Consider the following 1,091,870-nt stretch of genomic DNA (forward strand, 5'->3'; position numbering starts at 1 on the left):
ACTGATTTTTTAATATGTGATCTGAATTATATATTCATGATATATTTTCTTTATATGTAATATGTAATATATAATATCAGAAAGGCAGCTTAGAGTAGAGAATAAGAACACAGACTCTGGAGCCAGACTGCCCAAGTCTGAAATCTGGTTCTTACTAGCTGTGTGATCTTGGACAATCACTTAACCTCTCTGTGTCTCAATATAATCATTTATAAAGTAGAGATAATAACACAACTTGCCTCGCAGTATTGATGAGAGCATTAAATGAGTTAATATGCATGAAGCACTTAGAACTAGGTGTGGTGCACAGCAGAGAAGTCACTATTACATACCATAAAGTGAAAAGAGCAAAGCGTGAAGGTGTATAACATACAACTTCTGCAAGCCCAAGATTCTTCTCTCCTTATAAATTGTGCCCACTGGTAATTGAGATGTCCCAATAACATGTTTAGTGTGGTGCTGGCCCATGGTATGTGCCCAGGAAGTGTCATGGTACAAAATACTGCTTGCTCTTCACTTTCATTTTATTCCAGGTATCCCCAAAACACTGATTCTCCTCCTCAAGCTGCCTGCATTCCAGAATCTGAGACCAGATTACCTGTGGATGGAAGAGTAAGGCCAGACTTTGGGGTGAGTGACACAGAGCAGCATTCGAATCCTAGACAAATCCATTACCACTAACAGTATGGACTTGGGCAAGTGGCATCAACTCTTTGAGCTTTAGTTCCCTTGTTTGTAAAACAGTGATGATGACAATATTAATTACCACCATCTTGTAGGGTTGAAGTAAAGACTAGAAATTACATTTGTAAAGTGCTGGCACTGAGGAGGCACTGAGTCCATGGCCATTATCATGAGGAGGAGGAAAGGAGGGGCTGGAAGACAAGCAGAATGGCTTTTAGTTCCAGGTCTTCTCTTCCAGTGTAATCACACAATGGGTTCTTCCTGCCTGCTGCACAGACAAAACCAATACACTGAGACCACGGTATTGAAGTAAAGACAGAGTTTAAGTAACATGCCTTGGGCCAGGCAGAAGACAGTTGTTACTGAAATCAGTATCCCCAAGGTTCATGGGCTAGGGATTTTCAAGGATAGTTTTGTGGGCAGGTGGCTAAGGGTGCTACTGATTGGTTGGGGATGCAATCATAGGGTTCTGGAAAATGGTCCTTGTGCACTGAGTCCACCTCTGGGTGGGAGCCACAGGGCTGACTGAGTCGTGAGCCATAGGTCCAGGTGGGGTCAGTCGGTTGCCAGCATGCAAAAATCTGAACAACATCTCAAAAAAGCAATCTTAGGCTCTTAGGCTCTATAATAGTAATGTTATCTGTAGGAGCAATTGAGGAAGTCACAGTTCTTGTGACCTCTGGCCACAGGACTCCTGAGCAGTCAGGGATTATGGGAATTATGCCTACATTTTAGCAGAATTTAGTCTTCTCCCATAATCCTAATATCGTGGCCTTTCATTAGTTTTACAAAGGTGATCTTTCATCCTGGAACAAGGAGGGGGCTAGTTTTAGGGAAAGACCGTTATCATTCTTGCTTCAAAGTTAAACTACAAATTAAATCTTCACATGGTCAGCTTTGCCTATGGCCAAGAATGGGTGAGAACAACCAGCCTTTGAGGCGACAGAGAGTTCCTCTCACTGTCATAATCTTTACGAAGCGGTTTCACTAGTGCTGGGGATGGGTTAACTACTGAAGACCAGTTAGTGAGTCATGTGCTCACTTAGCCTCCTGGGGAAAAGAGAGCATCTGGGTTAAGTAGACACATTATCATTGTCAATTATGCCAAATAGAACAATTTTGGCATAGGTCACCAGTCAGGAACTACACTGTGCAGTACACTAAACAAGTACAACATGTTTTGAGCACCTACTGTGTGTCAAAGGTTGTTCCCAGCCCTAAAGATACAGCCACCGACAGGGCAGGTGAAGCCCCTGCTCTCATAGCGCCTACATCCCAGCAGAAGTGAGGCAAACCTAAACAAGCACAGAGAATGAGGACCGTGTTTGCGGGGGTGCTGCCCGAGTGAGATGGTCTTGAAAGTAAATTGTGGAGCTCAGGAAGTTGGTTTGGGCTTTGGGTATGCTTTTTTCACACTGAGGATGTTCTAGTCTCTAGTTTTTGAAAGATTGAGGACTTCAGACATGTTTTTCATCCAAGAAGGGGAGAGGTCAAGTTAAAGGTCCAGACACCACTTTAAATCCTAGCTCCGACATTCACTCGGGACTGTTCTCATTATTGACAGGGTAGCGAATGGGCTCGAAAATTGTTCATCATCAATGTCCTCTCCAATTCTGACGCTCTGGGATCCCCCTGCTCAGTTAGGCATCAACCATAACATCCATGTGAGGTCACTGCAAAATTAACTTAGTATCATTTTTATGCCTTTGTAGACTTTTATTTTTTCACTTTCCCTCTTGCTGAGAGTCATGTGCAGCTCTCAGCCTTATGGAGTCAAGTTGTTACTATTCTGGAGCAAAAGGTTGAATTTTTGGCAAGATGCAGATAAGCAAAACCCTGTGTGTGTGTGTAAAACTAAATAGTAATTGCAAAGTATCTCTTACTATGAGCCCAAGCTGTTTCCCAGATTTTTAAATATCCAGTTTTAAATTCATGATTCTTTAGAGAAATGCAGGAAAGTAAAATAAATCTTCTCTTTTATATACAAGTGCCTCAGGGAAAACAGAACTTTATGTAAATAGCTGCAGGTGGTGATGTAATAGTGTCACAATAAGCCCCTATAAATTTTGGAGTTCTCCCAGTGGGCTATGGAGCAATGGCTAAAACTTTGCAAATTCTGTTCCTTCTTCCTGGAGTACTCTCCTCATATCTCCTCTCTTGCACCTGATTCACTTGAAGAATTTCTAATTTTCTAGCTGGGCATGGTGGCTCACACCTGAAATCCTAGCACTTTGGGAGGCTGAGGTGGACAGATCACTTCAGGTTAGGAGTTTGAGACCAGGCTGGCCAACATGGTGAAACCCCGTCTGTGTGATAAATACAAAATTATCTGGGTGTGGTGATTCACGCCTGTAGTCCCAGCTACTTGGGAAGCTGAGGCCGAAGAATCACTTGAACCGGGAGGTAGAGTTTGCAGTGAGCCGAGATCATGCTAGCGTATTCCAGCTTGGGCGACAGAGCAAGACTCCATCTCCAAAAAAAGAAAAAAAGAAATTCTAATTTTCCTTCAGTTGCAACCGACACATCTCTTTCTTTCAGAAGCCTCTGTGACCTCCCAAGGCTGGGTGGCTGCTCACCTCTGTATTCCCTTAGCAATCTCTGTCTTTATCAAATGATTTAAATAAGCTTTACCACACTACTTATATAAAATTCTTTTTCACCCTTGACCTCAGATGCATGAAATCAGTTGAAAAATAATCCTTGGTTTGTAATGAATGCACTATTATCACTGCTATGCTTGGCCTTGTTTTATAATCAGTATTTTATTTCATCTGTGTATTTATTTACATTACTGCCCAAGAGAAATATAATACAAGCCACTGCCCAACAGAAATATAATGCAAACCACATTTGTAACTTTAAAATTGCTAATAGCTCCATTTTTAAATGTAAAAAGTAGCAGACAAAATTAATTTAAATATGTTTTATGTAACCCAATATAGCTGAAAGCTTATCCCTTCAACATTAATCAATTATAAAAATTATAAATGAGATATTTACATTCTTTTTTGCATATAAAAACAATATGTGGTATATATTTTGCCTTTAGAGTGTATCTCAGTTAGATCTAGTCACACTTCAAATGAACAAATTAAACATTCATATTACACAGCACAGGTTTATAGTACAACTAACTCCCTTGAGTGAAATATTATCAATAACTTAAATATACATCTGGACTCTTCCTTCAAATGGCTTTTAGTCAGCTGGTCTGCCTCTTCAACTAGGTTTTGAGTTCCTGGAGGACAGAACTTGTATAATATATAGATGTTAGTGTTTCTTTGTCTCTTCAGGTTTTGGTCCCTAGACCCCAGGCTTCTCTGAGACACTTTTAGGTCAAAAAGGTTTTTACAATGGTATTAAGACATTATTTGCCTTTTTCACCGTGTTGGTATTTACACATATTTCAAAAGCAACAGCGTGTAAAACTGCTGGCACCTTAATCAAGGCAGTGATAACCAAACTTTACTAGCAGCCATTGTCATCTTCAGTGCTATGCACTTTGGGCTTAAAAAAAAGAAATTCAGGTTTTACTTTAAAATGTCCCTGAGGAAGCAGTAAAAATGTATTAATTGTATTAAACTTTGACCCTTGGCTGCCCAACTTTTCCAATAGTCTGCGTGATAAATGGGGAAAGTGCACGAAGCACTTGTGCTGAATACTGAAGCACAATGGTTGTCCAGGAGAAGCGTTTGTGCAATTGTTTGAGTTGTGAGCTGAACTCATCACTTTCTTCATGTAACATCATTTTTACTTGAAAGAACAACTGACAGACAAGCACTGGTTATTCAGACTTGGGAATTTAGAGGACGTTTTCTCAAAATCAACAAAGGAAACCTGTGACTTCAAAGAACACAACTAACAATATTTGTTGCCAATAATAAAAATTTGATCTTAAAGTGAGAACTCAAATTTTGGAAATTTGTATGTATCCCTGTAAATGTCACAGCTTCCCAATACTTAAGTGCTTTCTGAAGAGATCAGTGGTGATATTAACAAATGATTTATTTTCAGTGATTGTATAAAGAAGTGGCAACATTTGGATGATATGTACAACTCAGGGAGCCAATATTTTCCAAATGACCAATGTATGATGTTACAAAGGTCATGCCTAGTAAAAGAAGTGCACAATAAACCAGTGGACTTTAACGTTAACAGCTAACAAAATGTTCATTGATATGGTTTCATATTTTACATTGTAACTAACTTTTAAGATACCACTACTTTATTGAGTTTTGAAATAGTATCAAAAAACATTATTCACAATCGCGAGGCTTCTAAAATATTCCTTCTGTTTCCGATTACAGATGTATGTTTTCTTCTTTGTATATTTCAGCCAAAAAATATATTGCAATAGACTGAATCCAGAAGTAAACATGAGAATCTAGCTACTTTCTATTAAGCCAGACATTAAAGAAGCTTGCAAAAATGCAAAACAATGACAATCTCTTCACTAGTATTTTTTGTTTTGGAAAATATAGTTATTGTTATGAAGCACATGTTGTTCATGTTTCTATGCAATAGGCATATTACTGTTACTTTCGAACAAATTAATCAATATTTTTAAATTTCTCAGTTTTAATTTCTAATATACTACAGTAAATATTGATATCTATAACTAACATCAATACAAGCTCTTTGAGAGCCAAAATAATTTTTAAGAGTGTAAAGTATTTCTAAGATGAAAAGATTAAGAATCATTAGCCTAGCATATTTCCTAATATATAATGAGTTTCTATATGTTTACACCACCTTAACAAGTGATCCAAGTTAATATCACCAGTGACTGGGCAAATAAACATTATTCCTCATGTCAGGCAATAAGAAGACATGACATCATTTCCATGGTATTCCTAACAAAAATGCACATCCTGAATCTAATCATGAAGAAATATTAGACAAACCCGAATGGAGAGACATTCTACCAAATATTCTGCTTGTACTTTTCAAAAGTGTCAATATCAAGAAAAACAAAGCAAAAGCAGTTTAGAGGAGAATAAAGAGACATGACAACTGAATGCCACATATTATCCAGGAACTTCTTTTACTAGATTAAAAAAATTAAATTTTATACACACACACAAACACACACACGGCAATTGGAAAAAAATCAGAATAAAGTCTATAGATTACCAATATGTTGTTCTAATATTTATGGCAATTGGAAAAATCAGAATAAAATCTGTAGACTGGACAGTATGTTGTTTTAATATTAATTTCTTTATTTTAATCATTGTACAGCAGTTACGTAAGGGAGTGTTCCTGTTTTTAGGAAATATACACTCAATGGGAGAAAGGGTGTAACTTTTGCAGTTCACTTTCAAATAGTTCAGAAAGCAATACGAGAGAGTGGGAAGAGAGGAGAGTAAACATAAAGTGTTTATATTTGGAATCTGGGAGAAGGGTATTCAGGAATTTTTTGTATTCTTTGTAAAACTTCTCTGTTAGTAATTATGTCAAAATAAGGAGTTTGTTTTTTTTTAAGTTTACTAAATGAATACATTTCTGGAAACCCCACCATCTTCAGTTTTTGGATTTAGGCATTAGAAGGTGTTAGAAGGATGAAGTGGAGGAAAAAGAAAATTCTCTTAATGGTTAATATTATATTCTTATATTGCATTAACCATATGAGCTAAAAGTGCCTCCAGAATTTACCTCCTTCCTTGTGATTTTTCTTAAAAGGGCCTTTAGATCCCTGAAATTGAGGTTTTCATTACATGAACTCCAAATTATTTTGTTTCCACTTTGATGTAGGGGAAAGAGGATGTTTTACCAGCTTCTAACACTGAACCTAGAGGGAAAGGATAAATTATAAAATTACTCTTGGAAGAATTGAGAGACCCTTGAGTCGTATCTTAGCTCTTTAATCATCAGGGGTTGGGGCAGTTCACAAGGAATGTTAACAGAAGCTGCTTCTCAATTTGAGTAGGCCCTTGATGCCATGGTCAGGGGCGAGACACTGAATCTGTGATTCTTCATGCCTCTCCTCTGGTCTGAAAGCTCATTGCTTGTGGCTTGTGGCTTGACTGTTTTGAGATTGAAAAAGGGGCCTGGGCCTTCTAGGGTTGGCTGAAAATGTGTGTGGTTTAGAGTCTAGCCCTATATCTAATTAGAAGCAGACCATAAAAGTGAGCAAGAGCTTTTTTTAACAACATGCCTTCAGTCTTAACATTTCAATTCTGCAAAGGTAGCCTCACTGGCCTCCCTCTAGTGGTCCTGAGTAAGACCATCTTGGCCAGAGGAGCCACTGTGTTTCTGATTAATGTCTTCCTGTTCAGGAAGGGATTACGAGTGCTGGTTTCTTATTTTAAGAGGAAGAACCTTATAAATTATAGTTACTTGAACCCCAGCTAAGGACGTTAAAATCTAGAGAGGTCAAGGAAATCTCCCAAGGTCACAGAGTGACTTAAGGGCTAAATCAGGACAGGAACATCAGTCAGCCCACAGGACATCTTGAGGGTGAACCTACTGGCTTCTCAAGCATACTGAAAACTCCTAAAGCCATACTTAGAATAAAATACTAAGCCTTTAACCCCTTCATAGTGCACCCACTGCAGAGCCCTTCATAGCCTGCTCAACTCATTTTCTACCATTCCCCTAACTGCTCCCAGGTTCCCTGGGCCTCAGCCACCTGCTTTATTTTTAGTATACAGCACGCAGAATCTTCTGACAGAAGATTGTGCATCTATCTATTTATTTATTGTCTATCTTCCACATGAGAATATAAATGCCATGAAAGTAACATTGACATGTCCAGGGATTAGCCTACCGCAGTGACCAAGACATAATGGCTGAATAAATGAATTATCCCACATACCAATTGATTTCAAAATATTTGAAAGCTTGTTCTGGATTATGCTAATAATAGCACAGAGAAATGTATTGATGAACATATGTAAGCCCTCAGCTCCCTGCTTGGAAGTAGCTGCTCCTAAAAAGCTCTTGCTTTCTTTGTTCAGACAAAGTAAGTTTGAGAAACACTGAAAACTGCAACCAATCCAATCCCAATATCTTACTATATAGCTGCTTAATGTGTGGGAGATGTGTGTAAGTGTACCATTTACCACTTTGCCGAGTTCTTCTTTGAATAGTAGGCTTAATAAGGGCAGAAAGCATCTTTCTCCACCCCGCTTGTAAAAATTCATCACCCCTATTTCAAGCAATCACCTAGAAAGGCCCTTTGACCTACATTCTTGAGCATGAACAGGAAGAAGATCATAGCTTGGACAGGAAGGGGCGTCATAGCTTGAAGAGTCACTGGCACCAGCCTATAAGTGGACACTTGCCTTCACTCTTCTACAAAAAATTGCAGATGAGACTAACTTGACCCCTTCATTCTTGGCTGACTTACAACGGGAACATGGGATGTGGAAGGAACATTTAGGGGCTACAAATCTGAGAAACAAGTGTGTGTTGAGCATTTACTATTTGGCCGGCTCTTTGCAAGGAGCTTTTTGTTAATATTTCACTTGATTCCTACAACATTCCCATAAAGTAGATTTTCTGCAAATCAGGAATTGAGGTCTGGAAAGATGAAGCAATTGCCCATGGTCAGATAGGTAACCAGTCATAAAGGCAGGGTTTGAACCCAGGCAGCCTGACTCCAGGGTCTTCTACCAACCTACAAAGGAGTCTGATGGGCAGCTGTGCTTTTGTGGTTCATGCTTGTAGATGAGCAGTTAACTCTCCTTCACTGACTAAGTCCTATTCAGGACACTGCAGGGATACAAAGAGATCAAGGGTTGACCCGAGTCCTCCAGGATGTATCCGTTTAGTTGGGGAAAAAAGGCTTAAAGGTAATGGTTATCTTTTGGGAGTTGAGATGGGGGTGGGGATAACTGAAAGAGACACAGGGGGCTTCTGAGAGCTAGGAATATTGTTTCTTGACCTGGCGCTGGTTACAGTAAGCGTGTGAAACACTTTGTGAAACTCCACCTCTTTGTGTATATTATATTTTGCAAAAGGCATAAAATCAGGGCATTGAGTTAGGACTCTGGGAAATGTAGGAGCTTCAAAAGAAGCAACGAGGCAGTCTTTCCCACAGCACTGATGTCTGGGCCATTCTCCAGATCTTCTGACTAATCGCCTCACTAATTAAGGGCTAGACGGGTGAGACATTGAGATTTTGCAGGGTCTTTGGTATCAAAATTCCCAAAGTGGACCCACCTCAAACTCAGTTTGGCTGTAAAGCAGAGTTAAACAAACATCTTAAGTAACATTCTAAAATGTTGTAAATAAGGAGTAACCCCCCAAAATAAATCTATTATCACATATGCTTGTAAAATCCCAGGCTAAACAACTTCAGATTCCTTTTGAAACCGCATGACTTGTCAGAGCCTTTAATATATTAACATAAATTGTGAGTCTCCAGAAGGGGGTTATATATTGTAGTTTTTCCCAAACTTATTTTACTATAGAATCCCTTTTTTTTTCTTAACATTTTCAGAATTAATGTTCTAATGAACAAATTTGGGGAACAGCTATTGCAAAGTTCTGATTTACAGATACAGTTCAACCAAAGATCATGGATGCTGAAAGTCATCTTTCAAAGCATTCCTTGAAGATTTTCTGGATCACCACCACTGTCCCTCAACAAGCCAGGAGAGCTGGTTCAAAGCACAGAATAAAGTACCCCCATAACCTAAATGCCTGGATAAATGATAGGGGAAGAGGAGAGTTGGAGAGCAGAGGAGAGTTGAGGTGCAAAGAGGAAAAATTACAGTTTATCTTGAAAGGTCTCTTCATAAATTAAGACTCTTTGGGTTGTGACTAATTGCAACCACCAGAGTCATTTGGTTGAACAAATGATTATTTACGATGAGGGCTTTCTCTTGGAATCCAAGAGTGGCTGACTCTAGGTGTAAAGGACAAATTGGAACCATACACCTGGATGCCATCAAGGCTTCCTCAGTGCCCACTCATTCTTATCTCTGTTTTTGTTTTGTTTTGTTTTGCATCTTGGTCCACAAGATGGAAAATATGGTGACCAGCAGTTGCAGAGTTTGTCCTGTCATCTAGAGAGAGACTAAAGTGACTCAACTGCAAATTCCTGAGGAAGAGATTTTGGCCAGGCTACTGGCCACCCAGGAGGTCAGTGGATAGGCCACATCGTATGTCAGTCACACCAAGACCATGTAGATGGAGGGATGCATTATGGACATTCACATAAAGGTGGTGAGCCGGGGAGACCATCCAATAGGTGGCCGTTCAAATCCCAGGATTTATTTTATGTGTGCCTGCTTTTTAAAAGTACTTCTTTGCCTTCAGTGTAAATAAAGAAATAGTGTTTTTGATGACCAGGGAACTTTCAGTTCCTCAGAATCATGATTGAGAACATCAACTCTCCTTTATTGACCTACAGATGTGTCACATGGAGGGGCACTGCTGACTGTGCAGGTCATCTCTGAAAATCATTTTCCCCAAGTAACACAAGAGGAGTTTGCCCTTTTTAAAATGATTTGTTTCTTTCTCCTAAAATTTGAGTGTGAAGGGAAATGTGGTCAATTAAGAATACACATTTTTGGAAACTGGTTATTTGAAGCTCCACTGTGCCAGATTTCAGTTGTTTTCAGCTCTTACGTCCTCCATATTTAATGCTATCATTTTTGAAAACGGATTGACTTCAGAAGTATTTTTCTCTTGCTTTGGAGATTTTGCACATTGGCCCAAACAGGTTTTTATTTTCCATTTTAATTTATACAGTATAAATACGATGTTGGACTTCTTTGCAGTTAACAGTTTCACTATGCAGATGTTTCTTGAAAGCCTTTTCAATTCATAGTGCTGGTTTAAAAAAATTTTTTTTTTATTAGCCTGGCTGCCTGCCGGAAAAAAAAAAAAGTACTATTCCATTTTGCATAGAACTGTAAGATTTTCTTTCTTCTTGTTCTTTCCCCACCCCCAGCTAGCTACATGACTATTAGGATTAAAGATGCCATAGTGACATCTAGTGGTCAACCACCGAAGACACTGCAAAACGTGTCACAGTGGGATGAGAGAAGTGACCTAGTTCATTCTCCCACAAGCATTTCTTGATTTACTTTACTTGCTTTTTATTTACCATTTGGCTCAAATTCCTCTAGATTTCCATGTTGTTTTGCTTTACGGAAAATATTCAACTTTGCCCCCATAGAAAGGATAAACACTCTGTGTTCTGGAAACAAAAGGAGCGACATAACTCTTGCTTTTGGCTTTCGTTAGACTCCTCATAAAAAGTGTTGTGCAAGTCACTCAGTAATGACTGAAAAGTATTGAAATCTTTTTCCTGAAAAAGTGACAGGAAACAATGACTCTAAATGGGCTTTCATTCATTATTCTAATTCAGAAATTAATTGATTTCTTGATGTCACTTGTATAATATTTAAACAGAAATGTATAGATAATAACACCACACTCTATCTAGTGTGGGGTTATTATTTATCTAACTAACTAGTGTCAGTGCAGATAAAATCTGCTTGCATCATTTTTGACTTTTAAAAGAAAAATACACAAAATATTATACAGTAATCAAAAATTGTGTTTACCAGAAATGTTGCATAACATGAAATATATGATATAATGTTAAAAATGCAATACACCAAATTATGTATAATGTATGATCCTATATACAGATCAATATGAATAGCTACATGGGTGTGAATACCTACACAAGTGTGGATGTAAACGTCAATATCAAGGTTCATGTGGACAGTGTAGACACAAACATAAGCCCAGAAAGAAATATACACACTGATAAATATTTTCGGTTTCGTGTTTTCATTTATTTTGTTTTTCACTATTTTTTCATTGTTTCTTAACTAAGCATATGTTAAAATCATAATTAGGAAAAACACTCAGGACTTTTCAAAGGATCAAATTTCTCTTTGTTTATATATAGGATATCTCCCTCTTGGGATGACACAAACATAAAAAAAATTCCTGCAAGTGGAATGCATAGAAATGCATTGAGATGAGAGAACCTAAGTGAATCACGGGAGGGACAACAGCAAATGCTTGAGAGCATTGAAGTGCTTGGAATCCCGGAAATATAAAGACCTGTCCTGTCTCCTAGGTGCTTTCTCCATGGAGCTGATGGGTGGCAGGAGGTCTCTCTGGAGTCTATGGGGACACTCTCTGCAGCAGAGATTTGCCAACGCCTTCAGAGAGACTATAAAATAATTCAAGTTTGTCTTTGGTGGCAAAATGTACACCTGACTATTCAGTAGCTAACATATGCCATGTGCTGTGCTAGAATTTTGACATATTAATTATAATCCTGACAATTCCACAATGAATTTATAAAGGTGAGAAAAATGAGACTTGGAGAAGTTAAGGGCCCCAAATCACACAACTGGTAGAGCTGGATTTAAACTCAGTTCTATTGGGCCCATGTTCTTTGTACTATACCTGCCTCTCACTGTCCTTTACAGCAGGTGAAATTCTCTACACACACTTTTAATGACCCACATCTTCAGAATCATAAGACCAAATTCCTTTAACAGCTATAGAAATATATCCTGAGGAAGAATCCCCATTAGGTGCTCTTCAAGGTCCAGTGTCATGGTGAGCATCTTTAGTCCACTTGTTGCTCATGTTTCCATGGAAGAGAGGTTTCCTGCACTACTCCCCAGGATGCAGTGGCACGGGCAAACTTCAGCTTGTCCCTCTTCCCCTTCCCTCACTTGGCCTCTTAGGCAGAGTAGTGGTATGTTTGATGGGTGATCTTGGATCACACTAACCAAGGGTCAGGACCACCACACTGTGAAGGTAACACGTATAAAGCTATCAGGCCTCTCCTTGCTAATCAATAAGTGTACTATAGTACCGAGAAAATGTTAACGGTTTAAGCTGAATTAGTTGATTCTAAAGTTCCAATGGAAAAATAAACAAGAGTGAGTGAGAAAACCCTGAAAAAGAATAATTATGAGATTTTTTTCAAACAAGAAATTCAAGTATTTTATAAAGCTATAGTGATTAAAATGTGTAATGCTGATGGGTGAATAGACAGCGATCAATGGAAAAGAATAGAAAGTCTAAAAAATAGACACAAGAGCATATGGAAATTTCATATATCATAGAGGTTTAATGTATGTTAAGGAATAGAATCTCAAATTAATGAGGAAAAGATAGATTATTCAATTAAGGGTTTTAGAGTGTCTGGATGGCTATTTATTTATTTATTTATTGAGATGGAGTCTCGCTCTGTTGCCCATGCTGGAGTGCAATGGCACGATCTCGGCTCACTGCAACCTCTGCCTCCCAGGTTCAAGAGATTCTCCTGCCTCAGCCTCCCGAGCAGCTGAGATTACAGGCGCCCACCACCACACCTAATTTTTGTATTTTTGTAGAGATAGGATTTCACCATGTTGGTCAGTCTGGCCTCAAACTCCTGACCTCAGGTGATCCACCTGCCTTGGCCTCCCAAAGTGCTGGGATTACAGGGGTGAGCCACTGCACCCAGCCTTATATTTTATTTTATTTTATTATTATTTTTTATTTTTTTATTTTTATTTTTTTGAGATGGAGTTTTACTCTGTCGCCCAGGCTGGAGTGCAGTGGTGCGATCTCGGCTCACTGCAACCTCTGCCTCCTGGGTTCAAGTGATTCTCCTGCCTCACCCTCCTGAGTAGCTGGGATTACAGGTGCACACTACCACACCAAGCTAATTTTTGTATTTTTAGTAGAGACAGGGTTTTGCTATGTTGGCCAGCCTGGTCTCCAACTCCTGACCTCAGATGATCCACCCACCTCAGCCTCCCAAAGTGCTGGGATTACAGACGTGAGCCACTGTGCCCAAACTGGATGGCCATTTAAAAATAAAGTTGGGGCTGGGTGTGGTGGCTCACTCCTGTAATCCCACCACTTTCGGAGGCCGAGGCAGGTGGATCACTTGAGGTCAGGAGTTCAACACCAGCCTGACCAACCTGGTGAAACCCTGTCTCTACTGGAAAAAAAAAAAGAAAAAAGAAAAATTAGCTGGGCATGGTGGTACGCACCTGTAATCCCAGTTATTTGGGAAGCTGAGGCAGGAGAATCACTTGATCCCAGGAGGCAGAGTTTGCAGTGAGCCGAGATTGCACAGTGCAATACAGCCTGGGTGACAGAGCGAGACCCTATCTCAAAAAAAATTAATTAATTAATTAAAAAAAATAAAGTTGGAACCCAAACCTCACACCTTATACCAGGACAAATTCCAAATGGTGCAAAACTTTTAATGTAAAAAATAGCATGTTATGAGTGATATAAGAAACCAAGAAAGAATTATTTAATAATCTCTTCTGGCTAAACTGACCCAAAATTTTTTTAATTTATTTTAAAAATTAAAAAAATTTAAAAAGAATTAATAATCTCAAAGTGAATAATATCTTTTTATTTATAACATACACAAAACACAGAAGCCACAAAATTCCACAAAACAATCAAAGTCAAAAGAGAAAGGACAGAACTGAAAGGAAGAATATATTTGCAATAGACACAGTGCTAAATTTCCTAAACATATAAAGAATTCTTAAAAATCCACAAGGAACAATGACTCAGTTGGAAATTAGACAAAGAATATGAACCAACTCTTGCCAGAAAAGACAACTCAAATGAATCTTAAAACATGAAAAGGAGCTCAACATCACTCACATCAAAGAGATGCATACTGCAACTACTGGGAGGTATCATTTCGCACGAAGCACATTGGCGGAAACCAAACTTTGTAGCAGAGAGCGTGGGGAAACAGGCATTCTCCTACATTGCCAGTAGAAGTGGGAATTAGGTTTAGAGCCCCATACAAGAGAAACCTCTGTGAAGGGCAACCTGTAAATGCATGTACCGTTTGACCCAGCTATTAACACCTCCAGGAATTTATAGTTCAAAAGATTCTCAAACGTACAAAATGACATATGTACACAGCCTATTACTGCAGCAACGTTTGAAATAACAAAAGGCTAAAAACATCATACATACCCATAAAGAGAATATTGGTTAAATAAATTATAATGCATCCACATTAAAGAATACTGTGTAGCTATTTAAAAAATGAAGAAGCTATTTATGGGTTGATATAAATAATCACCAAGATATATTGTCAAGGTAAAAAAGAAAAAAACCAGGGCTTAGGACTGTGTTATAAGTGAAAAAAAGGAATATACTGAATATACATTTCTGCTTATGTATGCACAGTCGATCACTAAAAAAAGTGCTAACAGGCCGGGTGCGGTGGCTCATGCCTATAATCCCAGTACTATAGGAGGCTGAGGCGGGCAGATCACGAGGTCAGGAGTTCGAGACAATCCTGGCCAATATGGTGAAACCCCGTCTCTAATAAAAATACAAAAATCAGCCGGGCGTGGTGGTGCGTGCTTGTAGTCCCAGCTATTCAGGAGGCTGAGGCAGAAGAATCACTTGAACCCAGGAGGCAGAGGTTGCAGTGAGCCGAGATTGCGCCACTGCACTCCAGCCTGGGTAACAGAGCGAGACTCTGTCTCAAAAAACAAAAACAGAAACAAAACAAAACAAACAAACAAACAAAAAGTGCTAACAGTGGTTAGTTAAATACCCAGAAAGAATGGTATCTGAATGGCTCAACCACAAAGGGTCTGCTGCTTTCACCCAATCAGAATGGTGAGACCTTTCATGATGCTCAAAGCTGTGCTCTCCATCTGCCTGCTAGGATTCGCCTAATAGCAGAAAACAGTGAAAGATCCCCAGGGAGGTTTGAGCACTCCCTGACATGTCCTCCAAAAAAGGGGCCTTTTAAAAACACATGAAGTTTTCTTTTTATCTTAATTGGCACTCTAATTAACAATATTTTTGTGTTAGTTTTAAGATTAAAATAATAATAATGGCCTTCTCCCCAACTTTCCCGCAGGACCCAAAATCACCTTTAAATTGTCCACCTTTCTGTTCTTGATCTCTCCTCCTGAACTCCAAATAATAACAAAAACAACTGAGATTTGTTGCCCACCAGACTCTGCTTAGATGCTCACAGCAATCCTAGGATATGAAGATTCTTATTATCCTCATTTTTAAATGAAAAAGCAAAGGCTCTGAGTTTAAATGACTTTTCCAGAATCACACAAAGCTAAAAAGTAAAAAGGTTGAAATTGCACCACATATTGATCTGACAACAAAATTATTCTTCTTTCTCTGTATCAAGCAACTTCTCAATCCTCCCTCTACGGTTTTTTTGACACCCACTTAGCACTTTCTCTTTGATTATCTTCCTAGTCTTCCTCCCTGGAGTATTACATTTCATACATTCCTCTGGCTTCAGGATCTACAAATCTAGTGGTTCTCCATCTTGGCGGTGCATTGGATTCTTAGGGAGATTTTAAATTACACTTATGCCCAGAACTCACCACCCAGACAGTTCTAGTTGGTCTTGGATGGGCTCTAGGAGTCAGTTTTCCACTCCCTACATCCACCCAAGGAGTGTCTTACCCAACTGTTTATTCTCAGTGCCTAGCAGGCACTAAGTAAGTATTTGGTGAATGAATGAATGAATGAATGAACAATCAAGTACAGGGTAAAGTAGAAGCCAAAACTTAAGTTGGACAATAAAACAGAAACAGCCATGAAAGACCTAAGCTAGTTGGAAGCTGGGTACAACTGCAGAGTCATTTTGATCTCCTCCTGCATCCCTGTAACCGAGTCCAGAGGAAGCTGCATCCCTGTAACCCAGTCTAGAGTCCCACACAATGGAAAACTATAAATAGCAGCCCTGAATCACATGAGGGTTATGTAATATAAGGTTCACAGAACACTGCTGCTTTTATCACTCAGGCTTAAGTTGCACTGAAATGGAAACTCAGCTGATGCCCTATGTATTAGTTTCTCCAAAAGATGAAAGTCTCCCTACTTTTGCCCATTTATTGGCCTGTATTTGTGGCAGTGTTCCTAGGGCCCTTCCTGCTAAGTGATTCCTGCCGTCTTTCCAGATAACAAGTGGGCAATTTTAGCAAAATAATTATTTTTATTTGTGAAGATAAGACCAGAATTTCCCCTGATCACATAAGAAGCAGTGCACATGGGCTTTTCAGACACTTGGGAGCACTGAATCACAGGCTCAGGCGAGGAGACGGGCTGAACCAGTTTGTACAGTTCCAGAGAGATCACCCCTCTCCTTCCTCCAATGGAGATTTGCCGATCATCTGAAAACCCAAATCAACTCTGTGACATTTAACTCTTATTAGAAGAGGCTTGCGGTGATCCCAGAGCTACCTCTGAATACACAATTGATTCTCAGTGGTTGGTAAAGGGGGACTTTGAAATAAATTTTTCCATGAGCAAAAGAGTGCATATACTGTGGCAGAGACCGGCACTCACATTCTCCTGTTCTTCCTCCGTGTGTAACTAGCCCTCATTCCTCAGTCTTGCTTACACTTAGGCATGGTGTGTGACTGTTCTAGCAGTAGAATGTGAGCAGAAGTGAGGGGCAACACGTCCAGACCTGGCCTTGCACATATCTCCATGTTTCATGTGCCTGCTGGATGGCTGCAATGGAGACACCTCCTGGGGAAAGTGGAAGCCACAGGTTGAAGATGCTAGAGCATCACCGGTCTGGATCCCTGAATGATTTGCTGCAGGAAAGCCATCCTGCCATCGTTTTTATTGTCCAGGGCTGTCGTAAGAACAAAAGATAGGCTGGGCGCGGTGGCTCACGCCTGTAATCCCAGCACTTTGGGAGGCTGAGGCAGGCAGATCATGATCTCAGGAGGTCGAGACCAGCCTGGCCAACATGGTGAAACCCCGTCTCTACTAAAAATACAAAACTTAGCTGGGCATGGTGGCGGGCACCTGTAATCCCAGCTACTCGGGCAGCTGAGGCGGGAGAATCATTTGAACCTGAGAGGCGGAGGTTGCAGTGAGCCGAGATCACAACATTGCACTCCAGCCTGGGCGACAGGGCCAGACTCCATCTCAAAAAAAAAAAAAAAAAAAGAACCAAAAATAAACTTCTACTGTGTTTGAGCCACTATACGCCATAGGGTCTATTGCTTACAACAGTTAGCCATCCCCATCTAATTATATATGTTATTAACATGTCATTATGCTTGGGCTTCAAGGACAGGAATTCCTCATTTGCCTTGGAAGAAACAATCACTCTGAATGACCTATCCAAAAGCTGTTTTGCCAGCCTACCTTTGTACCCAGGAGGCCCTGGGTTTGATAAATTCAACCTTCTTAACACTCTAAAGCCAGGAGTGGAAGTTTCCATGGATCATCTAGTTTATCTCTAATGTAGATGAGGCAATTTCCCAAATTTCGTATCAAAACACAGACACTCCAAGCAAAGGCTTTCATAATGGCCTGAACTGGAGGAAAGGGATACTTCAACTACACTGCATTACAGAACATTTGCATTGCACAAGTTGGTTTCCTAGAACAGTCATACGAAGTTGAGATTTTTATGAGCCTGATGATACATCAAGAAGATTAAGAAGAGTCTGTCTTTAAAGACCTTCTTGCAGTTCAGATCATGACAATCCACTTTCTCTACCTAAGTATTTTTTGAATTATCATAGATTTGTTTTGTTTTGTTTTTAGTTAAACACAACCTACATTTTGCAGAAGCCATAAATGATTATTCCACTGAGGTGTGGGCAGGGGCAGAATGAAGAAAAAGACAAGAGAACACTGGAGATCAGAGGTGTACAGTCTTTTGGCTTTCCTGGGCCACAGTGGAAGAATTGTCTTTATGTCTACACATAAAATACACTAACACTAACAACAGCTGATGAGCAAAAAATAATAATAAAAATCCCACAAAAACCTCATAATGTTTTAAGGAAGTTTACAAATTTGTGTTGGATCACATTCGAAGTGATCCTGGGCCACAGGTTGGACAAGCTTGCTTTAGATGAAAGTGAAAAATAATATTCAGTCCAGACATCAACAGTTGCACAGCAGAAAGGATTCCTGGGCAAGAAAGCAGGTAAAGAATATTCAATGAACAGATTAGGTTAATGAGAAGAACTTACACTTGTCAGTGAAATTGGTAGAATGCTCTCTGGAATTGACAAATGGGGGACTCTATTGGACATTTTAAGCCAAATGTAAATGTCTGGCAGTATAAGAGAGGGGAACTCAGGACCCTGACTGATGCTCCTCCAACTCCAGCTAGAAGAGGAATAGGGCTACAGGAAGCAGTGATGATGTCTGGCATTTGGGAAAATGGCTGGGAAATAATTGTGGAGAAGAGCTCCAACAACAAAATAAATATAAAATGGATTCTCCAAGTAACAAGAAAAGAAAGTAAGTTCTTAAAACTCTGGATCCTGACAGGAAAGGGCATATCCAGGTAAGAAGAAATCTATCCTTCCTCTATGTCAGAGAGAAGATTTGGCACAGTCTACAGAACTTTACCATGTTGTATTCAAACTTCACCATTCTAGAAACCTTGTTTAAGTATCTCCTCAGCCATCAGGCCAAATCTGAACTCACTGACTTTGGAAAGCTTCCCAAATGAGCTTTTCAGCAGAGTTTTATATGCTGTTTGGAAAGAAGAGGCAGTGTAGCTGTGGCTTTGGAGCAGTAAACTCCAAATTCTTGAGTGCCCACCTCCTCAGTAAAATGCTATTGAGCACACAACACAATATATGTATATTTATTTATTCATAAGGCATATGTATATACTACTGTACTAACTTACTACACATGATACAAAACATCTTCCCAATAATAGAAATATTAAAAGGATACATTAAAAGAAAGATTAAAGAAGACACAATATTTTCTTCGTGTACCTTATGTGGATTGTCTTTTGCACCTCAGGTTCGACACCATGACCTTAAATCCTGGTCCCAGAACAGAGACCTTGTCTTTAAAAGAGTGATTGTCGTTTCAAAAAGAGATGAAAAACTCTTGGCTTATGTGACACTGAAGTGATGCTTTTATAGAGTTGTCCCTCAGTGTCTAGGTTGAAAGTGTGGATTGCATATTATCTTCTAATGCTGTATTTGAAGTCTGTTGCCTGACTAACCAGAAGAATGACATGGAAATAGAGATCCTTAAGAAGATAAGCCACACTTTACTTATCTTGCCTCCCTCTAGGGCTAGCACAGTGCCCTAGGGGACATACTGGGTCCTCAGGGATGCCTGTTTAAATCAAACATGAAGGAATGAATGATTGAATATGTGAAAAACATTTTTAAGCCAGAGGAAAAACACAATTAAGATGCAACTGTCACCTGTCAGTGAAAAGTCTCCATCGCAGGTAGAATGCACAGCTTCTGCCTTGCCTGCAATTTAGAACTCCTGGGACCAGAACTCAGCCAAATTCCTCCCCATATCTTATCAGGAGCTCTCCTTCAAAGGCCTTCAGGGTCTGGGCAGGTAACATATATGCTTAAAGATCAAGAAAGGCAACAGGGAGAAGTAGTGCAAATTGGCAAAATGGAGAGTGCTTAGGGACTGATGAAGACGGGCATCTTCTCCTCCATTAGGCTAAGTATTTTTATCTGGGTGTCTAATGGTTTTGAGACTTGTCTCATCAACTACATTGTAAGCTTAAAGAGGCCTAGGAATGTAGGGCATTTCTCCTTTCTTCTGTACCCAGCATGGTCTAGTGGAATGAAAATTAGACTTGGAGTCCAAACCACCAACTCCTCAAGGCACTTAACCTCTCTTACCCTCAGTCTCTTCATCCAACCGATGAGAATAGTACTACCTCCCTCAAAGGAATGTTGAGAAAAGCAAGTGACTTTTGCAAACTATGGTATTATATATCAATGTAAAGAATTACTATTACAATCGTAATGAATACATACTTGTTGAAGTACATTGCACTGAATAGAGGGGTGATGAAATTCCTTATACTATGCACATAATCAACACGTATCTCTATTTAAGACTCCTTTTAAAAATAAAATAAGGCCGGGCACAGTGGCTCATGTTTGTAATCTTAGCACTTTGGGCGGCTGAGGTGAGATGATCACTTAAGCCCAGGAGTTCAAGACCAGCCTTGGCAACATAGTGAGACCACACCATCTCTTCAAAAAATTTTTAAATTAGCCGGGCATGGTGGTGCACACCTGTAGTCCCAACTACTTAGGAAGCTGAGGCAGGAAGGATAGCTTGAGCCCAGGAGATGGAGGCTGCAGTGAGCCATCACGGCACTCCAGCCTGAGCCTGACCCTGTCTCAAAAAAAAATAAAATAAAATAAAATAAAATAAAGAGGATATATAGATAAAAATAAAATATAGAGAGAGCAAGTTAATACACATCGACAAACACATCCCATTGCTGTCACCCATGAACTTGGAAATTTTTAACATTTGTGATTTCATGGTAAATTAATGCTTTTCCACTTTACAGTTTAAAGTAAATGTTACTTTTGTTTGTGTTTTATTGGGACATTCAAGATATCTATTATACAGTACCAGAGTCCTAAACACAATAACAGTCATCATTACATATTTCTGAGTAGTAGAATTACTCTTTTTTGTGGTTTCTCTTTTCTTCAAATTTTCTTTACCAAACACATATAAACTTTTCTGATTCTGAAATAATAAAAACAAAGACACCCCAGACTTACTTGTCTTGCACTGGTGACTAACCACAGACTCTTAAAAGAAAACTTCAAAATTGTCATAGGAGATAAGGAAAAATTATCCAAATGATAGTCAATTCACAGGAAATATCTAATTAAAAATTAAAACCTGAGTTTAAAAACTATCAATTAAACATCACTTAAATCTGTAGTTTTTTTTTAAACTGCCTGTATGTCATTTTTGTATAAAAATTGGGAAGTACAACAAGATATATTCAAATTTGCTTGAATTTGTATAAAGAAAATGTTAAGGGGCTGGAGAGGGGAGTGAGAGGTGAGAACCCAGCTGATGAGAAGAATTAAGAATTTGTGTTCTTTTTGTTATATTCTTTGAATTTTAAAAATAGCATATGCAAGTATAACTATTCTAAAATACACGTTACACAAGCTCCTGACCTTTGCTCTGGGGAGTCAGTCCTCGCAGTGGGTTTATACTCGAGGCTGCCATTGCCAGTGGAGAGATGAATGGCCAAGCCTATGCAGCCAGGGAAGCATCAGGCAGGTCCTAAGCTCATTCTTCAGGCTGCTGAGGAGTCGTGCTCAGCTCTCTAGGCTTCCCAGGGCAGCACTAGGCTCTGGCCATACAGTGTCGGTGTATTCTCTGCTCCAACTCAGCATGGCTCTTGGCTGCCAGTTGGCCACATTGCATGGAGCTGGTTACGTTTCAGGGACTTGCCCTATCCAATAAACTTTCCAAACCAGGCTCAGTAAAAATGGAGAGAAACAAGTTCCCATTATAGGCTTGAATTCAGCTGAACCTGGAGTACAGTTAGGCTAGAAAAGCCTGGAAATTGCCCCTAGTGAAGCCACACCTCCTCTAGTCTCCCGGCTGGGATCTGCAGCAAATAGAGCCTGATGTTTCTTGAGTCCAGCCATCTATGTTCCTTGGCTAGCCAGCTATGAACCACTTCTCTGCACATGCCCTGTCCAGGGGATTGAGTTGCAGAAGACTTGTCAACACAGATAAGACACGTCTGGTTTACAGCTTAGCTCATGATTGGAGGGTCCTGTCTCATCAGCAATCTTCTGCACCACTCAGGGAAATATTAAAAGTATTTGAGAACCACACTAAAATTAGAAACTTCTGTCTGTGAAAAGATATCACTGAAAAATGGCAAGACAAGACCAAGAATGGGAGAAGATATTTGCCACACATATAACAAAAGATTTGCTTGTAGATATAAGTGACTCCTGTAAGTCAGTAAGAACCAAACAATCAAAATATGGGCAAACATGCAATTCACCAAAGGGAAAACCTGAATGGTCAATAATATATAAAGGAAATGAAATGAAAACTTCAGTGAAATATTGCTTCAGGCCAGTCAGATTAGTAAAACCTAAAAAGTGTGGTAATACCTAATATTGGTGAAGATTATAACAACGAGAACTCTTACACACTGCAGGCAGAGGTCTAAATCAGCATGTGTGGAGAGTCATTTGGAGTTGAAGATGTATACAACCATACCTACAACCATGAAAACAAAAAATCATTCCAAGTATTGAAACAGAAGGGGTTTAATCCACAGAATAGTTTATCTGGGAATTGAAAGAGTTAAGTCAAAGAGTAGTCAGCGAGGCAACCAGGAGTGAGCAACTTCAGGAAACCTCTGGCACCCCAGTCTAAGACAAAAGGGTAGCCCCACCAGGAGTTTACTGGCTTTTCTGAGAGAAGGCTAGAACTGGGGTGGGTCTGTCCAGTGGGTGCTAGATGTGCAGAATGAGGCCATCTGAGACTGGCAGATAGGGAGCCAAGCACTCTGGCTTCTCTCTACCCTCTCCCACCAGTGCCTAAACTGAAAAACAAGCCGGGTAGATACAGGGGCCTGGGAAATGCAACCCATGTGGGTCTGGTCCCGAGATACAGAGCAGAGCAGGATAAGGGCAAGGAGTTGATCTGCAAAGGAAACAAACACAACCTTGCCCAAGAAAATGGAGACATATACACTAGAACTTATAGCCTCGTTGTTCTTAAAAGCAAAACATGAGAAACAAGTGTCTATCGACAGAATAGATCAATGAATTGTGGTAGAGTCATACAGTGAAATACCCTAGAGCAGTGAAAGCAAATGAACTATAGCTACATTTATCAACGTGGAGAACTCTCACAAAGCAGAGCCAGACAAATAAATTTCAAAATGTGTAGTGTAATACCCTTTATATGCAATATGATGATGACAGATAGCTAGATAGATTGTAAAAGCTGAAAAAGAATAAAGAAATCAATCTTTATTTTAAGGGCAAAAGGGGCATGTAATCAGGGAGAGAGACATTGAGGGTTTCAAATGTAATAATAATGAAACTGAATGATGGATACATGAGGTCACTGTATAGTTATTGATAATGTTGCATTTAAAATATTTCATAATACATTAAATTTTAATTTTACAAAGGAGCTTGGAGGAGTATGAGTGATGCAGGCCTGGCTGCTCTAAATGGCAGGAAGAGACTCTATTATCTTTGTTTTGGAGGCAGGACTTGATGCAATTGCCAAGGGCATACTGGCCCAAGACATCCCCTTTCCAACTCTCTCTCCCTCTTGGCCCCAACATGGTTAGGCAATTAACCCCTGCCCCCCATCACCTCTAGGCGAGCAGTGGCATTCTACCACAGTGGCATTCTCCTGACGTCCTGTAGATCATGTGGGTAGGCTTTACACCCCAGGCGAGTCTGAGCGTAAATGAGACTTCAAACAGGCATGTTTCAGAGCTCCTCAAGGGGTCCCTTTGAAGCCCTCTCCATTGAGCATGTGTTAGATGGCAGCATTCTAAAAGCATGTAACAGCTTCCAAAAATCACCCTCCCCCAAATCTCCCTTCTTCACTCTAAGCCCTTTTCATTTTCTTTCTTTGGCTGAAGGATCCAAGCAGGGTGACACTTCATGGTTGTCTGACCTGTGCAGTCACACAGGGCACTTAGAAGGGCCGTATGCTTGGTTTAATGCTCAGCTGTTGCTATCTGGAATTTAATAGTTTTTTAACAAGAGGCCCTGCACTTTCCTTTTGCACTGGGCCCCACAAATTATGTAGCTTATCCTGAACCTACAAGTAATGGGACAGGTTCTTAGAGCCATTTCCTTATAAATATGTATATCAGATATGGAATTCTGGAAATTACCTTATTGCCTTTAGTCAAAACTGAGGCAGGAGGAGTTCCATTCTAAGATCTTGTTACATGTATTCACTTGCATATAATCTCTCATGAATGGAGGTAAAGAACTATAAACCTATTAAGTTCAAAACTATTAATATGTCCTCACGTCCTAGCACAGTATGACTCATAATAGGTGCTCAATATTCATTGGATGAACAAACATTTATAGAACCATTAAATTTCTGCTTGTCTTAGAATTGTTTTCTATTAACACTCCTTACATGAATATCATATACCAGATTTTATAGAGAGAATATATTCTTGAAAAACTTGCACAATTCAACACAAATTTTTCCATTAAGTAGGGAGACACTTCCTTGAAATTTATAACTATTGTATATGTGTATTTTAATGCAGCTTTTTATTTTTCTCAAGATCATCACTGTTGTATACTGTTGTATGAATTGCTCACTATAAAATGTACTATGGAAGTTGTTTGGCCTTCTTTGTGACATTAAAATAACATCTCAAGTTCTTCAAAATTTCCTAATTCTCAGGCCCACTATGTCACCTGCACTTAATGAGTGCTCAGGTGAGATTGCTTTAGAATATAAAAGTATTTCAAATTATAGTAAATGTTAAAACAAGTAGAAAGGCATCACCACAGGTACTTGCAGGAGCTGTGATCCAAGGACACTGCAGGCTGATGCATGCAACCCTGAAAAAGGGCTGCAGGAATTTCTCTTTACTGGCCAAAGTGCCATGTGGCAATAGTATAAACCAGTTTGCAGCTTCTTTGGCTTGCTAACCTTGAAATGAATTTTCAAAAATGGAGGGTATTTACATTCATTCAAATTCTACACATAATTTTTAAATAGAATTTAAAAATTACTCATAAAATATATATTTTACATTTGCATAATTAAATGTATACAAATGCAACCATCCTATATTATCATAGATTACCTAGATTTTAATGTAACCATAAACACATTGCTTTACACCAAACACAATAACTAGTGGATGGCAAATAAGAAAAGAAGCAACAAATGCTATGCACTCCAGAAAACATAAAGGGGTACTGGCAGCACAACCAAACACAAAGGGTACTTATTTAAATCCATTTGGTCCACAAGGCAAGTGAAGGAAGAAGATAAGTATCTGACTAATACCTAATATTTAAATTCTAGACAAAACATTTCAGTGCAAATCAGGAAGTGCTTTATTTACTCTGATCCAAGTCAAAGGTAGCCGGATAATTAGTTTTCTTTAAACAACATTCAGCTTTGCTGACATCTCATTTTCCAAAAGCAGCTGCTAGCCAAATATAGTATTGTTTATTCACTCCCTGGAAGGCTGTTTTTAAAAAGCACTTCTTCTGCTAAAAATGTTGCATCACATAATTGGAGATAACAGGAAAAGTAGGAGTTGCTGTTTGTATTTAAATAAACATCTGCTCAAAAGTCCAGTTTTCTGTTTGTGAATAATCCTTTTATTTTATGCCATTAGGCACATTGAATTATTGTTTATTCCTTGCTTTTTGCACATGCTAGGAAATATTCCAAACATGGTAACGCATGAGATATTTCTCCTGAAAAAAACGATAAGAGATGAAGTTGAGCTCTTTGCCTTTTTCCTTTACTATACATACATTAGATGTTTCTGTGCCAGTGACTTTATGAATATGCAGTATTAACTATCACAATAAATCTTATCTGGTACATGCTTTTAATTAAACTGAAGTTGGATAAAGTTAGCTTTTTGTTGCTATGTTTGGACTACGGCTATTTAAAAATACCTGTGGTATCTGAGTTAAATCTCCAATTACCCTCCCAAGAAAGGTAGAGAATGAAAATTATTGTTGCTTTTACAGAGAACACACCTAGTACTTAGCATTGCAACATGCTTGGTCTATAGCTACTTGCACTGTACACTGTGCATGCCTTTACACTTCAAATTTCACTGAAAACCCATTCTATGTAACTTTCTCTTCTATTTTCTCCTCACTGGTCATTTGGATTCTCTTTTGCCTGGATATTTTATCCTCAAAATACACAATTTCTTCCTTGACTTCATGATGCCTATCTAAAACAGAGTAGAAATCTTTTTAAACTGGAGATCAGAAAACCCAGGTTCTATTTCTCACTGTTGCTGAGATCTGAAGGCTCCTCACTGGGAAAATACAGACTGCATTGAATGATGTTCAACATCCAATTCAATTTTAAAATTTTGATTTCACTAAGTAGGAAATGAGATTTATTGCTAAAAGCAGGTGGGTTACATAGTGAATGCCAAAATTTGGTGCAATGGAGGTGAGGTGTTTGCTCTTGGGGGTTAACCTAGCTGCCATGACCTTCTGTTAGCATGGGTAATTAAGAGCTCCCAAACATTACATTTGTCATCTAGTTCATGGGGTTTCAGACCAATGTTGACTGGTCAAAAAGTTACCATTTTGTGCTCATCTGGGAAATTGCAATCTTTTTATGTTCTGAGCCATTTTCTATTACTGCTTGTGCATGAGAAGTATTTTAAACAAGAAGCCAAAGCACATTTCTAAAACTGTTCAGATTCTAGCAAGAAGATTTAAGATGGAGCAAATGCTCTGCTTCCCATTTGGATCCTAGAAGCAGTGAACACACTTCATGAAGAATACATTTATATTTTCTTGCACATAAATACATTTGTCATGATACCAAAACCATTGAGACAAATGGTTATGTTCAGTTGGGAAATGTATCTTTTCTCTCTGCATTAGAAAGAATGTGTTACGGTGTACTTATTCTTATGGTTTTATAGTTCAGAGAATTTTTAGAGTATAGGAAGCTTCTGTCTATTGAAATAGCATGTGGCCCTTAATTCCTATAAAGCTCTTTACAAATATAAAGAACTACTAATACTCATTAGCAAATGAATTCTCCAAATACATTCTGCTTTTGTAATTGCATTATTTCCTCAACAGAGAAGTATAGCATGGTTTTGAAGTCATAATAAGGAAAGGAATGAATGCCTGTAGAAAACTGTATTTTACAGATTTCTACTCTTGACTGGTAAAGAGTAGGTACCATATATAAACATTCCTCAGAAGTTTGTACTAAAGAGGTCCTTTGAAAGATCAGTAAGCATAAAATTTATTTATATCAGTAACTTCATACACAACCAATACTAGAAGTCGCAGTTAAAAACAGTAACTAGGCTGGGAGCAGTGGCTCACACCTGTAATCCCAGCACTTTGGGAGGTCGAGGTGGGTGGATCACGAGGTCAGCAGTTTGAGACCAGCCTGACCAACATGGTGAAACCCCGTCTCTACTAAAAATACAAAAAAAATTAGCTGGGCATGGTGGTGGGCACCTATAATCCCAGCGACTTGGGAGGCTGAGGCAGGAGAATCGCTTGAAACCAGAAGGTGGAGGTTGCAGTGAGCCGAGATTGAGCCACTGCACTCTAGCCTGGGCAATAAGAGCAAAACTCTGTCTCAAAAAAAACAAAAAAAAAAACAAAACAAAAAAACACCTAACAAAAAAAAGTATGAGCGATATACAAAAAGCTTTTAAAGAAGGAATTTGAGATATTTAATTATGAAATGACTTATAACTACAAGAGTTCTTAAATTGAGGGTTTTTAAAAATTATTTACCCAATTGCTGTCTTCGTATTGACAGCTGTATCCATTGGGACTCTACTCGTTAACTATTAGTTACTATTAGTTGAGGTTTAAATGACAGAAATCCAACTGAAAGTAGGTTCAGACAACACACACATACACACATACCCTCCTGCACCTAGGAGGAATACTGGGCAGCTCACAAATAGTAAGGCAGTATTGCAGGAACCAGGGCCTCAGGACCAGACCCAGGACATCATGCTCCTAGGAATCTTTCTCGTCTCAGCTAGCTCCAGAATAGGGATGTTTCTGAGGCTCTCCAGTCATGTCATCCCAATTTAGCAAGGTTGGCAGAACTTCATTCCTGTTTTGTAGAGAGGGGGTCTTGCTATGTTGCCCAGGCTGGTCTTGGAACTCCTAGGCTCAAATGATCCTCCTGCCTTGGCCTCCCAATGTGCTAGGATTACAGGTGTGAGCCACCACACCTAGTCTCCTAAACTTCATTCTCAACATTTCTATAGCAAAAAGGGCCCTGTGTCTTGTGAGGTCATTTGCCTACGCCTTGCACCAATTTACTACTGCTGGGTTATGGCATATTGTGACGGATTCAACCTGGGTCACCCTTGTGAACAAGGAGTGGAAAGCCGGCATTTAAAGCCCCATGAGGACCACAAGCAGCAGAATTCCACAAATAAAAGGGGATATTGCTACCTAAATGAGATAGGAAAACCAGCTGGACTGAAAACTGCATCTTACTTTGATGACCTTGGCCTTTTCAACCTTGAGGCAGGTTTCTGATGATTTGTCTGGAGATTCAGTGCTAATGAGAGGTGTGTAGCCCTGTCCTATTGGTTTTGGCAACCCCAACCTTGGTGCTTCTTGGCCTGTCTGGATTGCATTTTTTTTTTTTTTTTTTTTGAGACAGTCTTGCTCTGTCACCCAGGCTGGAGTACAGTGGCATGATCTCGGCTCACTGCAACCCCTGCTTGCCGGGTTCAAGTGATTCTCCTGCCTCAGCCTCCTGAGTAGCTGGGGCTACAGGTGCCTGCCACCACACCCAGCTAATTTTTCTATTTTTAGGAAAGACGGGGTTTCACAATGTTGGTCAGGCTGGTCTCGAACTCCTGACCTTAGGTGATTCACCAGACTGGGCCTCCAGAAGTGCTGGGATTACAGGCATGAGCCACTGCACCCGGCCTGCATTGACTTTAGCATTTGCCTGTTTCTTTCTTAAGCCTTGGAAACTAAATACACATTCTTTTTAGGGATTTGCCTTGGGAACCAATATGATGCAAAGAAAGAACAGTCTCAACTCAGAAAGCTCTGAAATCCCATGATCTGGCACTTACTAGCCTTGTGACCTTCCACAAGTTAATCTCTATGAGCCTTAGTTTCATCCTCTGTAAGATGAAGGCACCCACTCCCTGATATGGTTGAAAGAAAAAAAAAGAAAATGTATATAAAGCACAGTGGCAGCTCCTAATGGATGAGCAGCAATTAGTAGCTATTACTGAAGGTGAGGTGCCTCTACCTTTGGACATTAAGGACTGGAATTAGATCTAAGGCTCAAGATACTAGACAAAGACAGTAAGAATGAAAAAGACATGGCCCCTTCCCTCACTGGACTTAAGCTTTAGTAAGGGAGAAAATGAATGTGCCTATGTATAATGAAAGAAAAAAAGTTATAAAAGGTAATATAAGGAAAAAGGGCTGAGTTCAAAGGAAAAAGATACTATCACATGCCAAGCACTTTACCTATACTCTTGATTTAAGGGATTTAAGTGCCAATTACTGTTGCAAAGCAATAGCTGTAACTGCCCAATTTTCATAATGTATTGAAAAAAGCTGAATGCAGGACATTTAGGACGTCCTATATATGCAGGATGCTCAGCAACCCTATCTCCATCCCTCATGTCAAACCTACAAGTATGTACTCACAATAGAGGAGAGACGCTGACTGACTTGTTCGACTACAGACAGAAATGGTGGAGCTGGGAACCACTCTTATCTGACTCTGAAGCCTGGAATCTTCACATTATACTACACACTTCTCAGGGATGATGATGAAAGATTTATGTTCCGATTCCAGTTCAGCCTCTAAATGTAGCCTGACCTTTGATTTCTCCTTCTGTACCTCTGTGCTTTGTCTACAAACCTGGCAAGCTGACCAAACAGCTGAGCCTCTGTTTAGCTCTCTGTAATTCTAAGAACTGCCTATGTAGTGATTTCTCAAAGTGTGGTCCCTTAACCGCCAGCATCATTACCTGGGAACTTGTTAGGAAAGTATATTCTTAGGTCACAACAGACCCACTGAATCGAAAACCAGAATGGGTTCAGCAATCTGTTTCAACAAGTTCTTCAGGAGATCTTAATCCAAGTGTGAAAACCACTGATCTTCAGCATTCTAAAATGCAGCTATTGATTCTAAAATGTTGCTGTTGCTTCTAAAATGCTATTGTTTGTGGTTCCTTAGTCCATGACTCTCGGGTACACTTTGTTTTTTAAAGAGATGAGGTCTTGCCATGTTGCCCCGGCTGGTCTCAAGCGATTCTCCCACTGTGCTAGGATTATAGGCATGAGCTACTGTGCCCAGCCCAGGTACATTTCTTTTGAAGATTTTAAGGCATCTTAGACACATACAATTTATACTATGGCACAGAGATGACAATGTGTACTATTGCTTCCAAATCCATTAAATTGCATCTCCTACCCCTAACAAACTAAAGTCACAATCCATGCCACTACCATCACTTTCCCACCTTTTCCTTCTCCTGGGCCCTATTTTTTAGTCTGAAATATCTCTCTCTTCAGTCTTCTCAGCTTTAATTTACCCCTCTATCTTTTCATTGTCCCCATTAGTCATGCTTCACTCTAGCCATATTGTCCCAAACCCATTTAAACAATGCCCTCTACTCTCTTCACTCCAAATCCCACACACGTCCTTGGTCCACAGTGCAAAATGAGTCTATGGTCCTGTGAAAACTCACTGACTCGTTTGAATATGGCAATTATTTAAACATGAATGAGACCGAAGTTGACATATGAACTAGTTTGCCAAAAGAACTAATGTTTAAAAAAAAAAAAACTCTAATAGTTTTCAAGTCTCCTCAAGCGCTTTAAAATATTTTACCATAATTAAAAACTATTTCACCCTGTTAATCTATAGTCCCCAAAAGACCCTTTATTGGGCCATTTTATTAAATTCTCAAATACCATTTTTTCAAAAACTTTTAATTTATATATGCCATGCCCAAATAAATTAGTAAAGACTTCATTGCTGTGCTCACATATATGAAGCCTATACTGGTATATGTATGAAATATGCAGCTTTTTCCCCTCCACTAAAGAGTACAAACTCAAAGAGAAATAGAGTAACTTTAAAAATATTGCATGATGTCATTAAGTTTTAAGACAACTAAAACCAGATATAGGCCCCTAATGGTCAAACTCACCACTACTGATGACAATGGAATTCATCTAAATCAGCTTGGCGAGCTTCTGAAAAAATGCATTATTGGGATACATTTCCCAATTTTCAAAATCTGAATTCACAGTAGTGCCAGAATTTGCTTCTGGGTGTTTCTAGCACATAACAGACTTAAGGGTCACTGGCCTAGAGACAAGCTCCATTTTAAAATTAATCAGAAGTACCACAGCACAAACTAATTTAAAAATACATTTGAGATGAGGACACAATTCAGTAGCTTTTCACCTAGTCACTGAAGTTGACATAGGATCAAAAGTAGGTCACTCATTATAGCAAGTGATGACAGTGTCCTACCAGCTCTCTCATTTCCCTGGTCTACCAAGTCAGTTCTAATTTGATGTATTATCAACTTTTCAGACACTTGGACTCCGTGGAGCAAGAGCGGTGAGATTGCATGCTGTTTCTACATTATCTACAAGGCCCCAAACATTTGTATCACCCATGTATCTATATATTACTGAAAAAATAAATAAGTAAATAATTATATAGGATACACTGATAGTTTCTGTTTTACACTGGGGTAGGAAAGGGGTTGGTGATTAATGCTGGTCGTAAATCACTAAAGGGTTGCAATCCACAATTTGCAAAACAGATCTATTTCAATGTCTCACTTCGCAGATAAGGAAACACAGACCTGTAGATATGCCATTATACCATCTCCAATCTTTAGTGTTACCTTTCATTTACCCAATTCCTGCCATGCAATCCTAAACAACCCTCCACAATATAACCCCAAATGACTTACATTAATAAGCTCTACATTCTCTTACAACAAACTGGCTTCCACCAAAGACCACAGAACAGGACAACCAAACCACCAATCTTAAAAGGTCTCGCTGCTGAAGAAAGTGACACACTTTCTTCTAGAGTGCAAAATTTCCAAGACAAGATGGATTAGATAGATCCCTCATTACACATCCAATTGAGTGTAAAAATCAGTAACCCAGGAATGCACATTCTAGCCTGTTAACGAGGAGGAAAAATAGAGGAGATATAGTTGGAAAAAGGATAGAAGTACACTAAAAAAGCAATAAAACTATTGTACACTTCTCTTGATTGCAGCAAATAATTCAAATTAGGCTGCTTATAGGTAAGAATCACAATGAGCAGCATTATTCGTTAAACAGTTTAATTCCCAAAGCTAGTAATTTTAGTTAAATATACATTAGAGCCTTTTTAGATGGCTACTAATAAACACTACGTCAAAATGTGTAGTTTTAAACTCAGACTCGAAAGCCAAGATAAGCAACTCCTTCAGTTATTACTCTGACCAAGGCATAAGAATTCACTTAGACAAAAAGCTTTCAAAACCTACCTAAAAATAGGATTGTTCATAAATTTTCAAAACTCTTCTTCCCTGTTGCGGACAGCCCTTGATCTTTGTAAGACTTAGCAAATTTTGGCATGCTCTCATGTTAGCTTTTTAAGTTACTGAAAACTCCTATAAATTTAGCATCATTTCTCAAATCTGTATAGTTTTCTCATTCCGAATGCTTAAACATTTAGGTCAAAAATTAAAATACCAGTAGAAAAATATTCATCTTTAGCCAGGTTGTATAGTTAACAACATGGCAAGAAACTGATGAGAACATTTAAACATTCAGAGCATAAAAATACTTCAAAGCATTACGAAACTTGAACTTAGCATTTTCCTAAATTTTAGTAGTTCCAACTACAGGAAAATAAAACTGCCATAAGGACTGAGATGATTTAAGCCAACTCAAATTTTTTCCTGATTCCTGACATCAATATTATAGTTTTATTATAGTAACAAATAGTTGTTACAGTGAGACCTACACACATTTACAGAATTATATTTAAATTCATATAGAATATTTACATTTTTAAGTTATACTTTTGAAATTAGAAGACGAAATACAGCTGAAGTTTGATAACAAAGAAATATATATAAGACAAAAATAGACAAGAGTTAACAATAAAAACACAACTATCTGTTGATATAACATATGGAAACTTTCTTGTCAGAAAGCTACATCTTCTTAATCTGATTGTCCAAATCATTAAAATATGGATGATTCAGTGCCATTTTGCCAGAAATTCGTTTGGCTGGATCATAGATTAACATTTTCTGGGAGAAAAAAGAAAAAGATATTTATTTAGGAAATAAACCATTTTTTACAAAATCTCCATAAAACCTCAACTTTTCTAGCAATAAACCAAAACTAATACTTTCAGTGAATATCTATTAAATGAGCATTTCCATTAGTTTAACACACAAATGTCTCCTCCCCTACATTTCACTCTTGAGGTCTAGAATAACTTACTCTGTAAATCATAGATATTCTCAATAATCCCTTTTTGTTATCAATTATGGTAAGACTCAAGCATCCAGAAATAGCTTTAAAACTGAGACACAAATATAGGAAAGATGTCTAGTTAATTATATTTACATTGAGAATTAAACGGCCACCTGAGTTATTTACAACATTCTTGAAATGGCAGTTAACTATGGCAGTTTCTGATGTAGCTTCCAACAAGTTCCAAATAAAACCCCCCATAGCACAATGTGTTATAAAAATAGCTAAAAATGAGTCACTAAATGAATTATAGTCACACAACTTAGTATGTTAGTTTACGCACCAGAAAAAACTAAATAAAGTTTAGGACTGATGTTAAATTTGATCTTTAAGAAATACTAAAATAAAATAAAATCAACAAGCACACTAGAGATTTTACTAACTAGTTACCATCTGAACTCTCATGTAACCAGCACCATACAAACTGCTTTGTGTAAATCATGGTACTTAATTCCCACAGCTAAAAGTAGGTATTAATGTCATTTTACAAATGAGGACATTGAGACTCGAAGGGAAGTAACTTGCGCAAGTTCCCAGAGCTAAGGAATAAAGCTCAAATTTGAAACCAAGTTTAATTTACAATAATGGTTCTCAACTGGGATAGACTTTGCCCATCAGGAGACATTTGGCAATATCTGGAGACACTTTTGGTTGTCCTAACTGTGAAGAGTATACTAATGGCATCTAGAGAGTAGAAGACAGTGATGACATGCCACTAAACAAGTTATGATGCACAGAACAATGCCAGCAACAAAGATTTATCCACTCCAAGATATGTCAACTGTGGCTAGACTAAGGAATCTGATTTATAGTATTCGATTTGGGGGAAATCTAAGCTTAATTCTGTGGCATAAGGAGTCTTTACACTCTGAAAGTAACCCGAAGACCAATGAGAAAATGTATACAATGGTATAGCAATAGATCCTTCTGATGGAGAAACTAGGTACAAAGTGCGAATAAAGCTTATTCAGAAGATGGCTTTAATAATTTAGAATATCAACCAATAAGAAAAACACTTACGTCTAGCATAAACTAAGAGGGCTCAGCAGTGACAAAAATGCTAGAAAGGAGAGCCACTACAATTCAGCAACTTAAAAAAAAAATGTGTATTAATCCTGGCTTCTCCCTCAGAATGTCCATAGCTACCTGTCAGATAAAAAACAAAAACTAATGCTAAATCCTCCTCTCAAAGCCACTAGTGCCTCCTGATATCTAAAATGAAGATAGTATAATACAATGTACATAACAGACACCTAGCTCAAAAATGTTAATGTTCTTCCTATTTTCTAGGCAAAACAAAGAACTGAATATATTCAGAATCATCAATAATTTGAAAGTCAGTATCAAGGGCACTCCTTACCGAGAGCAAATCCAAGCCATTTTCATCCAAGTTTTTGACATGGGATGCTAGGCTTCCTGGTTTCCATTTGGGAAATGTATTCTTATAGTCCTGTAAAGATTCCACTTCTGGCCACACTTCATTATTGGGAGTGCCCAAAGCTCTAAAAAACAGGAAAACAAAAATTTCTTAAAGCATAAATGTAATCTCATTGTTATATATATGTTACCTTTATTATCTCAGTTTTTAATAGCTACCTGAAAATCCTGAAGAGTTGATCAATTTCTGAATCCCCATGGAAAAGTGGTTTCTTAGTTGCTAGTTCAGCAAATATGGTGCCTATACTCCAAATGTCAACTGGAGTTGAGTAACGAGCTGACCCCAGCAATACTTCTGGAGATCTGTACCAGAGTGTTACTACCTATTAAAAAGCAAATTTTTACAATGAATAAATGTGGTGCATAAAATTACCTACACTTAAACATTTATATTTTTATTAGGGCTGTCCTTTAAAGGTTGTATGACTGCCACCAATAATATTGTTTAAGTCAATTAAAGGTACACAAAATTGAAGATAAATATTTCATTTCTAAGTTCTATTCATTAGAAGACAAAACAGATAAAAGCATAATAAATATTTTTTTGCTTTTCAAATCACTAAAGATCAAGACAGTTATACAGCCTTATCTTCCCCCCACTGAAAAACCAAACCCATTGATAATAGATTTGGGGTGATACTGAACAAAGTGCAGGTACTGCTTACTTGCTAAGATGGTACTAACAGTACCATTATAACATGAATAAGAAACATGAGAAAGAAATAAAGGGCATCCAAATTGCCAAGGAAGAAGTCAAATTGTCCCTGTGTGCAGAGATGATCTTATATATAGAAAAACTTAAAAGACTCCACCAAAAACTCTTAGAACTGATTAACAAAGTTGCAGTATACAAAATCAAAATCAGCATGCAAAAATTAATAGTTTCTATACACCAATAACTAGCTGAAAAATAACATCAAGAAAGCAATCTAATGTACAATAGGTACAAAAAACCTAGGAATAAATTTAACAAATGAGATGTATAATCTCTACACTAAAAACTATAAAACAATGAAGAAAAAAATTTAGGAAGATACAAAAAAGACATCCCACGTTCATGAACTGGAAGAATTAATATAAAAATGACCATATTACCACCCAATGCAATCTACAAATTCAGTGCAATCTCCATCAAAATACCGAGGACATTCTTCACAGAAATAAAAAGAAATCCTAAAATTCATATAGAACCAAAAAAAGACCCACAATAGCTAAACCAATCCTGAGCAAAAACAACAAAGCTGAAGGCATCATACCACCTGACTTCAAAAATGTATTACAAAGCTATAGTAACCGAAACATCATGATATTAGCATAAAAAAGGACGCAGAGACCAACAGAACAAAATAGAGAATCCAGAAATAAATCCATGTATTTACAGTCAACTCATTTTTGAGAAAGATGACAAGAACATTCACTAGGGAAAAGCCAATCTCTTCAATAAATGGTGCTGGAAAAACTGGATAATCCACATGCAGAACAATGAAACTAAACCCCTATATCTAACCATACACAAAAATCAACTCAAAATGGATTAAATAAGACCTTAAACTATGAAACTACTGGAAGAAAACAGAGGAAACACTGTTATTGATATTGATCTGGACAAATCATATGGATAAGACCTCAAAAGCTCAAGCAACAATATCAAAAATAGACAAATGAGGCCAGGTGCAGCAGCTCATGCCTATAATCCCAACACTTTGGGAGGCCAAAGCGGGAGGACTGCATGAGCCCAGGAGTTCGAGAACAGTCTGGGAAATATGCTGACAGCCCCGTCTCTAAAAAATGTAAAAATTAGCCTAGCATGGTGGTGCATGCCTGTGTATGGGCCCAATTACTCAGGGGGCTGACATGGAAGGATCACTGGAGCCCAGGAGGTTGAGGTTGCAGTGAGCCCTGTTCACGCCACTGCATTCCAGCATGGGTGACAGAGAAAGACCCTGTCTCAGCAATAACAAATAGACAAACAGGATTATATCGAACTAAAAAGCTTCTGCACAGCAAAAGAAACAACAGAATGAACAGAATAACAGAATAATGCAACTATCTGCAGAATGGGAGAAATTATTTGCAAATCATTCATACAACAAAGAATTAACATCCAGAATAAAAAAAAATAGTAAGAATCCAATTTTAAAAATGGTCAAACGATCTGAATAAAACTTTCTCAAAAGACATACAAAGACCAGCAAGTATATGAAAAAGTGCTCAACATCACTATTCATCAGGGAAATGCAAATCAAAACCACAATGAGCTATCACACCCCAGTTAGAGTAATTATCATCAAAAGACAAAAAAATAAGTGCTGATAAGGATGCAGAGAAAGGGCAACTTTTTACGCACTGTTGGTGGGCTCTTAAATTAGTAGAGCCATTATGAAAAACTGTTTAGAGGATGCTCAAAAAACTACAAACTAGAACTACCATATAATTTTGCAATCCCACTGCTGGGGGTATATGTCCAAAATAAATAAAATCAATTATGTCAAAGAGATATCTGCACTCCCATGTTTATTGAAGCACTATTCACAATAGTCAAGATACAGAATCAACCTGTTTCCATCAACAGATAAAGAAAATGTGGTGTATACATACACACATACAGAAAATGTAGTGTACACACACATACGTGCACACAATGGAATACTAGAATACTACTCAGCCATAAAAAAAGAATGAAATTCTGTCATTTATGACAACAAGGATGAGCCATGAAATAAGCCAGGCACAGAAGGATAAATACCACATGTTTTCACTCATATTTGAAAACGTAAAAAGTTGATCTAATGGCCATAGAGTGGAATAGTGGTTATTCAGGGCTTAGAAGAGGAAGATAGAGATAAGTTGGTTTATGAATACAATTACAGATCAAAAGGAAAAATAAGCTCTAGTGTTCTACAGCACTGTAAGCTGACTACAGTTACCAATAATTTACTGTAAATTTTCAAATAGCCCGAACAAAGAATTTTGAATGTTCCCAACTAAAAGAAATAATAAATGCTTGGGGCAATGGATATGCTAACTACCCCAATTTAATCAATACACATTGCATACATGTATCCAAATACCACACTGTACCCCATAAATATGTATAATAATGCGTCGATAAAAAATGATTTTTAAATTATTTAAAAAACGTGAATAAGTCAAATAACAGATTAGTGATCTAGAACTAACCAACCATTTTAGTATATTTATCATATGGTAAAAATATTGCCTGTTAGAACAAAGCTAATGAGGTCAATAGCATTTGTTTAAGACAAAGAAAACAAAATAATCTTAGTTTATTTATATAGCCATGTAAAAAAATGATAAAGACTAACAAGCAGCCAAGACATCTAATCAGATGAGCACTGTTACTAGTTTTGATCTGGAGACAGTCTTTGGGTCAAGGGTAGACAACTCCACAGAAGACAGCCTTTCAATAATCCTTTATTATACAATGTTCCCTTTCCTTCAGAAACACTAAATGCCAAGTCAGCAATATAACACAGATCAAACATAAATTATAGTTAGTAATTCCTAAATGTATCAGAAATAATATACCTTAAGGAACAAAACCTGTCTTTGAATCAATCTGACTATAATCAGGGAGGATTCAGTCAGGAGACAGAAACCAAGGTGGTGATTTGAATGGGGAGAGTTTAATATAAAGAATTAAAGTACAACAAAGAATGGGAATGATGTAAATAAATAAAGTAAAAAATAATGAGAATGTAAAAACTGTAGCTAGGAAAACTCCTTCCTCCTGCCATGTCCCTCTAGTACCCTCTACCTTAACAACATAGCAGCTGGTAAAGAAAAAATACTTAAAGGCTTCAGTTCCATTTTCACATAGCATGCAATGAATTTGGAGCTGAGAGGCAATAAATTGATACTGGCACAGAGTAGATATCTTTTATTGAGTTATTTCTTGACTTTCACAAATACAGAAAATAATCTAGCAATCACACACATTCAAAAGCCATCAAAAACCACTGTTCCACTTACCTCATGTGTATATACTCTAATAGGTATTCCAAAAGCTCTGGCAAGGCCAAAATCAGCCAGTTTAATTGTTCCTTTGTCATCAATCAAGAGATTTTGAGGTTTTAAGTCTCTGTGAAGAACTCTTCTAGAGTGACAAAACACAATCCCCTGTAGGATTTGGTATAAATAACTCTGGAAAAAGCAAGTAAAAGTTAGAAACTTAAGCAAAGTACATGATTTTCTAAATAATCTGTTTCAAAGACAAAAAATTAGGACACAGAGAAATAATTTAATTACTAGAGCTTTCAGGCCATTTTAGGCTAATAAGCATTTGTGGGTGGGAAGCCCATTTATATACAACATCACATTTGTATACCTAAGAAAAGGATCTTCACCTTATAGACATATCTATAGTAATGTGAACACATTTAGTCTTTAAAAATTTTTGGTCCCCGATCCTTAAATTACAAATTGGTTTTCTACACAGAAGCCTCTTGATTTTTCTTCTATATACCGCTACCAACTCTATTTTGTATCTTCAATACAGTTGGCCTTTTCTATCTTTCATTTTTACATATTCATTTCCTTCTTGAAAAAATTAGATTCTAAAAGTGATGGCAAAGATATTATGATTATATATTTCAATGGATAAAATTATCATAAAATGCTGCTTAGTTCAGAGAAAAGTGCTTTACAAGACATTTGTTGCCAAAGACAATGTCATTGACATCTGAAGTAGCATGGATATTACAAAAACAAAGTACACAGAAAAATGACTTACAGTTTGAAATTGGAAAGTCAAACAAATGCTCCATCTTAGAGGGACAAGTGGTGTTCAAAAAACAAAACAAAACGGATGATCCATCTGGTTAAACTCATTCTAAGTTGAAAATACCTTGTCGAAATGCATTGAACACACCTAACCTACCAAACGTAGCTAAGCGTAGCCCACCTTAATTGTGCTCAAAACACTTACATTAGCATATAGTTGGAAGTGTTGAATACCTCGTTATTTATTGAATACTGTATTGAAAGTGAAAAAACAGAATGGTTGCATGGGTAAATGAAGTATGGTTTCTAGTGAATGTGCATCATTTCTGCTTCATTGTAAAACTGAAAAATTGTAAGTAAAACCATTGTTGCCTGTACATAAAACCAGTTAGAACAACTGGCTAGCCATTTGGAAAAAGATAAAGCTGAATCTGTATCCCAGTTTTTAAGTCCAAATAAATCTTAAACCATACAGAATTTAAGACAAAAAAAGTATGTGTGGAAGACAGGACTTACTAAAACTACCAGAAAAATACTGACATGTATTATTCTAATACATTCGATCTTAGAGTGAGGAAGACTTAAGCAAGACATAAAAGCAGAAAGTCCAAAAGTCATGCAAGATTGTTAAAGAAAGTATCCTAACGAAAATATAGCAGAGAATAGGTATAGGCGGTTTATAATAGCTAAATATGAAGTGTTAAATTGTCATGAAATATAAAATTAAAACAATCTTAATATGCCTTTTTCACATAGTTAAAAGATTGATAAAACCAAGTTTTGGCAATGATGTACTAAAACAATAAGTATTACACACCATGAGTATTTAAGAGTAAATTGCTGCAAGTTTTTTAGGGGGCAACCAGCAATATCTATCAAAATGTAAATAAACATCTTCAATCCATCATTCCCATTCTAAAAATTTATCCTATAAAGTTGCATACAAAGATAAATATCTATAAGGACATTCAGTGCAGTACTGTTAATAAGAGCAACAATAACCAAGTTGGAAAATAATTTAAATGTTCATCAATATGGAAGTGGTTTAATTATATCAAAAATGTAAATAGACATAGGTAGATCTACGTCTTGATAATGTTTTACACAAAAAAGGGAAAATATGTATACATACATATGCAAATAAGTCCACCTTGTGTAAAAAAAAATCTTTATACACATACAAAGTGAACATACATACAAGTGTAAGATTACAAATAAAACTAACAACAGCGCTACCTCTGCAGAGTGGTTTGGTAGAACTGGTGCAAGAATAAGACACTTTTATATACTTCAGTACTTAAAACTATACAATTTTATAATTTAACTGAAATATAATAAATGTCTACAATAAATTGACCAAAACATATTCAAAACTGGAATAAAACACCTACAACCACCACTCTGCCCTAGGCTTTCATTACTTTGTTTTACATGTATCTGACAGCCAAAGAAAGACCAGACTACCCTAGCTTCCAACAATACTTACCAGTTCTATGTTATCTCAGGCACTAATTTTTACTTACTAGAAACACTATCTGGTAATAACATGGGTATCTCTAACCTGTATAAACTAACCATGAGGGAGAAAAATGAAATACTTTTTCTTATTCTAACACTTTTTCCAAGCATATTCCCACAAAATGCAGGGACTTCTATATATAGTCCCTTTATATCCACAATGCATAAATATTAATAAAATTAGTTAAGCTTTTACCTTAACAAGTGAAGAATCCATGTACTGACCAGGAGGGATAGAATCCAAGTATTTCTTCAGATCCATGGAAAGAAACTCAAAGATGAGATATAACCTGGAATCCTGCATAAGCACATCCTGAAGACTGGGGAAAAAAAATATATGAGAGAAGAATCCAGCAAACATTTTTGACCTCTGTTTCACAAAATAAAACTCCTTCCATAATTTCAGTTGCTATAATAAAAACTGGGGAAGACGTAGTAGCTTCCCTAATGGAAGAGACTCAAAACTCAAATTTAAGAAAGGAATCTCAGGGCAACTATTTAAAATTAAGCCTTGTACAGGAGGTGCTTATTTATAAGGAGCCTGTATTCAAAAAGAACATATCTAGGTTGGCTACTAATTGCTGAGAGCTTATTTTTTCATTGAAGTGAATTATACAAATAAATTTTAAAGTGGTATCTGACCTTAAAAGCTACTTCCAATCTCTAGCCCAGCCAAGTACAATTAGATTTTAACTTGGACTGTTAGGAAGACAGCTCTCCAAAAAAAACCCAATGCAAATACTTTAAGGAAAAAAAATCTTTTTCATTTGACCTAGCTACTTTTCTTAAGACTCTAACTAAAGGGTCTTCAGGAACTAGAGCTCCCCAAGTAGGAGAGAGTTGACAAAGCTCTATGAAAAGGGCTTTACTCCCATGGCCAATTTACCTTGCTTTTCTAGGCCCAAATATTAATCTACATCACCAAGCTCCTCCAACTCTGTTCCTGCTTTAACAGCCTGTTCTCTTTTACATATGTGCGGCATTCTCAACTAACAAAAATAGGGTTCTAGTCCACTCAGTAAGGCTAGACCAAGAAATTGAGCAAATCTAAAGATTTCCAAGTTGAAATTTATATTTGAAATAGCATGCAGAAAATGGCTTACATTCAGATATTACAACATACCTGACTATATTTGGATGACGAAGTTCCTTTAATAGAGAAATTTCCCGAATTGCAGTACTAGGAACCCCTTCCTCTTCACTTTCTAGTCTGATTTTTTTCATGGCTACCACTTGACCTGTAGTTTTGTGTCTACCCTTATACACAACTCCATAGGTACCTGAAACAAAGTAAATAATATGCTGTGTGACACACCCCACAAACTAAAGATCTTTTTTTCTTTTCTTTTTTCCTTATGGCAGGGTCTTGTTTTCTTGTCCAGGTTGGAGTGCAGTGGGTCAATCAAGGCTCACTACAACCTCCTCCTCCTGGGCTCAAGGGATCCTCCCACAGCAGCCTCCCAAGTAGCTGGGACTACAGGCACATGCCACCACACTCGGCTAATTTTTGTCTTTTTGGTAGAGATGGGGTTTCACCATGTTGCCCAGGCCAGTCTGGAACTCGTGAGCTCAAGCAATCTACCTGCCTCACCATCCCAAAGTGCTGAGATTATAGGCGTGAGCCACCACACCTGGTCAAACTAAAGGATTTCAAGATCATTGAATCCCATAAGGGTCACATGATAGAAATGTCTGGTGTGGCCATATGGGAAGTATCTTACTCATACCCTCATTGCTTCCAAAAAGAAATTCAGAGTAACTACAATCTGTATGGCTTAAAAATAAAATTCATGTAGTCATCACAAGTTTTCTATACATCTAAATTACCATTAATGTTCCAGCATATTTTACAGAACAAAATAGATCATTTGCAAATTAAAATTAACCTTCTGTCAATATCCTACCCTGCAACGAAGTGGGCATAAAATATAGTGTAAAAATTTGGGCTCAGGAAATATTACTGATAAAAGTCATTATGACACTTTCAGAAAATACTGTAGAGTGCTTTATGCTTTTCAAAACACTTTTATCTGTATCTCAAAATACAGTCAACAGTCCTCATTCTCAAAAGAATGGAGAAAAAAGACCAGGTGTTTGTGTATTAAACCTAATAAAGCACATTGTATGTACTACATATTAGGAAAGCCTCACACCCATTTGCAAGTTGATGGAAATACTGATTTTGATATATAGGCTTCAGGTAATGAGCAACAATATCAATTATAAGGGATAGCAAGGAGGGAGGAGGTGGATACAGGGAATGAAATGGCAATAAGGGAGAAGACTAGCTAAAACGCGTCATATACGTGGCTGAATTCCCTAGATAAGTCTTTTTAAACTCGAGTTGGAGTTTAGCGAGGTCCTGAACCCCTTAAGTACACACAAAATTTTGTTGAATAGCTTGCTTTCCATGGCATTGGTTTAACTTCAAAAGTGATTAGAGTGCACTGTTCTAGGAAGAAGGCCTCTTCTATAGCTTTTATGAGTTTCTCTGAAGGTAGCAATATTTTAAAAAAGGCTAACAACCAACAAATTACCAACTGCTTAGTTAGAATATTAAGCAGTTTGAGCAGTAGCAAATTGATGCTACTTAAGCTTAATTTTTTTGACAGAACCTCTATACAAAAGTCTATGTTTTCTTAAATACTGGTGTCATTTTAAAACTATAAACTGACACGAGTCATTTTATACTATTTTGATTAAATTGTGGATTAATGTATAACTTTTTGATAACCAAAATTACTCTACATTAAAGGAGAATTGACTATATTTAATCCTCACAGCCATCCTTAAAAGTAGGCAACCTTCATATACTTAAAATCTACATTTTTTTGGATGTAAATTCAGCTCTCATTAAACACAAAAAGTAGGTAAACCAGTAGCACAATCATCTGGCATACTGTTTAAGTGATCTCAGGAAAATTAGTCACTTGCATAATACAGTCACATAAACAGTTAATGGTAAGTTCAGAACTAATTTTTTTCTAGCATCCTTTCTTCTCCCTCAAGTGTACAATCTCATCTAATCCTAAATAATTTTCAGAATTAACAATTAACCAGTGGCCAACACTCAATGTGTTGAATTTTAGAGATAATATCACTTCTCACTGAACTACTGGAAGAGGGGTTAAACAAAGCAGAACTTTCTATTGGTTAATCATCCAAAATTATTTTTGAAATACATGGCATATGCTCCAAAATGAACTAAGAATTCTAAAGATAGACATACTCTAGGGTATTTAACTAAGTATAAATAACTAAGGAGGCAAAAATCATTAACACAAGTAAGCCTAGAAGGAGATCAGTCTAAATCTAATGGAAGATTTATCCCAGGAAACAAAAAGAAACAAAAGAAAAATATGTAGGATATGATCAAGTTATGGAGGCCCTTAAGCAGAAAACCTTCATTAAGCAAGTATTTATTAAATGCCTACTAAATGCCAGGCAAGGTTCCACCACCATGGATACAGCTACTCTATGATCCAAAAAGACATTTTCTTAAGACAGGAAGGATTTCAAAGATTAGTATCACAACACTCAGATTTCTGTAATTCGGAAGAAACCAGAGAACAATTTTTGTAATATTTAAAATAGTAAAGTCTGGAGGTATTTAAGAAATGAATTAGGTTGTCAAGACTCACTGTCAAGTGAGACAAAAGGCAGAGACTGTTCTAAATCAGAATTAATGTCAATAAAAAAATAAAAAATAATGCTAACATACATACAGATAATAAAGTAAACATGACAAAACACCAACATCTTGGTAAAAATATTACAAGTTCATTGCATAAATCTTTCAATATAGATTTGGAGATGTTCAAAATGAAAAGTTGAGGGGAAAAAATATAACTTTTAAAGTAGTATTTTAATACTAGACTTTAACCAGATACCTGGCAGAACCAAAAGAAAATTCTGTGTGGATCATTTAGGCCTCCATTTATTTCCACAAGTTCCTTTTTCCAAAACAATATCCAGCACATAATCCAAAACAATCAGGCATTGGAGTAGAAACGACAATACAAGCCAGAAAAAGAAACAACAGTGTTCAGAAGAGCAAACAAGGAAAACAGATGTTATTATTATCTATTTGGCTATCTCCTGTGGGTTAGGCACTACTGATAGGCAGTGGGCAAACAGTTGTGAACAAGACAAAAACCCCAGCCCTCAAGGATCCTATGGTATAATAATTAAAATGGATATCAAGCATGATGCAAAGGGAACTACAAAACGCTCTTGGACTAGAGGAGGAGATAACAAATGAAGCCAGTAGAAACTGGCCTCCAGGTAGAAAGAACAGCCATTGCCAAAACTCATAGGCCAAATCACAGGATACATTTGAGGACATCAAAGAAATCCAAATTAAGAGTTAAGTGGCATTAGATGGAGCTGGTGAAGAGATAGCTTTGGAGACAGTGTTCATAGTAATAATACAATGTTCAAATGATAAACATTTGAAGGTTTTCTGAGTTAAAGCGCTCATAACAAATGCTTTCCATAATATTGTTCAATTGAATCATATCTTTCGTGTTAAGTCCAATTATCACCATTTGCAGAGGCAGAAACTGAGATCCAGAAAAGTTAAGAGGGTTTACCACTGTCACACTGCTAGAAATAAAGAATGGGAGTCTTATGACTTACATGAATGTAATGGATTAAATTTAAAATTACATTCTTTTAACTGCTCCTATTTATAGTAGCAATTAAAGTACTTTTCTCAGAAGTCAAATCTGCAGTCTCCTGTATGTTTGGAGTTCTGTCATCTTAAAGAAAAATATATTTATACTTTAAGAAGGTCTCTTTTTATGCCAAACTAAAATCAGCACAAATTCTCTGGGAATTTAAGAAACACACTACAAAGCATTAGACATACTAATCACATATTTTTAATTCAGCAGCAAAATTTGTTTAGTAGAATGGGTATGAGGTATTTAAGTGACTTAAAAATATATATATATATGTATACACACACACACCTCCAATCGAACACCACACTAACTTGTCACTCCTTTTCCACTAAATTCCCTCCAGTATTCCCCCTTGTTTTTCACTATTTCTTGTCAAGTGGGGTCTTTGATCACATTAAAAATATAGTTCGGAATTTTCTTCTGGCAGAACCTATATAAACTGGATTCTATTAGCAAATTATTTTGTACCTGGAGAATCGAGAATGTTCTGCTGGAGTCGAGGAACAGGCGAAGGGATATACCCCTCATTTGTGCCATATATAGATCTAAACATTCCTTCAAGTACCACAGAAAGGGAAGGATTATATACATAAGTTATAATTTTAGAATAGCTTAAACATGTATATATGACAGGTCATTTATACTTAGGGTAACTAAATAGAAATTTTATTTAAATTAGATTAAGTCAATTATTGTAACCAGTCTATAAAGTCTGGATAAAAATATTTATCATCCTAAAAACAATTGAAAGAGACTAAAAATATATTATGAAGTTAGCATAATTCTGCAGCCCTAACCTCTGCCCCTCAACACACATGCAAATTATCAATAGTGTCTTCAAAATACAAGTACTACTATAAGTGTTTAGTATCAGAAGACTGTAAGACTATGCGGGTGAGGCGAAGGGTCATTAGGGATTCGGTAATTTCGATTCTCTTGAAATGTGAACAAATTTGCGTTAAGTAAAGAACATATGTTAATGCACACTGGTACTACAAGACATCTTAATGGTTGAATTTTAATAAATATTTAAATGTGTTCACATTACAGAAGTTGTAGCATTGTTAAATCATTCCAAAAAATTTATTTTACTAAAACCACTCACCTTCTCCAATTTTCTCTATTTTGGTATAATCTTCCATAGTTAGTCAATGGGTATGGTAGATCCTAAAATGAAGGAAAAACTGACTTAATTACATGCCACTAACTCGAGTAGTTTTAAGCATTAATGAAACACTATATGTAAAGCATTTTCCACAGTGCCTACTGCAGCATAAGTATTCCATAAATATTAACTACATTCAAACAATATTTACAAGGGTAAGGACTCCTACAATAACTTTCCATCCTTCTTGACTCCTGAGACATTGGAAACGTGTATATTCTATACTAGTGTAGTATTTAGCTTCTTCCAATCAAAATAACCCTCAAATTCAGGTATCAACTTGTCTATTCTTTCCAAACAAAAACCAGAATTATGTTCCCTTTTTGTGACACTTTAAAGTAGTACCTGCGTGTGCCAAAGTTATACCCAAATATTTCAACAAATTTATACCGCTTTATGATACTCCTAATTTTATTCAAAACACTATTTTTTAAAGTTATGAGGACAGAACTAAAATGTGTTCAGACTGTTCATTACGAAAATTTTGTTTAAAACGACAAAAACATTTTAAGTGTTTACAGTTGCCCACGTGACAATTTTAATCTTTTTCCTCTGCTTGCTGAGGTCACAGACAAACATGCTCAAGACTTTCAAGGTACTTTTTCCAAGAGTAGGAAATATCACTTAAGCACCCTAAAACAAAAGAATGAAAAGTGCAATTCCACAGATAAAATTCTAATTATAACCTAAACAATGTCAAGGACTAAGCAGAAAAACGGTATACTTGAATCACAATGAATGGGTTAAAAAAAAAAAGCTGACAACCAGAAGTTCAAGACTTCCTCTAAAGTTTGCCAATGAAACGTCAGAACTCCAGGCATAATTACCTAGATTTTTCTAACACCCATCACTGATGATAAAATCATTTATAAAGCACACTCAGAATAGACCTTTAAGTTCTATTTCTCACATTCATCTTCAAAGAAAAATCAATCCAGAAAGCAGAGATGTATCTTTTTAAATGAAAAAAACTGCACTACACTGCTCATGAGAGTTAAGTGCCTGGGCTGAGTGTCCTTAACAGCTCCAGGTGGGCCGGGGCCGTGGGCAGAGCAAGCCCAAGAAGGCCCACGAGTTCCAGGATCGGTTTCTCAGGGCGGCCTGGCTCTAGGGACCCGCGCCTGTACCTGGCCCAGGTGTGGTCCCACTTTCCCACCCCCGAGGCGGGATGGCAGGGCGCGCAGGGGCCGGGCCCAGGAAAGAGCCTGCTACTCCGCAGGCGCTCAGCGTGGGGGAGCGGATTTTGCTTCAATCAAGACCCGAAAGCCTCTTCAGGCAGTTCCTGAGAACAGCCGACCTCAACTCCTGACTGCAGCCCCGAACCCCCACCCCCACGCCGCCTAACCCCGCCAGGCTGGGCTCCCATAGCCTCCCTCTAAAGCCAGCCCAGTGTGGCTCACACGCCCAGACCCAGGCGAAGGCCCTGCCTACCGCCCCCCGAGGCCCAGCCGGGCCCCGCGCAGATCCCTGCCCTCCGGTCCGGCCTTCTTAGAGGACCCCGTTCCTCAATACTCGCCCTCCGACCGTCCCCTAGACACGACCCTGACCCCAGCCACTGTACCCGGCTTATTATTCCGCGGCGGCCGCAGCGGCAACTACAACAACCGCGTCGCTCTCCGCTCAACTTCCAAGAGCCAGCTTTAAAGCCAAGTGCGAGCAGTTTCAAACTCACCGCGCTAAAGGGCCCCGGATTCACCAATCGGGTAGCCCGTAGACTTTCAAAGCAGCCAATCAGAGCCCAGCTACGCTGGGCAGGCCTTCTCGGGTGGCTAGAGCGCGAAAGAAAGAGGAAAGGGCGGCTAGAGAAAAAGCAGGAGGGCGGGCGCCAACTGAGTGCGAGCGCAAGCGCTCTCCTCCAGTCGGGAGAGTGTCGTCCTACTGTTTCTAGTCAGCGGAGCAGGAAGCTACTGTTCGCTCCGTTCTTCTTTTAAATGTTTTCTCCCAGCATTGGCACAGTTCAAATTTATTATACTTCAAATAGCTCATCAAAAAAGTGATATTGTGTTTACATCGAGATTCCATTACTTTCACTTCTAATACTTAGGGTTAGGAGTGTATAGTTATGTTTTTCTAAATGCGTGATTTGCGGGCTGGCTCCAAGGAGCACATTTCAGTGACCTTAAGAAGGAAATGGAAAACTCAAAAGACCGCCTCAAAAATGTAAAGGAAAATTTATTATTTATATCGCTGTGCTTTGTTTCTACCTCATTTTTGAATTTAATATTAAATTATTTTATTATTTACATTTTGTTTATTATACAATTAAAAACATTTGAAATGTTTTAAATTTCAAAATATTTTCACATCAGAATTTTAAATATACAGAGAGAGGCATGTATTTAGAGACTGGCTCTCATTATGTTGCGCATGCTGGCCTCCAAATCCTGGGCTCAAGCAATCGGCCTCAGCCTCCAGCACAGCTGCGACTACAGGCACTCGCCACCACGCCTGGCTTAAATATTATTAAAACACAAAAATTCACAATTCTATGAGGGGAGAGAAAGAGGCTTAAATTATGCTTTAAATAATCCAGTGTCAAAAACTCTGTCTTCATTGCCATCCATCATATCCTTAAGAGAGATTTCTGCACTTACTGCAGTTAATTTTTTTTTCCTTTTTCTCGTTCTTTCCTTCTTTCTCTCTTTCTTTCTTACTTTTTTTTTTTCTGTTTGTTTGCAGAGACGATGTCTCCTTCTGTTGCCCTAGCTGGTCTCCAACTCCTAGGCTCCAGCGATCCTCCTGCCTTGGCCTCCCAAAGTGCTGGGATTACAGGCGTGAGCCACCAGCCCAACCTAAACACCATTCTAAAATCTTTTTAAAATAAACAAATAGAACAGTAAAACAGAGCTAGACATAGTAAAAGTCCATTTTAAGGATTTCTGGTTGCATTGATCCTAATGGGACATAGAACAAACACTGATTACCACATCCACTACAAGTATGTATTAGAAGACCCAAATCAGGATATGGAATGGAACTTCCTTACCCTTGTGATATAGAGTATATCACATGCACTTAAGTGTTTAACACCTTTTAACACAATGAGCTGCATCTATCATCTGGTGTTATACATTGCATCTGGCTCAACCTTGACAATTTTTGTTCCTAGGCGACAGAGGCAGAGCATTTGGGAGTCATGGTGTAGGCAGGAATTTAAGAACTCCTGCTGCAGCCTAATCACTTTTAAAACTTATGTTTAAAATCCAAACTTCATTTTTTAAATAAAAACTGACTGCCCCAGAGAAGTGCTCTAGGGAACCAGGCTGTTCTGTGCAGTTTATGGTACTGGTTTTAATGAATTTTAATATGTCTTTCTCTTTGAGAGGCTTAAGCAAGGAATTCAACTTCTATATCATCTAAAAACGGCAACTAATTCATTATATCCATTTTACCTTTAACGTAAAGAAGACCACAAGCTTCCACAGCTGTGATGCTAGGTGTATCAATTTAACTCAATCATCTTTCTTTATAAAGTTTCAGAGGTTATTGTAAATCCATGCTATCATCTTGGCAAATACAGTTTATTACCCTTTGGGCCAACTTCTATGTAGTATCTCCAAAGTGCAACATTGTGCTTCATAGACACAAAAATGAATAAGATACAGTTACCGCTGGAGGTGTTGAGGGTAGGGGAGCAGGATGATAATTGAGAATTCTCTTCTGGTACTTACCTTGTAACTTATGTTACAGGGCGATGTGAGAACCCAGAGGAGGAAACTGCTAATGCTAGCAGAAGTGACATTTGAACAAAGGCTGGGGAAAGGATTGTGGAGTGGGCCTTCCAAACAGAGGAAATTGTATAAGTAAAGCACAGAGGCCAGAAAGTCAACCCAGGTAATTCAGGGTGCGCCCCATGGTAGAATGCAGGGAGTACTGCATCGTGTGATGTTAAAGTCAGAGAAGGGAGTTTACAGTCAGAATCCTGATGAGCACTGAACACTGTTCCAAAGGATCTGAGCAGGAGAGGTACACACAGCCTTGGAACCGTATTTTAGGAAAACTACCCTAGAGGTGGTATTAAAAAAAAAAAAAAAACTGCAGAGGAGAGCAGGGGAAGGTATGTGCTCTGAAAAACTTCATATTTGTATTTTGGTAAACTCCATTTTGGAAGGAAAAGAAAAGATCAGTTGGTATTGCACATAAGTCTTTTTGGTTTTGTTTCTTATATTTAAGTATTTCTATGGTCTGAATGTTTGTTGTCCCCCCACCCCCCTAATTCATATGTTGAAGGCCTCACCCCACTGGGATGGTGTTTGGAGATGAGGCTTTGGGAGGTAATTAGGTTTAGATGAGGATGTGAGGGTGGGGCCCTCGTGATGGGATTAGTGCTCTTATAAGAAGAGACGCTGAAGAGCTTGGTAGCTCTCATGTGAGGTTAGAATGAGAAGGCACCTGTCAGTGAGGAAGTCAGCCCTTGCCAGAACCTGATGTTGCCCGCCCTCTGAACTTGCACACCAAGCCTCCGGAACTGAGTGAAAATAAAATTTTGTTGTTTAAGCCACGTAGTCTATGGCATTTTGTTATGGCAGCCCAGGTCAAGTGTTTTTTTTAGATAAGAAAAATGTGAGAACATTTGCTTGAAAATACACCTCCGGGCCGGGCGCGGTGTCTCACGCCTATAATCCCAGCACTCTGGGAGGCCAAGGCGGGTGGATCACGTTGTCAGGAGACCGAGACCATCCTGGCCAACGTGGTGAAACCCATCTCTACTAAAAATACAAAAGTTAGCTGGGCGTGGTGGCACATGCCTGTAATCCCAGCTACTCGGGAGGCTGAGGCAGGAGAATCGCTTGAACCCTGGAGGCGAATGTTGCAGTGAGCCGAGATGGCGCCACTGCACTCCAGCCTAGCGACAGAGCGAGACTCCTTCTAAAAAAAAAAAAAAAAAAAAGAAAAAATAAACTTCGGGAAGGAGGTGGAAGAAACGAATAAAAATGTGTCCTCTGTGGAATACAAGAGTGACCTGGTACAGAGGTGGAAAGGAGAGTTTTGTATCTTTTGAATATTGAGCCACGTGAATGTACTACCCCAGCCCAAAAATGAACGAATAAATAAATGAATGAATGAATCAGTCTTGCCAAGGCCTCCATTGCTACTGGATAAAAATGGTAAAAATTGGCCAGGCACAGTGGCTCACACCTGTAATCCCAGCACTTTGGGAGGCCAAGGTGGAGGATCCCTTGAGGCCAGGAGTTTCAGGCCAGCTTGGCAACATAGTAAGACCCTGTCTCTATACAGACAAATATATAAAAAGAAAAAAAAATTTAAAAGTTGCTGGAAAATGTATGCAAAAGAAGAAGATTTATCTTTTTTCATGTTAATTCAGAAAGGAAAGTGACAGAAAATACAAGATATATAGATTCAGGTCTTTTCACCACAAGTGAAAATACTGAACTATCATTGCTATGACAGAGTTGGGCGTTTTTCTGATTATAAAAGTAATGTGATTTTTCTGTAAATTTTAAGAAATAATCCAAAGTGTAAAATACAGATAATAAAAGTTTGTCATATACAACCTCCATGCCCCCTATCTTCATTCCCCCCCCCCCACAAAAAGAGAAAGAGATTACTCTAAACCTTTTGGTAGTTGTACTTTAAATGCATACATGTCAACCCACCTTAATCTCTCATTGGAATTTTAGAAACTGGGCATGGTGTAGGGAGAAGAGATTCATACGTCAACCTTGGGACTAATGAGGATCAAGGATAACAGGTGAGTAGCTGTGGATCTTCCACCTAGGTGGGGTGCAAATGTTTACAATGCAATATGGTGAAGACTGCTGTGTGCAGAACATAGTGGAGAGGGCATCAGGCAAGGCTTCATAGCAAAGTTGACTGAACTGAGTCTTAAGGAATAAAAAGAGTTTGCCAAGAAGACAAATGAAGGTGGAGAGCTTGATCCATTGACAAGAAAGAACAATGCAAGTTTGTAGACTGAAATTAATTCAGTATGCAGAACATAAACAGAATCTGGGTGCTCAGCAAAGGTCATAAACATTAGGCTAGGGAGTTAAATAATATCTATACCTGAAGGTAATGTTCAAGGTCATGCTAAAAGTCTTGGATTAGAGGTTGGACTTGAACAAAAAAATGTGAACAAGGCAGTGACATGGTCATAAGTGGGAGTTAGTGGGGAAAAGTCATGAAGAGGGCTGGTGATGCAGCATCAGAGCCAGCAGACAAAGGAGGGCTCTGCAACAGTCCCAGCAGGTGCTGAACTTGGGGAGATGTCAGTGAGTTTCAAGAGGAAGAAATGACAATGAGATATTTTTAGGAGCTGGGACTGGGTTAAAAAAGGGAGAAGGAGTCATCAGGGATGACTTGGGTGTGTGGCTTTGCAACAGGCTGAGGGTCCTGCTGTTCTAGAGAGATGCTAAGGGGCAGCTATGGGGCATGGAGCATCACTTTGGGCATATTGATAGTGAAGTACTGTGGGACATCCATGTGGCTGGATATGGCCAAGGGTAAGTGTAGGTTCCATGGGGCCTGAAGTATATATCACTTGCGGATTGCTATAATTTGAAGGTATGTGCCCCTCCTAAATGCATATGTTGGAACTTAAACCCCAAGGTGATGGTATTAAGAGGTAGGGCCTTTGGGAGGTGATTATTAAACCTCGAGGGCTTTTCCCTCATTAATGGGATTAATGCCTTTATAATAGATGCTGCAGAGAGCTGCTGGTATCTTTCCATTCCTTCTGCCATGTGAGAACCCAGAGTCCATTCTTTTTGCCCTTCTGCCACGTGAGGATGCAGCAAGATGGCACCATCTTGGAAACAGAGAGCAGGCCTCACCAGACTCCAAATCTGCTGGTGCCTTGGTCTTGCACTTCCCAGTCTCTAGAACTGTGATAGTTTATAAATTATTCAGTCTATGGTGTTTTGTTACAGCAGCAGGAACAAACTTAGAAAGGGATCCCTTTTAAGAAAAGGAATCCAAAATTAAGTGTGAGGGGGAATATGTATTGAGAATAAGAAGTCACAAAATTATAGAATTTTTTTAAGTTGTAAAATCATATAAAATCACAAAATCCACAAATTTTATTTTTATTAGTTGATTCCTCTTTATAATGCCTTTTGTCCTACTTTTTTTAGCTACATTTTTTAGATTCATATTTTAACTGTTTTGTTATCTACTCACCTTACAAGCTCTTTCATCTTTGTTTTTCCGTGACACAATTTTAAAATATTTTCTATATAGAGAAAAAAGATAATTTAGTCTTTCCTCTGGCATGGTTAATCGAAACTGGTTTTGCATGATTGATCATTTCAAAAAAGTTTCTTTGGCTTCCTATGTCATTACTGGTCATATCATGTAAATTTTTAGAATTTCTGTCCAATTTGAGAAAATATTTATTTCACATCTGAGCTGTTTGTACTGCTGCTCTAAGTGTGTGCCCTACAAATGCAAGAGTTATGGTAATCCTAATTTGTTGATTCCTAATATTCCAGATTCCAAAAATTATCTTATGTTTTTATAATTGTTTATGGTGTATTAATGAGTATATTCCTGACGCAAGAGAAGTTCAGTTTACATGAGGTAATGATGAATATCAAAGTCCTATCTGCTTATAATTTTATACATCTAAGTTTGTTTGTTTGTTTGTTTTTGGACAGGGTCTTGCTCTGTCTCTCACGCTGCAGTGCAGTGGTACAATCATAGCTCACTGTAACCACGAACTCCTGGGCTCAAGTGATCTTCTGCCTCAGCCTCCCGAATAGCTAGAACTACAGGCACATGCCACCACACCTTGCTAATTTTTTGTTGGTGGTGGTGGTGGTGTTGAGACAGGGTCTCGTTTTATTGCCCTAACTGGTATCAAACTCCTGGGCTTAAGCAATCCTCCCACCTCAGCTTCCCAAAGTGCTAGAATTAACAAGCATGAGCCACCATGCCCAGCCACATCTGATAATTGAAAGAACTTTCCACAGGTTAGCTTCTCCTCTGTTACCCGCTACTTACTTACTTCTGGTTCATTTAAGATCTTTTACCCTACACCTTCACTTCCAGATGCCAGGAGAGTTTGCAGAGCAGGTGGAAAGGGTTTCCTGGGAGACATGCCTACATTAGGACTGCTGGCAATAACTTGGAAGTGCTGTGGATAAACAACTGGATACCATTAATTCCAATCTAAAGTATGTCTTAGTCCACTCAGGCTGCTATAACAAAATGCCATGGACTGGGTGGCTATATACAACAGAAATTTATTTCTCACAGTTCTGGAAGCTGGGAAGTCCAAGATCAGGGCTCTGGCAGGTCCAGTGTATAGTGAGGGCCTGATTCTGCATAGACAGCTCTTTTCACTCGAACCTCACATGGTAGAGGGGGCAAGGACTCTCAGGCTTCTTTTAGGGTCCTTTCTCATGAGCTAATCACTTCCCAAAGACCCGCCTCCCAGTATCATTACCTTGAGGATGAGAATTTCAACTATGAATTTTGAGGGGACATAAACATTTAGATCACAGCAATGTATCCTTAACTCAACTTCCCTGGGCTGAACCTCAAAAATGTTCATAGTCACTCAATGCCATTGAAGAGGTAGGGAAATGTGACTGATAGGGAATTGAAGTGGAAACAAACAGCAGCTTTAATCAACTGTAGTTAAAATATCTTACTATATACATTTTACAAAAACATGACTACACGAGCATATTGCTAAGTGTCCCTCTCAGAGCCATGAGAGGGACACTTAAGCTTCATTAGAATCATGGTACATCTAACTCTGTGGACAATTTTATATATAGTACATCTAACCTGTGGACAATTTTATATATAGTTGAAGCTGAGAGAAATGATCAGGGCAGTCATTGTAGTTGAATTGCTTAGGTATTTTTTATGGATTCCTGATGTCCCTTAAACTTGATCACAATACTACTTATGCCTAAGATAGGCCTTTCTTCAATGCAGAGTGAGAAGTGGTTAAGTTTTTATCTTTACAAAGTCATCCCACTGAACAAAGGCAATGGATTATGATTAGATCTCTAATCAGCAAGTTAAGGAATTCATATAAAAGTTCATTTTCTAATGGTGTTAAACAAATGAAGTTCTAATTTAACTCACTATTCTGTCATCTGAAATGAAACAGGCCTGAAGATTTAACATCATGAAATATTCTAATTCATTTTAAATGTTTACTATAATTAACAAATTTCAAAGAGCAAAGCTACAATGACATTTCTCAAAAATGAGACAAGTACTTCAGAGTCTTGTAGTGCCTGAGGGCCTCCTTATGAACATCCCTTATCTGGCTCTGTGCTGTGCATCATTTTATAGCAGGGATGTGCTGCTGAAGTACAACACATAACACTATACAAAAGCTCCAAATTGTGTCAGTTCCACTCACCAAATACGGAGTGTCTTCTGTTTGCCTGGCATTATCTGAGGACCATTAAAGATGCAAAGATGAACTAGACTACCTGTTCTTTTTAATTTTTTAAAATTCCCATAGGTTATTGGGGAATAGGTGGTGTTTGGTTACATGAGTAAGTTCTTTAGTGGTGATTTGTGAGATTTTGGAGCTTGAGAGGAGACGAGATAAGAAATAACGCAACAGATGAATATACTTCCTTTACACCAATTATCTTCCTTCAGCTGGGTTTTTGAACCAAGTGCAGTGGGGACACAAAGAAAAGAGGTCACATCCAGATAGGACAAAAAGGAAAATATTTCATCTGCTATGTCAACAACATTTGATAACATTATTAGAGCCTTTCCTATGCCCCAAGCACTAGCTTAAACAATGGCTACAGAAACAAGATTAAGATACAAGGTAGCCCTTCTGTGCTTCAGAATCTAGGTGGGGAGACATATACAAAGAAAAATAATTTAAAGAGAAAAATCAACTTTTTCTTAAACAAGACAAAACTAAAACTTCTTCTTAACCCTGGAATCATATTTTCTTTCTACAGCCAATCCCTAAACCAGAGACTCAAAAGGCATGTTGGCTGTGCTATCATGACAAAGGGCCCTTCTAAATTGGGTGTGCCATCATGGTGGTTAAAAGCTCAGATCTAGAGACCACCTGGTCTCAAATCTTTTTAACTCCTGGCTCCTGCCTTACCTCATCTGTGACTTTGGGCAATAATTTCATTTCTCTGTGCCTTCTCCACTCAAGTGTTGATAATAATAGTACCCAGTTGTAACGCTTTGGTCATAAAATGAGTTATCCAGATAACATTTACTTAGATCAGTGCTTAGCCTGAGGTAAGCTCTTCACACATGATTTCTTTTTCTTAATCTCATTGATTACTATCTATTCTTACAAAAATAGCTCGCATAGTGGGTACTGGAACAGAAAGTTGCATACATTGCTATGGGGTCACAGGAGAAAGGAAAATAACTCTTGGGAAGGCAGTGTGATCCCTGCCATGTGTTTGGAAGGAAAGATGATGTTATCCTTTCAGATGGGAATGAGGGAGAGTAGGACTGGATTAAACATCCATGCAAAGGAAACAGCATATGCAACAGTGCCTATGCAGTGTCATAAAGGCACCTGGCTTGCTTGGGACTGATGAAAGGAGCTTGTTACAGTTTAACAGAGTGCATATGAAGTAATTCTTGAAAGATGAGCACAACTTTGGCAAGTAGAGATGGAAGAAGGAAATCAGTGGGGTAGAGATAGTCGACTAGGTGGGTGGCACTCTAGGCAGAAAGAGGGAAACATGGGGAGGGGTGAGATAACATCCAGGAGTGGGATTTGTCTGGAGGGTAGGGTGGGTACAGGGGCTGAAGGGCTTAGAGGAATGGAAGGAGAGTTGGATTCACATTGTGAAGAGCTCTGGAAGCCACCATGGGGAGTTTACCAGCAGCACTTCAAGCAATCCAATGGGAAGAATGGAAGGTTCTTTTTGTTTGATTGAGCAGGGACATGATAGAATCAAATTTTCCCTTTATACAGATTAATCTGACAGTACTTTCAGAAAGGATTAGTGTGGGAAGAGAGAGGAGTAAGAATGCCATTTAAAAGACAATACTCTCTAGGAGTTCATAACATCTAAGTCTGGGACCAACTCTATAAAGCTAAAATCGATAAATTACTCTGTGTGTGTGTGTGTGTGTGTGTGTGTGTGTGTGTGTGTGTGTGTGTGTGTGTGTTTAATCTGGAGGCTATGCCGTAAGGATATTATGACTGTGATTCCACTAGAGGGTAGTAGAGACAAATTGGTAAAATAGGCTGCTATTTTTTTTTCCCTACCTGCTACAGGCTAACTATTTTCTTGTCTATATTTTGTAATGGTTGCAAGTTTAATTTAGTTACTCCATGGCTAAGAAAAATATGACAAGTACATTTAGTGGGTTATAGCTCTAGACAGTTTAGTAAGTTCAAGGTATCAATTTTTAGGAGACAATAAAGCTGGACTGACAAAATCACAAAGCTGGCTGGCCTTTAGCCTTTTTACAATAACCAATAACTCATTATGGCATTGAACTGAAAACCTTCTTTTAAATTGAATGCTGAAAATTACATCCAAATCTCTTGTTGATTATATTTAAAAAAATTGGTAAAATTTAATTCTGGTGTGTACTCTTAGTTAAGTAATTTGAGAAGGCATTTCTTTGGTATACTCATCTACAGATAATATCCTAAAATAGATACTGCTATATTATATACATTGCTATATTTTAGCATACACACACATACACATACACTTTTGGAAAGTAATAGGCAATAAAGATCTATACTGCATATATTGTTTTGTTTTTCAACTTGTATTTTGTTTACTGTTAATTTATCATGAGGAAATAATTATATATGTATAAAACCATATACTTGAAAAAGTTCATTGTAACATTTTCTAAATTAATAAAAATGTATAGCCAGCCTAGAATCTAATCGGGAAATGGTTAAATAGGAAAATTAGGGTACTTTTCTTAATGAAATACCACATACACAGACACATACTGTGATAGCAAGTTTGTAAAAGCAAGAACTTGTACTAAAAGTAAGTAGATACAGAATTGTTCACTTAGTGTTATGGGATGTGTCATCGTTTAAAAACACTTCTTCCAACTAGTTTTATGTTGTTTTTATAATGACCACACACAAAAAGGTTAATATACCGTCAATAATGTTTTACTTACAACTTCAAGACATTGCCACTTAGCTAACACCTTACAATTTTTCAGTCCAAAGATCACTATATTAATACTTTAATCTGAGTAACTCTCTTCTATTACTTCATATTGTTAAAAGGAAGGGAAGGAAGGAAGGCAGGGAGGGAGGGAGGAAGGCAGGAAGGCAGGAAGGAAGGAAAGAAGGAAGGAAGGAAGGGAAGGAAAGGAGGTGGGGAGGGAGGGAGGAAACTGAGACTCCTAGAATGCATCTGCTATCATATCTGCAATGAAATATCTCTGGAGTAAGCTATAGTATTTAAAAAAGATTTATTAAGTACCTTCCTCAATAGCTTAAGGAAAGGAGTGCAAAGAGGCCAGCAGAGCAAACAGAATTCTGAAATGGAATTTGTCCATACCAGAAGTACAGTGTGTTACCATATTTCAAATGGGTGTGTCCTACTGCAGGAAGTAGAAGCTTCAGAAACTTGTTCAGTCATGAAAACGTTGTAGTTGAACATCCTCTTCCATCTTTAAAAATACAAAAGGCCGGGCGCGGTGGTTCACGCCTGTAGTACCAGCACTTTGGGAGGCCAAGGCAGGCAGCTTGAGGCCAGGAGTTCGAGACTAGCATGGCCAACATGGTGAAACCCCGACTCTACAAAAAGTATAGAAATTAACCAGGTGTGGTGGCAGGCACCTGTAATCCCAGCTACTTGGGAGATTGAGGTAGGAGAATTGCTTGAACACCAGAGGTGGAGGTTGCAGTGAACTGAGATTGCACCACTGCACTCCAGCCTGAGTGAGAGAGTGAGACTCTGTCTCAAAACAACAACAACAACATAACAAAACCCCAAACTAAAACTAAACTCATCTTCATTCTAATGGCTTCTAAACACTCGCAAAGGCAATAAGCATGGAGTTATAGAATAATAAAATGTTAAAATTGTTGGTGCCTTAGAGATCATCTAATGAAAAGTACCCTAATTTTCCTAATGAAAAGGGAAGAGAGTCTTAAGGAGTGTTACATTCCTTTCATTTTTAGAGCAACATGTACTTATTACATTTGTTTTGTTATTTAAGCTTCTGATAATAGTGTAACTTTGTCAGTAAGTAGGATGCGTGTGTGTGTGTGTGTGTGTGTGTGTGTGTCTATGTGTAGGTAGGTAGGTAGTCAGATAGAAAAAGAAATTAAATGTTTCCAGATGGTAATAATAACCATCTTTTATAATATTTAAAATTGTGCCAGGTACTATTCTAAGTACTTTAAATGGACTATGTTTAAAGATGCAACAATTCTGCTGGTGCAGAGCCAGCTTCAGATGAGGAAACTGACATCTCAAGAGTTTAGATAATTTGTGCAGTGCCAGACGGCTAGCAAGGGGCAGAATGGACACTTGAACCTAGGATTTTTCCTGACTTCAAAGCCAAGCTTCTCTACCTGCATGCAATGTTCCTCTTATGTGCAAAAAATAAATACATGGCACTGTATTAAGATGATAAATTACTTGAAATATTATTAATATTAATTTTGATATATAGAAATAATATATTTTGTCCTCTTATACTGTTGTGTCTGAATGATGATTTCATTCTCACCAATATCTCCCTAAATCACAGTAGAAGTGTATCATTTTCTTTAAATAAGAACATGATTAGAGAAGGTTGAATCATTGGTTAATAGTAGAGTATTTAAAATAGTTGTTCATTTTTCTTGGAACATCACAATCATTAGCTTCAGATGAAATGGATGAGACACTTTAGAACTCATTCTTATATAGCTGTAGGTCCAGATTTTCTCTCATCACTAGAATTTTCCACTCAAGATACATGGTTGTTTATTTTCAGTGCTTTTGTGGGACTAGGCAGGGGGTTACACAAGAACACAGCAGTGGACTAATGTAATCCTTGGTTCGTGACACATTGTCACTATTGGTGCATTTACGGGCATCCTTATTTATATAATTATTAATTTATAGTAATAAAGTAATAAACACCCATGAAACCCTAACCCAACATTAAAACTGGATCCTGAACAATAACTTACGTGTGTGTGTGCTCCTCTTTGCATCATCTCATTTGACCACTGCCCAAACCTCAGGTAACTGCTGCCATCTTGAATCATCATTCCTTTGCTTACCTTTTTATTTAGTTTTGTCTTATCTGTATAGCCTTAAAAATGTATAGTCTTAAAAAGTCCCCTTGAATTTTATTTAAATTTTTTTTTTTTTTTTTTTTGAGATGGAGTCTGGCACTGTCACCCAGGCTGGAGCTCAGTGGCACGATCTCCGCTCACTGCAAGCTCTGCCTTCTGGGTTCACACCATTCTCCTACCTCAGCCTCCCGAGTAGCTGGGACTACAGGTGCCCGCCACCACGCCCAGCTAATTTTTTCTATTTTTAGTAGAGACAGGGTTTCACCGTGTTAGCCAGGATAGTCTCGATCTCCTGATCTCATGATCCGCCTATCTCGGCCTCCCAAAGTGCTGTTAAAATTTTTTAAACCTCAAAATAGTTGAGAGCAGTAGCAATAAAACTCTTATACCCTTACCCTAAATTCCCCAATTATCATTTGACCAAATTTGATTTCTCTTCTCTTCTCCTCTCCTCTTCTCTCTTCCTTCTTCTCTTCTGTCATTCTTCTTCCTTCCTCTTCCTCCTCCTCCTTCTTCACCTTCTCTTTCTTTGCTCTCTTCTTCTTCTTCTTTTCTCTCTTCCCACTTCCTGAACCATTTTGAAGTAAATTACAGACATCATGGCTTCCTCAAATGCCTCACTTGCATTTCTTGAGAATGATGTTTTCCTATATAACCAAACACCACTATCAAAACCTAGGAAAGTAACACTAATTCCATAATACTCTAATATATTATCCACATTCAAATATCCATACTTTTCCAAAAAATGTCTTTTAGAATCTGTTTATTATATCTCTATTTTAATAGTCTTCCATCTTCTGTTTTGTTTGTGTTTTGTGAGAATATATTTAAGCTGGTTGTTCTGAAATGGTTCCCATGTGGTACATTTATCTGATCATTTCTTCTTGGGGTCATTTAACTTGTTTCAATATCCCTGTATTGCATACAATATTTTCTGTATTGTATACTGGTCTGGTAGGTTTGATTAAGTTCAGATTATGCATTTTTGGTAAGGATACTTAACAGGGAAGTTGTGCATTTCACATTGTATTCTGTCAAGAGGGACATGATTCAGGTGGCCCACTTCACTTAATTGTAATTTTTAATTAAATCTTTTCATTTTAGGCTGGACATGGTGGCTCACGCCTGTAATCCCAGCATTTTGGGAGGCCGAGGAGGGCAGATCACTTGAGCCCAAGAGTTTGAGACCAGCCTGGGCAACATCATTAAACCCTATCTCTACAAAAAATACAAACAAATTAGCTGGGTGTGGTGGTATGTGCCTATAGTCCCAGCTACTTGGGAGGCCGAGGTGAGAGGACTGCTTGAGCTCAGGAGCTTGAGACTGCAATGAACCATGATTGCACCACTGCACTCTAGCCTGGAGGACAAAGCGAGACACTGTCTCAAATAAAATAAAATTTTTAAATATAAATTTTTCCATTTTATAGTTGTGTTCATAAATTCTTTAATACTCTTCCACTCATGAGGTGGATCTTAATTCTTCTCCCTCTAGCCAGCATGCCATGAGAACACTTAGGCCATGGTTGGAGTGGCCTTTGGGTGAGAAACTAGTCTCCTTCCAAGAGCCAGCAATGAACTAGTTCTGCTAGTGAATGAGCTTGGAAGCAGATATTGTGCTAATATTTGGTTATTAAGTTATATTTTTCAAGAAATTTTTCCATTGGGTACAATTTTTCAAATTGTTGGTACATAGGTGATAATAGTATTCTCTTACTACATTTTATATCTCCAGCAGGTCTATACACTGTTTTAATTCATGATACTATTTATTTGTGACTTTTCTCCTTTTTCTGGTACAGTCTTGCCAGAAGGTTATCTTTGTTTGTTTTTTCTTACTGTTGTTTTTGTTTTGGTGTTTTTTGAGACAGAGTCTAGCTCTGTTGCCCAGGCTGGAGTGCAGTGGCACTATCTTGGTTCACTGCAACCTCTGCCTCCCAGGTTCAAGCGATTCTCATGTCTCAGCCTCTTGAGTAGCTGGGATTATAGACACATGCCACCACACCTGCCCTGTTTGTTTTGGAAGAACCCATGTTTGCCTTTGTTAACGTTCTCCATTGTATCTATAATTTTATATTTCATTAATTTCTGCTTCCATTTGTATTATCTCTCTCCTCCTATGCATTAACATTTAGTATCTTGTCTTTCCTAATGTAAGTATTAATATCTAAAAATGTCCCTCATAATGTCATTTTTGCTGTATACTATGAGATTTGATATACAGGGTTTTAACTTTTTGAATGTATAGAGACAGTAAAAATAAATGTTTAAATATCATTGTCTGCTAATTCTGACATCTGTATCATTTCATTTTCCTTCTTAGTTGATTTTTCTCTTCATTATTGGTTGTATTTTTCTGCTTCTTTGCATGCCTGTAATTTCTGTTTCTTTGCATGCAGTAATTTTTACCACATCAGGCATTACTTTTACCTTATTGGGGGCCGGATCCTTTTGTATTGCTGTAAATATTTCTGAACTTTGTTCTGAGGTGCAGATTAACTTCCTTGGAAACATTCTGATCCTTTCCAGTCCTGCTTTTATGATTTGTAAGAGAAAAAATAGATAGAACCAGAGCTGTGTTTAGTCTAGAGCTGATTATTCCCCATGTCTGAGGCAAGACCCTCCTGGTTACTCTTTTGGTTGTCCCAGAAATTATGAGTTTTTCTACTCTGGCAGGTAGAAGCAGACACTGTTCCTGGCCTTGAGTGAGCAGCAGGTACTACTCCCTTTAATCTTTTGGGGTGGCTGTATTAGTTAGGATCCTCCAGAGAAACAGAACCAATAGGATATGTGTGTGTGTGTGTGTGTGTGTGTGTGTGTGTGTGTGTATCACAAGGAATTGGCTCATATGATTATGGAGGCTGAAATGGCTCAGGATCTGCAGCCGGCAAAGCTGGAGACCCAAAAGAGCCAACAGCATAATTTCCAGTCTGAAAGCCAGAAGGGGGTTCTAGAACCAAGAAGAGCTGATGTTTCAGTTTGAGCAAAATCAGAAGACTGACATTCCAGTTCAGGCAGGAGAAATTCCCTTTTACTCAACCTTTTGTTCTAGCCAGGACTTAAACTGAGTGGATGAGGCCCAACCTCTCCCTACATTAGGGAGGGCCATTGCCTTTACCCAGACAATCAATTCAAATGTTAATCTCATCCAAAAACACTCTCGCAGACACACCTAGAAGAATGTTTAACCAAATGTCTGGGCACCCCATGGCTCAGTCAAGTTGACACATGAAATTAAGCATTACAATGGTTCTTTTCCTGCCCTCTGTAGTTCATTCACCTGAATTCTCAAGGGAGACCAGCTTCACATTTGCAGGGGGTTCTGTGCTTTCCTCCTCAGGACTCTGTCCTGTGAATGCTAGAGTTTTGGGTTTGTCTCTCTGGATTCTCAGCTTTGTCTTTCAACTCAGAGATTTTACTGGCTCTGCCTGGGTCCCCTTCCTGCACCAGGCTGTCTCAAGACAGTGAACTGGGGCAATCACTGGGTTTAACCCATTTGATTCTTATCTCTCTTGGATCACTGTCTTAAATTGCCTGATGTTGAGTGTTTTGAAAATTATTGTCTCATATATTTTGTCTATCTTATTATTTTTTATAATTCTTTAAGGTGGTGGGGGGGATAAATTTAGTACCTGTCACTCCAGGCTTCCAAGCAGAAGCACCTATAGTATCCTACATTTTATTTTTAAATTTCCAGTATAATTTTTTTCCTTTAACCCAGGGTTATTTAGAAGTATGTTTTTAAAACTTGTAAATATTCTTCATTTATCATTTTAAAATTGTTTAAACTTAAAGCAGAATCTTATATAAGTCCACTAAGTTCAGGCTCATTATTTGTATTACTCATATCTCTTTATCACAGTTGAATTTTTCTTTTAATTTTCAATCCTTGTTTGGTTGAAAGCACTGTTGAATTTCTGACAGCCTCATCTATCAATAGTTAAGACAAATGTGTTGAAATCTCTCATTATGATAGTTGAATTTATTAATTTCTACCAGCAGTTCTATCAAATTTTGCTTCATATTTTTAAGAATATTTTATTGTGCAGCTATGTATTTAGTATTTCTATAACTTCTTGGTGAATTGAACTTTTAATCATTATGTAGCAACCATCTTTTTTCTTAATAATGCTTTTGTTCTTAAAACCTATATCAGAATTGTCTGATGGAAATATGTGAGGCATATGTGTACTTTCGAATTTTCTTGGAACCACACTACAAAGGTAAAAAGAAACAGGTTAAGTCAATTTTAATATTACCTTTTTTTTTTAAATTTTGAAACAGTCTCGCACTGTCACCCAGGCTGGAGTGCAATGGCACAATCTTGGCTCACTGCAACCTGTGCCTCCCAGATTCAAGCAATTCTCCTGCCTCAGCCTCCTAAGTAGCTAGGACTACAGGCATGCGCCACCATGCCTGGCTAATTTTTTTTGTATTTTTAGTAGAGAGGTGTTTTCACCATGTTGGCCAGGCTGGTCTCCATCTTCTGACCTCAGGTGATCTGCCCACCTCGGCCTCCCAAAATGCTGGGATTACAGGCATGAGCCACTGTGCCTGGCCATTGATACATTTTATTTAACTCAATATATTCAAAACATTATCACTTAAACAGATAATTAGTATAATAATAATTAATGAGATGTATATTCTCTATATTTTGTGGCAAGTCTTTGAAATCTGGTATGTATTGTACACTTAAAGCACATCTCAATTTACACTAGCCTGGAGTGTGGTCAGTGCCTACCTTATTGGACAGTGCAGTTCTACATTGCTTTATCAACTTACATTTAGTTAATGTTAGTCTGTTACTTTTTTTTCCTTCTTGTATTTGAAACTGTATTCTCAAGCTCTGTATCCTTGTAAAAGACACATGCATTATTTTATGGAGTCTAAGATAAATATCAAATCTGGCATTAGGACAACTTTGAAATCAAGATGCATGTTATAATTAATGGAATGTTACAATCTCTGTCAGCCAGGTGGCATTTGTGACATAGTTGTCATTGCCTGTGCATGCACAAGCATTATGGTTGTCATTGCCTGTACATGCACAAGCAAATCAAAACTTGAAGAATGGGTGTCAGTAGCTTAGAATCAAATTTCCGAAGAGCATAATGAGGGCTCTTTTAGCCCCTAAGGTTCAAATGGTTGTGGGAAAGGAGTGGAGAAAGGTGTGAATCCAATATGTTTGGCAACATTCATAAAGCAAGAATAAACAAAATAAATTAGCTCCACATAATCACAAGGTTGTCTTAAGACCACAGAACCAATGGTTTTTAGTTATGTTATGGATTATTTTAGAAAGTGCTGAATTACCAGTGCTCTTGATAACATGAACAATAATAATGAGAAATAAAAAGGTGATTCATGAGAGCTGAGTGGATGTGATGAAATTTTAGAAACACTTTAATTAATTTTTTTCTTCTATTTTACTTACTTTCTTTTTTAAAAAATAAAATAAAATAGAGACAAGGTCTCCCTATGTTGCCCAGGCTGGTCTCAAACTCCTGAGTTCAAGCAATCCTCCTGCCTCAGCCTCTCAAACTGCTGGATTACACAGGCGTGAGCCACTGCATCCGGCCCCAGCTTCTATTTTACTTTCTATGTGTACATTAGTTATATATGATTAACATATATGTCTAAATATAAGTAAAAGAGCCCCTTAAGCTAGCATAAAATGAAGTTTAACTGATCAGAAAGCTTTTGTCATAATTAATCGATAGCATTTCTTCTTTTCTCCTTAGATTTACATAACATAAATCTTACATTCTATGTCATGTTAGATTTGATGAAGTAAGGTTTGTAGATCTCAGTTCTGCTTTTATACAATGTGACAATCTCTCTTAATTAGTAAGTTTTGTCCACTTAAATTTATTGTAATTATTAATATATGTAACTATTTCTATAATCATAGTTTATTATTTAAATATGTAACACTTTTTCAGTGTTCCTGTTTTCGTCCTCTCTTTATATATCTTTCCATTTTGACAGGTCCTTACATCCGTTAATATATAAAATATTAAATTTGGGGTATTTGTGGCTATTTCTCTCTCTCCCCTCCTGTAGTGTACAGATTTATAGTAGGCAGAATAACAGCCTTTCAAAGATAACTGTATTCTAATCTCTGGGACCCACGAATATGTTACTTTACGTGGCAGAAAGGTATCTGCAAATGTGATCAAGGTTAAGGACCGTGAGGACAGGGAGAGTAGCCTGAATTATCCAGGTGGGCCCAATCTAATCACAAGCAACCTTAAAAGTAGGAGAAGGGATCAGAGAGTCAAAGTCAGAGGTGACCATTTTGAAGAACGATTGGAAAGAATCAAGGTTGCTGCTTTGAAAATGGAGAACAGGGCCATGAGCCAAGGAATGGGATAGCCTCTAGAAAATGGAAAAGGCAAAGAATGGATTCAGCCCTAGAGCAGGGGTCCCCAACCCTCCGGGCCACACCATGGCCTGTTAGGAACCAGGCTGCACAGCAGGAGGTAAGAGGTGGGAAGAGAATTACCACCTGAGCTCCACCTCCTGTCAGATCAGCGCTGGCATTAGATTCTCATAGGAGCGCGAACCCTATTGTGAACTGTGAATGCGAGGAATCTAGGTTGCTCCTTATGAGACTCTGAGGTGGAATGCTTGAGAATCTTAGGTGGAACCATTTCACCTCAAAACCAACCCCCCACACACCTCCATTCATGGAAAAATTATCTTGCATGAAACCGGTCTCTGGTGCCAAACAGGTTGGGGACTGCTGCCCTAGAGTCTGCAGAAAGGAATGATACCATTCTCCTACCTTGATTTCAGCCCAGTAAGACTTGCATTGGACTTGATCCTACAGAACTGAAAGGTAATACACTGATGTTGTTTTAAGTCACCAGGTTTGTGTTAATTTGTCATAACGGTAATAGAAAACTCATGTAGAAATTTTAAACACCAAAAACTTTACCCAGTATTTGAAGACCTTTACTTCATATGTATCTTTCATATTTTCTAGGTTTGTCTTTTATTTGAGTGCTTTATCTATAATTGTTCGCAGGGTAGAATTTTGTGCGGTAAGTTTTTTGAGGTCTTTTACGCTTGAAAATATTTTTGCCAGATCCTTATATTTTAGCTGTGTAAAAAATTCTAAGTCCTGATTCATTTTCCTTTTTTTTTCTTTTAAGACAGAGTCTCACTCTGTTGCCAGGCTGGAGTGCAGTGGCACGATCTCGGCTCACGGCAACCTTGGCCTCCCGGGTTCAAGCGATTCTTGTGTGTCAATCAGCCTCCAGAGTAGAGGGGATTACAGGCAAGTGCCACCATGCCCAGCTAATTTTTTTTTTTTTTTGTATTTTTAGTAGAGATGGGGTTCCACCATGTTGCCCAGGCTGTTCTCGAACTCCTGGCCTCAAGTGATCTGCCTGCCTTGGCCTCCCAAATTGCAGGCATGAGCCACCACGCTGGCACCTCATTTTCCTTTTTTTAAAAAACATATCTGCTCTTTCTATAAGCTTTTAGAATTTCTTTTTCATGTGATATTTAAGTTTTTCACTTAGTAGATCCAGGAGAAGTGTGTTTTCCCCTTATTTCTTATGTTTTGGGCTTTATAGACCATTTCATCCTAGGTCTTTCATCTTTCTTTAATTTTAGGAGTTTGTCTTCTTTATTTCTTTAAATATTTATTCCTCCCTATTTCTATTCTTCTCTACTTTGGTGACTCCTTTTACCCAGATGTTGACAATTACACTCTTTCTTATCACCTAGCTTTATCTTTGTATTTTCTGTAGCTTTTTTTTTCTCCTTCCTCCCTTGTTGAGAATTCCTCAATTGGAACTTCCACTAATTTTGTCTTTTTTTTTTTTTACTGTATGTATTTTTTTCTCTTACTTGTTTAATACATGTTTTAGGTTTGTTTTGAATTCATTGTCTCTTCTAACATTGCTTATGAGGAAGTCTGTAATCACTTGCTATTTTTCTTTATAAATAGCTATCTGCTTGTTTTAGCCTATGAGATCCTATGTCCTAGAAGTAGTGCCTGCTTCATATGCTGGGAAAAGCTAAAGTCCATCCCTGACTAGGTGTTGAGGAAGTGTGAGGAATCCTGGGGGAGACAGTACCAGGCACAGAAAAGCACTCCTCCCTCCATGACTGGCTGGATGAAGCTGCCTTCAGTGGAAATACTGCTTCTACTGAAAACACGAGTGTGTAACTGAGCCCAGGAGTATCAAGGGGGAGGGGTGAGGAAGCAACTGCTTAAGATTAGTCTGTCCCCATCTGCTGTCTCTGCTCTTCACCTGCAAAGCTCTTCTGTGCTACGATCTGATCCAGCATTTCTCCCCAGTCTCCTCATGACTTCTAGTTGTTTAATTTAAGAAGATAAGAATGCAAACTATGTGAGCCTGGAGACAGAGACTGTTTATCTTTGCATCCACAGGGACCAGGATAGGGTCTGGCACTTGGTAAGGATCCAGTAAATAATTTTATAGTGCATTTCATCACATGGAGGGAGAAAGATAGAGACTGGGAAGGGTGAGTCGGGGAGAGGAGGGAAGATGAAGGGAAGTGGGTTCAAGGATACAAACACAGTTGACAGATGAATGAATTGATAGTAGAGTAGGGTGGCTATAATTAAACAAAAATGTATTGTGCTTGGATGATGGATACCCTAAATGTCCTGACTTAATCACTATGCATTATATATTTGTAGCAAAAGTTCACATGTGCCCCATAAATTTGAACAAATGAAAATAAATAAGTAAAACTCAAGATTATAAAAAGCTGAAAAAAATTTTTTTGCAGTGGAATAATCTGAAATAGTTATAAACTGGACTGGGGGTGGCACAGGAATGCTACTTACAAACCAATTACAAACATATATTGACAATTTAACAAAGATTGAAGATAGAAGGTAAGGCTATAAAGGAAATTTGAAATTAAGTTCATCATGTTCTACAGAAATAAAAATTATTTGGTTCATTATGCATACACACAGAAAAGTCAGACAAGTACTTATTTTCTGTACATATATATGTATATACACATGTATATATGATTTTATGCCACCTCTATGAGACATTCAATATTATTGCCAAAACTTTTTCTCTTGAAACTCTTTTTGATAGATGCATTCTTTCCACTACCAGCCTCTCTTGTGGTTTTTCTCTTATCATTAATTTCTTTTACTTTACTTTTTTTTTGGGGGGGGGGGGACAGGGTCTTGCTCTGTTGCCCAGGCTGGAGTGCAGTGGCACCATTTCACCTCACTGCAACCTCCACCACCAGGGTTCAAGCGATTCTCATGCCTTAGCCTTCCAGGTAGCTGGTACCACAGGCATGTGCCACAACGCCCAGCTAATTTTTTGTATTTTTAGTAGAGACAGGGTTTCTCCACTTTGGCCAGGCTGTTCTTGAACTCCTGCTCTCAAGAGATCCACTCGCCTCGGCCTCCCAAAGTACTCGGATTTCAGGCATGAGCCACCATGCCCGACCGTTTTACCATTGACTTCTGCTCCCCCATTTCCTTCACTGACTAATTTCTTTTCTCTCCACCATGGGTCCCAGGGTTCTGTCCCGGGCACTCTTCTCACTCTATTCTCTTTCCTTGCATGGTCTCATCAAACCCCAAGATTACAGCTATCACTTACATAATGATGCTCTCTAAACCATATTTGCAATCCTCACCTCTCTTCTGAGTTCTAGGCTTACTACATACTAGACTGCTCCACCTGGAGTTCCCACTGGCATCTTAACCTCCAATATCTTCCCCCACCAAATACAGTCTGTCCATCTTACTAACTGTTACCACTTTTGCCCATGGCAGAAATCTCAGTGTTGATCTTGATGACCATTTTTCCTCATGAATCACATCTAATTCAGCATGTCCATTCTACCTTCTTCTTTCTTCTTTACTTCTTTACTATATCTTCTTTACTGAGCTGACATCAGTAAAGTACTTGCTAAATAAACTGTAGTTTCTCAAAACATAATCCTGTGCTACTGTTAATAACTTGTGATTCTTCAAACATGTCGTATTGCACTCTCTCTATCTGGAATGTCTACCCACTTTACCTACTCTTTGTTGAGTAAGAAGGTTCAGCAAAAATCTGGCTTGGTGGAGGAGAAAGGTTCAAGTTAGGTGGCAAAAATGGAGGCAATAAATTCAGTAACATCAAGAGAAGCAGAAGGTCAGCCAGAATATGAGACAGAGTAGCCTTGTAGAGTGAGAAGCAAAACAACGAGAGGAAATAGAACTGTTAGTTAAAGTTTCATTGTCTAGTATCCAGTTCTTGTTGGCCTAGCAATGGGGTCATCATTTTACGGTAATTATTCCATAATGAGAAAACCTACATGCAAATGAAATAAATAATAATTAGGGATTTTGGACTAGTCACCATATCCTTGGAAGAAAGTAAGGGGATGATGTTGGGAGAGGGTCTTTGCTGCAAACAATGAACAAAATCATGAAGGGAAAGGAAATGTTGTGTGTATATACAGGATTAACTTGATCCTGCACTTGGGAGAGCTTTCTGATACTACGCACCTGTGTTTTTCCCACTATCTTTGGTCAGAGTCAGTGAAAACTAATAAAGCCTGTGATTCTAAGTGTCTCTCATACTCATGTTGCTGTTGGAAGGAACCCTAGAAATCAAGAACCTAGACTTGGGAAAGATACTCACTGTCTACCTGGGTTTGGAATAATCCAGGCAGTTTGCTATTGACCTGCTCTTCCTGTCCTTGCCATTAATAGGTGACAAGCGGATAGTGGGGTAGAGAGGGCAGCATCAAATCTATCCAAACCTACTCTAGGAATTACAGCAGGGAGCTGACATCGATAAAGTACTTGTTAAATAAACTGTAGTTTCTCCAAACAATCCTGTGCTACTATTAAAAATTAAGGTTCAAGGGTGGAAGGAGGGGGAAAGAGAGAGAATTTTTTCTGTACCAAAATGGTATCATCTTCAATATAGTGTTACGTGGAAATAAAATAAGATGCAGAACAGTGATTATTGTATGCTAGCTTTTGTGTAAGAAATGGGAAAATAAGAATATATGTGGAGTATTTGCTATTATTTACATAACAACACTAAAAAGTTACATAAGAACCTAATTAAAACAGTCTCCTATAATGGGAGGAAATAGAAAGCAAGGTGAATGAAAGCAAGATATCTTAATTATGATTTTTGATATTGTTTTAATATTTGAAATATGCAAATATTTTATCTGTTGAAATAAAACTGTTTAACCATTGCTGTGTGTTTGTCACCTCTTAGAAACATAAACAAAATTATCAGTTGATTATCAGATAACTGGCAGAGAGACAGAAAGACGTTCATGACAGTGTTGCTTTTAGTAGAACAAAGAAAAATAATTGTGATAGGCAACTGATCCAGCACAATAATGTGCAATTATGCAGTGAATACATGGAGTTGTTATGATGTAAATACATGTTTATTAAGTCATAGTGGGAAAATGTGATACCAAATAGTATGCATAGTATGATCTCTATATATGCAAATGAAAAATTGTGAAACAATACACCAAAATGTTAATTTGAAAATACAGGTGATTTTTGTTTAACTTTTGTTTTCTAATAAAGCTAATAAGTTTTTTTTTAATGTATCAAGTAAATAAAAAAATACTACCTCTCACCGTCCCTTGTCCTCTCTCTACTCATTCAGCAGTATGTCCTTCCATATTTGCTACTACTAGCATATATCAGTAGTAGAAGGATTGACATTTATTGTTTACCATGTCCCAGGGATTGTTATAAGCACCTTGCAAGAATTACATAATTTAATAATCAGAACGGTATCATGAAGTAGGAGTTACTCTATTTCCATTTACAGATAAGAATCCCAAGGCCTAGTGAGGGTATGTACCTAGTCCAGGTCACGTGGATATAATCAGTGTTGTGAATCATGAACCTAGATGGTTTGACTCTAAAACATGTAACCACCATGACTGTGCTCTCACATTCCACAGGCACCTGTTCTTATCTCACTTCAATACAACTATACAATCCTGGCAACTCTGGCACTCTCTTTAATTTCTGGATTCCCGCAAACTAGCTCAGCACCTGGCTTGTAACACACAACTTAATGTTTGTTGGATGAATGAATGAATTTGTTTGAAAGCTGGTGAGGTGGTTCAGCTTTGGCAGCCCTCTGGATATGATCTAGTGTGATGGTTCCTAATCATACAGGTTGCTTTCCTTCTATGTTGCCTGTCAGAAACAACTGTCCAGATATATTACTCTGAAGTCCATGTTTCTGACAGTCATGCATTTCTGCACTGTATAGTTGAGGTATAATTTTTTATCCTACCACTAAGCCTGCCAATGAAAATTTATAACACATGTATTGAGTGCCTGGCACATAGCAGACTGTGTTCTAGGCACCCAGTGTACAAAGATAGAAACATACTTTATGATTGTAAGGAACTCAGGCTGGAGCAGGAGGCAGTGGAAGGGTGTGTCTAGTCACTGGTTCATTACAAAAGAGATGGAAGAACACACAAGTTGCCTGAGAGCCAGTGGAAGAATAACTCATTCCAACTGGGATGGAGTATCCTGGAAGACTTCCCAGAGGATGTGGCAGTGGACTGCACTCAGTTTCAAAGGATGAGTAGGAATGAGGCTAACAGTAAGGGGGTGGACAGGAGGAGGATAAACCGGGCGACACTTCTAATAGGAGCTTGAAGTCAAGGGAAGTCTACTTTATCCATTAAAATTGTGAGAAAGTACTTTTCTGGTAAGAATCCTAATCATTTCTATGTGGATGGGTCTCTTAAAGTAGCCAGGAGAAGGAGGATTTAGAAATTGTGCACAGAGAGAAGTGCAAGCCTATGTGAGTGTACAAGATGAAAAAGAAAGACCAGTTACATCTAGTGGAACGCTAAATCTTGTTACACATCACATCTTTGTTTTCTGACGTTAACAGTAATTGCAGTAATTGTGAGTAGGCCAGTTCCCTCTGCTCTGGCTTAGGCACATGAATTCCTTTCACTGACTCTGGTAGCCATGTGCAAACACAGTCAGAATCATTTCCTCGGTATGACGACTCATTATTCAGTGACGGGGAAAAAATTAACAAGCCTCAAAATAATGTCTTTTTTATCCAGACGGAATTTTAGCCCTCGTTATTTCAGACAACATAAATATATGACGTCTTCCAATTTTAAAAACCTTTTAAAAACAAGAGAAGTGCCTAGGCTTATTCTTCATGGTGCCCAGAGGTGGAAGTAAAATTACTACAAGTGACCAGGTAAGGACCCGGGATAAAACATCCTGATAGAGGATTGAGTTCATTTAGTCAAATCATCCATTTAAAAAAAATTACAGGCCGGGCGCGGTGGCTCACGCCTATAATCCCAGCACTTTGGGAGGCAGAGGCGGGGGGATCACGAGGTCAGGAGATCGAGACCATCTTGGCTAACACAGTGACATCCCGTCTCTATTAAAAATACAAAAAATTAGACGGGCGCGGTGGCGGGTGCCTGTAGTCCCAGCTACTTGGGAGGCTGAGGCAGGAGAATGGCGTGAACCCGGGAGGCGGAGCTTGCAGTGAGCCGAGATCATGCCACTGCACTCCAGCCTGGGCGACAGAGCGAGACTGTCAAAAAAATTACAACTGCTTTAATTTCAGTTTAAATACTGAGAACCATATCCTAAATTTATCTCAACCACTTTGCTTGTTAGAGTGGAGGAATTAATTAGCAGTTAATTAAATTCCAGGCGATTTTTAATTAAGGGGTTAAAAACAATTAAGACAGACATAGAATTGTTACTCAACTCTAATTAGAAGAGCAGTAAAAATCAACAAAGTAATCCAATAAACTTACATTTTACCTGGAAAGGAAGTTTTACATCATCACTATCTATTGAAGTAAACAAAAATAATGTGTGTGTCGGGGGGATGGGGGGTGGATTATGTTTAAATATGAACAATTTGGGGAAAAGGTACCAGAGATGGTACCTTTTATCAGATCAGATGGGTATGATCTGATTTTTATTTCTTCTATGCCTTTAGTGAATTATTTTCATATCTCTCTTAATTGAACAGCTGATAGCCTGGGGCAATCTTGGACAGGAAGTAGGTAGATCTTTATGTTTAATACACAGTGCATTCTTGGCGCACATTAAGTGCAAAACACTAGCATCTTGGATCTTTCATCAGGCAAGGTTATGGAGAAGTTTATTACAGGGCTTATTTTATAATGAATAGGTATTACTTTTGCTAGTTAAATGATGAAATCGTGCTAGTGATTCAGGATGGGTGTAACTTGTGTTTGATGTTCAGAATGGTTGGCTAAATCGTACACTTCCCATCCCAAAGCTATATGCATCCTCTATTACCACCCCTTGTAAGGCTGGAATTGCTAATGTTAAGACATCCATTACCCACACACCGGGGAAGAACAGGGATAAGGTGACTGGATGTTAGGGTGCCAATGTCCTTGAGCTGGAGAATCTTAGGGGTCGCATATCTGACCTGTTTACTTGATTTTCTCTTTTTTGTGTCCAGCAGTCAGTCTCTACTTCTGTCTCTGTCACCATCCCCAGGGCTCCCAATCACTTAAATTGTGCTCCTCAGTCACTTGAACCCAGCCTCAATACTCCAAAGTACAACTTTTACTGCCTGCAGACATGAAGTTTTCATTAAGAAGACTGATATCCAACAGTCCCTGACTTACTATTGTTAAACTTATGACTTTTCAGTTTTACAGTGGTGCAAAAGCAATATGCATTCAGTAGAAACTGTATTTCAAATTTTGAATTTTGATCTTTTCCTAGGCTAGCGATATACGCAGGTCAACATTTTATTATAAAGTAGGCTTTGTGTTAGATGCTTTTGCCCAATTGTAGGTTAATGTAAATGTTCTGAGAATATTTAAGGAAGACTAGGCTAAACTATTATCTTTGAAAGCTTAAATACATTAAGTGCATTTTTGACTTACAATATTTTCAATTTATGATGAGTTGTTTGTGATGAAACCTCATTGTAAGTAAAGGAGCATCTGCATTAAGCTAAAATTCATGTCTGTAGCTTCCTCATGATATTTAACATGTGACAGAGATGGTGCTGGCTTGGCGCTTTACCCTTGACCAGGGTTTCCTGACCTTGGCATTATGGATATTTGGAGCTGGATAATTCTTTATTTATGTATTCATGCATTTATTTATTTGTCACCCAGGCTGGAGCACAGCGGCATGATCACTTCTCACTGAGGCTCGAACTCCTAGGCTCAAGTGATTTTCCTGCCTCGGTCTGCCAAGTAGTTGGGACTACAGGCAATTCTTTTAAGTTTTATTTTATTTTTAATTGACACGTAATAATTATACATATTTATGGGGTACAGTATGATGTTTCTATACATGTATACATTGTGTAAAGATCAAATCAGGGTATTTAGCTTACTCGTTACCTCAAATATTTATTATTTCTTTGTGGTGAGAACATTCAAAATCCTTTTTTCTAGCTATTTTCTTTTTTTAGTTTTAATTTAATTTTATTTTTTAGATGGAGTCTCGCTCTGTCACCCAGGCTGGAGTGCAATGGCACGATCTCGGCTCACTGCAACCTCTGCCTCCTGGGTTCAAGTGATTCTCCTGTCTCAGCCTCCCTGGTAGCTGGGATTACAGGCACACACCACCATGCCCAGCTAATTTTTGTAATTTTAGTAGAGATTGGGTTTCACCATGTTGGTAAGGCTGGTCTCGAACTCCTGACCTAGGTTATCCACCTGCCTTGGCCTCTCAAAGTACTGGGATTACAGGCGTAAGCCACCACACTATTTTGAAAGATACAGTATAATATTCTTAATTATTTTCACCCTACTGTGCAATAGGACACCAGAATTTATTCCTTCTATCTAACTGTAATTGTGTGCCTGTTGACCATCTCTCCTCCTCCCACCCTCCTCCTACTCTCCTTAGCCACTGGTAATCACTGTTCTACTTTCTACTTCTGTGAGATCAGATTTTTTAGATTCCACGAATGATGAGATCATGCAGTATTTTTCTTTCTGTGTCTGGCTTTCACTTGACATCATGTCCTCCAGGCTCATCCATGTTGCCACAAATGATAGAATTTTATTTTTTATGGCTGAGTAGTATTCTATTGTGCATTTATTCTACATTTTCTTTATCCATTCATCTGCTGATGGCCACTTAGGTTGATTCCATATCTTGGCTATTGTGGATAATGCTGTAATAAATACAAGAGTGAGGACACCTCTTTGACATACTGATTTCATTTCCTTTCAATAAATGCCCAGTAATGGGATCTGCTGGATGATATGGTAGTTCTCTTTGAAGAACCCACTTACCATTTTCCGTAATGGCTGTACCACTTTGCATTTCTACCAATAGTGTGCAAGCGCTTTTGTTTCTCCATATCCTCATCAGCATTTACTTTTTTCCTTTTGATAATAGGCCTTCTAACTGGAGTGAGGTGATATCTTGTGGTTTTTATTTGCATTTCCTGGAATGAATAGTGATATTAAGCATTTTCTCATATACCTGCTGGCCTTTTGTATGTCATCTTTTGAGAAATGCCTTCAGGTCTTCAATCCACATTCTAATTACATTATTTGGTGTTTTTGCTATTGAGTTGCTTGAGTTTTTAATGTATTCTGGCCGTTAATCCCTTGTCAAATGCACTGTTTGCAAATAGTTTCTCCCATTTGGTAGGTTGTCTCTTCGCTCATATTTCCACTGCTGTGCAGAAGCTTTTTAATTTTATGTTGCAACTGCGTAATCCTTGTGGAGAATAATAATATTAACTCTGTGTATTGCAGGATGTTTAGCAGCATCCTTGGCCTCTGCTCATTAGATGCCAGTTGCAACCCTAAAGGCTGTGACAATCAAAATGGTGTCCAGACTTGGCCAAATGTGCCCTAGAGGACAGATAGCCCCCAGTTGAGAACCATTGTGCTAGATCTCTGTCCCATCAGGCATAAGGAGGAATTTCTGCTTTCTGGCAAGTTTGAAGAGTGCTGTATCCTATCTGCATATTTCACACCTTGACCTAAGAGGAGAAAGAAATCCTTTTGTCACTGCACTTCACACCCCACCATGATAAATCAAACTCAGGGCAGTCTCCAACAGAAAGCTCCTAAATTCTTTTGTTTTTTAACCAGTTTAACAACTTTCTGTTGCTGTTACCCAATAGATTGCCAGTTTCTCTTTTAATGATTTTGCTGCCAGTAATCCATCTCTCTTTCCCTACTCTTTTGTTCAGAGAAAACTTTTTTTAAAAAAAAATTTATTTTTCAGGTCTCTAGCTTACTGGGAAGTGAGATCTTTTTTCCTCTATAGTACAAGTCTCTCTGTCATACTGGTTGGAATTGTTCTCCTTGTTGTCACCTCAAACCACACTCCTGAGTTTTCCTGAATGCATTACACAGTATTATGCACATGCCTCCATCCTTTTACTGTTCAGCTGCCAGTCAATGCTTTTTGTCCAGTCAGTCATAGAGTTTTCCACCCAAACACACCTGAAAAGAAAACATCCTCAACCATAATCATTTCCACAGTCCTTCTCTACTTGGGAAGCCAGCTGTGTTCTCACTCTTTCCTTCTGCCCACCGTCCCTCTTCACCCAGAGAAAACTGGCATTACTTTAAGGAAGTTTTTCTCATACTTTAGCTTACAGCAGAGTCACCTGGAGGGCCTGCTGAAACATGGATTGCTGGGCTCTAACCTCAGACTTCTAATCCAGCTTGGAGTGAAGCCCAATAATTTGCATTTTAACAAGTTTCAGATAATGCTTCTGCTCCGGTCATCTCATCTTGAGACCACTGCCATAAGGTATAATGGCAGAGAAAAAAGCACTCCAGGTGAATCTGATTGAGGTAGGGTGCCCACCTACTGCAGGATCGTGGGTTTATTTCCTCCTTTCTCCAAAAGATCAATGTGTCTTGACAAGTTCCATCCTGCCAGCAATGCCAGCTGAGCTTGGAATAGGCTATGAAACATTTCCAAAGCTATGGAACAAAGCTCATGGACTCAAACAAAAATACACAACACTATAGTACACATACATTTTGGTTGTTCTACCCTCTGATAGGTGAATTTCCAGCTGCACTGCCTTTTATAGGAATGTTTTGCCACAGTCTTTCCACAAAAGAGAGAACATTTGCTTACTTAGAAACTTATGGACATTTATCAAGAAACAGTTACATTCAAAGCTTTCTAAAGAAATCAAGGAGAGTACAGGAGACTTGGAGTGTAAACACCTGGACTCTAGTCTGGTTGAATAACCTGGGTGAGTCACTGCATGGCATTTTGCAAATATTCAGTCTTCTCAGCTATAAGATGAGGAATTTAGATTTATTCTCAGAGGCCTCTTGCAGTGCTGTGGTTCTAGAAACTTCCTTGAGCAAGAACACTGATAAGATCTAGCTCTAGGGTTGGAACATACCTCACTTGAACACTAAAGGGTCTGCTCAAATGTGTCAAAATGAGGCAGTTCATGCCATCTTTTAACATACGGTGCGGTCGGCTGAATAATGAACCCCAAAGATATCCAGATCCAAATTCCTAGAACATGTGAATGTTACCTTCTGTGGTGTTAGAACTTTGCAGATACGATTATCTCTTAAAAGAGTATTCTTAAAAAGATTTTGAGATGGTGGAGATTATCCCGTCTTATTTAGATAGGCTCCAAATGTAATCACAGGTATTACTCTAAGAGGGAGGCAAAGATTTGACTACAGAAGAGAAGGCCATGTGATGACAGAAGTTGGGGAGAAAGTGTGATATGATGTGAGGCCATGAGCCAAGGAGTGAGAACAACCTCCAGATGCTGAAAAGTCTGGGAACTGATTCTCCCCTAGAGCCTCCAAAAGAAACCTGCCCGGCCCAGCGCGGTGGCTCACGCCTGTAATCCCAGCACTTTGGGAGGCCGAGGCGGGTGGATCACGAGGTCAGGAGATCGAGACCATCCTGGCTAACACGGTGAAACCCCGTCTCTACTAAAAATACTAAAAATTAGCCGGGCGTGGTGGCGGGCGCCTGTAGTCCCAGCTACTCGGGAGGCTGAGGCAGGAGAATGGCGTGAACCAAGGAGGCGGAGCTTGCAGTGAGCCGAGATCGCGCCACTGCACTCCAGCCTGGGCGACAGAGCGAGACTCCGTCTCAAAAAAAAAAAAAAAAAAAAAAAAAGAAACCTGCTCTGCTGACACCCTGATGTTAGTCCTTTAAACTCATTTCAAACTTCTGACCTCCAGAACAGAAAGATAATATATTTGTGCTTTTTAAAAAGCCATCAAGTTTACGATAGTTTGTTACAACAGCCATAAAAGATGGATACATCAAGCGTAGAACAGCATGACACTCTCCTGATCCCCAAAGTGGAAGTTTTCAATGGGGATGGCTATAGCTGGTAAATCAGAGGGATGACCAATGAATCACATTGCCTGCCCTTCAACATTAGAGCTGCCTTTCTTTAGATCTTAGAGAGTTCCATTATCTATTCAAATTGCAATATCTCTGACAGGCACTCTGCCTTAGTAGATAATGGGTTCAGCCCAAGGCTTGGCATATCGTGGATACTTCGTAGAAGTTATTGTGGCTTACTGTCAGCTGTGCACAAGGCACCAGGAGAACAGGGGCTGGAGGTGAGGGAAAATGGGAGCAGGTAGAGGACCTGTCCAAGCCTACCTCCTCTGTTCCCTGAATTCCTGCCAGGTTCGTTCTAAGACCACATACACTTTACCTCATCAAGGCCCTGGGAGGACATTTTTGTTGCTATTGCAATGGGTCAGGATCATTCATTTCTGACTCTACTATCTGTCCTGTTGGCCACAGGGACCCACCAGCACCTCCAAACAAAGCCTGTGTCTATAACCTTCCTGGACGTTCTTTGGTCTAATTATCCCTGGCAGCTGATAATCATTTCCTCCAGGATCTCACCAGGAATCAATGGTGATAATAATAACCATGAGAGCAATCATATCTGTTTAGTGAAGGTCTACTATGTGGTGAGCGCTTTACACAAAGTCTACCAAATCACTATAGCAACAATTCACAGTAGGTATTATTATAATATCTTCTCATACATAGGTTAACAGAGGCTTAGAGAAATGAACTATTTTATACCAAATCCTACAAGTGATCAATGATGGAACGCACATTCAAACCAAGGTCGGCCTGATCTCACAAACTCTTTCCATTTTGCTACATTGTTTCTGATCAAAAGAAAATGTACCCCCAAGTACTTAGCACAGTGTTTGGCATATAGTAAAGTCTTAGTGTTGGCTTTTATTGATATCATTGTATGTTTATGTCTATGACTATGGCTGCCCATCAGAGTGTACGTGGAGCAATGCCACAGGCATGGTGGCCTAGGGCCCAGCAGATGGAGAGGGCCCCTTTGGACTTTCCACACCCCATGTCCCTGAAGAGCTTCAAAGCCATGCATATGCTCTTCTGCTTCTTTATCCTCCTCCCTTGACATACCTGATCATTTCCAGAAATGAGAAAATAAAGGGGATGTAGCCGAAAGAATAATGAGTGGAGAAAATGCATGCATAGAGGGTCCGGCCCTCTTAGATTGAGCCTCTCTTCACCTGGCATCCTCTCAAGGCGATCTTCTCCCTCTAGCCCTTTAAAGGCCCCTATGCACATCTCTCTGAATGCACTGACATCGTCCCAGAAACCTCCATGCCTTCACCTTTTACCACACACATACTGGTGTCTGAGAGGCAGAGGAGCTGACAGGCAGTAGGATTTGGGGAGGAAGAAAGAGGACCCTCTCCTGAAAACAAATGTCTCTGGTTATTTTCTCACATCCCTGAGAGAGTTGAATGGTTGAATGGGTAAGGCAAGCATGTGACACACATGATCCCTTCACCCCATCTCCGACCTGTGACAGGCATCACCAATGGATGGTGGCACTCTCCATTGAACTCAGACCAATGAATTGGAGGTAACACAGTAGAGGAAACTCATTTGGCATGACGACATGCATTTGGAGATGAGGTACTCTGTAATCTCTTCCTAAGTTGTGAATCCACTTAGTAATTTCTGAATTCTACCTTTTCATTAAAGCCCAGGCCCCATCTTATGCATTTTGAGAAGCCACCCCTTATAATACTGTTGCCTTCTCTATATTTCTCTTCTTTGATACTGATATATTCAAGGGAGAATTCAGAGTTTGAGAGGGCTGAAACTTGACAACAGTTTTATAATATTTTCTATGGAGAAAATGAAAAGATAATTCAGTTTTTCCTCTGAGTTGATCCAAATTTGTTTAGAAAAAATTATTTTGGCTTCAGACTTATTATTGACTATGCCATGTAAAGTTTCAAGGTGTTCTCTAATTTGGGAAACCACTATCAATTTTATTTCATACATGAGCTCTAAGATTTTAGAGCATCTCAAGTTTGCTGTGCAGTGTGTAATCAGAAACAGTTTTATGGTGAATGACACTCATTGACCAGTATGTCCTAATGTCCTCAAGTTTTATTTCTAAGTGGGATGCATCTAAATATCTAAAACCATTGTGGGCAACTCATCATGCTCTTGCAAAGGGCACCAAGCACATATTGTGGAGCACCGAGTTAGGCATGTTCCTTCCCAAGCACTATGGGTGCAATCACCTCAGTGTGGGCAAAGCAATATTTCTTCTGAAGCAAGAGCCAGGCCTTCTATTCAGCTATGTGTCTACTATCAGCTCTTCAAGGATGCTCAGAGAGTAAATCCAATTCCTTTACAACAGATAAGAAAACCAAATCTTTGAAAAATATTACTTACCAGAAAGTTGGAGGTAGAGCCTGGACTAGAATCAGGTAGACACACTCTAAGATTCATGCTGTCTCTCCCCTCTGCTTAGGAAGCTCAGCATGTCCTGGGTATTTGATAAATATTCCTAAAGCTCAGCATGTACTGGATATTTAATAAATATTCCTAAAGCTGATCATGTACTGGGTATTTGATAAATATCCCTAAGTTTCAGTCCTCTCAAAACATCTAGTAAAATGCCTAAAAGAATTCAAATACATATCATTTAATGAATGAATGAGCAACTAAGTGAATGAAGATATAGTTACAAGCATCTCCAAATATTCTGGTTGCTCTTTTTAATTTTTTTTATATTAATGGTGTTTCATATTAATAGCCATAATTTATTTAACTATATTTCAGGCTTTTTTTTTTTGCCTTCTGAGATTAAAGTCTTGATGAAATCATAAACCATAGAATGTCAGTACTGGAAGACACCCTAACAATCATATAATTCAATCCTTTTTTGTATTCAGTGGATAAGGAAACTGAGATTGAAAAAGCTGAAATTATTTATCCAGGGCCTTAGAGTAGTTCTTCTAAATATTTATCCTGGCCTTTTATCATACTGTTTAGCATTACAAGACAAGTGCTTATCATTTCCTTTTCATAGCCTCAGAATTTAGAGTCTGAATCTGCCTTGAAATCAGTCACTTCAACTGTCCCCCACCCCCTTATTTTTCACTTAAGACATTGGAGTATTTATTAAATATCCTGTGTGTTCAGTGCCAACGGGAAAGCAGAGACATGGTCCCTACCCTTAAAGAACTTATAATCATATATGTTCATAGAAACACATGGCCTTATTTATGACAGGGCATAATTATGGGGAAATTTTGTCAATTTCCCCTGAATTCTGTATGAAATAAAAGTTATTTCTCTTTTAGACCACAACTTTTTCATTTTTAAATGAGACATTTGAAGAATGACACTCTAAAAGCTAAATCATTTCAGCAAGACTGCCTGTCTGGAGAATCATACTCTAGCCACATCAAGATGGGGCTGTCACTTTTACGGGTATTATTCATTAAATGGAGCACATCTTCATCTTTGTTCATTGAACTGGCCAAACATAGTTTGTGTGTTTTGTTTTTGTCTGCTATGTCTGTGGGACTATAATTTAAGGGATGTGAATGGAATAACACAAACCAAATGCTTCCCCCCAAAAATGCTATGATGTGTGTCATGGGAAATGGCCTTAGCCAGTCCTGAGGCAGTAAAACGTGATGAAGAGCATGAGAGTTTGGTTAATAAACATTAATTTAGCAGATATTTATAAATAATTCTTAAGTCCTTACTATATGCCAAGCACTACTGGATACTCAGAGTCAATATAGTGGTGAATAAGAGAGAAAGAGATCCCTGCATCTATAGAGCTTATATTCTAGTGAAGTAGACAGGTCAAGAACAATAGCAAATCTACATAGTAATAAACACTATGCAGAGAAAAAAAACTGTTTGATGATAAAGCATAGATTGGAGGATCAGGAAAGGCTTTTCTGGGGTGGGGGGCAGGGGGCAGGGAGTGACTTGGATGCTGTGATTCAAATGACAAGAAGAAAGCAAATGACGAGGACTTGGGGGAAGAGCAGGGAAGATGATCTGGGCAGAAGGAACATCATGTGCAGCGGCCATAAAGGACGAGGCATGGCTCAGAAACAGAACTTAGGCTGGTGTGGCTGGGGCCTGCAGGAGAAGAACAATAGGGCAAAGATGAGGTCAGAGAGGCAGGGAGGGGCCACACAATGTCAGACTCTGTAGGCAGGGTGAGGAGTTTGGTTTCAACTTCAAAGGCAAGAGAAGCCATTGTAGGGTTTTCAGTAGGGAAGCCACATGATGTAATTTACATTTTAAGAAATCATTCTGGATGCTGCTAGAAGAGTCAATTGTAGGGAGGAGGAAGGGAAACAAGGAGGCAAATTAGGAGACAATGGAAGTACTGCATGTGAGAGACAGTGGCCACTGAAAGGAGATGGGGCTGTCATAGGGACAGACAAGGCTACTTGACTCACTGGCTAGGTGCAGCTGATCAAATCAGCCTTCTAAGCATGAATTTCCTTACCTATAAAAAGGGTATAATAATGTCCTCTTGGAAATTTGTTCTGGGGACTAAGTGTGATAATCCCCAGCACATACTAAGTACATGGTGATATTTTAGAAAATGAAAGGATGGTGTGCTAGCAATCTGGATCAGTAGTCAGCAAACTATGGCCCATTCAGTCCACCACCTGTTTGTGTGGGTCAATTTTATTGGAATACAGCCATGTTTGTTTGTTAGTTATGGCCACTTTCACATTACAATAGCAAAGTTGAATAGTTGCAACAGAAACTCTAATGGCCTGCAAAGCCTAAAATATTTACAATCTGGCCCTCAAAATAAAAAGTTTACTGATCCCTGATCTAGATTGTAATGAAGAGTAGAGGGTAGAAGGAATGTAAGAGAGATGAGATGTATCTGTACAAGAAGGAGGCAGATAATTCAGAGAAACATTAGTGGTGTGTCATGCACTATATTTTGTAAGTGCTCTGCCAAAGAGAAGACCCCAGCTGTAAAGACATGATTAATAAAAGGAAGCATTTGAAATAAACTTCAAATGTCATCATCACACAAATCAACCAATAGTATGCAATATTTATATAATGCCCCATATTTCCATTATGTTCATCAATAATTTTACTAAAATAATTCATTCCAGATGCATAATTTCAGGGTAAGAGAAGGCAAGTAATGGAAAACAGATAGCAATAAATTGGAAGAACCATAAATAAAATAGAGAGTTCATCCATGCAGTCAATAAATATTAATTTAGCACAAAATTTATACTAGGTCCAGTGCTAGGTGCTGGGATATACAATGGTAGACATGACAGCCACAGTCCTTGCTTACATGGAACTTTGAGTTCAATGTTTCCTTTTGGGGAAGAACTGCCCCCAGCTCCACATGAGTATCTTTGTGTAAATGAAGAAATACACTCTCCTCCCTCCTCAAAATACTTTATCTCCATCTGTAAGAAACATTCCAAAAAAGATTAATTTTTCTAGTACCTTAATGGCCATCTGCCAACGATTTTAATATAAATGTTCAACTCTACTGTAATTATGATGTGAATGGCTCTGGGGTATGAAAACTTTTTGGAGTATAGAAACATGTTTAACTATATACAGAAGCATGAAAAGTATGTGCTTTGAACAGAAAGTGATGATAATATGGAAAGAAGGGACTGCCTCGGCTAAAGATTATGAAGACTGTTTCTCTAGTTTCAATTTTTACTAAGTTGGTGATCCCTAATTATGGTTTTATTAGTAACCTGCAGGTATCTGGAATAATTTCATATGGCTTTCCAAAACTTTCAATGTGAAATTAAAGCAAGGCATATACTGTACTTGAAAGAGTGGGCTAGGGGAAGAGTGTGGCAAAATAAAATGATCAGTTACAGGATGTCCAAGTAACCAAAAATGTTGGGGTCTCTCTGAGAGTGTAGCCAGAGTTGCTGCACATAGTTTTGGGGAGTTGTGTTGGTATGTTTCTATTTTTATTAAATTTATTTACTTTCTGGTTTAAATAGAAAAATCCAGATTTGAAGTTCAAGACTCATATCATGTAAGTAGTATATGATTAGAATTCCTAGGTGAAGAAGTTCCATACAAGGCCATTAGAAACAGTTTTACAAAATACAAAGGCTAAAGCAGGTAATTCCGTAGGTGCTAGAATCAAAGCATGCATGGAGTAGATCAAGTACCTTCCAGATTATTTTTTCTCTTTGTTCAGAAATAAGATGAAAACATGTACGAATGAGAGAGCCTGATTCTGGTTTAGAATCAGAATGGGGGAGAGTAAAGGGTGAAATGAGAAAGGACTAACAGGAGTATGTGGGAAGAAATAAAAATAAAATTTTGTTTTTTGAGACAGGGTCTGGCTATTGCCCACGCAGGAGTGCAGTGGCATAATCACAGTTCACTGCAGCCTCCACCTCCGGGGCCCAAGCTATCCTCCTGCCTCAGCCTTGGAAATAGCTGGGACCACAGGCATGCACCATCATGCCTGACTAATTTTTAATTCTTTTTTTTTTTTCTTTGTAGAGATGGTGTTTTGCCCAGGCTGGTCTCAAACTCTTAGGCTCAAATGATCCACCTGCCTCAGCCTCCCAAAATGCTGGGATTACAGCTGTGAGATAGAGCACCTGGCCAGATGAAAATATTTTAATTGAAAGTCTGGCCCTCTTTATTCCCCCAAATTCTCTTCTGAAGGTGTCACTTTTTTTATTCCTCTTCCCCTGCATCCTAGATGCCATGCCAATGAACAAAATAAAGTTTCTCTTTCCTTTTCTTTCCCAAACACGTGCAACTAGAACCAACACAGTTGAATTCACTGGGAATTCAGGCAAAGGTAACAAAGTTTGCTTTTTCTTATTTATAAGTGGCTAAAAGTTACCAGTTTATTTTCTGTCACTAATTAGTTAGTTTTGCTTTATGTTAACTTTTTATGTGTATTTTTAAAGATTGATATTACCATTATACATATTGCCATCACTTTAAATGTTTTTGAAATCCCAGACCAAAGTGAATAAAAAGAAGTGATGAAAAGTTCCAATCAAAATGTGGAGATAAAGTAGAATGAATCACACTGATTATTTTGTCTTCTGTAACTCTACTATGAAGTTTCTTATCCTATTTCATAAACTACTTTGGGACTGGATTTTTAAAATCAACAATTAGTTATCTCAAATATGTTGAGTCAGACAATGTTTGCCATTTAACAGAATATATCAGATAATCTCTATTTCCTTTCAAATGTTTTAAAAAAACTTAAAGGATTAAGAAATGGAAATAGACACTAAAATAAGTTACTTAACCATATTCTACATGGGATTGCAAAACTAACTTGATAAATAAACATTATACTCTCATTCCACTTGATTTTGATAAAAAGATTGCTAAGCCATGATATTTATTGTGTATTTAAAAATATGAGTTTCTACCCAGTTGAGACCATACTGGAGGGGAAAGGCCAAAAGCCACAGGAGAGAAAACATTTTGATTCAACTTTGCGCTTGGTGAGCTGTTTTCCTTCATTAAAGTCACAAATTAAGGGACATATTTCTACATACCATCATATTCCCCATGGCTTGTGGTAAACAAATATATATCTCTTTGAGAAATGTTTTCTATTACTACTTTTGTGAAAGAAACACACATTCATTAAACATCATCTCTTGAACTTTACACAAAATTTCTCACAGGCTAAAACTTTCTGTATTGACTCTTGTTTCCTTGTTTCTTGGAGATTTCATAGATACTACATAAAAAACCAGCTTTTCTCTCTTGCTAATGGTCAGGTAAAAAAATTCTGCTGTTTAAACATAACTGTTAGTGTCTAATTATAGTAGAAACTACTCTGGAAGGAATAGTGTCTCTGTGTAGCTATGGGGAAATGTCATAAATTCAGAAGCTGAGTGAGGGAGAGAAAAGTTCAATCCCATTTCTACTGATGGTTCTTGATAACAGTAGGTGGCGTAAGGACAGGGGATTAAATAATATTGAATCACATAATACGTGACTACTTCTTTGCTTCTCTTTCCCTCCTGATAATTTCAAGGAGAAAGTTTGCATCCAGTTCTGGTTTTCATGCCCCTTTAGTGCTTGCTAAGTTTTCTTTCTAACAGAGAGGGGTTGAGACAGAATACAGAATAAAACAAGAAATGTATAATAATGTTTTCATCCTGTGTGTTTAGTGTAAGTGGAAGTGATTTTTCCTAAGGTACTAAAAGAAAGTTTCTTTTAAAGATAAATGTGTTTAGAGTTTCCAGATAGCGGAACACGCGGAGGTTTCTGGAGAGTGGTCCCTCAGGGAAGGCATGGAAGCTCTACACCCCTTCCCCCATACCTTGCCCTATGCATCTCTACATTTGTATTCTTTGTAATATCCTTTATAACAAACTAGTAAATGTGAGGTACTATGTCATTCCTTATGATACCAAGTAAAGTGAGAGTCCTGTTGTCCATGGTCAGCCAGCCTGGGACTGTTGGGGAGGCTCTGACCATTTATCCACTACAGGAAACACGACTAGAGTTTGACCAAATTTGTCCAAATTGGGGGGAGTCTAACTGAAACACCAGAGGCTTATGCATCGCACCATTTGAGGGACCTAACCGTATGACCACAGTGTCGTCATGAGGAACAGACCAGAATCTCCAGCTTCAAACAGTGGATGCCTAGGAAGGAAGATCGATGACTACAGACAGAAATCTGGTGGCTCTAATTGGCCAGTCATGGTCTGTGTGACCCTGACTCAGTGGCTATATTTCCTTGTACCTCAGCTTCCCTTTAATAAAATGGGATAAGAGTTAAAATATGTGTTTAGATAAAAAGTAAATTAATGTAAATAAAAGCATTAAGTAACAAAGGTGGTGCAAGAATGTGACAAACTACAGGGTCTGGTGGCTCACGCCTGTAATTCCTAACCCTTTGGGAGGCCTAGGCCAAAGGATTGCTTGAGCCCAGGAATTTGAGACCAGCTTGGGCAACATAGTGAGACCCTGTCTTTATGAAAAATCAAAAAATTAGCTGAGTGGGGTGTCTCATTGCTGGTGGTCTTAGCTACTCAGGAGGTTGAGTGAGCTATGATTGTACCACTGCACTCCAGCCTGGGTGACAAAAAAAAAAAAAAAAGACAAATGCTATGAAGTGACTGAGTTTGGAACCCAATGTTACAGTTCTCTAGAGATTAACTCACCTTCCACCAGACTTCATCTTAAACAAACAAACAAACAACAAAAAACTTCCTTTCTTTTCTTTCTCTCTCCCTTCTTCCTTTCTAACCTCTATCATTTAACAGACTGGATTCCTAGCGTGTATAATGTGCCTGACGTTGTGTTAGGCATTGCAAACTCAGAAATGCAAAGATTAGTAAATATATCATCATCTTTCTTCTTAACCTGCTCAATCTCACTGGAGAGACAGAAGTGTAAACAATTATTCTACAGTTAGAAATGTGACGTGCATGCAAGGTATAGTAGCCTAGAGGAGGAACAGTCAATTGGGAAGCAAGGGGAGGTGTCAGGTTTCAACCTTAGGAATCAGTTCTACGAAATACAGTCCAAGTTCATAACTACACCCTTTATTCAGCAAACTTTGAGTGAGCCAGACACTGCATTAGGTCATGGTGATTTGGACATGAAAAAGATAGTCAAAGCATCAAGAAGCACATGATTAAAATGGCACACAGGCAAAGAAAGCAATGGTTATATAGGTCTATAACCCTTATCTGAAACCCCTGAAGGCAGATATGTTTGCGATTCAGAATTTTTAGAATAGTGATATGGTATACACACTATATATCACATAATACCAGTAAAAGGGCCTGGGGAAGTACTTCATAGTTAAGACATAGAACTAGTGACACTAAATGGGATAAAAACTATAAATAACCTCATATCAATTCTGTTTAGGTTTCCAGTTTTTGTAATTGTTTAGATTTCTGAATTGCAGAAAATGTTTGGGAACACATTCTTCAAAATTGTTAGAGGTATGCTGCAGGGTGTTTTGGCAGAACAAAGGGCAACAAACTACATTGTAATAGAAAAAGAGTCAGGCCTCCTCAAAGATGTATTTTCTGAGAGAAGTCTTGATGGATGAATAGGCGTTAACCAGGCAGAGAAGATGGGTGAAACAGAGTACTGGAGGATGGGGAAAAGGGTTTTCTAGGCAGAAGAAATGGCTTGTAGAAAGACAATGGCCTTGGTGTTTGTGGGGAACTGCAAGTATTTCAGAATGGCTGTGTGTGTGTGTTGCCTGAGGTAGAGGGAGAAGGGAATGGAGATGGAAATGGTGATGGAGAGCAACTGAGATCCAGTGGAAGAAGTGGACAAGGACCCGTGCTGAGTTAACCCTTATTGTGAAAGATAGAATGAGCTACTAAGTAATTATTTAACATTGTATAAACATATGAACAGATTTGAAATTTTAGACAAATCATAAGATTGGACAGAGCTGATACACTACACAAAATTAGGAGGATATTGAAGTTGTCCAGGTAAGAGATGATGAGAAAATGCAAGTTGCCATGGTTTGACACATAGTAATTGCTCAATAAGTCATAGCCATTAGAGAATCAAAGGCAGGGATGTAGTGGAGATGTATAAGAAGGGACATTTAAGGGCTCAATATCTGATTGGGTTGGGAGGTGGGGGGCAGAGTCTCCTCCCCTGACTTCAAGGTCTTGCTTGCTTGGTGGTGCTAGGCTAGGGAGCATTGGTAGTACATGATTCTGCTGTCCTTGGGGGTAGGAAAGGAGAAATGATGTTTTCCCTTTTGGATGAGAAGAAATTGGGTTTGGGATTCAGGGAAATTGTCTTAGTTTGATTTGGGAGTCATTATGTGATAGCTAAGCCTTAATGTGAATGAGATCACAAAGAGATAGTGCATGATGTGAGAAATAAGGCAGACGGAGGTCAAAATCCTAGAAGATGTTTAAGGAGGAGATAACAGTCAGCCATACCAAATGATCTTGAAAAAAATAACCTAGATATGGTCTAGAAAAGTCTTTCATGGCTGTGGCAAAGAGGAGATCAACCATAACTTGAAAAGAGAAGTTTCAGTAGCTGAGGAAGGGCAGAGGCCTGATGACTATAAATAAAGTAGTGTGCAAGTGAGAAAATAGGGACCCCAGTGTCAACTACTATCCCTTCAAGATACTTGGCTGTGAAAAGAGAAACAGAGAGGAGGACAAACTTAGAGACAAACTTAGGCTGCATGGAAAGATTTTTGGTTTAATCTTTAAAGGTAGGAGAGATGTTGCCAGACTGCAGTTACTTCTTCCAGTTAGCTTTTCAGTTACGTTGCAGTATGCCTCTGGAGGAGGGGAAGTGTCTTTGATGCTCTGGAACACAAGTATTTCTCAGAAACAGACAGCCAGATCAACAGACTTGCCTGGAATAGCTCTGCAGGGAAGCACCCCTTTCTGAGCTTCTCTCCCAGGTGCTGCTCCTTGTGCTAACTTCCTGTAGAGTTTTTTTCTCCCTCTATTGTCTACCTGGCTGGCTGCTTGCCTCTTGTTTAAGATGGCTCTGTGGCTGTATCGGTGCCAGGGAGTTGGCTTGTAAAATACCTGTGTCTGTGCAGGCTTTACCAAGGTGATGCGTCTCCCAAGCCACTAGCGCCTGGCCCTTGTAATCTCTATTGTCTGCTTCACACATTCAATTTGGGCAACCAATTCCTATGAGTGCCTGAGGGAATAGAGAACTAGGCTAGGCACAGTGAGAGATAAAAGAAAAACAGGACTTTTGCCCCAACGGACCTTAAAATCCAAGGCATAGGATAGCCTTGGAAATAATGATGACAGTGGTTCTTAACTTTCTGGGGACACACAAATCCTTTTGAAAAGTTGATGAAGATGATGTGCTTTCTCCCTATGAAATAGCACACGGAATTTAACATAAAATTTTAAGGGGTTTATGGACTTGCTAAATTCTGAAGTGGTTTATAAAGCTCATGTTAAGAATGCCTAAAGAGTTATTGTTACTCTATTAGTGTGTGACCTTGGCTAAATAATGTTTCTGAGACTCAGTTTCCAGATTGTGCTGCCTGTCTTGCAAGGGTTTTGTGAAGACTAAATGAGACCACATGAATAAAGTGCTTAGCACAGAGTCCAACACAGAGCTAATGCCCAATAAATGTTATTTCAGTTTAATGTGTGTTACGGAGAAAATGAGCAAGGTGTTAGATGGGAGACATAGCTAACTCACTGCAGTGTTCTCTGGTAATAAAGTCATTCCAGTATTTAGTTGTTACTTGTTGGCAAAAGTATGTTTCCCATACTTGAGTCATTCCCTGCCTACCTTTTGAAATTTTGCTTATCCCAGTCCCACCTGGACAATTACCCTTTTAAAATATTTTTTAAACATATACACTTGCTAGGAAAGAACTTCTGGATCCCTACCTTAAGTAGAAAACCCACTTTCACTTGCCTTAAATAGAAAATAACAGTAACAATAAACAATGGAACTAAACAATGAAAATGAAACAATGTTATAAATTCCAGTTAGATACCAGTGCTTACCTAGGGCTTTGAGCCTGGAGCCTGCTCTGTGATAAAAGGGAGTTTACTGTTTGAGAGAGAATACTTTCTCCTTGTATACGGAAGAACTGAAAGAGAATGCAAAAAGGAATCCATTTCTTACTATGTGATTCACAGTCATTTAATGCCCTGGCCCTGCTCGGTGCACCGACTAGACCTATCTTCCGTGACTCCAAGTGAGATGTCCTCCCTTTAGGAGACATTACGTGAGGGCAATTGCTCCCCTCGCCCCACACCAACTAGAATAGTAAATTCTGTGGGGGCAGTGGCCTGATATCCACCTATCCCGCCGGCCTTGTCCAAGACAGGAGTGTAGCAAAACCCTTATCATATGAGCTCCTAGAAACAAGGACGCTCAGAGGTCCCCTGCTCCCCATTCTGTTGCTGGATCAGGCTCAGTGCCTCCCTCCCACCCCGGACAGCTCCAGAGTTTAATATTTTAATTGGGCACGTAGCTGAAGCAATCTGAGTGCTGCCAGGACCTCGGCGGGGTGGAAGGGAGGCTGGGGGCATTGCTCGGAAGCTATCTGCCTGGGACACATTGCTTTTACATAGATCGTATGCTACAGATTAATAATAATAAAAATGCAAAAAAAATTGCCTAAAGATGATTTTATTCCCTTAAGCCATGTTATTTTATTATTATTATTATTATGGGGATGGCTAATGAAACTCTATTCAGCAGCCCGGAGGAAAGAGGACTCGCCCTCTCTCTCTTCCTGGAGCTGCCTCTGCTGCTCCTAGTCACCCTAAGGCCATCTTCCTCTTACCCTGGCCCCTGGGCCCTGGCCGACTGGATGTGATCGCGGGGAGCTGGGTGCAAAGCAGCCTCGGCCTCCGGCCCAGCCGCGCCTTTACCTGAGCCGGGCCCGCCCCCCGCGCACCGGCCCGCGCGGGCACCTGGCGGTCGCAGCGGACACAGCAGGAGGAGGAGGGGCCGTGCTGGGCGGGCGTCGCGGGGCCGCGCTTGGTGTTCCTGAGCCGCGGCCGAACTTTTTCCCAAGAAGTCCCACGTTTGGAGGCCGGAGGAGCGGGACGGGGAGGAGAGACTGGAGTTCCTGGAAGGAGCAGCAGCAGCAGCCCCACAACATGGCCTCCTCCGCCTCCTCCTCTCCCGCGGGCACCGAGGACTCCGCTCCTGCCCAGGTGAGCGCCGCGCCGCCCCCTACCTGCGGCTGCCTTCACCCAGGGGCATGCGGGGACCCGGGCGGGAGGGAGGCCCGGGCCGGGGGGCCCCAGGAGTCCTGGAGACTCCCTGGAATCCTGCCCTCCTGGGGGTGCTAGGCGGCGCCGCGAGGCTCCGGGAGGGCGAGTGGAGGGGACCCGGTTCCTGCGGATCGTGGGAGTCCAGTTGCGCCTGAAAGTTGCGGCCCGGGACAGAGGCGAGAGCTCGAACTCGGTCCCAGTGCTGGAGCATCCCCAGGAGAGAAGGGGGCCCGAGGACTTGGGGCTTCTGCTTGGAAACATTCGTCTAGAAAAAAAAAAAGCGGGCCCCGGGCTCAGGACGCCCTCACCTCGGTCTCTCGTTCTTGGGGCTTCTCTGCTCTTGGCTCGCCCCTCCAACTCCGTGCCAGGCTGAACCTTTCCTAAGGACACGACTGAAGCAGGCTGCAGAGGCTGCACGTTTGGCGGGGAGGAAATCACCTGGTTCGGAAATCACCTGGCTCTGAAAGTTACCTTCAGACTCTGAAAGTTACCTTCAGACTCTGAAAGTTACCTTCAGACTCTGAAAGTTACCTTCAGACTCTGAAAGTTACCTTCAGAGTTAGGCGTTTGTTGTTGTTGTTTGTTTGTTTTGTTTTCTTTTCTTTTTTGAAAGTGAGCCGATTTAACTCCATGAAAGTATGGAACATAATTTATAGATTGAGACAGAAACCTGCAGAGCAGGGTGGCTATCGTGGCAGTGCCAGGGGGTGGCTTTGGTGGGTTTACCTTCTCTTCGATCTCCGAGAGCCTTGTAAAGGCATGCAAACAAAAACAAGAAGTAGAAATCGGTTGCCTGACGAGCAAAACCGCTGCATCAAGATAGTCTCCTTCTTCCCACCCCACACCCCTCAGCAGATTGCCACCTTTACGCCCGGAGGCGTTTAATAGCAATTTTGGTGCTGCCACGGTGTGTATAATGTGGCATAATTGGTTTAAAACACTCGCTTATGTTTGCATTTGCATGGAATGGCTAGGGAAAGGTTCCTGAGAAACAGTAGTCGTCCCGGGAAGGGGGATTGGGGAGACAAATGAGAGGGTGAGGAGGGAGACTTACCCTTACCTTTCACATACCTTTTAGGACTTTTGTTTTTTTTTTTTTTTTAAATCGTGGGCTTGCATTACCTGTTTTCGCAGAAGAATAAATACTACGTGTTTTAAAAATGAGGCACATTTGAATCGTCTTGAAAACAACAGTTCACCTAGTTTTAAGTTATGTAGAATTGCCCTTGAAACACAAATCTTGCCCATGTCATGTTTTTCCTTTAGTTGTCGTCTCTAAAAATCCTCAGGGAATCAATGAGAAGTCTTCAAAAGAAGACTCTGAAGTTTCAACCAAGTCAATTGGTGGTTTTGATTGCTACATAGATTCTGATTTTGATTTTGCTTGCTTGAGAGTATGGGTTGTCTAATTTTGGAAGAGGTCACTTTCTCTTATTCGTAAAAGCATAGAAGAGTCATCCTGGGGTTACATGGGACTTCATTCCAGGAGGGTAGGTCAGGGCAGGTAGGCTTTATAGGGAGGCAGTCTCAGATTGGACACAGATTGCTGCTTTAGCAGTTCAGGCAGCCTTGTCATCTGCTGACCTGGGCTCAAACCGGTGCATGTTTAAGGAAGCAAATTTCTGTAATGAAAGTGAATGTAAAGTTAAAACCACAGTTCTGAAACAAAAACGGACTGAAGCAAAACAATCCTTTGAATATCTCCAAATCAGCTACTAATATCTGGAGGGCCAACTTCTCTTAGTTCTCAAATCAGTGGAGGATAAATAAGTGAGCTTTGAATTTGGACTGTAGTTAGATTGTTATTTATGATGGTTCTCAGTGTTCTTTTTGTTAAGACGTAAATAAATATGTTTCATAATCTACACAGCGATGTGTTACGCTCCATAGCAGATATTGTAGCTCAAGATCCTTCAGACAATGTAAAGGCCAATGGTGTGTTTTGGAATCCAAGGAAACAGTGTGGATTCTGAATCTGTTTGCATTTTTATGGTGGTGTTTATATTAGTGTATGTATACCTGTGGTTTTCTTTTTTTCAGTACTTAATTTTTTTTCTTTTTACAGTGTTCATGAGTTTAAAGAAATAAGTGTCCCTAACTCTAGAATGATATGTTGATAACTGAGAAGAATATAATTGTTATGGACTCTCAGCAGTTTTCCCCAGGTTAATCTCCAATTAGTTACTTCTTTATTTAAAGTTATTCATTTTTATGCACAAAATGTCTGTATATTTTTGTCAAATGTGTTATTGTAATTATAGGGAATCTGTATAATCCAAATTGGAGATTATATAAAATTCTAGCCTATGTAAATGGCATTTTTACCTTTTTGAATGAAGTAAATACCTGAAACTGACAAGTCCAACTATCTGACACTTTTACACAAGATTGATTCTGAGTTAGAACACATAATGAATTTTAATTGGAATGTTTAGCCTTGATACAGCTTCCCCAAACTCACATTATTAAAGTTTATGCTTCTAGAAAGATCAAGGTTACTAAAGATCTAATCAGATCTGAAGTAACTTTTCCCTGTATGTATTGACTGGGCTGTTGTTCACATAACTATATCCTTGGATCTTGCAAATGTGAATGCCAGTCAGATGCTGGGTTAATGTTAAGGTACTTGGAACAATAGGGCCATTTAATTGCAATTTTTTATTTTCATCCTTTGTCGACATGTGAAAATAGCTTAAAAATTTTCAGTTGCCTTCTATCCATGATACAATTTTAAAAGTTGTTTAAATATAGTCTACTTTCTCCTAGACATGTGTTTTAAGTATTAAAAGCTCAGCTGTTATTAGTTATAATTTGAAAGTTCTATTAGAGCAGGCAAGGTGGTTTATGCCTATAATCCCAGAACTTTGGGAGGCCGAGATGGGAGGATCACTTGAGCCCAGGAGTTCGAGACCAGCCCTGGTAACATAGCGAGACCCTGTGTCTACAGAAAATGAAAAAATTAGTAGGGCATGGGGGCAAGTGCCTGTAGTCCCAGCTATTCTGGAGGCTGAGGTGGGAGGATCACTTGGGCCTGGGAGGTTGAGGCCACAGTAAGTGAAACTCATGCCACTGCACTCCAGCCTGGGTGACAGGGTGGAGTGCAGTGGAGTGAGACCCTGTCTCAAAAACAAAAAAACTTTTAGCATTAAGTACAGTATTTATTTGAGGACCATGCATCTTTTTTCCTGATTAGACTCTAAAAAATGTGGTAACATTTCCAAAATCTACACGCATGGTGAAATATATCCCAGACACTTGTCTCAGCATGTTTGAAGGTGGACAAACAAAATCGTCCAAAGGGTTTGTCCATTCAAAAGGACATAGATTTTTCCAGGAGTTGATCAGATTTCTGTTTGACTATGGGAGTGAGATCAGTGGTATCAAAATAGAAGTAATTTGTTGAAGTTTTATGGAAATTACTCCTGAATTTTCTCTCGTAGGAAGGTCTTATATGGATTAATTACCAAGTGTCATGTGGTGTGATGGACAAGAAGAAAGCAATCAGACGAAAGTTATGTGTTTTCAGTTCTGAGTAGATGGTAGTATTTTTCCCAGAACAAACTGCTTCTAGTATTTGATGTATATTAATAACCTGAGGCTAAATGATCTAGTGTTTGGAGTTAGAGCTTTAAAATATGAAATAAATTATTGTGGTGTTTTTTGATCAGATGATGCTTTGGCACTGTCATTTTCAGATGATGTTAAGAGAAGGGAAGTAATGAAAAATTGGCCCTAACATATATTTTAGACCTGGCTTGATAGGGGAAGTTAATTTGAATGCCAGAACTGAAGTTAATTTGAATGCCATTGTTGAATTAAGAACTATGTGTTGCTAAACTGGAAAGGCTATTTTCCTATGTGTTTTGAAGATAACTATGGTGATTTATTGGTAGCTATTATGTCATCTAGCTTCATTTCTGGGCTGTGCTACTTCTCTGGGGGATGCCAAGGCTTCATGCTGAGGATATGCTCTACAAGTGTAGGGCTTCTCTTTCCCCACTTTTTTCATGTCACGATGCTTTATAGGGAATCTGGCAAAAAGCAGCTATGTGACTGCAGTGTTGCTCATTAGCATCAAACATAGGGCTTGATACACATTAACTCCAATTAATGTTTGTTAAGTTAAGAATCTAAAAATGATAAGAACCTGACATTCAGATTTAGTAGCAGCTTCCATTATTTAAACAACACGTACTTTTGAGCTCCTATCTTGTAAAAGGCACTCTTAGGTACACAGTGAAAGCATGGGGTTTACTGTTAAGTAAAAAGAAGTGTATAATCCAAGATAGAGAAGACATATGCATCTTGAAAATACAACTGCATTGTCTAGTAATAATAACAACCATGATTTATTATGCCTCTCACAGTAGATACTATGTACTTCACAATAAACTAGAGGGTAAGTATTGTTACCCACCACCCCTGGCATTTTACACATGATGAAATTGACCTTCAGGAAGACTATACAAGCTGTAATTTGGTAACCTGAAATTGGATTGGAACCTTTGTCTGGTAACTGATGGAGAGACCAATGGTAGTAAAACCAGGAGTCAAGGAATGAAGTCCCCATTCTCCAACTAACTAGTTCTGTAACCTCAGAAATGTATCACTTCCTGAGCTTCCATTTCTTCACTAGATGAAGGAGAGGGTTGGAAAAAAGTATTTCTAAGGTTTATTCCAACTATAACAGTCTACGATTTAAAAAAATTTAAATGCTGAAAGAGTTATAGACAATTAGTAATAAGTGATACATTTCCTTGTTTCTAGGAAACACTTTTTCCCTCACATTGGAATTCCTAATGTTAGAATAATTTTCCAAATATTGGGAACTTTTACATTTATTGTTTTTAAAAAAATGATTTCGTTTTCCCTGAAAATCTGATTTTAAAGCAATTGTGCTCCCTACGATTGATGGCATCTTAGACAACAAACATTTGTTAGTTCCAACAGGAAGTGGTAAGATGACATGTCAGTGAGTTTGGGCTGGTAATTGAACACTCACCAAAAAACAAGGACTTGGGTGTAGAAGAACGGAAACATTTCCCGTAGTAGGTGGAGAACAATTGAGAATAACTGCTTGGCCTCTGTGGGTCCTTGAGGTTTTCTTTCTTTTTTAAAAAAGTTGAGATATTATCAGTGGTATGCTGGTAAAATGTCCCTAAAATAAAAAAAAGCCCTGATTTGTAGCGTTTGCTGATTCCTACCTCTACTATGGCTGATTTCAAGTTACCAAGAGGCGATGAACATGGAGTTGGAAAGAGAAGCACAGAATTGGTAAGCACACCACTTACGTACAGTGAGATGCACAGATTTCATTTTTAGTTGGATGAACGGTTTTTTTCAAATTTATATGACACCAGGTATCAGGCACACATGGGGAAGCACAGATAAATAACTAGTTCTTACTTTTCAAAATGTCATAGTTCAGCAGACTGTTTCAATGAACTTTTAAGTAGGGAAAGGGCTCTTGCACTGGAGAATAGTTGATTAGGTCTCTCTTTTTCCACTGAGAACAAAATAAATGCCAAGTAGGTCCTTAAATACCTAGATTAGATATGAGAGAACTGAGGTCTGTAACTGGCTTATTTGATGTTAGGATGATGGATTATGATTTTTAAGACCCTGTTTCTAAGGATGTCAAGTTAAGCATAATAGATTCTTGTTTTGCTTGTGTATGTGTTGGTATGTGTACATGTCTAATTATCACCTTTATTGAGGTATAATTCACATACAATAAAACTCACTACATTTAAGTGTACAATTTGTTGAATTTTGACAGTTATCAAACCCTATCACAATAGAATATTTTTGCCAAACTGAGAAGTTTACTTGAGTTCTTTTCCAGTTAAACTCCCAACCCTCCAGGAGACTGCCAGTCTGATCTCTTTCACTATAGATGAGTTTTGCCTATGTATACATTTTTGTGTCTAGCTTCTTTCTCTGAGCATAATGTTTTTGATATTAATCCATGTTGTTTTAGGTATTAGTAGATTATTCCTTTTTATTGCTAAGTAGTATTTCATTGTATGAACATGCCACAGTTTGTCCATTCACCAGACATTTGAGTTGTTTTCAACTTTTGACTGTGACAAATAAAGATGCCAAGAATATTTTTGTACAAAAATCCTTTCCCTTTCTTTTGCTTGGGGCGGGGGTATGTAAGTGCTTAAGACTGAAATTGTAGGATCTAAGGTTAGTATGTACTTAACTCTGTAAGAAAATATTCATGTCTTACCTCACATCTCTAGGGAATGAAAGATTTTAGATCAGAATGGTAGGGTAGAGGAAAATCCATTGGGGAAATTGTTCCTTTGGTATTTACTTAATCTGAGAATTTTTTAAATGCAATTGTAACTATTGATGAAATGTGAATATTGAAAAAAGACGTTGATGTTAAATAAGACTTTACAAGCTTGTAAAAGAAAATATAGTTACAGAAGGAAAACAAGTTTTTAAAACAGCTTTATTGTGATATAATTTATATACCATAGAATTCACCCAACTAAAGTGCTCAATTCAGTGAATTTTGTTTATTTACAGAGTTGTACAGCCACCACCACAAACTAATTTTAGAAAATTTCTATCACTCTCAAATAGGAAGTACCCATTTACAGCAAAGAAGAAAAAAACAAAACCAAAACCGTGGTTTTAGAGTTAGGAAGAGCTATGTTTTAGTCTGAATTTTACTGGTGTAGCAACTGCATGACCTTGGTAAACTGAATCTCAGCTTCCACATCTTTAAAATGGAGGTGAAGCAGCTCCTTTACAATATTTGTATAAGGATTATAACTAATGCACATAAAGCACTTGGTACATGATGAATATTAAATAAATGGTAGTGTTTACTATTGAACCTTGTGTGCACCTTTGTACTTTCTATGACATTTTGTTCATATCCTTATGTCTGACTCTACTACAAATATCTTTGAACCTATCTTTTAGGCAGAAATTAGATGGAGTGGAAAGGAGAAACCTGGACTTTAATGAGCTGGGGTTTTCTGGCTGTGCAATTTAATTGCTTGACTTGGCAAATCACCTAACTGTGTCTTTTTTTTATATGAAGGATTAAAGTAATCACATCCACCTTGTGGGATTGTTCTAAGTATTTGAGAGAAGCTATGTGATGTGCTGATATAGTAGATGCTCAATAAATAGGAGCTGTTCTTCTGTGATACCAGAAGCTATCATCGTTGAAGTAATTACATTGTTGAAGTAATTACAAAATTCAAGGCATACATGGAAAATTTGGATGTGAACTTTGTGCATATTTGCTGTACAATTTTTTATATTTTAGGACTAGTAGAGAGCCAGGTACATAGTTCTTAATAAAATATTTGATGAAATAAATGCATAGATGAGTAAACAAGAAAAATTACTTTCCCCATTCTGTTTCAGTTTCTCCATGTTTGGGAAAATTTCATTTTCCAAGCTTTAGGCTCATTCACTTATCTCCTTTCTTTTTGGGGCTGGGATGGGGGGACAATAGTTAGAAACTTTCATTATAAGAACAAAAATAACACTAATTGCTTACCTTTGTAAGCAGCTATTTATATATTTTAAAAAGTACTCTCATGTTATTTCTTTGTATTCATGTCTCACAACAACCATATCAGGTAGTTGAAGTAGAGAGTCTCATTTTATTGAAAAGAAAAGAAAAGCAAGGTTCTGAGGTAGACTTATTCCTGGTTCTTACGGAGCTAAGAAGTATAATAGCAAAGCCAAATGAGGGAAGGAGGGAATAAATAGGAAGCCTTGCGTGTGCTGGTGGAAGCACAGATGGGGGCTGCTGTTCTGGGAAGCAATCTGGCATTACTTAAGCAAATTGACTAGTTATCTACTCTGTGACCCAGCAATTCCGTTCCTACAGGTGGACACAGGAATATGTACCAGAGGTCCCCAAGAAGACCTGTCCAAGGTTGTTTACTTCTGTTATTAGTGGTGGAGGGGAATGGAAGGTAACTGAGCGAGCATTGCTTGGGGGAGAGGAAAAATGGCGGGTGCACGTCATGGAGTTGTCTGTAGCTGTAGAAGCAAAGGATTAGATAAACATAAGGAACTCAAATAGATTTTAAGAATATAGTGCTTGGTGAAAAGATAAGAGTGTGAAGTACATAAACATTAAATCCTTTATGTGAGTTTAAAATTCATTAGCCCAGCACAGTGCACATTTTGTAAGAGTACTTACATAAAGTACATTTTACATAAAGATACTCCTTAAACACGTTAGAATGGCTGCCTGCGTGGGATCCAGAGCATGGGAGTGGGCTATGGAGATAAAAAGGAATAAAGAAAGAAAATGATGATAATGTGCCATGAACCGGGAAGTATAGTTAACTCAACCCTCTGGATGGTGAAGTTAAACAAAACTAGACAACACGTTGTTATTTGATACTGTTTGAGTTCCTTTTATTGTGATTAACTCTGTTACCACAAGGCTTAACCAAAGAGATCCTCACATTATCATTATATGGAATGGATGTTCCAAGTGAAATAAAATTTGGATTGGTTTTCTAAAGTTTCAAGTGAAATTTCAGAGGAATATCTTTTTCTTTTTAAAATGTTTACAAGACAGTACACTTGATTTAGTGTGAATTTAAAAATTAAGTTCCTTGTTAATTTTGCGTTTTGGATAATAGAGACTGATGTGCCATATAGTACTACCAGTTTTTACAGAATTAGAATGTAATATGCTAAATATTTAATTCTAAAGTGATACTTATTGTATCTTTATCATACTTCATGGATTTAGAAGGTGCTCAGTATCCTATTGTATCTAAAAATAGTTTGCTGTGTGTATACTATCCTTAAAGGATATCGATATGTAAATTTTGGGGGGAGGAGGGCAAATATATCACATTCTATTGTAATACTTGTTTTCCAAGTTAACTTTGAAGTATAATAGATCACCTTTTTGTAGTAGAGGGGACTAAAAACAATACAGATTTACTAGGTGCGGTTCTGGAGGCCAAAAGTCCACCGTAGATCAGCAGGGCTATGTTCCTTCTGGGGGTGCTAGAGGAGAATCCATTTCTTTACCTTATTCCACTGCTAGAGGCTGCCTGTGTTTCCTGGCTCTTGACCTCACATCACTCAGACCCCAGCTTTAGTCATCACATCATCAGATTGCTTTTCAATTTATCTTCCCTTTCTACTCACTGTTTGTAATTCTGAGATGATAGTTATAGAAAATGGCTATAATTATGTTTTATGTATGCTGCACATTTTTGTAAAATCAGCTGTCTTGGTCATTTAAAAAAAGGGGCCCTAATAGTTAAAAGTTCAACTCAAAATGGTCAGCCTTTGAGTGTCTACCCATTGCTACTGTGGAGGTGTTGCTGATATTCAGTAGGAGAACTCTCCTGAGAAAAGAAGGTCACCCAATTATTTTAATGATAGGTATAGAAGCTGGAGAGAAACTGATTACATCTTTGACCCCAGTGTCCACCTGTTTATGAGTGGCATACAGGTGAGAGTGTCAGGTTTATCTGTAAAATGCAAGGAAAGGCCTAGCTCTTGTGTAAGAGTCTCATCTACACTAACACTTTGTTGTCTAAATGTGCCTCTTATAAATATCAATGAAATGTTGACATCAGAGAATGAATTTCAGTGCTGTGTTTTGGTTTTCTCCACAAATGAAATGAAATACTCAGAAAAGGAAGGTGTTGTGATCTTGAAGAAGGGATACAAAGAATGTCCAGAGTGCAAGTGGTGAAAATTAGATTCAAGAGCATGATTAGATTCAAGAGATGATTTGCTTATCTGCAGCCTGGGAATAATAATTCCTACTTCCTCTCAAGTAATAAGGATCAAATTGTATGATTAGGTAATTAATTCAAATTGCTTAGTACTATGTGAAAATATTGATATATTTTTAATGTACTCTTTAAGAAATGAGCTGCTCTTTTCAATGTAATAGTTTTTCCATTGAAGTAATTTAGTGGGTTAGTTTTTGTGTTGCTATACAGGAATATTTGAGACTGGGCAATTTATAAAGAAAATAGGTTTATTAGTTGGCTCATGGTTCTACAGGCTGTACAGGAAGCACGGTGTTGGCATCGGCTCCTGCTAAGGCATCAGGAAGCTTCCAATTTTGCTGGAAGGCAAAGACAGGCATATCATATGGCAAGATAGGGAGCAAGAGAGAGAAGGGGAAAGTCCCAAACTCTTTTAAACAACCAGATCTCCCATGAACTCACTGAATGAGAACTCACTCATCACCAAGGGGATGGTGTTAGGCCTTCATGAGGGATCTGCCCCCATGATCCAAATACCTCCCACCAGGCCCCACCTCCAACATTGGGGGTTATAGTTCAACATGGAATTTGGAGGGGACAAACATCCAAACCATATCCTTTAGCATCTTGCCAAATATAATAAATAATAGCAAATACTATCTCAGTGATAAGTGAACACTTTAAAATTTGACATCTTAAGAGATTTGGGATTTTTAGCCTGTCTTTGAGGTTTTGGCAATTAATTTTTTTTTAATTTTTAATTTTTTTTTTTTTAGAGACAAGATCTCATTTTGTTGCCCAGGATGGAGTGCAGTGGTGCGATCATAGCTCACTACAGTCTCCATCTCTTGGGGTTAAATGATCCTCCTGCCTCAAGTCTCCTGAGCTGGTGGCACTACAGGTGTGCTGCCACACCTGGCTGTCAATTTTACATTTTATTAAACATCAGGTATGCCAGAAACTATGCTTTCTTAGTCTACTGAATCCAACAGAACAAGTGCATAAGCAATAATTAAAATTTCCTTGCAGCTCTATCCTTCATTTTGCAGAGTCTTGTTGGATTGAAAAGCTGCTATGGGGTGCAAGGGGTATGAAATGGCATAGTTTAGGTTGGTGCGGATGTCCACTTAAGTCATGGAGACTTAAGTCTGTCTCAATGTGTATAACTGATCAGCCAGAAATTATTCAGATGTTTGAAAAATCAGTGTAATGAGTTGCTCTCTGAGTTGGGAAATTTGGGTTCAGCCTATCATTCAAAATGTATGTACACTTGGCAAAGTCACTTCTGCAGAGTTTCCTCCCAACTGGTAAGATTTCAGCCAATTTAAAGATTCTCCATGCTTTGAGATATGAACTATGATGAAGGTGTCAATTAAAACTAGTACATGCTATTTTGCAGAACCTCCACTAAACTAATTTTAAGCTCTAGGTTTGCCTAGAAATTGATGAGGACTCTGCAGGGATGAGTAAATACCTTAATGTGCATTTATGTGGATTCTTGAAGCAGCTTTTATCTGTTAGTAATCACTGTCTGCCCAAGTTAGATATCTGTGTCATTAATAAGACCTTTCTCCCTGTCTCATGGAATGAAGTACAAATCATTTTAATACTGCTCCGCAAATGTCCATTGAATCCAATCTTCTCTCCAGCCCTATGCCACTGCTTTGGTTCTGGACTTCATCATTTTTCACTTGGGCTATTTGAACAACTGCTTAAACTTTCTCCTTGTTTCTGCCTTGTCTTTTAATAGACAGCTGGTCTCACCATTTTTCTGTACAAAACAAAGATATGATGTCATTCCTCTGTTTAAAAACCTTTTATGATTACCCATTATAAATAGGATAAAGTCCAAACATCTTAGGGGGTTGTACAGAATATCTTTTGCCATCTTGACCCAAAACAGTTTACCATTTTACTGTTTATTTTTGTGAAACATCTGATCCTGTGACCATGCTATACTTATTTTTTCAACTTTCTTTAAATGCAGTCTGCCTTTGCATTTTTCCACCTCTACATACAAGTCTTCTCTCTGCTAATTTGTGCCATTCTCATTTTTCTCTTCCTGGAAAATCTTCCTTCAAGACAAGCTCAAGTACTCCTCTTCTGGGCAACTTTCATGGTCTTCTGCAGATGGTGACAGTCAGTCTGTCTTCTATAGTGTTATAGTACTTCATGTACATTTTGCAGTCATGGCATTTAACACAGCTTATTGGAACTATTTAGTTACTGTTTCTTCCCTAACTAACTGGACAATGGACTTCTAGAGGGTATTTTTACTAATTGGATATTTTTATATCTGCTTACTCACATCTAGGATCTAGCACATCTGGTGCTCAGTTGACAGCTGTTAATCATAAAAATGCTTGGTTGGATGGTATTTACTAACATGATCTCCTGTGGGACAGTATTAAGGTCACTTTGACCTTCAAAAACCTTCAAAAGGTCTGGGCTTGGTGTCCCATGCCTGTAATCCCAGCACTTTGGGAGGCTGAGACTGGCAGATTGCTTGAGCTCAGCAGTTTGAGACCAGCCTAGGCAATATGGCAAAACCCTATCTCTACAAAAATTACAAAGATTAGCAGGGCATAGTGGTGTGCACCTGTGGTCCCTGCTACTCAGGAGGCTGAGGTGGGAGGATCGCTTGAGCCCAAGATGTGGAGGCTGCACTGAGCTGTGATGTGTGATCACATCACTGCATTCCAGCCTGGGCAACAGAGCAAGACCCTGTCTGAAAACAAACAGAAAACCTTCAAAGATACTTATATTTAAGTCAGATATAGATATATAAGATTTCGCAAATGTGTTAGAAATCTGGCAAGACTATACTTTTATAATATAATTACTTTTAATTGCAAAATCTACAATTACTTTTTTGCCAACCTAATAGTATTTTGTATTTCTGTATTTTTGGAAGCTTTGATCCTGCAACAATTTTCTGCTAAATAACGTAGTATAGTAGATTTCATAGTAGCTGTGTGACAAGGGTAACTGAATTCATTTCTCAAAGACCCATTTCCTCATCTTTAAATAGGGTGCATATCTCATAGGGTTGTTGAGAGAATTAAATGTGATCCTTCATGGAAAGCACTTAGAACAGTGTCTCGCACATAGCTACCATCTTGTGAGCATCTATTGTTAAAATTGAGTTTTACTATGTGTGTGTAATATCTGTGCTAATATATGTTAATAATATGCGTTTCTACTGTGTATTATCCTTGTAAGGAAGGGACATTTCTCACAAATTCTCTGTTGCAAAAGGACATCAGATTCTTTTGCTTAAACTTCCTCCTCTTCTCTCATCCTGTTATAATAAAATGATGGGAATTCGTTCAACATTTTTCTTTAAAGTGATCTTAAAAATAGAGATCATTGATATAATAAGTTGATGTTAAAATGAAGCTAATCTCTCTTCTATTTGCTTATGATAGATAGCAGCTAAAGTCTATGAAGGTTCCAGTGATCTCATGCATAAAGCAAACAGTGCCATAATGTGCTTACTGCACCAAAATCAATGCCATATATTTTTTATTTGTTTATAAAATGTATAACCAAGTAATATAGCAAATAACATCATAATTAAAGTCAGAAGAAAGGTTAATAAAATATTTATAATAATGTGACAAGATATTATATCTCTATTATGCAAAGAACTTGTACATATTGTGAAGAAAAGGACAAAGTACCAAAAGGATAAATGGCTCTGGGGTATGAATAGACACCTCATAGAAGAGGGAAAGTAACTGGCTAATAAATGTATAAAAAATACATTAACAAGTCATAAAAGGTTAAAATGACTAATTTTCATTTGATAGCATTTTATTTTTCAGATTGGCAAAAATAAAAAATCTTTATAATGTTGAGGATATGGACACTTCCAAATATTGCTGATTTGAGCATCAATTGGTACAACTTTTTTGGTGGAAAGCGTAGGCAAATAGTTAATCTCTTAAAACATGCTTATTGTTTGTTACAGCAAACCACTTTGGGGAACTCCTGCAATAGAAATGAAAATATTAATATGTAAGGATACATTAATGTTTACAAGGATGCTTATTACAGCAGTGTTTGTAAAGCAAAAAGACCAGAAACAAACTAAGTTTACCTTTATGGGACTGGTTGAATGTATTTATGGTTTCTTTATTATATGGAAAGTGATAATTTAAAAGTGAGTTAGAGCTACAAATAGTAAAGCAAAAAAGCAAGTTACCAAGCAGTGAGTATTGCGTAATACTAGTTTAAAAACAAAACAAAACAAAAAGCAAAAGAAAGAAGTCACAATATTTGTCTGAATTGAGGCCGTTCAAGGATTTGGTTGTCTCAGGGGAATGGAATTTTGAGGGGAGGAAGATTTATTAGCTTTTCTTTGTGCTGTATAGTTTGATATATTAAAATAAGCATGTGTTTTGTAATAAATCCAATAAAGTAAAACACAAGAAAAAAATTTAGGTTGAAGGAAAAGCAGAGAGCAGTTTTTCTCTTGGGTATCTTTTCTTTGCATAACTTTTGTGTACTATCATTTGTTGTACATTTGGTCTTATGAGTGCTTCTTATTCACATAGTCACAGAATTCCACTCTCTAAAATGGCTTGGTTTCTCTCTGAATGGGGTGGCCATTAAAAAAATTTTTTTTAAGTGAAATAAAATGGCTTGGTAATTGTGCTTGTGGAATACTTCTTATCCCTAGTTAAGGTTTTTGGTGATGTGTATATTGTCCTACTGTTTAGAAATTACATTTGGAACTGAGCTGGAGCATATAGTTTTTGTTGAGATGTTGGTAGCACAAACATGTTTTTATAGAGTAAAATTAAGAATACTTTTTTTTTTCCTTCTATGTTTGAAGCCCAAAATTAAGTAGCCCTGTCCTCATCCTTTTTAATTTCAGGTGAGTAAATTCCCTGTATCATTGACTCCTCCCATTTCAAATTATTGCTCAGGTGAATACATTCCTTGCTTCATCGACTCCTCCCATTTTAAATTATTACTTTGCTTGTAAAGTTTAAATGTTTTAAAATAATGTTTTTTAAATTACAAAAGCAAAGGTTGTTTATTACTGAAAAATCAAAGTCATGTTCAGGTAAATACCAACAAAACCAACTCTCCTACTTCTAAAACAACAACAAAAATGCTATTAAATTAAATTTGGCCTAAAACTGTCTCTGCATGTAGTGAGCTCCAACCTAACTTAGTATGTAAAGAAACTACAACCAAACAGCATATATTCTTGTAACAAATAGCTAAGTCTCAGATAATCACAGCAGCTGAGTCTCAGCCAATCACAGGCTGATAGTTGATCAGACAATGTCCATATAAGGCAAATGCCTGATGGCATCCTGCCTAAGTAAGGCAGATGTTGAGCTGTAACCAATGAAACTGTTTGTGTGTTATTTCCTTTTTCTGTCTATAAATACTGACTGCTCATGTTGCTGGTAGCTCACTCTACCTTTTCTAGTTCTGAGGGCTGCCTGCCTTATAAATTGGTTTTTGCTCCAATAAACTCTACTAAATTTAATTTGACTGAAATTTTTCTTTAAACAATGCAAATCTCACCAGTTTGGTGTCAATCTCTCAGTCTCTTGGTAACTTTCAAACCTTTCATTACAAATAGTTTTCATGAGTGGTAATGAAGTTGAAGGGCTTTCAGAGTCAGACTAATCTGAGTTTTCATTACTTGATTTTGTTGACTTGTATCTCAGTTTCTTTTAAGGAAAATGGGCATAATAAATATTATTAACTTCCCATAGGATTGTTGTAAGCACTAAATTGTAAAGCTCAGTGCTTGGTTCATAGTAAGTTCTTTTTATTATTATGCTTTAAGATTTCCCATATGTTTATTATTACGTATTGCTTAGGTAATCCATGTTCAATATAGAGATGAACCTTTTTAATAACATGGCACACTGGACTCAAAGAGACAGGCTGCTCCCAGCTGAATATGATGCTGTGGGGCTGTGTCTACACTAGACTCTGCCATTGCCCTGAAGACTAATAACTCCTCACTCCCAGAACCCTTGCCAGGCATAAGTTACCAGAAGTGGAATGTGAGCAAAGGGTGTGGATAGTTTTGACAGTTTTATGCCCCCTTTATTTTTTGGGTACCACTACTTCTTCCTTCTGATAGGTTATACCAATTTACATCTCACAGTGTAGAAGAGAGCTCACTTTCTAAACTTTTCACAGCATGGTATTATTTTTTCTTTACCTTTGCCAGGGTGATGGGTGAAAAGTAGCCTCACATTGCTTTACATTGTGATTATAAGCTTTTGGTCAATGTAAAAGTAAAATGTGGAATACCGGCTTAATAAAAAAATCCTCAAGGGATAAAGTGAGGAGGAGCTAATACCCGATAATCTTATAAATCACTGGCTGTAGAAGTAGCAATTGCTGGGTCTCCGCTCTTTAGATGTTTCTTATGAGCCTGGCTACTCTTGTTTCATAGCTACACTTTGTGCTTCTGGTTACAATTGTGTAATCTGTTACTAAAGGAAGATTGAATATGGAAATCTCCACTCTCAGCTTTTTCCTTTTTAACATTGATGAAGGCTGGGCACAGTGGTTCATGCCTGTAATCCCACCACTTTGGGAGGCCAAGGCAGGAGGATCACTTGAGCGCAGGAGTTTGAGACCAGCCTGGGCAACATGGCAAGACCTTATCTCTACTAAAAGTAAAAAAAAGTTAGCCGGGTATGGTGGCATGCATCTGTAGTTCTAGCTACTTGGGAGGCTGACATGGGAGGATCATTTGAGCCCAGGAGGCGGAGGTTGCAGTGAGCTGTGAATGTGCCACTACACTCCAGCCTCGGTGACAAAAAAATTTTTCTTAAATTGCCTAAATTTTTTTTTTAATTGAGTGTGAGATTGTAAGAGAAAATAGAGAACAATCCATGACTTGAGTGGAAGATTGAGATTTATTTTCTTGACTAGAGTTTCATGAAGAATTGTCCCTACTGTCTTTGAAATTTTTTTTAACCTATATTTAAGTGCATACTTTGGCAATACACATTTTGCTTCTCCAGTTGCTTGCTTTTATTTATGAGAAGCAATACTCTGATTGTAGCAATCATTTTTTTCCCACACGGTTTTGTTCCCCCCTAAGCAGTTTTTCTTGAGAGGGCAAGAAAGTTAATTTTTTAAAGTTAATTCTATACTAGAACGACATTTTTTTTAACTTTCTTGGATTTTGATGTTAAAATACAATTTTTATGAGAGATAGTATTAATGATTCTCAATAGGAATTATTTTCATGTACTATTCATGTCTGGTAATAGGCGCACAAGAAAAACTTGAATATGTGAATGTGTATCACATGTAGCAATAGTGTATTACCTTTCAGATGAGAGCATGACATTTCTAACTGACCACCTGAAAGGCATCCACTTGAAACACATTTTCTAGTGTTGAAGCTAGATTTACCTTAATTTGTACATACACGTTTTTAATATTTCTTGAAGAAGGGAGAGTCTTTTGTTAAGGAGTACAGCCAAGCTGATTTGGTCAGCATGGTCCTTAAGTTTCAAACCTGTGATCTTCAGATTAGAACCTTAAAGGTTTTGGCCGAAAGCCATTGTAAAGTTGAATTAAAAAAAAAATCATAGAACAAAAATCGTAACATTCATGGTAGAATAGAGTTGCAAATATGCAAAACCTACCATTTAAGAATACATTTTATCAACAGTCAATATTACTACTGTAATATCTGAAATAACTATCTGAAATAACTTTTATACTGGTTTTAGAAAGAAATACAGACAAAGTCTCCAGAAGTTACTCCTCTTGCTGTGACCCAAATATACCCTCCTGCCTGTCTCTGTGCTTTTGTTTAAATTGTTCTCTTTGTGTATTCTCCCCACCCTTATCTACCCAGGAAGGGTCTTAGATACTTTATGCTGATTCTATGAATTCACTTCTTATGTAAAATCTTGGATTTATGTTTATCCCACCACCAGATATTATGTGTGTCTGTATGTGTGTATTTTCAGAGCTTGTGTTCCTTTATGCATTGTTCCTTTAATTTATCTGACAGTGACACACCTCTTTGTGCCAGGCATTCTGTGGGGTACTTGATTTATAATGGTAAATCAAACACTGTGTTTGCTTTCACGAACTTTACAAAGCAATTTTATACACACACACACACATTTGTATATGTAAATATATATAATAGAATTTGTACCAAATTAAAACAATTGTAGACTTTATTTTCTAGAGCAGTTTTAGGTTTACAGAAAAATGGAGTAGAAAATGTAGAGTGTTCCCATATATCCCACCTCCCCTAACCCCATACATGATTTCCCCTGTTAATAACACCTTGGGTAAAGTGATACATTTGTTAGAATTGATGAAGAATATTCATATATGATTATTAACCAAAATTCATAGTTTACATCAGTGTTCACTTTTTGTGTTGTACAGTTCTATGAGTTTTGACAAATGTATGATGCTTGTATTCTCCGCGATGGTATTATGCTAAATAATTTCGCTGCCCTAAAAATCTTCTGTGCCCAACTTATTTATCCCTCTCTCCTGCCCATGAACCCCTGGCAACCATGTTGCCCAGGCTGGTCTCAAACTCTAGGGGCTTAAGCAATTGGCCTTAGCTTCTTGAGTAGCTTGTAGATATTCTTTATCAAGTTGAGGAAGTTCTCCTCTATTCTTAGTGTACTGAGATTTTTATTATGATTAAGCATTTGATTTGGCCAAATGCTTTTTCTGCATCTATTGGTATTTTTCTTCTTTAGCCTTTTGATGTGATGAATCCCATTAGTTTATTTTCAAATGTTGAATCAGTCTTGCATACACGGAATAAATCTTACTTGGTCAAGATGTACGATTATTTTTATACATTACTGGATTTGATGTGTTGAGGACTCTTACATCTGTGTTTATGAAAGATAGTGGTTTGTGGTTTTTCTTTCTTGTAATGTCTTTGTCTAGTTTTGGTATTAGGGTAATGCTGACCTAATAGAATGAGCTAAGAAGTTTTTCTTCTGCTTCTGTTTCCTGGAAAAGATTGTAGAAAACTAGTATTTTCTTCTCAAATTTTTGGTAGAAGTCACCAGTGAACCCATCTGGGAATGATGCTTTCCATTTATGAAGGTTATTAATTATTGATTCAATGTCTTTAATAGATAAGGATTATTCAGATTACCTGTTTCTCCTTATTTGAGCTTTAGTAGATTTCAAAATGTCTTTCTAGGAAGTGATTCACTTCATCTAGGTTATAAAATTTATAGGCATACAGCTGTTAATAACATTCTGTTATTATTCTTTTGATGTTTATGAGATCAATAATGGTGGCCCCTCTTTTATTTATGATATGAGTAATTTGTGTTTTGTCTTTTCTTTTTCTGGGTTAGCCTGGCTAGAGCTTTATTAATTCTATTGCTCTTTGCAGAGACCCAGCTTTTTTTTTTTGTATTCTCTGTTGATTTCCCATTTTCAATTTTATTGGTTTCTGTTGTAATTTTTCTTTTTCTTTTTCTTTTTTTTGAGACGGAGTCTCACTCTCTTGCCCAGGCTGCACTGTAGCCTCTGCCTCCCAGGTTCAAGTGATTCTCTTGCCTCAGCCTCCCAAGTAGCTGGGATTACAAGCATACACCACCACACCCAGCTAATTTTTGTATTTTTAGTAGAGATGGGGTTTTGCGATGTTGGCCAGGCTGGTCTTGAACTCCTGACCTCAGGTGATCTGCCCGCCTTGGCATCCCAAAGTACTGGGATTACAGGCATGAGCCACTGCACCCAGCCTGTTGTAATTTTTATTATTTCTTCTTTTCTGCTTGCTTTACACTTATATTCCTCTTACTTCTGTAGTTTCTTAGATTAGATTATTGATTTTAGATCTTTGTCTTTTTTCTGATATATTTCTTCAATACTATAAATTTCCCTCTAAGCACTGGTTTTGCTGCATTTCATAGGTTTTGATAAGTTGCATCTTTATTTTCATTTAGTTCAAAATATTTTTAATTTCTCTTGAGATTTCTTCTTTGACTCACATGTTATTTAGAAGTGTATTGTTTAATGTCCAATTATGCTGAGATTTTTTTCAGTTATCTTTCTATTACTTGTTTATAGCTTAATTTCATTGTGGTGTGAGAGCAAACTTTGTATGATTTCTATTGTTTACATTTGTTAAGGTATATTTTGTGGCTCAGAAAGTGGTCTGTTTTGGGGAATGTTCCGTATGAGCTTGAGAAGAATGTGTATTCTGCTGTTGTTAGATGAAGAACTCCATGAATATCAACTAAGTGCAGTTGCTTAATGGTGCTTTTTACTTCAACTATGTCCTTACTGATTTTCTGCCTGCTGGATCTGTCAATTACTGATAAAAAGGTGTCGAAGTCTGCACCGTACTTGTGGATTTATTTGTTTCTCCTTGTTGTTCTTTTAGTTTTTGCCTTACATATCTTGATGTTGTGTTTTTAGACCTATACACATTAATAGTTATGTCTTCTTAGAATATTGATCTTTTTATCATTATATAATACTCCTTTTTATCCCTGATATTTTTCCTTGCTCTGAAGTCAGCGTTTTAAGAAATTAATATAGCTACATCAGCTGTCATTTGATTCATGTTAGCATGGTGTATCTTTTCCATTCTTTTACTTTTAATTTATGTGTTTCTTTATATTTAAAGTGGGTTTCTTATAGACAACATATAGTTGGGTGTTCTTTTTTAAATTCATTCTAACAGTCTCTGTCTTTTAATTTGTGCATTTAAACCCTTTGTATTTAAAGTATTTAGTTGTGTTAATATCTACCATATTTTTCACTGTTTTGTATTTGCTGCTCTTATTCTCTGTTTCTTCTCTGGTATTGAGCACTTTATATGATTCCATTTTCTCTCTAAGCATATAAATTGTATTCTTTAAAAAAATATTTTGGTGGTTTCCCTAGAGCTTGCATTAACAACCAATCCAAGTTTACTTTCAAATAATAATAATACCATACCAGTACATGAATAATACAAGTGCCTTATAACAGAGGCTATCCAATTCCTCCCTTTCATCCCTTATAATATTGCTGTCATTCGATTTATCCTGCAGGATCTCTAAATTACTGGTAAATTAACAGATCCAGCAGGATAAGCTATAATCACTGAATTACAAGCTATAATCACCAAATAAACTATAATCACTGAATACCTTGTTACTCTTGTTATTATTTTAGAGACTGGGGGGGGTCTCACTATGTTGCCTAGGCTGGCCTTGAATTCCTAGGCTTAGGCAATCCTCCCACCTCAGCCTCCTGAATAGCTGGAACTACAGGCATATGCCACTGTGCTTACTGTTATTGCATGGCAGGTCTTCTGGTGACATATTCCCTCAATTTTTGTCCAGAAAAGTCTTTATTTCTCTTCCTTTTTAAAGAATAATTTTCTTGGAAGTGAAACTATAGGTTGAGGGTTTATTCTTTCAACACTTTAAATATTTCATGCCACTGTTTTGCTTGTGTGCAGTTTCTGAAGAGAAATCTAATGTGGTTATTATCCGTGTTCCTTTTTAGGTAAGGTGTTTATTTCCTCTGGCTGCTTCCAAAGTTTTTCTGTTTATCTTTGATTTTCTGCAATTTAGATATAACATGTCTAGATGTAGATTTTTTGGCATCTATTCTGCTGGCATTCCCTGAACTTCCTGGATCTGTAGTTTGGTGTCTGTCATTAAATTTTGAAAAATTTTGGTCATTATCTCTTCAAATATTTCTTTTGTTCTTTTCTCTCTTTCTTCTCCTGGCATTGCCATTATGTATTTATTACACTTATTGTAGTTGTCTCACACTTTTTGAATATTCGATTTCTTCTTAAAAAAATATTCTTTTTTCTCTTTGTATTTTATTTTGGGAAGTTTCTACTGACATCTTGAAACTCATTAATGCTTTCCTCAGCTGTGTCCAGTCTACAGCTGAGCCTATTAAAGGCATTCTTCATATCTGTTACAGTGTTTTTTATTTTTATTTATTTATTTTTTTCTTTTTATTCAATTTTAATTTTTAATTTTTGTGGGTACATAGTAGATGCCTATATTTATGGGGTTCATGAGATGTTTTGATACAGGCATGCAATGTGTAATAATCCAATCATGGAGAATGGAATATCCATCCCCTCAAGCATTTATCCTCTGTGGTGTTTTTTATTTTTAACATTTCCATTTGATTCTCTCTTAGAGTTTACATCTCTCTGCTTACATTACCCATCTATTTTTTGTGTTGTTCACTTTTCCCATTAGAACATGTAATGGTTATTTTATGTGTTCCCTTGACTGGGCCAAAAGATGCTCAACTAGCTACTTAAACATTATTTTGGGATGTGTTTGTCAGAGTGTTTCCGGAAGACATTAGCATTTAAATTGGTAGACCTAGTAAAGTAGCTGGCCCTCCCCATTGTGGGTGGACATCATCCAATCTGTTGAAGGGTTGAATAGAACAAAAAGGCAGAGGAAGGCTGAATTTGCTTTCTGCCAGACTAGTTGAGCCAGAACATCAACCTTCCCCTGTCCTTGATACACCTGGTTTTCAGGCCTTCAAACTTGGACTGGAATCTGCACCAGTGGCTCTCTGGCCTTTGAACTACACCATCATTTTTTCTGGGTCTCCAGCTTGCTGATGGCACATTGTGGAACTTCTCGGCTTCCATAATTGCATGAGCTAATTCTTTGTAATAAACCATTATATAGGTGACCCTGAACAACATGGGCTTGAAATGTGTGGGTCCTCTTACATATGGCTTGTTTTAAAAAATATATTGGAAAAGATTTTTGAGATTTACACCAATTTGAGAACACTCACAGATGAACCATGTAGTGTAGAAATATTGAAAAAATTAAGAAAAAGGTATTTTATGAATGCATAAAATATATGTGGATGCTGGTCTGTTTTATCATTTACTATCATAAAATATAGGAAACTCTATTATAAAAAGTTAAAATTTATCAAAACTTATAAACACAGACCATTCATGGTGCCATTTACGCTTGAGAGAAAGGTAAACAACTGTAAAGACGCAGTATTAAATCCTAACTCTATAAAAATTACCTGTATTACATACTGAACTACTGTAATAATTTTGTAGTCATCTCCTGTTGCTACTGTGGTGAGCTCAAGTGTTGAGTATCTGTTTAAAATGCCCTGTGATGCTAATCATCTCTGTGTGAGCAGTTCATCTCTCCAGTAAATTGTGTATTGCAGTAAAAAGTGCTCTCTTACAGTTCTTATGTATTTTTCACTCTGGTTAGTGCAATACCATAAACCTTGAGTAACACTGTGGGACCCATACAAAGGGCCACTAGTGATGCTGGAAGTGCTCCCAAGAAGCAGAAAAAAGTCAGGTCATCAAAAGAAAAAGTTGAGTTGCTTGATATGTACCTTAGATTGAGGTCTACAGCTGTGGCTGCCCATCATTTCAGACAGATGATTCATCTTGTAAACAGATGATGTAAACCTATGATATTGATAAATACAGTATGGAACTATAAATATATATTCTCTTCCTTATGATTTTCTTTTTTCTTTTCTTTTTTTTTTTTTTTTTGAGATGGGGTCTCACTCTGTCAGTGAGGCTGGAGCGTAGTGGTGCAATCATGGCTCACTGCAGCCTCAACCTCCTGGGCTTGAGCAATCCTCCCATCTTAGCCTCCTGAGTAACTGGGATGACAGGCATGTGCCACCATGCCCAGCTAATTTTTATTTTTATTTTTGTAGAGACAGGGTTTCGCCATGTTGCCCAGGCTGGTCTCAAACGCTTGGGCTCAAGGGATCCTCCTGCTTCAGACTGCACCTGGTCATGATTTTCTTAATAACATTTTATTTTCTCTATCTTACTGTAAGAATATAGTACATAATACATATGACATACAAAATGTATGCAAATCAGCTATTTATGTTATTGGTAAGGCTTCCAGTCAACAGTAGTCTAGTGGTAACTAAGTTTTGGGGAATCAAAGTTTTGCACAAATTTGTTATTGCTCAAGGGTGGGTGCCCTAGGCTAATCTCCATGTGGTTCAAGGGTAAACTATGTAGATAGATATAGATATAGATATAGATATAGATATAGATATAGATATAGATATAGATATATCCTATTGGTTCTGTTTCTCTGGAGAAGTCTAATACAGAGCCCTTAGTGTATTCATCATTCTTGCTTAAAACTTCCAGTCTAGTAATTCCAACACCTCTGTCATATCTGAGTCTGGCTCTGATGCTTGCTATGTCTCTTCAAACTGCTTTTGGCCTTTTAGCATTCTTTGCGTTTTGTTGTTGTTGTTGTTGTTGTTGTTTTGTTTTTGATAGCCAGACACAATGAATTGTGTACAAGGCACTGAAATCAATAGGCCTTTATTGTGAGGTTTTGTGTTTATCTTGCTAGAAATCAGGTTGTGTTTACTGTTTGATGTAGCTTTGGAGTGGTGGCTGAAATATCCTATAGTGTCTTTGTTTTTGTCTCTCCTGTTGCTTTGAGGTTTCCTTAGAGACTCTTTCTTAAATAAGGCTTGAGGCTTGCAGTTCTTTCAGGTGTAATTTCCTGTTATTACACAGAAGCCAGATTGGGTCTCACTCAGTCTTTTAATGTGCCTGTACTCCTGAGCTGTGCCTTCGCAAGTGCTTCTCAGCCTTTCTTTTCCCCCTTAGGTGAGACAGAAATGCTAGGGGGTACTGGAATTGCGTATTTCTTTTCCCTCAGGTGGGTTAGGATCTGGTAAATCCCAAGTCAGTTAGGCTCTGGCAGATCAGATTCCATTGAGGAAACTATTAAGGAAAACAGAATATTCTGGGTGTATTTCAAAATGGCTGCTTTTCCCCTTCCCCTGCTGGACTTGTGAGAGGGGTTTTCTTCTATCTGCTCTGAGAAACTTGTGGGGCTCTTGGAGGTAAAAATCTCTACCTTTTGAAACTCAACTCATTCTTCAGGGCTTATGTTAAATGTATTCTCCCCTGTGAGGTTCTGTTTTGACCATTTCTTCTCATGGATTTTGTTTTCTCACCTTTGGGGTTGTACCTGTGACATTCCAAAAACATGGAATGCATTGAATTACATTCAGCTTTGTGTTTTGACTTGAAGAGAGGATTTCTCTGTAGGTAGGCAGGATTGTCTACCTGTTACAGCAGCAAAGGAACTTTGAAGACAGATGGGAAATTAAACTCTGGTGGATTACTGGAATTCTGGATTTGACTAAGGTTTGGGTATCTTAGCAAGGTTAGAGGTAAATTGATAATGAGACAGTCAAGTGGGAAGGGCTCCCTGGCAGAACCTCTGACAGCCTGTACATTGGGAGGAATGCACACGGGGTGGAGACATGGGAAGTTCATGTCCTTTGCAGTGGGGAGGAGCCTGGCCTCTCCTTTCCCAGGGTGTAGTACCTGGGACTCGATTTGTGAGGCGGGAAGCGCACTAGCAGGATTCTGACTTTGCAGAGTGTCCTTGTTTCCCTTTTTTTCCTTTTTGTTGAATAAATCTTGTTTTTCTCACCCTTCAAATTGTCTGTGAGCCTAATTTTTTTGTGGTTCTGTGACAAGGACCTTGTCTTTAGCTGAACTAAGGAAAATTCCTGCAGCAATAAAACTTCTGGAATGAAGTTTTTGTTTAGGAAAGAAAACACCAACAGCAAAACATACAAATTGCTAGCTTAAAAAAACTCATAATATGCAAGAAATTATTTCAAAATCAACTTGAATTTTTTAAAAATTGGCATTTTAAATCTATAATCTATATAAAATTTAAATTTATATATTTAAATATATAATCTAATCATATAAATCTATAATCATGTCTAAGTGTATCAGAACTGTATTTTGTGGAGTTTCAGGAAAAATTCTACGCTGGCCCAAGTCAGAGTATCTGTAGTTCTGCCACATTCTATTAATTATTATAGTGTTTTCTCTTGATGATTTTAGATTTAAATCACTTTATCAGGTTTACAACTGAGGCTCTAATTTTACATACCTGCTCCACACTTGTGTTTGTATTAACTCAAGCAAGGTAGCCAATCTCTTAACTCAATTGAAATGTGACAAATGGGGCTTTAAAGTGAGTGGTTAAAATGTCGTATTTTGATGTAAGGTTTCATATTGATTGGCTTTTGAGGATTCAGATTTCAAAAATTGAACGATTTTATGTAGCTTGTTAATAATTTCATATTAGGACATCTGTAGTCTAAAATTAGATTTTACATGATCCAAATTATTCAGTGATTTTTGACTATAAGATTAGAGTTAGATTGTAGGTTTTTTAAAAATTATTTTTTGGCAAAAAAGTGGCATTACTGTAATTATTGATTATGAACTCCTAGAATTTATAGTGAAGGAATATTTACATATAAACATACATTTATATATTATTATTAGGTTTGAAACATAAGCATGTATATATGAACACAAATATATACCATCTTCATTTGCTTTGGTTTCAAATATATAGTCAAATTATGTTCAAAGTATGCCAGGGAATTTCAAGTTCAAACTCATTTACAGACCTGAACTTACTGTGCTTTAATTAGTTATTATGTGTTCTACAGGTTGTTTGACTTGACTTTGTTAATTGTCTAATAAACCTGAACAATTTTTCTACTGGAAATAATAGTAGTAATTGTGACCATCTTGAGAACAATGAAGGCCATAGGAAAAGATAATCTTACTACTCATAACATCTAAAGCTTTATTACACAAACATTATCCCTACTATACTCTAAAATATGAAGGAGAAATGTAAGAGTTAAAGAAAGAGGAAAGAAACACAAAAAGCGGCTCAACAGTCAAAGACAGGTTTATTTTGGAAGTATACACCTGAGAGGGGCTTCTGCCTGATATTTTTTGGTTAGGAGCATTCTCTCTTACAGACTAAGAGTATTTATTGGTGAGAGAGCTTATCACAGGCTTGGGATGTTTCTGTGTTGGGGTGAAGTTTATGGTGGGGTTGTAATATCTCTGGTCAGAGGGGAGGTTATCTTGGGGCTGACATCTCTCTGGCTGGGAGGGAGGTTACCTTGGGGCTGGCATGTCTCTGGTCAGGGAGGGGTTTATCTTATGGTTGGAATGTTTCTGGTCAGAGATATCATTTGTGGTTTATGTTCATGCTGACCTTAGCCATCAGGCTGATGCCCTTTGCATTTAGGTGGTTTTTGATCAAGGGGAACTTTAGAATGGCGGTGCTTGTGCAAGATGGCCATGCTTCTGCTCTGTCAAGAGAGAATCAGAAAATAAGAACCTTTAGTAGCCTGGGTGCAGTGGTGCACACCAGTGCGGTGGCTCATGCCAACACGTTGGGACACCAAGGCGAGCTGATTGCTTGAGCCCAGGAGTTTAAGACCAGCCTGGGCAACATGGCAAAACCCTGTCTCTACAAAAAAATACAAAAATTAGCCAGGCAAGATGGTGTGTGCCTGTGGTCCCAGCTACCCAGGAGGCTGAGGTGGGAGGATCATCTGAGCCTGGGTGGTTGAGGGTGCAGTGAGCCATGATCGCACCACTGCACTCAATGGAGGTGACAGTGAAACTTTGTCTCAAAAAAAAAAAAAAAAAAAAAAGAAAGAAAGAAAAAAAAAAACCTCTAGTAGAAAACAAAACTGGGAATGTATAATGATACCCAAGGTTAAATCACTGTGGTTCATAATAGCACTGGTGATAGCTTTTCCTTATAATAGATGGGCTTGTACAGATAGATGCTGCTTGCTTGAGGTTTTAGTGGGTTTTGTACATTCATATTTTGTGGGGGAAGAAACACAGCTACTCTATGCCATTATCTAAGTTTTAAGTAAGGAAACGTGTCATAAATTCTAGAGACATTTGAGTGTCATGGTTAATTAAGGACATAGACTTTGGAACCAGTGCCTGAGTTAGTTTCATCATAACTTAGAGCCTCTGTTTTCCTATATGCTGAATTTCCTATATCTTAAATCAGGAATAATAACATTATACCTACTTCCTTGGATACTCATGTGAATTAAATGTGAATATTATTTTAAAAATCATATAGTGTCTGTTACTCTGTGAATGTTAGGTGAAGTGTTTGTTATTATTATCATCATCACCTTTATTTATTTAAGTCAATGGTTATAGAAGTAACTTGTCTTCCCTTCTATGGACATAAATCAAAACAGGTACTGAAGTTTAAAAAGAAACTAAGGTATGTTAGGGAAAGAATTCTCACTTAACTCAAAAGACAACAGACTTACAGTCTTATAAAAATCTAACTTGATTAAATTATGAGAAATCTCAGCCTTTAGTATTGAATAATCAAGCATTAGAGATAATATCTGTCAAACAATGATATTCATAGCATATTTTGAAAACTAAGTAATTCATTTATTTTTAGCTTTTCTAGGAAAGCTATTTTTTGTCCCTGAATGGGTTAGTTGGCTTTCATTTTCCTAATAAAGATTAAAAGCTTTAAAAATATTTCATTTTACCAACTCTGAAGATTCTATTGATTCATATAGAGAATGATAGATACCACCTATGATCTAGTTCTAACTTTAAAACACGATTATTTTTCAGTTGTTTGCACCTAACTTGGAGTGCTAGGAGGTCTATTAATAAAACATGTTGTAATTGTCCCACCATGATAGCATAGTATTGTTAAAGGAAAATTACTGGCTAACCCCCTGCTGAATTAAAATGAATTTGAAATCTGAGTAGAACATTAACAGTCTGATGCATCTAGATTCTCCTTTCATTCACACTCATTTCCTAGAATGACCTTTGTACTTCCTCTTTGTAGCGTTTCTTTGTTGGGAAAGGTCAGGAGGACAACGTTATTAAAATTCTTTAGGTTTTTCTAACTTCACCCCCATTATCTATTGCTTTTCCTGGGGTTATTTTTTTTTCTCTGAGTTTTGGTATAAAGGCCTTTTACTCTAAAAGCTCTATTTCTCAGATACTTGTTTTTTTGTGTAATTACACTAAACTTCGTTCAGAATTTAGGCATATGTTGATTGCTGCTTTTTATGCAAGCTAAATATTCAATCTGAATTGATTAAAATGTATTATAGGTCTGTTGTTTATTTCAGCTGGTATTAAATTGAGATAGTCTAAAAAGAGAAATAAAACTGATATGGATGTGAAATGATTAAAAAACACTGTACTTGACATTACCTATGATAGTGACTTTAAAACATCTTGGAGGCTTAACAGCCTATGTTTGATTTTGATACCATGCCTGTATTATTAAGCTTATGCTTATCTGGCAATGTAGAATTAACTTTTGTAGAGGCAATAAAATATAAGAGGCAAGATATAAGGGCTGAGAACATAGCCTCTCCATGTGATGTGGGCTTCTCACAGTGTGGCAGCTGGCTCCAAAAACAATGGCCTAAGAGCAAGTATTCCAAGCAACCCAGGTGGAAGTTGCAGGGCTTCTTATGACCTGGCCCAAGAAGTCACACAGTATCAGTTCCACCACATCCTATCAGATCAAAAGCCGGTGTTAAGGTCAACCCCAATTCAAGGAGACGGTTCTGCACAAGGGCATGAACACGTGGAGGTGTTCATTGGAACACTGTCTTTGAAGACTAGCTACTACACATATGGAACTACTCATCACTAAATTCAAAACAGTGGTTACCTTTGGGGAGGGCAGGGAGAAGTACACAGAGGGTGAAATACAATTGAGGTAACATTGTATTTCTTACATATTTTATACTAGGTGGTAGATACATAGCTGTTGGTTCTATTATGCTTTTCGGTATTTTTGAAATACTTCATAATAAAAATGTATACTTTTTATTTCTTTTTAGATTCTGTAACATCATTGTTTTAAAGAAGAGCTTATATCCAGGAAATAGTCATCAAAATAAATTTGGTGTTTGAAGATAGAAACCAAATGCTGTGGTTGACTGTTTATTGTGGACAATTTAAAACATACAAAATCCGGCAGAGTAGTAGAATGAACTCCCATCTACCTGTCACTAACCATAACAATTATAGACACATGATTAGTCTGGTTTCATTATACCTTACTTTCCTCTCTCCTGTATTATTTTGAAGCAAATGAAAGACTTCTTAACATTTCAGCCCCACATATTTCACTTATATCTCTGAGAGATAAAAATTTAAAAAACCCCAGAAACCTAACCTTACAATACCTAAATCTTCAATCATACCTAAACTTTCAATAATAATTTCTTCAATATTTTTCCAATCCATTTGGAAATTATCAAATATCCACTAAGTTCAAGCTTCCAATTGTCTTATAAATATCATAATATTTTTTAATTGTTTGTTTGAATTAGGATCCTAAGAAGGTCCATACATTTTGATTAGTTGATATATCTCCTGAGTCTTCTTTAATCTGTGGGTTTCTGCTTTTCTGGACTTTGTATTTCAGGCAATTTATTTGTCAAGGAAACTAAGTCGTTTGTTGATTGCATCCCTGTGGTATCATTGAATATGTTCTTTTATTCCCTGTGTTTCCTGTAAACTGTAGTTGGATTTAGACGCTCTATCACATTCAAGCTTGGATACTTTTTTGTAAGACTTCTTTTTAGATTGTGGTATATTCTTCCATGTGAAGGCAAAATAATGACTTGCCTGGTTGTCTCTTTTTGTGATCTTAGCCACTGTTGAAAAATTCACAGATCCACAAAAGTTTTGGAACTACAAAATGACAATATTCTGATTATAGAATTCATTCTTCTTTTCTAAACCCATAGTTCGTCTTCTTTATTAGCTGAAATGCTTCTATAAGAGAAGATCTCTTATATCCACTATTTGCTTATCTTTTGGTACAGTTCATATAGAAAGTTTTCAAAATAATGAGTTAGATCACTAGTCTTCTATCTTACATCTGTATTTTTTTTTACACACCAATAATCACATTTCTCAAGGACCCAAAGAATAGTAACACCAGAATATCAAATAATTACTCATTGGATTTATCCCACAGTATATACCCAACAGTCTCAAAATAACAATACCAGCACTACCACCAACAATATGATTACTGTACAATGTTTTGTATCCAGTTCTTTTTGCTTTTGCATATATCTCACTTAGGATATAGAGTACAAATTATTTGTTGTAAAGTCATTTGGCATAGTCCCTCTTTGTATGGCTAGGCCTCCAATTGGCCACTTTTTTTTTTTTTTTTTTTGAGACAGGGTCTTGTCCTATTTCCCAGGCTGGAGTGCAGTGGCGAAATCACAGCTTTTTGCAGCCTCACCCTCCTGGGCTCAAGTGATTCTCCTACCTCAGTCTTCCAAGTAGCTGAGACTACAGATGTGTGCCACTCCACCTGACTAATTTCTTTATTTACTTTTTTTTGTAGAGATGGAGACTCACTATGTTGACCAGGCTGGCCTTGAACTCCTGGCCTCAAGCAGTCCTCCCGCCTCAGACTCCCAAAGTGCTGGAATTATAGGCATGAGCCACTGCACCCAGCCTAATTTTTGTTTTTAGGAATTTCTGCTGTAAAGTTTTATTTATAATTATGTAAATTGTATCTCTTCCTTCTATCCTATTTCCTTCCCCTTTAATTAACCATTTTTAGAGCTTATGGTTTAATTTTTTCATAGTTTTGAACGTAATAGGCTACTTTTGATACACATTTATATATATACTTGCATCCCCTTTTTTGGTTTTTGTTGTTTTGTAGGTAAAGGAGGGCAGATTAATTAGAGAAAGTACAAAGATATGTTGGAAGGGTGCAATGGGCAGCACAGCGGAGAAGGGGCCGTCTGCCACTTTCTCCTTTGTTTAGATAAATGTAGCATGCTATACATACTTACCCCATCTTGCTGTTTTTACTTAATATAGCCTGGAGATTAAGTCACAGCAGCAATAAATGCTATTGTGTTGAATGTACCATAATTTTATTTAGCTTGTCATTTCTTCATGAGTATTTCGATTATTCCCAGTTTTGTGCTATTATAAACAGTCCTGCTGTGAATTGCCTCTTTTCATTTTTTTTCTTTTTTCCCCACTGTGTATCTTTTCATGTTTTTTTTTTCTAGTGTATCTTTGAGATCAATGTCTAAAACAAGATTGTTGAGCCAAAGGGCAAATGAGTATTTCACTCCTTCAAATATTGCCAAATTCCCTTTCATTGAGACTGTACTGTTTTATATTCTCGACCACATATGAAAATGTTTTTTTTTCTCACAGCCTTGCCCAGAATATGTCATCAGACATCATTTTTACCAATTTAATGAGTAAAATAATCATATATTGGCAGTTTTCCTTTTCATTTCTCTTATGAGAAATGTTAAACCTTTTTTTCATATCAGAGCAATTTTTCTCAGTCAACTGTTTCTTTAGACCATTTTAAACAATATCTTTTTTCTCTATTGTTCTATAAATTATTTATGTATAACAAATAATTCCTTCATTTGTGATGTAAATCATATTTTTACCAGCTTGTCACTTATTTTACTTTGCTTATTATTCTGCTTGCCATATACATTTTTACTTTTACTATTAAAATTTATCTCTTTATCTTATTGTTTTTAGGTTCTGGATCTTAATTAGAAAAGTTTTCTCCATTCCTTGATTATAGAAGAACTCACTCAGGTTATCTTCTAGTGTTTAGATGGCTTCCATATTTACATTTAAATCTCTGATTCATTTTGAATTTATCTTAGTATATGATAAGAAGAATGGGTCTAATTTATATTCTTTCTATTCAATTGCTAAAATGTTACCTCCCTGAAGTGAAAGCCTATCTTTATCAAATATTAAATTTGCATTTGCAATTAGAAGTAATTCTGGATTTTGTATTTTGCTTGCTTGGTCTGCCTATTATTGTTTCAATACCAGACTGTTTTAATATTAGAGACTTGATAATATGTTTTAGTATCTTGCACAGCTGGCCACCTCTGCCCCATCTTCTTTTGCAGGGTTTCCCTGGCTTATTATATGTTTATTTTTCCAAATCAACTTCAGAATTGACGTCTAATTCCAGGGGGGAAATTTTTTCAGGGGTTGCTACAAATTAATAAAAACTTAAAAAAATTTCCAGTTTGTATACTTTCCTGTCCTTAAAGTGTGTTTTATATTACTTATTTAAGATTTAGGCATTTTAAATTATGTGAACACTTTAATTCTTAAGACATCTCATAAAACTGTATTAAGCAGGAAAATTGAGAATTATTGCTTTATAAATTGTGTTTATCTGTATTGGAATTATTTAGGTCATTGATATCTAGTTTATCTTTTGTAGTTTATTTCAACTTATTTTTAATGCATGTATCTTTATGAAGCAAAATGCTCTCTACCCTAGCCCACTAAAAGCAAAACCAAAAAGAATCAAAAAGTCCCCAGAGGCTGACTGGGAGAGGAGTGGGTACGGGAAAGAGAGATGATGGTATAGAAATGTATGCTGGAGGTGTCTACAGTTGATAACAACATTTATATGAGCATCTAAGCCAGTGGGATCTTTACATCCCCTAAAAGAATTTTGAAAAACTATTTGCCTCTTTGTACATTTTGTAGTTGACATCTAACATTTGTACCACGAATTTAAACAGTTGTCGATGATGTGATTTCCTGTTTATGTTAAATATGTTATTTTAAAATGATACCATTACATCATTATTTAAAATTTTTCCGATGAAATTAAAATAAAGTAACAATTTAAGACCTCTGGTCATCATTAAACAATATATGAACTAAGATCTTTGAGAGCCAACTTTTACATTTTCTTCTCTCCTTAAATGTATATTTCCTTCCTCTTCCTGTATGGAATTACATCTTAATTAAATATATTTTTATACTAATTTAAAAAATTGATCATTATATTATGCTTCTTGGTAATAAACGTATATTAATTTAAAATAATTGTTTAAAAATTTTCTATGACCGTAGGCTTTAAGTGCTAAGAATTTTTTTATTGGTTTCAAGTTTCTATTATAATTAACAGCATAAATTCTATATAAGCAGCACAATTGTATTAAAAGATTTGATCATTGTATGTTTTTAAAAAGTAAAATTTTATTGGAAATGCATTTCTTAAAGAGATGGGTGAGACTTTTTACATGTCTTCTTTGAATATTAGTTATTACTTGAATAAAACAGGGTTCAGCAGTTCTTTTCCTGTTTGTTTTTATTATTATAATCTTTTTTTATCTATTTATTTTTCCATGGGTTATTGGGGTACAGATGGTGTTTGGTTACATGAATAAGTTCTTTAGTGGTGATTTGTGAGATTTTGGTGCACCCATCACCCGAGCAGTACACACTGCACCCTTTTTGTAGTCTTTTACCCCTCGTCCCCTCCCACCCTTCCCCTCAAGTTCCTAAATTCCCTTGTATCATTCTTATGCCTTTGCATCCTCATTGCTTACCTCCCACATATCAGTGAGAACATACCATGTTTAGTTTTCCATTCCTGAGTTACTTCACTTAGAATTATAGTCTCCAATCCCATCCAGGTCACTGTGAATGTCTTTAATTCACTCCAAAGTCTGTTTTATTTATTTATTTATTTATTTATTTATTTTTCTTTATTATTATTATTATTATTATTATACTTTAAGTTTTAGGGTACATGTGCACAATGTGCAGGTTAGTTACATATGTATACATGTGCCATGCTGGTGCACTGCACCCACTAGCTCGTCATCTAGCATTAGGTATATCTCCTAATGCTATCCCTCCCCCCTCCCCCCACCCCACAACAGTGCCCAGAGTGTGATGTTCCCCTTCCTGTGTCCATGTATTCTCATTGTTCAATTCCCACCTATGAGTGAGAATATGCGGTGTTTGGTTTTTTGTTCTTACGATAGTTTACTGAGAATGATGATTTCCAATTTCATCCATGTCCATACAAAGGACATGAACTCATCATTTTTTATGGCTTCATAGTATTCCATGGTGTATATGTGCCACATTTTCTTAATCCAGTCTATCATTGTTGGACATTTGGGTTGGTTCCAAGTCTTTGCTATTATGAATAGTGCCGCAATAAACATACATGTGCATGTGTCTTTATAGAAGCATGATTTCTAGTCCTTTGGGTATATACCCAGTAATGGGATGGCTGGGTCAAATGGTATTTCTAGTTCTAGATCCCTGAGGAATCGCCACACTGACTTCCACAATGGTTGAACTAGTTTACAGTCCCACCAACAGTGTAAAAGTGTTCCTATTTCTCCACATCCTCTCCAGCACCTGTTGTTTCCTGACTCTTTAATGATTGCCATTCTAACTGGTGTGATATGGTATCTCATTGTGGTTTTGATTTGCATTTCTCTGATGGCCACTGATGGTGAGAATTTTTTCATGTGTTTTTTGGCTGCATGAATGTCTTCTTTTGAGAAGTGTCTGTTCATGTCCTTTGCCCACTTGTTGATGGGGTTGTTTGTTTTTTTCTTGTAAATTTGTTTGAGTTCATTGTAGATTCTGGATATTAGCCCTTTGTCAGATGAGTAGGTTGCGAAAATTTTCTCCCATTTTGTAGGTTGCCTGTTCACTCTGATGGTAGTTTCTGTTGCTGTGCAGAAGCTCTTTAGTTTAATTAGATCCCATTTGTCAGTTTTGTCTTTTGTTGCCATTGCTTTTGGTGTTTTAGACATGAAGTCCTTGCCCATGCCTATGTCCTGAATGGTAATGCCTAGGTTTTCTTCTAGGGTTTTTATGGTTTTAGGTCTAACATTTAAGTCTTTAATCCATCTTGAATTGATTTTTGTGTAAGGTGTAAGGAAGGGATCCAGTTTCAGCTTTCTACATATGGCTAGCCAGTTTTCCCAGCACCATTTATTAAATAGGGAATCCTTTCCCCATTGCTTGTTTTTCTCAGGTTTGTCAAAGATCAGATAGTTGTAGATATGCGGCATTATTTCTGAGGGCTCTGTTCTGTTCCATTGATCTATATCTCTGTTTTGGTACCAGTACCATGCTGTTTTGGTTACTGTAGCCTTGTAGTATAGTTTGAAGTCAGGTAGCGTGATGCCTCCAGCTTTGTTCTTTTGGCTTAGGATTGACTTGGCGATGTGGGCTCTTTTTTGGTTCCATATGAACTTTAAAGTAGTTTTTTCCAATTCTGTGAAGAAAGTCATTGGTAGCTTGATGGGGATGGCATTGAATCCGTAAATTACCTTGGGCAGTATGGCCATTTTCACGATATTGATTCTTCCTACCCATGAGCATGGAATGTTCTTCCATTTGTTTGTATCCTCTTTTATTTCCTTGAGCAGTGGTTTGTAGTTCTCCTTGAAGAGGTCCTTCACATCCCTTGTAAGTTGAATTCCTAGGTATTTTATTCTCTTTGAAGCAATTGTGAATGGGAGTTCACTCATGATTTGGCTCTCCGTTTGTCTGTTGTTGGTGTATAAGAATGCTTGTGATTTTTGTACATTGATTTTGTATCCTGAGACTTTGCTGAAGTTGCTTATCAGCTTAAGGAGATTTTGGGCTGAGACAATGGGGTTTTCTAGATATACAATCATGTCGTCTGCAAACAGGGACAATTTGACTTCCTCTTTTCCTAATTGAATACCCTTTATTTCCTTCTCCTGCCTAATTGCCCTGGCCAGAACTTCCAACACTATGTTGAATAGGAGTGGTGAGAGAGGGCATCGCTGTCTTGTGCCAGTTTTCAAAGGGAATGCTTCCAGTTTTTGCCCATTCAGTGTGATATTGGCTGTGGGTTTGTCATAGATAGCTCTTATTATTTTGAAGTATGTCCCATCAATACCTAATTTATTGAGAGTTTTTAGCATGAAGGGCTGTTGAATTTTGTCAAAGGCCTTTTCTGCATCTATTGAGATAATCATGTGGTTTTTGTCTTTGGTTCTGTTTATATGCTGGATTACATTTATTGATTTGTGTATATTGAACCAGCCTTGCATCCCAGGGATGAAGCCAACTTGATCATGGTGGATAAGCTTTTTGATGTGCTGCTGGATTCGGTTTGCCAGTATTTTATTGAGGATTTTTGCATCAATATTCATCAAGGATATTGGTCTAAAATTCTCTTTTTTGGTTGTGTCTCTGCCCGGCTTTGGTATCAGGATGATGCTGGCCTCATAAAATGAGTTAGGGAGGATTCCCTCTTTTTCTATTGATTGGAATAGTTTCAGAAGGAATGGTACCAGTTCCTCCTTGTACCTCTGGTAGAATTCGGCTGTGAATCCATCTGGTCCTGGACTCTTTTTGGTTGGTAAGCTACTGATTATTGCCTCAATTTCAGAGCCTGTTATTGGTCTATTCAGAGATTCAACTTCTTCCTGGTTTAGTCTTGGGAGAATGTATGTGTCGAGGAATTTATCCATTTCTTCTAGATTTTCTAGTTTATTTGCGTAGAGGTGTTTGTAGTATTCTCTGATGGTAGTTTGTATTTCTGTGGGATCAGTGGTGATATCCCCTTTATCATTTTTTATTGCGTCTATTTGATTCTTCTCTCCTTTTTTCTTTATTAGTCTTGCTAGTGGTCTATCAATTTTGTTGATCCTTTCAAAAAACCATCTCCTGGATTCATTAATTTTTTGAAGGGTTTTTTGTGTCTCTATTTCCTTCAGTTCTGCTCTGATTTTAGTTATTTCTTGCCTTCTGCTAGCTTTTGAATGTGTTTTCTCTTGCTTTTCTAGTTCTTTTAATTGTGATGTTAGGGTGTCAATTTTGGATCTTTCCTGCTTTCTCTTATGGGCATTTAGTGCTATAAATTTCCCTCTACACACTGCTTTGAATGCATCCCAGAGATTCTGGTATGTTGTGTCTTTGTTCTCATTGGTTTCAAAGAACATCTTTATTTCTGCCTTCATTTCGTTATGTACCCAGTAGTCATTCAGGAGCAGGTTGTTCAGTTTCCATGTAGTTGAGCGGTTTTGAGTGAGATTCTTAATCCTGAGTTCTAGTTTGATTGCACTGTGGTCTGAGAGATAGTTTGTTATAATTTCTGTTCTTTTACATTTGCTGAGGAGGGCTTTACTTCCAACTATGTTGTCAGTTTTGGAATAGGTGTGGTGTGGTGCTGAAACAAATGTATATTCTGTTGATTTGGGGTGTAGAGTTCTGTAGAAGTCTATTAGGTCTGCTTGGTGCAGAGCTGAGTTCAATTCCTGGGTATCCTTGTTGACTTTCTGTCTCATTGATCTGTCTAATGTTGACAGTGGGGTGTTAAAGTCTCCCATTATTATTGTTTGGGTGTCTAAGTCTCTTTGTAGGTCACTCAGGACTTGCTTTATGAATCTGGGTGCTCCTGTATTGGGTGCATATATATTTAGGATAGTTAGCTCTTCTTGTTGAATTGATCCCTTTACCATTATGTAAAGGACTTCTTTGTCTCTTTTGATCTTTGTTGGTTCAAAGTGTGTTTTATCAGAGGCTGGGATTGCAACCCCTGCCTTTTTTTGTTTTCCATTTGCTTGGTAGATCTTCCTTCATCCTTTTATTTTGAGCCTATGTGTGTCTCTGCACGTGAGATGGGTTTCCTGAATACAACACACTGATGGGTCTTGACTCTTTATCCAATTTGCCAGTCTGTGTCTTTTAATTGGAGCATTTAGTCCATTTACATTTAAAGTTAATATTGTTATGTGTGAATTTGATCCTGTCATTCTGATGTTAGCTGTTTATTTTGCTCGTTAGTTGATGCAGTTTCTTCCTAGACTCGATGGTCTTTACATTTTGGCATGATTTTGCAGTGGCTGGTAATGGTTGTTCCTTTCCATGTTTAGCGCTTCCTTCGGGAGCTCTTTTAGGGCAGGCCTGGTGGTGAAATCTCTCAGCATTTGCTTGTCTGTAAAGTATTTTATTTCTCCTTCACTTATGAAGCTTAGTTTGGCTGGATATGAAATTCTGGGTTGAAAATTCTTTTCTTTAAGAATGTTGAATATTGGCCCCCACTCTCTTCTGGCTTGTAGAGTTTTTGCCAAGAGATCTGCTGTTAGTCTGATGGGCTTCCCTTTGAGGGTAACCCGATCTTTCTCTCTAGCTGCCCTTAACATTTTTTCCTTCATTTCAGCTTTGGTGAATCTGACAATTATTTGTCTTGGAGTTGCTCTTCTCGAAGAGTATCTTTGTGGCGTTCTCTGTATTTCCTGCATCTGAATGTTGGCCTGCCTTGCTAGATTGGGGAAGTTCTCCTGGATAATATCCTGCAGTGTTTTCCAACTTGGTTCCATTCTCCCCGTCACTTTCAGGTACACCAATCAGACGTAGATTTGGTCTTTTCACATAGTCCCATATTTCTTGGAGGCTTTGCTCATTTGTTTTTATTCTTTTTTCTCTAAACTTCCCTTCTCGCTTCATTTCATTCATTTCATCTTCCATCACTGATACCCTTTCTTCCAGTTGATTGCATCGGCTCCTGAGGCTTCTGCATTCTTCACGTAGTTCTCGAGCCTTGGTTTTCAGCTCCATCAGCTCCTTTAAGCACTTCTCTGTATTGGTTATTCTAGTTGTACATTCTTCTGAATTTTTTTCAAAGTTTTCAACTTCTTTGCCTTTGGTTTGAATGTCCTCCCGTAGCTCAGAGTAATTTGATTGTCTGAAGTCTTCTTCTCTCATCTCGTCAAAGTCATTCTCCATCCAGCTTTGTTCCATTGCTGGTGAGGAACTGCATTCCTTTGGAGGAGGAGAGGCCCTCTGCGTTTTAGAGTTTCCAGTTTTTCTGCTCTGTTTTTTCCCCATCTTTGTGGTTTTATCTACTTTTGGTCTTTGATGATGGTGATGTACAGATGGGTTTTTGGTGTGGATGTCCTTTCCGTTTGTTAGTTTTCCTTCTAACAGACAGGACCCTCAGCTGCAGGTCTGTTGGAGTACCTGGCTGTGTGAGGGGTCAGTCTGCCCCTGCTGGGGGGTGCCTCCCAGTTAGGCTGCTTGGGGGTCAGGGGTCAGGGACCCACTTGAGGAGGCAGTGTGCCCGTTCTCAGATCTCCAGCTGCATGCTGGGAGAACCACTGCTCTCTTCAAAGCTGTCAGACAGGGACATTTAAGTCTGCAGAGGTTACTGCTGTCTTTTTGTTTGTCTGTTCCCTGCCCCCAGAGGTGGAGCCTACAGAGGCAGGCAGGCCTCCTTGAGCTGTGGTGGGCTCCACCCAGTTCGAGCTTCCGAACTTTACCTAAGCAAGCCTGCGCAATGGCGGGTGCCCCTCCCCCAGCCTTGCTGCCGCCTTGCAGTTTGATCTCAGACTGCTAGCAATCAGCGAGACTCCGTGGGCATAGGACCCTGTGAGCCACGTGCGGGATATAATCTCCTGGTGAGCCGTTTTTTAAGCCCATCCGAAAAGTGCAGTATTCGGGTGGCAGTGACTCGATTTTCCAGGTGCCGTCTGTCACCCCTTTCTTTGACTAGGAAAGGGAACTCCCTGACCCCTTGCACTTCCCGAGTGAGGCAATGCCTGCCCTGCTTTGGCTCATGCATGGTGCACTGCACCCACTGACCTGCGCCCACTGTCTGGCACTCCCTAGTGAGATGAACCCGGTACCTCAGATGGAAATGCAGAAATCACCCCTATTATAATCTTAAGAAGCCTACATCACATGCCTAACAAGTGGTAATAAAATAACTTTTTTGTTTTTTGTAAGTGTCATTCAATTCTTTGACCTGCTTCCATATCATATGACAAAAACAATCTGTTATCAAAAATCACTTTTAACAATCAGCTATCAGCTAACACCTGAATTTTGCTCTCCTTCTGCCTTGTTCAAAGCAAAGAATTGGAAATATCTGACTTTCAAAAGGATTGACTAATCAGATGTTAGAGTCTGATTTCTTTCTGATTTTACCTTATTAAGTTGACTGCAGTAAAATTTGAATTGTCCCTTTATTTGGAGTCCCAGTGGTTGTTATACCCTGAGGCCATGCACCCTAGAAAAATTCAGAGTAGAAAAGAGGTTTGCACTTTTGTTGGTAAATTGGGCAGAGAGGAATTATGAGAAGAGGAGAAGAATGTGTGACACTTCCGTACATTCTTAATAGATCAGTTTTAGGGAAAACTAGAAATGGAAATTGAGAACCTAGAAATAGATATACAGAAATACCTATGCTCACATTTGTCATCCTGAACCTTGTAGGTTACACCTAGTAGCCCCAGTTTGAAGACCCTCATTTGAGGCAGCCCATGACAGAAAGGCCAATACCTTGGGCTACATTGGTCTTGTCTAACAACAAGATGTACAGCAGCTGGGGGTCAGCAGAGGCAGAGCTCCTGTGCTCTGTAAAACGTATGCCAGTATTGCTTATGTAGGAACACTGCCCAGTGATTTGATATTGTCTTCACAAGAATGTTTTATGCAAGATGATACATGGTTGGTCACTCAAACAACAAAATCCCTTGACACTCATTGGCTTTTAATTCTGTCCCATAACACCTATTTGTATCTTAAATAATGTGGTTCACATAGCTTTGGTCAGTCTACTTGATGATGGCTTGAATTTAGCTAGTGATGAGGAATAGAGGGCTACTTGACATATTCCTTACCAGCTAAGGCTATCTATTCTTGACAACCCCTCCTACTGGGTTTAAGAGATAGGAATGAACTCTTTTACTGGGAGAAATGAGTTTGTGGCACAGGTACATGTGTATATGCATGCATGTGCTTTGGCAGAAAACATTTCAGAACCACAGCCTTAAATTATTCATTCTTAAAAATTTTAAAAACCTCAGCTCAGCTCTTGAGGGAAAGAGGAGAGCAGATGAAAGCCCAGGGTTAGGAATTAAAATGCAGATACTGTATTTGGTATTGCTGTGTTAGAAAAGTAATCTGTTAGTCATGCAAGAGGTATAATTGACCTTTTATAATAAAAGGTCAAGGATCCAGACATATATTTTGGCTGGGAAAAAGGTCATCTCACCTTACCTTTTGTGAGCAGCAGGGGCTCCCCTCTGTAGGGCAAAATGTCCTTTAAGAAATTACCTTTGACATGCCGTTAGTTTAAGTAAGTGAAAAGTGGCAAACATTTAGTGGATCTTCTCTGTGTGCCTGGTACGATTCTAAATGCTTTACATTGGTTCTTTAATTTAATCCTCATAATAACCCTCGTGAATGAGTTTCAGAGATATTGATCCTCTCAGTCTCAGAGTTGGCAATTTGCCTACAGCACTGAGCAGCCTTTTCTACTCACCCAGAGTGCAATTTCAAGTAGTATTTTCTTTTCTTTTCTTTTTCAAATTTCATTTAGATTCGGGGGTACATGTTTGTTACCTGGATATACTGCATGATCCTGGGGTTTGGGGTATGAATGATCCTGTCACCCAGCTACTGCACACAGTACCCAGTATTTTCTCTATGTGTCAAGAAATGTAAAAGATGGGGAGACTTGCCATGGAGTGTAGGAGAGCTGACTTTGACCTAACAGATCTGTGGGTAGTTGCCATAAATTGACTCTATAGCACTAAAAAGAATTAAAAACACACACACAATTGACCTGTTCAGTGAAGTTATTAATAGAGTTCTTTATGGTGAAGAAAATCTGTATGGGTTTAATCCAGGAGTTAAAAAATAGTGGTGTATGGGCAGATTTAACCTATAGGTTGTGTGATAGCCCAGTATGATATTTAAATAAAATTAGAATTCGCAATGCCTTTTCATGGGGGCAGAAACACTCAGTAACAGCTCCTATCGATGCTGTAGCCCCAAAGCTTCACACATTTACATTTTCCTGCCTGGATTCTGAAGACTTCTGAGTGCGTAGCTCTTGGTTAAATCACTCAAAGGAGGTGGTTGGTCATACATGGTTGGTAGGTTGTATTAACTATTTTTTGGTTATTTTTACCAGAGATTTGGGAGACGACGGTGGTGGCAGCAGCCCTAGATTTGTCCAGTAGGCATATTTTAAAAATGCTGAAGCACCAGCTAGTTAGAAGCACAACAAAATCCTCATTTCTTTTTTTTCAAAAATTTATGTTTCATAAAAGTATTAAAGTATTAAGTTTTAAGTTTTCTAAAACTTAGGGAAAAAAACATTGCCTGTCATAAAAAATTCAATAAATTGTACTATTTTCTGTAATGGTAAAAATAAAAACTACTTTGGATTTCCTTATACCGTTTGCTAAGACCACTGGAAAAGCGTGCAGTATTAGGGTGGGAGTGTCCCGATTTTCCAGGAACCGTCTTGTCAAGGCTTGGCTAGGAAAAGGAAAGGGAAATCCCCTGACCCCTTGTGCTTCCCGGGTGAGGTGATGCCCCGCCCTGCTTCAGCTCGCCCTCCTTGGGCTGCACCCACTGTCCAACCAGTCCCAATGAGATGAACCAGGTGCCTCAGTTGGAAATGCAGAAATCACCCGTTTTCTGCTTTGATCTTGCTGGGAGCTGTAGACCGGAGCTGTTCCTATTCGGCCATCTTGGAACGATCCTCAGATATTTCTTAAGAAATAAATTATTTAAATACTATTTATCCTAGTTTGTACTACTTTCTAATCTGATTTCTTTCTCATTACATGCCCAGGATACTACCTTCAAGTTGAAATTTGCTATTCTCAAGCATGTTTGTATACTACAATGGCATGTTTGCATCCATAAAGAATGTGGAGTATTGTTTTGTATTTAATATGTTTCAAACATCATATAACTGTGTTTATACTGTACATACAATTTTGTACCCTTTATTCCCTCAACATAATTTTGAGGTTTATCTATATAAATCTAAAATCTATATAAATATAAATTACAAAATGAATGGCTCTAGTTCCTTCTTTTTTTTTTTTTTTGAGATGGAGTCTTGCTCCATCACCCAGGCTTGTGTGCAATGGTGGCATGATCTTGGCTCACTGCAACTTCCACCTTCTGGGTTCAGGCGATTCTCCTGCCTCAGCCTCCTGAGTAGCTGGGATTACAGGCACCCGACCACGCCCAGCTAATTTTTGTATTTTTAGTAGAGTCAGGGTTTTGCCATGTTAGCCAGGCTGGTCTCGAACTCCTGAGCTCAAGTGATCCACCTGCCTCAGCCTCCCAAACTTCTGATATTACAGACCTGAGCCACCGCACCCAGCCAGTTCATTCATTTTTAACTGCTGTAAGTGATTTCATTTGATAAATACACCTTTATTTATTTATTTATTTATTTATTTTTGAGACAGGGTCCCACTCTGTTGCTCAGGCTGCACTGCAGTGGCATGGCCACAGCTCACTGCAGCCTCGACCTTCCAGGCTCAAGTGATCCTCCTACCTCAACCTCCCAAGTAGCTGGGACTACAGGCACGTGGCACCACATCTGGCTAATTTTTTATTTTTTGTAGAGTTACAGTCTCACTATGTTTCCAGGGCTATTCTCAAACTCCTGGGGTCAAGCACTCCTCCTGCCTTGGCCTCCCGAAGTGCTAAGATTATAGGTGTGACCCACTGTTCCTAGCCAAATATACCTCTATGTAGACATCCATTCTCTGTTGACAAACATTTTATTTGTTTCTATCCCATTACATTAGAAACAAAGTCAGCATTACATAGTGGCTAAAACAGGGAAACTGAAAGTATTTTCTAGGTTCAAATACTGATTTTATCTTTTTTTTTTTTTTTCTTTTTTTTGAAATGGAGTCTCACTCTGTCGCCTAGGCTGGAGTGCAGTGGCACGATCTTGGCTCACTGCAACCTCTGCCTCCTGGGTTCAAGTGATTCTCCTGCCTCAGCTTCCTGAGTAGCTGGGACTACAGGTGCGTGCCACCACGTCCAGCTGATTTTTTGTATTTTTAGTAGAGACGGAGTTTCACCATGTTAGCCAGGATGGTCTCGATCTCCTGACCTCGTGATCCGCCCGCCTCGGCCTCCTAAAGTGCTGGGATTACAGGCATGTGCCACCGCACCTGGCCTGATTTTGTATCTTAATAGCTGCCTTGCCTTGGGCAAGTGACTTAATCCCTCTTGCTTTGCTTTCCTCATTTATATTATGGTATATTCACAAAATGGAATATTATATAGCAGCTGACAGAAATAAAATCTAACTATATCAATTTTAAAACTTTTCCTTGTGGTAAGAACACTTAGCATGAGATCTATCCTCAACAATTTTTAAGTGTACAACAGAGTATTGATTATAAGTACAATGTATGGCAGATCTAACTTATTCATTTTACGTAACTGAAATTTTATGCTAATTAAATAGTAATTCTGGGTCAGGCATGATGGCTCATGCCTGTAATCCCAGCACTTTGGGAGGCTGAGGCGGGTGGATCACTTGAGGCCAGGAGTTCAAGACCAGCCTGGCCATCATGGCAAAACCCTGTCTCTACTAAAATACAAAAAATTAGCCAGGTGTGCATGTGCCTGTAATCTCAGCTACTGGGGAGGCTGAGGCATGAGAATCACTTGAACCTGGCAGGCAGAGGTTGCAGTGAGCCGAGACCACGCCACTGCACTCAAGCCTGGGTGAGGAAAGGTCTCAAAAAAAAGAAGTTAGTAATTCTTCATTTTCTTCTTCTCCCAACCCCTAGGAACCACCATTTCACTCTTTGATTCTATGAACTTCACTATTTTAGGTGCCTCATGTAAGTGGAATTATGAAATGTTTGTGTCTCTGTCACTGGGTTATTTCACTTAGCTTAATATCCTCCAGGCCCATCCATGTCATTGCCTATTGCAGAATTTCCTTTTTTAAGGCTGAATAGTATTCCATTCTATATATATATACCACATTGTCTTTATTTGTCTGTCAATGGACATTTAGGTTATATAACCACATCTTTGCTATTGTGAATAGTTTGCAGTGAACATAGAACTGATAATATCTCTTCAAGATCCTGATTTCAGTTCTTTTGGATAAATACCCAGAAGTGTGATTACTGGTTCATATGGTAGTTCTATTTTTAATTTTTTGAGGAACCTCCTTAACTGTTTTCCATAGCTGTTGTGCTATTTTATATCATGACCAATAGTGTGCAAGGGCATCAGTTTCTCCACATCCTCACCAATGCTTGTTGTGCATGTGTGTGTGTGTGTGTGTGTGTTTTATACCAGCCTAATGCATGTGAGGCGGTGTCTCATTGTGGTTTTGATTTGAATTTCCCTAATGATTAGTGATGTCGAGCATTTTTTTTGTATGCCTGTTGACCATCTGTGTGTCTTCTTTGGAAAAATGCTTGTTCAAGCCCTTAGCCCATTGTAAAATCAGGTTCCTAGGTGTTTATTTGCTTTTTGCTGTTGAGTTGTAAGAGCTTCTTATATATTTTGGAGATTAATCCTTTATCAGATATGGCTTCCAAATATTTTCATTCCCTAGGTTGCAGTATAAATATTAATAAACTATTGAGAGGGGATGGACTGCGATATATATATAGTTGTGTGTTGCTTAATGACAGGGATATGTTCTGAAGAATGTGTCATTAGAAGATTTCATCCTTGTGCAAACATTATAGAGTGAATTTACACAAACCTAGATGATATAGTTAACTACACGCCCAGGCTGTAGCCTATAGCTCCTAGGCTATAAGCTGTACAGCATATTACTGTACTGAATGCTATAGGCAAATATAACACAATGGATGTATTTGTGTATCTAAACATAGAAATGATACAGTAAAAATAGCATATTTATAATCTTGTGGGACCATGATCATATTTGTGGTCAATCATTCACTGAAACATTGTTACACTTTATTTTGCAGGGTGCATGATTGTATATGGGTAGAGGTAGGTTATTGTGAAGATCCTAGCATTCCTCTGGAATACTAAGTTTATGCGTGCTTGTTACATCTGTAACATAATTAACAAAGTAATGAGTTCACGTGGTTCAAAAATGGACCTATGAAAAGACTGTGTCATGAACAAAGGATAATGATTGATTTAATATTGTGTACATGAGGTCTAAGATTACACCAAAATAAAAAGTAAAAATATAATAATACCTACAGTTGTTAGGAGGATTAAATGAGTTAATATTTATAAAAAAACTTTTAATAGTGCCTGGCACATAGAAAGTACTATACAAGTATTTGTTATGTAAAATATATGAACATCATTAACTATACAAGATATTGCCAGATTGTTCTGCAAAATATTAGTCCTAATGAATTTTATAGCTTCATCCCACTCCAAATGCCATAAGCATGGGTAAGGGATGACATTTCTTCATATTCTTTTACCACTTGAAATAATGAGGTTTCTAAATTTTTGTCAATTTTTGGTTGTGAAATGAATCTCACTGTGGCTTTAATTTGCTACATTTTCCTAATTTAAAATGAGATTGAACAACTTTTAATATATTTAATGTTATTTCAATTTCTTCTTTTATAAAATGCCTAGTTATATTCTTCACTCATTTTCTTTCCTGTAAGGCTCTTTGTATTTTACCTATTGTCTTAAATACTAAGGTTTGTAAACACTCTTGATGTCTAATAGTGCACCTCCATACACACTTATTTAAAATTATCTTACCTATTCTTGTTCTTCTGAAAAAATTGATATCAGTTTGTCAATTTGCATAAAAATTCGATTTTTATTTTAATTGGAATTGAGTTTATAGATCAATTTTGGAGAGAACTGATCTGTGAGAAAAGTTTTACTAAGAACAGTTTTTCTATTTATAGCTAGGGTTGCTCTATTATTTTGTTCTGTATTTTTTGTTATTCTATTTATATGTTTATATATTGCTTCCCATTCTTTTGTGTTTGGAGCAGATGCACTTAACTGGTGAGTTTGACATTTTCATTAAAAGTCCTCTGTTCTTTACATTTTCTTCTTTGCAGATCTTGCTAGCATTCACAGTTCCAACTATCATCTTATGGAAATGAATCCTCAGTCTCTTTCATAGCTTGTCTAGTCCTGCTCTTAATTCCCAAGGTCTTCATTCTAGGTCCTTGTTTTCCATTCCCATTTTCAATTACAAATATTATCCATTCTTAAGTGTATTGCCAATGTTTTTTAGATTAGCTGAAGATTTGCCGGCCTTCTCTTCATGAGCACGGGTCATTTCTATATAATAAACATGTTGTAAATCTTCAGCAAAGGCTAATAATTTGACTGTACTTTATGGCTTTGTAAAGCTAAATGATTTAAAACACATTCTTAGTCCAGAACTTTAATGAGCATTTTCTAATAACTGAGGGAGGGGCATTAAGAACCATGTCCACATTTTTTTTTTTTTTCACTCTTTAGAGTTTTATTTCGCTAACTTCAGGTCAAATTTCTACAACTGTGTTCTGGTCAATTTACTATCCTTGCTTGGCTTCCCCAAATGGTAGTACCAAAAGATTTGTGGGATAGGGAGAAGGTACCACTTTAAGATGCATGCATTTACTCATCCTCCACAAATCAACAGAGTTAGGCATCTGATCGTTGAACAAAACAAAGCTTTAATAGCATCCAGGAGGGCAGACAGGCAAACCAGGCTGTAGACACTTTTCCATTTGTCAAAATCAGACCAGAGAAAACCTCCTCCACACAGATATAATAGGTATTTATACTCATCTTTTCTTTAATGATCATATCATGCAGTTTCTCAAGTCCTTCCTTTAGGCCATCTCCTATGATTGCGCAGGTAGGCCGCAAATGCCAAGGAGTTGATGAGCTCAGTTCACCTGTTGCTAACAATTTCTCAATTTCTGAAAGAGATAATGAGTTCTCCAAGTCTTGTTTATTAGCAACTGTAAGTACAGGGACTCCTTGATTTTCTGATAACCTAGTTATTTTGTGAAGTTCAGTTTTGGCTTCTTCCATCCTTTCGATATCAACAGAGTCCACAAGAAATAAAATGCCATCTGTGCATCTGGTATATGACTTCCACAGTGGCATTAATTTCTCCTGACCACCTACATCCCTGAAGTGAAAAGTGACTATTTTAGAATTTCTCAAGTTTACCTTAATTTTCTCAGTGTTAAATGCTTTGGTAGGTACGGTATTTACAAATTCATTGAACTGCAGCCTATATAAGACAGTTGTCTTTCCAGCACAGTCCAAACCCAGCATAACAATGTGGAAGGATTGAAATGAAGGCAGGCTGGAGAGGATAGAAGTCTGGTCTGATAGTCCATTCCCCATTTCCAGCTGCAAATAAATGTCCCAAATTGAAACGCTTTCTACTTCTTGCCTTAGGACTTCTCTTCGTAGGTGATCCAACTATAAGACTGACTAACCATCCTTCCCTCCCCTTCACTCAGCGTCTCTCTCAGCCGCTGGGGAGGTGTGCTGATACCTGTTCGCTGGCACCAGGGAGGCATGGGCGGTGGTGGAGGCCTGAGCGCCAGGTGGGCGCGACGCGCCAGACCGTCCTAACGGTGGTTGTCCGGCAGCTCCACGCGACAGACCCCACCCCCTGCCTGCGCGCCCCTAATCACTACCAAGGGTTAACATAGATGTCAAACTGCTTCTCCCTCCCTTCCAAGATAATTATTATTCATGTTTTCTTTATTTAACGTTAATGCTTTTCTTGCTTCATCCATGATCGCCCACCTATTTTGACCCCATGTAATCATTTGATATATAATTCTTTTGGTTCACATTGACTAAAGAAACACATAAACAAAAATTAAGGGCACAAGCTTAAAAGTATTCTTAGAGAATGATGGTATTTCCATGAGTTTTAAAGAGTAAGATTGTCTGAAGTAAACCTACCTTTCTTCCTTCCTTCTGTCTGTCCGTCTGTCCATCTGTCTGTCCTTCCATCCTTCTGTTCTTCCTGCATGCCTACCTTTCTTAATTAAAAAAAATGTTTATATGTGGTTGTCATGTATGGATGTATGGACAGGAACATTGACATGGGAATTGAAGACCTGGGTGTAGTTCTGGCTTGGCAACTTAAATTCTCTGAAGATCAATGTTAATTTGGGAAACAAGGCTGCTGCTTGTTTTCTGAAGAAAGGAAACTGAAGAAAGGAGTGTAAGGGAGTTTGGAAAAATATAAAAGGAGAGCAATCAGGTGGATTTTGCTGTCTGTAAATTTCGAGCAAACTGACTTTTAGAATGGATATGGAAGAAGGCAAACTTTGTTTCTAAAAGGAAACCCCACTTGTGAAATATCTTCAAAGTGAAATTCATAATCATGTTTCTAGTTCAGCTTCCCTTTTGGGGATAAGGACAAAGTACTACATCCTGTGTTAGAGGGTGATATGGCTGCAGTCAGTCCCCCATTAATTATGAAGTTTGGTAGCATGGATTTGACTTATTTTACTATTCTGTTTCTTCCAAAAAGCCCCATGCTTGCTCAAAGTTGATAACTGTGCCAGATATTGTGGGATAGTTTCAGCACTTATTGAATAATTTCTAAAGGCCAGAAATTATCAGTTGTCACTTATTTTATGTTAATAATCTTACTAAACAGATGTTGTGATAACAATTTAACTGATATGTAGGGAGAAACTTTGTCAAACCGTGAGTTTTCTCTGCTCTCAGAGCCCCACAGCAGTCATCGACACGGAAGACTTCTGTGACCAAAGATGCGGGGGTTTTTCCTCATATACCAAGCCTGGACACCAGCTGGTGTCCTTCAATTCAGTTCTGACACTGCCTACCTGGAGATGGTGTCAGGTCCCATAGGGTGAGGGCTTAGTCCTACAAGACCACCCCTTCCTTCCCCCGCAGTTGAAAGTCAGAGCCTCTGGAACTTCTGAGCAACTGGCTTCAAGTTGGGAATTCCCATGAACCCTTCTTTGGGTTCAATTAATTTGCTAGAGCAGCTCACAGAGCTCAGGGAAACATTTACCTGTGTTTACTGGTTTATTATAAAGGACATTACAAAAGATACAGATGGAAACATGCATAGGGCCAGGTATGGGACACACAGCTTCCATGCCCTCCCCTGGCACACCACCCTCCAGGAACCTCCAGGCGTTCAGCTCTCTGGAAACTCTCTCAATACAGTTCTGTTGCGTTTTCATGGAAGCTTCAGGACATCAACATTCCTTCCCTCAGGGTATGGGGTAGGACCCTAACCAGGAAGGGTCTTAAGACCCTCAGTCAGAAAGGCAGAGAAGAGTGGAGTCCTTCCTTGGGGCAGTGGAAAGGAGGGCAGGAGAAGGTAAGAGGCCTGTGCCTGAGGCCTAACGCACCCAATATTATAACAAAAGACTGTAACAAGGGCAATGGGAGTCAGGAGCCAGGAACTGGGCCAAAATCCAGTATATATCATAACACCACACTGATGTAAAAAGAAAAATGAGGCTCGGAGAAGTTGTTCCTTATTTTAAATCAACAGGTATCAAGTGGCAGAATCAGGATTAGAGCCCAGGATGTCCGATTTGGTGTTGCATGTGCCTTCCACTGGAAAACAGCATGGATTGGTGTTAGTAATGTGGCTTCTAGAATCTGGTTGTGTGACTTTGACCTTGGACAAGTTATTTAAGCTGTCTAAGCCTCCGTTTTCTCATTTAGAACGTGGGAGTGCTAATAATTATTTTGTTTTTTTTAGAGGCAGAGTCTTGCTGTGTCACCCAGGCTGGATTGCAGTGGCATGATCCTAGTTTGCTGTAGTCTTGAACTGCTGGGCTCAAGCAGTCCTCTCGCCTCAGCCTCCTAATTAGCTAAGACCACAGGTACCATCATACCCAGCTAATTTTTCATTTTTTGTAGAGATGGAGTCTTGCTAAATTGTCCAGGCTGGTCTTGAACTCCTGGCCTCAGGCGATTCTCCTGCCCTGGTGTCCAAAAGCTCTGGGATTACAGGCGTGAGCCACTGTGTCCAGCTGATAGTTATCTTTTAGGGGCATTTTCTAGATCCCTGTCCTTTCTCTGCCTTTTAACCATCTTCATTATCAAGGTCTTAATATATGTATACTCAATCCCATGGTAACCTACTTCCATGTCCAAGTCGGAGCCAGTCTGCCCTGCACTGGAGACATACTAGTGTACAAGACGGTTCTTGTCTCTGTCTTTGTGGAATTTACAGTTTACTGGAGATACCTATACTATGGTGGTGTAAGCAATGAATGTAGCCACATAGGATACTACTGGAAGGCATAGTGGGGGCACCTGAGACTGGTGGGGCTGGATAGGAAGGGAAGGCTGCTTGGAACTGTACATTGAGAATGAAGGATGATTCGGATGTAGCCAGGTGAAGAGGAGGGAGAAGAGTGTTCCAGAGAAAATGATGTTTGCAAAATCTAGGAGATGCAAGAGATCATGATGTATTCCAAAAACTGGAAGTTCAACCTGTGCCCATGTGGGTGGTGGTAAGAATTGAGATGGAAAAATTCGCGAGGGCTCCTCAGGAAATGCCTTGCTAGTCATGTTAATGGTTTTGGACTTGGACCTGAGGGCAGTGGGAAACCACTGAAGGAATTTAAGGACTTTGCCACATGATAAGATTTGTACTCTGATTATTGTCTGAAAAGTAGGTGGGAGGAGGTCAAGATTTGGAAACAAGATGATGAGAGACCAAACTTCAATAGAATAGTAGAAATGGGGAGATGCAAATATCTTCAAGAAATACTTAGGAAGTAGAACTGGCAGGACTTGGACTTGGAAAGTAGAGGAGAGGGAGAAGTTGAACATAATGTTCAGGTTTTCACTTGGTTAACTTTCCCCTGAGTTAGAGAGTGCCAAGTGAAGAGGAAAAATATTATTATTTACTTCCTAGATAAAGCACTTCATGTGTACCAGGCACTGTTCTAAGTGATTTACAGATACTGTATTGTTAACTGTTCACAGTGGCCTTATGAGATAGTTACTACTCATTTTTCCTATTTTATAGTTAAAGAAACTGAGGCATGCAGAGATTAACAACTTTCCCACATAGCCAGAAACTGGTAGAGCCAGAATTCAAACTAGGCAGACTGGTCCAAGACCCAGGTTCTTAACCACTGCACCCTGCTGTCTTATCAACGGGGAAGATAAATTCAGTTTTGGTCATGCTGAGTTGGAGGTGCCATCAAGACATCTAAATGGAGTCACCCGGTGGTTTGGCGTTTAAAAACAAAATTTAAGCCAGAGACACGGATTTGAGAAACATTTACCTGTACATAGTAATTGACCTGTGTGAGGAAGAGGAGGTAGAGTAAATGGAGGAGAAGGCCTGTTGGGAACACCTATTTAGAACCATTCCCAGGAGACTGAGGTTAGGCAAGGCTAGAGAAGTAGGAAGAAAACCAGGAGAGCATGGACTAGATACTCAGTGACATCTTCATGGAGGTAACTGGTTTTGAAAGGAGGCCTCTGCAGTCCCCACTGCCCCTCCCTCTGTAACTCAGAGCCACTGGGCCATGCTGGCACTCACTGCATTGTCCCTGGCCTCAAGGCATACCCATTACTGTGGAGCGAGCAGCAGTGAATCTGTATGGGTCTGCAGCAGCTCAATTCTTGTCTCCTTAGAGGTAGTAATTCAACTGAGGGGCTTAAAACAGAGAGACCAAGGCAAGTTTTATATTTTTTAAAATCTATTTTTTTTCCTTTTATTCTTTCTTTCTTTCTTTTTTTTTTCCTGAGACAGAGCCTCGCTATGTCTCCCAGGCTGTAATGCAGTGGCATGCTCTAGGCTCACTGCAGCCTCTGCCTCCTGGGTTTAAGCGATTCTTGTGCCTCCACCTCCTGAGTAGCCGGGACTGCAGGTGCCCACCACCACGCCTGGCTAATTTTTGTATTCTTAGTAGAGAGAGGTTTCACCATGTTGACCAGGCTGGTCTTGAACTCCTGACCTCAAGTGATTCGCCCACCTCAGCCTCCCAAAGTGCTGAGATTACATGCATGAGCCACCACGCTGGGCCCCAGGGTAATTTTAGAGCAAGAGCAAAAGCTTATTTAAAAGTTTTAGAGCAGGAACGAAAGGAAGTAAAGTACACTTGGAAGAGGGCCAAGTGGATGACTTGAGAGATTCAAGTGCCCTCTCCAACCCTTAACGTGGAGTTTTTATACATTGGCATGGTTCCGAGGTTTGCATTTCTTCTCCCCTGATTCTTTCTTGGGGCAGGCTATCCGCATGCACGGTGGCCTGCCAGCACTTGAGAGGGGCACATGTGCAGTGTGTTTACCAAACTGTGCACATGCTCGTTTGAGGCATTTTTTCCTTACCAGTCAAGCATTCCCAGAAGAAGGTCATATACTGGTTAAACTGCCATTTTGCCTCCTAGTGTACATACTTGAGCCTACTCACTCAACTCCTGAAATCTTAATGGAAAGTTGCTAATCACCAGCTTCAGGTGTTTTCTATCTATTGGGAGATTGCCTTTCCTTGGGGTCAGCTTGCAACCAATTTTTATTTTAGAGAAACTGTTTAACAACCGCCTGACCATCACCTGATGGTTGCCTGACATTCCTGGTGGGAGGGGGGCCCTCTCCTACCCTGCTTATGTCCGCTTAACTACTTACTGTAACAGTATCTCCCTTCTACTCAGGCCCCAATTATACATTACCAGAGTATTTCTCAGACTAAGCTCTTTGCCTGCCCTGTCCATGCAGCAATTTTGGTATTTGGCATTCATATGCAGTTTGTGGCCCTTGTTCAGATCATTGCCCTCCCGGGTTGTATAATCCAGAGACCCATGTTTTAACTGTTCACCAGGCTGAGGACACAGTGCTGTCTCCACCCTGAGCATTCTCTTTACCAAGCATCTTTCTTGTTCCTCAAATGCCTTTGCTATGTGATCTCCACTCTTGCTTTTCAGTTCAACCTGTTTTCTGTGATCAGCCATTCAACCCTTTAAAACCCAATCTGAGACTATTCCCAGGTAACTTAACTTCCAAATCCAAGTCTAAGCATTGGGTTAAGCCTATGGTTGGTGTATTTCTTTATTTTCTTCTGAGCCTCTGAACATTAAAAAAAAAAGTTACAGAACTGCATTAATTCGCCTCCAAATATTTTGTTTCTGAAACTGTGAGGTCTTAGTCATCTGCTTATTTTTGTCTTAATATTCAATAATCTATAAATGAGTACTATAACATATAAATGTTGACTAAAGCAGAATAAAATGAAAGTTTGCTAGTGGTCTGTTAACATTATCTGTAATAGCCTTTATAGATTTAGGAATAATATTTGATATAATCTAGTAAATAATTTTTGAAGCATTTTATAAATTAAATATTTTCTTAATTCCAAGGAAAATAAAGTCATATTGTGTTTATATACTAAGGTAAGCCTTGTATTTTGCTTATGTACATATAATCTTATCTAGACTTTTGGCTTTTGCGGTTCTTAAAAGCTATGCCAAACTCTCTTATTTTTATTCCCCTGACCCAGTGTTTTAAAACCTTGCCCACTAAATTGTTTCTTAAGTAATCATTTGTTTTTCTCCTTTTTCCTATGTTAAAGCCAATACAACAGTCAGCATACGATAACCTATTTTACTAAGCTGACAATTTAATTCTCACCAAAGCCCTATCAATGTATTTTCTTGTTGGATTCTGCAACCTTAATAAATTTTAAAATTCGATTTCTGTTATGGTTTTGAAATATCCAAGCTAACTCTTAGAGCTTTTATCATTGCCTTTGTGTACCTGGGAATGTAAGAAAATTATTCTAAGTTACCGTGCCTTGTTCTCAGTCTGTGTTTTATATCATTTGTTCTCCATCTGTGAGGGTAAAATCACCAGCTTACAGATAATGGCCTCATTTCCATTTCTTCCCTAACTTAGTGTGGCAAAGTACTGTTAGTAAGTAGGGCAGTCTGAGCGGATTTGGGCAGCTGGGATGGAATTTGGACTTCTGTGACAAAGGACCAGTAGAAGTCTAGCAGGATCTAGCATTTGAAAGGAGTATCATGTAAGGAAAAGCTAGTAGTGTGGTGGTTGTTTTTCTTTCTTTTTCTTTTCTTTTCTTTTTTTTTTTCTTTTTTGGGTAGTTGAGAAAGGATTGGTTTGGGATTCAGTCTCGAGGTGAGGTTGTGAGAAACAGCTTTGGAATTTGAGAGTCTCTGGAGATCAAACTTAATGCTTCAGTGAAAAAGCCAGTGCTTTTATCGTTCATAAATAATTTTAAATCTTCCATAACCATTTGCACATCTAAGGAATTCAGATGTTTCAAATATACTTATTTCTTTGAAAACTGGAATGGTAGGGTTGCAACCTTGTAAACTGCTTATTAGAGTAGGAAAACTAAATGACATACTTAAAATCAGTTTTTTTAAAAAGTTATATCTCTGCAGCCTCTAAACCAAAGATTTTCTTTTGATATATGTTAAACTTTTAAATGACATAATATATTGTAAGACTAATATCTCTGGGCAGTAGCATGTACTGATTTAAATCTAGAAAAATGTAATATGTTCTTACTACCATATAACTATAAATACATATAGTTCTTTTTCTTAATTCCTTCTCCAGTTGACTGCCTCACAGTCAGTGTATCTCACTAAATTGTGGCCATTCAGTTCTTTGAAAGAACAAGATGGTTAGAATGTTGCTGTTTCTTTGATCTAGGTTATTTAGGAACATTGCTGTTGTACTTTCTCTGAACTGTAACTGTACCATTCCACTCAAGGGCACCTGGTCTTGGCCACCCTCTGCTCTGGGAACCTGTCCTCAGGTAGGAGCAGACCTGATAACAAAATCACTTAACCCTCAGATTCTTAAAAAAAGTTTTAAAATTGGTACATAATAATTGTACATATGTGATACATGTGGTATTTTGATACACACATAGAATATGTGGTGATCAAGTCTGGCTGTTTAGGGTATCCATCAACACAAGCATTTATCATTTCTTTGTATTGGGAACATTTCAAGTCTTCTCTTCTAGCTGTTTTGAAATATACAATAAATTATTGTTAACTGTAGTCACTCTACTGTGCTAAAGAACACTAGCACTTATCCTACTAACCGTATATTTGAAACTATTAACCAACCTCTCTTCATTCTCCTTACCCCATGCTTTTGAATGAATAAGGAATCACTTTGCTTCTGTCCTTTCATCATAGTTAAGCGTCTTTAGTTCCTAATATTTTGTACTCCCTCTAGTTAATGCTTTTCAACACGACATTGAAGGAATCATGATGATTAATGATCCTTAATGAGTCCTATGACTATATTTTTCTCTGAGATTGAAATGTATTTGTGTTAGTGTTTTATAATTGATGAGTATTATTTTTGCTTTAGAAACACAGAAATGGATTCTTCAGCAAATATGACAAAGTACTGGTATGTGTCATGACAACAGGTTACTGAAAATGTATATAACAGACCTTAATTTATAATTCAATTAGCATATACCTGTAGTGATTTATAGAAAATGTAGAATAATAAGCTTGTATGTAAAACTGATGGTCTAATTCATATTTTAAAATTTAACGGACATATGAACACATATATTCTTTTAAGCCAATTTCTATTAGTTCATTCCTATTGAGAAAAGGTAAAACATTTTCAAATTACTTGCAAGAATTATCTACTGTTAGTTTAGTAGAGCAAGTAATGGAAATTTTCCTTTTAAAAATTGCAACATCAACTATTTTGCTTTGTTATAGTATTTTCACTTATTTTTTGACTGTTTTATGGTGTTCTATCTTAAAATTAAATAAGCCTTACTTTTTGAGATATTCATAATTTGTATAATTTCCAATGTCCAGATGAGGTAGAAAAAGTGGAATATTCTTATTTTTGAAGAGAGCCTGTATTTAGATATATAAATGGTGCAATTTAACTTTCAAGTTATGGTTTTAAATGTAGATTCTGTTTTTTTTTCATTCTCCAATTATCTCAATATTTCAACTTCTTTGCTGGCTATGTTCCTGAAGAACTGTGGCCCCAAATGTGTAGAGAAGTGTGACGGTGAATTGACCTTTGCATATCTTTTTTATTTCTTATCACCTTTTGGGACTGGAGTCCATTTGAAATCTGAAGAATGTGATACTGCCTCTTTTGAGAAAAATGCACATATTTATAAACAAAATTTAGTGTACGATTCTAGGCATTTTATGAACTCTGGCTCTGTCCTATATGTAGATACTATTCTGGTCTAATTTCAGAAAGTAACCACTCAAATTTAGTATATGTTACTCGTTTCATTGGAACTTCTTATTTCTACAGGACTACTTTGCATTCATTCAAAAAATACTTACGAATCATCAGTTTTGTGCATGCTATAGAACTTAGGTATTGAGAGGAAGCCAGGAATTCTCAGAGAAACACAGATCTATACTATCTTTTGCACAAATTTAGAAGACAAATTGTGTGGACTGGAATGGTCACAGATGTTCTTGGCTATATTGGGTGGAATTAGGCTTCAGAAAACTGGGAAGATGGGTGGAAGAAGTGAGTGATGCTAGTCTGGCTGCAAACATTTAGTGATGACTGCAAACCCTGAATCCTTTTATCTTTGAAGGGAGGTAGCCTAGATCCTTATAGGATAAATATGTAGGCTAGAGCAATGTTTTTCAAACTTGATTAATGTACTGACTCCTTTTAAAAGGAAATTATTGTGGCCTGTCAATGCTGACTTAAATTATTTTTATTTAATGTTACTTAAATATGTAAAAACATAAAACTTGACCCAAATGTTTTATGCTCATAACTCTTATGCAACTGTAAAATCCAAAACTGATTTAAAAATTCCACAAACAATGATAATGATATGTTGCTGCAAATAAATTGCTACTTGCAATGCAAATGTGGTTCTGGCCATTATGGCATGAGTTCTTTTGAGGTCAACTTGCCCCTGATACCAGGACTCAAATATATGGTTTATGTTTTTGTTCTCTTTTTTTTTAATTGGCTTACAAATATTTGAAATATTACTACCTCATATCAACTTGACTGTAAAGATAAAATAGGCACAATGATCAGTTATGAGATGGTCATCCAGATGACTCAGAATATATGTGTTCATTTATTAAAGATTATAATTGCTATGGCTATATAAATCAGAACAGTGGTTACCTCTACGGGGGAGATTCACTGCAAAGGGACATAAGATACATTTTGGGGGATAGTCAAAATTTTTAATATCTTGACTTGGGCATTATTTTCATAGGTACACACATGATATGGTTTAGATGTTTGTCTCCTCCAAATCTCATGTTGAAATGTAATTCCCATTGTTGGAGGTGGGGCTGTGTGGGTACTTGGGTCATGCGGGCAGATTCCTCATGAGTGGCTTGGTGTCCTCCCCATGGTAATGAATGAGTTATTGCTCTGAGTTCACATGAGATCTGGTTGTTTAAAAGGGTGTGGCATCTCCCTCCTCCCTGCTCCCTCTCTCACCTTGTGGCATGCCTGTTTTTCCCTTTACCTTCCACCATGAGTGGAAGCTTCCTGAGGCCTCACCAGAAGCAGATGCTGGCACCATGCTTCCTGTACAGCCTGCAGAACCATGAGCCAAATAAACCTCTTTTCTTTATAAATTATCCAGTCTCAGGTATTCCTTTATGCAATGAAAATAGACTAATACGACACATTTATGAAAACTCATCAAATTAAACATTTTATTTCACTGTAGTAAAGTTTACCTTAGTAAAGAAAAAAAATTATTGGAATGAAGACACAATATTTAACTTTTTCTTTTTTTTAATACAAGAACTCTCATACTCTGAGAATGGATGTATGGACTTTAGTTTGGAACCCGCAATCAAGGAAGGCTACTGAACATTTATGGCTCCAGTAGGCTTTGGCCCAAACTCATGTACTGCTTCCTACCCTGGTGAACTGAACTTGACCGTATCTGAGCAGTGAAGACTCTTTGCACCCAGTGTAGAGATAGCCTATGTAGTGCGTCTTATGCCACCAAACACCTTGCATCATGCTGATTTCAACTCTTGCTTCTAATTGGAGTATTCCTCTGAATATTCTTCCTTCCCCCATTGTAGTCACATTAGGGGAAGAGAGAGGAGGGTAACTTGAAGAGTGCAGAAGGAAGGAGATCCAATAGAGCAGCACTCAAAAGAAGGTTGGAGTTTAGTAGATACTTGTGTCCTGAAAATCTTTATTTTTACCGTCAACACTTGTGAGACCTTGTTTAAAAACTTGTCTGATGGCTGGGCGTGGTGGCTCATGCTTGTAATCCCAGCACCTTGGGAGGCTGAGGCGGGTGGATCACCTGAGGTCAGGAGTTCGAGACCAGCCTGGCCAACATGGTGAAACCCCGTCTCTACTAAAAATACAAAAAATTAGCTAGGCGTGGTGGCGGGCACCTGTAATCCCAGCTACTCGGGAGGCTGAGGCAGGAGAATCGCTTGAACCTGGGAGGCAGAGGTTGCAGTGAGCCGAGATTGCACCATTGCACTCCAACCTGGGCAGCAAGAGCGAAACTCTGTCTCAAAAAGAAAAAAAAAAATCTTGTCTGAAGAGAGATAAAAATTAAAGTTAGATCTCTAATCCCATGAGTTATTTCCTATTCTGTGGTTTTTCCAGCTTGTCAAGGAGAAGGAATGGGACCTTCTAATCTCTCATGAATGTCTTTCCTCTTCTGTGCCTATGAAAAAGAAAAAAAAAACATGTTTTTGAGTAAAACATGTTTACAGCAGAAGTTTCTAAATATTCAAGAATTATTAGATCATTCTATCACATGAACTCTTTTACCTTTTATAGGTTTTAGATAGATGGTCCTCATCTACATGCAGAGGTGATTTTTTTTTTTTTTACCAAATTTTACAGAAATATATATTGCTTGTTGTATCAGAAAAAAAAATACATGTTTTCTTCTCTTGAACAGTGAACAGTGAACACTCATCATACTTCTGTGACCAGAATGTGTGGGGATTTCTCCCCACTAACTACCAATTTTCCAGTGAACAACTGGGCATCCTATACTTCCATTAAATTCTGACACTGCTTGCCTCGAGTAGAGTCAGCTTTTCCAGGTTAAGTGCACGGTCCCACAAGACTGTCCCTCAGTTCAGACACCAATCACAGATAGTAGATTGTCACCTATGCTTCTGATCAACTGGTTGTAAATCTGGGTTCCCAGGACCCATTCCTTGGGTTTGATTAATTTACTAGGATGGCTCCCAGCAGAACTCAGAGAAACACATCTACTGGTTTATTATATTAATAAAGGATACAGATGAACATTCAGTTGGAGAAATACAGAGGGTGAGGTCTGGAAGGGTCCTGAGCACTGGAGCTCCTGTCTTCATAGAGTTGGGATGCACCACCCTTCAGCCACATGGATGTGTTGTCAAGCTGAAAGCTCCCCAAACCCTGTAGTTCAGGGATTTTTATGTAGTTTTTATCATGTAGACATGATTGCTTATTAACTCAATCTCCAGCCCATTGCCTCTTCCCAGAGGATGGGATAGGGCTGAAAATTCCAAGCTTCTAATCATGGCCTGGTCCTTCCAGTGATCAGACCCCATTTAGTGGCCCTCTAAGAGTCGCCTCATTAGAACAGAAGATGTTCCTATCAACAAGGAAATTCCAAGGAATTAGGGGCCCTGTGTCAGCAATTGGGGTCAAAGACCCAATATCAAAACAAAAGATGCACCTAGCACCTCTGCTCAGGAAATTACAAGGGTTTTAGGAGCTCTGTCCCAGAAACCAGGGTTGGAGACCAAATCTTTTTTATTTATCACAATGTCATAATTGTCTATTGTTGAGTAACAAATTACACCAACACTTAGCGGCTTAGAACAATAAGTATTTATTATATCACACAGTTTCTGTGGGTTAGGAATCCAGGAGCAGCTCAGTTAGGGGTTCTGATTCATGATCTCTCACTAAGTTGCTGCCAAGATGTCAGCAGGGACTGCAGTTATCTGCATACATGACCCAGAGAAGCTTGTTTGTAAGCCTGGCAAGCCAGTGCTGATCTTTTGCAGGAGGCTACAGTTTCTCAACATATGGACTTCTTTACAGGGTGCTTGAAAGTCCTCACAATTGGAATTCTCCATTGGGCTGCTTGAGCATCCTCACAGCATGACTGCTGGATTCTTCCCACTATGAGTGGTCCTACAGAGTAAGATGGAGATTGCAATATCTTATGACTTAACCTCATAAGGCACACTGCTGCATTTCCACAGTGTCCTGGGCTGGGCTGCATACTGGGGTACAATAGTGAACAACAGACATATAGGCACACATTCCTGACCTTGCAGCTTGCAGCCCTGCCAGGGGAACACTTACATATATACACCCTTATAAGTTCAATAACAAAAAAGATTTACAAAGGCAAAAAGTGCTATGACAAACACAAAGGAAGTGCTGAATTAGAGTGTAACTGGGAGGACCCACTTAGACTGAGATACCAGGGAAGACCTCTGAGAGGAAGTGACCTTTAGGCTGAGCCCAGATGGATGAGTTAAAAACCAGTCATAGAAAGGCTGGGAGGGGAGAGGGAAGATCCTGTGTAGGGACCTCCAGAAAGGAAAGCACTTGGCCGATTGGAGGAATCCAGAGGAGGCCAGGGTGACTGAAATGTAGTAGAAAAGAGAGGACGGTGAGGGACAGGTGGGGAGGTAAGCGGAGTCAGATCATGCAGAACCTTGTGGATCATAGAGTTGGATTATTAATACAAATGCAATGGTATATTTATATTTAGATTTAGCTGCATGTGACTGAAACCAAAGAGTAGTTTATATAAGATAAGAGTTTATTTCTCTTATGAAAGGAGTCATGTGGTAGGAAATCCAGGGTAATTTCCGACCCAGGTTCCTATTGATTTACTTATTTATTCAACTATTTTTGGCTTCAATGACTTTTCACCCTGAAAGTTACATTGTGTCCTCATATGGCTGCTACACCTTCAGTTGTTACATCCTTGCTGTAGGTCAGAAGAAGAAGGAAAATGTAAAACAGCAAAACAGGGACTTCTCCCAACTGATCAATCCCCTTCAGTGGCCTTCAGAAGTGCCACACAACACTCCCACTTGGAGTCAATTGGCTAGACCTTAGGCACATGCCCTTGTTCAATTTCAAGGGAGAGAGTGCATTTTATTTTGGACAAAAAGTACCAACTAAATATCGTGTCTCTGCTACTTAGTGGAAAGGGAAACTGGGTGTGGGGGTAGGCAACCAGCAGCCTGTGTCACAAACGGGAAGCCACTCCAGGGGTTAAAGCCAGGGAGTGACATGGTGCTTTATAAAACGGATATTCCGGCTCTTGGTGGAAAACGGCTTACGGAGGGAAGGAGTGGAAGCAGGGAGGCCAGTGAGAAACCTGTTGCAGTAATCCAAAAGTTAGATAATGAGCCTGGGCTAGGTTAGAGGTGGTGGTTTGGAACCGAGTGGATCTGGGATATATAACCCAGCTCAGATCTACAGGTCTTGGTGATAAGCGAGGTGTGAGGAAAGGGGAGGAATCCAGAATGAAATCCAGGTTTCCTGTTTGAGCAGTTCTGAGGTTGGTGGTGCAATTTATGGAGATGAGGAAGACTAGCAGGGGAGGGTGGAGGAACTGGCTTGGAGGGAAAATTAGGAGGTCGGTTTTAGGCATGTTAGGGTTGAGAGGTTAGGGTATGGGAGGTGTTGAGTAAACAATTGGATGTACATTTCAGTTGTTTGTGGGGAGGTCAGAGTATATTCATTGTATTTGCAGCCATGGGATATTTAAAATCAATTAGGGCTGGGCACAGTGGTTCATGCCTGTAATCCTGCACTTTGGGAGGCTGAGACGAAAGGATCCCTTGAGCCCAGGAGTTTGAGACCAGCCTGGGCAACATAGCGAGACCGTGTTACCACTAAAAGGAAAAAAAAAGTAGCTGGGCGTGGTGCCTTGCACCTGTGGTCCCAGCTACTTGAAAGGCTGGGGTGGGAGGATCACTAGAACCTAGGAGGTCAAGGCTACAGTGAGCTCTATTCACACCACTGCACTCCAGCCTGGGTAACAGAGCAAGGCCCTGTCTCAAAAAAGTAAAAAATAAGTAAAATCAACTAGGCTGAGATTATAGAAAGGGAAAGGAAGAGGGCCTGTGACCTAGCTCCAAGAAATATTTAACATTTCAAGGTTCGATAGAGAAGAAGTCAACCAAAGAAAGTGAGGGGGGGTCAAGGAAAACCAGGAGGTATGTGGTGCCATGGAAAACTGGCCAGGCAGGGCTTCAGGATGTAGTGTGTCAACTGTTCAAGGCTGCTGAGTGGGAGGCTAAGATATGGTCAGAAAGGCATCCATCAGATCTGGAAACCTGGAGATCATTAGTGATTCCCCAGGGCAGCATCATAAAAACATTCCAGTGGAGTGGTGAGGATGGAAGCCAGACAAAAGTGGGTTGAAGTGGGATTAGGGACCCAGCAGTACCCAACCGCTGAGTAAAGGGTGCAAGCCTCTGAAAGTCGGAGTGTTTCTTAAGGCAAAAAAACCAAAATCACCAGTAGATAATCAGAAGAAGCAGAATGGATCCCATAAAATGGGTGTAAGTGGCTGCCAGCTAGAATGCATTTGAAAAATAGCTTTTGGAACAAAAGAAAAGTTTGTCAAGTTATTTAGCACTGCACTTCTGTGCTGACACTTGTCAGAAGCGAATGTGATTGTGAAGAGGCTGGTCCAGGGCCCTGTCCTGAGTGTAGCTCATAAATACAATCAGTTCAATCCTCAATCCAGCCTGAAAGGAGAAAAACCTGTTTGACACGTGTGTTGAGACAACATAGGTCTGACCACTTAGCCCCTTTCTCAAAACCTGGAGATCACAGTGAAGAACTGCTGACCCCCACAGCTGTCACAGTGTCAATTCTTGTGTTTGAATGATTTTTTTTTTTTTTTTTGAGATGAAGTCTCACTCTGTCACCCAGGCTGGAGTGCAGTGGCGCGATCTTGGCTCACCGCAACCTCTGCCTCCTGGGTTCCAGCGATTCTCCTGCCTCAGCCTCGCAAGTAGCTGGGATTACAGGTGCACGCCACCGCGCCCAGCTAATTTTTGTATTTATTAGTAGAGATGAGGTTTCACCGTCTTGGCCAGGCTGGTCTCGAACTCCTGACCTCGTGATCCACCCGCCTCAGCCTCCCAAAGTGCTGGGATTACAGGTGTGAGCCACCGTGCTTGGTCATTTGAAGAATTTTTAAAGAGTCTTGGACAAAGCTTTCTGGAGGGTAACAGCTGAGCCTGGCTGATGTGCACCTGCTTGAAACTTCCTCCCATCTCCCAGTGGAAGAGAAAGTCCCTTCTGTTCTCTCTGCATTTCTTCTATCCAGCAGGAATGAGTAATATCCCTATGATTAAGAAATTCCTGGCACCTGGTAGCAAGAAAAGCCCACCCCCGATGCCAATGATGTGAAAACAGTCCACCAGATCTTTATATTGTAAAGCTGGTACTTATTTATAACCATGAGTCGGATGGCCTCTGTGGATTGCTGTGCCCCTTAAGTACTATGATCAGTGGCACACTGCAGTGGTCCCCAGGCCTATGAATAGCTACTTCCTCAGTAGTTCTTATGTTTCAGGGGCACCTTCTCTATGGAAGATCTTAATTTGCTCATGAGTAACTGGGAGAGAGGGCAGGCCAGATTTAAGTTAGCCCTTCGTCTGATGAGTTATTCCCAGCTCCTATGGCTAGTCCATCCTGCCGTGGGGGAGGGTGAGAATTACGTTCTCCTCTGAGTTTCCTCCTCCTTTTCCTTTTTAGAAAGTGAGTGAGATTATTTGGAATCGGTCAAGGAGCAGGATTGCACATATTAATGCAGTGGTCTTTAAAGTGTGATTCTGCAAGCCAGCATCATCAAAGTCACCTGGGAATTTGCTAGAAGTGGATTTTTTAAAAACCCTAATCTAGACTTACTTTATCCAAGCTGAGGGATGGTTCCCAGCAATCTGATCCCAAGCAAGCTTATTAAAATCTTGTGTTTTTAACAAGCCTTCTGGGTGATTCTGTTGCAAGCTAAAGATTGAGAAACATTGCTCTAACCAGGAAAGAGAGAGATTCAGGGCCATTCCAGAATAAGGGACACTGATACAAATTATTGAGGATAGAACTGAGCTGAGGATTGACCATGTTACATGTCAATACAAACCTAGAGGTTCCAAACCCACTCTGAGGCCCTGGAGATGTCCCATGTACTCAATGGAAAGGAAAGAAAGGAGTGGAGGAAATGGAGACAGCTTGAGTAAGACAAGCTAGGTTACAAAGGGAACAAAAAAATGACAAGGTTGTAAAGTGTAAAAATATGCATTAGAAATATTTCCAGAAGATTATCTGGCTTCCTATGTCTACGACGACTTTGATGTCTCTTTAGAGATGGACAGTTTTAATTTTTATGAATTTTTATATCATTTGGTTTCTTTGATACTCAAACAATGGTAAGAATCATTGTGTTTAGCAAAACTTGTTTTTAATGTGTTAGTTTTTTATTTCAATGTCTATAACACATTTTTGGTTTTCTTTATTTGTAGTTAAGAACATTCTTTTTTGGTTCTTTAGACTTTTAAGAGTGGGCCTTTCTACATCCTCTTAGTAGGAAATGGGGGATTCTTTTATATCTCTAAAACCTGGCTTATCTCTGGAATGGGGTGGCTCTTACACTTTTCTTCAAATACAATATAATTAATATAATATAATATAATATACTATAATATAATATAAAGTTTTACCACAGGAAAAAAACTAAGAAGAAATTGGTGTGTGTGCCAGATTTAGCAAATAAAAATACAGAATGCATAATTAAATTTGAATATCAAACAATTTTTTTTACAGTAGTGTAAGTATACTCCCTGCAGTATTTGGGACATACTTATATGAAGAATTCATTGTTCACCTGATATTTAATTGTAACAGGCATCCTCTATTTTATCTGACAACTCTAAATTGGTAGTAACTCTAAAATTAAAACATCTAAGCATTACAGTCTTTCAAAATTGCTCCAGCTATTATTAACTAAAAGATTTAAGAGAAGAGTTATCATCTTGAATAAGATTTGCCATGGGGTATGTGCAGTTTTAGGCACCCTGAAGGAAATGCCACCTTTTTCCTTCCTTCTCCAGAAATCACACTGGAATTCAGTGAATGAGAATGATAGACTTATAGAGATAATCTTGAAGATAGTCTACATTACTTTTTACAATATAATTTTTGAATAGGTAATATATGCACACCTCTTTTTTCTCTCTTAAGTTTTCTACATTTAAGAAACCTATTAATATATTTTTAAGAACTGTGGTCAAATACAAGTAAAAGTCACCATCTTAACTATTTTAAGGTGTGCAGTTCAGAGGCACTAAGTACATTCACGCTGTTGTGCAAACACTCATCTCCAGAACTCTTTTCATGTTGCAAATGGATGTTACGCTGACTTAATGACTGTAGCTCTGTACTCATTACACAACAACTTCCATTTCCCTATTCCCCCTCCCCTCCCAGCCCCTGGCAACCTCATCTACTTTCTGTCTTCGTGAATTTCACAACTCTAGATAATTCATATAAGTGGAGTCATACAGTATTTGTCTTTTTGTGACTGGCTAATTTCACTTTACATAATGTCTTTAAGGTTCATCCACGCTGTAGCATGTGTCACAATTTCTTTTCTTGTTAAGGTGGAATAATATTCCATTCCACATTTTATTTATCCATTCATCTATTGGTGGACACTTGGGTTGCTTATACTTTCGGCTATTTTGAGTAATGCCCTTATGAACATAGGTGTACAAATATCTCTTTGAGATCCTGCTTTCAATTTTTTGGGGTCTATACCCAAAGTGAAGTTGTTGGATAATATGGTAATTCTATGTTTAATTTTTTGAGGTACCTCCATACTGTTTTCAACAGCAGCTGCACCATTTTACATTTCAACCAATAGTACATACATGTTCTAATTTCTCCATATCTTTCCCAACGCTTGTTAATTTGTGTTTATTTCCAGTAGCCATCCTAATGAGTGTGAGGTGGGCTCTTCTAATATTTAAATATTAAGTCACTAAAAAATATAATACTTAATTATTGGTAACATTATTTGATTCAAGTACATGACTATGTTATTACATGGTGGTCGAGAACTGCTATTTTATTCCGTGATACTAGGTTGGCAGAAATTACGCTGGGATTAGGATGGAGAAACTGGATAACTTTAACAAAATATCTCAAGATACACTTAATAGAATTGCTATTTTATTTTTCATAAATTCCTGGAATATCAACTGTATTTATCTTAAAACAGATACTGAAGACACAGTCCAAGTTTGAGTTTAAGTATGTTTTGTCTAGAATACCACCCTTCTCCCCACGACAATGTAGTAGCATCAAGAGCAGGATTTATGTGTCAAAGGATTTGTTCAGCCTGTATTTCATGAGCATCTGCTACATGCCAGACAACACATTTGTTGTTGAGGACACAAAGAAGAACCAGCACATTTAGATTTTATTTAGTGCTCATCAGGCACGATGACGAGCATGTTTTAGCATCTTAGAAAATGCTCTTTGAATATAACTGAGTTTTGATGTTTTTGGTCTCTTGTTCTATTCTCTGGCAGTTCAAACAAAATGAGAGTGGACAATATTACCCCTGTATATTTTTAAAAATATTAATATGCTTAAAAATAAATTTTTAACAGTGTTTTGTGCCCCCAGTGTTCCTCAAGAAGGTATTGTTCTCATTTTATTGATGAGGAGGCAGAGGCTTCGCATCGTTAAGCGACTTCTACAGGGTTCTAATCTGAGTACCCAGTGGGGCTGGGAAGCAGCTGAGTCATCATAGGCAACATGCTTATTCTTTCCTCTGAGGCATGCTGGCCATTCGGGATAGGAAGTACTTTCTGTGTTTCAATTTTGTAACATGATCCTGTAAAAATTTATAATTGATTCTGTGGTTTAAGGCTTATTCTTTTTAAACTAAATTGCATATTGGATATAAAAGCAATTTAAATCCCTCACATTTTACTCCTCTTACATTCTTCTTAATCGACATTTAGCATCTATGCACTTGAAAGTATTTCAGCTTCATTCAGAACTAATTATTACCTTGTGATTTAATTGAGTATTATTGTATATGACATGAAGCAAATATCTATGCAATACCTTCTGAAAATAATGGATCAGTATCTTATTTAATGGAGGTCATTGTTAGAATTTTGCATTTTATGCTTTTAAATGGATCTTGGGGTCAATTATTTTTTAGATTTTATTTCTGTCTTAACTCATGAGCCTTCTGCTAACCATTTCGGCCTGCATTGGTTTCTTTTGAGCTAATTTATTCTGGTTTCTCTGTGCTTTGAGACTTTCAATGGCTAACTTTGCATGAAACAAGCTTACAATAGGACCATCTGGTGTATCAAGGTGACCGATTCTCAACTCATTTGATTAAATGTTTCTTTCTGGAGTGTTCTCTGCTATCTTTGTACACACATAGATATCTTTATTTGGTGTAATGTTTTGTGTCTCAGATTTAAGACAAGGTCATTGCTTCTCAATTTTTGTCTCCTTATTTCACAGAATGTGATAACTATTATTTCATGTACAATTATAAAATTATCCCATAATAAAATCTCTTTTACAGTTTGCCCTAACTTGACAGTATTAGTACAAGAAATTTGACACTAAGTTCTTCTTCTTTATTCATCCGAACCATCTAGAAATTCTTGGAAGTGCTGGATCAGATTTTAAGCTGAGTTCCTATCAGGGTTCGTGCTGTCTCACGTGTCCTCTTTCTGCTTTGCGCCCTGACAGCGCGGTGGGAAGCTGAGTGGGTGGGTAAACAGTAGACTGCATTTATGTTCCCAGGAAGGCTGTTTGTTTTGCCTTCTGAGACAGGCAGGATGCAATAAGAGGAAGAGTGCTACATGATTCGGCAGATAAGATGCATTTGATTTTGAGTAAGCCCTTTCATCTGTCTCATTTCATTTCTTACTTAAAAATATTAGGATCTGCTCTGTTCTAACTACCTCACTGCTTATTGTTGCAAGAATAAATAAGATACGATTTGTGAAAGCTCATTGTAAATTCAAAAGCTTTATACAGAAATAATCTTGTATGTATTAATTTGGAGAAATAAGTTAATGTGCTACCTACTAAAGATGAAAGAATTAAAATAACTTACTTTAAATGGTACTTTTACAGTTTCAAAGTGCCTTTACATATAAGTTCTAATATGAGTATTTTAACACCATCCTGAAGGTAGGAGGAAATGCTATTATCAGACGTATTCTGTGAATAAGAAAACTCAGTTTTGGTGCTGTGACTGAAGTCACAGGAATGGAGTCTAAGGGTTGAGACCCTGGGGCTTCCCTCCAAGCCTGGACCACTGTCACTACCTCTGCTTTCCCTTCGTGCTCTTGAGCAGGTGTGAGGAAGTCATAGCCCTGGACAGAGCTGACCCACTGTGGTTTAATGTTATCTCCTTTCAGCTGAGCCTTGTAACACTGGTCAAGGTAGAGCTGCTTGGGTGGAAACAAGAGACGAGGGACTTGGGGACCCTTTCTATTAGCCAATAGCTTCAACAAGGAGCCTTCTCAGTGGAATCTGCCTCTGCCTTCTCCCTATGACCACTGTATAAAAATCAGTAGCCCTTTCCCCACAAAATGCTTGTAGTAGTTTCTTTTTTTTTTTTTTTTTGAGACGGAGTCTCGCTCTGTCGCCCAGGCTGGAGTGCAGTGGTGCAATCTCGGCTCACTGCAAGCTCCGCCTCGCGGGTTCACGCCATTCTCCTGCCTCAGCCTCCCGAGTAGCTGGGACTACAGGCGCCCGCCACTGCGCCCGGCTAATTTTTTGTATTTTTAGTAGAGATGGGGTTTCACCGTGGTCTCGATCTCCTGACCTCGTGATCCGCCCACCTCGGCCTCCCAAAGTGCTGGGATTACAGGCGTGAGCCACCGCGCCCGGCCTGTAGTAGTTTCTTGAATCAGAATTTCAAACCTCCTGGTGACGAAGAATGTATAATACGAAGTTCTTTAATGGCAGCAATCTGATGGGGGGAATGTGTGCTATTTGCATAGCTAGCACATTATTTTTATGTGAATTGCTCATTTTGGGGGACTGATTTTGTGAGGGGAGTTCATGGAGGAGAAAAGACTTGGTATTACCATGAACTCTTATGTTGTTTGACTCATTTCCCCAAGTAGTTTGCTCTTCAGGACTTTTGAAGGACTTTATGTAAGGCTTATTTGTATAGCTCCTGAAGTCTTACACAAGTGTTCTGTAAATTTCCCAGTAACCAAATGAATAAAACATAAAGTTCTGGGATAGTTTAATTGTTTATCTTAAAGGCCAGTTTAATAGCAGACTGTACTCTTAATATATTCATCCATTCAACAGATATCTTTTGAGCACCAACGACATGCTAGACCTGGCTCAAGATACTCGGGATAATGTAGTGAAGAAAACAGGCTCCTGTCCTCTTGAAGCTTGTGTTTATGTTTCAGTGTATAAAACATAGATATAAACATTTGCTAGGGATTGATAATGGTATTTGTTCTAATTAAAACTTGCTTAAGAAATCGGTCAGTATATTTTATATGTTTCTTTTAATAAATGATTCAGATTACATGTTATAAAGTGACAGACAATAATGAATGTGTGTAGAAATATATACACATATTTAGCAGTAGGTTAGATTGTTAGGATTTGGTTCTAACAAACCCTAACATTGTTAAGGATTTGGCTCTAGAGATCATATAGCTATTATTTTTGTTGATTTTCCCCAGAATTTTGTTGTAGAAAGATTAGCAAAGTATTAGTTGAATTCATATATAATTTCCATGTTATACACTTGTCTTTTTTATTTTTTAGTACTTAACAAAAATATCTATCAGATATGAAGTGAGCACATACTATGTTTCAGATCACAATATATCAGTGTGCCAGTTGAAAACATTTTTGCATTTTCTTCTCATTGCAGGACAATCCCACAATTGTAATTGGCTAGACATGGCATTTTTTCATCCTTTATTTCTCTTTTTCCAAAATAAACTCAAAAACGACCAATAGTAGTCATAGATAAAAAGTGTCTATAAATTTTTCATAATTTGTTTATAATTTATATTCTTTTTTGATATATTCTAACTGATCTAATTTAAAAATCTCATCAAATTGATTTAAAATAGTCTCTTTAGCCTTGATTCCTATTCTTGACAGCCTGGTAGTATAGCAGCTTAGAGCTAAAACTGGAACCAGACGATCTGGTTCAAATCCCCGTCTGGCTTTGTGTGGGGGATGAAAGTGCATACTGGTGTTTGAGTCAGCTCACAAAAATTTAACTTAGAGGAAGTAGTAATGCTTTTGTAGCCCAACGGAGCCAGATGAAGATGAGGGTGCTCAGGGCCTCCCAGTGGGTGGCCGGCATCATTCTTGTTGATGCCATTTTCAGATGCTTTTTCTTGCAGCTACGCCTGGAAACAAAATGTTTGCCATTCATCTGAGCAATGGCTGCTTGAGACTTTTAAGTCTGCAAGGTCGTGTACAGTGAGCAGGCCATCACTGTGCTGGAGGCTTAAAATCCAAAGTAAAGAGACAATAGAAAAAGATAAAATATAGGCTAAAAGTTAGTGGAATCTTCCTGGAGTCAATTGCTATCCATAAACAAAGCTGTAGAATACACAGGTGAAAACAATGAAGTTTGTATAGGCTAAAGAAAAGGAAACTAGAAGGGCAAATGATTAGGCCCTTATAATCTGTATGTCTGGGCATGGTGCCTTTTACGAATTGGAAGGACTCCCCGAAGGGCATTACCTTGGTAGAGGGAAAAAGAAATGCCTAGAATTTACAGTAGTTTTATTTCTGGCTCTCATCCTTTCACTTTCTAAGAAACAATTTCTTTAGTTTTATGATTATGAATTGGAAGTATAAATATACTATTTTTGTAATATTTGCTTATATGTTTATATGTAATTTTGGCAAGTATACATAAAACTGTAACCTAGACACTGGTTATGGTTCCGTCATTGACAGTGTTTGAAAAAAAAAACCAAAACACTTCCTCTCCCTGCTCTACCCCTAGCCCCATTACTTCTTCCTCTATATTTTATTTTTCACATTGCCACCAGACTCATCTTTCTGATCATTTTACTTACCCACTTAGAAACCTTTCTTGGTGGTTCCATAGTTTTTAGAGAACTAAGCCTAAACTTCTTGATATACTTTCCAAGTTGATTGGTTGTACATTATGTGTTATGTCTTATAGATGTGGGGTGTGTGTGTGTGTGTGTGTGTGTGTATTTAAAACTCTGAGAGGTTTGCTCCTTTTTTTCTCAAGGCTTTAGGCAAGATCACTTCTTGATTCCTGACGTGACTGTTACAGAGTCACACTGTTCAGCTCATACCATGTTATTGGCCTCTAATGCTCCCCCATCCTATCCCTACTTCTCTGTGTAGGAGAATCATCTTACTTCCACTTTAGGGACCAACTTAAATGCCAACTCTTCCAGGAATCCTTCCAGCCTCTACCCCAGAGAACTATTAATATTTTTCCCTATTCCATCGCATTTCTGCCATAATCCTCAGAGGAACCCAGCACAACCCAGAGTTGCTATATTATCCCACTAGACATGCAAAGAAACAAGAACTTTTGACCTATATTCAGGAAAAAATTTTCAGGTAGAAGGGAAATGACAACAGGGGCAACTTGGATCCACAGAAAAAATGAAGAGCATCAGAAATGATAAGTATATGCATAAATACAAACTATGATTACTGTTGCAACAATAATTATGACTTGACAGGTGTTTTACTTAGTGATAAGTATGACAGTATCTCACCTGATTGAGGGGAGAGATGCTGTTATTTGAAGACTCTGCATCCTTAGTGCCTAGAGCAGTGCCACACACATGTTAACTTTGCAGTAAATATTTGACATATTCATGCAGAGGTATGTATATTCAAGAAATATTTTAGTGCCTGCATGTGGTAGGAGCTTCAGTGAATAGGACGGTGAATAAAAGAGCGTTCTTATTCTGACACAGCTCAAAATTTAATATACAAGCAACTGTCTAATCAGAAAAATAGGTGCCACAAGAAAAGCATAATCCATGAGTCCAGGGAGTTCACAAGGAAAAATATACTTATGTACCTTCATATATACCTACCTGCCTACTTACCTACCTGCTTTTCTATCTAGATAGCAAAATCAATCTCTAATATTACCAAATTTTAAGAACAGGCAGATTACTGATCAAATTAGTAGAGTAGAAACAAATCCTAAAAGCTTGCAGAGAACATTTGGTAATATTTTATCTTATTTGTTTCAAAGTCTCATAGAAACAAAGGATGCCCATTATCAGGTTCCTTTGTACACCTTGTCCCATTTTTTAAGCTTTCTAGATCTTAATTTGCCTTTGTGTAGAAGGCAGCCAATTGTCTTTTCCTACTTGCATTTTTTTCCCCACGGATTTTATATTTACAACAATGTACCTTAAAGCAAGGGGCAGTCTTTTCCTTAGTCACTTTAATGATTATTGTATCTTATAAAAAATTTATGATAAACTAAGGATACACTCTTTTATTAAAAATGTTTATATGTACAGTGATTATGGTGTTTCAGAAAGGCCAAATAACAATTATGTATCTTTGAGTTTTAAAGTTGTACAACTGCTGACTACTTCCAGCATAAGCAGAGAGGTGATAAGGTCACACAAACTCTCTTGCAGATAACAATGATAAAAATAGAATAAAGTAATAATTAAAAATAAGAAACTACAATTATTTACAGATACTGGAAAGTGTCGCAGAGCAGATAGAAACTAGAAAAGAAACTGGAAAAGAGCAAATAGAACTGGAAAAAAGAACTATGACTGAAGGGGGTCAACATGATGAGTTGTGTCATTCTGGCCCAATAGTATATTTTCCCTGCCATAATTATGTCAAAACTGCAGCTTTGCTGCTGAAGGTACCAGGGATCAGAAATCAGAGCTGGAAAAATAGCCACTTTATTAATTCTACTTTTTGTGTCCCAAGAAATCTTTGCATAACTCAAGATCACAAAGATATTTTCTTCGTAAGTTTTATACCTTTAGCTTTTATATTTAGGGCTACAATTCATTTAGAGTTAATTTTTTAGTCCGGTTTGAGGTAAAGAATGTTGTTAATTTTTTCCCATACAGATTTCGAACTATTTAGTAGTATTTGTTGACAAGATCCTCCCCTCCCGTCCCTTCCCCTTCCTCTCCTCCTGCCTGCCTCTTTTTTCTCTTTTCTTTTCTTTTTTCCTTTCCTTTCCTTTCCTTTCCTTTTCTTTCCTTTCCTTTTTTTCTCTCTCTCTCTTTTCTTTCTCACCTCTTCACCTCTCCTCTGCTTCCCTCCTTCCCTCCCTACCCTTCCCCTCCCCTAATAGGCCAGTCAACTGCCTATTAGGATGAAAGACCAATAATCTTTAGAGAAATGCAACACAATCCAGAGTTGCTACATATATTATCCCACTAGACATACAAAGAAACAAGAACATTTGACCTATACTCAGGAGAAAAAGTTTAGGTAGAAGGGAAATGATACCAGCTGCAACTTGGATCCACAGGAAAGAATGCAGAGCACCAGAGATGGTGAATATGTGGGTAAATACGAAAGCTATAATCGCTTAAAACAAAATTATAACTCTATATTATAACTCTGGTTTATAATATATATAAATATAACATAAATTACAATAATAGTTCTAAGGATGTGTGTGGGGGCAGGTCAGTAGAAATATGCCATTACATGGTTCCTATATTTTACCTGGATGAATTCAGTATCAACTATAATTAGAAAAGGGTAATTTAAAGATGCATATTTAATTCCTAGAACAACTGCTAAAAAAAATGAAGAGATACAGCAGAAAGCCAATAGTGGCAATAAAATTGAGTTTTAAAAAGATACTTGATTAATAGAAAACAAGGCAGGAGAAAAGGAATAAAGGAACAAAAAGGATGAGACTTTTTTTTTTTTAAAAGGCAAACCTAAATATAGTCACATGGATACTTATATTAAATGTTAACACTCCAATGAAAAGGCAGATTATCAGACTATCTAACAAAAGCAAGGACCAAGTAATGCTCTCTACCAAAGATGCATTTTTAATAACAGGATACAATTACATTGGCAATAAAAGGCTGGAAAATAATGCACCATGGAAACAGCAAAAAAAAAAAAAAAAAAAAAAAGTTGGAATGGCTATAGACTTCAAGATAAGGAGTAAAATTAGAGTCAATGAGCAGCATATAATAATGAAACAGTCAAAATAAGAAGATGTAACACTTATAAATGTATATGTACCTAGTAACAGAGTTTCATAGTATATGAGACTAAAAGGAGAAAACTAAAGGAATAAATAGATATAATCATATAATAGTTACAGACACATCTCTTAGTAATGAAGTTTTTTGGATATAATTAAACCCAAAAAATCAGGAAGTCTATAGAAGATTAGAACAATATTCATAACCATTGTAATATAATTGATATTTACACCACACCACACACAACTACAGAATACTCCTTATTTTCGAGTGCATATGGAATATTCCACAAGATAGACCATATACTGGGCCCTAAAACCAGTTTCAATAGATTTCAAAAGATTGAGATCTTATAGAATATGTACTCTGGCCACAATAAAATAAAACTAAAATCAATAACAATAAAATATCTAGAAAACCCCCAAATACCTGGAAATTAAATAACTTTCTTCTAATTAACCATAGGTCAAAGAAGAAATCAAAAAGGAAATTAGACCAGGCATGATGCATGCACCTGTAATCTCACTGACTAGGGAGGCAGAGATCTTAGGATCACTTGAGGCCAGGTGTTCAAGACCAGCCTGGGCAACAGAACAAGACCTTGTCTCCTGATATGGTTTGGTTGTGTCCCCACCCAAATCTTGTCTTGAATTGTAGTTCCCATAATTCCCATGTGTTGTGGGAGGGACCCAGTGGTATGTAATTGAATCATGGGGGCGGATCTTTCTCATCCTTTTCTGGTGATAGTGAATAAGTCTCACGAGATCTAATGGTTTTATGAAGAGGAGTTCCCCTGCATAAGCTCTCTGTCTTTGCCTGCTGCCATCAACATAAGATGTGACTTGCTCCTCCTTGCTCTCTGCCATGATAGTGAGGCCTCCCCAGCCATGTGGAACTGTAAGTCCATTAAACCTCTTTCTTTTGTAAATTGCCCAGTCTTGGGTATGTCTTTATCAGTAGCATGAAAATGGACTAATATATCTCTTAAAACAAAAAACAAAAAACCACCAACAACAATTAGCCAGGCAAGATGGCATGTGCCTGTAGTCACAGTTACTCAGGAGGCTGAAGCAGGGGGATTTCTTGAGCCCAGGAGATCAAGGCTGCAGTGAGTTATGATCGCACTACTACACTCCAGTCAAGGTGACATGAGAGGTACCAGATTCAAAGAAAAAAAAAAAAGAAATTAGGTATTTTGAGTTCAATGATAATAAAAATACAACATATCAATGTTTGTAAAAAATAGGTTGTATAGGGTACAGCTGAAGCAGTGCTTACAGAAAAATTTATAGCTTTAAAATGTTTCTATTAGAAAAGAAAGACTGCAAAATCATTGATCTAGGCTCATTCATTCACACTTTGGGAAACTAGAAAAAGAAAAATAAGTAAACCCTAAACAACCAGAGGGAAGGAAATAATTATTACATTAGAAATTAGTAAAATAGACAAAAAGACAAACAATAGAGGGAAATCAGTGAAACCAAAAGTGGATTTTTTTTAAAAGATAGTAGCATTGATGAATCTCTAACTAGACTGATTTAAAAAAATAGAGAGGACACAGATTACCATTTTCACAAAATAAAGAGAGGATACCAAGACAAATACTACAGACATTAGAAGGAAAATACTGGAATATCATTAACAACTTTATGCCAATACATTTAACAACTTAGATGAAAGGTACTAATGCTTTGAACCACACAAATGATCAAATCTGACAAAAAAAGAAATAGCAAATTTTACTAGACCTACATTTATTTAAAATGTTAAGTTTGTCATAAAAACCTTTCCACAAACAAAACCCCTGGCCAAGATGGTTTCCTAGTGAGTTCTATCAAACAGAATCATGCATTGCTTGATGATACAGATACACATTGAGAAATTCGTCAGGTGATTTTGTCATTGTGCGAGTATCATGAAGTGTACTTACACAGACCTAGATGGCATAGTCGACTACACACCTAGGCTGTATGGTATAGCCTGTTGCTCCTAAGTTACAAACCTGTGTAGCATGTTACTGTAATGAATACTGTAGGCAATTGTAACACAATGCTAAGTATTTATGTATCTCAACATAGAAAAGATACAGTAAAATATGTGTCTAAAAGGTAAACAGTGGTACACCTGTGTAGGGCACTTCCCATGAATGGAGCTTGCAGGACTGGAAGTCCTTGCACTGGGTGAGTCCCTGAGTGAATGGTGAGTGAATGTAAAGGCCTAGGACATTTCTGTACACTACTCTAGATTTTATGAACACTGTACACTTAGGCTACACTAAATTTATAAAAATATTTTTATTTTTAATAATAAATTAACCTTAGCTTACTGTAAATTTTTCACTTTATAAACTTTTTAATTTTTAAAAAATTTTTGATGTTTTTATAACACTTAGCTTAAAACACAAACATATTGTACAAATGTCCAAAAATATTTTTTCTTTTATCTTTATTCTAGAAACATTTTTCTATTTAAAATTTTTTTCATTTTATTTTTTCTCTTTAAACGTCTCTGTTTAAAGCTAGACACAAATACACACATTATCCTAGGTGTATACAGGGTTAGGATCATCAATATTACTATCTTCCACCTCAGCATTTTGTCCCCCTGGAAGGTCTTCAGAGGCAACAACATGCCTGGAGCTGCTATTTCCAGTGATAACAGTGCCTTCTGGAATACTTCCAGAAGGACCTGCCTGAGGCTCTTTTACAGTTAACCATTTTTTCTTTTTTAAATAAATAGGAGTATGCTCTAAAATGATTAAAAAGTATACTATAGTAAATACATAAAGCAGTAACATAATTGTTTATTATCATTATCAGGTAATATGTACTGTATGTAATTGTACAATACTTTCAAATGACTGGCAGCACAGTAGCTTTGTTTACACCAGTCTTACCACAAACGTGAGTAATTGTGAGTAAGTTATTGCACTATGCTGTTATGATGGCTATGATGTCACCAGGATATAGGAGTTTTTCAGCTCCCTTATAATCTTATGGAATCATCATCATCTATGTGGTTTGTCATTGACCAAAATGTCAACGTGCAGTGTATGACTGTATTTAAAAGAGGGATAATAATAAACCTACACAAACTCTTTGAGAAAATAGAGGAAGGAATACTTTTCAATCCATTTTCTGAATTCATAATTGTTTTGATACTTAAAGACATTATAAGGAAAAAACCTATAAATCAATATCTTGTATGAACACAGATATACAAGAACTTCAAAAAATCTTCAGAAACAAGCTCAATAATATATTTTTTAAAGGATAACATGTCATGACCGTGTAGGATTTATTTCAGGAAAGCAAGTTTAACATTCAGAAATTGATGTAATTTACCATAGCAATAATGTACAGGAGAAAATGTTTATGATCATCTTAATAAATGAAGAAAATAGTATGATATCATTTAACACCATTGATATTCATAATAAACACTCACAACAGATAAGGAATAGAACTTCCTCAACTTCAATAAAGACATCTATGAAAAATCCATAGCTACCATTATACTTAATAGTGAAAGACTAAATTCTTTCCCCTTAACACTGGGCAGAAGGCAAGAATGTTCACTTCTTTTCAACACGGTACTGGAGATCCTATTTAATGTAGTAAACCAAGAAAAATAAAATATGTACAAATTGGAAAGAAGTAAAACTGTCTATTTGTAGACAACATACTTGTCTATGTAGAAAATCCCTGGAATGTACAAAAGCTACTAGAACTAAGAAGTGAATTTGGCAAGGTTGCAGGATATAAGAAAAATATATAAAATCAATAGTATCTCTATATAGTAGCAATAAACAATTAAAAATAAAATACAAAAACAGATACATTTACAATAGCATTCAAAAACATGCAATATTAAATGATGCACAAGATCTGTCAATGAAAAATACAAAAACATGGCTGAAAGAAGTTTAAAAACACTTAAACAAATGGAGAGATATATTTATGAATTGGAAGACTCAGCTTTCTTCTTGAATTCATCTGTAGTGTCAGTGCAATGCCCATAAGCATTTCAACCTAGAATAGCCAAAGCAATTTTGTTTGTTTTTGATACACGTTCTTGCTCTGTCACCCAAGCTGCAGTGCAGTGGTGTTATCTTGGCTCACTGCAGCCTCAGCCTCCTGGGCCCAAGTGATCCTCCCACCTCAGCCTCCCAAGTAGCTGGGGCCACAGGTGTGCACCACCACACCCAGCTAATTTTTGTATTTTTTGTAGAGATGGGGTTTCATTGTGTTAGCCAGGCTAGTCTTGAGCTCTTGGCTCAGGGATCCTCCCACCTTGTCCTCCCAAAGTACTGAGATAACAGGCATAAGCCACCACGCCCAGCCCAAAAGCCATTTTAAAAAGAACAAAAGAGTCACATTACCTGATTACTATAAAGCTACAGAATTGGAGAAAGGAGAGATACATGCATCAGTGGAACAACATAGAAAGTCCAGATAAAGACTAACATATATTATCAATTTTCAACAAAAATATCAAGGCAATTTAATGGAGGAATAAAAGTCTTTTAAAAAAATACTACTGGAACAACTGGAAATCTGTATGGGGAAAAAAAAAATTAACACCAGTCTTTACCCCATACCATACTATAAAACTAACCCTAAAGTATTGTAACCCTAAATATAAAAGCTAAAGTTGTAAATCTTCTAGAAGAAAACTAGAAGAAAAATATTTGTGACCTTGGCTTTGTGATCTTGTCTGAGATTTCTCAGGACACAAAAAGCATGACTACAAGAGAGAATAATTCGTCAAGTGGGTACTCTCAAGATAAAAACTTTTGCTTTTTGAAAAATATTAAGAAAACAGAAAATGTACAGAATAGGAGAAAATATTTATGATATATATATCTAAAAACTTGTACCTAGAAATTATAGAGGTCTCTTATAATTATAACAAGACAACCGAAGAAAAGATACTTCACAAATGAAAATATATATTTGGTCAAATAAACACATCAGGAGAGGCTCACCATCGTGAGTGGTGTTTGGGGAACTACAAATGTGTAAAGGCCTGCACTTTGTAGAACGTACCCAGACTCCACCTCCTATCTGGTCTCTAGAGAGCCCTTGCCCAGTCTTTCTGTAGTATAGTTTTTGATATTGGTTTCGTTCTTTATCCTGCCGCTGCTTCGACTTCTAACTACTTCCTGGTTCAAAGTTATCAGACTGGAACCTTCGTGGTCCCATTTCTTTGCCCAGTTTAGTTTTGTTTTGTTTTTTACATTTTGCCTGGAAGGGTGTCACCTCCTCAAACAATAATATGGTAAACAAACTGGTGTCTTCCCTCCTCAATAAAAACCTCCAAAGGAATTTCAGTACTTGACTAATACTGTTCTTAATTGTTACTCTTTACACGATCATGCCCCCATTTATGTGTCTGCCTCTATTTCCTTTTCTCCTTGGCTTTTGATTAAGGGTTTAAGGTTCTTTTTCTTAATAAGACCTTTTTCAAGTTCTTTATCTCTCCTTTTAATTCCATTAGTGTAGTATAGTTTTCGTTGTTGTTTTTGAGACAGGGTCTCCTTCTGTTACCCTGGATGGAGTGCAGTGGTGCGATCATGGCTCACTGCAGCCTTGATCTCCTGGGCTTAAGTGATCGTCCTAGCTCAGCCACCTGAGTAGCTAGGGCTACAGGTGTGCGCCATTATGCCTGGCTAATTGTTTTATTTTTATTTTTAGTAGAGATGAGGTCTTGCTGTGTCTTGAACTCCTGGGCTTAAGCAATGCTCCCACCTGGGATTACTTGAGTGCTGGCATTACTTGGCCTCCCAAAACACTGGGATTACTTGGCCTCCCAAAGTGCTAGGATTACAGGCATGAGCCACTGTCCCCAGACTATTAGTATAGTCTTTGAACTCACTAAGATGATACCAGTTCTTCCAGAAAAATTCTGTTATTTTTATAGGCAGAAATTAAACAACTATCAGTAAGTTTAATATTTTTTTCTTAAAATTATATTTTATAAGATTTTACTATCTAGTTTTTAGACTAGCAGTCTTTTAGCTGAGCACTATATGAGTGTTTGTTTTGTTGTGTGTGAGAGGTCAGAGTGCCTAGAGTGGAAGGGAGGACAGTTGGGTACATTTAATTAACAAACCCTTGTATAGTGCTTCCTATATGCTGGGAAGCACTTACCACAAATATTCTTAGCACTACCACAAATATAAGTCTTCGTCATAAAAACCCAACAAAGTAGATACTCTCATTATCTCTATTTTACCACTGAGAAAACTGAGGCAGAGAGGAGTTAGGAAATCCACAGCAAAGACAGGCAGCTAATAAATAACAGAGCTCATATTTGAAGTGAGAGTCTGGCCCCAAAGTCTATCTAAATTGCTAATCTGTGCTGCATTATATAGCAAAAACATGCATGTTAATTCACAATGTTATTGTTAAAATAGAACATGAAGTTCATTTGCATTTTACTCAAAAAAGTATGTTTCTTGTATATGTCCTCAATCTGCCAAATTAAATGTCTTTATGAATTTCTTTAAAGTTTTGGGCTTTATGTGAGGAGCTCTGTTAGTTTTGACTGAGGCCCTTGCTGAAACAGTTTGACCAATTTCTATAGGGGAGTGTAGTGGGCTCCCTATGTCAAAAGCTGGAATGACCGCTGATCTTGATGTGTTATCCTTGAACACACAAAGTATCTGTTTTCTGGCTAAAAACAGTTTCTAAGACTTCATTACTTCTATCAGCTAATTTTATTTCAGTAGTAGCTAATTTTATTTCAGGGCTAATTTTAGACAGGTACATTGTGTGTGTGTGTACACATTCGTATACATAAACACACACACATATATATATAACTATATATATATATATATATATTGTTTTAGATTTGCTTTGTCACCCAGGCTGGAATGCAGTGGCTCAAGCACAGCTCACTGTAGCCTCAAACTTCTGTGCTCAAGCAGTCCTCTCACCTCAACCTCCTGAGTAGCTGGAACTACAGGTGTGTGCCACCACATCTGGCTATTTTTTGTTGTTGTTAAAATTTTGTAGGAATGGAGGACTCACTGTGTTGCCTAGGATGGTCTAGAACTTCTGAACTCAAGCAATTGTTTTGCCCTGGCCTTCCAAAGTACTGGGATTACAGGCATGAGCTACCATGCTGGGCCCAGATACATAATATTTTTGACCTTTCATGACAGTTTATTTGAAAACTTTGAAGCTGAGTGGAGAATAACAAAGTTGTGATGAGATACAATTGCTGCAAACAGCCTCCTGGGGTCCATTATTAGATTAGTGTCTCGTCTACAAAGCAGTCTCTCCATCCTCTGATTCAAAGTCTTCCCTCCATAAAATTTCAAATTTTTCACAGTATCTTTCACAGAAGCCAGAGGATTGTCACAATTATGCATATTAGAACTATGCATGCCAATGTCTATTGTACTTCATGTAGGGAGCAAATTTTTTCTTATGTTTATTTTGACTGATTCAGCACTTGATGTCAAAGGGCATGGATCTTATTCACCTTAGTTTTCTTTAGCAGTACCTAGCTAGCATGGGACTTTAAAGCAGGAGCTTGTAATTTTTTTTTTTTTTGTAAAATAGTAGATAGTACTTTGTGAGCTATTCAGTCTCTGTTACAGCTATTCAGCTCTGCTGGTGTAGCTCTAAAGCAGCCTAGCTAATATGTAAATGAATGGGTGCAGCTGTGTTCCAACAGAACTTTGTTTACAAAAACAGGTAACAGGCTGGATTTGGCCCCGTGCCACTGTTTGTTGATCCCTTCCTTAGAGCATAAGTTTAGCAAATTATCTAGCAGTCAGAAGGATAGGCTGCACTGTGTGACAGATAACTCGAAGATCTCAGTGGCTTTGTACATCAGTGCATATTTTTTGCTTATGCTTTCTGTCTAGTGGGAATTGGCAGGAGATTTCTGCTCATTCTAGACCCTCAGGGACCCAGGCTGATGGAGACTTCATCTAGACATGTGCTCTCACGCAGTGAACAAAAGGCAAGGTGACAGATCATGAACTGTCTCTTAGAGCTTCCTTCTGAATGTGACACATTTCATTGGTTGAAACAAGTCCCATAGCCAACCCTAACTTCAAAGGGAACAGGCAGGGAGATATAATCCTATCATGAACCTAGAAGAAAGAGAAATGGAGTGTTTGTGAATAGCCCAAGAATGATTAACAGATAAAACATACAAGAGCATAAAAACATATAAACGCAGAGCTGCTCAGGCTGAAGCTGTAGTGAGGTGGCTAAAAGCTCTCTCCTAAGGCACCTTCAGGGGCCTCCTAGGGCTCAGCAGATTGTAGTTTAAAAGGCTCTGCCTTAGAGAAAACAACCGCCTACTCAATTGGGTGGGAGAACTAGTTCTAGATTTCAAAGATGTGTATCAAAAATATGTTGAGCTGAATTGATTTCACATAAGATATCATTTTTGAAGCAATTCACTGACTGCTAAACTTTTATAATAGTTCTTACCCTTGGTATTTCATCTTAAGATACTTATCTAGGATGTTATCAGAAGTACTGTTCCCATAAACATATTAAGATGCCTGTGCTTTTATAGCTGAAATGATTACTATGGTAAAAATCATTATACTATTAAAGAACTGTAGAGACAGTGTACCTTAAAAAGTATTATTATTTTTTGATAATACACTTTTTAATGTATTTATTAGGAGTTGGTGTTGATCTGGGTGGTTTTTTGATGGGTAGACTTGCTCTATGCTTTTCCTCCCCGTGGAGTTCCTGGGAGAGCATATGTCAGAATACTGGCAATCCAAGAAGCAAAATTCTCTCTCTTAGTAACTGGGAAGCTATGTTGGGGTATCTTGAATCTGTCTTGGGAACAGAGGGTTAGGTGGTTCTGCACAGAAAATTAGCCAGGAATGGCCAGTTCCTAAGAAGGACATTATGTCCCTTTATACTCGCTGATGCATGGAACCAAGAAAAAGAGTCGTGGGAGCACAGCTTTGTGCCTTCATAAGGTACACTCACCCTGCAGGTTATGGTTGCCTTGGGCTGTGGCCAATATGACTAGCAGATTCTCCTTGGTTTTGGGGGAGCAGGAGCAGGAGCAGAAGGAGCTTGGAAATAGCTGGAAGGGGTGTATCTGGGGTGGGAAGAGGAGCAGAAGCCGTATCTACTCCCAGCAAGAATTTTATTTTATTTTATTTTATTTTTTTAAGACAGTCTTATTCTGTCACCCAGGCTGGAGTTCAGTGGCGTGAACTCAGCTCACTGCAACCTCCGCCTCCTGGGTTCAAGCGATTCTCCTGCCTCAGCCTTCCAAGTAGCTGGGACTACAGGCACACGTCACCACACCTGGCTAATTTTTGTATTTTTTGTAGAGATAAGGATTTCACTATGTTGGCCAGGCTGGTCTCGAACTCCTGACATCATGATCCACCCTTGGCCTCCCAAAGTGCTAGGATTACAGGTGTGAGCCACCATGCCCAGCCCTCCCAACAAGATTTTAAAGAAACATCCCAGGCCAGGTGCGGTGGCTCATGCCTGTAATCCCAGCACTTTGGGAGGCCAAGATGGGTAGATCATGAGGTCAGGAGTTCGAGACCAGCCTGGCCAACATAGTGACATCCTGTCTCTATTAAAAATACACACACAAAAAAAAATTAGCCGGGCATGGTGGCTCATGCCTGTAATCCCAGCTACTCGGGAGGCTGAGGTAGGAAAATTGCCTGAACCTGGGAGGCGGAGCTTGCAGTGAGCCAAGATGGTGCCATGGCACTCCAGCCTGGGAGACAGTGAGAGACTCCATCTCAAAAAAAAAAAAAGGAAAAAAAAAGAGGCTGGCCACAGTGGCTCATGCCTGTAATCCCAGCACTTTGGGAGGGTGAGGTGGGTGGATCACAAGGTCAAGAGATCCAGACCATCCTGGCCAACATGTAAAACCCCATCTCTACTAAAAATACAAAAATTAGCCAGGCTTGGTGGCAGGCACCTGTAGTCCCAGCTACTCGGGAGGCTGAGGCAGGGGAATCACTTGAACCTGGGAGGCAGAGGTTGCAGTGAGCCAAGATCACGCCACTGCACTCCAGCCTGGTGACAGAGTGAGACTCTGTCTCAAAAAAAAAAAAAAAGGCAAATTTTGTTTCTGTCTTGAAAATTTGAAAAACTTGTTTTTATTCCTAAAAATGTGGTTTCAGTTGAAAAGGGAAATGTTTTCCTCTATTCTGTGCTATACAATGACGTGTTTTTAGACCCTAACTTGTTCCTTGTGCAACTGATATCTATGAACAGCATTATAGATAGAATTTGTCCTCCCTTTTCCAGGTCCATACAGGACATATTATAAAACTTTTTCACAAGGCAAGTTTTTTTTTTTACTGTTTTTAGACACTATGGGTTTAAAATTTTATTTAAATTGAGATTCTCCTGTATCATCTAAGTATTTATATTGTGTTTAAATTTTGTTATAGAGCATTTTAAATATATTTTACTGTCCCAGTAAATCGTCAATTAAGTTGTCCAGTGATATGACTGAAAAACCTGTCAAAGAAAATTTAAGCAATAGCCAGTAGATGGCAGCATGGCGTTGTACATGAAATAAAACTTTGCTGAGGACATTGTATTGCAGCTGCAATTTGGCATTATTAACGCAAAATGACTTCATATTTCATTTAGAAAAGTATATTTTCAACCAAAAAGCTTTTAAATGAGATCTGAGCAATTTCTTCCTTGATTATAACCTAAATGACATCATTTCAGGTGTCTTGGCTTTGCCTACCACATAGCTAACACCTTAAGGTTAGACATAACATGTTATACCTTTTATTTCTCCTCTAAACATTGCTCAGCGCAGTGCCGGGCACATAATTGCTCACCTACTTGCTCATCAGTGTTTTCGCTTTAAAATGATTCAAATATGTTATTGTTATTGTGCTTTCTGTTCAAAACATTGTTTCATAAAGCCCTGAAAGTCTGTAATGTCTATATACCTCACACACACAAACACATGCAACATATACAAATATACCCCAATGACCATGCTACATAGAATAATTTATATTAGAAAGTTTCATATGTGAAACTTCTGTGAAGGTTATCAGGAATTTCCATGTTGCTAAATCCCAGGGACACATTTCAGGGCTCATATTCCTTGTCCTTAGCAACTTCTACACTGGGGTCTCTTGGCTTATAGCATTCTACATTTTCACATTTTCCCTTCCTTTTCCAGCAGTAACTGCTTAATAGTCATTAAATTCCTCCTCTTCTTCTTCTTGAGCTAAATGTTGGGGTTCCTCAGGTCACGGTAATCTCTGACATCCTTCTTTCATACCCTATAATCAAACCAGTGACTTCTCTCCATAATAGGCTCCTACCCCAGGGATGCCACAGGCCCTGAGCCTGGAACTGGATCTCTGTAGTTGTCTTTTTGTTGTTGAAGAGATGGAGTCTTGCTGTGTTGCCTAGGCTAGTCTAGAACTTTGGGCCTCAAGCTGTCCTCCTGCCTCCATCTCCTAAGTAGCTGGGACTGTAGGCATGAGCTACCTAGTCCAGACTGCAGTTGTCTTTTATCTGGTTTTCTTATCTTTAGACTTGCCTTCTACTAATCCCTTCTCCACATTTCTCCAGAAAGAGCTTTTCCAAAGTGATCTTACTTTTTTGCATAGAACACTTCCAAGTTTCTTCATTGCTCTTAAGAATAAAGTCCCAAGTCCTTAACACCGTACTGTATTTCTGGCCCAAGTAATTAATGTTGCCACGTCAATCTTGAGCCATTCTCCCTCACTCATTGTACCCTAACCAGATAGCTTTTTTTTTCTTTCTCTTCATTTCCACAAAAGACCTTGGCTCCCTGCCTGCTGATATTGGAACATGTTGTAATCTTTGCCTGGTACTCTCTTGAAGGCCCCCAACCCAGTGTCAGTTTAAATGCCACTTTCCTAAGAGCTCCTTCTCTTCCCCATAGTTGATATTAGATCCTCCTCCTGTAACAAGTTCTCATTTTATGTTGCATTTATTTCAGAGCATTTATCACAACTCTAATTAAATACAATTTTGTGTAACCATGTGTACCCTCCTAGACTGTAAGCTCCGCAAGGAGGGAGACTGTTACTATCTTATCGTTTTTGTATCCTAATTCTTAGCAAAATCTTTCGGACAGATCAAGCTGCTATGAACATAAGATCAACTGTGTTTAATAAATGCCTCAGGAACTTCAGAAACATTTTTTTTTTATTATTTTCTTTTTTCTTTTTCTCTTGAGGCAAAATCTCACTCTGTTGACCAGGCTGGAGTGCAGTGGTGTGATCTTGGCTCACTGCAAACTCCACCTCCTGGGTTTAAGCAATTCTCTTGCCTCAGCCTCCCTAGTAGTTGGGACTACAGGTGCCCACCACCATGGCCAGCTAATTTTTGTATTTTATTAGAGACGAGATTTCACCATGTTGGCCAGGCTAGTCTCGGACTCCTGACCTCAAGCGATCCACCCAGTTTCAGCCTCCCAAAGTCCTGGGATTACAGGTGTGAGCCACTGCGCCTGGCCTATTCTTATTTTGTAAAGCTTAGCTTTTCATTGTCATAGATTATATATTAACTTACTAGACCAATAACTTTGGTAAAAATATCATTCTGAGAAAAATTACTCATGTCAAAATGCAATTTTTAGAATAACAAGTGGATTTATAAGAAGTGGCTTAGCTTTCTTTTTAAAGATCAATAATTTTTTAATAGAATGTTTGCACATTTTTATTTTGTTTTGTTTTTGTAATGCCTACAGAAAATTGTGGACAAAATAAATTGGGTGACAAAAGAGGATTTCAAATTCTGGGCATCAAAAAAATCTCATTAGGAAAGATTTTCTTAGGATATATGAGAGTTATATACATCCTAACCCACATTTCCAGAAATACCTAAAATTAAATGGAAAAAGCATTAAGATATTTGTATAAAAGCCTCATAAATTTTTACAGTAAATAAAACTTTAGTCCTAAGCAACCATGTAGACGACAATTACTCCTAAAAATATACCTGAGTTTTATGTTTAAATTTGAACATCAGGGAAGAGCAGCAATGACTCATCGTTTTTTTTTTTTTTTTAAACTAAAACTATCTGTAATTCAGGCCTGAATCTCAGCTTTTTTTTTTTTAACTAAATTAACTTCCTTGGATAGTTTTTCTTATTGATTTTAAAATTCTCTTTTGGCATAAGTATTGAATACCTCCCTACTACATGACTCACAATTATACTTTTCTGTAAGATATATGATCTCTTCCATTATCTAATCTAGGAGAAGAGGAAGGGGAGGTTGAAGAGGATCAGTGTGTGGCTGGAGGAGAATTATTTGCCAAGAATAGTGTAATCAATCCCATAAACCGTGCTGCAATTTTAAGAATCCTGTTGTGATGGTGATTAGACTCATAAATCTCTTTGCTGCATTTTTTTTTCCAATAGAAAATGTGGTACTTTTAAAGACAATTATGCCTTCATTTGGTTCAAAGAATAATTTAAAACGTAGTGGTTTTTATTTAGTGATGAATGTATTTACTTAGAAACATAACATGAAGGAAAAATCTTCATGAATCTAGAGCAGAAATTTTTGAAGATTCCTTTTTCATGCTACTTGAAAACATTTTAAAATATGAGTAAAACTGTATTTTAAAGGCTGAAATAATTAGTGGAATCTACCTTGTATATTTATTGGTTTGGGCAGATGCTATGTTCTCCTTATTTTCTCTGGGCACTTCTATCAAGAGATTGGCCATGCCTGATAAGCCAATACCTGCATGGTGAGTGTAGATAAAACCAAGAGATGAGAAGTCATCTTACATTCATTACTCTCTTCTCCAACAGATAAGCAAAACAGATGTTCATTACATTACTCATTTACTATTAGTCTGGGTTCTTTTGGTTTCCTCTGGCAGAAACCACACTCAAATTAGCTTAAACAAAAGATGGAAAATAATTGGCTAATGTAGTTAAAAGGGCCAGGAGGGGATATTTTTAGGCATACAGGGCTGGGGATAGGGACTCAAATAGCACTGTCACATTTATGTTTCTTTCCCTTTGATACTCAGCACAACTTCCCTCTTGGTAGGCTCTTGTTCTAGGAACACATTCTCTGGGAATGATAAAGATTTTCTTTCCTAGTCCTGGGTTACAAGTCCCTCAGATAAAAATGTCTTCCAGTGTCCATACAAATGCTTGAACAAGAAACCTGATGGGCTCTGCTTGGGTCATGTTCCATTTGTGGATTAACCACTGGGCTTCGGGAGATGGGGTCACATGTCAATCTGGGCTATGTGGATATGCCCATCACTGTGGCAGAGGTTGTAGTCACTCAAATTGAGAGCTCTACCATGTGAGAAAGGTTGGTCCCTGGAAGGTAAAGTGAGAGTCTGTGTATTAGGGTTCTCTAGAAGTACAGAGCTAATAGGATGGATGTATAGATAGATAGATAGATAGATAGATAGATAGATAGATAGATAGATAGATAGATAGATAGATAGATAGATAAATATATATAAAGGGGAGTTTATTAAGTATTAACTTATACAATCACAAGATCCCACAATAGGCTGTCTGCAAGCTTGTGGAGCAAGTAGAGCCAGTCCGAGTTTCAAAACTGAAGAGCTTGGAGTCGGAGGGCAGCAAGCATCCAGTACAGGAGAAAAATGTAGGCTGGGAGGCTAGGCCAGTCTCACGTTTTTACATTTTTCTCCCTGCTTTATTCTGGCTGTGCTGGCAGCTGATTAGATTGTGTCCACCCAGATTAGGAGTGTGTCTGCCTTTCCCAGCCCACTGACTCAAATGTTATTCTCCTTTGGCAACTCCCTCACAGACACACCCAGGATCAATACTTTGTATCCTTCAAATCAAGTTGCCACTCACTATTAACCATCACAGTCTGTCACCAGGTCAAGGAAGGGCTGACAGATTAAAAATAAGATGGAGCCAGGATACCAGGATTATTAACATTGAGTATGTGCTTATTGAAAAAAATCTCAAAATACAGGAAAATGTAAGAGTGAAAATAATGCTTCACATTTTATTTTAATACGTTTGTTTTTGTATGTGTGTGTATGTTTTTATCATGTAGCTGAATTTTCTGTTCTATCAAGTTTTATATCATGTATAATATTTTGAAGCTCTGTTATTCGACACATGCACATTGTAAATTATTATTAAATCGTCTCATTAAATTAACTCCTTATTATAAAATGCCTCTATTTTATTTTATTATTATTATACTTTAAGTTTTAGGGTACATGTGCACAATATGCAGGTTAGTTACATAGGTACACATGTGCCATGCTGGTGTGCTGCACCCATTAACTCGTCCTTTAGCATTAGGTATATCTCCTAATGCTATCCCTCGCGCCCCCCCCCCCCCCACAGCAGTCCCCAGAGTGTGATGTTCCCCTTCCTGTGTCCATGTGTTCTCATTGTTCAATTCCCACCTATGAGTGAGAACATGCAGTGTTTGGTTTTTTGTCCTTGTGATAGTTTACTGAGAATGATGATTTCCAATTTCATCCATGTCCCTACAAAGGACATGAACTCATCATTTCTTATGGCTGCATAGTATTCCATGGTGTATATGTGCCACATTTTCTTAATCCAGTCTATCATTGTTGGACATTTGGGTTGGTTCCAAGTCTTTGCTATTGTGAACAGTGCTGCAATAAACATACGTGCGCATGTGTCTTTATAGCAGCATGATTTCTAGTCCTTTGGGTATATACCCAGTAATGGGATGGCTGGGTCAAATGGTATTTCTAGTTCTAGATCCCTGAGGAATTGCCACACTGACTTCCACAATGGTTGAACTAGTTTACAGTCCCACCAACAGTGTAAAAGTGTTCCTATTTCTCCACATCCTCTCCAGCACCTGTTGTTTCCTGACTTTTTAATGATTGCCATTCTAACTGGTGTGAGATGGTATCTCATTGTGGTTTTGATTTGCATTTCTCTGATGGCCACTGATGGTGAGAATTTTTTCATGTGTTTTTTGGCTGCATAAATGTCTTCTTTTGAGAAGTGTCTGTTCATGTCCTTCACCCACTTTTTGATGGGGTTGTTTGTTTTTTTCTTGTAAATTTGTTTGAGTTCATTGTAGATTCTGGATATTAGCCCTTTGTCAGATGAGTAGGTTGTGAAAATTTTCTCCCATTTTGTAGGTTGCCTGTTCACTATGATGGTAATTTCTCTTGCTGTGCAGAAGCTCTTTAGTTTAATTAGATCCCATTTGTCAATTTTGGCTTTTGTTGCCATTGCTTTTGGTGTTTTAGACATGAAGTCCTTGCCCATGCCTATGTCCTGAATGGTAATGCCTAGGTTTTCTTCTAGGGTTTTTATGGTTTTAGGTCTAACATTTAAGTCTTTAATCCATCTTGAATTAATTTTTGTATAAGGTGTAAGGAAGGGATCCAGTTTCAGCTTTCTCCATATGGGTAGCCAGTTTTCCCAGCACCATTTATTAAATAGGGAATCCTTTCCCCATTGCTTGTTTTTCTCAGGTTTGTCAAAGATCAGATATGCAGCGTTATTTCTGAGGGCTCTGTTCTGTTCCATTGATCTATATCTCTGTTTTGGTACCAGTACCATGCTGTTTTGGTTACTGTAGCCTTGTAGTATAGTTTGAAGTCAGGTAGCGTGATGCCTCCAGCTTTGTTCTTTTGGCTTAGGATTGACTTGGCGATGTGGGCTCTTTTTTGGTTCCATATGAACTTTAAAGTAGTTTTTTCCAATTCTGTGAAGAAAGTCATTGGTAGCTTGATGGGGATGGCATTGAATCTATAAATTACCTTGGGCAGTATGGCCATTTTCATGATATTGATTCTTCCTACCCATGAGCATGGAATGTTCTTCCATTTGTTTGTATCCTCTTTTATTTCCTTGAGCAGTGGTTTGTAGTTCTCCTTGAAGAGGTCCTTCACATCCCTTGTAAGTTGAATTCCTAGGTATTTTATTCTCTTTGAAGCAATTGTGAATGGGAGTTCACTCATGATTTGGCTCTCTGTTTGTCTGTTGTTGGTGTATAAGAATGCTTGTGATTTTTGTACATTGATTTTGTATCCTGAGACTTTGCTGAAGTTGCTTATCAGCTTAAGGAGATTTGGGGCTGAGACAATGCGGTTTTCTAGACATACAGTCATGTCATCTGCAAACAGGGACAATTTGACTTCCTCTTTTCCTAATTGAATACCCTTTATTTCCTTCTTCTGCCTAATTGCCCTGGCCAGAACTTCCAACACTATGTTGAATAGGAGTGGTGAGAGAGGGCATCCCTGTCTTGTGCCAGTTTTCAAAGGGAATGCTTCCAGTTTTTGCCCATTCAGTGTGATATTGGCTGTGGGTTTGTCATAGATAGCTCTTATTATTTTGAGATACATCCCATCAATACCTAATTTGTTGAGAGTTTTTGGCATGAAGTGTTGTTGAATTTTGTCAAAGGCCTTTTCTGCATCTATTGAGATAATCATGTGGTTTTTGTCTTTGGTTCTGTTTATATGCTGGATTACATTTATTGATTTGCGTATATTGAACCAGCCTTGCATCCCAGGGATGAAGCCCACTTGATCATGGTGAGTAAGCTTTTTGATGTGCTGCTGGATTCGGTTTGCCAGTATTTTATTGAGGATTTTTGCATCAATGTTCATCAAGGATATTGGTCTAAAATTCTCTTTTTTGGTTGTGTCTCTGCCCGGCTTTGGTATCAGGATGATGCTGGCCTCATAAAATGAGTTAGGGAGGATTCCCTCTTTTTCTATTGATTGGAATAGTTTCAGAAGGAATGGTACCAGTTCCTCCTTGTACCTCTGTTAGAATTCGGCTGTGAATCCATCTGGTCCTGGACTCTTTTTGGTTGGTAAGCTATTGATTATTGCCACAATTATAAAATGCCTGTTTTTACTGATGATAATATTCTTTATTCTCAAGCCTACTTTTCTCGCCTTTTTGGCTTTTTTTGTCTTTGTTAGTATTTGTATGATCTATCTTCTTTCGTCATTTTACTTTTAACCTGTGTCTATAAATTTCAAGCAGATTTCTCATAGAAAGCATATAGGTGAGTCTTATTTTTTTATCCAGCTTGATACTTTTTGCTTTTTCATTGGAATGTGAAGTGATTTATGGTAAATGTAATTATTGATATGATTTGGTTTACATCTCTTATTTTGCTATCTGTTTACTATTTGATCCATGTGTTCTTTGTTTTTGTTTTCCATTCTTCTTTAGAAATAACTTTTTAAGGATTCTGTTTTATCTCATTTATTAGCTTATTAGAAATACTTCTGTGTTTTATCTTTAGTAGTTATTTACTTTAGTGGTTTGTCTATGGATTGCTCTATGTATATTTAATATCATTATATATTCAAATTCTAATATACCACCCATGTAAGAATCTTACAACAGTATACTTCTATTTGTTCATCTTATTGTTTTATGAGGTTATTACACATTTTACTTCTACATATTATAAACACCATAATATGTAATTGTTATTTTTACATTAAAAAGTAACTTAAAATATAAATATATATAATATTGCTAATAGATTAAAATATTTTTAAAATTACTTCTTATATTTGCTGCTTTGGGCACGCTTCATTTCTCTTGTAAGACCTTAAGAATTAAATTTCCGTCTTTTAGTGGAGGTCTAATGGTAATAAATTCTCTAAGCTTTTTTTTTTCTTTTTGGTCTAAAACTTTTTATTTCATCTTCATTTTTGAAATATATTTTTGCTGAATATAGAATTCTGTATAATTCTCTTCTTTCAGAACTTTGAAGCTAACATTTCATTATCTTCCCGTTTGCTTGGTTTCTGACATCTTCTGTTGTTCTTATTTTTGCTCTTACTTAATGTGTCCTTTTGTCTCTGTCTGCTTTTAGCATATTTTCTTTATCATTTTATCACTTTTTATCAGCAATTTGATTATGATGTATCTTTGTGTGGTTTTCTTTATTTTTATTCTATTTGGGGTTTGTTGAACTTCTAAAATCTATAGGCTTTTTATCAAATTTGGAAAATTTTCAGCCATAACTTCTTCAAATATATTTATACTTCTCCCCCTTTCTTGGAGACTACAATTATACATGTTAGACTGCTTGATATTGTCCCACTGGTCACTGATACTCTGTTCACGTTTTCAATCGTTTTTCTGTCTGTGCTTTATTTAGGATCATTTGTATTTCTGTCTTCAAACTCATTGATCTTTTGTTCTTATGATGTCTAATTTTCTGTTAAGCTCATCTAGACTACATTTGACTCTAGAAGTTATTGAGCATATTTTCAGTTCTAGAAATTTTATCTGGGTGTTTACATTTTTTTAGTTCTCTCTTTATTATGGTTGTATTTTCCTTTATAGGCTTGAGAATATTTATAATATTTTAAATAACTTTGTTTACATTTTTATGTGCTAATTCCATCATCTCTGTCATTTCTGTTTCTGTTTTGATGGATTTTTTTTTCTGCTTCTTCGCATGTCTGCTAATTTTTGATTAGGTATCAGGCATTAAGATTTTTATATTGTTGAACGCTGGATTTTGTTTTGTTCCTTTACACAGGATTGGATTTTTTGCTCTGTTATGTAGTGGTTACTTGCAGATCAGTTTAATCTTTTGGAGCTGCTTGTAAGTTTTGTTATGGCAGGTCCAGAGTAGTGCTTGTTCTCAGGCTAATTTAGCCTTACTACTAAGGCATGACCTTCTTGAGGTCTACCCAATATCGCATGTATTACAAAGTCTCTCCACTCTGGCTGTTGGCAACATGAATTATTTGTAACCCTGTGTAATCTCTAGGAACTTTTCAGCCTGCTGGTTCTTTCTTCTACCTCATGGAGTTTCACCTCATCCATGCATAGATCTGTACTCATTTAATGATGCAGTGAACTTCTTTGCAGATCTTTGGAACCTTCAGTGCACTTCACTCCTGTCTTGTACTCAGCTCACAAATTGGAATTATTTCCGACTGTTGCACCATGTTGGGGTTCTTCCTTCCAGCACTGTGGCTTGAAACTGGCTCTCAGAAAGTTGGGGCCAACCTATTGAGGGTGTGGCAAAATGAGCACTCAGGGCTGAACTCACTCCTCCCTCTTCACTCAGGGATCACAGGTCAGAGCTGCTTGTTTTTCAATGTCTGAATAAACATTGTTACAAATATTCTTTAATTTACATCGGAAAGGAAATTCCTGTAGCAGTTAATCTTTTAGGGTTAGAAACAGGAATAAGAAATATTATGTAGTTGGGTTTATTTCATAAATGCATATTTCGCTTAACATTATAGTATTTTTCTCATGTCATCTGTTATAATCTCATTTTACCCTGAAGAGGCTCCATGATTTATTTAATTCTTCCCTTATTTTTAGAATATTATACTTGATTCCAGTTTTTCACTATGTCAGAGAAGGCCATGTTAAAAATCCTTGAACATGAATCTTTGTTTTATATATCCAGCTATATCTTTGTGATATATGTCTTAAGGTGGAATTATTAGTTCGAAGAATTTGAGAGTAGTAAGATACTACAAATATATTGCTAAATACTTTCTAGAAAGATTGTACCAGTTTCCCTTTGGCATTGTATGAAAGTACTTATTTTGGCACACCCTCAATAGCACTGTCTATTTTCTTCTTTCAGTGAATGTGTATCAAATGCAATTGCTATGCAGCGTCCATTGCCAGGAAGAATCAAGCACAACCTTCTCCCCTAAAGGCTCATAAGTGAGTTATGAAGAGAGATAGTAAGCCAATCACCAGAATGTGATAAATTGGGGAACTTAGTAGCATGGGGAAAAGGGTGATCAAATTCTGCCTAGGAAGAACCTGTAAAGTTTTTTATTAAGTATCTGAGGAAAAGCAGTTTTAATAAGGTTAAAGAGAGAAAAAATGTTAGAAAGATGAATGGATTATTTAAGGTGACTGAAATGTGAAACAGCATGGCATAGGCACTGCATGGTTTAGCTGGCACTATGGGCGTGTTTGGAGTGAGAATGTAGTAGGAAATAAAGCAGAATTTGAAAGTAAGAAACAGGTATGAAGGGTTCTGCATGGTCTTGAGCAAGTGAAATGCACTGCCCTATCTTCTCCATTTCATGGGTTTGCAGAAACCTTAAATGTAGTAAAGTTCAACTGCTTACCATTGGCTTTGTTTTTCTTACTTCTTACAAATGTTCCCAAATCTTTTCATATCATGGGCTCTGTTTCATTTGAGAGTTAACACCCAGCAGCTAAATATGGTAGCAACTCTTTTTTGTTGCTTGTTTTTTAGGAGAGTAGGTTGATGCCTTGTCTGTTCTTGTAAATTCAGTAGTTTTGATTCTTTCTTGTCATCTAAGCAGTAGACATTGCACTTCTGTGCAGGCATAGCCCTGCCTGAAGCAGTCTTTCTTGAGCTGAACACAGAATCTGCTGTTTTTCCTGGATGGATGTTCTGTCTGGGCTCTTACTAATAACTCAGGCTCTCTCAGGGTGAAGATTTCATCTTAGCTGTCTGCCTTATTAAAACATAACCAATCATAGGTATTTTGTACTGAAAAACCAGACGCAAAGTTAGCCATCACACGAAGAGAAGAAAGTTTGGACAACATTAAGAACAGAGGAATTGAGACTTTGGAGGTTGATTTTTTTCCAGCTTAGCTTAGGAATTAATAGGTTGAGCAATCTTGGTCAACTCACTAACCCCTTTGAACCACTGCTTCTTGGTGTATAAAGTGGCCTCTATATTCCCGATTAGATCTAGGTTTTGAATGTGTAAGCAAGGGTTAAAATTTTTTTTAGAAAAAGAGAAGCTAAATTTCTTCATTGTGGATATAGAAATTAAATTTGTGTTGCCTATTAAAAGCAACATTTAGCTATATTATGTAATGATTTAAATTTCCAGCTTGCCAAAGATTCTTTTAATAAGCATGATTTTGGTTTTTAAACTAATTCTCTTCTCACCATGATGTGTCAACTTAATTTCTAAGCAGAATTTATTGGGCTGCTTTTCATTTATCTTAGCAGTTATTGAAGCTTAAAATGTTTCACTATGAATATAGTTAAAATAAGATGCTTATATGGCTGTGAAATATTTCCTTAAGAGTTCTCAAATGTCAAGAGTTAAAATCAGAGTAGTTGTCCTGCTTGTGGACATCCCTGGCCTTTGTCTATTTCTACTTATGCCATAATTTTAAGGCTTTTACCTGTTGTGCAATGTGAGATGAGAGAAAAGGCTGTCTGGGGCTGTGTGTTATAATTTTTATTTAAAGCACTATTAATCTGATTCTTCAGTTATTTTTGGCTGCAATGAGCTTTTTTTTTGTAATATCCAGGGTTTAAGCTATAATAATTTATTTTTTAAAATGACTACTAACATTTTAAGTCCTGAATAATGGACTTGTGCTTGAGTTTTGGGCAAATACCGCCTCATAGTTTGGATTTTACTAGTATAGAGGTCATATGTGAAATGTTCTATGAATGACTTGGAACCACTTGTATGAAATCAGGCACAAACTGATAAGGTGTTCAGAAACTATTGATATTAGGTCTATCAGGCCTTAGAAGGAGTGGCCCTTGGTTGTTGTACTTCTATCTATTCAATCTAATTTTATAGATTTTTTCTTAGGCATGTTTGCTGCTCTCACATTTATATTATTAACTGCTTCTAATAAGATTCGTGCCGGGCTGGGACTCTAATTACATGAATTTATTCAAATTACAGATAAATCAGTAGATATTAAATCTGAAGAAGTCTCAGAAAGACCACTCTCTACAGATAGGTAAAAAGAATTTAGGTGTAACCACCTTTTAAATGATGAGAGGTCTTTCCACCAAGACTATATCTGGAGGTGTAGATAGGATAGAGAGTTAAGAAAACTGAAATAAGCCTGAAGTTTAACTCCTGAATCGTTAAGGTTTTAGAAATGCGTGAGCTCCCAATAGTATCATAAACCTTTGTTTAATATTCACTAAATCATATTGTGTCCAGAATTGGTTCCATCCGGTGGGTTCTTGGTCTCACTGACTTCAAGAATGAAGCCGCGGACCCTCGTGGTGAGTGTTAAAGTTCTTAAAGATGGTGTGTGCGGAGTTTGTTCCTTCAGATGTTCAGATGTGTCCGGAGTTTCTTCCTTCTGGTAGGTTCGTTCTCTCGCTGACTTCAGGAGTGAAGCCGCAGACTTTCGTGGTGAGTGTTAACAGCTCATAAAGGCGGCGCGTCCGGAGTTGTTTGTTCCTCCCGGTGGGTTCGCGGTCTCGCTGGCTTCAGGAGTGAAGCTGCAGACCTTCTCGGTGAGTGTTACAGCTCATAAAGGTAGCGTGGACCCAAAGAGTGAGCAACAGCAAGATTTATTATGAAAAGCAAAAGAACAAAGCTTCCACAGCGTTGAAGGTGACCCGAGCTGGTTGCTGCTGCTGGCTCCGGTGGCCTGCTTTTATTCCCTTATTTGGCCCCACACACATCCTCCTGATCGGTCCATTTTATAGAGAGCTGATTGGCCCATTTTACAGAGTGCCAATTGTTCCGTTTTACAGAGTGCTGATTGGTCTGTTTTACAGAGTGCCGATTGGTCCGTTTACAATCCTTTAGCTAGGCAGAAAAGCTCTCCAAGTCCCCACTCGACCGAGGAAGTCCAGCTGGCTTCACTTCTCAATATTTCTTATTAGCTCATTTTTTTACTCATGGTACAAATCATAAACAAGTTGGTTTAGGGGAGAATTTTGAAATACAAATACTTGACAATCTTGTACTATTTTCCTCTTCTTGTTGAATTATCATGTGCCTTCAGAGATTTCCACCCAACCAAGCTAGACCAGCTGAACAAAACCCAAACAGAAATAGTAGGTAAAAAACTTCCAAATTAATCTCAAGGATTCTACATTATTCTGTGGGTTGTAAAGCTTGTTATATCCCATTATACAGAATTAGTGAATCAATTGAAGTGAACTATTCTCCACTCAAATAGTTACAACTGAACTCCATGCAGACTTTATTATAATTGAGATATGTCTCTTATTTTGATCAAAACATTGGAGTTTACACAAGCTCCATGAGATATGTATTCTATTTCTTTGTCCGTCTTAAGTTAAAATACCCTCTCTTTTGTGTTTGGCTCTAAGGCAGGAAGCATTGGCAATATTTCTTAGGCAAAAACGACAGCAGATATTCAGTGGCAAGCATGGATTTTCAACTTAAGAGAAAATGAAAGAAAAAGAGAGAACCCAATATGGATGCTTCAGGTGGTGTGGAGGTTTAGGAAACTGCTCTGCCAATGATTTCCTTTACCATGTTGCATATTTGTAAATATCACCTATAGTTATCCAGAAAACCAAAGAGGTGGAATACCCTTACCCAGTGCCCTGACCTCCCTACCCAGCTCTATTTTTTTAAAATCCTTGTTTGATTTTATTGGATTGGCCAGCTAAAATTTAAAGCAATAAATCATGACCACATTTTGTATCCAAATCTATACATTTGTTTAGATTTCCTTAAATATATATGTTCATATTGCATAGGGTTTACATGCTTTGATATTCTCTAGGAACTAGTATTTCCTTTGTATCAATAAATGTTCATTATTTTTAACTTATATGATGATTCATTGTATTTGCTTAAAAAAACTCCAGCAGTCTATTATTAGAAAATAAATTATTCCTAGCCGTATGATAACACTTAAAAATAACTTTAAGGAAGTCTTTGTGATTTACATTTTTTTTTCAGTCTTAGGAGGCATATTTTCTGCATTATTTAATGTGCAATTATTGCATGCAATAAAATGTCTTAAGCTTTGCTGTATGTCATGATAGTGATTATTTTCAGTAGGTATTGTGATGACTGCATTGTTTTGCATACCTGCTAAACTTGGATTTAATTTAGGTGGAAATTGCATTTCAGAATTTTTAAAGAAAATTTTAGTTAAACCCAATGTGAATAATAATAAAATTTTAAACATAACTTTTATTTGAATTTATCAAATTGGAGCTAAGTATAGAATCTCTATATACACTAGTCTATCTGGAAATACCTAATAGAGACAATAACCTCAAAATAGAATATTTAAAAATTCCTACAGCTTTAATTTTTATAATAAAGTCAGTTATCAAAGCAAGAATAAGTAGAGTTTTTTTTTGTTTTTTATTTTTTTGTTTTTGAAGACAGTCTTGCTGTGTCACCCAGGCTGGAATGCAGTGGTATGACCATGGCTCACTACAGTCTCGGCTTTCTGGCAATCCTCCTGCTTCAGCCTCCTAGGGACCTGTACTACAGGTATGATCCACTGTGCCTGGCTAATGTTACTGAATTTTTTTATAGAGGTGGGTTCTCACTATGTTGCCCAGACTGGTCTCAAACTCTTGGGTTCAAGCGATGTTCCTGCTTCAGCTTCTTGAGTAGCTGGGACCATAGGCATGAACCACCATGCCCAGCTAATTTTTAAAAAAAATTTTTGTAAAGACAGGGTCTCAGTGTGTTGCCCAGTCTTCTCTTGAACTCTTGGGCTCAAATGAGTCTTCCTCCTTGGCTTCCCAAAATGCTGAGATTACAGGTACAAGCTACCATGCCCTGGCAAGAATAAGTAGTTTTAAACAAAGACCTATCATCTTAAACTTTATGCTTTCCTAAATCTGTTTTTTTTTCTTTTTGCTAACAGTCAAGATTTTTGGAAAGCAAATGTTTTGAATTCTATTGAGCTATAATATAGAATTCTAAAAACTATATGTAAGTGTTGTCTTGTAAGTAAATTAGAAGAGATTGAAATGTGATTAAAGGATGAATGCCTTGCTGCTGATGAAAGCAATTTGGTTTTTACCTAAATAAATAGGTAGCATATCAATTATAAGGCCCCAACATAACATTAAATGGTATTTTTTAAGTTTATTTTATCTGAGCTGAATGTCTGATTTTGTAGATACAGGGTTTGAAGTTAGCAGTTGATAGCAGAGAACTAGTTGATGGGAAACACCAGCATCCCAAAGGTTGGCTGAGCCCTCCCCACCAACTGGTTCCATTCCTATGTCTTTAATTGCATTCCTTGGCTGAGACTAGACTTTAAGGCACTTGATAATATCTAGGTGTAAATTGTAATCCCCTAGTTCATTTCAATACTTTTTGAAATGTAAATTTTTATTTTAGGTAGCCTTACCATAAATAGTTAAATACTCCAAGATAAAAAAAAATTTGACTTGTATTAATCAAAATATTAACATGGTTTATCTTTGGATGATAGGATTAGAGGTAATTTTTATTTTCTCTGAGCTATTCCATATTTTCCAAAGTTTGAATGTATTGCTCTAGATCTGTATTCTTCCCTATGTTATTTCATTATCACACAAGTATTGTTTGTCTAATCTACTTTTATGATTTTGATGATTTAACAATTTCCGTGTATAATTTTGATGCATGTTTTGAAAGAAGAGTCTTTTTGGATTGCTATAGGTTTTATATTTATGGATAACAATTAATGAAATAGTAATAACTATTTATTTATTTTTATTTTATTTTATTTTTTGAGATGGAGTATCACTCTGTCACCAGGCTGGGGTACGGTGGTGCGATCTTGGATTACTGCAACCTCTGCCTCCCGGGTTCAAGCAATTCTCATGCCGCAGCCTCCCAAGTGGCTGGGACTAGAGGCACGCACCTCCATGCCCAGATAATTTTTTTTTGGTATTTTTAGTAGAGACGGTGTTTTACTTGGTTGGCGAGGATGGTCTCGATCTCCTGACCTCATGATCCACCCACCTTGGCCTCCGAAAGTGCTGGGATTACAGGCGTGAGCCACCATGCCCGGCCAGTATTAACTATTTATAAGGAAATCTATGACTTTGGACTGGGAAAATATTTAACAGGCAGATCAGTATAAAATAGAGCCCTGATTACCTGGCACAGTCCACCTCTTCCTGCCATCCCAGACCTGTTCACCTCTTCATAATTCCCATCATAGGAGATGGCATCATCAGCCACCCAGTTGTTCTTATCAAAAACCTGGGAGTCATAATTGATTCCCCCTCGCTTTTATCTCCTGTACCCAAATCCAGCAGCAAATTGTGTTTTCTCTACCTCCAGGGTAGATCTTATTTATGTTCACTTCTTGCTGTCAGCAGTGCCACGTCCTTGGCACAAGTCATACCATCATCTCTCATGTTGGTGATGTAGCCTCCTTTCTGGTCCCTCTGTGCAATCCATTGTCCACACAGTCATAAAAACAGGGTCCAGCTTTAACTTTCTCTCCGTCTAGGTTTTCATACCACATTATCCTGTCCGTGTTCTATGCTCTTTACCCCCACTGACCTCTGTGCTTTTTTGTCAACATATTAACCTCTTTCCTACTGCAGTGTCTTATAACAGCTGTCCTGCTGCCTGGCTGTCCATATCCTCCCATGGCTGGCTCCTTGTCCTGAAAGTTCACTTTCACAGCCCCTTCCTTCCTCCCAGATCACTGACCTGCAATCTGACCCAAACTAGCCCACATCTTAAGAATCCTCTAATCACTTCACTCTGATTAGTTCCTCTGCAGCACTTTCACATGTCTTAATCGCCTTTGTTTACTTACTTATTTTCTAACATTTTCTGCTGGAACATAAGCTCTATGAATGCAGGCACCTACCTACCTATCTCGTTCACCTTGCTGTTGCAGCAACAATTGGTAACATGGTAGGTACAAAATAAATAATTGTACATCAAAATAATTTATAATATGCATGGATTATAAATGGATCTTTATAATTAACTCTAATGTCTTAAAATAAAAATGTAAAGAAACATTTTAGTTTTTTTCTTTAGCTGTATTAATTTTTTTCACAGAGTGCTTTTTTATATCTAGAACATTTTGCAGCAAATTGGTAATGAGGAGGAGGGAGATATCATGCCCTTTGACAGATAAGAAACTGACACTCAGATTAAATGATTTATGCAAATTCATATGCTGGTAAATGATAGAATAGGAATCATAGAGTCTTTAATGTCCTTTAAATACAACATCCTCCTGCAAATGAGAACCCAAGGCTTTCAGAGGTTACATAGCTGTACTCTTGAAAAGAATAGGAACTAGGAAAATGTTAAAATAAAGTAAAATCAAATAATAAAAAATAAAATCTAAACAAAGTGCTATTGAATTGCTTTGAGGGTTCACATTGCAATGTAGCATGCACATCTTTTGCAACTGGGGAAAGGTATATCCATTTTCATAAAAAAGTATGAGTCTGTATTTAAAAAATATAAATTACATATTCTCACATTTATTATTATATTGATGTAGATTCTTTAAATACCAGAGGCATTCTTTTTTTTAATAAAAGATTTTTAATGTCTTTTATATTTTCTAGCTAATATTGTCTTTGAACACTGATTTTGTTTATTAAATATACAAAAACATCCATAACATTTGTAATAAATGTTACATGAGCTATTTGGTCTCTAGACATCACCTCTTTGACTCTCTGTTGCTATGGGTTTTCATTAGTATTCCGTGGAGCCTGGGTTGCCATAGAAAATGTGTGGTTGTAGAGGAGTTACTATGGCAACAATCCGCCATTATGTATTTTTCAATATCATCTAGCTCGAGATGATAGTGAATCTGAATGATATTTATTTAGTGATCCAATAAAGAAAAATAAAGCAAACATAATATTTTGATATCTTAGCTAACTTCAACAGATATTTTAAATATGATGCTTGTTACCTTTCATTCAAATAAATTAAATAGAAATTGAAAACTGCTCTAAAAAGCTAGTTTTTGGCAGCCATTTAACTTAGTCTCTGGAGATACTAAAAATTTAAATTGCCTTAAATGTTTGACATGGATATAAACTTCCATGTAATAAAGCTCCTTGTCAAATAAGCATACGTTTTTGTTTTAATGGTCTCCTTAACAACCTTGAACCCTAGCAGCTCAGGTACATGTGAGAAGATAAAGAAGAGGAAGAGTATTTTTTTTTTTGTCTTTGAAATGGAACTCAGAAATAAAGAAGGGAAATCACCTGGTGACTCGTTGCTCAATGTGGCTTTTCAAAAGAACAACAACAACAACAAAAAAGCAGAGAAACTATTTTCAATAAAATGGCAAATACCTAAGTTGAAGAGAAGTTTTAAGTATACTACTCAAAAACATTTTGATATATTCAATCCTTTAGCAATCATTTTGAAATTCCTAACCAATTGGAAATGTTAGGCATGTCATGTCAATTGTCTACAAATAATCATTTTTAACTTCATAGAGTGACACACCATTAAGTGGGAAAAGTGTTATGACAACAAGTCAGTAAATTAGATCCATGTATATTAACGATTTTTTTTAAAACATGAGTGAACTTCAGGTTTTACAATTTTAATGTTGTGATCTGGTTTGTTTATTTATTTATTTATTTAACTTGCCAATTCTTCCTCTGAAATTGTGGCAATACATGATGTTGGGACTCCCTTGTTTTATTTTCTTGAAACCATTTTGTCTGGGAGCTCTCCAACTATCTTTCCTGAAGCTGGGGTTTCCCGTGGGACATGTAAAGCTATTCCTTTCTGCAGCAGAGGCTAAGCACGGAATCATAGGGTCATAATTCAGCACTTCAGAGAATCAGAGAACACACGAATTGCTCCTGGATGATCATGGGGGATTTGAGAGAAAAAGATAAAAGTAAACAATGCTTTATCAGGTGCAGCTTGCATAGAGGAGGTATGTTGGGTTTGATAGAAATCAAAAGCAGATATTCTAATCCATGATGTTGTCATGTCATAAAACCTTTAGCAAAGAGTAGCTTCAGGTAAAATGAGAGCAAATTACCCTGAATTACAAGCTATGGGGTTCTGGAACAGTGACGTTCACCTATAAATGGCATTTGACATAGTCCTGATAGTTTTACAGATAAGGGAATTAGTAACTTAATGGATATTATCAATTGAGGATAAGAGTATTGAATTTAGGAAAAGTATAAAATGAAATCATTGGCATTTAGCAAATTAAGGGTTTATTGTTGAGAATACATTACAAATATTATTGTGTGCGTTCGTTTTCTCTGTCACAGGATATCTTTGAGCAGTAGGCAACAGAGTGTCCTGCTTGAAAGCATGAACTTTGGAGTTAGACTCCCTGGGCATGAATTCTGGTTTGATCATTTACTAGCTCTGTGATCTCAAACAAGTTAATTAACCTCTCCACGGCTCAGTTTCCTTATTTGTATAATGAAGATAACAACACTAGTGATGTTATGGTGTTATGTTGAGGATTAAATGTATTTAAATTTGTAAAGGGCTTGGAATTGGGTCTGATATACAAAAAGTACTATTCAGGTGTATGTTAATTAAAGAGAAAAAAGTAGGAAGTTTGGGGTTCAGAGTCATCCAACTGATCATAGCTGATCAGAGGGCAGACTCTTGACCACATAAAAGATTAATTCATGTCAAATAAGTCAGATAAACAATATCATAGCTAATTAGCTTGTTTCATGTTTTTCAGATTTAAAAAATTGCATGTAAGACTTTGACATAACATTAGTAGTCTTTTATACTGTATACCAAGATTCCATTTGCTATCAAGCCTACCCAACAATGATTAATTAGCCTTGATCATTAAGACCTTTATTCCCTGTGTAGAGATTTCTGGCAGCAGAATACAGATGCCTTTTTTTTTTATTTTTTATTTTTTATCTTTTTTTTAATGATGGACAATAATGACGTCAAGTAGAATTTGTTATGGTATATAGCCCCCTTTTAACTGTCTTTGTTTCCCCTTAATAGATCTTGAGTCAATACTGAATGGAAGAATTAAGTAGAAGATAAGTGCAGTTCATTCTAGAAATTGCAGTTTGATTTGCTATGTAATTTCGTGTTATGAGTTCCTTTAATATCAATGAATTTAGTGTTGTATGTTTAAATTGGATATCACAGCTAATCTACACCTCTGATTCAGACTCTCTTGTTTCTTTTCTGATGTGACCCTGGATTGAATGAACCTTTTACTATTTTTTATTCACTACTTTCGGGCCTTTCTCTGTCTTCAGTCCCTTGCTTCTCTCCCTAAATTTGGCAAATCCCAAGGCTCTGTTCTCTTTCTCTCTCCTATCTTTTCCAGGGTTTTTTATTTCCCTCCTGCAATCTCATGATCCCGCTTTTACCTCTATGTGGTTTTCCTGAAAACCATTCTGTTCCTGTCCTGGTCTCCCTCCCCAGCTGGTCCTCAGTCTGACTACATGCTAGTATTTCAACTTCAGTATTATACTGCTAAAACTTCAAATAGGCATATAGCCCTAGGCCCTTTGGACCTGTTAACCCTGTCCAACTCTACCTCTTAACTTCATTCCCACTGTCTTTTAAAGCAGGTGTCTTCTTTTACCTTTTAAATTTTGTCAGGGTACTAGCATCTCTCAGGCACTAAGGCTCAATGTTTTGGAAGAACTGTGAATTCAATGTAATTAACAATAGACCTGTCCAGGGCTTTAATGCAGAAGGTTTAAATCAACTGGCTGTGAGTAGAATTTCCAAGGTCTCCTTGGATGGGAAAAAATATTCATTTCAGTAATCCCTAAATGAAAATTTAGCTATTTCTTTAATTATGAACATAGGCATAAACCACAGTAGTATGAATTGTGACTTTGTCACTGTAGTAATTATGAATACTATTATATTTCATTATCTTTGTTGAAGATGTCTTGAAGTATTATTTATGCTCTTTACTATTTAAAAATTATAGTTGTTATTAGACCTACTATTTATACAATATAATGCATTAATAAAGAAGCAAATATATTATCACAAATTTGTTTTTTAAAATATCTTAAAACTGTGATATTGCAATACAGTAAATATATTTCAATGATGTCATTGTCTTTAGCTAATTTGTTTACTTAGAAAGTATGTAATCACCCAAGATAATGGAGGTCAGGAGAAATAATGGTATTTCAATTTGTTTGTCTTCCTTACCAGCCCTGTTTTGTTCTATGTCTTTAAAAACACTATTCTGAGAAGGGCTCCAGAGGGTTCATCAGTCTCCCAAAGGGACCGTCTTCCAAAAGAAGATGTTTCTTGTTCTTTTTTCTTTTCTTGTTCAATAAAGAAAAATAAGAACCCTTATTTTCCTGGAACAAGTGCTCATATAAAAGTTGACAGCTTTGAATGTCATTGCTCCGTTTATTTATTCATTCGGCATTTTAAAAATATGTACTAATGTCCTAGGTGTTACTTTAATCTATATTTCATCTCAGTTTTTAGGATCAAAATATCCTAATTTTATAAGAACCATGCATTCTTTTGAAAAACTTTTAGAACAGCAAAATAAGCCTAAGATAAAGATATGTGTGTGTGTGTGTGTTACTTTCTAGTATCACGGCAAATAAAACAAAACTAAATGAGCTTGCCAGTAATTTATCAAACAGGATGAGATTGTAGATATTAATAAGCCAGAAATAATGGAGATAGGAAATAAGTGGGGAGGATGAGCCAGGTATAATCAGAGATGTAATTGAGTACATTAGCCTAGTGGCTCCTTAACACATAAATTAGGTACTTTGGGAAATAAACTGATTTTGATAATCTGTAGCCACATAATAGAATGTTATCAAGCTCTTTGCGTCATTTGTGGATTTTAATTAGTTCTTCTTCTGACCTCCATTATCTTAGGTGATCGCATACTTTCTAAATAAAGAAATTAGCTAGGGACAATGATGTAGGTGAATTATATTTACTGTCTTGCAATTCAAATGTCTATTACCACATAACAAACCATCCCAAAGCATAGTGGCTTAAACAACAGTGCATTATCATCTCTCATGGCTCCGTGGGGTTCTTGTCTCGTGTGTGTGCAGCCATCTAAAGTCCCCACTGCTCTGCACATCCAAGATGTCTTCTCTACTCCCAAGTCTGGTGCCTCGGTGTTCCCCTTGTGGCTCCCTCTCTCGGCAGAGTAGCTTGGACTGTTTCATATGGTGGCTCAGGGTACCAAGAGGCAGGAAGCAGGGCCCGCCAGTCCTCTTAAAGGCTAGGTTCAAAGTGGCTACAGCACATGGTGGGTATGTGTTCTGTTGGCCAGACAAGATGCCAAAGGGTAAAGGAACAGACTTCACCTCTCAAGCAGGGTATTGGTGTGTGTGTGCACAGGGAAGAAGGAATTGAAGTCACGCGTACTTCTCATTTCCCCTGCTTCACCTTGTTCTCCTCAAACTAGATCTTCCTTCTTAGTTCTCAACTTTCATTTACTAACAATTTAATTGATTATTTTCTCTCAGGAAAACTCCTTTAAGTTTCCTGTATCTATCAGATCTCTACCCATTTTTGTTTGTTTTCTATAAAGTTCTAGCATTCATGCCTCCTCAATTCCACCAGTTTTTTTTTGTTTGTTTTTTTAAAGCCACTACAATCTCATGCACTGTTGTGGAGGGTTTCTTGTGTTGATTGGTGTAAAGTTAGGAAGATCCCAAGACCATGTTCATTTCTGACACCAACTGTAAGTTTTTGAGTTCCTAAGGCGACCCTCAGGTTTAATAACTTGCTAGAAAGGTTCCTAGCACTCTGAAAGCTGTTATAGTCACAGTTCCAGTTTATAAGAGCAAAAGAATACAGATTCAAATCGAGAAAGGGAAGACTGGGGAACACAGACCAGGGTCTAGAAGAGCTCCAAGCTTCCAGTTGTTCTTTCCCAGTGTAGTTGTGTGGATCATGCCACTTCTTCCAGCAACAGTGTGTGACAACATACATGGGTAGTGCCAACCAGGGAAGCACACCCAAGCCTTGGTGTGCAGAGTTTTTTTTTAAAACACTTTGTACTTTATCGACTGTATTAAATATATTACCTACATCCCCATTAGCTTTGATTGCAGTGATGAGTAGTTTTTATTTATTTATTTTTATTTTTATTTTTTACTTTTAATTTAGGTTGAGGGGTACATGTGCAAGTTTGTTATGTAGGTAAATTGTATCATGGAGGTTTGGTGTACAGAGTATTTCACCATCCAGGTAACAAGCAGAGCGCTCAAAAGGTAGTTTTTCCATCCTTGCTCTTCTCCCTCCCTCTACCCTCTAGTAGGCCTCAGTGTCTGTTCCCTTCTTTGTGTCCATGTGTACTCAGTGTTTAGCTCCCACTCATAAGTGAGAACATACAGAGTTATGTGACTGAGACTCAGTCACACAGGCATGTTTGGTCACAGAGATATTGTTGATTGCTCCTGATACCGTGTAGCCACAGGCACCCTACCATATATAAATCACATTGTTTGCATAGACTCTGAGAGGTGGCCTAAAGCCCCAAAGAGAACAAAGGCACTCTTTTCCTGCAGGATATCCCAAGGGCTTAGAGATTACTGCCTGAGTGCTAAGAGTGAAGACCAGACCTCTCTTTGGGCAAGGTTAATTCCTTACTGCTGAGGTCCTTCATCTACTTCCCTCTCCAGTCCATTTAATATCCTTGCCAGGTAAATTTCTCTAATGAATAGTCTTAGTCATTGTCACTTTCCTGCTCAACAACCTGTGATATCTTCTTAATGCATTTTTGTCCCTATGTTCCATATTTTTCAGGTGGCTTTTATTATAAATATTTTCTTTTTTGGCCCCATAAACTAACAAAATGTCAAAGTGGTCCCAGGTTACTTAATCACCCTATGTTTTCCTACCTGGCCTTTCCCCTTGCTATCTATCTGCTGTGTCCTTGCCCATTCGAACTCCAACCCATCCTTGTGGTATCATGCGTATGATAGTGCCCTCACTGTCAAAAAAGCTTAATTGCTTAAAATAGATTTATTTGATTCCTTTTTGGATCCCTTTCTTTGTACATCTCTGTGGCACTTGCTACGGTTGGCTTTGCATTACAGTTATTTTTGTACCTGCCTTATGCTCTTTCTAAGACAGTAAGTGCCTCCAGAGTAAAGATCGTACCTTATTCCTCTTCATATTTCCTGTAAAAGCCAAGATCATGCCTGAATCTGGAAGGGATGGAATATGGGGAGAATCTAAATCCTACCTTCTGGGGGGAAGACCCAATACATGTTTACTGTCACAAGTATAGACTCCTTAAAATGGTGGCTTCTCTGTTGTATTAAAGCCAAATGAATAGTTTCTGTAATAAGCCCTCTTAAGTTCTATATGGGCTAAGGTGGTTAGGGGAAATTCTTTTGAGGAGTTTTAAATAACTGAATTCACTTGAGCACGTAAACACTAGCATTGCGTTCTTTGGTCAGTATGCAGCATTTGACACTATATATAGATCAGGGATTTTGTAGAATCTAACCTAAAGGATTTGACTGGGTTCCGTTGGTCCCATGTGAAAAATAACTTGATAGGATTCACTTAACTTCAGATCTATGCTCTCTCCTCTCTCTCATTTCAAAAGCCCATTTTCTCCCCTGCCAGGATTCTAGTATGCATTTTACTAAGATAGCTCTTTTAATATATTCATTCATATAATGATTCAGCATGTATTTAATGAGCATGTATTTATCAGATGCTATGTCAGGTACAAGAGATACAGTGGTAAACAAGACAGCAGTAGCTCCTGTCCTCAGTTTCTCTCTTAGAAGTGACTTTAAAGCCTCAGGCAGCCGGGCACAGTGGCTCACTCCTGTAATCCCAGCACTTTGGGAGGCTGAGGCAGGTGAATCATGAGGTCAGGAGCTTGAGACCAGCCTGACCAACATGATGAAACCCCATCTCTACTAAAAATACAAAAACTAGCTGGGTGTGGTGGTATGCCTGTAATCTCAGATACTCAGGAGGCTGAGGCAGGAGAATCACTTGTACCTGGGAGGCAGAGATTGCAGTGAGCCGAGATCATGCTGCTGCACTCCAGCCTGGGCAACAGAGCAAGGCTTCACCTCAAAAAAAAAAAAGCCTCAGGCCTATTTTTTGTAGGTTTAGTTAACCTACCTACAAACTTACTGGCTTTGCAAACCAACTTTCTGGCTTTCCAAATGTGTCTGTGAAATGGGAGAGCTAAATTGATAACATCTGCAACAGCTAATATTTATCAAGCATTTACCCATTCTACATCCATCACCTCATTTCATCCTAACAACTATTTAGGTAGCAGCATAATCATTATTCCATCATAAATGAGGAAATGGGCAATATTTCAGGTTTGCATGTTCTAGAACTTGCACTCTTCACCGCTGTGTGATTACTACTAGATTGAGTAAGCCTCAGTACCATTTTGCTTGAATTGACTTTGATCTTGCATTGTTATTCCAGGCCAGGGTTCAAACATCTCCCATCTGACTGTTAAAATTTACGATTTGAGTTGCCACTATATTATCAGCTGAGTAATTGGATCAGACCTGCTCCTGGATCCATAGTGGTCGTATTTGTCTTTGTTCTTTACAGAGCCTCATTATATTGCTCGAATATCATCTTGAAAAAAACATAGATGATGTTAGAAATATTTTTTAACTAGATAAAAATTGCTAACAATAAATGTGCTACTTGGAATTTGCTAATAGTTTATTCTAACTGTGTTAGTTGGTCTGAGTTCAACAAGTGGATGATGACTTTTCTCAACAAATTGGTTGATATTATGCTCCTCAAACCTGCCATAAATTACACGACCCCAGGAAAGTCTGGAATGTTGATGTGATAGTGACAAATTGTTTCACTGCTCTCTAATGCAAAAATATTGTAAATGAGAATCATCTCAGTTCATTTATTCAAGTGTGTTTAAAATGATATATTTGGAGATCTGTACTTTCTGAGCTCTGTAGTAGACATTTCTTTAAGGAAATTAAAAATAAAATGTCAAATTCAGGACAAAACAATCTAGAATTTTAGTTATGTAAATGAGTGAGATAAATAGTACTGTTCTAGCACCTCTCTCTCTCAAAGGTCCTTTTTAGAATGCTGCATTCCAGTAGGCACTTCTCTTCAACATCTTGGCAGGTGCATTTGTAGGTATAAGCGAACACATTGCATTGCATTGCATTGCCTTGCATCGTTTGCAGTGGAGAAATATTTGACTGAATTGCTTTTCTCTAATTTAACCAGTGTTATTTCAGTAGAGCAGATTGCAGGCAGGTCACAGAACAGCTAGGAGCAGGGCTCTGAAGACAGACTTGGGTTTGAATGCTGTCTTTGCCATGTATATAAGCTGTGTAACTTCGGGCAATTTAGTCAATCTCTCTAAGTCTCAGATTCTTCATCTATAAAATGAGAACAATACTAATTCCTACCTCATGTTGTTTAAATGATCAAATATGGCTTATGCTGTGCATACATTAAATGCCCAGTAACTCCAAAAGGCTGTTTTACTTGTTATTAGAGAAGGTATCCATTTTCTTTTTATTCATTAAAAAAATCACTACTTTAAAAGAACAAGTGGTCTTGGTAATTAGCGTTATTGCTAAATACAAAAAAGCCACTTCAAAGAAGAACAAAAAGCAATAACGCAACTAATGGTTTCTTAAGTGGGCTGTCAAGATGTCACACTTTGATTCTAGTGGTCAATATAAAAACATTTAAATTCATGCCTAATCCTTGGTATCAAATGAGCCTCTGGAAACTACAAGTTATTGAAACTGTCTGGACTCTGGAGTCCCTCAGCCTGGGTTCAGATATAGGCTCTGTTACTTATTTACTGTGTAACTTTGGGTAAGTTACTTATTCTCTTTGTGCCTCAGTTTCCTTTTATGTAAAATGGAGGTAATAAAAGTACCTGCCTCATAGGGTTGTTAGGTAAGGATTAGATAAGATAATGTTTGTAAACTCTTTAGAACAGTACCTGGCAGATACAAGGATTAACTGCAGTTATTTTAGATGGATGGTCCTAATATAACTAAACTTGATTTTCACACAAATATAATAAACACCTTTGATGGAGATGCATTTGGAATTATGGATAGAATAATTCTTTATTATCATACAAATTGACTAGCTGGAAATGTAAAATAAGAAATATGTCAGATATGGAAAGTCACCAATGCAAGATCTCCTTGGAAACAGGGTCATTATTTAAAATAAATCATTTATAAGATGGTATATAGTTATTATAAATAGTGTTCAATCTTTTTAATTTAGCATTTGTAGTAATATTATAATTCCCATTCCTGGCTTTATAAATGCAGGCATGATTTGGCCCGTATATCCTGGCTTGTTACCAGAAGAGACTATTCAGTCAAGGGAAGAAACAAGGACTGTGTAAGACAGTCTCAAAGTAATTACTGTGGACTTCAGAATAGTCTTGTTGGAGAGCAGTTGCTGAGAAATGAACCATGATTGCTTCTGTAGCTCTAGTAGAAATAGGAAATGTTTGGTAACTAATGGTTCTGGAGACTGTAGGCATCAGTTTCGGCAAACAGGAGGAACTTGGCATTTGACAACAGAAGTCCTGGGTTCAGGTTCTGTTGCTTCCATTACTGACTGTGTAACTCCAGGCAATTCACTCATTTCTTTGCTCATCAGTTTCATCTTTTATCAAATAAAAATAATAACATCTCCCCTGAGGCTCTACAGGATTGTGAGCCAAAGAAGATAAAATGTGAAAGCCCTAGGCACATGACTGTGCTTTCCATTTTTACTAATGTCAAGACAGGAGTCAAGAACCAAGCATTTTTGTTTTTCTGTGGAACCTGAATATATGGCCTGGTCTATGAAAAGAGCAAAGCAAAAGAGATATTTTCTATTTAGATTGTATTCCACTAAATTTAATTATAATTAGTTTAATTCTGTTTATTCAGATTCTACTTAAGCATGTCACTTTACCTCATAGCATATGATTTTGACCTGCTTGGCAGAATGAGATCTGGGAAGAGGAACTTAGATTGGAGGCAGGGTTAGGGAGGAACAGGGTCTTGGTGTGCAGCTGGTTATCAGAAAAGGTGGGTGTGGGTGTGTTTTTCAAGACTTGGTTATCAGATGAGGTCTTAGCAAGATAGACTCAAGACTCTTTGAGTGGGCCTGGGCATGGGGAAGGAAAAGAGGGTAGGATCTATATGTTTTGGCGGTACAGAGAGGTTTGGGAGGGGCAGGATCTGAGGTTCCTGTTAGAGAGATGGGAGAAAGCCTGGGGGTGAAGGAGCTCTTCCAGAAGAGGGCAGAACTAACCTAAAGAAAGAGGATGGCCTGGGTAATTTTCTTCTAGGAGCCACTATAGGGTCAACTTTGATTATGAAGCTTTCTAATACTGGACATTTTTTTTTCTTATTTCTAGTTTTAATTTCCTGTCAATTTTTCAACAGTTGCTAAAGTTAAATTGTCCTAGAGTAGCACAGAAAGACATGTATTTATTTAGGGTCAGGTGATTAGGAGCCAAACTTGCCCTTCCATAATGTGAGCTATAGAGGAGAAACATTTGGATCAGAGTTTGGCTGGTGGTCATGAAAAGGAAAGCGGATGGGCCAAATCTTATTTATACTTGGCATTTGCTCTGACAGACACCTTCAACCCTAATGGGTGTATGAGAAAGAAGGAGAAGGCCAGGGGGTGCCACAGAGAAATTTCACTCTGGTTTTCTCCTTCTACCTTGCTGTTTACCACCATCTCCTTCTTACCTGCTAACTCAACCCTTTTCCTCCAAGAGTTTCTCTTTTGCTTCAAAGTCCTACTCTTTTCTGCTTCAGTGTTTGTAGCTCCAGTGGCCAAAGCTATGAGAGTTTTTTATTCTCTCTGTTTAGAGGATGACTAAGGAGAAGTCCCATCTGTGTCTCTGGTGTCTTCTACTAATTTGCTTTCCCATGGAAATATTGATGAATATTAAAATATTTCTACAGATAATAATGAGTGACCTACATTTCTTTAGGTAAGCTAATAAACTAGCCATGCTTTATTGCTTTACTTTTATAAGAAGACGTTTTATAAGGTCTAAACAACAATTCTTTTTGGCTATATATAAATTTTGGACAAAGCATATAACTGGGTTGGAGACTGACTACATTATAGCATGGTGGCATGGTTGCAATGGAAAATAGACACTGGAACCAGATAACCTGGGTGTGCATTCAGGCCCCACCATGTACTGGCTGCATGACTTTGGGCAACTCATATTACTGCTTTAAAAATCAGTTTCCTCTGTGAGAAGGAGATAAAAAAATTTAATATCATAAAATAAAGAACTGAGGGATGCTTCCACAATGTTATAAAGACTACCTGTCTTAAGCCCATAGTTAACATCAAACTCAATTATGAGCCTCTAGAATCTTTGCTCTTTTAATCAGTTAAAAGACTAGAATATCTGTGTTTACTATTACTTTTAAACATTGTTTTAGAAATTCTGGCCTATGTAATAAGACGTGCAAAAAAGAAAATGAGAGAGAGAATTGCAGGAAAAGAGTATCTGAAGAATAACTGTAATGAAAAGTGAGTTGGGCCTGTGTAAAGAACAAACAGGTAGAAATAGCCAAGAACATTTTTTGAAAAAGAAGTTCAAAGTATCTTTTCTGATCAAATGTTGTGTGCTCTATAAAGTTTATACTGTGAGCACAAGAATTGACAGATGGATCAGAGGAAGAGAAATGAACAGCCCTGAATCTAGTGTCTGGTTGGCTTAATCAAGCACTTATGCTGTGCTAGGCACTGAAGGGATTTCTGTACATTATCTGGTTTAATCCTTACAACAAGGCTGCAAGATAGATATTGACAAGCTAGACTTGCCCAGGTGTCAAAAACTGACATCAGAGCTCAGGTGTGCCTCAAAGCAAATTTTGCACTGATGAACCAGGAAGAAATAAATGATTTCACCAGTGGTGCTGGGGAAAGTCTGTGAGAGGTGGTAGTCAAAAACTGTAGTAAGTACTCGTCTCACGTTATACCTATGATAAAGTCCACATGGGTTAAAAAAAAGCCAAGGGTAAAAGATAGTGATAGGGACTGGGAGGACAAGCATAAGTAGCTATTTAATTGATATTGGATTGAGGAAGAACTTTCTAAGCATAGAAGCCCAGAGCAGACATCCCCAGGTAAATGATTGATACGTTTCATTACATAAAATTTAAACTTCTGTGCATCAAAACCATTATAAACCAAACCTAAATGCAAATAACGGACTGGGAAAGCAAATGAAAATATTTATATAATTATGATACACAAATGATTAATAGCCTTATTTCTAAAGAGCTCTTATAAATCAATAGAAACCCACAAACATCCTAAGTAAAGACAGTCAAAGGCATAAAGGGGAAGAACTGCAATAGATTGTAAAAATTGCTTCATTGTAATAACAAGAAAAAATAACTCGAATAAAAAGTACATACCATTTCACTATGAAATAAAAAAGCATTTTATGAAAATGCTAAGATATATTTGTGAATGTTTAGAGAAATGGGCACTTTCCTACACTGCGAATTGTTCTTTTGATGAGCAATCTATAGATTTTGCCCTTTTGGTGGGCACATGATAGGCAAGTGCCATGAAAAAAGTTTGTTCCTTTTCTTCAACAATACCATTTTGGTGAATTTCTCTTAAGGAAATCAGCAGATGTAAAGTCAAGATTTTTGTGCAAGGAGATTATTACGATGTTAGATGTGCTAGACAAAAATGTATATCATAAATACTAGGAAGTATTTGAAAAAATCTTGCCATGTAAATAGGTAGATTAGGATGCAACTATCAAGACCACATTTTGAGACTATAATATGGAAAAATGATATGATTTTAAGGGGAAAAGGCAAGATATACTGTATATATGAAATAATTTCAATCTTGTTTAAAACACTGTATATGTGAGACTGTGTGTATTGAAAGAGAACAACACAAAATATTAACTTTCCTCTAATGGTAGGACTATGATTGATTTTCATTTTTTGTGCTTGGCACATTTTCTGTAATGAATGTGCATTGCTTTTATGATTATACAAAGCTATTACATTTACTGTTTTAGAAGTTGTGAAGATTAAATAAGAAAATGTAGCTGAGATACCAGGAATAAAGTTAAGGTTTTAGAAATGTTAATTTCCTTCTATTTTTTTCTTTATTGGAAGCTCAAATAGAAACATGAAATTGCAGATTTAATTCTGTATGACTTGATAGTGGGCTTTTTAAAGCTGACAAGATGAAATAATTTGTATGGTGTCAGTTTGAATAGCCTTTGATAGAGTCCAATGAAATGTACACAAGTGTAGTTAGAGTTAACTACAAAGTAGAATGTTCCTTTCTTTACATTCTACGTATTTAAACTTCAGTACCAGTTGGAATAATTTGCATATTGCACATATTACTATATTCTGATAGGAAATGAGCTAAAGGTATTTCTTCCCTGATGGAATAAAGTTAGCATTTTGTAAAAACAGAAAGTCAGCCTTAATCTTCATCTTGGAGTTCCTGTAGTCAGAGTAGATCCTTGGTTTTCTATTTTGAGGTTGTAATAATATTATAGGAACCATGTCATCTCTTGCATAATCAGACTTTTGGCTTTACAAGCCTTGCTATTCTGACCCTTGGTAAACAAGATTTACAGTAATGAAGTTTGGGAGAAAATGGATTTCTCATAATAGCTGTGCAACAAAGTTATATGGGAAAATGTTTTCTGATGCCAGCATTTTCATGCGGAGGAAAAAAATTTTAAATTATCTTTATTATTACTGTTACAGTTGCATCTCATTGGCATATTCATTTCAAGTTCAAGATCATACTTTTTTAACGTATCTGGCACAATTTCATTTTTAAAAATTCTCTTTAAACCATTGACGCTATTGATTTGGTGTCCCTGCTTTTCTTTATTTTGTAGTTATCTAAGCATTTCCTGCAGATGTCTTTTTTTTTTAAAACTAGGATTCATCTTATTTCCTCTATTTTACTTTGTGTTCTCCCCTTTTAAGGAACTTACTATGTTTATAAGTCAATTAATAATGTGCATGTGTAAATCACTGTCATGGTAAATATATGGAATTCTTTCATGTTTGCTAAATGTTTGTTTCTTTACTTTTTTAGGGTGACTTTGGATCAGATTATTCACGAAGCTCTAGAAAGCTAATGAAAATTATCACTAAACTCAACAAATATATTATTTTGTGTGGACAAGTTTCTTCTTACAATTATAAACATAGAGTTGAATGAATTATTTACAGGAGATGGTCCTTTTAAACCAGTTTATTGTTGTTGTTGTTGTTATTGTTATTTAACTAGAGAACAATTTGAAGGCTTTTATACTCTTGCCTAGTGGAGCAACCTGGTCACCCGGACATGTGCTCATGGTAGGATAATTCCTTGGTGCTATTAGTTGTGTTTCACATCTGCTTCTCAGCTGTGCATTTGAGGCTTGATTTAATGGCAGGTACAGAGTAACCAAGACCCCCTGGAGACTGATACAGCATCCATTTCTCCATTGATAATGCCATGAAAATTAAATGTTTGATTTAGCTAAACCGAAAAGTCTACATGGGAGTCCAATTATGATCAGATGTTTGCTTCTAGATCTGGAATTAGAAAAAGGGGAGTCACTTCAATTATTTTAATAGTGAAAGAGCTTTAGCTATGGTAACCTGATATGTCTGTCTAACCTTGAAGGATATTCTGCTCAGTGGGCTATGCAGGCTACCTTTCCCCTATATAGTGATGTGTAAATGCTTCAACTCTCTCCCTCTTGGCCTCTCATCTTCCTGGAGTCATCACCATTCATCTTCCCATGTGCTCATGCCATCCGCTATTCTTTTCAACCAGCAGGGTCAGGTAAGGGTTAGGACAGACTGCATTAGAATGTCAGTTCTCCTTGCTTCATTTTCTTCATATAGAAATAGATGAATAATAGTATCTGCCTCATAAGTTTATTGTGAGAATTTATTGAAACAAAACGTTTAACTTGGTGCCATAATAAGAGCTTAATAAATATCAATATAATTCACATTATTATTTTTTTTTCCTAAGATGTCTTCTGCATTCATATGTATATATTTTACTAGGTTGAATTATGTGAAATTGCCATTTTGGTAAGTAAAAAATAGTCTAACACCAGCTATTTCATATGATTAAACTAATTATTAATTAACTTATAATTCTATTTTCTATCTATGGTCTTTTAGTTATTTTGTTTCTGTAACATATTCGCTACACAATTCTGTGGTACACTTGAATTATCTTTTTTTTTGACAGAGTCTTGCTCTGTTGCCCAGGCTGGAGTGCAGTGGTATGATCTCAGCTCACTGCAAGATCTGCCTCCCGGGTTCAAACAATTCTCCTGCCTCAGTCTCCCAAGTAGCTGGAAATATAGGCACACACCACCATGCCCAACTAATTTTTGTATTTTTCGTACAGATGGGGTTTCGCCAGGTTGGCCAGGCTGGTCTCGAACTCCTGACCTCAGGTGATCCGCCTGCTTCGACCTCCCAAAGTGCTGGGATTACAGGCGTAAGCCATGGTACCCGGTCTGAATTGTCTTCCTAAAATGATTTTTTTTTTTGTTTTTGTTCAGTGAAAAGACTGAGTGATGCTGGTTTTTTTCATGAAAGACTCCTAAGAATGATAATGTAGTCTAGTAAGACTTTGACATTGGTTCAGTAGGCTCATCATGATACTAGCTGCGTTCCAGCAGGATGTTGTAATGTTGCTGGTCAATATTAACTGTGTCACCAGTAATAAGCTAAAGTCAGATTTATCTGGGTCAGGCACACAATTTTATCTTAGCCATATGATACGTTCTACCTATCAAAGTATTTTTCCATTTTTATTGTATTTACTTTCTCAATAATTTTAAGGAGCAAAAGTAAAACTATCTTAATCCTTTAAAGATTAAAAATGGAGCCATACGTTAACTAATTTTATCAGGAGCATAGATCTAGTTAGTGGCTATTCAGAGAGTTAAATAAAGTTCTTCATAATTTCAAAGCTAATATAAGCTTTTATAGGTCTTATCCCAAACTCATTTGATATAATTGGATAAATAAAATCCTCCCAATTTCTCCCATTCCTACTATATTTCCAGGATTCTGTGGTTACTCAAAAGCATTCTCTATGTTTTAGAAATTTATATCTAGTAAAGTTAATAATTAATACAATTTTTAGAATGAATGGAACATAAATTTCAACAATACTCTGATGAAGAACAAAAATATAGGCTGTCATATCTCAAGATTGCAATATTTTAGTTTATCTTAAACCTTCTACAAGAATGAAACAACTATTCATATATGGATTTAGGACTTTCTTGTTCTGTTTTACTCACATATTTGTGCACAGTCCAACCTCATTTATAGCCCTCAGCCATTTAAACAGCTTCTGAAATGAATGTGTGGTTATGCTACCTTCTGTAGCAATTTTTATATATGGTATAAATGCTGTCTTTACTGAAATTCTGACTCTGTGCCCGTGATGCCAGAAGACACAAAGACTACTGGGAATACCAGGCTGAAATGATTTCTTTAGAGGCTCCAACGCCACCAGGAATTCAGTTAGGTGAGTGATTAAAACTGAGTGAGCCAAGGCGGGTGGATCACGAGGTCAGGAGATTGCGATCATCCTGGCTAACACGGTGAAACCCCATCTCTACTAAAAATACAAAAAATTAGCCGGGCGTGGTGGCAAGCGCCTGTAATCCCAGCTACTGGGGAGGCTGAGGCAGGAGAATTGCTTGAACCTGGGAGGCCGAGGTTGCAGTGAGCCGAGATCGCGCCACTGCACTCCAGCCTGGGAGACAGAGTGAGACTCCATCTAAAAAATAAAATAAAAACCAACCAAACAACAACAACAACAAAATACCAAGTGAGGCAAAAAGAGGTGAGAGTTGATACCTTTTATCCCCAACTTAAAAGTATCTTCTGTTTTACGTTTTTGGTATCTTGGGAGCATCTCTTTTGGCCTTTAACCCATCTGGTATATACTCATCTGCCTCGGTGCTTTGGAACCCTGACTGTCCTGTCTACTCAGTTTGCCTTCTTGCTTTCTTGTCATAATTTCAAAGAATGTCCATTTCAGATGTGAGAGCTCTGAACTCGACAGAGATAACTTGCTGCTTGGCACCCACTCAGCCCCCTGCAGCTCCTGTCACTTAATGGTCCAACCCTCTTTGCCAGCAAAATGTCTGGGGCCTCTGCGGAAAATGCAGAATCCTTTTTCAGAATCTCTGTTATTGAATCTCCTCACTCAGCTAAAATATTAAAATCCTCCTGGGATTAGGTATTGAGACAGTGTACTTCATAGTGTACAAATTGAAGAGGTAGTTTGGATGAATTCTGAATTGAATGAGATAAGAGTGTCAATAAAAATAAAAGGAAAACCATTTATTTTGTGTAGTATCTGATTCTTTCCCCATTTCTTTGCCCCACTCCTCCACTGCTTTGATAATGTGTTTCTATAGAATATGACTCCCGTGGCAACATTTAAGAAACCGAGGTCACTTTTTAGATCTTGTATGCCAAACACTTGCCTAGGCAAGCCTTTGATTTAGATGCCTGTAAATGTGACTTGACATCTATAGATAGGTGTGCTGTCAGGGCGTTCGATTTACTTAATAGAAAGGATGAAGGAAAGTGTGAGCCTATCTGTAGAATTCTTTTGTCTTTGAACTGTGGGATATGAGTCATCAGGAACAATGCTGCAGCATATCAGGCAAAGTCTGAATCCCAATGACACAATTCTAAGAACTGTCAGAATTGACTCACGCTCAGTGTAAGGGTATGGGTTACAATGAGGCTGACTAAAAATGGGTGGGTGATTTTGGTTGCTTGCAAAAGTTTGTTTTCATTCTACATTCAGAAGAAGTCAGAGCTACCACTATTCCAGCGCGAGGCTGCCCTGCAGGTCTGTATGTGGGGAGACTGCCTTCTGTTAGGTTCAGAAGTGCAAGCACTCTGACTGCATCCTCTGGCATTTATTTATCCTCACGACTGAGCCAGTGGGCGGCCAGGTGTGTCCTTCCTCTGCTGATTCAAGTGGGCCCTTCTTGAAGGTGTGTGCTCTGTAGGAGGAAAAGACTCCTGTTTTCATTTTGGAGTATCGGTCCCTAAACAAACTGTGATGTTTGAGGAAGATGTATTTGTATTGGTTTCTGTTCTAAGGAGACTAGTGTTATTGTAGGCCCTTTAACAGATGTGTTAGGAATGCAAATATTTGCATATGGAAGAATAAAATATTAATACTACTTAGAATAGTTATAAAAGTATATAATTTACTCGTATAGAAATTATCTTATGAATGATCACTTTAGTTAACTGACATCTAGCTATCACATTACAAGTAACTGACACCAGCTTCGAGCCCACTAGCTTAAAATTCTGGTTTGGCGGACCAAAAGATGCATAGCCACAAGCTGTTTATCTCATGCTGACACAAAGCATACTGTTTAGCATCCTTTAGCCCCTGAGAAAATCTAATTTTTCAATTGCCCCTCTGTTTTCTAGAGCCACTCTAAGTTGTTAAAGATTTCAGAAACAAAGTCTGTTATCACAGTATTTTCTTGCAGACATCTGATTCTTCCTGAAGGTGGAAGAATCATCCATTTTATTTATTTTTTTCCTACAGGTTTAATTTGCTTTGCTCAAGTCTGTGGTGAGGATATTATTTGCCCTGGAAAATGACTTAAAAATATGACAGTGATCTCTACAAGTTTGGGTTGGTTGTTAGACTCAAGATTTTGGCAGTTAGTAAAGTTTCATTTAGAAAAATACAATATTTAGAGACCAACCATGAAGATTTTATTCGGGAAGCATTTTTTTTTTTTTTTTCCGCTCTTGTTGCCCAGGCTGTAGTGCAATGGCACAATCTCGGCTCACTGCAGTCTCCACCTCCCAGGTTCAAGCGATTCTCCTGTCTCAGCCTCCTGAGTAACTGGGATTACAGGTGCCCACCACTACACCCAGCTAATTTTTGGTATTTTTAAGAGAGACAGGGTTTCACCATGTTGGCCAGGCTGGTCTTGAACTCCTGACCCCAGGTGATCTGCTCACCTCAGCCTCCCAAAGTGCTGGGATTACAGGCAGGAAGCAATCTTTCTACAAAAGGGGCCCTCCTTGCCTTTCTTTGATTACTAATGGATAGAATATTTTTTCATGCTTAGTAAATATTTAATGACTTCTTTTGTGAATTGTCTGTACATGTCTTTGGGTATTATTTTATTAGAGTATTAGTATTTTTCTTGTTAACTTATATGAGCTTTTTATATATTAATACTATTGTTCCTTTATCATTTTGGTGGTGAATATTTTTCTAGACTGCCTTTGCCTTCTAATTCTCTTTATATTCTGATTAACCCTTAAAGTTTAATTTAAAAATCTAGTAAACAATTGGTTTCCAACTGTGCTGGAACTGTTAACTGTATAATTGTTTTCTAATATGTAAATCTTTAGAAAATATAGTTAGGCACAATTAAGGATCATATTTTTGTTAGGGGGGTAAATATGGCTGAAAGATAAGCTAAAGTTAGGCTTTAAATTCTAAGGCAAGAGATCCTCCAGTATAAATGTGTTTCAGTCTAGCGCAGATGTTGTTGGATGCAATTATGGGTTATGATATGGTAAGGTATCCATGAATGCTTATTTCTTTGATGCAGTGCAGTGGTTTTCAAGCAACCTGCATTGTGTAATATGTCACTGTCATATTATCTCATATTCTGTCATATTATCTCACTGTTTTGTAACTCTCATAGAAGTTCCCTTTTGAATCTACCATAGTTGGCAAGGAAAAAAAAAAGGAAAAAAGAAGTCCCCTTTGTGGTAGACCCTTTTATGGATTTATTCATGTCACATCTACATCTATTGTCACATCTAAACACACCCTGGGATTCTAAGGTGAATTCTTACTCTACAATATTCATCTCTGTGTTGGAAGTTGTGGTCCTAAGTTGGGTAATGCAATAGCTCTTGATCACAAGCTCCCTCCATCTGCAGAGCAGTATAGCCTAGTAATTCAGAGTGAGAGCTCTGCAATGACAATGACTTGGTTGGAGTCTGGCTGGCTAGTTACTCATTAGGAATCATGAACAAGTTACTAGACCACCTTATTCCTCAATTTTCTCATTTCTAAAGGTAATTAATAACAAGTATCTATCTCACTGGGTTGTTAGGATAATTAACTGAGAATGTACTGTTCTCAAAAAGTTCTTGGCAAGTACGTTTGATAAATCTCAACAATCACCACCACTACTATACAGTCATTCCTTCCTCTTTCCTTTTCTTCAATTGATGGCATTCTAACCCCATTTTCCAGGTAGCAGGTTTTAAGAAGATGATGCTAAAACATAGAAAATCATGAGGGCTTAAAAAATGTTAAAGTATAATAGTAAAGCAGTAGACAACAACTTGGTGATGGAGCTAGGAAAAGATGCTTTACAGTTCAGTTTCAAAAGGGTCAAGGTTTCTTCCTATGCCCATCTCCCTGACTCACATGTCACATACTCCATATTTAAGATATTCTAACAGTGGGATCCGAAATAGAGGAACAGGATTTGAGGATGTTAATCTTACTTTGGTCTTTAATAATACATCTTTATTTGTCTATCTAGCCTGTGTACTATCACTAAACATATGTAATCTGGATATTCCTAGACGTAAAATATATATGTTTGTATACACAAACTCACATTGTGCATGTGTATTTGTTTAGAATATATAATGATGTAAGTTAGAGATCTAGAAAGTCTCAGATGCCTGCTGAGCCTCTGGTGGGAGTTACTCTGCTAATTCATCCCAGGGGGAGGAGCTTCGACGTGATAAATACTGTATTCTCTAAGCTACGATGATATGCTTCTCTCTTCACAATAAAGTATAATGCATATCACCCACTACTTAGTCTGTATCTCCCAACTGAAGACGTTATTGCAATAAAAAATGCTTCCTTCTCAGGCCATAGAAAAGTAGGACATATATATATTCTTAGGTTCACAAAGGAGAAAAAGACTTCCTGATGTAGCTGATTGTGGTTTGTATTTTGAGCTTATGGCCAGTCTGCTGATATTTAATTACTTCAAATGGTGCAGTAACAAACAAGAGTAAAGGAACTAACATTTATTGAGTGGCCATTATGTGCTATATGATGTTAACTCATTTGATTCTTTACTGATTCTGTGAAACTGGCTTGATTACTTTCAATTTATGGATGGGGGAACAGAGGTTCAAAGTAGTTGGTATATAACAAAGCTCTGTTTGAACCCAGATTTCAGTGAGTCCCCAAATCATGCCTCTCCCAGGGCCATGCTGCCTGCTGATACATCTGAATAAAGGAAAACAGAAAAATTGGTCAAGGATTTCCAGGTATGATGTTTGAAGTGCTGGTCCCAGCTGGTCACTCTCAGGGCAATCAGCTGGAGGTCGCTGTGGCTGATAACGGCGTTAGGTAGGTTTCTCCCTCAGCCATAAGCTTTTTCTCTCTGTGACCATTCTCTGGTTTTTGGGTACAGCCTCACTCTTGGCTACTCACCTGCGTGCTCTGACTTCTACCCTACCTCCTATGTCCCACCATAGTTTTTTATTTGCTAGCTTTGCATTCTAACCAGCAAAGCCATATTGGTGACAGTTATTTGCTTCACTTATTTATTTCAACTTTGATCCAGTGTTTTGAATATCTAGCTATAATTTGAAGCATGTATAACCTTCTGTGGAAAGAGTCAGCAATTAAGATGTCAGCCTTGTCAGGATTCCGGAGCACTATGCTGATAGGTACTTGGAAATGATATAGATAGAGCATATGCTAAAACCTTCTGGCATGTAAATATGTTGCTCTTTAATGGAAAGTTTCCAGGATTCAATAGGCAGCCTTTTGCAATGATTAAGGTATTCTGGGCTGGATTCAGCCTCCGTTAGTAATTTTTTTTTTATATTAGAAAGGGAGGCTGTATGTGGTGTAAGGTAAAGTGGGTGAGCCTGAAAGTCAGACTGATTCAGACTCAAATTCTAGTCCCAATCCTTACTGTCTGTGTGTCCCTGTGCTAGACACTTTACCTCTTTGAGCTCTGGTTATCTATCTGCAAAATAGATATAATACCTACCTTATGGGATGGTTTATAACACCCAGTATGGTGCATAGCACAGGCCATCACTGAGCAAATATGAGTTCTCTTCATCTTGACTGGAAGATAATGCTTTCTAAAGTTCTTGTCTTCAATGAGTGCATATATATGGACAGGAAGGCTGATTAAATAAGCCTTTTCTTACATAAAGACTATTTTTCTTTATAGTCCTTTATCTGTTCCAATTCAAAGGAAGGTTTAAGCCCTCTCATTTCCTTGATACCTCTGCATGAGATAAGACTTGAACTCAATATGCAACAGCTTGTTGGGTGTGTTCCATACATCTGTTATGTGCAAGTGTTCTTCCTGCCGGATCTGGGGAGCAGTGAGAGTCACATTTTGCTAGTAGACTTAGCTGTTGATGATTTCAACACAACATTTATCATGACATAGGGGATGCTTTTGAAATTGTGCAGGAAGCTGAAATGAGTAATGTGGCAAGTCAAGGCTTACAGCCATAGAAGGAACCACTTCTCGGCTGGATAGGGAATGTGTTTCTTCTCAGACTCCTCTCTTCTGTGAATTCCATGCTCCCTGATAAAGACTGGCCTTTCCTACCAGGATACCTTATTAAAGTAAACTCAACAGTTTTTTCCAATGATGTCAAATGTGGCCAGACAAAGGCTTACAGTTGATGAGTATAAGCATAGCAAGGTTTTACCTTAATCAGCTCTTAGACATACTCCCCAGTGTCTAAAACTTGTTAACTCTTCTTTCACTTTTAATTCAACAGCTATATAAGTGCTTTTTATATACAAGCCATACTTTTAAAATGAAAACATAATATTTTAATCACCAAATGAGGGAAGACTTTTCTCTCTACAGAAATGTATGTTTTAGAAAGGATCCTGTGTACTTTAAAAAAAAATCTCGTGAGACCAATTAATTTGATTAATAAAAAACTTTTAAATTATTTTTAGTATTGTACTGTTAACTGTGTTCCAAAAGAAAATGTTCCTCAACCCAAATTTATAATTGTGTTTATTATTTTTCTAATTCAGCATCAAAAAACTAAGAAATGCATCATTTTTAAAAATCAGGAAGTATAGGGAACTGAGAAGAGACTGACTACCTTTCATTTGTATGTTCCTTTTCTAATTGTCAATATTGCTACCCATCAACTGCTAACACTAAATTTTCTGATGGCTTAAAGTCTAATAATAAAGCTACATTTTTATTTTTTTCCAAGAACTTCTTTATAGACAGAAATAAATTAAAATTTGCCACTTTCAACTGATAATTTGAAGCTCTAGAAATTGTCAGTACCAATATGGCACTCCTACAACATGACTTTAGAAGGCAGGAACTGTTGCATGAAGTCATAAAGAGTATTCAGAAGTTTGTAAATGCTTTCTGTCACTTTACTTGAAATTATTTGATTTTTAAAAATCATCCTTATGAAATGAGCAGAGAAGCTCTTATTAATACAAGTTTATAGATAAACAAACTGAATCTCAGCTTACATGACTTGCACAAAGCCACATATTGACCTGCCTATGAATACAGCACAGGCCTTTGTCCATTGATTTTTCCATCATCCCATTATTTGACTCAACTCCTTTAAGAGACCACATGCTCCCATTCACATAGTTTCCTTGTAAGAAGCAAGCAAGCTTTGTTCCTTGGTGCCCTGGACTTTAAACATGAATGGATAAAATCGGTAACTAATGGATAGAATCTATAACTAAGTATAGAGAAACTAAGACTAGTTCATAAATGCTTATGAATCCTTCTGTGTGTGTCTCTATTTTCCTTTTTATTTATTTATTTCTTTATATTTTTATTTTATTTTTGTAGAGATGGGATTTTGTCATGTTGCCTAGGCCGGTCTCAAACTCCCTGCCTCAAGCGATCCTCCTTCCTCAGCCTCCCAAAGTACTGGGATTTACAGGTGTGAGCCACTGCACCTGGCCTGCTTTCCCTTCTTTAAGCACATTTGAGTCTGTAGACAGATCACATCTTGTCATGTGTGTCATTTATGTGTTTCCTGTAGAACCTAAAAGGAGAGAGACTGAAAGCTGGTCTGTGGCTATCAGTTGTGCTGATGCCAGTTCAGTTTACTGATCACGTTTACCAGGCTCAAGCTTTTAAAATGAGGCTCTATGGAAACGAATTGCCCATTTTAGGGACTTGAACGGGACTGCGATCAGCCATGTACAAGAATGGTGGAATATACTAAAAGATTAAGCTCTAATCATGTGTTTACTGGAAAATTTAAGGCAGCAAAACTTAAATCTCATTCTGCTGTTCAATAGCCATCTAGGGAGCAGCATAGCAAGTGGACTACAATGTTGGTGTTTATGGAGAAGGTCCACTTTCTACCTTCTGGCTCTTGAACTTGGTGATTTAGTTGTTTGGAGCTTACTTGTTTCAATAATAAAGCACACTATCTATGAGTGTTGGAGCCTTTCTTTCCTATATGGGAGTTATCTCCTCTGAGCATAGGTGGTGGCCACTCATTGAAAATGTTATAGATGGGCATTGGAGAAATTCCTTCCACATCTTTGGTTCTGGAAACCCCCAAAGCATTATTCTATTTTCCTTTTTTACTTTTTGCAAATTTAGGTAACCTTGAAAAATATACTGAGTAGCTAGCTTCTATTTCCACAGCTCTGGCATGGAAATTTCTTACAGGCTAGAACTGCTGCTTAGATTCGTTGCTATGCAACCAGGAGAGGAGTTCACAAGCTTTGTCACAAGCCAGCAATCAAATGAGAGACAATATTTTCTTTTATGTGTGTTTTCTTTTTGTCAACTTTTGTGTTTGATATTGTTTGTTTACATCTTTTGGGAAGTTTTTATTTGTAGAAATGCCTTTTCCAGAGAAACTTTATTTGTTGAAGGCATTTTGGTTTGATCTTGCTACATTAAAAGGTGAGCTCCACCTCAAAGGCAGTAGGTATTGAATTAGACCTTGAAGCAAATAGAAGAATTCTTATAAAAACATGATGATGTCACAATACTGCTTTTGCTATTATCTTATTAAGAAAACATACATGTAGCTTTGCATTCTTTCCACTGCTTATTTTTACTTATTGTGCACTCTTTGACATAAATCAGTGACTCGGAACCTACCATGCCTTTGTCTTCTTGACCTTGAAAGTCATCTCTGAATGAATACAAGATCATTTAAAACTTTATGGTCAGTATTTGTTCTAGCTGAATTCTTTGGAGCCATCTTTTACTTAAATCCCTCTTAACCTTTACAGATTTTGCCTTTCCAATGCTAATGAACAGTTTTTAAACAAATGCTTGAATAAATGCTTGTAACCAATGTTTATATTTAAATTATCTATTTTCAGTTATATATGGATGTGTATTGAGTGAGGCTGAGGAGTGTGCCTCAGAACTGTTCACTGTATTCTTACAGATAGACAAGCAGAGATGGGGACACTAAAATGAGACAGCTCTTGTCCAGTGTCCCAAAAGTGGAAAAGATGGATTGCAGAAACTACATATCAATTAACTTGATACCAGTATCTGGCAAAATTGCAGTCTGGGTTCTTGAACTAATAGCTTGTAATTCCATAGCCACTGGATATGGGTTTTCGTAACACGTTTGATGAAGTATTTCTTGTGATAATCAACATTTCATTATGGTAATCTCTAATTTTAATGCTTGAGAAATAGCACTTAGCATTTTTTTCTGCAAATGGCTTTCTATTTAAATTATTTGAAGAAATGAAACAGAACATTGAAACTGATGTAAATGTTTTTGAAATTCAGGGATGTAATATTTGCATATAAACTTTATAATTTGCATTTCTCCCTCCTAATTTGGCCTACTATAGGAAGATCCTTTTTACTCTTTTGCCTTTTAAAGTCAATATTTAGCACTTCATTGCATGATGCCACACTCACATTTTAGGAAAGTGTGATTCAAAACATTCAGGATGAGCTGTCTTTACCATTTGTGCCCTCCTAGAGCAAGTGAGGTTCTAGTTAGGGCCCTGTCACTGCTGGGGGTTTGCATATGCTATGTCAGTGCACTAATGGCTGTTGGAAAAAGGCCTGATACCTTGTCTTAGTTTCCAAACTCCTTTTGAGTTATTCATAGAAAAGTGGAGAATGAACCATTTTAAATCAAACCATAAAACGCGAATTGGGAATGCTGATTTCTTTCACTTCTTCAAGACACAAGCATTTGCTGAGTAGGGCCGTTCATTGGTTTCAAGACGAGTGGAGCAGATACATTCTGCGTCATGTACTAAACTCTCATTCTGACCCCCTTTTTTTAGATCCCTTTAGCAGCCTGATGAACCTATAAGAAGGAAAAATTTAAATGTGTGAAATGAAATATAAGAAATTATATTGAAATCATTATTGAAAAATTTAAAAATTGTAATAAAGTAATAGCTATATATTAGTGTTGCATTAAGTAATGAGATCTAGGAGAGGGTCTAACACCAGGTATATTTTTGATATCATGATGTTTTAGGTCATATCAGGAGACATCTGCCTAAATGTAATCTGTGAATACTACTGTGACTTGTATCATGCCCATATTTATAATGGAAGGAAATGCTAGATTTCAGTGAGATGCCTGTGAAAATAAAGATGTACTTTTCCCATCCAAGCTCTATCCACAGACCCATTTGGAGGGGTCCATATATCCCAATTTAAGAACCTCTGATTACATGGGCCCCATTGACATAAAATCTAAAATTTAATATTAAAATAAGGTTATGATATACCCTTTTCAAATGGTAGGGTCTCTAGGGTTGGTATCCTTGGGGATAATTCCAGTTGATATATGTCACTCAAACTGTATTAAGCGTGCATATTAGCAGAGACAAGTGAGTTTCAAACGTGTATTTTCCATGTGGCCTAGTTATCAATAGAATGGTAAATTTTTAAAGAAGATGCCAAATGACTGGGCCCGCTGCCAACCTTCCATTATATTGTGGGGAGGGAGGATAAGAAAAGAAGTCATAGTTTAAGTGGTGAAATTTCATCTGAAGAGGCTGTAAGTGACCAGGGGAAATGCCCAACACATTAGTAAATAATGCCAGTAGTCAAACTGAAAGTCTTCTGCATAAATAATAATACTGATTTTATGGATTTTTGTGAGAAATAAATGAGTTAATCCATATATAACACTTAGAGTCATGCCTGACACATGGTAAGCCCTGTATTAATGCTGCTCTTACTATTCCAGTGTAAGCTATTACTACTACATTTTACGAAAGTGATCCATCTATCTTTAAAGGAAGATTTTATGCACAAGCAAGTTTGTGCACACAGGCTTTTTATGACTGCATCTATATACGCTGTACTTCACCCTGAGCATATCAATAAATATATTTGAGATTATTGCATATAGAACTGCTTTGTTTTTTAAAAAATAAACTTTGTCTTTCAGAATAATTTCAACCTTACTGAAAAGTTGTAAAAGCAGTACAGAGTCTACAGACTCCATGCCCAGTTTCCCCTGTTGTAAACATCTTCTATTACCATGACACATTTGTCAAAATGAAGGAATCAACATCAGTACCACATTATATTTTATTAACTAAACTACACACTCTATTCAGATTTCACTAGTTTCTCCCTAATATCCTTTTTTATTTTTTGGTTCCAGGATCCCACCCATTATCCAGGTCTCCTATAACCTCTTCTAATGTCTGCTAGTTTCTCAGTTTTTTCTTGTTTTTGATGACCTTGATGGTCTTGAGGGATACTGGTTAGATGGTTTGAATACCCCTCAATTTGAGGTTGTCTGAAATTTTTCTGATGGTGACACTGGGATTATGGGTCTTGGGAGCTTGACCACAGAGTTGAAGTACCATTCTTATCACTAATAACAAGATTATCTGCTGTCATCGTGACTTACCATTGATGTTGCTAACCTTGACGACCTGAACAAGGCAATTTTTGCCATGTTTTGCATTATAACTTTTTTTTCTCTCTTTCCATACTCTACTTTTTTCGTAACAAGGCAGTGAGTACAGCCCATATTCAAGGGGTGGGAAGTTAAAGATCCATTTCCTTGAGAGGGGGATGTTGGGTGTGTGTGCGTGTGTGTGTGTGTGTGTGTGTGTGCGCGTGCGTTTGTATACATGTTTAATGACTTTGTAATCATCTATTGAACTTTGCAAGACATGTGAAAGTCTATTTTTGACATCTCTTAGTTCTCCCCAGATGAAAATTAGATTTAGAGTTCCAAAAGATATTTCCCAAAATCTAACCTCTCCCTTCATACATATTTCTTATTTGGGAACACCTCTGTCTAGTTTTCCTGAAACTTCTTTTTGTTTGTTTTAAAATACGTTTCTAGTTTATTTTTGGCATGCTTTGTGTAGATAGCTGAATTCAAAATAAACAATGAGCTACCTTATTGGCTTTGTTCTCATCTATATTCGTAGATGAGAATGGCTAAGCTACTTACCTGACAGCAAATTATTTGATCCAGGTAACTAAATAATCAGTCCTTCATAGAACTATGTTTTTGAAATCATTAATATCTAAGCATGCTGCTGTCTTATCAAATGTTACATATAACCTTGTAACGTAAAACTTCAGTATGCACTCACATATTTTGGGGCTTTTTATTCAATTAGCAGATTATTTATTGAGCTTCTGCTATGTTCTCACCATGGTTTGGTGGAAAGACAAATTAGATGCCTGCTATGAGAAGGTTCATATTTCTAGTGGGAGACACAAAGAATAAACACATTAAAAATTAATGGAAAAGATCATTTTAGAGAGTGGTAAGTGCTTCGAAGAAAAAAACCAGAAAGCAGGGTGAAGTGCTAGTGAATTACTTGGTCATAATGACTATTTAGGGACTGCTGTAAGTTTTGTGATCATGGAAGTCCTCAGGAGATAGCGGTTAAACTAAAGTCTGGGTATGCAGGAGCATCAGATACATGAAAACCTGGGAGAAGAACATTTCAGCAAAATCTAGAGTTAGGAGTAGTCTTGGCAAATTCCAGGAATAAAGAGAAGGTCAGACACAAGTAGATTTTAAACAAATGTTGATTAAATTCAACTGAAAACAGTGTCATTGTCCAAGACACTGTATGAGTACAGAATCCTAAATTCTTCACTATCTCCTAGCACTTGGAACAACTAAGACTAAAATCCAGTTAAAAGTAAGAGCTTTTGAGTCAAATATTGTTTGCTACCTATATAATTTTAGGCAAGTCATTTAAGCCATTTTTCTGAGTGTACAAACTGGGGTTATTTAAAGCTGTCTAATAGGGTGGACGGAAGGGAGTAAAAGAAAGAATGTAAAGTATTTAATATGGACCTTGGTATATTCTAATTATTTAATAAAATGGTTGCTGTGTGAAAACAAAACAAAACAAAACCAAAAAACAAAGAGAAAGCCAGAGTTGTAGAAGAGAGGACAGAGAAGTAGAGAAAGGGTTACAGAGGAAGGCAGGGCCCTGTCCATGTGGGGCTTTACAGACAAAGTTGAATTTTATATGAAATCTCTAGATGGCTTTAATCAGAGGAGAGGGACATGAGTTTTAAAAAACATGAGTATTTTAAAATAATCTTCTAGCTGCTGTATGGAAAATGGATTACGGAGAGAGAAGAGGAAGCAAGAACACCAGTTAGGATATCATTGTGAGAGTCCTTGTGAGAGATAGATGATGGGTTGTACTAGGGCAGTAACAGTGACATGGACAAAAGTAGACAGATTGGGAAATATTGTGCGGTTAGAACTGTTAGAATTAGTAGATGAATTGGAATAAATTATTGCAGAAAGGAATCAATAGAAAAGGTGATGATGTTATATAAACTGCCTCAAATAGAAATAGCCTTTCATGTGAGTAATGTAAAAGTATTTGACTTTATATTTTTAATTAATACTTTAAAAGAAGTGCGGCATCGAATATCCACATTAACACACTAGGAATAAGTTAGGGAGTCGTGTCCATTATAACTTAGTTAACATATTTAGTAGTAGAAGAGAAACCTTGCTTACCAAGTTAGTGGGCTCTTAATTTTTACCATCTGATGAGTCTGTCATAACTACCAAACACAGGCTGGGCTCAGTGGCTCATTCCTGTAATCCCGGCAGTTTGGGAGGCCAAGGGGAGAGGATCACTTGAGCTCAGGAGCTTGAGACCTGCCTGGGTGACATAGTGAGACCTTGTTTCCATGGAAAATAAAAAAAAACTAGTCAGGCACAGTGGTGTGTGCCAGTAGTCCCAACTACTCAGGAGGCTCAGGTGGGAGGATTGCTTGAGCCCAGGACGTCAAGGCTGCAATGAGCCATGTAACAGAGCAAGACCCTGTCTCAACATGAAAAACAACAACAACACAAATAACTACCAGGCACACAATGTTAAAACTTTGTCTTTAACAGCTAATTTCCAACTGAGGGATTAGCCTTCCTATTTATTTAATCATTCATCCTCAGGGAATTCTCATTTTAGTAATAATATTTCTGATGTAATATTCACTATGAATTGCTTTTATGTCATAATGATGTTACTATTTAGCAAAGCAGAATAGGTTCAACCATACATTGATATTTAACTTTGAGATTACTGAGGAAACATTTAATTTTGTACTGTTACTTTCATGCAAAATACTTTTTGATAAAGGGTTTTACAAAGCTTTCTTTGGAATGAATAACTAAATATAGTCACAATTTTGACATTTTGACTTATATCAAATACAGCAATTCCTTTTATGAGCACTTGGAGTTTAATTTTATACGCTTGCTTTGCTTTACATTTCCAAGGTAATCTTTTCTGTATAAAGAAATATTATTGTTAATATAACAAAAACTTCATTAGTCAGGCTCAATTTAATATTTTTAGATAAAGTAGGCAAGATAGGTACAATTTATTTTTGTATCCTAGAAAGAAGGATTTGCTAAGGAACTGAGGAGTTAAAGAGAAGGGAAATATTTGTCTCTTTACTAAACTTTTAAAGAACACTGCCTAAGTATATGGATATCACCAAAGCTAAACAAAGGGATGTTGTTGATACGCTGTGTATGACTCTTGTCTGATTATTAGGGCAGGTGTAACTGCACTTTAATTTGATAACACTCAGCTAACTTAGATTGTGCTATGATGTAACAGATGTTCCTGGATCCCCAGTTGTTGTTGTTCTTTTTTGAAGAATAAGATGCTGTAAGTTGAAATGGATTTCTCTATCACAACCTGTTAGTTTCAAACAAACACTTCTGCCCAAATTTATTTTTAGGAATATAATTAACTCTATGTATTGAATATTCTTTAGCATCACCTTACCGAAAGTATTAGAGCTATTTTAGTATGTGAAGTTCAGAAAAAGGAACCAAGCTTCGTGAACCACTTTAGAATATATACTTTAAAATTATGAAAATAAGAAGAAATATGTAAAATTGCTTCCGTCCTTATAAGAATATTTTGATATTTTATCTCGTTATTCTTAAGAAAGGGTTGCAGTTCCTATTGCTCAAGGAGATTTTATTCTCCTTGAGTTAACAAAAAACAAAACCAAAAGTTGCCATTATGAATCATGTTGATCTTTTGATTACATTGCTTGAACAAAGAGGAAAGAAAGCTCTGTTGAAATTCTTGAGAAATTCTATGGCATCTAGGATTTGAGCTGATTCTTCAGGGGTGTGTAGAATTTAATTTAAGCAAAGGGAGATGAAAAGAAGCCTTGGGGGAGATGAAGGAGGCGGGAAATGACAGCACTCATTCTGGCCTGCCTGTTATAACCAGGGATTGTGCCCATCGCTTGACTGGTCACTGGGAAGTTTGAAAGGTACCCTGAACAGAGAGGCTGCTAAATACATACAGTAGTATAGGTAGACAACATATTTGCCTGTTGATTTGCATACAGGTTACTAATGTATACTTGAATCAATTAAACAAGGCAACAGAATCCCATAAGCTACATTCATGTTATGATATCTCGGCAGTCTGTTTTATTTGCTTCCCATCTCGTTTGTAATTCCTAATCTGACTGCTGCAGATCAAAAGAAGAAAGAACATGTGTGGTAGGAGGGAGAATTCATAGGGATTCCTCTGGCTAAATGTTGATAGACATTTCTGAGATGAGCTTTTGGTTTGTAGTCTCCTGGTCTAAGACTCTGTAAAAGAACAGTTGATTTAATGGTTTCTATTTTTTTTACATTTGGGGGCTCGCTTTAGTGGAGGGGAATGCTAAGAATTTTTAAGGAATACATTAAAATAACAGCATTTTTTAAATCAGGAAAATTTCATATTGATTGAGTCTTTTTATGTGGTATGGATTCAATTTTTTAAGTAAATAGTCTTTCTATAATTTACTGATTTAAAAAACTTGGTTTCTTATAAATCTGATTTAATTTTGGGGTTTCTAATGTCTCAGTCTACAGAAAGTTTGTAAGGGAACAGGTGATTTCATGCTTCTGTTTTCTTATTTGGGGGCACTCACATTAGTGATGGGAATCCTAAAAGAGTTTCAAAGATTACATTTAAATAGTTGCATTTTTTTTAATCAGGAGAATTCTATATTCAGTGGATTCCCTGATATGAATTCATTTTTTGATTTAAGTAGTCTTCTTGTAATTTACTTGTTTCAAAAATGTACTTTTGTATATTGGATTTGCTTAAAGTGAAACATGTCTAACATACTATTGACTTTATATTAAGACCATTAAAATATCCAGTGGACAAATCTATCGGTACTTCTCAACATGTATTCTAAAATCCTATCAGGTTTAGTGGATAGGCAATCTGGAAAATTATTTCTTACACAATATTAAAAATAAGAGTTGATTCTACCATAGCGTATAGTAAGGTAATGGCTGTGACTGTGTATGTGACTGTTGCCATGTTTGATTAGGGCATGCATATTTGACATATAAAATATTGTTCTTATTAATGTTCATAGCAGTGGATTTATTTGGGTAAATTTTAACTTCAGTGTTGGTGATTTCATTATTGTTGAGTGTTCAGCCATTTCACAGCTTGTTAAAGATCTATTTCAAGCATTTGTTTTTCCTTCAGCACAGTTTCCCAGTATCTAATTATTAAAAAGAACATACAATATGTAGAACAAATTCACATGTGCAAAACTGACAATCCCAGAAGTGTTATATTCTTATTTGTATCATAGTCTTATTCATGTTGGGTAAAATCCACATTTCTCAAATTTCTCTTCTTTTCCTCACTGAGCCTCTTAGCAGGGATGCTGTACATGATACTGCAGGCATGCTGTTAGGAATATTAAAAAGGTTAAGAGCCTCAAGCTGAAGAATTACGGGGAAAGGATTCAGTGTGAACTGTCAATCAGGCCTCTTGTGCCTTTTGTTTTGTTTTGTTTTACTTTCTTGTTGGCAATATCTGGGGAAAATGAAACTACCTTGGCAAAAATTATGATAGTGAGAAAAATCTGACATACGAAAATTATGACAGTGAAAGAAATCTCACCTAACCAACTCCATCTTGCGTTTAATTATCAAGCTACCCTTGTTCATTCCTGGTTGCAGGCAAACTAACTTTGGAAGAATTTAGTTCATAGTTTAACTTTGAAACAAAGATAACAGTTCCTCCCTAAAACAAACCCCCTTCTTGTTTGGGTACCAGACCTCCTTTTAAAACTAACAAATTAGCCACAGGATTGGAAATTATAGCTCAGGAGTCACACAGCCAGAGACCGCAAGATTTCTAACTACTCCAGTTGCTCTTATAGACAACATTATTATTGTAAAACCTAAGATTGGTGTTCGAGGTATTTTTCAGACCCTGCATTCTGATAGACCAACTGGTGCCATCTGGACTAGTAAACTGGATCATCTGGTCTTGTGGCCCCAACCAGGAACTGACTCAGTGCAAGAAGACAGCTCCAATCCCTATGATTTCATTTCAACATAACCAATCAGCATTCCCCATTTCCTAACCCCCTGCCTGCCAAACTCTCTTTCAAAAACCCTAGCCTCCAAATTTTTATGGAAGCTGATTTGAGTAGTAATAAAACTCCAGCCTCGTGTTTATTTGACTCTACATGTATTAAACTTTCACTATTGCAATTCTCCTATCTTGATAAGTTAGCTCTCCCTGGGCTGTGGGCAAGAAGAAGCCAAGGGACAGTTACAAAAACGTGAAGCTCTTTTACCTGCTACTGTTTATCAATTTTTTTTAAAAAAATAGATTTTCCAGGGACTTGTTTGAGTTGACAGGTTCTGTGCTTCATATCAAGGTCTGAACATTTTATTTCTTTTTCTAGAATGTTTCACTCCTTCAGACACCATAGACTTCAGGGGATACTTACCTTGTTGGAAGTAGCAGTAATCTAAAGGATCCCATTAAGCCAGAATCAGCCTGAAATTGCTAATGGCTGCCTGAAAAGAACAGTCATCATTCCCTGCAAGGTGATTGTGAGGAAGCCAGGGAACATGCATTACTCAGGCACAACCAGCAGGACTAACCCTTGTAAACCTCTCAAAGACCTCATCATAGTGAAATTATTGCTGTAATATAGCAATAGTTCACAAAGGAATGCCTGAAAAAAACCAACATTACTATGAATGTAAATTTTCTGCAGATAAATTACAGATCACAAATGGCAAAACTCATAAAAATTTGCTGTGTCTGCATTTTACTTATATATATTTTTTTCACATATAGTCGTGTGTGTGTGTAAAAATAGGCATATATCCTTATCCTTATAGGTTGCAATGCAAAAAGTATGATAGTTAACATTAATTTGCACAATGTTATTAAATGTAATGAATGATTAAATAATATATTTTTGAAAGAATAAGACTGGAAAGAATCAGGTACATGCTATAATCCAGATTTTTCGAAGAAGTTCATAAGGTCTTTAACTGAAAAATGTATTATGTTTAGAGAAAGCCCCAGAAGGACCAAGTAGCATACACTGTATTAGTAACTGTTGCCTAGTGTGATGGGTGTGAAAGCTGTAGTCCGGGGATTAACCTAAGATTGTGTGAGTCTTTTTGTGGCTATAGTCCCTGCTATAACAATCTTTACAAAGAAACATTGAGAGGATTATAGGGAAAGATATAGAAAGGTAGGTAGAAAGATTTCTATATGGGTAGATGAACAGGGAAAGAGAGAAGAGGAAGAGAAACTTATTATTTTAATTTTTTCTCATGTTTCATATGAAAATTATGAAAATTAAAACAGAGAATTCTTTAATAAATTTTAGTTCTATAAATCTCTTCTATGAATATCGGTCATTTGCCCAGTGCAATGATGTAGGGAAGGAAGCTTCAATGGGACTACGTAAACATGTGACTTATCCTAATTTGCATTTTAGAGCATGTGGAAAATAGATATTGGTTCCAGGCCATCTATTTTTAATGTGTAAGTATGTGCTTTCACTGTAACCACTTTTAAGTCAAAGCTTACAGGCATTTCATTCACAGAAACCCATGTAGATACCTTCATTTTCCTGTTTGTAGCTTTTTTTGTCAGCAGAAAAATTAATGGATTAAAACTTGAGTGAGGCAACCATCCACTTCACAACAGTTCCCTTGAACAGGAGGTATTTTTCTTAGAGCGCTTTCATCAAAATTACCTTTAGTACATATTTAATTTTCTTATACTGAATACACATTTGGCCTCCTAGCCTTAAAGGCCCTAAAGGAAATGAATAAACATTGTTCATACTTTTAGAAATATTGAGAATGTCCAGAAAGCAATAGAAACCTCAAAGGTCATGATTTAAAAAAAAGCATTTTCCTAATTGTGGATTCAAATGTTTTATTTGCTACATGAAAAAGATTTGGAGGCTATTTGTCCTAAAGCTGCCTTTTATTATTCCGTATTACCTGCCGTTAAGTACTTAATTCTCTTTATAGTGAGTCCTTTGAGATCAAGGCACGATATCCTGGGATAGAAATCCATGGATAACATTTTACATAAGGTAATAATTCGTATGTTTTGATTAAAACAAATTTCTTTACTTCCCAGCTACAGGACAGGCACAGAATGTCTTAAAAGGGTTGGGGGAAAACGGTCATCAGTTCCTTGGATATGGAGGACCTATGATAATAAGAGTTAATTAATAGGTGCTTAAAGATCCTTAAGATTAATTGTTGTATTCACTTAAATATCAGTTATCTTTCTAGCCACTGCTAATTATCTTTCAGGTAGCCCTTGGCAACTCTAAAAACTTCTATGTGATATTGATCTCAACAAAGACATAGGGGTCATTCATGCCTCTTGACTAATAGAAATTCTAAGTAGGTTTCAAAAAGAGGGAAGAAAAGGGGAAAGAGTTTTCTTTCTATCCCTTCTCTCCACCAGGATATGGGCCTTTGGAAAGAAGGTTAGGGTGTGTTTTCTCTGGATTCGTTGTGGAGTGTTACTTTCATCAATAACTTCTTGTTATGTTTAGCCAGTCAACAGCTCAAAGAGCCTACCAGAACCATCAGGAGTGTGTGAGGGGAATACTCTCGAACTCTAGTCTGTCTTGAAGTAATTCAGTCTAAATTTCTTTTTTTCTTTTTTTGAAATGGAGTCTCACTCTGTCGCCCAGGCTGGATACAGTGACGTGATATCAGCTCACTGCAACTTCTGCCTCCCGAGTTCAAGTGATACTTCTGCCTCAGCCTCCCGAGTAGCTGGGATTACAGGTGACTGCCACCAAGCCAGGCTAGTTTAATTTTTGTATTTTTAGTAGAGACAGGTTTCACCGTGTTGGCCAGGCTGGTCTCGAACTCCCGACCTCAGGTGATCCACCCGCCTTGGCCTCCCAAAGAGCTGGGATTACAGGCATGAGCTACCATGCCCAGCCAAAATTTGTATTAACTCAGTTACTCAATTATTCACTTGATTCCCCTCCAATCTCTCCATGCCTTACTTCACATGTAGTAGGCTGGTTATGGTGTGCACTCAAGGATGGTAATCTTTGTGTTTACTGTCTAATTCATTGTCCTATATGTTCTATAATCGGAAATCAAAATATTGTTCTTGGTTGCAAACGAGAAACTGATTCTGGCTAACTTTATTTTTTTCTATTTTTTTCCTAAATGTTTAAATTATTAAAAAAAGTTTGTGGGTACATAATAGGTGTATATATTTATGGGGTACATGAGATGTTTTGATACAGGCATTCAATGTGAAATAAGCCCATCATAGAGAATGGTATATATATCCATCCACTCAAGCATTTATCCTTAGAGTTACAAACAAACTAATTAAATTCTTTGTTATTTCAAAATATACAATTAAATTATTATTGACTATAGTCACCCTGTTGTGCTATCAAATAGTAGGTCTTATTTATTCTTTCTATTTTTTCGTACCCATTAACTATTCCCACCTCTCCCCCAAGCCTCCATTATCCTTCCAAGTCCGTGGTAATCATGCTTCTGCTCTCTATGTCCATGCGTTTAATTGACTTGATTTTTAGATCACACAACTTAGTGAGAACATGTAATATTTGTCTTTCCGTGCCTGGCTTATTTCACTTAAAATAATGACCTCCAGTTCCATCCACATTGCTGCAAATGACTGGATCTCATTCTTTTTATGGCAGAATAGTACTCCATTGTGTATATGTACCACCTGTTCTTTATCCATTCATATGTTGATGGATACTTAGGTTGCTTCCAAAGCTTGGCTATTCTGAACAGTGCTGCAAGAAACATGGGAGTGCAGATATCTTGTCGATATACTGATTGCCTTTCTTTTGGGTATATACCCAACAATGGGATTGCTGGATCATATGGTAGTTCAATTTTTAGTTTTTTGAGGAACCTACAAACTGTTCTCCATAGTGGTTGTGATTCTGGCTAACTTTAGCAGAAAAATCATCCATTTGAAGAATATTTGCTTGAGCCTGGGAGGTCAAGGTTGCAGTAAGCCATAATTGCTCCACTGCACCACTGCACTCCATGGCTGACAGAGCAAGACTCTGCCACAAAAAAAATAAATAAATAAAATAAAAGTAAAAATAAAAAATAAAGGATGTTGGATAGTTTGCAGATTTGAATGGAAGCCTGGAGAACAAGGCTTGGAATTATGGCAGAAGCAGAAGAATGTGGCAAGCTAAATAATACAGCCAAGGTCATGCCCCAGAAAATGTCCAGTTAGGACTTTACTAATGGAGCTGGTCATGATCGCTGCTGGACGCCAACCCCAGTCATCACTTCTGTGAATAACCTGCTGCTACCCCTGTGTTTTGTGTCTCTTGCTCTCTGGCACACTTGTGTCCTTTGAGGTATCTGGGATAACTGCTAGTTTTCAGCACCTTTCTGCATGGTGTCTTCAATGTCATTAACTACAGTTGGCCCTCTGTATCCACGGGTTCTGCATTCACGTATTCAACAAACTGTGGATTGAAAATATGTCGGAAAAATAAACAATAAAAAATAACAATACAACAATAAAAATACAAGTGAAAAACCAATACAGTTTAACAACTATTTACATACCATCTGCATTGTATTAGATATTATAAAAGTAGTCTAGAGATGATTTAAAGTATGCAGGAACATGTGAGTAGGTTATATGCAAATACTATGCTGTTTTGTAGAAGGGACTTGAGTATCTGCAGATTTCCCAATGTCCATGTCTACTAAATGGCCACAAAGACTTTTGAGAAAGGCTAGGCAAAAGACTCATGAACTATACTTATGATGTTACTGCAGATATATGTAACCATTCTTCATGTTGTTCTTCACTTGTAAGTTGATCTTGAAAACATAGTAAACTAGAACCATTAAATCTGAAACACTCAGTTCCCAATTATTTGTGTGGGTTGACTGGCATTTCCATTTATCTTGGCCAGTTTTCTTTTCAAGTAGTTCCCAAATAGCCTCATAAAGAAGTAAAGTGAATGAGATGAAATTAATTTTAATAACATTTTAATCTAATATACTCAAAATATTATCAACATGTAGTAAGTATAAGTAATTATTGAAGAGATATTTTACATGTTTTTCCATACTGAGTCTTCAGTGTCCAGTGTATATTTTACATTTACAGTACATCCCTATTCACACTCAACACATTTCAAGGGTGCAATCCCCACATATGACTGGTGGCTACGATATTGGATAGGGCAGGGCTAAATTATGTTACTGGATTCTAAGAGTTGGCCATGAATTCTTCAGTAAATAGTTCCGGACTATTCTCAGATCCTCACCTGGAAGGAGAAATACAGAAATAGAATAAATCAAACTTGTCTAAAGTGTATTTTCATTATGTGCTTTTTATAAAGTATATCCAGAGTAAACATAAAAAAGAATTTGTGGCTTGAAGACTACACCTACTGTTTTTAGAAATCCAAGTAGCAGCAAACAATTATTAGAGAGGGGCAAAATTGTGGAAATTGAAAGGAAGGCTATTTCTTCAGTTAGGATTGGTTGAGAGGAAAACCAATAGCAATTTAGCAATACTGAAAGGAAGTTTGTTGAAATAGTACATTTAAAAAATGGTGGTGATAAATTATCCATAATAGCCAATGGAATCTTTTTCCATCTAAGACCTTTCAGAATGAAAATTGTTGAAAGGAAAGAATTACAAGATTATTTTATTTCTGATTGGGCATACCAATGCCTTTTTTTCTTTAAACCGGTTTTGTTGTTTCTATGGAATGAAGGCATTGCCATGGAGATTAAGGCGCTCTCTTCTTTCATGCTGTATGTTGCCAGTTTTATCCTGCTTCAAGCCACAGTCATCTGTGACTTCAGTTGTCATCCACATGGTTAATGAGCCAAGTCAACGTGCTACCTTGAACTTAAAAAAAGTCTGTCAGTAACTTAGTTGATTATAACAGGCACAAAAACCATGTTTATATGATGCCATTTCATATAGAAGATGCATGAATATTTACTAGGCATTTGGATTTTAGGATCCGACTTATTAAGAGCTTCTATGAGATTGATATTGTTTATTTTGCCTAAACTTTTTATCATGGAAAATTTCATATATGTGCAAAATTAGAATAAGATAATTAACCTCCCTGTAACCTTTAGTCTAGCTTCAACAATTTTAACTGGTACCTAATTTCTTTTTCATCTGTAACTCTATCCCCATTTACCCGAAAGTAGAATTTTAGAATCATTGACAATCCATAAGTAATTTCAGTATCCTTAATAAAATGCTACATCACACCAACAATTTAAGAATCTTAATATCATGAAACATTAAATGTTTGTATTTCTGAAATTATCTTTTTTTAAAATAATAGACTTGTTTGAGTCAGGCTACAATCAGGATGTACATGTTGCCTTTGGTTGATAGGCTTAAGTCTCTTAATCAACAGACCTCCTCTTTCTCCCCTTTCCCCGTTGTAATAAATTTTTGTTTATTTGTTTTGGTGTTTGTTTTTGAGACAGGGTCTCACTCTGTCTTCCAGGCTGGAGTCCGGTGGCGTGAACATGGCTCACTGCAGCCTCAACATCCTGGGTTTAAGCCATCCTCTGAGTTCTGCCTCCTGAATAGCTGGGACTATAGGCATGTACAACCATGCCCAACTATGTTTTTTTTATTTTCTGTAGAGACAAGGTCTCACTATGTTGCCCAGGCTGGTCTTGAACTCCTGGGCTGTCTTGGCCTCCCACAGTGCTGGGATTACAGGCATGAGCCACCTCACCCAGCCCCTTTGTAATATATTTTTTGAGAGCATTAGGTAATTTGTTCTTAGAATTTTTCACAGTTTAGATTTTGCTGGTTGCATCCCTGTGATATTGGTTATCATGTGCCTCTATCTCCTGCATTTCTTGTATAATTATAATAATAATTAAACTGAGAAACAGGCCAGGCGTTGTGGCTCACGCCTGTAATCCCAGCACTTTGGGGGGCCAAGGCAGGTAGATCGTGAGGTCAGGAGTTCGAGACCAGCCTGGCCAATATGTTGAAACCCTGTCTCTACTAAAAATACAAAAATTAGCCAAGCATGGTGGCACTCGCCTGTAATGCCAGCCGGTTGGGAGGCTGAGGCAGAAGAATTGCTTGAACCCGGGAGGCAGAGGTTGCAGTGAGCTGAGATCGCGCCACTGCACTCCAGCCTGGGTGACAAAGTGAGAATCCATCTCAAATAATAATAATAATAATTAATAATAATAATAATAATAATAAAACTGAGAAACTCAACCAGATTTATATTTAATTTTTTTTTGCTAGGAATATTTCATAGGTGCTATTGTGTGCTTTCGTATAGAAACACATGCTGTCTAGCTGTCTCTCTTTTTGTGATGTTAACATTGGTGAACATGTTTGTGCATTATTAGCTTGGACCATCCATCCATTATAAAATTCCCTATCAAATTTTCAGCTAATGGGTTTAGCAGCCATTGATGATGATTGCTTTGATCCATCATTTCATTAGGATCACAAAAATTCTAAAACCGTCATTCTTTCTTAATTTATTACCTGGAATATTTTGACATAGAAAAACTTGCTTTTATCAACAATTTGGTTACTTTGAGGTACAGTTTCTAAAGTAAAGACAGGATTAATATTTGATTTTTTCCTTATTTAGTAGTTTGGTTTGTTGGTTCCCTGAGGTATCTTCTAAAGGTAAATAATGTTTTGGGGTATTTTTTAAAGTATTATTATAATTTCTGGATTTAAACATGCTAAATGTATTTTAATCCATTCTATCTATTACTGTTTTTGATGCCTCACTCTGGCTAGTTGGAAGCCTCTTTAAGTTGGCACTGAGTCCATGACTGCAGTGGATTTTGACAGCTTCCTTGCTTTCTGTAGTGCCAAGATGTTCTAGGCTCATCTTACATTTCTCCGCTCCAGATCTTGAATCAGCCATTTCTACAAGGTTTTTGGAGGTGAATAAATGCTTTTAGAGACCACACCTGGGCATCTCGAGTTTTAAGCTTAAGGAATTAGTTAGGGAAACTCTAATGAAAGTAGCCATAATCTCAGTGGCTTAATGTAATTCAAGTTTATCTTCACCTAATGATATGGTTAGGCTTTGTATCCCCACCCAGATCTCATCTTAAATTGTAATCGCCAGGTGTTTAGGGAGAAACCTGGTGGGAGGTGATTGGACCATGGGGGCAGTTTCCCCCATGCTGTTCTCTTGAGAGTGAGTGAGTTCTCACAAGATCTGATGGCTTTATAAGTGATAGTTCCTTCTACACATTCTTTCTTCTCTCTCTTGCTGCCATGTGAAGAAAGTCCTTCCTTTCCCTTCCCCTTCCACCATGATTGTAAGTTTCCAAGGCCTCCCCAGCCATGCAGAACTGTGAGTCAATTAAGCATCTTTCCTTTATAAATTACCCAGTCTTGGATATTTCTGTATAGCAGTTTGAAAATGGACTAATACATCTAATATATTGGCAGACAGTCTTCCATGCAGTAATTTGCAGACCCAGAAGCCTTTTATCTTACAGCTACCATAACCCCTAGTGGCTCAGAATCCTGTACTTTCAGTGGAAAAATACAAAAAGGAAAGTGGACGATACCTACATTTTAACTACTTTGTTTTGAAGGTGATACATGCAATTTCTACTTTTTATTAGTGAGAATTAGTCATGTGGTCCCACCTCAAAGCAACATGGTACTAAATGTGGCCCCTGGCTACAATATCTATGGTATAGATATTGTACATTGTATAGAATACACATTGTACAATATATTGTAGAAGCAGAGCACACATCTTGGTTGGATGTCAAGCTGTCTCTGCCAGAAACCAGCTCTTCTGTCACTGCAAATCATGTGCCCTCCCCTACTCCTCCAGAGTCAATCCAAAGTCTCAGTTGGTTACTGCATCTGGCTCAAGGTATAGTATCTTCCATCACATTAAATAAATACATAGTGGTGGGGTAAAGATAGGCAACCAGAAAAAACTCCCGTTTGGAAAAACGAAGGTGAGCCACAGCTGTCACTGGTCCATAGAAATTTTGGGCTACTGTTGGGTATACATTATGAGGTGTTTCTGCTCTGACATTGAATAAAATTTCTCAATTAGACTCAAATTCTACCCTCTGAGAGCAATTCCCTGCTGATTGCTCTCTGTAGCCCTTGTCACTACTCTGGAAAATTCTTTCTTATCCATTTTCATCCATGTTCACATTTAAAGTGATTATTGAAGACTGTACCATCTTTGGAATCTATACACCTCTTGCATTCTGCTTCCTACCCTTGCAAGTTTGAAGGTAACTTTGGAAATTCTAAGTTTTTTTTTTCCCTTTTTTAACACTCAAAATGTCAAAGTCTTTTTTTTGTTTGTTTGTTTTTGTTTTTGTTTTGAGACGGAGTTTTACTCTTGTCGCCCAGGCTGGAGTACAATGGTGTGACCTCAGCTCACTGCAACCTCTGCCTCCTGGGTTCAATCAATTCTCCTGCCTTAGCCTCCCAAGTAGCTGGGATTACAGGTACCCGCCACCATATCAAGCTAATTTTTGAATCTTTAGTAGAGACAGGGTTTCACCATGTCAGGCAGGCTGGTCTTGAACTCCTGACCTCAGGTGATCCACCCACCTTGGCCTCCCAGAGTGCTGGGATTACGTACGTGAGCCACTGCACCCAGCCTAGTAATACAGTTCTTCACCTTGGTACATGTCTAATCTATATTCTTCCAGTTAGTTCCATTTGCCAATAACCTCACTCAAAGGTCTGTCAAGGTATAACTACCAAACCTTGTTGTTTCCTTTACTTCCTAATTCCCTTGGCTATATCTCTCATTTAGAGGTAGCTATTATATGTCACCTGAAGTGATAGGGAGAAGGGCGTATTCTTTTTTTTTTTTTGAGACGGAGTCTTGCTTTGTCGCCCAGGCTGGAGTGCAGTGGCGCGATCTCGGCTCACTGCAAGCTCCACCTCCCGGGTTCAGAGAAGGGCGTATTCTTAATCTGACCTTTGTTCCAGGGCTAAATCTCAATGGGTTTTTTCCTTCAAAGTTGTTCTCAGTATCCTATCTTACTGTCTGGGGTCTTTTTGGGCACTCAGCCTTTTCACTTCTGCAAGTCCCCAAATTTTTGAATGTTCTCTATCCTATACTTAAACTTTCTCATAATTTCTGCCTAAGCTCATCTCTTGCTTCCAAAACTTTGCCAAATGTTGGCAATAACAACCAATATACATAAAACTTATAGGCACAACAAGCATGCAGTCCGCCTTTCAAGTTACTGCAGGCCAGGTTTACCAAGTGTTTCACCACCAGTATACATCAAGGCTCTCTAACTCTCCAGCATGCAGCATCAATTTCCTTGCTGCCCGACTGCTAGGCCAATTTTAGATATTTGTTAGGCAGGATCTCGCTTGAAGGTACTAATTTCAGTATTTGTTAGGGTAATGCTGGCTGCTGTAATAGGGACTGTCACAGGATCAGAAAATTTTAGAACTAAAACAGGACTTTAGAGATCTTGAAGGACACCCAATGCCCCTTTGTTTTAGGAATCAGAAGCCAACATGGGAAGAGGCTGAGGTTTGTCCAGAGCCACATAGTGACCTTGAGGCAGTACATCTACCAGTCCCACTGGGCCTTAGTGACCTTGGCCTCTTCAGCCCTTTGCTTGGCTCTAGCACATACTAGAGACTTAATGAATATTCGTCAAACTGGATTGGGAATGTGTAAGTCTAACTGTGTGAAGATGTCATTGAGTTTCAGACAACGAGAGGAAGGAAGGAAAATTCAGGAAACAATTGGAACTTCAGTAGAAATGTCTCAGGAAAGGTGTAGATTAGAGGAACTACATGGCTTTGTTATGTGTCTTTTGTACACTTTGATGCTCTTCATTTTTGTTGTTGTTGTTGTTTTCATTAGGAGCTGGGGTCTTGCTCTATTGCCCAGGTTGGAGTATGGTGGTGCAATCATAGCTCATTGCAGCCTCAAACTCCTGGCTCAAGTGATCCTCTAGCCTCAGCCTTCTGAGTAGCTGGGACTACAGGCACTTGCCACCACACCTGGCTAATTTTAATTTTTTTTGGTGGAGACAGTCTTTCTTTGTTGCCTCGGCTGGCCTTGAACCCCTGGCTTCAAGCGATGCTTTTGCCTTGGCCTCCCAAAGTGCTGGAATTACAGGCATGAGCCATTACACCCAGACTCGTGGTTATTGTTCCTTCCATAATCAAAATGCTAAGGACATTTTGATGATGTAGTTTTGACACCAGATAGCTATTCTGATGTCATCTTAATAATAAGCCATTTACTATTTAGCTTAAAAACAACCAAGTAATTGGTCCAGCCTATGGACCTCTTAACCCTAATTCCCAATCTTCCTCTCACCTACCTTTGAACTTCTGGTAAGAAGTGGAGGTAGAGGGAGTTGGTCACAATTAGGATGAGATGGGCTAAGGTTAAGGAAAGGGAAGGTTTAAGATAATAAGAACCATCATCTTTTTAAAAATGACTGACACATAATCATACGTATTTTGGGGGTACAATGTGATGGTTCCATACATGTGTAAATTGTGTAAAGATCAAATTAGGAAAACTAATATATCATCACCTTAAACATCACTTCTTTATGATAAGAACATTTAAAATACTTCTCTGTGGCTGGGCGCGGTGGCTCACACCTGTAATGTCAGCACTTTGGGAGGTCAAGGCAGGTGGATCACGAGGTCAGGAGTTTGAGACCAATCTGGCCAACATAGTGAAACCCTGTCTCTACTAAAAATACACAAAAAATTAGCCGGGCATGGTAGTGTGCGCCTGTAATCCCAGCTACTCGGGAGGCTGAGGCAGGAGAATCGCGTGAACCCAGAGGCGGAGGTTGCAGTGAGCCAAGATCGCGCCACTGCAACCTGGGTGACAGAACTGGAGCGCCACTGCACTCCAGCCTGGGTGACAGAACGAGATTCCACCTCAAAAAAAAAAAAAAAAGAAAACAAAAAACAAAAAACCTCTCTGTAAGCTATATGGAAATATATAATACATTGTTCTTAGCTCTAATCATCCTGCTGTGCAATAAACCACCAGAACTTATTCCTCCTATCTAACTATAGCTTTATACCATTGATCAGTGTCTCACTATCCCCCTTCCCTCTTTTCTTCCCTATCCCTGGTAACCACTATTCTACTCTCTACTTCTATGAGAATAACTTTTTAGATTCTACATATGAGTGAGATCTCATAGTATTTCTCTTTCTGTGCCTGGCTTATTTCGCTTCAGGTAATGTTCTCCAGATTCATCCACATTGCTGCAAATGACAAGATTTCATTCTTTTTTTATGGTTGAATAGTATTCCATTGTGCATATGTACCAAAGTTTATCCATTTATCTGCTGATAGATACTTAGGCTGATGCCATATCTTGACTATTGTGAATAGTGCTGCAATGAGCTAGGATTGCAGATATCTCTTCAACATATTGATTTTATAACCTTTGGATATATACCTAGTAGTGGGATTGTTGGATCATATGGTAGTCCTATTTTAATTTTTTTAGGAACTTCCATATTGCTCCTTCCATAATGGCTGTACTAATTTAGAGTCCTACCAGCACTCTTTTCTCCACATTTTCACTAACACTTGTTATCTTTTGCTATTCTGATAGTAGCCACTGTGACTGGAGTGAGGTGATAAGATCAAATGAAAAAGCTTCTACACAGTGAGGGAAGCAGTAAACAGACAAAAAGACAACCTATGGAATGGGAACATATATTTGCAAACTATACATCTGAAAATGGGCTCATATCCAAAATGTAGAAGGAATCAGTATATTTATATTTTATATAATATATTATATAAAAATAATATATTTTAGGAATCGGAAGCCAACATGAGAAAAGGCTGTGGCTTGTCCAGAGCCACATAGTGACCTCGAGGTGGTACATCTGCCTGAAGTCCCATTGGGCCTTGGTGACCTTGGCCTCTTCAGCCCTTTGCTCAACTCTGGCACATATTACAGGAATAATGAATATTTGTCAAACTGGATTGGGAATGTGTACAAATCTAATTATATGGGGACATCATTGAGTTTCAGACAGAAAGAGAGGAAGGAAGGAAAATTCAGGAAACAATTGGAACTTCAGTAGAAATGCCTCAGGAAGATGTACTGCCTCAGATAGATGTACTGCCTCAAGTTCACTTTGTGGTTCTGGATAAGCTGCAGCCTTTTCTTCTTCTTCTTCTTCTTCTTCTTCTTCTTCTTCTTCTTCTTCTTCTTATTATTATTATTATTATTATTATTATTATTATTATTATTATTATACTTTAAGTTCCAGGATACATGTGCAGAACATGAAGATTTGTTACATAGGTATACATGTGCCATGGTGGTTTGCTGCACCCATCAACCCATCATCTACATTAGGTATTTCTCCTAATGCTCCCCTAGCACCCCAACCCGCTGACAAGCCCCAGTGTGTGATGTTCCCCTCCCTGTGTCCATGCGTTCTCATTGTTGAACTCCCACTTATGAGTGAGAATATGCCATGTTTGGTTTTCTGTTCCTGTGTTAGTTTGCTGAGAATGATGGTTTCCAGCTTCATCCATGTCCCTGCAAAGAACATGAACTCATCCTTTTTTATGGCTGCATAGTATTCCATGGTGTATATGTGCCACATTTTCTTTATCCAGTCTATCATAGATCGGCATTTGGGTTGGTTCCAAGTCTTTGCTATTGTGAATAGTAAGCTGCAGCCGTTTCTCATGTTGGCTTCCAATTCCTAAAATATATTCCAACAACTCATCAGCAAAAAAGCAAATAACCTGATTAAAAAATGGGCAAAATGGCCGGGCACTGTGGCTCACGCCTGTAATCCCAGCACTTTGGGAGGCCAAGGCAGGTGGATCACGATGTCAGGAGTTCAAGACCAGCCTGGCCAAGATGATGAAACCCCATCTCTACTAAAAACTACAAAAAAAAAATAATAATAATTAGCCAGGCATGGTGGCAGGTGCCTGTAATTCCCGCTACTCAGGAGGCTGAGGCAGGAGAATCACTTGAACCCGGGTGGCAAAGCTTGCAGTGAGCTGAGATTGTGCCACTGCACTCCAGCCTGGGCGACAAAGCGAGACTCTGTCTTAAAAAAAAAGGGGCAAAATACCTGGATAGGCAGTTTTCAAAAGCAGACATACAAATGTTGAACAGATGTGTGTAAAAATGCTTGGTACCCCTAATCATCAGATAAATGCACATTATGAACGACCTTTATATTTTGGTGGTGTGCGAGAAATGGCCTGCTGAGGTTTCTATGTCAATGCTGTCTCTCACACCACATCAAAGTGTAAAATGGGGCTTCAGTTTTTAGATAGAATGACACTTTTAGTGTAGGACAATGTCCAGCATGACACAAAACTCTGTAACTCTGTTGCTTGTCAATTTGTTGATTCAGATGGTATTTATAATGCACCTCGTCTATACCAGGCCCTGTGCTGGCACATAAGACATACATATGAGTTGATATAAGCTTTGTGCCAGGAGCTTACAGGCTATGCATGTTTATTAAGTTTCAGAATATTGTACTGCATCAGAATATTGGGGATAGCATTTTCAAAGACGATAAAAGTTTGCCTGGACCTAGATGTGACCCTCTTTGACTACTCTGTCTTCTCCCTTAGAGGTAGAGAAAGCAAGCTTGTAGTTCATTTCTTTCATAATTTTTTTCCACACTTCAAGCCTGAAAAATGTCTGGACAGCTGGGCTAGGCCAGATTCCCTGCGAAGGTGTTCTTTTCAGTTATTTGGGGACATTTTCAGTTTCTGAGTGAGCATATCTTTAGTTTGTAAGTCAAAGTCAGTATAAAAGTTGGGTTCGTTTTAGTGAAAAAAAATTTTTATACCCTATGTTACAAGAGTTAAATAATAAAGAATACTTGTATACTGAGGTTAATTATTTGGAGAGATTTCTTAATAACTTTGGAGGATTTTGTAGTGAATAATCCCCGAGGATAAATAAATTTTCATGCAGAATCATATAATCATTGTCTCAAGCTAACTTTAATTTACATGGAAAATTCTTATTTTAAAATTCTTTTATAGAGGAGGTTAGAAAAGGGCAAAATTTGAATATGTTTATAATAGCAGTGGTAGGTTTGAGTTAGCTAAAGACAGTATACCAAAGAAACCATGGTGTTTATATGCTGGCTGTCATCTGAACAGGACTTTATAGAAGCTTATTTAGATATCACCTGTGGCTCTCCAATCACTTATTCATTTCTCACTTTGATTTAGAATAGAGACTGTGTCTTCTTTAGTCCTCTGTTTCTTAGACTTAAAAATAAGTCCATCCTCATTGATTATCTTGATAGACTAAGCATAGTCATGAAAATAAAATTTACAAAATAGAAAATAAGTAATGGATGTTATTAGCGAATATGAAGAATGTGAAGAAATATGAAGAGTGTTCTACCAGCCAAAGAAATGCAAATTAAAACACAGCATAATATTTTTTTCTTATCAATTTGGTAAATATGACAAAAGATTGTTGCTAACTTATGTTGATGAGGTTATAAGCAAACACACATCCTTATACCTCATTGAGGAATGTTTAGATTGATAATGAATGGTAAACTCCAGAGGAATGTCATTTTCACTGCTGATTCTTATAGGATTTTCTGAATCATTTCACCATGTCTTAAATGTACGAATCATTTAAGATTAGGGGCATATTTGTGTGTCAAAAGCATCAATATTACAAATAATTAAAGGATAATTATAAAAGGATTGGCGTCCTGCAGTCTGTCACTTTAAGAGGAATATGTGTTCTCAGTTATTTGGTTGGAGAAACTTGGGTCAAGGACCATGACAAATCCAGAAGACTATATGACAATCAGTATACACTTATTTTAAAATTAAGAATTTTACCTTAACTTTATAATTATGACTTCCAACTACTCTGAGGGTTAATAATGATATGATGAAAATATCATTGGCTAGAACCTGGTCCTGGTTTTAATGTCAGTATCATTTTTTATCATGGGGCTGAGGCAATATTTTGATGTCACAGGTGAGGGTACAAATAAGGCAGGAGCTTTTTAGAACAGCTTGCATAATCTTCATTCCACAAACTCCCCACTTCAATAACTCATTCCTCTTTCATTGTAATTTCTCCTATTCTCCTTTATTTAATTAATTAATTTATTTATTTTTGCAACTAGAAAAATCTTTTTTTTTTTTTTTTTTTTTGTTGAGAGAGAGTCTCGCTCTGGTGCCAGGCCAGAGTGCAGTGGCACAATCTCAGCTCACTGCAACCTCCACCTCCCAGGTTCAAGCGATTCTTCTGCCTCAGCCTCCTGAGTAGCTGGGACTACAGGTGCGTGCCACCACTCCCAGCAAAGTTTTGTATTTTTAGTAGAGACAGGGTTTCACCATGTTGGCCAAGATGGTCTTGATCTCTTGACATCATGATCCGCCTGCCTCAGCCTCCCAAAGTGCTGGGATTCCAGGCGTGAACCACTGCGCCCGGCCAGAAAAATCTTTTAAGCTCATTTTTTTTTCTCCTGTTCCTTGAACAAATGATTTCAGGCATCTATGCCAACAATTATTAAGCAAAACCAAATAAAAGGTAAGAGATATCCAGACGTACTCATCATTATATCATGTTGGTCTTAGGCAAGGTACCATTAAGATTAGAATAAAGTTTTAAGATACTAGGAAATATCATTTAAGTTAAAATTTTAAGAAATCTAATTCTTTTTCTAATCCCTTTTATTTTAGGAGATGAACAAATAAGGGTCTTGATAGTTCTATGTTGTTGGAATATGGAGAGTTGGAAAGCTGCTGTGTTGGATGGATATTTGATAATAAAGAACTCCAGTGGAGCTGTATCTGTCCATCTTTTGTACGACTTTTCCACAGCAATAAAAGAAAGCCAAGCAGAACTACTGACCCCATTTCACTGTGGGCTCAAATATAAGCAGCCTTAGTTCTTAGTCATTTTAATATGAGCATTGCTGGAAATTACCTTTTACAAAGCAAGGGAATATCTTTAGATTCTATCATCATCATTCTTTTAAAATCATTTAGGATCTTTATTATTATTAAGTAAAACACATGGATTTAGGGAAGATCAAAGGAATGACTCATCAGTTCCTCACCTCACAAAAGAATGTATATCTGTCATGTAAATATCACTGGGCCTCTAGAGAAAATTGTTAGCCCAGTGAAAGAAAATTACACTGCTCAAAAAACCATACCAACAAAAATGCAAAGGTTCAAGGAAGTAAATAAACAAAAAGCAAACCATGCATTTAACAGCTATGTGTCTTTGAACATTCTGTCTCTCCCTATTTTACTAATATACTTTTATTATATCATTGTATTTTAATGGGCATATGGCTGAATAACCAGGAAAGAAAGAAAACTCGGAACAAAACAGGAAAATCCTGCTATGGACCTGGTTGAAGAGTTCAATGCATTGTCAAAAATGAATCTAGTGTATCAAAACCATACTGTCACAAATAGTGTTGCTTACAGTTAAGCTAGGTTTAAAAATTTCTATCTTAATTTACAAGTGATCATTAGATATGGAAAAAATCATTGTAGATATTTGAGGATGGGTTGGAAATTGCAACTCAATTCACAATCTCATTCTGCTTCACCTTATGCCCCACACCTATCTGAATTTCCAGTTGCTGTAAGAAGATGGACCAATGTCACTGTGATCATTTTTCAATATGAAGACTCAAAGAAGACTAGAAGCCTAATATATAGAGCATGTTTCTTCAGATGCTTTCATCACATTAAAAATACCAAGACATTTTATAAAACGTAATGACTTTTATACATACTTGTGTTAGTCTGTTTTCATGCTGCTGATAAAGACACACCTGAGACTGGGTACTTAATAAAGAAAAAGAGGTTTAATGGACTCACAGTTCCACATGGCTGGGGACACCTCACAATCATGGTGGAAGGAGAAAGGCACATCTTACATGGTGGCAAACAAGAGAGAGTAACAGAACTTGTGCAGGAAAACTCCCCTTTATAAAACCATAAGATCTCATGAGACTTATTCACTATCATAAAAAAAGTGCAAGGAAAACCTGCCCCCATGATTTGTTACCTCCCACCCATCCCTCCCACAACAGGTGGGAATTGTGGGAACTACTAGGATTCAAGATGAGATTTGGGTGGGGAGACAGCCAAACCATATCAATACAATTATACTCTGAGGCTTTAGTATTTGTAAATCTTTTCTATGGCCTAGAAGTTTAGGGCCCCAGGAACATCACTTGAGATAGTGGGCAAGCAGGAGAATGAAAAAGTACTGGTGGATGTGGTGGAACTAATTACAAGACCATCCTTAGCCTAAGGCAATGCCAGCTCTGTGGGAAGAAGAATGGCCACCTATTTCCTCTCACTCTCTTTGTACTGTTCCCTTCTCTGATGGCATTTGCACAAAGTAGTGCAAAGTAAATACCAAAACCCCACAGGGAAGTTTTCATGAAATGCACCTGATGGAGCCTAGTTACTTTTTTCTTTTTCAAATTGAAAGTAAATGCATAACTATTAAGGACAAGTTTGTTTGCCATTGAATATCATCTCAAATTTCACAGCTAACTTGACATTCTCTGGGAGATACTGGTGTAGTGCAAAGAAAGCTCTTCAGAGCAGTTGGTAGAATTGCTTCTGGTACCAGCTATGCTATGAACTGGCTAGGTCTCAGGGGAAACCCTTGCCAGGTGGAGGAAGAGGGCACAGCATCTCAGTGTTTCACTCAGCTCTAAAGATTCCTTTGTTTTCAGAAAAAACAGCTTGTTTGCCTGTGGATTTGTCTTTCACTTTTACAAGTATTTTAAACATCGATGAATGGTATCAAGGGAATGCTGTTAGTAAGATTTAGTAACTATTTTAGCTTGCCAACTAGCAGTGTAAATTACAGTAAGTGCATGACATCCTAACCTTAAAAATAAAATTAGCCTATTCATATAGGCATTTCTGCTGAACATCAATGGAAGGTTGTTGCTTCATTTTGTTTTACCTTTAATATGATATACCTTCATGTCAGTCAAACAATTGTGTTCAGTGTTAGTGTTTTCAAGTGAATTTTATGCAGAAGATAGCTTAAAAAAATTTGCTTCCTAATAACCCCAACCCTGTTATTTCTCCTATGGCAAGCTACTTTCTGTTTTAAAAATAGATCTGTTCTACGAGACTTCAGTTGGCCCTGGTTGGTGTCCTCTTATGCGAGTTATTTAATTTAAAAATAGAACAGTCTCAGATCTGTATCAACTAGTTTATGATGACTTCTATCGGGAGTGAACTCTAAGTAGGCAGTGAATTCTGTGGAGTTAAGTGTGGGAACATTATAATCCAGTCGTGTTTTCCTCTTTGGTGAACTGATAGAGCTTTGCATCCAGATTGATATTTTCCATGTATTCAGCTTATGTTTTTTCTGAGGTTAAATTTAACTTCCCCAAGAGCTGAGGGAATTTTATAATTTGGGTGGAAAAGAGATTACCGCCGCAAAGTAGTTAACATTTAACATTTTTGAAACAAGTAATCACCCCTAGACTGTTTTTAGGTCAATCAAATTACTCTTTTACACAGAGCAATTTTAATTTAAAATGCACTGGTACACCTTTGGGCATATTAAAACAATCATTATTTCTTTGAATGCGTATTTCTAGAGTAGAGGTGTAGAGAAACATCATTAAATAATAATAACTAATACCTTTTCTATTAAAGGTAAGTTGTTTTAATTTTTCAACCCTTAAATGAAATTTGCCCTATTTTATAAAGTGAAGATATGTTTTTACATTGTTAGAAATTAAATTACTATTGATTTTGTGATGATTTAAGGCCTTAACTCTAGCATAGGAGCTCTTTTGGCCTTAACACAGTTTCAGAGATGTAATTCTTTGTTTCTTTTAAAAAGTCTGGAACTTATCAAGTTACGGAAAATGGACATAAAACATGTTATATGCCACATAGTTTTATTATTAAATTATAACTTTAAATGGTACATTTTGCTATCTAAATAATTTGACATATTTTAAACATATTCTTCAAAATTGGGTTTTCTGTCAGACCTGATTAAACAATGTGACATCTTGAAATATTATTCAAAGTTACAAGTTCCTCATCAGGAAGAATAATTCCTTCTTAAAATGATCTTTTGTAGAATTTTGCCGTATAATCCAGTCTTTAAGCGTCCTTTTTTTTTTTCCATCCAACCAGCAGAGAGCACTTCAGCTTGTAATACGAACCTTACATATACAAATGAATACAGCAAAGATCATGCTTTGTCAAAGAAATGGGCAAACAACTACCCTTAGTCACAGGTTCATTCATTTCCTGCCAATTCATGTTTATTCGATCAATTTCCTAAATTTTACATTAATTTAAACACCCGTTTATAGTTTAAAAAGAATTTTATAAAGACATTTTCTTCAAACATATTCTTGTGCTATGCCCTTGGCCAGACATATCATGTTAATTGTATTTTGTATATTTTATAATCCCAATTAACTTGTAAATTTTTATGTAAATGAACTAAATTTAATCTCAATTTTTATACCCCCTCAGTTGTTTTTGTTTGCTTTTTGTTTTTAAAGAAAGAGGCCCATGTTCTTTGGATAGTCAGTAAATAGTTGTTGACAAAGGCTTCTTTTGGGAGGTAAATCCTACTGCTTGGAATCTACTATAGACAAATTACTTTAGGTGGATGTACTATCTCTGTTGCTTACATAGTGAAGAATGTCAAGATTTAGGTGGGAAAGTCAAAATTGAATCCACCTGCTTAGACTCTTCAGCTTATGAAGAATTTGTATAAAGCACCCACCTCATCCTCATCCCTCAAAAGACACACGACTAATAAACAAGGTTCACCCGATTGAAGTCAATGAGCTGTAGAAGCAGTAAAGGTACTGCCAGTTCCCCAGATTTCCCTATGTTTTGAAGATGAGCAAGGGTTGAATCACTGAAGAACTTGAAAGGTTTATTTTGCCGTCTTGAGATGTTCTACCTTTTATATTGCATGACAAGAGGAATGTTACTGAATAGTGGCAGAAAATGGAAACTGTGGTTAAACAGCAGTTCAGTGTCTGAGCAGAAATGTAGAACATGGTGATTAGATGCCCAACACCATTCAGAATTCTGGCCATCCCAGACTTACTGAGATGTGTATTATTATAATTGATGCGCACACCTCAAATAGAAATTAGCTCAAATAGCTGCCCTGTGGTTGGTAAAATCCACGTGGCTCTCTGAGCGTGTCACTTGAATCCCTATGCTTGGCCTGCTCAGCCCTGGGTAAAGCATCTAAGCATCCCTCTAACTCATGTCTTTCTCCGAGACTGGTGTTTCAGGTGTAGGAGAAGGAATCTTGGTTGAATATGGACACAAACCCCCTTTATATGCTAGGTAAAAAATGGGGGCGATTTCAGCCTAAACAGATCTGTTCTTTTGGTTTAATATTTTAGCATCATGTGCTCAACCATTGTTAAGTCCCCCACACATACCATTGAAAAATTAGCCCTCTGTAACTTGTTTTTTCCTGTATGGCTGTGTTTTACATTCATTTGAATCCCATTTCTCCTGAAAAAGTTAATATTCATTTGAATGCTATGTCTCCTGAATAACAATGTTAGTGTGTGTGGAACTGATATGATTTATTCCTGGCTCCCAGCCACTAGGAATGGACCTGAACCCTCTCTCCCCTTCTTTCTCCCTTTCCCACTTGTTACCCCACTCTCACTTTGTACCTCTGTCAGTTATCTGCTCAAAGTGCTCTGTTTTCATCTTAGTGGTTGTCTGTGGTTGCTCCTAGAACCTTATTCTTTCCTGAATCAGAATGTATCTGGCATGCTTCTAAAGATGCTTAAATGACAGCTCATAATAGTAATTTGGCTGTGTTTAAATGGATGGAAGGCATGGTGAGGGGGTTTCCACCCAGGTGTGAAATACCCCAGATAGTCAGAAAATATCCAGATTCCTGGGGCTCAGGATGGCGTGCAGTGGGAAGTGTGAGCACAGTGTGTGGCCAGGGCAGCTGGGGAGTGTGTAATGTGATCTGAGACCTGCACTGCCCTAAACACAGTCAAGAAGCACAGAATGTTTCTGCCACAGAGACAGCAGCTTTGCTCTTAGTATTTCCTGAATATTCTGGAGGGTTTCTTGTTGGTTGGTTGGTTGGTTGGTTGGTATATTCATGGAAGGAAACCAATGATTAAATATGAATCATGGCAAATTGGGTATGGGGCTTTCCATCATAAACCCTGCATTAGAAATCCTTAGGTGAAGATTGGCATCTTTTTTGCATGTCACATTAAAAAAAAAAAGTAATCATGGAGAAAATCTAGCCTGTGATGTGACTTCTCCAGTAGCGGTAGGTCTCTTTTATTGTTTGAATCATTGAATTTTTTTTTACAGACCAAGTAACCTGATCTTTTATCACTCTCCCGACTGCCTCCTGCGGTATGCCCTGATGCATTCAACACATGTGTTAGTATGGGAGGCTAGCAGCACGGAAAGCAATTTACATTCAGCTTCCCAGCCTGCTAGAAGCAGCAAATCAGCCCCTGGGAAGGCTTCGGAGACTTGTCAGCAGTCTGTAGCTTATTTCTGTGTGTGTGAGGGTGTGTGTGTGTGTCTCTCTCTCTCTCTCTCTCTCTCTCTCTCTCACCATTTCCAGGCTCAAATCACTGTGGAGGAACAAGCAACAAAGTCTTGTCAGGACCTTATCTCAGGGTAACGATTAGTTAAAAATGAAAGGCTAAAATATTGATTTTCTTTGGAAGAATAATTGACTGTTTGATGTAGAGAACACCCAGTTTCTTCCTGAGGAAAGCTGAACAGGGCTACATTAGCAGCCCGCGTCTCTCTGACAGCAGCAGGGGCTGGGTTTAAGCAGCGGCTGCTTTGCCTGGGGAGCACCCGTAAATGGACTTTGGTCTCAATGCTTTGACTCTTTGCCGTGGTTTTGGATGTTGGAATACCGGCGGTGATCTGTCTTTTATAAACTCACCTGATTTAAAGGAAAGATGAGTGAAGAACCAAGGGAGAAAAATGCAAAACCTGCTCATAGGAAAAGGAAAGGAAAAAAGGTAAGAAATGAATAAGCAACATGTTCTCTTCATTGTTCTCTGGCTCTGGGGAGGAAGTGATCTTTAGGCTGAATTTTTAAGAGATTGGCTTTAGATTTTTAAGAAGCTGCTAGAATCTGAATGCTTTTGTTTTTCCAGTCTATTAATGGGTGTGTTCTGTCTTGGAGGAAAATCATCACAACTCGGATACGTTGCTAAAATATTTAAACAGTTAAATACAGTCATTTAGATTTCACTGAAGTGGTGTGTTTTTCATAGTGATATTCAGGATTATTAAGTAAACACATGTCCTAATTATGTGGGTGGGTGTGTTTTTTTCTCCTTTAAATTTCACAGAATGCTCGTTAATCAACAGGGTATAATTACTAATGAATATTATTATGGTATAGATGTTTAGCTTTAACATATATTTTAGGGAAACTTAGAGAAACCTGTAGTTATACTTTAAAATTACAGCATGGAGGTGAACTCCATTTTAATTATTGATCATTTTGTGGCTGACAGATCTCAGGTTTGCATTCAATCCTGCAGTCATACAGCCATATGCCCAGTTCGTCTATTATAATCCAAAAAATTAATTTTGTTTTCCATGTAAATTGAGGAATCATCAATATATTAATAGATGATTATGGTAAACCTGTAGATTCATTTTGGTTTTCTTGAATGTGTATATCTTCAAAGGTGCTTCTAACTTTTTAATTCATTTTGAAATGGGGAAAAAAGATAATTCCCTAGATCTGTCATTTGGTTTTGATTGATTGTGGTTTATAAATTGTCTTGGTTTTAGGGTGTGCCACCAATGGAAAAGACAGTTGTGCATCTGTAACAAAGAAAAACAAATATCTAAAATAGGATTATAGCTCATAGATATATAAGGAGAATGTGTGCTGTTTTTTAAAATCTATAGTCAAAATCTTCAGATATAATATTTTAATTACTAGGACTCATATATAATTTTACCTCTTTAAAATGCTTCCTTGGCCCAATGTAATGTATGCTCAGACAGTGGACACATACAGAATGGTGGCTATAGTAGAGAAGATAAAGATTTCAGCTACTCGTGGAATATATCAGGCATTTAAAAAAAGTTCATAATCTGTTTATTATTAATTAAAAGGTTAATTTGAATATGATGTTCTTAAGGGACCTACTACCAGCAGACTGTTCTGAGGTCATGTCTATGTACATGCCAACATTCTAGGGCAGTGGTTCAATGTCTTCCAGATAGTGAATCTGTGCAGACTGGTTTTAAGTCAGCCTTGACTTCTTGTACATTGCCTTGGCAGGGGTTGATGATGTTGCAAAGGTGTTAGTCTGATTTCCCAAGGGAGCAGGTCTCAGCTGCACAGCACAAATGATTTGTTTAATGCCTAGCATAGTGACACTGGTCTCAAAAAAAAAAAAAAAAACCTGTCAGGTTTGCTCATGTTTATGAGATATGGCTTTAAGTGTCTTGACAGGCTCCACCATGATTCTGAACATAGAGTGTCATAGAGAGCCGAGACAGACACATGAACCACGACAGTGCAATCCATATTAGAGTGAGCAGTGGCTGGATTCGTTGTAAATCATCGAGCTTTTATGTGGAATCCTTTAACACGGGCTTTTTTTCCCCCCTCTCTCTACCTTGAAATTTTCCCAGCTGTGTTCCATGTCTCCTCATATGAAGTTATCCTGCTCAGAGCACAATATAAAGTCAATTGCTTTGAGCCCTTCTTCCTTCATTCCACACTCTCCCAACTGCTACTAGGGCACTCTTAATGAAAGCTTTGATCATCACCCTCTGCCTAGTACCTTCTAAACTCCTTACTGCCTGCTCAGTGAGTACCAAATTCCTGACCATAGGGCCTGAAGCTCTCCAGTCTAACCTGTACCCACATTTCTGTTTTTTTTCCCCCTCATTATACTTCATTCACATCTGACTCTATCCAGACCAGGGTTTTTACCAGTCCCTGAATTAAATCATTCTTCTGATGCTTGATCTTTGTCCATTGAGAATGCATTTCTGTGCCAGCCCACTGGGTGACATCCTACCCATCCTTGAAGGTCAAACCCATATCTTGCCCTCTTCTTGAAATCTCTTGATTCTCCCTAGTTGGAAGTTAGTCTTCTGGATGAACACAGCACCTTATACTGTCTGGACACTTAACACATTCTGCTTCTTTTTCAAGCTATCAGATACCTACTTTATTCTCTTGACCACATTGAACCTCCTGATATTTTCCTCCAAAAGCACTCAGCATGCTGCCTTGTATGCAGTTGACACTAAATAAATGTCCCATTGAATTATCTCTACCAGTTTACTGATCAGAGTTTACTAAGAATTTTCAGTGTTAGAGAAGATACATATCAAAAAGTAGATATCTTTCAAAGGAGTAGGCCTTTTCTCCCCATATTTTCTGGAAAAAGGATACAAATATTTTGTTGCTGAAAAATATGTATACATATATATATACCTTTTTATTCTGAAGCAAATATTCCAGAAGTTTTCTGGGTGCTCCAGATGACCTATACTGAAGCAGGGGAGGGTGTGGTCAAATAAAAGCATTTCAGGTGGGAAATATATGCAACCTGCCAAACTCTGTGGCAACAAGCTCCCCAAGCATTCAAAATATTTCCTAGTGACATATGGAATTATTTTAAAACAAAATTTAGTGTGACATCATTTTCCGTAAAAGAATCTATCTTAAAATGGCCTTTAAAATTATGTGTTGGTGTTGAGTGTTTTCAGAAAAACAGATCACATGCTTAGGGCATTTTGGTATAAAGTCTCTCTTGAGACATTTAATATGGAGTCATCAAGGTAAATGTGATGGAATCATATTATTCCTCTGTTAGCACATAGTATTTTTGTATTTTGATCAGGAATATAATGATTCAAGTTGGTGTTAGGAAATGTTTTTTCTAATAATTTCTGTGTTTTGTTCTGGAATGTGCAGAGGGTATCTGTGTGTATCCATATTCCACAGCTGTTTATGTCAACTTATGCTAGTTATCAAAGAAGGATTCGCTTGAAGAGACCTGGGTGCTCTTGTAATCTTGCTTCTAACTTGATATCTTGTCTTGAATAGATGAATCAAACTCTCTTTTTCTATAAAATGGGGATCATGTACCTGAGGCAGCTACTGGGGATACTAGGAAAGTAAAATAAAAATAATCAATAAGACCGTATTTTTGAAAGTTTTTAAAATGATAACACCTAACCTCGAAGTGGTCATCATGGTGGAATCTCAAGCTTGATGTAGAGTAACTGATCCTATAGAAGAGATGACCCAGGATAACATATTGCCCCCTCTGATATTATACTGCAGAAGTGCTTATTTTGACCAGCTGCCAAGGATAAAATGTAGGAAGTGACACTTAAAGATTTTTTTTCTTTAGCATCTGTATTAGCTTGGACTGACATTAAAAAAAATACAATAGACTAGGTGGCTTAAACAACACAAATTTATTTTCTCACCGTTCTGGAGAATGAAAGGCTGAGATTAGGGTGTCAGCATGGTTGGTCCTAGTGGGGACACTCTTCCCAGCTTGCTGATGACCATCTTCTTGCTATGTGCTCACATGGCCTTTCCTCAGTGTGTATCTGTGGAAGGAGAGGCATCTTTTGCTCTTCTTTTATGACCACCAATCCTATCATATTAGAACCTCATCCTTATTACCTTATTTAACCTTAACTATCTCCTAAAATCCCTATCTACACATACAGTCACATTGGGGGTTGGAATTTTAACATATAAATTTGAGGGGTTGAGGGGAGACACAATTTTGTCCATAGCAGCATCCAAAGAAGGGTATACTATCCAGGTTCACAACTTAGGTATGCTTAATAAATCATGTGATACTGACTGAAATTCTATTAATTCAATTCACTTAGCAGATGCTACATAGGGGAGAGCCTTCAATTACTGGCTAGAGCCAGCTACAGGCATACCTCACAGATATGGTAGGCTTGGTTCCAGACCACTGCAGTAAAGTGGATATCACAACTAAGCAAGTCATGCACATTTTTTGGTTTCCCAGTGCATATAAAAGTTATATTTGCACTATGCTGTAGTCTGTTAAGTATAGTCTATTAAGTATGTGTTTTTTATGTCTAAAAAGGCAATGTACATACTTGAACTTTCTGCGAGTCTTAATCTTTTTGCTTGTGGAAGTTCTTTTTTTGATGTCAATGGCTGTTGATGGATGGTGGTTGCCAAAGGTTGGGGTGGCTGTGGCAATTCCTTAAAATAAGACAACAGTGAAGTTTGCCACATTGACAAACTCTTCGTTTCGTGAAAGATCTCTCTGTAACATGCAATGCTGTTTGATAACATTACTCACAGTAGAACTTCTTTAAAATTGAAGTCAATCTCAACATCACCACTGCTTTATCAACTAAGTTTATGTAATACTCTAAATATTTTGTTGTCATTTCAACAATGTTCATAGTGTCTTCACCCAAGAGTAGATTCCATCTCAAGGAACCACTTTCTTTGATCATCTGTAAGAAGTAACTCCTCATCCATTCAAGTTTTATCATGAGTCATGTCATGTCTTCAGGTTTCTAGTTCTCTTGCAATTCAGTCATGTCTTCAGGTTTCTAGTTCTCTTGCTATTTCCACCACATCTGCCATTATTAATACTTCCTCCATTGAAGTCTTGAGCCCCCAAAGTTGTCTATGAGGATTGGAGTCAACCTCTTGCAAACTCCTGTTAATGTTGATATTTTGACCTCCTCCCAAGAATCACACATGTGCTTAATGGGATCTAGAATAGTGAATCCTTTCCAAAAGATATTCAATTTACTTTGCTCAGACCCATCAGACAAACAACTACTTATGGCAGCTATAGCCTTAGAAAATGCATTTCTTAAATAATAAGACACAAAAGTTGAAATTACTCCTTGATGATGGGCTGCAGAATCAATGTTGTGTTAGCAGGCCTGAAAACAACATTAGTCTGCTTGTATATCTCCATCAGAGATCTTGGGTGATCAGGTGCATTGTCAATGAGCAGTAATATTTTAAAAAGAATTTTTTTTTTCTGGCCAGCAGGTCTCAACAGTAGGCTTAAAATATTCAGCAAACCATGCTATAGACAGATGTACTGTCATCCAGGCTTTGTTGTTCCATATATATATCACAAGCAGAGTAGATTTAGCATAATTCTTAAGGACTCTAGGATTTTTAGAATAGTAAGTGAGCATTGGCTTCAACTTAATGTCACTAGCTACATTAGCACCTAACAAGAAACTCAGCCTGTCCTTTGAAGCTAGGCATTGACTTCTCTGTAGTTGTGACAGTCCTAGGTAGGATCTTCTCCCACTACAGTATAGGGCTGTCTTGTCTACACTGAAAAATCTGTGGTTTAGTGTAACCACCTTCATCAGTTTTCTTTGCTAGATCTTCTGGATAACTTGCTATAACTTCTAAATCAGCACTTGCTGCTTCACTTTGCACTTTTATGTTATGAAGACAGCTTCTTTCCTTAAACCTCTTGAATCAACCTCTACTAGCTTCAAACTTTTCTTTTGCATTTTCCTCAACTTTCTTGTCTTCACAGAATTGCAGAGTCGGGGCCATGCTCTGCAAATGCTGTAGCTGGTTTTTGTTTTGTTTTGTTTTTAAGAGACAGGGTCTCACTCTTTGTTCCCCAAGGTAGAGCACATTGGCATGATCATAGCTCACCACAGCCTCAAACTCCTGGGTTCCAGCAATCCTCCACTTCAGTCTTCCAAGTAGCTGGGATCACAAGTGTGCTCCACCACAACTGGCTAACATTTTTATTTTTGTGTGTGGAGATGAGGTCTCACAATGTTGCCCACACTGGTCTCTAATTACTGGCCTTGAGCAATCCTCCAATCTTGGCCTTCCAAAGTGCTGGAATTACAGGTGTGAGCTCCACCATGCCTGGCTAGTGGCTGGTTTGATCTATCCACAGCACTCAGCCCTTCTCCCTATCAGCAATAAGGCTATTTTGCTTTCTTATCATTCATGTGTTCACTAGAGTAGCACATTAATTTCCTTCAAAAACTTGCTTTTTGCATTCATAATTTGGCTCACTAGTGAAAGAGCCCTAGTTTTTGGTCTGTCTCAGCTTTTAGCATGCCTTCCTCGCTAAGCTTAATCATTTGTAGCTTTTGCTTTAAAGTGGAAGATGTGTGGCCCTTCCTTCCCTTGAACATTTAAAGGCCATTGTAGGGTTATTACTTGGCCTAATTTCAATATTATTGTATCTCAGGGAATAGGGAGGCCCAGGTAGATGGAGAGAGAAGAACATGTCAGTGGAGCAGTAAGAACACACATACAACATTTACTAATTAAGGTTTCCATCTTATATGGATGTGGTTTGTGGCTACCCAAAACAGTTACAATATTAATAGTAACTTCAAACATCACTGATCCTAGATCACCAAATAGATATAATAATAAAGAAAAAAATTGAAATATTTTGAGAATTACCAAAATGTGACCCAGAGACACAAAGTGAGCACATGGTGTTGGAAAAATGGCACTGATAGACTTGCTCATTGCAGGATTGCCATAAACCTTTAAGTTGTAAAAAATGCAATATCTGCAAAGCACAATAAAATAAAGCGTGCTGGTATGTTAAACCAATCTGTGTACAAAGTGTTAAGGGAACCAAATAAAGCTGAATTCAGGCTTTATTGGTGGCAGAAAGGAGGGAGTGGTAACTTCCATTTGGAGGATGAAGTCATGAAAGGATAGTCGAAGGCATGCTTGCATTGAGATTAAGATATGTGTTTCCCAGATGACAGAGGATAAGAGTGTTCCAGTTAGAGAGTGTGAGATGAGAGAGAAAATGATTCAGAGCTGCCTGGTGTAAGCTTGTGAATCTAAGCATTGGTTTGTATATTTGGACTATAGAGTGCAGGGGTGAGTTACGGCAAGATATAATAAAGAAGAAAACAAAGACCATCCCAAGGAATTTTAGTTAACAACATCATTTTCGACCTGGGGTTTCCCAAAAGGACTTGAGCAGGGAAGTATTAAGGTCAGACATAGTTTATAGCAGGGGTCCCCAACCCCTGTGACGTGGACTGATATCAGTCTGTGCCCTCTTGGGAACCGGGCCGCACAGTGGCAGGCAAGTGAACATTACGGTCTCAGCTTCACCTCCTGTCAGATAAGAGACAGCATTGATTCTCAGAGGAGTGTGAACCCTATTGTGAACTGCACATGCAAGAGATCTGTGTTGTGCACTCCTTATGAGAATCTAATGCCTGATGATCTGAGGCAAAACAGTTTCATCCTGAAACCATCTCCACCATCTGTGGAAAAATTGTGTTCTACGAAACTGGTCTCTGATGCCATTGGAGACCACTACTTCACAGGAAAACATCCCAACTATTTGGTAGAAAGGCCAGGTCTTTACTTTTGTACCATCATTTATCTCGTAGGACTATATGTTCCATTGGACCATGGCCCAGAATATATACTTTCATTGTCAATGATTACTGAAGACTTGGTCCCTTGAGTGCTTCATTTAGTGATTATTTTTTAAGGAGCAAATTGGAGAAAAATATTTATATGTTTAGGATTCTACTAGGTAAGGAATTCCACTGCAGTGAGTTTGCTTATTTTTTAGAGAATGTCAGAAAAAGGATTTTCACTATTTCAGTTCAGCTGCCTTTTCCATCTTAAGAATAAAAACTAACTTACTTTATTTAAACTAGTTTTTATGGTTTGTGTTTCTTCTAAGGGTAGACTTCATAACTGTATCTCATTCTTTCTTTTTCTTTCTACCAGGCCACCATAGCTTTGCCTTATGTGTGAGAGCTGTACTTGTTTCCTCTCTGATGAATCTCAAATTATCCAAACATACATTTATTTTTTAAGGGCGAGTCAAAGGAATGTCCATTTCTAATTTTCATTCCCTGTTCTTAATGCTGCTGGAATTATATTGTATTCTTATCTGGTCCTGGAGTCTTTGATTAGGGTGTCTTGAACACACCATGCCCTCTTACTAAGTTGGTGGTGTGCTGGCAGACCTTGAGCACACGGCAGTTTCATTGACCTATAATTTTCATTCTCGTGTTTGGACATTGCTTAATTTGATTGCTACTGCTCTACAGGCAAATAACCTTTTGAAGTCTTTTGTTGTTGAGCAGGTGATTTGAGTAATGGTGTACTGAGCATGGTCACGTGTTCAGTGCATTGTTTCTTCTAATGATACTCCATATCAAGAGGCATTTTAATCCTTTTCCATTTTACTTTAAACGTCATTGTTGAATTTTCTTCTTAGTCTTACATAGCTATAAATTTTTTTAAAAATGTTTTCTACTGGGCTGTTAATTTTATTTTTATAAATGCTATCCATTTTATAGTCAGTAGGCATTCAAAATGATTCAATGTCTTGTGCATACACATCCATGAAACTGAAATTTTGACTCCTCCAGTAATTAATTTGAAATGATTTTTTTTGAACTTAGCATTGGAATTTGCTTATTTTAGTACAAAGATTTTTATGTTGTCTTTGCACAAGGTGATTGTGCACTTAGAACTTTCTTTTTGTAAGGAGAGATTGGATGAACCTGGGATATTACTTCTTGATATCAGAATTTCATAAAATGTTAGACCTGTAGTATAATATCACCTTTTAAAAATCAAACTTAGTGAGATAGGTTTACTGGAGATTTTCTTCAAGCTTTTTATTATAAAAAGGATGGAAAAAACATGATATAAATTTATTTTATATATAGTAGCCTTGGGGCATAGACTCTGAGCATGGCTTCAGACTGAGGCACTGAAAATCTCTTCTTCATAATTTCAAAATCCAAAATGAAAAACTGAAATTTTTTCCTTAACTTCTTTGGCGGCAAAATCTGACCTGACCTGAGCACATTTGGTAGCAAAACCTGATCTGACCTACATGAAGCTATTTATAGTCTTTATTCATCCTACTTAGTGTGAGTATTCGTATGTTTTGCTGAAAAATTAAAAATTCTTTGCTTATGGGATGCTGCCCCAAGACACTGCTGGGGATGTTCATAATATTTATACATACCTTTCTAAGATGAAAAAGTTCTGAATTCCAAAGCTTGGCTGGCTGCAAGGATTTCAGATCATGGGTTGTGAGTCTGTATTGAGTTCTGAGCTGGGACTGGGAGCCAGTAAGGTTAGCTTGGGGTGAGAGGAAAGGGGCTTGTTTTTGTCCTTAATAAATTCCAGATAAAGTGGTGCTCTGTAATGCCAAGCACTATAGCAAAGGTCTGTAGTGCAGTTTTCAGTTTGATAGGAAAAATATTTCTAGAAGCACTCTAACAGAAAACTGCTTGCTTAATCATAAATCTGAACATTTGGACCAGGTGGTTTTCAAGATGATATTTATAAAGCTTGGTTTTTTAAAAACCCAGTGAATTTAATGAATTGTGATTTATCAATAATAAAAGGAAAAAAAAGAGTCCTGATTACTATTCTTGAAATTCTTAATTTTTTGTTGTTCATAATCATTTGATGAGGTTATAATAAATAACTCTGGTATATATTTTCTGAAAGAAAGGATATAGACTTGGGGGGGGATATAGACTTTGTTGTTTGAGTCATTGTACCTGCTTGCCAAGAAAATAATGTTAATCATATGAATAATTAATATTGCACGATTAGCACATACAATGGTGTTCTTTGTCATCTGTCTCAAATAAAAATTACCATCTATGGATATGACTTTTATGCACTTTAATTTTTTTTAAGTTTTTAATGCATTTTTTTTCTGTCTGTTAGATGATGTAATCTATCCCATGGCTATGTTAATAGCTAAAAATCTAGAAATTTCTTTCAACCTCTATTGATTTTACAACCTTTGTCTCTGAAATCCTCTGTCATTACCAGGGAAGTAACAGAAACAAAGCGTATTTAAACCATGGTGAAACGCTGTCTCTACTAAAAATACAAAAAATAAGCCGGGCATGGTGGTGTGAGCCTGTAGTCCCAGCTACTCTGGAGGCTGAGGCAGGAGAATCGCTGGAACCTGGAAGGCAGAGGTTGCAGTGAGCCAAGATCACGCCACTGCACTCCAGCCTGGGAGGCAGAGCGAGACTCCATCCCCCTACCCCACGGACGCCCCCCCTCAAAAAAAATGCTCCCTTAAGACATATTGTTAACATTTTTAGAGATGCCATTAATATACTAGCTTTAACCGCACCCATAAGAAAAACAAAACTTTAATCAATTATGAAGTTTTAATGCATAAGAAGAGTTTTGATAGTGAAATTTGGAACATTAAGCAATTTGCTGAATGCGGGCTGTCTTTGTAGACAGCCTTAAAACTTTCATCTTTCACTTCTAACTCACTAGTCTTTTAACTTATATATTCCATGAGATATGTTTGTTGGGCATTTCTACCAAGTGAGTGTTTTAAAATAAGCGTAATGATGCAAAACTATTTAATAGGTCTGTTTTATCATTTTGATTCTGCCTCAATGCCATACCATTGATTCCTTCCTTTATTTTAAGCATTTACTATTCTAGGTGCAAGGAATACGTGAGTGAACATGGCAGACAATAAACATACACAGTGCATAACTAATGCTAACTATCACTAGTTATCACTAGTTAAAATTACACAAGAGGCTGCTACAGTGGAGAGAGGCTAGGGCTCAGACACAACTCATGATCAGGGTAACCAGGGAAGGTCTGGCTGATATGACTCTTGAGTGGTGAGTGTGCTCAGTCACCACAGGGACTTGGGTCCACTCTGGAGAGAAGACACTGCAGGAGAAAGGAACAGCTTGGGAAAGGCCTTGTGGTGCTCAGGCTCTGAGGAAGAAACATCATTTGACCTCATCATGGACTCTCCCAGTTGGCATGAACTTTAAAGATTTCTTCACACAGTCCTCAAATGTTTATTTTTTCTTCCCAGAATCCAACCAATGTTTTGTGAATTTTAAATGTCACGAAAAATATTTTAGGGAGTTAGCTGGGGTTACATGATACCTGAACAATACAGCATCCTGTGAACTTTTGCTGAATGAATGAATGATGAACTTTTATTTTACTTTCCACTTTCCTTGTTAGCCACTGTGCCTTGTGTACGTGAGGAATTTTAAAACTTCTTGCAGGAAACCATATCTCTCAAGCCTCCATTTAACAATTACTTTCCCCCTTGGTACACAGTCTACTCCATAAAACAGAAATAAAAATATGTACATCAGAAACTTAAACCTTGATATGATGCTTATGCATGATAATTTTTGCAAATGATATCAATGAAGCTTATGAAATATTACCTTGGAATACAGGCTGCACCACTCCATGCATTTGTGTCATATTTAATGTCAGCATTTTGTGTGTACTTAGTGAAAAATTAAGCAATAATTATAGCAAACCACGCTAATTCCTTGAAACAAAGCTTAACCTCCAGATAATTTCTGAGAACATTGTGCAATTTCCCCTTGTTATTTTCATGATGCTAACTTATTTAGTTTTTACATACAGTGATTTTGCCACTAGATAATTTACCTTGGCATTTTACAAAGTTGAAAAATCTCTTTGGAATATTTTCATATTATCTTGAGTGATGATTTCTGTTTTTTCAAGCCAGTTCATTTTAACATAGCAGGAACATCAAAAATACAGAAGTTGAACCACGGTGGTCTATTAATGAAAAAGATTTTATGTATAATTACAGGTAATTAAGTGAATTGTGTATTCAAGCAAATATTTATGAGTTAACTTCAAAGTTTCTTTTTAAAAACAAAAGCAACTGTGGTTGTGATTTTATGGGTTCTCATCCCTATCCCCCTACAGAGATGCCTATCAGAAATTTAATGGATTTCCTCCTACTACAAATGTGGGGTTATTTCACTGAATCTGTTTTGGACAAATAGAGAAGTTCAGGAAACAGCTTGGTTTCAGACATTTGAAGTTCCCTGTTCTGACCCATTAAGCAGCACTTTTTCTCCATAACTGTTCTCTATGTCTTAAAGTTAAAAATTAAAGTTAAATGTCTTATAGTTAAAATTTAAAAATGTACAGGGCACTTATAAAGTTAGACTAGCAATATGCTCTAGATTCCAGCTTTTAAAAAAATTGCCACATATGGCTTTTGATGAATTCAATTATGTGAACGAGCTTGAAATAGGTGCTAGTACCAACTTATACCAACACATTAGTCCTTAATTGAGAAGTTTTCACTGTCTTTCATAGAATTTTGCTATTTTAGGGAATTTCTAGAACAAAGCTCTAAAAATGAAGGAATGACCTTGATATCATCAGAGTGTAAAAACTACAAAATATTAATTTTAATTGCTTAAATGACAAATTTTCTTTTAATAGTCCACTTGATGAAAGTGCTTTTAACCCAAATACCTTATCTTTGTATAAAAGGTTTTTTGGAGGTAAACTCTAGATATTATATATAAGCTATAAATATGCCAATTATATTTTTCTATCTCTCTCTCTCTCTCTCTCTCTCTCTCTCTATCTATCTATCTATCTATGAATGACAGATTCTCTGTCACCCAGGCTGGAGTGCAGTGGCGTGATCTTGGCTCACTGCAACCTCTGCCTCCCAGGTTCAAGCGATTCTCCTGCCTCTGTCTCCTGAGTAGCTGGGATTATAGGCACCCACTACCATACCTGGCTAATTTTTGTATATTTAGTAGAGATGGGGTTTCACCATGTTGGCCAGGCTAACATTTTTCTTTTTAGATAATTGATGTACTGATGTGGTTGTATTAAACTAATGTGTCAATATATGCCTTTTGTCTGCTACTTATAGAAATTTTCTAGAATCTTTAACATGGAGATTCTTCAAAACATTTTTTAATCATGGGCTTGTGGTCAAAAGAAAAATACTCTGCACGGTGACCTGGAAAGAGCAGAGAATGGAATCACATATATTAGAGTTTGAATTCTGTACAACTGTTTAAAAGCTATTCAAAGTTTAAATTACTTAAATTTTCTAAGTCCTTGTTTCTGTAAAATAGGGATATTTTGTCTACCTAGAGGCTTAATGTAAGGATTAGAAACAGTATATGTCAAGTAGCTAGCACAGTTTTTAGCAAAAAGTAGGCACGCATTCATAAGAATGAACGAAATAATGGCATTCACGGCAACTTGGATGGAATTGGAAAGCATTATTCTAAGTGAAGTAACTCAGGAATGGAAAACCAAACATTTTATGTTCTCACTCATAAGTGGAAGTTAAGCTATGAGGATGCAAAGGCTTAAGAATGATACAATGGACTCTGGGGACTCTGGGGAAAGGGTGGGGGGGTGGTGAGGGATAAAAGACTATACAATGGGTACAGTGTACACTGCTTGGGTGATGGGTACATCCACATCTCAGAAATTACTACTTATTAATGTAACCAAACACCACCCGTTCCCCAAAAACCTATTGAAAATTTTTTTTAAAAAGTAGGCATGGAGCATATAGTAACTATTGTTCTCATTAGTGTTAAAAGCATTGCTAGCATAAGAATAGATTTTGTGCTACTTATCACATTTGATAAGAAAGCAAATTTGGGGGCCTATAAATACAGGTCCTTGTCTCCCAAGTCAGAATTTTTGCCATCCTAATCTGACTTGCTTTATTTTCTTCTTTACAAATCAGAATAATTTGTTCCATGATGGTAAAAGTAATATGTAATGTTGATTCCTTCCTCCCTAATAAGAAAATTAGAAATTTGTCTTCCGAGCTGTACAAATATTATCTTATAAATTGCTTTAGAAAATTATATATTTAGTCTATCTCTAGGGAAATTTTGATTCTGGAACAAATTTGCAGAACATACTGAATTATATAATCGTAAAAGTTGGCAGAGATAGTTCTTAATATATTTGTGTAAGATTAACTTCTGATGATACATGTTAGATAGGATTTGGATTATTAACATAAGTATATTAGCATAATAGTGTATATTTTACACATATTTGTGTTCTAAAAATCCTTGGCACTCTCATTTATTTAGGAGGAGGGAATAGGGTGGTATATAAGAGAGAACTATGCACTGAGCGGTTCAAAGTCTTGGTTAGTTGTCTTGGCTGTGATGTAATAGTAGCAAGAAGTAGTGTGCTGCAAGGAATATGAGATTCAGAATCAGGTGATGTGGAATTTCCCATTGCCATTTATATGACCACACACAAATATCACTGTTTTCTGCCATGAATACCTAGCACCTACTTCAAATTGTTACAATCTTACATGCTTAAATTGCCACAACTGTTTGTATTTTAAGACAATATACCTGAAAATATAAAAATGTTCATTGAGTTTACTGTGTGACATTGAACTGAAACTCCCATTTTCTAATATCAGAAATGCGGTTGAATGAGATGATACTTGTGACCCTTATGGGTTTTAAGAGAGTACTACTCTATAAAAGACATTGAATTCATCTTTTCAAAGCAATGGGTAATAGGTGGGGTTTGCTGCATTGCTGTGTGTTTGCTGAAGGAGGTGCAAAGGCCTAGGAGAACCTCTTCTTTGTAGTTGCTGTCTTCCATTCAACATCTCTACCATTACAGTGTCTCTAACAATACAGCCACCTTGTTTACTAATTTGTGTTCTAGTTTTTGTATTTTTATCATTGAGATGCAAAGAAAACAAGAAACGTTTCCTGATCTTTTCAAGTAGAATTTCAATTGCCATCCTATATTATATTTAATAACAACAATGCAGTGAAGTGTTTTGAATTTTAAAATCGTTTTTAAAAGAACATTCTGTTTAATGTCAAAGTAGTTGGACCCTTTTATGTCTGGGCCTTTTATAGAATTTCCCTCTGGGGCATTTTGTCAATTGCTTACATGTAGGTCATGGGCAATTTGTCATTCTTTTTAAATTGTGACAAAATACTCATAACATAAAATTTACTATTGTAATAATTATATATTGTATTGCAAAATACATTGGTTACAATATATATTTAAATATACAGTTTAGTGGCATTAACTATATTCATGATGTTGAGCAACTATCACCACTCTTTGGTTCTAGAACTTTCACACCCCCAACAAAAGCCCTGTACTCATTAAGTCCCTCCAAATTCCTCCCTCTCCCCAGGCTTGGGCAACCACTCATCTGTTTTCTTTCTCTATGTATTTTCCAATTCTTGATGTTCCATATGAATGGAGTCATACAATATTGTCCTTTTGTGTCTGGCTTCTTTCACTTGGCATGTTTTTAATGTTCATCCATGTTGTCACATTTATTAGTGCTGCTTTTCTTTTTTTAGCTGAATAATATTCCATTGTATGGATGTTCCACATTTTGTCCATCTGTTGATGGACATTTGGGTTGTTTCTATTTTTTGCCTATTGTCAATAAAGTTTCAACAAACATCCTGTATAAGTTTTTGTTTCAACACCTGTTTCCAGTTCTTTTGGGTATATACCTAGGAGTGGAATCAATGGTCATATGGTACAGTGGTCCCCAAATTTTTTGGCACCAGTGACCAGATTTGTGGAAGACAATTTTTCCACAGACCACGGCAGTGGGGGAGGGGGATGGCTTTGGGAAGAAACTGTTCCACCTCAGATCATCAGGCATTAGATTCTCATAAGGAGAGCAACCTAGAGCCCTCGCTTGCACAGTTCACAACAGGGCTCATGCTCCTATGAGAATCTAATGCCACAGCTGATCCAACAGGAGGCGGAGCTCAGGCAGTAATGCTCACTCCCCACCACTCACTCCTGCTGTGTGACCCAGTTCCTAACAGGCCACAGACCAGTGCCAGTCCATGGCCTAGTATTATACTTCCATGTTTAACTTATCTAGGAACTGCCAAGCTGTTCTCCTCTGATAGATTTCTGTACTTTGATTTTTATTGCATTAAATATTTTACTGTTTTATTACTTATCTAGTCACATTACATATTACTCTTTTGGAAGATTTTGGGTAAAATATAGTAAAAATTTTGTATATATTCATCATAGAGATATGGAAAGAGTGGGACTGGATGTGTGCATAAAGACAGTGACACTGTTCTGCTGCAAATAGAGAGGGGATCCCTGCATGAGTTTTTAGTCAATGGCAGCAGGTGCATTCCAGAGCACTGGAGACAAGTGAAATCACTCTGGTCACATTCCTGTTGAGGACTTTGTAATTGAAGTATAAACTTTGAACAGTGGCAAAACTGAGAAGACTTGCAATTCCTGTTACATCCCATAACACAACACGTCAACTGATCCAGAACAGAGGGCATAAGATAGAACAGTAGTCCAGAAAAAAAAAATTTACAGCAGGCCAGAAAATAAGATAGTGCACTTAGCTACAGCTGGCTTAAGGTTTCTTCTCGAGAGAAGTAATTTAGAGGTTTAAGATATATGCCTTCTGTTCTGCATGTTGGTTAACTTAACCATGGCTCAAATAGTATGTAATTCTCATTTTCTAGTAGAAGTTCAGTTATCCTCAGTTGATTCTCTTTTAATGTCTGAAGTCAGAGGATGCCCCTGAGCGATGTTATAAAGAGGTTTCTGAAGCAGGTGGGCTGTGACTGACAACTGCAGCCACGGCTTTGGCCCACAATTTTGGGCAGTACCAGGTGAGCTATACCACTGGGAATTTCCTTTCATAAAGGCCTGATGAATATGTGACTGTAATGGGGAAGTTGACATCAAACAATTATTTACTGCCTTGATCACTGCAGGTGCGAGAGAAGTGGAGGAAACGTATTTGCTCATGAATCACATGAGCTTTACAGACAACACGGGAAAATTCCCACATATCAGGGACCCAGATCTCTTTTGGGTGGGGTAGGTTTTTTATTTTCATTTTTGCTGGTACCCAACCTTATAAAAATATGCAGTTAGTGCAAATTATTCCACAGTCTACCGGTCCAAACTGGTGTTACTCCATAGGGTACTTTCTAGTCATGACATATGCTACAATATTGAAGATTTAGAATGACCTATTCAGAAGAACCACCCAAGTTTCTCTTATGGTCTTCAGATTCAAAATACAATGTAGCCTTCATACCTGAATGCTTTTAAATTTGTTCTTGCCTTATATTTATTCATAACTAAAAAATTTTGTAATTTCTTTTTTTTTTTTCATTTTTAATTTTTGGAGACAGGGTCCCACTCTGTTACCCAGGCTGCAATACAGTGGCTCCATCATGGCCCACTTCAGCCTCCAACTCCTGGGCTCAAGTGATCCTCCCACCTCAGCCTCCTGAGTAGCTGAGACTAAAGGTACACACCACCACACCCAGCTAATTTTAAAATTTTTTATAGAGATGGGAGTCTCACTATGTTGCCCAGGCTGGCCCCGAACTCCTGGCCTCAAGCTATCTTCCTGCCTCAGCCTCCCAATATACTAGGATCATGGGTGTGAGCCACTATGCCTGGCCAAGTTTTGTAATTTCAATTCTAATAGGATATATTCCAATAAAATCTGATCTCCTTAACATTTTCTTAAAATTTCTTGCTTTAAATTTGTTTATAACTGGAAGTTTTGTCTTTTTTTTCTTGTAAATGTGTATCTTATTCCCAGCCTGCTTCTGTAAGAATTTTGTATTCCGGTTCCATTTTAAAACAAAAGAATTACAAAGCTGAAAAGTTGAGAATATTTCTGCGGAGAGAATCAACTTGGAAGCTATTTCATCTTTTTATTTCTAAATACATTTTTCCCTAAGTCTCTTTTAGGGTCTTACATGACACAGTATATTGATTCATGGCATTAATATGACGTAATGTAACTTTTATGTAGTGTCTAATAATTATTCAAACTGTGTATAATTATCAGGATGACAAATATACATAGTAATGTATGATTGATTTTATCAGGAAAATAAATTTGTTTTTAGGTTGTTGCAAAAGTATTGTGGTTTTTGCTATTATTTTTAAGTAATAGAAGAAAATTCTCTTTGGAATTCACCTTGACACATGAAGATGTCAGCATCTATTGGATGAAGTTTGGATTTTTAAATGAAATTCATAGTGGTTTTTGGCTCATCATCTACTTTAGAATGCGTTCATTTACTTCCTTTATTTTTGTGCTACAAAACCTGATACCATTGCAATTTTTGGCTTCATCGTTTTGAAGTTGGTCAGCAGCAAACAGATATCATTTGTAAAAAGATGCTACAGCAAAGAAAGGCTAGGATTTTGCACTATAGGCTCGTTCCTTGAGCTGCCACCAGTTTGGAGCCCAGCAGGACCACCTGTGCTTACCTGCTTTTATGGTGCAACACGCTGTCTTGGGTTCCCTGGGTGCAGTCCTGTCCCTGTTCTCACGGAGATTGCAGTCTCATGGGTTGACTACTTTTGAATTTTACTTAGAGAAAGGGCTCTAAGTGATATGGTTTGAAAAGGGTAATACATGAAAAAAAATAAAAAGCATAGCTTAAGACCAGGAAGAACACAGACTTAAAGATGCATTTTGTGCTACGGTGTATCCGAAAAAGGGGAGAAAGCTTATTTTGAACCCTGGTGGCAAATTCATATAATCAAAAGCCAAAGAAGTAATAGAATTGAATAAATTGGAGCCAGTCTTGCCAACTTTTAATGATTATTTAAGAAAAGCCAGAAATCTAATTTCTATGTGAAAGCTCTTGATGCTGATATATTGAAACTAATATTTATTTAAAAACTTAGCATGGGTCGAAACAACCAACCAATCAACCAGCACAGTCCTTGGACTCCAAGTCTGTAACTGTTTTGAACTGTGTTATAAAGGGCTAGTTACCATAATCAGTTATCACTGAGCAGAACATTGCAACTGAGTTCCTATGCAGAGAATCTTTGTGGTAAATGCTTATCTAATATATACCTATCTTCTTTTCCTTTATTGGTTTTCAAAAAAATTTTTTTTTACTCTTTTAATTGTTCAAATACTGATTTCAGTTTTCACCTGCACCTCCTCCCCCTGCCCCAGGCAATGCCTCTTAGAAAAATGATTTAATGAGCACTGGCTGCATTGTGTTCCCCAAGGCACTGAAGAGATAATTCTGAGTAATAGAAGGAATACAGAGACCGTAGCTGAAAAAATCTGGATAACACCTGAGCAGCTCAGGTGCTATAAATGGAGGTAGAATTTCAGATTTCCAAATTAGTACATATCAGCAGGTATTTATTTTATTAAAAATATATTATGAATTAACTTTCAGAAAAATAGAAGATGAAATTAATATTTTCTGGATCCCTTCTATGTGCTGGGTATAGTCTATGAGATTTATGTAAGTTATCTCATTCTTAAGTCCTACAGCAAACCAATGAAGTGTTTTCTTCGTTTTTTCACTAGTGATCAAGCTTAACCTAAGAAACGTGTCTAAGGTTACCCAGTGGGTATAAGGCAGACCAAGGATTCTAGCCTTTCAGAATCCAAAGCCTAGTATCTTCTCTCTTGCCCTTTTAGCACTTCCCCATATTGGGGAAGTTTGCCATTTAGACGGTGTAATTAAATTTCAATAATTGTAATGTATCAGTTGGTATTATCACTGTATTAGTCCATTCTCTTGCTGCTGATAAAGACATAGCTGAGACTGGGCAATTTTCAAAAGAAAGAAGTTCATTAGACTTACAGTTCCACATGGCCAGGGAGGCCTCACAATCATGGTGGAAGGCAAGGAGGAGCAAGTCACATCTTACATGGATGGCAGCAGGCAAAGAGAGAGCTTGTGCAGAGAAACTCCCATTTTTAAAACCATCAGATCTCATGAGACCCATTCACTATCACAAGAACAGCACGGCAAAGACCCACCCCCATGATTCAATCATCTGCCACCGGGTCTGTCCCACAACATGTGGGAATTATGGGAGCTACAGGATGAGATTTTGGTGGGGACATAGCCAAGCCATATCAACCACAAAGTGAAGGAAGCAGGAACACCTGCTTTAGTAGATTTAGCAAAGCTTTAGTAGATTTAGTTATTTACACTTTATTACTACATACAGCAAATTTCCAAGACTCTACAGAAAACTAGGTTCATAAAAACAGTTCAAATCTCACATATTGAGAGTTCATGACTGATACATGAACAGCAGTAGTAAGTAAATCTATCTTCACTAAAGTGCAATACCAAATTCACAAGGTGTCCAAGATCCTTAACAAAAACATATGCTTGTACTTTGTAATTATCCATAAAACTTTAAAGCCGGTGATGTTTATATTTATTGTTGTAATAAAAGTATTTTGTTGAAATCTCACATATGTATATTTTAGTAGGTTGTGAAATCTGAGACATGGATATTTAAAAAGTGTTATGCATTCAATCTCATTAAATAGTTGAGAGCAGCACAAAAACTAGCTTACATTTTATAATCATAGACTAGAAGATACATGAAGACTCCTATTTCTAATTGTAGATTAACAAGAAATGAATACGAATATCATGTTTTCTCAGGTCTAAGTGATATAATATCTTGCTGTCTCTGAAATTGGAGTGTATCTTATAATTGATAAAGTCTTATCCTTGGTATTGTCCAGGCGGCAGCCTTGATGAAGTTGTCATTGCTCTCATGTGTGCAGGCTTGGTTGTTACTGCAGGTAGTATGATTGCAATGCCTCAAAATTCTAGTTAACAAACAAAGATCCTTGAGAAAGGAATTTTCAGACAGTAGGTTGGAAGAAGTTCCTGGAGACAGTTGTGGAGCACATTAAGAAATGCTGCATCATCTCCCATATTGATGGCACAGAGGTTGATGTTACATGTGAAACAAGGCATTGATGACTTGAAGTCAAGTCACTGATGACTTAAAAGAGTAGGACTCTGAATATGAGGAAGTATTAAGAATACCTTAACCAGTTTATTTTACTTATTATCTTCCTGTTTTACATGCATATAAAGGTCATATGAGATAAAAGTCTCTATATAAATGAGCCTAATTTTTCAAAAAGACTAAATTTGAAAGTTCGTGTGATAATCAATTCAGTCATAATTTGACAGTGTTTTTCTTTGTGTTAAATTTCATAAGCAATAGTATTTCATAAGCAATAGCATCTTACATGTGATTAAACATAGTAGTAAATAACACTTCAAATTAAAATTCAAAGCTCAGAAATAATTTATTTTCATCACTAAAATTAGAAACTTAATAGTGTTGTTTGTTTGTACATACGTATCTTCTTTTAAATTTTTGTGGGTTAATTTGTAAATGGCATCCCAAAAGTCAGCAGTGTGTACTAATTTAAATTTTTAAGTAAGAGAAAATCAAAAGTAGAAACATAATTGAATGGCCAAAAAATTAATTGGTTCTCACTTGGATTCCTTCTGTAAATGTTTCATCAATAGTGGCCCTTTCTACTATTTTCAATCTGATTCTTATTTTTTAAAACAGTTGTTCTTTGATCTGTTATTGAATGTATTGACCATGCCTTTTCATTTTGAATCTGCACTTTTAAAATATTACAGTGATAGATATCTTTGAATATTCAGATTCTAAATTCATGTATAAAATACTGTTATATTGAAAAAGCAAGAAAACAAAAAATCCAAACCAGGCACTTTATTGTGTGATATATTGAAAATAGAGCCAGTATCATGACATTGGTAAAATATGCAATTGAAGACATAGGATATGTTTAACTTAACTTTCGTGCATAGAAAATCCTTGATAAGGATACACTAAACCATTTTGTAAATTGTAGATATATTGAAGTGATGGAAGCCTCACTCCTGAAGAGACATTGCATAATATTTGGAATGATATGGTTGATGTATTAAGTAGAAGTTACAAAAAGCCATAAAATCTAGTGTATGAGTAAAAATCAAAAGCAAAAACAAAAAAACTTCCCAGTTTATGAAAAACTCGCAAAGTAAAATTCACTTCATTATAGCAATGACTTCTCCAAAGATATATTAGCTACCAGAATGTGCTGTGTTCATGCTTTTCTGCTGAATTTAAAAGGCAGATGCATAATTGTAAAGTTAAATATCATTTATTTTTTAATCTTTATACTTTCATGCTGCCATTTTGTTTTATGTTTTTTTAGACAGTGCATTTTACTGTCTTTTAAGAATACAAGAAATATACCTTGTCATGAAAATACCAGAAAAATACAAAAAAAAGAAAGAAGAAATTTATATAGCCATTTAAAAAATTGTTTTTAGTGTTTTAGACTTTTTAGAAATTTACATCTTTTCTATACTCTTTTAAAAACTCTAAGCATATATATTTTCCCTTTCTTCTAATAAAAATGATATATTCACCTGAAAAATTTCAAGATACATTTATATCAAGCTTTAAAGGAATCACACACGGCAAATGCCTCTTAGTTACTTACAGGAAAGGAATCTAAAAGCTGCTTACGTATCTTAATCAAGCCTATGCATCCCTAAGACACATGGATATTTTTACACATTATTACATTTATATAATCATAAATATGCAATATATTAAAATATATACTTATATAAAGATATGAATGTCATATTTTTATCATCTTTTAATAACAAAAATGGTGTGATTTATATATGATTTTACTGTTGTGATTTTTAGTTTCAATAATTTTCATATGAAATGGCAGGTTACTGAACAGGTCTGTTCTTTCAGTTTGAATTATTCTAGTTCACTTCAGTGAAAACAAAGCTTCCTTATGGAAGCACGGTAAATACTCTTGCTTATTTCTTTGAAGGCATTCCATGTCTTCTACTCTTCTTGATAGCATGTTCCTTCTAGGTACCTGGTCAAACAACCCAGAGTAATATGCCACCTAGTGACTCTATAAAGAATTCACAACTTTCAATCAATAGTCCATCATGCATTAAAGCCATTTCACAGAACAGGTCTTTTTTCAAAATGCCTTCTATGTACCTGTATATGTACTGCTTTGGATCTCCTCTTTCATTTATATTTCCAAATGTCAATTATGATATTCATATTTGGATTTGATATAAAACAATTTCAACATATAATTTCCATTCCTCCTGAAGTAATAAATTTGATAGTCCTCAACAAAATCCAAGTTAAGTGGCCAAATTGCCTAGAATTCTGGGCAGATTCATCTTTTTTGTGTCTGGAATATAGTTAAGTGCTTCAGTGAGTTAAAATATGTTATAAGCACTAGTTCAGTTAATTATGTACCTTAGAAATAAGTACTAGGCCTTTTCCCAGTGGTAGAAGTAAGGGGATTGTTCTCTAAACAGCACGCACATTAGTTGTAAGAAAAATGTTGTGTTATAGTACTTATACTGTTGAAGAATAAGAATAAAATATTAAACTGCAGTAAATTAATAGCAAGAACATTATACAACATTTATCCCTGTTGTAAAGTTTGAATCATAAGCAGTAAGCCAAATATTAATTATTAATATTCTAAACTACAGCTTTTGAAACCTATTTCAATGTTATTAAATATTTTAAACTCATGGTGTCTAACATTTCCTGGAAAACCATGGTGTTTTTGTGTACACCCTGGTCAACATGATGGTGTGTGTGTGTGTGTGTGTGTGTGTGTGTGTGTGTATGAAACATGCCCTTCTCTCACTCATTTGTATAGCAATTATTGATTACCTTGGTTTCCTTAATAATTCTATCATTCAGAAGGACTGGTAATAAAGGCTTGGTTTCTTACTTAATTTCCATGGGAATTGGAAATGCCCACAATATTCCAATTGAGGAATTTAACAATTACACATGTCTGTTGTGCATATGATTTGGATTTTGGTATCAAGTTGTGGATTAAGTGACCAGAAGCTGTAAATTCTTATTATAGAAAGCCCTGAACTCTCAGCTTTAGCTTTCCTAGCCATAATAGTGGGATAGCATGATGTCTTGTCTACCTCATGATATTGTTGTAAGAATTAAATGAGATTGGGAATGGGAACTTTTTCTATGGTTTATAACCATATAATTTACATAGAATGTAAATTATAATAATCCTATACTATAGTATTTTAGGAATTAGTTATGCATTAGAATGAAGGAATAAACTATTGCAATCAATGGGAACTAGTAAGGTATATTTAACTACTTAAGTCTGTAAGTGAGGAATGTTAATAAATCAGGACCCAACCCTTATTTTGAACTTTCACACTTAAAATATTTGGGAAATATGGACGGGTGCAGTGGCTCATGCCTGTTATCCCAACACTTTGGGAGGCCGAGGTGGGCAGATCACTTGAGGTCAGGAGTTCGAGACCAGCCTGGCCAACATAGCGAAACCCCGTCTCTACTAAAAAAACAAACAAACAAACAAACAACAACAAAAAAAAACACGCACACACAAAATAGCTGCACGTGGTGGTGGGTGCCTGTGATCCCAGCCACTGGGAAGGCTGAGGTGGGAGAATCACTCGAACCTGGGAGGCAGAAGTTGCAGTGAGCCGAGATCATGTCATTGCACTTCAGCCTGGCTGACAGAGACTCGTCTCAAAAAAAAAAAAAAAAAAAAAAAAAGGAAATATTTAAAAATGGGTTTGAAATTCATTTGATTATATAAGACAGGTATTTTGATATTTTCTGAAACTATGTGTTATTTATTGTTGGGTATTATGAAAATTCTCTGTGAACGTTTTCAAATACTTTGGAAAATTTTCCTCTTTGGGAGAAAATGATGAGAACCTGTCCTCAGAGCAAATGGTGCTTATTATGCTGTTTCAGACTTGTGTATTTCCTTTGCAGTATCTTGTAATTTTAACTAATAATTTCTACTGAAAGGAAATTTGTGTAGTTTTTTTTTCTTAGAAATTAAATAAAACTTAGGGCTATGATGTCCAGATGGCTCCAACCTTCTATATTGCTTGCGGATCAGTTTGTAAAACAGGGTTTCATACTACTTTGAAGAGTTTGAATAGGTAACTGCTTGTCTTTTGTTCTATCCTCTTCCTAAATATGTAGTTAATTTGCTTGATAAGGGCAATTCTCCTCCCTATTCCCCACCTCCCGCCCCTTCTCTCTGTCTCTCTGTCTCTGTCTCTCTCTCTGTCTCTCTCTCTCTCTCCACCACCACCCTCCCCACCCTCCCCCGACAAGGCAGGTGGATCACCAGGTCAGGAGTTTGAGACCAGCTCTCTACTAAAAATACAAAAATTAGCAGGGCGTGGTGGCGCATACCTGTAATCCCAGCTACATTACTTGGGAGGCTGGGGCAGGAGAATCGCTTGAACCCACGAGGTGGAGGTTGCAGTGAGCCGAGATTGCGCCACTCCAGCCGGGCAACAGAGCGATACTCTGCCTTAAAAAAAAAAAAGAAAAGAGAAAAGGACCGGGCGCGGTGGCTCACGCCTGTAATCCCAGCACTTTGGGAGGCCGAAGCGAGTGGATCATGAGGTCAGGAGTTCAAGACCAGTGTGGCCAAGATGATGAAACACTGTCTCTACTAAAAATACAAAAAAATTAGATAGCCACAGTGGCAGGTGCCTGTAATCCCAACTACTCAGAAGGCTGAGGCAGAAGAATTGTTTGAGCCCAGGAGGTGGAGGTTGCAGTGAGCCAAGATCACGCCACTGCACTGCAGCCTGGGGGACAGAGCCAGACTCCTCAAAAAAAAAAAAAAAAAAAAGAGTTGCATTGAGGGAACTGACAAGATGAGGAAGCAAAGACAACATTAGTAGTAGTTGAAAGTATGCCTGATTTCAAGTTCAGGCTCTGACGTTTACCAGCTGTGTGATCTTGGACAAATCACTTTACCTCTTTGTGATTCCATTTTAACTTTTGTAAAATGAGGTTAATATTATCTACTTTATGGAATCACTATAAGGATTATGAGTTAAAACGTCACCTGGCACTGGGAAGCACTATGAGAGGATCTGCCTCTCAGAGAGTGGCCTGATGTTGTAAACTTTCTTGATCTTTTCTTTTAATTTGAATGTTTATTAAATATGGTTTCATTTTTAATGAAATTATTGTTTTAATGTAATTATTGTTTTTCCTCTGTGTGTACGTTCCACCTCTTTGCAGAAATTAAGCTCAGTTGCTTGTTGTAGGAGAGGCCACAATGTCTAAAGGAAGTGAAATTGCAGGAATAAATAGAGCAGTTGAATGTAATGGAATGTTGGTTATTGCTAAGTTAAAATCAGTACAGAATATACTGGAATAAGAATTTACCCTAAAGTCATGCAAAACTCCTAGTATTTACCTTAAATTTTTAAGTGGCTAGTCATTTCTGTAGATCCTTTTAATTTCAGTGATAAGCTGTAAATTCAATTGCTTTCAGAAGGATAAAAATGGAATAAAGAATTGCAATAATATTGCATGGTAACTATAATTGTGAATGTGGAAGTACCCTGTAATTATAAAAAGACTATCCAGACTTGGCACCATGGCTCACGCCTATAATTTCAGCTCTTTGGGGGGCTGAGGCACGAGAATCACTTGAGACCAGGAGTTCGAGACCAATCTGGGCAACATAGTGAGACCCTGTCTCTACAAAAAATGAAAAAATTAGCCAGGCGTGGTGGTGCATGCCTGTAGTCCCAACTACTCAGGAGGCTGGAGTGGGAGGATTGCTTGAGCCCAGGAATTTGAGGCCACAGAGAACTATGATTGTGCCACTGCCCTCCAGCCTGGGTGACAGAGTGAGACTTTGTCTCTAAATAATAAAAAGACTATCCAGATGTGGGTTATTATTATCTGTTGTATCTTTGCCTTCTGCAGAGGAGTCTTGCTTTCTGGAAGACATGGCAAAGATTAACATGCTGGTTTGAAGAGCAAGTTATCTCTCAGTCCCTCTGGGCTGAGGCCTCCTTCTGAAAACTCATTATAGCATTATCTTTTCTTGTAAGTGGTTGATAGCACAGGCTTAGCATTGTGACAATTATATAATTTTAGTGATATAAACTGAGGTGATACAGCCATTGTGCAATGTCCTTAATTTAAGAAAATCTAAATATCATATAACCAGATTTTAATTTATAGTGCCCTCTGTATGTCTATCCTGATCTTTTGACCTTGTGAGTCAGATCTAGATATACAATATTCTTTCCTTTGACTTGATAAATATTTTAGACTAGATCTAGTATTTCTTTCAATCCCTTGAAAATCTTACACATTCATGAGAATTACAAGAACTGTTCTTGCCATCATACTTGCAGGCTTGAAGGCTTCTAGAATTTTTTTTTTTCAAGTTTTATAACCAAGGTTTATAATACTTGCTAGCACAAAATTGACTAGAAACTCTATGAAGTATTTGTAGAACTATTTTTTTTTTCACTTGACTTAGAACCACAGAATTTCAATTCTGGAAGTACCTTCGCAAGACATTTAGTTCAATAAAAGACACCAATATGCTCCCCAGAGATACATAGCTGGAAAACAAGATGAAATTGCAATCCCTGGACAAATAATTTCTGACACTGCTAGTTTTCAAGTCTCTCTTTTCTGTTCTCTCCCACAACTTTGGTATCTTTCTTGTATGATTTGGCTTCCATCTCTTCTTCGGTTCCATCATGTCTTTCTAAAAGCATCCCTAGGTTTCCTTTACAGTCTTTTATCAATCCTCTTCCCACCCTAGCATCATGACTGTTCGTCATGACTTGGATTTACTATTTTACGGGTCTTTCGTACTTACTGATTATGGTTGTTTAACTTTTTTAAAACATCAGCGTTTGTTACAAGTTATAAGGTTGATATATTAATATATTATTAATGATATTAATGATATTAATATGATATATTAATATCATCATATATATTGATATATCAACCTTGTAACTTGTAACAAACAAGCGTGTTACAAGAGCCTCCTGGGGAAGAATCAAGAAGGGACAATCTTAGCCAAGATAACATGGCACAACACTCCATTTCTGAAAATATTGTCCACACCCTAAAATGACTAGTTCACTAGCAAGTCACGTAACTACACATCTACCACTGAATTACTTGGGGATTTTAAATGGATTTGTGTTAAAATATTATTTGTTGAGATAAAGCTATATGGAAATTTACAAACATTGGTGATGAATATTTAGACTTCTTCAACTGTCCTAGGTTAAGGAGTACAATAGATTAACACAAACAAAATGATCAAGACAGCCTTATAAATGAGAGAATATGGCTAGAACTTACTAATTTTACATTATTTTGATATCTGTATGTGTTGTTTTAGATTAAAATCTAAGTCTGTCACTTTAGAGTGAGCTGTCTAATAATATTTTCATATGTGTAACTGCCAGTTAGAGATAACTTGAAGTTCAGTGCAAAGTCATTATGTTTTAAAGGAAGAATTTGTTAACCTGTCAGAGTTTGAAGGTTATTAATGGTGATTAAATATAGGGGAAAAATGGAAAGCCATATTTCAAATGAGGTACTGAAGAAAGCAGAAATGCAGCAAGGGTGGCAAAGGAGAATGTTAAATTATTTTATACATTTAGGATTCAGTAATCATGTTTTCTTTACTCTTCTTTACTTCCCAGAGACCATAATTACATTCTAATTTAAAACTCTTATATAACAGCATCAACATCAGATAGTCTGTTGAGTTAAAGGGTATTATCTCAAAATGGGTTGAACTATAACAAGACTATTTCCTGCCAGGACACATTGAGTGGGCTCTCAGAATAAAACATATATGGATATTTACTGATGCCTGCCCCCTTCTCTGGGTTGCCTTCTGGATGGTGTTTTCTATACAGTACATTTTGCTTTCTACAAATTTCTGAGCATACAACATACCAGTGTCTAGATCCTACTGAGTGTTTTGCACTGTAGCAAGCCAGGCAGAGAGGAATAGCCCTGTCTCACATTCCATTGTCTTTCCCCTTGAGGAGTTTACATTCTTATTGAAAGGATGGTAAATGAAGCAACAAAAACAATAACACAAGTAGCTTTTTAAGTCAAATTGAGGCATAAACTGTATGTCCTATAGAAGTTTAGAAGAGAAAAGAATTGAGTCTGGACAGATTGACTAGGGAAAGCACCATGTTGGGATTTCAGGTAAACTTTGAAGGTTTTGACAATTGTAATTAAGTAGGTGGGAGAAGGTGGGCATTGTGAGAAAATGGAATTTATATCTCAGGAAATGAATGATTGAAAATTTTAGATTAAATTTTATGAGATTAAAAATATTTAAGAATAAATACATGTGCATGACATAAAAATAAAAATGTATAAATAGTGGGTACCTATCCAGTGACAGAGAAATCCCTCCCCAAAGAGGCAATCACTGTTACCAATTCCCTTTCAGAGATAGCCTGTGTATACAAAAATGCGTGTATGTGTGCCTATCTGTCTGTATTTTTTTTCCCTGGAACTGACCTTTTCCATGAAGAGATACCTTGCTCTTCACCACAGTTCAAGTCAATATATGAAAGTGCTTACTTTATTTAAATACTTTAGCCACTTGCCTATTAATAGACATTTGGGTCACTTCCAATCTTTAGCTTTTACAAATGTTGCAGTAAATATCTTATACCTATATCTTTGTGCATATCAATGTTTCTGTGGTATACATTCCTAGAAACAGTAATCTAGGGGCAAAAGATGTATACTCTAAATTTATAGATATTGCCAAATTTCCACAGAGTATCTCCCAAATTGTCTCATATTTCCTCTCAGTCATATATGGGACATCTTTTTTCCCTACAGCTCTGCCTTCACATATATTTGTCAGACTTTTTGATATTTGTCAATGTGAAAGGGAAAAATATATTTCATTGTAGTTAAAATGTGTGTTTCTTAGTTTCATGAGATTCTAAGTAATGTAGATAGCACAATCCCTTAAGAACTATTTAAAATATGACATTTTACTAGAAAGATTACTTATTGGATACTTAATGGTTTCAGTAACAGCTACAAAACCATACTAAGGACAAGCTGAATCATGTTGGGTATGTAGGGTGTTAATTACCTTAGTGTTGTTGCTGTACATTTTTCTGGCTCCCACAGCTTTAAATATCATTAAAATAAGTAAAAGAAAACGTAATGGTTCAAACCTCAACCTGGCGCCGAGTGGGCTCTCAACGGCTTGAATTAATGACTCAGAGAATGAATGGGAATCTTAACCTTTAGAAAGGTGAGATTTCAAGGCAGGAGAGATAAACCTCACGTTCTGGTTTTGTTCTCTGATTATCTAATTGTTTTAATTCTCTCTCCATCCAAAGACTAATCAAGGGCAGAATGAAGAAATATGCATTATATTATCCTTAGTGTCCTGAAATAATAAATGATGTACTTTATTGATCAAATGGCTCTGGATTTCTTTCTGATTTTTTCCCCTTTCTTTTTATCCACATCTGCTATAAGGTATTTTTAAAATTAATAAACCTGCGGGATTTGTCTTCTTAGTAGAAAAACAAAAACAAAATAAAACCAAAAAACCCAACCCTGCTTATAAAAGAGAATACAGCCAATCCAAACATTCTTAGCATTTTTTCATGTTGTAAAGTGGTGTATTGAGGGAATGTCATTCCTAAAGTAAGGAAGATTAAGGTTGGATTTGGGGTAAATTTCTGCTACTGTAAATGTAATGCAGCATCTCAGTCTCAATAAAAGAACCGGACAGTTCCTGAGGGTGCAGACTCATGTAGGACTCATATATATATATTTTTTTTATATTTCTTGGAAGTACCATCAAATGAGTCCAAAATTCACAGGAAGGAGATAAAAGGATTAAAAAGATAAAGGATTAAAAAAAAAATACAGCCAAAGGGTTGGTAATTGGTGTGTCGTGTTCACTAGTATGAGGGGATGTGAGAGGATGTTTCTTGGCTCAAGCATCTTATTCTCAAACTACAAATGTGTTTACAAATTAAGAGCACGCTAATCTATGGCAGCTCAGTCCCAAGGAAGTAGATTTTAGTTTTTAGTGCTCAGAAATGAAGGATTCCCACAAGGAACTTTGCCTACTGTACCAAAATAAAAGGATCATCACAAATAAAGCAATAATTCAGTTACCTGCTCCTGAATAAAAGTCTCTGCTTTATTTTTAAGCCAAGTACAGTGATTTCCCAATTTAGCTTTTTGGGAAAAGCCTGTCAGGATGCTATGACAATCCTCATTTTCCTTCCCCAAAGGAACTCCCTCGTTTGCCAAAACCATATTCTAGCCTAGTAAGTAGTGAGACTTCATCTTTAGCCACACTTTTAGGAGTACTCTAGAGAGTCTGGGTGTTATTCTTAAGCTATTTATAGCAAAGAGAGTTGAGTGAAAGCTGGGTGCTGTGGTGGTATGGGGGTTATTTTTAGTACTTTCGGCACTTTGTGTTTTTCCAAAACTGTCGGCTTCTATGAACAAGATGTAAAAATCACTAGATTTCTTTCTTTACAGTATTGCAGAGCAGTTTAAAAAAGAAAGAAAACGTAATATTATCTCACATTTCTAAATCTGAGTTTGCTTGCCATTTTTATATTTTTAAACCTATCTTTTATTTTCTGCACAGGCATAGATTGAGCTTAATACCAATATTGGTTTACTGATTAGAAAAGTGATGCATACTAGCAAGAAATATGAACAATATAGAGACCAACAAATCAGAAAATGAAAATCCCGCTTTAATCACCATCAGTTGAAATCTCAATGAAGAGTTTTGAGGAGAGTCATACAGACTTTTCTCTGCATATTTTCATTACATATGTAAATGTGCATGCATACGTGCTTATTTTTGACCTAAGATAATATTATATGTTCTTTCCTGAAGGTTTGCTTTTTCTTTTCCATTTGTCAGTGTGTTTTGCTCATGGTTGCATGCCAATACATGTAGCATTACTAGATTACTTTTTAACTATTTGGTGTCCCATTATGACTATATCATAGTTTGGTAAACCAGTTGCCTTTTGATATATATTTGTTATTTCCAATTTTTCACTTAGATGATACTATAGTAATAAATATCTTTATACATGCTGTTGCAAATATTTCTACAATATACTTGGAGTGAAATTTTGATATGCACATTTAAAAAAACTGAAGCCTTTACATGAGCAAATTGTCACTGTCGTGACAGGCTTTTTAAAGGTAGAATTATTTTAGGAAACCAAGTAAAGCCTAAACCCAATGGCTATGTTGGTGATAGGTCTCATCAGCTCCACATTCAAAATGCCAAGATGCAATAATTTGCCCAATCTCTTGAGTTTTAGAGACATTCTAAACCGTCCTTTGTGTGGCTTTGTGAAGCTCTCACCATGGTGTCTCTTAATCTCATTGTCATGGCCATCTTCATCCATGTACCTTCCCCACTGTACCATGCTTTCTCTTAGCTGACCGTGTTTAGGATTAACTCAGTAAATGGTTTCCTAATGTGCTTCCAGATGGAGCTCAGAGAGCAATTTAACCCAGTTGTAATAACCATGTTTTAGAAAGATTAAGCCCATTTGGATTACTTTACACCAAAGAAGGGGATTTATCTGAAAGATCCAGATGAATTTCATGGATCCCATGAGCTTAAAACACAGTCGTCCCTCAGAAAAGACTAGAACCAGGAACTGAAAAGCCACATAGAACTGAGGTCACTTCATCTTCCCAAGACCTTGGGGTTTCTCATCTCTGTGTCTCTCTGCTCTCATTCATTTTTTGGATGATCAATTATCTTGACCCATCAAGTGGAAACAAGCCACCCAAGGCCATCAAGCATTTAACAAGATCAACTGTCTTAGAGTCGTGGGTCCAGATTTCCTAGGGCAGAATGTTTTATTGGTCTGTGTAGTCATGTGTTCACTCCTGGTATAGTTAGGGAATGAAGGTGAAGGAGCCTGTCATTTTCTTCTTATCAATCACTTCCTCCTCCTCAGATGTTACTATCTCAGAGAGGCCTTTCCACCCACCCAAAATGTACCCCTTGTCCATGACTTTTCCTCTCTTGATTTTGTATTATTATTTTGAGGCACTTAATTTTGAGCTACTTTGTTGTTTGTTTTTTTCTCCCACTAGAATATTAGCTTCGTGGTATAAGAAAACATATCATATTCATTGCCATAATACCAGGGCCTGAAATAGGGCTTGATTTCATAGCAGGCACTCAATAAATACATGGTGGGTGAAGACCCAGGTGGACAGACCTAGAAGACACCTCTTTGTCTTGCAGAGGCTGTCTCTTGGGACTTTAGTGGCTGGTGAAATTGTACATTTCAGCTTCTCTCAGAGCTATTTTGTCCTATATGTACATTTGACTACTTCTCTTATTTGGAGACCATATATTTCACTACCTCTTGATTCAAACAGGGCATGCCTACCTTCAAACTGCTTACAGTTTTATTAATTTAATCTCGTAGAAACCACATAGGGTGAGCAAGTTAGGTACCATCTTCTTTGGTAGATATATTAACTGAGATGTTGTATGCTTTGTTCAAAATCAAATACCTAGTAGACAATGGAGCTCATTCTAGAACTCATGTCTTTGCTGGGGTTCCTCTCAATAATCCCTAGCTCCTAGGATTAATTATTTGCAGTTGACAAGGAACTTTTAGTTCCAACTCAAAAGTGCTATTTCTTCATAAGGTACAACAAAGGACCATGCCAAGAAACATCAATGGTATTATAGTGTGTATCTGCTTTTTAAAACTTCCTGTGGATCAATTTTATATGCATGAAATTTCTAACAATAATAGTTCTATTTTCATAGATTTCTATTTCAAGATAATGTCGACATAATTGTGACATTTCAACTATTAATGGTAGTTTCATTTTTTTAACTCATATCCTGTTTTATGCTTCCCTTGGTAACAGATCTCTGAAAATGTGTTATCAGAGAACAAATGCTGTGCTACTCTGCATCTGCCCTCCTTTGGCTTTTATTACTACTTATTCACTCACTGTTAATGGAGAGATTACTGTGCGCTATGTTTAAAGAACTTCGTGGAAACAGCTTGGGTCAGTGAAATGTAGACAACCAACAAAAAAAATGGAAATGTATAGGCTAAATATTTTCATTAGAAGCCATTGTTTCAATAACTATGGCACAGAGCTTATAATTTTAAACATACCATTTATTTTAAGAAAGTGTAAAAGTTATTAAAATGGGTGCTCTTGGTATGTGTCTCATTCAGTAGTAAATATATATTTACTATTTTCTATATGGGAGAAGATAACCCCTGCCTTTAGAAGTTTTAAATGCAGAAGAAAAAGTCACATTAAAAGATAACTGCAGAACCATGGTGTATGTTAAATGTGTGTGAGCATTCTTTCTACATATCTGGCCTAGTGTCGAGTGGATTTCATAGCATATAGAATAGAGTATATAGATGTTTGTTGAATGGCTATATGCATGACTGGATACTTGAACAAACCTCCAAGTAGAGTGATTAAAGCAAAAGGCTTGATGAAGAGGTAGGCTTTTAAGAGGCAATGTGGGAGCCAGAAGGCAAGTATTCTAGGCAGAGAGAATTAATAAGAGTTGATTTGCTTTTCCAAGGAAGGAAAAGATAATGTGGCACGAAGCCTGCTGACAAACTGGGAGGATTTGGCTTTTAAGATTTTTGTACACCTGACTATACAGAAAAGTCTAGTGTATAAGACTTTTCTTTAGTGGTGGACAAATTTGGAATTCTGTAGAGAATGCATTTCCCTTATCTGTTATCCTTGTTCACCACTGGCCCTTTTCTTTGCCTCATTCAGTTTTAATCATCATCCTGAAATATCTTCTCTACTTCTAAAAACAACTATCAAGGGACATGTGACCCAACCCAAATATGAAACTATGGTTGGCGGCCCCATGGATAAGGAATAACACAAAATTAAGTATAACCACAGTTGCCTTGCTTAGAGGGAAATGACATTTATCTGAAATTATTTTTGATGTGCTCAGATTTTTAAAAAGAACCTAGAATTTATTCATTGCACTAATACATTTTAAATGTATTCCCTTATAAGAATGACTCATCATGAATCATACATTATAGGAGCATTTTAGTCATTGTACACAAATGAAACAGTGACAAAGGAAAATGAAGTGTCACCTTGTTTGTTCCATTATGTTGTGTGGTTTAAGATTCAGATTTTTTTAAGTTATAGCCTATAGCCAATACACCATATATTCCAATTCTACCATATTTTTGAAAATCAAATATGAATTTTTAATTTGTGAAATAAGCCTGCTTGGGAATATTTATTTCATTTGTGCAATACCTTATTTTTATGATACGGAAATTAATGAGTATAGTTTTTCCAGGACATAAATTAATTTTCATTTTCTTCCATAAATTTCAAAAGCAGGCTTATCATTTAAGCCAGTGAGTTGGAGTATTGTGAATATAATATTGCAATATATACTAAGAGTGACTCTGAATAATCAGGTGGGTTATCTAGTAGATATTTGACTTAATCCCACCACTTAATCCCTCCGTTTTCTGTGCGTATGATGTGATGGTTTGAGGTTCTCAATTGAAAATGATCTCTACTGTCCACTTTAAAAGTATTTTTCATACAACAATCTTAAAATAATTAGTATGTTCAAGAAATACATGAAAAATCTAAAACTAAGTATGCATCACATTAAATTGCTGAATTGTTTAACACATCCTTTTTTATATTTTCTCCCCAAATCTTAAACCAACTGTTAGAAGAACTGAGTAGCTATAACAAAGGCATTTCAGCAAATACGATAACTGTTTTCATTCTACAAAATAACAGTCTCTGAATGAAAAGAAAACTTTTGTTTAGTTGAATGTGGAATTTAAAATCCTCCCTCTAAATTTTCATTTCTTTCAAATCCTTCCACTGAAATGTGAATTTTTTGACATTTTTTTCGCGTACAATTTTTCTTGAAGCTGAATGTCAACAGTAGCAATTTCTGGCTGTTGGTGGGTCAGACATTTAGGTTAATGCTTCTGCTGGCTTTGTTTCAGCCAACTGAAGAATTTTGATTACAATTATTGGGATTACTTTAATTTAGAAAAGTGCCAGTCCGTTTTTGCAAGCATGATTTATTCTTGCATAAATAAAATTAAAAGTTTTTATAGACAGCAGATCTGTTTTCTTGGCTCTTATACTCTTGGGTGCACTATTACTTAAAGAAGAAGAAACTAGAAGAAAGAAGATGACTTATTAGAGATGAGTCAGACTCCGTTGTGGAAAGCTTTGTCACCCATCAAACCACAGTTAACTGGGTGGATGCATCTTGCTTAGCCCTCTTTTCAGTAGAAGTGGACATGTTTTTTTGTTTATGTGATTCACCTTTTCTTGAAGTCGTATGAGAAGATCCCTGAAAAAGGAATCATATATGAACTTGTGTTGGGTATATTTCAGGATACTCAGAAAAGAACGTTCCTCTCCTTGATCATGTCGACTATTTTAGAAACATACTCTATTAAGTTTTTTATGAAGGCAATGTTTTCATGTTTAGTTTGTAAAACTTTATTTAAAAGGATTTTAAAGAAGGAAAGTGGATGAATTGCAGGTGGCATTTCTCTAATTTTTTGCTGTTACATCATTGTAACTACACAGCTTGTTCAATTTTTCATGCGTGCTTTAAAATATGTGTGCACTCTTCTGCAAAACAAGCTTTCTGAAGCTTAACTAAGGGGATGCAGATTGTTACATCTTTAAGGTAGGATTATCATATTTTTCATCTGCAATTATAAAATCAGTGATTACCATCTCAACAGAAATAATTACATATGCATTTTATAATGGGTTTGATAAGAGAGAGAAATAGTTTGTGAATTCCTGAAAAATAACCAGATAAACTTGTTGAAAGTAGTTTTTAGTCACTCCTAATAAGATCACAAGCATTTTGTAAAATATTTGCAACCACATAGAATTCTTTTTCACTTAGTTGCAATTTGCAATTGCTATCTTCAAAGAGAAAATAATTTGATTGTTATCGAAATCTTGAATTTAAACAACCAATATTGTTTCCAAAATACTATTTGCGATTTTTTTTTAGCTGGAGGTTTCAAACAGTTGCTTTGCCGATATTTAGAGCAACCACTGTTTCATTATCATTGCTCACTTAAGGGGCTTCTGTATACAATTTTTTTTTTCTAATCATCTCCCCAGAGTGAAATGTTAGTACTATAGATCTACTTTTTATCTCTTTATGTAGTATATGTATATCTGTACTTAATGCATAAAAATAATGTGCAATGAATAAGATTTTTCTTCCCCCAACCCCAGAACCAATATTTGCCCTGTGAGGGGAATTAACAACCTCACCAAGAATGCATGATGTAGACAGAGTAAACTCCATTCAACCTTGACTGAGGTAAGATCAGTAACAAGCCAAGAAATTACAGCCCCTCCTCTTTATTGCTAAGTCTTGTGGAGGGTACATAATTTTCTTAGATGTAACATTAGGCTGCCTGAATATTATTTCTACTATATATATATAGCCCACCAGTATGTATTTGGCATATATTCAAAGGGAAAATAACAGTCTCTTCAGATAAAGGGGCTTTCAGAGTCTTCTGTAATAAAGGACTATTTTGAGACAGGATAATTTCTGTTGGGCATCACCAAATCAGAAATTTTGAGTGAACGTATTTTTCATTGCTATAAAATAGAGAAATGAAAAGTGAGGAATTTCCCTTTCTGGATGTGGCTCATATAGTATATTGGTTTCATTTCTGACCTAAATTGAAAAGCCCACTGATACTGAGTGACTGTGAAACCACAAACATTAGAGCCCAATAAATTTGGATGTTTCTAAATCTACAAGTGCTATGATTTAAGGCTGCCAGTCTACAGTGACCTGTATTGCTAGTGGCAATGCTGAATAGTTTCACAAAAAGAAAAACATGTCTCAAGCTAGGAGTTCTGGAGCCGTAGCTGCAGTGAGCCCAACTTGCTTCCAGCAGTTGTATGAATATTTACCCAGCTGTGATGAAATTAGGTTTGGTTTTAAGGATCCATGAAGGTTTAACAGTGGAGGCTGATTGACACTAGGTGATCCTGCTGGGGATTTTTGTTTTGAGTTTGTTTCTTGCTGAAAAGCTAGGGAAGTACTTTTCCATCCTATAGCATTGGGACTTTTGTCACAAGCCAATAGTTTACCAGTTGTGGTAATAAGAAACATGCATTTTCCGCATACTTGAAAATAGAAAATTGCCATTTTAACTGTTACAGCTGGCTTATGGCTATGATTTCAGGCTAATTACAGTTTTCTCACATATACTAATAACGCTAATTTAGAATTTTTAAATAACCACACTCTCAGGTAGAACTGACAAGCTTCTGAGAAGTGAAAACTTCGTGTATATCCTGGAGGAAATTTAGGTTGTTGCAGACTTCATGCCCTGCCCTACAGTAATGAGATGTATTATTTTTCTTGAGTGCCAATATATTTTATGCATAGGACCCTTTGAAGCAACTTCAATTAGAAAAAATATATATATCCTGAAGAATTCTTTGACTTATTGCAATTTAGAACACCCATTTATCTTTTACCGTGTAGTTGACTCTTGACCTTCACAGATTTAACAGGAGAGTCTCAGTGTTTCCCAAGTGATCCAGAGTAATTTGCAATTCTGCTGAGACATGAATGCGTTTGGAGTTCTGGAAGGCTGATGCGCAGAAGCAATTCACTTGGTGAACAAACCTAGCCACCCACTCAGGACGTGCCACCCATTGCACACTGACTGTCCTATATTATTTGTTTGCACCTAGGAAGGAAATTATGTGCTAGAGGGATCCATGAATTTGGGGAGCCACAGAGGTCTCTAGCTTATCTAGTCATAAATATCAGCACTCTGTTGTTATTGTTACCATTCTGAAATATCGGAGCGGTGACTCTTAACACCACCAACTAAAGATTCTAATATGGGGCTTCTGAGAATCACTTCCAAAGTGAAAAGGTTGTGTCATAAATCCTCAGGTGTGTCAGGGCAGGAAGAAGAAGCAGAGGAAAGAAACCAACTGGAATGAGGCTTAAATATAACAATAGAAATAAAACACCTTAATTTTTTATTAAATATTTTAATATATCCAGTGTTACCATATTACAAAGATAAATCTTGCTGATATTCTAATGGATAATGGAATAATTTCTTAAATTAAGTCTTTGTTACAATTAGATAAATAAAGGTAGATGGTATAAAGGGGCTTGAGAACAATAGTCCATATTCTTCCTTAACTTTCTTCTCTACCAGCTAATCTTATATTATACATTTACCTTTGGAATATAAGACAGCTATTCCCTAAAAATAATTCAGCCCAGCTCATGACAAAATGAACATGCATTACAAATAATGGGGTCAGAAACGGATTCAGTTTTATTGTGCACTTTGTTCCCTCTTCACCCTCAACCTCCACTTGCTTTTTCCAGTGTTGATAACTACACTGAAGTAGAGTTAACTCTACTTCCCATGATACTACTAGGCTGTAATGTCCACTAGCTTCATCTTTTGTCTCTGAGAAGTAGTTACTGGCATGTGTGGAGGAGTGTTTTGGAGAAGAAGAGTGCCTAGCCTGGGCTTTAGAAGATTGGAGAGCCTGGAGCACTTCTTCAGCTGCTCTGGAGAAGAAATAAACCCTCTATCCAGCTCCTGGGAGGGTGCTGAGCTCTTCTCTGAGTGACAGCTTCCTTGACCCAAACATGATGGGATTCTTCGGGATCACACAGATCCAGTCCAGCTCTAAAGTTCTGAGTCCTCATAAATTCTATTGTTCTTAATCACTCCTTCATTTACACAACCAGGGAGCCGCTGTGCCTTCCAAGGCCTGGTACCAGTTCCTTTTGGTCTAGTCGTGTCCAAATTGAGCAGCAAGGGCCTGGGGCAGGCAAGAGCTGAGTTCATGAGAACAGCACTTCTCAAACATTTAGAGTCCCGGGATCAAGTTCACACACAAGAAATGCTGGAGGAACATTTCAAGGAGTTGCATTCCAACATGATACACTCTGTTTTATGACTTTTGCTGGCTAAGAAGAACTGTTTGCAGCCCTGAACAGGCTTTCTTACATCCTCCTGAGGGTACTTGTTAAACATTCAGCCACTCCTCTTAGAATTACCCTCGCCAGGTTGTTCCCTGCCCAACATTTCCCAGCAGAACTTGCTCAGCTCAAAGGTCTGTCTGACACCTACACCCATAACATTATGCATCTTCAGTTATAGCAAAATTTATTATACTTGGTGATCATATTTGTCAGCATGCTTGAAAAGGGCCTATAGCATTCTGGTTGAAAACCTGTGGTCCAAAGAAGTGTTTCTGAAAGCTCTGGAACCAAGAGATCATCATCCATATCACCAAATGATCACCACGACCCCGTCTCTACTGCATGAGAACCCTGCAGTTGGGATAGTGCAATCTGTGTTTTAACAAGGGCTGCAAACAGTTCTTCTCATCCAGCAAAAGTCGTAAAATAGAGTGTATCATGTTGGAATGCAAGTCCTAGAAATGTTCCTCCAGCATTTCTTGTGTGTGAACTTGATCCTGGGACTCTAAAGGTTTGAGAAGTGTTGCTCTCATGAACTCAGCTCTTGCCTGCCCCAGACCCTTGCCACTCAATTTAGATAGGACTCAACCAAATGTAGCTGCTACCAGGTCCTGGGAGGTACAGCAGCACCCTGGTTGTGTAAATGAAAGAGTGCACCCCATTTAGCATTCTGGTGCCTGCTAAAATTTGGTCGGCTGCACAAAGATGGCCACACATACATTCAACAGAGAGGCCTGATTGTGAGAAGTAAGTATGCAACTGGGTCTCTTTAGACTGCAACATGCAGATTAATCTCAGTAAAAATCATCCGAATTGATCACAGCCCATTTTGATTTTAGAAAGAGGTTCCTAAGCTCTGGCTGTGTGTCAGAATCAGGCTTTTAAACAATATTCATTCCTATGTTTCACCTGGAATATTGAAATTCAGTCTAATCTGAGGCCAAGGTGCCTGTTTAAAATACACCTTCCAGATGTGTCTGCAGCCAGTCTGCAGAGTGTTTGTGAATTACTGATCTGGATGGTGCTTCTCAAACATAAGTGAACATTAGAGTCACCAGGAGGGCTTCTTAAGCCTGATTCCTGGCCCCATTCCTAGAGATATCTTTTCAAGAGGTCTGAAATGGGATCAGGAATCTGCTTTTCTAACAGACTTCTAGGTGATACTGGTTCTTGGACCTCAGCACTCTGACATAGAAAACTGCAGTACGAACTTCTGAGCTCCCAAATAAATGTCAGGCTTGACTTCCATGAGCTCACCAAGACTTGTACCAATCTCACTAAAGTTCCCTATTTATTGTTATTTTCCTTATTTTTTGAAATAGCTGATATAGTCACATAAAAGTTATTAACTTTTATTATGTGAATATTAAAGTTATGTGAATATTAAAATTAAAAGTTAATAACTTTTAATTATGTGAATATATCAGCTATTTCAAAAAACAAGAAAAATAAAATGTATAAACAGACATAGAGTAAATTTTCTCTCTTCTGGCCCACAGCCACTGATTTTCCCTCACCAGAGGCAACTAATATTACAGTTAATTGTGTATCTTTCCAGAGATATTTATGTTTACAAAGGCACATGTATATAAATATATACACACTGAACCTCCTTTGTAATTAAAATCCTAGCATTCCCTGTTCTGTACCTTGCTGTTTTCACCTAATATACTGTGTGAATCTTTCCCTTTCAGTATCTAGAAGGCTCCCTGGTTCTTTGTGCGTGGTTGTGTGGTACTCATTGCATGATTGTCTCATAATCTATTTAAACAGCCTCTATTTTTGGGCATAATTGAGTTGCCAGTCATGGAGTCCACAAATAACGAGCAGCCACCCAAAGTCCAAAAACATCACATCTGAGCAAATCACCTCATCCTCTCCATTCACTCCTGAAGAGATCGCTTTCTGAACATTGTCCATTATTTGTATTCTCACTGATTCTAAAGACAAAGTTTAGTTTTGCTCAATGTAAAATATAATTTTAAAAATTACCATTAATGTATTAAATGAAGAGTTCTCTTGTGTAAGGAAGGGTGGAGAGTAATATTTATTGAGTGCACCTTCAAGGCCATGTTCTTGGTTTGAGGTGTTCACAGACTCAATGATTAGGAGGCAAACGCTTGGTGGATATGTCCCCTACCCAACCCCCACATCCACCACACAAAATAGCATCTGGCTCTGAGAAATTAAGGTGTAGAGCTAGCAAACAGTGGAGCTAAGGTGTTAACTCACTTCTTCCAAGATCCAAAACCCTGTGTGTGCGTTCCCTTATGAATGTCTTCAGGTTAGGGGTGCCCAAGGCCATGGGGGCTCAAATCCCACCTTCCTTAGCAGGGTCAGCTTTAGAGTAAGGTGGGGAAGGCACATAGGGCAACAAACTTACAGAGGCGCCCACTCTCAGAATCATGCCCGTGTGCCCGAGGTGCCTCATTTGCTGCAGTCTAGTCAGCCCCAGTGCCTTAGTTTTCTTATCTATAAAATTTGTACCTATATCATAGGGTTTTTTTTTTTGGTGAAGATTAACAGAATTGAGGATTAATAAAATTTAAGCACATAAAATATTTAGAAGTGCCTCGCCTATTATAAGTTCTAGTTAAACTTAGTTATCATTAAATTTAGTTTCTTGATTCTTCCCTTATGTAGAACAGTCATAATCTTGATTAAATAAACAGGGTTCCAGATGCTCAAAAATTTTAAAAAGAACAAAGAAAAATTTTGATGGCTTCTTGTGAGCTTCCTTTCATGGACTGACTTAAATAGGAAGATCCCAACATCTCGTTTCAAGTTATTATCTCCTAAAAATCTACCCAACAGAAACCACTGCCTGGGCACCAAGATTGGCTTCTGTCTTGTGGTGGGGGGAAAGGAGGCAGGGTTCTGGCAAAGGCCAGCTGGCTGCAAGGGGTCAGGCCAGGGGGAGACGTTCTCAAGACTGGAGTCTTGTTTCCTTCTCCTTCAAAAGCAGGGGGTGGGATGGGGGAATCCCAATTCCTTTTTAATGCCAGCTTTTATTCAATGCCTTTTGAGAATTCCCTCCTTCCCACACTTCTTCCCACTCAATATCCAAAAATATTAATGCCTGAGAACGAAAACAAATTCTGAGGCTTTTAAATAAGTCCTTTGAAAATGTCTATCATGTATCTTATATATTGGTTTAGACAGTAAGATGATTGGGGGGTTGCTTATAGATAGTGTTAATGTAATGTCTAAATGCTATATTGTCACATCTCATATATGCCAGTGCTTAATCAGAACCAAGACTAACAGATTCATGACTAAAAGCTGTTAGCTGGTGTTTGTAAGGCATGTTTTTTTCTTTTCTTTTAGAATAAATGTTCCTTCAGAGCATGTGAATAAATAAACATGTGTTTGAACTTCACCATTCTTGCTTTTGATAGGAGGAAAACCAGCTTACTATATGTATGTATTTACAACACTCTGGAGTACGTGCACATGAGCCCCCAAACATGTCCATATATAATCAATCTTAATTTTCAAAATAAATTGTATTGATTAAACCTCTATCGATGTGTGGGGGTGGCACATAGATCAGTTGGTAACTGACAGCCTCTTCCACCGTGTGCATCTGTGAAGACAGTCCTGATTGCCACTCTCATTGTGTTTATGCCTAGGCATTTGAGAACATTTTGTGATCCAATGTTTCAGAGCCTTCTGAAAGCCTTTGCTTGGGAAAAGCACACTCAGGCCTGATGACTGCATGCTAGCCTGGCATATATACATGACTGTTGTTTCTGGCACTTTGCAGACATGTTTTCTCTCACCCTTATTGTCTACCCCCACTTTATCTCGGGAGAGCAGCTGCTGTGCATTCCGTTGCTGATGGTTCTTTGCACATACCTTCTGTGCATGGCATGGTACTGTCGTGAGTATCCTTTGAGGGTTGGTAGATCACAATGTTCATGGTAATGGTGAACCCATCATATCTTTAACAGATGGCTCAAATGTGAAATTCATGCAAATGTCCATATTGGGTTAGTATCTCAGCATTATTATAAACGTTAATGTCAACCATCTCAGTTCTTTAGGCAGTGGTCTCCAAACTATTTTAATCATTCAGTAGTAAAAACTCAGCATCTGTACTCGATATAGATCAGTGATTATTAACAGGAGATGATTTTTGTCCCCCAGGGGACAACTGACAATGCCTGGAGACACTTGGGTTGCTGCAGTGGTTGGGGAGGAGGGTGAGGAGTGGTGCTACAGACATCTAGGAAGAAGAGGACAAGGATGCTGCCAAACATCCTAAATGCACAGGGCATCACCCCACAGCAAGGGATGATCTAGCCTAAAATGTCAATAATGCTGAAGTTTCAAAACCCTAATGCATAGGTTGAACCATATGAAATGCATACAATTTTTAATAATACATATTAGGCTGAGCCATATAAAACTGCAAATATTTTGGTTTGTAAAAATGGCAGTTTCATACAGTTCAACCTAATGTAATTATGGATTTCTGAATGAACTGCTGTACAAATAAATTATTTACATTTTAAAATTCAAAAACATTGCAGGGCCTGGTGGCTCACACCTGTAATCCCAGCATTTTGGGTGGCCAAGGTGGGTGGATTGCCTGAGGTTGGGAGTTCAAGACCAGCCTGGCCAACATGGAGAAACCCCGTCTCTACTAAAAATATAAAATTAGCCAGGTATGGTGGTGTATGCCTGTAATCCCAGCTACTCGGGAGGCTGAGGCAGGAGAATCGCTTGAATCCAGGAGGTAGAGGTTGTGGTGAGTCGAGATTGCACCATTACAATCCAGCCTGGGCAACAAGAGCGAAACTCTGTCTCAAAAAAAAAAAAAAAAAGAAGAAGAAAAGAAAAAAAGAAAAAACATTGACTTTTATAAAGGCTGTTATTCGGAATTGTAATATTTTCTTTCTGTTTGCTTATGGATCGTTTTGCATGTATCCCACCTTGGTGAGCACTGTTCTAGACTTTCGTTTAATCTGAAGGTTGATGTGACAGCCGTCAGCTTACTAGGCTACAGCACTCTCCTACTTGCTCTTTGGAGCAGTTAGAGGTTCCTTGGTGATGTCTAGGGTGACTGGCTGCCTCAGGTAGCGCAGACAGACCTATAGGAATTTGGGCTCTAATCTTGTTTGCCATCTCAATTGAATCAGCTTTCCCCTGAAATGCTTAAGATATCCACCCTTCATTTAGATTGCATTGCAAGAGAGTCTTTAACAGGCAAAATTATGTTTGAAAACCACTGAAGGAGATGGTAACTTTCTGAAGTACAGGGATTATTTCCTTTCTCTGTATGCTCAATATGTAGCACATAGCAACTGCTCAATAAATGCTCTTTTGAATGAATTTCAGAGAAAATGTTACTTGAATTGAGGAGGACTTTGAATTATGGAAAGGCAAATTTTTTCTTTTAGTAATACTTTCAGAAAAAAATCTGATTTTCTTAAGGTTCTTAGCCTTAGGCAGGTTTATATGCTATTTTTGTTTTGTTGGCTTATCTGGTGGTATTTATTAAGAACTCATGTGGGTGTGTATTTCTGAACCCTTCTCTCTCTCTCGTGTTCTTAAATTTCCTGCAATCAATGTGGACTACTAAAAACAAAAGACTTCTCCTGCATATGGTTACGTAGTGTACATTGATCTTATGAAGCATATTGAAGCGATCTGGTGCTTATCTTCCTAGCACTTAAGCAACTGATGAATGTTAGGCTTACCTAGGGAGCTTTGAAAAATCCAGATACCTGATCTGGGGTAGATCCCTAAAATAAGTATTTTTTAAATGGTGTTTGGGTGATTCTAGCTTTCAGTCAGTGCTGAAAGCCATTGACTTAGAAGTTAATTATCCTTTGTTTTCTACAATTTCTTTTTTAATTTAACTGCCCATCTAGCATGCTGTGGAAATGGTCTCCAATATCTATATATTTAAGTGAAAAAAGCAAGACATGGATATTTATTAGATGTATACATGTATATATATATACATGTATGTATGTGTGTGTGTATAACGTGGACATTCACACAATACATATATTCAGAAAATGACTTCTAGGGAGTCACACCAAAATTTTTAGTGCTGATCACTTGAGTGAGATTTGGGGTTTGGAGACTCACTAACTGTCCAGTTTGCATTTTGTTTTCTCTATGAGCATTAAAAAGAACAAAAACAATAAACTGCACTGAGCCTGTACTCCCTTATCAACCTACATTTTTTTTATTTCTCCATACTAGTCTTTTTCTAAATATACCATGTGGGTCTCTCATTTCTTTTCCACTGCATTGACATAATTTTTTGGAAATCTGTTGTAGAAAATATTAATTTGGCACTGGGAAAAGCTGATTATCCTAACAACCTCTTTAGAATGATCCTAATATATTCCTACCACAATGCCTTTTTTGTTTCAAATTCTTGATGGGTAAGCGTATTACACTAAAGAGCTGTTTTGTCACAACGATCTGGAATAATCACTCCCGACATTTTTATGAGTCACTGTAAAATTCAAAGAATGTCTATTTGATGGAACACACAATAAAAGGGACTCCAATGTATAGAAGCAGAGTATTAGGGATAATGTTATATTTTATAATCGCCTCAGCTGAGATTGATACTGTTTTTAAAGTTGCTACTGATTTCATTGTTCCAGTAACATTGATGAAATCATTCGTAGGAAACCAGCATTACAGTACTCAGAGAACAATCGATCAAATACGTCTTTTGTATACTGAGGAAAATAACAGTTTCAAAAGGCCTTCTAATTTTTCTGTCAACTATGTGTGAAGAATGAGTGTATTTGATTTCACTGAGAGGACTCTGTTAACTAAGGGAATTATGCAAGTGAAAAATACCATTAGGATGTGGAATTCTTTCATAGTTGACTTGTTTTGTACTGTCCTGGAGGAGTCAGAGTTTCTGACAAGTTCCATGTAAACCTGGGCTAGCTCACATTACATTTTATTTCTAGATTTTTTTAAGGCTCAAATATCCTTTCTCTACAATCTCTGAAAGAGCTTAAATCCATTTGGCCTGGTTTTCCTTGATGCAGCATCAGGCAGTCTGGACCAGCTCCCCTTTCTGCAAATAATGTTAGAGCTTTCACATCTGTGCAGAATAAGTGAACTCACAGGAATTGGCATTTGCCAGGTGCTTCATCATTTACAAAGTGCATTCGCATGCATTTGTTCCCCACAATAACACGAATAATGTAGGCATTCTATTCCCTCCATGTTGCAAGGAAGTTAAATGATTGTCCAAATTCACAGTTTGAACAGATAGGACCAAAATACATGGTAAAGGGACAGGAATCCTTTTATATTGGCAAAATAAAAATAGTTGACAAAGTCTGGTGTGTCTCCTCCCAAAAAGGACTACAGTCATATAGGACAGAACCCACGTCTCTTATTTCCTTGGTAACCACTGCAGTTTAGCGCATATAGTAGGCTCTCAACAAGTACTTAATATCTTTCTAAGACACCTAATGAGTTATTTAAATACCGTGTTCTCTTTCTTTCAAAAGGAACTAATAGTTTCCTTCAACCCTTCTAAGTTTTATATATTATTGAAACAACGTGTATTAAATGCAATTTTGCTAGTATACCTTATAGTCATATCAATAAAGAGCATTTACATGGATTTTCTGAGATGCTGAAGGACAGCTGTGACTATTAATATTGAAAATCAGCTTTGACATTTTTACATGGTTTCTGGGAGTGAAAATGTTAAAAATCCTGTCTCTTTTCAAGATGGATGTTTATATTTATAATAGAATCTTCTGAGATTTTTCTCAAAATGAGACGCTTCTGTTTACATATGGAAACTGTGCTGTGGTTTTAGACTTAACCAGTTTCTCCTACAATTGCCCGTGAAAGAACTGTCCTATGGGTTGGAATTTCTACAAAGAAATCAATGTCAGATGAAATTATTAGAAGGGAAAATAAAGTACTTAATTTAAATAATTTGTTTTGATATTGAATATCACAATGATTTGAATAAGAAAAAACTGACAAAATACAGTGCTGAATTATTGATTCAGCTTAGGGTATTCAATGATTACATTGCAAAATATTTCACTTCATGGGTCCAGTTCATCAAGTGAACTGTGGGTTCATGGACTCTTCATGCTTTTGACATGATGCTCCCTTTCATCCTTGTACATGTGTCATCGTGGGAGTTTATGACAAATCAAGTTCACTTGTCCCCAATCTCAGTATCCTCCACACCCCCAGGCATGATGAAACATGTGGTTTTAGTCAGCAGCTTTTATGGTTGTATTAGTCTGTTTTCATGCTACTGATAAAGACATACCCGAGACTGAGCAATTTACAAAAGAAAGAGGTTTAATGGACTTACAGTTCCACATGGCTGAGGAGGCCTGACAATCATGGTGGAAGGCACGGAGGAGCAAGTCACATCTTACATAGATGGCAGCAGGCAAAGAGAGAGCTTGTGCAGAGAAACTCCCGTTTTTAAAACCATCAGATCTCATGAGATTCATTCACTATCACTAGAACAGCATGGGAAAGACCAGCCCTCATGATTTAATCATCTCCCACTGGGTCCCTCCCACAACTTGTGGGACTTATAGGAGCTATACAGTGAGATTTGGGTGGGGACACAGAGCCAAACCATATCAATGGTCTATACTCTTCTGTGGATTACTCTCTTCATAGCCAGGCTCCAGGTTGCTGCTTAACCTAGTGTTTCTCAGACTTGCCTGATAATTAGAATTACCTGGGATGGCTGGTTAAAATCCCCAAGACCTTTTCTTGGAGACAGGATTTGATTTAGCCCAGGAGATTCTTATTATCAGGAGTCGGTAACCCTTTGGTTATACCACTGAGTATAGGACAGGACATTAGTGGACCTAGAGATAACTTAGATGGTAGTGGTGGAATGAATAAGCGGGAGAGGCCAGAAGGAATAGAATGTGAATATCAGAGCACCAGAGCATTCCTTTAATTTAATACAAGAAAAGACCTGGCCAAAGGCTTGTACACCTTTTGAATAGACCAGTGTATGTTTATACATATGTGTGCAGATGTAGATGCTTGTTGTTTTTACCTGGTATCATTGTTCAGAATGTAAGCATCCCATTTAATATTACAACTTTTATTTTTTAATGGTAGTGACAAAGAGTGTATATGGCCACATGCTCTTATTTTATCAGTAGAAAAATGTGTATCTCTGCCATTTGACCCAGCCATCCCATTACTGGGTATATACCCAAAGGACTATATATCATGCTGCTATAAAGACACATGCACACGTATGTTTATTGCGGCACTATTCACAATAGCAAAGACTTGGAACCAACCCAAATGTCCAACAACGATAGACTGGATTAAGAAAATGTGGCACATATACACCATGTAATACTATGCAGCCATAAAAAATGATGAGTTCATGTCCTTTGTAGGGACATGGATGAAACTGGAAATCATTATTCTCAGCAAACTATCGCAAGGACAAAAAACCAAACACTGCATGTTCTCCCTCATAGGTGGGAATTGAATGATGAGAACACATGGACACAGGAAGGGGAACATCACACTCCAGGGACTGTTGTGGGGTCGGGGGAGTGGGGAGGGATAGCATTAGGAGATATACCTAATGCTAAATAACGAGTTAATGGGTGCAGTACACCAACATGGCACATGTATACATATGTAACAAACCTGCACATTGTGCACATGTACCCTAAAACTTAAAGTATAATAATAATAAAATAAAATAAAGAAAAATGTGTATCTCTGACAAACTACTTTTGGTACATAAATATTATTCTCAAAATTCTTTGGCACAAATCTACTTCTGCATATACCAGGAAAGGCTGTAAAAGACTCTGAAATGGGCAAAAGTAGATTACTTGATGTCTTTTTAATGGACCGTTAGGTGATGTCTAGTATACTGTTCCTGGTTATCTAATTCTCTAGAGGTGTGTTCTTTTCATTATCTTTAACATAGGCTATAGAAAACTGATAGGCAAATAAATTTTATCTATGAAGATTCAATTGACACCACCCATCTTTCTTGTAGAAGAGGTTTCGTGTCTTCTAATTCATTTCAGCATTTCAGATTGTCCGTGTATGTGTCTGCTATTTGAACTGGTTGTAATGTCTTACTGGTTTCCTCATTAATTTAAGGATTTCAATAAAATCTTTGAAACATGTCTGTTTCATATTCATAAAAGAATCATCATTTTAGTCTTTAAAAATATCCTTTAACTCATATCATCCTTATAAAGCCTTATGAAGATTATAAAATGGATATTACTATCTCCATTTAGGAGAGGATAGGAATTCAGCCAGTGGATAGGATTAGAAACCTCCTAGACAAGTACGTAGGAACTTGCAGTTATGCTGGACCAGAGGATCTGGAACCCAGCAGGTTAGAGTGTCAGCTCAGATAGCCCAAAGCTAGACAATGGGTACAGATCCAAAACCTGGGTCCAGGTAGAAGGTCAAAGATTTATACAAGCAACAATTGTGGAATATAGGGAAGGAGCTGGGATATAGGGAAGGAATTTTTTTAATCTAGCAAAGGAGACAGAAAAGGGCCATGTTCCAAGCAGAAATCTGGCCCAAAAGCATGCATTGGCTACAAAAAAAAAAAAAAAAGTCTCAATATGGAACCTTAGCAGTCCCTTTGTGTCAGAGCCATTATGTCATCCTGTGTCAGCAGGAAACAACCCCAGCGTGAGCATTGAAACTAAGCATAAAATTGGAAACACCTGGCTAAACGGAGGCGCTTGTGGGTTGAGGCAGGCAGCAACTCCTGATAACTAGATAAGGACAATGGCCTTCAGCTGGGCTCAGCTGCAAGGAATTGCATTGATTTTTAGGCATGTGGTTTATTTCAGAAAACTGCTCACATTTTCCAAATCCCCGTGGAGCTGACATTTTCTTACTACCCTGATTAATCACACTGTGTTCAAAGTGAAGAAACTTCTCTGCCCAAGGTATTCTTAGTCCCTTAATGGCAGCAATGCTACCTAGTCTCCCCTCCATCCCTCCATGCTTAAATTATTCTTGAGGTTATGTTTGCTGCCATTCTAAAGTAGAAGCATTGTTGATATTTTAGTAGCTTTCATTATCTGCTACAGCCAGAAGACAGTGATGTATTGAAAGTGATTTAGAAAATGGGAGATTTTGTCATTGCTTTTTTGGGGTAGGATGGCCTTTAAGTTAAGGCAACCCTTTTCACAACTTTGATCAATTACATTACAGAGGAAAAAAGTTATTTCAGATTGGGCCCTGGAATGGCTTCTAAGAAACCACAAATGATGTTTCAAATGTAAAACATTAAAATGACTAGGGTGCTTAATTCCACACCATTATCCAACGTTGCAGCTACTGTCTGTATTGGTCTTTAATTTTACCTATGGGTCTTACAAAGGTAATTCATCATGATTACAAATAAATTTTATCAGTCCTGTCATGAATTTTCTAATTATATTTTGTGCTCAGATACTAACCATTGCTCAGAACTCTAGGCTTTATTTAAACTGTAGGACAGTTAATACCAGTATGCTTTTTCCCCTGTATGATCAGGAGCCTAAGTAGCTAATAGCTTCTAGGTAGAGTACTTCTTTGCTATAGACACATTAGCTTTTTGCATTACATAATGTATAATATATTCCTTTAAAGGATGGAAAACTGTACTAGATATTTAAAAAAATTAGTTGCAATATGATGTAATTCATTCTTAAAATAATATACTGTTGCAACTTGACTCATAAGGCAGATTAATTAGAACTCAGCTGATGTAACATATAGATGTTCTACAAAGAAGAGAAATAACGTCTTTAAAGCTGATACACAGTAAATAAAATAAGGTCCATAATTAATAACCTCTTCTCCTAGGCATGATTTATTTATGTTGTGACAAAATAGATAACACTTGACAACTCTACTTTTATTTTTGAGATAACAGATTTTCTAGATTATAATGGCTGGTTGGCTGCTGAAACAGTACTCAAGATAGAGTGCTGAGCTAGTCTATGAATCAAATTAAAAAAAGACTAAGACAAAAATTGCAAAATGGAAAAATGATTAGGACTTTTGAGCAAAGTAGGAATTCAAAGAATTCGAAACATGTCACTATAATTGGTCTATTGGTATGTAAAAATTGTTTTTGATTTTCACTTTTGCCAAGGAATCATGTCAAACAGTTTTTAGAAGGACAAATAATTTCTGTTTGCCAATCAAAATGATTTGAGTGACAACAATGGGCAGAAACACCATAGTAAGTACTCTAGGGAGTAATACAAAAAATAGAAAAGACTGGGCCTTTGCTGGAGAAGTTTATGACCTAGATGGTCCGGAGAATATACAGGCAAAAGTTCAATTAAAGGATTGTTAGCATACTGGAATTGTGTGCAAACTGAGCAGGCCTCTTAGAAGATAACTTTTTCATCGCCATATTTTAATCCTTTGAAATGTTTCTTATTTCATGACTTCTTTCCATTCCTATGAATGGATTGGAATGGAACAGAGATGGTCAAAATTTATTATTTTTTTAAATTCAACTTTTATTTTAGATTTAGGTAGTATATGTGCAGGTTCGTTAATGGTTATATTGCATGATGCTAAGGTTTGGGATGCGAATTGTCCCATCACCCAGGTAGTGAGCGTAGTACTCAATAAGTAGTTTCTCAACCCTTGATTTCCTCCCTCCTTCCTCCCCAGTGTCTGTTGTTCCCATCTTTGTGTCCATGTATATCCAATGTTTAGCTCGCACTTATGAGAACATGCAGAATTTGGTTTTCTGTTTCTGCATTAATTTGCTTGGGATAACAGCCTTCAGCTGCATCCATGTTGCTGCAAAGGACATGATTTCATTCTTTTTTATGACTATGTAGTATTCCATGTGTATATGTACCATTAAAATGGAATTTTACATCAACAGACCTGAGCTTGAATCTTGGGCCCATCATATACAATAGAGTTACTTGACTTTGTGTTGCTTGTGTTAAAATTGAAACTCATGATCAGAGCATAATATCTGATCACTTCATGACAAAAATTTCAATAATCTAATAACCGATCAACCCTCTAACCCATCTTCCTCATCCTATACGCACACATACACAAACCATCATCTCTGATGTCATCCATATTTCCCAGTGTTATCTTTATGATTCTATGCCTTGGCTCTTACTGTGGTCAGGTGTAATAAAATGAACAAGAGAATATAAGCTCTTTGAAGGCAGTGATTTATTCTTTTTGTCCAGTGTCCCCAGTATGTAGAACAGGGCCTAGAGCATAGTAGGTGTCGAATATACATTTGTTGACTTATTTAAAATTAGAAAACCTAGGATGAATGCTGAGCTTGTTCTTAGTTCATTTTCAAGCCCTTGTCTTCTCCGAGAACCTATTTAGGTTATCAGAATTTAGAGTGAGAGGCAGCTTCCCTACTGGCAAAATGAGGAACTGGGGCGAGATAAATGTGTCCAAGGTATTTTGCAGTTCAATTAGCAGAAAATGATTTCTTCCTCCTCCAAACCTCTGGGACGTATTGTCATTTATCCTTCCTTTTGATTAACATTTCCACCAGCATTGGGCTATAAGCTCCTGGAGGGCAGGGATTTTGCCTGAACATGGATTTTATTTCCTGTAACACCTGTCTAGTGTCTTAATATACAGGACACTATGAGATATTTGGTGAGTGGATAGACAGAGGAGCTAGTCTGTGTTCCAGTAAGTGCCTCAAGCCACAAAAGCAACTTTGTCAGCCTTTTTGCTGGAGCTTGTCATTCTTTAATGTCTCACCCAGGGCATTGGGTCCAGGCCAGGGGCTCCTCTCAGCTCCATAGATATTGCAACGTTACTTTTTCTTTATTCTTCTTACTTTTTAGCCTACAGCAAGGAGGGAAGCAAGGGTAATATTCTCTTACTGTGTTCTCCAGCATCTACAGAAAAGGCTTTTATTATAAAGGGGAAATAACTTAACTGCTCATCCCTAAGGCAGAAGGAAACCAGGTAGAAAGGAGGCTGGGATCTGAGCCAAGGAAGAGATGGGGACGCCTCCCAATGCTTCCCAGCAACACCACGGCTGGGTTCTTTTTATCATTTTGGGTAAGTCATGAATTATCGAAACGCCTTCAGGCATCGCAAGCCAGAATTGCATATTGGTTTGGATAATTAAAAGCTGTTTCCATCAAAAAAATTTGTATTCAAGCCCTTGGTAGTCTTCAGGTGAAAATAGTTTTCCTGTCATTAAAGTTAATTAGTAAGTGTGTATGTGTGTTTATGAATCTGCAGATAATGTTTTCACAAGCCGTGAGATTGGGAGTTGGAAGGGAGGGGAAAGTGATAAAGAATCACCATCAGTGTCTAGTAGTCAGCTAGGCTTCTGAGTACACTGTATCCTAAACAGGCCTGATCCTAAGGTTCATTTGGGGTATAGATTCTCAGGGCTCTTAGAGATTCTGATTCAGGAGTTCTGAGGCAGAGCCTGGAGTCTAGATGTTTAACAAGTACCCCAGGTGATTCTTATGATGGGCGAAGAGTGAGAAAACCTGCTGTGTGCCTTTCATAGGTATCTGAAGAATCCAGCTTCCTGTAGTAACGTTAGGGGGCTTGTGGCTCAAGGAGGCCAGAGCAGCAACAGTATAGGCCTGCTACGTGTCACTGGGAGCATCTCATCTGCTGGGAAGTAGGAACTTGCTATTTTTTCTCTTTTGACATTTGCTGATATGCACCATGTCATTTGAAGATAGAAGAAGTAGGTGCATTTTACATAAATTATGGGATGACAACACCAGAAACTTCTGGCAGCATGGAACAAGTTCTTCCATGATGTCCTTCTTGCCCCAGGCTTTAGAGTAAGTTTTAGCCATGCCAACCTCTAGGGTAGCGTGGTGCTAACGTATTTTGGCTACATTTATTCAGTATTTCTGCTGTTCAGGGTTTTGCTAAGCCAGTGAGTCATGCCACTTAAACTGCACAACTTCTCTGAGATGTAGTATTATTCTTATATGATGAGATGCATAATAGGAGCAGAGCGAGGTTAAGCAACTTGGCTGAGTTTACACAGCTAGCCAGTGGGGTGGTTATCTGGTTCCTGTGCCTTCCCTTCCCACTTACCCTTTACTGTCTGCTGGGGAGGGAGGCGCTAGTGGCTGATTTGTCTCTACCCTGGGAGAGTCATCTTAATTGTTTTATACAGAGCGCACTTCTGTCTCTCTCTCTCTTTTTTAATAATAGTGTCTTATATTGGTCTATATTTTACAGTTTACAAAGTACTTTGAAATGTGCCATCTTGTGTGAGTCCCCACAACAATCCTGAGAGGTTATTTCTAGATTTTGTAAATGAGAGAACTGAGTTTTAGAAAGTTATGACTTGGCCAGGCTTGCAGTTATAGCTTTTACTTTTCTGTCTTTTTATTTCGTTAGCTGTTTTGGGCAGGTAATAAATACATACACGTGGCCCCAAATTCAAATTGTACAAAGGGTGCATGTTCTGGGTAATCTCGTTTCAGATGAGATGGAGCATGTTCAGGATGGTATGGCCATAGATGGGTAATCTCATTTCATCTTCACAAGCCTACCAGTTTCATAGCTAAGAAAACTAAGAATCGGCTGGGCACAGTGGTTCACACCTGTAATCCCAGCACTTTAGGAGGCCAAGGTGCGTGTATCACCTGAGGTCATGAGTTTGAGACCAGCCTGGCCAACATGGCAAAACCTCGACTCTACTAAAAATACAAAAATTAGCCAGTGTGGTGGCACGTGTCTGCAGTCCCAGCTACTCAGGAGGCTGAGGCAGGAAAATTGCATGAACCTGGGAGGTGGAGGTTGCAGTGAGCCAAGATCGCGCCACTGCACTTCAGCCCGGGTGACAGAGCGAGACTGTCAAAAAACCAAACACAAAAAACTAAGAATCAGAGTGGGTCAGATAACTTGCCCAAGACCACCCAGAGATGATAAATTGAGGTCCAGGATTCAAAGCCAGAGCAGCTCCATTCCAAAGCTCTTTTCCATGGAACGTGGCTCTACAGTATTTTCCTTAGTCTGCAACGATCAAGGAGGCTATTTTTCACAGAGGTTTTAAGAAGAGCATTGTCTCCCTTCTCTTTAGGAAAAAGAAAATTCTGCTCTGTGATCCCTTTAGTGACAGCTAAACCTACATATTTGGAGTGTTGGTGCATTTTTTAAAAAATATACAAAGTAGGGTCTTGCTATGTTGCCCAGACTAGTGTGCAGTGGCTATTCACAGGCACAATCATAGTTCATAGCAGCCTTGAATTCCTGGGCTCAAGTGATCCTCTGGGTAACTGGGATCATAGGAGCTCACTACTAACTACTCCTAATTTTTTTTCCTCTCCATTTTCTGATGGGAGTGGTTAGAGGTGGTGAGAAAATATTTGGCAAAACAGCAGCCTCATTATTTTGTCTACAGGAGTAAGTTGCTACAGTCTTTCAAAATATTAGACACTTGGCTAATTAAAGTAGGACGTTACAGTGAAAACCAAGCTTGAAGCTGCTCTACTGATGCCAATCTTGTGGTTTTCCCACCACTCTGTCCCTCTCTCTTCCAGGGGTACTGTCAGTAGTTTTAAGTCTGTTAAATGAGATTTCCCAGAACAGATCCTGGCTCCCAGTACCTGTGCCCTCAGTCCCATGGATTTGTGTTACAAGTAGGTTTTTCTTCTATTTCAGCCAAGGTTCTTGATACCTTTTTCTCTTTTTGGGGGCTACTGTTATAAACATTTTATGACTGTTCTTCATTTACATCTTCATTGTTATGGAATTGAGTCCTCAGATGACTGTTGGAGGGAGGTGACCTTCACATAAATTTCACCTCCTCCTTGGCCACACTTAGTAGGTCCCTACTACATTCTCCATTATTCTATCCCCTATAAATAAGGATCACAATTCCCTATTTATTACATTATCCCTGCCCCTGTCAATTTTGTTCAAAGCATTGACCACAACTGGTAGTGACACACTGATTTATTTGCTTGAGGTCATCTATCTCCCTTACTAGATTGCAAGCTCTGGATTATAAGAGAATGCATTTACTTGGTGTTTATCCAGCACTTAGCATTGGGCCTGGTACATAGTTGGTTCCAAAAGATACCAGTGGAATGAATAGTTTTTACTAGTATAATGACATGTTTTTAGCTTTTAATGTTTATCAGTTTGTTTGCTTCTGGTTTTCTCTATTTAGCTGCTTTCTTTGATTTCTAACTCTAAGCAAGGTAGAATATGAGGAAAGAACAATTTCTCATGTCCCAAGGCTGTAACCACAAATCCTGGTGGCACTCGAGCAAGGATGGAACTTGGTGTTGAAGGAGATGACGGTGGCTCTAAAATACCCTGGTGGTTAACTACTATAATATACAACAGCTTCAAGTAAATCCCAGGCACAGATATTTTAATAATGATTTATAATTACATTAAAGCCCTTTATTAAAGTTAACTAATCATTATTCTGGGCCTTGTCTATCACTGCTTTATTTTGAAAACTTATTTCCCTTCTTCTCATAGGCCAGAAAATTTCCTGTGTAATCATGAAGATCCTCTTTCTGGATATAGCATTTCTTATAAAATTGTGATTTTTGCCTGGAGGTTCTTCATTTCATGCTAGGCCAGCCCAGACCCTGCTGAATGTGCAGGGGCTAGAACCGCTGGGGAGTGCTTATGGTCAATGCTTCCTGCAGTCTCAGTTCATTCCCTAAGTAATAAGAACACTGGAAAGTATTTGCTAAGTTGATTTAATAATTTCTGCCCTTGTTTGCCTATGATATCAGGTGCCTTTTGGAAGTATCTGTACCTGCATCACCCCAAAATGTCTAATATAACACATTACCTATATAGTTTCCTGATCAGAACTTCTTATAGTATAGCTCTAGTATTCCTACATATTATTAAGCCTATTTAGCTTTAAGTGCAACATATTCACATTTATTTATCCGATGGCAATAGTGTATGTAAATTTTGGCAATAGTATATTTTAAAAAATTATCAGTTTTATTTAGATCCTAGAGATCTAGTTAGTTATCAACCAAAGACACAACTCTCTATAATAAAATTTGTCATTTTATATGAAATATGAGAGAAACAGCTTATTTGATACACTTTTATGTGTTTATTTTTATTAAATCACTTTTGAGTCAGATAAGTTGACATAGAAGCAACTTGGAAACATATTCACTAGTTTTTTATCCTTTAGCGGTTCTATTTTCTTCATTAGGAGAACATTTTATTGCCAATCTCGAAGAAGAAAGGCCCCTGAAAGGACAGTCACAGAATAACGTTGACATGCAGTGAGGGATAGGGATATATATAGGCCATCAATTTGCTTTGTGTTTTTCCTATTTGTTTTGGATTTCAAAGAAGAGAAACTCACTCAAGAAAACTCAAATAGAAAAGAGCTTATTTTAAGGGATTAAAGGATGTATATTGGGGGATCCAACTGCAAGATTAATGTAAAGAACTGAAAGCTGATAATAGGTAATTTTGAGAAAGGAGATGTTAGAACTGGAGCCAATAATCAACCAGGTGAACTCTAAGCCCAGTTCACCTGGGCCATTCTGATTGCTTAATTCCTAAACTTTACTGGCTATTACATTTTAAATATCACTCCTGATAGGGTTTGCTTCTTTTTGGAATTTTTATTTTATCCATCTGCTGATCAGTTGCCCCTTGAACAGAGAGGGGGCCGGGGCACTGACCCCCTGCACAGTAAAAACTCTTGTGTATAATTTGACTTCCCCAAAACTTAACTACTAATAGCCTACTGTTGACGGGCAGCCTTACTGATAAGGTAAACAGTCAACTAACACATATTTTGCATATGTTTTATATACTGTGTTCTTATAATAAAGGAAGCTACAGAAAAGGTTAAGAAAATTATAAGGAGGGAAACATTTACTGTTCATTGAGAGGAAGTAGATAATTATAAAGATCTTCATCTTCGTTGTCTTCACGTTGAATAGGCTGAGGAGGAAGAGGAAGGGTTGGTCTTGCTGTCTCAAGGGCAGCAAAGGCTGAGGTGGAGGAAGGGGAAGGAGAGGCAGACCCACTCAGTGTAACTTTTATTGAAAAAGGTCCATGTATAAGTGGACTCACTCCGTGCAAACGCATGTTGCTCAGGGTTCAATTGTTTATATGTAAGGCTATTTTAATTCATTAATAATTACTTGTTTCTTATGACTACCTGAGATAGTGCTATGCATAAGAATGTCTGTTAAACATGTTTCCCCTTCCATATGCTATGCATTACTTTAAAAGATATAAAAAAGATAGGGTCTCTAATTTTTCACAGTATGTTGAGGGCAAACAGTACGGTATATTTAGGGAGAGATTGATTTGTTATCAAATTGAAGCCGTATGACTTTCAAATTTGGACTCATATTTTACCAACCTTTTCTTTTTTTCCTACTCACATTAACCACCTATTCTAGCCAAACTTCCCTTATATTAAGACTCAACTCCCTTCAATGTTTCACTTCTTTTTGAGTTTCACTTCCTCAAAAAAGTCTCCCTGGTTCTCACTGCCAACCTGGAGTGGTATCTCATTAGTCTGAACCCCCATGGATAGTAACACCATTGGAACAAACACCCTCATATAAAGTAGAATCTTGACTGGTAGTTGGATTTTTATGTTTAAATATCCCCAATTACTTTGTTAACCTTGACAGTAATGACCACATCTTATAATCTTTGTTTCCACCATAGCTACTCACACCTAGATGTATCTTTATTCATTTATTGAGCAATATTGAACATAACCTATGGATCAATCACTATTTTAGATGCTAGAAATACAAAGATGAATGAATTCCTCTCCTCAATTATTAATCTCATGAGGGAGGAAGACACGTAGTTTAGAGAGGAAAAACACTAATAAAGGTATGAACCTCTTGAAACAAATTCAGATTTCTGTCAATTGTTTATTTTTCCTCATTGAGACACAGCTATGTTTTTAACATTAAAGTTGTTCATGATTCAGCAGTTCCTAAGTGCAAGTTTTTAATGAAAATAAATATGAATCATGTAAATTATGGAAAATAATGCTCTTCCTTGTTATTTCTACTTGGAGTTTACCTTGCAGGAATTCCCTGGGTCTCCTGAAATAGAGGCCACCATTACTGCTATATTCTAACCGTTCCTGCAGCTCTTAATTCTACTTGTTCATTAGCATATATGTAATCCAAATGATAACACAGAAGTAGTTTTCTTATGGCTAATATTTCTTTGTTCTGCATCAGAACCATAGTCAGTAATATTCTAAAAAATTTTATTCCCTCAAGGACAATTTTTCCAGATTGCCATACGGTTTTGAAAGAATCATCTTCCCATTAAATGAAGAGAGTAAGAATGTCTGAAGCCAAGAAATTGATAGCACCCTGGACCAGCAGCAAAATCGTTTTCCTTGCACTGCAGTGAATAATTGATTTTACTTAAGAATTTTCTTTTCTCCTGCAGAAAGATCTTTTTTCTATTTCCTCAGTATGAAAAATAACCCTTGTCATGTACATCATGGTACTCTCCCAATTGGTGGTATCTTAAACACTTAAAATCAGTAGTGCTTTTTCACTAATTGGATGAACATTTCCTTTTATAATTCTTTATTCTTTAGTTTAAAAAGGCTTTTCAAGGATTATTTGCATTGTTTGATGCAGGGGGTAAAAGCAGCTGAAAACATGAGAGTGTTGGTTTTTAGTGACTGCCCTAAGACCATTGATGCAAAATGACCCTATTCAATTCTGTTTTTATGGTTTTTGTTTTTGTTTTGTTTTATTTACTTCCCTGACTTCTGGGAGATGAAAATGAACTTTTCCTATACAAGATAAGACCCAGACTGGTGTCTGCACCTTGTACTTTTTTTTAATTGATGGAAAAGACGAAAGTTCCTGGAAACATGTGATGTGTGCCTCTTGTCCAGGAAAGGGGATTCCCTGAGTGTTGCCACAGTGAAGAAGGACACTCTGTGCTCTGTGGAGAGCTGCTAAAGTTTCCAAAACCTAAATAATTTCAGGATAGCTATTTCAATCTTGACTCAATGTTTACATCAAGAATTGAGACCTTTAAATGTCTCTGAAATTCTGTCATTACCAGAGGCATTTGAATCTCTCTTTAGATAGGAAAATATTCTGTGTACTGCACAATTTGCAAAGTCTCCTCTCCTTAAAAAAAAAAAAAAAATGCCTTTCCCCATTGTCCTGCTGATAGTGCGAGAAAAGTGGGGGAAGCAGGAGTTCCTTCTGGTACTGGTGGAACTGAGCTTATCCTTTCAGTATTCCATAGGGAGTTGAGGTCTTGTCTCTTAATGTGTGTCATAAGAGGCTGGAGGCCACTTGCAGTCATCTGTGAATGCTTTGAAAATAATATTCTGAGACACATGAAGAGCTACTTGCATAAAATAATCCTTGTATTAAGGATATCCTCTGTGAGACACATTAAGTATTTATTTTATCTCTAGCCAATAGCTTTTATTATGTAATTCAGAGATGGAACTTTGTTAGGGCAAAGCACAGATTGTACTACTGCTCTTCTAACACAACAGTTACTTTTTAATCTTGTAGAATTCACAATTCTACAATTATTTGGAGCTGCCTTTTCAGTTTTGTAGTCGCATTCATTTTCTTGTCATATTCCTCTTTTATCCTTTCATGGCTAAAAGTTAAAGTCATAGTAACAAAATACCCATTGCAGACCTGTTTTTTATTGGCCAACATTCTCTTGCTGACAAATTAAGAGTAGAAAGGAGATAAATAAGGATTAAACAATTGTGACCATTTCTATTTGAAATAAAATTGGCTCATGAATATGCCTGCTTAATTTCATGCCGGTGTTCAAGTGATATCCAGAGCAGTCAATAACATGGGGTACACAGATCTAAAATATAGTCATAAGAAACAGAAGTTAACTAGACCTGATGAATGCTATTTTCTCCTTAAAAAAAAAGTTTTCTCACTCTGTAGATGCACATATCACTTTTTCCTTATAAAGCAGAGATAGTCATGCAGTCAAATGGAAGCAGGCAGCCCAAAGCATGTCTTACAGTGTAGAGGCATAGGCTGGAATCCCAGTGGAGACCCATGTGGGCTTTCACCTCTGATGCTACATTTCTTATTTTATTTTATTTTATTTATTTATTTATTTCAAGACAGAGTCTTTCTCTGTCACCCAGGCTGGAGTGTAGTGACGTGATATCCGTTCACTACAACCTCCACCTCGCAGATTCAAGCAATTCACATGTTTCAGCCTCCCGAGTAGCTGGGATTACAGGCGCCTGCCACCATGGCTGGCTGATTTTTTTTATATATTTTACTAAAGACAGGGTTTAACCATGTTGTGGCCAGGCTGGTCTCGAACTCTTGACCTCCAGTGATCTGCCTGCCTGGGCCTCCCAAAGTGCTGTTATAGGCGTGAGCTACTGTGCCATGCTCTGATGCTACATTTCTAAATCTGTTTATCTGTAAAATAAGAATTACACTATATTTTAAAGAGGATATTTGCTAAACTAAAATCAGCTGACATAGGTGAAATGCTTAGTATTGTACTTGGCACATGGTGGGTAATCAATGACTTTTGAATCAGATCCCTTATATGATTGGCCCCAAAGATAAGTTTATTAGTGGAGGGAGAAAACCACGCATGTGCCAGAACATTCAAAGGAATACTTTACCCTTCAGAGTCTTCACGATAGAAAGTACTATTTGTATTCAAGGGATACTTGCCTCGATATGTAGATATATATATGAAAGTTCTATCTACCTATCACTTACCTATGTGTCTATGCAATAACCTTAATGAATGCAAATATTTTGTAAGGGGAGATTTGACTTTTCAAAAATAAAAAGTTATTTGATACTAGATGAAGGACTACTTCCACTAAATAATATGGTTTTTAAGTCAAAATCAAATGTTATGAAGAGACCATGGCCTTGTGGGATTCATATAATGTCTGAAGACAGCTCTAAAAAATGAGAGATGGTAACTACAGGGGAGTGAGTACACTGCTTCCATGTGGGGATGCTTTGAAAGGAGGTCTGATGCCATTGACTATAGAAGGTTATGTTATGTGTATTATCTCATATTTTATATATCAGGTATCAGTCCTATGAACAATCCTTAAAGAAACTTTAGTGGGACTGGTTTTAGAGAATTCATCTGAGGACAAATAATAATTTGATACTTTGCAAACTTTGATCCACTGAAGCGTTTTATTTCTACCAAAGACTGATTGTTAATAGTTTGTTCTAAGGGAATAATATTCACTGTCTTGGAGAAAATAGCTATAAAACCATACTGTTATCATTTTGATTTTTTTGAAGTGCACAATTGCAGACTCTTCCTCAGTCTTTCAAAAACATGTCAAAATGAATCCCATGAGGGAAAGAACTTTATGTCTTAACTCATGAATCTATGAAATCTGAGTTGACAATAATACACAAAATACAGACATTATATGAATCCCACAAAGCACACACATCTTTATTCTAGCTTTGCCATTCTTGAACATGTGGCTTTCAGCAAGTTTCTTAACTCTTCTTTTTCTTCCTTGTTTACAAAAAAAAAATGAGGATACTACTAGTTTATGCCTCAAATAATTGTTTAAAATATTAAGTGAATTTGTACATGTAAAATGCTTTGGTATTTGACATAATATGTGAGCTCATACATACTAGTTATGCTAGAGTTAGAGGAGATTATGTTGACTTTTTTTTTTTTTTGCTAGTTATATGTCACTATTTTGCATATTTCCTATGTCTCAAGACAAGAGGAATGTTTGTCTTAAAATATACTTTTGAGGATGTGCACACCAAAGTGTTTAAGGGCAGAAAACTGCAGGATAGTGAACAGTGATGGTATTTGCTGCTCTGTTTACGGCTTTTTTAGCTGCCAGTTGCCCTAGAACTACATTGGCAAACTCCCAGCAATAACTAGCACCATTTAGTCCTGTAAAGAAAGAGTTGCAACTGATCCAGCGACAATCATTAGACACTTCCTGGGAAACATCCTCAAGATCTTAAGCGATTCCTGGTTCAATCACCTGTTTTATTGTCTTCAACAAACTGAAGAGCAATCAATTGTTTATGAACTCACCATAAAGAAAATATTCTACTTCTGCATCCAATTAACTTGTATCTGTCAAAGAATTTATAGATTGTAGGTGGGGGAAGGGACCTTCTATTTTCAAGCAGTGTTATTAAAGGCCACACAGTTTTATTTGTCTTTTTCTTTGTCACATAATCTGCTTTAAGTCAAAGCTAATTAGTAGAGATGTGAAGAGGTAATTGTGCCTTCATGATTAGAGAGATTTAAACCTCTGCTTTTCCTTTTGTAGGTAAGTGAACTTGGCATTGGCCATTGCTTATTATGCTTCCTGTCTGGCTCTTACTCATGTTGCCATTTTGTGGACCAAAACTCAAGGCAGTTCAAAAATACTGATATGCAGGTGCCATGGATGCTGTTGGAGTGTGTGTCCTAAGAGAGAGGGTAAGTGCTGGTTTTCCATTTTAAACATAGCTCGTGATATCAAGTTGCCCCCTCCCTTCATTCCCTGACTCCCATCTTCCCCCAAAAGCGGCTCTCTTGGTTTAGTAAGCGTCTCTACCCTGCAAAGCGGAAATAATGAAAAATGAGATTCACTTTGCAAGCTTGTTGGATGAGCTTCTGGAGAATAATTTTTACCAGAAGCCTGAAATCATTTGGCATTGTTGGTGTTTTCAATGCATCTGCATCACAGCACATTGCATTTCACATCTGGCCAGTTTGGAATGAAACTTAGAATATCACCAGACTATAGTGATGTAGTTGTCATGAAGTGGTTTTTGTAGCTTAGAGAAAAGAAAAACGCTTGGCTGAAAGAATGGTCTGAAGTCCCACCCAAAGTAAAACATTCTAAATTAATAGTTGCCTAAAGACTACAGTATTATTAGACTTCTATTTTAAAAAATTCACAGTTCTAATCAAAGAAGTGTAATTGGAGTTTCCTTTTTAAATATTTGAAGACTGTATTTACTATTTTGATGTTCAAATATTAGATCTATATTTAGAAGGAAGTCTAGAGGCATTTTAAGCTAAATAGGAATGTGGATTCCTATTCAACTCACTACTGGAAAAATACATTGTCATTATAGACTTTTTAAAGTATTAAGTAGCTTTTAAAAAACATTATAGGACTGTTATAGCTAAATCCTTTTAATATCTTCATTGTTCTTAATTCTCTAGGAGTTTAGTAACATTTTGCTTTTTTTGGTAAAATTTGAAGTCTAATTTACTAGTTGGCTATTTCTTTACATTGAGAATGGTTATTACTTTTTCACTCTGAACAATTGAAAATTAAGAAAAATTACCCTTAAATATAAATTCTTGATGGTTTTCTTTGCTGTTCTTCTTTTCATTTATTATTGGAAAACAGATACTGCATTAAAGTATTTGTTGAAATATGCCTAAGTGTGTTTTCAGATTGGCATACTTAGATAGTACCTGGATTCATTGGTTTCCTATTTATTATAGCTTCATCTGGGATAAATGTATAGAAATCTTGTCATTACCTTTAGAAATTTTATTTGAGTGGCTCAATGTTACGAGTATTCTAAATGCTGACCTATTTCATTTTGATTTTCTTCTAAGTGAATATGTTTAGGTGGTATGATTCTTTTAACTCGTAATTATTATGCCATTGTGACGCATTAATTTTTGGCAGTGATTATTGTTAAAGTAAACAAATATATACCCCCCACCAAAGCACCAAGTTTCATACAAGTTTTTAAACAACCGTTTCTTTCTTTTTAAAAAAATTGATACGTAATAATTGTACGTATTTTAGAAGGCACGATGTGATGTTTCCATATATGTATATATTTGTGTAATGATAAAATCAGGGTAATTAGCATATCCATCATCTTAAACAGCTACCATTTCTTTGAACAACCCATTTCTAAGTGCTGGATGGATGTGTGAATAAGTGCCATTTTATAATGGTGGTTATTTTCACAACAAATTAATATATTTCACATTTCATAAATTGGGGATTATGAATTATAAATAAAATATTTTTCCCACATAGTATTTGCAAAGTAACTGCTTTCACTGGTAATGGGAAAATGTCCTTTTTAAAAAAATTTGGATATAAGAACTTTCAAGATGAGGCCTTGAGAGAATTGGGCACGAACTTCAGACCTGTGAAATTTTTAGTTTACTTCCTTCTGGACCTTGAATCTTGTAAATTTTCTTTATAGTTTATTCATCAGAAATTAAAATCTCAATAAACATTATGGTTTGACCCAATAAACATCATACTACTAGTTTCAAATATCGTGGATTTTACTGGGATACTCCTGGTCACACAAGAATTTAATTCTGATTAGAAGCAGAGTCATGTCTGCATCTGCTGAAATCCAGAGCCTTTAATCCTGGCAAAACTGGAGGTTCTTCAGAAGCCTGTGAAACTTAAAGGTAGCTTAATATACAGTGAATTGTGTTTATGTTTGGAGTATATGGTTCACATCATAACATGTTTTTAAGTCCCCAAACTTTGGAAAGATGCCCCAGCCACATCTTTCTCTTTAATAGAAGTTCGGAAATAGCCAAAGTTGTTATTCCCAGGTAAGCTTTCTAGAGTCACTTTGGGATTTTCTTGAGTGATTTTGTTTGCATTATGTGTCATTTGCATAGTCCTTTAAAGGGTGCTGATGTTAACTGAGTTGCTTCCCTTGTAGGAGCAGAATCATTTTAATAGCTGTTATAGAAGAACAGTACTTTTTTGTTAGTAAAATAATACAACTGGATGGGAAGGAAATAACTGTATTTGCATATTTTCCTGCATCAGTGAGCACTCTCATCAGTTTTATTGTTTATATTTTAAAAAATATAAAATAATCACCCAGTCCTTTTTTCTCTTCTGTTGTGCTCTTCTGAGAAAATAGGTTTGGGGGGTTTATTGTGAGTATGAATACTTAATTGGGTGGAGAAACTGATCCAGGTGGCTGCAGAAGCAAGTTGTTTCTGAGGGCTGGCTGGACAAATTTGAACCTGCCCCACACAGTGATAGTCGCCATTTTACTGTGTAAACCACAATAGGTTGTTTGATCTGCTTGAGATCGCAATATATTTAATTGTGCTTGGAAAATACAGTTTTGAGGTTTTGTAAAATCAAAAAACAGAGCTTTTTAAAAATAGTCTAACTTATTTCAGAGTTTTTTAATACAGATGCTGGAAATTTATGGGGTCCAAAAGAAACTGGAATATTCTGAAAGAGTTGGAGTGGGAGGAAATGAGGACTTGGGGTGTTCATTGTACCTCTGGATCCTCCTCTGCCAAAAGGATTTTGTAGCATAAGGAATTGAAGATGTCATAGCTTTGGAAATGCCAGTAAATGTAAGGTTGAATTCAGAATCTTGATCAGGAAGAACTTCCGGTTCTTTCCCTGATGAAAAATATGGTCTCTTGTAATTTCCAGAAGAACAATTGCTAATGCTTAATTTGAACAAAAATTAGTCTTCAAGAACTAAAATATTAAAGACAAAATATATCTTGGTAGATGAAATAAAAGATTAATGTTTAATATAAAATATTAGGCAAATGAGATGAGTGAATTTTTTTAGTCTGCAAGTAAAATGTCAACTCTTTCAAAAATATAATTTTTATATATATATCTTTTATGCTATAATTTTTAAAGGTCATGCATTTTATAATTCATGTTGATTAACACTATGTATAATAGTTTTATATATTTAGAATTCTAGATTATCGCTATTTAAAGAAAACATTTTACTATACAAATCACACACAAAAGTGGAGAAAATGATTTAATAAATCCCATCTTGCAAGCTTCAACACCTTGCCATATTGCTATTTTGTCACTGGGGGTAGAGAGTGATGAAATATTACAAAATAAATCTTAGACATGTCATTTGCTTTTAAATGCTTCATATACGTGTCTTAAAAAGGGAGTTTTTTTAGATAACTACAATAATATTCACACATAGAAATGTTATAATGATCCCTTCATACGCTCTAATCCCTAGTTTACATTCAAGTTTCCCTTACTGGCTCACATATGCCCTCTGTAGCTAGTTTGAATCTCAATTCAAGTCAGTTTCCACTCATTGCATTTGTTATATCTCTCAAGACTTAAATTTTAGAACAATTTCTACTTTTCCCTCCTCTCTCTTTCTTGGCATTGATATTGATGAAATTTGACCAGGGGTCCTATAGAATGTTCTATATTCTGCATTTTTCTTATTTCATCCTAGTTGTATTTTTTAATTTGTTCCTCCATCCCCCATACTTCATGCAAACTAGAAATTGAATCTGAGGGATTCTATTATTTTAATATTTTCAACAAGAATACTTCGTAGATGAGGTTTTGATACATTCTCTCAGTATCCCAAACACATTTGTTTAGTAACTAATGTCATTTTATTCCACTCTTCAGATGGACTTCTTGCTGCAATATTCAAAAGTAATTACATTTCGGGGGGTAAAAAAGCCTGCCCAATAAGTCTTTATTATAATCAAATCCTTATGGGAGTAAACTTCAATTAATTGATGCATGAAAAATACCAGAGACAAAGTGAACCCTTTAATTTCTCTAAATTTGGCTATGCATAAAGAAAGCTACACCTACCATGCCTGTCATAAACTGTCAATGGCCAGTCAGACTGAACCTGCTGCCCTCACATTGCCCCTGTTGTGAGCAAGTATCTCCATGCTCTAGTGAACTCTTACTGAGATAGACCTGCTATTTGGAGCTTTGATGTCCATCAAGGTTTTACTCCCATCTCTATATTAAAGCATCATGTTTTTAGGTTTTGGATAAACATCCAATGTATGTCTTTTATGAGTAAAACAGATCACAAGAAATTATGATATGTGTTTGGTTGGCTTACAGACCTTGCTGTATCCATTTGGTTCCCTCTTATACTTTTGTATTTTTAACTCAACATCTCCATTACTTCTAGTCATAGGGCTTGAAATTCTCACTGTTAGAATCATTCCTTTTGGTCTTTCTGGAAATGTTTATTAAAGAGAAATCACGGTATCACATTACTTGGGAAAAATAACGCATATATAAGACTCACTGTCACCTAAACCGAGATGATGATCTCAGTAGGCACTATCCAAAGAATGTCTTGACCTTGGACAAACATCTCATCTTGGAATTTTTCTTGGGCTCTGGACACCTGGGAAACAGCTTGTAAAGACCAAATTCTGTTGTAGAAGTGGAGAACTTCAAAAGGAGAATATGAGATATCTTGGGATTATTGCCTCTGGTTTCTAATAAACTGAATTATGTTGATAATGCCTATCCCAGGCTCTGTGGTCTGTAGAAGGAAGAGTGGATGAGGAGTAAAGAGATACTGAGCTTCAGTCCTGGGTTCCAGGCAGTGTAGCTTGGTGATCAACAGCACAAACTCCGGATTCACATTGGGTGGCCTCTTGCTCATGTGACCTTAGAAAATGTACTTAATTTTCTGAGAAGCCTCAGTTTCTGAATCTGTAAAATGGTATTAATAATAGACATTGGCCTTATGGGGCTATTATGAGGATTTAGTGAGACAATCCATATAAAGTGCTTGCATAGTTCTGGTACTTAGGAAATGATCAATAAATGTCACCTCTACTGTTTTATTATTGATCGTAACTAATGGTTGTTCCCTTCATTAAAAACTTCATAGCAAATTCTGGCAGAGAATTAAATTTATAAGTTGCATTTTCTCAGAGTTTAGATTTCTTTGGCTAATGACCGTTATTTAATTTACAGAATTACTCTTTGTATGCCAAAGTCCTCTGATGATAAACACTAAATTTAAAAAGTTTAAAGAGCAGCATGTCAACGGAATCCATTCAACCTACTTGCTGATTGTTTATGTATGAGAGTATAAATGGATGGTAAATTACAAATATATATTAATATAAGTTTATATAAGGTCACACACTGCAGAGTTAAGTATGCATAAGTAATTGAACCAGAGAGTATGCTTGCTTGCCCGCCCTTCCTTCCTTCCTTCGTTCCTTTTCTTTCTTTTCTTTTCTTTTTCTTTCTATCTTGTTCTCTTTCTCTCTCTTTCTTTCCCTCTTTATTTTCCTTTATCTTTTCCTTCCTCCCTTTCTCTTACTCCTTCCTTCCTTCTTTCTTTTCTCTTCTTCTCTTTTTTCTTTCTTTTCTTTCTTTCTTTTTTCTTTCTCTCTCTCTCTCCCTCCCTCTCTTCCTTTCTTTCTTTACCTTCCTTCCCTCCTTCCCTCCCTCCTTCTTCCTGCAGGGTCTCCCTATGTTGCGCAGACTGGAGTGCATTGGCTATTCACAGGCACAATCATCACGCACTGCAGCCTGAAACTTTTGGCCTCAGGCGGGCTTCCTGCCTCAGTGCCCCAAGTTGCTGGGACTATAGGCATCTGCCATCATGCCCGACAAGAGCTTTCTTTAATGCCAGATATTCTGCCAAATGTTTTACATAGATACGTCATTGAGCTTTGGCAATGATTATATAGTTCGTGCCACTGTTATCCTGAGGACCAGGGCCACACTGTTAGAACACGGAAGATCTAGAATATAACTCAGGTCTGTCCAGCACTGGAGCCACTTGTTAGCTTCCACATACTCTTTTTTCTAATGTGTTTTCAATCAAGGGGCTTATTATTGGCATCTGTTTGTTAGTGTGATATGTTACCATGAAGCAAGAGTAAGTATTTGCATCTTGTGGTCCAAGAGTTGCTGCTACAGGGGCTGTAACTACATGAACTGTCCCTGTAGCTCTAGTACCTAGGCTACCATCAATTCATTCTTGAGGCTTCAGACAGCTTTGTCACTTGAGCTAAAACTTTTCTAGCTGGTCAGAAGTTCTGGTCAAAGTATTTTCCATTATTTTGCTTAAATTTGGGGTATCCTGTAGTCATTTGGGAAGATGTTAAAATGTATCCTCTTTTTTCCCTGCATAATGGACAGAGTCTCACCCTGTCACCCAGGCTAAAGAGTGCAGTGGTGCAATCATAGCTCACTGCAACCTCAAACTCCCGGGCTGAAGCGATGCTCCTGCCTCAGCCTCCCCAGTAGCTAGACTACAGGTTTGCACCACCAAGCCTGGCTGTTTTTCAGTTTTCTTTTTTCTTTTTTTTTGTAGACTTGGGGTCTCACTATGTTACCCAGGCTGGTCTCAAACTGTGTCCTCTTTTAAAGGACAAGTTTTCATTTCTTTTTCTTTTTTTTTTTTTTTTTTTTGAGACAGAGTCTCACTGTTGTGGCCCAGGCCACAGTGCAGTGGCACAATCTCGGTTCACTGCAGCCTCTGCCTCCAGGGTTCAAGCATTTCTTGTGCCTCAGCCTCCCAGCTAGCTGGCATTACAGGTGTGCACCACCACGCCCAGCTAATTTTTGTATTTTTGGTAGAAACAGGGTTTCTCCATCATGGCCAGGCTGGTCTCAAACTCCTGGCCTCAAGTGATCTGCCTGCCTCGGCCTCCTAAAATGCTGAGATTACAGGCGTGAGCTGCTGCACCTGGCCAAGTTTTCATTTTCTAGGTGCTGTTCATTACTTGAAGAAATACATTCACTTTGTCAGCACTGTGGTTTGTCATTTGGAAAGAAAAATACACCCTCTTTAAGAAAGCGAGTTCCCTGTGATGTAGTGTGCTTTCTATTAGAGCTCAAATCAGAATGAGTGTTCAGCACTGATGTTTTCATTCCGTCCTCCTCCTCTCACCTCCTGCCTGCTCTCAGCCCACTGTCCTCTCTGCCCCATTCCTCCTTGGGTTGTCTTAAAGTCAAAAGCTCTCAGGGTTATGTTGATTTGGGCTTGCAGAGAATTTACCTGTTGTTAAAGAATGCCTTTGAGTATAGCAGCTTCTTTGTTTCTTGATGGTGATTTTTTTCCTACCTTTTAATGTTTCAATTTGATGACATGGTTGATTAAGTTGGAACTGTAAGGACTTGGAAGGCAGAATATTTATATGGTTTGCTTGCATATCTCAAGGTAGATAGCACTTTGCAAATGGTAATATTTGTTTAATAACAGGATATAATTACCACAATCAAATATTTAATTGAGAAATATGATATTATGTATGTATGTGACAGATTTCAAGGTGAGAATTCTGGGCCTTGAAGGAAAAATATTAATACCCTCTAGTGCAGTGGTTCTTACACTTTGGCATTGTAGGAATCACCTGAAGTACTTGCTATAAAATGCAGATCCTTAGATCACACCCATAGAGGTTCAGATTAAGGATGAGGCAGGGCCCAGAAACCTGGATAATTTAAAACATTATCCCAGTTGCTTCTGTGCCAGTGATCCTCTTAAAACACTTGGAGAATCATTGTTCTGGGGTGGCTTTGTTATCTCAAAACCTCACTGTATTTTCAGTTGTTATTTTAGAGTATCTGCACTTACTGTTGGGATAGAGCCTAGAGTAGGTTAAGCAACTGAATAGCCTTTGCAGCCCTCCTCCACCCACCTCTTTTTGTGCACAAGGTACCTGGTTTCCTCACATTACCTGTTTCAGTTATATTCCTAATACCTTCCACAAATTGAAACTCTTTTTTTCTTCATCATGCTTAACTAGCTGTTTCCCATAAAAGCCAAATTTGAGGTTTGGTATGCATGATTGACAGTTGCTTAAAGTGTTACCCCTTCCTAGAGTTCAGTTTACAAAGCCCAGATGAGTAACTCTTATAGTGAAAATTTAGTTAGTAAGGCAGATTTGGGGAATGGGCATGGGAAGACATGATTTAGGGCAAGGATCATTCTTCTTGGAACTGCTCTGATCGTGCAACACCTAAGATGTTATTAAGACCTGACATCAACCAAGCCAAGGTGGTAGCATTTTCTGCTCAATAATTGATGCAGCAGGAGCTCAGGTAATTTAGTCAAGCTCTTTGGCTTTTGATAAGTGCCATAGTTTTCTATTCTATAATAGATGATATTTAGTCAACCTAAGTGTTTCTGAAAGATGTGAAAGGTAAATATTGAAGCAGTTCTTTAAAATAATTCAGTAGATATAGGATGGGGCTTGGGGGTGGGGTTTGGGAACAGTATGGACAAAGCAGATTGTCCTGGTGTTGATACTCAGTGAAGCCAACTAGTGGGTACAGAGTAGTAAATTATACAACACTCTCCTATGTGTGCGTTTCAAATTTTTACCATAAAACATTAAAATGGGCTTAAAACATTTCACCAAGCATGGCCAAGCCTTCGTTTTTGTTATTTTTGAGTTGACCTCTTAGTAATGTGGCATTCTGATCCTGTCAGTGTCTGGCTCTTCTGTAGGAATGGGAATGGAATGGGAAGATGCACCCATGTTAGCAAAACATTGTGTGTTAAGTATCCCGTATGAATGTGGTGTTTTCTTTCCATATCTCTCACATTTTAATCTGGACAGAAATGGCAAAATGAAATTGGTGTTATGTGGATAGTAATTTGACCCCTTGATTGTGATATTGCATAATGTTTTACCTATTGTGTATAGTTTTTTGAAAAGTTGAGCTCTAGTTTTCTTTTCCTTTATTGATGACTTATAAAAATATGTATTATAAGCATAATGAGCACTATAAATCATACTTTATAGACAACTGGTAATTGCTACCTGCAGGTGCCCACATGCAGCTGAATATGAGTTAGCTAATTTTATTTTCGCATGGTGTATTATAAATAAGATTCCTGTTACTTTTTAGAAGTGAAGTGTATGGCATTATTCATGACCCTTTTGAGGAAGAACATGTATTTTTGTCAAGTAGCCAGGACTCTAATGAATTTTTATGGACATATTGAGGCTACTAGAACCTCTGAGGGCGAGAATGTGTCTTAATCTGTCTTTTCTCCCCTGCAACATCCTGGAGGACAATATAATGGGTACTTTGACTATAACAACAAATAAATGAACAGTGGTTAAAAGAACTGCCACTTTACAAAATTGTGATTCAGATACTGTGAGAAGATAATGTGACTGGACTTTTAATTAATTGCTTGATATGACAAGTATAGATTGAAATCAATCATTTTTATTGAATTAGTGTGAAGGACTTATAAAATCTTTATCCTTAACACAGGTATATTGATTGTTTTACAAATATGCCTGATGGCCACCTTACAATTTTGTAGTTTAATGACATACAATAGTAATGATTTGAATGGCAGTTTACATGACAAAATCAGTCAAGTCAGTTAAAGACAATGGAATGGGATAGAATGTTGATTGAAAGAGTTAGTGTGTGCATTAAAAATATATTATCATTGGCTATAGTATTATCACGGCAGTAATCCCAGCACTTTGGGAGGCCAAGATGGGAGGATCACTTGAGGCCAGGAGTTTGAGAGCAGCCTGAGAAACAGAGTGAGACTGTGTCTCTACAAAAAATAAGAAATAATTAGCCAGGTATGGTGATGCACACTTGTGGTGCCAGCTACTCAGGAAGCTGAGACAGGAGGATTGCTTTGGCCCAAGAGGTCAAGGCTGCAGTGAGCTGTGATTGTGCTGTTCTCCAGCCTGGGTGACAGAGTGAGACCCTGCTACAAAATAAAAATAAAAATAAAAAGGTCATGAAGTCAAAAGATAAAAATAAGCTAACTTCAAGCTTGAAGTTTTGTGGTATTCTCTTCAATAAACCCAGAGTCAACATATTTACTGAACTGCATATCACAAACTGTGCTCTGTAAATTGGAGGGTTTTTGTTTTGTTTTGTTTTGTTTTCTTATGAAATTAGCTTTGAGCTATAAAAGATCAAGAGAATGTGAAGAACAGTTGTTCTAATCATAGAAGGTTGAATATACCCAGTGATTCAAAGACAGAAAGGAGAAAAAGGTCTGGGGGCAGCGAGGTAGAAATGGGAAGGAAGGCTTAGAAAAAACCTGAGAACAGAAGATGAGGCAATTTGGAGATAGAGATTGTGGGTGGATTGTCAGGAGTCCGACGGTGATAATGGATGTTCCAACAAAAGGTAAACATAACTGCAGATAAAACCTCTAAAAATACTTTCCTTTCCTAAGAGATGCTGAAAGTTCTGTTCTCTGAGATACAGGGGTAAAATGAAATTTTGTGGGTGATTTATAGCAACCATATTTTGTTTTTGAGTGTGCGGTGCTTTCTATGGTGCATCTATATCTCTGTGTTATCATCTAGGCCAGTACTTTTCAAACTTTGTGCATCAAAGTTGTCTGAGTAGCTTTTTAAAACTGCGAAGGGGATCTGAGCATTATTTTTAAAATAGATGGCTACAGTGCCAATCAAATGAACATTTTTAGTCTGTAAATACTATTATAAAGAATACCAAGCAAATAATGCTTCTCTTTGTTCCTTATAAGAATCTTGAGAGGCATGTACAGGAAGTGTGCCAAAATGAAATAAAAACAAAAGCTTAATAAATCAATCATGTATATGTTGAATTTCCTCCAGTATTTTGCTTTGTGCATTTTTATGGCTTATCTCACAAACTCTGAAGTACAAAGTGTGAATACATAACTGCCTGGGACTTCACTCTGTGTGTTTTCTATTGTTGGCTTTTGGGGTTAAGCATATTTAAATGTAATTAAGCAGGTACCAGAACAACTACAATTATTCTGACTATGCTATTAAGAAGATTGATACTAGGCACATATTTATTACAACTTACTTGGGCCATTTTTTTCTTTTTTTAAAGACAGGGTCTCACTCTATCACCTAGTGAAGTGTTCACTGCAGCCTCAACCTCCTGGGCTCCAGCAATTCTCCTTCCTCAGCCTCCTGAGTAGCTGGAGACCACAGGCATATGCCACCACACCTGGTTGATTTTTTAAATTTCTTTATAGTGACAGCATCTCACCATGTTACCCAGGCTGGTCTCAAACTCCTGGGCTCAAGTGACCCTCCTATCTCAGCCTCCAAAAGTGCTGGGATTACAGGCATGAGCCATTACACCCAGCCTGTTTTTGTTTTGTTTTTTTTCTAAAGCTGATATTGTATTCAAAAAGAAAAACAAATGCTTTCTGCAACAAGTCCTTTTCAGAGAGAATTGAACACCAATGGTAGTCTATATAATTTTGGTAAATAGTAAAGATACAAGGATGTGGTACAAATAGGTAGAAGATAGGAGACTCAGGCCCTATTCTCCCACCTGCCTCTGACCTACCTCCCGGCCAAGCAGTTCAACCTTACCATGCCTTGTGACGTTCTCCTTTGTAAATTAGGATGATCTATTTTTTTTTTTTTTTGGTCTCAAAAAGTTATGTAGAGAATACCAAATGAGAGTTGAACATGTCTCTTATCTTGGACAGAAAGTACTGTTGCCTTTAAAGTAATTAAAGTTGGATAAATTGAGCCATAATAATAAAAAAAAAAGCTAATGTTTGTATGGAAGATTTTCTTCTTGAAGTCGTTTTGGAAAAAAAAAAAAGAGCAGATTAAATTCCCCCAGAGATGAAATGTTATGTAGGATTCTATGAAGAAATAAAAGTGATAAAGAAATAGGAAGAAGATTACATTGAATTTTGCCTGGCTTGTTTTACCAATGGTTTGTTTTGAGCTTATCTTCAGTTGTTTGGAAGCAACCTAATTGCTCAACACATAGGAAAGGGCCTCATTCACAATTCTGTCATCATGAGTACTACAGAGTCTGTTATGGGTAGGTTGGTTTAATACACGGGAAAGTCTAAGGACATTTTTATTATGCCCCAATACTTGTTTGAATTGGTAAGTACTGCTTGGTATTTAGTAACTTAGGAAACTCTTGGGTTCAGTGGGTGACTGGGAATACAGCAAGTAGAGTTCCATGTTGAACCTTGGTAGTATCCACATCTAAATCATAAATTACTCAACAGGAGAAAAGAAAATTTATTTTTGTTTGAATTTACTCATTCCATATTGAGCTCCATCATATACCAGACACTATGTTGACCCTAGCTATATAAATTAGAAGCAGACAATTTTGCCATTCTTGACATTGGAAACAAGAGGAAAAAAAAATAAAAATGAAAAATGCACACACCAGTAATTTGTCCTTAATTTAGACTACATCAGCTATAAGAATACTTATTAAATGCCTTTCTGAATAGGGATTTGCAAAGACAAGTTAATTATTAATGACAAGCCTTTGGGAGTCTTATAAAAAAATCACAACTAACTGCTGCCTCTGTGCTTGAGGGCTGACGTCTTTTAACTCTCTTTGCCCCACTTAATATTATAATTATAAAATTGCAAATTCATTTCCTCTTCTCTTTTCTCTACCCTATATGCTAGAATGTGCAGTAAGATCACAGAAATTTCTAAGTATTAAAAGTTTTATCCAGTATTTTTCATACTGCTTCATAAAGGCTGTTCTCATAACATTGTTTTGTCCTGAGTCAGACTATTGGCTTTTTGCTGGAGCCCCCTTGTGCACAATGAGCAATTAAGCATTGCACTCGAATTCTGAGACTAGCTTTTGTGAATGATGGGCTCTGTATTATTTCAATGAGAACTCAAGCCAGAGGTCAAATAGAGAGGATACTCTAGAAGTGTGCTTCTCAAACTGTAATGTGTCTACCAAGCACTGATGGATGTTGTCAGCATGCAAATTCTGATTCAGTAAGTCTAGGTGTAGCCCAGGAATCTGATTTTCAATATCTTACCATGTAATGCCAATGCTGCTGATCCCTGGACCACATTTTGAGTAGCAGCATTCTAGAACTATAGCATGAGCCTTAACCTCAGGGATCTTACTATAGTTATAGATGATATTGACTTTGAAATTTTAGTCTTGGTTTATAAAACTTTAGAATAGCTTCTTAAAATTGCCCCACCAGTCTACACTACAAAATAATTGTCCTTTGCTGTTGACCTGAACTTTTTGCTGCTTTGTGAACATTTCTTAAAGGAGATAGAGTTTCTCTTTTTTACAAAAGAATGAGTGATGAGCGATGACATGTTTTGGCTTGCCTTCTGCTATTAATCTGATCTTTTGTGGAAAAGGTATTGTTAGATTTCTTGGTTCCTTGTACAGCTAGAGTTGTCTAGCCTTGTAAATCCTTTGCTAATCCCTGTAGGATTCTTCTTATTCTGTGGTAATGCTTTAGAATGGTGAAACAAATCATTTGCATTATGCTGTATCTATAAGTATATATTTACATCGATATACCATCAAATCTGTGCTATGTCATTCATAATATTAACTTTATGTGGTAATACTTAAAAAATCAAATCATGTTCCCAGAAACATATGACATTCCTGAATTTTAAAGTGTATACTTCTTGAATGTAACTGAGAGAGGATCTTTTATAGTAACTAATAAAAAACAAAACTGGTCACTCAATTTTTTAAAAATAAGGCTAAAAGAAAACACCTTACCTTGTTGGAACCAGTTTGCATTCATTTTACAAATATTTACCGCAAACTATATGTCAAGCATCAGGTTATACTGTAGAGAGAGAACAGGCAAGTATTTAGGATTTTTATTATTCTTAATCATGAATATTTTAATACAATGATCAAAAGTGATAGCACAAGAATGCCTAAATTGAGATACATAGAACTATATATCAGCATAAATAATGTTTTTATATAAGCACACATACACACATGCAGTGCCTTCATAGGTCAGATAATGTATCTCTTAAGCTTATCTTTCCATATTGAAGTTTATTCTCTTGGTTTCAATAAAAGCACACTTTTCCCATTTCCATTCTAACGATTTTTTTCCATCTCTAGTGTGGATACATTTTTTTTCCATCAGCATGTTTTCCACTTCAAGTAATAGAAATCTTGACTCAAATAGTCTCATACATTAAAGACAGTTATTCTCTCATATAACCGAAAGTCCAAAATCTGCAGGACAGGCTTTGGATCTGGTTGATAGATTAGTTCAGCAATTTCACTAAAGGTCAGGTTTTTTCTGTTTCTATAAACAAAGAAAAATTCCCCAGAAGTCTCCCACCATACTTATCTTTGGCCTTGACTGGGTCCATATCTCTCCTAGTTGCTAGCAGAGGAAATGATATTATCATGATTGATATGTTCTGATCATTTGTAGTAAGGTGGAGTGGAAGTTGGGCAGTCAACCAGTGTCCGCTATCCTCTTTCTCTGACAACGTTAAAATGTTAGTATTACCAAAGATTGTGTTTGAGAATCTCTCATTCTTACTGTATACTCTCTGTGTGATTTTATCCAATTCTGTGGCTTAACCACCTTTATGTGTAATGATAGTTCTTACATCTCTATATAGCCAACCCATTTTTGGGGGTTGGCTATGTAGTTCTTACGTCTCTATATAACCAACCCATTTTTTGGGGTTAGCTATATAGAGATGTGGGAACATGCAATTTCCCTCTAAAAAAAACTCAACTCGACACTGTTAGCACAATCTCAAATTCAATATAGTCCAAAATTTAGTTCATTAATCTCTTTACCTAAAAGTCTCAATCCCCTACTACCAACTTGGAGAGTCATTTAAACTACAACCCTAAGGGTCATCCATGACCACTGAGTGAGTCAGGAACCAAATTCTGTTGATTCTTCCTCCTTCCCTTCTCTTGTGCTCATTCTTCTCCTCCTCCTCTCCATGTTGCTGCCTCCTCCAATAGGGCTCTTACTGTTTCTATCTTGAGCATTGTTTTCTAACTGATCTCTCCATCTCCACTCATGCTGCTCCCCACGTGCAATTTCTTCTTCACATTTACTAAGAGAACATCCCAAAGTTATATCTGATCTTGACACTTCCTGCTTACTGTCAGCAACTCCCATTTGTCTAGCAATATTCCTAGCCATTATATAGCAGGACCTTCTAAATCTTACCTCTTTAGCATGTAAATGAGTCGTGACTTTCCCAGTGCCCTCATCTTTGAAACTTATAATTCAGTCAACTTTTCTTTTCTTTTCTTTTCTTTTTTTGAGAAGGAGTCTCGCTCTGTCGCCCAGGCTGGAGTGCAGTGGCACAATCTTGGCTCACTGCAACCTCCATCTCCTGGATTCACACCATTCTCCTGCTTCAGCCTCCCGAGTAGCTGGGACTACAGGTGCCTGCCACTACACCCGGCAAATTTTTTTTTGTATTTTTAGTAGAGACAGGGTTTCACCATGTTAACCAGGATGGTCTCCATCTCCTGACCTCATGATCCGCCCATCTCGGCCTCCCAAAGTGCTGGGATTACAGGTGTGAGCCACCACGCCCGGCTCAGTTAGCTTTTCTTATTATTTTCCCCCAAACACACAGTGCCATTTCTTTTTTTTTCTTTCTTTCTTTCTTTTTTTTTTTTTTTTGAGACAGAGTCTCGCTGTGTTGCCCAGGCTGGAGCGCAGTGGCACGATCTCGGCTCACTGCAACCTCTGCCTCCCGGGTTCACGCCATTCTCCTGCCTCAGCCTCCCGAGTAGCTGGGACTACAGGTGCCCGCCACCATGCCCGGCTAATTTTTTGTATTTTTAGTTAAGATGGGGTTTCACTGTGTTAGCCAGGGTAGTCTCGATCTCCTGACCTCGTGATCCGCCCACCTCAGCCTCCCAAAGTGCTGGGATTACAGGTGTGAGCCACCGTGCCCAGCCCCACAGTGCCATTTCTGACAGTGTCTATCCTCATGCTGTTTCATTTACTTTTATGTCTCAGGACAATCATTATCCCCTTTTAAAGACCTCACAACTCTTTTACTCTGCCAGGAGAACTGAGGATGAGGGAATCATGGTGATGGTGATGGTAGCTAATGCAGTCATCACACATTGCTTTATGAGAGGAATATAATCTAACAAATACATTGTTAGGTGATTTTGTATGTGAACATCACAACATGTCCTTACACAAAGCTAGATGGTATAGCCTACTGCACATCCAGGCTATATGGTGTGGTTTATTACTCCTAGGCTACAAACCTGAATACCATGTTACTGTACTGAATAGTGTAAGAAGATAATAACACAATGGTAGGTATTAGTGCAATGGAAAATCTTCAGTTCCATTATAATCTTATGGGACCACGGTTGTATATGAGGTTTGTCATTTACTGAGACATCATTATGCAGTGCATGACCGTCTATATCACCAGACACTGTTCAAAGTGCTTTCCACATGGAAAGCTATGCAAAAATACTGTGAGGTAGGCACTCTTATATCCATATTTTATATATGAGAAGACAGAGGTACAGAGAGATGAAACTACCTGCCCAAGGTCTCAGAGGTACCAAGGAGTAAAACTGAGATTTGACCTTAGGCAGTCTGGCTCCTAGATCAGTACTCTTAAGCACTACACTGTACTGTGTCTCAATCATTTGATCAATCTTTTCTTGGGAAGCATTTTACCTTGGACACAGTTTTATTTTGCACTTAAGAGATTTTACTGCACTGTGTTTCATGTCTAAGTTCCCCAACTATATCAAACTTCCTTGAGGCTGGAGCAATTCTTATTCACATATAGTCCTCAACACAGTAGGCACAAAGTGTTGATAGGATGTGGATAGAAAGGAATAGAAAGAATGATTGGTAAAGTATTTATGGGTAAAGAAATGAGTCAACATTTCTCTCAAATGCCTTGAAAATGTTATTATGATTTGCATTCACAGAGGCACGGTTTTTGATTGAGCTGTCTAGTTCGTTTAAGAAAGAGGTTCTTCCTGCATTTTGCCAAGTCTGCAATTTAAGAACAGATGATTTATGCAAGACAATAACTCACCTAGGTCGATCCCTCACTTTATATGTTTCTTCATCAAACACAAGTCATTCTACAAAAAGACTAATATACAAACGTTGATTGCAACCTTAGTCATATTATTAAAAAACTAGAATCAGTCCAAATATCTACCAATAGATGAATAAACAGTGTGCTATATTCATAGAGTGAAATACTAATCAACAATTAAAAATTGAAATGAATAACTGATACCATGCAACAACATAGATGAACATCAAATGCATTATACTGAACAAAAAAGCCAGATACAAAAGGGTATATAATATATGATTCCATTTAGATTAAGTTGCAGTACAGGCAAAGTTAATCTTAGTTCTATAAATCAGATCAGTGGTGGCCTGAACGTGTGAGGCAGAATTTATTGGAAAGGGACAGGGAAGAACTTTCTTGAGGGATGGAGATGCTCTATATTTTGTTTTGGGTGATTTTTACATAAGTTTAGACAATTATCAAAACTGACTAACCTGAACACTTAGAATCTGTACATTTTATTATATGCCAGTCATGCCTCTGTTTTTAAGAAATGGTGGCAATAGCAAGGGAAGTGGGAGCCCAGGAATTTTTTTTTCAAGATAGAATAAATAACAGCAAGTTTGTATGCTAAATAAAATGATCCAGTGGAAGAAAAGTATTGATGAATAAGAGAGAAGGGAGAATTGGTGAAGCAATCTGCTTGAGCAGGAGAGAGGATGGGAGAGAGTGCACAGGTGGAGGGACTAGCTTTAGAACAGTCATGGATAAAGACAGGATGTGTAGCTGTAAATGATGATGGCTGGTTGGTCATGATGTTCTTCTGAGTCTACCCAAGTCTTCTTTGCCTGATTTTTCACAGGGAAGTAGGAAGGCAGGACAACAGTTTTTAGTGAGGGTTAAGGATGGAGGAGGTGCAGGAGGTTTGAGGAAGTGCGGAGCAGTGGTCGTCAAACTTTTTCATGCATCAGAAGCATGGTGTGTGTTAAAGCAAATGTTCTGGGCCTCATCCCAGAGTTTCTGGTTCAGTAGGACTGGGAAAGACCCTGAGAATGTGCCAAGAAGTTTTTAGATGATGTTGATCTAGATAAGACTCTGAGAACCACTGGTGTAGAGCTTTCACTTTTATAGCTGAGACATTCATGCTTTGAATAATAAAATGGTTCATCTAAGGTGATGGAACTGTGACTAGTAAGTAGTCCAGGCTGCTGCCTCCAGCTTGGGCTCATCCTACATATGCGCTCTGATTTCAGGGAGGGAGAGCAGCAGAAGGCAGTGGGTTCCAGGGGTTAAGTGGGGAGTGTGCACTAGGCAGGGAATTTTGGAGAAAGGAGAAACTGACATCACCAAAGCAAATCTTGTTAAGGTCACCTTAGTTTGTTATGGCCTGTTCCCTGATGAATAAATGTGGGCAAGAAAATGTTTTTGTTCTGTTCAGTACATATGAACATAGCTTCAGATTCTAGGAGGGCTTTGCTTTTTTTCCTATGAAGAAGGTTTGTTCTTAGGATGTTCATTAATGGAGATATGATTACATTATTTTTAAAAGGCTGGTTCTTTATTTGCATGCACATGCTTTTGTGGACCCAGGGTACATACATATTTTAAAGAAAATTATGCAAATATGACTAAAAATATATATTAATATTTAAAGAGCCTTTTGTTGTATATACATGAATTATATTGAAAAGCAACACAGTCATGGTGAAAGATGAATTTGAACTATGTATAGTAATACCAATTAATATACCTGTTTATGTTTACAGAAAAACTAGAAGGAAATGTGCTAAATGTTAACTGTGGCTTTTCTTTGAGTTATATGATCACAGATGGTTTCAATTTAATTTTTCTATATTTGTCTGCTTTTTATGTTTCTAAAATGAGTGAGTTATTTTCATAAAACTTATTTGTAAAACAAACTACTCATAATAAATAAGATATAATGTAATACATAACATGTAATAATAACTAACACCATAAAAGCTAATCTATGTCTAGTGCATTAGTCTTGGCTCCTGGGCACTTGGGATGTATCAATGAACAAGTAAAATGTCCCTCTACTTTCAGGGTTGGTATTTTGGAATATCAATGATTAAATTCACTGTGCATTGGAGAAGCTATTGATCCTAGTGGGTATCTTGGCACAGGGTAACTGCACATGTATATTTTGCTTTGAAGTACTATTATTCATGTTTATGTTGTTTGCCTCTTTTGGATTATACATTTCTTGAGACTATGGACTATGGTCATTGTGAAAATTGTCCTTTGCTTCCAAAGTAACCACTTGTAATAAAAGTGCTATAATTTTGCCTAGAAAAAAATTAAATGTATTTTATCTGAATAAAAGTAGGATACCATATCCACTTCTGGTTGGAATCTATTCATGAAAATGAGCAAAATTTCCAAGGATATGTTTGGTAATGTCAAATCATAGCAAATAAGATTATTTGATTTAAACAATTTAACATCCTCCAGTAACATATGGTACAGTTGTCTAATGCATGAATAAACTACAGCTTTTATCAAGACTCATCTTTTCTAAACATTTGATTGAAAAATACATTTTTCGGCAAAGAAAGGAATAAAATACCAATATTTTCTATCACGTGGATGAAACTTGAAAGCATTAAACAAAGTGAAAGAAGTGAAACACAAGAGGCCAATATATCATATGATTTATGATTCCATTCATATGATATGCCCAGAATAGGCAAATCTGTAGAGGCAGAAAGCAGGTTCATGGTTGGGAGAATGGGCTGGGAGAAAGGGGAGAACGGGGTGATTACTAGTGGGGATGGGGTTTCTTTTGGGGGTGATAAAATATTCTAAAATTAATTATGATGGTTGCACAACTCTGTAAATATACTAAAACTATTGAAATTTACACTTTAAATGGGTGAGTTGTATAGGATGTGAATAACATCTCAATAAAATGATTACAAAGCATTTTAAAAAATATTTCTCAACATATTTTTCAGGAGCTCTTCATCTGCCCACCCTTTCCTGTTCACCTTCCCATTCTTCCAGGGCATGTGTAAACTTGTCCAGGCATTTAGACTTTGAAGCAAAACAAAACTTGGCCTAAGGGATTTTTCTCAAATCAAGCTACTTTTGGCAAACATTTTAATTAGCTGACATGCAAAGAAAATCCAAATGGCATCTATCTCATTTAATTAAACACTTTTTAGTATTTGTTTCTACTTCACTACCCTCTCTACACCTCTTTTTTCCCTGTATCTTACTTTATTTTGGTATAGTAGAAAAAGCACTCAACCTGAATTCTATTCCTATGTGTTTGTTCTCAACTTCTAGGAGGAAAGTTTGATGAGATGCCCAGGGTTTTCAAAAGTATAATCCATTCTTTGGGAGATCAAGGCAGGCAGATTACCTGAGGTCGGGAGTTCGAGACTAGCCTGACCAACATGGAGGAACCTCGTCTCTAATAAAAATACAAAATTAGCCAGGCATGGTGGAGCATGCCTGTAGTCCCAGCTACTCAGGAGGCTGAGGCAGGAGAATTGCTGGAACCCTGGAGGCAGAGGTTGTGGTGAGCCAAGATCGCGCTATGGCACTCCAACCTGGGCAACAAGAGCGAGACTCCGTCTCAAAAAAAAATAAATAAAAAATGCATGAGCCAACATCATCAGAATTATCTGGGGGAATTTATTAATATTAGAAATGCAGATCTTAGGTCTAGTTTCTAGAGACTCTTGGGATTTACCAAGTATACTTTCCAAGTCAGATTTTCTTTGCTGGGACCCAGAGATATGCATTTTACCAAGTATTCCTCCCTCTGCACTGCCACCATCCCTATGTGATTCTCAGGTGCACTAAAATTTAAGAATCACTGCTTATTAATTTATTAATGGTCCTGCCCATCTGTCATGCTCAACAATTATTGAAGTCTTTTCTATCTCATTTGGCTTATTCTTTCAGGCTATTAGGAAACTCCTTTGCTTTAGTGTTTGCTTAATGAAGATTGGGGCCAACATGGTTACCTGAGATATTTGATTTCTTTGTGAGGACTCCTAAATATCTTACTTTTCTTCTTTGAATAGTTTATTTCCTTCATACCACTCCCTGTTCTCTTCTCTTAATGCAAAGTACTGGATGATTCCAGGTGTTGTGCTAAACACTAAATATTCTGAGTAATGCAGGATTAATAAAATACAGATATTTTCCAAAAAAATATTGATAGTATAGAGTTCTTACTATTTGGTTTAGTTATTTTCCCCTCTCAAGAATTAGGTTCTTTTTAAGTTTCTTTTTTCCTTTAATTGCTCATCTCTCTAACTTTTGGAACAAATAATGTATTTGTGTTATTAAATTTGGGAATAATTACATATGGCTCCTCAACTTAAAAGTTCAGCATTGTGCATAAATAGCGTGGAATTTAAGTAAAAAATATTTTTTGTTTATTATAAAACAGGCTAAAATTTAGCATATAACTTTTAAGAATTAAAGTCTAGTTTGAAACGTATCTTTTAAAATTGCATTACTGTATATACTACAGAAAATTGGAGGGACACATTTTTTAGTGTTTACTTGAATATATCAGTAAGAGCAGTTCAGTTATTAGTTTAGTTTATTTTAATATATATTGTTAAACTTTTATTTCTTAGCTTAAGATTCCATGGCTTGGAATGTCTTAAGAATAAAGTACTGACTGCAGAGGGATTGGAGAATAAAATCAGAAAGTCTGGAACTCAAACGTGCTTATAAAATGTGACCACAATTTTGTTACAAATAACCATAGGTTTCGTTGTTGTTGTGTTGAGACACAGTTTTACTCTGCTACCCAGGCTGCAGTGCAGTGGCATGATCTCAGCTCACTGCAACCTCTGCCTCCTGGGTTCAAGTGATTCTCCTGCCTCAGCATCCCAAGTAGCTAGGACTACAGGTGCGCGCACCACACCCAGCCTAATTTTTTGCATTTTTAGTAAAGATGTGGTTTTGCCATGTTGGCCAGACTGGTCTTGAACTCCTGACCTCAAGTGATCCACCCACCTCGGCCTCCCAAGTGCTGGGATTACAGGCATGAGCCATTGCGCCTGGCCACAAATAACTGTAGATTTTAATTGAGGCTTAATATTTTATTTAAAACTAATCAGCAACTTTTTATTCACTATTCTTTTTATTAGAGGATCAATGAGATTTAATTATGAAATTGCTAATTATTTTTCTCATTGCACGTATTCGTACCACTTCCAGGGAATTCGTGTTCAGAAATACTGCTTCTAGTGTGTGGGTCAATCTCTTGCCAGTTGGTAAAACTGGAGCATCAGCCTATGAAACATGATGTTGCATTCTTTTTGAGGGAAGTTTTTCTTTGAGTAGGCTCTCAAGCACCCCTTTCCTGTTCCACTGGTTTCCTCTTTGCTTTTTTTCCTTCATTTTTCCATCTCATTCATTCATCATCTTTCTATACTTTCTCTTAGTTATAACTTTCCCAATGCCCTCCATTTTTAGTATCCCAAAAGCCAGTTTTTCAATGTATTACTTTAAAATTTACAGTTGCTTTAGATAGAATGTTCTCAATGTGCCCATGATGCTGACATTTTCCAAGCCATCCTATGTTGTCCCAGCAAATAACAACTCAAGTGTGCTAGACACTGAAAGCTGGAGATACACCACGAATAAGAAAGCCACACGCTCTGCCACAACAATGCCCACACCTAATTTTAAATCAGTATGGCAGATGTACAGAGACTTGATCACAAAGACAATGGGAACACCAGGTGGGGACACCTACCCCGCCCTTAGAGAGCTGTGCTTGGCTGATTTACCAGCATCTTCACTACCTGCCTCCTGCCCTCTCCCAGAGGTTTAGTGTCCCTTGTTGATGTCCCTAGAACCCCATAATCCCTGCAACAGAACTGATCACATTGTTAAAGCCTTCCCTGAGGATAATCCCTTCCACATGACTGTAACATATCTCCGAGATTCCCTGCCTGTTTGCATGGCTTCATTCACATCCGATGAGAAAAGCCAGAAATAGACCTCTTTTTGCTGTTCCATCAGTAGGACTTGCTGAGACCTGTAGCCTTCCTGAAATTGGAGGTGTCATAATCTCTGGTGAGCACTGGGATCCTAAACAGGTGTAGACATGGAAAGAAACAGATTTCAGCCTCTAGGATGTTAGAACTGGAAGAATCTTGTGTAGCATGTAATAGAATCCAGTCATGGTACAGATGAAGAAACTGACTCGAGTGCTGAGTGACTTGCTTGAGTTAGCAAGAGGTTTTTCTGGTGCTATTACCTGGGTGTCCTAATTCTTCATTTATTCTGTTTACTCTTTTTACTATATTAATTTTTGAGATTAGTGGTACTTTATTATTTTTCTTTGATGATTCTCATGGTCATCAAGGAAATATCGGATTTAATTATATCAATGATCTAGTTAAGTCAATGTCATTTTTAGAAATGCCAAAATACACAGACACACATATGTGTGTGTATGTGGCTTTGAAATTCATTATTTTACTTGATATAAAAGGAAAGTAACATTGGATTCATCTTAAATTAGTTTCTAAATATAAACCATATCATAATTTTTGAAAAGGTCAACTTTGAGTCAGGAAAGGGAAATTCTCAGTTCAGTGGCCTAATGTGTGATAGGTGGAAGTTGCTTAGATTCTGTCTTTGTTTTCACCTGTGCAATAGCAATGCTGAGTCCATCATCAGGAGAAAACAAGTGAGTCCTTCCACAGACTATGTAGTTAGACATTCCCGTTTCGCCTTTATGTGTCTTACCAAGCTCTTCACTCAGTTCTTTCTGATAATTAACAGCCTAGATTTTTTTTAACAGAGAATAATGTAATGAACCACTGATTACCCATCACCCAGCTTAATGACCAACTCATTGCCACGCTTGTTTCTTTAGTCTTTCCCACATATCTCTAATAGATAGGACTTTAAAAATAACCAAGATTACCATTATTGCATCTAAAAAATAGTCCTTTGATATCATCTAATTCCCATTCATTCAAATTTCCCCAATTGGAAGAGTCAAGATTTGAATAATGAATACCCTAGATTTGTGCCTCTCTTTTACTAATTAACTTGATAAAGCTTTACTCTCATTATAAGCCCAGTTGACACAACCGTCATCTAAGGTTGTCTCTCATTTCCATCCCCCTCAATGATTTTCAGTTTTCCTTATTATTTTTCTTTTCCAGGTTTTTCCATCTTAGATCTCTGTTGAATGGCTTATGCATTTTCAGTATTTCCTTATTTAGCATCATTGGTGGTGAATGTTAGCAATACTTTATTATTGCTTATCTTCATTTAGGATGTGAGTTTAATAAGGAGGGAAATGGTATCTCCAGAAAGAATGCACATGGTATCAGAAGGTGGAAGTCCAGGCTCCTTATCTTAGCTTTGTTCTCTAACAATGTTAGCTTAATCAAGTCAACTAGTCACTTTGCTTATCTGTATATTGTGGACAGTACCTGGACATTGTTCTGTCCGACTGTCATATCTTTTGCAAGCCTATTCAAGCCCTTTGTGACCTAAGAATAAATAGAGACTCTCTTCTTGCCTTCTCATAAGGTCTTGTTCGGCGGTATAGACAAGCACGTGGAGTGTGTAGCTGACATGGGCCCATGGTGAGGGCTCCATGAGTTCCTGGGGGCTGGAGGGGGAGGTCGAGAAAACATTCAGGCTTCGAAATCATTGTCATTAAAAGTGAAAGCCTAACAAAATATGCTCTGTGTCATTTTAAAATTGCTATTACACATTGATATAAAATGAAAGAGAAAAAAAATCAGTTAACTTTCCTAAGCATACAAAAAGAGCTGAACAGAACCCATTGGATCAAAGGTCTTTGTCATCTTATTTTTAACCATGCTGAAAATTGTCTTTGAAGGAACATGAGCCTGAGGAAAGAAGAAAATGGGCGGCAAGGGTTGCAAAAGGACAAGTAGTTATTTACAGACTTATACGTTGGTTTCTGTGGCTATATATTTGATGAAAATCCCATTACATGCAAAAATATTTTGGAAGTGTTAGGTATTTTCATTATTTTGGAATTAAAGTTTTTAAATAGAGATATTACAGATAGAAGTCTCTTTGCTTAGTATGAATCATGGTATTTCATGCTTCTGTCCTCCAGAGATCAGGTGTTTTATGATGATTGAATGCCTGGGCCTTGGACTCAAACAGGCCTTTTTCCAAACACCAGCTCTGCCACTTAATAACCAATTCTTGGGGCTAACAAGATACATAACTTCATTAATTTTCCGTTTACACTATTCAGATAAAAAATACTCCTTATAAATTGTTACAAGGATTAAACAAGATAATGTATCTAACAGAATTCAGCACTGACATATCCATAGTAAGCACGAGAACGATGTGATGCTCATGTGTTCTTCCTTGATGCTCAACATTTAGAAAAATCCTGTGCTTAGTTCTTTAATTTTTCTTTGGGAACATAATTCTATAACATAATCTGTTGTCTTTTATTTCTTTTTTCTTTTATTAAGGATTAGAGTCTCTTGGATGAAATCTTAAGTCTTTTTGCTTTTTATTTTACTTTAGTAAATGAGTCTTCTTAAGATGTTGGTAGAAGGCTGAGTGCAGTGGCTCACACCTGTAATCCTAGCACTTTGGGAGGCCAAGGCAGGTGGACCGCTTGAGCCTAGGAGTTCAAGACCAGTCTGGGCAATGTGGTGAAACCTGGTCCCTACAAAAAATACAAAAATTAGCCAGACATGGTGGCATGCACCTGTAGTCCCAGCTACTAGAGAGAATGAGGTGGGAGGATCTATTGAGCTCACAATGTCGAGGTTGCAGTAAGCTGTGATCAGCCACTGCACTCCAGCCTGGGTGACAGAGTGAGACTCTGTCTTAAAAAAAAATGTTGTTAGAGAGTAGTTTTGATTATTTTGGGTAGGTATCTCAGAACACTTGTAAATCTGGTGAAGGAGATTTTATTTTAAAATGGTTGAAGATTAGCTGAAGGAGAAACTGGCAATATCTTTGGTTTGGGAATTAGGAGATCTGGGTTCTGGCAGAAATCAGTTTGTTGCTCTTAGGCAATTTACTTAATTTCTCTGGACACCAATGTCCCCTGTTATGAATGTGGGGTTTGGAATAGGTGATAGTGCAGATGCTTCAGGTCCAATACCCTGTGATTATTGTTGGGCAGGCAGAGCTTTGCCATTTGAGTCAGAGCAACAAGGGGAGCAAGGCTGATGAGTTTGAGGTAGGAATTAAGGAACAACAGGAGATGACAGAAGGCATTACTTTTCATAATCAAGGGAACAATATGGGGAGTGGGAGGAAATATGAGAACTGAAGAACAGAAGAGGAGAGCAGTGCCAGGAACTCTAATCTGACTTCTATTTTTTGAGCGATGCCAGGATTTCATAGCAGTCTCCACTGACGCTTCTGGACATGCCTGTTTTAAGGAATATTGCTCAGGGAGTGTGTACTGTAAACCCAAATTCTGGGGAAACCCTAGGCCTTTGCAATTCACTGGAGATAAAGACAATATGAATGTTTTGGTGTCTGTGCTAGGATGCAAATGAAAGTATGGTATGACGGCTTTTGCTCTCCAGTTTAATAGGAATTTCAAATATCTGGCTTGTGGCCGGGTGCAGTGGCTCACGCCTGTAATCCCAGCACTCTGGGAGGCCGAGGCAGGCAGATCACCTGAGGTCAGGAGTTTGAGACCAGCCTGGCCAACATGGTGAAACCCCATCTCTACTAAAAATATAAAAAATTAGCTGGGCATGGTGGCAGGCACCTGTTATCCCAGCTACTCAGGAGGCTGAGGCAGGAGAATCGCTTGAATCCGGGAGGTGGAGGTTACAGTGAGCTGAGATTTCATCACTGCGCTCCAGCTTGGGCAACAGAGCAAAACTCTATCTCAAATATATATATATCTGCCTTGTGTTCATAGCCAATAGGAACTATGGAATTTTGCTCAATTCCATTCTGCTGCTGCCAGGCAGCAGAATGTAAGGCTGGCTTTGGCTAAAGGCCTGGATATTAGTCATGCTGGCAGATACAGTGAAATCACTTTGAAAACATGTGCTCATGTTGCCTTGTGCCAGTCGTTCAGTAGGATTTCCAAAAATCTTCATCATGACAATTTGGGATTGGACACAGGCACGTAGAAAGATCAGCATTTAGCAGTAAAGTACTCCTTGCTACTGTTTGACAAACAGTATCTTCTGTTCAGGCTTGTTAAGATCACTTTGATTAATCTTTAAAAGAAAGTTTCATAGAGATGAATAACCAGGGAGGTTGAATGTTTACTCAGTCAGAGATTCACAAGATGCAATATCTCAGGGAGGCCATTAGCTTCTAAGATCTGGGACTTAAGCTTTGGAATTCCAGCGGAGTCATCTGTCAGTGTGTGCACTGGCAGTCTAGTTCATGAAAACTGATCCTAACAGACCAAATTTACAAGATGCTGATGTATAAATGAACATGGTAATTTATAATGATGCATGAAAGGATCCAAAACTTTTGTTAGCAATTTCCTGCCCAAAGGAAAATTAACCTAAAAAGGACATTACTATCAGAGTTTGCACAGAGCTTGGGGGATTATTTGAGTGACTTTTTGGCAAGTATCATCAAGTTGTGATTTTTATCTGTAGTTCGCAGATAAAACTACCAAAAGTAGTGAATAACCAAGTTGGTTGGCCAGGGAGCCCTCTGTGAAAACCTTTCCCCCTGCCTTATTTCCATGTTCATTATCTTCTTTGGTAAACTCTGTCTTATTTATCATTGTATTTCCAATTTCTAACAAAGTGCTTAAGAGATATTTGCTGAATGACTGAATGGTAGATGCACAAATATATTGACTTGATTTTTTTCTGGAAATTGACCAACAATCAGTTTTGTTTTAGCTTTCACATCCCTTTTTCTTTCACCTCTTCCAATTGAAATTGAATGTTGCCAGATCTCTGGGCCACAAATCAGATTACTTTGTAATCTCATTCATTAGGTGTGAATTTTTTTCTAGTTTCATTCTCCTCTTCCCCTTCAAGATATTTTTTCCGTAAGCATTCGTCTGTGCCCATGGCTTTGAACATGTTTAAAATGCTGATGATCCCTACTTGTAAACCTAATAGGTCTTGAGCTCTCATGGACATTTTAAACTGAACAAGACCAAATTGAACTCATCATATCACCCCAAATTGACTCTTCTCTAGAACTTTCCTTCCTTGTAACGAGTCAAGTGCTCATGTTGGAACCCTAGGAGTAGTCCCTGACCCTTCCTGTCTCTACCACTACTCATCTAATCAACACTGCTGTGTCAGGGGTCATAAGTGGCCACATTTCCTGAACAATAGTTTTGTTTCACCAAGGCAGTGCCCGCCAGCTTTTTGTATTTATTGCTAACCTCCAAATGTACTGAATAGTTACTGTATATGATGTAATGGGAGCAATCAAACATAAACAAGACCAAGCCCCTTCCCTCAAGTAATCTATAAGGAGAAAAAGGTTTGTCATAAACATGTTGAAAACAAGTTAATGTGTGGTAAGTAATCAAAAGCGTTGTGAAATTCTGGAGGTTAATTTTGGCTGTGTATGAGGCTTCATGGAGATGATTGTGTTTGAACTGAACCTTGAAGGATGATTTCGACCAACATAGTTGGCTGTCTCTTTATATGCTACCAGCCTATGAAAAGAGGTATCTAAGATAGGAGTGTCTCCACTTCTCAGTGTTTCAGTTTCATGATAGCCTCATAGTAAAGAAATGTATTTCACTGGATGACTTTGAAAATTTTTAGCTGACATATAATTCTGTAATTTGATTTTAAGATTTCAAAAACTCTCAAAACCCAGAAATGAGTCAGCTAATCCTCTTAATATGCAGTCATGTGTCACTTAACAATGGGGATAAGTACTGAGAAATGCAGTTAGGCAGTTTTGTCATGCAAATATCACAGAGTGTACTTATTCACACCCAGATGGTATAGCCTACTACACACCTAGGCTATATAGTATAGCCTATTGCTCCTAGTCTACAAACCTGTGCAGCATGTTACTGTACTAAACACTGTAGGTAGTTGTAGCACAATGGTATTTGTGTATCTAAATCTATCTAAACATAGAAAAAACAGTATAAAAATGTGGTTTTATAATATTATGTAACCACCATCATATATGTGGTTTATCATTGAAACGTTATGTGGTGCATGACAGTACGCTTTTTATTAAGGAAAAAAATCATTCAGTTGCTATGATGTTTTTATTACTTAAATTTCAAGCGATTCCTAGGACAACCAAGTTCAGCTTGTTAAATATTGGTAAATAAAATAAATCTTAGAAGAGGCTTTATTTCCATGTATTTAGAAAATTTGGCTAATAAAGATGAGATCATGGTTTGGGAACAGCTGCCTTTTCTTTGAAAAATATCAACAATAATGACAATAAAAATAACCACCGTGTTCATATGCCAAGAACAGCATTATAATATATACTTTTCATTAGCTACCCTGTTCAGACTTCATAATAACCCTTATGGTTATTAAGGTAGATATTACAATCCTTATTTTATGTGAGGAAATTAAGTTTCAGAGATATTGTAATCCAGGTCTTTTGACCCTAAAGCTTATGCTGTTAACCACTAACATGCTCCATTTGGTTTTCCATGATTTGTGTTAATGAAATATATTTATCAAATTTTTCTCTTTAAAAACACAGTAGTAGTTTTGTCAATGAAAGTGATTAGCTCAAAAACATCATTTTCTCCTTTCACCTTCCTTTTCAGGCTAACAAAATTATCAGAAATTTATATCTTTCTTGTACAGTATTTCTTTGTTCTCAGCAATAATTGGCTCATATTAATGATCTGTACCCACTCTTGAAAGAATAACCATTTATTTCATCTCAATTGTCTTTAAATATTTGCTGTCAGATTTGAAACACAGCTATAATGGTAATTTCACAAAGTTCCATTAGTCATTCTTCATTCCATTCAGTTTTTGTTTTTACTATTGTATTAAAATCATCTATCATATAACCTACTGAAATAGCTACAGATTTTTTTAGCATTGCAGAAAAATATGTGACTGTTACGAACAAAATCAGGAAGTATGAGAAATGGCAATTTTCTGAAGTTTTGATTTTGAACTTGAAATTGGACCATGAAAAACCCATTGAGTCAGACTAATAACCTCTTCAGGTTTGTTTCTTAAAAATGTTAATTGTTGACTGCTTCATGGTTGGACTCTGGAGAACCTCTTATTATAGATGTTATATCAGGAAAGAAATTCCTCTCTTTGAAGATTAATGATGAATTCATTCTCCCCGTTTCCGTTTGCCCAAATGAAGACTGGCATTTAATTTCTCATTAAAAGGAAGTCTCACTTAGTGGGTAATGATAGTTGATTTTTTACATACTTGCCAATTATATATTTTAAGTTTTACAAAGTCACCTGACTTCATATTATCCTAGGAATGTCCTTCCTGCAGGATAATTAATAGATTACATAAAAATGTTTCAATCTGTTCATTTGCAACCTCTTTCTTAGTTTTATTGTTTCTTTACTGTGGAAAGAACAGGGATATACAATTAGGTTTTTGGTAAATGTTTTTTAGAATAACTCTATTATCCTTTTTTGCTTACCTGTTTTCTCAGTCATTTATATAATTTTTATGTGGGAACTTCCTGGGCTTTCTAAGAACTTTCTAAATTTATGTATTTTTATTTATTCATTTTAGATTGACTTGACCAAACTGGAGCTAGCATTTATTATTATGTTACTGTGCTTATTGGTTTTAATAGCCCTGTAACACTTTGTTTTCCAGTATTCTTCATGCTACCTGGTGTGTGTGTGTGTGTGTGTGTGTGTGTGTGTGTGTGTGTGTGTGTGTGTGTGTGTGTGTATGTCTGTCTGTCTGTCTGTCAGTAGGTATGTATATTTTGCATTCGCCTGTACTTCGTAGCCCCAACTCATTTTGCTTTAGAAATTAGAACATAATTCAAGAGTACAGAAAAATATAATTTCTGTGATTCTTTCCTTGACTTTCAGTGTTGCATTTTGCTGCTTATTCTATATAATTCAGGTATTTGGACTTGCAAGATCTTGTTCCAGTTGAGAATGATGATCTTTCCTTTTTCCAGACAGAAATTGGCCATTCCCTTTACGCTTCTGACTCATTGCCGTGTTTACTTCCCACAAATTAAATCCCATAATTATCAAGTCTCCAGAAAGATGTTAATTTTTTTCAAAAATGTTAGCATCAAAGCCCCTTTCACTCTCTCCCCACTTCTTGAAATTAAAATAAGTATATATTTTAAGCAGTAATTTCCTGTGGGATGCAGAATTGTGGAATTGCACATGCTTTATAAAGAGGACTCACTTAAGAATAGAAGTGACCTTTTTTGGTGGGTGTTCTAGAAGATGTTTTTGCAGGCTTTCTTTCCTTTAGTGTGCCACCATTAGCAATTTCAAAGCTGGAAGATGCTCATAAACAGTTTTGCATGTTAATTTAGGAGAAAAACTTCTCTCTATTTGTGACTGAATTGTTTTCAACTAGAATTCGAAAATGATTGTTGTTTTTCATTTAGTACCTGTAATCCAATTTAATTTTTACACAAGGACTTCATTTTACAAATGAAAGGACTGAATCTCCAGACGGTCCATTGACTGGCTTAGGTTGATACAGTCTATGAAATAACAGAGCCAGAGTTTTGGCTGTAAATCCAATTCATATTCAGAGTTTTGGCTGTAAATCCAATTTATATCCAGAATTTTGACTGTAAATTCAGTATTCTCACCACTAGAGTAAAGCTACATTTTGGAAGTTGCCCCCTTAAACTTTATCAAAAACATATGGTTAGTGCCTACATATAATTTTTGGCATTGCATAATGTAGTTTAAAATAGCAGAGTAGGAGCTTATAGTTTTCTATGAAGCTCTTTGTTAGCTGAAAGAAAATAGTTTCTACCTACTTTTCGTTATTTCCTGATCATTCTCTTAGGTAACCAAGGCAAAAAAGTTAAAATCACTTAAAAAAGGATGTTGTGCTGTGCCTACAGAAATTATATTATTGTTTATCCTCTATACAATTTACATCATCAAGTCACGTGTGGGCTGCCATATTTCGAGCATTTGATATGTCTAAAGGCTCCTCCTTTTGTTCCTTCAACTTTATTAACTCCTTCATTATGAACATAATTTTGGAGAACAAGTTTGGAACTTCATTGTTCTCTTTTCCTCCATTAAAGTCTTCTTAAAAATACTTTATTTGTTATTTTATTCTGAGATCCCAGTTACCAGATTCATAACAAACATGTAGGTATGACTTCATTTCTCTTAGCTCCTGGCTTCAATGTTGAAGACAAAATATTATTAAAACAACAACAATAAAACATAGAGGTTTCTGCTAAGTCCTGTTGTTTTGATTTAATCAAGATTTCTCTTTCAGTTGTTTTCTTTTTTGTACATTGGTTAGAGATGATCTTTTTGGGATTATAAACCCTTACTTTTAAAGTGCTGCTTTAGGTGGAGTTGGAATATATCTATCAGCATGGTGTGTGTCTTTGGTGTATCTTGGCTGCTTCAGAACCAGATTTTTTCGAAAGCGACTCCGTCCCATGAGACCAGTGGAAATGTGTCCAGACAGGCTGGTGGGATATGGCCAGAGTCTTTGAGAAGGGCTCTCTAGTTAGTGAAGATATACCAGTAGGTAGTGGGAATAATTATCACTTAGTAATATGTTCTCTTCTTTGAGGAGAAAAAAAAAATCCCTCTAAATTTTATAACTGGGTTTTGTTTCCTGATCTGATAGACTGTTTCAAAATTAAACTATTTGGCTTTTCTTTACAAAACAGGTTTTTGTTCAGATGCTTTTGTTTGGGGTAGGAAAAATTGTGTATAATACAGATCTAGAGATGCTTTTTCTCCCACATGGGTAAAATCAGACTTCTATTGTCAGCTCTGAAATAGGACTAAAACATGTCTATAGAGCTGATGTGACAAACAGAAGCCAAAATTTATGGACGCAAGGAACAGTAGTGAACAGGAAATGCAACACTTATCTATGATCAGTAACTATAGTTATAGTATAATCATTATTTTCAACTCAGATTTATATAAAATGGGGAGATGGTAAAACTTTTTCTGTCATAGTTGACGTGTATTTTTCTGATAAGGATTATGGTCATAGATGGCTATCAGTATGATCCATTTGCTTTTATAAAAAAGTTGAGATTCATATCATTGCTTTGTTTTCATTCAGCATTACTATATAGTGGCATATGTGCGTTAGTCCTTCCAAATCCTTCAAATGAATGTGCTACTTTCAGTGCTGCCAGCAAGTTTTATAAATTGTATTTAAATTTCTGATTGGATGTGAATGGTAGCTCCTGAATGACACACATTTCAATAGGTAAGACTAAAGGTTTGGGGTTAACAAGATAACATTTATATTATATAGATGATAAACAATTTCTCTTTTAGATATTTTAAAATATAAAAATGTTGCAGAAAAAATTTAAATGCAGAAAAGCATAATGAAGAAGATAAAAATCTCCTACATTCCCACTACTTAGAAATAACTACTAATCACATAGTAGTATATATTCTTCTATACTTTTTTCTGTGAATACACACACACAGAGATGTGTGCTGTTTTCAAAATGAGTATGGAATATTTAAAAAACAAATAGACTTGCATATGTAATAATTAGGTTTTAAATTCCTACTGGAAAACACCCTAAATGCTACAGAAAGTCTTATTCAGTCTTATTCTTAGCCAAAAGAAAAACTCAGGTGTGATTACTATTTGAAAGGCCACAATTGCTAGAGGCCGAAGTATGAAATCACAGATCTTAAAATCACCCAATCTTAACTGTTTTATTGCACATCTTTTTTAAGTTTTTAATATAAGCTGGGAAATTTGTTTTTCCTTTGATTCAACCCATTGTTCCTATCACTGACCCCCACTTTCAGAGAGAGGCAGAGGCATCTTTCATCCTTTCCCTCTTCTTGGCAGCCTTCTCTTCAGAGTGACTTCAGTGATCTAAAGAATGTTGGTCCTGCCCTCTGGCATTAGAATGCCGTAAAGATCTCTAAGTCTGCCTGTGTGTGGAAACACTGTCTCCATAAAGTTTGAGCATGTCCATTCTCTGTAAGTATGTATTCCTGTCCCTTTCCTGCACTACCTGGACTTTTTGAAAAACTGCTAAAGGATAGTGAATTTCTATCTGCTACTAACTGTAGCAAGCTTGAAATTTCTTTGGAAATATTTATTTAATTTATTAATTTATTATTTTTTAGAGATAGGGTCTCATTCTGTTGCCCAGGCTGGAGTGCAGTGGTGTGATCATAGCTCACTGCAGCCTTGAACTCCTGGGCTCAGGCAATACTCCCGCCTCAGCCTCCCAAGTAGCTGGGACTACAGGTGTGCACCACCATGCTTGGCTTTTTTTTTTTTTTTTTTTTTTTTGTAGAAACAGGGTCTCATTTTATTGCCCAGGCTGGTCTTGAACTCCTGGCTTCAAGCAATCCTCCCATCTTGGCCTTCCAAAGTACTGATTACAAAGGTGAGCCACTGCACCTAGCCTGTTTATTCAAAAAGTTCATGTAAACATTGCATTCCACTCTGTCATATGTCATTGTTTTCATAGAAGGGTAATTTGCCAAGTCATATTACCATTCACCCTCCCTAAGTTAAACCAGCACTCTAGGAAGATGTCCACATTTGCTCTTGGGTTTTTATGCTTCAATCTCCTCACCCCAAGCCTGTTGAGGTTGAGAAGTCACGTTAGTCATTCATTCAGTGAATTGCATTACCTAGTGCTCCTAAATGAACAAGATAGGAAAGTTGTCCTTTTCTTAAGGGGTCCTTCATACTCATCTTTTTATTATCTTCATGATAGGATCACATTTGAGACGCGCATTATTGCCTCGTTTATGTCTTCTGATCATCTTAGTGAATGTAAAATCCTGACTTATACTCTTGCATTTGAATATAGAATGTAATTCCTAAGACAAAGAATACTTAGGCATCTGGAAGTTTCTGAAGCATTAGGAAATAGATTTATATCCTGGATTTTCTTTATAAAATGAATAAATGTAAGTTCTTGATGTTATTTGTAAACTTTTAGAAAATAGAAATACAAAGAAAAAACAATGGTAATCCATCACTCAGACAAAAATCACTATTAACATATTTTTAGGCATTTCCTTTCAGAATTTTTTCTATTTAAATACATGAGTGTGAATGTCTGTGGGTGTCTATAGACATGTCTGTGGATATTACGAAATTGGAATCATGTTTTATATTCAGGTTTGTATCCTTTTTTTATTTGATATTCTGTGCACATTCTTTGATGTCATGAAATATTCTTCAGTTGTGCTCAAAATACTCTCAAGTGTGTGTTCTGTTACTTATGCATGAAATAATTCCTACCTCACAGCTGCCTGTGGGGAAGGACGGGGGAACTGTAGGTTGCTGCCCTTGTTATCAGGTGTTTCAGGTTGTTTTCCTGAATCTTTGAGCTCCATGAAGAAGAGGATGCCGTCATAGGCAATGAATGCTATGATTTTACAAATGTTGTGTAAGTTTAAAATCTAAGTTTTTCTTTATTATGATAAGTTGTTCATTCACCTGATATTCAGTCAATTTCTACCATGTGTCAAGAAATGTGTGAGCAGTAGGGTTGGAGTAGGACATAATCCTATCCTTAATGCTTGTGCGGTTGCTGTTGCCTGACCCAGTCTCTGTTGAAAGTAATGTTGCTTCTTAAGACATAAATGAATTATTTTAAGAGGAAAAGAATTCATTGTTCTGATAAGTTTATAAAATGCTGCAACTATATCTCACTCTCTGAAATAGAGCTCTGAGAAGTCCTATAGCTAAAAAAGAAAACTAAACAAAAACCCATCTCTATTCAGCTTTATTAAATCAAGCATTTCCAGAACTTTTCTAATCACAGAAACCTTTATCCGAACACATTAAGATGCCCCTGAATTCTCCTAATGAATACAGTAAATTATTTAGCACTACAGTGTTTTGTGATGGCTTAGTTCTTGGCTGAAGGTTGAATTGTTACTGGAAATCTATGTGATGATATAAATTATCAAGGGATTTTTTTTCTGACCTTGAGTTAGTCTCAAATAATAGCATGAGGACTACTGATACCAAAGTGCTATCCTGAGATTTCAGCACTGCTAGGTAATTGCAAAGAGGATTGCAGTGGTGCTTAACCACGTATGTATGTCTGCTTGCAGATCATTCAATTAGTCTTTGCCTTGAACTTCTGAAAATCTTTATTTCCAAGTCTTACTTGGCATCTGTCATAAGCATCACTTGAAATGCTAAATTAGAGCCACTCTATCTGATAAGATCTAAGTTCTCCTTCTCTAAAACTTTTTCTATTAAATTTCCCCGAAATAAATTCTGAGCATACAAGGGCTTTCACTGATAATGACTCCTTATCAAATATTAATATTATTATTAATCTGCTTTTGGCTCCTTTTTGTAACTCTTCTCTCTAGGGCCTTTATTTGCGGTATAGGAAAGCTCCAGTATCTAGTGGAAGCTCTATTGAATGAAAGCACATTTTCATCTCAGCTTGTTCCTTTGATGCATGTATGTTTTCCAGTCCTGTTTAGCATTTTAGTATAGAATTTTGTTGTCAGGCCATGGGTAAAAAGTATTTTGATGTATCTAAGGTAAAAAATTAGTAATTTCTTGTAATAATGATGGGGGTTTTAAAATGTTATTCTTGAAAGGCAATTTGGCAATATTTTTCAATAGTCACAAGGTATATAGTGTTTGATCAAACAATTTCACTGCTATGAATGTATCCAGTAGATATCCTCATAAAAACAAGCCCTCATGATAATGTATAAGAATCATCATTGCAGCTTTGTCTTCCTATAAGGCATTCAACAAATGACTGTTGGTACATCCATGCAACTGAATACCAGGCAGCCATTAATAAGTGTAAATATATCTGCATGGGAAGATCTTCAGCATAGACCAGTATACTGTATACCAGTAACTGGAAAAATGATACCAACTGGTTTATACAGAATATCTTCTTAAAAGTCATAACAGTAACAAAAAAGTAATACACACAGACACATACACACTGTATATCTGTGTATATACGTTTTTGTTTGTTTGTTTTCTGGAACTATGCGCAAGAACTCTTGGCTTTGTTTTCCTTGCAGATAGGGACCAATTGGCTTGTAATTTGCTTTTTGTATTTTTCTGTATTGTTTGGAATTTCAAACTAATTGCATTTATTACTATTTTTTGTCAGTGTAAATTATCTGTATGGTGTGATTTGGGGTCTTTTTTGTAAATGTCAAATGAGACAACACATGTCAAAAGGCTAGAGCAGTGCTAATATTGATATTGTTTCAATGTGGTTTTTAAAAATCAGTGCTGTGAAGAAATAATAAGGGCACCAGGGGAGATAAAAGACATATCCTAGAAAGTCAGAGGAGTGCAAGTCAGGGAAAAATATGAGAAAAAGGGTTTGTTTGGGGGATGTGGGAAAGGATGACTGCTTTTAATTTTATTAACTGCACTTATTTCAAGTTTTGTTCTCTCTGTAAACGTTATTATTTTATACTTGTTTTTTGTTTGTTTTTTATTCTTTGGCTTCTTTATTAGATTACCTCTCTACTCTGTGCTATTCCATTTCCTCCCACTCCCAACTATTGGTCTGTGTGGTTCTTTGTTGTCCTCTTTCCTGGAAGGGTTGCAGTAAGAGCGGGGCTTTGGGTATTGTTACCAAAGTCAACATCAGCATCTATCCTGTGCCTATCACTGACCAGCCACGGGGGTGATTGTCATCCAACAGCCTAATATCTGAACCACCTCAGATGTGTATTTCTTCTACTCAAGTCAACGAACTCTGACATTCTCTATTTTTGTACTAGGAGACAGTGAATTGCTAGGGCTTTTGTTTCAAAAAATAGTATAAAATTGCTTAAACATAACGCCGCATTGATATTATTGGAAAATGCAAAGTACTGCATGATGGCAGAAAATGTTGACTTGCAAGAAATCACTGTGGTTTATTTATTGTCATGGTTATCTAACTTAATTTACCAAGCATAGCTCCCCTACTGTGTAGTTGTGCAATTGAACAGCTGAGGCCCACACAGTTACCCAAAATGACGAATTTCTATCCAACTAAAATAACAAAGAGCTGTAAAATACACATTTCCCCTGTGATACTGTAAGTTCTTCATGCTCAAATGCTTCATATCCCACCATTTCTGTGATTTTTCTGATTCGACTAGTTGGAAACCAAGGAAAGCCGAAAAACTTTGTAGACGACACGGAAGATTATTGTAAATATTTTCCATCTATAAGAGGAAAACTGTTCAACTCCGATTCTGGTCCCTGTTTTCTCTATCACTAAGTCTAAAGTTGGGGATTGAAATTACACACAGATAAATAGATTATTATAGAAGTTATCTTTGACCATTCAATTAACTTGTAAAGCTTGATGTCCATGAGACCACAGTTCCATATGTGAGGCACAGTCAGTTTGGTGAGAGAATGGGTTTCATTGGCACGGATTCATTTTCCAATCTGATAAATGAAAGGATGTGACTAATTGATAATGTGTTGATAGCCAGTCTTTAATGTTAGTAAAAGTTTACAATAGGAAGAGAAATATTATGTTCAGCACATGTTCAGTGTGAGATAAAAAATGGCATATAGGACCACTATATATATATACCACCATATATATATATATATATATATCACCATATATATATATATCACCATATATATATATATCGCCATATATATATATACACCACCATATATATATATACCACCATATATATATATACCACCATATATATATACCACCATATATATATACCACCATATATATATATACCACCATATATATAGTATATACTAAAAAGCACTGTGTGTGTGTATGTATATATATATATATACACTAAAAGTGGTGTATATATATATATATATATACACTAAAAGTGGTATATATATATATATATACACTAAAAGTGGTATATATATATATATACACTAAAAGTGGTATATATATATATACACTAAAAGTGGTGTATATATATATATATACACTAAAAGTGGTATATATATACTAAAAGTGGTGTATATATATATATACACACACACACATATATACTAAAAGTGGTATATATATATATATACACACACACATATATACTAAAAGTGGTATATATATATATATATATATATACTGAAAGTGGTATATATATATATATATATATATATATATACTGAAAGTGGTATATATATATATTAAAAGTGGTATATATATAGTGGTCCTATATATACTTCTCATATATATGTGTGTGTATATATACACACACGCATACACGCACACACCACTTTGTATATGACCACAAAGAAATATTAGAATATTAAAAAGACAAGTCTGTCTCAGTATTTCATTTTAGCCCTATCTTTTATTAATGTATGGTGTGCAATAACAAATCACAATAACCAGTGTATATTGAGTGATATAATATATTATGCTGAAGTTCTTTCATTGCACCATCTCATTTATTCTCACCTTAATGTTGTCTTTATTTTAAAGCTGCATTTTAAAGCAAAATCTGCCAAAGTTCACCCATCTAGTAAATGACAGAGCTGGGACTGGAAACCAGGCTAGAATATCCTTGTGTATGAATCAGTAATCATGGTAAACAAGAGATTGGTCAGGGGAAAATTTTGGTTGGAATAGAAGGAGAGAGAGTCCAGTATGTAAAATGTGATTTTGCTATTTTACTTGAAAATTGTAGATTTGTAGAATATCAGACACCCATACTTAAATATGAGTACAGCCTAATTATTGCTGTTCCTTTTTCTTTCAGAAATTTGATACTCAAAATTCACAAATGAGAGCTTCTCCACAATTTTACTTAATTCATAATTTCTTCACACATTTATAGACAATACACACTTCAAGCGTGTATGGTGCTAAATTACGTATTTTTGAAAAATTTTTAGGCCGGGCACGGTGGCTCCTGCCTGTAATTCCAGCACTTTGGGAGGCCGAGATGGGCAGATCACCTGTGGTCAGAAGTTCGAGACCAGCCTGACCAATATGGAGAAACCCCATCACTACTAAAAATACAAAATTAGCTGGGCGTGGTGGTGCATGCCTGTAATCCCAGCTACTTGGGAGGCTGAGGCAGGAGAATCACTTGAACCCAGGAGGCGGAGATTGCAGTGGGCCGAGATCATGCCACTGCACTCTAGCCTGGGCAACAAGAGCAAAATTCCATCTCAAAAAAAAAAAAAAAAAAAAAAAAGTTTTTATATGTTTTTTCCATTTTATCTTGAAATATTAAATTTAACTTTGTCTCAGTAATTTCACATTGTGTTTATGTAAGTTCAGTTACTTTGCCTTTCAATGACTTGCAGCTCCATATTTATTAGGTTTCTCCAACTTACGTATTCATAAACAGTCTATAAAATTTCCAAGGAATAAATCGAGTTTGTTTGCTTAAACTGTTTTCCTTTTTCTTTTATTACCTGTTCTTCTCTGAAAAAATAGTTTAAGTACATACTTCACATGATTTACTGGGAAATATTTTTTAGTTGAAAAGAATAGTATAAAATAATTGAATAATTTTTGCTCTTTAATTATAAAAAAAGAATGTATTTTAAATGTTACTTGTGAATATTTAGGTGAAAGATGTTCTCATAAAAGATTAATAGTGCCAGCCTGTGGCTAAATATGCCTCTATTAACAATTTTGATATTTAAATATCATAAACATAAACCTGTTTGCCAGTTTTTCAAAAACCTTCTGTAAAGAATGGAGACTTCTTTAAAAATCTGATACCTCCCACATCCTGCTAAAGATGTGTTCAGGATTAGGATATAAGCGTTGGTGGAATAATTTTATTATCAAAATGAAATGAAACTTCTAGAGTGGCAATATGGGGAGTGGAAGAGCAACTATATGTTAATGAATTGCTGCGTTGAAGCCTAAGCAGTGGCTACGTGATAATGTTTGAGTTTGCTCTTTTCTCCTATGAAAGTTTGTTCATTTTCTGTTTCATAATGGTAGTAAGCTGATAATGTATTAAATTGCCAAGTAATTGCATTTTGAGTCAGCCAATAAATTTTTAATCTTGAATGAATTGCATACATTTCCTGAGTTTCACTCTCCATATCTTCTTTTTAATAGCTTTATTGAGATATAATTTACATACCATACATTTGACTCATTTAAAATATACAATTGAGTGGTTTTTAGTATGTTTACAGAGTTGTGTCACCATCACTACTATCTAATTCCAGAGCTTTTTCATCCCCCAAAAAGAACACTACTCCTATTAGCAGGCATCCTCCATTACCCTGGAAACCCCTCCATTTCCCAGCCCTATAGGTGACTAGTGATGTATGTTTTTACTTTACACATTTGCTTATTGTGCAAATTTCACATAAGCAAAATCATACATTATGTGGTGTTTAGTTTCTGGCTTCCTTCACTTAGCATAATGTTTTCAAGTTTCATCCATGTTGTAGCATGCATCAGTATTTCATTCTTTTAATGGCTGAGTGATATTCCATTGAGATATATATATGTTGTTTATTCATCAGCTGAAGGACATTTCAGTTGTTTCTACTTTTTGCCCACCATGAATAATTACTGCTGGGAAGATTCATATACAAGTTTTGTGTGGACCTGTGTTTTCAGTTTTGGAGGGTATATATCTTAGAGTGGAATGGCTAGGTCAAATAGTAACTATATTTAACCTTTTGAGAGTCTTCCAGACTGTTTTCCAAAGCAGCTACACATTCCTACCAGCAGTGTATGAGGCTTCTTATATCATTACAATGGGAATAATAAAACCTATTTCACCATTGTTCTGAAGATTAAACAAGGCAAACATGTAAAGTGATTAGGGTGTTATTGGCATAGTGAGGGTTTAATAAACGTCTCTTTCTTTTCCTTGTCATTATTAGAAACACCTCTTATCCTGATCCAAAATCTTGAGCCACAGGACTGTAACTGAAGAGAAAGAAAATGAATCTACTGCCTCCTCCAAAGCTAGTCCTTCAGATACTAGAAGACAATTATGCCCTCTTTATCAAAGGCCCTACTTAAACCAGTTCAGTGATAATCTATTTTCTATACCCGTTTTTCATAAATAGACCCATGTGTTGTTTCTTACATAATTATAGAAGTGTTCAAGAGAAACGAAGAGAGTGAGTGGCAGGACCATGGTGTGATGCAAGAGGAAGAGCTCTTGGCTAGAATCTGCTCCCAACTCTCCAACTAACTGTGAATCATTGAATTGTTACTTAATGCCTCTATAAAATAAAGGCTCATGTGAGATGATCTCTAGGGTAGTTCCAGCTCTACTTAATATTTGGTTTCTACTATAGCCAGAAAAAGAGCTTAATTTCACAAATAGCTAGACTTTTCCCAATGAAATACCCTAACTCTTCATCCTAAGTCCTCTTTTTTTGAAAAAAAAAAAAGAAGAAAAAGAAAACTATTCCTTATAGGAATTCTTACACTGCTGTAAAGCATTCTGTCAAGTTTTACTATTGAGTTTATTTCGGAAATCATTTGAGAAGATGTCCCTGGCTTCTAACAAAGGGAAGAATCCTGCAATGTTTGGCCTCAGTGGCAGAGTGACCTAGCCTTTCAATATCCCTCTAGTCACACTTTCTTACTCGTTTCACTCTGGTTTAATTTCCTCCCAAAACTCTTCAAGAGGAATGTCTCTCCTTTCTTTTGAATTTTACAGTTTCCTGCCCTATGGATACAGACATGATGACTGATCAGGACTATATTTATTTTTGCTGGTCATTTAGATGTGGACTTATGTTATTCCAGGCAACTGAAAATCATACATATTGATCTGTAATTTTGTGCAATGTGCACGGGAATTTTTATAGTTGACATAGGATCTAAAAATTCCTACACAAGTCTCAGTAGTAAATGAAGAACTTCTCTCTCTTTTCTTTTCTTTTCTTTCTTTCTTTCTTTTTTTTTTTTTTTTTTTTTTTTTTTTTTTTTTTTTTTGGTGACTAGGTCTCACTCTGTCACCCAGGCTGGAGACTGGAGTGCAGTGGGGCAATCATGGCTCACTGCAGCCTCAAATTCTCAGATTCAGGTGATCCTCCCACCTCAGCCTCCTGAGTAGCTGGGACTACAGGCGTGTGTCACTAGGCCCAGCTAATTTTTGTGGGGACAGCTTTCACCATGTTGCCCAGGCTGGCCTCGAACTCCTGGGCTCAAGTGATCGCACCTGCCTCGTCCTCCCAAAGTGCCGAGATTACAGGTGTAAGCCACTGTGCTCGGACCAGGAACTTCTCATGAGAATCTGGTTTATCACAGAAACATAGTTAGAAAATAGAGTCCTGAAACATTTGCTTTGGAAGGCCTAAGGGTGTGGCTCATTGATTTCTAGATAATGAATGCGGCAGGCTAAGGAAATATTTTTATGAGCATTTTTTGATGCTTTAGGGTGACTTCGCATTTTTAATATCATGAGCATAGAATTAGTTCCACACATTGCACCTAATTAAAAGTGACATTTGTGTTATAATTTTGTTGTTGAATATTTGACATGAGGCACTTTGACAGTATATTGGGGGTTACCAAGTAGAGCTAAACATAATTTTTGAAAACTAGAAATAGAGCAAAAATATTCCATCTTCGTATGCTAAAGAAAACAATCAGAAACACTTTGACAAACAGTAGTTTCTCAGCACATTACGTCAGGGGTTCTCTGCATGTGGATCACTTTTAGTTAGGTAATGTTTAAGATGTTTTAGTTAGAGAGTGTTCTTATAGAGACAGCCTATCTCCCTGTCCACAGACAAGGCTTTGTGAATCTTTGACCAATTATGTCAGATATCTTGGAATAAATAGCAGGTTATTACTTTGTCTACTATTATCTGGTTTTCAGAAAAAATATTTTTTAGGAAAAAGATATGTGTTAATTTGAAGCATCACATTTTAAAGCAAAACATAAAAGTATTTATAGTTAAAAATATAAAGATGAGAAGAAAACCAATAATCTAATACATATAATTTTTCTTTCCTGAATAAATACTTAACATTTTTCTCACCTCTTGATTAGCTCTGTGATAGAAGTTGTTCTAATGAATGGCGACAACAGCACCGATTAGCACCCTTATCTCTGGCATTATTATCTCTCTGCAGACTTAGAGCTGTTTCTTCTTTACTATATATACCTATAGTACCCACATAGAAGGCACAAAGTTTCGTACAGTGTGGAGAGAAATCTCTGTGTGAAACAATGCTAATCTTTTCAGTGTTTCTGGACCATTTCATAGTTTTAGTGGATTACATTTCTTGGCAAAGAAGACAGCATTTTTAGCTCCTCAGCAGAGAGTTAAAAATGTCTTCTTGGTGGAATGTAGTCATCATTCCCCTTGGAGCATGATGTACAAAAAGCTCCCTTCCTCCACACACACAAAAAAATCTTTCTAGAGGAGAAAGAGTTCAGCTGATTTTGTTATATTTGTTCATGAAATTTAAGGCTCCAAAAAAAAGTAGAAATGAAAAGTGTTTGTAAAGAAAATCTATTATCTGTCTCAAAAAAAAAAAAATCTCCTGGAAAATTCTTTGGTTTGGGGTTGTTTTTTTTAGGCAAAAATTTTAATAATATGAAATCCAAGTAAGAGTTTTGAATTTTTTTATATGACAATGATGAAAATAACCAGCCTCCTGAAAGCTTTTGATTTGATTCCACTGTCCACATCTCTAAAATCTCTTTAGAAATCTGACACCTGTATTGGACAACTTAGTACAGATGATTCAAGATGAAGAATCAGTGAGTATTATGTTAAATATTTTTTACTAAAATCTTCTGTTTGTTGCCATTCTTACTGATTATTTCTACTGGATTAATGCTGAAATGCTTCGGGTTGTTTTTTTTTTAAGCAAGATTGTAAAATGTTCACCATTGAGAATAAAATGAAACAGTTATATCAGACTGTCCTTTGCAACAGGGCCGCTAACCTGATAGATCAGAGAATTTTAATGTATGTTCAATATGATCACTCTTGATATTCTTATGGAAAAGATGGGGAAATGCAAGGAAGAGAAATAATGGTAAATAGTTGAGTGATTTTACCCAAAGATGACAGGGAGCTTTACAAAAACATGCCAGAGGGTTCTGTCTTGGGCCTTGACCTAGCCACTGTTTTTGTCAGTGGCCAGGATAAAACAGACACAGTGCTGATCCCCTCAAATCTAGGCAGACGGAAGATATATTGACTGCCAAAAATACCATAACAAGATCTGAAAAAGTGGGTCAAAAGATGACTCTTAATAGGGATAAATGTAAGGTTTAAGAAAACTTATGGAACAAGTCCAAAAGAGGAAAGAAATTTCTTAGCTATAGAACCTAGGGAGGCTGGGTGTGGTGACTCACACCTGTAACCCCAGCACTTTGGGAGGCCAAGGTGCATGGATCACTTGAGCCCAGGACTTCCAGACCAGCTTGAAAAATGTGGTGAAACCCAGTCTCTACAAAAAATACAAAAATTAGTTGAACATGGTGGCACAAGCCTGTAGTCCCAGCTACTGGATAGACTGAGGTGGGAGGATCACCTGAGCCTGGGAGGTCAAGGCTGCAGTAAGCCATGATGGTGTCACTGAACTCCAGCCTGGGAGACAAAGTGGGACCCTGTCTCAAAGAATAAAAAATAAATAAAACTTTAAAAAAAGAACCTAGGGAAAGAAGATAGCAAAGAACAGAGATATGACAGAAATTCTTAGCTTTGGTTATACATTCTATGTGGGTACCTGGAGAGTTTTTAAGAAATTTCAATGCCTGGGCATCACTCCAGCCAATTAAGTTGGAATCTCGGGGGGTGAGGCCCAGGTACTGATACATTTAAATATCTCCCCACATGATATTATAGTGCGTCCTAAGTAGAAAACCACTGATTTTATTTTATGGATAGATTTATAAATCCAATAAAGAACTAACAGTACATGACTGCCCATCTCTTTAAAAAAAAAAAAAAAGCTAAATTTTTTGTTGATCTGATCACATTTAGAGAAATTTAGGGGAAAAAGGAAGTCTGTACAGGAAGAACAAGACTAAAATGGAGAAATGATTCAAAGTCTTAGAACTCTTTAAGAAATTGTAAATACTTAAACTCTTAATATAAACACATATATGGCAGTAAACATTTTCAAGGAACAGATCTTAGCATGCATGCTTTTACACTCAGGGTTATCAAAGAAAACTGGGATTACTGTTTGGGAATGTCTCCAAAAATATAGACTAGATTGTCTGTAGAGAATCAGAATATCACAGAGACTATCCTGTAAGAAATAGAGGCCTCATTAAAACGAGTCTTCTCCTTTTGGTAGTTTGGAGTTGGACACATTTATCAAACCTTTTTTTTTTTTTTTTTTTTTTTTTTAAACTTTGTCAACAGTTATCTAGAATATAGAACCCTGGCCTTCCAATCATGGAAAAGCACTGATTTCTGCCAGCTCTTGACCAAATCTTCCCATTTTGCCCCTCCTTATTAGCTAGTTTAGTAAATCTCTTCTTTCTTCTAGTTTCTCTCTCAAAGCACAAATTGCACATCCGTAAACCTGTACTTCCATTGTTCTTCTTCAGTCCCCTTGGGCACCCCACCCGCTGACTACCTCTTTCAGCATGTAAGCGGCATTGTACAGAACTTCCCCTTTCTTCCCGTCTTGTGGCAGGGAGGTATCCAGTGCTGACTTGGTGATTGCAGAAGAGGGATTAATGTGAGAAGAAGCTATTTTCATATCAATCTCTTTACTCTATCAGGGGTGAAATGTGTGAATTTATATTTGATTGTGTGATTTTCGACCTTGCCCAATCCGAGTTTGCAGGGGAGTCATTTCAAACACTTTTCCTGATACTAAGCCATTCAAATAATAGTTATATTGTCTTGTTATTAACTTGTCCTCAAGTCAGTGATTGCCTTTTCCTGAGGACGGTTTTGCTGCAATTTTTGATGGAATGTTAAAGTCAGAGCATACACCTAGACGAAGTCAGACAAAGTATGTCTTATGTATACAGATTCAATTTAAACAAATGCATTATTGGGCCCACCCTGGCCATCTTTATTTACCCTGCTTGTTGATGTGCCTATCTGTGCTTCATAACATGTTTGGATGTTCCTATCCATTACCAACAAATGTATGCACTGAAAATATCATTTTGATCCAATTATATGTAGGGTGACTATTTTAATAACTGTAAAGCATTACTTATTAAACTGCATTAGTTCTTCTAATCTTAATTATTATTATTTGGTAGTGTAAAGAAGTAGCATGGTAAATATAGCATTCACTGATTGTGGTTTAGGTTTGAAAAAAGAGTTTTTCTCTTCAGATCTAATACTGGAGAAAGGATGCTCTCCCCTTGAGAAAAAGGACCAGAAACCAGGGCCTTTATTTTAATGAAATATGAGCAGCCTGTGATAGGATGTGACGTGCTGAGAGAGAGCATATGATAAAGGCCAGTGTGGCCATTCAGGGTAGATTCACGCTTAGTTGAAAATGAACATGCATTTTGAGTTTTGTGACCTGTGCTTAAATTGCATCCCTGCTTCCAGCCAGTGTTTCACTAGAAGTCACTACTTTTCTGGGTGTTAGTGTCTTTCTCTGCAAAGTGAAATTATTTAACAGAATTACTCAAACCTCTCACTCAAAATCCTCTATGGTATTGTGAATTATAAAGTCATATCTCATGTATGCACAGTATTATGCCATAGATTTGTATTTTAATAAAATTCAGCAATAATTGAAGTGTCCATTCAAGCTTATAAATTTATGGTTCTGTCTGCATTGTGTTGTTAGTGTCTTTATGTGGAAAATATGAGAATAAAATGAATTCTTAGGACTATGGACAATAAGAACTCTGAGGTACAATTTTTTTGGTGGTAATACTTTCAAAATCCGGAGAACTAAGACACTTTCTCCTCAACTTAGATATTTCAGAATATTAGTGATGGTATAAATTTAACATAAATTCAGATATAAAATGACACAAAATAAATAATACATTGAGGTGAAATCAGAACAGGGCCCTCAGAACACCCTGAGAACACCAGCCAGTCTAATTTGAATGCCACTGGAGATACCTTGTTAGTTCTCCAAGAAATATTCAAGAGACTTAGGAAAAATGTATCTGTTTGGCTGACTCTGGCAATCATCTTTTTGTGCCTTAAATTTCTTATGTAACTTCCATACAAAGTTGTATTTTCTCCCCAAGTTTCTAATGATTCTTGCTTTCCTAAATACTGCCTTTCTGGCTTCTTCATCTGCTGAGTCATTGTATCTGCCTCTGGGAGACAGGTGGTTATTTCCCAAAGGGTTTGCTCCTGATGACAAGTGATTCCCTATATATTAGCAGCTTAGGTGTTTCTGCTGTTTGGCTTCTTTTTAGATAAATCACAGTTTTTGTGAAGGGAGTGTACAGCTAAGCTCAGGAATAGGGAATTTCATGTGGGTGTGCTCAAAGGAATTGGTGGTGTGTTCTAGGCTGGCTTTTGTCTTCATGTTTCAGATGTTAGAGGGCAAAGGTGAGAAAACCATTCTGCCATCTGCTTTTCTGAGCTGAGCTGTTCCAGCTTTCTCAGGCTTGTGTCTCATATGCTCGACTCTGCTTTTGAAGCTCTTGCCACCAGAGCTGTGGCATATTTCAGAGACACAAGGAAGTTTTACAAAGACCGATTGGAGACAGATGGCTTTCAGATAAAGGAAGCACTGAAAATATTGGCAAAGGAGATTGGCAAATGTCTAGGAGAGTGTGTGTAAGTTCCTAAAAACAGTAAATTACTAGGAGCCCATTGAAGGAACTCAGGGCTAGTGATCTGAGATGCCTTTGGTTCATTAAGGTCATATTCCAGAAAGAAGCTGCATTTTACTTGCTGGGTGAGAAAGACTGGGAAATCTTTATGGAAACAGTTTTAAAATCCACCAGGCATCATTAATTAAAGCTGACAAAAGAAGCAATCAGTCAGAAAGAGAAAAGACCTAGAATGATGCATCAGCATTGAAAGCAGATGATCTTAATAAAGTAGAAGAGGGTTCCAGGCAGTTGCAAAAAAATAGCTGAGTAAAGACTCTGAGGTAGTTATTTAACAAAGGTAGCAGCAACAGGTATCTGACAATGTCCAGAGTGCCTCACCACATCCATTATGTGATTGTCAGGTTGAAGTTCCTAGTTAGTACAGGAACCAGTGGCAGTGTCCTCGACCTGCCAGATCATACAGGGTTTTGAAGTGAGAAATATGGTGAATGAGACAGGTAGGTGTGCTGTTTATTACAGATGTGGGTGGCTTTCAGATAAAGGAAACATTGAAAATATGCTCAAAGCTTTTCACCCTCAGACCAAGAGACTTAACCTTTTACCTGTCACAGGAACACAATCTCAAATTGTTCTGTATATAACACGTCTATCCTTTGGAAACGGAATATTTTGTTCCTCGTAAACGGATTCTGTCAAGACACAGTTGAGTACTTTTCAGTTTAGGCTCTTGGATATGCACTATCACTCATTTTGATGTATTATATTTTATGGTACTTTTTAGTGCCCTAACTTTGTATTAAAAAACTCTCCCATATTTTACATAGAATAAATGTCATCAACATTTTCTGTTAGGAGCATTAAGGCCAATCTAATTCTCTTTTTTTAAAGGTGATGCATATTCATAAATTCCTTGATGTTTTAGGTCTGAATAACGTAAGTAAGGCTTCTCACTTTCACTACATTATTTGCAGACCCTCACGCATGACCCCATTGTCTTCACACAGGCGTAATTCCAATGAAATAATTGGGAGCCTCATGTAAATCTGGCTGATGTTAACAACTTTCTTCTGTTATTATTCCCTTAAACTATCCATTGCTATGTGGTAGATATTTTTACTTGAGCTTATTGTTTTCTGTTTCCCTTTCTCTCATCTAGTCATCCAAAACAATATTGCAAGTTCACAAGAAAAAGTAACCTCTGTTTTCATCTCTTCTGCTCCCAAAGGTCAGAACCAGTCTCTCTCTCCCTTGTGCTCTGGCTGAATTTTCTCAGTACTGCTGTTACTACGTATAACCATTGTATATGAGGTCATAATCAGCTGGTATTTGCCTGTTTCTTCCTCTAGATTATGAATGTCTTTGGGGTCTGGAGGGGTGCCTAATTATTACTTATCACAGTAACCTAAGGTGTACCAGACACATATTAGGACCCTCCCTAAGAGATGTTGGAATGTACCTTCCTGTAAATGGAATTATGGAGTACCTGGGCTGCTAGCAAATCTCATTTTCTTCAGTTACTTTGATGGCAATATCAGATTACTGTGGAAGAAGCTAGTTTCAAATGAAAGAACATGACAGGAGAGAGTACACTTTCATTTCCTAGTAACTTCCATCTGTACTTGCAGGATGCCGATTCAGAGATTTTTGTGCACAAAACATCACAACTTCCCTGGGCAATTTTTATGTATGGGAAATAATAACAGCCAACATTTTTTGTTCATGCTATGTGCTAGATAGCTGAAGGCACTTTCCATCCTTACCCCTTTTTATTCCTCACAATAACCCTATGAAAAAGATTGTATATTATTCTACATATTAGAATAGAAAGAGACAGGTTAACTAACCCAAGAACATTTGTGAAATGGCACAACAGACCCGTGATTGTGCCTGTTCCTGATTCAGGCCACGTCTTCTCTCTACTCTACTACACTACCGCCCACTGCATTTCACTGATTCGCTCTCAGACTTAAATGGTTTCTGGCAGGATATACCAGACTAGGAATAGTGAGGACCCAAGGATAAGGCAGACATGAAGGAGGGGTTGTTTGCTTTAATAAGCAGAGCCTAGAATCTTCGAGAATATTCTCTCAAAGGAAATCAGGAGGCCCTAACTCTAACTCTTTTCCTGTCATTTTCACCTTCCCCATGAGGCTCCATCCTTTCATGTTCCTCTTCCAATACTCTAAGGAGACACTGATGACCATTTTATCCTATGACTTAAAGGGCGACATGAAGGGTGAATCCCCTTTTTTGGTTCCATTAACACAACAGAGACCACTGGAACTTGCTAAATACCAAGGGAGAGCAAAAGGGATATAAACACAATTTTAGAACATATTAGCAATCTATTCTATAAATTCCAGGCTTCTGTTCTACCTGACTTCATCGTCTGCCAGAACTGGCAGAGCCTTTATCTTCTCCTCATTTCCTTCAACATCCATACATTAGCACAGTGATCCTAATGGTTTTCTCCATTATGAGGGCAACTTTTACTTACTTAGTAAGAGACAACATTTATTGTTCATAGGAATTTGTAGGCCCCTTTCAATTACCATACCCATCATTTCTACCCATTCCTGGTATCCACAGTTTAGCTCTAACTTTGCACATGTTTAGCTTCTTTCTATTGAGAAGGTGATGTATTATTGCCCTCTGCCCAGGAGCTCCTTCTGAGTATGACAAACCATGGTTAAAGTCAAGGTAGAGAGACTTAAGGCTGTCTTACAGGCCCAACTTCCTAAGAAATATGCCCCTTCCTTAGATTGACTCCAGGAATGGAGACCCACCAATGTTTGACCTTTTGGCCAGAAGACTAGAAAAGTCCCAACTATAGTTGATAGTTGAAGACTCGGGCAGGCAACTAAGCACATGGCCCAGGCTCAAGGGAGAGAGGAGCAGTAAGAAGAATCCTATTCAGTGTTAGAGAGCAGTCAAACAATAAATTAAGGTTAACCAGACCTAGCAGCAGGAAGCAAAAATCTAGTGTTGGAGATTGCGATTTGGAAGTCAGGTGGCAATCCCCAAGTAGGCTTTCATAAGCCAGGACTTGAGTCTTAGAGGAACTTGGGTACAGGACCAAAGGAAGACTAGCAGCTAAGACTGAGTTGATTTTGGCTGATGAGGATCAAGAATGAATGGTGCTACAGCCTGCTATGGGACCATCCTATTGATGATCACAGTGCCTCAAATGTAGGGAATTATTAGGATACAGTTAGAAGACATCATCAAAATTCCAATTGGCAGTTGCAGTCTCATTCGTTATTCTAGCGTCATTGCTGGTTAGTTCAGTTAGGCGAATAGTGTCAGGACAGGGTGTGTTTCCTCCCTCTGTGGGATCAGGGTAGGAGGGAGGTAGTTTGAAAAACCATTGATTGGTGTTGTAATATAATTTTCTTACTCATGGGGAAAATAGGCCCATTGTTTTTACAGTGTAAATTATAGAAACTAATGCTTGATGAGATATTTTTGACTAATGATAGGAAATAGAGTGATTCATTCCAAGAAAGTGAGTGACTCAATCTCCTAGGGAAGATGCGCTGTTTCCCCAAAGGGGGCGCTGGCAGCTTGACTCCTGACTGGATTTTTTTGCCAGCTCTCACAGGCATTTTACTTCCCTGGTTAGATGCAGGATAAGAAGGATGTCCTCTCAGAAGAAAACCCCACGGCAGGTATCTTCCACTAATTGGGAGGACAGTTGATTCAGGCCGTTTAATATAGGTGGACCTCCAAATTCTGTCACATGTGTGACATTTATTTTAAAAATGACATGCTGAATTAAATCAGCTACGGAGACCTGGCTTTCTCTGCCTAGGGTGCTTATAATATAGATTCACCTTTGGTCACACAGAACTTGGTTGGATAGATTGAAGAGGGAACTGTTTAATAATCTCATTGTACATACCTTCACCCATATCATCGCATCTCCCAAGGGGAGTGACTCTTGAAGTTAGAGTGGAAGGACTGATTCTCTGAAGACCTGAGAAGGATTTATTCTTAGACGAATAGCCGAGACTGAGTTGACATCGGCTGATAAGGGCCAAAAATGGTCAAAGCCTCCTATAGGGTTAGCCTATGAATGGGATCACAGTGCCTCAAATGTAGAGAATTTGAAATATATACAACGATGAGACAGGCACATAATTAAAATTATAGTCACCTCTTTGACTAAAATCAATGTAATTTCTGAGTGTGATGTAGACAAATGATTTATATTTATAGGCAAAGTAAAGGAAACATTTTAAACTATTTAAACAATGAACATATAATGGTTTTAAGGTGACCAATTATAAACTGTTGAAAACTGCAATGAAATATAAAATGTTAGTACATTGAAGGCCCCTAGTGCATTATTATTTGTTGCTGCTTAAGTTGCTTTGTGCATACTTTGAATAAAGATTTTCATTACCTATATTTAGTTGAAGAATATCTTGACATAGGAGGGTGAAAAATTGAGAACCGTTATTCTTTGAAATTAGTCATCTGTATTAATCGGGAATGTTTCAGTATTCTGCAAACAAAAAGAAAATATGCAGTGCTGAGACAAATGTTATTATCTATAATGCCTAGTTTGAAATTTTGGAGTAAATTAAAAGCAACCTTATTATTCTCACTAACTAATTTTGTAGTGGGTAAATTTGGTAGTGAAATTGGATTTTGTAAAATATTTTTCATAACCAGAAACCTCTTTTTTTCTGTTTTATGCATTGGAGTTTCTTATTAAGATCTTGTGTGAAAGTTGTTATGCTTCTTTAAAAACATTTTAACAGCAAAACTTCAAATGTTTGGGCACACCACACCAAAGAATGCTACTTATTTACTTATTGCCACATGTTACAGAAATGGAGTTTTTACAATAATGTCCAACATTTTCATATTTAAGAATGTGATCTTACTTTCCCCCTGCTCAATTTGAGTGATAAAAAACTATTTGAGAACTTAGTTGCAGTGCTATATAAGGTTTCACTATGTTAACTTCAGATTATTTTGAGACTGAATTTTTCCAGTAATAACCCATTCAATTAGCGCTTCAAGCCCAGAAAGCTTATTTGTGAACTCGAACAACTTCAAGTCAGGAGATAAATTATTTTATCTTTGATTTGCAGGTAGAGTCAAACTGAACAGCAGAACCCTTTTGTGTATGTAATAAAAACGTCATCCCAGGATGTCCTACTTCAGGCAGAGCCAAAGGGTGGCCTATTTTTGTCCTGGTGCTTTGAATGGGACTTCTCTTTGGCAGGGGGCATCCTGTAAACTGACCGTCCTGGCCTTCTTCCCTATTGTAAAGGAAGTGCTCTTCCTGTCCTTATCAATGTTGGGGTTACAATTTCACAGGGCTCTAAAGCCGCCGGGAGACACAGGAGAGATTCTAAGAGGCTGGGCTGGCATTAATAGAAACTGAAGGCAGGAGCCTGAGGGCAGTCGGTGGATAGGAAAAAAGAAGGAGAAAAGTGTCATCCTAGATTGTGCTTTACTTCTACTGATTTTCTGTGGATTGTGCTTTTTCTCCCTCTCTCATTTTCCAGTGTATACAGAACAGTACATTTTAATGTCGAGGAAGACAGAACGACGTTATCAAAAGACACAGTTCTTGAGAAGTTTCTACTCCAAGTCAACATAACAGTTCAGCACCTATAATCCAACTCTTATAATTTAGTAGATGAACAAAAATGTAAAGGAAGCATCCAGTTCCTTGTGAATTTAAATCTACACTTTCAAAAGGGAAGGGAAGAAAATGGTAGACAAGAATGGCTTTAAAAAGGCCTAATTTGCATATAGGAAAAAATATGCCAGCTGTTTGATTCATTGTTTAACTTAAAATGTTGAGAAACCTATAAACCAGTCATATTTCATCTGGCTGTAAATTTATATTTCATTTATTTTCAGTTTCTAGTTACCAACAGTAACCAAATTTTAGTAAGTCATATGGGAGTTATAATGGGAATATCTAGAATGATTGCTAATATTTAGGCATAAAATTTGAAAAATGATGTTATGACTTCAGAAACAATCACAATTGGGGATTTCTATTTAACACACACTCTGTGTGTGTGTGTATGTCTGTCTGTGTGTTTCTGTGTGTTTAGAGAGAGAGGCTGTTTCCTATCGGTTTGGTCTAGTGTCAAAAAAAGGTCCATTTTCAGTCGGAGTATAGAAGAAAACAAAGAAAAAAGAAACGAGGAGTTTAACTTCTCAGACATTTATTCAGCCATTTTTTCATGTGTATCTTCTAGATCCCACCTGAATCCCAAGATCATTACTGTTTAGCTTTGAAGCCTCTAAGACATGGAGGATTTTGTAGTCACACACATGCACAGATACATTTGGGACACATTTTAATTTTCTTTGAGAACAGAACACCACGAAGACTATTTAAATGGCTGAAAAATGTATTTAAATTCAACAAAGTATTCTTAACTTGAAGGAGTTAGAGCAGATTTTGGAAGTAGGTCATAGAATTTTCTTCTCCAGAAAGCATCTGTGCAGAGTGGTGAAAGAGGGTGAAAAGAGCCCCCGGTCTGTGCTGGCACTTGCCAGCAGTGTGCAATTCAGTCCTCGAAGCTACTTTGTAGATTGCATGTTATTATTGATTCCTTATGCAGGATTAAATGGGCTGAGAGGTTAAGCAACTTGCCCAGGCTTTCATAGCTAGTAAATCCTGGAACTGAGATTCAAATTCAAGTCTCTGTTTCTAAAGATTGTGTTCTTTCCACTCCACTGTGCAACTTCCCCTAGAGATCATTTTCATAAATTTAGTTTTCTTTAAAACTACAAATTGGACTTGCAGAGTTTCTTTCAGCCCCTGCTGCAATGTGAAGCAGAGAAGATGTCTGACTGATTTGGTCAGCAGTGCCTGGGCATCACAGGAAGTGTGCTGGGATGATTGGTGTCCAGGTATATGTGATGGCATTCTTCTCTAAAAGCTATGAGCACCTGCATAGCTTGAATTCAGTTTGTGTGGAACTTTCCAGTAGTTACAGAACAAACAAGCCTTCCCAGCACAACTAATGAAAGGAGAAATCAAATGAGAAGTAAGAGACACCCAAATCTGCAGGAAAACCTGCAAACAATTTAAATCAAAGGTGAACTTTTGGAAATATTATTTTAAAAATGTAAAAACTCACATAATTGGATGGAGCTTGAATTTCTGAGTATCTTTATAAAGTTTGGAAGCTCTTCATATGAGAAGATTCTCTTTCTGAACTGCAGTTGGCATTCCTTACTCTGGTGATATTAAGAAGATTTATTATGAGGGTTCCCCCTCCTTTTAAGGCAATCGAAGGGGAGGAAGATGGGTTCTCTAAGGTTCCTCTTTAGTTCACTGAAGATAGGGTATCAATAATACTAAAAGGGTATGGCCAGGCACAGTGGCTCAGTGCAGAGGCTGAGGTGGGAGCAGCCATTCTTGCCTCCTGCTAGAACCTCATCCCAAAGGAACAACCCTGGTTGCTATGAAGAAACCACAATAGAAGCAACTCTTGTGCTGAGGGTGCACATAGCTGTGGTGGTTACGCTGAAATCAATAAGGGCACAGCCCTGGCAGCATGAATAGCCAAGAAACAGTTCCTTGAAATTTGTACCTGGAGAAAGAATGGCAAAAAGAATTCCAGAGCTGATCAGTCCACTCTGCTGGTTTGCACTGTGTGCACCGCTAGAGGCTGGATGTCTCCTTTCTTACCCCTAGGGTCATGGGGATGTCTAGAAATGTAAAGATAACATTTTCAGTGAATTTACAGAAACATATTATTCCATTTTATTCCCCCCAGAAGGCGAAGTACTTCAGCAGAGTTTATAGAGCAAGACAGAGCGAATGTGCCTCACACCCATGTGCTGGTGAGACTCCACTCTGTTTCTAGAAGTAACCTTGCCGCAGGTCCTCCAGGGTATGTTCAGTGTCCTTGAAGACAGTGGAAACCCTTGGTATACACTTGTCAAATCCTTCAGTGGTGGCAAAAATCACTCAGTTCCTCAAGTGACTTTTCTCTCTCAGGCTAGGCCTAAGGGTAGCTCCACACACACCCGCAGAGCGTGAGCCGTGAGAACAAACAGCCCAAAGACAACCACATTTGGAGCTGCCCAGAGGCCCAGCACTACCATAATGCCAGCTAGTCCTTGGGCCCCAGCTGACTGCCCTGGTCTGGGTTCTTTATAAACACATTCATGGGTATAGGCAGTTGGGAATGTTGAGGAAAAGACAAAAAAGTCTGATTCTGTGTTCTGGGTAGGAAGTGAAGCTTACATTTTGCTTCTCCCTAGCATGAAGCAGCCTAATGTAGCTTCTACACTTTTCCTGGATCCCCATGTGTTCTTCAAAAGGCAAGGCCATGTGAAATAAGTTGAGCACTAGACCAGCTGCCAGAAGACTTGAGTTCCAGCTCCGGCCTCACCAAATTCTAGGCCAGTGGTTTTGAAAGGGTAACTTCATCTCTCTGAAGCCTCAATTTCATGCTCATCTCTTTTTAAAGGCTGTATGAGTTTCCAAGGGTTGCCATAGCAAATGACTACAAACTGGGTGGCTTAAACAACAGAAATGTGTTCTTACAGGCTTCTGGAGGCCAGAAGTCTGAAACAAAGGTATGTGCAAGGGTGGTTCCTTGTGGAGATTCTGAGGGCGACTCTCTTTCATGCCTCTCCTCCAGCTTCCGGCGTGGCTGGTGATCCTCGGTGTTCCTTGGCTTGCAGATGCATCACTCCAGTCTCTGCCTTCACCTTCCTCCCGTGCCTCTCCCTCTGTGTCTCCGAGTCTCTCCTTTTCTGTCTCTTGTTAGGACACATGTCATTGGATTCAGGGTCCACCCTAATCCAGGATAATCTCTTCTCAAGATCCTTACCTTAATTACATCTGCAAAGACCCTTATTCCAAATAAAGTCACATTCTGAGGTTCCCAAGTGGACAGATCTTTTGGAGGGCCAGTATTTAACCCACTGCAGGAGTGCCTACTGCATAGGTCTGTACTAGGAAAAAGTGAGAAAATGCACGTTAAGTGTTCTGTGAAATATGAAGTGCTACATTTTTCTTGTTACTTTCCAACTCAGTGGCTTTGGTAAATTTCTTGTTTTCCTCTCCTATTCCTGATTCCATTTTCATTATGATGTGATCCTAAGCCATCTTTCTAGATTCATTTCCTGTTTTATCCTCTAAGGCATCTTATACTCCAGCCCAAAGAACTTACTCTTTTTTTGATTCATCATGCATTTTCATCCCTCTTAATTTTTTTCACTCATTCTTCTACTTTACTGTAAGTTCTCTTTCCTCTCCTACTTATCTCTCCAGGCTGGGCTGCTAGCCCACTTCTTTGGCTAACTATGCTTCTTCCTGTAAGTTGAAATTTTTCCAGGGGTGTGCTAGAGCTAGCTCATACTCTCTAGAAAGAGCTGATTGCTGATTGTTAAATATTCAGTAATACTTTTGGCAGCTCGAAATCAGCCATGATGGGAGTATTTACATCGTGGAAAGTGGCAAACACCGCAAATCAGAGCTTGTTCATTCTCTCTCTATATTTTTCTTAAGACAGGGCCTCCCGCTGTCACCCAGGCTAGCTGGAGTGCGGTGGTGTAATCCCAACTCACTGCAGCCTCCAACTCCTGGGCTCAAGTGATCCTCCTGCCTCAGCCTCTCAAGTAGCTGGAACTACAGGCACTTCACCATGACCAGCTAATTTTTTATTTTTTGTAGATATGGGGTCTCACTATGTTCCCCAGGCTGGTCTGGAACTTCTGGGCTCAAGCAATTCTTCTGCCTTGGCCTCCCAAAGTCTAGGATTATAAGCATGAGTCACCGTGCCCAGCCTCTCTATCTTTTTCTCTCTCTTTTCTTTCTCTTTTCCTCTTTTTTCTTTCCATCGCACCACTAAATTTTTTGGTTCTCTAGACTTTTAGAGCATTTTATGTTTACCTCTATTTTAACATTTTAACCATCTGTTACTTAGTTGTGTAAACAGCCATCACTTGTGCTAGATTTTGAGTCCCTTGAGGCCAAAGGAATATTCTGTATTCTGGAAAATATATGGAGTTGTCTTATTTCTCAGAGCACCTAATCCATAAAAGGCTCTCAGTAAATAGATTAGGGTAAATAATTGAAGAGAGTCATGCCAATGCACATTTACTGAGCCTCCTCTGTCCATCAACTCTGTGAAAGCAGGTATGATTATTGGGCCCTTTTATGGAAAATAACTGAGGTTTAGAAAGGTGAGTATCTTGTCCAAAGTCACACAGCTAATAGGTGGACCCCAGGAATCTGAGCCTGTACCCTAAATTCTTAAGTACAATCTGAATATTTTTTAATGGTACTATGTGAATACTTTTTAATGAGATGAAATTTCCTATCCCAGACTGACCTCTGCCATCCAACTGAGTAGCCACTGGCTACATATGGCTACTGAACACTTGAAATATGGCTAGCCTGAATTGTGAAGTGCAAAACACATACCAGATTTCAAACATTTGTTATGCAAAAAAGGATGTTTAAATATTGAAATGTTGAAATAATAATAATTTGGATATATTGGGCTAAATAATATCTATTAATAAAATTTATTTTTTGTATTTTAATGTGGGTACTAGAAAATGTATGGGTTACATATGTGGCTGGCATTATATTTTCATAGAAATATAGACTACTGTCTCCTAGGACCTGGAACTCTCCTCTAGCCACCTTGTTACTATACTAGCATTTATATGTCCAGAGAGAGACCCATGCTTATTTTAGCATAGGGCCAAGGCATGTTCATTCAGAGACTATTTCACATGTTTCTAACCTCCTCTGAAATTTGCCTCTTGGTCATTTTACTGACCCTTTGAGATGAGACATTTGTTATGAATGAAGAGATAAAGGTCAGTGCTTCAGTCAAATTGGCATCCTGTGAAAAGGTCGGGCATCCAGGGATTCATGGGACAGGGTTGGAGCCATTGGCCAAAGTTTTATCTCTGAATAATCTGTGAATATCGGTTACAGTAACTCTTGTGTTTGCTCAGTTGGAGAGGAGCCACAGCTCAAAAGAAGGTATCTCAAAGGAATTAGTAATCAATTCCTCTCTTCCTTTAGGACAGGAATCTGCTTCCAGCAAACACAAAATAAGCCATGCTAGAATCCTGCTGTTCTTCCCAACTGGCTAGGTTGAGGTCATGGAGTTGGTTGGGGAGTCGCTCTAAACTGATGAGTAGAGAAAATGCACGAAGCAGGTAACTAAGACTTAGCCATTCTATCCTAGCAGGTTATCGCAGGAGGCAAGTAGTAAAAGAAGAGGAACAATTTGTGTAAATAGGTCAACTAACTGTCTTAGAAAACAGAAAATGGAGCACCAATAAATGTCAGTAAAATGCATCTAACCAGCCTCCCTGCTTTTCTGTTCCTCTGCCAGGGGAGTTCTCACATGTTCCGATCTGAGTCAGAAGGAAAGACAGGATGTGAGAACCCTAATTTTCCTGACTTTCTAATGAAGAAATAAATTCTGAAAATGTTATGATGACATTTTATTTTTCTCCAGAGTGCTGTAGTTTCATATAATTATTTTGGCTTTTCTTCAGTGCTCGGAGTCTCTCTGATTGCCGATTCCCAGAAATATAATGAATCTCCCCAATTCTGCAGTCGTAGAACATAGACATTAGCGCGCAGGCTGTGGTCATTATGGCCATCTCTGATTGCAGTTGCAGAATGCTGCAGACTTTCCCTGCCTGTTCTTCTCTGGATTCTCAGGTGTACGAAAGTGAGTCTCATCTAAGCTGCTATGTTGTGAATGAATGGGCTTTGCAAAGGATGTCAGAAAGGATTCCGTCTGGCAGGGGGAGCCTATCTGCCCCTCCTTCATTAATAGAGCACAATCATTTTAAGGATCCCTATATTTGTGAATGTCATTCCTTTAAGGGGAACAAAACCATAAGATTTTAGAGAAGGAAAAGATTCTTAAAATTATCTGCCACAACCCGTTAATTTTTAGGTAAGTGACACAGCAAGGTTAAGTCACTCAAGGAGGGTTGCGTATCTAGGCCTGCCAACCGCTACTCCAGGCTTCTTTCCACCATATCAGGCCATCCCATTTCAGTAAACAACTTCCAAGTCCCTCATTTCATTCACAGGAATAAGGTAGAGGGCAAGAGACTAGTTTTGTATAAAGGTCAGGAATAAATGTCGTTTTTGACATTCAGTAGGAAAATCTTGGCATGGTGCATTTTGCCCAGGGAACACCCCTTCTCACAGTGACTTTGGAATTCCCTTGTTGTTTGCTTCCCCCCCCCCCCCCCCACATGCAGACAATCATTTATTTCAGTTAATGTCAATGACAAGAACTGAGATGCTTTTGCTACTGGAGTAGCACAGACCCCCTCCTTTTAACCAGAAAACAAAGAAACAAACAAACAAAAACTTTAGTGTCCTTCAATAAGTAAGCTTTTGAGGGAAGAATTACCCTGTCTAGCAGTCTTAGAAATGGTTCTATTTTTGCCTTTCCTGAACCATCACCATCCTTCTCAACACCCTCAGTTGGATACTTTATCTCTACTCTCCATTTGTCCTGATACCCCTTTGTCACAGGCTGTGATGTTTTTAGAATGCTTGAAAATGAAATTCCTCATTTTTCTTATGGGGTTTCTTCTTCCTCTCTGAGGGAAGCCCTCTAGTCTTTGAACACACAAGTCACCCCCTTCCCTGAAATGGAAGCAAATATGCACAGATGCCTGGGATGTGGCCGTGTGGCATTTGGCAGAGCAGTTGGCACTAGGAGAGTGCTCAGTCTCTCACTCCCCTGGTATTTCCTGTCACTTGTGGAACTTGTTTCCTAATACCTTCGCTAACCCATGAAGGTCTGTATTTTAAGCAGACACTTCCTGCTTCCGTAGTACTTCTTACATACAAGACCCAGAGTAATCTGTGGATCAAATGCAATGATTAAATATCAAAGTAAGCTCATCTTAAGTGGTGCTTCACTTCCAGGTACTTGTTGGGGTGCCATTGTATTATTTTTTTCAAAGGCATTTTCATTGGTTATGGTAGTTTTGGGTGAGACCATTTGTCTTGATAATATAAAAATATATTGTAGTATCCTAGCCTCTTTCGCACAGATAAACCTCCAAATAAACTTTTTAAGTTGGAGCTCCTTTGAAAGCAACCTTGGCATTGCTATTTGGAAAAATGGTATCAAGCTTCAGAGCCTGTACATGTTATCTGCCCTTGGCTGTATGGAAAAGCTCAAAAGAACAAATAAGGAGAGAGATAAAAAGGAGTAAAATATTTTGTTTGGATAAAGCTCTGTCACTGAATGTCTTTGAACCCAAAGAAGACACCAGAAAGTCTCCAAACCTCTAATTCATCTGTAAACTGGGAACTCATGCTAAATCATGCTGACTGTAGGAATAAAAAGATGAAGAGGAAGGGGGAGCTCACTAGGAATATCAGGCACTACCCAGAATTAGTGCCAGTTGATCCCTGGTCAAGGTGCATAGGCCTTGGAGAAGAGTAAATTCGCAGGGCATAATGGACCATGCTCTGAGATGCAATTTTCTTAAACTTAGTTGGCTCTGGATGAGTGCATTCCAATGTGACGGAGGAGGTATTTGCTTCCTGGGAAGGTTTTCTTTCACAACAGGCAAGAAAAATTGCTCTTTAAAATATACCTCTTCATGGTTGAGAAAGACAAAATCCTCCATGGCTTAAAATTCTAAATGGCTAGACATCATCAAAAGTACCCCGGCATCAACGCATCAAGGCACCAGATTTGCTGTGATTTCAAGCTGGGTATTTAAAGCAGGTCACAAATTGCTTTCTGCTTTCCCTTCCTTTTGCTCCTCTGAACAAACAGGTTGTAATTTTAAGAGCAGCACTAATGGAGAAAAATGTTGATGACAAATGCCAGTGGTTACATTGGGCAGACATAAAACACAGCTTTCTATATTTTTATGTTCTTTTTCATATTCTGTGATCGTCTGAGAAAGCCTTTGTCTACTTTCATTGTCTGTATTTTTGTCATTGATTGACATGCTGGTAACAGGCCTGGGAAACAAGATACAATTCTGCAGCAGCCCCTTCAAAAATTTCCCTGATGACCTGGCCTGGCCAAAAAGCTTAAGAACTGTGGTGCACTGTTTATGTTACCATTCTGACTGGGAGTTACCCAGAAATTCTTGTTTAAAACTGTTATTGCAGTTATTTAGGGAATTTTGTTGGCTGGTAATGTGTGAAACCTGCCTTTGATAGAGAGACTTGTACAAATATAAATGGTGTTTATATCTGAATTTCAGCGCTCCTTTTTTTTTTTTTAGTAGAAGATATACCAGACAAACTAAAGATTGACTAATCCTGGAGCCCTGATTTTTTTTTTAAATCACTGTTGTCAGTTTAATAACTATTTACTGTGATCCAAGTATATGCCAAGAGCTTTTGTTTGTTTGTTTGCTTGTTTGTTTGTTTTTTGGCACAGGGTCTTGCTCTTTTGCCCAAGCTGGAGTGCAGTAGTGTCATCTCGGCTCACTGCAACCTCTGCCTCCTGGGTTCAAACAATCCCCCCATCTTAGCCTCCCAAGTAGCTGGGACTACAGGCGTGCACCACCATGCCTGGCTATTTTTTGTATATTTTTGTAGAGATGGGATTTTGTCATGTTGCCCAGGCTGGTATCAAACTCCTGAGCTCAAGCATAGGCATGAGCCACTGTACCAGGCCAAGAACTGTTTTATCGTTTTTTAAAACATAGTTTCAATAATTAGTTTTCTTGTAATCTAGAATATTGCATTAATTTTTGTGCCTTCAGAATTACTCCAAAATCGTTTATTAAAGAATAAAACTATCTCTCAAAACACTAATGACTTTCTCTTACATTACTTTTACTTTTACAGCTATATAATTGTGATGTTAGCAGAAGGAGTTCATTTTTAAAACAATTAAAATGCGAGAAAAAAAGTTTTACCAACCTCAGAATTGTGCTGAATTCAACAGGAGTAGCTACAAAATTGTAACCAAAAACATAGAAAATTAGAAGGCCCTTCAGACACTTCATAAATACCCACAACTCTTACCATGTATTCACAATTCAAAACTGTACGTTAAATTAAGCATACTAAAGAAAAAAGGAATGTTTTCTTAGCAATTTAAGAACTTGCTTAAAAAGTAAAAAAGATCAACTACTCCCTCTAGTGACAAAAATTAGCCACAAGATGAAATTCAGTTAAAATTCCAAACACTGTGGAGATGGAAAGCCTTGTATTTTAGATGAAAGGATTTATGGCTGGAATTAAAAGAAATTAAAATGCAGAAAAGTGGGTGAATGGAGAACATTTACTTTTTGTTTTTAAGTGTTAATAGCCACTTTTTGTCCAGTCTGTTTCTCCTTTCATTAGTCTTTATATATATATATATATATACACACCCACACACACACACGTATGTTATATATACATATAATGTTTTACATATTATATATGTTATATATACACATATATGTTATATATTTTTTTCAGGAGGATTATATCATGTGAATGAGTTCAAATGTACAAGCTTGGAGATTGATTTGGAATCGCTTAGCATTTTAACCTCAGAATTATTCAGTTTTGCTCTCTAGCTGGGGTTAACTATTTTAATTCTGATACCATAATCAGTTGCCAGAATTTTAGTGCTAGTGATACACAATAAATGGATATAAGGTAAGAAGTAGAAAAAAAATAAGCCAAAAGAAGAAAATAAACACAATCCCATTACTGAGAAGTACCCATGCTAACATTTGAGATACATATATATTTTCATGTTTTTTAAATGAAAATTCTGACATTTTCACCCTAAAAAAATCTGCATAAGTGTCATTGAGGTGGGCCTCTGGTTAGCTGAAGGTGAGTTCAAGAGCCCAAGGTACCTTGGTAAATGTAGGTTTGAGTAGATTCTGATATTAGTACATCTGAGATGGACATGGGCTCCCAAATAAGCAGCAGCTGCCATCTTGCTTGGCACCTATCAGAGGATCAGGAAATGTTTGCTAAAAGAATCAGTGAAGTAACCTCATTATTAAACAAAAGCTTTGAAGAGTAGGAAGAAGCTTGAACTAAGCAGGGCTTTTGTGATATATTTAGCCAAGAAGGACATCCATTTTCTGTTTGCCACTAAGCATCTGTCAGTATCACACTGGGGTACTCTCCTTGGAATGTCAAAGGCTTTTATTTTTAGTCATCTTTTTTAGTACAATATTCCCTAGGAAAAAATAGCATTTTAACTTGAAGTAAATTGGGCAAAAAGCAATGGGTCACGGTGGGGGTTCTGAAATGAAGGAGTTTATGTTGGCAGTAAGCATTGAAAAACACGATTGGGCCACTTTAGAAATCTGTGATTTGTTATTTTTGTGCCAGAGTGGTGCAAATTCTTTTTTCACTTTCACTATTCTCAGGCTCCCAGAAGGAATATGATGCAGATTCCAGAAAAAACAAAGTGAAGTTTTTCATCTAGATTATGAGACAGCAGTGCTCCATCCTCAGCCCACACCCCACTCCTAGCCCTACTCTAATACACACACATACACACACACACACACATTTTATTCTAACAAATATCCTTTATGTTTTCCCACCTTTATGTTTTCCCACCTTTATGTTTTTCTGCTTAAACTAACCTTCCTCTTTCCTCACCTGTAGTACCCAGGTACTAGCTTAGCCATAATGCTTATTTCAAAGCAGATATACAATAAATACTTTTCAATTAACAGTCAACTCAGAAAATGCTTAGACAGACATCCTTTAATGCTCAGCTCTAAGACCTGAGTTCTAAGACCTCCTCCTCCAAAAAAGCATTCATTGAAACTTGATGTGCTGATACAATGTTTATAATATCATGAAGCTGTAAGTTGAAGACAGATAATGTTGAGTACCTAACTGTATACTTCACATGTATTTATTTTCGCATTGATCCTTGGGCTTGATTTAGCAGTCTAAGTTTGAATTGTCTCTATAAGTATGTTACCTTGGGGAAATCATTTCACCTGCTTGTGCTTTAATTTTTTTATCTGTCAAGTGGGGATAATAACAACTGCTGCATAGAGTTTGTGGGGGATCAAATGCTATAATCTATGTAAAAAATTTAGCATAATGTGTAAAACAAAAAGAAGTCACACAGTAATGATTGAATGAAGAATACTTTATTCCAAGTGAATCATGAAAGAGTTTTCAGTTTTTTTCTTTTAATGTAATAATTAATACAATACTGAGTTAAAATTTATTAAGTACAGTCTGCCTTTTGTATCTATGGTTTCAACATCCATAGGTTACATATCTGCGGATTCTACCAACCATAGATTGAAAATATTCGGGAAAAAACACAATGAAAAATAACAGTGCAATAATAAAAAGCAAAACAAACACAATATAACAACCACTTACATAGCATTTACATTGTATTATGTATTATAAATACTCTTGAGATGATTTAAAGCATATGGGAGGATTGCCTGGCATGGTGGCTCATGCCTGTAATCCCAGCACTTTGGGAGGCCAAGGTGTGTGGATCACCTGAGGTCAGGAGCTTGAGATCAGCCTGACCAATTTTGTGAAACCCTGTCTCTACTAAAAACACAAAAATTAGCCAGGTGTCGTGGCGTGCACCTGTAGTCCCAGCTACTGGAAAGGTTGAGACAGAATTGCTTGAAACTGGGAGGCGGAGGTTGTGGTGAGTCAAGATCACCCCACTGCACTCCAGCCTGGGCAACAGAGCAAGATTCCATCTCAAAAAAAAAAAAAAAAAGTATATGGGAGGATGTGTATAGATTATATGCAAATGATACATCATTTTACATCAGGGGTATGAGCATCCTTGAATTTTGGGGTCTGCAGGGGATCCTGAAACCAATCTCGTGGTTGCAGAGAGACAACTGAATTTGTTTGCTCTTCAGTGCAAAATTTTAAGCAAAATGTGTCTTAAAATTCTGCTGAGTGAAAAATAACCCATGGCTGCAGACCATGGGGAAAGAAAATATATCCCAAATTCTCTTGGTTAGTTTATATGGCAGAGAAAGTTAAAATAAGCAAATTATGATAAATACTTGGAATTTTAAGCTTATACCGTATATAAAAATCTAGGTGTCTGGTGCTTCGCTGAAATTTATGTACTTGTATGAACACTAGAGGGAAGTGTTGTGAATAGCAACAAAACAAATGAGTAGGAATTAAGTGATCTTATTGTACTTACTGTAAATATAATTTTATTTATTATTAGGCCAGATATAAACATTTTCTACACCTTTGTTGTTTAAGCATGAAACAGATTTTAATAGGAATTCCAGCCATGTAATTGCTGTTATGCATGCATAGGACCTACACACAGCATTTCTAAGAGAAAAATTCAAGATAGGAGAAGTAGAAATCAAGCTTCAAAAACTTTACATATTAACAAAATATCCAGAGGAAAAAATGGCTTCTGATAATAAGAGTCAGAGGTTTCATTATATATTAGTTCATTCTTTGTTAATAAAAGTAATGCTTTCACCTAGATTTTTTAGAAAGTATATTAGGATAACAATCCTAGATTTCTAAATCTCAAGAAATTGCTTGTTCTCAGGCTATTTGGCAGTTTTTCTCATCTCTAAAATCAGGAGTGGAATGATATTTTGATAAAAATAGTAATGTTCATTGAAAAGTAAATCTGAACGATGCAAGAGGAATGATATTATAAAGAAAGCAGTCTCTCACAATCCATCTTACCACCCAGACATGACCGGCAACGGTTAATATTTTGGTGAACATCTTTTCTAAACTTTTTCCTGCCTTCTGTTTCTTTTCCCTTCTCTCTCTTGCCCACCCTCCTGCCCGTAGGCAATACTCTTAAATCAGCATTGCCACTTCAGATCTGTCTCCAGAGTGAGTGCCATTCAGAAGTCCCACAAGCTCCTCAAACTCAATATTTTAAAACTGGTGTATGAAGAACTACCCCTTTTTAGTTTTCCATTTAAAATGTATCTACTATTAGTTCCAATTGTTGAGGCTATATGCCACCTCACACGCATTACTTCCTACGTTAATTTGGGTGGTTGGATGAAATTTATGTACCTTTTGTTACGTAAGTCTCTTAACATTGGGAGCTCTCAAACTGTGCAAAAGAGTCACTCAAGAAACATGACAAAGATGCAAATTCCTGTTCCCCACTCCTAAAGATCCTGGGTCAGTGAATCCGTGGGTGGGAGTCTCAGTATTCTGCATTGTTTCCTACATGATGTGGTTTGGCTTTGTGTTCCCACCCAAATCTCATCTTGAATTGTAATCCCCAGGTGTTGAGGGAAAAACCTGATGGGAAGTGAGGGGATCATGGGGGTGGTTCCCCCCATGCTGTTCTTATGATAGTTAATGAGTTTTCATGAGATCTGATGGTTTTATGAGTGTTTGGTTGCTAGAACTCTTGGTTGAAGAACTCTTGCTCATTCTTCTCTGTCCTGCTGCCTTGTGAAGAAGGTGCCTGCTCCCCTTTCCACCATGATTGTAAGTTTCCTGAGGCCTCCCCAGCCATGCATAACTGTGAGTCAATTATACGTATTTTCTTTATAAATTACCCAGTCTTGGGTATTCTTTATAGCAGAGTGAGAGCAGACTAATACACTAGGCCACTTCTATCCCAGATCATTTGGTACAGCTGCTCTGAGACCACACTTTGAGAAACTCCACCGAGTCAAGGGCAGGGAGGTGAATATTGTTTAAGCTGTTATTCTCTTTATCCTCCTTCTACTCTTACTCTAATTTTTTTCATGAATTGTTGTAACAGCCAGACTTGTGAATACTCGTTGGCGATGGAGCATTCTGTGTAACACGGAAGGTTCCTGGGGGCACGCACCAGGGAAGGGCATATTGAAATGTACTTTGTACAGATTGAAAAACTCAGATGTGTTAATTAACTAATTTTTTCCATGAAGTGAAATGTGCTACAATTGGTTTAGGTTTTGACACAGATTTTTCAGCTGCTGGAAGGAGGAATATCTAGCTAAAGTGGAAATTTAGGAAAAAATTACAGTCATGAATTGTCAGAGATGCAAGAACTTCAGATGTCATTGGAAGCAATGCTTTTATTTCTCAGAGAAGGGAACTAAAGCCCAGAGAGGTGAAATGTCTTACCCAAAGCCACATAGCAAGTTGTAGTCAGAATCAGCTCTAGAACTATTTCATCCTGGAGAATCACCTCCATCTAGTGTTTGCATGTATCCTCAGTTGGATGGCATTCCTGAGGCTCACAAGGGTTTAACATTTTAAAATGTCCCATGGTGGCTGCTTTCAGGTTACACAACTTCATATATAAATTCTCAAACAAGGTCTGTGGTTTTTGGGGTTTTTTTAATTAATTTTTTTGTTTGTTTTCATAGAAATGAGGACTCACTATGTTGTTGCCCTGGCAGGTCTCGAACTCCTGGCCTCAAGCGATCCTCCCACGTTGGCCTCCCAAAGTACTGGGATTACAGGCATGAGCCACTGTACCCAGCCTATTATGTGTTATTTGAAATAACAAAATGTTTTTGCCAGTCTCTACCACAGGATTCTGTTTAATGCAATCTTTTTGATAAATAAGATATTCCCTTCTCTAGCAGTTCACAGAAGTAGCTACAGGGAGCCACCACGTTGAGTCATTTTTACAGTGGAGCCACATCTTACTCAGTGGCTAAGGTCTCGAAGTCAAGGCTCATCAAAATTCACCTTGAAAGGCTCCTAGATAATCTATCATTTCTTAATAATTTCAACAGTACAAACGTTGCCTGCAGCTTTGGAATAGATCTTTCTTTCTTCAGTTGGATTGGCTGGTTTGTGTTTAGGATCATGTTATGAGAAAAAAATATTATTTTAAACAGTAGAATCCCAGAGGTTCCCACATCCATGAGACTTTCAAAGGGAATGACGGACTCGGTTCACTTTAAGACTCTTAGGGGACAGATGTTCATTCTGTGAAATGGCCGAAGGGATTTTCCATGATTTAAAAATTTTTCTTCCTGCTTTCCTCCCTCCCTCTTTTCCTCCCTCCCCACAGCAAAGGATCAGCTCTTCTGCTCTTGAGGGAATCAGAATCAAAATGTTATCAGGGGAAATATCTCAGAGGTCTGATGCACTTTCCCTTATGGTAAATTATAGAGAACACAATTATTCTTTGCTCATCCCTTCCTTATGTCATTATTGCTGGCCACTCAAGGCTCCATTGAGGTTTTGTACTGATCACTTATTTGGTCTTCCTCACTTAATAGAAACTTTTTATTTTTTTCATCTAACACCTAATCATCCAATCATTGTGAGGTTGTGAATAGCTGGAAATGGCTTAGGCATTCACATTTGCCTTACTCTTCCCCACACTTGGCATTTTAAACTGGGCTTTTTATTGCTTTAACAACTAAAGTACTGGATGCTGGGATGCAGGAACTAGGTTAGGTCTTCAAAGGGATTTAGCAGAGAAGCGGGAAGGTGGGAGAGTAAATTTTCATAGAAGCTTCATATCCCATCCTTTCAATGTAGGCCTAATTGTAAGTGGAGTTGAGGCTGTATTATTTCAGACAATGGAGTTCTCATTTTTAATGCCTGTCCTGGCCATCCAAGCCTCACTCTTCAATACATACATACACATATATATAAAACTTTGGGCAAGAGCAACCTGGTGTATTGAAAGTTATTTTTAAGCTAGGTGTGTTCCTAAAACCACTAGCTAATCTAGGAATTGGAGAGTAGAAAATTAGGTATGACCATCATACATAAGGGTCAGCATGAATTTCTGGCCAAGATAAGCTTGGCCTCCTCTCAGCTTTAATGGACACTTCAGCTTTTCCATTTGGAAAAAATAGTAAATAACTCTTTGCTGTTATATAATAATTGCTAGAAATTTAATAAAAGCATAGAGTTTTGGAGTGTATAAGAACCTCTGAGCCAACTCATGACGGTGTGGTTAAATAGAAATACCTGCATTCTGGAGGCAGACTTCAAATCAAGTCTCACTTTCTGTGAGGTACTGCATAAGTTGCTTAATCCTTTTAAGTCTGTTTTTTCATCTGACAGGACAATTAGGGTGAAAAGATCTAATGTGAAATCTTGATGTGAGTGCTTTGCTCTAGGTCAAGAGATAACAAAATTTATATCCCTGTTCCCCTCTCCCCCTTATGCACACTGTAGGAATCCTTTCTGCCATATCCTTCTGCTCGAGTATTCCAGGGTCATAGAACCTATTAAATTTTTGGATAGCCACTTGCATTGTTTGGAAGCTTGAATCTGTTCATTCATTCCTTTATTTAGCAATAGTTGCTAAGTCCCTCTTCAGTGCCAGGCACTGTGCTAAAACTGCTTTACATCAGATCCTGAGTCCCTGTCTCTGCAACTCTGCTTTTGGGTCCCTGGCCCCTGCAGCACTGCAGGGTTCCCCTGCATGACAGCCCTACTGCTGAGTTAAGGACATGCTAAAGGTCTTTCTTGTATCTTTTCTTCTTTGAAGTGTCTTCAGCTGTTTTCTCCCACCTGTCAATATCCTGTCCACCTTTGCCTAGTGACATTTCAATTTTTTTTTAGCCTTCATAAAATATGGCACCCAGAAATCCCACCCCATGTGTTGTCTGGCCAGCGCTGAGTCCTCTAGGACTCTAACTTCCTCTATCAGGACCATCTGCCTGTGTTCATGAATCTCAGACTGTGTTCACTTTCCACCACATTTAAATAGTAATTGTGAATTTGTAATGCCCAAACAAGTGGTCTAAACACTCTGGAATCAGTGGTAGTTCAACCAGAGGCTTGGTTAAGAGGAGCAGTGTTCCAGGTGGAAGAAAGGCCCACATGCCTGAAGGCTACATGGGGTCCTGTGCATTCTGACTCCAGTCTACAACAGACTAGATGAAGATTTGACAGACCCCATGTGATAACTGATTCTCTGCAATGTCCTGATTAAATCTGTTGTTCTGTTTCTGTTTAAATCCACCACAATATTTGTGGATTAAAATAGATTGTGTTGATGTGACACCATGTGCAACCAGAGAAAAAAATAGATTATATTTTTCAAAATAAAAAAGCTTTTGTGCTTCAAGGGACATTATCAGAGTGAAAAGACAACCTGGAGAATGGGAGATATATTTGCAGATCACCTATCTGTCAAGGGACTTTTATCTAGAATATATTTTAAAAATCCTTGCAACTCAATGACACAAAGATAAATAACCAAATTGAAAAATAGGCAAAGCATTTGAATTGATAGTTATCAAGAGAGGATATACAAATGGCCAACAAGGACGTGAAAGATTCTCAACATCTTTAGCCATCAAGGAAATCTAAACAAAACTACAATGAGATATCATTTTACACCAACTAGAATAACTATAAAAAAGGCATACAACAAGTGTTGACAAGGATGTAGAGAAATGGAACCCTCACACACTGCTGGTAGAAATGTAAAATAGTGCAGCCACTTTGGAAAACAGTTTGGCAGTTCCTCAAAAAATTAAGCAGTTACCATATGACCCAGCAATTCCACTCCTAGGTATTTTCCTGAGGGAATTGAAAACATGCTTCCACACAAAAGCTTGAACACAAATGTTCATAGCAGCATTATTGATAATAGCCAACAAATGGAAACAGTCTAAACATTCATCAACTGATGAACAGAGAAACATAATGTATCCATACAAGGGAATATTATTCAGCTGTTAAAAGGACTAGAGTACTGATTCATGCTACATGGATGAAACTTTAAAAACATGACAAATGAAAGAATCCAGACACAAAAGGACAAATATTGCATGTTTACATTTATATGAAATGTCCAGAGTAGGCAAATCCTGAAAGACAGAAAGTAGATCAGTGGTTGACAAGGACTGAAAGAGGGGAGAATGGGGAGTAACTTTTAATGGGCATGAGGTTTTTTGGGTCCGTGTGTTTTTGTTTTGTTTTGGTTAGTGATGAAAATTTTCTGAAATTAGATAGTGGTAATTCTATAGCTTTGTTAAATGGGAGAATATTATATCTGAATTATATCTTTTTTAAAATGAAAATTCATCTTAAGGAAAAATAATTTTTGCCCAAGGAAGATTTTTGATAAAGGTCTATATGGTGATTAGGACTCATCTAGAGGAAAGATTGTTCTAAGAAAAGAAAATGTGCCGGAAGTAAGAGAAAATAATATGGAGACAGAACTAAATTTGTCTTTTAAGGCAACAGTTTATACATTTGTTTTGATAAATGGATTATTATTTCCAACGTAAAATATCATTTACATCAAATTAGTAGGAAACAACTTTTCTTAGGAAAGTTTACAAACTTTCAAAAATATACATTCCAATGACCAACAAAGGAAGACAGATTCAACCCGTAATCCTATACTGTTTTGTAATACAAAGAAACAATATATTAAAAACAAAATACTGAGCAATGCATTATGACATTTTATTCCAATGATCACTGTTAAAGTAACACAGTTCTCAAGAATGAGGTTGGTCCATAGGAAAAGGTGTAGTATTCAGATAATCGCAACCCTCTTTTCAGAGTTATGCTTATGGTTTGTTGCGCAATACACTTTTTCATTTACTTCTGTTGGGCATTTTCACAGAGCCTTATACATAATCCTCTTTGAAAAAAAAGTGAGCATACTTGCTGAAAAGAAACTCAAGTTCACATAAAACAAATTTTTACATTAATCAAAAATAAAACATCACCGAGTTTTCAGTTTAGAGAATGCTCTGAAAAATTCTAAAGTGTAAAGTTATTGCAGTTGTACAGATTCTGAAACCATTTGATTTGAGCTTCTGCAAAAATGCATACACTGTACTAAATAATAAAAAGATCTAGTCGTACTCTGGGATGCAGATTGGGAGCATAGTTCCTAAGTTTATGCTTTTCCAGGTCTGGTTGTTTTCTCTGAATATTCCACAGGGTGGCAGTGCAGGAAGGCCATATGCTGTTAACAATTCCATTCAAGATGAACCTGCCAAAGAATTTAAGGCTCTCTATGTACAAAAGACTGTTTTCTGAACTAGGAGTTGATGATCAAGTGGATTTAATTTTTTAAAGAAAACAAATTGGAAGATAACTCACATTAAAAATGTTTTCACTTTGTTATTTTGTTTTGTTAAAATCACTAATTTTCTTTAAATAGTGACTTCATGTACTCTATTCAATGTGTGATTTGATTTAAATGCCATATTCTAATTACCTATACTATAATAAGTAGACTATATTCCTTCTAAATATTGAAAACATGGGCTATGCTATAGGGCCATTAATATGAAAATAAATTTTTGAAAATCAAAATTATAAGCTGACAAGTATCTGTATGTTATATTAAAATTAGGATGAATATTCACAAGTAAAGGTAAAACCATTTTCTTTAATCAAGAAATATGAGAGCACAAACACATTTTTGATATTCCATAGGGGTTTTGAATGTTTAATCAAGGCCTTCCTTATTGTTATATAAAGTATTTTAAAATTAGTTGCTTGTATATTCTGTTTGTTCCACTTTTATGACACAGTTGACTTTTTTAAGGCTCATGAGTAATAAACATAGCTGGTACTTGCTGTGAATTTCTACAAAATCTGTTTAGCACATGCCAAGTGTAGAAAGTTTCAGCAGCTGGAGATGATGCATAGTAAGAGATTTCAGAGTTATTCTGCAGGCCATGCATATCCTGCTGGCAGGATCCTCCAAGGAAAGCACTACTCATTCGAGCTGCATTTGATATATGTACTCAGAATTTGGAAATAGATCAAGAACTTGGTTATACTCTGGGTGATTATCTCGATGATGTAGTAAGAGGGTTTTTCTAAAATATTGTAAAAGCAAAATTCGATTATTTCAAGCCTTCTTCCTGGTTCCTGCTCCCTTCTCTGCCCTCCACCTCCCTACTTCCTTTGTCATCCCTAGGCAACTTAAACATTTGTTTTTTCTTTTTCTTTTTTTCTTTGTGAGACAGAGTCTCACTCTGTCGTCCTGGCTGCAGTGGCGCGATCGTGCGGTGGCATGATCTCGGCTCACTGCAACCTCTGCCTCCTGGATTCAAGTGATTCTCATGCCTCAGCCTCCCAACACGGCTGTGATTATAGTTGTGCACCACTACACCTGGGGCTAATTTTTGTATTTTTAGTAGAGACGGGGTTTCACCATGTTGGCCAGGCTGGTCTCAAACTCAATGGGTACAGGAATAAAATGTTTCTCAGCATTATTCTAAGATCTTGCAGTAATGAGGAGAGCATGACAAGTTCTTACCAAGTGAAATTATCCCACTGTGGCTCTGCTGCTGTTCTGAGAAAGTCAGAACAGCTGGCCTCAAGCAATCCACCCACCTTGGCCTCCCAAAGTGCTGGGATTACAGGCATGAACCACCATGCCTGGTGTTACTTATGTTCTCTTTTTCAGTGTTGTTCTTTGTAAGTCTTTTTGTTGTTTTAATGTTTCTTTTTTATCAATCATTTCTGGCCATTTAGACTGTGATTAGCACCTGAAGTGGAACAGTTTTTAAAGAGCACTGGGGGCAGTCTCTGCCATCATGATCCCACTGTCTTGGTCTCAAAGGGGCTCTATCGCTGTGGCCAACCTTTGGCTGAGGATGGAAAAAGGAAGGGGACTCTTGATGATGGAGTGGGCTGATGCAGGAAGAGGAACCTGGGTCAGATTTTCCACTTGTTCATGAAGATATTTATTCTGTAAATGACTTTCTCAGAACAGCAGCAGAGCCACAGTGGGATAATTTCACTTGGTAAGAACTTGTCATGCTCTCCTCATTACTGCAAGATCTTAGAATAATGCTGATAAACATTTTATTCCTGTACCCATGCTGGGCCTCCTCCTAGGCCTCCACCTGAATGTACAAGAGCTGTAATATTTGGCCTCATGTTTGTTCAGCTTTTTCTAATGCAACTCTGTGTTCTAAAAGTTATCCCTTTTTATTATTTTGTCATCATTATTTAAGAAGGGAGCTGACATACTCCATGGATAGTCAATTCCTAGAGTTAATAAGGAATACAGTAGATGTCTTTGCATTAAAAGTGCCAATAAGGATGTTTACCTTTATATGTGTTAGGAGATCTTCTGCTATCAGTGTCACCCTGAATCAAGGGAGGAACTAGGAAGTAAGAGTTTATGGTCATCAGATACTGTGGCCTAATGTCCTTCAGAGAATACCTTTGTGTGAACTCTCTAAAAGTTTATTCCCAAGAAAATACAACATACCTTAGAGACGAGCCCTCTACTGGGGGCACCAAACTCTTAATACCTTCATATAAAGCAAAAAAAGGAAGAAAAGAAAAAGAAAGATCCAGCTGGTTTGATGAAAAATTACCATTCATATGTTAATAGCAATTGTTATAATATTTGATGCAGCCCCAAATTCCTGCAAGAAGGAACAGTTATTCTGACTTGTATGGATATTAGACCTACTTGATGTGATACTGCCAATATCCACTTTGCAAGTCAAGTACTTATTTATAAACAGGGATGGCAAGCAGGCATCAGAATAATGTTTATTGATCACCTCTTCAGACACATTTTAGGCTTCTTTGAATGTTTGGAATTCTGATTTCATTTCATGAGATAGGTAGGATAGAGTTAAGGCATACAAACAGTTTGTGATCCAGGTGGCATGGAAAACAGGCTAACAGACAGATGGAAAGGAATGAGTCAGAAGGGCAAAGACACCACGAAGAATTGTTTAGATGTATATGGCTGAATGAGGGACCTTTTTGTGCTAGATGTTGTCCTAGGAATTTACATTTTTTAAATTATACTTTAAGTTCTGGGATACATGTGCAGAACAAGCAGGTTTATTACATAGGTATACACGTGCCATGGTGGTTTGCTGCACCCACCCACCCGTCACCTACATTAGGTATTTCTCCTAATGCTATCCCTTCCCTAGCCCCCCCACCAGCTAACAGGCCCCGGTGTGTGATGTTCCCCTCCCTGTGTCCTCGTGTTCTCATTGTCCAACTCCCACTTATGAGAGTAATTTATATTTTAATGATGGTAATAATAATTATGATAAATACTTTACTTCGGGGGTCCTTATTCCCCAGTAGTGGTCTGTGGCCTGTTAGGAACCGGGCTGCACAGCAGGAGATGAGCAGTTGTCCAGAGAGCAAAACTTCATCTGTATTTACAGCCACTCTCCATGGCTAACATTACCACCTGAGCTCCGCCTCCTGTCAGACCAGCAGCGGCATTAGAGTCTCAGAGGAGCACAAACCCTACTGTGAACTGGGCAAACCCTACTGTGAACTATGCGTGTGAGGGATCTAGGCTGTATGCTCCTTATGAGAATCTAATGCCTGGTGATTTGTCACTATCACCATCACCCCCAGATGGGACCATCTAGTTTTAGGAAAACAAGCTCAGGGCTCCCACTGACTACATTATGGTGAGTTGTGTAATTATTTCATTATATATTACAATGTATTAATAATAGAAACAAAGTACACAATAAATATAATGTGCTTGAATCATCCCAAAACCATCCTGGTCTCCTGGTCCGTGGAAAAATTGTCTTCCACAAAACCAGTTCCTGGTGCTAAAAAGGTTGGGAACCACTGCTTTACATGCATTAACTTAATCCTCAAAACAAACTTATAAGGCTTACATTTCTTTCCCTGTGTTATAGATGAAGAGGCTAAGTGTCAGAGAGGTTGTTCCTTTAACCGGGGGTTACACAGCTAAGAGATAGTAGAGTAAGAATTCAAATCCAAGTTTTTTTTTTTATTTCAGACCTATTTGTGTTATGAAATATGCCTTTAAAACTCCATAAAACTTATTCTTCTGAGAAATGAGGAAATAAGAAGTCATGATTTTTCTCTCATTACCCACAAGTTGACTGTGTGTATTTTATGCTAACAAAAAAATTCTCTGGGGTAAAAAACAGCAATAATACGTGTAACTAGGATAACCATACCCATCGATTGCCTGGGACAAATCATTCAGCTCTGTTACCCTGGTGCAGTTATTGATAGCACCCCCTTTCAATCTTAATAGTGTCCTGATTTGAACAACGAATTACATCGTCACCCCGAATTTAACCTCCTCATTTTTCAGCAGAGCAGATTCTGAGAATAGAGAAGCCCTGCCAGTTTGGAGTTGATGAACAGATGGCTAGTCATTTCTCTTGCACTCTATGGACCACCGATACCATCTCATTCTAGGCATCTTTAGGGGAATGACAATGTTTGGTCTTTGGACTATTTGAAGGTAGATATTACAGGGTACAGACCAGTGAGTTCTGGGCTGGTATTCCCACACACTCCTATGTCTAAACATTCCAGTTCTCCCTCTTTGATTTTCTTGGCATGTAGCCTTCAGGCAGACTTTCTGCCCAGACTTCCAAGCCTATGAGCCATCTACCACACTGGTGCTAGTTAAATGCATTGTTCAGAAAAACTTTAAATAATGGACTCTGAAATGATCATTATATTTTTTGATAAGCCAGATAAAAAAGCTCAAGTAAAATTTCCAAAAATATAACTTCATATGATTGTTTACTACTTGCATATAAGCATATCTGCATCCACATGGGATAAATATACTTTTACCAGTCACCACAGTCAAGTAGGACTAACAATTTCCAAACCTTCCTTTTTTTCTTTTAGAAAAACGGTGTGAGGATCAAAGTAATGGTTTGTATTTAAATGTTACATTAAAATATGAGATTCAAAGTGATGACTTACTGAATAATATATACTGTTAATAACATGTTTGTATATAGAGCTCTAGTGTTTTAAAGAAATTTTGCATCGATTAGCTTACTTAATCCTCCAGCACTCGTGTGATGAAAGTAGGACAGGGAATTTTGTCCATTTTTATAGAAGAAGCACCTGAACTGTGGAGAAGCTAAGTGAATTTTTGCCAGTTGGAAGCCAAGCCGGGGCCAAAACCAAGAACTGTCCTTCCAGGCCAACAGCCTTCCGCTGAACCAATGTTCCCACTGTTCATCTCTATTCTGTCAACACATTCACCCAAAAGCTTAAAAATCATGCTTACTTTCTTATACTCACTTATTATTTTTCCTACAAAAATAAACCCTTAAACTTTACTAATCTGCAAAGGCTTTTTAGAGAAAATTCTATCCATTCTATTTGGGGTAAGAGTACCCTATTTTACTTGGAATATGTGTACCCTCTTTTCGCCCTTTTTCTCCTTGCCTTTCTTTCCTATTCCACATCTCCTTATATAAGTCCCTTTTACTTCCTTTCTTTCTTACTTTCTCCTAGACTTACAGAGAAACAGGAAGGAAGATAGGCTGCTTGAGAGAAGATAACAAAGCACCTCAAGATGTGTTATTTATAAGTGACTCAACAATTGTCAAATAGTTGGATCTGATGGATTACAGAGATTCAGCATCATAACTTCAAAACCATGTGACTTTCATATCAGCAGGCTCTTGAATTCCCTTGGGTTTTTGCCTGTCATAAAATACCTGAGATGGGGTCCCTGGGTCCTGTAATCACATTTATTTTTGGCAGTTGAATTAAAGCTAGATTTTAACACTGAACTTTTGGGCTCCAAATACATAAGTTATTTATATTATCCAATAACACATAGACATTTAAAATGAGCAGCCTTATTCCTGAAGATTTGACAGGAAATCATATTTCTAATTTCTTCTGTGAATTATCTTCCTCACAAAACAGAAGGCACGTTAAGACATGTCTTTCTCCTACCAAATCTAGAAAACCTTTCTGCCAGCATTTCTCCTTTGCTTCTGCATATTTAATACAAGTAGATGTGGTTCCCAAGAGGTCAGAGTTCGTTCTATGTCCATGGAAACCTTGTTGGAAATTACCTTGCCCTTTCTATTCAAGGGAGAAGATAATACTGATTTATTCAGGGAAACCCAACATATTCCCTATCTAGCTCCTCCTTGAGTCTTAAGATGTGATTTCAGTGCCAATGCAGTTTCTAAAAACAAATGTTGCTTGAATTTTCAGTAAGTCACTGTTATCAGGGCTGTGGTGTCTTCCTTACGTCCCTGGCTCCTCTGGGAACGATGTCATGGTGTAGTGATGAAGCAATCAAGTCACTTAAAAAATAACCGTGAACAATAGGAAATTGTAAGGGGCAGCTTATTTTCAATCTTTCAATCTTCATAGTGTCCTAATTTGTCTTTCTTGGGCTAAGCCACTAAAGCTAGTCACAGCACCATGTGAAATGAGGAGTTGTATTTTCAGAAGCTAACCGTCTTTCAAAGGAAGGATGAGCACAGAATCTAGGCCTGGCTCCACACTTAGGAATTTGATAGAAGCATTATTCTCGTGCTTGGTCATGTTTCAGACAGCCTCATTGTTTGAACTTCATGTTTTGATGTGCTTGTTTAATTCAGTGATGACCCATACAGGTCTTTGAGGGACTCTATAAACAACTGTGAAGAGCTCACTGCCTAGACTCACTGCATGGAAATGCTATTTAATTAACCTTTCAGAATTGGGTATTAGAAGAAATGAAGCAGTTGGAAAAAGATAAGTGCAGGATACTGCTGATGTGGGCTCTGGGGCTAGACAGGTTATGGTACAGATTGCCTTCTGAAGTGAATGCCAGCCTCTTCCTCAAGGAAGATCTGAGGTGTTAAGATGCTCCCTAGTAACTGTGCATTGTTTAACTGCTTACTCAACTGTGTCCTTCTCAGATACTTGAGTAATCTCATCTGTTCAGTGCATTGTCAGAAAATCTTGGTTGTAGTCTAGCTCTGCATCTAAGCCACCAACTAACCTGGTGACCTTGGGAAAATTGCTTTGACTCTCTGTGCATGAAGATTGGATGGCATCAGTATTTTTTTTACCTTTTTTAATAACCCACGTATATTTTCAAAAACATTAAAATTTCATGCCCTTCTGTTTTTTAAATCACAAAATGTCCATGGTAACTATAATCAAAATGGCATTCATATTGGATAATGTTCTTTTGAAAGATATCCGACACTAACTTGATTCTGATATGCGCCACTTCTTTCACTTACCAAGTTTGAACTCCAGAGGTTTTTTTTTTTTAGGGTCTTGAAACCCTGTATTCTGTCATGAGACCTATTTAGGCAAAAGTGCTTTTAAAAGAACCACTTTCTGGTTTTCTCTTATCTCTGCAGTTCCTCACCAAGAATGTCAGGAAAGCTTACTTTACTGTTTACTCTATTTTGACTGTGAACATCCCTGGGCTTTCACATCAGATGCCCACACATATACAGGTCAGAGTCAGGATATGTCAGTTAGTCTATCTCTCTTTATCTCTCCCTTTCTCTTTCTCTCAGTACCTTTCACTAGTTAATCTGAACCAGAAAGAAATGTTTACTCCTATCCATTTTGATATTCTCTGATTGCTTATTTGATTTACATGTAGCATTTTGTTGAATTAATTACCTAAATTGGAATGTTGGGTATAAATATTGCTCTGACTCTGTGAATTATTCTCTTCATGAACTTCAGCAAATGCTCTGTTGTTTTCCATGTGATAACACCTTCTTTATCACTTGTAATTTTGCCAGCCTGGTGGCATAGAATTGTCAGAGCAGGAAAGGAATTCGAAGCATCAGATTGGGTCCTCTCAGTTTTACAGAAGAGAACCTGAGGCTCCAAGTTCACTGCAATCGAGTCTCACTGGAAATCAGGTGTGATTTTGCTTAAATTTCAGCCTCTTCCTTAAGATGCCTATACAATGCCTACAGTTTTTCATAGGATCTATTCCCATTAGCTGTTCTTTACATATTGGCTTCTATACTTCATAATTTTGGAACTTGGGTGACCTAATTGAAGATGCTGATTTTTGCTTTGCTAAAAGCTTCTAAAGCTATAAATAAGTAATTGTGGGAAGATGCTTGACGGCCTTTCAGCTGAAATAATAATCTCTTGGATTGATAGAGTTTCTTTTTTATAAGAGCTAAAAGCACTTCTTACATATTAGCACATTTATCTTCAACATCCCTATGGAACTAAAGCAACAGATTTCATCATCTGGATGATTCAACAAAACTTTGAGCAAGGATTTGCCAATTGACTCATTGTGTCTCCTGCCCATGAGTTCAATCTAAATTATTGGGATTAAAGAAATTATAAGACAAAGTCCTGGCTTTGTATTAGTTATCATAATGAGATATGCAATTATGAGATGAGAAAGAAACACAGGAGGCTTTGTATAGGTTATTAAATTATAGAAGACAGTAGTATCGCAACTTGAGGTTGTGACTAAATTTAGGGACATGGCAGCTTTGGGAGCAGGTGAGATGGAATATAGATTTATGCTAAAACAAGGAGAAAGGAGAGAGGAGCAATCAGCTTATGATGAAAAGGCATCAACCATACAACAGGAGTTTTATTGGCCAAACTGGAAGCAGGAATCAAGGGGAGATCAAGAGAGATTAGACAATGTGGTGGGCTGGAAAGGTGAAAATACAAATCAACTGAAGAGGAAGAAAGGTAGTTAAAAACTGGTAAACATTTGTATACCACTTCAAGCTTTTTCAAATATTTTTGCTTCCCCAGATAATCCCCAAGGTTTGTTCTTAGTCAAGTACTCTTTTTTCTTCTTCTTTCCAAACCTGAGAGATAAATAGGATGATTCATATTATACCCATTTTAACAGATGAGAAAACTGAGGCCTAGAGAACCTAAAGGGCTTTCTCAAGGTCCCGTGGTAATTGGCAAAGACTAAACAATACTAATATCATTTAATCCTCTGGTAACTGACACTCATTCTACTTCCTCTGCTTCCCCCTTGGTTATCTCTAAGCCTATTTGAACCTTAAGCCCAAGACCCAGTCCTTTATGTAGCTTTTGCTGACTTACCTCAGCCATTCCCTGTCATGCCAGAGGAGCCCATCTTAGCTTCCTTAATCTTTCATGATCTATTTGCTATGTATTTTTTAGGCAAGGAAACTGCCTGCCTTGGGAACAAAATCTTGAATTCACAGATTATGGCTGTATCATCAGGGTTGGTTGTTTACTTAAGGAAGGGCTTTAGCCAAGATTAATGGCATGTGATGAAGGATGCATTGTTGAATCAGCTTGGCTTGCAGAGGTGAAATGAAAGGCAAAACCTTTTCTACTTACGAATGGCCATAACTGCAGCAAGAAATCTGTTGTTTAAACACGTAGAACTTGACAATAGAGGTGGAAAGGGAAACAGAATCACTACGTATTCCAATATTTCTTCCGAATACTTATTTTATAGTTTTATCAATGTAGTAGCTTCCAAACTCCTTTTGTGTTCTTTTGTTGTTGTCCTCTGAACTCAAATCCGTCTTTCCAGTGCTGCCAAAATTATTGGTCTAAAACACAAGTCTGACTCTGTCACTTACGCAGTAAAACCCTTCAGCAGCTCCCTCACTTGCCCACAGGAAAAATGCAACCTTCCTACCTGAATATACAAAGACTCCATCACGTGCCCCACCCAGCTCTCCAGCTTCCCTTTTTGTCACTCTCTACCCTGAAATGTATTTCACCTCACTTGAATTTCCACAAGCACCCTATGAACATAGTGTCACCTTTTCATATCTTTGCTGCTTCCTTTTTCTGTGTCTTCCTTTCTGTGCATTTCTGCCCTGAACCGTACTCATTTCCCATCTCTAGTTGACCTAAAGGCCCCTCTTTAGGGGTCATATATGCCTTTCTGTGTATATAATTGAAATAAGAAATTGATTACAAAGTAATGTCTTTAAATTTCATTGTTTACCATTGTTAGCATCTCATGTAATCCCTGCAACCACCTCATACTTGGCACACAGGCAATTAGAAAAGGTCTGTTGAATAGAATCAACCTATAAGAGGGATATTATCATCTAGATTTTTCATGTGATAAAAATCATTTTCAGAGCAACTCACTATCTTTCCCAAGGCTCAGAACTAGGAAATGGAGGGAACTAACTGCCACACTACAATGTATCCCACAATTCTGCTTTAATTTCTATCTATTCCAGAAAATCGTAAGGGTGGAACTGTAAGGTTCTCAAGGGCAGAAATAACTTTTTTCTTATTTCCTGAACCCAAGCATATTAATATAGGAAGAGCTCAAAAATGTTTGGTGTAATTGACCTGAATTTTCTTCGTATGCCTGTCTTGATTATTTTTATTTTGGAGCTAGCTTCCATCTCTATCTTTGAATACTGTCTATACTAAAGAGTCACTATTTCCGCAGTTGTTCAACTGACAAATATTAAAGACTTGATTGGTATTTTTTCCCTAAAATTAGTTTTCTAGATTCTCTTATTGGTGACCTTATCAAATGTCTCTCATAGACTCTTAGTATAATGAGAGTGATGGTATGATTTATCACACTTTTGAGAATGAAAGGGAACACTATTAACAATTATTTTGAGAGGACAAATGTGACTGGAGCTGTGCTGGCCAAAACCAGGATGTGTGGTCACCCTAAGTATAGTGACTCACAGATAGGGGTAACTTAAATTCAACACTTTTAACCAAGCCCTTAAATCAAACTTTTGCTGTCCTCTGATTTTATCATAGCATAGCAAAGTGCTGACAGTCAAGCACAACTTCTCAAAATGTAAAATTCCTTGACAAAATCTGGAATGCCCAAGGAAATAATATATATTTGCCAATATTAAAATGCTTATGTGAATCTCAAAATTAACTTTATTTTTCTGTAAAACCACCATCAGAGGTAACTTTTATGAAAGAATGGTAGGAGAGTTGTTTGCAACCAGCGTGCTGTGGCACTCTAGAATACATAAACCTTGCACAGGGATACTACCAAATTTAGATCAGTGTATAAAGTGTATATTCTGGGTTTTCATACCTTTATTGGCATGCCTGTCTGGTAGCATCCTGGCTGACTTAATTGTTCATGAAATACAGTGGAGAGTGGGGACCAACTTGCTCTTATTTAAGAGAGAAAATGCTGGGTAACATGAAGCTATTGGTAAATATAAAGAGTTTTTAATAGGGGTATACAGGAACTTTGTTTTATTAGTACATAAGGGATATAGTCAGGGCAGTTGTCCACAGAGACTCCAGCCTGAAGGTTATCGCAATGAAGAGTGACAACCACAGACACTATTCTAGATGTTCTGAGCTAGTATATTGTTATAGTTTGATTATTAAAAAGTCCTGGTAATAAAAATAGTAGAGTGTGCTGTGAAAACAAAAAGATGGAGAATCAATGTTGCAGAATAGATATTCCAGACTGCCCTACCTCCACCTTGTATTAAGACTTTTTGACTCAGAGGCAGCTATGGATATTGTTTTCTTTTTATTTCTTTTATTTAAAAATCAAATGATTGTCAATAAAGGAAGGTGATGTGCAGATACCTAATGCGGAAATAGACAACGCGCAAGTTTTTGGAAGTGATTGTCTTCTTTGGTGCTCCTCTTGCCCTAAAAGTATATTTAGGACATATTCATGGGAGAATGTCACTAGATTGGTTTTCACGTAGACAAAAACTATTTCCTTATGGGTCTTTTAAAATTATCTGGAGGTGTTTTGATTGTCATGGTGACTGAAGGGACACCACTGGGATCAGTGGGTGGAGGTCAGGGGTAGTAACAGCCCTTTGCCCTTCAGTACACAGAACTATCCTGTACAGTAAAGAATTGTCCTTCACCAAATGTCAGTGGTGCCTCATTGTGAAATGTCGTGGAGAGCATGTATTCCGATTTGGTAACATGTACTCTGTTTTCTCCGTATGTATAAAAGTCAAAGCAAAATTTTCACGTTTTAAAACTACTGAAAATCACTCCCACATGAGCTTTCTATTTCATTAGTATGATCATTTTGACTGAGAACTTTTTTTAATATTTGGCAAAGCTCTCTTTATTAGCTTGTGCAGTCTACCTACTTCTTATTTGCATTTTAAAAACTTCCCTTGTAACAGCTGTGCAAATGCCATTACAGCTTAGGAGGGAAAAAAGAAATAGGCTATGTTTATGAACCAAATTAATGAAAGGCATTATTAAAGAAAATGATTGCTGAAGCTTTATTACCTAGAAATGAATAAAATAATGTGTTGCTGAATCCAGGTAGAACTGAAATCCAAAAGATAAGAACTTTATAAAAAGACATGTCACCCCGTGTCCCTAGAAGCATAGATTTTAATATTTTAGGCATCTCTTTATGATTACTTCAATGAACTTGGATAGCAAGAGGATCTATATCTCTTGACAAATCAAAAGTCTAGAGTAGTCTTTGTCAGTTAAAATTTACATTGCTAATAACATGTGAAGCAGAATGATTTTGTACATAGAAGATGCTCAGCAGGTATTTGTTGGCAGCTGTATAGATGAATAAGTTAATGGAAGAATGAATGAATTTTTGTTCCTTGTGGCTTTTTAGTAACTAGTAATCTGTGGCTCTAAGTCTTAGCCAAGGGTAATTAATGGTAGAAACTTTGGGGAAAGACTTTGGTGGAAGTTGTTCAAAATTAAAAGACAAGACAGGGTCAACATTTAAAAACTACTGCAAGCAAAGAATCAGAGTCTGCAAATAGACTTCTTGATCACTAAAACTCAAGCCCTGTTCAAACTCCTGCTCTATAGTATCTGATTTGAACTTTTGTCTAAGACCTTTTATTTACTTATAAAAATGTAAAATTTTTATACCCTTAGTTTTAACAATCCACATTGGGGTCAGGGCCTTCCAAACTAGAGCCACATTTCAATAAACTTCTTCCTTTTGGTCACCAGAGTATCCCCTAATTAATTAAAGCCTGTAGGTTTTGAATATAGACCTGACTGATACCACTTGTTTATGCAGTAATGACCAATTCTGAAGGAGGATACAAATGCTGTGTTTACGATGTAAGAGTGTGGTTGGATTTTAACTACATACTTGAAAAGATCTAGTGGGATTACTTGTGCCTGGTTAACACACCCTTGGAGTGCCTGTCTACTTATGAGATCTATGGTAGCCTGCTCTTTAGGGTGAGGATGGGAGGGGAACTCCTAGGGAGTCAAGGGAGGTCAGTCACAAGACCATGCCACTATCTACCTCCGGTACCTTCTGGCAGTAATTGTGCACTCCCTCCCCTCATTGTCCTCCACTTGATTTTCCTTTGAGAAATCAAAACCTGATTTCTCTAGTTTCACAGGCTGGTAGGTGGTGCAACTGCCCCCTCCCCACTCTCATTGTGTCACTCTAGTTTACATGGAGTACTCAGAGATTGCAACCTTTCCTTTCCTCCCCCACGTTTATTAAGACTTTCCCTTTTTTCTCCACTTTTTTATTGTAATAAAAGATGTATAACAAAACTTGCCATTTTAACTATTTTTTTATTATACTTTAAGTTTTAGGGTACATTTTAACTATTTTTAAGTACACAATTCACTGGCATTAATTATATTCAGATGTTGTACAGCTATCCCTACTATCTCTCTGCAAAATTCTTTTATCACCCCAAACATAAACTCTATTATTAAGCAATAGCTGCCAATTCTCCTCTTCCCTCCGGAAATCTCTTCTCTCTCTCTCTCTCTGTGAACTTGCCTAATCTAGATATTTTATATAAGTATAATCATACAGTATTTTTTGGTGTGTGTTTTCACTTAACATGTGCTCAAGTTTCATTTGTGTGGCATGTATCAAAATTTTACTGTTTTTTACGGCGGAATAGTATTCATCGTATGTAATTACTGTATTTCGTTTATCCATTCATCTGATGAACAGTTGTGTTGTTTCCACCTTTTGGCTATTGTGTATAATGCTATGAATATTTCACATGTAAGTATCTGTTTGAATCCCTGTTTTTACTTCTTTTGGATATATATCTAGCAGTGCAATTGCTGGGTAATAGGGTAATTCTGTGTTTAACTTTTGGAGGAATCACTTAAGGTAACTTTTTATTCCCTTTTATAAAAGGCATCTCTCCTTTTCTTCCTGCCAAGCCAGAAGATAGCCAGATGCTCAGAATCTGCATCTTATATGTAAACACTGTTCATTTAGGGGACAACAGGATTTCAGGTGTAATAATGGTTCATTTTGACACAGACTAATTCAAGGCACAATACTGTCCTAGAAACTTTTTTTTTTTAATATATGCCCACTAAGTGGGACACTTACTTTTATTCTCTGGGCGGGATCTCATTGCATTCCTCTAATAAGCTGACCAGTAACCATCTCAGTAGCTGTATGATCTACCTCTTTGAAGAGGAAAGACTGTGCCAAAAGGCCTGGGGTCATTCTCTCTCTCCTGATGCTTATTCATAAAGCTCCTTCTCTCTTCAGCTAGACTGTAAGTTTCTGAGAGAAGATGCTTTCTGTGGCCCAGGCTCTCAACATGGGTCAGTGCCTTAAACATGGTGTTTGCCTGATAAAGAGCTAGTGAATAGTACAAGTGATTTGGGAGCCATTTTATTCTGTTTTTAAATAGTGTTGCATGGACATTTAATTGGGTGATAAAATATGCCTCTGTGTGGTAGTCAAAAAGAAATAATCAACACATGTTAGGTGACTGCTCCAGACAGCTCACTAGGTCTTCCCTATGGTATACAAACAGAGCTACTCTGGTGTGCAAAGCTCTGTTTGTTTCTGCCTACCATTGGGAGTAGCCAGTACAACGTTTTGCTTAATGGTGTCAAAGTGGACTTGTTATTTGGAGATCATCCGTGTCAGATGTTTGGTTTTTGTTATTTAGTGAGAGGTCATTGGCTAATTTGCTACAGTGGAGATTGAATCCTAACAGGAAAACAAAGGTAATGACTGCTAGCAGAAATACTCTAAGATATGTAGAGAAAAGAAAAGCAAGGCCCAGAGAGGTTGGATGTAAAAAAATGACTACCACAGATGAATACTGGAGTTATCGAGTTCGATTTTGATGTTTTACTGAGGTCTGCATCCCTGTGAAAGTGTGGTCTCACCTGAAGTTAGGATTCATTCCAGGTGTCTGTTTTCTCTTTTAAAAAGGTAGGTCCCTGGACTAAAAATTAGAAATCAGAAGGCAGGCTTAGGAGAAGGGACTCGGTTTCTTCCTGAATGTAACAGGCCGAGAGGGCATCCAACATATCAATGCAGACACTTTGCTTCTGACATTCTTGTCTTTAATGATGTCCTGTTTTAGCAAAATGAGATGAACACTGGAAGGAATGTAAAGTTCAGAGGCTTAAGAACTGTGGTGCATGGAGTTTTTCTGCCAGCCCAGGAGGCCAGGTGCTGTTTATATATGCAAATTTTCTAGCAGATGCAGGATAGGGCCAGGTATGCTAACTTAGAGCCTGTGGTACCAGGGCCCATGTGTTTGGCTTAATACAGTTATAGACTGTCAGAGTAGAAGGAGGGGCCTCTGAGATCATTTAAATTTTTGCTTTTCATATAATAGATGAGAATGAGTGATATGCTATGCCCAAGCTCCCATTTCAAGCCAATGACTAAGATGAAGCTGAAATGAGGTTTCCAAACTCCTGACCCAGTACTTTTTCTTTAAATTCATCTCTTTCAATGGATTTTTAAAATGAGCTTGTGGGACATTTGTAAATGTTTCCAAAACTTTAAACTTCATTTAAAAACAAACAGGTTTATATTCAGTAGAAGGTTGGATTCACACATTAGCCATTTAAGACAATCAAATTGAGAATTTCAATCTAAAACTTGTACTTTGTTTTTGAAATCAAAAACACTTAGAGAATTGTTTTTTAATATGTATTGTAAATATTACAAATACAACTCTAACACTATGCCTTCAAAAGAATATAGATTTAGAATCTCGGTTTTGATCAGTTTAAGAAAACAGAATTTTATGAAACTCAGGGTGTTTTATACATTTGAAAAGGTCACCCTAAATAAATACAGGAATTAAATAATTTTTAGGATCTCTTAAAATTTCTGTTTAGGGTTCCCAGGTCAGATACAGAATGCCCAGTTAAAATTGAATTTCAGATAAACAAGGCTTTTTTTTTTTCTAGCATAAGTATGTCCCATGCAATATTGGAGACACATTTATACTTTAAAAAATATTCATTGTTTATCTGATAATTCAGATTTAACTGAGAGTCCTATATTTTACTTAATATGGCAACCCAATTTTCATTATATTTATTATTTTGATATTATTATTATGTTGTTAGATTTTCTTTAGATTATCCACAGTTTAGGTGCTAGGCATTAAAAAATGAATAAAACCCACTTTTCCTCAAGAAATATAGAGGAAATATGAATAATGCAATAACTGCAGCTATGAAAGCAAAGAGAAAGGGTACTTGGGCAGCCTGGTGATTAGGGAAGGCTTTTGCTGGAAATGATACTTAGGCGCAGGTGTAGCAGATGAGGGAATGTTAACCACCTAACGAGACATAGGAATGGGGTTCCAGGCAGAAGCAATGGGAACAGTGAGTCAGTGTGGTGTATATTTATTGCTGCTCTACTGGAAGTCAGAGTTGGGGAAGCTTTTGAAAACATAGTCACAATGGTGCTTCAGATGGACCATTCTGGCTGTGACCTGGACAGTGCATATCAGGAGGCCGGCATTAGAGGTAAGACAGCTTGGAGGCTGCTGCAATAGTCCATTTCAGGAATGATGAGTCAGAACTAGGGCTCTGATAACTGAAGGAGAAGGAACAGATCAAAAAATATGTCACAGGCAAAATCACCTGTCCTTTCTTATTAGTTAGATGTAGATCTCACAAATAGTAGGTGGTAACTTTTCTTGAAGTGTTTTCACTTCAAGAAAATAGAAATGTGTATGTGGTGAAAGCAAAATTTTTTTAAAAACCTTTCAAGTATGATTAATAAATGTTTTATTTTGAGTGATTATCTTGATAGTGTATCTACATGAATGCCTGTTTACTAAGCAGGGGATCCAAGGGTATTCAAGAAAAAGACACTGGTACCCATTTTCTTAATGTTCCTTCTCCAGAGTTCTCTTCAGGGAGTAGGATCTGATTTATTTCTGTTGGTCCTAATTGTGACATCATCCACCTGCCAGTCTGTGTCCCTCCGGTAGTACCAGCTAGCTTTCCATGAAAACCACAGCAATTCCTGCAGATTTTCATGCATTCTTTCTGCAGGTTGCTAACTTCATAGATGGCACATCACCTTTCACTTATATCTTTTTCTTCATCCATTGTTCAATTGCAACCAGCTGCAAACAATGCCTGCTCAGACATCTGTTTCTGAGATCAGGACTATTTTATAAAACACCAACCTTATACAGAATTCCTCCATTCCCAGGAAACCAGGCCTGCACTAGTAAACTAGCTGGATAGTCAGATCAGCCTCTATATGTGTTTTCATTCCAGGTTTCAGGCAGTGGCCAGGTTTATAATTTTTTCTTTAACCCTGGGGACACTCAGTTTTCTCAGCTGACCCCCCGTCAAGTTGCTGTTTCTCAAACCACCTGGATCATGGCCTAATGATTCATTTTTACTCATGACATCTTCCAGAACCTTTATGTCTAATATCAAGGACTCACTTTTTCCCTGAGCACACATGTTCCCCAGAGATCTCTGCTTAATCTTTTTCTTGTCAGTTCAACACTGTGCAGTTAATGCAGTTCTTTCCTGCCTGCTGTTTGCTGCGTGTTATCCTCCATTAGGTCTTCCTGCCTCATCTGGATATCTTTCCTAGCCTCCGCTTCTCTCAGCCATCCTTTCTTTACCACCATCTCCTTCCCTTTAGACTCATTCTCCGAGTCTTGGAGAACAGTTTATTCTTGGTACAATTTTCTCTCAAAAACCATTTTTGTAGTCAATTCTATTATGATGTAATTTATATATCTTAAAACACTCAACTTTAAGTGTATGGTTTCATGGATTGTAACAAATGAGACCCCCTGGAACCACCAGTGGAATGAAGATACAGAACATCACTGCCCAGTAAAAGTCTGGGCGATGATAAAAATGTTCTATGCTGTCTAATATGGTAGCTATTGGCTACATGTTGCTATTGAGCATTTGAAATGAGCTAGTGTGACTGATAAAATGAATTTTTAACTTGTTTAATTCTAAAAATGCTAATACATCTAAATAGCCTTAGATGGCTTCTATATTGTACAGCTTAGATGTATAACTTTTCCATCATTCCAAAAGTTTCCTAATGTAACACTTCTCAGTTATTCTCCTCCCCACAACTCACCAAGCACCACAGATACTGAATTTTGTCACTTTAGAACTTCATATAAATGAAATCATATTGGATGTCCTCTTTGGTTTGGCTTTTTAAAAACACCACATTTGAGATATAATAAACACACCACACAGTGCACCCATTTAACATGCACTTAATGATTTTTAGCATATTCACAGATACATGTGTCTGGCTTATTTTGGTTAACATGTTTTTAAGAGCCATCTGTGTGGTTCCACGTAACAATAATTGTTCGTTATCCATCTTCTATTTTAATAGAAACAATCCATCTGTGCTCCTATAACAAAATTCCACAAACTAGGTGGATCATAAATAACAGAAATCTATTTCTCACAGTGTCAGAGGCTGAGAAATCCAAGATCAAGGTGCTGATAAGATTGGTGTCTGAGGCCCATTTTCTGGTTCATAGATGGTGTCTTCTCATTGTGTTCTTACATGGTAGAAAGGATGAGGGTCTTTCTTGGGTCTTTTTAATTTTTTTTAATAGGGACACTAATCCTATTCATGAGGACTCCACCCTCATGACTTAATCACCTTCCAAAGGCCTCATGTCCTTATACCATCACATTGAGGGGTAGAATGTCAACACATGAATGGCGGGGGGGCACAAATTCAGACCATACAATGAACCAAAATATAAATTATTACTGCTTTTACCAATGCCATATGTAAGTGTACTAATATCTGAATGAACAGGAACTTTATTAAATGCACCTAATGTCCATTAAAATTTTTTGTCAGGTACTATTTTCTTTGCTGCTTGGGTGAAATATTAGGGCTTAAAGCCCCATGACTCTCCTATAACAAACAGCCTCTGGCCACTTTTGGTCACAAAAAATACTTTCATTTAGGAAATTAACAGGTTCATTTGAGTATAACAATAATAATAATAACCCAGAATTTCATTGGATGATCAAGCCTCTTCCCTTCTCCAGCTCCAGCCTGATTGGAAGCCTGTAGCAGGGTGTGGGAACATCGAGGTTTTGTGCCCACTTTCCTGCTGCACATTTATCCTCCCTCCCAGAGGTGGCTAACTCTGGACACTTGGGTTGCAGCAGGTGGAGGGAGCAGAGGCGGGGACGACCACTGATGTCACCTGGCAGTAGTTCCCGCTGGTCATTTAAGAGGAATTTAAAGGTTCTTTTTGCGTTTTGCAGATGATCCAGGCTGCCTCTGATTGATTGTAATTTTTAGGAGTTTCCTTCCAAAAACACAGGCTGGTCTGCTCATTTTCCTCCCTTGGCCTCTGGGAATACCGGAGGCATGATGCTCCTTCCACAAGTCCTTGTAGGCAGGATTTTCAGTAGCTCCAGGCCAGACTGTCTCTTTCTACCCCATGCCCGACAGCTGATCACAAGAAACGCCTGTGCACTCTGGCCTTGCTGCAGGTGGGGCACGGAATTGTAGGCAGCTGACAATACAATCTGGTTTTTCTTTCTCCTGCTGCCTCCCTTCAATAGCCAAAGCCTCTGGCATGGAGATTCCCCCAGGCGTGTGTCAGGGACTGGTCCACTCAGCCCCTGGAATTCCAGAGGACCTCGAAGGAAATTCCTCGACTCTGTTCTCACAGTCATTGTGGGTGGAGATTAGTCAGAGCATACTGATAATATCTCCAAATGATTCCTCTCTAATCTTCAGTGCCTCCTCTCAGCCTTTCTAATACAGTCTGAAGGTGAGAACGCTAAGGCTACTGCTTTGGCAAATGCTGCTCAGGTGTCTATTAGCTCACTCTGAAAGGTGAAGGTAGCTGCCACCAACTTTTTATGTCTTCAGCCAAAAAAAGCGATGGAACCATATTGTATGGACATCCAGTAATATATAAAATAAGATTTTTGCCAGCATTGAACCATCTACCCTTCTCTGGTAGTCCATGGCACGTAGGAGAGACGGCATATTTATTTAAACCTTCCCCTCCTTCCAATACCTGTTCCTCCACCATGGCTTCCTTCCCTATCTCCAAAGGAGATCTCCCTCAAAAAAATTGTACAGCTTCTTGTTTATGCCACCTTTTTTTTTTGTAATTAATTAGACAAGCTTGTCCTTTACTGTGGTTATTTGTGGATATGCCTTGTGTTCCTTGAACTGCACTGAAGATCGATCTTCATTGTTATAAAGTTGCATATTCCTGAGAAATTTTGTATATTCCTGTTATGTTTCATAGTCCAGTCCCCATGGATATGGGAGTGTATTGAATGGCTGAACACAACAGGCTCTGGTTCAGTGCCGCCCTCCCCAGCAGGAAGTGGGTTAGTGGACTTGCTGGGAACAGGATTGAATCTATTCTACAGGACAGATCTCTTGTGGGCATTTTTACATGATAAATATAAATGCTGGTAACTTAAAATGCCATTGTTTCTGTGATGTGAGACTAATTGAAACCACTTTTTTCAAATCACAAATGTCTTAAAAATTGGAGACAAAATTACAGTGCCTATATTGTAATATCAATATTTCCTTTTATGTTCAACTTTCATTATGAATTACAGAGCATTTGAGAGAGTGTTTTAGTTTTTTCTGTTTGTTTTTGAGATAGGGTCTTACTCTGTCACTCAGGCTGCAGTGCAGTGGCACCATCATAGCTCACTGCATCCTCAACCTCCTAGGCTCAAGTGATCCTCTCACTTTAGCCTCCTGAGTTGCTGGGACTGCAAACAAGCACCACCACACCCAGCCAATTTTTTTCATTTTTTTGTAGATATAGGGTTTCACCATGTTGCCCAAGCTGGTGTTGAAATCCTAGGCTCAAGTGATCCACCTGCCTCAGCCTCTCAAAGTGCTGGGATTACAGGCATGAGTCACTACGCCCACCTGTTTTAGTTTATGAAATATCAATTAAATACTCTGCATGATTCTGAATAGAACATTTCGAGTCCCTTTTTTCTGGGGTAAAATTGATTTTTCCCCAGACTTCTGTAGGATTACTTATTTTATTTTGCAGAATTTCCCAGATTTCCCAAAGGTTAATGTGATATTTGATGTTGAGCAATATTGTTTTGGAATTCAAGTAATAGGTCTTAGAGGTTTTCATATTGTCTCCATAGAGAAGAGAAGTTACTCAATAACTACCTTGGGAACTACAGAAGATTGTCAGTATATTAAAAATTTTATCTGTCATCTTTTCAAGCACTTATTCTGTAGAGCTTTAGCTGAGGCACTGGCATGGAAGTTTTACAGGTAGTAACATAAAGGAATGTGGTAGCCCACAGTTTCATATTCATTCTCATTCATTTCATGAATTCTTCACTTGTATACTATGTGCCATAGCATCAGAAGAGGAAATAGACTTCTTTTATGAACTTAATATTGCCTTTAGTAAATTGGCCAAAATAAAGTCTTCATTCAATGTCATAAAACTTTACTGAGGAAGAAGTGGCTAGAATTGCTACAATTCTCTTTTATAAAAAGGCTCAATATTAGTATCATAGAAAGGTGATAATTATTTTGCATTTTACAGTTCAGTTTTGTAAAGTCAGGTTTTATTGTTTCTGAAACTAGAAGGAAGGATTATTAATGAGTAGACTTTAGTGGATGATCCAACCTTTTATCGATTCATCAACTCTTTCAATTATTTATTGAGACCTTATTATGTACCAGATAGCATGCTGGGTGGGAATAAAAAGATAAATGAGGTGTGCACTCTGTCCTCAAGTGGCTTTAGAGGGAGAAATAAGACACACACACTGAAATAATCATAATTCTAAATAGAAAGTTCTGATTGTCATTAAAGAGAGAAAATCAGTAAAATGTTTGTTGAACATTCTCTCTGTGCTGGGTGTAATTAGCAATGGGGCTACCATAATGAAAATTACAGACATTCTCAGCTCTAAGGGAGCTACTATGGCTAAAGCTTCCTAATAGCTAGTGAGTAATTGACAGTGAGATTTTTTAACACTCGCACAGCATATTAGTTAGGGTGTTCTGGAGAAACAGAACCAATAGGAAATATACACAGAAAGAGATTTGTTGTCAGAAATTGGCTCACGTGATTTTGGAGGCTGAGAAGTCCTGCAATCTTCATCTGCAAGCTGGAGACCCAGGAAAGCCAGTGGTGTAATGTAGTCCCAGTCCGAAGGCCTGAGAACCTGCAGAGCCGATGATGTAGATTCCAATGTGGATCTGAAGGCCTGAGAACTAAGCTGGAGAAGATGGATGTAGCAGTTCAGGCAATCAGGCAGGAAGAGATCAATTTCTTTTGTTCTCTTCAGGCTCTCAGGGGATTGGATGAGGCCCATCCACATTGGGAGGGCAATCTACGCTACTGAGTCCATAGATTCAAACGTTAATCATATCCAGAAGCACCCTCACAGACTCACCTAGAATAATGCACCCTGAGCACCCTGCACGGCCAGTCAAGTTGACGAAGAAAATTAACACACATAGTTTGTCTACCTGGTGGCTGGGAACATCTTCCCACTTGCTTCCTAACCAGCAGCCATTGAGGAATCCCCTCCTTACATACCCTCTACGAGCCACTTTTAGGGCTCTTTACTTTCTTATTTCTTCTATGGTGTTCATAAGCCTTTTAGAAATTCAAAGGTAGCTTTTCTTCAAGAAAGATTGCAGGATCCATTAGAACTAGGCAGTATGCAGCTGGGATTAATTGCCCTGGCTGTCTTCTAATTTTTTTAAGTTTGACTCCTTATTTTTATATAGTACTTACTGGATTAAGCACTTTATAAATACTCTTTCATTTCAAAATCTCATGAGTACTTTCTTCTATATCCTCATTTCTACACTTTAGAAGTGTGGAAACTGAGGCACAGGCAGATGGGGTCACTTATCTAAGGTTATTTTCCTAGTAAGTGACCATGCTGGGATTCATGTCCAGGCAGTCTGGTCCTGGAGTCTGGGCTCTTCTCTAGTCCACTGTGGTGCTGCTTAATTCATTTCTATTCCTACTTCTACAGGGTTGGTGAGAGGGGCACACAGGTACCTGCCCCAGCTGGAGTTAGGCTCTCTGCCAGTGTTCCCCACCTCCACCCCTCCAGAGACTGAGAAGCAGACTGCCTGCCACATGCTCCCTTCTCCCCAGATCTGCTCTATTAGAAGTGGTTCTCTTTTAGTTGCTGTTGTTATTTTCTCATACACACAAAAGAACCATCGAGAAAACATCTACTTATCCTTAATAGCACAACAACTTCATCTGGCTTAAAGAAGTTGAGCATTTCTCAGTTTAGGTTGCCTTGACCAGAAAGTACAGTTATTGCTAACCAGTTGTACATTCTGAAAGATATTTACCTCTGAACCCTGAACATAACTGGCCTAATTTTTGTCCCTCCTCTTCCTAATTCTGTGAGTCAGTGTAACCTAACTGCTAAAACAAACAACCTCCAAATCTAACATAATAAAAGTTTGTTTCTGGTTCACATCACAGTCCAATGTGGCTTGGTGTAGAGCCTGCAGTTATTTGGAAACCAAGCGCCTTCCAGCTTGGGGCTCCATTATCCACCAGTTCCTTGGAGTTCCCCCAGTGGATCCTTGGTAGCTGGGTCAAAAGCCAGGAGAAGAAAAAGGAAGGAGAGGGATAAAGATTGGATGGGAGAGGCCAGGTACAGTGGCTCACACCTGTAATTCCAGCACTTTGAGAAGCAGAGACAGGAGGATTGCCTGAGGCCGGGAGTTCAAGACCAGCCTGGGCAACACATAGTGAGACCTTGTCACTGCAAAAAATGAAAAAAAAAAATTGGCCAGGCATTCTGGTGTGCACCTGTAGTCCCAGCTACTCAGGACGCTAAGACAGGAGGATTCCTTGAACCCAGGAGTTTGAGGATGCAGTGAGCTATGATTGCACAATTGCACTCCAGCTTGGGCAACAGATTGAGACCCTGTCTCAAAGAAAAAAAAATTGGGTGAGAGGTTTTTAAGGACCAGGCCTGGAGGTGCCACATGTCACATCAATCTGCATCCCCTTTCATCCTCAGACACATGGCTTCACCCAGGATCATGAAAATTGTTTGAAAAATATCTAGCCAGTCTCTGCTACACCAACCAAAGTTTGGTAAGAATGAATGTTCTTTTTGTTACGTCTTCCTTCTTCCCTCCCTCCATCCTTCCAACAAATATTTAAGGAGAACCGCCTATTAAGTATCAAACACTCTAAGCTCTATGGAACACATTAGTGAAGAAAAACAGACGTTGCCCCTTCCCCCCATGGAGCTAAACACCTGGTGTGGAGAAATCACACAAAAAGCATGTAAAGTTGCAACTATGAGTAATGTCTTTTTTTTTTTTTAACTTTTTAAGTTTTTTATATAAAGAGGTAGGGTCCCACTATGTTGCCCAGGCTGGTCTCAAACTCTTGAGCTCAAGTGATTCTCCTGCCTCAGCCTCCCAAAGTGCTGGGATTACAGGTATGAGCCACCACACCTGGCCTGCCTACTACTTTGAAGCAAGGTGTGTGATACCGTGAAACCTACAAGGTTAGGAGTTTACTCAATCAGAATATCAAAATTCAATACTTGAGCTGATTCTTGGAGACTGAGGAGGCATCATCTAGGTGGAGAGGGGAAGTGGAGGGACTGGTAGAGGACCAGAAGGGATGCACCTATGGAGTGAGATGAGCCTAGACGTGATGAAGCTGAGAGACTAGGGCTCAGAGCACGTGATCCGTGATAAAAGGGAGGTGGCAGAAGATGGTGTCATTCTGAGCTAAGAACACTGGTAGACTTGTGGGAGGCACATCATATATTTTTAAGTGTTGTTGAGTTTGATACTTCTGAGGGAAGACATCAAACAGAGAGTTGAATTTTGGGATCAGAAGCTAGAGGAGGGGTCTAGGCTGTGAGTCATTCCACATAGATGATCATTCAAGCTGCGGGCATGGATGAGGTGTCCTAGGCAGAGAGTACAGAGTGGGAGAGGAGAAGTCCCAAGGTGGAGACTGGATGGCCTCTAATGTTCAGTGGGAAAGCAAGCTGTTCTGCATCAGAAACAGAAGGAGCCTGACTCCTTTTGCAAAAGGAACTCTTCTGCAAAAGCTACTTTGTAAGCTTCATTTTCTTTTTTTAAAAAACTAACCAGTGGAAAGTGAATCAGCCAACTTCTTTATGTATACATCTTTTTACTTAATCAGAAAAGAATTCATTGTTTTTTAAACAAATGATACCCACATAGACTGATATTCTCCGCCATGAGCTATATGCAGGAATATTTGCAATAACTTCTTCATTTCGGAATGGAGACCAATTCCAATTGGTGGGAAAGGTGAAATTAATGCTATTGTTTTTCTCTTGGTCTCCTGAGAAATGGGAAATTTGCTTTTGGGTTGGGTAGCAAGTTTCATGAACTGAACTTGCAAGCAATGCAAGATGATAATACGTGGCATGAAGGGAGCCTTTTTCTTTTTACTGAAACCCACAAAACGGAGAAATCAGCTGTAACCCTCACTGCAGTGCTAGCTATTTCTGTTAATTTAGGAAAAAGAAATTTGAACTCAGCAGGCAACTTGTAGTAAGGATTTTCACTTTGCCTTCCCAGATATATTGACATCGCTGCCTGCTTAAGGAGGACAGGAGAGTCAGGCAGAAGCCACATAATGATAGCGTTGCTCCATGACTGTTTGTTTTCTGAACTCCTTACTCTTGTTAATTAGTTAACGCACCCAGTGTTATTAACTGATCTCAGAACCACATCTTTACTCAGAAGGAGCTGAGTTCATATAAAAGCCTGGCTGAGGGGTTTGGGAGGGGGGAAGAAGAGGAAAAGAAAGCCAAAACCCAACTGTAAGAGGAAAGCTTCCATATCAGGCCCAGTGACGGAAGCGTTTTCTGTGTATGCACTCAGGAAGGGATCTCTTGAGATGGCACTTTGGTCCCCAAAGGAGTAAAGAGATTGATACTTTCTTTTATGTTGAGATCTTTACTGCTCATTTCTCTAGAGTTATTCTTTCTTGTTACAGTGTGTATTAGTTCATTCTCATGTTGCTATAAAGAAATGCCTGAGACTGGGTCATTTATAAGAAAAGAGGTTTAATTGGCCCATTGTTCTGCAAGCTGTATAGGAAGCATGGCTGGGGAGGCCTCCGGGAGCTTTTACTTAAAGCAGAAGACAAAGCAGGAGTGAGCATCTTCACGTGGCCGGATCAGGAGGAAGGTTGGGGAGGGGGTGCCATACGCTTTTAAACAACCGGATCTCATGAGAATGCACTCACCTACAGTACGAAGCGGGGACGATCTAAACCATTCATGAGAACCCTGTCCCCATGATCCAGTCACCTCCCGCCAAGCCACACCCCAACACTGGGGTTGACAATTAAACATGATGGAGGTGACAATTAAACATGGGTGGGGACACAGATCCAAACTATATATACCACAGTGACAGAGAAATCATAAGCAGTCAGGCTGATAGAATATAACAGAAAGTTCAAAATGGAAAGAGTGTTTCTTAGGAAAGGGAATTCCTTATTCTATTGCCTTCCATGGATTTATTCCAGAGAAGCCAGAAAGAAAATGAGAAAACATCACATAGAAGGTGGGTTGGAAAGTAAGTTGCCTGAGCAGATGGCAGCAGGGGTAGGGGCAAGTCAGCAAAAGTTATTGGTTGTCCACTGTGTGCAGAGTATGGGAGACACAGTCAGGGCAGGCTAAGGTGTGAGCCTCCTCATTCATTCTTCACAGAAATAATCAAGTGGCAGAGATGGGGCAAACATAATAGAAAAGTGTAGCATCATTTTGCATTGCTTCAAAGGGGCAGAAATTTATTAAATGTGTGACATAAAATATCCAGTCATAATATTTATTGACAGTCTTCAGATAATTTGCTATATCTGATCTGTGCCATTTCTGAGCCCTATGTGAAAGTAATTTAATCTCTCTTGAGCCTCAGTTTACACAATTTATAAAACAGGAATTATAAAGTCGTAAGATGGTTTATATAAATCCTGGCATGTAGCAGTTTTTCCATACACATTGATGAATGTATAAATGAATGAATGAATGCATTACTTAGCACAGTGCTTGGCACGCAATACTCATTAGATGGATCTATTATTGCTATGATGGTATTATTTTTGTAAGCCATTAAAGAAGGTGGAAGATATCTCTTCCCTTGTAACATAACACTCACATATACCCTCACAACTTTGTCCATTGATATATTAATTAAGTGAGAAATGGTTAGATAATTTGCATCCTCACAATTCTGTAGAGGAGAATAAATTATAATTATCGCTAACATTTTCCTGCCTCCATTTCCTTCAAGGTATTTGGACAGAGGCCAGAAATAAGAGCTTAGAGGTGCCACATACTTCAAGAAAAGATCAATTTTCAGTGGGATTTTGAATACACAGCTTGGCACCAAGAAATAAATGAAATAATGTGGATTATGGAAGTGACCTGAGAGAAACTCAAAAGCAGGGGTTAACCAATTTGTTTGCTCTAGTTTAGAGTGAGAAAGAGTAACTGGGACTTTCATGTGATACAACAGAGTAGAAAATCTGCAGGGTTCTCAATGAATTTCTATCTGAAAGTTTGCCTAGAAAATGCAGGGAAAATGATATATTTCCATTTATAGTGCAACTATTATAGATTTACTGAACAAAAGATCTATTACGGCTGATTAATTTGGTCAAATGACATTAAACGGCTTGCTTTCCTGTTACAATTTGCCTGGGTGAAAGATTTGGTGGCAAAAATGGTGAATGAGGAAAAGGCAAGGTAGTGAAAAAAGACAAAAACAACTAAAATTTACCAAATATCTGCTATAAAACAGGCACTGTGCTAGTTACTTTATGAGAGTTAGCTAATTTATTTGTCGTAATAACCCCAAGTGATAGGCAAAACCAGATTAATTTGACTCTAAGTCAATCCTTTTATTGATAATCTTTAATGAGAAAACCTACCTTATCTCGGGCAGGAGCCCTCAGCCCCCGGGCTGTGGACTGGTACCAGTCTGTAGGCCTGTTAGGAACCAGGCCACACAGCAGGAGGTGAGCCAGCATTACCGCCTATGCTTCACCTCCTGTCAGATCAGCAGTGGCATTAGAGTCTCAGAGGAGCACAAACCCTATTGTGAAGTGCACATGTGAGGGATCTAGATCGCTTGCCCGTTATGAGAATCTAACTAATGCCTGATGACCTGAGGTGAAACAGTTTCATCCTGAAACCATCTCCTAACCACCCACTTCCCCATCCGTGGGAAAATTGTCATTTATGAAACCAGTCCCTTGTGCCAAAAAGGCTGGGGGCTGCTGATCTAGGGGTCAGCAAACTACAACCCATGACCCAAATCTAGTGCCTGCCTGTTTTTGTAAATAAAGTTTTATTGGACTGCAGCCATGTCCATTTACGTATCATTTATGGCTGTTTTCATGCTACAAAAGCAGAGTTCAATTGTTGTGGTATTATGTATGGTCTGGAAAGCCTAAAATAGCTACTATATAGCCCCTTACAGAAAGTTTGATGACAGAAAAAGTTTGACCCCTTTTATTGCCCTGACACTTTGAGCAAGGTCCTCTTTGACAGTTTCTTCCACAAGAAAACAGAGATAATGTTGCTGGCCTTGTCTAATGTACAGTGTTACAAAAATGTAACCTGTTGTATATGAAAATTATACGTAAACTGAAAAAGGGTCTACCATGTAGTATTGGTTGCTTTTTCTCCCAACATGCTGTTAGGAGAATTTTCAAATGTAAAACAAAAAAAGTGGAAGAATATACAATGAATGCCCACATACCTGCCCTTAGATTCTACAATTAACGTTTTGCTGTATTTGTTTTATTACCTATATACATTCTGTCAATCTCTCTATACATTCATAAATTTATCTTTCTTTTTATGTATTTTGATACATAGATGTCAGTAAAATTCACCCTAAACACATTAGCTTGTATGTTGTCATTAATTGGAGGTATTTATTTACTTTTTTCTTAGGTAAAATTTACATACAATGGAATGCACAAAACTTAAATGTACCATTTGATGAATGTTGGCAAAAGCATATGCTTGGTAACACAGATCTTTTTGAGACACAAAACATTACTATCACCCCAGAAAATTTTCTCCCTTCCCAGTCAATTCCCACCTCACTCCACTCCCAGAAGCAACCTCTGTTCTGATTTTTTTCACTATAGATTAGTTTTGCCTGTTTTAGAACTTCATGTAAATGGAACATACAGTATATACTCATTTGAGAAATGCTTCTTTTACTCAGCATAATATGCTCAGTAACAGTAGGGGTTTTTTCCTTCTTTAAGACTAATTGTATGAATACACCACAGTTTATCCATTCACTTGTTAATTAACATCTGGGCTTTTTTTTTTTTTTTTGTTCCAAATAAAGCTTCCATAAACATTCTTATAGAAGTGTTTTTGGGCATATGTTTCCTATCTCTTGTGGAAACATCTAGATGTGGAATTGCTAGGTTATAGGGTAGGTGTTTGTATTATTTTATAAGAAACCGCCAAATGTTTTTTCCAAGTGGTTGTGCAATTTCACACCCTCCACTCACAACGTATTAGAGTTCTGGTTGTTTTACATCCTTGCCAACATTTGGTGTTGTCAGTCTTTAATTTTAGCCTTTCTGGTAGATGATAGTAATATCTCATGTCAGATTTCATTTGCATTAGTCCCCAACTCTTTATGTATTGACCAATTTGTAAGTGTCTGTTAAAGTCTTATGTTCATTTTTAACTGGGTTTTTTATCTTTTTGTTTTGATTTGTTGGAGTCACTTATATTTTCTGGACACTGATCCTTGGTCGGATATATTCTTGAAAATATTTTCTTCCACTTGTGGCCTATTCATTTTCTTAACAGTGGCCTTTGAAGTGCAGAAGCTTTAAATTTTAATGAAGTCTAACTTTTTTTTTATTTTTTAACTACTATATTCTGTATACTGTATTAAGAAATGTTTGCCTACCCCCATGTTGTGAAGATATTGTCCTATGTTTTCTTATAAATGCCTTAGAGTTTAGTTTTTATGTCTAGATGTATGATTTTTCTTGGATTACTTGTAGTGTGTAAAGTAGGAGTTGAGGTTTATATTTATTCATATGGGTATTCTGTTGTTTTACATGGTTTGTTCAAATGATTTTCCTTATTGAATTGCTTTGGTGCCTTTGTTGAAAATAAATCAATGATATAAGTGTAAGTCTGTTTCCCTTGCATTGATCTTTGTGTCTATCTTAATGCCAATACCATACTGTCTTGATTATTGTGTCTTTCTGTAATAGTAAATTTTAAATTCAGGTAGTGTCACTCTTTCAACTTTGTTATTATTTTTCAAGATTGTTTTGGATATTCAAAGTTCTTTATATTCACATACAAATTTTATAATAAGTTTGTCTATTTTTTAAAAAAAAACCTTGTGGTGTTATGATTGGATCATGTTGAATCTACAGTTCTGAGGAGAATTTTCATTTTAATGATATTGGGTCTTTCAATCCTTGAGTGTAGTAGATTTTTACCTTAATATAGATCTTTAATTTCTCTCAGCAATGATTATAGTTCACAATGTCGAGGACTTACATGTCTTTCATTAAATTTATCCAAAGTACTTTATGGTTTTTGATACTTTCAAAAGTAGAATTGTTCTTTTTTTAAATTTGATTTTCCAATCATTTGCAGCCATCATACAAAATACAGCTGATTTCTGTATGTTGATCTTGTATCCTGAAACCAAGCAAGATACACTTTTTAGTTCTAGGAGTTGTTTAATAAATTCTTTAGGATTTTCTGTGTTAACCATCATGTCATTTGTAAAAAGAGACAGTTTTACTCTTCCTCTCCAATCTCGTGGCTCTCTTTTCTTTGCCTTATTATACTGGCTAAGGTCTCCTGTATAATGTTGAATAGAAATAGTAAGAGTGCCAGTACTCAGGAGAATGGTGTGAACCCGGGAGGCGGAGCTTGCAATGAGCCGAGATCGCGCTGCTGCACTCCGGCCTGGGCGACAGAGCAAGACTCCATCTCAATATTAAATAAATAAATAAATAAAAATTAAAAAGGGCCAATACTTTTGTCAGTCTTAGAGGAAAAGCATTCAATATTTCACCATTATGTGTAAATGAAGCTTGTATTCCGAGATAAGCCTCACTTTATTAAATTTGATTTTGCTAATATTTTGTAAAGCAATTTTACATTTCTCTTGATGAGAGAGATCAATCTGGGGTGTGTATGTGTGCATATCTGTAATTTGTTTACTAGGTTTGGTGCAAAGGTTATGCTGGCCTCATAAAACAAATTGAAGTGTCCTCATTTGCTTTGTTTTCTGAAACAGTTGGTGTGATATTGATTTTTCCCCCAAAATCTTCAATAGAAACCACCAGCAAAACCATATAGGTGTGGAATTTTCTTTGTGTAATTGTTTTTGTAATGATTGTTTTTGTAGTAATTTCAATTTCTACATAGGCTCCTTAGATTTTCCTTTTCATCTTGTGTCAGTTTTGATAAGTTGTATTTTTTGAGAAATATATTCATTTTATCTAAATTTTCAATTTATTAGCATAAAGTTGTTCATAATATTTACTTTCCTTTTTCATATCTATATGTTTTGTAGTGATAGTCCCTCTTTTATGCCCAGTATTTGTGATTCATATTCTCAGCCTTTTTTGGTATCAGTTACTTGCACTGCATAACAAACCACCCCAAACTTAGTGGTTTAAAATAATAACCACTTATGTAACTGTGGGCTGGCCACTGGGCTGGAATCAGCCAGGCAGTTCTTATGGTTCAGGCAGGTTCCCACAAATAGGGTCTTTGGTTACCTGCCAGTCTGCTAGGTGATGCTGCTGCTGGGGCTTGGCTGGCTGTTGTCTGGGGTGGGGGGTGATGGGCCACATGTCTCTGATTATCTACCAGGCTAACCCAGGCTTTTTGACATGGTAGCTTGGCCATGTTCCTAAACAGAATGGAAGTGTGCAAATTCTCTTGAGGCCTAGGCTTGGACTAGTGCAAAATTGCTTTTGTTCTTTTTTATACATTATATTGCCTAAAGCCAGTCACATAAACAACTCAGACTTATAGGGAGGAAAAATATAGTTCACCAACAATTCCAAGTGAGTGTGCATATAGGATCATTTATTTCAATCTCCTGCATGTTAAGGCATATTACAAATGTATACACCATTTGTTATGAATTTAACAGTTCATGTAAGTAGTCTAATGTTACCATCAATGTTATGATACAGTAATCCTCAGGCATCCTCCCAGGCCTTACTGAGCAGTAAATTCTTTGGTGTCTCATCAAAACCATTTACCCCATTAATACTTATGCATTTTTAAATTTATATTCTTAGTTTTATAAATCATTTATTTTGGTTATCCACACAACCCCAAACCAGTATAGTTCTAAGCTCTTTTTTGATCAATATTACTGCTCTATGATCCATAATACTTGAATAATTCAAAATGTGGCACTGGTAAATATTATCGTGAATATTTTGACTTTGGGTTTAAAAAACAGCTTGGGTTTTAAATAATTTACAGCTGTTAATAAGTTGTAAGTAAAATGAAACATAGCATAGATAATATATTTCTCCAGGTCCCCATTCTGTCTGCCAACTGTCACAGAAAATTCTTGGACAGAGAATATATAAGTAGAGTTGGGAATGGGATGATAGAAATACAGTTTAATTCCACCAGTCTCTTAAGTATATATTTTAGCCTAGCCATTAAGTCAGGTTGATTTCACCTTTCCTGAAATCTACCTCCAGAAATTTATCCTAAGTTACTTAATGGGTATATGAACTCATCTGGTGATAAGTGGTCATTTATAGCATTGTTTCTCTCATAAAAAAATTGGAGGCAATCTAAATGCGTAATAGAAAGGGACTGGTTTAAAAAATGACATGTACATCACATGGAATATTATACAACCTTTTAAAAGTTATAGAAGAGGACTTAGTGATTTGCATGGATATTCATTATATATGTTAACACATAATACATTTTAAAGTAGATTGTAAAACTACTTGAATGATTATATTCTTGGTAAAATAGTTACATTTAAATACATATAAACATAAAGAGATGCTTGGAATAATATACAACAAAATACTAATGGTACTCATTTCTGAATAGTGGCAATACAATTTTTAAAAAATTCTTCCTAGCTGAAATTTTCCTTTTATTTATCCTGTGCTTTTTGAGTGGCAGTTTTAAAATTTTATTTTATTGTGGTAAGAACACTTAACATGATATTTGCACTCTTAACAAAATTTTTAAGCGTACAGTACAGTTTAGTATCATTGCCTATCAGTGCAAAGATATACAGCAAGTCTCTAGTGCTTATTCATGTTGCTTGACCAAAATTTTATGCCCATTGATTAGTAACCTCCATTTCCCACTCTCCACAGCCCCTGAGAACCGCCATCCCACTCTTTGATTCTATGAAGTAGACTGTTTTAGATACCTCATATAGTGGAATCATGCAGTATTTGTCTTTCTGTGACTGACTTATTTCACTTAGCATAATGTATATTTTTTGTTTTTCTGATTTTTAAATCCATGATTTGAAATTTTTAGAATGAATATATGTTGAAGACAGGAAAAATGAATAAAAATGACTTTTACAGAAAAGCTCTACACAGCCACAGTTTTCAAAATTATTTTTATTTTTTTGTTTCCACCCTCAATGCAGGAAGAGCTCTTGAGCTTTAGAAAGCCTGCAGAGTCACTTCACACACTGGGGCCTGTTGGGAAGTGGGGTGGGGAGAGGGAGAGCATTGAGAAAAATAGTTAATGCATGCTGGGCTTAACACCTTGGTGATGGGTTGATAGGTGCAGCAAACCACCATGGCACACGTTTACCTGTGTAACAAACCTACACATCCTGCACATGCACCCAAGAACTTAAAAATTAAAAAATAAATAAAATATAATTCAAGATATGACAGGAAATTCCCCTAACCTGAAGCAAGACTTGTTTCTTCAGAATCTAAAGGCAAACTGCACCTGCAGACTGCACCTGCTTTTATAAATAAAGTTTTTATTGTAATGTAAAAAAAAAACCTTGGAATGATCTGCTTATCCCCAAGACTGGTTTTATTGCCACCTTGATAGAATATGCTATCATGAAATGCAGTAGTTACCTTAGGATTGTTGTTTCTGCTGTTAATACTCACAAGTACTCATAAAGTGGGGCAATTCTTTTTAAATAAGCATGATTTCTTTTTTATTTGACATTACTGTGAGAAAGACTTGTAAAAGGTTTTGGTTGGAAGCCGAATCAGCATTCTTATTCCTTTCCCATAACTCCTATTCATAGGATCTGAAATCTTTTTAAAAACTCAAATTGGCTAGAAAATTATTGTTAAAAATAGACACAAATATCGCATCTGTTTTAAACCACTGGTTGTTATCCTGTGCTTGTCTCACCAGTCTGACTGAAGAGCTCACTGACAAAGTAATATCCATTACACATCTGTAGTAAAATGGTATTTCTATTTAGCAAATCCCACTGTTATCACTGGTGTAGTACAGACTTTAGCCAAATCTTACTAGATTTTAGTGCCATGGCTGCACGCGCGCACGCACAGACACACACACACACACACACACACACACACACACACTGTATTGGAGGTTTTGATTTATATTTTGTTTTCATTGAATAGATTGTTCAAGCTAATTTTCATCTAGAAAAGGGCTAATGTAACGGACACTCGGTAATGCCCAGGGGTATTGAAACTTTCTGTAACCCAAATTAAATTTGATTTAAATTAGATGTATGCTGGAAAGAATTTTTAGAGTGGAGCAAAGTGTTGCAATATCACCACCTCTGCAGAAAAGACCACAATTTAAATTTTTTCATTAAATTATTTGGTTTGTTGCGGGAAGGAGCAAAACCTAGATACTGATTACTGATGGCTAAGTGTACGGAGTTTAGTGCAAGCTTTCTTGTGCCGGCGGAAGCACTGGGGCAGATTCAGTCCACCTGGGTAACTGTAGCGGCTCCTTGCCTGCAGCTCCGTTGTTCAGGCAGCTTGTTCCATGTCAACACCTGCTCATTAGGAACTGGACCAAGACTCCCAGAGAGCTCTCCGATGGCCCTGGTTTTGTATCCCTGCCAATCTGCGCTAGAATTTAATAACAACCTTGAGGTGAAACTTGGGCCTTTCCTCATTGCTAATCCCCAAAACCATCTGGCCCTTCCCTTTCTCTGAATAACAATTTTGTGCATGCGTGGTGGGAGGGAGGAGGATGGGGTGAGAGAAGGGGAACAAGCATCTTACATTTCTTAAAGGACAATGTATTCACTTTCAGAGTAGATAGAGTTTCTTTTAGGTCACAGACCTGAGCTCGTTCTTTCCATAACTTCCACATCTTTAATGGCCAGATAATTGTTTAAAATTTGCACCACTCGTTAACTGTTGACAAACCTCCAAGTTTAGTTTTTTTAATGAAATAATGCCAAAAAGAAGCCTGTAAGTCTGTAATCATGATTCTGATTTTTAAAAAGATTATGCATTTTCTCTTTAATTTTCCACTGGGTTTAGTACAGTATTACATACATAGGCGATACCCCATAAATATCTGTGTATTCCCATGTGTTGCCCTAAAAGTAATTGAAGTAATTTATGTGCTCTACAAAGTAATTGAAGTAAGATATGTGTCGTATATAATAGGAAATTACAAATAAAATATAAAGCATCAGAACTTCCTATGCCCTCTCCCCACCCTAGGGGAGGAACCGGACATAGTGAACCAGATATCCTATGTATTGCATACAGGGCATTGTGTTTATGACACTGCTAGAGGTTCACTCCAGGGAAGATGACCATTGAGTGAATGCCATATGCAATCACCTGTACTACTTAAAATTGTTTTCTTACTTATGCTCACTGACCATTTGTTGAGTCTGGGTGTCTTAAATAATGTTTGGATTATGCTGCTTCATTAAAGAAGGTACCCAATAAATATTTGTTAAATGAGTGAATTAAAGAAATGTTATCTGTGTGGACATGGTATAGAAAATGTACATAGCAACTATGTTTTTCCATCACTGAAATGTCAGTGATCATGTTCAAATCCAGAGGACAAATTTTCATGGGTATTATGTGAATACACACATCCACACATGTATACATACATGTATGCACATATACCTGTGTGTATATGCATACAGGTATGCACATATACATGTATGTACACATAAATATTCCAAGCATCAGGTTTTGACCATGCTGTCCATTCACCCTTTCCCAAAGACCCTCAGAATGATATGTTATTAACAATGTGCTACCTCAGAAGAGCAGTCAGCAAACAGGCCTGCAGGCCACATCCAGCCTTATTTTGGTTAGCCTGTAAGCTAAGAATGTTACTTACATTTTAAATGGTTAGAAAGAAATTAACAAGGAGTATATTTGGTGACACCTGAAAGTTATATGAAACTCACATTTCAATGTCCATAAATAAAGTTTTATTGGATTAGAGAGACACTTTGATACCCTTACATATTGTCTCTGGTTGCTTTTTCACAGAGTCCATTAGGTGCAACAGAGACCACCTGGCCTTTGGAGCCTGAAATATTTATTCTCTGGCCCTTTACAAAAATGTTTGCTGACTCATGTCTTAGAAGATACAAAAGATAAGTAGGATGAAATCTGCCTGAATCAACGAATACCTCACAGTATTACAAACAATGCTGTTCACTCTCAGCCCCTTTTTAAAAGATATTGGGAAAGAATGAAAAAATTGTTCTGGAGTTGTATTTTTTGAAAGGACCTCATCACCTTTATCTCCAAAACATAGGACCTTATATTCCAAACAGACTGTTTTGAATATTCAAACTTTAATCGTTCTTGTGATTATATTGGCATGATCTAATGGAAGGGCAAGGAAAAAGTTGCAAAGTTGTGGAACATATAACATGAAGCTCAATTAGTCTGATTCCAATTTGCCTTCCAAAACAACATGAAAGAGAAAACCTGCTAACACTTGCCAAGTTCAAGGACAAGTAGGAAGAGGGCGAATCCCAAATCTACTCAGGAACCCTGAGTGCCAGCCAATCTGTGTTACTGTCTCCCCAACAAGATGATGTCCTGTGTTTGCGTGTTAATGTTTTTGTTCTCTGTGATGTCCGTGTTGCTTCATAGACATTGGTTATTGAAACACACTAGTAAGATAGGGAAGAAGCAGGTGTTATTTCCACTCTACAGAAGGATGAGGCTATAAACTCTACATGTAGCCCTTTCCATGGCAGGAAGTCAGTTCATTGCTAAATCCAAGAAAATAAGATGTCTTTTTGTTAGACTTAAATTTCTGCATGGTGGATATGTTCCACAATATGCTAAAGAATTATTATCTGAGTTTTAGTCTGAAATTTGACTGATTTTCATTATAGTATCTGGCGTAGTGTTTAGTTTTTTTTTTTAATCCTACTATAAGTATGACCTCCTAAATCAACGAATTAAATGCTTCGTTCTCTAGAGATAAGATCCTTTGCTTTCTTATATGTGCTGCTCCATTCCTCCTACACAGGGTCAGCAAATGATTCCTGGGCCAACAGTTTCCTGAATCTTCAAATACAATCTCCTTTGTACCTTTGCCTTTAAGTTGCTTCTTGAAAGAAATGTTTTGAAAGTGAATTTGCTTTCCTTATATCTTGGTCAGAACTCACCAACATAAAAGGATGCAAAAATCAATCACTTCATCCTTACTGTAATTGGATTTCAGCATCACAGCGTGTATGTTGGGAGAGTTAAGAATTCCTTTCATGTTGCAGATACAGAAACAGAAACTAGGTAGGATAAGGTCTCTGTAAGGTCTCATAGCTACTTAGCGACAAAGTTGGCGTAAGAGCTATTTTGCCTTACTTAGTTACTTTCATTATATTTCCTTTTGGCCAACTTAAATATAATTACTATATAGACATTAAATTACGAGAGTTTATTGAATTATCAGAAGAAATCATTTCATAGAATGTTACATTTGACTATGAAACAACAAGACTTATTTCCACAAGGTACACAGGAGAATTTATTTCATTACTTGGTGGTTATACTTTATCAGTCTTTTTGAATTGTTATTAAGCTATAAGTTAATAAAGGTGATGGAAACCATAATTATACAAATAGTTTAAGAGATAAGTGTTACCAAAGCATATCTATTATCTTCAGTAATAAGTATATTTGAATTGAACACATTACTTGAGAAACCAGTCACTCTTCACTATTAAATGAATTTCTTGGGTTAGAGGGCAATTTTTGGAGAATTACTACCCTAATAGAGTGAAATACCTGATTCAGCTGGCTCCTCACTGTCTTGATTTATTTTTCCTGGGGAATCTAAACATGGAAGGAAGCAGAGAGTTCGAAAACAATTGTTTCCTATCTGGTCACTTTCAATTCACCCATACTAATTTATTTTCTTCATAGCGCTTGTTACTATCTAAAATTATCTTGTTCATTTTTTTATTTGTTTACTCCCTGGCTCGATATTCAAGAATTGAAGCTTCTGAAAAGGGGATCTTATCGGCTTCATTCCCCGTTGTATCACCAGCACTAACAGTAGTAGCCAGGGCGTAAAGGGAGTTTTGTATTCTCTGTTCAGGTTATGAGCAGTTGGGCATGTTGACTAGAATGTCAAGGGGTCACTTGTGAAATTGTAAGTTTCATGGGTAGCGAAAAGAGATCTGACCTAGAAAGCATTGTGCTGAGTGCTGACCTCTTCATTCTGTTTTACGTTACCCCATCCCTGCTTCTGTAGCACCTGTCTGTGTGTTCTAATTATTGGTGTCCTTGTCTTTCTCGCCCATGGAAACTTGAGGGCAAGGATCAAGTCTCATTTCTCTATATGTCCCTGGTGCTGAACACAGTGACCAGCAGGGTGAGGGAACACGTCCATGAGCACACGAATGCTTCTTTAGGCACAAGTGCCTGAGAACATATCTTTATGCCTCACCTCTACAAAAGAAAGAAAGAAAGAGAGAGAGAGAGAGAGAGAGGGAGAGAGAGAGAGAGACAGAGAGAGAGAGAACAAAAAAAAGAAAGAAAGAAAAGAAAGAAAGAAAGAAAGAAAGAAAGAAAGAAAGAAAGAAAGAGGCATAGTAGTTGATTGCTAAGTGTTCTCTGCTTGTTTGATGAAACACCTGCCTTCAGGAAGACAATTTCTGACAGATCGGGCTCTCTTTTTGTGAGTACTGTGTAAGTTCTTTATGTAGACCAGTGCTGTCGAGTAGGAATGGAGTGTAAGTCATGCATCTAATTTCACATTTCGAATAACCACATTTAAAAAGCTTTAAGAAAGTGAAATTAATTTAATAATATGTTTTATTTAACTGAACATATCCCAAATATTATTTCAACGTGAATCAATATATAAAATCATTGAGCTACTTTGCATTTTTTGGTACTAAATCTTGTAACCTGTTATGTATTTTACGTCTCAATTTGGATGCAAAATTTTTGTCAGAAATATTTGATCTGTATGTTATATCATAAAATTTAAAGTTAGAAAAGTAGATTCGCATATCCAAATTGTTCCAAACACACTTGCGTGTGTTCTAGTGTCTGAATTGAATATCAATTTTAATTTGAAATTTTAAATAAAACTAAATATTTAGTTCTCCAGTTACACTACTCACGTTTCCCTACCAGTAGCCACATATGGCTAGTGGCTACTGTATTGGCCAGTGCAGATTATATATAAACTCTGCTTGAATAAACCTTCCTTATATATTTTTTTAAATTTGCAAACACCCAAACCCTCCTATCACATCAAATCACAGTATTCTAGAAGAGTGAGGACTGTCATCGAAGTCATCTGGTCCAGCTGCCTCCTTTTACAAGAGCCAGAGCGCAGAGAGGAAGTGGCATGTGGTTCATCTTCCTCGCACTCCTCTCTTGGTGCCTGCTTTGTACTCAGAACTCTGCCAGGCACTACCAGTCTACTCCTTTGGGTTAAACAGACACCACAGACATGGCTGTGGGGGCCTTCTGTGTGCAATGGAGGATCTCCTCCTCTCTGCAGGCCAGTGTGGGTGTGATGGAGAGACCTTGGGGAAGCCTCCTCATGTGCCTGTTCCTGTCTGCCCATGTGAGGTCACAGAGGCAGCTGGCATGCTTGGGACCAGCTGGCTCTCTCTGCAGCACTGAGGTCAAGCCGGATAGTCAGATGGATGGGGAAAGAGGGCAGACTAAGTGCTAAGACAGATGGCACCAAGGCCAGTGCTTGTTATCCAGAGGTGCCACCCCCTACAAGGGGTGTATGAATGGCTACCAGTCCCTCAATGCTATCCAGTCACAGTTTTTTGTTTTAAGAACTTCATATGTCTCATCTAAAAGTGAAAAATAATATGAGACTGTGAATTAAAAATTTTCCAGGTGTGTGTTTTTTATTTTGTCATTTATAACCATTGACAAGTTTAGTGCTTGTTTTCTTTCCTGTTCCTTCACCTTGTTCCAAAACCTGCTCTAGGTCTCTTGATATCATCTAGGATGCCAATAATTAATGAAATGATCGTGGATCCAGATTTCTTTGTGAAGAAGAAATATTTTGACTATCTCTTATGGCAAGGCTGCTCTGCTTCTGAGAAAACTGAAGTGGGTGCAGCATGAAGTCGTTCTCATTCCATCAAAACACACACTTGCCTCATTACCAGGAACCTGGATTAGGGTTGAGGAGGCACACCCTCCCTGGCAGCCCTGGAACCATTTCTCTCTTTAGTTTCTTTCTTACTTCCATCTTCCATTATTCTATATACTCCCCATCTTCTCCTTCTTTATAGCACAGTGTAATATTTTTTAAATGTGCACAGCTCTTGTAACTTCAAAATCCCCAAGTGACAGTGTCATCTCTGTGGAAACCACATATGTTGTTATTAGTTTGTGTGTCAACTCAGCTCAACAAGGTAGACACACAACATGAAATGACCAGAAAGAGTAGTCAAGTTATTAATTGGCTGAATTAATATTTAGAGCTTTTCTTGAAATCCTGGAAAGGTGTATGTGAAAAATGAGCGGGGAGAAATACTTGGCTGTGATATCTAAAGTCTTTAAGGCATCCTAATGAACTGATTTGGCTTTATTTTCAGTGGAATATTTAGTCACAATTGTTTGATTCCTGGATTAGATGTTATCTGGAGTATGCCCATTACTCCATATGCCCAAAATGGAAAGATATTTTTATTGTTTTTATAGAAGATTCATGCTCTAATAATGCCCAGGCGGGAAGCACTCTACATGAAAGTTGTTAGTTCTGGTAATAAATTAAAAAAAATTATTTCGGACAATTTTTAGCAGGGATAATCACTTTTTTGACATAACTTCTAGTAACAAAGCTGCAAGCAGGGAAAACACTGAGACTCTTTGGGGCAGTATGGTGGCTTTCAAATTGTGCTCACCAAAGCTGCCTTCTGGAGGAGGGCTGGGAGAGCCAAAGAGCTGGGGCTCCAGGATACCATTTTTCCATTCAGCCATGCAGCTCCGCTGTTATGTTTATTATAAGTACCTTTCCTGTAGGACTTATTTGAAGAATGATTTCTTCAGCTAATAAAAATTTGAAAGATCTCTCTGTACTATATTTTGGAAGCATGGCTTAGGAATTCTTGTACCTGGGACTTTTATAAAACAAGAACAGATTTTTTCTTTTTTTCTTGAGAAAGGGAAGTCACTTAAGAATTTTTGTCCTTAGCGTTTTTTTTCTTTTTTGGGGGAGGGAGGGGGGAGCCAAGGGACAGGGTCTTGCTCTGTCACCCAGACTGGAGTGCAGTGGTGTGATCTCAGCTCACTGCAACCACTGCCTCCCAGGTTCAAGTGATTCTCATGCCTCAGCCTCCCGTGTAGCTGGGATTACAGGTGCACACCAACATGCCCAGCTAATTTTTGTATTTTTAGTAGAGATGGGGTTTCACCATGTTGGCCAGGCTGGTCTCGAACTCCTGACCTCGAGTGATCTGCCCACCTCAGCCTCCCAAAGTGCTGGGATTATAGGCATGAGCCACCGTGCCCGGCATACCCTAAGCTTTTAATAGCTTTGACATTCCGTGCATGGGCCACGCCCATCCTATGTAAGTCCTATGTAAACATTCTCATGGTCAATGGCAAGTAGTAGGACTGGAGAAGTTGCTGTAGAGGGAGGTGACCGTCGGCCTGACTGGACCTTGTACTGTTGTTTCCTCTAAGGCCATGTTTGCATCTCATTCTTGTTGCTACCGGGGATCTGCCCCACTTCTCAGACACATGAGCTTGTACCAGTTGGACGATTGGTTGTACTTTAAAGATTCATACCAGTTTTTAATCTCCCAAATGGCCATAAGTTCTTGAAATTTAAGTGGAAATGTTTGATAAAACTTTAGTCAAGGAATAAAGTTTTTAAAAGTTGTTTTAATGTTTTCATTTCAGCTATAATAAAGGCTTTCTGGAACTATTGATAAAACTGTCAATTCAGTTTTGGGGGGCAACTGGCATTTGTGGCTATCTTGAGTCAATGCCTTTGTGTTGAGAATAAGTACACAAGGAGCTTGAGAGTTACTTGTCAGGATGTCTGCTGTGTAGAGAGAAAGGGATTTAGCCTTTAGTAATATCACAGTCAAAAACCTAGGACCCACAGGGCTGCCTTTCTTAGTAGAGTCACTGTTCAAAGTTCTAGTTCAGAAATGGAAGATAAAAGATCACATTTGCTGTTAAAAAAGTAATCTGAGCAAGCTATACCTTAGGATTTATTTTTGATGGGCTAACCACTTACTGAGATAAGGGAAAATCCAAGGCAACAAAAAAGTCACATTATAGAGTCCTAAAAAGCCATGACACATTCTCAACTTCTGAACATTGGGGGGAAGCAAAGAGTTATTCTAGAGAGAAGTATGTTGAAAAATACCTGTGGCTTATTTTCCTAATTTCCAACTATACTTTTGCCGATAGAAATCAATGAAAAGTATAGTGCTTTGCCAGCCTCAGACGGAGAAGTTACTTGATCAAGCACACTTCTAAATATATTTTAAAGTATCATTAGCGTCTATAAAGAAAGAAAAGATGATCCAGGAGCCAGTGGGAAAGACGCCAGCTTTTTAGCTGGCTGTTCTCTTCAACTTGCTGAAAATAAAAGAAATTGTATGAATGTTTTTCAAAAGTATAAGACGATTTATATTGGGAAAATGCATACGAAGTTTTAATTTTTACTCTACCCCACCTGTTACTAATACAGTAAAATATCTTAGTAGAAAAACACTCATTTTTACTACAAAGACCCAAATACCTTTCATCTGCTTTTGGAGCTGAATTACATTTAATCCCCCACCTTCATTTTTCCCCATTTTTGTATGGTTTCATAGGCAATGGAGAAACTTTCCAGAACTCTTTCTTCATGAAGATAGTTTGTGTGGAAGGCAAGCATGTGAGCATCGGTGCACATAGTAGGCCCTTGGTAACTCTATGACCAGCGTGGTTTCCCTGTGGTTCACCGTGAGGCCTCAGAGAAGTGTGCAGTCCATTGGTAGTAGGAATGGGATGCCATGGTCCCTGATTCTTTCCCTTCCCATTTTTATCACTGCTTCGCAGAGACTATAAAGCATCCTACAAGAGGAAAAGAGGAAAGACCTTTGAACCCCAAATCTAGAAGTATGGTGAGTAAAAGTTGTTTGCAGGAACTCACACTTGGCACTCTTTGTGAAGCAGACAAACAACAGCTCCAGAGAACCCCAACCAAATCCTCACATGATGCATTGGACTTGGTGCTCTGTCCTTTACACACCTACACTTTCAGCCCTACAAAGTCAAATGCACCGACCGCCAAAGTTATGGACTTTTGTATCGGAAGCACACATGCTAACAAAGTATTTTCATCAGAACATCTTTTTTTTTTTTCTGACTCATTTTCTTGGTGAAATTGTTGTGTGTGTGTGTGTGTTTTCTTTTTTTTTTACTAGGTCTCATATGTTTTAGGCCCAGCCTGACATTTCAGCAGTTTCTTGCTAAAGCGCTTACTGTGAATACTGTGTAGTATGTGTGCAAATGACTCCCGACTTATTAGATTTCTTCCAGTGTGTGCATCCTAGCAGAAGACACCCCAGCAGGCCTTGAGCACTGCTGCTGCTTCACTTCACGTAATGAATATTCAGAGGCTGCAGTCATTGAGAACTCAGGTGGCAAAAATAGTAAGGTGATTGAAGCAAACCCTAACATGAAAGCAAATCTGCATTTCAGTGACTCAGAAACACTGATTACAGCACAGATTCCTGACCCTCAGACCCCATGAGAGGAGAGTCCTGGGGAACCTCCTATGAATCAGGCATCTGTTCCATACACCAATATGCTCACGTCTTTCTGTATGATGTGTTGTAATCAGCATGTTGTTTTTAAAAGACAACAAGCCCTTCTGTAGTCCTCCCCACAAAATGCATTTGGATTGATAGTTCAGCATAAAGGATGCACTGTTGAGACAGGCAATACATGCATTGTTTTCCCTGTAATGCAGTCAGGATCTCCATAGCAAAATTTAGTGTGTTTTTTGAAATCTTATTTTATATATTTTGTCACCATCAGCAGTTGAACTAAAGTAGGAACAGCTCCATTCTATCAGGGGTTAAATTATTCTCCGTGTAGATCTAGTGGTGATGTATAAATTGCAGCCTTTTCTTTTTTTCAAAGGATTCTAAAATAGGTTTTCAGAATTAGCGCTGGATTTTTGCTTCTGCATGTGTGGTGACTCTTGATTCTTCCCCTTTGGAGAAGCATCCTTTGCAGCATTCCCCCTTCCGAGGAATCACTTAGACACTTCCAGCTGGTGGCAGGGGATACAGCCATAATACAGCTTCCTCTGTCCCAGCTGTCTTCTTCACTACGGTAAATGCATTACGATGGCTGTACTCTCCTGTAAAGGTTCAGGTAGAGGAAGGTGTAGGATGAAGTCCGGACACCATCATTTGGGTTTTTAAAAGCTTCAGCTTCTCCAGCATCTTTGCATTGTGAATATCTTCCTGCTTCTAGTCAAAGCTTTCTCTCTAGTGATTGGAATGCTGCCGTAAGCCTGATTAAAGGTGCCTGAGGATATCACCTTTTACAAGGAAGCCGTGCGTGCTTGAGAGGATCTTTTTAAATGCATTATGGCTCATGCAGCCTCACAATTAAAGAAAAACAGGGATTTAGAAATCAATGCTGAAGAAGAGCCTGAGAAAAAAAGGAAACACCGCAAACGGTCCCGGGATCGGAAGAAAAAGGTATCTATGTATGCCAGAGCATATATCTTGCCTGGATTCTTTTTGTTTTAATCTCCCTCTGGCATCTGTTAGAAGCATTAAGGGTTATTTTTACATGCTGGGTAGAGTGTAAATTGGGTGTGTAAATTGGGAACAGATGATAAACCCTATGGCAGAACATGGCCATAGGATGGGCAAGGCAAGAGGGACGGTTTTCTCCTGTGGGGTGATTGCAGGGCTATGCGGAAAGTGTGCTTCACTTTATATAGGCATGGGCATGTTTCCATGACATGGAAAGGTGCTGTGAGGGAGTTACAAAAGTAGTTTCTTCACAGCCCAGTCAAGGTGAAATGCACTGCGGTGACTTGGGTTAGAGGGAGAGGCCAGAGAACCAGGCTTTGTACTTCTTAGAGGTTTGTCTCATGGAAAAAGAGCTTTTGTGCTGGAACTGTGTCACATGCGTGCGTTTCCCAGGCAGATCTGTGACCTTAGAGACGTAGCACAAAAGTCATTTCCTGCTTTGCTTTTATTTCCTCTTTCTTTCCTTTTGCCTCTTATTTTTATAAGGTGCTTTTTGTCAAGTTGTGCAATGGAAATAAGCTGCTAGAAATAACTTTCTTTTGTTAAATAAAGCTGAAATCACAGAGGTTTGTTTTTCCCTGCTGGGTGAAAGTGATTATCCTGAACTCAGGAATTCCAGTAACCTGCAACCTTCAACACTGATTGCTTTAGATCAAAGCATGGGCATTGATGATTCCTTACTGATATTCCAAGGCAGGGGGAAAATAGGAGGAATATTCTGGGTCAGTGGTGATTTATTATAGCCCGTGAGTACTTAGAGTGCCCTTAAATATGACTCCTAGGTACTGAGCCGGGAGTAAGACCCCAAAGCACTTTTCCTCCATGATAATTAATAAAAATTGACTAAAACTCTGTGATCTGAATAGGAAAGGCAGGTCATAAAGCATTTTTATGTGTCTTTGTGAAAATTCCCAAAGGAAAGATATCCTTAATTTGAGCAGTAAGGCATGTGCTTTCTAAATGACATGCAGATTGCATCTCCCACATGTACCCCTCTTCAGGAGTGACCATGAATATTCCCGGTACCTTTGCCATTTTCTTCAGAGTTAGGATCTATAGAAGACTCTCTGCCTTTTGTTGCATAGCTGACTTTGAGATTGAAGCTGGAGAACTGCAGTTGTTTCACTGCAAGATGTTAAATATAGATAGTTCCTACTTTGATATTCTTGTAAATAAACTTCTTGAATATATTTTCATAAAAATACAAACTTGGGTTAAGAAATTGTGTGCAGGCGTATTTCAAAGCCTTGCACAGCACAGTTGTTATGAAATTGCCGTACTTTGCTAGATTCTGGTCTAATTTTATTGTGTGAGGTTTCTCTGTGGGTAGGTCACTACCACTTGCCCCCAGTCCATACATCTCTGCCTACCCCCACCGTGATAAACTAGCTTCTAAGAAACATGGAAAAGGTACATATATTTGTATGAAGATATGGTGTCATATTAATATTGACACTATATGTTAGGGTTGTTAGGCTAGCTAGGTTTATGTACAGCAGTTTTCTGTAGCAGTGATGACAGATCTGTTACCTTTGTGCCTGGGTCCCTGTTTGACTTGGAAGCAAAATAGGGAAGGGGTGAGGCAGAGGGAGTTTCTGGACTCAATGAGCTGTAGCAAATGCTTTGTGGACCAAAGTGCTTTGTTACCAGTACAACAGAGTCTGTCCAATGTAAATCTCTTAGCAACCAGAAGGGAACAAGGAGAAATATCAATATCGCTATTGTAAATGTGCAAGTGGATTTAAACGTTTTGTTCTCAGGACACTCACAGAGTAGATCCTAAAACTGGTTCATGGATAACACTTTCATTGCTGTTGTACTTGTTAATTCTTAACATAGTAAAATAGGTATATTCTGTAAGATACAGTGTATTACAGAAGATATAATATTCATAGTCAAATTATTTCATATAATACTTGTAATGTACAAAGTTAAGACTGAATTATTTTGAAAACACTCTAGATTTCCTTCAGTGGCATAGCCATATATGACCCTCATTCCTCTATAAAGGGAATTGTTATGATTTTGAGTTTCTTTTTCCCCACCTTTTTCTAAGATCCTGATGAAGGCCTATGAGCTACTTCGTTCCATGTTGTAGACCTCATGTCAATAAAAAATGCTGCTTCTAAATATTTTGTGGGTTATTATGGGGATAGTTGCTCTTGTTCATATGCAGAAATATCGTATAGGATTTTTTTTTTTTTTTTTGAGATGGAGTCTCACTCTTGTTGCCCAGGCTGGAGTGCAGTGGCATGTTCTCGGCTCATTGCAACCTCCACCTCCTGGCTTCAAATGATTCTCCTGCCTCAGCCTCCTTAGTAGCTGAGATTACAGGCACCCGCCACCATGCCCGGCTAATTTTTGTACTTTTAGTAGAGATGGGGTTTCGCCATGTTGGCCAGGCTGGTCTTAAACACCTGATCTCAGGTGATCCACCCGCCTCGGCCTCCCAAAGTGCTAGGATTACAGGCGTGAGCCATCACGCCGGGCCAGGAGCTTTTAATCACATAAAAGTAATAGTGGATACACTCAAAAGCTTGGGAAAATCCTAAAGAGTATCTAGTTTATAAAATAAGGAATTTGGTCCATGACACTCCTGCAGTTCAGGTTTGAGCAAGGCCAAAGACGAAGCTTTCTTGATTAGGTGTGATGACACAGAATCGTATAGTATGGGATATCACTATGTGTTATCATGAAATCATAATACATATGTAGACTTAACATTGGATTCACATTTCATCAAGTTTTTTAAAACTCAATGAATTATACATATGGTCTATTTTGAATATGTTAATCATGAGTACATGATTACCAGTCCAAAAAAAAAAAAAAAGCAGTACAGAACTTCTAGGAATTTATAATTAGTTGAGTTTTAATAAAGATGTGTTTTATTCTTGACATAACTTAAGTAGTGTTAAGAAAAAGGAAATCTTCCTATTTGTTGAAAGGAAATGCGTCTAAGTGGATGAAACTTTACTTTTTTATTACTAATTTGTCTGGCTTGAAAAAAAAAGTTTGAATGAGTATCTTCTTTAAAAGGCGCTTACCAATGCACTTACAAATGCCCCTTAGCCATACTTTCCCACTGCCCTTCCCTGCCATATCTTTTTCCCTTCACACTTCTCTGCTCATGGGCCACTTAGGTTGGCAACCAGTGGGAGGCATGCCAAAAGTAGATAGAGTGCCTTTGGGTGGGTTATTACTGGATCCCTGCCCTGACTGAGCAAGTAGCTGAGAAGAGCTGTTTATATCCCCTGCTCCCAGCAGGGCCCTGGTCCATGAGCAGTGGTTGGTAGGTGGCTCATCCTACCATAAAGCCATGATGGGCTGAAGTCACACGTGCTCTCTTTGTGGTCAGGCTGCAGTCCTAGCACATTGCCTGTCGTTGTTGGCTTCTGGTACCATGTTACCTGCGTGTCATGCCCTCTCCCCACATACACTATAAAATACGTTTCAACAGTGAGGGATATTACTAGAATTGACCCTAATTTGTTCCATAAGTGGGTTTTGTTAGTATATGAATACATGCTTGTGTATGTTTACCAAGTCCTGTCAAAAAATTTGAGGTGACCTAATGAAATTTATATTAAAAAAGGAAACATTTTGGAGTTTGCTCTCAACAGATAGGTAAGTAGGTAGATAGATCTCTCTCTATACATGCGCCTGACACAGTGCTAGATACTGGGATAAAATGACAATTAATTCCATGATTAACATCTTTTCTGATTATTGATGTCAAACATACAGTTAATCAGTGACAGAGCAGGAACAAATATTCATTGCTTCATTCTTGTATTCATGTATTCATTCAGTAAACATTTATTAAGTGACTTCTGTGGATCACGCATTGCATCAAATGTTGGAGACAAAGCCAATCAAAGCATAGTGGCAACACTACAGTAACGCCCAGAAGAGGCAGGGAGGGAGAAAGATAAGAGCCACTAATCACCCTCCATAGAGAATGAAGAGGGAGCCCCAGGAGCCCACAGAAAGACCCTCACTTGGCTCAGATGCACTCAGAGGAGAAGCTCAGTGAAGCTGAGCTTTGGAGGAGGAGTCAGCAAGATAGTCAAGCAGAAGAACAGGAGTCTCATGCCCAAAGTAACAGAAGTAGGAGAGACTATTAGGCTGTGTGGGAAACAGTATTTTGGAATTCCTGGAGCAAAGGGAACCTGAGTGTGTGGCACGAAAAGTAAGCAGGTGCCAGAGCATGAAGATCTTCATATGCCATCTTGCATAGTTTGGAAATCACCCTGCTCAAAGCGGGGAGAGACCTTAATGGTGGTGGTAGAAGTGAGGACTGTGAATAGCTTTATGGGGTAGAGCTGTCACTCAGGCATCCGTGTTGTAGCAGCAGCAGCAGGGAGAGCAGTCAGGAAGCTCTGATGGGGATCCAGGCACGAAATGCTGAGTGTGAACCAAGGTGGAGACTATGCCAGTGGAGAGGGGGTGTTGCATACCAAAGATATTTAGGGGAAGACTCAGTAGAACTTGGCAATGGATTGTAGGCAGGATGTGAGAGAGAGATCGGATTCTAGGATAACTGCCAAGTTCCTGGCTTGAAGGGGAAGAGGAAGAATTAAATGTCCTGGATTCATGTCTTTTCTCCCAGGCCATTTATTGACCACTTATTCTACACTAGGTAGGGTATTACATTGCTTTATAGGTGGAGACTAATTTAATCTTCCTAATAACCCTGTGAGAAGAGAAAGTATTTTTTTATTATCCCCATCTTACAGACAAGGAGACTGAGGCTGAGCCTTGAAGCTAGTTGCCCAGATTTTCACCCTAGTCAGACAGTGGTAGAACTAGAATTCCAATTTGGACAGTCTAACTCTCTAGCTTGTGCTCTTAATTACTGTGCCATACAAGGTATGTAGTATGTGGCATTAATATTTTCACAGCTACACATCAAAGTGGGCTTGTTTCAGAAAATCTTCTAAGTGATAAGCTATTTTCTAGACATGTGAAACTTTAAACGACAGGCTTTATGTCTCTAATTCAGTATTGTAGTGTCTGTTTTTCTTACCCTCTGCAGTAAATTTTAATGTTTTTTCTTAAGATTCTTTTTTTAAATTTTTTGGAAGTTAGAAATGAAAATTACCAACACAAGGATTTCAAATCCTCAGACACACTGTGTAATGACAACTTAACAGTGTGTTAGATGCCTGCTGTATGTCAGCAATGTGCAGAGGATTCCCATGGGTTATTCTTTTTTCTTCCCTATGACTTTCCTATGAGGCAGGCATTATTTTCATCTCCATTTTTGTAGGTAAAACTAAGGCTTAAAAATACCTTGTCTGAGGTCATATAGCTAGTGATTGGTGGACCTAGACTTGAGCTTGGGTCAAAGGACTTTGGGTTCTGTATTTAACCACTGGGTTTATTGTAATGAGATGCCAGCAGTCTCTTTTAAGGTCAGCCACAATATAAGGGTTTGAGAACAGATTTTTTAAAGACATGAACTATACTGTTATTTCTTGATATTGAAGCTCAGTGCTTCCTGATGTTTTACAGGCTTTCCCCATTCCTAATTACCTGGGTATCTCTGACACCCTAAGACACCAGGCAAGAGTAAGGTTTTGTACTGCAGCAGCTGGACTTTTATGGTAGAAGATTGTGTAGATCTTTATGAGATCAAGGAAACTTGCTCTGTTCCCTGCTGCATTGAGTATATGGACTCCAGGTCTCCAGGGAGCATGGTCAATTAGCATACTTGATATTCTGTGCCATAATTATGTGTTTACATGTCTGTCTTACCAAGAGACTATGAGCTCCTTGAGGCTGGAGATGGTGTAATTATCTACTACAACCAAACTGGGGCTTGCTGGGTGGTGAATGAGTGTATGAGAGGCAGTATCATGTAATGATTAAGAGTGTGAACTATAGAGTAAGGTTGTCTGAGTTCAGATTCTGGCACTATCAGTTAGCTGTTGACCTTGGGGAAGTTATTTAGTCTCTCTGTGCCTCAGGCTCTCCACCTGCAAAATGGATGTAATAGTAGGATGTGCTTAGGATAGGGTTGTAATGGGGTTTCAGTGAGTTAATATTAAAACAGTGCTTGGCACAAAGTAAAAGCCATAGTGTTGTTGCAGTTGGTGTTGTTGTTCAGAATGTACAGACAAATGAACAGAAGAATAAACGGACTATAGTGTGAGTATTTAGTGTTAGCCAATGTACTGAGGCATTAACCAAAGTTGAGGTTTGTTTATGCAACTTGCCTCAGGTCACAGAAATACCTGGTCTTGGAACCAAGGCCTGTGTGGTTGTAAGTTTCTTGCTTGGGCTATCAAAACCTCTACAAGAGAGGTTTTCTTAACGGTGATTCTTATTAATGGATATCCAGGGTGAATTCTTATATCAAGAAAAAAATTGTCACTTTTGAGATGTTGAAAGTTAAATTATTTACTAATTCAAATTTTAATAAATCATTTAAATTTAACTGCAAAATCTAGCTTTGTATATTCCTTTATACTTAGTGTACTTCTGCATTTAAAATTTTAAAATAGAATCCATTTACTGAAAAAACAATAAAAGCATTGGCTTATATATATATATATATACATATATATATATAGATTTAGGTATAGGTTAAATATTGAAGGAGAATATCTAAATACAACATTATATTGTCAGTCACATAATTCAAATTTTATTTTCAAGAAATAACAAGCAATTTGCTCTAGTTTTGCCCAAATTGTTGTTCTAGTTTATATTATGTGAATTGAAAGTAGAAGAGTTAAAAGCAAACCAGAGGACATCAAGCTTGAATCATTCACATATACGTCAGAGTTTTTTCTGGTACTTATTCCATTCACCCAGGATTCTGCTTTCATGGACCCAAAGTGGAGTCATGAAATGGGATCGTCCATTATTGTCAAATGTGGGAGGTGCTTATAAAATATATAGATTTCAATTTAGATTTAATTGGTTCTAGTAAATGATTTCTCAGTCATGGGTGACTTTCTGATTAATTAGGATCATATCCTCAGTTTTGTTTGAACTTAGATGCATCTCATTAGAATGGGAAGAACAGAGACTACCATTCATATCTGCTGGATATAGCTTACCTTTTGGCAGAAGAAAAAAAGTCTACTAATACCATCACCACAGGAGAAGAAGGATGTGTGGACTGCATGGTAAAAAATGGGGAAATAGAACTAGGCCCTAAGAGGGTTGGAAGGAAGGAAGTTCAAGATTTTGTAGGTACTGAAAGTCAGAGACACTGAGGCATTTGTAAGGTACCATGAAGGTACCCCTGAAATCAGAAATACCTTGTCTTGGAACCAATCAGATGAATAGCGTTCTTTTACCCTAATAAAGTACAATTTTGTAAGACATCTATACAGTGAAAGAAAGTAAGAAAACATGGTAAATTTTGTTTAATAGAAGATTAGAAACGTTAATAAAACAGGCAAGCAATAAGGAGCGATGTGGGGAAGTATCTGGGCCTAAGCATTACAATTCATGGTATTGAAGAGAATGGGCCTTGAGGCTCAATGTGAGTTCACAGAGAAGCTGCTACTAATTAGCTGTGTGGCCATGAACTAAATTTCTTTGGGCCTCAGTTTGTACATTGATCAAACAGGGATACTATTTTTTCTTTACATACATGTTGTGAAGAGTAGAGATACTGCAAATAAATGCATTTGCCAGGTTCCTTGCATAAAAAGAGTGTATTTAGCAAGTTTCCAACTTCCCCTCCTAAAGTATAGGTTCTTAAATGTCATTGAGGGATTGTAGTCAAGAATGAGATGGAAGAACTGAGAAAAAGAGGGAATATTTTTAACAACTTTTGCACCTTATAAGCACTCGAAATTATTTGCTGAATTGATACAGTGAATGAAGTTTTACTAAGAGACTATCATTCCCAAACAACCATTTAAGTCCCACAGTTAGCTCTTTGCAAACTTTCCACAGCCCTCAGGGAATTAAATCTGTCATTTTGAGAAATACTCCTGAAGACTCATATGTTAAATACATTTTTCTATTCATTAACAATAGTACTAATTAGCTTCTCTCAGTAGCTAAATGATTGCTGAGGCAGATATTAAAGCTTAAGAACCCTATGTACAGACAGAGGAAGTATCAAATGATTCCTTTAATAAATGAACTTTATTTTGCAGATTCAAACATAAATGTTGAAAAAGGAAAAAAAGAAAGGACTGCTTGGGTTGAATGAAGAAATCTTCATTATATAGTTTATGTATTGTGATTATGGAGAAGAAACAAAATATTACTTATACAAGACAAGATTCATTACCAACCAATTTATCCCCCAATCTAGGCAGTGTCCATGATAGAGGCATTGTTACAGTTTTGGGACAGTCGGGGACTGGGAGAGGAATGAATAATCTGACCAATGTAGACTTATCTGTTGTACCTGGTTTCTGAACCTAAGGTGGCCCAGTGGCTGTCTTCCTTTATCAGCGGGTTCCCTTCTCCCTGCGATCTGATTGCTACTTGCAAGAGCCTCTAAAATTTTCAATCACATATAGCTAGTTAACCTTCACCTGACCAAACTGGCCCACATCTGCCAGTTTAGAATTATCTGCCACTTAGAATTATCAGTGTATTCATACACTCCCACTTGTCTTAAACAAAACAGAAGAACTGAGTCTGAAACCTGGACATCTTTCCTTAGACATTTTCATCGTAGACCCTCTGTGATTTTTTTATTGCAGGAAGGTCTACCCAGTGATACATCCAACAGCAAAAGTATATGAAGCAGAATTTACCTGTCCTGTTATTTGTTGGGCTATAATTCATTGAGGGACTACAGTGGGCCAGGCATTCTACCACATGCATGACGTAGATCATTGTATTGAATCTTCATGGCATGGATATTATTTTCCAGTTTTCTGGATTAGGGAAGTTATACTCTGAAAGTTTCAAAAACTTGCCCAAAGTTGCACAGTTAGTAAGTGTAAAGCTGTAATTCAAACCCCAATTGGTCTGATTTCCACCCCTGTGCTTTTTCCACCACTCTTCACACCTGGAATTGCCTCTATGTCACACTGAGAGCATCGTTTTTACAGAATACTGAGCTCCATGAGATGAATCTTTCCTGGACCACAAAATGCCATGCAAGGGTTCCTCCCCCTAGGAAATCTCACATAGAATCCTTTTTGTGATTTATCTCTTTCCCCCTAAAGAACATTACAGAACGGGATGTAGATAGTAGGAGGGTGATATTACTGGATGTAATAAATAAATTGACTCAACTTCAAATGACTTTTACTTCATTTACTGGAAATGTATTCTACCTTAACAGTACTATAATTCTATTAATGCTAAAATAAAAAATATAAATATGATTAATTCCCAATATGTTTGTATTTTTGAAGAAAAGTGGCAAAATCACTTTGTGTCAGCTGATTTGGGGGGGTGGTTCTTCAATTTTTTTTAAATGACAAATGTACATATTCATGAGGTAAGTAGTGATGTTTCAATATAATGTGTAGTGATCAGATCAAGATAATTAGCATATTTATCATCTCAAACATTTATTTTTTTGTGTGTTGGACACGTTCGATATCATCCATCTACCTATTTGAAACTATATATTATTGTTAACTGTAGTCATCCCACTGTGATACAGAATACTAGAACTTACTCCCCTTATCTAGCTGTAATTTTGTATCCTTTAACAAATCTTTCCTCTATACCTCCCTTTCCCCTACCTTTCCAGCTTCTAGTATTCTGTTCTTTTCACTTCTATGAGATCAGCTTTTTTTTTAGTGTCTGCGTATGAATGAGAACATGCAGTGTGTAACTTCCTGTTCCTGGCTTATTTCACTTAACATGAGGTCCCCCATTTCTACCCATGTTGCTACAAATGACAGGATTTCATTCCTTTTTATGGTTGAATAGTATTTCATTGTGTATATGTACACATTTTCTTTATCCATTCATCTGTTTTTGGACACCTAGGTTGATTTCATATCTTGGCTATTGTGAATCGTGCTGCAAAAAAACATAGGAGTGCAGATGTCTTTTCAACATACTGATTTTATTTCCTTTGCATAAATGCCCAGTAGTGGCATTGCTGAATCATATGGTAGTTCTATTTGTAATTTCTTGAGGAACCTCCATATTGTTCTCTACATTGGCTGTACTAGTTTACATTCCCACCAACAGTGTATAAAATTTCCCTTTTCTCAGCATTCTTGCCAGTATTTGTTATTTTTATTTTTATTTTTTTGTCTTTTTGATAATAGCAATCCTAACTGGGGTGAGATGATACCTCATTGTGGTTTTGATTTGCATTTTCACGGTGATTAGTGATGTTTAGCATTTTTCATATATTTGTCGTATGTTTTCTTTTGAGAAATGTCTGTTCAGATAATTTGCCCATTTTTTAATCGGATTGTGTGGGATTTTTGCTGTTGAGATGTTTGAGCTACTAGTATATGCTGGATAGTAATCCCTTGTCAGCTGAGTAGTTTGCAAATATTTTCTCCCATTCTGTAGATTGTTTTTTCACTCTGTTGATTGTTTTTTATTTTTTTTTCTGTGCAGAGACTTTTTAGTTTGATACAATCAAATTTGTTTCTTTTTGCTTCTTTTGCCTGTGCTTTTGAGAACTTATTCATAAAATATTTTCTCAAACCAATGTCCTACAGCATTTCCTGTGTTTTCTTCTAGTAGTTTTATCATTTGGGGTCTTATATTTGGGTCTCTGATTCCTTTTCAGCTGATTTTTGTGTAGGGTAAGAAGGGAAAGTCTAGTTTCATTCTTCATTATTTTGCATATGGATATACAATTTTCCCAGCACCAATTATTGAAGGAATTCTCCTTTCCCCAATGAGCGTTCTTTGCACCTTCGTCAAAAATCAGTTGGCTGTAGATATGTGGATTAAAGTTTGCATTGTCTATTCTGCTTCATTGGTCTATGTGTCTGTTTTTATGCCAGTATCATGCTGTTTTGGCTACTATAGGTTTGTAGTATATTTTAAGTCTGATAGTGTCAATTTTTTGCTTTTTGAAATGAGTCTATTCCCACATTTGCCAGCACCTTTTATTTTACGCTTATCATTTTTATGAGAAAACTGTGGAAAAAGCTGGCTTTAAATATCTCGCTCAGGGCTTTAAAACAGACTAATTTTTAGAGTTTAGATGAGAAATTAAATGCAATTTGTAGAATGGTAAGAAATTAACACCAGCATCAAAAAAACTACTTCAGCTGATGATACAGACAAAATGTTAGACATGAGTCACCTTGGACTTTACCACATTCTTTTCTTATTATCAGGATAGAAAAGTCTCACAGGCCTTACGAAATGATGGGGATTGTTTTCCTCCTTGACAATAGAAGCAATGAATAAAAAGTTGAATTTGAGGAGGGGGCTTGGCAAAAACTACTAAATTTCTCAAAAAATTGATTAGACAAAAACAGATACTTTTAGACTTTGCTAGCAAACCTCAGTTTGGATTGATAGGAAACCTGCTAGCAAAAGTTAGGTTCAATTTACAATAAAAATAATTGGTAGGTGTCAAACATTGTTGTCTCACATAACAGTTAAATGAACCCTCTGAGTAAGGTGACATTATTTGCATTTTGCTGATGAGGAAATCAAGGCTTAGAAATTGCTTTTTATCACTATTAGTGATAAATTCAGAGGCTGAACTTGAAGCCATGGCTATCAGACTCTAAGGCAACCTGCCCCTGGCCTTTATTCTGTTCGCAGATTATTCACCAGTCATATAAGATTCATGCATTTGGAGAAGGCTTTTACTTTCATTTTTATTACTTTATTTTCTATATATAAATGATTTTTATGTCATGTAATTTTTATCCCTCCCTCATCATCACCAGTATTGCTCATTTGTTTTATGTAGTAAAACTAGCTAAAAAGTGCTTTTTAAATAATGGTGCATGACTGAAGCTTTATGTTTTTAACTTCAAATATTACATGGAGATGTTAAATATTATTGCAAAAGCACAAAGCTATTTCGAATCAGGTGCATAAAGCTCATAATTGATATTGGCACTGTGTATTTACAATAGTCTAGGGAAGCAACATTTGTCAAAATCATAGCCTTGAACAATGCATTTTGTTTTCTTCTAGTAACCCCTTGAAATGTCCAGTTTTTAAAATCCCGGCCACATATCTGCTACCTGGCTGGTTAGGGGTGAAGGAGACAGGACATGCTGAAAGGAACGCAGCTTCGGAGGTCACTGAATCCCCACACTGTTCCCTGCTCCCTCCCCTCTTCTGCAAGGACCTGCTGTCCCTCTGTTCAGTGGCTTGGCCACTGCACCCCGATTCAATAACATGATGAGTATATTTACTTACCTCTGTCAACCCTCAAAATACATTTGCCTGTCCTTAAGTAACAGGAAGATAACCATATTGATGTTTAAAAGTGCTGCCTGTAATTAATTTCTTTCCTTTGAAGCATGGCCATTGTTAACGATCCCTGTTTTACTATGCCTCTTCAGCTGGTGCCATTCTTTGCCATCTAAAAATAAATGGCTTTGTTATGCACATTTATTCCATCTGCATTTATTCCAACTACAGTTAATATATTAATACTAGGAATCCAGGCAGATTAAGTTCACCCATTCGTTTGTCTTCATTATTATAGAATTAGTGATCCTGATCTCCTCAATTCCAGTCTGATTCGTTTCAAAAGATATTGAGTGTGCCTCATCTTTGCTGAATTGCATCTTTGAGGGTGACCATGAATGCGTTTAAAATATGTGTTTACCCTGCTGACTGGGTCATGGCCTGGCCAATGCAAGTGCTGGTCTTGATTTTCCAGTCCTGCCCAGTGGCTAAGGTAGCATGAATTTTCTCTTGCTCCAAAGCATATGAGTCCAGGTTCTGGTCTTTTCCTGAGCTCTCCATGGAAGAGCCTTGTCTTCAGCGGCAGGCTGTAATTTGATTTTACATAACATGTTTCAGTGGATTTTCTGTAGGATAAGATTCAAATAATTATATAGCCATCCATTTGGCATCTGATAGACATTATGTTTTTATCTGCTTTCTGGTGGATTAGTTAGGATTCTGTTGTGGCACAGGAAAGGAGGGTACTCTTATGTTCATTTGGCATGCTCAGCTTTGACCTGTTTTGCTAGACCTCCATTTCAGCTTTAGTGGAAACTAAATTATTAATACGATCTGCATTGTGCCTGTGCAGAGAGCTTTATCCAGCCCGTTTTTTAAAGTGCTACCAGGAATCTCTGAAGTAATAGGAAAACAGATTTTTGGAGGCCCTGTGGAATAAGGGAAAGGGCCTGGGCATGGGCTGTGGAGGCAGACCGGCTTGGGTTTGAATCTTGACACAATTACTACTACTTCTCTGTGGAGTGTGAAGTCGGTTACTTAAGCTCTCTGAGCCCCTGTGCCCTCATCCATAATAATGCCTACCATGAAGAGACGCTATGAAGGCTAAATTAAATTGAACATGAAGTGGCCATCCCCATGCAGTGATTCAACAAATGTTAATTCCTCCCACTTCCCCACTCCTTTCTTCATTCCCTTGTCCACCTGGAAGAAATGAGGGTTTATTTTATGCTAAGCATATTTAGTGATAGTCATCAGTGAAAATGGGCAAAGTAAATTTGCTAAAGTGAATTACAAGCTGAGGGTAAATAAATAAGGAAATGATAAATACCTGTATGTGTTTATGTTGGGGGAAGTAGGGAATATGTATTCCAGAAAGGACAGTTAAAACCAGAGCCAAATTTCTAGTAGGAAGAAATGTGGTTTATGGAGGCATTAAACATGGGGCAGGAGGCTTGGGTTCCAGTGAAGTGTGGTGGTATTTCCCAGATCACCCAGTGCAGCTCCAGCTGCTTCCGCACCAGCACCCCGACAGTCAGTGAAGGTGCCTCGGCCTGCTTGGGAGATTTTCTAAATTGTGATAAACCAGTCCTTCCCCCGCCTCCCCCCTCCCCCCACCAGGCAGGCCTTAATGGGTTTACCTTTGAGTTCTCACTAAAGGCCTCCCACTGGCAGTGCTGCTTGACTCCCAGAGCAAAAACCACTTGGAAGAAATTCGTCAGCAGAAGTTCAGTTCTAGTGATTCTGATAAGAGTGCTCATATGCAGTTTCTCAGGGACAATTGGAAGTAGGCAAACCATGAATTGATGGGTTTTCTTGCTAAATATTAACTGTCAATGCAAAGAAGACTGCTTTCAGAGCTTTTGACAGTGTTTAATACCTGTTGTGCCCCTTGTACTCGTGCTTGATTACTTGTAATGTACTAGAGCATTCTGTGTATTCTTTGGACTTATTTTTTCCCACATCTAAATAGATGTCCATTGTAGAAACCACATTAAACCTAGAGAGGCAAAGATCACCCAGAGAAACATAGCTGTTCCCATTTTGAAATAGATTTTTTCAATGTTTTTCTGTGCGTGTATATACGTCACTTCTTCTTTCCTCCCTTCTCTTTCTTTTGTTTCTCTTCCCTTTTTTCCTCTTCCCAAATGAAGATGAGATAATAATAGTACCTCCTTTTTTGTAACCTCATTTTTCCACTAAAAATATAATATGAACATAAAAATGAACATATGTCCACTTCAATAAATATATTTCTTTAAATTTTTAAAGGATCTATAGCATATTACTTTATGAGTGTACCAAAAGTACCAACTAATCTCTTATTTTTCTATATTCAGTTTATTTTCATTTTTGTTTTTATGAGAAATGCCACAAAGGACAACAGCACTTCATCTTTTTCCTAAACCCACAGTGTTCTTGTTTTCTGTTCTCCTGGGTTTCTGGTGATTTTTGTTTTGTTTTGTTTTGTTTTTAACATGGTATTCCAGGTCCTCCATTTTTAAGCCAGAGCTGGTATTTGGAACTCATTTTCCAAAAATCCACTAGCTGACCTTAGTTCTGGTGAGAATAACTCTACTTTTCACCATCCCCAGAGCATACCCTACTTTGTCACTGTGGGTCTTTGTGTTGGTCTGCCTGCAATCACTCCTTCTATCTCATATATACAAATCGTTCCAACTGCTGGGGCTCATCTCCAGCCTCACCCTCTTCCTGAAATGCTAGTTTATCCAGCTGGAAGGAATTTCTTTCATCTTAACTATTATTTTACAACTGTTTGTATCTCTCAGGAAACCAAAGATACTCTACATGGAAGTATAGTTTTTCTGAAGACATCTGATGAAAAGTCACAGGTATTGATTTGGAATGTTGGCAAGGCCCCTAAGGTTGCCCACCGGATCCCCGTTCCTTGTCTGTTTTATCTCGAGGACCCTGACACTGGTCCTGAGAGTCCTTCCCAGCTCCAGTAGTATCCCTTGTGCTCCTACTGCAGGACACAGTAGGAGCACAAGGGATACTTGGAGCACAAGGGATACAAGGAGCACTTGGGCAGGACTACAAATCACAGTGTGTCCTCTTCTAGCTCCCTTGACACTGTCCTGTTGAATGAAGAAATGATAGTGGGTACACAGCTCTCTGCCCAGGGCTCTGTACTTTTCCTCCAGCCTTCATTAACTCATCTGCAATTCTTTTAGGCCAGTGACTCTCAACTGATGAGAGAAGAGGCTTCATCAGGTTCATCTGGGGTTAGCGTAAGCACCTGGCCTGGTTTGCCCAGGACTGAAAGGTTTCCCAGGATTCCACTTTCAGTGCTAGAACAAGGACAGCTATATCCCTCACTCCAAGAGCATATTAGAATTCATGGAGTGTGATGGGGCAAATTGTAAAGCAAGGGAGAGATCCTCCATGCCACCTGTCTCTAAAACCATCTCAGCCTTGCTTGTCTTCCATGGCCTTGCCTTCCATCTGTGACTATGAGATCACTTTTTTTCCTCTAGGAGTCCATTTCCCATTTTGTAATTTCCAGTGTCATCAATAGGCTTTATTCCTACCTAAATTTCCTACCATCTCCTGACTGTTTAAGTACAGTGACATCTTCCCCATGCCATGTCATGGTGAATCGATTATATGAAAGTACGTAAAATTCAGCTTTGGGCACACCAACTCCTGCTTTCATTATTTAGGGTCTCACCCAGGACCCAATTTTTGCCTTATTTTTATCTCTCTTCAACTCCCAGGATCTTGTTTCTTATTCAGTTGCATTCTTATTTTGATTATTTCCAACTTTGACTTTCCCCTGCCTATACTGCCTTAGCCAAGGGATGGACATTTAAATCTTCTCCCCACACAAGAGGCCTCTGGCCTGGCCACCTTCTACCCGATGAGATATTGGACATAAATAGACATAAAGAACATTACTACTTTCTAATTTAATTCTAGTTTCACTTTTTCCTGTCCCAGTCAGAGAAAGCCCACCATTGTTTTATTAGAAAATGTTTTGATGGGGGATGCTACAAAGTTATGTAACTAAAATATTGCATGTGCGAGAGAATCACTTTTTACTCAAATTTATATGATGGAGATGACAAACATGATTTCAAATTGCTTTACAATAAATACTGGTTTAAAAAAATCTACTGATCATGCCTCTATTTTTATACCAATCACTCAAATCATATTTAATGCATTTTTAATGACTTTATAGGCTGCAGATGAAAACACATGATTCAGTCACTTCATTAGAGTGAGTAAATGGATGATTTCATTTATTTTAAGTGAAAAGAAAAGCTACTGTAGACATCTGAATTTAAATCTATAGGATTTATATAAATACATCAGTTTCGAAGGGCAGAGTTGTATGGAAAATTCCCAAAGAGGCTCTAGAGTCAAGGAATCTTAGAGATGGAAGGGACTGTTGAGGTCAGTGAGCCGGAACCTCTGCAGAGCCAGCCTCTCCTTGACAACAGCTCTATGCTTTGTCAGTCTCTGCTTATGAATTGCCTGTGACTGGAAATGTCCTATCTCTGAACATAGCCCCCATTGCTGAACAGTTCTGATTGTTAAAACATGCTCTCTTATTTTGAGACTAAACCTAGCACCCTGTCATGGCTACCCATATGCCAGCTATTTATATAGATAAAGATGGTGATATGTTGGTGCTGCTGCTTCTCTTCAAGTTAAACGCTCCCTGTTTCTTTAGCTGGTCTTCATAAGACAGAGAATCGTGATACCCCTTAAATCCTCTCTTAGCCATCATGAGATAACTAGAATTGACACTATTTCATGTGTGGATTGTCTAGATCATAATATATTGATGTAGTACATCCACAGTTGTTGCAACAATTGGTAAAAGGGGCCAAGGTCACAGTTGTTTTGGGGAGAAAGCAATTGAGAGCCCATTCAGACCATTTTCATGGGAACTTTGTTTCTGTTTCACATAAATTTTTTTTCTTCCTCTTTAACTTTTAGTTTTATCTCTTGGTTGGCTTTGAAATATATGCATTTAACTGATTTGTGGATATACTGCAATATTTATAAACAGCAGTAAAGTGTAGAATTATAAAGATGTGAAAGCTTTTTCCCTCTAATATTCTATCGTCTATGTTTTCCATTGTAGTATTTCCCATTACCTTATGCCTCACACTTAGAAATTATATTCTAAATATTGATTAAGGAACAACCCTATGGTCTACATTGCTTTCTCTTTTTTCTACTTCCACTTGGCTTCCACCCTTCTATTTATGTTTTTGCTTTCTTTTCTCACCTTCTTCATCGTAGAAGTTTTCACTAAAATTCACTAGAACAGATGGAAATATTTTAATATCAGTTTGGGTACCAGAAAGGAACAAGTTATGTAATGTGTTATAATTTATGAAAGGCTGATTTTCATATAGTTCAGAATAACAAATTTAATAAACAGTTGGCTTCTCAGGGACTGAATCCTTAGATACTAGCAAGTATGTAGAATTATCTTGACTGGAGAATTACCCCATAAGAAGGACATAAAAAGAACAAAATTCTGAAACATTTGAGTATTTGTTGTAGTGCAGTGAATATGAAACATACATGTTTTGATTCAACAATATTTCAACATTTTGGTTCAAATATTTTTATGCTCCAGGGGTACAAAAAGATAAAACATGCTTCCAGTCCCTTGGGAACTGGCAGCCTATTAAGAGAGACAGACAACTTTAAAATAATTAAAATAGTCTTACAGTTGATATAGAAAATGTATAAAGTGCAGCCTCACCAACATCTGATATTTTTTGACTTGTTAACAATAGCCATTCTGACTGTATAAGGTGGATCTCATTGTGGTTTTGATTTGCAGTTTTCTGGTGATTAGTGATGTGGAGCGTTTTTTCATATGTTTGTTGGCCACTCGTATGTCTTCTTTTGGAGATCTTATGAAGGGGCACATCTACCAGGGCAGAGGGTAGAGATGAGACAGATGTGTAGATTGAAGGAGTCTTGAAAACTGAGAAGTGTGGCAGATATTGTAGGGAGCACAAATAGAAATGCTTTGAAAATTAATGGGACATGATGACTTACTGAATGTGGTTGGAAAAGAAAGGAAGGATCCTGAAAGAACCTGTCAGTGATGTCATGTGTGAGTGTCTGTAACCAATATATGGTGATACCTTGTATTGAGAATGGAATGCACAGGGATTGGTTTCCACTTATTTAGGTTATGCCCCCTCCTTTCCTCCCGATTTCCCCTATTACTTTCAACTATTAACAGTATGTTTGCAAAGTAAGAAATGTTATCTCAGGTTGATGTTTAGCTTGAGTTTTCAGAGCTAGCTCACAAATGGTGAAGTTCTAGATTTGGAACATCCGAGAACACAGAAATCTACCAAGCTGATGAATTAGAAACCTGGAGAATAATTACTGAATAATTTTGAGAAGTGTTGAAGCCACTGATTTTTGTCTAAGCTGTCATTCACTGGGCATGATAAATGTTAGAAATACTAATTAAAAGGCTTCTCAGATCTAGACTATGGCAATCTTTGTGATAAGAACTGTGATGTTATAATTGTGTTCTCCCATTTACTGCGCTGTAAGTATTTGTTGGATTCATGATAGGGCCTTTAAAACAGTGTCATGTTTTAATGCATTCTTCTACTTTGAGAGCAATATGTGAATAGTGATTTTTATATATTTTTTCTTTTTAAATTAATTTTTCAATGTTATTCATAGCGATTTTTAAAAAATGGAAAATTAGAAGAAAATCATCCACAGTAAGCTCTGCATGATTAATATAATCCATTTCTTTTTCACATGCTGTAATAGCATTAAAAGTTTAATTTTCAGAAGTTTAGAGAAATGAAAAAGGAAGCATCTTGAAAAACAGTTTTACATGAGAATAGTTTTTCCTTTCAAATCTTTTTGTTAACAAAAATAGGCGTGATTACACTTAGATGTAAGAATGCTTGGAAAAGTTGCCAAGCTAAGTCTAAACAACATGGACTAGGTTTCACTTGTCTGAAATGTGCTACCTTTATTGAAAGATTGTTTAAAGTTTGAAGCTACATTTTAAAGATTTTTGCAAGAACATTAAAATGCACTTGGCTGATCTTTTTATAAAATACCTCTGAAGAAGTGTACATAATATTTTAATGAAAAATGTCACCTTAATATTAAAATCTCAAATTACCAGTAAAGAATGCCGTTACCCCAAAATCCATGAGACTAATTTTCTAACTCTTCTTGCAGTTTGTGTTAATGTGTGTTTGTAAATCTCTCTGTATGTTTAATTTCATTAACCTGACATTGTATATCAGTATTGGCAGTTAATAGTTCTAGCAGAAATAAATAAACAGATATCTAACGTGATAAGAGTTTATCTTAGGTAAGAGTCGAAGTAGACAAACATGAGAGAGAACAGTTCACAGTTCATTTTGTTTTAAGATGAAACAGGTATCTACTGCTCAAATAGTTATGTTAAACAGGAAGTTCCCTGGATGGAATGATTGTGAGATATACAATGACATTTAACAATGTAAAGAAATCTTTTTGTAATAAGAATAATTGTGTCTTGTTGTACCTGTGTTTGAGGTCACATATTCAATGATCATAAAATGAGGCATACATATATTCTAAGGCAAGAGGCCTTCTTAGACTCAGTCTTTTGTGCTGTAGACCACAGCTGGGTCATTGACTTCAGATAGGACTAGGAAGTCCCATAGTCCCTCTTGTCAGAATGGGGAATATGACAGGAATGAATAGCCCAGAACGTTAGCTTGAACTTGCAATTTAATAATGTTGAGCTTTTAATTGCATTCTCGGCAATGTTTACTTTCATCTCATAACAATAAACTGTTTATGGTAATGTCCTAGTAAAGTGTGGCACTGAATCTGAGACATGTGGCACGAGGAATCCTTCAGCTTTTGTGTAAATGTGCAGCCAAAGATGTTCATTTTATTTGCTTATTTGCTTTACAATTATATGTCCAGAAAATTCTGAAAGGAACTCTGTGCTTAGATCTTGTTAGTTTTTACTGTTTCTAGGGAGTTTTTTTTTTAAACCAAAGTATAATTTACATACAGTCAAATGCACTGATCCTAAGGGTATAGTTAATCAGCTTTGACAAATGCACACAGTCATTTAACCTATTCCTTCCACAAGATGTAGAACCTTTCATCAGCCCTGAAAGTTCCTTTATTCCCTTCTATAGTCAGTATCCCCCTGCTACTTGAAGCAGTCAGTGTTAGGATTTCCAGCACCAGGTTGGATCTTAATGTTAATTCTTAGAGGTTATATGTCAGACTGACATGTCAAAAAGGATTTTCAAAACTATGTTTTATTTGAGGAGTTTTTTTCTCCATAGAGAATTATTCAGAAGTACGTGAATGGGGATTTAAAACTCAGCCATGCAGATTTCCATTCTATTGCTTCTAAAACACATGACAGCATTCTGTGTCTAATTGTTATTAAAGGAGGAGCAGGTCAGTTTCCAGCCTGTCAAAAATATTTCAAGTAATTTTCTTTCTTGTTTTCATTTGGCTCTATTTTAATTTCCACTTATGCTAAAAAAATTGCTGCCAATCCATCATGATTATACCTTAACTTTGTGTGGTGTATACTCCCTTTGTGTAGGGCGTAGATGATCAATACATGTAGAGTTAGTAAGAACAATCAATAAACATCATGAATAAAGCCAAACAGCTCAGTACACCCCCCACACTGAGTTTGGAGAAGCAATGTTTGCCTTGGTATCTATCAGCCTCTGTAGGGTGATAGGAGATCAAGTCAAATACTCCCCACATACATACCTTCTCCATGACTATGTGCCATTGCATGAAATGTGAAGCTCCATCATTTGGATCTCATGGTAGCCAGACGATACTTTTGTTCTTTTTCTTGGAATGTGTGTGTGTGTGTGTGTGTGTGTGTGTGTACATGCACTGGTGTATAGCATCATGTATTGCCCCTAGAGATTTTCTCTTCCCTTCTTTTAGCTAATGTGCTCTTCTTGATAAATATATTTCAGAGGTAAGGTTGTAATAAACTGAACAATGCAGTGAGATACACGATTCTAGGATACAGGGCTACTTGTATTTCATTATTGCAACACATGGAGTATACAATGAAATTGCACTGCTGTTGTAATTTATTCTCTTTATTAAAATAGACAAGCATTAGACAAGCCATAAAATTTCCATCTGCATTCACAGCAGGCTCCCACCATCTGAAATACAGATTTTCCCCCTTCTCTTGAAAACACCCAGGCCTGAAACATTTTAATATTGGGGATCAAGAGAATTATAATATTTAATTTCTGAAAGCGATGGTTATCCTCATCAGTGCTTTCGACTGCTGCATCCATTTTAAAGAGAAAGCTCCCCTTTTATACTTAAATGTCACTGAGGACACAGGAGTTGGGTCAGAAAGATCTGCAGTGCAGCAGAGGGAAATGAATGGGTTCCCAGCTTGGTAATTCTGCTGTAGTTCTGCTTCTATCACCCTACCAGCCTAATCACCTTCAGAAGGAAAACAAAAGACATTTTTGCAGTGTGCTGATGATCACCCCAGAGGCAAGGCAACCATTGTCGTTTTAGCACATTTTTCCCCACTGCCTGAAGGAGAAAAGCTTTTAATAATGGGAAATTGCCAACCAAGGCATGTAAAAGTGAAAGCCTCCTTCTCTGGCTAGAGGAAGAATTCATTTCTTTCTTTCTCTAATTTCAAAGCCAAACATTTGCTTGACATTTTAGGCATAGAAAGCATAGAGTCCTATAAAGATAGTTAAGAAGGTAATTGTAAATTCTAATCCTCTTTTTAGCAAACTGTTCCCCCACTTGGAGAATATTCTGTTTCAATTTTTCATAAAGGCAGTCTGATGAAAAATTTAAACAAACTCTTTTAGGAGCAAGTCTTCCGTCAGATGTCACGCCAAGCTCCCATTTGGTAGGAACGGTTATGTAAGGCAGTCTGTGCCATCTATCTCAGTAATAGACATCTAACAGGAATCCAGGGTCCAAGAAACTCTAATGCTTGTCTCTCCCTGAAGACTTCATGTTTGTGGTATTTCTGCCTCTGTTAACTTAAGTGTAACAGAAAATTTTAACAAGGTTAATCTCTTTAGAATGATGTTGGGAAAGGAGGATATATATTCTCTCCTTGGAGAGTAAAATAAAATGTTCATGCAGTACTATAATTAGGTAAATATAGTAAGAATAAAAGTGATAATAGAGCACGTTTTTTCATTGGATAAAGGGATGGGATACAGTGCTTTGAGAAGGACCTCCAAGGACACTGAAGGGGAAACCAAAAAAATAAAAGTTCTGAAGTCTTAAGCGGTACATATTGATTTATTATTTACAAAGGACTTTCATGTACATTATCACATTTGATCCTTGTAACTCTGTGAAAAAGGATAGTGTCATTTTCACAGAAGTTATACTACTTGCTCAAGGTCAGTTGGCTACCAAGTTACTCTGAATCCTGAGTGATTTCCTCCCTGCCTCCCCTCTTTCCTCCTTCCCTTCCTCCCCAAGCCCCCTCACTTCCTGCCTCTCTTCTTCCCCCTTCTTTCTTCCTTCAATGTATTAAACATGAAAAATCTAGTATCTCCTCTTATTCTGCTAGAGTAACCATTTCAGGCACATATCCATGGTGAAAGCAGGAAAGAAAGGTCTAAGCCTAACCAGATTGTATCACAGAGACCTGGAGGAGGTGCTGAAAGTGCCTCCTTTCCTGGCAGGGTCATTATCACTAAGGTAAAAACAGAGAAAGAGCAGTTGGGCTTTAACAAAGAATTTCTAAGTACAGTGGTTTAATTTTTTTTTTTTTTTTTCGAGACAGAGTCTGTCTCTGTCACTCAGGCTGGAGTACAGTGGCATGATCTCAGCTCTCTGCAAACTCCACCTCCCGGGTTCAAGCTATCCTCTTGCCTTGGGCTCCCAAGTAGCTTGGGAGTGCGTGCCACCAAGTCCGGCTAATTTTTGTATTTTTAGTAGAGACGGGATTTCACCATGTTGACCAGGCTGGTCTCGAACTCCTGACCTCAAGTGATGATCCATTTGCCTTGGCCTCCCAAACTGCTGGGATTACAGGTGTAAGCCACCACGCCTGGCCTAATATTTTAGTCCTAAAACACAGGTATTTTGTCCTTAACAGGTGAGAGACTAAGGTTTGGTACAACTTACAGAGATTAAATGTGTGTGAAGTTGTTTCAACAGCTGTATGTATATGGTAATTTATTGTCATATTATTATTACTGTTATCACTCTCACTGCTGCTGACACAATCATAGTATATCTTGGTGGTTAGGAGTCAGTCAGCTCTGGAGTAGGATTCCTGGATTTCCTGTGTTTAAGTCTCACCTCTGTTGCTTACTAACTGTGTGGCCTTGGGCTTGTTAATTAACCTCAGTCAATTTCCTCATGTATAAGACAGAGACAACAATAATCCGTCTCTCAAGGGGATCATTGGAAAAATTTCCTGAAATGGTCAACGTAAATTGTTTTAGAAGTGCTAAATAAGTCTCTGATGTTTTTCTCTCGTTCCATTTAAAGAGTATACTTCTGATTAAATCTTGGTTGAGACTTTTTAAGTTTCTCAATACTTGTCAACAGCAGGTATTTCTTAAACACTAGACAACCAAGAGAGAAATGCTTCTAATAAGTGGTAAATGCTTATAATGTCATGCAATATCATATAATTCAATTTTCCCTTTTAAGAGCAGATTGATTGCCCTTTATTGTTTTAGAGATTTATTTTACAACAAACATGAAAACTGCTCAAGGAAAATGGTGATAGGTGTTATCAGATTTGGATTAATAGAATTTAAAGTGGAATTTGGGAGTAATCTTCAAAGCATGGGGATCTATAACTTCATAAGAAAGTATTTTTTATTGTTTTTGATTTCTTGAATATCATTTAGCAACTTACGTATCTTTTACATTGAATGATATCTCTGTAACAGAAAAGGCTAAAAGATCTTTATAAAGAATATCTTGCTAATATAAGAAGTTTTTCATTTCCCTCATCTCATTTTCTATTCTTTCCTTTTTTCAATAAATATTTTAGCATCTATTTTTTAGGCACCATACAAGATGAGGGAAAATGGCAAATAATAGTCAAAGCCTTGACTTGGAATTTAAAGTCTGTGTTTTTCATTCCTTGAAATGTATTACACAAGTATTTCACATTTAAGTGTGTGGTAATTTGGGGGTATTTGTTCTCAAAAAAAACATCCACAAAGGGTGGATGTTGTCTTTACCCTTTGGAAATATAGAAAATGTCTCTGAATTTATGTTTCCTTTTTATTGTTATTTGTTTAAAACATACAGTTCTTCCCCATTTACTTACAGTTTTGTAAATTGTCCACATTAAAAATTGTTACCTTATTTTCTCATTACATTAGGAAACAGTTTACTAGTAGGCTCTATGGCTATATTGTCTTATTTTTCTAACAAATTACATCCATTTTTTAATTATACTTTAAGTTCTGGGGTACATGTGCAGAATGTGCAGGTTTGTTACATAGGTATACACGTACCATGGTGGTTTGATGCACCCATCAATCCACCATCTACATTAGGTATTTCTCCTAATGCTATCCCACCCGTAGCCTCCCACCCCCCAACAGGCCCCAGTGTGTGATATTCCCCTCCCTGGGTCCATGTGTTCTCATTGTTCAACTCCCACTTATGAGTGAGAACGTGCGGTGTTTGGTTTTCTGTTTCTGTGTTAGTTTGCTGAGAATGATGGTTTATCATTCTCAGCAAACTAATATATCCATTTTTATTATTAACTCTTCTCTTGAGATACCTCTTTACATTATTTCTAGATCACTTGAGCAGCCTTAATCATTTTCTCTTTTTTTTTTTTTTGAGACCAAGTCTTGCTCTGTCACCCAGGCTGGAGTGCAGTGGTGTGATCTTGGCTCACTGCAACCTCTGCCTCCCAGGTTCAAGCAATTCTCCTGCCTCAGCCTCCCAAGTAGCTGGGATTACAGGCACCCGCCACCATGCCTGGCTAATTTTTGTATTTTTAGTAGAAACAGGGCTTCACCATGTTGGCCAGGCTGGTCAGGAACTCCTGACCTTCAGTGAGCTGCCCGCCTCAGCCTCCGAAAGTGCTGGAATTACAGGCTTGAGCCACTGAGCCCAGCCTGTTTTCTCTTAAAGTTAAAAAAAAAAAAAAAAAACACTTCTCCTTCCTCTTTTTTAACTACAGTGGGCTGGTAACACCTTTGTTGTTAGCTTAAAAACAAATTAATCCTATCTTTTTATAAAAACTTACAATGTTTTTGTATAAGAAAAGGGATTTAGAAAGGACGTTATATGCATATGTTCCATTTTCCTGGTTGTACTGCCTTTTTCATTCTCATTTTTGATATGTACATCATATTTACTCTTTTGTTCTGTGATTCATGTTAAGGTTGTTTTGTTTTGGTACTTTTGACATTGGTGTGACTTAAGGAAATTGTAATGTTTTGAATTTCCTATTGGGCTGTGTCATGATAATTTCTAATGAAAACATACTCATATGCCCTTTGGGGCCATCACAGTCGGAGAAGTGTTGCCCTGTACACTTAGCCATGCCTCCCAACCTAGAAAGGGTCGTGTGTTGAGAACCTCAGATAGTTGTTTAAGTTGCACATTCTGAATTCTATGGAATCTTCCCTATTTTGCCCTATCTGGGCCCTTTATTCTCCTCTAATTTTCTTGCCTCTATCCAGATACAAGTGGCTGGAGGAGTGATATATTTGTTAGGAATGTCTTTAGCTACAAATAGCAGTACGTCTGACTAACAGTGAGGTAAACAAAGAGGGGTTTCTTTTCCCCCCACAAAACAAGCAATCTGAAGGTAGACAGCTGCTGGTGCTATTTCGGTTTAGTGATGTTGGCCTTCGCTCCCTTCGTTCCATGCTGCAAATCTGCATTCAAGATGGAAGGAAGTGAACAACAGGGCCAGCTATTCAGTGCCTTTATCAAAAAAAGCAGATGCCTTCCCAGAAGTCACAACCAACCTGGGTTTATATCCCGCTGGCCAGAACTGCATGTTGTATTGCGCCCGCCGCACCCGCCCTCCCCGCCCACCCGCCGCAACCCCAGCTGCAAGGGAGACTGGAAAAGTAAGTAGTTGGCATTTCTGCTGGAAAGCGTAGCAAAAGAAAACGGCTTGGGAATATCCAATGGATGAACAGAGAACAAGTCATCTATGTCCAGGATAGCCCACCCTATCTACTCTCCAGGACCAGCTCTAATGTCCCCAGGTAAAGCCTTTCCCAAATTCCTCAGACAGAGTTTTTCTCTGTGAATCCACCTGGTTCTGCGGTCATCATCAACTAGACTGAATGTGCTCTCTGGGCGAGGGCTCCATCACCGCCCGTGGTACCTGAGAGATGGTGCTCAGTGAAGGTTTGCTAAGAAATGAATGAATGTGTGGGGATCCTCTCAGTGTTGCCTGAAGCCAGCTGCTGGAGGTATGCAGAGTGCTGAATGAGGAACTCTCCTTTCCACCTGACATTCCATCCTTGTCCCTGGACATTCCCTGATGAAATGCAAAACCACAGCCCTGACCACTCAATCGTATTCATTAAGATCCTATGGGGAGCTTTTGGCCAAACCCCTGCAGGCTCACGTGCGATAGAAGTATTCTCATTTGGGACAGTAAGCTTTCTGCCTTCCTAAAATTCTTACACAGTTTTAAATAGTGATAGCCATTTAGTCTCTTGATGATATAAATCTTAGCTCAGCATAACAATCAGTGTGGTTTTCTGAAAAGAGAAAATGTACAAAATATCTATTCATAGGAATTATTCTTGGTTATGTCTGAATAGGCGTATAATTCAAAATATAGTTTATACTTCCTGGAATTTATCCAAATAAGATAGTTAAACAAGTGTGCAAAGATATATGTACAAAGTTGTTTTTTGTTTTTTTCTAGCAGTGTTTTTTAATGAAATTTGGAAACATTCCAGCTCTTCACTATGAAGTTAGGTTAAATGGATAATGGAACACTATTGAATCATTAAAAGTCATCACATAGGACATCCTGAGAGTACAGATATGTTGTTGGGCATATCAAGTAGGCTGTGTGTATGTGAGAAGTAACCTTCTCTGTTTACAAAGCTGAAATTATGCATATATAGGGGTGGCTGTTCACCAAAATGTTAAATAATGATTATCTCTTCATGGTAACATTTTTCAACCTTAAGATTTTTTGTATTGTTTTATTTTTGAAACCGTGTGTATGTGTTTTCCAATAAGAAAAAGTAGTTTTCACAAAACATAATTTTCCCAAAAAATGCTTTAGGTTAATGAAAAAAAAAGTCTAAAGAACTATGTACAAAACTTCAACTTACTTGACCCAAATTAACAATAAAACTGGATTAACGAACTTTTTCTTCTAATTCACAAGAATGGAAAATCAGGACAAAAAGTGAACTATAACTAGGAATATATTGTAAATAATAATCTTCAGAATATTTCTTGGACTACATCTCTTCCACTTCCCCCATACCTTGTTCCACTACGATGAATGATATCCCTGACTACAAACTCCTGCCAGTTCCTTTCTTACTGAATAAAGTGACTGAACTATATGAAACACAAGTGGAATAATACATTGATGAAATATTTTCAACATCAAGATCTAAACAAAAGGTATTTTCTGAAAAGTCTTGAGTTAAACCAAAAATTAAATTCACAATTCTATTCCCTGAACATTCCAATTAATAAAGCATTCACCATAGAAACTTTGAAGAAGTGTTTTTAAAACTCTCACTTTGAAATTCCAGTGTATCAAAGGACTATTACTGTTAACCACAAATACAGGTGAAAACTCCCGAGAGCAGTTCACTCATACTATTGTATTGCCCTGCTTTTTTGTAAGTAGAATAATTGTTAGTAGCAAAATTCCGATAACTCAAGTGGAAAATGTATTCGAAAGGTAAAGGTACACATTAATTCTGTGGAATACTGAACAGCTTCTTTAGTCGAGAAAGAAAAGAAAACCCCAGAAGAAAGATTTCAAAAAATAGAATTGATCCAATGTCTTGATTCTGGAATATGTCCAGTATCTCTCATCTTCTTGTTGATAAAAACCTGCATGAGTTTTCAGACTAGTAAAGATTTTTACATTGTATTAGTTCGGAAAATCTATCTTGTCTATTGTTTTTAATAATAATTTAAGCAGGTGTGGCATTTTTCATTTTCACCAATCTTTCTTAGAAAAAAATTGATAATCTTTGTGTAAATCTTCCTTTTTCTTTCATGGGTAGATCATAGGTAGAAATCAAGAAAAATAATTGTTTCTCTATTTAAATAAGGGTTTTACACTATTAAATTTAAAGGTTAAATGTGATTTTTTATTCAAAAAAATTCTTTAAGCTTCAATAAATCCAGCTCCTGTCTCCCGGGATATCCTGTCACTAGAAGGAAAAAAGAGTATTTTAGACAGTACTTTTTTTTTTTTTTTGACACTGGTCTCACTGTCACCCAGGCAGTGGTGTGAACTGCAGCCTCAACCTCCTGGGTTTAAGCAATCCTCCCATCTCAGCCTTCCCAGTAGCTGGAACTACAGGTGCATACCACCATGCCCAGCTAACTTTTTAATTTTTTGTAGAGACAGGATCTTACTATGTTATCCAGGCTGGTCTCAAACTCCTGGGCTCAGGCAGTCATCTTGCCTCAGCCTCTCAAAGTGCTGGGACTACAGGCATGAGCCAACACTCCAGTCCCTAGATAGTACTCTTTATTTTCTCTTCACATAGTAAGAAATATTTCATACCAACTTTATTAAAAACAAAATGAAATAGATGTCCCACTGTAAGTTTCTTGACCTTTTAGCTGAACACTCTTATTCTTTTAGCTCCCTGGAATAAAAGAATTGTTTCTGATAAAAGTAGATCCTCACTTAATTCCTTCAGATTTTGGTCAAAACAGGCAAATAAAGTAAGCCTAAAAGTGCAGTTGTCTCTCACTCTGCCAGGCACACATATAGGCATGCATGTACACACAGAGTACCAGATGCAACAAGATTTGAAACTGTGGTTAAGAAGCTCTATAACTATCAAAACTATTTTATGGATCCTGAAAACACTAGATATTTTAGATATCTTTTAGGAATCAGTTAATGTACTATTTTATTATACTAGTTCAGAAGTTTGGAGAGTACGGATACCAAATAGAAATTTTAGAAAGGAATAGTAGAGTTGTGCTTAATCCTTTAAGTTTGGTCTAATCTGATTACTTAGTATAATGGTTAGGAATTTTTATATTTTAGATAGTATGGCTGAACTCTTCATTCAAATTGGCATGTGACTTAAAAGAGCTTTGACTGATTGATAATCCTTTGATTAGTTTTAGAGACAGGGGCTTGCTCTGTCACCCAGTCTAGAATGCAGTAGCATGATCATGGCTCATCGCCTTGAACTCCTGGGCTCAAGCAATCCTCCTGCCTCAGCTTCCCAAAGTCCTGGGATTACAGGCATGAGCCACCACAACTGGCCCAAATAGCTTTGTTTTTAAAGGGATTTTTAAAAGACCAATTAGTAAGGATTTAGATCAAATTACTCTAGGGAAATCATAAATCACACCAATAAAATATAATCTGAACTTAAGAATACATGTGACAAATGCCTAAAAGAACCTCAAACTGACTGGTATATGATAGGGTGCTTTAGTAAATAATAGTAGTTAATTTATGTGTGAATTGAAAAGATGTTATTAGCTCTTCACCAAAGTTGAGCTTGGTATATATTTGTAGAGAGAAATTGATCCAAGGGAGCCATTCTGACTAACACTTCCAACCAAGGTGTGAGGCATATGCTTTAGCTGGAGAGGAGTGCTATTGAGGCCACTGACATCACAGGGTCTCAATCAAATTGGGAGAGTGAGGGCAGCAGGTGCTTATAAAAGAGGAGAGCCAGATGTCTTTATGAACCACTGTTATTTCTCATTACCATGTATGTAGACATGGCATGCAAGCAGACATCAGGCATTCCTTGAGCACCTCCCTAGTGTCAGACACAGTTTTACACACCAGGGTTATAGTAGTGAATAAGACAGCATGAGACCCTGCAAGAATAGGGCTTATAGCTAGTGGAGATAGTCAAACAATCAACATGTGAACAATAAGCCAATAAGATAACTGCAGGTCCAAATAAATGTGTGAAGAAGGTACACTCGGCTAAGGCGGGTAGGTAGTAACTAGAAAGAGTTGCTTTCTTTATTGAGGGTGGTTAGGATAGACCTCTCAGAAGAGATGACATTTGAGTTATAATCTGAATTACTAAAATAAAAAATCTTTTCCAAAAAAAAAAAGGTTTATCAAACAGAAGGAACAACAAGTGCAAAGACCCTGTGGATTGATCTAAGCTGGTGTGTGTTAGGCTCAGAAAGGTGGCCAGTGTTCTAGAAGTAAAGTGAACAAAAAGAGTGGCAGCAGGTGAAGTTAAATTTAACCTTGATGGGTCTGTTCTGCAGCCAGCTGTAGCTACATCAGCAAGTCAGTCAGATATACAAGTAGGGATGTCAATCAGGAGCCTAAATCTGAGACATGAGACAGCCATCTGTGAGTGTATTGAATTTTAAACCAATGGAACTCAGTGAGAGGAAAACTAAAGAATAGAGGATGACTGAGCACAGAGCACCCCAACATTTAGAGATCTAGAAAAGGAAGAGAAACCAAATGAGAGGCTGAGAAGTAAAACACAGTGAGGCTACGGAAAGACCAGGTAAGCCTGCATGATTGTCTAGGGAGGAAAGTGATTTGTGAAGGAGGGTGTGGCCAACCAACAGTGTCTGATACAAGGGAGGTGCTCAAGGAGTACCTGACATATGATTGCATGCCCTATCTACATAATGGCTTTGTAAGATGTAGGTTACTGACAGTCTTGCTAGGTGGGTTAAAGAGAGGAGCAAGATAAAGAAGTAAAACAATATATTGGAGCATTTTATGGTGAAATGGAGCAGATAAATGACATAGTAGCTGGAAAAGTGGGATAAGAGAGAAGTTTTGGGTGTGTGTGTGTGTGTGTGTGTGTGTGTATATATATACATATGCATGTTTTAAGTATGAGAAAGATAGGAAAAGCATCTCCTTGATGGGAAGATGACTGTAGAGATGGAGAAATTGACAATGTAAAAGGGACAGGAGATAATGGCAAAAGCTGAGTTTTTGAGAGGGCAAGAGAAGCCCAGAATGATGTGAGGAAGTTAGCACCCACATTCAAGGGTTGGCCTTAGAGAAAAGCAGGGATGCTTCTGCCATTACAGAAGGAGAGAGAGTAGGGTGCCTGGAACAGATTCAGAAGGTTGGCAGAGTGGCAGTCAGAGATGAAGTAGTACTCATCACATCGTATCCATTTTCTCTATGAAGTATGAGGGATGGCTGGAAGTGAAAAATGAAGAGGGTTTAAAGAATGGAGAAAGATTAGGTATGAAATAATTGTCTTATTTGGCTGAAAAAGCAAATTTGCTAGGTAAGTTTATAAGACCTTCTGGCACTATTGAGGGTCCATTCAAGATTCATAGTAACAAATTTGAAGTATGTCCAGTCAGCAAAGTCAGGTGGTTTTCTCTGGGATTATTCAACTGGCCAGATCTAGGTGCAACTCGATTTCCTTATACATATTGAAGGTATGGCTGAAATGCTGAGAGCAAAGCATATAAAGGAAGTGATTACAGAGGAGGTCATAGAATATAAGCTGATAAGGAGGAAACTGAAGATAAGAGGGAGGTGATGGATAGTGGAAGATAAGAGGGAGGTGATGGATAGGCGGAGTCTGGATGTGAAGGTCTGTATGGAATGGAATACTAGAACAAGTGAGCCAAGAGACACAAGGGAATGGTTAACTGGAAATACCCATAATAGTTACTTTGGAGGTGACACAGCTGTTGGTGATTAAATTTAGCATGTACCCACACCAGTGTATGGCTGAAGTGGATTGGAGAAAGAGCCTTGGAGTGAAGGAGGTCAGGGATGTAAGAGGCCAGAGCCTCAGAAACATCACTACATGAATGCTGAAGCTGCAAAGAAAGCCAGGATCAATAGTGGAGTAAAAACGATGGGCCATGGAATGTAATCACCAGTGACCAAGGGCAGTGATGAGGATAGGAATAGTAGGGTGATCAGAAAACATAGTAATTGTCTGGTGGGCCAGGCACGGTGGCTCACGCCGGTAATCCCAGAATTTTAGGAGGCCAAGGCGGGTGGATCACTTGAGGACAGGAGTTCAAGACCAGCCTGGCCAACATGGCAAAACCCCATCTCTACTAAAAATACAAAAATTAGCTGGGCGTGGTGGTGCACACATGTAATCTCAGCTACTGGGGAGGCTGAGGCACAAGAATCGCCTAAACCCAGGAGGCAGAGGTTACACTGAGCTGAGTTTGCACCACTGCACTCCAGCCTGGGTCACACAGTGAGACTCCATCTCAAGGAAATGAAAAAGAAAACATAGTAAGTGTCTGGGAAACATGGACTTTTGATAGTGATCAAGGGGATCTTGGATATTAGGTGAGGTGAGACTGCTCCTGGAAATCTCTCCAGGAGGATGGTTGGTAATCCAATAGAGTCCAGAGCATTTAGCTGGGGTCAATGTGCAAGTGTTCTAACCTCCAGCTACTGCACAGTTGGATAGACAGGGATTTTTTTCTCTGAGGGAGCTTCATGAGCTAGGAGTCCCCAAGGGAGGAATTGGAATGGTCATTCTCCTCAAGCCAGTAGATGCCACACCTTCTGGGGACATAGAGCAAGTGGAAACCTCTGAGCATACAATCTTTCCAGAGTCAGTAGGGTTATTACTGACTGTATATGTAGACTGAATCCAGTATATAGATACATGCCCAGAGGCAGTTCTCAGCTCCCAGATGATTTTAGAAATCTATGTATGTGAACTCAGAACTCAAATTTCCTGTGAAAATTGTGTTTAACAACAGAGGGTGTCATTCTCAGGGAAGTGCGTGAAGACATTTCACATGCAGGATGGCTAAACCAGAGGTCTAAGGAGACTACAGTGCTCCCCATGCCTCAGATTATTTCTACTGGAAACGTGCATTCTACTTACTGCTACTTCCCTGGGCTCTCACATAAGCAGCCCAGCACATATTTTGTTTGTTCTTGTGAACTTCTTATGTGTGTGTTGCTGTTACTAGACTGCTAAGATCTTTGAATCCTACCACGATGCCCACATTAAATTGCCCTGAAAAACACTCCGAAATAACTGGCTTCTGTTTCTGCCTTGTCCTTTTTGGGAGGGCAAGAAAGGAATCTTGAGAAGACAGGAAGGATAAATGAAGGAAGGAAGAAAATCCTTACTGGCCTCATTTTTCCACTTGTGTCTGAAATGTAGAACTTTGTTTAAAGTTGTGAGATGGCAAAATACGACTGACTAATTGTAGGCACATTAAGAAAAGGAGCCTGGAGGGAGATGTTGGGGAAGGTTTGAAGTGCACCTTATAATCGACAAACAAAGGAATATTGCACTATGACTGTGGAGGTGAGCGAGCACTTCATGGTCTTTTGTGAGTAGGTTAGAATGGGGAGCCTTTTGTTGTTCAGCCAGCTTGTCTTTTTCCTCAATGAGAGCAATGTTTTCTGAACTATTTTTGGCTTCAGATACCTCATAGTGACTAAAAGTGATAAAGCCATATGGAAGAACTTTGCCCAATCTCCTAGCTCTGTCCAACAAGGTCATGGGCAATGACAATCCAATAAAAACTAGTGGTGCCACTAAAGGATCCCGAGGGAACAGGCTATTCAAGACAGTGGCACAAAAGCTAAACTTAGGTTTAAAAAAAAATGATCACTGATTTCCTCCCTTTTAGGTCTTTGAGAAGGAGGTAAAGGTGTTGACTTTTTGATAAGGTTTTGTTTTTGTTTCAATTAAACTTTTTGGAGAATACCATTGTTTTTCATTTGTTGGTTTGTAAATCTTGAAAATTATGAGAAATGTAGATTATTAAAAGAAAAAATTAGCAATACAGATTATAAAAAGAAGAAAATAGCAATCATGAATAGCCTCAATACCCAGGATTAAACATTGTTAACAATGTAGCATATTTCCTTCTAGTCTTTTTTCTTATGTACTATTTCTTAAGTGGCTAAATTATATACTATAAATAGTCTTGATGAAATAAATTTGTAATCTGTCCTTAGATTAAGCAAGGAAACAAAATCTTTTAGTTGTAAAGTTAACTATGGAGATGATCAGACTCAGGATATTTATTTAGCAGAAATATCAAATGTGGAATTCTCTGGAAAATTCAAAACCATCAATATCGAAAAATACAAAAGAAAATTTTTCTTAAATTTAAAAATTCATAAGCATAAGATAAACGTGTATTATAATAACGTTCCACTTTTTATACAACTGCATTGTAGGGGGGTAGTTCTTCTAAAATAGGATAAAAACAAGGAATTAACATTAAACACAACTTGCATCTTATCTTCCCTCTCCTTATCAGTAAGCAAGAGCCAGGAAGAACTGGGGCAAGAGCTATTTTTATGTTATATGTTCTTTATTTCTGGGATTTGCAAGAGAAATGGCAGCAAACGGTTTCCTAACTGCTGTTCTTAACTCTGGTTTATTTGGAAAGAGTTATTAAAAAACAACACTGGTTTGGTTATTTTTCATTAAGGACTTACTAGACAATGTCAAATTCAGTATTCTATTGAGTTTGAAGATAGTATCTGTCTTTTTTGTGGTAATGAAAGCAGTTTACTACTGAAGACAGCGTTTCAAGCAGGTGAAGATGTAATCCATCTTGTGTCTTTAAAGACAGCTATAATTCCTGGAGAACCACTCAGTTATCTAAAAGGCGTAAAGCACTCAGACTTAAAGGTTTCTCAGATATTCTCTCACATTTCTTGTGGCAGATTGTGCCATGCATCTTGGGGGAAGGGAAGAATCGCCTAAACTCTAAGGCTTGATTTTCACAATTCTGAAACAATTCACAATTCACAAAGTACTCAGTGGTCAAGTCTAGCTGATTGTATTGGAGAAGGTGGGATGGAACTGAAAACTGGGCTATTTATTCAACTTTGATAGATAGTATACAATGCTGTGCAGGAGGCAACACGGCCTCCATGACATCATGGACTGCACGTGGATATGGAGATGCGCAAGCCAAGCACAGCCATTTCGTGCCTGGTCACAGGCTGAGCTGATAACAATGCACGTAGCTCTGCTGGCCCTGCCTGCTGACAACTACTGGGGAAAATTAACAGGCTGGGATCTCCCTGGGGAATCCTACGAGAATTGAGTCAAAGGTTAGTGGGGTGAAACAGTAGGTTTCTGAGGCAATGTTTATTTTAGAATTGGTCTTCATTCTAAAAACTGCCCGTGTGATCTGTGTATTCCTTTAGTGGTTACTGAATGTTCCTGGTTTCCCCTTTCCCCAGAACAAGCAACAGCACATGCAGGGAATAGAATGAGAGACGGTGCCTGTTATCTTCTGCCTTGGCTGTTCAGCTGGGGGCAGTGGGCCAAAGGTCTTAACTACATCTAGCATCTTCAAAACAGAGTTCCCTCACAGGAGAGTAGGCTCAGTTTCTGTTAATGAGCAAAATTAATGACAAAAGGAAGATTGTGTGGCAGGAAATCCTATAGGCAGTAAATAGTATGAGAATCTAAAGACCTGTGTTAGGCAGGGGTAATCAAGGAAAGTTTGACAAAGGGGCTTATAATTAAAATAAGTAATGAAAAGATATTCTATTCATGGCTTATTACAGTGCATATTATAAGAGTTATGGTGAACTCGTGGACTAAAGAAATACTAGATTTAAGATTCACAGTTCCTCCAGGCGCCGTGGCTCATGCCTGTAATCCCAGTATTTTGGGAGGCTGAGGCAGGTGGATCGCTTGAGCTCAGGGGTTTGAGACCAGCCTGCGCAACATGGTGAAACCCAGTCTCTAAAAAAACAAAACAAAACAAAAATTAGCCATGTGTGATGGTGCACCTTTAGCCCCAGCTATTTGGGGTCCGAGGTGGGAGGATGGTTTGAGCTGGGGTGGTGGAGAATGCAGTGAGCCAAGATCACGCCTCTGCACTCCAGCCAGGGTGACAGAGTGAGACCCTGTCTCAACAAAAGAAAAAGACAAAAAATTCACACCTCCTATTTTTCATTTGTTTCTTCATATTCTCTTTCTCTCTTTTTCTCCATCCCTTTTTGCCTCTTTTTTCCCTCCCTCTCCTAAGAGAGTCTAGTTCCATTTACTCACGCTAAATACAAGTATAATTTAACTGTACTGTGCACATATACATAGCACAACATAGAACTTACCATCCTTGAGTCTTCAAATTTTAGTTTCTAAGTAGAAATAGAAAAGTAAATGGCTCAACACTTACATCTTCTACTTGCTAAGAATCCTACCCTCTGTTCTTTTGGGAATGAAAGTAAGGAGAGGAGAAACATGTGTTGGAAGAGTTGAAAGAGAGTCCAAGGATGGTGTAGAGTTATTCTGAAGAACATCGTAGGAAGTTCTCACCTGTGCTCTCAGGGGCCATGATAATACCAATATATGCCAAACACCATAGTTTCCTTGGATCTGGTATCATACTTCCACAGCTACCAATTAACTTGAACTTCTAAGTGCCGCAGTAACTGAAATTAGATTATACATTTGTCTAAATGAGAGCTCTTACTTTAGCCAGTCCCATAGTGTGTTCAGGACTAGCATCTGTGTTTATGTGCATGAGTGAATGAAGTCCAAAGGCAAACCTTCAGCAAGGACTTTGTTATCACAAGTGAGAAAGAGTTTCTGTTTTGTTTTTCAATTTGCTATTTATTTGAGACGGAGTCTTGCTGTGTCACCCAGGCTGGATGGAGTACGGTGGCGCAATCACAGCTCACTGCACCCCTCTGCCTCCTGGGCTCAAGCAATTCTCATGCCTCAGACTCCTGAGTAGCTGGACTTGCAAGCACCTGCCACCATGCCTAGCTAATTTTTGGTATTTTTAGAAGAGACACGGTTTCACCATGTTGGCCAGACTGGTCTCGAACTCCCAACTTCAGGTGTCTGCCTGTGTCAGCCTCCCGAAGAGCTGGGATTATCAGCATGAGCCACCGCGTGCTGGCCTTGCTATTTATTTTAATACAGAATTCAAATGAACATGAGAATAAATTTCCATTGTGCACTTATACTTTTATAGTGGTTTTTTTTTTCATTCTAAATGCATTTCTTGGCCTTTTTAATGCATTGTTATCTGAGGTACTTGTTTTATAATCCTTATTAGAAAGAAATTTTAAAAGTAACAGGGAGGTGTACCTTTTTATTCTGGGTTCTTGCTGAACTGTTCTCTGAGACTCCAATGGCCTAAGCAGTGATCCTCTGCCCATCTGTGGCTGCCCAGTCCTCATTAAATTCCCTGTGACTTGTCTTGATTGTTTCAGAGTCTGAATTGTAGGTAGCTGCACTTCTACCTGATCCTGTCATACAGTTTCCCAATAAGGTTCAAAATAGAACTTAACACCTTTACATGGTCTGTAGTTTGTGTGTTTTAATAAAAGAAGCTGGACTAAAAAATGCAAATGAGTAGTCTTTTACTTTTCTTCTTCAAATAGGGAACTTCCCCAATGCTCCTGCCCTGGGATGGAGCAGTCTGTGATAGCACTGAAGTGAATAATTCTAGACTTGGCAGTTCTATGTCAAAGCAAGTCTCATAAACACAGCAGATGTACGTTCTGGGTGACTGCCATTAGCGTGCATCTGAGGGGTTATTGACTGGTTATGGGCAGATTTGGGGGTAGAAGATAGTGAAGGAAGGGGAACCAGGGCTTTACCCCTTGTTGTTTTATTTTCTGAGTGATTGCCCCCAAAGAAAAACTTTCCCAGTCTGAATCTCTAAATAGATCTTCTCTATTTAAATGCTTGTGGTCCTATTAACTATTGGGAGCAAAACTTTCTCAGTCTGAATCTCTAAATGGATCTTTTCTATTTAAATGTTTGTGACCATAGTAACTATTGGAAGCACTGAATTGGAAGATTTTCACTGAACAGAAAGAAGTAAGCCTGGCCTTTGTCATTGTTTAAATTCCAATTGTTTCTTTAAAAAAAATGAGGACATATATGCCCCCTGAATGGTATTGTCTGGTTTTATAAAAGTCGGCTTAGGAGATTTTTTTTTTTCCTCTATGAAACCAATAATGCAGTTTTAAGTAATTGGAGCTAAATTATTCTTCCTGGAACACAGCCAGGTCAGTGGCCCTGGGAAGTATCAAAGGGCACAGGGAACTCTATGGTGGGCAGCAGCAGCATCATTACCTTTGTCCACCTGGTGAGCCAGGGGCTGCTGAGACCCTGTGGAACCCAGCTCACCTTTCCTGGGATCCTTTTCCTTTTTGATGGCTGACCTAAAAAACTGCTCACACTGTGGTATTTCACCTCTGCCTGTACCAGCAACCTTCAGTTGCTTTTATCTTGGCAACAGCTACATTTGTAGATCTCCACAGCTGCTGCTTTTCCTTTAGCGATTAGAGCTGAGCTTTAAGAGAACCTCTTGGTTAGATTTTTGAGTCTCTTTCCTGGGGAAATAGGATTGAGAGGATTGGCCTGAACAGGCTAAGGGACTGGCTTCATTACATGAGACAAACTTGGAATAGCTTCTGTAAATTACTTCTTATCTGTCCTGTCTGCCCTCATTTGTAACATCCCAAGAGTCAGAAGACCCCATATTGCTTGAGCTTTTCGTGACCTAAAGTTTTTCAACCACATTTATTTAAAGCATAGCTCTTTCCTCTGTTTGTTTAAGCTGTCTCATTCCTAATTCATTCCCTCCTCCATATCCCCTCCACTGCTATATACAACTGGTCTCCTTAAAGCCAAAACCTTTAGCTACCATTTTGCTCGATAATTAGCTAGCCTACATTTATTGGCTATTGACTATGTATTCTACTATGCATATTATAGATATCTACATACATTGCATACATTGTCTTATCTCCCCTCCTAGATTGTAAATTTCTTAAAATCAAGGACAAAGCATATCTGTCTTTGCCTCTCCTTCGTGTAGTGCCTTGCACTTAGTAAGTGCTGAATAAATGAGGCCGTCACTGTGATTATCACTCGACTTGAAATATATAAGAAATGGATATGTTAGCTATTAGGTGTGTATTCTCACCACTGTATCCTATTCCATTCATTTCCAGGAAAATGCTTATTAACTAGACAAGTCCCTTACTTTATTGTCTTTCCCTGCTATTTTCTTGTCTTACTGTTCCCTCTAAGTCTCCACTCACTTCTAAAAATTATGACTTGTCCAGAGACCCATGTTGCTCTGAAGTTTCTTATTCTTCCATGAATATTTGTGCCTATTAGAAGGGAGAACAGAGGGTGGGAGTCTCTATTTCTACCCTCATTTCAACTTTTGTTCCAATGATTGCTACTATTTATATATCCTCTCTGTTTCTTTGTGCTTAGAAAGAATTAGGGTTCATGTGGCTTTTTGCAGATAAATAGAGTTATTCGTAGCCAAAGAATTTGAGTTATTTTGAGTCTCTCTTTATGAGGAGCAATGATTACAAGTCAAGGGTAAGGATTAAGATTTTCATACATTTTGGAGTTTTTCGTGTTTAAAAAAAATGTGGTTCTAGATGCACTGAATATTTCATGGATTTGTTTACTAAGCAGTTGTCTTCCTTAGCATCAACCGATTATCCTTAACTAATCTTTGCTTACTATTTTCATGAGAACTAAAATTCCTATTTGCTTCAGTTTTGAATTTCCTGCCAGAGCTATAACACATGAGGTTTTTGTACTCTTTCTCTAGTAGTTGATGAAATCCAGAATTCAAGCTGTCTACGTAGACATCTTGCAGAAAAAGATCTTTTTCTGATTTCTCTGGTTGAATTCATGAGATCACAAGTTGAATGAAAGGTTAAGTTCAAGTAGCAAATGAAAAGCAAAATGCAACACTAAACAGTTTGCAGCAAAAATGTTCTGCATTTTTCTCCTTCAAGCAGCTGTTGCTCAACTAAGTTGTGGCAGTACTGATGCTCTTCCCTCTCTGTGTTTCTCATGAGCCCATCTTGTTACCACTTACTCACCCTTGGAGCAGGGCTTCCTCAAGTACAGTTCATGCTGGGGAGGCTGAAATGGCAGTAGAGAGCTTATAAATATGTATGAGAGATGTACACATTGCTTTAGCATCCCTTCTGTCTTTTGATGTTATAGTCTAAGATCTTTTAGCAGATAATGGATATACCCCTTTCATTCAATGTACAATTATGGAGACCTTATCACGTGCATATCATTTACTATACCAGACAATGTGGTCCTATATGGTCTGGATGAGACTACTATAAATTGATTTCTTGTGTGGCTTATGAAATCACATTTTCTTTTAAAGGTACCCTTCTATAAAATAGAAATATAATGTATCATGAGTGTAAAAACCACCGCTACGACACCACCACTACTGCTGTTAGCAGCTACCAAATACAAGGGCTTTACTCTATGCCAGACACTATAATGAACCTTTCAGCCCTCTGAAGTGGGTAATGTATTTGTATTTAGCAGCTGGGAAGCCTGAGGCTAATATAAGTTAAATTACTTGTTTTGAGTTAAATATCTAATTTGTTTCAGAGCTGAAGTTCAAACCCAAGTCGATCTTACCCCAAGTCTGTGTCTTTCGTCACTATCTGCTACTGTCTCCTGGAGGTTTTCAAATGCCAGTGCTTCCTGAGACAGCCAGTTAGTTCGTTTTTTTTGTTTTTTGTTTTTTGTTTTTTGGCTGGTGATAGGGTTTTCTTTCATATGACAGATAAGACATAGATATGAATAATTAAAACCCTACATCCCAGCAGGTTTCTGTGTCACCTAGACTTAGAATGGGCTGGCTGGGGTGTCAAAGATGTAAGACTCAAATATGAGTGTTTGGTATGAAATAGCAGAGGCAAGATGGAGGAGCCTCCTTTGGCCCTTTAAAGAATTTGTGATCCATCCTCATCCTATTGCTAATGAGGCTGGAGAGAATATAAGGCCCTAAATTAGTGTAGGAAACAAAGTCCACTTTCTGGCTGACACTTCAAGTACAAGGCAAGCAAACAAAGCAAAGCATGGTGGTGGTGAGGGGTTGGGGGTTGGGGCTAAGAAGTTCAAAGTCACTCCTGAGACTCAGAGCCCATCTGATGCTCTCATGCTGAAAAGCTGCGGTCCAAATACAGGCACACATTATTGAGAGTTTAAGGCAGTGGTTCTCAAAACTCGGTCCCTGAGCCAACAGAATCAGCATCAGCTGAGAACTTGTTGGAAAGATAAATTCTCAGGGGGTGAGTCCCAGCCATCAGTGTCTTAACAAAGAAATTCTGATGCATAGCAAAGTGTTGCAACCATTGATTTAAGGTACACCTCTTTATATCATTACGAATAGGTCTAGTGATGTAAGAAAAAAGCAATAGATTTATGATTGTATCAATTCACCAATTTGGAACTTAACTATTCATTCATTACCATTTATTGAGTGTCAGGCACTTTGATAGGTTTCAATTGATTTCATCCTTAAAACAACCCTGTAGGATATTTTTATCCTCATTTTACAGATGAGGAAACAGAGATTCAGAGGTGTTAGGTGACTTGTCCAACATCACACAGCAAATACTTGTCTTGGGATTTGACTCACATTTCTGGAAACATGCTCTGAAAATATCCAATCCTAAGGAAGTGCTTCATAGTCAAGCAGAAAGACAGATACACAAGCAAAAATTGGAAAACCTTACTGTCTACGTACTTTCATGGTGATGAAATTAACGTTTTCAGCATGCAAAGAGTTAATCAAGCTGATGTTCCCTTAAAAATCTACATAAACTCTTCTAGACTAGGGGGGTTTGGTAAAGAGACTAAGCAAGCAGTCTTTCTATGTATAGTTTATAATCATGGAATACTGTATAAATTGTTATATTTGAAGACCATGACATTTTTGAACACCTTCTAGTGTGCAAATCATTCAGTAAACATGTATCTAGTATGTATGTACAGTACTGCATTAGGTAGTACTAATGCAATATATACATTGCATATATTTCTTGCTAATGCAGTACTGTACATACATACTAGATAGAAACTAAAAAAGATACTAATAGATGGTCTCAAGTTGTTTAAAATACTCTTATGTATGAAATCATTAGGAAACAATAAAAGATAGAATATCAGGGCCTAAACAACATGACGTAATAGTGGTTGAGTAAAGGGTGAGATCAGTGAGGCTCAGAACACCCATTCTCTGTAAATAATTCAAGCCACCAGTGTTTTCCAGAAGAATAAGTCTGTATGATTGGTAAAACGAAGTTAGTTACTCTGGGCCTAGGGCAAAAGACATGAGGTATAGCTTACTCTGTGTGTGTACTTTTGTGTATATATGTTTGCATATATATTTCCAAAGTATGAGAGTTGGTTATGTATGTACATGTAAAACATCAACAGTAATTGCTGAATTGCCCCCATCCCCTGCAAGCAGATAATTCTCTAACAATCTGTGATAACCTCTCTTTGTATTCCTTAACATGGGATGTTTATTATTCCTTAATGTGGGGCATTTATTATATTTTAATCTTTAGTAATTTAGTAGGAAAAATAATATTGTTTTTATCTGAATTTATTTAAAGAGTTATAAGTTTGAGTACTTTTTTGTATGCCTATTTCATTTTAAGTCCTTTGCAGATAGTTTTGATTGAAGGGTTTCCTTAATTGTTAAGAGTTCTTTGTACTGTATGGATAGCAGCTTTTGTTGTATAAGTTGCATATACTTCCTTTTGTTTGTTCTTTTTTTTAACCTTTTTTGTGTGCCATATAGAACTGTTACATATTCATGTACACAAAAGTATAAATTCTACATTCCCTGTGGCTTTTGTATTTTTCTCCTACTTAGAATTTCCTGCTTCAAAGCAAAATTATCCATGTTTTCATCCAGTTGTTTTCTGGTTTTATTTTGTATACATGTATTTTTAAGAAATCTAAGTTGTATTTGTTACAAAGAGTGAGGAAGGAACTTAGCTTCATTGTTTTTTCTTCTAGTGGCCGACCACATGTTCTCCACCCAATCATTATGAATAATCTACCTTTTCCCCCACTGATTTCAAATTCTGCCTCTATTATATATTAAACTCCCAAATTTACTTGAGTGATTTAATTATTTTTGAACTAGTTTTTAGACTTCCTGGCATCTTCCCCATATCAGTCTATGCTCCTGGAATCAATTGCTAGTTAATAAGGGACCACATTTGTCCAAACAGCTTCCTCTTAGCACTGCCTCCAGTATAATTTACAGAAAAGAAATGAGATGCAGTTTTAAAGAGTATTTTTATTAAGAATGTAAGACTCGTGATTTTTAATGAATATATTCACCAAGAATGTAAGATCCATGAGGACCTAGAGCAGTGAACAGAGAAGAGCAGATTCCTAATAAACATGTGTTGGATGAATGAACTGGAGCTTTAGTATTGTCTTATCTGTTCTTTACTTTCTAAAAGGCTAACATAGTTCATCCAGATAAGAAAGTAATACACCTAAATGGATATAATTCAGCCATTTTGTGTTGGGTACTATGTGTTAAAAGCCATAAAACTTTCTGGGAATCTATCTGAAGAAAATGAATCAAACAGGAAAGGGAAAATTACACTTATAAAAATTACCCTTCCAGTACTCTTTATATTTGCAAAATGTTGGTAACAGGTAATCTAAATGACCAATAAGATGAGTGACTGATAAGATAATTTAGAAGCAAACACAAAGGTAGGGATATGGCATGCCAACTATTAAAACACACATACACACATGCACTAAATAGGAAAAACCTAGAATGAGTTACATGAAAAATGATAAATTGTACTGGGAGGTAATATTTCAGACCCCACTTGCTTATTTTCAAAATGTTAATGCAGTTTTTTGTTTCTACAGTAATAAAACAAATAGCACCGTGAATCTAGTTTAATGCTCAGTTGAGGCATAGGTACATGTACAGCATCCTTAGTTGGGCTTTGTTTCACAATATTGGCTGCTGATTCAATATTTTGACCTTTATGCAGCAAGAAAGGGGCAAAACAAAAGGACATTTACTAGCAAACCCATGGACCTGGGCCTGTATTTGAAGACCCAACTATACAAATGTCAGAAGTTCTGTTAGCCTTTTCAGAATGAATATGTCCCAAAATGATGCCTACTTTCCATTCTGTGTGTTCACATGCAACACATTTCTTTAAATCTCATCTTTCCAAGTTAACCAAATATTTCATTTGAATTTGCAGATCACACAGTGAATTCGACTGATACACATATCTGTGGATTCTATTGTGGCTACAAAATAAGTGAAGTACCTGCCACTGATAGTCACTTTTTAAGCTCTGTTTTCAATGTTGTATATTCTAATGAAATCTTGTTCTTGGTAAAATATCATAGCCATATATTGTGATCTAACGTTTTTTAAAAGAGTTTTGAAGTTGTCTACCTAGTGCCAATAACAAATATGAAAGATATTTTCAGGAGGGTGGTGGCAACATTTTTAAGAGGAGTGTTCTTTATAATGGCCCGTGTGCATGGGAATACCTTGGGGATGCAGAACGCTTTTTTATACCTCTTTGCTGTGCGTCTTTGTAGCGTTCCTCAAACAGAGCTGTTGTCTGCGTTGCTCACATCTCCTGTGAAATCTAGGCACTCCCATAGCATCTTTGGCATCGGGATAATCTGGATTAGTAACTATATTATTGTTTTTTCTTCAGTTTTCTACAGCTATAAAAGTACCTTTTCAGATCACATTTGTCTTAGCATCCAAGAAATGTGGAATACAGAATTAAGAATTAATATGGAATATGAAATTAGGAATATTAACTAATGTGGAATATGCTTAAGATATAGACATGATATTAGATGGCCTGAAATTAGTTCACAGGTGATTTTCAGTGTTCTCTTTTCATTTGTTACCTGTTGGATTTTGGATGTTGGAAGCAAGTGATTTAGGTGAAAATGGCAATGGCGGGCAGGCAAGGCCTGCTTCTATGAGCTGGTTTAGTACTAGGCTGTTATTAGATCTGCCTCTCCCTTTTCCCCTTCACATGTTCAAAAAGGAGTAAGCATGCTAGAAAAATATAGGCCCAGGTCCATGGATGTGCAGAACTGGCACTTGCCGTAGCAAGGGTTCTCAAAATGTGGTCTCTGGATGAACTGCATCAGCATCACCTGGGGACTTGTTGGAACTACAGATTCTCCAGCCCCGCATCAGCCAGACTGAACCAGGAATGCTGGGGTGGGTCCAGCAGTGTTTCCACAAGCCCTCCAGTTGACTGTCATGTATGCTGAAGCTCAACACGACTCTTACAAGAACAGAAACTTCACCCACAACTATATTCTCGCTGTCATCACCTCTCTTTATGACTGCTTAATACATAAAATCCAATTTCAAACTTTAGAGAAAGGTACCTCTAGATCTATCTCCACTCTCACTCCTCAGAGGAGCCATTTCTGATCATTTCTGGGTTTAGATATATTGGTAGTCCTTCCCAACTCTTAAATATTTTCTTTATGTATCATCTCTGATAACCATTTATTGCAACCTGCTTTGAGAGATGAGGATTCAGCTTACTTATACTCCCCTTTCTTTCCCCTGGCTCCTCCCAATTGTTTATCACTTAGTTTTTTGAAATTTCGGTTCTTCCAGAGATTACGTTTATAACTTTAAATTCCTAAGTCTTTACTCATTGAACTTAGAGAGTACTATGTAAAATAAATGGATATCCACTTCCCTACTCCCCCTTTTCTCCCTCCCTTCCTCTTTCAGATAAACCATTAATTTTTATTTTATTTGTTATGCTGAATGCAAAACCACTAACTTTAGATTATTGACATTTTTATTTTACTGTGATAAATTATCTAATAATGTATATATATATACATTGCTTCTGAAAATTGGAAATAGTGTTTGCAATAGGATGATTGTATAAATATTATTCATTGCAGAATAAAGGGATAGGACTGATCTTTGACTTAATAACTCACCCACGAGTGTGTGTCCTCCTGTCCTTGATTGCTTGCCTGGGTTTGGTCTGCAGCCTTACACTGTATCATAAGAACATTTCCCAAAGTGTTTTCTATAGGTTTTTAAGGAAAAACATGGCAAAGTAAGTTTGGGAGACACTTGAGTAAACAAACACGTGACTGTAGAACTCATCAAAGCCTTTAGTTTCTAATGAGAATTGTTAATCTTCAAGAGAGGGATTGGTATATAGCATTTCTCAAATGTACTGGGTCATGGAACCCCTTTTTCACAAGTTATCTCAATGACTTCATCTTATGTGGAAAATGTTTTGGAAAGCACTGCCATATAGGATCTCTTGATTCCAGATCCAGATGACCTCACTTCTGCCTAGATTCTACATCCAGCCTATTATCTAACTTGTCTGGTTCAATGCTCAGACTTAGTGAACCACTGCTCACTGAGATCCTAGCCCTGACTTCAACCCAAGAAAATACATTTTCTCTCAGCTACCGTATTAGTTTCAAAGAGCTAATGTGTATGATCCATGATGCAATCAAGTACTGCCAATACCATTGCCTCAGTCAGAGTGTCCCTTCACTGATTGTCTTTTATCAGATCATATGATGGTGATATGCATGTTTCCTAAATGCTTGGTTTCTCTTAAGTTTTCCTCCAAATTGTCCTAGAAGTAGTAACCTTAACCAACCTTCCCCTCTGAAGATATTTTCTTTCTGAAAAGCAGAGCCATCTAATAATAAAACAAATTGACTCATTTAATAAGAAAACCCCTGAAGTGCGTTTCCAGTTCTTAAAATTTTATGATTCAATATCTGAATTCTTATCTACTGAAATAAAAACTTTTTTTATTTTGGAAAGGACTTTTTTGGAATACTGCAGTGTAGGAGACATTTAATTTCAGTCTGATTCATGCTTCTCAAGATAAAATATACCATCCTGAGGACAAAGGTTTTGTCATATTGCAGCATACTGCAAAGTCTAGGCAAGCACACGAAATGGAACACAGAGTAGATGCTTAATAAAAATATTTATTAATTTTTACCAAATGAAACTTTCCTACCTTTTCTCCTACAAATTTGGTTTGCTTCCAAACCCACTCCCTCTCATGAATGTGTAGGAAGCTGGTTTATATTTATCTTTCTGGAAGATATCTCCAGCTAAACCACTGTTGAGATACTTCTTTTTTTTTGGGAAGATGACAACCATTTACCCTAAAATATGATATTATAACAAAAAACCTATGCCTCTTGTGAATTAACCCTATCACGGTCTACTTAAAAACCAATCTAAACATTTTTAACCTAAAATTAGTTTTCTTTTGACTAAACTGTGTATTTTGCATAACCATTCATTCAAAAACCAATCACTCAGTGCCTACTCTGTTTAAAGCACTATGCCAAACACAGAACAGAACACAAAAAGGAACCAGGCACGATCTCTCCCCTTAAATGCCCCCTCTTTACTTGGGAAAATTGGACATGCGTGTAAGTGGATAAAGTGCAAAGCAGAAGCCTGCCATGTAACAAGACCACGAATACAATTCTTTTGGAGTTCTCTGAATAAAAATAATATTCATATTTAGGTTATTTTAGTGGGACCTCTGATATTATCTACTTATATCAATTAATTATGAGCCCTAATTGGTAGCTTCTGGGAAGAATCTAGGGAAACATAAGGCCTGTTTTGTGCCCCTGAAAAACTTAATCAGAAGACAAGGCATGAATGCAAATAATAATAATAATAATAATTGAGGAGGTAACCAACATAAGCCAGAAGATACATGAGCTCTTATAAAGTAGAGCATGACTAATCACCAGAAGAACAGATTTGAGTTTCAGAAACTCTCCCTACTGGCTTTGATTCATTTTTTATACTTTCTCAAGAAATCAGAATGTCCCAGATGCTTAGTAATAACAATGTAGACTTGAGTAGCCCATGTCAAGACTGGAGAGAAAAGAAAGATCAGAATTCTCAGGAGCAGTATCAATGACTGAGGAAGTGGTCAGATGGCAGTGGCTTTGAGCAGACTCTAGAAAGGATAAGAGACAGCCAACACAGAATGACGGCTTAGAAGTTCTGCACTGGAGTCAAATAACCCTGGGTTTGAGTCCCAGATCTAATACTTTGCTCATTTTGAAAACTTGGGCAAGTTTTTTAATCTCCTTAAGCCTCTGTTTTCTTATCAGTAAAATGGTTACGATAATAGAATTCGTAGAGTCATAGTGAGGATAAAGCAAAATTTTGCACACGAAGTCTTTAGATCAGTGTTTGCACAGATTAAGTGCTTAGTTGATGCTGGCTGCTCAGCGTTGCTACCATTTGTACTACTGCCTCTATAGTATCTTCTCTGATCTGTAAGAAAAGGTAATAATAGTATCTCTGGCCAGGCACAGTGGCTCATGCCTGTAATTCCAACACTTTGGGAGGCTGAGGCGGGAGGATTGCTTGAGCCCAGGAGTTCGAGACCAGCATGGCCAACATGGTGAAACCCCATCTCTACTACAAATACAAAAATTAGCCAGGTGTTTTGGCACATGCTTGCAATCCCAGCTACTCAGGAGGCTAAGACATGAGAATCACTTGAACCCGGGAGGAAGAGATTGCAGTGAGCTGAGATTGTACCACTTGCGCTCCAGCCTGGGCAACAGAGTGAGACTCTGCCTCAAAAAGAAAGAAAAAAGAAAACAAAAATTAGCTGGCCCTGGATATATACAACTTGTAGCCCCAGCTACTTAGGAGGCTGAAGCAAGAGGATTGCCTGACTCCAGTAGTTCAAAGATGCAATGAGCTATAATCACGCCATTATAGTTCAGCCCTCTGGATAATTCAATACTTTAACCAATACTTAGACCAGTGGTTCTCAAATATCTGCATGCGTCAGACTCACTTGGAAGGCTTGTTTAAAACACAGGTTACTGGGCCTCACCCTCAGAGGTTCTGTCTAGGCAACAGAGCACCCTAGCCTGGGCAACAGAACAAGATTCTGTCTCTAAAATAAAATTTTAAAAAGTACCTCTTCATACATGGAAGATTTTCGTGAGAATTAAATGAGAAAGTATGCAGAAAGCTTAGCCAGGGCTGCAGCTTCCTATTGCATGACTTCTACACTGCACATTTCAAGGGAGGCATCAATCTGCTCACTGTCATCATAGATACATGTAATCATCAGTACCTTTTCTTGAGGAAGTGACAATTATTTTCCAATTTGCAAAAAGTCATATTTGTTGGCAGAGAGCTGGGAAACAGCAAGCGCGTTGTAAATTCTAGTTAGTACTGCTACTGCTGCTGTTCTTGCCGCTCCTGTAATTCCTAGTATTTTTACCTCCACTTCTACTCATGTTTTCTGTTCACCAAAAGCCTCAATCCTGCCCTGGGAGGAGAAAGTTGTCTGGACAAATCAGAAGAGCTACTCTGGTTTTATTATTTCATTTAGTATTTTCAAAAACAGTGTAAGATACATTTGTTTTGCATTTTATAGAGAAAGAAAATATTCTGCTCCTTACTGAAAAGCCTCAAATGGCCTCAAGTGATAGACTGATAAAGTTGGAATATAAACTTAACTTTGTATATATTTTTCTGTTAACACATACAGCCTGCTCAGATGAAGTGCCTGTCCTTGTTTTACATGACAGGGAGAACTGATTCAGAGACCATGTGAGAGGATTATGGTGAAATAGGTATGTGCATGGGACACGATGACATGTTTATAATTAAGTGAGACATGTACAGGTATTATCATATGGTATCCATCCTTTCCTCAGAGAAGAGTTATAGGATTCTAAGGTTTGCTGATGCTTTATCTCTCTATTAACATTTTAATTTTATTCCACAATCCAGAAATATGATTGGCCTCTGAGTAGATTGCATTTTCATCGCAATGCAGAAGATTAAACTCCCACAGATGTTAGTGGAAACCATATAGCTATGCAGCAATTTCAAAATGTACCACTTAATGTCTGAACCTTTTAATCATGCTAGAATTTTTTTTCTATCAAATAAACACAAATCTATTTTGGTACTAACAAAGAAAAGAAACAAGCACACATTCTATTTCACTCCACTCTTGGAGTATATGCTAATTGTCTTTGGAAACCCACCAAACATCTGTGAAGCTCTCCCCAAGACTTCATGGCTTCCAGACCCAAATACGGCTCCTATTTATTTGGAGACAAACAAACAAACAAAACTTTCAGGTAACTAAAATTTTTCTATGTTAAATATGTTTGGCCTCTGAGTAGATTGCATTTTCATCACAATGCAGAGGATTAAACTCCCACAGATGTGGGATTAAACTCCCACTATGGGGGAAAAGATTCTAGGAAGTGTTTAAAGGGCAAGCCTGAATTAGGGATTTATTTAGAAAAGCAGTATCACAGTTTTATCAAAGGGGGGAACTTTCAGCCCAGTCTCCTCTACCTTATAAATCACCATAGGAGATGATGAATTGGGGTGGCAATAGTTCCCACAATGGCTGGGGGGACACAACGTCATACACATCCTTGAATTTCCATTGCCCAATACATGTTGACATACCATGCATGTGTCCTGATGCTGTTGACCTTCTGCATTCTACTGAATTTGAGAAATGTCTGCTTATAGCCCATTTCTCTTGCAATACCAATTTTGTAAGTGTGGCTCCTAGGCCAGCAGCATCAGCATCACCTGGGAACTTGTTATAAATGCACATTCTTGAGCTCCAATCCAGGTGTATTGAATCAGAACCTCTGAGGTGTGGGGCCCAGTAATCTGTGTTTTAAACAAGTCCTCCAGGTAATTCTGATGCAACTGGTCTAAGTACTGGCTAAAGTATTGAATTAACCTGAGTACTGCTTTCTATGCCTGCTGGATGGGGGAAGGTTTATTCTAGCCTATTGCCCAATCTTTATACTAGTTAACTGTTTGTACTTTAAGTCAATCAGTGCTCTGTTTCACACTATACTGAACCTCAGCGTGCAGAGAAGTGGGAGCCAAGACTTGGGAAGAAATCAGAGATGGAGAGAGTAACAGGAACACAGGTACATCTTTCTCAGTACAGGTGAGAGAGGTCAGGCATCCAGCTTCTTCCTCATAGTTCACAACAGCAATTCAAGCGTTTGTAAACAGTGGGACTGAGGTTAAAAAGTGGAGCCAAATGAAATGTCATGTGGAAAATCAAATATAAAATCAGATAATGGGATAAATTCAATGCTTCTTCATTGGCCAGTCATGTACAAAATGCTTTTTCCTAATATGGTACTCCAATAATGTATTTTCCTACTATAGCACTCACCAGGATGTGTGAGTAATAAGAATTACTTGTTAACCTATGTTTATAAAACTGTGAAGTCAGGGAATATCTTGCTTTATTCATTTGTGGTATGCCTTAGCACCTACCTAACATATATTAGGGGGCTTAATGGATAGCTGTGGAATTGAATCAGGCACTTCTGGTTTGGGGCAAGCTGCATGCTTGCCAATTATGAGATAAAAGAGACATCACTGAGAGTGAAGGGGAAACATACTAAGAAGACAAACTAGGGGAAAGCTCAAGAGATTGTGGGGTTAAAGAGGAGACATGGAATTTAATAGGGAATGTATTCAGTCAGAGCCTGATAAGAGAAAATGCTATGATTGAAAGTAGGAGTCTGGGATTGAAAAGAGAAAGGAAATGGTGGGAAAATGTGATGTTTGGAGGAAAACAGAGAGGGTCATGTATAAGGATCAGAAATTAGATTATAGGGCTTGGCAAGAATGGAGAATTCAGAAAACAGAATGGAGCAAGATGGGGGCGGCAAAGAAAAAACTACATGGAAGACATGGAACTACCTTGAGCAGTGGAAGAGGAGAGGATAAAATCATGGGGCTGGGGAACTAGTATTTTCTATTTTACTTGATCATCTGGACTTAAGGACTTTAAAGTTCATTGTTATCTTATTGTTTCATAACCAAAGCAAAGTCCAACTCATAATTAAACCATCTGTCAGTGTCCCCACACTGCCCAACTGTCTTCCCAGAGAGCCCCCACTACATAAGTTGGTCTTGGCAACAGAAATTCTTTATCTTCCACTGTTTGTTTTTTTTTTTAAAGCCTTTTTCCTGATGACAAGCCACTGAGCAGCAATTCCTTTCTGCAGCCTGAAAACCAAGAGGCCAGGCCAGCAGGTTCAGGGGTCAGTTCATCATTCAGGTGCCATCCTCATCTGCTGGACCAGAGAGAATGTAGATGCACACAAAATGGTCCGAGAGACGAGTCCTTCTCTTTGTCTAAACATTGGGTACTTCTCTTATTGAATACACACTTTCTTCTGTAAAGGTGCTCTCAATCTTCAAAGGGGTCTGAGGTAGTCAAAAGCATCATCTGGCATCAGTAGATACGCTGGCTATTCATTTACAGTTGTCTTATGTAAATTGCACATTTAACTTCTTTTTTTAGTAAACAACTGATAGCTTTTTCTTAAAATGCACATTCACTTTAGAAAATATAGATAAGCCAGCTAGCTAAATATATAAATAGATAGATAGATAGATAGATAGATAGATAGATAGATAGATAGATAGATCGATCTCCAGATTCCACCATACCCAAAATATGCAACTACTATGACCATTTTGGCATTGTGCTTTTCTGTGTGTATATGTGTTTGTGTACTAGCAAAAGGAAATGCATTCCTGCAGGAAAAATGCACTGGGAGAAGAGCATCCAGGGCTTACAGTTTACATTCTGTATTGTGAGCTATCAGTTGCTATGATTTACTGAATTGAGGGGTACGTTATGAGAAAGTGAAATCTGGGTTTTCATCTCTTCCCTCTCACTCTTACATTTTAAACTTTTCTCCTTCTCAAGAGTTTTCACATTCTCCTGCAAATATGCTCAACTCTCTCCCAGCCTAATCAAGCCTTGGTTGCCCCCAGGACCTCCAATGCCTGCTTCTCCCCTTTTAACCTCACCTTTTGCAAGAGTACTCTAGTTTGGCCTCGACTCCCCAACCTGCCCCAATGTGACTTTTGCCTGCTCCTTGGCACCAGGTTCCCCTCCCCCAAACTATGTTAAAAGTACTCTCAATAATGCACCAGTGATCATCAAACTTCCGCATCCAAAGAATATTTTCTGGTCTTTTTCTTACTGGGCTTCTGAATTATGGTGGGCACTTACGGTTATTGCTCCTTAAAATTCTAGTCTATTGGCTTCTGTATCTAAGCCTGGCTGGCTTTCCATCTCTGCCACCTAGAGGTAGCTGTGTAATTTTGGACAAGTGTCTCCACCTCTCTATGCTTTGTTTGCCTCATTGGTAAATTGGGCATGATAATAGAATCTGCTAGGTAGGGTTGTTATAGGATTAGATGAATTAAAAATTTACAAATCAATTATACTATTACCTCAAGAAACAATAATAAATGACGATATGGATGATGTCCTGCCATACCTGCCCATTTTTAAGGTTAGTTTTTAAGTTAAGACCGATGAGCTCATTAAAATTCTGATCACTCCATCTGTAGTTGCTCAAAATCCTAAGTTCCAAAATTGCCTTCATTGCCTGTATTTATATAGCTTGATGTGTTGCCCTGGTTTGCTATTCTGCAGCTGTTTGTAAAGGCTGCAATTTAGGTGGGCCAACCTGCCACATTCACCCTGCCAAACAGCAGGAATGGTCCAGGCCTGACTTCTCATTTGCAGAAGAGAAAATTTTATAGATGGTCTAGAAAAGAACAACCTCCTGGTTAAAGCCTACCAGAAAAAAATTCCCTCTACTATGCAGAGATCATGTGTTTACAGTTTTTTTTTTAATGTCCCACAGTAGCTTTATTCCTTTGAGAAAACAAAAACTTTTTTTCTAGCTGCTTGGAGGTTGAATGTGAAGTAGAGCTTGTCTTTAAGATTCTTATTTGTAACCCTCACTTCCCTTACTAGCCACAACCTCATTCTTGTTCTTGAGCATCCAGGAGTCCCTACTGCAAACTTGGGAAGCATTCCATACCCTGGATTGTAATCATTTTTTCTATTTCCTTAACCCCCAAACATACACACGCATGCACATTTTTCTTGAAATCCATTTTCTCAACATGGCGTAAGTTGAAATAGAGGACCTAGCCCCAGTGTCAAGTGTCTCGTTGAAACTAGCCTAATAGTGGGAATATAAATATAAGGCCGTATAAAGCCAGTACAGTGTTTCAAACCTCTTAAAACCTGATGAAAGTGATAGACTCCACCTTCCACTCCAGATATACGTTAACACCCAGTAGGCACATAATTGTTTGAGGTTCATGAATCTCCTGAATTTGTCCCATGGAGTCCAGTTTAACAATAAAAAACTCAAGTTTAGATTATTATTTTTATGCCTATAAGATGCTAAGTTATCATAAATTTATCACTAGAAGGGGACTGTACTGGGCTCTTGTTCTCAATTTTAGGATAAAACATTTCCCATTTTTTTAGCTAAGAAAAATTTTACTGCATCGTAAAAGACTTCAGAAATCCATCATCTTACGTTAGAAAACTTGCTGCAAAGTTATGCAAGGCCACTGCTTTCCCTTAAACCTCCTGGAGTCAAGGGGAGAGACCCTGGCCCAGCAACTTGGGATCAATCAGAAAATTAGCCCAGGAAACTCATCTGGGTCTTCCAGCTCTGCTCCTCTGCACCTAGATAGACTTGAACCTCTCTAACTGGCAGATATGTAATAAAGCACAGTGATGCTGGCTTGCTAAGAGTGCAAATTTTAACCACGGTAGTAAATATTTTATGAGGTGCGGGGGGAAGGGAGGATTGTGGTGTGGTGGCTTTTGGGTGCTGTTAATATAGATCACTTTTATCAGGGGAAACATTTGTCATTGAAGTACAGTTTCAAATTAAATAAATTACAAAGATTATTTTATGTGGTCAAAATAAGCATGTGAAGCCCATATTCATTGCATTAAGTGTTGGTAAAAATCTTTATTAGGGGAAAAAGTATAAGATAATTAGTAACCAATATATTCAAGACTGCAGACATTGTGTAAGAGTCTATGTAACAGACTAATAGAGATTACCCAATTGCCATCACCTGGGATTTTTAACCTTTTTTAGTGTAGTGTTAATTTCTGCTCTCTGCCGAAATTCCTGTGAGCACATAGGTAGGAAATGAAACACAACTAACCAATACATATATACATCATTAGTGGACAACTGATGGAAGTAAAGAAAAAAATATAATTAGAAACTAAATAGTATCCCAGGTTCAGAATAACAGGATAATATGTGTTTTCATTGGGCTCATCTGTAGAAAAGAAAATTTTCTTTAAAAACACTATGAGAATGGCGATCATTAAAAATTCAGGAAACAACAGATGCTGGAGAGGATGTGGAGAAATAGGAACACTTTTACACTGTTGGTGGGAGTGTAAATTAGTTCAACCATTGTGGAAGACAGTGTGGCAATTCCTCAAGGATCTAGAACTAGAAATACCATTTGACCCAGCAATCCCATTACTGGGTGTATACCCAAAGGACTATAAATCATTCTTTAAAGGCACATGCACACATATGTTTATTGCAGCACTATTCACAATAACAAAGACTTGGAACCAACCCAAATGCCCATCAATGTTAGACTGGTTAAACAAAATATGCCACATATACACCATGGAATACTATGCAGCCGTAAAAAAGAATGAGTTCATGTCCTTTGCAGGGACATAGATGAAGCTAGAAACCATCATTCTCAGCAAACTAACACAGGAACAGAAAAACAAACACAGCATGTTCTCACTCATAAGTGGGAGTTGAATTATGAGAACACGTGGGCACAGGGAGGGGAGCATCACACACCGGGGCCTGTCAGGGGGTTGGGGTCTAGGGGAGGGAGAGCATTAGGAGAAATACCTAATGTAGATGACAGGTTGATGGGTGCAGCAAACCACCATGACACGTGTATACCTATGTAACAACCTGCACATTCTGCACATGTATCTCAGAACTTAAAGTATAATAATAATAAAAAGATGCTCAAAAAAACACACTATGGAAATTTGGAGACTTTAGATGTATATCCATATGTCCCATTTTATAGTTCTTTATCAAAATAAAAAGATTAAAGAGACTTTAAATAACCTATAAAATTGTATGTTTTTATACTTCAATGCCTGAAAAGGGTATATATGTGTACACACACTTTAAATAGACCCTGCTAATTAGCCTAAAATTTGCTTAATGTTAGAATACTGGAATGGTGTGGTTTATTCTTATTTCTATTAATCCTCCCAACAGATCCATTCTTTTTGTCTTGTAACCACTTTTTACGGTTCAGTGATTTATCTGATACTATCTTAAAGCATCGATTCTTGGAATGGTCAAAATTAAACCACATAGCAGCAATTTCAGAGGCGGAACAGAGCCATCAAAATATACTGATGCCTTCATTTAATACTGTTTAGAAATTAGAATAGCGTGCTCTTATTTATATATTTATTTTTGGCCTTTCCCAAATATCTGTTGTGTTCCTTTTCTTCCTCCTCAGTAGCTGCTGCCAAACAAATGTGGCAATACTGACAGTTGTCACTTTACAGCAGCCTTGCCATTCCCTTCTGTCCCCCTCCATGTGTCCCTCTCACTGGGCCAACTGGGAGGTGACTACAAAGGGGTGCAACTGGCAGAAATTAGTAAACATTTTTCTAAAAGTTAGAAAAATAAGTGCTGGGTGCTAACATCAGAACAGTGGCGCCAACACCTACATACTCAGCCCTTTGCGAAATTCATACTTTGCATTAGAATATGTACTTGACATGAGGTGAGCTCCTAAAAAGAAATTGTGTCCTATTTTCTCGACACATTGTATTAAATATTATGCATATAATTAAGCTACATATGTCTTCACCAGGAAATTGCTAGTCGTTCTGAATCAAGCCCAGAATTGCTTCTTTATATTTTTCTCAATTCAGAATGAGAACATTAAGGAAACATGCCCATTTGCATGTTCTTCTAATGACAGAAATGGAAGGATGTCTTAATTAGTTTTAATCATGAGGAGAATGGTAACTAGCTGATGTCCTTTTTTGCTGAGGTTAGCACAATAGAAAATGGGCTTAAACTGCAACAAAAAGAAATTGAGTTAGCCATATGGATAAATTTCCTGATGTTATGAGTTGTTCAAATGAATTACTCAGAGACTAGGTCTGTAGTTTAAAAAAAAGAGAAAAAAAGATGTTACCTAATTAAAGGGAGAAAAGAATCAATTTCTTTCTGATTTTATCTTTAAAATGGTTTCTCTGCAAAGGTAATTTAATATTTAATATTCATTTCTGAATGAAGTCAGGTCTTCAGTTCTAATTGGTTGCTCCTTGCAATAAATTAGTAGGTGTTAGTTTAAAACATAAACTATTTTTTAAATCTCCTGGAGAAAATTAATTTGTTTTATTGATTAGCAAATTTTAACTCAAGGACAGTGTGTTTGTCAAAAAGACTGACCTGTCTGGATTTGCCTTGAAAGAAGGATGGGCAGGAAGGAGATTCTAAGCCACAAGCAAGCTTGAAGAATGACCTGCAAGTTCGCTGCAATGAGAGTCTTTTTGTTTTTTTTTTTTTAATTAGGCTGTTTTAACTTCACTGGGGGTTCCTCCAAATTATTGAGATCTTAACTTCTAAAAAATTTAATCATTCCCATTGTCAAAATTTTTTAAAGTAAGTCGTCTGTTAACTCGCCAACCAGAGAAAAACACTGTTTCATTTTGTTTTGTTTTTTTTCCAATCTTCTGTTTAATTTTGGTGTATAACACATGTAGATACATATTTGTAAAAATAATTCCAGATCTTGTTTATTTTACTTAGCATTACAGCCTAGGCATTTTTATCAGATCATTTAATATTTCATAAACATTGATTTTTTTTATTATACTTTAAGTTCTAGGATAAATGTGCAGAACGTGCAGGTTTGTTGTATAGGTATACACATGCCATGGTGGTTTGCTGCACCCATCAACCCATCATCTACATTAGGTATTTCTCCTAATGCTCTCCCTCCCCGTGCCCCCGACCCCCTGACAGGCCCAGTTTGTGATGTTCCCCTCCCTGTGCCCATGTTTTCTCATAGTTCAATTCCCACTTATGAGTGAGAACATGCAGTGTTTGATTTTCTGTTCCTGTGGTTAGTTTGCTGAGAATGATGATTTCCAGCTTCATCCATGTCCCTGCAAAGGACATGAATTCATTCTTTTTTATGGCTGCATAGTATTCCATGGGGTATAGGTGCCACGTTTTCTTCATCCAGTCTAACATTGATGGGCATTTGGGTTGGTTCCAAGTCTTTGCTATTGTGAACAGTGCCGCAATAAACATACATGTGCATGTGTCTTTATAGTAGAATGATTTATAATCCTTTGGGTATATACCCAGTGATAAGATTGCTGGGTCAAACAGTATTTCTGGTTCTAGATCCTTCAGGAATCGCCACACTGTCTGCCACAATGGTTGAACTAATTTACACTCCCACCAACAGTGTAAAAGTGTTCCTATTTCTCCACATCCTCTCCAGCATCTGTTGTTTCCTGACTTTTTAATGATCGCCATTCTAACCGGCGTGAGAGCTCATTGTGGTTTTGATTTGCATTTTTCTAATGACCAGTGATGATGAGCTTTTTTTTCATGTTTGTTGGCCGCATAAATGTCTTCTTTTGAGAAGTGTCTGTTCATATCCTTTGCCTGCTTTTTGATCGCTATTTTCTTGTAAGTTTGTTTAAGTTCTTTGTAGATTCTAGATATTAGCCCTTTGTCAGATGGATACATTGCAAACATTTTCTCCCATTCTGTAAGCTGCCTGTTCAGTCTGTTGATAGTTTCTTTTGCTGTGCAGAAGCTCTTTAGTTTAATTAGATCCCATTTGCCTATTTTGGCTTTTGCATTGCTTTTGGTGTTTTGGTCATGAAGTCTTTGCCCATGCCTATGTCCTGAATGGTATTGCCTAGGTTTTCTTCTACGGTTTTTGTGGTTTTAGGTCTTACGTTTCAGTCTTTAATCCATCTTGAGTTAATTTTTGTATAAGGTGTAAGGAAGGGGTTCAGTTTCAGTTTTCTGCATATGGCTAGCCAGTTTTCCCAACGCCATTTATTAAATAAGGAATCCCTTCCCCATTGCTTGTTTTTGTCAGTTTTGTCAAAGATCAGATGGTTGTATATGTGTGGCTTTATTTCTGAGGCCTCTGTTCTGTTTCATTGGTCTGTATATCTGTTTTGGTACCAGTACCATGCTGTTTTGGTTACTGTAGCCTTGTAGTATAGTTTGAAGTCAGGTCGTGTGATGCCTTCAGCTTTGTTCTTTTTGCTTAGGATTATCTTGGCTATACAGGCTCTTTTTTGATTCCATATGAAATTTAAAGTAGTTTTTTCCAATTCTGTGAGGAAAGTCAGTGGTAGCTTGATGAGGATAGCATCGAATCTATAAATTACTTTGGGCAATATGGCCATTTTCACGAAATTGATTCTTCCTATCCATGAGCATGGAATGTTTTTTTCCATTTGTTTGTACCCTGTCTTATTTCCTTGAGCAGTGGTTTGTAGTTCTCCTTGAAGAGGTCCTTCATATCCCTTGTAAGTTGTATTCCTAGGTATTTTAATCTCTTTGTACCAATTGTGAATGGGAGTTCACTCATGATTTGGCTTTATGTTTGTCTATTATTGGTGTACAGAAATGCTTGTGATTTCTGCATATTGGTTTTGTATCCTGGGACTTTGCTAAAGTTGCTTATCAGCTTAAGAAGATTTGGGGCTGACATGATGGGGTTTTCTAAATATATAATCATGTCATCTGCAAACAGAGACAATTTGATTTCCTCTCTTCCTACTTGAATACCTTTATTTCTTTCTCTTGCCTGATTGCCCTGGCCAGACCTTCCAATACTATATTGAATAAAAATGGTGAGAGAGGGCATCCTTGTCTTGTACTGGTTTTCAAGGGGAATACTTCCAGTTTTTGCCCATTCAGTATGATATTGGCTGTGGGTTTGTCATAGATAGCTCTTATTAGTTTGAGATATGTTCCATCAATACCTAATTCATTAAGAGTTTTTAGCATGAAGGGATGTTGAATTTTATTGAAGGCCTTTTCTGCATCTATTGAGATAATCATGTGGTTTTTGTCATTGGTTCTGTTTATGTGATGGATTACGTTTATTGATTTGCATATGTTGAACCAGCCTTGCATCCCAGGGATGAAGCCAACTTGAACATGGTGGATAAGCTTTTTGATGTGCTACTGGATTTGGTTTGCCAGTATTTTATTGAAGATTTTCGCATTGATGTTCATCAGGGATATTGGCCTGAAATTTTCTTTTTTTGTTGTTGTGTCTCTGCCAGGTTTTGGTATCAGGATGATGCTGGCCTCATAAAATGAGTTAGGGAGGAGTCCCTCTTTTTCTGTTGTTTGGAATAGTTTCAGAAGGAATGGTACCAATTCCTCTTTGTAGAATTCAGCTGTGAATTCATCTGGTCCTGGGCTTTTTTTGGTTGGCCGGCTATTAATTACTGCCTCAATTTCAGAACTTGTTATTGGTCCATTCAGGGATTGGACTTCTTCCTGGTTTAGTCTTGGGAGGGTGTATGTGTCCAGGAATTTATCCATTTCTTCTAGATTTTCTAGTTTATTTGTGTAGAGGTGCATAAACATTGATTTAATGCCTGCAGTACATTCCACCATAGAGATATAATCCTTTTATTTAATCACTTCTCTATTATTAAGCATTGCTTACAATTGCTCCTAAGTATAAATAAAGATGCAATGAATATTTAATGGTAAATATTTGTCCAAATTTAATGTTATTTCTTTAGCAATAACACTTTTAACTCTATCTTTGATCATCTAAAACTGCCACCATCTTATAACTGATTTCATAAGCCTACATAATTCAATAAGAGAGATTGAAGGTATTAAAAATGTCACTTAGACTTCTATTTCTTGTTGTATTTGCTTCCATTGTTTCAATTGTTGTCTCTCAGAAAAGTCACCACTGCATCGACTTGAGTTCCCTATCTTGGAAATATCTAGTTTAAGTGAATGAAGCCTATGTTTGAATAGACAAAACAGACAAATTTGAAAACCACTGGATACCTTTTAGAAGGGATTCTTTTTTTTAAAGAATATGTTCACTAAAGAGTTTATTTAATTGATGTCAACCCAAGAGTGTGTAAAATACAGCCAAACTTACCAAACTTCCATTTACACACACACACCTTTCTAAAAATAAATCATTTTGACTCTGAAACAGTAGTATGCAAACCTGGATGAGACTCCAGTTGCCTGAAGAGTGCTTTAACAATACAGTTTACTAGGCCTACTAAAGCAGAAAGTCCAGTGAGTGGCCCTAGAGAACTGGTATTTTTTAAATCTGACCTGTTAATTCTGATGATCAGCCAGGCTGCGGAGCTGTAGAGTCAAGGGCATCTTTTAGGTTTTATCCTATGATGCTAAAAAGACATCAAACAGAAGAAAGAAGGCATGGAAGAGTGAGGAACATCTACTAGTTAAAGTGACACAGCCTTTGAGCCTCTCTTTTACTTCCAAGAAATCCCATAGCACTCTCCCATATCCTCACCCTTATTCTTTTCCGGACCATTTAAGAGGACAGCGAGGGACTCCAGATCTAGAAGACAGTTTTACTGCGGTATAAGGAGAGGAAAAGATTAGTAGAATGTGGGAGTCAGTGCAAAAGTAAGTTTTTGTATAGGCAGTATTTACCAACCATCCCACTGTTCTAAATTTACATATTAATATGTGTTGTATCTGTCCGCTTAGAAAGAAAAAACAAAAAACAGCTTGCTATCTTAACCTAAGAGAAAATGTGTCTTGTCCCCTTCCTATCTCAAAAGAGAGAGGACAGTCAATCTCCATAAGTATTTATTTGCTAAATCCGTGTGTACCCTGAATATCAGTAGCCCAAGAACCTACGAAAGAATAGCCATAGAAGTGAAGGATGGTCATAACTGTCACCTCGCCCTCCATTGATGCCACACTTGAATCAATCAGTCTGGCTCTTCCTTTTATGCCTTCATCCCACCGAATGTTTAGGAGAGCTGCATGCTCCGATAAAAATAAAGATCTGACTTGCTTTATGAGGCCAGTCCCTGCCTTAAGAGAGCTTACTTTTTTTTTTTTTTTTTTTTTTTTTTTTGAGATGGAGTCTCGCTCTGTAGCCCAGGCTGGAGTGCAGTGGCACCATCTCCGCTCACTGCAAGCTCCGCCTCCTGGGTTCAAGCCATTCTCCTGCCTCAGCCTCCCGAGTAGCTGGGACTAACGGTGCCCGCCACCGCACCCGACTAATTTTTTGTATTTTTAGTAGAGACGGGGTTTCACTATGTTAGCCAGGATGGTCTCGATAGCCTGACCTCGTGATCCGCCCACCTCGGCCTCCTGAAGTGCTGGGATTACAGGCATGAGTCAACGCGCCCGGTCGGGAGCTTACTTTTTAATAAGGAGAGAAGACTGGGAATCCACATCCACCTATTCATTTAAATCACTGAGTGTCAGTAGGAGGGTCCCTGAGAGGGGTTGTGAGATTTGGCTGATCATTTAGAGAACAGGTGGCAGCGATGGTCAGAGAGTCTTCCAGGGAGACTACGACTGAAAGGAGGGAGAGGAAGCATTAGAACCCAGAGATGAAAAATACTTTTTCAAGTTCAAATATTTAGACGTGGTATGAAAAAAAAAAGCAATGATAGAGACTCACATCAGGATAGAGAAGGATTTGGAGGTAAAATAAGGTACAGGCTCTCACTGGAAATTGTTAGAGGCAATCATCAGAACTTCCCCCTTGATCTTGAGTCAAATGACACATGGAGGCTTGTGTCAAAACTGATACCAGCTTTGGCTTTCTTAAGCAAAAGGTAATTTATTTTATTTTATTTTTTAACTTTTAAGTTCAGAAATACACGTGCAGTTTTGTTATATAGGTAAACTTGTGTCATGGGGGTTTGTTATACAGATTATTTTATCACCCAGGTATGAAACCTATTACCCATTGGTTTTTTTCCAGATCCTCTCTCTCCTCCCACCCACCACCCTCCAAAAGGCCCCAGTGTCTGTTGTTCCCCTCTGTGTGCCTATGTGTTCTCTTTATTTAGCTCCCACTTGTAAATGAGAACATGCAGTATTTGGTTTTCTGTTTCTGTGTTAGTTTGCTAAGGATAATGGCCTCCAGCTCCACCCATGAGCTGCAAAGGGCATGATCTTGTTCTTTTTATGGCTGCATAGTATTCCATGGTGTATATGTACCACATTTTCTTTATTCGGTCTATCATTGATGGACATTTAGGTTGATTCCATGTCTCTGTTATTGTGAATGGTGCTGCAATGAAGGTATGTGTGCATGTGTCTTTATAATAGGATGATTTTTATTCCTTTGGGTATATACCCAGTAATGGTATTGCTGGGTCAAATGATGTTTCTGTCTTTAGGTCTTTGAGGAATTTCCACACTGTCTTCCACAATAGTTGAACTAATTTTCACTCCCACCAACAGTGTATAAGCATTCACAAAGGATAATTTTCTGAAAGATACCAGGAGCTTGTGTCTAAGGGGGGCAGGAGACCCAGGGTTGGAAAACAGAGAATCAGTAAAAGTGTGTTGTTCATTTTAGGTGTCAGGAATGGGGAGCATGAAAATCCACTCCTCATAGTTTGATCCAAACCATCTTACAATTTTATGGTCATTGCAGCTAGGAAAGAAAGCCCTGGGTTGGTGGTGGAGGGGCAGGGGGATGGTCTCAGGCTGGCAGTTAAGTGTTCCAGCTGAGAAGGGACATGTATAATTTCTACCTACCACCCATTGGCCAAAAGTGGACATTTGTCTCCTGCTAACTGCAGAGAGATGTAATCTTCTCACAGGCACAGAAAGAGGTGAAAACCATGTATAGGGAAGTATTCAGTGCCTCTATGATGGGAGCAAGAAGCAGGACAGGTCCAGAGACCAAGGAAATAGGAATAACAGGAACCTTATCTCAGATGGTCTTGTCTGGGCAGTTCCACTGGTACAGCTGAAGCTGAACAATACTCAGATTCATTGTTGCTGTCATTAAGATTCAAATATCAGAGAAGAAATGTCTGATTAGCCTAGCTTGGTTCAAGTGTTCACCATCTAACCAGGGTAAGCAGAGTACATTATGGGTAGTGACGGGCTAAGAGTTAAACCATAAGGAAATCAAATAATTTTAGGGAGCAGCCTAGGATATGAATATGAGCTGTTTGTTTAACAGCAAGAATATCCACCTCAATCTAGAGGCTGCTGGGAGTACCTCATTTCAGTATTCACCAAATATTTATTAAACAACTACTATATGCTATTCTAGGCACTAGGGATATAGCAGTGGCCACAATAAACACAACTTTACTGCTCAATGACCTTATATTTTTAATAGTCAGATAATCTTGGTTGGTGAATCGCTGAGTGGCATGGAGAATATTCTATAATTGTGAGAGTAGGAAAAGATTTTATGGTCTAGGCAGGCAAAGGGAGAGCTCTCCAAAAAAAGAAAAAAAAATTAGGAGACTTACGGGTCTCTGTGCTTCTCATTCCTGAAAGATTTCAAACTGCAGCTGACTGGCCATTTACCAGAAATGTTCTAGAGGGATTGCATGGATTCTGTGAGATAGGGAGACTGAGAACAGCCTTCACTTAGGTTCCTTCCAGGTTGAAAGTTCAGGGAATTAATGAGAGCCCAATAAAGGGACACTGTCACTGAGAAACAGAAACATGAAATGAGATAATTTGAGCAATATTGTAATCAGAGAGAAAATATTTCTTCTTGGCAGGAGCAGACTCCCTAGGTCACTCTAAGTAAAATCTTAAACTGGAGATCCAGATGAGCACTCAGCTAATGATGGTACTAATAAGTCCCTGCTGCCACACATATTCACCTTCCACTTGCACTTTGTCTTCTGTCCTGGCACCAACTGTCCATGTCTAAGGACAAATTCTCGACATGTACATGAGATTCATCTATTCTTGCCAACTCTAGGACATCACTCCAGCATTTCTCCCTTCTTTTTCTGCTTTCATATTTCTCTCTGTAGTGGATGGTTCCCATTAGTATCTCACATGCTTGTCCCCTGTCTTCTTCTAGTTACTACCTCTTTTTCTGTGTCCCTCTTTATAGTCAGATGTTTGAGTTGCTCACATTCACTGCTTCCAAGCCTCTTCTCTGGGTCCCTCACGAACCCTCTCTAAACGACATTATCCCTTACTACATCATCCATACTGCTCTTGCAGGAACACAGGTGGCCTCTCTACCACTAAATGCTTCAATCAGTTCTCAGCTCTGGTCTGACTTGCCCTGGCAGGAGCATCTGGCACATTTGACCACCTCCCCCTCTTTGAAACATGTTCTTCACTTCACTTCTAGGACACCTCTTTCCTGCTTGTCTTCCTACCTTGCTAGCTACATTTTCTCAGTCTGATCTTTTTTCATCTCTCCAACTTCTGAATGCTGGCGTAACCGTGAGCTCAGTCATTAGGTGATATCCCTTGTCCATTTTTCTTTTTCCCTTGGTCATATCACCCAGTCTCATGGCTTAAAAAACCTGGCAATATATTGATAACTACCAAATTTATATTTCCATTCGAGACATCTCCCCTAAACCCTAAACTCTAGAGGTGTGTGTGTGTGTGTATCTGTAATAGCTTACTTAAAATCACCACCCACATGTCGGGATAAACAATGCTGTTGTAACATCCATATTGCTTTGGAATGCACAATTCCCATGCATTTTGGCCTGACTTCCAGTTGTAAATATTTATAACTTGGCCAGAAGGCTTTCTCTAGCACTGGAGCCTAGTTAGCCTACTTGGCCTGTGTATGAGGCTGAGTTAACTCCCTCCATAAGCTGCTGTCAACCAGTGACTGATGGGAGCTAAAGGATGAATGCTCCAGCTCATTCACTTCTCAGGGACTTCTATGCTCCTGCACAGACATTTGTTTTGAGGTATCTTCTGTTTCTCAGAGTTCCCCAGAGAGATTGAGTTCCAATTGCCTATGGTATCAACTGGCTTGTTAATACACCCTTTACTGGAGTCCTGTTCTTACCCGTCTCACTTCAATTCCCTGTAATGTTTCCTGGGATCATCTCCCGGGTAGATTACTTGCACTCAAATGTGTGTCTCAAGGTCTGCTTGTGGGGATATCCAAAGATAGATGTCAAACGGGCATCTCAATGATAACAAGCCCCAAACCAAACTCACGATCTTCATGCCCAACCTGCTGTTCCCATAGTCTTGCCTGTCTCAGTAAATGAAGAACTTCTTCCAGTTACAGGTCAGAAATCTGTGCTCACACCTCATACTCAATTAGTCAGCAGATCTGCCTTTAAAATATACCCCAAATTCAACCACTAGTTTTTTTTCCCCCATAGGTTTTCACCCTCTGGAATAGTATAATATTTGACATTTCAAAATTGTTTGTATCCAGACAATTAATTTTATGAGAAAAGCAATGTTCAATTGTTTTGTTTGCCACTGTACCCTCAATGCCTAAAAGAGAGTCTGACATACATTAAACACAAAAAAAAATCTGCTAAGAGAGTTGCATGGATGCTTAAAAAAGTTGATTAATGAGAAAAGGCCTTGGGGAAGAAAGGGATAAAAAGATGCTACATAGAATGCTTGGGGAGGATGAATGTACTTTTTTCCAGACTAAATGTCTTTTTTTTTTGACAATATATTTTTTATTTTTATTTTTTCAAGCAATACCAGTACTGTTTAACTATAGCCAGGACTGGCTAAAATTTTTATATTTTCAGAGCTGAAGTTGGTGAAGACATTCATGATTTAAACACCAGATCCTGAAAGGGGTTAAATCTACTTTGAAATGAATCTGCAATCAGTATTTCAAAGCTTTTCTGGTAATTTTAGTGATCTTATTTGACTGGACTTTTTCAGAAGTACTAAAGAAATTTTAACAGGTTTTTATTAATGCACAGATAAACAGAAGTATCGTGAGGTCTATAGCCATTTTATTAAAATAGCTTAAAAGTTTGTAAAAAAAAATGAATCTTTGTAATTACTTAATATATTAGTTAAGAACCCATCAAGCTTATACCAAATGTCTTTATTATAAAAATCTTTATACAACTAGAAAATAATCCTAAGACAACTTTAGATACTCAAGGTTTATCACCATAGGGCACTACAGTAAAATATTATGTTACAAAAGTAGGGAGGTCCAAAAACTAGGGAATCATTTTTAGTAATGCATTCTGCCAACTCCCACCCCCCAACGCAAGAGTTCTGTAGGCTCAGATTTACAGAAACTTATCTATTCATGTGGGTATATTGAAAAAAAATTGAAATGTCCAGAATCACTTTAAGTGAATTACTATCAGGGTCAATAAATGTACTGTTCTCATGACCCTGATGATCAACAAAGGGGAGGCAGGGCTCCACAGTGGTTAGAGAATGGGCTCTGCAGTCAGTCTGCTGATTTCAGCCCCAGCTTTGACACCCACTTCTGCGGTGTGACCATGGGCAAAGTTATATGACCTCTCTAATTTCAGTTTCTGCACTTATAAAGTGAGACTAATAGTGGTGCCTATCTAACGAGGTCACTGTGACAATTAAATGAGCTAATACATGCAGAGTTCAGAGTAGAATGCCTAGCGAGAGTAAGCCCTGAGTTAGTGGAAGATACTCTTTTCTGTTTGGTTCATGTCCACATATATTTACCTGTCTTTCTCCCAGGCTATACTGTGAGTTCCAAGACATGTAAGCTATGCCTTTTCTTTTCTTTTTTCTTTTCTTTTCTTTTCTTCTCTTTTCTTTTCTTTTTTCTTTCTTTTCCTTTTGTTTTTTTTTGAGATAGGGTCTTACTGCATGTCTCTGTGCAGCCTTGACCTGCCAAGTTCAAGTGATCCTCCCACCTCAGCCTCTTGAGTAGCTGGGACCACAGATGTGTGCCACCAACTCTGGCTAATTTTTTAAAATTTTTGTAGAGAAGAGGGTCTCATGCTGCCAGGCTGGTCTCAAACTCCCGGCTCAAGTGATCTTCCTGCCTCAGACTCCCAAATTGCTGGGATTACAGGTGTGAGCCACGATGCCCAGCCAACTATGATTTTATATAGCATCATTATTATGTTTCTATAACACCTTCCACTTTTAATGTTCAAAATAGCATCATTGTAATTGGAAGGTATATCTTTTTGTCCTGATTTTACTAAGGAAGCTTAGAAAGTTTCTCTGTAATAGTGATTTTCAACCAGACTGGGGGACTTTGTGACAGAGCTTGCTGGGAGGATTTTGTCACCCCACACATACCCAGTAGAGAGTCTGAATCACTGCTGCATGAAGTCACTCTTACAAATGGGGTGGTGGAGAAGGGAGGGATTGTATTCCACAGATTGAGAACACCCTGTTTGGTGGTATTTTATACTGGTGTGCACCAAACAAACCTTTTCTCTCAACTCGAACTATCCCATCCAAAATAGATGGGGAAGTCATTCTATAGGTGGTGCCATGCTCTGTGTGTTCCCTTCAGATTTCTGTAACCACCAAGACAATTCCTGTGCTTTGCACACAGTGGGCCTTCAAACATATTGCTTTGTTTGTTTTTGAGATGGAGTCTCAGTCTGTTGCCCAGGCTGGAGTGCAGTAGCACAATCTCAGCTCACTGCAACCTTCACCTTCTAGGTTCAAACGATTCTCATGCCCGCCTCAGCCTCCTGAGTATTTGGGATTACAGGCATGTGCCACCATGCCCGGCTAATTTTTTGTATTTTTAGTAGAGACAGGGTTTCACCATGTTGGCCAGGCAGGTCTCCAACTCCTGGCCTCAAGTGATTCACCTGCCTAGGCCTCCCAAAATGCTGGGATTAGAGGCATGAGCCACCATACCAGGCCCATGGTGCTTTTTTGAATACAAGACCAGAGAGAGCTGGAGCCGTGAGCTCCCTCCTTTATCCAGCCTTGCATTTCTATGCCTTAAGGTACCCATCATGGGCAAAGCACATGGAAGATTTGAGACAAAGTCAAGCAAATGGTTCCAAGTTACTCCAAAAGAGAAATTGTAGGTGGTAGTAGGGCTGCTGCCACAAGTTAGGCACAGGCCCAGCTCCTTCTAATCCAGGAAAGAAAGTGGTTGGAACTGAGGAGAAACAAGTTTTAAGGCATTCAAGGAAGGACAGCCTAGCTTAGTTAGACATGATCTATGTGAAGAAGGGACATAGAAGGCTGAGGGAAACTGGTGTCTCTTTTCTCCAGGAATTCCTCTGGAGTACCAGTTTGAGAAACTCTTGTCTGGAATGTCGTGGGGAAAGTTGGGGTGACTAGGGAAAGAGATAACAGGGAGTATTTAGGTTATAAGTAGTCATAATCAGTGGTGAAGAGGCATGGTTTATGGGCAAGATAGAGATAGAACTTTTAGGCCAATCAATATACTGTAACATTTTTTTACATTTTGTTAGATTTTTGTGGCCAAGTAGAGAAAGAAGTCTTCACAGCATAGCTGTTTCTAAACACTTTGCCAGTTACCTGTGGGTGGAGGCAAGGTTTCATTCCTTGAATCCCTAACATGGAGTGTAGTGCCTGGTGCCCAGTGAGTGATCATTAGGTACTTGTTGAATCAATAAATGGGTGTGTTTTAAAGCATCTTGGGGACTGGCAAAATATGTGCTTAAATAGTAAATATTGGGTACAGAATAGACGATATATTTCTTTATAACAAATTCTATCTTACTATCCAGTTGTTTTTCCCCAGGCTGGCATTTGTCGTGTTGTCTTATTACTGTTGTCATGATGGGAGACTACGTTAATGAGAACAAGTTAGAAATTAAAAGGCCTAGTTCTAGTGCAACTACCTGTTTGGGGAAAGGTTTTTAATCTCTATGAGCATCGGTTTCCTGGCCTATTAAAGAAGGATAATAATAACAAACCTGCCCAGAGTACCTTACATCTCAGGTACTAGTGATGATCAAATGAAATAAAACATAACAAAGCCTTGGAACTAGAACCATCCCTTTGCCCTTTGCAAGTGTCTGTTATAGCAGCCTGTGAACAGTGTTTTTTTTCAAAGGCAAGAATTTACAGTCCAGCAATATTTTGAAGTAATTAGTAATCATTTGCAATAACAATGCCAGCTCATCAGTCTTCTGTAGTGAACAAGCAAGAGTGCAAGTCTTCATTACCAAGTACATTAGGCTCTGCAAGGCGCTGCTGATTAGTGAAGAGTTCTTCAGAATTCAGTGGCATCAAATGGATTCATACTTAGGATCACAGCAACCTAAAATGCCACCGGGCACTTGGGGAAATTGTCAGTTTCTTAGATTCAGGAAAGTTTTCTTCCATAAATTATCATAGCATTTGGCAATTTTCTAATCCAGTTATTTAAGTATCCTGTCACTATCAGCATTAAGAGATGATGTTTTGTGTCATAACATGAAGAGGGAGATTTAAAAAAAGAGATAATGTTTTGAAAGGGGGCAGGTTGGCGAGGAAGTGACCTTTTCTTCTTGGTGTTCTGGAGTGATGGTTCTTAATTTGTTGAATTATGATCCCCCCTCCTCTCCCCAGTGGCCTCATGCAGAAACACAAAAGCAATTTGCACTCTGCTTCACAGAGTTCAGAGAACCACTAAATCCTGTGACATTAAGACTACCTGGTCTGGTATATTACAATTGAATTTTGCTTTGAGTCAATTTGTATGTGGTCATGAAGGATGTTCAGTAAGTCAGAGCTCTGTTGGTTTTGGCTTGTGAGGTAAAGTCGATCCCGTTATCTACAGCCATTGATTTGAGAGTCTGATCTTGGAAATTCAAATTTTAATCTATTAAATTTTTGGAAGGATGTATTATTGGTTGTATAGACTAAGTGAAAATGCACTGTGAACTGTTAAGAAGGGCACTCTAGGAAGTGTTTATAAAGCTGGGTGTTGAGTAGATAATTGAAAAACTATTATTTAAACATATGAACTAGTATCAGGATAAATAGCTAATGCATGCCAGGCTTAATAACTAGGTGATGGGTTGATAAGTGCAGCAAACCACCATGGCACACCTTTACCTATATAACAAACCTGCACATCCTGCACAAGTATCCCAGAACTTAAAATTTTAAAAATTATGAAATAGGTACAGATAACCCAAAATAAACCATTTGTATAAATTGTGCATAGTAAATGGCATTTCTTTGGAGCATTTGTGTATTTTTTTATAACCTTATGAATATGTCAAAATTCTCTCATGAAGGCCAAGGCGGGCTGATCACGAGGTCAGGAGATCAAGACCATCCTGGCTAACGTAGTGAAACCCCATCTCTACTAAAAAATACAAAAAAAATTAGCTGGGCGTGGTGGCAGGTGCCTGTATTCCCAGCTACTCGGGAGGCTGAGGCAGGAAAATAGCATGAACCCGCGAGGCGGAGCTTACAGTGAGCCGAGATCGCACCACTGCACTCCAGCCTGGGCGACAGAGCGAGACTCCGTCTCAGAAAAAAAAAAAAAAAATTATCTCATGAGTTGATGTTTGGGGCCATAGCTACAACTCATCATATATCTGATGATGTTATTTCAGGCAACTTTTCTGACCTTGGTTTGCTCATTTGTCAGATGGAGATAATAATACTTTATAGACATGCTATGGGCATTAAGTCAAATTTCATATATTTAGTGATTTTAAAAAAATAGATATATACAAAAGTAAGTTATGAGATGTAATAGAAGGTGCTAAGTGCTATGAGAACAAATCAAGCAGGCTAAGGAGGATGGGGGACATAAGGGAGTTTAAAAAGTCATCCAAGTAGGGGCCGGGCACAGTAGCTCATGCCTGTAATCCCAGCACTTTAGGAAGCCAAAGCCAGGGATCGCTTGAGGCCAGAAGTTCGAGCCCAGTCTGGCTATCATGGCAAAACCCTGTCTCTAGTAAAAACGTAAAAATTAGCCAGGTGCAGTGGTGCACACCTGTAATCCCAGCTACTCAGGAGGCTGAGACACAAGAATCACTTGAACCCAGTAGGCAGACATCGCACCACTGTACTCCAGCCTGGGCATCTGAGTAGGACTCTGAGTATACAAAGTGCTTAAAACCTATCAGGTGTTCAATAAAAGTTAGTATGCATGTATATGGATGGAATTTGCCCTTGCCATGTGCAAATCCAAGTCCATACAATATATGGAATATGGGGCCACCACGGTGGCTCACGCCTGTAATCCCAGCACTTTGCGAGGCTGAGGTGGGCGTATCATGAGGTCAGGAGATCGAGACCATCCTGGCTAACACAGTGAAACCCCATCTCTACTAAAAATGCAAAAAATTAGCTGGGTGTGGTAGGGGGCGCCTGTAGTCCCAGCTACTCGGGAGGCTGAGGCAGGAGAATGGCGTGAACCTGGGAGGCGGAGCTTGCAGTGAGCCGAGATCGCGCCACTGCACTCCAGCCTGGGTGACAGAGCAAGACTCCATCTCAATAAAAAAAAAATAAAAATAAAAATAAAAACATATGGAATATGGATGGTTAAACTATACTTATGATATATGCATATGTGAGACAGGGTTGCAGTGTCTCTAAAAGGACAATTATAAAACCACGTTCTCTTCCTTTTTGTAAACAATAACAATGGAAATTACAACTAATATTTGTTGAATGCCTACTTTATATACATTAATTAACCTCATTGTATATATTACATTTATTATATTAAATTATTCCTTGTAGAAACCTTGTCAAATAAAACTGTTATTATGCTCATTTTTAAGATGAAAAAAGTGAGAAGTAACTCCAGAAGATGAAAAGAAGCTGAGTAACTAGCCCAAGGTTAAGAGCAAGAAGGAGCCAAGCAAACTTTAAACCCAGGTAGTCAGCCCCTAACCTGACTTTTAACATGGGGAACCATGAGACTTCCTGCTTTTCTGTTTGTGTGAGGACATCTAGTTTGCTAAGGTGTCATACATTTACCTAGCATTTCTTGTTCTGTCTCTGCTTACTTGAACAGTTTTTCACAGGGCGAGCACCAGGCTGCCCCAGAGCCTGCCTTTGATGGCAGATTAGGAAAATCCAAGGATTAACAAGCATGTCCTCATAGCTCACCAAGTTGTATGGAGTTCTTAAGTCCTCCCTGTCTCCACAGAAGCTGTGGCACAGGGGAACCTTGATTTTGGCAGGTTTTTGATGTTGAGGGAGCCCTGAGTCTCTGGAAATGCTGTCTGCTGAGCCAAAAGCATTTTTCGTGATTATTTCCATTGCAATTAGCCCACCTTAGCACATAGAGTAAAAGCTGAAGAGATTTCAAACACTCCTGAAATATAACCATCAGAATACACTGAATTATCACCTTATCGCTCATAATATCTGCTGGCAGAATCTTGCTGAAACACTTAAAATAAATCCTTAACATGCTAGTTGGGAAGAGAATGGTAGCAAATGGGGCCAGCTCACTCCTGGCACAGTAAATCTGTCATGAATTGCTGAGATGAGGAAGAAGTTAGAGAGAGTGGCAGTATATATATATTTTGAACTTTCCCAAATCCTGTGGAAGAAAAATTAAACAAGTGAAGCTAAATCTTCAGATTAAATTTTACCAAAACATTCTCTCCACAGTAACAGGTGGATAGGTTAGACAATTTCCTAAGTCATTTCCATTTTAATTGTTAGTATTTTAACAAATGACTCATTTCTAACAGCTCTTTTGGCAGAATCAGTGATTCTGGACCTGTTTTTACTTTTTAATTGATAAGTGCTTGAATCATTGCAACCTTAGTGAGCCATGGCTGGGTTCTATGCCCGACTTCTTCTTGGGTTCTTGGAAGGGTCATTGCATTTACTGGATTTAACCAGTGGTCTACCGTGGATTTCATTTGCACACCTCAGTGAAAGTTACATAGACCTTAAAACACAGTAATATAAAAATACTTTCAAGAAGAATTTACATAAAAACCTAATATTCTAGGAAATATAAAAGCAATGTCAAGTTGGGAATCCATTCTGTTTATCGGAGGAAGAACTCATAGCTACTACTTATTTATGCACTTACACCCTCTATCTCTGGCCCTACAGTTCTGACTGTTTTAAACTCATCTGGACCCTCTCTCAACCCCTACCATCCTATATAGTGCTAAGCCACACTAGGAAAGAATAAAAGGGTGGATAATGGGCTGCGTAAACTGGAAAATTCCACTCTAATGCAAAGTACCATGAGAAAGTGAAAGATATCATCATTCGTCTACGTTTCTATAATTGTGTGGTATCAGAAGTCTAAGCCAACGTAAGAACTTTACCTTTAGACTTAAAATCATGTGAATTTTAACTTAACTCTGAGATCCAGAACACGAGCGTTTTCCTTTTAGATCTGCCCTTCATAGTTTATGTCCAGTTTTTTTAAGTTAGTTGCCAATATATAATAACTGGAGAGTGGCATTTTAAAACATCCAGATTTACAGCCTTTCTTGAACTATTAGAAGATCCACATTCTTGCACCTGTCAACTTGAGCCAGGTGTGTGCTGTCCTCCTCGAATGGAGTTTGTACCTTCACTCATCAGGGTCTACACTTTCTGCATAAAATTTTCCCCATTTGATGAAAGTGAAGCTCATGTTTTCAGTCCCAATTATGCTTTTACAGTTGTATATTCATGGGATTGTTCCACAGAAATACGCTTATTCTCTTTCCAGATGAGTCATGTACTACTCATATAACACAGATTCCCAGAAGTGTGCCCTCATTTGCATTTCCTGTCTGGCCTAGACCTGGCTCTATTTACATAACATAATCGAAAAATTGCTATTTTAAGGGTTAATTTGGTTAACTCCTGTTGAGATTAATGTTCTGCAAGCTCTCTCCAGTATAACACAGTAGTAAAGAGCCCTTGAGTGATTTGCTTATAAAATGAATAACAATGACTTTTTATAGTATGGTGAAAATGAACTGGGAAAATGAATGCAAAATGCTTAGTGCAGTGCCTGGAATATATTGTCTGTGTTCAGTTAATAGCATTAGCATTATGCATTTCTGTCTACACTGAAAACAGTAACTGGACATCACTTGATGAAAGCTAAGACTTTTGAAAATTTTTGCTTTTTAACTTGATTCTCTCAAAATATCCTCCTAATCAGAATCACCACTGTAGTAAATGTTATTTATTCAATCACCCAAAAAAATATTTACTGAATACCACAGTAACCAATAGGTAACTTTTTGTCTTAGAAGAGTGCACACTCTAGCAGGGAGATGGAGAATAAACTACTAGAGCTACATGTAAGTTCAGATAGAGATAAGAGCCAGTAAGCAAAAAAAAAAAAAAAAAAGCAAAAACAAAACAGAGGCAGGGACAAGGGTAATGGGTGATGCAGGCTGGAGGTGCTATTTTTTTTAGCTGAGATATTCAGGATAAATCTCTCTGACAAGGTTACAGATGAGATATTGTCATCAATTAGAGGTGATTTATAAACTTTGTTCAATGTCAACTGTTGGACTGTTTATTCTTGTGTTTCATTTGGGACTTTTTGCTAAACATTTCTGTAAATATCGAGGATGTTAGGGTAGCTGAGTTTAATGAACTTGGTTTGAAACTGGAGAAAAGAATATTTTATGAAAGCGCTGATAGTTGCAGGAGAGCCAAGTTCAGGAAAAGACCAACTGAAGATTCAAGAAAATAGAGTGATTAATGACTGAAGTTAAGGAGGAAATGAGTGGCCCTGGAGGACAGGCAAAGAGATAAGCTGTGGACAGCAGAAGATCTATATGTTCCAGCTCATCCTTTCCTGCAGGAAAGACAAACTAATGATATCATGAAGTCAGCACTTTTTCCTTACTCTCTGCACATACTTGAGTCAAGTGAGGCTCTTTTTTTTGCAATCTCAATTATATTTTACAATATTACATTCACATGGTTCTCATAAATATGCTTATTCCTTTTCCCGTGACTCATATATTACTCAGAAGTTACTGGCTTCCTTTAACTTTGATTGAATCTCCAAACTCTCTTGAGGATATCTCTTCGACAGTGGTGTTGACCCTAACAAAGTTGCAGCTCATGTTATCCGCAGGGCCCTGGGAGTAAGTGCCATTTCCAGACTAGACGTGCTCAGTTCTGTTCTGGTCAGTTCTGCAGACATATCTCAGGTATTGTGCTCTGTGAAAAAGGAGCAAAGGTGAAGAGGACACCTGTCCCTAAAGATTAATCATAGCTACCAGGACTGGCCTTCCCAGCAAGAGCACCACCCTATTTTGCACACTGGGGAGGCCCCACGTGTCTTCAATTTGGCCTCTTGATGGCTCTCAATCATGGAACTGCAAAGTCCACTGTTTACCAAGACAAGGCTAGGGAGAACTAGAGCAAATTGCAGAGAAAATGCCCAGCTCTAGGCCTTAGCTGTGGCTCTGATGCAGCCAGTTGTTGCTACATGGAAAGGAAGGCTTAGCTTTGCTTAAAACATCTGATGTTTGAAAGAAGGGGCAAAAATCTGAACTCATAAAATCTCTTTATTTGTGAATATTGGAAATTAATGTTTTTTTAACCCTAATAAAGATTGTAATTAAGGGAGATGCAAAACCTGTTAACAAGCTGTGTGACTTTGAACAAGTTGTTTTTCCTGTATGGGTTCATTATGAGGAAAATTGGGTCCCACTGACTATGAGGTCCCATCTAGGCCTAAGATTCAATGTTTGATAGTTGGAAGGCAAGACAGAATTGCTATGACTTGACAATGTCCGTAGGTAAGAGGACTGTGTCCACCTTGCCAAACCCCTTTAAGGTAGGAACAGACCATGTGCCATGTCTACCTCTCTGGATCATCAGTAAATACATCAATAAGGAGCAGACATTTCTAGCATTCAACAGACATTTATCAAGAGCTTTCACTGTGCCAAGCCCTGTGCCAGTCACCATCCATCAGGCCTCTTTATGTGGATAAGGAGATTTATTATTTCTAGCTGTGACATTCAGGCACCCAGCCCAGCACTGGGCTCAGAACAGGGGCTCAGTAATTGTTGGTTTTCTTCTCCTCCTTCCCTGAAGCTGCTCCCATGGAGAATTCTTCCAGAACTCATTTTGCTTGACTTCTTCCCTTGGCCTAGGATATGTTTATCTTTCTTTAGCAATTTTAACTACTCTCAAAAACCAACTCAAGTCTATCCTGTTTTATTCCTGCCCACAAACTCTGAATTGTGCTTGCTCACATTCATTTAAATATTAATTGAGCATCTACTATGTTCCTGGTACTGTTCACAAGATGGACAAAAGTCCTGCTTCTAAGAACTAAAATTCTACAGGGCTGGAGGCAAGTAGGAAACAAACTATGAACCAGTAATAAGTGAGAAATTGATTAAATGGTATTACCTGGAAAATAAGGGTGATATGGTAGTGATTTCAGACCTATTTTAGATTGAGTGGCCAGGAAAAGCCCCTCCCAGGAGGCAATACATATTCTGTGACCTATTGATAAGAAGAAAGCAGCCTTGAAAGATCTGGAGGAAGACAGCATTCCAGGTGGAGGGAACTGCAAATTCAAATTCTCTGAGGGAGGAATACAATTGCCTTTAGGAGGAATATATAAGAAGTCAGTGTGTCTGGAGCATAAATTAGAGGCAGAGGGGAGACGTACTAGGTGAGACCAGACCAGAGAATTTGGTCAGGTATAAAAAGAAAACAGGGAAGTATTCTTCCCCCATTCTCCCAATTGGAGTAAAATTTTCTAGAAGGAACTAGGACTATTCTCTCTCTCTTTTTTTTTTTTTTTTTTTTGGCTTCCATATACCCAATTACTTAGTTACTATTTAGTTAATTGACTGAATGTGAGGAACTCACTAATCATTTAGTATTTAGTGTAGCAAAGTAGGGTTACATTTCAGTGGTTTGACTTGGGAATATTCAGAAGGTTTGGGCTACACATAACAGCCTAGGAGGTTTGAACAGCCCTTTCTTGATGGCTAGTTCGGCAGTACCCATCTGAGGACAAAGTTTCATTCCTTGCTTCTTCATTCATCTGTGTGCTGTTTCATTGCATGTTATTTTGACCCAGTAGCCAACAGCCCTCTAATATGGTTTAGGGGATAAAGAAGCAGGCAGAGGGACACTTCCACAAGTCTTTGTAAGTGAACAACCACCACCAGAAGATGGTTTTTCTCCACTAAGTCTGGCATTTTAATGAGAGAAGTTCTTTTTGTTTCCTATCTCTGCTAACTGACTACTCCTCCCCAATCCCCCTTCATCCTTTGCCTGAGAGAGATTAAAGGTGGCTGGAATGCAGGCTGGAGTCATTAAGTGTTCTCTCCCTTAAAACGAAACACATGACACACACCAGTCCTTTCTGCAGAGTAGTGGACCGTCATGTGACTTGCTCCACTTGACCTTTTGATTTATAGAGTTGAAGAAAAGGACATTGCAGAGAGGAGTGATGAATGAAGATATTTAGTTCTACCTCCTTTTTGAATTTCTGGGAAAAAAATTATTTCATTAGAAAGGAGGAGGTAACTTCAATAATTATATTATTTCTACACATTTTAGACATTGGGAGTTACTTGTGTTAGAATTGATTGCAGATCTGTCTGGCGTAGGCATTACGGCTCCTAAGTCTAGATTTTCTTCTTAATGCACCGTCACATTGATTTATTAATTTGTTCTCTTCCTATCTCCTGAACTTTTGTTAATACATGCATTTTTAGTTCCTTGCATTAAACTATTATTTACTCTTTTTTCTCATGTATTCAAATCATGCATAATTTTGTCCAAAGAACAATTTTCTGGAATAATAGTGCTTTTCATTCATATAATAAATGCGTGTGAGTATTTGTTTATTACAAAAGCAGTGCTTGGAAATAGGATCTAAGTTTGTTCCTTTTATTTGTGGATGAAGATCTGTCATCCATAAATAAAACTTGGAATAAAAGCACTGCAATTAGAATCAAATAATTATTGAAGATTCCTGGAAACCTGGGGGTGAGTGTGCACATGTGTATCTGTTTTGCTCATGAAATGACTTTTTAAAAAACTGCAGTATGGCACAGTGGCTCAAACCTATATTCCCAGCACTCTGGGAGGGCGAGGCAGGAGGATCTCTTGAGATCAGGAGTTTGAGACCAACCTGGGCAACATAGCTAGACCCCATCTCTACAAAAAATAAAAAATTAGCTGGGTATAGTGGCACATAACTGTAGTTATTGCCTATAGAGTGGCACATATTGCCTAGAGTGGCACATAACTCTAGCCATTTGGGAAGCTGAAGCAGGAAGATTACTTGAGTCCAAGAGTTTGAGGTTACAGTGAGCTATGATCACACAACTGCACTCTAGCCTGGGCAACAGAGTGAGATCCTGTCTCAAAAAAAAAAAAAGAAAAAAGAAAAGAAAAGAAATTGATTTCACTGATATATGCCTGATAAAATGCCAGTTATAAAACTGCTAAATGCTTGATTCTGGGATGGTTGATTTTGCATATCTAACTCTTGTTCCTTTGTTTCTTACCTTTGTTTTTGTTTGTTTTTTCTGATGCTTTAAATAGATGATTTTTTAAAGGGATTGGTATATTTCTACAGCTGTTTTTTCTTTAATCACAAGTATTTTAAACAGAGTATGTTAATTTTCAAACTGCAGACAAAACTACCTATTGCAAGTTATTCCAACCTCCTTATTCATCTCCAGAGGTGTGTTGGTGTCATAGTTTCAGAACACCCCCCCTGGAGTAATGTGTCAGTGTCAAATGCACAACTGTAAGCTCATCAACTTTAAAGGTCTTGTTCTTCAGCTAATCAAACCCCACAGAGTTCATTACATTTTCAAAATCCTCCAAGCCCTTATTATGCATGACAGCGGAAACGAACATAGTCAAGTTCATCTAGCTAAGAATATTATCATTCAGTGGAGCCCCTCAGAGAAGGGGAAAAAAGTAATCATTTCATAATCAATTGTGAGTTTTGCATGCTTCACATTTATATATTCAAGAGCATATGAAATAATGAAGAAATATCTCATCATTGTGTTTCTTCAGGCTACACTGAACACAGCTTTGATCGTCAAGAAATAAAGTGGCTTTCCTAATGTGATTTGGGCTTATAAAAATCAGCATGCTTTCATCATTAAGGGACAGCACCTTTTATGTCTTAGCTGTAAAGTGTGCAGGTGTCAAGAACACACGTATGAAGTCCTGAAGGCATTATTATTGCACATGATTTATTCTTTTGTATCTTTTCTTATTTCTATTGGCCTCATTTGCATCTAGGGCCATTTGCAAAAGTTAAGGAAGGGGAGCAGGATAGGATGTGTGAATTCAACTATTCGAATTCTCCTGGATTACAAGATTTTGAGGGAAATGTGAGTAGGAAGCTATGAACTCAGTGGGAAAAACAGCACCCGAAGCAGAAGTTCCCCCAGGCACCCAATGCCAGGGGAGTTATGACTGCTTTCTATTAGGGATAAACCAGGCCTCCTGGGGGCTCAGCAAAGTGGTCATTCCCACCTTAGAATCAGTCATATTAGTAAAAGCAACTTCCAAGGTAACTGTCATGTGCCCCTGCCTAGACAGTGTATATCGCTGGGTTTTGGATGGTAGGGGCTGAGGACCTGAGGGATGGGAGAGAAAATGCAGATGGAAACAGCTTCCCTAACCACTTTCCCTCCTCCCCTCCCTCAGCCTGTTGAGTCCTTGACCTCATGGTCCCAACAACAGACATCCAACACCAGATTCCGGCCAGGCACAGTGGTTCACGTCTGTAATCCCAGCAATTTGGGAGGCCGAGGCAGGCAGATCACCTGACATCAGGAGTTCGAGACCAGCCTTGCCAACCTGGTGAAACCCCATCTCTACTAAAATTATAAAAATTAGCCAGGCATGCTGGTGCACGCCTGTAGTCCCAGCTACTCGGGAGGCTGAAAGGCGGAGGTTGCAGTGAGCCGAGATCATGCCGCGGCACTCCAGCCTGGGCAACAGAACGAGACTCCGTCTCAAAAAAAAAAAAAACAAAAAACAAAAAAAGGCCAGATTCCCTCCAAAGTCAAGGGTCTCCTGTCAAAACTGGGTCTCTAAACTTTTCTTTTATCCTTTATCTTATCTGTTATCCTGGCTGATAAAGGAAAGTAGAATATGTTCTAATGAAGATCATAGGAAATATTGAATACAGTCAATCTAGATTAATTGGCTGCTTAAAAGCTTCCTTGTAGATTAGATCATTTGCCCTCTTACAGGCTCAATGAGCTGCTTTTTCCATGTGTTCCTTTGAATAATGTCTGTGTCATGGCCTTAGTTTGAAAGAAGGGAGAAAACAAGAAAAAGGGCACATTTTGTTACTACAAGTTTTCAGGAGTCACATCAGTGATATAAATGCTGTTGTCACATTTTCTTTTTTAAAAAGCATTTCATAGTTTTACTGAATATTGAACAGAGCAAATTATATAGAATCCAGGTCCTGGGGCTCAGCGTTGCATGTGTGACACACAAAGAGTGGCTAGAGAGGATATTAATGCTTTAAATTATTACATGAAAAGATAGTAGGGTTTTTTTGGTCATATAAAGCTAATGGGTAAGTGGACTCTTCTGGGGCATGTGTGGTTTCTACCATTTTTTCAATCTCAGGATCACACAGCATTCTAGGTTCATGGGAGTCCACAGCCTTTCATTTAAAAGTACATCATAGGCCAAGCATAGAAGCTTGTGTCTATAATCCCAGCACTTTGGGAGGCCAAGGCAGGAGGATTACTTGAGCTCAAGAGTTTGAGACCAGCCTGGGCAACTTAGCAAGACCTCATCTCTACTAAAAATTAAAAAAAAAAAAAATAGCCAGGCATAGTGGCACACACCTGTATTCCCAGCTACTTAGGAGGCTGAGGTGGGAGAGTTGCTTGAGCCCTGGAGGATGAGGCTGTGGTGAGCTATGATCATGCCATTGCGCTCTGGCCTGGGTGACAGACTGGGACTCTGTCTCTATAAAAAAATAACAAAAAGTTTACAACTACATCATGAGGCCACGACTGCCAAACTCCTGGTTCTAGATCAGTGCTCAGAAAGCTTTCTCTGAAAAGGTGAGTAACATTTTAGGTTTTGTTGGCCAAACAGTCTCTGACAACTGCTAACTCTGTCATTGTAGCATGACAGCAGTCATAGACAATTTGTAAACAAATGACCATTGCTGTGTTTCAATAGAACTTTATTTGTGAACACTGAAATTTGAATGGCATATGATTTTCACATGTTAGAATATTTTTCTTCTTTTGATTTTTTTCAACCATTTAAAAATGTAAAAGCTGGGCAGAGCATAGTGGCTCATGCCTAAATCCCAGCTCTTTGGGAGCCTGAGGGGGGTGGATCGCTTGAGGCCAGAAGTTTGAGACCAGTCTAGGCAGCATAGACCCTGTCTATACAAAAAATTTCAAAAATTAGATGGATGTGGTAGCTCACACCTACTACTCGGGAGGCCAGGGCAGGAGGACCATTCATAAATACCCTAAGTCTTTATGCTTGTTCACAGAATACAGTTATGAATTCTAGACACAGCAATATCAACTCACAATATGCCATCATGCAGTCACTCTGGGCTTTTGTTTCTTCATCTCAAAAATGATGAGGTTCAACACTTTTACGCTGCTGGTGGGAATGTAAATTAATACAACCACTATGGAAAACAGTATGGAGATTCCTTAAAGAACTAAAAGTAGAACTATCATTCAATCCAACGATCCCACTACTGGGTATCTACCCAAAGGAAAAGAAGGCATTATATGAAAAAGACATGCAGACACATGTTTATATCAGCACAATTCACAATTGCAAAGATATGGAACCAACCTAAATGTCCATCGGCCAACAAGTGGATAAAGATATATATATATATATATATATATATATACACACACACACACACACACTGTGGAATACTACTCAGCCATAAAAAGAAGTGAAATAATGTCTTTTGCAGCAACTTGGATGAAGGTAGAGGCCATTATTATAAGTGAAGTAACTCAAGAATGGAAAACCAAGTATCAAATGTTCTCACTTATAAGTGAGAGCTAAGCTATGATGGATACAAAGGCATAAGGGTGATATAATGGACTTTGGGGACTCAACGGGGAAGGTTGAGAGGGAGTGAGAGAGGAAAGACTACAAATTGGGTACACTGTATACTGCTTGGCTGACGGGTGCACCAAAATCTCAGAAACCACCTCTAAATAGCTTATCAAGGTAACCAAAAACCACCTTTACTCCAAAAACCATTGAAATAATTAAAAAGGATGGGGTTCAGTTAAATGGGCTCTGAGGTTATGTGATTTCTTCAGTTTATTTTCTGTGAAAAAAAATGTATTTTTACATATTGACTTTCCTTGAGGCAGGGCGTATTATTGTCATCAAATGAGATGGAAAATGTTAACGCCATATCCGACTGTGAAAGCGGCACTTTCAGTCCATCCACCAGAGTCCCAGCTCAGGCTCCACCAGCCTCCCCATCTGCCTGGGCTCACCCTTTGGGGATTCAGCTTCTGCCTCTGTCTCCTTTTGCTGCTGCAGTATCTTTGAGATGAGTGACAGTAGTTTGAGAAACAAAATGTCCTGGCCAGGGGGTGGGTTGAAAGACACAATTATGGGAATTATTAGTCTTCTTATTTCGTATAATTGTAGAGTGTTTTTCTCTCAAGAGCACCACAGAAAGTTTGAATGAGTAGGGATTATTTATCCTGGAGTGGGGAAGACTGTGGGGAGGGAAATGACTCAGTAACAGCATGGAGTGTTGAAAAAGACGATAACCAACTGCTGTCTCTTCTCACTAAAGACAGAGATTAAGAAATTGATAGCAGAGGGCTAAATTAAATGTGCAGAGTAATATCTTGCCAGTAGGCATGATTAAACTCCCAAGCGAGTTCCTAGGGGAGGTCTCGGTGGATAGGAGGACACGAATGTCCTGCCTAGAGCCAGACGTCTTATTTTCTGGTTTTTGTTGCTGGCACTAAGGTCTGCCTACAAGATCTGAGGGACAGACCCCCAGGCCTGGACTCCTGGCCCTCAGCATTTTGATAAAGCAAAGGTGCTCCACACAGACATAAAGAACAGACCAAAAAACGCAGCAATTTTCATCAGAACAAAATCTGCAGCTGCAGGGAAGTTAGCTGAGCTTGGGGTGTGTCCTGGAAGTTAATGGAAGAGTTTGATCTCAACTGGGTGAAGCCGGGCATGGGGATAGTGAAGACTTTTTAAGCCAGCCTCACCTTCTCCAGAGCATCAACTCATGGCAATTCTTCCTTTTCTGACTATCTCCCCCACCCACTGTGCCTGCCACAGGCAGATCAGATTTGCTATTTTCCAGAGAGGACTGGCTCCACCTCACTCTATGTCAATTGAGAAACAGGCACAGAGCAAGCAGGGTGATGGTTTTCCAGGCCTCCCTGCTAAAGCATAGTTTCCAGCACATACTAAGTGCCTACCCTGTGCATGGTGAGTGTATACATAAATGAATGAAGCAGGGGTGGGAAAGAGGAGAGGGGCAGTGAATAATGAACAACCTGTAACTGGAACTCTAGATTTTGATGTGCAGTCTCTCAATTTTCAAACAGTGGCAAATAATTTCAATATTTTTTCCATCTTTATAAAGGTAAAAATTAACAAAAATTGTATATATTTAAAGTATATAACTCAATTTTTTCTTTTTTTCGAGACAGAGCCTCACTCTGTCACCCAGGCTAGAGTGTGATGGCATAATCTCGGCTCACTGCAACCTCCGCCTCTGGGGTTCAAGTGATGCTTCTGCCTCAGCCTCCTGAGTAGCTGGGATTACAAGTGCGCGCCACCACACCCAGCTAATTTTTGTATTTTTAGTAGAGACAGGGTTTTGCTATGTTGGCGAGGCTGGTCTTGAACTCCTGGCCTCAGGTGATCCACCCACCTCAGCCTCCCAAAGTGCTGGGATTACAAGCATGAGCCACCACCCCCAGCCAATGTTTTGATAACATATACATTGTAAAATAATCACAGTCAAGCTAATTAATATCTGTCACCTTTTATAGTTTTTTTTTGCTGTGTGTGTGTGTGTGTGTGTGTGTGTGTGTGTGTGTTATGAACAATTAAGGTCTACCCTTTCAGTAAATTTCAAGTATAATAAAGCATGGTTAACTATATTCACATTACTGTGTATTAAGTCTCCAGAACTCATTCATTTTTCATAACTGAAACTTTGTACCCCTTGACCAACATCTTCTCATTTTCCCTTCTACTCCTAGCCCTTCTACTCTCTGTTTCTATAGACTTGATTTTTTTCAATTCCTCATGTAAATGGGATCATGCAATGTTTGTCTTTCTGTGTCTGGCTAATTTCACTTAGCATAATGTCCTCCGTGTTCATCCATGTGGTCACAAATGGCAGGATTTATCTCTCTTTATGATCAAATAGTGTTTAATTATACACACACACAGACACACACACACACATATATATATATATATACACCACATTTTATTCATTAGTCAACAGACAATTTAGTTCTTTTCTGTGTCTTGGCTATTATGAATAATGCTGCACCAAACACAGGAGTGCAAATATCTCTTTGAGGTACTGATTTTTTTTCCTTGGCAATATACCCAGTAGTGGGGTGCTGAATCATAAGGTAGTTCTGTTTTTAATTTTTCAATGAACTTCCATACTGTTTTCCTTAATGGCTGTACCAATTTACATTCCAATCAACAGTGTACCAGGGTTCTCTTTTCTCTGCATCCTCACCAACACTTATTATCTGTTGTCTTTTTAATAATAGCTATTCTAAGTGGTATGAGGTCATAGCTCATTGTGGTTTTGATTTGCATTTCCCTGATAATTAGTGATGTCAACCACCATTTCATATATCTGCTGGTCATTTGTAAGGCCAGACTTACACACCAGCCTTCCTGAAGTCAACTTTTGAAAAATGTCTATTCAGGTTCTTTGCCCATTTTTTAAATTGGGTTGTTTGATTTCTTGCTATTGAGTTGTATGAATTCATTATATTTTTTGGATATTAACCTCTTATTACATGTATGGTTGACAAATATTTTTTCTGAATCCTAAGCTGCTGGTTCATTTTGTTGATTGTTTTCTTTACTATGAAGAAGCTTTTTAGTTTGATGTAGTCTCATTTAATAATTTTCGCTTTTGTGGCCTGAGCTTTTGACATCATATGCAAAAAATCATTGCCCAGATCAATGTTATGAGAACTTTTGCCTTGTGTTTTCTTCTATAGTTTCGTGGTTTGGGGTCTTACATTTAAGCTTGTAATCCATTTTGAGTTAATTTTTGTATACAGTGTTAGATAAAATCTGATTTCATTTTTCTACATGTGGATATCCTGGTTTCCCAGCACCATTTACTGAGGAGACTATCCTTTCCCCATTGTGCGTTCTTGGCACCCTTGCCAAAGTTCAATTGACTAGACACACAGATTTTTTCCGGGCCTTCTATTCTGTCCCATTGTTCTAAATTGTCTGGGTTTTTTTTTTTGTTTTTTTTTTTTTGGCCAATACCAGATTGTTTTGATTACATAGCTTTGTAATATATTTTTAAGCCAGGTAGTCTGATAGCTCTAGCTTTGTTGTTTTTGCTCAAAATTGTTTTGCTAATTCAAATTTCTTTTAAAATACTGTGGTAGTCAAGAAGACATACGTTTACTATTTGCTGCCAGCGTGTGGCCTTATCTTTAGAATCATGTAGAATTAGATATAAATACTGCCTATTTACTGGTTGCTGACCTTGGCAAGTTCTTGATCTCTCTGAACTCTAGCTTCTTTCTCACAAACAGAGAAATTGCTTCACAACATAGCTGTGAGAACTAAAATAATGTATGTAAAGAAATTAATATAGTGCCTTGCATGTTTGATAAATGTTATTATAATATCTGATATTATAATAATGAATAGCTGATATAATATATCATGTTGAGCCACATAAAATTGCTGGTATATGCTTGGTTTTAAACTATAAAAATGGCAATTTCATATGGTTCAACATAATATTTTGTATAAAATCCTCCCCATCTACATTATTGTGACATTATTGCCACTATTAAAGCCTATATACCCATTTCCTAAACACACACTTATGATTCCCCCTTCCATGCTCTATTTATTCCCATAGTATTTATCACTTTGAACATATTCAACAAGTTATTTATTATGTTTATGGTTTATCATCTGTCTTCCCACATCTGCTGGTGTATAAAAGTTTCATAAAAAATAGGGATTTTCTCAGTTTTATTCATTGTTTTTCCTCCCCCACTGCACCCCAGTACCTAGAATAATGTCTGGCACTTAGTAGTCTCTGTGTAAATTATGTGTTGAGTGAATAGACTTACACACTGATCTTCCTGAAGCTTAATTGAGCCTACCATGGTCATGTTCCTTCAAGCCTTAAAGGTTTAAGAGAACTATTGATTAGAACTGTACTAAATAAAATATAAACGAAGGTTGTTATAATGATGGGTTCTTTAGGGCTCTGATTCTTGTGTAAGAACAGTAGAAAGTTATCTGAAGTGTGAGAACAGTAAAAAGTTGCCTAAAGTGTTGCATATCTGAAAAGCAGAATTGTATTAGTTGAAAAAAGCTAAGTAAAAAATATTTATCTGGGCCGGGTACAGTGGCTCATGACTGTAATCCCAGCACTTTGGGAGACTGAGGCGGGCAGATCATTTGAGCTCAGAAGTTTGAGACCAGCCTGGCCAACCAACGTGGTGAAACCCCATCCTTACTAAAAATTAAAAAATTAGCCAGACATGGTGGTGGGCCCTGTAGTCCCAGCTTCTCAGGAGGCTAAGGCAGGAGAATTGCCTGAACCAGGGAAGCGGAGATTGCAGTGAGCCGAGATCCTGCCACTGCACTCCAGCCTGGGTGACAGAGTGAGACTCTGTCTCAAAAAAAAAAAAAAAAAAAAAAAATGTATATTGTGTGTGTGTGTGTGTGTGTGTGTGTGTGTATGTATGTGTGTATGTGTATGTGTGTATATGTGTGCATGCGTGTGTGTATATATGTATATATACACACATGTGTGTATGTGTGTGTATATATGTATATATACACACATGTGTGTATGTGTGTGTATATATGTATGTGTGTGCATATGTGTGCGTGTGTATATGTGTGCGTGCATGTGTGTGTGTATATATGTATATATATAGTTTATATATACATACATATATAGTATATATACACACATACATATATATAGTGTGTATATATATATACACACACACACATATATATATATTATATATATATATATATATATATATATCTCGGAAGTATTCAATGAGTTGTTTGGTTTTTTTCTCCCACCCGGTTATACACATGAGTTTGGCACAGTGCTGTATTTTTAAAAAGATGATCATCAGTTGCATTTGCCCTTTGACAAAAGGAAATTGGTTTAGTAAAGTAACTCTCCTTGGCAGTAAAGTATGCCCTCAGAGTGTGCATGTGTGTCTGTTGTGTGAGTGTGTATATAACTGTAGGTATACATGTCTACGCAGACATATATTCATTAGAAAAGCTAATACAGAGAAGGAAATTAAAAGTTTAAAAAGCCCAATAATAAAAGCCAAGCCTGACTGGATTCCAGAAAGACAGAGGAGAAAATGGTGGTATTGTCTTTAGAAGGAATGTCAGAGTAGCGTGAGTACAGAGGAAAGTGCTGATAAGCAGAATGACAAAAGCTGGTCTCATGAGTAATTCCAAGCAGCCAGAAAGCCAGGGTACAATCCCCAGCTGATTGCCCTGCTATTCTCGGTATTCCACATATCATGACTAAATCCACAGAGCCAATATGGTAAGTCGTGGGGAATTCTGGGAGGTACTATGCTGTTTATAAGGGCCCAGGCAGATTCTGTACTCTTGTCTGCCCCGCCCACCCCCCATTTAAATACTCTAGTTAGTTGCTTCTGACCAGCTCCTACCTCCTTCCTAGGAAGTGGGGGAAACCTTTACATTTCCGAAGGCAGATATTTTTAGACGTGATGCTCTGTCCAAAGTGTTAACTAATTGAGTTATCAGGTTTCTTACTTGGCCACAGAGAATGGCAGTGGAAGAGGGAGAGAGCTTCCCAGAACAAGTAAGCATTTACAGCTTCTAAATTAAATGTACTTTCCTTATAGAAGTTCTGTTTTGCCCTGAATAGTTGTTCCTTTTAAAAAATGTTTGTTGCTGGGTAGGAAGGAAATTAACCTGTTTGCACTATGGATCACTTGAGTTAAATATGTGTAGGACAATGGACTGTCCTTTCTGTTTTGTTCCGATCCGGACTCTAGATATGTTTTGCCTGTGATGTAATTTGGAGTGAGTTCAGCTAAGGCCTGCCTTAAGAGGATGCATAACAAAATACAAAAAGACAGGGGGCGATTAGGAGTGCAGGAAAAGCCTGGTAAATCCAAGAGCGTAAAAAGGTTTATATGGTTGCACTTTTTTCAAGAGAAATCCAACAGCTTTAAAATTCAGCTTTTTCTGATGTATTAATTACAAGGGGCAATATGAAATTTTACAGTTGGGGAGAAAACATAGAATTAAAATTTATTTTTGAAACTCATATAAATGGTAGATGAAGGATGTAATTAGAAGTTGGAAAATGTAATTTTATTTCTATGTTAATAGAATTGCACATAGATATAAATAAGTCATCTTGTTTAATAATTTTAAAGAATTGGCATAGTAAGCCATCTCCCCCTTAAGGGATACTGTGTAGATAAAGGGAGTAAATATTTGCTTTATGTTTGTGAAATTTTGAAGTATTTGATTCTGAGGGATTCACCTAATGCTATGTAGATCATGGTATGGTTGAAAATGTTCATGTGATCTCTTGTTTCTACCTATATCCTTTCAGCTAACTGTGTGATGTTACACAGTTAACATCAGTGTATCTAACTCTGAGAACACCTTAGATTCCTGAATATTGTGTTTAAACATTTAGTGAAATAGTCATAATGACTAGAATGAGACATCATAAAAATGAGGACATTGTTGCTTGTTCTAGTATCAGGTGGACAAACATGCTAATGGTTTTGAGAAAACAGCTGTCATTTCACAGTGTTACAAAAAGCAATTTGGAAAACTTACAATTTTTATCTTTATTTTAAATGGATTCAGTTTTCATCTTTGTATTCTTAAAGACAGAATTTTTTTGCGAAAATATTAACCTTTCGTGACCTTTATGGAATGTGGCAATATTGCATATGTACAATTATGAAATTTTAATCTGAGTGAGATTTTGTAAACATTCTGTGTGTCTCAGAGAAAGAGTTTTTAAGGGTAATCTTTGAGATTCATAATAAAGCTATAAGATTGTGCATGAATGCCAGACATTAATGTCAACTGTAATTTACTAGTAATGTAAGCATATTGGCAAGTGAGTCCTAAAAATCATGTTATATCACTCTAAAAATAATCAACTTACCCATCCAAAATTTTCAAACTGTACTGTTAAATTTTGATGTGTATTCTGTTCCATCAGTTGTGGATTTGAAAACTTTGCATATGCATAATCATAAATTACATAGTTAGACAGCTTTGAGAAATACTCATTGCTGGGAAGGGTTTGAGCGATAAGGCTTGCTGTAACGAGTCTTAAAGAATGTACCTGAAGAGTTCTGGCCTTTTATTAATTAATAAGTTTAAAAAATCTGAGATCCAAAAGGAAAGCCCAAATAAAAGTAGACCATCTTGTTTCTGCCTCCTGTCAGAATATATCAACTAAATGGTGAAAGCATTTGATCTCAGCCCATATGTGCAGTGTTTTCTGTTTTGGTGGGCATGCTGTTTGAAAAAACGTGTAATAAAATGACAGACTGAATTTGAAATTATCATGCCGTAAGCAGTAACTCTGGAAGGGTACTGACCCGATATGAATCATATAGAAGTTCCATCACAATAGAGTAGCATATACTATTGCTGTACTGGGTTTTGCTGGAAAATGTAGAATTATTCCTCTCCTGCCTTCGTCTCTGACTTGAATGGAAGACTGAACACTTTATCTGCGTGAGCTGAACTATGGACAAAATCCTTGCAAAGAGGGTATAGTAGATAATTGCATTTTCATGAATGATCATTAATACTTTCTGCTGCTTCTGTTCGGCTTGTGGTTTTTACAGTATTGTTTAGAGATTTTCTGTATGGAAGAACTAGAACTAGTTTTGACATAAATGATTGATGAAAAGTTAACTTTAAAGTTTAACTCTTCAATAATGCTCATGAAAAAAACCTAGACTCTAATATTGAACAAAGCCCAAATGTAATCCAATTTCAGTGTGCATTTTAGAGGTAGCTAATAATAAGATCCTTCAATAGCAACTGATGTGCATTAATTTTAAATCCTGTGAAGTTACCCTATAATGCCAAATAGAAAATCTTTGAATTCGGATGTTTCCTATGTTATGTATATTTTTTCAATGATTGATCCAGTAATAAATACATATTTAACTGTTGGAAGAATCCCTCATTTTATTGTTGATTTTCACTTAAGAAAATTGGGGGCAAGTAGGATATTTTATATAGTCAAACTCAAAAAAAGAAATCACAAAACTTGTCTTTTGCTGCTGAGACTGTTATAGTGTTTGTTTTGAAATGGAGACTTTTAGTTATATAGTAAATATAATATTTACTTACCAACTAAATTTGTTCTGTGTGACAATATAAAGATGCTGCCTCAGGTCGGTTATAAATTTGGATGATAATAAAGTTTAAGTTATCTGTAAGACCAAAAAGAATTTACAATATAATGAGATATCTTTTCGAAGTCATTCTCTTTATAATGTTAAGACGTTTTTAGTCGCAAAGTAAATATGTTTGCCAACTCTATCCTAATGCAAATGTTTATTTTTTAAATGTTTTATCATGATCCTCAGAATATATTGCAAAACCTAGTAATAAAAATTAAACTGTGTCTTCTAATTGGACTATTGATAAATATATAATTAGATAATATAACATAAATTTCAGTGTATTTCAGGGAAATATTCATAGTTACGAATAATCACTTGTTAAGCATAAGAATCTGTAAGGAATTTAATTCTTTTATTTTAGGAGTCTCTTTTTACTTTTGTAAGTAAGATTTTTGTAAGAATATCTTTGTAGATATTCATGATAGCAAACATTTCCAGAGAATAATGTTGGGTAGTGAATGCCATTTTTTTCTTTAGTCGAGTGACAGTGAGTGATGGCAACCAGTTTGAAAAGTAGAAGCCAATAATGTAAAAATTGCTTTTCAGAATCTGGATATGTTTCAGCTTTATTTAGTCTTGAATTATTGATTATTTTGTATTCTAACTCAACATCATTTTGATATATTGTAAATTTACATACTTCTGTAATTCAGTGATTATTGTCATATTTTGAAAACACTTGTATCTGTAAGATCAGATATGTTTTGAATACTGCATACTTTTTTATTTTTTATTTTTTTTTGAGACAAGGTCTCACTCTGTTGCCCAGGCTGGAGTGCGGTAGCACAATCACAGCTCACTGCAGCCTTGAACTCCCAGGTTCAAGCGATCCTCCCACCTCAGCCTCCTGAGTAACTGGGACTACAGGTGTACACCACCACACCCAGCTAATTTTTAAAATATTTTTTGTAGAGACAGGGCCCCACTATGTTCAGCCCAAGCTGATCTCAGACTCTTAGGCTCTCATCTCAGCCTCCCAAAGTGCTGGGATTTACAGGCATGACCCACTGCGCCTAGCCCTACTGTAGACTTTTAAACACAGACTGTGTCTTGCTCATTATTTGATCCCCAAAACCTGGAATATAATATGTATTCAATAAATATTTGTTAAGATTTTAAGCAAAGCTTCATCTTTGAAGGGTACAGCCTCTCATAATCGTGGCCTTCTAGTTACCAGTTAGTCCTACAAGAGACTATTTTAAAATATTTAAATATTTTTAAAAATGTTTAAAAGGAACATGCTCTAGTTAACTTTCCATTTTAGTGACCAGAATCAGGCTGTCATTTTCCATGTAGAAGTTTCCCAGAACAGATTATTTGTATCTGTAGTTGTGTTTATGCAACAATGACAAGTTGTCCTTAAGGAATTCTCATGCTATCTTTTTGGCAGCATCACTTGCAATGGAATTTGTTGCTTATTTGTCACATGTCATTTCTAAGGACCTTAAGTGGACATCCTATGGACAGTGTCATCCACTGGGGAGGTGTATTAGTGTTCAAGTATTTCGACTGCGTGGACATAGCCACTTGGAAAGACTCTAGGAGAACTAAAGCAAGGTAGCAGAAAAGCAATGAATAGGTACTGATTAGAATGATCCTGATCTGTACTTTGCAAAAATAGTAGCACTATATTTATTTAGACTTTGCTTCCTGCTCAGTCTTGCCTTTTGCTTAAAGTGTTCTCTTCGGAGGTGTTAGGCCTTTGTATCATGAGGTCAATCAAGAACCCCTGGGTGTCCCTGAGACCCTTCTAGAGTACCCTGAAGACTGGTATCCTTGACCTACTTCAACCAAAACAATACGTACATTAAAGAGATTTGCAGACTCGTAAAACAATACCATTCATCTCATCTTTTTTATTTGTTTTGGAAAATACCGTTATGTTTCATAAGATAAATATTTTAAGTTAGCATGTAACAAGATTGCCATTGTTATTTTAAAATAAATTAATGATTAATTTTTAAATTGTCAGCTTTATTTTCTAATGTGGTAAATAACAATAGTTATAATCCTCATAATCAAAAGCTCTTTGGGGTTCCTCAATAATAGTTAGGAGTATAAAGTTACCTTGAGTAATAAGTTTGAGAACCGCTGCTGTAGACAGATCACAATGTGAGTGTTCTCTGCTTTGTTTGCTTCCCTTACTTCCTGAAAGCATTGGGCAAATGAGGTCAAATTCGTGGGTTCAGTCCCTGTATGTTTGTTTGACTCTCATGGTTATAATTGTAGCCAAACAAACTAGAATATTAACTTAAAATAATTTTAAAGTGATAATTAATAAAGGATAATGTTAATTGGGGACCAACTGTGTGCCATGCCATTTCTAACTGCTCGGCATGTATTATCTCCTTTAATATCAACAGCCTCTGAGTTAAATTTTACTGCTAATTTCATTTTACAGATGAGGAAATTTAACTACAGTATGTTTAAGTATCTTGGCCAAAGTCACATCCTTTGTGAATTGCAAAGTCAGGTTGTGAACTTAGGCATCCTGGGTCCAGAGTCTGAACTCTGAAATCACTAAACTACATTGACTTGCCAATAGAAAGTGACATATTAGTCTAGATCTATCTACAAATACTTAGAAAACACATATCACATAGCTCCTTAAATAGGAGTCTTTGCTCCTAGTAACCCTCGTAGTACATTTTAGCTGTTAGACGGTAACATAACGGAAAGTCACCTTCCATATTATAACTACTTATAATGACAGAGTCCAGTGGTTACCTTAACTTTGGGGTAAAGTCCACTCTTCCTTATTTCATTTTTTGTCATAGAAAATAACATCCTTCCTTATTTTCTTTACTACATGTTTCCTTCGCACTTCTAGAAAGATTTCTTGTGTGTCTATGTATGTGCTCTTTCTATATTTTGCCCTTTTGTTGTATTTAATGTAAAGCTGTTTAAGCCTCCCAATTCCAAATCTAGTCAAGGAAAAATATAAATGTCACTTACAGATTATTTACGATCCCAAATCAGTCTATCTATCTATCTGTCTATCTGACTTCTCTAGTGAGCTAACCTTGTTTTTAAAAATATTTTTTATACATTCAAATAAGAACTTCTTTAGCTATATTTTCAGCAAGGCCTCCTAAAATCCCTTTGTTGATTACAGACTTAAGTAAAAATGAAACATTTTAAGTGAAAAGAACAATAACATTTTGATATATTTGTTTTTTAAAAAATCAGCATGAAACCATCCTCCCTGCAAGCCCCCTACCTCCCAAAAAAGGCACATAGTTTCATTTACCAACAATTCTAGCAAGGCTCCAGCTGCATCAGCTGGTGGCCAACATTTTAGGATGACAAATTCAAGAACTCACTAGCTAACACCTCCTTTCCCTCTGGTGCCATGGCCTCACCCTTCAACTCCTCTGGGCTTTTAAACCTCAGGCCTCTAATTATCTGACCAGGAAGCTGAAGTCCACTGTATTGTAATTTCCTAGCTGATTCGTACCATATAGAGTATATTTATGCATTGCAAGAAAATAATTATGTTTGCAGTATTAAGTCTATCCACACTAAAAATCAAGCTATTTATTTCCTGGTCTAAAAAAAAAACTGTTGGGAAAATGTTCATCTATTCAAATACTTTCTCTTCTCTCTGCTACCTAGACCAGTTTTAGCTTATCACTGTTTTCAGTTGCTATATATAAAATGTGAATAGTTGCTTGGATTAAATATTTTAGGACTCATGCCAATACCTCCTACATAATAAGGATCCTTAAGCATGAAGGCCTGAAATCCTTGTTCTGATACATAACATACCAAATAAATGGAAAAATCCCAAACAGTTGTCATGTTTTATATAATCTACCATGTATAATGCCAGAAGTTACTGCTATGTATTTCCTGAGCGGAATATAGCAATATCTCAGTATTATGAGGTACCTCTCTAAGGGACTCAGCAGTTTGTTGTTGTGGTGGTTGTTGTGTAGCCAAGCTATGCAAAAAATTGGAATTTGTTTTATAAACAAGGATCTCCGCAGACTGCCAGATTTTAACTGCATAATACTATCTCGTTTCATTTTATGTTTAATGAGACAAAGTTGTCGGTCATTTTTAGCCTTCTTTGTATGTGAGGAGTGGCTCCAATTCATTCTTGTTCTGTATCATTAGGTGGTAGGAAGAACATTAAAGCCAGGGAACCCAAATTCTATTTTCAGCACTTTCTCTAGCTAGTTAAGCAAATCACACCTCTCTTTGCTTCAGTTTTCTATCTATTTGATAGAGATGATACGGTGACCGCTGCTTACCCCAAAATATAAGATGTGTATAACAGATAGAATTGTACGTATTTTTTTGTTCAATACAAAGCAAGTTGTTTATTAAGACTAAGAGTTAATCATTACTGTATCTTTGCTTACCAGTTTACTAGTTCAGCGCTATGAACCATGAGATTATTTAGTAAATGTTAGGGTGAGCCGAGGGTATGTATGTAAATGACTAATGCTATCACAAGATGATAAATGAAGGCGTGATGAGATGCATGCCAGCGGATCCCTCCAGGAGGGGGATGTTTAAAGCAGCCACTCTCTCTGGTAAACAAGGAAGAATAGATTATGCATCAAGGATTTCCTAGGCAGCTTGGCTCGCAGGAAAGCAAAAGAGAATTTCTTAACGACATGTTCATGTGGGAAATAATTGAGACAGATGAGCTAGATGAAGCAAAGCAAAAAGAGAGGAGGGGGTGACTGATAGAACGTTTAGGACCCTGGGCGGGGCTTGGTGGCTCATGCCTGTAATCCCAGCACTTTGGGAGGCCAAGGCAGGTGGATCACCTGAGGTCAGGAGTTCGAGACCAGCCTGGCCAACGTGGTGAAACCCCGTCTCTATTAAAAATACAAAAATTAGTCGGGCGTGGTGGTGGGTGCCTGTAATTCCAGCTACTCAGGAGGCTGAGGCAGAAGAATCGCTTGAACCGGGGAGGCGGAGGTTGCAGTGAGCTGAGATTGCACAACTGCCTTCTGGCCTGGCAACAGAGTGAGACTCCGTCAAAAAAAAAAAAGAAAGAAAGAAAGTTTAGGACCCCAGTGGCTTTATGTTTTTTTTGTTCAGCACACGCCTTCTCCCAAACAAATGAAAAATACTTTAGGTATTTTTGGGAAGGCTGGCATCTAGAACACTTACAGATTAGAAACCATTAACTGCTACTTTATTAAACCTTTGATTACTATCTTATTTTAACTCAATGGGGAAAATAATTCCCTGAAATAAACATGATTACACTTTTCCAAAGGACTAAATCTTCCTTATATTAACATTCCATTAGCGTGTATTAAGAAAAAAAAAATTCTCCAGGGCTGCTGTATGTTTTAAATTGCTTAGCCCTGAGAATGCAATGGATAGACTTTTTTTTTTCAGAGCAACATATTACTATTTCTCTCATGCTTCTTTGTCTCAAGAGGTAATCAGAAACAGGTTCAAACACAGCGGAGGTTTCAAAATAGTCTGGTAATGAATACACCTGCAAAACATACTTTGCAGAAATGGTTTCTCCATCTGCGGTTATTTTCCAGGCTTACTTATTTATTTGAATCTTTAGATTTCAGAATAACCAAATATAAATATTTTATTACTTCTAAGGTTGACCTGTCTGTTCCTCTTGTATAGCTTAACCCAAGTAAAGGCAAACTCATGCTGTCCTAAAATTTCCTAATGAAATAAAGTCGAATAATTCGTTTTAATTTTAAATTTGAAAAACTTCTTGAGCTGAGCACAGTGGCTCACACTTGTAATCCCAACACTTGGGAGGCCAAGATGGGCGGATTACCTGATCACAAAAAGTCAGGAACAGCCTGGGTTACAAGGCAAAACTCCGTCTCTACTGAAAATTACAAAAATTAGTCAGGCGTGGCGGTCTGTACCTGTAGACCTGGCTACTAGGGAAGTCGAGGTGGGAGGATTGCTTGAGCCTGGGAGGTGGAGATTGCAGTGAGCTCCAGCCTGGGTGATAGAGACAGACTGTCTGGGGGTAAAAAAAGAAAAAGAAAGAAAGAAACGTATCTTGGATAAAGGGCTATACTTCTTTTCACATCTTGGGTTAGGTACCTTGGCCATAATAGAACTTTTATTAACACTGCTCCGTCTTTGCTTGTTTGGAAAATTAAACACTTACCATTAGCAGTGGAAGCATTTGCACATTGCATAATATCATGGAGCTTTTAGGGCAGGGAGGATCTTGCTTGTCATCTAGTCAAATCATCCTACCAGTTCCTTACATCATTTATGGCTTTCTGCCTAATACAGCGTAGTGACTTTGTGTCTGCAGCACAGTAAGATACCTTGCAACTTCCATAGTGTAAGGAAAATGAAAGTTTTGAGTCAAAATAGTTGGCCATAGCCTGGTGCAAATCAAGACAAAATGTTACTATATTGACCTCATATTATTAAGACACAAATTCTCCTCTCCTGATACCTATGATTTTATATCCTCTGAGAGACAAGTGAAACTGGCTTTTTAAGATCTTACTTTATATTATCAGAAAATTTGAGACAAACACAGATCCTATTTTGCAGCTGAACATAATCAAGTTTATGTTGAGGAATATTAGAAATACTCACCCACCCACCAGCACCTGACATGTGTTTTTCCTCCCATGGGAAAATTTTTTTTCTTCTCTATATTTATTTTTGTTGCTAATCAGTCTCCAAGAGAATTTTTAGGGGTCTGAATTCTGAGTGAGAAAAAATAGCCCCAGGGCCTGAATTCTAGATCCTCCTTTTGATGTAAACCAGATCATAGTGGACAGACTGGATGAGGGTATGTTTTATCAGCATATGGCAAGGTAAATCTCTTGAAAACACTGCCTTTACAAAAACAAAAGCCTGCCAGCACTGTATTTTTTTAACTGGTTCCCACTCCCCTCTATTTAAAGATAAAGATGGGAATGTTGTTTTGCCTTTCAGCATGAGAGTGGCCACTGTGCACAGACACCCCAGCAGGTTTGAAATGTGCACCAGCAGGGGTCTTTCTGGCACAGGTCCCAGTGTAAAGATGCTAACCATGCCTAACATGTGTTAGGGGTCAGTGACCTCATTTTCAGGGATGAACTGAGGGTACTTCCAAGCAAAATCCATGCAAAGGCAGCCTTGTAGCTATCAGAGGGAATCTGTGGAGCAAGCCCCTTTTACTTCAGTTAGTTTTGACAGTGATTATTACTAATATAGACCACCTTTAGAAATTTAGAAGCATTTTTTAATTGGTTAAGTAACCCCCTCTCTACTCCTCTTCTGGCTGATTTATGAATGAGAAATGCTGGTTTATTTCTAATAACTGGATAGCAATTAAGTAAAAAAAAGAATAAAAGCTTAATAATCTCAGGTCTTTCCTGACTAAAAGGGTTCAAGTTTTTTCAAGCTCTTACCATGAAAAAGGCACATAAAATTCCCCTTTATTTAAGATGTCCACACCCAAAACACGTACTTGAAAATAATGCATTTGCTGACATAGACCAATCTCTTAAAAAGAGAAATATCAATCTCTTAAAGAGCCAAGGTTTTTACTGACAGGCAGCAGATTATAGTATGAATGTCACCGTTGTTTTCGTTTGTGTAATTGGTTGCATTCTTTTGAAATTTGTGGGAAATTAGATCACTATGCAAGATATCTATAAAAATATCAGTGCACAATATCTTACTCTAAAATATCTGGCAACTGAGTGGTCACAATCGGGATGGCCGTGTCCCAGTGATTCAGCTCTAGTCTCATAGGAAAAAAAAATCCACCCTTTGGCTCCCCTCTCATGTGCTTGGGCAGAGCCACAGTTCTGTGTCCCACACGAAAGCCTTAAACACAGAAGAATGGGCCTTTCAAGTCATTAGACTAATTTTTTGTTGGACGTTATCTTATTCTAAATAAACACATTTTAGATTTTGAAAAGTTCAAGTCCCCTTTCTGATGGAGAATAATTTTCAAACTCATGTTACTTTGTTCACCAAAAATTACTTCTCAGTGCTACCAAGCAAAGCCTCTCATCTTTAGTTTCTGGCTATGAAAAGCAGGGGGCATAAGGCTGGGCACTGTGGCTCACATCCGCACTTTGGGAGGCTGAGACAGGCAGATCACTTGAGCCTAGGAGTTTGAGACCAGCCTGGGCAACATGCTGAAACCCATGTCTACAAAAAATACAAAAATTAGCCAGGTGTGGTGGTGCCAACTACTTGGAAGGCTGAGGTGGGAGGATCACCTGAGCCTGGGGAGATCGAGGCTACAGCAAGCCATGATAATGCCACTGCACTCCAGCCTGGGTGCGAGAGTGAGACCTTGTCCCAAAAAAAGAAAGAAGGAGAGAGGGAGAGAGAAAGAGAAAGGGGGAGGGGAGAAGAAGAAAGAAGGTGGCATAAGCCAGAAGCTGTGGATTGCTTGAGCCCAGGAGCTTGAATACAGCCTGGGCAACAGAGCAAGACCCCATCTCTTTAAAAAAAAAAAAAAGGCAGGGCATAGATGAAAAAGGGTCGGGGGAGATAATTATGAAAGTGAAGAATTTAAAATCTGGCCTTGAGATCTTAATCTTGTATGTTAAACTAGAAGCCTGTCAGTATACCTTCAGAATGCCTCTTACATCACTTTCTTGTCCATTCCACAGCTAGCCCCCCCAGGTCTTCTTATCACATTGTCACATACAACCATATTTTCACAGTAACCTACTTCAGTGGCTTTCTCCTTTGGTGAAGGAGAACTTAATGTGTCACCAAAGGAGATCAGTTTGAGCAGCATTGATCAAAACGTCCCATCTCAGACCAATCGAATCTGAATCCCTTGGCTGTGACGTCTGTGAGTGTGTGTGTGTGTGTGTGTGTGTGTGTGTGTGTGTGTGATTCCTACCTGGGAGATCCTTGAGGCACAGTGGGGTTGACAACAAGGACCCACAGATCTTATCTCCATTTCCTCCCACACTCAAATCTGACGTCAATTAATTGGGTCAATATATAGCTTTCAATGATGTCTTTTCACTCCTCAAAACTCTTTATTTCCTCCTGGTATCTTTATGGCGAAGTTAAATCAGATTTATCTGGTGTTCCAAACCTCTCCTGAACCTGTCCTTTTCACCGACTCCCCGCTCCCAGGGGAATCCCCTTTGAGTAGAGATTGTCTGTTCTCTACTCAATTCTACAATTCCTCAAACCTTTCTGGCTCTTTATTTCTACCTACCTTTTCTTCTTTTTATTCTCCACTGACCAAATCCCCTGTTGAAATCCTGCCTCCTCCTATCGGCTGTTTTCCCAGCTGTAACAGGATGCAGAAATGGCCCTTCCCAATGAGCTTCTCTGACTTTATGAACTTCTGTAGGTTCATCTACCATGAATTCAGGCTCCAGTATGCACAGCTAGATTAGGACAAAGACCTACCCTAAAAAAGATTATCATCCATCTCTGTAGGATACGTGATCCTAAGCATAACAGACCAAGTGCTATAGGAGTCCAGAGCGAGAAGGGATCATGCCTAGTGTTTATCAGGGAAAGTAGCAAATATGAAGGGATCTTTGAGCTGGACCCAGAATTTAGTAGGTGAGTCTGTTGGTCGGGGAGGGAAAGTGAGGAGGGTTGGTGAGCATTACTAGCAGGGCATTACTGTTATTACCAATGTCCTGAGTGAGGTCACAGTGCCAGGAAATTATAGGGGGCAGTTGAGGAATAAAAAGATATCTAGGTTGCTTTCAAGATTAGTGTTGATTCATGTTTTGTTTCAGGCTGGAAGTATGTGTTTGGGACAGGTTTTAAAGGGCCTGTGAGCCTATGCCATAGAAGTGGATTGGATATTATGGTTTAAAAGCAACAACGCTTGAACAAATGAGATATGGTATAAAACAGCAATCTATTAAACAGATAAGAGTAGACGTATTTGGGGTGAAACTGAAGATAGGCACACACAACTCTGCTCACTGAGCCCTACCCTTGATCTCAGTGGTTCTAGACTTTTGGGCTTCACAGAACTCAAATGGAAAACCCCTGGTGTTGAGGGAAGATCCTGGGCTTGCTATCAAGCAGTCTTGGGTTTCATTCCTTGCTGCTTACTTATTAGTTATGTGACCTTGGGCAAGCCACTTAATTTTTAAGAAAGTTAGGTTTCTGCCTCTGTAATGAGATTCCTGTTTTGATTGAATACTTAAGAAATAAATGATAATGCATGTATAGTAAGACATAGTGCATAATAATAATACATGTAAAATGCTTAGTGAGGTCCCAGGTATATAGTAGGCACTCATTTAATTGCAGCTATTTTCCTTATCTTGACTTTCTTAGAACCCTCAGTGGCCCTTTATACACTGTTCAGTGCTTCCAACAGATTCAACTAGTGCCAACTACAGCCTCCTGGAGATTTTTTAAGTGATCTGGGCATTATACAGCAAGGGCCTGAACTGGCCAGGGAGAAGGATGAATGAGGAAAAAGAAAGTGACCATATTTTCAGCTGTAGGGAAAGCTAAGAAGTTAGGAAAACAATAAAAATAAGTCTTCTGAAGTGCATCTTTGAACTAGCACTTTAAAAGTAAGAGGCCTGTAGAGATTTAAAAATATATATATGTGAAAGCAAAAACTGTTTTACTTGGTTGTATGAGTACAGAGTACAGGAGACAAAGCCTAGGACATGCCCAAGGTGGATAGTCTAATAAGAGACCCCACATTAACCTGGGCTCCAAATGGTGAGCCCCCAATATAAGAATGGACAGGAAATAAACCCACCATACAGAAGAGACAGGAAAAATATTCCTCTCCCCATTTGTCACCAGATGGAAGGGAAAAAAATCTGTCCTGAGAATTTGTAACCACAAGGAATCCCTCATATCTATACCAGTTTGAGATCTAAATTTATCCGTGTAGTCTTAACAAAAACAAAAACAAAAAACCTCAAGCCAAGCATTTATTTTTAAAGTAATCTTGGGTTGATAGTGCCTCTAGGCAACTGGCAGAACCAATCTCAAATTTCTCTTTGGAATATGACAACATTAATCCAGGCATTAAAGAATTACCAAAGATTAGTTTCTAAGGAATATGAGGTCACAAGCAACAGTCACAAGCCAGGGAAATGTAAATTGGTGCAATCACTTTGAAATACAATTAACTAGAAATTAACTAGTAAAGCTGAATAAGCACATACTGAGTGACCCAGCATTTATGATCCTAAGATTTAAAAAACTCTTGCCCTTATGCACCCCAACTAGTGCCAGAATATTAATGGCAGTATCTTTCATAGATGGTCCAAACTGGAAACAAGACAAACATCCATCAACTCCACAGTGGATAAATACATTGTGTCATAATCACATGATGGACTATTCTATGTTAGCAATTATAAATTACCCACGTTACATGTCAACATGGATGACTCTAAGAAACACAACATTAGACAAAAAAAGACAATGATACATAATATATAATTTTACTTATATAGAGTACTAAGACTCTTAAGTACTAAGACTAAGTCAATTACATAATATTTAGCCTACAGAGGGGTACATAAATGTTAAAACTATAAAGAAAGGCATGAGAGTGATTAACTAAAACAGAGGATGCCTTAGGAGAACCACTCAAGAAGGGACTCGTTGGGAGTCTTCAAATCCACTTGTAACTTGCATTCTTGAGCTGAAAAGAGGGTATGTGGGTGTTTATGTTATGATTTTTCTTTGAACTGTTCATATATGTTTTATGTATTTTTTAAATGTATGGTATGCATCATGATAAATACTTTTTTTAAAAAAGGAGGAAGAACTAAAAAAGTCCCTAAGACAGAATATTGAATCAGATGTATACACATAACTTTCTGGAAGGGGGTTTGAGGGAGAGAGTGAAGAAAAAAAGGTAATCAGAGAGTTACACCAAGATTGCATGCCTGGGTGGCTAGGATAATCTTCAGATATTTAAATAAAAACAAGGAAATCTATTGTTCATATTTCTGTTGTTAGCATCTGGTTGCAGGCAGATGCATTATATATTTCAGCACACTTCTGTTTTTGCTGTTGTTGAGTGAGGGAATTGTGGGACATGGAAATGTCTTGGGGTGAGGATGAGCACTACGTGGATATGGAGTGCTGAGCTTAGAGAGAATAGTGGGAGCCATAGAAGCAATGAGGTCACCTAGAAAGAGCATGCAGGAAGGAAAGAAATGTGAGTTCTGAACATTTTCAGTGATGGGTTGAGGCAGTAAGGCACAGAAGGAAGTGAACAAAGAGATGACAGAAGAAAAGCTTGAGGGAAGATTTTCAAGAAAGAGAAGGTGATCGGTACTGTCAAACATTACAAGAGGAGAAACTTTAAAGTCATGGAACTTGATGACTGGAAGGTCATTGGTGATTTTATACAGAGAGACAGTATTGATTAGTGAGAGAAACCGTATTGCCAGAAGTGCAAATATGAATTAGTATTAAGGATATAAGTCAGTGTGAACCTACACCAATCTTTCAAAATGTTTGATATTTAAAGGAGAACTCATAAAAATCTATTTAATTGAGTGCCTAGCTGTGCACTCACATTGTTAATTACCTGAGTTATCTAATTTTATCCTAACAGTAGGTTATTTTATTCTCATTTGACAGCTGTGAAAACTGAGGTACATAGATATTTTTTAAAACTTACCAAACACTAAGAGGTAGAATAGCTGAAATACAGATTCGGGCTGTGTGATTCCAGTGCTTTGGTTCTTACCTAGTCCACTGCACTGGGAAATAGAGGCGATCATCACTTGCAAGAGGGCGCTGGGTAGAAAAGTGGAAGGAAACTTTTTTGTATTTTGGGTTTTGTTTTCTATGTTGGTAGGCAGAAGACAGGGCACCAGTAGAAAAAAGGAATTTGAAGTTTACAGGAAGGAGCATCTGACCCTTCACATGGCTCCCAGGTAGCTGGGAAGATGAGGTAATGGGGAAAGATTAGAGATTTTTTTGGCACATCAAGTAGAAAGAGGCTCCTGAGATTGCCCCCGCCCCCCAGAAAAGTTTAGAAGCAAAGGAGCAGAGCTATGTAATGTACTCACTGGGTCTCCAGTCTGCATTTTTTCAGGTGATCCACTGTTAGCCCGATCTTGAGTCTCATAATAAACTTAATGAGGAAATTCTGATCCATGGAAGATATACCTGAAAGTGCCTAAAATAGTTAATTCAATGGATGGAGAGACAAATGGATGGACTGATGGAAAATGAATGAATGAATGAATGAATGAGCTAAGAATTCTCATTTGGAATAGACCAAACATGTATTAAGCCCTTTCTTAGAATGGTGATTAACAGCCTAGACTCCAGAGCCAGACTGGGTTTGCATCCCTGTCATTCACAAGCTCTGTGTCCCTGGGAAAGTCACTCATCCTGCAGCTCAATTTTCTTATCTACGAAATGGAGCTAGTAATAGTACCTACTCGTGTTAGTTTGCTAGGGCTGACATAGTAAACCACCACAAACCGGGTGGCTTAAAATAACCAAAATGTATTCTCTCACAGTTCTGGAGCCAGAAGTCCAAAATCAAGGTATCAGTAGAATCACACTTCCTCTAAAGACTCTAGGGCAGAATTCTTCCTTGCCTATTCCCACTTCTGGTGGTCCTTGCCTTGAGGTAGCGTAAGTCAAGTCTCTGCCTCTTTCTTCACTTGGCCATCATCTCTCTTATGTGTCCATGTGACTTCTCTTCTTATAAGGTCACCAGTCATTGGATTTTGGGCCCATTCTAATCCCGTGTGACCTCATCTTAACTAATTATATCTGCAAAGATTGTATTTCCAAATATAGTCATGTTCTGAGGTTCCTAATGAACATCAGTTTTGGGGAGACACCATTCAACCCACTACATTACTTAATGGAACTGTTATAAGGATTACATAAATTAATATAAGGACTTATAAAATTAATACATATTAAGTGATGAATAATATAATTAATATTAAGTGCTTATAATCATGTCTAGCTTATAGTCAAAGGTATGAAGTATTACTGAGGTTGGCACTCTGAAAATGGTTATTCTTTCCAATAACTGCTTTCTGCTGAATAATATCAATATTCCACTGCTGGTAAAGATGCTGAGTTACTAGATTAATTCATAATAATGCTTGACTCTATGCGTGAAGCTATTTCCTTGAAAAACATACATGATTCATATTTCTAGTAAAATGACTAAGTAGACAGGACATTAAATGGTAATAAAATAAACTTTCATTTCCAAATTCCTCAGATTTTGGTCACCCAGAGGAAAAAAAGTGCTGAACAACCTGTTCATATTCATTTTTGTGCAACTAATTCCTTAGGCAGTGGCTTTGTCTGTGTGACTTTCCATGTGGCTGCATCCAGCTTGTCTTTGAACCTAATTTCCTCCATAGTAATTTGTTGACGTTTTTGGATGCATCTTAGATATAGCATCAAAAGAGGCATTATTTTGATACAAGGTTATCAAAAGGTTAAAAAAACAAGCTATAGACTGTGTTAAGAGTAACTCCTAGTTATTCCATGAAATGACGGCAATGAGATACAACCCACTGATACTGAGGCTAGGACAAAATACTGTGTTTTTTACACGAAGGTTATAAACAGCAATATATTCTCTATGGGCAAAATTGGGGGGAAAATGGTTAAGAATCCAATATTTGCCCTGCCACTTATGCAAGGTTATTTTAGAGGAGAGAGAGTAAGAAGCTGTGAAATGAAAGCAAATAAGTCATTATGTGTGCCACATTTATTTTGTTCCACCAATGTGTATCCAGTTATTGACACAATGACTAACACATAGTAGACATTCAACAAATATTTGAGGAAGAGGTGGCTATTTTGTTTGCCAGTGGCTAAGAGTAAAAGGAGGAACTTATTGGTTCTTTTTCTGTGGGCTTTGTAATGTCTCTTCCTAAGATGTAAGTTTTCTTCAGGGCAGTCTTCATTTGCCTCTTCTTGCTTTTTCTCTACCTTTTCCCCCTTTTTATTTGAAGTGGGTGGTTGTTATGGTTTTGGTGTGGTAAGCATGTTGATATGTAACAGGGCCAAGGAAAGTGAAGAAAATTAATTTCTGTTTCTGCGTGTACTTCCTAAAATTCTGAGGTGGTCAATTAGCTATCTCAGAGAATTGTTTGATATCAGGGTCATTGAATGAAATAGATATAATGAAGGCGTCCACCAGAGAATTTTGTATCAGTAGAGCAGGAGTTCTTAAATGCAAGTTCATGAGCAAGCTTAGCACTCCTGAACCGCAGGAAATTATGTGCAAATTGTGTATGCAGATGTAGATTTGGTGTGTGGGTGTGTGTGTGTGTGTGCAATTGTTGAAGGAAGATAATTTATTCATCACCTTTATTAGTCTCAAAAGAATCCAGATCCCAAATAGGTAGAGAACCACTGAATTCGAAGATTTGTTTTATACTGATTTTGTTTTGTTTTAGAGGTTTGGATGGGAAAATTCTGAGGAAACTTGAGAGTAAAATGGACAGTGTATGGAATTATTAAATCTTTCCAGATATGGGATCAATTCAAAGGCTTTTTTCTTGAATTATGATACCTCTATTTTAACTTCTTTAGCTGCTGTTGTTATGTACTCCATGTTGGAGTTTGGGATGCTTAACTCACAGTTGTTATCTCTGGCAGTTGAAATATCCAGGCGGACTGATGTCATTTGTTCCCAGAACGGCATCAGAGCCCTTCTGGGCAAATTCACTGATAAGTCATTGAACAGGCACAAAGAAGATGATATTTTACGGTGCAATGAGCCATCCTTGCGTGGCTAATTTAGTTCTAACTGAACTTATAAACAAAAAACTAATCTCTAAATAGTGAACCTCTTTAAAAACTGCATTGTTTTTCTTTAAATCCCTGGAAACTTTTATTTGTCCTTTGTTTAACTTGAACCTTTATCTCTTGTCATCTGCTTAACCCTCTGCTCTGATTAAATGATTTTCATGCTTATCTCAAATTCCAATTTTATGTTAAGTAATAGCTATGTGTGCTCTCAGACACCTGACTCGGTGACTTAGTTTATAATCTCTGGTATTCACCTTTGTATCTATCAGATTCTCAACTTAAACTGCTGCTGCTTCTAATAAAGCCTCCTGTATTATTCCAGGCAATAATTTAATTAATAGTTATTTCCACCCAATTTACTTATTTGTTGATGCATTCATTCACAAAAAACTTACAGGCACTTGCTATGTGCCAAGAATACTTCCAGTTGCAGGGGAAACAGTAAGATGAATATTACATGGAGTCACATTGCCTTGTGCTGAGTCAAGGCTTGTGGCAACCCAAACAGGCCAAAGAGTTAAGCCTCCTCAAGTGTACAATCTTTATGTAAGTTGGGGTACTGTTTATTTAAAGCAGTGGTTCTCAACTAAGAAGACTTTGCCCCCTCCCCCAAGGGACATTTGGCAATTCTGGAGACACTTTTAGTTATCACAAATAGGGGATACCACTGGCACCTGGTCAATAGAAAATGCTGGTAAACATTGGACAATGAGCAGGACAGTCCCCTACAGCAAAGAATTATTCAGATCAAAATGCCAATACTGCTGAGGCTGAGAAGCCCCAATTTAGAGGCACAGTAGTGACTTGAGAGAGGCTCATTACCGTAAAAGAGAAGGGGGCAGGTGACTCCAGAGGCAGTGGCCTCTCCTCTGAAGTTCTGAGCAAGTTGACTCAGTGAATTGACCCACACTGGAACGAAAGACCCTTCTGAGGGGTAGAATTTTCTTCTTCTCAATTACATTTCCATGAAAGAATTAGCATTCCTCTCTTAAAGACTGGCATCCTGGCTGCTTTCCAGTTGCCTACTCCTTAATCTGCCGCCTCTGCTTATTCTGAAGGGGCTCCTAATTGAGGGTGGAAGAAGGACAGGTATACCAAAATCTGTGATGTTGTGTAGTAAATACAAAGAGAGTTCAATGAAATTAATGCTGGGAGCACTGAGAAACTAAACTCCACCTGGGGGGTCTGGGCAGGCTTCACAAATGAGGCAGCATTTGAACAAAGCCTTTGAAGGCGGTGTTTACCATATCGCTGAAAGAAGACACTTTTCTCTTTTAAGCCATACCCTGCGTGATTGCATTTATAACTGGTGACAAAATGTTTTTGGCTGCTCTTTCAGGAAAACCTGCTTTTGTATTGTACTGTATTAAGCAAGACTTCTTTACAAATTTTTCAGGCCCAGCTTTGCAGTGTCTTTCCTCTCACCATCTTTCTATCAGAGATTTCAATAGTAGGTGGTTTCAACTATGAAATTATAGATGTTAGAGTTTAGCAGTAGTTCAATGTTGCAAGCTTTCAATGAGTGAATTACATGTCTTGTTGTTTTAAAATTGTATATGTGTTTCTTTCTGCTGCTGCTTCTACCTGTGGCTATGTACTATAGGAAAATCCAGTAGAACATCATTGCCTGCAAATGTCTGTTAGACTATTAAGTACAACATAAAATGGGTTAAGCATGGTGGCTCATGCCTATAATCCCAACACTTTGGGAGGCCAAGGTGGGAGGGTTGCTTGAGGCCAGGAGTTCAAGACCAGCCTGGGAACATAGTGAGACCCCGTCTCTAAAAAATAAAAAAGTAGCCTGGCATGGCGGTGCATGTCCATAGTCTCAGCTACTGAGGAGGCTGAGGCTGAGGATCACTTGAGCCCGGGAGTTCGAGGCTGCAGTGAGCTGTGATTGCACCACTGCACTCCAGCCAGAGCAACAAAGTGAGACCCTGTCTCTAAGAAGAAAAAGAATAATGCCATTTTGAATCCATTAATTGAAAAAATTGCTGTGGTAGATATGGATAAAAGGAATAGATGTTACATTTCTGCTACAAGAAAATAGTGGGGTCTTCATAATGTAATTATCAATAAGTTATAGAATTTCTCTTTTCCCTCTGGAAATTGTGTGTTGATTTAAGGTGCCTATACGTTATAGGAAATTTTCTGTCTCAATTCAGAAGGAATTCTGACATCACACAAGGGATAACATTGTACCCTTGAAACTAACTTTTAAAAAATGTGTACTTTTCTTGGTTCTTTTTACAAAGAAATTTTATTCATATTTTCATGTTAGAAATAAAAGAGTTGAATTATTTTAGTTTGGACCTTAAGCTGGATAGTTTATAAACATGCATATTAGCTTCATTTTTCATCAAATTGTGTTTCTTTTTTATTTTAGTCTGATGCCAATGCAAGTTACTTAAGAGCAGCTCGAGCTGGACACCTTGAAAAGGCCCTCGACTACATAAAAAATGGAGTTGACATCAACATTTGCAATCAGGTTAGCTGGAGTTATTATTGAATTTTTTACTTAAAATTCTAAAAATCCAGACGTCAAGCTCCTTAAAGACTTTATTAATTTGTGGGGGTTTTTTTCCATTAAATTTTATCAGCTTGTCATTGTCAAATTATTCTGTTAGAGGAACATTCAGAAATGTCAGCATATGTCCCTTAATAATTAATTTCTAAAATTTAGTAAATAATGATAACAGAACAACCCATCCAGTTTTGAAGTACTTTGATTCCTAATTCAAGATTCAAGTTCCTGCACAGCATACATGCAAGTGATCATCAGGTGGGACTTTATAATATCTCAGGAGTTCTTGGTCGGTTGTTTACTGCTCTATTTTCAACCTGCTGAGTAGAGCTTTTCCTTTACTTTTAATCAGAATGGGTTGAACGCTCTCCACCTTGCTTCCAAAGAAGGCCATGTAGAAGTTGTTTCTGAGCTGCTGCAGAGAGAAGCCAATGTGGATGCAGCTACAAAGGTCAGTATCACATATTTAATGCTTTTTGAACCACTCGCCGTGTTCTGTGAGGATTCAGCCCTCAGTAAGAATGGGGGCACAAATCTCATAAGATATTTGTCAAATTTGTTCTCTTTGGGGAGAACAGGAAAATTCAAAAGATCGATGAGTTGATATATCTTGACTTTCATTTCACAGAAAGGAAACACAGCATTGCACATCGCATCTTTGGCTGGGCAAGCAGAGGTGGTAAAAGTCTTGGTTACAAATGGAGCCAATGTCAATGCACAATCTCAGGTAAGCCTACAACTCCATGCCACAGACATTTTGTTATCATTTACAAACAATGTTCTTTGGGTCAGGTGCTTGCTTAGTTCACATATCCTCTAAGAACACAATACTTAAGAACTATATTTAAAAAGTTATATTATTGCACACTTTGGAAGGCAAAGGCGGGCAGATCACTTGAGGCAGGAGTTTGAGAGCAGCCTGGCCAACATGGTGAAATCCTGTCTCTACTAAAAATACAAAAAATTAGCCTGGCATCATGGTGTCTGTAATCCCAGATACTTGGGAGGCTGAGGCACGAGAGTCACTTGTTCCCAGGAGGTGGAGGTTGCAGTGAGCCGAGATGGCACCACTGTACTCCAGCCTGGGTGACAGAGCAAGCCTCTGTCTCAAGAAGATAAATTATTGCAGATTATTTAAATTCATATGTATTTTCATTTGCAATATTATATGTGTGTGAGAGAGAGATTTTTAAAGCGGCCTATCTATAAAAGATACTAGTCACAGACACAAATGTTTAAAGGGTATCTGTAATGCAGGGTCTTGCACTATTTTATGATGCTAGCTTAGGTTCAGTCTTTTTAAAAACAGGCAGAAGGAACTTTAAAAGTCCTCAAGTTTAATAAAAATTTCCAGATTCTTTGTAATGAACATAGGTCCTCCTATAAATCTTACATGGTCTTTCATTGAATTTCTAAGAGGAACACCAATAGGTTATCATTTGATAGACTTTGAATCTAAAAGAATTAACTTTGCTTTATTTTGTTTAAAATATAGGTCCTCATTATTCAAGTATTCATTATTTGAGTCTCCACAGACAGGTCATGTAGGAAAGCAAACATCATCATAATTCAAAAATATTCACTAAGGACATGACCACATTTAAAACTGGTTCCCACTCAAACATTCCTTCCAGTCGAATGCTGACTTCCATCCTTATTTGTCAGTGTCTCCCGAGGGGTGTTGGATATTGAACAAATTGATTGCAGAACAAAACTGCAAGTTTTGACAAAGACACTAAGTTTCCTGAAGTCAAGGAAAGTGATATTGGAGAACTTCTGGGTGCACAGCTGAGCTGTGGGTACGTGGCACTCTGGCAGTATTAGGCTAGGAAGCATGTGAAAAGTTAGGATGATTTCCTGTTAGCGGTTTCATATAAGAATGATTTGAAAATACATAGATTAAATGAAGACAAAAAGATAAGTGAGATCTTTGGGTGGCAAATACTTCTTCCAAAAGATGGTCTTTTTTGCGTATGCTATGAAAATTAAAAAGTGAAGAATGTCAACATATATCATTTTGTTGGGAAAAATAACACTTGGTTTAGTCTTTGTTCATTCTGAGAACTTATATATGAATCCAGTTATAACTTACATTTTATTAAATCATATAAGCCTATTTTTATAATTTCCAGTTTTATCTTTTAAGAGTAAGTCTGAATCAAACTTTAAAAAATTATTTACTATGGCCTTTTGCTCTCCATTTTAAATGCACTTGATTTTACCAGGATTTTCTAGTATGATTATCTTTGGATATTGGGAGTCTCCTCTGTTTTATGGGTTCACAGAATTGTAGTGACTTCCTCCCCTGCTTACTACCAACATAGCAGTGATAGCTCTGATGCCATCAAATGTCAGAGTCAAAGAAAAGGAACTGCACAGTGCTTCCAACTGCATGGTTCTTGTATATTTGCTCTAAATTAATTCTAGATCCCTGTTGTTGGACCTTCGTTACATGATCTATGCCAATTATTCTGATTCCCTAGGAGAGTTCTCTTGGAGTAATAACGCTTTTCCAGAAAGGAATGATGTAAAATTGAATAGCAACAAGTATGGTACTTTGAGAGAGATACAGACCAGCTTACTACAATAGAAGCATTATGCTTTTAAACGGATGTTTTTCAAAATACCCCAATAATATTTTACTGAAATGTGGCTAAGTAGTTTTAAGCTCTGAGATAGTGGGAAAACTCTTTAATCCATTTTCATTTCTTTTATTATTTTCTCAAGGGAGGAAAAAATCAACCTCCTCCTTTCAAACATCACATCCATTATTGACTATTAATGCTTAGAGTAGCCATAGTTTTAAACTGGCTCGGCAATGTTTGGGAGAAGCTGCAGTTGAAATAAAATCCTAATTAGTTCTAATTTCAATTTATACACATTCCACACCTATGATGCAGTAAGGGAGAAGAACATGTGAAACTCTCTGTTACTTACAGTTGTGCTCGGAATTACCAGCCACACATGGCACAGCAAAGCATTTGCCCCTTCATCTGAACACCTGCCCTCATATGCCTTCTGAACTGCATTGTTCTGTGGATGGAATAAGTAATGAGATGACCCTGCAGAGGAATGGAGTTTCAATGATAATTCCTGGTAAAAACTCTTCAGTAGGAACTGTTATAAGGAGTAACAAGCAATTATGTCACCTCCATTTAGGAAGCAGCACATAAAACAGTACAGAAATATTAATATTCAAGACAACATCTCTGTTGACATGAAATTTTAACCTGTAAGTGATATTTAATAGCCAACAAAAAATAGGGTAAAAAGAGCCCCTTACTCTTCTTTACTATAAAAATTCTCCTTATCTTAAACATAAAAATGGCATTGGGCAATATCAAGTTCTCATCTTACAAACCAAGGCTCTATAAACTAGGAATTTGTAGATTTTAAAGTAATTTTTGTCATTGCCTTGATCTTAGGTCTTAACAAGTTAACTCTTTCTTTTAGTACTTAACATTCCAGTAATCATTTAGTCCTACTCTGAGAAAGAAATTAAGCTGACTAAATTGTGATTATAAAGAATTCTATTATTAAGTCCTTAATACTTTATATTAGATGTATCAACAATGATTAACAATGTTTGCTATTGAAAAATCTCAAACTGCACAGTCAAATGACATCCCCCACTCTTCTCTCCTTCTCTGTCTTTATAATATAAAATACCAACTGAATTTATAAAGAAGCAAAGTCTGTTTCCAATAATATTTTAACTACCAAAGTATTTTTAGTGAACAGATTTTTCTAGTGGCGTTTGCAAAGGTAAGACCCTTTAGGTTAGCCAGTGCCTCCTTGGTCTTTCTGGGTACTCTGATATTCCCTATGGTGGGAAAGTCGGATCCTGACAAAGTTAGACAGTACAAGTATGGGACTTTGGGTATGGTTCAGATTGAGCCTCTGTGACCTTATATTGCACCTCTAATCTAACTGACCTTCATGAAAATTAGTAACGTATATGAATCAATGCAAATCTTTCACCATACCCTTAACATCTTAGTTAAAAACAGCACTTTATGATGTGCAAAGGCTGGCCATAGAAAACTAGAATGAGTAGAAAAATTTCATGGATGAAATTTAAGCCCTTTTCCAAATGAAGTCATAGGAATACTTATTATTTTATTTTGATGTGTATTAGACAGCATGCCTCAGTACTATCTATAAAATTATAAGTCTGCAGATTTGCATGCTTATAATAGCACCACTATAAACATTCAGAGCAGAAGGTATTGAATATATTGGATAAAATCAGACTTCAAATAGCATACTCATTCCATCTTAAGCTGCTCTGCCTTTTGAGAATTTAATCTGTTGTTGCTACAGAAAAGAAAATGCAAATTGGGCACCCGTATATTCCTTTTTAGCTAGCTTTGTTTTGGAAATGTTCTAAGTTAGGAAATTATTATAAAAACAGTGGTGTACTTTTTTCTCTTATTTTGAAATCTGACCATTCTCCCAATCCATGTGCCATTTCACAGCAAACAGTCATGGCTCTAGGTTGTCTAATGACAACACATTGAGTTAATGGTGCCTCAACCTCTTCGAGCTAGGGAGTGATGGCAATATTTTTATTCACTCTTTCCAAAGAACACTTCTAATTTTCTCTCTAGAAGCATAACTAAATGGTTATGTATGTGTTCTCATGTCTTGACCATTTCTTGAGACATAAAATTTGTAATTTTGGGGTGTTATTTGAATTACAGGAAGAGAAACTAACTTAAGCACAAGAGGGAATTTATTGGAATTAGTTAAGGAACACAGAGAATAGAAAGCTAAAGAATCTTTCAGAAAGCTTTGGAAACCCAATAGTTGGGGTGGAGAGTGGGAGAACAGAGTGAGAAGAAAGAGAGTAGGATTACCCTTTGACCTGGTTCCTACAGGTCAATCAAGACTGGAGAGGGAGAATCAAGGGTGGACCTAAAAGAGAAAACAGAAGATAGCCTGCATGTGTGTCTACCCTGTGATTAATGAAGGGCAAGCTTCTCTGTCTCAGTCCATCCAGGACAAGTCCTACCTGCATAATGGGGAATAGGTAATTCTCTGAAAGAAGATAGGGGTGACATTGTCCTGAAGGGGAAATGGGTGTGTGGGCGCTGGTGACCAAAACTAAAGCAAAATAAAACGAACACCCATGCACTACAAATGACCACTGTAAAATTGAAATTTCCACCATGAAACACTCACCAAAAACATTTTATCAATATAGATAGCAGAAATAGCATAAGAAGGCCAAGCACAGTGTTCATGCCTGTGATCTTAGCACTTTGGGAGGCCAAAGAAGGAGGATCACTTGAGGCCAGAGTTTGAGACTAGCCTCAGCAACATAGTGAGACCCTATCTCCACAAAAATAAAAATAAAAAAGCCAGATGTGGTAGTGCATGCCCATAGTCCTAGCTACTCAGGAAGCTAAGGGTGGAGAATTGCTTGAGCCCATGTTAAGGCTGCAGTGAGCTATAATCACACCACTACACACCAGGCTGGGCAATAAGAGCAAGACCCTGTCTGTATTAGCTTGTTCTCATGCTGCTAATAAAGACATACCCAAGACTGGGTAATTTATAAAGGAAAGAAGTTTAATTGACTCATACTTCCACATGGCTGAGAAGGCCTCACAATCATGGTGGAAGGCAAATAAGGAGCAAAGTCACGTTTTCCATGGTGGCAGGCAAGAGAGCTTGTGCAGGGAAACTCCCATTTATAAAAGCATCAGATCTTATGAGATTTATTCACTACCACAAGAACAGTGTGGGGGAAACCCCCCCATGATTCAATTATCTCCACCTGGCCCCGCCCTTGATACCTGGGGATTATTACAAGTCAAGGTGAGATTTGGGTGGGGACACAGCCAAATCATATCACTATCTCTTAAAAAAATTAAAGAAATAGTATCAGACCGTTCAAGGACAGATATCATATGATTCTGTTTATATAGAATATCCAGAATAGGCAAAACTAGAGAGAGAAAGTGCATTAGTGGTTACTAGGGGGAAATGGGGAGTGATTACTAAGGAGTATAGGGCTTCTTTTTGGGGTGATGAAGATATTCTAGAATTAGATAGTGGGAAGGGTTGCCCAATTTTATGAATATACTTAAAGCCACTAAATTGTACACTTTTAAAAGGTGAGTTTTATGATATGCAAATTATATATTAATAAACAAATATTTTAAAAATCAAAAAACAAGGAAGTATGTAACTGTTCAGAAAATGACCAACTTTCAGGTAATAATCTTAGGATGGCAAGCACTCAAAAAGAAGGTAGAAAGCTATTGTGGAAAAGGAAAACAATTAATTACAGGGCTGCATCTTGCTGTGGCTGTTGTCTACAAATATTTCTAAGTAGTCCTAATTCTGTGCATCTCAGTTTCTGTCATCGTAAAACAGGGCATGTAGAATGATTTCAGAGTTGTACCTCTTAAGAATAACTCTTGAGAAACTCCGGGTCTGTAAGAAAGCGTTACCTTAAAACCCAGTGCCTGAGTCTGGGCTTTCTTCATGGATCCTGAAATGGTTGGTTCTGGAAGGAAACTGTGAGAACAGTGGACACTCACTAGAGCCAGAGATGTGTGGATAGACTAGTGTTTCTTAGGCAATCTTGGGCCACAGCAGACCTCCACCCCAACATTGAGAACAAACTGGCATTACTTGTCTTGACATAAATATCTTGTTGATATTCATGTCTGAGAGAAAAACACTTATTTTGGAATTAAAAAAAAAAGGTGGGTGTGGTGGCTCATGCCTGTAATCCCAACACTTTGGGAGGCCGAGGCAGATGGAACATGAGGTCAGGAGATCAAGGCCATCCTGGCCAACATGTTGAAACCCCACCTTTGCTAAAAATACAAAAATTAGCCAGGCGAGGTGGCACATGCTTGTAGTCCCAGCTACTTGGGAGGCTGAGGCAGGAGAATCTCTTGGACCTGTTAGGTGGAGGTTGCAGTGAGCTGAGATCTCATGACTGCACTCCAGCTTGGGCGACAGAGTGAGACTCTGTCTCAACAAAAACAAAAAACAAACAACAACAACAACAACAACAACAGAAAACTTCTAAAAATCTGAACCTGCCCTCTGGAAGTTTCAGCTTTCGGAGAGAGCATTTGATGAGGGAAGATAGATGCTTAGTACCTAGTTTAGCTATGAGAAAAAGCCATACTGGTTTTGGCCTTTTCTTTTCTTGTTTTGTTGCTTAAAGAATATTTAAATTAACTAAGGATGTAATGATCTTTCATTTTGGTCCAATTAGAAAATGAGAAAATAGCAATATGATGAGGATAATCCTAAACTCCCTTTGAATTTCACTCATAGCGTCATAGCACTGGGAAAAGGGACAAAGATGAAAGACACACGGACCTATGGGCATGCACACACACACACACACACACACAAATCCCACAGTGTTCCAAGTACTCCATGCTTCATGTTTAAATGTGGTAGAATGTTTCATGATAAAACAGAGTAACAGTGGGCTCCAGAGATATTATCAGGTAGACAATTTAAAAGGAAGAAGATTGAATGTGATGTTGCATTCCACTGCCTCTAATTTTGTGTTTCTAATCTTGAGCTTGGCAACTAGATCACCTAACTTGTTACAATTCTGTGCCAAATAGAGGAAGTAGAATAGAGGAACTCTCTGATAAGTACATAGCTATGGTGGATTTGTTATGTGGCATCACATTTATCTGCTCGAGGATCTTTTTAACTTACTTTCTAATTCTCAGTTATAAGCCAGAAGCAGTGTGTTTGCCAGAGGCTGAACTTATGGATAAGTAAGGTGATCATATAGTAGTTGATATTTATAATAATGAAGCTAAACTTTTTGAATCACAAAAGGTTGAATATTTGGTAACATTATAGTTTAGAATATATTTACTTTTATACTTTCAAATTGCGTAATGTATACAATAAAATTTCTGGAACATTCAGTTAAATAGAACTGCATTCTGAAAAGTATATTCAAAAAGAATTTACTGGCTGGGTACAGTGGCTCACACCTGTAATTAAGCACTTTGAGAGGCCAAGGCAGGCAAATGGCTTGAGCTCAGGAGTTCAAGACCATACTGGCTGACACAGGGAGACCCAGTCTCTATAAAAAATAAAAATAAATTAGCCAGGTGTGGTGGTGCATGCCTGTAGCCCCAGCTACTTGGGAAGCTGAGGCAGAAGGATCGTTTGAGCGCAGGAGATTAAGGCTGCAGTGAGCTGTGACGGTACCCCTGCACTCCATTGGTTTATTATTATTATTATTTTGATACAGAGCAATGGAGCGAGACCCTGTCTCAAAATAATAATAATAAAACAAAAGAATTATAGTTTGAAAATTGTTTGATGCTTATATCTTGCAATAAGATTTTAAAATAGTATAGTATTTCATAGATATGAAATACATTATTCTAGAGAACAAATGTATATACAACATATTTTTAGTAGGAAAAGATGTAATATGCACATTAATTTGCTTGAATCCAAATTCTTTGAGAGTTGATGCACATTTCAGAGAGGCACACAGACACACACAAACTAAATATATGTGCATATGTATGTATGTGTAATATGTATGCATATATGTATTCTGAACATTAAACTACCTTAGCAAAAACCACAAAGAAAGGAGGCCTACAAAAAACAGACTATGAATTAGATTGAATCATACCATTATGCAAATCGGCATTTCTTTTTTGCTCTGAAAGACCACATCTGTGGTAACTTTGAAGCTATTTGAAGCTATTTGAAAAGCTTTGAAGCTATTTGAGATTAATATAAATTCCTCCCTGAACTAGTCGAAACTAGTTCAGATACTTTTGTGTGAAAATATTACATGTTTATTTAAAACAGATAATTGATGCTTGGGAGCTACAATGACTAAATGTGTTTTTCTTCATATTCTCATAGCATCTAGTAAAATACTTACTCATGGTAGACTCTCAATAAGTGGTTGATGACTAAGTGAGTGTACTTATTTCTTTAAAGTGGGTAAATTGCTTTGAATTATACTTGGACTATTAACTATGAACTATTAACTATGAGCTATACTCAAATTATGAATTATGAAATATAATTTTGAATTACACAGATCAGGAATTTAGCTTAAGCTATGGTGCTTGGGTTTTCTAATAAATATTTATATCTATATGAAAGTATTATTAAAGTTATTGTATGTGAGCACTTCTTGGAGCATAAATCATCAGTACCATGGAAAAATAGATTGTCTCTGGAAAGCTGCAGACAAACATTTTTTTTCTTATTTTGCAGAATGGTTTCACACCATTATATATGGCAGCCCAGGAAAATCACCTGGAAGTTGTCAAGTTTCTTCTTGACAATGGTGCAAGCCAGAGCCTAGCCACAGAGGTAAGACGCTGTTTTTTTCCTGTAGGTAAGTTCATGTATTTATAGGGCATTTTGAAAACCTGGAGTTGTGAATTTGTCCTACTAGTATTTCAGTTGAAGTTTTATATTAATGTGTGGGTTCATAAGTTTTATGAAATACATTACTATAAGTCTACTTTTAATTTTTACAAATCTTCTGTTGCATAGATACTCTTTCTGCTCTTAAATGCCGAATTCTATGCTATAATTATGCTGTTATTTTAATATTTAACGTATTTGCTTGAGAATTCTTTTCTGTCTCTTACAATTTTGCCTTACAGGCAAAGGCAATCATTGTTTTGGAATAATTGATGTGAACTATCTTTTCAATAAAACATTAGTTTTAAATTGTTTTTCCAAATTTAAGTTTACCTAATTATAATGATTGAATTTGTATTTTTTAAGTTAACTAATTAGATTTAATTCATAGTTATAAATAAAACTATTGTACTTTTTTGGGGGGGAGGGGGGATGGAGTCTCGCTCTGTCGCCTAGGCTGGAGTGCAAAGGCGTAATCTCAGCTCACTGCAACCTCCGCCTCCCTGGCTCAAGCAATTATCCTGCCTCAGCCTCCCGAGTAGCTGGGATTACAGGTGCCCACCACCCACACCTGGCTAATTTTTGTGCTTTTAGTAGAGACAGGGTTTCACCATCTTGGTCAGGCTGGTCTTGAACTCCTGACCTCGTGATCCACCTGCCTCGGCCTCTCAAAGTGCTGGGATTACAAGTGTGAGCCACCATGCCCAGCCAAAACTATTACACATTTTTAAGTGTTAAATAGATGTGGTATTTGAAGAAAAAAAATCTTTGCAGTCTGGAATAGAAGAATTATTTAAAAATAGAAAGTTATTTAGGCCATTGGTACTGTCTTAGGTAATGTTGTTTATTTTTTAAACTAATCTGGATGGAAGACTGGAATCACTTAAGCATGTCACCAGAAATCTATTGCTAATAATAAAGGATCAATATTTGAGTATTTTTTATTTCTAACAAAACAGTGAATTAGGGCAGATGCAGGGTTATCCCTGTTATAAACCACTACTCTTGCTTACATGCTGATGTGCTTCCTGAATGGCACAGAAAAGACGGCAATAGATAAACTGCATCTAATCTCACTTAGTTTTTGAGATTATACCTTCTAGGGAAACCACTAAATAAATTAAGAGATAGCTCACACAAAACATACACAAACAAACATAAATATATGAAAAATTCTCATCCTCACTTATAGTCAAATACTAATTTATTAGTCAGATACAAAATAAGATCTAATCTTTTGCCCAAGAGACTAAAAACAAAAATTTCATGGGGAGAGGAAACCAGAACTTTCCTACAATACTGGTGAAATTGATTGTTGGTTACAACACTTTTACAGAACATTTGGCAGTAACTATCAAAAACTAGTATTTACAAGCCTTTTTACTTAGCAGCTGCACTTCTAAAAAGTTATATTATAGAAATATTAGATATATCAAATATATATTATAGATATATTTGCATTAGGATGCAAAAATAGTATAAAGGATGTTTGTCAACACAATTAATAATAGCAATTTTTAAAAATCAGAATCTAAATTTACACCAATAAGAATCCTGTTTATTCAGAACTATTTGGCTTGGAAAGAAACAAAAAAGAAACCTGTTAGTAAATGTTCGTATATTTATACAATAACATGCTGTTAGCACTGTTAAAAACGAGACAAGGCTCTATGTACTGATATAGGAAAATGTCCATAGTAGATTGTTACCAGTGGTTTGCCCTGAGAATTCGGAGGGAGCCTTTGTACCCATCAGTACTGTTGGGGATTTTTATACATATTTTTTTATTTTATACCCATCAGTGCTTTGGGGAATTTTTATCATGAGAATGTACTATTTTTGTAATAGTATTCTTAAAGCTAGTTAGGAAATAACTACTGGTTGATATCAAAATAACAAACATTTAGCCGGGTGCAAGGGCACACACCGGTAGTCCCAGCCCCTCAGGAGGCAGAGACAGGAGGCACTTGAGCCTAGAAGTTTGAGGATATAGTGCTCTGTGGTTGCACCTGCGAGTAGTCGCTACACTCCAGCCTGGGCAACAGTGACACCCTGTCTCTAAACAAACAAAAAAGAACAAACTTGCCAGGCAGAGAACGGTGCCTCTCTTCACACTCAAGAGTAGCTATTCTAAGCACACTACGATACACGCATTGTGTCCTAACGGACAGGGGAAATAGAGACAGGCAGAGACTGTTGGTTAAGAGAAAACCCATCCTCATTTTTGGATGGAAATATTAAGTACTGTAAATAACCTAATGAAAGTGATTCCATAGCTTTCTTTGTGAAGATGGCGTAGGACTCTTTTTTCACACTGTGATGTACAGATCACTAAGTATCTCTCCTTTAGAAGCAAACATAACCCCAATTTACTGCTAATAGATTAGAATTAGATTGTAAACCAATTACCAGTAACTCTCAGAGCTCTCTAGTACTTTTTGAAGTTTTCAAGGCCCCAAAAGAAGCCCTACAGCTAACTTAAAGAAAAATAGTACGTGAGATCTTCAAATCACTACTTCAGTCTTTTGGCAAAGGATATATATTTTAAAAGTTTTTACTCTTTTACATTGATTTAATTTCATGTTATTTTTGTAGTTTTAAGGGAAAAAACAAGAAACATGGGGTCTATTAAGTCATGTTCATGTCTTCAGGGAGGTTGCTGTTATATTGCTATATAAACAACATCTAATTACCTAGAGATGTTTGAACCTTTGAATTTTTTCTCTTCTTTTGGATTATTGGAATTGGAGAATAAGAACAACAACAGGAAATAAGACATTTTATTCAAATGATATTCTAATTACTGTATTGCTCTCTCATTAGCAATAATATTGGTGTCATTTATAGAGAAGTCTGTATTTACAGAACAAACAGTAGGGGGCAATTAAAGGATCCTTTACTTAGCAAGTTTTTAATAGAATCTTTAATTCACTACACGATGGGATATTGCCAAATTCTTTCAAATGTATTTTTTTCAGTAAGCCTGGCACACTTCAAATCTTGTATATATGTAGCAAGACTTAAGTATAACTGTGGTTTTTAAAACATTTTTGTATTACTGTGTACTGCATCTCATATCTTTTCTCTCTATATATAATCTTCCTTTTGCTAATTACGATTCTGAAGCACACAGTATATTTGTTTGTTCGTTTATTCCATGAGTAATTATTAAGCACCTATTATGTTTCAGACACTTCATAAGGTACTGGATATCCTTGAGCAACCAGGGGATGGACCTTTTTTCCAGTAGCCTCTATCACATTTCCTTTCTGCTCATTTTTCTCTGAAGAATAACTGCACAAAGCAAACCACACCATTTAAACTTGGTTTTGAAACAAAATCTGGAGCTGCTAATTTTAGCTATTAACACCTTAGAGCTGGTATCTTTGTGTCTTTAATTGGCTTATGCAGGAAACATATTCTTGTCACTGCTAATCGGCTCAGTTGCAGTTTATTTTCTGGTACAAAGTAGTTTCCTTTATGTATAGGTCCTGTGAATTTTAAAATTCACATCAGTGGAAATGTAGCCATTTTGTTTGGTTTCAGAACAGAAGTGGACTGTCATTTTTACCCCTTAGCTTTTGTTCAGGTTTTTTAAGTGAGATGCAAAATTAAATCTTAAAACACAATTTTCCTTTTGCCACACTCTTATTTAAACAATGCATATTTTCTTTTTTTTTGCAAAAGTAATACATTACATAAATGAGAAAGTACAATAAGAAGCAAGAAATCTCTGTTAATTTTCCCTAGAGATAACATTTTACCCGATTGCTTGCACGTGTACACATTAGATATATGTATGTACCTTTATGAAAATGAAAATATATATTTACATTGACATGTAGACTACTTTTCTTGTTATATCCTAAAGTTCCTGTCTTTAAGTGTAAACCTATGATATCGTTTTTGTGACATCTTGGATGTGTCTAGTCTTTCCCTGTTTGTTATCTTTCTTAAGGCTTCAGGGAATAACCTTCTAGTTGTTTTGGTTATGTTATTGTTTTCCTTTTTCCTGCTGTCTTTGGTAGTAAAGTTAAAAGAAACAGGCGGCATTTAAGCCAGATCTTGAAGCGTGGAGGGTAGAGGGGATTTGTATACATAGAGAAAAGAAGAGGGCATTTCAGGGTGGGGGAAATAGCATGAGTACAGGTGTCAGAGGAGAGTGAAGTCTGTACATACATAATCAGTACAGATACTGGCCGAAAGGATTTTATAGGGGACAATACTGAGCAATAATGTCCCTTAAGTGCTTTGGGTCAATGTTTTGCACATCTTGGATGTAAGTATGCTGATTTGCATTCAATCAGATGAATTATGAGAGCCTTTCTCCATATGCTAGCAAGGGAAGGAATGTTGAAAGGGATGTTTTAGGAAGACCTTGGTGCATATGTGCTCCTATGTGTTTTCCAGATGCTTTTCTTTACCATGGGACTACAGAAATAAAATATCATGACCCAAATAAATAATAAGTAACTTGCATGCCAGTTCTCTAGTTAAAAAAAAATGCCCTTTTGAGTATATAATAATGAAACCTTTGCAGAATTACAATTTGTGAGCCAGTCCTGGGATTTTCTACCCTGTGCTTTTTTTTCTACATTCAACAACTCTAGGTAATCCACAAGTTAATTTCACTGCAGTGAAATCTGTAGCTGTGTCCCCTTTATCAAGTCCCAGGGCAACACAAAGGGGAGATTCAAAATGTATAGAGTATGTATGTGTGCACTTATGTCTGAATTTATTCTAAAGTCGTGTTTTAATCAAATTCATAGAAGCAGAGAGGAATATGGTGGTTACCAGAGGCTAGGAACTGGGAGTAATGGGGAGACAGGAGGTAATGGTCAATGAGGAGGGATAAGTTTTTGTTTTTATTTTGCTTTTTTTGAAATTTATTGCACAACTTGATTAACAGAGTTAGTAATAATGTATTGTATATATCAAAATTGCTAAGAGAATAAAGTTCAAATGTTCTCACCACAAAAAAATAAGTGTGGTAATGAAGATGTTACTTAGCTGGATTTGTCCACATTGTATTTATAAATCATAATATCACTTGTACCCCTATAAATATTTATAATTTTTAATTTAAAATAAAATTTAGAAAGAAAAGAGACAATGACCAGAATAAATATATAGAGTCATGTTTTGCATGATCTTTGTGTTGTCTTCTCTCAGTGGTCACAGAAGCCAAGAGTCTTTCTCTTAGCTCTAGAGACCTTAGCCTCTATAGATCTTTCATAAAGCAATGATGAGTACAGTTCATGAATTCACCTATCCTGACAGCACCAGGAATATGCGAGGCAACAGGGCACAGTAATGAACCAGACAGACAGACATCTCAGTTTTTAAAAATCAGTGGAAATGTTTACATCTTATTTAAATGAGCTCCTTTGAAAACTTTGCCTGGATTTAGCCTGCGATTTTTTTTTTCTTTTTTTTTTTTTTTTTTTTTTGACAGAGTCTCGCTCTGTCACACAGGTGAAATGGCATGGTCTTGGCTCACTGCAGTCTTCACCTCCCAGATTCAAGCTATTCTTCTGTCTCAGCCTCCCAAATAGCTGGGACTACAGGCATCCACCACCCTCGGCCAATTTTTGTATTTTTAGTAGAGACGGGGTTTCACAATGTTGATCATGCTGGTCTCGAACACCTGACCTCTGGCAATCTGGCCGCCTCTGCCTCCCAAAGTGCTGAGATTACAGGCATGAACCACCGCACCTGGCCCTGAGATTATTTTATGAATATTGATATTATAGCAACTTTTTGTTTTATATGTAGTATTTTTGTACACTTTCAAAATTTTCCCAATTAATGTATATTAATTTTTAATGGAAAAGAAAACCAAAACCCATGAACTTATTACAAGTTTCTTAGTATTTTTTACTTTGTATAGATAAATATTTTTTGAAAATATCTTTTCACATTTCTGTCCATTCGAATATGTTGTTAGTTTTAATAACCCCAAACAAAAATTGATGCTTGGTCACTTGGTTGCCTTCTTATTTGTTAATTTAATAAAAAAGAAAATATTCATTGGAGCCCATCTTGACCCATCCATTTATTTGCAGGATGGCTTCACACCATTGGCAGTGGCTTTGCAACAAGGTCACGACCAAGTCGTTTCGCTCCTGCTAGAGAATGACACCAAAGGAAAAGTGCGTCTCCCAGCTCTTCATATCGCAGCCCGAAAAGACGACACGAAAGCCGCAGCCCTGCTGCTGCAGAATGACAACAATGCAGATGTGGAATCAAAGGTGAGGCACGAGGGACACGGGCCTGTCATGCAACTCTCCAGTGTTAGACACACAACCTTTAAGAGCACCCGGTCTCCCTCTTGGCAAGCTTATGCCATGCCTTTAACTTCATTGAAGGGAGGAACAATGTGTGTCTGAGCTAGCCACTGAAGGCACAGCCTCCCTTCACATGAGAAGCTGGGGGGTGAGGGGAATGCGGCCCTACGCGTGCTAAAAGGGAGGCCACCTCAAAAGAAATCAATTTCTATGCAGTGATCATTTCTTTCCTTTGAATATAGTTTCGGAACATATTCAACAGTTCAGCTCAAACATCAGGGTGAAAAATTACAAAATACTAAAGACAGTGTACACAAACAAACATCTGGTTGATACCCAAGATGACAGGCCAGGCACTGAGCGTAGATCAGCTGCGGAAAGCATGCCAGCAGCAAGACAGCCGCAGTCAAAAATTCCCACCGTCTTGACATGTGGTACCTGAAAGTCTCTGTGACGGAAATATGGCATTTGGACTAGGCCATTGCGTAGCCCATCATTCAGTCTAGCTTTCTTTCTGTGCCTATTGTGCTTTCATCAGAGCTTCCATCCTCATTACTTAGCTGTCATGAGCTTTCTGCAATCCATATCACCAATAGTGAACTAACCGTTCATTTTTTCCTCCTCTTTGCTTCCAAATGTGTTAACCTAGATGGTGGTGAATAGAACAACAGAGGTATATATATATATGCATATACGTGTAGTCTATATCTGCATCATCATTTTCCCATGACTTAGTGCTGCTGCCTCATGTCTCTCCCTTCTTCTTTGCATCGCCTTCTGTAGGCTAGATACCTGCTTTATCCCCAATCCCTCCTCTCCCCAAAGGAGCATGTGCCAGATAAGATAGCAGTAGTTTGATTACCAGGGCTTTCTGCAGCTGAACCTGGTGTTTGAAAGAGATGAGGAATCCTTGACTCTTAAGGGTATTGCAATAGAGCTGTGTGAGTTGAAGAGTCTGGACACTTTAGATGTTTATCAGCTATACCTAAAGCTGCAGACAACCCTGTCATTCTACTCATCCAGGACTCGTTTTTTAGGGTTGTGCATGACACTTACCCTCTGTGGTGTCAGCAAAAGGAAAGGTATTTCAGAATGGTGTCAATATGACCCACCCTTCTACAAGAAGATAGCTAGCATGGCTAAGAAGCTTGCTAACAAATTAGAAATGCATCTAGTTCCTATAAGGTTTCAATCTTTGGGGACTAAGTGAATCGCTGCATGTTTTAGCATTTTTTAAGGAAGTAAAATGACCTTGGTATGAACAATCCAAAAACATGTGTTATTGAATAGGCATTGGCTAACAAAGAGATTAACTTGTGGATTCTTCATGGAATACAATTGCCCATTATATAAAACCAACTTTGTGGTAGTACCTCTTCCCCCCAAAACTGCCTTTGTCATGAAAATTGGCATTTACTGTTCAGTAATTTGAATCTATATCAAATATATAAACTAATTGAATTTTGAGTTTCAATGCACAATTCTATCGTCAGTAATAAAACAGCGGCACTAACCAAGCTATCAGCTATAAAGATTTTTCTCATCTCTATCTTAATTTCTTGAAATGTTGGCTTTTATATAGTTCTGTTATTGGATTACTAAAATTGCTCAGTCTCCACCCTTGGTTCCTCCCTGGCTATTCTTCTGCCTGTAAGTTTGGGGTTTATTAGAAACCCTGTGAGCAATTGGCACTGATCGAAACCTAGTACAGAATGGAACATAGACCTCAGCATATTTTGCTTCCTCATTTTTATTTGGGCAGGGTTATGATATTTGCCTGTCAGGCCGGGGGCTGGCAGGAATCAATTGAATGTCTGCTATGTTTTCTTTACAGAGTGGCTTCACTCCGCTCCACATAGCTGCGCACTATGGAAATATCAATGTAGCCACGTTGCTGTTAAACCGAGCGGCTGCTGTGGACTTCACCGCAAGGGTAAGAGCACAGCAGTGTGTAATGCCTTTAAAGCGTTTGCAACTATTTTATACTCTCTTTCCCCAACATGAGGATGTTGGGACAAATTGCCTCCAAGAGTCCTTCCAGTCAGTGAAGGCTATGATTTCTACTCATCCTAGTGTATGTTCTTGATTTTACATAGGTGTGCCTGTTTCCTAGCAGGAGAGGTAAACCAAGATCAGGAATGCTAGCTGGGATGGATGATAAAAAAATCTATAAATGCACATATAGAAGATGTGATTCAAGGAATTGTGACTGGGGACAACAAATAGTTCCCTAAGTTAAAATTTCTGAAACCCTTAGAAATTGGTCAGATGGCACTCAGTGCTCTAGAGATCAGGGTCTTGACCTTACAATGGGAATGTTCTGGAATACCTGGGTGAGGCCTAAACTACAGAATCCAAATAATGAGACCATCTTTTGCCTTTATCTTCTGTCCCCTACAAACTTTCGTAATGAGTAACAAGTTTGTGTAACCTGAGTAAGCTCATACCCATTGAAGAAAGGAATTACAATGTCATATGGCCCACTGCACAGCAGGTTGGACATCCAAACAGAGTAGCACTGCTCTCAATTTAAAAACTGGTGTTCAGCTTGACCATCAGAAACACTGTTGGAAGTACAAGTGAAGCTGGAGGCAGGATGAAGTAGTGGCTGAAATCCTGAACTCTGAGACTCCTTAGGTTCAAATTTTGGCTTTCACTTTTTTCCCTGTGTCTGTCAGTTTCCTCATTTATAAGATGAGATAATATGAATTATGAAATTAAATAATTATAAAATATCACTTCTCCCTCACTGCGTCACTGAAAATTAAAAGAGATAGCATATGTAAATCACTCAGCCGGTGCCTGATGTAGTATCATCACTAACAGCAGCGGCAGTAGTGTATTAGTCTGTTTTCACATTGCTATAAAGAGGTATCTGAGATTGGGTAATTCATAAAGAATAGAGGTTCAGTTGGCTCCTGGTTCTGCGGGCTGTACAGGAAGCATGATACTGGCACCAGCTCGGCTCCTGGGGAGGCCTCAGGAGACTTAAGAATAATGGCAGGAGGCGAAGCAGGGACAGGCACATCACACGGCCAGAGCAGGAGCAAGAGAGCAAGAAGAGTGGTGCTGTACACTTTTAAATGACCAGGTCTCATGAGAACTCCCTCACTATCACGAGGACAGCACCAAGCAGATGGTGCTAAACCATTCATGAGAAGTCCTTCCCCATGATCCAATCACCTCCCACCAGGCTGCACCTCCAACACGGGACACTACGTTTCAACATGAGATTTGGGTGGGGACATACATCTACACGATATCAAGCAGCACTGTTATTTTGAACGTAGCATTTGAAGTCTTATTTTTTGCTGAACCCTCACTTCTTAGAAGAGAAATGGAACTAGATTAGATAGGGAGATAGTGCATAATGCTAGCAACAGCAGTACAGTGGTAGTTGCATCAGCAGTAAAAATAATATCATTTCTGAAGTCTTTCCTGACTGTAAGATGCCAGGCTATGCATTTTATCTCACGTATACTAATATAAGGAAAGGTATAGTTTATCCTTATTTTACAGAAGAAGAAACCTAGGTTTAGAGATAAGAAGTAGCTGCTTTAGGATCACGGTGCTAGCAGGTTGGAAGAGGCAGGATTTCAGCCCCAAAGCTCTTAACCACTATTCTCTCCCCTAGGTAACTTAAAGGGGTTTATTTTACTTTTCCTCTTATAATTTGTTAGTTCTATAAAAATTAATAAGGGCTGAGATTGTACTGATAGAAAAGCTATTTCCTATCCTGTTGTCATGAGCTTGCCGAAAGCCTTCATCAGTTTAAATGACTGGAGAACGTCAGTCAATTTTATTCACAATTTTTCTTATTGTGTTAACTACATCCTTGATGTGGCAGATCCAAGGCCTAGTTTGACACTTTGAAGGACAAAGTTAAGCCCTTCTTTAAGTCAAGTATAAACAGGGTATGTCAGTGTTGAAGCTGAAGTTCATTTCAAGATGCATTCTTCTGGTTTTATTTCTGTAATTCATAGCATAATAAAACCTCATTAAGTTACATCTTCTAATTAGGACATTCAGAAAATTTATGTCAGGGTGGTGTTTGAAGTTTGTCTTTGTGCCTTTGTTCAGAAATGTCCTTATGTTGCTAAAAACAAGAGGATTAGAGAAATGTTTAAGCAATTTAAGAGGACATATTACAGTATTTTCAGACTTTTCCAAGTGATTCTAAAGTGTTCATTTGCATTAAAACAATGACTGTGGTAATGACAAAAGATGCTTATTTATTGATTAAAAATCAGTGGAGACATCAGACCCACGTTGTTAACCTTCCTGAGTTACCATATATGATTTAAAATACTTACACTGTGCTTTTGTTTAAAATATGTTAAAATTCAGACTTTTCACTGATTCATAAATGCATTTTTCCCAGTCTTTCCTAATTAATGAGGTCTAATAGCATTCTGAGCTGAAGGCTGTGGTGGAATTTGATTTTATTTAATAGGAGGCTTGGGCTGTTGCGTATTCCGAAATGAGCTATGCTTCTCTCTGCAGTGGGTGATTGATGACTGGCTCTAGGGTACCTGAGAACTCTTTTTAAAGAGCTTAAACTGAGGCAACTGCCAGCTGCCTCAAGCAATCCATTTGAGGTCCCACATCTGTAGCAATTTTGTTGTATAATAATCTAGCATCTCCACTTTCATATTACAGAGGCTTCTCCCTTCCCAGCTTCCATGGAGTCTTTCTAGGTCATAGTTCTCTCAAGAAGGTAACAGAAATAGCAGGTGAAAGTAAGAGGCCGCTGAATGCAGACAGGATCAAATTGTATCCAGTGAGAGCAATAAAGGGAGCATTATTAAGCCTCATTTGCTAAGAATTGGCTGCAAATTGTAACCATAAATCATATGCTTCAGAGCCAGGTTTGGAGAGAGGTATTGATGAGGTGGTTAGAAGTAGATTAAAAAACAGCAGCACCCTTTGTCTTGGGGGGCTGCAATTTCTGTTTTCTGCCTGTGACAAAATACAGTAGGGAGTGGAAGATTTAAATCAGTGAAGAAAGAAGTATGACAGATAAAGTCTTGCAGTTCTTTATAGCACTGTAGACTGAGGGAACGTCCCAGAGAGTGACCACCTGCTAGCAAAGAGAGCTGGGGAAGAGGAAGAATGACAACACTTCTGGAATCTTTCCTGCATGCAATAGATGTTCATTTCCAAAGCAGATAATAGGTAGAAACAAAGGCAATGTGACTGAAGGGAGTACACAATAGAAGGAATTGCTTTCTGTATTCATTTGTAGTGCCAACTAATTCATGCAGCAGTAAAGCAGGTCCCAGTCAGTGGTGAATGTATACTTCTGAGTAGCAGTTCCGGTAACTGATTTATAGCATACTTAACTCTTTCAATAACACCTTTCCTTCAATTTTTATTATGATGTTTGCATTGTAATTTTACTAGGTATATGTAAGATATCCTGTCTGACATCGTCAATATTTCCTTTTGGATTATCCTTGGAGATCTATTCAGGCTCATGGGTCTGCTGCAGGGAGTTATGCAGTAGCTGTGGAATGCTGCAATGCAGCGTCAGCATTCTTCATTCTTTGAACTGAGTCTGCTGAGATGGCACTGACACTGTCTGAATTTATGCATGACCCTTGCTCTCTTTGCAAATCATTCTAGCTCTCTTGGGAAAGAGAATGTAACTAAAACATACTAGAGCTAGTAGTGATTGTCATTGCAGTAAGGAGCATTTGTGCACTAGAGTAACAAAAGGCCAAATTGTATTATGTGGTTGCCTGCAAAGTTCCCTTTATTGATTGAATAAGATAGATTAATACTTTGCTGGCTGAATTTTTTCATCAAATACAATGGACCACCTAATCTAATCTTCACTCTTGTCATTGGCCTTTCTCTTGTAAATTATTATTCAACTTCCCATTTTGAGAAGATAATTGAATAAAGCATTCTTCTATTAGTCTTGCCATTTAGCACTTTTTGTTTTGATCTCTGAAAGGATTAGGGATTTATGTGTTTGGATTCTATACCTCATTTGTTTCCAAAAAGATTTCGGGTGGTTTACAGATTAAAATATACAGACGTGAAGGGTGGAACCAAAAAAGTAAATGTTACCAAGCAGCAGGAATGAGCCAGTAAATACAATGGAAAATAAATATAGGCCTTAAAAGCTTTGATATATATAGTGGAAAAGGAAGCATGGATAATAGAGTTTCCACTTTTGACAACTGAAATCCTGTAGTTACCTATAGAGACAATTTTTGTGTGAAATAACTCAAACATTATTTTTATCATATGAATCCTTAAGAACAGAGAATTACATAGTTAGCAATATCTTTAGTTACTATACTTCAAAAGGCTCAATTCTACTTCCTACTGCCTATGACTGCTATATCTCCATCTGTGAAGGCACTTTGCCCAGAGAAGCTGAGAGACTGTGGCCCAGCTACTTAACTTTATGATGTTCTAGTTGTGTAGGAAAGAACTTGGCATGTATGGCACAGATCAGTGACTGGTTAACATGTCCATTGGGCTGCCTTTTTCAAATATTGGGTATTTTATACAAGGTTTTGATAGATATTAGACCACATTCAGAACCCTACTAAATCATACAAAGGATTACTTTATTTAAGATATTTTAATGTTTGGATAAAATGAGAGCAATGTTTTTAGATACTTGAACTACTAAGCCTGTTGGTGGAAAAATAAAAGGATTAGACTTCTCTTCTGCACTTATGTACTGTTGGTAGGAATGTAAATTAGTTCAGCCACAAATTAGAAAGCAGTTTGGAGATTTCTCAAAGAACTTAAACTACCATTCAACCCAGCAATCCCATTACTGAATATGTATTCAGAAGAAAATAAATTGTCTTGCCAAAAAATACGTGTTCACATGTTCATTGAAGCACTATTTATGATAGCAAAGACACAGAATCAACCTAGGTGCCCATCAACAGTGGACTGGATAAAGAAAATGTGGTACATATATACTATGGAGTACCACACAGCCATGAAAAAGGAACAAAGTCATGTTTTTTGCAGCAACATGGATGCAGCTGGAGGCCATTATCCCAAGCAAATTAATGCAGGAACAGGAAACCAAGTACCACGTATTCTCATTTACTAGTGGGAGCTAAATGTGGGGTACTCATGGACATAAAGATGACAACAATAGATACTGGGGACTACTGTTGTGGCAGAGTTGAAAAACTACCTATTGGGTACTATGCTCACAACCTAGGTGATGAGATCTTTCGTACACCAAACTTCAGTGTCATGCAATATACCCACGTAACAAACCTGCACATATACCTCCTGAATATAAAGGTTGAAATTATTTTCTTAAAAGAATTATGTTCTGTCCAAACCTGAGGCCAACATGGCTTAGCACATGCATGAGCAAAACAGTATCCATGGATGAGCATTATCTGGGGGATTTCTTTTCTAAATTCAGTCCAATTTAGCAATATTTATAGAGCATCTACTATAAGCTGGACCTGAAGGTTCAGACTTGAGTTACCTACTCTACCATTAGTACTTGTTACTAATGTGTGAATACTTAGTACTTTATTAGTCCCTACACTACCAATTTGTTCAGGCACCAAGGTGCCAAACCATATAATACAATTCTCCCGTAAGTCCCCAAAGCATAGCTGCATCTAGGCTATAATGCTAAATAGGACTTTTCTAAAAACTCAGGAATTGATGAAAGGAGTTGAAAGCAGAAAGGCAAAGCTGAAAGATAGGTCCTCTGTAACAGTGTCCCCAAAGACTACAGGCTGTGCCCCCTTCCTTGGAGTTCGTCTGGTGACCCCTTCTGAGCCCCCGGAGACCACTGTGTTGCAGAGTCTATCTCATTTCCCCCAAGTGGGAACCCCTTTACCAGATCTCTCCTAGCCAGAGTCCAGGCCTCTTAACCACCTCTGGGCCCCAGTGAGGAAGGAAACTCTGTTTTCTCTACACCTGGGCTATGTTACTTCAGTAGCCACTAACCTGGGGAACTAGCTTTGATTTAAATAAATTTTTTTTTATTCTCAAGAGCATTTCAAGTGCTCAATAGCTAGTGGCTACTGTCTTATTAAATGGCACAGATATATCGCATGTCCATCATCATAGAAAGTTATTTTGAATGAAGCCATGACACCATCCATCTTAGGCCTTCCTTCCCTTCAATGTCATAATGATCTGAAAATGCAACATTTCCCTCAAGGAAGATGGTTAGTCCCTGACCCCATAGGTGAGCATCACAGCCTGTACTTCCACTCACATTAGGCCTCAAATATAATTTTATTTATCGGCTATTGTCCATTTTGCACACTCTATTTGCTATCTAAGCCCCTGTAAGGTTGAGATGCCCTAGTCATCCTCTGTCTCTAGGTTTTCCTTTGGTCCCCAGGTGCTTACCATGTGCCTGGCTCTGTGCAAGTGACTTTAACATGAACTTAATTCTCTCAGTCTTTCAGAGGATGATTTGTTTTTGCTGCCTGATAGCCTTTTTTCTATTTACCTTCCTTGACATATTAATAGAGTCACCAAAATGTTCAGCTGCATTTCATTCACCTAGAAGGCAATGAATGTAAAAACATCAACAATTCTGCCTGCTACGAAATAAGTGCTCAGTAAATGTCCATTCCCTTCTTTACTTCTGCAGGTGATATTTATAGTAATAATGATTTTTTAAGTTATAATTTATTATCCAGCTTCTTTATTAGGCATTTTACACTTATTGTCATAACAATCCTATGAGGGCTAAAGTAAAAATGTAATAAAATATAGTTCTCTCCCACATCCTGTTTTTCATCTCACATGCAGACTTTGAATTCCCCAAGAACAGACCTGTGTCATCTTACAGATTTTTGAATCCCTGGAGTATAGCCCACTACCTGGTGCTGGGAGGGACTCAGTATATATTTATTGAATTCAAAAATGAATGAATAAATCACTTCTTGGCCTTCCTGTCCACCACTCCTGGTCACCCAGCACCTATACAAACCTGCTTTCCTCTCCCTAGCCTATCAAAATTCCTGTTACTTCAACTTGAATCTCTCCTGGTCTAGGAGCTGCTTTCCAAACTAAACTCAGCTGCGTTAAGGGAGATGGAAAAATTCACAGGATACTAATAGAATTTTAGACCAGTGCACCAAACCCAATGTCAGAGGCAGAGGGACAAGTTTATTTGAGCAGCAAGGAGACTTTGCATTCAGCTCTGTAGATGACCTTGGAAGACAGGCCTAGGCTAACTGGGCTAAGCCTAGGCTAAAAGTCTATTGCCAAGCTTTGTTCAAAATTAAGAGTGTTTTAAGCGGGGCCTCAGGCTCTGGGCTGTGAAGGCCCCAAGTGACCACCAGAAGATGCTAGAAAGGACATCAGCTACTGGAGCACGGAGAAGAGGTGAGCCTGGCTCCAGTAAGAGTGTGGCAAACTCCTGATGGTTTTACAAGGGTGTAGGGCTTTTGGAGACTCTACTTTGGTTTGTGTAGTGATGCATTTGCAAACATATGTTTAAAATACAAACGGCTCTCCACATTCTTAGATTTCACATCCATGGTTTTAACCAACCATGGATGGAAGATATTTGGGGGAAAAAATAAACAATAAAAAATAATACAACATAGAAAAAGAATACAAATTTTAAAATATAGTATAATAACTATTTACATGACTTTTATATTGTATTAGTCATTATAAATCTAGAGATCTTTTAAAGTGTACAGAGAGTGTGTGTAGGTTATGTGCAAATGCTGATTTATATAAGGGACTTGAGCATCCATGGGTTTTGCATCCTCAGGAGTCTTGTAACCAATCCCCATGGATACCATAGGATGACTGTATATTTTCCTCTTGTTATACAAATCATGCTTTAAACAAAACACAATAAATCACAAGTGAGAAAATAAAAACCACTTATAGCAGACTTTTTTTGGCATTTGAATGTTTATCCCAACAGAGACCACACACACATACATTTCTTTTTTATTGGTACATTTTTTTAATAGGTTTATCTCCTAGTATAGGCTCAACAGCATTAAAGACAAAGACTTCTTTTCTTTCTTTTAAGGGTTATGTAAACCTCCCCATGAAAATGGGGATTTGAGAGCCTTAGCAAAGGAATATGAGTTATGGGAAAGTAGCCATGTGTCTATTGCATTAAACATATTCTTGTTGCCATGGTGATATTAACATTTCAGGAGGAACAAAACCAGTAAGTTTTTGTAAGGTGACAGAATGGAGGAGATGCATGTTTACATAGATTTGCTCTTATAATTATGCCATGCAATCTCATTTCTGCCTTTTCCTGAATGCCACATCAAAGGAGAATCTCTTACATACATTTTTAAAGGAGTATTTTTATCTGATATCCATTTATATACTTGAACTTCATTGACATCTTCCTGTATGGAGTGGGATCTATGTTCCTCACCTGAAGAGGTGCCATTTCTAAGTGACAGTGGAGTGAGGGGAGGAATACGTGCTGGACTCTGGACTCTTATCTTGGCTGTATCATCAATCACTAATGTGGTCCAGGGCAAGTCCCTTCATCACCTGGCCTACAGTTATTTTAGCCAAATGAGAGAGACATCAGCCAACCCCAAGCCCTTGTCCTCTGCCCAACCACCTTGTCTGACAGCAATGGAGTTAGTCTTCAGCTTCCCTCCCCCTTTCACAATAGAGTACATATGGGACAGTGGCAAAGTAAACCACACTGTCAGAATGCTGGAGTCCCACACTGGCCTTGCAGCTTATCCTGGTGCCCTTGAGTAGTTATTTATGTTTCAGCCTAATCATCCATATAATGGGTCCAATGGTAGAACCTAATGCTGTCACTGTGATGATTGAATGAAATAATCCACAGAAATTGCTTAACACAGTGCCTGGCCCACAAAACATGGGCAAAGGCTCAAGACATGGTGATGGTTGTCACTGCTTGCATCCAGGAGGGGACGCTGTCACTGCAAGTCACGTTCCCCTGTAAAGCATGATGCAGGTCAGGTCGATGGCACCAAGGTAGCCCTCTAAAGTACATCCAGAAGTAGTCAGGAATGTGGCTTCTCAGAATGAATTATGTTGTTTGTGGTGCTATTTGTCAGCATGAGAAAGTCTCATAATAAGAAATAATAAATAATAAGAAACTGTTAATTAATGACATTGAGACAATAAGAGAGCCAATAAAAGAAATCATGGAAATTGGAAAGTTTTTCACTTTTTCTCCTCGAATATGTGCCCTGCCGCCTGGGGTGCTGCTCTAGAATTATTGCTCTGAGAACATTTTTAAATGACCTGAAAAAAATCCCATTTTGAAATTGTGTGAAATAAAGTTCTATTAAGGTAGGAGTTGGCAAAACTCACTTTATTCATTTGCACTTTAAAAGAGAATTATTCGTTAGCTGTAGAATTTTTATTTCCCCCATTCAGTGAAAATAACAGCTAGGGGCTGCCATGCCCCAGACTGATCCTCTGCTAAATGTTCCGGCACGTTGTCCACACTCCCTGTCATCAGACAGTGCATTTGGATCTGCTCAGATGAATCCTGGTCCTCTCCTTGAGCATTGCAGTTCTTCCACAGCAGTGAAAAAAAACATTGTTCTTCTTCCTCTGGTGGTTTGAAGAATATACAGAAAGGGCAAAGGGGTACCTAGAGTGTAGAGGTTAGGGTTCATAGAACTGAAGGATTGCACAGGTGTCAGCCCCTTTGGACACAGGCACGATCATTTATTGGCCCTCTTCCAAACTTAAGCAAGAAGTTCTAAGAAAATAAATTCAGATAGGAGATCAGCATGGACCAGATAATTAGTAGGAAAAAGTTGCAAAGCTAGACTGTGATGGAAATATAGAAATGGGGATCAGCTCCAAGAAAAGGAGGCTGAAGCCCAGATGCAGGTGTGAAATGAGACTGGAGATGAATTATGAGAGTCCAGCCCGGTGGGGAAGGGGCTCAGTGAATGCCAGCCTGGGCTGTGGGCACTGGCCTTGATCCCGCAGGTAGAGGGAGTTACTTATTGCAGGTCTTTAAGTGGATAGAATGATGGCAGTAGTGTGTAAGGTGAATTATGACATGTATGAAGGGGAAATCAGGAAACTGAAGTTACAAGCTGTGGCTGACTCCAGTCACAGAAAGAAAAGAACCGGCAGGAGCAGCATGTTGCCCCCTAGTATGATGCACTTCTACTTGCTAATGACCTCTGCAGAGTCTGGCCAGAGCCACTGGTTTTCAGTGGAGGAAAAAGGAGCATCATCTGCCTTAAAAGATTTGGAAATTTGTAGAGGAATTTTTGGTTGTCACAGTGGTGGTTGGCATGTAATGGGAGAGGCCCAGGATGGCTTAGGCTCCTTCAATGCATGGGTCAGTCTCACACGAATAACAGTGTCCCAACCGAAAGGCCAGTGATGCACCCATCAGACATGCTGGATTGAACATCTCTTTACAGCCAAGAAATGGAGCAGTGAGGTGTCCCAGGATGGGAAGGAAGGGCCCAGAAATCCATGGTTGGTCTGAGATGCTCCTCAGAAAGTGTCTAGCATCCCCCAGCAATGCACCCCAGAGAGCGGTTGGTCAGAAGACCCTGAGGCTCTGTTCAGCTCCCACTGCTAAGACTTTGAAATACGAGGTGGAAAAAACAACACAAAATTCAAACTAATTTAGTTAATAGCTTTCATGTATCACTGGGTGCCAGGTACAGTAGCAAGTATTTCATTTATTATTCATAATTTCATGAGGTGTGGATATGATTTCCATTTTATACTAGGAAGCAAGAAGTTCCATAACTTGTACAAAGCCACACAAACTAGTGGAGCTAGTGCTAAGATACAGTAAAGACAATAAAAAACTGTGTAGTTCATAATATTGTAACATCAAAGGCAATGTGTGTTTGGGCTTTGACATAATCCAATGTCATCACAAGAAAACCAGAATTGACAGCAGCCTCTTGTGTTCTGGCTGGTGATTTGGTCTCTACCTGGGCCACGCTTGTGAGATGAATTAAATACATTTTTGAATCCCTAAATAATTGGGCTTTGAAATGGACTCTGGACATTTAGAAACTTGATGACCTTATGACTAAAGTATATGATATATATTTCCTGATAAGAAATATAAGGCAGGCTTGTCTCTAAAAGGAGTGAGGTCCCCTTAGTTTAAAATATAAAAGCAGGCCGGGTGCGGTGGCTCATGCCCGTAATCCCAGAACTTTGGGAGGCCAAGGAGGGCAGATCACAAGGTCAGGAGATCAAGACCATCCTGGCTAACATGGTGAAACTCCGTCTCTACTAAAAATTCAAAAAAATTAGCCGGGCGTGGTGGCGGGCACCTGTAGTCCCAGCTACTGGGGAGGCTGAGGCAGAAGAATTGCTTGAACCTGGGAGGCAGAGGTTGCAGTGAGCTGAGATTGTGCCACTGCACTCCAGCCTGGGTGACAGAGCGAGACTCCATCTCAAAAAAAGAAAAAAAAAATTAAAAGCAAATGTTCTAACAGTTTCTAAGTCAAGACCTCTCAACTGGTTTTTCCCAGTTTGTCTCAGCCACATTTTCCCGTAGATTCTGAATCATTAACTCTGCACTGGGGATTTGCAATCTCTGTTTTTAACAAGTTCCTCAGGTGATTCTTCTGATCAGGCAAGATTAGAAAATATTGACCAAGGCTATGTTAATGAAAATGTAAGTTGAGTCATGGAAGTCTTTAAAAATCATTTACTTGTAACAATTATTTTTGTGTTGATAACCCCTTAATATAGCCTTGAATTTATTTTGTCTTACATCTTACAAAACACATTTAGGTATAGTCCATCATATGAAATTCACAAAAAATATACAATTTTATAGATAAGTCAGTGAGGCCCCCATTTGTCTTGGGCCCTACTAAGAATAAAGTGGCAGAACACAGATGTGAATCCAGACCTTCTAACACATTTTGGTACGCCTCAGTGAGTGACCTGTGGAGCTGGTGGGGCATGCTGGGTTGTGGGGAGAGTCAGCACGGTGCTCAGTGGGCAGCCTCAGTGCCTCATTCTCGTTGAGGATGGGGTATCGGCCACTGGTGGTAGCTGGGGTCTTCATGGCGCCTAGAAGAGTAGCTCCAGCTCCTTAGGACATGTGTGCTGCCCACAGATAAAGCTGTTGGCACAGACTGACTTTAGTATTTCCAAACCATCTTTCTTTAGAAACTTCAAAGACATTGTTTTCATTTCTTGACATGTTTGAAACTCCAGCATCTAATTTGTTAAAAGATCAAGTGAAGGCAAGATACCTAGAAACTAAGAATTCCAAGTTAACTGATATCTCAGAAGCCTGCAAGAGTGATTTACTTTCTGGGGGGGTAAGAAAAAATATTCAAAACAGAAATTAATTTAGTTCCAGGTTTGTCAGAAGTGATACAGGAGTATAGAAAATTTGTAATATAAATCCCCATTACTTTTTTAAGAATTTTTGATGGCAGAATGTTAAAACAAAAGGGGGTGGACTTTTTAATTGAAGTTATAACATTCATTAGAAACATTTCAGGAAATCTAATATCATTAGATCAACATATTCTAAATTGTTTCAAATGTTAAAATAACTTTCCTCAAAGTAGAGTAAGTAATTGATTCCTCCACAATTGAGTTTTAAATGCCCCTTTCCGTTCAACTGCTATATATATCTCTCTACTCATAGATCTTTCTAGCTGGGAGGGGCTTTCTTTACTGTAAAACAGATAGCAGGCTACTTTTGATTGAGCTTTAATAGTGACATCTTTAAAGAAATATAAAGAAAAACCATGAGTTCTTATTTAAAATGAAAGAGTTGAACTAGCCACTCTTTTAGACATTAACTATTTTTGCTGTCACTGAATACGCTGTTTCCTTTTGGTTGGAAATTGTTTCTCGGCAACATTTTCTGTATAGAGACTATGCTACTTGGATTCAGAGCTGGAGCTAATGTTTGCCCAAGTTAGGAAGAGACTCACTATCAGGATATATTTTCTCTTCTGTGACCCACAGGAAAGAGCACAGCTTTGGGAATCAGACAGCTCAGGGTCAAACCTCAGCTCTGGTATTTTCTAGCCATGTTACCTGTAACCCCTTCCAGCTTCACTTTGCTCCTCTGTGAACTGACATTAATAGCATCTATTTCATGTGTTGTTATGGAGATGAAATGAGATGATGTATGTTTCATAGAGCCTGCACAAAGTAGAGGTCCCATAACTGGTAATTTTCTTCCATTTTAATTATGTTTGTTCTCATGTCAAACAAATAGTTTCTTGGTCAAAATCAGTGGTGTCCTTTTTTTTTTTTTTTTTTTTAGCAGAACTCTTTTTCTAACAAATTTCGACAGGAATTAGGCATTTACTATGTCAATCTTTAGTGCCCCCAAATTTCTTATTTTTTATGGAATTATGGAAACTCTGAAATGTAGCCTGAAAAAATATATATTTAAAAAGCATATATGGAATACTCATTAAAATGGCTACTATCAAAAAAAAATCAGAAAATAGCCGGTCTTGGCAAGGATGTGAAGATATGGGAACTCTTGTACATTGTTGATTGGAATGTGAATTCATACAGCCACAATGAAAGCAGCTCATCATTTCCTCAGAAAGTTAATACAGTTAACATATGATCCAGCAGTTCCACTTCTGGGTATATACCCAAAATAATGAAAAGCAGGTTCTCAAGAGGTATTTCTACATGCATATTCATAGCAGCATTGTTCACAGTAGCCAAAAGGTGGAAGCAAGCCGAGTCCAACAGATGAATGGATAAACAGAATGTGGTACATCCATACACTGGAACATTCCTCAGCCTTAAAAAGGGAGGAAATTTTGATGCATGCTACAGCATGAATGAACCTTAAGACATTATGCTGGCCAGGCACAGTGGTTCACACCTGTAATCCCAGCACTTTGGGAGGCTGAGGCAGGCACATCATCTGAGGTCAAGAGTTCAACACCTGCCTAGCCAACATGGTGAAATGCCATCTCTACTAATATACAGAAATTAGCCGGGTGTGGTGATGTGCACCTGTAATCCCAGCTACTTGGAAGTAAGAGGCAGGAGAATCACGTGAACTTGGGAGGCGGAGGTTGCAGTGAGCCAAGATCGCGCCACTGCATTCCAGCCTGGGCGACAGAGTGAAACCCTGTCTCCTCCCACCACAAAAAAGAAAAAAATAATAAAATGCTGAGTGAAATAAGCCAGTCACAAAAAGACAAATACTATGATTGCACTTAACACAGGTATCTATAATATCTATAGTAGTCAGATTCGGAGACAAAAGTAGGATGGTGGTTGTCCTGGGCTGGGAGGAAAGGGGCATAGGCGCAGCTAATGGCTATAAAGTTTTTCATTTTTCCAGATAAAAGGAGTTTGGAGACTGATTGCAGAATGCTGTGTACTTAATGCTGCTGAACTGTGCACTTAAAAATGGTTACAATGGAAGTTTTATGTTATGTATATTTTACCACAATTTAAATTAAAAAAACTTTTAAAGCGTATATTGAAAATCACTGGGCTCTGGCCGGGTCCAGTGGCTCACACCTGTAATCCCAGCACTTTGGGAAGCCAAAGTGGGTGTATCACAAGGTCAGGAGATCGAGACCATCCTGGTTAACATGGTGAAACCCCGTCTCCACTAAAAAATACAAAAAAATTAGCTGGGCGTGGTGGCGGGCACCTGTAGTCCCACCTGCTCGGGAGGCTGAGGCAGGAGAATGGCGTGAACCTGGGAGGCAGAGCTTGCAGTGAGCCGAGATCATGCCACTGCACTCCAGCTTGGGCAATAGAGCGAGACTCCATCTCAAATAAATAAATACATAAATAAACAGGAAAATCACTTGGCTCCAAAGACCCAGTCATCTGTAACATCTAATCATGCAAAGGTGGAAGAGAATTTGTAATTAAGGGAGGAGATCCAAGATCAGCTTCCATCCTAGTCTTTCTCCTCTGGCAACTCCTGATATTGTGTGTATTGGCTGAGGGTGTGCGTGGGGAGAAGCAGGTGTGGGAATCTTTAAATACAGTCTGCCTTGCCCCTAAATCACTTGAGAACTGAAGGAAGACCTGGCTGTGCCTTATCTGAATTGTTGATGAGCCATCCTCTATTAATTCAAAGGGAGCCCTCTGACAGGATTAACAATAAACAGCCTTGTACTGTCCTTAAAAGAAAATAAGGCTCTTGAGTTTAGAACAGATCCCAACACTCAGAGCTTGACTTCACAACAAACAGCAAACATCCAAGCATTTGCTGCTGCTTCCTAGGAAGGCCAGCACTATCAGGTGTCTGATCAAATGGGATTAGTTGGTCTCTCTGAGAGGAGTGAGGTTAAGGAAATGTCATTGGCATCAGTATCTTCGGTGTCAGTCTCAGCAAATCCAGTATGGACTTAATCTCCTTATCCAGAAAGCATACAGAGAAAAGTTGGTGTAGAATAAGCAAACAGTTGGCAAAACTGGAAAAGAGAAAAGGAGGTTGTCTAAAAAGACCTATTTCATTTAATTAAAGTCTCATGAAGAAAGAGGAAAAAAAAAACTTACAATGGTGGTCATCTTTTTTTCTTTTTTCTTTTCTTTTTTTTTTTTTTTTTTTTTTTGATATAGGGTTTCTCTCTGTCACCCAGGCTGGCGTGCAGTGGCACAATCTCAGCTCACTGCAAGCTCCGCTTCCCAGGGTCAAGCAATTCTTGTGCATCAGCCTCCCAAGTAGCTGGGATTAGAGGCACACACCACCATGCCTGGCTAATTTTTCTATTTTTAGTAGAGATAGGGTTTCTCCATTTTGGCTAGGCTGGTCTTGAACTCCTGGCCTCAAGTAATCCATCTACCTCGGCCTCCCAAAGTGCTGGGATTACAGGTGTCATCCACCATGCCCGGCCTAGTGGTTATCTTCATAATGATCACTATGGTATGAAGGAATTTTCTGAGTTTATTTTATACTTGTGTCACTAATAATAGGTCATCTAAGTCAAATTTTTAAAAAGAAATGTCCTGCACATAGTGTCAGACTAGGAAGGCTGGAGTGTTTTCTTATCAGTCTATTCAAATATTAGAAATTTTCCTGAGTATATCCTTGAAATCTCAAATCCTTATCATTGGAAGTTATCATTGTTTGCATATGTTTATGGGATTCTTAAGGAATTTAAAAGCTTGGCGTCCTCATGAAAAGAAATAAAGTACTGATAAGTACTACAGTATGGATGAACCTTGAAAACATGCTAAGTGAAAGAAGCCAGTCACAAAAGATTACATATTATATAATCTCATTTGTGTGAAAGATCTGGAATAGGCAAATCCATAGAGACAACAAGTAGGTTAGTAGTTAACAAGGGCTTGGGAAACAGAGAAATGGGAAGTGACCACCTAATGGTATGGGATTCCTTTTTGAAAATGATGAAAATGTGCTAGAATTAGATACTGCTGCTGATTGCACATCCTTATGAATGGAATAAAAAAATCACTGAATTGTACACTTTAAAATGGTGAAAATTATGATATGTCAATCTTAATAATGCCATTATAAAAATAAACCATTAGAGAAAACTTTCAGTGGAAGATAATAAAAACTTACAGAAAATATATGTTTTTATACTCTTAAGAAAATTAAAGGGAACAGAAATTCAGTTCTCTAATTTTCTACATTGTATCAAAACCTATATGACTGTTTTTTTTGTTTGTTTTTTGTTTTTTGTTTTGAGACGGAGTCTCGCTCTGCCGCCCAGGCTGGAGTGCAGTGGCACAATCTCAGCTCACTGCAAGCTCTGCCTCCCAGGTTCACGCCATTCTCCTGCCTCAGCCTCCCAAGTAGCTGAGACTACAGGTGCCCGCTACCACGCCCGGCTAATTTTTTGTATTTTTAGTAGAGATGGGGTTTCACCGTGTTAGCCAGGATGGTCTCGATCTCCTGACCTCGTGATCTGCCCGCCTCGGCCTCCCAAAGTGCTGGGATTACAGGCGTGAGCCACCGCACCCGGCCCAAAACCTATATGACTGTTAAATAGAATTTATCAAACATTTATTGATTACCTTTTATGTGCTGGAGAGTTAGCAGATGCAACCTCTTCCCTCAGAGGCTAAAAGAGTTTTCAAAAGATATATGTTTATAGCGTGAACAAGGATGGTAGTAATCTTTGCTTCCGTGTATTTCCTGTGCTTTCTCTGTGAACGTATTCACTAATCATTTTTCCGTTTCTATATATACTAGAAATAATGCCAAAGTATAAGAAAATAGAATGAGAAAACATAAAAATCTTAAAATGTATGTGTTTTAAATGTAAATCACAGACTGAAATCTGGATTTTCAATTTGTTATGCCACTTCGACTTATTTTTTAATCATAATAGTAACTTTGTGACAAAAATTATGACAAGTGGTAAGAATTAGCAGAAGATACTGGATTCCATCTCAACTTTTATTATTTTAGAATTTGTCTTCAGTGGGAGCATGTCAAGGAACCAAACTAAAAGGTTGTATAAGTTAATCTTTCATTATCTACAAGATTTTGAGTGATATCATCCACTTAACTCTTCCTTTAATGATAACCTCTCCCAGACATTTTTAAAGAAGAGATGAGACATGGGAGGGTTGGGGGAGACATCAGTAATTCACATACATCCTTTTCATATTTAAATGAAAAGTTTCCCATTTATCACAGGTAATATAGAAAATGGCCCTGATTTCACTTTGGGCAGTTGCAGACATGCCCGTTTTGATGATTATTTCATGAAATAAATTTGGCTGGGTTTTTCAGAAACACTGAGAAAGAAGAAATAAGCAAGCAATTCCACATTTCCCAGCAGAGGCAGTTGTTTTTCCAGGTCCCTGACATCAATAGTACCCATATATTTCTATCATATTCTATCATGTAGATCATGTTATATACCACATATGTCTATCATTTTAAATCAACTCCAGCTTTGCCTGAGCTTCCCATTCCTCTCAGCTGCTCCTGATCCCAGCATGGCTCACAGACACAGCCTGTTCTGAGCTGATGCTCCTCTAAGACCTTTTGCATCCCTCATAAGATCCACCTGATTTAGTACCTTATCTTTCAAGGCTTACTTTAGATCGCCATGTCTTTTCTACCCAAATTATTTCATAATATCCTTGTGAGATGCAGTCATTTCATACATTTCTAAATGTCTGTATAATGAGTAATACAAATAATATAACATCTAATAGTTATAGTGTTTACTAAATGCCAAGCACCATTCTTAAGACTCTACACTTACTAACTCATTTATCCTCATGACAGTCTATTGTCTTAGTCCATTTTTTGTTGCTATAACAGAATACCACAGACTTGTAAGTTATAAAGAAAAAAACTTCTTATAGTTCAGGAGGCTGGGAAGTCCAAGGTCGAGGGGCTGCATCTGGTGAGGGCCTTGTCAAGATGGCGGAGGACATCATATGGTGAGAACAAGAGTATGCATGTCCAGTTCAGGTCTTTCTCCTCTTCTTATAAAGCCACCAATCCCATTGTGGAGGCCATACCCTGATGATCTTATCTAATCATTAATCCCTGCCAAGGACCCTACCTTCAAATTCCATCAACATATGAATTTGGAGATTAAGTTTCTAACATATAAAATTAGGGGGGCGTATTCAAACCATAGCAACTATGATATGAGTAAGTACTATTATTAGCCTAATTTTACAGATAAGAAATCTGTGATACAGAGAATTTAAGTAAACTTACCTAAGGTTAATTAGCTAGTATGGGGCAGGCCTGGAATTTGAACCTAAGCAATCTAGCCCTTAACCACTGTCCTGTCCTGCCACAATGCAATGTTTCTCTCTTAACACACTCTTAGGTGCTCCAAAAATGCAAAAATAGTAAGACATAAGTATATATTAGTACACTACAAAGTAAGTACGGTGACAGCATGACCTGGTCTAGTGAAAAAAATATGAACTTGGGGTTAGACAACTGATGGCAGCTTTGTGACCTTTGGCAAGGTATTTTCATTTTTAGGGTCTTCAAAAAATCAAATTTTTCAGATTTTTACAGATTTCCTCATCTGTAAAACAAAGAAAAACATTTGATAGTACTTCTTTCTAGGGTTGTTGTGTATATTAAATGAGAAAAAAGATATGAAATACCTGTGAATGTCCTTCTTTTAACACAAATTATCTCATGTCTCCTCTTGACACCCCTGTGATGGAGGCAGTGGAGGTATTGTGTCCACCGCACAGATGAGGAGATAAGTTCGTTAAGGATAAGGCACATTCTCAGTATCAGCTCTCGTGAAAGTGGGTGTAGAAGAGTGAGAGTGGGGCCTTGTCTTCTCATTCCTCATGAAATGTGCTTCCCACTGGACATATGCTAAGGACGGGACTGAAATAAAGTTATAACCAGGATAGAATTTCTCCCCCTACCCAATTCATTATTAAAATTTTTCTGTACGTTTCTAAGCCAGTTTTATAGTTCAGGAAGTACTGTAAAAAGTCATCTTTATTTTTGGAGTTAGATGACCTTTTAAGAGTTATTCTAAAGTATATCATATGATATAATGTAACATATAATACCATATATTACTGTAGAGCAGTGTGATGAAGTTGTAAAGGAATATATTGAATTTTTACAAATCATAAGCGATCTTAGTTTGTTCTGCGTGATTTGCTTCTCTTTTTCTTAAAAGTAGAAGGCAAAATCTTTTCTAAATTGGAATTTTATCCTCTAACTTCAGTTGTAGGGGCCTTCCAGGAGTAGGTTAGAGACTAAAAGCCTTGTCTGAAAATCGAGGTGGAAGGAGATCCTCATAGAAGAAAGTGGATAAACTACAAAAGAAAAAAGGGCTAGAAATGGTATTATACATAAGAACAAAAATCCACACATTAGAGGATATAGCAGTGATCCATGTTGTTTTCTTAAGTACTTAATTAATTTATTGGCCTAGAAATTTGAGAGAATTAAACTTGCTGTGTACTGTAATTTTGCTCAGTCAAATTTCTGAATATTTATCCAGGTCCCATTAATGCTTTATATAAATGTATGTATAGCTGATTCCCTTCGTTGTTTATAAAATGCATCTGCATATATATGTGATTCCCTTTTTGTCTTTATCCACCATTTTTCAAAAAGGATTAAGGAGAAGTAAATACTAGAGAAAAAAAGTATTGGTTAATCATATGTATACTTAAGTTTTTTAGAGCGAATAAATATTACCTTGAGTAGTTTGAGGGGAAAGTTAAGTTAAATAAGATGCTATTGTGCTGGTGATGGAAATAGTGGTTTATAAATAAACCCAAAGAGTTTAGTGAAATAGAAGGGGTAGTACCTGGGAGTTGGGAAACCTGGGGTCTTGGCCAAGCACCAAGCTCTGTGACTCCATGTAAATCACTTAGCTTCCTCCCTGGTCTCTTCCTTACCTGTAATATAGGTGATTAGACTGAATGAACTCAGAGGTCTTTCAGAAACTTCCCAAATGCTAATGTATTCTATAACATTTTGAATGAACAAGAAAAAATTTATTTGGTACAAGAACAAACATTGTATTAAGAAACTAATATATATAAAATTACAATCATATTTACTTTTTTGTTTGAACTAAATAAGGTCAAATTCAAAACTCCAGGTTGAATTTGTTTTTATCTAAATGTTAATTCATGCTTCTTCTCACAAAGTGCATATAGATCTTTAACTCTAGCCATACTTAATATTCTACCTTAATGGGAAAAAATTCATCATATTTTTAGGTGCAGGATATTCTCGGGTTCCTTCAAAGTTTACATATTAGGGAAGTTAATGGCTAAGTTAAACCTCTCTGGGGCATTCAGAGTATAGAAAGCAAGGGATGAGAGTTGAAACAGATGGTGGTAGTGGGCTGCAAATTAGGCAATATTAAAATACAACCATCTTTCCACTGTACAAATGTACATGGTAGAAATTTTTTAGAAAAGCATGAAGAAGCAAAAAGTCATCTATAATCTCATTACTGAAAGAAATTGTTAACATTTGGATTAATATCTCACCAGGCGTGGTGGCTCATGCCTGTAATCCCAGCACACTGGGAGGCCAAGGTGGGCGATCACTTGAGGTCAGAAGTTCAAGACCAGCCTGGCCAACATGATGAAACCTCGTCTCTACTAAAAATACAAAAATTATTTGGGCATGGTGGAGAGCACCTGTAATCCCAGCTACTCAGGAGGCTGAGGTGGCAGAATCACTTGAACCTGGGAGATGGAGGTTGCAGTGAGCTGAGATTGTGCTACTGCACTCCAGCCTGGGCAACAGCAAGACCGTCTCAAAAAAAATTGACTGGGTGTGGTGGCTCACCCCTGTAATCCCAGCACTTTGGGAGGCCGAGGCAGGTGGATCACCTGAGGTTGGCAGTTCCAGACCAGCCTGACCAACATGGAGAAACCTCGTCTCTACTAAAAATATAAAATTAGCTGGGTGTGGTGGCACATGGCTGTAATCCCAGCTACTCGGGAGGCTGAGGCAGGAGAATTGCTTGAACCCAGGAGGCAGAGGTTGTGGTGAGCCGAAATCGTGCCATTGCACTCCAGCCTGGGCAGCAAGAGCGAAACTCTATCTCAAAAAAAAAAAAAAAAATATATATATATATATATAATGTGTATATATATATGTGTGTATATATGTGTATATATATGTGTGTATATATATGTGTATATATATGTGTGTATATATGTGTATATATATGTGTGTATATATGTGTATATATATGTGCATATATATATGTGTATATATATGTGCATATATATATGTGTATATATATGTGCATATATATATGTGTATATATATGTGCATATATATATGTGTATATATATGTGTGCATATATATATGTGTGTGTATATATATATTCACACATATATATTTGGATCAACATATTTTAAAATGCATATATATTTATGTATAAAAATTGATCTTATTTTTCATAGTTTGATATCTTTAATAATATATCCATGTTTTCCATGTCATTAACTTATCACAGTATACCTTCAAATATGGTATGAGCCTGAACTGACAACAGTATAGTTCCATTTCCTCCTTTTCATCTATGTGTGGTTTTTGTCATATGTTTTACTTTTGCATATATTATAAACCCCACAATTTGTTGTTTTTGTCTTTACTTTGGACCATCCGTTATCTCTTTTACTTACCTTCATTTTTTGCCATTTCCAGAGCCCTTCATTTCTTGGTGCAGGCCTAAGTTTCTGTTTACTATCATATTCCTACTGTCTGAAGAACTTTGAACATTTTAAGTATTGCAGGTCTGCTGATGATGAATTCTCTTAGCTTTTGTTTATCTTAAAAAGTCTTTATTACTCCTTGAAGGTATTTTCATTTGGTGTAGAATTCTTATTTGACAGTCAGTATTTAAAGATGTCACTTCTTTTTTTCTGGATTGCATAATTTCTGATGAGGAGGCCACTCTACCTGTTATCTTTGTTCTCTGTATGAGATGTGTCTTTTTTCCTTGGGCTACCATCGAGATTGTTCCTTTATATTTCATTTTCAGCAATTTGACTATTGTGTCTAGTTGGAGTTTGTTTGTTGTTTATCTTGCTTGGCATCTCCTGAGCTTTCTGGATTTGTATTTTTCTGCCTTTCATTACTCCAAGAAAATTCTTGACCGTTCATTATCTCTTCAAGTATGTCTTCTGTCCCATTCTATCTCTTCTCCTTATGCAGCTCTCATTAGCTGTTTTGTATCATCCCACAGCTCTTGGAGGCTCTGTTCTTTCTTTTGCACTCTTTTTTCTCCTTAATGTTTTTATTTTAAATAACTTAAAGTGACATATCTGTAAGTTCAGTGGATCCTGCCTCAACTGTGTGAAGTCTATTGAGGAGCCCACAAAGCAATTTACTCTGATATTGCAATTTTTCTTATCAAATGTTTCCATTTGACTCTTTGCTAAGAATCCCATGCCTTTGCTGCACTTCCCTGTTTTTCATGCATGTTGTTCCTACTAGATAGAACACTGGATATTGTGTGTAGAAGGAGAGAGATTGAGTTAAATAATATTTTTGCCTGGAAATGAGCATACTCATACTTTTTCTTCTGTGCTGCAAATGTGAGAGGTGGAGCCTGTTTTGGCAGGAGTTGAGCTGAGTTTACATTTTGTTTCAGGCTTCAGATTCCTCAGTGGGAGGCTGCCATTGCTTTCTGCTTGGGGTGGAGTCTGGGGCATCAGAGAATTTTGCTTAGTGTTAGTGCTCCACCCTGAGCTTTCTCTGCACACCTACAGCACAGAGGAGGTCTCCCCACACTCCTGCCTTACCTCAGCAGTTGACTACTCTTGCTTGTTACTCTGTGCTAGGCTGGTGCTAGGGGTTGGGGGTCTTTCATGTAAGCTCAGACTCAGTCTTTAGGGTGTGTGTCTGGGTTCAAGGCTGGGTCTTTCTCCACATTCCTGCCCTTTCCACCACAGCAGCCAAACTCTGCCCTGTATGTATGGTTACGGATTTGAAGGTTCTTTGTACAAACTGCCAAATTGCATTCCAGCAAGCATGTACAAATTTACATTTCACTAGCAGTAAATGAGGGTTCTATTAGGCAGGCTTTCTAGCTCTAACATCACTGAGTTTCTTTGATATGTTGGGATTTCTTAACTCTGTTGCTTGCTTAGACAGTGGAAGTGCAGCTCACAGCGTTACTCATAGTAGGGCACGATACATTTTTATTGGTTAGCTGAGGAATCAAAATATGAGTAGTCCATTGAGTGGCCCTGAGGTACCACTTTCATTTTGATTTGTTTCTACTTCACAGAGGCATCCACGATATGATTCAGGAATAAAAAGTGATTTCATTTTATTGGAAGCTGCATTTGACAGAGATGAGAAGCTAGGGTTTTTAAACAAAGGTCTTCTGAATCCTGCCTGAAAATACCACAGCCTGAGGGTCTAGAGCCCGAATTCTGATCCTGATTCTGCCTCTGATTAGCTGTTTCTTAATCTGCAAATTACCAGTTCTGTGCCTCACTTTCTTTATCCAATGGGGTTAATGATATTTATCCTATTTCAGTGGATTGCTGTGAGGGTAAAATGAAATTACAGAAGTGCAGGCCCTTTACAACGCTGTTTAAGTGCTGTAGAATATAAAGTATTTCTCTAGGAAGGGCCGGAGAGGTGGAGAAAATGTGAGAATTAGAAACTCAAGGCACACCAGCATGGCACATGTATACATATGTAACTAACCTGCACATTGTGCACATGTACCCTAAAACTTAAAGTATAATAATAATAAAATTAAATTAAATTTAAAAAAAAGAAAAAAAAAAGGAAGGCACCTTTTTGTCATCTACACATCCACAGTATGAGAGAGTGCGTGAATATGGAAGAGAGTGAAATTAGAAACAGACTTCTTCCTCTTACTAAACTTAGCCTGTTTGTGATAAAGGTTAATTAAGTCTTTCTCAACCAGTGAGGGCATAGTTTTAAAGGGAAATGGCATGCCAGCCCTTACTCACACTGGGAAGTGATGAGGTCTTTGTGTCACGTCCCACTTGGGGCTCAGTGAGCTCTCCTATTGGTCGGCGTTTCCTTTATTCCCAACCTGACCCTCCATCTGCTGTCTCAGCTGTAGAATTCATCCACTATGCCGCTTGGGTCACTAGAGCAACACAAACTTGTACTCAGAAAACAGACATAAGCAAGCAGATCTAAAAGTCGTCATGAAATTTATTTCCTTCTGCCAGCTTTCACTTAAACCAAATAGTCCTCCACACCAAAAAAGACCACAGCGTGCACAATGGCACAGCCTATAGTTTCACTTCCTCTTTTGTAACCTGTTATACACAGTCGAAAGCTGTGCAGCTGCAAGCTGGTAGGTCCAGAGCAGGGGTCAGCAAACCACTGCCCACAGGCCAAATCCAGCGCACTGCCTGTTTTTATAAATAAAGTTTTAGAAACACAGCCGCTCCCATTTCTTTATATATTGCATGTGCCTATGGCTGCCTTTGTGCTACAATGGCAGAGTTCAGTAGATGCAAGAGACTGTATGGCCTGCAAAGCAGAATATATTTGCCATGTGGCCCTTCGCGGACAAAGTTTGCCTATACCCTGGGTAACAGCAATATTGGCCTGTTTACTTTCCACCAGCATTACTAAGAGAAATTTGTTTTCCTCAGGTCTCTTTCTTCTTTCATTTAAGATTTATATTTTAGCATCTAAGAATAGTGAACAAAGAGAATGTGCAAGCTTTCCATCTGTGGAAAGGTTGTAAACCTAACCCTAACCATACAACCATTAAAAGCGTTTAACTAGAAAAGTTTACATAAAATACAGGGAGAAAAGGACATGTTAAACAACTCCCCATGAGGACTCAATCAGTCAAATCCAGGTGTGGAAGAGTCTACACAATAAATTACCCAGTTTCTTCAATAAATAAATGAACACGGGGGGAAAAAGGTGGGATAGAGGAGCTGTGGAGATTAAGAAAGACTTAAAAGACTCAACCTAATGCAATATGTCGACCCTCCAACTTGAGCAAACTAATGGAGATAGTTGGAGATAATGGGAGAATTTGAACATGGAGGGGGTCTTGGGTGCTATAAAGGAATTATTTTTACTTTCTTCGTTATGATAATGGTATCGTGATTTTTTGAGATGTCCTCATCTGTTAGAGATAATTAAATTGCAGTATTTATGGGTAAAATAACATGATGCCAAGAATTTTCTTTCTCCTCTTCTTAAACTCCTTCAGAAAGAAAAAAAAACAGTAGGGAGCATAAAAGAAATAATATTGGCAAAAGGTTGATGTTTACTGAACCAGGGTAAGGAACACTTGTAGTTCATTATGTTTTTTTGCCCAAATTTTGTGTATGTTGGAACTTTTCATTATTGTGTTTTTTAAAATCATGCATTCAAGAGTTTAAGTGTTGAAGAGTTGAATCCTGGTTCTGCCAACTGTTTCTGCATGTGTAAAATGGGGATTGTAATTCAGATTATGTAGGATGATATGAGGATTGTGAAAATTAAATGAGGTAGTAAAGAGTTTAGCATAGTCCCTGACATGCAGGAAGTGATCAGTACTTGATAGCTACTATATTGTTTCTGTTATCGAATTATAAATACATAATCCCTGTGAGCCTAGTTCATTTATGATGTAATTGATTCTTTGTGAACAGCAGAACTTAAACTCATATTGCTGCTACACAAGAATAAGAAGCCAGGCATGGTGGTACACACCTGTAGTTCCAGCTACTTGGGAGGCTGAGGCGAGAGGATCGTTGGAGCTCAGGAATTTGAGACCAGCCTAAGCAACATAACAAGACTCTGTCACTTAAAAAGAAAAAAAAAAACAAAAAAAAACAAGAAATCAGGGAATTGTTTTTGATGTATGCGTACATTTCCTTGACAGTCTGGAAATAATCATAGCACCTGTAAGATGCTTGGAGAGAAGAATAACTATGGTAGCCTACCACTGAAATCAAGGAGAACACAATTAGAATTTCAGATAATCCTAACAATCTGGTTATTCTTCAAATATTTGTCAAATAAGCATTACAGTTTTCATGAGACTGCTAACAAATGCCTGTAAACACATTTAAGCACCACGGGCATGGGAAGTTATGTGACTATGGATAGAAGTAACAGATTTTCCAGTTTGAGTTCCTATTGTCTCTCCTTGACAACCTGATGCTCCCAATGGAACCTGGGAAAGGCTCCAAGTCACATGACACTCCTTTAAACTGAGTCTGTACTGACTTAATCAGCTACTTGTTAGTCAACCACTCACTAGCCAGTATGTATCACTCAAATTATAGAAAAATACATTGACTTAAAAATGCAGGATTTTTGAGCCAAAAAACAAATTATCACCTCATCCATCAGTCACCTCAAGTGATTGAAATAAATTAACTTGGACCCTGCCTCACAGATTCCCTTACAATTCATTCCTTTTTAAAGTCTCCTTCTGAAGAAAATTCCTGTCAGAAGTATTAGGAAGCACACTGTTCATAAAGGATGTTTAGAAAAGAAGAGGGGGAAATGGGGATATGTTGGGGGAAGTTTAGAAAGGAACGTTTTGTTGAAACCAAAAATATCAAATCTATACTTTTTCCTCTTCTTCCCAGAATGACATCACTCCTTTACATGTTGCATCAAAAAGAGGAAATGCAAATATGGTAAAACTATTGCTCGATCGAGGAGCTAAAATCGATGCCAAAACCAGGGTAAGTGTGCAACTTATGTACCTGCTTCTACTTGTATTCAGGAAGTAGGAATACTTTTCCTGATACCTTTGCACTGATACAACATGAGCTTTGTTTTCTGTTCTATTTGTTATAGTCTCTTGGAAAATGACTGCTACTTTTATTCTTTTTAAAATGGTATGGCCATCCATCTATATTTATAAATACTTAATTCACAGTTAAATGGTACCTGGCTTTAAAAGTTCTAGAGTTTTTGTTGCATTTAATTTTCAAGACACTGTAAGCTAAGCTGTTCGGTCAGTTTGATACTAAAACTGCAAGTTACTCTATTTAAAAACAAATCTGTCTACCCTTGTGCACTGCTGGTAGAAATGTAAAATGATGTGACTGCTATGGAAAACAGTGTGGAGCTTCCTCAAAAAAAATTAAAAATAGAGCTAACATATGATCCAGCAATCTCACTTCTGGGTATATGTCCAAAATAATTGAAAGCAGGATCTCAAAATATTTGCATAACCATGTTCATAGCAGCAATAGGCAAGAGGTAAAAGCAGCCCAAATGTTCATGGACAGATGAATGAATTTAAAAATTTTAAAATACAGTGGAATATTATTCGGCCCTTAGAAGGAAATCTTGTTGCATGCTACAGCATTGATGAACCTTGAGGACCTTATGCTGAGGTGAAATATACCAGTCACAAAAGGACAAATACTGTGTGATTCCACTTATCTGAGACATCTAGAATAGTGAAAATCATGGAAACAGAAAGTAGTATGGTAGTTGGCAGGGACTGGGGGTAGAGGAAATAGTTACTTGATGGGTATAGAGTTTTAGTTTTGCAAGATGAAAAAGTTCTAGAGATCTGTTACACAACAATGTGAATATGGTTAACATTATTGAAGTGTCTGCTTATGGATTGTGAGGGTAAATTTTATGTTGTATGTATTTTACCACAATTAAAATTTTTTAAATGCTGGGCCCAGTGGCTTACAACTGTAATCCCAGCACTTTTAGAGGCCAAGGCAGGAGGATCATGTGAGTCCAGGAGTTTTGGACCAGCCTGGGCAGCACAGCAAAACCTCCATGTCTACCAATAAAAGAGAACAAAATTAACTGGTAGTGGTGGCATGCACCTATAGTCTTGGCTGTACAACAGGCTGAGGCAGGAGGATCGCTTGAGCCCAGGAGTTCAAGGCTACAGTAGGCTTTGATCACACCTCAGCAACAGAGTGAGACCCTGTCTCTAAAACAAAACAAAACAACATTTTTTAATTAAAAAATTATAAAAACCCACAAATATGTCTAATCTAGGTGTTTATGTCATGTTGCTTCTTTGGAGTGATGCATTGTGGGTAGGGGAAAAAACCAAGACTTAGAATCTGATTTGAATCCAAATTCTAAACTTAGCTAGCTGACTTAGGTAGGCTATTTAACTTTACTGATTGTCCTTACTCTATCTGAAAATAAAGAAAATTAATGGCCACCTTGTAGGGTTGTTGCAATGATCAAGATAATGTTTGTAAACTGTGCTGGCGTAAAGTAGGCCAGAAATAAATTCTAGCCACTGCTAGTATATCTCAGAGCTCCAGTTAGTATTAAAGTTCTAGCCACGGGTTTTCTTATTCAATATTTCTTGTGCAAGAAGCAATCTAATCAAAAGATGGTCTCACAACAAACATCCATCTATCGAAGGGTTTTAAGTAGTTTTCTTGTAACTGCGACTCCTGCAATCCTGTGCTTCCCTCTTCTAAAAATTCTGATTCCATGTTCCTAAAACTGGCCTGGTAACCTCAGCTTAATTTCTGTAGTGCTTTGATTTACTACTTCATTTTTTATTCCTTGCATTTATTTACTCAACCAATAGATGATCGTCGAGTGTCTACTGTGGTCCAGACATAGCAGGTGACAGAGCAAGACACCACAACACTTCCCCTGCCCTTATGAAACAAAAGGTCTAGTTTGTATTCTGTACTTTGACCCTAAGACAGCCCAGCCATAGGCAGGCGACCTAGACTTCTTTTTCTTGATTACCATTGAACCTGGAAACCATGTATGTACCTTAAAAGAAACAAACTTTCTAAATAGGAAAAGGGAAGAAAGAGGAAGGCCGACCCCTAAATGACTGTCTTACTGGAGAGGTAAATTGAATATAGGTCTTACTGAACTGATTTTGCATCATTCCAGTAAGAAGCAATTAGCAGTATGTAAAGAATGCTAGAACCATTGCTTTAAATGGCAGGGTTCTTCTGCTAAGCGCAGGCTATTTAAGGAGTTGTAAGGAATAAAAAGTAGAGATGCATTGCATCTGTTGCCTGATTATCACATGGAGAAAAAGGGACATTTGTAAAGAGGAGGAATCTTTGCAAAGGGAAATGAGGGTTACCAAGACACGCAGAAAAGAGAAGCTTGAAGAGGTGCCCGGATATACAGATTTCAGTTGGCATATGGATTGGAAATTACCTTATTTCTCTCTCTGGTGATATAGTCAATCAACAGAACAGCAAAATGATTTGTCAGTCATTTTTCATCATTTGTCAAACACTTACATGTCCTATTTGGTTCAATGGGAGGAGAAAAGGATACATAGGAAGTTCAGGCCCCATCTTTAGAGGGCATAGAGGGTCACAGGGGAAGGCCAGGAGAAAAACATACAAATTCCTCTGCATGAAAGTACCAAAGATAGGAAATAATCTACATAGGCAAAGTTTGGTGTGCAACTTGGTTTCTGTGCCACTTTGCCTCCCTGTTCCGAAGGGCTGTCTTATTTTCGACAAAGATACAGATTCCTTTGTACCTCCCACTCAGTTTTGACTTGGATTTACATTCCTCCTGTATTATGTGAAGGAAAGACATGGAGAACCAGAGAACAGAAAAGCCTGACATTTTCTTCTGCAGTTGTCCTGAATGGAATGGGTTGGGGGAAGTGTGTCAGTTGGGCAGACTGAATTTCTGGCAGACTAAATGGGAGAAATTATAGTATATACCCAAAATATGTAAACTGCTTTGTGTTCTCTTCATCAAAATGTCCCTTCTCTCCTGCTGAAATGATGAAGTAGTGATTGGGTGTGTGGGTGAAAGGGAAGGAGCGGGCTAAAATGTCAGAAAGCCATGGGGGCAAGCCTAAAAATAGAAAGGAAAATTTGTCACAGAAACAAGTTCTAACTACCCAGTCCGGTAGCCCCTGAGAAAATAGATACCGTTATCTATCCATCTGCCTCCCACCAAGTACTTACTATTGTGGCAACCTTGCTTGCATTCAATAAATCTGATCTGGTACACACTTATCCCCCGTGTTTTAGAGGCAGGAAAGCATCACTGGATTTCACCTCAGAGGACAGCACTGTAAGGGACCTCGTTCCTATTGCTCTGTGCCCTGCCTGGGTGCTCACAGAATAGAGGATTCAGTTTAAAAGAAGATTCTTAGAGCTCTTTCATTCAAGGATGTAAACTTGAATTGTGTTCAGTGTAATTTAGGTAGGATCAGAGCAAGATATTACCAGCTGGAAAGGCAGATGAGTGAACTTAATTTCACCCTAGTGCCTGATCTGTAATCTTAAGTGTGACTAGCAAGTAGTGAAATTGTGACCTGAGAAAAGTTCACCCTTCTGAGTCATAGTTTTCCAGCCAGTACAGATAGAAAGTTGTTCCTGAGGATCTCACTCTCTCAGCTGGAAGGGCACTGGAAATTGTAACTTTAAGAATAATTAGTTATTGTAAAATTTAGGATGATTGCACATGAATCTTCTTGGAGGTGTTTAGCTAGGATATGGTGAATTACAGACCCTTCAGGTTTCTTTTTTTTTTTTTTTTTTTTTTTAAGATGGAGTCTCGCTCTGTCGGTCGCCCAGTCTGGAGTGCAGTGGCGCAATCTCGGCTCACTGCAAGCTCCACCTCCTGGGTTCAAGGCATTCTCCTGCCTCAGCCTCCTGAGTAGCTGGGACTACAGGTGCCCGCCACCACGCCCGGCTAATTTTTGTATTTTTAGTAGAGACGGGGTTTCACCGTGTTAGCCAGGATGGTCTTGATCTCCTGACCTCGTGATCTGCCCATCTCAGCCTCTCAAAGTGCTGGGATTACAGGCGTGAGCCACCACACCTGGCCCCCAAACCCTTCATGTTTCTATTTACCTCATTTCAGGAAAGTCTTTCCCATTTTCCCAGCTCCATAATGCTAATTAATATCAACTGGCTTGTTAACTCATGTTCCTGTTGATAGTAAGTATATAGAGAAACTCTGTCATAGTGGTGGGACATGTGCTGAGATATAAACACCTATCAAGGCATATTTGTCAATCTGGTCTATATGCAGCTTTCTAATTTTAAAATGATTTATGTAGTTCATTTTTTCAACAAGATCACAATGGCTTCGTTTCTTTATAGACTAAAATGTTTTGCTGAGAATGGCCCCTATTTCTTTCCACTGAATTCTTCCCTCTTTAAAGCTAGCATGAGTATTTGGTACATGTTGAAGGAAGATACTTTGCAATGGATGGTCTCTTGTCATTTTTAGTTTGCTCTGCATCAATTCACAGACCAATCAGAGACTCAATATAGACCCTAAATCAGAACCATTTTGAGACTTGAGTTCGCTCTCTTTTCACTGACTCCTCTCCATCTAATAATAAAAGCAGCTATACTTGTATTTAGTGCTTCAGAGAAGATGCAGAATACCCGGTAGTGTTGGTAATAACAGTACTCTCATTGCCAGAATGTTACTCTAACTGTGCCCCTCCCAACGTCTAGCCTTTCTAGCAAGTTGCCACTGCCTGCATCCTCAGAGAAACCCATTACCACAGTACTACTTGCAAAGTTACACCTTAACTCTAAGATGCACGTGGTCATCTTAGTGTCTGTCACACTTAGCATACTTAGCACACTTCCTGGTGCATATTAAATGCCTAATAAGTGTTTGCTGAATATATTGAAATAAGATATATTTCTTAATATTACATTTGTCAAAACATCTTAATTTACTTGACTTTATACTGGTCCTATGGTAACGTAATTTTTCCACTGAAGTTAATGGCATCCGATTTATGTACAAGAATAAAGAAGTATTTATGCTCAGGTAGATGAAGTGTTTTCAAGGCACTTCCAATCTGTCAATTGTTAAATTTTTACTGCCTGGGAAGGTGTCAGGGGACATTTGGATGTACTATAATTTCAGCCCATGCTTTCCCAGAAATGTAACTGGTTCTGTTTCTCAGGTTAAATACTAAGAAAAAAGAATTATTGATACTGACTTTTGCTTTTGATTATATTTCAAGGGATGTGATTGTCCAAAGTTAAAAATAAATCCTTGAATAAAATATTAAATATTTCAAAGTCATAGAATAGTCTCTCTGAAAAAGAAATTCTAAAACAATACTTCCTCCTTGAGTTCTAAAATAGATATGTTGACAAGAACATTAGAAATAGTGAAGAAGACCCTGGGTTTCTATATTAGTTGAAACTAGCCTGAAAATGTTTCTTCATGTCATATAAAAATATATCAATTTTTTCATTTTTATGTCAAAAAATTAAAAGTTAATTGAAAATATTTATTTAGATTAAAAGAAGGACCAGTAATCATGAAATGCCACTAGCTTTCAAAACACAAGAGAATATCTTTGAAGGAAAGAATGTTTTTTACAGTTGCAAAGCATTCTGAGAACATGGAGGGAGCATCTTTTGTTTTATTTTTCTCCCTCTCCTAAAGTTTTTACACTACATTGTAAACCTCATTTCCCTTGCCAAATTAGAGATCTAAAAGTATTATGGCAAAAATCACAATTGTTGTTGCACCAACCTAATAAATGTCCTATGCCTGGTTCTGTTGAAGAGTCAACAAAATAGGCTCAGGACAGTTTTATTTTAGATAATTGCTATGTGGTTCCAAGTGCTAATGGTCAGAATGTCGTCTGCTTTTTCTCCTACTTTTTCTTAATGTATGTTGGTAATGCTCACATCTAATTTTTTTTTAAATAGCTCTACATCAGTTAGACACAAAATTACCCTATAGCTGTCAACTATAACTATCTTTAATTACCCTCCTTCCTCAAAGGAAAGATAAAAGAAGTTATTAGTGTTTTGTAAATTATGAATATTAAGTTGTTTCAAACATGTAACATCTTATAAGAAGCATATAAAAGCACCTTTGTATGTTTGAAATCTTTTTTTTTTTTTTTTTTTTTTGGAGACACAGTCTCACTCTGTTGCCCAGGCTGGAGTGTAGTGGCGCAATCTCAGCTCACTGCAACCTCTGCCTCCCAGGTTCAAGTGAGTCTCGTACCTGTCTCCTGAGTAGCTGGGATTACAGGCACACGCCACCTCGCCTAGCTAATTTTTGTATTTTTAATAGAGACAGGGGTTTCACCATATTGGCCAGGCTGGTCTCGAACTCTTGACCTCGTGATCCGCCCACCTCGGCCTCCCAAAGTGCGGGATCACAGGCATGAGCCACTGCACCTGGCCAAAATCATATTTTATAGTAGGTTATTCAGTATCTACCAACTGGAAAGTCAAGAATTCTCTCATGTATTCATAGAAGAAATATTCGTAAGTGGTGCATGATAGAAAGAAATACAAACTATGATGGCGTAATATGCAGAGGTCACATATCCTGTTTTTATTCAAATATATGAGAGTTCTGGCATTAAGTTATGATGGAATAGCTTGCATTGGACTAAGCCTTCTGCTGAGAAAAATCATCAGCTCTGGACAAAACCAAGCTGCTGTAAGTTCCAAATTATTTATAACATATCATACATAATACCCAGTATGTAATTTTAAAATTACTAAACAAAGTCAACTGGAAAATATGACCGACAGTCAAAAGAAAAGTTAGATAATAGAAACAAACCCACAGATGACTCCACTGTTGAAATTTGCTGAATTTAAAATAACTAAGATAAATATGTTAAGCTATAGGAGAAACGAGTATAATGCGGGGGAAAGAACCAGATGGAAATCCTAAGATTGAAAAACACAGTATCAGAAATATTTTAAAAATCATTACATGGGATAAATAACAGATTGAATACAAAGGAAGAAAAAAATTGGAGGACTTGAACACAAGTCATAGAAATCATCCATACTAAAGCACAGAAAGAAAAAAGATTAAAAATCACTGCTATGTCAGTAACCTGTGGAATAATAGCCAGTCGACTAAATCTATACAATGTAGTCCAACAGGCAAAGGAGAAAGAGAATGGGGCATAAAATAAGTTTATATTTACTTCCAAATTTGATCATAAACTGCAGCAGTCAAATCAAGGAATCTTAGCCTACCCCAAAGAGGATAAATACAAAGAAAACCACACAGAGTCATATCACACAAAGAGTTAAAAAATCAAAAAGAAAAAAATTTAAGTAGCCAGAGAAAAAGACATATAATGAATGGGAAAGACAGTTATAAGAATGTTATCTGACTTCTCATCAGAAACACTGAAGGTCAGAAAATGATGGGCCACCTTTAAAGTTCTGAATGAAAAATATCTAGCAATCTACTTACACAGATTGATATAAATATCTAGTAAAAAAGGTATTTATATCTACTAAAAATTATATTTACATAATAAAAGCAAAACAAAGACTGTTTCATACAAGCGAAAGCTGACATAACTTTGTTACCATCAGGCCCATACTAACTAAAATACTGAAGAAATTTCTTCCATCTAAGGGAAATGATACCAAAAAGAAAACTGGATCTACATGAAGGAAAGAAGAGCTAGGAGTAGTAAATATGTGGATACAATAAAATATTATTCTTCTTAAGTTCTTTAAAAGTCAATTGTTGAAGCAAAAATATCAATCTATTGTGAGGTCTATAATATGTAATAGTATGTAGAAATAAAATATATGCTATAGCACAAAAGATAAAACTAATAGTGTAAATATAATTATAATATGGCAGAATTCTCATTATACATAAAGTGGTATATTAATTCAGTATATATGTAATATTAATATTACTTTATAATATACTATTTATATAATGAATACTATGTATTATATATACTATATAATATAGTATATTATGTTATACTATATTATACTATAATTTATTATGATATATTATCTATACTATAGATAATATATAGTGACTTTTGCTTTTGATTATATATAGTATATATACTATAGTATATATACTATATTTTATAGTATGTTATATATTATATATTATATAGTATGTTACATATATTATGTTATACTATATTATACTGTAATTTATTGTGCTATTATTTACTATATTATATATACTATATAATATAGTATATATGCATAGTATATATAGTATTACATATACTATATAATATAGTATATATACATAGTATATATAGTATTACATATACTATATAATATAGTATATATACATAGTATATATAGTATCACATATACTATATAATATAGTATATATACATAGTATATATAGTATTACATATACTATATAATATAGTATATATACATAGTATATATAGTATCACATATACTATATAATATAGTATATATACATAGTATATATAGTATTACATATACTATATAATGTATATATACATAGTATATATAGTATTACATATATAATACTATATATTACCACATATAGTATATAATATATATTACAATAAATACTATTTAGATATATACTATATCCTCTATATTATATATAATATATACTATATACACTATTATATATAATATTATATATGATATACAATTATCTTATTACATTATAGGAATTACAATTTGTAATATTATAATATTCACACTAGTAAGTTAAAGATACACATTTTAATTTATAAAACAACTATCCCCCCAAAAAAAATTAACTAAAAAAATCAGAAGACAGCCAATGATATATATGATGTTTCAATGATTAGAATACTAAATAATTCCAACACAAAAGGAGACAAGCAAGGAGGGACAATAAACACAAAGAACAGAGTGGAAAACTACAACACAAATAACATAAGGGTGTGTTCTAGTCTCAGAAAGAAGGCTGTAGTTTTCCAAGTAGAGAGGACACAAAAGGATTTTACCTTATTTTCATTTAAACATATAGGTGGTATGGCAGTAGAACAAGGAAGCTAATTAATATATTTTCCCTCCTATATATAAAAGGCAGAAATGAACTCTTAATCTTAAATAGAACATTGACTGCTTATATTTTTTGAAGAGGTTGCTTGGCATAGTAGAAGGAACCCAGTCCTTCCAAGGGAGGCAATCCTGAATGTAAATTCTAATTGTGTCTATTTACTCTATGAACTTGCCATGTGACCTTGAGTAGGTACATGAATCCCCTGGAGAAGTTTTCTCATCTATAAATGTAACTACTGATGCTTTTCTCATAGAATTGCTGCAAAGATTAAATAAGATCACAATTATAATGAGCCTAAAACAGAAGACATTCAAAAAATTTTATTTCACCTCTTAGGCTATCTCGATAACTGCCTAACACAAAAAAAATGAGGACACAGTCCAAATTTTTGGTGAAAATGCCAATATGGAATAGCTTTGCTGGCTGGGTGCGGTGGCTCATGCCTGTAATCCTACCACTTTTGGAAGCTGACGTGAGAGGATTGCTTGAGGCCAGGAGTTTGAGACCAGCCTGGCCAACTTGGTGAAACCCCATCTCTACAAAAAATGTAAAAATAACTGGAAATGGTGGGGCATGCCTGTTATCCCAGCTACTTGGGAGGCTGATGCATGAGAGTTGGTTGAACCCAGAAGGCAGAGGTGGCAGTGAGCTGAGATTGTGCCATTACACTCCAGCCTGGGTGACAGCAAGACTTTGTCTCAAAAAAAAGAAAAAAGAAAGAAAGAAAAAGAAAGAAAGAAAAGAAAAGAGCTTAACTATTAGACTGTAAGTGATGCCCTTTAGTTTATCTTTCACTATCATCATAGCTCTCTTCTCTTGAAGGACTCTACATTTTTTTCATTGTTTTCAGTTTTTAATTAAAGATTATATCCTGTTCTACAGCCATGATCTATCTGCAGAGTTCTCTCTGCTTGAATTCCTTTTCTTTCTCTAGAGTGAGGAGTTTGTATTTATTTATTTATTTTGCTGGTGAAAAAGAAAAGAAAGAGTATCCTAAAGGATACAAATCAAAATAAATATGTCTCTTCTTGAAAATATTTCCCAAACCACGAATTTGTGTCACTTCAGTGACACTGAGCAAATTTGACCTGCTAAAGACACATTCTGGTTTCATAGTCCTAGGTGTGATGCCTTAATATCCTGCTTCATGCTTTTCAGAAAAATCAGACCGAAAAGTCTTTTGACCTTCGCATGTACAAGGATTTGCTCTTAGGCTAACATGAGAGCATTCTGTCCGGCGAGTAACGTGCAGTTCCCCTCCTCACTAATAAGATTACTGTCACTAAAATGAAATATGAGATCTGGACTAGCCAGTTTGTGTTGCTTTAGAATTCTGCCCAAGGGAAACTTGTTCATTATGTGAGTGCTTTAAAAATCAAGGGAATTGGAAAATATTACTAACCCCATGCAATTTCATTTCCCTTCTGTAACGTTACTATGGCAACTCAGCATCCCTCTCCTTCTCTCCTGTCCAACTGCATATGTTGCCTTTCTTGAGGCACCCCCTCCCTCAATCCCCCGAAATTGCCTTTGTCTAGCATTTTTCAACTGGAGATCAACACTATTCTATGCAGTTGAAAAACTGCTTTTTGGTCTCCAGCTCATTCTAAGTGACTTTGTTCATTAATTATACATTTCTAGGGGTTGGAGGCAAGTAAGAATCCTTATTCCGCATCAAAAAAAAAAGCCTGGCTCTAATTTTAGGGAAATGAATATGCCAGTTCTCTGCTACATTGCAAAGCACAGTATCAACCATAGCTCTTTTATTACGCTTATTAGTATTCTGAGTAGAAAAAGGAAATCTTATTTAGAGCAAATTCTGAAAGCTAAGAGACTTAGTCACATCCTTAAATCAAATCCCAATTTACAAGTCACTTATTCTATTGAGAATTTTACTTTTCTGGAAAAATAAGGTATTTTAATAGTGCTACTGAAGTAGACAAAATGAGTCTACTCTTAAACAAAAAGGATAACAAGGAAAATAATTTTAAACAACTAACTAGAAAATATTTTTTTCACTAGCCTGAAAACACATTCATTCACTCACTCCATTCATTCATTTACTCAGTAATTTTTATTAGGCAACTTTCATGGACATAGTACTAAGTTACCTCCTCTGTAAGATTCATTTATCCCTTAAGCTGGTAATCTTGTCCTCAGAGATAAACTAGTGTTAAATTAAAAAATTATTCATGATACTTGTAAGAAAACAGTAAAGCTGACTTTATCCAAAGGGAGCTACTACAAAGAAATTTTATAGTAGTAAAGAGATCTAGCTCAACTCTGAATACAGCAAGGAAAGGTGGGAATTTATAGCCAAGGAGTAGGGTTGAGGTCAGTAAATAGAAAATTACTAAGAGGAAATGTCAAGGGTAGGGGCAATTCTGGCTAAACTGACTTGACAAGATTATTGCCAAAGGCAGGTCAGATTGATAAGAGAGGCAGGGTGGGAGATAAGGAATTTGATCTAATAGTAAGGGTTGGGATTTTCATTAAACTGATCCAGTAGGAGTCTTGCTAAAACTGAACTAAGCAGACACTAACATATGGAAGGCCAAAAGTCTAGATGAGAAGAGAATTCAGAGAAGCTTGACTAGAGTTAAGTCAAGGAAGAGCATCTTTGTCACTGGAAATATTCATGTGTGCCCACAGGTAAAGAAAATACCAGGTAAAAAGTTACAGGTCCCCCAAAAGAGGTATAGAAAATAAGACAGGAGTCTGGAAGGTAGAAAGATTCCATTTAATTTGTGAAAAGATTTCAAAGAAATGCTCTGCTCTAAGACAGTAAGGATCCTGTAGGAAGTGGGAAAGGAACTCTCAGGTACATTAAATTGCGTGGGCAAGACAGTAAAACAAGAAAAGGAGGGACTCTTATCAGAAGCTGCAGAGAGTTTGTTAATTGCAGTATAAGTTAAGGGAATCAGGAAAGGCCAAGTTGGACCAAGTATAGCAGGAACTGATTTTAGACAACTTTGAATGCTAACTTGAAGAATTTAGACTTGACTGAGGAGTAACTGTGAATGACAGTTAGTGAAGATCATTTTGAACAGAATGGCATCCTAAATCAGAACCGTGTGTCAGGAAAGTGAGTGATAGGCCACACCAGCTTCAAAGCCAAAGAAATGAGTTCAAAATTTATTTGTTTAACCAAAAAGTAGGAGTGAAGTAGAACAAATGCCTGCTAGTTTTCCTCCTCTTTTTTTTTTTTTTTTAGCTGAATTAAGTGTGAATCATTAAATGGCAGGTACTTTTCAGTCCCACTGTGGATCAGCTGGTCTTGCCCATCTTCATGACTGCAAGAACTGTGATGCTAATTAAAGATCTTACATTCACCCTAGGCACTTGTTTTCCACTGACCTGTCAATGTCCCAGCAGCTGGGCCAGCACTGCCTGTGCAGCCAGGCAGTCGCATCATTGATATCTTGTGCAGCTTCCTGATGAGGCATCCCTCCTGCAGCAATTTTGGCTACTTGAAGAGCTATATGCCTTTGAAAAGAGCCAGACTGAATCTGTAGAAGATCCAAAGGAGACTGACACTTGAAGTCAGTGTTCAAAATACTACAGGGAAAACTATAGTTGAAAGAGTTGTGCTTCAGGTAGCTCTTTGCAGTTCAGCTAGAACCGATGAGTTGTACCTTGGGGAAACAGCTGACTTTGTCATGGAAGCAAGGTGATTAAAGGAACGATAGCTAAAGAATATAATACTTCACAGCTCTTCCACTGGTGAAATGTCACCTTTCCCTACTGAGTCTTTAGATGCCACATGTTGTTAGTAAACAAACATCAGAGATCAGAGGTAGCAGCTTCTGAATGTAGCTAAGGGAAGGCTAAGAGTGGCTGCAAGTGTGAGCACAGGGACTTTGCCTTAGTAACCCCTCTGAAGACATGCCTTGATTGTCTTGTAGAGCCAGCACTCATAGTCCAAGCCTCGTTCTAAATTTGGTGCGTGCAGCCTTGAATGAATAATTTCACTTCTTTGAACCTTGGAATCTCTATTTATCAAATCAATATTATACTCTTATAGGACTAATCATGAGGATATAATAATATGATGTCTTGGATTTGCTTCAAAATAATACAAGAAAAGGGTTTGACTTTTGGTCAGTATATAGATGAGTCATGACTGACCATGGGGTGACAATTGTTGAAGCTGAGTTAGGTACCCAGAGGTTCGTTATAATATTCTGTCTATTTTAATCTGCAATATGTCTGACATTTTTTATAATTAAAACTTTTTTTGAAAAGACAAAAGCCAGGCCAGGCACGATGGCTCACGCCTGTAATCCCAGCACTTTGGGAGACTGAGGTGGGAGGATCACCTGAGGTCAGGAGGTCGAGACCAGCCTGGCCAACATGGTGAAACTCAGTCTCTACTAAAAATACAAAAATTAGCCAGGCGTGGTGGCAGGCGCCTGTAATCCCAGCTGCTCAGGAGGCTGAAGCGAGAGAATCGCTTGAACCCAGAAGGCGGAGGTTGCAGTGAGCTGAGATCACACTATTGCTCTCCACCCTGAGCGATAAAGCGAGACTCCATCTCAAAAAAAAAAAAAAGGCAAAATCAACAAAAAATATGTATCTGTAAGAAGAAACAGTATACCTCAAAGGATTAAGGAGTTGATGTATGAGATAGATTTTGCTCTTAGCCAAACACTTTGCATTCAGTATGTAGCATTTTGTTTTGTGGAAGATAATTTTCAAGGATGAATGAGTGCAGCTAAAATAGTTATTTTTCTGTGTGAGCACAGTTTGAAATTCTTGATGAAAAGAGTCAGACACTGGTAAGATATTTGAATAGATTTATTCTGAGCCAAATATCAGTGACTGGTGGCCCGTGATGTAGCCCTTGGGAGATCCTGAGAACCTGTGCCCAAGGTGGTTCGGGTACAGCTTGGTTGTATACATTTTAGGGAGACACAAGACATCAATCAACACATGCAAGATGTACATTGCTTCCATCTGGAAAGGCAGGACAATGGAAGCAGAGGGTCTTCCAAGTCATCAATGGATTCAAAGATTTTCTGATTGAAAGAGTTATTCAGGTTGAAAGAGTTATTATCAATACAAAGGAATATCTAAGTTATGATAAAGGGTTGTGGGGACCAAGGTTTTATCATGCAGATGAACCTCCCAGGCTTCAGAGAGAATAGATTGTAAATGTTTCTTATCAGATTTAAAGAGTCTGTTCTATTAGTAATTCCGAAAAGGAGGAGGGCAGAATGAGGCATGCCTGGCTTCCCTTACCCATCATGACCTGAAGTAGTTTTGCAGGTTAATTTTGGAATGCCCTTGGCTGAGAGGAGGGGTCCATTCAGATGGTTCGGGGCCTTAGACATTTATTTTTGGTTTACAAACATGTCTATGCATATTTTGTCATTTTTTACTTAGAATCTGCAGAAGAGAAAATGAAACAATTTTGACCTTTTAGTTCATAAAAAAAATCACTGTACTGCAGTCTGTATGAAATGTTTTTTGTGTACGTGGTGGAAGGTGGATGTGATTATTGTATATTATTTCTCCATCAGATGTCTTCAGGTTTTACATTATGAAGTAGACATTTGGACATTATTTTTTGTATGTTTCCAGATTTTATTTTATTTTATTAGTAAAATGCTGTTTTCACTTGAAAGGCTGCTTTACTTTGGTTTATAAAAGCAAATGTTTTAAATCAACATAAAAGGCAGAAGATATAAACGTGCTCCAAAGAATGTTCAAATTAGGCCATGTACTATTTGCAATTCAAATGTTATTTTTAAATAACATTAATACTATTGAGATTTGGCTAGTAGTTTAGAAATAAGGTTGTATCTTGTTGCTTATACATTAGAATAATTAGGCTTACTTTCAATATCTGCTCACACAATCCAGAAAGTTATATGAACATATTGAATCAAATTTTGTTGTATTTTTTAATGTGATTATCCTTAGGGTAGGTACTAAGTACCAGTCTCAGGGATCTTCAAGTTGGGGAACTCTTAAACCAAGAACACTTGTGAAAACTTCTCCAGCGGGATTGGGGCCACTTAGTTTTAAGTGAATAACTCTCTACTTCCTCAACTTCCTGCAGAGTCTCCCTTCCCACCTATCCTTTAACACACATTCCTTCTGCCCTAGTACTAAGAAAAGCCTAGCTCTCTCTCATGCACATTGCCCAAGGGTGCAAAAACCCCTGAGGTGGTGGGGGCAAGCAGAAAAATTCAAAATATTGGTATTCTGCTGATAACTGCATGATTCTAATGATCTGATAAACCCCTTGCTGCCCACAAAAATGAAAGACCTAATAAAGTTGTCCTGTGACGGATCATTGAGAAGAATTTTGGGTGAAAGATCACTAAGTATGGAGGATCAGATGGACAAATTGACAGAAGTAGGCTTCAGAAGATGGGTAATAAAAAACTACACTGAGCTAAAGGAGCATGTTCTAAACCAATACAAAGAAGCTAAGAACCTTGATAAAAGGTTAGAGGAATTGCTAACCAGAATAACCTGTTGTGAGAGGAACATAAATGACCTCATGTAGCTGAAAAACACAGCATGAGAACTTCATGAAGCATATACAAGTATCAATAGCTAAATCGACCAAGCAGAAGAAAGGATATCAGAATTTGAAGACCACCTTGCTGAAATAAGGCATGCAGACAAGACTAGAGTAAAAGGAATGAAAAGGAATGAACAAAGCCTCCAAGAAATATGGGACTTCATAAAAAGGCTGGACCTACTACTAGAATATGAGAAGGAGATGGGGAGAATGGAAACAAGCTGGAAAACACACTTCAGGATATTATCCAGGAGAACTTACCCGACCTAGCAAAATAGGCCAAGATGCAAATTCAGGAAATACAGAGAACACCATTAAGATACTCCATGAGAAGATCAACCCCGAGACACATAATAATCAGATTCTCCAAGGTCTAAATGAAGGAAAAACTGTTAAGGGCAGCCAGAGAAAAGGGCCAGGTAACCTACAAAGGGAAGCCCATCAGACTAACGGCGGACCTCTCAGCAGAAACTCTATAAGCCAAGAGATTGGGGGCCAATATTCAACATTCATAAGGAAAAGAATTTTCAACCCAGAATTTCATATCCAGCTAAAAACTAAGCTTCATAAGCGAAGGAGAAGTAAAATCCTTTACAGACAAGCAAATGCTGAGGGATTCCATTACCACCAGGCCTGCCTTACAACAGCTCTCGAAGAAAGTACTAAATATGGAAAGGAAAAACCAGTACCAGCCACTGCAAAAACACGACAAAATATAAAGACTAATGAAACTATGAGGAAACAGAATCAACTAATGTGCAAAATAACCAAATAGCAGCATGATGACAGGATCAAATTCACATATAACAATACTAACCTTAACTATAAATGGACTAAAGGCCACAGTTAAAAGACATAGACTGGCAAATTGGGTAAAGAGTCAAGACCCATCAGTGTGCTCTATTCAGGAGACCCATCTCATGTGCAAAGACACACATAGGCTCAAAATAAAGGGATGGAGAAAAATTTACCAAGCAAATGGAAAGCAAAAAAAAAAAAAAAAAAAAAAAGAAAAAGCAGGGGTTGCAATCCTAGTCTCTGACAAAACAGACTTTAAATCAACAAAGGTCCAAAAAGAAAAAGAAGGGTATTACATAATGGTAAAGGGAGCAATTCAACAAGAAGAGCTAACTATTCTAAATATATATGCACCCAATAAAAGATCGCTCAGATTCATAAAACAAGTTCTTTGAGACCTATAAAGAGACTAAACTCCCACACCATAATAGTGGGAGACTTTAACATCCCATTCTCAGTGTTAGATCTATGAGACAGAAAATTAACAAGGATAGTCAGGATTTGAATTCAGCTCTGGATAAAGTGGACCTAGTAGACATCTACAGAACTTTCTACCCCAAATCAACAGAATACACATTCTTCTCCGTGCCACATGGCACTTGTTCGAAAATCGATCATATGATTGGAAGTAAAACACTCCTCAGCAAATGCAAAAGAACTGAAATCAACAGTCTCTCAGACCACAGTGCAATCAAATTAGAACTCAGGATTAAGAAACTCTCTGAAAACTACACAATTACATGGAAATTGAACAACCTGCTCCTGAATGACTCCTGGGTAAACATTATGACATTAAGGCAGAAATCAAGAAGTTCTTTGAAACCAATGAGAACAGAGAGACGATGTACCGGAATCTCTAGGAGGCAGCTAAAGCAGTGCTAAGAGGGAATTTTATAGCACTAAATGCTCACATCAGAAAGCTTGAAAGATCTCAAATCGACACCCTAATATCACAATTAAAAGAGCTAGAGAGACAAGAACAAATGAATCCAAAAGCTAGCAGAAGACAAGAAATAACTAAGAGAATAATTAAAGGAAATAAAGACATGAAAACCCCCCAAAAAATCAATGAACCCAGGCACTGTTTTTTTGAAAAAATTAACAATATGGACCACTAGCTAAACTAATAAAGAAGAAAAGAGAGAAGAATCAAATAGACAATAAAAAATGACAAAGGGGATATCACCACTGACCTCACAAGAATACAAACTACTATCAGCGAATACTATAAACACCTTTATGGAAATAAACTGGAAAATCTAGAAGAAATGGTTAAATTCCTGGACACGTATACCCTCACAAGATTAACCAGGAAGATATGGAATCCCTGAATAGACCAATAACGAGTTCTGAAATTGAGGCAGTAATTAATAGCCTACCAACCAAAAAAAGCCCAGGCCCCAGATGGATTTACAGCTGAATTCTATCAGAAATACAAAGAGGAGCTAGCACCATTCCTTCTGAAACTCTTCCAAACAATTAAAAAGGAGGGACTCCTCCCTAACTCATTTTATGAAGCCAGCATCATCCTGATAGCAAAACCAAGAAGAGACACAACAAAAAAAGAAAACTTCAGACCAGTATCCCTGATGAACATCGATGAGAAAATCCTCATTAAAATACTGGCAAACCGAAACCAGCAGCACATCAAAAAACTTTCCTACCACGAGTAAATCGGCTTCATCCCTGGGATGCAAGGCTGGTTCAACTTAAGCAAATCAGTAAACATAATCCATCACATAAACAGAACCAAAGACAAAAACCACATGATTATCTCAATGGATGCAGAAAAAGCCTTTGATAAAATTCAACATCCCTTCATGTTAAAAACTCTCAACAAACTAGGGATTGATGGAACATATCTCAAAATGATAAGAGCTATTTATGACAAACCCACAACTAATATCATTATTGAATGGGCATAAGCTGGAAGCATTCCGTTTGAAAACTGGTACAAACAAGGATGCCCTGTCTCACCTCTCCTATTCGACATAATGTTGGAAGTTCAGACCAGAGCAATCAGTCAAGAGAAAGAAATAGCATATTCAAATAGGAAGAGAGGAAGTCAAATTATCTCTGTTTGCAGACGACATGATTTTATATTTAGAAAACTCCACCATCTCAGCCCAAAAACTCCTTAAACTGATAAGTGCCAAATCATGAATGAACTCCCATTCACAATCACTACAAAGAGAATAAAATACGTAGGTATACAGCTAACAAGGGATGTGAAGGACCTCTGCAAGGAGAACTACAAACCACTGCTCAAGGATGTAAGAGAGGATGCAAACAAATGAAGAAACATTCCATCTTCATGGATAGAAAGAATTAATATTGTGAAAATGGCCATACTGCCCAAAGTAATTTATCGATTCAATGCTATTCCCATCAAACTACCATTGACATTCTTCACAGAATTAGAAAAAAAGTATTTTAAATGTCATATGGAATCAAAGAAGACCCCATATAGCCAAGACAATCCTAAGCAAAAAGAACAAAGCTGGAGGCATCATGCTACCTCACTTCAAACTACACTACAAGGCTACAGTAACCAAAACAGCCTGGTACTGGTACCAAAACAGACATATAGACCAATGGAGCAGAACGGAGACCTCAGAAATCTGCAATCATCTGATCTTCAACAAACCTGACAAAAGCAAGCAATGGGGAAAGGATATACTATTCAGTAAATGGTGCTGGGAAAACCGGCTAGCCATATGCAGAAAACTGAAATTGGACCCCTTCCTTACATCTAATACAAAAATTAGCTTAAGGTGGATTAAAGACTTAAACGTAAAACCCAAAACCATAAAAACGCTAGAAGAAAACCTAGGCAATAGCATTCAGCACGTAGGCATGGGCAAAGATTTCATGACAAAAACGCCAAAAGCAATGGCAACAAAAGCCAAATTTGACAAATGAGATCTAATTAAACTAAAGAGCTTCTGCACAGCAAAAGAAACTATCATTAGAGTGAACAGGCAACCTACAGGATAGGAGAAAATTTCTGCAGTCTACCCATTTGACAAAGGGCTAGTATCCAGAATCTACAAAGAACTTAAACAAATTTACAAGAAAAAAACAACCCCATCAAAAAGGAGGCAAAGAATATGAACAGACACTTCTCAAAAGAAGACATTTATGCGGCCAAGAAGCATATGAAAAAAAGTTCAACATCAGTGATCATCAGAGAAATGCAAATCAAAACCACAGTGAGATACTATCTCACACCAGGCAGAATGGCAATTATTAAAATGTCAGGAAACAATAGATGCTGGGGAGGCTGTGAAGAAATAGGAATACTTTTACACTGTTGGTAGAAATGTAAATTAGTTCAATCATTGTGGAACACAGTATGACAATTCCTCAAGAATCTAGAACCAGAAATACCATTTGACCCAGCAATCCCATTACTGGGTATATACCCAAAGGAATATAAATCATTCTACTATAAAGACATATGCACACGTATGTTTATTGCAGCACTATTTACAATAGCAAAGACATGAAACCAACCCAAATGCCCATCAACAATAGACTGGAGAAAGAAAATGTGGTACATTTACATCATGGAATACTATGCAGCCATAAAGAAGAATGAGATCATGTCCTTCGCAGGGACATGGATGAAGCCGGAAGCCATCATCCTCAGCAAACAAACATGGGAACAGAAAACCAAATACCTCATGTTCTCCCTCATAAGTGGGAGTTGAACAATGAGAACACATGGATATAGAGAGAGGAACAACACACACCAGGGCCTGTTGGGGGCTGGGGGGTGAGGGGAGGGAACTTAGAGGATGGGTCAATAGGTACAGCAAACCACCATGGCACACATGTACCTATGTAACAAACCTACACGTTCTGCACATGTATCCCATTTTTTTCTTTTAGCAGAAATTTTTCAAAAAGATTTCAAAGACAAAAAAAGATCATTAAGTAATTTTTCACGTGGAATTCAGAGAATTCGTAACTCTACTACAACAGTCTACATGAACAAGGTTTCTCAGCACTAACATGTATAAAAGCAAAAATCAGGGCTAATATTGATGCTGAACCCTGTCTTATTCTAGCAATAACTAATCTTCATTAGCAGATACATAAACTAGTCGTGAAAAAAGCATATCTCATTAAAAGGGAAATTTTTAATACATTGTTTTTGTGGAATGGTCACAAAACTTTTTATATATTTTTGCTGTTTTGATTGGTTATATTCAAATAATTATAATAATCCAATCAGGTGATTCATTTTTTACACTTAGAGGAATGTATTGTCAGGAAATATTTCAACCTTTCTTAAATTTAAACTTATATAATTTCATGGCAGAGAAATATGTAGTAATCAATAAAAAACCTTCAAGCATAAAATTACATTAAGATACAATTATGTAGAGGAAATGGAATGGAAATAGAAACGCAAGAGGAAAAAGAACCAATGTAGAATTTCTATTACAAATTTCTATTTTAGAGTTTATTCATGTGTTTTTGTTAATGGTGAGCATCAAATTACTTGTAGTACTTAGATTTTATTGGCTATTCAAAAGAGTAGTGGAAAAGTTATATATTTAAACGTCAATATTCAAACTTGTGGGAAATTACATACTTTGCAGCTACTTAAACTTATGAAAAAATGTAGTTTTCAACCTAAAATAAGGAATTATTTTATGAAATAAATGAGCAAATGTTTGAAGCCCACTTGCCCACAGCATGTTGGGTGCCATGCTGGATCTTGAAGAAGTACACTGCACTCGTAGAATTTATTGTCAAATTTAATTGGTGATGTTTCCTTTGTTCAACAGGATGGTCTGACACCCCTGCACTGTGGAGCAAGGAGTGGCCATGAGCAGGTGGTAGAAATGTTGCTTGATCGAGCTGCCCCCATTCTTTCAAAAACCAAGGTAATTTCTTTTCAGGTTTCTGGACATTGGACTGTATTTATTTTGATGGTTATATGATCTAGCCTTTTGAATCACATAGAAAATGACATTTTCAATGTAGCAGTCAGAGTAGTTATGTTCACCAGATCTTTATAGAACCTCAAAATAAGTTTGGGCTAATTAAGATTTTATGTAGAATGTGCTATACCACAAAGTTGTTTGTGTGTGTGTGGTTTTTGTTTTGTTTCAGGAATGCTTACTGCTTGATTTTACTCTGTGAAATTTTCATAGCTCAGAAATAATTGCTTGTCAGGTTAAGAAAGACTAAAGTTCTGCACTCTTCTGACGTTTGGGTGCCGGCTATCTTTAGCACCTCAGCTTACTTCTTGAGAGTTCATAGACTATTAAGGAGGTCAAGGATATCACTTAGCTGATAAAGACTGGAAACTTTGGAAAGACTGCACCTTGATTGGGCTTTTGGGAATGTTGACATAGTTGAAAGGAACACATGATGATTGCCTGAAAAAAATTAATGGTTGACTCTCTTTTAGACTTTTTTTTAATAGTAAAACCATTTGACATCATTTGAAGAGGAGAATATTTGCAAATAAATTTTGAGACATATAAACCACCTCATTGTCACTACTACTTTTATTAATTAAACCAGTGATTTTTTTGGAAATGATACTAAGCTTTACTAAGAGCTTTAATCTCTAAACATTATCAAAGCAACAAAAGCACATATTATTTCTGTCTTCACTCTGGTCAGTGTTTCCTTAACAATATTAGGAAGACTAGACAGGGTTGAGATGGTCTGGACAATTCCATCACTCATTTAAAACGTAGGGTTTAGATTGGTGAGCTGTTGAGGGTATTGTCTAACAGAATTAAACAGCCATGATGTTTTCATTGTATATGATGACATCTTGGCCTTTTGAGTGTTTCTTATCTTGACGATTCTATTTGTTCTTTTCCTTTTACATACCCCATATCTATTTTCTTTCCCCCTCCACTGCTGTCTTCTAAGCCACATTATCATCTCTCACTGAACCACTGTAGTAGCTTCCTGTTGGTTCCCCATTTCCCTTTATGCTCCTTTACAAATCAGTTCCCACTTTACAGTCAGAGTGGCCATATAAACTGTCATCCAAATCATGTCAGCCTCCTGCTTAAAAACCCCCATTAATCCCCATTGTTCTCTTTCAAATTGATTTTCATTTTCTCAGAGCAGTAAGGACCGATGTTAAAAATCAGAGAGTTGCTCATCTTTTTTCTCCTATTCATCTCATTGCTTTGGATTTTTTCTGAGAAATCTTCTTAATTTTTTTCTTCCAATCTTTTAATTTTCAAGAACATTTTCTTCTTATCAGATAGCTTCTTTTCTTAAAGTATCCTGTTCTTGTTTAATGGGTACATTTTTTTCTGTTGCCTTTCTGAGAACATTTGAGATAACTTTTCTTTTAATTTAGTTTTTCTGTTTCCCAAATGTCCCTAATTCCTCAGATTTCCTTTTTTTCCTTTTTTTTTTTTTTTTTTGTTTTGGCTCTGTATTTTATAATGAAGGCTTCCCACAATGGCTGTACCTAATTGTGTCAGGCACAAACATGTGAGTGGCAGCTCTAAAGAGTGTAGGCAGTGCTGATCAGGTGGCAGTGGTTAAGAGGGGCTCTTTAATGTCACAATTAGGTTCCCTTTACCTTAGGCGGTATAGTTTCTTGAGAGACAAATCCACCAACCTTTGCAGTGCACACATGTGTGAATACATTCTGAGTAGGGGAAAGAGGCTGCCAGTCTTGTGCTTTATGCATACTTTAATCATAATAATGATAAGCAATATTTTACATAGTGATTACTGCTTATCAGGCTGTATGTTCTTTACACATATTAACTCATTTAATCCTCGTTAAGTGAGATATTGGTATTACTGTTATTCCCTTTTCATAGATGAGGAAACTGAAACCCAAAGAGGTAAAGTAGCTTTCTCAAAATATCCCAATTAGTGGCAGAACAAGGATTTGAACCCAAGCAGCCCAACTCCAGAGACCACATCCTTAACGCCTCCATTCTCCTTCCTTTTTCTGTGATCACCTATTCTTGGTCCAGATCCTCGTCACTGCCCTCTGTTCTGCCTGGGCCCTTGAGTCTGAATCTCTCTAGTTCACCTTCTCCAGACACGAATTCTGGTGTCCTTCAGGCTAGCAGGAGGCAGTTACCTGACTTTGCTGAGTTGGGAAGGGCCTGGAGACCTGACGGCTCCATACACAGTCTTTGAACCAATCTTATTTGCAGCCCCAAGTCTCACTTTATCTTCTGAGGTACTACGCTTCCACAGCCTTCGCCTTTTTGGGATTTGAGAGGCAAATCAGCTTGTCTTTTTATTCCCAGCAGTGTGCTGGATCCTGATTGTATCGGCTCATGAGCTGGTTGTGTACATCTCTTTCCAATTCCCCATTCAGTAACATCAGATGGACGGCTTGAAATTGGTTATTGTGGGGGGATTTACAGCATGGAAATTGGCTAGTGTTACACACTGGGGCTTTTCTTTTTCCAGGAGTTGGGTGTTAAAACATTTGTCAGCACAGCACTGATTCTACTCCTTCAGACACTTAGGTTTCAGCCTCTCTCTTCAGCTGGATGAATTACCACACTCAAATCCTCTTTTCATATTCTGAAGTTTGGAGACAACCCTCATCTGTTTTTTTATTTCTTCCCCATTGTGTATGTGGGAATGGAAAAGGAAACACACATGTGTGCCCTTCTAGATTTTTACCCTTTAAATCCATTACTGCTTTTTGGTGGAGTTTTGGGAAAGGAAGGATACATATATCTATTACACCTGCTGTGTTTGATCAGAAGTCTCCCTCTGCACTGAGGATAGACTTCTTAACAGATTCTGACCACCTCTCTTCCTCATCTCCCCTGGTTTTGCTCCTTCCTCGCCATCTTCTAGCTAACCAGCCTTCTTTTACTTCCTAGAATACACCTTTGTTCTCATTTCCTGTTTGCTTGGTTTGAGTTCCCTCAGCTTGTTCCAGATCTCTGTGGTCCCCGTATATTCTTCAACTCAAATGTCTTCCTCATAGACAGGCGTTTTCTCACGATTTACCCCTCCCATCTTCACTACCTCCTGCCAGTGCCATCTGGCCATATTTTATTTTCTTTAGAGCTTTTAACACCATCTTGAAATTATATGCTTGTTTACTTGCTTGCTGTCTGGTTCTCTTCAATAGAGTGAAAGCAAGAACTTTTCCTTGTTCAGTGCAATACCCACAAGCACCTACTTTCATGCGCAGAACACAGTAGGGCTTCAGTAAATATTTGTTGAATGACTATTAAGTGAATGGGTACATTCCTAGCCTTAAGGCCATCTGACCAGTTCTTCGAGAATTTCATCTTACTGAGCTAAGAAAGCCCATCACATTGGATCCATATTTTCAGGCACCATATGTAATACCACCTCTTTCCATAGGGCAGATGATCTTTTCTTTACTGTTTTCTTGTCCTTCTCCAATTATCTTTAAGTTTCCCATCCACAGAATCATTGTTTTTTTGCATTGCTAGAGAATTTTTTTTTATTGACACTGCCTCCCATTTCTACTCTCCACTATTACTTGTTCTCTCAGATTTTGTGGGATTTTTTTGTTTGTTCACTTGTTTACTTCATGTTTTCCTCTAAGACTGTATCAAAACATAAAGCAAAAGAATATTTTGGCAGGAATAAAGCAGTCCATATGCTCGTGGGTAGCAGTATCTCAAATGGGAAATGTTCCTACCTTTTCCTGCACCTTAATTTCTACGGTTTAAAATATTTGAGGGAAATTTTTTAGGCAGAAATATCCTGATGGGCTGACAGTGTACGAGGCCTTTAAATTGACCTAGATATTTGCTGAGCTCTTTCTGTATATGCAAAGCTCTCTTCTGGGCAATGAAAAAATAATAACCATGTACCTCTTGCCTTCACGGAACACAAATAGTTGAAATATATGTCAGAGAGTGGATAATGCCGTTAGAATGGTTAACAAGGAGCTTATACTACTTTTTCTTATCTTGAACTCCTTCTTTGTGTCATCCATTGATAAATTCAGAGCAAATAACTTGGCTCAGAGGATTCAGAAACCTCTGGTTCCTTGGTGCATATTTGATCTGTCATTGTCAAAATTCATTGATGACAGTTTTTTTAGAAACTGAATTTGCTGTCAAATTACTTTTCCCTAAAATATGTTAAATTATGTTACAATAATTGATAGAGCCTCTCTTGATAATTGAATTCTCTAGGAATTTCCCAGGCTCCCCCACTTCGCCATCATAGTTAAAAGAAAGGACTGACATCTTCATAGCTTGTTTTGCCTTCATTAGGAAACATATTGAGTGCCAGTGTCATTCTAGGTTTTATTTACCTTTGACCCTATTTATTTATTCTCTCTGCTCTTTAAATGAATTTTCAACTCGTTCCTACTGCACGTGATTAACTGTGTTATTGAACCCAGTTGATTTAAACTAACAAGTCAAGCATTAGTTAATGGCTTTGTCAATGCCTTGCCTTTCCTCATCATAGACACATGGGGGCACCAGATTGCTAGAAAAGGGAAAAGTTTTCCTTTCTTCTTTGATGTGAGATGAAATGCGTTACATTCAGACCTTTTTTAAAGTCAAATCAGTATAGTCTTCAATATTGGGTGTTAGTAATCTCTAAGAACAAAATTAATACCAGTCCAATGAATACCACTGTTCTTACCTTCATTTTTTCTTTTAGTCTTAAATATTAAGAATTCCTATTTGGCCAAATTACAGTGGCTCATACCTATAATCCCAGTGCTTTGGGAAGCTAAGGCAGGAGGATCGCTTCAGGCCGGGAGTTTGAGACCAGCTGAGCAACAGAGTGAAACCCCATCTCTATTTAAAATAAAAAGAAAAGTAAAATTCCTATGCATCTAAGTTATGACCCATGCTGCAATTCTCACTTCTATTAAATTAGGAAAAGACATTATCCTTGACAACTTGTTATTGACTGACATAAGCAGTTGGGAGGACCAGTTTTAAAAATAGCTGTAGTTCAAAATAGTTGTCAAAAGCTTTTACAAATAGAAGGTATTTTCATGTGAAGAACTGGAGTTTTTATCTGTTTATATTTGCACTTTGTGTTCTGCACATTTGTGTTTAAAAGGTAAAAGAATGAACTCTGATTTCTTTATGTGTTCCAGAATGGATTGTCTCCATTGCACATGGCCACACAAGGGGATCATTTAAACTGTGTCCAGCTTCTCCTCCAGCATAATGTACCCGTGGATGATGTCACCAATGATTACCTGACTGCCCTACACGTGGCTGCCCACTGTGGCCATTACAAAGTTGCCAAGGTTCTCTTGGATAAGAAAGCTAACCCCAATGCCAAAGCCCTGGTGAGTGGCTCAACCAGCGAGTCCAGCCTCAGTTGTCTTGCTCACAACGTGCTGCCTCTGTATGTGAAGGGAATGCTTTGAGGAGGTTAAAATAGAAGGTGCTAGTTAAAGTGTACTTCTTGTCAATTGTTTCAAGTATCCTTCAGGAAAGTCTACAAAATTTTCTATTTCTGACATGAGAAAGGCTGAGGGAGCCAAACTGTTAATGTTTTTATGGTCACGTAAGAGATTCCCTTATGAACCCAAAGACTATACAATTATAAAAAGACTAAGGTGGCCAACGTCATCTTATTGTGGATAAACTTATAATTCTGTGAATTAAAAGTTTATTCTGAGATCTGAAAACAAGGCAAAGTTATCAAAAAACTCTATTTGAAACATAAGTGGTCTAGGAATTTGTGAGCTAAAATTTTATATATCTTAACCTTGTAAGTTAATGAGATATTGCCTGTAATCTTCTGTTTCTGTTTGCCAATCAGAATTTTGGTCCAGTTTATAGGCTTCACTTTAATTTGTTCTTTTAACCTTTAGCTATGCTATACTTTGGTTTTCTCAGCAAGATGGTGCTTGTTGTCTTTGCAAAAATAAATGGTCCCAAATTAGTAAGCTGTCTATTTCAGAATAAGTACCCAAGTTTAGGAAAAAATAAGTCGCCCAATTTTAGGGAAAACATGTGAGTTTACTAGCAATTTTGAGGTAAAGGTTGTCATCATCCAATTGACCCTCTTAGGAAGGGTTTTTGCCCCTTTCCAAAGAGTGCGGTCATCCTGTCTGGATAGATCCGTACCACCTCTTGTACTCTGTGGGCTCTAAAATTCAGAGTGGGCAGGAAAGAATGACGAAAGAGAAACTCTCCAGACCCCAGACACCTCCTTGCCACTATAATTCTAAAACTTTTTACCAAAGCAGCATTTCAAGATCTGTCTGTTGACCCACCCAGTCTATCAAATGTGTCTGAATTCTGAGAAGGGAGGAAAGGAAATTAGCAGTCATGACTCATTTTTCCATACAAGAAAAAAAATAAGTCCTAAAACAGGGCGTGGGCTCCCACTCTCATTTTCCTCTGACTCTGAAGATTTCACAACATATGGAGGTTGTAGCCAGTCATCCTGGGATGGACTGTGGCCAAATGGTCTGAGAAGCCTCGGTGAAAGCACCTGCAGTGACTTTGACCTAAGCTTTTACAGTGGACTCTGGTATTTTATAGTTCTCCACTGGCAGCTGAAATACGTGCCACAGTCTCAATCGGCAGGCAGGACAACTTAGGACATAATTTATTAAAAAGCAGATTCTTTTATTAGATTAAATAGTAAACCAAATGATTCAAATAATGGGTTATTTACATTTCTGCATCCTTGGAGTAAACACCTACTTGAAGCATAAAGCTAGAGAAGAAATCAAAACGTTTTAGAGCTGGTCTTGTAGTTGTCCTAAAACACAGCAAAGAGAACAGAATAAACCTTGGTGAAGTGGAGAGCTGTGAGGACAAATGTTGGGGCCAGACGTCTTCAGTCTGTATTTGAAATGAGATAGAGGAGGGACGTATTATTATTATTTATTATTTTGAAACAGAGTTTCGCTCTTGTTGCCCAGGCTGGAGTGCAATGGCACAATCTCGGCTCACTGCAACCTCCGCCTCCTGGGTTCAAGAGATTCTCCTGCCTCAGCCTCCCAAGTAGCTGGGATTACAGATGCACGCCACTATGCCTGCCTAATTTTTGTATTTTTAGTAGAGATGGGGTTTCACCGTGTTGGCCAGGCTGGTCTCGAACTCCTGACCTCAGGTGATCCACCCACCTCAGCCTCCCAAAGTGCTGGGATTACACATGTGAGCCACCACACCCAGCCTGAGACATATTTGGAAGAGTGAATTCCAAAATAAAATAATGAAATGAATGATCATTTTTACCTCAGCTAACCAGGAGACTGTAACAAAAATTCACTTCCTGTTCACAATTATCAGGGCACCTTGGGTTCCCAGGGCAGCTAGACTACTTCCAGAATAGAATCTACATGCTGCTTAACCCTGGTACTTTCTGTTCATTTCAATTTACCACACATCATTTTAGCAAAACTATTTACTGCACACAGTGAAACTGGATTTTGATGGAATGTAGTCAAGCAGGTATATGTATTTGTCCCTTGCAGAATGGCTTTACCCCTCTTCATATTGCCTGCAAGAAGAATCGAATTAAAGTAATGGAACTCCTTCTGAAACACGGTGCATCCATCCAAGCTGTAACCGAGGTGAGAAGAGTTAAGATTTATGGGAGTCCTGAGATACTGAGAGTATAGCCTTAGCAGCCAGAGCCCCAGGGCCATCTCCAGGGACCAGCTAGTTTGTTTGCATATCATGGCCGTAGACTGCATTCTGAACTCTTTAGGAAAAGGGCTGCCAGTCCCTAGGAGAAGCAGACAAACATGTTAGTGGGTGAGTTTGATGCAAATGTATCACCATGTCAAGAAATGTAACCTAAAACACATGCTTAAGGGGAAGGGCACCTTCACAGAAAGCATAATTTATATCAAATCCTATACTGTAGTACTTCTCTAGTGGGTGCAGTTTTGTCCCCCAAGGGGCGTTTAGTCATGTCTGGAGGTACTTTTAGTTGTCACAACTGGATAGTACTACTGGTCTCTAGTGGGTCAAGGCCAAGGATGCTACTAAACAGTTTACAGTATACAGGACAGTCTCCCGCAACAAAAAATCATCTGATTCAAAATGTCAAATGTGCTGAGGTTGAGAAACCCTGCACAAGACGACCTTGGTGCTTTTCTTAAGTAAGGATTACTCTGTCTCAAAACTCAAAATTAACAAAACAGCTGCTGAGGTTAGTAAAGTATTAGATCTAAGTTTCTCTCATAGGAACCAACTCAGAACTCAGAGAAATGATCCATCAGAATCAGGGCTGCGCCTTCTACAAAGCAAACCAAGCCTGACACCTACCCTTTCAGACTTGTCCCAGACCCCCAACCTCCACCTCACTACCTCCTAGCACTCTGATCTCTGTTAATTCTAATTCTAACCCTTGGCACTTCCATAGACTAGACACTCTCTTGTTTGCCTCTGTATGTCTCTGCCTCTGTGTGTCACACCCCCTTGGCCAGGCAAATCCTGCACATCCTTTAGAACCAGATCTGGGCCACCTTCTTCAGGAAACCCCCCCTCACTCCCCAGCCTGGACTACATGTTCCTTCTAGGAACCATCACCTCATCGTGTGCATATTTCCATCAAAGCCCTTATCCAGCTCTCTGACTTATGACTCAGTGGCACCCCCAAGACCCCCAGAGGCCGAAGGCTCCTTGGAAGCAGGGCTGAGTCTGACTAGTCTCTATATACCCACAGTGTCTGGCCCATACACAGACCATTCAGTAAAGTTTTGTTGAATGCCTGATGCTTAACTATAGGATTTGAAGCAAACATAAAGTCTAGTCTAGTGATTGTTGCTTGGCTTCAGTTTCTTGCCTGCAAATGGAATATTTGCCTAGATTTACACTTAGAATTTTTAAAATATTAAATGGTTGACAATATGAATACTGATTTGCCATATCGTCAGGCTTATGGGTTCATATTAGGCAACCTGTTATTTTTAAGTATAAAATAGAAAGTTTACTTTCAGTGCATAGGAACCCTCTTAGAGATCAGAATAGGCTCTAAAATAAAAGTAAATTCTTGGCTGATGTTTGAATAAATGTCCAGAGATATCAACCAGTAATCCAGCTCTCTGTTCCCTAAGAGCTTTAAAAGGCAGTTCAGACCAAGATTTTGCCTTGCACAAGCTCTGACTACTCCCCCTGCTGATGGAAAAAGGTGCCAAGACTATAACAAAATTCTCATTTTCCTAATTGTCCTCCATTCTTCTCACTTTTTGAATTCTGGACAGCCGGAATTATTCCTTTTCTGTCTTTTACCTCACTTTGATTGTATAGAATTCCTTTCATATATTTTTGACATTTCTCAAATTTCTGCTGAGATTAATTATCCCCTTCTGTCCCTTTTTAAAAAAACAGGTTAGCTTTTTCTAGACATACTAAAAAAAAATATTTTATCAAGTTGTGATGTTCATGTTGTAAGCTAGATTAAACTCTGAAAAATTTAAAATGGAATCATTCCATATAAAAAGCACAAGTAAATTATACTCTTTAAAATATTAATGACTTGAGATTTTTATCTTTCTTATTCACTCTAAATCTCACAATCATGGACATATTCAATATAAAATATCCTGGAATCAATAAATTCTGCTTTCTGCTGAAGAGTATTCTGGGGTCTATGTACATTTATGTATATGTATGTGTGCATAGGATCTGAAGCAATTCAAGTCTAGTCTAGTGACCATTGTAATATTTGCTTTATTTATATTGCCTTAATTTATAATACCCATAAAGTTAAAAAATTAAATGTTTGAAACTATTAATGCTGATTTGTTCACTTATTAAAGAATCAGCTTTGTGTTAGGTACCCTGCTCTTTTATATGTGACATAAATGGGAATCCTCTTTAAAGCCCAGAATAGGATCTGAAATAAAAGTTGACTTTTTACTGGTATGTATGAAATCACAGCTGTCCTCCTTCTACACACACACATACGGATAAAGAAGGTTTATTAGTAAAGGGGAAAACAACCTTCAAGTTATTTATCAATTTTTTCAAAGATCTACATTAAAAGTATGAAATAAATTCTTTTTCTTTTTTAATAGGTATGACATAAGTCTTTCATAGTAACAGAATTTGCTTTAGGAAAACGATGATTATATGTTTATATATTTACCATATAGAATCTGTAACATAATGGTGAATGTCCTGATGTCTTCTAATCTGATCATTAAACTGATTTAGATGGGTGGATGGATGGCAGGCAGGCAGGCAGGCTCACAGACAAACCTTTTTTATGCTAAGCCAACAAACCACCATTTTCTTCTTTTCCCCTTAGTCGGGACTTACCCCAATCCATGTTGCTGCCTTCATGGGGCATGTAAATATTGTATCACAACTAATGCATCATGGAGCCTCACCAAACACCACCAATGTGGTAAGTATTCTTTGAACAAAGGAGGTCCATTGTGAGTATTTAATAAACTGGCAAAGGTGGTTTCTATCTACTTTTTTTATTTTTTATTTTTTTAAGAGTTGGAGTATTGCTCTGTCTCCCAGACTGGAATACAGTGGTGCAATCATAGCTCACTGCAGCCTTGAATCCTGGACTCAAGTGCTCTTCCCATCTCAGCCTCCCAACTAACTGGGACTACAGGAATGTGCCATCATGCCCGGCTAATTTTTAAATGTTTTGTAGAGACGGGGGCCTCACTATTTTGCCCAGGCTGGTCTTGAACTCCTGGCTTCAAGCAATCCTCCTGCGTTGGCCTCCTAAATTGTTGGGCTTATAGGCATGAGCCACCATGCCCGGCCTTATTGTTATTATAATTAATTAATATGTAATTAATATGACTACTTAAAAGAAGAAAGTTCAAGAATACATTTGTTTCCTTTACTTCAAAGGCAAGATACACTCGGTCTCTAGTTGGCCACTAGACTTACAAATGTGTAATTACAAATTACAACAATTTGTAATTGTTAGGACTTACAAACTACGTTCATTAACCTTACAGGTGCATTACTACTGGATATTATGTTTTAAAAAATAAAGTGTGGCCGGGCACGGTGGCTCACGCTTGTAATCCCAGCACTTTGGGAGGCTGAGGCATGCCGGTCACATGAGGTTGGGAGTTCGAGACCAGCCTGACCAACATGGAGAATTCCCCCGTCTCTACTAAAAAATACAAAATTAGCCAGGCATGGTGGCGCATGCCTGTAATCCTAGCAACTTGGGAGGCTGAGGCAGGAGAATTGCCTGAACCTGGGAGGCAGAGGTTGCGGTGAGCTGAGATTGAGCCATTGCACTACAGCCTGGGCAATAAGAGTGAAACTCCATCTCAAAAAATATATAAATAAATAAAAAATAAAGTATGGGGGGTATTTTTCTACAACAAAAACATTAAAAAGTACCTCATGTTGGAGAGGTCATTTAGATACTATCATTGTTTATACAAAGAAGTGATTTTAGCAGGGCGTGGTGGCTCACGCCTGTAATCCCAGCACTTTGGGAGGCCAAGATGGGTGGATCACTTAAGGTCGGGAATTCAAGACCAGCCTGGCCAAAATGGTGAAACCTGTCTCTACTAAAAATACAAAAAAGAATTAGCTGGGCGTGGTGGTGCATGCATGTAATTCCAACTACTCAGGAGGCTGAGGCACGAGAATCACTTGAACTTGGGAGGCAGAGGTTGCAGTAAGCCAAGATCATGCCACTGCACTCTAGACTGGGCAACAGAGTGAGACTCTGTCTCAAAAAAAAAAAAAAAGAAGTGATTTCAACTAACTTCAAGGTAGTCTCTCTTTAATGTGCTTCACCATGTTATAGCAAACCCATGGAATTCTGTGTTCATAGATTACTCGATGGTATTCTTTTCCCACACTAAACATTGCTCTGTAGGAACCACGAGGCTCACTTCAGAGTAGCTATCAGAGTGGTAACTTACCACCCATGATCTGCATGTGGCATTTGACATTGTTTTATAGAATTTCAAATTTAACATCATAATATTAGCACAACAGACCATAAACATAATAACACTCATTGGACTCATGAGCATTAAAGAAGTAACAATAAAACAAGCACCATCCTGGCACAGAAGGGGCAAGCTAGGAGGCCCTGCACGCTTACCCTGAGAGTGGGGCTCCCCAGTAAGAGTGCATCTTCCAGCAGCCCCAAGCAGTACAACCAAAAGATAGAAATAGGCCAGCTTCTGAGATGAAATACAGTCTTTCCTGGTACTAATTGCACAGAATGTTTTCATTCGTAAAGGGAACACTGAGTAATATACTAAATGACATCCTCAGCACCTTTCCAGTAAACACAATCCACCAGTTTCCTGTGGAATCTGTCTTCACGTGTCCTTCCATGGAAGTAGGTGGCCTATAAAGCAAAGACCAATTTATAAAGGCAGTTTAAAAGTGAGCATCACCTATGTGAGAGAATATATTTCATTTTTGTTATTTGCCCATTTCAGTGTATGTGTTTCTAATACCATTTTCATTTTTAATCAAGTAAAGAAGTAATCTGAATTAGAATTTATTTGGTGAAAAAGTAGGGGAAGGGTGGTCCAGGGCAAAGAAAATGACCCACTGGGAAAAATGCCCAAAGACTAAGATATTGATCTGTTCAGATAAAACAAGAAATGCAAACCGGCTGTTGACAAGCCAAATCCAGCCCTTGGCTATGTTTAGGTTGCCCATGTAGTGTTTTGTTTTTAATTCTGAATTTATGGTCAATATTTAAGAGTTAGAAAATTTTGTATAAAATCCAGACTGCCACTTCTTTTGAAAAGTTGCATGGTGTGGCATGGTAAGGCTGGCATCTTGCACAGTGACAGCAGCGAGCTGCAGATGTGGGGGGTGGGGGGTGGGGGGGGTTGGCTGCCTGCTTCAGCGCAGGTGTGGGCTCTCTCAAGCACTCCACACCTGTCCAGCTGCACTCACTCACCCCCCTGCTTGGCTCCTATGAGCACTGACCTTTCCAGCCCCGAGGGAGGCCACATTGTAGGTTACTGAGCAGCACCCCTGGCACAGTGGGTGGCAAGACTCCCGAGGCTTATGCCAAAGTCTTTGCCTCATGGACCAGGTTCCTGTGAAATTCTCATGCATTTGATTTCCTATCTTTTCAATAAGGAAGTGCTTAGGACTATTTTTTATTTTTGAAAAAAGTCCATCATAAGCTTTATGCCAAATAAAATACACCACTCTTCTTCAGAGCTGCAGCTAATTTACTTTGGCTCATGTTCCCCAGAGAGGAGAAACAGCACTGCACATGGCAGCTCGCTCCGGCCAAGCTGAAGTTGTGCGGTATCTGGTACAAGACGGAGCTCAGGTAGAAGCTAAAGCTAAGGTATGCGCAATACTTGAAAAGTGTTTGAAATTGAGGAAAAACTGTTGGATTTTCATAAAACTTTTAAGTATATACATGCAGTCTTTCAAGAATACTTTTAAAATAGTGAACAACCTCCAATGATAAAAGTCCCTACCCAAGTAACATTGTAAAAAATCCCTTCCCTGCACATTTGTTCATTCTATTATTTAACAAAATGAAATAGGATGAGATGAGAACTTGTGCCTGAAACTGTCAGCACACGGCTAGTCCCTAACAGACTGGGGACTGAATCTAGACTTGGTCCAAAGTTCTTCACACTCCGTGGAGAAGGGCTTATGCACAAAGCTTCTAGAACAATCACAACCTAGAAGCATAACTGAGCTTTTTTGGTTGACTTATAAGTCAGCTGTCAACAGCCACAAAAGGAAAATGGGGGATTTTTTTTTTTTTCTACACAAGCTGTATGGCCACTTCAGAATTGGCCTCGTATTTCACCTGCAGGAGAAACCCACTTATCTGCTGCTATTGGGATAGATAGTTCGGTCAGGTTATCAGAATGGCAGTTCAGGTCCAGAATCATAAACCACTTAATTTCAACCTACAATATGTAAATATACATTTGCACAAGTCTGCAGTCTCTAGTTTCAAGTAAGGGGTGGCAGTAGTAGCAGTATGTGAGATTTTTCCTTGGCACCTATTCGTTTCTGCTTTCAATATTCCTCTTTTCCCTTGCAGCATCTCCCTAACTCCTCATGCTTCCTACTGGTTAGATAGCCCCTCTTACTTTGACATTGACCCTCATCCTCCTTATTCTTCCAAAATGGTGTCCTCTATTCTAGCCTCTTTTCTCTACCTTTCCTACTTAAACCATTTACCTGAACCTTATCACAATTCAGTAGAGAATTTCTATTTAGAGGACTACCGAGCAAATTAAGATGATTTGCGCCTCCCACTTGGGGATAACACCCTAGGGGATCAGGACTTGGTGAGTACCTCCTGCTCTTGGGTGAATTGTAGTGAGGTGGCTCTCCAGTTTAGACAGATGCAGCCCTTGCCAGGATGCACAGCCTGGCAAGCAGAGGGCATCAGCCCCTGCTGACCCTTCAGCTGGGAGCCTTTGCACAGGTATACTGCGCAACCCCACACTGCCTTCCTCACACTCTGCTTTTGTCTATGGGAAGGCAGAACCAACAAAATAATTCATTCCATGTGAGTGCATAATAACTGGTGTGGAGGTATAATATCCCTCCCAGGTATATGAGTTTTACTAGGATACATTCTCTTATCTCCCAAAGAAGGAGCAATTAAAGTTCAAATTTGATTCTCTATGGCAGGTGTGGGTGGGGTGTAATTTATAGACAACTGCATTTCATGGTTTTCTTATTAATGAGTCACTCTTCACAGGTATTTAATTAGCTTAGAGCTACCATCTCCTCATTTCTGAACACTGAAGAAAAAGACAAATGAGTTTTTTTAGCATTGACTCAAAAAGTTGATTGTACCTCTTACATCAAGCAGCTAATATTCCCTGATTTTTTCATAAAGGCACAATTGTTTCCTCAGCTCATCAGCCTTACATTTCTACCTTGCTGTTTAGGATGACCAAACCCCACTCCACATTTCAGCCCGACTGGGGAAAGCAGACATAGTACAACAGCTATTGCAGCAAGGGGCATCTCCAAATGCAGCCACAACTTCTGGGTACACCCCACTTCACCTTTCCGCCCGAGAGGGGCATGAGGATGTGGCTGCGTTCCTTTTGGATCATGGAGCGTCTTTATCTATAACAACAAAGGTATGAAAGCAAATCTCAGAATCCTGCTCTGTCCCCCCAAATACATCTCCCTTATGTTTCCCAGCATAGTAACAGGTCCAGAAGCTGCACAACAGCATCTATTCTTGCAATCCCACGGTAGTCATTAATATGGCCAGCAAAGCTCTGTGGTGGGAGAGGGTAACTGGTAGTATTTTGTGGGGGGGGTTTTTGCCTTAAGTTTCTTAGTACGTTATCTTCCAATGAAACCTTACTGATATCCAGAGTCAGATTTCTTGTAAATTATTTGGTGGCCTTAAATGGTAGTTTAATAACAGAGCTACAGATTAGCAAAATGCTCAGGCCAAGCACACAAACCACATTATCACAGCTCGGTTGGTAGATGCTTTTATAATACTTGGCAAAACTGGCAGTGAATTTTTCTTGGGGTTGTTTTTGTTTGTTCTTGTTCTTTTTTGTGTCATTATTGTCTTGTCTGATTTATGGTTTGATTTATTTTTATCTCAACTCTGATGCCTTAGAGTAATACCCTAACATAAACAGTTGTTCTGCATGTGCAGAATGCAAAATTTGGAGCTCATTTTTTTTGTGATACTACATAAGCCTTGCAAGTGTGATAGCAAGATGAATTGGCTTGCAGCGCATCTTCCAAAGCTAGTAACTGGTACTGCACTCTTTTATTTGGATGCAGATAAGAAAGATTAATGTGTAATCAATATAGAAGACAATTACAAATAGAAAACTATCAGGATAAATGATGACTACCTCAAATTTCATTTCTTGTGATTCTTTGGGCTCTTCGGTAGAGTTGAGATGCAAGTTCAGGAAGCTCATTTGATGTGAAACAGAATAATGGGTGATAGGGTCTTGAGTATTCAGGCATTTCACCATACCAGCTGCACATTCCTTTTAGTTTGCCGTAGTCTCATGAGGTCAAATGTGCTGATGACCCCCTAATCCCTGACTCATGATTGGGACCCCCACAACAGTGTGCTGATTGGCTGGTTGATACACAGATTCTTCTAGGAGTTGGAAGTCTGAGGGAGCCAGCCACTCAGCTATTAATATCCAACTGTTGCATATTTGTCCATGTGTCATTATTCAGTTCACCTACAGAATAGGCGTCGTCATTCTAAACCCATGTCATTATTCAGTTCACCTCTGGTGGCAAAGGTGAGAGAATTTCTGACTTCTCCTCCTGAAGACTAGAGGACACATCAGGATTGTGTATACATGGAGAAACAGGGAAAGAAGAAGAAAAGTGGCCGGTCTGGTGATATGAGATTGTGAGAGGTTCAGACTTGCCCTGGATTTTCCCAAGCCCTCCAAACTGAATCTGGGACCCTGTAACTTATTCTTCCCACAATATGAAACTCTGAAAACAGCCCTAGAATAAGCCCCAGATCCAGCTCTCCAACTTCATCCTGGTGAGATACCTGAAGACTTCCAGAACCAATAGCATGTCATGGCTCAGTCAGCAGAAGGGAGAAAGATTAGGTATCCTAGTATGTTATGCTCACATCCTGTCGATAAGAAGCCTCTTGAACTCTTATCTATGAGTCTTGGACTTTAAATGCAGACTTCACTGCTCATCATCAATAGAATAATTAATCATTTCTGGAAAGCAGCGCCCTTATGTCATATCTTTTTGTTTGTTGTCTGGTTTGGGTTTTGTGTGTGTTTTCCTTATGTCATTTCTATTGTTCATTATTTTTATGTTTCTTTTTTTTCAGAAAGGATTTACTCCTCTTCATGTGGCAGCAAAATATGGAAAGCTTGAAGTCGCCAATCTCCTGCTACAGAAAAGTGCATCTCCAGATGCTGCTGGGAAGGTAAGAGGTCACCAGCCACCCTGAAGCAGGCCACTTCCACGATAACAAAATACACCCTTGCTAATATTCACTAATAGCCACTCAAATTATAACTAAATATTTAAGTCCCACTAGGATGAAGAGCACTTGGGAAATAAAAGGTAAATGCTGGGGTCCAAGTACTGTGGAAACCGGAATGTAAATATGCCCTATGTCGTATCCAATCTGATTTCATTTCCTCAATCTAAGCCTCTGGTATTAAGACACCTTTGACACTGGTTGTTGTTTCTGCACGTGTTTTCAGAGCGGGCTAACACCACTGCATGTAGCTGCACATTACGATAATCAGAAAGTGGCCCTTCTGCTTTTGGACCAAGGAGCCTCACCTCACGCAGCCGCAAAGGTACCTATAATTCCACAGCCTAAGGAGACTGATGGGTAAGGTCTATCAGTCTCTATCTGCACATCTACTTCTGCTTCAGCAGGAGCACCCTCCTAGTTTAGGCACCACTAAAAAATCACAGAAATAAAAGCACCTTAGGACATCTGTGCCTTCGGTGATTTAGTCTGCTAATATGGTAGATGCTCAGGAAATATTTACTTGTCAGTTGATTGTCTTTGACAATCCAGGACCTCCTGGAGGAAGGAGAGCTGGAACACTCTTTAGCCAGATGAAAAACATAAGCACAGCCTGAGGAAGTAAGAAAGTTCTGATTTGTCAGAATTATGAAATACGTGTTACATTTTTCTGGCCACATAATTGCCTTCAAGTTGTTTGTTTGCATTTAGTAAAATAGGTTGAGAGGTTTTACATGTGTGTTTTTATTATTGCTAAGGAGGATCTTTATTGTTAGGGCCTTTTTGATCAGTAGACAACTTAGATTTCTGAGAAAAGAGAAACTGAGTGGGTATATAGCTATATTATTATTTTAGTAATCTAATTTGAGGGACAAATCATAAAGAAAACTTCCTTAAAGACAGGTTAATAGAGTGCTTTTGGTTTAATAAGCTTCCTATTGTTGAGCAGGTGGCTATGATCAGAGAACACTGAAATGATGCAAACCATTTCAGTGTTGTTCAGTTATTTCGCTAAACACTGTTGGTTGGAGGACCATTGAGTATCCCTTATGATCCTTATGCTTTTTTTTTTTTTTTTTTTTTGGAGGGAGACAGAGACTAGCTCTGTCTCCCAGGCTGGAGTGCAGTGGTGCAATCTCGGCTCTCTGCAAGCTCCACCTCCCGGGTTCACGCCATTCTCCTGCCTCAGCCTCCTGAGTAGCTGGGACTACAGGCACCTGCCACCACACCTGGCTAATTTTTTGTATTTTTGGTAGAGACCGGGTTTCACCATAGCCAGGATGGTCTTGATCTCCTGACCTTGTGATCCACCCACCTTGGCCTCCCAAAGTGCTGGAATTACAGGCGTGACACACTGCATCCGGCCTCCCTTATGCTTTTTACATCTTTGATTTACTAATCCATGTTGGGGCAGCTGCAGTGCTCTCCTTTAAACCTAATGTTTAGATCACATCATTGTATACACAGATGAATGAACTGGGGTTGTTCTAGATTACTTTAGATACCCTAAGAGATCAAGTTTTAGGTACTCTCTCCATTTAGAGAGTATGTTATCTTCGACAGATATTTCTTCCTGGAAACTTTCGATCATTTTCTGCCCCATCCTCTCCAGAATTATACCCAGTGAAATCTAAAATTTAAAATCAAACTCCCAAACTTGCTTTTAATCTAAATGTAGCTTTCCCCTCCACAATTTCTGACCCTGACAAACATTCTTTCTATTACAAAACCACAACGTGACTTGATAAAACTTTAACTTAAAAAGAGACAGCAGCATTATTCATGATAGCCAAAAGGTGGAAACAATGCAAATATTCGTTGATGGATAAATGCATATACTCACTGTGCATATACACACAAAGGAATATTATTTAGTCTTTAAAAGGAAGGAAATTCTGACATACTCTACTATAATACATGGAGGAATCTTGAAGACATTGTGCTAAGTAAGCCAGTCACAAAAGGACAAATGTATGATTCTACTTATATGAAGTATATAGAGTAGTCAAATTTATAGAGACAGACAGAGGATGGTGGGTGTCAAGGGTAGAGGGAGAAGGGAATGGGGAGTTAATGTTTAATGGATACAGAGTCTCAATTAGGAAGACTAAAAAGTTCTGCAGATGGATAATAGTGATGGTTGGAGAACAATGTGATTACACAGTAGTTAATACTACTGACCTGTACACTGGAAAATGCTTTAAATGGGAAATTTTGTTATGTGTATTTTAGCATAATTTTAAGGAGAAAAATTTGTAAGGAATTTAATGGTTGTACATTTTATTTCATTTCATTTTTACCTCTGTGCTTGTGGGCTACTTTTCTTTTTCTCTTTCTTTTTCTTTCTTTTTTTTGAGACGGAGTCTCGCTCTGTCACCCAGGCTGGAGTGCAGTGGCACAATCTTGGCTCACTGCAACCTCTGCCTCCTGGGTTCAAGCGATTCTCCTGCCTCAGCCTCCCAAGTAGCTGGGATTGCAGGTGTGTGCCACCACGTCCAGCTAATTTTTGTATTTTCAGTAGAGACGGGGTTTCACTGTGTTGGCCAGGTTAGTCTCAAACTCGCAACCTCAAGTGATCCTCCTACCTTGGCCTCCCAAAGTACTGGGATTACAGGGGTGAGCTACCTTGCCCAGCCCCTACTTTTCTTATGTATAAATAACCCCAAGTCCTTCATAGATAACAAGTAAATAATTAGTAAGTGAACTATTTTTTCCTTGGATGAGAATAATAATTTTGGCACAAAAAGCAGTGTAAAATTGACCAAAGTTATAAAGCAGTAAGTGCAGCAAATGACTCCAATCTCTCTTTCTACTCACAAATAATTTTTATTATTTTTATTTTTTTTATTTTTTATTTTTTTTGTCACCCAGGCTGGAGTGCAGTGGCACGATCTCGGCTCACTGCAACCTCCACCTCCCAGGTTGAAGCAATTCTCCTGCCTCAGCCTCCCAAATAGATGAGACTACAGGCATGTACCACCATACCCAGCTAATTTTTGTATTTTTAGTAGAGATGGGGTTTCTCCATGTTGGCCAGCTGGTCTTGAACTCCTGACCTCAGATGATCTGCCCTCCTTGGCCTCCCAAAATGCTGGGATTAGAGGCATGAGCTACTGTGCTAGGCCCACAAATAACTCTTAAACAGGGCAATAGTTGGTACATTCTTAATTGATTTCTCCTTTACATTTGTCAAACAAGACTTAGTATTCATAGTTCTCTATCTGCAAAACATCCTTTACAAAGATTTGAAAAGAAAAGCAATCCTTTAAATAATTATTTACAACATTCCATTAGCCTCAGGCATATTTTTATAGTCAATTAAACCCAGGCTTTTCTAATGGGACATTGATTCTCATTTCCATACACAATTGCCTCCATAAGAGCCTGGGTAATGCCATCTCTGGCACATGTCCGATAATCCCTGTCTTCAGGGCAGTGGTACTGGTCAGGAACTTTTTCCAGACTTTAATCTTAAGCAAAGCCAGTCATATAATTTTAGGTATTGGCTTTATCTGCTAGGAAAAAAAAAAAAAGTCCTAGCTACAATGGTTTAAATTGATGAGCCTCCATTTTCTCATGGCACAAACAGGAGGTAGACAGGGCAGTTGTTGATGTTGATATAGGGTGTTGAGGCAAGTTCCCTGTGACTTTTTAAAAAATCATTTTGGGGGTACAAGTGCAGTTGTGTTACATGGATATGTCGCTTAGTGCTGAAGACAGGGCTTTTAGTGTAACCATCACCCAAAATGTGTACATTGTACCCATTAGAGAATTCCTTGTCCCTTACCCCACTCCTACTGTCCCACCTTTCCAAGTCTTCAATGTCTATTATTCCTCTCTCTATGTCCATGTGCACACATTTAGCTCTCGCTTTCAGGCAAGAACATGCAGTATTTGACTTTCTCAGTTATTTTACTTAAGATAATGGCCTCCAGTTTCATTTGTGTTGCTGCAAAAGACATAATTTTATTATTTTTTATAGCTGAGTAGTATTCCATGGGGTGTGTGTGTGTATTTATGTGTGTTGGTATATATGTATACACCCACATAAATTGTATATATTATAATTATATATAATTATATACAATTTATTTCCAGCTTTATATTTGTCAAACAAGACTTTATAGCTGAATAATAGTCCACTCAGCTATAAACATATAGTATATACATATATATATACACACATACACACACGGTATGCAATATGTGCATACCATGGAATACTACTATATGTATGTATATATATCTGTATACACACACACACGCACCATGGGATACTACTCAGCTATAAAAACAAATAAAATAGGCCGGGTGTGGTGGCTCAAGCCTGTAATCCCAGCACTTTGGAAGACTGAGGCGGGTGGATCACAAGGTCAGGAGATGGAGACCATCCTGGCCAACATGGTGAAACCCCTTCTCTACTAAAAGTACAAAAATTAGCTGGGCATGGTGGCCAGCTACTCAGGAGGCTGAGGCAGGAGAATCACTGAAACCCGGGAGGCAGAGGTTGCAGTGAGCCAAGATCGCACCACTGCACTCCAGCCTGGGTGACAGAGCAAGACTCGGTCTCAAAAAAAAAAATAAATAAAAAGCAATAAAATATATATATCCCACATATTCACATATTCTTTATCTAATCATCCATTGGTAGACACAAAGGTTGATTACAGGACTTTGCTATTGTGAATGGTGCTGCAATAAACATACGAGTGCAAGTATCTTTTTTGATACAATGATTTATTTCCTTTGGGAAATACCTAACCAGCGGTATCTAACCAGCGGTAGGATTGCTGGATCAAAGGTAGTTCTGTTTTTAGTTCTTTGAGATATCTCCTTACAATTGTCCTTAAAGGTTATATTAATTTACATTCCTACTAACAGTGTATAAGCATTTCCTTTTCTCTGCATCCTCACCAGCATCTATTATTTTTGACTTCTCATAGTAGCCATTTGGATTGGTGTGAGATGGTATCTAATTGTGGTTTTGATTTGCATTTCTCTGATGATTAGTGATGACGATCATTTTTTCATATGCTTCTTGGCCATTTGTGGGTCTTCTTTCACAAAATGTCTGTTCGTGTCCTTTGCCTTCTTTTTAATGGATTTTTTTTTCTTGTTGTGTTGAGTTCCTCATAAATCCTGGATATTAGTTCTTTGTCAGATGCATAGTTGTGAATATTTTCTCCCATTCTATATGGTACCTGTTCACTCTGTTGATTATCTCTTTTGCTATGCAGAAGCTTTTTAGTTTACTTAAGTCCCATTTGTCTATTTTTTGACTTGCTGCATTTGATTTTGAGGTCTTAGTCGTGAATTTTTTCCCTAGTTCAATGTCCAAAAGAGTTTTTCTTATGGTTTCTTCTAGAGTTCATATAATTTCAGGTATTACATTTAAGTCTTTAATCTATCTTGAGTTAATTTTTGTATATGGTGAGAGTTATGGGTCCAGTTTCATTCTCCTTCATCTGGCTGTCAAATTTTCCTAGCACCATTTACTGAATAGGATGTCCTTTTCTCTGTGTTTATTTTTGTTAACTTTGTCAAAGATTAGTTGGCTGGAGGAATGTGGCTTTCTTTGTGAGTTTTCTGTTCTGTTCCACTGATCTATGCATATATTTCTATACCAGTGCCATGCTGTTTTGGTTACTATAGCCTTGTAGTATAATTTGAAGTTAGGTAATATGATGCCTCCAACTTTGTTCTTTTTGCTTAGGATTGCTTTAGCTATTTGGGCTCCCTTTTGGTTCTGTATGAATTTTAGGATTGCTTTTTCTAATTCTGTGAAAAATGAGGTTGATATTTTAACAGGAATTGCAGTGAATCTTTGGCTTTTCCCTCCAAAGACTGTTGACTGGGTTGCCAAATTTACTTTCAAGCCACAGGCAGCAAGAAAGTCAGCACAACAAGGCTTTCCCAGAAGTTCCGCCAAACCACATCTCCTTACACCCCACTGGCCACTTCTATGTGCAAACAAAGGTTGAGAAATAGTGCTAAGCACACTACCAGAGAAGTTTGTCTGTTTTGTTTTGCTTTTATTTTTTGTGTTTTGGTTTGGGGGTTTGTTTGTTTGTTTGTTTTCACTAAGAAAGAAAGGAGAATAAATACAGAGTAGGCAATCTGCCTTCTTTACTCCAGGGAAGCTCAGGCATTCCTGAATTCTGGCAGTGGTGAGAGATAAGGTACAGAGCCTCAACAGGGCATGATTACCATATGGATGTGACAGCAGCAACCTCAATGTTAACTCATAATCAAATCACATCCTTTGTTCTTTTTCTTAGAGCATGTGATGCCTTCTTCTTACCCTTTCTTCTCCTTTCTTCTCTTTTTTAAAATTGCCAATGTATTGTCTTACTCATACATGTCCTAGAAATGTGATGAGGTTTCAGGAAATTGGGGTACTGAAAAGTAGATGGGCAGCTCTAATCTATTTTAGTCCAATCTATTTCCTGTGGCAGGACCTTATGCTGGCAAGAGGATTGGCTTGAGTTCAGGCATAACCTGGATACTAATTGTAGAAGAGATAGTGAGCTTTAAGTATTATTTATCAGGTTTCTCTTCCATAAAATGTGCAACATATCTATTGATATGGATCAGTATATTTGTGAAAGTTCTTGAAAAAAATTAAAATATGATTTAAATGCTGTATATTACTTTTGATAATTTCAAATTGCATTTGCTTTTATTTTAATTTTGAAATGCAAAAGCACATGTGGCAAGCACTTGGTCCTCTACATCAAGAGGGAAAAAAACCTGTAGGTCAGAATTATTCTACAGTTGAATCACTCCCTATTGAATTTTTCTTTTGATAGATGCATCTGCCTTTCTTAATGTGGCAAGTGAGAATCATTTTTACTTTTCACAAAGTAGAAACAACTTAGAAAATTTAGAAAATTCCATTATAAGCCTCAAGATAAATGTGCTTATTATTTGAAGATATTTCTTAAGTCTTTCTGAGATTAACTTTTCATACTAAAATAATACCTGAGTCATTTTTCCCTTGCTTTATACTTTCCTTTGTATCTCAGGTAAGGAGCTCAAGATAAATCCTTGAGCAATAATAGTAATTTGTCTGTAATTGGCATATATTACAGAGCTGAGTCTGTCTCTGTCTGTCTCTCTCTCTGTCTCTGTCTCTCCATGTATCTGTCTCTCTGTCTCTCTCAGAGTTTTAAGGACAGGCTCTCCCTATGTTGCCCAGGGTGGTCTCGAGCTCCTGAGCTCAAGTGATCCTCCTGGCTCAGCCTCTAAAGTAGGTGAGACTACAGGCATGCACCGCCATGCCTGACTGCCACAGCTCTCTTGATTAAAACATTTTTTTAGGACATAGGATTCTTTTTGGTGGCATTAGAAGTAAATAAGATTTTCATGTGTGAGCTGCCTTACCTTGTTAGGGGGTTGAGAAGTGACTAACCTGAATATTATGTCAATAGCAAAAGCAAAAAGAGAGAAGATGCATGATAAGAAGCTAAATTCTGAGTTTATCTTGCCTTTACCACTCGAAGCAGTTAGGTTAGTGTTAGACACATTGACTAATTATATTTCCTATTTTAGTGCTGCTTTGTGAATTTTCTCTTTTATGCTGGTCACCCGTTGTAGCATTGGGCTCAGACCAAAGCTCTGCATTTGGCTCTGAGGGCATCAGTCTCTGAAGGGTGTGTCCCAGCAGAGGGCCAAATGCTTCTCAGGGCAGCTGGGGTTTTCAGATGGCAATAGGTCAAAATTAAAAATAGGGATATAAAATCTTCTTTTACCCTGGCTCATCCAGTTTGGCAGAGGCTAGTTTCAGAAGAGTCTAGAAGTGACATTTCCACTTTCATGGGTTGATATAAGGATTTGTCAAGTGAGGAATGCTGTTGGACTTGGACATGCCAGTGACTTAAATGTGAGGTTCATTGCAGCAGGATGGCTGAGTACTGGGTGCAGCAGCCCCTCAAAACCCTCTGTGTTGTTTGTGATCCTTCCACATGGCTCAAAAAGATTGTGACTGATCCATTGTCAAGATTTGGATCATACTTCCAAATATAAATTCTTAGATTCTATTTTCTTTTTCTAAATCTTCCTATCCATGGAAAAAAAATCATTCTGATTTGTCATTAGCATATTTTACATACTCAGGTTTATGTCCATGTCAAAATGTAATCTTACACTTCTTGTAAGTGACTGTGAACCAGGGCAACATCCCCCAAAACTCTTTCTTGGGGCAGAAGACCCTGATGGCTCCTGAGGCACAGCTGACTAACAGTTTATCAAGGGAATCTTGATTGTCTCTCTCTGGGTATCAGGGGTCAGCCAAGAAAAGGATGCCAGAATATGCTGAAAGCTCTAGTACTCTTGATTCAAAACCTGAGGATTCCTTTCTTCATGTAATTAATACATGGCAGTTATTGTGAGGCACTAGAGAGATACAAAGACAAATATAACACAATATACGCCCTTAAGAAATGTATATTTAGTAGGAGGGGACAGATAAACAAAAGAGTGCCACTAAATATCCCCAGGACTTTGATAAGAGTCAGTCAGGGTTGGGGGTAGGGGTTGAGGCTTGAGGGATGGGAAGAAATAAAAAACCTCCTGGAGGGTGTGACCCTTGAGCTGAATTTTCAGCTGACAGATGCTGGCTGCTGGGCATGTTGGGGAAAAGCATTCTTGTAGAGTAAGTCAAGACAGAGAAACATGAGACTATATTCTGTTTGGGGGACGTGCAGGATGACAGACCAGCATGAAGACAGGTTTTGTAAAAGAGGAAATCAAAAGGCCAAATGAGGAGAGATGGTAGTGTCTTAACTTCCATGAACATTAAAAATTTCAACTTGTAAGCAATAGATGGCAATTAAAGGTATTTTTTTAAATAAAAGAATGAATGGCTCTGAATATGCCCTAGTGATAACTGATTGTTGCTTCTTCCTCCTGTCCTCAATTTAAATAAAGCAAGTAATTATCGAGCATGTTGTAACATAATTTCCTGTAAAAGGGAAATTTATATTCCTTTTGGAAAACCAATAATACTCTAACTCTTTTTGATTAAAATGTTCATATTAAGCCGGGCGCAGCGGCTCACGCCTGTAATCCCAACACTTTGGGAGGCCGAGGCAGGTGGATCACGAGGTCAGGAGATGGAGACCATCCTGGCTAACACCGTGAAACCCCATCTCTACTAAAAATACAAAAAATTAGCCGGGCGTGGTGGCAGGCGCCTGTAGTCCCAGCTACTCGGGAGGCTGAGGCAGGAGAATGGCGTGAACCCGGGAGGTGGAGCTTGCAGTGAGCCGAGATCCAGCCACTGCACTCCAGCCTGGGTGAAGAGTGAGACTCTGTCTCAAAAAAATAAAATAAAATAAATAAAATGTCCATATTAAATTATGTTTTCCCTACTTAGGAATGCAGGATACATGAGGGCGCTATAATCATGTACCACTTGGTTTACCAGTATTTGCTTACTTAATCCTGATTTCTTAAGCAATCATAGAAAACCACTAGAAAGAGACATAAACTATTTGAAAATGCACTGTGCACATTTTTATCTTGTTCCTGGGCATGTGACCAAGTGATTTGTGTTGACAGAATGGTTATACGCCACTGCACATCGCTGCCAAAAAGAACCAGATGGACATAGCGACAACTCTGCTGGAATATGGTGCTGATGCCAACGCAGTTACCCGGCAAGGAATTGCTTCCGTCCATCTCGCAGCTCAGGAAGGGCACGTGGACATGGTGTCGCTGCTCCTCGGTAGAAATGCAAATGTGAACCTGAGCAATAAGGTAACCCACTTCTTTCTTGACAAAGCATGCAGCACACAAAACCCCACCCCTCAGAAAGGTCGCTAAGAATTCACAGAAGATCTGGGTCAAATAGGATGTGTAAAGTGTAATATTGCACCAAGTTGTTTACCAAAGTGTTACTTAACAGAGCAAAAATTTGGAAACAATCTGCTTAAACAATAAGAAAAATGGTCAATACGCCAGTTGCTCTGGCTCAGGCATTTAATCCTAGCACTTTGGGAAGACAAGGCGGGTAGACTGCTCGAGCCCAGAAGATCGAGGCTGCAGTGAGCTCTGATTGCTTCTTTATACTCCAGCCTGGGTGACAGAGTGAGACCGTCTCTTTAAAAAAAAAAAAAAAAAAAAAAGAGACAGAGAGAAAGATAATGGTAAATAAATAATTCAGATAATTAAGTCAGACAATGAGTGTATATGGAAGTGGCTCTATATACACATAGCCATAAAAATGAAGTCCAGGAAGTTTTTGTAGTAACATAAAGTTTTGTTATAATGTTAATTCAAAGAGCACCATTGTTACTTCACCATAACATAGCAAATAAGAAGCTGCAAATTGTAGCCCTTTGCTTTATTCCACAAACATGTTTGGGGTCCTGCTCCTTGCTCATCCGTTTTTAAGTTCTAGGTTACAAAGAGAAATGGGAAACATTGCTGCCTTCGTGAGTTCATTTTAATAACAAATTTAGAGTAGCTATTTTATGGAGTAGATAGGAGAAGTTGTTGGCAATTTTGAAGGAACTTGTGAAGACTGTTCCCTAAACTCTTCAAACACCCATGCTGTCATCTTTGATACGCTCATTATTCATGAAGAAAAGACTAGAGTTTTGTCAAGCAAAGTGAAAGTTCAGCCCACAATTAACCAGAAACTTGTTAATGAAGTTACTACCTCTCCCTGTATGTATCAAAGAATTTAGGTTTGCTGAATTGCTCATTAAGATTGGCCCAAAACACAAGACAGGTGTTTCTAAATCTTCAGATAATAGGAAACCACACAAAAGGGCCCTCAGATTCTGATAACCTCCCCTCTCTGGCATTTAGCTTCTCTTCTGCCTGCTGGGTGTGGGCATAGCTGTGATATTTCTCAGGCCTAGCTCAGATATTGGAGTAGGGTTTCAAAATAGCAATAGTCTTATGTTGACAAATAACAAGTAATTTAAATACTTTTAACATGTGTGCCTGTGTTTTGAAATCACAGAGAGTTTGAATCCTAAGTTGGATTCGTCCTGTGTCATTTAGGCAAGTTATATTACCTCTCTGAGCCTCAGTTTTGTCCTTTAGTACATGGAGATAGCAATACTGACTTCTTGAGTTGCTTTGAGGATACACTGAGAAAACATTCAACACTTTTAAGTAAGAAAAAATCGTTTTTTTAATTTTGGAATTTTTACAGTTTTGGAAAAAGGTTACTCCATAACAATCTGAATTCTCAAGGTTATTATTTAACAAATTCTGTAGACCAAAAGACATATACAGAAGACCAGGGATATCTTTTTTTAGTTTTAGTATTGTGAAAATCTTTTTTGGTCATTACAGAGCAAACACATTTTTTTAATTTTATTTTTTTCTTGTTAAACATTCCTTTTAGGAGTGCATGTCTCAGCATTAATGGGAATCAAAAAGCAATTTCATAATAGTCATTATAGTTAAGATTTGTTTGATCTTTTGAATTTTCTATAGTTTTATATACCAATTTAGAGACCAGAATTGTAATGGCTTGCCTCAAAACTCAACTTGTCTTTATGACAAAGAGGACCTTGTGTTTCCCAAATTGAAGCACATGCTGGTATCAGAGTGTATTTTCTCTTGTGAGCCCATAATATTGTATTTCATCATTTCTTCCAGAAACAATGTAATACTTTCACAATTGGTTTAAATTGAATATTTCCAGTAGGTTTGATACCAAACTGCAGTGTGACTGACTTTGTTTCTTCAAAATCCTGCAGCCAACTGGTACAAAATATGCCCAGCCTTGAATTCATCTTAGCCTCATAGAGTGATTTTAGGCTAAAAATATTTAGGGCAAAAATTTTCTCAGTGCTTGTTTTAGTAGAGTGGAAATTAACAAAAGGAATTCTGAAGACTCAAAGACATATAGCAAACCAGGGAAACCTGGAAATTTCTGGCCACTTTCCTGAGTAAATGATACACAAGCAGAGATATTCCTAAAGGAATTCTAAAAGATCAGCTGGCTTTCCATTAGCATGTTGAACTTAAGGAACTTCCGAGAACTTCTAATACTTTTAACTTCTAACTTCTCATTAGAAACTATCTAATATGAAGGCATTTGTAAATCCTTACATCCTTTCTCCGTTGTCGTTTTCAGTATAAAGCACTAAATATGCCCTGATATGAAAACAGAAAAGCAGCAAAACTTTTTATTATTCAATAAGGAACTGTCTCTCAGTTTTTGTCAGTTTTTCCTGAGCTGCCAGTGTTTTAAGCATCAATTACTCACTGTTCCCTCCTCCCTTCTCCTGCCTACCTTTCCCTCTTCTCACATAACACTACATTTTATTTCCTTGCTAAAAATAACTATTAAAAAAGATTTAGCTTTCATAATTTATGTTGAACTAAACACTTTATTGTTTTTACTTTCTTTTTTCTTACTAGTAACCAGCACTTTCCCAGTACTTTTAAGGAAAAATGATCATGAACCCCAAGTTATTGTTGAGGTGCTAGTGTTTGATTTGATTCAATTTTGCTTTTAATGTTCCTATTTTCCCATATAGGTCCCCAATGCTTATATCTTTTATACAACTGAAAGAATATTAAACAGAGCTGTTGCTATTTTAATTTGATGTTTTCTCTGTTTCAAATAAATACTTTTTTTTTTTTTTTTTTGAGACAGAATTTCATTCTTGTTGCCCAGGCTGGAGTGCAATGATGCAATCTTGGCTCACTGCAACCTCCGCCTCCAGGGTGCAAGCAATTCTTCTGCCTCAGCCTCCCGAGTAGCTGGGATTACAGGCATGCACCACCACTCCCGGCTAATTTTGTATTTTTAGTAGAGACAGGGTTTCTCCATGTTGGTCAGGGTGGTCTCAAACTCCCAACCTCAGGGGATCCGTCCGCCTTGGCCTCCCAAAGTGCTGGGATTACAGACGTGAGCCACTGTGCCCGGCCCTAAGTGCTATTTTTAAAATGAGCAATGATCAAAATGCCATAAAAGATTAACAGGTAACTTCTGAACTCAAACAGGGCTGTGGTTACTTTCATATTGTTTTTAAAATATTTTAAATTATAACCAAGAATATAAAAATAAAATGTTATTTATATAATTTATACTGTTCTACCTAAGAAAAATGTTTGATTTTTTTTCTCTGATTTAATCTATGAATGAGTGGATTAAATGCTAGATGCTAGACACTGGTTATATAAAAATCAAAGATACAATACTTGCCTCAACAAGCTCACAGTGGTTTGAGGAAGACAAGCAAGAAAGCAGAGTTTAAATGCAGGATTATGATATTTGTAATAGAAGTAAGCACATAGTAGGTTTGCACATAAATGTAATAACTTGGCCCTTTATTGAAACGAGAAGAGAGAAAGGCCAGGGAAGCCTGAAGTGACTCCATCAGTGAGTGGGTAAGCCAGGTGAGCAGCAGGCACCTAGACATGGGAGCATGAGGGGACAACATGTGCCCACAACACATTTCTCAGTCTTTGCTGAGAGCTACTCAGTAAAGTACCCTCAGTGTCAAACGTTTCAAACTTAGAATAGGTGACCATGACACTCACAAAGTGTTGTGGCTGACAATATTATTTCCTCTGAAGTAGAACACGGAACATGGTTCTGTGATGAGGTCAGTGTTTGGGTGGTGCCAGTTTTGGCTCTGGCTTATTTTTCTTGAATTTCAAGTGAATGCATCAGTCCTCCTTTTCACATTTCCCCCTTTATTCAGTTCAAGTGAGCTTCCTCCAAAATTCTATAAACATTATTAAAAAGTCCCAGCTTGACTCTCTCTGCGTTCCATAATTGCTCTGATGGAATAGCAACCCCTGAATAAATAATGTTTCACATCTAGAAGACTCTGTGCTCTTCCTGAAACTGCCTTTGATTACCTCCTTTCCTCTGACAAATAGGACAGGCTGATATTTTCATTGCACAGATGCTAGAGGTAGAGAAAAGACTTCCAGGATTAAGATATTAACTTCTGTGCTCATAATGGATGAAAGCAAAAAATCTGAAAGCACTAACACCAACTCACTTTCTCTTAAATATTATAAAAAATGCTTTACAATTTAAAGAGGTTTTTTAAAACCGGAGTATAATCTTAGTAATTTTTTTCTTGGTCATGAGAGCAACCATGTGTTCTGCAAATTCTCTAATAGGGTTAGTTTCAAATACTGTATCAGTCTTGTTAAATCCATACATCATCTAAATGACCTGGAAATTGTCATGATCTTGCATTCACATTACATTTCACAGGCGATCTTTCCTACCCAGAGTGACATACAGAAAATATTCATTAGACCTTGGGAGTTAATATGGAGAAAATATTATCAGCATATGTCAGTGTTCACTTTGTAAACAGATATCATTTAAATAATTTTTGGTAAAGCTAGTGGCATTGGCGATATGTTAAAACTCTTGCAAAATTTTGTAAAAAAAAAAAAGAGTCTAATTTTTGGAGATGAACACTGAAATGTATGGGGGTAAATGTTGTAGTGTCTAGATTTGTGTTAATGTTGCCACAAATGAATGAAAAGGAAAAGAGGGATAGGTGAAACAAACATAGGAAAACTTTGATAATTGCTAAGTCTGTGATGAGTATACAAGGCTCACTCCATTTCTTACTCGAAAGTGTAAGAATGCCTACAATTTTTCATGCAGCCTACAGATAGTCATGTTGCCACAGTGCTAAGACAGTATAACATATAATTTTTTTTTTTTGAGACAGGTTTCATTCACCCCTGTCACCAAGGCTGGAGTGCAATGGCGCTATCTCAACTCACTGCACCCTCCACCTACCGAGCTCAAACAATTCTCCTGCCTTAGCCTCCCAAGTAGCTGGGACTACAGGTGCATGCCACTGCACCTGGCTAATTTTTGTAGAGATGGGGCCTCGCCATGTTGGCCAGGCTGGTCTCAAACTCATGGGCTCATGTGATCCACCTGCCTCGGCCTCCCAAGCATATAAATTTATTCCATAGGTTTTTTCAAACATAGAAATTCTCGGCTTACCATCTTAGAATTCACAAATGGTTTCTCAAACATGGCTATGTGTGTGACATTCCTTCCTGTATGATGACTGTGCCCTTTGAATCTTTTGCAGAGCGGCCTGACCCCACTCCATTTGGCTGCTCAAGAAGATCGAGTGAATGTGGCAGAAGTCCTCGTAAACCAAGGGGCTCATGTGGATGCCCAGACAAAGGTATACGGCCCTCCCTTGCCACACGGAAAAGAATGTGTCCATTTGGTGACTGCAGTAAGGAAGAAACTATAATTGTATCAGGAGAACAAACCCTTTAATCATCTCTTTTCTACATAGTATTTTAAATATTTATTTATGCAAGGGACATTAAAGTCTCCGGTTGCCATATTCCAGGGACTTTTGTCTTTAACGGCCTGGGTACTTGATTCTAGCTGCACAGTAATTTCCCCCTATATTAACACTGTTGAGCCTCCTTACAACAAATGTGTCCTTCAGGGGCAGAGTGTGAAAGCTTGTACCTTTCTTAGTTTTTGTGATGGATGTTTTAAATGCAGACAAATAGACAAATAGAAAAACTTGTAATTTGTGACCTCTACGTTTGTTCACCATGATTTATGAAACAGGATAAATTAAGGCTTATTTAAATATTACTCACTTGCTAAATTCCTAATGGTCTGTGCGGTCATGCTTGTGTTCTCCCTGTCTCAGACGAAAAAGCTCTCATTTCAAAAAGAAAAAAAAAATTGCTAATTAATCTTATATAATGCCACAATTCAAACACACACACAAAATAGGACTACTCATGTCATCATCAAAGATATAGCTTCACATTAATCACATTTCTCTGAAAATGTTCTTTATATGCTTACTTTTGTTATTTCTTCGTAGCAGATTTGTGTCATCTACTCTAACATATGTTTTTGGGTTTTTTTTGGTTTTTTTTTTTTTTTTTTTTTTTTTTTTTTTTTGAGACGGAGTCTCACTCGGTTACCAGGCTGGAGTGCAGTGGCTTGATCTCAGCTCACTGCAACCTCCACCTCCCACGTTCAAGCAATTCTCCTGCCTCAGCCTCCTGAGTAGCTGGGACTACAGCCATGTGCCACCATGCCCAACTAAGTTTTGTATTTTTAGTAGAGACGGGGTTTCACCATGTTAGCCAGGATGGTCTTGATATCTTCACCTTGTGATCCGCACACCTCGGCCTCCCAAAGTGCTGGGATTACAGGCATGAGCCACCGTGCCCGGCCACGTAGTCATTTTTGTACTCCGTATAATATCTTGCGGCATGTAACCTTTCCTGCCCTTTACGAACGGAGCAGAGCGTCTCACTTCAGAAAGCATCTCTCTGTCCTTTACAAGTTATTTTCCTTTCCTTTCTCTTCTCTGCAAAGGTCACAGCCACCAAAAGCAAGTGAAGCCATGATTGTCCCATAACTAGAGCACAGCAGAAGTGCAGATAGCTGGGTTGCTTGCATTTGCTGCTTAATTTTGTGAATAAGGAGTTTGTTGTATCCCAGGAATGTTCACATTCTCGCTGGTAAAGAAGACATCCCCAAGCAGCCCACAGGTGGGATGTACACCATTCAACTCATTGGCTTACATGCAAAAATAATTACTAATAATAAAAATATCAAGACCTCTTCTCCCTGATGAGGAAAAGACTAGAAAATCCTGGTAACAGCCTTTGCAGTCCTCTCCCTCCAGTTTGCTGACTCTTTATACCCCACCCCCCTTTTGCATTTGAAGTTCACCAAATGAGTTTAAGCTAAATTGTGCCACAGGGTATAATAATCAGTGTTGTTTGATAGAGATGAAGCCACTGCTTTTGCTTTTCCGAAGGATAATGTCCAGAAGCATTTTATTTAGACCACCCCTGAAAGGCACTGATTCTTAGAGGACACTAATTAGGGATCAGGAGTTACACTGGATTTCTTTAAATGTGTGTAAAAGCATAAAAAGCTTTGAGAACTTATGTGATACTTACTCATTTCACATTTATTTATAGATTTCCTACTGGTCACCAAATTCTTACCTGGGAGATATATTCCTTGCCCTCATAGAATTCATAGTTTAGAGAGCAAAACACATAGTATTATAATAACAAAGTCATCATCATAATAAAATAAAACAATGTGTTACCCATTTTCTCTATCCCGGGTACTATTCTCTATGCCGGGTGCTTTTCATTTATTATTCTGTTTAATTCTTACAACTACCCTATGAGGCTGGTAAAATTAGCATCCTCGTCTTACAGATGAGGAAACTGAGGCACAGAAAAAGTAATTACTTGCATAAGGTCCCAAAGCTAATTATTACAAAGCCTGATTTTAACCATAGGTCTATATCTAGAAATATATATATAATTTTAGAGTATTAGGTAATAACTAAGATTTTTGACAAAGGTGGGTAGGATAGAGGAAGCTATAGCTTGTTCAATATCATGGGAACATGTGAAGAAAAACGGGGATTACGTCTTAAGATATTGCTAGAAAATTAAGATCTCAGAGGGCCTTAATGTACCAGGCTAAGCTGTCCAGCTTTTTATCCTGTTTGCACTGAGAAGCCACTGAAGTTTTTAAACACAAACGTGATAAGATCAGCAATCTGGTTTACAAAGATCCTGGGAAACAATGCAAAGAATAAGTTGATTTTAAACCTTGCAGCAGGGGCAGTTAGGCTATTGTGAAATCCAAATGAAGAATAAAGAAGGCCTGAACTAAGTGGCAGATGAGACACTGAGAACAGGAGAGAAATTAGAGAAATAATTAAAAGACATACAAACAGCTAAGATTTGAAGACTTTTGGGAGGCCGCGGCGGGCAGATCACAAGGTCAGGAGATCGAGACCATCCTGGCTAACACGGTGAAACCCCGTCTCTACTAAAACAATACAAAGAAATTAGCTGGGCATGGTGGCAGGTGCCTGTAGTCCCAGCTACTCGGGAGGCTGAGGCAGGAGAATGGTGTGAACCCAGGAAGCAGAGCTCGCAGTGAGCCGAGGTCGCACCACTGCACTCCAGCCTGGGCGACAGAGCGAGACTCCATCTCAAAAAAAAAAAAAAAAAAAAAAAAAAGATTTGAAGACTACGTGTGTATGGGGACTAAGGAGAAGCAGGAAATTCAGGATGAAACTAAGGATCTGACCTGTGCAGCTGGGTGATCACAAGTACCATTCAATGAGACAGGGAATAAAGGAGACAAAGCCAGCTGGGGAAAGAGGACTATGAGTTTCCTATTGGGTGTGTTGAATTGTAGATTACCGGGGGCCAATCAAGTAGGAAAACCCAAGAAATGACTCACATATTGATCTGGACACAGAAAGGATGGCTGGACTAAAGATGCAGATTTCGGAATCATCACAGTCAAGGTATTAGCTGACACTGTGAAAGTAGATGTGATCCTCAAGGAAAAGTGTGGCGCAAACCAAAGACAAAACCCTCGGGATCCACTCCATTTTACAGTGGATGGAGGAGGCAAAGGAGGGCTGTCCAAAGGTAGAGGAGAAATCAGGAAAGAATATGATAGGGCTGTCAAATTATGAAAACTGTCAAGGTGTTTCAGATAAGAGAAGCTCAAAGTCCATGCATGCCATGCATGGCTGGGCACTTGGGATATTAAAAAGCAGTTTTACTAGAGTAGTGGAGATGGTGAAATGTAGGGAGGATGAGCTGGAACAGTGAATGAAGATTTTTTTTTTTCAAGAAGTTGTTTTCAAAGGATAGAAACCTAGAGAAAAGGAGAAATATTTGAAAGGAGTGCTTTTTGTTTCTAAGATGGAAACATAAAAATATGTCTATAAGCTGAGATGAGCATGCCAGAGGAAAGAAAACTGGTTAGCAAAATTATTTGTTTTTTTTTGTTTGGTTTTTTTTTTTTTTTTTTTCAGATGAAGTTTCACTCTTGTCACCCAGGCTGGAGTGCAGTTGTGTGATCTTGGCTCACTGCAACCTCCACCTCCCGGATTCAGGTGATTCTCCTGCCTCAGCTTCCCAAGTAGCTGGGATTACAGGCACCGCCATGCCTGGCTAATTTTTTGTATTTTTAGTAGAGACGGGGTTTTGCCATATTGGGCAGGCTGATCTCGAGCTCCTGACCTCGGGTGATCCGCTGGCCTCGGCCTCCAAAAGTGCTGGGATTACAGACATGAGCTACTGTGCCTGGCCTGGTTAGCAAAATTATAAGGGGTATCAGAAGCGGAATAGGCTGAGCCAGAGTTAGAAATGACAATTTCTTTTTCTTTCTGTTTTTTCTTTTTTTTCTTTCTTTTTGGAGACAGAGTCTCTCATTCTGTTGCCCAGGCTGGAGTACATGGGCATGATCATGGCTCACTGCAGCATCAACTTCCCAGGGTCAAGTGATCCTGCCACCTCAGCCTCCTGAGTAGCTGGGACTACAGACACATGCCACCACACCCGGCTAATTTTTTTTTTTTTTTTTTTTTTTTGTATTTTTAGCAGAGACAGGGCTTTTTCCATGTTGACCAGGCTGGTCTTGACCTCCTGGCCTCAAGTGATCTGCCCGCCTCAGCCTCCCAAAGTGCTGGGATTACAGGCGTGAGCCACCACACCCGGCCTGATCTTTTCCTGTTTTCAGTCATTAATTTACCAAAGATTTAAAATATTTATTGAGCACTGATGATATGCCAGGCACTGTTTTCAGCACGAGGTGATAATAGCTAACCCTATGTGTCAGACACTGTTGAAATAATTAACAGTTAATCCTCATGACAACACAATGACTTTGGTACTGCTACTAAAGTCCATTTTATAATGCATAAGCCAATGTACAGAGAGGTTCAATAACTTATCCAAATTCACACAGATAGTAAGTAGCAGAGCTGGGTCCCAAACCCAGACAGTCTGCCTCTGAGGCCCAGGCTCCTGGCTGCTGAGCCCCTCCTTCCCCCGCTCTCATCAGTCAGAAGTGCAGTCTTATCAGTGAATGGATGTAAACATCTACTTCTTGGTAATCAAGAGAGGAAAAAAGGAAGGAATGTTGTTAAAGACTCGGATGTATTTTGCAGGGTTTTGCTGAGCTCTATCCAGTGTTGCCCAAAGGAAGGAAGGAAAAACCTAATCAGCTTGTAATGATGTTATCAGTGAGGCAGCTATGACAAAGAGGCAGAGGCTGCTCTGTTCCCTGGGCTATGGCTCTTTATTTGTTTGCTTGTTTGTTTAGCTACTCAAGAAAAAAATAGGGAGTCTTTGAAAAATTTGTTACTGCTGATTGGAAAGAATTGCTCACGTCCCACCTCTCTGAGCGTATTTATGCGAGGTGCTATTTTGTATGGGAATGCTGTTAACCCCGATGAATGGAGGAGCCCACATCTGATTTCTCTGAATGCAAGTTCAATCTTCTTGGCCATGCCCATGTATTTTTGAAAAAACACTTTAGTGTTTGTGGAACAGCAGGAAGACCAGTGTCCTGGAGCACAGTGACCAAGGGAGAGAATAGTGGGAAGATTAAAAGCTGTATGGATGGGGAATGAGGAGGATAGGGGAGACTAGAATTAGAGAGCTCCTAACACTGTATTATAATGACTTAGGGTTTTAATAAGAATGAGATGGGAAGCTACGAGGATGAATAGAAACTGTGCATTAAAATATTTAGGCCAGGCATAGTGGTTCACACTTGTAATCCCAGCACTTTGGGAGGCCAAGGCAGGAAGATCACTTGAGCCCAGGAGTTTGAGACCAGCCTAGGCAACATAGTGAGACCTCATCCCTACAAAAAATAGAAAAATTAGCCAGGCGTGGTGGTGCATGCCTGTAGTCACAGCTACTTGAGATAGATTGAGCCCAGGAGGGGAGGCTGCAGTGAGCCATGATCCCATCACTGCACTCCAGCCTGGTGACAGAGGAAGACCCTGTCTCAAATAAATAAATAAACAACCATGTCTCAACTATACATACCTAATCAACACATCCATCTCAACAACTATTAGAAATGGTTGTATTATAACTTAAGCAAATTGACTAAAATCTCAAAGAATTTTTTAATATTTAGATTTTTAAAAAACATTGGGTCCACATGGTTTTGACTTGTAAGGGAAGTTCTTTGAACTTGGAAATAATGTTACTTCAATCAATTAAACCAACTGTACTGAGCACTGATTGGACACATTATTTTCAAGCTTCCCTTATTAAGCAGTATTCTGATCATGGGTGCAGTGTCTGAGTTCCTCTGTACTGAAAAGGAGAACCCTGCAAAGCAGGCAAATGGATTCTGGTCACCAAAAAGGAATATCCTCCATCGTGTATTAAGTAGCATTAGAGGTTGTAAGTCAGTTTCCTATATGTGGTTATGGTGAGCTTTCCAGGGACAGTCTGGTCAGTGTGGGTGCACTGACAGTTTGTTTAGTGAGACAAAGTCTACCAAGAGTCACCTCTCTAGGGCAGCACATCCCTGGTAAGGTATCTTCACCTTCTGCAGTCAACTGCGGTTTGGGCATCTCTTCTTCAAATTCAAATGTATTCATTTGTTGGGGTCACCATAAAGACACTAGTGCCATCATATAAGATACAGACCCTTGAAAATATGGATCACCCACCCCCATTCCTGTTTAGAAATATTGTGATAAAAGGTCAATGTTCTCCCTTTCAGAGATCTGGTACTGCCTGTGTCATTATGAACAGGGGCTCTGAAATTGCAGGGTAGTATGTTATAATGAACACAGCCATCTAGAGAAGGATCTGGAATATCCTTATTTTAAAGAAAATAATTATCTAGTTTGTATACACATACATACACACGCATATACACACACAGAGAACTTATAGCCCCTCAGGGGTCAGTGGATACTAATTTGAGAAACAAACCATTTCTTGTCTAAATCAGTGAATCAGTGGTTTTCAAACGCTGGGATCTAGGTAGGAAGGCAAAAGACTAACTTGATATACCTTGTTCAAGTTCATACTTCTCAGACCACCTGAGCTCTCACCAGCCTCCCTCTTCCTTTTAGTGTTTCTGTGCTTCTTCCTATCTCTATCAGGCATTCTGATAATCACCTCCTGCCATGTGTTATTATTTAGCCACTTCATTTTTGCCTAGATTTAAAGCTTTCAGAAAGTATTCAATAAACAAGTCAAGTATCCATAAAGTGCTCTTCTGACCCCAAATAAGAAGCCACTGAATCAGTCTATCTGTGCTGACAATTGTTCCATCTTTCCTTTGTATCTTGAAAAGTTCTAAGAACAAGATGACCTGATAAAAAATAGAGCACTTTGGGGCGCTAACAATTTTATGGGCAGTGGTATTTTAATTTATACCTAAGTCTTATGCTGAGAATTATCAAGGGCAATTTTTTTAATATAGAGAAGAAAAAAACCTACTTTTTCCAGCTCAAAAAGAAAGGTTGAATAATGATTTTGCTTCTGTTTAGGATAGCTGTTAGTAAAAGTGTAATTATGATGCTTCTTTTAAAAAAAAAAATTACAGATGGGATACACACCACTGCATGTGGGCTGCCACTATGGAAATATCAAGATTGTTAATTTCCTGCTCCAGCATTCTGCAAAAGTTAATGCCAAAACAAAGGTAAGCTCTTTCCTTTCTTGTTTCTGCCAGAATCATTTATTTTTGCTTCAAAGGAATTAAGAATCATCTCTTCCATCTTCCTTCTACAGAATGGGTATACGCCATTACATCAAGCAGCACAGCAGGGGCATACGCATATAATAAATGTCTTACTTCAGAACAATGCCTCCCCCAATGAACTCACTGTGGTAAGCGCTCAGGGCCAGCTCAGGAGAAGAGGGAGGAGACAGATGGGCCTGGACTCTGGTGTCTTCTTACATTTTTCATTGTACTTTCATGAAGAGGCATAAACAGAGCATTCAGTAGAATGAGGAAAGAAGGACAATAACCATATTGTTCTGAGCTGTTCAGAGAGAGAGAGATGATTAGTGTTTTATATGTGAAAACTACCTACTGCATTGTCACCTAGTAGGAAGTACACATGTAAGAAAAAAAAATTGTGTTGGTTTCATTGATTGCTTACTTAGAAGGTTAAAAAGCCTCTTGGATTGCATGTGTAGCTGCCCAGGCTTTGCTGTATGAGTACAAACAGGTTAGGTGGGTTTTGTGCAAGGTATGTCTCTAATGAAACACTTTTTTGTGTATGACAGTGGGATGGGTCTGATGAGACACCTTACATTTTGTATCAGCAAAAAAAATGTGGAATAAGGCTTGCTAATTCGTCACTCACATTTTCCTTTTGCCAGAATGGGAATACTGCCCTTGGCATTGCCCGGCGCCTCGGCTACATCTCAGTAGTGGACACCCTGAAGATAGTGACCGAAGAGACCATGACCACAACTGTAAGTAAGGAATGCAGAGCCTTGTTACCTTAGGAGCCAGCTTTCAGCCAGTTTTCTTGGGTTTTTCTGAGATGAATATTTTTTCCCATTCATAAACTAAGCACCATGTTTTAAAATACAGTCACCTCATTGTTGGTAGTCAGGATAGCAAAACTCTTATTACTAATATGAATAAAAGTTTAAAACACTAAGAATACCTATTTAAAAGATGCATCTGTAGCTATAGAGTTTTTACTTCCTTATACAGCTAAATGTATTTATTTGTTTGCTTTGATATAACAAGTTTTTAATGAAATGATGGTGAAGGCAGAAATTTTTTAACATCCTTCCTTGGCAGCGTAAAGAAAATTGAAAACTCTAAGTTGGTTCCTTAAAAATGTTTTAATGCACAAATGGTACATGGATACATAATCATTCCTGAAAAAAATGTTTACATTGTTTTAAAAAGTTCCAGATGGGATCAGAACTGGTTTTGCCTGCTACTGTCACGCATCTTCTGTCCTATTGGAGTTTTCATAAGAAACACAATAGGCTGTTTTGTTAAAATTTAAAGTGGATCTTTACCAGGAGGCCCTATTGCATCAACTACATTTTTACAAGCTGCAGCCTCTAGGATAAGTCATTTCTTTCCAACCCCGTCTGGTACCTTTGAACAGCATTAACATTTGGTAACTTTGGAATTAAGAGCAAATATTACATGATATCAGAGGCTTATTTGAGTTATTCCTGACTCCATGACTCAACACATAGACCTGAGGTTGACTCTTAACAAAGTAAATATAGGACTCTGGAACATTTTGAATTATCAGCTCTGTCCCCTTTTCTCTTCGACCACCTTCCAACATGAAGGAGAAAATGGTTAGCATCGGCAAATTAGTTTGTATACCCAGTGCTTTTTGTGAAAAACATGGGTTGAAGGTCTCTATAGCTACCTGCAGTTTGAGTTATCTGGCAGTGTTACTCAATGTATAATTCTTAGTCTTTAGAAACTAAAAAACAAGCCCGCTGATTACGGGAGAAAAATTTTGTAATTTGCAAAAGAGAAAACAGTTGTTTGAATGCAATAGAACAATGATTGTCAACCAGCACCCATTCCGAACTTCAAGTTATACTTTGTCTAAGAGAGAAATTTCCACATGTTGCTTTCATACACCTCTTGAGGATTTTATTATATTAAAATCTATCATTAAGTTCTCAAAAAAAGTGTTCAAACCAATAATGTTTATTACCTTTAATTTTATATCCCATGTAGCTCTATCTAGGATAGGAAAGGAGAAGAGAACAAACTATTTAACGATAGCCAAGTGTCACAATGCTATAAAGATTTGAAGTCATTGCAGTAAACATATAATATTAATACTTCTATTTCAATGTTAAAAGACTTGAGACATGTAAAAGTTCAAAATACAAATCTTATTTGGTTGAATGTAAATGACTTTCTCACCCATTACAAAATTTCAAAACTTTTCTTCAAAATCAAAAAAAAAAGCTTTAAGAGAAAGTAAAGAACAAAATTAAGTTACAGCTTCAAAAAATCAACTGAAAGACAGAGAAGGGTCTCAGAGCTCCATCAGGTTCCCATCAGAAGACAGAATGTGTACAGGAATAGTGCCTTTTCACTCCCAACATCATCAGCTGTCCTTGTTGATGACTTTCTGCAAAAGAGAGAAGACACTATGCATGCTAATTGGAAAGGTCCAGTTTGCCTAGTGAAGAAAATGAGGCTTCCACCAAAAGAAGTGTTCACGTTGATTAAAAAAGAGTCCAGAGAAGTCTCTAAAACTTCGCCCAGCATTGTGGTATTTGGTACATTATCTCAAGCTGAGACACCACCTTGTCAGCCTTGCTTTAGCGGTTACATGTAAACTAGCTTAGACAGGACTGATGTAATTCAGGGTGGAGTCTATGACTTTAAGCTAATAACTATAGCTCAGCCTCCACCACAGGCATGATATTTGTATAGCTAGTACTGGGACTCCAGCAGCCATTGACTCTATAAACAGACTTCAGTTTTTCAAAACAAAAAGAGAATGTCTTTTCCATATGAGTAAAATACGTGATGTGGCAATGCTGAGAAAGACGGTTTAGTTAATTAGATTACAATCAAAACAGCATACCAAACTGAATGGATAGAAGCTGATATTCAAAAGATGTGAACTGTATCTATCAAAACTGCATTGTTTAAAATACCCAATTACTTCATATGTAAGGAGCAGAACACCTCTAGCACCCAGATATTGGTTGCTAATACTATTTTCTACTAAAAGCAAACAGTGCTCCTTGGAGAAATGGCTGAATCTAAGGATAGCACAGTAAATATATAAGATGAGCCTGGAACATCTTAGAGTGTCAAAAAGTAAGGAAATGCTCCTCCCTCCCCCAACAAAAGTAAATAAACTAATACAGAGGCACAATGGCGGGGGGTATGTCGAAGGGACATATGAATTAACTAAAAGAGTTCCCAATGGCCATAGCTGGAACAATTTGAGCAAAAATAAATAAATATAATAGTATTGAAGTATAGTGCAAACTGTAAAATAACTATCCATGAATTCATACTATTATACATAAGTAATTCAATAAATGGAAAAGAAGACACAAATTTCTCAGGCAAAAGAATTCCAAATAATGTATGAAAATACTTCACTCTCGAAGTGGAACATAATTCCCCACTGCTTACATGTGGGCTGAACATAGTGATTTCTTTGCAAAGAAAACAGTATGGAAGCAGGGGGAAATAGAGTAACTTTACAATGGAGAAACCTGACAAATACTGCTTCAGCCATATGATCAAGATCAACATCAACAATGATAAGTCATGTTGATGGTGTTGTACCCTTGATACAATGTGATGAAATGGCACTTTTCCTCTGTGATCTTCCTCCCTAAAACATACAGCCCCAGTCTATTAAAAAAAAAAAAAAAAAAAAAAAACATGAGACAAGCCCCAGTTGATGGACATATCTGACTAGTACACTGCAAAACTGTCAAGGTCATCAAAAACAAGGAAAGTCAAATGCAAATCAAGACCACAATGAGATACCCTCTCATACCAGTCAGAATGGCAATTATTAAAAAGTCAAAAAACAACAGATGCTGGCAAGGCTGTGGAAAAATAGGAATGCTTTTACACTGTTGGTGGGCATGTAAATTAGTTCAACCGTCATATAAGACAGTGTGGCAATTCCTCAAAGACCTAGACCCAGAAATATCAGTTGACCCAGCAGTCCCATTACTGAGTATATACCCAAAGGAATGTAAGTTATTCTGTTACAAAGATACATGCATGTGTATGTTCATTGCAGCACTATCCACAATAGCAAAGATGTGAAATCAACCCAAATGCCCATCAATGATAGACTGGATAAAGAAAATGTGGTACATATACACCATGGAATACTGTGCAGTCATAAAAAAGGAATGATATCATGTCCTTTGCAGGGACATGGATGGAGCTGGAAGCTGTTATCCTCAGCAAACTAACGGAGGAACAGAAAACCAAACACCACATGTTCTCACTTACAAGTGGGAGCTGAACAATAAGACCACGTGGACACAGGGAGGGGAAGGACACACACTGGGGCCTGGGGGTGGGGAGGAAGAACATCAGGATAAATAGCTCATGCATGCGGGGCTTAATACCTAGGTGATGGGTTCATAGGTGCAGTAAACCATGGCACACATTTGTTTACCTATGTAACAAACCTGCATGTCCTGCACATTTAACCTGGAACTTAAATTAATTTTTTTTAAAAAACAAGGAAAGTATGAGAAATTATCACAGCCCAGAGGAACCTAAGGAGACACAACTAAATGTAATACAGTATCCTCGATGGGATCCTGAAACATTAAAAGGACATTAAGCAGAAACTAAAGAAAAATGAATAAAATATAAACTTTAATAATAATGTATCAATGTTGATTCATTAATTGTGATATTTTCCATGCTAATAAAAGATTTTAATAATAGGCCAGGCGCGGTGGCTCATGCCTGTATTCCCAGCACTTTGGGAGGCTGAGGCAGGTGGATCACCTGAGGTTGGGAGTTCGAGGCCAGCCTGGCCAACGTGGTGAAAACCCGACTCTACTAAAAATACAAAAATTAGCTGGGTGTGGCCATGCACGTCTGTAATCCCAGCTACTCGGGAGGCTGAGGCAAGAGAATCGCTTGAACCTGGGAGGCAGAGGTTGCAGCAAGCCGAGATTGTGCCACTGCACTCCAGCCTGGGAAACAGAGCGAGACTTGGTCTCAAATAATAATAATACTATCAATAAAGATATTAATAATAGGGGGAACTTGGTGTGGGGTATATGGGAACTGTCTATACTATCTTCACAATTATTCTATAAATCTCAAACTCTTCTAAAAATAAAAGTTTATTTTTAAAACTGCTCCATTGCAGTATTACATGCTGGAAAAGACATCAAATAATGGTTTATTTCAACACAATAATTGGGGATGGGGTAGAAATCATATTTACCAAGTATTATCTCTAAGAAACTATGAATTTTTACCTTTTTTTAGTTTTAACAACCTGGCTTTTTTTCAGTTGTCTCATTTAAACGTGTATCTTCCCTTGTACCATTAGTGTCTCATATGCTGAGAATTAAAAAAAAAAAAAACAAAAAAAAAAACTCACTTTTAAACTAAGGTCATTAAGATTTTCTTACCAGTGATGCTAACAGTGTCTTTTGGATGGATATAATCTCAGATTTTCTTACCAGTGATGCTGACAGTGTCTTTTGGGTGGGTATAATCTAAGTTATCAAAGAGAAAGTAAAAGAGGCAGTAGGCATTTGCTGCATAATATACTGTTCTTTAAATTTTGGGGGAGGCTAAAATGATCTGCCAATGCATCACCTTTTAAGTATTTTTTCATACACATTGTTGTAAAGATTATTGTTGTAAAGATTATTTTAATATTTTGTTTTATCCTATGAATTAAAATTACATATAAGAGGAGAACACAAAATAGACGGAAAGCTTGGCACAAGTAATAGAGACATATTTCTTGCAGCTCATTTGGCTTCTCTTCAGCCGAGACCTTTCGTGGAATGGGGCGGCAGATTCATCAGACCATGAAAAAGTATAGCAGTGGAGTAGGAGGGGCAGAATCTTCTCTTTTCCTTTGAAAAGCTTTATTAGAGACCTAAATCTTTTAAGCTGTGGTACTTTGCCACTAGAATTCTTTCATTTTGTACTCCTGTGCTTTGTCTATGGTGACAACCTTTGTGACACTAAGGGACAACAATTTTGATGTTATTTTATATGTGGGAGATTCAAGATATTCAACACATACATTCCACAAGAAACTGATTAATTCAGAGAGAAATGAAAAGACCCATTAAAATGTACAGTCTGCTCACACTAAAATGACTGCTTTTTTGTTACTAGACTGTCACAGAGAAGCATAAAATGAATGTTCCAGAAACGATGAATGAAGTTCTTGATATGTCTGATGATGAAGGTATGAAAATGTTCTTTGAGTTCACAATAATTATAAGTGACTGTGTATTTTGTTTGTTTCCTGAAGAAAGTCCATTGCAAAAATGTTTATCAGGAATATTGAAATGTTTTGTTGTAATATCAAGAGTATGTATTTTTCATCCACTTATATTGTTCACTTAAATCATGCAGTTCGTAAAGCCAATGCCCCTGAAATGCTCAGTGATGGCGAATATATCTCAGATGTTGAAGAAGGTATTTGTAAATTTTTATTGTGATGAAACTTAACTACTACCAACTTTATCTTTCATTTCTTATCTTTGAAATATAATATTTCCTTGAGTTACTAACTTTTCATGTTATCTTGAGATTATTAATTTGCGTATTATTTAAATAACGTATATCTGGTACTATTAGCTCTCCTTTTTAAGTCTCTTTGAATCCTCTTTCCTTGAACCTGTTTCCTAACTTTAAAATATAAAAGTGTCACTAATTATCTGGATTACTTGCCTTCTATTTGTTTCTATCGAACAGAATACTGATGCTTTTATTGTTTGCATCTGAAATCTAGAAAGGGAAAACTGGTTAATGTTTATGATTACAATATTTTTTAAAACAAGAGAAGTTTCCTTATAGGAAATCCTTTTAAATGCCCTAAGATTTGCCCATTCTGCTAAACTTTGTAGAAAAAGCAGCTTTTGATCTTGAAATGATAATGAAAACAACCTGAAAAAAAAACTTTTGAAATAGAAATTTTCAGTAATGATTTAATGAAAGAGATCAAGATATTATTGTAGCTATACTTTATGTGTTTTCAGAAATTGGTTTCTGTTTTGCTTAAAAACCAATACTTTGACCAGGTCATGATATACAGATATATCAATGAATGGCATCTTTAAAAGGTCCATTGGAAAACAAGCATTTTTATAGTGAGTAAATATTGTACTGATGACACATTTTGGAGTGTCACTGTAATAACAAAATATTTACCATGGGAAAATTATATTTAACTGTTTTTCTTGCATCATTTGACTCTCCCAAATGTTGGGAGATCATCAAATACAGTCTACCCTATTATGACCTCCATTTGCCACCTGTCATGTAGTAGCTTTCTTTTGGTTAGTCTTAGTGTTGCTAGTCTTTTTTTGCCTTTAAGTAATCTTCCCTATTTTAATTCATATGATTTCTTTCTTTGAGTTGCATGAATTTCAATGGGAACCTAAATCGTGGAAAAGCTTGCCTAGTCTGAAGCCACTTTAATCTTTTCATTATCCAATCAATGACTTCCCACTATAATGCATTGTGGCCAGAGACTGCACACCCCAGTGAGCTAATGTCCTGCTGGTCATTTAGGGACCTCGGAGGATCTGGCTGAATGTTTGTAAATGTTGTTTTGATAAATGCTAAAGGCTTTTACTCAGTTTTCTTTCTTCTTCTCTGAAACATCCGCTATACATTTACCTCCCTTCTATCCCCAAATGGATAATATTTGTTATCATCTTTAGGACTTTTAGAGTAATATACCTACTGTCATATTATATTTCATTGCCTTCTCATACTTTTCAGAGTAACTTCTGTGCAGAAGATAAAAGAAAAAATGATATTCTTACATAGATGTTTACACACACAAAACATGATGTCAAAAGTATGTTTGTCAAATGAAATTATTAGGAATCATAGTATGACAATCATAGACCTAAAAATTTACTGTTCGTTAACAAAATATCTAAAATTATCCCCGTTGATGAGAGGCCAAGTTTGAATGGACTATCTAACAGCCTTATACATATGGATAGCCAAATAATTTCAAAAATGGAGATTTTGAATCTCGAAATTTGAATTTAATTGACCTCGTTACTTAACTAGAAATGTGTTTATCTCAGCTTGGGAATTTGAAATTGGCAATTTTAAATTCTCATTTTATGCATCTTTTCTTTAAAATCTTTGGCCCTTACTTTAATGTGTCCAGGGCTATTGGAATCAAATGGCTTTTAATTTTGTGGTATTGCCGAATTTAATGTTGAAAAGGATTCCTTAAAGGTCACTCAGTCTGAGCAAACATCTGCTGGAATCTCATCTGCTTAGGATCTCCTGTGCCCAAGCCCTTCAAATAATGAGAATTCTTTAATTCCTAAGCTGCCTAGTCCATTTGGACAATTCTGTCTTTAAAAATCCTTCATGTTATTGAACTTCCTGTAGCATCTACTCATTGATTCAAGCTTTGGTGTATTTGACCAAGTTGATGGGAAGACTACATTCTACGTAGTATTTTGAACAAAAGCTGCCTTTTCTGTGTGACAATCTTTCAGATATTTAAAAATGCTTTTTCTATTTCTTCTTAGTTTTTTTGTTTTTCAGGTATGTCATTGCTACCTCCTTCTATTGTTCCCCTCAGCAACCTGGTCGCCCTCTCCTGTGCATGTTTCAACATGTCTGTGCCATCTCAAGTTGAGGTGACCAGAACTGAACACAGTATTTGTAGTCTCATCAAAGCAGAGTATAGCAGGACTATTGCATTCTCCATGGAAGATGTTAAAAGTCTATTTTTGAAGATTAAGGTTATAATACACTTTTAATTCGAGTCATATTAGTATTACTGTCTGCTAAGGTCCCTAAATTTTGCTTACAAGAGCTCTATTAAGCCACATTTGCCCCATTATGTATTTATGTTGTCCTCTGCTGCATAAATTAGCATTTCTAACTACTGCAAATCCCAAAACAAATCATTTTGAAATTTGGATTCTAAAAGGACCCCTACAACTTTAATGATAATTTTAACTTCTGACTCATTTGCCTGATAGTCTTGCCAGAGCTTTGATTGTCATTTTAGTTAGATTTAGTGTTGGCCATTTGACTAAGCTCCTATGCAGCTGTGGCAAATGTTCATTTCCATGAAGCCATAGGCATGTTGTGAGTATAACTATCTACAAGAACTAGTGAGAGATCATCACATTGGTATCCCCAGACACTAAAGAATAACAGCAGCTTTTAAAAGCAAATAAAAATAATAAGCAATATAGGCTGCCAGTTTGTCTCAAGAAAGAAAATGAAAATGAGTTTGTAATAAGGGAAAATAAAATTTTAATCTGATTCTAAAAATAATCTGCTGTAAGTAGATATTTAAAATTTAAAATAAATAAGATAAAAATTAAAAAGCAAAAGTAAAATAAATATTAAGGAAGAAATGTCAAGAGTACTCTCTCTCTTCTTTTTCATTCTCTTTTCCTTTTTCTTCTTTGCTTTCTCCTTAGTGTCTTCTCTTTCTTTTGTACACTATGAGAAACTAGTGCAAGTGAAAGAATGTTTGGATTCATTTCTCAAAAAAATAAAAATTAAGGAATACAAGACTAGACAATGTTATCATTTAATGAGGTGGGAGAACAATGGGGCCAAGTTGCAAAGTTGAACACAGGTCGAAGCATCAGCAAAGCAGAGCCGTAGAAGAAGTCAAGCAACTTTGTCCAAGGCAGGTTTTTAAGCTCACATTAGGCAGGTGGGGGCTAAGCAGAGCTCCTCAGAGGGTCAGATGCATTTGTAGATACCTTACTGCTCTACTGTCTCCTGTTCCAGAAAATACCTATGCATATAACATTCATAAAACTTTAATATATGTACAAAACTAGTATCTTGATTTTAGTGCTAGTTTGATTCTTATGTTTTGCAATTCATATTTTGTAATTGAAAATATGAAAGAGAGTGTGTATAGAAGAAAGAAGAGAGAAGGAAGGAAGGAAGGAAGAAGAAAGAGAAAGGAGAGAAGGAAAGAGAGGGAAAATTGAGATTAAGGTTCAAGTGATTGAGTTTGGCATCTCCTCCCGAGGGATTTTACGTTGGCTTTGGTTCAACTCTGATCTTAAATTGCAACTGCCTATAAAATGTATTTTATAAATCGGGGCGGGGGGTATAAAATGTTATTTTAGCTTGTAGAATTCTAGTGGATTGGAGTGTAGTTACAGATCGAAAGAACTATAGATGGGAGATAATGAGAAGTGGAATTAAGCCATGCAAAGTAAAAATCTAAAAGGCAGCTCTATGAAATATGACTCTACTAAACAGGTTTAGGAGACAGCAGCTGGTGAGGCAAATTCCTGCTAGGAAGAATTTACTAATTCTAAGCTACTTTCAAATTCGATAGGGCTGAAAAATATCTCTCTGAATCAAATGCAGACACTAAATATTAAAAGAAAAATAGGAGGCTAAGTATACATGTAAAAATAATATCAAGTAGGTATAAGTTTGAGATATAATAAAGCAATAAAATTTTAGCAGATAATAGAGTGACATGAGGGATAAGAAGAGTCATGTTCAGCTTCGTGCCAAATTTGGTGGCCAGTGGAAGCCACAGTAAATTAAAATCCACCGATTTCAAAGAACTGAATGGGCAAGTTGGAGTCTTGTAAGTCTATTCCTGCCATTACACTGATGAGGTAGGAAAGCCCAAATACACATTGAATGGTCTTTCCAATGAGGTTTGTGGCAGAGCTGGACAAGAAGACTGGTCTGACACTCTGTAGTTTTAGATCATTTCATTCCCCTGCCCCCAAAGTCTAGTCAAGTAAAGCACTGGGAGTAGAGAAGGAACACATAGATCTGTAACTGGTTGTGATCAATTACTTGCAAACAACACTGCATAGATCGTCTCTTTCATTGCTATTCCAACTTGAAATGTTTCTTATATATAGAACCCAAGAATGCATATTTTTAGCTTCAAAAAAAGGAGGTGTGTTAAGGAAAAGGAACAAATCATGTTCTTGGAAACTATCACAAGGTAATAAGAATATTTTAATTTGTAATAATGGATACATAATAATTGTACATATTTATGGGGTATATGTGATATTTTGATACAATTATACAATGTGTAATGATCAAATCAGAGTAATTGGGATATCTATCACCTCAAGCATTGATCATTTCTGTGTGTTTGGAACATTCTGGTTCCACTCTTTTAATTCTTTTGAAATATATTGTTAACTATAAATTATTGTTAACTATAAATTATTGTTAACTGTAGTTGCCCTATTGTGCTACCAGATACTAGATCTTATTCATTCTAGCTAACTGTATTTTTGTGCCAATTAACCATCCCCTCTTTATCCCCGCTCTTTCCAGCCTCCTGAAACCATCATTCTACTTTCTATCTCCATGAGTTCAATTTTTTTTTCAGTTCCCACATATGAGTGAGAACATGCTAAATTTATCTTTCTGTGCCTAGCTTACCTCCCTTAAGATAATGTCTCCAATTCCATCCATGTTTTTGCAAAAAACACAGAATTTCATTCTTTTCTGTGGCTGAATAATATTTCATTATGTGTATGTACCATATTTTATTTATCCATTCATCAGCTGATGGGCACATAGGTTGATTCCATATCTTGGCTACTGTGAATAGTGCTGCAATAAACAAGGGTGTGCAGATGTCACTTTGAAATACTGATTTTCTTTTTTTTATTTGGATGTATGCCCAGCAGTGGGATTTCTGGATCATATGGTATTCTATTCTTAGTTTTTTGAGGAACCTCCATACTCTTCTCTATAGTAACTGTACTAATTTACATTTCTACCCATAGCATATGAGGGTTCCCCTTTCTCCATTTTCTGTTAGCACATAGAAATGATACTGATTTTTATATGTTGATTTTGTATCTTGAATTTTACTAAATTTGTTTATCAGTTCTGATAGGTTTTTGGAGGGATCCTTATGTTTTTCTAAATAGAAGATTTTATCATCTGCAAATAAGGATAATTTAACTACTTCTTTTCTAATTTGGATGTCCTTTATTTCTTTCTCATGTCTAATTGCTCTGGCTAGGGCTTCTAGTACTATGTTGAATGAAGGTGATGAAAGTGGGTGTCCTGGTCTTGCTCCAGATCTTAGAGAAAAGGCTTTCAGTTTTTCCCCATTGAGTATGATACTAGCTGTGGGCCTGTTGTTTACAGCTTTTATTGTATTGAGGTATGTTCATTCTATACTAGTTTTTTGACCATGAAAGTATATTGAATTTTATTGAATGCTTTTTCAGCATTAATTAAATGATCATATGGATTTGTCCTTTATTCTTTGGATATGATGTATCACATTGATTCATTTGCATATGTTGAACCATCCTTGCATCCCTGGGTGATGAATCCCACTTGATCATGTTGAATGATCTTTCTACTATGTTGTTATATATGGTTTGCTAGTATTCGAAGATTTTTTGCATTTGCGTTCATCAGAAATATTGGCCTCTAGTTTCCTTTTGTGTGTGTGTGTCTTTGTCTGGTTTTGGTATCATGGTAACACTGGCCTCATAGAATGAGTTTGGAAGTGTTCCCTCAAATTTTTGGAATAATATAAGTAGGATTAATAGTAGTTCTTTTTTAAAGTGCTTGGTAGATTTCAGCAGTAAAGCCATCAGGTCCTGGGATTTTCTTTAATGGGTGACTTTTTATTACTACTTATATCTTGTTATTCATTAGTAGTCTATTAAAGTTTTCTGTTTCTTCATGATCCAATCTTTGTAGGCTTTATGTGTCTAATAATTTATCCATTTCTGACAGGTTTCCCAATTTATTGGCATATAGTAGTTGCTCATAATAGTCTCTAATGAGCCTTTGAATTTTTGCACTATCAGTTGTAATGTCTCCGTTTTCATCCCCGATCTTATTTATTTGGGTCTTCTCTTTTTTTAGTTAGTCTGGTTAAAAGCTTATTGATTATCTTTTCAAAAACCAACTTTTTGTCTTGTTGATCTTTTGTAGTATATTTTTAGTCTCAATTTTTCCTACTCTGATGTTTATTATTTATTTTCTTCTATAAATTTTGAGTTTGGCTTACTTTTGCTTTTCTAATTCTATAAGCTGCCTCATTCAGTTATTTATTCAAAGTTTCCCTGCTTTTTTGATGTAGGCATTTATTGCTATTAACTCCTCTTTTAGTACTACTTTTGCTGTCTCCCGTAGGTTTTAGTGTGTTGTGTTCCCATTTTCTTTTGTTTCAAGAAATTTTTAAAATTTTCTTTTTAATTTATTCATTGACATAATGGTCGTTCAGGAGCATATTGTTTAATTTCCATGTGTTTGCATAGTTTCCAAAGTTTCTCTTGCTATTGATTTCTAGTTTTATTCCATTGTGGTCAGAAGAGAGACTTGACATGATTGCAATTTTTTTTTTAATTTTTTGAGACTTGTTTTGTAGTCTAACATGTGGTCTATCCTTGAGAATATTCCATGTGCTAAGGAAATAATGTGTATTTTACAGGTGTTGGATAGAATGTTCTGTGCATGTCTATTAGGGTCATTTGGTCTATGGTAGATTAAGTCCAGTGTTTCTTTGTTGATTTTTCTTTCTAGATGATCTGTCCAATGCTGAAAATGGGGTGTTAATGTCCCCACCTATTGTATTGGGGTCTATCTCTCTCTTTACCTCTAATAATATTTGCTTTATATATATGGGTGCTCCAGCATTTAGTGTGTATATATTTATAATTTATATATCCCCTTGCTGAATTAATTCCTTTATCATTATATAATGACCTTCTTTGTCTCTTTTTGCAGTTTTTATCTTGAAATCTATTTCATCTAAGTATAGCTATTCCTGTTCTTTTTTTGGCCTCTATTTGCATGGAATATCTTTTTCCATCCCTTTATTTTAGCCTGTGTGTGTCTTTATAGGTAAAGTGAGTTTCTTATAGACAGCATATCGTTCAGTCTTGTTTTTAAATCCATTTGGCCACTCTATGTCTTTTGATTAGAGAATTTAGTCCATTTAAATTCAGCATTATCATTGCTAGGTAAGAACTTACTATGCCATTTTGTTATTTGTTTTCTGATTGTTTTGTTTGTCCTCTCTTCCTTTCTTCCTTCTTGTCTTTCTTTGTATAAAAGTGATTTTTTTTTTTATTGGCTGGGCACGGTGGCTCATGCCTGTAATCCTAAAACTTTGGGAAGCTGAAGCAGGTGGATCACTTGAGGCCAGGAGTTCAAGACCAGCCTGGGCAACATGGTGAAACCCCATCTCTACTAAAAATACAAAAATTAGCTGGGCATGGTGGCATGCATCTGTAGTCCCAGCTACCCAGGAGGCTGAGGTGGGAGAATTGCTTGAACCTGGAAGGCGGAGATTGCAGTGAGCCAAGATAGCACCATTGCTCTCCAGCGTGGGTGACAGAATGAGATTCTGTCTCAAAAAAAAAAAAAGAAAAAAAAGTGCTTTCTCTTGTAGTATGTTTAATTTCTTGCTTTTAATATTTTGTATATCTATTATAGGTTTTTGTGCTTACCATAAGACTTGCAAATAACATCTTATAATCAATTATTTTAAACTGGTGACAATTTCATTCTGATTGCAAAGAAAAGAAAAACAGGCAAAAAGAAAATGAAATATTCCACACTTTAACTTCATCCTCCCCACTTTTTGACTTTTGTTGCCTCTATTTACATCTTTTTATACTATCTATCTCAAAAGTTGCTCTAGTTATTATTTTTGATAGGTTTCTCTTTTTGTCTTCCTACAAAGGTATGAATGGTTTGTACACCACAATTACAGTGTTAGGGTAGTCTGTATTTGTCTGTGTACTTACATTTACCAGTGAGTTGTATGCATTTAAATGATTTCTTGTTGCTCATTAATATCCTTTTCTTTCATACTGAAGAACTCCCTTTAGCATTTCTTATAAGATAGGTCTGGTTTTTCATGAAATCTCCCAGCTTTTGTTTGTCTGGGAAAGTATCTTTGCTTCTTTTCTCTCACTGCCTTTAGGATTCTTTCTTTATCCTTGATCTTTGAGAGTTTGATGACTATATACCTTAAGGTAGTCTTATTTGGGTTGAATCTGCTTGTTCTTTGATTTTCTTATACCTGGATATTCATATCTTACTCTAGGTTTGTAAAGTTCCCTGTTATTATTTCTTTGAGTAAAGCATCTACCCTGATCTCCATCCATCCTTCCCTGCCGCTGCCTCTCTCTCTCTCTCTGTCTCTCCATTCTCTTTAAGGCCAATAACTTAGGTTTGTCCCTTTGAGGTTATTTTCTAGATCTTGTAGGTATGCATCATTCCTTTTTATTTTTTTGTTTTTTCTGCTGTGACTGAATTTTCATAGAGCCTGTTTTCAAGCTCATTAATTCTTTCTTCTGCTTGATCCATTCTGCTATTGAGAAACTGATGCATTTTTAGTTTGTCAATTAAGTTTTTCAACTCCTGAATTTCTGCTTGACTTTTAAAAATTATTTTAATCTCTGTTAAATTTATCTGATAAAATTCTGCTCTTTGTTATCTTAAAGTGCATTGAGCTAGCTTGGGCAACATAGGGAGACTCTGTCTCTATAAAAAATAAAAATAAATTAGCTGGCCATGGTGGCATACACCTGTGACCCCAAGTACTTGCAGTGTTTAAGTGGTATAAACACCTGGGCCCAGAAGGTCAAGACTGCAGTGAGCTGTGATTGTACCACTACACTCCAGCCTGGGCAACAGAGTGAGAAACCTTTTTTTTAAAAAAAAAAAAAAGGCCGGGCACAGTGGCTCACGCCTGTAGTCCCAGCACTTTGGGACGCTGAGGCAGGCAGATCACCTGAGGTCAGGAGTTCGAGACCAGCCTGACCAACATGGGGAAATGCTGTCTCTACTAAAAATACAAAATTAGCCAGGCGTGGTGGCACGTACCTGTAATCCCAGCTACTCAGGAGGCTGAGGCAGGAGAATGGCTTGAACCTGGGAGGCGGAGGTTGCGGTGAGCCGAGATCATGCCACTGCACTCCAGCCTGGGCAACAAGAGTGAAACTCTATCTCGAAAAAAAAAAAAAGATTCATTGAGCTTCCACAAGACAGCTATTTTGAATTCCGTATCTGAGAGGCCATATATCTCCATCACTCCAGGACTGGTCACTGATGCCTTATTTAGTCCATTTGGTGAGGTAATGTTTTCTTGGATGTCCTTGATGCTTGTAGACATTTGTTGATACCTGGGCATTAAAGAGTTAGGTATTTATTCCAGTCTTCACAGTATAGGCTTGTTTTTAGCCATCCTTTTTGAGAGGACTTTCCAAGAATTCAAAAGGGATTGAGTGTTGTGACCTAAGCCTATGGTCACTGCAGCCATTTCAGCACTAGAGAGTGCCCTAAGCCCTGGAATGCTGCAACTCTTACAGACTCCTTGATACACAGCTTTGGTAGATTTTGGGAAAATAAGGGAGAATTCCCTGGGTTACCAGGTAAAAAGTCTCTCCCACTTCCCTCTCTTTCTGGCAAAGGAAGTCAGTCTCTGCACCAGGCTGCCTGGAGTTGGGGGAGGGATAAGGCGGTCACTCTAATGGCCATGACAGCTGGCTCTGCACAGGGTCACATGTAAAGCCTTGTAGCCCAGCACAGTACTGGGGCTCACCCCACGGCTGTAGTCACTACTGCCTGGCTGTCGCTGATGTTTATTCCAAGCCAAAGCCACTCTATTCAGCAGAACGGGGTTTGTCCCATCAGGACATTGGATTCCCTGCTGGTCCAGCGTGGGTCTAGAAACACTGTCCAGAAACAAAGGCATGGAATCAGGAGGTACAGGAGTTTCCCTGGTGCTTTATTTTAGTGTGGCTTAGCTGGTACCCAAGTTACATGACAAAGCCCTCTGTATTCTTCCCTCTCCTTTCTCCAAGTGGAAAGAGTCCCTGAGCTGCACTGCCTGGAATTGGGGGATGAGTGATACAGGCACACCCTTGGCCACCACAGCTGGTGTCACAACTGAAGTCTACCACCTCTGTATTAGTCAGCATTCTCTAGAGGGACAGAACTAATAGGATAGATGTGATATATAAAGGGGAGTCTATTAGGAGAATTGATTCACACAATCACAAGGTAAAGTCTCACAGGCCATCTGCAAGCTGAGGAGCCAGGAAGGCAGTCCTAATCCCAAAACCTCAAAAGTAGGAAAACCAATAGTGCAGCCTTCAGTCTGTGGCCAAAGGCCTGAGAGCCCCTGGCAAATCACTGGTGTAGGTCCAAGAGTCCAAAAGCTGAAGAACTTGGGGTCAGATGTTCGAGGCAGGAAGCATCCAGCATGGGAGAAAGATGGAGGCCAGAAGACTCAGCCAGTCTAGTCCTTCTGTGTTCTTCTACCTGCTTTTATTCTGGCCTTGCTGGCAGCTGATTAGATGTGCCCATCCAGATGGAGGGTGTGTCTGCCTTTCCCAGTCCATTGACTCAAATGTTAATCTCCTTTGGCAACACCCTCACAGACACACCCAGGAACAATACTTTGCATCCTTCAATCCAATCGAATTGACATTCAATATTAACTATCACAACCTCCAAGACCAGGGTAGCACCAGAGCTTGCCCAAGGGCTGCAGTCCTTGGGTCCTGATTGCTACCTAAATTTATTCTGAGCCTCAAGCCACTTTAGTCAGCCAATGGTGAAGCTGGCTGGGACTCAGTTTCCTCTTGCTGGGGTGGAGGATTCCCCTCTGGCCCAGCACTGTCCTAAATGCTCCTTCCGTGGGCACTGGCAGAATTCTGTCCTGTACTGTGTTCCACTGTGACAGGGCAGTGCTGAGCTCCAATGCAATGTTGCACACTCATTTTGCTCTCTCTTTCCCAAGCCCACAGATTCTTTCTCTATGCTGTGCTGCCTGGGGCTGGGGGAGGGGTGGTGTAGATAATGCAAGACTGTCTTTCCGAGCTTTTCAATGCCTCTATCCTTGATATTACATTAAAATCGGGTATTGTGATTGCTACTTAATTTTTTTGTTATTATGAAAGTGCTTTCTTGCATTGATAGTTGTTCAGTTTGGGGTTCCTGTGAGGGGAAAATCACTGGAGTGTTCTATTCAGCCATCTTTCTCTACCTCTCCTCCCCTTTACAATAGTGATAAATATTTAGAGAACCTTCCTCTGTTTCTTTTGGCAAAAGAACTATATACACCAAGATGAAAATTCAAGTAAAATAAATATAAACATAATTTCAAATAGATTTTAAGAACTAAAAGCCAGTAGTTTTAGTAAACGTATCAGTGTATTCTCGTTAGGAAAGAATAAACAGATTTTGGTTGTTTCATTTTGTTTTGTTTTGAGACAGTCTCACTCTGTCGCCCAGGCTGGTTTGCAGTGGCATGATCTCGGCTCATTGCAACTTCCGCCTCCCAGGTTCAAGTGATTCTCCTGCCTCAGCCTCCTGAGTAGTTGGGACTACAGGCGCCCACCACCATGCCTGGCTAATTTTTGTATTTTTTTAGTAGAGACAGGATTTCACCATGTTGGCCAGGCTGGTCTCAAACTTCTGGCCTCATGTGATCCACCTGCCCCAGCCTCCCAAAGTGTTGGGATTACAGGCGTGAGGCACCAAGCCTGGTGGAATAAACAGATTTTGACTTGACACAATCCAAAACTCAAAAAAGTAGGGTGAATTACTTTGGGAAATGTGAAGGTAGATCTGAAGAAGACCACCAGAAAAGACCAGTTAGGACCTCTTCTTGCCAAATGTCTAGGACTCTCCTGCTACCCTAATCTCCTAATCATTCTAAATAAATAGAACTGTTATGTTATTAGCTTAATAGATCTGGAAAGAGGCCATGGAGATCAGGTTGCCCTCAGGTGATTCAAGGGTTTGGTTTCATTAAGTCACTGTTCTTAGCAGCTTCAGAAATTGTTCTTCACCTGAAATTTTGTCGTTTTACAAGAACCTCTTATATCATTTAGCCTTTTGCCTGAAGATTTCTCTGCTTACAATTGGCCTTTCAAATCGATGTTACATAATTGCTTGTATCTCTCAGGGATAAAGCCAAAATGGTAACTTTAAAATACCAGAAGCAAAGACTAAATCTTATTCTCTGTTTTATCGCAAGAACCCAGTATACTGCTTGGTACACAGAGATCTTCAATACATGTTTGATCGGTTGCATCAACATGAAGTCATACTCAAGGGATAGTTTAGCAGGTTTCTGAGATGAAGCAAGATGAAGATTGCTGACAATGCTACCTTTTCCTTTCATTCAGCTCCTTTTTACTGAGACAGTCCTAGGCTATGTTTAAGTTGATAAACAGCTTTATAATGACTCTCCCAAAGCATATCTGCATCTCAAGGAATAGTTGATGAATTTAAAAGAATTACCAGCTAAAGAAGAAGATCTGTGGACTGGGACAAGGGCCTTTATTCTAAAGCAAAGTCTGTTCCATCATTGGTATCCTGTCTTTGGAATTAGAATTATATAGTGATTATCACCCACACTATCCACTTACCCAGCTATGTACATTTTCATTTAGGTTCTGATATCTTAAGTCACCTTAAGATACCTAAACATACCCCTTGAAAATAGTGTCTTTTCTCACCCTTCTCCATCTCAATAAATGGCTCCATCGCCCAAGGCAAAATCTGAGTTTTATGCAATCTGTCTCCCCACAGCACTTCTATCCAGTCCATCAGCAAGTCATATCAGTCCTACTTTCAGAATACATCTCAAATCTCTCTTCTCTTCTCCATCTCCATTTTCACCACCCTCATCCAGGCCACCAGCATCTCTCACATGGAATACTGCAGGAGCCTCCTTACAGAACTCCAGTTCTTCTCTTACCCAGTAGACTCAGCTTTCTCCACAGCATCCACACAAGCCTTTAAACATATACATTGGATCATGTTATTCCACTCCTTAGCTTAAAACCATCCAAAGCTTATAGTTAGGCTTTTAAGATTTATTCATACTGTTGCATATAATTGAACTTCATTCATTTTCATTTCTATACAATATTCCGTTGTCTGCCTGTACCACATTGAGTTATCCACTCTACTGTTGATGAGAATGTGGGTTGTTTCAAGTTTGAACTGTTGTTACAAACTTTCTTATATAAGTTTCGTGGTACACATATGCATACATTTCTGTAGGATGTAAACCTAGGAGTATAATTGCTGAGTTGTATATTATGTGAAGACAACAGAATTCATCAAAACCAGATGACAATAAACTATGCTTGTAAAATTAGATACTGAGATTTTTAAGCAAGGAAAAGAATATATAGAAAGCAATTACCTTGAGGAGGTAAGAGGGGCCTGTGTTTGGGGTGGGGGATGTGGGAGTCTTCTGAGGTGCTGATGATGTTCTATTTCTTCACCTGGATGGTGTTTATTTTATAACAGTTTGCTAAAATGTATATTTATATTTTATATTCTCATCTGTGGGTTGCCGTATTTTGTAACAAAAGTAACCAAGCCACACAAATAATATAAATACACCCTTAAAGTAGTACAAATACAAAACTAAAACCCACGCAAGGCTTTATATTGCATTTAGAGTAATTTCAGTAGCTTGCCATGATTAGTAAGTCCTGTGTGATATGATCCCTGGCTAATCCCTTTCCATTCTCCTTTCACTTATGCTTTTTTATTTCATCCTAATACTCATCTCATTTTATTAGTCATTAATTTCAAGAGTCAGCAGACTTTTTCTATAGAGAGCCAGTGGTAAATATTTTTGAATGTTTAGTCCATATTGGTCTCTGTCACAGCTACTAAACTCTGCCTTTGTAGAACAAAAGCCACCAGAGATAATACCTAAATCAACAGGCCTGATTGTGTGATACCAGTAAAGCTTATTTACAGAAATAGGCAAGAGGCTGGGTTTGGCCCATGGGTTGTAGTTTGCCAACTCATGGTTAGTTTTTTATATTTTCTTTCAAACTAGACTAGTCAGTGCCATAGGATCAGAGTTGTCCTGGTGTCTATCATAGGTCTTAGGGTGTATACATCTGTACCTTCATTCATGAATGTATCTACTGGCTTAATTCCACACATTTACCTGTGTCTCTGTCCCCCCTCAGGATTCCATATAAATTAATACTCTCACCATCAGAAACAAGGTATTTACCATGATTGAATCTTTCTATGTGCTAGGCATTAAGCTAGACACATTTCATGCATTATGTAATTTAACCCTCACAATGATTAAATTGGAGCCATTGTCATTTTCATTTCATAGATGTGGAAAATAAGTTTCAGTAAGGTTAAGGAACTTGATTAAGGTCACACAACATCAGTGCTGGAGCTGATATTCAAATCCTTGTACTTCTAATATAGATGTTGTCTGGTAATTTAGATAAGAGCCCCATAATGGTTGAGCTATTGTTAAGTTTGAATGACTATGCTAGTCTGTTTTGCATTCATATGAAGGAATATCTGAGGCTGGGTAATTTATAATGAAAAGAGGTTTATTTTGGCTCACAGTTCTGCAGGCTGTACAAGAAGCATGGTGGCTAAAACAGATTGTAATTTTGAACACTTTTTTTTTCTTCTGCATTGTATCTGTCCTTGCCCATCCATCTGCTTCTGGTAAGACCTCAGGATGCTTTCATTCATGACAGAAGGTAAAGGAGAGTTAGGTGGCAAGAGAGGAAGCAAGAGAGAGGAAAGGAGGAAACTTCAATTATATACAACAGTATGAATGAATCTTAAAAGCCTAACTAAGCCAGGCTCTTTTTAACATCATGTCTCACGGTAACTAATAGGGCAAGCATTCACTCTTTACAGAGGGGATGGCACAAGCCATTCATGGGGGATCCACCTCCATGACCCAAACACCTCCCACTAGGCCCCACCTCCAACACTGGGGATCACATTTCAACAAGAGATTTGGAGGGGATAGACCTTCAAAGTATATATAATGGCATATGTAAAAAGCATTTAGCCTAGAACTTGACATGTGGTAAGAACTCAGGAAATGTTACTTACTTGGTGCTGTATCTTTGTTACTTCTCTCAAAGTATTCAACAGCATTATTAATACTATTTTTACTCCTAATTTCCATTATGTCCTAATTTAATACCCTAATTTAAAGTACTATTAGTCCTAATTATATTAAGGAGTCAGTCTCAAGGAGTTTAAGATATTTGCTCAGGTTCACACAGTTACAGAAACTGGAATTTGCATTTAGAATTTTTTACCTTAGACTTTCTACTCGAGATTCTGTGTTAGTCTGTTTTGTGCTGCTAGAAAGAAATACCTGAGACTGGATAATTTATATATATATATGAGGTTTATTTGGCTCATGGTTCTACAGGTTGTACAAGCATAGCACCAGCATCTGCTTGGCTTCTGGTGAGGCCTCAGGAAGCTTCTATTCATGGCAGAAGGAGAAGGGGGAGCAGGAATGTCACATGGCAAGAGAAGGAGCAAGAGAGAGAGGAGGAGGTGGCAGGCTCTTTAACCAACTAGCTGTTGTGTGGACAAACAGAGTGAGTACTTACTCACTACAACAAGGAGGGCATCCAGCCATTCATGAGGGATCTGCCCCTATGATCCAAATACCTTCCACAAGGCCCTACCTCCAACACTGGGGCTCAAATTTCAACATGTGATTTGGAGGGCACAGACATCCAAACCATATCAGGTGCCATGAGAGAATAACAGATTAAGTGACAAGAAAATTAAAAAAGACAGGGAGATTACTAAAGACCTCAAAAACAAACTTTAAAGGCATTTTAAAGAATAGATAGGATTTGGACACACAGAAATTTTGCACGGGTAGAAGGATGGGGATTGGGAAGAGGTGTTTCATATTTAGAAAACCTGTTGGTCAAAGTGTCAGAGACAGGAAAGCACAGGCCCCCACAGGAGAGCTCAGCACACAGGAGTGGGGACAAGCGTGCAGACGCCAGGCACCGGATGAGGTCCCAGGGCAGCACACAAGGAGGAAGAGAAGCGGTTCTAGAAAACTCTGGGCACACATAAGAGGAAGAAGAATGCAATGGGCATGGAAAGGGAGTGGTGAAGGATGAAGGGGAAAAAACCTGAGGAGTGGGTGCTAGAGGAAGCCTGGGAGGAACTTTCCTAGAAAGCTCCAATCAAAAGAGCACAAGTGGTATAGGAGGCCGGGTATGGTGGCTCACGCCTGTAATCCCAGTACTTTGGGAGGGTGAGGCGGATGGATCACCTGAGGTCAGGAGTTTGAGACCAGCCTGGCCAACATGGCGAAACCCTGTCTCTACTAAAAATACAAAAAGTAGCCAGGCATGGTGGTGGGTGCCTGTAATCCCAGCTACTCAGGAGGCTGAGGCAGGAGACTCGCTTGAACCCAGGAGGCGGAGGTTGCAGTGAGCCGAGATCGTACCACTGCACACCAGCCTGGGCGACAGAGCGAGACTTCGTCTCAAATAACAACAAAACAAAATAAGGGGTATAGGAATCCTTGGTGACCTCAGCAGCTGCCATGCCATACGGCATATCCTGGATATAGACAGAAGATAAGAGTTCTAGTGTACGTAGGGAAGGTCATAGTGAGTATATTTTTTTCCTCCAAGAAGCTATGATAGAGTGAGCAGCTAGAGCAGCCTGTGAAATATTTAACAGACGCCAAGGAATTGTGTGCTTGTTTAACTGCAAACAACAGGCTGTTGTGGTTTTTTTTATTTGCCCCAAACAAATTGTACTTTTGAATATTTTTTCCCCCTAAATCAGGTCTGTCCCTTCCATCTACCTGAAAAGTCTGACCTGCTTCCTGTGGAAGATTGTCCTAATGTAACCACCCTGTAGCCCTCTCATTAGCTCAGAGAACACAACAGTGAGAATGAATGAGCAAGGGGAAGACAAGGTGGTGCACAGGGAGCTAGGAGCAAGAGGAGTGAGAGGAGCCCGGGAAAGATGTCCCAATGGGGAGGGGCGAGTCAGAACCCCAATGGGGCGAGTCAGAACCCCAATGAGAATGAGAACTGAGGACAGGCCTCATGTGTCTTTGCCTTGTGTGTACACATCTCTGGGGTATAGGTTGGAAGTACAAAACAAACCAATAAATGGGTGTTTATTGCCAGGCACAATGATAGGCAATTTGGGTGTAAGGGAAAGAAAAGGCCAAAATCGCTGTTTATACATGAGCCTGGTACTTCTTTATACCTGGGAACAGTGATTAACATGTTCCTATATTGTACTCACGGTCCTTGTGTGCCTAGGCAATGAAGAGGTGAGAATAATGAAGTCTGGATTTGGGGTTGAGGCTAGACAAAGAGCTAAGGAAGAATGAATAGGACAAATCAGCTGTCATGATACTGCCACCTTGAATTTAGCTACCTAGTTTCTCTGCAAGTGAGAACCAACATTTTTGTGCCTGATTTTCCAGGGCTAGTTTGTGGCTAGCAATTAGTTCATTGTCTAGTCTTCTTCACAAGTGGCTTAGATTTTAGATAATGAGAACAGTATAAATAATCTTTTACTTCTTTCTACCTGCATTCTGTCTTTAGACTTCAGTGCTCCTTTGACCAAGTCAGTATGGTGTTTGATCTTACTTAGAGGACTAAAGGAATTTCTGTATCTGAGTTAAGGAGTACTAATAAGAAAGAATATGAAGAAATTTTAGAGTCTGTCCCAACATTGTCTTTTTTCTGCCTCTTCATAGGAAAAACCTGAATTCTCTTTATTCTGTTCTGTTCTTTGTGGCTAAAAGTGCTTCTTTTTAAAACCTGTATGGCACTTTACTGCTTCTTAATCCAGGCTAGATATAGTTTCTAAAGTAAGCATGCATGACTCAGTGTTGGAACTTTTCCAGGTGGAGCAATGAAAAATGTCCTATGTGATCTTGTTTGGGTTAATAAACAAACTCATCTCAGAAAGGAAAGAGAATTCAGGTTTTTCTATGAAGAGGTAGAAAAAGAATCAAACTGAGTTTGTACTAAAAAAAAAAAAAACAGCTTAAGCAGGGTCATTTGTTCTGTGGAATGAATAATGGCAGTTTGCTGTTCTTTCAGAGGTGTGCAAACTTTGTCATTCAAACCTGATTCTTTTTTGGCTACCTACAATGCCAGGCTCTCATGAGCACCTAGAACTAGGGAAAGGAAGGCAGAATGCTGCTGATGGCCGTCCCACAGGAGGCACATGCACCCCTTAAAATGAGAACACGCTTCTTTGGCCTTCTTAATTTACCTAGTTTACCCAATGCTTATTTAACTATTTTCTCAACTTAATCCATGATTACCACCCATTTTCAGAAGGAAAGCCAGAAAGTTGTATTAGTCCATTCTCACTGCTATAAAGAAATACCTGAAACTGGGTAATTTATAAGGAAAAGAGGTTTAATTGGCTCATGGTTCTGCAGGCCGTACAGGAAGCATAGCAGCTTCTGCTTCTGAGGAGGCCCCAGGAAACTTACAATCATAGGGGAAGGCAAAGGGGGAGCCAGTACTTTACAAGGCCGGTGCAGGAGGAAGAGAGAGGAAGGGGAGGTGCCCCTCACCTTAAAACAACCACAGCTCATGATAACTCACTCACTCACTATCACGAGAACAGCACCAAGGGGATGGTGCTAACCCATTCATGAGAATCCACCCATGTGATCCAACCACCTCCCACCAGGCCCCATCTCCAACACTGGGGATGACAATTCAACATGAGATTTGGTGGGGACACAGAGCCAAACCATATCAAAAGTATATCCTAGCACTTATTTTCTGTTTTGAAAGAACGACAACCATGGCCAGCATATGATGGCAAACAAAGGGTTAAAGTGAAGACCCTCTCTCCCACCCCCTAAATAATCCTCTCCTTCTTCCTACTGAGAGGAGAGGTGGAGAGTGAAGGGGGCAGGAAGTAAATGCTCACTCTATTGTATACCTTGAGCATGGGACTGTCAGTTTTTCTCTGAGGCTCCAGTCCTGCCAGAAGGTACAGAGATGAGCTGGGCTTGCAGCATCACCACTGCAAGGCTTGCAGGTCCTCCAGCCCGACACAGAAGTTCCTGGGCTACACGCAGGAACCTCCTGAGGCAGATGGCACAATTCCATCCTCCAAACACCACCTCGTGCTTTTTATCGCCTCTCAGAATATTCACAGGAAACCTTACTTAACACGAGCTCTTGCTCCAAACTGAAAAATGAAAAGAGAAATACATGCAGATCTGGCATCTAACTAACGTTCCCATCAACTATTCTGTAACTCTGGGCCAGAATTAGACTTTTAGAATCCAAGTTTGAGGGATCAGGATCCTAATCCTACCATATTTCTTTTTCTTACTCCTGCTTCCTTGTTCTTTTGAGAATGAAAATATCAGGAGATCAAGGGAAAAGTAATGTGAGCAAATATGTCATTTGGATTCTCTAGGCTGAGAATTTATCGTCTAAATGTTGAATGAGATATAAATCTTTGCCGGGCGCAGTGGCTCATGTCTATAATCCCAGTACTTTGGGAGGCCGAATCATCTGAGGTCAGGAGTTCAACACCAGCCTGGCCAATATGGTGGAACCCTGTCTCTACTAAAAATACAAAAATTAGCTGGGTGTGGTGGCGGGTGCCTGTAATCCCAACTACTCGGGAGGCTGAGGCAGGCTAATCGCTTGAACCCAGTAGGCAGAGGTTGCAGTGAGCCAAGATTATGCTACTGCACTCCAGCCTGGGCAATAGAGTGAGACTGTGTCTCCAAAAAAAGAAGAAGGGAGCAACAGACACCAAGGCCTACTTGGGGGTGGAGGGTGGGAGAAAGGTGAGGATTGAAAAACTGTCTATCAGGTACTATGCTCTTTACCTGGGTGATGAAATAATCTGTACACCAAACCCCTGTGACATGCAGTTTTCCCATGTTACAAACCTGCACACGTACCCCTGAAACTACTAGAAGTACCACATTAATAGCGTGCATCTCCTTCTTCCCGCCTTGTTACTTCACTTTTTCTGTTCCATCTCTTAAAGAGGCATGTAAGGTAGAATATCAAAGTATTGAGTGTTCCCTCTGCTTGCTTGCTGGATATCCACTGGTACACAAACACATCTTCGTATCTACATGACAGACTTATGTAAGTGACAATACTGTTTCTGGTGGATGGAACATAGAGCTTATATGACTTATCTGCGGTCCCTATATTTTGTTTTGTTTTATTTTGTTAATTTTATTCATTTTTTGAATAGGTAATAGATGCACATGGTACAAAATTCCCAAGGTACAAGAGTTTACGGTGAAAAGTAAGTCTCCCTCCTCTTTGCCCCATTAAATATAGTTCCCATTTTGAAAGGCAATCACTGCTCTTTCATTCATTCCACATTTATTGAGCACCTACTATGTGCCAGGTTCTGTTCTGGGCAATGATATGAAGCAAAACAGACAAAGCCCCCTTGCCCTCAAGGAGCTTACATTTTGATTACGAATTTCTTGTAATATTCATTCAATAGTATCTTAAGTTTTGTATGGCCAGCGCACTGTGGTAGTTAAAAGAAGGGCTCTAGAGTGACAACAACTGATTTTGAATCCTATTTTCTGTATATTCTAAGTAATCTTGGAGTATTTATTCCACCACTCTAAACTGTGTTTTATTTTGAAATGGAAATAACAATTCTGTTTTATAAGATTGTGAGAATTAAATAATACATATAAAACACCAAACACAGTGCCTAAAACACAGTAAATGCTCAATAAATATTAGTGTTAATTATAATTGATCTGATTCTACTGTTCTTTAATGCTAACTAGAAATAAAGGATTTATTTTCCCAATAGTTTTCATTTCCTCTCTTTGCGGTGTGATCAAAGAAAATCACTTTTTAAAGGATAAGCAACAGTAAATTTAAGTCAAGTTTGATCATTAATCTCTTGTGTATTAGACTATTTGCTGAGTTCTATTAAGAAATCAACTCCTAGTAAATCAGTGGAGTATAGAGACACTGTTTCTCTTTATTCTTTCTAATCTTTTTTAATCCCATGTAATTTGCAGGGTTGTACTATTTGGTCTGTACTATTAACTATTAATTTAAACTTTATAATGGGAGATTCTGTATTTTACAGCAGAATTAAACACTTTTGAGCAAAGTTTCTAATAATACAATTTGGTATCCTTGTCTTAAGGAACTTTATGACTGAAGTCTCCAGCCAGATGGGAAAACAGCTTTCAGTTCATGGAAAAGTGACAGAAGTTTTCCTTGGTGATGGTCTTAAGGTGGAAAGAGATTAGAAGAAAAGTACATCGGGTGGGGGAAGAAAAGAAGAGAAAATAACTTCTAGGATAAGAAAACACTTTTAAATATTAGGCCAATAACTATTTCCTTTATTTGACATGAAAAAGGATCATTGGGGGCATAATGAAAGATTGTGAGGATGTTGGGTTGGGTATATTACACCATGTACTGGACCATTGACTTGGAATCTAAAAAGGAATGAGGGTACACCTATTTGGCCCACCACAGTCCTGATAATCATTTAATATACTCTCTTTCTCTCCTTTGTTCCTGTTTCTATTTTGTATTGTTTTCCTGGCAGACGAAGTTGACGGATCTTTGAATGGTTGATTATGGTGTAGGAAATCTCTTCTTTCAGCCTAGTCATGATGTAGGGAGGACTAGGAAGAGGAGATTGCTGAGTAGTTGAAGTAAAATGCCTCTGAACTGCTTTTATTAATTGGTTAGTGGTGGGATCAGGTAGATTTGGGGAGTTTTGTATTCTTTTTAAATATTTTGTAGGCTCTGATAATTTATTGACAGATGTAGATTAACAATAAGAACATCAGCCCTCAAGATAAAAGTTTCGAAATGCATCAAGTCAATACTAAGTGAGGCCTTCTCTAATGGCATTTGCCACTGTGCTCCTGGGCTTTGTGTATGCACATCATTTAATGCACTACAGAGCTAACTCTAATTTATTAGTGATACATTAGGCAACCAGAGTGTGACCTCTTTGGTTTACCTTTGGACCTTGTCATTTCTCATTTTTGTTTTGGTTACCTATTACAAAATTACAGCCTCCCCTAAACTCAGTGATTTAAGGTCTTATTATCTACCTTGGTTCTGTGAGTTAACCGGGGCTCAGCTGAGTCTTGGGATCTTTTATGAGATTGCAGTCAGCAGCTGAGGTGGAGGAACATGACCAGATGTCCAAGATGGTGTCTTCATACAAAGGTCTGACACCTCAGCTAGGATGGCAGCGACAGCTGAGCGTTGGCTGGGCATTTCTCTTTCTCTGTCTCTCTCTCTTTGACTCTCTTTTCGTCTCTCTCTTTCCCTGGTTCTAAGCAGCCTCTCCATATGGCTACCTTGAGCTTCTTTATAACGTGGTGCTATCATCATAGTCAGATTTCTTACATTGGGACTGGCTTCCCCCAAACCACTGTTTCAAGAGACTTGAGGAGTCTGCAAGGTTTCTTTGAACACAAACTCATTCATTCAAAATCACTTTGCCAAATTTTACTGTTCAAAATTTCAGCCAACCCAGATTCAAGTAGGGGTACTATGCAAGGGCATGAATAGAAGGAAACATAGTTCATTGGAGGTAAGGGTGAGGGGGGCATTTTAAAGATGAGCTACCAAAATCCTCTTTGCCTAAAAATAGTCAAATTCCTCTATAACACAACTATTATTTCACTGCACCAAATACCTTTAGAAAACATAAACCTACACAACTCCTTTTTAGTAAGTGAAAATATGTGACTCTTGGTAACATTTTTAAGCTAAATATATCTGATATAAAATGCACGTCATCTGTTAATAAAATTACCTTGGTTGGCTTATACACACGTGTTAGAAGCTGCCACTAGCCAAAATGTGTTTGGATTATATAGTGGATTAGAGAAAGTTAACAAATCACACAATACAATTCATCTCATTCCTTTCTAATCTTTGGTACTGTAGTGTGTTGTACTATATAATAATGATAGAATGTTTTGTTTATTGAAAGGAGTGTGAATGAACTTTGTTGTTGTTATTGTTCATTCATTCATTCCATCAACAAATTTTGTGATTACCTAACACAATGCCTGGCTTATAAGTAATGGAGAACAGGGAGAACAGCAGTAACAATTTACTGCTGTGATTGGATTTTGCCTTTACCAGTATAAATAGTAGCAATTTAAATGCTATTTGAGTTCATGCATTCAGATATTTGGGCATTGGAAAAAATTGTGCTACAGAATAATAGTAATCGTGCTGATTAAGCCCTTACTTTGTGCATTATTTCATTTAAATCTCCCCAGGAGGCTTGAGGGTAGAGGCAGACTTATCACCCCCAGTTTTATAGAGGTTGGAACTATGACTCAGAGCAGTTAAATGGTATTTCAAAGGTCACCCAGTCAATACATGGTACAGCTTGGATTTGAACCTAGAGCACCTACTGTGGAAAACAGCATTAAAAGAATACCATTGCTTTTATTTCTAAATTCCATGTCTTTTAAGAAATGTTCTCACCATTCTAAAATGCTAAGTGGATAATTACTTAATGTTATAAGGCTACTTTATTTTCATTAATCTTTGGCCAAGTGTGTTGACAACTCCCACTCCTACCCCAGACTTCTTTTGGTTTCATAGTGACCATTTCTGAAGTCTAAGAAGTATGGCTAAAGAATAATGGAAACTTACTTTCATTGAAATTTTACTGTATACCAGTCATTTAACATAATATTTGAAAAGAGTGCTAAGTTGCCATGACATGCAGATTTAAAAGATAAAAATAAAAATAACATATTTATTATCAGTCATGGATTCCAAGATTATTTATGAGAACTTCCAATATACCTGGCCCAGGAAGAATATGGCTCCTAACTTAGGGGATCTCACCAGCCAATGGGAAAGACTAAGCAGATGTGTTTACTGGCAATACATTCTGATGAGGGACACCTAATGGTGAGTAGAGGGTGCGACGGCTTCTAGAAAGAGTCAAAGATTAGAGAAGTTCATCTGGAAAAAACGATAAAGTTTCCATCAAGAGAATACACCCTAGTAAAGGCTCAAAGTCTAAAGAGTTTAAGGACTTCTAGGGACTGAAAAAATTCTGTATAACAGGAGGGAAGGTGGGTGTGGAAGAATAGCCAAGAAGGAAAAATAGCCAAGAAGTCAGTGGAAGGAACATTGGATCATAGGCCTTGCTGAGAAATTGGAATGAATGACAGTATTTGAATAACGCTTTGCTCAGTTCTGTAGTTTGGATTCGAAATGCAGACTTAAAAAGTCGATGAACATTCAGACATTTCTCTTTAAACAAGACTTCCCCTTCTATTCTTTAGAGTTGGAAATTATTCTCTGCTTGGGAATAGTTTTCAATATGTTCCAGACATTATAAATGACTTCCCTTCTATTTCCATGTATTTCCCATGTTGATTACAGCCAGGCTGATCAGAGTAAAGCACCAGGTGTCATAGCATCCTAATATTATATGAATCATGCATTTATCCATTCATCTATGCATGTATCCAGGGAAAACAGATTTTTTCCCCCTACTTTATCGGTTCTACAGATTCAGATTCCTGTATATTTAGGTAACATTCCAAGGGGATAGATGTGCTCTTATAAAAGACTGCTTACTTCAGCAAGACAGTTTCTAAACCCTTTACTTTTGAGCCCAATTCTCCAGCTATTCTCGGGGGCGGTGGGGGCTGGAGGGAAGCAAAAAAAAAAAAAAAAAAAAAAAAAACAGCAATTGAAATGGCCTCTCCAGTGTACCCAGATGGAAGATGGGGAAGTCCTGCTAGTTTTTTCCTTCACTGCCAACATAAACACGGTGGAGCAGCTGAGAAGGAAGGCCACTAGTGGAGAGAGAAAGAAACAATGTAACAGCAAAGTGACAGACCTCAGTCCTGCCTCCTATCTGGGGCAACAAAGGCCTCTCCAGCCAACCCCAGTTCTCCCTTTGCTTTGCACTTCCTCCAGGGACCTCTCGAAGGAGCACCAGTGAGTCCCTCCATATTAAATAGTTGAAAGAACTTGGGCCAAAAATAAAGCAGAACACCCATTTGCTTTTTCCAACTTGTCTGACTTCTGCTCCCTTCTTCAAACTCTTGATAAAAAGCAGCGGCAATTAGTGTATTGGAAAGTGCCTCTTGGAGAGTTATGGGAATCACTGCTGCTTTCCTTAGCCCCAGTTTCACAACCTTAACTCAAGGGCAGGCCCTCCCTCTCTCTTTTTCCCCTCCTTCCACCTGACAGGGACCATAAATAACTGAGGCTCCCAGTGTTCCCAGCTGAGAACAAAGTTGAAAGTTTGCCTGGAGCTCCGTGCCACTCCCCGCCTGGGCCACTGCTTTGTTTTCTTCTAATGTTTTTCCTCTACCTGGGTTGGCTGTTTCTTCATTCATATTTGAGAAGAATCACCTCCTAATTAAATGTAGCACTTCTCTCTCTCCCTACATGAAGGCTGTCTCGGTTACCCGACTAGGCAACGCGCATTGGTATCAAATTACCGAAAGTCTACACCGGAGCAGTCCTCATATTTACATACAAATAACTCAGGGGCTTGCATTTATGTCACCATTCTGTCCTGCTAGAGGCTTGCCAGAGGAGTTTTTAATCCAATCAGAAGGAGCTTTAAAAGGATGTCTGCGAAGTGGTCAAAAGGATCTTAACCTCAATTAAGTGGGGTTTTTTTTTAAAGATTTTTTGGGGGGCCTGAAATTTTGAAAATCTTCGAACTCTGAGTGGGGAAAGATGTATAATTCCTCAGTTGCCTACGAGGATATCAAGATGCTGAGAGGAATTCAGCGGTGGTGAAGAGAGTGGATACAAACCAGGGATTGGTTTGCTTGAGCTGTTTTGGAGGTTGATTCTAAATCACTGCTTAAGGAATTCCTGGAAACATCAGGAAAACATTTGATCATCCAAGCCTAGTGGAAATGGCTTTACCGCAGAGTAAGATCTTTGAGTTGTACTTGGTGTGTGCTGTTTTTGTTTGAGATGCAGTGAATGTGCAAATAGCCCAGCCGTAAATAGTTACTTAAAATAATCTCTTGGTACTGGGTAGCAGCAGTAGAAAGTTGATCTGTTTAGTTTTTACATTTGCAAAAACAGTAGTTGACAGTGTATTTTTAGACTTGATTGGTAGTTTAAAAGCTGAGCTCTTGCGGTTTCCTGAGTTTAAATGAATGGAAAATGTAAACAGTACCGAATGCAGGAATTGGAAAATACATCTGGGGGAATGAATCACTTACCTTTGAGAAAACACAACATGTACACTTTTGCAATCTCTTGGCCAGTGAAGCTTGCGTCCAGAAAGAGGGTAAGAGTTTGCCTGTGTGGGGAAGGAACTTTTCTGCAGCCTGTGCTACCTTTTGAGAAGGATGGGAAATGTCCCAGAGGGCAAAAGACAATTGAAAAACCTGCCTTGTCACTCTTGGAATGTGGTTTTTCCATATGAGGTCATGTTTTGCATACGTAGCTGGTGAAAGTATTTCACATAATTAACTCTTTGTCTTGATAATTAAAGAGCAATTTATATAGTCCTTTCAAAGTGCTAAAGCACCCATATTATCTCTGGAGAAGGCTGTGTTGCTTTCCATGTAGATTTCAAGCATTGGGACAGTTGGGCTGTTGTTAATTTGATAGGTTTAGAAGCATTTCAAAATTGATATGTTCCAAGGCTCTCCAACCAAGCAAGTTATAGTTCACATAACTTGCTAGTTTCTTACATAAGCCCCAAACTGAAATCCTGTGTGTGAGAAAACCAATTTTTTTTTAAATGTCTGTTTCCTTCCCACATACAATTTCAAGAACAGTAATGAAGAGGTGGTTCTTATTTTGTAATCCATGTCCATTCAAACAAGCTGCCCTCATCGTGGGTGAGGTGAGGTGAGGAAAACTATAACTGACATAAAACATCCACCTTTCTAGTCAGCTGAGGCTTACGGGGAAGCAAAGGGATAGGGGTAATGTTTGAAGATTCGTATTTAATACCAGGAGTTGTTTCCGCTACTTAAATTCACTCTTGAAATTGTGTACTAACCTTTACCTATACCTTTTCCTTCTAAATGAGAGTTACAAAAATTATCCAGGTGATAGGGGAAGGTGAATATGAGATATTGGGGGATTTGCTGATAACCAAAGGAGTGATTTTCTCCACAGCTGACACTTTCAAAAGGGAAGCTTTTGATGTGGGCTTACTCTCTACATCTGCAGGTGAAGATGCAATGACCGGGGACACAGACAAATATCTTGGGCCACAAGACCTTAAGGAATTGGGTGATGATTCCCTGCCTGCAGAGGGTTACATGGGCTTTAGTCTCGGAGCACGTTCTGCCAGGTACTTCATTGTTGCTGTCTTTCATAGTTAATTTAAAACAACCATGATTTGTCATAAATCAAAATCATGTTCATTTTTCACATTATCCCAAAATGTGTTGTTTGGATGAAGATGTGAATTTAGCGAAATGTTCTCGACGCAAATACACATGCTCTGCTATTTTCTTTTGTGGTTTGCGGTTGTTAATTTCATGTGATTGAACATGTTAATTGTGTGTTCTTTTTTTTCCCCCCCCACTTTGCAGTCATGCTTCCAGCACAGTAGCAAAAGAGCTCACTGACAAAACTGGGAGAACCAATCTGAGTCACATATTTCAAAATTAAGTTTTGTTCCATATTGAAAGAAAGTATTATTTGCTAATAAGTGAGAAATATGTGTATAGATTGTTCACTATTCTCTCTTTGTTACTGAATAATTCATGATTAAAAGAGAGCATTTTTGAAAAAAAATTATGTTGTTTATTAAAGTTGTCCACCAAGTGTTTGAGTATCTCTTCTAAAACTATTCCATTATTTTGTTTACAAGGGACATGTAAGAAGTATAACAGTGATTTACCAAAAGTCACAGACAGGAATGGTGACAAATTCAGTTCTTACAACTGAAGTGGAAAACTTCTGTATGGGAAAACCTTGACTCAAACTTTTCTTAAACTAGTTGAAAGAAACAGAACCTTGTGCAGAATTTGGAGACTTCTTTGCCCTAGTGTGGATTAACAGAGTGTTTGCTGACAGTCAAGTTATTTTAAAGCTAATAATTAAACCTTCTAAGCCAGAGCCCTGAGGACATTTTCCTATAGTTTAAGGATCTGTTGTAAAAAGTTTCATTGTCTAATAGTAAATGGCACTTCCCACAAAGTAAACCCTGGAGTTTATTCTCAGTGTAGTTGGTGTGGCCAGTATGGATATTGAATTGATTTTTCTTCTAGTCTTTTTTTAGTAGGAATTTGAAACTCATATAGCTTGGTAGAACTTTTGCCTTATAAATACATTTATAAAAGGCCTTAAAGTCTTATTGTAGCAGGTGTCATTAACAGGAAGAGGAAAAATAACTTTAAAAAAATATGCAATCTTTTAGGCGATCAAAGATAGCAACAAGTTAAAATGGAAAATATGTAGAACTTTTAAGGTTCTTGAGATCCTGTAGATCTTGTTTAAATTGTAGAGATTTATAGCTTTTGAAATCCAATAACTAGCTTGCCTTCTGTTCTTCTGATAATATATGACACATTTTGTGATCAATCATTTTTATGTAGAAAACTGTAGTAGCTGACCTCCAGTGACATAGGAAACCAGAATATCGCACTGTAATTTTTTTCTTAATATAATTCCAAGGCTTTGACACTTCTAATTTTGATTGCACTATTATTTGTTGCTATTATATGTAACTCATTTTTTTTACTTTGATGACTCATGTTATGCTCAGAGGCAAATATTTTTTAAAAATCTATAAAGCCAATATTTTTAAGCACATTGTTAGAGTATTATCAAGTAAAATATATTCTGAGTGTAACATTTTAAAAGGAGTACATTAAATGTGTAACTCATTCAACCATAACATTTTTTTTCTTTTTTCCCTGTCTGATTTTTTGCTTTCTATTTCTTCTGTTTTTTGTTTTTGTTTTTTTTTTCTAAAATTACTTTAAAATAGTCCCAAGATAAGGTAAGAAGACATGGCACTTTTATAGTGTTTCTCTTCCCTCTCCTGGCTCATGCTCTCATTTTTATTTTCTTTAGCATTGTAATGTGATGTGCTGTGATGTGCTGCAATGTGCTTTCTTTTTTTCTGCTCAAAAGCTTTAGAAACGTCAGTAAAAATTTTCTGATTTTAAGAAAACTAGAAAGTATATAATAAATATTACTTACGCAAAATCGACCAAATACTTAAGGAATTTCTTTCCCTTAACAAGTTTTGTATAGTGCATGAAGTAATTAAAGAAATTTCACTGGGTTTGAAGAAAAAGTCCTGATGTGAAGGGCTGTTTGTTTGCTGGTTGCTGTTTTATTTGAGTTGTGCTAGGTAAATTAGTATAAATTTAGAATTCTGAGGCATGTTTTTCTAACACTTTGTATATTTAACACTTAGGGTGTACTGATGGCTACAAATAGTTGGCCTTAGTTGAAAACAATTTAATGCTTTCTAGATCCCCATGCAAATAATCTTTAATTTTCAGCTGAAAGTACTTCGAAGTATTAAGGATTCCGAGTGAAACTTGATGGATTTAATTGACTCCATATGTCTAATTTAAATTGGTCTGGAATGATCAGCAGTAGGAACTTTAGACATTATGCAAAATGAAGACATCTTTAGGCCTTTCGGTTGATAGCTCCCAATTCAGGGCTCTGTTCTGCAGTTGGCACTCATAGAGAAATTAAAAGAAGGAGGAGATGTTTAAGAAGTATCAACGAAGTTTAGATACATTTAAAAATGAAATTAAAATGAATAGGTAATTATTTTTTAAAACTTTTAAGTGTTTGTCTACATAGAAAACTGTTTCATACACCACCAATGTTAACATATCATGCCATGGGGACCATAATTTGAAGAAATGAATGTCTAATGCAGAGAGTGGCCGGCAACTCTCAAATCACACCACTGGAGCAAAATTTAACATTGTTATTAGTACTTAGAAGCTGCACTAATAATGTAGCCACTAGCCACCTATAGTTACTTAAATTAAAATTAGTTAAATTCATGTGTTCGTTCACACCAGCCACATTTCAAGTGCTCAGTAGCCGCTGTTGTTGGATAGCTCAGATTTAGCACATCCCCTTCATAGGATAAAGTTCTGTTGGACAGTGTTGAGTTAGAGAATTCCTGCTCTTAGGAAGCTTCTACTGTATTTGAGAGAAGGTAAGAGAATAGAAACAGGAATGGCAGAAAGAAGGGCTTGCAATTGAAACTGGGGGAAAAAGAGAGTAATGGGTCCCATGATTGGGCACAGAGGGCCTGACTGTGCAAGTGGCTAGAGTCATGTGGCTTACTAGATAAGTTCCTCTGTGCAGGAATTATGCTTATAATGGTCTTTTAGTAAGTTTTGCTGAATACACTAAATAATGACTGCAGAATGATGGTTGTTTGGGGATAAGAGAGGTCCATCTGAGATTCTGATAAAAGTGAAGGCTCCAATCCTAGAAGAATGTATGTACCTATCTGTGTAGACACTTAGAATGAGGCCTCTAATGTCGGGAGGCTCTGTACCTTGATAAAAGGATACCCACTTTCTGATTTTCTTTAGTATAGCAGGCAGTGGGGAAAAGAAATTGTTTCATGCAAAGAATCATTTATTTACCTCTTATGTATATCTTCTTTGTTCATTTCCCCATCAAGCACACAAAAGGCAAGGCCAAAGCCAAAGTCTGGCTGGTTCAACTGGTAAAGATACAAGAAGCCACTTTTAGATCCAGATGGTTTTTTAATTATATAGGCAGTGAAAGAAGAAGTGAAAGGTGCTAGCTTCTCATGATCCTTGTCCCCTACACCTAAAAGGACACCAAAACAAAAGGGGCTGGATGTCTACAATGCTAGTTATGGGATACCCCATTGCCGAGGAGCCAATGCTAGACTTCAGCTAAATGGTTTTATATTCTGCAGCTCTATTCCAAGAAGAGCAGAATAGGAAGCCTCATACATCATTAGAAACAGGAAGTGATGAAAGCTATCTCATGACAGCCTCCCAGGTCAGATGGGGAGGTGAGTAGCAGGTGATCTCGTGGAAGCTCCTCACCAACCTCCATCCTCTCAGTTCCTGGAAGATCACAGGGTGTTCTGTGAAGACTCAGATTAGCTTCAATTCCAGTCTTTGCCTGTATGACTTATGTGAATATATGCAAGGTCACGAGAGTGACATGGCAGAACTGTTCTCCCAAGGGCCCTGACTCTATTGAGTTTTAGTTTAGAGGTCACTGTGATGATGGCATATCAGGGCATCAGGGTACCTGCATCTGAGAAGTTCAAGGGCCATATGGAGGATTTGACAGTGGCTGGAAAGAACAGTTGAAGGAGCTAGAAAGACAACAGTAGAGCAAAGAAAGAATATTTGCAGTAAAGACCAAATAACCATGCAGGGAATATGAATGTTTCCTCAAAGCCAGGAAGATGGCAAAGAGGATCATGCAAAGTGTATTCATAACACTACTTCCTTCTTGATGTTTTCTATGAGTAGCAACAACAAACCAGAGTTCTCAGTAAGTCCCAAAGACTTATAAACAGACCCATTTAAAGTAGACATAATTCTTATCAGTAGCGCATATCAAGTAGACATAGACCAGAAAGAGGAGACATTCTAACATAAGATCTCGTCCTAGAAAAATCTGTCAACTATCTAGAATCATCTGGTTCTTCTCAATTGTCATGTCAGTTCAACTTCATAGTGAAACATCCAAAGTTTTCATGCATTTCATATTCTCAAAATTGGCCTAATTTTAAACAAATTCTAATCATAAGGTTGTCTACACTGAAGACATTTTCTCAAATACAAGGGATTTTACTTTTCACTATGTCCTTTCAAGAACAACTTTTGTTGATATTTTTAGCCATCTTGCCTGTTCTTAAAGTTGCATGCATTATTTTTTTTTTATTCATCTCATCATCATCTACCACTGTTGAATGGTTAACTGTAAATACAACAGCCTCCGCTCCTTCAGTTCGGATAGGTCTTACACCTTGAACAGAAGCTCCTATGCACGGGACAGCATGATGATTGAAGAACTCCTTGTGCCATCCAAAGAGCAGGTATGCATTCTTTTCAAAATAGCCTTTGACCATTAAACTTACATTTGTATGATTTAATCAAGCTCTTTGTCTTGTGACAAAAAATATATTTCTGCATGTTTGATTTTACATTTGTAAATCTTCTGGTACTAGCCAGTTAAAAAAAAAATAAGTTGTACTATAAGCAGAAATATTCCTATCTTCTGCAGGTGAGGAAGATAGGAATATCAGAGAGGAACTCAGAAAGTCCTAGGAGATGTGTAGTTACCTTTCTCTTCTCTAGGTCAAATCTATTTCAGTTTTTTAAAAGGAGAGTTAATAATCATTGGTAGCTGAAGTTGCTGGTATTAACCTCATGAATGTTTTTGTTTGTTTTTGGAGACAGAGTCTCTGTCACCCAGGCTGGAGTGCAGTGGCATGATCTCAGCTCACTGCAGCCTCTGCCTCCTGGGCTCAAGTGATTCTCGTGCCTCAGCCTCCTAAGTAGCTGGGACCACAGGCGCACCACCACACCCAGCTAATTTTTGTATTTTTAGTAGAGATGGGGTTTCACCATGTTGGCCAGGCTGGTCTAGAACTCCTGACCTTAAGTGATACACCTGCCTCGGCCTCCCAGAGTGCTGGGAACAGGTGTGAACCACCGCACCCAGCCTGAATGTTGTATTTTGCTAAACAAACTGTGTATCTATGTTGGAATTTGTTAGAATTGTTTTTAGTAAGTAAAGATGAGACTGGTCATTTTTTGTTCCCTTAGCTTCAAAGCTGCGTTTGATGGGTGTCTGAAGATGTGATAGTATTTTGCTTTCTACCAGAATCTCTGCTACATGCATTTGGTGTTTGTGTAATTGTTTTCTTCCAATAATTGTGGTTGAATAGATAGCGGGTTACTATAAGAAGTTCCAGTAACACAGTCTTCCTGCATGTGGGCTCAGGATGGTCCTGGAATAATTACTACACAGATAATACCTGGCTTTAAGTATGCACAGTAGTGATTTAATGACAGATGAAACTATCTGGACAATAAAACTTTTAAAGATGGCTTATAATATTTAAACAATGTAAATAATTGGTGAAATCATGCTGGGCTTTTTGACTTACTGCACAATGAACGTGAGTTGGAGCAGATGAATAAATGATAGTCACATATCATAGCCAAGTTAGAAGTTAAGCAATAGGTAGACTTTTGGGACTCCCACATGTCTGCAGATGCTGATGTCTAGACCTACGTATGTGTGTTGTACTTCATAGGGACCTACAATATATATTTTATTACTTTTTACTCTCTAGAACATTCTTAACAAGCAGGCCTTACAGAGGTGAATACAGTGGTTATTCAGTGTTTGATCAGACAAAAAAACTCTATTAAAAATGATTATAGGCTGGGCATGGTGGGTCACACCTGTAATCCCAGCACTTTGGAAGGCCAAGACAGGCAGATCACTTAAGGTCAGGAGTTCATGACCAGCCTGGCCAACGTGGTGAAACCCCGTCTCTACTAAACATACAAAAATTAGCCAGATGTCGTGGTGGGCGCCTGTAATCTCAGCTACTCGGGAGGCTGAGGCAGGAGAATTGCTTGAACCTGGGAGGCAGAGTTTGCAGTGAGCCAAGATCGCACCACTGTACTCCAGCCTGGGCGACAGAGCAAGACTCTGTCAAAAAAAAAAAAAAAAAAAAAAAAAGATTATAGGTGCATGTATTAGTCTGTTCTCACGCTGCTAATAAAGACATACTAGAGACTGGGTAATTTATAAAGAAAAGAGGTTTAATTGACTCACAGTTCCACATGGCTGGGGAGGCCTCACAATTATTGTGGAAGAGAAAGAGACATCTTACATGGTGGCAGGCAAGAAGAGAACTTGTGCAGGGTAACTCCCCCTTATAAAACCATCAGATCTTGTGAGACTTATTCAGTATCACGAGAACAGCATGGGAAATACCTGCCCCTATGATTCAATTACCTCCCACCAGGTCCCTCCCACAACAGGTGAGAATTGTGGGAGCTACAATTCAAGATGAGATTTGGATGGGGACACAGCCAAACCATTTCAGTGCAATAGCATGTCATGGGTTTTAAATGGGTATTAGCACTAGAGAAAGCACTTGTCTCAAATAATGAAACTAAGTCTTGGTTATAAGGTGTTGCCAGGAATTGGTTGAAATTTTCTGCTTGGTTGGCTGTGGTCATTATCTCAGTCTATAATCCTGCTCTTTTCATATTCCCAATTGAAATGAGATAGCAGTGGAGATATTGATACCACTTGTAAGTATAAAAATGCCTGTTATTGTCTACACTCTAAGGAAACCCCACAAAACGTAAAATCACAGGTGAAAGGAGACTCCCCAGGTATCAATGACACTTTGCTAATGTAGAAAGCATGTGCCAGGGAATTTCTGATCAAACCTAATTGTGGCTTATATTTCTGCATATTAACTTGCTATGGGTCAAGGGCCCGAAATTGGAACCACCACCACCACCATCACCATGACTTTACCATCATCACTGTCACCTCCACCACTGCTACCACCACCACTATTACCACCATAGTTACTCTACCACCCAACTTCTGCACATCAACATTGAAGTAAAATGCAAGTGTTTGTGGTGCTATAAAATGGCTTCTGAGGGTTCTCACACCATTGCCTATTAACTATTACCAAGACCTACTTACTCAGGTAGACTGAGGGGGCAGCATTTACTCAGAACTAAGGATTTGTGAACAGAAATAGAAGACAAAGAGAAGTTTTGAGATGAAACTGATGCTCTTGTAGTCAGTTGTTGCTTCCAACTCAAAAATACCTCTGTGGACATCATGAACACTTCTATAGACCCATCAGAGGAAAGGAGAGCATAGGACATCTGAAAATCTTTCAAAATAAACTTTAAGTTGATAATGTAGAAACAGAAAGTTGCTGTCTTTAATGAGCACAGAATACCCACAGAGGCATTCCTTGTGGAACCAGCATGTTTAATAAGCATATAACACTACTCAGATCCATGCAAATCCAGAATAAATTGGCAGGAGATTTTGGAGCGGGAAATGAAAGTCATAAAGACATTTTAGGGACTGTTGGGGGCATTTGAAAATGTCTTGGAGATATCTGTGTATGTAGGAAATCATTGATAATTTTCTTAGCAGTGATAATTTTAGCATTGATAATTTTCTTAGCTTATCACTGCTACTTATTGGACCTACTCAGAGAATATTGGGGTATGCATGCTGAAGTTTTCCAGAATTAAGCAATCATTAATTCAACTATTTATTTCCAAATAGTTCAGCCAAAATGCATGTGGATAAAGTTAAAGCAAATATAGCAATGTTAATTGTTGAATCCAGGTGGAAGGTACATGGGTATTTTTTATACAGTTTTTCAACTTTTTCATTTGTGTGAACAATTTCAAAATAGTAACTTGAAGGAAGGAGGAAAAATCCTGAAAGAGGTGCATTAACTTTTTAAGTCTCTAGTTTTGAGACTAAAAAAGCTAATGCACCTCTGTCTATTATTATAGATAAATAAAATTATAGATATAGAGAAGAAGGAAAAGGCTAATTGCTCAAAGAAGAAGCTGGCAGACAGAAGTGTCTAGATACACTGTGCAAGACTCATGGGAAGCATTTACTTCAGAAGTGCATTTAAACACTTTAGGATTAAATGACAAAATTATTAGTTTCTGTTTTTCATTTCTCTAATTTTGTATTTATAATGTTCAAAATATAGCTCTTCCACAGTAATAATTTTGTTGGAAAGCGTGAAAGAAGTTTTCAGTATTTAGAATTCCCAAAGCAATGACATATAACTTACTGTCAGATTTAAAACTGCACTGTCATTGCCCAGTTAAATTTGCCCTGACAAGTAAAGGTGAAAAATGAGTAAAAATGAACTCTCATACACTTCTCTTTTTCAATGAGTAGACCTCACTCATACAAAGTACAGTTGCCTCTTTATTATCCTGCTGATTAATCAGTTTGCATATTAACCACAGTTAAAGTGTAGTTGAGACCCAGGGTGATTAGTGCAGGCCTGCCACCTCACCTTCTAGGGACCTGTGCTGGCTGAAGGCACATGTGGAGGCCAGAGCTGGGGGAGGGGAGTGGGAGAGGTGGAGCCATCCCCACCCCCTGTTGAGCCTGAGTACTCAGTCCTAATCCACTTAATTCCCTCCTGGACAATCAACAGTAGACTCTTTTGTTACAGGTTATCATGAACTTCCTATTCTTTTACCTTCCCTTTACTTCAGAAGTGCATTTAAACATTTTCTATTAGAATTAAGTGACACAAAATCATTCGTTTTTGTCTTTCATTCCTCTAACTCTGTATTTATAAATTTTTCTATTAGAATTAAGTGACACAAAATCATTAGTTTTTGTCTTTCATTCCTCTAACTCTGTATTTATAAATTTCAAAATGTAGCCTTTCCACAGCAATAATTTCATCAGAAAACATGAAAGAATTCTGTTAGCCAAAAATCACCTGAAGATATGTTTTTGAAAATGTATATGTAAATGAAATCATGTCTTGGATTTGTCAAAAGGTCTTTTTATTTAAAGCAATTACTCAATCCAGACCACTTACGAGCATCACTTGGAGAACTTTGGGGTGTGTGTGTGTGTGTGTGTGTGTGTGTGTGTGTGTGTGTGTGAGACAGAGTCTCACTCTATCACTCAGGCTGGAGTGCAGTGTCGTGATCTCAGCTCACTGCAACCTCCACCTCCTGGGTTCAAGTGATTCTTGTGCCTCAGCCTCCTTAGTAGCTGGAATTACAGGCATGTGCCACCATGCCCGGCTAATTTTTGTATTTTTTAGTAGAGACAGAATTTTGCCATGTTGCCCAGGCTTGTCTCGAACTCCTGACCTCAAGTGATCCGCCCAGCTTGTCCTTCTAAAGTGCTGGGATTATAGGTGTGAGCCACTATGCTCGGCCACCTGGAGAACTTTTAAAAAGACGATTGCTCAGTTCCTGATTTCTTTGGCCTGTGTAGAGACTGGGCATGCAATTCTAAATGAACCCAAGGTCGAAAGCCACTGATTCATAGTCAGTTTTCTTAACTGGGGGTGCCCAATGGAATTACCTGTGGCTCTTTTAAAAGCAAGATGCCTGCAGAATCAGAATTTCCATGTCTGGGTTCTTGGGCATGTGTATTTTTAAGGGTTCCCCTGACAATTCTAAGGTGGACCTTTAGTTAGTAACTACTGATTTAAGGCAACTCTCACTGGAAGCTTGGTGTGTACTGGTAAGTCAACATCTAATGTATTTGTTTTATAAGCTCAGATTTGTATGTGTCAGATTGTCTGAGAGCAACACCTGTGCTTGGAAACATTCCATTCCTCTCCAAATAGGAGTTAATAAATAAAGGGATGAGTCTAAACTGAAGCCTGATTGTCTGGGATGAATGTAATAGCATGGTGCTTTCATTTCTTCTGATGTAATTATTGAAAGCAACTGTCTGGTACAGCTAATGTACTTAAGACACATTACTGTGTGTGATCCAGATTAGACAGTGCTCATTACATAAATGGAATGCTATTCACTAGATACCTTCAGTGTCAGGAGATATAATGGTGGTAACACTTATGGTGGTGGTGAAAACAGCTAATTTTGAGCTCCTATTATGTGCCTGGAACTATTCTAAGTGATTTAGCAGTATTAAGTTGTTTATAGTTCACAATATCCCTATGAAATAATTTGTTAACCCCATTAAAAAGATGACGAGGCCGGGCACGGTGGCTCACACCTGTAATCCCAGCACTTTGGGAGGCCAAGGTGGGTGGATCATTTGAGGTCAGAAGTTCGAGACCAGCCTGGCCAACATGGTGAAACCCTGTCTCTACTAAAAATACGAAAATTAGCCAAGTGGTAGTGGTGCACGCCTGTAATCCCAGCTACTCGGGAGGCTGAGGCAGGAGAATCTCTTGAGCCTGGGAGGCAGAGGTTGCGGTGAGCTGAGATTGCGCCAGTGCACTCCAGTCTGGGCAAGATAGTGAGACCCTAACTCAAAAAAAAAAAGAAAAAAAATGAAGAAACTGAGGCACAGAGAGCATGAGTAACTCACCCCCGGGGACACAGCTTTTAAGTGGCAGAGTCACTGGCCATCTGGCTCCAGATTGCCTCATTTTATCCTGAACACTCTACATCTGCATTGCTCAGTGCAAGAAAAAGGCCCTTGAGGAGTCCACGTATTTTATAGTCTGTCCTCCAGGATTTTATACTTGCTAGTATTCTTGGTTGGGCCACAGAACCACCATCGTGATGTATTTTTTAGCATGAAAGATTATATTTAGACAGTGTTCTTTGTTAACGTTTATTTCTAATCCTAATGAAGTCTTTTATTTATTCAGTGTGCTTTAAAAAGAACTGACATAACATATTCAGTAACAATTATAAAAAGTATGAAGAACTGGTCGGGCGCGGTGGCTCACATCTGTAATTCCAGCACTTTGGGAGGCCAAGGTGGGCAGATCACGAGGTCAGGAGATCGAGACCATCCTGGCTAACACGGTGAAACCCCGTCTCTGCTAAAACTACAAAAAATTAGCCGGGCATGGTGGCACGTTCCTGTAATCCCAGCTACTTGGGAGGCTGAGGCAGGAAAATCACTTGAACCCAGTAGGTGGAGGTTGCAGTGAGCCGAGATCGCACCACTGCACTCCAGCCTGGGAGACAGAGCGAGACTCTGGCTCCAAAAAAAAAAAAAAAAAAAAGTATGAAAAACTAAAAATTATGGCATGGAAGGCATCATTACAGGAATGGAACTATTTGACCTTCAGACAGATAAAAGGTAGAAGGCATGACATCAGTTTACAAATATTTAGCAGGCTAACCAATTAGCTTATCTTCCTTTAAATGACACCAGAATTAGTTGTAAGACCGAAAGGTACGTATATACTGTAGGCAGAAACATGTAATTCAGTATGATTTTTTAAAGAGTCATTCAAAGATGGGAGAAAAGCGTAAGTCACTTATCGATGTCGGTTGGTTTTGCCTGCATACACCCATTTGGCTTTCCGCATATACCCATTTCCGTGGCAGTGCCTGGATCTGAAGGTCGAATCCCTAACCCCACCCATTTCTCAGCTAATGTTGTTTAGAAGGGGCATAAGTCCCTCCTGTTCTGCAACAGTGAGACCCAATTCTGGCCGTTCAGAGCATTCCTATCTCCTGGATTACAGCAATTACTTTAGGATAAAAAGTGAAATCTGAGCCCATCTAGTGAGACTCAAATTTGAGACTTTGTCTAACCTTTTGGGAAAGAAAAACTCTACTGGGGTTCCTAAGCTGTAAAGATGACATAAGTCCAAAGCTGCTGGGAGTAGAATGTGAAGACCAATGATTCCTACCATCATTTGAGCTGGATTCAACCGACCTTGAAGTTAGCACCATACAGATTTTCTTGCCATATAAACCAGCAATTTAATTTCAGTCTCCCCCATCCCTGGAAAGGGAGTATCTTAAACCAGTTCAATTTGGTTTTCTGTCATTGCTAATGTGGTTGCTATTGGTGGTAATGAAACCTGGTAGGAACAACCACATATCAATGGAAACATAAAAAGTCTAGCATCTTAAAGTGCCATTCAACCTTGAGATTCTATTATTTTATGCTTTCTCTCTAGAAATAAGTAAATCCAATATTAACAAAAGAGAAAGAAAATGAGGAACTATGATTTAAGAGAATGATATAAAGTTGGGAATTTCTTTTTTCTTTTCTTTTCTTTTTTTTTTTGAGACGGAGTCTCACTCTGTCACCCAGGCTGGAGTGCAGTGGCGTGACCTCAGCTCACTGCAACCTCTACCTCCCGGATTCAAGCAGTTTTCCTTCCTCAGCCTCTCCAGTAGCTGGGATTACAACCATGCACCACCACACCTCGCTAATTTTTTTGTATTTTTAGTAGAGATGGAGTTTCACCATACTGGCCAGGCTGGTCTCAAACTCCTGGCCTCATGTGATCCACCCGCCTCTGCCTCCCAAAGTGCTGAGATTACAGGCGTGAGCCACCACACCTGGATAAACTTGGGTATTTCTAAACAAAAACTTTAGAAAGGAGCTCCTTGCCAATTGATCACTCTAAAATGAACACCTTCCATTTCCTTATAGTTCTGTTGACTTAGGGGCAGTGCATCTATGAAAAGAGAGGAATGGGACAGCTGTTTGGCCCTGTTCTCTCTCTGAGTAGATTTCTTTCTTTTGAAGACTTCCTTTTCAGACCAGATTTGCCTACATGGTTTGTTCCTGAGGGTACTAGTGGCAGGCCTTCAATAGTGACTGGTTTAGAAGACTTAACTAGACTATGATGTCAACAGTTGCACTGGCTGTTTGAATGCTGACTGTGGAGAAAATTCTATAAGTGATATTGGAGGCCTCATTATAGCCATCATGTACAGGAAGGCTGCTGTCACATCTTCCACCCTATAACTCTTGTCATTTATTTCACAGCCAAGGATTCTGATTCCTTTGGATTGGACTTGGTCTTTTTTGAGGCTAAGGATGATTTCATATACATTTAGTCATATACTGTGTCATGTACAATTTGATATGTTAGCAAGTAGTGTGAAAATTGGAGCGTTCTTCAGAAGAAACTTCCTGCTTGTATTTTCAAGATCCAAGCATTTTTAATTATCTCAGTAATAGGAAGGGAGAAGAATACCTAACCCAAAAGGCTGCCTATGCTAACAGTCAGATTTTCCTCCTCTACCTCTCAACCCTATTCCACCCACACTCCCACCCCCATCTCCCACACCCATCGGCAGATTAACCTTGCTATTTCTTTCACGTAAGCTAATTTCTAAGGGAGGTGCTCAGAAACGTGCATGGTGGCAGAAGGTAGCCAGCCTCAGATTAAAGATTTGCTGGAGATAGTCCCCCTAGAAGATAGGCATCTTTGACGGGTGACATTTAATATGCTGCTTTCTCTCTTCAATGTGCTTTGCCAGCATTATTCAGGCGATGCATTCAACACCTCTCAACAATTGGTCAGCAAGATTACAGATTTTTTGTTTTAAGGCAGAGAAGTTGGTATTGTGACTTCCTTAAGGTAGTGCAGTTAGTTTTGATGTCTCAAGCTGGATGTTGACACACTCAGCTTCCACTCTGACCTTGATTCACCTTCTTTTGTTCAAGTTCATAACCAGATTGTCTTGAAATCAATCCAATTTGGAAATTTAATGAACGAAATTTCTTTATATGCTATTCTCAAAATAAGTCTTAAGAGTAATAATAGTTGGCTTCAAGAAAATAAATACTGCAAGGGAAAAAAGACCTGCTTTTTCTATTATAGTAGGCCTTTAATTTTTATTTTATTTTACTACTTGTGTCAGGTTTCCTTTTATGGAATCCATTTCTTAAAAGTGTTTCCATGTAGTTGTGCTGGATGTTTAAACCTACTACTATCTATTTGGGTAGCGGTTTGCCATTTCACTCAATATCCACTGCACGTCACAATAATTATAATACTTAATACACTACCTGCCACAACATTTTATTGAATGCATCATCTCATTTCATGCTTTTGGCTACCTAATGGAATGGGTATTATGATTACCACTTTACAGACGAGGAGACTAGGGCTGTGAGGAGTGTTTAGCTTGTCCAGTTAAATAGCTTGTCCATAGCTATTAGGCGGTAGAGCTGAGAATGGACTGTAAACCTGATGGGTGCTTAAACCCGTTCTCCTGCTGGCCACTAGGCAATAGTGCCACTCTAATAAGCAGAGCATAGCAGATCTGAGTAAAGCATGTTAGCCATGGGAAGAATCGATGCGTAGACAAGTATTTTGCAAAGCAAAAACACCACTATTATTTTTGTTAATCCAGCAGGCAGCTCTGACTTCTCCCTGTGATGTGAAAAGGATATGCTATCCTAAATATCTACATAGAGGGATGCAACATTATAGAAATATAAGAAATAAATTATCTTCAATTATTAAAAATCTAGAGGTAGGCTGGGCACAGTGGCTCATTCCTGTAATCCCAGCACTTTGGGAGGCCAAGGTGGGTAGATCAGTTAAGCCAGGAGTTCGAGACCTGCCTGGCCAACGTGGTGAAACCCCATCTCTACTAAAAATACAAAAAAATAAAATAAAATCAGCTGGGCATGGTGGCACATGCCTGTAATCCCAGCTACTGGGGAGGCTGAGGCAGGAGAATTGCTTGAACCCAGGAGGCAGAGATTGCAGTGAGCCAACATAGATAGAGCCACTGCACTTGAGCCTAGGCGACAGAGCGTGACTCTGTCTCAAAAAATAAAATAAATAAATATCTAGTGGTATGAGATTAGCATCATCTGTGTTTTTGTTTGCATGGTAATTTAGAGTTTTCAAGCCACTTTCACATTACTTGGGTCATTCCATTCTCACAGTGAATCAGGGCAATTAATATTTTCTACCTGTCACCCTAATGCAGAAATGGAGATTCAGTGAGTTTTTGACTTGCCAGTCACTGGGCTATGGAGTGACAGAGCCTGATTCAAACCCAAGTCATCTTATTCTTCGTGTGGGGAACTGACACCCACATGACTTCCTCTGCCTTGGCCCTGTCCAAGTTGTGGCCATAGAGTGAAGTTATCCCTGATAGCCCTTGACTTTCTGTGGCTCCCAGTCTGATTGTATCATCCAACTGTTACTAAACTAAATTGTATTTACAGTCTCCCAGAATTGTTGCACTGAGTGTTGCGTGTGACTTGTTATTGGGAGATTTCCTGGCTGCTGTTAACAGCCTGTCAAGGCTACCAGTTAATTTGCAAGACCACCTTCACCCATAGGTGGTAGAGCTGTTAGATAAGAAAACTTGCAGAGTTAGTTCTGGACCTTAACTCATGTCGTCTAACACTGGAGGTTGACAGTCAGCAACGTAGAGAATTACTAATATTGGAGTTAATTGGATTTCTCCTTTTTTTCTCTCTCTCTCGCAAACACTTTCTTGACCCTGCCTCTTTTCTTCCCTGCCTGGACAATTATTTCCAGACCTGGGCATTTGGGTGTGTCCTTGTTTTAAGGCCAGTGTGTACTTGTTCTCCTCTTTCCTCTGATGAATAGGACTAGTGAGAAACTATTTTTGGAAAGTATTAAGCTCTTGGAGACGGTGATATCATCATTAGTCAGGCTTTGGACTCTATCAAATAATGTGCATTTTCAGTTTAATAATCCTTGACATCACTTCCAAAATGAAAAGTAATGTGCTTATTCATATTATCTTTGACATGGGAATAAAAATTATTAAAAATTCAGTGTGAATTTTTCTTTAACATAGTGTTCTATTAAAGCCACCCAGTGCTAGGTGTTGACTTTGTATTGCCTAGTTTTTGAAGTCTTTCTAAACCTCAGTTTCCTCATCTGTCAAATGGCTCCATTACTCTCAGGGCTAATAGGTTCTGACAACTCAAACAAAAAATGAATGTATGGGCCTAGGTCAGTCCTTACCATTGAACTGATGCACAGTAAGTTGTGGTAGTACTGTTAACAAAGGAATGTAAATATTTTGAGTCAATAAATAAGACCTAGGCATTGATAAGATGCATTCTTGAATGGCCTCCATTGGTTTGATAAAAGCATCCTATGTGTATTACTATAATGCCCCAGTGCTGGGACTGGAATATTTTTATTTTTGCTGTTTTCCCCCATAAATGATCAGATTGTGACAAATGAGCTAATATAAGTGAAAGTCCTTTGAAAAGTATAGAAGGCTTTACACATATAAGGAGACATTATTATAATTCCATGCCAACGCCAGCACTGCATTGGTGCCAGACTTTGACGTATATGTTTTCTTTTATCTCCATATCAACCATCCCCAGTTTGAAAATGCAGAAACTAAGACTGAAAAAAGTTGAGTAATCTGCTAATGATCACAAAACCAGCAGGTGATGCTGGTGCATCTCTGAAGGAGCTTTCAATAAGTAAAGATAAGGAAAGGTCAATGACAAAAGATCTCCTTTATTCCTGATGGAGGCCAGGCGAGGACTGGCTTAGTGTCTGAGCCACGTGGGCCTGCTAACTGAATCCCTGAGATAGGCACACTCCCCTACCCAATGACTGTGGTGCTGGCCCAGGCCAGGCACACTCTTTGCAGAAGTAGGCTTTGGAGAGAAGAGGAGACTGCTCACTCTCTGTGCCCATAGATTGAAAACTGGATCTGAGCAGAACCTTCCCGGCTACCTTTCCCAAATCTATCATTCAGATACATCACTTTAATTTCCAGGGCTAAAATGAATATAAAGGGGTAGGCAGAGGCCCATAGTTACACAACTGGGTTGTCTTTTCAAACTGGAAAAATCGGGAGTGGGAAAGAAGTGTTTTCATTAACAAGTGGCAAAGGCAATTTCCAAATCTAAGTCTGTGACTCAACTTCAAAGGCAAGCTTTTCCATTAAGCCCAGGCAACATCCCTCCTTGCTGAGAAAACTTAAAAGTCGGGTCTAGTTCATCTTTAACCATCATCATATGTGGTATCCTGTTTATCATTTTTATTTTAAAATTTTTGTGAATACATAGTAGGTATATATATTTATGGGTGACATGAGATATTTTTATACAGGCATGCAGTGCACAATCACATCATGGCAAATGGGGTATCTATCACCTCAAGCATTTGTCCTTTGTGCTACAAACAATCCAATTATGTACTTTTAGTTATTTTACAATGTACAATTAAATTACTTTTGACTGTAGTCACTCTGTTGTACTACCAAATACTAGGGTCTTATACTTTTTTTTTTTTTTTTTTTTTTTTGAGAAAGGGTCTGGCCCTGTCACCTAGACTGGAGTGCAGTAGCACTACCTTGGCTCATTGCAACCTCCACCTCCACCTCCCAGCTCAAGCCATCCTCCCTCCTCAGCCTTCCAAGTAGCTGGGACTACAGGCACACACCACCACGCTTGGCTCTTTTTTGTGATTTTTATAGAGATGGAATTTTGCCATGTTGCCCAGGCTGGTCTTAAACTCCTGAGCTCAAGTCATCTGCCCACTTTGACCTCCCAAAGTCCTGGGATTATAGACATGTGCCGTGCACCCTGCCTTTATTCATTCTTCCTTTTTTTTTTTTTTTTTTTGGTGCATTTTAACCATTCCCACTACCCTCCACCCCCTGCACTCCCTCACTACCCTTCCCAGCCTCTGGTAACAATTTTTCTACTTTCGATCTCCATGAACTCAATTATTTTAATTTTTAGCTTTCACAAATCAGTGAGAACATGAGAAATTTGTCTTTCTGTGCCCAGCTTATTTTAGCTAACATAATTACCTCCAGTTCCATCCATGTTGCAAATGACAGGCTCTCATTCTTTTTTATGGCTGAACAGTACTCCGTTGCATGTACATACTCCATTGTGTATGTATTTTCTATTTCTATTCATCTGTTGATGGACACTTAGATTGCTTCCAAATCTTGGCTATTGTGAATAGTGCTGCAATAAACATGGGCGTGCAGATGTCTCTTTGATATACTTCTTTTCTTTTGGGTATATACCTAGCAGTGGGCTTGCTGGATAGCATGGTAGCTCTATTTTCAGTTTTTCGAGGAACCTCCAGACTGCTCTCTGTGGTGGTTACATTCCCACCAACAGTGTAAGAGGGTTCCCTTTTCTCCAAATCCTGGTTAGAATTTGTTATTGCCTAACTTCTGGATAAAAGCTATTTTAACTAAGGTGAGATGATATCTCATTCTGGTTTTGATTTAAATTTCTCTGATGATCAGTGATGTTGAGGACTTTTTCACATACCGGTTTGCCATTTGTATGTCTTCTTTTGAGAAATGTCTATTCAGTTCTTTTGCCTATTTTTAGTTGGATTATTAGATTTTTTTTTCCCTAGAGAGTTGTTTGAGCTCATTATACTGGTTATTAATCCCTTGTCAGATGGAGAGTTTGTCAATACATTCTCCCATTCTGTGGGTTGTCTCTTCACTTTGCTGGTTGTTTCTTTTGCTGTGCAGAAGCTTTTCAACTTGATGTGATCCCAGTTGTCTATTTTTGCCTTGGTTGCCTGTGCTTGTGGGGTATTACTCAAGAAATGTTTGCACAGTTCAATGTCCCGGAGAGTTTCCCCAATGTATTTTTTTTTTTAGTAGTTTCATAGTTTGAGGTCTTAGATTTAAGTCTTTAATTCCTTTTGATTTGATTTTTGTATATGGTGAGAGATAGGGGCCTAGTTTCATTCTTTTGCATATGGCTATCTGATTTTCCCAGCATCATTTATTGAAGAGACTAGTATTCCTCCAATGTACGTTCTTAGCACCTTTGTCAAAAATCAGTTCACTGTAGATGTATGGATTTATCTCTGGGTTCTATATTGTGTTCCACTGATCTATGTGTCTGATTTTTTCCCAGCACCATGCCATTTTGGTGATTATATCTCTGTAGTATAATTTAAAGTCAGATAATGTGATTCTTCCAGTTTTGTTCTTTTTACTTAGGATAGCTTTGGCTGTTCTGAGTCTTTTGTAGTTCCACATACATTTTAGGATTTTTTAAAAAATTTCTGTGAAGAATATCATTATTTTGATAGAGATTGCATTGAATCCATTGATTACTTTGGGCAGTATGGACATACTGTTAAATATTTAACAATGTTTATTGATTCCCCCAATCCATGAACATGGAATCTCTGTTAATCATTTTATTTCTTTTTATTTATTTATTATTTTTTTGAGATGAAGTCTTGCTCTTTTGCCCAGGATAGAGTGCAACGGCACAATCTCGGCTCACTGCGACTTCTGTATCCTGGGTTCAAGCAATTCTCCTGTCTCAGCCTCCCGAGTAGATGGGATTACAGGTGCATGCCACCACACCCGTCTAATTTTCTTTTTTAAATTTTTGGTAGATATGGGGTTTCACCATATTGGCCAGGCTGATCTTGAACTCCTGACCTGAAGTGATCCACCCACCTCAGCCTCCCAAAGTGTTGGGATTATAGGCATGAGCCACCACCGCACCTGGCCCTGTTAATCATTTTAAATGTGTATTTGTTCAGTAATTAAATAGAGGCAAAGTTTTTTTGTTAGTACTGTGGTGCTATGCACAGTAACATGTCAGAACAAACATAAGTGAATAGTTGAAATTTTATATTTCGGTTTTAAGTAGATTCTAATCTGTAAGAGTAAGTCTTCGCAGACAGGTAGCGTGGAAATGAAATACCAATTCAGTATCTATGTATAAAACCATGGGTTCCATTGAATTGCTTCATTTTATATTTAGATGGATGCTCCGTAGGAAGAGTATTTTGTTTCCCTGTATTTAGGTTATTAAAATTGAGTTATGTCTGCTCATAAACCTGAGGAAACCACAAAACTCAGAAGAGAAAGCACTAAGGTACCTAAAAACATGTTTAAGTGTTACTATCTGGGACAAATATTGGGACATATAGCTCAAAATAATATAGCTCATTGTTTTGATCAAGTATGAGATTTGTTCGTGTTACAACAAAGCTTCAATGAGTGGCAGAGTTGCAAGAGTAAAGAAGTTAAGAAAGGACTCAGAGGGATGTGGAATCCATGTCCTGGCACACTCTGGCTTTGATAAATATTACATGATTGCAGTGATACCTTTTTGTGAGACATAATTCATTGTTTCAATAATTAATGGCACCAGTGCATGTTTCTAAGAGTACCAAAGGTAAATAATTTACTGTAATTACCAAAGAGGAATGATATTATTTATTTATGAGAACTTTTTTTAAAAAAATGAACCTTTGTGAAAAATAACCTTAGGCTCCCCAATATAAGAACTGTAGCTTGCCCTCCACTCCACTCATGCCAAAAAAATTAAAGGAACATCACTACTTTGTATTAAGTATTTTGCCCTACTCTGAAGGTTTGTTGGTTTGGGTCTCCAAAAGTCAGTATAAGTTGTTGTTAAATAAGGCCAGACTGAAACCAACACCTCATATTTGGTTAATCCATATAGAATTTGGGAACTTTCCTAAATGATTTATTGCTTTTGACGGGTTAGAATCTTGGTTCCGTGGATTCTTATTAGAAGCTTAATTGCACACCCATTCACTAGATGTGTCCTCGCTCATTAAATGCAGATAAAGCTGTTCCTCATTCATTTTTGCATTTTCCTAGGACATGGGTGAGATGGTGACTTGCATATAATTGCTCTACAAATTTATTTTTCAATTTGACTTCAGGGCTATTTTTTAAAAATCTGTGTAATTCAGAGTAAGTTTTTAAATTTAGATTTTATTATTACCAAAGTTATGCAATTAAATAAAAAGCCACATCATTCTACAAGACACACTTGTTAGGAAAAAACATAATCCCCATATACACCTTCAGTCCCCAAGTTCTCCTTTCCAGAGACAAGTGCTTGGAATCATTTTTGATAACTCGTATGATGTGCTTGGATATCTCTAAATACTACATGTATATTGTTCTTGTTGATTTTTTTTCTCCATTTCAGGAATTATTTATTGACTTCCCCAAATGAAGGATGAAGCTTTTTTTTCCACACTTTTCCTCCCCGACTATGCACACTTCATATCCTCCCATTTCCGCAAACAGTTGTAATTTATTTTGCTTATATCTGTATTTGATGCTTATCTTGTTATGCCTATGTAAATGTTACTCACATATGTGGCTTATATTATGATTGCTTTTTCTTTCTTTTTTTTTTGAGATGGAGTCTTGCTCTGTCACCCAGGCTGGAGTGCAGTGGTGCAATCTCAGCTCACTGCAACCTCCACCTCCCGGGTTCAGGCGATTCTCCTGCCTCAGCCTCCCAACTGGGATTACAGGTACGTGCCACCACGCCCAGCTAATTTTTTGTATTTTTAGTAGAGAAGGGGTTTCACCATGTTGGCCAGGCTGGTCTCAAACTCCTGACCTCAAGTGATCTACCTGCCTCAGCCTCCCACCTGACCTGATTGCTTTTTCTTTCCAGCACAATATTTTATTTTCCCTGGAGTTTTTTCACTTGCTTGATGTCCTCTGTGCATATCAATAGTCCAACCCCAAAACTCTCCCCCAGTTGTACAAATATCTCAATATGTTCACATTCATTAGGTGATCTATGTGTCTCGTCTACTTACCTCATCTTGCTTAGAGCTTTCTTACTTGTCATATTCCTTGTAGGTCCACTGTACACAGATGTGCTCTCGGGTCTTCCTTCATCATAACCATGAAAATTCCCTTTGTTTTCTCTTGTGTTGGATTCCATGCCCTCCCTTTTCTTGGGTCAGTCCTTCACTTTGGTGGAGTACATCTTCCATTAGTTTCCTCAGAGAGTGCATGAGAAATATGTTTTTTAAGGTGTTATATATCTGAAAATATCTGTCTAGTTTATACTTGTTTTTAATTTAGCTTATTATAGAATTCTGACTTGAAGTCATTTCCTGTCAGAATGTTAAAGGAATTGCTCTATTGCCTTTTACCTTCACGTTTTGCTGTTAAAAGTCTGACACAGACCCTCCATCTGTGACCATTTTTTCTCTCCATGTTTATAGATTCTGTCTTTGTCTCCGAACTCTGAAATGTTACGATGATGTACCATAATGGGTTCTGTATTCATAGTGTTGGTCACTCACTGTGTCATTTTATGCTGGCAACCTCTGTCTTCAGCTCTGGAAAAGTTTCTTAAATGGTTTCCTTGATTTATTTTCCTTTGTTCACAATTTTTTTTTCTTTCTAGAACTTCTTTTTTTTTAGACTGAGGGGAGGATTTGAACCTCCTGAACTTATCTTTTGCTTTCTTGTATTTTCTCTCCTATTTTCTACAGTTAAAAATTTCTCTATACTTTCTAAGGTTTTTTTCAATATATTTGTTACTTCTAAGAGTTATTTTTCCCTAAATGTTTTTTTATAATAAGTAGTCTATTGTTTCATAGGTGTACAAATATCTCATCTCTCTCTAGATATTAATGAATAATTTTAAGTTTTCTTCTCCCTGAAAAGCCTGTTTCCTGCAATTTGCTTTCCTTCTGTTTGCTTGTTTGTTTTGTTTTTATACTAGATGCTTTTCTCAGCAGTCTAGTGACGGTCAGCTGTCTACTCATTAATAAGCTCATTGGAAGCTCTCTATATGGTGTAGAGGTTGTTATCCGTGATTTCCACTGAAGTAATAAGCCAGAACATTTCACTGGGAAATTCCCATGGGCAGGTCAGAATCCTCGGAGACTTCCCATTTTTTGCCTAGAACTCTGTCCCCAGCTGTGTCTGGGAGACCAGTAAAGGAAGGGTGCGATTCTGAATATTCAGTGTACAATCCCCATTTTCAATATGGTGCCTCTAGCCTTCTAGTCTCCTGCCTGTAGTCTTCTGCTAGGGTTGGTGGTAGTGATGGCAGGGGATCATTATTTGACAACTGAGGGGATTATGAAGGTCAAATCACTTTTTAAAGAGAATTCTAGCCAATCCTTCTGTTTTTCTGCTGATGTGTTTTCTCTTATTCTCTCTGTCCTTTCTGTGTTTGTATTTTTAACTATGTGACTGTCATTTCACTGAGGTTTCAGTAGGAAGCAGATTGTGGGGGATCTGTGGGCTAATACCTTTTATCACATTGGCACATTCATAGCCATTATCTTTTCAAATACAGCTTCTACTTTATTCTCTTCTTCTCTTCTATTTCTAAGGGTCCAATTTACACCTATGTTAAAATCTCTCAATGTTCCACATCTTGTACTGTTTTCTTTCTTTTTTTAAACCTATCCTTCATTTTGTATATTTTTCCATTTAGGGCTCTAACTTAACCCTCTTTTATATTGTGTCTAAGTAAAGAACTGACATTGTATTTAGCACTGAACCAATGCCCATTTGATTCCTTCTTATGTATATTCTAGCATTCTATCCCATTTAATTTATTTTCTCTATCTTTCCCTCTGTTTTTGTAAACATACTAATCATAGTTATTATAAAGCACTTATTAGCTTACCTCAGAATCGGGATGGCCTGGGAGTCTATTTATAGTGTCTCTCTTGCTTGGTTTGGTTTTATTTCATTTTTCTGTTTTTATCCACCCACTCTGACCATGCTTGGCAATTTTTCACTTTATGCTAGACATGGTGTATAAAAAATTGTGGACACACCCGATGGTGATATATTCCTTCACAGAATGTCTGCCCTCCCTCTGCTAGGCAAATAGAATAGTAAATTTTAATTCAATTAAGATTTTGCTGAAATGAGGCTGGTCTGTAGCCCTGGTGAGAGCTCACACTACCTCTGGTTTCCCCCCAGCACACCAGCATCCTTATTTAAAATTGTTGTATGATCTTCGAATCTCTTCCCATTATAAGTTCTAAACTTTTAAGTCATTTCCTCATTACTGCCAAAAATCTCCATTATGCTCTTCAGAGATATTTCTGGTTAGGTTTTGAGCTTCCTGTTCTGCACAGCTTCGGAATTCAGCAAATGTTCTTAGCAGGAAACTGTAGCATGCTTGAGGCCACCCAAATCTCCACCAAAACTCTCCTGGCTTTTCTGTTCAACAGCAGTGACCCCTGTAGGTTAAAAGTACAAATCTGTTTGCACTGGTAACTGACAAAAGCCTGTAAGTTAAAAATGGGCAACAGAAAGTCAACACAACTCCTGAAGATGTTCACCCTCCCAGAGTTTGGTAGTTGTTTTAGTTCTCGATGCTTCAACCGCCCTCTGCTGCATTCAGATACGATTGCTGTATTTTATCTGGCTTACTTGGAAGAAGCACTAGGCTGCTACTAGCTACTCTGCCCCACTTGGAACCAGAAGTCATCAAGATTGAATTTTTCATTTTTTATTTTGAGAATTGGGAAAAAAAATTACAGTTGTTATAGGATTAATTTGGAGACATGTTGAAAATGTGACATGTGCTTAAAATCATAATTGGAGTTAGTTCTGTGATATTTCTTTGCCATGTCAGTTACCCAGGGAGCTTTCTTAAAAGATTGAAATAAAACAATACATCAATAGACTTTATTTTCTAACATTACACTCAGATTTCAATGTATTTCTATAGAGGAGAATTTAAAAATTATTTATGTTGAATGTAAGTCTATCTGGAATTAGAGGAATACAGATATATTTTATATGTGTAGAGAAACCAGTCTTGTATGGTTTGTTGATGTAGTTTAATTTACCATTTTATTTTTCAGCATCTAACATTCACAAGGGAATTTGATTCAGATTCTCTTAGACATTACAGCTGGGCTGCAGACACCTTAGACAATGTCAATCTTGTTTCAAGCCCCATTCATTCTGGGTAAGTAACCTAAATGTCACTTTTCATTATCCTACTACATGAACAGTGCATTTATTACTTAGAGTTATAAATTCACATCAGCAAGCTTCATATATATGAATATATTCATGTATGAAATGTATATTCATTAGTATATGTGAGATGTATTTGTAAATCATTGTTTTTTTCTAAGTAATTCTGTATGAGTTTTTTTTGAGAAAAATTTAATTTTGTTAGAAAAAATAATGAAATTATTAGTACAACAAACTTTCCTGGCTATTCTAATCTTCTAGGTCTTTAATTTTCCTTTTCAGAAAATTTCCTTTTTAAGTTTTTTAAAATTTGAAACATAATGATTTTTCTCCGTTTTACTTTTCTATTCAAATGAAGTTTTTCTAGGTATCCGATTTTTCTTTCCAATAGAAAATTAAATATGTAAGTATGCCTGTTAATTTACCTTAACTGACTTTTGTGCTTCCCTTAATAATAGAAGAATTTCTCTCAAATATTTAGTAGTTGTTTTTGTTTTTTGTTTTTGACTGGGTCTGGCTCTGTCAGCCAGGCTGGAGTGCAGTGGTGCAGTCTTGGCTTACCGCAACCTCTACCTCCTGGGCCCAAGCCATTCTCCCACCTCAGTTTCTTGAGTAGCTGGGACCACAGGTGTGCACCACCATGCTCGGATAATTTTTGTATTTTTTCATAGAGATGAAGTCTCACCATGTTGCCTAGGCTGTTCTCAAACTCCTGAGCTTAAGCAATCTGCCCGCCTTTGCCTCCCAAACTGCTGGGATTACAGGCATGAGCCGCCACACCTAGCAAATATTTAGTTTTTAAATGAGCAGTAAGCTCTGGTATTGTCATTTTTTTCTCATATGATACAGGTCTTTGATTTGATAAATGATTTGTGTGATTTTCCTTTTAAAAGAATATATAAATTTGAACTTTCAAGTTGGTGCCTCTGCATTTCTGAAATAAAATTACAATTAAGTTGTATTAAATTGTAATTTTAAAAAATGAATAAAAAGAATAAAGATATTTCCTTAAAAAAAAAAATACCAGTGTCTACACTGGAAGTGCTGTGGTTAAAAACCACATCGAGTAGCCTCCTCATACTGCCTCCCTGGTCAATGGAATTCGAGGCAGGAGGCTAAAAGGGGACCTGCTTCAATTACTGAATTAATAAATTAGTGTATCTTTAGATACTGGATTCTTCATCTTTGGGTAATTCAAATTTGGGATAATTGACATCCATATAAGTAGAATCAAAATAATTCATTAAAATGATGAATATCTCAAGGTATTTTTGCCTTTGAAATTGGCATTTAGGCCATAAGTTAATTGTGATCAAGGACAAGGGCAGATTATTTTGGAATTAAATAAATTAACAATAATTAACATTTGTGAAGTGCTTCATATATTATATGAAGTATTTGCTGCTGCTCCTAATTAAAATAAATTGTAATAGCTAACGTTTACTTACTTCTTGTCGTGTACCTGGCATTGTGCTAAATCTTTTACATGTATTGTCTCATTTATATTTACTTGAACCTTATAATGATACTGTGAGATACGTATTACTCATTATCCTCATTTTACAAATAAAAAATCAGACTCAGAGGAATGCTTCAGGTTAAAATACCGTTATAGATTTCGGCTTTGTAATACTACAATTCTGAGAAACAGAGCAATATCATTCAAATGGGAATAATTGACATGAAAGTGTTTCATAAATTATAAACTTTATGGTCGCTTTTGAGTTAGTAACATTGCATTTCTTTAACTCAATTAGAGAAACCTTGAGTTATTATAATTTTAAACTGCTAAAAATATTTATATAATTTATATTCAATGCATATGGGTCTAACATTGGAAAAGCAAAAGAAAAAATCAGATTCAAGAAGGAAAATATACAACATCTGGGATACATTCAGGGAGCAAACATGTTGAAGAGTTTTTTGAATCACGCTTGATGAATTGCCGCCATATTTCAAAGACCTGAAACCATCACTTTGTATTCTCTACAAATCAAAGACAAGGTACTAGGGCTTAATTTAGTAAACTGAGAAGTTGAAGAAACATGATAACAAAATCAGAAATGAACTTTCCCATACATTAAAAACAATGAAGTATTTGAGTATGCAAGTTATCTCCCCTTCACCTTGAATGTTATTGAAGACAACAGAGACAATAGACATGTGCAGGAAAGCAAAAGTAATGGCAGCAGGTGCGGGCTTATTTGAAAAGGAAAATATAGACCTGGTGTGCACTTAGAAATATTTCACTGATGCCAGGTCCTTGCAGTTTATGCAGCTACGTAAGGCAGGTATTTTTCTAGGTTGTCCCACAAATGCCAGATGCCCTGGTTTCATTTTCTGATGCTTTTTATTTTTCCTTTGCTTGTCATTGACATTTTCTGTTGCTTGCTTCTAATTATATTACATTAATTCTTCCCATTTGCTTTCTAAATTATTTTGCAGCTATTCTTCTCCACTTCCTCAGTATGATTCAAGGTGATAACTGTGTCCTTTATGTGAACCATCCTTTTTGTATTTTTAATTTATGTGAATTTTTCCCATAGTTAGATCGTGTCAATGTCTGTAGTATATCAGCATTTGTCATCCTGCTGTTCCTAAAACTAGAAACATTCATGTATTAGTTTTAGGATCATTTGTAGAATTTGTGCTATAGTTTAAATATTAATGATACAAATATTATTATATATCATCTTTTAATTTGTTCTATAAGTTATGTTGCATGACTTTTTTACACAGAATATGTAAGACATGAGTTTGTAAAACAAATCACTATATTTTATAATGTTATTAAATAATAGGACCCATGTCCTGTTTAATGAATAGTCCCACTTTTCCTCAGTCTGTTGACTCTGTGAAGTTGAGAACCTCAGAACAATAAATGGTTGCTGATGAGCACCAGCCATGTACTGTGTGCTATACAGAACACAGAGAAAGAGACTCTTCCAGTTTGTTGTTAATATCATCTTAACTAGTGTTTTTTCCATTGGTTCTGACATTCTTTACAGCTGAGATATTTTTATTTTAATCTGATAAACTGTACACTACCTTCAGTCTGCTCAGCTCCAATCAGCTATCTACCTATCTATCCACCCATCAATCCATTAGTATTAGTAACCAAGTCTCACCTACACAGTTTCTAAGCAAAATAGTTTTATTCATTGGTTCATTCAGTAAACATTTATCATGTCCCTATTTTGTGCTAGAATTGTGCTTGGCTCTGCAGGTCAATCAGTGAACAAGACAGACCCAATCAGAATTACTATCTATATTGTTGAGACTCAGCGGTTGCCAGGGCAAACATTCCCCTCTCAGTGGAAACATTCCAGTGTGTGTGTATGTGTGTACTGACACAACTGAATCTTCAAGCCCAGAGTTTGTCGTGAATTGTTTTAAATCCATTCTGTTACTATTATTCCTAATGAAAAATTGATTTTGTAGTTACAACTCCTAAGTGCAGGGAATGATTTGATTTTGTCTTATAATATTGCCATTTTGCCTTCATTATTGAATAAAAGTAGTTGTTAAATATACGTATGTCTAAGAAAATGTAGGCAGCCTAGAGCAATTTCAGGTGAGCCTCATGTCTTTTAGCATTGGTAACAATTCATCCCGACACTTGTACAAGTGAACAAGTATCTTTTTCTTTGACTAGGGAGGAGTGATTTTTGTTTTCTTTTTGTTTTTGAGATAGTCAGTGTTTTCCCCTTTTACCTTGATTATCATAGTGGTCCCAATCTCCCAAAATCTATAGAATGTTGTAAAAGACATAAATTCATTGAGAGTAAAATGGTTAAATCCAAAATGAGCAAAAGGGTATGAAGATGAGTCCACCTTACTGATGAGCAGAGTTGGTTCTAGGAATCTGATAGGCTGAAAAATGATCGCCAGCCCATTGCCTCTGCCTGTGGGGATCACAGGCCAGTTTGCTTGAAAAGGTCACTCTTTCAAGGTCAAGAGGTATCATTCTTCAGAAGACGGTTCCCAGCTAGGAAGTCCATGCAAGGTCTTCAAATCTGTTTGCAGGATGTTAGCATTGTTTTTAGGAGAAAAAATAGTAAAGATTTTTGATGGATGGGACTTTTTTTTTCTAAAAACACTTTAAGAATTCAGACAATTTTCTAATTATCACCATTTTGTACTGTGCTAGTAGTAATCTGTGTATTTTCATATGTGGAAACTAGAATACAGGGATATATTTGTGTTCCCCTGTCTGACCTTAACTCTTCCACACACTGAACTCATTGATTTATGTTTACTTATAACTCTGTGATAATGATAACTGTATTATAACTCTGTGATGATGATAGTGGGCCCATGCATATGTGATAGAAGACAGTGATTCCAATATACTTCTACCCAAAAATAACAGTTAATTTCTTTATAGTTCTATACCTATTAATACATGCAGACAGTTTTTTCCTTATTAGCTTTAATAAAAGGCCAATGACAGAATTATATTATTTAGAGCCATTTTCTAAAAGTCTAAGTTCCACTTTTTTAATCATTGTATAAAATATTCAAATATAGGTTATTTCAGACAGCTTTTAAGCCCATATTTATACTGAAAACATTTAATCTCTTTCCATCAAAATCACCGTAGCAAATCTAGTCATCTCCTGCTTTTATTCTTATATTCTGCTTCATCATAGTAAAAATTAGTGTTGGTATGATTAAAAATACATTTATTTTATGAGTCGTAAATGTCAAGACATACTGTGGAGTTTCATCTTACTTGTAAGAGACCATATGGCAGCATATGGCAAAAACCACTTATAGTTAAAATGACCTTTGAATATAAAGACCACAGTTTTTTTGTTTTAAATGCATGAGAATCCTGTTACTAGACCGTTTTTACTCCAGTTTTGAAACCTTCCTTATTCCTTCCATTTGAGCCTGGTAAAGTAGTTGGCTTTTCTATGGGGGCCATGTTCCACCAAAAACAAGTTGTGTTTCAGTTTTTGCAAAGTGCACAAGTTAAATGCATGTTTGATGTGACTCCACTGTATTTACTTCTGATTTATCTTTAGAGGAAATGATAGCTACATTGTCTGTCACTTTAAATAAACTTAAACATTTAATTTCCAAACTTGCTGTGAACACAGTTTATTTCCGTCCTTGAATTGGCCTCTGATCTTCTCCCCTCAGGTTTCTGGTTAGCTTTATGGTGGACGCGAGAGGGGGCTCCATGAGAGGAAGTCGTCATCACGGGATGAGAATCATCATTCCTCCACGCAAGTGTACGGCCCCCACTCGAATCACCTGCCGTTTGGTAAAGAGACATAAACTGGCCAACCCACCCCCCATGGTGGAAGGAGAGGGATTAGCCAGTAGGCTGGTAGAAATGGGTCCTGCAGGGGCACAATTTTTAGGGTAAGTTGTTTTGTCAGTTTTAACCTTGGCCCTCACAATGCATCTTTGATTTTCTTTACCCTTGTTAACTCAAGGAGTTAACTCTTAAAACTGCTTAGTTGTACCTGATTGAGTATACTTTTTGTAAAGTGTCAAAGGTCACAAAGCTGTGTGATTCTCTGAAAGGCTAATAGGCTGGTACTTTCTTAACTCAGTTTGCTAGTCAAGGCTTTTACTAACCGAGAAGCATGTTTGCTCAGCAAGTGCACGGAACCCCAGTGGTCCCTGTAGAAGTCAAGGCACCATTCTAGGGAAAAAAATCACAGTTGCTGGAATTATTTTACCGCATTGAATATATGGCTACTTTGGGGACATGTCTTTTTAAAGAAAATTTTTTGGGAAACAGTTCATTGTGATATGGTATTTTACAAAAAGGAAAAATGAATTTAATTCGTTTTCTGAGGTGGCACTTGGGTACAAATCAGGCAGGCTCTGTCGTGACTGACAGTTTGTTCACAATTTCCCCTTCTCGTTTCTCTTTCTGCTGCATGGATGTTATTCAGTAAACTGCATCTTCCTACCAATCCTCCCCCTGTAAATGAGGGTGAGAGCTTGGTTAGCCGAATCCTGCAGCTTGGGCCTCAAGGAACAAAATTTATTGGGTAGGACCTTTATAGACAAGATACAGAATGTCTACAATTTTTTTTTCCATTTTCAATTTTTTTCTGTCACACCCATGGTCTGATTCTTGTCTTAAGTTTATTTTTAAGTTTTTTTTAATGCTTTCAGTTGATGTGTGTCACTGAAAGAAAAAAAAATCATAGTGGCTTGACTTAATGTAGCACCGCTACCTATCTTGTGCTTTTCAGGCATGTGGAATTCACTGCAAGCATTCTGCTTTCATAACTTCGTGCTTTTGTAAACCTTTCTTTTATTTGAAATGTTTCTTCTGAATATGATACTTTTTAAGACAGCAAAAGTCTTTAACCCAGTGTAAGAGAAGGTATTTGCAGGCTTTGAGTCAACATTTGCTATAAATTACATGTATGTACACCTGTGTGTGTGTGTGCGCGCACACATGTGTGTGTGTGTGTAATTAGGTCTTTTAAAAGTACGTGAGTACTGTGTAATTTTTTATGGGCTTTGAGAAGAAGTCATCAATAAGTCAACTGATTTTGAAAAGTGTTGGGAAAATAAGATATTTAAATAAATAGGCAGCAGATAGAGTATTCTTTTAAAGTTATAAAATTGTTTCATTTGGTTTTGTTTGAGCTGAAATGCATTGGTATTTGTTGTTTGTTCACTTGTCTGTTTGATTGTTGTATTTGCCTTGGCAGTCTGCATGAAGAAACCTGTTAATGAAAAGCTATGCTTGGCTTTCACCTTGATCAAAGACCCTTGTTCATACCTTCTCTCCAATATCATTGAACATCATACATAAAGCCACATTCCTTAAATATTTACAGAGACAGTATCTGACATATTAACCTGCAAAGATTGTATCTTGTTCTCAAAAATAAATACAATTTAATGTTTAATTATAAGGTGTAGTTAAAAACTCTGGTAAATATCTTAATCTTGAAATTATTAATACTGCTAAGAACACTTGATTTTGTTTCTACCTATTGAAGAATAAAGGCATTATAAAAGTTATTTTTTAATCTTTAATTTGAATGAATTATGATTTTGCTAAAAGCAGAATGACCATATTTATCATCCCCGTTTTAAGCAAATGCTTTTCTAATAAATCAGTATTCATGTTTTTATTCATGTTATTTGATCATTACAACTACTATCCCTTTTTCTGCTCTTACTTATTTAAGCCTGTATCTTCTGTTATCACATATACCTAAACACGTAGGTTAAGAAGTGGGGTTCCATACAACCTCTGTAGGAGAATAATGATACTGTCTACTTAAATGTCATAAAATAAAGCTGCACAATCCAACTACATAAACTGTGTGTGATTGTGGTCTGCTTACTTCCATTCATCTCTTTTAGTATTTATCCTATTTTAAAATTTAACAAAATTATTTCCCGTGGCTTGATTGGCTATGTTCAATTTGCAGCCATTCTTTTACATTCCTTTGCAAAAGGACACTGTCAAAAATTACTGTGTCATTATGTGACAATTTCAAACCAACAAGTACTTTTACAGAAAGTGTAAGTATTCCTATGCAGGTTATATTAGAGCCAAGAATGGAAGCTACCTACTACCATTTCACAAATTGAAAAACACAGGAATTGTCTTAACTGTACAGGCCATGAAAAGCATGGAATCTGCCTGTTGGAGGAGTCGTTAACATATTGATTGTTTTCTTGCTAAGGAGAAAATATAGCAATCATCTTTCAAACTAGGAACTTTATAGAATGTTTTTTAAAGAAATGACTGTGTCCTTTTAAATCATTAGCATTTGTATAATATACCTATTGTGTCTTTTAAAAATGGACCAACTTTCTTATGGTCTACTTTAATAAGTTTCCATTCTGATTCAAAATTCCTATTTATATGTACTGAAAAATTTCCCCCATTAAATCCTGTGCCTAACATATGGTAGTCCTCCAAGAACTGTTTGTGAATGAATGAATGATGGCATGTTTTCAGGCTTCGAAAATATTCTTTAATTAGCAAATGATTCTGCAGCTTTGAAATCATTCCCAACCTTAGTGGCACCTCTGATTTTCAAATGAATACTGTTAATGAAACATTTTTTAAGTATGATACTATAAATATATTTAATTTGATACCAAAATAATGTGGATTTTTTTTCCAGCCCTGTCATAGTGGAAATCCCTCACTTTGGGTCCATGAGAGGAAAAGAGAGAGAACTCATTGTTCTTCGAAGTGAAAATGGTGAAACTTGGAAGGAGCATCAGTTTGACAGCAAAAATGAAGATTTAACCGAGTTACTTAATGGCATGGATGAAGGTAATAATGATGGCTCCTTGGTTCTGTAAATGTCTGCAGGCAGAAATGAAAGGAATGACTAGATTACATGAAACAGGACCTGAATTTCACACATTTGTATTTTAAGCTAGGACCCAAGTTCTTCAGCTTTTGTTGCTGTTTTCTATATCATAATGCTGAAGTTCCATTTAATCTAACAAACTTTATTCTCCGTAATATAAAAGTATAAGTATTTTGATGAGTCCATCTTTAATCACATACATCAATCTTTCCAATACCAAAGAAAGTTTTCTAAGTCAAAAATGAGCAAGAAGAGGGTGAAATAATAATGGAAAGTATGCAAGGCATGCTGAGCATTTTGAAGAAAATATGTTCACATTTTATTTTTGGAATTATTTCTGGACTTTTTCAGCTTTTCAAGTTTCTCCCAGATAAATTCAGTATCCTTCATAAATTTTTAATTTCTCTTGGGCCATAATTAGTCTTTAAAAAATGTTTCAGGGTAATTATTGGGGTCTGTGTTGTTTCAGTGTCTCATTCTTTGACCTAGTAAGACTGGTATATATCTGAGCATGTCACTTTTTCATACACAACTTCTTCAGGCTGTCTGACCCTAAGAACCAGAGCAATTTTTCTTAGTAGACATTGGGAATAGTCTGGTTTTGAGAATAGGTGTTTGACGCAGAGTTTTCCTTTAAAAATGTAAAAAAAAAAAAAAAATTAGAGAACAGGCTCACCATAACGTCTGATGCTGAGAGAAAAATATCAGAGCTAATTCTTCCTTTATACTCACTTCCTAATCACTCCAAATCCAGGAATTATTTAAACAACAGCTTTATTAGAGATATAATTCATATTCCATAAGATCCACTCTTTTTCAGTTCACTGACTTTTGGAATGCACCCAGCATAGTCTCCAGTGAGTTTCAAGGTGTGAACAAAGGAGCGAGGTGAACCGTAGGGTACCTGAGGAATGACCTTGGGCAAATTTATTGAACTCTGTGAGCCTGTCTTTCTTCTGCAAAATGGAGATTACCTTCCTAACTTCCTATGGTTATTGTTGAGAATAAATAAAATAATTATGTGAGGCGCATATGAAATACAGTCCTTGTTACATAGTAAGCCCTTGATAATTATGAGTTATTATCACCATTATATTTGTTCTGTAGAAAAAATTGTCATGCCAAAGGTTTGGTATAAGACACAATCACCACCAACCATGAATTTAAAGATGTCTTTACAGCAAGGTAGAGGGAAAATAGTAATTGTTGAGTGTCTAGCATTCATGAAGCACTGAAAAATGCCTTCATATGTGAAAAATTTAAAAAGAAAGGATAGCACTGCAAATCTGGTGGTTTTAATTCCACTTTACTTATAAGGGTGCTAATCAGGTGGTTTTAATTCCACTTATAAGGAAACTGAAGTTCAGAGATGTCAAGTAACATATCTAAGGTTATTCCACTGAGTAGTAAGGCTGGGGTCCAAATGTAGGTCTACTTCTTTTCTTTTCTTTTCTCTCTTTCTTTCTTTTCTTTTTTCTTTTTTTTTTTTTTTGAGATGGAGTCTCACTCGGTCACCCAGGCTGGAGTGCCGTGGCACAATCTCAGCTCACTGCAACGTCCGCCTCCTGGGTTCAAGCAATTCTCCTCCCTCAGCCTAAACTAAGGCTCAGAGAGATTGAGTGCTAAACTCAAACCTACACGTGTAGGTTTGTTATATAGGTAAACTCGTATTGCAGGTGTTTATTATACAAATTATTCTTTCACCCAGGTTCAAAGCCTAGTACCTACTAGTTACTTTTTGTGATCCTCTCACTCCTCCCACCCTCCACCTTCAAGTAGGCCCCAGTGTCTGTTGTCTTTGTGTCCACAAGTTCTCATTTAGCTCCCATGTATAAGTGAGAATATGCAGTATTTGGTTTTCTGTTCCTGCATTAGTTTGCTAAGGATAATGGCCTCCAGCTCCATCCATGTTCCTGCAAAAGAGGATCTCATTCTTTTTTATGGCTGCATAGTTTTCCAAGGTGTAAAGAAACAATGATGTAATCTTCTGTCTCGGATTCTATGTGTTATTTTGGAAAAACTAGATAGCATTTCCTTGCCACATTTTTAAAGACTAGATAAATTTTGGTTCCATTTTAGACAATTCAAAGGAAATGCATATACTTCCAGGCTTAAAGAATCAAGTACTGGAGTCCACTAGAGCAAAAATGAGGACGGAATTTTCAAGGCACAGATTTTCTTCATGTATTAAACTTAATAGTAATGAAGCAACCACTACACACATTTTATAATTGGAGCTCAATTAATCAAATTGTATGCCAAACTCAAGCCCTTCTCGCCACTCTTTTCATATCCCCAAAGACACTTCATTCTTACCAGAACTTTCCTCTCTTCAAAAGCAGACCAGCCAAAAAAAAAACCCAAATCTGTCTTTTTAAAAAGCCAACTTCTTCCTTGAAGGTACAACTGTTCAAAGTTCTAGTTCAGAGAGAAGCGTAAGCACAGTTTAGGAGGTTTCATGTTTTTTATGTTCTTTTATCCTCTCTGTTCCCCTCCCATTTTGCTACTGAATAACTGTTAATTAACAAGATAAAAATAGTTCCTGAATTAAACCAGTGACCAGGTCACTCAAGGTTTCCTTAAAAAAGACAAATAGGCCCGGTGCAGTGTGATTCACGCCTGTAATCCCAGCACTTTGGGAGGCGGAGGCAAGTGGATCACGAAGTCAAGAGATGGAGACCATCCTGGCCAACATGGTGAAACCCCCGTCTCTACTAAAAATACAAAAATTAGCTGGGCGTGGTGGCATGTGCTTGTAGTCCCAGCTACTCGGGAGGCTGAGGCAAGAGAATCACTTGAACCCGGGAGGCGGAGGTTGCAGTGAGCCAAGATCGCGCCACTGCACTCCAGCCTGACGACAGCAAGACTTTGTCTCAGAAAAAAAAAAAATAAATTGTCTTACCATTATTTAATATAATGTATTAATTTCATAACAATTAAGCTTTATCTGTCATCTGTGGCAAGTGACCCTTGATAATGTCTGTCTAGTTATAAATGTTTACTTTTTCAACCCCCTTCTCCATAGATGAATTCTATGTGCTACTTTATAACCAATCTACATGCCACTTTTATAACCAGTCCTGTTGTAGGTTCTTCTCTGAAAATCTTAAAACTCAAGTATTCAAAAATCATCTTAGCAAATATTCTGATTTATTAACACAATTGTAAGTATCAGTTTATGTTCCTATAGTGTGTTAAAATGTGTGAAGCCTTTCCATGTACACAGTCAAATTTAACTGGTAGAATAACTCCTGGGAAAGAGAAGTGTAAGGAGCAGGATAATTTGCCCCATGTAATGTGGTGGTTGGGATCATGATTTATGGAAGTTACACAGACTAGACTTCTCATCTTGGCTCCACCGCTTACTCGTTGTGTGACCGTAATGCAGCACTCAATCTCTGAGCCTTGGTTTAAATGTGTAAAGTGAGGATGTCTAATAGTGAACTGATAGGGAATAGATGAGCTAATATATGTAAAGTTCCTAGCTTGATGCCTGATATATGAGAATCACTCCATCAGTGTTTTAGTCATCGTCACAACTGCCATGTAAGTCGTGCAGGAGAGCAAATGGGGTCTGAAATCCTGCCCTTTTCACTTGTCAAGCCATCTGCCCTGACACTGGCCTGTAAGACATAGGGGTACTTTTTTCTAATTTGCTCAAAGCTGCTATCTAGTTGCCAACCTGTGTACCTACAAGGTTGTATACACCCCAAGTGGGCACCCTTTTCCAAATCGTACAAAGACACTACATCAGCTAGTAAAAGCCCTGGTCATCGTTGATTATGATGACACACACTCAACATCGCCACCACCCGGAAACAGTAAATAGATTTAGTCTTCCAAAACCTGGACTTCTGACTCCACACCTAGTTGTCTCTCTGCACTGCTCCTTTGCCTCTGTATGCTCTCAAATGAATGATGCCTGTGAAAGTGCTTTATGTAGAACAAAAGAGCCACATATATGTCAGCTGGTATTTAAGTTTTCCATTACTAATGAAGACACCTCTTAGTTTCTTTGTATGACACAAAAAATACGGTATGTATTCAGGAAAAACTGTAGCTGCAAAATAAGAGGGAATTAAAAGTTATTCCTTATCACCAGCAAGCCCAGGGACTAAATATCAGTGGTTTTGCTAACGAAGTAGGTGTATTAGCAAAGGTCTATTGAAGAGGCTAGAATCACAGAAAGGACAGTTGGTCTGGGTGTGAAGAACTTGCCATCACCACTAAGGTATCATGCAACAAGAACAACTTTAACTTTGGCAGCAGACATGGATTTTGTTCCAGTCTTTGTCAATTTTTGTTTTCTCAGCCAAGAAAAAGATGCTGCAAACAGAAAACAAACATTCATTCCCCCCACCAAATTATAACGCAGCGAACTGAATTCACTTTTTAAGTTTAATGAAAACCTTACTTTAATTAAACTCACAAAGTTGAATTAAACATGTTTAAAGTTACATCTCCAAAGTCAGACCCGAAAGAGTGTTTTGTAGTTTGCTGTTATCTTGGATCTGGAAGCATTTTCTAGTAGAAGAGTTCCTTAATTTACAAATCAAAAGCTCCAGAAATGTTCTAGTCCTGCCCTGTCCCATACAGTAGCCACTAGCTCCAGGGAACAACAGAGCACTTGAAATAAAATTAGTACAAATGGAAATATGCTGCAAATGTAAAATACACCAGATACGTGAGGATGAGTACCCTCCTCCGAATACGTATCTCATTATTAATTTTTACATTGGTTACACATTGAAATGGTAATATTTTGGATATATTAATCTAAATAAAATGTGCCTATAATCCCAGCTACTCAGGAGGCTGAGATAGGGGGATTGCTTGAGGTCAAGATTTCAGGAGCTCAGCCTGGGCAACATAGACTTCATCTCTAAAAAAGAAATAAAAAATTAATTTCACCTGTTTATTTTTATTTTTTAGTGTGGCTATAGGAAATTTAAAATTACATACCCAGTTTACATTATATTTTTACTGGACAGTGCCTCTCTGGACAGTGTGTATGCTTTGTTTTACATATCTATTTTGTTTTAACACAAAAATTGTTGCTACCTAAGTATTACACAGAAGGCTTTGAGTATATATGAATTATGCCATTATTTAAAAATCCCAATCACTGTCTTGGAACAAAATGTTGCTGAAGTTCCCCCAAACAATTTTACAATGCTAGGAACATATTTTCTTGTCATTGCTGAACTTTCAAATGAGAGCAAATGAAGTTTTTAAGATAATACATTTTAGATTGAATAATTACACTATTGTTTTATTGTAAACAGGAAAGGGAAATTGGTACTTGCTATGTAACAGAAAATTTTTTAAATTTACTGTCTGACTACATAAACAGTATCTTAGAAACAGACTTCTCAGAAGTTGCCAATTGGGTTCATTTCAATATAATTTAATTGTTTTTGCCATGAGACTAATAGTGTTAAGTCATTGTAGAGGCAGTTGAGCACTGATGTGAAATGTGTAGCTTTATGTTGTGCACAGCACCATCTGCTGGAGAAATCTAGTAACAGTTTTGAAAAATTCCCAAGGAGAGAATAAAAATAGAATTTAACCAAATCAGGATTGTGGTTGGGGTGCCAAAAAAAAAAAAAAAAACCATAGCAAAATACTGACTTTCAGCCTATTGCCATAAACTGGCATTTTAAATCAATTGAATGATGTCCATCGTGTTGTAAAGGAAAGGAAACTGTAGCAGAACAGTCCCCCAAACTAGTAGAAATAAAAATTCTAGTTTAGAAATGAAAATTAGGACAAAGCAAATAAGCATTAATAAGGACAAGTTTTTAATGCATTTGTATATATGGATTTGCCAGAAATTACATGTCTTTATGAAACATTAGTGGATCAAAATAATGACATCAGCCATCCTGCCCCCTACCCCCCATGTCAGGCACAGTAGAGCTTTTAGCCCTCTGAGGGCAGTGAAGCAGGTCCAAGAGGTTGGACATCAGCCTCCACTACCTTTAGTGTTGATGTGAACAGAGAGACCAGTGTGCCAGAAACTGCAGGTCTAAGCTTTTGGAGTTTAGTGTGTTCTGTATTTGCTGCTCATGCGAGGTTATTGATTCATGGTGTTTAAGACACTATTTATGATCCTGGATTTTGAAGATAGAATCATATTAATTGATTTTTCCCTTAGATGTAACAGTAATGGCTTAAACAATGGGGTGAAAAAAGTGACATATGGGGACTAATTGCCTGAAACCATGTTTTTATTTGCACAAATGGAAAAGTAAACAAATGTAAGTCTCTTAATCTGCAGTCATGGAAGAAAACCTTAGAAGGATTATCCCAGTGTGGCCAGACGTCCCCTACTTCTCTTCCTCCAGGAAGCCCCCCTAAACCCCAGACTCAGATCAAACTGATAAATACACCCACAGTACCATAACTGCAACTTTGAACTTTGATATCTTCCTTGGTGCACTGCAAAAGTCCAAGAAGGCAGAGACCAACTCTGACTTGTTGACAGCCATTATGCCCACTGCATATAACAACTCTTGATACAGAGTTGTCAGTTCATCATAGTCTGTTGCATGAATGGAGAAATGAATGACTTGTGTCAGGCATATGCCCCCCTGCTGGTGACACTTTTTCTCAATCCAGTGACCCATACCCAAGAAAGAGAAAAACTTTCTGGAAGAAGGGAGGCTACACCAAATGGAGAGAGGAAGTCTGGGGCCTGGGGAAGGCTCTGGGGCAGGTTATAGTCATTCTACACACAGAGTACAAAGTAATCTTAAATGTCAACACTGAAGGTAGAGTTCAAAAAATAGTCACATTTCTCCCTGATTTTTAAAGTAATATCTCATAAGCACATAATGATTAAAAATTAATCTTCTAAAAATAGCTTTAAAAATATATGATTGTCAGAAATTATATTAATAGACTGCTAAAACTGGAGGGAAAAACAAGCAGGTATATCATTGTTTCCAGACATTCTGCATCATCAGCACTTATTACACGTGCAAATCTAAACAACAAAGAGGATCTCTACCCTGAATAAAGATGTGAAATAATGCTGACCCAAATATATATAAAGCAGATGACAGAATTGAATAAGAATATGAGTTAAACACTAAAATTATAAAAGGTGCATGGAGCCTTTCGTACTATCTTTGCCATGCCCCATGAATGTATAATTATTTTAAAATAAATGTTTTTTAAAACATTGAAAAGATCTCTATGATGTTAACTTCAAGGAAGAAGGATCAAGTAATATCATTTGAGGATTTTTCCCTATAACATCTTATGTGAACTTATTATGAAAGTTGTGTATTTTGATGGAGCTGAACTTTAATTCCAAAGGGATAAATGCCTGTAGTTTTCTAAACTAGTTCAGTAAATATATTACAAATGCTATGTTGTTCTACATATTCTATAACTAGAGTTGAATATTATAGATTTATTTTTTATTTTCTTCATTTCTCCCAACTTATTTGATATTTAATTTTCAGTAATTGGTGATTTTTTTTAATGGAATGAAATGGAAATGATAGCAATTCAGATTTATACTTTGTAGAGAATTATTTTTAAAATATAATTTGTGTATTTCCTTAGATCTGCTACAGATTGACTCTCTGGCTGCCCTCAAAAGCTGTGTGACCTCGAAAAGAATATATAACTCTTCTAAGTTATTATGTGAACAGAATTGTGCTGGGTGGTTTTCTGTCATTTTTTTGTCATATCCATCCCAGAGGAAACTGCTCATCCTAATCACATAGATGAGGAACATATGGCTCAGAGAAGTTCAGGAACTTGCCTGAGGTCCAGGTGCACTGACTATACAGCTAGATTTCAACCCTGGGCACCTGTCTACAGTGGCTTACCACAGACCCCATAACTTGCTTTTTGAAATCTAACATTCTAAAAATCCTTTACTTTTTCACCTCTCAATATCAAATACCCCATTCTTAGAGGAGCTGAGAAAAGCCTGCACCTGACTAGAAATTAACCCTGATACACAAATCATCCTTTGGGAAACCTTGAGGCCATTTGTATTCCTTCCAGGGACTATTCACACTCCACCCTGACCAGGTCACAAATAGCCTTTGAAATCTAAATTGATATAGGAAACAGAGCTGTGTCCCCATTTAACCAAGTGATCAAGACATTTAATTGTGTGCCCATAAGAGTGAGGCAAAAACTAATCAAGATGGTCATTTGAAAGCGTTAAGAGTAGCCCATTGAGTCAGAACATGATTTCAGTCATGTTATTTATGCTTCATTGTATTATGGTCTCCATAACCATTTATATTTGCAAAGCATTTTATGATTCTTGTTGTTTGTAACAAAACCTCAGTCACAGAGAATGCTGTCCCACCTTTTACAAATAAACTGAGTTACAAGGTGCTTAAGAAATTTATCATTTATCTATGAGGCAAGAAGGCTATAGAACATTAGTGGCTCTGTAATCAGGCCTGCTGCTTAGATGGGTCAATGAGAAGTCAGGTCACCTTTTCGACCACGGCATTTGCAAATCTATTCATTACTCATCCATTTATCAACCACCACTCGTGTGAGGCAGTCTGCAAAGACACTGTTAAAGAGTGGTTGAAGTCCATGTCTGTGTGACTTCATCTCTTCCCAACGCCCCTTTCCTAGACCTAGGTTCTAAGCTCTAAAACTGACGAGCTAAATCCATCTGGACAAGTCACTTCACCTCTCTGAACTTCAGACACCTATTTTACCAAAATGCTGTGTGGGCCAAATGATAATTGACCTGACACAAAATAGACCTTCAGTAAGTGTAAAGTTCAATCTTCCTCCTGGCCAAAACTGCCTATTTCAGAACTCACTTCTCTTTTCCCTCTAATCCTCTTTTTGTATGTGAGAATTTAGTAACAGATTTTAAAAAGAGAGAGGAGAGAGGAATTTCAGGGTCTTTTCATAGTCTATGGCATTATGAATCACCCTGAAAGGTAAGAAGCTCTTATGTTTATGTTCTATTGTTTACTTTACAGCAACTTATGCCATTTTTCTCCCTCAATTCTGTAGCTGTGGAGTTATTTAGAATATCCTTTTAAAAAACAAAACCATATAAAAGTAATGAATATTTATTTTTGCCAATAAGCTTTTCTTCTCATATTAAACCATTCTTATTTTTTATAGGGTCCTGTTGTCATGTTTTTAACAATTTGGGTTCTGAATTTTTAAGACAAAGTACAGGATGAGAGTCTACCAAGACATTACTTTTTCAAATGTGTCAAAAAGTCACCTGGGTAGAATGTGAAAACAGATTTTTAGGTTTCACCCCAGGTCTGCCTAGTCAGAAGCCTAGCAATCTGTGGTACTAACATGTAGTACGATTGTTTCTTACGAACTGGCCAGGTTGGAGGACATTGCATTAGGAGCTAGGAACTCTGCAGATGTGAATGTGATAGTGGCATTGCATTTGTGCCGCAGATTATTTTGTCGAGCTTTTTACTGTAATGTATAGGATGGGACAAAACAAAAGATTCTTGGTAATATATTGCTGCTTCTTTGACCTAATTAGTAAGGACCGTTTTTAAAATCTAAATACTTATAAGTTCAATCCCAGAAAGAATATTGGCACTGTTCATTTTTACATTATCAGGCTTTATTACGATTTGTCTGGAAATCTGACTTCTCTGATATACTTTTATCTTATTTTATTTTATTTCTTTCTTTATTTTTGAGATGGAGTCTCGCTGTGTCACCCAGGCTGGAGTGCAGTGGCATGATCTTGGCTCACTGCAATCTCCACCTCCCGGGTTCTAGTGATTCTCCTGCCTCAGCCTCCCGATAGCTGGGATTACAGGCACCTACTGACACACCTGGCTAATTTTTGTATTTTTAGTAGAGACAGGGTTTCACCATGTTGGCCACACTGGTCTTGAACTCCTGATCTCAGGTGATCCACCCACCCCAGCCTTCCAAAATGCTGGGATTACAGGCATGAGCCACTGTACCCGGCCTCTGATATACTTGTAAAATATGTAATACAAAACTTCCAGAAAGAGTTTTATATTCTTATGAAAGTTAAACTCATTTTGTGTAAATGTTCATTAAGTAAACAGTAATTTGAGTTATAAACACATGGACATAATAGATTTCACTGTGGATTAAAAAGTAGGGAGATTAGAACCACTTTTTCACATGCTTTTTTTTTTTTTTTTTTTGAGACGGAGTCTCGCTCTGTCACCCAGCCTGGAGTGCAGTGGCGCGATCTCCGCTCACTGCAAGCTCCGCCTCCCGGGTTCACGCCATTCTCCTGCCTCAGCCTCCCGAGTAGCTGGGACTACAGGCGCCCGCCACCATGCCCGGCTAATTTTTTTTTGTATTTTTAGTAGAGACGGGGTTTCACCATGTTAGCCAGGATGGTCTCGATCTCCTGACCTCGTGATCCGCCCGCCTCGGCCTCCCAAAGTGCTGGGATTACAGGCGTGAGCCACCGCGCCCGGCCCACATGCTTTTTTTTTAATAAAAATAAAACTAGGCCAGGCACAGCGGCTCACGCCTGAAACCCAAATACTTTGAGGTTGAGGCAGAGGATTGCTTGAGGCCAGGAGTTCAAGACCAGCCTGGGCAATATAGCAAGGGCCAGTCTCTACAAAAAAAGTTTAGAAATTAGCAGGGCGTGGTGATGTACATCTGTAGTGTCAGCTACTCAGGAGGCTGAAGTGGGAGGATTGCTTGAGCCCAGAAGTTCAAGGCTGGAATGAGCTATGATCATACCACTGCATTCCAGCCAAACTGACAAAGTGAAACCTCATATTTAATAAAATAAAGTAATCTAAAAGAACAAACAATAACCAGTCTCTACTAGTACGTATATTTTATAGCAAGACTTAAAGAACTGTACAGTTGTTTGATATGAAAAGTGTCTGAGTCTCATTGATTCCCAGTCGATTTCTTTGGTAGATGCTTGTTTAGCACCTGCTGTGTGCCGGGTCTCAATATCAAACATCATTTAATTTAATATAGTTTAACTATGGCTACCTTGCTCTTTATGAAAAGAACACCTAATTTTTAAAACAACTAATAATTTTATTAGACTCAAAAGCCTTAGGGGAAGGTACTCATGGTGCCGAGCAATGCGGCCACAGTCAGGGTGTGAGAGTTAGCTGAGTGTGGAGGGTCCTTGCCTCCTTCCCCCTTGGAGCCTCTCTCCAGCTGTCTGGGGATTTAGTTCTCTATTTTCCAGCACTGAGCTAAGGATATTTTGTTTTGTATTTCACTTTCCTTTTTTAAAAGCAAGAAACAGGGAAAAAACAGGTTTGAGTTGAATGTGTTAACACATTAAAATGTTATCTAGTGTTTTATTTACATATACTATTTATTAATGGTCAGGTAATAAGTTTTCAGATCCTAAGAATTCTGTAGTGACATTACTGATGGCTTTACCTCCTCCTTTTGCCTTTTCACACTTACCTACTATCTATGTCATTTATTTTTTTTTTGACTTATGCAATATCCTAGAATTTCATAGCCTAGCCATCAACTGCAGCCCTTGAAGAAGAGAATTATGCCTTTCTTTACAAAAGAATATTTAAGTAATACTTTTTGTATATTTTTGTATTTTTCTTGGCTTTTATTCTTAGAGAAAAAACTTATAAATATCTTAAGCACACAAACAGGATGCAACCTGATTATAAGAAACCAGAGAGGGCTGGGCGTGGTTTTCATGGGTCATGCCTGTAATCCCAGAACTTTGGGAGGCTGAGGCGGGCACATCACTTGAGCTCAGGAGTTCAATACCAGCTTGGCCAACATTGTGAAACCCCATCTCTACTAAAAATACAAAAATTAGCTGGACATGGTAGCGCATGGCTGTAATCCCAGCTACTTGGGAGGCTGAGACAGGAGAACTGCTTGAATCCGGGAGGTGAAAATTGTAGTGAGCAGAGATTATACCACTGCACTCTATCCTAAGCAACAGAGTGAGTGAGACCCTGTCAAAAAAAAAAAAAAAAAGAATACTGTTTCTCCATTTCATCATGTAGACACCTGGAAATCTGACTGTTGAAGAAGGCAGTGCATGTGATTCTATTTAAGGAATAGTACATGGAGACACTAAATGTCCCTCTTGCCTACAGCAATGCCTGAAATTCCCACATTAGTTGTGTCTTTGAGTTGGGGCGTATCTTCAAAATACTGTTAAAATGTACATTGAAAGTCAATAACCATGCAAGTTTTAGTGGTGTCAAAAGAATTGCTAAAAGCTTTGAAAAAAAATGAACACAACACAGAGGGTCCCTGTGCTGCTGGGAAATTATAAAATATGTCAGAATTTGAATGTGGAGGGTACTGATCGCTTCTCCTGAGAGCTTCTCTGTTTATATAGTTAGAAATCTGATCATTTCCACTTACAACTTGTCTGCTGCCTCTGAAATGTACATGTTCACTTTATATTTGGGGTGGCTTTAATGCCTTATCAAAGGTGACAGAGTAGAGCTTAAGTGTGGTCAGCCTGCCTCTATCACGCAAAGTTGGCAATTCTTCTCAATTCAGTGCTGTCATCGTTTTCAGGGGTGTTATAGCTGTTTCTTTCTACTTTTAATCCTCACAAATGTGTGCACATATACCCAGAACTCTCTCACACACAAAAATAGCTAAGAAGTGTACAGTACTGCCAGTTCCCCAAAAGATGCCTCAGTTCCTCTGGTGGGTCTAGACTGATCTCAAGTAAATTTCATACTCACAGGGTACACAGCTTGTTATAAGCAGAATTAGGAAATCTGCCCCATTTGAAGGATGTAATTTCATGATCTGTCTTCTTAAACTGCTAGCACCATAAGGAGTCCTGAGCCATTTTGAAGGAGAACATGACATCTTTGTGGCTGAAGTGAAAAAATATCTGCTTAGCTGATGATGATATGTTGTATAGCGATTTAAACAGATAATCAGAACTTTCTCAGTTGAAGCATGAGTTATGAACTTGAGGAATTCACTCTCTTAAGCCAAATCATGGAGAGGGAAATATATTTGCTTTCTATGGAAAACGTTTATCTCCTTTCAGTTACATTGAATAGGTGAAAACTCCCCCAGAATATTCTCCTAAGCAAACTGTTTGATTCTTTCCTATTTTTCTGTAGGAAAACTTTCTTTTTAAAAATTCTGGCCGGGCGCAGTGGCTCACACCTGTAATCCCAGCACTTTGGGAGGCCAAGGCAGCCGGATTGCCTGAGGTCAGGAGTTTGAGACCAGCCTGGCCAACATGGTGAAACCCCATCTCTACTAAAAATACAAAAATTAGCTGGGCGTGGTGGCACACGCCTGTAATCACAGCTACTTGGGAGGCTGAGACAGAAGAATTGCTTGAGCCCAGGAGGCGGAGGTTGCAGTGAGCTGAGATCATGCCCCTGCACTCCAGCCTAGCCAACAGAGTGAGACTCTGTTTCAAAACAAAACAAAACAAAACAAAACAAAACAAAATTATTTGTTTTCTTTTCTTTTCCTACACTAGGATTTCAGTGTTTAGGTTTACAGAGAAGAAGATACTTGAGGAGGCAAAAAGGAGTAAAATTGCAGTTCCTTTTTTTTCTAATAGTTACCTTTTTTAATTAAAGAAGAAAATAGTTCTATAGTCATTGTTCCATTTGGGAAATCAATGTTTGATAATAAAAGTTCTGTTGGTGGCTCATTTTTTAAATCTGGGTTGAACCCTGTTTCTCTCCTAGTTGATAATTTGATCCTCCCATCTCAGAGTTTAGTGGTTGATCCGTAAAATGAAAAAGATGTATTGATCCAATTACCTAATCATTCATTTTGTCATTCTACAAGTTTCTATTTGAAATAAGCCATAATCTCAGCCTCACATATCTGATAAAGGAGGCAGAAATGTTAATAGTGAAGGGACAGGGGGACCTGTGCAGTATGTATCTGAGGTCTGAAAAGAGGCCTATAGGAGTAATGAACAATAAAACAACCCCCCATCCCCCAAAGTTTGGGAATTTTTCCTTTATTTTGTTAATAGGTAAAACAAGCACAGCTATATCAACCCAAGGGTAATACTCCTTGTTCCCTACCCTCTTCTCATCTTCCCTCCCCAATTCCATTTCCTGTTCCTCTGAGGTAACCATTGCTAACAGCCTAGAATGTTTCTTCTACATATTTCTTATAAAAATACACACACGTAGCCTGGCGCGGTGGCTCACGCCTGTAATCCCAGCACTTTGGGAGGCTGAGGTGGGCGGATCGCGAGGTCAAGAGATCGAGACCATCCTGGCCAACATGGTGAAACCCCGTCTCTACTAAAAGTACGAAAATTAGCTGGGCATGGTGGCGCATGCCTGTAGTCCCAGCTACTCGGGAGGCTGAGGCAGGAGAGTCGCTTGAACCCGGGAGGCAGAGCTTGCAGTGAGTGGAGATTGTGCCACTGCACTCCAGCCTAGCGATAGAGCAAGACTCTGTCTCAAAAAAAAAAAAAAAAATGTGCAGATTACATTTCCCCTATAAAGGATGATCCTGTGCACATTGCTGTGCATCTTGCTCAGGTGTACAGCAATTTCCGCAGGTTATACAGGGCATTTGCTCTTTGTCTGGCTCCCTCCTTTCCTCCCTCCCTCCCTCCAGTCTACCCTCTAGTGTCACACCTCAAATCATCCTGTTCAAATGAGAAACTCTCCTCCCACCCCCACCCTCCCTGGTCACATTCTAGTCCCTCACTTCGATTTATTTTTTCTTCATATTTGTTTAGTGATGTATCTACCCCTCTTTATCCCCTATTAGAATAAAGTTTCCATGTGAGAGTGACTTTAATTTCCTCTCTACCCTATCCCCAGTGACTAGATCAGTGCTCTACATGGTGGTCCCTCAGTAAAAACTTGGTAAATGAATGAATTGGAATCATTCTGTTTACTAACTGCAGGAATGTCTAGGATATGGGTAAACTGTTACTTATGTAACCATTCCCTTATTCATAGAGATGCAAGTTCTTTCAAGCTTTAGTCTTTATAAGCAATGCTGCCGGGTGCTGTGGCTCATGCCTGTAATCCCAACACTTTGGGGGGCCAAGGTTGGGGGGATCACCTGAGGTCAGGAGTTTGAGACCAGGCTGGCCAACATGGTGAAACCCTGTCTCTACTAAAAATACAAAAATTAGCTGGGCGTGGTGGCGTGTGCCTGTAATCCCAGCTATTCAGGAGGCCAAAGCAGGAGAATCACTAGAACTGGGAAGGCAGAGGTTGCAATGAGCCGAGATCGTGCCATTGCACTCGTGGGCGACACGGCGAGATCTGTCTCAAAAAAAAAAAAGAAAAAAAAAAAGATGTCAGTAAATGGTATTGCTGGGTCCAGGGTAGGTGCATTTTCAATTTGAACAGATGATGCCCAGTTACACTGTTAAAAAATTATTGCCATTCATACCCACTTGCAATAATGAAAGCACTTATTTCCCTTAATTTTTCTCTGATAACAAGATGTGATTAGTGTTTAATTTTAGTTAATCCAAGAAGTGGGTGTGGAGGGAGATAGTATCTCATTCTAATTGGCATTTCCATGTAAATTATCCAGTTTGAACATTGTAATATGTTTTATTGACCATTTTTCAGCTTCTGTGAATTGCCTGTTTATAATATTTTGCTATCGTCTATTGACTTATCTGCCATCCTATTATTAATACATTTGGTATTGAGCATATTAATCTTTTACTTGTCAGGTGTGGCTATTTTTCCAGTCTACTTTTTGCTTTTCAAGTTTACTCTTTTTGCCACGGAAATCTTTACATTTTTATGTAGTCAAATATATTACCTTTTATATTATGCTTTTAGGCTTCTGGGTTTCCAGTTTTGTATAGGAAAGTTCCCCCTAACTAAAGCGAAACCATATTTTCCTGAATTTTTTGGTAAGATTTTAATTTTTTTTTTGGAAATGGAGTCTCACTCTGTCGCCCAGGATGGGGTGAGTGGCGTGATCTCGGCTCACTGCAACCTTCGCATCCCAGGTTCAAGTAATTCTCCTGTCTCAGCACCCCAAGTAGCTAGGATTACAGGCGCATGCCACCACACCCAGCTAAATTTTGTACTTTTTAGTAGAGATGGGATTTCACCATGTTGGCCAGGCTGGTCTTGAACTCCTGACCTCGTAATCTGCCTCGGCCCCCCAAAGTGCTGGGATTACAGGTGTGAGCCACCACGCCTGGCCAGATTTTCATTTTTAAAAATAGTTGTCTCCTAAGCAAATGTAATTTTTTATTTATATACAATAAGATGTGATTTAGCTTTGTTTTTCCAAATAGATTTCCTATTATGTAAATACCATCTTTTAAATAAATCATCTTTCTCTCACTTATTTGAAATTTGAATATATGACCTTGATTTAAATATAACTTAAATACATAATACATATATAAAAGTATATATGGATTTATATATATTCAGTATACATATTTAAACTTGAATCTATTTTTTGATTCTCTATTATTGTCCCCCAACCTATTTGTCTATTCCTATGTATAATTCTTATATTTCTATATGTGTGTGTTTAACTGTTTAATTATGGTACTTCTGAGTAAATCTTAACATCATATAAGATAAATTCTCTGTCACAAACCTACTTTTTCAAAATACTCTTGCTAATCTCAAACACTTATTATGCCATAAAAATTTTTAATCATTTATTCCAATGAAGCCCACCAGAATTATGCATAAAATTTGGCTTTGAAACACACATACATACACACACACACACACACACACACACACACACACACACCTGGATGGACTGGAGTGAGAGAGGTGAGTTGGTTGGGAGGTGGTCTTAGCAATTAGGCAAACTAAAACAGGGCCTGAACACCCGGGTGACAGGAGGGTGAGCCACGTCCAAAAGAGAATCAACTGGACTTGGATTTTGACCATTTGTTAAGGAAGTTGAGTCATAACTATTAGACTGAAGGAATGAGCAGATTGTAAACCCTTCCTAGAGTTAGGACTATGGAGGAAAGTAGTTTTGGAGGTAGACAGGAGGGAAGAAGATGTATCCATTTGTGGACAGGTTGAGTTCCACGCATGAGAGCCGTCAGTGGGCACAAAGAAATTGGTGATGATGATGCTAAACATTTGGATAACTTTAAAATATTTGAAAGAGGTTTTCAAATGAAGTTCTGGAACTTTCAGGCATACTTAAGTTCTTATTCACTTTCCTATGAGGCCTCACTTTTTTTTCTTTTTCCTAACTCATTTCTACTTTTGGCAGCTTGGGGGCAAATTATTGTAAATTCCCATTCTTGTTCTTGAAAACTGGGAATTTATCCACAGGTGGCAAAATGTCAGTTCTTGAAAATGTTTGTTCCCACTCTGTAAACATATTTTCTACAAATACTTATATTAATAGTTTTATAATATTTTTGCAAAACCCAATATTTTATGGTCACTACCATTTTCTCTGTCTCATAAAAACTGTTTAGGCTATGGAGTATAAATGATTTTGACTATTAAAATGATGTATCGCCTGGGCCCAGTGACTCATGCCTGTAATCCCAGCACCTTGGGAGGTCGAGGCGGGCAGATCACCGGAGGTCGGGAGTTCGAGACCATCCTGGCCAACATGGAGAAACCCTGTCTCTACTGAAAATACAAAATTAGCTGGGCATGGAGGTGCATGCCCATAATCCCAGCTACTCGGGAGGCTGAGGCAGGAGAATCGCTTGAACCCAGAAGGCTGAGGTTGTGGTGAGCCAAGATCACGCCATTGCACTTCAGCCTGGGTAACAAGAGTGAAACTCCATCTCAAAAAAAAAGATGTATCATTTTGACTTAAGGTATGTTGTAGATATGCTTATTCTCATGGCATTTTCTTTCATTTGTCTTTTCAGAACTTGATAGCCCAGAAGAGTTAGGGAAAAAGCGTATCTGCAGGATTATCACGAAAGATTTCCCCCAGTATTTTGCAGTGGTTTCCCGGATTAAGCAGGAAAGCAACCAGATTGGTCCTGAAGGTGGAATTCTGAGCAGCACCACAGTGCCCCTTGTTCAAGCATCTTTCCCAGAGGGTGCCCTAACTAAAAGAATTCGAGTGGGCCTCCAGGTAATGTTCACAAAAAGTTGTTTCCCTCAGTATGCGCAGAGAGCATGTGAGTGCATGTTTTGCTCTGGAAAGAGTTATTCTAACATCCTAATGATACTGCTAATTAGGCCGTTTGGGGAATCATTTACCTATTTCAGATAAAAAGCATCAAGTATAAAGTTAGCTTACTGGCTTGTTAAATAAGGTACATATTTTAGGGTTGTTCTGTTTAAAAGTCTCAGTTGGTTTCTGATGAAAAATAATCTTTTCAATCGTAGGTTATTGGTCTCAGTATGTGGAACAACATACCAAGCCATGGTTTATGATATGCCACATCATAAAAATCAGTTATAGTGAAGCCTGCAAACTTTAGTGTTTTGATTTGATTGAAGTAAATCATAAATACTGGGTTTTATCCAAACCAGTTGGAACTTGATTTGGTTTGGAAAGCTGACTGGAAATCTTGGATCAAAAGATTTTTCTTGTATTTATTTCAGCTAGACTGTAGTTCTTCTTTTCTTTATTGAATAAGGAAAATGAACTAAAGTAACTTAATTGATGTTATTAATATTGTAATTAATACTTGAACTGAAGGTTCATGTTCTTCTTGTGAGGCTAGACTCTCCTGCCCAATGGAGTTACTGGGTTTTGTTTGTTTGTTTTGAGCCAAGCACACTTAAGTCCTGAGATGACCTTTAATAAGTAGTTAGCACTAACGAGACCACCTTACATTTCAGGGGTATGAAGCTCCCTTCACCTGCCTCCCATACCAAGTTATTTTACCAAACAGAAAAGAAACCAAGTGGTAGAAGAGAGGCTTAGTAGACTAGAATTGAAATCTTTTGAAATTTTGAATGCATTTTGTTATTAACTCTGAAAGCCTCAGTTTTTATGTGGGTATGAGTTGCCTTTAGGAGGTTTTACTGAATGTCCTGCATAGGTTTAAAATATATTAGACTCAGCATTTATTGTCCTTTAATCTGGACTAGACTAAGAAACTTCTATGCCGTGAGACTGGATCCCCTCTCTTTCCTGCAAGCCAGTGCTATTTGTGTTCTACTGGGGAAATACTCAGACTGACCAATTCCTGTCATAGTGTTTGGTTTCGTTTATTCATGCTTTCCTAAAATAGTAAGAAAGGTTAAAAAAGACATGAGTTTTTTTTTTTTTTTTTGATTGTCTGTTTTTGTTTTTTTCCTTCTCACTTAAAAAGTAAACTTCCTGATTGGGAAAAAAAAAAAAAAAAGTCACTTTCATTTAAAGTCCTTTCTCTGTCTCTAGGCCCAGCCTGTTCCAGATGAAACTGTGAAAAAGATCCTTGGAAACAAAGCAACATTTAGCCCAATTGTCACTGTGGAACCAAGAAGACGGAAATTCCATAAACCAATCACAATGACCATTCCGGTGCCCCCGCCCTCAGGAGAAGGTGTATCCAATGGATACAAAGGGGACACTACACCCAATCTGCGTCTTCTCTGTAGCATTACAGGTTTGGTTAAGTCACTGCTGTACTTCCTATTGATTCACAAAGATTCTGTACAAAGACATAAAACCTTTGAAATATCCATGCCAACATTATAAGAGAAAATAAAAGAACAAAACATTTTACTTGTCCATCACCTCATCTCTGGTTTCCCAAGGATCATTTCTTGGGAAGATCCTGGTCAAGATCCTGGTCTCATGACTCATTTAAAATTTAGTCATAGCATCTTTCCTGCTATTAAGGTTAGCATTAGTAGAAGTATCATTGAACCTACTGGAGCATCTAGGTAATTTCTAGATTCAATCTAGGTAATTTCTTGGTGACCTAGACAGAGGTAATGGACTTAGCAACATACTTTAAACTACAAGGAAATTGGGTGGACTTTGGGAAAAATACATGTCCCACAGAGCACTAGTAATAGGAAATTGTTCAGTACATGGTTATTCTCACCTACGGTACTCGCCGGTGTAATCCGAGAGTTTAAACATTCAGGGCTCAGAAGAACACATTTTGTGATAAGCACCTGGAATCTAGAGCTCAATTCATCCTTTGATTATCCTAGTCCGATTTTTAACTGCAATTCCAAGATTATTAAAGATAGATTTTGTTTTTGATCTTCTTTTGTTCTCTGAGGAGTAATTTTAATGGCTGATACGCCTTTTTACCCTCGGTAATTAATTGTACAGAATGCCACGTACAGAACGAGCTGTTTCTTAACTTTGGTAGTTCTTACCTTTTTAAAGAGTAAGAGGCTGGGCGCGGTGGCTCACGCCTGTAATCCCAGCACTTTGGGAAGCCAAGGCGGGTGGATCACTTGATGTCAGGAGTTCGAGACCAGCCTGGCCAACATGATGAAACCCCGTCTCTACTAAAAATACAAAACTTAGCTGGGCGTGGTCGCAGGCGCCTGTAATCCCAGCTACTGGGGAGGCTGAGGCAGGAGAATCGCTTGAACCCAGGAGGCGGAGGTTGCAGTGAGCCGAGATAGCACCATTGCACTCCAGTCTTGGCAACAAGAGCGAGACTCCGTCTCAAAAAAAAAAAAGAGTAAGAGACTTAATTATCCATCTGAAACAACAAATCTTTGCACTTATAAATTGTGGCTGCCCCAAGTTTAAGCCATTCATTAGTACCCAGACAAAAAACAAGGAATTTTTTTTTAATTTAATATCATCTTACAAGGAAATCACAATAAGCCTGGTAAAAGTATAAAAGGAGAGTAGAGAGGAAAACTACCTTTAGTACACACTATTAAACTGAAGGTGTTGAAGTTTTGCCAGTTTGTGGCTATGCAGAAAGAAGAACAGGATATGATGAAAATTTTACAAGGAGCATCTCCCATGATAAAGTCAACATATCTGCTGTTGTTCTCTCAGGGGGCACTTCGCCTGCTCAGTGGGAAGACATCACAGGAACAACTCCTTTGACGTTTATAAAAGATTGTGTCTCCTTTACAACCAATGTTTCAGCCAGGTATGGAAATAAAGGATTCCAAAAAGCAGTAAGGAATTAGTTTTTATTACCTTTTGGAAAGTAAAAATTGTTGTGTTCAATACTAAAAAAAATTGTTGTGAGAAAAAAAAATCCTTAGTATTTGCTTATCAAAATTATCCTCAAATAACAAACAGAGGGTTTCTGTGTTTGATACATGGAAAAAGCATCTTTGCTGTTTAAATGAACAAGTTAATAACGTTTTGGGTTAGTTACTTTACATATTCTGATTTTTTTTAATTGTGAGTCTTTTTAAGATTTGGCTTTTAAATAGCCACATTTTCATACTTCTGTTTTTTGTTTTGCTCAGATTTTGGCTTGCAGACTGCCATCAAGTTTTAGAAACTGTGGGGTTAGCCACGCAACTGTACAGAGAATTGATATGTGTTCCATATATGGCCAAGTTTGTTGTTTTTGCCAAAATGAATGATCCCGTAGAATCTTCCTTGCGATGTTTCTGCATGACAGATGACAAAGTGGACAAAACTTTAGAGCAACAAGAGAATTTTGAGGAAGTCGCAAGAAGCAAAGATATTGAGGTACCTTGTTCACAAAAACAAGTTCATTTCATTACATACTCCAGATATGAGGTTTTATTTTGTGGCCTTAATAGCACTCACTATAAAATACCAAGTGCATTATTGATTTTACTTTTACTTTAAAAAATTTGATATAGATTAATACTCAAATTTTTTTATCTTTTTTAATTTTAATTTTTTTTTTTTTTTTTTTTGAGACGGAGCCTTGCTGTGTTGCCGAGGCTGGAGTGCAGTGGCGCGGTCTCAGCCTACTGCAACCTCCGCCTCCCGGGTTCAAACAATTCTCCTGCCTCAGCCTCCTAAGTAGCTCGGATTACAGGCGCCTGCCACCATGCCCAGCTAATTTTCTGTATTTTCAGTAGAGATGGGGTTTCACCATGTTAGCCAGGCTGGTCTCAAACTCCTGACCTCGTGATCCACCCACCTTGGCCTCCCAAAGCGCTGGCATTACATGAGTCACCACGCCCAGCCAATACTCAAATTGTTTTAGTGTCTCTGGGGCTGTCTTAGCTGGTTAAAACATAGTACTAATGAATTTAAGTTATGCTCTCCATTTTCTTGTGGCCACTTGAGTTACCTACTTTTCAGAATCACTGTTTATACACATTACTGTGATTTTCCTTTTTCAAACCCAGTGAGCATGTAAGTATCTAACAGTGCAAAAAAAAAAAGCTTTCAAAATCTATACGAATAAGTGATTGATGTCAGGCACATTCTTAAATATTTTTAAAGTTGCCAGAATAAAAATAAATGTATAATTGTGTTCTGTATATGTCCATGATATGGATTCCAATTACAGTTGGTGAATTGTAAGCACACAACATTATTTTTATTGCAAATAGCACCACATAAGTAACTGCCTAATAGAGACACGTGTGACATAGTAACATGTCAGTCTTTTAATGTTACGTGACATAAAATCTCAAAATATTTTAAATTCAGATTAACATTAAATTGTTTATTTCTTTTACTCTAAAAGGTTCTGGAAGGAAAACCTATTTATGTTGATTGTTATGGAAATTTGGCCCCACTTACCAAAGGAGGACAGCAACTTGTTTTTAACTTTTATTCTTTCAAAGAAAATAGACTGCCATTTTCCATCAAGGTAAATCATCTTTGACACAGAATCTGTGAATTATGGGGAAAAAATACTCTTAGAGAATAAAAATAAAAGGTTTCAATGATTTATTTAATTTGAAATACCCCATCAAATCTGAACTCATAAGGTCAGATTTTGTTCTGGTTCTACCAGAGTATACTTTCAAGCCAGTAAAGCTTTACAATTGGTAAAAAGGATCTTTATTTTTCGAAGAGTTTAATAACATTTATGTTTAAGCAAACATTTGAAAAACCAAACAATTTAGAGTAATACAATGTATTATTTCTGGTTAATGTTCAGTAATCAAATAATGGATGAAATGCAAATACAGTATTCAAGTTTCATTTTCATTTCTGGTGGAGCCCAGGGACGTTCTAGAGGGATCACCTTCTCTCTCCAAGAACAGAAGGAGAGAGGAAAATTGTTTTGTCATTATTATTTGCTGTTACTGTTGCAAAAGCTGGAGCTTTCAGAAAAAAAAACTGTTAGAAGGAAAATGCACATAACTCAGACTGTACTATGAATTGTCAGGATTAGATCATCAGACACAACAATCCTGCGTTTAGGAATCGGGCATCTAACTCTTGCTGAGTTCAGATGTGACCACCCCGGTTGCTGCAAAATCGTAATCATCATCTTTTCCCTTTACCTTTCCTGCCTCTCATAGGGCTTGATAAAACAACCATGCTTAACTCTTGTACAGTTAAAAATCCTCAGATAAGTCTCATTCTATAACCATCAACTACCAAAATTCTTCTAGATTAGAGACACCAGCCAAGAGCCCTGTGGTCGTCTGTCTTTTCTGAAAGAACCAAAGACAACAAAAGGACTGCCTCAAACAGCGGTTTGCAACTTAAATATCACTCTGCCAGCACATAAAAAGGTATCTTTTAATACTGCTTTAAATTGTCTTTCCCTGGTCTTGAAGAAGTGGGCCTTTGGTATGCAATTAAGGAATGCTTTGTAACATGAATAAAGCTCTTGAAACTGAAGTTGTATTAGTCTCCTCGTGTAGATTGCCTAAGTCTTGTTAATGTGGTGTCAAATTCTTATAGTTTGTATGATGGTGTCTTCTCTGTTTATCGCTTTTGCTTCTGCTGGTAGCGCATAGATTTTTATGCTTTTAAATAACATCATATGTTAATTTGCCATGGATGTACAGTTCTTGATATTTTTTGTTGGCTTTTTTTTTAATTTGCTTTGCTTTCTAAATCAGCTTGCATTTGTGCTCCCTACTCAGTCCTTTTCATATCCTGATATTCTTTTCCCTGCTGTCCATTATAATATTCCTTGTCTCTGCAATGCATCTTGGAACCAAAAGGAGACAGAGTCAGATCAAGATGATGAGGTAATATAAACACTTCTGCTTTTATTCTATCAGAAGTAGAATAGAAATTGAATCTGTATGACAGAAGTTGCAGAGGGCTAAAGTGTGGGAAACATATAAATTATATTTTTCAGGTCTTAAGTAGGTAAAAGGGTATATACTTTTCTTAAATGGTTCACTCTTCTTCCACACGTACTTAAGAGTACTTAAATATAGTCAATGAAATTATAATTCAGCTGATGATTCAGAAACTGAAGGTCTTTAAACATTTTTAAATATGGTAGATTGGCATGTATAAATAAACGTTAAAAATTTTTTTAGACAAGTCAAGTGCAATAGTGAGAAAGGGGGAAAGAGTAGGACCAGGAAGTTCTATCTATGACTGACGAGAACAGTCAACTGAGATAACGCACTACCTTCGAACCCGCCAAATAGACATTTTGTGAAAGTTTCATGTGCCTATTTTACTATCAACTATATCCTACTATCCAGCATGTTATAACATTTAAATCAAGATCACGTTTAATATGTGCAATTTTATTGTACAAATAAACTTATATTGTATGTGATACAAAATATTTGCTTACTAGCTATTGATAAATCTTTGATACTCTCACTAAAGAAATTTATCTTGACCATTTTTTTAAGAATATAGTTCAATTAAGTTGTCTCCTAATGTTTCTCTAAGTTATATGATAATTAGGTTTTTGAATCTAATTCACTACACACATCAATAGTAATAAATAGAATCAAGTAGCCTTAGGATGCAGTAATAGTACCTCTGGCCAGGTGCGGTGGCTCACGCCTGTAATCCTAGCACTTTGGGAGGCCGAGGCAGGGATGGGGTGGGGGGATCACCTGAGGTCAGGAGTTCGACACCAGCCTAGCCAACATGGCAAAACCCTGTCTCTACTAAAAATACACAAATTAGCTGGACGTGGTGCTGCATGCCTGTAATCCCATCTACTCAGGAGGCTGAGGCAGAATTGCTTGATCCCAGGAGGCAGAGGTTGCAGTGAGCCGGGATCTCACCACTGTACTCCAGCCTGGGCGACAAGAGCAAGGCTCCGTCCCTACCCTCCTCTGCCCGCCCCACCAAAAAAAAAGTACTTCTAACAAAACCATTCATCTGTTTTCAATCTCCTCATCTACACTTTATGCCTGTTAACATACAGAATCCCCAGCAGTAATTGGAATAATAAACTTGTGTGCCTTTCTCCCTTGAATGTACTCACATAGAGTGAGTGTACTTTGTGATATATGTGCTTTCAATATGAACAGTTCCAGGAAAATTTACTGCTCAGCATCAGAAGTCTCTGTAATGCTTGTCTTTTACTTGTACTTCCCTGTAGTCTGCTGTGTTGGTGCTCTTAAATTTGCCAAATGATGATTTTGGTTAAGACATGGGGGATGGGGCTATAAAATCCCAGTAGGAAATTAACATTTCCTAAGAAGGAAAATAAACAAGTTATCAACATGCCATCCTACAAAATGTCTTAAAACTGAAGATGTCACAGGGAAGTTGGAAATAGAGTTGTCTTTTTTTTTTCCTTTTCAGATTGAGAAAACAGATAGACGACAGAGCTTCGCATCCTTAGCTTTACGTAAGCGCTACAGCTACTTGACTGAGCCTGGAATGAGTGAGTTTCCTAACACATTTACTAATCTACGTGGATTTTCATAAGAAGAGACATTTTTTCTATACAAACCAAATTTTATCATTTGGAAACTCAATGGCAAAAGAAAAATTGCCTGCAGGAAAACCCTATCATACAAGCTAAGTAATATTTTGTGCCTAGTTGAAGATGTGAGGTAAAAACGCCCCTAGCTCATACTTCAAAACAGTCTTTAAAGCCATTGACTATTTTTAAATTAGAAACATGTATTGCTTTTCTTTTAAAACCTTGATTTTTACTTTGATTAACTATGCTAGGAGATAAATATGAATGTTGCTTTAGATCTATGCTCAGATGAAAAAAATTACTCAAATATTTGGAATGGTAGAAAAATGATAAAGTTACTTTGTCATCTCATTTTTCTCAGTATAGATAGGTTGTCATATCCTAGTCCCGATTCTTTTTCTTCCCACTTTGCAAGAATCACATTTCCTTACCTTCTTGAGGTAGCACTTGTTTACAGAGTTCTTCTTTCCTCCCTCCCTCCCTCTCACTTCCTCTCCTCCTGTCCTTTATTAAAATATCAGTTCTAAGGCTGCTCTTCACTAGGCCAGTTAGACCCTTTTCTTTTTTCAATGATTGTTTTGGTTCATTGTTAGCTGGCATGCACTTATTAAGATATAGATTCATTCAGTCCTATCTGTTTATATATTCTCCCTCTCTCTCTCTCCTTCTGTCTGCCTCCTCCTCCCTTTCCTTCCCTCATCCTTGTAATCATCACCTCTGGTGATCTCTACAGCCCTCAAGATAACCCCCTCCACCAGCAGGAACTAAGAGTATTGAGCTCAGCATTGTATTTGACTGACATATTGGTGCCACTTTAACCATTCTCCTCATTTTAAATGAGGGGAAATTATACAAAAATTATTTTTTAATTAGTGAATCATTCCTAGCTGTTTCCCACTGACACAGTTTCTTAAGTTCAAGGAGGTCTGGAAATTTGCCAGTAAGAGCCACATCTTTGGCTTTTCCCACCTTTTCTGAAGTCTTGTTTTTCTGGGCCAACAGCATAGCATATAAGATCTGCGGCAGGACACTACTGCACTACTTAGTTGAGATGGTCTTAGCATCATCTTCTGGAGCCTAGCTCCTTGACTATTAGAGAAGTTTCAATATTTAAATACAAAATGGAGAATATAAGAGAAATGAAAGAAACCTACCACATTCAAGAATGTTTCCTCAGATCTCTGTTCTCCTCTAGCAGAAACGTCTAAATCCTCCCAGAAACATAAGGGCTGAAATTAACTCATATTATGCTACAGAGCAGAAGAGGGGTGTGTGTGTGTGTGTGTGTGTGTGTGTGTGTGTGTGTGTGTGTGTGTGTGTGTGTGTGTGTGTGTGTGTGTGTGTGTAGCTAGGTAGCTAGGTGGTTTCCAGTAGAATTAAATACACTGGGGAAGTTTTCTTTGGAATACTATTTTGCCCTAGAGATCCTCAGGGGGTAGTTGGTTGAGACCCTGTAGGCAACATCGTTAAGCTTTGGACAGGCTCAATGGACCAGCTGCTTTAGGTCGGAGGCCCCTTCAGGCAGGTGAGTTTCCATCTGATTCTGGTTGCTAAGGCAAAGTCAATTGAATGTTTCCCACTTATAATAGTGTTACTGGTTAGATCCAGCTAAGGTGTATGCAGCTTGTGTTCCTGGACTTTTGGTAGAAGAAGAGCGAACTTTTCTGTTTTATGAAAGGGTACATAAGGGTGGTAAACAAGGGAATGAATAGGAATAGGAAGTGACTAAAAGAAAACTAAGTCTCAAAACTGGTGTTATGGGAACTCCAAGTGAATGCCACTTTTCCTTCACCACGCTGCCTTTCCAACCCCTTCCCCCCAGGAAAAAGATTCTGGATTAGTTCGGTGCCTGACATCCAGAAATTCCCTCTTATAAAGGGATCCCAAAATATATGTCATTAAAGCATAAAATGTGTAACTGATTGGTAGGTTGGTTGTTCCTTGCGAAGTATAAAACCATAGCCGTGGTTCAAAAGATTTCTTTGCCTGATAGAGCCAGCCTTCAGTGGTAAAGGATAGATGCTTTGTCAGTGTCTGATAGCTACAAAAATAAATGCTTGTGAGACACAGACTGAGCTCAAATCATTGAATTTGAAGGAATCCGCAAACCTTCCATTTGCAGCGTGGCATTTCCAAAAGAGTTCAGCAATATAATATTGAGAATTATGGCAAGAAGGGGTAATGAATAGGCGAGTTTTTCCTTAGTTCTTCCACTTTCTTTAGAATAATATGTAAGCCTAGGAAAGGATATGTTCGGAATGTTTGAATTTAAATGTACACTAGAAATGACCATCTTCACCCTTGTGGGAGTAGCTGCTAATCCAAGGACTGGACTGTAGCAATGGCACGGGCACAGCATGAAGAAGAACATAAAAGCTGAAGCAGATTCTCATTTTCTCTTTGAGTTTCACTGTTCTGAACCAGGGCTTTCTTGGAGCAAAACTGTATTCAACTTTGATGTAGAACATTAGCTGTTGGCAGGCCTTGCAAATCTCTGACCAGTTTGGTTTGTTTGAGTTGTAGAAGCAGAGAGGACCAAGTATGTGTTTGTGCTCCCCAGCAAGTGTGCTTACTTCATTTGTGTGTTTCTTGCTCCATTGCCAGAAGAAATGCTGGTATTACTATATCCATTCTTCCTAGTGGTAGGTCTACCTCATGACTGCTTCAGTGTTTGTGATATCCATGAGTCCCATGAATATTATGGGAAGGCACCAGAATTGGTACCTTTGAAATTGATAAACATATATACACACACCCCACATATCCTACTGTAGGTACTTAAATATGGGGTGTTAAAAATATGAATGTAGTTTTTAGATGTCCCCCATGATAGCTTTTGAAAATTAAATGTAGATTAGGTTATGAAAAAATATCTGAGATAAACTATATGCTTTTATCCATATTGAAGAGTTGCAGACATGGACATATGTAGTTGCAGGTGATTTTATAACGTGCAGTAGAAAATGTTTTCCTAAAATCTCAAAAGGTACCAAGACTTCATATCTCATGGAAAAAGTGTACTCTTCTTTCTAAATGCCCTTGTGAAAATATCTTTAAAGTTTATATATTGTGCATAATATGGCATACGAATTGTATTACTTCATTGGCTTGTTTGCCATGATATATTGTGCATGATAAAATGTTTTCAGTTGCTTTGCTTGCTTATGGTAACCATGAACCATATTTTCTGTTTTTTTTCTTTGTGTGTGTATATGTACACATGCATTTTAAAGTCATTTCATATTATGTTTTCTTTTCCTCTCATCAAAAGGAATATACTGCATGGAAAAGATAAATGCAAACATTCCTTTTCTTTGTTTTTTTGTTTAAAATTCTGACTCAGAAAACTTCTTGCTCTTATTGGCTTTTTATGGGTGTAAAGCATAACCGAACTGTGCATGGGAGATACAGATTTAAAATCCAGTGGCTTCACAGTTTGCACATCAGTTGCCTGTCACTTAAAAGTTATTTTGGATTCTGCATGAAATAGGCTTGAGTGGTTTTGGAAAAAAGTTTTAGATATTTAATGTATAGCTACATATATTGAAATGGTTCTAAGTAGGTGCAATCTGTATCATGGAAAGGCTAAAGGAGAGAGAGGACGTTAGAAATTACTAAAATGAAAGTTGTATGGTTGCACGAAACAAACATGTACCTATACAGGCAAAATAGAATGGCTACTGATATTTCAAAACCAACACATAAGAAAGTCAATAGGAAGTAGGGAACAGTTTTCCATTATGGTTATTTTTCTCATCATTAATTCTTTCCTCATGTTTTCTATTTTTCATTGTTTGCCTCTTTGGTTGCAATGTGCTTTTTCTTTCATTTCACATTACTCTGTTTTTTATTTAGTTGTTTTTTTTTTAACCAGATTAGTTATGTCTGTAGAAATTTGTTTTTCCTCTTAATTGTTCCTTTTGCCTCTTCCATTCTAAATCATGCAAACAATTGTACTTGCTTTTGTAATATTTCAAAGTTTACTGACCAATTTTTTTCTCTGGTCTCTCTGTTTCTCAACCATTTTTGTTGATTTTTGTGTTTGATTTCATTTTAAAATTTAAGAAACAGTTGAACGGAGTACAGGAGCAACAAGATCCCTCCCCACCACTTACTCATACAAGCCATTCTTTTCTACAAGACCATACCAGTCCTGGACAACAGCTCCGATTACAGTGCCCGGGCCAGCCAAGTCAGGCTTCACTTCCTTGTCAAGTTCTTCCTCTAATACGCCATCAGCTTCTCCGTTAAAATCAATATGGTCTGTTTCGACTCCTTCTCCAATCAAATCCACATTAGGCGCGTCAACTACATCTTCAGTTAAATCCATTAGTGACGTGGCATCTCCAATTAGATCCTTTCGGACAATGTCTTCGCCGATAAAAACTGTGGTGTCACAATCTCCATACAATATCCAAGTTTCCTCTGGTACCCTGGCTAGAGCTCCAGCAGTCATGGAAGCTACGCCCTTAAAAGGGCTGGCATCCAATTCTACGTTTTCCTCTCGAACCTCTCCAGTGACTACAGCAGGGTCTCTTTTGGAGAGGTCATCAATTACTATGACACCCCCTGCCTCCCCCAAATCAAACATTAATATGTATTCCTCAAGTTTGCCATTTAAGTCAATTATTACATCAGCAGCACCGCTAATATCTTCACCTTTAAAGTCAGTGGTGTCTCCAGTTAAATCAGCAGTTGATGTCATTTCATCAGCCAAAGTTACAATGGCATCTTCTCTCTCATCACCTGTGAAGCAGATGCCTGGACATGCAGAGGTAGCACTAGTCAATGGATCTATTTCCCCTCTAAAATATCCATCATCCTCAACTTTAATTAATGGATGCAAAGCCACTGCCACGTTACAGGAAAAAATTTCTTCTGCTACAAACTCTGTGAGCTCTGTGGTCAGTGCAGCCACTGACACAGTTGAGAAAGTGTTTTCTACCACGACTGCAATGCCATTTTCCCCACTCAGGTCATATGTTTCTGCAGCACCATCAGCTTTTCAGTCTCTAAGAACTCCTTCCGCAAGTGCACTCTATACATCCCTTGGGTCGTCAATATCTGCAACTACCTCATCTGTAACTTCATCAATTATAACAGTGCCAGTATACTCTGTAGTCAATGTTTTGCCAGAACCAGCATTAAAGAAACTTCCAGACTCTAATTCATTTACAAAATCAGCAGCAGCCTTGCTGTCACCCATTAAAACATTGACTACGGAGACACATCCTCAGCCTCACTTCAGTCGAACTTCATCTCCAGTTAAGTCATCTTTGTTCCTTGCACCCTCTGCCCTTAAGTTGTCTACACCATCTTCTTTATCTTCCAGTCAGGAGATACTAAAAGATGTAGCTGAAATGAAAGAGGACCTAATGCGGATGACCGCAATACTACAGACAGATGTGCCTGAGGAGAAGCCGTTCCAACCTGAACTCCCAAAGGAAGGGAGAATCGATGATGAAGAACCTTTCAAAATTGTAGAGAAAGTAAAGGAAGACTTAGTGAAAGTTAGTGAAATCCTTAAAAAGGATGTATGTGTAGATAATAAAGGATCACCCAAATCACCAAAGAGTGACAAAGGACACTCTCCTGAAGATGACTGGATAGAATTTAGTTCGGAAGAAATCCGGGAAGCCAGACAACAAGCTGCTGCGAGCCAGTCTCCATCTCTGCCAGAGAGAGTGCAAGTAAAAGCAAAAGCCGCCTCCGAAAAGGATTATAACTTGACCAAAGTTATTGATTACCTAACAAATGATATTGGGAGTAGTTCACTGACAAACTTAAAATACAAGTTTGAGGATGCAAAGAAGGATGGTGAGGAGAGACAGAAAAGAGTTTTAAAACCAGCAATTGCTTTGCAGGAACACAAACTCAAAATGCCTCCAGCCTCCATGAGGCCTTCCACCTCTGAGAAAGAATTGTGTAAAATGGCTGATTCCTTTTTTGGAACAGATACTATTTTAGAGTCTCCTGATGACTTTTCTCAACACGACCAAGATAAAAGTCCCTTGTCTGACAGTGGCTTTGAAACAAGAAGTGAAAAGACACCTTCAGCCCCACAAAGCGCTGAAAGCACTGGTCCTAAACCACTTTTTCATGAAGTTCCCATCCCTCCTGTCATTACAGAAACAAGAACTGAAGTGGTTCATGTTATCAGGAGCTATGAGCCCTCAGCTGGGGATGTTCCCCAGACCCAACCAGAGGAGCCTGTGTCACCTAAACCTTCACCTACTTTTATGGAATTGGAGCCAAAGCCCACCACCTCTAGTATTAAAGAAAAAGTTAAAGCGTTTCAAATGAAAGCCAGTAGCGAAGAAGATGACCACAATCGGGTTTTAAGCAAAGGCATGCGTGTTAAAGAAGAGACTCACATAACCACAACCACCAGAATGGTTTATCATTCTCCACCAGGCGGTGAAGGTGCATCTGAAAGAATTGAAGAAACCATGTCAGTCCATGACATCATGAAGGCCTTTCAGTCCGGGCGGGATCCTTCCAAAGAACTGGCAGGTCTGTTTGAACATAAGTCGGCAGTGTCTCCAGATGTTCACAAGTCTGCTGCTGAAACCTCAGCCCAGCATGCAGAGAAGGACAACCAAATGAAACCCAAACTGGAGCGTATAATAGAAGTCCACATCGAAAAAGGTAACCAAGCTGAGCCCACTGAAGTCATTATTAGAGAAACCAAAAAGCATCCAGAAAAAGAAATGTATGTATATCAGAAAGACTTATCCCGGGGAGATATTAACCTAAAAGATTTTCTGCCAGAAAAACACGATGCTTTTCCTTGTTCAGAGGAACAGGGTCAGCAAGAAGAAGAAGAACTTACTGCTGAAGAGTCATTGCCTTCTTATCTGGAGTCTTCCAGAGTAAACACTCCTGTGTCCCAAGAAGAAGATAGCCGCCCTAGTTCTGCTCAACTCATATCTGATGACTCTTATAAAACATTGAAGCTTTTGAGTCAACACTCAATAGAATACCATGACGATGAGTTGTCAGAACTAAGAGGGGAGTCTTACAGGTTTGCTGAGAAAATGCTTCTGTCAGAAAAGCTAGATGTGTCTCATTCTGATACTGAGGAATCGGTTACAGACCATGCAGGACCCCCTAGCTCAGAGTTACAGGGGTCTGATAAGCGGTCCAGAGAAAAAATAGCCACTGCCCCCAAAAAAGAAATTCTCTCCAAAATCTATAAAGATGTTTCTGAAAATGGTGTAGGTAAAGTGTCTAAAGATGAGCATTTTGATAAAGTGACAGTGTTGCACTATTCTGGCAATGTTAGTAGTCCAAAACATGCCATGTGGATGCGCTTTACTGAGGACAGATTAGACAGAGGTAGAGAGAAGTTGATATATGAAGATAGGGTGGACAGGACTGTGAAGGAGGCTGAAGAAAAACTGACTGAAGTGTCACAGTTTTTTCGTGACAAAACTGAAAAGCTAAATGATGAACTGCAGTCCCCAGAGAAAAAGGCACGCCCTAAAAATGGCAAAGAATATTCTTCTCAAAGCCCTACCAGTAGCAGCCCTGAGAAAGTGCTACTGACAGAACTGCTGGCATCCAGTGATGAGTGGGTTAAGGCAAGACAGCATGGCCCTGATGGACAAGGCTTCCCCAAGGCCGAGGAGAAGGCACCCAGTCTGCCCAGCAGCCCAGAGAAGATGGTTCTCTCCCAACAGACTGAGGACAGCAAGTCCACAGTGGAAGCCAAAGGAAGTATTTCACAGAGCAAAGCACCAGATGGGCCCCAGTCTGGATTCCAGCTCAAACAATCTAAACTCAGTTCCATTAGATTAAAATTTGAACAAGGCACACACGCAAAAAGTAAGGACATGTCTCAAGAAGACAGAAAGTCAGATGGCCAGTCCAGAATCCCAGTTAAAAAAATACAGGAGAGCAAGCTACCCGTCTACCAAGTTTTTGCTAGAGAAAAACAGCAGAAGGCCATAGACCTCCCAGATGAAGGTGTATCTGTGCAAAAAGATTTTATGGTATTAAAAGCCAAAGATGAGCATGCCCAAAGCAACGAAATTGTTGTAAATGATTCTGGCTCTGATAATGTGAAAAAACAGAGAACTGAAATGTCAAGTAAAGCAATGCCTGACTCTTTTTCTGAGCAGCAGGCTAAAGACTTGGCATGTCATATAACCTCAGATTTAGCAACTAGGGGACCATGGGACAAAAAGGTCTTTAGAACATGGGAGAGTTCGGGAGCCACTAACAATAAGTCTCAGAAAGAAAAACTTTCGCATGTGCTTGTTCATGATGTAAGAGAGAATCACATTGGTCACCCTGAGAGTAAAAGTGTTGATCAAAAGAATGAATTTATGTCTGTGACTGAGAGAGAACACAAATTGTTAACAAACGGCTCTCTCTCAGAAATTAAAGAAATGACTGTAAAATCTCCCTCCAAAAAAGTCTTATATAGGGAATATGTTGTGAAAGAAGGGGACCATCCAGGTGGATTGCTTGATCAGCCTTCCAGGAGGAGCGAGAGCTCAGCAGTGTCACACATTCCCGTCAGAGTTGCTGATGAGAGGAGAATGCTGTCTTCTAATATTCCCGATGGTTTTTGTGAACAGTCGGCATTTCCAAAACATGAACTATCACAAAAATTGTCCCAGTCAAGCATGAGTAAAGAGACAGTTGAGACACAGCACTTTAATTCTATAGAAGATGAAAAAGTTACCTATTCAGAAATCAGCAAAGTTTCCAAACACCAGAGTTATGTAGGTTTATGCCCTCCTCTCGAGGAAACCGAAACCTCCCCCACCAAATCTCCTGATTCTTTAGAGTTTAGCCCAGGAAAGGAATCTCCCTCTAGTGATGTATTCGACCACAGTCCCATTGATGGATTGGAAAAACTCGCACCACTAGCCCAGACAGAGGGAGGGAAAGAGATAAAAACTTTACCCGTTTATGTCAGTTTTGTACAAGTGGGGAAGCAATATGAAAAGGAGATACAACAAGGAAGTGTAAAAAAAATCATAAGTCAGGAATGTAAGACAGTACAAGAAACCAGGGGGACCTTTTATACAACTAGACAGCAAAAGCAACCTCCTTCTCCCCAAGGTAGTCCAGAAGATGATACTCTAGAGCAAGTATCCTTTCTAGACAGCTCTGGGAAAAGCCCTTTAACCCCAGAAACACCCAGCTCAGAGGAAGTGAGTTATGAATTTACATCTAAGACACCTGACTCGCTCATAGCTTATATACCAGGCAAACCCAGCCCAATTCCCGAGGTTTCTGAGGAGTCAGAGGAGGAGGAACAGGCCAAGTCAACCTCCCTTAAGCAGACTACAGTGGAGGAAACAGCAGTCGAGCGTGAAATGCCTAATGACGTGAGCAAAGACTCTAACCAAAGACCCAAAAATAACAGAGTTGCCTATATTGAATTTCCCCCTCCTCCACCACTGGATGCGGACCAGATTGAGTCAGATAAGAAGCATCATTATCTCCCAGAAAAAGAGGTTGACATGATTGAAGTCAATCTGCAAGATGAGCATGACAAGTACCAGCTGGCTGAACCTGTCATTAGAGTGCAGCCACCTTCACCAGTTCCTCCCGGGGCAGACGTCAGTGATTCAAGCGATGACGAATCTATTTATCAGCCAGTCCCAGTTAAAAAATATACCTTCAAATTAAAGGAAGTGGACGATGAACAAAAAGAAAAATCCAAAGCTTCTGCTGAAAAGGCTTCCAACCAGAAAGAACTGGAAAGTAATGGATCTGGAAAAGATAATGAATTTGGCCTTGGCCTTGATTCACCTCAGAATGAAATTGCCCAGAATGGGAACAACGACCAGTCCATCACAGAGTGTTCCATTGCCACCACAGCAGAGTTTTCTCATGACACGGATGCCACAGAGATCGACTCTCTGGATGGCTATGACCTGCAAGATGAAGATGATGGCTTGACAGAGAGTGATTCTAAACTCCCAATTCAAGCCATGGAAATTAAGAAAGATATCTGGAACACAGAGGGCATACTGAAGCCAGCTGACCGCTCTTTTAGCCAAAGTAAACTTGAAGTTATCGAGGAGGAGGGAAAGGTGGGACCAGATGAGGACAAGCCACCTTCTAAAAGTTCTTCATCTGAAAAGACTCCTGATAAGACTGATCAGAAGTCAGGGGCCCAGTTCTTCACACTGGAAGGCAGACATCCTGACAGATCAGTGTTTCCTGATACTTACTTCAGTTACAAAGTAGATGAAGAATTTGCCACTCCTTTTAAAACAGTAGCTACCAAAGGTCTAGATTTTGACCCTTGGTCTAATAACCGAGGGGATGATGAAGTTTTTGACAGTAAATCACGGGAAGATGAAACTAAGCCATTTGGGCTGGCGGTAGAAGACCGCTCTCCAGCAACAACCCCTGATACAACGCCAGCCAGAACGCCAACTGATGAAAGTACCCCAACTAGTGAGCCTAACCCCTTCCCATTTCATGAAGGAAAAATGTTTGAGATGACTCGCAGTGGTGCAATTGACATGAGCAAGAGGGATTTTGTTGAAGAGAGGCTCCAATTTTTCCAGATTGGTGAGCATACTTCTGAAGGGAAGTCAGGGGACCAGGGGGAAGGGGATAAAAGTATGGTCACTGCCACACCACAGCCACAGTCAGGGGACACCACTGTAGAAACCAATCTAGAGAGAAATGTAGAGACACCTACAGTGGAACCTAACCCCAGCATCCCGACCAGCGGAGAGTGTCAGGAAGGCACATCCAGTAGTGGCTCCCTGGAGAAATCAGCAGCAGCCACTAGCACCTCTAAAGTTGACCCCAAGTTGCGCACGCCTATAAAAATGGGAATTTCTGCATCCACCATGACCATGAAGAAAGAAGGCCCTGGAGAAATAACAGATAAGATAGAAGCGGTGATGACCAGTTGTCAGGGATTAGAAAATGAAACTATAACAATGATTTCAAATACAGCCAATAGCCAGATGGGCGTTAGGCCCCATGAGAAACATGATTTTCAAAAAGATAACTTTAATAACAACAACAATTTGGATTCTTCCACTATACAGACAGATAACATTATGAGTAATATAGTTCTGACAGAACATTCTGCACCCACTTGTACCACAGAGAAAGATAACCCAGTGAAAGTCTCATCAGGAAAAAAGACAGGGGTACTACAAGGACACTGTGTAAGAGATAAGCAGAAAGTTCTTGGAGAACAGCAAAAAACAAAGGAATTGATAGGGATTAGGCAAAAATCCAAACTTCCCATAAAGGCCACTTCACCAAAAGATACCTTCCCACCGAACCATATGTCAAACACTAAAGCAAGTAAAATGAAGCAGGTTAGTCAATCCGAGAAAACCAAAGCTCTTACTACTTCTTCATGTGTAGATGTAAAGTCCAGAATTCCAGTGAAAAACACACACAGGGATAACATAATTGCAGTTAGAAAAGCATGTGCCACACAAAAGCAAGGGCAGCCAGAGAAAGGCAAGGCCAAACAGCTTCCATCCAAGTTGCCAGTAAAGGTAAGATCCACCTGTGTCACTACCACCACCACCACCACCACTGCCACCACCACCACCACTACCACCACCACCAGCTGCACAGTTAAAGTTAGGAAAAGTCAGCTCAAGGAAGTATGTAAACATTCCATTGAATATTTTAAGGGAATTAGTGGTGAGACCTTAAAGCTTGTGGACCGCCTCTCTGAAGAAGACAAAAAGATGCAGTCCGAGTTGTCCGATGAGGAAGAAAGTACCTCAAGAAACACGTCGTTGTCGTTGTCCGAGACTTCCCGGGGTGGCCAGCCTTCGGTTACAACGAAGTCTGCTAGAGATAAGAAAACAGAGGCAGCACCTTTAAAATCAAAGAGTGAAAAGGCCGGCAGTGAGAAAAGGAGCAGTAGAAGGACTGGTGAGAATGAAGGCAGTCAGGTCTCTCGAGCACTCTGCTCACATCCTGGAGAACGAGCATAGTTTGTAAACACTTTCCAACTCGTAGACCCTAGTGCATGAACTGTTGTGATTGCCTGTGGAGTGACTTAACCGTAGTTTCTCATTATGTCATTGTCATCTGTATGTGCTGTCGTATATACTCTTCTTTCTGCCTTTTGATCAAACTACACGGTAGACAGCTAGGGAAGCATGCTGAAGATATTGGTGTCATTCAAGATGAACAACCTTCTTTTTTTTTTTTAATGTGCTAATGGATATGATTCTGTCAAAGTAAAAGCACAGATGTTGAAATCCCATCATGGCGTTTTCACCAACACGACACTTCTGTAACTGTTTAAACTAGCTAGCTCGTCAGCATGTTCAATCCCATTACATTGAGCATCCATGTAGTCTGACATTTGGCCTGATGCAGGTGAAAAACAAGTGAGCCATGTGCAAAGAAGTGTTCATGTAGGTGACTAGGACACATTTCAGTGTACAGTGTTAGCATTAGTCTCTCTGTAAAATCTGCGTACTGCTAAAAGCAATTTTCCAGTATCGTATCTTTCTTGATGATTATTTTAATTAAGAAATTGTAAATCGTAGGTCCACAGAGTCCATGTGAACGGACAGATATCAGGATGGCAATAGTAGCCGATCACCTGGGACTTAGTTGGACAGGTAAGTGCATACACTCCTGAATGGAACAAATTAGTTTCTTCATTTCTTTGTCTTACTCACAAGCAGTTCAATATATATATTTTAACAATAGAAACAAGCAGCTAGTAAAAAACATTTTTATCACCAATAATTTTATCTACCCAGAGATAAATACTGATTGTACCTTGTATACTGTGTTTTTCCAAAGCCTTTTCTATGCATATGCACTAAGAAATAGAAATTTAAATTTATTTTACCTTAAATTTAAGCATTTTCTTCACAATGTCACTTCTGTAATATAGGTTAACCTTCTACTGAATAGCAAATTTATCTTGTAGCACAAAAGAAAACACAGCTAAGGCCTATGACTTAATTAATCAAAATTCTTTCACATGGTTTATGTCCTTAGGGCAGCTTTCTAGGCAACAGTTCAATTAACCCACGCCTAGGCTGCACAAATTTTAGTCATTCACTGTGAACTTCTCTTCACATTTTGTATGATATACACATAAAACTCTATGTTTATTTATCTGATACTCTTCTTTAAGTAAACTCACTTTTCTGCCCAAATATTTATTTAAAAGAAAAATCTTATATCACTTCAATAATGGGAAAGGATTATTTGCATTATCTATGTAAACAAGAAAATAATGACAGTAAGTTTAAATTTTGAATTAAAAATTTTTAAATGTGATTTTTTAAATATGATAAACATGTAAATAAATATATTTAATTCACAAAAGTTGAATTCTGTAAAATTCATGCCTGTAATCCCAGTACTGTGGGAGGCCAAGGCAGGTAGATCACTTAATGTCAGGATTAGCCTACCCAACGTGGTGAAACCCTGTCTCTACTAAAAATACAAAAATTAGCCAGGTGTGGTGGTGCATGCCTGTCATCCTGGCTACTTGGGAGGCTGAGACAGGAGAATCGCTTGAACCCAGGAGGCAGAGGCTGCAGTGAGCTGAGATTGCACCACTGCACTCCAGTCTGGGTGATAGCGTGAGACTCCATCTCAATAAAACAAAATAAAATAAAAGATGATGAGATTTCATATCAATTGGACAAATTGGACAATTCTGCACTGTAATTTTGAGCTTAACAGGACCCTTAAAATCCTACCTCACATGAATCTGAGAAATTTTAAGTTTTATAGGTTAAGTGTATTTTTTAATGCATGGCCAAATAATAAATATTCATTATCATCACATCTAAATTCATCCTGCATACCATTAGCAACATACATTCCATACAGTTATCTCTATTTAATGGGAGAATATGAAACTAGATAATAGGAAGCAATTTCATCTAATTTTTTTTTTCCTTTGAATGCCCTCAGTCCCCGTCCACCCCCACCACCACTACCCCATTTCAAACCCTCCTCTCTTCATCAACCTAGTCTCTGCTCTCAGGTATACTGCTAATGGCTGGGAGCTGAGTGGAGTTCTGAAAAGATAGATAGGTGGTCTGAATAATGCTTTGTAGGCAGTTGAGAGTTAACAGTAATTTATTATATATAAATATTTACTAATATCAACTTTATATTTTAACATTGGACATTGTAATCTGAAAATATACTGGAGCAAATGTTTGTTTTGCATTATTATATGCCTAGAACTGTTAGATTATTTTCCTTAAGCAAATACAGTCAGAGTAAATTTTTGGAGATGTGGCATAATAGCCAGACGAAAAGCCATAAACCTAAAATTCCTAGTGTCAGTGTCTTTGCTCTTTATTAAGTCTCTAGACAATGGATACAGTTTTGTCATGAAGGCTTATTGGGCAGTAGAAGTATTGTCTCTTAAGACACAGAGATGAAGAACTTAAAATAATTAACTTCTCTAACTAGAATTACTGTATGCTCAATGATAATTATTAAGAATATTAAGCATTTAAGAGAACAAAATTTATATCTGTCCCTCGAAACCACTATTAACATCTTATGTGCTTTTTTTAAAACAAGAACTTTTTATAATGTTATACATACAATGTAATCTGCTTATTTGTAACCGTGTCATTCTACAAAATTAAATATTTTCTGATCTTGGTTTTAATGCATAAAAAAATATCCAATAGATGTACCTTATGATGGTGGTTTTCTAACTGTGGTTCACAATGCTTCAATGAGATGTGAAATCAGTTCATACTTTGTTTTTGTTTTTAAATGGAATATTATATAAAAGAAAATGACTGTGTTTAAGTGTATTAAGGCTAAATTTTGTTCCGGGGAGATCTGATTTTATTTGTGTAAACACCATGATATATAATGTATTTCTAACTGTAGGCCATGATCACAACAGTTGTTTGCAAGCCACTGCCTTAAATTAACTCTTATCCTTTTGTTCAACATGCAGATTGTTTTCAATGAACATTCATGTATATAAATCATTGTATATAACTCATATATTGTCAGGGTAAATTTCTAAATGTGAATCACTTGGTCAAAAGATAATGGACTTTTTTGAGCCTCTGAATGCATTTTGCAAAATTGCTGGAAGTATTTTGTAAGGGGGATAGAGTCTTGACCAATTCCTTTTCCATGGGATCATTTTTGCCCATTTCTTACTTTTTGTTATCATTTAAGGTAATACACACTTGATAAATTGTTTTAATATAAAAAAATACAGTGGGAACTAAGTCTCCTTCCCTTCTCTGACTCCTAAGTTTCCCTCTTCCAAGGCAGCCACTAATACTGAGATCATATGTATCTTTCCAAAGACACTCTGCAATTTACAAGATTGAATATGAGTATATCTGAGTGTATACGAGTAGATGGACAGAAAGCTGTCTCCCTTTTATTTTTTACTCAAGTAGCTTCATATCATATAAGATGATCTGGCCTGGAGTCATCATATAACCTCCTGTGTGGAGTTTATGAAACTTGAAGGCAGAGAGGGTGGCATATTATGTGAGTAAAAGATATCTTCATGAAGATTGCTTAGCACAAACCCTATCAGCATCTCTTGTGCTGTATACATGAATTGTATACCCCTACGTATCTTGTAATTTGCTCAAATTATAGAGAATTTGGCTGAATTACAACAATCATCCAACATCCTCTTTGCAAACTCCAAAAATCTTGTTTTATTTTTTGAGATAGGGTCTCGCTCTATTGCCCAGGCTGAAGTGCAGTGGCCCAATCTCAGCTCACTGCACCCCCTGCCTCCTGGGCTCAAGTGATCCAACTCAGCCTCCTGAGTAGCTGGGACCACAGGCATGTGCCACCACACCTGGATAATTTTTGTGTTGTTGTTGTTGTTGTTGTTGTTGTTGTTGTTGTTGTTGTTGTGTGTATGGAGACGGGGGTTTTGCCATGTTGCCCAGGCTGGTCTCAAACTCCTGGGTGCAAGCAATCCACCTGCCTCAGCTTCCTGAAGTGCTGGGATTATAGGTATGGGCCACTGTGCCCAGCCTAAGTCTAAAAATCTTTATAAGATGGTCTCTAAAAAAAATCTGATTGTAAGTCATTACCTAAGGAGAGTTAAGTCACAGCCTGTGTATGGTCACTACTTTGCTATGAAGCCAAGTATATAAAAATTAATTCCTCAGGCTGTACTTGAGCTTGACTATAAAATTCCCTTTTCTTTTTGTGGCAATTGAGCATTACTTTTATGAAACGTGTGATAAAATTAGAATATGCAATCTTAGTAACTCTCTTTCTTTTCTACAGAACTGGCAAGGGAACTGAATTTTTCAGTGGATGAAATCAATCAAATACGTGTGGAAAATCCAAATTCTTTAATTTCTCAGAGCTTCATGTTATTAAAAAAATGGGTTACCAGAGACGGAAAAAATGCCACAAGTATGCCGAAATTATGTTATTTTAACTTTCAAAACTGCATAAATGTAATATTTTAGATAAGCCAACTGTTAGGTTCATTCAAGTATTGTTGTAATTTTCTGTAATCTTTAATATAGAAAACTAAGTGATCATGAGGTAATAGCAAGTCTTTTGAAGTTATACTTGTTTAATTTAGTGTTAACAGTCTAAACTTCTATTCTTCAGAAGCTTTTTGGAAAACAAGTAGCAGGGAATTTTTCGTATCTGGCCTGTCATTCTCTTTGTGACCATCAAAACTGAAAACATAATTTTAGTTGTTAAATCATGGGACACAGTCATCAGAAACACTCCGAAGTTACCACTATGGCTGGAGGTGGATGTGCAGAGAGGGAAGACGGGATCATATTAGGGGAGCAAATAGTTTTATTCAGCTTGGTTGGCTCTACTGTTGTTGGGTTTGGTTTTGTTGGCTGGTGGGATTGGGTGGTAGTCCTATATTTTGGCAAGTGCCAACCCACAACAATGTGGAATAAATTATTATGGGTTTGCCTGTGTCAACTTGACCTTAGAAAGTCATTAAAATGCTAAGTACCAAATATGAGGGTGACCTATTTTGACATTCTAAGAGGAAAGGAAAATTTAGTTTTATTAGATCCCCTTATAGCCAACAGGAATCTAGTTATTTTAAGGCCCATCCGCACTGTTCCAGTGGAACACAGCTTTACAAAGTGATGATTAAGACTCTGACACCTTCCCTGTAGCAGCGAGCATTCTGAGTCCTCTGGATAGGGAGATTGCAGAGATGGAGTAAGAAGGAGCTAAAATGTCAGCAGGGCTGCAAAAGCCATGCCTTTGTGTAGATATTGCGCTGACTGAAAGAACATAATTTAATTGGATTTTCAACCTTTTTTTCTCCTTTTCAGCTGATGCCTTAACTTCGGTCTTGACAAAAATTAATCGAATAGATATAGTGACACTGCTAGAAGGACCAATATTTGATTATGGAAATATTTCAGGCACCAGAAGTTTTGCAGATGAGAACAATGTTTTCCATGACCCTGTTGATGGTAATCGAATTTAGTGTTCATATTTATTTAATCATTTGATAAAATTTGAAAGTGCAGTCAGACAAGGCAGTCACTTAAAAGCAACTAAACTGTGATTTGCTTGACTTAGTTTCTCATTTTCTCTGCCAGAGTCTGCAAATAAACACTCTGATATCAGAGCAAACTTGGTAAATACCTCTGTTTATATACAATATAAATATACAATATAAATCATGACGTATGAACGCCTAAGGTATCTGAAAGAGTTGGTATTTCTAATATTTCATAAAAGTTAAATATCTAGAGAATGCATTGCTTTTGTCACTTTTAATTTTTATATTAACCCTCCCAAACTAGTTACCTCTTTTATTCGTATATAGGTAAAACAAATGATGAGCCATTTTTATCAAATAAGCAAGGTATTGAGTAAAGTTTAAGCATATAGTATACAAATTGTAAGGTAAAATGGCAATTTACTGTGTGGCACCAGGTATTTAAATGTGCACTGAAAAAATTTAATGTATCATTCAAGTATGTGCTTTAGTTATTTAGCATTCGTTGTTATTTTAACTTCATGAATATGCTGCCATTTATTCTTTGGAAAAACTACTTGATCTATTGTATATCAAAGGCAGCATAATTTCTAATTCAATCGGCATACATGTTACTAACAATAATTCCTCTTTCACATTAGCTTAATTTATATAATGATCTTGTCATTTTTTCCTCATTATGTAAATTGTGCTTTCTTCACTGAAATATTAAGAAAAACATAAATATCTTCCTACGTTTTTCAAAATAGTCCTGTCTTACGCTCACAAACGAAAATGTATTCCTACAATGAATTTTTGTTTTGTTTTTGAGACGAAGTCTCGCTCTGTCGCCTAAGCTGGAGTGCAATGGCACGATCTCGGCTCACTGCAACCTCTGCCTCCTGGGTTCAAGCCATTCTCCTGTCTCAGCCTCCTGAGTAGCTGGGATTACAGGCATGCACCACCATGCCCAGCAAATTTTTTGTATTTTTAGTAAAGATGGGGGTTTCACCACGTTGGCCAGGCTGGTCTCGAACTCTTGACCTCAAGTGATCCACCCGCCTCTGCCTCCCAAAGTGCTGGAATTACAGGCATGAGCCACCCCACCCAGCCTCTATAATGAATTTTGAGTAGAAAATTTGATGATGGTGTGGAGGCAGGAATAAGAACTAAGGATATTTTTCTACTATTCCATTTTTAAACTGGCAAAGTTAGATTAACAAGAGTCACAAACTTCTAATTAACTTCTAATTCTGCATATATTTTGTGGAAAAAATCTCAAAATTCTTAGAAAGTTTCTGCTTATTAAAAAGTTTAAGTCTGGCCAAGCACTGTCTGTCTCTTAAAAAAAAAAAGTTTAAGTCAACAAAAGATTTAAAGCATACTTGTTATGCATGTAACAAACACAATGGGTAATGAAGTAAAAAGCGGTTGTTTTTAAGTTTATAAAGACCATAGAACCTTGGAAAAATGCTCCCTTTGAGGCCTTGTCTTATATGCAAGGCCATATATTAGTAACCACATGCTTTTTGCACTAGATAAATATAGATCATCTTATCAAATTTTAAATTATTGATAAGTTATAGTTTATACATTCTTCTAATATTCTTTATTGGAAAAAACAGTTGTTAAGTAACTAATAAAAAAGATCACCAGAACACAACAGAAGTAGTTGTGTTGAAAGCTTCATTTAATTTGAACTTTTTAAAATTGGAATATCCTTAAAATACAGTCAAAAATGAAATGGCTTTTTGTTGCTGTATCTTAATATTTTTAAATTCCTTTTTCAAAATTTCTTAGGGAAATTTAGAAACATGTAGATGAAGTAATTTCACTTAGGCAGATTATAAACCTCAGCTAATCTTAGCCAGCTTTTCAACAAGAGTCTGGTTTATAGATGACCATAACTGAAAAATGTTCGCTTACCTATAGCAATTTGAGTTTACAACAGCAGCTAAGTTGGTATTTACCTTGGACTGATGGAAAAATTAGACTTTCATTTTGTAGACCAACAATTCAGAAACTGTGCTTTGGTGCTTTTTTCCTGTCTCTCCTCTTCGTTGAACTTTTATGAAACTTCCTTTCCTCACCATGACCAGACCATTGTTGACTTTTCTCTCTGCTGAGGCAGAAAAATGCTTCCATAGTCCATGCAGCAATGTTTAAAACAAGGGATTAGCTCCCCCCTCCCCTTTTGTGTAGGCTGGTTAATAAACTCTGTGTTTCATAGCATTGTCGTGAATATTCAGAGTGCTCCCTGCAAATGGTTTTCCTACTATCTCTGTTGTGTATCATTTCTCTTTATTTGATTCGTGGTTCGGAGTGGACCCTACCACCGACTTCACCAAGACCTTCATGTACTCCACAACCCTTTCATCTTGGTCATATCTGTTTTTGTACAACACCCTAAAACTACATGGAGTCTTTTAAACTTGGTCTGTTTTTTCAATCCTTTTCTTAACATCGTTTAAAATTTTTTTCCCAGTGCCACTGCTCTAAAATCTAACAATCATTTCTTTCCAAAGAAAGATTAAATCCATTTTTCTGTGCTATAATTTCATGTGAAAGAAGAACTAGGTTGCTTTGCTCATATGTACAGTTCTTAAAATAAGTTGTAGGTAATTTATTAATTATAAAAATTGGTTTCTTGTGGCTTGCTGTATTCAGTCCACCATAGTATGAACTTTGCATGCTAAATATAGAAAGATAATAAGTATCTCATATAATGACAACTAACTTGATATTGGATTAGTCTGCATACTTTGGATTAGTGTGCATATTTACTTATTGTATCATAATATCCAAAACAGAAACAATTGATATCTTAATTAGTATTCTATTTTATTGGAGTTTGCACTAGGCTTTTTATTTCATTGTGTTACATTTAATTGAACTAAACCGATAAGTTTATCGACATTAATCTGTAATTCATCATACATTTTTCATGCCTGATATAATTTTAGTCATTCCATGTGTTTTTGTTTGATGTATTCTAATTCATTCCAGTCAGTCCAAATGTACTGTCTTCCATAGGTTATCCTTCCCTTCAAGTGGAACTGGAAACCCCCACAGGGTTGCACTACACACCACCTACCCCTTTCCAGCAAGATGATTATTTTAGTGATATCTCTAGCATAGAATCTCCCCTTAGAACCCCTAGTAGACTGAGTGATGGGCTAGTGCCTTCCCAGGGGAACATAGAGCATTCCGCAGATGGACCTCCAGTCGTAACTGCAGAAGACACTTCCTTAGAAGACAGCAAACTGGAAGACTCAGTGCCTTTAACAGAAATGCCTGAAGCAGTGGATGTAGATGAGAGCCAGTTGGAGAATGTATGTCTGAGTGAGTATCCTCAATACCTTGGAAATTTGGCTGGGTCCCCAAAAGATGTTAAACCAGCAGAGCCTATAAAACTAGGAGTAAGCTCTGAGCAGCAGGAGAAAGGAAAATCTGGTCCTGATGAGGAGATGATGGAAGAGAAACTCAAATCTCTATTTGAGGACATTCAACTTGAAGAAGGAGTAGAGTCTGAGGAGATGACAGAAGAAAAAGTACAGGCTATTCTTGAGCGTGTTCAGCAAGCAGAACTGGAAATGTCTTCAATTACAGGTTGGCAGAATGAGACATCAAGTGGAAACCTAGAGTCCTGCGCTCAAGCTCGAAGAGTAACTGGTGGGTTACTAGATCGACTGGATGACAGGTATGGCTGTTTCAAAAAAAGGAAAGTGAACACAGGTTACTTGTTAATAGTTTATCTTAAATACATGCTTTTTAGTGGTGACTTCTTCTAAATTACCATTCTAGTTCTGGGATAAAACCTGCTTTAAAGACCAGTTCATTATGCTAATCTGGAAAGGAAGTGAATTTAAATTTAAATTTAATTCTCAAAACTGTTGAAAGGCTGAAATAAAATACAAGAAAATTTACATACATGCCCAAGATTTATACGTTGTCTTTACTTTAGAATATATATATTCTTTTCTACTTTATTACTTGTATGATTCTTTTCATATAGCCAGTAATTATTGTTCCTTTAAAATAATGAGGTGGGTGAATCACCTGAGGTCAGGAGTTCAAGACCAGCCTGGCCAACATGGTGAAACCTCATCTTTACTAAAAATACAAAAATTAGCTGGGTGTGGTGTCACGCACCTGTAATCCCAGCTACTCGGGAGGCTGAGGCAGGAGAACTGCTTGAACACATGAGGGTGGAGGTTGCAGTGAGCTGAGATCACACCACTGCACTCCAGCCTGGGCGACAGAGTGAGACTCTGTCTCAAAAAAATAAGAATAATAATGAATGAAAGTCCATGTTATTTAGAAATATAAACATTACTGTTTTTTTCCTAACTGCAAACATAAATATGCTCATTATTAAAACTTAAAATGCAGATTAAACAAATCAATACACCCCATCATATATCAATAACATTTTGGTGGATTTTCTTCTACGCATGATTTTTTAAATGTCTTAATGTAAAAAGTGCAGAGTAGCAAAAAGAAAAGCCATCCATTCTCCTACCATACTAGGAAAAACTGATTTTACATATCCTTCTATTTTTCCACGAGTCTTATTTTTCATAATTTGAAAGATACACAGTTTTTTACACCAAATAATATTGCCATGATGAACATTTGTCTTTACCCAAAATAATTTCCTGGTTAAGTATAAGAATCTGGTTAATTAATTCTTATACTGGCCTTGCTCTAGAAAGGTGAAAGTCTAGAATCTGAGACATAGTTTCAAATCCCACCACCATTAGGAATGTAGTTTGTGATTTGGGATGAATCTCTAAGCTCTAAGAATGTCACTCTAATTATCTTTAAATATAAGAATACTACTACCTTCCTTAAACAGATTTATAGACAGAAAAAGAGAGGATGTATCATGTCTACCAAATGAGTGACACAAATAGTAATTTCTCAGTAGCACTAGGCATTATTTTTATTTACATACACATTAGACTAAAATATATTTTACTTCAGTGACAGCTAGTGATAAAATTAAATTGGACACAAGAGAACTTATATTATTTCATAACCATATTTTATATTTTTATGTCATTAATAAGCTTCTTGCTCAATAAAAATTCCCAAAGAGGGAGTTTACAAAACTACTTTTGAAAAATTGCAGGCATGAATGAACTTTATCTACAGCCTACAAAAGAGACAATTGCAAAGAAGACAAACAGTACTAATTTTGATGTCTATGTTCAGATATAGTCACACAATTTATAGTTACATATCAGGGAATAGATATAGGAAAGGTATTCATCATTATTAAACCAGCTGAAATTCCTTGTTTTATATAGGCTCTGCCAGTGAATTATATAGAAAAAACACTAGTGAATCCCCTGGTTCCATAGAAGGAGGAAAATGCCAGTCACTTTGCTCCTGTTATCAGAATACGCAGGGTAGGAGAACGCAGGCAAGCAATGTGGACTGGGGAATAGAAAATTAAACCAAAGTCATAAAGCTATATGTTACAGGATCTTCACAGTATGCTTGGATTATTTATCCTTACACATAAAGAATAGAGTGTGCTATGGATGTCTTTTAAAAATAAGTATGTTCAGATAATCAGAATCTGATTTAAAGGAATACACACACATATATAAGTATATATTATACATATAAACATTGTACTAGTTATTGCCTTCTAGCGGTAATAAACAAAGATGCTCAAAATAATACACAAGCTACAAAAAAAGTGAAAAATAGTCTATACTGAAACTTGTAAAAAACTTAGAAGTCAATTTAAAAGAAAGCATTGGAAAGGAAAGTTTTAATAGTTAAGGGAAAAACAGTTCTCTCAGTAGGTAGAAAAGGGTGTGCAACCCTCAAATCACTAGTGAGATTAGCAGAGGTCAAGAGTAGAGAAAAATGAGATTCAAGTAAAGGTATTAGAGTTGGAAAAGTAACGGCAGGATTCATGACGGAAAACATATACAAAGAATTGGAATTTGGGGTACTTGGGGGAATACCACAGTCTTGACCACAGGAATTTGTTTTGTTCTTTTTTGGAGACAGGGCCCAATTTTTTGTACAGTAGCTCAATCCTTGCTCACTGCAACCTCTGCCTCCCAGGCTCAAGCGATCCTCCCACCTCAGCCTCACAAGTAGCTGGGACTACAGGCATGCACCACTGTGCCCACTAATTTTTGTAGTTTTTTGGTAGAGACATGGTTTTACCACATCACCCAGGCTGAACTCAAATTCCTGGGCTCAAGGGATCCTTCTGCCTCAGCCTCCCAAAGTGCTGGGAATATAGGCAAGAACCACTGAGTCCGGCCAGCAGTTTATTTTTTACTGGTGATAGAAAAGCGTTCTGAAATATCTTCTCCTTTAAGATTGGTGGGCTTGGAACTCTAGGTACGTCCATGAGCCTTTCAGGATCACTCATCAAGATGATAGAATTCAAGTAGCTGTAGAACTGCAGTTTGTTTATTTAGATGAGAGCATAGCTAGGCAATTTGGCAACTGAGATATGGGGGATGTCTAGAAGCTGTGTAGCACCTCCTGACACCCCACCCATGAGAGCCCTTTACATTTTATTTATTTATTTTGAGACAGAGTCTCACTCTGTCACCCAGGCTGAAATACAGTGGCACAATCTCAGCTCACTGCAACCTCCACCTCCCGGGTTCAAGCAATTCTCCTGCCTCAGGTTCCTGAGTAGCTGGGATTACAGGCACGTGCCATCACGCCTGGCTAATTTTAGTATTTTTAGTATTTTTAGCAACATGGGGTTTTGCCATGTTGGCCAGGCTGGTCTCGAACTCCTGACCTCAGGTGATCTCCCGCCTCAGCCTCCCAAGGTGCTGGGATTACAGGCATGAGCCACTGCGCCCAGCTACATTTTAAATCCAGCGGCCACACTTTTCACACTTTTCTATTTTATGCCTTCAGAAGTAGTCAAAAGACACAGTTCTTAAAACTTTAGAGTTTCTGCAACCTATATTCAGTCATAGTTTGCCATTGTAAATTTGCAAATTTTCTGTTGCAGCCCTGACCAGTGTAGAGATTCCATTACCTCATATCTCAAAGGAGAAGCTGGAAAATTTGAAGCAAATGGAAGCCATACAGAAATCACTCCAGAAGCAAAGACAAAATCTTACTTTCCAGAATCCCAAAATGATGTAGGAAAACAGAGTACCAAGGAAACTCTGAAACCAAAAATACATGGATCTGGTCATGTTGAAGAACCAGCATCACCACTAGCAGCATATCAGAAATCTCTAGAAGAAACCAGCAAGCTTATAATAGAAGAGACTAAACCCTGTGTGCCTATCAGTATGAAAAAGATGAGTAGGACTTCTCCAGCAGATGGCAAGCCAAGGCTTAACCTCCATGAAGAAGAGGGGTCCAGTGGGTCTGAGCAAAAGGTATGTCATCTGGTCATCCAGTAGCAGTCATTGAAATGGAAAGTATTGATGCTTTACTTCTTTGGATTGATCTTGTAGCCTGGGGCCCAAGGTTTTTTACAATTTCTAAATTATAAATGTGTGAAATTGTAGCACTAATGGTGGAGGTAAAGAAAGTACTGAGTTAAACACATAGGTAAAAAAAAAAAGTTCCAAGTAAAATGTATGCCATTTGATTATACCTTCATTCATTGTTCAGGAAAAGGGAATAAGTATCTGTTTAGCCATTTTTAGGAGGGACAAGAACCAGAGAGACGTTAAGTAACTAGTTTAAGACCCAGTATTTTATCTGGGATTTAGGTTTCCTAACTCCCACTCCGTGTTCTTCCTTATGGGAGGAGGATAATCATTCTGATCCTTTCTGGCTCCTTGGCATAAACAGTCTATAGCATCTGACCCATCTAAGTTCTATTCTGTATGGTCTGTTGTCTGAAAGCGTGTTTTAAAAATTAAAGAGATGAAATTCCAAGCCTAAAATGAGGTGAGTTGACAGCAGTTAGAAATTTAAAATTAGAAGTATAATTTTTATAATTTATATAAGTTGATGATGATTGTCTTAACATGTATTTCTAATCACTTTAAAACCTTACTGTGATAGATTTGCTTGTTCTTTGTACTTTTGTGGTACAATCTAATAGATTTTTTTCTTTGAGGTTTACTCTATTTTTAGATATTAAAAGTATTTTAAACTGAAATTATGACTCATACGTGGATATAAGAAAATAAAAAGCAGCTCTGTTTCCTACACTTTTTACTGCTTTTTATTCTCCCAATTTTTATGTCTTTTCATCAATTCTGCAATAGACAGAGATTAATAGTAGCACTTGCAGTTTTCGCTGAGACATATCCAGTTCACTGAAGATCCACTTTAGTGTTTTGGGAGGAAAAAACAAGTGTTTTCTAAAATAATGAGTTCAAGATTGATTTGAGGTTTAGGAAGACTTTTAGCAAACTCAGTCGCTCAGGAGCTGATTCTCAGCTTATCAGTAATCACATCCTTTCCTATTGCCTTCTGCAAACAATGTCTGACTATTTTCAGGCTTGTTAGAAGGGAGAGTACGAGGAAGTTTAGTTCTAGATCATCTATTTTTTTTTTTCCCTGTAAGTTGCTTTGATATAAGATTTGGTGGTGGTAATCAGTTGCTTAAATGATATCCTAAAATAATCTCCAGCTCATTTAATAACTGCCTTCACTAAATTTTTATTAATGGTTTTGTTTTAGTTTTAAGCTCTTTTAAGTCTTTTTCAGGCCTTCTTTAACTCCGTCCTGACAAGTGTGGTTTTGAATACTGACTTCTGTCTTTGACTTGACTTTTAGTATATTTAAGTGGTGTGAGTTTTGGATAAGTTTCCTTTTAAAATGATCCCACAAAATGTAGAGAGAAGCAATAACATAGTGGTATTTTTCCTGTGAATATTTATTCTGCAAAAGCCTGTTAAAGTTCTAAAGGCAAATTTCTATACAAATACATATAAACACCGCTGTGTGTGTACATGTGCATATGTATGGGCCACTGGAAAATCATATTGGCCATTGGCATAAAGACGGTTGAAAATTTAGTTTTAAACCCTGAGTGGAAACTTAGCTGAGTTTGTCAGTAATGGAAAATAATTTACCATTAGAAAACATTTTCAAGATTTCTTGTAAATGAGTTTGTGCCTCTGATATTGGTTTCGAGTCCTATTCTAATGCAGAAAGACTTCATGACCTAAAAAATCCATAATGGAGTTAAAGCTTCTAGGAGACATGAACCTGACCTCACAAGAAAACCAAAGATGTTTAGGATGTATCGTTTGTGGCTATACCATAGTATAATAGCAACCAACTAGGTCATCTGATGTATGATCTCAGAAAACAGCCCCCTTTTTATCCCCTAAAAAATCAGGTCAAAAGTCCGGGTGCGGCTCTTACACGGATGACTGCCTGCTGTTATAAGGTAAAATTCTGCTATTTTCCACCTGTTTCCATGCAGCAACCCATGGCAAAGAGTACTGAGAAAATTCCATTTGGTTTCCTTGTTTTCCCCTTTACCAATTCCTAGATAATTCACTAAAAGGAATCCTGAGCCTGAGATTCTTCCTCCAGTTTCACTTTAAGGTTAGCAGAGATTCCAGGGAAAAAGTGGAAACTGAAACAATGACCAAATGGCCACTTTTTCTTTATGTAAGGGGTTGGCCTCACATGATTTTTTGTAGGATTATGCTATAATCACCTCTAGGTTTGTTGTTTGTGTTTGCTTTAACATAGATGTTCTTCTACTTTTGAATTCACCCAAGTGAAAACCTTTCCTCAGCTTATGATTCCATGTACAGATAATTCAGATTCAGTTTTCCCTTTTGCCTCATCCAGTCCATTAATCCTGGAATGCTAATAATTCTTTTCTTTCATCAACACAGATTCCTTTTACCTCGTTCTGACTTCTTGAGCCTTTGCAAAACTTCCTTCCACAATACTTAGATCATTCTAAGTCTCCTAAATTTACTGTCCTTTACTGAAAAATTTAAAATAATAATAGCAAACTTAGTTCAAGTTCTTACTCCTTGTAAGGATAGTGGCTACGATTTTCTTTTAAAACCATATTGTTCAGTGGGGTGGTTTGTTGAGGTGAAATTTCCTATAAAGTCAAGGCTGATAGTACTGTTTAACATTTTAAAATACTTGTCAAGTTTACTGTTGATGAAAAAGATGGCCTAGTTTATTATCTATTCAACTAACATTTCATAAAGCATTTTATCTAACACCTGTACCTCCTATAGCAATTTTATTTTGTTTCCACTTTTTTTAAACAAATACTAGAATTCATTTTTCCAGTGGATGTTAACTAAATTCTGTCTCTGGGACTATTAGATTTGAGGTAATGAATTAACTTCAAAGATAAAGTACCAGAATTATTTTCATAGTTCCACCATTAAAATTTAGAAATTTAACCACTCAGTAAATACTCTTCCCCATGGCATCTAAGTGAAAGCTAAAGATATTTTCCCCTTCAAATTATGAACTATTTGCCCCTTGGTAGTTTTTCCAGATTCCCACCTTTATTGCCTAAATATTAATATTTTGTGCAGTAACTATATTGTTGTCTGTGAAAAGTATTCTATTTTATATTCTAATTTCATTATCAGTTCTTTAAAAAAGATTTCAAGCTTTCATACGTTTATTCCTTCATTAAATTCTTTCTCAGTACCAGTTATGTGTTAGGTACAAATTATGCTGATATTAATCTCTTGATATAAATATATGTGCCAAAATATGCTAATATAAATTCTTTACTTCTTGTTGTTGTTGTTGTTGTTGTTGAGATGGAGTCTTGCCCTATTGCCCAGGCTGGAGTGCAGTGGCGCGATTTCAGCTCACTGCAACCTCTGCCTCCCAAGTTCAAGCAATTCTCCTGCCTCAGCCTCCTAAGGAGCTATTTTTTGTATTTTAGTAGAGACAGGGTTTCACCATGTTGGCCAGGCTGGTCTCGAACTCCTGACCTCAAGTGATCCACCCGCCTTGGCCTCCCAAAGTGCTGGGATTACAGGTATGAGCCACCGTGCCCAGCTAGATTCTTTACTTTTTAATAAAGTTCAAAATAGCTTTTAATAAGGTTGTCAAATTTGACCAAAATTTCATAGAAGTCCAAAATATTGTGCCTCTTTCTGTAGATCAAATGAAATATGACCCAATTTACAAGGGTATACATCTTCATGGTAGATGAATATAGATTTTAAACTAGTTTTAAAAGGAATATGAATGATTTAATTGTAGTTTCTGCTGCCAAAAAGTCTCCATAATTATTTTTTAATAACTTATAACTACCTTGATCTTTACCTGTACACACACACACACACATGCACAGAGTAATTTCACTTAGAATCCTGGTGAAAAATTTTCTTCCACTTAAATTTTTTTTAAGACTCTCACAAATATACATCATGATTTTCTTTAGTTGGCAAAAAAAAAAAAAAGAAAAAAAATCAAGTAAGTGTAATTCTTTCTTGATTTCCCTTCTCAGAATGTCTTTTATTTTAAGTGTGATGGTAAAATTATACTAAAAATGCATTTATCAGGACTTGAAAGACAGTGAGAGTGAGTCAAGCTCAGAGGAAGAACGGAGAGTCACTACCCGAGTTATTCGCCGGCGTTTGATTATAAAGGTATCCTGTAGCTGGATCATTATGTGGCATTGCTCTACTATTAGAAATTCCTTCCTTGTGGTGGTGAAATTTCAGCATGCTTGATAAAGAAATGGCTTTGTGTAATTTTTTTGCACCCTGGAAAGCTTGTAAAAACAACAACCAAAAAGAGAAGAAGCCATGTTGCATGGTATTCTGTATAGGCCTATTTGATATGTGGCGGTTGTAGTTTTATTTGAGAATTCTTGGCATTTGTATCCTGCTTTCCTTGAAGAAGTGTCATGTGAATGAGCAAAGATTCTGTCTTGGTGACACAGTAGTTCATATCAAATGAAATGTTCAATTGAAACCTTAGAAACTGTAACAAGGTATGAGGCACGATAAAGAAGAAAGAGAATGAAAGAATTAAAAGGCTTCCTTCTCAGTCTCAAATTCCTACTGCCTTAAGAATTTTTAAATGAAAACCAGTTCTTCATAAGCAATCAGTGGCTGAGAATTTGAGGTTATAACCTGGCATGGATATATGTGACACAATGCAAGTCAAGTAAAAAAAAAAAAAAAATCTGAAATAGGTGTTTAACTTTACTAACACACAAGAAAAAAATCAAGCTGCATTTTTAAGTATAGGAGTCAATTTAAAAAATAAAGGAAAATAGAATTCTTCCCTATTATGGCACAATTGAAAACACTATTAATAAATATTCTGTCTTTCCTTCACAAAGGTCTGTTGAAGCACTTACCTTTTGCATAGTAAGGTTCCACAGAATGCTTCTTGTAGTCTCCCCCTTGTCTTCATTACTTCGTCATCAGATCTTTCTTAGGGTTAGAATAATTGAGTTCAGAGAACTAGAAAGCCATTTTCAATGCGCAGACTTTTGAATATGATCCAAATAACTTGAGGCTTCTTGGTTACTGCCCTAGAGAGAAAGAGGAAGAGAATATCTATTGGAAACCATTTATCAAACTTATCCAATCCCAAAGTGTCAAGAGACCCAACAGAAAGCACAGAAGTTGGCACAGGTGTCCAAAATTTCTTAATCCTGGTGCTTTTCACTTTTCATGAAGAAACTCCACCAAATCTGCCCTAATACAGTTTTTCTAAGACTCTGCAAACATTAGGGAAGAAAATAAATCGTTGTCTAAATTTTGAGTTATCCTGCAAATCAGTTGTAAGCTCAATAGGGTTCCTTTAAAAACCATGAATCACTTCTTTGAAAATTCCATGTATATAAGCAAGCCAAATTACTTATTGCTGTCTAGCACATTTGCAAGTATTTAACCTGCTATCAGTAAAATCCTCATAATCAGTCACCTCACACGTGTTCTCTGGGTTGGGGTGGGGGAATGTTTGATTCAGTTTTTCTGAGTTTTTGCTCTTCTCATAATCAGTGTCTTCAAGATATGAAAGTTTAAAGTGAAAGGTCTAGAAAAGCACATAGTGCTTTGAACTTGTCTTTTATGCTTAACATATCACATACTAATGTTACATCTAAATCCACCACCTTCCTTTATAATAGCTGCCCATGATAGAAGTTGACTTTCTTCTATCCAGGACAAAAGAAAACAAATATAGCCATGCAAAAAAAGTGGAAGGCGGGGATAAAGAAGTTTTTCTCTGAGAAAACAAAAACAATAACTAACTTCAAAACCTCTCAAATCAATAAGGGCTATTTCCTTTGGTCTCCTAGAATTCTAGATATGCACCAGCAAGTTAGCTATTAAGTAATTTTCTTAGAGTAAGTTATCTTTGTTTTTCAGCTTAAAATATGATTATAACATATTAACATATTTATTAAGAACTTAGGTTTAAAAGACAAAAATCCACTATAATGTTGTAGGTTTCATAAAAACAGGGGAGTCCGTATTCTCCCCAAATACTTTTTTTTTTGAGACGGAGTCTCGCTCTGTGGCCAGGCTGGAGTGCAGTGGTGTAATCTCGGCTCACTGCAACCTCCACCTCCCCAGTTCAAGCAATTCTCCTGCCCCAGCCTCCCAAGTAGCTGAGACTACAGGCGCGTGACACCACACCCGGCTAATTTTTGTATTTTTAATAGAGATGGGGTTTCACCATGTTGGCCAGGATGGTCTCGATCTCTTGACCTCGTGATCTGCCTGCCTTGGCCTCCCACAGTGCTGGGATTACAGGCGTGAGCCACTGCGCCCAGACCCATTACTTCTTGAAGTTAATGTAATTTTAGAGAGATTGAGTGAAGTCATCAGAGAATAGGTTTTATAACCGAGGAAGGCATTGTATAAACAATAGGATCATTCACAAACAAGCTTTGAGAGATATCTTTCATATGAGATGGAAAAACCAAAGGCTAAAAAATAGTTATAATCATCATTGGAAGCTATAGGTTTAACAAAAACACTTTATAAATTATTTTTCTGTTGAGATTTTTGGGGCAATTGCAAAGAGTCACACTTCTGTTGCCTTTCTCTTTACTCCATATGTTGCTATCTTTCTAATGGAAAAGAGCTTGAGGACTATAATAGTATGTGGTGAATATGACATGGGAACCATCTCTTGTCAAAAACATAAAATGGGAATGTAGTACCTAAATGGGTCATTGAGACTAAAATTACTGTGTTTCCAAGATCTCAGAACTGAAGATTGGAGATAAATTTATTTACTCAAAATCACACAGCCAGACAGCAGCAGCTCTGGGACTAGAACCTAATCCCTAGCCCTCTGGTGAAGTGCTTTTTCCTCAATACTATATACAATTGGACCTCCATATCTGGGCATTCCACATGCACAAACTCAACCAACCTTGAGAAAATAAAACAATAAACAATAGAAGTAAGAAGCAATATAGTATAACAATTACTTACATAGCATTTACATTATATTAGGTATTATAAGTTATCTAGAGGTGATTTAAAGTATATGGGAGAATATGTGTAGCTTATATGCAAATACTACACCATTTTATATGTGGGACTTGAGCATCTGCAGATTTTGCTATCTGCAGGGGTCCTGGAACCAATCCCTGTGGATACTAAGGAACAAGTGTATTCTCTTCCAGAACAAATGAAAAAGTATTCCTTTTTGCTAGGCTAAATCAGGTATTTGGCCATTCAGATCTTTTCAGCAGCACAGAAGAGGGCAGCATTGGGCTGTCATTCCTGGGAACCATTTGATGGGGCTGGAATGCTGGGAATTTGACTTACCTCATGGATGCTGTCCAAACCTGGACTGAACCAGCATTGTTAACACTGTTTGCCATAGTAAGCCTCCTAGCACTTAGTATCCCAGTTCTGAAAACTAGTCTGGGGTTGTTCCATCCCTCCCAGAGCTAGCTCTGGCTGGGAAGTATCTCGCAGAGGAAGCAGTATGTATGCTAAGCATTGGATTGCCAAAAGTCTGGGCAAATCTGTCTTCTTAGAATTCCATTTGTATAATAAATGAGGTGACGGTGATTTTTCTCTTTACTTTCAAAGTGGATCCATTCGTTTTCTATGAAGTTTTAACCTTTTTTTTTACATTTAATGTTTTCAAACTCCTATAGAATGAGTCAAGTCAACAAAATCTCCCATTTGTCATGGGACTTAAATGAATGTGCTGATAAAATTCTGATCTCTATACAATTTGATAATATACAGTGGTTTCAAATGCTTAGAAGCAATTTATGTTACTAACCAGTCGTGAGTTTACCTTATTAGCTTAGCAAATCCAGTAACTGCAAAGGTAAAAAACTGTAAACCAACACACAACCAAACTATTGTGAAATTTCATAAAATTCAAATAACTGAATTTTTACTATATAGTACAACTGTATTTTTATTTCAATTTTTCAACATTTTTACTGGTTTTCTAAATAAGAGCTTACATGTATGTTTCTGCTAACTCAGGCAGTTCAAACGTATGGTAAGTTCTATTCGTTCATTCCATTTCCCAGAGGTAACCACTCTTCACAAGCTTCAGATTGTTTTTACATACATATACAAATATGTGTGTAAAATATGTAGGTTTCGTACTATTCATATTGCTTAGTATTTGCTTTTTGTAAAATATATCGCATCAATCCTATTTTTGGACAATTCAAGTTTTAACGTATCCATCAAAGCAAATTGGTACATTTCATATTATCACTCTTCCATTTTATTCAAAAATTCAAAGAGAAATAAAAGTTATAAAATTCAGTGCTTCTAGCAGGAGTCCAGAGGGAAGTACAGTTAATTTTCATTAAGACCGTCACCAGAGGTGAAAATGTAACACCACATGTGCTATAATTTTCCTTTATAATGGTTGGGGGGAAGGGAAGGGAGGTTGCCAGAAATGATGTTGTCAACAAGACCACGGGGACAATTTTGTTTACTTAAAAATACTAAGTGTTTTCAAGAACTTTAAAAACCTCATTGAGGCCGGGCGCGGTGGCTCAGGCCTGTAATCCCAGCACTTTGGGAGCCCGAGGTGGGTGGATCACGAGGTCAGGAGATCAAAACCATCCTGGCTAACACGGTGAAACCCCGTCTCTCCTAAAAAATACAAAAAATTAGCCAGGCATGGTGGCGGGCACCTGTAGTCCCAGCTGCTCAGGAGGCTGAGGCAGGAGAATGGCATGAACCTGGGAGGCGGAGCTTGCAGTGAGCCAAGATCACGCCACTGCACTCCAACTGGGGCAACAGAGTGAGACTCCATCATCTCAAAAAAAAAAAAAATTGAGATTACTTTCTCCCATTGAAGAGAGGCCTTAGAGCACTCTCTTAGGTAACATTTGGTCTCTAATATAGTTGTCAGAATTAAAGATGGATAAATTTTTTAAAAATGTATTTTATGACTCCCTGCTGTCTTTCCTATCTATTTAATCAACTCCTATCTAATCTATTCCTCCTATTCATTTTGGCTTATTATTTATAAATAGGGTTTTGCTTTTTGTAAGGCTATTAATCTAAGTCAATGAATCTAAGTCAATGAATACATACTTGCATGTATTCACTATGTTTATACATATGCTTACTTCATAGTCCTTTCAGAGATTGTCCAAACAATTCAAAAATTAACTGGCATCTTTTCCCACAGAAAGATTCATTCAGTACCTGCCCAATAGGATACCATTTTAGGGATTTTCCTGGGTTCTTTAATTGTCTATCACTCAAAGAGGTGTACATTTCCAAAAGTTAGCTCAAAAATATTTGTCATTCGTGTTTAAGCTATAAGGAAAACTTTCATTACTTTTTATTGGCTTTTTTGCTGCCCTTATGACTTTACTTTTAAAATAAAATTTTGGGTTTTCTCCAAACATTTGAAACCACCAACCATAGAAAATACAAATAACACTGCCATTAAAAACTTGTTGCAAATTTTAGCGTATTTACACAAGACCTCTACATTTTTCCAGTTTTTCTCCCCTCTCTTCACTGCGCTGATTCAAACTTGTCATAAGCAAGATTGGAGATGCACTAAACAAGATCAAGAAACACCTTGTTTTATTTTCATTCCACCTATACCACAGTGAGGAAAAACAAGTTAAATGTCCCGCCCATTGTCATGAACTATGCACCCACAAACTGTAAGAACACAAAATCACTTTGTAATAAGAAAAAAAAAAATGAGAACAAAACTTTGCTAGCAAAACAATAGTGTTCTAGTCTTTATTCTGTTATTTTGAACCAGAACTGCCTTTCTACTGATTGTGACATATGGCAATCATAGAATGTTCTCACCATTGGCTGGCACTGACCAAATTATCAGAGCCACTATCTTTTCCATTCCAGTAACACAGAATTAGAATCTCACTTTTCCAGGAAGGCAGCTGTTTTTGTGATTGGCCATTTTCCCTAAAACAAAACCAAACCACATCTGTACACTGCCAAGCAGCATTATCCATTTCACGTTTTCAGTAAGAAGTTTGACTGACAGATCAATAGGTCCCTGGAATACTAGTCCATCCTTAAGATCTTTATCCTTGTTCTCTCGAACTGTAAGTGGCACAAATCTTAAGTTAAACACAAATGAAGGTAATGTATTGCGGATATGGTCCTACTTTTGCTGAGTAGTTTGTCGTGTTATACAATCATAGAGCTAGTGGAGAGATACTATGGAGCCATCTAAATCCACCAAGCTGTCTATGACAGGAAAATAGGTGCCCACCCTGGAGAGTTAAGAATGTATTCTATTTTTAAAACTCATAGTGAGACCTTTCAGAGTTTCCCCTCCAAAATTAGATAACAAATCAGAAAGCCAGATTCTAACTCTGTGTTACTGGAATGTAAAAGATAGTGGCTCTGATAATTTTGTCAATGCCAGCCAATGGTGAGCACATTCTATGACTGCCATATGTTACAGCCAATAGAGATGCAGCAGTTCTGGTTTAAAAATGACAGAATAAAGACTAAAACACTATTGTTTTGTTCTCATTTTTTTTATTACGAAACAACTTTGTGTTCTTATAGATTGTGGGTGCATACATCAGAAGATATCATCTTAAATTCCCTTGGTATTGATTTTATCTATTTTTTTGCCTATGGCAATGAAGATACTTCAGTGTATAAACTATGTACTATATCCGACACAATTATTCTCACTTAAGAGCTATGAAAGATTCAGTCTTCAAGATTCTCTCTGTACCCTCAACTTTTCTCATAATCTTTCAAAAAATGTATGTATTATCTTTAGTGAATGAATTTTTAAATAAACCAGAGTGATAAATATCATGCCCAAACTAAGGTACTATCTTAGTTCAAGTTAGATAAAACTCAATCCACAAAAATCTCTAGAGATTCGGTAGAACTAATGAAGAAACAGTGCTTAAAGTGAGACGATCTAATCAGAGCTCTAATCCTTGGCTAAAATTTGTCTCAACATATGAAGCCTTTCAGTTTACAGTGTGTAACTGCATCCTATAATTATGTATTTTCAAATTCTTCCTTCTGGAATCTGTTGCTAACCATCACGCTTATACATACTTGAGGTTTAATGCTTGAATGTTGTTGACTGCTAAATAACTGTCAGTGAAGTCAGCCTTTTTCCCTTGCACTGGAGTAGCAAGTAGAATTTACGACTTATTTCTCTAAAATTCCAGAGCATGTGTGTGGTGTTTGGAGTAGTGTGGAGATTTCTCCATCTAGTATGTTGCTAATCTTTATGCCACATCCTTTAGGGAGAGGAAGCAAAAAACATTCCTGGTGAATCTGTCACAGAAGAACAATTTACTGATGAAGAAGGCAACCTCATCACCAGAAAAGTAATCATCATTGAGATTTCATGCTTCTCTTGGAATTTAGATTTTCTGCATTAAAAACTCTGCTACTTTTGTGCTGTAGTGTCATCTCCTGAAACAGAAAAATCTCTGCTTTTCACCATTACTTCCTACAGATCACTCGGAAAGTATTAAGACGAATTGTTATCCCACAAGAGAGAAAACGTGATGATGTGGTAATGGAGAGGGATTGCCAAAGAGAATGTAGAGGACAAAAGCTTTGTGCACTCCCTAGAAATTGCTGCTAACAGGCTGGCATCTGCAGTGTGGCAGCTTGAAGTGTTTGCTGCTTTTGACATCTTATGCATTTGATCAGGGTCAAAGAAAAATACTTTTCTTCCTAACATTCTTTGTTACATACTTTTTTTTTTTTTTTTTTTTTCTGTCTTCAGAGTTTTCACAAAGATAAGGTCATTTATAGGGGACAGAATGTGCCAGGTTGAGGGAGAAAGAAGATAAAACCTTCACCATTCACCACCAAACCTCAGAGCAGTGCTTCAGCCCCACCCAGGGCTTGGCCTTCAGCAGTGTCTGTTGGGACAGGGGCGGAGAGCACTCCAAAAGCACAGGCTTTAAAAGTTAGAATGGCAAAAGGCTCAGTTCAAGATCTGTACATCGGATCCATATATTTTCTCTTTCCAATATGTTCTGCAGGGAAATCTGAATTCCTCCAGCTTCATCTGAGGAGGGGGTTCCCCTCTTTGGGTTTATAACAGCCCATTTCCAATGTGCCAGTTAAAGAATCCCTCCAGTCAACCCCTTTCTCTCAGAGAAAACATCTCTGGTTATTTTTCACTTGTTTCTCAGATCTCTACCCTTTTCAATTTAAAAATAGAAACTTCAGTAGACTATGTTTACATTAGAAAAAGTAAACTGAAAATTTATCAGAAGTACAAATCACAAAATTGAAAAGGCTTCATTTGTTTTCTGTTAAAAATTGGGTAAAAACTGAGTATTTGTGCCACAACCTTGCCCTCGGGGAACTGTATTCCTGATGCTCAGTGAAGAGAGGATATGTTTATGCAAAATAGATGCCTTCTTGGTCTGACAGTAAGAGGAAGTCATTGGCAATTCCACTAACTTAAAGAAGTCCCTCAGATCAACAGCATTTCCATGGATTAGTACTTAACTAAGAAGTTTGAATCTCATTGCAACAGATTGTTTACAATTCTGCTGCCTTGTGAGCTGTGGTGCTGATTTCTTTTAGCTTACTATAGGAAATGGATAGGCTGCTTGTTATTTTGATTTATCACTAACTTACTGAATTATTGTCAAGTACAATTATGTTGTATTCATTTTGACAGTGCTCTCTAGCTTGCTTGATGATGCTAAACTGTGTGGTTAAGCTAAAGATTGTACGTATTTTTGGACATGAAGTGACAAAATGCTTTAAACTGTTTCGCTTGTCCTAATCCAGCCTCCAAGGATCAGAATGGGACTGCTTTATAACTAAAACTGTTTCACTGTGAAATCTTAATATGTACATTCCTTTCAAAGCAGGGAGAAGGTTTTAAGGTGAAAACGAAGAAAGAAATCCGGCATGTGGAAAAGAAGAGCCACTCGTAACAGCGAACGGTCAGTCAAGGTGAGGTGTGTTCATATCAACAACAGTAGGACTTAAATTCCTGTGAAACTTATCAATTTCACTAAATAAGTGATTCAGATTTTCCCCGTCCTTTCCTTTTCACTGAATTTCAGCTTTGAAAATCAAATACGAAGTTGTTCAAGTTCTGTTGATGTTTGCATATATATACACAATGAAACTTGACTTTGGTTTCACAGTCCATTAACTTTCTCCTCACAAATTAGGCAGCAATTTAATTGTAAATTATGTTTGCAGAAGCAAGTATAAATGGTGATAAGAGTAAAGGCTCACTATGAAATACAATAGCCTTATACAATCTAACAGGAAGACTATTTGGCAACGAATACTTCTTACAGTTACACTCAGAGTTTTATTGATCCAGACTTTCACCATTTTAGCAGAACAGCATCTGAGGATATCGTTTTGGTTGAAATAAGTGACTTTCCAAGTCTAAATTAAATGACTGACATATCTATCTGGTGTTTTATAGAAACAAAAGGAAAAAATAGGAGGTTAATGGCACTGTTGTTTGTTTTTTAAGTTAAATGTTTAGTAAGTGAGCTTTGTTTACATTTGCCTGGACTTTTCTTTACAGATCACATTATTTTCCTTTTACATTGTCCTATTTATTTCTACTTAGCTACAATTAGGCCATATGGGGTGAAAAAGAAAGTCCTCTATAGTCTGTAAGGTAAAGCAAAATCACTGCTTTAGTTCACCGCCAGTCTTCTCAGCCTCACAGGTTAAAGTAGTAAGAAAGAGCAAACAGATTCTAGTTTTCATTTTCATGCATCTGCTGTTCCCTGCTTGCCAGAATACTGGTATGCAGAGTGCTGAGGGAAGGAACTGGGAAGTAATCTAGTTTCACTGCCTGTAATTTTATGTGTGAGCTAACTAAGGCCCAGATAAGTTCTCAATTCTCCCTCCCCGCAAGCCTTATCATCTGTTTATTCAGTATAACATTTACTTCATTTCTTTCCGTGAGACTTTCTCACATGACCATTTAATGGCATTGAGAAGACCACTAAGAACTGCAGAGCATTCTGGAAAGAATGTTTACTACACATCCTCTTCCCAGTGTTTCATGCGTGCTCTTCAGGCAATCCTCACAGCCAACCCTCTTGGATAAGGCCTTCATCATCCCCACTTGATAGATGAGGAAACAGGCCCAAAGTGGTTAAATAAATTGCCCACGCTCACATAAATAAAAAGTGGCAGAACTAGGATACAAACCCGAACAAGCTGCCTCCAGTGTCCACTTGTTTGCCAGAGACTTAACCCGGGTTGGAGGTGACGGGGAAGGTTTCTTTGAGAATATGATGTTTGAGTTGAATTTTAAAGAATGAGTAGCAGTCAGTCATCCCTGTAAGGATTCTGGGCTGTACCCGAAAAGCAGTGGGAAACCACTAAGGGATTTTAGGCACGAGTGTGGTATGATCCAGTTTATATGTTCTGCATCACTTGCTCTAAATGCAGGGTAGTTGTTAATGAATTGGAAGGGGCACTGGTGGATGAACAGAAAACCTGTTGAAAGACTATTGCAGAAGCTAGCTTGGCAGTGAGGATGGCTAAATAAAAAAATATCAACACAGCTTGGTTTTTATTGGATGAGAAGGATCCAAGATGAGAAAATGAAGGATGACATCAATGTAGCAGTAGCTAGAATGAACCCACTCCTATGCATGTCCTACTGCTGAACCTGGTGAAAGACTTCTCCCTATAGCAGATCCACAAAATACTAAGCATGAGTTTGTTATCTTGAATTCGTCTATTTATGCAATTCTAAGTGAAAAATGAAACGAAAGTAGAAAAGAGTTCAGTCATCTGTAGTATGCCCCTAAAGTTTAGCAGCTTGTTCAATCATATTCTCAGGCTCCTAGTGGAAAAGAACCAAAAGGGTTACCTACGCCAGCTGAGCCATTTTCTACAATGACATATTCCTAATACCTGTGAATAAATGACACCAAAAAATATGACAGTGCTATGCTTCCAGGGTCCTTTAGACTGTGTTGATTTAAAAACAGCTTGCTCACTAAATATAAAGGAAGTTTTAAAATTTTAAATCATCATCCTATAAAGAAGTTGTCAGACTCACTTGCTGCACCACTCAAAGGAGAGAGAACGTTGGGTAGATTCATATGAATGTGAAAATAACTTCAGCTAAAGCAAACAATGTGTCAGATTGAAAGAACAGTGACTTGACAAGCCTAATTTTACTTTCCAGGTAGTGTTTACCTTCCGTAAGTGAACTTAGGGAATGAGTCCAAGAATACTGCCTGGAATTCCAGGAGACTGAATGTATGTGCTCCGGAAAAATCAATTTGCAAATATATTGAGAGTTTTTATAGTCATGCTGGCTGCCTCTTTTATATTGAGAGTTTTTATAGTCATGCTGGCTGCCTCTTTTAAAAAAAAAAAAAAAAAAAAAACTAAGCAAGTAGAATGCTGCCAAATATGACTGAGTCTTAGATGGTAACATCAAAATTTGTATTTCCCATTTTAGAAGCAGTTGAATTTTGAGCTATCTGAACTCTGCCCCTGCTTTTCTTTAATATTGAGTCATAGCCATCCTATTTTTAAAGAGAAAAGCCAATGACTTTCAAGATTTGCACATAGTATATAGTGATTTATAGTTTACAAAGTACTTTTACATTTTTGTCTTATTTAATCCTTCCAACAAGCCTTAAGGCAAGTCAGGCAATTTTGCTTGTGACCTTTTACAGATGAGGATATTAAGGCTCGGACAGGTCAAATGATGTTTCTGCCTTCACACAGTTTATGACTGGTACAGCTAAGACTTGAAGTCAAGATTATTGATTCTCAGCCTAATGTTCTATTACACTAAGCTATCTCTCTAAAATTATTTACAAAGAATAATAATAATCATCTTCTGTGAAATGATTGCTATATGGCAGGCACTAGGTAAATAATTATATATATTACCTTAGGAAATCCCCAAAACAATGCTATAAGGTAAATACAACTATCCGCCAACCCCTTTTTTTAAAAAATAGGGAAACTGAGGTTCAGAAAACTTAAATGATTTACTCAAGGTACTACAGCTAGGGAGCAAAAGAATAAAATTTGAACTTATCTAGAACATAGATCTTAACTACTACTTATATTAATAAATAGTATTTGATCATTAGAGACCCAAAAGCAAATTCTGAATCAAATACAAGCACAAAAGCAACCTGTCGTAAATTTCTTCTTACTCTACACAGTGAAAGGACTCATAGTTTTTTATTCTTTTTTCTTAAACAAAGCAAGACTTCATTTCTAAATCTCTAGACTTTTACTTCAAATACCAAAAAAGGGGGCTGATTTGTGGGGTCATGGCAAGGGAAGATCCCCAGATAAAAGGTCATTTAAGCCATGGCAAAGACTTGCATGACACATACTGTATTCTAAACCTCCTCTAGGAAAATGCTCAGGTTCTCACAGCCATGTGTAAGCCAAGAGTGGCAAGAGTGCCCATGCTTGTCAAGGCAGCCCTTTACCTGAGGCCAAAAAGTTAGTCCATTTCATTTATTTCTTCAAAGAATATTTGGCCATCTGCCTGGCTTAAAGTGGAAGGACTAGATATACAATAGTGAATAAATGCTTCATGGTCCCTGTCTTTCTGGATCTCCCAGTCTGCAATGGGAAAAAGAAATGGGACAAATGTTTAAACACTGAAAATACAAAGTCCAGGATCCAATGAAAGAATGTAAGAATGTACTTAGACTTTGGGGCTAGGGAAGGTCTCTCTGAAATCATGACATTTAAGCTAAGACCTCATCAGTGGCACCAATTATGAAAATAATGGAGAAGAAGAGGACCCCAAGCAAAGGGTACAACATGTGCAAGCACCCTGAGGTGGGAAAAGGCCTAACATAGTTGAAGAAATGATAGATCAGTGCATGATCTTTCATTTCTTCAAATATGTTAGGTGAGCTGGTGGTAGGTAAGATAGGCACAAGATAACATTAAAACACACACACACACACACACACACACACACCATCATTCAGAGCCCTGTAGGCCAGAGGAAAGGATTTAGATTTCATTCTAAGGGGAATTTAAATTCCTTATAGATGCTCGATGTTAGACTTTTGTCAGATACATAGTTTGCAAATATTTTCTCCCATTATGTAGGTTGCCTCTTTATTCTGTTGATAGTTTCTTTTGCCGTGTAGAAGCTCCTTAATTAGGTCCAGTTTGTCAATTTTTGCTTTTTACAAGCAAAAACAACCCACCCCATTAACAAGTGGGCAAAGAACATGAACAGACACTTTTTGTTTCTTCTTTTATTTTTGAGACAGTCTCACCTGTTGCCCAGGCTGGAGTGCAGTAGCACAATCTCGGCTCATTGCAACCTCTGCCTCCCGGGTTCAAGCAATTCTCATGCCCCAGCCTTCTGAGTAACTGGGATTACAGGCACATGCTACCATGCCCCGCTAATTTTTGTATTTTTAGTAGAGACGGGGTTTCACCATGTTGGCCAGGGTGGTCTCAAACTCCTGACCTCAAGTGATCCACTCACCTTGGCCTCCCAAAGTGCTTGAATTACGGGCGTGAGCCACTGTGCCCAGCCACGCACAGACACTTTTCAAAAGAAGACAGGCATGTGGCCAACAAGCGTATGAATAAAAGTTCAGCATCACTGTTCATTAGAGAATTGCACATTAAAACCACAATGAGATACCATGTCACACCAGTCAGAATGGCTATTATTAAAAACTCAAAAAATAACAGGTGCTGGCAAGGTTGTGGAGAAAAGGAAACATTTATACACTGTTGGTGGGAGTGTAAATTAGTTCAACCATTATGGAAAGTGGTGTGGCAGTTCCTCAAAGAACTAAACATAGAACTACCGTTCAACCCAGCAATCCCATTACTGGGTGTATAAACCAAAGGAATATAAATTGTTCTATCACAAAGGCACTTGCACATGTATGTTCACTGCAGCACTATTCACAATAGCAAAGAATGGAATCAACCTAAATGCCCATCAATGGTAGACTGGATAAAGAAAATGTACACACACATACACCATGGAATACTATGCAGGTATAAAAAAAGAGCGAGAGCATGTCCTTTGCAGGAACGGAACATAGATAGAGACCATTATCCTTAGCAAACTAACACAGGAACAGAAAACCAAATACCGTATGTTCTCATTTAGTGGAAGCTAAATGATGAGAACACATGGACACAAAAAGGGAAAAAAACAGACACTGGGATCTACTTGAGGGTGAGAGGGGAGAGGAGAGGAAAAAGTAACTATTGGGTACTAGGCCACCCAGGCTAGTACCTGGGTGGCAAAATAATGTGTAACAAACCTGCACATGTACCCTTGAACTTAATAAAATAATTGTTTGTGTGCATGTTTAGAGGAATTCGAAGCCTCTGAAGGATTTTAAGCAAGGACCTAACTTGGTCTTTTTTCCCTCTTTAAAAAAAACACAAGAGCACGGACTATCTAGGGAATGGATAGGGGGACAAGAATAAAATGAAGGTAACCAGTTAGGAACTTATTGCTTCAGTTCAACTAAGCCATAATGGTGGCTTCAGCTGGGAAGATTGACAGCACTTGATAGATTAGCATGGTTGGTAGAGTGGAGAAGAATCATTGAGTCAAAAATGACTCCTAGATTTCTGGCATAAGCAACTGGATGATAGAGAAGGAAGCAGAAGTGGAAGAGGAATGAGTTTTAAGAAGAATGACAGGCATTCAGGCTTGGACTTGGGTTTGAAATGCTATGAGACATCCAAGTATTTATGTTACATATGCAAGTCCGAAGCTCTGAGGAAAAGTTGGGGCTGTGCATATAAAAATGTGGGAATCATCACAAAAGAAATGGGTATTGAATACCAGTGAACAGATGTGATTACCTAGGGAGAAAGCTGAAGTAAGCCAAGAAGGGGCTCAAAAGTTGAGTCCTCAAAAGCAACATTTCAGAGTTTAAAAAAATTTCCTCAGCCAGATGCAGTGGCTCACGCCTGTATTCCCAGCACTTTAGGAGGCCAAGGCAGGCAGATCACGAAGTCAGGAGATGTAGACCATCCTGGCTAACACGGTGAAACCCTGTCTCTAGTAAAAATACAAAAAGATTAGCCAGGTGTGGTGGCGGGCACCTGTAGTCCCAGGTACTTGGGAGGCTGAGGCAGGAGAATGGCGTGAACCTGGGAGGTGGAGCTTTCAGTGAGCCGAGATCTTGCCACTGCACTCCAGCCTGGGCGACAGAGCAAGACTCCGTCTCAAAAAAAAAAAAAATTGCCTCTGACCTCTCTCTTCCGCAGAGCTCCAACCGTGACCCTCCTTAGTAAGCACTCAATAAGCGTCAGCTATTGCTACTAGTATTAAGAAAACCAAGAATAGAACCTTGAAGAGCTTTGGATTACAGAGGCTGGTGGACTAAGCAGCAGCAGCCAGTGATGGCTAGAGTATAACAGTGGGAGAAGTGAGAACAGCAGTGGCTGAAATCCTCTGCATGTGATGGTGGTTTACATTTCAGAAAAGTTTCTATTGTTTCACATCACTTGTTTCTCATAGTAGCCCTAGGAATTTAGTAAAACAGGTATTCTTGTTCCTCTTTACTAAGCAATGAACAGTGACAAAGAGAGAGCAAAATCTCTAAGGCTGAGTGCAGTTAATGACAGGTCTGGATTTCCTGATTCTGATTCTCAGAAGTCAGAGCTATGGGCTGAATTGCTTCACTACAAATTCAGGACCCTGCCCTCCAGAATATTTTACCAGAATTCATATAGAGTAAATATGTTTTTATATTATGTATTTTTTAATTTTTCTTAAAAATATATAATATTTTTTATTTTAAGAAATAAAATTAGCCCAGCTAATTTTGTATTTTTAGTAGAGATGGGGTTTCTCCATGTTGGTCAGGCTGGTCTCAAACTGCCGACCTCAGGTAATCTGCCTGCCTCAGCCTCCCGAAGTGCTGGAATTATAGGTGTGAGCCACCGCACCCGGCCTTTTTTATTTTTCTTACCCTTAAAAAATTCCTATTAACAAAAGCCGTGGCTTCAAGATAAGAGCTAGAGGCAGGTGGCTTGATTTCCAGTTCTGGCTCCACTATATATTCGCTGTGTAACCTTGAGCTCACTATTTAAAAGCTTTGTGGCTCTCTTTTTGGCCGGGCGCAGTGGCTCGCACCTGTAATCCCAGCACTTTGGAGGCCAAGGCAGGTGGATCACCTGAGGTCAGAAGTTAGAGACCAGCCTGGCCAACATGGTGAAACCGCACCCATTTCTACTAAAAAGATAAAAATTAGCCAGGCGTGGTGGCACATGCCTGTGGTCCCAGCTACTCAGGAGGCTGAGGCAGGAGAATCGCTTGAACCTAGGAGGCAGAGGTTGCAGCGAGCCAACATCGTACCACTGTACTCCAGCCTGGGCGACAGAGCAAGACTCCATCTCGAAAGAACTAAATTAATTAAAAAATAAATAAATAAAAGCTTTGTGGCTCTATTTTCTTATCTACAAAATGGAAAAAATAATAGTACCTCAGGGTTATTAGGATTAAATTAGCTAATCCACTTTAGAACAGTTTAGAATAAATATCTTTACCTAATAAAAATAATAACAGTAATAAAATTTTATTACTGTTAGGTTTTTCTTTCACTGCTAAAACACGAATGAACAGTTTTCCAATATTTTTTTCCAGCCCTTTGACTTAAGATACTTTTTAATCACAAGTGAACAGAAAAGAACAATCAAAAAAGCCCTACTTATTGGTATTAGTGAAGAAACAAAGCTACCTGAATTGGGAATTACTTTAAAACTGCACTGTAGTGTATTTTAGTTACATAAAGTAATTAAAATTAATGTTTAGAAAAAAGTCTTAGTCCATGATTTCTGTAACTACAGAGAAGGAAAAAGAGAAAAGAAGGGAAAGGGAGAGGTGGGTAGGGAGAGAAACAAAGAACTAGAGTAAAGGCCTCTTTGTCCTCAGTGGGCTCAGGCTTTCCTTAAGCCATGACACAGCTAAGTCTTAAAGATGAGTAAGAGTTGAACTACAAAGGTGGATTTCATTAGGGAAAGAAGTCTGAACTTTCAAGGAGGTGGCATTTGAAACAAATTTGAAGGGTAGAAGAGGAATTAGCCACAGATGATAATCAGAGAAGGCAAGTATAGGTGGATACAAAATCATGAGCAAAGACAATGAAGTTGGAAAACAATTTGTAGTTGATACCTGGCATGTAATCTAGATCCTCAAAGTGAAGTCTGTGGACCACAGTATCAGCATGCCTAAAAGTCTGTTAGAAACACAGAATTTCAGGCTGGGCATGGTGACACGCCTGTAATCCCAGCACTTTGGGAGGTTGAGGCGGGCAGATCACCTGCGGTCAGGAGTTCAAGACCACCCTGGCCAGCGTGGTGAAACCCCATCTGTACCAAAAATACAAAAAATTAGCCAGGCATGGTGGTGGGCGCCTTTAATCCCAGCTACTCAGGAAGCTGAGGCAGGGGAATCACTTGAGCCCGGGAGGTGGAGGTTGCAGTGAGCCAAGATCATGCCTTTGCATTCCAGCATGGGCGACAGAGCAAGACTCTGTCTCAAAAAAAAAAAAAACAAAAAACAAAAAAAAACAAAAACAAAAACAGAATTTCAGACACACTGACCTACTGAATCAGAATCTATACTCAAAGACTCCTGTGTAATGCAGATTAAACTTTGAGAAGCACTGTTCCAGAACATTTGACTGGCTCTCAAATTATCGAGTTTTTAAAAATTTTTGATGCTGGCCCCATCCCGAAAACTTCTATATAAACTGGTATGGGATGTGGCCTGGATACTGTTGTTGTTGTTTTAATCTTCCCAGGTAAGTCTAATGTGCAACCAAGTTTGAGAACCACTGGAGATTGCAAAACAGCTTTTCAGTGAGGGACAGTGGGAATTAAGCCTAAAAAAGGTTCATTGGGCTGGACCAGAGAGCTTCAGATGCCAAACTAAAGATAGGAGACCCTTTTTAAAGCTAGGCATTAGGGTCTAAAATCCACAGGTATGTCCATTCGCCTATAAAAAACAAGTCAGTTCTGTACCAGAGCATGCTCCTGACTTGAAGATGTGATGTATGCAGTACATATTTAACTGTAAAGTATCAGCTGCCATGAAAATCCAATGAATTGCTGTTTCCAAGTTTGTTTGTTTTTTTTTTTTGAGACTGAGTCTCGCTATGTTGTCCAGGCTGGAGTGTGATGGCGCAATTTCAGCTCACTGCAACCTCCGCCTCCTGGGTTCAAGCAATTATCCTGCCTCAGCCTCCTGAGTAGTTGGGATTATAGGTGCCTGCCACCACACCCGGCCAATTTTTGTATTTTTAGTAGAGACTGGGTTTCACCATGTTGTCCAGGCTGGTCTTGAACTCCTGATCTCAGTTGATCTGCCCCCCTCCCCCACCTCCGGCTTGGCCTCCCAAAGTGCTGGGATTACAGATGTGAGCCACCGTGCGTGGCCCTGTTTTCGTATATTTTAAAATGTTTCTTAAAAATACAGTGAAATGGCTAAAAGGAATGATTGGTTTTCTGATTTAGTTTCTCCCACCTTTAGGTTTGAAAGGCATACAAAACCCAAAGCAAGACAGATTCCTAAGTGCAACTGCATCTATCTCATATCCATTATCTAAACCAGAAAAGGGAGATGAGTCAAAATTCTATTTCTGAAATGTCATCTTGATGGCTTCTGCCCTCACACCTTCCCATCAGATGGCGCTGTCATCACAGTTTATACCAAGTGTCAATATTTTTATAGCAAGCACACAGTCACTTAGCCAAGGTTCTCATGCTTTTTATGCAACATTGTACTTGGTGTAAAGTCTTTTGTCCAATGAATGACCTTCCTGTACCCAGTGTGGTTGGGACCAACAGGCTCTGATTGCATAACCAAGAAAAGAAAAAGTTATAAGAGGAACTAACTCCCACTTAAAAAAAATCACCCAAAACATCCTCACTGGAATATAAGTGGGCATAATTCACAGCATTTTTTAAATGATAGAAACATATCCAATATATCCAGAAAGATAACATTTGCTTGGATTGAGGTGAGAAGAGAAAGGCCTTGCTACTCATTACGAAATTAACCTGGGAAGTTAGATTGGCTTTTAGGAGACATGGAGAAAAGTAGTGATGATCACACATCTACATAAATATTAAAAATTATCAAGCCAGGCCAGGCGCAGTGGCTCATGTCTATAATCCCAGCACTTTGGGAGGCCGAGGCAGGTGGATCACTTGAGGTCAGGAGTACAAGACTAGCCTGGCCAACATGGTGAAACTCCATCTCTACTAAAAATACAAAAAATTAGCCGGACTTGGTGGCACACACCTATAATCCCAGCTACTCGGGAGACTGAGACAGGAGAATTGCTTGAACCCGGGAGGCAGAGGTTGCAGTTAGCCGTGATCATGCCATTCCATTCCAGCCTGGGCGACAGAGTGAGACTTCGTCTCAAAAAAAAAAAAAAAAAAAAAAAGAAGCTGTGTATTTATAATAGCTGAAGTATGATATACAAATTTTATATCAAGCTTCAAAAAGTCAGGGGGAGGGGTTTAGAGAAAGCAGGGAGTGAGACTGTAGTAACATTATCATAGGACCATCTAAGAAGCCTGGTGCCTACAAGATTAGGATTAAATGATAAAAACAGGTGAGAAAATCCTGATCATCATCTTCTGATTTGCCCACCCTCTGCAAGATGATCTACCCAAGTGAGTCACTTTCCTTCTTTGGAACCTCAGCAGAGTCACAGGGGAGGGGTGTTGAAATCACATAGGAGGAATTGATACTTTCATGTTCTTGGCTCCAAGCATTAGTGACCTGGGGCATGGAGGTCAGTAGCACTTTTAATACTAAAAAGGAAGCCAGGTCCTGTAGGGGGGCAGAGAGAGGAAGTGCTGTATCAACATGTTTCCATAAGCCAGGCTGTCCTAGGTGACCCATCTAAAGAGGAAGATACTTGTCTGAGGTAAGTAAACATCTTCAAGGTCACTGGAACTCCTGGGCCCCAAGAGAAGTCGAATTCTAAAGGTTGTCCTAGATCTGCAAATATAGTCTGTTGTTTATATGGGAGTGAGCAGGGTTATTCTTAAAATTGTTCTTGCCTTACTCAGGATTTCTATAGGAGCTGTATCTTGTTCTCAGGCAGGTAGGCATGCAAGTTTGTCAGCTTTTCACACTGAACAAGGAGAAGAGACAATATATGGGAAGAACTTTGTTTTATGGAAAAGGCAAATTCATACCACAATAGCACACAAAAGTATGAAAACCTCTGCCAAAGAATGATTTATTTTGACACAATAAGACTGGTTATAAAACACAGATGCTTTATGCAGGAATCCTCCAGCAAGACAAGACATTCTCAGTGGAGCCTCCACTAAATAGCTCAAATAAAATTAATTCGTCCCATTATGACTGACATGGACAGGAAAAGCGAAAGTTCTTTGCAGTGGTAGAAGTTTGTCTCTAATTTTAATTTGGTTATGGAAAAGAAATTTCATTGTAATGAAGTAATGACGCTTTTCTTCCTTTTGAAAGATTAGTTGAATTTTTGGAGAAGTGAGAGACTTACAAAGCATTCAGAAATAGCTGAGATGCTCTATCCTGACTCCTTATCTCTGGCCCTTTCTGCTCATGGAAGTCCCAAACTCGTTACATTTTGATGTTTAGGGAAGTCTCAGAGATTACTTCTCTCAGCCACCTCATTTCACAGATAAGACTAAGGCCCAAAGGGCTACAGATGGCTTCCCCAAGCAGCTGAATAACCTGAGCTTCAGACAGAACTAGAAGAGGGTCTTCCCAACACAGTCTAAAACTGTCACCAAACCAAACTGGGTGTTTGCCCGTGCACAGTGGAAAGTCAAACACCAAACACCGAAGCACCAGGTTTTTGCAGGAGAAAGGTGTATTGCCACTTGACTGACAAGGAGACAGGAGGAACCACTCAAATCTGTCTCTCCAAGCTGGGGGCTGGGTCATGTTTCAGAAGCATAGGGTAATGAGGCATGATCTGACTGGATCCTGCAATGGGGTGACGCTAAGGCTCTATCTGACTGGATCCTGCCATGAGACATAAGCTTCTTAATTAGCTCCCCAGTCTGAGAACTTAGGTTCCTCCTATGGTTGCATATTTAGTTCATCTGGGCATGCTCAGATTATGTGACCTTCATCCTGGGGGTGTCCATGGCAACTCAAAAACAACTCACAACTTTGTTACATAAAAGTTGAGGGCCAGGCGCGGTGGCTCATGCCTGTAATCTCAGCACTTTGGGAGGCCAAGGTGGGTGGATCACGAGGTCAGGAGATCGAGACCATCCTGACTAACATGGTGAAACCCCGTCTCTACTAAAAATACAAAAAATTAGCCAGGCGTGGTGGTGGGCACCTGTAGTCCCAGCTACTCGGGAGGCTGAGGCAGGAGAATGGTGTGAACCCAGGAGGCAGAGCTTGCAGTGAGCCAATTTCGGGCCACTGCACTCCAGCCTGGGCAACAGAGCAAGACTCCGTCTCAAAAAAGAAAAAAAGTTGAACCAGGTGGTCTGGTGCAATTACAAAACACAGATACAATAATAAGCAAGGCTCTCTGGAGGTCACCTAGAAAAGCTCAGTGCCTTCTAAGAGCTTTCCAGTACACCTTAGGGCCTTGTCCTCTAAGGCATCTAGCAGGTAGCAGCATCATGTTAAACCATCCCATAGGGAATGGAGGGCCTCTATTCCCTAAGACTTTTCTATTCAATGGCAAGTAAGGCTTACACTAGTTGTCTTAAAAAAAAAAAAAAAAAAAGAAAGCTAAACTCACTATCTACTGTCTCTTTCCACAGGATCATAAGTTTTTACTGCCAGTATTGAGAAATTCGTGGAAGAAATGTCAGCAGGAAGTAAAAATTCACCGAGAAGTGTGTGTGCGTTCGCTGCTTCCACACATTAATGGCATGATTTTTTTTATGCAAAAAGAAAAGAAAAGAAAACCACCCACATTTTAATTTAGCATGAGCCAATTTACAGAGCATGGAAATCACTTTCATTTCCGGATTGGCGCGTGTGCAATTAGCAATGCAGTGTATATACAAGAAGCCATGCTGTTAACAGTTTATCTCAAGTAATTTGGTGTCATTTACAAAAGGAAGAAATTCCTGCCATCAGAAGGGACAGAAGGAGATGGAATGATCAAATCACAGAGAAACACTAAAATTACTAAATCTACAACAGCTCGCCTTATTTTTCTTGGACCCAAACTGTCAGGGTATAAACACTATTTGTTTCTTTTTTAAAACATCGATAGTTTTGCTGTAAATAATAACACTGTATAAATTCTAACAGAAAAATAGAATAAAATGTTGATAAGGCACTGCCTCTTAGAACACAAACAGAATATTGCAAATGCATTTAACAAATAGGGGTCTCAAGTGACTTCACCCTAGAAGAGGAGGGAGGGATTCTGGGTGGGGGTGACTCTTCACTGATTCTTGTATATTAGCAATTATAATGTTTGTATATGCAAAACTGCTAGCTTGATTTTAAAAAAAAACAAATCTTTAAAATCTGCTGCAAATTTAAATAATTCCCAAAATGAGGAATTCTGTAGTTCTGTGAAAAAATTTTTTCTTCAGAATACTAATATTTTGATGCATGTGTATCACCTTATTTTGATTAAATCTTTTCCAATTTTGCAAACACTACAGTATACTGCAACACAAAAGATTTTATCTGTAAACACAAAGCCCTTCATCTAATATTTGTTGCTATTGCCAATTTTTCAATGAAATGACCTAAAAACAACAAAAAAAATAACCTATACGGTAGTTGCTTTAGGGGGTGGGGGGATGCTATCTGTTAGTGCTTAAAAGGGGGTAAATGCTTGCCGCTTTAGAGGTGGATGGTGCTCATAAAAGGCCCCAGTCGGGGGTATTTAAAAAGGACTGAACAGAAATCCTTAGCTAGTAGAATGGCAGCACGCTGTAAAATTATTACTGTATTGTGTACCGGCTATAAGATGTAGACACCTTTCAGTAAGCCAATCATTTGTAACCATTCTAGCAGTGTCATATTAGGTTAATAAGGCTGCTGTGTTTTAAAGGGCATTTTTATTTGGGTTTTGGTGAAATTCTTTAATTTGTTGATTATATTCACATAAAATCAGCATTCATTGACACATAGCTCTAATGACATATGTATGAAAAACCATACACTGGATGACCTAGTCGATTATTTAAGCATAAAATAAATTGTGTTAAACTCTTCACCTATCTGTGCTCTACAGTCTCCTTGTGTTTTCTGGCAAAAGGTAGTTGTCTAATCCCTTGTCATATGAGTCCTGGCCAATCCACCCCATTGGTCCTCTTAGTGCCTCTGTGGTCACTGAAGAGATAGTCTCTAACATTCATATGTGCCCTGCAAGCTCCCAGCTTATAAATTCTGTGCATTTCATGGGGGAGCCAAGAATTAAAGATTAATTGACAAGTAAGCTTTGCCCACATCTGTTCAGGCCATCTCGAAAAGTGAAGAATTGGAGATACTATAGCCAGCATGTCAAAAAGTTGACTGGCACTTCTAGGAACCATCAACATGCAGTTGCTTTTAGCCCACAGAGCTTGTTTTTGTTTTGTTTTATTAATTTACATTTATTGTCCATTCTTACAAGTTGGGACATTTCACATAATTAAGTTGCTAACGTCTCTTAAAAAGCAAGATTTGGCAACAATGGACCTCATTCCCAGAAGGTAACAACCTGCTAGAGCCAAGTTGTCCCCGCCCTCTCCAGCCAGGTGTGGGGTCTACAGGTATCACTGCCACAGCCTCATTTCTTATATTTGTACATCCTGACTGTGAATTTGCAACCCATATACTGAGTGAATCTAAATTCTACTGAGGCAGAGACCATGGCTATTTTAACTTTTATTCTAGTTACCAGCTTAGCATATGGTAGTAGTGATAGTAGTAACTGTGATCATCATCACTAAAACTGGAGTGCTCACTACATGCTATTCTCTGTTCTAAGCACATTCCATTTACTTACTTAGTCCTCATATCTACTTTATGAATTAGGTACTGTCTTTCTTTGATGGTAATGATCCTTTTATAAAATTAAATGAGTGCTTAGAGACTTTCAGCAATGTTACATATTGCCTGTCCGTTAAAGATTGTTGCCAAATGGAATGAGTTGTCCCCAGTAAGGATTCACTATCAATGCAGAAGAAATGCATGGATAATCTACTTTGCATAAAGAATGGGGCTAGGTTGCATCTGCATGGTATCCCAAATAAATAAAATGTGCCACTACCCTTGCACCAAAATTATTTCATGACGGGTAAAGTTAGACCCTTGAGAGGTTTTTTTTAAAACAAACAAACAAAAAAAACAACTTTCCCAAAATGCCTCTCTGTAAAGCCAGGATCAGAATATAGGTGTCCTAACTTCCTATCTAAGAGTTACGAATTTCTGACTCAGTCTTTGAGAGGTGTTTATCCTGAACCAGAAACTCGATGATGTATACCTGTTTAGGTATTAAATAGTTGTGTTTATATGCCCGAAAATTTGACTTTAGGTATATGTGATATGCTTTGGTTCCGATCAAGCAGGAGGTCATAAGTTTACTCAGAAGTATCCAAAATATGACATTCAAGATTTAACTTGCATATGTGTGTATATGCATATATTTATACATGTATATGTAGATTGAATGTGACATAACATTATGTATTTCTAACATAATATTTGGCCTGCCAGCTTATAAATATGTATTTAAGCTTTTCATTGATTGACATTACTGTAAAAAATGAATTATGATTGATAAGTTCTGGATATTTGCTGTTTTTTTCGTTTTATATTCTTACTAAATTATTGAATTTGTTAAATTAAAATGTGCTATCACTGTATTGCCAAATTATGGCAATACACTATGCAGTATTATTTCAATACTTTTAAGAGGCATCTATTACTTCATTGAACACGTAAGCAGCTAGCCTCCTTTCCTCTGTAAATAAGGACTTTTTGGCATCCTGATGTTCCTCGCTGTTCATTTGGTATCATCCTGGAGTTCCATCAAGACTGAGGATTTTCTCCATGGCCAATAAACTATTGTCAGCATCAGCTCACGTTTGGCTGTATGACAGGGATATGTGAGAAGCCCAGAAATAAATCACAAAAATAATAAGGCATCTTCTGAGTCTCTCTGAAGAAGCCAGTGATCCAAAAACTAACTTCTTATCTGAGTGAGTCTTGGTATTCTTGATTTGCTTGAAGAGGCTGTGACATATTACAAGGTGTGTAATTTCCCAGGCATATCACACTGCTTCTGTTTCATGAATTGATCAAATTGTCCAGAAGTAAACATTTACAAGATTGAGATTTGAACCAAACTTTTCAAGAGTTCTTTTAATAACAGGTGGAAGGCAGTGGTGTAATTTCTTTACACGGTTACCTGGCTAAACATATACCAATACAAAAATTAATTAAATAATAGAGCAGATTCTGGTAAGTATCCTTAGTAACAAGCCCAACAACTTTCATTTCTTTAATAGAATGAAATGCAGATAGTTCAAAAATAGAGCAAAATGAAATTTACCATTATATCTGCTGCACTTATTCATTGTTAGCTACATATGATATGTGCAAGTAGGTGAACATGAAGTGAAGAATTTTTACTCTTCAGCCCCTAGTGCTTCCTGAGTTAGGGAGTAAAACGCCCTGAGGGTTGCATTTCCAACTGGACATCCTGAGACTCCTCACCAATTCCAAAAGAGTTCCATAGCAAAGTTGAGATGAACATGCTCAGAGGATTCTAAGGCAGTGAGGAGAACCACCTTAGAATGCCACAGGAAGCACACCAGAGGCAATACCTATGAGGACTTTTTTTCTAGGACCACCATGGAACTCTGATATCCCAAAAAACGTGATCTCCCTGCCTGATTTCCCCCAACATCCTCAATTACCGCTTCTCCTTTGTCATCTAACTCAACCATTGGCATAATTCTGAGAGCTGGGATAGAATGATGGCTTGCCAGCTTTTCAAAAATGTTCTGTCACATGATGTATGTCACCAGGTCTTCATACTAGACTGTACACTCCCTGGGGACAGGGACTTCGTTTTGTTCTATGCTATATCTATAGTACCTAGGATAGTGCTTGCCACCTTATGAGTGCTCAAGAAATATTTGTTGAGTGCAAGAATGAATGAGTCAGCAAACATCAGAGGGCAAGGAGCAGTAAATAGGGAATGTTACTCTATACCATTTTCTTTACAGGCTCAACCAACTTGGAAATTGAAGGAAAGCACAGCTTTTGATTCTAATGACTTCATTCACCAAGGACTAACTTGTGTCACCAACCTCCACTGGTCCATTCCAGTTGCACAACCTCCTTCTTAGCCAAAAAGTCCTTAGTAATTGGGGTATGGATGTCCCAATACCTCATGAACAAAGAGCACACAGGAAGTGGCCATCCTTCCTGTGGCCATGGGCTATGGTGCTCATCCTCATCACTTACTGGCCACTGAGAAACCAGGCAAGAGTGCGGAGAACCCATCATGAACCTTCCTGTCTATAACAAAGTTAGTTTGGTTGCCTCCACCTTGGTGTTGCTGAGTAAATGTGTTTCACCATTCACCACAGCTCCTCTTCCTTTCCCTGTTTCCTCTAAAATCCAACCTACTTTATTCATTTCTATCCTACATCTCCGTTTAATATCATTAGAGGAAGGAAAAGAAGGCAAACGAATGCTATTCTGTTTAAAATCCTTCTTTCTGGCAAGCCAGATATCTACCTCATTTTCATCCCGTCTCTCTCAATGCCAGTAAGAGGAGGATGGAATAAAGGAGCATGTAACTGAGAAGACAACGATGGATCATGTGGTTCTCCAAACCTATGCATCCCTGCAATCATTCTTCTCATTTCACAACATGTACTCAGTGCCTACCACCTTCCAGGTGCTCTCCCAGGCACAGGATACATCAGTTCCCTACCCACTCCTGTCAAAGTGAGGAGAATACCACCAGCCTCTGTGTGAAATCTAAATTAGGGCTCCTCAGGACAGGAAACTGTAGAATTACTTGTGGAAATAAAACTACCGCAGCACATCATAGGCACTGCATGCTGAAGAACGTGAGAAGACATGTAGAATGGGGAGGAACAGCCCTGTGGCTGCTGAGTGTAACCAATGCACTTTCTCTTTTTTTGAGATGGAGTTTCACTCTTGTCACCCAGGCTGGAGTGCAATGGTGTGATCTCGGCTCACTGCAACCTCTGCCTTCTGGGTTCAAGCGATTTTCCTGCCTCAGCCTCCCAAGCAGATGAGATTACAGGCACCCGCCACCATGCCCGGCTAATTTTTTTTGTATTTTTAGTAGAGACGGGGTTTCACCATGTAGGCCAGGCTGGTCTCGAACTCCTGACCTCAGGTGATCTGCCCGCCTCGGCCTCCCAAAGCATTGGGATTACAGATGTGAGCCGCCCAGCCCCACTGCACTTCCATATTCCGCCTGCTAGTCAGAATTAAGTGGGACTCAAGGCCTGACAAAAATATTTCAATAGAACACTTTAAAAACATTTTAAAGGTAGCTAACCAACTCTATAATACTGTATAAGCCCATCTGACTTCCAGAGATTTTGAATTTAGGTGAAACCAGTTGTAACTTTGAACTCATGCACGATGTTCTCCTTCCATATGTCAACTCCTACATAAATTTGACCACTTCACAGAGTCTGTCCCTGCCGATGCCAGTCCACACTGGCAACTGGTAAACTAAAGGAATACCTCACAATGTGGCACTCAAGTCTACATCCTCTGGTAGTCCCCTTGCTCTCCAACAAGGCTTGTGCTTTCCATATTTCCATGAGCAGAGCTGGGTATACAGACAGTTTGTAATGTTGAGCTTCACATGCCTAGTCATTTACCTGTTCTTTATGGTAAAGCCTTAGACTTCAACTATGCTGCAATACACATCTGATAGCTCAGTCTGGGCGCACACCCCACCCACTGGAAGCCAGTGCTTAAGTGCGGTGAAGAGTGGAGCTAGAGCTATCACACAGCCTGGCTTTCTGACACTGCTATCATAGTGTGCCTTGCCCAGGTGGAGCCTGACATAAGTAAAGAATATCTAGGGAAAAGCCTATGAAATATTAGCCTATTTAAGAACATGTGGCTCTAAAGAATAATAAAATAAAACAGATGTAGTGGTGACAGCTGTAGCATTGTAAGCTTTAGAGTAGCCCTCGTGCTTCTGGCCATGATAAAACTAGATTCTCAAGTTCCTTAGGCCAGAGTGGTCACACTGAAGTGTCTATGGAGACTAGGCAGGTCATCTAAGCAAAGGGGTTGTTGTAGACTATTGTACATAAATAATAGCTGCCTCTCCCTGAGGGTGGATTACACTTCCCAGTCCCAATGCCTTCACCCTTGCCATGGAACTTGCTTTGGGCAATGAAATAACAGCAGATACTTCAGGAGATAGTGTATTTTTGTTAATGTACCCTTTCCTCATTCCAGTGATGCTCCAGAGAGACTGCTCCCTGCTCTGGTGCTGGGGTGAAGATGATGTGGAGCAGAACCACAGTCAACCCACCATGGATAAGCAATGTGAGCAAGAAATAAACCTTTCTAGTAAGCCAGAGATGTTTTAGTCATTTGTTACTGTGGCATAACCACTGCCCCAATTAATATACAAGTCAGGTATAAGACATTAAGGGCTGATGGGTATTGGGTAAGCAAATTCCTCTTCTAATGAGGCTGCCTTGTGGGAATATAAGCCCAGCTCTGCCAGATTTTGAAGTTTTTTAAATATTGGCAACTAATTTTTTTTCCCTAGTAATATTGTATGGGCCAAATGAAACATGCCTGTGGGTCACCGTTTTCAAGCTCTGCCACTAGCTCTTGGCATTTGCAAAATGGACACGTTCTTAGATCATGCTACACAAATTTATTAATGTATGATTTTTGATCACACCCTGTGAGACTAGTGTGCATAAGCAAATAACTCCTGCGTCAGATTCACAGACTACCCCTTATCCCCACCTCAGTACAGCTTGTTTTTTCTCTTTGCACCATTTCAAACCCTGGAACTCTAAGGATCTCAAGGAGTCACTTAAGCTTTTTTGCTCACATTTTATTGCCTTCTTAGTGAAGACTTCACCAGTCCATTTGGGTTTGGTATGGTTCCCTGCCTACCTGTATAACCACATCTCATGCCATCTTATCTCTTTCTCTCATTACACTTTAGACCAGTGATAAAGTGTAGCCCATGGACTGGGCTTAGTCTGAGAAGCCCTTGTTACCTGTCTGCAATGAGACAAGAAACCTGAGCCAGAATGTAAATTGACTGCATTACTAAGCATATTCTTTAGTTCAGCTGATCTAAAAAATACAGTATGTTAACTTATGTAATACATAGTGCTCCCCATATAGTCTTATGCTGTATTTATTTCAGAACATATCTTGGTTTTATGACTAGAATAAAGCTTTTTTGAGTCCATGGGTCTCAGCTCTTATTCCTTTTTATTCCTGATACATACATATGTCCAGAGCGGTGACTTGGACACTGTATAAACTAAATAAATACCACTTGAGCTGAATTTGATTTACAGCCATACCCACCATACATCCATGTCCCACTTTCATCCCCTCATGCAGATTCCAAGCTTCTCTTGAAAAATCAGAAGAGCTGACAAATCTGGGCCTGAATTCCTGCATTGTAGTATTTTGTTAGAGCTAACTAAGCACTGTTTTTGGTTGGAGCATGTGCTCTCAAGTTTTCTACAGTCTCTACTATTCTATCATGCCTTGCACAAGGCCCTGTGGCACTTGATTTTTGACCATTGTAAAGCCAGAAGAGTTTAGATTGCAGCTACCATTTTGCCCCACTAGGGTTAGAAGAGTTGCAGCCATTATAGAATGTAGCCACTCAGGCTGCCTGAACAGTTCTTTTCTGTTATTGTTTAACCAGGAAGATTTTCATTTCAGCCAGAAAGATGGCTCATTTTTCTAACACCAATTTAGCAGAGGCTGTGTGTACTTGGGTGATTCAAAGAGTCATCTAAAGATCTGATGCCATGACACATACCAGATGACTTTAACAACCTTCCCATCACATGTCCTTGGCACAAAATGGAAAAACACTATGATGACACCTGACAGTAACAGAAGTCTCATGAAATACTGTGGTGGGGGAGTTGTTATAAAGCTCTTCTCAGCAAGACTTCACTGGGGGTGGAAGCACAGCAACCCTCAAAGGCAAACTGAAGTTTTGATACCTTACAGTGAGTCACTGAAGATGTGAGTGGTTTTCCTTGACATTCACAGCATTCACAAGATACTGATCCAAAGCTATACTTATTTGTGCTTCCCTTCATCCCTCATTTATTTATTCAATAAATGTTTGCATGACTACTAGTGCCAGGCCTTGTGCTAAATGCTATGGATACAGTAATGAATAAGAAGGACAATAAACAAGTGTACAAATAAGGTAATTATAGTGACAGATGCTATGAAGGTAATAAAAATGGTGATGTGATGGAATAATTGGGGGGAATCAAGATACTCTGGAGAGGGTATGCAAAGAAGGCATAGAGAGGGTGACATTTGGAAGCTGAGATGGAGCTTCCCTGGCAGCCCTCTGCCAATAAGTACAAATGAGACAGGATGAGAAAAGAAGGCCCTTGACATTTTTTGAGAAACAGAAAGAAGAAGCTGGTGTGGCTAGAGCCGTGCTATGCAGAGCATCAACCAGTAACAAGATCAAGAACTTGTACCAGGCTGTAATTCTGTACCACTTTCTTCTCAAGAAAATATTACAACATATATTAGTATAAAGCACAAAACAGTAAGTGCCACATGTGTTGGCTGTTATGATTGTTAATAGTATTATTCCATTTTCATAATGATCTCAGGATTGGTTGACGAAGTGAACTGGAAATGGCCTAGCAGAGAGCCTTGCACATATTAGACACACAGTAAATACTAGTTTAATGAATGAATGCTTAGTGGAAGAGCAGCATTTGAGTTGGAACTTGAGAAGCAAGTATGACTTTAATATGTGAAGAAAGGAGGTCTAGACAAAAGGAATAAAGAGGCCAGAAGGCATAAAGCCATCCAAAGAAGTGTGAGCAAAATTTGTTTTGATCATAATTTGAGGAGAAAGGAGGAACAAAGATGGAAAAGAGTGACTTACCATTAAGAGACATCACAAGAATTGTAGGCACTGCTTTCAGCAGCCATCTTCATCGATCATATCTTGTGTGCATTTGCTCGCATCAGCATGTTTGCAAAAAGTAGCTGCTCAATGACTGCAAGGCTCTATTACACACTGGGCTCGCCATGCAAGACTCTAAGCCTTGGGAACCTGAGTCCATATTTGAAAAGTGTTTCTGAGTTAACTGGGAGATATACCTGGGCTTGAAAACCTATCTTTCTAGACATGTACCATAGGAATCCATCTTCACGTAACCTTAACAAAGCAATTTCTCATCCCTCTCCCAAGTAAGTGAAGCATAGTTTTCACCAAATGCATTTTCTAAAGCCAGCTGAATAAGAATAAAGAAGCCATTGGATGTGTGTGTCATTTGCATGATTTAAAAGCTAACCAAGATCAACTGCAGAACAAGAAACAACTACTTATGAAATCCTAACTGTTGACTGACTGACATGAGGCAACATGAGCAAACTAAGGCCCAGAGAAGTTAAATGACTCTTTCAAGGTCTCACAGACAGCTTGTGGTAGAATCAAGACTAGAACTCACATCTTGCACCACACCCTACTGCCTCCCAGTTGGTTTATGGATGAACCTAAAGAGTCATGTATAGGGGATGGTGCAAAAAGGTATCTCGCTCCAGCTGGATTCACCTGAGGTCTTTGTGACTGCAAATCGAAATGTTATGAGGACTCGTTGGCCCTTATCTTTTATTTAAGAGGAATTTTTAAAGTGTATTTTAACTGACAAATAATTGTACGCATTCACAGGGTACAGAGTAATGTTTTGATACATATAATGTAGTGATTAGATTAGTGTCGTTATCATATACATCATCTCAAATATTTGTCATTTTTTGGTGTTGTGAAAGTTTAATATCCTCCTATTTGAAACTATATATTATTGTTAACTATAGTCACCCTACGGTGGTATAGAACACTAGAACTTATTTCTCATTTCTCCTCTAGCTGCAATTTTGTATCCTTTAAAGATTCAGCCTATTGAGCATCTTCTCTCTTCCTTTGTCTTCCCTCAGAGTCCTCTTGCTGGGTCTCCTGCCACTTCTCTAGGTGCTCCTGATTAGTTGGTCCCAACGAGATCCTCTTCTCCTACCCATCCTTTTATCATTGGGATAGACCAAAACTTTGAGTGATCTTATCCATTCCCAAAACTTTAGTAAATATTAATGTGCTGACAATTCCTAGTCTTTATCTCCCCCCACCATATCTCTGCCCTAAGCTCCAGAACTCATGTATCAGCAGCCTTCAAGGTCTCTCCACTCAGATACCCCACAGGCTCTTCAAACTCCTCATATCCAGAAATGAATACATGCCCATCCCCCCAAAAGAAGTCAGCTCAGATACTCTTGTCTGTGAATGGCATCACCATCCATCTCTTGCCCAGGTCAGACACTTGAGAAACACTCAGGTAATCCCCCTGCTACTCCATCCAGTTCAAAAACATGTCCATCATATCTCCTTGTCTCTTCAATTGTCGCCATTCACACAGCCCTACCTTAGGTCCTAAGTTCTCATCTGAGTAACTGCAATAACCTCCTAACTGGTCTTTCTACCTCTGACAATTGAATATAGCATTTTTTTTTTTTTTTTTTTGAGACGGAGTCTCACTCTGTCACCCAGGCTGGAGTGCAGTGGCACAATCTCGGCTTGCTGCAACCTCTGCCTCCCAGGTTCATGCAATTCTCCCTGCCTTAGCCTCCTGAGTAGCTAGGATTATAGGCGCCCACCACAATGCCCAGCTAATTTTTGTATTTTTTTAGGAGAGATGGGGTTTCACCATGTTGCCCAGGCTGGTCTTGAACTCCTGATCTCAAGTGATCCACCCGCCTTGGCCTCCCAAAGTGCTGGGATTGGCTGGGTGTGGTGGCTCACACCTGTAATCCCAGCACTTTGGGAGGCCGAGGTGGGTGGATCACAAGGTCAGGAGTTCAAGACCAGCCTCGCCAATATGGTGAAACTCCATAATTTCGTATTTGTAAAAATACAAACATTGGCCAGGCGTGGTGGTGCATGCCTGTAGTCCCAGCTACTGGGGAGGCTGAGGCAGAAGAATCACTTGAACCCGGGAGGCAGAGGTTGCAGTGAGCCAAGATCATGCCACTGCATTCCAGCCTAGGCGACAGAGCGAGACTCTGTCTCGAAAAAAAAAAAAAAAAAGTGCTGGGATTACAGGTGTGAGCCACCGTGCTTGGTCATGAGCATATATTTCTTTTAAAACCTCTAATCATATTACTTCTGAAGAATGAACTCTTTTGAATATCATATAAAACTTAGCTGTAAGATCTTTGACATGTCACTTAATTTCTCTGAGCCTCAGTTTCCTCATCCATGAAATAGGTCAATAATCCATACTTCACTGGATTATACAGAGAATTAGACTGAATGATGCAGGTTAAATGATTGGCAAAGTTCCTGACACAAAGGAAGCATTCAGTAGATTGCAGCTACTGGGGTTTATTACTAACTGTAGGCCCTCAATTATCTTTCATTCTTTATGTGGCTCACACTGGTCCTTTAAAATATTTTGTTAAAACCCTCTCAGAAAATGTGATTCTGGAATGATCTCAGGAACTGAGATGGAACTCAGTTCCAACATCTGCTCCCTCACAAGAGTACTTTTGGCAGTACTTAGATTCTCCCCTCTCTAGATTCCCTCTCCTTGCCCTGTGGCTTAATAGCATTGTTTATTCTCCTATCTCTTCCTTCTCTCTGCCCTCTCTATTAATTGTGAGCTCTTCAAGATAAGTGATCATGCCTTATTTGTTCTGCTGTACTAAATACTCAATGAAATGTGAGGACTACCCATCCTACCCCATGACAGCTCACTCCCACTGTTTCAACTGTCTGATTATCATCCTACTGTATGCTCAACCAATTCTTTGAACATAGCATACTTTGTTGCAAAATACACTTCCTTTTATTAATACAGTCATCCCTCAGAATCCACAGGGGATTTGTTCCAGGACCCCCAGGAGATAACAAAATCCACAGATGCTCAAGTCCCTGATATAAAATGGCATAGTATTTGCATATAACCTATGCACACCCTCCTATATACTTTAAATCATTTCTAGATTACTTATAATACCTAATACAATGTACATGTCATGTAAATAGTTATACTGTACTAGTTAGTGAATGACAAGAAAAAAGCCTACACATGTTCAGGACAGATGCAACCATCCAGTTTTTTTTTCCCCAAAAAAATATTTCTGATCTACAGTTGGTTGGATTCGTGGATGTGCAGCCCACGGATATGGTCGGAAGACTGTATATGGCCAAAGAAAATTCTACGAACAGTAATAATACACTTCCTTTCTTCTGTCTACTCTTTATCAGCCATTTTTTTGTTTGATTTCATCATCCTAGGAGGTAGACAGGGCAGAAACCAAAGAGTGTCAGGAGTCACATAGCAAGTCAGTGGCAGAGTTGGGCGGATCCAGTGCTATTAGTACAGTCATACATAACTAGATGCATACCCATAATTAGATTTTTTTAAATAACTACTTTCCCCATACATACAAAGGCTCAGGAAAGCAAGGGCTGGTTTTCCATTCTCTAGTAACTCTTAAGACCTTTTTAAGTGGGAAATTTTTGTACCATTGGTTTGGACATGGGATACATTTATTAGGATGAAACCATTAAAGTTTCTGAGAACTAGAAATTATTCAGAAACCACCAATCTGAAGGCCACTCTGAAAAAAGTCAAGGAAGGGTAAAGAAGAATGGGTTGGGCATAAACTGGAGTTAAAATACCAGCATTATGAAGGACTTCCCTACCTTATAAACAATTGCCCTAACTTTTACTACAATAACAAAATAAATGCTTCTGTGTAAGAAGAGTTGAAACTGTCATGTCAATTTTAAATGCAAAAATAATTTATAATTTCAAATCAAGAGGATTGTTATAAGGCTTAAATGAAATAATTCTTGTAAAATACTTATCATACCTAGAACAAAATAGTACCAAGTAAATAGTAGCTATTTTTGTCACATTAGTATTTACTAATGTTCCCTGACGTAAGAATCACCTGGAGTGTACCTGTCAAAAATATCATTTCTGGGGCCTATACACGGCCCATTAAGACAGAATCTCCAAGCAAGGAGACCTGTAAGCCCTATGTTTACAGTTGTATTTTACATGATGAGTAAGGGAAAAATTCTATACTAAGAAATTGTGGCCATCTTAGTGATTTTCCATTAATACCAGGATGTGTTTGGCACAGGGTGGTAGGGTCTGGCATTCAGGCCACTCTTCTTCCCTCTCCACATTCAAGTCTTCTAGTATCTAATTTATAAATATAGGAAATATTTTAATATTCTTTCAGTAAAAGCAGAGAAAATCTTTTCTGGTTAGTGTGTTCATACTGAGTAGAAGAACTTGTTACTGAAAAACCAGGGGTTCAGTCTTGGTCCTGCTGCTCGCTGCACAGAAAGCCAATCACTATGATGCCGAGTATTGCCAAGGAAGAAGGCTTTAATCAGGTGCTGCAGCCAAGGAGATGGGAGCTCAGTCTCAAATCCATCTCCCTGACTAAAACCAGGTGTTTATTTGGCAGACAAGAGAGATAAAAATGTGTAAGAAAACAGGAACCTGGGAGAGGCAAGGAAGCAATCTTGGGGAATTAGGGGTCGGCATCTGGTGTGGTGATCTGATTTCAGTTCTTTCATACTTTTCTGAGAGGCCTAAAGGTCATTTCCTGAGGAATGAACTCAGATAAAACAAATGTAAGTTTCAGGCTTTTTAAGACTGAAACTCAGTCTTACAGCTACTCAGAAGGGTCAATTTCTATGTTTATCAAATAGAACAGTCCATGGGGCAATTGGGTTGGTTTCAAAATGACTTTAAATGGAAATATGTACTTTTTAAATCCCCAATTCATCTTTACTGCATTTGAAAGTCATTGATACTTAACAAAATCAACCTAGTTTTCCATTTGCACAGACATCTGGGAAAATCCTGGGACAGAAGGGACTTGAAAAGAAGAAATGGATAAAATAGAATATATTAAAGCTGGCCAGTATGAATCAAATAAACGTGTATAGATTTAATATACTTAATATTTTACCAGTGAAATAATATAACAATATCAAGGATATTTTGAAAGAACAAAAAAGCCACCTAAAATCCTACTAGCATCATGACTACACCAGGCCCTCCAGTCCGTGTGTTCTGCATCTGTGGATTCAACCAAACATGGATCAAAAATTTCTTTAACAAAATGGGTGGTTGCGGCCAGGCACAGTGGCTCACACCTGTAATCCCAGCACTTTAGAAGGCCAAGGTGGGTGGATCACCTGTGGTTAGGAGTTCGAGACCAGCCTGGCCAACATGGTGAAACTCCATCTCTACTGAAAATACAAAAATCAGCTGGGTATGGTGGTACACACCTGTAATCCCAGCTACTCAGGAGGCTGAGGCAGGAGAATCGCTTGAACCTGGGAAGCAGAGGTTGCAGTGAGCCGAGATCGTGCCACTATACTCCAGCCTGGGCGACAGAGGAAGACTCCGTCTCAAAAAAAAAAAAAAGATGGCTGCACCTGTACTGAACAATTATAGACTTTTTTTGTGTCAATTATTCTCTAAACAATACAGAACAACAACTATTTACATAGCATTTACATTGTATTAGGTATTATATCTAACCTAGAGATATTTTTTTGAGATGGAGTCTCACTCTGTTGCCCAGGCTAGAGTGTAGTGGCGTGATCTTGGCTCACTGCAACCTCCACCTCTCTCGTTCAAGCAATTCCCCTGCCTCAGCCTCCTGAGTAGCTGGGATTACAGGTGCACGCCACCACGCCCAGCTAAATTTTTGTACTTTTAGTAGAAACGGGGTTTCACCATGTTGGCCAGACTGGTCTTAAACTCCTGACCTCAGGCAATCTGCCCATCTCGGCCTCCCAAAGTGCTGGGATTACAGGCCCTAGCGATTATTTAAAGCACAAGTGTGATGGTTAATACTGAGTGTCAACTTGATTGGATGGAAGGATGCAAAGTATTGATCCTGGGTGTGTCTGTGAGGGTGTTGCCAAAAGAGATTAACATTTGAGTCACTGGGCTGGGAAAGGTAGACCCATCCTTAATCTGGGTGGGCACCATCTAATCAGCTGCCACCAAGGCTAGAATATAAAGCAGGCAGAAAATAAACGTGAAAAGGCTAGACTGGCTTAGCCTCCCAGCCTATATCTTTCTCCTGTGCTGGCTGCATCCTGCCCTCAAACACTGGACTTCAAGTTCTTCAGCTTTGGGACTGGGACTGGCTTTCCTGCTCCTCAGCTTGCAGATGGTCTATTGTAGGACCTTGTGATTGTGAGAGTTAACACTTCACATTATTGTGCTCTGCATACACTCCTCTTCAGAAAAAAAAAATGGAAGGTTTGTGGCAACCCTGCACTTAGCAAGCTTATCAGCACCATTTGTCCAACAGCACACACTCACTTCATGTCTTGGTGTCACATTTTGATAGTTCTTGCAATATTTCAAACTTTTTCATTATTATTATATCTGTTACTGTGATCTGTATTCAATGATCTTTGATGTTACTATTTTAATTGTTTTGGGGTGCCATGAACCACTCTTATGTAAGACAGTAAACTTAATTGATAAATGTTTTGTGTTCTGACTGTTCCACCGATCAGCTGTTCCCCATCTCTCTCCCTCTCCTTGGGCCTCCCTGTTCCCTGAGACACAATGATATTGAAATTAGGCTAATTAATAACCCTACAATGGCTTCTGAATGTTCAAGTAAAAGGAAGAGCTGTATGTCTCTCACTGGAAATCAAAAGCTAGAAATAATTATGCTTAGTAAGTAAGGCATGTCCAAAGCCAGTATAATCTGAAAGCTAGGACTCTTGCACCAAGCAATTAGCCAAGTTGTGAATATAAAGGAAAAGTCCTTGAAGAAATTAAAAGTGCTCCTCCAGTGAACAGAAAAATGATAAGAAAGTGAAACAGCGTTATTGCTGATATGGATAAAATTTTAGTGGTCTAGATAGAAGATCAAAGAAGCCACGATATTCCTTTAAGCCAAAGCCTATTCCAGAGCAAGGCCCTAACTCTCTTCAATTCTATGAAGGTTGAGAGAGGTGAGGAATCCACAAAAGAAAAGTTGGTAGTTAGCAGAGGTGGAATCCTGAGGTTTAAGCAAAAAAGCTGTCTCCATAACAAAAATGCAAAGCGAAGCAGCAAGTGCTGATGTGGAAGCTGCAGCAAGTTATCTAGAAGATCCAGTTAAAATCATTGACGAAGATGGCTACACTAAACAACAAACTTTCAGTGTAGACAGAACAGCCTTATATTGGGAGAATAGGCATTTAGGATTTTCATAGTTAGAGAGGAGAAGTCAATGCCTGGCTTCAAAGCTTCGAAAGACAGGATGGCTCTCTTGCTGGGGGCTAATGCAACTGGGGACTTTAAGTTGAAGCCAATGCTGATTTTCCGTTCCAAAAATCCTAGGGCCCTTAAGAATCATGCTAAATAGTCTGAGTGTGGTCGCTCACGCCTGTAATCCCGGCACTTTGGGAGGCTGATGCAGGCAGGTCACTTGAGATCAGGAGTTCAAGATCAGCCTGGTCAACATGGAGAAAACCCGTTTATGCTAAAAATACAAAAATTAGCCAGGCGTGGTGGCAAGTGCCTGTAATCTCAGCTACTTGGGAGGCTGAAGCATGAGAATCACTTGAACCTGGGAGGTGGAGGTTGCAGTGAGCCAGGATCATACCACAGCACTCCAGCCTAGGTGACAGAGTGAGACTCCATCTCAAAAAATAAATAAATAAATAAAAAAGAATCATGCTAAATCTACTCTGCCTGGTGCTCTATACATGGAACAACAAAACCTGGATGAAGCATATCTTTTTACAGCATAATTTACTGAATATTTTAAGCTCACTGTTTAGACCCACAGCTCAGAATATTTTTTTCAAAATATTACTGCTCATTGACAATGCACCTCATCACACATGAGCTCTGATGGAGATGTACAAGGAGATTAATGTTGTTTTCATGCCTAACACAATATCCATTCTGCAGCCCAAGGATCAAAGAGTAACTTAAACTTTCAAGTCCTGTTATTTAAGAAATATACTTCATAAGGCTGCAGCTGCCATAGATAATGATTCCTCTGATGGATGCGGGCAAAGTAAATTGAATGCCTTCTGGAAAGGATTCACCATTCTAGATGCCATTAAGAACATTCATGATTCATGGGAGGTCAAAATAGCAGCATTAACAGAAGTTTGGAAGAAGATGACTCCAGTCTTCATGGATGACTATGAGGATTCAAGACTTCAGTGGAGGAAGTAACTGCAGATGTGGTGGAATTAGCAAGAGGACTAGAGTTAGAAGTAGAGCATAAAGATGTGACTGAATTTCTGCAATCTCATGATAAAACTTGAGCAGATGAGAAGTTACTTTTCATGGATGAGTAAAAAAAACTTTTTAATGGTTTTCCTGGGATGGATTCTACTGGTAAAATGCTGTGAACATTGTTGAACTGACAAAGGATCTAGAATATTACATAAACTTTAGGTGATAATGCAGTGGCAGCATTAGAGAGGACTGACTCCAATTTTGAAAGAAGTTCTGTGGGAAAAATCTATCAAATAGCATCATATGCTGCAGAGAAACTTTCCTTTTTTTTTTTTTTTTTTTTGAGATGGAGTTTCGCTCTTGTTGCCCAGGCTGGAGTGCAATGGCACGATCTCGGCTCATCACAACCTCCACCTCTAAGGTTCAAGCAATTCTCCTGCCTCAGCCTCCCAAGTAGCTGGGATTACAGGCATGTGCCACCACGCCCAGCTAATTTTGTATTTTTAGTAGAGATGGGGTTTCTCCATGTTTATCAGGCTGGTCTTGAACTCCTGACCTCAGGTGATCTGCCCGCCTCGGCCTCCCAAAGTGCTGGGATTACAGGAGTGAGCCACCATGACTGGCCGAGAAACTTTCATGAAAGGAAGAGTGAATCAATACAGCAATCTTCATTACTGTCTTATTTTAAGAAATTGCCACAGCCACCCCAATCTTCAGCAGCCACACTCTGATCAGTCAGCAGCCATCAACACTGAGGCAAAAAGATTATGACTCACTGAAGGCTCAGATGATTGTTAGTATTTTTAGCAGTATTTTTTAATTAAGGTATGCACTTTTTTAGACATTATGCCATTGCACAATTAATAGACTACAGTATAGCATAAAAGTAACTTTTATATGCACTGGGAAACCAAAAAAATTTGTGTGACTCACTGTGATATTTGTATTACAGTGGTCTAGAACCAACCCTGCAATATCTCTGAGGGATGCCTTTATATAAGAGGGTATGCATAGATTATATGTATATACTACATCACTTTATATAAGGGACTTGAACATCTGTGGATTTTGGTATCCACAAAGGGTCCTGGAACCAATCCCACACCGATACCAAGACAACTACATTTCGTTTCTGTAATTTCCCTCTCAGCTATTTGTATGATTCTGTGTGTGTGTGTGTGTGTGTGTGTGTGTGTGTGTGTGTGTGTGTGTTGGGGGAATTGCTCAATGTCTTCTTGGTCTGTGCCCTTTTAAACTAGTTATACTAAAGAGAACATTTGTCATGTGACTACAAGCAAAGAAAGGGCCAGAAACCTTTTTGTCATAATACTGCAAAGCTGGTTACTTTTGACAGTGCAAAAAAGTATAAATGTTAACATGTGCTGGACCTTGAAGAAAAAGGAGTGGGTGTGTAGCAGAGATGGAGGAATCGGGATGGAAAGAAATGAAGGAGTCCATAGAGGGCAGAAGCTCCTCAGCAACAGTGAAAGCAATGTCATGGGCAGCCCCAAGAGTTCAAAAGGAAAATCTATCATATGTGAGGGACTAAATAGAATGAGCTGAACAGAGTAGAGAAGCCATCACTATTCCTGTTTTTCTTGGGTGGGGTGGGGAATGATTCCATGTGGATCACAATAAGCACTTGAGTGCAATGTAAGGCCTATTCTCTATAACCTTCCAGATTGCATTTATGACCATTCAGCTGGAGTAAGACTAATATTCAAAACAGTCCCAATTTTTAGATTTCAAGGACAAGGAAAACAGAGCTTCATGTGCATACATGCTTTTATGTAGTTTATATCCTGCTGTACTAGTTATATGACCTAGGGCAATTTACATAACCGTTATGTTTCTTCATCTGGCAAATGGGGGTGATAGTTTTACCAACCACAGATGGTGAAGATGAGATCATCCATATAAAGCACTTCAAAAAGTATCTGGCACAGAGTAAGTGTGCTCCATAAATGTTACCTGCTTTTTATTACTGGTAGTGGTGGTGGATTATGCTTAGAGGTAAAGCAGAGGAAAATGCCTTGCTTGGGTCTCTCTGGCTTATGGGTAGTGGTGCATGCAGGTGGGAGGCTCATGACAACCTTTCATGCTCTAGGATGCTACAGGCTGCTGCAGAGGCCTGGGGACACCCACTCTGGCTTCCCTCCACTTCAGTCCTCCCTCCAGTCTGCTTCTAAGACCTCAGGGCTCCAGCAGTCTTCTCTCTCCCACCCACACTCCAAGGCAAATGGGCTCCATTCCTAGCCCAGGATCCTAAGAAACTTTACCCTTAGGACCCCTTAGGCAGGATCCTAAGAAACTTTATCCCTTCTCTACCATGCAGCTCCCCCTCTCTAAAGTCAACCACTGACTCCCTTATCTAAAGTAGAAAAGTCCCTCTTAGAATAATAGTCTCCAATTTCATTTATGTTTCTCTAAATCCACTTCTGCTCCAAGGAAAAAGGGAAAATTTTGTTGTTGTTGTTCAGAGTCATAGAATATGTGTCTACTTTGGGTGGGGAGTAGCAGTTGAGTCATGGGAAACTTCTATCCAGAACTTATTTTTATGAGTTGAGCCCACATCAGTTAACTATGCCAACTGATTAAGATAAGAAGCTTTTGGTTCTTGGATGATTTATCTAATTCGATTTGGGATGATGAAGAGGTAATGTTCAAAGCTTACCAAGTCATAAATGAGTGAATTCCCTAGAAAATGGGATATCAGAAGGGAGAACTCCCTCTTCTGGGTGCAAGCTGGGCAGTGACCCAAACCAGAAAGCATGCTGAGTTACAGGTATGGATGAGAGATATGCCACACTAAAGATCTGTAATCGCAGGCAGCAAAGTCAGGGCGGGCTTTGGGTGTTCTCATGAGGATACTGGAAAGCTTCTGACAGCACTAACCTAGAGGCAACGCTGAGTTTGGCAACCAAGCAGTTGGGATAGGAGGTGAGTCAGGAAAGAATTCAGGATTGTTGTTAAACGCTTTCCCTGTTGCTTGGGTCTGCCACCTTCAAATGTGGCGCTGTTCACTCTGGGAGCATATTAAAGGTACCACTTTAAGACCTCCGAAGTCTTCTGCAAAGTACAAAGTGCCTCAAAAACACAGGTTGTTTTTAATGCTATTGTTATCAACAGTGTATAGTGGCACTGATTCATCAGAAATCATTCAAAGTCTGTTTGCTTTTCACAACTATTTTCTTGGCCAAGGGACTAGGTGTTCTTTTTTTTTTTCTTTTGAGATAGTCTTGCTTTGTCACCCAGACTGGAGTGCAGTGGTGCAATCTCAGCTCACTGCAGCCTCTGCCTCCTGGGTTCCAGCGATTCTCCTGCCTCAGCCTCCTAGGTAGCTGGGATTACAGGCTCCCACCACCACGCCCGGCTAATTTTTGTATTTTTAGTAGAGACAGGGTTTCTCCATGTTGGCCAGGCTGGTCTGGAACTCCTGACCTCTGGTGATCCACCCACCTCAGCCTCCCAAAGTGCTGGGATTACAGGCGTGAGCCACCGCGCCTGGCCTAGACATTCTTAATTCCAGTGCTTTGCTACTTTTATTTCTTTGCTACTTTTTACCCAATAGGGGAAAGTAGGAATATTAGACTCCAAAGAGTTATTTTCTTCTGATTTCTCTAGTTTTCTGGGTGCTATAAGTTTTCTTTTTTTTTCTTTTTTCTTTTAAGTCTGTTTTAAAACAACAAAATGATTAATTTAAGTACTAGTTAAAAGGAACTTGTTCTGTTGTCACAAAGTCTCCTGAAGACATCAAGCAAGTAGGTAGAAGTATGGAGAAGTGAACAGGCACAGGCTTCTCAGTGTGACAGATATGGGTCCAAATCCTAACTCGGATTGTAGGCAAATTTTATTTCCATATATAGCTAGGACACTAACCCTACCTTGCATGGGTATTTGAGGATTCAAGAGAATATATCCTTGTTCAGTAACTACCATATAATTGATCCTCAAAATAAATGGTAGCTGTTATTTTAGTCAGAGACAGAATTTTGATTAGAAATTAAATTACCATGGCCCTAATAGAGTCAGGTTGAACACTATGCAGACATAGCAAATAAGTCATTTTAAAGGTTCCTTGCACTGTGGCAGGAATGCAGCCTGGTGGGGTAGGAATACAAGATAGAAAAATGGCAGGGAGCAAATGGATTGTGAGTCAAAAACATTCTTTATCTTTAAATGTGCCCCATTATAACTGCTCTGAAAACTATTAGTACTAAGACATGTTTCACATTGTTTATAGAGAAATTAAACTGTAACAAAACATATACCAAAAAAGGCCTTTCTATTCTTGACACATGGAACTGAAAATGTCCATCTTTACCACCTACTCCAAAGAGGGGGAAAACGGGTAAAACTTGTTTATATCTTAGAAAACACATAATGCTTAAGATACCTCATTATTAAGTACATTTTATTGACTTCTAAAACTGAGTTATGTGGATTGCTATTAGATCTGAAGTCTGCTTATTGTCTGTACTGCACGGAAAAAATGGTTTTAAGTATATTTATATTTACATCCCCTTATCTGTCTAAAGTCTCAAGCTGTTGTCATGGAACTACATTCCCTGAGGATCATATTAGGTATGTTTGCATTCTGTGCAAAGTGATTACCAGTATTTGTCACACTTGCCAATCCCATGTGGAGGAAAGCTGATTATTCATGATTCAGATATAAGTATCTAGTGTAATCCACTAGCTTGAACTGAAATGGAGCTGAAGTGGTATTGATGGCTACAGAATGACGAGGAGGAGGAGGAAAAGAGTAAGAAAAAAATCACCTAGTGCAGTGGCTCACACCTATAATCCTAACGCTTTGGGAGGCTGAGACTGGTGGATCACTTGAGCCCAGGAGTTCAAGACCAGCCTGGGCAACATGGCAAAACCGCATCTCTACAAAAAATACAAAAAATTAGCCAGGCATGGTGGCACATTCCTGTGGTCCCAGCTATTCGGGAAGCTGAAGTCCCAGCTATTTGGGAGGATTACCTAAGCCCAGGGAGGTCGAGGCTGCAGTTAGCCTGGTTAGGGAAACCTTGCAACTGTGAAGGACACTCAATGCTACCACTGCTGGCACTGGTGTGAACCCGAAACTGTCCCTGCTACTTTGTGACATTCACTCCAGACACAAAGTTCTCGCGGGGATGGTCTGACAGACTAAGCTCAGGAACTTAGGTTGTGTCCTAGTGGTCAGCGGTCTAAAGGATTTGGCCTTTTTCAACTTCCACAGTTTAAGGTGGAACCCTCACCTCCTACCAGACTCACCAAACAGAAGGTGGCTTAGATGTTTGGCAGCCTCCCCAAAACGCCAAGGTTCCCTCACAGAAGGTTTCCTTTGTGTTTCTGATTTATATACTCTCTCTACCTTCAGAGAACACTTAACGAAGGCTAACAATAAAAAACACTGATTCGATGTCTGTGTTAAAACAAAAGAATGAAACCTAGAAGCCATGGGACAAGGCCAGAAAGGTCTTAGGAAATTAGAGCAAAAGGATGCTAGAGAGAGAAAGAGAACATTTTTTCTTATTTTTTCTTTAATTCTTTTCCCTCTCACATTCTTCTCAGCAGTGTGAAAAGGTATTTTACAGAGGCACTCCCGGCCCACAGGGTTTCTAGAACTTGCTCTTCAGTCTTCTTGGATCAGTTTTCTTGAGGTTTATATATAAAGGGCTACTAATATACAATGCTGAAAATCTATGCATGTTACTGGCCAAGGTATTAAAAGCAAAATCTTCCAGTCTGTGATTGAGGCCAAGTGTTGTGAAAGAAGGAGCTTTAGCCTGACTCATTCAAAAACCCATATCTAGTTCAAGGCTTTACCTCTTAGAAATGAGATGACCCCAGGAAACCCATCTAACCTCCATCATGGTGCTCAAAGTGGCTAAATTGACAAAAGACTATAATGAAAGGTAAGGTGTTTCTGAGCAATCCAATGGACTTTTTTTTTACCCACTCATTCATCTACTTATTCATTGAGTAACTACTATTTGATAAGCATAGCAAATAAGACGAAGGTTACTACCCTCAAGAAGCTTACATACTAATAGTTTAATCAGAGTTTGGATGAAAACTCAAATGCCATTGGTAGCTAAGAAGGTAAGAGAAACTGTGTGAAGCAGCTTTTTTTTTAATGTGTCAGTATTGAGTGGCGGAGCCCATGGCAAGTCCTACCCAAAAGTATTCAATCTCATGTTTTTTAAAAAAGTCATATATGTAAAGAAGGAATTAAAACATAGGACATTATATGCAATAACATATGTACAAATTGATTCAGAGACTAGAAAGCTATTCGTTCTGCTCAGAGTGGAATGGTAAAGGTGTTAGAAAATCTTTCAAGAGGACATGATGCCTGAAAATGGTTTTGAAAGACCAAAGGCGATCCCCAGGTAGATAAGTGGGAGAAAAGCGAAGTACACATCATGTGCAAAGACATGTAGGATTGAAGCAATATGTATAATGGGCTCTATAAGATGTTTAATGTGACAGATCCAGAGGAAAGCAAGGAAGAAATGAAACTAGAGAGGAGATCTAGAGTCAATTAATAGAGGACCTGGTATTACTATCTTTAGAAAAGTAGGGAACAGAACAGAGGAAACTGAGAGGATCTGAAGTAGTTGGGAGGAAAGATTTAAGGAAGCATAAAAATAAAAGCAAAGAGAGCCATTAGAAGGGATAGCAACATCAAAGATGAAAGATAATGGGGCTTCAATGAAGTATCTGTAGAGATGGAGAAATGCTAGATCTAAAGACTATCATGGGGATAAGACTGGAAAAAAGTTTAGTGGTTTAATAAATTTGTAGATTAACGTAGTGTGCTGCCATTGAAAGAGATCTATGAAAATCAGGGAAAGAGATCTATGGAAATCAGGGAAAATAAGGGAACAAGGATACCAGTGTCATAAAAGTCAACAAAGGAGACAACTTTAATTGGAGATGGATGTCAACAGTATGTAATGGGAAGATCAAGTAAGTTAAGAGCAGAGACATGTTTATTGATATTTAACAAGGCCTTTAGACTTTTGGTAAAAGCAGTATAAACAGTCTTAATGAATGGCAGCGGTTACCCCTAAACAGGGAAATATATCTGAGGAAGGGCATATATAAGTAGCGTCCACAGTGAAAAGCCCAATCCACTGACCCTGTATGATAGATTCAGGAAAAAAAGATGAAAAGGCCTGAACCTTATGACTCTGGTTTTGTTGTCAATATATACATTCCTCCTTCTTCTGGTGACAGCATCTTGATTTTTCTTTAGCAACTAACCCTCCATCCCTCAGAGTCTATTTGGTTTAGGATAGACATTCCCTAACCACCACATGGACACATGACTCAGACCTGGCCAATCATAGGATTCCATTCCCTTGGCCATAGCAATTGATTCAGTGATGAACCACAACCCAAGCCAGACCATGAGACACAATCCTTTGGTGTTGGCATATATTTTTGTTGTACTTTTTGTTTGGTGTGAATTAGGATGTCTTTTTTAGAGCTTTTGAGCTCCTTTCCTCTGGGATTACCAAGAGAAATTATCTTTCCTCTAGTATTATTGAAATTGCAGGACATAAGCCTGGAGGTGCTGGAAACCACCAGATGCAGAAGGCTTGCCTGGGAATAAGGCCAGCGCATAGGAAAGTAGAACTGAGAGATGGAAAAGAGGGCAGAGGAGGAGAAGAGAGAAAGTGGCTAGGTTCTAATGACATCATTTGAGCACTTGAAGCCAACAAATACTTTTCAGTAATGTGAGCCAATAAATCCTCTTTATTTAAGCCACTTAGAGTTGGGATTTCGGTCTCTTCTAGCCAAAAGAACCCTAATTTGAAACAGTGGATGGAGAGGTGTGGGAAGCAACCAGTTTCAGTTCAGCCTTGCCTGGAGCCAGCTCTGATAATGGATCTCAAAGTTTGCCTTATCCCCCACCCTACTCAGCCAAAAAAAATAGTTTAGGTGTCTTATCATCTTAGTCCTCCAAAGGACTGATTCATTGAGAGGGGGCTGTGAGGAATCTTGCAGAATCTCAGCAGCTTGGCCCTGAGCCAGGACCAAATTGTTGCTGATGGATCGAGGTTTCTGGGAACCAGCTGTGAAGGAGAGATACCATATAATCCTTAGAATTCTTAGAGCAAGGACCCCTGACTGCTCCCGTTATGCAAAAACTAAAAAATGGGAACCACCATTTTCTGCCAGAAAAAGCCAACATCTGAAGTGCAATTACCATAAGAAATGGAGTTGCAAACCCCTGCTACTCTACATTTAAAGCAGACACAATGGCTTCTAGGCACAGTTGTGATTAACTCCAGGGGCACCAAACACATTGTAGTTATGTGAATAGCATCCCTTGGAGTTATGCCATGCTCAACCTCCACAGCCATATGTAATGATCCTGGCAGATACTCGCTAATTAGTGAGAAAATTAGCATCCATCGACCCTCAAGTACAGAGAGACTTTGTATCTGTGTCAACTACAGAGAGGATAAGAGAGAAAAGAAACCATTTGCAACAGTTCAGATAGCAAAAATCTTTAGCATTTCAGTTCTTCAGAAAGGAGCCAGCTGAGTTGTCTGTGTGAACCTACTTTGTCCCAGAGCCCTTGTCCCAAAGTGCAAATGTGAGGCAGGGTTCATGGCCAAGGATAACTCAACAGTCCATCCTGGTCTGAGTCCCCACATGCTCTCTTTCCTAAAAAGACTAATTTGGGCAAACACTGAGTAAAACAACTGGTACTCCAGAAAGCACCTGGATTTTTGGGCAAAAATAGTACTGAGCCAACTTAAACAAAAAACAAGTGGACTTAATTTAAATATGTACAGAGTCAGTTTGGGGTCACAATTAAACCCTCAGGATTCCACTGTGCCCCCTTCTCTTCCAGATGTGGGACACAGTAAAAATAGCTAAGATAGCCTGCTCATATGCACGTTCAGAAAAGATTTGCCCCAAATCTTTCCAAGGACTGATATTGAGTTTACTTTTCATGATGTGAACAGTGTGTCCAAGTGAGGCCTAAATTCAGGTCTTTGCCCCTTATCAATTCCATGTGAGAAATACTAAGAGATTGCCTTTAATTTCTCAGAGTAGGGCCTCAAAGACCAAGCAATCCAGCCTAAAACTAATAAAAGCAGCATCCTGAAAAGAGTACTAAGCTTTCCCCCCCCACACACTCAGAAAAAAATAAATAAATAAAAATAGGCCGGGCACGGCGGCTCATGCCTGTAATCTCAACACTTTGGGAGGCCGAGGCAGGTGGATCACCTGCCTGAGGTCGGGAGTTCAAGACCAGCCTGGCTAACATGGTGAAACCCCATCTCTACTAAAAATACAAAATTAGCTAGACGTGGTGGCATATACCTGTAATCCCAGCTACTCAGGAGGCTGGGGCAGGAGAATTGTTTGAACCCAGGAGGCAGAGGTTACAGTGAGCTGGGATTGTGCCATTGCACTCCAGCCTGGGCAACAAGAGCAAAACTCCATCTCAAAAAAAAAAAAAAAAAAAAAAAGGAAGAAAGAAAGAAAGACAAACCCAAAATCAATTTTCCTTTTTCTTTTTTAATAATTTCAACTTTTATTTTACAGTACATGTGCAGGTTTGTTACATGGGTATATTGCACGATGGTTTTGGCATACAATTGACCCCATCATCCAGCAGTGAGTGAGTCTAGTAACCACTATTAATTTTTCAATCCTTGCTCTCCTCCCTCCCCTCCTCTTAGTAGTCCCTGGTGTCTACTGTTGCCTTCTTTATGTCCCTGAATACCCAATGTTTAGCTCCCACTTATAAGTGAGAACATGCAGTATTTGGTTTTCTGTTCCTGCATTAATTTGCTTAAGATAATGGCCTCCAGCTGTATCCATGTTGCTGCAAAGACTGTGATTTTGTGTTTTTATAGCTGCAAAAATCAATTTTTCTTATGTCTCCTGTGAAGCTGCAAAATACAAAGAAGCCATTTTCTCCATAACTGTAACCATCACAGGCAATCTATTTGCACTCACGGGTAAAGTCTGATCCGGAGTATCTTTTCTAAACTGGTGAGAACTTCCACTTGTAGCTAATGATCCCCTCACCTCACTTGCATTTTTTTCTGAGTAACAATAACTTTCACCTTGGATGATCTAGTCCTTAAATGACTGTAATGTGTTTCCAAAGGGGCACTGTTTCAAGATGAGAACTGCATTAACAATTGGCAGAAACCCTTGTTTTTTCTCTGTCCCACTTACCATACCATGATGGCTGTCCCAGGCCAATATTAAATATTCTGCTAGTTTACATTTGAGCAAATCAAACAAACACCTGTTGGTTCCCTTTAGTATTTCAGAGATAGGGAATACGGCTAGAAAGTCATAGTAGGAACAGCTACCACTTATTGAGTACCTAAGAGTGTTTTACATACATTATCTTTAATTCTTAGAATAACCCAGCAAAAGTGGTAGCACTTTTATTAGGGTTTTTTTTTTCTCTCTCTTTTTTTTTTTTTTTTGAGACGGAGTCTTGCTGTGTCACCCCAGGCTGGAGTACAGTGGCCCGATCTCGGCTCACTGCAACCTCCACCGCCCTGGTTCAAGCAATTCCCCTGCCTCGGCCTCTGGAGTAGCTGGGATTACAGGCGCATGCCACCATGCCCAGCTAATTTTTTTGTATTTTTAGTAGAGACGGGGTTTCACTATGTTGGCCAGACTGGTCTCAAACTCTTGACCTCAGGCAATCCGCCCGCCTTGGCCTCCCAAAGTGCTGGGATTATAGATGTGAGCCACATGCCTGGCCAGAATTATTAGGTATTATTCCGTGGTGGACAGCTCTGTGCAAACTTAGCCCCAAAGTCCAAGAAAGCGGAGAAGTTGAAGAAAGAGACTGACATCGCCACTTTCTCAGAAAGAAACACCTAATAGGGACTTAAGAACTGAAGCCATGCTTGTGTCTCAGGTGGTGGTGAGATGAGATGGTGGATCCCCACGCCATTACCCTCCAGACGTAGGGCTTACATACCATAGGGGAGTAATGTGTAGGATAGTTATAGCAAAAGGCAAGAATGCTGTGTTAATCTGCATAAGGGCAGGATTTTTGGTTAAGGATGTTTAGACCTAAGAGTCAATACATCCTTTTACACAGGAAATGATAAAACAGAAATCTTAGAGGCATTCCTGGAACTAGGGTTAATCAGAAGTCAACATGGTGGATTAGCATACAAGATGGAGTTGCTTTAGCTTCCACAGGTGTTGAAACTGAAATTTAAACTCACATCTACCTAAGATGAAAGACCAGGATCTTAGGCCATGAACTTTCTCACTAAGTCAGCTTAACAGCAGAGAAGACAGGCATCCTTAACTCACAAAAAACTGGAGTTTTATCAACTTGACATCACACAAAGCACAATTCCTGTGATGACTGGTAGGGGATCCCAAATGTGCCAGAGGAGTGGTGACCAGTAGGTTTTCTTTTTAATAACAAGCAGAGTTATTTAGTTCACAATTCTAGATGCTGTAAAGTTCAAGAGCATAGTGCTGGCACCTGGCAAGGACCTTCATGCTGTGTCATCCCATGGCATAAGGCAGAAGGGCAAAAAAGAGCAAGATCAAGACAGCAAGAGGCCTAACTCACTTGTATAAGAAAAATGCTCCCAAAATACCTAGCCCACTCCCTCGATAACAACATTAATCCAACCATAAGGGCAGAGCCTCCATGACTTAATCGCTCCTCATTAAGCACCACTTCCCAACACTGTTGCATTGGGGATTAGGTTTCCAACACATGAACTTTGTGGGAAACCTTCAAACCATAGCATCCTCCAAGGGAGACGGGAGTAAAAATTAGAGATATTGACAAGAAACAATGTCCCCAGTTAGTTTTTCAGGTTATAAATGGGCACATTTGCTCACATACTCATTCCTGCCCTCCCTTCACATGCCTATTTTGAGCATTATCTCTATGCCAAGATTTGTGATGATTATGTACTAAGAGATGAGGTCTCACTGGTTGGTCAACTAGCCCTGGTGTCACCATTCACAGCAGGGACAGGGAGGCAAGTGATGGCCTATAACATATCAATGCAGCAGTAGTAAAAAGCAGATGCCAATCTTCATGATGGAATCCAGACCCTGAAGGCACCCAAGTATACAATACCTAGACATAAAACATTAAGTCCAGGCACAGTCGACTCACGCCTGTAATCCTAGCACTTTGGGAAGTGGAAGAAGGAGGGTTTCTTCAGCCCAGAAGTTTGAGACTAGCCTGAGCAACATAGCAAGATCCCATCTCTACAAAAAAACTTTAAAACTTAGGCTAGTATGGTGGCATGCACCTATAGTCCTTGCTACTCAGGAGACTGAATTAAAAAGCAAGAGGATCACTTGAGCCCAGGAGTTTGAGGCTGTAGTGAGTCATAATTGTGCCACTGTACTCCAGCCTGGGTGACAGAGCAAGACCCCATCTCAAAAAAAAAAAAACCACACAAACAACCTGAAGCACCTAAATGGAACACTTAAGAGGTTAAATATTTTCAGTGTGATAGTGAGAAGGAAGATTTAGATACCCATAACTGCCTGCCAATGACAAACTACCTTCAAAAACCCAAACTGATGATTCTGTCAACATCACTGAACATGAGTAGGAGATAATGGAAAGTAAGGAATCCTTCACACCTTCAGCTCAAACAAGTGAGCAGGAGTTCACCAAAAATATCTGATCAATATGGTTCTCATAAAACTTTTAATATAATACTAGACAAATATTGGACAAAATAAATGCCATTCTATTATATTGCAGGCATATTAGTTTACATATATTAAAATTTAAGTTGGGGGAAAACTAAACTAATGATTGTATCACTGAAACACCAGGGGTTTGGTCTAGGTCCTGCTGATCACCACACAGAAAGCCAATGACTGAAATGACAAGTATTGCCATGGAAGAAAATTTTAATTGGGTGCTGCAGCCAATGACAAGGCAGCTCAGTCTCAAATCCAACTCCCTGACCCACTAAAACTAGGGGTTTATATAGCAGGGAAGAAATGTTAACAATGTGTAAGGAAATACGAACTAGGGAGGGTCAAAGAAGCAATCATGATGAGGGTCCCATATCTCATTGTCTGGATGTGGTTGCTTTAGCCTGAAATTCTGATAAGTCTCAGTATTTTGATACTTTTTTTTTTTTTCTTGAGAGGTCTGAAAGTCATTTCCTGAGGAAGGAACTCAGATATAACAAATGTAAACTTCAAGCTTTAAGACCAGAAGGGTTAATTTCTATATTTATCCAAAATACTATCTATGGGACTATTAGGTCAGTTTCAATTGATTTCCTGGATTTTAGTTATAAAAGGTTATAGATTTTAGAATATGAAGTAACTTTCTCTGCTTCTAAATTTGAGATTTAAAATATTAAGAATTTTAAAAGGTAGGTATCCTAAAATTAAAATTAAATCTTATTTCTTAAACCCTCAGTTGATTTTATCTTCACATAAAAGGTCATGGTAAAATAACTAATCTTCTATTTTTGAAAAATAAAAAATATATCAATGTTTTCAAACATATGCTTTTTAAAAATCACAGGGAAAAATATAATCTAATAAGAGATTCATGGATCTGTAAAGAGTTGAGTAGTTGAGTGGTCAGAGGGTCCACTAATACTCTGAAGCCTTTTGTGTGTTTGTGTGTAAGTGCCATCAGTGGAAAAAGAGGGGAGGGAGTTAGTAATTTTTTCAGATTCTCAAAGGTGTATGTGACCCACATGAGGGTTGATATTGACTGTAGGAAAGTATGAGAAAATGTTAAAACCTTGTCAGTTACTGGAAGCTATGACTATCTCTGATTAAAGTCCAAAACAAAAACTAGCTAAAATACAGGTACAAAATCTGAACTCCAACATTCAGATGAATTAAAGTTCCTTGGGGGCAATAAAAGAACAGACTCTCTCTGTGGCCCTCAGTAGCATCCATTGAGCCAATAGTCCATCAGGTCATTGTTGTTTCTATCCCTCCACAAAGAACCAAGCCCACAATGTGTAAGAGATTTGCTTTGCTTTTTCAACTCCAGGGCCCTAGCAGTTCACAGCAGCTGGAACCAGTCCAAGCAGCCTGCTGGATAAGGATGAGCTGTGTATTTCACTTTTATAGACCAAATGGCTTCTCGATTATTTATCATCTGTGTGATAGAGAAAAGTACCAATAAAATGTGATTGTAAATCCATACCTTCTTCCAGGATCAAGGAAAGAACTAAAAAAAAGCTAAAAGGGAAATGACAACACAGTTTTGTACCTAAAAACGTGTGGCCGGGCGTGGTGGCTCATGCCTGTCATTCCAGCACTTTGGGAGGCCGAGGTGGGCAGATCACCTGAGGTCAGGAGTTCAAGACCAGCCTGGCCAACATGGTAAAATCCCATCTCTATTAAAAATACAAAAATTAGCCAGAAATGGTGGCAGGCGCCTGTACTCCCAGCTACTCGGGAGGCTGAGGCAGGAGAATCGCTTGAACTCAGGAGGTGGAGGTTGCAGTGAGCCGAGATCACGCCACTGCACTCCTGCCTGGTGACAGAACTAGACTCTGTCTCAAAAAAAAAAAAAAAAAAAAGTATGTTTTTCTAAATCAGATGCTGTTCTTGTTTCTTGAATTAAACATCCCTGAAGATGTTGAATCTCAAAAGTAGAAAATTTGGGGATTGGGGATGTTGAAGGATTGACTGTTTCTGGGCAGCCTATTGAGTGAAATCTTGAGATAGGGTCTTTGATAACCGTACCCTAGGAAACATTTTATCTGCTGTTTCCTGTTAACATGAGAACTGCATCACTTTAACAGGTTTGGGCCCCTCATCCCAGGAAACATTCATCACCCGAGGAAAATAAATCATGCACATGAGAAGGATGGGGCTTGTGTTACCAAGGACTATAAGAAATAAAACCAAAAAAAATAAAATAATTAAAAGTTTAAAAAGAAATAAAACTTATCACTGAATGGGTTTCACTGGAATCTATTTCTAGGATTGCTCCCACTTACACATCTGTGGCATTTGTTTTACCCCAAGAAAATATTTTCATTCTAAGAATTTTCTTTTACTTTTTCAGCAAAAATTCATGGTTTTACATTCTCTCAGATGCATCCGCAGCAGATCCTTACAAGAACAGTGTAACTCACCTCTGAGTAACCTTCATATTGTCTTCTGCAAATGCAGAAGCTGATAAGAATTCTGGCCTGCACAGAAGAACTAGGCTGGAGACTGAGTCTCTTCTCTACCTTGTCAATGTCCCAATCAAGGCCTGTGCACACTGGTGGCTACTACATATTCATGGAATAGTAACCATAGCTAACATTTATATAGAGTTCACCATTGTAAGCACTTTACTTCACACAAACACTGTACGATAGGAGTATTACACCATTTCATAGATGAGGAAATGGAAGCACAGAAAGCTTAAGTTGACCAAGGTCACATAGCTAGTAAGTAGTGTAACTGTTATTTAATTCTAATAACCCATTGGAGTATGAGTAATTTTTCCTACTTTTTGCACAAGAATCATGAGCCTCAAAGAGGTCAAGTGACTAACCTAAATTCACACAATTAGTAAATGGCAGTTAGAATCCACCCTAAGCCAATCAGTATTCTTTCTCCATGCCTCTCTGCAGGCCAATGACAGCAATAGCAGCACTTAAACCCTTTAAAAAAAGTCTTACTTTGGTCTTTGTTTCCTTTATATCAAAAATAATCATTCATCCAGACAGAAAATAAGAGATCTAGAAATAAAACTCCCAGGAAATAAAACTGTTCTGTATGTTTCTTGTTCTCTCCATATGTGAACAATTACTACAGAAGACTAATGTGCATGCTCACTTGCTTCAAGCTTCACTGGCAAGAACAAACAAGTTTGAAGAGTCATACACACACAAAAATACCAATAGCACAGAAAAGCAGTTGAAAATACCTATCAATGTCCTGGCAAGAATAAAGGAATTCCAGCTTACTTCAATTCAGTTAAGGGTGAAATATATTGGAAATTTATTTCTAATAAATGAACTATTTAACTTGGCAAACACTGGAGTAGAAGAACTTGCTTCTGAAGCACAATGTCATTTGTAAAAAATGCACTCACCCCTGCATAATAAGGACATTTGCACTGACCTCAAGTGTTTATAATCTTAGAGGAAATAAAATGTTTTTGGCAGAATGACTTATTAGGCTTAGAGTTAGAATTAAACCAGGGCTCAGACAAAGATCTTGCTCTTGGCAGTTCTTTGTGAAACAGCCAAATTTTGCTGTCAGCACTTCTCCAGTTTACCTACCACCCCAACTCCAGGTGTGTTCCTAGGACTTACATATTGTCCCAGGGATGTTCACAATCGGCCCCATCCCACAACTATAAAAATTGCCTCCCTGAAAAGTTCAGTGTGTTTGTACAACAAAGTCTCCTTCTCTCTTTGTACAACAAAGACTTCTTCTCCCCCTTAAACAGAGAAAATACTAGAGTATGCTTTCCAGAGGAGAGAGGTGTGAAATGGAAGAGTGGAAAGATTGCTAAATATCCCCCCAATATCCATTTATCCTTTCTATATTTTGGTAATATAACTCCTCTGCCCAGCTAGAGATATACAACCTAGCATGTCTCCACCTAGCCATGGCCACGTAGCTAAATATTTGCCAATAAAATATGAACAGGGGCCGGGCATGGTGGCTCATGCCTGTAATCCCAGCACTTTGGGAGGCCAAGGCGGGTGGATCACGAGGTCAGCAGATCGAGACCATCCTGGTCAACATTGGGAAACCCCATCTCTACTAAAAACACAAAAATTAGCTGGGCGTGGTGGTGCGTGCCTGTAATCCCAGCCACTCAGGAGGCTGAGGCAGGAGAATCTCTTGAACCAGGGATTTGGAGGTTGCAGTGAGCCGAGATGGCACCACTACACTCCTGCCTGGTGACAGAGCAAGACTTCATCTCAATAAATAAATAAATAAATAAAATATGAACAGGAACAATGGTGCAACTTCTGAAAATTTCTTTACTTCAAAGCTAACCACTTGGCATCCACTCCCTTTGCCTGCTTCAGTGGGTGCTGGTAAACCAATTTCAAACATGTGTATTAGGGTAAAACTCCAGGGAAGGGTGGAACAGCAAAATAGAAGATCCGCGGATCATCTGCTTATCATTATGAGGGAAATAAACTTTAATCCTGATTAAGCCTCTGTTATTTTCATTATTCTGTAAAATGGTCACATCAATATCTTTACGTGTGAGAAAGGAAGGGAGAGCAGCAAGAAAACCCCCCAAAAGTGAGTGAGACACACACACAGAGACCCCTGTTTTGAGCCTCAATTTCTTCATCTTTAAATGGGAATAATCCCTCTCTTTCACTGTTAAATTAAATAATATATGTAATACATTAAGCAGACTACATAAGTTTTCAAGCAATGATGACTTAAAAACAAAATCATAATCTTCTCATTTGAAACATCAAATATTCTTTCCCCTTCCCTATCCAAGTAGTCACCAAGTCCAAATATGATAGGTCAGATTATTACACCATTTCATAGATGGGGAAATGGAGGCACAGAAAGCTTAAGTAAGTTGACCAAGGTCACATAGCTAGTAGGTAGTGTAACTGTAATTTAATTCTAATAACCTACTGGAGTATGAATAATTTTTCCTACTTTTTGGACAAGAAACATGAGCCTTCTTTATTATCCATCCTTTTCTCTTAAATTCTCACTGCTACTATCATAACTCTGGCCAGAGGTCACCAACAGACTACCCATAAGCTGAATCCCATCAGAGACATTATTTTCCTGTAATTAGTCATCAATATAAAAGCCAGGAGTTTCCAATTACCATTTTGCAGTTAAGAGAACAAGGGATCTCTGGAGAAATGGACAATTCCTAGTCGGTGCAAGAAATTTTAAAAGCTAATCTGGAACATCTTGCCATATGAGATAAAAGAAATTATCATACTACTTAGGGTGTGTCAAATGACTCAGGGAATGAACCTAAGAGGCTACGACAGATCAAAGTGAGATGAGTTAGTCATCAACAAGAATAAATGCAATGGATTGAAAAATATCAAGTGTATTTAAATCTGTGAATTCATAATCATACTAAAAACAGTTAATTGATAACCATGGAAGATGATTAAGAACCATTTCATTATTTTGAAAATTTATAAGGGGAAGAATCAAGCATTCATCCATCCTTTCCTAAAGAAAGCATACTGCTAGGTAATCAAATAATAGATAAGAGGAAAGTTTCTCTTTATAAAATTATTCTAGTGAATAAATGGTTTGTGGCCGGGTACTGTGGCTCATGCCTGTAATCCAGCACTTTGAGAGGCCAAGGCAGGCAGATTGCTTGAGTCTAGGCGTTCGAGACCAGCCTAGGCAACATGGCGAAACCCTGTCTCTACAAATAAAAAAGAAAAAATTAGCCAGGCATGTTGGTGCACACTTGTTGTCTCAGCTACTCAGGAGGCTGAGGTGGGAGGATCCCTTGAACTCAGGAGGTGGAGGCTGCAGTGAGTTGAGATCGCCCCACTGTACTTCAGCCTGGGTGACAGAGTGAGACCCTGTCTAAATAAATAAATAAAATTTAAAAAGAGGTTTACACACACACACACAATACATATATAATCAATAGAGCAGAAAATCACTATTCTACAACCTCCAAAAATGTAGCTGAACCAGTATTTCAATATGAATAGTTGCTAATATTAAAAGAGAGACAATCAGACATCATGTCTCTCAGCACATGGAAAAACACAGTATCACTTATGGAGATTTGCCCCAGAAAAACCCAAACTAGAATCTGATCAAGCTTCTATAATGCTACTACCAATTTACAGAAAATACAGAGGAAAAGTAAAAACATTAAATGATACTTCAAGGACGCAATCAACAAAACCCAAACTCTAGGAAACTTCACAGAACATCTCAGTTAACAAATAAATTACAAGAAAAAGATGCAAGATAACAATGAAAAATTGTCTCCCAACACTCAACAGCAACGGGACCTAAAGCACAGACTTTACACAATAGAAAGACTCACTCAAGTTCTGCCTCTGCCATTTATGAGCCATTTGCATGGGGAAATTAATTTAACCTCTTTAAGCTTACTTTTCTTCACCTGTAAAATGGTAATACTAACAGTACCTACCATAGGGTTGCTTTGAGGCTTGAAATAATGCACACACAATTGCCCAGCTTATAGTACATGTACTATAAAAGTTATCTATATTTATTATTTTTATTTTTTGAGATGGAGCCTTGCTCATCACCCAGGCTGGAGTGCAGTGGCACTATCTGGAGTGCAGTGGCGCAATCTCAACTCACTGCAACCTCCGCCTCCTGGGTTCAAGCAATTCTCCGGCCTCAGCCTCCTGAGAAGCTGGGATTACAGGTATGCGCCACAATACTTGGCTAATTTTTTGTATTTTTAGTAGAGACGGGGTTTCACCATGTTAGCCAGGATGGTCTCCATCTCCTGACCTCGTGATCCACCCACCTCGACCTCCCAAAGTGCTGGGATTACAGGTGTGAGCCACCACACCTGGCCAAAAGTTATCTTTATTATCTTCATCATTAGGAAACACGTGCTGAATGAATGATTAAATAACTAGAATTAATCTGCTAAAAATACCGAATGTAAACTATTCTTAGTGATAATATTGGCCAGGTCATTTACTCAGTATTTATAGGGCACTGGAGCTGGCACAGGAGGCATAAAAATAAATGTAAATGTGACCTCCACACTCAGACTTTTGCCTTTTCAAAAACAGTTAGTCAGTGTCTTAACCTCAAGGAATACCAGCTAATGAAGATGTCAAGGCCCATTAACAGCCTGCTGGGAAGAACTTTTAGGAAGGACAGCCACCAAATATTTGTACTTTCAAGCAAAATCTGACTGAGGGTGGATAGTGCTCACTTGTGATAGTTTACTCTATATGATTGAATCATTGTGGAATTACCACCATTCTCACAGAGATTGAAAACTCTTTCCTGTTTTCTATTCTTGCCATTCCCATCTGTTCCTCTTTTTCATCCACAAAGTTTCCTTTCACTCCATATACCTCCTGAGGATCAAAATCATATGACACATTTGTCTCTATGACTTGTATGAGGAAGAGAATGCATAAGCTTGCCAGAATATTAAAAGAACAAATACTTCCTCATTAGAAGAGAGCCAACCTACTTTAATGTTGAGATACAAGTGACTAATGCAGTACAGACAGTTCCTACCTCATAAACACTCAACTTACAAATGACCCAGACACACACTACTGCTCCACCCCACCAGACTGCTGTTGCCATGGGAACCACTCAAGGTAGGGAGGGGAGGAAAACGGAAGGTTTTACAGGAGCTGGGCATTCAGAATAAAAGAAAGGAAAGAAATTGAAACAAGTAAAATAGCTTGTCTTCCCCAGCTTATCTCGAGTTTGTTCACTGAGCTCTGTTCCATTGTCTGAAATTCTATAATCATAGAGAACACTGGTTAGTAAAATCCTCTTTTTTTTTTTTTTTTTTTTTTTTTTTTTTTAAGACAACTACTTCTAGTGGGAGTTTTTACAATAATACACAATGACTTCTGGGCTAACTTTTCACTAAGGGGAGATTCTTAGTATCAGTATTTTTATCAGAGACAGAAAGATGGTTCTGATATTATCAGCCACAACTGGCAGTCAGCATCCAAGGCACAGCATCCTTAGCAAGAAACATTCACTCGTAAATACAATTCACAGGCACCAGGTACACAAACTCCAGCTATCATTTGCATATGTGATATAACAGGTGAGGCACACCTGGTAGTTATACAACACAGTAGCCCTGAGTATCAACAGCCCCTTCAGTGCTGGCAGCATTAGGAGGTTTTGTAATAAAAACCTAGTGCAACAGAGAGGGGAAATAATGGATTTGGAATTTTATCAAATAGACAAAATAACCACTTTGGGGGCTACATCTAAACCAGTCATACAAAGCTACTTAGGGGAAACTATGAGAACTAAAAGCTTGAAAGAAAAATCTGCCCAAGCCAGTGGCATTTTTTTTTTTTTTTACCTCTGAGTTGGTATGAACTGTAAAAGAGGTATTTTTTTCTAATTTCAAGTCAGGCACTGTATCTATACATACAATGATTTTTTTGAAGAATAAATCTTTCCAAAGAATGTTTAAGCAGTTATTATCACTTCTGAAATTCGACTGAACACAATTTTTAAAACCCTTTTATATTATTAAAATAATGCATGATCATTAAAAAATTAAAACAATACAGGAACATACTAGGAAAAAACACCTCTCATTCCCAACCCCAGCCAAATATCACTCCCCTAAAGGCAGCTATGCATACTTTCAGGCATTATCCACAAAAGGCATATATACTCATACCCACAATCCTACATGCAAACATCTATAACTTTCACATACACACAAAGGATATACTATACCTAGTGCCCTGTTATTTTCTATTTAATTTATATTGGAACCCTTTCCACATTAATATATATATGGTTACTTCACCTTTTTCAAGGCTGTCTAGTAGTTTATTGTACAAATGAATCAGTTTTCTATTGGCAAACTCTTAGTGCCATTAATTTTTCAATCTTACAACAATGAAGCAATAAACATACTTGTGCATGTCTTTACACATTTGTACAAAACGTTTTGGTTAGGTAAATTCTCAGAAGTAAAACTGTTGCATCAATGAGTAAGCCTATTAAAATGTTTATCATGACTGCCAAACTGAACTCCATAAGTTTGTGTTTTCCAAAAATTATCTTCAAACATATGAGTGCAATGACATTATACAAACCTCAATCCATAGATGGAGTGGACAAAACCCAGGATAAGATTTTCAACTAGGACCATACCACTGGAACTTTCCACTTGAAAGTCTTTCTCTTGACCAAAATATGGTTATGAAAAAAAAGAAAGCAAGCCTTCCTCCACGTTTCCCAGGGGGAAGACAACTGATATTTAAAAGGGTCCAGATGCTGCAACAGGTGATTGCCAAGTGCTTGCCTGGATCCCCGCTCTCTGTTCTACCTGATATTCCATCTTGGTGTATTCCCTTTCCTTCTTTTATTTGGCTTATTTGCTTTAGCTTTTTCTGGCTTAGATACTTAATACACATCCCTTCCCCTCTCTGCTGGTAAGAACACCTTCTTCCTTTAGGAAGCTGCCAGTCCACCATGTCAGGTGGTTGTACTGGGGCTGACAAGGATAGCAACTCTTCTCCAGGACAAGTGGAATGGGCCGGTGACCCAGACCTAGCTAATCATGATGTTTCATGCCCCTTGTCACTTATGACACACCTAAGGAAAGGCATATCTCAAATCTAGCCAGAGTTCTCCTCTGATGTATTACACATGGACAATGAGAAAGGGCAGCCTTTATTCTTTGGGGTCTCTAAGATGGATGACAAAGCTGGAGTACTCCATAGCAAAGCCTTCCCCTCCCCGGAGGAAAGCCAATTAAAACAGGAGACAAAACATTCAAAAAAAATTCAATTTCAGGTATCTTCTCTGACCACAATGAAATAAAACTAGAAATCAATAACAAGAAGAATTTTGGAAACTTTACAAACACATGATAATTAGACAATATGCTCCTGAATGACCAGTGGGTGAATGAAGAGATTAAGAAGGAAATAGAAACATTTCTTGAAGGAAAAGATAATGGAAATACAGCATACCAAAACCTATGGGACACAGCAAAACCGTACTAAGAGGAAAGTTTACAGCTATAAGGGACTACATCAAAAAAGAAAAACTTCAAATGCACAACCTAATGAGACATCTTAGAGAACTGGAAAAGCAATCCCAAAGCTAGTAGAAGAAAAAATATAATAAAGATCAGAACAGAAATAAATGAAGCTGAAATGAAGAAAACAATATAAAAGATAAATGAAATGAAAAGTTGGTTTTTTGAAAAGATAAACAAAATGGACAAACCTTTAGCCAGACTAAGATAAAAAGAGAAGATCCAAATATATAAAATCAGAGATGAAATGATAACCAATACTGCAGAAATTCAAAGAATCATTAGAGGCTTCTATGAGCAACTATATGCCAATAAATTAGAAAATCTAGATGAAATGGATAAATTCCAAGACATACACAACCTACAAAGATTGAACCATGAAGAAATCTAAACCCTGAACAGACCACTACAAGTAACGATCATTACAACTAAACTCATAATAAAATGTCTCCCAGCAAAGAAAAGCCTGGGGCCTGATGGCTTCACTGCTTAATTTTATCATACATTTAAAGAACTAATACCAATCCTACTCAAATTATTTCAAAAAATAGTTTCAGAATTATTCTATGAGGCCAGTATTACCCTAGTACCAAAAGCAGACAAAGACGCATCAAGAAAACTATAGGCAAATATATCTGATGAACATTGATAAAAAAAAAAAAGTCTTCCACAAAATACTAGCAAACAGAATTCAGCAACACATTAAAAAGATCATTCATCATGACCGAGTGGGATTTATCCCAGTGATACATGGATGATTCAACATATACAAATCAGTCAATATCATACATCATATAAACAGAATAAAGGACAAAAACCGTAAGATCATTTCAATTAATGCTAAAAAAGCATTTCATAAAATTCAGCATCCCTCATGATGAAAACCCTCAAAAAACTGGGTAAGGAAGGAAAATGCCTCAACATAATAGAAGCCATATATGACAGACCTACAGCAAATATTATACTGAATAGGGAAAAAAACTAAAAGCCTTCCTTCTCAGATCTGAAACACAACAAAAATGCCCACTTTCACCACCATTACTCAACATAGTACTAGAAATCCTAGCTAGAGCAAACAGATAAGACAAAGAAATAAAGGGCATCCAAATTAGAAAAGCAGAAGTCAAATTATCCTTGTTGGCAGATGACATGATTTTATATTTGGAAAAACGTAAAGACTCCACCAAAAAACTACTAGAACTGATAAATTCAGTAAAGTTGCAGGATACAAAAGTCAAATGCAAAAATCTGTAGCATTTCTATATGCCAACAGTAAACAATCTGAAAAAAAATCAAGAATGTAATACCATTTGCCATAGCTACAAATAAAATTAAATACCTAGGATTTAACCAAAGAAGTGAAACATCTCCACAATGAAAATTATAAAACACTGGTGAAAGAAATGGAAGAGGACACAAAAAATGGAAAGACATTCCATGTTCATGGACTGGAGGAATCAATATTATTAAAATGTCCATACTACCCATGCAATCTACAGATTCAATGTAATCCCTATCAAAATACCAAAGGCATTCTTCACAGAAATAGAAAAACAACCCAAAATTTGTAAATTTTAGGATGGTCTTTTGTAAAACCACAATAGACCTGGAATAGCCAAAGTTATCCTTAGCAAAAAGAACAAAAATGGAGGCATCACATTACCCGACTTCAAATTATACTACAGAGCTATAGTAAGCAAAACAGCATGGTACTGGCATATAAACAGACACATAGACCAATGAAACAAAATAGGAAACCCAGAAACAAATCCATACATCTACATTTAACTTATTTTTTATAAAGATTCCAAGAACATACATTGGGGAAAAGACAGTCTTCAGTAAATGGTGCTGGGAAAACTGGATATTCATATATAGAAGAATGAAACTAGTCCCCTATCTCTCACCATATACAAAAATCAAATCCAGATGAATTAAAGACTTAAATCTAAGATCTCAAACTATGAAGCCACTAAAGGAAAACATTAGGGGAACTCTCCAGGACATTGGACTGGGCAAAGATTTCTTGAGTAATACCCTTAAGCACAGGCAATCAAAGCAAAAATGAACTAATGGAATCACATCAAGTTAAAAAGCTTCTGCACAGCAAAAGAAATCATCAACAAAGTGAAGAGACAACACACAGAATAGAAGAACATATTTGCAAACTATCCATCTGACAAAGGATTAACAACCAGAATATAAGGTGCTCAAACAACTCTATAGGAACAAAATCTAATAATCCGATTAAAAATGGGCAAAATATCCGAACAGACATTTCTCAGAAGAAGACATACAAATGCCAAACAGGTATACAAAAAGGTGCTCATCATCATTGATCATCAGAGAAATGCAAATCGAAACTACAATGAGATATCATCTCACCCCGGGTAAAATAACTTTTATCCACAAGACAGACAACAGCAAATGCTGGTGAGGATGCAGAGAAAAAGGAACCCTTGTACACTGTTGATGGGAATGTAAATTAGTACAACCGCTATGGAGAACAGTTTAAAATTTCTCCACAAAACTAAAAATAGAGCTACCATATGATCCAGGAATCCCACTGCTAGGTACATACCCAAAAGTAAGGAAATCAATACATCAAAGATATCTTCATTCACATATTTATTGCAGCACTATTCACAATAGCCACGATTTGGAAGTGACCTAAGTGTCCATGAACAGGAAAATGGATAAAGAAAATGGAGTACATATACACAATACAGTACTATTCAGTCATAAAAAAGAATGAGATCCTGTCATTTGCAACAACATGGATGGAACTGGAGATCATTATGTTAAGTGAAAAAAGCCAGGCACAGAAAGACAAACTTCACATGTTTACACTTATTTGTGGGAACTAAAAATTAAAACAATTTAGCTTATGGAGACAGGGAGTAGAAGGATGGTTACCAAAGTCTGGAAGGGTGGGGGCTGGGGGAGTGGGGATGCCTGTGGGTACAAAAAAATAGTTAGAAAGAATGAATAAGATCTAGTATTTGATAGCACAACAGAGTACAGCCAATAATTTAATTGTACATTTTATAACTAAAAGAGTAAAACTAGGTTATTTGTAACACAAAAGATAAATGCTTGAGGTAACAAATACCCCATTTACCCTAATGTTATCATCATACATTGTATGCCTGTATCAAAATACCCCATATACTCTATAAATATATATACCTAGTTTGTACCCACAAAATTTAAGCACAGAAATATCTTAAAATAAAAATAAATAAAACAGGAGAGAGGCCACCAAAATGCACAAATAAGCAGATCTGAAAGGTAGATGGAGACAGAGAGAGAAAGAAAATTCTGAAGTAATTTGAGTTCTTAGAAGTTAGGTACTTCCTACTTACATAAGTCAGTACAGTCTCTTTATACTTAATATGGTCCAAATTGTGGTTTTTGTTCCCTAAAAACTAAGGATTATGACTAATATGGCATCAATCTCAGATACACTAGTTTGTGTCCTGACTTGTCTCCTTCCTAGTTACCCAGTATTCCTTTGTCTGGTTTCCCTGAGTTTTCACCTTTCTGTCTTAGGCCCTGTCTCCCAAGGGTACCCCTAGTAGTAATATCAGCCAGTGTTCCTCAAACTTCTCTCCCTTAAGTTGGCCAATAAGGGGTACATATTATACTCCTGGATGAAGTATCCCTCACTAGTTGTGTGACCTGGGCCCTCATTTTCCTCACAGTGTTGTTGGATATACCTTGAACAGTACTACATATAATTCTGAATATTTCTGAATAGCTTTCAAAAATAGTGGATGTACACTATGAGGGTCACAAAAGCTGAGCTGCAAACATTTGCAGTGATAGAATAAATGAAGTTGAAAAATGGAATATTTTGTGTAACCAAGAGGCATTTGTTATTTCAGTTTTCTAGTAAAGGCTTATGCCAGTTTTGCAATATCAATGTAGTTTGTGTAGACAGTTGCTAAAAAATCACATGACCTTCTAGGATAAGCATTTTTAATTTTTTTCCATTTCAAAAACAAAAACATTAAAAAATAAAACCATGCTTAATTCTAACACCCTAAAACAAGTATTTCCTTCTAGTTTGCATCAAATGTATTTATTTTTTTCCACAGGTGAATAAGAGTGGTGTAACTTTCTATTTCCTTTATTCACTTACATTTAAAAATAGGCTCTGCCAGGGCCGGGCGCAGTGGCTCACTCCTGTAATCCCAGCATTTTGGGAGGCTGAGGCAGGCGGATCACCTGAGGTCAGGAGTTTGAGTTCAGACTTACCAACATGGAAAAACCTTGTCTCTACTAAAAATACAAAATTAGCCAGGTGTGGTGGCACATGCCTATAACCCTAGCTACTCAGGAGGCTGAGGCAGGAGAATCACTTGAACCCGGGAGGTGGAGGTTGCGGTGAGCCGGGATTGCACCATTGCACTCCAGCCTGGGCAACAAAAGCAAAACTCAATCTCAAAAAAAAAAAAAAAAAAAAGGGCTTTGCCCCATGCAGGATCTTTACAATTCAATAGCTAGATATTATTATTTCCAATAGAGATATAATTTATATGACTACATAATTTACACTTTCTGATATTTGGATATTTCAATTTTTTCCAAATATTATAAATGCTCCAATAAAAAGTGGAATTATCAGGTCAAAAATCTGTGAACAGCTCTTGCTATTATGTAAAATTGATTCTCAAATGAGTTTTCCTGAGTCATCCCTACCAGCAGCCAAGTGTGAGTATACATATGTGGATGTTTCACTTTTAATTCAGCAGACCCTGTCTCCAGTATTATCTTTTTTTTTTTCTTCCTCTAATGTAACAGGTATAACATGTTACCTTCTCAGTGGGCAACAAATAAATTAGACTCTGAGTCTTGCAAAGAATAATTAAAATCTAAGAAAGGAGACAAAAATAAAAGCTTGCTAGTATGAAAAGTTTCTATTTCTAAATCAAGCAATTTAGAACCTTTTCTAAATCAAGAAATTTAGAAATAGAATGATAGATTTAAAAATAGATGAACATTAGTAGTGTATAACTATTTATAATTCTTTTAATTCTTTTCCCTTTTTCAGATCTGTAACGTACAGAGGAGAATGTAATCTTGCACGCACATGTTAACCTACTGTTAACAATTCTGGTTTCAGAGTACTAAAACAAGACTGCAAATGTGTCCTTTCATAATTTTTTAAAAGGGGACATACTTTACAAAAGACAAAACTAAGCAGAGGATAAGAGTCAAAGAGTGCAAAACCTAGAGATTTCCTTTGAGAGATTTAACAGAGAAGAGGGATTAAAATTTATGAACCAATTGTCATCCAAAAATATCCTATCAGTTTCTCTACTCTGAATGCATCTACTTTCCCTGTTCCAAGTTTTAACCTTTCTTTAAAAGAAGTATTGAATCTCTAAAGCTCCAGGGTGCTGTATTTAGAAGGCAGTAACAGACTAAGCTGGGCTGTTAGGAGCCCACATGAGGAGGCCTTGATATGGGTTCTGGAACACTCTTCATTTTGACTTTGGGATTCTGCTGACAGTGAGTAGCAGCTCTGGGCTAGACTTAAGACAATGAAGACTGACAATGACAGACAAATTTAAAGAGTTGTGGTCAGACTGTGGAGACTAACAGTCCTAAAATAGGTTGCATACTAACTTAATAGACTGTTTTCAACTCCTAGCTCGTGTATCAGAGAAATGTATGGACTCCATAAAAATAATGGAATGGCGGCGCATACCTAGTGATATAGTGATCATATTCCAAATGCCATACATACCCTAAACTCCTGAATTCAAACTAGTCACCCAAAAGTTTTTGTCTTTAAATGCATATAACAACAATAACAAGGGGGAAAAAGTCCTGTTTCTAGTCCAAAACATTGTAAAGCTCAGATTATTGAGAGGTCATGTAAGCGATGTGCTTAGTGGATTCAAATCTTCATTCATTCAACAAGCTGAGCACCTACTAGGTGCTACAAATTCAGTGTTGAATAAAGACAAATCTTTGTCCTCTGAAAACACATTTTCAGAAGTGGAATAAGAGAACAGCAGGGCTCAGTGATGCATGCCTGTAATCCCAACACTTTGGGAAGCCGAGGCAGGATGATCTCTGGAGCCCAGGAGTTTAACACCAGCCTGGGTAACATAGTGAGACCCCATCTATACCAAAAAAATTAAAAATTAGCCTGGCGTAGTGGTGCATGCCTATAACTCCAACTACTGGGCAGGCCGAGGTGGGAGGATCACTTGAGCCTCGGAGATGGTGGCTGCAGTGAGCCATGATCCCACCATTGCACTCCAACCTAGGCAAGAGAGCGTGACCCTGTCTCAAGAGAAAAAAAAAATAGTAAGAGGAGAATGAATAATAGAATAAATGAGTATAATAAATTAAACTCATTAGAATATTACATTATGTCTCTGACAGAAGCACACAGGAACCTGAAATGGAGAATAACAAAGTTAAAGATGCAGGGAGGTCCTAAACAAAATATGGTTCTTTGCACTTTATAGCATCTATTGGTTTTAATAGTTCTCTGTTTTTTCCCTTTCTCTACTCCCCACTCTCTTCTTCCTCTGGATTCTACCAGTCTAGAGCTGCTTCAACATCTCCACTCTGCGTGTATACACAACAGGCACATATATGCACACCTCTTTTTTGATGACCCAAAACTTCACTTAATATTAAGAGATAAAAATCTCCTACTTCATGCTGGGTGCAGTGGCTCACACCTGTCACCCCAGCACTTTGGGAGGCCAAGGTGGGCAGATCACCTGAGGTCAGGAGTTCAACACCAGCCTGGCCAACATGGTGAAACCCTGTGTCTACTAAAAATACAAAAATTAGCCGGGTGTGGTGGCGGGCAACTGTAATCCCAGCTACTCGGGAGGCTGAGGCAGGAGAATTGCTTGAACCCAGAAGGCGGAGGCTGCAGTGAGCCCAGATCACGCCACTGCACTCCAGCCTGGCAACAGAATGAGACTCCATCTCAAAAAAAAAGAAAAGAAAAGAAAAGAAAATCTCCTACTTTAATGCCATAGGTATTCCTAGCAAAGTACAATGAGACTTGGGTACTGAAACTTCAGCTTGACTGCCCCGCCGCCCCTGCCCTCCCCTCCACCCCCGCCCCAGGCACCATTTTAATCCCTCATATTGCTTGACTAGAAAACTACTCAGGAAACAGCGCTAGAAATAATAGCAGCCTTTTATCGAGGGCAAAACTGCATAACAAAGGAGCAGTAGTTATCAACATGTTTTGAAACCAAGGCACTTTTCTACGTTACTGCCATTTAAACATTTATTTTCCTCCTTTGAAAGTTGTTATCAGTGTTTGCCATCAGCTGGAACAGTATGGAAGTGACTCTCCTGAGGTTAGAAACAGTCTAACCCTAGTTCCCAATACAATCTTCACCAATTCAAAAGAAATTAGATAAATCCTACCTTAGAACATGCATCACAGGCCGCTTTCTGAAATTATCTGGGGAAAGGTTCAGGCATCCCAGCAATGGGGATCATACCAGGAAAATACATCTCACCTGGGATAGTAGTATGAGGAGGAGGGGCAAGTTCCAGGCTTTGACCCCTATCCACTCCCAGCTGTGTGCTTAATTAAAGTTTGATTTCCAGAATGGCCTCCCTGTCTTAAATGAAAACCAAGAGTCATTACGTAGCTCTACAGCTCTGCCCCAAGGCACAGGTCTTGATTTTTCATTTTGGCAAAACTTCAAATACAATCAAGTCAGGGAGAAAAGTTCCAAAACGCCATAGAACCTTCTTATATCTTCCTGGTCACAGCTTAAAGAGATACACATGAGGATTGCTTAATTGGAATCACTTGGAATAATTTAACCTGAAAGAGGAAACAAATAGCAGGGTTTGGTTTTGTTTTTAAATAATATGCAGTCATCAGGAAAAAAGCTGAAGTTGAGGTTGATCATATTAATTACCTGGAGTTCTTGTTAAAAGTAAAGAATCATCCAGACCTTAGGCTCTTATTTAATTATACAGAAATGTGAGATTGCATATTGACTTGGTTTGGTTTTTTGGTGGGTTTTTTGGGTTTTTGGTTTTTAGCATTGACTTTTGGGGAAAAAAAAGTGCAAAGTTAAGAACCGTAGCAAATAGCATGGTTGCATCTTTATCATGAACACATAATAGTTATACATTTTTATGGGGCACATGTGATATTATGATACAAGCAAACAATGTGTAATGATCAAATCAGGGTAATTGAGATATCCATCACCTCAAGCATCTATCATTTCTTTGTTTTATTTCTTTTTAACTGTGTCTCTGATTTGTAAATATGCATACAAAAAAGTGGAATATATACAAAAATATCAGTAGTGGTTATTTCTATGTGGCAAGATTCCACCTGAATTTAGTGTTTTTCTTTTCTCTGTTTTTAAATGTTTTCAGACAATACAGGCACCATATTTTTAAAAGTTATTTACCATTTAAACTTTTCAAAAGACATCAGTTATCTGCTAATCTTCTGAAGAAAGCATAACCGGAAAACACATTTTTCTAATGGTAGCAAGACTTAGCTTAGGGGTTAAAAGAGATGGTTTCCCAACTCAACTCAGAAGCATCCATTTTCAAAATTCTCTTATAGAAAATGAGTGAAAGATGTATCATATCCATACCACATGTGTCCTAACCTATCCCTGAATATAAATTTGTAGAGCCAATTGCCTACTCAACATCTCCAACTGGATGTCTCAAAAATTTCCCAAAGTTAATATATCCCAAACTGAAATCTTTATTCACTTCCTCTATCTCAATTCCCCTCCGCAACCTCCTTTTCCTCATTTGGCCAGCCAATAATTTAAGCAGTACTTTTGACGCTTCCCTTTTTCTCAAAGCTCATATCCAAATTGTCAACCAGTCTACTTTTTTCTATCTTAAAATAAATCTTCAGAGTTTCAGTCAGCCCTAAAATACAGCTTCTGTCTACACAGCTTAGTGCACTTTGTGCTACTGTAACAGAATATCTAAGACTGGGTAACATATAACGAAAAGAATTATTCTTTAGAATAATAAAAAATAGAATTCATTTTTTCACAGTTATGAAGGCTGAGAAGTCCAAGATCAAGGCACTAGCCTCTAGGGAGGGCCTTCTTGCTGCATACTCACATAACAGAAGATGGAAGGGCAAAAGAGAAGGAACTCCCTTAACATCAAGTCCTTTTATAAAATGGCACAAAATTGCATCTAGGAGGGAGGGGCCCTCATGGCCTAATCACCTCTTAAAGCCCTCACTTCTTTTTTTTTTTTTTTAATGGGGTCTTGCTCTGTTGCCCAGGCTGGAGTGCAGTGGTGCCATCTCAGCTCACTGCAACCTCTGCCTCCCTGGTTCAAGGAATTCTCTGCCTCGCCTCCCGAGTAGCTGGGATTACAGGCACCCACCACCATGCCCGGCTAATTTTTTGTATTTTCGGTACAGATGGGATTTCACCATCTTGGCCAGGCTGGGCTTGAACTCCTTACCTCGTGATCCACCTGCCTCGGCCTCCCAAAGTGCTGGGATTACAGATGTGAGCCATCGTGCCCGGCCAGGCCCCACCTCTTAATATTACCACATTGGCAGCACCTGAACTTTGGCGAGGGACACACTCAAACTATAATAAACCTAACAGGTGGAAGAAGTGTAAATAAAGTCTCACATGACCCATGCCTTCAACTATAACAACTTCAAATTACTTGTAAGATATAAACATAAAATTACAATAGCATTTCCATTGCCACCACAACCCTATGAATACAGAAAGTTAGGGGAGTTAAAATTCTATGTGGAAAAGAGAAGAGAAAAGGAAAGAAGTGAGATTACTACTTAGAACACAGAGAAAATCACCCTCAGACAGAGACGCTCTGAAACTGAGTGCTAAAATACTGAAAACAAATCTGGGACTTAGTAGTACACAGCACTACCTACAGGAAAGGGCTTGAAAGTGAGATATCAAGCTGGGCGCGGTGGCTCATGCCTGTAATCCCAGCAATTTGGGAGGCTGAGGTGGGCGGATAACCTGAAGTCAGGAGTTTGAGACCAACCTGGCTAACACGGTGAAGCCCCGTCTCTACTAAAAATACAAAAAATTAGCTGGGCATGGTAGCGGCCGCCTGTAATCCTAGCTACTTGGGAGCCTGAAGCAGGAGAATTGCTGGAACCTGGGAGGTAGAGGTTGCAGTGAGCCAAGATCACGTCACTGCACTCCAGACTGGGAGACAAGAGCGAAACTCCCTCTCAAAAAATAAATAAATAAAGTGAGATATCAGACATGTCAGCCTAGAGGAATTACTGCTTCTAGGGGAAAGGAAGATTAATATATAGAAGTAGTGATGCCCCTCAGATGTCTGCCACGAGAGAAAAAAGAAAGAAGAAAAATTAAGGATCCTATGAAAACAGAAGAGAATTACAAGACATGCCAACTCTTCTCCCCTCCTCCATGACATCACCACTAAGACATTTTATTAAAGAAATTACATTTCACTATGCTGTCTGAACTAAGCACTCATAAATTAGAAACCCTATCAACAAATGCCTAGACTTAAAAAATAATCAGACCACTGCTATATGAAGCTACCACAAGAAGATGAAAGAAACTGAGAAGCTGAACATTTCAGCTAATGAAATGTACTTCCCCAAACCTAACCCTGAAGCAAAATCAAAGTGTAACACAACATTGCAAATTGAATATCTCCTCAAACAAGTATTTGAAGATAAAGAAATCAACTAAAATCGGCCAGGCATGGTGGCTCATGCCTGTAATCCCAGCACTTTGGGAGGCCGAGGGAGGGGGATCACGAGGTCAGGAATTCGAGACCAGCCTGACCAACATGGTGAAACCCTGTCTCTACCAAAAATACAAAAATCAGCTGGGCGTGGTGGTGTGTGTATGTAATCCTAACTACTCAGGAGGCTGAGGCAGAAGAATCGCTTGAACCCAGGAGGCGGAGGTTGCAGTGAGCGAAGATTCTGCCAAGGCACTCCAGCCAGGGCAACAGAGCAAGACTCTGCCTCAAAAAAAGAAGAAAGAAAGAAAAAGAAAAAAGAAACCAACTAAAATCAAAAAGAAAAAAAATAGTCAAAAATAAATAAATGGGCCAGGCACGGTGGCTCACGCCTGTAATCCCAGCACTTTGAGAGGCCAAGGCAGGTGGATCACAAGGTCAGGAGATCAAGACCATCCTGGCTAACGTGGTGAAACCTGTCTCTACTAAAAAAAATACAAAACATTAGCCAGGCGTGGTGGCAGGTGCCTGTAGTCCTAGCTACTTGGGAGGCTGAGGCAGGAGAATGGCGTGAACCTGGGAGGCAGAGCTTACAGTGAGCCAAGATTGCGCCACTGCACTCCAGCCAGGGCGACAGAGCGAGACTTCATCTCCAAAAAAAAAAAAAAAAAAAAACAGGAATAAGTGAAATGAAACAAGTGAACACAACGAAGAGTTTTTTAATGACAGATATCTCAGAATAATGAATGCATTATAATGTATCTGAGAATAGAGTCCAGTGAAAATGTAATAAGGGACACAGGAAAAAGAAAAAAAAAAACAACAAAACCAACCAAACATAAAACACCTATAGGATAATGAAAATAAGATGAAGAAAGAAGTAAAAAGGGTCAGAAAAAAAGTGGCTGGATGGGAAGACAAAGATAATCCAACATACATATAATTGCAGACCATGAAGACAATAACCCAAACAATGGAAGAGGACTATATATTTAAAACTGTAATCAAAACTTTCCAGAACTATTTTTAATCCAAAATTTATAAAATGAGATGTCCTACTATGTATATAGGAAACCTGACACAAAATGTCAAGAGTGTGTCAAAAATATGAATATGAAAACAGTAGAACAGCATTTTTTAAAAAAAGCCAATGAAAGAAAGTACATATCAAGGACTTTTGTATCCACACAAGTTATCCTTTAAGCATTAAGATGTAGAAAAACAATTTTAAACATATAAGTACTCCAGAATAATTTATTCATGAATCTTTCCTAGAGAATATATTTGGCCAGGGTTAATAAACCACAGTACATAAGTCAAACCTGACCAGTTACCATTGTGTGTGTGTGTGTGTGTGTGTGTGTGTGTGTGTGTGTGTGTGTGTGTGTGTGTGTGTAAACTAAGAATGGCACTTACATTTTTAAGCAATTATATTGTAAACTGTTATATAAGTAGTTTCCTAATAGCCTCTGTTTTGCTTCTTAACCCATAGAACCTAAATATTTACTATCTAGCTCTCTCAGACAATGTTTGCTGACTCCTGTACAACAGGATAAGCTTTACCCAGTCAAGAAATGACTAAGCACTATCTAAATTATAAATACAAAGCTAACCATAAATATCAAACAAAATTTTTAAAGAAGGAGCCACAAAGTTACACCATTTAGAAAAAGAAAGTATATCTAATAAACACAATAACTATAATATAAAATAATGTGGGAGTCAAAGCCAAACATATCAGTTACATTAATAAATGTGTCTGGGTGGGGTGACTCATGCCTGTAATCCCAGCACTTTGGGAGGCATGACCAGGTGGATCACGAGGTCATGAGTTTGAGACCAGCCTGACCAATAGGGTGAAACCCCATCTCTACTAAAAATACAAAAATTAGCTGGGCGTGGTGGTGCACACCTGTAGTCCCAGCCACTTGGGAGGCTGAGGCAGAAGAATCGCTTGAACCAGGGAGGCGGAGGTTGCAGTGAGCTGAGATTGTACCACTGCTCTCCATCCTGGGTAACAGAGCGAGACTCTATCTCAAAAAAAAAAAAAAAAAAAAGAAAGAAAGAAAGAAAGAAGGAAAGAAAGAAAAAGAAATAAATGCATTACAGTGAAGAAAATATAGTATTTTCAACAAATGGTGCTGGAACAAATGGATGTCCATATGCAAAAAAATAAAAAATCTAGACACAGACCTTATACTCTTCACAAAAATTAACTGAAACTGGAAAATAAACCAATATGTAAATGCAATACTATAAAACTCCTAGAAAATAGCTGATATGGTTTGGCTGTGTCCCCACCCAAATCTCACCTTGAATTGTAATCCCATAATTCCCATGTGTTGTAGGAGGTACTCAGTGGCAGATAATTGAATCATGGGGGCAGTTTCTTCCATACTCTTCTTGTGGTAGTAAATAAGTCTCATGAAATCTTATGGTTTTATATGGAGAAACACCTTTTGCTTGGCTCTCCTTCTCTCTCTTTGCTTGTTGCCATCCATGTAAGATGTGACTTGCTCCTCATTGCCTTCCGCCATGATTGTGAGGCCTCCCCAGCCATGTGGAATTGTAAATCCATTAAACCTCTTTCTTTTGTAAATTGCCCAGTCTTGGGTAGATCTTTATAAGCAGCGTGAATATGGACTAATATAATGGCACAGGAGAAAATCTAGATGACCTAGAGTTTGGTAATGGCTTTTTAGATATAACACCAAAAGGAGAAAACATTTGCAAAAGACATATCTGATAAAGAACTATTATCCAAAATATACAAAGGACTATTAAAACTCAATAAAAAGAAAACAAGCATTAAAAAATGGGCAAAGATCTTAGCAGACACCTCACCAAGGAAGTTATAGAGATGGCAAATAAACATACAAAAAGATATCATACATCATCAGGGAAATGCAACTTAAAACAACGAGGCCGGGCATGGTGGCTCACTCCTGTAATCCCAGCACTTTGGGAGGTCGAGGCAGGCGAATCACTTGAGGTCAGAAGTTTAAGACCAGCCTGGCCAATGTGGTGAAATCTCATCTCTACTAAAAATACAAAAATTAGCTGGGCATGGTGGCGGGTGCCTGTAGTCCCAGCTACTCAGGAGGCTGAGTCAGGAGAATCATTTGAACCTGAGAGGCAGAGTTGCAGTGAGCCGAGATCACCCCACTCCAGCCTGGGTGACAGAGCAAGACTCTGTCTCAACAAAAACCAAAACAGAACAAAAAAAACCCCACACAACAATGAGATAACACTACATACCTGCTAGAATGGCCCAAATCCAGAACACTGACAACACCAAATGCTAGCAAGAATAGGGAGCAACAGCAACCCTCATGGTTGGTGGGAATGCAAAAAGATACCACCACTTTGGAACACAGTTTGGCGATTTCTTATAAAGCTAATCATACTCTTACTTTAAAATCCAGCAGTTGTGCTCCTTGGTTCTTACCCAAATGAACCGAAAACTGATGTCCATACAAAAACCTGCGTATGACTATATATAATCGCCAAAACGTGTAAGCAACCAAGATGCCCTTTGGTAGGTGTATGGATACCTAAACTGCCGTACATCCAGACAATGGAATATTATTTGGCACTTTAAAAAATTAGCTATCAAGCCATGAAAGCACATGCAGGAACCTTAAATGCATATTACTAAATAAAAGGAGCCAATCTGAAAAGGCTGAATGCCATATCATTCCAACTGTATGACATTCTGAGAAAGGCAGAACTATGGAGAGGACAAAAAGATCCATGATTTCAAGGGGTTGGAGGTAGGAGGTAAGGATGAATAAGTGGAGTACAGAGGATTCTTAGGGCAGTGAAACTATTCTGTATGACACTATAATGGTAGATATATGTCATTAAACATTTATCTAAACCCACAGAATGTACACTATCAACAGTGAACCCCAATGTAAACTACAGACTTTGGGAGATTATAATATCTCAGTGTAGGTCCATCAGTTGTAGGAAATGTACCACTCTGGTGGGGAGATGCTGACAAAGGTTGGGACTTATGCATTTGTAGGCATAGGGGATATATGGGAAATGTCTAAATCTTCCACTCAATTCTGCTATGAGCCTAAAATTGCTCTAAAAATTGTAGTGTGTTTGTGTGTAAGTTTTTTAAAGGCTGGGTTGAAATTCTTATCTCAAACAAAATAAAATTCAGCCCCCAAAAGTATTAAATGAGACCAAAAAAAGGACACAGAAGAAACTAAGGCGATACAATTAGAAACAGAAACAGTAATAGGCCAGGCACTGTTGCTCACGCCTGTAATCCCAGCACTTTAGGAGGCCGAGGTAGGCAGATCACGAGTTCAGGAGATCGAGACCATCCTGGCCAACCCCATGTCTACTAAAAATACAAAAAAATAGTTGGGTGTGGTGGTGCGTGCCTGTAATCTCAGCTACTCAGGAGGCTGAGGCAGGAGAATCACTTGAACCAGGGAGTTGGAGGTTGTAGTGAGCCGAGATCGCACCACTGCTCTCCAGCCTGGCAACAGAGGGAGACTCCGTCTCAAAAAAAAAAGAAACAGAAACAGTAATAATAGAAGCCTTTAACATATCACCCTCAGCACAAAGTGAGACCATTAGACAAAGAGTGAGAAAATAAGCCATATTTTATGGAAATATGGACATATATATAGCAATACACTCTGAAATCATGATTTAATAAAACTAGAAGTTAAAAAGCAAAATCTACTAAATAGCTCGTGTAAAATAGAATATAAGCAAAAATTAAAGAATTTCTGAAAAATGATAATTATATGAGGTAAAAACACTTCATATAAAAATCAATAGTATAGATTTAAAGCAATAATCAAAAGAAAATTCATAGTCTTAAACATCTATATCAAGGAAAACAAAAAGCAAAAAATAAATGAATTAAATCTCCAAGTCTACAACTCAAAAAACTAGGAAAAAAACAAAAACTTAAGATGGGGAAAAAAAAATCAGAAGTTACTACGCTGAAGAATAGAAAGATAGATCAAAGTAATAAATTTGTAAAAATCAACAAAATAGACAAGTCTTGGACTGTATTCTACCTATTATAAAGGACGTTATTGGGACAACTGATGAAATTGGAATATGCACTGCAGCTTGGATACAAGTATCGTATTGGTTTTACATTTCCTGAATTGATAACTGTACTGTGGAGAATTGTCTTGTTCTTGGAAAATACACACTAAAGAATTTTGAGGTAAAGAGGTATAATGTATGTAACTTATAACCAAATGGTTCAGAAAACAATTTATATAAATATTGACATGGATAAGGATCTATAAATGTGTGTGTTTGAGTCTGTGTGTGAATAAAGAGAAAATGGGGAGTGTGGCAAGAGAGAATGCCAATGTGACAAAACTTTAAGAGTTAGTGGTGAGACCCTCTAAAGTGTATACAGTTTGAAGTTCCTTTCACTATTATTACAAGTATTCGGTAAGATCAAAATTGTTTCAAAATGAAAAGGTAAAATAAATAAATAACCCCTGGGTCCTGAATCTAACCACTTCTCATCAAATCTACCACCATCACCCTAGTCCAGGCTGCTGTCTTCCCTTGCTTACTTACACTGCTGCAATAGCCTCCTAACTGGTTTTTGCCTCTACTATCAATTTCCACACAGCAGCCAGAGTGATCTCTTAAAATAAAAAATACAGGCCAGGGCAGGGTGCAGTGGCTCATGCCTGTAATCCCAGCACTGTGGAAGGCCGAGGTGGGTGGATCACTTGAGGTCAGGAGTTCGAGACCAGCCTGGCCAACATGGTAAAATCCCGTCTCTACTAAAAATACAAAAATTAGCCAGGCATGGTGGTGTGCACCTGTAATGCCAGCTACTTGGGAGGCTGAGGCAGAAATCGCTTGAACCCAGAAAGGGAGGTTGCAGTGAGCTGAGATTGTGCCACTGCACTCCAGCCTGAGTGACAGAGCGAGACACCATCTCAACAAACCAACAAACCAACCAACAAACAAAAAGCAGGCCGAATGTGGTGGCCAAGGCCTGTAATCTCAGCACATTGGGAGGCCAAGGCGGGTGGATGGCTTCAGCCCAGGAGTTCGAGACCAGCTTGGGCAACACAGCGAAACCCCATCTCTACAAAAAATACAAAAAATATCTGGGAGTGATGTCACACCCCTGTTGTCCCAGCTACTCAGGAGGCTGAGGTGGGAGGATCACTTGAGCCTGGGAGGTAGAGGTTGCAATGAGCTGAGATCCCACCACTGAACTCAAGCCTAAGTGACAGAGTGAGACCCCGTCTCAAAAAATAAAAAAATCATAAATATAACCATATTATTATCCTGCTCAAAATACTCTTATGACTTCCTATCACACTTAAAATCTAACTCCTTATCAAAGCCCCTACACCAGCTGACCTCTGGCTGCATTTTGAAACCCTTCTGCTGCCACTCTCCAGCATGTTTACTCTGGTCTGACCACATTGTCTTTCTTACAGCTACTCAAAAACATCAAGTTTGTTCCAGCTGCTTGGACTTTGCACTCATTGTTCACTCTGCCTGGAATGTTCTGCCCGCAGCCCTTTAGAGGGTTGTCCCTCCCTTCATTCCAGCCTCTGATAAATGGCCTTCCCTGATTACACTAACTAAAAAAGCAGTCCTATCATTCTCTAAGTCCTCTCTCCCTGCTTTATTTTTCTTCATGGCACTTTTGGACATGTTTCATTATATTATCAAATGGAACAAGAAATGATCAGATAACATCAGGAAATAATCCATTAGCAAAGTTTTAACACTGTAATATTTCAGAGACAGTCATTAGTTAACCTTGTAACCAGGTCCTCTGCCTTTGTTCTAAACAATAAACAGTTTTTATCACACTGACAACTTCAGGTTTTAGAAAGCCAAGTAACATGTGAATTCATTCATTAATTTATTCATCGATTCAACAAAAATTTATTGAGTTTTTACTATAGGTTGGGTACTATTCTGTGTACTGTAGCTACAACAGGGAACAAAACTGAAAAAAATCCCTGCCCTCAAGAACCTTACATTCCAGTGAGGGTGTCAGACAATAAACAGAATGGACAGTAATAAGTGCTATAGAGGAAAGGGATAGGATATAACAGAGTTAGTTTGGAGGTGGGAGCTGATGGTAAATAGTGTGATCAAAGAAGGACCCACTAAGAAACTGGCATTTAAACTGAGACCTAACAGGTGTGCGAGAGTGCGATGAAGATATCTGAGCATTGCAGGCAGGCAGTACATCAAAAGCAAAATTTCTGAGGCAGGAATTGTCTGGTGTGTTCAAGGCAGAACAGGTAAGCCAGAGTAGCTCGAGAGAACTGAGCAAAGGAGAAAATGGTAAAACGTGAGTTCAGAGAGGAAGGAGGAGGAGGCAGATGGGGCAGGGTCTGGTAGGCCATTAGGGGGCAGGCCTTGCAGGCCATTGTGAGACCTCTGATCTTCACTTTAGGTGAGATTGAGAGTCATGAGACAATTTTGAAGATATGTTATTATTAGACCTCTGTTTTAACAGCATTGAGCCCACTGCTATTTACAGAAGGGACTGCAGAGGAGCAAGAGAGGAAGAAGTGAGATCAGACAGAAGAATTTTAAGTAATCCAGGCACAAAAAGACTGTGGACCAGGGTTGTAGCACAGAGGAGGTGGTAAGAAGTGTTGGACCATATAGAGCTAACAGGATTTACTAATGGAATGAAAGGATGCTAAGTGAGAGAGAGAGAGGCATCAAAGATGATCCCAAGATTTCTGCCCTGAGCAACTAGAAAGGTGGAGTAGTCATTCTCTGAGACGGTGATGTTTGTAGGAGGGACAGATCAAGGTTATAAGTATTTTACAAAAATAGACTTTTCTGTGATTAAATAAAACAGAACTTTCTAGTTAATGAGCCAAATGGATTAGAGATGTACTGAAATACTTCTCCCTTTGAGCCTGAGGGTGGAACCTCCAGGGCTATTCCCTCTCCTCCCTCTACCCCAGTGAGCCACACAAATACTATCATCTTCAGTGTGTGCATGATGTGGAAAAGAGTAGTAAGCACTGAAATAATAAAAAGAGAAACTTGTCTTGCTTCAGGCTCACTAAGTTAACATAGGCAAATAATCTTTACAGACGGCTTGATTTATAAGTGGTATGTATGTGTGTGTACTACTTCCACAGAGTCCATTCAGCTGGACTTTTTGGATGTGGAAATAAATTAATCTAAAATGTAGATATTTTTCTCTTCTTTCCAGCAAAAGAAGTCTGTAACTAGCCTCCTGCAATTTATTTTTATTTTATTTTTTATTTTTAGACAGTTTCACTCTTGTTGCCCAGGCTGGATTGCAATGGTGCGATCTCAGCTCACTGCAACGTCCACCTCCCGGGTTCAAGCGAATCTCCTGCCTCAGCCTCCCAAGTAGCTGGGATTACAGGCACCTGCCACCACACCCAGCTAATTTTTGTATTTTTAGTAGAGACAGGGTTTTGCCATGTTGGTCAGGCTGGTCTCAAACTCCTGACTTCAGGTGATCCGCCCATCTCGCCCAAAGTGCTGGGATTACAGGTGTGAGCCACCGCATCTGGCCAGTTGTCTATTGTTTATGTCTGCCTCTGCCATTAAGACTGTAAGCTGCACTGCATGAGGGCAGAGACGCTGTCTGTTTCACTCATTGCTTATTCTCAACACCCAGATTTGTTGAATGAATGAATTCCAAGAGGCCTAAGACATGATGCCAGCACTTTTTTTTTTTTTTTTTTTTTTGAAAGGGAGTCCCACTCTTATCACCCAGGCTGGAGTGCAATGGCGCAATCTTGGCTCACTGAAACCTGTAACTCCAGGGTTCAAGCAATTCTCCTGCCTCAGCCTTCCGAGTAGCTAGGATTACAGGCGCCCACCACCACGCCCAGCTAATTTTTTGTATTTATAGTAGAGGCAGGGTTTCACCATGTTGGCCAGGCTTGTCTTGAACTCCTGACCTCAGGTGATCTCCCCCGTTCGACCTCCCAAAGTGCTGGGATTACAGGCGTGAGCCACCATGCCCGGCCATGATGCCAGCTCTTGAAGAACTCATGGTCCACTGAGGGATTCATGCCTACTGATTACCTTTATCAAATAGCTTCTTCAGTAGTTCTGAGATTGTCTTGATAAGATAATTCTGTTTTCTCCATTTGGGTGCTCTCATCTCTTTTATTCTCACCTCAAAATCTGGTTTATGTTCCAAGGGCCTAAGTCCCAAATCCCAAATTCTCCCCAGAGCTTTCTCACTCTAGTTTGAGATAGTGCCTCCATTCTCTGAATTTCCTGGCATTTTTACTCACAAGGAATTTTTCTCTCATTTAAAAATTTTATTGTATACTTGTTCACACTGGCCTCTTTGGGAATATTTTCAGCTTCTCAAGGGCAGTAACCATGCCTTACAGTTTGTTTTTGAGACAGGGTCTCACTCTGTCACCTAGGCTGGAGTGCAGTGGTGCAATCATGGCTCAGTTCGCTGTAGCCTCAACCTCCCAGTCTCGGGTGATCCTCCCACCTCAGCCTCCTAAGTAGCTAGGACTATAGGCACATGCCACCATGCTCAGCTAATTTTTTTGTATATTTTGTAGAGACAGGGGTTCATCATGTTGCCCAGGGTGGTTCCGGAACTCCTGGACTCAAGCGATCCTCCCACCTCTGCCTCCCAAAGTGCTGGAGTTACAGGCCTAAGCCACCGCACCTGACCAAGCCAGTTTGTTTTCCCACATGGCCCAGTGCCAAGTACAAAATAGGTGCCCTATAAATGTCTACTGGACTAAGTTTAATTTAAACCTGAAGAGCTGAGCTCCTCTGTGAAGATGCAATTTGTATGTAACTGAAACCCAGGTCAGCAGTGTAATCTATTCTTGTGTTATATAGGCTTTTTTCCCTTTTTGCCCTCCTGTGTGGTTAATAATTCTGTCTCCTTGTTTCTCTGGAAGGAGGGACTAGCAGTGATCAGTTCTGGCAAATCATCAGGGTGAGGGCCAGACACATTAGATTCAGGCATGGGAGACATAATCAGCACCTGGCGAGGGTTCTTAGGAGGCATTTAGGGGAGAATAATTTGTTACACAGACTAAGTACTACAGCTTAACTATACTCTGGAATCATTTAATGAACACGAACTAATTAGAAAAATGCCTAAGAGTGCACTCCACCAATTTAAGCTTCCTGTGACTATCAGTCACTCCTTCTGCGGGACTTTGGCCATGACTAAGTTTCTAAATGCATGTCTCCCTGGTCTTGCAGAATATCACCCTTGTATACAAGATTCCAACAATGGTGACATCCCTCTTCCCAGCAACTGGCTGCTTTCTCCCTCCTGCAGGGTTGACACCCCCATTTCTGTTTCATAGGTATGCACTGTGTTTTGCTGGGTTTTTCCTTTCTGCTCCCTTTATGCTGCTACTCTCTCCCTTCTACACTCTCTTACCTATATATTTTCTCTTTCTTTCCCTGAGGTTGCTTATTTTCCCTGAGGAAACTCCATCAGAAAAGACAGAAAGGACTGGTTTCCAGATAGTACTGTAAAGGAGATACTACCAGTGCCATACAAGAAACAGGCTTTCCATATCTAGCACTTTAGAACCAGTGTATATTTGCATATACAGCATAGACCAATGTGTTTTTGGAAACACACACACACATATTTTTTTTCTAATTTCAAAGGGTTCCACTATGGAAAAGGCTCCATGGAACATTCAGGTCCCTCTTCATAAAATTCTCCCAGTTGTGAGAATTCACTCCATAATTGTCCAATACCTGTGTTGCCTGTTCTAGGCCTATTCCAATTCTCCAGTTCTGATGCTGTCCAGCTTCTTTCTGACTCCTGGTTCCACTCAATTGATAGCTCTCTCTTACCTTGATCTTTTCTGCTGTTCACTCTTAGCTCCTCCTTAAGGTATCTTCCCCGTTTGACTCTTTTTATTGAGAATACCTGTGTATATCTGAGAGACGTGGGGAGGAGATATACTACTATAGATAACTATGAAGATAGATATGAAGATAGTGTCCAAGTCCAGCTGAAAATTGTTGCACCGACAGGACCCACCTGGCCTCTGCAGGGAGTTCATTCAGACACTTTCCTGCAGCTAGCTATGTGCTGGGTATTAAGGGATCATGTTTCAAAGAATGAGAGCCTGCAGCCATGAAGAGAAGTCAAGAGATACCATCTCAACTTTACTAGGTAGGTTTACCCAAGCATGCAGATGCTGGCCCTCTGCATCCACCACCTCTCAATTGTTGTGGGGCAATACCAGTCCACATCAGCTGAAAAAGCACCTGGTGAAGCACCCTAACTGACCCGTACAACTGGGATCACTTTGCTGCCTGTTACAGAGCTATGGCAATGCAGTAGGCCTCTCTTCCAGATAGCACTCCTCCTAAGCACCTGCTTCTGATAAACTGTAAAGTTTGTGTTGCTTCCCCACACTTCCTTTTCTATACCTGTCTCTCCTTTGGTATATAAATCTTCATTCTCCCAGAGATATAGGAGCCTAAGTTTCCTTCCCTTGACAAAAATTAACTTTTAAATTGTTCGGCAAACCCATTTACATTAAGGTATAAAAAACTGTGTCTTGATTTAAAGAAATAAATGACAAAGTGTGGTAGTTGAGGCAGGAGTACACATTTAGGAAAGGTCTCAGTGGCAGCCCCTTGCCTCACATTCAGAGTTTTTTATTTAATCTATGTACGGTCAGCACTGCTAGGTGAGAGTGATAATTATGCAGTTGCCAATGATATAAACATTTACTATTCATTTTTAGGCTTATATGTACAATGGACAATCAGAGAGACCCTCGGTCAGTTTGTAGTCAATAGAAAGACCAAAAATTAATTTTGTTTCAGTGCAATACAAATTTAATTAAGAATATTTTTTAAAATATGTCATTCCTAAGTAAAGCAGCCACCCCAGTTGTGCCTGGCCCACAGTTGCCAGAGGATCTGATGCTTGTGTCTGGGGCCATGTGGGTGGATGTTAAACAGCCCATATGGTATGATGTTCATTTCCTGTATTCCAAGCAAACAGCAGGTGGACTGCCTTCCTACTGCCTTTTAACAGGCAAATCAGCTAGAAAATCTAGAATGTGGTGGGCAATGCAAGATCACAGGAAAAGTCGAAGGGCACTGAGAAAGAAATAAGCATGTCCTACATGCCGATGATAATGATAATATAATGGGGCAATATTAGAGAGTATTAAATATATTTGTATTTATAATTAACTCTAGTTCTTAAGTGACCCGTAGTTCTCATATCAAGAGTCATGCAGTTTCTTATCATGTAGGGATTCAACCTTTCTGTCATCAAAGTTGAGCAGTGGAGCTTAATGGTGTAAGGGAAGTTCCTGCAAACAAGAAGATAAAGGAGAAGGCCTGTCCCAATCAGCACCTAAAAATCATGGACAAGAGAGTAAGGAAACATAAAGGAAGCAGGCTATCTGACATGTGAACTGAATTTGGCCGGAATGGCAGAGGGTTGTTACTTAGGTTGAATAAAAAGCCAAAACAGAGGGAGTTTTGATCTACTCCCACTTTGAAACACTGGAATGAGACCTCCATGCAAGGCACTCTGCCAGCCTCTGGCAGAGGGTTAGAGTGGATGGGTTGAAGAGAAATAGGACAGGCAGGTAGTGCTCTTTGTTCCCTATGGTCTGTACATGGTATGCAGTGAATCTAGAAAGTTCCTGTGTGTGCCAGTGAGGAAATAGGGAGAGTCTGGGAAGACTGTTGGAATTGCAGAGGCCTAGAGTTGGGAAAAGAAGGCCTGCAAGCTCAGGACCTTCAGTGACTGGAGGCAATGTCAAGTCAGGCATGTCAAGGCAGCAACGGATACCATTGTTTACCAAAAGACCCAAAGGAACCAGTTTTCCTGCAATAGATGCCAGTGCAGTGACTAATCGTCCATTCCATGGCCAGACAGATTAAGAAAGATAACAGGTAAATTTCCTCTGTCACCAGGAAACCTCATAAGCTTTTACCCTATACAAATAAATCTTTAAAAGAAAATTACATAGTGTGGGAGCAACAGTCTCATTATAAAGACGGACTTTAGACTGATTAAATATTTCCTTGAAAGGATTTTAAAACCAAAATGTAACATGGTTTCTTCCACCACCATGAGCCACACCCTGCTATCCAGCAAAGGGTTAGGAGAAAAATCTATTAAAAGAAGTAGGCCAGGTGCAGTGGCTCATGCCTGTAATCCCAGCACTTTGGGAGGCTGAGGCAGGTGGATAATTTGAGGTCAGGAGTTCAAGACCAGCCTGACCAACATGGTGAAACCCCATCTCTACCAAAAATACAAAAATTAGCCAGGTGTGGGGGCACATGCCTATAATCCCAGCAACTCGGGAGGCTGAGGCAGAAGAATTGCTTGAACCTGGGAGACAGAGGTTGCAGTGAGTCAAGATCGCGCCATTGTACTACAGCCTGGGCAACAGAACAAGAACAAGACTGTTTGAAAAAAAAAAGAAAAAAAGAAAAAAAAAGGAAGAAGCTATATTTTCTTTGCACATTTCAATAGAATGTGTAAATTTGCTACCCTGTTATCAAATGAACATTTATTGAACGTCAACAACATGCCAGGTATTGTACAAAATGTTAAATAAAACCTAATTTTATTTACTCCTGACTGTGGAGTAGGTACTATTCTTACTATTCTTATCCTCCTTTTACAGTTGAAGAACTTGAAGCACAGTATGATTAGGTAACTTTCTCTAAATCAATGATGGGATGAGGATTTGATCTCAAGTACTCTGATGCAGAACCCATACTCTTACATATATTCTCAAAAGCCTTCTTATTGTGTGTTATATAATTAAGAGTTTCCTACATAGGTCTCTCTTATTTGACTAAGAAGAATTTTGAAATAATACTGTTTGATGATAAAAGGAGACTACCCAACAATATGGGAAGCATGAAATTATTTCTACAAATTGTGTATTTTTATACACAGAGAGTTATCTGAAGTGACATTCGCCAAGAGATTGAGAATTGTTGACCCTGAGGAGTAGGATTTAGAATGACTTTTAAATTTTTCTTTATTCTTTTTTGTTTAACTACAATTTATTTACTTATTTTTGAGATGGAGTCTCACTCTGTCGCCCAGGCTGGAGTGCAGTGGTGTGATCTTGGCTCACTGCAACCTCCACTTCCCGGGTCCAAGCGATTCTCCTGTCTCAGCCTCCTGAGTAGCTGGGACTACAGGCGTGCGCCACCACACCTAGCTAATTCTTTTGTATTTTCAGTAGAGATGGGGTTTCACTGTATTGGCCAGGATGGTCTCGATCTCCTGACCTCATAATCCACCCGCCTCGGCCTCCCAAAATGCTGGGATTACAGGCATGAGCCACTGTGCCCAGCCTTTAACTACAATTTTTATATAATTACAGATTCACTTTATAAGCAGAATAATACAATGAGGCTTGTATTAGAAAAGAACTGGCTTCACTAAAATAATAAATCAGAAAATCTGCTGCTTAACACATGCAATTTTATTTGTTTTCTGCTGCAGGTCAGGCAGCTTCCTTTCCAATAGGAACTTGGCAATCCAGTTTACTTCTATCTTATAATTCCACCATTTTAACCAGCGGTTTCTAGGGACACAGAGGCAGAGGATGAAAGAGAATGAAGAATTTACACCTGCTGTTAAATGCCTTCATTGGCCCAGAACAAGTTACATGGCCACAATTAAATTCTAAAGGATGGGAAGTGTGGTTTCTCATGTGCCCCAGAAGACAAAAACTGGATATAGATAAACACGAGTAATCTCCACCACAATGTGATTTCCATTTTGAAGACCATTAAAATAGAGGATGGCCTCTAGAGTCAGGCTGCTGGGTTCATCTCCCAGCTTAGACACTTATTGACTAAGTGACTTTCAACAAGTCATTGTGCCTCAGTTTCCTCACTTGTCCAATGAGAACAGGTTTGCTATTCAGATTAAGTGAGACTGTATGTTGACAAGTACAATAGATTGTGCACAAAGATGGCTATGATAGATCCTCCTGTTCCTATACACCTGTCCATTTGCAATGTGACTTTTTCACTCCTTGCATCAAAAGGTGATGTTTTATTCCCCCATGGATCTAGGTTATACCTAGATCCTGTGATTTGCTTTGACCAACAGAATATGGTAGAAATGATATGTATTCCAGGCCTAGAATACAAGCAGCTTGCAGCTTCTCTCACCCCTTGGAATTCTGCTCTGAAACTCCCATGTGAAGAAGCCTGATCTAACCTACTGGAGGATGAAAGATCACATGGAAGAGAGACAAACTCCCCGTTGAAGCCATTTCCAATCACCAGACATACAAGAGAGGACTAGTTAGGCCATCAGAGCTGACAGATAATTTGCAGTCACATCCATGATCCCAGGCAAGAAAAGCAGAAATACCATGCAGCGGAGTCCAGCCCAAATTGCTGATTCACAGAATTGTGAGCAAATACAATGGTTGTTGTTTTAAGCCACTAAATTTAGCACGGTGTCTGGCTTAACACAATGCCTGGCACACAGTAAGTACTTACTAAATGTCAAATGTAATGGCGTTATCATTATTATCTTCATCTAATTTAAAGCTCATAATATTTCTATAAGGCAGACAGAGCAGGAATTTCTAATCTCATTTCATAGGTGGGGAAATAAAAGGCCAGAGATGGTAAATGCTTTGCCTGACATCACATAGTCTTTAAGAAATCAAGTAAGCATTTACAATTTGATTTTATAAATTCCTCTCCTGGGCAGCCCTATTCTACAAAAATAAATCCCTTCATGAACAGAAACAATGAGCCACAGTGCACTAGTTGCTCTTATAGTTTCCAAATTACTAATTTCCCATCAAAGTGCTTAATCAGCCTCCCAGTACCTAAGTCTTTCCTGATAATGACCTTCATTCGGTACCTACAATGTCGAGTTAAACTTGTCAACTTGAGAAAAGTAAGCAAAGCAATTATTATTATTATTTTGAGACAAGTTCTCACTCTGTTGCCCAAGCTGGAGTATAAATGACACAATCTCAACTCACTGCAGCCTTGAATTTCTGGGCTCAAGCAATCCTCCCACTTCAGCCTCCCAAGTACCTAGGACTATAGATACACGCCACCACATCCAGCCAATTTATGTATTTTTTGTAGAGATGGAGTCTCATTTTTCTGCCCAGGCTGGTCTCAAGCTTCTGGCCTCAAGCAATCCTCCCACCTCAGCCTCCCAAAGTGCTAGGATTATAGATGTGATCCACAGTGCCCGGCCTGCAATTTTTGTTTTAATTGTCAAGGAAAATAATTTACTTGGTAGAGACTTGGAAAAGAGATCTTCTTTTTGTAATCAGAAGTGAGATTTACAAGGTATCCATGTACCTGACTCAGTAGTGATCAAAATTTCCTAAGAATGATTCCTACCACTTTGGCAATGGATCCCACTGACCTGTCAATCACAAGTATTAACAAGTTCCAAAATCCACCATTTCCCCACCCATTCCTGCAGGTATTTTTTTTAGTCACATATGTATCTCAGTGAGTTTTAAAGGTTCCTGCTGTCTTACAGTTCAAAGATGAGCTCTATCCCATTGAGCCAAAAGAGATCCTTTTTTTTTTTTGGCAAACATTTCTAATCTTTCTCTCTACACCAAAGTAGGCCTTCAAACATAATTAATTTATCTCTTTCCTTCATTTCCCCATATCCAATTCATAAGCAAATGTCTTGCTTTATCTGAAAACCTACCCTGAGTACAAGCACTTCTCACCAACTCTACTGTCAAAGCACCTAGTCTAAGTTATCAATATGTTGTTTTTTTCTATGACAGCATTTACAGAGGACAGGCAATGTGTTTTAAAAAAGAATCCAGAACATATAAGGAATTCAAACACTCGATAGTTAAAAAAAGATTTTAAAATAGGCAAAAGACCTTAATAGACATTTCTCAAAAGACATACAAATAGTCAACAGTCATATGAAAAAATGCTAAATATCATTAATCATTAGGGAAATGCAAATCAAAAGCACAATGAGATATCACCTTACTCCAGTTAGAATGGCTACTATGAAAAAGACAAAAGATAACAAATATTGGAAAATGTAGAGAGAGAATTGGTGAGAATGTAAATTAGTACAGCCATTATGGAAAGCAGTATGGAGGATCCTTAAAAAAATTAAAAATAGAACTACTGTATAATTTAGCAATTCCACTACTTGGTATATATCCAAAAGAAATGAAATAAGTATGTGCAAGAGATATCTGTGCTTCTATGTTTATCGCAGCACTATTCACAATAGCCAGGATACAAAATCAGCCTAATTGTCCACCAACAGATCAACAGATAAAGAAAATGTGATGTAGATACACAACTGAATACTATTTAGCCTTAAAAAAGAATGGAATCCTGTCATTTGCAACAACAGGGTTGGAACTGGAAGACATCACGGTAAGTGAAATAAGCCAGACACAGAAAGACAAATACCATATGATCTCACTCGTATGTGGAATCTAAGCAGCTGATGTCATAGAAGTAGAGAATAGAACAGTGATTACCAAAGACTGGGGAAAGGAAGGCGGATGGGAGAATGGAGAAAGATTGGTCAACAGGTACAAATTTATAATTAGCTGTGAGGAATAGGTTCTGGTGTGCTATTGCACAGTAGTGTGATATGTATGTCAAAAAACCTAGAAGAATTTTGAATGTTAACACTACAAAGAAATGATAAATGTTTGAAGTGACAAATGTGCTCATTACCGTGATTTGATCATTACACAATGTATATATCTATAGAAACATCACATTGTACCCCATGAATATGTATAATTATTATGTGTCAGTTAAAATTCCTAAAAAAGAAAAATAGGGATGCTTAAATGCAAAGATTACTTGCAGTTTTCAACTGAATGATCCATACAATATAAACAAACTCTTCATGGTTACATGCTTCTCAAACCAGAAGAGTTTAAAAAGAACAGCTTTTAAAAATAACAAATATGATTCTGTCCTTTTGCTACTGTGGACATAATGACTGCTTTGCTTCTTATGACCTTAAGGAACATTATAATGGCTACAGCAACTAAGCTGTATCAATAACATTGTTCCTTTAAATAAATCTGTGAAGACAATACAGACATTCATTAAGAGCAAAATAAAACAGTGAGGTGAACGGTCTGAAATAAAGTTGAGTGAAAAACTTAATTGGTATTTTCATCTTCATACTGAAATGCATACAAATGAGAGGGATCAAAATAAATCAAAACATGAAAACCCTTTTAAAGGAAATGAGGGTGTGGGTTGATTTTTCACTATTTTCCCTTACTATTGTATAGTACATGAGAACTAAATAAAACCAAGAGGGGGAAACAAACAAACAAACAAACAAACAAACAAACAAAGAATGTACCAGGCCCTGGCTGGTGTGGTTAAGAGTTATTCTGGGAAGGCGTGAGAGCTGCAGAAATCATTTACCCTGTCTTTCTCTTTTTCTCTAAGACTCTGACTGTGATTTTTCTCACTAATGGCAAAAGGAATAACCTCTAGTGAGAATGAAATGATGAAGGGTCTTTGAAATTCTCTACTCTCTGAACACAGTGAATGTGAATGAAAGATCTCAGGAAGAGTTTTCAAAAAGCTTATTGCTCAATCACCAGCCTTTGCGAGGAGTTGTGGATTGACTGCTGTCTGCAATAAGGTCACCAGAAACTGCCATAGCTCTCAAGGCAAGCACATGCTGATAATGACAAGCTGCTGAGACTCAAAGCTATGTTTTAGCCCCAACCTCAGCACAGACTCACCACGAAGCTCTTTGATTTCCAGATGGAACTTTCATGAGGACGCACCACACTTAACTAAACCCTTGACCTAAGAGACCTATAGTGAAGATGAAACCCCAAAGGTAGCCAAGGGATTTGGTATTTTAGTCATGTTCTTTCATGCCTTAGTACCTTTAAGGTAAGCTCACACAGAGGTGGCCATGAAATGGTTAAATAGCAAAATCCCTGACTTCTGTAGTCAGTGAGAAACATCTGAGAGTGTGTCATAGGGTCAAAAGCCTCTTTGCAAAGAGGAAAACATTTCAAGTCACAGATTCATTCTTTTATTTCTACTCATTCATTCATTTTCTTCAATAAACATTTAGGAAGCTCCTACTGTTTGCCAGTAACTCAACAGAGCTCTGGAGAAACAGATGAATTCAATGTGGCCTTTTGACTAGGGACAATTGCCCACCACACTTCTGATAACAGACAAGCCCTTCTTCAGCACTGCAGGGTTAGCCAACCACAGTATTCCATCCCCCTGGCCTCAGTCAGAACCTTTCCTCCAGAAATTTTCCTCTGGAACTATCAGGAAGGACTTCCAGTTACCCTGGGGACGCCATTTTGGAAACCTAGTACTGTCATGACCAAATTATCTATCTTGGAGGAACAGCACCTACAGGAGTGAAGCCACCACACAGATGGAAACAAAGGAGGAAGGAAGGGAAAGGGAGAGGAAAAAGGAGGAGGAAGAAGAAAGAGAGAAGGGGGAAGGGAAAGGAAGATAAGAAGGATACCACTCGGCATTGTTTGCCTGGATCCAGTCCTGCCACAAGCCAATACCACCACTACCCCTTTTTTAAAATCAATTTTATGACCCTGAGGCAATAATTCTTGCCCTCCTCTCATGCATACTTTTCACTACACTGATCTTAACTACCTGAAACTGAGAACATTTAGATAAAAATCAGAGAATTTGAGGTCAATTTAGTAGCACAGCAACCACATACATAAATAATTGCAAAAAAAGTGATGAAGCATAAATACAATACACTGTCATGGTACAAAAAAGAAAGATCAACTCAGCTTAGATGGTTTATAGTTCATCAGCCAGAGGTTGGCTTATTCTTTTTTTTAAGGGACGTAGCCTATAACTACATCACAGAAAAAACAACATGTAGGTGTCCCCTTACTCAAGAAAGGCCTTGTGACACTGGAGGTAAGTTTGGAAGAATATGGATCTGTCAACCTGAGGAATTGGGAAAGATGCAAATAGATAAAAACAGAACTATGGTCCAACAGATGTGGTATATTTGGTATGGTAGATTAGATACATCCACAAATTCTTTGCTGCCCCTCCTAGTAAGAGGCATGGCCTAATTCCTCTCCCCTTGAAAATACACTGATATTTAGTGACATTTTATTAAATCTGTACCCTTTTGTACCCATCTTTTTCATGTGGTGAAATGAAAAATATAGCACTTCTGCTGTCTCAGCACATTTTCAAGATATTCTAAGAAATGTCTTGAAAAAGTAAATATATAAAGACAGAAAGTAAATGAGTGGTTGCCTAGGGCTAGGGGTTGGGAATGGGAGTGATTGCAAATGGATATGAGATTTCTGTTTGGGGTGATGGAAATGTTCTAAAATTAGGTTGTGGGAATGGTTGCACAACTCTGAGAATATACCAAAAAAACACTGAATTGTATACTTTAGGTGAATTTTATGACATGTGAATTACATCTCAATAAAGCTGTTAAAAATTAGATGAAATGGACAAATTCCTTAAAAAACAAAATTTAACAAAACTAATACAGGAGGAAATAGAAAATCTGAATGAAATTAAATATCATTGAAATTGAATCTTTCATTTAAAAATCCTTCCCGCAAAGTAAACTTCAAATCAAAATAGCTTCAATGATGAATTCTGAACATTTAAGAAAAAATAATACCAATCTTATAGAAAACTCAGAGACTTGAAAAGAGGAGGGTATCATTTCCAACTAATTTTATAAGATCAGCATAACCTAGAAGCTTCCTTCTATTCCGAGATTACTAAGAGTTCATAAAGAAGTATTAAATTTTATGTAAAAATTTTTCTGGGCCAGGCGCTGTGGCTCACGCCTGTAATCCTAGCACTTTGGGAGGCCGAGGTGGCGGATCATGAGTTCAGGAGATCGAGACCATCCTGGCTAACACAGTGAAACCCCGTCTCTACTAAAACTACAAAAAAAAGTTAGCCGGGCATGGTGGTGGGTGCCTGTAGTCCCAGCTACTCGGGAGGCTGAGGCAGCAGAATGGCGTGAACACAGGAGGCGGAGCTTGCAGTGAGCCGAGATCGCGCCACTGCACTCCAGCCTGGGTGACAGAGTGAGACTTGTCTCAAAAAACAAACAAACAAACAAAAAATCTGTATCTATTGAGATGATTATATATACACATTTTCTCCTTTATATAAAAGGGATAATATGACCAAGTGGGATTTATGCCAGGAATGCAATCTTGGGATCAGCATAAAAAGGACAATTGTAAAAGATTGTCAAATTATACTTCACTAAAATTAAGAATTTCTGTTCATCAAAAGATACCGTTCAGAGAAGGAAAAGACAAACCACTGACTGAGAGAAGATATTTGCCATCATCCAGTGGTGTACCAAGGGCAAGGTAATGGGAAAGTCTGCCTTGTATGCAGACAGTAAAAGGGTTCATTGTCTGAAAATGTAAAAGCAATACTAAAACTCACTGAAAATCAGTCTGCACTTTATTATTATCATGCACTGGAAATTCTAAACATTGTCATAATAAAATATTCATCTAGAAAAAATATCTTTTATTAGTTTAAGTTCTAAATGAAAGTATGATCCACAGATCTGGAGTAATCCAAGATCTTTTCAGAGAGTCCATGGAGTCAGAATATTTTCATAACTAAAACATTGTTTTCCTTTTTCATTGTGTTGACTGTGTGCGCTGATGGTTCAAGACAATGGTGACTAAATCTACTTATTCCTTAGTAGGAATCAAGGCAGTGACACAGATTATACTAGTATACATTGTATTCTTCACCACTACACACTAACAGTTAACAACAATAAGAAAAACCTAGTTTTACTTAAGAAATATATCTAATGAGGCAGTAAACATTTTATTATCATTTAACTTTTTTATGGACGGGCATGGTGGCTCACGCCTGTAATCCCAGCACTTTGGGAGGCTGAGGCGGGCAGATCACCTGAAGTTGGGAGTTCGAGACCAGCCTGACCAACCTCTTTAGTAGAGAAACCCCATCTCTACTAAAAATACAAAATTAGCCGGGTGTGGTGGCACATGCCTGTAATCCCAGCTACTAGAGAGTCTGAGGCAGGACAATTGCTTGAACCTGGGAGGCAGAGGTTGCAGTGAGCAGAGATCACACCATTGCACTCTAGCCTGGGCAATAAGAGTGAAACTCCATCTCAAAAAAAAAAAAAAGTTATTGTCATTTAACTTTTTAATTAAAATTTCAATTACAATTTAAAAATTACTAAAACATTTAACTTTATTAAATCCTAAATGTTTTTACCACCAAAAAATTATGCCTATGTGAGGTGATGAAAACATTAATTAGGTTGACTGTGGTAATCCTTTCACAAAGTACACACACACACATATATATATATATAACCTTTTAATCAACTATACCTCAAGCTAGGAAAAAATGAATTAATTAACTTTAAAATAAAACATTTTATTAAATATGGACCTTAGCATACCCATCTTTTTTATGTGATGACATGGAAAATAAAGCAGTTCTGTTGTCTCAAGGAAAAGCACTTTGTGATTATTTGACTGTGAGCTAATCTAGCCACTTTTTTTTCTTTTTATGGAACACCAGTTTGACTTTTAAAAAAACAACTGATAGGCTGTAGTTATTCAGACTTAGTTATTCAGCAGAAATTTTCTTTAAAATGACCAAAGTAAGCCTGGCACTTCAAGGAAAAGAACTAAAATATCTGTTATCTAAAAGTTGAGCTTTTAAACCTAAATTGCATGTTGGAAACTTGTATCTGCTACTGTGAGCTTGAAAGCTGCTGTGAGCTTGAAAACTCTTCTGATGAGATTGGTGATGATATTAATAAATATAGTGTTTTTGCTACTATAAAATGAAATGTGTCTATCAATAGCATTTTAGAGAATCTCTCAATTCTATCCAAAATGATGTTATTCTGATAATAAAGCCCAGATCTGCAACTTTAATGTTGTACATTTTTCACTTCAACAAAATTAATGGCTGGTTTTTCCTGACTATAGGAACGGTATCTTTCATCATACCGCCCACATTATCCTCCACTACCTGTAATACTTTTCTTTAGTAACTGTATTTCTGATAAGATTATGATTTCATGGGAAACAAATGAAAATATATCCGATGTAATCAAATTGAGTCAGCTTGCTATTGCTCTCAGGTGTTGCTTATCTTCACGAATGATTAATATCTATTGACTTTGTTCTTAGGTGATTTTAAATCTTTTCAGTTCTCTTCAGCATGAACTGTAACTTCTCATCATGGATGCACATAGTAACTGCATTCTCAGAAGATTTATGCAATTAACCAATTGATACAAGGTTTATTTTTCTTGAAACTTTTTAGAAGATGACAATATTTCTCTGGATTCAGCTCTAGCTGAGTCAGAGAACCCTGAACTCATACAAACTCATACCCCATACAAACATAAACTTTGCTTTATATTTATCCCAAAAAACAAATACCTAGCCGGGTGCGATGGCTCATGCCTGTAATCCCAGCACTTTGGGAGGCCAAGGTGGGCAGATCACGAGGTCAGGTGATCGAGACCAGCCTGGCCAACATGGAGAAACACCATCTCTACTAAAAATAAAAAAATTAGCTGGGCGTGGTGGCGGGCGCCTGTAATCCCAGCTACTCTGGAGGCTGAGGCAGGAGAATCGCTTAAAACTGGAAGGCAGAGGTTGCAGTGAGCCGAGATCACACCATTGCACTCTAGCCTGGGCAACAAGAGTAAAACTCCATCTCAAAAAAATAAAAATTAAACACAAACAAAAAACAACAACAACAAAAATCTTATGGTCTGAGAAGGAGTATCTGTAGGAAATTATTGAAGTTATTGCGTAAAAATTCTGCTTTAGTCATCCTTGAGGATTGTTTTAACTCCTTGATCTGTAAAATTATCTTAAGCATTCTTAACATGTTAAATCACAGGGTTTTAGCTCAGATTTTCAAAGAACCATATTTTTTGGTCCATAGTGAGTATAAATTTATGGTTGTTATTTTGCATTCTGATTCTCCGATATTTGAACTCAGCCATCTGTGAGTGCTACTCTTGTAAGACTAAAAGACACCCACTAAATAGTAACAAGGATAACCAGTTCTACCAAAAACATTACCAAACAAATTTCCCCACTTCTTTTTTCGGACTTTCCTTTTGCTTTCAGTCTATTAAACTGTAAAGCAGAACTTTAACATTTCCCTATTATTCTGCTTTGGCTTACATACTGAAATGACCACACAGCACTCTATTGGATCTTTTCAGTTGTTCATGAATTAAAATAATGTCCACGTTTTACAGTTTTTGGAATAGTCTCAGCAATGGATCTGTAGTTTCAGGACCTGTATTTACAAGATCAAGATAGTTTTAGGTGTTTCAAAAATAGCTGGTTTTTTGATTTTTGGTTTGTTTTTTGTGGGTTTGGGGGTTTGTTTGTTTTTTTTTTGCATAGAATACTATGCAGCCATAAAAAGGATGAGTTCATGTCCTTTGTAGGGACATGGATGAAGCTGGAAACCATCATTCTCAGCAAACTAACACAGGAACAGAAAACCAAACACCACATGTTCTCACTCATAACTGGGAATTGAACAATGAGAACATATGGACACAGGGAGGGGAACATCACACACTGGGGCCTGTCGGGGGCTTGGGGCCCAGGGGAGGGATAACATTAGGAGAAATACCTATTGTAGATGACTGGTTGATGGGTACAGCAAACCACCATGGCATGTGTATACCTATGTAACAAATCTGCACATTGTGCACATGTATCCAAGAACTTAAAGTATAGTTAAAAAAAAAAAAGTCACATTGTTTTGAGCCTGGTGTAAATGCCAGGAATATTATATGGACTTGGTATCTGCATCTCGTTAATTGTACCACACAACACTCTGCCATTCAAATAATGAATACTATCTGGTCAGGATAAGAACTTATATCCTCTGTGATTTTTTAAAGATATGTGATTTCTAAAATAAACTTTTTGTATATATTGATAAAAAAAAAGAAATATGTCAACATGTGGAAAAGTTGAATTAAACCAGGGAAGTAATATTTTCCAAATTGTCAATGCTTGATGCTACAAAGTCAGGCATGAGTAAAAAGATTGATTCAGAATATAAGTCAACAGATTTTAATGTGAGATAGTATGAAAAGTTCACTTATATGGTTTCAGAACACATTATAACTAACCTGTAAGAAACTAACTTCTGTCAAGTTTTGATATAGTGTCAAAGAAGAATACCTAAAATTATTTAAAGAGCCTACTAAAATACCCTCCCTCCTTGAACTACATATTCATGTAAGGCCAGATTTGTTTCATCTGCTTTAGAACAATATATGGCAACAGATTGGATACAGAAGGATATTTGAGACTCTAATTCCATCAATGTAAAACAAGACCACTCTTCTCTCTAAATTTTGTTTTGTTTCAGAAAATTAATTATTCTTCATAAATATATATTATGTATGTTAATATGAGTTTATGTATTTTTATGGTGTAAACTTAATTTTAAAATTAATACTTTTGCTGAGTTTTAGTTTCTAATAGGGTAAATATCAATAGATTTAACCAACATAAACAAAAGCAAAGAGTTCAGTAATTTACAAGAGTACAATGATGTTCTAAGACCAAAAAGTTTAATCACTGCTGTTTTAAACAACTGCTATTATTGTTGAGTTTTAGTAATACATGTAATTATCAAATTAGTACATTATTAACACTTACTGTGTAATTAAGCATTTTATTATTTGCATATGTTAATTTGGAGAACTCTACTTCTACAGTTAGCTCATTACACATAGTCTCAGCTACATGCCTTCATTTGAAAAAGTTCATAATGATCCACAGTTGAGCTTGCTTGACACATAGTTCTTGTCTCCACTTCTGTGGTATAACACACTGCAGCATTTAAACAGTGAATTCAAAATAAAACAATGAGAAAAGTGATTGTAAAAACAAACAGAACACAGGTTACTTCAATTCTGTCATTCAATGTGACTATTTGGAGCTTTTATTTCTGTTTAAATTTTAAAATAATTAAACAATGTTAACTGTGAAGTGTAATTGTTTAGTAAGAGTAAATTTAGTTCCTACATGAAATATTTTGCTAAATTTTAATAGAATCTGTAAAACTGAATATATTATTTTTAAATTGTTCATTGTTTTTTAAGCTAAAATATCAAGAAAACAATTTTTACTGATTATGACATTATTATTAAACAATAATTTTTATAGAGGGGGGCATGTTAACAAAAGATCCTCTTGGGGCATCATATACACCAGGTATATCGCTGCTAACACCATAATGAAAGGTCACATGTGGGATGTTTTCTCCCTGAGTTCAGTATCAAGAACTTGTTGTTGTTGTTGTTTTATTTAATTGAGACAGAGTCTCACTCTGTCACCCAGGCTGGAGTGCAGTGGCATGATCTTCGCTCACTGCAGCCTCAGCCTCCCAGACTCGAGCGATCCTTCCACTTCAGCCTCCCAAGTAGCTGGGACTATAGTGATACCACCATGCCAGGATAATTTTTGTATTTTTAGTAGAAAGGAGGTTTCACCATGTTGTCCAGGCTGGTCCCAAATTCCTGGGATCAAGTGATCCGCTCACCCTGGCCTCCCAAAGTGCTAGGAAGGATTTGTTTTTCAAGGATGGCTATAGCACCTTTATTCTTCTGTCCTCTTTTGTGTCTGACTTTTTTCACTCAAAATTATGACTGTGAAATTCATCCATGTTGTTACATGTACCAAGCAATTATTTTATTTAATCTTGTCAATCTGGTGTCATTTTTCACAACCCTGCTTATGTCATCTCTTCAGTGAAGTTCCCTCAACTCCTTAGGCAATTATAACATTTTGTTAAGCACTTACCACATTGGAGCTAGCCTATCATCTCTTTTAAGCTAGACAGCTGGGGAACCCATCTCCTAGTCTAAGGCTTGACACATAACAGTATCTCATTTATTGTATTAGCATTCTCCGGCAAAACAGAATATGAGCTATATATGTATATATGTATACACACGTATATGCACACACACAAACACACACACACACAAGTGTTTCAGTTCAAGGTAGGAAAAAACCAAGGTCCTAGCTCAAAAGCAGTCAGGCAGGAGAAATTCCCTCTTATTCAGCCTTTTTGTTCTATTTAGGCTTTCAACTAATTGGATGAGGCCTACCAACATTAGAGAAGGTAACTCAGTCTATTGATTCAAATGTTAAACTGATCCAAAAACACCCTCACAGAAAGACACAGAGTAATATCTGACCAAATATCTGGGTGCCTAATGGGCCACTCAAAGTAATACATTAAAATTAACCATCACAGCCCGGCGCAGTGGCTCATGCCTATAAACCCAACACTTTGGGAGGCCAAGGCAGGCAGATTGCCTGAGCTCAGGAGTTTGCAACCAGCCTGGGCAACACGGTAAAATGCCGTCTCTACTAAAATACAAAACATTAGCCAGGCATGGCAGCGTGCACCTGTAGTCCCCAGCTACTCGAGAGACTGAGGCAGGAGAATTGCTTGAACCTGTGAGGCGGAGGTTGCAGTGAGCCGAGATCATGCCACTGCACTCCAGCCTTGGTGACAGAGCGAGACTTTGTCTCAAAAAATATAAACAAATAAATACATAAAACCATCACATTTGTTAATATTTGTTAAATAAGTTGGTCTTTCCATCAGTATCTCAGGAAATAAATAGACATGTAAGAGTCATATTTACAAAGCAGAATAAAATAAGGGCTAATGAGGGGTATACAGAATTCAAGTTTCACTCCATCTAAAAATTAACTTCTTTTCTGAGGAGCAAAACATAAGTAAAATTTTGATAGGAGAGGACTTGTGTAGTGGGGACACTATTGTACTGAGGCAGCTTTAGCATAGCAGGTTCTTCCCCAGTTTAGATTCAGATCACAGTTGGAAAGCAGCCTTTGACTAAAGAAGGTTTTTTGAGATGGATGCTCAGATAACTAAATGCCCAGGGTGTTCCCCAACCCGGGGGAAATTTTTAAAATTTTCCAGTGCTGGAATATTTTCTGTTGTTATCCTCAGGGATCAGTCTTGGCTGTGAGTTAGTTACCATGGAGACCAACTAAGTCTTATGCTTTTCCCTTAGCATTGTTTAAGAAAATCCAGACAGGTACCTATTGAGAAAATATTCTAATATGTGGCTTTCCACCAAAACAGATGACTAGGTCCTTTGTGGAAAAAAAAAAAGCGATGGTGTTTGTAGAAGAATGTGGAGGTTACCATGCTCCAAAAATGCAAAACTTGATAAGTAATTATACTCTATTTATACTGTATTTCACTTTCCTAATTTCCAAGCAAAAAGTGTTTACTTTAGAAAATTTGAAAAATAAGTTATAACCCAAAAAGGAAATTTAAAATCACATATAATCATTTCTCTCCTTTTATGGTAGAAAAGAATATAAAGTAAAACATGTGTAAGCGTTTTCCTCTCTTCCCCTCCAATCTCACCACCCCCATCCCTGAGATAGCCACTTTCATCAGTTTGGTCCTTATCAGTCTTGCCAATTTCTCTCCTGTTTATTCATTTATTGATTCAGCAAGTACTTACTGAGTGAGCACCTTGAGCCAAACATGATTCTAGACACTGGTATTTCATTGAATCCAATAAGATCCCTGTTCTCATGCTTTATAAATTCTAGTGAGAGAACACAAAAAGTAAATCAGTAAACAAGTTAATAAACAGAAAGATGCTGGCTAATAATAAGTGTTATGCAGAAAATAAAAAGGTGCTATCATACCTGAGACTAAACTATGACAGCAAAATCAGCCCTGTGAAGATTGAGGGAAGATATTGCAGGTACAGAAAACAGTAGTAAAAAGGCCTTAAAGTAGATAAAGAAGGCCAGTGTGTGTAGCTCTATAGTATGATAGGAGTGGAGGGAGAAAGTAAGAGAGAGTTATGAGATGAGAGGTGAGCATGGGACAACTCGTGGAGGGATTTGGGGAAGGTAAGTATTGAAAAAGTCTGGTTTCGGCCGGGCACGGTGGTTCACACCGTAATCCCAGCACTTTGGGAGGCTGAGGTGGGTGGATTATCTGAGGTCAGAAGTTCAAGACCAGCCCAGTCAACATTGTGAAACCCCATTTCTACTAAATATACAAAAATTAGCCAGGCATAGTGGCAGGTGCCTGTAATCCCAGCTACTCAGGAGGCTGAGGCAGGAGAATTGCTTGAACCTGGGAGGCGGCGGTTGCAGTGAGCCGAGATCATGCCATTGCACTCCAGCCTGGGCAACAAGAGTGAAACTTCATCTCAAAAAAAAAAAAGAGGAAAAAAGGAAAAAGAAAGTCTGGTTTCTAAGTGCAAGAGAAAGCTACTGAAGAGTATTAACAGGGGAGTGATATGCTCTGATTTATATTTTTCACATTTTCACTCTGGCTTGACTGTGGAAAATAGATTTTGGGCAGAGATTCCCAGTATGAGATCCATAGACACTCCTAAGATATTCACAGATACAATTCAGAAACTTCATCATCTCGAATGGGAGAAAATTACCTGGCGAGCCCCTCAAAGAAGAAAAAAACCTATTCTATTTGTCAACCCTACAATTCACCTTCCCAAAATATCCAAATAATTGTCTCTGGCTTCAGGAGGGTAGCGAGATCCTCAATTATGATAGCAAGATTCTTCCTTTTTCTGTTTCTTCTCTATAATTGTGTTTAAAACAAAATCCTATTGGAGGCCTACTTGCATAAAGGACTTATACAAAGAGAAACCTAGGCTTATGGAAGGTGACCAGATTGAGAGTAACTTGGGGGGTTAGGGTAGAAGAGTCCCCACAACTTGAACCTAGCACCTCCATAGCCCACCCCATCTTATCTGTGATTTTGGCTCCCTGCTGCCAACAGCAAAAGGAAAGCAGAAGTAAAAAATACTTTGGAATAGGGCAGGAGAATGAGGCTTAGGAAGCACATCTCGAGAGAAAGAATGAAAAGCTTCTTGAAACTGTTTAGCAGTATTTCCCAAACATGAGCACTTGTGAAAAACAAATTCCTCTGCTCCACCCTAGACACATTAACTTGGAGTTTCTAAAGGTGGGAACCAAGAATCATTGCTAGCAATTATAATAATCAGCCAGTTTGGAAAACACAGAATATCTGTGGGGAAAATATCTAGAAGAACCCATGGAGCACAATACTCAACAGGTTCAGACTCGAGAAAGAACAATTTGACTCTCATAGCTCTCACATGTGGTTTTCGCTTTAAATAATTATGGGCATCTTCACGGGCAGGTTATTAGAAGGGTGACTAGCATATTCATACATTACATAATTAATATTAAATGAAACTGCTGAGATTACTGATATTGAAAAAGAGAATGACTTATTTATCTCCAATTGTACCCTTCAAGATGTAAAATTATTTCCTTTCATGCTGCCAGAACAAGTGGACTCCATTTGGTGTTGCCTAAGACCACACAATTTATTAAATGACACTTGGAAACCCTAATAAAAGTGATTAATATGTGTGCACTCCAAGCTCTGAGTACATTTTTCAGATAATCTATTGTTTCTACATTCAGAGAACTGACTTTGTGTGTGTGTGTGTGTGTCTGTGTGTGTGTATATGTGTGGCTGGCTGTGGGGGCCCATGCCTGTAATCCCAGCACTGTGGGAGGCCAAGGTGGATCACCTGAGATCAGGAGTTCGAGACCAGCCTGGCCAACATGGCGAAACCCCATCTCTACTAAATATACAAAAATTATCCAGGCGTGGTGGCGGGTGCCTGTAATCCCAGCTACTCAGGAGGCTGAGGCAGGAGAATTGCTTAAACCCGGGAGGTGGAGGTTGCAGTGAGCCAAAATGGCGCCACTGCATTCCAGCCTGGGCAACAGAGTGAGACTCCATCTCAAACAACAAAAACAACAAAACAAATGTGCACATATGTGCATGCAACCTTTTTGTAGAAAGAGGGTTCTTTTTTTGCAATATAATTACAGAATATTAGAGAATTAGAATTGGCGGTATCATCTAGTCACATGGCTTTAAATACTATCTATATACTTTCGGCTCCAAATTCATATCTCTAGCTCTGACCTTCCCCTGACCCTCAGATTCTTATACCTAATGGTTTACTTGACATCAACACTTTAATATACATATAAAAGTTTACAAGACTAAAACTAAACTTTGGATTCTCAACTAATGATAGCAAAGCTCTTCCTTTTTCATTTTTTTCTCTAAGATCATGTTTAAACATGGCTTCCTATTGGAAGCCCATTTATTTAAAGGGCTTATACAAAAAAAAACCTAACCTTATGAAAAAAGACTAGGCTTATGGCAAATAAGGCATCCCCCTTTTTTTCCCCATCTAATTTTATAGTACTCCTTTTTTCCAGGTACTCAGTCATCCTTAATTCTTGTTTCTCTCCCATTCCTCATCCAAATCCTTTAAGCAGCCCTTTCTTTCGTTTTCTTCTTTTGTTTGTTTTGTTTTTGAGATAGAGTCTCACTCTGTCATCTAGGCTGCAGTGCGTTGGTGGCGTGATCACCGCTCACTGAAACCTTGACCTCCTGGGCTCAGGTAATTCTTTCACCTCAGCCTCCTGGGTAGCTGGGAACACCCAGGATGCCCACACCAACACAACCAGCTAATTAACCAATCCTTTCTGCTTCCTCCCTTTAAGAATATATCCAGAATCCACTCACTTCTCAACACTTTCACTGTAAACATCCCAAGCCTTCCCTGGATAAGTATAGGAGCCTTCTAACTGGTCCCCTTTACTTCTACACTTGCCCCTCTTCCACATACTTTTAACACAGCAGCGAAGGGTTCTTGATTGCTTTATTTTTATTATGAAAAATTTCAAACAAATACAAAAGAAAGGATAATGTAATAAAACTCCCATACCTTCTCATCATCGGCTTCAACAATTGTGGCCATTTATGTTTGATCCACATCACTGTCCACTTTCTCCTCACCCCAAAGGAGAGTGGGGTGGGGAAAAACCATTAAATGACTTTCTGGCTCATTCAAAACAAAATCCAAAATCTTTTCCGTGGCATGCAAGTGCTCTCATGCTCCCCCTTGCTCACTCCCTCCCCATAAAATTAACCTCCTGGCTCTTTCTCAAACACATTAGGATGTTTCTGTCTCAGGGAACTTGCACTTGTTTCCTGGAATTCACATTCCCCTAACCCCTAGATATTCCCCTGCCATGCATGTTGCTTCTCTTCCTTTGGGTCTTTATCTTGTTAATTTTAGACTAAAGCTGCCTTCTTACTTAAGTTTGGCCTAAACGTCTCTCCATACATAGTGAGAATAATCTAACTGGATGTATAAACACTGTAACCTACTCTCGTACCAATTACAGGGTTTTGGCCAATCATAGGCTGCCAACTGTTAAAATCATGTTGACATAAGGCAAACACCAAGCAATAACCAATTCAGCTATTTCTCACTTTCATCTTCTTTACATAAATGTTGTCTTATCACGTGGCAGCCCCGGAGTCACTCTGAACCTGTTCTGGTTCTGTGGGCTGCACAGTTCATGAATCATTCTTTACCCAAAGTTTGCTCAATTTAATTAGTCTAAAGTTTCGTCATAACAATCGCAGCATTTCCTACCGCCTGGTTTTGCTGACACATGACAAACTTCAAATATTCTTCTGCCCTTTGAGATTCCTGCAAATTGGCTGCTAAGAGCCATAGTTTAAAAGTCTGTACTGTTCACTTTTTGGCTACTCATCCTTTTACACATAATGTAAATTTCCATACAATACCTTATTCCTAACAAGATGCAACTACCCTTTGTAAAAGGCATTCTCACCCTTTCTCTGGGTTGAGTGATATGATCTCTGCTGCACCTAGACCAACTGGTGACCAACAAGCCCCCAAAAACAAAGACAACAAAAACAAAAATGAATAAATGGGACCAAATTAAACAAAAAAGCTTCTGGACAGCAAAAGAATTAACAGAGAAAATAAGTAACCTACAGAGTAGGAAAAAATATTTGCAAACTATACTCCAATAAAGGACTAATATCCAAAATCTACTGGGCACTCAAAAAAAGTCAGCAAGGAAAAACCAATCCCATTAAAAAGTGGGCAAATGACGTGAACAGACATTTCTCAAAAGAAGATAAACAAATGGCCAACAAACATGAAAAAATGCTCAACATCACTAATCACCAGGGAAATGAAATGCAAATTAAACTGAACAGATACTACTTTGAAGAAGGAATACTTTCCAATCCTGCAGGAAGGTCAAAGTAACTCATTGTAAGCCAGGATAAGGACTCTGAATTTTATTCATAATGTTGCACCGTAACACAGTAAGACTTCAATAAATGTTTTTTATTGTTGAAATTTATTTTAACAATAAAATAAAATAAAATAAAAATTTATTTTAACAATAAAGATGGCTTGTGAATGTACTTAATGACACTGAATTGTATCCTTTAAAATGGATAGAATGCTGTTTTACGTCATATGGGTTTATCATATAACAAAATAAAATAAAAATTGGTCTTTTCAGCAGATCACCTTCTTCAGCCTCTGAGGCTTTCTCTGTTCCACCTGCACCTCAGGGATCCAGGTGGACAAGCCTGAGGCCAGCCAGGTGCCTTTTTGCACCTGTGCCTCTGAAGATGCCATCAGACTATCAGCCCTATGTGTTTATTTACTCGTAGATGCAGTCATCTATTGACTCACCACTGTCTGATCCCAATACCCAGGAGAAGGCAGTTGCAGTGGGCAATGAAGCACTAGCATCTGCAGAAAGCACCTAGTCGTCTTTCCCCGCGTCCTCTGGGCCCGCGGTGTCTTCTGGAAGCAGTCGTCCTGGCACACCTGAAGAGTACACGCTGCGCCTGCGCGGCTGTCAGCTCTGCTTTCTCGCACTGTGCGGCTGCTAGAGGTGCGGGGTCAGCGGGAGACTGAGGCTCAGCTCTTGGTCTTACATCTCTCTAATCTTGCCTCTCTATGGAGCTCTGATTGCCTATATCGCTCAGGCCTTCCTTCTCTTAGGCTCTGGAACTCCAAGGCCAGCCCCATCTTTTTACAACATCCAAGCTCCATCCCTTGACAGTGGCCCTTCCCCTGCATCACCTAAGCCCCTCCTTGGACTCCCTTGGCCACTTTTCTAAGGATTCTCAACCCAAATACTTCTCTCAAGTAGGAAACTCAGGCTGATGCACTTGCGGTTTAAAATATTTTGAACACTTCTTCAAAAGAAGAGTCTTGCTATCCTGCATATTCATGACTGAGAAATCCAGTGTAACCAAATAAGATCTTTAAAAAAAAAAAAAAAAATGGCCGGGCGCGGTGGCTCACGCCTGTAACCCCAGCACTTTGGGAGGTCAAGGTGGGCGGATCACGAGGTCAGGAGATCGAGACCATCCTGGCTAAGACGGTGAAAACCCGTCTCTACTAAAAATACAAAAAATTAGCCGGGCGTGGTGGCGGTCGCCTGTAGTCCCAGCTACTCGGGAGCCTGAGGCAGGAGAATGGCGTGAACCCGGGAGGCAGAGCTTGCAGTGAGCCGAGATCGCGCCACTGCACTCCAGCCTGGGTTACACAGCAAGACTCCGTCTCAAAAAAAAAAAAAAAAAAAAAAAAAAGTAGTGATACTTTTAATAACAATGAGTTGACATTTTTGAATGCATTGGATGTGGCAATTTCAGTGATAAGTGGTTTACGTGCATTGTCTCATTAAATTTGTAACACATTTTTTTCAACTCATAAATCAGAAAGCACCTACAGTCATTTCAAAGAGAACATTTAAGGTAGTAAAAGCTCAGGCTTCTGGAGTTCTGACAGTTGTCTTTTCAAAACACAGAAAGGGCCGGACGGGGTGGCTCATGCCTGTAATCCCAGCACTTTGGGGGCTGAGGTGGGTGGATCACGAGGTCAGGAGTTCGAGACCAGCCTGGCCAATATGGTGAAACACCGTCTCCACTAAAAAAAAAAAAATACAAAAATTAGCCGGGTGTGGTGGTGCACACCTGTAGTCTCATCTGCTTGGGAGGCTGAGGCAGAAGAATTGCTTGAACCCAGGAGACAGAGGTTGCAGTGAGCTAAGATCGCACCACTGGACTCTAGCCTGAGTGACAGAGTGAGACTCCATCTCAAAAAACAAATAAACAAACAAAAACCACAGAAAGACGGAAGGAAAGAAATGAAGTCATTAGAGAATATTTTTAGTAATATGTGTATTATGAGAGGATTTCAAGGCATATGACAAATAGTATCATCATGTTATTGATTGAGCTACAGAGCAGGGAATATACAACTCCTTAAACAAGTACAACTAATGAATACTCAGCCAGGCACAGTGGCTCACACCTGTTATCCCAACACTTTGTGAAGCCAAGGTAGGAGGATTGCTTGAGGCCAGGAGTTTGAGATCAGCCTGGGCAACATAGCGGGACCCCCATCTCTACAAAAAATTTAAAAAATTAGCTTGGTGTGTATGGTGGTGCAAACCTGTACGTCTAGCTACTCAGGGGGCTGAGGTGGAAGGATCACTTGAGCCCAGGAGTTTGAGGCTGCTATAAGCCATGATCGTACCACTGCCCTGCACTCTAGCCTGAGCAACAGAGCAAGACTCTGTCTCTAACAACAGCAACATTAACAACAAAGAATATTCGATGATTGGTTAACACTGAACACTTCCTATGGGTTAGTCATCAGACTAAATGCTTTACATGCTTTACTTCCATTTAACACTCACTACAACTCTATGGGAGTATTATTACTCTTTCTCTATCTTACGGGTAAGGAAGCTGAGGCACACATTCATTAAATAACTTTTCCATGGTCACACAGTAGTTAATAATCAATAGACATGGGAATTAAACTCCAGCAGATTCATATCAGTGCACTCCTGCTCAATGGCCATGTATACTGCCTCCACTGCAACCTGACTGGAGGACTTTGTCCTTATACACTATTTCTGTTAATACTTTGGATGAAGATGTGGATGGCATGCTGGGCAAATTTAAGCATAATCCAAAGCAGGGAGGAGGAGATAATGTATTAAAGGACAGAATCGGGATTCAAAATTAGTTCATCAGGCTTGTTTGGTGCTGGAGTAGATAAAAACTAACATTTTCAATTTAATGCAGGTTTCTCAACTTCAATGTTATTAACATTTGGGGCTGGATAATTTTTTCTTGTGAGGAGCTGTCCAGTACATTGTAAGATGGTTAACAGCATCCCTGGCCTACCCACTAGATACTAGTGGCAGCTCCCAATTGCGACAAACCAAAATGTCTCCAAACATTGCCAAATGTCACCAGGGAGGTAAAATTACTCCCAGATGAGAACAACTGACTTGGTCTTTACCACATATTATTTATAATTAATTCTCACAATTGTGGTAAGAGGTAGGTAGATTGAAACTGAAGCCAAAGTTATCTGATTTCCAGGTGGCATACTCTCATCAAGACGAAATTAAGAAGAGATGAATATAAATTTCTGACACAGAGCCAAAACAAACAAACCCCAAAACTAAAACAAAACACAGCATAAACCCATGATATAGTCTGAATATCTGTCCCCACCTAAATCTCATGTTGGAATGTAATCCCCAATGTTGGAGGTGGGAAACTGTGGGAGGTTCTTTGGATTATGGGGGTGGATCCCCCGTGAATGGCTTGGGCCAGCGCCTTGGTGATAAGTGAGCTCTCACTCTGAGCTCACAGGAGATCTGGTTGTTTAAAAATGTGTGGCACTGGCCAGGCGTGGTGACTCACACCTGTAATCCCAGCACTTTTGGAGGCCAAGGTGGGTGGATCACCTGAGGTCAGGAGTTCGAGATCAGCCTGGCCAACATGGTGAAACCCTGTCTCTACTAAAAGTACAAAACTTGGCTGGGCATGGTGGCTCACGCCTGTAATCCCAGCACTTTGGGAGGCTGAAGCGGGCAGATCACCTGAGGTCAGGAGTTCAAGACCAGCCTGGCCAACACGGCAAAACCCTGTCTCTACTAAAAAATACAAAAAAAAAAAAAAAAAAAAAAAATTAGCCAGGCATAGTGGCAGACACCTGTAATCCCAGCTGCTTGGGAGGCTGAGGTGGGAGAATTGCTTGAACTCAGGAAGTGGAGGTTGTAGTGAGCCAAGATCATGCCACTGCGCTCCAGCCTGAGCGACAGAGTGAGACTCCATTAAAAAAGAAAAGAAAAGAAAAGAAAAAGTTAGCCAGCTGTGGTGGCATCCACTTGTAATCTCAGCTACTCGAGAGGCTGAGGCGGGAGAATCGCTTGAACTGGAAGTGGAGGTTGCAATGAGTTGAGATCATGCCACTGCACTCCAGCCTGTGCAACAAGAGTGAAATTCCATCAAAAAAAAAATGTGGCACCTCCCACCCCGTACTCTTTCTCTTGCTTCTGCTTTCACCAGGTGAGTTGCCTGCTCCTGCTTCCCCTTCTGCCATGATTGTAAGTTTCCTGAGGCCTCCCCATAAGCAGATGTCAGCACTATGTTTCCTGTACAGCCTGCAGAAACATGAGCCAATTAAACCTCTTTTTTAATAAGTTACCCAGTCTCAGGTATTTCTTTATAGCAATGCAAGAATGGCCTAATACAACCCAGGATGATAGAAGTATTATAGTTAGCACATGTGGAAGAAAACACAAGTTTTTAGATAAGTACAGACTAAATAATAGTAGCCAACATTTATGGAGGGCTTATGCTTTTTCAGATTCTACTATGTGCGATGTACACTAATTCATTTAATCCTCAGAAGTATCCCCATGAGATTTATTGTCCTTATTTTAAAGATGAGGAAAGTGAAGCTTAAAGAAGTAGCATTGCATAGTAGCAGAGATAAGTGATGATGCCATAGTTGAATTCAAGCAGTCTAACTTCAGAGTCAGTTCTTTTGACTATTAAATAATACTTCTCACAAAAGATACATATATTAATAGAAGGAATCATCACTGTAATGTGGCTGGGAGAAAAACACTAGTTCATATAAAGAGAAATCTAAATAAGAGAGGTTATAGTTCTCCCCTGCTTTGGTGGTTAGGATGTACATAATACAGGGATATCAGGTGGGATTACACAGGCTCTTAAGAACCTGATCACAGGCTGGGCACGGTGGCTCACACCTGTAATCCCAGCACTTTGAGAGGTGGTGGTGGGCGGATCACTAGATCAGGAGCTTGAGACCAGCCTGGCCAACATAGTGAAACCCCGTCTCTACTGAAAATACAAAAATTAGCAGGGTGCAGTGGTGGTGGGTGCCTATAATCCCAGCTACTCGAGAGGCTGAGGCAGGAGAATTGCTTGAATCCGAGAGGCAGAGGTTGCAGTGAGCTAAGATGGCACCACTGCACTCCAGCCTGGGTGACAAAGCAAGACTCCGTCTCGGCGGTGGGGAGAGGTGAAAGAAAAAACAAAAGAACCTGATCAGATTGGTTTGAATCTACAGTCCATATCTCACAAAAGGCCAAAGTCCTCCACGAGAATTCTGTAGATTCCACGGTGTCTGGGCTCCTGTTGCACACAATTTGTTTGTATTTTCACTACATCAGCCCAGACCAGGAACTGAGCCTCCCTCTTTGGTTCACAAAACATACAACCTGACCCAAAGATTTCCAAAATATAGTAAACTTGATTATAATTTGTTACAGAATAAACACAGCAGCAAATTCTGAAAATCTCGTAATAGACATTTGTATACTGAAATCCCTTTAGGCAGAAAAACAGGACTTTCTTCTGAGTATGCTCCCTCTTCCTCCTCTCACCCTCACCACATCTTCTTAAACTATAAATTTTCTTTCCTCTGTTATAAAGAGCAATCAACTCTTCCCAAACTGCAAGAGTCCCTTGTTTTTCCAATGGAAAATTTAAATATTTGTTACATTTGGAATAATAACTATGTTCTTTTCTGGTGGCTAGACTGGCAATTCTCAACTAAGGGCAATTTGTCCCACAGGCAACATTTGTAGATATTTTTGGTGTCAAATCAGGGGAAAAGGGAGTGGTACTACTGGCATCCAGACTTAAAGGCCAAGGATGCTACTAAGCAACATACAATGCACAGGACAGCCCCCCCCCCCCCCCCCCCCACAACAAGGAGTTATTCAGTCCACAATAATTGATCTGGTCTAGAACAATAGATCCAACATGAGGAACACCAGGTCATCGATGAACAGAAGCTTCTCCAGGAGAAATTCAAAGATGATAATGAAAGAACTTAAGATTGTATTAGATAGAGGAATGGCTGAAGGGGCCATAAATGTTTAATATAGAGAAGGGGAAACTTCGCAGAGCGTGAGAACTGCTTTCAAAAATTTGAAGAGTCAGGCCGGGCGCGGTGGCTCACGCCCTAATCCCAGCACTTTGGGAGGCCGGGAAGGGTGGATTACGAGGTCAGGAGATCGAGACCATCCTGGCTAACACAGTGAAATCCCGTCTCTACTAAATGCAAAAAAACTAGCCAGGTGTGGTGGCGGGCACCTGTCGTCCCAGCTACTCAGGAGGTTGAGGCAGGAGAATGGCATGAACCAGGGAGGCGGAGGCTGCAGTGAGAGGAGATCACGCCACTGCACTCCAGCCTGGGCAACACAGTGAGACTCCCTCTAAAAAAAAAAAAAAAGAAAATTTTTGAAGAGTCAGCTGGGCGCCGTGGCTCACGCCTGGAATCCCAGCACTTTGGGAGTCCGAGGCGGGCGGCTCACTTGTGGTAAGGAGTTTGAGAACAGCCTGGCCAACATAGAGAAACCCCGTCTCTACAAAAAATACAAAAATTAGCCGGGCATGGTGGCGGGCGCCTGTAATCCCAGCTACTCGGGAGGCTGAGGCAGGAGAATTGCTTGAACCGGGGAGGCGGAGGTTGCAGTGACGGAGGCAGAGGTTGCAGTGAGCCGAGATAGTGCCATTGCACTCCAGCCTAGGCAACAAGAGCGAAACTCCGTCTCAAAAAAAAAAAAAAAAAAAAATTGAAGAGTCAAGGAGCAAGCTGGCCAATGGAGAAAGGCTGGTATTTACAGAGTGGTAAATGTCATCTGGATGTAAGGAAGACTATCCTAACAAGTCTGTCTGAAAACGAAATGAACTTCTCGAAACTTTCTCTTGTGTATGAAGAGACTGGGTGACCCTTTGTCAAGGATGTTGTAGAGGAGAGTGAAGTACTAAGTAGAACCACATGAAATTTCTGTTTTTGTTTGTCAACAATGGTCACATATCTGCAATTTCTTAGGACTCAAACTAATGTTATTTAAGATCATTTCACTCTGGAATTCAGTAAGCTGCAATGATATCTATGGGGTAGTTTCAACTCAAAACTGGCGAAGATTCCTAGTATTTATCAAGCTGAGCAATGATCCAGAGCAATAGAATCACTTGAAGGTGACACCTCGGAGTCTTGAGCCTGTCTTTTCTTCCTGTCTATTTATATTTATATTCATAGATAATTTTAGCATCTGAGAGAATTATTTTCTCCCATGGACTTATGCCAAGAGCTACCTCCGTTCAGAGAAAGCTTCTAGATTTATGCAAGGAACTGGGTCCATAGATGCATGCAATGCTAACAGACTAAATCCCTTACCTCCCTTCCAATTTTCCTCCGGGCTACAGAGTTCCTACTTATTCTTAAGTCTCTGATATGGTAATATAGGCTGTAGGAAATAAAGCCTAGTTCATTAAAATAAAAATTGAAGCTTGCCCCTCCACCCATGTTTTTATTATGAAAAATTTTAAATATGAAAGGTTGAAAGAATAGTAAAATAGTCATTTATATGCCTACTATTATATTCAGCAATTTTTTTACATTTTGCCATTTAAAAATATTTTTATATGTATGTTTGCATACATATTTATATTTTTGTTTGAGAAATCATTTCAAAAGAAGTTATAGGCAACACATTGGTTTACCTCTTCAGCATGCATCTGCTAAAAGTAAGAAAATTATCCTACATAACTACAGTACCATTATCACATGTAAAAAATTCATACTAATTCCTCTATATCATCCAATACACAGTCAACCTTCCAATTTCTCCAACAATCTCAAAAAGTCTTCTATAGCTGTTTTTTTTCTTCTAAAGTAGGAAGCAATCAAGTTTCTCTACTGCATTTGGTTGTTATGTCTCTTAAATATCTTTTCATCTAGTAATTGCCCTAGCTCTTCTTTGATGATGAGTATTTTATGAGACCAGGTAGTTGTGTTGTAGAATATCTTACCTTCTGGATTTGATTTACTGTTTATGATGTGTTCATCTCTATCACCTTTATTTACCATAAACTGGAAATTACATCTAAAGACCTGGTTCAGTTTGGGTTAAACATTTTTGTCATACATATTTCATAGATGACACTGTGTAGTTCACATTGCATCCCATTAATAGTCACACAATATTTCCCTATCCCATTACTTGTATTGCTAAATTAGGTGAGTTGGTTAAGATGATAACCGTTAGGTTGTTTCCTAGTAAAGATACTGTTTTCTCTTTATCTTAGGGAAATGCTTTGGCAACGTGGTAGTATCCCGTTTCCCAACAACCTTTCACTGAGTTATTTAGCAGGTACTGATGTCCCTTGCCTGTGTCTATTATTTCATGGGGCAGAAGGGTGTGCAGAATGCTGACTTTGTAATTACATCACCTCTTCTACATTTATTAGTTGGCAGTCTTTTGTAAAAGAGCATTTATTCTCATTAACTGGAACAAAACTATATTTCCTTCTTATACAGGCAAAGTAAATGCTTATTTCTTTCCCTTTAATTAAAAAAAGAATGAGGCCAGGTGCAGTGACTCACACCTATAATCCCAGCACCTTGGGATGCCTAGGCGGGAGTATTGCTTGAGCCCAGGAGTTCAAGACCAGTCTGGGCAACATAGAGAGGCTGTGTCTCCACGAATAATTAAAAAAAAAATAAGCTGGGCATGTGGTGCGTAACTGTGGTCCCAGCTACTAGGGAGGCTGAGGTGAGAGGATTGCATGAGCTTGGATGGTAGAGATTGCAATGAACCATGATTGTGCCACTGCACTCCAACCTGGGCAACAGAGTGAGACCCTGTCTCAAAAGAAGAAGCAATTTTTATGGTTTTTCTTAAGGAGACAGTTTCTATTCTTTCAAACAGAGTAAATATTTCCAAACCAAAAGCAAGAAATTCTTTCTAATCTTCTCGATAAAAGAAGAGGAAAACAACATTTTAATTACAATCTACAAAATGCAATTTATTTCTCTAATTATTATGTCATTACATAAGAATAAAACTGAAAACTCACCCTCTTCAAGAACAAAGTTTCGAAAAGCAGCACTTAAGTGGCTAGTAATTCATTTCCATAAATTACTGCTGCAAACATTATTTTTTTCTAAACATTATTTAAGGAATCAAATATTGCTTTATTAAAGGAATGAATAACCAATTGGAACTAGTGGAAGTTTTTTTGCAAAGATGAAAAATTATTACCTATAAAATTATATTATGTTTGGTGCTTTTACCATCCAATAATCTTAAGAAGCCAAATCATAAAAAGTTATTGACAGAAATAATAATAAAAATATATGAAATAATAATAAATATATGAAGTTTAAAAAGTGAACCAGTATTTCTTTAATAATTAATTGATTGTTTCCCATAGTTAAAACAAATCAAAACTTCAGTAGAGATGAATATACTGATGGGTTTCAGGATACACTACCCCAAAATATGGCAGCTTGGCATTTGAGAAAAAACTGCAGAAGCAGGAAGATCTCTCTGACGTTCTCCTGCCCTTCCCCCTGAAGCAGGCCATAAAAGAATTCCCTGACCTCCTGAAGTAGGTCATAAGACCCTCATGTAAGTGGTGCCTATCCTATATGTGGAGGCAAGGAATGTTCTTATCTCTAAAGAAAGGAACACAGAGAATAATTTGACAAATGAGGCTGCTACATTACCGCCAGTTTATTACCATAACATCATATACCCTTTGTCCAGTCATCTTTCTCCATGACTGTTCCCTCTTCATCAAACTTAAGCATAATAATACTGAGCTTTCCCTCTTTGGGAGAGTCTTCATTTTTGAAGGCTCCTATGTAAAGTAAAACTTATATTAAATAAATGCATTTGCTTTTCTCTTGTTATTTTGTCTTTTGTTATAAGGGCCTTAGTCATGAACCTGGCAATGGATGAGAAAAAATATTTCATTTTCCTTACAATATAGTCTCTAAAATTTATTTTGTCATAGACTCCAATAAATATTTACTCCAGGCAATGTTATGGGGCCTGAAATTATAACTATACCACAATAAACTGAAAACAAAACCTGCGTAACTCAATTGCCTATGTCCATTTGGTACCTTTTCCCGACTACCCCATTCCTTCCTGAATTACAGAAATGTTAAGAAACTTTCTTCAAAAATGTGTTACTCTCTAAGGAAATACTGTGTCGATACTGCCAACATTACATATGACTTATAATATTTTTTCCTTTGGGGAATAAGGAACTCAAAGCCTTTTAAAATTGTGATTAAAAGTTTTCTGAACAACAAAAAAATCATTTCCTAATGGTTAGCCATTTCTGAGAACTTCAGTAAAATTTCTTTTGAAATTGATGACTTTTGGAAGAAAGAGGAAGAAGAGAAAAATGTGCTCACAGTGAACAACTTGGGAAACCAATGAATCGAAAAAGAGAATTCTCCAGATGATACAAACTGCTCTAGAAAATTCCCTTGCATTTGGACCACAGAAGCTTAATATCAAAGACATGTTTGATTCTACCTCATCCTTTGTAACAAAGAAGTAGATAAAGGCATACACTTCAAGAAAATGAGATGGAACTCTAGCCCAGGAAGATCCATGGCACATAATCTTTCCTGGGACACAGGGAGTGACTTGAGCGACCCATCAGACTCCCACAGTTTTTCAATGTATTTTCTCAGTGCTACTTTGAAGAGGTGGCCGTATCTTTGTTATTCTGTCAGTTTTGCTATGACACTTATTTTGAAAATGAGAATTTATTCCTATGCAACTGATGTATTAGAGAATAATTTGAGTGTAAGGCAATTTTTTGCTTGTTTATGTGTGATTTTTATCTGTGTAAAACACTAGGTGTAACTAGAAAACTGCACCCCACTGAACAGTCAAATAAGAATGCACAAAAGATACTGCACACACATCAAACATCTACCAGTTACTTCAGATCACTATGTGTGCTACAAACCGGCCCATCCACATCTCATGTTAAAACTTTCTAATTTCAGAAAACCCTCCTTAGATCACCACACAAGAATTCACAAGAGGCAATTCTACTGAGCCCATTTCTGCATCCAAACTTCAAGCCTTTCTCAAGGTAAAATACCGTATTTAGTGTATACATTTCTTACTCTTTAACGTGCATAAATCTGTGCTGCCATTTTCATCAGGTTTCTATAATTTTTAACATGTTACTGAACTTCCCTCCAAGAAAATATAAACGCTTACTTATTTTACTTTAGTAATTTTATTGTTTTTTCTCTGTCGACAAAGTTTTAATCCACCTGGAATTTATTTTCATATAAGGATATAAGGTAGATCTAGCTATTTATTTTTAAAATTCCAAATGAGGCTGGGTACAGTGGCTCATGACTATTGTCCCAGCACTTTGGGAGGTTGAGGTGGGAGGATTGCTTGAGCCCAGGAGTTTGAGACAAGCCTGGGCAACATGGCAAGACCCCATCTCTACAAAAAAATACAAAAATTAGCCAAGCATGGTGGCATGCACTTTAGTCCCAGCTACTTGAAAGGCTGAGGTGGGAGGATCGCTTGAGCCTGGGAAATAAAGTCTGCAGTGAGCTGAGATCATGCCACTGCACTCCAGCCTGGGCAACAGAGTAAGACCCTGTCTTAAAAATAAATACATAAAATAAAAAATAAAATCCCAAGTAGCTAGCAAAATATCCTAACACAGTTTCTAGTATGGTCTATCATTTTCTAAGTGCTTTGAAATCCTTTTTTGTTATGCACAAGGTATGAGTATAACTTGTGTTCATTTCTTTACTTTTTCCTCTTTTCTGGTAACCCGTATTGCTATTTCTGCACCAGTACTATCCCTGCATTATACTGTAGGTTTATTTGTTTATTGCCTGTCTCACCCCAGTATAGTGTAAGTTAACTCACGAGTTATCTTACAAGTAAGTTCTATATCTCCCACATTATTGTATTTTTACTTTGAACTGCCAATGTGGTAAATTTTATTGATAAATTTCCTTGCATCCCTGAGATGAATCCTATTTTATAATTTTTTTTACTACTAAATTCTATTTGCTAACATTTTATTGAAAGTTTTTATATAAGTAAAATGAAATTAATCTGTAGGTTTGCTTTTATTTCCCATCTCCCTCTCCCAAGATACTTTTGCTAAATTTTGGTATAGGCTGATTTCACTAAAAAGAACTGTGAAGATGAGATTGTATAATGCTAAGGGTTTGCTTCATAATTACTTGGATGAGAGAAGGGTGATGGTGGTCATGAAAATATGTCTCTCAGATCTTCCACTGCCAAGAGCACAATTGACTAGCTCCAGCTGCTGTGCTCTGAAATCAATTCATCACCAATTTACACAGAGGTCATGTTTCTCATGGACTATTCCCAGTCAATGACTTCGTGCAGCAGAGATCTTCGGCAGGCCTATTCTTAGGGAGTGTGGGTTACTTTTCTCACATGCCACCTTGGCTTAAGAATTTCCCATTGGCTTTGCTGAAACTTTTTGAAAACTCCACTGAGGTCTAAGACATTTCCTACCCAACTTTCCTTCCTCTCTTCTCTTCTCTACAGGAGTTAAACCTGCATTTCATTCTGACAGCTCTGTTAGCTCCCTCTAGTTCCCTTCCTTTTTTTCCCCAATAAATCTCTTGTGCATCTTATCCTATCTTCACGTTTGTCTCTCAGAGTTCTGAAACAAACACAGAGATCAACGGAGATACTGAGTTTTTAAAATTGGCCATCTGGCCGGGCACAGTGGCTCACGCCTGTAATCCCAGCACTTTGGGAGGCCAAGGCGGGCAGATCACGAGGTCAGAAGATCGAGACCATCCTGGCTAACACGGTGAAACCCCGTCTCTACTAAAAATACAAAAAAAAAAAAAAAAAAAAAAATTAGCTGGGCGTGATGGCACGCGCCTGTAGTCCCAGCTACTCGGGAGACTGAGACAGAACAATCACTTGAACCCAGGAGGCGGAGGCTGCAGTGAGCCAAGATGCACCACTGCACTCCAGCCTGGGCAACAGGGCGAGACTCCATCTCTCTCTCTCTCTCTCACACACACACACACACACACACACACAAAATTGGCCATCTGTTGATGATAATCGTCAAAGGTAGATGATGGGTATATTTAATCATCCACTGTACGGTCTAAAAAATAGGAAGTCAAATGAACAAACATTTTTCAAAAGAAAACATAACGTGCAGGCCGGGCCAGGCGCGGTGGCTCACGCCTGTAATCCCAGCACTTTGGGAGGCCGAGGCGGGCAGATCACAAGATCAGGAGATTGAGACCATCCTAGCTAACACGGTGAAACCCTGTCTCTACTAAAAATACAAAAAAAAGTTAGCCGGGTGTGGTGGCGGGCGCCTGTAGTCCTAGCTACTCGGGAGCCTGAGGCAGGAGAATGGCGTGAACCCTGGAGGCGGATCGTGAAGTGAGCCGAGATCACTGCCACTGCACTCCAGCCTGGGTGACAGAGCGAGACTCCGTCTCAAAAAAAAAAGAAAGAAAGAAAACTTAACATACAGCCAGTAAGCGTATGAAAAAATGCTCAACATCACTAATCATTAGAGAAACGCAAATCTAAACCACAATAAGATACCATCTCACACCAGTCAAAATGGCTATTACTAAAAAGTAAAAACTAACAGATATTGGCGAGGCTGAAAAGAAAAGGGAAGGCTTATACATTGCTGGTGACAGTGTAAATTAGTTCAGCCACTGTGAATAGCAGTTTGGTAATATCTCAAAAAACTTAAAACAGATTACCATTCAACCCAGCAATCCCGTTATTGGGTATATACCCAAAGGAATATAGATTGTTCTATCACGAAGACACATGCACACATACGGTCACTGCAGTACCATTCACAATAGTGAAGACATGGAATAAACCTAAATGCCCATCAACAGTAGACTGGATAAAGAAAATGTGGTATACCATGGAATACTATGCAGCCATAAAAAAGACAAGGTCATGTCATTTGCAGCAACATGGATGGAGCCAGAGGCCATTATCCTAAGTAAACTAACACAGGAACAGAAAACCAAATACCACGTGTTCTCATTTATAAGTGGGAGCTAAACACTGAGTATGCATAAACACAAAAAAGGGAACAACAGACACTAGGGCCTACTTGAGGGTGGACAGTGAGGATCGAAATACTACCTATTGGGTACTATGCTCATTACGTGGGTGATGAAATAAACTGTACACCAAACCCCCCAACACATAATTTACTTATTTAACAAACCTGCACATGTACCCCCAGAAACCAAAATAAAAGTTAAAAATTTTTGCTGACTGGGCACAGTGGCTCACACCTGTAATCACAGCACTTTGGGAGGCTGAGGTGGGAGAATCACCTAAGGTCAGGACTTCGAGACCAGCCTGGCCAACACAGTGAAACCTCGTCTCTATTAAAAATACAAAAATTAGCTGGGTGTGGTGGTACATGCCTGTAATCCCAGCTACACAGGAGGCTGAGGCAGGAGGATTGCTTGAACCCGGGAGGTGGAGGTTGCAGTGAGCTGAGATTGCGCCACTGCACTCCAGCCTGGGTGACAGAGTGAGACTCCATCTAAAAAAAAAAAAAAAAAAGGAATAAAATGCCTAATAAAAATAAATAAAATTTGGCCGGACGCGGTGGCTCACGCCTGTAATCCCAGCACTTTGGGAGGCCGAGGCGGGCGGATCACGAGGTCAGGAGATCGAGACCATCCTGGCTAACAAAGTGAAACCCCGTCTCTACTAAAAAAAAAATACAAAAAATTAGCCGGGCGTAATGGCGGGCGCCTGTAGTCCCACCTACTCGGGAAGCTGAGGCAGGAGAATGGCGTGAACCCCGGGGGGTGGAGCGTGCAGTGAGCCGAGATAGCGCCACTGCACTCCAGCCGGGGCGACAGCAAGACTCCGTCTCAAAAAGAAAAAAATAAATAAATAAATAAATAAAATTTATCAAAAAATAAATAGGAAGTCCATTGTCATCTCTATTGTATTAAAATATATATAGTGAAAAGTTCACATTAAAAGAAAAGAAGAAAGAGAAAAATGAAGGCAAGAAGAAAGGAAAGAAAGAAGGAAGGAAAAGATAGAGTGACAAACATACATAAAATAGTCACTTAGGCTTAACATACCCTGCTTTGTTCATCATATGAGAACATGCATTTAAAAACAAATACAACTCTGAAGCCTACCTTTGTGTGTGTGTGTGTGTGTGTGTGTGTGTGTGTGTGTGTGTGTGTGACTTTGAACAATATCTACTAGTATTTGTCTCTCATTTCTCCCTTTCCCAAGTCCCTGAAAACTATTAGTCTGCTTTCTACCCCTATGATCTTCCTAACTGAACATTTCATATAAATGGAATCATACAATGTGTGTATTTTATGTCTTCTTTCTTTTAGCACAATGTTTCCAAGGTTCATTCATGTCGTAGTATATACCAGCACTTAATTTCTTGTAGTGGCTATATCCATTGTATGGATATACAGCATTTTATTTATCCATTCATCAGTACATGGACATTTAGGTTGCTTCTACTTTTTGACTATTCTGAAAATGCTACTATGAACGTTTGTTTCCAAGTTTTTGTATGGATATACGTTTTCAATTCTCTTTGTTAAATACCTAGAAATGGAATTGCTGGGTACCATAGTAACCCTAGGTTTAACATTTTGAGAGACAGCCAACCTGTTTTCCAGTGTTTGCCAATTTATAACCCAACTATCAATGTATGAAGATTCCTATGAAGATTCCAATTTATCCACCTCCTAACCAACACTTGATAATGTCTGTTTTTGTTTGTTTGCAGTGTTATGAAGTAGTATCTTATGGTTTTGATTTTTAATTCCCTACTGACTAATGATATTGAGCATTTTTTCATGTGTTGTTAGCTATTTGTATGTCTTCTTTTAGAAAGATGCCTAGGTAAATCTTTTATTCTTTTTTCTTTGCTCATTTTATAAATTGAGAAATTTTCTTTTATTGTTAAGTAATAAGAGTCCTTTATATATTCTAGATACATTCCATTGTTAGCTATATAAATTGCAAATATTTTCTCTCATTATGCAATTATTTTACATTTTCTCAATGGTGTTCTTTGAAATGCAAAAGTATTTAAATTCTAATGAATTCTAGTTTATCTATTTTTGTTTTACTTGTGCTTTTGTTATCATGTCTAAGAAACCAATCTTAATACAAATTTTTTTTTTTGAGGTGGAGTTCCACTCTTATTGCCCAGGCTAGACTGCAATGGCACCATCTTGGCTCACTGCAACCTCTGTCTTCTGAGTTCAAGCAATTCTTCTGCCTCAGCCTCCCAAATAGCTGGGATTACAGGCACCCACCACTATGCCCAGCTAATTTTATGTATTTTTAGTAGAGACAGGGGTTCACCATGTCGGCCAGGCTGGTTTCGAACTCCTGACCTCAGGTGATCTGCCCACCTTGGCCTCCCAAAGTGCTGGAATTACAGGCGGGAGCCACCGCACCTGGCCTTAATACTTAATACAAATTTATGAAGATATTTTCTTTTAGGAGAATCCTTAAAAGAAAGTTTTGGCTGGGTGTGGTGGCTTACACCTGTAATCCCAGTACTTTGGGAGGCTGAGGTGGGTGGATCACAAGGTCAGGAATTTGAGACCAGCCTGGCCAACATGATGAAAACCCATCTCTACTAAAAATACAAAATTAGCCTGGCATGGTGGCAGGCACCTGTAATCCCAGCCACTTGGGAGGCTGAGGCAGGAGAATCACTTGAACCCGGGAGGCAGAGCTTGCGGTGAGCCAAGACTGCACCACTGCACTCCAGCCTGGGCAACAGAGTGAGACTCCGCCTCAAAAAAAAAAAAAAAAAGAAAGAAAGTTTTATTCCTTTTCATTTGGGTCTAAAATCTATTTTGAGTTCTTTTTTTTGTATATGGGGTGAGGTAGGAGTTCAGCTTCATCCATTTGAACATGAATATTCAGTTGCCCAGCACCATTTGTAGAAAAGAATTCTTTCCATACTGAATTGTCTTGGCATTTTTTTAAAAAACCAAATGAATACAAATGTAAGGGTTTATTTCTGGACTCTCAATTTTATTCTATTCATCTATAGGTCTATCTTTATGCTAGTACCACATTGTCTATGACATGACTGTAACTTTGCAGTAAGTTTTGAAATCAGGAAGTGTGAGTCCACCAAATTTGTTCTTTTCAAGATCATTTTGGATATTCTGGATCTCTTGAATTTCCATATGAAATTTGTGATCACCTTGACACTTTCTGTGAAAGAGGCAGCTAGGATTTTGTTAGGCATTGGATTGAATATGTAGATCAATTTGGGAGGTATTGCCATCCTAACAATATTAAGTCTCCCAATCCATGAACATAGGGCATCTTTCTATTTATTTAGATCTTCTTAAAAATGTATTACAGTTCTTTTTTTTTTTTTTTTTCAGATGGAGTCTTGCTCTGTCATCTAGGCTGGAGTGCAATGTTGCGAGGCTCACTGCAACCTCTGCCTACCGGGTTCAAGCGATTCTCCTGCTTCAGCCTCCCGAGTAGCTGGGATTACAGGCACGTGCCACCACACCCAGCTAATTTTTGTATTTTTAGTAGAGATGGGGTTTCACCATTTTGGCTAGGCTGGTCTTGAACTCCTGACCTCCCAAAGTGAACTTGGCCTCCCAAAGTGCTGGTGTTACAGGCATGAGTCACTGCGCCCGGCCATGTATTACAGTTTTTAGTGTAAAATCTCGCAGTTCTTTTGTTAAATTTATTACTAAGTGCTTATTCTTTTTGATGTCATTGTAAACAAATTTGCTTTATTAATTTTTTTTAAATTTGTATTGCTAGTGTATGGAAATATGATTTTTACACACTGATATAGAATTCTGCAAACTTTTTAAATTTATTTATTAATAATTTCTACTGGATACCTTATTTAAGTGGATACCTTAAACTTTTTTTAAGGAAAGACCATGTTATCTGTTACAAGAGTTTTTTTTATTTCTTCCTTTCCAATCTGGATGCTTTTGTTGCTTGTTCTTGCTAAATTGCTATGGCTAGAGCCAGCAGCTCAATGTTTCTGGATCAATGTGTGAGTCTATAAGTTGGCCAGTTTGGTTGTGCTTGTCTGGGCATAGCTGGGTTCAACTGCATATGACCGTCTATAGCTCTAGATTGAGGCACTAGACTCCAGAACGGAAGTTGGGTTTAAGTCTTCTCTACAGTCTTTTTGAACCTGTAGCTACCAATATTTGTTGGATCACTGGAGTGCAAGAGGCTAAGTCCAAGCCATGAAAACACCTCTATAGTTTCCGCTTATGTCAATGGGACAGGAAATATACTCTGCTCAGAGACAGGGTATTGCAAAGGTAAGCGAAAGAGGGGTAAATGTGTATTTTTATTAGAGAGAAATGAGTAACTGGGACAAACTACCTCAACTGAAAAAAGTCTGGGGGTAAAGATGGTGTGAGGGACAAGTTAGAGAAAGTATTTTCGCATTAGATCCATAGTGCTTTCTTTGTTTATACGTTATGGATGGGTAGTTTGATCAGATCTGCTATTTAACAAAATTAGTTCATTCACTCATTCAACAAACATTTACCTCTCTGCTACCACTCTGTCAGGTAGCAGAGTTCGCACAGTTCTCTCCTTACAGGTCCTTTGCTCCTTCAGGTATATTCCTACATCACTCTTTGTGTGCTTCCCTACATTCTACCCAATACCTGTAGTATTTTTTATTAAATTCTCCTCAAATTTTCCTAATTTAGGTTTGTTATTTGTTTCTTGCTAGAACCATGACTGATATATATTTATTGATAAGAGTTTCAAAACAATGCCACTGTAATTATTAAAATAAGACTACTCAGTACAACATTTCGCCATTTTTTATACTTCTTTTTATCCTTACAAAATATCCCTCCAGGAAAACATAGCCAAAATGTGTTCTAAACCGTATTGCTTTTTTATTGCTACCATAATATATTACCACAAACTTAGCAATGCAAAACAACACAAATGTGTCATCTCACAGTTCTATAGGTCAGAAGTCCAGGTTGGCTTGGCTGGTTTCTCTGCTTCAGGTTTTGCAAGGCTAAATCAAGAGCTGGCCAGCCTGGGCACTTATCTGGATGCTCTGGGGAATAATCCACTTCCAGTCTCACTTGGGTTGTTGACACAAATCAGTTTCTTATGGTTGTAGGACTGAGGTCCCCATTTCTCTGCTGACTGTCAGCTTGGGACCACTGCAAGCTCCTAGAGGCTACCCTCTAGTTTTGGGGAATGGGTCTCTCCATCTCAGTGTCAGCCACAGCACACTGAGTCCTTTTTATGCTTGGAATCTCTCTGATTTCCACTTCTGCAACGTCTCTTCTGCTTTCAGTCAACGTTCTCTGCTTTAAAGGGTTTATGTGATTAGATCAGACCCACCTAAATATTTCAGGCTAATTTTCCGATATAAAATCTATAACCTTAATTGCATCTGCAAAGTCTTTTTTGCCACTTTAATGTAACCTATTCAGAGGGTCCAGGGATTAAAGTGAGGATGTCTTTGAAGACCATTATTCTGCCTACCACATATAGACATTTAAAAAATTATTTTCTCATCCGGGCACACTGGCTCACTTCTGTAATCCCAGCACTTTAGGAGGCCGAGGCAGGCGGATCATGAGGTCAGGAGATTGAGATCATCCTGGCCAACACAGTGAAACCCCATCTCTACTAAAAAAGAAATACAAAAAAAATTAGCCAGGCGTGGTGGTGGGCACCTGTAGTCCCAGCTACTTGGGAGACTGAGGCAGGAGAATGGTGTGAACCCTGGAGGTGGAGGTTGCAGTGAGCCGAGATCGCGCCACTGCACTCCAGCCTGGGCAACAGAGCGAGACTGTCTCAAAAAAAAAATTATTTTCTCTGTGATTATGTCACCAACATAATGCATAGTTAAGATTATTTGCTTAGGTAATTTTTTAAACATTTTCTTTCAGAATAATTTTAGACTTACAGAAGAGTTGCAAAGATAGAACACACAATAATTCCCATATTCGTTTGTTTGGGTTAGTTTTGACTTTTAGAAATTTGTTGTTTTTTTAAATTATGTAAAATATTTTGTTTGTTTTAGTTGTGTAAAACATTCACATGGTTCCAAAATCAAAATTGTAAAACCAGATACATTCCAAGATTTGGCTTCATACCATCTTACCTTCCTCTTCTTTCTCTTTGAAAAACCACTCTTTCACTCCCACTAATCTGCAGATACCCCCAAACGCTGATATATCCCTCAGCCTTTCCTACCTGAAATAGTGATTCTTCAGAGATTGTTTCCTCTTTCCTCCTGTGTTTTTAATCAGGAAAGGGGAAAATACTGTGATGAAGCTTAATGATATATTCTGCCCAAGCAGAGCAGAGGCTAGCAAGGGCTTCAGGTGGAACATTCCGGTGTCTACTCAATCAGAGACCACACTCCCACCACTCCATGGAATCACTGGATATCAAGCAATACAGCTTATCAGAGTTACTTCAACTGACCATATTGCCTATATTCCAGACACCTTCAATAGTACAACCATCATCAGTTTGACCACATTTCAAGGGGAATAAAAAAAACATGTCCACATTAAATGAGCACATAGATTGTGTGGGATGCATTCCAGTTTCGAAGGTGCCAAAAGCATAAAATAAAAATACATCTTGGCTGGGCGCACTGGCTCACGCCTGTAATCCCAGCACTTTGGGAGGCCGAGGCGGGAGGATCACAAGGTCAGGAGTTCAAGACCAGCCTGACCAACATGGTGAAACCCCGTCTCTACTAAAAATACAAAAATTAGCCGGGCATGGTGGCACACACCTCTAATCCCATCTACTTGGGAGGCTGAGGCGGGAGAATTGCTTGACCCTGGGAGGCAGAAGTTGCAGTGAGCCAAGATCGTGCCACTGCACTGCAGCCTGGGTGACAGAATGAGATTCTGTCTCAAAATAAATAAATAAATAAAAAATAATAAAATAATAAAAATACATCTTAGAATGAGGAAATATGGTCCAATCCAACTCATTCTGTAGTTAGATTAGACTCAACCTGAATATTGTCTTCTTTCTTTTTTTTTAAATCGATTTGTAATTGTGGTAAAGTATACATAACAAAATTTATGACCTTAACCACAGTTCAGTGATATTCAATACATTCATAATGTTGTGCTACCATCACCACCATCTATCTCCATAACTCCTTTCATTTTGTAAAATTGAAATGCTGTATTATTCCCTGGCAACCATCACTCTTCTTTTTTGTTGCTATGGTGTTGACTATTCTAAACACATCGTATTAGTGGAATCGTATAGTATTTGTCCCTTTGTGACTGACTTATTTCATGTAGCATAATGTCTTCAGTGTTCATTCATGTTATAGCATATGTTGAAATTTCCTTCCTTTTTAAGGTTGAATAATATTTCATTGTATGTATATACTATATTTTGCTTATCCATTCATCCATCAATGGACGCTTGGATTGTTTCCATGTTTTAGCTATTAAAAATAATGCTGCTAAAGTCTTGAGTGTACAAATATCTCTTATTTGTGGTTCCCATGGAGATTACATTTAATACCTTATAGTTATAATGCTCTAATTTGAATTTATAGTAGCTTAACTTTAATAACATACAAAAACTTTGCTCCTTTACAGCTTCTTTTTCATCACTTTCAATTGTCAATATCACAAAATTACATTTATACATTATGTACCCCAAAACATAAACTAATAATTTTTAAAATGCATTAGTCTCTTAAATTATGTAGAGAACAAATTATGAAGTTACAAACCAATTTATAATACTAGATTTTAATCTAATAATGTTTTAATGTATTAGTCTCAAGTCATATAGAAAACAAAAATGTAGTTACAAACCATTATAATAATATTAACTTTTATAATTGTCCACGTAATTACCTTTATTGAGATCTCTATTTCTTCATACAGCTTTTAGTTACTAATATCCTTTTATTTTATCCTGCAGAACTCCCTTAAGCACTTCTTGCCGAAAAGGTCTCGTGGTCACAAACTCCCTCATCTGCGAATGTCTTATTTTCTCCCTCTCTTTTGAAAGACAGTTTTGTCAGATATAGAATTACTGGTTGGCAGTTATTTCCATTTAGCACTTTGAATATGTTGGCCCACTGCCTACCGGCCTCTGAAGATTCTGATGAGAAATATGCTGATAATGTTATTAAGGATCCCTTGTATGTGACATGTTGTTTCTCTGTTGCCACTTTCTCACTTTTTCTTTCAAAAGTTTAATTATAAGGTGTCTTATTGTGGGTCTCTTTCAGTTCATCCTACTTGGGGTTTATTGAGGTTCTTGGATGTTTATATGCATATGTTTCATCAAATTTGGGAAGTTTTCAGCCATTATTATTTTTGCATATTCTCTCTGCCCCTCTTTCTATCTCTTCTCCTTATGAGACTCTCATGTTAGTTATGTTGGTTTGCTTGATGTTGTCCCACAAGTCCCTTCAGCTCTCTTCCTTTAATTTTATTTCTTTCTGTTTCTCAGACTCTATAATTTTCATTGTCATATTTTCAAGATTCCTGATTATTTATTCTGCCTACTCAAATCTGCCTTTGGGTCCCTGTAGTGAGTTTTTAATTTCAGTTATTAAACATTTTAGCTCCCGTATTTCTTTTTGGTTTCTTGTTAGGCTTTCTATCTCTTAATTGATATTTTCATTTCTTCATACATTGTTTTCTTGGCTTTCTTTGCATCTTCTTTAGTTCACTGAGCATCTTTAAGGCAGTTGTTTTTAAATATTTGTCTAGTAGATCCTCCATCAGAACTTTCCAGGAACAGTTTCTGTTTATTTTTTTCTATATCAAGCAATACATTTTTAATTTCTCTGTGTGCCTTGTGATTTTTGTTTTATGTTTTTTGTTTTTTTTTAGTTTTGCCTTGTGATTTTTTTTGTTGAAAACTGGACATTTGAATCTAATAATGTTGTAATTCTGGAAATCAGATTTTTCTCCTTCCCAGGGTTTGCTGTTTTTTGTTATTGTGTTTTTTTAGATTGTGAGGCTGAGATTGTTTTGGGGGTTTTTTGATTGTTGGAGGGTGTCTCTTTGCCAAGGATAGGCCTGAGGTATAAATTTAAGATCTTCTTAGGTCTTTTCTGGGCCCGCATCTTCTCCTTGGTATCCATGGTCACTTTCTAATTTTCCCAGATTTTATGGTTGTCTTATAAGTGTTCTAATCTTTAATGCCTGGCTCTCAAAAGGGGGAAAAACAAAGAATGAAAATGAGGGGGGAAAGAAAAGGCCACTGGCCTTTAAGTTCTTTGGAGGTCACTTCCACTGGAGGAAAAGAGGCCTGAAACAATGAGAGAAGTGCAAAAACGATGGCTGCCTGCTTCTTGTCTGTACCACAGTGATCAGGAGCAGCAATCATCAATCAGAACACAAATCTTCAATATGTGGAAAACAGAATGCTTTTTGTTCATCCTGGCTCCTACAAGCTGAGAGCAAGCTGCTGCAGGAACACATGCACACTTGCCTGGGTGTGGGCATGAGTGGCTGCTACTGTGCTAAAAGCTAAATTGACTAAAATTAGCTACAATTTACCATCTAAGCCTTCCTCTGGCAGTTGCAAACTTTCAATAGACTACAGAGTTCCACAGTAGTTATATCAGACAGATTCTGCTAGTGCAATTTTTGTCAATATGCAGAGAGAGATTCCTGGTGCTTCCTACTCTGCATCTTCCTAGAATACGTTTTGTATTCTTTCTTATATATTTTCAAATTTTTCAGGGAGAAAAAAATTTGAAAGGCTGCCCCTTTCTTGGAAGCATATGTTATCTTATTTTAAATTAAATGCAATTGATCCTTGTTATTCGTGGTGGTTATGTTCTATACTGTTGCTGCAAACACAGAATTAGTAAATACTGAGTCATTGCTCCTAGAGGAAGTATAGGGTTAGGCTCCAATAGGCTTCTGGTCACATTATTTTCATCAACCAATCAATCCATAAGCTTGTTTTATGTGTGTTTCTATCTAAACACACCTACTTAACATGTTGTTGATTCATTAACATTGAACTCACGGCCAACAAAACTGTAATTCATGCCTGAATGTAACTTACCTAACAATCATATTTTCTCCCTAAGGCATATCACAGCCATTTTGTACTTAGAATCACTAGCTATCACTTCAGCACTATGCTTGGGAGCTATTTAAAGAGTGAAATTGCCAAAAAAAAGCACAAAATTCTGAAATGCATATGTTTTAGTCCATTTAGTGTGGTTACAAAGGAATACCTGAGGCTGAGTAATTTATAAAGAAAAGAAGTTTATTTGGCTCATGGTTCTGCAGGTTGTACAAGAACCAAGGCACTAGCATCTGCTTCTGGTGCGAGCCACAGGCTGCTTCTCCTCATGGCAGAAGGTGACAAGGGACCAACATGTGCAGAGATCACATTGTGAGAGAGGAAGCAAGAGAGGTGCCAGGCTCATTAACTATCAACTCTCATGGATGGAACCAAGCCATTCATAAGGAATCTATCCCCATGGCCCAAACTCCTCCCATTATGCCCCACCTCCAATATTGGAGATCAAATTTCAACATGAGGTTTGAGGGAACTGAGGTAGGAGGCAGGACTTGACTTCAGAGGCAGGGCTCAGGCTGCAGACCTGACTGAAGACGAGCTGAAACAGGGAGGAGGTGAAAGCACCCTCCACAAGGCATACTTACCAGTACCATGTCAGCTTACATTGCAATGGCAACACTTGGAAATTACCACCCTTTTCCATGGCAACAAACCAACCCAGATGTTACCACACATTTTCTAGAAATTTCTGCAAAATCCTCCCCTTAATTTGCATATAATTAAAAGTGGGCGTAAACATGGCTGCAGAACTGCCTCTGAGCTGCTACTCTGGGCACACTGTTTATGGGGTAGCCCTGCTCTGCAAGTAGCAGTATTTCTGCTGCTGCTGTGCACTGCTGCTCCAATATAACTTGCTGTCTAACACCAATCAATTCTTTCCTGGGTGAAGCCAGGAACCCTCCCAGGATAAGCTCCAATCTGGGGACTCACCTGCCCTACATCAGAACAAACATCCAAACTATAGCAATGTAGTGCTAAACAAACTGTGAAAAGGACATTTTTCACAGCATGAGAGCTAAAGTAAGAAGGCAGAGTGTGATCTCATTCTGATTCAGTTAAGAATGTACATATTGGGTGGTAATTTTTTCACCACGTTCATATCTGCAAATGTTGCAAAAGTGCAATGGGTATTGACTTGGGAGTTACAAATAAATCTTAGCAGGTAAGCAAATTAATGAATGTGGCATCCATAAATAATGGGATCAACTGCATTTTAAACATGCAAAAAAAATTATTGAACACCTTAAAATACACGATCTAGCCTTGTCAAATCTTAACATTTTGTTATATTTATATCAGGTCCTTCATACACTTATTTTTTAAAGAAATAAAACATTGGCCAGGCACGGTGGCTCACGCCTGTAATCCCAGCACTTTGGGAGGCTGAGGCAAGCAGATCATGAAGTCAGGGGTTTGAGACCAGCCTGGCCAACATGGTGAAACCCCATCTCTGCTAAAAATACACAAAATTAGCCAGGCGTGGTGGCGCATGCCTGTAATTCCAGCTACTCAGGAGGCTGAGGCAGGAGAATCGCTTGAACCCGGGAGACAGAGGTTGCAGTGAGCCGAGATCTCGCCATTGCACTCCAGCCTGGGCAACACAGTGAGAGTCCACCTCAAAAAAAAAGAAAAAATAATAAATAAATAAAACATTACAGACTCAGTTGAAGTTCCCTGTTTTCATCTTTCTTCATTCCTGCAATACAAGTACTAACCATTTCCAACCCTGATTACCTTCTGCTCTCAAACAAGATCACACATTCAGGGTGATATGGCCATACAACTTTTTTCCCTTTCTAAAGGCAACCACTATCCTGAATTTGGTGTTTATCATTATGTATGCCTTTACATACTGATTACATATATAAGTACTCACAACGATTGGTTTGCCTGCTTTTGAACTTTGTGTAAGGCATATCTTCTGTACTATGCTTCTGCTACTTGTTCTGTGTTACCTTTAACATAATGTTTTTGAGAATTATCCAGGTTCATACATATTGCTTTAGAGAATTTGGTTTTCTTGCTATATAGTATATCCGTATTTAGCCATTCTCTTGCTGGTGTTTGTTTGTTTTTATGCTTTGCTCTGTATGCAAAGATAAAATTCTGCAAAGATTCTTGTTAATGTTTCTTGTGCACATGTGTGATTGTTTTCTAGAATGTATACCAAAGAATGGACTTGCTGGATTATAAGAAATAATTTATTTTTAACTTTATTAGATTTTACTAAATTGTTCTCCAATTTATACCTCTATCATCAATGAATGAAAGAAAAGAGTTCTTGGCCGGGCATGGTGGCTCATGCCTGTAATCCCAGCACTTTGGGAGGCTAAGGTGGGTGGATCATGAGGTCAGGAGTTCAAGATCAGCCTGGCCAAGATGGTGAAACTTCATCTCTACCAAAAATACAAAAATTAGCTGGGAGTGGTAGCATGTGCCTGTAATCCCAGCTACTCAGGAGGCTGAGGCAAGGAATTGCTTGAACCCGGGAGGCAGAGGTTGCACTGAGCCGAGATTGCACCACTGCACTCCAGCCTGGGCGACAGAGCCAGACTCCGTCTCAAAAAAAAAAAAGAAAAGAATTCTTGTTGCTTCCTAGTCTCACCAACACTTGCTATTGTTAGATATAAATTTTGTTGCTAAACAAAATTTAGCAAGGGCTGTAGTATTGCATTAGAGTTCAGTGGTTACTAGTGAGATTGAGCACTTTGGCATTTCTTTATTGGCCATCTGGTTTCTGTTTGTTTGTTTGTTTGTTTACTTTTACTGAATTATCTGATCAATATCCTTTGTCTTCTCAATGGGTTGTTTTGTTTTGTTTTGTTTTTTACTCACTTATAAGAGTTGTTTATATACTCTGGATCCTAATCCTTTGTCAGTTATATGAAATGTAAATATCTGCTGCATGTAGTTTCTCAGGGACACAGGCTGGGGCTCTGCCATCTTGAATTTGTGTCTTCTATGGTGGCCTTGGGGGTCACCATTACAGTCAGTCGTAAAGGAGAAGAGCATGGAGGACTGTGGCTGGAATTTTTTATGCTCTATATTTGTCAGTGGGATACATCACTTCCACTTTATTCCACAATAGAGAACATTGTCACATGCCCACATCTGACTATAAAGAAGATTAAGAAATATTGTTTTGTTGCATGCCCCAAAAAAGAGAGAACAATTCTGGTGAACAGTTAGCAGTTTAATAGCCTTTAATTTTTTTTCACACTGCTCTTGTCAGTTTTTAGTATTAGATTTATATTATTTTCATAAAATAGTTGTGGGTTATTGCCTTGTTTTCTATTCTCTGGAACAGTTTGCATAAGGCAAGTATTATTTGTTCTTTGATTGTTCAGTAGCACTCTGTCATAAATCTTTCTGACCTCAGTGGACAGTGTTTTTAGTGGAGGAACATTTTAAACTTCTGATTAAATTAATTCAATGGTTATATTCAAGTGTTTTACTTGTTCTTGGTAAATTATTTTTTCTTAAAAAGTTGTACATTGTGTCTACATTTTTTAATTTCTTGGTGTAAAATTCCTTATAGTTATTTTCTCTTTTTTTTTTTCCTGAATCTCATTGTCTGGTATTTTGTTACTTTGTTACTTTAAGATTATTATTTTTATAAATATCGGTCAATTTTCATGTTCAATTTGCTTCTGACCCACAATTTATTTAGAACCTATTTTCAAATCTAAATATAAATATTATTTCAGGTATTTTTATTAATGATTTCTCATTCAATTGCAATATGATCAGAAAGCTTCATACTGGTACTTTGCAGAGGCAAAATAGCCTGGTCGTTAAGAGTATATGTCCTATAAATTAAGTATTTATAACTAGGTATTTATTTAGTAAGATTTATATATCAGGGCAACTAAATAATCTCAGCTAATAAGAAAAGGCTCTACTTTACAAAGGAATGACAGCAAATACATCTAGAAGAAATAACAAAACTAGAAAATTACCATTTTATAACCCCTAAGGAAATTACTGATTGAGGCCGGGCATGGTGGCTCACCCCTGTAATCCCAACACTTTGGGAGGCCAAGGCAGGTGGATCACCTGAGGTCGGGAGTTCAAGACCAGCCTGACCAACATGGAGAAACCCTGTTTCTACTAAAAATGCAACATTAGCTGGGTGTGGTGGTGCATGCCTGTAATCCTGACTACTTGGGAGACTGAGGCAGGAGAATTGCTTGAACCTGGGAGGCGGAGGTTGCTGTGAGCCGAGATCGCGCCATTGCACTTCAGCTTGGGCAACAAGAGCAAAACTCCATCTCAAAAAAAAAAAAAAAAAAAAAAAAAAGAAAGGAAGAAAAAAAGAAAAAAAGAAAGAAAGAAAGAAGTTACTGATTGAAACTAGGATCACCAATGTATGCTAAAGCCATTGGTCAAGTGATAAGGAGAGACAGGATGACAATGTATCCAATGCCAAGTCATCACCCCAAAAATCAGTTGCTGGGAGAAAAACGTAAACTACCACAGTGCAATGGTGACACCTGCAATGTTTAACTCAGTGATTAATCTTAGCATCCATTTTTAGTCAATAACCAGATATCATATACCTCCTGATGTATTACAGTGTGGAGAACACATCATCACCTATGAAGTATTCTTGCTAAAAATGTTTAACCTGAATCAAAACAAGCTTTAGACCTAAATTCTGTTTTGTAGGAAATACAAAGGGCAGAGGAAAAAGTTAAAACAATATCAAAAGGAAAAATTGGGGAAAATCTAGAAGGGAGATGTTCTGTAAGTGTCTTCAGCATTTTAATGACATGAAAAGAGTGATAGGAGGGCTTTATTAAAACAAAAGAGATTGAAGAGATGAACCAATTGCAATGCAATGTTGGTATTTGATTAGAATGTGATTTGAATAAACCAGTTTCAGGAGACATGCTGGAGATAATTGGGGAAATTTTGATACCAATAGGATACTTTATTATATTAAGGAAATTACTATTAATTGTATTATGGATAATTGTGTTATGGTTGTATAGGAACATTATTTGAGATAAGACATTATGATGTCTTTATTTTACTTAAAAGTATCTGAATATACCACTTTCTTGCTTAGAAAGAAAAAATAACGGTTCTTATTCCTACAAGATAAAATCCAGTCTTGCTACTGTGTGGTATTTAAAAAAAAATGCTTTATATCTGGTCCCAATTTATGTCTCTAGACACTTGCTCTCATCCAGCCTCACTAAATTTCTCACTGTTTTTGGTTTATATCATAAGCTGTTTTTTCCTACTCAAAATGCCCACCCTATCTTCTCCATGTAACTATTAAAACTGATACCATACATATATGCACATTTACATGTGCATACTCATCAAAGCAATATTGTATGGTTTTAATGGTGGCAATGGTTATTAAAAATATATAAAATGTAAACTTGAAGGATATATACCCATGGAGAAGAGGAGTTGGGAGTCAAACTGTGAGTGGTTGTCAAAGGGGACTTGACTATAAGTGTGCTATATCTTTTAGAAAAAAGGAAAAGATTCTAGGAAATACAACCAAACAGCTGAACTTATTAATTCAGGGTGTTGAGACTATGTGCTTGTGTGTATCTTTAAGTTTTTTTCTAAAAAGTGCACATCTATAGATTGTGCTAGTTCAAACCCCATCTTCCAATTTATCGGTTGATAAACTTCGGCGATTTCTTCTAGCTTGAGTTTTCTCATCTTTAAAATGGGGATAACAATAGTGCCCACCCAGGTAGGGTTGTGAGGATTAAATTTTATATATAATGTTATATTGTTTCATATTATATATACAAAGCACTAAAGCATTTAGTTTGGCACAGGGTACATGCCTAATACATATGAGGTATTCTTTGCTGGGACCTCCTTTGTGGCCTAAGTTTGTTGTCAGTTTTTGTATATTGTGTGCCTGAATAAAATGCTTTTTCTATAAGTGTTGAGTGCAATTCTATAGTGTATATTAGATCAAACTTGTTAATAGTGTTCACATCATCCACATGCTTATAAATTTTTCTTTGGCTTAATTTTTCAACAGAAAACTGCTATGATCACCTACAGTAATTGTGGATTTGTCAACTTATTCCTATGATACTGTTAATTTTATATATTTATATATATTATATATTTGAGGCTATATTACCAGGTGTATAAAAACTTAGAACTGTTATATTTTCCCTGGTTATTTTTTGAATTATTAGATGTCTACCCTTTCTTATATCACAGTGTTTTTTTTTTATTTCTTTAAGGAACTTATTTTAATAGGGCTTCTCCAGGTTTTTTTTGGTAGGTATTTACATAATATATATTTCTCATTCTTTTACTTTCAAATTTTCCAAGGTTTTGGTTTTAGTGTCTTCTAAGTCTTGTAAAACACATGGCTGAATATTTTTTTTCCAATTTGATCATCTCTGTGTTTTAATAGGTAGGTTCAATTACAGTTTGTGCTTCCTGATAAATTTGTAGTAATTTCTATAAACTTACTTTTTTTGTTGTTTTTTGAGATGGGGTCTCTCTCTGTCACTGAGGCTAGAGTAGAGTGGCTCAATCTTGGCTCACTGTAATCTCCACCTCCTGAGTTTAAGCGATTCGCCTGCCTCAGCCTCCTGAGTAGCTGAGATCACAGGCACCCGCCACCATGCCCAGCTAATTTTTGAATTTTTAGTAGAGATGAGGTTTCACCATGTTGGCCAGGCTGGTCTGGAACTCCTGACCTCAAGTGATCCACCTGCCTTGGCCTACCAGAATGCTGGGATTACAGGGATGAGCCACCTTGCCTGGCCAGCAATTTTTTTTAACTGTTATTTTGGTTTCAGGGGGTACACGTGCAGGTTTACTAAATAGGTAAATTGTGTGTTGTGGGGGTTTGGTGTACAGATTTTACCAGTGTATGCTTAAATACTGTCAATGCAGTTTTATTTGTATTTGTTCTATTGCATTCTCATTGTATCTCCTGAATATGAACATTTATATCTTCTATCAATTCTGGAAAGTTCTCAGATGTTATCACTTTAAATATTGCAGCTCCTTTCTTTCTCTATGTTATGTTGTTCCTGAATATCTATTATATGTATGTTGGACCTCGTTGCTCTATCCTCTGAATCTCTCATCTGCTCTTATATTTTCCATCTCTGTAAGTCTTTTCGCTACATTCTAATTTCCTCAGACCTAACTTCTATTTTGCTAACTCTTTCTTCAGTTGTGTTTAATTTGCTGATTAATTTACCCCTCAAGGGGTTAAGGTTTTAATCATGTGATAAAATTAAAAACTTCCTAACTAGCAGCTGCTAGCTAGATCATGATATTCCTAACTCAAATAAAACAATGCTAACAGAATAGAAAATGTCTATATAAGGATACTTCATGTCAATGGTTAAAGCAGAACAGAAAAGACACTTTGCAACTACAAAAATGACTAAGTTTCTTACTCTTGACTAATATAAGTGACTACTGCTTTTTTGCCAGTGATAACTCTAGCCCTCCTTTAATACTCCTGATACTTGTCAATTATTAAATCACCAAATTTCCTCCATTTCTTGACAATATCTGATCCAGAACTGACCCCTGCTTTTTCTTTTTTTTGTTTTTGAGATGGAGTTTTGCTCTTGTCACCCAGGCTAGAGTGCAATGGCATGAACTCAGCTCACTGCAACCTCTGCCTCCCAGGTTCAAGCAATTCTCCTGCCTCAGCCTCCTGAGTAGCTGTGATTACAGGCGCCACCACCATGCCTGGCTAATTTTTGTATTTGTAGTAGAGATAGGGTTTCACCATGTTTGTCAGGCTGGTCTCAAACTCCTGACCTCATGATCCGCCTGCCTCAGCCTCCCAAAGTGCTGGGATTATAGGCATGAGCCACTGTGCCTGGCTGACCCTTGCTTTCTTAACTCCTGCTTACAAATAGCCAGTTCAAGTGCAAATCCCCATCCCACAATTCCTCCAGTGTGTTTTCTTTTTTGCTGCAGGAAACAAAATAAAGCTTTTTCAAATAGCTTCAAAGTGGGTTTTAATATACTATATTTTTAACTTCTAGGTGTTCTGTTTGGTTTGTTTGTAATCTGACTGTTTTGTTTTTAATTTTGACTGTGTTTTTCTTTTCTATATTTTCCACTCTTTCTTTTATAGCTCCACTTATTTTAAACATACTTAATTTTCCCAATCCAGGTCTATCCAACACTTGTATTGATTGAAGTTGTGGGACATCATTCTACTATTGACTATTTGCTAATTTTTGTTCAAAAATGGATTATTTCTGTGTGTTTTACATTTTTCCATTATAATCCCATTTCATTTTGAGACTATGTCCTTCCATGGTGGATTTGTGTTTGCCTCTGCTAGGTGCAGCAGATATAGTACTATTCCAGCAACAACTATTTTTAAAGTCTGTTTATTTTTTCAGGAATATTTTACATAGAATGCAATTCACTCTTTATGTATGAGGAGATTTGACAAATACGTACATTTGTGTAACCATCCCCACAGTCAAGATATTGAACATTTGTGGCCAGGTGCGGTGGCTCACACTTGTAATCCCAGCACTTTGGGAGACCAATGTGGGCGGATCATGAGGTCAAGAGATCAAGACCATCCTGGCCAACATGGTGAAACCCTGTCTCTACTAAAAATACAAAAATTAGCTGGGTGTGGTGGCGTGCACCTGTAGTCCCAGACACTCGGGAGGCCGAGGCAGGAGAATCACTTGAACCCGGGAGGCGGAGGTTGCAGTGAGCCGAGATTGCACCACTGCACTCCAGCCTGGCGAAAGAGCAAGACTCCATCTCAAAAAAAAAAAAAAAAGATATTGAACATTTCTGTCACTCAGAGTTTCCATTTCAGGTCAACCTTCAAAATAAGATGCCATCTTGGAGAATTCTGGACCACGTAGGTAGTATCAAGTACATATGTGAACCCTCTAACTTCATCAGGCTTAGGTCTGGGTTATAACTTTTCTAAAGAGACATTTTTTAAAAAAGAAACAAAACTCTGAATTCTGTTTAAGGCAAACAAGCTTCCTTGTTTTCTACCTGATAGTTGGTATGGAGATTTTTCCCTTTAGTTCAGCCTTTTGGTGTGGGTGTAGTTTTAGCTTTTTGATGGTTCCAGCATTCTGTGTATGTCTTAGTTAAATCTTCTTGTCTTGTATGTCCCCAAGGCCTCAAGTTCTGCTCTTGATGGACATTAAACTAAAACTCCTTGTTTAATAAGACCCACAATGCTGTTGCCCAAGTTTTTGAGACGGAGTGTCACTCTGTCGTCCAGGCTGGAGTGCAGTGGTGCGATCTTGGCTCACTGCAGCTTTCGCCTCCTGGGTTCAAGCAATTCTGCCTCAGCCTCCCGAGTAACTAAGACTACAGGCGCATGACACCATGCCCAGCTAATTTTTGTATTTTTAGTAGAGACGGGGTTTCACCATATTGGTCAGGTTGGTCTCGAACTCCTGACCTCAGGCAATCCACCCGCCTCGGCCTCCCAAAGTGCTGAGATTACAGATGTGAGCCACCGCACCCGGCCCTGTTGCCCAAGTTTTAGCTACCAGGTTTACATCTTTGTTTTTTGGTTATCTCTTCCCCTTTTTTCATACATACATTTTAATGATGTATAATGTATATACAGAAAGGTACACCAATCATAAGTATATAGCTCAACACCTCTTCATGAGTGAACATTCCTATGTGACAAGCACTCAGATAAAGAAAAAGAACATTACTAGAAAGCTGTTAGGATTCTTCCAATCACTCCCTTCTTCCAACAAGAATCATTATTCAGACATCTGACACCATAGATGAATTTTGCCTATTTTTGAACTGCATGTAAATGCAATCATACAGCATATACTCTTTTGTGTCTGGCTTCCTTTGCTTATCATTATGTTTGTAAGGCTCACTGATGTTGTTTCATGTAGCCACAGTTTGTTCATCCTCATTACTGTTATTATTCCACTGCACAAACGCAACAGGATTTGTATTATAGGCGGACATTTGGGTTGTTTCATTTTCCTCTTTGCTACTGGAGCCTGGGATTTCTCTTTACTTTCTTTGAGTTCTGCTGTGTATTGAATAGGATTAAAGCAGCATTTCCTGGTCAGCAATTCTAGATGTTCTGTGTCAGGCAAAGTTTTAGATGTTACCGGCTGCCAAAGCTCCAGACACATAAATCATATGTGTGTTTGTTTTTTTTTTTGGAGACTGAATTTCGCATTTGTTGCCCAGGCTGGAGTGCAGTGACGTGTTCTCGGCTCACTGCAACCTCCACCTCCTGGGTTCAAGCAATTGTCCTGCCTCAGCCTCCCGAGTAGCTAGGATTACAGGCATGTGCCACCATGCCCGGCTAATTTTGTATTTTTAGTAGAGATGGGGTTTCACCATGTTGGTCAGGCTGGTCTCAAACTCCTGACCTCAGGTGATCCGCCTGCTTCAGCCTCCCAAATTGCTGGGATTACAGGCATGAGCCACTGCCCCCAGCCTGATATTCTTACTTCTCAAATGATTTACTTTAGCTGATGACTTATTTCTTTAGACTGTCATCTGTATTAATGGCTTTGGTTCCTGTGAAGCAATAATGAGTGAATAAAAACAAGAGCATAGGGATGAGATATGTAATTAATCTTGTAGTCATGATCTCTTGCCAAGTTGAGATGTTGCACGTGCAAGGCTAGTTTAATGTTAAAAAGTGTAAAATATTGAAAAAGCACATTGTAGAAATAGAGTGGCTGGGCCAGGCATGGTGGCTCGTGCCTGTAATCCCCCCAATTTGGGAGGCTGAGGTGGGTGGATCACCTGAGGTCAGGAGTTCCAGACAAGCCTGACCAACATGGTGAAACCTGGTCTCTACTGAAAATACAAAAAACTAGCTGGGTGTGGTGGCTGGTGCCTGTAGTCCCAGCTACTCGGGAGGCTGAGGCAGGAGAATCGCTTGAACCCGGGAGGTGGAGGTTGCAGTGAGCAGAGATTGTGCCATTGCATTCCAGCCTGGGTGATAGAGCGAAACTTGGTCTTCAAAAAGAAAAAAGAAAAAAAAAAAAAAGAAATAGAGTGGCTAAAGACAGCAATAGTATAAAGTGTGGTTTATATGGTTGTTTGGGCCCAGGATCTCTTGTCTAATTGACACCGAGAAGATAAAATGAGAAGCAAATTCTGTTGGTGACTCAGTGGTATCTAATCAGCGTGTAACCACTCCAGAACGGGGCTGTCTTTTGTTCTAGCAGTTCAGTGGTTCCAAACTGGAGGTAATTTTGCTGCCCAGGGGATATTTGGCAATGTCTGAAGACATTTTTTAGCTGGCATACTACTGGAATCTACTAGGTAAAGCCTAGGGATGCTGCTAAACATCCTACAATGCACAGGACAGCTCCCTACAACAAAAGATTACCCAGTCTCAAATGTCAGTGTTCAGAAATGCCTTGCTAGACCTAGACAAAGCTTCTAAATTAAAAGTGCAATTAAATAAAGAAACTATCAACTACTTTTCAAGAAATGATAGCCCTAGGCTGGGCACAGTGGCTCTCGCCGGTCATCCCAACACTTTGGGAATCCAAGGCAGGAGGATCACTTGAGGCCAGGAGTTCAAAGCCAGGAATTCAAGACGAGACTGGTCAACACAGAGAGACCTAGTCTCTTAAAAAAAAAAAAAAAGAAGAAGAAGAAGAAGGAGAAATGATAGCGCTACATGGACACATTCTTCTATATTTCTATCCAACTTCTGACACTCTGTGACATCCAGCTCATACTTGGCTCACCCTAATTTTTTTCAAAACTGTAATGGTGGGTCCTGCAACAACTAAATCCATTTAGAATTTGAATAAAATTACTCAGATCTGACATTAATGTAACTGGATATGTATAGCAATTTGTTTATATATATTAAAAATTAACAAAATTGCTCTATGATTTATGCCATTATTATTTTATTTTATTGTTGTAAACACTAAAGTTCCAAGGCCATAGAGTAAGTGATTTGCAAAAATGGCACTAGACAAATAAAAATCTTGATGTTGTGCCTTGCAGTTAGACTACAAGGTATTCTTTTCCTTTGTTCATGTGTTTTTGCAGCTTAAATTGAGGGCAAAGCTAAATTTCATTATTTCTCCAAAGGAGGTGATTACCTAAATCTGTCCCTTCTTCCTCCAGGCAGCACATACTACCATTTGTTCTTGTGATTCATTTCCCCTAGAAAGCTGAGAAGGAGTTTTATAATGATATTATTGGTTTTCTAACTGGTGTTTCCATTGTAATGCTATTACGGAACCAGTGTTGTGATAAATGATCTGTTTATAAGGGAAATCACTTTTACAAGAAGTAGAAAATTAGACACGCTTCTGCTTTGCAATAACAATAAAAACCGCGGTGAAAAAATATTCTCCAGCTAATTCCCATCTGTATCAGCAGGGAAGCTTTAGAAGATGGCTTTCTCGCTAAAGTCTTCTAACCACGATTACTACCTACAAGTCCCATGTCAAAATGCAAATTTCCTCCAAATTCTACTGAAGGCCACTACATTCTTAAGCTTACCATGACGTGGGCCCTTTAAGAAAACCAGGCGCTTCAAACTCCACCCCTCTGCTGACTTGAAGCAGTGTGAGTCCGCCTTTCCAAGGCGGTTAGTTTTGTGGTGACGCTAAGAGTTAATTTGCCCCCTGCTCTGCCTGGAAGGAATGTTCCTGTTGCAATAAGCTCTAAAAGTGGAAGCTTTAAGATAATATGGAATAGGGAACAATAGAAACTTGTGAGGTATGGCAGCCAGACCTACTCTTAAGATTCGATCACAGTGCTGAATAAAGTGGAAAGAATGTTGTTAAATCTGTTCCCCCCTGTGGTGCTTCTCCCTGCTAGCTTTACTCTTCCCTTTCAACCCTTAAGTAAGCTTTCCACAATCCGTTTCCAATTTAACTCATTGTCTCATGTACTAGATCCCAAAAAAGTGAGAGAACTAAGTTTCAGTGCAAATTAAACTGGATCACTTGTAACAGAATGATTTAGATTGCCTATATGTTTCTCAAGAGCAAAGCCAAGCATTTCCTCCCTCCTGCTATACAAACAGTGACAGAGTTCAGAAGCCCTCTAGCACTAAGCTAAAAAATACCTGGGAGAAACTGGGGTTTAGTTGCTGTTGGCATTTAAGCTGTTTGCTAAAAGCAGCCATCTTGGTGAAAGATGATGTCATTTGGAACACTTGGTGTTTTCGAGTTTATTCTGAGGTGCCAGTTTCCAAGAGCCATTGAATCACCGTTTAATCATGAGATCAAATGTAGGTTTAAAGATAATGAGGGAGTGGGAATAAGAATCATTCTTCTTTCTTCCTAACACTTTAGAAATCTTTCAGAAAGTTCAACCCAACAGAAAAAGAAATTACACTTTTTTTTTTCTATTTTCTATTACCATGTGTTTGTTCTAATGTTAACTAAGCGTGGGTAATAAAACTAGTCTGGTCAGTTTCACTTTCCAATTTTTATACATAAGTGAAAGCTGTTTTGTGTCAACAGGGCAAAGTGTTTAGAATCATCTCACCTGCTGGGCCAATTTCCTGCAAGCCTTTCTTTGGGAAGAGGAAGGGGGAATAAAAGTTTTTGATTTTTAATTTCTTAAACTACAAAGCTAGAACCATGAATTAGACCGCATTACAGTAATTACTGTTTTATTTTTACATGCTAAAGTGTTCTAGGAGTGAGCAAGAGGATAGCAAAGACGGGTGATGTTGCACTCCCACTCAATCATTACTATTTGTATAGCATAATGTTATGTCCGCAGTTACTTTGGAAAATTGGCACTTAAAGAGGTGTTTCAATCTTCTACTAAAAGTGTTTCGCTTTCCTTTTTTTTTTCTTCATTAGGTAAATGTTACTGTCTTAATACTACTACGTGACATGTGCTGGAAATGTTTGCAAAATGCAAAGACAAAAAAAAAAAAACAGTTGCACCTTGTTTAAACAATTGAGCGCAGTGTGGTTTATGAGGTTATTAAAGGAGATGTGTGTCTCTCCTGCAAATTCTTTCTTAACAAGGTTAACCTGTGGCTGCTGTTGTTTCATCCTCCTCGGCCTCTTGTAGAGGAACTTTGTTCTCTTAGGTTTATCCAAGCCTTCCTAGTCAAAAACACCTTGCTTTTGAGAATATAAAACTGCGTGTATGTGTGAAACAGATAGAGGGAGACACGCGCACACACAGTCGGCGGAAGATGGGGCCACAACACGGTAGAGGATGGGTGCCGGAGCCCGGCTGACCTTTCCACGTGTCCCCGGCACCTGCGAGGCTGGTGGGGCATCAGGTTTCCTTTTTCTCGGGGCGGGCGCGAGCCCGGAAGAGGCTGGGCGGCCGTGGGCTTAGATCAGGGGGCTCGGAGGCCCTCCCTTGGAACACGTGTGGCTGGCGAGCTGGTGGTGCGGGGGCAGTCCTTGGCTTTCCCGCACCCGCAGTGCCTGCGCGTTCCCAGCCCGCCCGTGGTCACCAGACGGCGGCGGGCGGGTCCCGGAGCTTTCAGCCAGCTTTGCTGGGCGGCCTAGGGAGCGCGCCCAGCCCGGCTGGAGCGAGCCCCAGTGCAATACTGCCCAAGCCCGGGCGGGGTCTCTGTTCTCTGGCAGAGGAGGTCCCTTGGCAGCGGGAAGCGCCCTCTCTTTCTCTCGCCGCCGCTCCGAGTCTGCGCCCTGGTGCCAGGCGCTCAGCTCGGCGCTCCCCTGTGCTCGCCCGGCGCCCACTCATTCGCAGCCCGGCCTTCGTCGCCGCCGCCTCCCTGCTGCTCCTCCTCCTTTCCCCAGCCCGCCGCGGCCATGGCGGACAGCGCCAGCGAGAGCGACACGGACGGGGCGGGGGGCAACAGCAGCAGCTCGGCCGCCATGCAGTCGTCCTGCTCGTCGACCTCGGGCGGCGGCGGTGGCGGCGGGGGAGGCGGCGGCGGTGGGAAGTCGGGGGGCATTGTCATCTCGCCGTTCCGCCTGGAGGAGCTCACCAACCGCCTGGCCTCGCTGCAGCAAGAGAACAAGGTGCTGAAGATAGAGCTGGAGACCTACAAACTGAAGTGCAAGGCACTGCAGGAGGAGAACCGCGACCTGCGCAAAGCCAGCGTGACCATCGTGAGTGCCCCCCGGGGACGCGCCGCAGCGCCGACCTCCGCCCGCCCCGGGAGGGGCTGCACCGGAATCCAGCCACCCCCCAGTCTTCCCCAGATTCCCGGGGACCCTCTGAGAGCACACTCCCTGCGGGGACCTGCTGGCCTCCGGGAGGAGAGGGAGGTATCCCTTCGGGGCCACGCGGGTCTGTCCTCCTCGGGGGGCTGAGGACCCTTGCGCGGTGCGGGGGAAGGCTGCTGTGGCAACCATTCATGGTCCCTTTTGGCCTCTGGAGAGGAGGCCCCTCCGGGGCTGGGCTGGAGGCTGGCGGCGTGGCTGGGGGGCGGGGTAGGACTTTTTTCAGCCCTAGCATGTTTGAGGGGTGCGTCCAGAATCTGGGGAACCCCAGTCCTGGAAGAGGGAGGAAGCTGGGATCTCTTACTGGGGCCTGGCTCGGAGTGTGGGGGTTCGCAGCTGGACTGGGCACTAAGCTGGCATCTGGACTGCGCTAGCTGGATCGCCCGGGGAGGGGGCGGGAGAGAGTGGCCGGGAATCCGGGAAGTGGAGTTTTCTGGCCGGGATCGAGAGGGAAGGGCGGGTACGGCGCTAATGCTCCCACCTCTGTTGGAAGCTCTTTGCTTTGGGTTGGGAGGGTGGACGGTTTACAGCGAGGAGAGTGCAGCATCCACGTCTGGACAGGGCTGGGGCCGAAACCAGGGGAAGGGTAGTGACTGTGACTCCCTGGCTGAGCCAGAGGTACGTGTGTTTGCTTCATTCGTGGAGTGGTTAGAAGTATCTTGCTTCTGAGTCTAGATACTGGAGAACAGGCCATCTCTTCTGTTTCTACCTGTCCCCTGGAGGCTGCCCAGAAAAGGGTAAGCTTGGGGTCTGTAGGTCTCTCTCCTGGTGTGGCAGGCGTTTAGAAAGGCCCCTATAGCAGTGATGAGGCGAAACGTAACTAGAAAAAGTACACTGTGTACTCTCACCTATCATGCCTCCCAGCTCACCACATCATTAACATGCAGGATCCCCACGCAGACAACTGTATTCAAATCAAAAGTTCCCCAGCCAGAAGCAGAGAATAAGATGTCAAGAAATCAAGGGGGATAAATGGCCATAGCTGCTGCAAAATAGCGGATTAGGCTGAACTTTGAAATGAAGAAAAAGGGATGAATTTGGGGATAGAGGGTCACACCTTGGAAATGGAGCAAGTTTAGGATGCCCCTTGTGCCAGGAAATAGCCTTCGGTGGAGGAGCCTGTGTGTATGTGTGCGCACGCGTGTGTACACCCCCAGTGCTGGCTCATACATGAGAACTAGATGGCATTCTTAATTTGTGTAGAAAGCAAGTTGCAAGTTAAGTGTGATCAGTAGCCTAAATAGCAGTTGATTGTAAAAAGAAACTTTTCATGCTCAAATCCAATTTTGGAGAATGGAATTGGAGCAACTTTCATGTGAGATGGTAAAGTTCTTGAAGTGCCCTTTTGGTAGGAAGGGGGGGGGGGGCGGGGAATTTGCAGAGGCAGCCACTTCCAAGCCTCCTATGCAGCTTTCTTGGCTGACAGAGATGTCTTTGCTGAGTGGGGGTTAAGAAGAGAGGGAAGTTGTTGGAGGCAGTTTAAGGTTTGAGTTAGTAAATGAGAGGGTTAGTCTCTTGGAGATTGTGAGCCATGGAAAGTAGTAAGACTTGCATGAAGCAAAATAGCCTTTTGCATGCAGTGGGCAATTCAGGCTGGTTTTGTTTGGGAGGGAGGAATGAGGGATGCAGAGACTATGAAAGGGTTATCTGTTTGACACTTAGACCGTATTATAACTAGGTTTGTAAATTGTGCTTAAACATGTTGGCTTTGCAGGAACAAATGTGTTCATTCCCGGTGTTTAAGATCAGAGGCCTTCTGAGTACTTGGCTAGAAGAGCGTATAAGGTGGTGGCTTTCTTTCTTAGCACTTACCCTTAACTAACACTGACATCCAACCGAATATACTTTGTGAAATGTCGTGTGGTGTTAATGAGTAAAGTTAAAATTGTTTTAGATGACACTGCACAAGTACCAGAAGCCTCTCAGTTCTTCTTTAATCTCTGACTAATATATTCAGGGAGACACATAAAATAAGTGCTTGTGGTTCGCCTGGTTTCCGAATACTTGGCAGTTGTTACTAAGGAGCTGAATGATAAATGCAGAAAAGAAATTCCTTCAAGATTTTGCAGGTTTTGTTAACTGACCTAGGATCCAGATTCTGTGGTGGTACGTTTGACCTCTCAGGTATGTAATGTGGGAGGAGAAATTTATGTGACTCCATGAAATGGGCCTGTGAATGTAGAGAGTCCATTGAACAACACTTAAGTAGTTTATGTCAAGGTTAAGCTGTACAATCCCTGACATCGCTGACTTAAGCATTACCCTTGCTAGTGGCAGTCTAGGAAGTTTCTGATAATTAAGTGAAGGCCTTGTTAGATTTTTCACTATTTTAGTTAATTTGAAGGGAAGATGGTACCATAATTCTGGTAATTGCCTTCCTGGCTCTTTTTAGTTCTAATTATGATATTAACGTTCATGTCCTTGGGCACTAAAGGTGATTGTGGCCTTCTTTTTCCTTGAGCAAGTTCAGGAAGACACATTGCCTTTTTGCCACACCCTAGGGAAGAGACGGGCTTTTTTTTTCCCCCGACTTGTTTTGTTTTTTAATAGACTTTATTTTTTTAGAGCACTTTTATCTTCACGTAACACTGAACATAAAGTACAGAGATTTCCCACGTAACCCCTGCCTTCACACAGGCACAGCCTCCTCCACCATCAACATCGTTCATCATAGTGGTCCATTTGTTATAGTCAGTGAACCTACGTTGATACATCATTATCACCCAAAGTCTAGAGTTTACTTGGTCTTGTATATTCTATGAGTTTAGACAAATGTATAATGACATGTGTCCACCATTATAGTATTACGCAGAGTTTTTCTGCCCTGGAAGTCTTCCACGCTCTGTTCATCTTTCCCTCCCTGCAAACTCCTGGCAACCACTGATTTTTTTACTCTCTCCTTAGTTTTGCCTTTCCCAGAATGTCATATAGTTGGAATCATACAGTATGCAGACTTTTCACTTAGTAAATGCATTTAAGTTTCTTCCATGTTCCCCAACTCCTATGTCTTGTTTTCTGTTCAGAGTTAAATAGTATTTCATTGTTTGGATGTATCATAATTTATCTGTTCACCTCCTGAAGGGCATCTTGGCTGTTTCCACCTTTTGGCAATTATGAATAAAGCTGCTGGAAATATTCATATGAAGGGTTTTGTCTGGAAAGATATCAGTTCATTTGGGTAAATTCCAAAGAGCATGATTGCTGAATTATATGGTAAGAGTATGTTTAATTTTATAAGAAATTGCTAAACTGTCTTCCAAAGTGACTGCATCGTTTTTCATTCCCACCAACAATGAATAAGAGTTGCTTTGGCGGGGCCGGGCGCAGTGGCTCATGCCTGTAATCCCAGCACTTTGGGGGAGGCCAAGGCAGGCGGATCACCTCAGGTCAAGAGTTCGAGACCAGCCTGGCCAACATGGTGAAACCCCATCTCTACTGAAAAAAATACAGAAAAATTAGCTGGGGGTGGTGTTGCATGCCTGTAATCCCAGCCTCTTTGGAGGCTGAGGCAGGAGAATGGCGTGAACCCAGGAGGTGGAGGTTGCAGTGAGCCAATGTCGCACCACTGCACTCCAGCCTGGGCGACAGAGCCAGACTTCGTCTCAGAAAAAAAAAAAAAAAAAGAGTTACTGTTGCTCACCAACATTTGCTGTTGTCAGTGTTCTAGATTTTGACCATTCCAATACGTGTATAGTAATATCTCTGTTATGCGCTTTTTAAAGCCAAGTCCAAAGGCTAATAGAAGCTCTTAACCAATGGTCTCTTCTGGTATGTAAGCGGCTATTCTGGTCAAACTACCCATTTAATGAACGACTAGTTTCATGGGCCTGTGTTCTCAGTATCTGTATAATAGCAGTAAACATCATCTGTGGGAGAGAATCAACAGTAAGCAGTCTTTCAGTCGTGTCCACAAGCGCCCAGTGCACCTGTGAGTTATAGCCTGCCCTAGGCCATTTTATTTGGGGCTTAAAAGTGGAATAGAATATTTTGAGTGATTATTCAATTTTCCCCATTAAGTCAGCAGGGGAATCAGGCTACTGATTACAGATCATAATTTCTTTTTTTTTGGAGTAGGGGAAATAAACAAATGCATAGTCACCTTTTTGAGTAGCTTTTGTATGTTAGGCCAGATCTGTTGGTTTGTCTTATGAGTGAGAATGTGATTGTGGATTGTATGATTCAGTGTAGTGAGGGTTATTGCAGGGTGGTGGTCTTAGGGGTGGTGATCTTAGGGAGCGTGAGGAAATGCAATTGTGGGCAGTAATTGGATGGCTTCAAAGTTCTCAACTAGTTGCTGGCATTCTCCGTGTATAAGCAGGGCCTCAGGTGGTTCTCTAGGGTGTGTACCTCTTCCAGGCAGTTTCAGACCTTTGGTATGTGTTTGGTTTGGAAATCAAGGCCTATAATAAATCACTGGTATTTAAGTGTCTCTCTGACTGTAAAATTAATCCTTTATTGTAGAAGTTAAGGGAAATACAGAAGTACAAGGTGTTTTGAAGTTATAATAGAAAAATATGTTGGTCTGGCATGATTAGAAAACCTGGCTATTTTAAACATCAACAGTGTAATGGTTTCATTAACCAATAAAATCTGCCATATAGTTGATGTTGTATATTTTGGATTATTTACTCTGGAAGTCTAATATGTTATTTTCAATTTTTAAGACTTTTGTCAGACTCTGAAGCTACAAATCGATATTGCCTTTATAAATGTGACGATGAGAGTGTGATGTCTTTTTTCCCCGTTTAGAAAAGTATTTCTTAGATTCTTATGGAAACACACAACTTTAGACACAACTTTGAGGAAAATATGACCTCACAGTTAGGTCTAACTGTACACAAGTCTTCTTAAAGAGGCCATTCTCCTATTTCTTCAGCATTTACGAGTTTTTCACATTTGTAAGTATCTTCTATGTGTTTCATATACTCTATTTGTACTTAATTTTAAAAAACCTTTTTTTTTTTTTTTTTTTGTGACAGCTTTATTACCCAGACTGGAGTGCAGTGGTGTGATCTCAGTTCACTGCAACCTCTGCCCCCCAGGTTCAAGTGATTCTCATGCCTCAGCCTCCCTACTAGCTGGGACTACAGGCATGCGCCACCATGCCCACCTAGTTTTGTATTTTTAGTGGAGGTGGTGTTTACCATGTTGTCCAGGCTGGTCTCGGAACTCCTGGCCTAAAGTGATCCACCCACCTCTGCCTCCCAAAGTGCTAGGATTACAGGTGTGAGCTACCACGCCCAGCCAAAAGCTGAAATTTTAAAGGTCATGACAGTCTTTTACAGTGCTTCCTATTTGCTAGAGATGGGGAATCATTAGAGAATTCACAGTATCTGGTTTGTGGTGACTCTTGTTCAGGACCAGAGAGGCTGGTCTACAGCAAAAATTGAAGGTAGCCATTGCTTGCTTAAACATATTGAATGACTCCCCATTGTCCTTGGATCCAGGTGAACCTTCTAGTGGTTTACCAGGCTCTGCATGATTGGAATGCCCTGCTTGCTTCACAGCCACACCTCTTACATGCGTTTAGCCCAGTGTGCATTCTCTAAGCTCTCACATCACTCCTTTACTACTAGCACCCAGAACTTCAGTAGATTTCCTCTGGCTCCTCAATGGTGCCGCTCGTCCCCTTAAATGTTCTTCTGTATTCCTCCCCTCTTTTCTACCTTGTCAGTTGAAAGAGACTGTACTGCCTTCTCCACCTGAACCCCTTCCTGGTATGCCCTGATACTTCCTCTTTGTCAGCCACACACCGGGGTATGCACCTGCTACCAGCTACCAGGGTATGCACCTACTTCCGTGGTTCCATAGACACCCCCCCCCCCCCCCCCCCGTCACTGACACTCGACTATCGATATCTTTCCCAGTTCGTGTGTAAATTTCTTTGGGGGCAGAATTTGCCTTGTTCATCACATTCCTGAGTGCTTGGCATGCGAGAAACACCCAGAAATTTGTTGAGCTGGCTCCAGAGGCACGGGTATGTATGTACTTGTTTCTTTCTGTGATGAAGGTGCCAACACTCTCTCTGGGACCTTGTCTTCATAGAGCCACTCCCCTGCCACAACAGCAAACACTTTCTTTACCATAGTTGATGAAACAGACCAGATATGTGAATGGATGCATTGTATACTTTGGGGGACCATTGCAGTCAGTGTGCCCTTGCCTTCTAGCTTTGGGTGATGTGGGCTACCTTGCAGCATACACCTGGGTGTTCCTGATAACATTATATCTGAAAGGGGACAAAGTATTTTCAGGTTCTCCTTTCTAAGTGTTTCTGAGCAAGGCTTGGCGGAAAAAGTAGCCCCATTGGAAGTGTTCAGATTTGCTGCCTTGGTTTTGGTGATGGTGGCAGATCATTCCAGGTGTTTCCTATGGCTCTTTAATGTTGAAATGCATCACTGGGAAACAACTCTGGCCCATTGCAGGGGGATGCAGTAATGCAAATAAATACTGGTGACCTGTAGCAGTGATGGGGGAAGCATCTGAAAACAGGGTAGGGGGATTGTTGAATTCTTATGTCTGCTGTGTCTTGCAGAGACACAAGTGTCACCACAGTGTATTTGTGTGTGTGTGTTTTCCTTAAATCATGCCTTGCCGAAATAATTGTGTTTACACTTCAAAATGTTAATCCAAACTACTGAACTGCAGTCAGGCTGAGTAAGGAATAATGGTAATCTTTTCTGTCCTCTCTGCATACTTTTTTTCCTTAGTGGGTAGGTGTTGCTTTTTGTTTTCAATCACATTGTGGTTGTTTTCAGGTATATTGAATTGTCAAAGTTGGCAGAGTAAATGTTCACAGGTTCAATATGTTCCTGCTTGGTGATGGTTGCAATTTTCTTGACAGAGGAACTAATCCTCTGGAAAGTATTTTTAATTGTGAGGATCTTGGGGTGGTGTTAACTTGCAGATTCTTCCTACTTCTCCAAGGCTGTCAAATTTTCTTATCTTTTATGGCTGTGAAATGCACAGCTGTGAAGTTTATTCCAACCCTGATACCAGTAAATTGCAAAGGTCACTTTGTGTAGGTTCTCTCTTTAGGGATAAGTATTCTTTAAAAAAAGGGTTAACAATATGATTGATGGTCATTTAGAATTAACCCTCCCCTTTACTTATTGGTTCCTAGATCAGACATATGGAGTGCAATTTAATGATTATAGTTCATTACAATACTCATTTGTTTTTTGCTGGGAGATTTTTCTGGTCTCCCCTCTCTGCCCCCACCTTTGTTTCTTCAGTAAGGTACAAAATGGCATGTAATAAATAAAATAAATATAGCCTCAAAGAAGCAGGATTCAGCTGTCAAGTGCTTATAATACTGTGTGCTGGATACAAATATCCAAAAGGAATGTTAGGGCTCTCCCGGTAGCATAGCGAGGATTGCACTTGACTTTCATTCAGCCTGGCCCTGGCCTGGTGCTGTAGGGAATACAGAGCAGAGGGAAACAGCCTTTCTCTCCAGCCTTGGGGATTGTGCAGTGCAGAAGGGACCAACACACACATGGACGCAGGAAGGGAAGCTTAGGCCGACTCCTGTAGGGGTTCCCAGGGAGGGGAATTTTACCTTCCAGCTTCCAAAATGAAGTTCATCTATCTCTGTGAATATCTTTAAGGGTAACAAGTTATCACATTCATTCACAGTTTAATTAGCTTGTAGTTTATTATGTAAGGCAGAGATGGGGAGAGCTGTTGCTCAATTTATGCTGAGGTGGCACTGGGAGGCTTTTGGTTTGTTTTTAATTTTTGTTTTTATGTGATGATGATTGAAAAGAAATGTCATTGATATTTCAATTTCATAATCTGCATCTGTCAGTACGTGGAAATTATCTAGGTGGTTTTTTTCCCTCTATTCCTGTTTCTTTCATGGAATAATGGTGGATGGGCGGAATTTCTCAGGTTTTTAATCCGAAACTGTCTGAAAGCAAAGACTTCTTGCAGTAAAATTAGAGGTACTATTTTATAGGAAATTTTGAATTCTAGTTTTTTACAAAAGCAGTGCTGATTGATGGGCTAATCTTCCATGCATCTGTTCCAGATCAATCCAGCCTTGCGGTGCCAGGTGTGTGTCCAAAGTGATCTGGGTAATACCCACCAGGGCATCTCAGGGCACTGAGGATCAAATGAGGCCACTTGGTACTGCAGAGCAGAGTTGGGATGTTCAGCCAGGCATAGGTCATCATTCAGAAAGTTTTCCATAGGAGGAAGGACGAGAGTAAAAGAATGAAAGCAGCAGGGATTATGGGTGACCTAAAGAAAATTCTTAGAAATCTAGTTATCTGTGTTAAACACTTCACCTGTTGCATCTATAAGTGAACAGTTTGAGTCTTTTGTGCTGTCTGCTTGTTGAGATTGAATTAGAGAGGCTAAAAGGGACAGATTTGAGAGAAAAATAATTATACCTGGAGTTTCATATAGATAACTTTTCAACTCATGAAATTACTTGTATGCAAGCTTGACTTTTTAAAAATTTTCCTAATAGGCCAGGTGTGATGGCTCACTCCTGTAATCCCAGCACTTTGGGGAGGCCGAGGCGGGTGGATCACCTGAGGTTGGGAGTTTGAGACCAGCCTGACCAACATGGAGAAACCCCTTCTCTACTAAAAATACAAAAAATTAGCTGGGCATGGTGGTTCATGCCTGTAATCCCAGCTACTCGGGAGGCTGAGGCAGGAGAATCGCTTGAACCTGGGAGGTGGAGGTTGCGGTGAGCCGAGATTGCACCATTTTACTCCAGCCTGGGCAACAGGAGTGAAACTCCATCTCAAAAAAAAAAAAAAAAAATTATCTTAATATACCAACTCAAGTGATAACTTTTATTCTACTGAGAGATGTTTTTTGTGGGGTGGAGTTCTTCACTAGACCAGAGTTTATCTAAACAAAGACATCTGTTGAGTCAAAACATCGTGTCTTCACTTCATTTAGTAGCCCTACTAATCTTTGAGGAAAAAATTGACTAGGTGATTTTATTGTTTTTATTAACCAAAGAGTACTTTTTTAAGTGTATTCTCCATAAAGTAGAGTTAGACTTCTTCAGGTTCAAATCACTACCTGGTAAGGGTTTATGTCCCTTGGAAAGTATATTAACTGTTTTATGCCATTTTGAGCCTTGCATGCATGGAGTTTATATTGTGAAATACCTTAGGTACCCAGAGAAGAGTACCAGTGACTTTTTTTGCATTTTTTTTTGTGATAAAAACATATACAACATATAATTCACCATTTTAACCATTTGTAAGTATACAATTCAGTGGCTTTAAGTACATTCACAGTGTTTTGCAACCATAACCATTATCCATCTCCAGAACTTTTCATCATCCCAAATGGAAACTCTGTACCCATTAAACAATAACACCCATTTTTTTTTTCTCCCTGGTAAACCTCTATTCCTAGTGACTTAATTTTTTTTGTTTGTTTGTTTTTGTTCTTTTTTTTTTTTTTTTTAAAGAAAGACTTACTCTGGTCTACAAAAGCTGCTAGCTGCTTTTTACTGTCCTGGTCTTGAAGTTATAAATTTGGACCTTAAGTGTTGATGTCTTATTTTAACTTAAGTTTGTACTGCCTGTTAGCTGTCCCATATATGGTTCTTTTCTGTCACTCAGCAAATGTGCAGTGCCCTAGCCCTATGCCCAGCTCTGGGCTTGGTGCCAGTAAGCACCCAGATGTGGAGATGCTGGATGAGGGAATAACCCATGGCAAGAGCTTGTCCTCCAGGAGGGAAGGGTCATTCCCCCATATCTTCCCCCCAACACTTCACAGATCATGGTTGCTTTTTATTTTTTATTTTTAATGAAATGTATGCATTTAATTTCCTTGATAGCATTTGGAATAAACTGTAATTTTATTTTTTAAATTACTTACTTTTATACTCACAGGTACAGTTTATTACAGGGAAAGGATGCAGGTTAAAATCAGTCAAGGGAAAAAGCATATAGGGCAGAGTCCAGGAACGTTTTTCATTGTGGAGCTTCTAGTTATCCTCTCCCCGTGGAGTGTGCACAACATTACTTTCCTGGCAACAACGTGTGACAGTACACATGGAGTATTGCCAACCAGAGAAGTTCGGCCAAGCCTTGGGCTGCAGAATTTTTACTGGGGCTCATCACGTAGACATGGTCGACTATCCACAGGGCAGATCTCAGTTTCCAGGCCCTGAGTAGGCTGTGCTGATACCACATGGCCTAAAGCGCTCAGGCTGAATCACACTGTTAGGCTTTCCAGTGTGATCCAACGCCCTCAGGTAAACAAAGACACTCTTATCAGGCATGACCTTCCAAAGGGTTAGAAATTGCCTCCAGAACGTCAAGGACTAAAGCCAGACCTCTTCTGGGGCAAGGTAAACCAGAGTTTTAAAAGGTTTGAAGGAAAAAGAAAGCTTACAGAATTTTTATTCACCACCATTGTCCCACTTCCACATCTTTTTGTGTTGCTGTGATAACAGTGGATGATCCAGTGCTTACTATGGGTTAGGCACTGTTGGAAGGGGTTTGCATATATCCTGTCATTTAATCCTCACCACAGTCCTATACGATCAGTACTACTGTTTATCCATAGCCATAAGCCTACAAATTTAGGCCCAGAAAGCTTGTATCACTTGCCTGAGGTCCCATGACTATCAGATGGGACTGGGATTTGAGCCAGGTCTGACCTCAGAGCTTCTACAGTCTGTGGGAAGATGGCATATAAATTAATTTAGGGACAGGCCTTTTTGTTTGGTCGGTTTTCTTTGAGACAGGGTCTCACTCTGTCACACAGGCTGCAATGCAGTGGTGCCATCATTGTTCACTACAGCCTCGACCTCTTGAGCTCAGGTGATCCTCCCACCTCAGCTTCCAGAGTAGCTGGGACTGCAGATGTGTGCCACCACTCCTGGGTCACTATTATTATTTTTTTTATAGAGGCTCTTACTATGTTGCCCAGGCTAGTCTTGAACTCCTGGGCTCAAGCCGTCCTTTCACCTTGGCCTCCCAAAGTGCTGGGATTACAGGCATAAGATACCATGCACAGCCCAGGGACAGTTTTATCTTCATCTCATGGGCATTTTCCTATTAGAAGTTCCTATACAGTTCTGTTTAGTTAGGATAGTCAGGGCTGCTCCTTTGCCACAGCAAATTCCCAGGATGCTGGGCCTAAGGGAGTGTTGCCAGGGTAGCAAACTCCGTCTTGGAAAAGAAATAACACTAGAGAAGGGTTCCTTCATCGCATGGGGGACAGTCTGTGCTCCCCTTCCTGGCTCAGTTGCCCTCCAGTTGGGCCTTGGTCTACTCCACTCCTGCACCCTGTTCAGCTACCCCAGGATATTACCACCTCTTCACATGGCATAGCCTTATGGATTCCCCCCCGCCCCTCCCCATCCCAGTCTGGAATCAGTTTCTTCCTTTGCATTTATGTTACAATCTCTACTTAAAAATAGTCTGACTAGCACAGTACAAGTGGGTTTTTTTACTTTTTTTTGACAAACATGAGTGTCTGCTGTATGCCAGGCAGTGTGCCTGTATATAACAACTGGGATGATTTTGTGCTGGTGGCATTGGTGGGCCCCTGATTCAATCCAGGAGTGGAGGCAGAGTTAGAGAGCGCAGGCTCTGGAATGAGGAGATTTCTTAGTCACGATCTAAAGGATAAATTGAAGTTAATTTGAAAGAAGTAGGGGCTGAGTAATGGTTGGACAAGGCACTCCTCCCACACCCAGGCAGAACCTGAATGCCGAGAAAAATGAGGATGGGAGGAGAGCAGTGCCCAGCTGGGCAACTCTGGGCTGTGTGCCTGGATTCCCTTCAGGAGCTCACTACAGAAGGGCGGGGGAACAGTAAGAGCATTTCTGCCTCTTGGAAATCCACTCTGGCTACTTAGTGCAGACATTTATTTGTGTCTTTTTAATGAAATATTTGAAGGCAGGTATCTTGTTATTTATCGTTAGTAGGATGACTTGTCTTATTCCATGGTAACAGTTGCCACATATTGCAGTCTTGTGGTGTTTCTGGGTACAGTTCTCAACCCTTTACCGTTAGGGACTCATTGACTCCTCAGGACAACCCTTCGTGATCTCAGTGTCACAGATGAAAGACATGAGGCACAGGGAGTCCCAGCAACCCCTTGACGATCGCAGTAAGCAGCAGAGCAGGGGATTGAACACAGCAGTTGGACGGTACCTTGCATGGTGACTGCCATGTAAAGACCCTACCATTTGAAGGGTCATTTGTGTTTTCCATAACCTTAACACAGCTGTTCAATAAAGTTTGTGGAATAGATTTTGGGAACTGCTCACTTTTCTTTGTAAAGCCTTCGGTGGAGAACCATAACTTACTTTAAAGTATACAGACTTTGAATGCACAAATTTATCAAACAGTGCTCATTGTATGTATATATGTGTGTATGTATGTATGTATGTATGTATGTATGTGTGTATTTGTTTGTTTGAGACAAAGTCTCACTCTTTCACCCGGGCTGGAGTGCAGTGGGGTGATCTTGGCCCACTGCAGGCTCTGCCTCCTGGGCTTAAAGCGATCTTCCCACCTCAGCCTCCTGAATTGCTGAGACCACAGGTGTGCACCACCATGCCCAGCTATTTGTTTCTTGAATTTTTTTTGTAGAGACATGGTTTCACATCGTTGCCCAGGCTGATCTCCAGCTCCCAGGCTCAAGCGATACTCCCACCTTAGCTTCCCAAAGTGCTGGGATTATAGGCATAAGCCACCATACCCGGCTGCTCAGTGAATTTAAAAATGAAATCACTGGTGTAACCACCACCCTGCTTAGGATACATGCAATTGTCAACACCCCTGAAACTGTCATGTGCTCTGTTCCAGTCAGTATCCCCCCCACAAAAAGTAACCCTGTTCTGATTTATCTCAATATATTTAATAGATTTGTTTTGCTAGTGTTTGAACTTCATATAAATGGAATGATACAGAATGTATTTTGTGTGTCTGGATTCTTTGATTATCCTAGTTCCTTCACTAATATTAAACAGTATCCATGCAGTGCATATAGTGGTAGTTATTTTTTATTGCTGTGCAATGGTCTGCATAAGTATCTGTGAAATTATTTTCAGTTTTAGAGTCAGCTTCCTGGGCGGCCCCACCCCCTTCCCTCAGTATTGGTGCTGGGCAGCGGGATGACGTGAAAGGAGTGTGACACAGCAGAGGATATTCAGGCCCTACAGGACTTAAGTGCTTATTAATTAGGTTTTGGCTACCCTACTAGCTAAGTTGTATTGCATTTAGGGCCTTTGAGCCTTGGTTACTTACCTGATGAGAGACTGTAGAGTTAACACAAATCTTGCTCCCATCCCACAGTTAATGAAGATCAAATGAGATTGATACACAGAGGAAAGTTTTGGGGTAATGTGTGAGTTATTCCTATAGAAAATGATATTAACTATTATTAGTACTTCCCCACCCCCTTCTATTGTCCTTCAAAATACATTTCAAAATCAGTCCTGCTCTAGATAATCCTATAAGATTATGATAGAAAAATAACCTCTTGAAAGCTGAGCGGGGGTGGTTGAGGCAGCACCAAGCTCCCCGTGCACCGCAGGTTGGGGAGCCTCGCAACCTGGCTTCTAACGACACATGTTTCTCTGGTGCTTGGGGATGCCTGGGAACTGAGCGGGTTTCCAAGGGTTTGGTGAGCCAGGATTATACCAGTCTGTGTGGCTGTGTAAAAGTAACAGGACTGCAGGAGGTAAACACACTTCCTAAAAGATCTGGGTTTTTTCCCTATAGGTCGGTTACAGAGCTCTTTCCATTGTGTTTTTTGAAAAAGTACACGTTTTCTGACTTTAGTACTATCGGCAGACAGAAGACTGTCAAAACTGGCCTCTCTGATAGAGACTTTTGACCCTCTTTCATGGGGGTACGGGTTCTAGAAGGTGGACTTTGATGGGCAACGCCCTAGTGCCACTTCTCCTTAGCTGCTGGTTTAAAGAACAGAAACCAAAACATGAATCTTTGAAATGGACTGACTTTGCAGGATTGCAGTAGCCAAATGATGGAAGGACAACCCCTGGTGATGGGCCAGGGTGGTCTGTGGGAGGCAGTAGTTTTCTCTGCCAAGGACTCCTCAAGTGACCTCTTTTCTTTGTTGCCTCTGGGTTGCTTTCTAGCCTGGGGACTGTTTGAAGATTGAGGAGCATGCTTTTCTCCAAACTACTATTAATATTTTGGTTGTATTGACTTTGGGGATGGTAAGAGAGGGCAAGGAGGCTATTTTATCTGATTGAGGAACTCTGCTTGCATTGTAAATAAACAAGTTAAAGTAAGCTCAAGACTGCCCTTCCCTCTTTTGCTGTTGTCTATCCATCAGAGTTGTGGGGGCTCTAGCCAAAACTATTGGAGCCTTTTGGTTTCTCTGCCTCCCTCTCCGCTACTTGTCTGAACACCTTCTTGTTGAACTCTTTTTCAGGTAAGGAAGATTAGTGCTAATGACAGTCATCCCTTCCGTGGTTGGTTCTTACTTGGCCCAGAGCCTTGTAGCTCTGGGTGATTGCTGCCTGACAGTGATGTGTAAAGGGAACCGGGATTCACTTGTTAGGCCACAAATGAAAACCGGTAGGCTTTACTGCTTTCCATAAGTACAGTGTATTCTTTCCCCAGTTCTCAAAGTCTTCTATAGGTTCTATTGCTTTTGTTTTTATGCTTCTTTACTTTATGTGTTGCAGATTAGCATTCTCTATTAGGCTGTGTGAATTTTCCCTCCTTTCAATTTTATTCATTAACTGCTTTCTGATTTTCCCACCCCAGGGTGCTTTGGCTTGACTTGGAATAACGGAAGCACTTGGAAACCAAGTAGGATTACCAGTTAGCAAGTAAAAATGCAGGGTGCACAACTGTATTTCAATTGGAAATAAACAATGAATTATTTTTTAGTATACATATGTCCCACATGTTGCATGGCACCTATATATACTAGAAAATTATTTGTTGTTGATCTGAAATTCGAATTTAACTGGGCCTCCTGTGTTTTATTTGATAGTCCTAAAACCTAGAGGACCTGTGTTTAAAAATCTGTTTGCCCTATCGCAAGGACAGAAAACCAAACACCGCATGTTCTCACTCATAGGTGGGAATTGAACAATGAGAGAACACTTGAACACAGGGTAGGGAACACCACACACCGGGGCCTGTCGTGGGGTGGGGGGAGGAGGGAGGGATAGCATTAGGAGATATACCTAATGTAAATGACGAGTTAACGGGTGCAGCACACCAACATGGCACATGTATACATATGTAACAAACCTGCACGTTGTGCACATGTACCCTAGAACTTAAAGTATAATAATAAAAAGAAAATAAAAATAAATAAATAAATAAAAAAGAAAAAAAACAAAAATCTGTTTGCCCCTTCCTTGCTGTGTGAACCTGGGGCAATTTAGCTAACCTCTAAGCCATCTTGCCCTCTTCTCTAAAAAGCGATCATAGTATCTTAGCTCTCCAGTTTTGGGGATAAATGATGTGACTTAGGAAAGCTCTCAGGGTGCATTCAGCACAGTTCTTCCTTTTCCTTCTCAATTCAATGATTATAGATTTGCTTCTTGCCCATTTCTTCCCTTTTCTGTTTTCTTCCCCCACAAACCTGAGATCAGGTTGCTGTCTGAGAAGAAGCCGACGCAGCATCCCCTCCTTTGCAGCATCCCCTCCTTTGCAGCATCCCCCCTTTGCAGCATCCCCTCCTTTGCAGCATCCCCTCCTTTACAGCATCCCCCCTTTGCAGCATCCCCTCCTTTGCAGCATCCCCTCCTTTGCAGCATCCCCTCCTTTGCAGCATCCTCTCCTTTGCAGCATCCCCTCCTTTGCAGCATCCCCTCCTTTTGCGGGGCTCTTTGGAGTCTTCTCAGGATGGTGCCTCCACTTCTTCCTCAGCGGCTCTCAGTTTGCTTTCACAGTTCCTGTTCTTCCACACCAGCTTCCTAGTCTCCTCCTCTCTGAAAGCCATCGTTGACTGGATGTCTCAGGTATCTGCCTTTACTTGGCCACATGTTATGAAACTCCTTGTTTTATGTCTCCTTTCCTCGCCAGCCTGCAGTGGTACTGGGAGAACTGGGCCTATCTACGCCTTGCCTTCTCTGCGGGACGAGACATCAGTCATGTCTTTCTTGACGAGCCTCAGCTTCCTGAGAGAAGTGTGTTTAGAATTTAGGGTTTGCAGAAGGGCAGCTTGCATTTGGCCCCCAGGTGAGGGGTTTGGCTCTAGAGTTGTGAAAACAAACCATGTGGAGTTGAGAGGGAAGAATGTAATTCAGAGATTGGTCATCCCAGTGGTAGAGTTGCTGAGAAGCTGAAGTGGGGTGGGTGATGAGACAACCCAGGGATAAGCAGGAGCAGAACGCTGCTCCCACAACCCCTCTGGAGGATAAAGGGAGGAGGTAGTGCCATCAGAGCCCAGGGGCTGCGGTCACCAAGAAGTTGGAACCCCCCTGGGCCTTGAGATGTGGGCACTGCCCAAGTTGGAGAAAGGGGAGAAATACCCTGAGTTCTCCCTTCCATCCTCCCATCTCTTGCTAGTGCCTCTTATTGGCTGAATCTCACTGGCGTACTTTGGAAACTGGGAGATGGAGCCTGCAGAGGTCACCTGTACCTTGCAGAGCAGGAGAGAAGGGCAGTGAGGCATCTTGGGCCAGACAGACCCAGGGCTGGCCCAGGAAGAAATGAATGAATATGGAACTGACTGTGTTTGGCCTGGGCAGCTGTTGAGTACTTTGTGGACAGCAGAAGGTTGGAAGACTCAAAGGTTTTTATTCCCTCAGGAAAACATGAATAAAAGGCATTCCAGGGAGAAGGATCAGCATGGATGAAGGCATGGCAGCTTGAAATAGCAGGCTGACTTGTAGTATCCCATGCAGCCCAGAATGGCTGGATTGATATTTGAGGTCTTTCCTATCCATCTTCCTCCTGCCTCAGAAGCCCCTCCCATAGAATGCTTTCTCATGTGTCCCTGTTGTCATTTGTCATTTATGGCTGATGCACATTTTCCTGCAGGGAATGCCAGATAGGAAGCTCTGCACCTGAATATCTTCCAGGCCAGCTGCTTCTGACACAGAGCATGTACCATGTAGCCAGTGGGGAGCATCTTGGGATGCCTCAATAGCCCTAAAAAGGAATTCATGGGCAGTGCCAGTCAGTTTTGATGGGTGAAGCATGCGTGGGTCCCCTGATATTCAAGGGCCCCAGCTCTGATGAGGATGTTGATACCCTGGGAGGAGAAATGGCTGCCCATGTTAGTGACTTAGAGGCCTTATCTCATGGCCCTGCTTGTCTGGCATGCAATCAGACTGTGAGAATACTTTTCTCATGTTTCCCTGCTGTGAAATTTATTTTTATGATGATAGTGGATTTTGTTTAAGCTTATTTTATTATGGAAATTTTCAAGCATATACGAAAGTAGAGTGAATCCACAAACCACCAGCTTCACCGATTATTGACACATAGTCTTAAAATGCTTTCACCATAAATGGTTCAGTTTGCCTCTCTGATAAGGACTTTATAACCACCATACCATTATCATACCAGACAAAATTAGCAATTTTTCCCCTGGCAAATTAGTGTTTGAAAGGTAAACATCACAGGCTTTTCTGTGATCAAAGGTATTATCCTTGTCTCCCCTCTGCTATTAAGCCCTGTGCCCTTAGGCTGCTGGCCCCAGCTCTAACCTTCCTCCCTAAAGCTGTTGACCACAGGCTTGGAGACCTTTTACCTGCTGCCCTGTTTCCTGGTCCCCAGCTTCTGAGCATCCCAGTTTTGCTGGTTCTGCCCTCAGTAGGTATGCAGACTGGCTTCCCAGCCCCCATGATGAAGCAGCAGAAAGTTTAGGTCACCACTTCACCTGTGTGAAGCAGACCTGGCTTATGTGGTTTTACTATAAGGAAATCTGAAGTGAGGCATCCTGTGCAGCCAGCCTTCCCTGGAAGCTTCTAGCTGAGAAATGTCTGAGCATCTGTGGGGAGTCATGCCCTCGGAAGATGGACTGGCATCTATGGCTTCCAGAAAGTCTGGCGCGGTGCTATGTGTGAAGCCACTCAGGGCTGGAGAGCACCAGACAGGAAGCTGTGGGCAGTATGTGCAGACACGTTTTCTGGACAGGTAGAATAACAAGCAGTCTTTGCCCAGAATCTCCAGCTCTGAAATCTGCAGCTTGAGCAGCATCTATGGAGTGGTTTCAGCTAAATTATTTCATTTGAGTCTCACGGCAAGTCTGTGGGAGTAGGTAGTGTGTACCTCCTTAGAAAATAAAGGATCTGGGGCTTAGGTGAAATGCTGTTAAATTATTGGCCAGGGAACAGTGCTGGTAAATGGGACAGTTGGCATTTCCAGGGAGGTGGCCTCACACCCAGGCTAGGGTTCTTTCTCCTCTGTTAGCTCCTTGGCAGAGGAGGAGGTTAAAAAAATGGTCTGATAGTTCAGCACTTACAAGCAAAGGGCATTCAATTCCAAAATTTCTAAGAAATTCCAGTGTCGCTTTTGACCCAGCAACAAAAATTGGGAACCGCTAGTCTATACATTTGTGAGTACATATGATATTTCCTCTGAGATTTGAAATAATGCCCCATTTAAAAAATATTTTTAATTGAATTTTTTTGACTAGGAAGGACATCACTTGGTATTTGGTCCCCTTCCCTTTAACACAAAAGGTGGCGTATATGATATTATATTCTGTTCTGCCCCTCCCCCTGCCATTTAATTATATTTTGGAGACTTCTCTTTTTTTTTTTTTTTTTTAACAGTTGCATGGTAAGCCATTGTGTGGGTATCTCTTACCATTGTGCATTTAATTTGTTTTCAGTCTTTTGTCTCAAAATGTCACCGTCACCTTGAACGTAGGTCATTTTGTATGTGGGTGAGTGTATCAGAGGGGATAATTCCTAGCCACTCTCTTCAACCATTTCCTTATGTTGACTCAATCATTGTATCAGTCCTATGAAGTAGCCAGTAGCATAATATCCTTGTTTTACAGACAGGAAACTGAGGCTCAGAGAGGGTTGGGTGACTTGCCTAAAGTCATACCCCAGAGAGTAGGAGAGCCAGAATTGACACCTAGCTAAGCAAGCTGATTCTAGGGAATTCCCTCACTTTTTGATGCTGCCTTTCTGGGTAAATTCACAGAAGTGACATTGTTGTGTCGATTGCCCTATATATGTGTAATTCGAATAGATGTTGCTTGTACAATTTACACTTCCATTAGTAGGATCTGAGAGATATGTGGCCCCATACTGCACTGTCAGAGGGTTTTCTCAAACTGGATTTTGGTAGTCTGGTAAATGGACAGTGACATATTAGTACAGTCTTTGCATTTCTCTCAAGGGGGTGGATAAGCATCATTTCTCGTGTTTATAAGAGCCATTTGTATTCTTTTTCTGTACCTGCCTAGTTGATATCCTTTCTTGTTTGTCTTTGGGGACCTTGGTCTTTCTCTTACCCATTTTTCTTAGAACTCTATATATTACAATGACTTGCTCTTTTTTTTCAATTTTGAGTTGCAAAAAAATTTCCCACCTGTCAATTGTCTTTTGACTTGGCTTTTGGTGTTTTTTGGCCACAGTGAAAATTTTTATTTTTATGGTTTCTTGATGTCATTTATAATCTACAGGAAATATTGCTAACATTTTATGGTAAAACCTTTCTGTATATTTACTTCTTTGGAAAAAAGTAGGACAGACTGCTTTTGTGTTTTTGTTTAAATGACAGTGCATTTAAGACAGATTCAGAAGAGTGCATAGAAGTAGTGATGCCAGATATTCTTTTAAATTGCATAAACAATTGAACTCACAACTGCACATTAGATACATCTCCTGGTGCCTTTTTTCCTCATCCTTGTCTGTATAACACTTTATATTTCATATAAGATCTTGAATTAGGATAATTTCCTCTGACTAGTTGATCAATTACTGAATTGTTTATTTTGGATACTATTATTGTAGCCTCCTTCTTCCTCCAGAAGCTGCTGCTTAAATGGATTCAAGTGTAATTGGCATTATTTTTCTATCCTGGTCCGTTTCAGGCTATGTTTATCTGGTGGTTTTATTTTACTCTGCAGTATTTTCCATTTCCCCTGCTTAAAGATAGATTTAAAGCTGCAGACCTTAAATGTAATCTTCTTTCATATTGGCCGGTCTTCTTTGTTCATCTCACAGATATTACAAATAACGTATATATTGCAAACCTTTGTTCATTCTGCTAATATTTCTGAGGTTATTCTGTATATAAGGCTGTTGTATGCATTGTGCTAAGAGGTTTTGAGACAGTTCCTGCCTCTGGCAGCTGACATTCTAGTTGGGGGGGCGGGGCGGGGTTGGAAATAGACATCAGACAACTGATTTCACAGTTATAGAATTGAAACTGTGATAAATCCTTCAAAAGATGTGTTTCTCGGAGGATATGATGGGGGGAACCAGACCAGTTTAAGGCAGCCAACGGAGCTTCCCTGAAGTGACATGTAGGCTGCAATCCCCTGTATATTTTAGAGTTAACCATGAAGAGAATTGGTAAAAAAATGTTCTGGGCCCAGGGAAGAGGCTATGCAAAAAATCCTGAAAGCGACAGAAGTGCAGGGCAGGTTTGAGGAACTGAGAGACGAGTTGTGGTCAGAGTGAGATCGGGATGTGGCCTGAAGCTGGAAGTAGGTGGGGCCGGGTCTGATAGGGCTCTCAGTCCTGAATCTTGAATTGGACCTGCATTAGACCACTCTTGAATTAGACTTGAATTATTCCTTGAATTTAATTCAAGGGGTAAGGTTGGCATATGTGCTTTTAAATTAGGAGTAGGTTTTTAAATTCGGGGGACCATGCCAGTCTAGAACTTTCTTTAGTTGAATAAATTTGACCTGCAAAAATGGTACTTTAATCCATTCTCTTACAGTTTTTCATTAGGATGTGTTTTTGCCAACAGCCTTTGTGTTTTAAAATCTAGATGTGGCAAAATAATTTACTGCTTGTTAAGCAAACCTCCTGACATGGCTGGGGTATTGAAAAAAGAATGAAGATGGAAGGATTGTAGATATAACAAATGTATCCAAACTAGATTTCGCTCTTTCTTTCCCTGATTCACACTTATTCTCTGTCCTTTCTTTCCTTTTCTCCTTTTCTTTTCTTCCTTCCTTCCTTCCTTTCTTTCCTTTCTTTCCTTTCTTTCTGTTGTTGTTGTTGTTGTTGTTACGGAGTCTCGCTCTGTCACCCAGGCTGGAGTGCAGTGGCACGATCTCAACTCACTGCAACCTCTGTCTCCCGGGTTCAAGCAGTTCTCCTGCCTCAGCCTCCCAAGTAGCTGGGACTACAGGCGCGTGTCACCATGCCTGGCTAATTTTTGTATTTTTAGTAGAGATGGGGTTTCACCATGTTGGCCAGGCTGGTCTCAAATTCCTGACTTCAAGTGATCTGCCCGCCTTGGCCTCCCAAAGTGCTGGGATTATAGGCATGACCCACTGCACCGGGCCACCTTATGCCTTAAGTGTTTTTCTGGATACATATTATGCAAATACAAGTGTGTGCCTATATTGTCCTCTTAAAAGGATACCCAGAAATGGGAGCACATTGTACATGCTGTTCTATATCTTGATTTTTTTTTTCCTACTTTACACATCTCATGAGTTTTATCCCCATCACTGGGTATAGAATTGCCCCATTCTTTTCAAGGGCTTGCTGTAAAGTATTCTGGGAAATGGGAGCACTCTCTTTAACTCTTCCTCTGTTGATTGTTTTCAGTCTCTTTCTTTCTATAAAGCAAGTTACAGGAAACATTCTTTTAAAAATTTTTTTAACAAGTCTTAGCAATGGTTTTTATTATCTGTAGGATAATCTAGGAGTAGAATTACCAGTTTTTAGAGTATGTGCTTTTGAAATTTTGTTTGTATTCACTTGGGCAGCAGTAAGTCATCTTTTGCTTATTGTCATCGCTCTCTCGACCTGAAATCCTTTCTTTTTATATTCTTGCCTTCTTTTTTTGGTCCTGTAGCAGGGAACATCTTATTTTTTTGTTTGTTTTGAAGGGGTTGCTTTTACTTAGAACAAATTGCCATGTTACTTACCTTTATTTTTTTCCTGAAACTTAGTCAACTTTCTTAACATTAAACTCCTCTTTTGCTTAATTGGCTTAGAAGTGAGAGAACAAAGAAAATATGGCTTTTAGTACCAAATGCTTCTCTTAGTAAGAATCTACAGATTGGTTGATGTTAGGAGTTTAAAACTGTTTTTGGAGCCCATTAAAGACATGTCTCCTGTTTGTATGGATCACTCTCTCAAGTCACATAAGAAGGTGGTGGTCTTTGTAAAAATGCTAGAAAATGTTGGGAAATTTGTTCAAAGTTTGAGGCTTTCTGTCAAACTTGAGGGTTTTGAACTCTGACAACAATACATTAAACTTTATCCAGTTTATACTGCATACAGAGTTTCTTAAAGCAGGCTCTACCCTGATCACCATCAGTATATGTGATAGGGATCTTAGCCCTCTGTTCTCAAGTATAGTTTAGGGAGTTTTAGAGGAATGTGTGTTTCCTCATTAAATAATCAGTTGAGTTGACTCCAATTTGTGTACGTCAAACCAACAAAAAGAATATAAACTTTTAATATTATGGTCCAGTTGGATAGGATTTATAATTTTGAGTAACCTTCCAGTAAAACTTTTTGATTCATTAAGTTTTTCCCTATCATCAGCCTGTGCTGACATAAGTTCAGCTGATAGAATTCGAAAGAGCAAAGAGAAGAAAAAGGAAAGTCTAGATTTCTAAATACAGTGCGAGAGGGAGATGATGGCTCCCATGAATGGTATTAGCATTGCTTCTCATATCACGTGTGATAGTTGGCTCATCAGGGACATCCGAGTACGTCTTAGTTTTTGATTCTGCAATACCTTTGCAAGGTATTGATACCATCATTTCACTTGGAGGTCATAAAAGGGAGAGTTTATTTCCTTTCCTTGTTCCCTGTCCCATAGCTTCCAGTATCACATTTCACTCATTGCTATACTTTAGTCCTTTTTGTAACTGACAGTGTTGTCTGCTTATTGCAAAGACACATGGTATTTAACTCAAAGACTAAGACTCAGAGTTCATTGATGGAACAGAGACTGGAGAGACCACAGTGGGCAATGGACCCAGTTGATAGGACCCTTCCAAGTCCCTGGGACTCACTGTGTTTCGGGGGTACGAATATATCATTTTTTTCTTTTTCCTACTGAATTAAACCTTTTTTTTTCAGTTAAAGTCGATCAATACGGTAAACACCCTTACACCCCTCACCTAATTTTACTAATTTTTTTTTTTTTTTTTTTGAGACAGAGTCTTGCTCTGTCGCCCAGGCTGGAGTGCAGTGGCGCGATCTCTGCTCACTGCAACCTCCGCCTCCCGGGTTCAAGCGATTCTCCTGCCTCAGCCTTCTGAGTAGCTGGGATTACAGGTGCGCGCCACCACGCCCTGCTAATTTTTTGTGTTTTTAGTAGAGGCGGGGTTTCACTGTGTTACCCAGAATGGTCTCGGTCTCCTAACCTCATAATCTGCCTGCCTCGGCCTCCCAAACTGTTGGGATTACAGGCGTGAGCCACTGCTCCTGGGCAATTTCACTAATTTTTAAGGTTACCACTTCCATGTCACCACTTCTCTCTGGCTTTCCTTTTCCCCGGCTTTCCTTCTCCCCGGCTTTCCTTCTCCCCAGCTTTCCTTTCCTTCTCCCCCCGGCTTTCCTTTCCTTCTCCCCCCGGCTTTCCTTCTCCCCGGCTTTCCTTCTCCCCCCGGCTTTCCTTTCCTTCTCCCCAGCTTTCCTGTCCTTCTCCCCCCGGCTTTCCTGTCCTTCTCCCCCCGGCTTTCCTTTCCTTCTCCCCTTGGCTTTCCTTTCCTTCTCCCCAGCTTTCCTTTCCTTCTCCCGCCGGCTTTCCTTTCCTTCTCCCCAGCTTTCCTTTCCTTCTCCCCTTGGCTTTCCTTTCCTTCTCCCCCCGGCTTTCCTTTCCTTCTCCCGCCGGCTTTCCTTTCCTTCTCCCCCCGGCTTTCCTTTCCTTCTCCCCCCGGCTTTCCTTTCCTTCTCCCCAGCTTTCCTTCTCCCTCCCTCTCCTTCCCTCTCTGTTTCTGTTCCCTTTTGCCCAACCATCTGAAAGCGGGTTTTGGATATAAGAGCACTTCATTCCTAAGTATTTGTAAGTATTCAGTGTGTCCCTCCCAGGGACAGGAACGTGGAGTGAGGATATTTTTGAGGTTACGTCTACCCTATCACACATTGTCCCCTTCATGGGGACTCTCACAAGAAAATTGTTTTCTTTGGTCTTAATACCAAGTAGAGCTCCTCAATTTTGGGGCAACAAAAACTGCGTAGGCAGCCAGGATGTTCAGCGAAGTTTTCAAAATGCATACTACCTGTTGATTAGCATGTGTGTAATTTCAACTTTTGGCTTCATTTGAATATTGGACTTTTTTTCTCCTTTGGCCCTCCATGCCTCCTCTCCCTTTAAAATCTTACACATTTATGCAAGAACCCCCCAGTGAATTTTAGAATGAATTGATGTATTAAAAATTAGCCCAAAATGAATCTGAAATTTTAGTAGGCCCTCAGCTGATCCCTAAGAGAGGAAAGGGGCATAATTGTTTCACCTCGTTATGCCCCTTCTGGGACACCAAGATAAAGAAGGTGGAATTTCCCCCATTTGAAGCCCCAACAGTTTCTTTTTTTCTTATGAATGTGCTGCCGGGATGTTCATCTTAAAACCATTCTGAAGTCTTACAGGACACATCACACTCTGGCTCACACCCACTTCTCAGGGATTGCCCTGGACCTCTCATTCTCTGGGCTGGAGTGACTGTCAGTATCAGGGGCCCAGGAACAGTGGTGAGTGGTAGGAAGTGGTGACATCTGTGATAATACAGTGAAAACAGTAGACACGATATTGGTTGAAGATGGCTATTATGGTGGAAGATGTGGGTTTAGTCAGAAGGCACATGGCTGAGGAGACTGTTGGGACCTGCTGGGCGGGGCTGAAGGGCTTTGGTTGGGGAAGGAGGAGATAAAGGGAGTGCAGCAGGGGGTGGGGCAGACGACGCTCTGCTCTGCCAGATTATAGAAAGGTAGTCATCTCTGATCATGTCAGAACTGATCGTTCCTTCCTGAGTTGCACAGAGGTGGCACTGGGCAGAGACTGGACAGCAGGACATCAGTGGTTTGAACCACCATCCTCTGTGCACCAGGCTAAATACAAGCAGGAACTCACATAACTCTCAAAAGGAGCCTGTGAGTATAAGAGTTATCCTCATTTACAGATGGGAGATGTGTCTCAGAGAGGTTAAGGAACTGGCCTAAATAGTGGACATATGCCACTTTCAGAGCCTCAGTTAAGTGGAGGCTGCTCTGTGACATGCTACCACTTTATCTTTTCCTTTTAAAACTTTTTTTGGAGTACAACTTATACACATATGGTAAGTGTACATTTTGATTCATTTTCACAGATTGAAGGCACATGTGTAACTTGCACCCAGATCACGAAACAGAATATTACTAATACCTGGGCTCCACTGTGCCCCCTTCCGGCCATTATCCCTCCAAGGGTAGCCACTATGCGGAGTTTGAACTCCGCTTAACTGGAATTAGACAGTGTGTACTTTTTAAGTGTTTAATGTCTTTCTCCCAGCATTATGTCTGTGGGATTTATCTATATTGTTGGTCTCTTCCCGTCTGAGATCGGGTCTTAGAACCTAGAGTGTCCAGAAAAACCATTTGTTACTATAGGGCAAAACCATTTGTTACTATAGGGCTGTAAAGTCCCCTGAGTGTACAGTTGGTATTTTCAGAACTTGTAAAATTGGAAAATGTGGTCCTCTCGGTGTCATCGTGGTCTGCCATGCTTTGAGCATTACAAGAAAAAGCTACCTGGTTTTCAGAGTTCTTGGTATAGAGGATTCTCTGTATATTAAGAAGGAAATGTCTTCGGTATTTTTTAAAGAATGGATTAAAAATCTTGATGCACTCAGAGCCTCTGCCACAGACATTTTCTCTTATAGATGTAGCATGCTTCTATGCAATAGCTAGGATCCTGAAAAGTTTATTTGCAGATGAAGTTAAATTCGGTTTTATCAAAATGTAAATGTATGAGGGAGCCTGATGGTGAAAGAAAAGGGAAATTGGTAAAATGATGAATCATTTGTGCCCTCAAAGACCTCTAGGCACATATTGAGCAAGCTTGGGTTTATCGTTCATTGCATTGAGGGGAAAACACATTAAAGAGCAGAAAGGGTGTTAGAAAGAACCTATTGGAAACTTTGGGCTTTGGCTGAGTAATATTGGGAAGGGTTGATGGAAGCAGGGAAGCAAAGGTTCTTTTTAGATTGGGTGTTTTCAGAAAGTGGGAGCGATTCTGTGATTGGGTATCTCAGTACCTTTAGGGAAGGCAGATTAGAGCCAGGCTACAGCTGTAATTAGTAAAGAAGTAGTGGTTACTCAATTTTGCCAAGAATGGGGTATGTTTGTATTTTGTGGGTTTCACAGTGATCTTGTTTTGTCTCACTTTGTCATCGTCTCAGAGTGACCTTGTTTGGTGTAGATGTTTAATGAGATTGCTTGTGTCCTTCCTACAGTAGAATGATGTGAGTTAGCTGGGTCAGATTAGTTTGTAATAATGAGGTCTGGCTGTGAGCATCTGATTAACTCCTGGATACTTATTTATTTCTCAAGAAAAATTTCTAGACTCTTGTTTTTCATAAATCTATAGTTTATAATATGGGTGTTATTAAAATGGGATTGAACTTCAGTAACTTCTTATTCTTTAAGATACTAAGTAAGTGTTCTGAACAGGAAGTATATTTAGAACATTACCCTTTAGATCCTTGTTTTCAGGCTTCTTAAGTGACTGGGGTTGCCTTGTGTGGACTGCTTTTGAAGGTTTTAGGTAATCCTTGTCAAGTCATGTGGCCCTTTGGCAATTGCGTAATCACACTTGACCCTTCACTCCTTACCTGTTGAATGAGGATGATCATAATAGTGACCCAAATTTCTTAATGGTCCCTTGTAAAATAATTGTTGGATCTCTCAGTGAGATGATAACTGCTAATTTATACTGTACCTGCTTCTCAAATGGATTTGAGGTGGCCAAGAAGATATCCCTTCCCTCCAAGCACACAAACTACATCTTTTCCTTTCCTTTCCCTTATGGCTTGGCCTAAATGAATAGTCATAATTGTTAAATAATTCCTTGCCTATGAAAAAAATTTTTCTGAAAGGGGGCTCTTCATCCAAAAAAACTTCATTGGGATGCCCCATGGAGGCACTGAAATCTCTCATTATGACTCTTTTTAAGGCAGGGTGTGAGTAGAAGACTTGATACTTTGGCAAGCTGAATGTTATGATTGGTTGTGAAGGGTAGGGGTTTGTGTGTCACATTCTGGGTCACCTTAGACTCCTGAATCTTTTCACATGGATTGGGATGTGACTTGACCAGAACATACTTTTCTAATTTTCTTGTCTAACAGGGCATTGAACCTTCTGATTTCTGGCACCCCTGTTTTGCTACATAGCCTTATCCGTAAACTGCAGCTGTGAATTCCTTCTCATTTGGTTTCATGGGATAGATTGTGAAACTGGCTGATATAAATGGCGAGTTTTCCCTTGCAGTATCCAGCCTGACAGTATTCAAGAAAGGAAAGGGAAGGAAGGTGAAGAGGAGTGCTTGGATCAATGGAATCAAAACTCAGACCAATTCAAGTAGATGAAATAAACAAGGGGGGAGCTGGAAATGCAGACATTTTGCTGTCAAGTGTAGGGCTTCTTGTGCATATTTGTAATAATGAGGTCTGGCTATGAGCATCCAATTAACTCCTGGATACTTATTTGTTTCTCAAGAAAAATTTCTAAACTCTTGTTTTTCATAAATCTATAGTTTATAATATGGGTGTTCTTAAAATAGGATTGAACTTTAGTAACTTCTTATTCCTTAAGATACTAAGGAACTGAGGTACTGCCTAATTTTGTCTAAACACAGTATATGGCCATTTATTCCATTGAAATGCTTTGAAATGGCATCTAAATTCCATAGATACCCGAACTTAGTTGTGTACCCTCTTAACATTTTCAAGTATTTTTGAAAACACTTTTACAGGATTTACAGGTTTTTAGTATTTTCTCTGGTGCTTTGCTCTTGCCATTGTGAAGATTTTTAAAATTTTACTTTCTCATTGTATTTGGAAGTGATTTTGTTTTGTGTTTTTGTTGTTGTTGCTTGGCTCTGGTTACCCTGATGAACAATTATTGGTTGGTTTTCTTGCACATTGTAGGTGGATGTCTGGAGTGACAGTTTTGTGTCTTTTCCTTTCTGGCATCTCTCAATCTCTTACCACAGAATGGGGTCATACTCACATTTAGCTTAACATATTCTGTTGTGTATGCCTACTAAACAGAAGAGAGGGATAATTTAGACAGTGCTGGCTCCTCCACTGTCTCTCTTGCTCCACAAACATTTGTAGGCCCTGAGTCAGTCTCCTTCCCTCAGATGGCCACATCAGTTTCCATGACCTGGTGCGGGTTTCCACTGGTGCAGATTTTTTTTATAGAAATGTTTTCCCTGACCCTACCCCAGCTGTATCATAATCAAAGAGAACCTGACTTTCTGCCATTTCGCATTTACATCCTAACCTTGGAACCTAGCCCTAACAGAAGAACCACCTCCATTTCTTTTCTTTCTATTTCCTGCATTAGCTAGGATGTTCTGTACTACGTTGAGTCATATTGATGATAGCAGACATCCTACTCTTGTTTCAAACTTTACAGGAGTGATTCTGGTGCTTTATTAAATACGTTATCTGACGAAAGCTCTTGGTAGATGCCTAGATGGAGGATGTTTGTTTTGCCTTCATGAATGAGCAGAATTTTGTCAAATGTTTTGCATCTGCTGAGATGATTATGCACTGCATAATGGCATTTAAGTCTGCGATGGACTGTGTGTAAGACAGTGGTCCCTTAAGATTAAAATATTATATTTTTACTGTACCTTTTCTATGTTTAGATACATAAATTCTAATCTTATGTTACAATTGCCTGTAGTATTCAGTATAATAACATGCTGTACAGGCCTCGGAGCAATAGGCCATACCACATAGCCTAGGTGTGTAGTAGGCTATACCATCTGGGTTTATGTAAGTATACTTTGATGTTCACACAATGATGAAATCACCTAACAATGCATTTCTCATAACATAACCTGTCATTAACCAACACATGACTGTATTTAAAAAATCTCAATGTAATGAAATACAATTGTCTAATGTTGAATTATCCACTTACTTCTGAGATAAACTCTACCAGCTTATAATTTTTTTTAATTTTAATACATTGCTGTGCTCATGCTGCTCATGCTGCTAATATTTTATTCAAGAGTTCTGTATATGTGCTATATAAAAGTGGCCTTTGGGTTTTTTGCTAGGACAGTTTGGAAGCAGGGCTACTTTTGGATAGCTTTTTTTTCCCCCCCCCTTAACAGGTGTAGTTTATATAACACGGCAGCTATCTTTATCTTAAAAGTTTGGTGGACCTTGCCTAGTTAAGGGAAAAAAAAAGTCACACCTGGGCCTGGTATCCTTTCTGGGTAAGGGAGCCTTTTCAAAAATGTTAGAAACTTTTATGGTGACAGAATGGTGATGGCAAATAATCTATTTAGTGAGGCAGCTGGGCATGTAATGCATCAGTGATTTTTTAAAAAATGATATGTGAGGCTGGGTGCAGTGGCTCACACCTGTGATCCCAGCACTGTGGGAGGCCAAGGCGGGTGGATCGCCTGAGGTCAGGAGTTCGAGACTAGCCTGGCCAACATGGAGAAACCCCGTCTCTACTAAAAATACAAAAACTAGCCGGGCATGGTAGCGCATGCCTGTAATACCAGCTACTAGGGAAGTTAAGGCAGGAGAATCACTTGAACCTGGGAGGCAGAGGTTGCAGTGAGCCTGGACGATAAAAAAAAGACGTGTGTGCATGCACTCGTGTATGTGTGTAGGCTTGTTGGCCATGTGCTTGGCATTGCGAATTTATTAAGATTTTTTTAACAACGTTATTTTTTTTGGGATTGCAGAATTTAGTATTTTGATAGGAGTATATAGTCTCAGGTTAATGTCCGAATAGCAATTTCCTTTGCATAATATCATGAAACACATTCAGAATGTCATGTGGCAGGCTTGGGCTGGGCAGAGCTTTTGTCTTTGTTAGTTAACCTAGTTAACTTGCTTTGTAGGTCTTAAACATCAAATTGCATACAGAGGTCTCTGTCTTAATGTGATGCATGTGTTCCTGAAAAACTTTGCATTCTCCAGAATCACACACTAAAAATATTAGGGTTGATGGAAGAATAGCATCGGCGCAGACCACTAACTCAAACTTTGCCATGTTGTAACTAGAGAATTAAACAGTTTTTCGTTCCTTAGGAGGTGCAACTTGGACTTGTGATGTAGTTTTCAACAGATCAGCAACTTTAAGATAAACTGCTAGTGCTTGAGGTGCCAACTGTATGCAGGACTCAGCATTCACAGATAGAAACATAAAAAAGGTCTTTGTCCTTGAAGCTCACCTGGACAAGAACCTTTGAACTTCTGTGCCCTTCGAACCTTCTTTTTCCTCTGTATGGTGTTCAGAAAGACTTCACCTGTCCCAAATCTTTCCTGGTTCAGTCACTGAGTACCCTGTAACAGCCACCCTAGATGAGCAGATCTCTACCAGACTTTAAATATATTTTAGTGATGATAAATAACTAGTTTTTGGACAAAATGCGGAAAACAGGTTCATTATATAGATAATAGGTCATCAGTGCCATCCCTCACAACCACCTCTATTCTGGTTTATGTGCTTCTAGTCATTTCTAACATATCTGAGGGTTGGTGTGAACCTTTAAAGCAAAATTTGGGTCATGTTGTGGTTCCCAGCATGTTTTTTTCCCAACTGAACACGTATCATGACAATTTTCACTTGTTCTTAATCATGGCAACATATTATTTCATTGTGAGGATAAACCATCATTTATTAGTGCCTATATTGGTTTCCTGTTGCTGCTGTAACAAATTATTACAAATGTAGTGGCCTGAAATAACATAGATTTATCATCTCATAGTTTTGTAGGTTAGAAGTCCAATATGGGTCTCACTGGGCTAAAATCAGAGTGTGACAGGGCTGCAGTTTTTCTGGAAGTCCCAGAGGAGAGTCCATTTTCTTGCCTCTCCAACTTCTAGAGGCTACCTGCGTCTCATGGCCCCTTCCTCATCCTCAAACCCAGCAATGGCAAGTCAAGTCATCATTAGGCATCACTCTGATCTCTTCTCTGCCTCCATTTTCCATTTTAAAGGACCTCTGTGATTATACGGGTCCCATTCAGAGAACCCAAGATAATTTCCTTATTTTAAAGTTAGTTTATGGGCAACCTTAATTCTATCTGTTCCCTTAATTCCCCTTTGCATGTAAGTAACATTTTCATAGGTTCTGGGGATTCAAATGTAGACAGCTTGAGGCAAAGTTTGCAGGAGGGAGCATTCTGCCTTCACTGGCAGAATAGGAGTATTGTTAGTGAATTGGTTGTTTGCATTGGTATGGATGGCATTTCTGTGAATATCTTTGTATATTGATCTCTGTATATCTTTGGTTAATCCATGAACCACCTTTCTGTAAGCGGAGGATTTCAATGTGATAATTTTAATATGTTTGATAAAAATGATAAAATTACAGAAACTCTAGTCTTGGTTGGATAGGAGAACAAAAGGCAAGTTTAGTGCCAAAGAAAACATTTTAGAACTGGGAGAAGATCAATTTGTGCCTTTGTTACATTCCTGTTAGAGTGTAAGGTCCTGTCTCATTATAGTTTTATTATATTCCCTGTGCCTTCTGGCATATGGAATCTGTGTAGGGATGTGTGCGTGTGTGTGTGTGTGTGTGTGTGTGTGTTTGCTAGGTAAATGTGTAAGGAAATGAATGTCTACGCTTCGGACATGCTTCACCATTCTTTCACTTCGTTTTCTTTCAGTATTAGATGTCATAGATCTTCACTGACCATGGTTGATTTTGCAGCATTTGGGATTTTGACAGCTGTATTGTGTCTAAATGTGCTACTGCCTCAGCATCATAGGAATGGGGAACATTCATTCTCATATAGAAGATTTAAGATGTACTTGGATTGTTTTAACTATTCTGTTTTGATAATTTTAAAAGCTACATATGTGTTCTCTGTCCTTTTTTTTAAAAAATTAGCAGTCTATTACAAAATCATCACAAATTTAGGTAAATACCATTGTCAGAAACCAAGATTGAAAAACCTGCAGTTACTTTGAAATATTCAGAATAAAGTGGCATATTAAAATACTAAATATTAAAATATAGCTCCACAGTCTCTTATCCCATGAGGCCAGATATGTTTTAGAATTTAGGTTTTTTGGTGGTGGGAGTTGGGTCTGTTTGTTTCCCAAGGCTGTTGTAACAATGTTTCACAGACTGAGTGGCATAAAACAATAGAAATTAATTTTCTCACAGTTCTGGAGGGGCCAGAAGTCCAAAATCAAGGTGTTGGTAAGGGCTGTTCTCCCTTGGAAACCTCTGGCCGGGGAAGATCCTTCTGTGATTCTTCTAGTTTCTAGTAGCTCCAGGCGTTCCTTGGCTTGCAGCTGCAGCACTTCAGTTCCTGCCTCTGAAGTCACGTGGTCATCTTCTCCTTGTATGTTTCTGTCTGTATTTTCCCTTCTTATAAGGACAGCAGTCGTATTGGATTGGGGCCCACTCCAATGATCTCATCTTAGCTTGATTACATCTGCAAAGAACCTATTTCCAAATAAGGTCACATTCACAAGTATGTGGGGTTAGGAATTGAACATATCTTTTTCAAGGACACAATCCATCCCATAAAAGGGAGTGGAGCTATGGAAAGGTACTGAGCACCTACCACGTATACTGTAGCACCGCCAGAGGACTGGAACAGCAGACACATCAAACCACCTCAGCAAAACATGTGAACAGGCATGCTAAGTTTGATGATAAAGCTGCAAAGAGCCTCATGTCAATTCAGATCAGGCTTGCCACCAAGTGAACGCAGTTGTTTGGTTGCTTGCCAAATGTAGCTTTCGGTTTTCAGTCTTCTGGGTTTTGGAATTGTGTTTAAAGGATCGAGGACCTGTGCTAGATTTTCACCTTAATTCCTAATGACAATATTTCTTAGAAGTTCTAGCAGGGAAGAGTTACTGCTCATGCACTATCTAATGTTGTTACCTTTCCCCCCCACCATCCGGAAAGTTATCCTCTTTGACTGGATGCAGCCCCAGGTATCAAGGTGGTGAGATTTAGTTTGACCATGAAATCCTTGTGTCCAACTAGAATAGAAACTTGATGCTGAAAGTTAACCCCTTGCTAGAGGTTAAACCTTCCGTCCCTCTTTACTCACTGAAAACTAGAAAATGTTCATACATCAGTAACCTCCAACTCACAAAGCCAGCCTTATAGTTAAAGCAGTGTGTCTTTTACTTCTTCGGAGGAGTTGGCTTCCACAGAAAGTCAGTTCAGAAGCCCAACCGCTGGTCACCTTCGCATGAGCAAGGAGACAACAGGATGTAAATTGGCTACCATTTTCTTACCTGCAACAACACAGGAAACAGACACAGCTTTGTAGCTGCAAATGTAGGCAGCTGTTTGCTTAAGTCTCCATATCTTAACTGAATACTGATAACCAAGGTTGGGGAATCTGCTGGAAGAAACATCCAGCTAGCACAGCCTCAGACTGTTCAAGCATGTTCATTGTAACGATTCTTCAAAGGGCAGAATCATTGGAAACAACTGGAAGGAATGTCAGGCAGTAGAGAGAAGGTTTTGGCACATCAGTGAGATAGGTTGTTTACAACATCAAAAATTATTGGAGGAACATTTAATCATAGAGATAGTTAAAATCTAGTAAGTGGAGTGAGGATACAGTGTGCGTGTAATGTGAACCAATTTTGTAAAATGTGTAAGCACAGAGGTTACAAGGGATGGATAATATTAGCAGTGTTTTTCATAATTGACTCCTTATTTTCTTTATACTTGAGGATTTTCTAGTTTTCTGTAATCCATTTCCCCTCTTCCTCCCTTTAAGTCCCTTGTTTGAGGAGCCTTTTACTTTTGGAGGAGAACTTGTATTCTTATATTTAATCAGAGTACTATTTTTTTTCTTTTGCCAATTAGCAACTGAATTTGGGGAATACTTAGTGGGAATTTTTGTTCAAAGCAGCGTGGATCACCTGCCCCCTCACAAGGCAGGATGTGTGCTGTGCCACAAAGGACTTCATATTATCTCCCATTTTACAGATGGGGAAATGTAGGCAGGCTGAAGAAAGAAAGTAGCTTGCCAAGGTTAATTAAGAGTTAACAGCAAAACCAGGACGAGGGCTAAGGTCTCCTGATTAGCTAGCGCTGTATCTTTTTATCTGCTCCAGGCTCTCCAACCAAACTGTTCAATGGAACCTTGGGGCCCCATCCCTCAGAGCTGACCCAGTTTGTCAGGGCAAGGGTCTGGGCATCAGTAGTGCATCAACTTTTTTTTTTTTTTTTTTTTATGAGTATTAGGTGATGCCAGTGAAATCTTGATGTTGAGCTTTGGGAATCCATTGCCTACAAAGCAGTCCCTCCGAGATTTGTGTGTACGTGTATACACATGTAAACACAAGGTGAATGTTTATTTTTACGTACTTGAGTGCTTCGTATATACAAGGCGGTGTTCTTAGCTCTGCGAATGTGGTGTGACAGATTAGCCTCTTTTAACAACTCCAGAGGCACTGTTAACATTTCTTAGACACAGTTCTATTAATTTTTAAAATATTTACAATTATATACATGATACTTATACATGTTTATATAATATAAACTCTCCTCATGTATAATACATGAAAGCATTTTATTTATATATTCTTGTTAAATAAAACTTCACTCATGGGATCATAATGTGCATAGTCTTTAGCATTTTGCCTCTCCAATTTACTGTATCTTGGGCGAGCTTTTCATTTCTAAACATAGATCTGACTGACTCTCCTCTCATACTGATGAGTTTTCATTTCAGGAATTGTGTATGGCAGAGGCTAAACTGCTGATGGGGAGACCCCCAAATACAGCTGCTCAGTTCATGGTGCTCTCATTTAATAGTCCAGGGCTGGTGGTTGACTCCTCCATGAGGTTGTTCACTGGGGTCTTCCTATTTCGTAGCTGTACCATCTTGCGGGATGTTAGCCTTGCCATTGTGGTGGGAGCTGCCTTATAACTTCTAGTTTGAGTCCAGCCTGTGAAAAGTGGGAAGCAGCATGGATAACTGCTTCTTTTTAAAAGCTATGACTCCAAAGTTGCATACCACTTCCATCCACTTCCTGTTTGTCAGAAATTAGCCCCATAGCCCCACCTACCTGTCCAGGAGTCTGGGATATGTAATCTATCTGGGTGGTCCTGTGTCCCACCGGAATGTAGGAGAGTCCTCTTTTCAAAAAGAGGATGAAGAAAGTTAATGCTGGGGGTCACTCACGTACCATCCACTGCAGCTCGATTCATGATCCAACAGTGGTGACAGGATGGAAGAGTTAGAGCTACCAAGTATAGTGCTGTGTTTTGGTATCAGTGGCGTCTGTGCAAGTGGATGTGGGGGTGTGAAAAGTGGTGATGGATCTGGAACTACTAGACTCTGAGCTCCTCCAAGAGCAGTGATAGTACCTTATTTTTTCTGTCATGAGAACTTGACTCAGTGCTTTGAACTTCAGTTAACCAGCAGAGGCGGGTGGGGAGAAAAGGTTGAGTTTAAGAGAAGCCTTTTTCCACGTTTCAATGAGTTGCCCATATGTTAACCAGTATCGGAGTACTTGCCATCTGCCAGGCACAATTCTAGGTTCTGAAGTCACCAGCGGTCCTGATTGTGCTCATAAGCCTACATTCTGGTGGGGGTGACAAACAGTAAAAAGATATCCCTGTGGCAGTAGGCAAGATACATCCTCGATGGAAAGAAGGTAGTGTAATGGGGTGGTGAATGGTGGTGAGGGCTCTTTAGGTTTGATGGCTGAGACAGCCTCTTCAGGGGGATCTGAGATGACAGGTAGCCAGCCTGCTATGTGGCAGAGAACCTAGCTAGTGCCTGGATACCACAACAGGGATCATGAGTGTGGCATGTGTGGGAACAGATATGCTGGAGTGGCTGGAGTGTCGTGAGTGTCGGGGCAAGAGGCAGGCAGAGGCTGGACCACGGGAGGGCCGGTAGATGATCCAGGGCAAGGAATCACTATTTCTTAGTGTGATGGGAAGCCTTTGGAGGGTTTGAGCAGGGTAACAAAGTGGTCGGTTTTCCATCTCTAAAACTGTGGGTGTGCAGAATGAGCACGGGTTGTATGAGCACAAGAGTGGAAGGATCAGCAGGGCCAGGTAGGTGGCTGTTGTAAGCCTGATGAGGAATGATAGTGGCTGGAGCAAAGGCAATGAGAAGGCCAGAAAGACATTCGAGATTTATTTCCATTAGAAACAGGACTTTCTGATGGGCTAAATAGGCACAAGGGTAGCGAGGGAAAGAAAACCAAGGCTTACTTCTTGCTGGTTTTTTTGTTTGTTTTTGTTTCTGTTTTTTTTTTTTTTTTTTTTTTTTGCCTGAGCAAGTCCATGTCTCACTGCTTAGGACAGAGGGGAAGGAATCCAGAGAGGTGTTTGGGGTCGATTATGTTGGAGGTGCCTATATGCTGTCCAGGTGGTGACGACAGGTTGGCAGTTGGTTAAGTCTGGAGATCTGAGGGAGGCTTTTCTGGCTAAGTGCTCTCATGTCCCTCTTAGTAAAGTTGCACTTAACTGGAAGACTTTGGGCTATAGTTTATAGCACTACACTGAGATCATTAGGGCGTGGTAGGGATGAAGTGTGCTCTTTCCTATGGCTCCCATTGGCTTTTGAAAGACAGGTTAAAGGCATTCTTTTTAGATATAGGGTGTGTCAGGAGTCCCCAGGACCACCCTCAGGTTTGGTGATTTGCTAGGAAGACTCAGGACTCAGTATCTAGTAATACTCATGACTAAGATGTATTAGAACAAAAGGCCGCAAAGCAAAATCGGCATAAGAAAGAGGTGCGTGGGACAAAGTCCAGAGGAAACCAAGCATAGCTTCCAAGAGTCCTCTCCCAGTAGAGTCACACAGGATGTGCTTAATTCCCCCAATGTGGCATTGTAACCACACGTGTGAAGTGTCATCTACCAGGGAAGCTCATTGGAGCCGAGGGTTTTTACTGGGGGCTGGCTCTGCTTAGCATGTACCAAAGTTCCAGACTCTCAAAGGAAAGCAGGTGTTCATCATAAACCATATTGTTTGTAAAGCTTAGGCACAGTGAGCCATGAAAGAGAAGGGGAGGAAAGCGTGAAGAATAAAGTTAAATTAGAGTTGTCATGCCAAACCCCTATCAACCTCAGTAGGGAGGGCACCAGGTTCAAAAGGCCAAATAAGAGACCTGGAGCCAGCAAATGAGATGTGGGGTTTTATTAGGGGCTTTCATCCAGGGAAGAGTGTCCAGTGGCAGTGAGCTGAATAGAAGAACCACCTTAATCACAGAAACGGTCTACTGGCGGTGGGCTGGACAACGTATCTGCATGGCCCAGTGGTGGTGGGCTGGGCAGGAAAATCACACGGTCCAGTGGTGATGGGCTTGGCAGGAAAACAGCAACCCTTGCAAACAGCATGCAGTTTGTATAGAATTTTCACTTAGCACCTTCCCCTTAATAACTTCTACCTGGCAACCTTCATTTACCCCAAAACTCAGGGCCTTAATCCTCTGTACAGCCCATGTTCCACAGGATGCGATGAGCTCAGATTGTGAGCTCAAAAGTATCTGAAGCAGGTCTCAATCAATTTAGAAAGTTTATTTTGCCAAGGTTAAGGACACGCCTGTAACAAAGCCTCAGGAGGTCCTGATGACATGTGCTCAAGGTGGTACAGCTTGTTTGTGGTACACTTTAGGGAAACATAATACATCAATCAATACATGTATGATTTACGTTGTTTTGATCTGGAAGGGCAGGGCAACTCAAAATGGGGGCTTCCAGGTCATAGGTAGATTTTAAATTTTTCTTGGCCGGGGGCAGTGGCTCACACCTGTAATTCCAGCACTGTGGTAGGCTGAGATGAGCAGAATTGCTTGAGCCCAGGAGTTCGAGACCAGCCTGGGCAACATGGTGAAACCCCATCTCTACCAAAATAGTAATAATAATAATACAAAAGCTAACTGGGCATTGTGTCATGCACCTGTAGTCCCAGCTACTCCGGAGGATGAGGTGAGAAAACTACTCAAGCCCTGGAAGTCGAGGTTGCAGTGAGCCATGATAGTGCCACTGCACTTCAGCCTGGGTGACAGAGTGAGACCTCGTCTCAAAAACAAACAAATGATTGGCAATTGGTTGAAAAGTTATCAATAGAAAGGAATGTCTGCGTTATGTTAAGGAGTTGTGGAGACTGCAGTTTTATCATACATATGAAGCCTCCAAAGTAGCAGGCTTCAGAGAGAATAGATTATAAATGTTTCTTATCAGACTTAAGGTCTATGTTGATGTTAATGCTGGTTGGCTTTTCCTGAATTCAAAAAGGAAGGGAGGGTATGATGAGGCATGTGTGACCCTCTCTTCCATCATGGCCTGAATCAGTTTTTCAGGCTAACTTTGGAATGCCCTTGGCTGAGAGAAGGGGTCCATCAGGTGGTTGGGGGAGGCTTAGAATTTTATTTTTGGTCTACAAGATGTGAACCTCCAGGTTGGCCACTCCCAAATTCCCTATCTCAGAACACACATTCAGGTGCCTCTGCCATATGGGTCATTCTGGGGATATGCTTAAGTTATTGCTCTCTGGTGCATTTACCCTACTAAAGCTCGCTGTCAACACACAGGAACACTGTATATGGTGTGTATGCCATCAGGGAATATGTATTCTACTACTTGAAGTGATGGCAGCGGTAGCAGAAAGTGGCTTTTTTGCAAGTCTGAAAGAGTACCTCTTGGTCACCCAACATTTAGTTACCCTCAGTTTGAGAAAGCAAATTACAGGGCATGTCATTCTGAAGATGAGCTGCTTTGTGATGTTCAGGCACTGACAGCAGCGTAAATAATGTTGACTTTTGTGGGAAGTTAGTGACTTTTGGGGAATGATGCTGCAGCCTTTGGATCAGAGGAAGGTATTGTTACTGGATTGTTGAGTTTAGACCATAGAAGGACTAGGAGCCTTGGAGCCATTCCAGGGTTTGCTTGAATCATAGCCCTCATAACTTTGTAGCTGAGATCCTCAGGCAGGTTGCTTGACCTCTCTGAGCTAGTTTCCGTATATACGATGTGAGGCCGAAATGTGTGGAGTCAGTGTATGGATGTGATACTGTATGGAAGAGCCTGCCATGTTGCCAGGAATACAATCAATACTTAAACATTCTCCTCCATTATCAAGGATGATTGTCCAGTGTTATACGAGTATATGCATATATACAGCTGGTATATTTCTGTATGTTTATGCTCCTCCCTATTCAGCAGGTGTTTGGATGCTTATGTGCCAGACCTTAGGCCTTGAGTAGTCTCTTGTATTTCTTCTGTTACTGTAGTAGATAAAAATGCTTAGCTTTTTCCTCTGTGCAGCTTAATCCCATTTTAAATCTCTTTATTCTTGAGGCTATTTATGTAGCCAAGACAAGATCATTCCAAGGCCAATTGCTAAATGTATGGATTAATGATGTTGCTTTTCTTTAATTGCTAGGAGGATTATATACCCCTTCAGGGTGGGGACAGTGTCTGTCGTATGCAGTGTCACATCCACATGGTGCTTCCCATGCAGGAGATTCTCCATCATAGATGTTAACTTTTAGAAATCGAATGATTGTAGCTTATTTTTCTACTTGGCAGCAGTTCTGGTTGGGAACTTATTATGGGGTGTGGGGAGAGGAGGCAGATGGAAGATAAACTTCTGGGGCTAGTGTTGAGGTTCACCCTGCCCATGTCAGAAGTCATAGGAACTTATTTAGAAATTTAGGGTTCCTGGTGTAGGTACACAGTGAATGATGCATGGCCAGTATTTAATCTGGAATGGTATTCTTTTTTTTTTTTTTTTTTTTTTTTTGTGGAGATGGAGTCTCGCTCTGTCACCAGGCTGGAATGCAGTGACCCCATCTCGCTCACTGCAACCTCTATCTCCTGGGTTCAAGCGATTCTCCTGCCTTAGCCTCCTAAGTAGCTGGGGCTGCAGGCACGGGCCACCACACCCAGCTAATTTTTGTATTTTTAGTAGAGACAGAGTTTCACCATGTTGGCCAGGATGGTCTCTATCTCTTGACCTTGTGATCTGCCCGCCTCGGCCTCCCAAAGTGCTGGGATTACAGGCGTGAGCCACCGTGCCCAGCTGGAATCATATTCTTTTGCAATCAATTTACAATCATTCAACCTCCAAATGGAGATCAACTGCCAGTGGGTTTTATTCTTTGTTTGGATTTTTATTTTGTTTCGTTGTTTTTAATTTCCTTTAAGATTTCTCTGTCTTGGGGAATGCACCTTGCCGGGAAAGGGTGGGAGGAGCCTTGGATTTGGCAGTCATCTCTGTCTGTAATTGGCCCTACTTTCTGTTGCAGAGGTCGCTTTATCACAGAGCTCCCCCTGTTGATTCTTTGAAGTTAGGAGGTGCTTGATTACTTCCTTTTCTCTGCACAGGTGCAACTGAGAAACACCGCAGGTTTTCCAAGCATGTATAGCTGTTGGAATGTTATATCCCGGTCTTCAGGTGTTAGTCATTGCCCCTGGGCCAGGGTTGGAAACCTCGGGTGTCAGGTATAGGTAGAGATGTAGAGGGTGGGGCATTGATAGGTTTCTCGTAAATAGCTGGTTAGAAGCCTCCATAATTAACAAGACATCTTCCAAGGGCAGTGAGGAACTTCCCCAGTAGCTTCTGAGCTAAAACGTTTTGGAGGTAGTAATTTGATCAACTTGAAGATCACATATTAAGTTAATCGTTGATGTGAATCACAAACACAGAACACCGATATACTCATTGCTCCCTTGTAGTTTGTGACTCTTGTTCTTACAAATGTGTGTGGTTTGAGACTTGTTAGGCACAGCCCTTTTTTGTCTGATCTCTTTTTTATATATCATGCATACATCTGAGGAGGTCTATACTGTTTCTTGGCTTTGATCTTGGGTCTCAGCTGAACCTCCCCCTGAATGCGGCCATGTGAGTGAGCCCAGTGAAACCAGCCAAGAAACCACCCATTAACCCATAGAGTAATGACAGTACATTGTTGTTGTTTATAGCCTTAAGTTTTGGCATGGTTTGTTACATAACAATAGGTAACTGATTGAGTGAGCTTGTTCTGGCAGAAAATACTCTGGCAGGGATCCTATCATGCCCTCCTACACCCCGCAGAACAATCATCAGGGTTAAGAAAGCCTTTCACATCTTAGTATATTAATAATTTGGATCAGTCTGCTTTCTTCTCAGTTGCCCACTGAAAGGGTTGTTAGGTGCTAACTTTGTTTTGTAAGGAAAGGAAGGTTGCTGATTTGCGGGCATGATTTATTTTCGAGAAAGGATTGTTTGGTTGTTATGCTTTACTGGAGTTAGGGACTTAGCAGTTTGAGTGGACTCTGCATCTGATAAGTGTAGCAGTAGGTGATAAAGAATTCTGAGAGGAAGAATAAGAAACTACCAAGGTAGCTTTTGAAAATTATGCCTTAAACTGGTTCCATACTTAAAGGTGGGGGGAACTTTCTTCTACTTTGAATCTTTGCTTTTAGGACCCAGATTCAGGCTACTTTTCATAGCAGAATTCAGTTACATCATGGCATGAATGAGTTTTTTAAAGCTGGCCATGGGAACTAACTGCAGTTTATGTTGTTGCAATAGAAAATGTTATCCTAACAACCAACTTATAAATTAGAATATTTGTGACTTTTAGAGCATTTATAAGTTGGAATGTGCCTATAACTATATTAGAGATGATATTTGAACGATGGGCTAGCTATTTTTCTAAATATATCAAAGTGATAAGTATTAGATATGCCCCATTTTTTACAGTGAATTGTTATAGTGATGTAAAGTTAGGCCTTTTTAATGTTTTATTGAATTATGTCATATATTTAAGTCTGTATCTCCTTGCTTTCTAAGGTCATTTAACATTTTTATATTTCATTGATATTTCTGATATATGAAAAGCGTGCATGTTATAGAGAATGCTTTTTTAAAAACCAGCTTTATTGAGATAGAATTTTATATACCATAAAATTTACACATGTAAAATGTACAATTCAGTGGTTTTTATTATATTTACAGAGTTGAACTATAATCTAGTTTTAGCACTCGCTATCCCTCTCCCCACCACCCAGCCTTCCCTGCCCCAACCCTACACAACCACAAATCTTTCTGTCTTTATAAATATGCCCATTCTGGGCACTTTCTATAAGTGGGGTCATATAATATGTGGTCTTTGGCATTAAGCTTCTATCACGTAGCATAATATTTTTGAGCTTTGTATTGTAACATCTATGAATTCTAAGAGGGAAAATGATTTATCCACCAAGTTATATTTATAACGTTGCTTAACATTTTCATTATGTAATATTTTATTCAAACAAAAGTGGACCATATAACACGTGTAAGTTATAAAGCATGACAAAATGAGCACCTGGATTCCTACCACTCAAGAATGGTACTGATACCATTGCATCTACCTGTGAATTTCATTCCTATTCTGTTCCTCCCACCTCCTCATCTCATAAGTGTATCTCTAAGCAATATATCATTTCTTCTGTTTTTTTAGTTTATTAAAAAATGTATTTTTTTTGCAGCTTCTTTCACACCATACTGTGTTTCTTAGCTTTATTCATATTGTATTTAACGCATTTCTTTTGATTTCATTGCTTTTTAATTTTCTGTGTGAATATACTGTTGTTCTTCTGAATAGGTATTTGGGGTGTTTCCAGTATTTTATCTAAGGATCAACAACACATTGAATATGTTACAACTGCTTTCTTCTATACATGGAAGAGTTTTATGTAGGGCATATACCTAGCAGTAGAATTGCTACATAGTAGAGTACAAAAATATTTAGTTTTTCAAAATATTGTACCAATGTACACTGCCATATACGTTATATAAGAATTCCCATTGATCTTGATACTTGTCAACACTTGATATTATCAAACTTGTTAATTTTTGTCAATCTGGGATGTCAGATATTGTGATCTTAAACCTTTTTAACTACTTCTGAGGGTGATTATGAACTTCTAATACTTTATCATTCAAATCTTCATTTTTAAAAATGCCTGCTTGTGTCATTTTCCCATCAGAGGTTTTATATATATGTGTGTGTGTGTGTGTGTGTGTGTGTGTGTGTGTACTTTTTTTTTTCTTGAGACAGAACCTGGCTCTGTCACCCATACTGGAGTGCAGGGGCATGATCTCAGCTCACTGCAACCTCTGCCTCCTGGGTTCAAGCGATTCTTATGCCTCAACCTCCTGAGTAGCTGAGACTACAGGTGTGCACCACCGTGCCTGGTTAATTTTTTGTGTTTTTAGCAGAGACACGGTTTCACTATGTTGGGCAGGCTGGTCTTGAACTCCTGTCCTCAGGTGATCCACCTGCCTCGGGGTCACACAGTGCTGGGTTTATAGGCGTGAGCCACCATGCTGGGCCAGAGGTTATATTTCTTTATCAAGTTGTTCTTTATGTAGGATACCAGTCAGTTGTTTGTTACAATGTATTATAAGTATCCTTCAGTTTCAGGGCTGCCTTTTCACTATTTTTATACTGTCCTTTTTCTCTGGCTGCCTTGAAGATTTTCCTTTTGTCTTCGATTTTCTCTAGTTTGGTTATAATTATTTGGGGAGATGGGTCTGTTTTCTGTTCTTTTGAATTTATCCTGACTGGGACTTTCTGAGCTTCTTGGATCTGTGGTTCATTCTGTTTCATTAATTTTGGAAGAAACTTTTGCCATATCTTCTCAAGTCTTCTGTCTTATCAGTGTAACTGGAGTATTAGAAGAAAAGAATTGTTGGACCATTTGATAACTCATGGATAATCTGTTTGTTCTTCACCTCCATCACTCTTTCTTTCAATTTATTTGTTAAAATAATTTCTATTGACTTATCTTTCAGTTTACTGAGTAAAGTTCCTTAAGCCATGCCAAATCTACTAATGAGCCCATTGAAGGAATTCTTCATCTCTAATTAGTTTTTTAATTCCTGTCATTTCCATTTAACTCTTCTGGTTTCTATCTCAGTGAAATTTCCCATATGTTTATGTATGTTGTTTACCTTTTCCATTAGATCTTTAAACATCTTAAGCATGGTTATTTAAGATCACTGTATGATAATTCCTACATTTAGGTCATCTCTGAGACTTTTCTGTTGTCTTGTATCTTGATTTTGTTTTTACATTCTTGTGATTTTTTTTTTTTTTTTGGTAATTTTTGATTGAATGCCAGACATTGTGTGTAGAAGACCAGTAGAGACCAAGGTAAATTGTTTTGTTTTCTGAGATGAAGTCTTACTCCGTTGCCCAGGCTAGAGTGCAGTGGCACGATCAAGGCTCTCTGCAGCCTCGACCTTTCTGGGTTTAAGTGATCCTTCCATCTCAGCCTGCTGAGTAAGTGGACTACAAGCACACACCACCGCACCCAGATTATTATTTTTTTAAATTTATTTTTATTATTTTTTGAGACAGTCTAACTCCATCACCCAGGGTGGAATGCAATGGTGAGATCTTGGCTCACTACAACCTCTACTTCCCGAGTTCAAGCAGTTCTTGTGCCTGCAATTACAGGTGCTCGCTACCATGGCCAGGTAAGTTTTTGCATTTTTAGTAGAGACAGGGTTTCACCATGTTGGCCAGGCTGGTCTCAAACTCCTGACCTCAAGTGATCCACCCAACTTGCCCTCCCAAAGTGCTGAGATTACAGACATTAGTCACCGTGCCCAGCCACACCCAGCTTACTTTTTAAATTTTTCATAGACATGGGACTTCACCATGTTGCCCAGTCTCGTCTTGAACTTCTGAGCCTGAAGTGATCCACCCGCCTTGGCCTCCTAAAGTGCTGGGATTACAGACGTAAGCCATCGCGCCCAGTAGTTTTTATGCCTAGAAATGAGCACGCCTCTTCTTCTATTAGGTCATGTATATGGGATTGTGAGTTAATTTGATCAGTAATTGAGTTGGGTTTGGGTCTTCGTGTTATTTCCTTCATTCTACCACAGGTTTTTAATTCTTCCAGCTGTGAACTGCTGTTACCTTATACTTAAAATAGTGCCTGGAGTGCCCCACTTTCCTCAGTGTTCTTGCTTTATTTTCTCAGCTTTTTTAGAAGTTCTCAAATGCCTGAGCTATAGTATAATCTAGCCCTGGCCCCTTCTTTAGCATTAGATTACCATTGGTGGTTTAGATCTCATATCTGGGCTCATTGTAGAGTCAGGGGAATGGTTCTCAGTTCTTCTGATCCAGTTTAAGGTAGGCCCTGGTACCTGGGTCATGGAGATAGGGTCTCCACAGCATTCCTCTTCCTTTCTTCGTCTGGTAGTCAGACTGCCTTGAATCTGATGTGTATATGGGCAGAAGAGTTTCCAGCCTTTCCTCGGGGGTATTGGATCTGTGTCTGAGTCCTGGGGATGGGAGGGTTTCCTACCTTTGCATCACACACAGACCAGTTTTGCTTATGCCTCTCATGCTGAAGCAGTGCCTTTTTGCCTGGACTCTGGGATTGGAGGGTTTACTGTTCCACCCAGAGTGGCTTAAGGTATTTTATTTTACTTTATTTCAAGACAGAATCTCGCTCTGTTGCCTAGACTGGAGTACAGTGGCACAAAACTGGCTCACTGCAACCTCTGCCTCCCAGGTTCAAGCAATTCTCATGCCTCAGCTTTCCGAGTAGCTGGGATTATAGGCGTGCGCCACCACACCCAGCTAATTTTTGTATTTTTAGTAGTAATGGGTTTTCGCCACATTGGGCACCTGGTCTTGAACTCCTGGCCTCAAGTGATATGCGGGCCTCAAGTGATATGCCCGCCTCAGCCTCCCAAAGAGGTGGTTTCTGTATCTAGATTTATGTCTTTCATTAGTTCTGGGAAATTCCCAGCCATCGTCTTCAGTTACTCTTTCCCTCTTTTTCTCTGTACTTGTCTTCTTAGTCTTTACTTACATGTGTATTAAATCTTTTCATTTTCCTTCCTATGTGCTTTGATAATCTTTCTCATTTTCCATCATCTTGCTTCTTTGTGCCACATTTTGGATTGTTAGGTTTGTCTTTGGTTATTTGCTTTGCTATTCAGTGGTGTCAGATTTGCTATTGAAATGGAAAACCCAAGATGAATCTAAACATTTATTTTAAGAAGTTCTGTTTTCTTTTCAAACCTGCCTGATCTTTTGTGTTAGTCTCTTGCTGCTCATTCATCATATTTTGTTTTCTAAATGTTTTATAAAGTTATTTTATAGTTTCTGAGAATTTGAATATCTGAAGGCTAGTGAATGATGAGGATTTAGGGGAGTTAGTGCATATATGTGGGATCCAAAATAGATTGTTTCTGCTATAACTTATTTATAGTGGTTTGTGTCTTTTGTATGATTTGTTTGAGAACACAACATGAGATTCTTTTACCTTCATACACACACACACACACACACACACACGCACACACATATATATTTTTTTTTCCAGAAACCTTCCTTGTTTTCTCATTAATCATTGTGTTCATGTTCCCTCCCTAACCCTTTTTGTATCTTTTTAGTGCTAACACATGCAAGGCACTAGGATAAGCTCTTTATGTGAATTATTTAGTTTATCTTCACAACTAACCCAGAGGGAGTTGCCCTTATTTTCACTTTAGAGGAGAAAGCAGCACCCTGAAGAGGTTCTATGACTCCCCTAGGGTCATATAGCTGGACAAAGGCACAGCGACCTTGTAAACCAGGCAGTGTGAGTCAAGTCTGACAGTGTCTATAAACCTCCTCTAAAGGGTGGTCTGCAGGCTGGTACTTCAACTGTGTGTCCCTTGCCCATAAGAAAATAAGTTAATAAATCCAGCGTAAACATTTAGCTACTTTTCTAGCAATTTTTCATTGCTCTGTATCCAAGCAAGTGACCAGTGAACCCATCTTCTTGAACCAGGCATGGACCAGGTTGAATGTTTTTGAACTGACATGATGAGGTGTGTATGCAAAGCTGTGTTCTAGTCATGTGCAGTAGGACATGCCCAGAAGGACATGTGTCTGTCCACTGCAGATGGGGGTGGGCAGTGACGACTACCTGGTCTTTCATGAAAGCTGGTTTGAGAGAAACCACAGTTGGTAAAATTTAGTAACTTAAGAATTCTTATCCAGAAAGTCACTCTTTGGTGCTATTTTCTCTCTTGCTCTGCAGTCCTGTAACAATGACCTAGGCTTAGTATCTGAGGCAGAGTTAGTGCATTTGCCAGGGCTAATAATGATTCTGCTCCAATTCCTGTAGATATTAGTGACTTGCTGGCAATACTGGAATGGAGTAAATAATAAGAATGCTTCAGTTATCAACTATTAGTTGCTTTTATTGTGAGCTAGTGTGCAGTATGCAGAGGAAGCGTATACTAGTCTAGGGCTTCCAAAGACTAAATGGAGAATTGTAATTCTCAGGCATGTGACTGAAATCCTTTTCTTGCTTCTTCTAATAGAAAAAATAAAGGCACATACAGGCTTGTCCTCTGTGTCATCTGTTACTACCCCTGCTGCACCGGCACTTAAATATTAAACAGATGTCTGCAGGACAGTGGTTGGTGTTGATAAACCCATTGCTGTGACCAACAGTCAAGCTAATCCTATAAGAACTGCCAGCCATTGGTCAGAGGGATTCTGCTAAACTCTGACCATCTCCCAGAACAATCATTATGTACAGTAGTATACCTAGGAAAGGACAGTTTAAACAGAACAAGTTTTTATTCAGTTGCCTGTGTGCTGGGTGGTCCCTGCTATCCTAATAATGTGGTTTCAGATGCTATTTTAAACTGAGATGTTAAGATCATTGATTTGTGACTAGACAACAAACTAGTAAACTTAAATAATGAGAATAATAAATAGAGCCTGCCTGGACTCTTAAAGCTTCAAGATGTCTTAGTTTCATGATTCTTTGTTATTAAAACAAGTCATCAACTAACTTAAAAGTAATTCTTTAAAAAAAAAAATCTGTGCAAATGTGTTATCTTGGTAGGCACTTGAACTTTCTCCAGACCATATCCATAGGGCTGCTATCAAATAGATATTTGTAATTTCTTGCTTTGGAGAACCGTTCTCTTTCTTATGCTTAATAGATTGTGAATTGCACCACCCTACGTGATTTTGGTTTTGGCACTTGGATTTTCTCTTCACTGGTTGAGTGCTATTGTGAAGGGTTTTAAAATTCTTTCTGTACTAACCCTTGATCTCCAAAACGCCATTGATAAAAGAACAGAAACACTATAAACAATCACATTAGAATCTCCTATCAAATTTGTGCTCAGGTCATGGTAGCAGTGGGTCAGAACAAACTGTGTTTTCCTTATCTGCAGAAAATTATGCTAATTTAATTTAGAGTGTGGTTGGCTAAATATGTGGTGACTCAGGATAAAATATTTTCTGTAATTTTTTTGGTGTTTATTTTTCCCACAGGACTTGGTAAATTTCTCCTGATCCTACTCTCCCTTTAATTTCCCTTTTTATTAGATTTTAGTAGGATGGGAAAAGAATGATGAAGAGACGCTTTGTGGTCTAGTCCTCACATTAACAGACAGTGATTACTACTGGGTGAGGGGCAATGTTTTAAATTACACAAATAATTGATTATGATTATGCCAAATTTAATTTCTAAATATAGCAACTAGAACCTGAATATGGGACAGGAAAATATCATAAATTTTTCTGTTTCCTCCAGATTTTCCCAGTCTACCGTACAAACAGAGAAAACAGTAGGAAAATGTTTCTTCCTTCAAAGAGTTCCTAATTTTTTTGTTCACATTTTCATTTGAGAATTTACAGAGCTATAGGTAAACGTTGCTTCATTTATTTTGCTTTGGAAGTGGATTTTTAATTTTGAATTGGGATGTGTTTAGATATGCTGAGACTTGCAAGAATTTTAGGTAAAAAGGAAATATATTGATAAACCTGATAATGAGATTTCATGAGGTAGCCTGTTTTTTCTTCCCTCTGTGCACCTTCATGCCTTGTGAATGGTACCTGGGGCTTGCTTCTTTGCTTGTAGGCCACTGTCTACCTGGCTCCTTGCTGGCTGCTTTTGGGGAAATACCTTGGAAAGGTAATTTGTTTTACAGCTTAAATAAAAAGTCTTGCCTTGGGATTAAGGGGGAATAAACAGGACTAAGACAGAGATTGAGATGATACTGCGTGTAATATGGGGAGAAATCTGCAGGGAGAAGTCAAATGGACACTTAATACTTTTTTATGATGCATGGTTCATTCTCTGTTAATTAAGTCTATGCATATTGGCAGGACACTGTATCCATTTAATTTTTTTTTTTTTTACCTAAGGCTGTATTGGATATAGCATTTTGCCCTTTGTACTCGTTTATATGCTCATTCCTAAGATGATCTGCACCAACTGGAAAAAGAGGGAGCTGGGGTTTTACGTTTGGAGGACCTGGAAATCTTGTACTGATGTTTTCTCTGGGTGTTTAGATGCCATAAGAGGCAGAATAACACCCCCCAGTTAGACCTAAGAACTGGCAAAATCTTTGCTAAGGGAGGCCTGTGATTAAAGCTGTGTTAGGCCATGTTAACCCTTTGTTAAGTTAGCCAGATTTTAACAGGCTGCACCAGAACAGTTTCTCATGTTCATTCAGAGGTCCTGAGAGTGGCATTTTCTATTAATGAGCTTCGCTTAGAAATAAGTAGCTATTCTAAACCAGTGAATAATTTTGTTTGCCAAAGCCTCGGCCTCCCAGGACCTGTAACACATCTTTGGAAGGCACATTTAGAGCAGGCCTAGCTCTCTTCATTTTTACATTTTGCTGCTGTCCTTGGGAAGAAATGCAAAGGAAACTGGTCCTCTGTGAATACAGTGTGTTGATTATGAGTCCTTTTTAAAAAATCAAGATATAATTCAATTCACATGCTGTAACATTCACCCTTTTAAAGTATATGGTTCTGTGGTTTTTAGTATATTGGGAAGGTTGTACAAAGTATTAGCCCTAATTCCAGAACATTTTCATCACCCCAAAAAGAATCCGTATAGCCATGAGCAGTCATTCCCATCCCCTCCGCTTCAGCCACTAATCTACTTTCTTTTTGGGGTCTGTTTTTTTGAGACAGAGTCTCACTCTGTCACCCAGCCTGGAGTGCAGTAGCACGATCTTGGCTCACTGCAACCTCCGCCTCCTGGGTTCAAGCAATTCTCTGGCTCAGCCTCCCGAGTAGCTGGGATTACAGGCACTCACCACCATGCTCAGCAAATTTTTTAGTTTTAGTAGAAATGGGGTTTCACCATCTTTGCCAGGCTAGTCTTGAACTCCTGACCTTGTGATCCACCCACCTTGGCCTCCCAAAGTGGTGGGATTACAGGCATGAGCCACTGTGCCTGGCCTAGAGCCACAATCTACTTTCTACCGAAAGTTCTTTTTTATGTTACAGTGAAATCTCCTGTCTCTATGACTTAGTAGCTAGATGAATTGGGGAGGGGTGGCTTCACAAATAAACTCTTAAGGTTGATTTTCCACTTCTCACAAGAATAATCTCTTAGTTTCTTATTTTCTATTTATCACTTCTAGGCCCCTGTGTAAAGGGAAAGGTGATCTGCCTAGCCTCTGAGTCCACTTCAGTTTACTGCTTATAATAAAATTTACCAGTTATCTAAAATACTAAATGTGTGTTAATGTGCAAGAAGTTGAGTCTGATCTGATAATGAAATGAGTTTATGGCAAACACCCTTTTGAATGCCAAGTCTAGAATCACCTGCAAGAGCACTACAGTTCCTCTCAGCCTTTCTGTTCTTTAACTTTTAGAATAGTCAGAATTCAAATCATATAGGACTTTGTCGGTCAAAACCAGAAAAACAAGTAGCTTGGATAGATGGCAGGCTTAGATATGTATGTGTCAAATATGTCTAAAATAAATACTTTGGATTCCTGCCCATGGCACTAGCGTGAAATCCTGAAGTTTGAGAGTTCGGAAGGCAAGTGGGGATTGATTTAAAGGGGGAGGAGAAGTACGAGTTCTCAGCAGTTTTCCTTGACTATAGTGGAAAGAGTAAGACATTGAGAAGCGTTAATGAAATAGGAGGTATGTAAGGGAACCACTGGGGGAACCTATGGACTGCTCACTGGGTGCCTTGGCTGGTAATACAGATTTATTAGCTGAAGGATTTTGTCTTTGTTGCTTAGCTCTCTTGGACTACCCCAGAATGGCTTTAAAAATGTGAGTACTGGACCTTCTCCCAAAGCCTCCACTGTTTGTGTTTGTGTAGCTCTGTTTTTCAGTCTGTGTACTATGTGTGGCTCTCTTTGTCGAATTGCTCAGCAAGCAGTATCAGAAGCTGGCATACCTCCTCTAGGGCCACAGTGATGGGGAGCAGGGAGGGTGGACTCCACAGAAACTGTGGATATTAGAGTGTGTGGATGTTGGGGAAGCTGGTGAGTATATACAGAAATCGAAACTGCCAGAGTTGGGATTGATTGTCGGAGCCTTTTACAGTAAGAGGTGGTAATTGTTTAATGTGGGTGCCCTTTTGTCTTCTGCCTGTCTGGTTCTCTTGGAATATTATAAATAACAGGTGCTGGAGGCTTGGAATTCATGTGGCTCTTCCTCCCTTGATTTGACAGATAAAACAAATGCATTATTTGGTATAAATCAAAGTGTTGTGGTTTAAAAAGTTCTTTAAATAGAGTTGAGTTTGTTTGAAACATGGATGCCCTTTCCCAAAAGATTAATTTCCTTCAAAGATGGTTAGGCTTTTCTGTTTAGACAGAATAATAATAAGCCTAATCTATTAAAACATTTTTTTCAGGGAGAGAGGAGGGTATCTACAGAAGAATATTTTCATCTCCATTGAATAATGCCTTCAAAAAAGACTCCCTTCTCTTCTGTTTTTAAAATTCAATTCACTAATTTCTCTTGTTGACTTCATCTCCAAAAAATTCCCAATAGGGAAATAAAGTAAAAAATGAAGCCCCTCTCACCCACCTTTACCCTTCACCCCTAGATTTCCACTACCTCCTAATAACTAGTTTTCAGCCATTTGGTGCAATTTTTTTTTCTAGTAATTATTCAGCTATTCAGTGAACACGTGTCCATGTACATTTGTAATGCCTTTTATTTTTTATTTTATTTATTATTTTGAGACAACATCTTACTCTGTCACCCAGGCTGGTGTGCAGTGGCATGATCTCGGCTCACTGCAACCTCTGTCTTCTGGGTTCAAGTGATCCTCTTGCCTTAGCCTCCCGAATACCTGGAACCACAGGCATGTGCCACTATGCCTGACTAATTTTTTGTATTTTTGATAGAGACAGGGTTTTGCCATGCTGCCCAGGCTGGTCTCAACTGTTGAGCTCAAAGTGATCCACCCACCTCTGCTTCCCAAAGTGCTAGGATTACATGTGTAAGTCACTGCACCTGGCCCATAATGCCTTTTTAATGGCATATCCAAACCTATCCAAACCTTTTAAGTGACATCATAAGGAGGTGATATAATTCTACTTTTAAGTGAGTTGAGCTCTGCTCCAGTAAAAAATGTTGCCCAGATGTTTTAATTGTAAACCGTCGAGATGCAGCAACCTGTGAGAGTTATCATGAATTGATGTACATAGCACAGGACTGGACCTGTCTGCTACATTAGAAGGATCTTTCTGTACTCTGGTTATTGATTTGGGACAGTTTCATAAAAACTGCAATGTGATCTTGGCTAATTTCTTTGAAATATCACTTTAAGAATAAGGACCACACATAGTAAAGGGGGGCTCTTTGGCATAATAGTGATATTCATTTCTGTAGACTCTGCTGAATTCCTCTGTTTTGCATTTCTTGGGTGTGTTGGTTCACAGCTAAAAATAGAGCTCTATTTAAAATGGGTACCCTTTCTGGAAATAAGAACTATATTTCAATTAGTAAATTTCCTGTTTCCTTAACATGTGTTTTGTTTTGTTCTTTCCTTTTTTTTTTTTTTTTTAAACAGCAAGCCAGGGCTGAGCAGGAAGAAGAATTCATTAGTAACACTTTATTCAAGAAAATTCAGGCTTTGCAGAAGGAGAAAGAAACCCTTGCTGTAAATTATGAGAAAGAAGAAGAATTCCTCACTAATGAGCTCTCCAGAAAATTGATGCAGGTAAATTATCTTTTCTACTCCCTCATCTTCCCTGCCTATTTTCCTTTCTAGGAGAAAATGACTTTGGTATAGCGCTTTGCTTGTAACATTTGCTGATGAGGTTGTAGCTTAAGTTCTTTGGAGATTCAAAATACCAGGTAAGGCTGGCAGCGGTGTAATAGTCAAGACTGTGGTTTTCTAGCTTATCTGCATATGTTAGGTAAGCTATTTTGTACCCCGAGCATTTCCAAAAAATTGCTGATGAGCACAAGATCTTGGCATGAGATGTTGAATGTAGCATTTTGGAAGTATGGGGACTAATGCCAAATGTGAAATTTTTCTCCTTTTATGTTGAGCCTGTAATAAGTGCATAAACTTTTTGGCAGTCATAGGTGGGTCTTTTGCACTAAAGTATGAGGATATAAAGTGAAACATCTTTAGGAAATAGAAAGGTATCCATGATAGTTAAAACTACCCACAATCCACCGTGTTCAAATGGGTGAGTAATATGTTACTGAACAAATATCAGACTGCTATTAAAACTCAACGTTGATCACGAGTAATATATAGAAGATGCCACACAAAACATATAGGAAGGTTTGATTTCTCTACTTCAGAGGCTCATTCTCTCCCCCTCCTTTTTTTTCCCCCCTTTCAAAGCTTACTGGTAAAGTACAAGGTAAAATTTGCTTAGGGGAAATAGTTTGTGGGTTAGTATGAACTTAAAAATAAGTGGGATATTGAGTTTTCATTATTTAACATAGCTTGTCCAAAATAGTGAGCAGGTATAAAATTATCAGAACATTATTACCATTTTGTCTTTAGATGTCTGTGAAACACCCCCATATGTTTTAACATCATCAATAACAATTTCATTAATTTGCTTGAAGTATATATATTAGTGAGGTTGTAATAAGAAGTTATTCGAGGCTTTTTAAAAAATCTTCCTAAGTTCTTTTCTTACCTCCCCACATAGATGATCCTGTAAGAGGATACTGGAAACTCTGATGTAGTGACTTTAATGTTAAGACCATAACATGTTCCAGGCAGCTTTTACCCCCGTCTTTCTATTAGTCTCATTTTTCTACCTAATTACGGAATAAAGATACTGTTAATCTTGCACAAAATTTGATTTATATGGTAGTTACTGAAATGTGAAGAATAGGTACCCAGGCATTACTGTCTAGCAGAGATTTATAGCAAAATTTTTGTATTGAAACTTTCTGTTTATTCATTTGCATTGTGATTTAGAGAAAAATGGATGGAGAAGATTAGTTTGACCTTTTAGTATGTCTCACTGGGGCAGCATTAAATGACTTATTTTACCTGGTGCTTCTAGAATCATGGGGATCTAATTATGGTTTGTTTTTCCTAGGTGTATGTGTAATCAGGTGCCATAATTTTTGGCACTGCAAGAAACTTTTTTTTTTTTTTTTCAATTTACATGGTTGTTTTTTGGAGTCTTTAACCAAAGTACATTATAGGACAGTCAAGACCTCGCCAGATCATGTTCCTTTTCTCTATGTATCTCCAGTATGAGTGATTGTATAGTCTGTAATTGGCCTCTCGTTCACTTATGTAACCTACCTACCTTTTAAGGATATTGATGTTCCTTAAAATAAGATACTAAAAAATAATGAAAACATAAGAACATAAGAATGAAAACGTAAAAAAGAATGAAAACATAAGAACATAATGCAACAGCAAAGGAAGTTATTTATAGTTGTGTATACTTGGTGTAAGAAGGCTTGAACTTAAAATTGAAGCTCCAGGCATCCTCTAAATAATGCTATGACAGAAATGTAGGGATTGTGTTTTCATAATTCTTATATCTAAAACAGTAGTTCTTGGTCAGGAGAAAAAAAAATCATAGACTAAAAACTTGGAAAAATTTTTCAGTGGATAGTGGATCTTTCTAAAGGGATTGAATAGTATATAAACTGAACAAAATAAACTGTTATTTCCAAAAGTGGTATACAATGTGTAGCCCTAGCCTTCATGTGGGCATGTCTTATGTTTGCCCTCAGCCAAAAGAAAGGGCGTAGTATGAAGGTGTGATTCTGTGAAAACATTGGGGTTCTCTAGATGGGTCTGTAGCTTGTTGGTGATTCAGCTTGTAGAATCTGGACAGATGGATGGTTAGCATGTCCCTGAGACAATCTGTCATGCATCCCAGCTTGGTTTTTAGGCTTTTTATTTTAATGTCGTGGTAAATTTTACGTAACATAAAATTTACCATTTTAGCCATGTTTGAGTGTACAATTCAGTGGCGTTAAGCATTTTCACCTTGTTGTGCAGCCATCACCACTGTCCATCTCCAGAACCTTTTCAAACTGAAACTCTGTGCCCATTAAACAATAATGCCCGTTCTCTTCCCCTCGTCTTTAGGTGTTTGAAAGGAGATGGATAGCAGGTAGTTTTAGGTTCAGGTCTCTGGCAAGTTCTGAAGCTGTTGCCATTCTGAGGCATAACAGGAGATCTGTTGCTTTAGACACCAGGTATCACAACATGTCTATTTTTTGATAGTGCCTAAGAACCTGACCTCTATTGTTGTCTGGTTCAGGGATATCATAGCTGCAGCACGGGAAGGGCTGTTCAGCCTATGATACTCATCCCTCAGGCTCCCAATATGTATTTCCTTAATAGGTTCAACCAGTCTTTTGTTGAATGCCCACATTTTGTGCCACCCAGCATGGAAATACTGTTTTCCATCTGGAAGATTCTTGGAATAATTGATACCAATAGACTTTTTCAACTATGTAATTATTTTAATATGGCTTTCTAGGATGTTTGCTTCTGCATAGGACCTTGCTAAAAAAAAGCCTGCTAAGAGAAATCATGCTACAGGTGTCACTCACAGACAAATGGGTGCATTGACCTGTTCACTATGAAAGTGTTCAGCATTTTTCACCCAAAGGCCACTGAGAGGCTATATACAGATCAGTTTTTGTTTTGTCAGAGTGCTTTGGCTGTTATTTCTGATAGTGATTGGACAATGCTTTTATGTGCATTTCAAAGGGATTTTTTGATCCTGAGAACAAAATGAGACTTGCTATAGAAGAGACGTGTCCCTTCCTGTCTGCTATGGCCAAGTTGGGTATCCAATACCTTTAAAAAATAGAATCAAGTTTACTTAAGTATACATGAGAGTAAATCCCTTTGCCCTTTAAAAGATCCAGTTTGGGAGATGGCTTAAACACCTCCATATGTGTTCATCCTCACCAATAGGAAAACACACACAAAAGGGAGCATGCAGCTCTTCTCCCTTGCTTTTGTGTCTATCCAGTACAGACACAAAATTGTATCTTTATCTCGTGAGAACTCTTGACTGAGAAGTCTACATCTTTCTGAGCCCAGGCCATGGGATTCACTACCTGATTGGTGAGACATTGTTCCAAAAAGAACTCTATTACTTTTGGTAAGTTCAACATGAACCTACATTAGAGCTAAATTCTACTCTTGAATGCCTTGAAGAGAGGTTGTGCTTTAATCATTATTTGTAATTAAAACCTATAAGAAGTGTTTGTGAGCAAAATTATCAGAATTTTATATACAGGCTGAGCGTGGTGGCTCACGCCTGTAATCTCAGCACTTTGGGAGGCCGAGGCAGGTGGATCACTTTGATGCCAGGAGTTCGAGACCAGCCTGGCCAACATGGCGAGACCCCATCTCTACTAAAAATACAAAAAATTAGTTGGGTGTGGTGGCACATGCCTGTAATCTCAGCTACTCAGGAGGCTGAGGCAGGATAATTGCTTGAACCTGGGAGGCAGAGGTTGCAGTGAGCCAAGATCACGCTGCTGCTCTCCAGCCTGGGGGATAGAGTGAGACTCTGTCTCAAAGAAAGAATTTAATATACAGTAAGTTCTCACTTAATGTTGCCGATAAGTTCTTAGAAACTGTGTCTTTAAGTGAAATGATGTATAATGAATCTTATTTGTTTATTTTTGAGACTGTCACCTAGGCTGGAGTGCAATGGTGCAATCTCGGTTCACCTTCCAAGTAGCTGGGATTACAGGCACCCACCACCATGCCCAGCTAATTTTTGTATTTTTGTAGAGACAGGGTTTCACCACCTTGGCCAGGCTGGTCTTGAACTCCTGACTTCAAGTGATCTGCATGCCTTGGCATCCCAAAGTGCTGGGATTATAGGCGTGAGCTACTGCACCTGGCCAATGAATCATATTTTACCAGAGACTAATTGATACAAACAAGAGTTAAGTTCCTACTGCATATTTCTGGTCACGAAAACATCACCAAACTTCCAAATAAAGACCCCAAACACTTTAAATGTTACACATTGAAATAAACTGAGCTATGTATACTTTTAAAAAGATTAGTTAAGAGCAAGTAAGAAAATTACTTACCCAGTGATTCCAGTTTAGGGTCATAGGTGGCCAGAACCTGTCTTGGCAGTTCTGGGTAGCTTAGGTTACAAGGTGGAAATCTGCCCTGGGCAGGATCTATTCTATCGCAGGGCACACGGGCACACTCACTCACACTGGCTGAGACTGGAACCATTTAAATAATGCTAGTTAACATGTTGTGCACATCTTTGGGATGTGGGAGGGCGCTGGAGTACCTGGAGAAAACCCGCACAGATGTGGGGAGAACACAGGAAATCCACACAGACATTGGCCCCAGTGGGGGAGTCAACTCCACTCCCTATTAACGTTTTAGTGAAATGACATTATTTGAGGACCTGCTGTATAACATGTACATTAGGGGTAAAAAAAAAAAAAAAAAAAAAAAAAGTCTAAAAGGCTATTCTCCAGAATGTTATAGAGTAATTATACTTGGGTGCTGAACTTACAGGTTATGTTATTTTCTTTGTGCCCTATTCCTTCTAATTCTGTAACAGCAACATGATACTTTTGTAACTAGAAAACATCTTATTTCTTGAAAAGGAAATTTAAAAATTGTGATGCCTGGTTTGTCCTTACCTTTTGAAACCACCTCCTTCTGTTTCTTTGACTTAGAGAGCTCAGAGTCCTGCTATGCTAGTAGCATCTCTTTGTCATGGGCAGCAGTGCACTGAACCCCCCTGCAGAGTCAGGCTCATTTGCAAGTGACAGGAGATTCTTGACTGCCCACATCATTAAGAACTAGTATAATCAGAATGCTCTAATGATTAGCCTAACTGTCTTGTCAGTCTTTGTATGATTCACTCCACTAGTCCTCTATTGTAAAACTTCTTTTCATTTAAAAAAAAAATTTCTAGGCCTGGTGCGGTGGCTCCTGCCTGTAATCCCAACACTTTGGGAGGCTGAGGCGGGCGGATCCACGAGGTCAGGAGATCAAGACCATCCTGGCTAACATAGTGAAACCCTGTCTCTACTAAAAATACAAAAAAATCAGCCCGGCGTGGTGGCAGGCACCTGTAGTCCCAGCTACTTGGGAGGCTGAGGCAGGAGAATGGCGTGAACCCAGGAGGCGGACCTTGTGGTGAGCCGAGATAGCGCCACTGCACTCCAGCCTGGGAGACAGAGCGAGACTCCGTCTCAAAAAAAAAAAAAAAATTTTCTAATTCCCCTGGCAAACTCTTAACCACCAATCACAAATGCCTACTGGAAGACTTATCAATTATCTCAGACACTGAGATTGATCATGGTTTTAGCAATTGTGGATTTTCCCACCTGCTTTTATGCAGGGCCAAAGCATCAACTTGGCTTTCTGCTCTTTGGGAGCACACTCAGCTTGTTCTGGATTGTCTACACTTTTCTCAACAAATACCACTACCAAAAGTTAATAAACTATTTTTTTAACCATAGATTACGACTGGGGTAGGAAGAGTACTGCATATTACATATATCTTAATCTTTTCAATCTAATCCAGCTTGCAAATTTCAGACCTTAAAATAATCAATAGATGTGTAGTACGGTACTTTCAATTCACATTTGAAATAGGATCTGATTCTGAGAAAATAATGCTGCTCTAACTATAATAAAAATTATTGTAGCCATATCCTAATAGGGGGCACATTGATGGTTTGAAATACTTAAGGAAAAGTCCTGGATCTCTTATTAAGATGATACGGCTTATTTTTATTATTATTGACTTGGTTCGTGAGGTAAGAATGCTTCCTGGAACTAAAATAGTTGGAGTTTTTCTAGCATCTATGGAAAGATGATAGAGGACAGGAAGGAAGTTGTGGGCAAAACTGCTGAAACTACCTCTGCCAAATGATTTATAGCTGAGCGGTTCAGAAGGATATCATGCAACAGAATTATTCTTCTATCTCATTTACACAGAAATAAAACTGGGAAGAAGAATTTCTAAGTCTCCAGATCTGCCTGTTCATCTGGACAAAGGGCTTAGCACTTCATTTGCCTTCTTTCACTTGTCCTGTCAATTCTGGAGAAGTGGTTTCTCCTAATACCATTTTACTGGATTCTTTTTTTTCTAGAGTGTACGCTTACTTAACCCCTGAAAGACTCTTTCTGAGTAGCATGACATTTCTGCAGGCAAAGGAAGTGAGTATAGACTCCCAATTCTCTTCTTTTCCAGGAGGTACACTAGAATCTGAAGCATCCTCTTCACCCTCGCTCCCCTTCAAGTTTCCGAAGCCACTGAGATGGCAACAAAATTATTTTGTTTATGCAAGGAGCAAAATCACATGTCAAGCTGATAAATAATGTATGAAATATCATTTAGTTAATTTCAAAGGCGCCAAGACTATGACACCATTGCATCCATTCAGATGAAACCTTGGTTCTCCCTATGTTAGGGGAGAGATCTAAATGAAGTATGTCCTTTATATTTAGTTGACTAGATCTGTGGCCCTCCTGGCTTGTTTTTCAGGGCACTTAATACTGATCAGAGAAATTTGCTATCACAAAATAGCTTTCAAAACAGAACAGAGCTTTTTCTTATTGTTTTCATTCCAAATTATCTGAACCTCAGCTTTGTCTGATCTTTTCAGGAGCAAGAGGTTCACACATTGCATTCACAGTATGCCTACAAAGAGCTACTGAGTTGTTTTTAATGCATTTTATGCTACAGCCACCAGTGGCCAAATTATAAGCCAGAATTCTGTTAGTAGCATGGCAAAAATCTCTCATTGCAATGTAATTTGTTATGAGTAGATAATACAATAAAACTGAAGTAGTTCTTCAGTGTTGAAATTACTGAGTTTCTTTTAAAGTGTGTGTGCACGTGTGCATGTACTAAGGTTATGGCTAGATGTGATGTGCTAACATCCCAAAAAAAAAAAAAAAAACCATAAGGGCAAAAGTAAGGGCTCAGGAGCTTCCTATGCTGACTTTTTTGACATAAAATGTGAGAAAAAGTAGGTAGAGGGAAAAACAAAGGTAGAAGAAAAGAAAGATAAAAATAATTAGGTGAAGCTGGAGTTAAACTTGCTTTATTTACCAAAGTAGGTGGGAGAAATATTGTTATTTCTAGTTGGAAAGGTGAATCTTGTCTATTGAAGGATACTAGGCCCCACTATCGATGGACCCTAGCTATCACTAGAAACAGTTTTAAAATAACTTTAAAACTTTGTAGTTCTAAATGTTACAATGTTTTGCATTTCATTTTTAAACAATTTACAGTCAGCCCAGTCAGTAATTACTTTAAAATATGGAGTTATATCCTGCTGCTGTCCTCACCTTCCTATTTCCTCCACTCATAAACTTGGTAAGAAAGATGAGACCTTTTATTGTAATTTTCAATAATGCCTCAGCTTAGAATGAATTCTTTGGGCTAAACACTCTTTCTTCCTCAGGAGAAAATGCCAGTTTTTACAAAATGGATTTTTCAATATGCCAGAGCCTAAAGGATTTTTTTTCTCTCTCTCTCTTTTTTTTTGGAGATAGTCTCTGTTGCCCAGGCTGGCATGATCTTGGCTCACTACAACCTCCGTCTCTTGGGCTCAAGTGATTCTCATGCCTCAGCCTCCTGAGTAACTGGGCTAATTTTAACTAGCCCAGCTAATTTTTTTTTTTTTTTTAAGTAGAGACAGGGTTTTACCATGTTGGCCAGGCCAGTCTTGGATTCCTGATCACAAGTGAGCTGCCTGCCTAAGCCTCCCAAAGTGCTGGATTACAGGCATGAGCCACTGTGCCCTGCAAGGACTTTAAAAATCTTTTCCATGGAGCTTTTTTTTTTTTTTTTTTTTTAATATTCCACCTAACCAGATTTTTTTTAAAGATGTTAATGCTTTTAGTGGCATCATGCTCCTGGAAATCCAGGAAACTCAAACTTAACCCTTTAGGTATTCCAAGTAGATAGAAAGTCTGATATTATCCTGAAGCCATCTGCTTAGAAGTGAGGGCCTGACTCTGGTCCTCAGTGTTGCTAACAAGGAATCAAAATAACAAATAACTAATTTCTGGAAGAACGTAGCTATTTTTTCTCTTTATAAAAGTTACATTGTGGCTTTTCCTGTAGAAAATAGCAGATTAGATAACTCAGACATACCTCACTGAAGATAAACAAAAGCTTAACAAAATCCTTCTTTGTTAAATAATTAACATGATGGTGAAGAACTGTTGGGCAGAGATCTGAAGGAAGGTGGGAACGAAGCACCCAAGGCTGCTTTTATTCAGAGGGCACTTGGAATTCATCCAGAAAAACACCTGAGATAGTAAATTGTGGTTTTGGTCGTTGTATGGAGCTGGGGCTGCAGAAGTCAGTTGATTGCTTTTGGTCAAAGTTTAGAGAGAGTGATCAGTCAACCCTACCTCAAGCTGGAATCATGAAGGGCTGCATGCTTAGGCTAAGAGTGGACTAGTTTTGCATCAGCTGGGTAAATGAGAGACACAAGGCTTTGATTTTGGATTAAGGTAGACCCAGACTTATGGTGCTTAGCCAAAGGAGATGGAATTTTCTGGAGCAAGTTACTATCATCCTAGGCTACAAGCTTCTCCTGCTGATAAATTTTCAAATACAATATTCAGCCCACAGTTAAAGATCCATGCACATGAAGATATGAGATTCCATGAATGTATGTGACTAGAAATAAAAGAAATGGACTTCGCAGATTCTTCAAATATTGGAATTACCGGGCGTATACTATAAAGCAACCATGCTTACTATACTCAGAGAAGTAAAAGCCAACCTTGAAATCTTTGGCAGGAAACCGGAAACATATCACTTTTCTTGTAGACATTCAGATGTTAAGTGAAAAACTAATGAATAACTATAGGGCAATACGTTTGAAATTTATATGATGTGGACAAATTCTTAGAAAAACATAACTTTCTCCAGCTGACTGAGGAAGAAAAAGAAAACTGTCTTCTGTCCTGTAAAGAAATTGAATTAGAGATCAACAGCCTTCATAAACAATGAATTCCAGGTCCAAATGGTTTCATTGAGAGTTGTACCAAACATTCAAGGATAAAGTAATTTGTCTTCTGGCCGGACGCGTTGGCTCACGCCTGTAATCCCGACACTTTCGGAGGCTGAGGTGGGCGGATCACGAGGTCAGGAGATCGAGACCATCCTGGCTAACACAGTGAAACCCCGTCTCTACTAAAAATACAAAAAAAGGCCAGGCGCAGTGGCTAACGCCTGTAATCCCAACAATTTGGGAGGCCGAGGCGGGCAGATCATGAGGTCAGGAGATCGAGACCATCCTGGCTAACACGGTGAAACCCCATCTCTACTAAAAATACAAAAAAAGTCCGGGTGCGGTGGCTCACGCTTGTAATTCCAGCACTTTGGGAAGCCAAGGCAGGTGGATCACGAAGTCGGGAGATTAAGACCATCCTGGCTAACACGGTGAAACCCCGTCTCTACTAAAAATACAAGCAATTAGCCGGGGGCGGTGGCAGGTGCCTGTAGTCCCAGCTACTCAGGAGGTTGAGGCAGGAGAATGGCGTGAACCTGGGAGGCAGAGCTTGCTGTGAGCTGAGATCATGCCACTGCACTCCAGCCTGGGTGACAGAGCAAAACTCTGTCTCAAAAAAAAAAAAAAAAAAAATTGTCTTCCATAAATTCTAAAGGGAAAAAAATGGGTCCCCAACATATTTTAAGGGTAACATAACCTTCAAAGCTCAAACTTAAGTGTAGCTCAGAAAAGGCAAATTATACTACAGCCTCAATCATGAGCAAAAATCCTACATAAAATATAAGTAAATGAAGTCAGCAATATATTAAAAGGACAATGCACCATGACCATGCTGGGTTTATACAAGAAATGCAAGTTTAATTTACCAGTAGAAAATCAGTAAGTGTAATTTGCCACATTCACAGAATAAAAAGAAAAAGTCATGATCATGTTAATAGATGGAGAGAAAGGATTTGATAAAGTGTAACAGTTCATGATAAAAATTAGTGAACTAAGAATAGAACTGAAACCTGACTTTCTAAAAAAGTGTTTACATAGGCCAGGCGCGGTGGCTCACACCTGTAATCCTAGCACTTTGGGAGGCCGAGATGGGCAGATCATTTGAGGTCAGGAGTTCAAGACTAGCCTGACCAGCATGGTGAAACCCCATCTCTACTAAAAGTACCAAAAATAAGTTAGTGGGGTGTGGTGGTGCACGCCTGTAGTCCCAGCTACTCGGGATGCTGAGGCAGGAGAATCAGTTGAACCAGGAGGCAGAGGTTGCGTTGAGCCAAGATCATACCACTGCACTTTAGCCTGGGCAGCAGAGGGAGACTCCATCTCAAACATAAATAAAGTGTTTACAAAAAGGCTGCCCAAACCATTGTGTTTGATTGTGAAAAGTTAACTTTCCCTTTAAAATCAAGAACAAGACACGGGGTCGGGCGCGGTGGCTCACACCTGTAATCCCGCACTTTGGGAGGCTGAGGCTGGCGGATCACGAGGTCAGGAGATCGAGACCGTCCTGGCTAACGTGGTGAAACCCCATCTCTACTAAAATTACAAAAAATTAGCTGGGCTAGGTTGTAGGCACCCGTAGTCCCAGCTACTCGGGAGGCTGAGGCAGGAGAATGGCCTGAACCCAGGAGGCGGAGCTTGCAGTGAGCCGAGATCACGCCAACGCACTCCAGCCTGGGCGACAGAGTGACTCGTCTCAAAAAAAAAAAAAAAAAAAAAAAAAAAACAAGACACGGATGCCTGCTGCATTTACCTATATTGATTTTTGTTGTGGATTTCTAGCCAGTGCAGAAAGGCAAGAAAAAGATGTAAGGATTGAAAGGAGGAACTAATACTGCCATTTACTTCTTATTGTGTAAGTGGAAAACTTTTAAATCTTAAGAATCTACAGGTAAGTAATTAGAATTCTGTTTTCTCATATGAAAAATTGTATTTCTGTGTACCAGCAATAAGCAGTGAAATGTGAAAATATGAAAGCATCAAAAACCAAGAGAAGGGATTAAGTGCCATGGAAAAATATAGAACACTGTAAAGGGCATAGGGACAGTTGAAGTTCTAAGTAAGTTCAAGTCATTGAGGTAATACTTAAGCAAAATCTGGGAGAAGAAGCTAGCCAAATAGATTTTTGTGGGAAGAGTATTGTAGGCAGAAGGAATAGGAAAGTGCTAAGGCCTTGAAGTAAGATTGTGCCTGCCATGTTGGAGAAGCAGCAGAGAGACTGGTGTGGTTAGACTGACGTCATGGGGAGAGAAGAGTGATAGATGAAATTGGGAGGTAATGGGTCTGGAGGCTTGATATGATAGAGGTTTGGGAGCCACTGTCGGCACTTTGGCTTTTATTCTGCATGGGAGGAGCCACCACAGGGTTTTGAGCAGAGTAGCAAAATGATCCTACATAGCTCTTAAAATGATTGCTTTGGTTGCTGTGTCATGAAGAGATTATGGATTGGGGGCCAAGGTGGGAGCAATGCATATTAGAAGGATATTCTGTAATACATGCCAAGAGATGGAGTGGATTATTCAGGAAGTAGTAGTGAAGATGGTAAACTTTGGATTCTGGGTACATTTAGAAGAAATAACCTCATAGGATTTGTGGATGGATTAGAAGTGGTGTAGAAAAAAAGGATCAAGAAAGACTTAGGGGTTTGAGTCTTAATGACTGGAAGAATAGTTACCATCATTTAAGATGGAAAAGACAGCAAGTGGAGTATGTTTGGAGTAAGAAGGTCAGAAGTTCAATTGCAATGTCTGGGCTTCCAAATGGAGAGAACAGACAAGGCAGTGGGGCAGAGGTTCTGACTCTCAACAGAGAAGTCTGGGCTAGAGATATAAATTTGGGAGTGTTTTCTTTAGAAATTATTTATTCCCATGGAAATTAATGCTGTTACTCAGGAGGTGTGCCCAGAGGAGAGGACCAGAGACATATCATAAGGAAAACGCAAGGATGAACCACAGAATGGGAGAAGAGATATGCACCATATGTAATGACAAAGAACTACAAATCAGTAAGAAAGCAAACAACCCAGAGGAAAAATGGCAAATGATTTAAACAGACTCTTCACATAAGTACGTGGCCAAAAAGGCAATAAACAAATGGAAAAAGTACACAACCTCATTAGTTGTCAGGAAAGGTGAATTAAACCACAACAAGATACTACTAATAAATTCTTATGTACTGCAGATAGAAAATTGAAATCATTACATGCATTTGAAAACAATTTGGTAGTACCTAATTAAGTTGGAAATACTTATTCTCTATGACCCAGTGGTTTCACTCCTGGGTATATATGATATTACATGTACATGTGTACCAGATATGTAGAAGAATGTTCTTTATGCCATTGATCATGATAAAAAAAACTAGAAATGGCCGGGCATGGTGGCTCACGCCTGTAATCCCAGCACTTTGGGAGGCCGAGGTGGGTGGATCACGAGGTCAGGAGATTGAGACCAGCCTGGCCAACATGGTGAAACCCCGTGTCTACTAAAAATATAAAAATTAGCTGGGTGTGGTGGCACATGCCTGTAATTCCAGCTACTCGGGAGGCTGAGGCAGGAGAATCACTTGAACCAGGGAGTCGGAGGTTGTAGTGAGCCAAGATCACGCCACTGTACTACAGCCTGGCGACAGAGTGAGACTCTGTCTCAAAATAAATAAATGAAAAGAAATGACCCAAATGCCTGTCATCCGTCGAGAGGATAGACTGTGGTATAAATAGCTGGATACTGTGAAGCAATGAAAATACAAACCACAATGAGTAACAAGTTCATTTAGCAGAAGAAGCTGGATATGAAAGAATGCAAAACCTAGCAAGACCAATGTTTGGAAGTAAATGAATACATAGGTTGTTTAAAAAAACAACTTTAGGAAAAATGTAAGGAAGTAAATACCATAAGAATTAGGATATTGATTATGTCTAGGAGTTGGAGAGGGGCTATAAACAGGAAGAGAAACAGGGGCTTTGGGGCAGACCATGATATATGGGTAATGTCCTAGATCTTGATTAATCCATCCCACCCCCAACCGTTGTTTTGCTTATCCTGAGGCTTAATCTAGAGCAAACAGTCCACATGAAGTGAGGACGTTATCATTTATTCAATCAGTATTTGCATTCACAATGTATTTTCTATGTTTTGGAGTAGGATCAAGGAAATCCTAGTCACTGCCCTTCTTAGAGCTTTCAATCCTGTAAAGAGTGATTGAGAATGTACCCAGGCGTTCTAGGATGGCAGCACACATCAGAGATGAGGGCAAAGGCTTTGAAGCCTAGGACCTCAGTTTGAACCCTGGATTTACCCTTTACGTGTGAAATTTCAGGCAGATCACCTAATTTCTCTAAGCTGTGTTTCCACTCTTTGCAAAATGCAGGTAACAGTTTCTACTGTAGAGTTATGAAGATTCAACCATCAGGTGTGTTAGTGTATATAAAGTGCTTGAGACGTAATAATCGCCCTGAAGCATTAGCTGCCTTTAGAAGTAGCTGATGGAAAAGATACAGAAAAACATCATGAAATGGACATCAAAATGCACTTGAATGACAATGTGCTTCTCACACCTTAAAGGAGGGTGAGTGCACATTATGCTGAGGACCTGTGGGAAAGCATTGGGGAAGTCTTTTATGCTATCCCCTAGTCTTGGTAAATTGAGGGGAGGGATTCAGACCCTATAGGCAGAGGCACAGCATGAGTGGGGCATGTGGGCAGAGTGAGTGGCATGGTTTCTGTAAGAGTGATCCGGCATGACTAGCAAGTATTGTGATCTAGAAGCCCCTGGACCAGTATGGTCACCAAAAGTGTTTGGTTGGCATGATGGGATTTTCTTTTCAAGAGTCAGAAAAGGACATGAGCTTTTCCTTTAACCACAATAGCTACCACTCCCTGGCTTACACCCATCCATTCTTTGTTTGCTGCATGCATGAACCCTGAAGGCATTTATGCTTGCAAACCTTGGACTGTCACATCAACTGAGTAGTGTGAAAATAGTATGAGGAAGGCGTGGGAAGCTTGCATAGGGATTGGATCATGGAAGGACTTGAATGTTATGCCAGTGAGTTTGGACTTAGTCCACAGGTAGTAGGGAGCCATTGAAGAGTTTTGAGCAGGACATTGAAGTAATAGGACTTGTGCTAGGATGATCTACAGTGGACCTGGGGAGATCCAGTAGGAGGTTTTGGCAGTAGACCAAAGGAAAAGGAATAAAAGGCCTGAACCAGACTGGGGCCATGAGCACATGGCACACACAAAGGAGAGTGTGTGTGTGTGTGTGACAGCTGTTATGGAGGCTGACTTCATGGGCCTTGGTAACTCATGAGATGTGAGGCATTGACCCAGAATACTGGTACCAGTAACAGAAGGGGAGGAGGTGGGAATAAGTGTGGGCCCAAGAAGCCCTTAGTGATGAAGTACTGAGTTTGAAGTGGGAGTCTGAATTTCTGCTCAGTAGCACAGCTGACAAGTCGGTTCTTGAGAGACTTTCTATGTTCTGAGAGAGATTTTTGAGCTTTTTTTCAAAGCTCATATTAATAACATTATGATTGCTTTTGACAGTCTAATGGCTTAATGCAGTTATTGTCCTGGGGTGGCCTTTACTTGGTCCAATGCAGGTAGCTCCATTCCTTGGTAATTTTCAATAAACCAAGGATGTTAGTTGTGGTACTGTGGGTAACAGAGATATTAGTTGACTAGTGAAAACAAAGCTGGGGGCCTCTCAAGCTTCTTCTTCTTTCTTTTTTCTTTTTCTTTTTCTTTTTTTTTTTTTTTTTTGAGACAGAGTCTCGCTCTTGTCGCCCAGGCTAGAGTGCAGTGGTGCGATCTCAGCTAACTGCAACCTCCACTTCCCAGGTTCAAGTGATTCTCCTGCCTCAGCCTCCTGAGTAGCTGGGACTGCAGGCACATGCCACCACGCCTGGCTAATTTTTTTGTATTTTTGGTAGAGACAGGGTTTCACCATGTTAGCCAGGCTGGACTCAAACTCCTGACGTCAGGTCATCTGCCCACCTCGGCCTCCCAAGTGCTGGGATTACAGGCGTGAGCCACCGCGCCTGGCCTGGTTTATTCTTAAATTGCCTTGAAAAAGCTGGGTCCTAGAGGTAGTGGCTAGAAGCCTTGCTTCGGTTGGCAAGGACTGACTTGACAACAAGCCCAGACCTGCACATTGACATTTTACAAAACCTAGGATCCAGCATACCTGCTGCATGTTGGGTGGGAAGGTGCTCTCAGCATCCAGCGTGCACATGCACTTGTGGTACCTATTGGAGGAGGTTCTCCCAGGTAAATGATTTTCAATGCCTCTACCTGCTAGAAAGAATTTATTGAGAAAAAAGTCATTTGGTGCAGAGTTCTTGAATCTATTATGTAAAAGGCCTGGTTCATTGAAGTGGTTCCAGAAATCCTTTGTAAATTATAAGCACAACAATTATTGGTAATTGGATGATGCTTAAGGCTAGCCTGCTTAAGATCAAATTAATGCTACACTTGTGTATTTCACTGGGCTGGAAGTTTGCTTCCAGCAAACTTATATATATCTAATCTAATATATATCTAATATAATCAGTGGATGATACAAGAAAATGCTTGCTTTAGGACTTAGAATTTAAAATTATACTGATTTATAGTTGAGCATATAGTTGCATTTTCATTTATGCCCTTTTCAGTTCTGTTAATATATTTTTCTTTTTGTATCCCAAGGAACAAACTTTTATTTATATAACCCTAATTCCGTTGAAAATGTGATCTGCTGAGGGATCATTGTTATGTGATTCTGATTCCACAGGGATATTTTTATTAGTGTTAACATATAGCACAAATAAGGGTTATAAAACTGTTCCATAATCTTTGAGATTGACTTTATATAAAAATGTATTTGTTGAAAATTCTGATTTTTGAAAAAAGCCTTTTAATCTGCCTAGGCATCTAGCTTTATATATATTTAAGGCAGACACATAAGTATCATTTCAAAATATTAATTAACATGCTTGATTATTATTAGATGGAATAATTTTTGTTCTAGTTCAGGATCTTTGACTTTATTGGAAGATTTAAAATTGTTCATGTAACAGTACATTAAGACCTATGATTATAAATTTAAAGTCGTGCCTAGAAAAGTTTGCCCATATTGAAGATGGGCATCAGAGGTGAAACTGACAGCTAGTCTTAAGTCACCCTGCACCAGGCTTCCCAGGGTTTTTACGTCTGTGGTGCCATGAGCTATAGCTTTAAAATAGGCAGATCAATTCAGGGTGTTGGTTCAAACCCTAGTGGAGCCACGTTGCTTGAATTTACGTGGTATCTGTTTAAAAGAGAATGTCTGAATTTTTCTTAGACAAACTATATGAGGCAAGTTCTGTAGTTATTAGTCCTTCAAGGTCCCTATGCACACATTTGCCTCCTACCTCTTGCTCATCTTAACCCTTGTCTCATGATTTTAGGGGACTGAGGTGCTTCTGTGTTTCTCTCGAGCAAGCTTTTTTTTTTTTTTTTTTAAGACAGGGTCGCAGTCTGTCACCCAGGCTGGATTGCAGCGGTGCACTCACGCTCACTGCAGCCTTGACCTTCTGGGCTCCAGCAGTCCTCTCACCTCAGTCTCCTGAGTAGCTGGGGCTACAGGTGCGCGCACCACCATGTCCAGCTAATCTTTTTTTGTAGAGACAGAGCCTCACTCTGTTGCCTAGGCTGGTCGCAAACTCTGGGGCTCAAGCGATCCTCTTGCTTCGGCCTCTAAAAGTGCTGGGATTATAGGCATGAGCCACTGTGCCTGGCCATGTTTCTCTTTTTATTGGCAGTTTCTTTGTTCCAGGAAGAACTATATTTTCTGTTTCTAGTCTTTGTTCAGGAACTCCATGCTCTGCTTCTGTTGCATGTCACCTGAGGTGGCAGAACAAAGCAGGCAGCAGAACTGTTTGTTTTAGCACTGTCTTTGGGGGATGATAAAAACTGTGAATCTTTAGCAAACAGAGTTAGATCTCAGAATGGCTTAATACTTTCCAAATGGGTTAGTGTAACCCAGTGACCTTACTTGAGTTCTGGTAATGACAGCTTTACCATCAAATTTTCCTTAGGGTATAGCTCTTGAGAGGAAAATGCCTCCTAAAATTGAGAGCTCTGTTAGGCTTTATTACTAGTTCAATCTGTAGTCTTGAAGGAAGTACCTAAAGCTACTGACAGTGTTAGACCGTCTGTCTAAATATGGATATTTTCCTGCAAGCCAGTGAGAGCCTTGCCTTTCCTCAGATGTTATAACATTCTATGACAAACGCTGCTTGGTGGGCAAGAGATTTTTCAATGTTAGATTACATCCTTTATTGTTTTAGTTTACCTCAGGGCAGAGGCATAATGTTGAGAAAAAAGAAGGGTTCTTTCAAATAAAAATGGCAGCAGTTGAAAACATATTGGAGGAAAACATAGCTACTATATTAAAAAAGCTATGCAAATAGTTTAAAGGTTTTAAGACTTAAGTTTATCATCTCTCAATAACTAGTAGATACTGTTAAAGCTTAGTGTTCATAACTATTTTTAGAGCAAGGATGATATGTTAACTATAGATCTCACCTACCATTCTCATAGTACCTGCAGATAGAAGACAGCACAGCACGCTTACTGAATGAAAGCCTTAGGCGCAGATGTACATGCTTTGCTATATTTTTCCTCCTAAGCAATGCTTGTTCCATTGGGTTCTTTTTGTCGAAAGTGCTGGGAACTCTTCTTCTTCTCTATTCATTCGTCTTAGTTCTTTTAATTGCTGCTTGGTCTTGCAGAACCTGAGTTTTAAAGAGCTAGCTAAATATAGACTTGTCACTGTAAGCACTTCCTTATACCTGCTTTTCTCTTGGGTCCCTGCAAGATTGACCAGGTTATTTTTGGCCTTGAACATCAAAAACAGTTGGAAGGAAAACAGCATCTATTTAGTCAATATTTCCAGTGTTGGAAGACTACGTCAGATTAAAATTTTTTTTCTTTTTTTTTTTCTTTTTTGAGACAGAGTCTCGCTCTGTTGCCCAGGCTGGAGTGCAGTGGTGTGATCTTGGCTCACTGCAACCTCTGCCTCCCTGCAACCCCTGCCTCCTGGGTTCAAGGGATTCTCCTGCCTCAGCCTCCTGAATAGCTGGTGCATGCCACCATACCGGGCTTATTTATTTATTTATTTATTTGTTTGTTTGTTTGTATTTTTAGTAGAGACAGGGTTTCACCATGTTGGTCAGGCTGGTCTTGAACTCCTGGTCTCATGTGATCCACCTGCCTTGACCTTCCAAAGTGCTGGGATTACAGGCGTGAGCCCCTGCGCCTAGCCAAAACAATTTTTTTTCCCCTTAAACTGAGTATGTGTTTTCAGGGCAGTGGACACTGTCAAATGTGGAGAGTGTTACTTGTAGCCATTTTGAGGATGATCAGGCTTGCCTCAGCTCTCAGTTGTCCACTCCACCATAAGGAGGGTTTATAAAGAAACGTTGCATCCCCTGGGCAAGCATACGTGGCTTTTTTTCTATGTTTAATCATTTGGCTTTCCAGGTGCACAGGGTGTGGTAGGTACTCATGGGTGGAGCAGTCTGAAGGCGACCTTTCTTGGGTTTGCTCAGTGATACAGCGGGAGAGAGCACTGGTTTGGGGTTCTGGGCGGGGTCTGGGTCCCAAGCTCCGCCACTTTCCAGCTGTATTGCTTCAGTCTAATAATGTGATTTGTCACATATAAAATGGAAGTGACCGTGCCTGTCTAAATGCATGTGAAGAACCTGGTGTATAATACTGTCTGCCAAAAGAAATGGCTTTGAACATAAAATTAGGGACCAGTGTCCTATTCAGCCAAAAACTAAAACTTTTGTGTGCTTCATTGTTTTTAGTAGCTTTTACTTTTTTCCCTTAATTCTGAAACATCAGGCCAACCCCTGCTGCGGATCAACAAACCCCCCCACTGAGTTGAGAGTGTTATAAAAATAATGCGCGATTATTAATGAGAACCTCCCCAAGTCCCTATGGGTCCACTGGATTTCTTTTATTTTCCTTTGGTTTTGTAGGTTGGAGTTTGGTTTGTTTTTGTTTTTAAATTTTCTCTGGTAATGACACCTTAGCCTTATCTTTTAATTGCATGAATAAGATTCTTTTTTTTGAGACAGAGTTTTGCTCTTGTTGCCCAAGCTGGAGTGCAATGGCGCTGTCTCAGCTCACTGCAGCCTCCACCTCCTGGGTTCAAGCGATTCTCTTGTCTCAGCCTCCCAAGTAGCCAGGATTACAGGTGCCTGTCACCACGCCCAGCTGACTTTCATATTTTTAGTAAAGACAGAGTTTCACTGTGTTGGCCAGGCTGGTCTTGAACTCCTGACTTCAGGTGGTCCACCCGCCTTGGCCTCCCAAAGTGTTAGGATTACAGGTGTGAGCCACCATGACCAGCCAACATTTTCCCTCTTGGTTTTTAGGGAATATATAGTAACTGTGGCGTACAGTCTCTGTATGGAAAAATAATTGTGCTGATTTTTATGAAGGCGTGCTTACTTGTACACTGGAAATAGCATTCTGAATAATTTACCTAAGTATGTTCTGTGATTTTGACATCTCTGTCTACATACATGATGCAAATCTGAATAAACCAATTCATTTAATAAAAATCGGTATGAAATTTCTATTTTTTAAAAATTTATTTGTATGCCTATAGTATAAAACCTGAAAGGTAGCAAAAAGTATATTGCAAAACACAAGTTGCATTTCCATTCCCTATGACTTTCGGTTTTAAGTTAGAGGAACCAGTTAGGCACAGATTACTAGGTATACACTTGCACATTTGAGCAAAAATGGGTAATGTAACTTTTGTGGTATAGCTTCTTTGTATAGTCACCTTTTGGAGCCAGTGTTTCCATGGCATTTGAGTTGCCTGATTTCCACATCTCTGTGTTTTTCATTTTCCAGTTGCAGCATGAGAAAGCCGAACTAGAACAGCATCTTGAACAAGAGCAGGAATTTCAGGTCAACAAACTGATGAAGAAAATTAAAAAACTGGAGAATGACACCATTTCTAAGCAACTTACATTAGAACAGGTAAGCACCTGTAGCTCTTCCTTTACATTGTATTTTCTCGTTCTCAGCTTGTTCTTTTAAGCTTTAAGATGCCTGGAGGAATTTAAGTGAAAAGTAGTTTTCAGCTTTCTCTCCCCACTGTGGAGACTTCATTTCTAAAGTGAGCATTGACAGGTTTACATAGTTCCTATCATTCTCTCACACATTTTCTCTTTTTTAACCACAATTAATAAAGTTTCAGGAGATAAGTTGTGATGTACTGATTTATAGCAGGAAATGTCAGCTTCCTTTTTGCAAAGCAAAGGGAGAAGAATGTTTTTGACCACAGGATAGTTTCTGTGAAAGTTCCTAAGACAATGTTGCTGTGGAACTAAAACTGGTCTTTCAAAGCTTCTTCAGAATAAACAATTAACATTTTCCTCTTTGATTGATTAGCAACCTTACATGAGCCTTCTCTTCTCCCAGTCCAGACTTGTTGGTACAAATATGGAGTCATAGACTTGGTAACTCACCTTGAGTCAACCACTGACTGATTGTATGACCTTATATTAACTTCATTAATTTCTCTGGGCTCAGGTTCTCCATTTGTAAACAGAGCAGGACAGACTAAAACCAGAAATGGCAAACTTAACAAGGGACAAAGGTGGGAAGTAGTAATAGCACACAATCCCTTTGTCCTCTGCCCTCAGCAGGCATTGGTGTTGGAACATTGGCCTTGGGAGTCCAGACTTGGTCTGTATGCCCCATTATCACACAGAACTCTGGGCAGCTATTGTCACTCCATTCAGGGTGTGTCAAATTATATTATTGCTAGCCTCAGTGTTCCCCGATGCCTTCACCCATGCTAGCGTCCTGAAATTTTAGTTCCCCTAAGTTATAAGAGGCTGACGCTAGTGTACTGCTACCTGGGTTTCCATGTAAAATGCAGTAGATGAAGATCTTCCAGCTGTTTGTATTTTAGATCCTGATTGCCCTGATTAGGCTAAGCCTCATTAAAGTTGTCTGATTTATCTCACATTCAGGCTTCTCCCTGTGCACCTTACTCCATGTTAACTCATTCCATCAGTCACTCTCAGGACCGCTCTAGTTTGAATATTTTACCTGAGAATGAAACAGTGATCATGCTGCAAGGTTTGAAGGGAAGTTAGAGTTTGTCTTAAAGTAAGACTGACTTTAGTTATTCTGTTATTCTTGTTTTTACCTGTAGCAAAGTAGGGAATGGTACTAGGTTTTCTAACACTGAATGATGACCCTAAAAGTGTTTTCATCCTTTCTGTGATGAAAGTTCAGTTTTCAAGGGCTGGCTATTTTATACATCTCTAGAGTAATTTCTTCTTACCATTCATCTTCCAAATTTAAATTCAGTGTCTAAATTAACCAGACACCATGCCCCGTGCCCTACCAGTTTAAAAACATTTTGTTCTGAGTTTCACCCGTTTAATTCCCAGGATAGGCAGTAGCTCCAGTTCTGTTCAAGTTAAGCTAAGCTTCGAAGATTTGTGTTTAAGTCCCTGACACACCAAGTATTTACTTGTTAATCAAGAGTTAACCAAGTGACCAAGTGAAGTCCTCACAGAAGCTAGTATTAGGAGAGCTTTGCCTGGCCATGCCCTTCACAGTGATGGTTGTCAATATTTTAAATATAATAGCTTCTCTCTGGTACTTGTTCACAGGCTCCTAAAGGAGACTTTGAAACTAGGACCGTGACCCAGAGGGTTTAGCTATGGCCACAAGGGGGAGGTAGTGGCCTACTGTCAGAAAGAAGGGCAGTCTCATCCTGTTGTTCCTGGGGAAAAGTCCTGCCTCCCTGTCTTAAGACCCTTTGCAGACTTTAGTAGCTGAACCCCTTTAAAATGAAGTCTGAAGCATATATTCTCTATACCAAGTTAATAACTTAGTGACCTTTTAGGCTTATTTCAGTCCTCGATGGTAAAGAAATAGATTTCCACAATAAAATATGTGTGATGCAAAGCCCATTCTAGAAGTAAGCCTCAGATCCAGCATATGAAGCCTATGTTTTAATTAAAGTGGAAAAATTTAACATTGCCATAAAAATTTCCCCCACTTTGCTTTGGGTATGACTGGGATAATTAAATGTGTTTTCTTTGACTATAAATAATTTTAATCAGCGTTTAGGGGGCATGTTTGGTTTTTCCCTCTAATAGAAATAAATCTCTTAGTTTCCATGGATATGATCTGACCAGCCCTTGAGCCCATCTCTTGGAATTATCTGTATTGTATGATACGATGTAGTATATGTTATAGTCTATATTATATTATAAAGGATATCCTGTACTCTGTATTATTGTCAGAAGAGCAAAGGCATGCACTACACTATGCCTTATCATGATTTACATGTAGTTTTTGTCTTTGCTTTACTGACAGTCAATGCTTTTAAACTATAAGCCACTTGAAGGCAGTTATCACATATGCTCCCACATGTCCCACTGCTTTGTTAGATCAGTAGTAAGTGTAGGTTTGGGCATGTGAATGGTGAGTGGTCCTCTGTATTTCAGAAGGCAGCGCAGGCTAGTGTTCAGGGCCTGGGCTCTGACTTCAAAGCAACCAGTTGTGAACCCGTTCCCTCTACTTAATAATCCTTTCACCAGTTCACTTTCTTTTTAACAGCCCCAGTGAGATGTAATTTACATATCCTACAATTCACCCACTTAAAAGGTACAACCCAGTGGTTTTCAGCATATTCGGAGTTGTGCAACCATCACCAAATCAATTTTAGGACATTGTTGTGAACTCAAAATGAAACCCCGTACCATTCATCTGTCACCTCTAATCCCCTATAACTTCTAAGCAACTGCTGTTCTACTTTCTGTCTGTGTATTTGCCTATTCTGGACATTTCATGTAAATAGAATCATATAATATGTGGTCTTTTGTGATGGGCTTCTTTCATTTACCATAATGTTTTCATCCCTGTTGTATCTGTACTGCTTCTTTTTTTCTGGCTAAATAATCATCTATGGTATGGATATACCACACTCATCAATTATCCATTTATCGTTTGATGGACATTTAGGTTGTTTCCATCTTTTAGTTATTATGAAGAATGCTGCTATGAACATTCACGTATAATTTTTTTGTGTGGACATATGTTTTCATTTTTCTTAGTCATATGCCAAGGAGTGAAATTGCTGGGTCACATGGTAACTCTCCTTAAAATTGTGCAAACAAAATGTAATTTTAAAATAATCCATACTTTGCATGTGGTGGGTGAACCTGCAGAAGGGATATTGGAAGGCATTCTGCCAGAGATTTGAGTTGGTCACGACATGTTTGTTTTGAAAGTAGAGCTTGGGTTATCATGGTATCTGAGTTGGATCCTTTCTGTTCTCTGTAAAGCAGAACTTAACTGGGCTGAGTTTCTTCCTAGGAAGGCCCCAGTTAACTCACATGTCAGCAGGGCCTCACTGTAAGTTTATCTCACTGAAAGTTAGTCCTTTGGTATGGACACTTCAATTAGTCAGATATCATTCATTCTTTTCATAGGCCTTGAATCTGGAATCCTCTTATTCTTCAAACAGGGAATGTTCACAGCTAGATCATGAAGGTCTATGGGCTATAAATGGTTCTGCTGGTGTTTTGCAGTATTATAATTCACAGAATTGTAGAGCTAGAAGTCCAAGATGTTGGGAAGACTACCTTTTTCCCCAGACGCTAGTGGGGACATGAGACAGTGGGAAAATCACAAATAAATCCAGGGGTAGGGGCATCAGCTCTGCTCTTAGAAATTGGGACAACAGCCTCTTATTCTCATGTCCTCTCCTTCCAGAGTTTGCTGCAGAGGTGGGCTTGGTGGGAGTCACTGCTTAGTGATAGATCAGTTTGGCCTGTGAGTGGCCCAGCTTGCTCATGCTCCCTTTTCAGAAATGGAAACCCGGAGAGAGATTGGGAGGGTTTCTTAAGTCACACAGCTAATGAGTGGCAAACGTGGTCTCCTGGTTCTCGTCTTAGTGGTCTTTTAGACCCTGGAAAGACTTTAGCCTTTGCAAATTAAAGACAATGTCATCTTTCTTTTATACGTCAAAGAACTCTGCTGCTTTCCTGTTCAAACAGCCTGCATTAGTTCTTAATCATTTATTTTAGTTACCTTTTTGGCATTTATTTAGCATCTTAAATGCTTGATGCCAAAAGTCAATTTATAAGCAGATGTAAAAAAGCATATTCAGGATAATGTAAAATTGTGTGGTCTTTGTAGCACACAGTATTAGTCTAGTAAATTGGATTGATCTAGTCAACATGGCTTTAATGATATTGGGGCTTTCTAAACAAACTGGTGGCCAGTGCCTATAAACCCTGACTTGAAGATTTTTCTTCAAACATGGTCACTATACATCTCTTATTTGCTATTCACATTTTCTTAGGTAATGGTAAGAACATTTGGAACTTGGAATTTTCTGTTCATGTCAAGAAATCTTATTCTGAATAATATGTTCTGCCACTTAGGGAAAATTTTCCTTACTTGTCTAGCATTAAAAGGCACACATTAGTTTATATAATAAGTGAAGTTTAGCTCATCAGATATGAGGGCCTTTTGTGTACTCTGCTCTGAAAATTATCTGATGGGGAAGAAGACAACAGTGGCATACGGTACGTGGGTTTTAGACACTCCATGGTTATTAAGTAGTACTGTAGAAAAATAGGGCACTATATCCGTGGAGGGTTAGTCATCTAATTCAGCTTACACTTACATGGTGTAGCAGGATTGCCTACCATGTACCAGGCCCCTTACTTTTTCCTTCCTGTAGTTGGCCCTGTGTCTTTTTTTCAGTTATTCCTGGAATTTAGGGACATATTTTCTTATCTGAGATGTCCCACTTCTTCCATAGCACTAAAACCCATATATAAAGGTTGGATTTAGGATTGGTATATTAATTTTAGCTTATTAGCATCCATTTATAATGATATCTTAGCCCATGTAGTTTAGGGAAACTTCCCTGGGTTCAAATCTCCCTTTCATCTGTAATAAACAGTGTGGCCTCATGCATGCAATTTGACCTCTTCTGTGAAGCAGTTGCAATTCTTATTTGTATATTTTGGGGAGGCTTAGTTGTCCTTCCTGCCTGTCCTCACACTCCATGTGTACTAAAGTTCTTTCTGATGCAGGATTATTCAAATGTGGACTGCACAGCAAGAAATACATTTATATGGTAACCTAGTCACTGATGATATATAATTGTATGTGTCACTGTGATGACTTTCATAAAACGGTACTTACATGCTTTGCACTGATTTTCTATTTAATTATATTTCATTTTTATTAAAATGTAGGTCACAAAAGACTAGACTAATTTCACAATCCAGTAATGGGTCTTGACCTGCAGTTTGAAAAAAGTGCTCTGCCTTGCCCAATGCTTTGGTGCCTCCAGATCTTCATGGATCTGTTTCCTCTGCCTGGAACACTTTCTCCCTCTTCTATCCTATCCCTGCTCAAGCCTTACTAGCGTCCCTCCTCCAGTCAGTTAGGTGTCTGTGCTATGAGGTATTTCTGTAATATTCAGAACTACTCTTGTAACATTCAGTACTCTGTTTAATTGTTTCTTTCTAATAGCTTCCCTATAAGATGAAGGAGGGCCGAGACAAGGTTGATCTTAACACTGTATCGCTGGTGACTCTAATCTGTTAGCTCTCCAAAAATTGTAGCTGCTGCCATTTATACTGAAAAATGTCATCTAATTCCTATGGTACTTTGCCCTTTGCCCTACCCATTTTCCAGGAAAATAAGTGTGTATATCATTTAAGCCTCAAATGTTTCACTACCTTCCTTGAACTGGTTATCTGTCTCTTCAGTTATGGACATATTTATGCTCATATGTCATTTGTGATCTGGCCTCTTCAACTTTCTTCTTTGCCCATGCTGCTGTTGATGCCCTTGTATGGCATGCATCCTGCATTAATCCAGTACACCTGTATTGCATGTCTGCTGTGTCTCACAAACTCTTCTAAGAAAGATGATGGGAGGTCCCTGGCCTTGAGAAGCCTGGTCCAGGGAGGCCAGTGCTGAGGGATGCACTGGGCAGAGTACTGTAGTGGAGGAGAGTAATGGTGCTCCCACCGTAGCACAGCAGCCGCCTAGCCAGCAGAGAATGCCTGCAGCTGCTCTGAGATTGATGAAGGAGAAAAGACACCCACTGGCTAACTGGGTCTATGTTCAGCCATGTTGCAGGGAAGCAGAGATGGGAGAGGAGGCAGAAATGAGGAGAGAAAATAGGTAGTAAAAAGTATTTGCAGGTACTATATAGAGTAAAGATGCCAAGAACAGAAAAAGAGCTGTGAAGGAGATTTGAAGTTGACTCCCTGCCTCTACTTTGGGGGTCATGGAGTAAGAGGAGGTTTTGGTATCTGCTGTGTGGTGTACTTGAGGGTTTAGGCTTGTCTTTACAGTGAATGCCAGATGGAAGGAAGCCACATAGCTCTACCAGGGCTTGTGCAAGCCTCAGTGCTAACCATGTTCAGTGATTATCTTCAGCCACTAGATGACACTGGATGACTTAAAGGGGCTTGATGGGACCCCAGCTTCCAGGGGCAGTACAGGGAGTGACCCTCACTCATCTCAGTGCCGCTCATCATCTACAGCTGCAGCAAATCACAGAGGCCAGGGTTTAGAATAATGAATTTGAATCCTCAGGACAAAATTTTTTAAATTCATTGTCTTAAGCAGGAAAATATTTAGTATATTTTAAAGTCTATCAGGAAGGAAAGAAAATTTTCACATTTCCAGTTCTTAGAATAGTGGCTCTTAAGATGTTAAAAACGGTTAAGGATAGTGCTAAGGATACAAGATGGCCTTTCTGCCTTGGTTGTCTAGAAGGCAATTCATTCAAAAATATAACCAAACTGACATCATAGCCAGTTCCCATACAATTGTGATGCCACTTGTTTTAGTAGCTACAGCAACTAACTCTAGTGAATTATACAGATAATCTTTGTGTCCTTGTGATTTATGAGTGAACTCAGTGGCTAGTGGCTCATATTCAAGTTTGCATCCTTGGGTGATGTGGTTTTACTAACTCTTGTAAAACATGGTTGTATTAGTCCTTTTTCACGCTGCTGATGAAGACATACCCTAGACTGGGCAATTTACAAAAGAAAGAGGTTTAATTGGATTAGTTCCTTGGAGCTGGGGAAGGCCCACAATCATGGCAGAACGCAAGGAGGAGCATGTCCCGTCTTACATGGACAGCAGCAGGCAAAGAGAGAATGAAGAATATGCAAAAGCAGAAACCCCTGATAAAGCCATCAGATCTCGTGAGACTTATTCACTACCACGAAAACGCTATGGGGGAAACTGCCCCTATGATTCAATTATCTCCCACCAGTTCCCTCCCACAACATGTGGGAATTATGGGAGTACAATTCAAGATGAGATTTGCATTGGGACACAGAGCTAAACCATATCAATGGTGTTTCTCTTAAATTCACAGGTAGTGTGACCATACTGGGTCTTGTTTAGAATTCCATTCATGCTAAAAGCTTCCCTTGCAGATTCCGACAGCTAGAGGAATCCAATGAAATTGTGCTGAGTAGAGCACCTACCGATTTTTGTGTGCCATTTTGAAAACACAAAGAACAACCATGTTCCTTGAGGAGTCACTTGCATTAAGGAAATGAAATTTAGTGACTACCATGCATACTTTGTAGTTTAGTTATAAATACAAATTTCAGATTATGGAAGTCTTGGAATTTTTTTTTAAATCAAACGTTTGCATTGTACAAATAATCCATTGTTCTTTCAAGACAGTTTGGAAAACAAGTACAAAAAGAAGTACAAAAATGAGAAAACATGACCTAGATTGCAGTTCCCCTAGAAAAACAGCTATTGATGTTTTTTTCGTCTTCTCCTCCTCCTCCTCTTTTCTCTTCCTCTCTTTTTTAAGTGGATTTATAATTGGCTGCCCTGCTTTTTAAAAAATAAAACATCATAACTTATGTCTGCACATTTAGATAAGCCGTATTGGAGACATAATCATAGTAAACCCTGAAGTCGGCTTGGTGGGAATTTGATTATAGCGAATCCACAGTGATGTTTCAGTTGCCTGAGAAGCTTGGGTGCATTCATCGCACCCACTGCTTGTCCAAGAGAGGTGGGGAAGAAACCTCAGATGATAGCTGATAAATAAATGGAATTTTGTGCCTTGGAAGTGAGAAAACTAGGGTCAATACACCATACTCAAAAGAAGCTTCAGGAGGCTGTCTGTTGAGTTGATTTGTTTTGGAATCCATTTGTTGGGATGTGATGAAGCCAACTAAGGGGTGCCAACTCCAGACCTGTGAAAATAGACTCTGAGCTGTGTCAAGGGACACAGATAAGTCTCTCTGTAGGATATGAAAAAGGAAAAAAATCCCCCAGAATTCCTTTCCTAGACTCAATTTCAATTAAATAGAAAAACTCACTGTGTTCCATCTTGTAAGTCTTGTAAGACTTTATTTTGAAGCATCAGATGCCACATATAGATCAACTTGTACAGATGATGTTACATGATGGAAGGGGAAAAACTCAATGTATTTCCTGTGTCAAAGGAGAGGCAGTTCATCATGATCCAATGATGTGCATCTTCTGGTTACCCACTGGGGACAAAGACCTTGCATGTTAAATTGAAGGGCAATGGTTTGCTGCAGTAGAGCAGTGAAACCCAGGGATACTGTACTGAGACTTCCTAGTTGTAATTGTGAAATGCACAGGTCTGTTTCTTTATGATCAAAACAAGAATTTGCTTGATGACTTAGGTGTTCTCTCTAGCTGAACACACAGCAAATGAATGAATAGCTAAATAAACTCATCATCCCTATGTAAGGAAGTGGGATGAATGTGGTAATGACAAGAAAGAAATGATTTATCAAGGAAACTTCCATTTTGGATAAAGAACATCAAGTTTGTCCAAAACTTCCATTTTGGATAAATCACATTAGGGCAAGAGAAGTTGCCCTGTTGTTTTTAAAGAAGCTTGTTTTAACTTTAATAATATTTTGGGTTGGGAGACAACAAAGTCTTGCCATTGTAGCAGGATATTTCCCTGACCCCTTCACAGTAGTTGTGAGAGGGGTGTCTCATTTACTCAGCCCACCACTCTCAACTCCAGTGTGGGAACTGGAGTGAACAAGTGCTGGCACCAGCTGGCTGCTTAGGTACTGGCAGGAACGAACTCTGTGCTGGCCCCGTAGCAGCATCTAGGCGGGGGTGCCTGTAACTCCTGAAGCCCCAGAGGATGTGTTACTGTACTCTTTTAGTTCCGCTGTCCATGGACGGCTTAAGTGTTAAGAGTTCAGTGGGCCCTTTGCCTTTTTGCACGAGTCGGCTGCCCTCCACCAGCAAGGGCAAAGGGCCAGTGTGACAGCCTTTTGTATCTGCACTCATAGCTCCCGAGCTCTTGTCTGGCATCCAGGAAAAATGAGGTTGCACAAATGAATTGAAGGATGGTAAATGTGGGGGATTTTATTGCCGATGAAAGTGGCTCTTAGCGGGAAGGGGAGCTGAAAAGGGGATGGGGCAGGTAGGTAATCTTCCCCTGAAGTCTGCCTGGAGTCTTCTCCAAAGTTACGCCAGCAAGCTGTCCCTCCGAAGTCAAACCGCTTCTCTCCAACCTCCAGCTGTAATCCTGTCTACCGGCTGAGTCTGGGTTTTTTTTTTTTTTATAAGCATAGGGTGGGGTGGGACAGGGCCATGGGTGGTTTAGGAAAAGGCAACATTCGAGTGGAAAAACAGGGATATGAGTTCTCACTTTGGACTGTGGTTTCAGGCTTTTTGGCTTGAGGATGGGGTTTTGCCAGGGACCTGCCCTTTTCTGCCTAGAATTTCTCTGCCCCCCTGTCCCTGTCACTGTGTTGCCCAGGGTGGTCTCAAACTCCTCGGTTCAAGCAGTCCTCCTGCATGAGCCTCCCAAGTAGCTGGGATTACAGACATGCACCACCACACCCAGCAAGATGCTTATTTTAGGTAATAGTCTGATGGTACCCACTCATCTGATAGTATATTTGCAACAGTTACAGATGTCATTTCTTTCCTGAGGACTTCTCCACTGAACTCTTGATGTAGTAAAAGAATGTATACACAATACTGTGAAACTTGCTTTCCCTAAACGGCAATTATCGGTTAAAAGAATCCCCTCGGGTAATGAACCCAGTATGCAAATTTCTGTAATATTATGTTGATGTTAAAGTGATGAAAATGTTAAGACTAGAAACTGTATTAATCTGAGTAATTAAATGTGTGTCTATTTAAAAAGTTATTTCTCATTGAAAGCAAAATTTATTGAACTGATAAGTTATGAAATAGTGTCATTTTCATGTTAATAATGGCATATTAATGTTGTCCTGAAATTATGTCAATTTCAAAGAACAAATCTAATTCTTACAGGAACATAATTTTTTAGAAGAAAAAAGATGTAAGCTGTATTAAAGAAGGTAAACTCTGAGCTATCTGGAAAATTCTATCTTCCAAATAACTGAGCTTTCACTGTCATTTATTCTTCTGAAGGTTGATTAGCTCATTCTGTATTTTAAATATGCCAGATAATACCATATTAATGGATTGCTGTTTTTGGATGTACTATTCAATTATACTAGGAAACTCAGTTTTTTTAAGATTAGATAATCTAGGTTTTTTTCTATAATAAAAATAGCAGATGTTGATTAAGAAATTGGGCAGGCCAGGAAAAAATAGGAAGATAAATTATCAACGGCATAACTTTCAGCCAAGGGACAACCATATTTATCTTGCTGTATAGTTCTGATTTTTTTTGCATATTTCTCCTTTTTCCTGTATTTTAGATATATGTAGGTAAGTTTCTTTTCAATTATAACTTTGATCTTCTAGTCTAGAAAGTGACCACTCTTCCTCCCCCTTTTCCTTGCTCCTCACTGGCAGACTTCCCTCAACTCTTTCTGTTCTCAGCATTGCATGAGCTGTGTGATGACCTAGAACTTGTTCTTAAAATTCTGAAAGCAATCACAGCTTGATTAATCAAATAGACACCTGGGGGGACGCTGTGGTCTATGCACACCTGTCTTAGTTTATCTGTAACACAGACTGACTACTTGTTTTGTCTTTTTTTTAAAAGACAGTTTTCCAGAATGCAAGGGTCAGATGTCTTCCACCTTAGGAGAATTGCCAGGACTGAGCAAAATTCCACTGATCACCTGAACAGACAGCTGACACAGACATTGCTTGTTTTACCTGACTTGTCTCCATTGCTTTACTTTGTGAAGGCTTTGTCAAGGACCATTGTGGATTGCTCTTAGCTATTTTCATGTCAGATGCACGTGATGTATTTTAATAGCCCCCTCATGAATTCTGTTAGTCACTTCTTTCCAATATATAGGCACAATCTGGATTAACTCAGGTGTATGGGAAAATAGGATGGAATGAGATTGTCTCTGCTCTTGTAGTAGAAGCAAAACTGTGGCCATTTTTCTGACTGATTTATTTTTTGAATATTGTACTTATATTTTCCCGGGTGATGTTGATATACCCCCAGGTCAGCACTTTGAACACTTGAACATCTATGAAATCACGTAGTAAAGTGATAGGAGATGGGGCTAAGCTTTTAATGGCCTTTAGACATAGCATTTAGACATAACCTAAGCTGAAAGGCTTTGGGAAGTTGTTGTGTTAAATCCCCAACACACTCTTGTGTTTTCTTAGGACTTGCCTCTTATTTAAAAAAAAAAATCTGGCCAACTTTAGAGTTTGGTTAATGTGGCTCTTAAAGTATTCTGGTATCTTTTTCTTTCTTTCTTTCTTTCGTTCGTTCATTCGTTCTTTTTTTTTTTGAGACAGTCTTGTGCTGCCACCCAGGCTGGAATACAGTGGCACAGTCATAGCTCACTGCAGCCTCAAGCTTCTGGGCTCAAGAGATCCGCCTACCTTAGCCTCTTGAGTAGCTGGGACTGGAAGCACATGGCACTGCATCTGAATAATTTTTTATTTTTTTTGTAGAGACGGGATCTCACTCTGTTTCCCAGGCTTAAGTGCCTGGCAAACTTTGTGTTCTATTTATATGATAGCCTTTATTTCGTAGGCTTTCCCTTTTCTTTATTATGCCTGGATTAGTACATGTCGTAGTTATAATGGACTGCTTTCCAAAATTTGTGTTATAAATCAAATATTCGGGTTTCAAAACAGATTTTCCCATAGTAATGATGATTATATGGTACTTAAACTAAAACCTTTCAAAGCAGATTGAAAAGGTTCACTAAAACCTTTCAAAATCCTATAACTGAGCTAGATTTAGCTAGAGTTCTCATCCGGCTTTTTTGCCAAACGTTCCTTACTCCCACCCCAGCATCGTAGTCCTCTTTAAATGGAAAAATGCAGTAGTAAGAAAGAACTGTGGTAGCATTGGGAGCCACCTCTGGGCTGGCCCACTCCCTTTCTGCTTCTTTGGGTGTTGGTCAGGATCTGTCTACTGAGAAGACACAAGTAGGACCGGCTGTGAATTCAAATAAGCCAGATACATTTTTATATATTAAGTTTATTCATTGAAGAAGTTCTAAATTTATTTTGGGAACATAATAAGAACTCCTGGTCTGATGTTAATTAACCTGTAATGGAAAGTAGAGCTACTCAAGAGGAGTAAAGATTTTGGCAGTTCATTGAACTGACTTAATTACAAAGCAGTCTTTCCAATGAATATTCAGCTCCAATGAATAAATCAGCTCTATCCCTTGGTGCTGGATGCTTGCGGAATAATCACAGTACGGGGCTTGGGTTAGCCTGAAAATTAGATGTTTAGTAAGGGATGAGTGGGGTACGTATTGCATGAACACCAATTTTTTTTAAAAAGTGATCAGATGATACTAGGAAGGATGTGGAAGGGAGATTATTACAGATAGAGACCAGCATATTGAAAGCACTGTATCACTTGGCTTTTTACACCTGAAGCAAGAATTTCCAACTTACTACCCTGGAAACTTAACATATATTATGAGCTTGTGCAATGACCAGGACAGTGTAAGCATTGAAAATCTGTTTTAATTGGCAGAACTGTTATGTTCACTTTGGCTCTAAGTATATAGGATTTGGAATTAGGTGGGCAGGAAGTGGTGGGGAAACTGATAAAGAACTTCAGGGGAAATTAACCAAGGGACTCAATATGATTTCCTCTAACTTCTCTGCTCTTTAATGTCAGCCAGAGCTCCTCAACAGTGCTGAAAAGTTGAGATTTTTAAAACTGAAAAAACAAGAGGCCCTGCTCTTTGCAGGGTTAAAGATAATATAGAGTCCTGTAGCACTGCCAGCCTATGTAATGAAATACAGTAAGTCCTCACTTAACATTGTCAGTATAGTTCTTGGAAACTGACTTTAAGTGAAACAACATATATGAAAATCAGTTTTACCAGAAGCTGATTGATATAAACAAGAGTTAAGTTCCTATGACATATTTCTGGTCACAAAAACATTATCACACTTCTAAATAAAGACCCAACATACTTCTGATATTAAACATTGAAACAAATATGAGTTATGCATATATTAAAGAAAGATTAATGAAAACCATATAATTACCCCATTTTTAGTGAATCAGTGAGTGATGGTCATAGTAGTGATGTGTTAAATCAAGGGATAAATGTTTGCAAAGTAAAAATTGTAAGGAGCACCTCCTCCCAACTCACAGTTCAAAAGCAAATAGTAACAATTACAGCGGCTTGCTGAACACTTGCATACTGCATCATTGATTTTCATGTGTTTGTATGATTAGCATATACTTTATGAATTTGTATTTTACAATAATTTGTACTCATTCATTTTCTAATGTGCTTATTCCAGTTCAGATCAAGGGTGGCTGGAGCCTGTCCTGGCAGCTCAGGGCACAAAGCAGGACCCAACCCTGGATGGGGCACCAACCCATTGTAGGACACACTCATACACACACTCTTACTCACTCCAGAGGGACCATGTAGACATGCCGATTGCACATCTTTGGGACATGGAAGTAAACTCGAGTATCTGGAGAAAACCCACACAGACATAAGGAGAACATGTGAACCCTACATAGACAGAGGCCCCACTGAGAATCTGCTTTTTTTTTTTTCCCCCTCGTCAACATTATAATAAAAGGACGTTGAACATTCAAGGACCTACTGTACTTGAGAATCCACACGGCTGAGCTGGGGCTTCCTGTGTTGCCTGCATCATGGAAATAAATTAGTAGAGCAAATTGGGACAGCAAACCCAAGTTTCACACTCAGGGTGCCCACGTTTGCTGAGGTGGGCAGTAGATTGATAGCTGGTAACTCTACCAACAGATGCCAGGAAGGAGCCGAGATTCACGTAGAGCTCCAACCCATGTTTCCTGATCTCATCTGTTTCCAAAATCGCTCATAGACTCCCTAAACTGTCCTTATTTCCCTGGCATCAGCTACCCCCAACTCTGCTACTCCCAAGTATTGTTGGCAAAGGAGATAGGCCCACAAACCACAGCATGATTTGCCCTAAATCCATGTTTCCCTCAAGTTCCTCTGTACTTGCTGGTTGGACAGGACCCAGCAATTTTGGCTGCCATGGTGACTGATATCCCTTCCTATCTTGGTGGCATGACTGCCTGAGTCATGTCATCTTGCAGGCTAGTGGTTTCCTCAGCTTTAAAATGATGATTTGCCTTGCTGCTTCTGGCTCTAAATGCGTGTGACGGAACTAGCCCCGACTGAAGACAGCTACTGTCTTGACATTGGGCAGGGAATGACAGAATGGATAGGCCAGAAAGGGACCACAGGTATCATCCAGGCCAAACTTCTCATTTCATAGATGAGGGCATCGGAGCTACAGCAGCTGAGTGACCTGCTCAGAGTCACATGCCTCATTAGTTACATATGGGTAAAGACAGCTTTGTCTTGATTTTGCTTCTCAGAGTTATTGATTAGTATTATGAGTAATTGAGTATGCGTTTCTCCACTAGACATCATACTGCAAAATGATGGCTGCTTGAATTTTTTTCTTGCTTATCAACTAACTCTACCTCCTATGATGCTTTTAAACACTGGAATTGGGATCCTTAAAGGTAAATGCCTCATAGTTATTTGTTTAAATAAACATAATTCTGAGGCTGGGGGCAGTGGCTCACACCTGTAATCTCAACACTTTGGGAGGCCAAGACAGAGGATTGCTTGAGGCCAGGAATTCAAGACCAGCCTGGGCAACGTAGCAAGAACTCATCTCTACAAAAAATAAAAAATTAACCAGGTGTGGTGGTGTGTGCCTGTAGTCCCAGCCACTTGGGAGGCTGAAGCAGGAGGAATGCCTGAGCCCAGTGGGTTAAGGCTACAGTGATCCATGATCGTGCCACTGCACTCCAGCCTGGGCAACAAAGCGAGACCTTGTCTCAAGAAAAGAAAAGAAAAGAAAAGAAAAGAAATGACTGTGGATTGTACTTCAAAGCTTGGCCAAAATGTATGATGAATGCAGAGAATCACAAGGTTTAATAGGAGTCATATAAGGGTCCCACGATTTCTCATTGTTGCTGCAGGTAGGAATTGTTTAACATTCTGAGGAGCATTTGCACGTTAGTGGGGTCCCAACTTTGCGGCACAATATATTTGACTTATTTTGACACCCTGCACCTCCTCCTTTTTGCCCTTGAACTGTTCTTCAGAATCAAATTCTGCCATGCAAAAACAACATATTTTGAAGCTCTGTTTCCAGTTTGCTACGTAATCATGGCTTATTCACTTGTCAAATAAGCCCTCTAATATATATTGATGGCCTATAAGGTGCCAGATGTTATTCTAGATACTGAGGATGTACTAAGGAATGAAACAGACAAGACAAGTCCCTTGTAGGACTTACATTGTGGAGGGCTGGAACAGAAATAGAGCGGATATCCAGATATGGTGATTATCATAGGCAAAAAGTGTTGAGTGCTTTCTAAGTGCCAATTAGTTATCAATGGTTTACCTAGATTTACAAATGTAATGCTCACTGTAATCCAATGAGCCAGACATTATTTTTGTCCCTTACGTTGCAAATGGTAAAATTATATCTAGTAATTTTCTCAACATTTTCTAACTAGTGATTGATGGAGCTGGGATTTGAACCTAGGCATTTGGCTCAAAGTCTATAATCATAAGACAGAAGTGTAATTAGAAGAGTCTCCCCCCAGTGCATTGGCTGCTGTTTTGTGACTGTACCTGTTTGTAGGAAATATTTTAAATATTCAAATGGCCAGTTGTTTCTACAGCTATTTTTATGGCTTTGAGAGGAGAAAAGAAAAGCCTAGAGCTCTGTCATCACAGGAGAGTGTTATTCCCATCTGTTTGAGACCTCCTTTTTTCTCTAAACTTAGAACATAATGATATCATTATCCTTATATCATTTCCTCTCAGGTCTTGATTGTTCAGGTTCTGAGGCAGCTGATTTTATGCATATTCATTCTGTCTCAGATGTGGAACAAGTAGCTGCTCACCTTCATTGGCTGTCCTGTGCTCCTGTGTGAATATGGGCAAGTCTTTTGCTCTCTGTGAGCTCCTTAAGGACCTTGGGTGGTGTTGGTAGTACTAACCATCTCGGGAGGTTGAGATTGGTGCTTCTTAAGACTAAGCTACCAAGAGTTTCAGAAAGGGGAATGTCATTTGGCTGTAAAAGTAAAACCGCACTTTGGATATTATTTTCTGATGTTTGATTGCTTTAAAAGACTACATTTTATTCATGTTTTTGGTTCTGCCTTATGTATACACACGGGATCTTTGGATGAGGAGCTTACCTCCGTGACCCACTAAGGAAATGTGGAATCTATTAACATCTTTGTGCAATCAAGAATAATTTGTTGACTCAACCATTGAAAGGTGAATTGCCACTGGTTGAAGAAATAACATGGAAGCAGTAGCATAGGCTCTTTGCATTAAGAAAAAAATTTTAATTATTTAATATGTCAAGTACGGAGAATGATAGAACACATGTCCTCTACTCATTGCTATGAAACCTGTTGCACTTTCAGTCTCTCTTACCAGCCCTCTTTTTCTGCATATCTGTTTCATACTATTTCACAAGTATATAATTGTTTCATTTACTGTCTTGACCCCCACTAAAAGGAAGATCCGTGAGGGCAGAAATTCCTGACTCCTTGATTCACTGCTATGCCCCCATTATCCAGTCATTGTTCTCAGTATTTATTACATATTGCTCAATATTGATTAATTGAATTTTCCCATGTTTGCTTCATTGAAATAGAAGACTGTTGGGGTTCCCTCCCCAACTGCAAAGCCTCCCCCAAATCAAATTTTCTTCCTTCCCTAAATCCTTAGAGTAACCTAGAGTAACCAGTATTGTGGATTTGGTGTTTATCATATTTTGTGCGTGTTTTTATATCTTAGTACATGTTTATTTATCTCCATTAGCCAGTATGCAGAGTGTTTGGGAGCTTTTAAGAGTTATTTATATGAATAGTAATATAACCTTTCTGACTTACTGTAAGGGACAAGCCCAGAAGAATAACTGTAAGCCCAGAACTGTAAGGGACAAGCCCAGAAAAGTCCTGATATGACTAGTACACCAAACTCCCCTAAAGACCTCTCTAAGGAGGACTTTCCACGTGCCTCGAATAAATGCTGAAACAAGCAATGCATTTCATGTACCAGACAACAATTAAGCATTAACATCCAAGAATGAACCTATCTAGTTTTTTTCAAAGTTTAAGAACTAGATGCACTTAATATGTTTGTGCCAGAAAATTGGCCATATGTTCACAGTATTCTCCAAGAAAAGGGGTCCTAATTGTTCAATCAAAAAATGTATTAACAGAGTATAAGTGGCCTGACACTTTGGTAACACTTTTTTCCTTCCTTTAGTTGAGACGGGAGAAGATTGACCTTGAAAATACATTGGAACAAGAACAAGAAGCACTAGTTAATCGCCTCTGGAAAAGGATGGATAAGCTTGAAGCTGAAAAGCGGTTTGTTTAGTCTTGCTGTTCAGTATGGGTGTGTGTGTGTGTGTGTGTGTGTGTGTGTGTGTGTGTGTGTGTGTGTGTTGCTGTTCTGGGTGTGACTGAGGAATAGCAGTAGGACACCTTAATTCTTTGGTGATGCACATCATTTTAATTGGCCAAAGGAAAAAAAATGTTGAAAGCCTTCTGAACTATTCCCATGTTGGGCACCTCTTTATTCTTTGCTATCATACTGTCCCAGTAGAATTTCTTTTCATTTGGTGTTACAAGGCTATGAGAGAATTAGTGATGCTGCTATTGTTCACCTTTAAAGTATTTTTAAGAATGGTTGCAATTTCAACTTTCCACCTTATTGAACTGGCTTCCTCAGTTGTTTTCTAAAGTACATAGAGTATACTGCGTACTATTATTTATACATCTCTGGAATTTACTTCTTTAGGAAGCCTGAGATTTTAATAGTAAAATTGTTTTAAAACCTATTGTAAAGAAATACCTTTACATACTTAAGGCTAGGATTCTTTATGTAAAATGTATGTACTTGGAAGTGGAATGTCACTCAACAGCAAACATTTCTTAAACCTCTTTGTGCAAGATAGTTAAGCCCTTATTTTCAAGCACTGAGTACTTTGGAGTGTGTGAGGCAGGGCTTGTAAGAATGGGAAGAAGATTCTGTATGTGGAATGTGTGTACGGGTGTAAAAAGTGAGTTTCTTAAAAAATGGTCATTAATCTACTTCACCAAGATCTTTTGTTTGCTACCCAGAGCCCTTCCTCCTTAAGTATTTGGTTTGGATGCATATTTGTAATTGTTTTGAGTTCATGTCTACATTTGCAAAATATAGGCATACCACATAGCTTTAAGAAAAGTGAAAATTAGAGCTATATCTATAAGAAATACTTGTTATAATCATATCCACTATGCTTTACTGATAGGTATTATTGTAGCAGTACTAATAAGTTGAATTACGAAAAGTCATTTTATGTAATAAATGCAGGGACCATTATAATATTTAACACACTAGTTTTCTCAAGGGTAGACCTGGATGGAGGTAACTCAGTTTGCTCTTGGACAAACTCAAAGGTACAAAGCAAAAACAAAACAAAAACCCCAGCAGCTATGGAAAGGGATTTAGAGATCTGTTGCCAAAGGAAGACTTTGTAAAAGGCAGTTGGAGGTTTTACATGTATTAGTGCCAAATTATTGGGTTGAACAGTATGGAAGTTTTCATTTTGTAGGTCAGAGCTATTGAATATCAGTATTTTATATCCTTCAACATAAAAATAATTGGTAAAGAAGGTGGCACTACTAATTATTAACCTGACAATTTTGGTTTTGTTTTTAACTTTTTACCTTTGCTGTGGCCAAAAGCAAAGGGCCGCTAGTCCAGTTTGCCATGCCCTTGCAATTAGTTTTGCAGGAGGGAATTTTAGAAGTTGAGTCTCTGTGTTACTTTACCCTCCAAGGAGATTCATAGTAGCTTAGAAGCTTCAATCAAAAGCCGTAAGAAAATGGAATTTCCTCAGCATCTTCATGCACTAAACCCAAGAAGTTGAACATTGAGTCAGCAGATATTTCTAAGTGCATACTGTATTCCAGGCATAATTATCAGATCCTGTTGTTAAATAAAGACTTTTCAGTATTGTTTAATTTAAAACATTTAATAGTCATTTAAAAGGAAAAAGGGAGATTAGAATCAGCTCTGCCCTTTGACGTGAGACACCAGGTAAGGGCAGAAGTTTGATGTAAAATGGGCAGAGGAATTAAGCAACCCTGTGAATTCTGGCAGTAAACAGGAGTTTGCTTTTAAAACAAACCTGCCAGCTAGTATGTTGTTTTGTCTTTTCAAGGAAAACTGTTAGTCATTGTTGGAATTTTTCTTTTCAATGAAGAATCCTGCAGGAAAAATTAGACCAGCCCGTCTCTGCTCCACCATCGCCTAGAGATATCTCCATGGAGATTGATTCTCCAGAAAATATGATGCGTCACATCAGGTTTTTAAAGAATGAAGTGGAACGGCTGAAGAAGCAACTGAGAGCTGCTCAGTTACAGCGTACGTAGCCTCTGGTTTCACTAGTTTCATGCCTGTAGAATTAATAACTTTACCAAATATAGGGTATTACCAATATTTAATTACTGTTGAATTTGCAGTAATTAAATTCATATACTACTGATGCATGTTTACTTAAGTTTATCATCCTGGAATGGAATTTTTTTTTTTTTTTGAGTGTTATAGTAGGGGAGAACAAAACTATTTAGAATACTTCCAGAAAATAATTAAAGTAATTTCAGGAACATCCAGGATCACAAGTAACATTTTTAATCTTCTCTGCCATGTTTATCTCTAGGATTGTGCTAACAAAAATATTGCAGCAGACCTCAAAGCACTTTCAAAATATTAAGGCAGAGAGTAATGTTTACCTTCCTTACTACTACATTCAACCTTAGCTGACATTTGTTCATGCTATTTGAAGAGTAAATGCTTTTGAAATTTATACTTAATATTTTGGAAGAGGCCAAGATGTTGAGTTGAAAAATCAAAGGACTAGATTTCTGAATACTTGATTATGTCCCTGTGTAGTTTCTTGGGTCTCTCCTATTTGTGGTTTTTTTTTTTTTTTTTTTTTGGCTATTCAAATTTATTTTTTTGAACAGATAATTCAGTGAAAGGTATGCAGTGAAAAAATGGGTCTTTCTCCCTATTCTCTAGCTACCCTGTTCCCGCAATTATACATTTGTACTATATTCTTCCAGATATATTTGTATATAAACTTATTTATACACATACAGTTGACCCTTGAACAACACAGGTTTGAACTGTGCTAGTTTACTTATATTGTGGATTTTTTTTTTCAATAAATACAGTTGTCCCTTCGTATCTGGAGGTTCTGCATCCACAACCAAAAATGGATGGAAAATACAGTATTCATGGGATGTCAAACCTGTACATGTGGAAGGCTGACTTTTCCTATCTGTGGGTTCCTCAGGGCTGACTGCAGGACCTGAGTATGCACACATATTGGTATACTTGGGATTCACAGGTTCTGAGGGACAGCTGTGGTAACACAATGAGCACACTCATTTACACCTTTCTCTTTTCGCTTACTATGCATTGTAGTTTTCTCCCCTGCCGATACATACAAAGCTGCCTTCATCCCTTATTTAAAGGCTGCATAGTATTTGATTGTATGGATATACCGTAATTCAACTAGTCCCATACCAGTGGACCCTTTTTGGTTGCTATGCTACAACCGCAATGAACATCTCTGTACACATGTTTGATACCTGTGTAGGAACACCTTCAGGATAGATTCCAGGAAGTGGATTTGTTGGGCCACATGGAATGTGCATTTTAAAAAGTTCAGTGGTTCCTACCTTTGTTTTTGTCTCTGAAGTTCGTTACAAATTCTTGTGCCGTGGAGCATCTGGGTTGGTGTATCAGTATCATCCTTGGAGCCTTTGAGAAATATGGTGTAGTACTTTCCTATTTCTGCTATTACAAATTACTACAAACCTAGAGGCTCAAAACAATACAAACTTACCATCTTACAGTTCTAAGATGGGACTCACTAGGCTAAAATCAGGGTGTCATCAGGGCAGCTGTCCTTCTGGAGGTTGTTGGGGAGCCTCTGTTTCCTCGCCTTTTCCAGCTCTAGAGGCTGCCTGGATTCCCTGGCTTGTGGCCCCTTCCTTGCAGTCGTACCACCCCACCTCTGCCTCTGTTGTTACATCTTCTTTTCACTCTGATTCCCCTGCCTCCCTTTATTAGGATCCTTGTGATTATGTTGGGCCCACTGTGATAATCTAGGATAATCTACCCATCTCAAGCCCCTTAACTTAATCACTTCTGCAAAGGCCCTTCTGTCAAGTGAGGTTAGTAGCATTTATAGGTTTTGGGGATTAGCATGTGGACATCTTTAGGGAATTACTATTCTAGCACCATACAGGTTTCTGGGCTTACTCCATGGAGTAAAAAAGGAGCATATTAAAAAAATATATATATAAGTAATCCTGATGTGGACCTCAGGTTGATAATTACTATGTGTGTTTGGTGGAAATCAAATGAGATATATCCAATAGTTCTCAAATATTAGTTATTTTAAGATTTTTGAGTTTTTACCATGTGAGTACACAAACATCTTTCAGCACCTTCCTGAACTTTTTCCAGTGCTGTCAGTTTGCATTTTTCCTACTCATTTATACTGCTCCATCATGCCCCTAGCAAAAATTTCAGAAGGAATTTGGGGAGAATTTATGCTTAGTACTTTCTCCATACTGTACTGTTTAGTCTCTGAAGAGACTGCAGATGCTAACAGAGGCATTTGTAAGTGCTATTTCTGGTTTTGTGAGGACAGAGAAAGCTGAACTAAAGAAGCAGCAGTGGCACTTAGCTGCTTGCAGTGATTGGATTGGGCCTAAAGGATGTGTTAATGACTTTTCATCATCCATTCCTTGCATTCTCCTTAGGTTAGATGACCTGGGCCTCTTTTGGATGCAGCTATGGCAGGTGGCTCCTCACCCTCCAAGCTTGACTGCATCTGAACTTGAACCTCTGTCTCAACAGTTCTCAGCAATGTTTGAACGTTGGCATCGCCTGGCCAGCTTTTAATAGACCAGTGGCTAGGACTCATCCTTGGAATTCTGACTTAATTGGCTTGGGGTATAGTCTGGGCACTGGTATTTTCTAACTGTGAACTTGAAAGGGAATGCAAGCCATGCAGATCTTTGGATCATTTGGGAGCCACCTCTTTGGAATCTGTGTGGAAGTTATCCGCAGTTCACACCATCTTTGACTAAAATACATTAAGTCCTTACTTCACATCATCCTTGGGTTCTTGGAAACTGAGACTTTAAGCAAAACAACTTACTGTATAACCAAACCAATTTTACCATAGGCTAACTGATACAAACAAGAATTAAGTTCCTATGGCATACATATGTTGTTTTGCTTAAAGTCACAGTTTCCAAGGATCTGTGGATGATGTTAAGTGAGGGCCTACTATATTGGGAGATGGCTGTAGACCTGGGGAAATATAAGCTGTGGCCCCTAAGTACTAGGGAGTTCTGTGTGCAAGAGGAAGGAGGAGGACTCATAGGAACAAATCTGGTCAGGTGAGGCTGTGTGCCAGCAGGGGGCAGCCAAGGAATGCTCTGGTGACAGCTTTCTGTGTGTGAGTCAGTGACACCCAGAGGTGTTGGACCTGGTGCCTTCTCTGTGCCTCTGTCTTCTAGGTCAATTGCTGAACTGCCAGGAAGTCTTCCCAGACGATCACTGCAGGGGACATTCTTATCTATAGATATATTGTTTAAGGATCCCCCTGCTGAGTTCCCCGATGCTAAAGGATTGCCATTTTTTCTTTGAAAGACAGTGTTCTCTGAGGTTATTGTTCTTGGAGCCTCACTAATGTTAATTCTGCAAAGGATTTCATGGTAGTCTCCAGCACCCTTCCTGTAAAAGGCATTATAAGATTCCTATTATGGAAAAGAAAGTCAGTTTGCTCTGACAGTCACCCTTCTAGTTCTAGAAACAGCAAATACTCCAAGGGGTCAATCTTTTGTTTCCTGTAGAGCCAAGTGAAAAATTCTGCATGCTTGCATATTTGGGATGAAATAATTTAAATCGTTTATATTAAAAGTGTACTTTGTAAATATTTTCCCAGCATGCCTTCAATTAAAGAGATTTTTGTGTCTGGATTAGACAGCGGGGTTTCTGGCTATGTTGAAACAGCCAAGGGATTTAGTGTTTAGTGCACGTAATAGTGTTTAATAATTTTGGTATTTTTATTTGAATTTCTAAAATAAGGATATTCAAGAGCTTTTGTATATCTGTAATGATGCTGTCTTGGAAATCATTGAATACTTATCAGAAGTCTTTATTGGCTAAAATGCCAGACCTTTGTAGAGTTGCTTAAAACTGAAACTAATTTGATGGGCATTGAGAGTTGAAATAGGGTCAGTCTGTGGGAGAAAAATGCTCAGTGTGGCATTCAGCTCCCTCCTTCTTCCCTAAATTTGGACCGAACTGACAATATGGAACAGCAGCCTACAGGAAACTCTCTTAGATGTGCTCATGGCCACTCTGAATTTGTAGCTGCTTTTCAGAAAAGAGAAGTATATGGAGATTTTACTTTTCCCAAGTTCATTGACAAAGACAAGGAAAAGAAATGAAGCAAGAAGATGGGTAGACACCACATTTTGTATTAGATAATTCTGGTTACTTGGTAGCAGATTCTGTGTGAGATAAACCAGAAAGGAATGGGGGCGGTGGGGAGGTTGTCAAAAGAGGAAGGAAGACGTGTTTTTCTTTTTTTGGAAGGTTGTGGAGTATGCCACAGAATCCTGTGAAGAATAACCTCAGAAGGACAAGAGTTTTGATGGCTCCAGGGAACTTAGCTGAAGCAGACCCTGGATCCCCATAAAGATGTCAGTTCCCCATTTCAGATTCCTGGGAGAGGTAGTCTAAGTGGCTCAGCCTGGGTCCAACATCTAATGCCAGGGCTAGTCAGCTCTGTCCTGGGAGATGGGTGCTGTAGCAGAGACCTGGATTTGTGGGGGAGCTCCTGAGGAAGGGGTATTTGTCATAAGCAAGATGCCATCCCTAGAGGTGCCAGCTATATACAGGACTTCACCTGCCCTCTGCCGCTACGTGTGTGTGAGTCAGGGTAACAGACAGCCACACACATACCACAAATTAGACTTGGAAATATTAATCTGAAGTTTTCTAGTTTACTATGTCAATGTCTATTCTCATGAAAAGAATGTTAACTGTTATCACATGTTCTAGTACAGTGGTTCTTGGTGTGCCGCCACCACTGTGCACAGCGGGGATGCCAACAAGTGTCACAGGCTCCCCTAGATGGCTTGCTGTGTCTGGAGTTGAGAGGCAGCCAAACTGGTGTCTAGAGCAGAGCCCATGGGCAGAATCTGGGCCTCCCTCCTTTCCCAGCTCTGGCAATGTAGAGAAGAGCTCTTGTAGTGGCTACTTGTAGACTCAGCTACAATTCCACCATTTCCTCTTCTACTTAAAGCACTTTAGAATGCAAATGAGTGGGAGTGACGATGCCTAACCTGCCAACACTGCCTTTTATATTTTTTTCTAAATGCAAATAATTGGTAAACTTTTATACTTGAGATAAACTTTAAATCCATACCTCATCTATGTGTGGGAGAATGAGAAAGACCAGATATCTTTTTTGTTTCTTTGTTTTTTGAGACAGAGTCTTGCTGTGTTGCCCAGGCTGAAGTGCAGTAGCTCAATCTCGCTCACTGCAACCTCCACCTCCTGAGTTCAAGCAGTTCTCCTGCCTCAGCCTCCCGAATAGCTGGGATTATAGGTGCCTGCCACCACGCCCGGCTAATTTTTGTATTTTTAGTAGAGACTGAGTTTCACCATGTTAGCCAGGCTGGTCTTGAACTCCTGACATCAGGTGATCCGCCTTCCTCAGCCTCCCCAAGTGCCAGGATTACAAGTGTGAGCCACCATACCCGACCAGAAAGACCATCTTGTAACAGTTCCCTCTGTCTATGGCATAGGGGCTGAACTGAAGTCTCCTTTTTTTTAGATTTGGATATGATTGCATGAAACATGGTTTAATTGAAAACTCTGACTTTTCAGATTCAGAGAAAATGGCACAGTATCTGGAGGAGGAACGTCACATGAGAGAAGAGAACTTGAGGCTGCAGAGGAAGCTGCAGAGGGAGATGGAGAGAAGAGAAGCCCTCTGTCGACAGCTCTCCGAGAGTGAGTCCAGCTTAGAAATGGATGACGAAAGGTGTGTGCATGTCTTATGAGCCTTGTTTTTGTTTAAAAAATAAAACCCAGGTTCTACAGAGGTTTTCTTTGGTATCCTGTTAGGTGTATAAGGGGATGGCTTAAATATGTATTTATTGTGCTAATGAATGCCACTGCGTTATAGTAGATGCCAAGAATGGGATAAAGATTGAACATTTTCCTTAAACACAAAAAGATGAAAAAAATCACCTCTCTAAAATTATTTGATGGGGAGAAAAATGGAGACAGGGTTATATTAGAGAAGCAGCAGAGTTTGCATTTGTTGTTGAATTAGTTTAATCCAGTGTCATATCTGTTTAAAGCATGGGAACATATTAATTCCTGTACTGTATAAGGATAAGCAAGCTATAGTGCAGCTCGAGGAAAACAGTGCATGCATAGGTTGAAAAGAATCAGCAGGGACACAGGTGGGGGTTGTTGAAATCCCAAGGACTTGCCTTAACACACTTGATAACTTTTGAGCCTTTTTGTAGCCACTTAAAAAAAAATAAAACTAATGGATTGCATTCATCTATTCAAACCTAAGCAATGAATCCCCTCATTGCCCTACTGTGAGTGATCTGGAATAAGAGACCCATCCTTTGGTTAACTAGCAGAAATGGTCTCAAGTATTTGTGCCTCGTCCAGTTCTCTTCCCTCTTCCTCCTCTCTAAATTCGGGATAAGGTAGTGGTAAGATAACAAACAAGTATAAATGGAAAAAGATGTTCAATCTGCAGAGAAACCCAGAAGTTAGAGAATTAACCTTTCTCTGAACCAGATCATTTCTGCAAGGAAATTCTCCATTCTGGATCAGCGATGCCCTGGCGTTACATGGGCCGTATCTTAGTGTGAGAGGTGAGACTGAGTATTCTTGGGGGTCCCTCCAGCAGGACTGGGCATCCAGTGTCTGAAACCAGGGCTACTCATGGCTGTGACGAGTAGTACTGCCTGTTGATGCCAATACATGCTGTCCAAAACGTGTAGGCAATGTTAGCACATCTGTACTCTGTTTCTATTATGGAATAGATCTAGAGGACTAACAATGCTGTTGATCAGTTTGCTGTGGACAGTGACATTATTGTTAAAAATTTAAGATTATCTATAATGAAAGTCTATATTTTTATAATGAGAAAAAAAGGAAAACAGTAACAGGTTATTCTGTTTTAAATACCTATGTGTATGCCTCTTCATTTGGAAATAATAAAGATTATTCTTTCTCAAAACTTTGCCTTATAAAACTACAGTTCCCTATTCTTCCTAAAATCTATATCCCTTAAGAACCATTTGACTAAAACTGCCAGCTAGAATACTAAATAGCTTATTAACTATCTTCAGATACAGCTCATATATAGCATCTGGGACCCAGTTTGGGGTAAGATACACTCTAAGGAAATATGTATTCTGACAGCAGTGTCAATAGTGAAGCAATTTCAGCCTTCCAGATAAATATTTTTTTCCAGAACCGGTATTCATTTCAGAAAGTTTGCCCTACCTTTTGTAGGTCAGATTATCCACAGCTGCCCAATAAATACTTTCCCTACTAGGAACAATGATACTACATTTGGGAGAAAGAAAATTGTCCGGCACTTAAGAGACCACAAGATGCCTCTTAGTCTACTAGTGGATGTGTAGAGTACAAGAAGTTCCACCTGGTGCCACTAGGGTGGGTCGCTCGTGCAGGATGGTTTATCAGGAAGTCTCTCAAGCAGAAATTTCTCCTCATCAGCGCGCCATGCTCATTTCACAGAGTGTAAGCTGTTGTTCCTGATGATCACACTTCAGCATTTTCAGGTCTGATGTGACTTCTGAATCCAGGAAAAAGGCAGACTCAGCATGGTGTGACTAAGCGTGACCTGCTGTAGGTGTTCAGTACTCAAGGCTTATTAAATCCTAGTGTGTGACTGTCTGTTAAGCAGGGCTTGCTTGTAAACAGTTGATACTCAGTTCATAGGAATAAGTATCTGTAGGCTTTAATTTGATGACATAAATCTCAGAGGGCTTGCTTGGTTTTGAGTTTCAAATAACAATTTAAACGTCACCACTAACATGTGAGTATCTTTGTAACTCTTGGGACAGTGGAGGTGAATTTCAGCATAGCTGTTGTGTGATGGAGGAAAAACTGGTCCTCTCTGTGATGTGGTGCACCTCTTTCACCTGGCTTCCATCCTGAGCTAAAACATCCTAGGTCTCCCAACTGGTGACCCTTGGAGTGAGGTTTGTCAAACAGCAGAGCAGTGTGACTCAGGAGTCCATTTTATAAATGCCTTCTAACTATAACATCACTCTAAACATTTCAGGATTTTGACCTCAAGGTGTGAACCCCAAACATTTTCTCTTAAAAACTCTCCTAAGGCCTATTTAAATGCAGGTGGTTTTATCGTTTCTTCCTCTCTCCTCTTAGGTATTTTAATGAGATGTCTGCACAAGGATTAAGACCTCGCACTGTGTCCAGCCCGATCCCTTACACACCTTCTCCGAGTTCAAGCAGGCCTATATCACCTGGTGAGCATATGTCTTTGGCTATTTCAGTGACTGATTCCTGGCACATTGAATAGGCAACCCTGACTGTGTTCCCTTCTAGTGTATAAAAATCTTGGAAACAGAGATAATAATCATGTCTTTTTCAAAAACATCAAAAACTCATCACTCTCAAGGCTAAGAGTTTGAAAATTTTAAGCATAAATGCTATAGTGTCAGCTGGTGTTTCTCTTCTTTTTTTTTTTTAATCTAAAAGGAATTTGACTTTAAAACACCTTTTAAAAAGAAGAATGTCTTTGACTATGATTTTAAGTGCTGATGGGCAGACAAAAAAGCCTTAGGTAGATTTCCAAGATGCGTCATAGCACACCTTTTATGGGTTCTTTTACCATATTCCACATACATTAATCTCATTTTTGTCCTCAGAATAATTAATGTAGGCATCATTTTCCCCATGTTAAAATGAGGAAGCAGCAATTCAGAGGGTCACTACTGGTTACACAGCCAGGAAGTGGCAAGGCAGGGCCTATCTGTTTAAAGAGCCTGTGTGTTCTTTCTTGAATGAGCTGCCTCCTGATATTTCCAGTGATTGGTGAGTGGGACCTGGCCCTAGCAGGCAGGCTGCAGAAGAGGGAACAAACTTCTGTCAGGCAGCCTGCTTCTGGCTTTGCCCTCACAGCCTTTCCCTCAAAGGATTGCTTGTCTCCATCTGACCCCAAAAACTGTTTCCTGAGCTCTGTGGCTCAGTACCAGCATGGCATGGGGCTCTCAGGCCAGGGAGGCAAGTAGCTGATCCAGTGAGAGAGAAAGAGGAGCAGAGGGTGGAGTGGGTGGCCAGTGGAGTAGGGGGAGGAAAGAAAAGGTGATGGGCCAAAGAATCACATCTTGTGACCAAAATGATGAGACTGATTTTCTTGTGCTTGCTGGTAAGCAGATTTTCAGCAGAGTTGGGAGAAAAGTATGGAGGGGACTGTGACAGAGGCAGAGTTTTGCAGTAGAATAGAGTGAGGTGACTGCTTTGAAGGATGGAAGCATAAAATTTTTATAAAGTAAAACAGCGTTGCATCAGGATAACAAAAGTTCACAGCACTGTGCTGCCATTAACTTTTTTTTTTTTTTAAGAGGAGGCAATCAAAAGTTAAAGTCTAGCACAAAGGGTGGCCGCCTTTGTACCGATGGGCCAGTGTGCTCTCTGGTGTCAGGCAGGGGTAAAGATGCTGATTCCAAAGCAGAAGGACTTCCTATCAGAGATCAGTGGCACAATCATCACAACTTGTTCTTGCCAAAAAGATGTTCCCGAACCTGTTTCTTCCATCTTCCAGTGCCATTAAATCTCTCTTCAGAAGCTTCTCTTCTAGCTGCCTCTCAATTTTCCCAAAATAGCACTGGGGTTTCATTACCATGATAAAGGTCTTTTTTGCCTTCTGATTTATTGATGTAAAAGGAAGTCATGAGTCAAGAAGAAGTAAAATGGAGGATTATTTCATTATTTTGTGATAGTGATGCTGATTCATATTAAATATAATTTAATACCCTGTTTGATTTATTTAAACGTAAAGCCTTAGAGGCATGTAATTTCCGATTCATTAAAAAGATTGTTGCAATCATTGAGAAAAGAAAAAGAACAAATGTCAGAGCTTGGTTAGGAATATTCCTTCTATTTTAACAAAGATTCTTCAGGAAAATCTTACTGTATTTACATAATTTTTACTTTCACTGTACCTGTTCCCATAGTGGGACCTACATCAAGTGTGGGGCTTGCTTGGATAGATAAGCTATTTGACTTTTCTTAAACTATGTCATAAGTAATACCTAGATTTTTTTTCCTTACAGCTAGCCTAAATGAGAATATTTTTATCCTGTTTTAAATTCTGTAACATCACCAAAGGAGATTTTATCTATTTGGCAGCAGAATTACTCTATTCTGATCTAGTACATTGTAGTGCTATACATAGTAGATCACCAAAACCTGAATATTCCAGTTTTCTTTTCACATTAGTTTTTATTGGAAAAAATTTGTGGCTCTAAGTATTAAGAGCATCTAATCACTTCCTTAGTGGAAATATACTGTTTGAATAGCATTCATTTCCATTTTAAACATATTGGCTCTGAATTTTCCTCCCTCTCTGGTTGACATTGGAAATCTTGTGTTTTCACTAACTTCACTAACTTGTTGAAATATTGGCAATTACATATTGAAAATGTACTTGAAGAATACGTAGCCTAAAACTAAGAAAGAGCATCATCTTTATTATATTTGGACTGCTTTTATGAATTATATATAGGAAGAGTGTTATCTTTCAGTTTGTCCATCATTTTATGCAGTATAATGAAGGATATTCCCAGTTAGCCTGTTTTGATGTGTCTGAATTAGGGATAGGCAATAATGAGGTCTAAAAAATAGGTCTGTACCCTCATAGCAATGAACGTACCCCACAGACATTGGTTTCGATCCAGTTAAAAGAACTAGAGCTACTTGGAGAAATGAATGTTTCTAGAGCTGGGGCACTGAATGTACGAGATGAGCTGGGTGAGATAACTTGTAGTGCAAAAGAGTAAACAAGTGCCCAGAAAACAAAGTGATGAGGGTATGTCAGAGGGATACAGGAGCTCCCAAACACCAAAACTGGGACAATTTGAGCAGTATTAATTACTATATTATAACATTATTTAATATAATACAATATAATTCAAACATCAAACAAATATCCAAAGTCCATACTGATATGAATAGATTACTAAATAAATAAACAAGGGAGAAGACACAAATCCTCACGGAGAGAATTCCAGATAATATATGTAGATATTCCATCCTCAAGGAGATGGAAATAACTCTACTCCTTAAATGTGGGATATGCGACTGTAAGGTCAAGTATAAGATGAAAACCTGGCAAAGGAGATGAGGAAGTTGCTACCAGAAAAGTGGAAAGAAAATTGATGTATGATGTCACTGAGGTCAAGGCAAAGAATTTCACCAAGAAGGGAGTGGTTAGCTGCAAGGTCAAGTACAATTAGGAGTGGAGATCAGTGATGGCGACCGGCAGCACAGAACTTACCACTGACCTTATACCGGCAGCACAGAACTCACCACTGACCTTAGCTAGAGCAGTTTTTGATGGAGTGGTAGGGAAAGAAGCCAGATCAGATAGAGTTAAAGAGGATATTGTTTCCAAATTGTTTGAATTTTAACAAGGAAGATGTTTTCATATATAACTTGTGTGTGTCAAATAGGAAGGAAAAGTGCCTGCCTTTAATTTGTTTCCACAATTTTTTTTTTTCTTTAGCAAAGATATATTAAAACTTGGGGCAGTGAGAAGGGTATAAAAAAGCAGAAATAAAGTCATCCAGAATTCTTTCATCCAAAGGTGGTGGTAAGGTTTTAGTGTTTTCAAGTGTCTCCTATCCCACCCCTTGCAGTTTTCTTTTAGGTAGTTGGTTTCATACATATTATGAAATGCTTTTGTATCTTGTTTTATATTGCTTAGTGTGTTTTCTCAGTCATGAGTTGCTTTTAATTAATCATTTTTTAAGTTTGCAGTTCTGACAGTGAAATAAATCTTAGAATTTTGGCTTTTGTTAATACATTTCCATATCAAAGCAAGGGAAGTTTATTCCAGCAAAGACTTGATGTAAAACCATAGTATTATATTTAGTAAACTGGTGTTTGTGGTTTGGCAATTTCAACTTAGGTTCTGGTGGGGAGGGGTTATCCTTTATTGTATTCCTGGGTCAGAGGGTGAAGATGCATGATAATTAGAACTTAAGGAAAAAAAAAAAATCAATAGTACATGATTTCCAACCTCTAAGAGCTTATAATCAACAGCAGGGCTTACAGAAGCAGGTTTAAAAAAAAAAAAAACTTTAATACAAGGCTAAATGTAATAAATTTCATAAATTGTGTATATTGTATACCCTTTAAAAAGTTATGTAGTTAAACAAATGGCAGTATGTCTATTCAGTGGAATACTGTTCAGCAATAAACAGATTAACTGTTGACACTTAGAACAATTTGGATGGATTGCAAGGGCATTGAACTGAATGAAAAGACCTAATCTCAAAGGGTTACCTACTATATGATACCATTTCTACAACATTCACAAAGTGACAAAATTATAGAGAACAGATCAGTCATTGCTAGGATGAGTTAAGAGTAGTAGAAGGATAAGGATGGTTGAGCTGTACACATGCATAGGCACACAGAGAGCACACATGGAAGCTGATGAAATCCACACAAAGTCTGTGCCTTAGTTACTAATATTACACCAATGTCAATTTCCTGGTTTTGACAATGTGTTATTGTTATGTAGGGTGTAATCAGGGGAAGCTGAGTGAAAGATACATGGGAACCCTGTAATATTCTTGCAATTTCTTGTGAATTGTAAACTATTTCAAAATAAAAAGTTATAATTTTTATAAACCCAAGGTAAAATAGTTTAAAAAGAGGTTCAAAGAGGAGAGAGCGACCAGCTTAGAGAGCTTTTGAGATGGGCTTTGAGAGGAGTTAATGAGCTAAAGCACATCAAACCCTTACTTTTTCCAGGCACTCTCGAAGCACTTTGTGATATTATCTCCTTTCATCCTCATGACAACCTTGCAAGGTAGCTACAGTATTCCCATTGAACAGCTCAGGAATCTAAAGCACAATGAGATTAAGGAACTTGTCTACTTAGTGCCAAGTGTCAGAGCTAGGATCCAACATAGTCTGACTCTAGACTCTGTGGTCTTTGCCTTCTGCAAAGGATGAGTGAGGTGCTGATTGGCACTGGGAGCAGGAAGAAGCTATGGTAAAGAGAAGACATTCTCAGGCTAGGGCACACCATTAACAGAGGCATGGAGGTCTGAATCAAGAGCAATAAAATCACTGCAGTTCTCTTCACAGCTGCCCTGGGGTCCAGCTCCCTGGAGATTCTGATTCATTGGTTTGGGATAAGGCAAGCAGAACTTTGATATTCACTGTTGAGAACCACTGACCTGCAGCATCAGAATATAGTTTGAAGCCAAATGCAGAAGTCTTGATAACAGCTAGAGAAGGAGATTTCTTTTTTCGAGATAGAGTCTTGCTCTGTTGCCCAGGCTGGAGTGCAGTGGCATGATCTTGGCTCAGTGCAATCTCCGCCTCCTGGGTTTAAGCAGTTCTCCTGCCTCAGCCTCCCAAGTAGCTGGGATTACAGGCACCCGCCACCATGCCTGACTAATTTTTTGCACTTTTAATAGAGACAAGGTTTCACCGTGTTGGCCAGGCTGGTCTTGAATTCCCGACCTCAAGTGATCCACCCGCCTCAGCCTCCCAAAGTGCTGGAAATTACAGGCATGAACCACCATGACCGGCCAGGATTTTTTTTTTTTTTAAGTAAGTAGGCAGTACTCATAATTACCCTTCAGAAAAGTTAACTCAGTAATACTAGAACATTGACTGTATTTTTAAAAATGAACTGAATCCCCTATTTGAAGACAAGGATCCACTTTTTTTTTTTTTTTTTGAAACAGTCTTGCTCTGTCGCCCAGGCTGGAGTGCAGTGGCATGATCTCAGCTCACTATAAACTCCATCTCCCAGATTCAAGCGATTCTTCTGCCTCAGCCTCCTGAGTAGCTGGGATTATCGGCACAAACCACCACGCCCACCTAGTTTTTGTATTTTTGGTAGGGAAGGGGTTTCACCATGTTGGTCAGGCTGGTCTCGAACTCCTGACCTCGTGATCCATCCACCTCTGCCTCCCAAAGTGGTGCGATTACAGGCACGAGCCACCACGTCCAGCCCACTTTTATATTTTATAGCCTTTCTCTTAAATGTAATCACTTTCATAAGAAATAAAATTAGGATTTTATTCTCCAATGTTATTTTAAAGAAAACAACTTCTTTCTTTTCCCAGATGAGTAAAGTTCTTGTGATTCCAGTAAATATCACATTAAAAAACCACTTAGTTCCCAAAGACTTGTCCTTTATCCCAGACCTCCATTTTGTAAATGTGAATAAAAACTCCACAATTGGAAATGGAAATATGTCAAATAGAAAGCATCACTAATTCATAGTCAAATCACAAAATAAACTTTTAGTATTAGATGCTGAGGGCACAGAAAAGTCCTGCGATAATTGCACAACTAAAGGAAGGCTTGGCTGAATATGTCTGTCGTGGAAACAAAAAAGACAGATGGAAGAGCATACTTAACGGCTTCTTGTTTTTACGTAATTCAGAAAAGCAGTAAGTGGAGTTCACATTGCTTGACCTCTAATAGCTGATAGTATGTTCAGAGTAATTGTCAATAGGTGATTCCTATCCACATTTCCCCAGACAGCTCCTCTGTTTTCCCTTTTCACTTTGCCAATATGGAACCTACCCTGTGCAAGGTATTGTGGTAGATGTTGGGAACTCAAAGGTGTAAAGAAAGCTAGCCACATTTGTGCAGTGATAAAACAAGTAATTCCCCAGACCGGCTGGTGACTTCTGCACTAACTCTTGACGACCAGGGCTTCACATGCCACATGTAGGTGAGGATCGCTTTTAGATGTTCTCAAAATATGGACCCCAATCCAAACCTGTCTAACAGTAAGGAGAGTCTGGACATACAGATGTTAAAACACAGTGGAGATGATCCTGGAGTCCTAGATGAAGACTATGCAGAACATTATGTTGGACTGGGGATTGTTTCTTCCTTAAATACCAGGTTCTTTTAGGGAACATTGGCAGGGCTTTCATTCCTTGTATTGAATATTCTCAAGTTGTGATATTCCCAGTGGTTTTGTTTGCTGTTATGGCTGAGACACACACACACACACACACACACACAACACTCTCACTCTCTCTCTCTCACTCACTCATGCCCACACTCTCTCTGTCTTCTTCTTGTTGATTTTTTTTTTTTTTTTTTTGCTAGGAGGTTGAGTTCATTGGCTACTTAATATCTATCTCCAATTTGGTCAATTGTTGATACATCTTTTGACATTTCTGGTTTTCTTGCATTTGATATTTACTCCTTTGCTCGATTTTCTCCACTTTATTCTTGTTCTTTCTCATGTCTTTTGCTTTCCTGAGTCTCAATTGAACTCCTGACAGGGTTTGACTTAAAAAAATCATTATTGTGGTGAGACCTCTTAATATAAGATCTATCCTCTTATTTTTAAGAATACAGTACAGTACTGTTAACTATAGTATAACGTTGTGCAGCAACTCTCTGTAGTTTATTCGTTTTGCTTAACTGAAACTTGATGCCTGTTGAGCAGCAGTTCACCACCATTCTACTCTGTGTCTATGAGATTGGCTATTGAAACTCCTCATATAAGTGGAACCAGGCAGGATTTGTCCTTCTGTGACTGGCTTATTTCACTTAGCATAGTATTCTCCAGGTTAATATATGTTGTTGCATATGGCAGGATTTTCTCCTTTTAGACTGAATATTCCATTATATGTCTATATATATCACATTTTCTTTATCTGCTCATCCGTTGATGGACAGTGAGGTTGTTTCCACATTTTTTTTTTTTTTTTTTGAGACGGAATCTGGCTCTGTCGCCCAGGCTGGAGTGCAGTGGCACGATCTCAGCTCACTGCAAGCTCCGCCTCCCAAGTTCATGCCATTCTCGTGCCTCAGACTCCCGAATAGCTGGGACTACAGGCACCCGCCACCATGCCCAGCTAATTTTTTTGTATTTTTTTAGTAGAGACGGGGTTTCACCGTGTTAGCCAGGATGGTCTTGATCTCCTGACCTTGTGACCTGCCTGCCTCAGCCTCCCAAAGTGCTAGGATTACAGGCGTGAGCCACTGCTCCAGGCCTCCACATTTTTGCTATTGTGAATAACACTGTAGTGAATATGGGAGTGCTAATATCTCTTTGAGATCCTGATTTCAATTATTTTGTATAAATACCCAGAAGTGGGACTGCTAGATCATGTGGTACTTCTAGTTTTAATCTTTTGAGGCATTTTCATACTGATTTCCGTAGTGGATGCACCATTTTACATTCCTACCAACAGTGTATAAGGATTTTTTTCTCCATATTCTCACCACCACTTGTTACTTTTTTTTTTCTTTTATACAACCTACAAATTGGGAGAAAATTTTTGCAACATACTCATCTGACAAAGGGCTAATATCCAGAATCTACAATGAACTCAAACAAATTTACAAGAAAAAAACAAACAACCCCATCAAAAAGTGGGCGAAGGACATGAACAGACACTTCTCAAAAGAAGACATTTATGCAGCCAAAAAACACATGAAAAAATGCTCACCATCACTGGCCATCAGAGAAATGCAAATCAAAACCACAGTGAGATACCATCTCACACCAGTTAGAATGGCAATCATTAAAAAGTCAGGAAACAACAGGTGCTGGAGAGGACGTGGAGAAAGAGGAACACTTTTACACTGTTGGTGGGACTGTAAACTAGTTCAACCATTGTGAAAGTCAGTGTGGCGATTCCTCAGGGATCTAGAACTAGAAATACCATTTGACCCAGCCATCCCATTACTGGGTATATACCCAAAGGATTATAAATCATGCTGCTATAAAGACACATGCACACGTATGTTTATTGTGGCACTATTCACAATAGCAAAGACTTGGAACCAACCCAAATGTCCAACAACGATAGACTGGATTAAGAAAATGTGGCACATATACACCATGGAATACTATGCAGCCATAAGAAATGATGAGTTCATGTCCTTTGTAGGGACATGGATGAAATTGGAAATCATCATTCTCAGTAAACTATCGCAAGGACAAAAAACGAAACACCGCATGTTCTGACTCATAGGTGGGAATTGAACAATGAGAACACATGGACACAGGAAGGGGAAAATCACACTCTGGGGACTGTTGTGGGGTGGGGGAAGGGGGGAGGGATAGCATTAGGAGATATACCTAATGCTAAATGACGAGTTAATGGGTGCAGCACACCAGCATGGCACATGTATACATATGTAACTAACCTGCACATTGTGCACATGTACCCTAAAACTTAAAGTATAATAATAATAATAATAAAATGAATAAGAAAAAAAAAATAATGGCCAACTTAACAGTTATGAGGTGATATCTCACTGTGGTTTTGATTTGCGTTTCCCTGATGGTTAGTGGTGATAATCGTCTTTTCATATATCTATTAGCACATTTGTGTATCTTTTTTAGAGAAATGTGTATTCAAGTTCTTTGTGCATATTTTCATTGGACTATTTGAGTGTGTTTGTTTGCTTTGAGTCATAGGAGTTACTTATGTATTTCGCATATTCACCCCATACCAGGTATATGGTTTGCAAATATCTCCTCCCATTCTATAGGTTGCCTTTTCAGTCTGTTGACTGTTTCCTTAGCGCAGACACTTTTTAGTTGAATGTAGTCCCATGTATTTGTTTTTGCTTTTTTTTGTTGCCTATGTCATATCCAAGAAATCATTGCTAAGATCAATGTCAGGGAGCTTTTCCCCTATTTTCCTTCTAAGAGTTTTATAGTTTAAGGTCTTATAGTTAAGTCTTTAATCCATTTTGAGTTGACTTTTGTATATAGTGTAAGAGATAAGGTCCAGTGTCACTCCTCTGCATGTGACTATCCAGTTTTCCCAACACCATCTGTTCAAGAGACTGTTCTCTTTCCCCGTTGTGTATTCTTGGTGCCCTTTTTGAAGATCAGTTGACCATATACGTGTGAGTTTATTTCTGGGCTCTCTGTTCTATCCTAGGAATTAACTTTTATTTCCCTCGTTATCCACATCATTCAGTGAGCCCATCATTCTTTTCATCTGTTTGTATTTTTGTGGGTAATAGAGAACTACTGCGATTTAAAACCTCCTAGATAGTTGAAGACACCAGATAGTTGAGCTTAAAATGATACTTAATTTGTTGTTATATTTTAGGTCTATCATATGCAAGTCACACGGTTGGTTTCACGCCACCAACTTCACTGACTAGAGCCGGAATGTCTTATTACAATTCCCCGGGTCTTCACGTGCAGCACATGGGAACATCCCATGGTATCACAGTAAGTGTCCATGGGGTAGGAAGCAGCACTTTACTCCTGAAAGTGGTACCGACTGGTGTTCTGGAGAATAGGTTCGGTGCCCTTAGACATTTGCCCTTCTTCCTGCCTCCTCCATCCGTTCACCTTGAAACGGTAGAGACTTAAACAGTTTGATACCAAATTCTGGTATTGAAACTAAAATCCTTCCCAGGAGACAAAACTTTAACTTCACTTCCTATGAAAAATTACCCTTTGTGAAATATAATTTGAACTCTGGCCAGTGCTTTGATTGAACTCTGGCCAGCTCCTTGCATTATTGTTGGTTGCCATAATGTCTAAAGATATTTATTGTCTGCACCTTCACAGTTCACTGACCTTCAGTATTCTTCCTGAAGTTAGCCTTGTTTGTAATGTTACTCAGAATTTTCTCTCCTCGAATTACAAGGAAGCTTAAGTGCATCTGGTTCCAACTCTACCCAAGGGAGTTTTTTCTTTAGAGTCGGCAATATAGTTGACTAATAGAGCCATTAGAAATGTAGCTAGTAGAGTGAGAGTATTATTAAGGGTATTTCCAATAACAGAAATACCAATATTTCAAAGAATAAATTATAATATTTTAAAGAAGAACCCTATTCTAAGAATGCACTTAAGGTATTTCTGAAGCTGTTTGGCCAGTTTGATGGACTTTATGTAAAAGTAGGAACTTTTTTTTTTTTTTCCTCACTCTGTCATCCAGGCTGGAGTTCAGCGGCATGATGTCTGCTCACTGCAACATCCGCCTCCTGAGCTCAAGGCATTCTCTTGCCTCAGCCTCCTGAGTAGCTGGTATTACAGGCGCACGGCACCACACCCGGCTGCTTTTTGTATTTTTAATAGAGACGGGGTTTTGCCCTGTTGGCCAGGCTGGTCTCGAACTCCTGGCCTCAGGTTATCCACCCACCTCTACCTCCTAAAGTGCTAGGATTACAGGTGTGAGCCACTGCACCCGGCCTCAAACATAGAAACATTTCTGTTGAGCTGTATCTTTCAGGATGTGGACAACTTATTGGAGATAAGCAATAGAGGGAATTGGTGACGCACACGGAAAGAAAGATTTAAGGGGATATTTTACAGCTCTCGTTGAAGGACCCAAGTCCAGCAGTTTGTTCAACACAAGTTGTGCAGTAATTTTATGTAGCTTTTTCATAGGTGGAAGTGTAAACACTGCCTTATTTAAATTTTATTACTAGCTCAGAAACCAGTAGGGATGAAGAAAGAAATCCCTGGTTTCTTGTCTTTGTTGGTTAGTGTTTGATTAGCCCCAGTGCCAAGTCAGGCTGTGTTAGGTAGAATGAGAGCCACCTGTACCTAGACTGACTTGCTGTTCCTGTCCTCTCTGCAGAGGCCTTCACCACGGAGAAGCAACAGTCCTGACAAATTCAAACGGCCCACGCCGCCTCCATCTCCCAACACACAGACCCCAGTCCAGCCACCTCCGCCTCCACCTCCGCCACCCATGCAGCCCACGGTCCCCTCAGCAGCCACCTCGCAGCCCACTCCTTCGCAACATTCGGCGCACCCCTCCTCCCAGCCTTAATGCATGAGCTTAGTCTGAATTTCAAGTTGGGACTCATCCAATGGAGCCGTCTACTCAACGCCAAAGGCTTCCTTCTCTGGCATATTTGGATATGACTTTTTGCACTGAGGTTATCTAGGCTTCACTATCCATTGTGTTGTAAATGTTTGTCAGAAATGCAGCCAGTGTTGTGGGTCTACAACACTAACCAGACAACTTTTTCCATCAGTGTTTTACTTGAATCTTCATGTACGTCCATTCCCTGGCTGGAACCTTCGCTGTTTGGTATTTGGTATTTCAGCAGCAGTGTGCAATTTTTGCTTGGCCCAGAGCTTCATTCTCCTGGCTTTTAGGTTTGTAAAAGAAAAAGGGATATCTTTTTTATATTTTTTTCCATGAATCTGCAGAAAATTACTGAGCTGTTGTTACCCTCTTCTCATTATAATAGTGTTTACCAAACATACCAATAATTCAGCACTACAATTCAGACCTTTGAAAATCTGGCTTTCAGTGTAGAACAGAAAGTTAGATGAATCAGTGCCCAAGACATATTTTCTGTTTAACAGAACTTTCTACAGATACATTTTTTACAGGTTATTTTCATTGTGTTATTGACATCCATGTCTCTCGTAAAACAGATGGCCCAAAGTAATGAATCATGTGGCTGTACCTTCTCCACATAAATGGGATGGATAATTATCGTATATTAAGATGTGAATCTCTTTTTTATCCTTAATGTTAATCTACTTAACCTGGCCCCCTCTAACATGAGTCGAGAAATGTTGTCCTACTCACCCGTGGTTTCAATGGCTAATTAGAATGTGTTATTTGATTTCTGCTGCAGAAGGCAGTGTGATTGTAACAAAAACAATGCGGCTTCCCCCTTTCATACTTCATTTGTGTTCTCTTAAAATAGAGTTTGAACAAATATTTTAAAGGTGCAAAATACTATTAGAAAATACTATTTGAAATGGACATTATCAGATTATCTTGGCATAATGGCCAGAAAATATTGTATTGCTTGGCAGAAAAGAAAAAAAGATCTAAAGGAAAGTAGCACATTAGCATTGATGGCTGTTCATTTCACCCAGTGTAAGCAAGTGCAGTGTACAAAGAAGTATATTCTGAATACATTATTTCCATTCATTTAGCACAAATAAATCATTTGGTTTCACTTTGCAGTGGAACACTGAGTCACTCTTTTCTTAACACGTGCAACATCTTAATTTTTGTTTTTCAGCAGTTGCTGTTTTGTACTTTGGTAGTAAAGTGATTTTTACCACCTGTGTTTGCATATTTATATATGCTGTGGATGAAAATAACTTACTAGAGAATGTATATTTTATGACAAGAATGTGTATCTGTTGGATATAATCAGAGAACTGAAAAGTAATTTATCAGTAATTTTTAAGAGTCCATGTTTTGTGACAACCATCTCTAATAGCCAACTCTTTATTAAACACACTCCTAAAAATAAGGAACCATGACATTGTAGATATTTAATATTGTACAGTATAGAAACCTCCATTTTTGCCTTCGAATGCATATTTAAGAGTTAACAGAATGGAAAAAAAAAGTCTTGTTGGATAATAGTGTTTGACTAGCATTTTAAGAACTTGAGAGTAAAAGCAACAATAAGATTTTTTCACCTCTTCCTGCTTCCACCCCCAAACTGAGAACATCACTCAATTGTTTGGAAGAAACTGTAGGTCTATATAAATTTTATTTATAATGTATGTGTAATATACATAATCATAATACAGTTCTCAGATGCAGGGAAGAAGTTTGGCATTTAATCATTGAGGCTTTAGGTTTTTGATGTGATCAGACTGGGCCATGTCAAACCCGGAATTTTCACCAACAGTTCACTGACCCTCCTGGTACATTGCCATTCCAAGGAATTCTGAGAGTAGGCAAACAAATTTTGCCTTCATGGTACAGTTCTCAGTTTTTCTTATAGGAGAAATATGGTATATGTTTATAAGAATCTTTTATGAGATTATAGATTTCAATGCTGTGGATAGTGTCTCGCACCCAAACAAGAAAGTCCATAATGGAATGATCTTCCCTCAGCTTCCTATCGATTTAGTTACCTCTTGAAAGCACAAAAATTAAAACGTTGCCATATGTTGAATTTTTAAAAAGCACTTGGAGTGAGCAAACATTTCCTGATAAATGCCTTTTAGAGATAGGTTCTTGATATTCAGACATCTGCAGAAATGTTCTGGTTCCCAAAGTCATTTCACTTCGAAATAAAACACAGCTCCTTCAAACAGCACTTTTTCCACATAAATCTAGTTGCCTCTCCCTGTGGACATTCAGAACTGATAGAACAAACACTACTCTTTTGAATTTGATGGTTCGTGTCCTTTAAAGTGTTTGAGGACCTATGCAGAGCCTGTAACACTTGGGTAGTACCTGCTAGGACAATTTCTTGGCAATTGTCTAACTACTAGGGATCAGTAAGATTTAGATTCTGAGCCCATAATGGCAAGAGCCCCCTCACCTATGGGAAGCTGACTTCCCTCAGTCGGGCACTTCTCATGGGGGCTGAACATGGTTCCTGCCATTCTGTTACCCACTCTCCCAGGTGAGCCCTGGATTGGCTCCCAGAAGGCCTTTGTAAAATCAGTAGCCATCCTGCAGGCAGGCGGGAGCAACAGGGGCTTCAGTAGCTTCATTTTCCTGTCTTGCAGATAGAGACCCTTGGCTACCACTGTGCTGCTAATAGGATAAGTACTCTGTTGCCAGATTACCATGCCTTTTATACAAAACCAAATTAACTTACCTAATACCTGACACCTCTTTGGGCTCTGAACTGCTTTCTCTCATCAAGCATGCTAGCACTCTAGACAGAATTCTAGAAATTTGGCAGATAGTGGAAGCCTTTAATTGAACTTACTCCTTCGTTGACTGAAAGGAGTTTTAAATTCTGAGCTCCTGAGATACTGACTAGCAACCATGGAATGAATGTGTGACCAGAAAGTGGCTTTGACACCAAGTGCTACTGTCCCTTTGTAATTGGCTTCTAACGGATTCAACCAGAAATAATTGATAATGTGAATTTTTGTTAATTGTTCACTTCTAGGAAAATAGAACATGTATCACCCTTTGTTAGGTAGACATGAACTTTTCCTGCACAAAGCCTTGCTTTTAGAGAATGCCCAATTAGGCAAGAAAAAGCATAGTAACTTGTGCTTTGAGAGCTCAATATTTGTATCTTATCAGTACAGAAGAAATATTTCTGTGTAACTTGATCTTCTGTCTAGTACTTGTCTTATAGGTAACCAACACTGAAAACTTTGTAGTGATGACTACCAAAGAAAAACATAGTAAAACAACCTTTTATTTCCAAATTGTTAAAGAGCCAGCCATTGATGCTGCTACATGAGTTCCATGCTCAAGAGCCATTGTAAGAGATTAAGGGGTTTCTAGGTTTTTGGTGATTTTTTGTTTGTTTTTTTCTTTGTTTGTTTTTTAGGTTTTTTTTTTCTTCTTTAATTTTTTGATTAAAACATACACACAGCTGTTAGCATAAAGTCGTGGGGGGCATTTTCTGGAATGCTCAGCAGTTCTGATTAACTGCCAAGCCCAGGTTGCCTCTCATGAGGGAACTGAAAAAATCCTGTGTCTTGATAGCATGGGTGCTGTGTGTGTGCATGTGTGTGTCTGCATTCATGCCTTAACTCGGGTTACTGCACAACTTTAGTTCTTGACTTAGTCTGCACCGTCATCTAGATTGTATTGTACATCTCGGTCTGAACTTCATCCTGGCAAAAACAAAGTTGCAGGCACAACAGTTTAAGAATGCATTCCTCCAGAAGAGTATCTGGTCAGGTTGACCCTGAGCCTTCTTTGGACTTGATTTGGAACTTAGCCTGGAAAGCGAAAGTGGACTGTCCAACAGAAAGATGTCAACAAGGAAAAGAGGAGAGCCAAGCGCTAGCATGCCTTTTGCCTCTGCATATCTGTGCACACTGTATGTTGTTCATGATAGCTTGTCTACAACTTGACTAGGTTGGAGTTCTGGTAATAGTGGCAATCTTGACATTCTTGGTCAGAGTTTAGAGAGATGTAAGACTTTCAATTAATGTCTTATTTACTCCTTTATGTTGATTAGTCTTTGATACATGTGCTGAATCAGAAACCTAAATAAAGATAATTTTTTAAAATGTACCTCTTGAGCCTTAAACCCTATCTTTTTTCATTTCGGTTTTTGGGAATAAAACATTGTTTCTTTATTGCTTCTGACAGACATCTAACTTAAATTGTAAACTCTAAAGGCTGCCTTAGAAAGTAAATTTAAACAACTGGGTGCAGTGACACAAGCCTGTAGTCCCAGCTACTCAGGAGCCTGGGCTGGGAGGATCACTTGAGCCTTGAGAGTTCGAGGCTGTAGTGAGCTACGATTGCACCATTGCACTCCAGCCTGGGTGTCAAAGGAAGATCCCATCTCCAAAAAAAAAAAAAAAAAAAGTAAGGAATGATGGCACGAAAAGGGCTGGTATAGTTTTGCATATTTGTTTTTGACGGAGTCTCACTCTGTCATCCAGGCTGGAGTGCAGTGGTGCAATCTTGGCTCACTGCAACCTCCACCTCCTGGGTTCAAGCAATTATCCTGCTTCAGCCTCCCAAGTAGCTGGGACTACAGGTATGTGCCAACACGCCAATACAAGTTAATTTTTGTATTTTTAGTAGAGACGGGGTTTTGCCACATTGACCAGGCCGGTCTCAAACTCCTGACCTCAGGTGATCCACCTGCCTCAGCCTCTTAAAGTGCTGGGATAACAGGCGTGAGCCACCATGCCCGGCTAGTTTTGTTTCTTAATCAGAGTGCTGGCTGCTTGGATGTGTTGAGGCTTTGAAAATTCATGAAACTGTACACTTAACGATTTGTGCACTGCTCTGTATTTGTGTTGTATTTCAGTTTAAAGCAGTAAACCTGAGGTTATGAAAAGGAAAACCACGCCCATTTCCAAAATGTTACATACAAATATTTATGTACAGGATTTGGATGTCACATTTGGGATGTTTCGTGAGCTTTAAAGTTTCAATCCACCTGTTTGGTGGTTTTTTCTCTACTTTGTTGGAAGCATGGCTTTGGGATCAATTCTAGGTTTGAGTACCAATTATTTTCCTGGGATAGTTACTTAAGTTTTCTGGGACTCAAGTTCCTTACCTGTAAAATAAAAATGTTATTTATGTGCCTGGCTAAAGTAAGAAAATTGATGTGATGGTACAGTATAGTCCTTCACACACAAAATCAGACATGGACTAGTCTCTTCCACATCCATCCAATGAATGAGTATTTGGGGTAATGTTTTACACATGCTTGGGGGTATATGGTTTGTCAGTTGCATTTTCGTAAGCCCATAGTAGTTAGAGTCCACATTCTGTGGAAGAAATGCACAGTACTCAGCGGGATCCTCTTGGGAGTATAGTTTTCAAGAACCCATTTGTGATGCCGTCTCTTTTTTTTTTTTTTTTTTTTGAGACAGAGTCTTTCTCTGTCACCCAGGCTGGAGTTCGGCTCACTGCAACCTCCCCACCTCCTGCGTTCCAACAATTCTCCTGCCTCAGCCTTCCCAGTAGCTGGGATTACAGGTGCCTGCCACCACGCCCAGCTAATTTTTTTGCATTTTTAGTAGAGATGGGGTTTTGCCATCTTGGCCAGGCTGGTCTCGGACTCCTGACCTCTGGTGGTGACCCACCCACCTCGGCCTTCCAAAGTATTGGGATTACAGGCATGATGTGATGCCATCTTATGAGTGCAGACTGTTTAAATCTAGGCTGTTTTCTATATAAAAGTAAATAAACCTTCAGTGAATCTTGACTGACTCTGGCTTAAGCAGGATTCCATTTTAACTTCGTGAAAGCAATGAGTTTTTAGTTTGGTTGAAATGACCAAATGACAAAACTCCTCTCTACCCATGGCAACTGGATTTTAGTTGTAACTTGGTGAAAATATTAGCCAAGGAATTTCCCAGGACCTCTGGATTCAAGTCTTAACCTTCGTCCTGCCTTAGCCTCAATTTTCTACTGGTGGAGATAGCTGTTCTTATTTCAGGTCAAATTTGAAGAAAATTATTTAAACAAAGTGCTTTGAAAACAAGTAAGTAAAGATTAAGCTGCATGTGTATTTTATAAAATGTTAATGTCTTTTAAAGGCTATGTGTCCACATGGTGCCTCTAAAATGGAAACGGTTGGTCTAGAACATTTTTTGTGTTTATGTAGAACTCTTAAGTAAATCTGAGAGGTCCTTGTTTTAACATGTAGGCTATTTAAATTAAAAACTTGTGGAAATGCAATTATATTCTGTCACTAATATATAATTCAGCTCAAACTTTTAAACATTGTCTTTAGAAAAACAGGAAGAAGTCAGTGCATGGTAAATTATGGTTTGTGTCTGATGCATATGTTGACGTGAGGGATTGAATTCCTGTTCCTTAAAGTTTTCTGTCCAGTATCATCCCTGGTTTCATATTGCATTGAGTGCTATTGAGCTGAATATATTTAGATCTTTTTCCAAAGGTCTTATTTTCTGATACTCTACTGATAACTTAGTGCAACTTTCAAGATTACTAATTACCCCAAGAGGAGATCTTAGTAATTAATCTTAAATTTTTCATCTTAAAAACAAGGGAAAGTCAGACTCAGAAAAACAGATGTTTTTCTCTCAGGGAAACAATGATAGAATTAGCAGACAAGGATGTGAAAACAGAGACTTATAAACGTTCTCCATGTGTTCAAGAAGACAGCGAAGTATAAGCATGGTAAGAAAAATTGAAAATAAAACCTAAGTTGATCTTTAAAGATAAAAAATACAATATCTGAAATTTAAAACAATAAAAACTTGTTTTAAGTCTTTTGTGGATTTATGTTTGTGCTCTTTGAATGTACCTGAGAAACATTAAAAGGCACCCCTGCTGGTCGGGCACTGGCACAGTGGCTCACACCTGTAATCCCAACAATCCTTCCAGCCAAGGCAGGAGGATTGCTTGAAGCCAGGAGTTTGAGACCAGCCTGATCAACATAGGGAGACCCCCATCTCTACCAAAAATTAAAAATTAGCCAGGCATGATGGTGCATGCCTGTTTTTCTAGCTACTCAGGAGGCTGAGGCGGGAGGATCGCCTGAGCCCAGGAGTTTTAGGCTGCAGTGAACTATGATCATGCCACTGCATTCCAGCCTGGGGAAGAGAGTGAGACCCCGTCTCTAAAAAAAAAGTTGGGCAATGATAGACTGGATTAAGAAAATGTGTCACATATACACCATGGAATACTATGCAGCCATAAAAAATGATGAGTTCATGTCCTTTGTAGGAACATGCATGAAGCTGGAAACCATCATTCTCAGCAAACTATCGCAAGGACAAAAAACCAAACACCGCGTGTTCTCACTCATAGGTGGGAATTGAACAATGAGAACACATGGACACAGGAAGGGGAACATCACACACTGGGGCATGTTGTGGGGTGGGGGGAGGGGGGAGGGATAGCATTAGGAGATATACCTAATGTTAAATGACGAATTAATGGGTGCAGCACACCAACATGGCACATGTTTACACACGTAACTAGCCTGCACATTGTGCACATGTACCCTAAAACTTAAAGTATAATAAAAAAGTTGGGGTTGTGGTGGGGCAGAGAACTGTTTAAATTCAAGGTAAGCCTGTGATCTACGTTTCTTTCACCAGGGGAGCTTTGCCTGCGTTCTGGTAAACCACTATTGGGAAATTACTAATCCTGAGGACTTACTACCCAAATTCATCACATTAGTGTTGGGCATGAAGCCTCAAGGCTTAAGGTAGCCAGGTACTGTAGAAAGAGTCCTGTGAGTTCAAGTCTGGTCTAAGTGCAATTTTTAAGCTTCTATTTCCTCATCTATAAAAGAGGAATGAAAATGGTGTCTTTAGGATCAAATGAACATATTAGTGTTAAAACTTTAGAGACTGTAAGGTTCTTTTTTTGTATTGTAATTTCACTATTTCCAATATCATTTCATTCATTCTACAAATACTCTTAAAACACCAATTATATCAGCCATTGTGTGTGGCACTGAGAGTGCAGCGGGGAGCAAGGAGGCTGCAGTTTCTTCTCAAGTGCGGTGAGTATTGGGATCGGGACTCCTCAGCACCAGAAGAAAGAAAGGGTCAGAGAAGGCTTCGGAAGCGATTGATCTTTAAGCAGTTTATTGAAGAACAGGTGAGATTTAGGTGAAGGGTCTAGGACAGAAGGATCAGCCTATGTGGAGACTGGGGGCATAAGACCCTTGGTTCAGGTGGTGACTGTTTGGGGTCCCTGAGACAGACTTGGGTGCAGAAAACTTACTTGCAAGGTGATTCAGGAAGTAGAAGGAGAGTAGAGAAAGTGAGGCCAGTGAAAGGTAAGTTAAGAGCTGGTTAGTGAGTGGGCAATTGGAACTCAAGGCCGCTAGGGTATCCCCAAGGAATAACTCAGAACATGCTTCAGCATTGTCCCACTAGAGGACCGAGCTGCTGGAACTGGGGTCCATTGGCTCCTTTCACCCATTGGTTGAAGGTGGCCCTGGAGAGAATGGCCCCCCAGCCCAATTTGGGTTTTCTGGATTGTGTTTAAGAGGCTTCCTCAAAGCCCTGAGGCAGCAAAGCCTCCAGTGGCTGCCTCATGCTTAATGAAGGATGCTGGCAAGGTGCATGAGTGTCCACAGTGGAATCAGGTGGGCCACAGGGCATGATGCCTTGCACTAGGTCTGTTACAGGTGGACTGGACTGAGGGTGCTAAAAAGCTCTCACCATCATTTGGTTTAGCTTGAACACATGAAAATTTGAAATACTTTTTTTTTTTTTTTTGAGATGGAGTTTTGCTCTTGTTGCCCGGGCTGGAGTGCAATGGCACAATCTTAGCTCACTGCAACCTCTGCCTCCCAGGTTCAAGTGATTCTCCTGCCTCAGCCTCCCGATTAGCTGAGATTACAGGCATGTACCACCATGCCCAGCTAATTTTGTATTTTTAGTAGAGATGGGGTTTCTTCATGTTGGTCAGGCTGGTCTCGAACTCCTGACCTCAGGTGATCTGCGTGCCTTGGCCTCCCAAAGTGCTGGGATTAGAGGCATGAGCCACCGTGCCCAGCCTGAAATAGTTTTTAATTTAAAGATGAAGTAGACTTGCATTGTAAAAACCCAGATTCCTAATTTCTCTTGAAAGATAAGGTAGCAGCAGGGCCTCATCCGTCCATTGCACAATCAGCTAGGGCTGAACAATACCTACAATACCTATCCTCTGGCATAGAGTATTTCAGGAGTGAAAGAAGTTTGACACAGCTAGAGCTTGTGTGCATGCTTGGGAAAAAGAGGTGAAAATGAAACCCAGTTTGGAGAGAGGGCTGCACCAGAAGTTCCTAGCACATGTTCAGCTAACAATAAGATGGTTCGTAGACAGAAGGGACTGTGATAAATCAGTATTATAAGCCTCAAGGTTGGTCAAGATATGAGATAAGATCAAAGTGTTAGTGGGTTCTCAGCTGTGATACTATCTAATTTGCCCCTTACTCTTCCCAAATTCCATATATAGCATGATTTCAGCAAGCTGAGATGAGGCTGGGCTCATAGGTCTAGAGTTACAGAGATGAGTCAGACAGGTGTATGTTGATAAATGTTTAACAGTTCTGCTTTCTGAGAGAATAGCTCTGATTTATTTATTTATTTATTTATTTATTTATTTATTTATTTATAGATTATTTTTGAGACTGAGTCTCACACTCTGTCACCCAGGCTGGAGTGCAGTGGCACAATCTCTGCTCACTGCAACCTCTGACACCTGGGTTCAAGCGATTCTCCTGCCTCAGCTTCCAGAGTAGCTGGGATTACAGGCACCTGCCACCGCGCCTGGCTAATTTTTGTAATTTTAGTAGAGACGGGGTTTAACCATCCTGGTCAGGCTGGTCTCAAACTCCTGACTTCGTGATCCACCCACCTCAGCCTCCCAAATGCTGGGATTATTGGCGTGAGCCACCACACCTGGCAGAATAGCTCTGATTTTTATTGCTTGCTGGTTTTTGTAGTGTAAATACCCCCCACCATGGCTGATTTTGATCCACCAGTGTGAATTCACTGAACTTGGAGAGACATGTGCCATAGTACACCATTGCATAGTTTTTCTACCATACAAATATATTAAATATAAATAACCTTAAGAGCATGATAAAAGTACAATGTAAAATAATTAGGAAGGTGGGGTGTTTTGACTATGTACCACCTTTGTTCTTAATACAAACTTTTGAAACAACATAAACTTTTATAATTAATAACTTAATATAATAACTTAATATAATTAATAACCTAATATAAACTTTGGAAATGTCATTCTATATAATTTAATTTGATTTTTAATATTGTCTGCTTAACAGCCAGCTCACAAAATTCATGGAAGTTTAACATTTGGTTCTTGTGAGCTTTTTGAGCTGGTTCTAGCATGTCTCTGCACCCGGAGGTAGGTAGAAACTCCTTCATCAGAAGGCCTCTGGGGTTTGGAGCTCTCATGGCAAGTGCAGTGGTGACAGTAGGGAAAGTAATTTATTTTGGGAAGCTCAAATCCCCTTCACAGCTGCAGGGTCAGAACAAGCTTGGTCTGGATTTGGCAGAGACAAGAGGTTGGGTGAGACTCCCTCAGGAATCTCAAGACAGCAGAGGCAGCTGCTTTTGGAGGAAGGATCCCATGTGCCGAGTGCAAGGCTGTTCATTACACTGGGGTATGCTCATCTCAGGAGCTTGAGTATGCAAGTTTCTTAGGCAGCATGGCTTTTGTATTCATAGTTTTCCACCCTAGCCTGCCTTTATCTTCCCTCACCGTTATCCTAATTTTCAGCCAGGACAGGAGGCCAAAAGTTCATTCTGCAGAAGCAGGGACTTTACAAGGGGGCCTGAGGAGCTCCGCTGGGCAATCACTTTTCTTGCAGCTGTGCTGTTGTCAAGCAGTCTAGACTAGGCTGGCTGCCCTTCATCCCGTTCCTCTTTGTCTGGGTCTGACTATAAACTGAGACACATAAAGTTTAACTAACTTGCCAAGAATCATGCATGCAGTAAATGACAAGGCCAGACAGTCTGGCTCCAGAACGTGTGATCTTAACCACTTGATGGGAAAAAATTGGTAAGAAGGTGGGTGTATGTATTGTGAGGCAGGCCTGTCAGACTTAAGGAATTTCAGAGTAGGGACCCCGTCATGAAACCCTTGGGAAGCTATTGGAGGTGTCAGAGTGAAGAGGAGGGGGGCTGATTTGGTTCATATTGGAGAGAAAGGAAGACTGTGAACTCTGTTTGAAGAGGTACTCGTCTTACACGTGTGTATATGTGTGTGTTGGCTAGGCTTGCTCTCAGAAACAAAGAAGCCTGCCTCTCCATGCACCGGTCAGCAGCTGTGTGACCAGGGATGCCTGTACCAAAGGGGAAATGGATTGAACACTCTCTGGACAGTTGATGTGAAAAAATGATGGTTAATTTCTAGATATGATAATGGTATTGGACTTATTTCCTTATTGTTGTTTTAAGGGGTTTGTTTGTTTGTTTCAGACAGGGTCTCACCCTGTTACCCAGGCTGGAGTGCAGTGGCGTGATTTCGGCTCACTGCAGCGTCAGCCTCCTGGGCTCAAGGTGTCCTCTTACCTCAGACTCCTGCCTAACTAGGACTACGGGTGCATGCCACCACACCTGGCTGGTTTTCATATTTTTTTGTAGAGATGGGGTTTTGCCACATTGCCCAGCTGGTTTTGAACCCCTGGACTCAAGCAATCCATTTGCCTTGACCTTCCAAAGTGCTGGAATTACAGTCATGAGCCACCACACCAGGCCTATTTTAAAAGTTTTTATTCTTGGTTATAGCTATTTACCTGAGAATCTGGGCCTTAGATCCATGGGAAATACCAGGACCCTAGAATGAAGGTGCTGGGGAAGTTCACATCTCACATTCAGGAAAGATTCTAGGTTTACTATAGGATCATGAATTTGGAGGAGGTTTCCTCATAATTATGAGTTCAAAGGCTTACTCAGCAGAGCCAACATGGAGTCAACAGGGTTGCCTGAGAGATACCAGAGTATGGCTGGTGATATGGTTTGGCTGTGTCCCCACCCAAACCTCAACTTGAATTGTATCTCCCAGAATTCCCACGTCAGGGGAGGGACCCAGGGGGAGGTAATTGAATCATGGAAGCCAGTCTTTCCTATGCTATCCTCATGATACTGAATACGTCTCACGAGATCTGATGGGTTTATCACGGGTTTCTACTTTTGCTTCTTCCTCATTCTCTCTTGGCCTCACCATGTAAGAAGTGCCTTTTGCCTCCCTCCATGACTGTGAGACCTCCCCAGCCATGTGGAACTGTAAGTCCAGTTAAACCTCTTTTTGTTCCCAGTTTCAGGTATGTCTTTATCAGCAATGTGAAAATGAACTAATACAATTAATTGGTACCAGTAGAGTGGGGCATAGCTGAAAAGATACCCAAAAATTTGGAAGTGACTTTGGAACTGGGTAACAGGCAGAGGTTGGAACAGTTTGGAGGACTCAGAAGAAGACAGGAAAATGTGGGAAAGTTTGGAACTTCCTAGAGATTTGTTGAATGGCTTTGACAAAAATGCTGATAGTGATATGAAAAATGAGGTCCAGGCTGAGGTGGTCTCAGGTGGAGATGAGGAACTTGTTGGGAACTGGAGCAAAGGTGACTCTTGTTATGTTTTAGCAAAGAGACTGGTGGCATTTTGTCCCTGCCCTGGAGATTTGTGGAACTTTGAACTTGAGAGAGATGATTTAGGGTATCTGGCAGAATAAATTTATAAGCAGCAAAGCCTTCAAAAGGTGACTTGGGTGCTGTTAAAAGCATTCCATTTTAAAAGGGAAACAAAGCATAAAAGTTTCAGAAAATTTGCAACCTCATGATGCAGTAGGAAAGAAAAACCCACTTTTTGAGGAGAAATTCAAGTCGGCTGCAGAAATTTGCATAAGCAGCAAGGAGCCTAATGTTAATCCCCAAGACCATGAGGAAAATGTCTCCAGGCCTTGTCAGAGACCTTCACAGCAGCCCCTCCCATCACAGGCCCAGAGGCAGGAGGCCCAGGAGGAAAAAGTGGTTTTGTGGGCCAGGCCTAGGGTCCCTGTGCTGTTTGCAGCCTAGGGACTTGGTGCCCTGTGTCCCAGATGCTCCAGCTGTGGCTGAAAGGGGCCAACGTAGAGCTCAGACTGTGGCTTCAGAGGGTGGACGCCCCAAGCTTTGGCAGCTTCCAAGTGCTGTTGAGCCCGCAGGTACACAGAAGTCAAGAACTGAAGTTTGGGAACCTCTGCCTGGATTTCAGAAAATGTTTGGAAACACCTGGATGCCCAGGCAAAAGTTTGCTGCAGGGGCGGAGCCCTCATGGAGAACCTCTGCTGGGGCAGTCTGGAGGGAAATGTGGGGTTGGAGCCCCCACACAGAGTCCCTCCTGGGACACTGCCCAGTGTAGATGTGAGAAGAGGGCCACTGTCCTCTAGATTCCAGAACAGTAGATCCACTGGCAGCTTGCACTGTGAGCCTGTAAAAGCCACAGACACTCAATGCCAGCCCATGAAAGCAGCCAGGAAGGAGGCTGTACCCTGCAAAGCCACAGGGGAGGAACTGCCCAAGACCATGGGAACCCACTTTTTGTATCAGCATGACCTGGACCTGAGACCTGGAGTCAAGGGAGATCATTTTGGAGCTTTAAAATTTGACTGCCCCACTGGATTTCGGACTTGCATGTGCCCTGTAACCCCTTTGTTTTGGCCAATTTCTCCCATTTGGAATGGCTGTATTTACCCAATACCTGTACCCCCATTGTATCTTGGTAGTAACTAGCTTGCGTTTGATTTTATATGCTCATAGGTGGAAGGGACTTGCCTTGTCTCAGATGAGACTTTGGACTGTGGACTTCAGGGTTAATGCTGAAATGAGTTAAGACTTTGGGGGACTGTTGAGAAGGGATGATTGGTTTTGAAATGTTAGGACATGAGATTTGGAGGGTCCAGGGGTAGAATGATATGGTTTGGCTGTGTCCCTACCCAAATCCCAACTTGAATTTTATCTCCCAGAGTTCCCACATGTTGTGGGAGGGACCCATGGGGGCCAGTCTTTCTGATGTTATTTTCATGATAGTGAGTAAGTCTCATGAGATCTGATGGGTTTATCAGGGGTTTCCACTTTTGCTTCTTCCACATTCTATCTTGCCACCACCACGTAAGAAGTATCTTTTGCCTCTCGCCATGATTCTGAGGCCTCCCCAGCCATGGAGAACCTCTTTTTGTTCCCAGTTCCAATTAAACCTCTTTTTGTTCCCAGGGTATGTCTTTATCAGCATCATGAAAACAAACTAATACAGCTGGAAAAGGGCAGACCTCCAAGCAGCAGATGATGCAGGTTTAAGGTAGACTCTTCCTTAATTTATGGTAACTCCTACATTGTCTTTAATGTTACTGGATTTTTTCCCTACTTTTTATTAATGCATAAGATGCATTCAGCCTGTTTCTTATCTCTATAATAAAAATACCTTAAAAATATATGTATATTTTAGAGGTTTGTAAATGAAGTATTTGCAGAGACAATGACATGATATCGTGGATTTGCCTTAAAATAATTCGTAGAGGATGGAGAAGTGGGTGTGGGTATAGAGGAAGCAAGATGGGCAGTATGCCAATGGCCTAACCTAGGTGATGGATACCAGAGCATTCATTATACTTTCTCTACTTCAGTATGTGTTTAAGATGTTTATAGTAAAGTTTTCAGAAATTGAGAGAATGGTAATCAACAGAGTTTTTTTAAACTTTTAAGTTCCGGGGTACATGTACAGGTTTGTTATATAGGTAAACTCATGCCATAGGGGTTTGTTACACACATTATTTCATCACCCAGGTATTAAGCCTAGTAAACATTAGTTATTTTTTCTGATTCTCTCCCTCCCCCAACCCTCTACCCTCTGGTAGGCCCCAGTGTCTGTTGTTCCCCTCTATGAGTGCATGTGTTCTCATCACTTAGCTCCCATTTATCAGTGAGAACATGTGGTATTTAATTTTCTGTTCCTGCATTAGTTCACTGAGGATAATGGCCTCCAGTTCTATCCATGTTCCTGCAAAGGACATGATCTCATTCTTTTTTATGGCTGCATAGTAGTCCGTGGTGTATATGCAGCACATTTTCTTTATCTAGTCTATCATTGATGGGCATTTAGGTTGGGAATCAATAGATTTTTAAAGATGGAAAGGAAGAAGGGAGTGTTGGAAAAGACAGTGCTAGAGATACTACCATAGAAATTATGGTTTTTGCCAGCAGGCAATGGTATTTTATACACCACCTTCCAAAATGAGAAACATAGAAAGGAATTGAAGGAATTGTTCAGAACTGAGCTTAAGTTTGTGGGCTCTGGGCAACTAGTTTGGAGTGATTGCCATGCTGGTTAATTTGAAACCGAGAAAATGTTCTCTCTTTTATTCCTTTTTATAGACATACTTTTCCATGGATAACAGGGCTGGCATGGTAGGGGGTGGTTTCCTTTTGTTTTGGAAAGACCACTGCCTGCAGTTGTCCTGTGGGGTTCTAACTTTTTAGTTGGAGTGTGATGTTGCTGTCATTATGTTTTGAGTTGGCCTCATGGCACTCAATTGGGTTGAATTCACGTAGCTTGTGTGTCCTGATGAAGTTACATCAGTGCTGAGGCTTCTGAAGAAATAATCTACATTTAACCAAATATCAGAGTGAGATATCTATGAGTATGCAGGAGTGAAGACCTCGATTAGGAAGAGGAAGTCCATTAGGCTTTATTTTACTGCAGTTTTTCATTTTTCTTTTTCTTTTGTGTGTGTGTGTGTATGTGTGTGTGTGTGTGTGAGAGAGAGAGAGACAGAAAGAAAATGTAAGGTTCAGCTTTTTTTTTTTTTTTTTTTTGAGACAGAGTCTTGCTCTGTTGCCCAGGCTGGAGTGCATTGGCAGTGGCGCCATCTCAGCTCACTGCTATGTCTGCCTCCCAGGTTGAGCAATTCTCCTGCCTCAGCCTCCTGAGAAGCTGGGACTACAGGCACCCACCACCATGCCTGGCTAATTTTTGTACTCTTAGTAGAGACAGGTTTCACCACATTAGCCAGGCTGGTCTCAAACTCCTGACCTCAGGTCATCCGCCCACCTCGGCCTCCCGAAGTGCTGGGATTACAGGCGTGAGCTACCATGCCTAGCCTTGGGTGCTTTTAAAAATGCTGGCCTTCAGCCGCCCCGTCCAGGAGGGAGGTGGGGGGGGTCAGCCCCCTGCCCGGCCAGCCGCCCCGTCCGGGAGGTGAGGGGCGCCTCTGCCCAGCCGCCCCTACTGGGAAGTGAGGAGCCCCTCTGCCCGGCCACCACCCCTTCTGGGAGGTGTACCCAACAGCTCATTGAGAGCAGGCCATGTTGACAATGGCGGTTTTGTGGAATAGAAAGGGGGGAAAGGTGGGGAAAAGATTGAGAAATCGGATGGTTGCAGTGTCTGTGTAGAAAGAGGTAGACATGGGAGACTTTTCATTTTGTTCTGTACTAAGAAAAATTCTTCTGCCTTGGGATCCTGTTGATCTGTGACCTTACCCCCAACCCTGTGCTCTCTGAAACATGTGCTGTATCCACTCAGGGTTGAATGGATTAAGGGCGGTGCAAGATGTGCTTTGTTACACAGATGCTTGAAGGCAGCATACTCATTGAGTCATCACCACTCCCTAATCTCAAGTACCCAGGGACACAAACACTGCGGAAGGCCGCAGGGTCCTCTGCCTAGGAAAACCAGAGACCTTTGTTCACTTGTTTATCTGTTGACCTTCCCTCCACTATTGTCCTGTAACCCTGCCAAATCCCCCTCTGCGAGAAACACCCAAGAATGATCAATAAAAAAAAAAAAAAAAAAAATGCTGGCCTTTCTCCGTTCTGGACATTTGTGATTCACTGCAGAAGGCATTCAGCTTATGCAATATATAACCCCAGGTTGAGTAGTATGGCTGCACAAAAATCAAGGTGGTATATAGAATAAGTGGTCAGTCCTCTGATGGTGTGGCTCTGAGGTATGTTTAATGTCCTGCTTGAGCAATTTCAGACATTTGTAGTAGCTTCTAACTTCCTTGTCTCACTAGCCCTAGGTCAGTACTTAAGAATAGTAATTTAAACATTTTTGTAAATGGCTACATGGATGTGGGCAACACATTTCTGATGCTCTGAGCTCCTCCTCTAAGGGGGTCATCATACCTTTAGTCTTGGCTGTAAAATAAAATGGTTTAATAGAACCAAAAGTAGAGAAATATAGAGTGAAGGAAGCCTCCAGTCTTCTCTACTCTTCTCCTAACTCTCTACAAGGGCCAAGTTTGTCGATCTCATTGGATTAGAGTCTATGTTAGAGCCAGGCAACCAGCAAAAGTTTCATCAGACTCTCCTGGTACCCAGATTTCCAGCCATGTTCTTAAATCTGATGAATCCTGCCTTCTTGTTCTATTTCCCATTCTGAAAACAGGTACTTGATTTCCTTGTTCCTAAAGAAACGGAGATTAGTTTGACTCAGCTATCTAAGGTGATTTACTGAAATGGGAATTATAACAACTTGGAAAGAAAAAGGAGTGATTTTTTTCTGTTAAAGCAATTAAAAACCAAGTACTGTTTTATGTTACTTTCTGTGAAATTTAGGAAAACAGGTGCTTTACATTGGCATTAAGATCCTCAATTGTTAAATTTATTTAATTGCCATTCAGACAAAGTGAAGCTTCTTTAAGTTATTATCATTCTTTATGCTATGAGAGTTCCTTCAAAGGCTAGGGAGAAATTACTCACATTTTGAATTCTGAGACAGGTTTGACCTGAAGCGTCTATAAGCCCAAACCCTGAAATGAATTTTTGTTTTTGCATGATAAATGAGTTATCTATAATAGTCATCCCCAACCTTTTTGGCACCAGGGACTGGTTTCATGGAAGACTATTTTTCAATATGGGCAAAGGGTGGGGATGGGGAGATGGTTTCGAGTTGAAACTGTCCCACCTCAGATCATCAGGCATTAGATTCTCATAAGGAGCGTGCAACCTAGATCCCTCACATTCAAGGTTCACAATAGGGCTTGTGCTCCTATGAGAATCTAATGCTGCTGTTGATCTGATAGGAGGCGGAGATCAGGCAGTAATTCTCACTCTCCCCCCTTCACCTCCTGCTGTGTGGCCTGGTTCCTAACAGGCCACAGATGGGACCAGTACTGGTCTGCAGCCCGGGGATTGGGGACCTCTGATCTATAAGACTGGATCAGCCCATCAGTGGCTCTGAAGGAGAGCCAGCCTATAAAGAGGGGTTGCACTCATCCACTTTGATCTCTCTGGGTTAATAAATTACGAAGAATTTTATTGCTCTAGGATTTACCCTCTTGTCAAATCTAGCTACAAAGAGACCAAACAGCTCAGTTGATACTAGGTGTGACTCCTTTCTTTCTTTTTTTAAAAAAAAATTAGCATAGAAATATATGCTTTTGTTGTAGCTATTCTGTATATTTTAAGACATGGGACCAGGGAATCTGAATTCCAATAGTGGCTCCATCACCCATATCCTTAGATAAATTGCATAACCACTCTGAGTGGTTTTTTTCTTTTTTCTCATAGACTTGTATGAGAATGAATGTGTTACTCTTGTGTTACTCTGTGTGAAGCTCTTAGAAGGGGGACTAGAGCAAGTTAAGCCCTCAATATATGAGAATTGTTATTAAATAGTCCTATATTCAATGGTTTCACCACACTAAGATTGTCACAATATTGAATTCTGATGATAGAAGTCGACTTAACTTGTCATAGCTCTGTTTTTCTATTTCAATGCTCATTGTCTGAAAGTGTAATTTAAAAAGACCATGGCATTCTTCAAAACCAGCTTAGTTTTCTTGGCAGTAGTGGTGTGTAAATGCTGTAGCTAAAATATGGAATATTATCTTTCAGAATTTTTCCAAGTTGTATATATTCTCCTTTGGAGCACTGTGTGGTTTGTCAAGAATTACTCCTGTGCTTTATTCTTACCAAGTTCCTGCTTTGACCATATGATGATATACTGTCAGTCCCCAGAACGGAGCAGAACTCTCCACCTCAGAGGTACTCACCTGGGTTGGCAACACCACTTCCTCCCATTTGCCCAGAATTGCAACTAGGCCAAAATTGAATCTGACAGGACAGAGACATTGGCAATACCTTTAGATTACTGTTATCTGTCACTTCCTCCCCACTACCCCCCACCATCCCAAAGACAGTCTCACCTCTTTAAAAACTATTAGGCGAATTAAGGACAGGAAGTTAGTTTCCTGACAAATATTATTGTTGAAGTATAGTCCTTTAGTTACATATTTCCAATTGTCTCACTTTGGATAAATCTTTCTGAAATATGCCATTCTCCCTTCCTAAAACAAAGTTCCCTCATGTGGGATCCTGGTCATTCTGCTAAGGAAAAACAAAAAGATTCTTGCTGACTCTAACATCGCCAAAGGATGTGCAGAGCCTGGAGTTTGACGAATGCTTCCTTCTGCCACTCTGATGAATGTGACGGGGTGTTGGGCTCATGAGGAGGGAATGTGTGGGTTCTTGAATTTTGTTGTTTGAGGATTCATGTATTTTTCTTGCTAGGTTCATGGACTCTTTCATTCAATTCACATTTATCAGGCCAGGTTCTGCTTAATGGCCAAAACCAAAATTAGCTTCTTAAAATGTTGGGGAAAGTACTGGAAAAACTGCCTTAATCCATAATTCCATGGATTTTTTTTTTATTTCTGATGTTCAATGGCAGTTTTTAATTACATTTTTTGAAATCTAAGAAATAGTGAGAGGTCTGTCTCCAGCAACAAAAATGAGTGTTGGAGGCAAAGTATTGAAGTTTGCATAATGCATATTACATCAAAACTAAGGGAATAAAAAGAACTTATTACCATTCTCAGATTGCAGTGGGGTGTGTTAGAAAGTGCAGGAACTGCGTATCAAGAGGCAGAGTTTCAAGTGTCTCTGGCCACCTGCCTGCTGTGGTCCTGGATCAGTTCCTCCACACCTCTTGTGAAGTGTCGTGCTCTGTGCCTGACACATAGGAGATGCTCACAGACTTCTTGTTTTTCTGTATCTTATCCACCCAAATTAAGGGAGGAGACCACCCCTCATATTGTCTTATGCCCAATTTCTGCCTCCAAAGAAAGAAGAAGTAAAAACTAAAAGGCAGAAATGGAATCCACAGGCAGACAGCCCAGCACCACACCCTGGACCTGATAGTTAAAGATCAACCCCTGACCTAACTGGTTATGCTATCTATAGATTCCAGACATTGTATGGAAAAGCATTGTAAAAATTCCTGTCCTGTTCTATTGCGTTCTGATTACCGATGCATGCAGCCCCCAGTCACGTACCCCCTGCTTGCTCATTCGATCATGACCCTCTCATGTGGACGCCCTTAGAGTTGTCAGCCCTTAAAAGGGACAGGAATTGCTCACTCGGGGAGCTTGGCTCTTGAGACAAGAGTCTCGCCAATGCTCCCAGCCGAATAAACCCCTTCCTTCTTTAACTCTGAGGAGTTTTGTCTGCGGCTCATCCTGCTACATTTCTTGGTTCCCTGACTGGGAAGCGAGGTGATTGGCGGATGGTCGAGGCAGCTCCTTAGGCGACTTAAGCCTGCCCTGTGGAACATCCCTGCGGTGGACTCCTACCAGCCCAAGTGACACGGATCCTGAGAGCGCTCCTTGGTAGGCATTTGCCCCAGTGGGACACCTCGCCAGAGCAGTGTGTGGCAGGCCTCCATGGAGGATCAACGCAGTGGCTGAACACTGGGAAGGAACTGGTACTTGGAGTCTGGACTTCTGAAACTTGGTAAGACTAGTCTTGGGAACTTGCTCACTCCATTTGAGTGGAAGCGTGGCCTGATCACCCACGGTGTGCCTTTATCGGCACTTTGGTTTTGGTTTTGACTTGGTTTGAATTGCTTGACAGGACTGGTCTTGGGAACTTGCCTACTCCATTTGAGTGGAAGCGTGGCCTGATCACCCACAGTGTGCCTGTACTGGCACTTTGGTTTTTGTTTTTGACTTGACTTGGATTGCTTGATACTTTGGTTTTGGTTTTGACCTGGCTTGGATTTCTGGATACTCTGATTTTGGTTTTGATTTTGGTTTGGTGTAAACTGCAAAAGTGTGTGTGTGCCCTTTTTACTCATTCTTTGTTTTGTGGTGTGCATGTGGTGTGAGCATGGTGTTTTGTATCGAAGAAGCATAGGTCAGGCACAAGTAGGCCCAATCTACTAGGAACTATGAAAAATTTCAAGAAAGGATTTAAGGGAGACTATGGAGTACTATGACACCAGGAAAATTTAAAACTTTGTGTAAAATAGACTGGTTAGCATTAGAGGTGGGTTGGCCATCAGAAGGAAGCCTGGACAGGTCCCTTGTTTCAAAGGTATGGCACAAGGTAACCTGTAAAGCCAGGGCACCCAGACCAGTTCCCGTACATAGACACTTGGTTACAGCTGGTGTGAGATCTCTCCACAGTGGTTGAGAGAACTGCAGCATAAGTGAGGCAGAGAGAGAGAGAGAGACAGAGAAGAGAGAGAGGAAGAGACAGAGGCAAAAGGAAAATCAAAGAGAAAAAGAGAGATATATACAAGCAGTTAAGAAAAAAAACAGTGTACCCTATTCCTTTAAAAGCCAAGGTAAATTTAAAACCTGTAACTGATAATTGAGGGTATTCTCTGTAACCCTATAACACTCCAATACCACTTTGTTGTCAGTGTAAACAAGGGCATATCCTGAAAGCACTGAGGCCTTCCTATCAAAAATCCTTAACCCAGTAACCCGCGGATGGCCCAAATGCATTCAATCTGTAGCAGCAACTGCTTTGCTAACAGAAAAAAAGCAAAAAAATAAGTTTTAGAGGAAACCTCATTGTGAGCACACCTCACTAGTTCTGTTCAGAACTATCCTAAATCAAAAAAGCAAAAAAGTAGCTTACTAACTCAAAAATCTTAAAGTATGGGGCTATTCTGTTAGAAAAAAGAAAGAAAGAAAAAAAGGGGGGTGGAATTTATGTAAAAAGAGTATTATGTGGTAAATTCTTGTCCTGAAATAAATTAACTGGTTGTTTAAAGAAAGAAATATTTGTAATAAGTCAGAAAGTTAAAGCATGTCCAAAAATTGTCTACGAAAGTCGTGAAAGAGAAAAATGTTATAAAAAAATTTACGCAAGAAATGTTGTATAATTTAAAAGTAACTAGGCCTCCTGAATGTAAAACTAAACAAACAAACAAACAAACAAAAAAACAGTTTATGTGCAAGATGTATAAGGAAAGTAAAATATACCTTTGGTAAAAGAATTATAAGGAGGCATAAGAATATAAATTTTTACCTTCATTAAAAGGTTAAAAATATGTATATTTTGTTTTAAAGGTTTAATCAAGTTTTAAAATGTTAAATGGAAAGAAAATTCTGTGTGTAAACATTGGCTAAAGTTAAAGAGGTGTCATCCAGTTTTTCTGTAAACTGGACATTAAAATAAAAGCATAGCAGGTTTTTCTTAAAGTACCAACCTGCTCTTTAGCAAAAATTATAAAAGGTTAAAAAGCGTCTATAAAATCTTACCTTATGGTCAAACATTAAAAATTGGATAAATATGTCTACAAGGTTTTATTAAAATTAGGTTTAACATTAATAACACACTAATATAAAGGTAAAATTTAGCTTATCTGGTATAAAAATCATATAAAAAGCATTGTTAAATGTAAAATGATATTTGGCTTTCTTTGGTTTAAAAACTAATAAAAATAGGTACTAAAGGAAATTTCTCAGTAAAAAGGCACTGAGGACTATAAAGTCCACTGCCAAGGACCCCACATTTAAAACAAAAGGTCAATTTCTTAAAAATTATATACTTGGTTTATCTTCTACTTTCCTTTCTCTCAAAAACTAAAAGTCTTTTAGTACATGTACCACCCCTAGAATTTCCAGTAAACCAGCACCAGCCTGAAGATCACGTTCTCATCAAAGGGTGGAAAGGAGAAAAACTCAAACCAGACTGGGAAGGACCCTACCTTGTGCTACTAACCACCAAGACTGCTGTTCGTACAGCATAAAAGGTTGGACTCATCACACCCAAGTGAAGAAAGCACCACCCCCTCCAGAGTCGTGGGCCATAGTCCCAGGGGAAAACTCTACCAAACTAAAGCTAAGAAAAATCTAACTCTTTTCATCTATTCTATTACTTTGTCTTCTTTCCTCGTTCTATTGCTAACCATCTAGTTATTAACATAACCAAGTCAATTTCACCTCAAACTGTTGCATTTAATGCTGGCCTTGTTATACCCTGTGGAGACTTGCTAATTCAAAGACAGCTTTCTACTTCAGAAAAGTACTTCTTTCCCTCCTGACTCTCCTCAGACTGGGCATTAGTAAACTAGGATCATTTAATCCAGAGAGATTTTGATAAAGACCCCAGTGCCAACCAGGAGTCTTGTCCCCCAATGTAGAGAGCAAGCTTTGGTATCTAGTTAGTCTAGCATTCGTTAGCTAATGATGTCCTTTGGTATTTATTAAAGTCACCACAGCATGGGAGGACTACATTCTGTGGACCACTAAAGAGCAAGGATGGACTGCTCCAACTGGTTTTTGTAATTTCCTAAAATCATACATTCATTTTACTAGAGGATCGTAGAAGTTAAAGACTTAAAACCAACTTCAGCAATTAAGACCGGATACCAAGATGCAAATGTCTAGTTAAAATGGATCAAATATTCCATCTGCACGTTAAACAAAAGCAATTGTTATGCTTGTGCACATGGCAGGCCAGAGGCCCAGATTGTCCCCTTTCCACTAAGGTGGTCCTCCAGTCAACCAGGCGTAGGCTGCATGGTAGCTGTTTTCCAGGATTACTGCCTGGAGTAATAAGTCATGCCAAGCTCTCTCTGCTATATCCAGAAGTCCAGCACCCTGCGGGTCAGCCCCCAAGGGCCATCCAGCTTCCGTCTCCCAACACTAAGTTCATTTCCTGCCTCTCATGACAGGGAGGAAACTTACCATTCCTTGGAGACCTGAAGGGATGTGATGAACTTAAGAATTTTCAAGAGCTTATCAATCAGTCAGCCCTTGTTCATCCCCGAGCGGATGTGTGGTGGTATTGTGGTGGACCTTTACTGGGCACTCTGCCAAGTAACTGGAGTGGCACTTGTACTTTAGTCCATTTGGCTATCCGTTTCACCCTGGCATTTCATCAACCAGAGGGAGAAAAAATAAGACATCGTAAAGTGAAAGAAGCCCCTTATGGGTCTTTCAACTCTCACATCTATTTAGATGGAATTGGAGCCCCTCAAGGAATACCAGATCAATTTAAAGCTTGAAATCAAATAGCTACAGGACTTAAGTCAATATTTTAGTGGGGGACAGTCAATAAAAATGTAAATTAGATAAACTACATCTATTACAACCAATAGCAACAAGCTTTTCATGAGTTAAAAGAAAAACTCATGTCACCCCCAGCCCTGGGGCTACCTGACCTGACAAAACCCTTTACACCCTATGTGTCAGAAAAAGAAAAAATGGCAGTTGGAGTTTTAACCCAGACTGTGGGGTTCTGGCCAGGGCCAGTGGCCTATCTCTCAAAACAACTAGACGGGGTTTCCAAAGGCTGGCTCCCATGTCTAAGGGCCCTGGCAGCAATGGCCCTGTTAGCACAAGAAGCAGATAAGCTAACTCTTGGGCAAAACCTAAACGTAAAGTCCCCCCATGCTGTGGTGACTTTAATAAATACCAAAGGACATCATTAGCTAATGAATGCTAGACTAACTAGACACCAAAGCTTGCTCTGTGAAAATCCCCGCATAACCATTGAAGTTTACAACACCCTAAACCCCACCACCTTGCTCCCGGTATCAGAGAGCCCAGTTGAACATAACTTCGTAGAGGTATTGGACTCAGTTTATTCCAGTGGGTCCAACCTCTGAGACCATCCTTAAACATCAGTAAACTGGGAGCTGTATGTAGATGGGAGCAGCTTCGCCAGCCCCTGCAAAGTGACTCTGAAGAAGACGACAAGCCCTGCTCCAGTCACACCCGGAAGCTGACTCGTCCACGCACAGCTGAAGCATGAGAAAACTCATCACAGGACTGATTTTCCTTAAAATTTGGGCTGGTACAGTAAGGACTTCAACTGACCTTCCTCAGACTAAGGACTGTTGTCAGTGTATACATCAAGTCACTGAGGTAGGATAAAAGGTTGCTACGGTCCTGTTATTTTATGGTTATTATAAGTGCACTGGACCTCTAAAAAGAAATTGTTTGTATAACGTTATTCTATACAAGGTATGTAGCCCAGGAAATGACCAACCTGATGTGTATTATGACCCATCTGAGCCTCCCATTACCACAGTTTTTAAAATAAGATTAAGAACTGAAGACTGATGGGGGCTCATAAACGATACGAGTAAAGTGTTAGCCAAAACAGAAAAAAAAGGTGCACAAACAAGTCACCTTAAAATCTGATGCCTGTGCAGTCATTAATAATAATAAGTTAAAAGTAGGATGTGGTTCTCTTAATTAGGAAAGAGGCTATATGGCAGAAAATAAGTACATTTATCATGAATTAGGACTGTGTGAAAATAAATGTAGATACTGGTCTTGTGTCATTTAGGCTACTTGAATAAAAAGTGAAAAAAATCCTGTCCACCTTCAGCAAGAGAAAAGTGGCCCTTCCTGTACCAGTGGTCAGTGTAACCCCTTAGAACTAGTAATAACCAACCCCCTTAATCTTCGCTAGAAAAAAGAGGAACCTGTAACCCTAGAAATTGATGGAGCTGGACTGGATCTTCAAATAAATATCGTGGTTTGAGAAAAAGTTTATAAACGCTCTCCTGAGCCAGTATTTCAAACCTTCTATGATAAACGAAATGTGCCAGTACCAGAAATTCCAGGAAAAACAAGAAATTTGTTTTTGCAATTAGCCAAGCATGTAGCCCAGTCTCTCAATGTCATTTCATGTTATGTATGTGGAGGAACTGTAATAGGAGATCAATGGCCATGGGAAGCCTGAGAATTAGTACCTCCAGACCCAGTTCCTGATGAATTCCCAGCCCAAAAGAATCACCCTGATCACTTCTAGGTCCTAAAAGCCTCAATCATTAGACAATACTGTATAGCAAGAGTGGGGAAGAACTTCACCCTTCCTGTAGGAAGACTCAGCTGCCTTGGGCAAAAACTGTATAATAGCACTACAAAAACAGTTACAAAAAAAAAAGAGTTCAAACCACACGAAGAAGAATCCATTCAGTAAATGTTGGGAACAAGCTCCCCAAAATCTGGTCATAAACTGGCCCCAAAACTGGCCATAAACAAAATCTCTGCAGCACTGTGACATGTTCATGATGGCCATAACGCCTACGCTGGAAGATTGTGGGTTTACCGGAATGAGGGCAAGGAACACCTGGACCACCCAGGGTGGAAAACCGCATAAAGGCATTCTTAAGCCACATAGCATAGCATAAGCGATCTGTGCCTTAAGGACATTCTTAAGCCACGTAGCATAGCATGAGCGATCTGTGCCTTAAGGACATGTTCCTGCTGCAGTTAACTAGCCCAACCTATTCCTTTAATTCCACGTGAGCCACTGCACCTGGCCCACAAATCTTTCTAAACTAAAGCTGACTGCATCTTGGCCAGGCGCAGTGGCTCAGGCCTGTAATCCCAGCACTTTGGGAGGCCAAGGTGGGCAGATCATGAGATCAGGAGATCGAGACCATCCCGGCTAACATGGTGAAACCCCATCTCTACTAAAAATACAAAAAATTAGCCAGGCGTGATGGCGGGCGCCTGTAGTCCCAGCTACTTGGGAGGCTGAGGCAGGAGAATGGCGTGAACCCGGCAGGCTGAGCTTGCAGTGAGCCAAGATGGCGTCACTGCACTTCTGGGCGGCAGAGCAAGACTCCGTCTCAAAACAACAACAACAACAACAACAACAAAGCTGACTGCATCTTCCATCTGCATAAAAATAGCAAGAACTTTCATAATTCTTACTCTGTATACTTCTCAATGTTTCACACATGTTAACTCACTTAATCCCTGCAACAACTTTATGTGAGGATTACTATTATAATCTCCTCTTTACAGGTGAGAACTGAGGCATAGAGAGGCTAAATAACTTGCTTGGAGTTAAACTGCTAGTAAGTGATGAAGCAGGATATTAACAATTTGATATACCCCTGCTTATTCTGATAGTCTTGTCTCTGGCCACTTGTGCCTTATACTCTATCCTCCAGCAATGGCAAGCTACATTTCAGTCTCACCCCACCCGTATTCACTGTGCCCCCTTGCCATAGTTTTGCTCCTGCTGAGAGCCTGGCCTGGAATGCCTTCCCCAGTTGATTCCTTTGCAAATTCTTACTCCTCCTTTCAGAACTTGGCCCCAGCATCACCTCCTCCTTCTGTCAGTCTTCCCACCTGGCTCTCTGTGTTGCCCTTGCATTCTGGGTGCATCTCCAACTATTGGAGGGGCTGCTTTGTATTAGGTATTAGATGGAGAATTGAAACCAAGATCTAGAGGTGGTCCTCAGGATTCTATGGTCATTTAGGAAAAAGAAGCAAAAAGAAAAATCCCTGGAGTAGAACAGTATGAGTAGTCCAGGAAGGACAAGAATAGGGCACTTAGGGAAAATGTAATGCTGGAGTGTGGGGAAAACCTTCCTAGAGGGGGTGATGTTGAAACTGGAACTCATGGATGGAAAGGAATTCACAGGGGAGAATTGGGGAAAGGAAAGGGTTTTAGACAGAAGGAACACTGCTTGCAGGCTCAGAGCCAAGACCACTTATGGTAGGACTGGGGAAATTGCTGAGTGTGTTTATCCATTTCCTTATCTCTCCTACTTGACTGAGCTCCTAGGATGTCACATCTGCTGTGCTGGGCTCAAGGAGGTCTCAGTGGAATTAGACTGGAACCCAAACACTGGAATCTCTCAGCCTCTGCCTTGCCATCTGGTAAATGTTCAGGCAGTGTGAAGAGGCTGCTAAAGTCCTTTGGATTTTCTGAGATTCCATGACCTGCATAAATAAAAGAAGGCAATTTGGGAGGCTGAGGTGGGAGGATCGCTTGAGCCCAGGAGTTCGAGACTCAGCCTGGGCAACATAGTGAAACCTCATCTCTACAAATAATAAAAAAATAGCCAGGCATGGTGGTATGCATCTGCAGTCCCAGCCACTCAGAAGGCTGAGATGGGAGGATTGCTTGAGCCTGGGTGGTTGAGGCTGCGGTGAGCCGTGACCATGCCACTGCACTCCAGCCTGGGGACAGAGCAAGAACCTGCCTCAAAAAAAAAAAAAAAAAAAAAAAAAGGCATTGAGGGGAGGGCAAGCAGGAGTGCATCAGTCTGAGAGTCTTGGGAACCTGGAGATAATACTGAAGGCCTTGATTTTCAGCTGTTTGTGAAAAAAGAGTGTGATGGGGGGCAGGGAATGTAGTTGATGCAAACCCAGACACTGCATACAGGAAGTGGAAAGCCTCTCACCACCAGTCCTGGGGCTGAGTATGAAGTCTGAAAGGCATTCTAAATGCAGGATCCCTGTAAAGAGTCAAGAGACTGAATATACAAACAGACAGTGGCCACACTATAAATAAAAATAGAACTCGAACTGAGAACCTGCTCCGAACCTGCTGCAAGCAGCCCTTGAAGCCAACCTACTGGTAATAGTAACCAATCCTGGAAGTCAACTAATGTAGGAAGCCAAATAATAACTCCTGTAGTAATCTGCACAAAACAGCCATAACTTGATTAATAACTGACAGCTTTCGTAATTTTTGCATTGACTTCCAGTTTAGGACCAACAAGATAAAGCAAATATGCAACCCTAAGCCACTACATAGGATGCTGCTTAGCTGCCCACAGCTTCCCCACACCAATAGCCTGAAGTCTTTTTATTCCCACCTACTATAAAGCATTCCCATTCCTCTACCTGCCTTTGTGTCTCTACCAGATGCAAATGATGATGGCTGATTCCCTTGCTAGGGCAGATTCTGAATAAACAGACTTTGTTTGTTCTCATTTGGGTGGTCCTTGTTCATTTCCACAGGCTGGAAAAGGTTCTCTGAAGCTCTGGATATTCCATTGACTTTCTTTCGTTCTTGGATCCATTTCCTTTTCCTAGAACATTGGAGAATGTTTTTTCACCATCCACAAACATTTAGCAGGGCTGGGCATGTTTGTGCTGCAAAGAACACTTTTTACAAGATCAGAGATAGCACCTAGATTCCCAGCACTGCCACTGGTGCTGGTGATAGCCAGCAAGTCCTTTAGCCTTCTTATATCTTCATCCTCTTACCTGTAAAATGGGACTAAAGAAATTATTTTCTGGCTGGGCACGGTGGCTCATACCTGTAATCCCAGCACTTTGGGAGGCTGAGGGGAGTGGATCACCTGAGGTCAGGAGTTCGAGACCAGCCTGGCCAACATGGTGAAACCCTGTCTCTACTAAAAATACAAAAATTAGCTGGGTGTGGTGGCACACGCCTGTAGTTCCAGCTACTCAGGAGGCTGAGGCAGGAGAATTGCTTGAACCCAAGAGGTGGAGGTTGCAGTGAGCCGAGATTGCGCCACTGCACTCCAGCCTGGGTGACAGAGTGAGTGAGACTCCATCTCAAAAAAAAAAAAAATTCTGCTTACCTGCTGGAACCAGACCCCATTGTCCTCCAGGTTCACATCTAGTGCACCTCTCAGCACTTTCTCACCGATCCCAGTCAAATAAAAACATTAAGACCTAGAAACACAGATTTTATTTGAAAAGACTATTGCAGTAGGAGGAGGGGACTATTGTAAGAGGACAACACACAGACCACAAGATCTGCAAGAGTCTCAAGAGAGACCTCGGATGTGTGATCATGAAGGGCGGCTGCTCCATATGCCAGTGCTCGCTCAGGTTAAAGGTGAGTCAAAGTTCAGGAGCTTGTGCGGAGGGAAGAAGTCTAGCTAAAGTTTGGTCAAGTCTTATTAGCGGGTATTTTGTCCACATTGGTGAGTGCGGACAGACAATTTGGGTAATCATTTATGAGACAAAACTTGGAGGGTTTGTGTCTGGCCTTGTCCTAAGTAAACAAGGGGGCATTCACGAGTCTTGTCTAAGTCGTGTGGGGAAGAGTGGTTCTTTGCAGTAAGCTGTTTGGAAGGACAAAGGGAAGAAGGATTTCCTGAGTGCGGTCTTCTAGGAGCACAGGGCTCAGGCAGAGTTCAACATTGTCATCCATTTATGGATGAATGCATAAACAAATGTGGTAGACGTGTTCAATGAAATATTATTCAGCCTTAAAAAGGAAGGAATTTGTACACATGCTACATCATGGATGAATCTTGAGGACATTATGCTAAGTGAAATATACCAGTCACAAAGTGACAAATATTATATGATTCCACTTATATGAGGTAGCTGAAGTAGCCACATTCATAGAAACAGATGTAGAAAGGCGGTTGCCCAGCCTGGTGGGGAGAATGGGGAGTTGTTTAATGAATACAAAGTTTCAGTTTTGCAAAATGAAAAGCTTTATGGAGACTTTGCACAACAATGTACACAAAAATGTGAATGTATTTAACACTACTAAACTGTATACTTAAAAATGGTTTAGATAGGCCAAGCATGGTGGCTTACGCCTATAATCCCAGCACTTTGAAAGACTGAGGCAGGTGGATCACTTGAGGTCAGGAGTTCAAGATCAGCCTGGCCAACATGGTGAAACCCCATCTCTACTGAAAATACAAAAAAAAAAAATTAGCTGGTGTGGTGGCACGCTCCTATAATGCCAGCTACTCAGGAGGCCGAGGCAGAAATATTGCTTGAACCCGGGAGGCAGAGGTTGCAGTGAGTCAAGATCATGCTACTGCACTCCAGCCTGGGGACAGAGCGAGTCTCCGTCTCAAAAAAAAAAAAAGTTTTGATAGTAAATTTAATGTTATGTGTCTTTTACTACAATTAAAAACTTTAAAAAACAACATTATAATTATCCCCTTTGATTCAAGATTAATAAATATTATTTATCAATGAACAACTCAAAAGTGATAGTGAATCTCCTGAGTGGGGGAGAAACAGGGTCTAAGAAATAATTCCCTGAAGACTCTTGTTTGCATTATTCCTGCAAAAGCAGCTGAAGCATCTGTTGAGAGGTGGTAGCAAAGGTGAGTTGTTTTACGCCAAGACCAGCTCGGTCGGGGAGACCCTAACCCAGCAGTGCTAGAGGAATTAAAGACACACACACAGAAATATAGAGGTGTGAAGTGGGAAATCAGGGATCTTACAGCCTTCAGAGCTGAGAGCCTCAAACAGAGATTTACCCACATATTTATTAACAGCAAACCAGTCATTAGCATTGTTTCTCTAGATATTAAATTAACTAAAAGTATCCCTTAAGGGAAAGGAAGGGATGGGCCGAATTAATTGAGTAGGTTGGGCTAGTTAACCGCAGCAGGAACACGCCCTTAAGACACAGATCCCTCAGGCTTTCGTTTGTGGCTTAAAAATGCCTTTAAGCGGTTTTCCACCCTGGGCGGGCCAGGTGTTCCTTGCCCTCATTCCCGTAAACCCACAACCTTCCAGCTTGGGCGTTATGGCCATTATGGACCTGACATTGCTGCAGAGATTTTATTTATAGCCAGTTTTGGGGCCAGTTTATGGCCAGACTTTGGGGAGCTTACTCCCAGCAGTTTTAGCATCTTGCTGATCATCTTCTACGGGGGATGACTGAAATGAAAAAGAGAAATATTAATATAAAAGGTTATAATAAAGTTAGGAGCCAGGAGTCGGATCTTGAGAGTATCTGGTCCAGCAGATTCCAAGAGGTCGTTGGATGAAAAGCTTTTGGTCATACAGCACTGCTCATTGAGTTTGCCGAAGCTAAGATGTCAATGTTCTTGGCAATGTTGTCCACGGTCTTGGTTTCCTCTCATATAAAGGCATTTGTGACTTGAACATTTTATTACACTTCCTTTGAGGCTGAAAGAGTGCCTTTTCCAGGGAGAAACTGGCCCCTGCATGGTCTGCCTCAGTGATGAGTATTTCAAGGTACATATCAAGTCAGCTGGGCTTTAAGGTGCAGTGCTTCCTCAGGTGCTGAGGGAAGTGGTAGCTACAAGGCAACCTAGAGTTCCAGTAAAGATCTGGGTTTACAAATTTTAATCTGGATTGTCGGAATTCAGTTCTTCGTGATGCCAAGACAGAAGGGAGAGATAAAAATTGGAAATGTTAATTTGAAGGTTGTAGGCAGATATTAGAGAAAAACAAGAATTAAAATTTGGTAAGGTTTGGCAATGTGTGTAAGATGACAAGATCTGGTACAATTTACAGGCAGTAACGAAACTGTTTTTTCATATTTGTCAGTTACCTGCAGTTTACAAGAGGTTCAAACACAAAGAGTTCAAAGACAATGAACAGGACCAGAATCTGATAACCCACCAGGGTGTGCTATAGTTTTCCACTGAAACACAAAAATTCTCTCCACAGATACTTTCCCTTTTGATCAAGATAATCTCAAAGGACCAGACACAGTGGCTCACATCTGTAATCCCAGTACTTTAGGAGGCCGAGGTAGGAGAATTGCTTGGGGCCAGGAATTCAAAACCAGCCTGGGGCCAGGTGCCGTGGCTCACACCTGTAATCCCAGCACTTTGGGAGGCCGAGGCAGGCAGATCACGAGGTCAGGAGATCGAGACCATTCTGGCTAACATGGTGAAACCCCGTCTGTACTAAAAATACAAAAAAATTAGCCAGGCGTGGTGGCAGATGCCTGTAGTCCCTGCTACTCGGGAGGCTGAGGCAGGAGAATGGCGTGAACCCGGGAGGCAGAGCTTGCAGTGAGCTGAGATTGCGCCACTGCACTCCAGCGTCTCAAAAAAAAAACAAAAACAAAAACAAAAAAACAAAAAAACAGCCTGGGCAACATAACAACACCTTCTTTCTCCAAAAAACAAAAATAAAAACAATACAAAAATTAGCTGACCATAGTGGCATGCGCCTGTAGTCCTAGCTACTTGGGAGGCTGAGGCAGGAGGATTGCTTGAGCCCAGGAGTTCAAGACTGCAGTGAGCTATGATTATACCACTGCACTCCAGCCTAGGCCACAGAGCCAGACCCTATCTCTTAAAAAAATTAAATAGATAAATAAATAAATAATCTCAAAGAAGGATTATTCTTGGTCAGAAAATAAAGTTGATGTCATTAAATCCAACCTAATTATTTTAACATATGCAGCAAGAATGGCGATTTAACATATTGGCTCTTCAAAGTTTGCTTTGTGGAAGATTTCATAAGGACGTTCAAAATGGACCTTTAAAAACCTCTTGAGGCTTGATTCTTCTGAGAGAGTATTTAAAAAATAAGCAAACACAAACCTCTTGAAGTTAAGAAGCCAAGCCAAGAATTCACCATGAGATTTCACCTATATTAATCATAGATTTGAGTAAATTCCTCTCTTCTCAAGGTCACGCAAATAGTCTTGGTTTCCTTGGCCCACTAGCAAGAGAACTTCCTTATTCATCGGTAAGGCTGAGAACCCCATAAGACAACCCTGTAAAGTCAGCCTCAGTTCCTTAAGACTTACTGGCCATATCTTGATTCATTCTCAGATATGACATTCTGAACAAAGCCTTATTCAGAATAAGCTTTGTTGTATAACCAATGTTTCCAATTACATCGTCTTAATAAGGAGAACAGATTCTTACTGAACCTATGTAAATAACTATATTGCCATGGAAATAAAAGTATTCAATAAAAGTTTCCGAATTCTGGAGGAAACAGGAAGAAAAAGATAAATGTTTTGTTTTTATTAATCTACATTTTTTAAGATAATAGCTTAAAAGAGAAAGTAGCCCTCATGTCCAGAAAATAGAATGTTAAAGTATTAGCAGCATTCCAAACAAAACCCAAATCATTCCTCATAATTTTGCTCAGGCTTATTCTTGTTCTGTTCCATCTTGGGTTAGTAGCCTCATGAACCCATTAGCTTCTTAATGAGAATGCGGGAAATCCTGGATGGTCCAATGGCATGGACCCCAAGTTATTTAAGCAGTACCATCATAAGCCTGTGCCCATGAGTACTCAGCATAGTCCTTTCCCGTGGGGCTCTGAGACCATCGTTTTTAATGTCAAAGCACTCTGGTTTGTAGCTGATTTGCAAGTGCTTTCCAGGAAGAATCAAAGTAAAACAACAACAACAAAAACTATCTCTAGAGGCCAAGAGACCAAAAATGACCATGGTTAACTTATTAATGATAATTTTTCAAAAGTGAAATATCTGATGAGTTCGTTACAAAAATAATGCAATTGACAAGGAAATTTGGTTGTTTCTGTGGCATTTAAAACAAAGCAGTGAATTTAAAATCAAAGTGACAGAAAATTTTTAAAGAAAACATAGGAGGTAACAGGATTGTAAAGAACCTTAATTCTTTCAAGAGTGAGAAGACTTTGTTCCTGTAAGTAATCAACGACATGAAAAACTGAACGTAAAGCACAGAAAATTATTCTGATAAAATAGAATCATTGCCTTTTAGGCAGATTTCTCAGAAGGTAAAGAAAAATCTTAACAACCTCTTAAAAAGTACATAAATGATTCAAGAAAATTTTGTCATTTAACAGAAAGAAAAGCAGTTTTAATTTTGTATCAGCATAATATTTGATGTCAAGGCTCTTTTAAGAAAATCTTGTAAATAAAGCCACTAAACCTTAGCCAGTTTCGACTATGGCAAATCAAATTCCCTTTCTGTGCACCTTCTACAGGTTTCTACATCCATTTAGGTTTTGTGCTACCTATTCTTCTTCCTCATTCTGGAACAGCCAGTCATTTTACTTTAGGACAAAACTATGCTCCTTTACCTTAACAAAAACACATCCTGAGTACCTTGCATACAAAGTTACTCTTCTCTGCAATATTTTTCCTAGAGAATCTCACTCAGAATATTAATTGTAACTTTTTAACTTCTATTTCACAGAGATAGCTATGAGGTAAATACCTGTGAGCTGTCAGACACTACAATTTTGTAGCAAAGCTTATGAATATGCAACTTACAATGTTTTATAGCTTAGATGTCCTTATAGTACAATTTCTCAATGTGGCAAAATACATACAGCCTTAAAATTATGCTTAGTGATTAATATTTTAATACTTTATCTTATTAGAAATGATCTAGGTATTTAATGACTATCCATTAATTAACTTAAACTAGCATAAGTTTTAAGTTACTAAAAGATCTTAGAGACTGTCTTCAAGCTGACATACCACAAAACATAGTTATTGTTGAAATGAAGTTTGTCAGAATAATAATTTAATTTAGTTAAACACACATCTCCCATTTTCATCATCTTAAACATCTAGGAAACATAATGCTAGTTTATTCAATCAGTAGAGCTATCTAAATTCAGGAAGAATAAGCCCAAATAGAATACAAATGTATGCTTGCATTATGCTGAACTTGGATAACTCAAAAGACAGCTCTTTCTATCAAAAACAAATATTAGTCTTTTTTTTAAAAAAAGAGTTAACTAAATTTTTTGAATTTGAATTCTTAAAACATTTGCATTCATTTTTTATAAAAATACTTTTTAAAGTATTAGAAGCTCAATTCTACCACCAACAGGGTGGCTTAAAACAACAGAAATTTATTGTGTCATTTCTGGAGACTAGAAGACCAAGATTAAGGTATCGGCAGGACCATGGCCCCTCTGAAGGCTCTGGGGGAGGGTCTTTCTTTGCCTCTTCCTTGCTTCTCTGGTGGTTGCCCACAGTCCTTGGTATTCCTTGGCTTGTGGACACGTCACTCCAATATCTATTTCCTTTGTCACATGATGTCTCCCTATGTGTCTGACTATGTCCCCATTTCCCACTTCTCACAAGGACTCAGGTCATTGGATTAGGGCCCACCCTAATCCAGCATGATCTCATCTTGATTACATCAGCAAGGCCCTATTTCCAAATAGGGTCACATTCACAGGTACTGAGGACTTGGGCTTGAAAATGTCTCTAGGGGATGCAGTTCAACCCACAACAGCTAATAAGTGGTGGGCCTGGCGTTCTGAACACTCATCAGTCAGCTGCAGAGTGGAGTGTCCATGCCCCAGGGACCAGTAAAGATGACCCACTGGAAGTGTGGTAAGAAAATATTAGAATGTCTATTTATTTTTACATTTCTTCTTTTAAAAATTGTGTTTATATTTTATGATGTAAATGATGTATTTACAATAGTATATGCATATGTTCTATAAATAAAAATACATATATTCAGTGGGTACTCAAAATTTTTTAATTGACCAGAGAATGGGAAAAAAAAGAGGCCGTACACCTATTCCACTCCTTCTCTCCCATCTATTAAACTGAGTGTCACTAGCATATCAGTTTCTCTTTTTCACAGTTGCCTCAGTAGAATAACATTCCACTGGGTGAGGTTTGTAGTGAGGTATCCACCCCACCGACCACAGCATTTAGCTGAAAAAGGTTTAGTTTGACAAAAGAGCAGTTACTAGATCTGAGCCAGGGTGAGAAGTAGCTGGAACCTTAAGAATGAAGCAGTTGGCTGGGTGCAGTGGCTCACGGCTGTAATTCCATCACATTGGGAGACACAGGCAAAGGGTCACTTGAGTCCAGGATTCAAGACCAGGCAAGACCTCATCTCTACAAAAAAAAAAAAAAAAAAAAAAAAAAAAATTTAGCTGAGTGCAGTGGCGCATGCCTATGGTCCCAGCTACTCAAGAGGCCAAGGTGGGAAGATTGCTTAAACTCAGGAGTTCAAAGCTGCAGTGGGCTATGATCATGATACTGCGCTTCAGCCTGGGTGACAGAGTGAGTCCCTATCTCTATTGAAAAAGAAAAAAAGAAGCAATTTAACAATCTTTATGTATTTCAGTAACTTTTCTCTAATTGTCAGTTTTCTTTTTTATTTTTTGAGACAGAGTCTTGCTCTGTTACCTAGGCTGTAGTGCCATGGCATGATCTTGGCTCACTGCAACCTCTGTCTCCGGGGTTCAAGTGATCCTTCTACCTCAGCCTCCTGAGTAGCTGGGACTGCAGGCATGTGCCACCACACCTGGCTACTTTTCTGTATTTTTTTGTAGATACTGGGTTTCACCATGCTGCCCAGGCTGGTCTCGAACTTCGGAGCTCAAGCCATCTGCCTGCTTTGGCCTCCCAAAGTGCTGGTATTACAGGCATGAGCCACCACTCCCAGCCACATAATTGTCAGTTTCTTTTAATACTTCAGACAGAACCAGTGTTTAATGTAATTAGGTATAAAGACATACTGTTAATATTATAAACAATTTGATGTCATTTATGGGGGAGGAGGGGAGGCACAGAATTTGGAATGTTTTGAAATATAAGTTTCCAAAAGAGGAGAGCCACTGCAAACCAGAAGTAAAGTGATGATTACACCTCCATTCTTACCACATGAATTTATGTATGATACAATCCCAAGATCCAGCCTCCAACCCCCACATATACCTATATGTTTCCAGGAATTGTTTTGGGATCTCTAAGGGAAGCCAGCTGATATGCTCACAGGTAAACAAACTTTAAAAAGTTGATAACATGCATTTCAAAATCCATTTGTTGATAGATTTTTAAAATTGAGGAGTCAATATAAACAAGGTAAAATGTATAAATTTAAGAAGATATTCAGATGTCCATGGAAAATAATTGTTCAGAAGAGCAAAGGATAGTATAACATTAAATGAGTCATGGTGTCTTTTTGACATTCCTGATTTTTTTTTATTATTATTATACTTCAAGTTCTAGGGTACATGTACACAACATGCAGGTTTGTTACATAGGTATATATATGCCATGTTGGTTTGCTGTACCCATCAACTTGTGACTTACATTAGGTATTTCTCCTAATGCTATCCCTCCCCCAGGCTCCCACCCTCTCCCCGACAGGCCCTGGTGTGTGATGTTCCCTGCCGACATTCAGGATATTTTGTTGGTTGTTTAACTCTTCAAAAACTTGACATAAGGGTCTATTGATTGTGGAGGAACTGATCTCCTTCTCATGGGTTCTTTGAGCTCCTGTGTGGGCATAAGTATATCTTTGTTATAATTTGTTCCACCTGTGCCTGTCGATTTCTTTCCACTTGCCTCCTCCCATGACATTCTGGCTCATGTTTCTTCATAAAGCTCTAAGCCAGTTATTAATAACAGACCAGTGAGCCTCCTGATCCACCAAGACCATATGGTGTTTTTCATAAGAGAGAGATCATTCCCTTGACTTTGGACTTCGCTTATTGAACCCCTGAACAGTAAGTGTTTTTTTTGTTTGTTTGTTTGTTTTGCTTTGTTTTTTAATGTAGCATTTTAAGATGTTGATTTTGGAGGAAAGTTTAGTGTGACTCTAAAGTTTACGTGCTTCTGATAGAGGGAGAACATAGTAGGCTAAAATTCACTAAGACTCATAAAGCCTATTTCCTATTCCCTGCAGCATCTCTCTGCTTTTCATAAGGCTGATTATAAAGAGAGACCAATGAATTAGATTTCTACTCCTCTCATTTTCTTTTGGTTAAATAAAGGCAGGAGGAGAAGCAAAGGATTAACGATATTTAAACTACTTGACCAAGACCTGTGGCTGCAGCTTGACCTGTCTCCTTGTATTTTCTCTCCAAATAGAATTCCAGTGATTTCAAAGAGAATTTTCACATATGAAAAGTATATGTAGGGGACTGGGGGGAGGAGTAGTTGGACAAGAGACCTGGGCACTTTTGTTTTTTTCCCCCTTGTTCTAGGTTTGGATCAGATAGGGCACCTGTCTTGTTCCATGGATTCGTTGCTTCCTTGTTTTTTAGCCAGAGGCTTTGTCTTTGCAGCCTTCTTTATGCTGGTTGCTTCTGAGAGTCCTTCAAAGTAGGTCACTATGTTTTCTGTCTAGAAAAGGGGGACCCTGAAGCCCAGAAAGGCCAATGCCCCGCTTGGTTCTCTTGAGCAGGGTTAAAACCTGACACTCCAATCCTTCTTCAAGACCATAGACTAATATAGCTTTCTGCTTTGGTTATGTATGTTCAGTAGTTGAACATGTGCACCAGGCTTCTAAATAAAATGTGTAAGGGAGGCATGACAGGGAACTGGAAGGAGGCAGATGTGGGCTTGTTGTTGAGCCCTGGCTTGGACCACATACAAGCTGTGTGATCCTAAGAAAGTACTCAACCACTCTGAGCCTCAGTTTGCTCATTTGTAAAATGAGAATCATAGTCTCTTTTACAACGTGGTGGGGTTTACTCAATGTATGTAAGAAGCCAAGTATAGTGACAGTGACTGTTATTTTAACACATTTATAAATTCCTGCTTTGAATTTTTCCTGAATCTTCCTAATTATCTCTCATTTGTTTCCAATTTAAATCCAGAGCCTCCAAATATGGTTTTTGATGGGAAACATGAATTTAAACTGTAGAGGTGATATCTGACTTCTACTACTTTTAGTAACTTCATTTTTAGAATAGTGTAAACCATACAAATGCTGAGGACAGGTGGATTGGAGGATGGTATATTGTTAGCAATCAAGACACTAAGTCTACAGCTAAGATCAGCGATGATGAGAAACCTCCCCAAACAACTTCAAAATATAAACTATTATTTCCATAAACGTATCTGCTCTATTATAATCAGCATTCTAACATTTTTCTTTTTGCTCTGTCTTTCTATGTTTCCAAAAGACTGGTTTCCACCCTTACCACATTAGATTCTGTGTGTCTGGATAAGACAGAAAGAAGGATTGTCTCAATACCTGCTTTCCAAAGTGTTGCTCTGTAACTCAGGAGATATGATTGGATTTTTGTTTTCCTCTGTAAACTTTAATTGTGCAAATATGTATTTAATTCCCACCATGTGCAAGACACCATGTGCTAACCTAAAATGGGGTCTATAAAAGTCAGAATGGGCTTGCTCATGGTTCAGTACTCCTCCTTGTGTAACACTTTTTTTTTTTTTTTTTTTTTTGAGACAGAGTCTTACTCTGTCACCCAGGCTGGAGTGCAGTGGCTTGATATCACCTCACTGAATCTCCACCTCCCGGGCTCAAGTGATTCTTCCACCTCAGCCTCCCGAGTACCTGGGACTACAGGTGTGCACCAACATGCCCAGCTAATTTTTTGTTATTATTTTTTTTTAGTAGAGACAGGGTTTTGCCATGTTGCCCAGCCTGGTCTCAAACCCCTGGGCTCAAGTGAACCACTGCCTTGGTCTCCCAAAGTGCTGGAATTATAGGTGTGAGCCACCGCACCTGGCCAAGTATCACCTTCTAAGTAATGACTTTGTGAAGAATAGAAGAGCAACACCTTAAAGTCACACCTCATCTGCCCTATGGAAAAAAATTGTCATTAAGCACTTACTTTGTTCCAAGCTCTGTGGAAAATGCTAGAGATATCATTTCTGCTCTAAAGGTGGTCATAGTCTGTCATTTAAACTTGAAATTCTATTCTCCAGCCTAACCATCTATTTTCAGCTAAACTTGACTCCAAAGAACAATCAGCTTGTTTCAGAAATCAGATCTGCACCTAAAAACATAAAGACATTGCCACCAGTGAATTTATACCAAGGAGTGTGTGTTGCAGGCCAAGTAGGCAGTTTAAAAGGTTTTGCCAAATGCCTTTGAATACTCAAAAAAGTCCAGAGATTTCCCCACTCCCCTCCACTCACCAACTCCAAATGGGAATGACACTCATTTGGATATCTGAGTTCTGCAGGTCAAAAAACACAAACAAGCCCTCTAGTCCCATTTCTGCATCCTGCACCCATTTCTGCATCCTCACACCACTCAAAGGACAAGTGTCTGCTGGCACCGCTGTGTTGGGGCTGTCTGAGGAAGCCTCACACAGCTGATCCCCAGCCAGGGCTCCGGGCATTTCATCCGGCTTTGTAAAAGTGCATCACAACTGTGATTCATGGAGAGGGCTGGAAAACTTGGCAGGGAGAAGGTTGATAACATTTTGATTATTTCAATTCCAGAATATTTCATAATGTTCAGTGCCCATAACTGAATAAATCCATGTCATCTCAGGGGCAATGTATGATCTGTTTAGGGCAAGAATATGGCAGCTAGAAACTTTAACCTTCAAGAGTCCTGATAGTAGAGGATTAAGAAGTCATGTTTGTTCATATGTAGAAAAATTGTTCTTTTTAGGGCCAGAACATTTACTTCAAACATTTGAGGCATGGCCATCAATGGCTTGGGAAAGCCAAAACTGAACAGATGTTGACCTAAAAAGAAAGCAAGTGGGCTGGGCGTGATGGCTCATGCCTGTAATCCCAGCATTTTGGGAGGCCAAGGAGGATGGATCACCTGAGGTCAGGAGTTCAACACCAGCCTGTCCAACATGGTGAAACCCTGTCTCTACTAAAAATACAAAAATTAACCGGTGTGGTGGTGGGAGCCTGTAATCCCAGCTACTCGGGAGGCTGAGGCAGGAGAATTACTTAAACCCAGGAGGCGGAGGTTGCAGTGAGCCAAGATTGCACCATTGCACTCCAGCCTAGGCAACAAGAACGAAACTCTGTCTCAAAAAAAAAAAAAAAAAAAAAAAGAGAGAGCAAGGGAGGTTCCATTGAAGAGAAGAGAAACACAGTGGCTCCTGACAGGTCTGAAACCTGCTTTCTGACCTGGGGCGGGTGGGTGATCAGATGGACCCTCAGGAGTGCTGCCAGGCAAGCCAACACCCTGCTGCTCATGTGTCTGTGTGTCTGCCTCAGCTTCTCTGGGCTTTCCATCTCTTAAGGGCTATTTGTTTCCTCTCATCTAACTGAGCCACTCCATCCCTCTTCATGGCTGGGCTGCAAGGAAGTGGCCATCTTTCTGAATCTGCTGCTTCACTTAACTAGGCACTATTTATTGAATGTCAGGCAGCATGCTGGGCTCTTGTCTTACTTTTTTTGTTTGCTTGTTTTGTTTTGTTTTGTTTTGAGACCCAGGCTGGAGTTTAGTGGCATGATCTCGGCTCACTGCAACCTCTGCCTGCCAGGTTCAAGCGATTCTTGTGCTTCAGCCTCCCGAGTAGCTGGGACTACAGGTGCGAACCACCACGCCCAGCTAATTTTTGCATTTTTAGTAGAGGCAGGGTTTTGCCATGTTGGCCAAGCTGATCTCCAACTCCTGACTTCAGGTGATCTGCCTGCCTTGGCCTCCCAAAGTGCTGGGATTACGGGTGTGAGCCACCATGCCTGGCCTCTTGGCTTACATTTTTACCAGTCCTGCAATATTGCAGTGGCTAAGGCCGTGGGCATTGGAGCCAAACAAATCTCCATAAAAATCCTTGGTCACCTCTTACTACGTGTGTAACGTTGGACAGCTATCTTAACCTCTCTGGGTTTCTGTATTTTTGAATAAGAAAATAGTGGTATGAATATTCCACCTCATAAAGTTTTATGAGATTAAAAATCAAAGTGTGTATAGAAGGCACTGAACTTTAGCTATGAATAAAGTCCTTTCAACCCCCCACAAGACAGATATTACTCTCTCTGTTCTCCAGATGAGGTGGCATCTGAGGTCAGGTGCTTTGTCCAAGGCTGCAGAGTTAATAGTGGTAAGAGCCAGGATCTCAAACTGGTTCCATCCGGTTCAGATCCTGTACTCTCTCCTCACTCCACCTTGCTGACTGATCATCTGTGACTAACATGTTTCTGTGTTCAGTCGAAGTCCACTTGTCAAATTCTCTGCCTTGTGGCCCTGACCTGCCACATTTTCTACTTTTCACTTGTGATTTGCTTTGATCTGGACTCTCTGGTTATACATGGGCTGGAATCAAAGATGTTGGAGGGTGATGAAGGTAGACTCTCCTCACGTAGCTGACTGGTGAAATGCAGAATCCAGTCTATCATAAATGTCAGAAAATTGCTGAGGCAATTGTAGCACTAGCTTTGGAAAAAGTCACTGTGTGACCTCAGACAAGTCTCTGCACTTCTCTGGGCCTTGTTTGTCAAATGAGAAGTTTACAAAAGCTCCGATATCTTTTCTATACCAACATTTCGTTAGTATTTCCAGTCTTTCCCTCTTGTTGTTTTTCTTAGCTGGAAAGAGAATAATTGACCTGAGATCATGTCTTAATCAGGAAACAAGGTGCAAGAATAATGCCTGCCATCATTTAAACATACAGCCATATGCATTATTTAATTCGTATACAAGCTTTCTATGATATAATGTTCATGTCATTGATACGTTAATTTCTCAGATTTGTGTTAAATTTCCTTTCTCATATAATTCAACTTCTGGCAGAATTGAAGGGGACCTTAATAAGCTCAGAAAATGCAGCTTGAACTCAAATTTTAGAAGCTTTTCAGAACACAAAAAATCCATTTACCATTGCATATGCCCAAATTTTCCCAAATTACTCGAATTTGAGTTTAGTGAGGGCAAACCTCCACTATGCTGTAGAAACGGTGGCCATCCCAACAGATCATCCCATTCTAAAACCCTGCACGTCCTGTGCCAAGTTTTTCTTGCCTTCCAACAACTTGACTTGCTTCCCTAATTATAAGCAAAAAAAAAGCAAAACCAAAAGGAAAAGCATTAATAAGACATAGTTCTCATATGATTTCTCAAGTTTCTAAAAGACAGTTGTCTTGAACATAAACTTTCTGGGAAAGGGAGATGTTTTCCATAGGGAGACAAGTTGCAAGCACCCAACTTTGGGATTTTATTTTTAAAATTATTTGCTGGGAGAAGTAGACTTATTATGTATGTTTTTCTTGTTGTAATTGTCATTTGGACAAAGTGAACTTTCATTCTTCCCAGAAAGCTTCTGCTTTAAGTATAGTCAAGTCAGTATTTTTTGAGAACTAATTAGTGTCGGAGAGTGTGAGGCACTGGAATCCAGGATGAATAAGGCCGTCCCCTACCTTCTAGGAAAGCATCACTGACTATAGGGTATTGCATGTAAACAACCACGATACAGTGTGGTCACTGGCAACATGTTACGGACAAGTCGGAAATACATTCTGTCTAAGGAAGTCAGATTGGATAACAGAGGAGGTGAGATTGAATCTCAAAGGATGAATAGGAGTTTAACAGTTTTGCCTGTTTAGGTGCTTAAAGAGAACTTGAGAAGAATGATTCATTCAAGGGCTACTGTCTAACAGTAATATGCTAAACTGTAATTAATAATAGACACCATCACTTACTAAATGTTTACTTTCTAGGCACAAGCATTATCTCATTGAATTATCAGGCTACCCTAAGAAGCAGATACCATTATCCCCACTTTATGGAAGTGCCAACTGAGGCACAGAGTTAATGTAACTTGCTTAAGGTCTCATGCACAGTGGCAGACCTGAGATTCAAACTCTGTCAGTCTGATTCTAGACCCATCTCTCAAACACCATGTCTTGGCAGCATTCTTATTATTTCTCAGCTTAGTTAATGTTAAGGAGGTCAAGGGGAGAAACTTGTTAGCCATAAGGTAACAAGTGGTTAAAAACAAATAACAATAAATATGAATAAAATAGGTAGTAAAAGATAATAAAAATAAATAATAAAAACTGTACTTTTAGCTGGGCGCAGTGGCTCACGCCTGTAATCCCAGCACTTTGGAAGGATGAGGCGGACGGATCACCTGAGGTTGGGAGTTCAAGACCAGCCTGACCAACATGGAGAAACCCCATCTCTACTAAAAATACAAAAATTAGCCACGCGTGGTGGTGCATGCCTGTAATCCCAGCTACTCAAGAGGCTGAGGCAGGAGAATCGCTTGAATCCGGTAGGTGGATGCTGCAGTGTGCAGTGAGCCGACATCGTGCCATTGGACTCCAGCCTGGACAACAAGAGCAAAAACAAAAAAACTGTACTTTCAGCTAAATTTGTTGTTAAATAGTGAGCTCACAGTTGTGATCTGGGCAATGTCCCATTTACAAAGGGCAGATTGTTTTGATGTGAATAAATTAGCAACTAACTGTTATAAAGTGAATTCCGGCAAATTTGGGGTTATCAGGGCCAGAGGGGTAACTGTCAGCCCTTCCATCCCATCCACAACCAGCTCACTTATATAGAAAGGATCCAGGACTGAAGAAGGAGCATGGCCATTAATAATTATGTGATGTTTCCATGCCAGTATAGTCCATTTCCATTATAATGTAGATCTTTTCAAAAGTAACTTTTCATTTTAAAACATGAATAAATCAGTATAGTTGAAAGAGCATGGCATCTGGAAGCTGAAGTACTGGATTCGTTTCTAAACTATGGCACAGAATACTCAAAGTTCTTCATCTCCCAGTTGTGCATAAGCAGCGCCTGGCACATAATAGACCCTCAATAAATGGTGGTTATTATAATATTATTTACTTAAGTGGCTTATTAAGCAAAAGTGGACAGATTTCAACTGTGTCTCATTTTTCAACATATGCCTCTAGGGAACTTCTATCAATATTATCTTAACTGTTAGACATTGATTGAAACAAGGAGAAGGATTAGAAAATTTTTTATCAAAAAAGAAAATATTTTTGAAGTGTGACTGATGTGTTTAAGATTATAAACTTGAATCCAATGAAAAGTGTTTTTATTTTGAGTGAAAAAGAGACTTTGCAAAGTATATTCATTCTGTACTTTGTCCTAACCAAAAACCCACACTTAATAAAGAGAAATGTTAGAGGTTAGGAGAAATTGAGGAAAGTGTGAAGTCTCAGAACTCGTAATACTTTTATATAACAGAGGGATTTTGTTGTTGTTGTTGTTGTTTGTTTTTTTGTTGTTGTGGTTTTTTTGCCAGGGGACCAAGCCATTTAGAAAATACATTGTTCTTAATGGTCCCTGGAGTCAGAGCTGACTTCAAAGGCAAGGGCTTACAAACTGGTGGCAGAGTGAAGAACAGAGGATACAATGAAGTCCAGCTCCTAGAAACCAGGGGTTACTGCTACTCTCATTTGTCTAACTCTGTGGGATACCACTCCTCAACTATCTAATAAGCAATGAACAGGTCAATTTAAATTAGATTATTTGGACCTGAATCTTGATAGAATCAAAGGAAGAAATAAAAACTTATAAACTAGATGACAGTATCCATTCTACTTTCAGTACAACAGTCTATAAAATAATAAAGTGACTCCCAATGGCCTCTAGAAATGAGGAAAAGAAAGGCAGAGTGTTCACATGGTGGCGGGGGGGGGGGGGGGGGGAGTGGGGGGGAATTATTTGCCATCATCTGAAGTTTCAACATAAAAAAAATCTGACCCAAAATAACCTCAGCTGTCATATCAGAAATGGAAGGTCATGTCATTTTAACTATGATGTTAAAACATTACGTTGGAGATAAGACCAAGGTCCTGAGATAAACACATTCAGTAAGTTGTAGCATAGTTTTTAAGGTGTCCTAACTTGTTTAAAATGTGTGTATATTTTTTGGTACATGTTTCTATCAGATAAAAACTAGGAAATATTTCATCCCGAAAATTACTGCTGTTAAATAGCTATTCTCTTCAACAAATGCCCCTTCGATCCTAAAGAAGAAACACTACCATGATTCATTTTCTTTTTTTTATTTTATTATTTTTTATTTTTTAATTTTTTTAGTATTTATTGATCATTCTTGGTTGTTTCTCGGAGAGGGGGATTTGGCAGGGTCATAGGACAATAGTGGAGGGAAGGTCAGCAGATAAACAAGTGAACAAAGGCCTCTGGTTTTCCTAGGCAGAGGGCCCTGCTGCCTTCTGCAGTGTTTGTGTCCCTGGGTATTTGAGATTAGGGAGTGGTGATGACTCTTAACGAGTATGCTGCCTTCAAGCATCTGTGTAACAAAGCACATCTTGCACCGCCCTTAATCCATTTAACCCTTAGTGGACACAGCACATGTTTCAGAGAGCACGGAGTTGGGGGTAAAGTTATAGATTAACAGCATCCTAAGGCAGAATTTTTCTTAGTACAGAGCACAATGGAGTCTCCTATGTCTACTTCTTTCTACACAGACACAGTAACAATCTGATCTTTCTTTTCCCCACATTTCCCCCTTTTCTATTCGACAAAACCGCCATCTTCATCATGGCCCGTTCTCAATGAGCTGTTGGGTACACCTCCCAGACGGGGTGGCAGCGGGGCAGAGGGGCTCCTCACTTCCCAGACGGGGCGGCTGGGCAGAGGTGCCCCCCCACCTCCCAGATGGGGTGGCGGCCGGGCGGGGGCTGCCCCCCACCTCCCAGAAGGGGCGGCTGCCGGGCGGAGGGGGTCCTCACTTCCCGGACGGGGCGGCTGCCGGGCGCAGGGGCTTCTCACTTCTCAGACGGAGCGGCCGGTCAGAGACGCTCCTTACCTCCCAGATGGGGTGGCGGCGGGGCAGAGACACTCCTCAGTTCCCAGACGGGGTCGCGGCCGGGCAGAGGCACTCTTCACATCTCAGACGGGGTGGCGGGGCAGAGGCGCTCCGCACATCCCAGACGATGGGTGGCCGGGCAGAGACGCTCCTCACTTCCTAGACGGGATGACGGCCGGGCAGAGGGGCTCCTCACATCCCAGACGATGGGCAGCCAGGCAGAGACACTCCTCACTTCCTAGACGGGGTGGCGGCCAGGCAGAGGCTGCAATCTCGGCACTTTGGGAGGCCAAGGCAGGCGGCTGGGAGGTGGAGGTTGTAACGAGCCGAGATCACGCCACTGCACTCCAGCCTGGGCAACATTGAGCACTGAGTGAGCGAGACTCCGTCTGCAATCCCGGCACCTGAGAGGCGGAGGCTGGCAGATCACTCGTGGTCAGGAGCTGGAGACCAGCCTGGCCAACATGGCGAAACCCCATCTCCACCAAAAAATACGAAAACCAGTCAGGCGTGGTGGCGGCGCGCGCCTGCAATCCCAGGCACTCGGCAGGCTGAGGCAGGAGAATCAGGCAGGGAGGTTGCAGTGCGTCGAGATGGCGGCAGTACAGTCCAGCCTCAGCTCGGCATCAGAGGGAGACCATGCAAAGAGGGAGGGGGAGGGGGAGGGGGAACGACCCATGATTCATTTTCAATGTAAATCCAAGCACCATGTGACTCATAATTTTAATCCACAGTAAAACCTGGGTGTGTTAGGAAACTTGTGATGAGACAAATTTGTGTCCTTCCAATTATTTAGATCTAGAAACAGACCTAACATCAAGGGCAAAAACCAAACAGGAACCCCTGTTTCCTGTTCCTCATGGTGGAAGAGATTTGCCTTATCATACTTTTCATTAAAATGTTTCATTGATAAATGTAATTTTCCTTTCATTCATATTTGTTATAATGATTGGTTTGACAAAAATAAAATCAGTATAAATTACTTTGAAATATATCAGAGGGAGGAAGACTAACAGTAATGAGACTACTTTCCTTAGTGTTCTGAAGTTATATAGGCAATATCCTTTTAAATGAATGAATGTGAGAAATGGAAACAGCAAGGTGTGGTGGGGAGGGGCGGGTGGCAGTGAGAAATGGAAACAGCAAAGGGAAAAGAAAATCACCCAAATTCCTTCCACCCAAACTTCACAACTATGGCCACTATTGACATTTGGATTTATTTCTCTCTGGTCTTTTATTTTGTTTACTATTTTAATTATGAAGTCTAACATACATACAGAAAAGCACATGAAGGTCAGGTACAGTGGCTCATGTCTGTAATCCCACCACTTTGGGAGGCTGAGGCAGGAGGATCACTGGAGGCCAGGAGTTCAAGACCAGCCTGGGGAACATAGTGAGACCCTGTCTCTACAAAAACAAAAATAAACTACCTGGGTGTGGTCGCATGTGCCTGTGGCCCCAGCTACTCGTGAGGCTGAGGTGGGAGGATTGCTTGAGTCCAGGAGTTCAAGGCTGCAATGAAATAGGATTGTACCACTACACTCCAAGCTAGGATACAGAGTGAGACTCTCGAAAGAAAGCAAGCAAGAAGGAAGGAAGGAAGGAAGGAAAACAAAGGGAAGGAAGGAAAAGAAAGGAAAGGAAGGAAGGAAGGCAGGGAAGGAAGGAAGGAAGGGAAGGGAAGGGAAGGAAGGAAGGAAGGAAGGAAGGAAGGAAATAAATCACATGAAGCTTCTATGTACAGTTTAATAAATAGTTAAAAAGTGATTGCTAGTATAACCACCACCCAGGACAAGAGATGAAACACTGTTGGAATCTCTTGCCTGTTTCCTCCCCCTATACTCCCTAAAGTCAGGACTACTCTGATTTTGTGGTAGCAAATCTCTTTCTTTTCTTAATAAATTTACCACTTGCATTACTGCCAACCATATATATATACCCCTAAACCATGCACTTTAACTCTATTTTTCTAGTTTATATAAATGTATTTACGCTGTTGTCTTTTGTGTCTTGCTTTTTAAAATTCAATGCTATCTTTATTAGATTCACTTGTTTTTGTATTTTAAAATTCAATGGTATATTTGTAAGATTCATCTTTGTTTTTGTCTATAGCTGTAGTTTAATTTTTACTATTATATAATATTCCATTATATGACTATGCCACAATTTATCCATGTACTAATGGCATTTAAGTTGTTTCCATATTGAAGCTATTACGATGTTTGGATATGTGTCTTGGTAGGCAGATAGCCATGCATTCTGGTGGGGGATACACTTAGGAGTGTAATAGGTGGTCATAAGTATGAGTTATAATCATATTTAAACATTTTAATATCATCAAGGTGCAGTGGCTCCCCAGCGCTTTGGGAAACTGAGGAGGGGAGGACCACCTGAGGCCAGCAGTTTGAGGCTGCAGTGAGCTAGAATCACACTCCTGTTCTCCCAGGATTGCTTGAGGTCAGGAGTTTGAGACCAGCCTGGGCAACATAGCAAGACTCCGTCTCTACAAAAAATTAAAAATTAGCCAGGCAAGGTGGTGTACACCTGTAGCCGTAGCTACTCAGGAGCTGAGGAGGGAGGATTGAATGAGCCCAGGAGTTCAAGGTTACAGTGTGCTATGATCACACCACTACATTCCAGCCTGGGTAACAGAGCAAGCTCCTGTTTCAAAATAAGGAAATAGGCTGGGTGTGGTGGCTCACCTCTGTAATCCTAGCACTTTGGGAGGCTGAGGCAGGTGGACTGCTTGGGCTCAGGGCTTCAGTATCAGCCTGGGCAACGTGGCAAAATCCCATCTCCACAAAAAATACAAAAAATTAGCTAGGCATGGTGGCACACACCTGTAGTCCCAGCTACGCAGGAGGCTGAGGTGGGAGCATCGCTTGAGCTTGGGAGGTCGAGCCTGTAGTGAGCCATATTTGTGCCACTGCACTCCAGCCTAGGTGACAGAGTGAGATACCATCTCAAAAAAAATTAAAAATAAAATAAAGAAGTAAATAAAAAATTAAAATAAAAAAGGTACAGTAAAAATGTGGTGTAAAAGATAAACAGTGGTACACCTGTATAGGGCACTTCCCATGAATGGAGCTTGCAGGACTGGAAGTTGTACTGGGTGAGTCACTGAGTGAAAGGTGAGTGAATGTGAAGGCCTAGGACATTTCTGTACACTACTCTAGACTTTGTGAACACTGTACACTTGGGCTACACTAAATTTATTTATCATTTTTTTCTTTCATCAGTAATAAATTAAGTTTCAGAATAAAGAAATAGGCTGGGACTGGTGGCTCACCTCTGTAATCTCAGCACTTTGGGAGGCTGAAGCAGACGGATCACCTCAGGGGAGGAGCTCAAGACCAGCCTGGCCAACATGGTGAAACACCATCTTTACTAAAAATATAAAAATCAGCCAGATGTCGTAGTGCATTCCTGTAATCTCAGCTACTCGGGAGGCTGAGGCAGGAGAACTGCATGAACCCAGGAGGCAGAGGTTGCAGTGTGCTGAGATCGCGCCATTGCACTCCAGCCTGGGCGATAAGAGTGAGACTCTGTCTCAAAAAAAAAAAAAGAAAGAAAGAAAGAAAGAAAACAAAGAAAAAGAAAAAAATTAAATTTCGTATACTGTAATTTTTTACTTTATAAACTTTTTAATTTTCTTAATGTTTTGACTCTTTCATAATAATAATAATACTTAGCTTAAAGCACAAACACATTGTATGGCTGTACACAAACATTTTCTTTCTTTATATCCTAATTCTATAAGCTTTTTTCTATTAAAATTTTTAATTTTTTTTTTCTTATAAGACACAAACACACACATTAGCCTAGGTCTGCACAGGGCCAGGATCATTATCACTGTCATCCACGTCCACATCTTGTCCCACTGGAAGGTCTTCAGGGACAATAGCATGCATGGAGCTGTCATCTCCTGTGATAATGATGCCTTCTTCTGGAATACCTCAAGGACCTACCTGGGGCTGTTTTACAGTTAACTTTTAAAAAGATAAGTACAAGGAGTGCACTCTAAAATAATAAAAAGTATAGTATAGTCAATACATAAACTATTAACACAGTCATTTTTTATCATTATCAAGTATTATGTACCATACATCATTGTACATGCTGTGGTTTCACAGGACTGGCAGTGCTGTAGGTTTGTTTATAGCAGCGTCACCACAAACACTTGAGTAATGCATTGTGCTATGACATTATAACAACTATGACTTCACTAAGACATAGGAATTTTACAACTCTGTTATAATCTTTTTTTTTTTTTTTTTTAAGATGGAGTCTCACTCCATCGCCCAGGCTGGAGTGCAGTGGCGCGATCTCAGCTCACTGCAACCTCCACCTCCTAGGTTCAAGCAATTCTCTGCCTCAGCCTCCCAAGTAGCTGGGATTACAGGCGCCTGCCACCACGCCCGGCTAATTTTTGTATTTTTAGTATAGACAGGGTGTCACCATCTTGGCCAGGCTGGTCTTGAACTCCTGACCTTGTGATCCACCCGCCTTGGCCTCCCAAAGTGCTGGGAATACAGGCGTGAGCCACTGTGCCCGGCCAACTCTGTTATAATCTCATGGGGCTACTGCCAGTCCTTCATTGACTCAAGTCATTATGCAGTGTGTGACTGCACATGGTTAAAGGAGACAGCAATCAGATTTTATAGCCTTGTCTTTTGTAATAAATTCACTCCATTTTCTAATTTGTTTGTAAAAATGATACAAAATATTAAAACATAATACAGTTGGCCCTCCAGATCCATGGGTTCCATATCCATGGATTCAACCAACCACAGATTGAAAATATTTTGAAAAAACTATGTATCTCTATTGCATATGTACAGACTTTTTTTCTTGTCATTGTTTTGTGTACAATACAGCATAACAGCTATTTACATAGCACGTATATTGTATTAGGTATTATAAGTAACGTATGGAGATGATTTACAGCGTATGGGAGGATATGTGTAGTTTATATGTAAATACTGTGCCATTTATATCAGGGACTTGAGCATTTATGGATTTTGGTATCCATGGTTACTGTATCTGTGGGGTATTCTAGAACTAATCCCCCATGGGTACTGAGGGATGACTGTACTTAAAAAATAGGCACACAATCTCATGAGTTATGGTCACTTACATACGAAGGCTTTTCTGGTTGTAATTGTTGTTTTGTCATGAAGATATTAAAGCCTTGGTTTCAGATAATTTTTAGGGAATTATTTCTTTTCTTTTCTTTTCTTTTTTTTTTTTTTTTTTTTTTTGAGATGGAATCTCCCTCTGTCGCCCAGGCTGGAGTGCAGTGGCACCATCTCGGCTTACCGCAACCTCCGCCTCCTGGGTTCAAACAATACTCCTGCCTTGGCCTCCTGAGTAGCTGGGATTACAGGTGTGCACCACCATGCCCGGCTAATTTTTTTTGTATTTTTGGTAGAGACGGGGTTTCACCATATTGGTCAGGCTGGTCTTGAACTCCTGACCTTGTGATCTGCCTGCTTTGGACTTCCAAAGTGCTGGGATTACAGGCGTGAGCCACCGTGCCCGGTCGGGAATTACTTCTTTAAAAAAAGTGTGGTGGATGTTTGCCCCACCAGGAAAATCCTAGAATTTAGCTTAATCTTTCTGTCCAATGTTCAGTTTTAAGCTCTACAATTCTGGGATAAACAGAAATTAAAGTGTCATATTTTCAAAAGTTCACTCTTAGACATCTCCTTCCAATCTAGTTTTGAAAACAATTTTGGAAGTTTTTCTGTGTAGGCTCCCTGCCCCTCCACTTCCTACACTACCTCACTGTCCAGTAAAACTTTTTGCTATGATTTGACACAGGAATCAAGGTTGCTAAGAGACCACCTGTGCTGAATGCACTTTGTTCTGGCAAGAGCAGAAAACTGAGAAGCCGTGTTACCTACCACTACCTGGGATTAATTCAGGTGAGAAATGGGTCTCTACTCACTCCTCATTCCTCACTAATTGTCTATTCCCCTCCTCACTTCTTATTTCAGTCTCTCTCTTACTCTTTTTGGAGAGAGTTGAAGGTACCCCTGGGAGCCACAGACTGAAGAAACACAAGCTGGAATTTGAGGTTTCTGGAGAGAAGGAAAATCACTTTGCAAACCTATGTATTATTTTTGCTCCTTGTTGCTGAAACACAGGCAAAAGGAATTGTTGCATGCAGGGAAAATTCTAGGTGTTTCTTTTGCTAATGATTATTGTATAATTTGGGGCAAGTAATTCCCTTCTCTAGGAATGGAGCAATTTGTTACAGAAATTATCAACATAGCTCAAAATGGGAGTAGACAACACTGGCAGAGTACTCATTTCTTTCCCCTTCTCTTTTTCTTATTCTCTTTTAAAAGTCTACCTGCCTTTTTTATTTTGGGGTGAAAATAGTAGATGAAATATTTTACTACCCAAATCTTGCCACCTTTTTGATACTGACGTTCATTTTAAGTTGAGTATATATGGGGAACTTTGGTGTAAGGCTTTGAAAACCACTTATTTGCCTTTACATCCCCTGTAAAAGGGATTAAGAATGGTTCTAAATGCCCTGCCTAACAGACGTTTGGTAAACTGTTCCAACAATGTGGAATGCAGACCACAAATTCCAGGTAGTTTTTAAAACCTGTTTTATTAATACAGAAATGTGGAGGAAATTAAATGTTTGATGTCTTAGTTAGTAAGTAACCAAAACATGACAGACAGACAGGATCTTGAGGAAAGAAAAATACCTTTTTTTTTGATCAGTACCTGCCTTTTTTCATGTCTTCAAATTCTCACTTCCTGGTAACACCAATAGTACAAGTTAAAGGAATAGCAGCTTCACCAATGCCAATAAAAATGATTGAAATGACTGCAGATACTTGATAAATAAATTTACTACAGATAACATGAAAAGGGAATGGCCACTATGAAAGTTCCTTGAGCTGTTTGTTTTAGAAAGAAAGGCAAGTTTGGCATAGAGAAAAGCCTGTGATTTTGACAGAAAGTGGTCAAAATAAATGGGAGAAAAATATTTTATTTCATTGATTGGTTACAAATAGGTGTGGAATATTCCCTGGAAGACTTACCTTGTTCACTATCTTTTTATAGTAGAAATATCAGATTGAGTTGAAAGAATCAGTATTATAAATGTGTTCATTTGAGGATACTTTTCTCTTTTTTCCTAGGGAGCGGGAGAATTCTGGATATGACTGGTAAAAACTGGATATTAATTTCTACTACTACTCCCAAAAGTCTAGAAGATGAAATTGTGGGAAGACTTCTAAAAATTTTGTTTGTTATCTTTGTTGACTTAATTTCTATTATATATGTTGTGATAACTTCTTAGAAAGCTGACTTCCTTTCCATGTACATTTCAAACTGAATTACAGTGAATAAAAATTTGTATTTTAACATGTTGAGTGACTCACATTTTATGACATTGCCAATTTATTCTAGAAGCCAACAGGACACTGCAATACAAACAACATTGTGTATTGTTTAGTTCTTTATGGTTTATGAAACATTCACATATACTGAAGTGAATTTTTTTTCCCCAAAAACAGCTATCCTACTGAGTCATGAAACGTCTAGATTTTTGGCCAGGTGTGGTGGCTCACACCTGTAATCCCAGCACTTTGAGAGGCCCAGGTAGGCGGATCCCTTGAGTGCAGGAGTTCAATACGGGCCTGAGCAACCTGAAGAAATCCCATCTCTACTAAAAATAAAAATTAAAAAAATTTGACAGGCATGGTGGTGCATGCCTGCATAGTCCCAGATACTCATACTCGGGATGCTGAGGTGGGAGAATCGCCTGAGTCCAGGAAATCAAGTTTGCAGTGAGCTGTGATCACACCACTCACTGCACTCCAGCCTGGGTGAAAGAGAGAGACCCAGTCTCAAAACAAAAACAAACAAACAAACAAACAACTTCTGGATTTTTTTTAACATAGTCGTTATTTGGTGTATTGACTAAAATTTATACGTGAGATTGTGAGTGAAGTTGATTTTTTAGGATGTGTGCCTATGTGACATTTTATATGATTCTATTTTTAACATACCAAGTTTAACATTCCAGTAGCATAATCTTTACATATGCTGTACCAATTTTCTTATACACATATTTCATCTGTTTGTAGGTGGATTATTTTTCTTAACCCTGGGCAATTGGATAAGTGAGAAATATTTCAATCAACAAAGACTTAGGAATGAAAATACTTAGAAGAGATTCTTTTAGGAAAACAACTTATAAGAAAGGAGAGAAGGCAGAGTATAACCTATGTTGATTTCCTATTTGGGACTAAATGCTCACTCTATGTCATTTAATGTAAGGCTTACAATAACCCTAGGTGGCAGGCACTTCTTGCCTCCATTTTACAGATGAAGAAACTGAATCTTGGAAGAATTGTGCCAGTTTGAGGCCAACACTAGGAAGTGTCTGGAACCGGATCCGGAGCCTTCACAATCTATAATATGTTGCCTCCAAAGGTAAATAATAACTTTATAAGACAAGTGTAGTTAAGAACCAATCTGTACAGCTAAACTCTTTTTCTTACAGTAATTCTTTATTCAAGTTTCTCTTGCTGTATTTAATATTGCCTCTGTTTTCTAATTCCATATTTAAACATTTTTTTATCAAGAAGAAAGATCAAGTTTACTTTTTTCTTATGTCCCACTCGAAAATGTGTTCTCTTCCCCTGTTTTCTCCATTTCCGCTTTATCTCACAGGGTTAAAATATAACTGTTGAACTTCTAGTTTTTAAGCTTTTGAAAAACAAATGACTCTCTGTCCTTTAGACTTTTTGAATTCTTACTTTGGACACACATACTCAAAAAAATTCTGATTTCTTCTATGTGATAATTGTTTTCTTTGATTTGGTCCAATCATTAATGCAAGGCTTCATAAGAGATCTAATTAAGTGTGAAAGGAATCTGGACCTTTGAGACATATCCTTTAACCAGCTCTTACTTAACCTGTCAGCAGTGTTGTATATTTAACCACAAACCAAATAGAGTCAAACTGAGTGTTAATTGAAAACAGTAGCAGAACGTCCTATTCTTCCTCTACACTATATTATTAGACCATACCTTTGGGGTATAAGGACCACCTCCTGTTGATGTGATGTGCTTCTCCTCAAACCCCTATATTTGAGATTTGTTGGAACCCATTATCAGGTTACTCCTATTTTCAGGCAGTTGTTTCTTTTCTCTGGGAACTTCCAGGCAGTAGACAAGGTGGTCCGAATCATCTATTCTGAAGCCAGACTGCTTGGGTCACTTCCTATAGTTTGACAGCCCTATGTCTCAGCTTCCTTACTTATAAAATGAGAGCCTAGCTCATAGGGTTGTAGAGAAAACGAAATGAGGTAACTGATGCAAAGTACTTAGTACAGTCCCTGGCATATGGGAAACCTTTAATCTATGATAGATTGCTGTCATTATTATCCTCAGGTGGGAGCAAAAGTGATGTGGCTTCCTTCAAACTTACACTCCCCCTTACACTTAGAATGACCTCATATTAACCCATCACATTGGCCCAAGGAGGTGATTATGTTCCACAGGAACCTAGGCATGGTTCTGCTGGAGGTATAGATCTAAATTGGCTGACCTCGCAAGGCGTCTTTTGGTTATGTTATTTTGGGAGCTGGAAATTACAACTAGGTACCATAATGTGACTTGAGACAAGAAAAGATACATGATAAACATCCTTTTTCAACAAGTAATAAGAGTCTTAATATGCAAGTGTTGTGGCTTTGTAATTGGCAATAGGTCATTTTTTCTTCACTCTTCAAAAATATTCATTCAGTTCCTTTTTGCCAGATTGTGCTGGGCAGCCAGGCCAAGTTGTAAACGAAACACAGCTACTGTTCTCATGGAGTTCAAAGCTTGGTGGGGAACATGAATGAATACCGAAATGGTGCAATTACAATTGGGGGAAGTATTGGGAAGGATATGCTCACGGTGTTATGAAGGATATAGTGAGAGATGATTCAAGAACTGTTAGCAGTGGCAACTTCTGGGAGCTTGTTAGGCATCCATAATCCGAGTCCTCCTGAGACCTACTGAATTCAGAATCCACATTGTAACAAGATCCCCACGTTCCATACACATCTTATGGTTTGAGAAGCCTTGCGAAGCTCATGTGACTAAGTGTTCCTGCCATCTTGTTGCTCTGGCTATTGAGCTATGTGACATTTGGACAAGTTGCTTAATCTCTCTGGGTCTCATACTCCTCCTGCATTAAAATAAAGAGAGACACAAACAAAAATGGCACAAATACCATATGCTTTGCATATCACATAGAAATATGTGAATGTCAAATGAATTGGGCAGAAACTGACACAAAAATGCATACCAGAAAGTAAGGGCTCCACCCCTCATATTGCCTTATGCCCAATTTCTGCCTCCAAAGAAAGCAAAAGTAAAAACTAAAAGGCAGAAATGAAATCCACAGGCAGACAGCCTAG

General features: G+C 38.5%; 5 protein-coding genes and 2 long non-coding RNA genes across 33 annotated transcripts; 3 read left to right on the top strand and 4 right to left on the bottom strand.

Annotated features, from left to right (window-relative positions):
* Positions 1-32,492: 32,492 nt before the first annotated feature.
* CDK1 (cyclin dependent kinase 1) lies at positions 32,493-48,925 on the bottom strand. Of its 2 annotated transcripts, none has more exons than XM_004049452.5 (8): positions 48,808-48,925; positions 47,187-47,248; positions 42,520-42,676; positions 41,593-41,716; positions 39,129-39,299; positions 35,295-35,458; positions 35,059-35,200; positions 32,493-33,469 (listed from the first exon to the last, which is right to left on the bottom strand). In XM_004049452.5, the coding sequence occupies exons 2-8, from the start codon at positions 47,221-47,223 to the stop codon at positions 33,371-33,373; spliced, it is 894 nt and encodes a 297-aa protein (XP_004049500.1). In that variant the 5' UTR covers positions 47,224-47,248; positions 48,808-48,925; the 3' UTR covers positions 32,493-33,370. The 2 variants fall into 2 exon arrangements, with proteins under 2 accessions (XP_004049500.1, XP_018891055.1); XM_019035510.4 differs by lacking the exon at positions 48,808-48,925 and adding an exon at positions 48,678-48,805.
* Positions 48,926-94,045: 45,120 nt separating this feature from the next.
* Positions 94,046-798,939, top strand: ANK3 (ankyrin 3). 26 transcript variants are annotated; one of them, XM_055354146.2, is made up of 48 exons: positions 94,046-94,437; positions 548,383-548,484; positions 548,873-548,971; positions 549,149-549,247; positions 557,770-557,868; positions 563,991-564,176; positions 564,862-564,885; positions 566,047-566,145; positions 593,179-593,277; positions 614,465-614,563; positions 619,744-619,941; positions 622,090-622,188; positions 624,876-624,974; positions 627,789-627,887; positions 629,467-629,664; positions 631,377-631,475; positions 631,759-631,857; positions 641,094-641,291; positions 646,586-646,684; positions 653,902-654,000; positions 654,090-654,188; positions 654,687-654,782; positions 660,178-660,250; positions 660,421-660,483; positions 681,067-681,120; positions 688,020-688,143; positions 692,772-692,874; positions 712,903-713,009; positions 718,169-718,393; positions 718,936-719,034; positions 721,147-721,301; positions 739,133-739,344; positions 740,605-740,812; positions 742,183-742,279; positions 742,608-742,836; positions 743,816-743,941; positions 744,696-744,818; positions 745,257-745,283; positions 746,821-746,902; positions 751,010-757,486; positions 759,457-759,531; positions 763,181-763,312; positions 764,215-764,358; positions 767,403-767,711; positions 767,979-768,069; positions 771,376-771,754; positions 773,680-773,730; positions 775,847-783,112. In XM_055354146.2, the coding sequence occupies exons 1-48, from the start codon at positions 94,381-94,383 to the stop codon at positions 776,015-776,017; spliced, it is 12,381 nt and encodes a 4,126-aa protein (XP_055210121.2). In that variant the 5' UTR covers positions 94,046-94,380; the 3' UTR covers positions 776,018-783,112. The 26 variants fall into 26 exon arrangements, with proteins under 26 accessions (XP_055210121.2, XP_055210132.2, XP_055210133.2 ...); XM_055354147.2 differs by lacking the exons at positions 94,046-94,437; positions 660,421-660,483 and adding an exon at positions 437,667-438,460; XM_055354148.2 differs by lacking the exons at positions 94,046-94,437; positions 660,421-660,483; positions 681,067-681,120 and adding an exon at positions 437,668-438,460.
* LOC101135338 (ADP-ribosylation factor-like protein 4A) lies at positions 142,138-143,189 on the bottom strand. Its single transcript, XM_004049461.2, has one exon. It carries the CDS (start codon positions 143,056-143,058, stop codon positions 142,342-142,344), a length of 717 nt encoding a protein of 238 aa, XP_004049509.1. The 5' UTR covers positions 143,059-143,189; the 3' UTR covers positions 142,138-142,341.
* Positions 324,081-333,434, bottom strand: LOC129525195 (uncharacterized). The gene is made up of 3 exons (XR_008669320.2): positions 333,362-333,434; positions 326,880-326,988; positions 324,081-324,568 (listed from the first exon to the last, which is right to left on the bottom strand). It is a non-coding gene; the product is annotated as an uncharacterized lncRNA (long non-coding RNA).
* LOC134759209 (uncharacterized) lies at positions 333,967-369,693 on the bottom strand. The gene is made up of 3 exons (XR_010135207.1): positions 369,626-369,693; positions 369,032-369,118; positions 333,967-334,094 (listed from the first exon to the last, which is right to left on the bottom strand). It is a non-coding gene; the product is annotated as an uncharacterized lncRNA (long non-coding RNA).
* A 121,089-nt stretch (positions 798,940-920,028) lies between the features above and the next one.
* On the top strand, positions 920,029-1,038,378 carry CCDC6 (coiled-coil domain containing 6). Its single transcript, XM_019035333.4, has 9 exons — positions 920,029-920,949; positions 974,135-974,284; positions 994,446-994,574; positions 1,012,346-1,012,449; positions 1,014,333-1,014,493; positions 1,020,056-1,020,212; positions 1,022,615-1,022,715; positions 1,032,544-1,032,668; positions 1,034,029-1,038,378. The coding sequence occupies exons 1-9, from the start codon at positions 920,647-920,649 to the stop codon at positions 1,034,221-1,034,223; spliced, it is 1,425 nt and encodes a 474-aa protein (XP_018890878.1). The 5' UTR covers positions 920,029-920,646; the 3' UTR covers positions 1,034,224-1,038,378.
* Positions 1,038,379-1,072,097: 33,719 nt separating this feature from the next.
* On the top strand, positions 1,072,098-1,088,817 carry MRLN (myoregulin). The gene is made up of 3 exons (XM_019034486.4): positions 1,072,098-1,072,455; positions 1,087,252-1,087,355; positions 1,088,592-1,088,817. The coding sequence occupies exon 3, from the start codon at positions 1,088,612-1,088,614 to the stop codon at positions 1,088,750-1,088,752; it is 141 nt and encodes a 46-aa protein (XP_018890031.1). The 5' UTR covers positions 1,072,098-1,072,455; positions 1,087,252-1,087,355; positions 1,088,592-1,088,611; the 3' UTR covers positions 1,088,753-1,088,817.
* The last annotated feature ends 3,053 nt before the right edge of the window (positions 1,088,818-1,091,870 follow it).

The sequence above is a fragment of the Gorilla gorilla genome, chromosome 8 (genome assembly GCF_029281585.2).
Source record: "Gorilla gorilla gorilla isolate KB3781 chromosome 8, NHGRI_mGorGor1-v2.1_pri, whole genome shotgun sequence".
NCBI classification, from domain to species: Eukaryota; Metazoa; Chordata; class Mammalia; order Primates; family Hominidae; genus Gorilla; species Gorilla gorilla.

Coding starts and splice junctions, on each gene's coding strand:
- CDK1 (XM_004049452.5), bottom strand. CDS start 47,223: ATGGAAGATTATACCAAAATAGAGAAAATTGGAGAAG. Junction 39,300..41,592: donor TGGATTCTTCACTTGTTAAG/GTAAAAGCTTAA, acceptor TGCTTTTTCCAG/AGTTATTTATACCAAATCCT. Junction 33,470..35,058: donor ATGGCTTGGATTTGCTCTCG/GTAAGGAGTGCC, acceptor TTTTTCTCCCAG/AAAATGTTAATCTATGATCC.
- LOC101135338 (XM_004049461.2), bottom strand. CDS start 143,058: ATGGGGAATGGACTATCAGACCAGACTTCTATCCTCTCCAGCCTGCCT.
- ANK3 (XM_055354141.2), top strand. CDS start 438,347: ATGGCTCATGCAGCCTCACAATTAAAGAAAAACAGGGATTTAGAAATC. Junction 688,144..692,771: donor CTCGGAGCACGTTCTGCCAG/GTACTTCATTGT, acceptor TAAATACAACAG/CCTCCGCTCCTTCAGTTCGG. Junction 771,755..773,679: donor CCAGTGGGTCTGAGCAAAAG/GTATGTCATCTG, acceptor CTAAAAAATCAG/GTCAAAAGTCCGGGTGCGGC.
- CCDC6 (XM_019035333.4), top strand. CDS start 920,647: ATGGCGGACAGCGCCAGCGAGAGCGACACGGACGGGGCGGGGGGCAAC. Junction 920,950..974,134: donor GCAAAGCCAGCGTGACCATC/GTGAGTGCCCCC, acceptor TTTTTTAAACAG/CAAGCCAGGGCTGAGCAGGA. Junction 1,012,450..1,014,332: donor AAGCTTGAAGCTGAAAAGCG/GTTTGTTTAGTC, acceptor TTTTCAATGAAG/AATCCTGCAGGAAAAATTAG.
- MRLN (XM_019034486.4), top strand. CDS start 1,088,612: ATGACTGGTAAAAACTGGATATTAATTTCTACTACTACTCCCAAAAGT.